The sequence below is a fragment of the Simochromis diagramma genome, unplaced genomic scaffold, assembly GCF_900408965.1.
Source record: "Simochromis diagramma unplaced genomic scaffold, fSimDia1.1 OVJJ01000205.1, whole genome shotgun sequence".
NCBI lineage: Eukaryota > Metazoa > Chordata > Actinopteri > Cichliformes > Cichlidae > Simochromis > Simochromis diagramma.
In genome coordinates this window covers 1,066,726-2,009,636 of record NW_024386782.1, presented here as the reverse complement: position 1 = coordinate 2,009,636, position 942,911 = coordinate 1,066,726, and the positions used below count along the sequence as shown (strand labels likewise).

Here is a 942,911-nt window from a genome sequence, read left to right as displayed (position 1 = left end):
AAGAATAAAACCAATCAATAAAGCATGCTTTGATATGTTTAACAACTTTATTGACAAGGAAATGATCAACGATGCTGTTCCCCCTGAAGTGCATTATACAGAATGAGAGCAAGGTATGATGGGAGTCAATGCTGAGCCAACTGACCCTTTACCTGGAAAAGGCAGAGCAATTAAAGAAGCAAAGTTTCTGCTTATGATGTGATGAATCGTCGTTTGGCCTAATAACCAAAATGGATTCGGTTTATGAAAATTAGAAAAACAAACAGCTGAGCACTGCTGAGGGGAAAAGCTGCTCGCTGCCAACCTCTGCCCAGAAGCTTCACTTTTCACTGGAGATCCAGAGCGGCTGGAAGGTCTGCAGTCAGAGTGACCCACGATGCCCCTAAGCTGCAGCCAGCAACAATCAATAACCAACCTCAAAACATGTCAGCGAGCCCTTGATTTGTTTCTGCCGTTTGAAGTCTGGACCTGCTGATCTAATCCTTCAGATGGATGCGAATCTTAAGTAACATTTGTCTTTGATCCATTATTTACCGGATTCTTGAGAGGGACTTATTGATAAACTCTTGGTTAAAATGGACTCAACAGTTTTACGCTGTGGCGCTCTGGGTCAAGTTGTTCTTGAGTCCCTCACCTCAATTTTTAGGTCAAGATTGTTTCAAGAGCAACAGGGATAATTTTTGTTTATCAGGAGCCTGGAGCTCATGAGACCTCTAAATGGGCACCGTTTAGCTTAAAGACAGTGAAAGTGAGTCTCAAATCCAGAATATTTTTTAGTCTAGACTAAAAACTAAACACTTATGGCAGTTCTAGCAGTCCTGCAAGACTGCACTTTAGCACAGTGATGCTTTAAATATATTGTCATCTTAGTTTTGCTCGGAGCCAATTTGCACTTTTTTGTGCAAAATGACTTCATCTCTGCATCACATCGTTCGCCCTCTTCATGGGACATAAAATGTCACAACATGGCAAAACACTGACATGAGGATTCAGAAATAACAAACATATAAACATAAAAATGACAAGTAGAGTCAAATGTTATGGCTACAGCATATTTAAAACAACCTCAGCTGACCAATGTGTTTTACAGGTGTAACAAAATATACATTATATGCAACAGTCACTAAATCAACATCGAATGTACACTAAAAATTCTCAAATAAACCAAATTAAAGGTCAGGAATACAATGAACGCAAGTCAGAATAAGTAAAAAAAAAAATTTAAAAAAGAGGTTTTATTTGCTTTATTTATTTAGACAAGCTGAGCCAAGACAGTGACTGAGAAGGCAGATTTTAAAAAGCTAAAACTTGAGCTTTACTCACAAAATGTGGGTTCAAGGTTACAAAAACCAAGAAGATAAACAAAGCACAGAAAGAAGCCCGAGGCTGAAAAATACAAGAAAAAAAGTAAAAGTAAAACAAAGAAGCATGAATGACAATGAGGACAGTGAAGCCAGCATTTCTTCATCTAGCTTATCTGTCCTAAACTGGCTGACCTCAACATTAAAACAGTCTTTTACAATTTTGTCCATATCATTTCAGTTTAGCTCATGAGAAGCAGCCCTCCTCTGGTCTGAGCCTGATGTCAGGGTAAGATACTGAAACATTCCTGTTTTTGTATCGCTGCACTGATTTTTAGTTGTCTGACAGACAGAGTTCCTCAGATAACAGCGAGATTTATACATGAGTCTGACAAAAAAAAGGGGGAAAAAAGTATTGTACAGCCCTCTGGTCAAATTTAGATCTCAACACTGAGTATTTGAGCTCCCAGTATTTGAAACTGGAGAATTTATATTTATCCTTTTCCTCCCGCATTCCTCTATATTTGTACATGTCCAGGAGATGATCTACTTCAAGGAATAAAATAGAGAAGACAGTCGATTTCAAAATGTTGCTCTAAAACAGTGCTGACTGGTGGGACGTGGGGCTACAACAGGTGGGAAACATAGGGAGTGAAAGATTTTTGTAGTTAAATTAAAGATGAGATTCTTGATGACATTTTCACCTCTATTTAAATAACTTTAATTTTAATCATTGTAATTTCAAGGTTTAAGTAAAAGAAACAAACCAAAAAAATTATTCTTTTTTAAATTCTGTAGTAGGTTAAGCCAGAAAAAGGAGAATATGCAGATTTTAGTTTGCAGATTTTAACAGTTTCACAACCAAAAACGGTCCTTTCAGGTCAGCCTTTCAGAAAAATGCTTGCATGAGCATAGAATTAGATGGACAAATATCGATTACCAGAAGTAAAATCTAAGAACACAGAAAGCCACCGCACTGTTCTAAATCCTGAATATCTTTGGATTTTATTGCCAGTCTGCTGCAGCATTTGCCAAGACGAAAACACAAGTGAAAATGAAATTAGGGCCCAGATTGCTTCAGTATTGATCCACCAGTGAAATTCAAACTGTGAGCATGTTCAATATTTACATGGATGCACTTTCCATGCACTTTAAAGGTGCCCCAGCTTAAGTGGGCTTTTCAGTGTCTTTCTGTGGTGGCTGAGGGCAGATAGTCTCTTCGGGAATTAAGACTCATATGAAAACCAGAGAAGTCCAGTTTGGATTCTGTCCATATTTTAATGCTGTCAGTTAATTTCCTGATGATTTGACGATCATTGTAATCAGGCTGCTAAATTTAAAGATGAAAAATATGTTTAATGCATGTGATTTTTTTTGTCTGTGGTTATGTAATAAAATCAAGTTTACAGCCATACTGAAAGTAAAAGAAAACTATAACTCATTCTGCTGGGAAGGTCTTTACTTTTCTATGGATTTGATTGTCAAGTAAGGCTGACTGGGGAATGACCGAGAGTGCAGGAAGCCACCGACAGAAGTGGAGGAGCCACTTGACTTGTCTGGCGGCTGATAAGGAAAAACAGGTAGACTCATGTACCTCGGTGTCCGATCTGGCACATAAAACAGGCACTCTGGTGAGGTGGTGTAGGCACTGAAAACAGTCTCTGGAGGAAGTGGCGCAAGGGACAAAGACTTGGAGAAAATCAGCTGGAGCCCCAGTGATTGAGAAGAGGCGCCATCTTTGGTTAGGAGTCACTGGTTGCCCTTGTATCAGACTGAGGCCATCTGAGCTCATCCAGTGATTCAGGGATAGGTGGGGTGTTGTTCTCCCTCAGAGCAGGTTTTAATGCACAAAACCTTCGGGGTTATGACAGTAAGCATCACATTTCATACCTTTTGCAGTATTTTATATTAAAATATGTCGTAATCTGCCAATTTAGCTGCAAGTATCTATAGATAGCTTGGAAATCAAGTTGATTTAACTGAATGACAGAGCAGCAGAGCATCCTTCTGAAAAGTCAAGCTTCTGATTTCATTATTAAACTGTCTTAATTACAGATGCGGCACCTGACAAGGCAAATCAGAAGATCTAACGTTATTTAACTCCCTGACTATGTTCCCATTTGTCTGTAGTGTAGGAGACCGACTCTTTATCCATGTTATTAGTGCGAATTGACTCAGGGTAATGGCATTCATTAACGGGCGATTGCAGGCCTGTTTTGTGTGTAATAAAGCTTCTATGGCCTCAGCATTTGAAAGCAGGAAGATGCTCGTGTTAATGCACATACACAGGATGTCGGAGTCATTGGAAAGAACTTACGTGTTGACCGAACATCACTTTACATCCTGAAATATTTACATCCTTCACACTGAAACAGCAAGTGGCATGATGAAAGATATGCTGTAAGGCTATGCATTATTGAGGACTGTGTGTGCTTTTACAGGAATCCCAAAGCGGGGAAGAGTTCAGCTTTTAACAACCATGACCTAAGAGGTCAAAGGTCACTGGGACTTCATTCCTCTGGCCCTGCTGCACACAACAGTGTCTGTGTTTCGTAACACAATGGACTTCTTTGGAAGGGTGGAGTGTCTGAAAAACATGGAGAAAGTTGCTTCATGAGGAGGAGGAGTGCTGAATGTGCCTGCTTTTACAGTTTTTCTCAATTACTTTGATGCAATTCTCACAGCAGGAATGTCATTCTGTTCTCAAAACAGCTAGGGCATTTTTCACTATACAGACTCGCCTGTGCAAAAGACACTAAAACAATCAAAATGTTTTTTTCCATTTGTGAAAACATGCAAAGCCACTCACTGCAACTTTGTGATGTGATGGATTTATTTGAGACTTTACAAAAGCTGAAATGGTGAAAAGCAATATGATACTTTTGAAACTGTACAGTATGTGTCAGAAACAAGCAAAGAACATGTATACAATCTGAGAACATAGCACCAATGACTGTATACACTGGTCACTTTATTAGGTGCACTGTTCAACTGCTTATTAATCCAAATATCTGATCAGCCTTTCACATGTCAGCAACTCAAAGCATCTAGAATTATTAGTAGTGAAGTTGCTGCTATCCTTCTGTCACAAATCACTCCGGACAACAAATATATCAGAAAAAAAGACCAAAAGAATATAAAATTAGAACCTTGCACCAAGCACTGTGTGGTAGAGTACAGTCACACTACATAAAAGTGCTTGTGTGTAATTAGCAGTGCATCTGTGATACCAGGCCAAGAGCATCTCTTTCTATTTACTTCAAATAAAGGGAAACTTCTCTACTACAACTGTGAGTGTGTGGCTGGCTTTACTCCTTCAATGCTCGATAGTACTAGGAAAAGTGGGAGATGTGTAGTTCTGACTGATTTGATTAGTTTACTTTGCGTCTAACGACCAAAGTTAAATGATTTGGTGGATGTTTCACAACCTTCAAACCCGCAGCAGTAACTCACTTGAGGTCAGTGACTCCTTCTAGCAACACACAACCTTCCTGTGCCCACGGTCACGTGTGCACACAGAGTCAGGAGTTAGTGATAAAGTGCTGTTTACAGTTGTATGCTACCAGCTCTATCCTGGCCTCTCTCAAAGATGTTTAGTGTTTGCCCCCATTTCCAAGAATCAATTAAAGCATTTACGTATTTACTTAAATATTCGAGTAAGTAAGTCAACAGATCTCAGTTTAGTGGAGCATCTTTGAGATCTGCTAAGTAAGAAGTATTTATTTAAAAAGGCCTTATCTTATAAGGCCTTTTTAAATATGGCAGCCAGGTCTGCCATATGTTCCCAGATGTCCTACCACCCACTTCCTTAATGTCTTAATGGGCATTTTCATGATTAATTATTATATTTGATAAATATTACAGTTTTTTAAGTTGTCCCATAGTCAGATTGTACATTACTGTTTTTATCATAAATTTTTAATTGATATGCATGTGACCATCATCTCTGTGTTTTCTAAACTGATCATGTAAAATCTTAATATGTAAACTTCATTAAAAAAACACCTATAGACCAGTTCTGAAACCAATTTAGTGGAGTGTAAGTAGAATATTTTCCTTTGGCTGTCATTCATTTTTTTGAACATTTTTTTTTCTTTTAGCAAATGTATTTATTTATTTGTGTATGCATATGTTAAACCAGGGATCCCTGAAACTTGACCCCTACAGATACAGTAGTTTTATACTTTAGTGTTAAATCTGTTTCCTAGGTGTATCATAACCCCAGACCGTGTCATGATGTGTCGGCAGTTTACTGTCAAATTTGGGTCCATTAGAAGAGTTCATGCTAATCAGTGCGATGCTGCTGAAATGATTAAACATTTCTGTCTTTCAATTCTGGGATCAGAATGGCTCATGCATCAGGGTAAAGGGCTAACTTAATTGTTCCTTGAAACTGAATGTGATGTAAGTCATAGGTATGGCTATCATAAACAAATATAACATCTACAGGAGATTTTGGACCCCCGCCACGAAGCTCCCGGTGCACATTTCCCCTATTTATTATATAAATGTTTTCCAGGGATCACGTTTTATTTTTTTTACTTTTAATATATTTTTATTCACTTATTCTTTATTTCTGTGATTGATTAGGATTCATTCTGAACAGGTCCTCAGTCCAGCGCAGGAAGAATCTACATTAAAGCTTATCACTGTATATTTATATCTTTTTCAAAAAAATAAAATAAAATAAAAATAACAGTTGACCCAGATGCGTACTTAATTTGGAAATTGCCATTTGAAACACATAGAAGTGAATTTTTCTGTAAACAGAGTCTTATTCTCATTTTGATATTCTGCTTTGATGTTTGCGTTTATATCACTCCAGCCACGGTTGGGACCCAGCAGCAATTATGAAAGTAATTTCTAGAACCCATCTCCTATATTTAACACCACAAGTGCCTCTTTCTACTCTTACTGCTGAACATGAGCTGCTCAGCATAATCAGAACAACCACAATCTAAAGATGGATCATGTGGCAAATAGCATGCTGAATTATAGACTTCCTGTTCAGAGTTTATCAGGTGCCTAATGCACATCCAATCTTTAATCATTTAAAGTACAAACAATTGTGTACACCCATTCCCCACACAAAAAAATAGATCTCACTGAAGTTCAGCATCATCCTGTAACATAATAATCTTGTTGAGAGCTTCATATTCTCCAATATAACCCAACCAATCATCTGCACTCCATTAAGTGTAATGTAATTGTAACTGGGAGCTGAGTGTGTTATTTAAAAGTTTCCTGCTGAGCATACAAAACGCACACTGGCCCCAGTACTGGTTTCTATTTCAAAGATGTTCAATTGTTGACGACTGAGTTAAAAGTAAAACAAAGAATTTCATAATGAAAGCAGAAAACTGATGAAAGGATTTTAATACTTGACCAACAAAGGAATCCCCTTTTCTATATTTCATTATATATTAGCATAATAAAATTATTTTAACTCACAACATTAGATTTGTACTCTGGAAAAGAAGGCCTCCAAACTGCTGCTGAACAACTTTACTTGTCCTGTGATTTAAGGTGGCACAACTTTATGTGCTTTTTATATCAATAAAGCAAAGCTGTATTCATCACACACTCAAAGAGTTGGGACTATCTCAAATTACCCAGTGGCATTTGGACAGAGCTGGCCTTGTTTCATATTCCTACAAATATGCAACATGAAAACACAAAATAGATTCTCTTACAACTGTCCTTAAATGAAAGATCTTGTGATTTTCCTTATTTTCTGCTAGAATGGACACATTTTTTAACAGTGCAACTCCAAATTATGCCTGTGACCACAAAGCTGTTTCACCAGGCTGCTTTGAACGCTGTTTCAGACAGTTTTCTTTCTACTCTTGCGTCTGTTTATCGTCCCTTCAAGAACATTTTCTTCACGCAGTCATTGCAGGCACACGAGCCCCGCCCACCTGCTGTTCAAATCATTTCTTTAAAACAAGCAGACAATCAGAAGAAAGCTGGCTTGAAGGCAGCCAAGCTAAAATAAATGATGGGGGGTTTGCACAAAGGCTCAGTATAACATGAAAATAATAAGATAATTATGAACTATTTACACATGGAAAGCTCCTCTGGCATCCAAGAACTAAAATATGGAGCTGAAAAGAGCGGAATAAGTCTCCTTTAATGGTGCCTCAGCTCCATTAAGCTCTTGTGGTACTGTGCTTGCTGGGACAATTGAAAAGAGAACAGCCTTTATTATTATTATTATTATTGTTGTTGTTGTTGTTGTTGTTGTTATTTAAAAATGACAAGTCCAAATATATATGTTATGAGATAGGAGCGTGTTAGTCTGCCCAAAGACGCTTTTCAAAATTTCAAAATAAAACAAAAAAGCTGGACTTTTTTTTCTTTACACTTTACACGAAATGTGTGTAAAAAACAAATTTAAAACATGAAAGTTTAGCATTTTGAATTTAATTGAAATAATTTTAATTATTATACATACTAATTTGATTGGCTCCAGTTAAGAAAAGTGAAACTGTCTCAAATCAAAAGTATGATTAACTGAACAATGGTTGCAAGCATGCTTTCTGAAACCCCAAATAAGAGACAGATGTCTTGACAGAAAAACTGTGAATACACATGTGTGCAAAAAACTACGCAGCCAAGAAAAGTACGAAAGAAAACTTAAGCTTCCATTCATGCTGGTAAGATGTTTTTGAAATTAAGCTGTAATGATATGTCCCACATTGGGTCAGATTGTATATTTTCTTTGTTTTCTGATGCTATTTTTGTTTTTTCTCAATTTCAACAATTTTGTAATGCTTCAAAAAAGATCCTTCACATTTCATTTTACAATACTGACATTTTTACTGCAGTCTTTCCAAAGTCAGTAAAGTTTTGAGAAACAAAATTGATGACTCAGTCGTGAATGGTTTTGTGTGATTTACTGACGGGTCATGTTTTGACAAATGTGAAAAAGGTTTTGATTGTTTTGGTGTCTTTTACACAGGTGAGTTTGTGTTGTGAAAAATGTCTTAACTGTTTTTTAGAATTTCAAATAAAGTGGTGAGAATGATTTTTCTGCTGTGAGCCAAATCGATTGAGGAAAAACTTTAATGTGGAGAAACATTTAACTGAGCAAAAGCCTCCTTAATGACTCGTGTCTTGTTATCTGTAATTGAACCAAATTTAATAGTTGATCGTAATCAGCTAAAATAAGCTAATGTGCTTTTATCTTACTTTGTGTTTTTCGACATGTGAGCTTAGAAGAAAAAAAACTTTAAATAAAAATTAAATTTAAGACACTGACATACAACTTTACATGTTTTCGTACTTCCTACGAGACTACTGTTATAAGAGGGCTGATTGTTGTTTTTATTTCTTTTAAGTTATATTCACAAACAGCTTTCTTTACTTCTCTCTAAATTAGACTGTATGTGTTGGTGTGACAGAGTAACTGTCTATCCAGGCTGTATCATTCATCAATGTTAGCTTTAGCAAACTCCAGCCATAGAAATGTTTAATAGTCATGACTGGCATTTACACTAAGGTCTATAATTTGTTGGAGAGCAACAGAGTTTTTGTAGGCTTTGTAGTTTTTCCTTCTCTACACCGCCGCACACAGACAAAATGTGATTGAAGCATAAGAATGGTTGACATTTGTATGAGCAAAAAACATGGATTACTGTTGGTTATTCATCCAAAGATAGGTAGCCTGTTGCACAATTACTGCTGAGTGTTCTGACTTCATGTCATTTCATAGCTAGTTCCTTCTGATAGCATGTTTTCCACCAGATAACCAGTGACAAACTTGTCAGTTTCCCTTGAAAGGACACATTAGTCAAACTACAAGCAAGTCATCCACAGGAATGCTGGCGAGCACCCAGGAGGACCAGAAACAAGGGAAAACACATAAGCACATTTCTCATTTCCCAGATTGCTCATTCTCAGTTTTTAATCCTTCATCTTGATTTGCAGACTCATTTTAAAGTGATGCCAGTTAAATATGTTTGTTATGGCATAATTTTTTTCATTATAACTGTATTTTAGGATCTCAGGTGGGACTGTTGTTACCTCAGTACAGAGGCCCCCGTTTACATTAAAGCCGTGTCATTAGCTTTCCTGTCTAATCAAGGGTGAAATATTCAGATTAATCTTCTTCCCAAAGCTTCTCCTGCAACCTTGTCATGAGCACTCCTATTAGCCAACCACATGAAAGCACTTTGGTTCATTATTGCGTCTCTCTAATCTGAAATCCTTCATATTATTGAGGAGAGGATGCCGATGCTTGCAGAAGTTGCAGAGATCAGTGAAAATCAGCTCAACAGTTATAAATGCAATAAATGAACATGAATCAGCTATTGAATGTAAATTTAACCATTAATTTAAATTTAGTCTAACCCGTGTTTATCGTATCCCCACAACTCTACTCACAAACCCCTGTCAGGTCTCCCAAGAAGGGGGAACAATGTCTTTCCTGCAGGGTGAGGCCTCTAGCTTGTCACTTGGATCTGGATCTAAGAGCAGAGGCCTTCAAGTACCTCAGCAAAAAGGTATTTCTCTTCTTCAGGCTGGGGGCAGTCTTTGGGCCACTCTCCTTAGAGCGCAGGGGACGTTAAGGCCTGCCTCTGCAGTTATAGGTGCAAGGTCAAGATGACGGAGTCTTTGATCGTCCTTGAATCCATCAGCAAGGTGTTCATGCACTTAGACACTACTTTACTGTCCTCATCTGCACCTTGGCTCGGCTCATAATTGGACTGCCAGTCAAAGCGGGAAGCATGACAGTCAGTGAGAAATGTATGATTATATACTCCATTGTTACCATGGTGAAGTCATACGGGCCTGTTGAGTTACTTTATTTGCTGCGGCATGAAATCAGTGACCAGCACTGCTTACATAGAGAAGCATTTAAATAGGAAAAAAGCTCAAGAACACATAGAAAAGCAAGTTTCACATTTACTTGATGCATTACATAACCATTCTTTAAAAATTAAAAGTGAAACACAACTCTTTGACAAAGCACATTAATATGATGTGAGGATGATACCATCATTGTTTGTTTTTCCAGCAAATGCTTGGCATTGTGTGACCATTAAGGAGGTGTAAGGTTGGAGACCTCAGGAGATGTTTTCAGGGGGAAAGGAATGTAATGACTCGGATGTTTGTCTAAGTTGGTGTGTCTGTGTGTGTCACACGTAAGAAAATGTCCTTTAGGATGTTCTGAACAACTGTGGCAACAACACAGTAGACTCCGTCCTGTTCTTGAGTCGATCGTTCTGGCACCAGATTACAAAGAAGACGTTTTCTTAGTTCTTTTTGGGTCTTGAAATTAAACCACAGTCATCAGTAAGATAGTTGCTGACCTCCCAAATTCCCAAAAAATTCAACTTTGACAGATTGCTCTCTACACGGAGGAGTTTTTCAGTTTTATGGTCAACACTTGAGGTTATCTTTAGGCCAGTTTTGTGGAATGTTAGTTTGTAAGACGAAGATGTTTTGGCTTTTTTAAATATTACCTTATGCCAGAGTGTAACTATGTTATATGTGTGCTACACAAATATAATTAGTCCAGCATCAAACCTGTGACCTGACTGGCTTTATGTGGCTGTCGGGCTCATTCGAGTGTACAGAAGCCAGGGTCTGTGATGTTTTTTGATGTGATGCGCCACCACGTGGAGAAAGTAGCAGCTCATAAGGACTCATCTCTGCAACAGCAGGAAAACAAAGCAGAGAGTCTCTCAGTGTCATCACTGGGGAGCTCACAGAAGTCATCATGAGCTGGAACACAGCCCTGTATGTCATTAAAATTCATTTGATGAAACCTAATAAATATCTTTACACGCTAAAAACCAGGCAGCACAATACAAATATTGTGCATAATTATCAGCTATTACAAACTGTTTCAGTTTCTCTCCATGAGTGAGAAGCAGTGGAACTGATGTCAATTTTTTGTTAAAATTAAGTTACTTTAAGGAGTCAGTTTGAAAGGTATTCTAATTACAGGTGAAACTGATGAAATCTGTGAATGCAAATTGTAAAGTCTTTCAGTAATTTTGACTTCTGTGTATGCACAATAATTCTACATTTTCAGTTCACTGTGATTTGTCTGTGGGGTGAAAATAAAGACCACGCTGATTTACGCTGGAAAAAACAAACATTTTAGGGTTCAATTTAACAACAAGCAGCAAACAATGAAATCCAAACAGGGCTTTTGATTTAGATTGTTTTTGATAAGACTGAATAGAATATCTCACCATGCTGTACAGGAAATGTAAATAAATAAACAAGGAAAGTAGAGTTTCGAGTCCACTCACCTACACGCTTCAATTCAGTGCAATTCCATTTGATTTTTCTGATGCCAAATTATAACAACAGTTGCCTCAAGATGCTTTCTATTATAAGGTCAAGGTCCTACAATAATAAAAAGAAAGCAGAAAAAACTCCAACAATCATATGACCACCCTATGAGCAAGCAAATTGGCGACAGTGGGAAGAAAACAACCCTCCCTTTTAACAGGAAGAAACTTCCAGCAGAGCCAGGCTCAGGGAGTGGCGGCCACCTGCACCTTGCAGTTCTTTAGCAGATCCCAGTTATCCCAGCTTCAATAGGGCCAGTGGACTAACAGAGACCCACTCATACTCACATTCACAATATGAGCAATTTAGAACCACGGACAGTCTTTGGACTGTTCTCTTTCACGATTGTTGTTTTTATGACACTTCTTGTTGCTTCAGCTGCAGAGCTCCACGTGGGCTCTGTGTTGAGCTAAGGACTAAGGTTCCTCAGGAAAGCAGACAGATCTGTGGTGAATTTCTATAAATGATCACGTTCGTCACACGCACGCACACACTTTTTTTTAAAAAATTTAATTCCCGTTGTTGTTGTTTGGTGGGGGGACAGTCAGAACGGACGACCTCGTGGCGCAACGGTAGCGCGTCTGACTCCAGATCAGAAGGTTGCGTGTTCAAATCACGTCGGGGTCAAGCCTTTATTCTTGTCACGCAGACTAAAGGAGAGCGCGTCCCAAATTACAACAGCGAAGATCTGACGTCAAATCCAACATGAAGATGGCTCTGTGACCCGGTTAATAATCGCCACCGGTGCTGCTGATCAGCAGAGTGTTGATGTCATTTGTCCTTCTTCTTCTGGTTTATGCGTTGCTTATGAAATGTTATGTAGTGGTTGCGTTTTTCACCCACTACCACACTGAAATTTTGTAACTTTTGGCAACTTTGTCATTACAGTATTTAAGAATATATATATACTGGAGCTGGCAACTTTTTTCCGTTTTCCCCCATAATTATTTTTTTATTATTACTCAAGAAACATTTAATTAACAGTACTGGTAATTACCAAAGTCATTGTTTTTGTTTCTGTCGTGGTTAATCCACCAGTATGCGCTCTTTCACTAAAATTATAATTTTAAAGCTAAAATATTATTATTATTGTTGTTATGAAAAACAGAAAAAAACGAGTAGAGCCCGTTATTATTTTTTTATTAAGACTTCAAATTACACTACATGTTACATCCCTGAACAGAAAAAAAGATGTTTCAGTGGTTGAATGTTGTGCTTGATTAATTTCAGACTTCTCCAGAAGTCAAATTTGGGAATAAAAATGTGAATTCAGTTTATTATTTGCCTAATACACAATAACAACAATATAATTTTGTAGTTTTAAACAAGTAAAAGAATTAGAAATGTTTGTGCTTTCTTGTTTTACGACAGGTGGTCTACTAAATTGTTGAACACTTTACAAATCCAAGCAATCCAGACACAAACAGACAAAAAAGAAGGGAAAAGCAAAACAATTCACACAAAAAACTGAAGACCAAAGAGCCCTGTACTCTTTATTTCACCTAAAATGGTTCAATAAAGTGACACTTTTAGCATTCATGTTGTTTCATACTTTAATACATTATATTGTTGTCTAATTCTGGATAGACATAACATGGATAGATGGATGGATAGATAGATGCTGATTTTCTTTTTTTGTGTTTAATTTTGGTTCTTGCCGTTCTGACTTCATGTTAGAAAATATAAAGTAGCAGCAGGGACACGTGGACACCGACCCTCGAGGGCTGGACTCACTGGATCACGTAAGCCTGACTTAAGCCAATATAATTCTGAGTAACTTTCTAACATTTGACGGGCTTTTTAACTGTTTCGTACTGTGGTTAATGTATATTTTCAGTAAATTTCCTACAGGTATTCTGTCCTCATAAGTACATAAATGCTACACACGTTCATATGTAGTACAAATGACTCAGCAGCGTTTCACCCGACACTTTGAACAAAAAGCTGTAATCGTTTCTGCTGCATTCCTTAAAACAATCTGTGTTGATTTCATGATGTCTGATCTTTGAGCAGCAGATAAATAATCGCATTAAGACATTAAAACTTTAATGTGTTCTCAGGCAATAATGGAGCCATGTCAAAGTTCAGGCTTGGCTGCATGCACTGGCTGCATGTCAAGGCGAACATTTTGCCATTTTGTGGTCACACTTACTTATTTGAGTGGAATTTTTTTTTCCCTTTGATGCTTCTCAGGCCAGTATAGTTACACAGAAGTCATTATACACAGTGAGGAGAGAAACTAGAATAGATCCATGGAGATTTGTCAAGATCCACACAAACTGGCTGCAGGACTCCAGTGGTTTTGGGGGAAGGGAGCTTTTTCAGGAAGGGGGTAATTTTCTGGGGTTCAGTGGACAGATCAGGGTGTGGATCATCAGAAAGCCACTGGAGGAAGAAATTCTTGCAGATTCCAAACATGCATGAGAAAGAGGTTGTCTGTCAGAAGTAGAGAGATTTTATTTGAAAAAGGATTAAAAGAGGGTAAGAATTTGGATACAGGCAAAACAAAAAGAAAGACAAAACGAACTTGCCATGCAGAATACCTGAACTTTAGAAGCAAGGTTAGTTATATTCTTAATGTAAAGCACCACCAAAAACAAAGCATCAGGAACAAGTCAGAGTGGGAGGTAAAGGAGGAAGACGCTGAAATTCAGAGATGAACTGGGATGGTGATGCATGGCACAGAAAGCGAGCAGATACCCAACGATTAAATAGAACCCATGAATCAATTTACCGTGAATGAAACAGATGACAGAGGAAAGACGGCAACAGCTCACAGAGAGGAGCAACAGGAAGTTGAGCTGGGCAAGTGGCAGCAGAACAACGGGGAATCCACAAAAACAACAATAAAGTTAAAAGGCCCATGCCACAGACTGTGAAGTGAGGATGTTATGACACACAGCTGAACAATACAGCACGCAATCACCGATGAGAACAGACGATCAAAAGAGGCAGTTAACAGGGTGTGACAAAAATGGGATGAGTTGTGTCACATTCAAGGTCTGCTGGGTTTTTGGTGCATATGCTAAATCCAAAAAAACAAAGAAAGTCTGATCATTGTCCGGTATTTTTTGGTACCTGGTACCACACAAAACAGGAACATCATCACATAGAAGATCTCAGTGGATTCTTTTTTTACTCATTTACTTTTTATCTCTTTTTCATCCCCTTTTTCTTTTTGTTTTGGAAAGCACAGCCTGTCCTGTTATGATCAGACACAAATAAAATAAATAGATGGAGTAAATCTTTCAGCCCCATTATGTTCTAGTTCTGATACCTGCATGTAATATAATATTTGTCCATATCTTTCATTGTCTTTAACATAATTAGTTTATTAACTTTGCCTGTAACCCATATTAAACAGTTTATATCTTATTGTAAGTTTAAACAAAAAAGAGCACAGGGCTTACCCTGCTCCTTCTTCTGATCCTCTACATCAGGGGTGACAAATATAAGGCCCGGGGACCACAATCAGCACACCATAGATGACAATCTGGTCCACTGGGCAGCTTTGGAAAATACATTTTGGACTTTTATAGTTTTTTCTACTAATAAAGACATCAGATGACATTTTTTTTGTTCTGTAAAAATTGCTTTGTTTTGTTTTTAAGTAGATTAAGTAGATCCACGTTATTAAAACAAACAAACAGAAGATTTCTGTTTTATAATTACAGGACAGTCTGGACAGTGAGCTAGCAGAATCTTTCTATTGTTTTGCACATTAATTTCTTACAATTTAAACCCAAAGAGCTGTGTCTACAGAATTCTCTAATTTACTCGTTTTCTTTATCATGTAGAAAAACTGAGACGTACTGTTGAATATGCACTTTTTTTCTCATTTAAAGATACCTCAGAGATTAAATGTGTAGTTAAACTTCTTTACATGGACAGAAAGAGAAGTTTCACTGGTCTGGCACACCCAAGATCAAAGCGGGCTGTATGTGGTCCAGCCTGGCTTCACATGAACGTCTGAGAGACCAGTGCTGTCTCCTTTTGTTTTTCTTCTGTCTCTCTGTAAGCGTCTGTCTCAGCAGTAACCAGAAGGCCCTCATGCAAAGGACCTACGCACAATAAATATGTTTAAAAAGAGATGAGACATAGTTTACTTTAACTCTGTGGAAGCAAAATGCTGATGGTCAGAATAATATGAGGAGATATTCTTTATACGTAGGAAATGAGAATTGAGTTTGTCAAATTATTGCTTAACTAATTACCCATACTTGTGTACATGTATTGCATTTATCTGGCCATCAAATAAACATAAAACAGTTTAACAAAGGTGTAAAATACAGTTGCATCTATATTCCTAAAATTAATAAACACATATAAACCATTTGGGGGGGAAGCAGAAATCTAGGTGAACCAAAAGAAAAAGAACCATTTTCAGGTTTGTAGCAAGAAACTAATTGAGAAACTGGAAACATGAAAGCCTCAGAGTTATTCCAACGCATGTCAAAACACTAAAACTTCACCATCTTCAGGAGCACAATGGATAACTACAGTCTTATTTTATTAAATAGCCTTGCACGTATTTAAACCACGCTGTGTTTTCAGATTGCAGGTTGCCAAGCTAAATATCAGGTTTAGTGACTGCTTTGATATTTAGTTGGAAAGTTTCAAAGTATTTGGCTATGAATTTTAGCTCCCAAAAATTAGATGAACGTGTTCATGTTCATGTCCAAACTCCACATATAGTCCAGAACTATCAGTGTGCTGCCATAGGCCACAAGGCAGCCGGTCTCCGGTCTAGCTTCAGGCACAGCAGGCAGGACCAGATGAGTAAGATGAACATTAGCCAACTGATGTACGTGACGCTCCAGGCCTGAAGAGATGGGAAATGTTAAAAAAAAAATGCTGCAGCTCTGCTGGGGATGAGTGACTAATGAAGAATAAACATAAACAATAGCCTGGAAAATGTTTGGACAGCAGGAATAGCACAAGTAAAAAAAATAAATAAAACAGTTATTTCCCAATTTTAGATTAAATTATATTTGATTTAAGACAGAATGGAAACAGACTGCCTTTTTATATGCCAGTTTCTATCATTCAAGGCTACAACACACCCAAAGAAACAGATGAGATGTAGGGTTAGTAATGTGTAAATTTGAAGGAATCACACATCAACTTAATCGCATTAAAGTTGTCTGTATGTAAAAGAGCCGTTAAGTTCATTTTAAAGTAACTATTCAAACAATGCTGCTTTCTGGGTTTGAATCCAGTCTGGGGCCATTTCTGTGTGCAGTTTACATGCGAGAGAACACAGAGCTTGATCAAGGCAGTTTCAGCTACATGGCTGTAAACAGCCTCGCTCCTGACTCACAGCTCACAAATGATGGGGCCAACGCCAAGGGCTCTGCAGTGTTACACAATCGGTCTGGAAAACTGCATTATTGTTATTATAAGTTAATGGAGCTACTGAAAAGTAACTGACGTATATTAACTTTAGTGTTACTTTAAATCTATGCATAAGGAAAGCCATCACTAGTCTGAGCAAAACAAGATAAACCTAACAGAGGCAGCAAAGAACATTAGGAGGGACCGAATCAACACTCTGGTTCATCCCTGAAAAGAATAAATGTCTTGTCCAACTCAGGACAAGGATGGACAGGATGTCTTGCCCAAACACTTAAAGGCCTGAAAGACCTCAAACGAAAATGTGGATGACAGAATTATTTCCATGGTTGACAAAAACTGTTTCTGAACATCAAACCAACACAGAAGAATCATTTTCCACCTTTACAGTCGAGAGACATCTTGGCTCCAGGCCGAGCAGAGCTCAGATCTCAGGGGAATAAACACAGCATTTGGTGATGTTTCCAAGATTTTTAGATTTCAGTTAGTCTTTTACTAGAAATGATTTCCAAGTATTAAAAACTTATATTTAAAGTTATATTGACATATATCCTGTCAATAATGGATATATCACCATATTGTAAAGTTTTGAGCCTCTGAAAAAGGGGGGCTGCATTTAAAGATGGAAAAACCCCAAACAAACACACAAACAAAAAATAAATGGCGCCCTCTTCTGGACCAGACCGCAACAGATGGCCAAATAGACAACAAACATGAAGATCTCTGGGATGCCATTTCCTGCATATGCACTCACTCAGTCTGGAGGAGAAAAAAGAAAAAGAAAAGAGGACCGGCATGTTGATAGAAAGCAGACGCTGGTTCCACAAAATAGAAATAAATGCCAAAACTGTGATTTGGAGCAATCTTGGAGGGTAGTATCACAACCAAATGATTGAAATTGGGATGAGACTAATAACAATGAAGTCTAATAGGAAACAGTTTTTTCTGAGGAATCGAGGGACTTGTTAGAGTTACTTTGGCCCGTAAATGAAGGTCCTGTCCTGTGGTTGATGCTCACAGGTCCCTCATTATCTCTGACTTTTGGAGAGAAAATGTGGGTAAACACAGAAATTGTCTGATGCTTGTTCAAGAAGACTGAAACTGTATGAGAACAGAAATCACGGCAGTAATTATTGCAACCAGTTTGTTTTTGTATTCAGCTTGTATGAGCAGCAACACCCTCTCTAATAAACTGAGGCTTTAAACATATTGCTGATAGCAAGGGAGTTAAATTATATTCCACTATAAAGGCCACAAGAGAGGCAGTGTTGTTTTCTGTTTTTAACTAAACTCTGAAAAACATGTTTACTCCTTCGAAATTGCATCCTTTGTTTCTAACGAGGTGGCACAATTAGCCCCGTTTCTCCTCTCCCATCTAGTTTAAAAAGTAAAAAAAATAAAAGAAGACATTGTTCCGATTTTGTGAGGTCTGTTAAAAATTCACCTGACATTTAATAAACACATCACATTAGTCCATTTGTGGTCTACAAACCTTTGTTTTTCATTAAAACCTTAAAAAAAAAACTTCTTAAAAAAATCATCCAACCTTTTTTATATGAGTTTAGTCACTAAAGTGTTGCACACTTCATGCTGGGCTCTATGTGTAATTACACAGTTTAAAACAAACACAACACACTGGCCATTCTGTGGTTCAGTCATGCAGAATCAGTGAAAAACCATGAATACAGACCACAGCAAATATGCCCACATATAAATCTTTGGTATTTGTAAACAGCTTGCAAAGGTCAGCCCTGACTAAAGTGAAGGAGCAGTCTGAGTGAAAAGTCTTACAAAACCTCTTTTGACTCCTGTATACCTGACTTATGATCAATACAGGCAGTAAAATACAGTTATAAGCATTGTACATACCAGCCACTTTATTATGTTTAACTGAAAATTTAAGTAAACATCTATCTAAATGTGTTTTTGCACTTTAGACGATGTGCACATGTCTACGCTTTCATATTCAAAAACCTTCATTTCACCAGCCAAAAGCATCTGATTCACCAAAACTGGAAAGCAAAATCTGGGTTACATAAAATCAGTACTTGATCATCGGGGGAGAGGTCATTTAGAAGCAACCAGAGAACTGTGACTCATGAAGATCACTGAGGTTGCCAAACGTTGAACGTGTTGTCAAAATATAACGGCCCACGGTATCATTATCGTTTATCTTATATATATGCAGAGTTGTTATTAATTTCTCCCATTAGAGAGCTGTACAGAAACAGATATTATTTGGCAACAAAATTGACCTTCAATAATAATAATTGTGTCATAGTCTTTAAAAAACAAACAGCAGCTGGTCAAACAAATAGCACTGCCCACATCTGATTGGCTCAAAAACTGATATGGGGCCCATCCCTGCCCAAGCACACCCACCTGGGGCTCACATGGGATAGGTGTGTGTTTGCTTTGCCAGAACAGAACCACTCCACGATTCACCCACACGTGCCTGCTGTGGGCACGCATGGGTATATTTGTTGGCACACCGTACAGGGAACTATTACAGAGAAGATGAAATCATAGAAAATGTTTTATTACATCGTCTGAAATATGAGCCTGGAATAAGACGACTGATTCTAAACTAAATTGGATTTTATTGATACACTGCAAGAGAAGTCAAAATGTGCAAGGACATATTCCATTTTCTCAGTATGACTAAGTTTGTAGTTTTGTTTACGTGTTTGATTACTAAGACAAAGATTCCTGGTTCGAGCTTGGGAGAAGGCATACATTTTTTGGAGGTTGTCTGGACTGTATGGGTGTACCTCACATGGGCCCCAAGAGGGCATGTCTGCTGGGCTGGTGTAAATGTGTCTTTGGTGCATGATGTAAATTCTCAGTGGATGACTCAGGGTGGTCACAATGAAACAGGCAGGCACGCAGATGTCCTAACAAATCCTCACACTCCCTGTGTCTGATGACAAAATTAACATCACATGGACTCTAGCAGATTCACAGACACAGAAAGTATAATCAGGGCTACAACATGCTCACAGTTAAAGTTCCTGGCCACAAAGCTGTGGATGTGGAAGTAATCTGATAGGTGTTGTGAAGCAGGAAGAAGGACAGCAGTAAACACCCTGTGTGGCCTCAAACAGAAGAGGAGCTACAGTGACTTCAACATCATTCAGCTTACGGATTCCCACAAGTTCTTTCTGCCATTGTAATTATTAAAGAAAGTGAGGGTGACTGGGACAGCACCTAAAGATTATTTTCAGTGGATCACAATACATATCCTGGCCAAGAGCTAGTAACATGTCTATTGAGCAAAGCAAATTTTCACTGACAGGTCAAATAAACATTCTGGTGGACCACAAGACCTCCAAGTCTTTAACTTATCGTCTAAGTTTCTGAACCTGATTCTGTTCTTCAGCTTCAGTGTCTGTTGGTGTTCACAGTTAAGGACTTGGCTGTTGGAGGCCATGGACATGAAGGTGTTGACTGTGAAGAATACAGCTGTCAGTGGATGACTGATCCTGGGAGGGTGGAAGAGATCGGGCAGGGGAGCTGCCACAGCTGTTCAACACATGGCCACTTTATGGTGCACCTACAGGTATTTGGGATAATTTCAGGAGCTGTTATGGTCAAAATTCTCAGCAGCAGGTTTCCCACTAATTATGAAAATGAAAATCTTCATCCTCAAGGGAAGGTGAATGAAGCTGGATCCGGCTCTGGTTCTTTGATTAATAAACAACAGCAATGTCTTACTGTAATGTTTTAACAAATAGTTTTACTTATCTGCACAGTTTGGTTCTTCACTGGGCAACATCTCCATCTCATTAAATTTAATCACAACAGTTTTACTACAGTGGGGTAATATCCTGGCCTCAGGTCGCTGAGAGCTAATTGTATCAAATGTGTGCAACACCACAACACAATGGCCTTAATAAATGCTGAAGTATAAATGATGTGTGCCGATTTCCCAGAATGCCATGAATTTAGCCAGTTCTAGATCCACACTGGTACTGAGGCTCGGCGTGGGACATTGCAGCTGGTTTCGCTCCAAACAGGCTCCAAAGCTAACCCGGTCAAACCATAACACATAGACAAGAGAGAAAAAAGGACCATTTTTGATAACAGCTAACTATTACCTTGCTGAAAGGGAAAGTGAGAAAGTTGCTCTTTCCAGGCCATAATACAACAATCTGTGTGCGTCTTTGCTATTCATTAATCCATCCAATTTGAAGGTAGAGGTGACCTTTAACCTTTCTGCTGTTTTGGTTTAGAAAAGAGCTTAACTATCATTTTTTGACAGCTATTTAGAATCCATTCATCCTCTGAAGAAATATGAATCACGGTGGACCTCTGCGGTTTATGAGGAGTGACTGAGGTGACCGTTCTCCTTACGGGTGATGAATGTGGGATTTAAGCCTCGCTTTTATGCACTTCATCCACCACAAAACACTAAACAGCACACCTCCCAGACCTCTAATAATACAGGCTTCTGCAGGAGACCACATGTAGTGTTTAATAATACATAAACCTATTTTGTCTGAGGGAGCGACGTCCAGTCCGAGATTCGTCTCTGCTCGTCTCCAGCTGAAATAGCATTAAGAAAGTAAAGGAGGAAGAGAGAGAGAGGAGAAAGTGGACCACTTACAGTCTCATCAATACTTAAAGAGACTTCTAGTAAAGCTGAACGCTCATGAAGCTGATAGCTGCTGACTTCAAGAGTCATACATCAGGTATAATGATGAACAGAATATTTATAATGAATATATTAATATTCTGTCAATAATGGATACATGACCATATAGTAAAAACTGTTTTTGTTTTTTTGGATACTTTTTTATAATTATGGTTACAGACTCTCATCACCTCATTGAACTTAAACACTGATAATTCATTTTCTTACAACCAGCTGAATACTTTGTCATTCGCTGCAGTCAGCAAAACATTCCTCTAAAGTATTTCTTTTTCAATCTTACTGTAGATATTAGACTTACAACACATTGTAAGTATTTCATGAATAAAACTCACAAATGCTACTCTTTTAAAATTATTCGGGATAGATTTAGAAGGCAATCGACATAAATCCCCTGCTTTGTTGTGATGGTTTGTTTCATTTTTATCTTTTTGTCTTTCTTTCTCATTTTTTCTGCAGCAGTTAAATCCATTCATTAGCTTTACTACTCGTCTAATTCAGGATCCCAGGGCGAGGGGAAAGGATAAACCTTGTCTCAGCTACAACAGGGCAAAAGACTCTGGACAGGCCGCAGTCTGTTGCAGCGCTCCATTAAATCTGTGATGTTAATTTAACACAAATGTTTGACATGAATAATTCATTCGGTGTGTTTTGCTTTAAAAAGCTGCAGAGCAGCACCCGAGCATTCATGCGCTCAGAGACAACTTGTTTTTTTTTACTCTCAGATGTCGTAACTGGAGTATCAGTGGAGGTGAACAAAATCTAAGCTGTTGCTCTCATAAGACCAACAAGCATACTAACAGTACGTGCTGCATTCTTAAATCAGTACTGACTGAATCGGTTCCTTAAGGGAGTCTTTCAGCTTTCTTACATAAGTTCACATAAATATTTTATATTCTGAGGGATTTATCAGGTTTATGTTTTAGCTTGTAGGCTTCTAGCAGAAGATGAGTGGAGTAAACAAAAATCTTCTAAAGACAGATGTTCCAAATCCACGTTAATCTCAAGGAAACTCAGCTCTCCTGCAGAAGGGGTGGTTTGTTTTACAGAGAACAATGCAGTTCAAACTGGAGGCTTTTGGGAAACAGTCAATATCTGCAAGGAAATGCACAAAACCAATGAAAGTGCACAGCTTCAAACAGAATGGGATTGTAGAGTTTACCTTGCACTGTTGTGCTTGTAGGCTCTGGGAAGAGTGGGATCAGCAGGAGATGGATGAGGTAGAAGAAAAGCAGGGAGGGGAGGAAGACAGGACCAAAGACATGCTGTGAAAAATGACAGAGATTATTAACTAATGATTAAATGGAGAGAGGTGTATAAACACACAGAGGGTGAAAAAAGGTGAGTGAAAAAGAAACATTCAGTGCATCATGGGAATCCCCCAGCAGCCTAACCTGATCCAGCACTAACTATATGCTTGATCAAAAAGGGAAGTTTTAGAATAGAACAGAATAGCCCTTTATTGTCAATGTACATGTGCAATGGAATTATATGCTCCATGCCAACTGTGCAGGAGTAAAATATATATATACATAAACCTAATCTTAAAAGTAGAGTGGGTGTCTGTTTCCTGACTCCAAACTGGGGGCTGGTTCCAAAGAAGAAGGGCCAAAAAGCTGCAGGCTCTGCTTCTTCTTTTAAATATCCTATGAACCACAAGTAAACCAGCAGTCTTAGCTCAAAGTGCTCTAAAGCAGTGTGTGACAAAGTGGGTGAGAACACCATTTGTCCATATTCTTAGCTAACATTCTTGTTTTGATTTAGCCATATCTCATATGTATTCTGTAATAGGCAAACATGTACTATCCCAGGTTTGTTTATGTTTTGCACTTTCACAGACTATGTAATGTAACATCTTGGTTTAAATCAATTCTGACAAGTTTGTTAAGTTAACATGTTATTTATTTCACATGTTAATTTGTATAGTTTGAACTCACCTCACCTACCTGTGTTCCAGGATAAAAAGAGGGAAAATGTCGCTTCACTTCCTGTATTTATAGTTTCCTGGTTAGTCTGAGGTCCCAGCAAGAGACCAGGTGAAGAAGGGGGAGAATCTTTGTAATTGAATAAAGTTGATTTTAGAGTGTGTTTAGAGTTTTTATTGCTAGGAAAGAGTAGCAGTATAGGATTGAGTAGGGAAATGTTTGTTTTACCTACATAATGGAATAGTCCAGGGGTGAGATTGTTTGGTTAAGTGGACTATTTAAGCAGAAGGATGCAGGTGTTTGAAGAGAAAGGACCAGGTCAGTGTAGCGGTGTGTCGATGTGACCTTAATTTCTGTTGATTTAAATTCAGTTATGTTTATTTGAACTGAGTTAACTATGGAGTTGTTTCTTATTTATTTTTGTAAATATTGTTTGGTCACAAAAATGGTGATTAAATCACTCGCTACACTGGACAGCATCTGTCTCCTGCCATTCTTTGGCCGCTTAGGTCAAGTCTTACCACACAGTGATACAGGACTATGAGGTAGGATGAAAAAGTGGGACCTGATTATTCAAGACCTTGTATGTGATTAAAAGGATTTTAAACTTGATTATGGATTTAACAGTGAGCCAATGAAGTCAGTATGGGCAAATAATTTGCTCTCTTTCTAGTTTCTTTCATTTAAATGTTCCTGCTGGCTCATAGTAGTAAAACATCAAACATTACTCTAACTAAACTTCAAACTCACAAACCTCATTATCTGTTCATCTGGCCCGCATCACTAAAACAGCCTGTGCTAAAATCATTCAATGAACCGGCTTTTGTTTTGAAGAACAGTAAAGACCTGATAGTCCTCGGATGTTAAAAGGGACAGCCTGCGGTTATATCTGCGTGCATGCTGTAAAATACCTCACTAAGCATAGTTTTAGATCACAAGTGCAGATTTCATTTTTGCAAGAACCTAAAAAATTTTCAGGGATTATAAAATAGATCATTTTTAGAATGAAATGCCACAAAAAAAATCACTGAATGCAGCAGTGCAAGAGCCAGATGCCCTTAAAATACAGGAGCATGAAGTGTGTGCAATCTCATTCAAAGAGTCTGATTTCAAATAAGCATTAAAATAAAGTTTAATTATCACAACCACAGAAGACGATGAATTCTGAGTTTTCTAAGGCATGCAAAACATGCAACTTTCCAATGTTTATTTTGTACAAGTGCACCGGTCTAAGCAAAGGAATTTGCAACAGAGAGATCCACACATGAGTTTCAGTTCACTGAGCTGCGATGGGCTTCTGTGAAGGAGGAGAAATAGATTAGCCGATGTTACCAGTGTAAAATTGGAGATTTGTGAGTTAATGTTATCTTAGGATTCTTACTTGGATTTCCTTACAAAGCAGGGAGCAAAGATGGTAACGCCACTGAATTTACTCACAAGAAAGCAAAATCACATTTCCCAGGAACAGACCAACTTGGTCCTTAAGTATTTGCAGGTAATGGACTGATGAGGAACACGTGGCTCCGCTGACAAACAGTCCAAGGCGGGACCTCGGACCTCCACCTCCACCTGAGAGCAAAGGAAAGTTACTGTAGGAGATGAAAGAGAAAAGACAGAAAACTTCCTGACATTGTTGCAGTTGCAATTTTGTTTCATGCATCTTTTACTAGAATTAAATGAGACAAAGGAAAGAATTGGACTCAGTTTTCTTCAGTTCAATGTGGCAGTAAAATAAATACATTTAAAATAGTTTCTTAGTTTCAATTCACTTAGTGTTTTAACAGTAAATAATGGACAACTAGTGATAATTAATGGACTCATTTTTAAAAGTAGAACTTTTTACAAAACTATGCAGCTGCTATATATATGTATATACTTCCAAAATCCATTAATTGATGTATTGATCTGTGATGTTCATACTGCTAGTCTTCCTGATCCTTTGCCTTTGCTGTATGACTCACCATCTGAAGAAGTTTAGACAGGGAATAAAAATAAACTGGTCTTGTTTTAATACAGTTACTGCAAAAGTGCACATACATGGTTGAATCACAGTTAAAACAACAGATAAACTCTTTTACTACAACACAACAAAAGTGACAATCTATACGGCACAGCATCGTGATATTTTGCATTTGATTACATGCATTGCATGTGTCATCCGTGATACTGATTCTACATGTTTTTAGGTACACTTGTTCAATTGCTTTGCTAATGCAAATCAACCAATCACATTGCAGCGGGTCACTGCGTTTAGACATGGAGACGTGGTCAAGGCGATCTGCCCAAGTTTAAACTGAGGATCAGAATGAGGAAGAAAGGTGATTTAAGTGAATATGAACGTGGCGGTGTCATTGTTGGTGTGAGACCTGTTACCATCCTGCCTTGTTTGTTGAGTCATTTGCTGGTATTTCTAGTTTAGGTTGTCTTGTTTGCTATATGGTCTTCTTTTATGTCCTTCTTTCATCTCTGTGCACTTTCCTCAGTGTCTCCCAGTTTAGTCAGTCTCGTCTTCATGCTGTTTTGTCAGTCTGTCTCCCCAGCCATGTCCCTTGCTCTCTGTCTGTCTTTCTTCTGTTCTACTGTCAAGTTTACATGTCCTTGTTTGGGTCTCAGTCTGCGTGCCACTTCCTGTTTCATTTTGATGGTCCCTTGTCTCATGTGCATTCTGTTCAGTTTGTTTCCCCTGTCTCATCATGTTTAATTTGTGCCTGCTGTGCTCCCGTGTGTTTCCAGTTTCCTTATCACTCAGTTGCCCCTTGTCCCAGTCTCTGCTCACCTTTCCTTATGTCTTCCAGGTTTCATGGTTATTTTGTATTTTCCCAGTTTAGGTTACTTGTTGGTTTCTCCTTTTTTTGTACATTTGTGTTCAGCCAAAATAAATGGCTCGCCTTTTGTAATTAAGTATCTGTTTTCCTGTGCCGTCTGCGCTTGGGTCCTTGTCTTGCCACACACGATATGCAGCCGCAGATCCTGACAGCAAGTTTCGAAGATAAACCATATTAATTTTGGAACCAACCTTGTGTCTACTAGGTCTATTTATTGACTATACCACACAGAGCCTTTCTTTTCTTTTCCTTCCTGCAGCTATCAGCTATAAGGAATGTGTGATGTCATCATTTCATAAACTTTTCTAAAAAGGTAATTGAAGCTGATCCTGTCCATCCATCATGACCACAGTGTACCCACCTTAAGAATGTTGCCTTCAGCAGGATAATACGTCATGCCACAAAATCGAATAATTTCAAACTGGTTTCTTGAACATGGAAATTAATTCACTGTTCTCAAATGATCTCCACAGTCAGTTCTCAATGCAGCGGAGCATGACTCACATCATGGATGTGCAGCCAACAAAACGTGCAGCAGCTGTGTGACACGATCATGTCAATATTAACCAAAATCTCTGAGAAATGTTTCCAGCACCTTGTTGAATCTGTGCAATTAAGGATTAAAGCAGCTCTGAAGACTCCAACCCTTTACTAGCAAGGTGTACCTAATAACGTGCCCACTGAATGCATGTTCCCTTCTTTCTACGTTACATTTCTTCCATTTTGACAGTTACTCGTGTGTGCAGCTGTAGTGAACGCTCAGCTGCACTTTGAAAAAGAAATGCTCAATGTGCAACGCATTGAACCTTGAAGCATTTAATTTTATCCTCTGAATTGTATTATTAATTCATACTGTTAAAATGTCTTCCCACAAATTAATGGACAAAATGCATAGACTCACAACTGCTGTGAGAAATTAAAGGGGTCTGTGCTGTCAGATGATCCATTATGGTATTACTGAATGAGGCCTATTGATTAAAAGCCTGCTCTTAGCAAAGCTGGAAAAGCAAGTTTCTGAAGTCAAAGAAATTGGTCATTCTTCAATAGCAAGATCAGTCAATTGATTTCAGTTCAACAGAGCATGCACTTTAGTTACAGGAGACAAAGCTGAAGGCAAAGCGACCAACAAACAAGAAGCAACTGGAGCTACATGTAGCATCAGATGAAATCCACAGGTTCTAGAGGATTTTCATTTAGTATTTAAAATTTTAATCTGCACGAGAAAGAAGTAAATCAAGCACTAACTTCTAATAAGAGACCAACAGATTCTTCCTTCTCACAGAACGACTTTTGTTAACAGAGTAACAAATTCAGTAAACAGACCAAAACACAGCTGACTGCAACACACAGCAGTGAAACAGCTGAAGACGTGCAGCTCAAACAATGTCATTGTAATGTAAATGATAATGAATAACAATCACACTGTCAGAAGCCGAACAGTTCAATAACAACACTGATGATTCATTAATAGCCACTGAGTATGAAAACTAACAACCAATACTGTGAAAGCTGCTATAGCACAGTTAATGAAAGCCATAAATGTTTAATTCAGAATAAATTAAAGGGATTAGATTACTAGGAAAATAGTAAACTCTAAGTTTGTTGTTCTGTCTGTAATTACAAATAACTAAAAATAAGAAGTACATACCAGTTCATTTTCACCATCAGACGTTTGTACCTGAAACACAGACACCATGCCTTTGGTGTGACTCTGCAGTCACTGCTGCCGGCTGTGTTTCCTTCATTACCGCCAATAAACGCTGACAGGTGGAGGACAGCGCTGACGGCTCTGTTAATAAATATGAAAGCTGCTCTTAATGTCCTGAACAAATATACTGGAACTGCGCTCTAATATATATGAGGCTTTGAATTAATGTCACAGCTTATTTATCAGTGTAGGAAGGCGGGAAAACACAAACGAGAGTACAGTTATTATTTAAAATCACATTTAAAGTACAAGGACAGAACAAGATGGGATTAGTAATAATATGTATAAACATTTATACATATTAATTACTCACTCTTACTTTGCGCACTGTCAATAACACAAAAGGCCAACAAAGATGTAAAAAAAAAAAAGTGGGTATTAGTGGGTAAACTCACCAGCAGCAGTAACCAGAAGACCAGCCCGCACACCACTTCAGAGGCCATGGGTCTGGGCAGGCCGTGATGAATCCAGGTAAAAGACACCGAAAACTGTCTCTCTAAGGGTTCTGTTGCATCCCAAACTCATCCGCTCCCAGCAGGCTGCTCCAGACAGACACATCGGCTCTCCGCTGGTGACACCTGGACTCCAATTATTCCACAGTGGGACACTGCGCATTCACCAAGGTTCGCCCCACCAGCTCCATCGCCAGAAAACAGTATCACCATGGTAGTTTAGTGGCTCAGATGCTGTAAAATCATGTTGACCCTGCACAAGCTGAGCGCGACTCAGATGCGCAAACAGCTGCGCTGGCACGGAGCGTAAAAAAACCGGACAAAGGAGCCAACAAGTCCTCAAGTCCAATTAAACCCACTTTCAATACTAAACCACATTAACGAGGAACTATAACTAGGTTATTACATGGTCTCATTGCAGTTTTTGAGTTTCGTTAAAAGCAAACAGGGGGGTTGAGGCCTTAAGTCCCTCTATTCTTTTGGTTACATTTGACTGGCTGGTCACCAACAGGAGGTTCCAGGACAAGCCTGGGATTGACTTCAGATTCAGCCAATCAGAAGTGCGACTGGTTGCTGAGCCAGCCTCCTGCGATAATTGGAAGCAAAACGTGGGGCGTGCAATATAAACAGCCGTGAGTCTGCTTTAATCTTCTAATTGTATAATTGTATAGTTTGCTATTTAATCACCATCATCAAATTTCTAAACACCAAACAAGCAGGACCCCCAAGACGAAGATTTTATGAATTTCAAGAGGAGACTTTTCCTTATGACCTGATACCTTTTGGTACAGCTATATCAGAGAGAAACAGCGACGCCTACCGGTGCAGTATAACCACTCCAGTCTAATCCAGTTGACCACAAAAACAGGCCTTGGCTGTTTCTGCTTGCAGGAAAATTAATTTTGCCAAAATGTTTTCAGTTCTCGGGCAAATTCTAAACAATGTAAGAAAACATCTTCTCTAGTAACACGTAATTTAATTGTTGAGCAGGTAAACAAACATGATCTGCAGCTCAGTTCAGAGCCCCAGGATGCTTTTTTAAATTTCCAAATATTCAAACAAAAATGCCACTGATCATTCATTAAAGTTAAGGAAAGTTTCTTCATGGTTCAGAGGTTGCTCAGTAGAGGATGATGAAAAGCGTACTGGTCAATGTGCATGAAGTGGACTGTTACAACGGGTCAGGATTACCCCGTCAAAACATAATAAATGTTACCTTTTTATAAAGGAGGAAAACACATGGAGTCTTTTTTTATACTTTTACACTGGTGAACTGGTCAACTTAAATTTTAGTTTTTGGTCATAAAGTTATTATTTTAATACACTGTTTGAAATTTAAATTGTAACTGAATGTTGAGTAATTTGACATATAAAAATTACTTTTATATTTTTTTATTTCTTTTGTCATTTGTGGAAACACTTGTTTATTTTCAGGGAAACATTCAGCCTAAAATTCACCATTTGTCAGCATCTCCAAAGGTCAGGAATGAACTTTTTATATCTCATTTCTTAAATATGTGCAGAAACCGAAATGTTGAAAGTCAGACTTCTCTCAGTGAGTCAATGTGAGAGGATACGCAGATGGATAAACTGTTGTTCATCAGGAAAAATGCTCTGACATTTTACATTTCTGTTTGTGTGCAGAATAAATAACTGTGGTAATTCGTTAGCAGAGTTTGTAATATTCTTTTTTATCATCAATTTTTATTTATTTCATTTTAAACTTCAGTAACAGAACTTAATGATAAATACATAAATAAATAGTTTAAAAACAAACAAACAACAAAAAAAACAAAAACACAACACAACAACAACAAAAAAACAAAAAACAAAACAAAGGGAAGTTATCCTATTCTTTCTTCGCACACCACCACTCTGTCATTACTCCTCTGTTCTTCAAGTTACAGAAAGCCAGCTTGTAAAGGGGGACCAAATACAATCATATTGATGCAATTTGTCTAATAAACCATAAGTCACTTTTTCATAAGACGCCAACTTAGCCATTGTCTTTAGCCACTCTTCATAGGGAGGGGGGTTCTTTTTTCCGCCAATGTCTTAGCAGGACCCGTTTGGCCGTAGTAAGAGCCAAAATAATCCATCTTTTTGTATAACTGGAAAAATCTCCATCAGAAAGTTCTGTGGTTATACCAAGTATGGACAGTTTTGGTGAGATACCAAATCTCCTTTTTAAAACACTGAAAATTACCTCCATTATATTTTCCCACAAATCCCGAAGTGCCGAACAGCTCCATAAGATATGTAAAATCGAAGCATTTTGACCATCACATCTCCAACATTCGTCCGTAGAGGCCAGGTTCCATTTATACAATTGTTGCGGTGTTCGATGCCACCTATGGAATATCTTAAGTTGAATAAATCTACTGCCTGTTTCTTTATACATATTATTAACATTTTGAAAACATGAATCCCATTCAACTGAAGAGATTTTGTAATATTCGAACTAATTAACACATTTGGCTGGTTTCCAATATTAATATTCTTCATCTATACCACACAGACACAAGAGTGGTAAAAATTTAACAAAGAAAATAGAACAGTTTAGAGGAAAATCTGTGCTGAAAAAGATGAAAACCAGTCTTCTAAGACACCAGAGGTATTGGTTAGTTATTTATTTATTTGACAATCATTGTAGTTGCATCTGTTCACTTTATAGTAACCAGATATCATTATGACAGCATTTTTCACAGATTATAAATGAATTTGTATGAAAAGATTACTGCCATATGTACATACTGCAAGCAGATCTGTACAAGGCCATTTAGTGTCATCGCTAAGAATCACAATTTTTGCACAGATAAAGTAACAGTCAGCAGGAATGACATAGAAGAAACAAAATTTTACTTTTCCAGGAGTCTGTTGGCCATGTGTCTGTGTTGTCAAATCACTTGGTGAACCATCCTGTAGATGTGGACACTGTTGTCATGGAGGACTCCTATCCAGGCTGAAATCCTTTATCGGCTCCCTAAATGTTGTCATCGTGTTTGGCAAACATGTTCATCTGATTTAATGTGTTTTTAATGGAGATACCTGCATTCATCATGTTTCTCCATTCATTTATTCGGTTTTAAGTGAGTCATAAAATCTCCATGGATGGCAAAATGTCATTAAGAAAGCTGCCTGGAGCTTCTCCAGCACTCTGAGCACGGTGTACTGAAAGCTGGTGTTGACTCATTTGCTTGAACATAATTTTAAAATAAAAGCTAGAATTTTGCACCAGCATACTGGGAAATTTCTGAGACTCTGATCTTTGATGTTAGAGCTATTTGTTAGCATGACACCACAGACAAATTTTGTGTAATAATTTTTCTACTGAAACACGAATGAATCTTCTCGCTTCCAAAATGCTATAGCTGTGGAACAAATATATTCCAAATACAAATGAGAAATGGTTTGATAGCCCTGAATACTGTGAAAAGTACTAATTTAGACTGAAAATAATGAAACAATAATAAAAATAGCTTGAAATTATAACTTTCTTTATGACTTCATCAGTCCCTTGCATGGAGGAATGTTGGGCCACTGATCCTTACAACAAAACAGTGTTGTAAATGTTTCAGTTCATTGACATTTGCAGGCATTCCTTTATCCACAGCTCTCTTAAGATCCTGCCACAGTATTTCAGTTGGGTTGAGGTCTGGACTTTAACTGGAACATTGATACGCTGTCCTGTTGCATCCCCATTTTCAGTCAAGCTTTAGCTGTCCGGCAAGGTGCAAAACAAGCCCAAATCACCACCTCACTACTGTTGTGTTTGACAGTTGGTATGAGATACTTGTGTTGATATGCTGCTTGTTTTTTTGTTTTTTTTTTTGCAAAACATTGTGCTGTGCCAAACATCTCCACGTTGGAGATTAAAGACAAATAAAAAATCTTAAATTGTAATGCTATGAACTTCAACATTTAACAAGCTAAATGAAGCTTGTGGAGTAGCTCTAAGGTTTTTTGCAGTTTCTCTCAGCACTGCATAGACTGGCTTGTGCTGTGCTCAGACTGCATGTTAAACATTAACATGCAGTCTAGCACATGTTAACTCAAACTGCAGGAGTGGGGCTAGGAGTGTCCCAGATGAATTTGCTGGGACATCCACTGCTGGAAGATTGGCAGCTGTCTTGGATGTTTTTCACATAATCTTTCTCACTGTAGAATGATGGATTGTTCATAAATGGCCTTATAACCTTCCCCAGATTGATGGGCCGCTACGGATGATCTGATATCCTTGATGACGAGGGAACAACACCAACACGAGGATATCAGATCATCCGGCAGCTACAGTTGCTTCTCTAAGATCATTGCTGATGTCCTTTCTTTTAGGTATTGTGTCAACACACAGCCAAATGCTCCAACTCAGCTAAGTGCAAAAACACCTACTTTTTAGAGGCATTCATAATTACTAATGGTCAGTTAATCAAGAAGCCAGGTTCTGCTACTTACCCTTTATGTCCTTTAGAAGTTTTTCACTTGTCTGCTTCTGCCTTTTCCCTCAGTTGTTCTTAAATTAATATTAACATGGCGTAATATGTCATTGTGCTGTTGTTTGCATTAGGTTGTATTTAAATAATTTTAGAACCTGCTAATTTTTTTATAGGTTCTGATATTACACTCGAATAAGTTTTCTTTTTACTATGACTTTAAATTTAATGCCACTATTAACAAGACAAATGCTTAATACTGCTGTTCCCCCTGAAGTGCATTATGCAGGAGAAGAGCAAGGTATGATGGGAGTCGTTTCTGAACCAAGTGGCCCTCCACCTGGAAAAAGCAGAGCACTTAAAAAAAAGTAGATTTTCTGCTTATGATGTGATGAATCATCATTTGGCCTGATAACCAAAATAAATTCGGTTTATGAAAATAAGATAAACAAACAGCTGAGCACTGCTGAGGGAAAAGCTGCCCAGAAGCTCCACTTTTCACTGGAGATCCAGAGCGGCTGGAAGGTCTGCAGACAGTGACCCACGATGCCCCTAAGCTGCAGCCAGCAACAATCAATAACCAACCTCAAAACATGTCAGCGAGCCCTTGATTTGTTTCTGCCGTTTGAAGTCTGGTCCTGCTGATCTAATCCCTCAGATGGATGTGAATCTTAAGCAACATTTGTCTTTGATCCATTATTTACCGGATTCTTGAGAGGGACTTATTGATAAACTCTTGGTTAAAATGGATTCAACAGTTTTACGCTGTGGCGCTCTGGGTCAAGTTGTTTTTGAGTCACTCGCCTCAATTTTTAAGTCAAGATTGTTCTGTTGCCTTACACAGAATCCCTGAGCTTTTGAGACCTCTAAATTGGCACCATTTAGCTTAAAGGCAGTGAATGTGAGATAATTCTCTTCAGCTAGACTATAAATGAAACACTTCCAGCCATTCTAATAATTCTACAAAGCTGCACTTCAACATGCTGATGCTTTGAATATAATGCTTAGCAGCTGTAATGTTTATCATATTCACTATCTTAGTTTTGTATGTAGTTTGCAGTGTATACAGTAAAACTTATAATGGCGAATGTTAGTCTTATAATAAAGTGCTGTTTTGGTAATATAATTTAGCTTAAGAGAGACATTAACATCAGCAGGATTTCATCCATCCAGTAGTTTCACGTAACTTGACACTAAATCATTTGTGTTGCAAAGTAAAATTAAAGGGACTAGTTCATCCTCTGGGAACCAAAAACTGCTGTTTAAAAGTTTTATGGCAGTTTTATGCATCCAATAGTTTTAAAGTTGTCCAACTCAAAATTGCAACTCAACGTCAGATGAGGGAAAAGGATGACACAGATGGCAAATCTTCTTCAGCTGATGTTTTGCTACTAGAATTTTTTACCCCAGTGTATTAATGTTTTGCCAATTACAGAATGTTGCTGTTGTTTTCAAACCAAAGGCCCCGACTGATGGAGCATCAATGAATGTCTGAATGTAAAAAATGACAAAGTTGCATTGTATAGGGGTTCATTTTAAGGGGAAAGCTTTGGGATACATAAACATAAAGCCAGAAGTATGTGAAACACTATACAATCACTAGAGTCCTTTACTTCAAGACAGTTTTCAGCTGTCCACGTCTCCTGTTTAAATGTTCAGAAACTGTCAGCAAATTTGTATTTATGTTGACTTTGTGTCTTCAAAATGAGGGAAATGAAATGAAAGTGGTCAAATGCAACTATTTTACATCCAAAAACAATACAATTTAGCTCAGTATTTCAGAAGGATGTGTGTGAAAATAGAGAATTGCGTGGATAAACAGAGAGTCAATTACCTTTTCTAAAATGTAATTACATAGCAATCCCACACAGTAAAAAAATATTCACGAGGAAATCCATCTAAATCCTCATATCTTTTGATTTCACTGGAGATGCCCCACTGCCAGTCTAGAGCACCATTTGCCAAGAAGACAAGACAAAGGAAAATGAGATTAAAGTCCAGATTTCTTCAATATTGATCCATATGTGAAATCCAAACTGTGAACAAGTTCAATATTTACACGAAGGCACTTTGCAGGTACTTTAAAGGTGGCTCAACTTAAGTGGGCTTTTTACCATATTTCTGTGGTAGCTGTGGATAGTCTCTTCAGGAATGGTAACTCCAATATGGATTTTTGTTCATATTTTAATGTTGTCAATAAACTTCCTGGTGAGTGAAATCCAGCTGCTAAGAAGGAAGAAACATAAAAAAGTTTTCTCTTCCTTTTTCTAGGATTTATAATTAAACAAAGTTTACAATCGGATTCAAAAAGTAAGGTTCTCAGCTTCCCTCGAAACAGCTGTATGTTTTACTGTATCTGACAACAGAAGCAATACTAACAAAGAAACTGGACTCTATTCCAAAAAAGGATTTTTAGTGATACTGATGTTGGACAAGTTAGGTCCAAAATACAGCGTAGTCTGGCTCGCCAGCTAACACATTATTTTTAGGAATAATTTATGTTAAAGTATTTAAAGTGAAGCCTAGGTGTCTGCAGTAGAAAAGCAGTTTAACTGACAGAATGTCAAATTTACATCCACATCTGTAACAGACTGGCAAACTTCCAAGGGGGACCCTGCTTCTCACCCTGTGAATGCTACAGTCCCGCAACCTTAAATTGAAAACATGAATTAGCTGGATAAACAGAATGAATCTGGTAATCCAATTTTAAGGCACAATTTTCATTTTCATGCCAAGATTATTTACAAAGGGCTTAATGTAAGGATCTAGTGACCCCGTGTCTAATATTAGAGCTCCACTTGAACTCATGGGTCTGAGTATCTTGACCTCAATCTTGCTCTCACTGATTTTTAAAGATATTATGGTCATCCAGGTTTTGATGTTGCTGTAACATTCTAATAACAAGCTGCCATTGTTTCCTGTCAAACCCACAGCTAGATCTGGGAATAATCAGCACAGAAGTGGAAGGAGATGCTATATCTTTTCATAATTGATGTTAGAGGGAGTGAATACAAAAGAAAACGGCCCCAGAACAGAACCTTGCGGAACGCCACGTAGGAGCGGTCCAGAGGGAGCTGTTGAGCCTCCAAAACTGTCCCTAAAACTTCTCTCTGACAAGTACGATCTAAATTACTCTGAAACTGTTGATGGCTGGCAAACTGCTGTAAGATCTAAAAGCATTAAAATAACTGAGTCTCCAGAGTCAGCAGGTAATAAAAGATCCTTAAAAAACCTTAAAAGAGCAGATTCTGTGCTGTGAAGTGGTTTAAAGCCAGACTGGAACACCTTAAGAATCACATCTTCCTCTGAAAAATACTGAAGGAGGAAGGAGACGAGATGTTTGCTCTACAGTCTTATAAACAAAATAGTTGAGAATTTTTTCACAGTGTTGAGGAAACACCAAGAAATTTTCTTTTTCCACCTTTTGTCATTCTTGCCCGATAATCACGAGTAATATCATTTAACCATTTAACGTTTTGTACCAGGACATATAACTTTAAGCAGACAAAAAGTTAGAAGTTATAGGGCTAAAGACATTAACTCTTCAATATTTAAAAACAGGGAGGCCCTATCGGTCTCCATGGCAATATTATATGGGTCAGCTGCCATGAGCATCATCATCCATCCCTCCATTTTCTTAAGAGTTTTTAGATTTAGAATCAAGATGGGGCTCTGTGACAGCAGTGACGCGCAACACTTTGGACAGATTGGTGTCAATTACGGGAACATTGTATATGTCGTTCTGTCAATGTGCACTTCTATCGTTTTTCAATCAAATATTTGGATAATAAATAAAACATCAGGGAACACATCATCCAGAAATGAAATTAAAGCAGAAAATGTAACCTAAATCATGTAGCAGGGAACCGCTCTGTAAACAGAGATGTGAAAGCATATTCCCAATCTGATTTCCCTCTTTGATGTTTGCCTTTATATCAGTCCAACCTTGGTTGGGACCCAACAGCAATTATGTAACTCATTTCTAGAGCCCATCTCCTACTTTTAACACTACAAGTTAGCCTGAGCACCTATCACGTGAGCCGAAAATGGATCATGCAGCAAACAGACTGAATTATTGACTGAATTATGGCCTAATGCACATATATTCTTTAATCACGTGCAAACAACTGCTGACATCTCACAGAATGAGACATCACTGAATTTCAGCATCATCCTGTAGCATAGTATGTTTGTTAAGAGGTTCATATTCTCCAATATAACCCAACCAGTCCTCTGCACTCCATTAGGTGTAATGTAAGTGTAAGTGGGAGCTGAGTGTGTTATTTAAGAGTTACCAGTTGATCATAAAAAATCCACACTGTCAAGGTTCAAGGTTCAAGGTTCTAGGTTCTTTATTATTTGTCACATGCATAGTTATACAAGTATAACACACAGTGAAATGTAACCTGACACGCTCCTCGACATGTGCACAAATTGGGGGGGGGGTGTAGAGGAAGAACATTATATATATATATATATATATATATATATATATATATATATATATATATATATATATATATATACATAGTAGGGGTGCAACGATATTCGTATCGATACTTCGAACCGTCGATAAAGTGCTTTCGGTTCGGTACGCATATGGATCGAACACTACAACATTTGTAATTATTTTATCAATTTTCCTTCTGACGATGCGTCTGTTGTTGAGCGCTAAGTGAATCTGTGTTCGACTACTACGCCTAGGCTGCATGTTCGAGCGGTAGATTCCACTGAGCGACTCAACACAGACAGCATTAGTTCAGAAGGAAGAGGCGGGCAAGCTAGCGAGAAGAAGTTAAGCTCATCTTGCAACATGGACCTCATTCAGATCTGGCGTTTGGAATATTTTGGTTTCATGTGCCGTATGACCCTGAGGTAAGCGAGTCATGGACTAAAGTAAAACAGTATGTTGGATGTGCCATGCAATGCTCAATTACATTGGTGTGAACTAGTGTGTTAGCGCAGTTAGCTCGTTAACGGAGATTTGCCGTGTTATGGCGTTAAGGTCATTTCAACTAGATTAACCTGAAAGCACTAGTGGGAACACAACGAATATGACTGCACATTTACGCCGACATCATCCTAGTGCAAAGACAAGTGGAAGCAGACAAAAAAAAGCAAGCATGCTACTAACTTTAGCCGAGTCATTTAGACAGCTGTTAGCACATGATTCTCCTTATGCTGCTGAGAATATAGCCCAGAAGAAGCGGATAGTATAGCTTTTATTTTGGAAAGAGCCATTTCTCTGTAATAAACTCTCTTTTCCAAAGATGAGTGATTCCTCAATCAGATACAGGGCTTGCAATATCGCTGGCCCGACGTCCCGGAGCTAGCGATTTTTTCAGTCGGGCTACCAAAATCTATCTCTTCCCTGCCCGTCAGGCTATTGTAGGAAAAATATATGTCAATGCTTTTGCATTCTTTCAGAAATGTAGCTGGGTAATTATGTCATTGGCATCGGTGAGCCACTGTCAATATGTGACATATTGAAATCGCGTTTGAATTTGCGCTTGTTTTTTTGCTTTCACTTTGCAATCGTGCGAACTGTGTATAGAGAGCGACAGCACTGATCTGTGAGTGATGATAATTTGTGCACCAATTCCTCTGACATCGTCTTATTAATCGTTAGCTTACTATGCAAACATGACAAGTGAAATCTCCCGCAGCAAGCTTAAACATGTGAGAGGTTGATCGCGCAGAGAATCGCTGAGCTTATGTGAGTGAGCGTGTAAAAGCATTTCAGTTCTGCTGAGCCAAATAAGACAGGTCAGGGTGAAGAAGTGACAGCCAAAGAAAAGCTTACCACAAAACGGAGAAGTTATGACAAATCAGACTATAAGGCAAAAAGAAAGTGCAGCTTTATGGTTTCATGGACAAAAGAATTTCTGTGGCTGCAATATGATGAGCTATATAACCGGGGCTGCACATAAGTGGTCCGCAGGTGCGCATTCGCTGTCAAAATAAAAAACACGCACAAGGGTTAGGGTTAAATTTAAAAACTGTACTTTTGAGTTAAAATATATATTTATAATTTTAATAAATGACAAATTAAAAAGGCATGAACATTTTTTTTGTATCGAAAAAATATCGAACCGTGACACCAAAGTATCGAACCGAACCGAACCGTGAATTTTGTGTATCGTTGCACCCCTAATATATAGTATATACACTGGGTGAATGTGCAGTAGTAGCAGCAAGCAGGTGAATTCTGTACATTAATATGAATAGATATCTGACTATTTTACAGGATAGACAATATAAACATATTTAAAATTAAAGGAATTGAAATGTACATTGTGCCTTGGTTTAGTGTCTGGAAGAGTCCTGTCTCAGTCAATTATAGATGATGTGAGAGGGCGGGTGTGTGTGTTTAGGGCACGGATGGCTTGGGGATAGAAGCTCCTCTTGAGTCTCTCTGTCCTTGCCCGGAAGATGCGGAACCTTCTACCAGATTGCAGAAGTTGGAACAGTTTGTTGCCAGGATGGGACGGGTCCTTCAGTATCTGCGCTGCTCTAGTCCGGCATCTCCTGGTGTAGGTGTCCTGAAGCGGGGGGAGAGCAATCCTGCAGCAGCGTTCTGCTGTACGGATCACTCTCTGGAGAGCTTTTTGGTCCTTCACACAGCTGTTCCCGAACCACGATGTCATGTTCTGTGTGAGGATGCTCTCCACAGCGCCTGTATAGAAAATCCTGAGGATCTTTGGAGAGACCCTGAACTTCCTCAGTTGTCGTAGGTGATACAGGCGCTGCCTAGCCTTTTTGGTCTGGACCTGAATGTGGGCAGACCATGTCAGGTCTGAGGAGATGTGGATACCAAGATACTTGAAGGACTGCACCCTCTCCACTGGAGCTCCATTGATGATAATGGGCTTGTAGTCTCTGTGCTGACCCCTTCTGAAGTCCACCACCAGCTCCTTGGTCTTGCTGACGTTCAGCTGGAGGTGGTTGTCCTGGCACCACGATGCCAGATTCTTCACTTCATCCATGTAGGCCGCCTCTTCGTTGTTGGAGATGGCACCCAACACCACTGTGTCGTCAGCAAACTTCACAATGGTGTTGGAGCCATGGGTGGCCACACAGTCTGAAGTGTAGAGGGAGTAGAGCAGTGGCGAGAGGACACATCCCTGAGGTGCTCCTGTGTTGATGGTGATGCTGTTGGAGAAGCACCTGCCCACCCTCACCACCTGAGTTCTGCCAGTGAGGAAGTCCAACACCCATGCACACAGACGGCTGTTAAGTCCCAGATCCCTCAGCTTTGTGAACAGTCTGCAGGGCACTATTGTGTTAAACGCTGAACTGTAATCAACAAACAGCATTCGCACATAGTTACCCTGTTTCTTGTCCACGTGGCTGAGAGTGGTGTGTAGGACGTGGGCGATGTCCCCCAATACTTGGTTCTATTTATCATAGTATAAAAATTAACAGTATTAAACCCATTATTGTTGCCTTTATTTTCTGTTATACTGTTGAGTTTGATTTAGACTTCTGCTGGAAATCTATCAGAAGAAGGGAGAGCAGGTAAAATGCTTTGTTTTTGATGGAGGACAGATTAAGAGGACTGCACCCAAGGCTCACTTTAACCTGAAAAAGAGTAGTGAACTGTTAAAACAAGCTACTCTGTGGTGTCAAAGAATAAAGAAGTGGTGCTGAAATGAACAGAACAGGTCCCTATAATAGCTTAATGATGCTAATTATGCCACTGCAGAAATGCTTGTTGGTTTATTGTTATTGCCTGAAAAGAGAGCAGTCATTTGGGATTTTTGTTAGGTAGTGATCCACTTAAAAGCCTGCTTCAGTGTGTTGTCACATGTCTTAAGAAAAGAACCGACTGATAACCATACAGTTAAAAGTCAGTTACACAAACATGTCTTCTAAAATGCAACAATGACACAATATATGTACATTTTTATATTATATGTGTGTATATATATATATATATATATATATATATATATATATATATATATATATATATATATATTATATGTGTATGTGTATATATATTATATGTATATATATGTGTCAGTGACCACATTGTCCACATCCTTCCATCTATTGTGTTCACAGGGAGTGAACAGTGCTCTCTCGAGCCGACAGGGGGCTGTCTGTGATCGCGTCACTGCGTCAGAGGAAAGGGGCGGGGCCAACATGGCGGCTACAAATTTTGCATGTCTGCTGTTTTGTTTAGCATCATTTTCACAGCAGTTTAGCGCCTCCAGGCTTCTCACCGAACCGTGTTATAAACCCATTAGAGACCACAGGCCGGACTTTGTCAGGTAGGTGAAGATTTCGACCTCCAGCAGTCACACAGGTACTCACGTGAGCTCAGAGAGGAGCTAAACTAGCTCAGAAATAGGAACTCCGGCAGCCTTCCTTATCCTAAAAGTTGGCTGCAGCGTCTCTTAATAATATAATTACTAATTAGTAATTACTCGCCTTAGTGTCCTTAGTGTAGTAATATAACGTTAACGTATTAATTAAATAAAAACGTATTAACATGAGTATCAAAGTGAGTTCCGGGATACTTTTCTGTACTTCAGTACTTTGGTGCAATCTCAAAAATATGTTTTCTCCCAATGACGTGTATTGTTTTACGTGTACAGTACTAGGGTTTTCCTTGAAACTAAGCTTGTATATTTAGATATAGCAATATTATCACTAAAGCTACACTAAAAGGTATATGTTAAAAAAAAAACACTTTAGTCACTAAAGTAGAAATAGGAGTAGACTTCGGAAAAATTTCACAACTAACATAACATTTTAAATATAGTTTTTTGGGGGAAATTATTTAGTATTTTTTGTTCATTTGGTTGGATTTATCAGCACAACCTGCCTGACGAGGCGTCTGTGAATGTGTCGAGAGCCGGGATGTCTGAATGGCTGCTTCCACAAAGTGTTGTGGTTCCTATTATGGATTTATTCTTCTAACAAATACACTCTACATAATAAAGACTGCAACACTGAAACAAACACTCTGAACCCAGTCATAAAAAAGCTAATTAGAAAATATAAAACTATTTGTAGTTAAATGTAGTTAAATCATAAATCATAACAGGGGTGGCCTGTGTTCCAGTTTCTGTGTATTTTTATTACCAAATCACACAGAAATTAAAACTGGGCCACCAGTGTCTGGTTAACTCAACATACGCTCACAAGAAACCTCAAAAAGATGATCGAAGGATTCATCACTACAAATATGCAGAACAGCAGGTGAACAAAGGCTAAAGGTTTGAAGAGTTGTTACAGCAGAAAAAGGGAATACACACATATGCAAAGAATAGTGACTATTACAAGACTGTGAAACAATCTTTACCTAATGAGGGAGATGGGAAAGTGTAACTAAGTCCTGTTTGGTCCTCACATGATCAGTCCGACACCTGTAATCTACACAGATTGCATGTGTTTAATTTTTAATTTAAAATACATACACACTTCGCATGTCACTGTCAAAAAATCTCGAGGTGGAGGAATGGAAGATGTTAAGAGTTTCACTGTGAGTGACCAGAATGGGCAGGATTAGACATGAGTACAAGGCTGAGATGGTTTGAACGTGTGCAGAAGAGTTATGAATTGTTTAAAGGATGTTGAAAAGGGATCTGCCAGGCAGGTGGACAAGAAGACCGCAGAGAAGATTCATGAATGTAGTGAAGGAGGACATACAGAGGGTTGGTGCCACAGAGGAGGGTGTTACAGATAGGGTGAGACAGAGGCCGGTGATCTGCTGTGCTGGCTCCTAAAGACAGCAGCAGAAGAAGAAGAATTGAAATCTTCTGATTGGAAATGTTATGAGACATTTCTTACAATGTTGTTGCATCATTTAGAGATTTACTTTACTGCTGTAGCTGATAAATGTGGAGCTTCATTCATCTATATTAGATAAAGTGACAACAAATTTGTGTGTCGTTACATGGAAAAAATGGTAACTTAATTAACTTCACATAGTTATTAAAAAAACAGAAGCAAATTTTTAGGGAGTGTGCAAGCAAAAATGAATAGAACGTTTACTCTTTACCAATTTCTTGTTTTACTAGAGTATTATGTCAAGGTTTAATTTGAGTCATAATAGGAGATGTACAATACTTCCTTTGCCAGTATAAACAGTTAAAATTGCACCTTAAAACTGCACTTTAGTACTTTTCACCACAGGCTTTATTATAATAAACAAAGTAGCAGTGAGATACCCATTTCCATTAAGTTCTCCATTAAACAGCAGGGCTTGATAAAAAAAAAAAATCCACAACATTGCAAACTGAGAAGTATCATTGAGAGTTCAAATACATTTCTTGATATGCAGAGGGAACAAACTAACATTTTTTTGGTCAAAAAAACATAAAATTCCATTAAATTAATACAAAGCCACATCTGATTATCTGTAATTGCACAAAATTTGACAACTGGTGCAAAATCATCTGAAGTGAGATAACATGCTTGCTGAACTTTGTGCTCAGCAGGGACGGATATCACCGGACAGACATGCAAATGTCCTGTCCGGCTATTAGCACCCACAGGAAATGTCAGTCAGTCACAGCAGTTACACTACCCACACACTCCCGAGAGGGGATGATATTAGTCAGACAAGTGAAAACATCTGTGCTCGCTTTAATAACAATAATTACAGCTGCTCATCACTCCCCTTTGTTTAGGACGCAGGCCCGGCCGCATGTAGAGGTGTTGAAGCTTCCTCCGTCATGGGACTGGAGGAACATCGATGGGAAGAATTATGTGAGCGTCACGAGGAACCAACACATCCCCCAGTATTGTGGCTCCTGCTGGGCCATGGGAGCCACCAGTGCGCTAGCTGGTAACCATGACAACAGCGGGATGGAGGAAAATGATAATAGCGATACGGCTAGAGGGCATATTGTCATGTGAAATGAAAATGACTAAATTTAGTGGTAAGTGGAGAAGCATCCACCGGCTCCTGCTAATGTGTGTCGTTCTTTTTGTCTAAGACCGCATCAACGTCAAGCGTGGAGGAGCGTGGCCATCGGCGTACCTCTCCGTGCAGAACGTGATAGACTGCGGGAGGGCAGGTTCCTGTTACGGAGGCGATCACCTGAGAGTCTACGCCTACGCGCACGAAAGAGGCATTCCTGATGAAACCTGCAACAACTACCAAGCCAAAAACCAAAGTAAAGAAATACTGAGTTATATTTTGTTAGTTTGGTTTTTTTCATCAAAGGCCATATTTCCTTTTGATTAGCTCCAATCAGAATTGGATAATGTTACTTAAGATTACTGGCATTTAAAAGTAATCTATTATTGCATTAACTGCTGAGGTCTGATTGTAAATTACACTTTAGGTGAGGCTGCAGTTGTCTCTCTGTGTTACGCTGTGATAGACTGGCAATCTAACCTGGTCATAACCCACCTTTCACTCAATGTCAGCTAGATCTGATCAACTTATTAAATTCAGGGTTGTGGGGGTGGGGCTAGAGCACAGGTGTCGAACTCCAGGCCTCAAGGGCCGGTTTCCTGCAGGTTTTAGATGTGTTCTTGATCCAACACAACTGATTTAAATGACTAAATGACCTCATCAACATGTCTTGAAGTTCTCCAGAAACCTGGTAATGAACTAATCATTTGATTCAGGTGTGTTGACCCAGGGTGATATCTAAAATCTGAGCGTAGGTTCCAGACCCATCTCAAAAAAAGCCTCATGATGTTGGTCTGTAGCCTACTGTTATTAGGAGTCCCCTGAATTTTTTGCATAGCTAGTTGACAGTGATAAAATGTTCTCCACCACATGACCGGGAACAAACGTGTTAAATTCCCCTTCGAGTGATGGCTTTGTCCAATTTACATGCTCTCTGTTGTCAGCAACACATTAGAGAGGAGCTTCCAAACTCATGATGCAGAAGCAGGTGAATAAATAAAAAAAGCTGTTGTTAAGCTATTGTAAAAACAAAAAGAAACCTACAGACTGAAGAAGTGCTGACAAAGGAGGGGGTTGACAGCATTCACAGAGGGATGAGTGGTGACTAGACACAGGTGAAGGTGATGAGGGCAGAGCAGACAATCACAAAGGAACAGGACGTAAAACTAAAACAAGACACATGCCAAAATAAACTTCAAAGTTAAGCTGAAAGTAACAAAAGACAATAACTATCTCTGAGAGGTAAAGAGTGATGCTAATGTGACTGCAGAGAAAGAGCAACAGGAGGCAGAGGCAGGAGGAAATGGAGAAAGTAGAAGCTCAACACTGCACTGCAAAACCAGCAGAAAACCTTTCTGAGCTCCAGCAACTGGCCTCATCACCATCGCTGGGCTAAAATTAGCTCGCAGGTGGCTCTACAAAATATGAAGCAGTTGATAAGAGACCCATCACACTGCCACAGAATAAAGCAAGTACTTGAGCAAAGTAAATTCTTTTCTCTGTGACCATGCCAGCTTACCTGACTGACACAAAATATCCCACGTGTTGATTTGTAAGTGTGACTTTAAAAGTTTACCCAGAATTCAGCTTTGGTAGTTTTCTCCAGAAACTGTGACTGTGACATATATCATGATATTGATGGTTTGGAGTTTGGATCGTTTGGATTGGGTGTAAAATTGAGTTGGTTGCAGTTTATAACAGAGCTTAAATATGAGGTGTCAGCCCTGAAATTGTCTTTATTCTTGACGTTATGAGGGTTCAAAAATACTGGGGAAAAAGAGGCAAATGGAAAAAGTGCAAAGCTTCGACCCACCTCTGTGTCCTAAAAGGGTCTGTTGAAATGATCTCACTCTCTCTTTGTTGTTCAAGCACAATGGTGCTGCACCTGTGCCTCTGAAGAAATGCTTGTCCTGACCCGCCTGCACGGCGCTCTGACATTAAGCCTCTTAAATAAACGGTTCAGAGGAAAAGGTTGACTGGCATGCTGGGCATTTATTCAGGAACACAGAGAATTAATGAAACCATTAAACTAGTACCATCCCCCCAAACTGCTGGTACATTTTGGACACTGCATAGATGTGTTACCCAGCACATAATTATGTAGCAGTATTCACAATTATGTCTTAATGCACAGCAGAACATCATCCCCATGTTTGAGGGTTTGGAAACCTCAGTGCCTATTTTTGTGCATTGTACACACAGGACATATTTGGGATTACTTCTAACCAAAGCACGTATTTGTACACATTCTGCTTTACACTGAAACTATGATATCATATACAAATGTTTTTAAAACAGCTTCCCCATTGTGTTAAAAGCTCATCTTAAAATATTGAGCTACTTAGAGTATTGCTGCCATGGTATTGTGACCATTCTCTGTAATACTATAGTTAGACACATATGTGATTCTGGTAGTAAGTCCTGGAGCTTGAGCAGCCACTGCATGGAGAGACATCTCAGAGGCGTTATGCTCACCAGCAGTAACTCTTAAAGAAATTCACATTAGCTCAAAGTCTAACGACTCCTTATGATAATACATAGACAGGCCAGTTCGCCGTGTTCTCAGTCAGTGGATGTAGTATACAGTTTCAGTGCACTATTTTTTTTTAGTGGTGGTATTGTAATAGAGATTTTAAACAGCGCTGCGAAACAGCAAAAGCAAGATTACATCTCAACAAGTGATGTTAGTTTCAGTTTTCCATCATAAAGCGATGAGGATGAGTAAAGTTCCTGTGAAAAAGAAGCATAAACTCCTCTTTCTGGAACTGCTGCCACATGGCGGGGAGCAGACGGCACGATCAGGTGAACTCGGTCGGGAAGACAAGAAGTGACAAAGACTGAAAGCAATCAGTGATGAAGAAAGCGAGATGGGCTCTTCACTGTAATACGGACTGGGAGCCAATTCTTACTGCCAGCTTACTGTGCGTGGCCGATCTTACTGATGCTCTTGTAGCTGAACAGGAACAAAAATCTGTACAACCAGACTCCAAAATATGGAGAGAGAGAGAGTGGAGGCGATTAAAGCAGCAGATTATTGTAAGGAGATATTCTGCTTTCATATATGAATGCAACAGCTTGGTGTCCACAATTCTGGACCTTTAGAGTAGCTATCTGTCTAGTTTTGAGATGCAATTCTAGTGAAGTCCTAGCATATTTTAAATCACTAGTTTTAACATGGTAAGTCTTGACATGTTCGCTGTTTTGAGGAAAAATGTAACTGACATAATTCTCAACTTAGTAAAATTAGAGATCAGCAGTCTGGCATCGAAGCCACGCCACATTCAGAGTCACTTAAATCACCTTTCTAATGCTCAGTTTGGCATTTAGCAGGTCGTTTTGACCATGTCTACACACCTAAATGCATTGAGTTGCTGCTATGTGACCGGCTGATTAGACAGTAGCATTAACAAGCAGTTGAATCAGGAGCAAACTGAGCGCTCACTGAACTTTAAATCATCTTCTTCATTTGTTGTAGAGTGCGAGCTGTTTAACCAGTGCGGCACGTGCTCCTTCTTTGAGTCGTGCGCTGTTGTGAAGAACTACACCGCGTGGAAAGTCGGAGACTACGGAGAAGTTTCTGGAAGAGATGAGATGAAGGCTGAAATTTTCACCGGCGGACCCATCAGGTAGAGTAAGTCATCCTCAAAGTCATTTCTCACTTTTCATCCACCTACTTCTCCTGTGTGAGGGAGGATACACTGCCTGAGATTTTCACAGAGAAGCTGTTCTCTTAGGGAAGTTTTTTTTTTTTTCAGTGAATGACTATTTAATGATTCTTAAAACCTTGGAGAAAGATAACAGCAACGAGTGTCATTCTTTTTTACACTCAGAGAAATCTTAAAGTCAAATTGAATGCCATTAAGTATTGAAAAAAATCAGACCTGTATGTGTATATACACAGTATATTAAATTTCACCTTGAATCCACTTTGATAAACTCAGCTGAGCGTTTTGTGTCCCTTTAGAGTTTACATCTTACATCAGCTGTTAGTCTTTTAGTGGTTTGGCTCTGACAGCTTTACATTATCTTTAAATTAAATCATGCAGTATTAACAGGGTCTTTAAGAGTTTCCATTGTGCTGTTGTAATATCTGCAGATAAGAATTATTCAACGTTTTTTTTTTAAATAGTTGATACCTAAGAGCCTTAATAAAATTAAAACAAGATTTTGGGCATGTAGGTGTGTATCACTGTCACGTCCCTGCTCAGCTAAGGCAAAGAGTGTGGAGCTCAGTAAAGGTATTTATTAACCAGCAAAATGGTTACAGTAACAAGTTAATATGTAAATGGATTCATACAGGTCTTTTACCCATTTACACATTCATGTAGACGTACAGGACTTAGTTTAGAGTCATCAAATAATCTAACATGGAAATCTAGCTAGGATGTCTTCTGGTTCAGGTGTCACAGCAGGACTGGGAGGAGATCTTGAGGCATAATTTGGAGAGATTATGTCTCCCCTGAATGAGCTGGAGGCTATGACTGGAGGTCTGAGTATCTCTGCTGACTGCTGCTAACAGCTAATGAACTGTGCTCCCCGTCCAAATAGTACCCTGTGTCTTAACAGAATAACTTAACTAACTGTGGGGGTGTGAGTGAGCAGCGGGGTAAGTGACGCCTGGCAAAGTTTCCAGGAACCAGAACAAGTGCCTCAGAACAAACAGTACTTGCTTAAGGCTGTTAAATTAATTTCAAATTTAAAGTACTGGCTTACAACTGTGATCCAAGAGGCAGACTGCTCATATTAAAAGCACTGAGTAGCATCTATACTGCATTTAAATAAGGTGACAGCAACAAGGTGCGTTTGCTAAATGGTCATCCAGACTGGGCGCCCGTCCATTAAGACAGCAGGGTGATTGGTACTTGAATCACAGGCGCAGTTGGATCTGCGTATGATGAAAAGGCTCAAATGATTAAACTACAGGGGCTGGGAAAACTGTGAAAACATTGCAAGAGAATTTCAAGTTAATTAAAGGAGACTTATTATGCCTTTCTTTATTTTATGTCATGCATATACTGTTAAAATTATGAATGTGCTTTTTACTGTTGTGAGTGGTGATATGGACACAACCCAAAGGAACAGGACATGTTGGAACATTGGGGGAAAAAGTCAAACTGAAGCAAAAATTTTAAAAACTAGAATATACAGATCAACAGTAGGATTACTTTAGGCCGCAATATCTAATCAGCCAATCCCATGGCAGCCGCTCAATCCATTTAGGGACACTGACATGGTCAAGATGACCTGCTGACGGCTGTGGTATTTAGAAACACTGAAGATGACTGTGTCCAGCAGGATAACAAGCCATGAAATCATCTCAAACTGGTTTCTTGAACATGACGTAACATTTGTATTCAAAGGATCTCCACAGTCACCAGATCTCAATGCAAAAGAGCACATTTGGGATGTGATGGAAAGAGAGAGTCACATCATCAGAATCAGAATACTTTATTAATCCCAGAAGAGATTATGTAATGAATGTGGAGCCAACAAATCTGCAATAACAGTGTGATGCTATTACGTCAATATGAACCAAAATCACTGAGAAATGTTGTTGAATCTGTGCCTCAGAGAATTAAAGCAGTCCTGAAGGCAAAAGGGGATCCAAGCCAGCACTCGCAAAGTGTACCTAATTAAGTGGCCATTAAGTGTCTATATATGCGCACAGAAATAACTGAACAATAGCACACAGGTGTGTGCAGCACGCAGGAGGAAACATTGTGCCTTATTCACACAGTGTGTGGATGCTAGTCATTAATATTTTAGGGCCTGAATTTGTTCGTACTCCGTGAGCAAATTTAAAAGTCCCTCTGACCAAGCAAATGAATAAATGATGAAGGCCTGGCTGTCTTATAAAATGTAACACATGTCTATAATTTGAATTGAATACTACAATTTTTTGGTCATTATTTAGTTATTTAAATAATTACTTATTATTATATACAGTTAAACACAGTAAAGCCCCAAAATACAGTCTAATTTCTTGGCACTGTCCCACATATTCCAGAGAATTCTGGAGAATATAGATGATATTCTCAACGTCCGTTATTTCGGACAGTCCTCGCATTTTTTTATAGTGTCATAACTCTGGTGGAAACATTTTGGAAAGCTGTGCCATTTCTAACTACTCAGACATTATTACTCAGGCTTTTTCCTGCTTTCTTGCTTTAGCGGTGCAGGATACGCTCTGACATCACCAACATTTTCTGCTTCACTTGGAGGTAAACATGTTTCTCTGTACAAACAAGTGGAAGCAATTCTTTCATATAATAACAATTGGGTGTAGCACTTTTCAAAACCAGCTTTACAAAGTGCTTTCCAGAAACCAGGGTTAGAAAACAAAGAAGGAAATTATAAATCAGTTAAACTAAGGCTCATGTGTAATGTCAGAATTAGATACAGTGTGATTCAAATTTTCGTGAATAACTTAAACTTAACTTGCAAATCAGCAACTAAAAGTAGAAGAAGACGAGTTAAATTTTATATATGCAAATATACATTAATGTAAATATATGCAAATATAAATATAAATATATATATATATATATATATATATATATATATATATATATATATATATATATATAAATTTGAAAATGAATGCATGGTGTTAACAACAAAATACGTCAGTGTGCATGTTTTACTAATCCAGCTGTAATTTTGCATACACTCTTGATTTTTTGCAGAGGCTGAGAACGTTCCCAAACACATATTAGTAAATAAAGCCCAATTAACTGCAGGTGAAAGTAACCGGAGCAGAGTAGACCATCTCAAAGGAGAGAAAAGGCATGAAGTAAAACTATACACCACGGAAAACTAGACTTCACAGGAAAACAGGAAATAATCGAAGGCAACGAACAACCAGACATGAATGATAGCCAATAAACACGAAGTCAGGGATACACAGAAAGCACAGCACATAAATAAAACTAGAGGAACACAGAATAAGAATAAAATAAGGGGAAGAACTGAAATACAGTAGTATCAGAAAAAAGTCGAAACAGGAACCCAAAAGCTCACGCACACACACGAGAGTCAAAACTAGAAAAGCAGTGAAATCCAGACAGGAGCTAAAATTCAAAAATCCAAGAGCTGAAGGTCAAGATGACAACAAATGAAATGAAATGAAAACAAAAATCCAAAACTCAAAGGCCATAAAAAGTGTTTATTTCAAACAGTGCATGACCTGAGGAGCTGCAACAAGGAAAAATATGGAGCTGAAAATAAGCATAATGTCTCACTTTTAATGTGTCAAAGGATGTAATAATATCTATGCAAGGAAAGTTACACAAAGGTCCATCGAGAAAAACTGTATTTATTAACATTTGACTGCAGATTCAAAGCAGAAGACTGCGAGCAAAACTTTGCACTTAAAGTTCTCACAATGCATAATACACACTTAAGATGCAAGTACAAATTTTGAGCCCGCTTTAAAAGCCGACGCATAGCTAAAAATGACCGTAATTTGAGCCCACGTAACGGTTCCATCTAAAATTTAACATTACATTTCAGTAATGAAAGAAAATGGCAACATAAAAGGCATGAATTCTTGTCTTTCAGCTGTGCATTGATGGCGACTGAAGGCCTGGAGCGATACTCCGGAGGGATTTTCTCCGAGTTTCACCCTCTCTCTCTGCCAAATCACATCGTGTCTGTGGCTGGGTGGGGCGTGGGCGAAGATGGGATCGAGTACTGGATCGTCAGGAACTCCTGGGGAGAGTTCTGGGTTGGTATTTCACGACAGCTTGTGCTTACTCCGAGCTTAATGAGCTCTGTAAACTAAATTCACAAGTTCTTATTAATTTTGCTTTGGCTGAGCTGAAGCAGAAAATGTTTGTTTGATTTTTTTAAGACTTTTTAATTTCTCAGACTTGCAGTCAGAGTAAATAATGCTGTTTTGTTTTCTTCCTTTTAGGGAGAACACGGCTGGGCGAGAATTGTCACCAGTGCATTTAAAGGAGGAAAAGGCAACTGGTTCAACCTGGGTATTGAGAAAAACTGTGCATATGGAGACCCTATTGTAACATAGGTGCTTAATTAAGGTGATCAATCTTACTGAAATAACTGTGAACAGTTTGGAAACTTTAGGGAACGCTTTCCTTCTGTGCACTAAAATCAACATGTGCAAACAACAATTTTCTGTTTAATGTGGGTTTATTTTTTGAAAGTGCTTCTTGGCTGAAAGCAGTAATGTCCTGAAGCTAGTTCAATCCAAGAAATTGTTTGATAACATCTTCCTGTAAAAAAAACCTCAATCACAACATGTTATTTATGCATTTTGGTTTCTGCATAAAATAAACAGTATTCCAAAGTCGCAGTGCACTCAGCTCAGAATCTTAAACATGTACAGACAATACCGGCTCTCACTAAGTATACTTCTTATTGTTTATTTAAGAGCAGGAAGAACGCATTTTGAGCTCTTATCTGTCATCAGCACTACCAGCTTAAAGAAAGTCTTCCATTTAGGATTTTCAGCCTTTACAGGTTGTCTGAGGATCAAGCTCAGACACGGTCCGTAGCGACAAGATATTTGTCGATGGTTTAGATACAGCTAAAAACATATAAAGGAATATTAACCCCTAAGCTTCCCTCTTAGAGAGACTTGAAAATCTCTTAAACATGTTTCCATTAAAAAAATGACAAAGTGTATCATTAAACATTGGCACATTTTATTTAAAATGCCCAAATGGGATGATAATAGCTTAGGAAAACTCAACTGAATTGTAAAATGTCTTTGCTAGCAGTACCATCAGTCATTATCAAGTCGAGTCACTTTTATTTGTACAGCAAATTTTACAACAACAGAAGTTGAGCCAAAGTGCTTTCCAGGCAGGTGCTGTTGCGTTCCAGGTCCAGACGTTACACTGATGCAGAACTGTACCCTGTCTGTGTGGTCAGAGTATGCAGATCTCGGATAAAGGCACTGATGCCGTTGACTTGCCTTCCCCAGACCTAAATCCAGTTGAGAACCTGATGTTCGGTATCTATACATCTGATGCAACCAAATAGCACCACAGACTGTCCAGAAGTTCACTGATCCAGGTTTGGGAGGAGATCCTTCAAAACAGCATCCACCTGCATCAGGAGCATGCCCAGATGTTAGCATACAGGATCATGGGGACTATACACACTACTGAGCTACATTATGACATGAGCAGGATCAGTGTGTGATTTAAATGTGTAGCTTTTGGTGTTACTTTAGGGAGCTCCCCTCCTTTCACTCTTGATAGGGCCACCAAGCTGCCCTAAACTGAGCCTGCTTCTGCTGGAGATCACTTCCTGTTGAAAGGAGGCTCTTCCTCCCCACTGATGACAATGTGCTTGCTAATAGTTGATCCATCTGACCACAGAACAGTTTTCCACCTTGTCTCAGTCCACTTTTTAAAAAAAGCTTTGATTCAGTGAACATGGCAGTATTCACATGTTCACATCAAATCAAATCAAATCAAATCAAATAATCATTTATTTACAAGTTGCAGCAACTGGCAGCATGCGAGTGAAATTCATGTGTCGAGCCCACAGTAACAGAGATGTCAACACAACACACACGAGCATAAAGAATGGCACCCGAACTCATAAAATATGTACAATATATAATAGTGTATGCATTTCTGGATGTGTATACTAAATATTTTCCTACGTGTGTGTGTGTGTGTGTGTGTGTGTGTGTGTGTGTGTGTGTGTGTGTGTGTATACACATTTTTACAGATTAAATAGTAAAAAACAAAAACAAACAATAATAATAATAATAATAATAATAATAAAATATATAAAATATACAGAGTTGAATATGTGCAAAACAAGTGGCGTTTATATACAGTATGGAGTGCATAATGTTGAAGTTCCAGTAGTGAAGCTGAGGTGTCTATGACGTGTTCAGCAGTCTGATGGCCTGATGGAAAAAGCTGTCTCTCAGTCTGCTGGTACGGGACCGGATGCTGCAGAACCTCCTTCCTGATGGAAGCAGTCTGAACAGTTTATGGCTGGGGTGACTGGAGTCCTTGATGATCCTCCCCGCTTTCCTCAGGCACCGCTTCCTGTAGATGTCTTGGAGGGAGGGAAGCTCACCTCCAATTATCCGTTCAGAGCACCGCACTACTCGCTGGAGAGCTTTGCAGTTGTAGGCGGTGCTGTTGCCATACCAGGTGGTGATGCATCCAGTGGGGATGCTCTCAATGGCACAGTGATAGAAGGTCCTGAGGATGCGGGGGCTCATGCCGAATCTTTTCAGTCTCCTGAGAAAGAAGAGGCGCTGCCGCGCCTTCTTCACTGTTTTGTTTGTGTGTACTGACCACGTAAGATCCTCAGCCAGATGTACTCCAAGGAACCGGAAGCTGCTCACTCTCTCCACAGCAGCGCCGTTGATGGTGATGGGGGTGTGTACTTCTCTGCACCTCCGGAAGTCCACTATCAACTCCTTTGTCTTTGCGACGTTGAGGGTGAGATGGTTGTCTTGACACCAGTGGGTCAGGGCGCTGACCTCCTCCCTGTAAGCCGTCTCATCACCGTTGGTGATAAGACCCACCACTGATGAATACACAGACTCAGTCTGTGGATTTATCAGGAAATGCGTGGAAGATGTCGTCCCATCCAGAACAGTCAAATCCTTCCCAAATCAAAAACCCTGGATCATCAACCCACCACATGTGGTTCTCATGATGGTTTCTCCAGATTCTCTGAATCATTTGTTGATATTATGCACTGTTAATGATAGATATTCAAAGTCTTTGCAAGTTTACGTTGAGGAACATTATTCTGCAACGGTAGATTTTTGCAGATTGGTGAACCTCTGCCCATCTTTACTTCTGAGAAACTCCGCCTCACTAAGATAACCTTTTTACACCCGATCATGTTACTGACCTGCTAGTTGCAAAATGTTCAGTCAGCTGTTTCTGTTTAGTACCACTTACTTTTCCAGCCTTTTGCTGTCCTGACCCAAACATTGATTCTGTCATCAGTTTCAAAATGATCCGACATTTTTCATGAAATTGTAAAATGACTGTGTTTAAACATTTGACATGTTTTCCATGTTCTATTATGAATAAAATGTGGGGTTAGGAGATTTGCATTCTGTTTTTATTAACATGTTACACAGTCTCCTTTCTGAGAGCTGGCATTGTAATATTGGAGAGTACTTACATTACTGTGTGTGTGTGTGTGTGTGTGTGTGTGTGTGTGTGTGTGTGTGTGTGTGTGTGTGTGTGTGTGTGCGCGCGCGCGCGCACTGGCTGTTGGATTTTGTTACCATGCAATGCTATCAGTCTTTTAATCTAACTCAGCTCATTATTGTTCCTTTTATTCATTCGTTTTTCACATTTTAGAGAAAGCTTAATGTAAAACCTTTTCACTGTAGACATTTAAGTCGATATGTGGTACAGTTTGCATATCGTGACCTTTGAGCTTAACTGCATTCAGACCTTTTCAATTAAATAAATTGAATAGTTTTATCCTAGACAGATGACCTTCTCCCGAAGTCAGCTTGAAACATCTCAGTCTGCAAAAAGCTGGTGGGTTTTTTTTTTTACACTTTAGAAATATTATCATACATTTCTAAGGAAATTATTTATTCCCTCAAACAGCAGGCGAGGTGAGTCACTCGCATTTAAATTCACTTTTAGTGAAGCTGAATTGGCAGGTCTGTGGAGAGGTTAGTTTACAATTACATTTTTTCCTCTGATACACCACCTAACATCTGCATAAATGGCTTCTAATTAGTGTCTGGAGCCTGACCAGCCAGACTAACATGAATCAAATCTGATTGGTCACAGTACTGTAACTGCATCCTGTTGAGCAATTGTGCCACTTTTTATTTTCCACATGAATGTGATTCACATGGAAATTGTCCTTGCTGCCTTCATTTGTTAAGCTAATGGAGGGTGTGTTTTAGTGCAGGTCTGTGAAGTAAACGGGGCCATTACCATTATTGTTCTCTGTTTTGGGGGGGTTTAGGGGGTTTTTAACAACTTGGATTTCTACAAAAAGAACAACAGGATGTTTTCTAGGTCCTCTGCAGAGGCTTGAACTCAGCATCTTTAAATTCAGCAACTGCCAGACAAAAAGAAATGTAAATTAAATGCTAAATTAATTAATAGAGCCACTTAGTTAGGGTGTGAAAACAATGAATTTTTTGTCCTGGGAATGAAAAGCCTCTGTGTTGATTCCAAAGCACAAATGTATTTAGAAGCACAGTATTTTGATTTCAGGGGTTTTGAACTTTTTAAACTTGTTTATTTTCCCAATAAATATAGCACCAGGCTGACACCCAGTATACAGGCTTAACAATAACAAGGATGGTAAAAGCTCAGCCTGTTAGCACAGTTTTATAATGTTCTCTGGAAGTCTGGAGGAAAGTGTCCAGTTTTTAAAAATAACCTGCTGATTTCATCTGTTACTAGTGAGCAGTCCAGAGAATATAAGTCAGGATAGCTCAACCTCTGCTGAATAGATTTGACGGTTTTGTTTTCTCTACAATATCTCATGGATCCACAGACAGCTTAAAAGATTGATGCAAGCACCTTCATGCCACCCACTGCTTAGTGAGACCGTGTTAGGAAGCCTCAAGCTGAGCATCTTGATGTTTTGTGGATGAGACTAGGGAGGAGTGAACTTTGTGAAGTTCATCTTTTACTATATAAGTGACCTCAAACTAAAGACTGATGCTGTAAACTTACCTGTGAAGTGTTTACTGAGGTCACAGAGTGAGGCAGCTGAGAGCCCTTTCCCTATAAATTTCTATAAAACTGGACATTTTTCAGCTGATGCTGCCCCCCTGCTAAAAAAAAAAAAATGCAGGTTTCAAACCTGGAAACTACATCCATCTTTTATACTGTCTATGCATGAACCTCCTGAATCGTAGTAATTATAGTAAAGCACATATGATTAACTTTTTGTCTTCTTTCTTATGCAGTTTTTTTTCTGTTTGGTAATTGCGGGTGCTCCTCTTCTAACGCTTCTTTTTCATCTCATCTCCAAACCAGTTTTCTTCCTAAGCCCGATTCTACTGGGGAGCTCTTCCTGTTGTAAGGGAGTTCTTCCTCCCCACTATCACCAAATGCTTGCTTGTGGGAGAGGAATCGTTTCGATACTCTCTCAAATACTGTATTGTAGGTACTTTGTCTTTGAGATGTTGTGAACTGGCAACATAATCCTGGCTCCCAGGAGAGGATATATCTAGAACCTGTTTATGTTCCCACACCCTCTTTTTTTGTGGTAAATTTAGTTCCCCACGTATCACACAGACACACGTACTCACACACATTGCGCACACAAAGCACGGCATCTCCTCTGATGTTATGCTGACGCTGGTAGGTTGATAACCATGGAGGAGCCAGAAGGGGAAAAAGAAGGAGGAGGTCCAATTATTTTTGAAGCATTTTCTCCAAAAGTCTGACAGCCAATTAAGTTGTGAGACTCTGTTTTTCTCTGACTTTTAGGTGTGGTTGCTATTTTGATAAATAATCTCATGATAATGTTACCTGTCCTCCTTGTTTTTAGTTAAAAGTTAAAATTCATAACACGATGAAAACATTAAAAAAAAACTCTTAATGTGAACTGAAATCATGCTGAAATGTCCTTTAAGGTAGTAGGTTTATAAATCAACACATCATTGTTGTGAACAGGTAGAACATCTGCATTTATTGAGGTTGCTTCCTCAAATAAAATTTGCAACAGCAGCCTGATATCAGAGAGAATAGCAGCTTGTTATACTTTCACATGTAAAACAAGGGAAGTTCTGCTTAACGAAGCCCACAGTGCTCAAATGAAGCCTAAACCCATGACTGGCCCTGTATGATTATCATTTAATCGAATCGAGTATTACCTTGTTATTCACCCCTCTCAGAGGGATAAACAACTCTAAGCAATTAACAAGAAACAAGCATTCTGACCTAAAGTTTAGATGATGCTTTAAAGCTGAGTGAAGAGACCGGTGTCCGCCCAAAACTGCAGGTTAGTACCGGTAGGTAGAATTTACACTCATTCAAGGTTGCTAAACCCACAAAATCCTCATAAACCACAAAATCCACACAGTTGATCTTCTCATCTTTCAGACAAACCAAATACCAACTTTTCATCTTCCCACTTTCATTCCAGTCAAGATTTGATACAAACAACAGGAACACTGAGGCCGTGTCCTCAGAAGACTTTCAGAGAATTCTTGAGCGGTTTCGCAACCTCGAGGAAATCGATTCCCTGACAACACTATCATGGCACGCACTTCACTATTTTCTTGCACAAATAAGAGGTTAAATTTGTGGCACGCATAACTGGCAGTAACTGCTTCTTAAAAAGGGTGAAAGTAAAAATACCCCTTCTTTCACAAAGCTGCAACCAGATTGTAAAAATCTGGAAATATAACCAGTTAATTGTTTAATTATACTTCCTAAGATTATTATTGTACATATCACTTAAATGCAAAGCCACACAAAATTCAAAAATTGCAACTGAAGAAACAGTAATATCATCAAAAATATGCAGTTTATTTATACAGTGATAGTAAAATCCCAACAATAACACACACTACTGTTCATTTATATTAAGATAGAAATATTCTGTGAGTCATTTTTTCCTTTAAACCGTTCATTTTTCTAATAAATCTGATTTATTAACTTTGACTCTCCACCCATTTGGATTTATGAATGTGCACTTTTAACTGTAATAATACAAAGATGGCATATAATGTAGTATATTATAGTTGTATAATTTGTTGTGAGTGTTTGGCAGCTGTTGAAATGTGTGCAAAAGGTCATTTGGCATTGCACTTTCTCAGAAAAAGACTTTGTTAAGATGGAAGCACATGTCATTGAGCATTAATACCCATAGCGTGTTAACTAATACTCCATTATAATTCTCACAGATTCTGACTTTTTTGATTATGTGCTCATATAAAGCTGGACAGTCCCTTTGCTTCACATCCAGATGTGTCATAAAAGGATTTCAGCTTTTGTTTCTGAGACCAAAGGACAGTTTTCCACATCATGACGTGGACGTCCGAGTTAAATGAGCAGGTGTTGGTGTCTCTGGCTTGTTGTTTTTTAATATATAAAAGTTTGCATCTTCATGGTAGAGTTTTAAAATTGTGGTTGAAGCGAGGAATTATTCACTGGAGGATTTTTTTAGAGTGTTGAGTCAGTGCCGACATTTCCACTATATAATCGTGTCTATTTTTAATGCGGCAGTGCCCGAGGCGCTGGAGAGGACGCAAAGCTTTAAATTCTTTGCAGTTTTTACATCAAAAAAATGAATTTTGAAACCGCTGAGGTATTTGCCCATACTAGCTTTCTCTTTTTATCATCGTTTTACCAGCCTGTTGACAAATTCACTTGATGGAAAAGACAGTTTGGCAGGTTGTTCTTTCAGCATCACATGACTTTTCTGTTGTTTTCGCTCTATGATCAACTAAATATTGGGGTATATGATATGAAATGTATCAGATTTTGTTCTTACTCTGAAAATAAGGCTTTTTACTCTGTTTCACAGCTACACATGGTATTTGAAACACCAGCCAGTGGTAGGTATGGCCCTGGCTGTGTGAATAGCAAGAAGAGTGAATTCAATACTTTCTCCTTGAGACTGAGATGAGTAAGACACAAGACTGATTTACCAGCCTCAGAATTTAAACAAAGCTGTGCAACTTGAGAGCGGTTTGAGACACGCTCCAGAAGCTGCACATCTGTAGGGGAGCAGAGTTTGGAGTCCCCACCCAGTTGGTGTCTAGAGACAAAAATACTCATTCACCAACACACACCAATCACAAGTCTGAAAACTGAGAAGGACTTTCTTTGAGTCACACTATCATTACTCAGTTTGCCTTTGCTCCACTTCCTCACCGCTCTCTCACAAGTCAGATCTTGCGCTGAATGTATGCTGGAGGGTCAAGACAGGATGGGGGGAAGTGAAGGGTGTAAATCCTTTTCATTGTACGTGTGAGCAGTGGCACAGGGCTCCTCCAAACCAACTAGTTGAGCAGGTAACAGCAGTTCGGTGGCGTAACTGGAGCAGCTTTGTTGGAGCTTTTTCTTGTGTGAAATAAACTCCTCGCTGCTTCGAGTTTCAGGGTTGACCTGGAGCTGCACACATAAGCAGTCTCCTGCTGATTAGATTTCTGCACATAATCACTTAATCTCATTTGTCCCATAGTAGTTGGCTCCTTTCCATTTATCTGTTTGTCAAGCTTTACTGATCACTGATCAGATTAGAATTTATCAACTCAATAGTTTTATTGTTTCCAGATGGAGGTCTCTGTTTTTTAAATTACTTTTTGTTCATATGTCTCTCTCTCTCTCTCTCTTTCTCTCTCCTCTTCTCTCTCTCTCTCTCTCATGAATACACATTAGTCAAGATCGCAGTTGGTAGGAGGAAGAAAACTGTAGGAAATTACTAGTATTTTCAAAATAAAAGGACAAGCCAGCGGTTTAAATTTTCTTTAAAATCAGCACAAACTCACAAAGAACAGCCGCACTGGATAGTTACAATGTGCATGTTAATATTAATAAAAGCAGGCTGCAGTGTCGTAGGAGTAGAATAATTTTTTGATATTTGATACATTTCTCTGATGCCATCCTTGCCAAACAATTTGACTGCTAGACTTTCATTAACGCCTTATTAGTTTTATGCAGTTTGGCTACTTTAACTCCATCTCAGTATCAGCTCCCATCGCTGGCTGTGGCAGCTTGCCTTGGTGTAAATGCAAAATGTTGCTTTATCTTACCAAAAATACTTTCATGGAAGTTAATAATAAATTATAACAAAATGGAAAACCCCCAACTAAAGTCTTCAATCCAGAGTGTTTTCATATTTAAGAAAATCGCTTTTAATTAATAATCTGATTGATGCATTTGATCAGTTAACCTCAGTTAAGCCTCACATACTGATAAAAATCATTGATGTCCTGTAATTTTGGGTGGTTTCATGTGAAATTTTGATATTTTTCTTACACAACTAATAAGCAGTGACAAGTTAAAAAACAAAAAACTAAAACATGACTGGAGCTACAAAAAAAGGAAAGAATTCCTGACTATCAGATTTAAAGTTTTAATCCCAATCGTAAAAGTAGATGACTACAAATGATGTCTCTACTGAAACCAAACTAGTTGACCCCACAGGAGAGGAGGAACTGAAGGCAGGCACACCTTGGACAGGTCACCAAATGATGGCAGGGCTGAAAATGATCAAAAATGTTGACCTACTCCTTCATTATTATTAATGCATGAATGCTAACTTGTGTTATTAATAATGCATTTACCTTTGTGGATGCTGTGTGTGGTTGAAATGTTAATATCCGTACTTCTATTCTCCAAAAGTTGATTCTGTTCATCTGGACGTAGCGTTTTCAGTGGGAGTAACGTTTCGTCACTCATCCAAGTGACTTCTTCTGTCTCAGCTGACTGCAGGTTTCCTCAATCTTATAAACAGTACATTTGCATAATGACTGAAACCACCACAACTGAAGGAACAATGGTTCCTTCATCATAATACAGGAACTGACCTCCCAGCCCATTGTTTTTTGTGGATTTTGTAAATCCCCCCGTCCAAAAAAAACCAAAAAACAAAACAAAAAACTGCCGAATCTCAGTTTAACCCTTGACAGTCCTTATTTTTCTGTTTAAGCTTAGAAGCAAACTCACCTCCTGTTTGTAAAATTCTCTTTCACTCCTTATGGCTTACATAATAGATTCGAAGTGAGAATTAGACTTTAAATTGGAATAACATTTGTATTCTCGTGTACTAAAATTGTTTTATTATTTTATTAATACAGTACTATTATATTATGTTATTAATATCAATGTTTAGTTACCTTTGCATGAATATTGTCCTTAATGGAGATACTTTTTATTTTCTTATTGAGTACATTTAAGAGTCTGTACTTTTTCATTTATACTTGAGTAAAGAAATTGCTTCAGTAATTCAACTTTTAGTGGAGTATTTTTTTTAACACTGGTTTTCTTTACTTAAATAAAGAACGTTTTTACAAGTTTGATGTTATTTTGCCACCTCTGGTACTCTATGATCATATGTGACATCTTTCTTTTTGTTTTCAATGGCACAGGGCAAGCTGGTGGTTTATGAAATAATACTCTGATAAACTGATTAGCTGAAAGACAACAAGTTAAAGTTGGTTTATCATTAATGTTTTACAAGAGTATGGTACTCCTATGGTCAGTTTATTATCACCAATTAGCCTACAGTCTTTGGACTACAGGCATATATATAAAGGCTTGACCCAGTGTGGAGCCTGAATCCAAAGGTATTTAAATTAGTTCCAGAATAATTTAAGTTTTAGAAACTTTCTGAACCTTAAGAAAGCCTAAATATATACTATATACTGTACTACAGAAAGCATGGAGTTTTTGTGTGCCCTAGATATCGTGTCACCCGTTTTATTTTGAAAACGCACACCGGATGTGTTGTTTCCAGCTTAACGCATGAGAGCCTACGACTGAGAAACAGCGGCTGGCGGCTGCTCGCTCTCTCTCACTGCTGTCCCCCTGAAATCAAGGCGCATTTTAAAACTTTGTTTTTCTTTCTCTTATTTTCGGAATCAACCGGACTCCACGCGAAGCCTGTTTTTATCCAGATGAGCTTGCCATGAGCATCACGCGGCTGGAGACCTAAACCGTGGGGTCTGGAAGAGGTGAAGATGCCTCATGGACCGCTCCATCACCGCCAGTGCGCCAGTTCAGGGCATCCCGAACGCCGAATAACAAAGAAATGCCGAGGTTTAGCGTCAAATGGGTGGTTGCGGTGGTGCTGATTGGGGTGGTCGGCGGCGCCTTCTTCTTCTGCGAGTATCTCATCTACTTTCCGACCATCCTCAAGTGCGCCTGGCCGAAGATCAGCCATGCTCGCGGCGGAGAGGGCATCGACGGCCACTCGGTGGACTCTGCGGTCCGCGCTATGGTGCTGTCGGACACGCACCTCCTCGGAGCCGTCGGAGGACACTGGTTTGACAAGCTGAGGAGGTAATAATTCATTTGCATGTATTCTCATATATATTTGCCCTCCATCCGTCCGTCTGTGCCCGGGGCTCTGCAGGAGTGATTTGTAAACAACAACATCCAATAACGCTGACTTGTGTCCAAACGCGCAGGGAATGGCAGATGGAGAGGGCTTTCCAGACCGCTCTGTGGCTGCTCAGGCCCGAGATAGTCTTTATTCTCGGGGACATCTTCGACGAAGGCAAGTGGAGCTCGCAGAAGGTAATGTAGAGCTCCCTGTTTTTCTTCTTGCATTGCTCTGCACCTCCCCATTATAATAATTATGATGATGTTCGAGTATGTGGATGCAGAGCAGAAGCTCCGTGTTCTCTGGTCATAATAATCCTAATCTTATTACCATCCGGGCCCCAGAGGCTGCAGGTTTTTGAGGAAAACAGCTGCACCAGGTATCCTCTTAGCCCGCTGTGGTACATCCATCCTGGTGTGTTGGGGGGGAGCTTCTGGGAATGCTCAGAAATCTATTACTGGGTTATAAAATGGGATCTGTCAAGACAGATAGAAGCAAGTGGAGCGAGAGGAACACAACACAAAGCCTCAGACAGTAAAATCTCCTCTAATCTACTTTTCCCTCCACCCACCCACTCGCTGATTCCTCCTCATTTTCACTCTTTGAATGGCAACTCTTTTAATTTGTATTGTGTTAAAACAGGAAGGGCCTGCGTGTTTGAATTCACGCTGAGAGTACTGAGACTTGATCTGCAGCAGGTGAATAGATCAGTCTGTCATTTATTTCTTTAGCTGGCTAATCATTTGCCTCATTTGTGTCTGAGGAGTTCCTCCTGCAGCTTAAGAGGACATCTTGAAATTAGTTATTGTGGTTAGAAAACTGACCACAAGGGCAAAGGTGTTCAACGTACAGTGGTATGAAAGAAAGAAAAGCATGATGATTTTAGCATTTGTGGTTGATTCACGACGTGACTGGCTTCCACTTGAAGGATTTAGAGCTGATAGCTTGCACACAGAATAAAATATGCTAAGAGTAATAAATGGTGCAAAATTGTCCCCATTTTGCTCTGCTAACAGTCCAAAACCCTACTTATTTAAATTAAATCAGTATAAAGAGTAATATAGAAACAAATTGGCACATTTCAGACCCCAAATTCAGGAGCCGTGTTGGATGTTTGCTTGATGAATGACCAACAGTTCCATAACCATTCATTCTGCGAGCAACCCAACTGATCAAATGCTTCATCGTTTTGGTTGTAGCCTCAAAACTTGTCCCACAAAGAAAAGCTATTCAGTGTAAGCAAAAAGAAGCGTGTTCTCAAATATCATTCACCAGTTTTAAATTTGCAGAGCGAGAACGTCTAAAAATGTGAAGCTGCGCTCAAATATGTTTGGTTTATTTTCTGTCGACAGTCTCATTGTTTTGAATGAAAACCAAGGCGAGGGTGTCGTATTCGCCTTACAACTGACTCTAAAGCTCACTCTGTTAGTGAAATAGTCTCCTATTTGCTCATTCTGTAAATCTACCAAGTGTTTATTTTGTCTCAAGCCTCAGAAATTGACCAAAAACCAAACGATATTGAACATATGGTGTTAAAAAATGAAGAAAACCAGCTTATCGTGAAATAGAAGAACTTGAAAACGATGATATTTGGTGTTATGTGCTTGATTTACGATTTGTTTGAGGCATCTTCCTGGAGGATTCAGTGCCGTGAGTTTGCAGAAACAATAAATGCTTAAAAGCAGAGAAACACACCAAACTATAGTATTAGTTCCTTTTATTTTCCTTTCACTCTTTCTTCTGTAAATGTTCGGAAAAACTGCCGGCTTTGTTTATCCGACAGTCAGACAACCAAATATTGTTTAACTAAAAATTACTAAAAAGAATCAAATCTTCTGCTTTTTTAATCCAAATACTTTCCCACACACTCATTAATCCCCTAAATCACCTAACTGATTAATAAATAGTTACATTTAGTTTGAAAATGTGGCCAAATCAGAGATGAAAACTGCTCCAAATTCCCACATCCTATAAATTCTATAAATAAGAGACACGACGTATGAAACCCACAGCATTGATGCAATTAAAGGCTGTTTCTGTGTGCAGTTTCAGTCCCGCAGAAGCAAAACTGAATCTGAATGAAAGCAACTCATCTCAGCCGCCCGTGGGGGCTGCCGGGCGACCCTCAGAGATCCCATTAACGCTTGTGAGCTTCTTCGGGGAGTTTTTCTTGTTTGAGGCCTGAAACTTCAGCTGTGTTCGTGTCGTTCTCTCCGCAGCACTGGGAGGACGACGTGCGTCGCTTCCACAGGATGTTCAGACACTCCACTGACACGGAACTGGTTGTACTGGTTGGAAATCATGACATCGGTTTCCATTACGAGTAAGCACATTCTGTATGCTATTGTTTTTCAGTTTTCATTACATAACCTTTACTCTGCGACCGGTTGATCTGGTTTTACTTGGCCTTTGCCTGAGGGACTTCTCTATTAAGCACAGGTTTTACCTCTGACTCAGTATGAACGATTTTCAGCGCTATTCTTTGTTGCCCTAGTTACAGAAATACCTGCCTCCTTGAAAAGTTTTTAAAGCAAGAGAAACATTAAATGTGGCACCCAAAAAAAGTCAATAACTGTCTCTCCTACTACTACACCGCACAGCAAGAGGACTTTGTCTACATTACATAAACTGCAAGGAGGCGATTGAATATTTCCATGAGGCAGTTTTAATAAGACAAAGCAGTGGCTGGATGCAGCACATGCAGTCAGGTCTGAAGCCATCGCTGGAGGGTCTTTGCTTTGTCTTGTTGCTGTAGCAGTAATGTGGTGCTTTCACCGTAGTATATATTAACAAGTCACATTAAAAACTAAGAGATTTACTAATATCGGTGTTAACGGTAGTGTTTTTATTGGAGGCAGTCTCACATTTCCGTCATGCAGCTTGGTAATGCAGCAAGCGTGTATTAATCCACAGATGGAAATATTCAGCAACAAATACACTGCTTGATTATCATTTGCTGGAAGCTACAGCTGTGCCCAGCTGTTTCAAGACAGTACTGAGCTGTAAAGAGGGAGGTTTGTGCTACATGTTAAATATTGACAGACTAATGAACTGCTGGTATTGTTCGTTTGGTGGTGTTTGAATACTGCCTGCTGTACTGACGTCAGTTGTTTGCATTCCAGAGTGACATATAACATGAGGTTGTGGGCTTTGTGTTTAAATCTCACTTCTTATAATTAATTTGAATTGTTCTGACAGAGACACAAAAGCAAGAAATTGTACGGAAAGCCAGAAATCTTCCTCTTAACACCCACCAGGTTCTGGTTAGGGTTAGGTTCACATCAACCCATTTGTATAGTAATTCCATCTGCACGACCAAATAGAAATATTACAAGAGAAGAACTATGGAGGAATAACAGGCAGCATCGTCTACTTTTTGAAAATAGTCTCTTTTGGCTTCTGGCTAAAATGCAACTTAACCCCAACCCTCTGCGGTTCACTGGAGATCTGATGGATGTTAACACCAACGGCAAAACAACGGAAAATGTAAAGTCTGATAAACCGAAGCAGAATGCATTTTCAGATACATTATGCAAAACACAAAGTGTCTGTAAAAATAAGTGTTAAAAAATAAATAAAATCAGTAAAAAGATTACATGATTATATTGATAGCAGGTTGGATAAAAAGAAGGAAGGAAAATGTGGCGTCACACTGAAGTGGAACTGCAGTTATGTAGTGCTGACCAAGAAAATTTACCCAAACAGCACTTTTATTTTTTATACTTTAAGCGCTTAATCTACCTCACATCCACAGCTGCTTTAGACTCACCAGTTATTCTAACGTGCATGTCGCTGGGCACAGCGAGATCATGCAGACTCCACACAGAACGGCCTCGGGAAGGTTCGGCCTTCTTGCTGTGAGGAGATGTTGCTAACGGCTGCACAGAAGATCTTGATTCTATAAGTCTTATCTTTAACGACAAGTTATTTCAGAGACTATAAAGAAAAACAATCTGCATGTTCTAGGTTCTTTGTGAGATCAAGTGCATGCAGTATTAGAGAAAGGAAAACCAGCAATTCCTTATAAGCAAAGAACATCAGGGAGGAAGAAGTCCTGATGACCGGTTAGGGAATGAGGGGAAAACAAAGGTACAACACACAGAGACCACGAACAGCAAACAGGACAAAACTCACGCCACAGCAGAGGGAAGAAAAAACGTTTATGACATTATTCATAATAATTAGATAATATAATAGCAGCATATAAACCAACTCCATATGGAGTGAAGAAGAAGTGTTCAGTGTATCATGGGAAGTCTTCCAGCGTCATGAGCCCATAGCAGCATAACTTATGGATGGCTCAAGTTCACCTGATCTTTCTCTAACTAAAGATTTTAAACATGCAGTAGTCAAACCCCTGATTAAAAAACCTGCTCTTGATCCTACGGTTCTTGCAAATTACAGGCCTATCTCCAAACTACCTTTTCTTTCCAAAATTCTTGAAAAGGTAGTTTACAGCCGAATAATGGCCTTCCTGGAAAAGCAAAATGTGTCAGAGGTTTTCCAATCTGGTTTTAAACCCTTTCATAGCACTGAATCAGCCCTTTTAAAAGTTTTTAATGACATATTTTTAGCGACTGATGCTGGGGACTGTGTTGTTCTTGTGCTTTTAGATTTGACAGCTGCGTTTGATACCGTGGATTGTGCCATTTTATTCTCTCGTTTGGAGCACTGGTGGGCATTAGGGGCACAGCACTGGAGTGGTTCAGGTCCTACTTGGCGGGGCTAACTTTTTGTGTCAGTCTCGGTGACTATGTGTCGTCCTCCGCTCCCCTCTTGTGTGGTGTCCCACAGGGCTCAGTTCTAGGCCCCCTCCTCTTCTCTTTATATCTGCTTGGTTCTGTACTGAGAAAGCACGGCATTGTTTTCCACTTTTATGCTGATGACTGTCAGATCTATGTCCCTCTAAAGAAAAAAGGCAGATACCTTACACAGCCATTACTTCAGTGTCTCGATGACATTAAGGCTTGGATGTCTGTTAACTTTTTAAAATTCAATGATAAAAAGACAGAGGTGATGGTTTTTGGTAGCCCCACCGAGACCCCCAATGTGTATGTAGATTCCCTGACCCAGTATGTTAAGCCAACTGTCACAAACCTGGGGGTCAAGGTGGACTGTGATCTGAAGTTTAATAATCAAATTAAGGCAGTGGTAAAATCTGGCTTCTTTCACCTCAGGCAGCTGGCAAAAATAAAGCCAATTCTTTCACGGCAGCACTTTGAGACAGTGATCCACGCCTTTGTTAGCACTCGGCTGGATTACTGTAATGCACTTTATATTGGGGTCGGCGCATCATATATTAGTCAACTACAAAATGCAAAATGCCGCAGCTCATCTTTTAACTGGCACTCGAAAGTTTGAGCACATTTCCCCTGTTTTAGCTTCACTTCACTGGCTGCCCATTTCTTTTAGGATTCATTTTAAAATTCTTTTATTTACTTTTAAAGCTCTCCATGGCCTAGCCCCATCTTATCTCTCTGAGCTGCTACAGCCTTATACACCCACCCGCTCTCTCAGGTCAGCTGATCAGCTGCTCCTGAAGATACCCAGGACTGGGCGTAAACTTAGAGGAGATCGTGCTTTTGCTGTAGCAGCTCCCAAACTGTGGAACGAGCTTCCTTTAGAGATTAGACAGGCCACTAATTTATCTGTTTTTAAGTCACTCTTGAAAACCCACCTCTTTACCCTGGCCTTTGACACCACGTGAGATGTTGGTTTTTATTTTTATTTCAGTTGTTTTTAGGTGATTCGATGCTGTTTTATCTTGTTTTTGTTTTAATATAGGGCTGTTTTAATTTTATGTTTTATGTGTTTTATTTATTTATTTTGCTGTTTTCTGTTATTCTATTGTTTTAACTTATTTTCTGTACAGCACTATGTTCCTGTGCTGGGTATTTTAAAGTGCTTTATAAATAAAATTGGATTGGATTGGATTGGATAACTGTAGAATAAAATAGACACACTAAATAAATCACAATGTGCCCCTCATCGAATTTCCTGGTCATCTTACAATATTCCTTCAGACCTACACAAATCTATACAACATCTTTTAGGTGCGAGATACACCGAAAGGAAAGCAACACAAGTCCAAAGAAGATACTTTGTTCAAGCATGGTTAAATTGGAGCCAAATAGTGTGCAAACCTTTGACATGTTTTCTCAGCATGCTTTTTAAACTATTGAACAGATCATTTGATCTAATTGATCAACTGTCGCCACATCCTCCCTTCAGTGCAGTTATGACACGGTAGTTTTTCTTTTCTTTATGCTCTAATGGAAGTTTCTGACAAGCACGGCTTCTCCTCCTATACGCGGCATGTTTGAGAGTGTTCAAAGACAAAACTCTGGACATCAAGCTGTCTCAAGTCCAAGTCATGGAAAAGGCTTTGAAATGGCGTTCACATGCCCCACTTTTTTATGTTGTGACCCATTCAAGCAGGGAAAAAATGGCAACTCGCAGCCCTTCATCAGAGGTTTCCTGTTAGCACTTGAAAGCCAAGTTTTACCTTCTTTAAGCGTCATTTTTATCACCCCGATGATGAGAAAATGTCAAATATTTTACAAGACAAAAGGAGAGTTAAATGGCCTTAAAATTAAAGGTAATTTTGTTTTCTTTTTTTCCCTCCTTAATGGCTAATCATCTTGCAACCCTTCATATTCAGCTGTGGCCAGTTATGACAGAGCCCACTGATTTCAAAGGCCATTAAGAAATTATGTTAATATGTGCTTTTTTTGTTTTGTTGGTTGGCCCAACGTTTTCAGGAAGGAGATTTATTTGTTTAAAAAACCCTGATAAGATTTTGTAAGATTGTGGTGATATTCGGAGCAAAATTAAGAAGAAATCAAAAAAGAAATTATTAAAAAAAAGAAAGCAGAAGATGAGCGATTATTTATTTATTTCGTCACTGCCTTTGTTAAGAATTCCCATAGAAAAGTCATAAAGGAAAAAGATTTTAGCTTTTATTTTTAATAAGATGGTTTCACTGAGGTTTTATTGTCTTTCTGGTAATTTCTTTAAACTACATTTTTTGTGATGGATTGCATTAAATTGCAGAAAAGTTGTGTTCATTGTGTCCAGCATGTAACAGCCTTCTTATAGGAGACTCTTTTCTTAATTTCTCAGGGGAAGAAAACACAATGTCATGCTTTTTTTTTTAAATGCTTGGTATTTGACATGTGTGACTCAGAAATGTGAGCTTTTGTAGACATGCTCCTATGTGGTTTGATTCTAGCCGAGCAGCGGGAAGCATGCTGGCACAGCTGTTATGTAACGGTGCGTGATAGACAGGCAGACACGGCAGACTGAGCAGCAGGTTTTTGTGCTGTGTGATGAGCGTATTGTGTCTCCCTGCAGGATGGACTGGTTCAAGCTGCAGCGGTTTGAGAAGGTCTTCAACGCTTCCTCCACCAGGATCGTCACCAAAAAGGGCGTCAAGTGAGTGACGGGAGGGTGAAACATAAATGTAAACATAAAAACTGGTGACACGCCTGCAGGACAAACATGTGACTCAGCATGCGGGAAGGCCGACGGTTTAATCCCCTGAGTCGGCCTGTGCCACAGAGGTGCTTTTAGACGAGCCAGGCAACTGTTCCCGGGGTCTTAATTGTGTGTCGGGAGATTGCGCTCAGTTTTAAAAACAAAGTACCCTCCATAATATGATGGATTATAAGATAGGATGAAGATGAGATCCTTTATTTAATATTCAACTACTGTGAAATTCTTGTGTTCAGCTTTAAACACAACTTGTTACAGGACAGCTTAAATAAAGGAGAAACGCTCAGGAAAATTAGATACAGTCTTGTTTGTAGGGTTTACCCGTCAGGACATATTAGCACGTCTTAAAATGACATAAATACAACCTCACATGAACAGCAACCTATGGCATGTTAGACTGTGCCATTATTTAAAAGACGAAGACTCACCAGCCTGTCGAATCACTTGAAGTAGTTGTTTTCTGCTTACATTTGTCGAATTTTGTCCCGCTCTTCTTTGTGGGCATTCTTTCATTCACAACTCTCTTAAAGTCCTGACACAGCAGTACCGTGATCCTTTTATTTATTTATTTTTTTTAGACGTTCCTCACATTTGACTCTAGAATACTTCGGTTTATGGTGAAGTTCACAGTCAACTCAATGATAGTAAGTTGCCCTGGTCCTGTGGCTGAAAAACAAACGCAAATCGTGACTCTTCGATTGCTGTGTGTGGCAATCAGTGCGAGGCGTTTCTGTTGATATGCTGTGTGTGGGTTTTGCCAGGGGTGCTGCTTTATGACCAAATGTCCACTTTGGTTTCATCTGTCCACAGGACATTGTTCCAGAAGAGGTTTGTTCAGATGTAAACCTAAGCCATGCTGCAATGTTTCTTGTAGGAAAAAAAAAAAAAAAAAAAAAGTCTTTCAAGCCTTACTTATTCAGCTTTTTTAAAAATCATGTTGTCATGAATGTTAACATGGTAACTGAGGCCTGGCAACCAGATGATGTTTTACTATGTCCTGATACATAAAACTTGAACTTAAACAAGATGGTTTTTTCCACGTGACTGTAAGACAAAGCAGAATAGATCCTCAAATAAAAAAAAAAAAAAAAAAAAAAACCTAAATGGTAAAAGAGCTCAATTAAATAGAAAAAAAAAAATAACAAAGGATCTCCAAAAGTGAAAATCTAAATGAAATTCAGTAGACTAACACGTGAAAGTTGAATATAATACAATAACTTGGCTGTGCAGAGTAAAAAAAAAAAAAAAAAAAAAGCCCTATTAAATATTAATAAATTGTAAAATTATAACATGTGGGAATGATTTCCTCCGGCAGTCTAATCAGTCATTTAAACATATTTGAAACAGTGCCTGTTAATAATGGTGATAAAACAAATGAGTCGATAAATGGACATTTATTAGTTAACATGGTAATTTATGGCATAAATGAAGCAGTCACATGGAAAAAGTATGGCTTATATTAGGATTACATATATTTGTTAGGTTTGCTGATTATCAGAGCTGCCTGTGGGAGTAGCAGACATCTTATTTTAAACTTCTTGTTGGTCTTTTTTGCCACTGAAATATGGTGCGCCATTAGGCCAAGATCTAAAGAGCCCCCTAGAGTCTTCAGGAAAAAGACTGAAGTCTGTAATAATTTGAAATAAATCATTAGACTGCAAGGAAAATTATGTACAAGTGGCAGAGAGTTAAAAGTGACTCCCAAACTGTGCAGGACTGCCAGGCCCAGAAAACTCAAGAAGAAAACTGAAGGAACACAAATGTCAGGAAGAAATCTGCAGGTAACCGAGTTGCTTCTGCAGTCAGAAAATTGGACCTGTATGCAAAGCATGCCAGGAGAAGAGCCTTTGCTGTCCACAAACAACGGTTTGTGTGTGTGTGTGTGTGTGAATACGCAGACAAAGAGCAGACCTGTGGAAAAAATGTGCGACATGCTCAGAGTTAGGATGCATGTTTGGCACAGAGCAGAGACAGCCTCCAGGAGAGGATCATACCAGCTCTGAAATGTTATGGTTTGAGGCCCCTTCAGTGCCTTAGGAAATGGGCAGCTTGCGGTCATTCAAATATGAATCCTACATCATACGATGGGGTGTTCGCTGCCCTCTCATCTCCACGCTACTCCTGGGAAAATAACAGAGGCAGCCGTCAGACACACCATAATGCAGCAGACTAAACTAGGAAACCGGTCGAGAGACTAATGTGAAGCCACGCAACGATCCAGTGTCGGAGAGAGCTCCACCACACTCTCAAGTAGCTCCTCCGATGAGGCCTGATCAGCTGCAGGTGTGTCATGGTCTTCAGGTGTGGCCAATCACCTGACAGGGCCACACCCACCATGCCTGAAGCTGCCTGTAAACAGGTGCTCTCAGAAACACCTGCATCCACACCCACACACGCATATCTACAAGCAGGGAGAACGAGGGACAGCAATACCAAAAATACATATATTATAATACAAGTCCATGACTGCTCAGGGTCCCTGGGTCTGAGCTCAGACCCAGGGACCCTGACACTGCCAGAGTGCAACAGATCACATTTAGTTTTTTTCCCCCTCATTTGAATTATATTTCAAAGAAATCTGATTAAATACGAATTTGGGTTTTTTAAATATAATGAAACAAGATGTTTTCCAAAGTCTGAGTAATCAAGGCAAAGTCTGTAATAAATATAAACAAAAATGACTTTCATTGTCATTTTCCCTTTAATTTTTTTTTAATTGTGTGAAAAATAATATTTTCATTTTGCATCAAGGATTCCAGTTTTATGTGTTGGGATATTTTCAAATGGTTGATGTAAAAATACGTCAAAAAAAAAAAAAAAAAAAAAGTCAATGTCCATAAGATGTAGTTATTTGAGGAACTGAAATCTACATGTATAAAATGACCAAATATATCTAATAATTTTAAAAAGCCACTTAATTCTATTGCACCAGATGTATCATATTTGATACATGAGATTTTAAGACTACATAGCACGATATATTTGAAATTTAGATAAGTCTTTTTTTTTTTTTAAATTGTCAGAAGAATCAATAAAAAATAAGTTATTTCATGGCTCAGGCTTTACAGGGTTAAAAAGTTTGATGATGTTGGTTGTGTTAACTCATTTTCAATGGAACTAATGTTAGGAACCACTGCGTGACTAGAGCCAAATGAAGGATGCAAGAAGCAGAGTTAAAGTGAAAGCAAGCATTTAATGGTTAAGATAATAAGCAAGGTAGAAAATCCAGAGAACAAAAAGACAAAGACCAGGAATATACAGAGAACAATGAGAACACAGGACTGGGAAAACAGTGACATGGACAATGCTACATAGGAAAAGTGAAGGATGAGACAATATATGCAATGAGATAAGAGAAACCAGTTGGATAACCAAACACAGCTAGAGAGTCAGTGAGGGCAGGGAGAGGAAGTGAAACTAGTCAAATGAAAGATTAAACTATTGATAAAATAAAAGTAGAAAATAAGAAAAATGGGGGAAACGAGATTAACTTGACACACAACACAGCCTAGAATAGAACACTGAAGGCATCCAACTAAATACAACTGAAACTTGAACCATAAGAACAAACAAGGCCCTTTTTACTTCTAGAAGGAAGGAGGGGGGGCTAAATTAAAGCAACTCCTCTATAAATAGAAAAACTAAGAACCAACTGATAAGATAAAAGGCTCACCCAGGGAGATAGTGAGGAATATAAACAAGATAACATATAATACAAAAGAAACTAGGAACAAAACTCCCACATAGATTATTCTAAAACCAAAATGAATCATGAACTCACAAAAACCCAGAAGCCAACTAAGTGATCGCTGAATACGTATTTACCAGAATTGTGCTGAAGGTCACGGTCATATTTGCCATTTTACAGGCACGGTTCTGTCAGGTATTCGCAGGAAAGGGAAACAAATGCAGGGTATTAAGTCAAGGTTCAAGGTTCAAGGTTCTTTATTATTTGTCACATGCATAGTTATACAAGTATAACACACAGTGAAATGTAGCCTGACACGCTCCTCGACATGTGCAAAAATTGGGGGGGGGGTGTAGAGGAAGAACATTATATATATATATATATACATATAGTATATACACTGGGTGAATGTGCAGTAGTAGCAGCAAGCAGGTGAATTCTGTACATTAATATGAATAGATATCTGACTATTTTACAGGATAGACAATATAAACATATTTAAAATTAAAGGAATTGAAATGTACATTGTGCCTTGGTTTAGTGTCTGGAAGAGTCCTGTCTCAGTCAATTATAGATGATGTGAGAGGGCGGGTGTGTGTGTTTAGGGCACGGATGGCTTGGGGATAGAAGCTCCTCTTGAGTCTCTCTGTCCTTGCCCGGAAGATGCGGAACCTTCTACCAGATTGCAGAAGTTGGAACAGTTTGTTGCCAGGATGGGACGGGTCCTTCAGTATCTGCGCTGCTCTAGTCCGGCATCTCCTGGTGTAGGTGTCCTGAAGCGGGCGGGAGAGCAATCCTGCAGCAGCTTCTGCTGTACGGATCACTCTCTGGAGAGCTTTTTGGTCCTTCACACAGCTGTTCCCGAACCACGATGTCATGTTCTGTGTGAGGATGCTCTCCACAGCGCCTGTATAGAAAATCCTGAGGATCTTTGGAGAGACCCTGAACTTCCTCAGTTGTCGTAGGTGATGCAGGCGCTGCCTAGTCAAACACAAGGAAAGACAGACGGTGATACAGTATGACTTAAACAGATAGGAGCTGAGGCTGTAAATAGACACGTGAGGCTAACCGGGGAGAGTGGAAACACCAGGCTAACAATGCACAGCTTAAACTAATTAAGACAATAACACAAGAAGTAGAACTAGCAACAAGGCACCAGAGAGAGCAGACTTACAAAATAAAACAGGAAGTAACTAAATGGGGACTCACATAACAGAGACAACAAGATGCAAGAAGACATTAGGGAGGCAAGAATAACGTAAAGAATCAAATATCTATTAAGAAGTCTAAAAACACTAGGACAGCTAAACTAGCCAAGCAATTCAAAAAACTAAAATTCAAGAATAGTCACGGAAAAGACTAAATAATAATGAAAACTCTCCAAAATATCTACGAAACTCACAGACCATGAGATTTTTCCATTTCCTCAAGAACTGGTCAGATTTTACTGAAACAAACTGAGGATTTTTATTTCTCATTAGTTTGTGCAATTCAGCCAACCTATGAGAACAAAACGTATCACTTTCTTTTTGTACTTCACACATTATAAAACCTGTGATTTGTGGTGGATCGAGAGCTAGATGAGCTACTACATCACTGGCATTCTGGTTTCTTTGTGCCTCGATGTCACACGTTCTCTTGTCCACGTTCGTTTATAATTGTCATCGGTCATCATGTGTCATTTAGTATTTTCATTTGTAGAGACAAAACGGAGCTTAATGACTCCAGTATACTTCTAAAAATAATTTTTAGGCTTTAGATTTTTACAATTCTTATCACCACTTAATGATGCTGACAGTGAACCGTGGCTAACAGAATTAGAGCAGTGCTGCAGAAACCTGGGTTTAAAATGTTTCTGCACAAAAGATTTCAGACAAACTAGTAACAGGATGTGTGTTTAGATTTTATTTAAAACAGAAGCGTGGAAGTAATAAAAGATTGTGATGACTTGTGACTGTGCCAACTACACGTTCCACCTACAGGAGCTTCTCAGCCATGAAGCTCCCGGTCGGCATCCTATTACAGCACCAAGTTGGAATTCAGTGAGCTTTTTAGAACAACCCATTCTTTCACAAATGTGTATCCCCCCCTCAGGATTGTGTCAGAAGGCCATCTGGTGTAAAACTGCTAAATCAAAACATGCAGAAGTACCTGCTGTGATAAAGGAGCAGCTTTCCTATTCTTTTACAAATGTGTTTAAAGACAGACAACAAGGCTGGGGGCTTGATTTTATTCCAGCAAAAATCACCTGAAACACCTGAAAAAACGCCAATTAATTGCATTAGAACACATTAGAACGTCTCTCATAGATAGTGATAATGTGCAGTGTTCTTGTATGAAATATAATAAGGTCATAAATGATCCTACTTCAGTTGAAACTCTCGACTGGTCACTTTAGGGTTAAAACATCCAGTAAATGCTTGTGCTCCCTGCAGCAGTGCTGTAACATATTTGCATTTGTTGCGTTACATTTACATGAGAACAGGCCTTTTGTTGTGTTGTAATATATTATAAAAGGATCTAAACAAAAAGCCCAGAGAATGGTTATGTGCTTCTCCCTTTTTTTTTTTAGCGGCGCTGATGTAAAACGCCCACAGTGCAGCAGTGTTTGTCCTCCATGTGAGCTCTAGTTTTAGGATCTATTTAAAGCAGCTGTAAGCAATAATTTTATAATAATGTATCAAAGGTGACGTGAAAACATTGTGGCAATGCGAAAAAAAAAGGAGGGCCACACATACACAGAGATTAATGCTCTGGATCCGCAGCTCGCCCTCGCCTTTACGGGCCCGGCTCATTGTTTTACTCTTCTGGTTTACTCTCATCACACGTTTTCAGCTCACCAGACAGCAGACGCACACAGTTATCCGCAAGCTGGCGAACACAGAGCCAGATATTTCCCTCTGGAGTTGGTAAAAAACAGAGAGTGAATATTGGACTTAGATTTGTCAGGTGGCCAGAAACGCAACTCCAAACGAATTCAGGTGCGGCTTTGAGAACTGCAACTGTTTTCTAACAGGTTCGCCATCTACTTAAAAGCCAATGATACTGGGATGTTGTTTTGTTGATAACGATGCTTTTCCTACATTTCCTGCCAGACTAACTGAGAATCTCCTTCTCTCGTCAGTTTTCTGCTGGTGAACAGCGTGGCCCTGCACGGCGACGGCTGTCCCATCTGCCAGTCGGTGGAAAAAGAGCTGATCAAACTCTCCAGGGACCTCAACTGTTCTCTTCAGGTGGGAGGAAAATTTCTAGGAGTCTTTCGCACATTTTTACACTGTCAGCGCCTCGAATGCACTCTGCCACTGGCACTCGAGATGCACGCACAGAAAATTAAGACGTACCCGGAGCAGGTGTTTTGATCTTCTTACACATCCAGTGTTTATAAAAGCACATTAGAAGTGGTTTGTGTTTTTAGTTTTTAGGGGGGTTTTTTCTGCACACAGCACCAGAACCAGAGGCAGTGTAGCGATATGAAATAAAAATGTTACCTGATGCTTGAGGATGCTTTGTGAGGTTGTGGACAAGACAGCTGATGAATTCTTTATGTTTTCTCCTCTGCAGAGCGCGCAGTCAGGGAGCGGAGTGATGGACGGCTGTGAAGGCTCGCAGCTCTACCCTCCCACACCCCCCATCATGTTACAGGTAAACTGCATGACTCCACTCAGACTTCATCAGAAGCTGATAACATTTAGCAGCGGAAGACGTGATTAGCCTTTTCAACACTCGCGTACCCGAGCGTACACTGAATGCGTTATCGGTCTCTGTTATGGCCCCCGAGTGGCGTCCCAGCTCTACGCTGTGGACGAAACAAAATCCAAACACCTCATTTTGTGCAAAATTCAGCTGCCTGTGCTGGATACAAAAGAAGGGAGGGAAAAAAAGTTATTTTCCAAAGTTGTAGTCTTTTTGTTTTCCTAAGGGCAGAATCTCCTTGCTGCGCTCCAGCAGAAGAAAAACAACACAAAGACCTTCACAAAATTTCTTTCTACAAAGTAGTATTTCTGGAAAATATCCTCATGGTTTCATTTAGAATGCTGAAGTCTTCACATCAGCTTCAGCTACGATAATAATAATAATCTCTTCTCCGCTGTGCAGAGCGGTGCATGTCTGTCAAACTTGAGTCGTGCTGGGAAGGTATCGCTTCCGGTACCCAATCTGTTTTTCAATGTACAAAAAAATCATTTTGTGTTCTTTGGTGTGCATCTGCTTTTTTTCTTCCGTTTCTATTTTCTCCGTTTCCTTCCTGTGTCTGTGTTCGCGTTTACCTTTGAGTTTGGTTCTCTGTGCGTCTTGTTGTGGTTTTACTTCCTGTTTTTGACCTATTTAATCAGCACTCTGTGTATATCTAGCTGTGTCTTTCTTTCTGTCTTTGCTGGACTGTCAGTTTTCCCTCCTGAGCTTCTTGCCTTCATCCTCTGTGCCTCCTGGCATTCCTGGTTAGTTTCGCTTTTGTGACTTTGATGTTTTCCTCTTTGGACGATGGTTAATCAGACTTTTAATTAAAGATCTTTGTCAGGTTTTTTTCATCCAGCCTTTCTATCTGCATTTGGGTCTTCCTCTCAGCTGACCCTGTAATCATTTAATATATTTAGAACTTCATACTTAATTACTGATTTTGGAAACACACGGTTGACGTTCAACATTTTATACTTAACAGGGACCTATCATGCGCTTTTCCATCTCCATATTTCTACTTTTGCTTTCCACATACCACAGTTGCAAATAATTTCAAAAAATTGGCCCCCAGTTCAAACTGTTTCGCTCACTTAACCTCGCTTTCTTCTAATTGGCTGCCCCTCACAAGCAGAAGCTTTCAGCAGGAGGCAATGAAGGTTTCAGTGGTCACAGCCAGAGTTGTCTAAGAATGCCACAATAATATCACATTAAGCCAATAACAGAAAAAACAAAACTGCGTGAAGATGGAGCTCTTGGCTCACGGGATCACTTTTTCATACACTGATCTCAATATTTGAAACTGGGAATCTTAAAAAAGGTTATCAATCATTGTACAGACACTGACAAAAAACTCAAACTTTAATTCCATCGTAGTACAGAGCTGCAGAAAATTAGGGAATATTTACTATTTGTGAACATATTGTCTGTCTTATGAAGGCAGTAATTCATAATAACACTATCCTGTGTTATAAAACTGTGGCAGTCACCTCTCTCTCCAAACCCATCAAATTATGGCATCTGATGGTAAAATATGCAGCACAAAGGTCAGGTGTTTTATGTTTTAGTTGATCGCAGAAAACAGTTGTGCCTGTAAGTGAAGCGCCCTTGAAATTGCATTAAATAGCAATAGAGATTAACTGTCATTTACCTATGACACTGCCTTTATTAACTTTTTTTTTGAGGATGGCGGGCTGCTTGTGTGTGCAGATCTGAAAAGGACAATATGTGCTCCTTTTTGTGGCAAAGCTCAGTTTTGAATGTTTGAGAGAGACACACCACATTGTCAAAAGTATTCACTCATCCATCCAAGTCATTGATTTCAGGTGTTCCAATCACTTCCATGACTACACATGTATAAAATCAAGCACCTAGACATGCAGACTGCTTCTTGTGAAAGAATGGGTCACTCTCAGGAGCTAAGTCAATTCCAGCATGGTATTCTGATTGGATGCCAACTGTGCAGTCCAGTTATGAAATTTAATAATAACAATAACAAAGTGGAAGTGAACAACAACAAGACCATCTAAAATCACATAGTGGGGTCAGTGGATGCTAAGGTGCATACTGTGCAGAGGTGACAACTATCTGCAGAGGCAGTCGCTACAGACTTCCATGTGGATGTTAGATTTCCCAAGAACGGTGTGTAGAGCTTCATGGAATGGGCTTCCATGGCCGAGCAGCTGCATCCAAGCCTTACATCATGCAGTGGTATAGAGCACGCAGCCACTGGACTCTAAAGCAGTAGAGATCTGGTCTCTGGAGTGACTATTCACGCTTCTCCATCTGGCAATCCGATGGATGAGCCTGGGTTTGGTGGCTGCCTGGGGAACGGTACTTGTCTGACTGCACTGTGCCAAGTGTAAAGTTTGGTGGAGGGGGGATTATGGGGCTCTTAAAAAACTCTTAATGCTTCAGCATACCAACACATTTTGGACAGTTTTGTGCTTGGGGGCGGCTCCTTCCTGTTCCAACATGACTGCGCATCATTGCACAAAGGTCCTTAAAGACATGGATGAGCGAGTTTGGTGTGGAAGACCTCAACCCCATAGAACACCTGTCTGTATGGCTGTCTGACCTCACAAATGTGCTTCTAGAAGAATGATCAAAAATTCCAATGAACTCACCCCTAAACCTCGTGGAAAGCCTTTCCAGAAGATCTGAAGCTGTTATAGCTGCAAAGGGTCAGACATCATATCAAACCCTATGGATGTGATGTCAACTCAAGTTTATATGTGTGTGAAGACAGATGAGTGAAAACTTTTAGCAATATTGTGCGTCTCTCAGTCTAGTTCAATGCACTATCCTATTATGGTCATCTGTAGTGCTAAACCAAAGTTTTGTAGCTCCAAAGTTGAACAAGTAAGAAGGTAACACCTGAGAAACTTTACAAGTCTTATTTTTTTTTTGGCTATTTCAACGAACAAAGGAGAGCATGATTAAAAAACCTCCCATTTACATCTCTCAGTTGATACATCCTCGATTCCTCTCCTCGCTTCATAGGCCCTCCCAACAGAGATCGGAGGAGGCGATAGGGAGACACGAGAAGAGAGGAGTCGAGGCAGCAGTCAGTCATTTGACAAAATGAGACATCCTCGCCTCTGTGGTTCATTTTAAAGTGATGCCAATTAAATCTGATGTTGGCACAACCACATCATAAATTCCTTTTATTTAGCCGACTGCTGTTGTATTTTATGATCGTAAATGTAACAGTGCAACAGTGTGACAAGATATTAGACGCTTTTCTTAATCGCACACAGGAAGGTTTGATGTACTTAAATAACTGAAACTGCATATAAAGAGGATAGCTGTTTAAAGAGCCTTATACACTAAATTATTATACACAACAGGCAAAGAAACACTTCCGCGTGTGCATCCAAGGATTATAGCTCCTCCGGCAAGCCTCCTCTGGCTCTCCAATGCATTTTAGGGACAGAGACATCCTTCATCATTGTGTGCTGAGATTGATTCCTGAGTCACAGGCGGGGTAGAGAGGACAGAGGAGATAAAGAGGCACTAAGTAGTTAAATGAGAAAAGCGTCCTGTAATTTATATACAAGATTTTAGCAGGTGATTGGTTTAATTAGTCACATGACACAGATTGAAAATTCTGACCGAGGTTACGCCGCACACTCTGGGATCCATGCTTTATATAAACTTCCTTCAGAGGAAGCCCTTTCAACTAAAACCATCATTCAGTCCAGAAGGTGTCATGAGTGTCATGGTGTGTTGAGTGTTACGATTCAGTTCTCCTCTGTGACAGCGACTTTGATGGATTGCCCGCTCTATCTGGAAGAATTACACGTTCAAGTCCAGTGAAACGCAGAGTGGCAGGAGAACCATGTCTGGCATCGTGAAACTTTGGGGAACGTGGCTATTCTCCATGTTCCCTGCGCAAAGGGCTGTTTAGACACGTGGATCACTGCAGATGTATTTATGAACTGTTTGATAGGGGAATTACGTGGCTGCGTGAAAAACTTGACACCAGAAATGCTGTTACTGAGCTGCCCCTCGGCCTGTTTTCTGTTCTTCCGTGAAAAATCCGAATCCATGCACGTTTCCCTGACTGTGTGCTCCGTTCTGCAGCACTATCCTCTGTACAGAGTGAGTGACGCTGGCTGCACAGGACAGGACGCCGCGCCGCCTGAAGAGCGACACCTGCTGTTCAGAGAGAAGTACGACGTGCTGTCGAAGGAGGCCTCACAGAGAGTGAGTACTCTGCAGTCTCACCACACCGCCTCCGCTGTCTGTCTTTTTTTTTTCTTTCCTTTTCTCTCAAAGCGCAGATCTGTTCTGAAGTGTTTTCATCCAATTAAAACGGCGAACAACAGCCCGCCGTCAGAAATAGTCTCGTATAGAAACAGCCGACGATGGTGATGATGATGGTGATGATGAAACTGGTGATGTAAGGGAGCAGCAACCAGCCTCTGAAGCGGTTATGGGTTTCTCTCCTCAGCTGCTGCAGTGGTTTAAGCCCCGCCTCATCCTCAGCGGACACACCCACAGCGGATGTGAGGTTCTCCATGACAACAAGTACCCAGAAATCAGCGTGCCATCCTTCAGCTGGAGGAACAGAAACAACCCCAGCTTCATCCTTGTGAGTGAAAGCAAAATCGTGAACTTTTTACAGTGTGCGAATTAAAGTCGGCATTTTTCAAACAGCAATAGATGAAAAATAATCGAATTAATCTGTATTAAAGAGAGAGATTATTAAGGTTGCCGGATGGCTGGGCTGTTTCTGTGTGGATTGCCTTTTCTCTCTGTTTAGCTGCCCAGTGCACAACCTTACTGTTATGGTTCAGTCTCAGTGGCGTACAGTAGTTTTTGGCCCCAGCAGATATACTTTGAAAGCCACTGCTGAGCATGCAAACACTGTAAGCAACTAGCTGATGAACACATCAGAGAATTTAGCAGCTGTGCCAGATGTTTCCCTCAGGAGAATCAATAGGGATTGAGCAGTTGGTTACAAACAACATCTGGCACAATATGAGGTTTTACTTCACAGTTATAGAGGTAAGAAATATACATATATCAGCTATAGATATCTATAGAAAATCCATCCATCCATTGTCTTCTACTTATACTATTCAGAGTTGTTGTGGGGGCTGGACCTATCCCAGCTGTCATGGGGCGAGAGGCGGGGTACACCCTGGACAGGTTGCTACGCTCATCAAATGCAGCTCTAATTCATTGCAAGTCAAAATGACCCTCAGCTCCCAACATCCAGTCTGCCACTGTTTCGAATCTAAATGGGCTGTAGGCGTGTATGTGAGCATGAATGATTGCTTAGGGTAGTGGAGATTTGAACCCCCTTTTGACTCCATGGCTGCCTTCATGGTTTAGATTCAACAAGGTGCTGGAAAAACTGTTCAGAGGTTTCAATCCAAATTGGCACGACAGCATGACAAAGTTACTGGAGATTTGTCAGCCGCGGATCCGTGATCCACAACCACGTTTGCATCAATTTCACTTCCACCAAGGAAGGAGGTGAAGATTTTGAATCTTTTTTTGTGAGTGTCCTGAGCTGACAAATGGCATATTAAACCAAACCAGCACCTCAAAGTTCAGGTTTGAGTTATTGTTCCAACATATTTGAGAAAGAAATTATCCTGTTTCTTCTTTTTAAAAACTCAAAATCCCAGAAGCTACAAAATCCTGATTCCAGGTGAGAATATGTCCCTGACTATGTGCTCTGTCCTTTGCTGCTCTGGAGGCTTTTGTTTGAACTTGATTTAAGCAGAAACTCTTAAAATAAAGTTAAGAGGAAAACAAAGATAGCATTAAACTAACATGATTTTGTCCAATATCTGTGACAGAGAAACATTCAGATTTTTCTCCAGAGAAAATCAACAAGAACAATGAGGACACGCAAACTCCCCGAAACCACCTTATGTCAGGCAGCAGTACTTAATAGTGAGCTAGAATCAGGTGGCCTAAATTAGATGTTTTTCTTTCATACAAATAGTTTCTTAATAAAGTGTTTAATTATATAGTAAACAATCTGCTGAGGTGAGATTCTGTTGAATCTGTTGTTCCTTTGTTTACAGGCTATAAAAAAACCCAAATTCATTCAGATAAAAAAAAAATAGGAAGAAAGGAACTCAAAATGAGCTATTTTTAATCTTCGGAGGCCCTCTGGTGGCCGAAGAGCTCTAAGCAGCCACCTCTGCCAGTATAAACATTACTCATCACCTCTAACTCATGTTATTTCTCACTTCTCCCCCCTTTCTTCTCCCAGGCGACGGTGTCACCGAGCAGTTACACGCTGTCCAAGTGTTTCCTGCCGGAGGAGAGCACGGTGATCAGCGTTTACTGCTCGGCCGGCGCCTGCCTGCTGCTGCTGTTCCTCGCTCACTGTCTGTGGATGAAAGGCCTGCTGCAGTGCCTCAGCCTCTGCCTGCTGGGGAAACACAAGTCTCTGTGAACTACATTAGCCACAGCCCACCGGGACAGAGCCATAAGCTGGTAATTTGGTGTAAGTTGATGTGAGGATGCTCTGTGTGGACCAAAAATAACGACAAGAAAAAAAAAAATCTGTTTGCACAACCTTGATTTGTTTGTCCGCGTGTTTAAAGGCACTGTGAAGGACATTATATGATTTTTAAATGTTTTTAAAGGACTCAGAGTTAATCACTACTGGTACTGAGGATGGCGATGGTGATGTTAGAGCCTGTGACGGAGGCCCAATTGTTCTTACAAATCATCAGTTTTAACTTCCTCGGAGGAAAAGTAACCGTCACTGACTTCACCGCTGAGTGAGAAAGTACGCATGCGTGGCACGGGTAGCACAAATCAAAGGAGTAAATATGTAAATACTAACTGTCCCTGGTCTGGTTTAAGGTGGTGAAGGTGCTTTAAGTCTCTTCTCTCTGATGTTACCTGTGAGCCGATGTGAACGCACACTGATCATCTCACTCAACTCTGAACACTCTTCGTTTCTGTCGTCGATGTCAGATAGTCCATCCGGGTTCCTCATTGTTTTTATGACGCATATCAGAGAAAAAACAAAAAGATATTGTTGCTGATTTTCTGTGCCAAATGTTTGTGAAGGTTTTTTGCCAAATCGTTGGAACGTTTCTGATGAACTGTACATAATAAATAATCAGAATCTTAAAGCCTGTTTCACAGTTTTCTGGTGGACGAGGGAGGATGTTATCACACGCGACAGACAAAATCCTTAATATATAGGTACAAATATTTTATGTTTGCAGATTCATGTGAAATAAAATATAAAAAAATCGGTTCAAAATTTGTTTTCATTTGGGGTTTTTTGCCTTTGGTTTGCTTGGTTGTTTTTTATTTTAGTCATTTTATAACTGAGAAAACAGCTTTTAGCAACAGTATAACAAAGTACCTTCATTTTTTACTTTAATAATGTGCAGGATTAATACACTATGTTTATTTTATATTAAATTATTCACTATTTATTGATTGATTGGATTATAAATTCTATAGAACAGACCTTAACTGTGACCCAGTTTCATCTTTTTAGCTGTGGTTAAAAAGATGGTTTTGACTCTAGAATACTTTGGTATACAGACTTGGTCAGCCTAATGACTGCTGGTGCTCGGGTCCCGTAGCTTCAAAACAAGCCTGAAATCATCATCATGATGATTTTCATTACACTTGAATGAGATCTTTGTACTACTATGCTGTGCTTTATTTCTGCCAGACGTGGCACTGTACTTTATGGCCAAATGTCCACTTTGATTTCATCTGTTGACAGGACATTGTTCTAGAAATCCTGTGGTTTGTTCAGATGCACATTTGCAAACCTCAGCCATGCTGCCAGGCTTTCTCCTGGCATCCTCTCCAAACGAGCCATACTCTTAATTGTACTGTCATGAACTTTAACATTTAACTTGCTAAATGATGCCTGAGAGTCATTGCACCGTCTGAGGTTGGGGTGAGTTTGCTGGGATGTCCACTCCTAGGAAGATTGAGAGCTGTTATACGTTTTCCACTTGTGTATAAGCTTACTGACTGATCAAATTGTTTTAAATGGTTGTGTGACTGTGTAGGCTCTCAGTCATGGATATGATAGTCTTGAGAACTTGAAAAGAAGTCACCTGGACTTCTTTAATTTGTGAAGAAGTTTTGCCCCACCTGATATTTAACACCTTGGTGGGGTCTGCTCCTTTGTTTAAGTCATGCTGAAGGTCGTTGGCCCACTATTAATCATGCGACTCCCCCACGAACCAAGGTGGGTGATTACCATTGCATGGGTAATTACCATTACCGGGCCAAAGCTGTGAAACCTAACTGCCCCAGCCCACCAGTCTTTTGAGCTATAGGGCTTTGGAGTCAGCTGAGGCATTGTTGTAGTTTTTTATGAATTTGTTAATTAGCATAAAAGAAGGAATGTCTGGTTTATTAGTAACTTTAAAACTTAAGTACGGAAAACTTTATATTTACCATCTTCTTCTTATCTCTTACTTACAGTTTGGCAACTAATGTCACGGATTTAAATCAGTATTTAAAATTTCAATCATCTCTTCTCTCAACACTTTGTTCTTATTTCATAGTAAGTGGATCGAGTTTTTTTTATCATCAATCATTTCAGGTTTTGAATGTGTGATTTCAGTTTTATGGTAACAATACATTTTTAAAAATGTCACATGAAAACTCAGAACTAGCACAATATTGTTGTCCAATTCTATGCACTCCTAGCACACACAGCCAGCCATTATTAGCTGAACCTGCCTTCTGTGAAGTTTAATCAACCAGAACTGTAAAATCAGGTAAAACTGTTTATCATGATCATCTCAAAGTTAAAAACAAAAAGATACCGAAAGTACCCAGCTTCGCTCTCCTCACAATAGTTTCAAATATTAGTAACAAAACAGCAAAAATAACAAATAAAGTAGTAATTAAATAACCCTTACATGCCTTTAGATGCATGAAAGAAATATGAAAAATGTAGGTATTAACAAATCCATAACAATTGGCATAAATTGATATTTAGGTTAATTTGCTTTTGTATTTATACTTTGAAACGCATGAAAAATACAGAAGAAAATACAGAAGTAAACAGATTTCGAAACTAATAACTAATGCGAGAAAGTAAAATATTGTTAAGGCGATGTAATTGTAAAAAACTAACAGAACCACATGAAAACACAATTATGCAGAACTTATAACTATTATTTCTGATGCATTAATTTGCATATTTATCAAATCATTAATTATTTTCTAAGGAATTAAAATTAACATGGCCGAAATGCATCAAATATAAATTAATTTGTAAAGTGTGACGAGTAATATTTTGGCTTTATTTGCTTTTGTATTACAAATAATAACCGATAGAAAAACTATTTGTGGGTGAGGAAAATGAGAAATTATATTAAAAGTAATAAATTGGGTATAAAGTCAATTCAATGGGAAATTAGATAAAGTGGAAAAGTGACACACGTGTAAACATTTAAAGAATCAAATTAAAACTTACTTGATGCAGTATTAAATACTGACCATCACCATTTATACCATTTTAATGTTAGAGATTTATACCAAATATAATTTAAAAAGCAATATATTTAGTATTTATTTATTTTATAAATGCTCGCCCAATTTTTGGTGCATTTAATGGCATATTGATTTACTTATCTAATCATTTTTTGTTTTTGTTTGTTTTGGTCGTTTCGGTCTCCCACATTTGTGTGTTTTTTTTGTTTTTTTTTTAAATCACCAATGAATAAAGAAAATCCGGACACAACTGGACACCAAGATGGAAATAAAGCAAAGTCCTCTAATGTGCCTCTTTATTTAAAGAAAATAAAAATGTCATTTAATCATCCTCCCAGGCCAAACAAGGTTTTTGCACCTCCAGTCAGTTCACTCTCTGTTGGGGATAGACGTGTACTGTAGCAGAAGAAAAGGCTGATGCTGTTTGTACAAGGAGAAGAGCTCGTCTTGTTGGGTGCTGCTCACACATTCATAGTGCCTGTGCCATCGGGTATGGCTCCAAAGGACCAAAGAATTACTAATATTGCACGCTCTCATTTATTCATCTCCATTCTAAACATGCTTTCCTATGTGTGTATGTATACATATTTACCGTATACATACATAGGTATGTACACCTAGGCACACACATAATTAAACATGTATAATTGTACATATATATTTATATAGACCTATAAATTTACATGTACATACATTTATAAAATTTTATACACACATACACACTTGCTCTCCAACACTCACACACACACACTCACACAATGCATCTGTGAGTCTATGTTTGTTTTATGTACACATGCGCACAGGCACGCACATCAGTACGGATCGCTCACACATACGCGCGCGTATGCACACGCACTTCATATCGAAAAAACGTTGGTTCCTATTAAAACAACACCAGGTTGCAATTTGGACACTTTCAATGGAATTCAAATGTTTGTTTAAAGCTGTGAAATTCAAAAAATATATATAATAAAAGGAGGGAAAACAAAACAAAAAAACAGAACGAAAAAAAAAAAAAAAAAGGCATGGCGCTGCAACATCTGGTCTTCACTGCAGGTAAGTGGTTAATTTGCATAATGTATACAGGTTTTTAGGATTTTTCCCCTATTTTTTTATTTCTTACTAAACAGCATTTCCTTTTTTTTTCTTTTTTTTTTTATAAACCAGAAAAAACTAAACTCTACAGAGAAAGTCCCCTACCTGCAGTCTTTCGCTGCCGATAGAGTTTGACATCAAGCTGTACAGCGCAGTTGAAAACATACTTACATCTGAGCTCATTTACAGGTACAGCCATAATCAAGGCACAAAGATCTACAAGTAGATTTGTTTTTCTTTCAATTAAGTTGTACAAAATAATATTACATTTTACAGTCTGTACAGGATAATTCAACCTTGCACAGTGTACAAGTTAACAAAAACCCCCCCAAAAAACCAAAAACCAAAACAAAACAATACATTTTTTTTCTCTCCCGTCCCACCCACCCTCCTCCCCATCAGTATCTCTAAGCTAAAAGGATGGTTTGTGTGGAAAAAGGAGGCAGGTCCGAGTCCGTGGAGGCAACAGGGCTAAGGTGCAGAGAGCTCAGTCCCTTTTCCTTCATTAAAATCCGTCTTCAAGTCGCCGTAATTTCTGCCCCCCTCCCATCTTCAATCTCTCGCTCCACACGTCTTCTCGGCTGCTCGGTCCGCCCTGCAGCTCGGCAAGCAGGGCGACAGGATAATAAATATTGTGATGCTACATTGTGTGTATGCTTCCTCTGGAAAAAAAAACAAAAACAAAAAAACACCGACAACAACAAAAAAAAACAAAAGTTATTAAGGAACCTGATGCAAAGTGCATTTATCTCTTCATCCATTCGGTTCCCTCTCCGTCCAGCCGTCTTCAACGCGGGGAGAAGAAGGCGGTCAGAGAGGCTGAGGGCGGGGTGACAGGCCAAAAAAAAAAAAATTACAAGAGGTGGTGAGGGGTCATGGCGGTTAAACACACACTCGTTCACATGGCATTCCTCCCTCTCTTCATTACACACACATACTGCCTCTGCACTGAGGTCCTCCAGGTGTGTTTTATGTGTCCTCGCCCACCAGTCCAAGTCCAAAGACAAAGCCAAAAAAAAGTGGACACAAAGGGGCAAAAAATAAAATAAAAGGAGGTAGCCCAAGGCTTAGTGGAATGACAAAAATCAAGGCATTCAAAAAGGAAGGATTAAAAGAAGAAGAAGAAGAAGAAGAAGAAAAAATAAAAAGAAGCGGCACACATCAACTTTGTTCCCCAGCTTTCCTTTTACATCTGTGAAATGGGGACGAAATCTTGGAGAGAGAAAACAAAAAGTAGTACAAAAAGCTAAGAAGTTAAAAAGAGGAAGAGGATTTGACACACTTCAGTAGTACTTCGTAGTCCTCGACAGGAGGGGCGGTCGGGGTGGGTTTCTTCTGGGGATGTGGGGTGAAGAGTCAGGGAGGAGCAGGAGGAAAGGTTCGTCAAGGTTGCAGAATGGTGGAGAAAAAAAAAAAAAAAAAAAAAAAAAAAAAAAAACACAGAAGGCTGACGGAGTCGGTCTCCCATCACAAGAGTTCGTACTGCCGCAGGTGCATTCTCTGGATGATGTCCCGGCAGTCGTTGAACACCCGCCGGATATTCTCTGTGTCAACGGCGCAGGTGAAGTGGGGGTAGCAGTAGTGTCTGCCGTCGCCGCTCGCAGTGCTGATCCGCTGAGGAGGACACAGACATGACACGTCACATCCTCCACGCCACGAGCACACGTTTAGCCTCCCTGATGTTCCCTCAGTTTCTCAGATCTGCTGCTCTCGTTTTTTCCCTTCCCCATTATTTGATTTTTCTTTACAGCTAAAAGCTCTTACAGCACCATCCCCACCTAAAAATCACACTACTTCCTGCCTCTGCAGCTTAAACTGTGACTCATCTGAGCACTTCACTGTCATTTTACTCAAAATATCTGGATCACATCTGTTCTGAACACCACTGGGTTTGACTGACTTTAGCAGGCCTTTAACCATTCTTAATTTCACACATCAGTTTTCTTTTTGTTTGTAAATGTGATGATAAATAGTTTTATTTCATCTTTGAATAAAGCACACGCCTTACTATATATATTATTTAAATTATTCAATTCAGCTGAAGCATTTAGCTTTTCCTGCTTCTTACCTTGAATATTGCTCAGCATATTTAAGATTAATGTGCTAAAGCCAATGCTATTCTAAGTTTTCTGTGCACTTTCAGTACTTTGACACATAAAGGCCTCTCAACTTCTTATTTTTAGCGCCCTCTATGGGTTAGATATCACATCACAGGCATGAATAGATTGCCACAGTTTAATTCTGACTGATGTGTGTATCAGACGCTGATGAAAACACTCTGGGGGCAGGGGGTTCCCCTAACAATTCACACTTAAAATATTATTCTACCTGACGACAAAGTGGCTCAGTAGTTATGTGCAGTTACACTGTGCCGCGCTTGTTTCGTCTTCACTTTTGTAAAAAGTTTGCATCTGTAAAAATGACATCTTTCACCAATGTGCACCAAAAAAAAAAGTTGTGATACGAGGAAGTCTGTAATTTGCATAATTCTTCCTAAAAGTGCACTACATTTGGAGTACGTGATTCCCGTCACACATATTCCCAGGTATCTGTCCCAGGTAACAGGAATACTATCATAACGCATTTATTTCTGGGAAATTCACAGCTTTCAAGCTCGCTGTCATTACTAGAAACTGAGGCAAGTAATTTTAGAGCAATCGGTCCCTAAATACAGCTTACATGACCGTAAGTGTGTCTAGCGTGTTAAACACTGGCCAGATAACCACACTAGACCCATATTTGTTCTACCCACTAAATAAGAACAACATTGGTCACTATTAAACTGAAACGCTGGAGTCACTATTTTGATATGAAAGAAATAAATTCAGCCACAGAACAGCTCACATTCAAACACCAAGAACAGATGTAACCCCTTCACTTCCTCAACTAAATGCTTCAAGTTATTGCTGCAGCATTAAGTCCTACTAATAAAGTTATAATCTGTATAATAATGTTATTTGTGTCTTAAAGATTATTTGTGACTACAGAGTGTATACAAAAAAATACATTTATAGTAAAAACAAATGCAACCGAATTTAATTTTTAACCCTACAGAATGTGTTTCGCGATCAGCGGCAGGACTCGTAGCAGCAGTAGTACCTGCTGAAATCAGCGTTGCGCATCTGCGGACAACTTGTCCCCACGAGGAGGTCGGCACCACCAGAAAAGGTTCATCAGGTTCAAAGCAACATAACAGGCCCAGCTGGGATTACAGGTACGTGTGTAAAATACTAAGTTATGAATTAACAGGACAAGTGTATTCGTGGCTGGACACTGATTGACTTCAGCTCACTTCAGACATACGCTGATACACTTACAAGAAACTCGTCTCGGATGAAGAACTTGGCTCTCGTCACTCTCGGGTCTTCACCGGGTTCAGGAGTTGCTAAAAAAAAAGAAGAAATTTAACGTTAATACAGACCGATACGAGGAATTCAAAAGTCTGTCTGGACATAGACGAGCCAGGTGCACTGAGGAAGGAACAAACCTTCATTTGGTATGGTGTAGCGAGCATATTCAGGGAAGTAGTCTTCAATTTTGGATTTTCCAGCTAGTACTTTCTCAGCCAGCATGTCCTGCTTGTTCAGGAATAATATGACGGATATAGTGCGTAACCATCTGAAAACAAACAAACAAAAGAAAAAAAAAACACCATTAAAGAAACTGCACAAGCTTCACCCTTCAGTCGTGGAAATTTTGGGATTTTCAAAGATAAAGCTGACACAGTCATTTACACACATCACGATAAAGGTGAGACAGAAGCAGGTTTTATTTACTTATATTTACTACTTTTTAAGCCTTATGTGGGCCTTCTCTCTCATTGCAAAAGGAAAGTGAGCATTTTCTAACATTTTGAGTTAAAAAAACAAACAAAAAAAACAAACAAATAGGGACTCACCTGTTGTTCCAAATACTGCGGAAGAGGTCCAGAGCTTCCCGTAGCCTGTTGGTGTTATTGTCTTCCCTTATTACCATGTTGTAGCTGCTGCTGGCCACCACGAAGATGATCGCAGTGACGTCTGGAAGAAAACATGAGATAGATTTTGACGTCACTGGTCTTAAGGAGTATATTCAAGTCGTGTCAAATCACCTTTATTTATATGGCATTCAAAACTACGGGAGTGGACACAAAGTGCTTTCCAGTTAAGGGAAATGTATTAACATTCAAGGTTTAAAAAACACACAATAGCGCAGTGAGAAGGAAAGCAAAATTTATAGTAATATGCAAACCAAAACCAGGAGAAAATTTAAAAATAGAAACAACCGACTAAAAGAGCACTTTGTGTCAAGGAAAACAAAAAACGAGACAGCTCAGATTTGACTATAAACAAGTCAAAAGACTAGGCTCTTCAATACCAGTTTAAGATTTTGACTGGTCCTTGTGCAACTGACGGGATGCTGGAGCTGAGAGAAAATGCCTTAAGACGGGCAGGATGTAATGGGAGGAGAATGAGCTGCAGGTCGAGGATGTAGAGTGTGGCTATTTGAAGGAAAACAAGGAGGAAAAGTCTCACCGTTAAAGCACTGAATCCATTTTCTCCTTTCATCTCTCTGGCCCCCAACATCAAACATGCTGTGGAAGAGACAGTAATGGGTCAGATACTCGCTGCTGCCCTCTTCTGATCAAAGAGCTCATATCACTCAGGACTGGGGGGGCATCAGGTACATACTGTACGGCACTGACACACCAGTTTTGTTTCACAGATTGTCCTGATAAAGACTCAAAATAAAATTAAAAATCTTCACAAAAGACGCGTTTCTGTCTCGTATTACATGTGCTTCTGGTTTGCAAAAAGAGATCCTTGACACTTACGGAACGGCTGTGGACGCATAAATAATCCATTAATTAATAAATGTTACGAAGGGCGAAATTATTTGTAATGTCTGTGTGTCCCTGGCTGGATGTTTGGGAGTCATCAAAGCTGAATAATGACAAACGCACACCCAAAGGGAAGTCATGACCCAGACCTTTTTTCAACCAGTCGTTTAGGATGATATAATGTGATACAAAGGCCCATTTCAGATGGTAGAATAAGACTGTTGTGTCTGCGACTGCGGAAATGGGTCACCTCATCTGACATCATCAAAGCTGTTACAAAACATTTACTCTAACCTTTATCGGCTGCTCTAATAACTGTTACCAACAGTAAATAACTTGCAACAGGCTCAGAAATCACACTGGTCGACCGCAGGGGAATCATTCTGCATTTTAGTCACCTCTATGACGTGCATTTCTACCTCATCTTCCAGCTGCTGAGCAGGTTGTGGGCTCAGGGTTTTGTTCAAAGGAACAAACTTATGACATTTGAGGCTCTTAACACGAGGCCAGAGTAAATATAGCAATAACACCCAAGAGGGCAGTGATCCAACAAGGAGGCACAGTCCAATGTTTTTAAAAAAAAAGAAAATTACTGGAAGTCCGGAAAACACCTAGATGGGCTCATTTTCACAATTCTGTGGAGTTCGGAAAAGTTGCTGCATAAAAGGCAATATTAGATAAACCAATTTTAGAAGGAATACGGGGCTCGTGATTATTTTGTTCATAGGGGTGTAAATAATGGAATGAGCTGGAAACACAATGATAATACTGATCCTTCCCATAAGTACTTTATAATGGCGTCTCATCAAAAACCAACAAACAACAAACAAAGAGGAATGTGGCAATGAAAACTGAGACCTTCTGGTATTTATATGTACACGTCAGGGTTGCCAGATCTGTGTTACAAAACCAGACCAATATCCAGAGCCAGCAGAACACATTTTCAGTAGCCACTTTAATTCCTCTGATTACAGCTGCCATAATCTATGATAATATAGCATCATCTACTAGTAGATTTATATTTTATAATAATAATTCAAATCTGAAAATAATTAGTGTAAATCGTTTGTCCCTTTGTAGGCTTGGCCCAGTAGAGGGGTGTGGTTGCTGTCGACACTCAAAGTTAAAGTTAGCTGAGCTGTGTGTGCATCAGTGTGTAACCCCCCCCCCACCCCAAAAAACAGCTTTCCTTCACATTTAAACCAACTAATGTGAAAATACTGCTGGCAACTGCTGATCAACTTCCCAGCCTACTTTTTAACGGGCCATCAGATGGTTATGGTTATGTTGAATCCTGGTGTGCTGTTCAGTTAGTTCGGTAGGATGTGGCTATAGTTTCTTAGCTGATGAAACATTTCTGGAAGACTGTACTGTTTACACAACTAGTTCGGGCATGCTTCATGTTTTTCTGCCTAAAATCAGACTTTTTTCTTCTTATATACAAAACATTTTGCCCCACCCAAAAAAGTTTGGCTCTTCACCCAAAGGAACACTTAAATAAATAAATAAAACCTTTCCTTTTTCCATTGACTCACAGATAAAATACATTTTGTTTATCAAATAGACAAATATCTAGAAACACAGATTTTTGGATCAGCTTTGTGCAGTCAACCCCAAAGGTCCCATTTTAACCCTGTTCCCAACTATTTTATTTAATGTCCATGTCAAATTGGACTTTTTTTCAAAGTAGCCTTATTACCTCCTGGCTACACAAGCTGCTAACAGGGTTTACAAAAGTTGGCAAACAATAAATGGGGACAAACATGTCTTCAATGTGTGTGTTTATGTCCTTGTTAAAGTCAAGCAGAGACTTACTGAAAGTTCACTTTATCTACTTGGAACCTCGTCTCGAAAATCCCTGAAGTTAACACTCGGCAGCGTAGCAGGTCCTACACGTAGTGAACACAAAGAAACAAAACATGCAGTTCAGGGAAAGGAGGGGGAAAAAAGAAAGAAAAACAGCAGGCAGGGTTTTGCTGGTGATTTATACATTTAATACTGAGTACACTGGCAGGAGAACCGACCTGGTCTGTTGGCGTGTAGTCGCTCTGTCTTACAGAATCAATTCTGTCCAGGAAACTGCAAAGGAGGGAACAGAAGAGTAGTTAAAGTTTGTTTGTCTTCCAACCATTTTTTATGTGCTGCGGAAAGAGTCATCAACATACAAAATGTAAAGTCACTAAACTGTAAAACTATAAAATAATTGACCATTGTTTTCATAAATACGTCGTCTTCACTGAACTAACCCAAAAATATAACTCCAGATCTGATCAGCTGGAAACTACAAATGGCACATAATGCATTTTGCTATATCTGTGCAGTACATTAAAATATTTACATACTACACTGAATGCTGCAGGAAACGGCTGCCATGTCTGACTCCTGTTTTAGGCCTGCTAGGCCGGTGTTAAGGCAGCTGTATGCCACAAGAGGGCAGGCCTGCTCAGTCTGGGCTATTTTGGTCTGTCTCTAGCCAGAGTGATTACATAAGGCGGTTACTGTGGAGGTTAGACAGCTTGCTGTTGCCATCTCTTCACTACTGAGAGAGCATGTGCAGCGGTAGCAGCAGCAGCTGGGCCTCTCTGCAGCACAGCAGGCAGGATGAGGACACCGAGGCTGGGGACACATGGTCACGCAGGCCCCTGGATCATCTGGATCACATCATGAAAAGACTCCAGCAAGGCCGGTCCAAGGGCCATGATACATTTAAAATACACCACGGGTATTTGAAAAGACAAGGCGCAATGTTATTAAGAATAAGTCCACGAGCCAAATGTATAGATCAGCTGTTAATATTTCAACATTATTCTTTTTAGCACGGATTCACTGATATCTAGCTTGCTGTTGTTAACAGCTTTACTATTAAGCAACACTGAATGACAGGGTAAGAAATTAACCAACAACGGGGCACAAAGCAAAAATGCTTTTTACAATACAAAAGTGCTTACTGCACAAAATTCATATGTTACTCGCAAAAAAAAAAAAAAAAAAAAAGCTATAAACTGCGCTCTCTCGCACACAGTTTATATGATTTAATGATTATTTACTTTCCTAAAGTAAAGTGACAACAATTTAAAAAGTTTTTTCCCCCCCTTTTTTTTTTCTTTGTGAAAAACAAAAACCAAAAAAAGCAAAACATTGAAGATGTGAAAAATTCAATTTCAATTTACTTTTATTTATGTAGCGCCAAATCAATACAACAGTCGCCTAAAGGCACTTGTATGGTAATGTAAAGATCCAACAATATTAGAGAGGAAAAACACCAGCAATCAGATGACGCCCTGTGAGCACACTCTTGGAGACAGTGTAAAGCAAAAACTCTCTTGTAACAGGAAGAAACCTCCGGCAGAACCAGGTTCAGGGAGGGGCAGCAAACTATAATATTTCTATTATTATTTTGGAGGACTATGGGTTAAACAATTTAAACAACTGAAAATGTCACTTTCCCAAAAAGCGTATACATTATTCCATCACCTGATTGATTACTCCATCAGGAAGAGAACATCTGAATCTCCATCACCCTGCTTTATTTCAAATTAAATCCAAAGTGCTCCAGGTCACAGCCATGCCATATGGCAGACACATTTTATAGAAAGAATGGTACAAAGTGTCTGTCAGAGCAGAGGGGATAAAAGTGTGTACATCTTACAAAGTTTCCTCATCTACATCTGAAGCTGGTGAGTGATTCTAGTAAGTAGGACACAGATGTGGACCAAACAGGCTCCCCCTCACATCCTTCATTTTCTACCCAAACGCTCGCCAGCTTCACATTATCACAAGACAGCCAACACGGCTGCGGTGCACAGGAAACCCAAAGCGTCAGAAGATCCGCGTTCAGGTTTAGAGTTTTTGTAGTCAGTTCATTTTCACTTCAGCCCTACAAGTAGCACACCTAACACACCCAATGAGAATTAAATAACCGAGAATGAATGCTCTATTATGAACCATTAGATAACAGAGACGCTGCTCATGTGCTCCGACAACAATGTTTTCATCACACCAACTGTTTCTGCCCACAAAAAAGGAGAAGTAAGGCTATTTTTGAAAGAGCACTCCACTTTCTCACAGTAAATACATATACATGAACAGTAAATACGCTTGCAGGATGATTACGTTTAACATATGCAGTACAGAGAAAAGGAAGGTCACATCTGAAATTAACTCTAGCAGTTCACTTGGAAACCAAAGACGCCATCATTATTTAAAAATAAAAATAAAAATGCTGTCCAAAATCAGCCGGTTATACATCGCATTTGACGTCCAAAATACATGTATGTAATGTAATTTCTTTTTGTGCCGTTTTAATTATGCAATATTTAAGTAAGTAACAGATGAAGTGCTCAGGACACATTACCATAGCCTGAGTTGGGATCTAAAAATTGTCCTTTTATTATTTTACTACCCTTCCTCTCCATTGGATCAACACTCTAATCCAGCATGTAAAATTCCCCACAATTCTTTAATGTCTTTGATTTACAACCTGACCTTTGAAGGTGAACGTGAATACACGTTTTAGACATTCAATTCAGCCTGAAAATCATCTTTACAGACCTGACACATACACCGGAGACGTTTATGGACATGGTTTGCTTTGTAACGAAACGTCACAATCCATGTGGGATTTTCTATCTTACACTACATCTTGTATGGTTACGTGTCTCCCTGCATCTACCATCTCTTTGTCTATAATTCTATTATGTGTATAATGTTAGTGGTTTGAGTCCTGAATAAACAAAACTGGCCAGCGTTTTCCAGGAAAGGAAAAAAAAAAAACAAGTAAACAATAAAATCCACATCATCTTGTGTTCAGTTTGAGGAGTTTGTGAAGACAAGTAAAACTAGTGTTTTTGTTTATTTTGTTATATGGTTTTAGCAGGAAGCTGAAAATAACCTAAGGTAAGAGTCTCTTTTGGTTATGATTATTTTTAGCAGCTCTTGCTGCCTTTAGCTGTCCTATTTTTATTTTCCGCTTAGCTATATTATTTCTGTAGACTTCAACTCAGTAAAAGATGATAATTTTCCCCAAACCCATTTTCAAGTGGTTGTTAATGTTTCCCTTCCCCTGGGGAGCTGGGGTCGTAGCAATGAGAATTTAATTTTAAGTTATTTCTGACGAGTATAGAGGTCAATGATGCACATAGGCAATTACAGACAAATGGGCAGCAAAACACACACACAAAAAAAAAACCCAACCAGACTCTGTAAACAATGTGGGCTTCTGAAAATGTTTCATCAGGTAGGAAGCAAATTCAGCGTGAACATTTCATGAGATCAGGTCTCAGACTCACACTTTTCTTAGTGGTTAGTCTGCTGCATTAATTATTTCTTCTATGAAATGTCAGAATATGGTGATGAATCAAAGTCCTAGAACCTGAGATGATGTAACAAAGATTTGTGATAAAAAAATAAAAAAAAATCTCAAAATATTCAAACTCAAATAGCTGATAAAAAGTATGAAGCTGACTTGCATCGAGGTTTTTTTGCTTTATTTTATAACTGTGATTAATGTTACAAGTTGTGAATTGTGAATTTAAAGGCTCTCGTCAATTCCTCTTCAATATTTCTTACATTTTAAGCTCCTTCAAAAGCATCATTCAAACATGCTTTATCATCTAAAACCAGAATACTCATGTTTTCCATAAGTCTGTCACCTTTTCGGTTGACGTGTTTGCGCGTGTTACACAATATATTATGCATTTAAGTACCTATCACTTATCATTTATTCAATATTTTAAACAATTTCACCTGTCAACTATAAATTATCCAATTCACACATTCAGAAATACTCAATTACCAAAATAACACCAGGTTAGTGATCAAGAAAATAATCAAGTTCACTTTGAGTACAATAACAGACAAAACATGATTTTAAATAAACACTAAAAGATGTGACGGATAAATAAAAATAAGCGCTGAGAGAGAGAAAACACGAATCTGCGGTTTAGAGCACAGCGTTTACTTTTTGTCCTGGCTCTGAAGTCATACAACATGAAGCACACCCATCATATTACACAATTAATTATATTATTTACCAATTAGCGCTTCTCTGGAGACGAGAAACACAACCAGTAAACCCCACTGCACTGCACCGTTATTTGAGACGGCGCAGTATATGTTAAAGTGTTCCTCACTCACACACAGACACGCAAAAATACAGGCAAAGCCTTTTAAAATTCTCCAGCTTTTTTGCCCCATTGCTGCAACAATGTGAGAGTATTTTTAGTCAGCCTTCCTTGCAGAAACCCAGCTAGGTTATAATTACTGAGTGCTTTGTGACTGCCATGTGACAGAAGTACTATTGGTAGAGCACTGGAGATCCAAATATAGTCTCTGTACCAGGCAAGAGGCTAGAAAAAGAAAAAGAAAGAGAAAAAACAAGAGTACTGGATCCAGGAAAAAAGGCCGAAAAAGATAACATTGATCATCAAGTGGCCGACCAGATAATGCCTTATCAAAAGGTTTCAGTGCAGTTTACAGTGACTACAGCTGTTCTGGTTGAGTGCTACAAATAGACGGGTTTAAGGTCCAGAGAAATCTGTGGTTTGTGCTCAGTTTCTTCAGTTTCCTCCGAGAACTGCTCAACGCTGGCGTCGGAGATCTTTGTGTGATGTGGTCATTTTGTCATATTTGTGGCTTTGGAGGGATAGCAGGCCGCCATTTTGCCACTTTGTTTTTAGCATGTGTACAATATATACACAGAAAACTATGCTTGGCATTTATGAATTAGTTTTATGACTTTAAAATTTGTTCACAACCATCAAACCACATTAAATGAGATGTAATTTCTCATTTGTTTTTAGCCTGGCACAGTAGCGCTCTTATAAAGAAGGTTTTTTTTACTGTTTCATGACAGTTTGTTTCTGTATATATATTTAAAGTTAAAAAGAAAAAATACCAACAATCTGCTCTCTTAACAGTCCCCCTCTTATTCTTTTTGTGTTGGGCTGGTGCTGTGGGCCAGCCTGTGTGCTATGTATAAACTTTGTTGTGGGCAGAATCATATGGATTGACATAAGAAATATACTACACAGCAAGTTCAATATAGTCAGACCCCACCAATGAGAGGCATCGTAACAATTTTTAGCTTTCTTTACCGTTTTTGTTTACTTTCTAAAGCGAGGATGTAACAATTCCCAAAACTCTACTTAAACCACAGCACAAACAACATCATCACACGTCCCTGCTTGAGATGAGCTTTCACAGTGCTATCTTCAGGTTAAAAAAAAAAAGCCCCTTTATGGCGCTAAATGGCTAAGCCGTTCATTTCACTTAGCAGTGCACCCCCTCTAGTTCTTCTGTGCCATTTGCCTAGTCTTTCCATGAAACACATACACAAGCATTATTGCACATACTCAGGCTGAGCTTCACTCAAGCACTCCGATATGTTGAGGGACAGTTAATGCAAAGTGCCCCGGGCAACATGTTGCTGCCCACTGAGCAGAAAAGGGTGCAGGGGGAAGATTTTCATGGTGGGTATGTTTCCACCAGGAGCTCAGGGTCACTGGCCACCCAGCTCCACAGGACCTTCTTCGGGTACACGTTTGCCTTGCAACAGGCACAACAAGGAAACAACCAAAATAAACCAGATATCTGGAGGAGACGACCAAAATAGAACAGATCACTTTTAAATTTGTGCTAAAATCTAATTATGTGCATGAAAAAAAAAAAAAAAAAAAAAATGAAAAAAAAAGCACGTGTCCAAAGCAAAACAAAATTGAAGACATCAAAAGACACAGGAATAAATACTGGGGGGGAAAAAAAAAAAAATCCCCTCCAACACACTGGAAACCTTCATACCGACCCACAGCAACCCAGACTCATGTGCTCATTTGATAATTGGGTTGACTTTTTACAAATAGCGGACCATCTTTAATTAGCAGTTCAGAGGATCCGATCAATAGTTTCCATATTTTGAGCGCTCGGGCCAGTATAATGGACTCTCACTTTAGTCTCCAACTGGCTGGTGACAGCGCCTGAAAACACACTGCTGGACACAACAGACCCACTGCACTGTTTCTAACTGGTAACCCTCCATTTAAATGTTTTCTGTTTGAACTGTGCGTATTTTTATCTGTAATGTGCATTTAATTCAGTTTTGTATTGTGTACAAGTTGTATAGATCCAAGTCCCCAAATATTTTTCTGAATAAATGTGAAAGGCAGTTTTTCTTAAGCTGGGCTTAATTTAATCAAGCTTCAATACGTTTGTTGCTTAGAAAGTGGCTGAAAATAACAGAAGTCTGTGAATTTTACAGTTAAGAGAACACAAATTGAATTATATGCAGACTAGTTGTGGTCACCACATACAATTTAGTCTGTTTTGAGCAACAACAACAACAAAAAAAGAAAGAAAAAACCCACATGCTTTCATACATTAAAACTAGGCAAAACTTGCCCCTTAACATGAGTAGTCAGCATCTTTTTTCATTGCGTTGATTTCCAAGAGCATTATGGGTAATTAAGCCCTTTGAAAACAACCATTTGCATGCAAAGTACAAACTGTCTTTGCATTTACTGCTTTAAAATCAAATATTCAAACCTCTTTTCACAGTTCAGTATTTCCCACTTTAACTGTGTTTAAATGGATTACCACTTTCTCTGAGGACTTTCCCACTTCTATTAACAACTCCGGCTATAAAATGTCAGAAGATGATTACAATTTCCAACAGCCAAAGATAACAAATTCAGGTGTCTACTTTTTCTCAAGCTAGCAGTGCTGGGGGTTTTTCCTGCTTTGAGGAATTTTTGGTGTGCCCCCGAAAGGAAAGGAAAACTACCGGAATTTACTTTAGCATAATAGCCATGTTTATGAAATAGTTAGAAATAACAGGAAAATGCATAAACTTATGTCAAATAAAGCGACAGAGACTTTTTGCAAAAACATAATGCCATGAATTTACAAAAATTTCATAAAAACAAAAAGCAGCGTATTCTGTTATTGTTGCTGAAAACACTTTAGTAATGCAGATTTCTTTTTAAAAAATGACCAAAGAGTTGATTATATTTATATCAGCAGACTAATGTTTTCAGCTGTACTTGTACTCATTTCAAAAAGTCTAACCTAAACTAGTATCTACACACCAACTGTAAACTTAAAGAACTTCCACTCCACGCTTCATCTGTCTTCTCTTACAAAACACGCCCAGTATCCTAACAAAACTGGCAGCGCTGCACAGCTCGTCACATAACACGGCCTGTCCGATGTATTGAGCTGGTACAGCACGCAGGGCCACGTGCGGCGGGACACAGCGAAGGTGGAGCTGTGCAGGATCCCGGTCACCTGCTGGAAAGATCCAAGCCCGGGGTTCAGCTCATCCATCCAAACAGGAACACTGTGCAGTTTGGGAGATGGATCTGAAACTAGACAAATCCATCAACGGCTCAGTGGGTACTTCCTAAATATAGGAGCAAGAACGGAGACACTCCTGAAAGTCAAACCAAATCTTGTGTAAACAAAAGAGCCTGCTTTATCTCAAGGCCTCCATTTCGCCTTCCAGGCCGGCATCAAGTCATGGTTTTGAAAGGTGTTGTATAAAAATGTAAAATAGCCTGTAATGCCCTTTTGTCTCTGCTTAGTGTCTGTGCGGACCATTACATTACCTCTGTTTAAAATAGTCTCAGCCTCTGAATTGGAGCTACAGTGGGAACATTGGGAGTGAACTGTGTCCCATGTGGAGCTCCCAAATACAGTTCTCACTGTGCCATTGACTTATGGGTTTCTCTAAATAATATTGAAGGCCGACATCGATGCGCTGTCAGTAAGCTACTGAATGAGTCTGTGCCAGAAATAGAAAACCTAGTAAAAATAGTCTAAATCAACATTATCGAGCAGGTTTCAAATCTCTTGCCTGTAAACAACAGCAGCCTCTATGTCAAATTAGTTGTTCCGCTTGGAAGTCAACCAGTGACCCAGTGAAAATGAGCTTTTCCTCTTTTCCCCTAATCAAAAGTCAATAACCAATGACTAATATTAGACAGGGGCGTCTACAGTATCAGTGCAGATTGCATAAGCCTGAACTAAGCTCTACAGGCCTGAGCAACCTGGTGATAGGAAATAATCCATAATGACAGAGGATGAAAGAAAACTCTGCACTAAACAGAGCTAATATTCTTTTTCCTTTCTTACTATTTAAAGATGAATTCAGCCTGAACTTCAGTGCGTATGATGTTTGTGTAGTTTGCAAACAGGCCTCCGGGTGGCATCCCTTCTCTCGCGCTGCATGCAGCCTCTCTTCCACACTGACCCTGCCTGGTTTTAGCAGCTGGGTTCCCATGGCAACCCCAGACAGTCCATACCACTCCTCTCTCTCCCTCTCTTCCTAAGCCAGGCTGCACTTGTATCCTTCCATTCCCAGACGCGCTCATACATCAACACACAGCAGAACCGTGGCCTGCGCTGGCTTTCTATTACTGTATTTGTGTCACTGTATACTGCATCTGTATGTTTGGTGGGAGGCCACCACAAGCTCACGGCTTAGATTATTTTCCAAATCCACCTTCTCATGCTCACGAGTAAAATACAACCACAAGTTCTGGATGAATGGTCAAATCTGCTTACAGAGTGAAGTGACCAGGAAGTATCTGCGTGGCAGCCTTAATAAGAGCTGGATCGAATTCTCTAGATACTCAGGGAAGGTCCTTCAATGCTTCATTTATTTCCCGCTTTAGGAGAGGATACACTGGAGCATCCTTTATGAAAGGAAAGAAGCTAATGCCATCCCATAATTCATAGCAACCCACTTCGCAACCGTCATTAGAAACAAACGATCAACATAGCTGACAAGAGACACAGATCATGTAAATGTTAACAATGTGTTTTCCATTTCATGTCATAACCTGCTGATGTGTTTTGTGAATGATGGATATTATACTGCAGCAATAAAATGTGGTTATCAGGATTTTGCGCTGTGTGCAGGCCGTAGATTTACATTTTTAAAAAGTGGACAAAACAAAGTGGAAGGACTTTGAAACTTAAAATATTCACTTTTTGTAGTCCATCTTCAGAGGTACACCACCATACTGCAGAACCATGTCAATGGCATCAACCATCACATTATTAAAGAAGCTTTTTGAGTGCAGTTGGACTCCCTGCACACCGCAGCTCTCTCTTCCCATGTCCTTATTAATTCTTTCCTTGATCTCCTGACATTTTCTATCAAGGTCAAGATAAAAGTATTAAGTAACTTCTTGAACCATTCAACCAAAATCAACAGCCACAATTTAAGTGAATGGGAGCTACGTAAAATGTTGTGTGATGCATGCAAAGAACACACCAAGTCAGGCAGAACTTCAGAGACAAAGTGTTGGTTGTGGCAAAGTTTAAAGTACAAAAACAAAAAAACAACAACAACAGGGCATTAAACCACAAGAATAACTGAAACAGGTGTGGCCCAGGTGACACATATCAAAATGAAAATGATGCTTTACGACCAAGTGGTAAATGCAAACCACTGGTGAAACCGAGGTAGCCTTGTTTAAGCTATACACAGAGATAAACACATCTCACACAATCAAAAACTCAAACCACCTTAAAACGCAGCAGGATAGTCCAGATATTGTTTTAGATTAAACCATTCACCTGAATAGTTAATAGTTTCTGCCTTTGATAGTTGGCAGCTGAAATGCTAGCATGTAAAACAAGCTCATATTTCATTATTTCATTAGTACTCCCTCTGTCTCGCATAGAGAACCACAAAGCCCAGCACAGTTCTGCAGTTTTTTATTATTACTATTGGTTTTTTTAATCTAGTATGTCTCTGGACTGTGTCAGAGAAAAACTTCCATAAAACCCAACAGATGTGTGGACATCAACATGCAAGGTAAGAAAGTCTACTGCTGTCACCTGTGTGTGCCAAGCTTGCCACAATTAACCACACATTTCAGCAGCAATGAAAACGACTGAAGTGAATACTGAATAAAATGTGATTCAGCAGTCTCACACAACTCTCAAATATTGTGCGGACAAAGTTTAGCCTGCACTCAACTTTTATCTTTTTGTGGATTACTTTCTTAATTTTGGTTAATGTTCTTTGACTAGTAAATTAGTCACCAGGAACATCCCTCGTACAAATTAGTTCCCTCACATTCCTGTGATGCAAGCAGATCAGGGGAAATGGAAGAGACATGATTTGATGTGTTTGCGATTAGTGGGGTGAGTGCATCGTGTCATTATTTTCCCAGTTAACAAGTGCAAAACAGGGTCAGAGGACTCAAACAGGTATCACAGATTATTGTAGTAGGGGGGAAAAAAAAACCTTACTCAATGTACTATTTAATAAAATTGTATCGGGCTAAATAAAGAATGCCTAAAAGATTTATTTTAGATATTCTATAATATATAAAGGACTTTATGGTTTAGTGAATACCTGCCACAAGGCAGACAGAACTTTCTACCTAGAAAAAAAACAAAACACTGGGCACACCTTGGGTTCTATGAGATGAGAGCACAATAAGTCTCCTTTGCTTTTCATTAGGCCAACATATTTGAAATATGTCTACCTAATCAAAGTTGTGAATTTGAAAGTAAACACCAGTCATAAAAATCAGTGACACCAATATATCTGAAATGGTTCTTAAAAAAAACATCTCAACTGCAGCTCTGTCAACAAATCCTACATCCATTTCAGTCACAGCAACAGCAGCAGAAGCAGCAGCACTACAACTACTAGTAGTAATCTTCTGTGAATGTATCATGTCTGGTAAAATGGCACCAGATGCATTTTTACAACAAATACAGGTGTAAAGTAGAAAATATTAAACCAAGTTTAAATGTAACAATTTTTAGTAACGTCTAACATTTAATAATACACCCAAAAACTGAAATATATATAGTCGAATCGCAAAACCCACACGACTGAGAAAATGAAACAAGGAAATGTAAATCAACTGATTACTTTGTATGGGCATTATATTCCAGTATTCACACACGGAGACTATTTCATAACATGCACATGTAAGTACATCTGTAACCTGTAGCAGCTGTGAAAGCACATCAGCAGAAGAATTACATTTCTGAATAAATATTGCTTTAGTGGAGAGTATCAGTCACTGAAAAACCACAACAGGAAAAGAAGAAGAGGAAGAACCGGATGTTCGCTGGTGTAGCATATTCTCTTTTCATGACCCTCTTAGACTCGGGTGGGGGGGTGGAGGGGGGGGGATAGCCATGTCTACGTGGTTACTTTCAGTATAATAAAGCTGTAAAATCTCAGGTTACAAATGCCTGCAACAATAAATCACCCAACCAAGTGTTTACTTAAGTTAGCCTCCAAGCTACCTCTTTTAGCTCAGCCTGACAAAACACCCTACAGCTCAAACTGTCAACAAACCGCTGTGACACCAAAAAAAAAAAAAAAAAAATCTATATAAAAAGGTTTCTATTAATAGCATTGTGTCCCATTCTGACCACGTTCCACAGGAGGTGAAAGGTGAGGCTTGTTTGACTAGTGGCTGAGGTGGAGGGAGCCCTTTTGCCTGGGTGTGGCTGGACACAACTATCCTCTGGACTCGCTGATAACTGGGCCTGCATGCTACTGAACGCATTGAGGCCAACCTTGAAGTGGTGCTCTGAGGGTTTGAAATCCCCATGTGTGACAAAACATGCTAAACACACACAGTCATGTGCCCCCTCGTAGATTCTGCATGGCTCAGAGTCTGTGTGTAGCTCACTCTGCTAGGCCTGGGAGAGAGTGTGGAGCCGATGAGGAGGCCTGGTCATGATTAGGCAGCAAAATGTATCCTCGCGTGTCAAACCTCACTTTGATCCATTCAGCTTCCCCTCTGTCTGTCTCAGCAGTGAAAGAAATGGTTGAGCTGTGTGGGTGTGTGCGTGTGTGTGGGGCAGGGGGAGACAGAGAAAGCAGGGAAGCATATGAGTGCATTCATACACTTACAATGATTTGTTTTATGTCAGGGCATTAAGAGAAAGTATAGTCAGGAAGTGTATATTCTCCCTCTCTCTCACATGCACGCGCACACACACACACACACACACACACACACACACACAGAAACACACAAAACCAACACAGAGGCGTTTTGTGTCTCACCTTCTGCTACTGACCTTCCCTTTGTTTACAGCGCATTGCCGGGATACTCCCTTTGATTCGGCTTCGCACACGTGACCCTAGCCAGTTTCTGCTCTGCAGTGCTGCTGCTAAAAATAGCCTCAGCTTGCCCTGGCTCCACAGCTAGTTTACATAAGCTCTAAGGGGGGTGGGGGGAGAAAAGGGAGCGACATAGGGGGAGAGAGAGGAGGGGGAGTCTCAGTAAAGAGAGAGCGATAGAGAGCGAGGGGGAGAGAGGAGGAGTAAAAAAGGGGGAGGAGAGAGGGAGGGAGGGGATGGGATCTATGGACAACCATTCCACAATCTCTGAGCAGGGAACCTGCAGCGCCACTGCTGTCCTCCAGCAGACTATGCCTTTACACTCCTGGTCAACAGCAGGGGGTGTGTGTGTGCGTGTGTGTGTGTGACAGAGAGTGTAAGAGAGAGAGAGAAAGGTATTTGTGTATGTGTGTGGTCGGCGCACACAGTAACAGACTCACAGATATCCACCATTCACGAGGCTCGCTCTGTCTCTCTGCTGGACGTGCATTTTAACCCAAAAATAAAAAATCTATTTATAGCCTCCCCACCCCCCAAATCTTTAAGTGGAGCATAAGTTCTCATCGTCCTCTGCAGCACTGCTTACACTGAGCTTAAAACCGCCATAGTGATGATTTACTTTTTTCACACTGTACATTACGACACAGATTTACATGTTAGACACTTTAGCCAACATGTATATCAGGTGCTATGGAAATGAGTGGTGTTTCTAATGTGATTCTCCTCAGGCTAAAAGAAGCTGTCAGAGCCTCTGGTCTCTAGAAACAAAATAAAAACACATTGGCAGTGTAGCCAATCTTGTGGCATGTAGCATGCAACGCTGGGCAGCTTTAGGCTTTCTTAACCGCTTTCAAATTTCCACCCAGGCTGGCTGTTTGAATCTATAACTCAACGAATAGACAAAACAATTAAGTTAGAGGAAAACTAAAATCTCAGGCACACATAGGGCATCACTTAAACATCTTCAAGTAAAAAGCGGTTAACACACAGACACACATACACACACTCTCTCTCAGGGAAAAGGCTTGGCATGTGTTCTCATGTGCTCCGCAACATCCTCTCTGCTATCGCTTTCTGGCCTCAAGAGACGACTGAAAAGAGAGAGAACGGCTCGGTCCCACAGGGGGCTCTAACAACCTTAAGGACAGTGGTTTGTGTAGATGGTGTCCCACCGAGGTTCCAGCAGATCTGATCCTACATTTCAGTGCAAAACCACTCCTTCCTTTCCCTCAAATAACTCACAGATACAGCCAAACACAAACACGCACAGTTCCATAGTGCGTCCTTTGATTATTCCTCAGTCAGCTGACAAGAGAGTCATCTGATTTTAACAAGCGACACAAAGGTTTTTGTTAATCTGGATTATGGTTTTACATCACTCATTTTATGTACAAAGTATTTAATTTTTTTAATTAGTAATGTAGCGATAATGTAAATGAAAAACAGAGCTAGAAGAGTTTTAATTTGTTTGAAACCATTTAAAATTTGTTTACCAAGCATTCATGCCTTAAAAAAAAAAGAGAAAGAAAGTTCTAAAATTACAAAAAGGAAAAAAGAAAAAAAAAAAAAAAGAAAAAAAAAAAAAAGAGAAAGCCTTAATGTTTTTAATGCCTTTAAAATGTTCTTACCCGAACAACAAGGTGTGCTGTTTCTATGGCCTGTTTGGTGGTTGAATCTAACATAATGAGGAACATTTGTTTGGTTGTTTACAACTTTAGAGCTGGGAAATAAAAAGAAAAGAAAAAACTCTCACCATAACGCTACCAAAATGTTCCTCTTCCTCATTCATTTCTTCCTCCAGTCCACTTCCTACCTGCCAACAAATGTTTCTCTATTTTTCCATCAAAATAAGAACTACTGTGCCGTTGGGATTCAACTGTCGAATTCTGGCCTGATACTGTACTTGAAATTAAAGTCAGGCCAATAGTTGATGTTTGTTTATACGTTTAAAAAGTTTCATATTTCTGTCTGACTTCAAGTACATGGGTTTTTAAAATCCCACCAAATATTAATATCGGTGTGCATCATGCACACAAGAAGTTTACAGTTGTCTCAAATCTGAAACATGCACACGCTACAAGTTTGAAAACACAAAGGCAGCAAAACTTTAAACAGTGATGCATCCAGTTTCTTGTACTTTAGCCACACTGTGCAGTGAGAAGAAAGGCAGAAAGCTGAATCGAAACAAATGTGGATGGTGGAGGTTAACTCGCAGTAATATTTGTCAGCAGCAGTACGTTAGCTGCCGTTAGCCTCAAAGGCAAAAATATTTACCACTGCCTAACAACACTGCTAATCCAGGACTAGCGGTGTATGTGAAGTTGTGTTGTTGGCACATATCACAAATCCTCTTCTCAACAGCCCAACTGACAGTTGTAGTAGCTTGTTGTTTCAAGGCTGCCGTTTCAAACTTTCATTTCTGTCATTTCTTTCAGACTTGCTTCTCTCATTGGCTGTTGTTAAAGTAATCATAACTATGTGGATTTTAAATCTTTAGACTGTTGGTGTTTCTGGAAGTTCTGTAAATCCTCACACAGCCAGCTTATCTAGGTTTGTCATCAGCACTGACAAAGGTCCCAAACCACTCCGCTGAATGACAGGACAGGTTAATAACGCCCAAAACTCCTGAAGCCAAGTCAAAAGAAGAGCTCCAATAATATATCAGACTAATATTGGCAATGGCCAACCCATCATCAGTGGGACTGTGCAAAGAAAAGCTTAAAAACCTCAAAACAAGTCTACTACATTGTTTGTAAAGATGATTCCTCTAGAAAAAAAAAGAAGAAAATATAAAACACACAAAACAAATAAAGCCTGGAACATGTATCTGGATCAGCAAAAAGGTTTTAGAAACACTCATCTCAGCCAGAAATTCAGACATTACAAGTAAAATACAAGTCAAAATTGATGCAACAGCACAGATAAACCAACACTTGTCTCTTTTGGTGATAGGCTGACATCAATCCATATGACCGGCAGTAGAAAATACCGCTGCACCTTTAGCATGACATGTTCTTACAGCCATCATCAGACTCACAAACCTCATGGACTGTGGTGACTGACACTGATCAGTAACGTAGCTTTCATCCCGTGTGAAAGAAAATCTTCATAGTGTCAGTGTCATACCACTTAGATGATGCATAAATTTAAACTGTGAAAGTAACCCGAATATAACTTATGCAAGCAGCAATCCATACAAATCAACAGAGTCCGTGAAGGTTTAACAGCTTCCAGGGGGACAAATATTTCTTATGTGATAAAAACAACTGATCAGAATAAAAGTTGTTACACTGAAACATAAACACAAGTAGAGTCATTCAGACTCATCATTATAGGCGGTACATCAGATCAACTAAAACATTAAGAATTCAAGCAACTTATTGGTGACACAAAAAAGCAGCAGTGACATGCAGCCAGTGTATAAATATCGCTCTCTCTGGCTCTTCCATGAACAGAAGAGGCTCCTTATTGAGGAGAGCCACTGTTTGTGAAGCCTAGCCCCTCTGTTTCTGTAGGGCCTTCAGGGGCTGGGGCTGGCTGACAATGCCAACCATTCTTAGCACTTTACAGCCCCAGATGACTGTGTCAGTGGCCCCCAGGCTGGTGGCAGAGTCCCGTGACCAGCACTAAACCCCAGCCCCAGCCTAGTCCAAGAGCAAGATCAAGCCTTAGACTTATCCACCCACAGTCAAGCCCGATCTCCAGGACTCTGCAGGACAGTTGGATACCTGGCCCATCCCAGGTGTGCCTCTGCTGTGGCCATTTTCACAACACAACATCCTAACCTGATTAAAACATGCACCAACATGCACCACATGTCAATCACAAACACAAATCCCAGTTTTAAACCTAAGAACCCAAAGCGCTATCTATCTATCTATCTATCTATCTATCTATCACAGACTGTGGTACAAAGTCAGGGTGTATTATCAAAAGGTGACTCCATCATTTTCCATTTACAGAATAACTAACATGCACTATGCTTACATATGTTTACAAATATAAAGGTGAGTGTCTATGTATTGTTTTAAAATTCGGAAATAGCAAAAAGCATAAAATCTTAACTATACCCATGTCAAACCACCTCTTTATGAACTACATCTTTTGTTGCTGTTAAACCATCTAAAAAAAGATTCAGATTCCTTTTCATTTGATCAAAGAACATTTGCCTGTTGTTTGTTTCATAATCCATATGCTAAATCTCTTAAATCGTGCCCCTAAAAAATATATTATGATCATTTAAAAGACTAAAAAAAAAATAAATAGACAGACTAATAAAAAAAAACAAAACCAAAAGACTGAAATGAAAACAGAGGAAAAAAACAAAACAAAAACACAAAACCATGAAACAATAAGACATTACAAAAACCCAACTCAATTTGTGAACTATAATAAACACACAAATCTTAGCATTAAATTATTGTGTTCCTGTTGAGACAAAGTCACCAGAGGAAGTACATGGTTGGCTGCTCTGAGTTTGTGGTACATTTAAAAAAAAAAAAAAAAACCTCTAAGGCATCTCAGGCCTCATCCTCATTGCAGGAATAAGCCCCAACTTGTTCACAGCCAATTTACTCAGTACCACCACCATCCAGTGTAGCCCTCCTCTGGCCCAATCCTGTTTGGCTGCTGCAGCCCAACATCCCAGCCATCATCATCATCATCATCAAGCACACTAACACAAGAGAGTTTCATACCAGCCTAAACAGCATCTAGCACTGGTATGATGATGAATCTCAACATATTAGTTGTGCCATGTTTTGTGTCATATTTGCTGTGGGAACATTCACCACAGCAGCAGGCCTGGGAGTTCAGATTTGCGTGTGAAAAAGTGTTTGATTTTGCCGTTGACACATCCAAGGCATTGCGATGGAACCAGCCTGCCGCAGCTGAAAATAGCTTATAATCAATCAGCTGGCAGACACATATCTGTGCTCTTAAAACGTATAAATGTGCAATGCAGAGGCCAGATCAATGGGTGACAGGATTCCAAAAACATCGATATGGACATGCTCTTTGGCATAACAAGCGCCTGCCATCGGCCCGTACTTATTTCCTGTGCCTCTGTCCGATGGGCCATCCAGCGTTAGGCTGGCTGGAAAAAATATATCTGCCAGTGGTGCAAGGTCTGTGAAGGACAACACAAATGAAACAGAAGAGGTATATAATCCGCCCTTGTAAAATCTAAATATCACATCTAGCTAAATCTAACCAAAATGTGTTCTGGTGGCATTGTTGCAAAACCACAAATCGCAAAGAGTGAGCTACATATAGGTTATTTCCTTTTTGCTAAACCTGCATAGTGACTGATTAGCAAAACTAATTGCTATCAAGATCAAGGAGTCACCAGCACAGCCCCACTAATCAGCATGGTGTTTAAATATAAATAAAAAGAGAGTAAGATATGAAATAAAACTGAAATAAAAGTCATGACAATGCGGTTTTATACTATGTGAGTGTTACAAGCTTGTAATACAACTTGTGCTGACGTTTTCCAGGGAGAATCTTAGTATACTGCTAACATCAAAGGTAATAACCATGAGCAGAAAAACCTGCAAATAACCAAACAAGTTTAGATTCTCCCGCCATCTGTGGAACTGAAAACTCAAGTGAATTACTTTAGACGGCAATGTCCCCACAATCGTAGGACAACCCGCATGATCTGATATCCCTGTGGCGAAGTTGTTCCCACATCATCACAACAATGTTGGTCCAGGATCAACACTGCAACCAACCAATTACATTATCTCAGAATTCAGTTAGTGTTACCTGAGAAGTTAGCTAATACTGTTAAAAACAACAACATAAATAACCCAAATTTAACTAACAGCAAAGTTAACCTGAATATATACCTGTTATATTGAATTGATTAATAAAGTAAATACTTTAAATGGTTACCATCTGTTCCAGGAGAGAGCTTTTTTTCTTTTCCCAGCATATTCCAAACTTATGACATCACAACAACATGATGATGCAGGAACAACACCAGCACAGAGAAATCAGATACACCAGGACAACCCTGTTGTATTCGAGCAGAGCTAATGAAGCTAGCATGATTGTTAGCTTTGGTTGATACCATGTATGCCTCATGAACTGTGGAAACTTTGTGGTTTGATCAGGAAGGGCGTCCAGCATATAACTCTCATATCTATCAACCACTTGTTACAAGGGCGCAAGAGAAAATAGCTTTCTTTATATACTGAGTGCATGTGTGTCACTCTGTGTTCATACCAGTGTATGTGCTTCAGTGCAGCTAAATTCGCTCCGTTTCTGTTAATCCATTACATCTGTTTGTGTCACTTCTTCTCTACACTGCATTTTAACACAGCCAAAAATCACATTAAATCTCTTCTCACATAGTTTTCTTTTCATAGTGTCAGTCAACAAAACAAGGTGAAATATTGACTTTAATGCAGCCATCAGAGTCAATATTTCCACCAATATTTTGACCACAGAGCGAACAGAGGCAAGCCATTTACCAGGCCGCTGCTCTACACCGCTGAAATCCGGATTTCGTGATCTCGATGCAGTCTGGCAAAAATCTAACCCTGTTCTGAGAATGAAACTGTATTTACACATAAAGCAAAGTGTCTCAGCTCTTTATAATGCGCTGCACTAATTAAATTGGCTGTTTCTTTGTCACTTATTCCTCTTCCTAGGGGCGGGGCCAGCAGCCATTCCAGTTCAATTCAAAGCTACCCTCAAAGTTCAGATATCTATAGTGGGAAAATATGAGGCTAACAATAATGTCCCATAATCTACCACTTTATTGTGGTAGATTATGGGACCTTTAAAAAGCAAAGCCTAAACAACAAGAGACATTCACAAAAAAAAAAAAAAAAAAAAAAAAAAAAATACTGATATCAAAACACAAACATTTGATTTAATACACCCAGTCTCCAACAGAAGGACCTATGCTCCCTTTCTTTTAACCCAGTTGGCAGCTGAAGCAGTCTGCCACAACTTCCAGGATGGTTACTCAGAACAGTTCGTGGTCATAACAACAATAGGTGTGCATGTGTATATGTGTGGACCTTTACACAGACATGTCTGTTGCCATGTAGGACAGAGTATCTATGAGAGTTCATGCAGAGGTTAGAACCGAGAGGAAGTAAGCGAGAGGCTGTGGAGTCTGACAATTTCCAGCCTTCAATCAAAACACACGGCTCAGGCAACACAGGGATACTGTGAGGTTTCTGCTGAAAAGCAAGATTTAGGAACATGGTGCAAAAAGCCTAGCAGTTATCAAAATTGTTAGACCATTCATTTTATTTTCAAGATTTAATATTTCTGTTTATGTCAAATAAATTTACAGCACCACAGTTAGATTATTACACAACTCTATCTTTCAAAGAAAAAACATTCTGAGATGAAAAGTCACAAAGCTTTAAGTTTAACAAATAAGGTAATGTTTATTCTAAAGATTTTATTTTGTGATAGACAAAACAAACAGTAAGCGGGGGCGAGAGATGGGGAATATAACGCAGCAAATTGGCCTGGGGCGTACTCAAACCCATGCCGCTGCAGCCTTCGGTACATGGGGCACGTGCTAGAGGGGCGCCCCGATGATGATTCCTTGACCAAACATTATTGTATAACTGCCCAAACAGGAGCAGAGAGGCAGAGATAGGAGGATAAAATGACAGGCAGAGGAGAGCAGAAAGAATGAATGATATTTTTGTGGAGGAGGAGGATGAAAATAGAGAGGAAAAAAAATCTGACTTCAATCACTTGGCAGTGTTCCCCCCCTCATTCAAAACAGTAGATGTAGGACAGAAAAAGGCATAGCAACCAAGTTCAAAATCAATACACACAACAGAGAAGTCACACATGAAGCACTGAAACACTGTATGCTTTTCATTGTCTTCATTTTACTGTGTTAATGTTTGCTCATGTCACAGGACAGCTGTATTATCAGCACTCGGGCTAGCTGCAAGCCTCAGTGGTTTCAGCTATGACAATATTCCTGGAGATTTCAACATTCAGAAGCATTTGCAGCATTTGTGACGAGGAAGTAACAAAGATCTGAAATGTTTATGGTACCACGATATTAAATGATGTCACCATGACACTGGGATATGGACTAAAATAAACACAACATGCTCTTTTCTTTCTTTCTTTTTTGCGCTGCCCTACAACACGCAGACTGACTCAGAGCAGCAAAGACAAACACAGGCCGTGTGGACTGTAACAGCTCCACCTTACAGATTCATGTGACTCTCTAACCATCACCTGACTTTTTCTCTTCTTTCTATGGACGCTCCTCACAGGCAGGGGAACAACAACAAAAGTTACATTAATGTTCGAGGAACAGAAGATATTTAGGGGAAAATTAAAAACTCTCTCCTCTCTACACTCCAAACATATGAACACACCAGTCACTGATGTAGCCTGCTTGTGACCTAGAGTTATTAGTTTTGTATCTTCTAATGCGTTTTAGCTTTGAATTCAGTTTGGCTTCAGTTAGTTTCCAGAGTGGGCTTGCTTCTTCCAGTTTTTGTTAGTTTTAGTCTTTTCAATTATAAATATATATTTTAAGGGACAGGTATTTAAGAAAATTGTAATAGATGTGACATTACCACACCACTGTAAAGACATCCTAAGAACACTTCCTCTACATTTTATATTAATTCACTTTGTAAGTTCATTTATCTATTTATTTATTTTTTTCCCCCAAGTCTAGGTTTTTTTTGTTTGTTTGTTTGTTTGTTTTTTGGGGGGGGGGGGGGGGGGGGTGTCAGTTAACTGCCAATGTTTTACCACACCTAGATTTAGTTTGCAGTTTTACTTTAGTTTACTATAATGACCTCGCTTTGATCGAACCCTCAGAGATAAAGGGAGCCAACCTTTGGGATGGGAGGGGACTCCTGAGCCCACAGCATGTACATATCCTCATATTTACATGTGACTTCAGAGGTGAGTCAGAGGGGAAGTAGAAAGAGAGCACTGTAATCAGTGAATCCTTTTGCATATCCAAACTTCCTTTTACAGGGAACAGAGGGGCCCTTCCTAGTGTACAACCAGCTCCCTGTGGTGGCCCAAAGTGCTTTAGGAGCCGTAAAAACAATCCGGGACTCTCCTCAAAGTGACATCAGTTTCAGCACCCTGCACACTGCAGTATCAGTACTTACTACATCTACAGTTCAGCTGGACTAAGATCGTAGCTGCTACACTTTACACTGTTATTTAGTGAACCAATCCGAAGGTAGATGTTTGTCTTACTTAAACAGTTGAAAAATACTAGCTTTAACTAGAGCAGGGATAGTGGCCTAACAAAGGGACTAATCTGGCCCATCTAATGGATTGGCAAATTGTAAAAGTTGCTATTAAACAAGACCTATATGCTGGACAGTATTTGGAGGATCACTTCATGAGAGCCCAAACTGTTCCTTTCATGTCCACATCATTGACATTATAGATAGCCAGCCATACAAAACCAAGGAATGAAAAAAAAATTAGGCATGTTTTTACTGTTATTATTCCATTCAATAACAAAATTCCTGTTTGTTTTTTTTACTTTGTTTTTTCCCCAAGTTAAGAGAAATTCTCACCTTTTTTTAATTATGTGAAAGAGCTGCCAACTAATACGTTTCTTAGAGCACAGTTAAGCCAAAGCCCACCGACAGGTTTCTTTGATTTTCTACATAAGTATTTCTTTACGATTATGTTTCTCAAAACTGCACATCTCAGGCTGTACATCAGTTTTGCAACAATAACAACAACAACCACCACCACAATAACAACAACGATAGCAATGAAAACAGAAGACTCTCAGAAAGTTTCAGCTACGCTACTTAATACCAAAAAGAAAGAACTGATTTAGAGGCATTTAATCAGTTATAGATTGCAGGAAACAGCCGTCTAGCCAAGACCAAATTTAACTTTATGTGGTTTATGAGCTAAACTGAGTTTGACACCCCCGAACTGCAAGATTACACCATCATTACCTAATTACAGTTTTCAATAGAACAGCTTCAATAAATTTAACACTGGGGCATTTTAATACAGGTCAGACCAGGCTTTGCATATTGCCATGGAGAAAAGCCAAACACTGATATGAGGAGAGATATGCTAAATTTTCCAATGGACAGCTACAGCTCTTGCTCAATTTGCCACACCCAGAGTAAACATATCTTAGCCACATTCATATACGACATGACACCAACAGACACTGCAGAGCTTTCACCTCAAAGGCGACAGGGGGGGGAAAAAAAAAAAAAAAAAAAAAAAAACAGCCCAAAAAACCAAGGGGGTAGATGAAGCAGAGATTATAATTTGCAGGATGAAAAACAAACCAGGTCCTTTATCCTTCCCATTTATAGCAGCACAAACCACCAAGTACATAAAAGCATGTGTTCATGAAGTGAACTCCGTAAAATGTATTATGAAGGTTTGAACTCACTATTGTGCACAGTCGATGAGCTGGTATTCATTGGACCTCTCAAAGCACGCTTTCACTCCTTCGTCGTCCCACAGCTTCTTTGCGTGATCAAAGAACTCCTGAGAGGGATTAAAAAAAAAAAAAGTTTTAAAAGCAACAAAAACACATCAAGAAAAACATTTATATACACAAGTACATGTACAGTCATATGAAAAAGAAAGTACAATCTCTTTTAGTTCATCTGGTCTTCAACAAGTCTTATAAATAGGTACAAAACATGACATATTAAATATTATTCATTTAATAAAAACCAAGACATAAATGAAAGAGCAGTGTTGGAAAAACTACGTGCACCCTCACTGTGTCTATAGGAATTAAGAGAGTGAGTAGCAGCCAGGTGCTGCTAATCAAATGCACTTGATTAACTTATGACTATTAATTGTGAGCAACAAACAAACACAAGCAAACGTTTTGGCTTTTTCGTGGTCTCAAGCATTTAAGGATGCTGCCCAGCAACCCAGGAAGGGTTACAAGTCCATTTTCAAAAATATAATCCTTCCCAGGGAGAAAGATTATGCACAAGTTGCCAATCTCCCCAGGAGTGGACGTCCCAGAAAGCAGCATGTTAAATGTTAAAGTTCATGACAGTAGAATTAGAAAAAGACTGAACAAGTATAGCTTGTTTGGAAGGGATACCTGGTGAAAGCCTCTTCTCTCTAAAAAGAACATGGCACCGTGGCCTAGGTTTGTAAATTTGCATCTGAACAAACCAAAGAACCGATGAGACCGAAGTGGAGAGCCTTGGCCGTAGTGCACAGCGAAAACCAAACAGAATATCAACACTAACACCTCATACCAGTTGTCAACCACAGTGGCGGGGGAGTGATGATTTGAGGCTGTTTTTTTTCAGCTGCAGGACCTGGTCACCTTATAGTGATTGAGTGAAACAGTGACGATCCATCTGACAGCTGGAGCTAAAGCTGGGCTAAAACTGCACCATGCAACAGGATAATGATCCAAATTGCCCACAAAACAAGAACCAAAGCGTCGCAATGGCCTGAAGTCTAAAACTTAACCTGACTCAAATCCAAAAGTAGCATCTAGTAGTAGCATCACGTGGAAAATTATGAAAAAAGTTCATTGCTAATAAAGGTGGTTCAACGAGTAATTGAATCATGGGGCGGACTTAGTTTTTTCACTCATGGTTTCTGCATTTTTGCTCAGTTAAATAAATAATAGGACAGTTTAATATATCACGTGTCATTGTTTACCTGAGGTTTTGTTTAAACAATTTTAGAACTTGTAAAGGACCAAATAAGTTTTTTATTTGTATATCATGTCCTGACACATACATTTTTCTCTTTCTTTATATAAAAAAAATAGAAAGAGGTTGCAATTCTATCCTGTGTATTATGACATTTTCCAAACGTTCTCATGTTATTTCTGAAAATACAACTTTTTCTAGTCATGCTACAACCCAAGCATGTTATTTCCTGACTTGAAACGTATTTAGCCTAGCTTTGGGATACCTGTTGGGATACCTTTGCGTAACCTCCAGTTTGCAAGAACAACATTCTCTCAGCAAACATGAAAGCACATAAGAACAACAACAACAACACGTTGCGGGTGTCCACAGCTCTCCGTGTCCACTAACAACAAATACATTCACGACCTTTAGCTTTGCGCCAAAAACAGATTTCTTAGAATCAGTTTCTACTGCTACACGTAGCAAAAGCCCAACCCTATCTTTAACCCTTTTCACTTTGGTGCTGTAAGGTAATGTAAGGTAAGTAGGTCATCTAAATACCTTCTGATATGTTTTAGTTCTCCCCTAATGGACAAGACCTGAGAGAACAATTTAATAAAAAGAAAAAAAAAGAAAAGAAATGATGATTCAGATATTGGAAGTCCAAGCTAGTCCGAACACTGCTGTGTCACTGTAGGGGCATGAAGTGACAATTTATGACATTGGAGGGTAGAATTAAAATTGAAATAATATTGGATTGATGCAATCATTTACTGTAAATCACTTCATTACCATTTCATTGGTATTAATTAACTGTTAAAAACCCACACCATCTGACTCCAGCTGCATATTTGAGGTGTGAGAGTTCATTTCATTCCACTTGGCACCACCAACAAAACAATATGACTTCCTGGAGAAGCTTTCACGTAGCCATCAAGCTAATTCTGCGCAATGAGAGCGGGGATGCTGCTGGCTAAGTGTATTCACTGATCATCGTGTCTTCCAATGTTATTGCACTTTGCATTCAAAGTCAGGGCTTCAATGACATGACGCATGACATTACACCTGGAAATTTAAAGCAGGACACTGCAGACACTTTTTGGCATGAAAACAAAAAACAAAAAGCTTTTTTTTCCCTTTAAAATAACCACTTTGTATAAACATCTATCAAGAAAAACATACTAAATCACACAAATCACTAAACTGAAAGTTACATATACACAGTACACACACTTCACCCAGACCAAATACTTTTCTTCCATAGCTGGAGACAGTTACCTCAAAATGCAGGAGCAGAAAAGAATTTCTCACTCAACAACATTTCCTACATAACTACTGGACATGATGAAAACAGCAGGTCTCCTAGTTTGTTAGATCTGAATCACACCTATACAAAGATATGCACCATATATTCATATCCATGCTTCCAGGTTTGGTTTTCTCTTTTCCACCCAGTGTATGTATGTGTATATATATATGTATGTGTATATATATATATATATATATATATATATATATATATATATATATATATAAAAATATAAAAGAAAAAATGGTTGGGTTTAACATACTCAAGCTAAATGATTTAGTTTGAAAAATGGCTATAAAAATGAAAAGTAAGGTAAGAGTCTTTGAGCACATGCACCCCCCCGAAAGTCTGTTGTAAGCCAAGAAAATCCCTAGCTTTATGTTCCATTTTACAACCTGTTGCAACAGAAAGGACAAAGTTGTAAACTAAAATGCTAACAAACACCATCTGTATTAGTCAATTAAGAGATTAGATGTTATATTGGGAGGGGGGGTTACACTCACTGTCACAATAGAGACTACACAGTTCAGCCCCTACTGTCACTCTGTAAGGACTGCTGTGGTATCTTAAGTTTTCATGTTTAAATTACAAAACTACAAGATGACGTTTAAAGAGAAGAGAGGGTCAGAGTGAACTTAACTGTTATGTCTCTCTCCATTTCATTAAGTCTGTCTGACGTTATCTATGTCCTCCCGCCAATCTAAATCTAAAAGCAACATGAGAACATACGTCTTGCATGTACGCAATTTTGCTCTCCCATTCAATTCCTTGATCCATGTTTATCCAGGAATTTCTAAAAACTTAGTGTAGATCCTCTAAAGTACATAAATATAACCTGCACTTCTGGTGAATGAAATCCATCCATCTATGATGTAAATGCGTAGTTTCAGTACTTCAGCTAATGAGAGAAACTCATCAATGACTTTAAGACACTTTCCAGGAGTCTCTGTTCAATCTAGACAGAGGTGATTGGGCTAATATTCCTATTCGCTGCTTGTCCACATGTCTTTGAAATGGGCTCCTACTCTAGCATGGAGGCACCACATGACTCTCTGCGCTCAGCACTGGCTCTTCGCTGTGACTGGAGAGAGGGTTAAAGTAGCCCCGAACCAGAGAGAGAGGGGGAGAGAGAAAGGGAGGCTGATAAATGATCACATGCTCCGGGAGATCTCCTCTCGGCAGATCCGGTGATTCAGTTAAACATGGAGTGGGGGAGTAAAAAAAAAAAAAAAAAAAAAAAAGACTGATCCAGTCCTTTTGTTATATATGGCCTTACACTTAAGGTTTTTCCTCACTTGTGCCTTTGATAGACTTTTGATGCCAAGCTGTTAGCTGTTCTATCAAAATATGCAACATAACACATTGCACAACTGTGGATCTGCTTCCTGCAGCACACAGTTTACCTCTTGAACCAAAAAAAAAAAAAGCAGCCATATTTGCTTTCTGGTCTGTGTTTGCGTTCACCTCTGTTTCAGTCGAAATTCAACCCCCAACTGAACCAGTATCAGTAAGATTACCAACACTAGTGCTGGTAAAGGTCTCATAGAAGAAACATTAAGGGGTCTGAGACCCTAAAGAAAGGCTCAAAAAGGCTGGTGAGTGCTGAAGCTTGATGGAGGGAGGATGAGGGGTGGAAGGGGCAATAAGAAGGAAAGGAGAAAATAAAATAAAATATGGTCCTTAGGGCTCTTTTCCACAGAGGCGTGTGACACTGGGTCTTTGAATAAATGCAGTGTGTGCTACAGTGCCCTACAGAGGAACTGATAACACAGAAAGAGACCAGGAGGGAATCTGCTAAAACAAGTTTTTTAACCCTTTCCTATGCTCTTCCTCCCACGCCATTTCCACCCCCCCACTCTATCGCCAGCCTCAAGATACTGATCATTTCTCAGCCTCTCAATGTTAATAAAGTTTTTGTGATGTAATCTGTCATACAGGTCAGGAAGACCAAGAACAAAATGGCCTACATTTCACTTAACTCATCAAAATAAAGTTGTAAAGCAAATGGCTTGCATCTTCCGTCGAACACTTAAATTCATTTGGGTTACTTTATAGATAGCCATTACAGGTCAAAAGCCTAATAACCTCAAATCCTTCCATACATAGCCAGCCAGACAACCAGTTGGCTCCTCAGTCAGCCATTGTCACCACATTTATTGAATCTTGGTATATCAGTGTTAGATAACTGTGCTCAGAGAGGCCTGACTTTGATGGGTTATCTCAGTAAAAGAGTGCAGACAAATTTAGCCAAAAAAAAAAAAAAAAAAAAAAAAAAAAAGAGTGAACAACTGTTCAAGACTGTTCTTCATTTTCCAGGGCCCGGCTCTAAACTAAATGATATATAGAGCGTTTGCAGTCCCGGCCCAAAGGTTCTGTAACAACCTACCCGAGGAAATCAGGTTGTTGGAGTCAGTCACCTCCTTTAAGTCATATCTTAACCCATGCTTTTATCTGATACCTCTTCTCAACTTGACTTTTAATTTCCCCTTTGCACTTTGTTTTATTCCCTAAATTTTGCAAATTCTGTTATTATAGGTTTCCAATTAGTAACTATTACAACTGAGCAGAGTTTGCTTTGTTTTGCTGGTCCTGTGAGGAACTTAATAACACGACGTCCTAAAACAGTAGCTATATAAATAAAGTTTTTTATTGTTATTTATATAAGATGAAAAAAAAACATGAGAGAAGGCTTCCAGGCCACCTTTTGCCTCTCTGTAAGGATCCTCAAGTGATGAACTGGAAAAACTTCAAGGACTTCCCATGTTCCACTATAAAGATAACTACAACGGAAACTGCCCTTGATGTCTGTAATGGGGAAAAAGTTAAGCACAAAGCAGTTCCAATTACTTACAGGAGGAATAATCACAGGTTTGGCCTGTAAACCGATATAAGATGATATTAAATCATGTTACACACTCACTGACAGTGTTCCACAAGTTGAACCGAGGCAAAAGATATGAACAGTGCATCCGTACAGTAACTCTGCTCCAGCTTAAAGAACAATAAGGTTCGCCTTTAAGAACAGACTGCAAGATATAAAGTAGCATTTTGGAGGCTTGATCCATCAGGGTGTAAATAAGTAACATTAATATATTTCAAATATGTCTAACAGAAATAAAACTACACAGTGCTAAATAGAGACCGGGGCTCATTTGAATTTGCTTCACTTCAGCTGACAGACACTGTCAAATGGCTAACGTTGCCACCGCAGTGACATTTGTTTCCATTTGCATAGATGACCGTTTGTATCCGTGCTTTCCTTTCCATGGGTCTACTGTTATCCAGGGCTACAGTGGGAAAAAGTTTTCCCTCCTGCTTTGATTATTAAGAGTAAAGGGCACGAGAGCTGAGCATGTCCACTGAAATATGGCATAAATAAAAAGGTCTCTCAGTTTTACATCAACATGCAAAAACCATACAGGATGATATCCATTGGTTAACAGAAGCAACGTCAAAATTTCCACCAGCAATACGTTCAACAGATCGTGACACAATGCGACCACAGCTCTGAGGCTTGTCGCCTAATACAGTCGCAACTGCGAAAATCTTCCGTCTACGCCCTGACAATGATATCAATATATAAAACCCAGTTAATTTAACTGTATTACTTGATAAACATAAACCAAAACAACAACAAAAAAGTCATATGGACCCAGCCCATGGTGTCAAGTGTCAATGATTAAAAGACAAATGGAATTTTGGTGGCATTTTGGTTTACAGTGCACACACAAATTGGAAACGGGTCGCTTTTTACCAGCATGTCAGCAGGTCTGAGATTCCCAAATAACAGAGAGGAAGTTGGAAAAGATTAAACGATCTGGAGAAAACTAAGTTTGAAATAAGCACATTTTCAGGTTAATGGGAATTAAAGTAGTTTACAGGGAAGGGGACATCATTTGGTGCATGTTATTTTTTTTAGCCATCACAGCTTTACTTATTAATTAAGAGAAATGTAAGAAGTCAAAGGTTATTGTGTACCACTTCTCCACAACACAAAACATGACATCATCTGTCCAAAAATATGCTTCCACGTTTCAAACCGGCGCCAACAGATGAAAGCCACAGGTTGCCGATTGGCCGTGTTCCTGCACTGCTGTATTAGATATCACGCCTAGTGGCACTAAGTGACAATGTAGTGGTGACACTGACGGCACAAGTGAAGCCTGAGACCGATGACAAGCACAGACGCTCCAAACAGAGCCATGTTGTTCCCTTTGGCCTGGCCGGGCCTGGGAACTCAACGCCGACTCTCCCCACGGCCCCGGCCCTCACACAACACAACACCAAGACTACTGCAGGCACTCTCACTGTGGGCCCCAAATGCCTTTAATGGTTATTCTTGTAATGTCTGAGCTTAGCATAGTTGCAAGATCCAAAAAAAGAGCATCTTATTCCAGATAGCTTCAACATCAGCAATGAAACCTTATCAGAAATTCATTGTAAAAACACACAGCCAAGAGAGATCAAACCCACAAATAAACTTATGTCCATCTTGTCTTATTTCTCCATATAACTGGCAACATTTTTAGAAGCTGAAATTGTACGAGGATCGAGAACAGCAGTAAAAGTTTACAGGGGAGAAGCTCGAAGTGAGCAATTTGTTTTCTCCTAAAATTAACAGCGCCACTTGGGTCTAAAGATACAGGAATGCATACAGAAATAGGAATCAATTTTAAGACTTCTTAATAAGGACAAATGGATACCAGTTCCACAGGAGAACAATACCAACTCTAGCAGTGTGATGTAGTTTTATCTCTTTGTATAACAACTGACCGTCTATCGCGTGAAGAGTTGCCTTAACTTATTCTTAACAATAACACTGTGGGTGGTTCATCATGCCCAGTGTCACTAGTCTTTGGACCAGAAGGAACTGCAAAGATAAAAGACTCTACTGGCAACAAAGTTTTCCAAATATCAGCAGAGGGTTGATACTCTTCTAGTCATTATCTGGAACTTGATTGTCTTAAATCCCGTCGTCTAAAGTTAACGTTTCTGAGCACATCTTGAAACCATTTCAAAACTCAAAAATTGGAGCCATATTCTTTTACTATTTCTACATTCCCTCGTCTGTCTAGCTTCTTCTTCTCCTCCTCTCATTGTTTGTCAATGCAAGATAATTAAAAAAAAAAAAAAAAGAAAGAAAAAGAAAAAAAAAAAAAAAAAGAAAAGAAAAGAAAAAAAATTCTGATTAGAGAAATGTGAATCAGGTGACACGCCGTGCCATCGTTTCAGTTCCAAGGACTGGTGTAGTTCAAAACCTTTTGGGAAGCTTTTGACAGAGCTTAAAGTCAACTTTGCTCAATTTGAATAGCATTATTTCACTTAAGCAGTTTCCTATAAGCTCCCCAAATACACAGGAAAGGGAGAAACTAGCATGATTTTGCTCAAATCTAACTTTGAGCTGAAATCAGGATATAGCAAAGGACGGCTAACAGCTACACATTTATTAATGTTTCACCGTGTTTATCTCAATCCTGTTATTTATTATTTCACTAATACATACCAATGCAGTATATTTCAATTCCTGAATGCATCTGCAGCTCCTCTACATCCCTCCACCCCAGAGTATCCAGGGTTTTTTTCAGAATTTGGAAGAGCAGCACACAGAGTAAGTAAACTTTTAGAGTTTAAACCTCTAATAAAGGTTCCCTAACTAAGCTTTCTATTATGTAATTCGTTTCCAATTTGCTTTAAAATTTTCCCACGTCTGTTCTACTTTATTTTAGAAACATTAGAAACCTTGTAATGGTGTGCGTTCTCGGTCAGGCCTCCATGGAAAAATAGATTTTAATCTTTAAGGGACTTCCTGTTTAAATAAAGGTTAAATTAGAAAATGTTGTGTAGCCTGATTTTGCCTTACGATTCCCAAATTCTTCCTTAAAGTGAGGATCACAGCTTATATCAGACTTATATCGGCAGATACTCAGAGCCAAGGTATCAAATCGGAAGTGGAAGTATAGAAAGTTGGATCAGAGCATCCACAGTTAGGACATATGTAAACTGAAAACCTCTGACAAGTAAATATAAAACTTTAAGACATTTCATGACCTTACTTTTCTTTTTAAAAATCTTTAAAAATTCCTAAAGACCCTCAGGAACTGTGGTTCCTGAAATTTCACACCACTGGTTAAAACACAAAGCTGAGCAGCTGAAAGATAAACTGCACTCGATTCCCCTGAAATAGCATGTCAGTGCTTTCTCGCTCCTGTTAACCTGAATTAACAATACTAAAATTCAAAACGTCCCTCTGTGTATCTGTAGCTCTGTATCAGTTTGTTATTCCTGTTCTGTGGCACTGCACACCCAGTGTCAAACAAGGAACACTTTGAGAATTATGTAAAACATTATCTACATTTCCAACACATGACCTCGTGTTATCGAATGGCTGATCGCACACTGAAAAGATGTGCTCCGACTAGTTATCATTTCCATACTTAAGTTCATATCCTGCATAGTAAACACTATGCCCTTACCCATAGGGTAGTTATGAAGGTGTGTGTGTGTGTGGGGGGGGGGGGGGGGTCATATTGTCATAAGGAACAAGAAATCACAGAAGAAATACATGATTAGGTGTGACAACTTTGATATGCACAGTTGGAGAGACAGCAAATGTATACCTTCACATGCCATCAACCACACAAGACAAAAGCAGCACCTGCTCTCACACATACTCACACACGTCCAAAGGTCTTACCTGTGAATAGTCAAAGTCAGAGAGGGGTGCTATGCTTTTGATGTAGTCAATTCTGAATTGGTCCTCTGGGTTGGCTAGCGGGACTGGGGGTATTAAAGTGCTCATTGCAGACACTATAGTCTAAGGAAAAAGGAAAAAAAAAAACAAGCATTAAGCAGGATGAACACAAGGGGGTGGGGGGAATCTGATTGTAAGCCTGTATAATAATCAGTAAAATGGGATTGCAGAGGGATTCTGTGTATCAACAGAGACATTGAGCACATTTGGGAGGTGATGCAGATGAAACTCACCACTATGGCATCCTTCACGTTTTTCCGAATATCTTGGATTTTCTGTTTCTTTTCCCTGTGTGGGGAAGACAGAACAGAGACATCCCACCACATTAGACGAGTAACACAGAGTAACAAATTAAACATACAGGCCATGTGCTGTGTCTCAGTATACGTCCCAGCACTGGCAAATACATATGCATGATTTCTTCCTACATATAGCATATTTTTCCTGCACAATTTACCACATTTTGTCAAACTTCAGAGCAGCAGGGCTGTACTTAGAGTTTCTAAAAAAAAATCCTTTATTAAGACGCAGGGTTCCTCCCAAGTTAAAATGTGCATGTAAGCAATGAGTGTGCCACCTTGCTAAACCACTATTATTTTCGGCCATTTGAGAAATAAAGATGTATTTAAAGCTCAAGTAAATTAAACCCCCCTGAAATCCTCTTCGGTGGGCACCAATTATTTGTACATGTAGGTGGTGGGGGACCCTGTATATGACAATCCCACCCTTCTCTTCCCCAGATCTTGAAACTGCAAGATCATGCCTCCCTCAGTCAGGGAAATAAACTAAAAGCACACAAAAACAGGGTTTTCATATAGTTACATGACTCTGACATAAAGTGGGCCTGTTTAAAATAGCCCACTGTTAAGATCAATGCCATGCAAGGCCTTGCAGCAAAACAAATCATCAATAATAGGCCTGTGTCGATCACAACCTTTCACCCTCTCACATAAAACAGGAAACGGCAAATTATTTGCCATCTGTGTAACACTGACATCCTCACATATGTATGATAACTGTGCACGAAAAGAAGAGGGTGTGTGTGTGTGTGTATAGAGAGAGAGAGAGGGAGAGAAGGAGGGGGGAGGACGATATTAGCTGGTTTGCATGGGAAACTGGGCCCAACAGGCGCTGCAGTGCCTGGGGAAAATCCATTCACAGGCTATCTTCTGGCCTCGACAATGTTATTCATTACGAGGGGAGCCATAAAAATAATCATTAATGCGATATTTTTTTTTTCATGTTGGCGTTTAACAGGCGTACTGAGCAGCACTCACTCTGCGTTGAAGCCGTTGACGTGTAGAATCCTCATCTGCTTCACAATGGTGCTTTTTCCGGACTCTCCCGCACCTTCGAAAATACACACAAACACATCACAAAATGACCACAAACACGGACATCCTGATTAGCGTGAACCCCTTCCACAGCACCGCAAAAGAAAGAAAGAAGAAAAAACCCAACAAAATCTGGAAAAGAAGCCAGTTAATTGTAGGCTCCGGAGCTTCGCTTCCATCAATATCCACCCCCATGACATATTATTGCAAGCGCTGTCAAATGGGGCTACGTGTTCGGTAAACGAAAGGGATTACGGTTAGCTCACATTTCAGACAGCCATCACCACAGAAAGCAGCCTTACCCAGTAATAGGAGCCTGTGTGTGGCTTTGTACGCTTGTCTTTCCTTTTGCAACTGTTTTTCTATCTTTTTATTAGCCTCTCGTTGTGCCTTTTCGTCGATGCGTTGATCTTCAGTCTTGCTGTTGCCCAAACAACCCATCTTCCGTCGCCCTAACCCTTCCTTGTGGAATCGTTAAAAAATATATATATATTCTTTTTAAAAATGAGACCTGGGATGATATTGCGGGTTGAAATGACACAAGAAGGAGTCTGGTGTGAAATAAAAAAGGTTAAAAAAAATCACAGCGAGGCTTCTCCGTCGGAGGGAGGAATATGTTCCCCGTTACAATTCCGCTTTAGCCGCAGCCAACCGTCATCCAAACCGTTTGCTAGTTTACAAACCAAACGAAGAATAACGACTCGCTTCAACGGAGAAATCTAAAAAAAATAGACATAAATAAGAAGAGAGAGGGGGGATTCAGTTTCTGGGAATCCAGTCAACTGTTCCTATCGCGTTTCCAACCCCTCTCTTCTCTCAGTATTTTTTTTTTCTATCTGAATTTCTATCAGTATTTCTGTCTCTTTAACTCAGCACTGCCTCTCTCTGTAGCACCAGGAAGTAGCCGTGCACCGTGGAGGTGGAAAACAAACCTGCGTTAAACTGTAACATTAACAACCCGCACTCATAGAGCATTTTAGAACGTGTGTGCCAAAATACGACGAGCCATTCCAGATTTAGTCCGTTTGCTGTCCCGCTATCAAAGTAATCGAAAGAAAGTGGAAACCCGGACGCGACTCTCTCTCTCGACTGCTTTTGCAGAGGGGCTGGGTCTCTTCTCGTTGGCTTTCAGTCAGTGAGACAGCCCTGACCCTAAACTGGCAACCCAGTTACAGCGACTGTCTGCGTGCGCAATGGGCTTTTACCTGGCTGAGGTTTTTACAATAGACTACAGGTCTGGCAACACATCACAGCGGTCGCGGGCAGGGGCGTTTCTACGATTTGTAGGGCCGATGTCACACGACAGGCCCCACCGGAAGTTAGACTGTTTGATAAAAGAAAATACATATGTAGAGAAATGGGGCACAAAGCACAGTGTTTACTAATATACTATTACTATAATCCCAATTCAGTATTTATAGAGAAGTTTTAGCATGCCAGTACACTAAAATTTTAGAAAGTAAAATGCTCATTAACCAGAATAGTTAATTATTGATTAATGGATCATCTTTAATTTTGTTTTTCATGTTTGTTTGTTTTTTTTAAACTAGAACAGAAGTCAATGATTGTGGGAAATAATAATAATAATAATAATAATAATAAATACTGAAAGATCTCTAGTTCAAATATAGAAATTTTCTGTGTTTTTTTTTGTTTGTTTGTTTGTTTTTTGTTTAAAAAAAAATGTAGTTTTCAGTTTTTAAATTTCCAACATAGCCGTTTCTCTGAATAGGTATGGGCCCCACTTTAATGCATAATTGTGCACATCACATTCATTTTGCAGCTACAGATGATTTTAACTATATAACTATTGCTGTATGTCGCTATCTATAATAATAATAACAATAATAAGTCATTTATAAGTAGATTTCTATTTTTAGGTTCTGCTAGTTAATTTACTTATTGAAGAAAAAAAAAAAATATATATATATATATATATATCTGAAGGAATATCATAGGAAGAGCCTCCCATATGTTTGACTCTCTCAGAAGCAAAACTCAAAGTACTTTTTAAAAAAATAATGTTTCACAGTATAAATATGTAGAAAGAAATACTGGGATTGCATGTTCTACAGTAAAATATACAAACCAACACTAATGACCTCTGCAGACCTTTAGGCATCAGTGCATAAAAAATCAAAATAATATTGTAGTTTATATCATTGCATTTGTTTAGCAACAACTCTGAAAACAACTGTCACTGAGCAGAGTTCAGTGCTACGAGATAAAAGCTTTACCACATAAAACTAAAGAAAAACTCAACATGAACGATGGAAAAATGAGTCAGAAATGCCACAGCCTTCTCTTGGCTCAAGATTCATTAAGACAGGCTGAGACGAGGTTGAAAACTGTTCTGTGATCTGACAAATGAAAATTTGAAATTACTTTCATGGATGCTGCATATTCTAGGCTAAAGAGAAGTGATGACGTTTTCAGGGAAGGCCTTTGCTTATTTCAGAAATACAATGCCAACATTTCCAGCACTGTAACAGTGAGAGAGTCCAGGTGCTAAACCGATGTGCCTCGAGTCCAGATCTGTCACCCACTGAAATCACTTCGCATATTATGAAGAGGAAAATGAGACAAATGAATCCCCATTGTTGAACAGTCACTTATCAAGCCTTGAAAACTTTCCTGGGAACTCCTTGGTTCCTAGGAAATGGTGATACCACGCGGAACTGTCTCAGTTTTTGACTGAGATGTAGTGCTGGCAGGAAATTGGACATAAACACATTATCTTTCTCATTTAAGAGAAACCTGACAGGGATTTTGGGATAAACATTGAGCATTTTTAGCTTTGATGTAATCATTTTGCTGGTGAAAAATAAAATGTTGCATGTTTAAGTAGTTTTAACTGTGGCATTGCAGCATTTACTTAAGTAAAGCATCCGAGAACCTCAAGAGATAAATTTGAGAAAACCTGATTTTTTCCAGAATTTTGTCTGATTCTTCCCATTTTAGTTTTGATTCCTGGACAACTTTAACTGTTGTTAGGTATGTCTTTTCAGTTGCTTATTAACACACAGATTTAAATCAGCCAATCACATGACAGCAAGCAAAGACACCATGTATGCATGTAGGTGAAGAAAGCTGTAGTTCAAGCTGAGATTAAAAATAGAGAGGAAAGGTGATTTAAGTTACTTTGAATGTGGTGTGGTTGTTGGTATCAGACATGCTGCTCTGAGTATTTTAGAAACTGCACAGATTCCCCAAACCATCATCTCTAGGGTTTAAAGAGAATGATAGTGGCCTAATGGTGTTTGGGATATTTTCTAGGCAAACTTTGGGCCTCTTCGTACCAGCTGAGCATCATTTAAAACACTACAGCCTACCTGAACATTGTTACAAAGCTCAAATCATCTGAAAATGGTTTCTGAAACATGAGTTCACTGCACTCAAATGGCCTCCACAGTCGCCAGATCTCAATCCAATACAGCATCTTTGGGATTTGGTGAAAGGGGAGATTCGTGTCATGCATGTGCAACTGATGAATCAGCAGTAACTGTGCGATGATGTCAATATGGACCAAAATCTGTGCCGAAAGCAGCTCTGAATGCAAAAGGGAGTCCAACACAACACTAGCAAGGTGTACCTAATAAAGTGGCCACAAGCATGTATATACTGAAATTTCTGAGCAATTTGAGACACTCCATAAAACAAGATCTAGCAACATGATAAGTTACATCTAGTCAATCGCTCTGCTGTAAAATTGCAGTGATACCAACAAGAGATAAAATGTTGTTTAGTTCTATTAAATCAGCACAATGTTATCCTCAACCTGATCTCGAACTGCAAAGTCCAAATGACGGAGCACAGGAGTATTTTAATTATACGTTAAGCAAAGATAAAAGAAATGCCTTTCTTCTGAGTTTCATCCTTTGTGAAACTCAATGCTCAGCACACATTAAAGCCATGTTTGCCACCGACACAGTTTACACGCCTGCCCGCCGTGCCGTGTGGCGGGCTCACTAAAGAGATGTTTAGGATGTTAAATAAGTGCTTAGTGCCACGTCTTCCTTACTCATAAATGTTTACCTGCCAGAGGCTAAACCAATAAACCAACCGTAAACCATGGACCACCACAGAATGAAGGATTTATCCCAGAGACCATCCATCTGACAGTTTTGCCAGAGCTTAGACCTGCAGTAGAGCTACAACCACATGAACGGCCCTCAATTAAGATCAATTAAAGGCATTTGATAAAGTTTGCTTGTGATGGCTTTTCTTTCTTTCTTTCTTTCTTTTTAAAGTTGGCATTTACGGTTACATTTAAATTTAGTTTTAAATTTAGAACAGCATTGCGTTATTTGTCAAAGCAGTATTTACGAAACAAACTCATTTTATTCACGTCATCACAACGTCTCATGGCTCTCGCTAGTCCCGCCTTCCTGTGTTAAAGCACACAAACTATCAGTACCAGTCTGCTGCATTCAGGTTTTAAAAACTAGCCGCAAAATGTACTGTACATATTAATACCATCACTAAACGCGTCACTGAACAACGAGGTTATTTTTGAAACATATACCAAGGAATCTGCGATTATTCTGTTCGAAATGCAAATACCAGTTTCCTGTAGTGAAATTAGTAGAACAAAGTTACCCAGCATGCAAAACCACTCTTGAACTCTCACTACCACCATAAATACTCCATCACCAAAAGAGGAAAAAATCCGGCTGCCGGCCTGAGAAAGCAAGGTCAAAACAAGTGGCTGGCCCACACCACCCTCTAGTGGCTACGCGCAGAATTGCACGCAGGCTGTCGAGCTCCCCATGAATGATGCAGAAGTAGGTTTTGCTGCATAAATTATTGTCCTTTTTAGGAAGTACCGTCTGATATTTATATTTAGCTTGCCGCTGCTTCCTCTTAACTAGACTAAAAGTGTGTGCCAATACTCATTTTTCTTTTAAGTCCCTCTCCAAACAAAGATTGCTCTCATTTATCTGTACTTCACTTGAAGTCCTTTTTTTCTGCCATCTTTGTCCAGGATTTGACACGAGTCACATTCATCTGGTGAAGGAGAAAGGTTTCTCAATGTTCCACCTAAATTCAATCTGTATCTGCATGAACAGCAGAACTAGCTTTTGATATCATGTGCAAAAACACGCAACTTTTAGCAGATGCATGATAAAGAGAGATGGGGCTTAAAGAATCCCGACTTGAAATCGCAGGGAAAACTCTACACAAACAGGGGTGATGGTAGAAGAATTACATCCGGGGGGTAAAAAACAAAAACAACAAACCGTCTTTATATCTTATTTTGGAGCAAAGAAAAAAAATCAGCAAACTTAAGCAATTTTTGTCAGATTTGACAGGCAAGTCTATACATATGATTTTTGGGTCCACTGAAGTTAAAGTTAATTTTCATAAAACTTCAGGATAACAATCAAAATAAGCGATCAGAAGGCTTTGAAGGTGGTACTGAGAACTGGCTTTTGAGTGAGGTACGAGGCCTTCTGTCTAGCAGTTAAACTTTTGAATGTGTGAAAGAGTTTTAATCTATCAGTGTGACATCTGTAAAGGTCACTATGAAAAATCAATCAGTGCCTCCCACCTGACTCTGAGCCCTAAAGTACAAAGGATGGGTTGAAATTCAGGACCTTTTTTTATATATATTATTTTTCCAGCAGTTCTGAGCCCTCATTACTTTAATGAGTAGTGAGTAATAAATGTTACCTGGATGTGCTATCTGTTTTCTGATCATTCCCACAATAAAACAATAAAAGGTTATATCATCATGGCTCTTTAAAACAAGTTAAAGAATATGAAAAGCCCCATTTTGATACCATCTTTTATACTGTGTCAAAAAGATTCTCTAACAGTCTTATTTTGAGTGTTTTAGGGCTTTTAAAATATAAAACGTGAGGACCAAAGTTTGCATGCTTTCATTAAATAGAGTAAGGTTATTAAATTAGCCAATTCTGACAGGGTGAGGTGGGAACTTTTTTCAGATTTGGCCTGTTGATTTTATGTAGTAGAAGACATACTTGCCAATTAAAGTCTGTGTCAGTGTATTCACATGTGCAGCCTTGGAAGCAGCTCTCAGATCAGTATTACAAGTAAATCTGTTTTTTGTCTGACATTAATAGTTCTTCCCTCCATTTTCACCCTTACATGTATCCACACCTCGAGTGACTCGGGTTTATTTCCCATACCCGCTTAAAGCCCCTTAAACACAGCTGCAAATGCTGCACAGTTGCACTGTGCAAGTAAAACACAGGCTTTACCAAAACTATTGCACTTTACATTTAATATAGTCAAATATAAGGCTTTCTGGCTGGGAAAAGATTATAACTGCCAGTGGGCTGTAACGGCAGACCTAATAATAACTGACACTTGAAAGAGTTCTTTTCTCCACATAAATCTTCTACACTTATTTACTGGCCCGGCTATAATTGAAGCATGTATTGTATAAACAAGGCACGCGTCCAAATGATATGCAGCTAAAATTAGCCTCCTTGAAATTTTTTCTGAGGCTGGAAAGAACTTTACAGCACTCTCTGTGGGGACAGAGGCTCTTGATAAAGCATAAATTATACTGTAAGCACAACGTGAAGAACAACCACGGTCCAATGTCCTTCGAATGTGGCGTGGTTCACTCTGATGAAGCAATCACAACTATCAAGACAACTCACACTGCGACCTTGCTATCAGTATCATAAACACGACTGTAATTCATACTCCAGTACCTGCTGTTGCTCATTACATTAACTGGGAACTCTAAGCAATGAGTAGCAAAGTTCAGGAGTGGTCAATGATAAAACCCATTTAGACAGAAGCAAAGTTCAGTTGCCTCTGCTTGTATTCGAAAGGGCTGGGGGTGGGGCCTGTGTGAATGAGTAAGATTTTCCAAAGTGTGCATGATTTCACATGGAGGATAGGGACTCAAAAGGCAAACAAAAACAAAACTAAAAAGCACATCTCGTAGGGACTTCCAACGAAATCCGCATTTAGCCAGCCTACCTCGTTTCAGTGATCGTTTCGGTCAGAAGTACCACATTGTTAGCAGCCTGTTGTTCAGGCTTATGAAGGCGATAAGGCTGAGATATGAAACAGCCAGTTAAGGACATCTAGGAAAGCTGTAACAGATATTATCAGAGGACTGTGGAGAATCTGAGCCAAGAGGCCAAACAATAAAGTAACTTCCTCTCCAAGAAATCATAGGAACTTTCCTTCCAGTTCCCATCCCTGTATTCCTGCACTGCAAGTAAAAAATGCACTACTTCACATTTTCTGAAGTGTCTTTTATTTGAACACGCCTAATAAAGAATGTTTTTACTGTAGGTTTGAAGAAAATATAACATTACTGTGCTGTGAGAAGTCCAGATAATAATAATTACACACAGATCCGTGACTTTCTGTGTCTAAACAGATAAATGAAAAGGCCTATTTTTGACTAAAATGAGCCATCTTGCTTTGCAATTCAAACACATCGGATATGTTAAAGTTGCAGAGCATGTGGCAATCTCAAAACCTTTAATAAAGGGCTGCATCTTCATTAGAGAAGCTATCATAAAATATTTCATTTATATTTCTGTGTAACGTCGTCAGTAAACTACACAAGCAAGCTTTAACCTCCTGAAAACCGGCAGTGCCTTAAACTTTGCTATGCTATTTAAAGAAAACTTCCCATATGAGGAAATACTTTTTTAGTATGTAACAGTTATGTAACAAAGTTACAACTTCCTGTTCAAGGATGAAAGCTTAGTTTTTATTCTTATCAGGTATCCAACTAATCCCAAATAGATCCCAAACAGGAACTCGGGTCTCAGGAGGTCAAAAATATTGGATCAGAAGTGATTTACCTTCACAGGCTGACTTATTTTGTCAAATTGCAATTTTTAAATGTCTGAACAAACTCGTCACAAATCTGCTCCATAAAATTGATTTTAAAATTCCACTATTGATGCTTTGCAGAAAGATCTACACTTAAACACTCATATATACTTTTTGTTGCATTCAAAGGCACTATAAAGAAAGTGGTTGTTTTGTCTTTTATGTTGAGGGTATTTGTACATTTTGCACTATTACGCAGTTTTTAATGATCTGACTTTGTATGCTTCCTTCATGGTGGCCTTTCCTGTAAAAGGTTTGCTCTCGATGGGACTTCCTGGTTAAATAAAAGAAAATTTGATCAGTCCCCTTTCGAGGTTAAAGGTCCAGAGAGCTGGAAAACCCTGCCATAAGAAATAAAGACATGACTGATTTTACAACTTTTAACACTGAGGAAAAACTAAGGCAAATCTGTGATCACTCTTCTCAGGGACTGTTTTTTAAAAAAAAAATCTGTTCCATTTTATTATTTCTTTATGTTTATTTTACACCTAATTTGCAAATTATTTGTGGCTAGAAGTCCTACAATTATGACTACATATATATTTTATTTAAATATAGTGCATGCAACGTCCCTACTATATACATAAACAAATATGAATCACTTCTATTTCCATTATCCGTCATTACGGGTCACATTTTTCCACTTGTCAACGATCTAAAGAACATAAAGAAAGTCAACCTGCTATCACAGAAGACCAATGAATGAATCTCACAAATATCTGTATTTAAAAAAAAGCTTGAACGTGTGAAGTTTTGCTAAAATACTATTTTTTTTTTTTAAATGATGAAATGTCTCAGCTCCACAAGAAAGTATCTTTATTTCTGTATTCGAACATAAAATCTGGGAAAATGAAGAAAAATTATTTACTTTTAGGAAAAGATACTGTTTCAGCTTCACTTCAGCAGGTTAACATCATATTTTCCAAGTTAGTGCTGAATTAAAATATTACTCATCAGCTGTTACCATATGAAGAAAAAGCCTAACACAGCATCCGAACATTTACCTGATTGTATAAATATTACCAAAGCGTGCTCAAAGCCTAGCACGGCAGCCCATTTATGGTCCGCATTCGTTCCTCTTAATCATTGTTATTTCACTAAATTACTGCAGCAAATACAAACAGATAAAGTGACCCAGATTAGGCACCATACGTTGCGTTGAAATGTAACACTATTTGAAAGGTGTCCACTTTCAGAGGAACACAAACCACCTCAGTCCACTGCAACAGGAGTCCTGCTGGAGACTGGCAGGATATAAAGCCCCAGAGGCCTCTCGGGAGAAGCCAGAGGTGGCCCGCGAGGGCTGCTGGGTGTACCAGGAGAGTCAGCCAGCTCCCAAAAATAACTGTGATCCTATGGAGGCAGATCACGCTGAAGTAACACAGGTCAAACATGCTGTAAGCTTCCATGGAAGAATGTATGACAGTGGCCTGTGCGGCTTCATTAGGATGAGCCATTTCTTCCTGTGTGTAATTAGTGGGAGCTGTTTACTCAGGAAATTAAACTGGCAGCCATTTATAATAATCGAGGAAAGAAGCAGTGCACTTTTCGAAGTAGAGGAAATGCATGCGATACAGCATCAAGCCTGGCATGAAACTGCGAAAAACAAAAGAGCATCAGTTCTGTTTTTATTGTAAATGTGTCGACATCTAAGTCTTTTATAATCAGGTTAGCCCTGGCCACCTTTAAGCTTCTGCTCCTGGTCAAGATTTTCTCTCTTGAAAAAAAATATCAAGTGCTGTGCAAGTTTTCTTTTACAGCAGAGGGGTGAAATAACACAAATTACAAGATACATCTATATAAAATATGACAGTATTAATTAAAGTGTAATCTCAAAAGCAGCTGGAGGGCTGAATTCAAAGATGGGTGTTACATTTTCATTTCTGCGCTGAATGCTCTGCGAGGTGGTCGAAATGAGCTCTAAGCCATTTCCGCTGGTGAAGAGGTCCAGCCCAAAATCGCCATCATTCTGAGCATAAGACTGGAATTCATATAAACAATCCATCTATGGGACCCGGTGATGGTCTGGTTAAGTATACAAGTCCTGTAGTTTATATAAACACGTTTAAAATCAATACGTGTCCCACATACTTATTTAAATATGAATTTGCTGGTTATGGGTTTTTTTTTCCACACTATAATAATTTACTGTATACAAAGGGCCATAACCCCCAATTATTTATTAAACTGATCACTTACAAAGGCTGACAAATCTATGTGAACTTGTAAATTCTTCATAAATGAAGGTGTAACCATCAAACCGAAGCTCAGAACTGGGATCAGTCTGTAAGTTTGTACTCTGAGTGGATCATTTTATCATATTTGTTTGGTTATTTAAAATGCAGACTCTAAATGTGCAACAGTTAGCAAAAAGGTCATTTTTTATTATATTATACACATATAGAGAACTCCAGAGTAAATATGATCTAATACTACAAGTCACCATAATATGCTTTAAAATATTATTTGAACCATTTATTCAATTGGTTAACTTTTTTTTTTTTCAAAGACAGACTATTTTTGGTGTCTCTGGGCAGATAACGCACTTAAAAATAAAACTTTAAAGAATCACAGGAGCCAAATTTAGCACGCAGTGCCTGATGCAAATCACCTTATCTCGATTCATCTTTCACAATTACACCATTTACATTTGTCAGTGTTAATCGAGCTATTTTATTGGAAATCCCTAAAGTGAGCTCACTCTACACCACAGGCTCCTATACACTCCTCCGCTGTTTATTAAAGCAAAATAACATAGTTATTGAAACCCCCTTACTGTAAACATGTAACAGTTTAGACAAAAGTCCATTTTTAACAAATAATATTATAAAATACTCTCTCATACATGATTGCTAGAGCAAACATGGTCCTATAACCAAAAGCTAAGTAGTCTTTGTATAAGAACCGAACTGATATATTGGTCACTTGATCACAGATATGCTGTGTCGTCCAATTAACATTTAAAAAACAGAATATAGAGGTAGAAAAATAAGTTTGGGATAACTTTAAAATGGTCGATATATCTTTAAAATATATAATATAAATCTCTGCCTGCTGTGGCTCCCATATCAGACAGACTCTAATTGTTATGAACCATATTTGCATATTATAGTCTATCACAAGAAGCCAACTCTAGTCACTATATTGCAGAGTGGAACGCTTTACTATACTGCACCACATAAGTCCCAACATTTATTGAGCAAACCAGCGAGCTATATTCTGTGTGTACACTAAACTGTACTTGAACAAGGCACAGCAGCAAGAAGCTAAATGATCTCTATGCAGTACATATTTGTACACTAAGGTCACCTTACACACTTTATGGATTCATTTACTGGAGGGAGGGGGAAAAAAAGACTACTGTAACTAGATGTACCTGTTGTCTCTGGTTATATAATTACAGGAGTGGTTTTCACATTGTGTGCCTTGTGATTTTGTCCCAAACTTACAATATTATTCCCATAGCACAAAAAGCAATAAATGAGATGTAAATGCAGTGTATTAGTGAACAAGCAGTCCGATTGATGAATTGCTTCCCTGTGTGGGCCAAACTACAACGATCTAAACTGTAGGTGTCATTTAAGTGCAGATGCTGCACATCTGTGATCCAAAGTGTCTTCATAATTTAAAGAAGAATTAACAACATTTCAACATGTGGGCTTTTTTCTGCAAATACAAACTGACGTACGCCTTGAAATCTTGGGGTGCCTTGGGTACAAAAATGTGTGAAAACCACTTGTTTTAGGTATAACATCTAATTTAATAGACACTAGAGCATTACTAAAGCAGCCTGTATTACAGTATATTTGTTGGTGGGTAGATGACTTTAAAAAGTGCCCCAGCTCCTCCACATAAGTGCTGAGTGGGAATAACCAAACAGCCAAAGCTAAGGCATCTTTAGATTATCTTTACAGAGCAAGTCAGCTGCACTTATAGGACACTCCAGAGTCCAAATGTGCCAGCTAATAAAAGAAATATTTGTTTTCTGTCGCCTTGGACATATGCCACACTCATACTATGATAGAGGCTACTACACAAGGCAAATACGGCCCAGTATAGCCTCCAGCTAAGTAGTGTCTGTGTGCCCATGTAATGTTTATGTTTGTCCCTGATTAACAGTCGACATTTCGCTTAATTGGCTATTCAAAAATCCCCATAACCCTGAATGTAACTGTGACAGCAAGGATCCGGTAGTCTAAACGTCCATCTTCATCACTTGTCATTGACAGCCGCAGGGAGTTTAGTCTTCACAGCCAAGCCAACAGATGTGGCAACAGGCCTCGCCAGAGCAGTGACATAATTTCTGGAAAGGCCAGTGCGTTTTTTGGTTTCTAATAATAAAACAGAGGTACACAACCTACCGAGCAGCAGCAGCCGATGCGTCTGTTTGTACTCCCGTTTGAGCTCCTTGAGCACCCTGTCTATATTCTTACTGACTTTCTTCGCCTCCTTCTCGGCCTCCTTCTCCTCCACCAGCAGTTTGTCACAGTTTTTCTGCTTTTGGGTGCTTGTTTTTTGCAGCAGCTGTAAGCGGCGGCCGCGGTCCTTCCCCGTCCCTTTACCGCTGCCTCCACCTCCGCCGCCTCCGTTCTGTATGAGCACACCGTCGGTACCGGTGTCTCCACGGCGGTGCTCCCCGGCCGGGAGCCTGGCAGGGTCCCCGGGGCGCACCAGGCCGCCGCGTAGCGACGAAGTCTCCCCGCATCCCCCGGTGTCCTCCTGGCGAGCTCCCCCGGCGCGTGTCGGCACGGCGGCATCCGGAGGCTGGTCCGAGTCCGAGGTAGCGTTGGAGATAGAGCCGCTCAGGTCCCCGAAGAGCCGGGGACGCAGACTGTAGCACAGCCCCATGTTGAAACCAATATGTGTCTGTGAATGTGATTTTTCATAAATTAAAATATCAAAAAAAATCGCCGTTGTGCCACGAGCCCTAACGAGCCATCGTCACATTGGAGCTCCAGCGATGCGATTCAGGTCCGAATTTGAGCCGAAAACGTGAATGAATTATGCTCCGACATTTGCTATATGTCATTTTGCATTTTCCCCAGTCAGCCTTCGCTTCGTAGTTAGTGGATCACCTGATCCTTTAGTGGACACTGCGGGTCCACCTTACCGTAAGTAACCAAAAGCACAACCTTGGAAAAAAACGCGTCTATGCGCCTCACAGACAGGCAACAATCTCACTGCACAGTTGTTAGGTGCAATGCACGGCACGTCACATTACTACAGTATGGCCATTTCGAGAATGCTGGTCATGGTTTTCATTCCTCACATTTCATGCTTGCATCTCTAAATCAGTTGGTGGCTCCTGCTCTCTAGACCGTAATCTCTATTTTAAGACACGGCACCAAAGCGTTTCTTTATTTGGCCCTGCAAACATTCCTCTGACACGATCTGTGGCGCACACAAGGATATTAGAAAGATATTACCAAAATGGCACTTTAACTCTTAACATTGTTTCTATGATTTAAAAAATATATATTAGGCACTACTGTATGTTTTAACAGTGGGAGCTAGTGTCTTAAGCAGGGGCGTGTCAACAAGGGAGAGGATGTGGTGGCACAGTCCCCTCTCTGTCTGCTCAGCTGGTGCTAAAAAACTGTTTACCTGTAGAAAATATAACTACATACACAATTTATATCAATTATATATGTATAATAAATTAAGGCCCATTATACCAGGTAAAAATGAGACTGTTATTTATAAACAGTGTATAAAGTTATGAAAATGAACTCCACTCTTACCAGCAGCAACATTAAATGTATATGTGGATGCCAGTGCATTAAGAATTTAATCCACCGATAAAAAATATAAGTACTTTAAATTTTTCCATTTTTTGAGTATTCCCAGATCAAATAATGTTGTTTGAACAGTACAAACAGTTTTGAATGCTAGCCATTTTTCTCCTGCGTTTAGCGTTTTTCCTGTTTTTCCTTGTGTTTATGATTGATAACCTTGTGCATAACAAAATTCACAAACAGATTTAATGTGTTTGTGAATTTTACCTTTTGGCAAAATGTCCTGGATTTTTATTATACGTGCATGACAGTGTATGACCTGTTTGCTCCTGCACTGGTTCCTCTTTCTCATGGTTCATCACATTATCACAACATGAATAATGTTTTTTAATGCTTCCTTTATTTTCTCATAAACAGTTTTTTGTATTGTGAGTCTAAACAACATAATTGGGGGGAGTTCCATATAATATAAAAACTATAACATATTTAAGCCATGCAAAATATGACCTTCATGCTATGATGATTTTCTGAATTTTCCAACATTTTTCAGTTAAAATAGGACTCACAGGAGAAACCACAGCAAGAAGATGAGTCTTGTATCAAAATGTATTTATATATTTAATCAGACCTTTATAACTTGTTTTGAACAGCCTTCTGTCCCACACAGTGATGCAATCCTTTAAATTATACTCAGAAATCCACATTTTTAAGTTTTTAAATTACCAGAACCTTAACTTAAAAACATCCAGGCTACAAATGCTTCTTCCTGTTACTCTGACATAGACATTAAATCAGTACGGTTTTACTATTAAAACTATGACATATCAATTTGATTCTGGCACTGAGAATGGCTGTAAAATTGACCTTGTTGCACTTTTGAAATGTGATGATTTAAAAAGTGCCAAATATTTAGCACCATTGGCACTTCGAGGCTGTCTAACTTTTACCTTCATCGTATGAAGGTAAAAATATTTCAGTGGCTTCATGAACAGCACTAGAGTCAGTGTGGGGCACTTGAATTAAGTGTCTGATAACTGGGGAGCTTTGTGACGTGAATAATCGGATCAGAAAACATTCTGACTACACAAACAGGTGCAGAGAGCAAATTGGACCACTAGATGGAGCACTTGTGAAACAGTAAGCCAGTGATAGAAGTGCTTCTTCCTCTGGGAGGCTGTTTCTGCAACAGCATGATGTGCATTAGTAAAGAAGATCTGTAGCATAGTTTGAAACCCTCTACTCTGAGCCACAATTGAACCCCAAAAGACAAGCACCAGTATGTTTTTACATTATGAACCTTGTAGGTTCCATCCTGTTGTTTTGACTTAACAATGTCCTTTTACATTGTATAGGTTCTGGGATAGTCTCAAGTGCATTTATTGTGTGGGAGGGATGGAAGGGTCAGCAAAGTGACATGGTGCGTGGGACGCATCACGTTTTTGAGTTTGCCCAGAGTTAACATATCTGAGTTTGGGCATCTGAAGAGTCTATTCTTGATGTTTTTGGGGGGTTGTGTTGTTGTGTGGTTTTATTTTGAGTCCTTACCTTGGTTTCATTATTTCGTGTACCAGTTTTCTTTTTTTTTTCTGAGTTTCCCTCATGTGCTTTTGTATCTTGTTCATTGTGACTTTTCTTGTCACTGTGTTTAATTTTCTTGTTATTTATTGTTTTCGTTTGACAGTTAGTGTCCTGTGTTTGTCTTGATTATGTTCACCTCTTTCCCCTCCTGTTTCTACTTTGCCAATTAGCCTTCTGTATATAAATAGTCCTGCCTTCCCTTTGTCATATAGTGTCTGTGTATTTTTCCTGTGTGTGATCTTCTTTTTCTGGTTTTACTACATGTGAAATATTGATATTAAATATCATTAAATATTGAAATATTGATCATATGTAAATGTGAGGGGTCAGATTATGCAAGGATCTGGGTAATGGAAATATAAACTTGTGTGTGCCATGTGCTGATAAAGATGATGTCATGTGAGTGAACTAAAAGTTATTAGGTTGTTTTGTCAAACTCAAAAAAACAAAATAAAACAAAAATATTTATTGCAAATCTCAATAAATAATCAAAAATATTCAGATTTAAATCTTGCCGATTGTTAACAGCATTATCTTGTTCCTTTTGGTTTTCTGTTTAAATATTGACATGACATCACAGCATTTGTGAAGTAAGATGGATTTCTTTTAAATTTATCTCAGAGCTGGAAACTCCTTTAATTATTGCAATTAGACACAAGTATATAACAAAATAAGTATAAGTAGACTAGCCTGTTGCTCAGTAAAATAAAATTTAGATATCTTAATAAAAAGTAAATATATAATAAATAAATACATACATACATAAATACATATATACAATAAAGTATCGTAGAAATTTAAATAAGATTGTGACGAAAAATGTGAAGAAAAATAAAACTGAACTAACAAAAAAAAAGTTTTTATTACACATTAATTTAATTATATTGGATATACTTCTAATACAAGCCTAATCATAGGTCTGCCCATATCCGAGTTCTCTTGACTTTTATTTTGGAAGTCTTGTTGCCTAAGCGACAGCTAGCTGCTGATAGCTAGCATCTCTGTGTTATCTCCAGCAGTGAAATGACTCCTGAGGTAGCTACACTTTAATCTTACTGATACTCAAGTTATGCAACGCAGAATAATTAATAAATAAAATGTCTATTTTTTATTTATTATGTGATATATATTTTTTTATGATAGAGTTGAAATTTGTAGCTAGACATGCTTTCTAGCTAGCTAGCTAACTCTGTTACAAACCTGTGCCAATAGTATCTGAAATATACTGGTAAGATTTTTAGACGATAATATTAATGGTTTAAGTGGTGTAAAGTTCGAAACAGAGCTCACATTTTCTTCAGTATCGTTTGTTTTCTCCTGTATTTTTTATGAACTTCGAGAATACACGTGAAAAACATATCAAAAAGGCAGCTGTACAAAAATAGTTTTTAGAGGTATTTGAAAAGGTTGCTAAATGAAGGAGAATAATTACGCTATAAAGTTAACAGGTATTATTTTAAGGCACAAACTCTTGTCCTGTTTTAATCCCAGTCTTTTACCACAAACACAGAGAAAAGTCAAAGCTAAATTTCCACTGGAATTATGCTGTTATGTAACATTTAATTATAAATTCAACACTGTGACATTGGTGGAAAATACATGCTGTAATCAAAAAGTTCTGAGAACAGGTCCATAAAAATAAAACGCTATACTTGATTAGCTGATTTAAAGTTCAAGGTTGCCTTCTCAGGCATGCCTAGACAACTCACAAAATAATAAAGTCATAAATAAAATTGTGATAACAGTAAAATGATTATAAAACAAAATACCGTAACCAAATATGAGCAATAAATAGCAAGCAATATAAGTTTATTTACAATTTATAAGGGGAGCAAAAGAAAAACAGTTCGGTCTGTATATTGTTCTAATTTTGGTTTTGTACCATTACCATAATGAATTTTAAATGAAACAACTCAGATGCAGTTGAAGTGCAGACTGTCAGCTTTAAGTCAGTGGGCTGAACAAAAATACTGCATAAAAATGTGAGGAACTAAAGCATTTTTAACAAAATCCCTTCAATTCAGGGACTCAAAAGTAATTGGACTAACTGAATAACTGAAAATAAAATGTTTATTTCTAATACTTGGTTGAAAACCCTTTGCATCTTGAAGTCATGGGCATCACCAGATGTTGGGTTTCCTCCTCTTTAATGCTCTGCTGGGCCTGTACTGCAGCGGCTTTCAGCTGCTGTTTGTTTGTGGGCCTTTCTGTCTCAAGTTAAGTCTTCAACAAGTGACTATCTCTGAACATCTCAAAACACCTCATAATCCCCCTCCACCAGACTTTGGTGGAGGGGGATTATGGGTTGTTTTTCAGGAGTTGGGCTTGGCCCCCGAGTTCCCAACTTCTAATACTCCAGAGTACCAACACATTTTGGACAATTTCATGCTCCCAAATCTGTCGGAAAAATTCGAGGATGGCCCCTCCCCGTTCCAACAAGGCTATGCACCAGTGCACAAAGCAAGGTTCATGAAGCCATGGATGGATGATACCGTATTTAATCATGGGGCTATAATTACTACAGGCCCTCATTTAATCACATCTTATGTCAGTTAAAAATACACACTGACCTTAATTTGTTAAATAATGACCAACATCCTGCTTCTACCCACTGTGAATGTAGGTTAATTGGGTTTCAAATGAAACCCGGGGCTCTGGAGTTGAAGGTGTGCTCCAAATGGTAGATGATTTGTTGTTGTTGGGCTACGATGCCTTCCAGTGTGTTTTTTAGCAACAAGTCATGAATTCATTTTGCTGAAAAAGTTAAGGAAGCCTACCAAATTAAACATAATGAGCCTGTGTGCTAACAGTTTTTTGAAAAAGATTAAATTATACTGGTGTTTGATTTTGCTGTTTACTTGAAGATTCTACACCAAATGTGCCCCACTTTCACACTCCTCAGACTCGAAGCAGGCTTCCCCTGTTAGTCTGCTTTGTGTCAGACTTTCTTAATCCCATGAAAACTTTAATCCATTTCCTCTCGCCCTTCCTCTACCACCATGAAAGACTTAGCTGGAGGATAGGTGAGGCAGAGTGGAGTGGGCAGGGCTTTTCCAGTCTTCCTCTTAAGGTAAGCCTTACCCTACATCACCAGTCTGCAGAGAGGAAAGTAAAGGATGAATGGATGTTTCATGTCTGTGTTTCTGCAGTGAAAGCTTTGGGGCAGCCTCACAGTAGCAGGACACATCAGCCTATCAGTTGTTGACCTGTGGACGATTGTTAATGGGCTCACAATGACCAGCGTCTGGGATTGTCAGGGTTCCTCACTGAAGGAGAGCCAGGGCTCTGTGTGGATGATTAACCGCTACACCACACTCAAGCAGCTCGGGGACGGCACGTATGGCAGTGTGCTCCTGGGCAAGAGCAATGAGACTGGTGAGCTGGTGGCCATAAAGAGGTGAGTGCGTGGAGCACCAGTAAACGTGTCAGGGATTCACTGTGTTGTTTAGTCTCAGAAGGTTAAGCTGATTAAAGCCCGAGTGGCTGCTACAAGTGTATTGAGTTGTGTGCAGTGGATAGTGTAATAAACGGGAATACAAGAATTAATACAAGCAGTAGTAGATGTCAGCATTAGCAGAAGCTGTTTTTCATCCTTGTGGTGTGTGAGTGGAAAGTCCTGTAACCTCTGCCAGAGGGAAACAGTTCAAAGAGGTGTTGAGCAGCGTAAGTTGGGTCTCCTTAAGTCTTCGAGATCCTGCACATCTAGACAAGTACATGTCCTCAGCTGCAGGCAGCTCCAGCTGTGCTCCAGTCATGTCCTCCACAGTCCCTGCAAAGCCCTCTGGTCCACAACAAAGTGGTTATGTTTTAAGTGAATAGACTGGTACTTATATAGCACTTTTCTGCTCTAACTGAGCACTCAAAGCACTTTGCAAACATTTCAATGGACGCATAAAGGATACTTAAACATTTAGACTGGAACTGCTGGTGAATTGAGCCACCGACTTTCCAATTGGTAGACCTCCCGTAGTTGTTGTTCTTCTTCTGTGAAAGTGGAGGCATTGTTGTATTTTGCTGTGTGTATGCAGACCTGGAAAATCAAGGCACTGTTTCCACAGCCTTGCCTTTTATGGTCACAGATTTCAGGTCATCTCTTTTCTTCCTGAAATCGGTCCTAATCACCTTGGTCTTCTGGGTGGATTGCTGATGGAGCACCAAGATCTTTCAGTTAAAGTTTCCAAATGTCTGTGCCATCAGCGGGTTTTAAGGCAATACCTGTAAGGTTTTGGGTCATTGAGAGTGTTTTGCTGCTCTCTATGACACGGTGAAACAGAGATAAGAGGGGAGCACCAAGACAGATGTGGAGAACAGCACAATGCTGAGCTTAACATCGACTTGTTTACTGTAGCATAGAATTACTATTAAACTGATATGGAGGTGTTTGAGGTTGAGATACAGGTGTTTTCTGAGAGCCAGGCACCCCTTAAACACAGAAAATTATCCAGAATTTGTCTCAAAGTCTTAACAGATTTGGATTCATTTGGGCTTAGCATTAGTTGATCATGTGGATAGATCAATATTTCTCCATGCTCTCCTAGCAAGCAAAGCTGATTTCACATAGATATCTGATTTATTCCACTCCAACAGGATGAAGAGGAAGTTTTATTCCTGGGACGAATGCTTAAACCTAAGAGAAGTGAAGGTAAGAATCTAATTTAGGTGCTTAAACAAAATCAATTTACAAAATCCACAATAGAGGTAAGTTGTAAATGAGCATTCATTCTATTTCTCTAAAAGAGTTAGATGTCACCTTTAAATTGTTCTCATGACCTTTTTAATTGTAGTATAACTTGGCATACATGAATGAGCTAGCTTTATATAAATGCTACCTGAGCCTATGAGCTAGATAACTTATTTAGCAGCTTGAACTACACTTGTAATAGTTTTGCAGTCTAATTCACACTGATCCTCTTTGGAAATCAGCTGAGGTCTCTCCCACATGTGTTTCCCAAATAGTCACTGAAGAAGCTGAACCATGCCAATGTGGTGAAACTGAAGGAAGTCATCAGAGAAAATGACTACCTCTACTTTGTCTTTGAGTATATGAAAGAAAACCTCTATCAGCTCATGAAAGAACGGTAAGAAAATCAGAATTGTGAATTTCTGTGAAAGCAAAATCGCAGCATGTGTGATGCGTTAGCCTCCTAGCTATTTCTGTGTGTTTTTAATCACCGCTGTGAATGTGAGAATTATTTGGGTTTTATTTGAGTCATCGTGTGTCGGGCTCGGTTTTTACAGAAACAAGCCGTTCCCTGAGTCAGTCATAAAAAACGTGACATTTCAGATATTACAGGGACTGTCATTTATTCACAGACGTAGTAGGTGACTTCACAGAGGTATTTTAATAAAGGTAAAATAAAAATAACTCCCTAACAACTCATGCACAACTAAATAAATAAGAAATAAAATGCTGTGAGTAGTGGCTTGGAATACATAAGATAAGAATTATGGAAATGATATTAAACTTGGTAAGTAGATGCATGCTGGACTGTTGGTAGGCCATCACCGGACTTTGTCCAAGCAAAAATGACTCGCTTCTTCTGTGAGAAGAGGAGGTGTGACTTGTAACAAAGCTTAATTCAGCAGAAACAAACAAACAAAAGCTCAGTTTTTACTATTTGTTGGTGTTAATGTCATAAAAGCTTGCATGTTGTTCTTTCTTCTTTATCCCTTCTTTCTTTTGTCCTTTCCCACTTTGCTGCTTCCAGAGAAGATCAGATGTTTTCAGAAAATGAGATAAGGAACATTTTGTTCCAGGTATTATCTGGCTTAGCATTTGTACATAAGCACGGTAAGAGACTTCTCCTGTCTTTTCTTTACATTATTATTATTTTCTCGCTGTATGGTTAAGGCATCCTTTTTTTGTGCGAGCTCTGTTTAAAATCTGTGACCTGCTTCATTAGGGGGTTACGTCACGTCGTGGTTGTTATAGTTGTAGACGCTAATGTAGAAAGTAATGCAAATCTCTACACAGATGAATATCAGCAGGGGTTAATTTGAATGCTTCTTGGCTTTTTAGGGTATTTCCATCGTGATCTGAAGCCGGAGAACATACTGTGCATGGGCCCGGAGCTCGTGAAGATCGCAGATTTTGGCCTAGCAAGAGAAATCCGCTCGCAACCACCTTACACAGATTATGTGTCCACAAGATGGTGAGAGTTTCTTTTTTTTTCTTGAATATACAAAAAAATGAAGTAACTCCAAAGGGTCTGAAGTAATTCTTGAAGATAAAGCAACATGTAGTTGCAGTTGATGGACTGAACACAGGATCATAAGGGCTGAGATTACAGGCGACTGAGCCCCGTGGACAGTTTGCATCAACTCATCATGAGTATGAATTTCATGCTACTTTGGAGGTTTTAGTTATTTTTTAAACTATTTTTACCAGGGCATGATGGTTGATGATTGATCTCTAAAGAATTTTAAAAATGTGATGTTAGGGTCCCAGTTCAGCTCGCTGGTTGAGCCTCATGGTAGAGATGCTGGGGCCCATGTTCAAGTCTGAGTCATGGCCCTTTGCTGCCTGTCTCCCCCCACTCTCGCTCCCCTCTTCCTTATCTACTCTTCATCTCTGATCTATCATATAAAAATAAAAATGGTCGTAATCAAAGCATCCTCTTTTATATTTATATTTTTTTTAAAAAGCCCTCTTTATATATTCCCCTGGGCTGTTATTTCAGGTACCGGGCCCCTGAGGTTCTGCTCAGGTCCAACTCTTACAGCTCTCCCATCGACATCTGGGCAGTGGGCTGCATCATGGCAGAGCTGTACACCCTGACACCTTTGTTCCCAGGAAACAGCGAGGTGGACGAGATCTTAAAAATCTGTCAGGTGCTGGGAACGCTGAAGAAGGTGAGGAACCATCAAAATGCATCTGTATTACTTTGTTACTATACAGCTGTTTTCACACATGCCCTACAGACCTGAGTTTTTCTACACATCACTCGACGGAGGTGTATTTGAGAACACAAACATCTGATGTGGTTGTTTTTAAAAGAGTCAGTATTCAGCCTGGCCGCTCCCTAGTATAAAGTCTGGTAGATTATGGATTGTAGAGCTTCTTGCCTCCTGCACTCACTGGAACCAAACACATTAGTGATAAATATTCATGACTATCCCAAAACTGACCAACTTCAATAGCATCTCTTTTGCAATGATACCCCCGTCAGTTGGACTGGCCCGAGGGCTTCAACCTCGCAGCCTCAATGAACTTCCGCTTCCCAAAGTGCGCTCCCACCAGCCTCAGGTCCCTGATTCCCAACGCCAGTGATGACGCGATCACGCTGATGAAAGACATGCTGCAGTGGGACCCTGAGAAAAGACCGAGTGCTTCTCAGGTACATTTAAAGGGAACTTATTCTGCTAATTACCAGCTCTTTTTAAGTTCATCAGTTTCTCAGGTTAAATTATTTATTTTGTGTGTGTGTTGGATTTTGTCGGCTGTGGGATTGGAAGTAATGGAAACCTTAGAGTGGTTAGTATAGTTTTATCATCCACTGTGTCTTTGTATTTTTTAAGGCAAATCTGGCTGTCACCCCAAAAAACATTTTTAAATATATGGTAAAATAAGTGAAAGCATAATAAGCCCACTTCTGATCCTGATAAACTCCAACATAGATTGTCTGAAAAACAAACAAATAGACAGAAGTGAGGACGACTCATTAATGTTGAGCTGCAAAGTCACCCGAGTCGTCCAAATGCTTTTATCCCGAGCACCTTTGAGTACCTTGAGTGCTTCTAATTTTAGAAATGTGATCCAAGTGGGAATCAATCAGCTTATCTTGAGAGTTAATGTAATACTTAACTTGACATTTGGATGTGCTGAGGGAGTGAACATCCACCAGCGTAACTCAATGCATGACGCCGAAATCTAAGCTAAAAATATGAAGAATTAATTAGGTGCTCTTTCAGAAAACAGTCTACACAATATCCAAACCAGGCCTGAAACTTCAGCTTTTAGCTGGATGAATTTCACATTTTGGATAATTACTTTAGCACCTTGAAATGTTAAGAAGCTAATATTAGCTATAATAGTAAGATAAAACAGTTAATAACCATAGTGTTCTGAATCACAGGCTTTACAGCGCAATAAAAGCAGCACACAGTGAACCTATATGTAGTATTGTGTGGAAATAAGGTTTTTTTAGTTTTGGAATTCATATATATTTAAAAGGCCGTCACATATGTGCTTATATGTAGAGGTAGATGTGTATGTATAGATAGAAAAATAAGGTAATCCTGTTATATGGGTCAAAGAATGAAACACAACTTGTTACAAAACAGCTTGAGTAGAATAGAGTAGTGTGAAGTTGGACCCTTTACACACGTACAAGACACGGACGTGGTGATAGCACTTCTTTATTTTGACATTCGGTTTTACTGTGGTTTTACAATGGGACACAGACACTCCCGCTCCGCTGTCACGTCCGCTCTCCAACTGTCACTGTGAACATATAAAGAGTCACAATCACATTCACATCCCAGCACACCTGTTCACCCCGCCCCGGGAGCTCGCTGCGTAACCCTTCCTCTGCAGCCTGCCAGAGACCACACCCACGCCACAAGTAGCTTGAGAAAAATAAATTAGGATGTAACAAAACAGAATATTTAATAACATAACAATTTACAAAAGAAAGCAGTTCAGTTAGTAAAAATCTTTATAAAAATACAAAGTAAAAACACAACACAACCTAAAATTTTTAGTAGCAATTTCTGATGTTGTACTTTTTTCCATTGACTGTTTTCCAGGCTTTGAGGTATCCATACTTCTATGTAGGACAGACACTTGGTGCCCCACTAAAGCACTCAGAACAGCAGGCCCAGAAGAAGAAGATTTCTGAGACAGCTGCAGATCTGAAGCCTCTGTCCCTCTGTAAGCCTCATCTGGACCCCTGCGAGCTTGTCACGACCCACGCTGAGCCTCAGACCTGCAGCCAGTCTCTCCATCAGCCTATCCAGCAGATTCCTCTTCCTCAGGAGGATATAGAGAAGAGCACACTTCAACCAGTGTGTCCCAGCACACTGACAGAGGGGCAGCAGGAGCCTCTCAGTCTGGTGAAAAGAAGACCACCAGAGCACTGTCAGCCTGTAAACATCACTGAGGTGAAGGCTTGCAGCATTAAACAGTGAACCCAATCATGGCAGGATGATTAGTATAAGGCTTGGGTTTTTGAGGGAGCTAAACTTTTATCTTCTTTATTTACGCTTCCACACTGGATACAGCTTTATTTAAATATAAAGAATAACAAAAATAATAATTTAATACTCATTTCTCGTTTAACATTTGCCTCGCGTTAAATCAGCGAGGAGCCGAGAATAGACATGCCCGGCCTGCACGACGGCGGTGGGGCCAAACATCTTTCAGGTCGGTGGACAGTTGGGACGACAGTGACGATAAAGACACCGGCGTTTCCATCTCCAAAAAACCCACCATCACTTCTCTGAGGAACAGCTGTCGGTGAGAGACCCTCATCATCAGGTGAAATGTCGTCACCACAGTTTCAGGAAACGTTAAAAAATAACGTTATAATGCAGATTTTCAGAGTCAAAGAACAACAGAGGATCAAAACTGCCAAGCAACAGCGGACTGAGCCGAGATGACTCCAACACCATGTCAGCCAAGCAGCACTACCTCCACCAGTCCAGATATATGCCTGGTGAGAAAAACATAGTAATAATAATAGCAATAATAATTAACCATGTTTACACATAAACGCCACAATGAAAAGAACCAAAGGTTGGTGAAAATAATCCAAAAACAAAAATCCCACCTGCCCTAAATTTCATTAAACAATAAAGTTAAAATATATATTCAATTCCGTTCAGTTTTATATATATATATCACCAATTCATGACAACAGGAACTTTATATTGTACTACAAGGAGCCTACAATATTAGAAAGAAAACAACAAAACTTATAAAAGGACACAGGAAATATGTCACAAAATAAACCTTAGCTTGGCCTGATTGCAGCTTGCTATTACGTTAAGGTGTCTGGTGTCTTAATGTGCAGACTGTACACAAATGTACAAAATTTCACCCTGAGCTGGGTTTGTTTCATTGTTGTTTCAGGCATAAATCCAAAAAGCACCTCCTCAGTAAGAGGCCAAGTGTCCAGCAGAAAGCTGGGAGTGTCCTCGTGTTTATCCAGAGGACACGGCCTGGAGATCCCTCTCAGGAGAGGCAAGAAAACTTCATGGATGCATATTAGAAGTTTTATCATTACACCGTTGAAAGACACACATTTCCCTGCCTGCCCTTCTCTGTACTGTTGAATATACTCACAGTTTAATCAAATGTTTAATGCTTTTAGGGGATGCTTTGATTTCAATCGCAGGCCTAAATTTTCTAATCTGATTTGATCAAACTCAACCCAGCCCAACCTGGTGCTCCCAGGTCAATAAAGGTCAAGTGAAAGTTTATGTGATGCAAATTTCACTAACAAACTGTTTAATTTGTTAAGCAATGAGCTTAATTATACTGAATGTCCACCTAAGACTTCTTCAGCTTGCGTTAAGACTCTTTCTCCTCTGCTTACTCTTACTTTTGGTTTCCTCTCACGTGGTTTTAGATGTTGGTCTTCCTAAAATACCAGATAAGACGCCTCTAAAAGAAAAGACCTCAGAGGATCTTGATCTTTTGAAAGGTATCGCTTAAAAGTGTGTTAGGGCTTCAATTGTATTTTTTCTAATGCCTTAAAGAGGTTAACTGTAACTTGTGATGGGGTTTCTTCTTCAGATTCCTTTGTGAGCAGCTCCAACACCAAGACGTTCATGACACCTTTACAAAAAACCGAAACAGGAGCAGCCCGACAGAGGGTTATACTGGCACCCATAGGAGGCGCCTCTGCTGGTGAGAGCCTTTCATTACTCTTCTCTGTTTCTGCAGTTTTTATTAGTTGAGCATCTACTGGCACGAATCACACGGTACTAAAAATGTCCCGATGGTTGAGAAGCTTTTCTAACTCCATGGCTTCTTTCTTCAGATCCTTCATGTTCTGAGGCACAAACACCTTTAAAAATGCCATTAATTCCCTCCTTAACCAAACTTTAGCTTAGTACCCCCTAGATTTAGAAACAGCCATGAGCAGAGTTATATTTTTTTAGTTTTTAAATTTTAGTTTTCATTTAAAGTTAACATCAGTTGTTCTTGGTCAACAATCGGTTTTTACCCCTCGGCCAAACAAGGCTGATGGGGTACTGTCATCAGCCTTCCAGGTGGGCGGGCAGGCAATGCTGACAACCAAGGATGTGAACTTTCATTTTCAGTTAGCGTCAGTTATTCTTGGTCAACACATTTGTAGTCATTACACTTGTTTTGATTAATTCAACTGTAAGTTTAAGTGTTTTTACTCAACTGTGAAGGGGAATTTATTGCATCTGGCTCACAGGCATGTACAGTACTGTGCAAGTGTTGAGTCACCACTCTTTTCTTTATACATTGCTGCCAAGGAGCCAGACTTTCTTGTAATTTTTAAAGCAGTCTTGAGCAATACTTCTCCAGGCATTCTGAAGGTCTCTCATAGTTTTGCTTTGGTCACTGGTTGCTTGAACCAATGTTGCATCTACACATAACAGACAACTGAGCATTTTCAGGTGCTTTGTTGCTAGCGGCCTGTTGCAAAAACACACTTCTTTAGTTGAGTCTACAAAAAATGATAACACAGTTTGACATGCATAAAATCTAATTTTTCACTAACCAGTTTTTGTTTTTGCTGTAATTGCTGTTGCCTTTACATCTGCACGTTCCATTAAATCGTTGCACTTAGTTCATATTTTCCGAGCCAAATATAAAGGAATGAAGGGTGGCTCAAGACTTTTGCACAATAATATGCAATACAGTCATGCCCGTTGTGTAAATTGTTTCTCAACCAGAGGTTATCTTCCTAAACGTGAAGAAATTTGGAATTTTATTATAAGGCACTGACGCATCAGTGGAAAAGGCGGCGTATCCGTCCTCTAAACTCAGCTTTTTTTCGAATCTTTCAGTCGATCTGTCGTCTGCTGCTGATCTGAGAGTGGAGCCGCAAACCAAACCATTGAAAAGCAAAACCTTAAACAAGCTGGCACCCTCAAATGAAGGTAAGACAAAAAGAGCGGCACACACTGTGAATAAAAAACGGTGTAAGCTATTTGACATTATCTTGTGTTTTTTGTGTTGATTTCAGAGTATGAAGGATGGAAAAGCAGGAAACTGAATTCTCAGGTCTTTGGATTCATCACCAGCACTCCAGCGAAGACCAGCCTCTCCAGGAGCTCAAACTCTCAGCCAGTGACCGGACGAGTAGACTGGACCGCCAAATACAGCGGCCGCCGGTAGCGCAGCAGTCTCTCGGCTTTCCAGCGGAATCCTGTGAAAGGTTCCCAGAGCAGGAAGTGTGTCTGCCGCTGCTATAAAATATCATTCAGTGTTGTATGAGTCAGTCGACACTTTTATCATCGTTATGTTAAATAACAGGAAGTTTAATAAAGTAATTATTTAAGTGAGTGAATATTAGTATCGTGGTATTTTTTTTGTATGGGTCGAAAAATTACATTTAAGCACAGCCAAAAACTTTATTTAAAAATGTTTTTCATACAATAAAGAAAAAATAATTGATAACACAACTGTGTGATCTGAGGCAGGACAGGCTCCAGGAAGCTCTTTCTATATGATCCCATTTCACGTTACATTTTTAACAAAAGTATGACTGCAGTAAGAAAATAAATGGTGAGGAATGCTGTAAGTTTGATCTTTTATGTATTCACAGACTCACTAAAAACGCTTATTTTGGCTCAAGATTTGTGTGATTGTGTCTTTCCCATTCTGGCGAAGGTCTTCATCAATACCAGCAAACTGAAAACATAACAAATGTATATCACTGAATGTCTGAAAACAGCCTACATGATGCAGAATATTAAAATATATTATCAGTGAGCAGGGAAATGGGTACAGTTTGACAGAAACTGTGCTTTTACCTCAATAAAGTCATCAAACCAGCTGGCATGAACTTCCAGGAGCCGAGAAATCTCAGTCCCATCACCACACAGAGAGTTCCTGCAGTGCCTGCATTCAAGGAAGAGCAAAGATTTGCTAAGTTCGGGAAACTGAACTCGTTTAAGCTGTTTAACACCTGAACTCACTCACCGGCTGAAAGCCACACATTCCTGGGGTTTTTAGATGTCAGATAAGCGCCGACCGCAGCCAGCACGCCAAACAGCAGCCCTGCGACCAGAGAGGTGACGCTGCCTGTGGAGGAGACGTTGTTAGCTGTCATCGAAACACCCCCCTTAATGTTGAACACTGACCTACATTTACCAGAATGCCTTGTAAAGGTAAAGCAGCTAAGTGTGCACTCGGAGCTGCACTACAAATGCACAGCTAGCCATAATTCAGCAACTGCGCTCTTCATGAAGGCTTTAATGGTGATTTTGTTTTTCCATCAAAGTTTTATTTTAAAATCTACTTTAGAGACTGAATGCTTGTGTTACGATGAGTTTCTAGATTTTATCTGCAAAGCTTACATTTATTTATCAGGGATTAACCACAAACACACTGAGCTTGTGTGAAAAAAGACACCTTGTGCTGATTTAGTCTCTGGTATATTTTCATTTGTTGTCCCTTGGCAGGTACAAACAATAATAAAAAGCTAATTTCGGTTCTTCCCTTGTTCACAGTGACTAATTCCACATGTTTGATTTGGGAAATTTTGTTCCCTACCACACCCTTCCTGACAAACTTCAAAGGGGTTTGTCTCTCCTCACAGCACTGAACCTGGGATCTGTTACTTGTTGGACAGATGTGTAAACCACTACGCTACGCTACATGTTTTTAGAGGTTAAATACATGTGTTGATTGACCAAATTTAATATGATTTTTCATCATTTTTCACACTTGATTACTTTGTAGCCCTGGAGTCATAGTTCATTCCTATTTTATTTAGCCAATATGTGACAAACACTTGTGAAATTTAAGTTCTCTCACAAAATCAGTTTTCCAAGTACTGGAATATACACTGAGTGTTTGGATGCTGCCTGTGACCAAAAATATTAAGTTTCCTTCAGATATGATACTGTAGGCTGTGCTGATGTTTTTTTCAAGGAAATTCAAGCTCTCGGGATTTTATGTTGACCCTCAGCCACACCTTTGCCATTCTGTATTCCTGAGGACATAGGAGCAAATGGTTGGTTTAAAAAAATTAATTGACCTATCTTAAGTAGATTTAGGTATTTGAAAACGTCTCCATAGAAAAAGTTTGAAATGCCTTTGACTTCACCACAGAAATATTTGTTTGTGAGCAAACTAATAATAGTAAAGAGCTAAAAATCCGGCAGTTTTTCTCTTTAAAAAATGTGAGTAATCAGCCTGGAGATGGTCAGACAGGAAGCGTTTAGTCAGCTGGACAAAAATATATGTGTGGATACATTGGCGGCATGCCTCTTGTGTAAAATGACGTTTGATGTACTTAATAAAGTGGCAGGGTAAAGGTGGTTATCTGTGTCTAAAGTCCGCTTTAACAGGGTTCATGTCATGTAAATGTGTCTATTCTAAAAGGCTTTCGCCTACCTGCTTTCACATAACCTACGACCCCTCCTGCCGACACCAGAGCAGCATAGCTGAACCCAATCCAGTCGACAGCCATGAGCATAAAGCAGCAGCTTCTACTGCGATAAACCTACAGCGAGTTTAATTAACACGGTGACCACAGGTCGTTTTAACTGGTTACTTTAACTCCTAACTGTAAAGTGAAGCCAAACACAGCCGATTAAAAGACACTAAAAGTTTGAAACACAGTCGTTTCCACTGATTGTCACTTAGAAACTTCCCGAATGGAGAGTTAAGTCTTTCACTTCCGGTGGCTTTTGCATGCGCTTTCAAATTAAAAGAACGTCTAATTTCCTGACTCCCCTACAGGAGGAAAAGAGATGACTCACGGGGACAGAAAATGTATTTATTTAAAAAAAATACACTCAGCAGTTGTGCTTTATCTTACCTATAACAAAATGTGTACAACATACCAAGATGCTGGCAGATGTCCAGCCTAAGCTGTTTTAAGAAAGGTTCTGAGCTGTGAAGAAAAATAATAAATCTTTGTTACATTTGCTCTGGCACATTACATCATTGGTAGCTTCAGACTCCAGGCACTTTTTTGCATTTGCCACAGTGTTTGTGCTGTGAAGTCTACTTTTATATAGAGTAGTTGTCTGCGTGCAGCCTGGGGAAACTCACGGACATGGGTCTCATTATAGTCCGCTTTCCTTTTGTTTGACGTGTAACTTTCAGTTTGATTCTACAAGAACTGCCAGTCTTTTGAATGTTATGAAATATTATATCATCCATCTTGTTCTGCTTTTCTTTCATCAGCGATAAGTTCACGTTTGATGTAGAACACTGCAGGTCGTCATAACAAAAATCCACATGTGTATGGGTAATAAAACATTTTATTCTATTTTCCACTGTTCTTTTTCTTCTTCTTCTTGGGCTTGCTCTCGTCTTCCAGGACGACTTCTTCTGTGGCAATTCGGACTCTCTTTGTCCTTAGAAGTTCGGGAAGTAGTTCTACGGATAAACACAGAGCAGGGTGTTAGCTCAGGTTTACATTCCCTCGCCCGTAGGAAGTGATATTAAGTAGAGAAGAACAGATCAGAATGTGAGGTAATGACTCAATGCCCCGATGAGCGGATCGCACATTCAGGCGAGCTGAGTGTCCTGCAGAGGACGCCCCTCACCGATCATCATCATGAAGCAGCTGAAGTGTTTCCACAACCTCACCTTCAGATGTTGTTGCCTGGGGTGCTTCTTCCTCAGTGATCTCCTGCTGCATCGGTGAAGTTCTCCTCACAGCAAGGCATGTCAGTCTGGCTGATGTGTTCACTTCCCCAAGGAGTGTGGGAGGTTCCAGCTCCTGGTGGTCAGCAGAAGTATTAGCTCACCGGGATAATCATAAATATACCATATTTATTTTAAACACACTTAAGTTTGAGTTTGTTCTTGTTAAAAGGAACCCATCAAGATATTTTATCTTATTGTATTACTAATATTGTCAGCAACGTTAATGCAAAAATAAATACATAAATTAATAAATTAAAAAAAGAAAAATCAGCATCTATGATCTCTTTTAGTCGACTAAAAAAAATGCTCCAGGAGAGAAACCCGGAGGACCCAGCTTCTTAGTGTCCTTGTGCATACTTAACTCAATACTTAACCCCAAATTTGTCAGTATAACAGGCAAAAAGTGCACAAAAGCCCAGAATAAAGGTGACGTATGAATGTGTGTGTGGGTCTCAGTGGCTTGTAGTCTACAACAAGTCCATTTCCACATTAACAAAGAATGCATGTTCTCCAGAAAGCTAATATCAGGACGCAGCGTACCTCTTTAAGATGAATTTTCCACATTTTGATGAAACCATCATTTGACGCAGTCACCACCACAGAGTAATCATCCACGTTCACACTGTCGACCGTCTTCACTCTGACATCACAAACGGACACAAAGATAAGCTGACTTCTTCTCCCATCGTCACGCGTATCAGAATATTGACAGTATGATCTACGCATGATTGGTGGGAAAACAATGAATAAATGAATTCACCTGGTTTCGTGAGCCTTGAAATCACACACCCATTTTGCTTTCTCCACATCACACAACCTCACAGTTTCATCGTCTCCTGCAACGGCCAGGATGGAGTTCTGAAAGATAAGCGGTGGTTGTTTTTATAGATATGCTTATCCTTCATATGAAAATGCCTCATCTTGAGGGGATCCACTTCTTGAAAATTGACAACAACACTTAATGTTGTGTCTGTGTGATTCTACCTCTGAAAATGTGGCATTTACTTTGTGTCAGAACTGTAGTCAAAATCTGGCTTTTGGATATGTCGTGGTCAGCGAGCTCACGTTTAAAAAATTGACAGAAGCGATCCTTTTGGGGTTTGCGACCGTTCCCGTCACAGTGGCTGTCTCCAGCTCGTAGATGTTCACTTTGTCGTTCATCACGACCACGTATCTGTCCCCGTCTGGTGACCACCTGACAATGTGTGCATCTGTCAGGTGTGCAAAGAACACAGGTTTGAATCATAAATGCGTCAACAATTTCCTCACCGCCCAAAAGGTTAAAGGGGAGCTTACTCTGCTTTATGTTTTTGATGAACGCTGATCTTCCATTAATGAGATTCCAGGTTCTGCATGGATACAAAGACACAACAGCCAACATTGTTCATCAGTGCAAACGGATCATCTGAGTCATCTACCATTAAAGAGAGCTGTGAAATTTACCTCAGTGTCTTATCGGTCCCAACTGAGAGCGCAAGCTTCCCAGACGGATGGATGGACAGCGATGTCACATGACCTCTGAATGACATCACAGCACAAAGCAACACTGATGACGCTACCAAACATAAAGAAATAACCCTCTCTGTGTGTCTGTGCCGTCTTTCTGTGCGCTTACTTGTGAGCTTTGATGGATTTCAGACACTCCCACTTCTTCGTGCTCCACACACACAGGAGTCCGTCCTCTCCTCCACTCAGTAAGTGAGACGTCCCGTAAAACTCGAGGCAAGTGATGGTACCTGTGCAGGAAGTCAGTCAGCACCACAAGCAGAAACCAGGCAGACGTTTACGTTACTGCTTTGAGTTTCCACCACCAAAAAAAACAAAAACAATCTAAACCTCAGGTTAATTCAAATTGCTGAGAAAATAATTTGAAATAAACTGAGTTTAAACAAAATATCAAGTCAGCGCACTTTGAATTATTCAACAGGTCACTTCTATATTAGGTGTTTTTGATGTTTAACTGAAGAAATCAAACAGACTAATTACAATTTACAAACTCACCGTCATGATACAGCAAAGCACCGTGCTCGATCCTTTTCTTCATGTTGTACACTTGGATGGTCTCATCTTTGCTCCCCGTCACGACAAACCTCTCACTGGCAGCCACTGCGGATACTGAAGCTGTGTGAGCGTGATGTGTGAATTCTGCTTTGGCTGTCCACTCCTGCATGACAATTATTTTTAAAGAAAACTTTTTAATAACAAAACAATTTATTTGCATATAAATTAATCCGCAGACTGTTAGAGAAAAAGGAGTGAGTCACGAAACTTCTTACATTACACTCCTTTCATATACTGGGCAATGAATGTGCTTCATAATCAAATAAATACTGCATTGCATACAAATCATGACAAATCATGTTCATCATCCAACCAACAAACACTTGAGCTTGTTATTATTACAACTTCACACCCTTTATGTGACACACAGGTCGTTGCTTTGTGAGACTCCAGCTTACCTTTTCGTCAGTTTTTACTTGATAACCGAAGGTGATCTGTTCATAACTGCCAGCGACCAGCTCCAACACAGCTGCCATGCTGCTGGACTACAGTGAGCTCAGCTAGCCGGCTAATTAGCTTTCCTTAAAATTTCCCGATTTTCTGAGCAGATTTCCTCGAGCAGTTTGTGTAACAGCTGCTAAAACAGTAATAGAACACCAACAAGAGAAAGGCAAGGACAGTAAAAAGCGTGGTGCGAATGCTCGCACGCGAAAAAGGTAACTCTTTTTAGCTAAACACACGTTCAGTGCCAAAATAACATGTGGAGTGACTGCGCATGCGCAAACGCACTTTCTTACCATTTGTCGTTAAGACTTTTTCAAAATAAAAGTCGTCATCGTTCAGTTATGTTTTTTTTTTACGTTGATTTTCAGACTCTAAAAGACTGGTGGGAATTTTAATTATTCCAAGGGACCACAGGAGAAACTAAGATTAATCTTTGCCTGATTTTCTATAATTTTGTAATTTTGAGTCATGGTAAAAAAAAAAAAGAAATAAAGAAATAAGGTTTTATGTATCAGGACATAATAAAAAAAATCATTTGTTTCTTGCTACCAGTACAAGCTCAGCTGAACAGCAACATATAAAACATTACACAGTGTTGCTATTTATTTAATACAAACTAAGACAAAATACAGAAGGAGCCTGTTGAACCACCTTTAATACCAATAAGTTGAAGTACTTGTGTTTTCTGTAGGACTTTACCAGTTTCTCACATTATCGTGGCAGGATTTTGCCCCACTCCTCTTTACAGTGTTGCTTCAGTTCATTGAGGTTTGCCAGCATTTATTTGTGCACAGCACCATTTTAATCAGGATGAGATCTGGACTTTGGCTGGGTCTTTTCATTTCATTCTTTTCTTTTTCTGCCATTCTTTTGTAGATTTGCGGCTGCTCGTGCTGTTCATTGACACGATTTCACCCAGGTTTTAGTTGTCAGGCAGTTATGCCTCACATATGACTCTAGAATATTTTGGTATACAGAGGGGTTCTCGGTCGACTTAGTGACTGCAAGCTGCCCAAATGCCTTTGCCTCCAAATTAAGCCGACATGATCATAAAACTCCCCAAACTTCTACCTTGATATTTGAGCTCACACTTACTGATAATAGTAGTTGATGATTATAATAATTAATTGAATGCATTTGATTGTGAAAACATTTACCTTTAAAAGGGATTGCAAGTGCGTGTGAATTCCAAGTGAGGCTAAAAAGTATTGTTATGACCCTAAAACCTCCACCTTTATGACATGCAGGGCCGGCCCGTGGCATAGGCCGTATAGGCAAATGCTAAGGGCGCCGTCCATCAGGGGGCGCCACGCCAGTGCCACAAATGTTGGGAAAAAAAAAGAAGTTGGTACTATTATTTCTAAATACAAAAAATAATCCCACGTTAATTAAAATGCAAAGTAAAGCTTATTTAATAGAAATATTATTTGTTACAACATTACGCCCCCCCTCCCCGCACGGTGCGCCCCCTCCCTTCCCGTATCATGGTTCCTTTTGGACGTCACCACATCAAAAAATCAACACAAGATGTCAAAACGGCCAAAACTGTCAGGTGCCCAGGGAAGAAAAAAGAGAAAAGAAGAGGAGGAGAAACGAGAAAAAGACAGAGGTAGGTAACGTTAGCCTACATGAAATTATTTGTCTGAATGTGATAGTAACCTAAATTTTTAGCATTAAGCTAATGTTACATGATTCGCTAATTGCTAATCAATAAATAGCTAGTTAACTGTTTTAACGTCAGTTAATATTGTGGAGGGGGCTAAATTGTTATGGAAAATAATAATGTAACGTTAGGTAATTACAGTACTCCCACCTTTCCCACCATTCCTCATTTGTATTCATCTTTTAAGCAGGTGTTTTTTGTTTACATTGTTATTGCCTTCTGGTTAGCTAACGTTTACCCTGCAGGTAATAGTCACTTTTCCACCCCTGTATATATTATAGTTGTAAGCCTAGTTGTTAAAGTGCACATCATTAATGTTAATTAAGCAATATCACATGAGAGGGAATGCTGTTTTTTAATATGAGCACTGCTGTGATTCGGTCAAAGATAATCATAACATAACATTCTCATATGATATTATACTGTTACTTTGCATTCTGCTATTCAGCATTTCACTGTAATGATGACAATAAATTGAATCTAATCTAATTTGCATATCAGTTAACATCATACATATATCTCTTTGGTTTTTCATTTATATTATATCATTTCATTTTATTCCTGGAATCATATGTTTTTATTATTAGACTTTAATACTCAGTGGTGTCACATACTCCTCTCTTCAGATGCACTGTTGAAGTTTCTAAATCCCACCCCTGGGCCATCTACCACATCTACCGCTGCTGCCTCCACTTCAGCAGCACAACCCACCAGTTTTGCAGCAGCATCAAGCGGTGTTATTGTATTTCATAAATTCATTTTTTATTTTTTTGTATTCATTTATTTATTCATATATTTTTTTTATCTTGTTAATTATTCTGATTGTGAATTTGCTTTCTTTAAGTAAAAAAAAAAAGGTCAAAGACAAAGCTATTCGGTTTCTTGTGAGTACATACACTACACTGCCGATGTAGGGGGGCGCCACCTAAAATCTTGCCTAGGGCGCCAGATTGGTTAGGGCCGGGCCTGATCACATGTTACTTATTTTTCCTGTTTCAGAGGATTACACCTTTTCTCACACGGAACTGCTGGATTGACATCCATAACGAGTTTACTTTGACAATGAAAAGTTTGAGTTGAGTTTATGGGGATAGAGAACAAAATTACTGTAATTTATCCCACGTCTGACGAGCGAGGGGAGGGGGTGGAGAGCAGCGTTTACTCTCCTGTCTTGTAATTGGCTGGCTCCCTTGGTGACGTCATGATTGACGGCTGAGTTAACAGTCTGCGGATTCCGGAGATTTGTTTCAGAGAGCATAAGAAAAGTCTCAGTGAGTTTTTCCTCTCAACAAAATCATGTCGAGAAGGTGAGTTTGGGATTAAAATAACGCACGCGCAGAAGGATGACTTGGCGTCTTCTCAACTTTCAGAGAAATTTAAATTTGCGTGTTGTCGTTTTCAGCCGCTTTTCGGCCGTTTCAACGCGTTTGTTTCCGTCTAACGAAGACATGTTTGATGTAAACATGTAGTTACAGTGTAACGTCACACCTTTGATGGTTCTCCTCGATAGTTTTGTCACGATAAAGTCCGGGTTTGTTTCCCCGACAGCTGTTCCTCAATGCAGACTGCACTCTGTGCATCTGCTGCGTGGACGTCATGTGCGTAAGAGGAGCCTGCAGCGGGGTCTGGGAATGATTAGTGGGTTGAATTATACAACAAACAGGACATGGAGAACTTCATGGAGAGCCTCCTCTGCTGTAATAAAACTGTAGTCGCTCCCTCCTGTACTCAGGCTAAACACAGAGGACCTTCTGCCTCAGTACGTGCTCCATCCTGTCATCTGCTTCTCGCTCAACGTATTGTAACGTGTCAGACATAGGGTGTGGTTGTTAGTCCGCCTCAGTGCAATTGTTTTAGCATTTATTGATGTAATTGAAGAAAACTAAAGCAGAGATGTTATAGTTTTAGTGGTATCTGTAGGTTTCACATTACAGCCCTCCCACATTCACTGATCCATGCAGCTGTTACTTAATATGGAGGTGGGATCATTATTTAGAGCTGAAGCTGAAGTTTTCCCCGCTGGCTTTTTAGCTTTCATCTGGCGCCATTGTGCTATCTAACAAAGGAGAAGACTTACAGCATAACATGTGATAGGAGACAACACAAAGCCTTCAGCTGCTGCTTGTGTTGAAGTCAAGAGTCTTCACTTAATTAAAACATTATTTAGATCACCTGTGTCGGACAACCTGGGTTTTAATGGAGAGTCATTGTGCATGGCTGTATAGATATGTGAGTCATTTACACAGCTAAGCACTGCTGTTACTATGTGGGAAACTGTTTTTATGATTTAGATAACTAGGTCCTTAACTGTATCACAGGCGCCTTATGTTTTAAACCTAAGTAACTGAGAATTTAAAAAAAAAGAAAAAACGACACACATCCTGAAACAGATGTACAAGCTGCTTTCGACTGAGGCACAGGAGTAATGTATGTTTGTTTTGGAAACGCCGTTTTCGTTTTGTATACCTTACTAATTCATTCTAAGAAGAGCAGTTAACTTCCTGTTAACTGCTTTCTGCAGAAAGAATTAGTCACATGAGTGGGGAAAACAAAATTGTCACGGCAGATTTCATCACCAGTAGTTTGAAACAAAAAGGAGGACTATCCCAAACTGCATGGTAGCTATGAAAAACAATAAAGTAAACAGACTGGCCATTCACTCCAGTTCCTCTCAGTGCATAGACAGCGTGAGAAGTCACTTCTCTTTTAATCTGAATAGTGGGAGCAAGCATATGCTGAGAGAAGTTATTTTAGTGTGTTTCTCTGTAAAACTCTACTTGAGGACAGAAGAAATAGCAAAAACATGTGAACATTACACCCCGGTTAGTCATTTCTTTCTTCTTCTTTTCTTTGTCTTCTTCATTGTCTTCTTCTTCTTTAAGGGGTCGGCAAAACAGGTCATCTGCCTCGCAACCTGTACCTAGCGTCCTCTCTGTCACGTCAACCCTCTGCGTCTCTTCCTTTTCCATGTCCATGTTTCCATTCACACATACACTGCAGTTTTTAGGCCTGCTTCATAATTCACCATGTTTGTCTGCCTGTGTTTTTTTTTTTTTTAATTTATTCATTTTTATTTAACAGTCAAAAGGCCGATCAGGACCTCACCAAGGTACTCAACCAGCTCTGGCACCTGGATAAAAACCGCCTGAGACCTGGGACCGATTACAGGATTTCCCTCCAGGTCAGTGCTAAAAGGGCATCGCAGCTTTTCTGCAATGCAAAGCAGGCAGTCACTGATGCATGCAATAAATGCAAACCTTTGTGTGGACTGGAAGCCTGATGGGGGTTCTGGAGTGTAGGTGTTTTAATGTATATTCAAACATTTACAGTGGTGACGTTCTGTGAGCGTTGTTGCTCAGTGACAAGTACTTCTGAATGTTATTTGACAAAGTTTTGTTTTTTAATCTGTTTTATAATGAAACTGAACAGATTGAAACGTTTTGCAGTAAATAAATCAGAATGTTTGGAGTTCTGTGACAAAGCTAATTTAATTTTAGACATTTTAAAGCTAAATCATAATTAGAATCGCAATCAGAATACTTTAATAATCCCCAATGAAATTATGCTACAAAACACTAAAGACAGCAGATAGAATTCACACAATGATGAACATGCTGTCATTGTTAAGTCCAGTCAAACCATCATGCCCACACAGGATTCCTATTCCATCAGTTAGCTGTCAGTGCAGATTACTGGAGTCACAACACATAACACTTAGTCATAACATAATAACTAGTAAGACGTCTTGATGCATGCTCAATCATCCAGGTAAGTAAATCTCCAAAAGTTTATTTCTGTTCATGTGGACGTAGGGTTGTCAGTGGGAGAAACGTTTCGTCACTCATCCAAGTGACTTCTTCAGTCTCAGCACTTTCTCCCGCTGAAAACGCTACGTCCACATGAACAGAAATAAACTTTTGGAGATAACTAGTAAGATTAACTTTGCAATGGTTGGTTTGAGTGCACCATCACACTGAGTGCTGTTAAAAGTTAAGCCCGGCTCATTTCTGATTTGTTGCACATTTTCCCCGTCACACAGTGCCAGATGTGGGGAGATGTTGTTCTAGTTTGTGCCTTCACTTTAGGCCCATATGTGCTGGCTAGTGCCAGAAAAAGCTAAAGCAAGAAATGAAGGATGAGTCATGGTGTTTAGCACTGTTGCCTCACAGCCCACTGGTAAATTTTATCTTAATTCTTTTCCTTCAGTGTTTCAAGTGGTTGAATAAAATAGAATAGAATTCAACTTTATTGTCATTGCACATGTCACAAGTACAAGGCAACAAAATGCAGCTTGCATCCATTCCGGAGAGTGCTTTAGCAATAATATAGATATATTATATAAAAATGGGTCTATTATAGGAATGAGGGTGAAAAATATGTGTCTATTATGGGTATGTTACAATGTACAAGGTATGAAGGTATGTTATGAACTATAAGTATGTACAGGCTGTAGTGAGTGTACAAGCTATGAACAGGATATAAATATGAAAACTATACAGAAATATGAAATGTGAACTATACAAGTTATATACAGTTGTAAACAGTTGTAGAACTATAATTATTGTATTGTACAGAATGATTGTCTATACAGCATTTACAGTCGTGCAGTTTAGATCAGTGAGATATCTGGCTAATTTCTATAGTGGTTATATAAAGTGCTAATGGTGTGGAGTGGTGGTTCAGTCCATGTTATTATTGTGTGTATGAGGGTACAGTCGGCCATTTGTTTGTTTTTGTCCATTGTGTGTGTTTTCAGTTATAGGTTGCTGTGTGTGTGTGTTCAGTGAAGTTGGCGTCGTCAAGCAGCTGCTTAAGTGTATTTAGCATTGAAACTGGGTGATGCTTTTATGAGCTGCTTACATGTCAATTATTTATGAATCCTCATATTTGTTTGTTCAGTTTTAACATGTTGCTGAATGTTTGTGTTTTTATATTTAGGGGAAGGCGGGTTATGTGGCTCAGGGCAGTAACGTTGCCAGAGACCAGGCCAAAGCTCCACTCTTCACATATGTGAATGAAGACAAACTGAAGAGCATTAAGACATATGAATGTGAGTATGAGTCAGGCCTATAAAGGTTTTCTTTATTGTGTTTATTTGGAACAACAGCGATTAAACAGTTTAATGAGGTTACGCCTTTTTATTCAGATTTCATCAGCTTGCTGGACAACTATGAGATGTCTACAGGTGTGTCAGAGACGGTCACCTCAGAAGAGCTCAAAGAGAACAAGCTCTTTATCGATGCCATCGTGGAGACAGATGTCATGAAGGTACAGCGGATTCATAGGAGGGCATGAGCTCAGAAATCATTTAAGCTGTTGTTTACTGATTGGTTAGAGAAAAGTAAAAAAGAGGTGTGGTAGATGTTAAAAACAAATAAACAGCAGACCAATATGGAAGTCGTTTTATGCTTATATACAGAATAATGAATTTACAGTCAAGAGACCACATCAACGAACAATTATCTAAAAAATAAATGAACTTCTGCACTCATCAGCCAGACACTGCTAGTACACTTTAAGTGTATAATGAAAACTGTACAATTGTTAACTATAACTGCAAAATTTTGTTCGCTTGACACACATTTATTAAAAAAAAGATTTATAATTTTCATTGTAGTTTACATGCCTTATGTGCATGTCAATAATATACAGCTGACAAGAATGCATGAACTGTTTTTTTTTTTTGTAGGCTTAACTAATTCACATGGATTGAAATGCCACTTTTTTGATACCATTTATAAAGTTATGTATCCAAGAGTAAACTTTAAATGTAGTCTCTAAATACAGGAAATTTGACTTCATAAATTAATGTCCCAAATGATGTAATGTAACACTGAGTATATAAAAAAACAGATACTGTGTAATGAAACAAAAATGATGCCATACTATGATTTCATAAGATGTTATATAGGTACATAAATGATGAGTCATTTTAGTCTGTCGGTCGGTGGTTGCCAGGTAACACAATGACATTAGAATATCTGATATAGATAAGAACCTTCTGGGGCCAAAGATGAACCTGTGTGTCAAGTTTAGTTTATCATCTCCAGATTGTGTAGGAGTTCAAATAGAGATTAGTTTATTATAGTAAGATTAGATTTTCCTGTAACTCATTACTTTAACCTCAGTGTTGTGTTTACGTTTGCGTTGGGGGGGGGGGGGGGTATTTTTATTTTCCAGGCACTTTTGATCTTTTGATCTATGCTGGCTCAAATTTTCATTCCAGGCATGGATCTGTTTTTTTGGGTTTTTTTTGCTCTTTTTTTTTTTTTTTTCTTCAAGGCTAAGAATTAATTTTCTAATGTAACGATGGTTTATTCCGATACTATTGATAGGTCACATCTTTTACTCGGATGTCTGAAATTTCAAAGTATGTTACTGTGTTTTTATTCTTAGTGTGCTCACCAGTATCTGGTCAAGAAGGGGATGTCACCATCAGACCTTGGGCAGTTCAAGAGACAGCTGTATGACATCTGGTTCCGCCTGTACCACAGGGACAGGAGCGGAGGGTGAGTAACTGTAACAACAGGGGGCGCTGCTGCAATGTTTAAAAGAGAAGGAAGGGACCGGTTTGAATGATTGGTTAAAGGCAAACTTAAATGAGATCCAGGTCTGGAGCAGAACGAGCAGATGAATTTACAACTCAAGAATCAGTGAAGAATCTAAAAATAAAACACAGTGTTCCCTGAATGTGTTTTGGGTTTATTTTTTGTTTTTTTTTCTGTGTTAATTAACAGCTGCTTTTGTCTGAAAAGGCTGACAATAAACTACATGTATTTAAATCTTCCTGAGGTTAACCTTGTAACTCCAGCCAAATACTTACATCTGTTTTTGTGACACTTTTAATCATAAATAAAAAATGCTTCCAGAAATTAGCCCCAATGTAGCAAGCACAATGAAAAGACTGATATTTAACATTATACAGTAACATTATAGCCTTTGTTATTATTGTCATCTTTATTTTTTTTCATCTCATTTTCACAGTTCCACAGGATGAACAACAGAGTGTGATAACTTAATTCTAATTTCTTGATCAGAGTCACTAGATTATCTACATTTGGGTGTTAAAATGATGTTAACACACTGTAATACATAACTCACTCTTTAATTTTTTACTTGAATTTTTAATTTTGAAAGTTCTGAACACCTGGATCAATGACAGGTGACTAGGAGGAGAAGTGTTGAGTACAAATGTGCAGAGGTTATAATCTTTGTTTAGTTTAATATTTAAAATGTATTATTTTTCTAGTTACACTGAAACAAAGAAAATTTGTTTTATAAGATGTGACAGTTTGTCTCTTCCTACAGTTTGTGCTTTTTAACTTATCTTTTTAATTACAATAAAACAGCATAGGTATGATAATCACACACAGCCATTAGAAAGGTTTTCCTGTATAAAATATAATGGAGTCATTCATAAATTAGTTGTTAATGAGGCTTGGTTACTTGAGGGTTAAAAGTGAGTCACCGGCTCTGCTGCCATCTGTGCTGTTATCCTTCTGTCTGCCCCGCAATGTTAACATTGTAGATAAGGCGTCTTGATATGAATGAGGTCATACAGCACTGAGAGACTGAACTTAAGTATCTCTGGGTGTGCTGGTTGGTTTTATTTTCATTACAGTGAGGATTCCTGTGGATTTGAACATGTGTTTGTGGGAGAAGCCAAATATGGAAAGGAGATCATGGGTCTTCACAACTGGGTGCAGTTCTACCTTCAGGAAAAGCACGACCATGTGGACTATAAAGGCTACAAAGCAAGAGATAACAAAGACACAGTAAGAAACTGATACAGCAGCTCGTTACTGTAAAAGCACTGATTGAAAAGTAAATAGCCGCACATGTCGCTGAATTGCATTTACTGTTTTTAAAGCCTGATGAGGACGACCACGTCCTGAACCTGCAGTTCAGCTGGAAAGGCTTGGTGAAGCCTATCGGTGGCTCCTTCATTGGTGTCAGTCCAGAGTTTGAGGTCGCTCTCTTCACCATCATCTTCCTCATGTCGACTGAGAAGATGACGTCTGTGGTGGTGAAAGTGGACGAGTACATGCTGGAGCTGGTCGTCTGTCGGCACGGGCAATCCATCGGCACGTCCTATCCCAAACTGCTCAGCAGCAACAACAGGGATCTGTAACTTTACACCAGCCGAGAGTTTGCAAATGTTTTTGTTTAAATCGAAACCTTATTTCAGTGCAGTATAACCCAGTATAACCCTAACATAAACCTGGATCAAGTTCTCTCTGCACTAAACATGAGAAGTATATACCGGTTATTGAACACATTTTTGTCATATGAACTGTTACAGACAAAATAAAAAGTGTTTTGTTAACAAAATGTTTGTATTTGTATTCTGTGTTAGGAAAAAATAGCCCTAATATTTTAAGTCTTAGTACAGCGTGTAAATGAAAGTGGTAATTTTTCAGAAACTAGATCTCCATTTTAAGAAATTTAAAAACAAAAAACAAAGTATGAATACATACAAACATGTGTGATAAACATGTGGATTTGACCATTTTCACGGCTACTTGCCGTTATTTGAGCCTGAGAAGTATAAAAACCAAGCCACATCTTTGAATAAATAGTCTTTTTTAAAGTCTTTTTTTAAAGGCTGTCTTTATGTATATAAGAATGTTTTAGCCCAAAAACAGTAAGTCTTTAAAAGAGACTGAAACTAAATACAGAAGATTGTTATTTGGCAGTGTAGAAAGATCAAAACAGTTTGAGAAGTGGCTTTTGGGAAATAAATAAAACGTAAAAAAAGAAAAAAGAATGATCTACTGTCCTGGGGAAAAAATAAAATAAATATTGAGCAGTAGATAAACAGACTATTTCAAAGTTTCACTGCAAAGAGAAAGATGTGTACTATGAACCAAATAAAAGCATCTGTAAAAATCTCTGAACCGTTTTTGAATTGTGTGACAGATTTAGATCTGACAGTTTCTGACAGTATGTCACTTGAAATATTTGTTGAATTTGAACATTTTGTTCTCTGTGTTTTCTCTTTTATCTGTTTTCTGGAGAAAAGCATTTTTAAGGATCTGCATCACTATCGTGTATTATGTTTGTTTGAAGTTAGTGTATTTATGTTTGCGTTACTACTTAGAGAAGTAAGCCAATACATTTATGAAAAACCTCGTTACCAAATGTTTTACACGCAGGAAAACCTGACTTACTCAATAAACGTGGCTTGTATTTTTGCTTCTTTAGTCAGTGGGGACACCCTCGTTGCCTGGCAGACATGACTCAGGGATTCAACTTTCAAGCAGCGCTAGGGTGCTCCCAGGCTTAGCGCATGCGCGTTCAAAGAAATCCATTATCATGTCAAAGCATAGAAATGAAACTGTTCCTCTGAAAACTACCTGATGAAGTTGTGAACGAACAGGTAAATGTAAACGGTCTTTTCGCGGTATGATAATCTCTCTGAAGCCCTCGCGGGCAGATACAGAAGTAGTTTCCATCTTGTTTATAAATTAACTTTTAGACTTAAGAGCCGACAGACATGGTTGGCTAGCAGCTAGCTGGGCTAACGTCACCGTTGTTTGGCAGCTCGTTTTCGCAGCCTGTTCGGGAGCCACCTGACAACCGCTCACATGATTTCAACAACTACTGCAACCGACATTGATTACAACACCGACATATTTTCTTAAAGTGTACGTGTGTTCGTGTAGGTGAGGTTTGGACCACCGGGGTGTCTCCGAGGGGATATTTCTACAACAAGAAACCAAAACAAACATGTTTGGTAAGAAGAAGAGAGCACCGCAGCCCAAAGGCCAGGGCGCCGCTGCTGCCAAGCAGGTAACAACTCCAGTAAACATAAGGTTGCAAACAGGAGGCTTTCTCTTCAGAAATATGTCAGCGTGGAGACGTTTATTCCCTTACTTCCTGCTTTTAGATGGGTCTGTTTGTAGACCTGAACCCCGAGGAGATGATGATGGGCATGGACGGAAACCTGGACGACCCGGATTTGGAGGCGGAACTTGCTGCTATTACTGGAAAAAAGGCTGCTGCAGGAGGAAAAGCCAGGCAGAAGGGGAAAAGTGAGTGCAGTAGTTATAACTTAAAGTTCTGAAAACCCCACCTCCACACGCACCCTTCTACACATGTGGTAGGTACAGCTAACATTTGCTGTCATTTAAGCGCTGCACTCACAGTCTCAGGCTACATCCACACAAATGCAGTCACCATCCAGGTGTGTGTTTTAGCAGTTTCGAACATAACCTCCGAATTTACTAATTTGCCTTTAGACATGATTCACAAGATCATGCAACTACACTTTATGTGTCAGTGTAAACAGGAAGCAGAGGGTTTGTTGGTTGGTAGAGCTGCTTAATTATAGCTGTTATTGTGGTCAGTATTGAGATCACTCACAGCCTTTGTAATTTTGTATATTTAGTGAACTGATTTTAACAGTGGATTCCTTTGTACTCTGTAATGTTTTCTTACTACAACCCTCATTCATCCAGTCACACTCTGATGGATGTTCAGTGTCTTTCCAAAGGATAGCCACCAATCTACCAATTAGTTAAATCTAACTCCAGTGCCACAGCCATCCCAAATATTAAAAATAAATTACCTGAAAGCATGCTGCAGCCCAGCAGGAAGTGGGTTTTGAGCGGAAGCGGACATTGTTATTGCTAATATAATTTGATTATTTGTGCAGATTTGCTATGCAGGAAGACCATTAGGTACCAAAAGTATGGTCAGAGATTTCTTTGCTTGGACTAGCAGTGTGTTGTCATATGGAGGCATTGCAAAGTAAATTCATTTTTGTGGCTTGTTAGACAGAATCAGGGAAGAAAGATATAGTAAAAGTTCCCTCTCTTGCCCACTGTCACACACACTGTCACCTGACGGGACTCTTAATGAATGAATAAAGAATAAAGGTATAGCAGGAACGCAGTACTCAGAGATAAAATCAGAGTTTGTTGAAGAAAAACTGTCAGTGAGCATGTTAGGTGCACAGACTTTGTTAGTCTGGAAGCTCACTCAGCGTGTAAGTTAGCTCTCTTTTTGCAGCAAAAACTCAAAGCTTCTAAAGTCGGGGTTTAGATCTCCTGAGTTGATGTCCCGAGTTGTCCTGAATATGGTCAACACCATAGATAGTGTAAAGATGAATGTAGGCCAAAAAAAAAGCTACTCAGTAGTAACTATTCATAGAAGCCAAGACTGTTTTTTTGTACCAGGCTATAAGCAAACCTTTTAATGCAGTAAATGTGAACATTTTAAGTAGAAATCTGGGGATTTACATGCCTCCAGAAACTGCAGTTTGTAGCACTTCAGCATCATTTTTTAGTTCTGGAGGTTGCCACCTTAGCCACCACAAATGTGTATATAAATAATTTGACTTAGACCTCGTTAAGACAACACAAGTACGGTCCATAGTTGGGATGTGCTAGAAGTAGAATTTAAATTTAAGTTTTAGTTTTGACTTCCGACAATTATTAAAACCAGATACTTGAGATATAACAATTATTGTGCCACATTTTTATTTCCAACAATTAGTACATCCCTTTCCTCCATAAGTGTCTAACTTCACCTCCTTAACAGACTGCAGCAGGTTTAGTTCATCTAAATATAATTAATGGTAAAAGAAATAAAATGAAATATGTTTTTTTCTAAAGTTTAATGAATCAACCAGTTTTTTTCTCAAAGTCTGTGAGTAATTGTGTCACTCCTGATTTTATTAAATAATTAGGATTATACCGGAATTAAGCAGCTGTACTTCACAGTCCATAAAGTGCAAAAAAACAACAACACACCAGAGAGGGTATTCCCACTTGAAGATAGTGGTAGAAAGAAACAGACTATACCAGTGGGAGAGGATTGTTTATGTACAACAGTGAATCATTTAGCCTATCACAGCTAAATGTAAAAATATCAGCGAAACCACTGAAACAGTTTCAACAATCTTTGCTGTGCTCTCCCCAAACACGACCGAGTCTTTCACTTCTAAGTGTATTTTAGAGGTTTAAGTCAAGAGTGTGAACTCGATTTAACTTTAACAGCTGAATAGTACCTCGTAAATGGTAAATGGCCTGTATTTCTACAGCACTTTTCTAGTCCCTAAGGACCCCAAAGCGCTTTACACAACCTGTCATCCACCCATTCACACACACATTCACACACTGGTGATGGCAAGCTACATTGTAGCCACAGCCGCCCTGGGGCGCACTGACAGAGAAAAGATGATCTTCAAGTTTTAGGTTTATAAAACTTTTTTGTGAGAATGCTCTCTTTCATTTGGAGACTTTGACTGTTGGCTGAGTCTAGTGAATGTGTGATAATTATTCCCCGGACAATCACTCTTTGTGAATTCTTTGTTTTAGAAGATTTCATCCACACTGCATTGCTTCATTTGTTCTGCTTATAATGTGAATTCATGACACCTTGATTGTGTTGTAGGTCCCCTACCCATGGAAGATATCGCAAGAATGGCAGACGAGTGTATGAAGGACCTGGATGATGATGATGACGACAATGTCGAAGACGATGAAGACCTGTTGGTTAGTGTTTAAATAACCTGCTCTGTTTGATCCATTCCTAAACTTTAGGCAAGGCCAGCAAGCAATCAGAAATCTAGGCTGATGTGTTTATTTTATAACTTGGTATGTTTTCAGTGCACACCAGAGCTTTAAAACTGTAAACTGCATAGATTTAAAGATGAAAGGCTACTGAGTGCAGTGATAAAGTCCCATGCATGGCAGAGACGTGGAAATGACTTTCCAGCCTAATCAAAGCGAGCTTGGATATTGTTGGTGATCAAAAGTCTACAAATACATTGACCAGTCTGGTTTAAGTTTTAGGTCACTTTATTCCATCCTTTCAGAATGATGTGGCTCACTAACCCAATAATCGTGCTTCGTGTTAGATTCCTTAGGAGTCATGGTTTCCAGTTCCTTGTAGCGGTGTTTTAACAAATGCACAATTACACCAACTGGCCACTTTCGCGGCTAAACCTGTTCCACCGCTCTTTAATACAAATATTTAATCAGCCAATCACATGCCTCAACTCAGTGCATTTAGGCATGTTGACATGGTCAGCAAAATTTGCTGAAGTTCAAGCATGAGCGTCAGAATGAAGAAGAAAGGTGATTTAAGTGACTTTAGAAACTGCTCCATTGGGATTTTCCTCATGCAACCATCTCTGGGCTTTACAGAGAATGGTTTGAAAAAGAGAAACTCTCCAGCGAGTGGCAGTTCACTTTGGGGTCCTTAGTGTCCATGGTGCACTGCTTGAATGCCACAGCCTACCTAAATGTTGTTGCTGGTAATTTCTGACCATCTTTATGACCACAGTGTAGCTTCTGATGGCTGCTTCCAGCAGGATATTATCCCCTATCACAAAAACTCAAATGAGCTCAAACTGGTTTCCTGAGTATGACAGCAAGTTCACTGTTCTCAAATTGCCTCCACAGTCAGCGGATCCCAATCCAATAGACCGCCTTTGGGTTGTGGCGGAAAGGGAGATTCATATGGATGTGCATCCTGCATATCTACAGTAACTGTTCCATGCTGTCATCTCAGTATGGGCTGAGAATTTCCGAGGAATGTTTCCAGCACTTTGTTGAATCTAAGTAACTAAGAATTAAAGCATTTCTTCAGACAAAAGAGGGTCAACCTGGAACTAGGTGTACTTAATGAAATGTCCGTTGAGTGTATAGTAGTCAGAAAGTGATCTGTAGCCAAAAAAGATGACGTTCCTTTGGCAAATGTGTGCTTTTTCTAAGTCACTGCTCATCTTGTTAACCCTGAAAAACTGGAACAGAACAGCATTTTACTCATATTAACTCACAGTCACTATCAACTGACTCCATGAACTAAAACCAATAAAAACAAATAAATAAATTCACTCTGGCCTCTCTGTGCCCGTCAGTTTTATAGCTCACACAGTAATCATGGTGTTATTAAGCTGTAAATTACAGTTGGTTTGTTTTTTTTTTTATGTTCTGCACTTTCTGCTTCGCAGTATTTCCATTTATCAAACAACAGATGGAAAGCGTGACTCCCACTCGCTGCTTCTGAAATCCAGCTCTGTGTGTGCACAGAGAAAGCTTACTGTTGATCGGTTGCATTTTTTCTCTCCCCCCTCTATCAGGCAGAGCTACAGGAAGTGGTGGGTGAGGAGGAAGCTGAGGATGTTTCCTCCACATCCTCTGCCCCTGCTGAATCTTCTAAGGGTGAAACACCAGAGTCCCCAGCGGCACAGGTACAATACACGCTGCTTCTGCCAAACTTGAAACTGACACCATCAACATGTTTGTCAAATGGGAGATTTTTTTGCCTGTTGCCAGTAACTGAAAAGAAAGGGAAAGGAAACATCCTACCTGTTGAGGTTTTATAAAACTTGCCGCCTATTTTTTTTTAATATGAAATCAAAGATCTTTTAAACTTTTACACAAACAACAGTTGTTCAACTGGCACGTGATCAGCTTCTGTTGACTAGATGCAGTTGAGGTAAATTATTTTCATTCCTTCTAGTAAGTCTGACTTCATTCCTGGTGATGTTTTTCCTCACATCTGCATTTTAGTGTCTTTTAAAAACTTTGGATGCTTAAAGTGCCTCGAATTTTAAGTATATGATTAAGGTTAAGATGTAGATGGACAGAAACTGAAAAATATGTTGTTTATGTCAACATGTTTTGCACAGTGAGTCATTTCTTCCTTTAACCAGATGTTTCCAGCTGCTTCTTAGGTTGTTTTGGTCTCACACTCGTAGGAGGAAGTAAAAGTCTCTGCGGCAGCCCCCGGCAGCCTCCAACACACCCTGGAGGAGAGGTTGGCAATGTACAAGACAGCCCTGCAGAACGCCAAGACAGCAGGGGAGTCCTCAAAAGCCAGGAGATATGATCGTGGTCTGAAGGTACGACATGCAGACGGCATGAATTTACACCAAGCTGTTCGTTATGTCACAGTCAGAAGATGCAATTTTGGTTCGCATTTCTTAAAACACCTTATGTAAAAGATTTTCATCTCTTTCTTACTCCTGCCCATAAAACCTCTTGGTCATTGTTTACACTTGTGAGTCTTAAGTGATTAGATTTCTGCGATGAACGCTTTTTATTACACATGATGGCGTCTTTGTTGACTTTATGAATTTATGGTTTCTCACACAGACGTTGGAGTCAATGTTGGGTGCTGTGAAAAAAGGAAGGCCTGTAAATGAGGCAGAGATCCCGCCGCCTGTTGCCACCGGAGCCCCCAGCGCTGCCCCGCGACCAGCTGTGCCTGCGAGGCCTGCCCCCCCTGTACCATCGCCACCTCAGCCCTCTCAGTCACGGGAGTCGGAGGCCACATCACCACAGTCACCTGCCGCGCCCGATGTCATCACACCCAGCAGCGAGGAGGAGCAATCGTCTTCTGCTGCTCTATCCACTCTGAGCAGCCTCCCATCTCCTCAGGAGCAAACCGATGAGGAAGCTGCTGACGTTTCACAATCAGATGGTCAGTTTCTCTTGAGTTGCACATTAGACCGTTTTTTTTCTTTGCTCAGAATTGGCATGGAGACTACAGCTATAGGCATAATTGAGCTGCACAGTAAAAGCAATCTGTCTGTGTTAGAATATCTGTTACGCTTGACGCCGATTATCAAAACGAGTCAGATTAAACTGACCAGAGAACAGTGACAAGTAGATGTTTTTAATCTTCCAATCGATGAAAAAAACCCCGTCTTCATCAAAATTTTTTATTATATTTTTATTATTTATGTATTATGTAAAGACCTCTCAACTATTAAACAGGCTATATAAAGTGACCACCAACACATTTTAGGTTTAGATTTTATTTTTATCTGTATTTTAGCACGCTATGATGCATTTGATCATGTGTAGTAATGGTTTGCACACATTTGAGTTTGGATCGGAGGGAAGCTGATGACTGATATAGCTGAGGCGAATCTGTCGTCTTCTCCCTCCTCATTATTGCGATGAATGAGGCCTTTCACTGTGGGAATTGACATCTGATTTGTCCGGTGAACCCTCAGCCAACAAGGCCACCAAGAAGATGCTTTTGGAGAGACAGCAAGAGTACAAGATGGCAGCGCTGAGAGCCAAGAAGCAAGGAGACGTGGAGCAAGCTAAGCTTTACTTCAAGACCAGCAAGGTGAGTCAGAGACCGGCAGCTATGAGTGATGTGTTCAAAATGAAGTGACAGATAACCAGCAGACTGAATTGTGGTCTGACAGGTCTGTTGTAGATGGTTTAAAAACATTTTCAATGTGATGTTTTTATATTAAATCAGATAAAAGGATTTCAGACAGAAACATGTAGCCATTTGTCACGTCTTTGTAAGAAATTGTGTATTTTCTGGCCTTCAACAGTGTAATTCAAAACGGTGTTTCTGTTTCCTGTTTAGCGTGTTTGTGTCTGTGTGTATACACAGAATGAAGCCTTTTTCCGATGAGAAGTGCAGCAATGTTTCTGAGCAGAGGAAGTTTCTTCTGTAGGAATGTTGTAAAAGCTGCATTTTTGATAATAGATACCGTGTGTCTGTTTTCAACATGATGTCTCACAGGATTATTTTTAAGAAAAATCTAATACTTACCTTTACCAAACAGGAATTGGTTCCTTTTTATTTTTTTTCTGTTATTAACTTTTTGGTGTCTATTTGGATCTGGGAACATTTTGAGATGGGGGAGCAAAACTGGAATTAAATTCTTCTCAAATAAATGGTTTTTTTTCCTCAAAAAACATGAAGAATTTGATTAATTAATCCAGATATCTTTTTGAAATCAGAGCCTTCATGAGGCGCGTATCCTCACACTGCTCTTGTTCTCTTTGTTTTGCTCTTTAAACTTGTATCACCAGCTGTTTTCTTTGTTATCAGGCATGATCAGATTAAATGATTTCGAGTGAACATAACTTGAAATGTGGCAATGTGGGATTTTCAAATCGATAGATATCATAGATGTACATGCTGGTGGCCTTGTACATTTGGTGACAAGGGAAAGCTCAGAGGTCAGGTTTACTGAAAATCTTTTGAAAGTCAGTTGATGTGTTTAAATAGACCTTTGAGAAATAACAGCCAATGAAGTATAATCACTGTTTGGTCGTGTATGCTGCCATGATTAAGGTGATTAGAGGGCGTGATTATGGCTTCTGGTGAGGTGGGTGTTTCAGGACAGCTGTTCTCTAACTTTTACTTCCAGGTGCCACCTAAAGATTGTACTACAGCAGGGTGGCACCATTTTCAAGAATATGTTGATTTACTTTAAATGCTACAAACCAAAATAGAACGAAAAGTAACATCCACAGCTAAGAATTCAGAACAAAAACGTTGTGGTTTACCACCAACAACTGTTCTTCTTTTTAGTGGGAAATTTGAGTCATCTAAAGTTTTCAGCCTTAAACAAACTGATGTCCACTAATGCTTGGTCATTTTATTATACAGTAATTATATTTTTCTGAACATTAGCTTTATTTCCTTCCTGATACACCCCTGGAGTATCTCAGAAAGTTCATTCTGTTTATCTGTACGCAGCGTTTTCAGGGGAAGAAACATTTAATTTCTTTGATTACTGTGATGACTGATGAAATGTTTCTTCTCCCGAAAACACTGCATCCATACAAACTTTCTGGGATTGCCTCACCAGAATTATTGAGCATGCATCAAATCTTGTAGAGTTAACAAACACGGTAAAAAAAGAAAAAGCATTCTGTTATCCTCTGTACATTCATCGCTCGTGTCTGATTTGATTTCCAGTGCTGTAAGATTTAGAAAACATTTATTTGAATCTAGAGTTAAAATAGTAGCATAGTACTGCACGTTGTTATCCCCACACTGTGTTGCTGCACAGTCTGTTGGCAGGGTTTCTCTCTGAAGAATGTGAAACATGCCAAAAATGTGGATCCTCACAAAGACCATCATTATGTTTGACCTTTTTTTTCTTTTAAATTTGATCCAGAGTTTCGATGCAGCGATCGAGGCGTTGGAAAAAGGACAGTCAGTGGATCTGAGTGGCCTTCCTTCACCTCCAGGACAGGGTGAGAAACACTAGCGTCAAATTTCAGTTTTGTTATGATGAACACACCAAGGAACTGGCACCAGTGGTTCAAGTACAGTAAAAGCAATCAGTCTGTGTTGTCTTAATTGGTTAGAAATCTGCTATCCTGTTACGTTAGGGTTATTATAGGCCATTGTTCATCTTATACTGGGCCTTAGAGCAGAACCTCAGTTATAACTCCTCTCCTTTTAAGCCAACTTTCTTCTCATTGGCTGCCTGTTGCAAACAGAAGGCCTGAACAGCAGATGGGCGGGGCTTGTTCAGCTGGGATGTTTTGGTGAGATTATTCAAAAATGTAACATCCAAGGCTAAACTGCATCTCCCTCCAAGCTTTATTTTCCACGTCAGTATGGTGAATATTTGTTTGGCACAGGCAGTAATAAACTTTTCTGTTTAGTACTTACCTTAAGTGTTTTGTGTCAGCATTACAAATGATTGAAAAAGTATCTTTTTCATCTGATATTCTGTGTGTGTGTGCTGTTGCAGGGGTTGTCATGTTTAATGTGGACATTAAACATGACAGAAAATGTAAATAATGAGGTCAGAGTATGCACAAATAATCAACCTGAGACAAAAGCTCAGACCTGACATTCAGTTTCAGTCAGTTCTTCGGTGTACTGCTTCATAGGCCATCATCTACATGTTTACCATCACCAGGGGGCAATGTCAAAAATATGTGGAACAACCGGTCTGTGGAGTACTCATGCATGTGCCGTTTCTGGTCCTTCAACCAGCCAAAGGGGGAGAACCAAAGTTAAAATGTGCTTTTCAAAACAATGAAAACCGTCTGCCATGGCCGTCACCTGTGCTTGGCATGTCACTTTTTTGAACACTGATTGTTTTCTTTCACGTCTCCCCCTCCTGGTTAACTCTCCTGTCACTCCTTTTCCCGCAAAGGGATGACTCCAGACAAAAACTGCATCCTTTACTTTGTGTAGCTAAATACCTACACAAATGGGTAATAACACATTACCATGAATTCTAAGGGGTGTACACCTCTATGTACACCAGCACCATAGTTCAACTTTAAGCTATAACACACTAAACGGGGGTATGTATGTAGTCACATTAATTATGCATCTAAAATGCAGTAAACTACTAATAACAAAAGTCGTTTTTTAAAAAAGGACTTTATTCTAGAAACTCAATAGAGATCACACAGATCTTCCACAACTTGTTTTCTGTTTGTTTCAGTTGACTTTGTGTTTTTGTGTTGAATGTCCAGGAGGAAGCTCCGCTCTGGTGGCTGCAGCTCCCGCTGGTCAAAGCACACAGCCGACCCCGCCGGCTGCAGCAGCTCCAGGTAGGAATCATTTTAACAGTCACGTAGTTCTGCTTTCAGCTTATTTCTCTTAAAATACAGCAAATTATATCAGAAGAAAACATGCTGTTTGTTTGGTGACAGCGTTGTATTAATTTACATAAAGATGAGTAGCAGGAAGTGATCCCAAACATGACAGCTCTGATAAACATTCAGCTGTTTGCATTAAAAAGTAAACATTCACAAAATGTCACATGGCTGATGAGATGAGATTTACAGTCCTTATAAGCACCCATGGTTCATTCATAGTGAAATCAATGAGCCTGTGTTGTGAAAAAATGTATAGTATATGTATGTATGAGTTATTAATTAACTGAACAAACATTATACGTGAATTGTGCTTTTAACAGGCACTTCCTTGTACTTTTAAATATAGTAATTCAAAAGATGGAAAAACCACAAATATATGATTTGGAGGTGGTGGGGGACACTGGGTTGTCTGGTAAGGAGTAAAGCTCATATTGCTAGATATTTTTGAGTGGAAAGGCATCTCATAAGGGCAATTAGCCGCTGTGAGGGTGAAAATGGGGGCAGCAACAGGTTGGGGTGACAGTTTACTTGGGCCTTTTGAACCTACATGGTAGCCAGGAGCGCAGCAGAGAGCTGCAGCTGATAAACGAATGACACCAGGTCCCTCAGAGATATGGAGACAAAAGGAGCTGCAGCAGGTTTTGTAATGGTCCTTTGATCTGTCGACCAAAGGCTCTCTCTCTCTCTCTCTCTCCATCTTGGCTCAAGCTGAACTGAACTGTCATGAGTTTTTAGGAGGATGCAGATGCACCACTATAAAGGAAACAGGTGTGCCTAACTTGTAAAACAAGAGCTTTGTAGCAAAAAGGAGTGTGGAAAAGTAATTTTTTCTTCCAGATTATTATTATTATTATTATTATTATTTTCATCATTGCTACGAATCAAAATAATAACTCTATTTTATATCTGATCATTTTTCCTGCACCAACCGAGAGACATTTGCATCTTTGACACGTCCATATTGTCTCTGTACTCAATCAGATAAAGCTACTGCCTCGTTCACGGGGTCGCTACAGTTTCTGGTCGCTAGATTCTGGTTGATTTTTTTTTTTTTCTTTCTTTCAGCCCCTTCAGCTCCTAAAGATGTGCTGGAGGCTCTCGAGCAGAGACGAGCCAAGTACACGGAGGCGTCTGCACAGGCCAAGGCCAGCGGAGACGACCGCAAGGCCCGAATGCACGACCGTATTGCCAAGGTAACAGGAGAAACTTCTGAAGTCTGTCCTTACAGTCAAAGTGCTCTGTTACTAAAGCTTTGTCACATTCGTCCTCTCTGACATAGACACAGCGTTTTATTTTTCATGCAGTCTTGGGTCGTTTCCACACATGAACTGCACACTTTGAACAGAATCAGAACGGGATTTGTTCCACAATTATTCTTCTTCACATCGAGCACAGAGCAAGACTTGGATTACTTGAAGTATTGTTTGTTTGTAGATGAGGCGAATGCCTGAAAAGAAAGCGCTGGAGGCAACATACTAAGCTAATTAAGCTAATTACAAAGAGATTTATATGTGATCCAGCTGCGAAGGACATTTGTGTTCTTACGTGCTCCTCTGTCGGGTAAAAAGTTCTGGAAATGTTCAGGATTGTACTGGATGAGTGAAAACGGGCCTGCTCCAAAATGTGAGACAGACCATCCTCTTTCCCTTTTTTGTTGAAGCTTGGATTTGTTTGTGTCTAAGACTTTAAAATCTCGAATAATTATGTGGGTATGAGTAAATTAAACGAGGCAGTAAATTAAAGTGACAGACATAATAATAAAGGCATAGACTCCCAGCACTTAGCATCGGCAAACTTCTACGTTTACCCCCCGATGAGAGGATTGGCTCTGCTGCTAACTTATTTTTAAACTCCCGCCTCCTGCAGCAATACCAGAGCGCCATCCGAGCTCACAAAGCAGGAAAAGCAGTCAACTTTGACGAGCTGCCGGTTCCCCCTGGTGAGATACATGTTTTTTATTTTTCCAAGTGAAATTTAACTCTATAAAGCCCAATTATATTTATGTGCTCAGTTCTGTAGTGCAGGATTACTTTGTATACTTTTATTATTGCTGCAGCACAAATACATGGACATTTCTTTTTTCTGCTAAGCTGAAAAGGTCAGTGAACACCTTTTCTTACAGGCTTTCCTCCGATCCCTGGCCAGAAGGCAGTGGGAGCTGAGCAGGGGATTGTTGCTGCTCTGGAGGCAGCTAATAAGCTTGCCTCTAGTGATGCTGCTGAAGTTGCAGATGAGGAAGAGGATGAGGCAAAGGAAGAATTGGTAGGATCACAGAATTACAAGGTAATTAAATATTTGGTTCCTGTGGAAAAATTGACTGTAGTGTTTTGTCTGTGTAGGCAAAGCCTGCTGCTCCTGAAGAGCCAAAGAAGCCCACTTTAGACATTCCCACAGCAGGTCACGAACAGAAGAGGACTCCGTCAGCTTCACCTGACAGGACAACCATCGGAGAAGGACTCTCACAAACAGGTAAGACACAAGAGTTTAAGTCTGAAGGATATAAGACATCCTCTGAAAACCCAGAGACTCCTTTGGCTCCTGAGAAACTCTTTAACAGAACATCCTCTCAACTCGTACTGAAAAAGTTTTAGACGAGGTAGATGGAGAGAAGTACTGACTGACTGAAGAACCTAGGGGCTCATTACAGATCTATAAACTATTTCGCTTTGTGTCTGTTCTGTCTTCATTTTCCAGCTGTTCAGCAGCTGGAGTTCTTGGAGGGTCGAAAGAAGCAATACATGAAGGCTGCGCTGCAGGCGAAGCAGAAAAATGATATGGAGCAGGCAAAGATTTTTCTCCGCACCGCCAAGAGCTTCGAGCCCATGATCGAGGCGGCACGCAGCGGCAAAACTGTGGACATCAGCACGGTGAGCAGACAGTGGATCTACGCTTCATATCTGGATTAACCAAAACCTGCTTACAGTTAAAAATAGGCTTCATTCAGGTTGTAGATTACAAGGTCTGAGAACAGGTTCAGAAAAACCAAAAGTTTTTTTCACGTGCACCTCTAGAACATCTTTAATGTTTGCTGGTTTTAAATCTGTCAGCAGAAGTCCTGTTGTCTGTCCTTCTGTGATAAGCGCTGCACCTGCTCCAGCGTGCCAAAACCAAGATCATTCAGTTTGGTTCTCTGAACCACCACAGAGTTAATTACTGCTCTTTAGAAGCTAGTCACAGAAAGTCCACTCAGTTTTTCTGTTTATTAAAAACTGAAATGTGGGCTGGAATCGTTCAACTGTGTTTTCATTTTGGAGCCGTAGAAGATGTTGCAGGGAGGCAAATTTGATAAAAAGGGCAGGTGGTCAGGAAATACTGCGTTGGCATCTGGTGATGAAACATCTGGACTGTGGTGAAAGCCACAGTCCAGATGTTTCTGCCTAATACCCTCCCTTAGACACCGCAGGATGTTGCTTGTGTGGACAGTCTCACACTGGGGCACCATTCCTCAGTGCAAAACCTGATCAATGTTGATAAGTTGGAGAAAGAAATGAAGAGCATGTTTCCTGTCTTGCTCTTCATCTTCAGTGCTGCCTTTGCTATTAAAAAACCTGACTTCCAGGAAAAGATCTAAAAACGGCAGCTGTGATGAAAATGGTCCTTAGGTGCTCAGTAAGATCAGCCTGATTCAGATTATTTTTTGAGAAACACAATTTAAAGTTAGATAAAATGACTAAGTGAGAAAGTTAGTTCTGAATGTGCCTTGATGGAGTTACGTTGATGTTTGTTGTTGAAATTTCATTGTGTTTTATGTAAGAATTAGGTTGAAGCTGCAAAACACAAGATAACAATTTTTTTCTAAAAACTTGCATGTTATATGACAGGCTTTAGAAGGCTTTAGATATTTAAATCTGACTCCCAAAACAAGTTTTTGGCCAGTACAGTTAAATTATACGCACGCACAGGAGAGAAGAGGGTTATCAGCAGTTTGTTTAAATGATCCGATTTAAGATAAAATAAGAAATGTTATTTATCACTAAAGTTTGGAAAATTTGTCTGTGAAGGTTCTCAGTCATCCAGTTCATTGTAGACTAAGGAGCTTGGAAAGAAAAGCGTCTTGACTTCTTTAAGTTTCCTTGAAGACGTTTCACCTCTCATCCGAGAAGCTTCTTCAGTTCTAAGAGCAACTGGTGGAGAGTCCGAGATTTTAAGCTTGGCTCGTGTGATTAGGTAGACGATCAATAGGGGATCCATGACCCTCTTGGGGGACATTCCCATAGGGCTTAAAATCTCGGACTCTCCACCAGTTACTCTTACAACTGAAGAAGCTTCTCGGATGAGAGGTGAAACGTCTTCAAGGAAACTTAAAGAAGTCAAGATGCTTTTCTTTCCAAGTTCCTTTGGAAAATTTGGTGTTACAGCAATTATAAACACAACTAATAACAAACTAAAGCAATAATAATAAAGTAAAACAGAAAAAAAATAGCTCAAGAGCTCAAATAAACAAAAATAAAGTAGGTCAATAAACAAATATATAAACCAAATAAAAAAACAAGGCTATCAAGTGATGCTAAACATGCTGTTTAAAAAAATATCTTGGTAAAATATAGAGAGAATAAATAATTAATTTTATTTAAAAGATGGCCTACTAAATAAAATGTGGCAAAAAAAACAAAAAAACAAAGAAAGGAAATGTCAGGTGACATTAATGTGTCTCTGCACACATGTGGTGTAAAGTGTTATGAACAGTGTATGGTTGAAATTAAGCTGCTGAGATGAGACTATAGAGAAAGCTCACCCACACTGATGTGTTGTGTTGAGTGTCTGCATTCGGAGCCACAAACACAGGCTAAAAATGCTCTCTCTCTCTCTCTGCCTGCAGGTGCCGTCGCCTCCTGGTGACGAAGACGAAGACTTCATCCTGGTTCACCACAGCGACGTGCAGATCTCAGAGAAAGCCGAGGAAGTTTACACGCAGCTGGCCAAGATCCTGAAAGAGCAGCACGAGGTAAAACCGCAGCAGAGTCTTTATAAAAAGTTCTTTTTGAAATTTAACGGAATTAAATTTTTCTTCGGCCAAATTCTACAGATTATTTGTGATTTTAAATAAATGTGTTTATGCCTTTTAAACTATTAACAAGATTTCCCCTCAGAAGAAACTTTTCAGCTCTCTGATATGTTTGTTTATGAATAATTTCTGCTGCCAGAAACAGATTTTCTGCCTCTGATTTCTCCAAACTGTGACCCTCTGTGACCCTTTCTCCTGGCTTTCTTCCTTTATTTAGAAATGTTTAACTTACTCCGAGCAGTTCAAACACCTGGGAAACGTCACTGAAACAACAAAGTAAGCTTCCTCGTCACCTACAGAGATTTACATTTAAACTCTAAATTAATTGTTGAATGGTTGATGACATGAAACATGAAAAGGTTTTATTCCTTTTTTTCATGTTTTTTTTTTTTTTAGGTTTGAGAAAATGGCTGAAAGCTGTAAGAAGAGTATGGAAGTCTTGAAGTTGGCTCAGTCGAGGGGTCTGCCTCCTCCTAAACATCATTTTGAGGAGAAGTCATTTCGCATAGCCAAGTGGGAACATTTGCCATCAATTCTTTACTCCTGCTGAGTTATTCATTAGTTATAAAGTTAGCAAATAATCTGCTTCCATTTATTTTAATAGACGGTTCATATATTAAAGGGGTAGTAAATAATTTCATACATGCCTTCATCTTTTGCTTGCACTAAACAAATTTTAGAGAAAAGCAGTTTTCTATATGTTTCTAAAAGTGTATACAACATAATTTCACTGAGTGACTGGTGCAGTTTTCTTAGTGTTTACACTTGAAGCAGATACAATAAATCACTCAACTTTCTCCCTGCTTTTTTTCCTGTTGTTGTTTTCAGGATATTTCCAGAGCTGAGCAGCACTGACATGGTTGTTATTATCGTAAAAGGGATGAATCTTCCTGCTCCTAGCGGTAAAAATCTGCATTTATCAGTTTTTCCTGTTTTTTGTTTTTCCCCCCCAAGGACGTGTTTATTCAGAATTTAAAAATATTCATATCAGCAATAAAACAGGAGGATGAACAGGGATAAACGGGGAATTCAACTCATAGAACAAACCAGTGATCTTGAATCAGTTACTCAGACTGATTTTCCATAAATCGAGTCGAAGGTCACACCTCAAAGTGGGTAAAAGAAAAGTTTCATGCTTTTTGCTTTTCTTCCTCCTGCAGGAATCCAAGCAAACGATCTGGATGCTTACGTCAAGTTTGAGTTCCCCTATCCAAGCACGGTAAGAGCCTCAAAATCCGTCTTTTTAAAAATTAACACCAGTGAGTGTTTTTGCTTAAGTTTCATCTGCTGTTTTGCTGCCACCAGGAGCAGCCACAGAAACTCAAAACAGCTGTCATCAAGAACACTAACTCCCCAGGTGAGACATGACTCTTGCTTCAGGTGTGCTTTAGTTGTGGGATTTTCTTTTCTAGTTCCAGGGTGTATAAATGTTTCTTTTTCTGTTTTTTTTAAGGACACAAGCATTTTTGCTGTTCAAAACAAACCGAGCCTTATTTTAGGTTCATTTTCATGCGAGATCATTTTGGTTTTAAAGTTGTGGTACTTTTTAAAAACTCTCTTAAGGAGTTGGGTAGAATTCCCTAATATTTCCATGTTGGCTTTATTTGTTGTCCTCTAAACTGCTTCATTTAGCTGAGCGATGTTGACTTTTTTGTTGTCTCTTTTTGTCAGAATACAACCAGAGTTTCAAGCTTCAAATCAGCCGCAATCATCGCGGCTTCAGGAGGGTGGTGACGGCTAAAGGCCTCAAGCTAGAGCTGCTGCACAAAGGGTGAGTCCCAGGAGCTGCTGGTCGGACAGCATGCGACACGTAGTGAGTATTTAAAATGTGCTGTGAGAACTTTTCGAGCAGCTGCTGGCTATTTAGTCATTAGCATGTTACAACAATGGGACTTTGACACAAGAAGGGCTGTAATTGTACCTGTTTATTTCAGATAAATGTGAGAAATTAGTCAAATCAGTCGTGCTAGTGGGTGTTTACTGTGAGGGATTACTGGTGATGTTTCAATATGCTGCAAAAAAGAAGATCTGAAAGTGGGAACGCATAATAACCAGAATCTCTGATGGGAGTCTTCAGGTTTAGTTTCTTATCACAGTGTAATTATATAAATGTGTCAGCCGGCTCTGCTGGTGTTTGCTGTGTGGGCTTAAGATCAGGGTAGTTTTTAGAAAGCTTTTAGAAGGAAGAAGTGCAGATTAACAGAGAGAATAAAAATGACACACATGCTGAATGAGCAGATGTTCAGAAACCAGATGATCCTACATGTTAAATGATGTCTTGTTTATTTTGGCATCACAGTTTTTCTATAGAGAGGTTTTCTATTTCAGTGGATGTTGAATGGGTTGCCAATGACTTGGTAGATGTTTAGAGGTTAAACCTTGATTTTTCTTATTTCACACACGCTGTCCTTAGCTGTGGCTCATCAGTGTAACCGTGTCTGTCGTCTCACAGCGGTTTCTTACGGAGCGACAAGCCGATCGGAACAGCCCTGCTGAAGCTGGACAAGCTGGAGTCACACAGTGAAATCAGGGAGATTGTCGAGGTGAATGACATTCAGTTTGAAAGGATAAGGAGATTGATCTGTGGTGTTTAAGTTAATTCGTTAAGACAGAAATCAGGAGGCCGTTTGTCTGAGAGGGTTAAGATGTGATCACGGTGTTTCGTGTGCCAGGTGATGGACGGACGGAAACCCACAGGGGGTCGCATTGAAGTGAAGGTCAGACTGCGGGAGCCTCTTAGCGGTCAGGACATGCAGACCAGCACGGAGCGCTGGCTGGTGATCGACCAGTCGCAGGTAACATATAAAGATATGAAAAAGCTCGGTAATTAGAATATGATCAACCCTCAATGACTTCAGCTTTACTTAGAATGGCTTTCTTTAATTTGCTTGCTTTTATAGTTTATTTGCCTTTTTTCTGCTTTTTTAGTTAATTTTACTAATTTGTTGTTAAGGGTTTTTTTTGTTTTGTTTCATATGTTATAAAATTATGGACACACAAGGTTATGTTGGTGGCCAGGTGTGTGTGGTTTTGTAAAATGTTCTCAGAGCTTTACCTGTCCTTTCTTTTTTGGTAGGTTCTTGTTTAGATGTTACTGCAAGACTGAAGATGAAGTGCAAGAAGAAGGTAATTATACGGTTTACATTCACAATCATAGCTAGAAGATGAGCCTGCCATCACAATGTAGGTGAAGAGACTTTTTAGATGCTTTGATTTCTTTTGGTCACCTGTCCCAGATGGATGCCTTAAAATGTGCAACACACTTTTTCAGGTTTGATCCAGTGAATTAGAAGGAAAAAGATCCAACATCCAGAGTACCAATGTTTCTCAGACATTAGGTTGTATAGTTTTGCTGCTGAAATTATGATATATCCTATAATATTGTTGCTCAATGCTACTAATAGGGGGGGGGGAAACAAAAAAAGCTAAATTGGCAACCCCTCAGCCTCAAAGTAGACACAGCCACTGGATCAGTCCCAGAATGCTACATTACATTGAATTATTGCGTTTACAAGATTTTCAGAACACTTGACCTCCAATCTTGACTTTGAGCTCAAGGTCACCAGGATTCAAACTCATCCAAGATTTTTAGGTTATGGCTAGAAAAGTTCATGTCTGCAGTGCATCTACGTTTAATTCCTCCTTGACTGATACTGGTGATGTCTTTGCCCTGCAGATGTAAGGAACTCAATCAAAAACACTCAGAGGGAGAAGAGGAGGAGATGATGAAGGTGGTTTGGGAAGTTCTGAAGACGGTCTGTTGTTCAGTTTGGACTCAGACCTACACGGGTCTTGTAGTATCTTTTGCACATTTGCACGACACACACGCTCCCCTTCACTCAGCAGGAGACACGGAGCTGCCTTATGGAGACGTGAACCTCGTGTCTGCCTCCACCGGAAGGCGATGAGGGCCTCTCTTCGAGATTGAAAAACACTCAGGCAAAGATCACAGCTGCCTAAACTGTTTCCTGATGTGTGGGTCCGGCATGGTGTCCTTTGCGAGTGACAAAGGGGACCGGTGTTGAGTTAAGCTGATCCTGCTGCCTGATGTAACTTTTAGTTAATATATCAAAGAATGTGTAAATAGTCCTTGTGGTATCTAGAACTGCACCTATGCACTAATACCAAAGTAATCACAGTTGCTGTAAAATCCTGCGTATTTGAAAGCCGCCTTTAGCTGCCAAATCTGTTACGATATATACATTTAAATTATATAATCACAGCCTGGGCTGTTGGGAGTTTTCAGTACATTTTCCGCTCAGTTACAGTCTGTTACAGACTTCGGTGTGAAAACGTCAGGCAGATATTGCAGTAGCCACCTCATGTTTATTTAACAGGAAAGTAAGCCAAGAAATGACCAGATTACACAAGGTACGATCGTTATTTTAGAGACCACACATTTCGCATGCGCTGCAAGTCCTCTAATTGTGGTCACTGAACTGCACACTCACCTGCCTGCCGTTTTAGGTGCATTTGACTTGTTTACACTGAATAGCACAAAAACTGGAGACGAATAATGTCACGTGTGAGGAGGAGAGTACACAGGATCATCTTTAAAAAGCATCGTGTAAAGGAACAGAAAGAAAGAAAGATTTAAATGTCAGGAAACTCTAAGCTTAGCCTAGCTTTGCATAAAACTGGAAGGGGGCTGCAAATTGAATCCTGTTTAAAAATACAACTACTAGTTTTTGAAGGTCACAGATGAACACATTTTATATTTATTTCTACCCACTCATTTTGTAGAAGGAGTTTAGGACCTTTAAAAAGACTCACCACTGGCCGTCTCAGTCATTATGCTCAGCTAACCTAACCTGAAGCAAAAGCAGCTCTAGTCTTCTGGTTTTATTCTTTTGACAGCATATGCGGGCCATTCTGGGTGGTTTTTCATAATCCACAGTTCACAATAATTCCTGAATAATTTATTTAGGTGTCGCCCACCAGTTGATTCTGTCTGAAACAAGCTGTTTTAGCTCCTCCCCCTTTATTAAGTCGGTTTCCTTCTGATTGGCTGCCCCTTGCATACACCAGCTTCAAGTTTCTGTGTTTTAGGTATACTGCCCTGATTATTTGAAAGTTTGGCTAGCATGCATATATACATATATACATATATTTATATATATATATAAAAAACAGGAAATAAAAGATAAAACACACTAGCTCCACTTTAAAGTTTTGAGTTCACAGGGAAAAATGTAATACATTTTGAAATTTTAAGGGGTGGAATTTTTTTTCACTTTAGTTTTCAAGATTATGTCAGTTTCTGTAACATCATTGTTATTCAACAAACACCAATCGAATCACATATTTATGTACAGTGCGATGAGGTTAAACCAGCCTTGCAAAGTCGAGCAATGTTTCAAAGGATAAGTCGGAAATTTGGCTCCATTGTTTATTTAAAATGGCCCTCATGTGCTGTCATACAGTCTCAACAGGAATGTTTGTCACTAGTTTTGAAATCTATGGACCATCTCATGTGAGGGAAACTGAATATTGGGAATGAAACCTCAGTGAAACTGAATATTGGGAGTGAAACCTCTCAGTGTTTTAATAAAGGGTCAGTTCACTCAAATTACCAAACCACGTCAAGCCAAGTACTTTATCACACGTCATTCAGAAACAGTTGACTGAATGAATTGCCATGGCGAGTTCGAGTTAAGATAAAGCTCTAAGCGGAGTCTTTCCCAGCTGCCTTAAAATGCCTCAAATGACTGAAACGGAGTCGTTTCACATGACTCTGCAGCGTCTTCCAGCTCTTTGTTTCTACTTTGCAACCCTGTTTTGGAGTATTTTGCAGCTAAAGAGACTTCTGTGCAGTTGCTGTGTTACATCCATGTAGTGTCTGAAATGTGCCAAGAGCTGTAGCAAACTCTCTGCATGTAGTATATAAGTGGGTAAATGGACAGCCTTAAATTCATTAGGTTAATGTCGATTCAAGTGAGGCAAGAAAACGAATGCTTCCAATATTACTGAGTGAACTAACCCTTTAAAAAAAATGAACCGCAGAAGAAGCCATACAAGTTTAACTGAGCCAACGACGTAAATCCCACCTCAAGCAGGTGTACCTCAGACTGTCTGCGTCAGTATCATCATCATCATTATTATTATTATTATTATTATTATTATTACTACTACTACTACCATGGTCACACATTTCAGTTTCCGCTTCTTCTAACTTTCTTTTTTTAAAATCTGCGCCTAATTTTTAGTATAAAGGAAAAAAGTTCAGTTTACAGTAAACACTGATCAAAATACTGAAGCTGGGTCCACGCAGGAAGCGATGTCACTCATCACGCGTAGCCTTGAAGCTAAAAGGTTCGTCGCTAGTGGACTTTCTAGACCCCGGTTGCCTAGGTAACCCTCTAACGCATTTACCGCACTGTGATATGTCAATTAACGGTATCTTGTGCTCTTATTGGCCGAAGTTGATTGAAGTTGAGTAAAGCTCATCTCGGGATACGCCCACTTTGCCCTCACCAACCGTTATGTCGCCTGTCATCGCTTCCTGTGTGGAAGCCATTAAAATGTTTTAGTTTTTACCATATAGATGTTCACACAGATCATGTTTCTAAAATGCTTCATAATTAAACAGAATCCGTTCTTTGATTTTTGACTGAATCTGCTGATCCTGCTCTAAAACGAACCAATAAAAAAAAATCCTGTTTTAAATGTGTACTGTCAAGTTTTATCAAACATAAAAAAGTAAATAACAAATACTCGTCTCAATTTTCTATAAGTTTTTATTTTACATATACTACAGTATTTTTTGACAAAGGAGGGGGAAAGATGAACAGGCTTTTTGGCTTTTCAAACTGATTTATTAAAAAATAATAATAAAGAACTGAACAAGTTCATATTTTTGTGGAGAATTTTCTGACTGTTGAAATGCAAAGTTGACTCGCTCCAGTCGCCTTTTCCGGCTCATTTCTGTTTGCATGCAGTGTTATAGGTTTAAACAGTAACATCTTACAACTGAATACAAAACAAATGCTACTTTTTCAAACAAATTGCACCTTTTTTTCTTCTTTTTTTGGATTTCGGGCATATTGCACACTTCAGATAATGCAAAAAGGAAAAAAAAGAATTAAACAGTAACAAAAGAGCGAGTCAGAAAAATAGATCCTCGTGCCCCCCTTTTCATTATGCTAATTTATTTAATTTTTTTAAAGAAACACAGTGATTGAACCACACTGCTTCTGGTATGATCACAGTAAAATAACCCAGAAGTGGTGAACTTTGACCTTTTTTTTTCCTTTTAAACTAAACGTTACTTTGCTACAGTAGCTCCTAAAAGATTCTGATTAATAAATGAATGCAGAGCGGCTACAGGTCAGATTTAAACTTCAAGCGTCGGCTCTTCTGCAGATTTTCCTCTGATTGTCTGATTCTCACTCGAGATTGTTTTACATCAGCACAATTAACGATGGAGAAATTAGCATAATGCAGAATGGTTACTGTACAGAGCTTTTTAAACACAGCAGGGTGGGTTTTTTTTTTTTTTCGTTTTTGTGATCAGTCTCGTCAGAAACAAGAGCACATTTTACAGATTTAAACAGAAACATGAGGAATACATTCTTAGACTTCTTGTCCAGGTCCATGTTGTTGAAGGAGAGCAGAGTCCAGATCAGGCGGTGAACCTCCAACGTGCCTGATTTTAGAAAACACCTCAGAGGTTCAGGGTGTTTAGAGAAGTCTTGACTTCGAGGTTTGGAAGGATGCAGACAACTTGAGATGAGATACATTCAGCTTCGGGTCATTTAAGTCTCGACAAATACTGACCTCTTACTTCCAGGACACCCTGATGCTCACTTTAAACTCTCCTGTAAATGGCTTAAATCCAGTGCACTGCATCTGCAAGTTAATACAGTTTATTTATATATAATAATATTATATTTATCAGTTATTCTCGTTATGATTAAAAAGACAAAAATGAGGTGAAGATTTTTTTCGACCTCTGCTGAACCAACACTGAATGACTGATTAGATTAAAACCTGACTCTCCCCCCCTTCGCACATTTATGTACAGATTGATTATCGATAAAGCATCAGAACCTTTATTTAAATCAGCTGTCTGAACGATAATACTGGGATCTCTGGAGGCTACAGATGTTTCAGGTGTGATCAAGGAGAAATCGTCCTGCCTACAAAAGTATGTACAACGAGTGAAGTAAAGCATCTGGTGACTGATGAGTAAAGCTTAAGTGAATCTGAAATGGTTTTCATTTTCCTTTTCTCCCTTGATGAAACACTACTGCAGGCACTGAGCACCACGGTGCAAAAAAAAAAAAAAAAAAAAAAAAAAAAAAGAAAGTAATCACCACCTCCTTCCACGATGATTAGTACTGTTTTGAAACAGAAATAGTCCAAACTTTTCAGTAACGGATATGACTCTCCCTTGCACCAGCATCCGTGCTACACAGAGGCAGGTTTTACCCAGAATTCAATGCTTCAGGACCTCCGGCTGCCACAGTGATGTGCGATCAGGAAGCAGGAGGTCAGTCCCGATACCCACACTTAAGGAGCATCCGAGCAGGAGCCATGAATGTAGTTTCCATCGCTGTGCAGGTGCATTTTTTGTAATGGCCACCAGGGGGCGAGTCCTGTGGCTGTAACAAAAAAAACTTGCTTGGCTCTTGGCTCATTCTTCGCGACCTCAGCAAACACCTTCCTGGTGACTTTTTGTGCTCAATCACCAGTGTCATGTCGTGCATCGCAATGTGATTCACATATGATGACCAGCTCATAACTAGCAGATTTAAATAAAATAGTGTTAAGTCTAACGGGTCAAAACATATCTGCAGGTTAGATTATAAGATGGAACCGCTGTTGTAGTTTATTTGATTTCTTTTGTGTTTAGAGACCAAAATTAACTATTTGGCCCCAACTGATATTTTGAGCTCTGGAGTGCTGCTTTATGTACCAAAGGGCAGAATTGCAGCAGGTTTAACCAAAACTCGTGGCTCTTTCAATTGGTATTAAAGGCTGTATTATCCTCCATTCTCTCATAGCATTTGATTGATTGAAGGCCGTGTGTCACTGCAGGAGAGGTCCTATCTGTCACAGTTCTGCTCGTAATTTAGTCACTACTTCTGGTTGATTCGTTTGTATTTGTGCAGCCATGGCCGTTTCAGCTTTACTCTCACAGTGTTAAGGCGACCTTTAGGGAATAATCTGCCTCTTTGTCAAAATGCACGAGAGCTCAGGGTGTCCTGACCTGTGAGGACGGCTGCCATTACAGAGACGTCACTGATCACTACGGGTTTGTGTCTGGTAGAAAGGAGAGAGTGCTTTCTCCTTAAAAACTCTGCAGCTCTTAAACCAGGAAATAGATGGAGTTGATTGTTAATTCTACAGCTCCTCTGATAATAGACAGAATAATTCATCATCCTATTCACACACACCCTGGTTTTACTCATTTCATAATTCACTCATTTGTCTAAAATCATGAAGCTAAAGCTGCATTTAAGAGAAAAGTTGAGAGGCTTAATAAATCCCACAATTCATCACGCTCAGCTTTTAGGTTCACAGACACGATTCTAATGGCACTGGTTTACTAATTTATAACAAGGCTAAACACCCTGTGACCCTTTCATTGTAATAAACACTCTTCTTACTTAAACTCCAAATGAGATAAGAAAGTTTTACTTAGTGCCTTCATCCCTTCCTGGATGCGTTCGCTATCTGAGGACAAACTGCACAATATCGGCCGCCTGACGCTCGTCGCGTGGCAGCTTCTCAGAGGCAGCAAAAGTGTGGGTATCAGGACGGACACAGTGTGATCTGTGGAGACATCCTGACTGAGGTGACAGGTGATCCTATTCAGAGCTTCCTCAGACCGTGGGTGGATGCATAGGTTTGGCTTGAGGAATGCTACCCTGCCGGGCACGGCACAGTTTTCGGGCTCTTTTGAAGTGCAAACAGCCGAAGGGAGATGATGTCAGAAAAACAAGAAGAAGAAGAAGAAGTTTGGAGGTGAGAAGGGGTGCAGGTTGGTGGGATGTCTGAAGTTCCTAAGAGATGATCTCCAGGATGTAGAAGATCAGCTCCATGACCACCGGGCCCTCGCTCAGTTGACACGCCCCGCCGTGAATGACGGGGATCAGAGCGCTGTCCAGGTCGCTCAGGTACTGAGGCAGGAGAGGCTGGCCGTTGCTTCCGACCAGATAACCCACCTGCGGAGAATGAAAGGGTGAAGTCATACCAAAGATCTAGTGTAAACTGGCACATCGGGCAGATTTCTGATGGTTTTCTGCAGATTTATGAAGAGTTTGAAAAATAATGTGGACTGTGGCAGGGTTCAGTCTTTAGAAGGATTCGTTCCGTTGTTGATGCAAAGGTCTGTTTACACATCAGGGTCTACATCTATAAAACAAACCTTCTCAGAGTCCTACCTGGTCAGAGTCCAGAGTGACCCTCAGTCCCAGTTTGGCCATGCCGTCCTCCTTCAGCAGCTTCAGGTGTGGACACAGAGCCATGCAGAACGCTCTCGCCACGTTCTCCGTGAGGCGGCTGTGGTCGGCCGGGTCGCTCAGAACACTGGTTTGGTCTTCGCTCTGGAGGAAGAACACCTGAGAGCAGCACAGAAAAACAACTTTATAATAAGACCTGCAGACCTGAAAACAGATACATATATTTTTGGGGTTGTTTGTAATATGTGATAATGAGGAGATTGGGTTAGAACAGCAGAGGAAGGTGACTCAGACTTTTTGAGATAAACTGACCTCTTTTTTTTTTTTTTCCCTCCAACCTCCTGAGCACAAAAACAGGGTCTTAAAGCTGCACTCAACTTTTTCTCTAAATAAAACAATCCTTGAACTTGTATTAACACAATATGTTAAATCCTCTCATCTTCCTACTGTATATGAGGAGAAATTATCATGGCGTGTGTCATCAGAGTTTACTTTAGCCTGAGTTAATGGAGCTGCAGCCTTGCGGGATGAAGGTTAAAACAGTTTAAGCTGTCTGTCCTGAGAGGCTTCAGTGGTGGCCTGATTTCCTCACTGGCGCTCGGTAAAATGAGCAGACTGTACCTCGGTCCAGCGGATGACTTTGCCGTTTGCTCTGAACTCGGAGCCGTGGAAGATCTTGACACTGGGTATGGACTCCATGGACTTCCCGTCGATTGGGCTGATGACGCTGAACAAACACACAAAAGTTACAAATGAAGCGCGCAAGTAAGAAAATTGCTGATTCTTTGTGGGAGACCCAAATAAACCGCTTCTGCAGCATCTGAGCCCTTTGCCCTTGAGCAAAGCGCTGACCTGCCAGCTGCTCGGCTGGAGCAGCAAAAGCACCAACATCAAAGCATCAAGCAGAGGCTGAAGCCAGCTCATTTTTTTTTGCTGGTTTGTTTTTGATTTTTAAAATTGCAGGGTTTTTTGCCCTCTGTGTGAGCGAACACCAGTTTGTTTTTTAACGGTTCCTGGGCAAATGTTAAACGAGACCTCGCTGCCTTGCATCATTAAGTTATTCCACTGTGTGGACGCCTTTAAAGGTCATGCTGCTCTAAACGCTCCATTTAAGGCTGTTTTTCCTCAGTTGGTACTGAGGTGCCTTGAACTTTGAACCCTGGTTGGGCTCCTTCTGTGTGGAGTTTGCGCTGGTTCCTTCTGGGTATTCCAGCTTAGGCTGTGCGATATGACCAAAATCTCATATCCCGATATAAGAATTCTATCACCCGATAACAATATAAATCACAAAAACGTAACATTTTCTGTAAATTATGTGAATCTCAGGCAGCTCAACTTGCGGGAAGTGTTTCCAGCTGCGCGTCATGTAGCTGGAGTCGAGTGTTTTAACCGATGTATGAAACGATACATTTTTAGACATAAGTTGTAACGGCCGCCGTTTTCTTTGTGAGTATTTATTACACGGCGTGCTGCGGGGAAAAGCCTGTTCTAATGTTTGAGTCTAAGGTTTATTTTTTAGCACCTGACGGCTCTTTTTTTACTTCTCATCCGTAAATAATCTGCTCTTTCACGTGATTCAGTTTATTTTGAAAAGTCTCAACAGGATCTTGAGCTTTATTGTGAAAGGTTTATGTGGAACATAAACAAGCGGACACGCGATGCTGTTACCGTCGTTGTTGCTAAGGACAACGCATAAAAACAGGCGCTTGTCCGTCCGTAGTGTGGTTATATTAAATATAAGAGAAAGAGAGAACTTTAAGAAATTAATATAGCTACTACAGTGACCATCAAAACCATGAAAAAAATATTGCCGTAAAGAGTTTATTTTGCGACACCACGAAACAAACGATAGCTTAAAATGAAACGATAGACGTTTTTATATCGTCATCCGATATATATCGTTATATCGAACAGCCCTATTCCAGCTTCCTCTCACAGTCCAAAGAAACACATGTTAGGTTATCTGTTAACTGTAAACGGCCCTGAGTGAAAGGCTTTAACTGTTTAAAATTAAGTGTCGAACGACTGTGTAGTTAAATGGTCATCTTAGCCATACAGCCCACCTGCTGCTCAGATCATCTGTTTGTGAGGGGCAGCCAATCAGAAAAAAAAAAAAAGCTGTCTTAGAGGGAGATGAGCTAAAACAGCTCGTTTCAGTCACTGGATCAATGCTGGATCAGGTGACCCTGAACTATTCCTTAATTATGCAGCAATAGGCTTCTGGTGGGCTGTTCTATTTTATGAATAAACATGAAAGAAAAGAGCGCAATATACACTGTAGACCAACTCTGATTGTGTGACAGTGGCTGAGGGTTAAAACAGCTTCTGTGCAGTGAAAATATCCTCTTAATGAAGTCATATCGTATCTGGTGACAGGCCTGAATTAGACTGAACAGTGAAGAGTCGCTTTTAAATGAGCAGATTTTATCATCCTGCTCTAAAATTGATTGCAGCGGTCCGGATCTCACAGCCGTGTCAGACTGCATCATTCCACCCTGCTAAGATTCTCCCTCACAGGGCTTCCCCCGGCGTGCATAATGACTTTTTATAGCAAAGTAGTAAATGCAGCGCCCGGGAAGCTATCAGTTCAATTGTCCGTGACATAAATGCATCTCTTCCAGCTCCCCTTCCCCTCCTGACTTCCCTCCCCCCTCCACCCCATCTCACCCTTTGTTGAAATTGTGATCATCCTCCGTCCACTGGATGTGGACGACCTCCTGGTTCTCCTCCTGGTCAGCTTTACCGCACGTGATGGTGAAGTCTTTCATGTCCCTCAGGGCTTGACGTAGAGAGTCCATCGTCTCAGCTGTGATCTGAATCATGACGCCATCTATAGGAGGAAAAAAAGCTGCTCAGTTGCTTTACCCAGTACTGAGGATCATGATTATTTACTTTATTTATTTATTTTAACTTTAGTGACAATTCTTTTGACTAATTTCAACATTTCTGCAGCCAACGTGTAGCTTTGCTGACGCTGTTCTCACCTTCCACGATGCTGGTCTTGGCTAAGAAGCCAGACGAGGCTTTCAAAGCACCACTGAACACAAAGAAGCAGGCTCCAGTAACTGAAACAAACAAAGAGATAAAGTAAGAGGCTGAGCTACTTTCAGGCAAACAGATGAGACAAACAGTCAGGGGGAGGATATTCAGGCATCGCAGCCTTCCAGACGAGCCGCAGATAAAGGAGGTCTCAAGTGTGACGGTCGAGCCGGTTTCTGAGTCGGCACCTTTGCGCGGCTGGTGATGGATGCTGATGGCCTGCGTCTGATAGTTCCCGTCATCGTTCTGGACGCACACCAAGTGGGAGTCGGCCCGGTCGTTGAAACACGCCCCCATGGCCAGCACGTGTTCGTTGGACTTGTTCATGGCCTTCATCAGCTGCAAGGACAAATAATATGCATGACTAATTAAGTAGCCCTTTGTGCGTGCGTGGAGCAGAGAGGCTGCCTGGTTAAGCCTAATTGCAGTGGGCTTGTGGGTAAAGTCCTCAGTTTAAACGGGACGGCGCTGACAGACTGTGGGAAAAGGACACGTCACGGGTGGATATCAACAGCCGAAAGATCTCCCATATTAATTCTGCTAACTCTCCTGCCTCTGCCTCTCTTTGAAGCCGTCCTTTGAAAATGTAGAAATAAAACTGAAAATCTGGAGGGTTTTAACCACTCGCTGCGCTAAAAAAGCTCGACTGCAAGCTGTTGAGCAACAGTGCCCGCTCCACATTACTGGGTTCCCATCTGTTACCGCATCGACAGCCAAACGCTACAACCGGCACCGCACTCTCCGCCGCGGCTTTATTTCTCACCCAAACGCGTATCACTTCTTCTGGTACGCCGTTCATTCACACCCTCGAGGCAGCAGCGTTATAACACGTGGGCAGCCCACACCTCATGTTCAGCTGCAGGGACTCCAGAGAGTTTGTCACGCAGCACCTACACACAAGTCAGCCTCATTCACTGATGTCATTAGTCTGATGGAGGGAGTCTGCATGTTGGAAGATTGAAAAATGATGCCTGATCCTGAAAATAATGCTTAAATATGAATTATATAAGAGGAAAATCTGCTTTCCTTCATTTTCTGGAATTTGTTTTTAATGTTTAATGCGAGGATTTTACTTTCTATTCATTTTATAAAGACAAACACTCAAAAAACAGAGATCCATCACAGAGGTGGGGTGCAAGCCAGAGTTATAACATTCTTTTATAATTTCTGTAATTTTATTTCATTTTGTAATTCTTATTTAATTTCTGTTTATTTTAATTTCATTCAGCTTCCTAAGTAGGTTTTGCTTGTTTAAGTTTGGATTGTATTACTTTCACCACCAACTTTAGTCTTTTTATTCATTATAAATGGTGTTTATCAGGACGATATAACGAGTTCAGAACAGGTGAACAAATCCCAGTTTTAAATAAAAACACGTGCACTAAATCTTTCATGCTGATTAAAGAAATGTGACCACACTGAGAAAGACTGAAACTAAAGACTCCATATAACAAATGTATACAGGCAGCTGTGAGTCCATCTGACTGACTGTCAGAGATTACACAAAAACTACGCAACCAAACTTTATGCAACTTAGAGGAGAGGCAGTGAATGTTTCCAATACAATCTCAGGACATGTCCTGACTATAATGTTGATTTCTAGCTGTGGTAAATCAAACATCAATCGTAGGTGGACCAAAGAATTATGACCAAGGCGACTACAGGTATGAGACCTTTGAAATGTGACTTTCAATGTAATTAAACACCAGGCTTGTGATTCGCTCAGTTCTAAATGAATAGCGTTAAAACGTTTATATTATTAAGAAGAAAGTATCCCAAGTAATAAAAATACCCAAACAACGTCCCCTGTTCCTGAGTTTGAAGCACTGCTGAAACACAGCAAAGGTTTCAGGTCATTAACTTTAAATGTATAGATGTAATTTTTACACCATTAATCTTCTCACATGCAGAGACTAACACGCTGGATGGCCAGAGGAACCTTTTTCTCGTTATCACCTTTAGGGTTTCTCTCTATGAAAGTTTGTTTCTGCCAGTAAATAAATAAATAAATAAATAAATAGCAGGTCAAAATTTCTGCTGGCAGAAACAGGCTTCCATATTCCTCAGTGTATTCTAACTGTGAAGTTAGCTAATGCATCTCACCAGCCTGCTGTTAACGGTGATGGTTTTTAAATGTATGCATGCACCATGTAAGGGACAGACAGATTTGGTGAAGATGAGCATTGCGGTTGCATTGCATGATTGAAGTGTGTAGAATGAGTGAAAAAGCAGCACTATGAAGTGGAAATCTTTATCATTTTCTCTATCATTATTTTCTGAAAATAAATACAACCGGACGGGCGCTCACCTCATTGTAGCGATTGCTGGGGATCTTGATGCTCGTCTTCCTCACCTCCATGTCCACAACCAGACCTTTGACCACCGGCAGCGTGTACTGGTAGTTACGGAAGTCCTGGGACAGTGGAAAAAAAGAAAAAAAAAAAGAACAACATAAATGAACTGAAATGAACATCATAACAAACAAATCACTTGAATGGTTACATTCCTGTTTACATACCCAGCATATAGCGGGGGGCTCTTTAACCTTTAAAATAATTAAAAAGTGAGCTCAGGAAGAGAAAAACAAATCACTTACCGCCAGCAGGTTCATGATGGTGTGACCGGTCTCTCCAAAGAGCGGTTTTCTGAAGCGAACGCTGAACAGCGGGCACGGATAAACTGCAGAACACAATGATTACTGGTGATTACAGGAGAATCTTCCTCTTCCACAAATGTGGTTTCATGGACTTATATTTTTTGCTATTTTCAAAACAATTTCACAGCTGATTTCATTACACAATCCCCTAAAAAGTGAAAGAACTCAGAGGAGACAGAAGACAGAAATCCCTCTGGAGTTGTGTCAGAAATCTTGCGCAAAAAGCTGCCAAATCAAACACGTGGCTCCCCTGCTGTGACGACTCCTTATGAATTAGCAAGCAGCAGAAAATAGCGGCTTCTTTATTTCATTAGTGCTCCGGGGCTTTGTGGTCTGTAGGTTTTTTCCAGGTATTTCAATGTTACACAACTTCTTTTTTTTCCTCCTCTTCATCCATAAATGCAAATGAGCAGAACAAGAGACCCCACGCATCACACACAGTGAACTCCTAATCCACAAGTGAAAAAATAAATAAATAAAAAATACAGCAGCTGCTTATTTCCTTCAGCAACTAAAGCTTCTTAGATGACTATTTTTAGCCTTATCACTGCAAACAGCCGGGGAAAAAGAGATCTCAGTATAAACTCTCATTAGCAAAGAAAGAAATAAAGCTCAGCCTCAATCTGCACTTCGTGCTGACGAGTCTCTCGGCCTTCTGCTGGTCAGCGCCGGAGGTAAGAGGTGAGAGCGTGGAGAAGAGCGCCGTTTGTGTGGTGGGCCGATTTCATGGCTGCGCAACTGTTTTGTGTTTAAGAGCTTCGACTGTGTGCGGCTTTGTTAATGTATTCTATCCGTGCTCGCTGGATGCAGACAAGGCGCTTCACAGAGCCGAGCGGGCGGTGCTCGGCACTGGCAGGTCTGGCTGTGAGAGAAGAAGATTTGGTGAAAGCAGCGTCGCCGTTAAATCCCTCCTTCATGTGGGAAGCCATGATATGAAGTCAGCTGACATACTAAGTTCTCTAGATCTTAATATTTTACCATAAAGACCCAACAGACCATTACAGGATACTCACACACTTAATGTTCCCAGGGACCTCAGTGCTGTCTAAGCTTGAAATAGGAGCAACGTTTTTTGGAGTAACCTCAGCTCATTTTAACTCAATCCTACAAACATGTGCTGCGTCTCCACTTCACTTCAGTCCACAATTCAAATTTCTGAAGCCTCTACCTCCTAAAACAGACTCCTTCCTTCCCACCATAGCCAAGTTCTGCTCTTACAGGGATCATCTTTCTCTCTAATATTACCTTATTACATAAAGCACCTTGAGGTGACTGTGGTTGTGAAGTACAGCAAAAGAAACAAACATAACTGAAGTGATGTACCCAGCAACACTACAAAATGACAAAATGTGCAGAAATGTCTGTTAAACAGGAAGTAATATGAGCAATTCACTTTTCCCTGGCAACCGGGTGTTGTATGTGTGGATAACGCCGATTGAGAAACTCCAATAGGGAAACAGGTGTATTATTAAGAAACTAGTGAAGATGTTTGAGAGAAGTCAAGAAAAAAATGTTATGCCTTGGAAAATTAAAACAATAGTGTTTTATTTGCCTTTAGTTAACAAAAAAGCATTTAAGTCACCTCAGTGATTTTAAGAGATTTATAAGTTCACAGCACATTAGCCTGTGTGGCTTGGATCTAATAAAGTTCGGTAAAAAGTTTGATGTGTGTTGACTGAACGTTGATGATACCTGCTGAGTTGAAGCCGAAAAGTGCGGCTGCCATTATTCTCCATGCTATGCCCTCCTGGGATGGTTCAAGACAACAGCTGGAGAACGCATTCTTACAAACAAGCTCCTGCTGCCGAAACAGCCCAATTTTCTTCTTCTAACAAACTTTTTGTTTTGAATCTTTTGCTTCTATATATATTCAGTTTGTTTTTGCATTAATTGTCAAGGTATTTGGTTGGTTAGTGACCAGATGTGGCAGCAGGGGTCATATTGTGACACAGCCCTCCTTAATTTCTGGCTACACTTTGAGCCTCCCTCACTGTGCCACACAGGACCAGTGTTTGGAGGAAAAGCCATAGATATGTCCACCGTTCTTTCACGTCAGACACCGAAGACGCCCGCACCTTTATCATTTGTGCATATGAATCATCTGAGGAAGTCTGTCCACACCGTAAAGAAAAAAAAAAAAAAAATCTGGTAAAAATAGTGACGAACAGGTTTTGTGGGTAAAACAAATGTGCACAAAGTGTAAGGGCAGATTTGTAAATCACATCCAACATCTGGGATTGTTTTGTCTGTGCTTTTAAACTGCTCAGCTTCATTTTCTTTGCATATCAAACTAAATGGGAACTTCAGCTCTTTAGCAACATGTCTGAGTGCCATTAAAGCAACATAATCACATCATTATTACTTCTTAATCACCGTGACGGCACAGTACGGAGCCTCGTATTCTTCTCAACTCACATCGGTACTCTGCTCCCAGCCGCAGCATGAGGCGGATGGGGAAGACCTTGGCCCAGGGCGTCTCCCATTTCTGGATGAGGATCCCGAAGAGGTAGGGCGGGTTGGGCAGGAGCAGGTCCTGCAGCGACTGGAAGGAAGGGCTGATGTAAAGGAAGCCGCCATGCTCCTTGCTGCCCAGGAAGCTCTGCGTGAAGAACGAGTGACTCAGGTGGCTCAGCACGTTACCTTAAAAGAAGCAGAAGAAAAATAAGGGGAATGAGAGGGGTTAGTGATATAAGAAATGGAAGGACGTGGAAGAGGAGGGGTTGATTGAATTAGAGAGGAAAAGCACAGCAGGGAGGAAAGAGAAAATAGAGGAGTAATGCAAGAGGCATTTGGGAGCAATGTAATAAAAAGCAGGGAATGCAAAAAGCAGGAAATTGAAAAAGATGAAGAGGAAGAAAAAAATAAAGTAAGAAAATGAGCACAAATGAAAAGCTAAGAAGGGAAGAGCTTTGGTCCTGAGAAGAGGAGACAGATATGAAAGGCTCAGGGATTACTCAGTGTGGCTAAGCAGCCTTGTTTAGTCTGCATTAAGTTCTACACCAAAGGCTCGCCTGCTCACTCTACAACTTAATTTTACCCATAAAAGGGTTCATGTCTCTAATTATCTGTGGGATAGATCCACGCCTTTAAATGGCACATAACATAATAATCCTAATGGCAGGAAAAAGCTCAGCAGTTAGGACTTGCTAAAGCCAGCACTTCTTCTCGAGGCCTGACGGACGCAGACCTAATCGAGACAGACACAAACAATATGGCTCCCATCCACAAACTTGAAACTGCTCCAGTGTGAATATGAAAAAGGAAACAGCCTGAGGGTAGCGAGCCGTCAAAGTCAGCTGATATTAGCAGTTTTTGCTTTGCAGCATACGGAGGTTAAAAAAAGAAAAGAAAAAACGAACTGCAAAGCGGTGGCGAGGAGTCACGCCTGGAGGGACGCAACCTGACAGCAGGACGCTAATGTTTGGAACATTTTTCATGAACCAGACACAGCAGTGTTGGACGGTAACCCGATTTCCAAATTGAGCTCGAGTGGGCGCACCTGTGGTCTCTATGAAGCAAAAAGTAGAGCTCAGACATTTTCCTCTTGTGCACTACATTTAGAGTTTGCTCATTTTTAACAGGGCAGGCCCCCGACTGAGACACCCCACCTGTGGACTCTAGACAGAACCGCTAATGAGTGGCTCCACGGTGCAGGTGGAAATGAGAGCATCCTGGTGGAGCTGCTAATGTTGTTCTTACCACTGAGGGCCTCCTGGTAGAGCTGCACAAAGTGGGTGAAAATGTCTTTGGGGATGGTCTTCTCATCTGGCAGACACTGGAGGAGAATGACGACCTCGGCCTGGCCGACGGCATGCATCCCTTTAGTCGTCACGTACCAGCACTTCCTGTTTACGTCTGTGGGGTTAGAGGGAAAACGTGTCAGGGCACAGTTACATTAGAGGCCCCTTTACGGAAGTGATCTAACATGTTTTATATGAATAATAATCCATTAAAAAATAAAAAATAAAAAAATCAGAAGAACCACCATATACAGTCAGGCCGAACAACATATTCATAACACGTTTTACAAACAACACAACCCTAACTTGAAAGCTGTCAGTAGGGGGCCACCACAGGTGTTGCCCCCTCCTGGTCATTTTAGAGAGATGTGGTTCAGGGGGTTGGGAAGCTCATCTTGTAACCAGAACGTTACCGGTTCGATCCCCTGCTCTGTCTGTCTTGGTCGTTGTGTCCTTGGGCAAGACACTTCACCTACCGCCTACTGGTGTTGGCCAGAGGGTCCGATGACGAGATATGGCAGCCTCGCTTCTGTCAGTCTGCCCCAGGGCAGCTGTGGCTACAACTGTAGCTTGCCTCCACCAGTGTGTGAATGTAAGAGTGACTGAATAGTGGAAAAGCACTATATAAATGCAATCCATTATTATTATTATTAAGACGCTCCTCATTGGCTTAACCCAGAAACTCTGCAATCCAGATTTTTAAAACTGTCATACATAATGCAAAGTATTGATGTATGAGACAAATGGTATGAGACAACATTTATAAATCATGATTTGTGATACACATTTATGAGTATTATTCAGTAGTATTGTGGCATTTCTTCTTATACGCCACACACTGCATTAGCATGGCAGCTCTTTCAGGAATGTCTGAATGAATGCATAATGAACATCTGTGTAACCGAGCTGTGTGTGTGTGAATGACAAAAAGCTGTTACTTTAACAGATACAGTAAGTGAACCAGGCAGTACATATTCTACGTCTGAGAAGGGCTGCGAAGAACTCCTCAGGCAGTTGAGCATGTTTGAGCATGGCTACTCAGTAATTCACAAGAAAAGAAAAAAAAGAGAGCTAAAATCAGCCATCATAAAAAATGTATATAGTCCAAATATGTATTTTGCCTTTTTCCCCTTTTGTCATCAAAAAATTATTAATTTAGAAGTCTGACTCTACGCTCACTGCTGCTCTTCTTCTTTTAAAAAACCCCCAAAAATCCTCCCCCCAGAGCAGTGCTTTAACTCACAGTTGACAAGCTTGACCATAGCGAGCAGGTTCGCGTTGAGCACGAAGACCAGTGGGTCTGGGCCTCCCTCCTCCAACTGTTGCATGAGGACGATCTCCGACGGCCTCTCCTCCACTGCGTAATCTGCAGGTGGTCGGAGCGGAGTAGAAGAAGAAACAGGTAGCGGGAGGAGTCAAGGCAAAGTTAAGATAAATGAGAGGAACGGAGAATGAGAGACGGTGATGTCAGAATGAGAATCAAGAGAGAGGAGGAGAGGGTTGAAGATGGTAAAATGAGTACAAAATCAAATTAGGAAGCAGCTAAAAACTCTCCCAAGCAATCACTTATAACCACAGCATTACCGTGTTCAAACCCACCCTCCCGCCCCCTCTTAGCAATGAGTGGTCGAAACATGAGCGGTGACGGTATAAGCACGAGAGAAACAACATTTAAGAAAAGCACAAAAACGGCAGCTGACGGAGCAATGAGGAGGCAGCAGAACGGTGGGGATGAGGGCAAGCACCTGTGATGTGGCCTCCCGTACCTCCTTTGACTCCGGTGGAGATGAGGATGGGAGGGAGCCCGTCCTCCGGGATCAGGCTGAGAGAGCTGCCCACGGGGCTGCCCACCGGGGCAACAGGGGTATGGGCTGCCTGAGGGTGGAGAGAAGAGGTGGGGGGGGTGTGGAGTTAGATGTACTGAAGGTTATAACACACAGTGAGATGTAATAATACAGACAATACTCAGGAACTACGGCTGAGACTATTGGCAGAACAGGTTCAACAAGCATTAAGTGTAACTATATATTAATAACAGAGCAGGTTGGATTTAAATATCAGCAGTGCTCTTTAAAATAATCCAAGAAGAAGAAAAATACTTGAAACAATACAAAACTGACATTTCAGCCATTTGGTCCCTTATATCCTTAAAGCTGCAATGATCAATATTAGCAGGTGGAGAGCATGAGTCACACAGCTTCGACAGCATCTCATAACTTCACCATCTAGTTCACTAAGACTGCTTTTACAGCACAGTCACGCCGCTGTGGAGTAACAGAGTGGAGTACTCAGCAGCTGAAAGCCGGTTAGAGGGTAAGGGAGTAGAAATTAGAGCCACGCTGATCAGGTGGGCAGAAAACAACTCCACAAAAATACTAATTGTTGTTCCGCTGGATGTGTAGACAGGCGACTCCTTATGAACTCATTCACTTCTCTTTAAACTTTACCTTGGATATTTTTGCCAATGTGATTTTTACATTTATTGAACTGTTCAGTAATGATCCGAAACAATTTAGCCTGAGAGATTTAAAAGGCATCTATTATGATTAATCCCTGTGAGCTGAAGCCAGCCACACACCGCTCTGTCTGTTTTCTGAGGGGCAGCCAATCAGAAGAAAGCTGGCATACCCGTTTGCAGCCTGCAATAAAAAATAAATAAACATGGTTTTGTTTGGTGTGGACATTTCATTACAATTGTATGTGTGTGATGGTGGTTTTTTTTTTTTCCACTTTACTCATTTGTTTGACTTTTCTAAGGCTTAAAGTTGGAACCGTAGCTCCCTTGACTGACAGGTGCTACAGCTGACCGCTGTGTGTGCCACTGAATTAGACCAGAGTTGTGCTGCTGGTGCCTTTTGGAGAATTCTAATATTCCTGTGGCTTCCTGTTGGAATACTTTATTAGTTTGTTACTTGGCACTGCTCAGTGCCTGTACATTGCAACCCTATACTTTATGAATGCAGCTTGCTAACCGTGATTGTGAGCATTAGCTGATAACTTAGCATTCCACCTTCTTGTCCAAATATGAACATTTTCTGTCCATAAAAAATAATAATAATAATAATAATAATGTAGCAGTGGCCAAAAGACTAATGTTATATCCTGGTAGCCTCTTGCATTACTCCTGGTGGTGGCTACACTCATCGTTTATTTACAGTCTACAAGATAAATAAGGATTATTATGACCCGTAATTCATGCAAAGCTACTTTACTAGATTGCAAAAATGAAATCGTCACACTGGAAAACTAACACAATGAAGTCCCTTTAAATTTTATTTAAAGACAAATATTGGGTCGACATTAGAGACCACAGCTATCTCGACATTAAGTTTCTTGAACAAGCTCAATACAAATTAATAGCATCTTATATTAATTGCTCTCGACCTTGTTTCAAAGACTTTGCGACCGGTCTGTTATAAATCTACCAAAATGTGATTACTTATGCTGCTTGAGTCATTTTGTCAGATTTGATAAAGCTCCTCCACAGCGGCAGAGGACATCGTCTAACTCGTTTCACTGGCTCCATCGTACTCTTCCCTGTGATAAGTAAAATGAAAAACTGATTGAGGGTCTTTTTCTTCTGGCCTGAACCAAAGCCTCTCTCACTCTGCCCTTTTTAGGTTAGTCGCTTTTATTTGAGAAGCAAACCATGAAAACAGTCATGAATGCACAGCAGATGCCTTTCGTGTGCTCCGGTCAAACTAAAGGGCTCGTCTTCTCTGGTGAAGAATTTCTGGCATCAAATTCACCAAGACTTGAATTCTCACATTGACTTTCACATGTTAAAGTCTGGTTTTAAGCTCACGTTCTGTCTACAAAGCATAATAAGGCTTTCTGGGATTCACAGGGAGTCACTTTGTTTCAGAGGCCATGAATCATCCTGACAGCTGATGCTCGATACACCAAAACCACAGAAACAACCGGATACGGCTTACTGTTCTGTTATCCACTTAGAAACAAGCTGAGTGACCCGAGTAAAGCACATTCCAGCTTTAAGCATTTCAATCAAGTGGATTTTCTAATTCTCATAATGCAACAAGGAATGTTTCCTTTGACCTACTGCTGTTTGTCACAGTCTGAGACCGAGCCAGCATACCACCAACAATACCACATAAAGAGTTCTTTGTGACTCCCATCAGCAAAATGCAGAGTAGCAAATAGGGCCATACATAGCTAACCTAATAGTATTAGTTGGGGCTGCCAAGCCTACCTCAGTGGACTCAGAGGTGGAGGATTTATTGATGGCGAGTGACTGCGAAGGAGCCGAGCTGGAGGTCGGCGGTTTGGGTGACTCTGCTGCGTCACCATTGGGTAGGACTCCATCGGCGAACCACACCCTCCTCTGCTCTCGTGAGACGGACCCTGAATGTCAAAGACACGCTGTCAAATTAAAAGCATCAATCGTAATTGTTTTGGTCAATGCTGAGATCGCGATTATTTAATATGATTACACTGGGCTACAGCCATAATTCTTTCAAAATAAATTAAGCCACACAAATGATTTTGTGGGGCTAAAACCGAAAAGGACACTTAAGGGTATTGGTTGACAAAAAGTTTTTAACTGAAACCTGGAATAACATAAATATAAAAGGCACTTCGACCCCTGAATTTTGGCAGAAATGAGCCAACTGAAGTAGGTTGATGCCAATTTTCCTAAACTGTTCATCCAGTTTGATATCAAGCATGAAATTCAACTGTCCAATTTCGAATCTTATGTCATCTCCATTTGAGTTTTTGACCTCTCCTCTGACCTTGGATTTCACCTTCCTCGCAGCAGGAAATCTGTGGTGCTTCAACGTGAAGTTAGAGGATTTTAGAGCATATTAAAATACATAATTTTTCAGTATGCTGTTGAAAGTAGACAGACACGTGGCGGTGGAGTGTTTGAGGCTGTGCAGCCTGACCTGTGGGAGGTCTGGAGGTCATACAGACTGAAAAATCACTTAGAAACATATCTGTTACTATCCCAAGAACATGTTTTATGGCAGTTTGGCTTTTGAGCAGTCTACATTTTGTCTTTTGCTTCTTGTACAGCTGTTGATCAATTGATCAATTATTGTTGTATTATTGATCAATTATTTTGCAATGTAATAATCTTCTGTCTTCTTCATTTAAATGTATATTCTCGGGACATTCTTTTTAATTTTTGTGTGATTATTTTCCACAAAACAGTTGCTCTTGTCTTTGAAAAGCGCTATATAAATAAATTGTTTGTCTACTAGTCAATTTATTTTAAGAAAGAAATGTAATTAAGTGGACTACCTTGGATTTTTAATTAAAATTTACTTGGGGGAGGACGACATATGAATTTCATAGCTACTACTGCCTGATGTGGGGTGAATGTGATCATTTAGAAATGTAAACAGTTGGGAAAGTAGTGCACTGAGCCATAAAAATGATTATTTTGAAATAAACAGCACAATATATCGATTACATTACGATTTATATCGACTGTTAAAAGCTAAAACTGTCATTGAGATTTCCCCCCCCACACATCCACACACACAGTAAATGAAATATCAGCATATAAGGAAAAATCTGCAGAGGACAAAGTGTCACTTTCAAGGGTTACAAAAGATGTTAGCATAAGAGTACTTTTATTCGCCGTAAAGGTCGTACCCTCGTTGCCAGGCTGCTTCAGGACTCCCACGGGCACCATGACGGTTGGAGGGGGCGAGCTGAGCACCCCAGAGGCCTGAGCCTGCTGCAGAGGGGGGATGGTGGAGCAGTACTCGGCTGGGTTGTTGGGGTTTGGACTCTGATTGCTCGCAGCAGCCGGCGTCTCCCATGATTGAGCTGACAGAGAGAAAATGGCACCGGTAAACATTAGGAGTCGACGTGCGTTACATAAGTACACAGACATTTTTCACACCAGGAGAATTCTTGGGGAATTTAGAAGGCTTTCCTGTAAGCAGGTCCTCCTTCATAGCACAAAATTCACAGGTGTTACTATTTTCTCTAATGAGGCCTGTAAGTCTTCACTTCAGCCTTAAAGCTGCTACAGCCTACAGCTGTGCTTCACCTCAGCTTATCAACTAGACTCTTTGACACTCTTTAAATCGCAGCACAAAACCCATCTGTTTACATTAGCATATCAGCTGTAACCATCTTGTTTTGTACGTTTTACATTCATAGTATTCTTGGATTTTAAATCTCTTTTAATGCTGTTCTTGTTCATTTTGTGTTTTAAGGTGACCTTGAATCCTTTGAAAGGCGCCAACGAACAACATTATTATTAAAACTCATTATTAAGTCATTAATCAGTGAACCTGGACTGACCTGCACTGATAATTAAAGTCATTAATATCACCCATTCCTTTCATAGCACGATGTGTCAAAATGTGTGCTGTAAACATGATTTATCTATACAGAAGCTGCGCCACATTAGAGATAAAATCAAACTGCTGCTAACTACTGAACCTTTGGACAGATCGCATTTTTATTCATTAAGAAGCTCTGATCAACTTCTCTTTGATCTTCTCTTTGCATGGTCAAAAACCGTTCGTGTTTCTGCTTCGTAACCTTTTCGTTTACACGCTTTGTTTTGTCGCCTCAAATCAGGTTTTCAATACACCTGTTCCTTTACTCTGTTTATTGAACCGATCTTTATTTCTTCTGAAGCATTTACTGGATTACTTTTGCATAAAGCTGTGATGCTTTGTTTTGTTTTGCTGTATATTATGTCATGCACTGTTCCAGTACAACTTGCTGAACTGGATTTCAGGCTTTTCAAAAGTTTTCAAACTTTGTGGTGCAAACGTCATGCAAAATTAGACACTTTATTCAGAACAAGTTTGGTTTTCAATTGGAAAGACTTTCTTTTTGGATTTGCAAATGCAAAAACAAACTATCTGCGAGTTTAGCGGCTCGCATTTCTAAAGCCAGGTGCCCCAGCCTTAGAGAACCTGTGTGTTGCTTATGCAATCTTCATAATGTGGAGAAAAATTAATAAATAAAAACAAATTGCTTTTTCCATAAGATCCCACGAGAGAGAAAGCCCATCTTACCAAGTCCCTATTACTGTTTAATCTTGTTATTTATTCTATTATTAGTCTCTTATAAATTATTTCACTTTTATTTCTCCAATTCTTCTCTCTTTCTTAAAGCAAGTAATACTCCATGGTCTGTTTTTGTGTTCTGTAATTATGTAAAAAGAAAGAAACAAACTTCTAAGCAGAATTACACTGGAAAGCTGTATAAACACAGATGATTTTATATACCGCTGTCTACTGTGTGACTGCAAATAAAGAAAATGTAAAATTGGACAAAGGTTTTATCTGGACATACTAAATTCATTAAAAGGATACGGAGGAAACACTTAGCAATTTACACCTCTAACATCTGATTTCATAAGTTGCAAAGAAGAAACCTTGCAGTACTTGCAATGATGCTCACCACTTGTCAGAGCAGAGTGACAGGTGACACAGACACGAGCCTCCTTCCTGTCCATGTACGTGAGCCTGCACTTCAGACTGCAACACGCCGCACAGAACACCTTAAAAACAACACGGAGAGACAGAAAAATAATCCACACCAGAATCCTACAAATGACCAAACCTCCAACATGACATCATCACCTTCAACGTAAAAATTATTATTATTATTTTTTTAATTAAAGAACGTCCAGAAAGTTGTCATTAAACGTGCAGGAAATGTAGCGTTTTATGGACACTGATTTCATGTACTGAGCCAGCGCTTCAATGAGCTGCAGCTGCGTACACGACACTTTTCTTTCAATGGATTAGTACCTCATTACGTGTCATTTTCCAGTATCATGTACTTTAAATAATTAGACAGAGGGTAGATGATCCTTTTAATTTCAGAGCCACGCAGCACCATTATAATCTAGTTGTGGATCTAGCACTGTGGTGGAGGGTGCACCGAGGTTCCCGCTGCGCCTATTGTTTGCAGCCCCAGTGCAGGTGTTAGTATTACTGCAGTGCCAGCTCCCCCCTGCTCAAGTGGCAAGGAGCGTGTGTGATTTTGTTTACTACCATGGGAAATTAAGTAGCAGTCCGCCGATTTTTCCACTGCACTGTCAGCGACTGCATCTTCAGCTTAGAGCACAGTGCAGACAACCTGCTTTGTGTGTGTGGGTGGGCATAATGCTATAAAGCTACCTGCCCAACTATCAGCAAGTAAATGCCTAAAGAGGAAAGCGTCTATCACAGCCCTGCATTAAATTTATCTCCTTCATCTATCAAAGCTATTTCCACATGTTTTTCCATCTCGCTGTTTCTGTTTTTGCTCAATATTAAAACACTGCCTACTTTTGGTGCACACTTACGAGATTTATTAAACATCAAAAACAACATAATCACAGAGATACACTGTTGTGTAACAGCTCATTATAGCTAGACTGCTCTTTATGGGTTAGATTAGCACAGTTTTAGTACACCACTGACCTTGCCACAGGCCCTGCAGTGATGCCTCCTCTTGGTGAAGGTGAACTTGACGTCACATTTCATGCAGACTGGAGCCTGGGAGTCAGGCACCCACACAGGGGCGACCTCTCCCAGAGAGCTGGTAGGTTTCCTGCACAGAGCACCTTGTTGCCCTGCCTGGAGATCATTGTCTGGGCTCTCTGGGGGTATGAGGGATGGAGAGTGGATGATGCCCTCTCCATTCACGCTGACTGCACTCTGGTCAGTCCCGCCAGGCGACGTTTCGGAGGGTGTGCCTTTCCGGCATTGGTTTTCGAGGTTCTTGTTCTTGTTGGCGGCAGACGGACTGAGCAGGTTCTGCACCTGGCCCGACAACGGCTGTGGGATCTGGAGCTTGAGGCTGACGGGCTGTTTGGGTCGGGCGCCTCCATAGGGAATGCTGACTGGCTGCAGCCGGTTGTTGAGTTTTGGTTGGATGCAACCCGATCCCCCCGCTCCTCCCTCGCCGCTTTCCTGCTTGCTCTCCTCCATTTCTTTCTCCTCAGTTACAGAGTCCTCTTTTGAGGGGACAGGAGAGGGGGAAACACCTTCCTCTACCCTCTCTTCCACCTCCTGAGGCTTAGAGCTGGTCCCGCTCTCCTGTTCCAAACCATTTGGAAGATTTGCTATTCTGTGGTGCTGGTCTACTTGTCCCTCTGGACCACATCTCCTTTCCTTCTCCAGCCCAACCTTGTCCGAAGGAGACGCACCATTCTCCTCCAACTCACACCCACTCTGAACAACCCTGCTTCCATTCAGGAGACTTTCCCCTTGCTCCTCTTTTAAAATTCTAGTTTGCGTTTCTAGGCCAAAGTCCTGTAAGGCAGCTGAACTGCCATCATCCCCATTTTGTGCCGTGTGTTCCACATTTGGGAGAATTTTTGTGGAGGGTGTTTGTTCCTGTAATCCAACCTCAAAGCTGAAGCGAGTGTGACTGACAGACGAGCCTCCTCCTCCGGACGAGGCAGCTGTCTCTTCACGTTTAGTCTCCTGGCCAGAATCACCAAGCTGGATGTCTGCAGGAGAACTTATCTCTTTGCTGAGGGCATCCAGCTGTGGACTGGACAGGCAGCCATTCTCCACGTTGTCAGAGGCCGTCACAGGGGGCGGCGAGAGGTCGTCGGTGCCCACCAGTTTGCCGATATTGGGCTGGGGGAGGGGAGGGCTGTGGACGTCTGCCGGCCTCTCCTCTGCCCAGGATGGAGGTTCGGGACCAGGATGCCTTTTCGGATCAGCCCCTGAGGGAGGGGTGGAGGATGAGTCGGGGAGGGTCTTAAATGACAGGGGACTCTCCCGGGGGCTGAGGTCTGCGTGAGCAAGCGCAGGGTTCAAAGAGAGCATGTGGGTTGGTGGGGCCAGGATCTGGGTCCACTTAGCATCTGAAAGAATGGGAGTGTCCGTCTCATCTGCAGAGAAAAAAGAAAAAAGGAAAATGAAAGACTGTATGGATCTCAGCAGAAGCTCTTTGAACGTATTTTAATGTACTCACAAATTATATCTACAACTTTTTTTTTTTTTTTTTACTAAATCAACCAAAATATTAATGTCTAAACTGGTATTGTCATCCTCATGTCAGAAAAATTGGTGCTCATGCTTGGTCTTATGAAGTCTGCACCATTTAATATCTATAAAGACATAAATTAATATTTGTCTTGATGTAGTCCCCTATTCCACTTTGCATTTGCCGGACACAACCATTTATCTACACTCTCCAAACAGCTTCCAATTTCCTGCTTAACACATGAAATCTGAAATACGAGGAAGTGGTTAGGAGATCATGAACCCTTGAGCAGCCTCACAAGAACAGCCACAGAGAACTGATACAAAGATACACACTTCCAGGTGATCGAAAAAGCTATAAATGGCAGGAACAAAGCAGGGGATGAACTGAGAAATGAGGTTGGCATGGAGTGGGAAATTAGTGTGTGGATGGACTGGGAAATTCTGAGAAAGTGGGCCAAAATGGCTCGCTCGCCCCTGGGAGCCATCAGTCAAGCCGACATATAACTGCTGTGTAATACAAGTAGAAATTCTTAAAATATTTCTTTAAACCGACTTCCTCACACAGTCGGCTCTCGCCTCCATCCGCTGCAGTTCATGCTAAGCTGTTTCAGTGTGCAGCGTACACACACACACACACACTTAATCTGCCAAGCTGGATCTCTGACAGAGGTCATAGATAACCACACACAGACAAAATACACACCAAGTTCACAGTAACATTAAACTCTACTTTGTGCCCATGGATCTGCAGGACTTTAGAAGACAAATTTAGAAGAAGAGCCATCCTTTTTTTTCCTATAACAGGCATTTGTGCTGGAATGCTGAGAGAATGCAGATACACAGCTCAGTAATGCAGTGTTTACTTCACAATTACCATAAATAAACTGTGAAATCACAGAGTCTCCAAAAAGGCTCCGACACACTTTTGGGATCATTAAGTGTGATGAAAACAGCCAACCCTCCTGTCTTGCACCAGTTACACGATGTCTCAAAGCCTAAGGGAAATGGGAAATTCAATTAATCCTATCCCCTCGTGGCCCGCCCTCAATCCCCACCTGTGAATGTTACTCAGACTTAATGGGCGGTGGCTGATTTTCTGACACCTTGATGATTTACTCTCAGAGGTTGTGCAATGGCACGCTGACAGCAGCTCTTCCTTTTCTGTTTGCCTTTCCTCGTCCGCAATGACTCACCGCTTGTCCTCGTCTGCTGTCTGCATCTATTAAAGCTCACCTTCGTTCTGCTCGAACTCGTCCAGCACCTTGTCCAGGTTGAAGGCCTCGGCCTGGAAGTAATTCTCCATGGGTCAGGAAGCTCCACCCTGCTGACGGCCGTGTGAACCTAAGAGCAGCAGCAAATGTGTCCTCAATGCCAGATTCTGTCACATTTCCATACCATATGTAAATGCCTCGCACGGCCAGAATCATATCTCCTTTCTATATCCTCTCCTCACTCCAATATCATTTGACTGAGGAGAAACAGCCTCTCCAACTCCCTTTTCTCTCTCCTCATTTCCTTCCCAAGCAGTTCTCTCTTTAATGATTACTCTGAGGTCACAGGGATAATGACAGAGACATGTGGGCATGGTCTAAATCTTTCTGATTAGCAAATTTCCCAACTGAAGCTGACAGTCAGGATATGAAGTAGCCAAACTGACTTCAATGTAAGGAAAGGTGTTTCAATGTCCCTTATGTCTATTCGCCTCATTTTTAAAGAGAGCAGGCCCGTCCTATCAATGTTGCTACATTAAGACTTAAGCTTATTTTCAATATTAATAAATCTGACAACCATTTGTCTGCTTTTTTTTTTTTTAAACTGCCAAACTCTGGACATCAATTAGTCAGGAAGAACGGTAGGTGGTTTCCACAGTGACAATGCTGCAGTTTGCCAAAGGTTTGCGTCATTAAAACCATGTTTGATTACTGTGCGTTTTTAATATTGCACAGTAAACACATTTCAAGCTCTGTGAGATGCAGATGCAGCATGCAGAGTTTGTTTTGCAGATATCTGTGACAGAAAAGTGCCGAGAGGTGAGGGTATAGAGGTAGACTTTAGCAAAAAACGTGTTGCAGTTGTCAACTTTAGAAAGGATACCGAGTCTTTTAGATCTGAGGATCTTCAGAGCAAGGAAATACTCTCTAATTTGCTCATAGCTTGTTAATAATGCAAAATGAAGCTTTCAGTGTTACAAACGCTGTGAGTCTAACCCAGAGAGTAACGCGTTTAACATGTGAGTCATGCAGACAAAATATTTTGTTCATTTAAAGCCACAGGCCTGTACTCTGAAGCAGGATTTGGGGCTTTAGTGAAGTATCTTCAGGTTTAATCTTTGCTTTTTAGTATTACAAAGGTGGTTCACTTTGCATTGCCATGGTAACTCATGCTGCATACCTAAGCAGGTTAGGTGTGCAGGTAAATTTAAAAACAAAAAACAAAAAACAAAAAAACACAGCTTGTGCCTGTTGTAATATTACTTAGTAACACTGGAGTTCTGCTTTAAAGTGACAAGCCTGGGAAATGTTTTGAATGATAGCAGAAAAATAAAATAAAAAAAACAGGTAGTTGGGGTTTATTTTGCATTTTATCTTCTTTGTTTATGATTTTATTTAATTGTTTTAATGGGACTTTTTCATATTCTCTGCACTGCTACTCTAACAGTTTACACTTATTAAGCTGAAATCATAAAAAAAGCATGCAAATGTATATCAGTCATGTTTTACACCTGCTTTGCACTGTCACATGTTGTGAATCACAAACCCTAAAATCCATTTGAAAAGTAAAGCCTGTATAAACACTTCATCTTCATCACATCTGTCAGTCCTCACCTGCACAGAGGTCCTCCTCAGCAGTCCCAGGTGATATTTTTTTCCCCCCTCTCTCTCTCTCTCAACAGGTTTCAGTCTTAGTTCTCAGCTCACCCAGTCTGGCAAGCGCCCAGCGCCCACACCTGAGGTAAGGAGAGGAAACACTATTCAGTAAAGTGCTGCTTATCAACTCATGTGCCAAAAAAAAAAAAAAAAATAAAAAAAAAGATGCTGTCTAACTATTATACAGCGAGTAAGGTTAGGGCTGAGGTTACACTTCTCGTGTTTTTCCCCTGTAAACATGTGCTTGGAGAACTGTGGCGTCACACTCACAGTTTGCATTAAACATTTTTAAAAAAGGAGCTAATAACAACACATTTACAAAATTGCACACTGATCAAGGTGTACTGGGCAATGCTAGCTAATAGTCTAGTACTTGTGAAAAGGTCTGTCACTATATTTAAAAGCAATAAAGTCCAATGCAGGATATTAAAAGGAGAAAGAGAGACTCGTTTTAATTCATCTCTGGCTGCAATGCTTCTGTGCTCCACTTGAAATGAGCCTGTGGCTCAGGCAGCTCCAAAAAACAGAGTGACAGGGAACCAAGTGATGCAAAGACACCGTGTTACTTAAGGGTAACCGGTGTTTTGGTCTTGAGACAGGAATCTGTGTGACAAAGTTTGGGCAAATAAGTGAAAATGGAGCTTGTTTCCAAGCTGCACTCTGTTAACAAGCCAGATCCATCCGTTTCTTAACCCTGTCATGGGGTCAAGAGCTGGCGTACAGGTTTACAATCTATCGCAGGGCTAGCACGCAGACTACCAATCTTGCTCACATTTCTAACTATGGCAAATTCTCACCAGTTAACTTAATATGCTTCCTATGTGGACTGTGGGAGGGATCCAGAGAACGCAGAGGGAACTCAATCAAGAACAACATGTAAATTTCACAAAGATGGGACCCAGCTGGTGGTGGATTCATTGGCTGTATTGCTGATTTAAGTTAACGTCCACACTGAAATCTTACCCAAGTTGACAAGATTAAATATTTGAGCCTATGGGCTGTAGAGTACATCATGTCTTCTTAAAAACATGGCTCCAAGGGGTAATAGACAGTACTAATAACAAGCTGGAGAGGCCAAAAATAACAACTGAATATTTTGGAGGTTCTTGTCTTAAAAAACCAAAACAAAAAAAACCCCAACAACAACAAAAAAAAAAACCCCAAACAAGGAAAAAAGGAAAAAAAGTCAGTGCAGCTCTTAATTCTTTTTTTTAAATGAAAGCCTCATCCAACGCAGGAAACAGTTGGACCCAGAAAAGGGGTCGATTAGTTAACAAGCGGATACTTTATTATGCTGATAAAAAGGGAAGCTACACATCAGACAGCTTAGTGTTCACATTCATGCTGCTACTCTCTTAGACTAAAGCTAATAAACAATACCCAGCAACGGCCGATCACCATGTATGCTATGCTGCACATTATTATACGCATTGCCCATCAAAGCCTGACAGGGTAATCAGAGCTATGAATGGACAGCAGCTGAAGTCTGTACAGTAAACCTGCCCCACGTGTCCTTGCTGACGAGGAGACCTTGGAGCGAGGATGTAATGTGGTGCGGCTGCAAATGAGTAACAGCCAGGTTAAACTTCAGGGTCATCCTCATAAGGACAAACGAAACCACGGATTACACCAGAGACCAAATATTCCACAGGGCCAAGGCCTCGCAGAAATGAGCAGAGTCAACATATTTCCCGCTTAGTTTAAGATGCAAGTGGGGGCATGACGTCAGCACAAAACCGTAAAGGCACCGGACAGGAGCGTAAACATGGAATATGGATGTGGGATTGTACCATGTCAGAAGAACAGGGCTGACGGAGGTTATCACGGCTACAAACAGGAGTAAACTGAGGTAGTGCTGCTGGAGCTCACCAGAGGTGCTTTCCATTACTTTTCTGAGAAAGTGGTGAAAAACTGAAATATTCACAGCCAGTAAAAACAAACCGAACAATACAAGTTGTCAGACTGACATTTAAAACACGATGAATGATTCAATCAACTTGTGCACTGCATGCTTAAAAACACTCCACAGCTGCAGGGCGGTGAAAATTTTCTCTAAACTCATATGCCAAAATTCTTGAAAATGAACACCCCCCCCCAAAAAAAAAAAAAGCTAATACATGATCGAGTCCAGAGCTTTCCTGACAGAAAGAGGAACAGGGCTTCATTCCATGCCTTTTGTGCAGCTGAGTCGACTGAGTATTGGGGGCTTACTTTCTAACATTTTAGGGACTTTACTTTGGAATACAAAGCTCCTGAAAGCGAATGTTACTCTGAGCTAATGGTATACAAACAATCCACTCTGGACCCTTTTCAAGTCAAGAGGTTAAAAATGGGCAAATAGCTCAAAGTCTCTTTGATCTGATGGAAAATGATGCGTTCAGGTAACTTAAATGATTTTATACTTGTGGGAAAAGCGCCACGCAAGTTAAAATATTGAATAAAAAGTGAACAAACTGAAATATTAGGTTGTACTACATGGTGCGTGAGTTTTTACAAAATTTAACAGCCTGCAGGACTTTGATCAACACTGATTATAACAGCATGCAATTCATAGCCGATGGCTTTATTTACTGGTTTGGGAATTGTCTGATTTAAAAAGAACATTAAACAAGGAGTTAGACATTTCATTTTCATACTATTACTACTACTATATGTTACTGAATTTTGCTAGACCCTAAGAAATACTGAGAGTCAATAAACTGTTATCTGCATAATCTCAACAACTTCTTTTTTGAGAATCATTTTTATTACGCATTTCTTTAATGTAAGCCATATTGACTAGTTTTTCGAATAACTGAATCAAAAATGAGCAAAACAAAAAAAAAGCTAGCGACATAGACTGTATAAAAGAAATGGACACATCCACAGTGAAGAGGTTGTTTACTTTAGTCAGGCAAAAGTGCCATGTTTTTACTGATTGTTTGATTTAAGGCATGATTTAAGTAGGCATGTCACCAAAACCAGTACTTACTGTAATAATCGATATCGCAAATGTGACAGCACTTGGAGTTGTGCGTGTTCACCAGTATAGTGGAAGTTTTGGTATTGCATGTGAGCTTGTCAATCACAAGGTAGGTCAACCTTAAAGGACACTCTGCTGTATTGTCCTTCTATTGAGCGCTGTAATTTACAAAGAGAACACTATTCTGTATGAAATAAGACATCAGCAAAGTTGACAGAGGTCAAAGTTGAGGGGTGTCAAAAATTTTATACAACCAGACTTCTTCAAATAAAGGAGTCAACCTCCTGTTGGCTACTAGAAAGAATGCAGATGCGCTATAATCCACCATCTTTTATATAAAGTCTATAGCTGGAGGCTGTTGCTGGACACTAAAGTAGCATCAGCAAGACAAAGAACAAAAAAAAAAGTGAAGTTTAAAAGGAAAAATTACAACTAAAGCGTGTGAGGTGATTCGCTTTGGAGAGCAAATTATCTTCACACCTCCTGCTCTGACCGCTGAACTGAAGACACATCTAAGCACCAAGTCTTAACCTCAGCCAACCTCTGCATCGTTTTCCCCAGGTGAGAAGTTTCCCTCCTAATGAAAGACTTCTAAAACCGTCTTACACTATAAAAGCATCCAGTGGAGCTGTCGTAAACACATACACACTCACACAGACACGCCTCCATAAGGACAGGAGCCCATCCCTGATTAAGATTTAATTACTCTGCAGAGGCGTTGAATAATGCATCTTTAGTCAAAGTGCATGAACAAGTCATATTTTTAGACATGTAAACTCAGAAAGATGCTTCAGAGGAGGCATATGCGCATGAAATGGTGTCAGTCAGAGAGGAAAACAGTCCTGCAGTAACAAATTCTTAAGAACATGTTGTGTACAAACATGCTGCAACTCATCAAAAACCATCAAAGAAGAAAACGTGTGATGCCGCCTACAGTAAAGCAAGAATATCGAGATTGTGCATGATAGAACAGCTCAGCTGATAATTATCATAACCCCTCTGTGAACAATACACTAATGATTTATTTGATAGAGAGGCCACAACACTGTGTTTAAATTTTTTTTGGCTAATGCACATCTGTGGTTTTAAAATCAGTGCCTCATCAATAACTTGACAGACTGGCATGAAATGTAAAACTAATCTATTCCGGAATAAACCTCAATAATAAACTCGATACACAATATATTTAAATGTTATTTACTCTCTCATTTAAACAGCGTGCTGTTCATTTTTAAATGTCTTGTTTTGTCCGAACAAAAGTCCAAAACCAAAAAAACCCAATCCAAACACTTTTAGCTCCATTCTCACTACCTTTAAGACAGGTTTCCTCTGATTGGCTGCCCCTTGTAAACAAAAGATTTGAACTGCAGGTGGGTGGAGCTTTCCTGCTTATATACCAGGGGTGGGCAACTCCAGGCCTCAAGGGCTGGTGTCCTGCAGGTTTTAGATCCAACACAGCTGATTTAAATGACTAAATGACCTCCTCACCATGTCTTGAAGTTCTCCAGAGGTAATGAATGAACTCATCATGTGATTCAGGTGCGTTGACCCAGAGTGATATCTAAAAACTGCAGGACACCGGCCCTCGAGGCCTGGAGTTGCCCACCCCTGTTATAGATAGATCTTAAGAGCCTGTTTGAAACAGATTGCTTACAGCGGACTGGAGGCAGGGCAGCACAATAATGGTTTGTATCATAATCTTAATTATTTAACATGTTTATTCAATCAATCAGTTTTCTTTTTAAAGAGATTTTATTTCATTTGAAATAGAATAATTATTTTAATTATTACCTAAACAGCCTATCACTCAAGGGTAACCACTGATCTGTCTATACCGCAGGATGTCTGAGGCCGGCAGTGCAGATTGGGGCGACGGGAGGCAGTGCTGGCAGTGAACAGCAGCCACAGGGAAACGGTCAACTGGCACACCCCACCAAAAATGTGAGAACTGTGTGATATTTCATGACGGCAACCATTAATAATCCTTCATATTCAACTGAAAGTGAGAGAATTTTCTAGATCAATGTTACTAACTTAGGGCTCTCTTTGAGTCATCTTTGTTAGAACTGAACTAAAGAGCAAATGAATCTAAACCTTTAGAGGGGTGGAAGCGCACAAGTGTAAAGGAAAGGTGTGAGCTTTAATTAATTGGAAAAGAACTACAGCTTTGTATTGATCATGAATGCAAATCAGTAACCGTTCCTTCCAATTTATTTCATTTTCATAACTGCTGGTCATCAAAATCAGTTGAGATTAAAAGTCGAATTAACTGCCCAGCCCTAACTGAAACTTTGGTTAAGCTCAATACGAGCACACGTACCAAACACAACAAGGAACTATTTTTAAATCGAGCAACCAGCAGCTGATCTCCAGGCTCACTCCAACAGTCACGCTCCAGTGTCAGCCAGACATGCTAATATTGAAGTGGCCCATCAGGCTACTAACATGATAAACCATACCCGACTGGACCTGCCTGGCACGGCAGCCAAATTAAATAAGACAAGGGCATAAACAGCGAGGAAGCTCGGACATACCAGAATGCTAAACAGTTCATTAGGTCCACGCAATCAGAACAACGACTCCTGTATCCTGTTGTTATTTCCTGAGAGGGAGCTGCATTCGCTGCCTCGCCAATGAGGTGGATATCCTCTACAATCATTAGTGTAATCAGACATTTATGTTTTGGTTATACACAAGCTTTGGACTATTTCAATATTTCATGGGTTACTACAAGTATATTTCTAACAATTTTGTGTTACATTTGTGGCTATTTCCTGAATGTGTGCACATAAATGTCCTCTACTCTCCACATTTTATGAGCAGGCCCTTTAATTGGTATGACGTGCACTTCACATGTCACACCAATTAAAAGACCATGAACCCATTACTAACAGCATTTAAGTGCAACAGGATTTAGGTCACTCATTGGCATGGGCTCCTTAAATATTAGATGCTCATCATTAAAGTTATCATTTCCACACGTGTTTCCCTTACAAGTCTGTTAAAAAAAAAAAAAAAAAAAATCTGTGCCTGTAAGCCAAAAGTTACTCAAGAGTAAAATTGGTGTTTTTGCCATCTGAACCCTGAGAATGACCCAAGATTTCCTGGTGAAATTAAAAATAAATGTCCTCCATAAATGTTTCTAAGTGTTCAGACTTGGTCACAGCTCATTAAGTATTTAAGGGAGTTTGACGGCAAACGGTAACCCGGTTAGAAGCCATCGCTGATGGCTGCATTCACGCGTACACAGACCAGTATCGCAAATTGATGTAAATGATTTAAACACAAAATTGTCTTTATAAGCAAAAGAAAATTAAAAGGAAAAAAAATTAAATAACTTCTTTCTTCCTTATCATTTTCTTGGCTGAATATGAAGCCCTTGCCAGCTCCCACTGGTTTAAGGCAGAGTATATTAATCATCAATCATAAACTACAGTCCTAATTGCATTCAATTATGCACAAACTTTCTATTTCTTGGTTCAAAATTTGACCTTTTTTTGGGGGGGGCGGGGGGGTAATTGCATACATAAGCACAATCAGTCTGCAAATAGTGTGCATTAACTTACTTAACATAAGTCTGTGCATTTTCCTAGTATTTATGGCCATTTAATAACTCGCATTGAAAATCTGTCTCCTTTTGTCCATCGCAGAAAGAAAGATATTATAGTCTTATACTGACATAATTCTTCAGTACATATGTAGATACAAAAAAACCCCAAAACTTTGCTTATTTTTTGGTATTGGAATGTTGTTCTGACAAAATGAAACATTTAAATTAGAAAAAACTAATTGGAATGTCTGACAGACATTTTTACTGTCCAAGAATAAAAACACAGAGTTAGGAATTAACATTAATGTCTCTTTTAAAACTTTAAAATCTAAGCTCTCTTGTAATTTATTCAAGTGGTCTTCAGGAATAGTTCTCCAGGCTTCTTGAAGGACATCCAAAGCTCTTTCTTTGCATGCTGGCTGCTGTTTGTTCTGTTCTCTATCAAGATGATCCTTCACTGCTTCAGTGATATTGAAGTCTGTTCTCTAGGAAGGCCAATCCATGACAGATAATGTTCCATTGTGTGTTTTTCTATCCAGCTATTCTTTTATTGCATAAGCAGTGTGTTTGGGATCATCGTCATCCTGAAAATGAAGCTGTTTTAAAGATGATCTTGCATAGAGGATCAAAATCTGATGTTACTTTTTTACATTCGTAATTTCTTGAACTTTGACAAAATCTCCAACACCATTGGCAGAAATACAGCCCCAATCCACCACAGAGCCTCTGCAGTGCTTTACAGATAACTCTGTAGACACTTGTTGTTCTAATTCTCTTCCCAACTCCTTCGTACACACTGACGAAGATTTGAACCAAAAACACCAAATCTGACTTTTATTCATCACTGAATAATTTCACCCATTTTCAGTCCAGTTCCTGTCTAATTTGCTATACCGTCCACAGAGATCATTACAGAAGTCTTCAGTGAGCAGTAGATGGATCAACTGAGGAGCCAGATGCATTTCTAATGTCTTCTGACAGGTCTTTGCTAGATTTCCCATTTCTTAAGGACATGAACACCTTGTTGGTCAAAAATACTATTTTGTGTAGTCAAACTGTGTTCTCTTGGGTATTTTTTGTAAATTTAAGTAATGAAAATGGAACAACTTATGTGTCTTTGTGACAGGCTGCCCATAAACTGCATAAAAATACAATTTAAAACTGGTTCTTAGCCAAGTTGTCTTATGTGTAGACAACACTGCTTCACCTCTTGAGTTAGGGGTGTTTTTTACATTGGAATAAATAATGTCAGTGTTAAGTGGCTTAACAAACCAACAAGCAAACAAAAATATTCTTCTGAAAACGGTCAGATATAAGAACTGGACTACAATGAGTGAAAAAGCAGGCAATGTCCAGAGAAAAACTCTGAAAGACCTTCAGAAAGACAGGAGAATTATTGCTCAAGATCACTTGAAACTCAGGCTCCTTGGAAGCATTACTATAGATTAGTATTAGTAGTAAATTATAAGTAGATTAGCATAAATTTGTCCTCAGGGATGGATTAATTTTCCATAGCAAACATGTACATGACACAAACAAGTAGGACATAACATTTTGTAAAAAGAAAACACTGAATGTATTTATTATTTATTATTATCTGCAACTATATTTTTTAAATAACAAGTGTCATTTTTATTACTTGCCTTTGAAAGTTATGGTTAGGCAAACAATAGGTGGTTGGCCAAGATTTTTAATTAACAGAAACTAAAGAAAACAGGCTGCCCTTTTCACACTGTTACAAAGTAATCATGAAAATAATCAATGGATGATTCAAGAGTTAGAATGATATTTATCTGGAGCTGTGAGATTAACCGGCAACTCTGGATTTGGAGAAACAAAAAATGTACATGTTATAAATCATTAAAAAAATAAAATAAAAACGCGTTGAATTTCCTATTATTTCTGATGCTATAAGAATTCCCAGGACTACGATCTCACATCCTGAGAAACAATGTTTTTAGCTCCACATCCAGCACCGCCGTGTTCCAGACGCCGTCTACTGAGGGTGAACACAGGAAACCTCAAGTGATCGCTTCCTCTCTTTAAGAATAGACTGACATCACTTTCTACCAGCATGATCGCCAAACTGAGTGACACATTATTATGTAATGTGTGCTATGCTTAACGCCCAAGCTGGAAGTACACTGGGAGTTGTCCTACCTCCTCCTTCTACTCCTTTAAGCTTTTTTTCCCTGCTCTTCAAGACAAAATAAATAAAAGCAAAAACACATAAAAGGAAAACATGCCACAGGTTTGTATCCTCTGAAAGGTCATGCTCGCTTAAAAATAAAATAATTTCTTTGACAGGAGAGGTTGAAAAAGTTAAATCCCCTGAGATTTACCTTCAGGAGGAAAGAGGAAAGTAGCTGTCCTCCTGTTATAAAGAACTGCTCTGCTTCACAGAACGTGTCAGAAGCTATTACGAGCTTCCTTTCTCCCTCATGTTTGATCTACATTTAACCACCACTACAAAGAAAGAAAAATCAGCACAGGGAGACTGGCTGCTGGTCTGCCATTGGGGAGACTTGTAATTCTTTCTGAAAGCATACAGTAACCTACATCTGGGACATCTCTGCACACATGAGAGCCCGTCTCTGCACGGGCGTCTGTTGGATCAGTCGAATCACACATCCTCACTGGGATTTATAACCACCTGAAGATGAAGTGGGATATCTTTATGCTTCATGGGAAAAAACTAATTTCACATTAATATTGCCAAATACCATCTAGTACCATTTGATTAATAAATGTACGTTAAGATATGTGGTGGTGATGTGGCTTTTTCTTTGGTCCCAAATTCATTTTTTAATTTGCCATTGCTGATGACTATTCAAGGTGCCCCTGGGACAGGCCTACTTCTGGATAAATCCACCTCCAGGCCTGGACTAAAGTCTGGACAGCAAATGCAAAAGTCGCATCAGCAAGAAACCTGATCAAGTTTGTTTGGACTAAACTACCATAGATACAAAACCAACTCAATGACAAGCTGTATTATCTCCTCTTTTAAGTCAACCTTCTTCTAATTGGCTGTCCCTTTCAAACAGACGGACTGTGGGTGGAGCTTCTGTTCTCAAAGCTAGCACTTGCGCCTGAGATGGCGAAATTAGGCATATCTGCTCCTGCTGGCATCAAAGAGAGACAAAACTACCTGAAACAGAGCATGCAGAGCAGTGTGAAGCCTGAGCTTTTCGCTGACAGTGGTTTCTTGTATATACAACACTGACATTATTTCATTACTTCACCTTTTCCATTTTTGAGCATTTGTAATATGCACATCCACTCACATAACAGTGGCAAAAAAAGGATTTTCATAATGGGTCCCCTTTAAGAGACTACTCACTGACATAAGAGGTCAGTAATTCAGGGAGCTGTAAAGAAAGAGACTTGTGTTGCAAATATTTTGCACCAGACCATGTTTAAACTGCTCATCATCAGCAGATAGATAAGAGAGGACTTTGACATAGAGCAGAGCATTAATAAAAATCCAGTCTAAATGTTACTATAACCCCTTTTTAAATTTAGTTTTCAACTATTTGGTAACCTGAATTTCTAGCACCCACCAGAGGGGTTCAAGCCAGCACCAAAGGGAAACCCACCTTCCCCTTGTATTATTAAAATCTATTAGAAAGTGTAAGGAATTTATTTTATAAAAGGCATAATACCATTTCTTTAATGAAATTGCCAAGATAAAAGATACAGATCGCTCAAAAAGGATCCTAGTCTTTATTGTAGATGTGCACTTGTGCAGAGCAGGTAGCTAACCATTTGATTAGCTTATAAAATCATGAGTAGCACTGTTCAACCTGAGAAGCATAACTTACCTAATCAAAACGTTTAAAAAAAAAAAAAGTTATCCTAGCTGAACTGCACTTTTTTTATATATATATATTCCGAGTTGATTTTGAAATTCTTCACTATCCAAGACCTGGACAGAAGCAAAGAGACCAAATACAAAAGATGTAGCACCAGGAAAGCTCACCAAACCAACCCTTGAGAGCGCATAGATGACCACTTGCTTGGATTATGCAACCATAAGTGGCACTGTGGCTGTGCCTGCAGGCCAAACACACCCTCGCTGGATGAAGATCACTCTCAGGTAGACTGGGAAAACACATGGAAAGCCACTCTGTGTCACTGAAAGAAGGTGGGTTAAACTGGTGCAGCTACACGACAGCAGCGGTGAAGTGTTTGTCTATTTGTTTGTTAACTTGGGTAGTTGTATTAGCTGGGCAGCTAGCTGAATTAAACCAAATTCACAAAGGCCACGAGTTAAGTTTCCAAAACAATTCTGACCCATTCGTCTTAGCAGTGTGGCAAAAACTGAGATTTTAGGCGTCAAAATAATAGCACTTAACAGCAGCTGGCTGTACTGGAGAAAGCCCTAAAGATTGAGCGGGCAGTCGTGTGCCGAGTGACGGGAGAGACTTGCTGCTCTGGCGGACACTCACGCCGTCACTGACTCGGTGGGTTCCGTTGCTAACGGCCAGTCACAACGGTTAATAGAAACCATAAAAAGCCTTCCTCCTCACATTAAGTCACCCACACCAAAGTATTTTCCTCCTGTCGCACTGCTATCAACCTCACTGGCTGTCTATCCGCAGCTCGCAATGTAAAGGAGAGCGCGTTGTGTAATAGACGTAAGATATAGTGTTACCGTAACGGCACCTTCTCCATATTCCTCACCGTTTATCCACCAAATAAGCCAAAAAACATAGCACCGCAGCCGTCCACGCTCACTTGGGCTGCATCGATAGTTGGCGTTGCAATGGCGGTTTTGTAAACGTTGGAGCAACAGCAGACCCGTGAAATGTCACGAAAACAAATCCAGTTACTCACCGGAGGAATCCTCATCTTTACGTAAAGTCCCGCGGAGCCCCTCCGTTAGCATCCGCCATACCTGATCGCCTTTCAGAGCTATTTTTGAGTATCCGTCTCGCGTAGACCCACCACCGCCTGCCTGCCTGCCTGATTCAAACAGTCGGAAAGTAAAGCTTCTAGTCTAGCGTAGTTGTGCGACAGCAGCACTCAAGGATCCCTCCCCCAAGGTTTAATACTGGGGAAAAGAAGGAGCAGCGATAAGTCAGCCAAAATGGATATCCTAAACTACCGGTTTTCAAAATAAGACGCAAAGCATCTCCCTTAGAGATTACATTATAACGCCAAGAGAAAAACTGTGAATGCAGATCTAATTAATTTGGACATCATCATTACATTTCTTTAGTTATTTTTTTTGTTTCAAACTGCTTTATAAAATAAACACACCAACCAAAATTATAATTACTATGTTTACCTTTAAGAAAAACAAACAATTCGGTTACAGATAATATATCGATTAAAACAACCTATCTTTTTGATGCTGTAACAGCAAAGTGTGTACGTTTTACGTGTAAGTTGTTATTGTATTATTTTATAACTAGATAAACAACTTTCAGGAAAGTTCTTTATCCTTTTTTTATTCCTAAAACATGTTTGGAGGGGTCTTTCAGTAAAAGCCAGTCCATGTTAGTAGTAAATAAGAAGAAGAAGAATATATTCAACAGATAATGAAAAAAGAACAACTAGCAAATTTACAGGAAAAGAAATACTAAACATCCACATTTTTTAATATGATTAAATTCACTTTTATTTCTACACCACAGTCACCTCATGGTGTTGTAAGGGAAAGACCCTAAAATATTAGGGAGAGATTTGACTATTTGCTTGTTTATAAAACAGGAAGAAAATAGTTTTCAAATAAGGAAGATTTAAAAGTAATATAGTCAAAGGTCTGGCTGTGTTCAAATCTATTTGACAGTCTATAATATTAGGCTAAACCCACACATATTTGTAAAGGAGGAACAGACTGTATTTTTTTTATTTAGAAATTACTTAAGCAATTAAAGGTTCTTAAAAGGACTGCACTTTATAGCCTTTTATCACGTATATGTAACATATGATTTAATACCATTCCCACTTATTATTAAAGTTTAATTTCTGAGCTCTTACTTTCCCGCAAACAATCACGCAGTTTCCGGTGTTGAACCAACCCTTAGTGTCAAACTTCACAAACCTCCAACCGTTCAGTTCCGTCCAGCCTGCACTGTGGTCCATCCGCCACCGCTGCAGCAGCAGCAGGGACATTTTGGCTCAAACGGAGCGGAGGGTGAGGTGCTGAGCCCCGGGGAGGGTCCTCGGCTTCGTCCCGCTCACGACACCCTAGAGCCAAAATGGCCCATTCATCCCCACTCTCTATAACCTTGCCAGCCCTCGCAGAGGATGACAGGCATGGAGGAATTGATCAACACGATGCAGCACCGTCAGAGGTGATCAATGAAATGGGATGTGATGTGTAAAACCACCCAAACTCTTTTAACCCCTCCGTACTCGCAGACCCGGCTGCAGTTTTAATAACGCAGTGTTAAAAGCAATATAAACAGTTCCTGTAATTACTGATCGAGAAAGTGAAAAACAGTGACTATAGTAATGGATGCAAACCTACCAAAAGAGAATGTAAAGTGCTCAAAAGTGCTGTAAAATTACTGAAACAAGTTCTGGTAGCTCAGTGCCAATGCTGTTATGTAATTACAACATTTAAGGTTTTTATTAACTCCAGTTAACAAAAAATGACAGAAAATATCCTGTTGTAGGACTGTGCACTAGTAACTGCTAAAATTTCTATAGTACATAGCGGGGGGGGGGGGGGGGGGGGGGGGAAGGAACGTTTCTATTTGTCTATCACTTACTTTCACTACCACTTACTTTGGTGCAGTATGAATGGGGAGATTTGTTTCATTAGGAAAAGCTGTAAAATGTATAAAAATACAGTTAAAAGTACAAAATTGATGCCTTCCTTCATATTTTCATTTTCAAGTTGTCCAGTTGGTCTTCTGGGCCAATTCTGTTACCTGAGCCTTAGGTTTGACACCTAACAGGGAAAGGCTACACTGACTGCTAGGTGGTTGCCAGGCAATGTGATGGTGCCATAATATATCATGTTTAATTCAACCTTTGTAAATATAAAGTAAAATTATACAGTTCTTTCATAAGGTTGATGTAGGCACATGAATACTAAAATGGTCATTTTCATCCATTGCTAGGTGGTAGCAAGATAACATGATGATGTCATAACATCCCATATAGATAAGAACCTGCGTGTCAGGTTTTGCTGCTCAAGTCTTGATGTTATGGGATGAGTTTTTAAACAAGCGCAAGCAGATTTGGTGTATCGTAGTGGGATAGACTTGGCAATAGTGACAAGTGCTTCCAAGTAAGCCAGCAGACTGAGAGCAAAGTGCTGTGCAAGTGGTGGACTACATGTAGTGTTACTGCAAAGTGTTTAGGATCCACAGCAGCTCAGCCACAAAGAGGCAGACCACACAAAATTACCATCAGCACAGAAACTGTACACCGGGAGCTTCATGGCTGAGCAGCTCCTGTAGGTGTAATCTGTAAGGGCTCAGCAGTTTTGGCCATGTAATGTAGCATAATAGGAAAAATGTCTCATTAACATTTACATTTCTGAGTCACTTTCCAATTGTTGTTTTAGTAACTATTAGATTGCTATGGCTATGACCTAAGGGTTAGCACTCTTATTTCCTTTACTACTCTCTGTTAAAGAGGGAACTAAAAGCATCTTTCCCAGCATTTCGAGAATTAAAACAGCTCCAGTTATAGCTGCCCAACATGTTCTTCGGCTGCAGAGGAAGCCAGAAGAGCCTGCCTGTACTCCTTGTACTGGAGTGAAAACGAGTACTCAACCCAACCCAAAACTTTTCCAAAAATAAACATGTTAGGGAAAGTTGGTGGATCAAACCACTGTGAGACTACGAGGTTGATCCATTTCTTTTCTTCAAAACTTAAGCGGTTTTTTTTTTTTTTTCTTCCTATAGAAGCTTAAACACTATATTAAATAATTATATAGAATTACAGTAATGTGTTGAAGACAACATTGTTTTTCCTAGAAAGGATTCTGGATGCCCCCCTTCCTTATCCCTGTTTCCACGAGAGCTCATGGACACACTGTAACCAAAGAGCATCTGACTCAGTGTCCCGACAAAGAAAATTTTACTTTGACTGAAGGAGTTTGTCCCAATAATTTATTACACTTTGACATTAGGACTTCTGGAGTACATGAGAGCTCAGTTATTAATGAAAACAAGTATTTCACACATTAAGGCCTCACCAGACCACTTTACAGCTGCTCATCGAGGCGGATAGGTAGCAAAATATGGTTGACAAATCTGAACAGTAAAGTAAATGAAGAGAAACTCTAATAGCCCAAAAATGTTTTATTAAATTCATAATCACCACTATAACGTTAAGTGAATCACTCATTCACATTAACTGCAATTTAATATTCTCTTAAATACTAGCCACGTTTAACCATATAAGAAGTTTATTTCTAAACTATTGCGAGTCCTTTGGGTGCTGAGAGTTACAGATACTGTGTCCACAATATCACCGACTAGTGAAATCAGAACTTAGGTGTGTGTGTGTGTGTGTCGTAGTGCTGCTGCGGCTGCAGGCTAACCCGAAATGGTTCACGTCTCTGGAGATGATGCACCGCACCTTTAACAACCGTTCCCCCACAAAGGGAGGTGCCCCTTGTGAGGCTGTGAGAGGTTAAAAAAAATTAAAATTAAAAACTGAAAACGGTTGACCAAGGGGGCAAAAAAAAGAAAAATAAAAGGAAAATCAGTTTGCTTCATTCTTTGAGGCTTCGTCAAAGTTCTCCACGAGATCTGCAAGACAGAAAACAACAAAGATCACCTGATTTTGTTCTGAAAGCAGAGCACAGTGTTCGGTTAAAGAGATTCAAGAGACAACTGCTGAAAGTGACAGTGATTTACTCCTCAAGGGAACCCCCCCCCCCCCCCCCCATTATTCCTGATACCCTGAACCTTTAAACTATCTGATTAAACACACAAAATAACTGATGAACTACTATCTGTGCCCCAAGCAAGATCAAAACCAGATATAAAAAACTAAAGTGAGATTTTACAGAGGAAGAAGCTTTGTTTACTTCAAGGATAATAATTTGTATCAATACCTGGGACATCGTCATCATCCTCTTCTGCGTTTTCCTCCTTGACTGCTTTCATTTCCATTGCTAAAAAAAAAAAAAAAAAATGAAAACACAAAAATGTATCAAATGTTAAGGGTCACATTACAACTTCCACAATGCTAACATCCACTGATCCCTTGGTACAAAGCGGTGCTCTGCTGGGAAATTATTGCAGACTAAATATAACCCACCATTAAAACCAAACAACAACCTCCAGGGCTGTAAAATTAAGCTAGAAGTATCATGATTAACCCTAATGTTATAGACTCTGATGTTAAAATGACTAATTTTCCAAAGAAGAAGAAGAAGAAGAAATAAATGATCGCTTCATCACAACTAGATAGTGACTCACTTTTGTTATTGCTTAGTTAGAGGTGTGGTAGTGCTGACTGATGTGTATCACCACCCCCACCAAATGGAATTGTGGTGCCTTTTGGAACACCTTAGTACAGTTATGAGAAATATTATGTTTGTTTGCTACAGGTCATCCAAGAACTTTGTGTTTCAGTTTTATTTTACTATCATATTTCTCATATTTAGTCTGTTACACACCTAAGTGACAGCTATCACACTGTACTCAAGCTAACTAATGCTGATGTTTAAAAGTCAGAGTCCAAAAAGAAATGTGTCAAATTACATCAGCCATCTTTTATTTACAGTCTACGAGAGAGGCACAGAACCTGCCACGCAACTTGCAGGATGAGCTGCAAACATAATATCAGAGTAGCTGTGCTAAAAGACCACAAAACATTATCATAAGCTGCAGAACGGCCCCTAAGAAGACGTCACGGTGACATTTTCCTTTATTTCTGCTCCTGTGTTGAACTCTGCACAGATTCACAGCACAGGGTTAGCTGTGCTGTGCTTCCAAGTGAAAAAGATGGTCCTGTCTCCCATGTTTGCTTCACTGGGTTTATTTTCATCTCCATGTGCATCATCTACAAGGCCAGCCCCTGCAGACTGAATCATCTAGATGCTCAGACCGTGTGCTGGAAGCGTTCCTGCCCTTACCAACTACCAATCACTCCCTGAGTGCTCTGATTCTTTCAGACTCACAGTCACGTTACGTCTAATCCTCAGTAACTCTAAACAAAACACTGCTGGATTAATGCACAATAATGTAAGAGCAAGTGTCTTAAGCAAGTTCAGCCATGACCAGCTGCAAACGCCCAAGTCATTTAAGCTCTGCGTTTGCCAACAGGGAGACCTGAACAATAGTCTCTCCTCTCACCACAATAATTCTTGTGTGACAAAAAAAAACCTCTGTCTGACGTGACCGTGACCATTATTCACATGACAACCTCAGAGGGCACTCTGACATTGTGACACGGAACGTGTGTTTTTGTGTGTGCATGCTCACATTGCCGTGGGAACTGCTCAGCCAGCTTGCGCAGGCTGCTGAGGCTGTCGGCTCCCAGCTGGCTCAGGATGCCGGGCAGCATCTCTGTCAGCTGTTTGGTCTCTCCGTGGCCCGTGATGGCGAAGGTGTTGGCAGACAGAGACGCCTGAACTTTGGGGTTGTTGAAGTGAATCACCGTCCCGTCATCTTTTATCATATTCACCTGAGAGAGGGGGAAACCGCACAGTCTGGATTAGAGCCTTTATCCTACAAGATTTTGCACTGTCAGGCTTACTAAGACCAGCCCAGGTATATTAGACACTCTGGTGGGCAGAGGATTCCAAAAACAGAAATACATCTTAATGCTCTGTGGAAATAAAGTACTACAAATATAGAAGTACAGTAGAAGACATTTCAGTTTTCAAGAATCTGTGACAAATGCATTAATGTCCTTTGAGTAGTTTTTGTTGGGCCTGTCCCAGAAACACCCACCGTACAGATTATGAGATGTGACTGTATCAGGTTCCAAATGAGCAAGTGTGTGATGTGATTCAACCAAAATAAAGACGTATGAGACTGTTGGATTTAAGACTGGTCTATGAATCATGTTTTTCCTCAGGCACTAAACACCACAGTTTGCACATTTAAAACAGCCACATATAAGGTAAACAGATTTAAGCTAGGGGCTGGGTTGAGCATAATCAAACTCATCAATGGAAAACAAAATATATTATATTATTTGATGCTTGATGCCAAAGTAACGAAAAAATATATACATCTAGCCCAAAATCACCACGCTGTACAGGCCCTGCAAAAAAAAAACAAAAAAAAACTAACTGCTGTAATTATCTTAATATAAACAGTATGCTGTAAAGACAAAATATATATTCAGTCAAAAAAAGAAAAGAAAAGAAAACAAATGTGCATCAGGTAAGGGTCCCTTTTTTGTTTATGCTCTGATGTAACACGGACACTTTATGGTATGCCCATTTGCTGAAAGCTCCCTAAAAATAAACTGGAAGATGACATGACTGCATTTCACTTAGGCGCCCCCCCATCTTTCATCCCTTCGTATGCCGCATGACATAATGATAAAAAATTCAGGATCCTCAGAAAGAAACAAATCAAAATAGAACAGACACAGAGAGTAACAGTAGCATTAGTTTCCCTTTGATGGCTCACCTCTTCTATCCCTGCGATGTTGTTCACTGCCAGTTTCTTCAGAGAGCCCTGCAGCTTTTTGTCGTCAGCTGTTGCCGTTTTGTGAACAACCTTTTTCTTCCTGCGGGCCGTTCCCTGAAGGGGAAAAAATGGATTTCATAACCGAGTGAACCAGAATGTCAAACATAGTTAAGGTCACACGCGTCATCCTGTCACGGACATAAAATTACCCTCACAGAAAAAGACCTGTTTTTATTATTATTATAAATGAGTGGCTTATTCTTTCCATCTCAGAGTGCATTCTTCAAGATAATTACATTAATCTATAAATACTGTGGCTCAGGAGGCAGAGCAGTAGTCAGGTAATTTTCAAGGTCGGTGTCTTTGGTAAAGATTTTGAACCCCAAATTTCCCCAGAAGCAGCTGCATTTACACAACCCACAATGATTGTGATTGGCTCATTCATTACAATCATTTTAAATAGAAAAAAACAAAACAAAACAGATTAACTAATAGAAAATGGAGAGCCTCTACTGGCCACTAGTACTTAGTGTCAAAATTGCAGAGCAGCGTCGGTACATCCACAAACAGCTAAAATACAGTGCTCCATTTGAAATGGAAAGTTGGAAATCTTGGAATTTTCAGCTGGAAGTTAGGCTTCCCACATGCACCAACATTGTGAGTGTAAACAGTAGGAAAACTGAAGAACCTGCCATGTGTACAACCACTGTTGTGTATTTGTCACTGGTTAGACAAGCAAACACAGAACCAAACCTTTTCATTAACATGTTGCGGCGACATGCTGTGGCGTCATGCTGCAGCAGTGGTGGCAATGACAAAAAGGACAGAAGGAAGGGCTGAAAATGCTAAGATTCTCACTGGTAGTGATCAGGATGGACAGGATTAGAAATGAGTACATCAGAAGGACAGCTCAAGTTAGAGAGGCAAGGCTGAGATGGCTTGGATATGTGCCGAACAGGGGTAGTGTATATATTGGACAATGGATGTTGAAGATGACACTGCCAGGCTGCAGGAAGAGAGCAAAACCACAGGGAAGATTTCATGAAAGCAGTGAAGGAAGACATGCAGGGGGTTGGTATGACAGAGAAGATGCTAGGGATAGGGTGAGATGGAGGCAGGTGATCTACTATGGTGATCACTAAAGGGAGCGGCTGAAAGTATGGAACATACTTCACTTTAAATTTAAACATCTGTCCAGTTAGGAAGACCTGAGCGGTAGGGCTGTGCGATAAATCTCATATCCCGATGTAAGACATCTATCACCCGATAACAATATAAAGCACAAAAATGTAACATTTTCTGTAAATTCTGTGAATCTCGGGCAGCTCGACTTGCGTGAAGTGTTTCCAGCTGGGCGTCGTGTAACTGGAGTCGAGTGTTTTAACCGATGCATGAAACTATACATTTTTAGACATAAGTTGTAACGGCCGCCGTTTTCTTTGTGAGTATTTATTACAAGGCGTGCTGCGGGGAAAAGCCTGTTCTAACGTTTGAGTCTAAGATTTATTTTTTTAGCACCTAACAGCTCTTTTTTGCTTCTCATCCGTAAATACTCCGCACACTCTTTCACGTGATTCAGTTTATTTTGAAAAGTCTTAACAGGATCTTGAGCTTTATTGTGAAAGGTTTATGTGAAAAATAAACATCGACGTTGTTGCTAACGACAATGCATAAAAACAGGCGCTTGTCCGTCCGTAGTGTGGCTACATTAAATATAAGAGAAAGAGAGAACTTTAAGAAATTAATATAGCCACTACAGTGACCATCAAAACGATGAAAAAAATATTGCCGTAAACAGTTTATTTTGTGACACCACGAAACAAATGATAGCGTAAAATGAAACTATAGATGTTTTTATATCGTCATCCGATATATATCGTTATATTGAACAGCCCTACTGAGCGGTGTACCATAAAGACAGACATAATGAGTTCCCTTATTTTACATGACTGGTGCTAAACATATAACCTAGTCCGAAGGAGATTATGCACGTTACTCAAACTGCTGAAGAAGAAAATTTATCCCACAGAAAGAAGCCGAGCAGTACAATTAAAGCAGAATTGGTGCACTCTCAGAAATGTACCTGAATTCATTTAGAGATAAAGAAAACACATTTTGATGCTTGGTTCATTTTATACCAAGTCTGTTTTACAGTGCCAGCAATACAGCTAATAGAGCATAAGCCTATTTCAAGGCTAGTTATCAACAGGCAACAAAATCAAAGGAAATATTTTCACTTTGGAACAAAGGTAAACACCACGTCATCTTCATTGGTATATGGGAGACACACTGAGTAATGTGAAGATTCCATGTCACATGAGAAACAAACAGTAGCACTGAGAATGTACTAAGTGACAACATAAACAAATGTATGAATTCACATGATTTTCTGCAGCACTGCTTTCTTTACTTATATGTAACTGGATTAAGAAAGAAAGCTGCCAACCACGGTGGTGATACTGGGGGTTTTGTCAAGCTGTGTAATGTAAAGAAATCCTGTTTATGTTCACAGTGTCACAGCACAGGTCACTCCACTGGACAAGTACAATTGATTTTTTTAAGTACCAAGAGAAAAGACATACCTTACTGTATGTCATGTGACCTTCCATGTGACCATATTAAGCAAAACATGGTCAGTATTGATGCACTAGTAAGCAAAATATTACACCCAAAAAAGGGAAGTTAGTTCAAAAGTTAAAAACCACACTACTCAATTGAAGCGAATCAAACTTCTGTGATGGCTGAATTATCAGAAAGCTTCTATAGGTTGAAGAACAGAAAACATAGAAAGGTGCTTAAGCCATGTGAGATATTGGTTGCCTCCTCCACCCAGTGAGCTAAACTAGTGTCCACTAACCTTTTGTTTTTTATTTTAAGGAAGAGCTTTACTCCCACCCAAATATTTAAACCAGACATTATGCATCTATATTTCAGCACCAAAAATTCATTGTGATAGATACACAGAAACAAGAGTCTGTTGAGGGTCACTCCAGTTTAAAAAAAAAAAAAAAAAAAAATGTTGAGAATGTCGATGTGAGGTTAAAGGAATTTCAGAGCAAGAAAAACAAATAACGCCACCTAGTGTGTGACTGAAGGCTTCACAATAAATGTGAACAAAGCCAGAGAGGCCACAGATGAAGGGGGGCACAGCTCTGCCCTCCCCCAAAAAGGGAATGCTGAGGTCAGGAGGAAACACCTGACCTCAGCAGAATACCATCACACCTTGAAATGAGCAGGAAAATGAACCCATGACAGATGAATCCAAAATGTGACATCTGTTAAGTTACCATAATTAGAATAAAAGATCCAGCAGACTCTTACCTTTCCACCTATTCGGACCTGAGCCTGAAGTTTAGCGAGCTTCTCTTGATTCATAGTGTTCTGTTTTGAAAGTAAAAAACAAAACACACATTTAACGTGATTTTATTCCCATGCTTATCAAAGAGGGGAAAAAAACAGTTTTTGTTTTTTTCAGCTCTTAATACCACCATCTGCCTGAGGAGCGCCGCATGCTGCTGCTGAAATACAATAGTCCCAGCATGAGCTACAATAATCCACCAAAATAACAAACTGGAAATGAGCTGACTGACAATCTAATCGTTATACTCAACCTGCTGACCATTATACACTGAATGTGATGAAGAGATATATCCGGGCTTTGTCGTTTTAAATTACATCCACGATAACTGTAGCTAGTTAGGCTGCTAACTAGTTGAGCAGCTAAGCTAATGCTAGCATCAAACCAGAAGAAACAAGCTGAACGCACCTGCTTTGGTATCGACACCTAAATTTAAGCTCAAATCCAACGATGGAAACAAACCAGCGCAGATGTCTGCTGAGAAATACCCCCCAAATTACCTGTGGTAATGAATTTGCTGACGGTCAGTTGTACTAGTCTCGCTGTTAACCACCCAGCTTAGCTTAAACTATCGTTAAGTCAACAGCAATTACATACATTTCCTGTTGGAATTTTCACTATAAAGTTTAAATAACGCCCGTCAAACGATGTTATATAGCTTTTATCCAGGTGAAAAGGACATAAATACAAATGTTAAAAATATCTCAAGTTAAATTTAAACTTATATTAACTGACATATGTAAATATATTGTATATTTGCTATATTTCGATGTAGTTCAAACTTTTATTTTGGCACGGCTTTCCGGTGTCATGTCAGAATTTCGTTGTCTAGCTTCACTATGTGACAAAGCAGCGAAGAGCACGCGGTTATGTGGATGTGATGTCATATGACCCGCCCCTCCAAAAGGAAAATGAATCACCGTTGGCCAATAGTAAATCGCGGACACACACGCGCGCACAAACGTGCACGCCCACAAACACAACATGATTATTACAAATATGAAAGTTTTAGGGAAGTTTACATACATTCGTCACGGACATTAATGTCATGGTAATTTGGGGCTTTTCATGATTTTTTCGATTTTTTCTTTTTTCAGGTTGGTATGACTGGACAAAATCCTTTAATTAATTTAAATAAACAAGAACTGTGTGCACAAGTTTGTGTTTATTTTGGATTTTCTATAACCCATACAGGGTATATATGAACAAAATCCCATTAATGATTGGTTAAAGTTGCATCTCGACCGCTGATATTTGACCAATCTTTTTGGCAGATTTGGTAAAGTTTTAATTGGTTTCCTGGCACAGATCCGGCTATTAAGCATAGTCCACAAATTATCAATAGAGGTTGAAGTTGGGGTTTTGGGAAGGCCATTTTAGAAGCTTAATGTTAGCCTACTTTATCCATTCCTAACCCATTTTTGATTTGTATTCGGGATTATTGTCTCTTCGAACACCCAATTGTGGGTGTGGGTGGCTCTTCCCTTCTTTATTATTCTAACCACTTTGTGCAGTGTACCAGTACCACTGGCAGCAAAAGAGTCCTAGAGTGTAATGCTACCACCACCATGCTTGACCAATGGGAAAAGTGTTCCTAGGTTTAAAAGCCTCATCATTACTACTCCGAACATACTTCTCGTCATTGTGGTCAAATAGCTCAAACTGTTCTCCAGAAGCCATTTGGTTTGTCCATGTGAAGGGCTGCAAACACTAGTCGAGCCTGAAGGTGTTGATTTTGAAGCAGCTATATTGAAGCAGTGAAGTGATTTAAAACTCACTTCACTGTGGACAGTAACACTGGCGTCCCATCAGTTTCTAATTCATGACAGGCTTGAGCCTTGGTTGTGCCCGGGTCCTAACCTGTTTCCTCTGATCTAAAGGTGACAGTTTGGGTCTTCTTCCAGACCTTGGAAAAGTGGTGTTACATCTGGAAACTTGTAGTTGTGTACAGGTAATTAAAGTTATGATCTTGAAATCTGCAGTTGTTTCAAAATGACTCCAAGACGCCTTCCCAACGGAAAGCTACAATTCTACAGATCTCCTTTGAGAAATTACCGGTTGTTGTCAATTGTGATCACCAAGGAGAAGTTAACACTTTTTGGCCTTGTCAAGTTAAAAGACATTGTAGAACCTTGAGCTCTGCTTATTAAAAGATCTAATTGAGTGTATGAATATATTTTAGCCTGTGTGTAAACATTTGATCCTGTGTGGACTACAGGAAATCAAAAATAAATTGTGCAAACAACTCTCATTTCCTATAGTCATTAAAGATGTAAGTTGTACAATCATTCAACTCTGGAAAAATAACTGTTCAAATCCCGTAGATTTGTAAAAGCAGATTTAAACTTCTGACTGAAGTGAACATTCAAAGGGACCATGGAAAACTAAATAATCTAGGCAAATAAACAGAAAATTGTAAATTTTCTTTTATTAAAGAAAGAAAGAAAGAAGAATTGTAACATATATTTATTAAAAAACAAAACAAAACCAGGTTTCCCTGTGCACAGCTTTTATTATGAAACGCGGCTGTTATACATCCGGGTCACTTGGCTAACTATCGGTCACTGCTATTAGCTGTTCCCGTCCGCATTTTGACAAGGAAAAGCACTCAAAATGCAAACCTCTCTGCTGAACTTCGGCCTTTTCTCAGTTTTTCAGCTTTTAATCTCTTTATCGTGTTTCCAGGAGGTTGTGGAAGCCACCAGCGGGAGAGGTGAGTCTAAATCTGGAGTTAATGATTGATTTAAAGCAGGATCTTTGTGTAGCTTCATTGATATTGTCATCAGTGGCAGAGCAGAGCAGAGCCGAGCCAGATGTCTTTCACCCTGAAACCTAATATCCGTGTCCTGGTTTACTGAACAGGTGTAAGCATGTGTTTCTGTCCGGCAGACATAATTTGTAGTTTTTCTGGTCAGCATAGCCGAGTTGTTTTATGGCTTTAAGTCCTCTACAGACCTGAATTTTCCTTTTAGTTTAACGATTTCTTCATTGCTACTGTATTAACTTATAATTATACTCACTCAAATTAAAATGTTTTTCGCTAAGAACACAGGAAGATGAGATATATGCTTAAATAAAATATGCCTACATGAATGTAGATGCATTTTGATTGGAAAAAAAAGTTGTACAGTATGAATGTAAATAGTAGTGGGCGTTAAAAGAAACAAGCTAGTGAATGCGATTAAAGTTTAGTACTGAAACAAATGATTAATCCGTTGATTGCAATCTTAATTATTCAGAAGTACCCGAAAAGAGTAGAAAATAAAGAGGATGTTAAATAAAATGTTTTTTTGTCTTTTTATCAAACAGCTTTTTCTTCTTGCAGATTTTGCCGGTTTATTTCTGATAAATTCGCCACATTTTAATTCTCAGTTTTCCCATTTTTTTTCTTACATTTTTTCCTCATAAATTTTCCAGATTTTAATTTTAATAGTTTTTTCTTTAGTAAATTTGCCACTTTATTTTTGTTTATCTAAAATGTATTTCATGCTTATTAATAGTACTACTAGTAATAAGCTACTACTACTTTTATTAGTGGTGAAGTAGCTGTATAAAGTACCTTGTTTCAGCCCTGTTTGCTATAGCACTATCTAGCCAGCGACTTTTACATGACTAATATCAAATAACTTGCCATTCAGTTGTATTTGCCAGAGTTTCCTCATACCTCTATCTATTGATTGAGTATTTAGGGCGAACACACCCTGGTGTGCAACACAATACCAGATACACAGTGTGGGTGTGCTCATTGATTGTCTCTGCCTGCAGGATTCGGTGATCACATCCACTGGAGGACGCTGGAAGATGCCAAGAAAGAAGCTGAAGCCAGGTGAGCTAAAATATTACAAACACTTCCTGAAATGCTGCCAAAGAGCCTTTTGTGCAAAGATTAGCCCGAGGCAGCTGTTAAAACCCCCCACGCATATATCTATTTTTGTCCTGGTTAGAGGAGCAGATTGACAAGTTGTCAACGAGCGGGTGTAGTTTTTCATGTGTGGCAATTTCAGGCTTTAAAAACATGGAGCAGTGTGAGAAGTTTTCAGTTTGGAACAGCATGAGTTTAATTTTGGTTTTGATGCACTTTTAAATGTGTTTAAATTAACAGCGGGCTGCCGATCATGGTCATCATCCACAAGAGCTGGTGTGGAGCCTGCAAAGGTAAAATAATGTTCCACCGAAAAGTCTCTTCTATAACGTAAAAATACGCCACATTAGGTGTAATTAAAATCATGGTGAACGTTTTTGAATTTAGTCGATTGACATTACTTTGAAGAGAGAATCAAAGCCAGACATGTTGCATAATTCCTGCTTAAAAATTATTTTATTTTTTTACAGAAAACATTTAAACATAAAAGGGTTAAAATTTAGACAAGTTGTCTGAGTCATAAAGACATCAAATACCGTACACGTGAAGCTTTTATGATCAGTAAATTTATGTACACGTAATAATAGTAGGCTCACTGTGTTGAACAACCAGGACAAGGTGTTGAAATTACGCTTACACCTCTTAAGATATCATTTTTTTGTAAGTCACTGGTTCACTAAGTGTTAAAATGTGGACATTTGAGAATTTAGTATGTTAAACTTTAGATGTGTGGCTCATGAACAAGAATGAACATGTTGTGTTGTCTGCGAGAACAGGCTGATGTATGGATACTTTAAAACGCCCCTAAAGCGCTGCTTTTTTTAGTGCAGGGCATGTTACCAGTGGTTTAGCAGCCTGCCAGAAAGCTCCTGAAAACCTGTAAGGTAGCAATGCAGAGATGCTTAAACACCTGAAGCTGTACAGATGCTGCTGGGCCTTTTTAAAACAGCAGTGATGTTAGTCGCTTATGTCAGGTGTTTGTGTATGTGGACTCCCAGGTATTTAAATCTGTGCATCCGCTCAAACCCTGGGGTCTGTTTATGATGAACAGCCAATCAGAAGAAAGTCGCCTTAAAGGTAGATGAGCTAAACCAGCTTCTTTCAGACAGAAGATGAACTAAGGAGCTAAACAAGGATGATTCTGAGTCATGCAAGGCCCCTCTTGTAAAGTCCAAGAATGAAAAAAGTTGGAGATGAAATCGATCTGCAATGCCTGAAATTGAGTTTTATATTTGTTTAATTAACTTAGGATATTGCTTAGCAATTTAAATGTTACAGAAAATATATTCATGGAAAAATATTTCTGTTGAAAGCAGAATCAACTGTTTATATCAGCTTTTTAAAATGATCCAAATCGTAGCTACAGTGTTGTTGTTAATCAGGAAGCCCGTCTTTGGATCTCAGCCAGATGCGTAATGTGGAAAATTGGGACAAACAAAGCAATCAGGAAATGACAAAAACCGGAAGGGTTGTTGGAAAAAGTGACTATTTTCAATAACAAGTGAAATGTAACATGAGAATTCAGCAGATCTGAAAATTTGAGTTTTATTTTTTTACTTAACGAAATGTCTTGATTCTAAAACTAAAGAACAACAAAGGCTTTTAATTATTTAAGCTTCTTCATTGTAAATATAAAAGCTCTGGTTGGTTTGGATTTGATTGTGGTGTAAAATAACCTCTTTATTATGTTGTTGTTTTTATAATCAGCACTGAAGCCCAAGTTTGCTGAATCCAAGGAGATCTCTGAACTGGCACACAACTTTGTAATGGTGAACCTGGAGGTGAGGATATATTGAAAGCACCTTAAAGCAGCTGCTTCTTATATTTTCTGTTTATTTCAGTGTATTGATGTAAAACTATCAAGTTTTTGTTCCCTTTTATTTCTTGTTTTATCGTCATGCTACAAGTCAGAATTGACACATTGGCTGTTTTTGGATTTGTTTCCACTAATCTCTCATTTTAACAGGATGAAGAGGAGCCAAAGGATGAAGCCTTCAGCCCAGATGGGGGATACATTCCTCGGATTCTTTTCCTTGGTAGGAAAGCGGGGGCGTAATCAGCCTTGATGTAAACATCTTTGAGGAGTGACTCCTTGTGCAGTTAGTGGTAATAGTAATAGTTTTCTGGTCCAGGTTACATTATATTATCAGAAAACAGAAAGTTTTTAGAACTAAAGACAAAGTTAGTATTGTTATAAATAATACAACGAAAAGTTTCTAAACAATATTGTCATACAAGTCTCATCCACTTCTCTTTGGGAAATGTTTAAAAAAGACCTAATGGGCAGGTTGAACTTCCTGCAGCTCTACACATAAACTCAAAAGTTTATGAATGAATTGTGTCTGTACTTTTTATGCACTTATTTGCCCTAAAAAGAATAATTTGGCCAGACATTCCTTCTGAGAAGATATATCAGATCTGAACCAGAGGTTGACATGACCCTGTTGTAGGTCAGACAGGCTGTAAAAGGTGTGGAAGCTTGTTTCAGCCACTGCAAAAATATTTTTGCTATCCATAAGTCAAAATTTATATGGAGAGAAATTTGCCTCAAAAGTGTTACAAATGGGTAGGAAGCGTGAACTAAAATTTACAAACGTGAGCAACTTTTGAGGACTCACAAATGCACACTCCAATCCACGTAAACTTTTTTAAAAATGCGTCTATCCAAAGAATCCAAAGGCTAAAAGTACAGGCAACATCCCTTGCTTACTTGCTGGGCCGATCGTGGCTCAAGAGTTGGCAGTTCGTTTTGTAATCGGAAGGTTGCCGGTTCGAGCCCCAAGGTCGTTGTGTCCTTGGGCAAGACACTTTACCCGTTGCCTACTGGTGGTGGTCAGAGGGCCCGGTGGCGCCAGTGTCCGGCAGCCTCGCCTCTGTCAGTGCGCCCCAGGGCGGCTGTGGCTACAATGTAGCTTGCCATCACCAGTGTGTGAATGTGTGTGTGAATGGGTGAATGACTGAATGTGTAAAGCGCTTTGGGGTCCTTAGGGACTAAGTAAAGCACTATACAAATACAGGCCATCTACCATTTTTACTATAAAGCCTTAAATGTGTGTGCACAATTGCCTGATACGCACAGATCATGTCCCAGGCCCACCTGGGATTTTTCACACTGAAAGCTTTGCACAGATCCACAGACGTAAGTTGCGTTCTTTCTCAGTGTAAACTGGGACATCTTAGTTTTATGCTTGTGGATCATAAGGTATGCATTTGCAACACTTTTAAAGCAAATGTCTCTCCATAAATTTCAAGTTATCAACTTAAAGTGTCAATTTAACTCAAATTTCAAGTTATGTTTTGAACTTTCAGTTATTTTCTTAGTAATTACATCAAAAATGTGACATAATGATGGGAAATTTTGACTTATGGATGGCAAAAAATGTCTTTTTCCCTTTTAGTGTGCCTTGATCATCAAAATGTTGAAAGCCGGTGATTTAGACAGCCAGCAGTCTTTATTAGTTTATCCTGCACGCACAGACACACGGTATACTAAGAAAAAGCTGTGCGCTGTGCTGGGAACTGCCCAGCATGGCAGGTCTCAGCATGCTGCTACATCAAAGGAGAAGCTGATTAACAGATGTATGGCTACAACAGCTGTGCTGCTCAATATCACTGCTCTTTGAGCTACCCGGCCCGGCCCTACACCACACCGCACCACCACCCAGACTTTTCTAATAAAACCCACCTCTTTATAAATAAACATCAGAATATCATATGAGGAATTATTCGTCAAGAACATCTTAGATTAAATGAAAAACACAGTTTTTGTTTTATCTGTTTCAACTATTTTTTTTCTCTCCCCTCTTTATTTCCTTCACAGATCCGCTCGGCCATGTCCATCCTGAAATCAACAACAAAAATGGGAACCCCAACTACAAGTACTTTTACAGCAATGCAGAACACGGTAACAGTCCAGATGATCATTTCTCTGTTGGTGGGATATTAAATTCACTTCACAGCCAATTTAAGGTTGCTTTATATTATAAGATCCTACAAACTGTCCTCTATGAGCAAACACTTGGTGGTGGGGAGGAAGAACTCCCCTTTAAAAGGAAGAGCAGGCTCAGGGAGAAGACGCCCTGGTTGGTTTGGAGCTGAGGGGTAGAAAAGAGAGAAAACAGGACAAAAAACAAATTTCAGAAGAGGAGAGATGAGATTTACTGTACTGCAGACTACACTGAACACGTTTTTTAGGTACACCTGTTTAACTGCTTGCTAACACAGATCTCTAATCAGCCAATCACATAGCAGTAAGCCAATACATTTAAGCATACGGACAACCTACTGAAGTTCCAACTGAGCATCAGAATGAGGTGAAAAGGTGATTTCATTTACTTCGAAGGTGGCAGGTCGTTGGTACCAGACTGCTCAGGATATATTTAAGAAACTGAAGACCAACCCAGGTGAAACTCCTGTTATTTAGGAACAGGAAACTGATGCTACAGTTTGCATGCACTCACCAAAATCTGACAACAGAAGACTGGAAAAACGTTGCCTGGTCAGATGAGTCTCGATTACACAACACTGCCATGGTCTGGTCACAATTTGGCATAAACAACAAGAAAGCATGGATCTATCCTGTATTGTAGGGGTGTCAAACATAAGGCCCAGGGGCCAGAATCAGCCTGGCAAAGACTCCAATATGAACCCAACAAGGTGGCTTTAGAAAATGTGAAGTAGGGTATAAATTTTGTTTAACTGTATTTGTGTAAGTTTCACAGCTTGTCCTGCTGATTAAAAACCTCCCCCATGGTTACCAAAGTAACTGAGTAATACGTAAGAAATTAATCAGCAGCTAGTTTTTCTCATATTAAGACATCTCAGGGAATAAATGTGTAGTTGGACCTCTTCACGCTGACAGAGTTGCACTGGTTCAGCCCACTTAAGATTAAACCATCATGTGATGTAAAATCACTTGAAATATGATCTCTTCCTTTAAAAAAGGAGTTCTTCTTCCCTCCTGTCACCATGTAGTTAGTAGGGGTGCAACGATACTCATATCGATATTGAACCGTTCGATACAGTGCTTTCGGTTCGGTACGCATATGTATCGAACAATGCAAAATTTGTAATTTATTTTATCAACTTTCCTTCTGACGATGCTGTCTGTGTTGAGCGCTCAGTGAATCTGCGTTCGACTACTCCGCCTAGGCTGCACTGTCGAGCGCAGGGCAAGCTAGCAGACAGAAGTTAAGCTCTCCTTACAACATGGCAATTTGAACCTCCCCCACCCTCATTCAGATCTGGCGTTTGGAATTATTTTGGTTTTCATGTGACGTATGACCCTGAAGGTAAGCGCGTCATGGACTAAAGTAAAACAGTATGTTGGATGTGCCAGCAATGCTCAATTACATGGGTGGGAACTAGTGTGTTGCCCCACGCAGGGGTAGCTCGTTAACGGAGATTTGCCGTGTTGTGGCGTCATTTCAAGGAGATTAACGCTGACAGCACTAGTGGGAACACAACGAATATGACTGCACATTTACACCGACATCATCCTAGTGCAAAGACAAGTGGAAGCAGACAAAAACAACAAGCATGCATGCTACAAACTTTACCCGAGTCATTTAGACAGCCGTTAGCACATGATTCTCCTTATGGGGACCTGATATGTTTAATATTGTGGCGAGCTCAGACAAGGAGGAGACGGAGGTGTCGTTTGGTCTTGCTTCCGTGAGCTAGCCTGGGAGCACAGCCGTTTATTGACATCTGCAGAAGAACACTGCCGCTAGCTAACTGCTCAGCGCGGCAACCGCACAGCAACAACAACAACAACACACAGGGCGCCCTCTGACCCCGGAAGGATACGCCGTTGCAGCGAGAGGGCGTCACCCGTCACTATGGCAACATAAACAAAACATAACTGTACAAACAGAACCCCGAACAGCCCTGACCCGCTACAATATGCTGCTGAGAATATAGCCCAGAAGAAGCGGATAGTATAGCTTTTATTTTGGAAAGAGCCATTTCTCTGTAGTAAACTCTCTTTTCCAAAGATGAGTGATTCCTCAATCAGATACAGGTGTTACCGCGCCAGATCCGCGGCCCCGAACCGTAGTAAGGAAACCTCTGGCAGTTACTTGAAGGTTCCGTAACTGACTCGTAGCCGGCAACAGCTTACTATACAGGTCAACTCCGCTAGCAAAAAGATCGAAGGAGGCGTAGGAAACTGCTTCACCGAACTTTATTTCTTCTCTAAGGCACGAACACCGCGTACAGTGGGCTGAAACAGTTTACTCACAGCGAGCATCGCCGACACAACTCTGGCTGTCGAGGGAGTTATTATATTCCTTTTATTTATTTTCTTTTCGTCTCTTCTGTAGCTAACCGTTACTTTTTCCCCTTCTCCGCTCTCTCTCTTCACACACACACCAGGCAGTCCCGCTACACACATCCCGAATACATTTCCCATCAGGCTTCATCCTTAAAGGGCCATGCCTGTAACACAGGGCTTGCAAAATCGCTAGCCCGACGTCCCGGGGCTAGCGATTTTTCCACTCGAGCTACCAAAATCTATCTCTGCCCTGCCCGTCGGGCTATTGTAGGAAGAAAAAGTCACTCGGGTCAGAACATGGGGTGCCACCATCATCCCACTTCTGACACCAATGTGGCGAGCTCAGACAACTAGGAGACGGAGGTGTCGTTTGGTCTTGCTTCCCGTGAGCTAGCCAGGGAGCACAACAACAACAACACACAGGGCGCCCTCTGACCCCGGAAGGACACACTGTCGCAGCGAGAGGGCGTCACCCGTCACTATGGCAACATAAACAAAACATAACTGTACAAACAGAACCCCGAACAGCCCTGACCCGCTACAATATGCTGCTGAGAATATAGCCCAGAAGAAGCGGATAGTATAGCTTTTATTTTGGAAAGAGCCATTTCTCTGTAATAAACTCTCTTTTCCAAAGATGAGTGATTCCTCAATCAGATACAGGGCTCGCAAAATCGCTAGCCCGACGTCCTGGGGCTAGCGATTTTTCCAGTCGGGCTACCAAAATCTATCTCTGCCCTGCCCACCGGGCTATTGTAGGAAGGAAAAATATATGTCGCTTTTGCATTCTTTCGGAAATGTAGCTGGGTAATTATGTCATTGGCATCGGTGAGCCACTGTCAATATGTGACATATTGGAATCGCGTTTGAATTTGCGCTTGTTTTTTGCTTTCACTTTGCAATCGCGCGAACTGTGTATAGAGAGCGACAGTACTGATTGGTGAGTGATGATAATTTGCGCACCAATTCCTCTGACATCGTCTTATCAATCGTTAGCTTACTATGCAAACATGATAAGTGAAATCTCCCGCAGCAAGCTTAAACATATGAGAGGTTGATCGCGCAGAGAATCGCTGACCGTTATGTGTGTGTGTGTAAAAGCAGCAGGATATATATATTTTAGTTCTGCTGAGCCAAATAAGACAGGTCAGTGTGAAGAAGTGACAGCCAAAGAAAAGCTTACCACAAAACGGAAAAGTTATGACAAATCAGACTATAAGGCAAAAAGAAAGTGCAGCTTTATGGTTTCATGGACAAAAGAATTTCTGTGGCTGCAATATGACGAGCTATATAACCGGGGCTGCACATAAGTGGTCCGCAGGTGCGCATTCGCTGTCAAAAAAAAAAATGCGCACAAGAAGAAGTTGCAACGCGTGTTTGCATACATAAGATTTTCTGGAGGAGGACAGACATTTGTTTAAAACTCTTAAAGATGTCGAAGAAGCTCCTTTAAGCAATTACTTTGGTGTTCCTCCACCTCCAAAGAAATGTCAGAAGGAGTCCGAACCACAAAAGAAGCGTATTCTCGGAAAAGTGGTTGCAGGAGGTGAGCTGGCTTCAAACAAATGATGAACGCACAGAGATGTGGTGCGGAATGTGCCGTGAAAATCCCACTCTAGCGGACAAAAACAGTGCTTTTTATATGGACGCAAACGCGCGTTGCAACTTCTTATCTGGTGCGCGTCTTTTATTTTGACAGCGAATGGGCACATGCGGACCACTGCACCCGTGTAAATAACATAATGTTCTGCCGGGTGTGTTGTTGGTTTTCTCTCGATTTCTGAGTCGACAAGCGCCTTTGTTACTGGGACCAGTCATTTTAAGAAATGCCCCCATTAGAACCCATGAGAAATGCAAGAAATGCATTATTGCTCAGTCTGCAATATCTTTCCCAGAACAAACACCAATTGCAAATAACATACTAAAAATAAACCTGAAAAATCTGTTTAGAACAGCGTACTATGTTGCAAAGAGTGAACTACCACTGGCAAAATTTAGCAGTCTTTGCAAACTTCAAAAAGCAAATGGCCTAGATCTTGGTTCCACTTGTCTCTTACCTGTGACTTCAGCGGAAATTTCAAATTCAGGATCTGACACAGACTGATTCATGTCCTACACAGTTCTTACAAGTTCATAGAAATTTCTGTTCAATTAGAACCAAGTATTTGAGTTGATGATTGTAATTTTTATACAATGTTGTAATTTGTTTTTCAACAATTTTTTGATTAATGTTTTGTTTCCTTTACAATATTATACTTTAATGTATAATATTGTAAAGGAAACAAAACAGGAAACAAAACATCAATAAAAAATTGCTCTCTTTTTTTATTCGGGCTACTTACATTTATTTTGGGCTACCAAAAACTGAAGAGTCCCTGCCTGAAGGGCTACCAGGGATTTTGAAATTTTGAGAGCCCTGAGATATATTTATTTTTTTAATTACTTTTGTTTCAGCAACATTAAATTTAAAAACTGTACTTTTGAGTTAAAATATATATTTATAATTTTAATAAATGACAAATTAAAAAGGCATGAACATTTTTTTTGTATCGAAAAAATATCGAACCGTGACACCAAAGTATCGAACCGAACCGTGAATTTTGTGTATCGTTGCACCCCTAGTAGTTAGGTATACATTACTGGATCATTAAGGATCTTTCTATAATATTGTAGGGTCTTTACCTTCATCTTAAAGCACCTTAAGACGACTGTGGTTGTGCCTTGTTGCTGTACAAATACAACAAAACTTCAGATATATCTTCCAAACTTTCAGCAGTTCATGTTTATTTATTTCTGCCTTTCTTTCCTCTCTGCTACTCAGTTATATCCGGTATGAAGGAGGCTCAGGACAAGCTGACAGGGGACACCTTCAACCAAGGTCACACTGGAGATGAGCTGTGAGGAGGCTACGACGGGCTTCAGGCTGTAAGGGCTAAACTTCCTCTACCTGAGCCTGTGCTTTCAAGTTCCTCCAAACCACCCCTTAGGATATTTATCCTTTTTCACACAGTGGGGTTTGTCTCACTGACTGAAGCCAACCATTATAGGAATCGGTGCTTTAGTATTTCTCTCTGTCCTTTACTACTCCTCCTAATGTAATTAAATGCCATATACTGTACTTACTGTCTGTAGAGGATACAACCAACTCAAATTAGCCACGTTTACTGCCATCTGTTGTCAGTTAGTTAGAAACATCACACCTTTGAAAAGCCAAGACTTTAGGAAGATGCTCCGTCTGCCATAGACAAGTTTCATTTCTCAAACACACAAAGAGACCTTTAAAGTTTTCACCCAGGAGCATCGAAGCTACACTTTTCACCTTAGTTTCGATTAAGTATTTAAACGCCTCCAGTGATGTGCTTCCAGAGATCCTCTACAGTAGGTGTATCTTATCTGTCTGTGAAACTTTTCACCATGCACGACATGGGCTTTGAACTTCTGATTTATTACTGATTTATTCCCGCCAGTTTGTGTGTACTTACTCATCCAAACCATAGACAGTATGGAAGATGGCTGGAGCTACCATGACGCCACGCTCTGGTTAGTGAAGTCTTGTTCTAAAGCCTCAATGAGCTTATTCGCTGTCACCTTCTTTTGGGTTTTGAAACCATCAGCTCATCAGGAAGCGTTTAAAAAGTCAGGGGAGAGGGTCTTTTCCACAGACTTCTATAGGACCCGAGGTCTTTTTGCAACCACTCGAGTCGCCCCCTGATGATCATTAGAAAGAAAGCAGTTATGAGGTACTTTGTGCTTCTGGCGTCACTTTTCAGACACTGAAACTGCCTCCACCTTTTATACCGTCTATGATCTATATCTATATTACAGTTTTTGTTTTTCCTGTTTTGCTGCTTGTAAAGTGACACCACTCTTCATTTTTTATGGGCCTCATTAAACTCTTGAATTAAGGGAAGGGATCATTTGTGAAGTGTCTTGATGTATTTTATACATGAACACGGCCAAGTGTGCAAATAAAGTTTGTTTGGTTGAACGCTTTGACTCATTTCACTCTGAGCCTCACAAGGTTTTATTATTGTATTAAGTAAAACTGGAACTAGTCTCATAGCAGGACAGGAATCAGCTGGAGCACCCTTGGGTGGAGTTTGCATACTCTCCCTGTGGTTTCCTACCACAATCCAAATGCATGCAAGTTAGATTAATTGATTATAAATTGGTTGTAGGTGAATGGGAGCAGGAATAGCCTAGCGAAAAAAAAGAGAAATGTTTTAGCCTTTTTCAGTTTGATAGCATTTGTCGACACAACCTGTGTGACGAAGCATAATATTCAGATTTTACCCAAATCCTACCCCTGAGAAACACCCTGTAAATTTAAACTAATAAGACTAAAACTGAAACTAAACTAAAAAAACTACAAAATACAAATAAGCCTTTTCAAACATTACCAGCTACAATGAACTGCAAATATTCAGAGGAAGATGCACAACTGAGTCTGGAGCCAGATGCATTCATGACACAGCAGTCACATTAACAGTAAAAATTTTATTGTCTATGCAACAAAAGTGATCCCTTATAGTTAACATCAGAATATGACGGTAATCAGTCTGTATTTAAATTCACTTTGACAGCCGGTGCAGTTACATTAATACAAGTGCATTTATTTAAGACCGCAGACTGAAGTTGATCTGGACGTGGCCTTCATGTCGAGCCACATCTTTGAAAGTCTTACAGCATCTGATTTTTCTATTATAAAATAAATTACAGGGGGAAAGAAACGCTGAACAGACCTAACAGAAGACGAGAAAAAGAAATATGAGGAATGTGTGTCGTCATCAAAATGCGTTCCAAGTAAAAAGTCCTCTCTGTATTGCTCGAGATGTGTCGTAAGGGCAACTTCTATCATTTAAACGATTTAACAGGTTTCTGGAGAGAGAGGAGTATTGCTACAATCACTATGACTGATAATTACACAATGCTGCTGCTGTAAAAATCAGCAGCACCTCCACATATAAAAATAAGCCTATAAAAAGCTGTGCAATACATCTGAACATTCAAAAATCACACAGCTACTATAAAACATGATCAAACTCTAAAATTTAAGGTTGTGCATGTACCATTTAACAGACCCCTGCAGGACGACACTTAAATGCATCGTGAGCTTCAAACTGCAGCTGTTCTGTCGCTGAGGTTTACACAACATCTGGAATGTCAGCAGGCCGGAGGTGGGTCCACTTCTTTTGCGTAATTGTTACACAATTACGCAAAAGAAGTGCTGATGCGCTAAACCTGACTTTTAAAGACGCCTTGGCAGAGAGCAAAGCTACACCTAAGAACGAAGAGAGGGCGGGACACTGCATCCACCCCCCCTCCTGGGTGGTGCTATTTAAAGTTTGTCCAGTTGACTTCGGAGATTATGAAGATTTTGGGGTGTGTGTTTGTGGAATATGCGACGAGGGAGGAGGCAGCTGCAAATTTAAAGTCTTCCATCCCTGGCGTCTCCTATGGCGCCCCAGACATCAAAGACGAACTCGTCGGGAAAGGCGAAGTCTCCGAGGGTCTCGTCTAACGCCATGGCGAATTCATCCGGGTTCTTCTTGTCGCGTCCGACCTCGACCATCGTAGCAGCTGGAGAGAGAGGAGGAGATAAATGAGCGTCGAGACTGAGAATCCTCTACGAGAGCTCTTAAGAAGATGAATTCAGGCATTACGCAAACTGGAAATATTTTATTTCCTTTTTTAAATGAAATCCATCTATTGCATTTAAGGCCTTTACACACCGAACGTGTAAAATCTGTGCAAATATTTATGCTGATGCTCTGTAATTATTATTCGGCTTCCCTAGATGTGTTCCCAACTCTGCCATCAAGAGTTCAAACTGCCTGACTGACATCTTGAAATTGGTATGAAAGCAGCAGTTATAAAACTGCAACAGAGAACTGGTTGAACCCCAAATCTCCATTTATGAATTTTCTTGTTTAGAAACATCAACACCAGCTCATCATTCAGGGGAAATATATTTCTTAGCATGTTCTTAAAAATCTGGTACCGGAAAGTGTTGTAAATAAGAGTCCAGGAGTTTATAAATAAGAGAGTGAGAAGATTTTCCAGCACGTTCTGAATCTGGGACAGCATCTTACTATGTGATTTGGTGGCTCAGCATTCCCTATGCATTCTACTATCTGCTAATAAAATGTCGCCTCGGTTTAAATCCCACATTCCTGCTTCTTCAGCCTCAGCCGGCGAACAAGCACAATAAATTTCTTTGTTTTGTTGTTTGTTTTTTGTCTCTGGGGTTTGTGTGTCATGCAGTAACCGTCAGAGTGGACACACAGTGAAACCTGAGTACTTCAGCCACAGCTGGATATTAACTTTTAACGTTTGTTTGTTTTAAATATTAATACTTTAGAACAAGTCTAATTTTCTTGCTGATGTTTTTAAGTGAAACGGATGTTTTTTTGGTATGTCTTCTTTAAATTGTCCTTTGCACTACACTCTTGGAAATACAAAACCTTCATCAGCTGATCAGATTGAGGCCTGTAATCCCAAAGGAACTACAGGTATGATGGAATTTCACAGCTTCCTGCTATAATCTTGCAGAATATGAGGACCTTAGACTGATGAACTGATGAACTGATAAAGACCCAGGGCGAACAGTGGGGTGCAGTATGATACCCGGCTTAACATTTATTTTGGGGCTTTATTTTTTTTATGACGCTTTATTCTTGACAGGCCAGCAGAGTAGTAGTAGTAGTAGTAGGAGGAAAAATAAAACTTTAAATTAGACAATCCTTACCAAGTTCAGTGTCTCTGATGCCCATGTAGCTCTCCAGAAGGTCATCGACTTTCTTCACGGCCTTCTCCTCAAATTCTGTCGGCTAGCACAAACACACGACTCAAAGCGTTAATCCCCGAGCTCCGTATTACGTTCACTACTCTACCCAGCCCTTGTACAAGGACACAACCTGACAACAGTGCCTTTGTTTCATGCAGATTTGGACATTAATTCAAAATAAACACTTATTTCCTCGAGAGAAACGCACCTCATCCTCTACGGTAGCCGGACCTTTGGAGCGGAGTCTCAGAGTCCCCCTCCCTGTGCCGATCTTATTTTCACCGGCAGGTTTGGCGCCCTTTGACCGGGGTTCAAGCATATCTGTGAATAGATAAGACAATATTAAGTAAAAGACACGGTATGCGTGTGTGTTGTTCTGAACTTGTAAACCTGGTAAAACAGGTTTGATTTTGTAAACTGTTTATTTCCCTGAAAGGAATGCAGAGCCCACGCTGCAGTGTTTAAACGTGACTGCATTATGAAGTTATCAGCGACATGAGCCTGGTGTCAAAACGTAGGTAAAAGGAGATCTTTCATAGGCCGCACCTTGTTTTGACAGGATTGTGACATGACACTGAAACAACCTAAACTCAAACACATATGACAACTTGTCCAAGAGAGAAAGTGTACTTGTATACTCCTCAAAGTTGGCCCGCGGTCTCTTTACCATGTGTATCAGTTGTTTAATGTGCTGAAGCTTCTGAGTCGATGCTGCTTCTTACTTACCGAAAGCCTTCATGGGCTCGACCAGTTTCAGGGTGAACGGCTTGTCTTTGGGCAGGTCTTTAAGCATGCGTGCGACCTCGTAGTGCCGCGTCCCGACGATATTTTGCCCATTAATGCACTCTATATGGTCGCCAACACAGATCACCTTCACATTGTCTGCAACGCTGCCGTCTTTGATACGCTGCCACATACAGAGAGCACAGAAAAAAGGAAACAAAAGTGATGTAATTACAGGATGGCGTAAAAGCTACACGGAAAGCTGATGTTTGAGGGTTTGGTTTATTGTTTGAAAGCAACACTAGTGCATGTGGATCAGACCGGTATTATCTGTTGTTTGTGAGCCTGTGGATGTTTAAATTATACATACTTCTGTGGAAATCCGAAGAGCAACAAAGGTCACTTTCTTCCATTTTTAATTAAAAGAGTAAGATCCAGAATAATCCTTGAATGTCAGTATAACCAGGGTCTGAGGGTTTTTTTTAGAGGAGGTCATGCTATGGGTGCAGGTGGTGGTGAATCAGAATCATAAAACTACTCTTAGAGCCTCTTCCCTCCATACATTTCACACAGAGCTATAAAACAAGCATCAGGGGTAGACAAGTGATCCTCACAAGAGATCACAAGTCGTTAAGGATGTGAAATAAGAAACCGAGAGAAGCTTAAATCATTTAATTTCCATACAGATTAATAATGAAAAAGTCCAGCAAGTTAAGTCCGACTTAAAGATCACTCAACTTACAACGGCATCACCTCACTGGCCCACAGGCTGTAGTGTTAAACACAGTCAGGTCATCAGGATGCAATGCTGTTGCAGCATCACATGATGGCACATGTGAGCAGGCCGAGACTTTATGATATTATTATACAAGAGACCGAAATATGATCTCTCTGATTCAAATGTATGTGTTGCTATTTATGCGCTTAGCTTCACATTAACAGAACAGTTAGTCAACTTTTATATATTTAGCATATTTATGTTACGTTTTCTTCATCTCGTTAATTGTTTTTGTGTGTGTGTGTGTGTGTGTGTGTGTGTGTGTGTGTGTGTGTGTGTGTGTGTGTGTGTACATATATACATATATATATACACATATACATACATACACACACATATATACACACACACACACACATTTTGTAGAAAAACTGAGAAAAACAACTTTTTGGGAAAAAATGTAAATACTGGATTGCAGTTAGTGTTCATTATCAATGAAGACTTAAACCTCAGAGGGTTAATAAGCCTTATTTTCCATTTTATTAAAACATGTCATGCCCTAATAAATCTTTTCCCCAGTGCCCTTAATGATGAATTTTGACACCTCAGTAAAAATAAAGATGTGATTTCTGATGCACACCCAGAACCAAATAAAAACCAATCTATCCCAGAGTATTCTTGTTCTAATGAACCAATGTTATTCTGTATGTACTCCTGGTCTCACAGTACAGCACCGACTGACTCCGACCAGAATAGAAGCAGGAGTGGGAGGCCAAACTGACCAAGACGACATGCACATCCACAAGTCTATAGGTTGAGAAATAAATCAGCTGGCAGCTTCATTAAATGGTACCTGCAAAACATCAGTGTCACCGCCAGTGGTGGAAGAGATGCCTCCAGCATGCTGGCTGGTTTTTAAGGAATGGTTCATGTGGGCAAAGGACACAGGAAGGTGAAAACCAAGTAAATAAAGACTATGATGGAGGAGTGCTTAAATGGTCTGTCAGTTCAGTCTGAAAAATATGATAATTTGGAGGGGTTAGTACTAAAAGGGATTTTTTTTTTTTTTTTTTAACAAGGAAGGTTATCACTGTGAACTTCGCAAACCATAAACTGTGGATGCCGCTCGACTGGAGCTGTTCTTTGTGTCATTGCCCTGTTGTAGGAGGAAACCGGCCCCAATGGAGCTCCAATGGCTTTAATGCAGAGGCCAGGTAATTGTGTCCAAATTATTTTAGTCAAGTCTGCACAGGTTTTCAGAATCAATAAGAAAAGTGAACACAGGATAGAAGCAGAGAAAAAAAACGATGGTTTGCAGACGACCTCGATGTGAAAAACCTCCACTGATTTGAGTTTGACATCATTTGTCAGTAAAGCATGCCAGCACTGGTGAAAGGGATTGCAAGAGCTCAGACAACTTGGATCCACTTCTATGAATTGGATTCCCATCCCGGTTCTCAACTCTGCTCACAGCTTGTTAGAATGATATGAGCTAAATCACCATCAAGCAAAAGTCAATGTCTTGACTACATTCCTCGTCTTATTTGAAACTCATTTGATGAGTGAAAGTATGTTTTGTTTTTTTAAATATTAGCAACATGAAATTTTCTGGGTGATCCTGAACTTTTGAGCAATAATTTATATTTTAAGATTATTTCTTCACATGTATTTGAATCAAAGAGTGAAAAAAGACATGAAATGTAGTGGGAAGAGAGTAGACGACAATACGAAGCATGCATGTGGACAGTGAGACTCAAACCAGGAACCTGCGCCAGTCAGCACTTACATCCATGTGACATGAACACGCAGCTCTCAGGTTATTTAACTTTACTGTTTACTTTATATATTATGAGCGTGTGTTATTTAAGTGGGTCATGTGTAGGGTAAAGCTGAGAGCGTGTATGTCATCATCACTGTTCAGTATAATACTTGCTGTTTGGGTTGCACATGTTCGTGTGCTGTTTTTTTTTTTTTCTTTTTGTGGAAATCAACTGTTCTAAGATGATTTACAGGTTCATTACAAAAATAATCAACATGTTTATTAAAGGGTTTATGTACACGTTCTTTGAACATTTATCTTGCTCACAGTATAATGAGCAAGATAAATGTTCATAGAGCCGCCAACGTATTGGTACACGTGGTATCACACAGTGAAAATACACCAGTGGAGGTTACAAAAACAAAACAAAAGAACAAATCCATACAATCAGTGGTTAGTCTGTACTGGTCTATCGTGTGTGCAGGTAGTCTGCCCTGCTGTAATGCTAGCAGGTTGGAATCAGTTTCTGAGGAAGCAGATACGTCTATCCTGGTTTCTGGTTGTCAACCAGGTCGTCGTCAGTCTGCCGTTATTATTCCAAATAACACTGGTCCAAGCATGCTACTGGGAAGAAATTTATATTTGAGAATCCTAGTCAGGCTGCTGACCAAACTGTGGTGCCTTTTTACAAGGTTGGGTGTGTTTGACAGAGTGGTCATTTGGGATTAGCTGGATAAAGGCATTGTCACTTCTTTTTGCGTTTTGAGACACAGGACGACGCTATAATCAGTCAGGTGTGACCCAATCCCACAAGTTGGCGACCCTACATGCATTAGTACGACTAGTTTTATTAGTAGAGAAAAGCTCCTTCCAAATTTAGATTTTCCAAATAAATCCATCAGAGAAAGATCATACATGCCAGGCTCCTTGCTCTTATTTTGAAAATTCAGTAGCTGCTAACCAGCTAGCCCTGGCACTTCCCCCTCCTGTGACTAGTCTTGTAGCGGTCCTTGAGCTTAATTAGCTGCTCCAACTCCACCATCTTGGACTGCTGCTGGGAACAGTAGTCCTCCACCTGCTTTGGAGGTCGACTGTGAGCTGGAGTCTCACTCAAACCGGACCCTGCAGCAGGTGGAGATCTGGTTCTTGTGCACAGAGCAAACAGCTGCAGTCCGAAATGGTGAAGCCGGACGAGAGACTCACTGAAGAAGCACCTCAATATATTAATAATTTATTATTGTCACAAAGTACCCAGCAAACATAATATTTGCAGAGGATAAACTTAATTATTTTTCACTGCTTAATATTTTACTGAGAAAGCTTGTGCAGTGTGAAATGAGCTGCACAAACACACTGTATATGTAGGGGAAACATATGACGTTCTTCTAGCCTTGTATTAACTAATCACATTACATAACTCCACATCAATGCAAATTAAAGGTAGATTGTGATGCATTCACTGTGAGGAGCTCTGCTCCTTCTTTTTACCTTAATGAAAGCGTAGCCGGCTCCGTTGTCTGTGATGGTGAGGCCCAGAGCATCTTCCGATTTATAGACTTCTACCTCTTTTTTTAACCCTCTAACGTGGGCGAAGATAAAATCCTCGAGGCCGATCTGCCCCCCCAACAGCTTATCCATGTCTATCTTGTGTGTGTTGAGAGTGCAGAAGAGGATCTGTAGACAGAAAAGAAGCAGGAACATCATTAATATGTCACATGTGAGATGAGGTCCATCCAAGTCTGCATCTCGTATAATTAAAAATTATTTGAAAAAATAATTTCTGTTTTTAATCACAGCATGAAAATTGAGCTGAACTCCAAAATCAAAGTTGCTGGAGTGTAGATGACTGAGCTCTGTGTCACTGTGCTAAATGCAGAAGTCATCAGGGAGCTCTGTGTTCATAGCAGCTGCTAAGTTATGCGGTTATGCCCTCTGCCACCCCACGGTGAAATCGGTGATAGTCCGAGCTGCATTTTAAATCGTGTTTGAAGCAAATGGGGGAAATGACCTTTACTCCTGTGTAGCTTCACATCTCACCAGGACAGAAAGAAGGGCAACACGATCACCAGAAACATGATAGACCAGAAGGAGCCTAATTTAACTCCTCTTCAGACAGAAGCTGGACAGTGAGACCCAGGAGGAAGAGTCCAGTGCTTGTGAATCATTTATCCTGCTCTGACTCACCTACACAGACGTTTAAGCTGGAGCTAAGTTCTGCTTTTATCCAGATTTATTACCAGCGCTCATATTAAAGTGGTGCATCATTCTTCGACTGCGGGATCAGCTTTGCAAGAGAAAATGATCCAGGATTCAGAGGCTGACTTGCAGATTGGGAATGTTTCGTACAGATTTATCTGCAGGATGACCTTTGTGCACCAATCAGTCACTGGCAGTGAGGCTGACCTTGTTTGGGCCTCTTTGTCCTCCTGTGTACCGACAAGTGCTATTCACACACGCATTGGCTGACGCGGCCTCTTTTGGTTGCCTTGGGTTACCAGACTATAAAAGAATTTGATTATAATGGAGGGAGGCCAGTGGAGGAGAAGGCAGAGAGAAAAAGTAGAAGTACAAGAGAAGGGGAGGCGATGGGTGTACTGTAGCTTAATTGACAGCTATTTTTTTTAAACCCCCCCACCCAGCCCAGGCCAGGGTGTTACCCCCGCATGGGTGGGAGGACTGGCAGCAAACGCCTACGCCCGATTACCGAGGCTGCCGCCTGCATTAAGCTGCTTCTGTTAGAGGCAGGCAGCTCTCAGCACTCCTCTCCTCCTGCTGGGCCGCCTGCTGACGCTGCGAGTGTCGCTACTTTGCGATGAGCAGCATCACGCGCTCACGCACAGCCTCTACTCTGACGCCCTGACTCACAAGAACAGATACTACACCTCCCACGGCCTTTGCCACGCTCACCAAAGCCCCGATAACCACATGGAAAAAGGGCAAGTCAAAAGAGAGGCACTGCAATCTGCTCAGCATCATCCAAGACAAAGCTAGTCATGTGTCCTTAACAAGAGGATTAAAAACTCACTGAATCAGATTTAAGTTACAATTTAGAGACAAAACTGTGTCGCGGATCAATTCTTTGTGGTAATATAATGCAGGTAGTTTGTGTAAGAAAACACTTCAGTTGATATACGATAACGTACGATATACTCGTCTTCTCTACTGATTTTTGCTTTTAAATAAATTATCTGCACTCAAAAGTCTAAATTGTTGACATTCCGATAAAGATAAAGAGTAACAAATATATACATATACCTACCACAGGCATTTTCAATCAACGTCTGCATAAAATCACACAGAAGCTGAAAAGTCAAACTACTCATACATATTTAAAACCCTGAACCACTGACATCTGTATCTAGTTTGTATCTTTTCTTTTCTTTTTTCTTTTTTTTAAAACAATCACTAAGCTATAATTTTTGTTTAAAAAAAACAAAACAAAAGCTACTCTTGTAGAGTCCAGGAATAAAAGCATGGAAATATGCATAATAAAACCACTTTAATATAGATGGAAATAGACGTGTGACTAACCGGCTATTAACAGAGAAAGAGAGCAGCTGAAATGAGAAAATAACAATTTCCACCTTTTGTTCTCCACATCTAGACTGTATGAATCAGATCTATTATCCTCGCTTTAAAAAAAAATATATATAGAAGGTAAGTCTAGAAAAATAGAGCCCCTAATTGCACCTGCCTCTGAAGTATACCCCGGCATTGAAGCAGTATTGACTCAAAGCTTAGGAAACCTGTTTCTTTGGCAACTGAACCGCTGCCAATTTACAGCCTCTTCAGCTAGCCTCTAGTCTTTTAATGGCAGAGCCGAGGGTCAGAAAGATTACAGAGGAAGCATCAAGCTCAAAGTGGGATCTCACTCATATGTAACGCCTTCATAAGCTGCTGTGTTTTTTTTTTACACTTTCCATCTTCTGCTGTTACTTTTTTGCATTTTTAGGGCTTAACTGGGAATGCTGAGCTAAGCTCTGTGTATTGTGGTGTGGCTGTTTTCCAGCAGGAAACCACATCCATCAGCATTTAGGCCTGTGTAATCATTTACCTAACTGCGGATGTGAGACTCTTCAGGATGAAGGCTGAGGGAGGGGTGATTTTGGAAAGGTGGTGCAGAAAAAGCATAGTTTATTATGAAAAGCCTGTTTTTAATTAACTGAAACATGATCTTTCTGATCCCGGCTGACAAACAATCCAGCCCTGATCGTGTGGTCCAGAGTGGAGAAGGCAGATGGGTCATTCTGAGTCAAATCAGCACCGGTTTTTTGCTCAACTGCCTCAGATTAGCATAAAAATATTATGCTACAAAGTCTGAACATATCTATTGAGTGTGGGAAATCTTAGCTTCATATATTCAATTGTTTTCAACATATATTTGGATTAATGGTCTTTGGATCCCCCATCACAACACTTTACTGGGGGATACTTTAGGCTGGACACCATCACACATTTTGGATATCTTACAAGCAAACACCAAATCTTTCCAGAAAAGTCAAATTGAAGATGTTTTTTTTTTTTTAAATACCACAATGAACTTGAATGAAAATACTTCGACTACTTCTACCATCTTTAAACTAGTTCTTTCTACAAGTCTTCAATTTCCAAGTAAATTCAAGTTCTCAGGATTCGATGTTGAACTTCAGCTACTCTTTCTTTTCTGATTGCTGAAGTCCATTTAAGTTTTGGATGACATACCTTAAGTAGTTTTATAGATAAAGTGATTTGAAAAAATAAAATAAAATAAATAACTTCTGAGAAAAGGTTGGAAAAACCACCAAAGTCTCCAGAGAATTATTATTATTATTATTATTATTATTAGCAAACTAATAAGTATGGAAAGCTAACATTTGGTATCATCACTTCTCTTTTTTCTGTTGTCCCAATTCACAACATCAGTTGTTTATTTTACCTGCATATGTCACATTAATTGAACTTATTTTCACTCTTGCTGTCCACGTCCCAACAGTCAGGCCAACCTCACAATATTAGACCTGCTTTTTACAGTAATCTGATCCCTGATGTTTTGCCTCACAGATATTACTTTAAATACACTGGCCTCGTAATTTAAATATAACCATCCACCACTTTAACACCACATACATGACAGAAAATAAAGAAAAGCAGGATAGGTCCCTCTTTAAAAGCATGTGCTGACTAGAATACTTAAACTGGCATTAGTTCATGGGGATGGACGGGTAACGTAGGTTTATTTTAATGTAAACAAATAGATGTAAATGTTCTTTTAAGGAACATTTCATTTACAAAACAGATGAGCAGCCTTGGCTATCTTAAACACTGCCTTTATTTGATAGAGAAGGTCAGGAAAGTGGGGGAGGAAGACGTGCAGCAAAGGGTTTGGACTCAAACTCAGCCTTGGGGAATACGATCACCTGCTCAAGCAGAGTTAAACTGGTGCCTAGCTTGAAATGGCTTTTAAAGAAATTCTTCCATTCATATTCACATCTGTGTAGCAATGCTAACATCACCTGACTGGGAGTATTAGTACATTCTACTGAAAACCGTCAGGTTACTGTGACCCAACTGCAGCTTCCACATTTATAAAACCATCTTAGTGTGCCACTTTGGAGCGTCCAGCTTTCAGTCAACACGTCTGACAGCCCTGCTCTGGACTGAAAACAGATTCGATTTTTATACAGTGTGAAAGTGCACTGAAAATAAATCATGTTTGCCTCCCAGGTTAAAGATTAACTTTGAGGAAGACGGTTCATTGATGTTGAAACACATTCTTAGCTTGATGTGAAACCTGGACAGTAAGTTTCCATCCTCTAATTTCCTGAGAATAAGCTGTATTCGTTGAAATTAAGCCAAGTTTAGCTGGTTTATTGGTGAAGAATAATTGATGAGAAACAGTCCACAGATACCTGGATGTGGTTTTTTTTGTTTTTTTTTTTTAAATCCACTGCTTCAGAGAGCTCACGGCCTACAGACTCGTTATAGCTGTGAAAGGCTGTTAAACAACCTGAGGTTAAACTCTCCTCTGGTGCACCACCACACCCATCATAGATGATAACGAAAACTAGTTTTCTTTTCACCCGTGGCTGTTTTTGTCTCCACGCGGTTCCTCCAGAGATGCCGATGGAAAAATGAAGTTGCCGTGACAACAACTCCACCACAGCTGATAAACAACCACTTAAGTCGCTTAAAAACAAGCTGTGGTCCAGTGAAGAGTGAGCACACACCTGGGGTCTGTTTCTGCAGCTTCGCACTCCTCGTTAACTTGTTTCTTGCGGGCATGCGATGAGCACACAGACAAGAGTTCCTGCTAATTTGCTTATCACATGTGTAATGAACCACTATTACCAGTAAGCTCATGTTCCCTGGAATCGTGCTGCAGGATCATTTAAATGCATGTTATTAGAAAGCAAAGCTGGGGGTGTTTAACTTGGCCAGGTCGCTCTTATAATACTGATCCCACTGGGACGTCCCGATAACAGTTTCAGCTCAAGAGGATCGATCGTTATGAAGGTTAAAAAATAAACTTTGGGGAAATAACCCACCAGCTGTGAATAAGTTACCCAAATAAAATAAAAAAACAAACAAAGCCTTAAATTAATCCCTGCTGAAAAGACTTAGCTAAATAATGATCATTATAAGCTTCATAAAAACAAGTGGCAGATCTGATGGCCAGGATCCAAGTGGCCAACTACTGTATAAATATTGTACTTTCACAATGTACTTACAAGGATCAGATGTGAGGCGAAGAGTGTATTTGTGTGGCGTCTAATGCCAAGATTGGTCCCAATAAATCCAACCTAAATCTTGGCATTGCTCATAAACTGCACTGTGTTGGCACATTTCTTCTTGTGAGACTCAACTGTGTTGATTTCTATAAACTAAAGCTAATCAAACAATATAAATTATTATTACTATTGCAGTCGGACGACCGCTGGCTACTTTCTGACATTAAAAACCTCTGGTTGCCTAGGTAACCCACTAGTTCATTTACTATAAGTCAATCAACAGCATACTGCGCCCTCATTGGCAGCTCAAAGTCGTTGAATCTCATTCGCTTTCTGTGCGCTCTCTTGCTTTATCAGCATACATCTTCATAGTAACTTGGTGCAGAGATAAGAGGGCAACACATGCAAAACTGCTGCTTGCTTACCAGACAGTTCTTTGGAAAACAGCACGAGCATTCCTGGGAAATGCCTCAGACCTCCGGACAGTAAAAGGGTCTGAATCGATAAGTAATAGAGATTCTTAAAAAAACAACAACAACAAAAACAACATATTTTTGTGCACTTTTCCTGTTTTCTGCAACAAGTTTAAAACAATGTTATTGTTCTATAAGCCTCAATATTAACTATTTGAACAAGCTGACCTTATAATAAACTTGTAACTAAGCCCACATTTGGATTCTTTACCCACAGACCTTTAAAAATAAGCCCCAAACTGTCTGGCACTCACATAAACACAAATTTACTGTAATTAATCCGATCCTCCTGTGTCTTAGTGACAGAACTCCGATACTGGTAAATAGTATTTGTGGACTTTCCTTTCTGGGGTTAGACTTTATTAGTACAGCAGCTCTATCCAGTCTTTAGTGACATAAACACTTTAAGCACACGTCACTTTCTGATTCTGCTTTGTTGATGTTTTATTCACTCTTTCATTCAAGTAGTAGTTTGTCAGTAAAGCTCATCTTATCTCATCTTATGCGAGCTGTGTTGTTTTTCAGCCCATATTTTTGTTTATTCTCCTCACATGATTTACAGTTTGATCATCTCAGAATAATCTGTCATTCAGCTGGAAAAAAAAAAAAAAAAAAAATCACTGACTTATTGAACTGATAACCACATTCGTGTGACTACTCAGCCTGACTGATAATGCCAGGGTAAATGAACACAGATAAAGAAAAGATAACCTGGCTATGTTGAGCTTGCTTCATAGTAAAGGGCCTGTGATCACCCTATTTATAACATTGAGTGGCAGAAATAAGTTAAAGATTTTAGATAAGAGTTAAAAAAAAAAAAATGCACTGATAGGGAAACATGTTCACTTCAAAAAGCACTCATTCCTCATTTCCTGTATGCAGGTTTGGTTGGTTTGCATACTGTTGAGGTAACAGGTCTGCACTATTTCTCACAATTCGATTAAAAACAAAAAAACAAAGAAGAAGAAGAAGAAGCCTTTTATGCATGAATAAAAGACCTACTAAGCCTTCTAATCCATGTCATTTTAATATGGGACAAACAGTCTACAACTGGGCAACCTGAACTGCTGTTTATCCTGACTTGGCTTGTTTTTTACAACCTCCAGGAAGTGAGTGCTGGAGCCTAGCTAACACAAACAACAGACTCAAGCCCTATCAAATAAGATTGTTTCACCTAATCCCCCTACTACACCACCACTACCCCCCACCAGCAGCACCAGATTAAGAAACGTCTGGCTGTGAACTACCTGGAGGAAAACAAAAACAACAAGGCATACGTCCATTTCGCACGACCGTAGCCCAGATATTCAAACTACAGGCAAATGGCTGAGTGCTTTCTGCTCATCAGGTGGACAAGAAGCAACGTCACAGGGCCACACCTGAGGCTGTAACTCACTGCGGGTGTAAGTCCAATAAACAGACTTTGACCTGAGCCGAACGAGCACGTCAAGATTGTAATATCATATTGGTGTATCATTTGTGGCTCATAACACGCACGCACACTTATCTTAGTCATCATAAAGTGTTTGCTTTAGTATGCGTTTAGCCATTTTTTATTTCGATTCCAGTTTGTTTGTTTTTTTAATCTTCCTCTGCTCTTTGCTTTCTAGATCAAGTTACTGATTCTCGGCTTTAGTGTGAGATAAAAAAAGTAACAAAGTTATTCCTCAGACATGAATGTGAATGTGACTTGGACAATATGACTTCGTTCAGCAAAAGCCATAGATGAAAGTTCAGTGAATGCCTGTCACCTGACCCACTCAGAATCAGCTGTACAACGACCAAACTGCACAAGTTTCATGTCTGCGATGCAGAGGAGCAGAAATAAGCAGTGGTACCCTTAATGTGTCATCCTGTTTCTGATAATTTACCAGAGAAAACACCAATTAGGGTACTAGAGGTATGTGACGAAATTGCCACTTATTTTTATTTACCACTGAGAGAACATATAGATGTCTCATTACGTTTAGATCTTTGATCTGGTACTCTAGTTCCAATTAAATCGAACTAATTAATTTTCCCTCTTGGTGCGGTTTGTTCGTGTAGGTGTAAACACAGTTATCGCACTCAGGTTTGGACCAAAACAACCACACCGAGACCCTTTGGAGTGAGTGGTCTCGGTGTGGTTCCAAACGAACTCCAGAGTGGTTCATGTTTGGTGTGAACGTGATCCGATTCGAACTAAAATACCAGGTTTACGGTACAAGTTTGGGCTAAAAATGTCCTGTATTGTTTGTACTCTGAATGTGGGAAGATGCTAAAGATATTAAAAAGTCTGCACGAGCCGTGAAAGGAACGTAAATTCTCAGCGTTGTCTAATAGTCCAGAACACGTCACCTTCTCCCTGAATTTACTTTTGTTGCTCCCGTCCCAGAATCATCTGGCCAATGAGCGGCCTGAACATCCTCACGTGGTTTGTAGTGATGCATTTTGGTTTGCTCATAGTCAACTTAGATTTTTCTCTGCGTGAAAACAAACCAAACCAGGAGAAAAATGCACAAGTTTACAAACTCATCAAAACGATTTTGGACCAGAGTAAACATAGGTGTGAAAACGGCTTAAGAGTAGGGTGGGGCAGGTTTGAGATGTGTGTTTAAACTGTTTTCTTATCTTGGTTTATAGAGTCTGTACTGTGGTAAAAATATAATTAAAAAAAGACTCTTGAAGAAAAATTTGAGATTCTATTTACTCAAGTTGTACAAAGTTGTGGTTTAGTTTAGTTTCAAGCAGTTTTACAAAAGCAAAAACTGATTTTTTTTTTTTGCGTTTGATCACAATGTCATGAAAACAGGATATAAAACTGATTTTGTTGCAGGTTTTTAACAGAGTTTAAATCCGTTTTACAATCCTGAAAATTTCACGTGGCCATCTCCTGTATGTAACGATTCATGTGGGCTAAAAGATGACTGCAAATATTCAAAGTGTGATGGCAAAACTTTGCATGGCTTTGTAACATATAGTCAAGTTATTGTACAAGAGGGGGGAGGAATCAGCTGATTTTGAGTGGGTCAGGTGGGAAACGCTGAATGATTTTCCATGAAATGACCCAGCTTCCAATTAAAAGCACAACAACAGAGGCTCAGAGTGAACTGAGACATGCCTTAATGCAACAGTTTCTTGGAAAGAAATGTGTAACCTATTATAGGCACAACAAGGAAGACAACACCACTGTTCATACTGTTCATGACATAATTTGTATCTGGTTGAGCCAAGATCTCATGTAACCTCACAGAGCGACTGGTTTACAAACAACCACAGTCTGTGCAGCTCCAAATAAATCAGCTTACATTATTTAGTCCTCCATAACTTCATTTACAAGGATGGTTGACTTTAAAGTATAAAAATATAGATTCGATTTAACAGTTTAGCCAAAACATAACTGAATAAACATAAAAGAAAGAGTATAAAATGAATCGACTAGCTGCACAGCTGTGACAACTCAAAAAACATTCTGATGTCCAAAAATTTAAGCAACACAATTACCCTAAAAATTACCTGAAAACACGACTTGACTCGCTCATATTTTAACCTTTAAAAAACAAACATGTTACTATTTAATGGCTTATAAAAACATAATACTACGCCTTTCAAAAAAGAAAAAAATGTTATGTTGATCTGAAATCCAAAGATCCAAAGGTCTTTATGACAGCTAAACCAGATGGCACATCCAATAACGGCTGATAGTGGGTTTTGAGTGCCAACTGCATTTGACAGTTTAGCAATACCTAAAATCTCACAGCCTCTTTATGTACTCTTCAGGAAATGCTCACATCTCTTAAAGCGGCATGAAACAGCTCTTTCTGGCAGAGAAATACACCTCGGTGCCACTACCTTCAAGTACTTCCAGATAAAACTGGATTGAAATCTGCAAAATCATTTTATTTTTCCTCACAGAAAATGTTCATTCACTCAAAGCTCAAGCACAAAACTCTCCCGGTTAAATCATCAGTCCCAGTGATAAACGGCTCTATTACAATATTTTGGATTCTCTGGTCAAAAGTCACAGGTATAGGTTTGAGAGAGCTTTATTTTAGTGGAGAAAACCAGCCAAGCATTGCATACAGATCATTGTCAAAACTGAAAAATCAGTCATTTTAATGGCTAAAGGACCTGAGGGGCTTATTGTAAACTGTAACTCATGCAAAGCTACTCTAGCACAGTCCAGAAAATAAAATATCAAACTAGCACAATAGGTCAACGTTAATTAAAGCTGAAGACTAAAACATAAAACCTGTTGGTTATATCATCCATTTGGGTGGGGTGACACCAAGCTCCGTTACATTTCAGAAAACAATTAAATAAACTGGTCTTAGACTTCTCCAAGTGTCATCCCCTTTTGTAGATCTCCATCAGAGAACACTGACTAGCTGATATTGAACTGTAAAATGTCCTGTCTGCTGTGTGCTTTAGAAATGCATAAAATAAAATACTAAACATGGTATATAAATAAAATGTATTAAGGTTACGATCACACCGTATTCAGAGTGTACACTCCCAGATAAAAGATATCACTGTTAATTTAATAGAGAGCTAAACAAACGTGAAATAATACATGATTTTTTTTTTTTGTTAAATCTTGGAAATGTTGGGAAAAAAATATCAGTTAGACTTTAGCTGTAATGGCCTTTTTTAAAATCTTATTTTGTTGAGGGGGAGATTTGTGGGTAATTTACAGACGAAACACTTTGATGTCACAAGGAAAAAAAATTATTGATAATTTGGGCAAATTAGTTGAATCAGGGCTTTTCTAAATTCCCCATAGATGTGAATGTGAGTATGGATGGTTGTCCTTCACTCTGTGTTAGCCAGCGTGTACCGCGCCTATCACCCTTTGGTAGCTGGGATAGGCTCCAGCCCCCCGCAACACTGATAAGGATAAGCGGAAGAGAACGAATGGATGGATAATTCGGGCAAATGCAGCAAAATAAGATAGTATACAGCAACCATACTGAATAATATTGTCTGACATTCTTACTTTGCTCCTGTAAAGCAAAACTTTTTTTGGCTTTAAATTAGCATTACTGCTGTCTTTTGCTGATCCTGTTACCAGCCACGTTCAGACTGCAGTGCAACAAGGTTTGGTGGTGTTTACGGAAGGAGGCGGCCATGGGCAGAGCTGCTTCCCTGGGTCCACTGGGACAATTTATCTGCTTAGATTTGAGGCTGTGCCCACTGTGCCGGACACGAGGGACTTCCTGTGGTAAAAACCGTGGAGTCCATGAAACATTATCACATCTAACTCCCTCGCTCTGTCTCCATTTAAATGTCACAGGTCTGATTGATAAGACATTTTGTAAATAAAAAGCCAGAAAAGAAATGTACTTGCTTTCTTTATATTCTTTTACAGTAAAAGAGAAATGGTTAATGAGTACCTAAAAACACTCATGGCTGCTATCAATGTGAGATAACTGCTTAACGGCATAAATTAGTATGTTGACATTGAGTAATTTTTTTTCCTGTGCTACCTGCTAGGCAAGCATTGAGGCATTAGCAGGAAATAACTCTTTATCTCTCAGTGTGACAGCAATCTAAATAAACTAGCGTGAATGTGAATCTCCGGTGATCCCTGTAGTGCAGGTTTTCTCTCGTCACCCTTTACGTGGTCATAAAACAAGTAACAGAGGAGCAGGTTTGAGGCTGGTACTTAATAAGCGCAGTGAGAGTTCAGTCTCTGAACGTGCTGTGAGGCAGTTGTTGTAATGAGACAAGTTCAAACAGAGGCAGGAGATTCCTCACCGAGGGTCATTTATGAACGTGACGGGACAAATACCATTTAGACACAAAAACTGAGGGATTAAGATTAATTAAAGATAGTTTTATTCCATCAAGTCAGAGTTTCAGAGGAGCGGCACGCCATTATCAGGAGTATATCTACACATGACGTGATTCACTGTATACCAATGCTACTGAAACAAATTCCTTTCCAGTTACTGCGCGCCTGTTGAATGAAGTGGTTGTAATTGTTGTGTAACGTAATCTGTCTCGATACAGCTTCATGTCGCCATGCATCATCCTCTGAAGGAGGAAGGAGCGCGTTTCTGTCAGCGTGGATTTTACAGGAGCTTAAAATGAGTTTGTTTGCACTCACTAGTTTATCACTTTTAAACTTTTTTCCACCATGTTTGACTTTAATTCCTATTCTTCAGTACAAAGATGTGCATATACTCCCATATCATAAGTTCTGCCTACAATGTTGACATGCAGTGTTTGTTATGTCTATGCTGAGCTAGAAGAAATGCAATTTCAGTCTACTTTGCACTCCTTGTTGCATGCCAATTTTGAAGCCATTTTAAAGGTACCAGTTATTAAAATACAACCCTGAAGAAAAGTTTGGTTTTTTTAATGGAAAGGCAAACAACAGACTTATGGTCTCATACTTGTTCTTTCTTGATCAGCACTTTATTGCTTATCCAATAATTGTTACATTTGAACAAAGCTCATATAGGCTTCACACTTTCTCCTCATGCTGGAAGAAAACTTTTTAGGGCAGCAAACAACAGGATATTTGACTTATTTTAATTTAAGACAATGTGTTTTATCTTATTTCAATTTAACACTTTTTAATTTAACGTAAAACTTTTTTTTGTTTTAGTTTCAAATTCTTCAGTTCCTTAAGGAGCTGCATAGTTTTTACAAATTGCATGGTTCAGAATAGCTAGAACTGTACTGTTGTCCCCAGATGGTTGCATTCAGTTAAGCTGGACTAGACTGTAATACAAACAGTTCAGTTTGTCAGCAATAAAACTGACTGAAGTGAAAGAAAGACTGAGGACTTTGTTATTAGATAAAATGAATACTGATAAAGTTTACCTTTATGGGCAGAATCTGTGGGCGAAAAAAGGTGATAAATCGCAATAATAGCTTATCGTGAGTTAAGTGTTGTGATAATATCGTATCGTCGTACCTCTAAAAACCACCCAAATGCTAAGTGAATATTTAAATTAGCCTTTTATTACACTGGAACCAAAAATAATGAACAGGATTTTTATATTTTTTTTCCTTCTAAGACGTGGACGCCCAGCTTGAGATGATCTGTGGGTCGGATCTGGTTTAAGGTCTGCCACACTGATGCTGCAAGAGATGTATGTAGCCACTGTTACGTCACCGACTGGCTTGTGAAGCTTGTGCTGAAGGTTTTCAGTATTTCAATATTTCACCTCATATAAAAAAGCTTCACGCTGCGTAATAAAACCCATCACCTGACACCTACACTATCAAAACGGTCACTACTCCATTTGTAGGAAGCTGTGTTTCAACTTCCTTTATATAGAGGCAGGAGAGGAAGAAAATTAGCAAAATCGTAGGACTTCAGGGTCTGCTCTGAAAATATGTTCCTCAAATTTTTATTCCAGCTTCTGGATGTATTCCCCCTTGCCCTGCAGGCTTTTAGGAGTAAATATCTGTGGGTTTCCAATGCCAGAAGGCCTAATATCAAAAACTAGTGACTGAAAAAAAAAAAAAAAAAAATCACTGGGAAATTCTTTTTAATAAGAACAATGGGAAAAGGAGCCAAGCACGGTTCTCCATAGACTTCTGTAGAACCGTGAGTCTTTGAGTCGCACCCTGCTGGGTACTAATGCACTTCCACACAGGATTCCCTTTTCAGACTCAGACGCTACACCCATCGAGTTGGGTGTTAACATATTCAAATAGCATCAAGCTGAAAGCCAGAACCCAAGACATCCTGGCAGGTGATTTCGGTTTAACGACATGATGGATGTTATGCACTTTACCCGTCAGGTAAACAAAAGACACAAATGCCACTAACGCTTTCCTTTTAAAACCAGAGCTTAAACTGTACAACTTCAGAGGAGGACGTAGAACACACTTTTGTCTTGAGAGCTTTCGTGTTTTACCGCAATAAAACAGCATCTAAAAATAGATGCATGTTCATTTGTAAGGCATCCAGTGACTGCATGTAGCACCCATGGTTTTACAAGGTTTAAGGTGTACAGAGTAGTACACTAGAGTGAGCAGGGTGTGTCTTTACAAACATGAGGCAATCGTAGACTTTTAATGGCCACAACGCAATTACACTCTCAGAAAAGCCACTTATAAAAAGTGTTTAGCCCAACCTGAAAGAAGCAGTGAGATCTTTAAGAGTGGAAGGGGAAAGTCCTTATTCTGAAGAGGAAGTCACTGTAATTGTAAAACAACAAAAAACTAGTAATCTACTGGATTATATACACTGGTGATGTGAATAGTTGAGAAAATAAGTCAGTCTTGACATAGAAATAGGAGTTTGGAAATAAGTTTCTATGGTTTTGATATTGTGTCATTCCTCATATGGTTTATTTTGATTTTATATGTCTTGTTGACATGTCTGGGACTGTATTTGTGTCCATCTATTTTGGTTTTCTTCTTTGTTTTTTAAATTTTATATGTTCTGATAATCATGTCAAGTGTGTTTTGTTTGTCACACATTTACGACATCGTGAGCTGGAAGAAAGATCATTTCCGTAACTCAAAGTACTATTTATTCCTAAATACTTCCTGCCAACAAAGTCCTGCATTTACACTGCTGTTGTGTATATGTAAACCATTTTCAGGGGCTCATAGCATAAACCTTGAAAAAGTTCAGCTACACTTTTTAAAAAATTTGAAAAGTACTTTTTCCCCTAATTTCTTAACTTTCTGAAATATTGGATCAGTGATTTCCTTTGAACCTTCCCAAGTATTTAAGTTAAATTACCTGTCAGGTTTAAAGGGCAAAACATTCGTGTTTTCCTAAACATCTACCAAGTATGCTAGCATACTTCACGTACTCCCTGTAAAATCCAGCTTCAACACCTAAACGCAGCGCTAAATCACTGACACCCCCCCCACCCTTCCTGTGACAACAGGTGAGATCTTACCTCAGGTGGAGTTATATTAAACACCTCTGCTATCTTCGCGTACAACTCCTTGACATTGCCAAATCCCTCGATCCTGCCGGTGGGACTTCCGTGCGCCAGCTGCGTGTGGAAGACCAGTTTGGGCCGCAGGTTGGCAGGTGGCGCCGGGAGCCCCGCTCCATTCACCGGGGATTTACTCAAGCTCCCCGCACCTGTGTGCCCGCCGCTGACAACTTCGTTTTCCACCAAATGCTCCTTTGTTGACTTGTTTTTCTTCTTCCATGGTCCCAACGGCATTTTTTTTTCTTATTTCGGGTTATCTTTTTCGATGTGGGATGAAAAAATCCGAGCCTCTGCTATAACATTGAAGTAGCTAACCTGTTGAGTTCGTGTTCTCCTTTATTTGCTTCCTCCTTCCCTAAAAGCCTTTCTTCATTCCTTCCACCACTTTTCCTCTCCTCAGCTGGCCACTTCTTTAACTTTGTTCTTCGATAGCGACTCGGCCCTCGCTTGCAAATAAACCGTGTAAATATTCAACAGGTAGGGGGGTGAGTTGGATAAGCCCTGATACAACCTGCCGCCGCTGCTCGGTCCTCGGCTAACAATAGCTGCTCTGTATGCCTATCAGCATGCCCTGGGACGCAGGCGCAGTGGGACGAACCAGGGCTCAAGAGGGAGGGAAGGATCCCTGGTGCACCTGTACGGCAGCACAGGGAGGAGCGTCACTTTTTTCAATTATTCAGCCTTTACCAAGACTTTACTCAAACCAAAACAGTAAGTCTAATACTAAAACTTTCCAAACGTGCCCAAATATGACTGAAACCCCGCTCTAAATGTGCGTTTTTGTCACATTTTCTCAGAGAAATATGTTTAAAGGTAGCATTACTTTGTCACAGAGGAACTGTAAAAAAGGAGGGAACCATTACTTTAATCATGAGGGCAATCACGTGATTTTTCTTGTTTAGAAAATGCCAATATTTATACACAAAAAAAGCAACGTGCCAAATTTAGCAAGTAATCATGTTATTATTACAGCTCCTACCTGACGGCACAATGAAGCTGACCTCTAGTGGAGGTCCCCTGGAGGTTTATCCAGTGTCTTTATGTTGGATGAATTCGAAATCAAAAATAGCGTGTTTTAGTATTATTTTCTGACATTGTCTTCAAATGTTGTATTTTCCTAACTTTTCTACTGACGACAGTACAGGATAGGATAAAAACAGGCTTTATGTCCAGTGTTGTTGATGTCATGATGTTACAGTGCACTCACATAAAGGCTGTTCTGTCAGTAAAAGCCTAATAAGTCTTTCGTTGAAGATGCAGAGGTAATTTCATGACACAAATCAGTGATGCAGATTTAAAAGACACTAACTGAAATACAGCAAAAGTTCAAACTGTTAACCTGACGATGCAGGGACACTGTTGTGACTTAAAAAGTGTCTGCTTGTTTTTATTTGCTCTCTAAATAGCGAAAAAGGTAATGTTTGCTCATTTTAAGTATTTCTCTGAATGTAATCATCTGCAACGAGTTGGAGTATTAGCAGCGTTTTCAGTTTTGCTTTGTTTCTTTGGACTTTTTTTAAGCCCCTGACACTGAACATCCACTTCTAGAGTTTCAAAGTGACACGGACTGTACCACACTATTATTTTCTGTGGAAAGCTCACTGCTACCAAGGTCAATGCTCTCCAGATGGTGGTTACACTAAGAGCTGAAGGTTTTACATTCTGCTTTGTGAAGCAAAACAGTGTATTTACATTTGCATGTAATGTGGAGAAAAATGTCCTTCAGTGGTCACACAACACAGGACAATACACTAAAGAGAAGAAACTAAAACTCTACACAACGTTTTACAGAGAAATCCAGGTTTATGTTTCTTGCATATTGTTTCTGTGATAAGTATTTGTTGCTTCTTTATCTTATGTTAGTATTTATTATTAATTATTTGTATTTTTCTTTTTTTATTTAATTTCTGAGCACTTACTTTTATATTACAATAGAATATACAGTTTTAACTGACGGTTTCATTTATTAAAGGAAAAAAAGATATCCAAATCTACCTGACCCTGTGTGAAAAAGCAATTGTCCCTGAACCTAGAACTGGAAACAAGAGTTTGCAATAACTGATAATGAGTCAACTCTCCTTTGCAGAATTGTTTTAATTCAGCCCCATTATAGCGTTTTCAAGCCTGATCAAGGCCTACATTTTGGCTTCATGCAGGGCACAAACGGATGCTGACATCTATCATTTTGGAAAAGGTCACCAAACCAAGGAGGTCACAAAAGAACCCAGAACAACATCTGAAGACCTGAAGGCCTCACTTGCCTACAGGTCAGAGTTCATGATACAACAATAAGAATGAGACTGGGCAAAAATGGCATCCATGAAAGAGTTTCAAAGCAGAAATCACTGCTGACCAAAGATAACACAAAAGGCTCGTCTCATATTTACTAGAGATGGACCAATCCGATATTACGTATCGGTCCGATACTGACCTAAATTACTGGATCGGATATCGGAGAGAAATAAAAAATGTAATCGATCCATTAAATATCAAAAAAGCACCTCACAAAACTTGCGACATGGCGTAACTCGGCTCATAACCATAGCATGTCGGAGCAGTGTGCTCACGTGATAGAGCGGCTGTGTGTATTTGTAGCCTCGCTACCAAACCGGCATTTCATCTCCGAGGAAGTGATACCAGAGAGAAGTAAAGCAAGTGTGTAAGTTCATCTCTGAATGTTTGTAAAGCATTCCAGCGTTAAGCTTAACAACAGATATATGGAGCGACTGCCTCTCCCCCTCCCTCTCCTGCTGCTACTTCAATCATGAAACTGATTAATGATCAGCTGATCGGCTTTTCTGTGGCGAGTCCGTCTCTTGTTTGTTTTTGGCCCACTTTGCACTAGAAAGAGGAAACCAACGGCTGAACAACAGCAGCACGTTTAAGCTTGATAATCTGTTGTTAGAATGTATTTAATATTACTTTATACACCAGGATCCTTTTCTAGACTGACGGCTGGTAACTGTGCAGGGGCGGATCTAGCAAAGTTTAGCCAGGGGGGCCGATAGGGCATTAACAGGGAAAAGGGGGCACAAAGACATACTTTTCTTTCTTATTCTCATTTAAAATGTCTAGCTTTTAATAAATAATTATCTGAATCTTACACCCAAAGTTTTAATCTGATGTAAAATGTATAGAAGTCCATTACTGTTAGTGTTGTTTATTTAAACTTGAGTATGAACTTATACAAAATGCAGCAAGATATTAAAAAAACAGTTTTATTGATTAAAAAACACACTATATCGGATTCATATCGGTATCGGCAGATATCCAAATTTATGATATCGGTATCGGTATCGGACATAAAAAAAAGCGGTATCGTGCCATCTGTAATATTTACCAAAAAAAAAAAAAAAATCTTGATGATCCTTAAGACTTTTGGGAAAACACTCTGTGGACTGACAAGACAAAAGCTGAACTTTTTAGAAGCGTTGGGTCTCATTACATCTGGTATAGTGCTAATGCAGTGTTTCATACAAAGAACATCGCACCAACAGTCAGACATGGTGGTGGTAGCGTGATGGTCGGGGGCTGCTCTGCTGCCTCAGGACCTGAATGACTTCTTGTAAATGATGGAACCACAAATGCTGCCCTCTACTGGAAAATCCTCAAAGAAAATGTCCAACCATCAGTTTGTGCCCTAAAGCTCAAGCAGACTTGCACTAGGACAATGATCTGAAACTCGAAGGCTGTTCATGCTTGAAAAAACCCCCAGCGTGGCTGAATTACAACAAATTCTGCAAAGAAGAAATTTCTCCAGAGTGACTGTGAAGGTTTTGCCAGTTACTACAAACACAAGACTGCAGTTCTTGTTGCCAAGGGTGGCACAACCGGTTATCAGGTGTAGGGGGGGACTACTTCTTCACACAGGGCCACGTGGGTTAGGATAACTTTGTTTAATCTTGAAAAATGAAATCATCAATTAAATATGTTTCATTTGGTCTGGTTATCTTTGTATAATATTAACATTTGTAAGTGTGAAAAATATGCAAAAAAAGAAAAAGAAAAGAAAAGAAAAAAGAAATCACTTTTTCACACCACTGTATTGTGTTTTCCTTCCTTAGCTGCAGCACCACATTTCCTTTTCCTCTTCCACTGGCAGCCTGTTGCCCCTATAAATGTTTGTCTGAGCAGCTCCTTCAGGGTGTAACTCTGTTGCACTGAAGCTCTAAAATATGTTTTAGGTGTACAGACTTATACAGTCAATAACTGTTCAAGTTGTAAAAACTGTACCTATGTTTCCTAAAATATGTCCAAGTGATAACAAAGATGGAGACGTGCTCTTTCTATTGTCCATAAAAACCCGAAATCTTCAAAGGATTTCATAACTTATTTTGAAAACGTAAACTGAGCAAATAAAACTGAGAAAATTGTGAATATTTGTGTTACAATACGCACATTTATGACTGAACCATGCAGAGGCTTGTCACATTTTAACTATTTGAGGAACAATCCTGCATTTGGTGACTTACACAATTAAATAATCTTCACATAGTTTCGGGATTTACATCATTCATAGCATCTATTTTGACCAGATACACCAAATAGCACTGATAATTGTTCATGTGGACATTTGCACTTAGCCACTTGCCTAAACCTGATACATTTGCAAGTGCAAACAACAAGAAAAGACAAATAGTCTTTTTGTTGTGCGCAAATAACAAAACATTTTAAGAATTTCACATATTGTTTTGACAATTTCAACTGTCATCCAAGGACTGAGCCAAAGAAGCTGAGAAAAACTGCAGCAAGTGTGACACGGCCATCAGCGTGTTGCTTATAAGTCATCAATAACGTGTCACTTGAAGGCTGAGCGTGAAGCACGTATCTGTTTAAACTGCTCCTCGGGCGTACAGACGCTGGGGGAACTATTTGATGAATAAATAATTATGAGGATGAAGTTGCTGTTTGAATGCTCCTCTTTAAACAACATAAAATGGGAAACTGTGGTTGGTAAAAGCTCCAGGAGACATCATTTCCGGTTTACACCGTGACCTTTAACTCAGAGGCCATACTTTTACTCACATAATGCTCACAGATACTAGATTTTAAAAATCCAAATGCCAATTTTTAGTCAGAGTTACGGCGATTTTGAACGGAGAGGATCGGCAGCTGGTGAGCTCCCACACTACCCAGAGCATGTGTGTTTACTCTCCACTCTCTGTGCATGATAGTGACGCATCATCTGCATGAATCTCTACACATGCTGATGGACGATTTAAGATGGATGGACGGATCAAGTTATGTAAAAAGAAAGTACAACCTTATTCAAAATTCAAGCTTTTATATGTCAGAACGTGACAAAAATCAGTCGTTCCTTAGCAAAGCTTAAAGTTGTGGAAATACAAGCCTGGATGAACAACACTGACATATTACACCGTGTCATTAATCATTTAATAAAAACTGAGGAAAAATGCAGAAGCAGTGTGTGCAAAACGAACTATCCTCTTACTGCTTCCATAGGAATTAAGAGGGTAACTAGCACTAAATGCATCTGATCAATTCAATCAGTATCTGTGACAAAGCTGAAGTTTTGGCAGTTTTCACGTGTGCATTAACACAATGCCAAGGAGGAAAGATACCTGCAGTAATTTTAGAGAAGCAACTGTTGTTACCTATCACTCTGGGTAAGTCATTCCCCCAAAATCTAAGTTCATCGTAGTCTTCATCATTCACTGCTTCTATATGTAGATAGATAGATAATTATAGTTTAATAGCAGGATATTATCTGCCAACACAGCCAGTTTGAGGGTTTTTTTTATATGTCTATTTATTGTTATGCTCTTCTGAACTCCTGATATTACCCACACCAGTAAAAGTAGCACTGAAACAGACACTAAACTCACTGAGTTAAAATCAATAAAAATCACTGATGTAAAACTAAATAAAAATGGGAAATTTAGTGAAAATGACTAAACAGCAGTAAATCTGGCACTAACACAGACCATCCTCGCTGTGGGCCCCTGAGTCATAAAGATGTGGCGTCCCCTGGTGGGAAAATGTCAGCTCTCCTGCATGCGTCAGCAGCAGGGGAGCTGACAGACAGCTATAATTACACATTCATATTTGTACTGTGAGTAACTTTACACATTAACTTCAGTCAAGGTATTTTTAATTTTAATTTCGCACATCAGAAACATTTTTTACAACAGCAAATTATTCACATTTGACTATCAAAATATAGGTTCATTTCATTCCCCCCTGGGCTGCAAAGAACCCATGTTGTGTAATAATAATGCTACACAGACTATAAATAATCCTAAGCGGTATTAACTTTTTTTTTGTCTTTTTAAAGCGATGACTGTTTATATCCCGGAGGAGGACGCGTCTCTGAGCCTCTCCGTGGCTGAAACAGCTCGAGTCAGTTTGTGTGTAAATATTTATTTTAAAATTCAAGTCAAGGTATTTTCACAGGTAAGTTTCTAAAATGCACACATTGCACCTGCTGAGTTCATTCCACCACCTCCAAAGAACCTCCAAATCAAAGTTCACTGCTCGCGGCAAAGCAAACGTGAAGCCTGACGGGTCTAAAGTAAGACAACGAGCTGTTTGACACTAGAGTTTGTTTTTTGCTTTTGCAGCTGTAGAATCATTCACACCAAAACATTTCCAACTAACGAAAAAGTGGCAAAGGCCCACAAACATGAAATGTGCACGTTCAGATATCGCTCGCACTTGTATCAACTTGGCAGCATGCATGGCATTTATAAAAACACCACAGAGTTCAAAAATAGAAATTGCACATTCGCCATTTGGGAAGGGGGGGTCCATCTGTGAACTGTCAGAACTGTCCTTGTGCATGTGTGTGTGTAAGTGTGTGTGTGTAAGTATGTGCGCGTCATGTGGCTCTGTCTCCCTCGTTTATTTCTTCCTAAGCAGGTAAATGCCGTTTCAGGACATCTCTGGCATTTGTCGGCAAAGACTCGGGAAAGTTCACATCAAACTCCACCACCAGGTCTCCTCTCTGCTCGGGGTTTTTGGGGAATGGGAGACCCTGTCCGGCTACAGTTTTTCTCATGCCGGGCTTGACGACGTCCGTGATCTTCATGTTGCACGTCTTCCCGTCTATCGTCGACACGGTGACGGAGCATCCGCACAGCGACTGTGAAGACAAGAATATGAGTGTAAGGTGAGGATCGGCGGGAGAACAGCAACCCACACACTGACGACTGCAAAAACGGCAGAAATAACACAGAAATCTGCTCACGGGCTATGTCGGGGCATCATCTATGGTTCCTTTTATCATTATTTTATTATTATTAAAGGTTTTCTCTTCCTTTGTCCCACTTTCAGTTTCCTTCTTACTTTATTCTACAGGTTTGATCCTCGTGTGTTTGTTCTTCTCTGCTCTGTTGTTTTCCCACCCTGCTTGTTGTGTGATTGTGTTCACCCGTTTCTTATTACCCTTCCCTGCTTGTGTGTATTTAATCCCTGTGTTTCCTTTGGCTGGATCTCTACAGTTTCAGGATTTATCTTATTTGCCCATCTGATATGTTTTTCCTGCTATCAATGCCAGCAATAATTACAGTTTCCCCTTAATTCCCTGAAAGTCCAAAATGGTTTCCTCTCTGTGTTTGAATCTTTTCTGCAGACTAAACCAGAGGCATGAGATACATGCAAATATTCACAGTATAGGTCAGTGGAAAAACATAATTACACAACAAATGTCAAAATATGTGTTCATGCCTTTGTTATGCAAGTTAAAAAGTAAAAGAAAAAGCAATTTAACTGCAGCTTTATCTGATCAGATAAAGCCGTGCTTACTTTGCGATACATGCGTAGAATCTGACATTACACTAGAGCTATTAATCAAATACTTTACCGTTCTATCTAATCTAACTCAAAACATGAGCGTAGGTGGATCGAGAGAGAGATTCTGCAACCAAAGCTGCACAAAAGCAGACAAAAAGAGCAAATACACCCAGAGTGAAAAGAGATGAGCTGATAAACAAAAGCTCCTCAAGTCTAACATCTGCTACCAGTACAATGTGACCATATTAACTAAACTGTATATTTTTTTAACATGATATCAACTTAATATTTTCGAGTGTTTGTTTTGGAGCCTCGAGCTGATGCCATCTTAGCGTTGAAGCTGGGTGTGACCGGCAGCAGCTTTTCAAACCTAAAGTATCCTCAGCTTGGTTTTCCTTCCTGACACTAACGAGGAGCATAACTGACAAAACAAACAACATGTTGCATTCAATGTGAGATCCAACTTGAAACTGAGAACATAAGCTTACCAGGAAACTGTTCAAAGAGATCATGAATCAAGTAAGAAGAAGGATCATTTCCCCACAGATTTTTATACAGCCTGACTTCTTTCATTGCAACTAGAGGAGTCTCCCCCTGCTGGTCATCAGCAAGAATGCAGGTTTAAGGCACTATAGCATATTATCCAAGATAGAAGCTACATCTGTCTTTTAGACTTCTGATTAATCTTCAACAGACTTTAAAATTTAGTTTAATTCTGCTTCCATATAACAATCTTAAAGGCTATTTTCAGAGCCCTGAACCACTTGAACTCTCCGGATTAGTCTTCATCCAGAGAAGGAAGTTTGATCAGCATCAAGTGATTACAGGTGGTCATAATTTCCATGTTGAAAGACTAAATGGCTTCAGGTATCATTCTGTCTGTGTGCTTTTTTATTTTTAATTGGGTCATAGTTGCCCACATTTTCTTCTTAACAAGAGTCTCATTGTGATTGGAAACTGATTGAAAGGCAGCTTAATTATAGCATGCACAGCTGATCTGCTGGTAGTGGCCATAAATTCAGAGATGTGGAGGTTATATCTCTCACTGTGTGCTGAGGGGGAGGAACCACATAAGTAAGTACATCTTGCACCGTGTGCACGTGGGTGGCCGTCGCCTCTCCGCTCTCCCTGCGATACAGCTCCTACTTCTCTGCGCCGATGATCCAGATTACATAAGTGTGCATTCAAGGTGTGTGTGTGAGTTTGGTCTGGTACTATACTCATTCATTTAAGCCCGTGCTTTCCAGGGAAACAGCTTTTGAAGCAGAGTACCTACAGTTTATTGATTGTGACCAGTGTTTAAGCTGCAGAGCATTAAAAGCTGCACTCACAGCTAAATATGAACTTGTTCTGTGTGTGACTTATTCATCTATCAGACTCTATTAATACCTCTACACTCAGACAAAGCAGGTGCCAAAATAGAAAAGGCCTCACCTGTCGTAAGCTCACACGCACTGGATACACAATGTTGGAGCCCTCCCGCCTAAAGTGGGGGTGTGGTTTGTCCTTGATGACGAAAACAATGTCAGCGGGAATAGTATTTGGAGACTCGTCTCCCTCCCGGGGGAACGTGATCTTGGTTCCCTCCTTCCAGCCCCGCTTAATCTCGATAGTGAGAATCTTATCCTCAGTGCGCATGGTCCTGCCATCTGGATTTAGCCTTTTGCGGGAGATTTTCATCCTCTTGGTGCAGCCGTGGAACACCTCCTCCAGGGTGACCCTCAGTTCGTGGATGATGGGCGGGTCCTGCTTCCGCCGCTGCTGCCCCCCGAGGCCCACGTGGCCGTCACGGGGGAAGCCGTTCAGGTTGAAGCTGGTGAAGGAGCCGAAGGGGTCGTTTCCGTCCACCTCCATGTCCTCGTCGTCTCGCCCGTTCGCTTTACGTCCGAAGAACATCTCGAAGGGGTTGGAGCCTCCGAAGAAAGTGGCGAAGGTGGCGTGAGGGTCTCCATGGAAGGTGTAGGTGAAAGTGGTGCCTTGTCCGTCACCAGCAGGCCCACTTCCTCCCTTGAGACCTTTTGGGCAACAGAAATGATTAATGACATGAGCGCTCAGCTCAGCGAGAGCACTTACAGCATGACTGATAAACTCTGACTTCAAAGTACAGCCCAGTTTATCAGTTCTGCTGAATGATCTTAGAGCTAAAACATCAAACCACGATGGTCCCAGTTTCTTTATTTCACAGTTTACATCATTCTTGAGTGAGTACTGTGGTTTTTAAGTGTTAAAATACCACATTACCTCAGAGATTACCTACATCTCATTAATGATGTTCCTCAACCATCATTCCAAAATAAAACAGAAAAATATGGGAGTAAAGAAAGTTTTCCTTAAGGGAAAAACTTTGGGACATCAGATGAGAGAGGGGAAAGTGACAGAGAGACTCCCTGTTCTCAAACACCTCTTCCAGTTCTTCTGGTGAGAAATTCCCAAGCCAGCTGAGAGAGCATTTCCTGGATCTGCCCCTGGGCCTCCTCTCAGCAGGACCTCACCGGGGAGGTGGCCAGGAGGCATCCTAGTCAGATCCCCAACCAGCTCAGCTGCCTCCTTTTGATGGTGAGGACTAGCAGTGCTACTTACTACCCCAAACCAAAAAGTCAGTGTAAATAGCGTTGTTTTTAGCCTTTTATTTATTTATTTTTTTAAATTTAAATCATTACTATTTTTCAGTTTTCAGTCACAGTTTGGTTAAATCTACATTGCCATGTTCAGGGTTAGGTTAACAAACAAAGCCTTTCTGGCAGAAAGTCCTGAAGTACAAATTCTTCCATTATCAAAGTTTTCCAGTCTCCTTCGCCAGTCTCAAAGCTATGACATCACAACAATAATATTGTTGCACTGGAGAAACATGATGTGGGAAAAATGCCAACATGGCAACACCAGACTGTGGCTGTTATTCAACTAGCAGCTGATACTGGTTGGTACTCTGAGTGGAGGGGATAGTACTGGTGTCACGAGAAGGAAAATTGGATTAGTGCAAGAAAATGACATAAAATGCTGAGAAGTCAAGCCACTTCAGACATAGATGGACAAATTCTGAGTCTTACAAAGTATTTTTAATATCAATATCAGGAAAGATATCTTTGAGATATTAGAGGAGATGACTCATGTAGAGGGTAATTGTAATGCTGCAGTTAGATTCTGTGATGGAGCCATGTTATGCTCATTCTTTCTTTACATCGCTTCCTTCTCAAACTGTTCAGGTAAAAGTTTTTCATGTATCTCCATCACAGGGCCAAACTGAGTACAACTGCTAAAGTTGAACCACGCCACCTTTGTGGACATGATGGGATGATGGGATACGCTTTCTGGTAGAGGTATCACATATAAGAGCATGTCCCCTGTTACAAAACTGGAAAATTTGTTTGGTTTTCCCTTTTCCTCTTATAAATGGATCTCACCACCAGTAATCAGCGGATTTTTGATTGAGATCAACTCCCAACTCAGGGAATTGTTTGCATGGTTTGAGGGAGCTCTTACAGAAGCCATATGGTTCAAATTTCCATGCTCATGATGTCATTTTAACTTTTTCCTGCATGCATTTTCTTGCTTTACACTTTCGGTGCCTTAAACTGTGCATTTCTGAGAAAGGTTCCTCGTGTATCTAGTTACATTAAGAGGAGAAAAATGTTTTGGTGTGAGTAAAATTGTAAAAATCATAATATGCCTCCATAAATTTTAAATATGTGGTTGTGGAGATGATGGATGGTCTATTTTTCCTTCCTCACACCAACCAAAGATCCCGAAAATAGCAGTCTGGACTGAAAATCTCCATGTAGCTGCATGTACCTCTGCTACTGTAACATTTTGTACAGAATGACTGTTGGTGTGAATCGATATTACCCCCGGTTTCTCTTAAAATTGGAGCTTATTACTGTAAGTGCCGTGCCACATATGGACTGAGGCTCATGATAAAATGCACAGAAATGTATGCAGATGATCTGCCGAACAGCTGTGCTGTGGGCCTGCTGCTGTGCTGGTTACAGTGTGCGACTTGAATTGAAGCCAGTTGTGTTTTACATGCAGCCATCCAGCTTCACAGCGCGTTCATAACGGTGTTTTAACCCGAAACACACAATAGCGTGTAATTAAAAAATATACGTTACCTTCCTCTCCATACTGATCATAAATTTCCCTTTTCTTCGGATCACTGAGGACTTCATATGCTTCGGCGATTTCCTTAAATTTCTCCTCGGCGGCTGCAGACTTGTTTTTGTCCGGATGCCATTTCAGCGCCTGTTTTCTGTAAGCTTTTTTTATATCCTCATCCGTGGCTCCTTTAGAGATACCCAGCGTTTTATAGTAATCTTTGCCCATTTTTAACCCACTTATCCCCCTATAAGAAAAATAATAAATTAACAAATAAAAAGGGGGCTAGAGCTCCTGGAGCAGAGCTGGTAGACTGGCCTGACGCGGGTCGGCGGATGGTTGTCACAGCTGACTAATAAACAATAAGTATCCGCAGACAGACACACAGTGGAGGATGAAGACCATTTAGAGGGGGTTAGTCAACGCCGTGGACCCTCTGTTATTTATCCGTGACTGGATGACCCTCTTTAAATAGACACGGCTCCCTCCCCTGTATCCACAGCGCCAAAGTCAAGTCAGACGCAATAAATAATTCTGGTTCCGGTGCGCTTGAGCTTGAGCTTCCAAAATTATGACGCGTTAGAGAATGTCTTGTCTCTTGTATCAAATTTTTTTTTCAAGAAAAACAATAAAAACTGCGAAACACGCTTCAAGATGAACAGGTGGGACAATTATTTTTTGACTGGAGATTAAAAAAATAATAATAATTTAAAAAAATTAAAATTGTATACCTCCACAATTTACGAAAAATAGGGCATCGAATCACATAAATTTTGTCCTGATACAAAAACAAGAACGAGACAGGAGTCCAAGAGCCGAAAATATCAAACTACAGTCAAACCAATACCCGATTTGTATTTTTGAGATGCACTCTGCTTACTCTAAAACCAAGTCATAAATTCTTACAGCTATTCAGTGCGGTACCCATGAAGTGAAAATCAATTATTATATGTTTATTGTGTTTGAATTCGATCTCGAAAGTGTTACCAAGCATACAGTTCTGCTGTTTATGCAGCACCACTCAAAATTTGAAACACACCTTCTCATTGTAGAGTTTTTCATTACTCTTATTGTTTTTCTACATTTTAAAAACATCTTGTATATACACGACTATAATGCTGGATATTCACATTAAACAAGGCCAAAGTTTCAAATAATGAGGTTATGTACAGGCAATCATGAGCCAAAAGCTCAGACTTCTGACTCCTCTAAATGCTCTGTTTCATACAGTTTTGTCTACTCTTGGCTCTTTATGACGTCACAGAGAGGGGGAAACCCTTAATATGGTCTTCTCAGGCACAAAGATCAACCAGCTTCACCCAGGTTTAGACCCAGATTGTTGAGCTCCGGTTATGTGATGCTGATTCTTTATCCACTGAGCTGAATTGATGCATGTTGACGTGGGTTAAGTGTTACCTCTAATTCTAAATAAATCCCCAACAGTGCAGCAAAACATTTCCATGCCACCACAGCTCCTCCCCCAGGCCTCACAGTGAGAAGAGAAAATGCAGATCTGTTCACCTTCTCATAAAGCAACCTAAATGCATAAAGAAACCTACTGAGATATGTTTAATGTGAGGTGAATTTTATTAAGAAATAGAATAAATATAAGAAACTCCTTGAATGTTGTAGGTGTATATTTTTATTTTAGTTTCTTTTTTTTTCTTATAGAACATTTTTACTTGCCTTACATGAGAATAATTTGGTTTTATTTTGAAAAGCTGCTTTCCGGTATGAGTGGCAGTAAGTGGACGCTGTGGACTGGAATCTGGCGGCTTTTTCTAGAAAGTAAGTGGCGATACTCGTCATTCACCAAACCGGGGTCCTTTGCACATCATCCAGGTGAGAGGCGAAAAAAGACCAGTCACTGTGTTTGATGTCGTTTATAGCCATGACGTCATCGCACAAAACTGACAGCCAATGGGAAGCAATGGAAACTCTGAAACTCCCCATGCTTATCTGGAGGAAAATGTTGTATGTATATCAGATGACAAGGGCCAGGTAATAAATATCTTATATATCAGTATCTTAACTATCCTATAACATTTGGCGTTTTCTTTAATCTTAACAAACCAGGAATGCGGGTAAAAATGTAAATAAAGACAATAAACACGTGGTACAATAAAATCACAAAACTATATTTAACCAAACTCTGAAATACTCCAACTCCCAAAGTCACAGAAAATCCGTATTCAAGCAATTCATCGTTATCCTCAAGTTGTTTTCCTCCCTTTTACATGTAGCAGTTTAGGCTTTTTTTCTTCTTTTTTTTTTTATCTGATGGATTACACCATCAGTCACTGGAGAAGAGCCACTGAAACCAAAGTCTGCCAGACTGCCTCCAACCCCCCGTGGATTGGTATGTGTGTCTTCCTCTAGTACTTAGCTCTTCCTGGACTGCAGACCTCTCAGATATTGTGTCTGGAATCTGCTGGAGCCACTCTCCCAGTTTGGGGGTTACAGGTCCTGTAATACTCCTGTAACCACTGGGACCACCCTGGACTCCTCCTTTCCTATCTGCTCCAGTTATTCAGTGCATTTGGTCTCCTCCTTTTAACTGGCACATCTATCACAACCGTAGTCTTCTGCTCTCTGTCATGACTCTGTAAATGTGTAATTTTTACAATAATTTACTGGCAGCTGGATGACAGAATGTGTTGGATGGATGTGTTGTTGGTTGGACAGCAGTTGCTGACCTGTCTTCCACTGGGACTTGGAGACATTTCTGTGTACTATCCAAACCCAGTGCTTCTCTGTGTGCCAGCATGCATCTTACATGCTGCTACTAAGTGCAGGACTGTCTCAGTGGGACCTTTGCATTGCTTGCATCTTGGGTCCTATCGAGTGTGGCAGACGACTGCTTTTAGGCATCTGGTGCTTTGAGGCTCGCTGTTGTGATCAGAGCCTCTGTGCTGTGCTCGAGGTCAGCTTTTTCTAGCCACTGGTTGGAATTCTTGATGTCAGCAGTTTCCTTTATCTGCAAGATGTGTCTCCTTGTTTTTAAAATAAATAATACATTTTGTATAAATAGCACGCAGAAGATCACAGGTTCGAGGCCACTGTCTATTCCAGATGAAGGTGGCCTCTCCTGCAGCCACAGCGCCCCCTGGTGTTCCTTAGAGGAAGTGAGTTTTACAAAAACCGCTGATAGAAGCTCTCTCTCTGCCAGTGAGTCAGCGCCTCTGCAGAGCTGCAGGTCAATCATCTCTGGTGATAATGAATGAATGTTTTAAAATCTCCTTTAAAAGGTCCTGCAACGAATAAAAGCTTTTAAAGGTTTTTTTCTGTTTGCATCTGGAAAATTTTACTGCTTTTCTGCATGAACCATGGATCAGTTTCGTGGATTATTTAGTAAACTGGACCAAAATGAGGATGGATTCGTTTCTGTGGCGGAGCTACAAGACGAAATGAGGAAGCATGGTATTATCTCAGCGGATGGGAAGGTCCAGGTAACAAATATTCTTAATAGCATCTATATGCATCGGTATTATTATTATTATTTTTAAACCTGCTATTGAGAGAGCTGTTTTTGTTTCTTGTAGAGTATCGTCGAGTCTTATGACAGAGACAAAGATGGCCTGCTGGATTATCAAGAGTTCCTCAGCTACATGATGGACAGAGAGAGGAAGTGGAAAATTCACTTTCATGACCTTGATAAGAATAATTGTGGTGAGTTGAAAGTCTTACCGCCTTATAAGTGATACATTTCTGGAGGAAAAAATGAATGATACAAAATGAAGTATGTGAGGACTTCAATCAGTTTTTAAGATCTGCGCCTCCTGCTTTTTTGTCCTTTAAAGAACATAATGAACATAACTCTGCAGAAAGTGTGTTCTAACATGACTTTTTCTTGATAAACTGAATAAATTTTTTTTATTTTGTTGACGGTGAAATGTGTTTTCAAGGTCAGACACGACTGGCTGGCAGGCAAACAAAAGATCTGTTTATGGTACACAGACCTGCAGCATTTCAGGGACCATAGCACATCATATAGAAACTTCACGTATGAGGAATTTTGTGTGTAATTTTGTGCATTTCTTCTTTGATCAGGATTCATTGACCAGGAGGACATCATATGTTTGTTTAAGGAGTTAGGAGTGGTCATTTCAAAGCCGAATGCAAAAAAAATTATACAAATGTAAGATTTTTTTGCCCACTACCTCATAGATTCATTATTGTTTTTGAGTATATATGCATTTATACTTGGCATATAGGTTTAAAATAATTAGCATAATTAGCATTAAATAAAATATATTTAAGGCATAATCGTGATTATTTTGGGTTGCCAGATTAAACGAATGGTTAAAAGGATCCCTCAGTATGGACTCACTACCTGGCTAACCTGAACTTGTTGTATCTCTGAATTATAAATGATTATTACTCAGCTTGCTGTTTTGAAAATGGACAAATGATGTGATGTTAATATGGGATGTGAAAGCTTTATTTCCTGAAACTTGACAAGTGTCGTTGTCTTTGGCAACATCAGGATGGATAAGGACAACTCGATGACGGTGGATTGGGATGAATTCTTGCACCACATCATCCTCAACCCTGTGGATAACATCGGGGAGCTAGTGTCCTCATGGAAACACAGTTTGGTATGATCATTCCCATTATGCTTTACATTTACACAGCGATTAAAATGTCTCCTCAAAAGGTGATCAGTTAAGTCCTCCTGTTTGTACTCCTGCAGGTGTTTGATGTCGGGGAGAGCCGCGGGATCCCCATTGAGTTCCCTGAAGAAGCGTCAGGCTTCAGCGCTTGGAGGACATTTGTTATGTCAGCAGGACTGGCGGATGCTGTGTCCCGGACCATGACGGCACCCATAGACCGCCTTAAAACACAACTTCAGGTCAGCTCCACTATCACAAGGCACTGCAGACAAAAGGAAAAGGAAAATGTTTCAGAAACATCACACAAATTATGTAATAATTATTCAAGCTCAGAGGTTTTACAGAGTTTCTGACTACATCACTCAGCGTAACTATTATGTGGCCCTGGAAGACTCGCAAATTCTGTCAGGAAGAATTAGATAAACTACCAAAGCCCAGGTGCACAAAGCCTGTAGAGTCAAAGCTGTTCCTGCTGCAAAGAAATGGCTCTAAGAAATGCTTAAATAAAGGTTTGAATCATTTTGTAAAAGAGCCACTCATGTTTTAACATCGTGTCACAGTATAGATTAATAAGCAAATATGCTTCTTTTGTCCATCCATCCATTTTCTTAACTGCTTATCAAGGTTGCAGGAGAGCTGGAGCTTATCCTAGATGTACACCACAGACAGGTTACCACTCTGTCACAGGGCTAACAAAGAGAGACAGGAAAAAACATTAAAGCTATTTAGCATTTTAAGATAATGTAAATTTTTGGGTTCCAGCTCCCCTGTGGCGCTGATATGGGTAAGCAGAAGACGATGGATGGATGTTTCGTTTCGGCTGTGAGCCCGGCCTAGTTTTACATTAGTATCTCTGGCTCTAAAGACAGTCTGTTATCAGCTTGCCTGCCTTATTTTTATGACCTGCATTCAAACTGTTGCTTTTATCTTGCTTTTAACTTTGTGTACCTATATTTATCCTAAAAGTGTTGCTGTTGTGACTGTTCCACATCACTGCACACCTGCACCTCACTGAAAATGACTTCCTGTCTCCACAATAGGTGTATGGATCCAAGGCCTTCTCCCAAGGTTTTCAGGAGATGAGAGGAGGTGGTTTGCGGTCAATGTGGCAAGGCAACGCTGTCAACGTGCTGAAAGGAACGCCACAGTCGACACTTCAGTGTCTTATCTACGCCCAGGTGAGGCTGAGCATTGAGCTGTTCGTGTACAGTTTCTTTTTTTTCGATTGATTAGCACACTCAGATGTCCTCTGCTCCGTTTAGATGAAGGTCTACACCCAAAACAGGACCCAGCAGACTCTGACGGTGCAGGAGCGTTTCGGGTTGGGCTGCATCTCTGGAGCTGTGGCTCACGCTGTCTTCTACCCCTTAGAGGTCAGATCCGAGATCAGCGGCAGATCTGAGTACTTTAACATTTCTGTCCTGAAGTGCAGATCACTGACTGTTTTAATTGTTACTATGTCATTGTTAGACTCATTATAAAGCCAAAAAGAACAACACATGTTCCAATATTAATATTAAACAATCACCATGAGGAAGTGCGTGAACAACCACACAAATACTTTAGATGCTGGGAAACAGTGATCTTCATCTGTAATCTCATGGCCGTGAATAACTGTATTCTGTATTACTTTGAGGCTGATAAATCGCCACGGCAACATGGAGTAAACAGGTGAGGAAAATACTAAAACTGAGCTTTTGCTTCTTGCATTATGAGAAACTGGAGGATACTGTGTTATTCAACTCAATTTTTCCCCTTTATGCTATAACAACATTAAACTAACATTCTATACTGAGGCCAGCGTGCTCTGATATTTTTAGAGGCTCTCCTTTGTTTGCGTTCATCACACTAAAGTCTCAAATAACCCCTCCACAGTCAGCAGCCCAAATACAAGCAAAAATTTTACCACTGATGATATGAACATCATGTCAACACCATCTTATCAACAATAAATGTATTTTTTTTTATTAAAAACAAAAACAAATGAGCATCATAAAACCAAAATGCACAAACTCTTCCTCCCATCCCACACAGAGCACGTGAATAAATACAAAAAAGATGCATGGTCGACAGCAAACCCCTGTTCCTCTAACTACTAACCTTTCTCTTTGTATTTCACTACATATTTTAATCTTTCTGGTTTTCTGGTGTTTTGAGCATGAGGTCATTTTGAGTTTGATAAATTATACAGCAGGTATTCTGAATCATAAACAGTTGATAGCACAGCAAATGGGTAAAATGGTATATATTCATATCCCCTCTTATTTCAGGGACATGTATCTTTTCTGAATTACTATGTGCTACATAAACTTTTTTTCCCCTGTAGAAGTCTAGTTAACAGAAATGTAAAAGTCCAAAATCCCCAAATTATTACCAACATGGCAGGTTAGGGCTCCAGTCATGCCTAGAGACCAGTCAGCAACCAGTTGCTAGGAAAAAGCATTTCTTCCGCAGCCGTTGGTGAGTGGTTAGTGGAGGCTGCTAGCCATCCATAGTGAGTAAATGTTTGCAAACAGTTTCACGATGCTGCACTGAAAAACTCCTTGCAATTGTTTGTATCACAAGAAGATCCTGAATTGTCTCCAAACAGTTGCAAACTACTCTCTAAGTGGTGAAGTTTTTTAAGAAGGGAAACTGTTCCCTTTTAATGTAAAAGTTGTGCTTTTTGAGATATGTTTGTTGCAGCAATAAGGCACAGCTTGCCTTTTAATGGTGAATATTCTCTGTTTCTGGTTTGAGCTGCACTTTTTAAAGTGCCACTTAAACTCACAGAGTAAGTGGCCAGTGTCTGCAAACAAGTTGGCATGTTCCATTTGAACCTGTTAATGACCAAAGCAATCACAACGAGGGTTTTGAGCCAGCAACCACTTGCCAGTTGGGGAATATGCATTTTACGTAGCAACCATAAGGAACCAAAAGAAAAAAACATGAGGTAGGAAACAAGCAAAAGCAAAAATTTACTGCCAGACAAGTGTTTGGAGAATAGTTATACACTGGAAACATGTGACTGGAGAATTAGGTGAGGAAAAAAGGTTGTGATCTCTGTGGCTGTGAAGCCCCACTGCTACTCAAAGCAAACCTGAAGAAAGCTGGTTTAGAGGTTGAGGAATTAAGGAGTCTTGTTTCAGACAATAGATGAACTGACAGGCTTCACCAAAGTTCAGCATAAGCTAAACTGTATGATAATGTATGTTATTTTGAATGTGAATCACTCAAAGCTGCTCCAGTATAGTCCAAGAATTGAGACTAATAGACCCACTTTAATTTATTAGTGGGGATCTCTTTTAGCAGTCTCACTCTCCTCTTGTTTGCTCTACAGGTGCTGAAGGTGAGGCTGAACCTGCAGCAGGCTGGCACTTACCATGGCGTTGCAGTGTGTGCCCGATCCATTTATAGAAGCGAGTCTTTGTCTTCCTTTTACAGAGGATTCAAGCCCAGCATCCTCTGTATGATCCCCTATGCAGGTGTGGAGTGTGCTGTTCATCAGGTGGGCCAGAAGACAACAGAGATCAAGTGAACTTTTATTTTGAAAAGATGCTAATTGCTTATTTTGTAATTGCAGTCAATCATGAGCTGGGCAAAAAGCGATCCCGCCTACAACAGTGACTCCAAACTGTTTTTCTTCAGCTTTGTGGCGTTCGCTTCTGGACAAATCACCAGTTACCCGCTGGCGGTGATCCGAACTCAGCAGCAAGCGCAGGGTATCGGCTCTCATTCATTCGGCACAGTTTACAGTTTCATATGAAGCTTTTATGTGGGAATGTTTTACTCATGTTTGTTTGTCTTGTTCTTCAGCTTTCAGATCAGATTCACGGCCAGCCTCGGGTGTATTACCGGGACTGATTGGGATATATGAAAGATATGGAATTAAAGGATATTATAATGGCATGGGAGCCAGCTTCGTCAGGGCGATACCGTGTGCCTTAATGAACTACACTCTGACTAGAAAATTTGAAAATGTTTTTTCCTCCTTGGAGTCTTGAGGAAATTAGAAAAAAAGCAAAAGCTGTGAGTTTTATTTTTGTTAATTATCCAAACACATGTCTGAAAAAAAATGCCTGAGATGTGAAATGAGGTCAATCACGAAGTTATGGTTAACTCTGCAGGATTTGCTTTGTTATATTTTCTGTTGACCACGAGCATGGAACCATAATCTGACTGACTTTAAATATGTAATAACCAAGAGTAACAGCTGGCTACTCGACATGCTCTTTTAAAATAAGAAAATATGTTTTTGTGTTGACTGTATAATAAAATGATACTTCATAGCATGAATCAGATAGTGTTCATCTGTAACCCTAGTGTCAGTGCTGAGCCTGGATGAATGGGGGAGGTCGCACTGGGGCCGGGGTTAACAACGATCACCTCTGGTCCTGCTGGCCAAAAGCATGCTGATAGAAACTGTGCTACTGTTGGGAAAAGACAAAGGAAGAGGCGATGGGGAAGGCATGTTAGGAAGCAGCGAGAGAGGAGGATGGAGGAAAAGAGAAAGACTAGAGAGAAAATTCAGTGATGTAGTGAAGGACCTGCTTAGGGTTGGTGTGACAGAGGAGGATGGTAGAGATGGGGATAATGAGATATCTACATTTCTATACATTTACAAAAGCGATAATTTTCAATTTAAGTGTGTGAATCTCAGGAGTAACAGATTTAATGTCGTGTTTAAAATAAAGATTTAGGAGTTAAAGTCTTCTGGAAGAAATCTTTTTCAGGTTTTGAAGACATTTACCTGAAAGGACTCTTCAGCTCTAAAAGTCAGTCTCAAATATTTAACCCGTAGTGCCGTTGTCACGCTGAAGTGGTCGTTGAGAGTCGCTGATCCATGCCTTGATCGTGTGAGTCATTAAGGGTCACATAGGCCAAGTGAATTCTTTGTGAGATCATCCTTATTGAGGGAAATGCTAAAGCCACACAGAGCAAACAATATACTCACCAACAACAATGCTAATATATAAAATAAAATTTCATATGTCACAAAAAAAAAAGATGAGCACAGTGAAGTTTTGATCCATCGCACTCAGGTTAAAAGATTTCCACGTGACCAACGAACTCCATGGGACATTTTGTCCATGTTTATAGTGCAAAGAGCTTCTCCTCTGAGATTTCGTTGGGATTCATTGGGATTTCGTTATAGCTGGCACAGAACCTCAACCTTACTGAATATTAGACAATAGTATTTTATGCCATGAAGATTCAAGCAACTTGTCTTCATAAACAAAAGACAACACTGCATGTTACTAAAGAAATATTATTATAAAGTTATTACTGATTTAAGTGCAATTGTTGGACTCTGACAAAGTTAGGGAGGCAAAACTGAGATGGTTTGGACATGTGCAGAGGAGGGATAGGGAATATACTGGACAAAGGACTTTGAATGTGGAGCTGCCAGACAAGAGAAAAAGAGGAAGACCACACAGAAGATTTGTGAATGCGGAGAAGGAGGACATAGAGAGGGTTGGTGTAACAGAGGAGGATACTGGGGGTGGATAGGAGAGCAACCCCTAAAGGGAGTAGTCGAAAGAAGACTATAATTGTTACACAAAATGGGCCGTCTGGTGGGCTGATTCTCCTGCAAAGCATAATTTGACATCCCCTCGCTGCAACCTTTGCACACAGTCAAACACAAATGATGAGCTGCAGCAGGTCTATTGCACGTGTAAAATTAGATTTGTATCCCTGTAAAATGCGGAAACTCTTTATAAAATAGCATATTTTAACCCAGAAGTTTACATTTATTTATTTATCACGTATATGTGGTGGAATAGAAGCAAATAATACTACCTTTCATGGGAATATTGTTTTTTTTTCTTCACTACAATGAATGTAGTAACTAATTACAAAGTGAAATTAATGAAAATAAATATAATCAGTTTGCTTTTTTTTTTAAACTGAAGCTTAAAATCAGCCCCAATTATCTATCAGTTATTACAAACCAGTGTTAAAAGTGATATTCTGAAACATGCTGTTGAACACGATAAGAATGTTTAATTTTTTCGCTTTTATGTTCATATTTTTTGCACTTTTACTCAAGTAAAATTTCAAAAGAAGTATTTCTACAGCAGTACATTTCAAAGGTCGTCTGATACTGATTCCTGCTCCAAATCTCCTCTGGTGACACACGTGAGGCCGTTATCGCGAGAGCAAACACTGGCCCGCGAGTTTCTCGTGTCTCCCACCACCTCCCGTTTGTGAGACCGAGCCGCCATCTTATCGCGCCGAGGAGGAGAAGAGCAGCAGCAGGCAGATATGGCAGACTACAGCAACGTGGCTCCCCCGTCCTCAAACGCCGGTGGCGGCATGAACGACGCTTTTAAAGACGCTCTGCAACGAGCACGACAGGTGAGAAGACGACTACGGAATCACTCGGGCTAAAAATATCCCGCAGGCCGGGAACGAATTGCGAGTTTTCGGCGCTTTCTGTCGTTGTGCTCTGAAGGTAGCTGAGCTAAGCTAACGTTGCGTTACTCTGAAAACGAAAACAGACGGGAAAACACAACAGATCGCAGCTTAGAGTGGTTAAAAAATAAGATAATAATTGTATAAGTTAAATGTAAGCTGGTGTTTTTGTGTTGTAGCAAAATTAACCGATTTGCTAAAGTGAAACCTGAAGCTCCCCTTTGTTGGACTTCCGGCTAGGACAGTAGGCCGCAGGCAGCACGCCTCTCCTCTCCAAACGCACCTTAAGAGACACGAACAACAAATACATGATCTCGGGAGTTCACGTGTTCTCTTGTTGCTTCATTTTTTTGCTTTCAGATCGCAGCAAAGATTGGCGGGGACGGAGTTGCGGCACCCCCGACAAACGAGTTCGGCTACGGGGGCCAGAAAAGGCCCCTGGAGGACGCTGGTGGGTATTTTCCCATGCCTAACCTGAATATCGGTCAGTGGCTCAAATCGATCTCAATGCAAGTCTTTCTAGTTAATGCCTGCCTTTGTGTTTCATTTTTTAGCAGCTGCTGAAATGCATTTATTCTGTTTTAACGTCCATAACCCAGCATTAAATCTGTTTTTTTTTTTTATCGTTTTTTCCTCTGTGTGAATTTTCACCTTTAGATCTAACACTGTACATTATTACTAACCAGTTAAAAGGCAGCAGTATGTTGCACATGGCATGTGTTTAGGGTGATGGTTTTACCTTATCTTCTAATGTCTTGTAAATATTTTAATGTGTCAAATCATTTTTTTTTGATTGAGTGGACCAGACTGGAGGCAAATATTGGTTAAGGCGTGAGTGGGTGTAATTAGTTTTACTAGCCTATAAAACAGGTTAAGTAGATGTTTTTTGGTGGTTAATGTGGTCCAAAATGAAAGCATGACAGAGTTTCCAGTTTGCTTGGTTCACACATGTACTGATTATAAAGTCTGGAAAAGATTGGGGGGGAAAAAAATCATGGTTTTAATTACATTATATAATGCTTAATCTGGGTTTATTTACTTTCTCTGGGTTTGGAAACTTAACATAAAATAAAAAACAAACAAACTGTACTTCACAAAGAAATAAGACCAGTTAACACACACAGTTATTAACTCTTAACTTCCTCAGCATTCAAGTTGTTGGGGTATGCGCCGACCTGACGTGTAGTTGTTGTATGTAGAAGGTTGGGGCGTAGGGTTAAAATGGAGTTCCAATAATTACGTTGTAGCTCTGGCACGGAAGTATGATTTATGTGCAACTGAAAGCACCTTCAGGACACTTGGATCTAACGCTGCTTTGTATTTGCCTCAGATCTTGGCGCTGGGAGTGACACTCCTGAGTTTAGCGCGTTCCACTAGAGAAGGCTGAAAAACAGGATTTGTTTTGTTCCTCAGCAAGGCAGAGCTATTAACGCATTACTAGCGGTGCAGCACAGTTCTTGTTCTACTTTTGTTTTGGGTTTTTCTTCCTCACTTAAAAAGTGAGTTGCAGCATGTTCCTGTATAGACGCTGGTCACTGATCTCAGCATGTCTTATTTAGCGAGTCGCAAATCCACAATGATGATTTACAGATTATGACTTTTACAGCTTTTCTGTTGCTTATGTTCTCTACCCTCATCTAAGATTGTTAAATCGGGGTTAGCGGGACATCTCAGGATTTCTGAGTTGGAAAAACAATTTGGGGGGGTATTCTTCTGAAAAATCTGACATCCTGCTTGAGAGGTATAATTGAGGTATAATCGGGTTATAGGCACTGATCAAGTCAGAACTGGGGTTAACAAACCTTTGAGAGCTGAACAAATACAGGGACTTCAATAGTGATTTATTTCTAATTTGGAGCCAATGAATTGACTTCATTACTGAGTTAATAAGTGCAAGGACTCTGGCTGCTTGAATAATCTGGCAGATAGAGCATTACAGTGTAGATCTGTGTTGCAGAGTATTGTTGAATTATGTTAAACAAAACTGAGGATTTAGCATCAGCGTTGAGTAGGACTAAACATCTTCAGATAGGATATCAAGCCAAGTATGCATGCAGGAAGCTGGCAGATGAGCGTCTAATCCAGCTGTCTGAACTGTTTAAATTCCACGTAGTGTTGACAAATGAGTTTTAGATGTGTAAAATCAGTTTGTTTTTTCTTTGATTGGGGGGAGCTAATAATGTGATGTGGAATGGGAATAATGAGAGGTACTTACACTGGCTATGTCATTTTTTTCACAGACCAACCAGAGACAAAGAAAGTGGCTACAAATGATGGTAAGTTAACTGAAGGTGCAGTTGTATTTACTACTTTAAAAAGGCCAAATATGTGCAAGAATGTGAAATTTGGTTCTTCAAAATTGTATTTTATTTTATTAAGTCTTCTTTTGGCTAATTGGTCGTCTTCTTGCAGCCTTTTCAGGTATTGGAGGAATGGCTGGTCCCCCAAGGTAAACGGGCATTATCAATATAAACATGTTCACATACTGTGCTTGGCTTCATTGTATTATAAAGTTTATGTTGATTAATCTCCCGTTATCCTAAGGTCAACATCAGAAGAATTCAAGGTCCCAGATGGCATGGTTGGCTTCAGTAAGTGTTTGTTTAAAAAAAAAAAACCCCAAAAAGCATAACTTCTGTGCTCTTAGAATTTGATATTTATACTTGTTTTTTGTCATCGCCTGTTCTAGTTATTGGAAGAGGAGGTGAACAAATATCACGTCTCCAGCAGGAGTCTGGGTGCAAAATACAGATTGCTCCTGGTAGGTTTGGATTTGCTGCCAGTGCTGAGAAGTCGGAGCATACCAACTGTTTTTGGAGGGTTTTGTGTTTACAGTGTCTTCTCTCTTGTAGACAGCGGAGGGATGCCAGATCGGTCGGTGACATTAACAGGATTACCAGAATCAATCCAGTAAGTGTCACCCCTGTTTCATATGCAGAATTCCTGTGGAAGTTAGTGTGGGCAGCAATGTATTTTTGACCAAAGTCCAAAAGTTGCTATTATAATTTTTGCTGTAATCGAGCAGCCCTACTATCCGTTACTAAACAAAATGGTAATTTTTTTTCTCCCTTAAGGACGGCAAAGAGGCTACTAACAGAAATCGTTGAGAAGGGGCGTCCGGCCCCAGCGTTCCACCACAACGACGGCCCGGGAATGACTGTTCAGGAGATTATGGTACCTGCTTCTAAAGCCGGACTTGTCATTGGCAAGGGAGGAGAAACCATCAAAAGCCTTCAGGTGAGCCTCAAGTCAAAGTGAGACAAAAAATATAGAGATAATTAGATGTGATTGCTACTGACTCACCTTTTTGTTTTATTTTCTCATTTGCAGGAACGAGCTGGAGTGAAAATGGTCATGATCCAAGATGGGCCCCAAAACACAGGCGCAGACAAACCACTACGCATTTCAGGAGAACCTTTTAAAGTTCAGGTGAGACTTCAGCTGGGATTTTGATGTCATAAAACTTTTTTTTTAAATTCCAAGTCTTCCACATGGAGACTGTACTGTAATAATATGTACTTTGTCTCCCCAGCAAGCCAAAGAGATGGTGATGGAGCTGATTAGAGATCAGGGCTTCAGGGAGCAGAGGGGCGAGTACGGTTCAAGGATTGGAGGAGACAGCTTAGATGTCAGTACTTGTCATTTGTTTAATTCATCACGTTGTTGACCAGGGTTTTTGGATCGTGTTAATTTTGCTTTTCTGTCCTCTTATTGTTCAGGTTCCTGTCCCACGTTTTGCAGTAGGAATTGTTATCGGGAGAAATGGAGAAATGATCAAGAAAATTCAGAATGACACAGGCGTCAGGATTCAGTTCAAACCAGGTGAGCATCTAACATGACATTCATGAAGTAAATCAAGCAGTTTAAAATGGTCTGTGATGAAAACTCATGCACCACGCTGACAAGCTGATGTATAACCCCAACCCTATGATCTGAGACCTGAACACATGCACAGTGCATCGCTGGTTAGAGGCATAATTAGAGGAAATACTAGAAAAGTATACATTTGTTTAATGTGACAGCAGTAATAGAAATCAAAGCTGAAATTGTGCTTCAGTTGTCTCAAATCGCCCTCCTTCCTCTCTCCAGATGATGGCACCACACCAGACAGGATAGCGCAGATCATGGGTCCCCCTGACCAGGCTCAGCACGCGGCAGAAATCATTTCCGACCTGTTGCGGAGCGTCCAGGCGGGAGGACCTCCAGGGCATGGAGGTGGCAGGGGACGCGGTCGCGGTCAGGGCAACTGGAACATGGGCCCCCCTGGTGGCCTCCAAGAGTTTACCTTTACAGTCCCGACCATGAAGACTGGTCTGATCATTGGGAAAGGTAAGTCGCTCCTCAACAGCAGTGGGGCTCGAGCTCAGTTATTAAAACAAACTTTAGGAGTGCAGTGCACTCTTAGTAATCACCTTATGGAGTAAATAATGGTTTAAAATGTGTATGGTCTGTGATGAAAACTCATGCACCACGCTGACAAGCTGATGGATAACCCCAACCCTATAATCTGAGACCTGAACACACAATAGAGAGTGACACGGTGAAGGTAGAGAGATCAGAGAGACGAAAGGGTCAACCAAAACGGTTAAAATATTTTTCTCCCTGTAAACTCTGACCATGTTTCTCTTCCAGGTGGTGAGACAATCAAGGGCATCAGCCAGCAGTCAGGAGCCAGAATCGAGCTCCAGAGGAATCCTCCGCCCAACGCTGACCCCAACATTAAGATGTTTACAGTCAGAGGGTCTCCTCAGCAGATCGACTACGCCCGGCAACTAGTGGAGGAGAAAATAGGGGTGAGTTAACTGTTTTTATAATTAGCCTCCATGTGAAGACTCTGGTATTTATTTATTTTTTATTTACCCCTCTTATACTGACCGCACCATTTCTCTGTTCAGGGACCTGTCACTCCCATGGGTGGCCCACATGGCCCTCCTGGCCCACATGGAGGACCAGGTCCACATGGTCCTCCAGGACCACCCGGACCCCCTGGTGCTCCCATGGGTCCATACAATCCTGGACCATACAATCAGGGCCCACCCGGACCACAGTAAGTACAGTTGCCTCCGCTTTTCATAGTAAGAATATCTGAACATGGCTGACTGAGAGATGATGGTTACTTATTTTCTTCCTTCAGTGGTCCTCCTGCTCCATATCAGCCTCAGGGATGGGGCAACGGCTACCCACACTGGCAGCAGGGCCAGCCTGATCCAAGTGAGTATTTGCTAATGGGGTCATTTGATGTGAAAAGCCCTTTGCCATATTTTAATATTTGAAGTCATACTCAGTTAGAGGTTAGAAAGTATATCTGTTAGTCATAAAATACAGCGACCCAACAGAAACAAAATGAAAAACAATGGAACAAACAGGATAAATGTTGGAAAGCGCTAAAGGGTGAAGTTTCAGGGCCAAGGAGCTCGGTGCTTTGTTTTTTAACTATGAATTTGCACTCTGGGGAGAAGCAGTGCCCCCTGTAGGCACAAAAAGTAATTACAGAAGTAAATGCTCTTTTTATTGACACTCTTTTGTTTTTTTTCTTGAAAATATTTGCTTTCAAAATATTATAGCATTTGAGTTTTATGTGCTAAAACATAAGTATTGATTACATCAGCAGATTTGACGATACATGGTGTCTTATTACAGTTGGCTAGCATTAGCCTTTGCACGTCTTCAGTAAGGCACAACATTGCTGCTGCCAGAATGAGTCCTGGCTGTTGTGTGGTTACCAGCTTGTTTCTTGCATGCAGATAAAGCAGCAGCGGATGCCAACGCAGCAGCGTGGGCAGCGTACTACGCTCAGTACGGCCAGCAGCCGCAGGCTCCCATGACCCCGACCAGCGGAGCGCCCGGCACCAGTCAAGCCAACGGCCAAGGTAACCGGAGTGTTTTTTCACTTAAAGCAAAGCAGAGGAACAGAAGAAACGGAAAGTGTTCAGACAAGCTCAGTGTAGTTCAGTAGACTTACCTGATAGTGTGCTGTGCTCATGTCTCATTTGTGTTACTAACAAACACAAGTTGGTTTGGTTTCAACTTTTAAATGACTTTGCTTTTGCAGAGCAGCTTTTTAACTTTTTTTTTAAATACCCCAGGAACAGGGTAGTTTTCCTCCACCACCCCTAGGCTGACAGCCCAACCCAGGCAGGTGGAGGACAAACTGCTGAGAATGATTGACTAATTACAAGTACCGTTTTCTTTAACAGGTGACCCACAGGCTGCAGGTCAGAGTGGACAGGCAGATTACACCAAGGCCTGGGAGGAATATTACAAGAAAATGGGTATATGAACGTAGTTTCAGTGTACACCTCTTAACACAAGACAGTCTAAACAGCCCTCGGCCATTTAGTCAGCTTCTTTTTCAGGTCTGGGTATTTGTGAGCATTACTAACCTGCCGTGGAGCGTTTTCAAGTGTGCCTCCACTTTGTTTGACTTTTGACGGCTGTGCTGTTTAGACTGCGACACTTTGACTATCTGCAGGACTGCTGTGGACACAGATCCACCTTTATCAGCTCAGAGTAGATTATTTTCTAGACTAAGTCAGGGCTTTATCCACACTGATGGCACAGTCTTCCATGTGCTATGAATGTTTTACTGTTATTGAGTGTGTGTGTTTTGTGGAGTTAAATGATGAGTGTTTGACTTGTGGGGTTGTGCATATAAGCAATGTAGGGTCATTGTTTATGTTTTGTGGTTCGATTTGATGCTTGAATGCTCTAACGTGTTTCTTCCTTTTCACTCTGCAGGTCAACAGAGTCAGCAACCTCAGGACTACACGAAAGCCTGGGAGGAGTATTATAAGAAACAAGGTGAGTGCTCGAGCAGGGTTTTGTGCTAAAACGTGCCGCAGATATGTCTGAAACCCTACGCTGTAACTCTCACTGCCACCCGACATGCACATCTGTAGAACAATGTGACTGGTTTGTTTCCTCCCCATTTCCACCTTCTGTTTCTTCAGCTGGATGAGTTATAAATGTTTACTTGCACATGCTGCATCAAAGACTTTACATTCATTCAACGAGAGTAAGACCAAGATCAGCATGCTTTAGTGTATATAGTATAGTAGTATAAGAAACTAAAGCCTGGTGTAATAACCCTTTATTGTGGTTTTGGATGCTAGCATGGAGGAAAACAAGCGTACTACTCCTAACACAGCAGACACATGGGTGAGATAGGTTAGGCTTTTGTCTAGTTAAATAACATCTCATCGCTCCTCCAACTCCTCAAGTATGAGTGTGTTTGATGTTAAAGGGTGGTTGCCTCCACAAGCAGCCCTCTTGCTAGTAGAGTTGCTGTTCTCGCAGCCGCCCAATAGAAAGGAAGAAGGTTTCTGACCCGCCACCAAGAGACCTCAGTGGCGGGTTCGTTCCCCTTCTTATAAATCTAATCTGACAAGATTGGAAGCATTTTTTGTGGCCTGAATTTTTTTTTTGTTCTACTTTTACAATTTATTTAATAGTAGCTGAATGTATGTTGGGAAAGCTGTGTTATGTCTAATGGTTGTTAATATCCTTTGTCCTGCTCTTGTCTGGCTGGTCTGCTTTTTATACTTCTACTTCTAATACTTTTATACTATTCTCCTTCTTCTCCTTCTTCTTCTTCTCCTCCTTATTATTATTATTATTATTATTATTATTATTCCCTATATTTGTTATTCTCTCACTGATTTAATTTCCAAAACTGGTAAAAAAAAAAAGTAAACAGAAATGCAGAGGAGGAATCCATGGTAGTGAACAGGGCATTCACAGCCAAACGAGTAGATATTTTTCGGCAGGGTGTTGACTTGATACTTATGAGGTCGATTTAATGTTAGAGTTCAAATCCCACATGAACTGACCACATAACCATTAAATACAAAGTGCCACGCTCAGTGACACGTACAAGTTAATTTGATTCCCGAGGAATGTGAATAATGACTTCAAACATGTTAAACTGGCCTGATTTTTTTAAAATTTATATTAAAGACTCATTTGCACGTTTGTTTTTTTTTTTTTTAAATAAAATTATTTTCTTTGAGTGTCTAGCAAATGAGTCACCAGGAGCCTCCCTAGTTGAATAGCTGCCTTGTTGGCTTGTGTAACTAACCCAGAGAAGCATATTTGGCTTTCTGTTCCTTATATTTTAGTTCTATAAAAAGCATTCATGAATTTTATCATGGTGTCTCTTAGGTGCAGTGAGAAAACTTCAGACTTGACCTTGAGCTTCTTGGCTGTACAGACTAATTTTTCTCTCTATTATTTTTATCCCTTGCAGGTCAAGCGGCCCCTCAGGCCACAGCGGCAGCGGCTGCCTCTCAACCTGGAGGCCAGCCGGACTACAGCGCGGCCTGGGCGGAGTACTACCGGCAGCAGGCCGCTTACTACGGCACGGCCAACCCACAGCCGATGGGCGCAGCGCCACAAGCTCCCCAGGTACACCCGCCCCGATAATAATGCGCTGTCCACATTCACGTACACTCAGTCGTTTTGCACCGTAACCCGCTTCACTCCTCAGGTTTTCACAGGGCTCCGGTGACCGCAGCAGCCTCACACACTTAACCAAAACCACCTTCCTTCCTACACAGGCTTTTTAGCTTTTTATTTTGGGAAGCTGAGTCCACTGTTTCTGCTGTTAACATGCAATGTATCTTCTATGTATTTCTTCTGCACAGGGCCAGTAATGTGAAGTGGACATAAAGTAAATGCTACATTGTCGAAACAAAATCCTTTGTTAAATGTTTGGATGCAGACGCCTTGATGAAGATCTTAAATTTCCTTGGTTTGAAAGTGTTTCACATAGATGGCAGATTACCCGGCGAACACGTCCTCTTTGATTTTTCTCTTTTTTTTTTTTTTTTTTTTTCTTTTTGTTATTCTTTTTTTCTTGTAAATGCTTTGTTTTTAGTGAGGTAATTATACATATGGTCATTCCAGCCCTGTATCTACATTAAATGTGGTTAGAAGTCATGTTTATTAAACTGTAGACATTACCATGTAAAATCATCTCAGTTTTAAAAATTGCTCTTGCCTGTTGTGTTTTTTTGCAATAAAACAAACTGAAACCTCCTGTGTTGGTAAGTTGGGGTGGAGATGTATTTCTGTATGATTGTTTTTGTTTTACCGTGAGGCCGCTGAGCAGGGGGGGGGATAGGTGGGGTGGGCGTTGTAGTTTGAACAGATTGTCCAAAACCAAATTGTGCTGTCCTGTCTCTCTCCAACTGTCTATAAGACTCGTAGTCACATTACTTGCGTGCAGTGATGCCGGGTGGTTCAGACTTGTTATTTATATATTTCATATTATTTCTGACTCTAGCAAGTAGAAAAAATGTTTGTCACGAGAAAGCCGACGGTATCTGTGTGTCGTGATCTCATGCATTACCTGCGTTGCTGTGGCACTCCTCACTTTTTGCATTGGTTGCTGATATTGTTGAGGTGTAGTTTGCACTGTATATATATATATTTTTTTATTTTTTGCTGCCTCCCTTGATAGTCACTTCCTCCTCCACAGGCAAGTTTAGAAAAGCGGTAAGCCAAGTATCCTTCTCAACATGCGGTTCTAAGAAATGTTGCATATTTTTAGTGTTATATATCCATCTACCTTTTGTGCTGTTCTTTTTCCAGGACAGTGAGGTAAAATTGTTTTGAAAAGGAGAGAGGGAGAGAAAAAATGCATTGAAACATTTGTCTTGCCCAATTGTGAACTCACATGTTTACACTTGTCTTTTTTTGAAAAGAATGTTTTTAAAAGTATAAAACGATGCAACAAAAAGTGGTAGATGTTGTAGGGTCTGGGGTGGCTAAGCAGTCGGCATCCATCAGTTGAGCCCTCCTGTAATGTAAGTACAAAAAAACCTGTGATTTGACTTTGAGAAAGAACGCTTTATAAACTGCCAACGATGTAGTATTTTTTTTTTATTTTTTCTCAAATATTGCCCTTTCCCCTCCCCCCCTCCCTCCTTTGTCTTTGGGTAAGTATGAAATGTTCTCAGGAGAGGCTTAGCGCTTCAGAATGTGATGATTCTTGTACCACATGTTTCTGAGACTCTCTTTACTCAGCTCCTGTAGATTGTTTGTGTAGGTAGTTGGATTTCTGAACTGAGGTCTGTTACACTGCTGGTAGGAACTGTTTAAGGATGTCCATGTTGGGGTTTTTTTGCGTTCTGAATATTTGCCAACTTGCCATTGTGTAGTTGATGTCTTTTTAAAAACAAAATGCCATTCATTGCAATATATTTGCTTAGAAATCTCCTGCATAACTCCAGCGTAGCATGCTTAGGTTTCTGCTGATAATCTCTCTCTAATATGTCCTTTATAATAAGCATGTGGAATGCTAGTAGTGGAAGTGCTGCTGATTAGCTCAGTATTGATGATGATTTTTATGAATGAGCACTGCTGTGAAAGGCTGTTAATGTTAAAGTCCAAACGATCTCTTTGACTGCATTGTTCACTGACGGCAAAGAGTGCAATATATACATACATATATATCTGATCTTTGCAGTGTCATCCCAGACCTTGCACCTTAGGTTCTGCTGCAATAACACAGGTAAGCGAAACCTAAGGAAAACCAGTGTTTTTGTCCAGTGACATACATGCAAACAAATGCTTACCTGTGTCATTAAACAAAAAGAAAATGTCCAGGAAATTCACAGCCCATTTTTTTTCCCATGAATGAACTGCATGATGTGAAGTTTTGACAAGTGAAAAGGTTGTTGCATAGGAGGTAATGTCGAATCTGCTTAATATGATAATAGCCTCTATATTTGCACCCTGGTAAGTCTGAAAGTGACTGTATGTCGATGCTTTAGATTGACACTGGTGTAAAACTGCATGCTAAACTGCTAGGTCAAAGAAACGAAACGGTTCAATACATGATTTTTAATAATTTTTTTTCCTGTCGTGGTGTGAATCTGCCCTCAAGTGCAGTGCAAATCTGCTATTGAAACGCCTTCACTTCTCGCTCACAGTGTTGGAGGATGCTGCAGGCTTAGGTCGTAGAATCAGGCCCGTGTCGTAGTTTGTCCCCCCCCTACACACAAAAGGAGGAATCCTTTGAGTCTATCCTGCTGCTGAACGTAGACCGTTCAAGAGCTCCAGTGATAAGGTAAAAAACCCAAAAAAAACAGCAACCCAATGAAATTTAAATTCTTTGATTGCAAAAAGTGTTGGTTAGATTTGTTTTTGCTGCCCGGTTTGACTTGTCTCTTTTTAACCATGATGCCATAGTTTGTTTAGAGTTGTCTGAAAGTTGTTTTTAATCGCTGTGAATGCCTTCATGAGTAACTTTCAGCAGACAGGAATGTGCTTTAGAAAGTTGGATGAGGACAGGAACTTTGGGGTTTATCAGTTTAAAACACTTCTGTAGTAAAAAAAAAATAAGGTCACTCACTGTTTGTTTGGGGCTGTGTACACGTGAGACACTCAGTGTTTCAACACAGAGTTCGAGGGGTGTAGAAGACTAAACAAGGAGCATGCCTTAGAGGTAATCAAGGTTTCATGTGCTGTGTATAATCTATTGGTTTGTTTCTTGAATTTAACTGTTTTTGGTTTTGAAATGTTGCCATGTTCATTAAAGTTGTAACAAATAAACTGGACCATTGTTGTGGAGTCTTATTTCAAAGGAGGACATTCTCAGTCTTTATTTGCACACATTCAACTTTATTTCACCAATCAGTCAAAACGGGTAACACTTTAACATTGTTGTTCAGCTGGGATCATATCATACAAACACTCGTTTCTTGTAACCTTTCTGGACTTAGTCTGGAAAAAAATCAGAACATAAAGCAATCTCCATCCAGTCTATACGCATGTTTGAATTTCAGAAGTCTACAGCTTAAGAGATAAGTGCTCACAGTGATCTATTACATTGTATGTGTGTGAACACCTAAAATGCAAAACTTGAACGTGGACCTATCCTCTTTTTACAGTGGTGGATGATTTTTGCATTAATCATGGCTAAAGTTACTGAAGTCTATCTAATCCCGGTGAGCTTAAGCCTTCACACTGCTCTGGGCTCCATGTGTCATCAGTGAGAGCAGTTCTCTTCAACATGGTCATCTGAGACGTGGTGATGAGAGCACAACAGCCCTGCCCATCTCGGAGGGAAAGCCAATCAGATAAAATCTGGCTTAATGCAGTATACCAAGATGGGGAATGACTGCTGGTGGAGCAGTGACATGGAATTAAACCAAGCTGGCTCAATGAGACTTTAATAGGCAGGACAAAATGTTTGCTGATGCAATCCTGCTGATCTTCACCTTAGTTCAGCTTGTATTGCTTTTTTTTTTTTTTTTTTAATTATTATAAATAGTTAATGACTAATAAGAATTACCAGACAAATGGGGATTATTTTGAACTTTGAATCATGCAAAGCTACACCAGTTGGGAGCAAGAATAATACTGTGCTCATTGCCAGTTCTGTATGTCCACTTTTAAGACAACATTTGGAGATTGCAGTAGACTGACACCCCAGACTTGACTCTATATTTTCTACTTCTGTAGGAGCTTGAGCTTCAAGCATGCAGTGTATATTCTGTACACAGTAACTGATCTGCAGGACAGACATTAACACACTACAGTATTTTTTTTAAACTTCCCAGATTATTGGAAACATGAAGACTGTGGGCTGACATTCAGTGACAAACACAAGGCTTGAATATTTGCATTTACAATAAGGCTTTCTGTGTTTCTGCCCATCATGAAAAACAGAGCGGCACAAGTTGTACAGCAGCTGGGCAGATGTGCAGTCGCGATGTGTCGACTTAATATCATAATGGCTTTGGGAGCTTTGTGTGCTAAACTTTAATATTGCATAAAAGTTCTGTGGCTTGTAGTGTCAAAAAAACCAAAACAAAAACTTTCCCCCTTTCAAGTAAAGAAACTGAATCGCTGCATTTTATCTCCTATTCAGCACATTTCCACCTCTTAAACCGAGGCCCTTTGTTCAGCGAAGAGCAGCTCTGGGCATAAAGCATGTCCTCGCGTCTGTGAGAGCGATCACTAACCTATTAATGCATGCAGACACTATTTCTACAAATAAGCTCTGCACCTGTCTGCTGTATAATAAAATAAATTACCTCTTCGTTCACAAACTGCTCTTAATGGCATTAAAATTCCCTCAATTTACATAACCTAACACCTACTGCAACAGATTCCAAGCCTGCCTCAGTTTATTACTACACAAGTTCATATTTAATAAATATTATTGCTGTTCTCTTTGAACCTTTTAAAAGCGCTGCTATGGCACATTGAAAAGCGGCCAGGGGAATAAGAAGAGGAAGTGGAGGCCACACCAGAGACCGTGAGCATGCCTGAAGACAGACGGCTGGTTCAGTTTACGTGGATCCACTGACTTTGGACATCATGACACTGGCATGATGGGAGACATAATGAGTTGATTTCACAGACTGCAGGTGAGCTCACACCTACAGTTCCCTTTGGTCCAACATTTGGTGTGAACTCACCCCTGAACGAATGCTGGGACTGACTTGTGTAATATTTAAAGACTTGGCCGTGTCTCTCACTGCACTCGTGCCTCCAGCAGGGCACTGGGAACCAGGTGCACCGGTGGTGAGTTACACCCGTTCAGGTACCGCAGCGAGTCTGCTCCCAGGTAGGCGAGCAGCAGTTCCGAGCGTCGGTGGAGCAGCTGGAGCACGTCATCCGCCAAACTCTCCACCGAGCAGTAACGCACTTTATCCAGATCAAAGATGTCTTTCAGGAAGTGCAGCACCTGGTCCTGCAGGAGAAACAGGACGCATGAGTAACTCAAAATTCATCATTAAGGGTGCAGGAAGGTCGTCAAATGTCGTCCACAGGGGGGAACGAGTTAAGACTGGGAGGTTCAGATTATATAAGCTCTTTAGTCTTTTTCCTTTTCCCCTAATCATAATATGGTTTTTAAAATCAGGGGCAGATTTAAGGATCTCAGAATAGATATTACAATACAAAGAGTTTTAAAAGGCTGCTGACTCCCAGTCCTGCAAACATCCCAAATCTCAATAAACTTACACTTTTTTTCACAACTACATTTACTTTTAGTTAAGTACAAAAAATATTAATTTCCATTTTCATTCCAAATTTAGTCTAAATCTCATCCACTGACACAAAACAGTCCATGTTTAAAACAGGACACTCGCAGATGTTCCTCATGTTCTAACCTTGAAGAAGCAGCACAAATCGTGCAGGGAGCCCTTTGGCCCCAGGAAGCCCCACGCCAGGACGGGGCCGATCTGTTCACACACGGAGTAGAAATGGGCGATGAAGCCGTCGGACACCTGAGAGACAAACGGCACAGTGGCGTTCAGATCTACCTGCTCATCTCTGTATTTATAGAAATAAGTTATTTTAACCCTACATCACATTTCAGGTAAAGAGATATTTCCTCCAGCGCCACCCTCCTGTTACTGTGCATTTTAAAAGACCTCAGACTCGTACCTTCATGTGCTGCCTCTTCTGCTTCAGCACTGACCAACAGCTTGATGCCACCGCCTGTGAAACAAATACATGTCAGATTCAATGAAAACTCACTTGTGTTAACTGCTTTGCCTTTCATGTGTCTCAGTGGTATGTATACATATGCGGGTGCTATTTTGTAGTTTTACTCACTGTCTCCTTGAAGGAGCTGTTGAGCCAGCGGTTGTTGATCACGTTCTGGATGGAGATGGGTGGATTCTCCAGGTCCTCGAAGGAGTCCATCAGAATGAAATCCAGCACGATGTCGTAGAAGTTTAGATGCTTCACCTGGTGAAGAATGTCAAGTAAAGAGAACAAAGGAAAAACGCTGTTCGTCCGATTTAAGTCGTGTTGGATCACAGGTCAGAGAATCACACTTACCCCCCGAGCGGCGAGTTCCAATTCTGTGTTTTCCCAGTGCTCTGTGTGCTCCAGGAAGGAAATCATCTCTTCAAACACTTCCTCAAATCTCTTTGGGCTCTGAAAACCGAACAACAACATGTGAGGCGGAGAACAGCTCATACAATTAAAAAAAAATATTTCTATTTCTATTCTATCTGTATTTTCAGTTTTACCTTTTGTGCTTTGACTATAATGGAAGACAGTATTTTCTTTCCTGTGTCGGCCAGAAACGTCCAAGTTGTCCTGTCACACAAAATGAGCTGCAGACAAAACAAAATTCTTTAATTATTTTTAATTTTCAAAACATAGTGAACAATAATCTACAGTTCAAAAATTACAACTGTGGTCTGGAATTCAATGAGCAGGAGGTCCGCAGTGTTTCTCTGGCTAATTCAACAGCAACACAGAAATACTATTGAGAATAAAGCCAAAATATCCAAACAGGCAATCAGGAAAAATGCCTTAATATTTTTAATTGGAGCATTTATCTTACCCTATTAATTCAAGTCAAGTCAAAGTTCTATAGCACATCTTAAACAACAGGTTATACAAAATAAACACTATACCGAATAACAACAGTAAACTATACACTAAAAATAATAAAAGTCATAAGAAATTAAATAAGACTGTTTGCATGATCAAAGCCAGGGTTACCCTGTCACCTTAGTTTCACCTAATAATCTGCCCAGTAGTTTGAGAGCACTGGTCTATTACACGTCTTATGAGCTGTGAGTATATTCTTTACGTTTTGTGAGTGTGAGCCTGGTTCTGCTGGAGATTTCTTCCTCTTAAAAGCGAGTTTTTCCTTCCCACTCTTACCAACTGCTTGCTCATGGTGGGGTTTGTCTGATTGTTGGGGTTTTCTCTGTACTGTACTACTATAGGGTCTTTACTAGAGATGGACCAATCCGATATTACGCATCGGTATCGGTCCGATACTGGCCTAAATTACTGGATCGGGTATCGGAGAGAAATAAAAAATGTAATCCGATCCATTAAATATCACAAAAGCACCTCACAAAACTTGCGACGCAGCGTAACTCAGCTCATAACCGTAGCACGTCGGAGCAGTATGCGTCTCATGATAGAGCGGCTGTGTCATGCGAGACCTGTCGGCGGTCTGCTTGACCATTTGGAGCCTCGCTACATGCTTCCAAACCGGCATTTAATCTCAGAGAAAGTTATCCCAGGGAAGTAAAGCAAGTGTGCAAGTTCATCTCTGAATGTTTGTAAAACATTCCCAGCGAATGCTGGGAGCGACTGCCTCTCATTCTCTCCCTCTCCTGCTGCTACTTCAATCATGAAACTGATCAATGATCAGCTGATTGGCTTTTCTGTCGCGAGTCCGTCTCTCGTTAGCTTATCGCCCACTTTGCGCCAGAAAGAGGAAACCAGCGGCTGAACAACAGCAGCACGTTTAAGCTTGACAAGCTGTTGTTAGAATGTATTTAATATTACTTTCTAGACCAGGATCCTTTGCTACGTAGCTGACAGCTGGTAACTGTGCAGGGGCGGGTCTAGCAAAGTTTTGCCAGGGGGGCAGGTAGGGCATTAACAGGGGGGGGGGGGGGGGGGGGGGGGGGGGGGGGGGGACGACGACAAAGAAATACTTTTCTTTCTTATTGTCATGTCTAGCTTTTAATAAATATCTGAATCTTACAACCAAAGTTTTCATCTGATGTAAAATGTATAGATTTGATATAGATGCATTTTCTTTTACATGTGTATTAAATTAAAGTTGATTACGTCAATTAAGCATTACGAGGCAGAGGGTGGGGGGGTGGTTCCCCATTTTTTATTTTTTTTTGGTGTTCGGAGTTGGCGACCCTATTAATTAGGTTGCTTAATATTTCCACTAAGTACTCTTTAAAATACCGGAATAGGGAGTATGCTGCAGGTTTAAGTTTATTAGATTGATCAGTATTGCTGATCTATGAAATATTTTGTATTTTTTGCATACAGGTGTAACAGAATAGCTTTAGTTTTGTTTTGTTTTTTTTAAAACCTGAGTATGAACTTATACAAAACGCAGCAAGATATTTTAAAAAAAAAAACAACAACATTTTATTGATTATAAAATACACTATATCGGATTTATATCGGTATCGGCAGATATCCAAATTTATGATATCAGTATCGGACATAAAAAAGTGGTATCGTGCCATCTCTAGTCTTTACCTTACAACATAAAGTGCCTTGGGGCGACTGTTGTGTGAAATAAAACTGAACTGAATTAAGCACAACAGATCACATAACATAAAGCTACCTGACCCTTTTTCCCCTCCTTCAGCAAACATCCACATCAGGCAAACTCAGCCACAATATTCTAGTTTTACTGTTGTGCATCAGAAGTGGAGACTATCATTCATCTTAGCATACAGTCTTTGGTGAGCACCATCTTACTGAACCGTACCTGCCACGCCTGCCGCACACAGTGCAGCTTAGCCAGGAAATCCAAGTCCCCGAGACACTCCAGCATCTCAGTTCTGAGAGTGAAAATCAAGAGAAACCTCTCATTTAACTGCCAGCAGACGATCGGGAGAACAAAATAAGAAAGTTCATGCTGTCATGCCATCAAATTTCACAGTGGGACGATCACAACGCTGTACAAATTTCCCTGACTGTCTTCTATACGACGTGTGTTAATGTCTGATTACCGCAGCACTCTGCAGGAGATACTTCCATCCTCAGCCATCTTCAGCGCCTCCTCATACAAAGGGTGATGTCCCAGAGTGAACACACTCCTCAGCTCTCTGTGCTCGGACATCTGAGGTGGAGACAGATAGCAAAGGCATCATGGACTGAACAATGAAGGGTACATAAGCTCTTGTTATTCACAATGTTTTATTGTCTGCATGAAACCAAAAACAAGAAATGGTGAAACAAAAACATCATTTTTATTAAGAATTATTATTTTAAAAAACTAATATTAATGCATAAACTTTGCCCAGGCCAGAAAAAAAACAAAAAAAACCCGCTGCTAATAATTTAATTGCCATTTCTAAAAGGATGTTTAACACACAATCCTTGTAAAGCATCGTTATCTTTCTGCAGGGAGGACGTTAAAGTCATTGGTGTGTAAACTTAGCTTGTACACTCTGTAAACACACCACCAGTGATTCTTAAGAACCAGTTTATTTTAGTGATATGTGGGTCAAGTGCGCCAGTAGCACCTTGAGCCCCCACTGAGACTTAATGAGTAAAGGCGATAAACAGAGAACTGGTAAACACCGGGTGGTGAACCCAGAGGAAGAGCAAAGCTTCCTGAGTCAAACTCCTGCTGCGAATCAGTCGGAGCTTTAAAGGTTCAGACAGTTTTAGTTTAAGACCTTTCCTGATTTCACCTCCTCTCCTCGTGCTTTGTTCCCAAACCACATGGCTGTGAACAAAGTGCTGTGGTTAACTAACCGAAGCAGGATCTCCTGATTTGTGACAAGTCGTGTATGTTTTTCATGTTTTACAAAGGTGGTGAAAAACTTCTGAATAGAAAGAAACCAATTCAGAATTTATATAAACAAAAACGTATGTTTGAATTACTCCTTCCTGCTTTTTTGTTCTTTAAAATGAAGGAAATGTAAATTTGAAAGAAATCCAAATGAGATTTGTTTTTTACTGAACCAAAATTAATTTTTTTTTTTTTAAATGCTGTATTTTTTAATTTTTTTAAATACTTTTCCTTGCAACCAAAAGCAAAATATCAAGACGGATTTTTTTTTTTTTTACCCTTTATAGAAAACAACTGACCAAAAAAAAAAAAGCACTGTAGAAGAACTCCAGAGGTGTTAATGGGAGGATTTGGTGCTTCTGTTACCTCAGCTGCAGACACAAACGAGTCAGTGGAGGCGATGCTGATGCTGTCCCTCAGACAGGCGTCATCTAACTCTTCTCTGGACAAAATGTCTGCCACTGTGTAAGGGAAACAGAACAGGAATCGTCACACATATATTTACAATTTAAAAAAAAAAAAAAAAAAAAAAAAAAAGAAGTCCTCCAACACACAAAATTATATATGCGCACTGCCTTCCTGCTTTGCTTCACCCTGTCTTTTACTGCTGTGCCTATTTTTCTGTGTTGGACAAAAATAACTGCATAATGCTTCAGTGACTCACCCTGGCTGCTGCTGTGGGATGAGGGCTCTGACATCCCCAACACTCCCTCAAACTCCTCCTGGAGGCGGTAAGCCCTGTGCAGCAGAGCCTTCAGCCTGTGGATGAACTCTGCGCTGATGACGTCCTGAACACACAAACAATCAAAGAAACTTGACTCATCACAATGTAAAGATTTGTCTTAATTTCGGTAGGGATAACCGAGTTCTCAGGCGCACTAGATAAGAGTTGTGCAAACCATCAGGTTAAGCTGCTGGTTTGAGACTTAAAAAATATCAGATTCTTGAAAATTTGTTCAGTAGACCAAATGTAAAATGTAGAAAATAGCATTTTTTCTTATTTTAAAAGAGTATTTGCAGCTCTTTCTTGGGAATCTCATGTGACCTCATTTCTAAGTAGCTTTAAAAACGCATTAGATCGTACTGGCTTTCCTTGACACAAGTCAAAGCTGCAGCCCGAGCTGTGTTTGGGTGCAGGCTTAACTACTGATTCAAAACCCCTCCAATCTCGTTAGAGACCCAATTAGTGTGCTGTTATGCAATCCAAACTCTGACACACAGGTGGGCTGTCAGTGCTGGTTATTCCTGTAGTTAGCGACCTGTAGTCTCATCTGCATTGTGTCTGTGGGCAGCATAATCTCTAAACTCTACCTTCCTCTGGTACTAAAGAACAGAGCACAGAAAATGTTGGTGGGATGTGAATCAATACATCTACTGTTTGGTATCAGACAGATGTTATGCAACAGTTTTCTTTTTTGTTAAACAAAAAAAGAAAACACATATGAGCTATTTGCATGTTGCGCCAAAAGAGGTATTTTATGGCAATTCTACAAAAGTCATTTTAAAAATGAAGAGCCCACTTATTTTACTGGTTTACTTTTTCCAAAGGATGTCTGGACTCTCACTAACTGATCTGTACTGTGTCAGAGCATGGAGGTTAATCAAAGTTAACCTCCTTCCACTAGGTTGATCGCTGCATTCTGCGCTATGACATGATGACATGGCATGATCACCAACTACGCTCAAGCACACAACTCCAACGCTTCCTCAACTCCATGGAAAACTGCTGTCTTTCTGAACAAATCTATGAGGCATGATTGAGATCGGGGCTTCTAAAAATGCTCCAATTAATCCACAGCATGCATAAAATTATGAACCTAGTTGTGCTCTCCAAGAGGACCTTTCAAGCTGTGCCGTAAATGCATGTAAGAAAGAGCAAGGGAGCTTAAAAGAGCTGAGATGGCGAAACAAACTGAAGCATACTCGGGCCTCGTTAAGATCAATGTGAGAGCAGGCCGGATGCAGAAGTGAGGAAGAGTGATGGTACAAGAGGATTTAACTCAGACTCTTCTTAGGTGAAGCGTTTAAGGCACGGCCAAAGGAGGAGATTATGTCTCTCTCAGCTGGTTTGGGAAAAACCTCTGTGCTCATAGGGAGGTCTGGGGGATTTCTGCGAAATGGACCCAAATGGATGGTTGGACCTCTTTTCTACTCAGTCATAGTTATGTAATCAGTCAAAGTATCAGTAGAATAATTCTTCTGAATTAGGGGGAGATTTTGGTCTCAGTAATTTGCACCACACCTGTTGTGTACACCTGTCATCAAAGATGAAGAATTTCATGTCAACAACATACATGTTCCATCCTCCCCACAAGCTGCTGCTGCTGGTGGTGTAAGGGTGTAGGGAATCTTTACACGGTGCACTTTGGGCCCCTTGATACCATTTGCACTCAGACTGTGCTTCTCTTGTTTTGGCTACAGTCTGCAATAAGACTTGTATGGAGTGTTTGTCTCACCTCCATGCTCTGCTCAGCAATGGTGTCTCCAGCTCCAATTTTGACTGAGGCACAGCTCGCATCGTCCTCAGCATGCCTGCTCCTGAATGTCAGCGCCTCCTCCCACCGCCGCAGGGCCTCCTCGAATAAATCCATACCTGAGAGAAACACACACAGACTGAGTCTCCTAAATTTTAAACACTGAAACCCACCAAAAACTATTACAGTACATTCAAACAGTATTACTGGATACTGGTACATAGTACACAGAGGTTTACCCATTAGGTACAGGTTTTCAGGTGTGGTGACAGGTAGGTTGAGCACACTGCAACTGTCAGCATCCTCCACTCCGTCCCAACAGGTGGAGTCATTTGCACAGGTACTGCTGCTGGATGAGTTTAAGCTTTTTACCTGCACAAAAACACAAAAGCAGAACAAAGTCGAACAAACATCAACAAGTTTTACTAATACAAGACTGGAAATGATGAAATTAAACAGACATTACATTAATTTAATGTGTTTTTGGTTACACAGATAATGATCCTACATAGGCACCACCTAAAAAGAACACATCATTAGTAAATACTGTTTACAGCATCTAATACTTAAAGGTTCACCGTATAATTTAAGGTTCCCTGTTCTTCTGAACATGAGACAAACGACACTCAGTTTTTTTCCTGTTTTTTCACCAAGTTAATGAAAAAATGAAGACAGACCCCACTTAACTTCTGCTTTTATTATTAATCCCCCACTAAGGGTTATTTAATCCTGAGTGATGATATGCCTGTCAGATCCTGAAGCTTACTCAAAGAATAAACTTAAACTTTATTTTCAGTGGTTGCTTTAGTACTCCTGCATGTTATTTTTTAAGGAATAAAGAAATCATCACGAGTCCTAAAGGCAGTAAATATTCACCACCTCTGGTTTGTGGATTTTAGGAGTATATGAACAAAAACATGTCAGACACAAAACATAAACAAGTTAAGTTTTCTTCTTTAATTTAAAAGCTTTCCAGGTAGTATCACATAAATATTTCTGCATCATGTCTCCTGGTTTTGTCATTTCAGATAAAATTTATCTTTAAATGCAGTCTAAACACACTCCGTGCTCTTATCTTACCGAAGCCAGGCTCATGACAGATCCAGACAACTTCCTGTAACCTCCTGTAATGAGAACCAGATCAGAGGAGTAGCCATTCTTGGAGTTGAGGGAGAGCGTGATGTTTTGGCTCGTATTATCTGAGAAGATAAAGATGAGAGTTCAGAGATGAGGTTTCACAGAAAGATCCGACTAGAATACCAGGATTACACAGTGGACATGTCAAATTTAACATCTGGGTAACTTTTTCTGGAAAGCCTCCATGGTATTTTAATAATTAACTTTGCTGAAGCAGATTTTTGCCAATTTGATTCAAACACAGCAAACAAAGGTGTGCTTTGATTTACACACAGTGATACAGTGAAAGGCCCAGTGGGGACAAAGGTGGAGAAAAGGCATCAGACAGGCAGCTCGTTGAGAAACGCCTGTTCAAAAGGTCTTTGCAAGAGAAATAGATGTGGCAGCAAATACTCAGCTGACTGTGAATGCCAACAATCCAGATATCAGATAGATGCCAACATTTAATTTAACTTTCGTGCTACAATAAACAGAGCTGAGGGTAACAGACCCATTGCTAAACGATCAAGCAGGTAGCTTATAGTTACTAAAGAAAATAAAAAAATCAATGCATCCTAGTTTTTCACAATATTTTACTTCATGCTGTAAATGGGGAATAAACACCCTGAAGCCTCTCTCTGTGCTCATATAGCACAGAAGCAGCTCCGCCGTTCTTTCTGTGCCACAGCACAAATTAGTGTATCAGCTCAACCAACTTCTCTGTCAGAAACCCAGCACGAGTGCTAGGTTAGCGGATGTTCCCAGAATGAAATCGGGTTTGCAAAGATCCTCCTGTCATTGTTAAAACCTCTGTAAACATTTTCCCTTTATTAAACCTAAAACTACTTTTGGCTGCTCGCTCATTCAAAACAGGCTGGCCACAGCAGATAAGTCTGCATGTTTGATTTGGAAACGTTTTCCTCCTCCCAGGACCAAACCCGGGATCATTAGCGTCTTGGGTGATGCTGTAAAGCTATACACTATGGACCCACTAAATCTATTGTATCAAAAAGAAAGGAAATGCTCTCTTAAACTGCTCAGCTGACTTCCCTTAATTCCTCATTTCTTTTAAGTTCTCTTTAGGACTCTAATCTTCCTGGAGGAGATTAAATGAGTTAAACCATTTATCTAGAGCCTGCCTTTTCAAAGTTCAAAGTAATACAGGAGTGGCCTCGCACGTCAGTCTTGTTACATCACACACCAGTAACTGGGCTGACACTGAATGGAGATCACAGGCCAGTGAGCTGCTGGTTGAAGAGGAAAGAATTAAATCAGTGTGAGGAGATCTTACCATTCTCTCCTGTGGCTGGGGGGTGAAACTCTAAACCAGCCTGCTCCCAGTGCTGTGGATGAACCTTCTTTCTGCCCTTCCTCCTCTGGAAGCGTCGAGCGAGGAAGAGGAGGGAGACAGCACCAAAGGCAGTGGCAACTACCAGTTTCTTGGTGTCTGTGCTGACGCTCACCTGGAGAAAAGAAAGAGAAGAAGAGCATCAACTTAGATTTTCATACACCCCAAATGTTTTTATTCTGTACGTTGTCAATATATGCACTGCATCACATGCAGATTTTAATGATTTAAAGTCTGTTTTCCAGCAGCTTTTCATCCTGTACTTTGTAAAAGAATCATAACCTTTTTTGTGAGCATACAGATTAAAAATGAATCGACACATACCGAGGACCTCTTTATATACAACACAGGGACAAAAGCCTTTTCTAGAATAGAATAGAATTCAACTTTGTCATTGTACATGTCACAAGTACAAGGCAACGAAATGCAGTTTGCATCCATCCATCAGTGCTTTAGCCATGATATAGATATATTACAAAATATATATTAGCAATAATATATTTATATAGATATTACAGAAATGGGTCTGTTATAGGTATGAGGGTACAAAAGTGGGTATGTTACAATTTATTTTAATAAACTCAGCCGTCTGCTCCTTGCTATCTAAAATATAACAGGACACCGGAGTATATTCTGGAGCATCTCACACTTCTGATAATCAGTTGTCTGCTTGACGTTTATTCAGCTGTGTAAAAACTATAACTTTAATCTCAGCCAAACTGATTTACTCAGGAACAAATAAAATACAGAAAAAAGCCAAACAATAACATTTTTAAGTTATCTAAGTTACTTATATATCATGTTTAACCTGAGTAGCGAAAGATGGCGGTGGGTTTGAAAACGATTTGCCGGGAGTCCGGGGTTCTCACGGGCTCTAGTGAGCCTTGAACCCCGGCTAGCTATCGAGCTAGTGGGTAACAGACGTCTCCGAAAACGTTGGAGCGCTTTTGAAATATTTGGTGTCTTGATAAAACTGAGCAGATATTTGAAGTTTACACAGCTACATTTCCGCCTGAAAATATTTTAAACGTTTATTTTGTGACCCAGAAAGAATAATAAGAGTAACATTAAAACTAACTAGCTGCTGCCATTGTTGAAAACTGAGCAGGGCCGTGATAGACCGCGCTATGAATTCTGGGCACACAGCTTCTTCTTCTTCGGGGTTTAACGGCAGCTGGCATCCTTGTACATGCAGTGCTGCCATCTTCTGTTTCAGTCCGTTATCACACTCTTAAATCCTACTCCTTATTCCTGCATCTTTTGGGATATTACAAAGCTTCAAACGACGACTATTAAATTAGTCGTAGACGATTTTGATAGTCGACGTAATCGTGACTAGTCGACTAATCGTGGCAGCCCTAATGTTCAGTCCATTATTTTAACGTGGGTCAGATGTCAGGAGGCAGAAGAACATAAACAAAGAAAAATACAAAAACAAAGATGAATAAATAGACAAAATAATTATGAAATGATGCAAGGGATAGATTAGTTTGCTGCGGATGCTCCATTTTTAGTCCTGTTTGAACTGATAGATTTCCCTCCTTTGTTTTCATGAATACAACCCTGCCCATTATTAGCAGATGGTACTGTGTTATAATTTTGTTATAGACAACTTTATCTTAAAGTATCATATACACAATAAAATGTCAAAATTATATATAAAAATAATAATAATAGTGAAAACATATTTTCCCCTCTACAGTAAGAAGACCAGGTCTAACAGTCATGCTGACATTTCTGACAATCAGTCAGGAGAATGAGATAAAACAAACAGACACCGTGCAAAAACATCAAAACACACCCAACGACACCATGCCAAACCGAAAGCAACCAGGTGCCTTTCATACACTACGCCCTACAGGTAAAACTGCCCTTTAGAAATAACAGAGTGCCTCACGGGTGTTACAATTCTAAAACCACGACAAATGTCCAGATATCATGTCACGGTTCCACTTTCCTGTACTTCCCACATGTAGCTGTTCATGTCCAGTTAAAGCAAGGCAGTGCGATGTTTAAAGTGGGTTTTTTTGGAATATACAATGAATAGTTTATTTTTTAATGAAGTATATTGTTTTTCTTAAAAATTAAATCAAGATAACATTACTAAGCCTGCGGTGAAAATACATTTTTCCCCTTTGTTTTTCGCCTCTGTCAGTGTGCCCCAGGGTGGCTGTGGATACAATGTAGCTTGCCATCACCAGTGTGTGAATGTGTGTGTGAATGGGTGGATGACTGGATATGTAAAGCGCTTTGGGGTCCTTAGGGACTAGTAAAGCGCTATACAAATACAGGCCATTTACCATTTAATCATTCTCATAAAGACACACCAAACCAAACAGTTGAACTGTTACAGCCTTAAAAAAAAACCCAACAAACATAAAACATAAAGATGGAATACTGATCCCAACATCTAAAAATTGATCCCACAAAAAAAGTTTCTTTGTGCGTTTCAACAGTCACCTAATACATTTCTGACCAAGTACTGCCCAAGGTAATCGGCGTTATAATTTTTGCCATAATCTTATAGCATTAAACAACTTGTGAAAGATGGAAAGGAAGGAGCTGCATTCAGTGCAACACTTGTCTGCCCGATGAGAAGTTAACTGAGGACGCATGCCTCAAAGTATAACGGATACTGAGGTAATATGAGGCAGCGCAGACGACCCGCCATCCGCCTGTCACATAAATGTTAAATAATCAATTTCAGATAGTGTTTCGTTATATTTAGACACACAGACGTAGCTGCTGCAAATTCTCAACAACTCAGTAGGTATGACAACAGCCATAATATTGACTTTTTAAAAGGTCACTAAATGGACTGAGATGACTGAATAGTGCTGCCAGTGCTTGTACAAGCTGTATTCATAACCGCTGCCATCACGTGTCAGGCATGTTCCAACCAGAATATTCTAATCATATCAGATCTGCTACGTGACTCAGGCCACACAAACACTGTCGCCTTCTGCATAAACACAATAACATGTGTTTATGTGGGTAAATGAAGAGAAATACCAGACATTCAACACCCTACAGCCACAAGGACCAAGAAAGAAAGTGAAACTGGGGGGAAAAAAAAAAAAAAAACACCTAAAATACTGACATGCAAACTACTACTTCACATTTTTGTAAATGTAACAGAAGTCATTCTTAACTTGTTTAAGGAGTTCTGCATAAATTGTTTTTATAAGAACTTTCAGTTCAGGAAAAGAAGTTTGCATGAGCTCCTTAGAGTTTAAAACCAGCATTCTTTGAAACACATTTGCTAGAAAACTGGCCGAGCTGCTCAGTATCTCTCCATCACACGAAGCCTTTAGCTGAACAACTAAACTGCTCAAACAGGTGGCAGACGTTCACATGTAAACAGATACAGCTGCTGGCTCATCTCATCAGGTTTTAAAGGAAAATGATAAACGAGGCAGTTCCAAATCCTCTCACAGTGTGTTCCTCTTAATAGAAATATTTCTTACTACACTAATCAATTAAATAAAAATAAAAAAAAGAGTGGCAATATAGGTCAAAAGAAAGTGAATAGTCTACATATAGTTCCAATATGAAGGGTCTAATATGAAGTGAATAAATAATTCATTCTTGTAAACCATGCAGTGTGGATATTCTGATAGCTGCTAGGAGCACGTTGAAAAGCATCCTCACCTGTGTCAGGGAGCTGTAGACGGACAGCGGCAAGTCAACCATACGCAGAGCTGCAGTCCTCATGGACAGCTGTGAGCTCGTGAGGGTCTCATGTGTCATTGTGACGCTCTGCCCATGACTTGGCAGCTCCCTTATCCTCGACACCGCTCTGTGCAAGCTGAGGAGGATGACATTAAGGGATTTAACCTTGGAAGCTCAGGAAGGGGATATAATGACACTAATACACAAAGCTGTTGGTATTCTGTATGTACTGCTAGGAATACCTTGCTTAAAGTGAGTGAGCAGCCAGTTTTAACCGCATAATATATAATTAAAAGTCAGAGGAAAAAAGCCTGATAACATGCAAACTTTCATTATTAAACATCACACACTAGAGGATTGCCATGAAAGAAAAGCCTGTAAAATGTATCAGATGCAGTGGTGTCGGTTAATTAAAACAAAACAAGTCCAACCTGATCCCGACCCTCTCAGAACTAGCTCATTCTTTGTACATGTAGCCATGGAAAATTACTTTATCTTCATACTATAAATATTTTCTGAGTTAGGAGCCTTCACAACATGAGTGCAACAGACCGAAACATGAAATTCTCAGGGTTGAAAAACACCTTTTAAGCTTGGTTAAAAACAACCACCAAATCACGTTTACACCGAGTCAAATTGTCACAATTTGGAGTACTGAGAAGTTGAATTTGTGTACTTTTGCTGTTGAAACCATGAAATATCCCATGACACCGAAGCTATAATTTGTTGATTTTGGCTTTTGAGTGTGCACTTTGGCTGGGTGCAAAACTGATTCTCTTACAGCTTTTAAAAAGCTGAGAAAGTGTTTCTAAACCTAGAAAGCTTCATGTGTTTAGCTCTTGTACTTAATAAGTTATAAGGGCTAAATTCATGGATTTTTTTAAAAATCAACCCCGTTTACTTTGAGGAACTGTAACAATTTTAATAGAACTGAGGTAAAAAATGAAAAATGTTTGTATTACTTAATTAAATATGCACACTTCCATCTAACAGCCAAGTCTAAGTCTGCACAAGACACTCACAGCTGGACGATCCAGCCATTTAAAGCCAAGCCTGAGCCTCACACAGTGCTCGTTGTTAGTCGTAGATGTTTAAAGTTTGCTTGTGTAAGGGTTATGATGTTTGTCAGAAGTATCAGAGTCTGAGAGCCTGAAACTGCAATAACAGAGGTTCAGTTCATTTTTATTTCAAACATATACATTCACCAACATTTCATAAAATCTTTCCATGCAGTTGTTTGAAAAGGAGTAGGCAGAAGAATATACTTATTTAGCCCGACCCCCTCAGGTTTACATCCTCATCATCTAAATTTGAACAACAAAAACGTATACAATGCCTTCAACTTAGAACATAACATCACAAAAAATATTTTCTCATGTTCAACTAAAACTATATTTAGATTTGCTAATTTGCAGAAGAAAATAAACATCAGTTTTAAACATCAGGTAAAAAACCCTTGTGATTTTCTCAAAAAAAACACAAAAAAAAAAAAAAAAAAAAAACACACAACCCATAACTTTTAAAAAGTCTAGGTAAGCAAAGGAAAACTCTTTAGTGTTATATAGTTTTAACATAAAAAGCCTTCGGACTCCACATTAATAAGAGTCCTTACGGATTTTTGTTTTTATTTTAATTAATTACTGCTTTATTTCTCATCTATTCTGAATCATTTGCGTATTTTTTATATTCATTATGATATTATTTTAAATGTTAACGGATTTTATCTTCCTCTTCAGTAAGTTCAGTAAGCAAACAAGACACATAAGATTCTCCCCCCCACCTCCCCAGGAGCATCTAAAGTGTTTTCACTGGGGCAAAACGTTGACACCGGTATGGATAATCACATAAGCACATGGTTAAGAAACGCCAACCCGAAGAGCTAACGGCTAACAAGGCTAATAAGGCTACCGGGGTTAGCTAAATCTATTAAACCAGCTGAAAATAAACACTGTGACAGACAAACTCGAGCTCATCTCTTAGCTGAATGGGACAACAAGAAAGCATACATGAATTCAGCGGTACCTTTTTAATATTCCTCCGCAGACACAGCTCCACTGTTTCACTTGGTCCTCGGGCTGACCTCGGCAGCCGCACAGTGAAGGACTCCAGCACCAGCCTGGATTTTCAAAATAAAAGCATGTTCGCGCTCAACGTGACTGTGGGCTCCTTGCGCCCTCTTACGGTGTGCCTGTATACACTACAGATTACTACATATATCTATCAGAAATATTAACAGAAATATCAAGACAAAGTTTTACAATAAAGAAAATAAGAAAAATAAAGAGGAAAACAAAGAATCAAACGTTAATTAAAAAAAAAAAGTGTGATTTTAATCTTTACAAAATGTACTGCATTTTACGCCGTGATGGACAAAGTTTCCCCATATTCATGTTTTAAAGTCGTTCAAACAAAATTAATTAGTAATCGATAAACATGAACATTTTCTTCTTCTTCTTGCTGCTCCCTTCAGGTGTCACCACAGTGGATCAGTCTGCCTCCCATCTCATTCCATCCCCTGTATGGTCTTCTGTCACACCAACCCTCTACAACTACAAAACTTCCTCTTTTTTGCCTGCCTGGCATCCTCTTTTTAATGTATCCACTATATTATATATAGAAAGGAAAAGTTGTGCCTTTCAAAGTCATCTATCAAAGGAATAAACCGAGGAAATGGAACGATGAATAAATGAAAAAACTAAAGAATGATTATCACTGAAATTAGATAAGAAATACTACCAGACCACGACACAAAAATCAGCCTGTTGTTCCAGGTCCTGCACAGCTGTTCCTCATCAAGAAGTGTGGTGGTTGTCTGTGAGGAGGAAAGAATTGTTACTGGGAGCAAATAAGGTCTACTGTTGAGGAAAACTTAAGCAAATGTGTGTGCAAAGTCTAAAGGTAAAGGTTGGTGCAAAGAAGTTGCTGCTAAGACATGATTACTCACCTGTCTTTTCTGTGTCCTCTCCAGGGTGTTTGGGCAAATGTTTCCCTGGGATCCAGACACTATTTAAAGGTTGTAGGAGAGGCCATGGATTAAAGGAGTGTGTTTTTGGTCTTCCTCCCTGTAAATCCAGCCGCAAAAGGCCGCCTTATCACACAGACTTGGGATCATAGATAGAACTTTGGGGCTGATGCCATCAGAAAACGCAGCCTTGCTCTGGTTTAGTTTCTCCAAATGTCTCTTAACTTGTTGATTAATTTATTCTTAATGTATTATTTTCTTTGGTATGTGTTTAATCTTTTTTATTTTTTATTTTTTAAGAAATCTGTTCTCATTCATAATATGCTGTGTGAAACGTGGTGGTATAATAACTCTCTACCTTTTGGGTTATTATCTTTGCATTGAATCAATTGTATAATCATATATTTCTATCGCCATGTTTTGCTTTTTGCTATTTTTGTAAAGCTGTAAAATAATAATAACAATCTTCATCATTTGCTTAGCCAAAAAGAAGTGGACAACAATACAGTTGAAGTACTTAGCAGTCCAGCTGTATGAGCATCACACTGTAACATAACCGCTCATTAATGTTTATAATCCATTTATAAGAACATTTTGGGACATTAGATGGTGCCACACGAGCACGATCTGATAGTGGAGCTTTTCTACTGGTGACTCTGGGGTGGTTGGATCCACGCAGAGGGGATTTCTTCACTATGAAAACACTAGATGGCGCTTGGGATGGGTTTATTACAGGGCATGTTGTCTTTAATGATCACCAAATCATTCTTTTTCCTTTATTGCTACCCATTTTGTCCTTCATGTAAGTGAACTGAAATAAGTTTAAAGACACTGGCAGTTTTTTCTCTAATAGTCCATAACTGTCCCATCACATCCGATCCTCAATATTGATAAGAGCGGATCACTAGGCTCAAAAGATAATTAATATTTGCTTTTATGTGACTTACTAATTGAATAATCTACAGTGAGGCTATAATGCTGTTAAAAAAAACAAAATTATAGACTGTATAGAATAAAAAATCAAACGTGCAGCAGGATGGGGAGGGCTCGTATGTTTTCTTTAAACCGGAAAAGAGGCGGGGACAGCAGTAACGTTAGCAACCACGCTGAGCGACAGGGACGGTTATCGTTAATGTGAAGAAAGGACTGCACTCTAATATGTTTCTCTAAGTACAGACTGAGTTTATGTTGCAGACCGGGAGTACCATCGGATCCACCTGAGAAGCGGCGTCCTTTGGTACCGAGCAGGTAAGGCCGAAGGCTGACTGTGCCGTAGTCACTGTGGGATTGTCCCCGATCACAGGAGGCTAACGTTAGCCAGTAAGTTGCGCACGAGACGGCTATCAGTGGCTAACCATTTCACCTAAACACTCTCTCTGGAGGGTAATACGTTCACCTTTTGTTGTTTTTATACGTTCCTTGTGGGTATTACGTCAGATAAAATGCTCTTAGGATGGCCGTTAGCATGCTAAGGTTAACAGCGAAATAGTGCTAGTCAGCCCGTGACGCTGTCAACGCCTCGACTGGTTTTGACAGCTCACTTTGGACAAGGCCGAAGCCACACACATCTGTAGTATTCACTGTTTTTATCTACGTGAGGCTAAACCACCCGCTGTTTTAAACCAGGGTAGTTAAAACATGGCCCCTTTTAACTGAGTTTTTTTTTTTCTTTTTTTAACATTATGGCCAATGCTACCCATTTGTAGACAGTCTGTTGCTAAAGTGAGCTGTTGAGCTTTACATGCGTTGTTGTTTTTTCCGCCTTCCGGTGTTTATTGTGTTGCTGCTTATCATTTCAAAATTTCCCTAAAGATAACAGCTACAGCCACAGCCAGCATCGCTGCTTTCATTAGTGGTGCGAGATTCGGGTTAACGCCCCACCCTGACCGCGCCACCCCTTTGTGCACAGTTTATATCATGTAGTATTGTCACGTTGCTGGCGGAGGCAGTGAAACGGTGCAAAGAAAGGTTTGTTAGCCGAGATACTCTTCCTATCACCAGCTTTACGTAATCTCACGAGGCTTGACAGTGAAACTAGCTTCTAATCAGATTTTCCTGGTGTGTACTACAGAGTTTAAGGTCACTTCAGCTTTTGCAGGGATGGCCGCAAAGTCCAGGTAATTGCGAGGAGCCTGGTAAGATGAACGAAACCTCGCCCTGTTTCACTTTGCAGGGATTTAGCGTTGGTATGAAATGAAATCAGTTTCAAAGGCGTCATTGATTATTAACTTCGACTTAGAGACTGTTTTGATGAAGGGAGGAAGCAGGCTTATTGACTTGCACGTGACTGAACATGAACTTTTCATATCTCCCAGTCGAGCTGTTGTCTTGACCAGATCATGACGCTACAAACCCAGACACAGATGCAGGTTTTTTTTGTTTTTTTTGCATAAATAAACCTTTGGCTTTCCACCTTTACTGTGATAAACATGATGTTAACAACTTTGCATGCAATTCTGGTAATTCTTTTGCCTAACAATATGCAGAGCAATTGTGTTTATGTGCATTGTCCCCCAAAGGTCCACTCTGAGCAGGAAATACCCTGAAATATTTGCCATCTTCCTGCTGTCAATTATAATATCTGATATCTAATGTCAGATATTTAATGGACTATCATTGTTTTCTCACTGCTAAGATGATGGATTAATCAGCAGTTCTAGTTTTGGGGATCACATTTTGTCAGGAATAAACTGATTGCTTTTAATTACTTAGGTGAACTCAAAATGTTTAGCATCTTCTGCTCAAAGACAGACCTGGAACTAATTGTTTAGTCGCTGAGTATTTTATTATATATTTCTTTGGGTGATTAGAAACGAGAAGACTTAAAATTGAAGAGAAAACATTTATGTGCTACCTGGATAGTAACTCAAGCATCGTCGACCCGTGATTTTGTGCCCAGAATGGCTATTGGATGATCCGGCCTGGCTTGTAATGATGCATTTACATGTGCATCTTTTTTTCATCTGCATCGAAGAGTAATATTAGTGCAAACAGCACTTGGAACAAAACACAAAGTTGGCTTCATGTCATTAACCACAAACACTGACTGATGAGATGGAGCTATGTCCTGTGTGTACTTCTGAGGTTTCTTTCCCCCCCTCATACTGTTGTTGTTGTCTGTGGGCTGTACAATGGAAAAAACAAAAGAAGAAACAATCAAAGAGGGAGGGAATCACAATGATCAGCTTTCTCTCTTAAACCTGGTTTTCTGCTTCAGGCTCTGTGCACGCTCACTTGACTGCGATTGAGTGCCTCCTGCTTCGGTCAGAGGAATTCCTGATAAAAGTCTATAAAGGATATGAAAAAAAAAGACGACTTTTCTGCAAATAAGCTGAGAGTATTACTGCAGAAAGTCATTTATTTTGTCACTCAGTGCACTTTCAGCGCAACAGTTATTAAAAAAAACGTGACTGCTACACATTTGAGCTCTGAAATGTTAAACTGGATCTGTAGAAACATTAAAACTAACCCGATGTGTTTACGCCTGACTCTGTACCACAGCTTAATGATGGAGAGGTAGAAATCCCTTAGACTATGGCCAGATCAAAGTGAAATGGAATATTTTTGGTGACAAAGTGTTTTTGTCTGTGTTAAACAAACTTTGGAGGAGATTGGGAGAAATATGAACTTTACTGCAGGCCTTCATTTGGTAGTGTAAGTAAGCTGTGACTGAATAGGTTACATGTAAATAGAACAAATTCCCCCAGTAAAGGATCAATATCATCCTTGGACAATGTAACCCCCCCTCCCCCGGAATATAGAATGATTAATAGATTTATAATTTAGATGATTAATTTATAGCAGAGAAGGTAGTTCTGGCGTGGCAGGTGAACAGCTGGCTCTTCTCATTTAGACAGACTGTTCTACAAAGGACTTTTACTGGTGTTTTAATGGAAAAATACTGACTGTAAGAAATAAACAAGTCATTAAAAAGAGTTCATTTTAGCAAGGTTTCCTCAGAGGGAAATTAATCAGTGGAAACTAGGGAAGAAGGTGATATAGGTCAACTTCCAAGAAACAACAATAACATAACAATAATTTTGATGATACAAGGAAAAAATGCTGGGCAATGTTTTATTGATGCTCGCAGGCAGCAGCATTTATAAGTGTGAAGAAAATGAAGAGCATTTTCTATCCCTCTTTTCTAATGAGTTACTGTCATTGATGACACAGTTTGTTGTTCAAAGTGCAAATCTATTGAAACAAAGTGCCAGCGGCATTATAGTGCAGTAATAGTGACACACCATTATGCAGCATAAATCAAATGTAAGCGCAATACTAGCCTAGGGAGATTTTCCTGTGACAATGTTAAGTAAAAGTATTAAATAACTTCTTAACACGTACGTTTTAGAATAGCTAAAGTAATCTAACCTTGTAAATTAAAAAATATTTTACAACTGGAATCTCGTGTCCTGAGTTGAGCTTTCAACCAGCTGCTTAAAGCCCCGCTTTTCCAGCATGTAACTGCATCAGTAATTCCATTTATCATTTGCAATTCCTGTCATGCAGATTCAAACCAGCGAGTGCTCCAGCGGCACTTGGCGGAGACATTTGTGTACCTTTGGGTAACACATCTCCAGCTGCTAGCATCTCCTCCTTTGTAGCCTGATTGTACTCAACTGTGTTTTTGCCTCGAGTGGTGAAACAAATTTGTTGTTTTCACCCGCGGTGGGAACACTTTTCTTGCATATTTTCCAGAGTAGTGTGCTTTTTTGGAAGTTATTGAAGTACCTTTTTACTAAAACACTGAAGGCTGACATGTACCTTGTGCGCTTGTGCGGTATTGTCTTGTTCCACATGCACCAGGGAACATAAACACATGGTGTTGCTACAGCAATGATTTATTGCTATGAGGTTTTAATATCTCATAAACATTTTTACTGGTGTTATCATGAACAATAAGATATGGTAGAGCAATCACTTTATTGGCCCAGAGCCATGGAGCTGTTGGTTGTGTTGAAGAGAATCAGTGAAAATGTGGTGCATAATTACACATATTTTAAAGTAAACTCTGAAGCTAACCTGTTCCAGACCATGATATTTGAGCAGCAATAGTCACAGTGGTGATCTAGGAAGGTAAAAAGAAGTTGTGACGCTGGAAGTTCGGGTTTTAAGCTCAACATACCTCACTAACCCATTATTCTCACTTTGTAGTACATCCCTCTGTTTTGAGGATGCACATCTTCCTCTTTGCACTAAAATAGATGGAGCTATATCCTGTGTGTATTTCTTTGTTTTTCACTGATATGTTTGCACTTAACAGGTGTCTCTGTGCTTGTTGGCAAGCCAAAGCGGTATATCATAGGTTTAAAGACATTGTGTATGCTGTGGCACTCTGTATGAGTCATTTCATCATTAATGTGGTTTAAATCTGCTGAGTGAATCTGCTGTCATCAATCAGTAAGTCTTTATTTATATAGCACCTTTTGTGAAGGTTAGTGGAGTTGTAAGTGCATAAGAGATGACTGATAAGACAGAAATCAGTGTACTAAAGTAGAATAATAGTAATTAAAAAAAGATAAGCTATGTAGAATATTTTAAAGGAGAAAATATCATAAAGTAAAGGCAAATAAGATGTAAGCACACCATGAGTATATCAATAAAATGAAGTGAAACTGAAAACAATAATCCAATGCTGGATAAAAAGGAAAAATTCATATTTTTATAAAGCACTCTCAGTCACCCTGTAAGTACATGTGACTGCTGTAACCTGTGCCAGCGACTGCATTTTGGAGCTTTGTGGTGAATGATGCTATCATTGGTCTGGGGCAGACACAAGTTTTAAGACTAAAGAGGTATTTTCAGGTAAAAATAGAAGCAGTTATTATTTTAAGCCTTTTAGTGGCTGTTGTCGTCCATATCGGACACTACAGATAAAAGTGAAATTACCGTCTTTTGTGCCTCCTGAAATGCAAAGTGTTATCACTTGTGTAATGTGTAATAATGTTTTCTGTTTCTTTAATGCTTCTGTTCCGTCCAGTGACGGTACCCAGAACCTGTTGTGGGGTTTTGTGCTCACAAAACCCCACAACAGTGACTATTTCTATAGCTGCGCACAAATTAAATATAAAAGTGTAAATTTAAAGAAAGTACACATCAATTTTTTTTTTAATTAATAGAGAGGAGGACAGCGAGGAGGTAAAACTGATCACGTTCTGGTGTGGACAAAACTGTGCAAAACCACTTAAAGATAAGGAGGAAAAACTGTCAGGAGGAGTTAACACATGCTAACAAGATGTCAAATAAGCTAAAGAAGCTACTTTAAAGCAAGCCATCTGTTCTGAGAGAAACTTTGTCTCCTGTGAAGAGCTGGATTTGAACCAAAGGCAGCAAGAAGATCACTCCAAAATGTCCCTGAAATTTTGGAGTGATCTTCACCTGTTCATTTGCAGCCTTTTCTATTTTCCCCTTTTCTAAAATATGATGTGTCAATATCTTACAGCTGTTGCCCAGTGTTTGATGGAGTAATATGTGACTTAAGAGAAATATGATTCCGGCAAACACTCACACTCAGCCGTTTGCTTTATGATGAAATGCTTCTTTAAACACAGCACTCTGGATAGGCAGACCCCGAGCCACCAGCGTCCCTTGTCATTTTTACCGGCACGTCCCCTGCTCCCCTAAAGGCCATCTGCGTCAGTGTGTGAGCCTTTTTTTTTTTTTTTCTGTTTTGTTTCTTTGGGGTAGGGGATTCGACTGCGTCCTTGATGAGGAGCCCGATGATGGAAAGTTCCAGCGGTTTCTCAGCATCCCGCTGCACGGGATTCATGTCTTTGTCGAGCTTCCTCTTTTCACACCGAAAAGTGGAAGTACAGAGATTTTGCTCTTCATTTGTACTAAAATGATAATTGCATCATAATTTTTCAGCACGTGCAAGAATGTGTTTGATGAAGTTTGGAAGAGCTTTTGTCATTTATTGGCAGACTTTGGCAGCATGGTGCACTGCTGGATACATCTTATGTATATTATATTACTGAAACTTGAATTGCCTAAGCTGAATAATCAATCATTATAACCTGTTATGGTTGCAGATGGGATCCAGAATTGTCTGTGAATGAGTAAGGGTTTATCCTCTGGTTCAAAATCAGCTATGTAAGCACTATTGATTTGCTTATAGTTAAAGCAAAGAGGCCACGTTACCCCAGATAGCAGAAGTCTATATATTTTCCTGTTGTTTTTGCTGGTGATTTTCCTTTGGTGCTGGGCAAAACCTCTTTGGTGAGTGCCAGCATTTTCATTTGCAGGGAAAACCTTAAATTATCAATAAGCTCTAATGAAAACTGATTTTGAGAAGTCCTAGATGCATGATGTCGTATACATCCATCAGACAGAGCAGGAAATAGGCTTGTAGCCACAGCTAATTAGTACATCTTGGCGTTTTTTGTTGTTGTTTTCTCTTTAATCTGTCAACATCTCTGACTCTCAATCAACTGACTGCAGCACAGTCAACTTGTCCATTTGACCATTATCACTAATTGTAATGGAGTGTGATCCAAAGCCTGTGCATGGGATCATTGGAGTGACTTTCACTTTCATTTTAGTGTGTTTATTGTCAATGCACGATTTTCAGGCATGCAACTAAGTCGGACACGTGTCATTCATTTCAGTGTTGCTGTCGGTGAAAATATGACCCTTTTCTATTCCCTTCTACAAAGCGTATTTCTCAGTAGACATTTCTTTGCAAGCAAGCTTGATTAGCTTGAGCTGTATGACCAGGTGCATCTGCTAATTGATGCTAAGTGACATCCATACAAAATATGATAATTTCACTTAGCACAGCTGAAGCAAAGGCTTTCTGGACAGTCTGTACAACACAGCAGTGTTTGTTTATTTCTCAGATAATTCCATTAAAAAAGGCACCATCAGCAAACACAGTGAGAGGTTGAGTTCAGTGACTTTAATTAGTGGAGGTGAAGCAGCTACATGTGGGTGTTTAAACCTTTGCCCCTAAATCCAGTACACAGATGGATGAGACACGTTTTTGTACTCTCCATTATGGTGTTTTGAAATCAGATGGGACAAACCAGTGATAGATCCTGCTGTAAAACTGAGGCACAGCAGACACTCAAAGGTTCTTGGCAATAATATACCCTAGATAATTGTTTCTGGCTTTTAGAATAACCGCCTTAAAATAACTACATGTTTTATTCAGTATAACTTGAAACTGGCGACTAAGTCTGTGAAGTCATCAGGAAAGTGTTCACAGAAGTCGTAGAGGAAGGGAGCCTAGGGGTGTTTTCTTTTTTATTTTATTTTCAGAAGTCTTTTGGCAGCTAGGCGAGTCGCCCCCCCGCTGGCCACAAAAGACAGCACCGCTACATGGATCCAACTTGTCAGAACAAAACCTCTTAAAGCCATAGAATAAAACCACAATATAAATATGTGTGACTGTGGCTCAGAAAGTAGAATAGCATTAGATGCATACCAGTTTGTTTTACTGTTTACCACTGGCTTCATGTTTCACGCTGGAAGCTGGCTGTCTTTTCATGGCGTCTGTGCTATTCAAGAGGAGTGGCATTGTTTTCCACTTCCAGAGTAGATTTATTTTTTTAGCCCTGGGTGTTGATGCTTGGTCTTAACTCGTTCATAAATCTCAGCACTCTGCCTTGTCATTATTAAAGTCATTTATGATGCGACTGCTTGAGCTGGACAACTGTGTCATGATCCACTGCTTGGCATGTCAGTGGCTGATAATAAGGGGATTTGCCAGTCATGCAGCCATGGAAAAATTTATCTTGTGAGGCGATGAGTCAGGTTACTCGAAGCCTGACTGTCTTGCTTGTCATCAGAGTTGTTCTTTTAAATATATCCTCCGTTACACTGTCAGCTATCAGTTACACGGTTGAGAAGCGCAGTTTTAAGACAAGAAGCCCTCCATTGTATTCTCTCTCTCTCTTTTTTTTTTTTTTTTTTTTTTTTTTTTTTTGTCGTTTTAACTCGGAGTCACTCAACTCAAATTGCAAGTCATGAACTAAATGTTATTGGTTTGTTTTTCTTTCTCTTTCACATCCTCAGACCAGTGGGTGAGCAATGCCACCGGTGTCCAGCTGTGACTGCCCCCACCTGGACTGCGTGGGTGAGATCACCAAGGAAGAACTTATTCAAAAATCTCATGTGAGTGACCCTCTCCACCCTCTGTTGTATTAAAAGTGCTATGCAGCATAACAAAGACTGCATGACAAGCCTGGTTTTATTGTTTTGGTACTTTCTCACCTTAAATTAAATAACCCTGACCTGGGTGTCACATTTTTCTAGGGCCAGTGCCAAGACTGTAAAGTTGGTGGACCAAATTTGTGGGCCTGTTTGGAGGTAAGACTATGTTTGCTGCTGGAAAATGCTGCTCTTGCTTAGTGAAAAAGTATCCGCATTAGACTGCATTTTCATTTTTCTGCATCCCCTGTTTAATTTTCTCCGTAGAATGGATGCGCCTACGTGGGTTGTGGAGAATCTCATGCTGACCACAGCACTGTTCACTCACAGGTGAGACATATCAGACTTTCCAGTGCGTTTCCATTGTATCAGGATTTGAAATTACATGCAACTTAATCGAAATTACATGCAACCAAAGGAAAAGCAGATGAGGAACAGATGGTAGTTCAGGAATACCAGGTCCCAGGAGTCATGACTTGCAATAAAAGCACCTCCAGCACCACTTTTATTTTTTATTGTTTTTTCTTCGTCAAAGAGCCCGAGTGTGCATCTTTTTAGCTTTTGAAGTGCACGTGCTCTCAAAAACCATCAAGCCAACTCTGTCTGGCCACATCTCCACACATCCAGTTCAGTTTCAGCAGTGGATCATCCATTATTAATCTCCTTTCCTCTGGGAAGTGCAGGAGACTCACTATTACTGTCGGTTCCATGGCTACAGTAACTACCCCTCCTGCAGCTCATCCACCCTCTGGTGCTCTCACTGTTGACTAAGGCTTTTCCTCCAGCACGCTAGGGCCATGTGGGGACAGGAGGACTAAAGGGGCAAACATGTAATTTGCTCTGGCTGTTACTATATCCGTTGTTAAGTCTGTATCTGGAAAAGGCTGTAAGAGGGATACTGGATACAGAGGGTGCTGGTGGAGAAATGTAATATTAGCTGGCCAATTTTTAAATGATATCGCTCATGAATTTAATATGCATCCTCTATCTGGGACATCTGTCTGCGGTGCTCGCCAGCCACCTTTTGTGTGTGTGTGTGTGTGTGTGTGTGTGTGTGTGTGTGTGTGTGTGTGTGTGTGTGTGTGTGTGTGTGTGTGTGTGTTGTTTTTTTCCCTTTCATTTTTCTTTCCAGTTGAAGCCATCTAAATCTTTCAAGAATAGGGACCATGCTTAATTAGTGCTCCAGAAGCCCTGAGGGCATTTTAATCTCTTGACTACGCAGTGATGGAGACTACTGCCAGATTGTATGTGACACAATAGTAAAGGGGAATAACGTTTTTGTTTTTTTTTTTGTTTTTGCCAAGCTATAGATCACAGAGCTGACCAAAACTCAATATCTGTACATTTTTATTACCTGAAGTCAAACTACATGGAGGTAAAGACAAGAGAAAGAATTACAAAAAGCAGAGAAGGAAAAAAGAGAAATTAAAAAAAAAAGAAAAAGATATTGATGATTGTTTATGTCAGAATAATCCTCACAGCTCGCAGCAGATTTTCTCTTTTCATTTTTTAATTTCTTAATGTGTTTCCGATGCATTTTGGCGGCGTCCTCTCACTAATATTATGACTGAATCAATTTGAAGGGTGTTAACATCCTTTGATATGTGTTGACATTTCTGGTACCACTTTGGCCATGTTGTATTTGCCTTATTTGGCACATTAGCAAGCAAATAAACAGCTTAAAAATAAGCATTTTTTTCAGGTTTTGAGCACTGGAATCAAACTATTCTGCTGAAATTCTGTAAAAGGTGGCCTAAGGTCGTTACCTGCTGCCAGTGCTGAGGTGCATGTGATGCTTCAGTACATACATCAGGAAGATAATGACTGACTGATGACTCAGTGGACTTGTTCGCTCATACTGTGTTATTAAATCCCTCTGGCACTGCTGTATCATCTCACATTCAGTTAGTCACATGATTTAAAATATCCCCCCAGCAAAACCAGTGACAAGAGGAAGGGAAACAAAAATCTTTCATTTCTTGCTTTCTCAACTTCTTAATTTTGCACTTTTAATTCCAGTTATCACCGTCTCTCAAAGTGGAGGATACTCAGTTATTCCTATGAATACCACACTGTCTAGCTTTAAATAGGTATTTGCTTTTGTTTGTATTTCAAACTCCACTATACATTTAAAAATGGATGTTTAAAGTAAACTCCTGCATATTTCAAGAAAATTATTTTAAGCTTTCCAGTTACTTTCAAGCTGCCGGTACTCTGAAAGTGTAGTTCCTGATTGGACCACAAGAAGAAGAATGGTAGCCTCTTGCATTTCCTAGCACTCAGTTATTTCACTCTTAAAGACAGAAGAGGCTTAGGAAGTAGACTTGACAGTCAAATGTTTTTTTTTTTTTTTAATTATTTGACACACAAAACTAGATCCAACCACCTCCTTATGACGATCACAGGGTAAAGCAGATGTTTTATTGCGGCCAACGCTGCCACAACACCACGAATGTGCTTTTAGTTTCAGTTTGAAAATAGCTTGAGAACGAGGCATGAGTTGTTGTGATGGGACAGGTTTTACTGCATTATTTCCTTTTCTCACGCAATATTATGATTAACAAGCAGCTGAATTTGTTTGAATACAGTTTTAAACAGTTAAATATTATATATGCTGGTAAAACATGCTGTAAAGCTCTGTAAATTCAGTTTGTTATGAATGCCCCACCTGGCATGCTTCCCTTTATAAATGTTTTAAATTGTGGTGTTTCGAGGCTGTGCTCAGTCTAGTGTGTCACCTCTGCCAGCTCTGCTCTGCACCCCTGTGGGAAGGCTAATGTAGGCCCGATGAATAATACAGTGTATTTACTGCTGCTCGTATTTGGTCTCGTGTCAACCCGCCCAACAGCAGTGGGTCAGCAGAACTGGGCCACGTTTCCCCTTTAGCCTTCGCTCTGCCTTGATCTCCACCTTTGACTTGAGACATCCAGTTTAGTCTGACTGTGGTTAAAATACTCTGAAGTCTATCCTTTTTTTTTTTTTTTTTTTTTTTTTTGTTTCTACTTCAAATTTGGGTGGTGTATTACTATGGACCAGTGTAAGTGCCGCGCCCAGTTTGAGATGGTTTGTTTCCCTGTTACCATCTCTGTGTAGATGGAGGGGTACATTCATTGATATTAATTTATTCCTAAGTGTCTTGCCCTGAAATCTAACCATCACAACTAATTGCCAGACTCTTACCCTAGCCTAAAATCCAGGTTTAACTTGAAACAGGTCTTTGAAGGGATGTGAAAAAATAAGAAAAAATATTATTGTATTGCATTTTGTTTCCTGTGACAAATTACTTCTGTCACCTGCTGATGTTGTTTTGATGGTTCAATAAAGCTACAATCTATAATCTGCCTGTTCTGCAAGCCACATGTTGAACAGAAACACAGACATTCAGTGATTGTATCCTATCCTTATTTTCAGAGCAGTAAATGTATGATTGGTAGATGAGTGGGTCATCTACCAAAAGAAAAGGTTTAGTAGACGACCTCGATTGATCCCCGGCTCCTCCATTCCATGTGTTAACGTATGCTTTGACATACTGAATCCCGGTGCATCCACTGGAGTGTGAATGTTTAACTAAAAAGCACTTAGACATAGATAAAAGTGATGTATCATTGTTTGTTCTGATTGGTTGAATGAAATTTGTAGTATGGAAATGCTTTGAGTGCTTGAATTGAGTAGAAAGGTGCTTTGAAAGTATCAGTTTATTAGCATGCTTAGGGAGGATCTACAAATTATACCTGGAACAAAATAATTTGGATAATATACTCAAACTAGTTCTGCACTAATGTTCTATGAAGTTAGGTGGATTTGAAATTGCATAAAGGTAGTGTGTGTTATTTTAAATTACTTTAAATAAGTAAACTCTCTTTCAAATTTAATTTGAGAAGAAAAGTCATGAGTTTATTCACCCCATGATTTAGTTGGACTGTTCCCAGAATAACTTTAGTCCAGCTGCCAGGAGAGACGTTTAGTTTTTATATATAAAAGCAGCACCACCCATTTTACAAGATGCTGGTTGTTAGATTGCGCTGAAGATTATGAAGCAGGGGCATGTGTGTCAGCTGCTCCTGTTAACATAGTGTTCTTGTTAAATTTTGTTTTTGAGCTCTGACACGTGTCTTAATAGAATTTATTTCTTTGGATAGGACACGAGACACAACCTCACGGTGAACCTGACCACGCTTCGTGTGTGGTGCTACGCCTGTGGCAAGGAAGTTTTCCTGGAGCGTAAACTAGGTCCTCACTCACCTCACAGCAACAGCAAACCCCTCCCCTTGCCGCAGAACGTGGGTCAGGTATGAGCCAGGCTTCCTTTCTATTGTTATCTCACAACTTGAAGATACGGTTTACTTGTAGAACAGGCTGGTTTACATATTCACGAATGAGGAATTCCACCAGTAACAATTAAACTGTAGTTATTTATTTCCTAGACAAGATCTTTTATTATAAGGTTTATGTGTGTCTGTTACAGGATGGCAACAAGGCCCCTGGGAGTCCTACCTCCCTGAGAGTGCCCTCTAATGGTGGCTGTGAAGACATAGACATGGAGATGGAAGAGGAAGACGACATACGTGCCAGAGGTGAGCTGTGTTTAACTGATTACCACATCAGTGTCACAAAGAGTTAGCTGATAGATCTTATTAATGAATACTATCATTTTCAGATTAAAGTATTCAAATCAACACAGCTAGTTTAGAGTTTATATTAGGGCTGCCACGATTTGTCGACTAGTCACGATTACGTCGACTATCAAAATCGTCGACGACTGATTTAATAGTCGACGTGTCGTTTGAAGCTTTGTAAGATCGCAAAAGACACAGAAGTAGCAGGATTTAAGAGTGTAATAACGGACTGAAACAGAAGATGGCAGCACTGCATGTACAAGGATGCCAGCTGCCGTTAAACCCCGAAGAAGAAGAAGCAGCTGTGTCCCAGAATTCATAGCGCGGCCCAGCTTAGTTTCCAACAATGGCGGTAGCTAGTTAGTTTTAATATTACTCTTATTATTCTTTCTGGGTCACAAAATAAACGTTTAACATATTTTCAGGCGAGAATGTAGCTGTGTAAACCTCAAATATCTGCTCAGTTTATCAAGACACCACATATTTTCAAAAGCGCTCCGACGTTTTCGGAGACGTCTGTTACCCACTAGCTCGATAGCTAGCCGGGGGCTAGGTCACTAGCGCCGTGAGAACACCGGACTCCCGGCAAATTGTTTTCAAACCCACCGCTGTCTTTCGCGACTCAGGTTAAATATATATGAGTCACTTAGATAAATTAAAAATGTTGTTGTTTGGCTTTTTTTTTTTTTTTTTTTTTTTTTTTTTTTTTTTTAGTATTTTATTTGTTCCTGAGTAAATCGGTTTGGCTGAGATTAAAGTTATAGTTTTTACACAGCTGAATAAACGTAAAGCAGACAGCTGATTATCAGAAGTGTGAGATGCTGGAGAATATACTCCGGTGTCCTGTTATATTTTAGATAGCAAGGAGTTTATTAAAATTTACCGAAACAATCTGCAAATTTCATTAAAATTGAATAAACTATCATCTTGTCTTTATTTTTAGTTAGCACCTTAAAAGCTTAAAGCTGTAAGCTAATGATAGTTATATAAGAGCAGATGCTGCTGGTGCAATAAGCTGTAGTTTTACGTCCAGTGGATGATGATCTGATTAGTCGACTAATCGCATAAATAATCGGTGACTAGTCGACTATCAAAATAATCGTTTGTGGCAGCCCTAGTTTATATTAAACACATCCATTTATTGTGGCAGACGGCCAAAAAACACAACATCTGCCACGAGAGGTGGTGTTTACTGCAGCTTAAGCAGCAGTTTAAGCAGATTTTGTTTTAACAGTCATACAGCAGTTCATGAAATATTCATGTGCTGTAATCTATTGATTTGTGTTTGTTGACCCTGGTTTTCGGGTCGATGAAGACCATTTTTAAATTTGCTTCAGCTGACATGTCCTGATTTCTGACTGTGTACACAAAATGGACATTTTTCCTCTTTTGAAAGCCCAAAGAAAAGTCCACATTTGATGGCTGGACTTTTATGGTAGTTAGGATTATCTGGTCCAGAGATCCATGTTCAAGTCATCCACATAACAGATTGTTATTATTTTGGATATGGCACTAATTTAAAATATGTTATTAATTACCATTATCAAGTTTAGCCATTAAAATTACTAGTCTGGATATAAAAGTGTTGTGTTTAGATTTCCACACTAAAAAAGGCAGAAAAAGGTTTGAGGTAAATTACAGAGGCTGACACTTGTTTCAAAGCTCTGTTTTCTTGGTTGCCTTAGTGATACATCCTTGCAGAAGCCTGAACAAAAGCATGGGCATACTGTACCTGCTGTAGAGACAAAATATTCTTCCTATTGAAAAAAACGTTAGTTTAAAAAAACCAAGCAAATAAAAAAACGGCACAACTCGTGTCCACTGAAACAAACAACTATACTGTTTTGTTTTTTGTTTTTTTTTCTTGTGGCATACTTTGCCAAGAGATCAGACTTGTTTATTTGATTTACTCCTGGCTAATTTATTAATGATAGCTTTGGCGTTAACCACATTGCATGGCTAGGGGCTTGATTTTTATTCATCTGTGACAATCAGACCAAAAACACCTGAATGCAAGGACTAGCAAGTGTGGTTCAATACTTTTGTCCATTTACATAACATGAACTACCCATTGTCCTTGTTGCACCAATGGGCCAAGTCCTTTAAAAACTATTAAGAGGTTATTAGAGATGACAAATTAATGGTAACAAATATATTTCAAATCAAAAAAATGAATACACTCTGCTAGGTAAAGGTTAAAGATGTCCAGTGGCCTGTTTGAGTTGACATTGTTGCTTTTATGTGTGGCACAATAATCAAATAAAATCAGTCAAAACCTTTGCAAAAATGTGAAGTATAAGTTCAACAAACTGGCAAACTTGCAATCAGTTTCTCACAATATTAACCAACAAAGGTAGATATGAGAGGTACATGTCCCGCACGCTCAGATCAAACACTGAACATGCTTCAACGTGCCAGCTCCCCAGTATGAAGTCTGTGCAATGTTCGGTTGAAGGAAGCAGGCAACTGCACAGTGAGCGAGCAGAAGTCATTTGTGCCGTTTGACTGTTTTCATGTGTCTGAAAACAGTCAGACGGCATCTCTGCCTGTTTTCTGCAGAGAGAGTTCAGCTGCGGACAGTGTCCTGTGTTCATTAGTGAAAACGGCTTAAAGGTCGTAAGTGAAGCAGTTTTATATTCAAATCTTCTAATTAAAAGTCAAAGCTCTGCTGCCTTAGACACCTTTTTAATTATTAAAATCAAATACTTTTGAAGTCAGTGGGGTGACAAAAATTTAATTGTGTTTTATCGCCTCTTTAATCCAAGTTTGACGAAATTAAAGATGAACACCTCAAATGCAAGAGCTCTGTAATCAGCAGGTGGTTTAGTTCAAAGCGAATGTTATGAATGTAATTAAACAGAGAAGTAAATTTTTGCAATAAGATGAGTGTTTTTAACGGCTCTGATGCACCAAACAGTCTTCAAATAACTAGAGCTGAGAAAAGCCAGCTAATGTGTTGCCTAGCCACCCCCCCCCCCCCCCCCCCCCCCTTAGTCATCTGAAACATATATTAAAACACAAACAAAATCAACTAACAATGATTTACTTGCAGCTGTGAATCTGCAGATGAGGGTAAATTAGGATGACGTGCGGTGCTAAAAACTGTGGTAAACTGCACAAGGACTATGAGCGGCAGTGCAGCTAAATGGGTTCCTGTCAGCTCTGTCCCACCAAAGTCACTGTGGAAGTAATGTTTGCACACAGGCTCCACCAAATGACATATGTTATGTTGCGCCTCATGTGGTGCAGCTCGGGCACTGGCACTGCTTCACAGATATTTTTGTCACACATGCAGATCATATGATTAGGAAGCATGGTGAATACGCTTTGAAAACTAATGTGCACTGCAGAACAGGCTGGTCGTATATGTGGGCGACATATTTATAAAAGGAAAACACACCTCTGGACCGCTACAGCAGGAATGGACACAATTCAGCACCGCATGTTCCCTCATTTGGTGTTTTGATGAAGGCACTGGACCCACATATTCCTGAGGTGTTTAATTAGGTCAAGTTCTGCTGGTGACTGTCCATCAGACATAATTTTCATACTGATTAAACCATTCACTGACTGCCTTGTGCCCTGTGGATGGGAGGGATTGTCATCCCAGAAGCTTCCATGTTGAATGTTGGTGTGTAACAGTGGAAATTCGTTCTTTTGGTGGGTTTGTCAAAAGTGTTGTTGTTGTTGTGTATATACTCAAGAAATCAGCTGTTATAGGTGCAACATTTGAGTAATGAAGCACATCCCTGTTCTACATTTTATCACCTGTGGCCATGGTTTCACAAGGTGAAAGAGACAAGTGCATGCTGGGACCTTGTTTATTGTGGTTTGTGCAGTGGCTGTGCAACAAAACTCATGAAGGCTGGACTCAGAATAAATAGAAACATAGGTTCTCGCTTGCATTCCCCAAAACATTATGGCAAATGAAGTTCTAGAACTTAGACCATTGTTATTATACCCCAAACAGAAATAAGACTTTGAATTGTAGTAGGAGCGATAAAATCCATTAATATGAGCTGTGTAATGGGGTGGAGACCACAGGCCACAGCAGCTGTGTCTAAAATACACTAGGCAGGCACTTTTTCCTGCCCCTGCTGTAAAATATTAATCTCAGAAATGAAACGGGTCTTGTGAAAATGTAGACACTTTCTGTCTGCCATTAAAATTTACGAGGAGTTGATGAAAGGCTTGCTTTAATTTCCCCGGTGTGCTCTGTCTCCGTCAGGCCTGACAGGACTGAAGAATATAGGCAACACCTGCTACATGAACGCTGCCCTCCAGGCCCTGTCCAACTGGTGAGACCGCTGTTTATCCACCTTCTGTCCCTGCGTCTACCTGTCTATCCCACTGTTCCTGCGCAGACAGCTTTTTCTTCGTCTGACTTTCCTCTCATTTCTCACACTGTTAACGCGCCTATTCAATAGCCATTTGCTGTTTTATACACCGTCTGACTGCCTCTTATTGACTGTGAGAAACAACCGCGGCTGTGCTCATTTGAGAGAGTGACGGCTGAGTGAAAATTGCTGCAGTGCACCATTTGAGATGACAGAAATGGCCTTTTGGAGTTCCCTGTAGGGTCTTCTCTTACAGATGAACACCAACTCTTCTACCCCCCCCACAAGTCTTCTTCTGTTGCTTCTCCTCATGTGTTTCTTGCTCCTTTCCCACCATTTCTTTCTTTCCTTTTTTTTCTTTTTCCTCTTTCTTTTCCTGTTTTTCTTCCAGTCTGCCTCATCTTTTATTGTTTATTGAAGTGCCAATCTGTGTGATTCACTGCTCATGTTTGGCTTATTTGCGGTGGTCACTTAAATTAGAGCTCTGCAACAAACCTCGAGGCTGTGTTATTGCTTTTATTTTTCATGGAACAACAAAGCAAAGCAAAGCCCTTCTTTCTTTCTAATACCATCTACCCGCAGGCCAGTAAATGTTTAAATTAAATGGATGATGCTGTGTCTGGATATAAGTAAAAATGGGAAAAGATGTGGGTCAAAATTTGCAATCTAAATCACATCCCAAAAATAGGAAGAACTGACTCACGCAGCTGCAGAAGGAGGGACCTTTTCCTGAAACTTCGCTTTGATGTCTGTTTGTGTGAGTGTAGCGTTCCTCAGTTACTTTCGGGTCATTATGCAAGTCTAAGGACTTTTCTCTTGCCAAGGGAAGGGAACACTCCATGCCTTATTCATCCTGTAGTTTGTCTCTTTCGTGCAAATTCCCATCCATTCTGTATTCGTCAAGTAAAATCCCCTCAGCTGTTTCTCTTTTCAGCCAGTCTGATGTCCTTCAACTCTCAGCTGTGTGAGGCGGTTTCTTGCATGAGACAAAACCTCTGGGAATTTGTGATATCACTCAATGACTGAAGTATGAATTTAAATGAAATGAATAAAAAATAAAGTGAAGGCAACATTATGTAGATGTGCCAGAATGAAACCTCTCTGGATCTCTGTTCTTTATAATATTTTTTAATCTTAGAGTCTAATGGAAAACACATTTAACCTTGAGTAGTATGATAATACTAAGGTATCAAAAAAGCTTTTTACAAATGCTACATATTATAATAATGCAGTATTGTTCTTTGCTCTGTTTTTCTGCCTGTGTCAAAGTTGATTGTTACATTCTGTTTTTTCAAATTACACACTTCACGCCACTCCTCAGTAATGACAACCAATGACAAACTGTTTTGCAGGAAGGACAGTATTTGGTAAAGGCTCGTTTATTCCTGCATGTGATATATTCATCCTTTCTTTTTTTTGTCCCCCTCCTTCTGCAGCCCACCCCTGACACAGTTTTTTGTAGAATGTGGTGGCCTGGTGAGGACGGACAAGAAGCCCGCTCTCTGCAAAAGCTACCAGAAGCTTGTGTCAGATCTGTGGCACAAGAACAGGTATTTGGTTATTTACATGACTGAAGAATGAATATTAACATGCTTCCATGCCACAGTTGGAATTCAGGGTCGCTTTCATTACCACCCCAGTCGAATAGTAAGATGTTTAGAAAATGACGCATAGAATGTATATAAAAGATGGATCCAGGTCACTTTTCAGACCTGGAAGTCCTGGATTATTTCCAGTGGCCAGCAGGGCCAACTTCTGTGTTTGATTATAAAAGAATTTGTGCTGTCAGCGTTAATCTCGCTACAGCGCTAAAAAAAAATGTGTGGAAAAATGACCTTACTTCCCAATTGATCCATTAATTCATGGTCTCTTACAAATTTTGAGTTTTAATGAATACAAAATGATATTTGTATTGTCAATTATTCTCCTCATTTAAGTCAAAATGGACAAAAAGGCTTGGAGCACTTTTAGACAGACCTAGCTTGTGATTGACAAGTCACTGTCATATCAGCACGCAGTGTCTCTCAACTTTAGGCTCAGTTCTTTCTGGATTTTGGTATGACGGCATGCAGCCTGATGTTGATGATGATTGCTGACTGGTTGAAAAATTCACTTAAACAGGAAACGCAGTAAAATAATGGAACAAAATTAGTGTGTTGGCTGTGATAGACAGTTTGATGTTTTTACACTCAGTTTCACTTCACTACAAAGAAGTTCTTTTCTTAATATGACTTTGAGCAACAACGTTTCTTTTATCTATTTTTACACTGCCCCCTTGGTGGCAGTACACTGCTACAACACACAGTCATATTCTGCAAAATTACTCATAGGCCCAACACGAAGCCATTCAGTTGGATCCAGCCCTCTGTTGTTGTCAAAGCTGAGATGGTGACAGCAAAAAAAAAATTCAAACTTTAAATACTTTGCAAAACAACGGATAAAATCACGCTGATTGTGTCCATCTTTAATATACAGTCTATCACATGAGAGCAGTTTTGCTGTTTCTAATTTCACACTCAACATTACATGTGACTCGTGCAAAAAAAAGTACTTCTTTAAATCAGGCTGTGTTTTCTCACATTGCAGACCTTCCTATGTGGTCCCAACCAACTTGTTCCAGGGGATCAAAGCCATAAACCCCATGTTTAGAGGATACGCTCAGCAGGTGGGTCATCCCAGATGATGAAATGAATGTGCAATGTTTTCATTACTACAAAAAACATGGGGACACTTGTCACACTTTGAGCCTTTTTCTAGAGCCAAACAGCATATTTGAGTCTTTCATTTGTTATAAAGTCAGCAGGTGATATGATGCAAACCTTTGACGACTGTGTTGTACGAAATAATAATATCTGTCTGAAATATGATGAAAGATCATTTGCTTTTATAATAATGTGATAGGCCTATTATTAATCTCTTTTTCTTTTTGATAATTGTATTGTTTTTTTTTTGTGCTGAGCTGGGGTCTGACCCCAGATTATTAAGATGCCCCAGATCTTATAGTCTCTCTTATTTCCCTTTCCCTCCATATCACTCTATTCTTATTCCTTTACAGAAATTACATTTTTTTCCAGCTCAAAGCACTCACTCCGCTAAACCGAATCCTTTTTTTCAGTCACTTTCTCTCTCTCTCTCTCACACACACTCTCACACACACACACAGCCACACAGCCACACATCTGGTCTAAAGGTAAATTGCTTGATTTGATTCTATTTGGCACTTGAAAGCAAAGTTTTGTGCATTATAGACATAAAGGTTTTTTCAGAGAAGTTAAATTGAAGTACTTTGTGTCTTTGGCTGGTGTCTGTAAATAAGGGATTTATAAGCCTGAATGGTGAATTGATAAAAGAGGCCTGTTTCCTCTTGGCTGGCCACTGTTTGTTCAGAGGTTTTAGCTGAAGAGTATTCATTTGTCACGCCACGCTGGGCTGCACAGACTTGGATTAAACATCGCTCTGAATGAAGTTAACATTCCCCAGCTCCTGTGAGAGGAGAGTTCATTTGGCTTGAAGAGGGAGATTGGATGTCTGAGGTTCATTAACTTTGATTACACGTTCATGAGCATTTGGTTTCAGATGTTGTGATCAGAATTGGGATAAACACAGAGGTGAAGTGGTTGTTTTATGTAATTTGGAAGAAGATGTGCTTCACTTTGCCTGTCAAACTCAGTAATATATTGGAGGAATAAATGGTGAGTTATAAGGAGCTCTGTTTTCCACATGCTATGGTGACCAAGATAGTAGAATAAATATCTTGCCCTGCTAATATTTTGCGTTTAACTGCACTGTAGGATTCCCAGGAGTTTCTGCGCTGCTTAATGGATCAGCTTCATGAAGAGCTGAAGGAGCAGCTACCTGAGCCCTGCGACCAGTCCCACAGCATCGCAATGGACGACAGTCCCGAGGAGGACAACCATAGCCAGTCAGACAATGACTTCCAGTCATGTGAGTCCTGCGGTAGCAGCGAGAGGGCCGAAAATGAAGTGCAGGGTGGGAATGCGTTGATAGATGACACCAACGAAGCAGAGATGCTGATTCCCGAGCAAGATGAGATTCAGGCCAATAGGGAGTGGCAGAAGGAGAAGAACATGATTAATGACCTGTATCGCTCCGGGACTAATGGCATTACGGGTGGAAGCACTGGAGTGGACATCGACAAAGATGTTGATACCACTACAGAGACCACGCCTATTATCAGCAGCCAGGGAGCCATCAAGGTTCAAGGCAGAGCGTCAGGTAAACACATGAGAAATAGTGGCTCATGTTTCACGGGATGACTTTTTGATATTCACGGCTAAATTTATGACCTTAAGAGTCTCTAAACCTTGGTCTTTTTTTTTTTCTTGCAGATTGCTTTCCAGATATCCAAATACCAAACACTACAAGACCACAAAGTCCAGTCCCCATGGAGGGACACATTCCCAAAATGTCCAGCAGTCCACCCAAAGCAGCCTCTGGCTGGCCCAGTCTGAACCCGGCACACAAGAAAGGTATTAAATTTTGTTTAGCGCCAGCGAGTTCATCTCCATTATGAGAGGGAGTCGTACCCAGAATAAGAACTGTAAATATAAAGAGGTTAGCAAGGTAACAGTATCCCAAAACTATCCTTGCTGACTCTTGTGTGAGACATGCTGTACTGTATTCTCAAATTTCTCTGCCTCTGTCTGCTTTCCCACAGCAGTGACCACATTCTCCCCGCCAAAGAACAAGCGCCAGAAGAAATATCGCAGCATCATCTCAGACGTGTTCGACGGGACCATTGTCAGCTCAGTACAGTGCCTCACCTGTGATCGGGTTAGTGCTTTTGGTTGTCTTTTTGTTGTTAGATCCGATTGAAATGGTAATGAAAATGCTGAGATGTTGAGCCGCAACAGAGGAGTAGGTAGAAAAAATGCCATTCTGATGATGGGAGGAAAGATGATCTGTGATCACAGTGACATTTTCGCCTTAAGGATAATTCTGCAAAGTGACAGCTCCCGACAAATCCTTATAAAAAAAACACAAACAAATGAAAAAGCAAAAAAACCCAAACCATTACACTTCTACCTTCTGTGGCCGTCAGGTGTCTGTGACCCTGGAGAACTTCCAGGATATCTCGTTGCCCATTCCAGGGAAGGAAGACCTGGCCAAGCTCCACTCATCCACCCACCAAACCTCCCTGGTAAAAGCTGGCTCCTGCGGGGAAGCTTATGCACCACAGGGGTGGATAGCATTTGTCATGGAGTACATCAAGAGGTGTGTCTATAACCCATATGCTGTATTTTTTATTTATTTGTTTTTTACATCAGGCACCACTCAGTAGCTGCTTTCTGTTTTTGTCTAAAATTCACCTCCTTCTGTGTTTGTTTCTCCTGTTAGTTGGTTCTGGGGTCCAGTGGTTACACTACAAGACTGCCTTGCAGCTTTCTTTGCCAGAGATGAGCTAAAGGGTAAGCGGGTGGGTGGAAAAATATGTTGTGCCAGTACAAACATCAAGAATGATGTCTCAATAATTGTTTGTTTTGTGTTTTTAATTTTTTCCCTTAGGAGATAACATGTACAGTTGTGAAAAATGCAAGAAGTGAGTAATTTATTGCACATTAACTAAAATGAGATCTAAATGGACTGCACCTGCAATGACTGCTCCTCTCATTGATCTTTTTTTTCCTCCCCACTCATAGATTACGAAATGGAGTCAAATTTTGTAAAATGCAAAGTTTGCCAGAGGTAAACTGACATTTCTAGATATTTATGATGAAGAAATCCAAATATTTATCCAATATGTTTTCAAGTGCCAAGCTTCTGAATTGAGAAATGTTTTCATTCTCCTGCTTCAGATCCTGTGTATTCACTTGAAGCGCTTCAGACACGAACTGATGTTCTCCACCAAGATAAGCACCCATGTGTCATTCCCCCTCGAGGGCCTGGACTTGCAGCCTTTCTTGGCCAAAGACAGCTCCGCCCAGACCACCAGCTACGACCTGCTGTCAGTCATCTGTCATCATGGCACTGCCAGCAGTGAGTGGGCGCAGTCACTCCCTTTTCTGCATGAGACCAGGGCAGCTGCCACCATTTGGCACATACGAGTGTCCTGCATTCATTCCCCTGGAAATAAAATTCACACTTACTTGATAGATTTGTGAATGCTGCTCTAACACATCCCCCTGTCTTCTCCCAGATGGCCACTACATAGCCTATTGCAGGAATGATGTGAACAATCTGTGGTATGAATTTGACGACCAAAGTGTGACTGAGGTGTCTGAAGCCTGTGTCCAGAATGCTGAAGCTTACGTGCTCTTTTATAAGTAAGCCTAGCACACTGTACTTCTATAACTCCTACCTGAACAAATGTAAAAACAAGCTCTCATTTATCTCTGTAGCATTTTAAAATTCACTACGCTGCTCAGCTATTAAAAATTGGATCGTACTTTTGCTTATTCATCTAAAATACTGATTAATATTTGATCTGTTTCTGTCCCAGAAAGAGCAATGAGGATGCAGTGAAAGAACGTAGGAGGGTGTCGGGCTTATTCAACATGATGGAGCCCAGCCTTCTGCAGTTCTACGTCTCCCGCCAGTGGCTTAACAAGTTCAAGACATTTGCCGAGCCAGGGCCCATTTCCAATGATGACTTCCTGTGTTTGCATGGAGGTGCGTATGAAAATGTCAGTTTTCCTGCTGAAGCCACTCGGAGGTCAGATTGTCCTTTTCCTCGCCCTGTGTCTAAATGCTTTGTGCAAAACGTTTTGCTTTGACTTTGACACAGCTCTTTGGCTTTTGTTCTCGCTCTGGATTTCTGATTCTGACAACAGCATTTCCAACTTCAGAAGAGGGGGAGGGGTTTCTTCTCTCTGTGAAGATGATCCTTCATTCTGTTTTTAGCAGAGAAAGGGGAAAAAAGTCCTAAAAGGGTTCATGCGAATGGAAGTGACGTAACTGAAAAATAATTTGTGCAGAACAGAGAATGTGTTTACACACTGTAAATAAGCACTTACAGCTTTCTCCCTCCTGCTTGGTAGTCACCAGCACCTAAGCACATAATAACTGGCTAGTCAGGTACATAAGCAGAGATAATATCAGTGCAGTGAAACCATGATTGCTTTGTGGCAGTGCAGCCAGTTGTTTTATTTTGTGTGCAAAGCCAAAACCATCACAGCTTATTTTCACTTTCCTGTTCAAGTGTGCCATGAAAAACACACTAAGCCTCCATCAAGAAGCTCTGGCTGCATGTTTTCCCAGGAGGACTTTTTGAAATAAACAGCTGTAAAATGGTGTTGGTGCAGACATAAAAAAAACACAAATTTTTCTTTGAATTGTTCATTTTAGTCAAAGTATCTTAGATTAAAGAAGCGAATTTAAAGACTTTAATTACCTGGTACACTGAGTAATTAAGATCATTTTAGATTTATTTAGGGTTCACACGTCACTTTTCATTATTTGGTTCATTATCTTATCTCTGCTTTCACGTTGCATCAAAATTTCAGTGCTTTTTTGCACGTTCACTTTTTTCCCCCCCACATTCTTCAGTATCTGCAGGGTCCTACTGCAAGCCTAGTTGTTTGCCTTTTAAGATTAGAGGTTCTTAATTAAATTTTGCCTATTATAAATCAATAAGACAAGGCCCAATGAAATATTCAAGAGGGTTGGGGGAGCAGCAGTGTAGATTTTCAGTCTAGGGGAAACTGCTGCTCATATCTTTCTCACATGTCAAGATGAACTTAAGCTGACAAATGAATTCAAAGAGCTTTATTGCAGCGACATGGAAGGGTTGTTATTTCTTCCTACTCCTACTTCCTTCTTGATCTTGCTGTTTTAAAAGGACTTGCTAAAAGTCAACAAACATTTAATTAACCCAGGTCAGCTTTGCTGTATAAATTATTTGTGTAACCTAGCTTAAAGGAGAAGGAAATGAGACCCTATAACCTGTAAGTGTAATAAATAATAAAGCTTACAGCCTTATTCAACCTATTTGGTGTTTAATAGTTGGATCAAAAGAGAGAGGTGATTTAAAAATCTGGAAATTTAGGAATGAGTTGCCACTGTATCCTGACTTTTAGACTCTTAAGCTCAAACTCTTTAAGTCCCTAATTAATACAATAAATCAAAGTTCCATCTGGAGCTATAATTGACATTAAACAGTGGGTTTTCACAGGCTGTAATAAATACATCTGAAGTGTTTTTCAAGAAAAAGCCAAAAATTGGAACAAAATAAACAACTTTCTGTGGAGATCTAAAAAATAATCTTTTTCATAGTCTCGCACCCTGCGGGGAGTTTAGACATGCAGTTTAGGAAGGAGTTTTAATAACAAGCTCTGGGGGTCTGAAAAAAGGAGAAACTGAAGAATATTTAATGATAGTGGTAGCACAGTTTGAGCAGTGAATTTGACAGAATTGTGCATAGTTGAGCTTCTTGCCCTGTTTAAGCTCACCACTGATCTGTAACCATGCGAGCTGTTGCATTTCATGTAAAATAAAATGTTACACTGCAAGCGTCTGACTGCTGTTTCACTGCGTTTCATCAGGTGTGCCGCCCAACAAAGCGACATTCATTGATGACCTGGTAGTGATGCTGCCACAGAACGTGTGGGATCACCTTTACAGCAGGTACACGAAGTCGACACGGCCGCTTTCAGACTGGCTGGAGGCTTTAAGCATCTTCAGATCCAGCGATTCCTTTGGCTGAAGTAACGTGTGAGCTTTGTATGTACTGTTTCCCGCAGGTATGGAGGGGGACCGGCTGTCAACCACCTGTATGTCTGCCACACGTGCCAGACTGAGATAGAAAAGCTGGAGAAAAGGCGTAAGCAAGAGCTGGACATGTTTGTCAGGGTAAGCACCCACTCACTCCTCACCTCACCTGAAAAGCTGTCCAAGCAGCGGCTTTATTTAGATAGTTTCAAAACTGGTTTGTGTATGTGCGTGTTTTAATGCACGGTGTGTCAGTGCAGCCAGGACTCATAGGTGTGTATAGGCCCCTTTTCTTCAGTCTATTTAACCAGTTGATAGGCTGCATGTGTTGATGCTGTTCACCCCAGCAGGAGATGAGAGGTGCAAGCCAGATGAAAGCCTTATCATTAATGCATTGGGACAGATGCAGCTGTTATTGCCTGCTCGGTGTGCCCACTCACACAATAGCTGCTCAGAATAGAGATAAGTGTGTGTGTGTGTTTATAAGACAGAGCTAAAAAGGAAGAACAAGGGATGTGTCATTTTTTTTTTTTTTCTTTTTCCAAGAGAGATGAAACTGGTGCAGTGTGGTTTTAAGACTGTCTTCTAATTGGAGTAACTAGCAGAGAGAATTGATTTGGTTTTCCATTTCCTCTCAATCCTTTCATCCTTACTTTTTTCCTTTTTTTTGTCCCCTATCCCATCCCACTTACCCCTCCTCTTTCCCCTCCCCACCCCTTTGCGTCCTCCCTCTTGTCTCTACCTCTCACTCCACCCCCACTTCCTCTCTCCCTCTCTCTGGCTCCTTCTGCTCCCTCTGTAGCTGAACAAGGCGTTCCAGGAGGAGGAGTCTCCAGTGGTCATATACTGCATCAGCATGCAGTGGTTTCGTGAGTGGGAGGGCTTTGTCAAAGGAAAAGACAATGGTAATTGGACAGAGGTCTTGCCTTTCCATTCCCCCACCCCACTCCACCCCTTAGTCCTGTTTAAATGTCTGATTAAAAAGGTTAAATGTTTTCCATGCGATTTATTATGGAGAGACAGAGTTTCTGGAACAAACTGCAAGTCTATACGTTTTCATCGACATATGGGGGAAAAAAAAGGCAAATAGATTTTTTTTCTCTTTTTTTTTCCTATAGAAAATCCAAATTCTCAGGTTTTTACAAACAGCTCATTTTCAAAAGAAACTGTGGAGTCCCCGTTCCTTCTTTTGATTTTTTTTCTTCAAAGAATTCGCTTTAGTCCCCCGAGTCGGGTTTCTATCCTGCTCCAGCAAAATGAGGCGTCAAAATGCATTTCATTGGTGTTCCACTTGTCCTCATATTTTTTTTTTTCTTTTTGCTTCCCCTACTTTGTATTGTCACATCTATTTATAACAGCTTGCATCTGGCACGCCTGCAAATGTCTTTTTTTTTTCTTTCTCTTGACTTCTGCTCCTCTAATATTTGTCTTCTCTCTGTAGCGAATGGGGAGCAGATATTGCTTTTTTGTAGTGTGACAAAAGCATTTGACATTTTAACATCATTGCTCTTTGATACAGTTAGGATATGAGAATATAACTCGGTTACTGATGTATGTAATTTCACAACTAATTTTCTTTTCTTCGTCTTTTTCCAGACCCACCGGGACCTATCGACAATTCAAAGATAACAGTAAACAAGAACGGCCATTTAACACTCAAACAAGGTACCAAGCAACGTTTTTAAGTTGTAATTCCGTTTCTTCTGCTATAGTAGGAAATGTATGTCTGAATATTTTATTATGGGTTTTTAAAAAGCATCAAACAAGTCTTGCAGAGATGCTGTGGACTGTAGAGCTGTTTTTCCTGTTGCTGGCATTTACGATGTATACGTTTGTGATTGCACCGACCCTACAGGAGCAGATTCAGGACAGATCTCTGAGGAAACGTGGAACTTCCTCCACTCAATCTACGGCGGTGGTCCGCTGCTGACGGTTCGACCGAACATCAGCCACCAGGAAGTAGAGTCGTCGCAATCAGAGGAGAAGATCGAGGTGGAGACTCGCTCAGTTTAATCGAGCACTTGATAATACACCACAACAACATCGAAAACGTTTAAGAAACGGAAAGCCTTTTATTTTGCACTTGACTTTTTTGTTTCAAAAGCATCCAAGCAAAGGACCTCATCTTTACTCCTGCGTGACAGCCTTTGACAGAGGGAATTAACTGAAAAGGGTCGTCATGTTGTACAAATCTGTATAAAAAGCTCTTAAATTTCTATTAGCACTGTAGTACTCATGTTTCAGGTTTTCAGAACCAAGCATTTAAAATATGTGCAGCTAAAAGAAATTCCACTGAATGCCATATTGTTTTGTTTTTTTTCTTCTTTGACCAAATGAGCACATGTTCTATGTCCATGTGTCTTGTGTTGCCGATACTGATGAATCACAATACATCTTGCTGTAGATATACCACATATTTTTTATTTCCTGTTGTATTATTCACTAAATGACAAGGAAAGCAAAATGTGACACTTGGGCTATGAAGGGACTAATTGCTGACTAGTCTCAGGAATGAATTTTGTGTTTTGCACTGTTCTGTAGAAGTACAAATTGGCATGCTCACACAGATGTCTGGTTTGTATTTGAATGTACTAATAGTATGTTGGTCAAGACTCAGCACTTGGTTATTTATAACAGAAGGGAGTGATTTAACATGATGTCAATAGATTATTATTATCTTTTTTTTTTTTTTTTTTTTTTTTGTGGAAACGTGGCAGGCAGACTTTTTAAGAATGCATGCTCCGAACATTAAAATCCTAGTGGAACATCACATGTAAGTGCATGTAAATGCAAAGCTGCTCATGATATGTGCACGCAAATCCAGATCTGTCTTCACTAAAACTGTACAGCTGCAGAAAGCACATTGTAGTAATGTAATCAGCAACATAATGAGCAATCTGATTAATTAAAGGCATTATTTTTGTGTATGGGCATAGTGTTGCTTCAACGTGTTGGCTGATTAGGGAGTCAACAAAATGCTGTACTCTAAGTTTTTGCATATGAGTAAGATCTATTCTGATTTTTGCTGGCTGACACTATTAAAACTTGATGAAAACGTGTTGAATGCTGTGCCCACTCTTTAATTGTGTCACTCTTAAACTGCATGTTGTTTCTCCTTAAAGTGTCAATAAGCCATAAATTAGGAAATGTTGCAGAGTGAGAGGCACTCTAAAAATGTACAGGATAGTGTTGCATTTTGACGAGAGAGCGCTTGCTGCTCACACACCCCGACTAGTTGACTGGATTGAAAACATGGCTGCGGCCGAGCGTGCAGCAAATTTACGGAAGTGAGGTATGTGTAATTCTTAAGCTACAAAAGCTGTTTAGAAGTGTGCCTCCAGTTCGTTGCTTGTGTTGGAGCAAACGACAGAACCTGAATTTATTAGCCCACTCAAAATGTGTGTGACCGCCATTGCTGGCAGTACACAAATACATCGGCAAAGTTATGCGCGGAACAATCAGCTAGCTCGGCGAGCTAATGCCAGGTTGCTGCGGCTAGCCTCGGCTGCTAGCTGGTTACCAAGTGCTTGGTTGCTAATCATGCTACTTCTCAGTGCTGGACATATAAACCTCGGCGAAAACGTGTTAGCGGCGATTTCTTCCATCTACGTGCTGTCTTATTTGTGGCTTTAACGCCCCTGTGTGATGTCGCGCTAGCTAGCATGTGCTAGGTGTCAGTAATAGAGGGGCTTCATCAGGAATCGCCACGATTCTTCTCTTAACGGGAAAACTAGCACAGGTAACGTTAGCCAACTTGGCTAACTAGTCGAGCACAACAGAAAGAGGGGAAAATGTTCCGTTAGACTGCAGCACACTTGTCCGTTGAGTGTCACAGGGAGCGTGTATAATAATTTATAATTTAATTCTGCTGGTGCCACAGTCTGCGGCTTGGTGTCTCAAGTGTTAATATATATATATATATATTTTTTTTTAATTAACCCCCGAGAGCTAACGGTAAGTTAGTTTTGTATGGTTAGCCCGCTAAACGGCATGCTAGGTCAACTGAGGTCTGCTTGGAAGTTGGAGCATGCTAACGTTTAGCTAATTCGCAATCTCCCTGTGAAATAACTGGGTTGTTTCTGTCCAGACGTGTGGTCGTGAGTTTTAATCGTGAACTTTTTTTTTGCTGCAAAAACTAGTCTTCAACTCAGCCGGCTGGCACGTGCTGCTGCTGTTGCTGCGCCCCCGTCCAGTCTCGTCGTCAGTTTAAACAGCATCCTCGTGCCTCCCAACTTCGTGGGCTTGGAGCTCGCGGCAGTTGATTTAGCTGAGATGTAGGGATTTGAGCGATTCTCATCGGAATGTGCACCAGCACCACTTCGCGGATGTTTGGTTGCCAGTAGGCCCAGTGGAAGTGCTGAACTTCAGGTCGGCAGCGGAGACGATGAGCCCAGCAGGACGGTAAAATGGCACAGAGCTCGTTTATTTATCGGAAAACACATGCATCATACCAAACTCTGTTACCCACTTTTAGATTAGCTGGTTTGCTAACAGTTGACTTTGCTTGTGAGTTGCGTGTTTATTATTAGTGCACAGCTTTGGGAGTTTACAGGCTTGCTATCTTAGTGAAAGCAGTGCTTCTTTATGTGATGGCAAATGAGACATCTGTCAAGACAGTGAAGGCAAAAACACCACGTGTTAACATAACTCTACAACCAAACAAGCGTTTTAGAGAGGGGCAGGAAGTGGGTTGATTTGAGAGTACAGTAACACATGGGTCCTCTAATTACATACAATGTCTTTCACACTCAAAATCTTTGCTTATGCTCTGGATATCTGTGAGTACAAATTGATCTCGGAGTGTCAAGATCGGTGACTGTACATTGCAATATGGTGTTAGTACTGTAAATAACACTGTCACACCTTACTGTGGTAAATTGGCAGCTGTGGGTTTAATGGCTGGCGTGTTTCTAGAAAGATCAAGAGATTAATACATCTTATTTCATGGAGAAGAATACATCACAGTCAAATGTTTATATAGGAAGCAAACATGAATCCCAAGCATGTATCCTTGGCTGAGTCTACTCTCTCATATACTAGAGAGAGAGAAAATGCAAATTAACCAAAAGAGTGTCTTCTTGTGGCTCTTAGTCTGATATAATGGCTGTAATGCTGGCATGACTTATGAGCAGTTTAGTCACAGAGTGGTTTATCACCAAAAAAAAAAAAAAAGTATAAAAAGGTGGGTATAAAAGCTCGAAGCATCCTATAAAAGAGTTTGCTTTTCCTAGACAATCAGGCTAAGAAGTCAGATAAAATCGGTTATTAAGTTGATCAGTCGACTTGAGGTTTCCCAGTCTAGCCATGTGTGTATTCACATGAAAGATATGGCGGCGGCAGCAGCGTCTGACCAGCCGCAAACACGGACAGGTCTGCTGTCAGCACAGCCACTGATTTTTATATTAATAAAGTCTAGCCTAATTGAAGCATGGAAGGAAAGTTGGAAAAATGGTAACCGTGTAAGTTAATAGACATATCAGCTTTGTGGCTATGTCATTAACACGTGAGATTCTGACAGATTACTGCATATTCCATTAAATTCTTATTTTAGACATGCAGGAAAGGAAAGTTAAGGAAAGCAGGAAAGTTATAGCCTTATTTTTTACAGCTGCAGCCTCTGTGGTGTTTAATTGTTTAAGAGCAAGTACAAAATAAATAACATAAATTCAAAGTAGGATTTTTTTTTTTAGGTTAATAAGTAAAAGTTGGTGTTCTATATCAGGATTATTTAATTAAGACTTATAGAACAATAGAATCATTTAACAGTTGTCGCAATGAGGAAAAAAGCATGACTAAAGTTAATTCTGGTAACTTATATTTCTTATTGATTCTTATCAGCGCTCTTGAAAAACTTAAGACCCTCAGACTATCTTTACCCTGCGGTCTCAGGTTTCTTCCATGACTGGTGATCCTATTTTCTGTAGGATTTATTTGTCAGTATTTGTCATCTCTATCAAAACCTGCTTCCAAGCAGGTTTGGTCTGCAGCAAAAGTTAACACAGTGATGTACCCTGGGGAACGACAGACATTTTAAGCTTTAATATTTTTATATATGGCTGAGTAGCTTAATTTATAAAATATTGCAGAATTTATAGATTTCTGTTTTGGGTAGGTGCTAACAAAACCTCTAAAACAAATGTTAGGAGGTATAGGCTCCACCACGGAAGCAAACACTGCCCATTTGCTTCTTGGGGTGTGTGTAGAAGCTGCAGCTCCACCATAATTTACACCTGTGTTATAATGACTGTTTTCATCAGCCTTTTTACCGAAAAAAGAAGCACTTTTTGGAATGAACCTTATATAATTTTAACCTTGAAATGCGTTTTAGCTTGTGCACAATTCTACTTTTAGTTGCAAATGTGTGAAGGTTCAGCTTCACGACTGCTTCACAGTCGTAGCCGCCTTCAGTGTTTTCCTGTGGCACTAACAAGCTCTGCATTCTTTTAATAGCTTCATATCCTTCCTTTAATATTACACTTTTATATCAGTGACTCCCAATTAGAGCAGGGCGATATGACCAAAAATATTTATCACGATATACATTTGAAAATTTGCGATAACGATATAACCGACGATATAATTGACACGAGACAAAATACTTTACAACTCCACAATTTTATTAGTGCAAAAAAACCCCATCAATGTATTTTCACTTAAACAAGCAGCTGTTTTTTTATGTGCATTAAAGGTATATAAAAATGTAACAGTGCAAATGCAAATTCCTTGCTGACAGTTTAACCAAAAGGCATTTCCAGAGGAAACTGGCCGACATATCCTCAGCACAACCGTGTATAACATCCACAAAACTTAAGAAGGTTATACACACACAATACGGTAATATTATGTTGAAGTACAGCACGTATCACTCCGCGAGGCTCCTACCTACGATAGCCGTAATGCTCCGACAATCCATCAAGCGGTGCGGTTCACAGCTTAGCAAAGTCGTACTGAAACATTTTACAGATTTTCGAGCGCCGTGTACATAAAATCGTTTCAAGGTCAGTAAACACAACCAGAATTCATACATAAGGCACACAGGATAATAAGAGGCACTGTCGATTTTCAGAAAATCAAAGGATTGATTTTAAGTGTGTTGTATTTTCCAAAAAACGCGGTAATAACGACGGCCCGCTAGCATGCTCTACCAAAAATAGTGCTTTGTTGTGTATCTGACGGACGAAAGCCAAACCAGTTCCACACCAGTGAAGTTGCAGCATTTTTACAAACCAATTCTGATTCATCAGTTTTTATTCAACGATCCGCTTTCGCCCTTCTCATTTGCTGCCATGCTTTTTCCGCCATGTGCGTATCAAAACGCATTGCGCATGCACGTTTTACCCATATTCTATCGTGATATTTAATTTCCTTATCGTTGCCCAACATTATACCGGTATTACCATGAACTGTATGATATGGCCCAGCCCTACTCCCAATTAGTTTGCCTTGAGCACTGCAACAAAAAAAAAAAAAATTCCCCCCAGGGATCAATAAAGTATTCTGATTCTGATTGAGGCAAATCCAGGTGTGCCTTGGGATTTTGTGTCAACTATGTTGTAATGCATGGTACTTTTCACACTAAAAAGGAATGATCTAAATCGTAGGTGTCTTGTAGTTGCAGATGCTGAAAATGTGTTATCCAGAATGCTGTCATCTGACAGTATACAACTTAAAAGACAACTGGAAGATAGTACAGATGGTATGAAGGCTTGCCTTTTGGTGTGACTTGGTCATAAAATGTTTGAAAGCCACTGTTTTTAGATTACAAGGGGAAAATACTGACATTAAGAAAAAAAAGATGGACAATCAAATGTTTGCTTTATCCATTTTGCTGTGATGGAAACACTCAAATGGACCAGCAGCTGACTAATCAGATATATTTACTGGCCCCGGGCCATAGAGCCATTGGTTATGTTGAACCCTGCAACATAAACAATCTGTGAATTTCCATCTCCTATAAATCTATTTATATTTGCTAGTTTTTGCAATTACTGATCTAAACTGTTTTTGTATTTTTTGAGAAAGTGTTTCTGGGCAGACTGTTTTCTCTTATGGAGCAGCACATACCTGGAATACTATACTCACAGAACTGACTAACATACTTTTTATAAATCACTGTTTCCTGGATAATCAAAAATGCTGTCATAATAGGAGGTGGTGTCATTGTAACGGTGACACCGGCTCTTGTTCAGTAGTCATGTTTGTGTTGTTTTCTGTCTGTGCTGTTTTGTAAATGATCTTTAATGTTCGTTTAATATGTTATATGGTAACATCTTTTAACATTCAAATAATTCTTGCTCTTTTCTGTTTGTTTTTGTTTGCTCTCTCTAAATGCAGTTAGCCTGCTGGGTACTGCAGATGAAAATGAAACAAGCCGTCTAAATGTGTCTCATTTGCTCATGTTAATGTCCCTTTTAAATAAAATAAACACACTTTAACTTGCACAGTGTTTATACTTTAGGAAATCACTGTTGTGGCGAGTAGTTTAATGCCTGCTAACTACAGGCTCCACAGCCAAGGAGAGTCATGTCATTGAGGATGTTTAATGTTTGTTACTCTAGAACGCCTTCGTCTGTACCCACTCGGTAACAGCCGGGATGGGAAAATACGCAAGTCACCTGATTTTATAACATTCCAGTCATTGCACTTCTGCTAGGCATGTCTGACTGTAGTTTGAACCTGATGTTGGGCAGGCTAGTCAGATTTACAATGCAATGATGACTTTAATTTAATAACTGTGAAATCTGGTACCCGAATGCAACATTGAACTTAATATTAACTATTAAGATAGGCCCTGTGAGTTAAGCCAGGAACGTGTTAATTATTAGGAACGTGGAAGTGTGATCAAATGTTTTATAAAGTTATTCAGCCCAGCTGTAGCACTAATTATTTTTGATGTAGTGATTAGCTTTCCTAGTTTTTGGGAGCAGGTCAGATGAGCCGGCTTAATTAGTTTTGTCGTGTTGAGTCAAAGGGTGAGCGCTCTGTCTGAAAAAAACCTGCTCCTCCTGCTCCCCGTTTTCTGCTTTTCTTTCTCTTTTATTTTATGCATGGACAAATCACATTAGTTTTCTCAGCTGGGCTCTTTAGCAGAGTGTGAGTAATATGTGCATGTGGTAGTGTTCATTTCAGGTGACTATTGTTAGCTCCCTGAAGGAGTATTATCAAAATGTATTTGTAGCCGGAGTAGCCTCTGTGGCTTTGATGGTGCTGTGTTAGCACAGTGCGGGAAAAGGGAGGGACTGTCCGAGTATGGGAGACAAGGAGCTTTTAAATCAGTTTTGACGGAGGTCGGCTAACAGCTTGATGTACTGTGAATTAATGTAAATGAGCACCTCGTCCATGGCGCTAATTGATGCGATTTGTCCCCAAGATATATGGCTACTACTGTTTCCCATCATCTATAAAAGGACATCCAGTGAGATCATACCTTGCTGAATGTCACTTTAATATGACCTCTAACATGTTGTTTTTATTGTCCTTGTGGTTAGATTTATTAGTTGGACCATGATGCAGAGGATGTGTCAGCAGCAAGTCTTCTAACTGGAGCAGGAACTTTACAATCTCCCTTTCATTAGCTGCATTTTTCTGTGGGCAATTATAACTTGATTATTAATACTTTGTACTTAGAGTAAGGTATTTATGTATTTGTTTTTTTTTTTTTAAAGTTGTTGATTGTGGAGTTAATTGACTTATTTTGTTTTAATAACTTTGTAAGACAACATAATCTAGTGTAAACTGTTTTTGTAATTACAATTTGAAAGCTCCTTCGTTTTTTTTTTTCAATGCTTCCATGACTTTTGTTAGATATATGAGAGAGAAATTGTATTAATTTGTTTCCATGATCTTTATGCAATATGCTGCATAAAAAAAAAAAAAAAATCCTGAGAGAAACAAGAACTAGCTGTCTATATGTGTGAATTTATTAGAGATGCAGTGATCCAGTTTTTTGTATTACTGATTTAATAGCGATACTTTGGCTTTGGGTCTCTGCTGATATCAGTGTTAAATTAAAACGATGTCCTGCCTGAGGAAGAGGCTGGGAATCATTCTTTATGTTTAATATAACATCAGGCTCGACTCAACCATTATTTTCCTAACTCCCTAATAGTGGCACTAGTTTCTCCTTTTCCCTCATGTTGCAATCACCTGTGAAAAAAAGGTGGCTGGAGACTGCAGCATGACTAAAATTATTGCAGCTGTGTGCAATGAACTTCTGATCTTGCTGCCGTGGAATTGCTTCAAAGATGATGATGATGATGATGACGTCTGCAACCACTCACAGTTGATTGCCGTCTTCGAAGCAACTTTACTCAATCAAAATGATGATAAAAGAGCAACAAGATGGATTTGGTCTGCAATAAGTTTGCGAATCAATTGGGTCAAGTTAGCATTTACATGAAATCTGTTTGAGACAATACAACAGTTCACTGTGATAAATTGGTGAAAATAGCAAATCCGTTGCCATCTATATAAAGAGAAATTCACATTAAAAATCATCCAGAATCTCATAGATTTAAAACACGTTAATAAATACCTCTACAAATTGTGACATAGTTTCTGTGGGATGGCAATTTAACTGCAAAATTATATAGGTGATTGGCAGTCTTGCTTTTATATAGGGATACTCTCAGACTACAACCAGTTAAGTTTTGCCCATCAGTGCAGACTGACTCAGACTGATTGCAATGTGTTGGCAATCTGTCTGTATTTATGAACTGTATGACAGTCTGCCATGTGAAATTTGGTAATTTACATTATAATGCACCAACTATCCATGTGCACCAGGTGGTGAACTTGAAAGAAGGATGACAGCAATGAATACTTGGCTGTCGGGTCTCCAGTTTTTCGTGTCTGCACTGTAGTCTGTTTGAGAGTGATTGCAGTCAGTGAGAGTCAGACGACAATTTGTTTGGAGATAGGTTACCTTTGTAATCGACTTGCAGCCATAAGGGATTGCCTAGAGGTTGAGGTTCAGTCTCTGGGTGACCAGTTGGTTGCCGCAGCTACTTGCAGTCCGACAGTAAAACGATTTTTTTCATTGCAGTCACCAGATAATCAGGGGCTGAATGTTAGATTAAAAAACCCCACTTTTACGTAGAAAAAGTGCTTGTACAAATGTGCGTAATTGGGTGTATAAGCGCTTTGAGTGCTCAAGTAGAGTAGAAAAGCACTGTATAAGAACCAGCTCATTTACCATTTGGTTGCAGATGAGTTGCTTTTGTATTTTCAATATAGTGCGGGTCAGCCATCACCCACACAAATGGATCACATCAGAGAGAGGTGAAGAGAAATATTAAGATGATTTGAGACTTTTTCTTGTATATGGAGAAAAAATATGGGTAGACTTTAGGAAGACACTTTGCCTGATGTGTAATATTACATGTGTAATAACTAGCTACTAACGGTACTATGAACTATGTATTCGTGGTACTGCTTTTCAGTAGTTTAGGTCTTACCTGGTTGAGAGAACGTTTTGTGCAAGTCCTTTGGATTTCAGATCATCCTCAGCTTTAGTTTCATGTGGGGTACCACAGGGATTAATACTTTGACCTCTGCTTTTCTCCCTATATCTCATCCCCCCTTTACTCTATTTTTAAAAGGCACAAAATGGCTTTCCATTTATATGCAGATGATGGTTTATATGTAGAATTTTTGTTCCCAGAGGATTTTAATTTTTGTATGTTGTGATAAGTTTTGGAAGGAAAGCAGCCTGTTGGCACACCTGTTATGAAGAGATAAATGGCCTGCAGTGTATGATGACAAAACAGTGTCTGCAGTGTTATCTCTGTTGAATTGGATGTGAGAATTAGTGTCAGAAATCAGTCAACCTTTAAACTACATTTATTTTACTTGTGACAAAAAGCAGAAATGCCCGCAAGGAGGAAATACATATTCCCTTGCTGTAACAGACATACACAATCTGTGTGATGGCTTTTTTTTTTTTTTTTTTTTTTTTTTTTAAACGCCTTGTTTCTGTGCTTGTGGTCTTTTCATATCTTAAAATGCTTGCTGAGCTGTAGTCACATACAGATGAGCCTCAGTGCTGTGCCATTTGAGACGTGTGTACAGACTGATTGATCATTTAGGCACAAAGGAACATCTGACATGATTGTTTCCTTGTGCGAGTGTAAGATCTCCCCCCCTTTTTGAATTTATTCCCTGTGTACTGACCTGGTATAAGACATCTAGATTTGCCTGTGGACAGAAGGTGTTGCTTAGCTACAATGACAGAATAAATCAATACCCCTCTGGTGTGAGCAATGACCCGAGTGGTATTTAACAAAGGCCTTCTGGTACATGCTTCTGTTTGAAACACCACAGGGTACTGTTCATGCATTCATTTTTAGCATGCAAGTCCAGTGAAACCAGTCAAACTGAAAACTGTGATGTTAATGCAACAGTGAGCTGCATATGTTTATAGCTTTCAGTTGTTAGATTGACATTTAAGTGCAAGTTTCTCCATGTGTATCTTGCAGGTGCCCGCATTTGGCTGCAGAGGAGAGAGCACCAAGATGAGGAGACTGTAGGCACTCGCCATAGTATGGCCGCATCCCGTTCCTCGCGCGTCACAAGGTCATCAGTGGGGCTCAATGGATTGGATGAGAACTTTTGTGGTCGAACCCTCAGGAACCGCAGCATCGCCCAGCCAGAGGAGACCTCAGTGTCTCCACTGCCAAGGGCCCGTTCGCCCAAGAAGAAGCAGGACACCAAGCAGGAATCGAAGCATGACGCCAAGCAGGAGTCGAAGCAGGACAACAAGCAGGACACCAAGCAGGAATCGAAGCATGACGCCAAGCAGGAGTCGAAGCAGGACAACAAACAGGACACCAAGCCAGAGTCGAAGCAGGACAACAAACAGGACACCAAGCCAGAGTCGAAGCAGGACAACAAACAGGACACCAAGCCGGAGTCGAAGCAGGACGTCACACAGGACGTCAAGCTGGAGTCGAAGCAGGACAATAAACAGGACACCAAGCCGGAGTCGAAGCAGGACGTCACACAGGATGTCAAGCCGGAGTCGAAGCAGGTTCCCAGACAGGATTCCAAGCCGGAGTCAAAGCAGGTCGCCAAACAGGACGTCAAGCCGGAGTCGAAGCAGGTCACCAAACAGGACGTCAAGCCGGAATCAAAAAACGAGACAAAACAGGAGTCAAACCAAGACGTTAAGCAGGAGTCAAAGCAGGATGCTAAACAGGAGACAAAGCATGATGAGACACCGGACACTTATTCGCAGGATGGCCAACAACAGGCCTTGTTGCAGGGAAATGTAACTCACTCTGATGCTTCTCTGGTAGAGGCCGATCAATGGACCAGTTCCAGGAAGCGAGGCCAGTCATGTTTAGAAAAAGACATTAGCCCTGAAAAGTCAGAGAACTGTGATGGAGGGAACGGGGCGCGGGATGCCTCTCCTCAAATTAAAAGGGCCAAGCGATGCTCTCGCTCTGGAGAGTCTCAGGGACAGGAGAAGGACCCCGAGCTTGTGAAACCCGAAAGTCCTGACTCAGTCCCAGAGCTTAGCAAGGACAACAGCTGTGAGGAATTACCCAGCCAGAACTTTGCTAACACAGTTCCTGCATCACCTATCCTCAGTAAACAGGAAGGTGAGCTCACAGGGGACGATGCAGAGGATGGTCATGTGGAGTGTGATGGGGCCTCTCAGTTCCCAAATGCCCACAAAGCTTCTAATGGACTCAGAGAAAATAACACAGAGGAATCAAACACGCTTGGTGAAAAGTCTAGTTCAAATCCTACCCCTGATACTAATTTCTCGTCCCTGCTCAACGGCAGTCAGACAGGGACTCCCTCATCCCCTGATCCCGCTGTGCCTTGTAGAAACTCTGTCCCTGGGCATATGGAGGTTTCTGGCTCAGGAGAATTGCCATCCTCATCTGCACCAACATCTGAGGGTCTTCTGGATGATTCTGTCCCTGAGTTGATAGTGGCCAAGGAGCAGGAAGTGGAGGAGATGGAGGTTGACGTAGTAGGTGACTCGTTCTGTCTGGCTCATGAGGAGCAGGTGATGGATAGCGAGAGCGACACGAATGGACGGCTGCTGACACCAGTGCAGGAATCTGTTGCCTCCACCTCCTTCTCCACCACTAATATGAACAGTAGTCCAATCCACAACAATAACAGCAACTCAGGAGAAACCACATCCCCACTAACAACACCCCCTTCCCCCACAGAGCCAGAGTGCAACCCTTCTATTTCCAGCACATCCACCTCTTTCACAGAGCTCTACGAACACAGATACACTCGGCGGACTTCACCCAGAAGGGCTGTGTCCAGTGGCAAAGCTTGCTCCTCCAAGCCCAGCTCTCCTCCCAGAGACAATGGTCCCTTGAGGGAAGAGGGGGAGGTGGTGGTTGGGCTGGAGGAGGAGGACTGCCCTATGGTGGAAGAGCCAGCTCCCTCAGACTCTATTGGCCACTCCAATGAGGAGCCGGTGTCTGGGGATCCTGGGGACAGGGCAGGTGGTGAGGATGGTGGATTTATAGAGGGGAAAGAGGCCGAACACAGCAAGGAGTTGACACAAAGCCAGGCTGCGGAGGAGGAGGAGGAGGAGGAGGAGGAAGAGGAGCCAGACGTGTATTACTTCGAGTCGGACCACTTGGCTCTTAAACACAACAAAGAGTATGTGGGAGCTCCCTTGTGGATTGTGCTCTCTTAATCTGTTGTTGATGTAGCTCTTGCAAATGTTTATCAATATATTTTTGATCAACCAGCGATGCATTTGAAGTACTGAGGGTTTTTCTTTTCCAAGATTATTCTAATGTTTTTAATGCTTCAGCATTTTAAAGTTTATATACAAATAATATGACAACTGTTTTTGGATTTTGACTCTTTAAAGTGAAGTGACCCTATGACCTTTTCTTATTGAAAACCTCTAAACCCCTGGCTTGATACATTTGAGGTCTGAATAGGTAAAACATTTCACTATTTAGTTTTTGTTTTTTTTTTTTAAAAAAAGGCAAAGATTTGACAAGTAGAGCAATATTTTTCTTCCTTTTCTGTTAATGATTTCAATAACCCTTCGTTTCTCCTTCAAGGATGAATAATTAACCTTTGCCTGGCTAGGGTAACTTGTACTTGTGTTATCACATAGGGTAAAGGATCCAGTCAGAACATGTAACTGAACCCTATACCATGATGTGAATTAACAGTCAGAAAAAGAGCAGGGTGGTTACTATATAACTCGAATTACAAATATACTTTGTAGTCATCAAAAAACAAACAAACAAACAAAAAAATAAATAAAGAACAGTTAGGTAAAAAGGCTAAACGAATAAAAATGGTCCCGATTAGAGCAGGGCGATATGACCAAAAATATTTATCACAATATACATTTGAAAATTTGCGATAACGATATAACCGACGATATAATTGACATGAGACAAAATACTTTACAACTCCACAATTTTATTAGTGCAAAAAAAAACATCAATGTATTTTCACTTAAACAAGCAGCTGTTTTTTATGTGCATTAAAGTTATATAAAAATGTAACAGTGCAAATGCAAATTCCTGGCTGACAGTTTAACCAAAAGGCATTTCCAGTGGAAATTGGCCGACATATCCTCAGCATAACCATGTATAATATCCACAAAACTTAAAAAGAGGTTATACACACACAATACGGTAATATTATGTTGAAGCACAGTACGTATCACTCCGCAAGGCTCCTGCCTACGACAGTGCTCCGACAATCCATCAAGCGGTGCGGGTTCGTAGCTTAGCAAAGTCGTACTGAAACATTTGACAGATTTTCGAGCGCCGTGTACATAAAATTGTTTCAAGGTCTGTAAACATAACCAGAATTCATACATAAGGCACACAGGATTATAAGGGGCACTGTCGACTTTCAGAAAAATCAAAGGATTGATTTTAAGTGTGCCGTATTTTCCAAAAAACACGGTAATAACGACGGCCCGCTAGCATGCTCTACCAAAAATAGTGCTTTGTTGTGTATCTGACGGACGAAAGCCAAACCAGTTCCACACCAGTGAAGTTGCAGCATTTTTACAAACCAATTCTGGTTCATCTGTTTCATTTCACGATCCACTTTCGCCCTTCTCATTCTGCGTCGCCGCCATGCTTTTTCCGCCATGTGCGTATGAAAACAAAGGCACTGCGCATGCACGTTTTACCCATATTCTATCGCGATATTTCATTTCCTTATCGTTGCCCAACATTATACCGGTATTACCATGAACTGTATGATATGGCCCAGCCCTAGTCCCGATTCTCAGCAGTATTCACAATGTAGGCCCTGTTCAACTATAGGGGAGCTTGTTCAAGTCTGTATGAAATATATAAGAATATAGCAGGGCAGTGTATCTCACCTATTTCTGGCTTGAGGTTTTTATCACTCTTACACAAGATATGTACAAAATACATATAAACATTGTATAGATAAGCCTTCAAAAGTAGATCCTGTACTGCAGTAATGTATGGAAACACCAAAGAGGAGCCTCTGAGTGCAAAAGGGCCAAACATAGTCAGTGACAAACAGCTCAGAAATTGTACTATAGTGCAATAAAGATGAATACACCCACAGAAGTCTGTGTGAAGATCCTGGTTGCATCACACGTTAGAATGGAGAGTTTAAAACAAACAAACAATACATTGTAAATATAATGAAAAGAAAACATTGAACAGTCTTTTTGGAAAGCAGATTACAAGTCTGCTTTCAAGCTTACAAGCTGAATTACTGTTGAAGCTCGTGGGTTTTTGCACCGCCAACTCGCAGACAGAATGCTTAAATATGTCCACCAGTAATTGCGGGAACGTCTAACTATAGCTCCCGCCTTATTGTTTAGGTTTTCCATGTTTCAGCAGTTAATTTCCACCTTCAATCTGGGACTGTTATTGTGTGAATTAACTGCCACTTGTCACTCTTCCAAAGCCCGAGGAGATTGTAAAATTACTATGCTGATTGCTTCTTGTCATCTCTTCTCTCGGTACGTTGAGCTGTTTCTTAGAGAAAGGATTTCTCAGTGTTGATCTTTGTTTGTGGTTTTCTTTTTTCTTTTTTTTTGTTATTTGTCCTGAAAGATGAGATGTTTATGTTGGTGGACATGTCCCATGCCGCGCTCAGTCAGGCTCTGCTAACTGCGCTGTGGCAGGTCGTCTGATTTGCTGTACATCTTCACAGGAGGAGGGGTAGAGGAGGACTTTGAGACATAATCGCGCTGGGGTTCTTTTGTCTTTGAACACTTAATATCCGTAAATGTTTCATATTCAGATAGTGGCTTAGAATAAGATTTCACTGCTCTTGTGTTACCTGATAATTTGATCAAGTTTCGGTGCCATGCCAAGGTTTGGTTGTGCTGAGTAAGGAGAATTTCAAAGCCTCAGATCAATGCAGCCAGGAGTCATTTTTAGGAAGGCATGACGAGGCACTTTGGAGTTGCTGAACGTGGAGAATTGGCACAAATTTGATTCATACATCTTATATTTGCACCAGTTTTGTGGATTTTGACGAATGTCTCTGTCCTAAACATATTAAGTAGATCCCTGTTCTCAATTATCAGACATTAACATTGCACTAATATTGTACAGGCCAGCTTTTCTTTGGCAGTGATGTTTGTCAGTGGACCTCGGGCCCAGTAGGTGGCAATGGAACACCAGACTTGTCTCTGGACACTTGGAGAGTGTCCAGAGTGGTGAGAAGCAGAGCCAAGTCTCCCTCAAAATGGATCTTCTCACTGCTTTCTTTTGCAGATTTTTTTTTCTTCCTTTTTTTTAATACATTGAATCACAGTTGCTTAGTATCACAGAAAGTAGTTTTGATGCCACTAATGCATAGACAGACTGAATTTTCATCGATGCATAGATCAAGTGGATGCTGTACAAGCCAAGAAGCCCAACACAACTTTAAACAAAGCTGACTTCTGTCGTAGAAATTGTGTCCTGTGCATTGATTTTCATTCATGTTGTGTTAGTAGAGATTGATCCAGTCTGTTCCACTGAGCACCTGCATTACTTTATAGCTGTGTAGGATGCTGTCACGTTCCTGTCAATTCCTGGGGCTCTGCTCGCACTGTAAGGACTCTGAGTCACTAGCACAATTAGTCATTGACAGCTCAGTTTGCAGTTCTCCCATTGCCCCAGAGAGTGTGAGAGTAAAGGTCACTCAAGGCTCCTGAACTGCTTCAAAACCCAAATGTTTGTCATGCACAGGTTTTGATACCTGGTCTGAAGTCTGAGAGATGTGCAGTTAGAGTCCCTAATGGGCTTCATTAGATCAGTAACTCTACACTTGTTAGGCTTTTACTATAGCATCTGGTTTAAGAAGATGCATAGTCTCCAGCCACTGTGGTGATAATCACATAGATGGAGTCAGTAATACAGTTTATATTTTCTTTGCAGAATAGGTTGGAACTTTTTGAAAATGGGTCATGTTTTGTGCAACTGTTTAGGTTCTCAGCAACATTGTTGAATTATGCATGGTGTGTGGTCTAAAAGTTTGATGCACTGCAGCATTGCAAGTGTCAGGTTAAATAATGTAAGCAGTGTCTTCCTTCTACTCTTGTCTAACCTTGCTCCCCACTGTGTCAGTTATCAGAGACTGCTGCAGACTATTGGAGTTCTCGAGGCTCAGCGCACGCAGGCCATCCTGGACCTTGAAACATTGGCGCGCCATCAGAGAGAGGCGCTTGGCGATCCCATCAGCTTTGTGGAACAGCTGCAAAAACGGGTAACAATGCCTTTGGTGCAGCTAAGTGCTGTGCACAAAACATGGAAGTGCACAGCAGAAAAGTAGCAGATTCAAGTGTATAAAGCATTCCCAGTAGAGTTTTTTTTTGGTGGGGGGGGGGACTGTAGTGGATGTCTTTTCCTCTCCTGTTGTGATGTGCTTTAGTAAAACTAGGCTAAAGATTCAACTTGACTTTGGGCCTTGATTTGTGCGATCCTCAGGTGAATCTAGGCTTGCCGTGTCCTCAGCATGTTGTCCAGCTTCCTGACATTGCCTGGGAGCAGTACACCTCAGGCCTCGGGGATTTTGAAAGAGAATTCTGCGACAAGAAACGGAAAACCAGGCGGCTAAAGTTGATCTTTGACAAAGGCACGTGTGAATGACTTGAGCTGTTAATAGATTGATTATCAAGTGTATGTGCATTTTTTTTTTTTCCTTTCTTGTTGTCAAAGGAAACATCTGTTCTCCCTATCCAGGTTTGCCTCTTCGACCAAAAAGTCCCGTTGAGCCCAAGAAGGAAGGTGAATCCTCCACAATGTACTCCCCTCTACCCACAAGTGACGCGCCCGAGAACGGCAGGCAAACGCAGGTACACCTCAGTGTCCTTACTAAAAGATTCTGCACAACACTCACAAGGTGCTGCCATCACAGCTGCAGTTATCTCCCAGTATATCATTAGTGCAGGTTCTGTGACATCAGTTTCTAAGAGCCGGAGCTGGTGAGTCACTGATCTCTTGCAGGTCACCCTACAAATCGTCACGTTATTTTACACCTCCTCCAACCTCATATTCTTACTTCTTGGCAGAGTTAAACATGCAGCGCATGTGAGCACAAAGGATGGTATCTATGGAAACATGAGGAGCACACCTCTCCCCCACTCCTCTGATTAAGTCTTATTCTTAGCCTCTGTTTTGTGTGTGCGTGCGTGTGTGTGTTTTCCCACATGGTATCGGCAGCAAGGTTTCACTTTTAATTGATTGCTGGGATTAGACGTGGCAAAGCACTTAGCACTAAGAAAACAACTCCTTGATTATTTCTGTTGCTCTCCCTGTTTATTTTGTGCAGGCACATTAGCATTTTCTCAGACTACACTCTCTGAGTCCTAACGGGATTTTGTTTGTCACTCAAAAGAGTTGGTGTTTTTCTGCATCCTCCCAATGACACATCTCAAGTCACATCTGACAGCCAGGCTTTCTCTGTCAAACTGACTGACTCAGCGTGCCAGGCAGTTCATATGTAAAGAGCTCTTCAAATGGTGGTGTGCCCATTATTTTTTGTCTTGTGTCAGTCTTCTAACATGGCTGCCACTTTTTGTGCTTTGACAGATGATCAGGGGGAGGATTTGTCATCCAAATAAACCCGACACATTTAACCAGCTGTGGACTGTGGAAGAACAGGTAGGTAGCAAGAGTGTAAGAGCTCGTATGTTCTGTAGCACGCTGCCACAATTTGTCATAAGAGTGGTTTAGATTGTTATAGGTTGATCGTCATAAAACTGGATGTTTGCAAGTAAAATAGAAATCAAACATAATTCAGAAAATAAATACTTAAGACCTGTTTAAAACTGGTACAGCGCTATTAATACGTCTTAATTTATGCACTTTATGTCACCAAGTGCTTGCTCAAAGGGGATTATTTGATTGTTGGGGCTTTCTCTGTATTATTGTAGGACTTCATCATAAAATATAAAGCACCCTCAGGTGTCTGCTGTTGTGATTTGGCACTATGTAAATAAAATTGAATCGAATAGATTTAATTTAGATTTACCATGATTAGGTGATCAGTTGAACTCCTGTTCAGTTGGAGTTTGCATGTTCTCCCCGTGTCTGCGTGGGTTCCCTCCGGGTACTCCGGCTTCCTCCCACCGTCCAAAGACATGCAGTTTGTGGGGATAGGTTAATTGGATAATCCAAATTGCCACTAGGTGTGAATCTGTGAGTGAATGTGAGTATGAATGGTTGTCTGTACTTGTGTGTTAGCCCTGCGACAGACTGGCGACCTGTCCAGGGTGTACCCCGCCTCTCGCCCTATGACAGCTGGGATTGGCTCCAGCACCCCCCGCGACCCTGAAAAGGATAAGCGGTAGCGAATGGATGGATGGATGGATAGGTGATCAGTTCTATGTATTTTTCATTTATCCCCTCTAATGAAAAACGCCCCACCAAATAAACAAAACACCTCTGTTAGATTTATTAAACATTAAAGAATGGAGCAATAATTTTAACCTGATGTTTTGTGTGTTTTGATAGAAAAAACTGGAGCAGCTTCTTGTTAAATTCCCACCTGAGGAAGTCGAATCCAGAAGATGGCAGAAGATTGCTGATGAGTTGGGCAATCGAACAGCAAAACAGGTGACGAAGAAAATGAGGATCAACTTCAATTAAGTTACATTTTATAGCAGCTTAGTTTAGAATATTTGGTTTCTTTACACATCTGCAGATGTATGCACCGAAAGATTTGATCTCATAGAAGCTCAAAGCATCTTTCCTTTTATTTTTATTGTCCTGTTGTGACTTTGAAATTGCAAAAAACAAACTGTTAAATTGAAAAAGTGTACGCTTGTCAGTGGTAAAAGGCAGGCTGACTTGTATGTTAACTGCACCCCCTACAAGTACCTGGAGTGTGTGTGTGTGTGTGTGTGTGAGAGAGAGAGAGAGAGAGAGAGCTCATTTGCTTCAAGCAGCTGCTCCTCAGTTGGAAATGATTAACAGAACCATCTCCCTTTTAAAACCTTCCAGGTTGCCAGTAGGGTTCAAAAGTACTTCATCAAACTGACAAAAGCTGGTATCCCTGTGCCTGGAAGAACACCCAACCTGTGCATGTACACTAAAAAGGTAACTCAATTACTACCTCCCCCCCTCTCATAGCCATACTGAATAGGTAATCTCATTGAAAGTAATGGTTTTGCCTTTGAATATTAAAGTTTATGCTGGGTAACTAATTCATTGTTGTCATATCAGCTTTCAGTTAAATGGTATTTTAATGATAAGAATGGGAGTTTGTGTGGCGCTCGCTGGAGACTGGATTAAACTCTGTGCCTGCTGGCAAAGATATGAACAGGGTGATAAAACGTGATGTTGAAAACGAAGCTTTTTATTGCTCTCAAGTGGACAAATAATGCAATGTCATCCATTTCGTGTTTGCCTCAAACATCTCTTCTGTGCTGCAGTCCCTCTGTACTTTTCAGCCACCGTATGCTGATATCACTGTAGATGTGCTGACAGTATCAACAAAGATTGTGTCTTCATTTTTATTGCCATTTAGTAAAGCTTTTCTTTGTCTTGTGTTACAGCTGTTGTTTTCCATTTAAATTGGACATTATGATTACATTTGATTATATCTGGTTTTGAATGAACTACCACACCAAGACTATAACCACCAGGGATGCGTTTTATAATAGTATAATACTAATTTCATTCATATTGCACAACCCTGTAGTTTAGAGACAACAAACATACTTAATTTGTTAACTGCTAGTTATATTTGCCTTGTTTACGCTCTTCTAACGAACCCTATTTATTCTCCAGGCATCCAGCAAGCGGCAGCATCACCTTAACAAACACCTGTACCGGCCGTCCACCTTCCTGACCTCCTACGAGCCTCCAGTCTACATGGATGAAGATGATGAACGCTCAGCATATTACAACAGTGTGCAGGACCCTTCGGCTGATGATTCGGTCAGTCTTTTGTCTTTCAGTGTTTTTTCTTCTTTCAAAGGTTTATTGTCTTTCTTTCTTTCTTTCTTGTGACTTATCATGTTTTCACTGATTCTTCCCATTTTATTTGTCACTTTACTGCATAATGAACCTCATGACTCCTCCTCTTTTCTGTCTGTGTACAGTCTTACCCTCTTCCTTCTCATGTAAGCAGTGACCTGTAGGATAAAGACTGCTAAAAGCATGTGTTACGGGCTTTTGGGAATTTGTTTCTATACCTGAATACTTCATTTAAAGCGATTTTAAATAAAATTACTGCACCTGTGTTCCTCTTCTGCTCTCGTGCGTATGCTTTTTTAGAGACTGTTCTTTTTAGCTCCACTTTACCACATTTGGGTGAAGGGAAGCATTTAGCTCTTGATTTTTACTCTAATCACGGCTGCTTGTTCTGTTTAAAAATGCCTAAATCAGAGCAGGGGACCTGACCAGACTTTCCTTTCGTTCTGTTTGAACTGCGCGACTCCTGGTGCTCGCCATTATCCAGGAGCTGACATTTCTTTCTCTTGCCTTTGATGGCAGTAACCTTTTAGTGAAACCAGGTCGCTGCAGCCTGCTGAGTACACAGGCTGCCGTCTCCATCAGCGCGTTAACGAAACCTCTGACACCGCCGGTATGGAGTAAAGTCAAAAAGGTGTTGCCAGCGTGGGTCACAGTAATTTCTCACTTCACCAGCTTGTCTTTTATTTTGGTCGTGTTTGCAGGAAGATTGAAAGTCTGCTGAGGGAAAGTGCGTCGGCAGCCTAACTGGACTCACAAAGCTGTTCCTTGTCAAAACATAGAAGTGTGATGCTTTTGTTGTAAAATAAAATGCTGCATTTTGTTTGCTTTATTCTTTTCTTCATACAAATAGCTGGAGGTAGCTGTGTCTTTGTAAAGGACACCATGTTTTTCACTCTTGTTCTTTAGGCTGAAAGACAGTATGTACTCTCTTATCGATACGTTGCTTGTGTCCAGCTAAAATTAGACTGATCGCTGCGGGCTGTAAATAAGTCTGCAGGGTAAAAAGCATCTAGATTAGATCCTTGGAGTTGTTGAGGAAATATTATGTATGTGGTTTTCCTGATGACTGTCAAACAACATCCTGTTTGTCTGAACAGGATGAAGAGAGTGTACCTGTGGAGCTGAGAAGTTTGCCAGAATACAAAGAGCTTTTACAGCTGAAACGTCTGAAAAAACAGAAGCTCCAGGAGATCCAGGAGGATAAGACTGAGATCCGGCACATAGGCTATAAGGTAAAGACTGCGCGGTGATGACATTAAGATCAGGAATCTGCATATACATGTTCCCTCAAAATGTTATGCATTTAAGTCGCACCATGAGGTGGAAAAAAATTCAAGTTGGCGGCAGAGGAAATATTTATTTTTTAATGTGTTGTCATAAGACGATAAATAAACTGTAAAAACTATATTTTAACAGGTAGTTCCGCCTTAAGCTGCAAAGCTTTAAAATGAACTTTAAAAATGTGCACATTTTAATGGCATTGTTGAATAATAATTCTTTTAATTACTCCAAGGCCTTCAGAAACAAGTTTGTAGTGTAGAGAAGGTGTTAATATGTTCATACTTTTGTGGGAGTGTGTTCTGTGGACGATGAATATGTTTGTGTTTGTTTTGTGCAGTGTGACGTCTGTGGTATGGAGCCCATCCTGGGTGTGCGGTGGCACTGTCAGGACTGTCCGCCTGACAACTCTGTTGACTTCTGCTCCAACTGCTCCGACTGGTCAGCTCCACTTCCTTTATTACCAAACAGTCATACACAGTGCTGGTCGCTTTGCACCATGATGAAAATATTGCTGACATTTTAACACATTTAACATGGTGGAAATGAAAACACAGGATGTTTTTGCATTTGTTTGTGGTATGCCATTCACTAAATAACATTCATGCCCCCTACTAGAAGCTAGTTTAAACTGAACCCCATTTTTGTTTCATTTTTTAAGGGTTTCCACAGAACATTTTTAGGTTCCTGCAGTCATCATTGACTTTGCATGTTTTTCTTTTTGTACACTACAAGTTAATCTCACAGTACAACACGTGATTTACCTGTCTGATGGCGTGTAGTTACCATAGATGGTAGATGGAACGCAAGATGGCTGTAGTTCGTGGGTCTAAAAAAGAAAGACAGTACTGAAGTGCCTTAAACGTGCATTTCTTTAAATAGCTACTGCCACAGTGGCAGTGTAGTTATAAAAAGGCTTCCAGTTCTATATAAATCTATGGGGAAACAGCCCTCAGTGAAAATTTTCCAGTGTGAGACCCAATATGTCAAAGTAAATGTACTTGCTGGTAAATTGCTTATATGTGGTTCTTACAGTATCCTTTCCTTATCTTCCAGCTTGTTCAAGACTGAGACCCACAAGCCTAACCACCACCTGGAGCCAGTGTACCAGGCAGAAACCTTCCTGGACCGGGACTACTGCTTGCCGCAGAGCACAGGTTACAACTACCTGGACCCCAATTACTTCCCAGCCAACAGATGACAGGGTCCCAGGCACCCCTAGCTCCAGGCTCTCTCCACATATCCCACAGGCCACTCTGTGCATGGCTCCATCCTTCAAGTCCAAGATAACCGCTTAACCCGCCGCCAGGCAGGAAGGCCATTAGGCAGGCAGACAGCCGGGGTCCTCAGAGCAGACCCGTGCTGCTGGTGGGGGGGCTGTTGGTAACTGACCTCCCTGACTTGAGCAAAGGGTGGCCATGACGGTTCCTCAATAAATATTTCAAAAAGGAAAAAAAAAAGAAAAGGGGGGGGGGGGAAGCCCTGCTCAACCTCAGCCAGGTTATTCAACGGATCCGTGATTTGAAAATGATACACTATTTTTAAAAACAAACAAAAAAAGAAAATAGAAGGCACACGACATTCCCGAGCTCCGTGACTCCAGCAGGGCTGTCCTGTATCCCCGTTTCTCCCCCCCATCGCCCTCCAGTTACCTCCCTGTGCTGCTTCAAAACTGGAGAATTGATGATCAGTCTGGTGAAGCGCCACCTAATGGTGATGGGTGGCCAACCAGCACGTCATAGTGGACTGTGAAGTCATCAACTGAGATACACATAGGTGGTTTTATGCGTGTATGTGGTCTCTGTGTTATGCAAGAGTGAAAATGTTCTAGCTAGGTATCCGTAGATTGAGTATTTATGAGCCGCGGTGTCCTCAGCAGACGTCTGGGGTGCTGCAGGTGAAGTTCAGCAGACACTGTGGTTGAAGCCAGTGTTTTTTGTTTTGTTTTTGTTTTCATTTGTTTTCTTCTTTTTTTTCCAGGCTGCAGATCCACATTTTGTTCTGCAGACAAATCTGTATGTGTTAAAACGGATCGAGCTCCCATGTTTCAGCATGGAGCCATCACGACCACTGTCACACAAACGCTGCTCTCTACACCCCCTTCACCTCTCAAACACACACAGATAACAAACTTTCATCTGTTTCCCTTTCCTTTGCTCTCTCCACTAAAACATGTCTAACAAGAAGCACTACAGCACGGAGAGCAAACATTTCCGAAGGCAGGCGTATGAACGGAAAATACACAAGACTGCGTTTTTGTTTTCTTCTTTTTCCGCCCCCAGTGTGTGCCGTTGTTGATCATGTTGAGTGTACAAGTGTATGGTGAAAAGTAGCCAGCGCTAGATGCTGTGTGCCATTTTTAAGAGAAAAAAAAAGAGGCTGTTGTTTTGGCGGGGGGGGGAGGGACCTTTAACCTGGCCACAACTTCTCCCTTCCTGCGTGGCTCCGTTGACTCACACTGTCCTACTTTATTGATCCAGTCATCATGGCTCTAGATCTTTAATTTTGCAGTCCACCTTAAAGGTCCATTTAAAAGATTGTATTTTTATTAATCTATTTAAAAAAAAGATAAATAATTGAGGTAGTGGTTGGTGCACCACAGTGGAGCAACCCACACAATTTTATACACATAGATTTTGTTGTGCTTGAGTAGACACCATTTTGTATGGTTTTTGTCTCTTTCCCTCACCCCCTATGCCCTGCTTCAATATCTGTGTATAACAGTCTGTTCTTATGTAAAAAAAATAAAATAATAATGTTAAAAAATGCTAGGAGAACTGTGGAAATAAAAGTATGTGAAAATAAGTTTTTCTATATCCGTGCTTCCTCTGTTATCAGCCATCAAAGTCACCCTGAGTTTGACTCAGCAGGATTAATCTGTGTTTTTCTCAGTTTTATATCAAACCCTGAACCCTGGCAAACTGGTAGCAAATTCTTCACATCATTTTTAGGAACTAAGTAATTGATTTTGACTCTGCTAGAATAGCTTTAGTTGATTCACGGTTCAGTCCTCACACAACCTTAAACCCAGCTTTCTTCTGAAACTGCTGTTTTGAACACCGGGTGGGTGTGGCTTCTGTGCTTGGGATCACACAGAACCAAGAGTAGATGAACTAGCCTGAATCCTGAGCGTTTTGATAATTCAAAGGGACCCTTAGGAGGGCTTGGATTTTAGCTGGCTTATAAAGTGGTGAGTACAGTTCTAACAAATGAGGAAAATAAGTTATGAGTAAAAATATGGATGGATAGATAATCACCCAAGAAGGAAAAAAGCGCAATAAAAGCTCAAAATGATGTGTATTAAAATTCTAGATTATAACTGTCACATTAAGTGGGGTTGGATGCAATTTTAATATTGGCCATAATGAGGCAGTCCTGTCATTGATGCTGAGTAATTGAGTCTCTCTGAGAACCTGAATGAAAATGTTAACTGTAAAATATTTTTTATTGCTGTCAATTAAATCTTAAGTGCTTCTTGGTGAAGCTTTTTCTCGTGCAAGTGTTCTTTAGACTTTCTTCTGCAATTTCACTGTGGAAAGAAACACAGGAAATGTCCTTTTGCAGAATAAAGCCATGCTGGCGACCTTTCACTGGGAGAGAAGCACTTTGTGTGACAGCTAATTTTCTGCCTCTTTCCACCTGCTGGAACCAACAGTGCTGATATTTTGTTCTTCCTGTCCCACGTTTGACAGGAAGATGTCAAAGTGCTTCTTTTTTTTTCCTCCCCTCTCGTTATACTTCTTACATGTCCAAATGATCTTTCTGTGTATTTTAACTGAAACGCTAAACTCTTAAACCAGGGGTGTAAAACATAAGGCCCGAGGGGCGTAAAAATCTTTGGAAAATAAGGCAGGGTGCATATATTTTGGACTTTTATTTTAATAAGTTTTTCATCTTCTCCTACTGATAAAGACCTCCACCATGGCCATCCGTACTACACTAAAGTAATTAACAGATGCTCAGTAAAAAGTAACAGGATATTTCCTGTGAATGAACAGAAACGTTTCCTGAAATTTAACATGCATTTCTTACAATTTAAATTCAACTTTCTTTCATTTACAGCTGCATTTCTTTATCATGTTGAAAAACTAAAAAAAGTTCTGTTAAAATTGCACTCCTTTTTCTTATGTGTAGATATCTCAGAGATTAAATGTGTAGTTAAACTTCTTTATCCTGACAGAAAGGGGAATTTCACCTGTCTTGACCTCTTACACTTATCACTTAATTGCCTTTTTGTTGTGATCCTCTCACCAGCAGATGGCGCTGTCAGCTCAGCTCTGATGCTGCACGCTACACACCACACCAAAGGACACTCAGAAATGCTCCATTTAGCAAATGCACTGGCTTTATTGAATGTTAAATACCAAACCACGCACCTGTACGATGAGCTTGGAAACATACAAATGCAGTAATCTTAATACTCTTTATTTGCTTCTGTTTTTTTTTCCTTTTTAAATTTAATGCACAAAAGGCAGTTAAGCTTAACTTTTAACTCTTGCATGCTTGTTACAATAAGAAGCAAGGTGCTGTGCGTGAGAGCACGAGTACACACTGACATTTCCACTTTGTAGTATGGCAGGGGGAACCTTGCTCAGCTCCTCGCGTGGGAAGGTGGCGAGATTTCACTTCCAGCATGCTCTCAGTCACAGCAGGGACTGCTATTTTTCTCAGTACAGTTATCTGCCTTGGTGTGGCAGTTGGCAGCATATATTGAGGTTGATTTTACAGAGAGAGACAGAAGAGGGGATGGGGTTGGGGGGATGCATTTTTGTGAAGCAGAATGTGACAACCAGGCGCTTTGTCAGTGTCAAAAAGCAGAGAGAGAGAGGTTTCACTGATTGCAGGTAAGACATGCATACCACTGGAGTTCAATGAGTCTGGCGCAGGTGTGAGGTTATGCGAGTGAGTCTCCTTGGGGGTGACGGCAGAGAGAAAGAGAGAAGGTCTTCTTAGATGGACCCTCCTCGACTGCAGAGTTTGGGGTGTGAAGGTATAGGTATCAGAAGCCGGACTCCATCGAGCGGCAGATCTGGGCGAACACTTGGTCCGGCGACCTCTCGGCATCAATCTGCAGACGGAGACAAACCGGCTGAAAACGAGGCCTTTTCTCAAACCATCAGCAAGCCCACGTGCAGTTGAGGACGGCAGCCTGTTGCAGTGCAAACTCACAGCAGACTGATGACCTCATTACCTGATGTGGCATTTAAGCACCCACCCACACACACACGCACACCTGATGTGGCATTTAAAAGTTCAAACAGTAAATTTATTAAAGGGGCAGATCAACCCCGAAAGGAACGCGTGTGATTTTCTAATCGCTCTCATGTCAGTGGAAACATCAGAGAGGCGAGTAAAACTTCACAGAAAGTTGGTCCTTCCCTGCATCGCTGACCTTAAACACAACATATTTCAGCATCTTGTCCATCTCAGGTGAAAAGTGTATAGTCATTTTTTGGAAATGTCTGACTTCTCTTGAAAATAAAGGAACTAAAAAGCACTGAGGGCACCACAAAACGAGCAAAAAAGTTTCACGTTCAAGCTATTTTCTTTCTACCAAACTACACCCGCCAAACATATCACAGCGGGTGTAGTTTGGTAGAATGTGTCGAAGTGTGTGTCTACCCAAAGATGACAGGTTTTTGACAGGATGACAGGATGTGAACATTAATGGCTTCCCCCTCGGCTGAGCTGCAATGTCCTTCTCTCGGCTGGTAGAAAGAAAACAGTTCCTACGTGGAACTGCGCTCCGAGCACCGCGATACGAGTGCAATTTATTTCAGTTATACTCAGGAGAAGGCAGACATCTCTACAGCTCTGCAGCAGAGAATTAGAGCTCCTCTGGAAATGCACAATTGCCTCCAGTCTACGTGACTTTTTAGTCGTTTTCTCCACTGAAAAACTTTCCATCTATCAGAGAAAAGAAGTTCGTGACATTGTGACAGGATGTAAACAGTAGCTGCACACTTCCTTTGGTTGGCGGGCGTAGTTTGGTACAAACACAATATTTCCTACATGAAACTACTTGCAAATAAGTTTGTACCTTTTTTTGAGTAACTGGGAGACATTGCTGTGAGTGTTTCTTTTGTATTTTGAGCAGAGCAAGGTGAGTGACATATGGTTTTATCATATCTAAGAGAAGATGGACGCGTCCATGGTCTATGCCTTCAAAAACGAGCCGCTCACACCTAAAACAATCCAGACACAGGGTGTCAAACTTACTTTAGCTCATGGCTCAATTTGATCTAAAAAAAAGGCCAGAGCAGAAAAACCAATCCAAAAAATAAGCATCACTTATAAAAAAACGTTTACCAGATTTACCGCACACTCAAAAAATGACCAGAAAACAGATTACAGTTATTATTTCTTGATAAATGTTTTTTTCTCATTCAGTTAATGTTGGGAGAAAAAGATCATGAACAGCCTGAGATGTCTTTAGTAAAATAACACAACATCAACAGTTTTTCCCACATTCATCGAGTCGACTGTCCTACTCTACATGTGGACTTGCAGATTACAGCAGAAAGGAACCCAAGGAAACAAGTATTTTCCATTACTATCAGTCAATTTGTCTACACATAGAAACAAATTATAGACATTTTTATTGTGTAGGAGGGATTATTAAGAAAATACAGTCGTTAAAGACATTTTTGAGCCATTCAGTGGCTCCACTGGGACTCTTTGACAGCCCGATTTTGGCCCTCTCGGCCTGCATGCTTGACACCACTGGTCTACATGGATAAATCGCTCTACAAGCCTGAGGATAAACCATGGTCTGTATAAAAGATGGATCTGGCTTCTGGGTGTGAAAAGTGAAGCCAACAAGTGATCGTCTGCCAAAAGCCGATCGCTTCTGTGTGTTTTTAATGTGTAATATCTTTGCTTATGTCCACAAATAGGCTGTAGTCAACAGGACTTATGAAGATCTTCTTATTGCATCCACTCTGTGTTCCACATTATATAATTAATCCACTCCTTAAAACATCCTTATAGAACTGTTATGTTGTATTTCTTTTTGTAATTTCAGCTGCACTCTTGACTAGATATCTCTTTAAAAACACATTTTTAATGTCAATGAGACTTTTTACCTGGATAAATGAAGGATTTATAAAAATAAACTGGCAAAAACTGATTTCAGCTTCTATCCCTCTGACAGGAATTCTGTTTCCCACACAAGCTGACTTGATATCATTCATAACAGAGATTTTGAAGACATTATAGGCAAACATGCCATTTACAACAGTCTAAATACTGGTAATCATATTTGGCAAATAAAAGAAAAATCAATTTTTGGCACACCTTAAACAATTTTTTAAGGATTATTTTTAATCCTTAAAATAGGGCGATCGAGGGTGTCACTGATTAACGACCTGCGACTAAGTCATTAGAAAATGAATGACGCTGAAAATGAAAATACTCAAACCAATGGGTGACCGTATGGTAAATATATGCATCGTTTATACTGTTTATTTGAAATGAATTTGGATACCTAAGACTAAGACTAATGAACCTTTACCAGCACAGCTGTGAAATCACGTGACCCTGAACATACTGTAGCTCACCTAAATGGAGAGCAGCTAGCACCTTTTACCTGCTGTGACAAACCAGACTGCCTGCTGTGAAAAACCTCCATCAGCTCCCCTGTTTCTGTGTATCCAGGTGTCATCAGTGATTATCTTTCACCAGCTGGGTTTTGTCCAACTTGTCATTGGCTAATTCAAATCTTGGCGAACAAATCAAGTGGCAAAGCTTTCTGTGAGCAAAGCAAATGCAAGGCTTTTCCAAAAATGGAATAAACTGCCAATGCCAATTAACTGAAGCTAAATCAGAACGGAGCAGCAGGAGGAATGGGAAGAAGAGCTGGAAGACGGACATCAACACGATGTCGGAGCGGAAGGGAAAGTTGATTAAAAGGATTTGGTTAGGTCACACTAAACAGAGCTAATCATTACTTCCCACTGTAAAGCATCCAAATGGAAACACTGATGTCTGCTAACACAGATGTATTTGCCAGAAATATGTAAATGAGAATTTTAAGGACTCACACTGAACAACCTTCACACAATATTGTTTTGAAACTTACACCATCTTCAGCTATTTTTAGTTAAAACATTTCTGCATTTTTATTAGGAAGCAGTAAGCGGTCGGACAAAATCTGAATACAATTCACTCTTAAAACAGAGGCTCGCCTATTTGTTCTTCCACTCGACGACCCTTTCAGCTGTTGGTGTTTTGAGACATTTGAGTAGAAACATGAATATTATTCATTTACTATTTAAAGCATGCAGGCTGCAAACACACATTTTCCACACAGGATTATAAGACTTAGCTGCAACAGAGTTAGCTTCTAGTTTTAGGTCACTTTTTAAAAAACCTTTAAATTTACTTATTGTAAATTCTATTGTGCTTTGTTTCTGTTTCCCCAGCTTTCACTATTATTTCTTTTTCTCTTTTTATTTAATATGTATTTTTCTATGTTACGCTGTCTTCTGAGGCTGCAGATTGAGACAGAAGTAAGCTTGTTGATCTCATAGATTTGTTTCCCCTCTGTTGGCCATTAGAAAGAATGCAGGTTTAATGCTGTTTTCACTCCCTCTGTGTTTACCACAGCAGCATGTCTAGTTTGTGTTTTGTGCTGTCTCCCTGTGCTCTCTGTCTCTTTTCTCCTTCCTTTACTCTATTCTTTCACTCTCAACCGGCTGCAGCAGATGGCTGCCCCCCCCCCGAGCCTCGTTCTGGTTTTTCTTTCTGTTCTGTTTTTAGTTCTGGTCTTTGTTACCGTCTCTGTTTCCTGCAGTTCTACCTTGGGACACTGCAATGGACGGATTGAGATTATCTTGCTGCAGTTTTATGCTGGTTTCAGCTGAGTCTTAGATTTCTTGGCACAGAAGGATGACTTTGTGGATCTTGTCTCACATCTATTACGTAAAACAAAATCAGCACCAACTGGAAGATGGATGCAGATTTGTGCAGGGGGTCTAGGGCTCCTTCTCCAGGAAACTTTGAAGCAAAACACATAACTTAAGCCCTGTTTACCTTTGTGATGGAAATTTTTGGAATAAAAACAAACAAACAAAAATGGTGATTCAGAATTGCCCTGGCGTTTTCTTATTTATCCCTTTGGATCTTTTATGTTTTTACTCAGGAAGGCAAATGAACATGTTCCAAAAATGGCACCACCACCCCTGACACCTACCCCTAGGAACTGGCAGAATAATTAAAACATAACTGCCTCAGTGCACACATAAAATGGATATCTTTGTAAAGACAAAGTCAAACACTTCAGATGAGAGAGGGCAAACTATTCATACAATCCTTGCTTTTATTTAATGTTTTTTAACCACAATTTAAAAATAACTAAATTAAAGTAAACATGAACGAATTAGTGCACAAAACACAGAATAAATTATATTATAAGACGCAAAAGCCTTCAGTAAACATGAAGGTTGGAAAGCTTGTTTAGATAATGTAGTCCGCATCTAATTGTTTGGTTCTGTTTCCAGCGTCATTAATACAGCACCCAATAAATTTCAGTATAAAATTCAATACTCTGGGATGGCACCGTTAAAACTAATCACATTAATATGCTATTCACATATAAATAATTTTGAATTATAATGCATAATAATACAAACCACTGTTACTTCTGACTAATGCAGTCTTTTGATCTAAGACAGGCTTCTCTCTGGTGAACTATGTTTTCCTTTGTTTTCCTCCTCTAAGATCATAGAGGCTGGCACGCTTGTATTTTAAAAACAATCCTCATGATTATTATTTATCCAGCATGTCAAATCTGAGCTGGTTGTATTGAATAATACAGTAAAGTTGCAAACTCCAGTCATGCAGGACAGTTAGACTCACATATGAGAGATAATGAAGTGATTATTGGGAACTCTTCGGCTGCTTTTCTGTGAGTGAGAACATCCCGGCAAACGATTTCCTTTTAAAGATAAAAGAGCGCTGGGAGATGTTTGAAGGACATCTAAGTGTAAATGGATTTCCAGCCTAGACGAGTTGTTCCTTTAAGGAAAGTAAGCCTCCATATGGAATTGAACCTCTAACCCTTACAGAGTTGGCTTCCCAATCTTACCGTGTGCAGAAGCCTCTTGTGTTCGTAGTGAGCCGCCACCGCCTGGGTGTCGCTGCAGAAGCTCTCCACCCTCCTGTGCAGGACGCTGTCTCTGTCTGCGGCGGCCTGGAAGCCGGATCTCCCACGACACTGCAGGCGATTGGACATTGTGTCGGCTGAGCAGTTCAGCAGGAGCACTGCACTGGGTTCCCCCATCTGACACACACAACGGGTGCAGTTAGAAGTTAAAAGCAGGAACTTCCCCTTTAACTACATTCGTCTGCAGGCCGGCCTTCATCCTGAATGATCCGCAGTCCACATTTCTATGTGCATTCATTCTGATCACTTCTTTCCTATTTTCAAATCTTGTTTTCATACCCCCTTTGTACTCGTATGTTAGCACTGAATCAGACTTAATTAGCATTCGTCACAGTGACGTGCGACTCTTGTGATTCCTTCACTTTGCTCAGACCGAACTTTTTGTGCGTACACCACGACTCACGGCTGACTTTCCCCCTTCTTTTATTCATGCTTCTGACCACATCCCGCTGTCTACTCCATCAGCTTTGTGCTCTGACCTTCGCTTCGTACTCCTCCGCCTGTCTCAGGTCTCTGGGGAAGCCGCTGATCACGAGACCTTTTGCCTGCCGTACTGACGACACCACCGCGTCACACAGGAGCTCCAGCAGTGTGTCCTGCAGATAGCACGCACACACACAAACACACACGCAAAGAATGATTTACCGTTTATTAATGATTAATATATAACCAGAAACAGCCATATATATTCCCTGCAATTTTATAACTCAGTATATTGAAGTATAATGTGCAGTACACATCTGCAGGGCATCCCAAAATGATATGAAAGGGCTCATATTTTATTAATGAATCAATTGTTTACTTTATGAAATGTTAGAAAATTGTAAAATAAACATTCCAAGAGCCTCTGTTTTTCTTTCTTTTTGTTTAAATAAATCCACCAAATTCAATAAAGGAGAGAAAAAAAATGCAAATCTTACTTTTCAGATGCTAAATCTAAAGCCATGTTTGACACAAAGTATGATGAGATATTGCTATTATTTGTTAAAATATTCTTTGGCACACATTAAAAGAAACTGCTACATGGATGAGGAGTCAGTGGTAGATGTGACACATGGGAAAAACTGGGTGCAGATATGATGAGAAGCACTGGAAAAATATGGAAAAATAAAAAGGCTTCATCAGGAGCTGCTTGTTTTTCCCCCTACCAGCCCCTTTGTGGGTTAATCAGCCATGTATGAATGCAGGCCTGATTACAGTAAGAGTAATATGATTCAAGAATACACACTGTCCCTGTGGCGCCGCTCCCGGGCCACTGGTGCCAATATGCAGGGCACTGACCAAATAACAGAAATCACAAAAATACAATCTAAAAATGACAGCAGAGCCGAACCAACACCTGTCAAAATATACGAAAAAATTATATTTAGGAAGGAGGAATGGTTTGTATTTGATTCTGCAGATACACGTCCATTTAATCACCTCTGTTAAAAGTGTTAGCATAAAACACAAGGCCACTCTTTTTAGAATAGATAGCTGTCTATTGTTCAGACTCCATCCCTGAGAATCGATTTCGTTCTTTTTAAACGTTCACTTAAAAGTTGGATATGTAACTGAACACCTTTCCAAACACCACAAAAATGGAATTTTCATGTTACTAATGCAAATTCATTGAAAGGAATTTCATGGATGGTTAGCAAAACCACAGATTTCTTTTCAAACCTAAATCTTCACTTGGAAGTTAACTAAAAGACTCAATTTCATATAAATCATAAAATAATATTATACACAAGGTCTGATTTATTATTGGGTCTCACATTATAAGTACTGTGTCTCAGTAAAAGTATATATTATAAGTTCAAGCTATGTATTGAATTTGGAGCTAGGACAGCAAGCAAGACTCATGTGATGCAGTACTGAGCTGCCAGTCACTTCTTTATAATCTGTGTCTAAGGAGTCAGACTTTCTGGTGATTTTCTAAAAAAAATCATCTTGATCAACGGTTTTCCAGGCTTTCAAAGTTTCTTTGGACATTGGTTCCTTTTTTTCCTTTACTCATTTTCAGACTAGTCTTTGTCCATCCATCCATCTGGATGCAAGATCTTTAACTATCCCAGCTGGCATTAGATAGAGCTTGGAATTGCCAGCTGTTGCAGGGCTAACACAGGGAGACAGACAACAATTCTCACCTATACCAATTTAGAGCAGGGGTGTCCAACTCCAGGCCTCAAGGGCCGGTGTCCTGCAGGTTTTAGATGTGTCCTTGATCCAACGCAGCTGATTTAAATGGTTAAATTACCTCCTCAACATGTCTTGAAGTTCTCTAGAGGCCTGGTAATGAACTAATCATTTGATTCAGGTGTGTTGACCCAGGGTGAGGTCTAAAACCTGCAGGACACCTTCCCTCGAGGCCTGGAGTTGCCCACCCCTGCTCTACTCTCTATACCAGGGGTATCCAACTCCAGTCCTCGAGAGTTACTGTACTGCAGCTTTTAGATGCATCACTACTCCAACACAGCTGAATCAGATGGTTGGATTACCTCTTCAGTATGCCATCAAGTTTGGCAAAGGCCTGGTGTGTCGGAACAAGGACTCGTCTAAAAGCTGCAGGACAATAGCTCTTGAGGACTGGAATCGGACACCCCTGCTTTATACCCACAGCGGCTGAGTGGGTTGTGTACCAAATTGGAGGTCCATGACTTGATCTCCAGCTCCTCCAGCCTGCACGTTGAAGTATCCTTGCCAATATCCTGAACCAATTGTGCCGCTTGTTCGAGAAAGCGGTTAGACTTTGTGTACAAGGTAGAAAGGTGCTGTATATACTAGTCCATTTACCATATGCGCAAAACACCGTGATGACTCTTCATGGTTTGGGGATGTCAGTGGTGTTGGGCAATCTTATAAAACTGATGAAATTATGAATGTAGAAAAGTACCATCGCATTTTGATCCAATAATGCAACACCATCTGGAAAGCATCTGGTTGGCAACGGCTGAATGTTTCAGCATGACAGTGATCTCAAACTCACTCCCGGGGCAGTGAAAGCATACCTGGATATACACAAAGGAAAACTATCGCAGACCTCAACACAGCCTGGACCTCAACTTTATTGAAGTAGTGTGGGATTGTCTTCATTGAGAACGGAACAAAAGTCAGCCAATATCCAAAGAAGAGCTTTGATGTTCTTCAAGAACCCTGGAGAAGTATTCCTGAAGACTTAAATAAACTTGCTGGAAAGTGTTCCTAAGAGGCTATGCTGAGCACTAAAGGTGGTCATACCAAATATGGACTTTCAAGCTTACAGTTGTGCAATCTCTATTTTGCCTTATATCATGCATTTACATGCATGTTTGCAAATGTTTTAATATGCTTCTACACCTACTTCTCTCTTTTTTTTTTAAACCAAATATTAAAGAAAGGGAGGTGGGTCAAGACTTTTGACTATTCAATGTAATATAAATCAAACGCGCCCTCTTCAATGAGCTGCTGGTGTTAGCTTAGGCTGTAGCATTGTTATCAAGCTGTTTCAGGAAGACTTTGTTGAAGAAATAAGACTGTATTGTTGCTTCTTTCACTGGAGATGTTCTGCTGGCTGTTCATCATATTAGTTTCAGCCACTTCAATCTTGAAGTCAAATTAGCTTGGAGCTAAATTAGTGCAACACGTCCCAGTAGCCCGTCTCTGACATGCAGTATCACCGCATCCCTTCATAAAAGGTAAGCGTTTGTTGCATCTTCACTCTGTTCAGTAGGTGATTGCAGGGGATTATTGCTCTTCAGCGAGTGCTAGTGGTTATTCTACTAGGCTTTGCTGTCAGTCTTGCTGTAGAAGCTTATTAGTTCTGAGGCTACGTGATTAGTTAGTTTGTTTATTAGCAGGGCTGTTGAAGAAGTAATTGATGGCTTTTACTAGATGTGAGGCTTGGCCCAACTTAGAAGGGCATCATGGAAGAATCGTTTGCCACTGTGAGATGTCTTGGTGTTCAAAAACTCCAGCTAGCCTTCTGGATCAATTCATGCTTGGTGTGGAGGGAATTTTCACTTTGTTAGAGGGCCTGGGAGTGACAAGAGTGAAAAACTTTACTATAACTTCATTGTTGCTCAGAGTATTTTGGACTCACCAATTCATCTATTTTAGGAAAGCTGTCATAGATAAAAGAAACGGTATAAGGAAATGAAGGCATTAAAAAGTGTTCCTGCATAAAATATCATGTGGGGTCTTAAATTTCACTTTTTAAAAACATAGTGGTTACAACTCTCATTTTATTCCCTAATAGCTCGGTCCCTTCAGGATAATATTATTAATTGCCGTTCTTTCTCAGTTCAGACTTGGGTCTCTGCTAAAGAGTTATGTTGTAAATTGGCCTCAGGCACATTTTTCTATGATTATTTCAGTGTATTATTGGGTTTTTTTTTCTCTCTACCCAATTCATAGTCAGATAAGCACTGGTGATATCATTCGAGGTTGGTTCATGGAACAACATTATCCATATCATGGATGGAGAGAGTGAAGAGAGTGATGGATTGTAACATGGTGAAGTTAAAGTATAGTTAACTTGACTTTGATCATTGTATTAGATGGATTGTTGTGTTCAAGTGTCTCACCCCACTAGACAGCACGCTCGTTTTCCTTTTTATTTTTCATTCACCCGCCACATTTTTAGGTACACTTCTTCTCGTTAACGACTGCTCGTTAACATAAAATATCTAACAGTGACTTACATGGCAGCAACTCAGTGCATTTAATCACATAGACATGGTCAAGACAACCTGATAAAGTGATCTAAGCACCAGAATGGGGAAGAATGAAGATATAAGTGACTGTGTCAGTTACTGGGTTGCAGATGGGCTAACCTGAGCATTTCAGATACTGCTGAGCTTCGGGATTTCACTGGCTCACTGCCTTGCTCATATTAGAAGTTAGACGAGAATGGTCAGACTAGTTTGAGCCCATAGGAAGGCAACAGTAACTCAAATAACCACTTGTTAGAAGAGCATCCCTGAAAGACCACATTAGCTCCCTATTTGGATGGTAGGGTCGGAATTTGGCATAAACAACACGAATTGCCTTGTATCAATGATATCAATGGTTCAGGCTGCTGTTCATGGTGTAATGCTGTGGGGAATACACTGTAGCCTACTTGAGCATTGTTACTGACCATGTACCCATCTTCTGATGGCTGCTTCAAGCAGGATAATACATCACAAAGTTCAAACCTCTATGCAGTTACCCAATCTCAATCCAAAAAACACCTTTGGGATGAACATGTGACCATGCATATGCAGCTGACAAACGTTCTGCACCTGTCTGATGCTAAAAACACTGAGAAATGTATTAGCAAGGTGTACCTAATAAAGTGTCCGGTAGTGTATATATATTGTGTTATATTTATATTTGATTAATATATTTCACAAACTAGTTACCGTTCAATGCACTGCTTAACTCTGCATCACAGATGATGCTACTCTGCTACATGTACTGCAAACAGTACTGAGAGTACTGTAAACAACAGAGCCAGAGATCCTGTGCAAACAAACCTTTTTTGACACTATTCATGAATTACATGAAGCATTTTGTTATGCTCTATAAAAACAAAAAACAAGCAAAGCAATTTCATAAATTGAACCTATATATCTGTAATAGGACAATATTGTCCAATTTAAAAGCTGCCATTATGACTGTTACTAATCACCCAATCCAATAGCATCACAAACTGAAGCCTATAAAACAACCATAATACCTAATCAACTGTTATAACATCGATAAAGTGAAAATTTATTCCAGCAATTGATACTATCATATATCCTCCACCTTACAGGTAATGGGTCAGCTGAGGATGGTGTAAGTGGCTTGTACATGTGAATTTAATACTTCTTCAAAGACATTTACCCTTCTGTTATTGTGCGATATCTGTCATCATTTCACTTAATGTTCATTAGTTGGGATAGATGAAAAACATTCATCAAATAGGCTGATCTAGGCAGTTAACCTGTGTTAATGTTTTAAAGGCTTTTTTGCCACAAGAGGAGGAAATAGCTAAGTGTGCTAACAGCTCTGCAGTTGTTAATGATTTTAAAATTATTCTCACCGTTTTTCACCATCTCACTATACTGAAAACGACCCAGAACTATTGATTTCAAGTTAAAACCTCCTCTTCGCCCAGATAACATTCTGCCATCAAAGGTCAGCTGCCAGATGCTCCCGTCAATAACTGTCCGAGCATCAGGATTAACATTTCGTTACCAAAAAAATTAAGTCTTTGGGAGAGATAAGAGATTTCTTTAACTTTTTCCTGATTTGGTGATCTTAAGGCTTCTTGAGAAAAACTTACAGGAAGGAAGAGGGTAGGACGGGAGATGGTAGCTGTAGTTTATGTCTTCAGATGACACGACATTGACAGCAGCAAGATATGCTCCACTAGGTATTCATGCAACCTGGACTGAAACCCTGAGCTGCCCACAGATGCAACAAATCACGAGCAGCAGCCGCATCAACATGAAAACAAGCGCTCCTCCACTTCTGGTAGTTTAACACAATAAACAAGAAGCAGTTTTTTAGCTGAGTTAATTTTCTTTCTGCATGTTTCTGTGAGTTTTTGAAGTGTTATATCAAAATGAAAAATGTATCCCTGTTTTAATAACCAGTAGATTTTCCTCGAATTCAGCTTCTATAAATATAAAATAGAGCTGAAAAGTGCAATCAATGGCCAGCAGGGGGTCACTCTCCCCGAGTCTTGTTGTATGGAAGTGTTATGGCCCCTGGCCTTGGAAGAAGAGAGCCAGCCTTCCTTCAAGCAGATTTGGGTGTGGCAACCCCCACAGACGATTGGCTGGCTGGTAACCCGTGGATACCTCCAGGGAAAGTCTATTGGACCACCTGAGGGATGCCACACACCTGTGTCTTTAAAAGGCTGAAGAACATTCATTCAGGGGCTGCTGCTTTGCACTGAGTGTGCATCCTGCCCCGTCTGTGAGCCTTGTTTGCAAGACCTTATATAAACTGTGCCTTAAAAAGTGCATGCCTGAGTGTGTAGTTTTATTTAAATGAACAGAAAATGACCACTCTTACATCTACTACTGTTGTTCCTGACGAGTATGTGCTTGCCCATAAATAATCATTCATTGTCAGTGAGAAGCCACGTGTTAGCTCTGTGCAACAGCCCCACGTGGCTAAAGCGTCTGGTTCGAAGGAAAATCATCAGTGTTTTTATAGTCACAAACCTGGACATGTCAGCGCTGACTGTTTAGCCCTAAAACGGGAAACGTAGTTAAATTCCCAACAGACTAAAGGAGTTGGTTTTGTGCAAGCAGTGCCCCACAGTGAGGTCCTTGGTTGTGGTGGTAAGATGCCTGACCCTTGTTTTGAACCTTTCATTTCTGATGGCTTGGTACCACTAACAGCTAATCCCTCTGATCTGAAACCAATACGCATTTTGAGGGAGACTGGAGGCTCCCAGACTGTCATCTTCTCTGGGGTCTTACCTTTTTTATCAGCTGAAAGTACCTGTGGTTTTAATTCTGTTCTGCTCCCAGTTCACCGGGTTTCCGTAAAATCAGAACTCGCTACAGGGTTTTTCCCTCTTTCTGTTTGCACAGCCTTACCAGTAGATGGTGTGGCCATGTTAATGGGGAATGATATTGCTGGAGGTTTCTTGCTTCCAAATCCGGAGGTTTTAGACAATCATCTAACATGAACGTTTGAGTCAGGCCAACGCTCTGGCTAAAAAGCATCTCGCTGTTTCACAGCAGAACACGAGGCTTTCATAGAGGTACTTATACTTGCTAATGATCAGTTAATCAAGTGCATTTGATTAGCAGCACCTGGCTGATACTTGCTCTCTTAAATCCTATAGAAGCTGCGAGGATGTACTTCATTTTTTCACAGCACTGCATAGGGTTCTATGAAAACTTTCTTTTTTACATGACCATGGAAAGGAGCTTGAAAATAACTCCTCAAATAGATTGCTGGAATAAGATGGTGAGGCCTGATATTAGACTTTGGTATTTCACAGAAAAATACATGTTCTGTGTTTCCAGGCAACAGTACAGTAACACTTTACCAAGGCAAACGCTCCCTGTGTCGTCACTCACCATTGCAACACATACGACAGCGTTTTATCTCACTTTGAGATAAAACTCCAGTGTGGGTGATTTTGTGTTACAACGGCTTTTTGTAATGTTTTCGGTTGTAAACCTGGAGAGGTGCACTTCAGTAATCCCAGTGTGGGATTATTCATCCAGCTTTAAATCACCATTTCTCTCTCTCTCTCTCATAAGTCTCTCACATGGCATTAAAAAAGCATTTCACAGTGCTCATGTTGGAGAACACATGGGACATGACCTTAATGTGCAGTAAGAAGCTTAGACAGAAGAGCTTTGCTTGAAAGCCATTGGGTTTCTCCACCGAGTAGACAGAAAGTTAAAGTAAATCTGTGCGTGGGTGTCTTTATATGGCATTTTAATCTTGGCTGAAAAGCCTCAGTGTTTCTGATTCTTTGGAGTTTGTGCTTTTCTGTTGTTTATGTTCTTTTTCAGGGGGCAGAAAAGGATAAAAATAGCACAAGGAAGTCCATTGCAATCAGCAAAAACAGACCTTGCCGGTTACTTTTCATAGAATATAGATAAGCATAGACTGGCCCCCCTCTTTTATTCTCTGGAAAAACTATTGTTATAATTTCTTTCCAAAAATGTGTCCCTACTTGCCAGATATTCAACAGTCATCAATAGAAAGTTTTCTAAGGGCTATTTATTTAGCATAAAACAGTGAAAATTCAAGCAAAATCCCATTCATCTCCATTGATCCTAGACCTGAAACAGTTAGTCAGAGACAGATGTTTTTTTTTTGTTTTTTTTTTCCCCTCCCACGTCGGAAATCAATAGACAGTCTCAAAGCTCTTGTTTACTTTCTGCTACCTCCGGGTCCAGCTCCTTTCTCACACTGTGTCATTTCCTGCTGTTCTCATTACTAGAGCTGCTCGAACAAGAAAAGCACTTTACTTTTTGTGGTGGCAATTACAGGGAAACCAGAAAATATTGGCGACTCCTGAAAAAGAGTCAGTTATTGGCATAAGCAGAGATTTTCTGTAGGTCAAAACTTTCTCTGAGAGCTTGATGATAATTAAATTCACGTCAATAATATTCTCTTACTTTAGGCAATTATGTTCATTTTGGATCAGTAGGAGGGCAGATTTTGGTAAAATCAGTAGTATATTTGCAATGAATTTTTCTTAACACAGCAAAAATGTCTTCACATAATAGAACTTCAGAACTACGTCTTGTAACCGTGAAGGCTTGTTTTTAAGTTAAGCTTTAATCAGTTGTGGAAATCTTTAAGGGCTGGTTTTCTTTCTGTGTGACTGCAGTTTCACAGAATTATCTTTTCTGAAATGTAATTATGTAGTTTGATACAATGGTTTTCTGCTTACTGTATAAAATTTCCGGACTCTGTATTTTATGTTCATGATGATCCATGACAAAGGTTGGGACATTGTTTGAAGTTTATCACATGTGAACTCATCAGTGAGTTTCTGAGGGGTCTATGTCTGGGTAGAGTGTGCAGGACACAGGACAACCACTTGCAAGCTGGGTGTTCACAGGACTATTACGTGTGCTTTTCTCAAAATTGGTGCAGTCAGACATCAGATGGGCTTTACACTAGGGAGCTGGCAGGTTAAAGTGCATGTCTGAAAATGGCTACGGTGTAATTCGGTCACTAATTGCGTTTGTTTTTAACAGTTTGTGACAATAGTGGGGCTCTACAGCACAGATGGATAAGATCTAACTGGATTTGGATGCACAACCTTTCATGGGATTTCTTTCAGTTGAGGAAAAAAATAGAAACATGCAGACCGTATTCTTCAGATGATTAATTAACAGGCTGTGTTTGAAGGCTGTGGTGACATAAACGTAAACACCAGAGCTCAGTAATTCCTCCATGGACAGATTAAGGTTGAAAATCCTCCACTGTGTGTTTTGACAAACTGCAACCAGTTTACCAGGCGGAGTGAAAGGACACGCTTCAGCAATACATTCCAGTCAATATTTGTGACTCACTCTGATCAAAAGCACACGCAAGTTGAACACACATGCTTACAGCTGTGTGTGTGTGTGTGTGTGCACATTTTAATGTGAAATGTCACAGACTTGCAGCGCAGTTCAATTAAAAGGTTTTTATGACAACCACCAGCTTATTACTGATCATTAATTATGACCAGCAGCAAAATGCATCACGGCTCATAATCTCTGCAGCTGTAATGAGGGATGTGGATGCTGGAAATTAAGCCTGTATGTTAAAGCTATTTGTCACTTCTACCTGCTACTTTTGTAATGTGATTTAAGTCTCATATGTTGTTGTTTGTCTGTTAGCTTAAACTCTGTTTCAGAGAAGACAGTAGTCATGAAAGACCAGGAGCTTCTGTGAAATCCACGGGGGGAAAAAAACAAAACAAAAAAAAAAACCACTGAAGACTTCTCATGTGGCCTTTTTTAACCTTTTGACGTTTTCTGTCTCTCTCTCTCTTTTTTGCATATCTTGCTCTTTGTGGTGAACGCCGCTCGCTTTCCTGTTTAAGACAACTTTTCAATTTGTCAGCATTTTACCGACATATGGCGTAATCGTCGCCAGGCTATGTGCTGTTGGCAAAAGAGTTAGGCTAAGTATTAACTGACTAAAAACTTTCATCCTACACAATGATTGGGAAAGTGTGGTTTCCAGCTCTGGAGGTACTGCAGGTGGGCCATGAAGTTGTTTAAAAGGGAGAAATCAAAGATTTTTAGCTCATAATTGCCATTAAATATTAATTTAAAAGAAGCAAGCAAAGCCACAGGATGCAAAAAGTATTCATTAGTCTTTCATTTCTGACCTGTTTTCAGTCTGTACATGTTTTATATCTCCTCTGTAAAAGGTTAAATGAACTAAATCACCAGTTAAGGCTGTTGTTTTTAACAATCAAAAGGAATCAGTGAAAAACATCATCAAAAGGTCTAATTAAGGGCTTAAGCAGGCTGCAGAATACTTTCTGATACCATAAACGTACTCTCAGGAATTTGGAAATAATTATGAATGATGATGGGTGCATTTCCTCACATTAGAATAGTTGTACTTCTATTTGTGTAACATGTATTTTTCTGTTAGCTGTAGGAAATGTTTAAAAAAAATTAAACCCTGAACAGTTATTGCACAGAATCACCTTTTTCTGTATTTAGACAAGGACGCATCTTGTTCCCCATTTGAAATGACAATTTGTGTACACACACAGAAGAAACATAAACCACGCCAGGCTGAAATTATTAATTAAAGAGGAGTATTTTTACATGACTCAAAACATGCATCGAGTGGAGCTTAATCACTTCCTCAATCCTCTGTGGATAATCTACATGAGTGCCTCGCTCGAAAGAGAAGATACCATCACATCCTTCCCACAGCTGTCACAGATGTATAAGCAACTACAGCAGCTTAAGAAGCAGCTGTGAGACCTGATTTATATTTGGACTACTTCTCTCCTATAGATCTGTCTGAGCTAACTTCAGCAGTTTCATTACCTAAACCATCGTGTTATCCTTTAGATCTTTCCCCTACTTGGCTGAATAAGGATTAACACTTCCAATGTTGAGTGTTTCCAGCACCTTGTTGAATATATGACACAAAGGATTGCACACAAAGTTGTGCAGGCAGAAAAAGGGGGTCCAACTCAGTACTAGCAAGGCGTACTTAAAAATTGGCTGCAGAGTGTATCTGTTATAATGGCACCCAGAACACATCCTCTGCTCCCAGCTGAAACAGTCCTCTTGCTGGGCTGTGAGGGCACATCAACTGAATTAAAACTTTCTGCACTGCTTCTAGCACATACATGAATATGAGTATTTCAGAGTTTTTTACTGGGAAAAAGAACAGCATCACAAATGCTGTATACATTATTGAAAGAAACGTACTATTTTATTTGGATTTGCCACTTTAATATCTGTGCAACCACTCGATTTGTTTTAAAGAATATTATGTGCCTCGTACTGTATTATCTGCCTTGAGGACCTGTAAATAAAATATGGGCTTAGATCATCTGTCACTCTTTTGGGCTACATTTCTGAGAGTCTAGAAAATAGAATCTGAAAAGAGCCCTTTTAAAAACAATGCTAGAAAAATATAGTACAAAGTACACTATGGTGCCAAAAGTATTCGCTCGTCTACCTTCACACACGATTGAACTTGAGTTCTTAATCCATGAAGTTTAATATGATGTTGGGTCACCCTTAACAGCTTCAACTCCTCTGGCAAGGCTTTCCAAAAGGTTTAGAAGTGTATTTATGGAAATTTTTGACTGTTGTTCCAGAAGCACATTTGTGAGGTCAGCCACTGATGATGGACGAGAAGGCCTGGCCACTCTAATTCATCCCAAAGGTGTTTTGTGCAGTTGGGGTCAGGATTCTGTGCAGGCCAGTCAAGTTCTTCCACACCAAACTCACTCATCTATGTCAATGTGGACCTTGTTTGTGCACAATCAATGTTGGAACAGGAAAGAGGCATCCTCAAACAGTTGCCACAAAGTTAGGAGCATGAAAATGTCCATAATGTGTTGGTATGTGGAAGAATTAAGAGTTCCTTCCAATGGAACTAAGGGGCTGAGCCCAACTCCTGAATAACAACCCCGCATCATATATGGAAGAAAATGTTACTTAAAAAATTATTCTAATTTGTTACAGCTAAATTTATTAGTTTTACTCAGAGTATAATTCTGATTTGATTTAAAATAAATCAAAAATATTTATTTTTCCAGAATCATAAATGTACATTGAAAAAAATTAAATTAAATTAAAAACGTTATTTCGAAGACCATAAACCTTTTTTTCCCCCACTTTGGTACAACTTGATTTTTTTTTTTTTTTTTTACATGGCAGAACATACACAAACGTTTCTCTGTACTTTTGCTACAGTTGTATTATGTTCTTGGTTATGTTGTATTATTTATATTATGGTTCTTTTATCTGGAAAACCAACAGTTCAGCGGGGACCTGACAACACTGTCACCTTCACAAAGTTTCTCTCTGAGGCACTTTTATCTGAGACCATGTCGTGTTTTTTTTCTTAGACCTTTCTTAGAAGTGTTCTGAGTTTTTAAATGAAACGGGATGCTTTTTTTTGTTCCTGATCTGATGTCTGACGATATTTTCCTGAGATTTGCGGATGTACACACGGGGGTCTGTAATGACTCGCTCTACAGAAAGCTGGTAACCATGCACACTATGTGCCTCAGCATCTGCTGACCCTGCTCTGTGATTTTACGTGGCCACCTCTTTGTGGCTGAGTTGCTGTTGTTCCTAATCACTTCCTCTTAGTCGTAATGCCACTAACAGCTGCCCGTAGAATATTTATTAGTGAGAAAATTCCACAACTGGACTTGCTGCACAGGAGGCATCCTATCACGGCACCACGCTGGAATTCACTGAACTCCTGAGAGCGATTTCTTTCACAAATATTTGTAGAAGCAGTCTGCCTGCCTAGGGCCTTGATTTTATACACCTGTGGCCACGGAAGTGATTAGAACACCTGAATTCTATTATTTGGATGTGTGAGTGATTACGTTTGGCAATATAATGCATCTGGCCCTGAATACCTTTAGAAAGTGTTGAGCTACTCTGGGTGGGGTCCACAATCACACATAATAAAACATCCCTCGATACTATCAGTATTGTTTGAGTGCAGACTCTCCAGTTCCCACATGAATAATGCCTGAGGTTGTCTCTCTGTCCCAGTCAGCGTGTTTTTCAGTACATAATTTACCATGTCTGCACAGCCTGTCAGTGAGTTTGTTTCCATCTCTGAAACAAGCTCAGACAGACGTTTCACCATTATGAAATCTCCAATAAAGCCCCTTTTTTTTTTAAAGTGCTTTTCAATATAAAAATTTAACGTTAGTCCTCCCTTTTCTGTTTATTTAATTATACCCTCTGCAGGAAAAACATGTTACATAATACATATTTTCTCAGCCTGAAAGCTGCGGTGTAGTCAAGTAACTGCAAGTACATTTTTAGCATTTTCTAGATAAACTACTTCACTCCCAGGCTTTATAAAATGATAATCTATACAGCCGTGTTGTCAGATAATTATTTTTTGGATATGCTTTTTGCTCGGTGCTTATTCCTGTCAGAGGCCGACACTTGTCCTCTCACAGTCTACCTGTCAGTCAAAAAGTGTGGTTAGTGGTTGTCTGACATGTTTGACTGTCACTTCTGCTGCTGTGGCATTTTGCAGTTGCTTCTTGTACTGAATATCCTGTCCTTACATTTATTCCAAATAAGCCAATAACAGATATAATCCTCGGGTGTCATTAAAATGTACTGTTTCATAATTGTAGGGAGAAAAAAAACATTCCCCTGAAAAATAGGCAAACTGTGTTCTTATAGTTTGGTTCGTCTGATACTCATTTCCATTCTGATTTTCTGCAATATGGCACTACTTCGAGAAAGGCATCAGAAAATAAAGAAAATACAGGGATTTTTATTACCGATAGGGATGCGCGATGTGCTCTCATTCCAACGGCGTCAAACGCTGCTGTTGTGTGATATGCAGCTGATTTTTCCCAAATTATGCACAGGATATTGTTTGGTGTCTGTGTCAGGATATTGGTCCTTTTTATAGAGCCACACAGAGAGATGGTGGTGGTGCAGAAAGTGGTGGTTTTATCTGTCTGAGCGTTTGAAGTCCTTTAATATTTTAATACTGATTTTGATTCTCTGTCTTTTTACATTAGCATGATTTTGCTAGTAGCACGTCTCCGTTGTGTGACCCTGTGTTTTGATTCATGAAGTCATTATTATCCTTTTATGTTAACTTTTAGTTTTATTGTTCAGGGTCTTGTCTAGTTGTGGACGCACTTTATTTTATTTACTGTTCTAGTTTTAGTTAAGTTTAGTTTAACTTTTAGGCGTTCTGTTTTGAGTTTGTTGCTCCTCATGTTTCCTCCTCTCTGTTTCTATTATGTGTATTTGTTCTGTTGTGCTTATTTCTCTTTGTCTTCAGATTAGCTCTCTGTGCTTAGGACTCATGTTTTGGTTACTTCCTATTTTTACTTTGAAGGTCCTGTGTTAGTTCTGGTTTCTGATTTTCCTTACAGTCTTCGTCTGTGTCTCGGTACCCTCTTGTTGGTCATTACCTAATGAACTGTCTGGGTATAGTCTTATATTCCTGTCAGTCTTTGTCACAGCCTTTGCTATCTTTGCTGTGTGTCTTCTCCCTGTTTAGTCATGTGTAACGCTTTGCTCCAAGTGATTTTTGAATTATTGTTTATATATTACCAAAAAACAAATGCAGGACCATCTTGTGTCCTCATTCTTAAGCTCCACATCCTGTGACACTTTAGCCCTGCACATAAAAGAATGACATTTAAATCACAGATAGAGGGGCAGTTACAAAAGTCAACAACTGGACTCATTGTTGTTTCTCAATCTGAAGCCAGTGTTGCTTTATTTAATTTGCTCATTATAACGTTAGCTAGTTTAAAATTGGAGAAGAGTGAACAGCCGGATTGGTGCCACGTCTGCAGTGATGGAGGTGCTCTGTTGGTCTATTGTGGTAAAGAATGAGCTGGGCATGAAGGCAAAGCGGTCCATTTGCTGTTCACTATATGCGCCTCCCCTCACCTGTGGCAAGAAGCTGTGGATAGTGACCGAAAGAATAGGATCAACAACACAAGAGGTGGAAATGAGCTTTCTCAGAAGGATGTCTGGGCTCAGCCTTAGAGATCATGCCAGGAGCTTAGTCAACTAGTACAGCCTCTACTCTACTGGACTGAAAAGAGCCTGTTGAGGTGATTTGGGGATCTAATTAGGGCAACTCCTGGATGCCTATTAGCTGAAGTGTTTCAAGCATCTCCAACTGGGATGATACACTGGGGCATCCGCAGAACATGCTGGGGAGATTATGCCTCTCAGCTAGTTTAGTCCGGAAGCTGGAAGAGCTGAATGAGGTGGAGAGGGAGTGTGGGCATTTCAGCTTTGACTGAAGACCCAGATAAATGGAAACAGGGCAGGGTTGTCCATGGTGGGCTTGGCAAGATTTTATGTAGGTCTCAAGTGTGGCAGACATGAAAACACTACTGTATTAGTACATATGCTCACAGATTCAGCTCTGCTGTTAACGCCAGAAATTCAAACTAAACCTTTCTGAAATGTAACCCTGAGCAACATAGCAGACCCACTACAAACAACAACAAAACACTTTTGGTGCATTTTCCCTGTCTGCCCTTCAATCATACGTTGGCTGTCTCAGACGTGTTTATAAAATGCAGTGAAAGGATATTTGCCCTCTTCTTGATTTCTTAGTTTGTTCCATATTTGTTACTCTAAAATGTTTTAGCTCACCAAACAAATTTCAATATTAGACAAAGTGATGATTTCATTTATTAAGGGAGAAAATCTATCCAAACCTGCCTCATAAAGCCATTTCTAAGGCTTTGGGACTGTGAACCACAGCGAGAGTCATTATCCACAAATGGGGAAAGCTTGGAACAGCGGTGAAGCTTCCCACGTGTGGCCAGCCTACCAAAATTACTCCATCAATGGCTCATCCAGGAGGTCAGAAAAGAACAAAAAACAACATCTTAAGAACTGCAGGCCTTACTTTTCTCAGTTAAGGTCAGAGTTTATGATTCAATAATAAAGAGACTGGGGAAAAAAAGAACTGAAAGGCTTGTTTCATACTTTCCAAAAAACATCTTGACGATCCTCAAGAGTTTTGGGGAAATACTCTGTACACTAACCAGACAAAAGCTGAACTTTTCAATTGAACTTTTCATAAAAGGAACATCACACCAACATTTAAACATAACGGTGGCAGTGTGATTGTCTGTCGCTGCTTTGCTGCTTCAGGACGACTTGCTGTAATTGATAAAACCATGAATTCTGTCCTCTACCAGATAATCCTGAAGAACAATGTTTGACCATCAGTTCACGGCCTGAAGCACAAACGCACTTGGGTTATGCAGTAAGAGAAAATTCACAATAAGTCCACCTCTGAATGACTCAAAGAAATTAAACAAAATCAAGTTTCTGGAGTGGCCTAGCCAAAGTAAGGACAAATCCAATTGCGATGCTTTTGCACGACCTTAAACGGGACGATTTTGGTTGAAAACATTGAAACAATTCTCCAAAGAAAAGTGGGCTAAAATTTCTCCACACTGATGTGAAAGATGCATTGGCAGTTAATAACTGATTGCAGTTTTTGCTGCCAACGGTGGCACAACCAATTAGGTTTATTTAGGTGAGTCAAAATTACTTTTTCAATCTTTCTGAATAAATAAAATCATCATTTAAAAACTGCTTTTTCTATTTACTCAGGTTATTTTTGTCTAATATTAAAAACTGCTTGATGATCTGAAAAATGTAAGTGTGACAGTTATGCAAAAATACTGGCAACCGCCCATGCTTCCCCTCAGCCTCTATCAAACACACATGTGAGGTCAAGAGCACTGAGGTTCAAACTCATCCAAGACTGTTAGTAGATGCACCTATGATATCAATTTAAAGCTCGTACGTCACCTTAATCTTGAGTTATCGCATTCAAAACGTTTTGAATCCAGGAAGCGGACAAATACTTTCTTTTACTTGCACTGCAGATGAGTTGAATCTAATTTTACCCTCATCCTAAACCGTTACGGTTAATCCCTTTTTTTATATGTCCAATTTTTCAATCACACAACAGTTATGGAGTATTTATCGTGCTAATAATGCAAAATGTGATTTTTACAAATGAAAACAATGTAAAGTCAAATCAGTTTATAATTCTAGGCTTTGTGAGCTTCGGTAATCCCCTCATTATTTGCTTGTTTCACTCTGGACTGCCACACTGACCTCAGGCAACTGTTCTCCTCTCTCGAGTGCGTCCCGCAGGTAGCGCCCCCTATCGTTGTTAGACTGCAGCTCGCTGCAGAGCAGGTCACCCAGCGTGACGCGACGCAGGCCGAACCTCTCCTCCATCCGCTCACACTGCAGAGCCTTACCTGAGCCTGGACCACCTGAGACAGAAACACAGAGAAACAAGCGGAAATAAGGCCATATCGTCACGGTCGAGTGATCACTGAGACTAACCTCCTGTGAGAAGAGGATGACGAGGAGGAAATTGAAAGATGACAGAAGAATATAAAGGAGGGAGATGATAGGAAATGGACGATGAGTGTTTGTGTGTGTGTGTCCGAAAGAAGGTACAGTTAAAGAACAAAGAGAAACAGATAAAAAACAGATAAAAATAAAAAAAAAATCAATTAAATTACATTTATTAAGAAGGAAAATGGAAGGTAAAATTGTTTCTGCATTTTTCTGTGAAGTCTTCTAGGAGTGGTTTTTCACTGACTTTGCTGTTAGCATCGCAATAACATTTAAGCTGCATAATAAAAGAAAGATCATCTGTATGCCGTCCTCATTAAGACAGGGGTTTGTGCAGAAATAAGTTTGCAATTTGCAGAGTGATGCAGAGGTAATATAACAATTACTTTCCACAAGGAGTAAATAAGGAAAGCACTGCATACTTTTAAAAAAGTAAAGAGTAATGTGGAGGGATTAAAAAGGCAGAATGAACATACAAAGCATCATATTCAGAGAAAGATAAATCAAAGTGGGAATTAAACCTTTTTTTTTCTAACCAACCAGCTTTCATTAAGTAATTACGATTTAGCTGCTTTCACTTCTTAAGGTCAGAATATATACCGGCACTTTCTGTGTTTGATAGCTTGCTGTGATGCTCGCAGGTGTTGTTGCAAGTATAATTGTATAACGTGGCCGTGAAACTGTGTGAAGCAGTCATTTATCAGCGCTAGCCTTGAGCCTAGTAATAAAACTCAGGATGCGCTTCATATTCATCATTATTCAACTCGAGTTGAATTCAAAAACAAGTGCGCTCATCACCATTTCCTTACGGAGCACGGACAGATATGAGCGAGGTGAGGCTCGCACGGTGGGGAACGACTGAAATCAGAGAGCTCCCTAAAGAAATCAAGGAGGAAGGGCTAGGGATTCATTCAGAACATAAACACCGCCTTCGTTTATTTAGCCAGGCTCCATACGCTGCACAGACACCTCCACCAGGATGTAAAATAATGACCCAGAAATCCTTCGGAAGCTTGTTAGTGGCTCTTCTAGTTAGTTCGTCTTGCAAGTCAAACCCCTGTGAACTGTCTGAGTGTGAAGACGGTTTCATCACTGAGAACATCATCTAGATGAACCCAGTTTAAAGGTCACAGCTTTGGGAAGTGTTTTACTTTCCTTCTTACTTTAACTTCATTTTCTCAGTAGGTGTCACAGTGTGCACTGCAGCCATGTTAAACATTTCCATGCTTTTAGGGTGCAAACAGCTTGCATAAATGAAAATGTCCTCAGATATATTCCAGCACTAAAAATGGGCAGCAGGAAATGAGTGTGATAACATAATGTGGTGTGGATTTGATAGAACACAGGAGAATCATAAAGATTCACACTTTTTTTTTTTATCCATATAATCTAAACCTAAACAGAAACATAAAAAAAAAAAAACATGAGTAAAGAATGAATTTGCAGCTTTGGCATGTTTGAATTCTGCTTCTGGTTTCTCTGCTAACGCTCAGTTTGGTAGAGGCTGAGATTTGAGATGCCCAAACCATCCTACCATGTGTGAACAGCACTGTCACAGCGGCGTCCGCGGTAAGAGCCAAAGTGACAGATGGAATAAATTAGAGAGACAGAGATGGAAGCAGACAGAGATGAAAACGATGAGCACAAAACAAGACAGATACAGCCCTGCTAAATAATGTTTCCTTAAAGCATTAATAGGTAATGTTAAGAAACTTTATCAGTTTACATGAAAAATGGACTGGGAGTGCAGATTTTTTCCTCAAAATGTTGACATGATTTATCTGTTATCTGGTGATGATTACTGAGAATGAAAAATGTTCTTGCATCATTTTAATCATTCGACAAAAATCTACACATTGTGTTTCACAATGAGCAAAGATGACAAACCAACACAATCCTCTGGAATTTATATTCTGTATGTGTTAAATTACATGCACTACCAGCCAAACGTTTGGACACACCTTCTCATTTAGTGGTTTTTCTTTATTTTTACTACATTGTAGATACTGAAGACATCAAATATATGAAGGAATATATATGGAAATACGTAGCAAATAAAAAATTAATAAATAACTCAAAAAATATGTATTATAATTCCTCAAAGTAGCCACTCTTTGCTTTGTTGGAAGTGCTGCAAACCTTGGCCTTCTCTCAGTGAGCTTCATGATGTTGTAAGAGAAATGACATCTCCATTATTACTTTAGGAACTGGAGGTCAGTCAGTCCGGAAAATTGTCAAAACTTTAAATGTGTCCCCAATTGCAGTCGCAAAAACCATCAAACGCTACGACAAAACTGGCTCACAAGAGGACCGCCCCAGGAAAGGAAGACCAAGAGTCACCTCTGCTGCTGAGGATAAATTCATCCAAGCCGCCTCAGAAATCAATTTAACAGCACCTCAGATTAGAGCTCAGATAAATGCGACACAGAGTTCCAGTAGCAGACACGTGTCTACATGAACTGTTCAGAGGAGACTGCGCGAATCGGGCCTTTATGGTCAAACAGCTGCTAAGAAACCACAGCTGAGGAAAAGCAACAAGGAGAAGAAATTTGTTTGGGCCAAAAAACCACAAAGAATGTTGTAAGGGCTATTTGACTAAGAAGGAGAGTGACGGAGTGCTGCACCAGATGGCCTGGCCTCCACAGTCACCTGACCTAAACCCAGTCGAGATGGTTTGGGATGCTCAACAAGTGCTCAGCATCTGTTGGAAAACCATTTCAGGCGATGGCCTCATGAAGCTCATCGAGAGAATGCCAAGAGGTGCAAAGTGGTAATCAAAACAAAGGGTGGCTATTTTTTAAGAATCTAAAATATAAAACATGTTTTGAGTTATTTCACACTTTTTTGTTTACTACATAATTCCATAAGTGTTCATTCATAGTTCTGATGCCTTTAGTGAGAATCTACAATGCCATGAAAATAGACACCATTAAATGAGAAGGTGTCTAAACTTTTGACTGGTAGTGTATGTTATCAATTAATCTTCTGTGCCTTGCTGATTACCTGACTGACTGTTTAATCAGCTGATTCTCTAATTAAGCCCGTAAATCCTTAAGGGGGAAAAAAAAAAGATATCATTAGAAATTTCTTCATTAGCTTCAGCAGGGTGGTTTCTGCTTGTTAATGGCATCCTCTAACACCATAACACTCGTTTCCAGCCAGCCCCACTAAGTGCAAAATTACCACTGTTGCATCACACACTACCAGCAGGTTTTTCACTTTTTAAATGCAAGTCTGATTACAAGGGCAAATGGTAATTTTCCACAGAGAGGGGAAATTACAAAAAGAGAGAGATGGAAGTCAGAGAGCATGGTGGAATAAGACAAAAAGATAGAAATGGAGGGAAAATGGCTTAAGTAAAAGCTCACATTAGTATTTCACTGCTTTTTCTCCCCCCTGTAGCACTTCTGCAGAACACTTTTGGATGGGTAACCCGATGCAGCAGATGGTTTGTTACACCGAACCATCTGGAAAGTAGTTCTTAGAAATTGTTCGCCAAAAAGCCAGGCACTTTTTCAAATATTCGTAACAGATCATTGGGTCTCACCATCTAACTTAGCGCTCACTTCAGACAATCACAGGAATGATCTATAGAATTTAAAGAGCACCAAAGAGGAAAAAAGTCAAGCTGCAAACTGAGGAGCTTTGAAAGTTGGCGAGCAGTCAGTGCAGCGATGTATGTAGCATGTAGCTGGCAGATTCTTACCATCTATATAAGAAAAATTTGTATTTTAAAGGGACCCACTTCCAAAAATACTTGGCAGGTGATCAGATGAACCATTTGTCACAAGAATGATTTTTAAGTCACAAGTTACCAATGCAAGGCAGTTGGTGAGGCAAATCCACATTAAACTTGAAGGCAGCTTGGAGATTTTGCTAACTTACAGAAGGTGTATCTGTACCCAAATGTACTGGATTCTTTTACCTGTCGGCCAAGTTTGATGATAGTTTTTATTCAATCCTGTTGTCAAAGAGGAAAAACAGTCTCCTCTCCTGACTTTTAATTAACAAAATGTAAGTGCCTTCATTAATGACTTTTATCTTTTTGTTTGCTGTATTCTGCCTCCTTTTATTGCTTCTCAAGTGTTTAATTCTTAGCAGCATGTGCAGGTGGACAGGTTTAGCATCAATATAAACAAAAGGCCGAATTATACAGAAGACCAAAAGTTCAAACCTGACCTGATGTGTACTCTTAGAAAAGGACACCCATGTTTTCCACACAGACTCTTAACAGATGACATTGCATGTTGGATCAAAATCTGACAATGCTTTTCTACATTCATAATTCCATCACTTTTGATAACATCACCAACGCCACTGGCTGAAATGGAGCCCCAAACCATGACAGAGCCTCCACCTTGTTTTACAGATGGCTGTAGACACCCACTGCTGTACCTCTCTCTCCTCCTCTGTACATACTGATGAGCACTTCAACCAATGAATCATCACTCCATCACACCTGTTGCCACTGATTTTTCAGTCCAGTTCTTGTGTCACCTGACACATCTCAGTCTTTTCTCTTTGTTTCACTTAAGAATGGCTTCTTGAAAGCCATGCTCCCACCAAGACCATATCTTTGAGGCTTCAGTGAACAGTAGATGGATCAACTTAAGGATCAGATAAATCTCTCAGGTTCTGTGTCTTTTAAAAATAAATCTGAAGGACATGACTTTCAGATTCTGTTAATCTGCTGTCAGTTCTTTTTAGGCCTGCCATCGGTTCTTATTTCCTGGACTTGTCGAGTTTCCTCCGATTATTTTTATTTATTTATTTTTTTTTAAGATCCACGGCACACTGTGCTGAGTTATGCCAAGTTTTCAGGTAAAAGCTCTTTGGGAATCACCTGGTTGGTGCAAAAATACTATTTTATGCCTGTCAAACTGTTATCTTTGTAATTTTTCAGCACTTGTTCATCCCTTCAGTTAGGTAGGATGATTCACTTCTTCAATGATTTTAAGAAACTGTGGCTCCTTGGAAGAAAATTATGAAGAAATGTGGAGCGGCTCTAGACTTATGCACAGCACTGTATATTTAGCTAATTTAGCTAATTAATAACACTAGTATTATACTATTATATAACTAATTTAGAACAAAGGAAACATGAGATGTGAAGCATAAATATGTCCAGCAAATGGCAGATATTGGAATTGGTGTAATTACAATTTTCCCCCATCTTATTTCTTAAATTACACATAATTTCTTAACTTCCAGCTCTATATTGTTATTCCTCGACTCCCTCTGCCCCCTTTTGGTGTACCGTCTCTTTAAGAAAACTTGGCTGCCCCTTGAAGTGACTTCATATGGGAAAAAAACAGAAACCGCCCAGCACTGTTAGCTTTTGGCCCAATGGGTTTACCTGTACATACACTAACCTCTATATTTAAGATTTTATCTATTTTCAAATGAGCATCCAACACTGCAGCACAGAATGTGAGTGAAATTAAGGAAAAGCTTGATATGCTCACTGTAAAGACACTCTGGTGCTGTCATCATGATTTCTGAGAATAGGGAGATAGCCTTTTTTTTAGCCCCTAATAAGTCTGAGAGATAACCTGTATCTCCCCTGAAGCAGCAGCAGCTTCATTGAAGCTGGATGATAAAAGGAGGAGACGGGGATGGTGAAAGGCTACAACACTTTCATGTAGAACTGAGGAGTCATCAAGCTGCGTCACGCAGTCTTGAGTCAGTATTTTCAAAGTTGGAATGACATCTGACGGGGCAGGAAAGAAAACCTTTCGTCCCTGCAGTTGTTTCTTGAAGGGAAGTGCTGGACAACTTGGGTGTTTGAAAGCACTCTTTAAAAACCTACAACTGCTGAAAATACAGCAGAATAAATCGGTTAATATTATTAATGACAAAACATTATGGGGACCAATTAAAGTAATATGCAGCTCTATGATTTTCTTCTTCTCTTCTCTGTGGTAGCTTTGCATGATTTGACCATGTTAAATATGAGCATCCATGACTGTAGCAGCATTTAATGACAGAACATAATTAAAAAAACACATTATAGACCATTTTAAAGTCATATAAGCATCTTAAGCTTGATGGTTTTCCGTTTAGGTTAATTAATTGAATGCCCCTAACCCTCTCAACAAAGAGCAGTTTGTTAAAAGGCTTAGTGGTTTTATGAAAATATACTTTATTTTTATTTATATAGTTTATTAACTCACTGACTGCCAGTCACACTAGATAAAAAATAGGATGGTGTTTGGTGGTGATGGTGGTTTCCCAATGATTGCACTGAATTTCTTTTCATTTGGCAACTGTTTGCAGTTGCAAATTAGAGGAACTAATTGCAAGGAGATTACAATTGTCCAACTCAGCAGAGCCGCTTCTAAAAAAACTGCAGATTCAGGGATCAGTTCCAACAACGTTATTCTGCCAAGGTGTGGAAGAAGACCCAAACTGTCACCCTGTCACTAAGGCTCAAGCCTGCCATGAACTGGAACCTGCTGCAACACTGACATCACTCTCCACAATGAAGTAAGCTTTAAATTTCCATGAACTGAGAGAGGAATAAAGACGAGGCTTTCAAACCCACAGTAAGTAACAATGAATCTAACAAATGAAAGTGATCACTTGTACTGATGCTCTGATGCTTACAGAGTAATTCAGCATTTTTCAGCTCATTTTTCCAGCCCACATCTTACTGATGTGGTCCAGAAACAACTGGAAAAATAAATCGGAGTTCCTATATTGCAGAAAAGTCTCCTGGAAAGGTTGATGGACGATTTCCCTCGCAGACAGTGCTGTTTTATTTTCATATCAGCGTGTTCTTTTTAAAAAAAATAAAGTAAAAAACAAACAAAAAATGAAACATGTCAGCTGCCTTTCATACATACATGACGTGCTCATATTCATAAGGGTTCACAGAGCTCCTGCTACTTTGCTTGACACAACACTATGAGCAACCTGCCGGCAGAACAGTGGGTGGTAAAAGATATGAGAGAGATCAGACAAGAACAGTGAAGGTTTTATTCAACAGCTGCCAGCCAGAAGAAAGTTGTGAGGCTGTGTAAAATGTAAATATAAACAGAAGGCAGTGATTTGCAAATGATTTAAATTCTAGAATTCTTTAAAAATGAAATCTAGACCTAAAAAAAAAAACAGCATTTCAAAGATGTTTTTCTTTCTTATAAAAAACATGTGCTCATTTTGAACTTATCCTTGTGATGATCATGAAAACGGGGAAATTAGTCGATTTCTCAGTGTGCTGCATCACCTCTTCTTTTAAGATGTCTATGCTGTTAAACTGAATTTAATACATAGTTCAGTATCTGTCTATCTGGGAACTGAGGACTTCAGCTCCTGTGAGTGTGTCTTTCACACTACTAAATAAATGATTTCAGCTGCTCAACAGTTCGAGGCTTCCATTGTGATAGCTTTTGTTTCAAAATGCACCAACTGTGGACGGTGTGCGACATGTCATAGGCTTCTGTAAGGGCCAATGCTGTGAAATACTTGCAGAATGTGGTTCAGCAATGTGCTAATAAAGAGAAGCAAATAATAGAAATAAGAAGGATGCAAAACAGACACTGTCTGGATGGCAGTAAACTAAAAACTGTATATATCGTTCAGCATTAATGATGCCTTCACGAATTTGTGACAGATGCTTCTGAACTGTGTTTATAGCACATCAGATGGTTTTTCTCTTCTTTTTGCTAGTGTGCTCCTCTTTAGATGATCAAGGCATAGACGCCATTGACTGTCCCTCAAGTTCTGTAGACATGAAGTATACAGACCAGCTCTGGGATGTCAAGCATTGGTGCAAGGGAAGCTGCCAAATAGTGCCACAGACTCTCCTCTGCCCCCGACCCCTCCCTGAGGTTTCTTCCTGTTAGCAAGCACTGTCGCCAAGTGCTTGCTCAAAGAGGGCCGTTTGATTGTTACCTCACAGCTAAAGACTGTGATTTGGTACTAAAAATATAACATAATTGAATTATGTGAGCTCTCAGGAGCTCACTGATCCGCTGATCTGCGTCTGTGAAAAGATCCTCCAGGATACCATCCACTGTCTCAACAGTCACATCCAAGAAGTGACAATGATCATAAAGGAAAACTAGAGAAAAATCAGTCATAAGGGCATCACAATCAATCACAGTGCAATGTCCTGTTGACACTGATCTGCAAAACCATTCACTTTTTGGGGGTTGCCTTGTTATCATGTTGACTTGCACCAAGACAGGCAGTCGTTTCTGTTTTCTAACTGGATAGATTGATATCCCTGACGTCTTACTGGCTTTATAGTGTGTCCATGCAGTCTGTCACAGAGTAATGACGGATGCTCATTTCATCTGCAATAATGTTACTTATTAACCTATTTAGTCTTTTGCTGTTCCTACTCCAGCTTTTGTTTGAGATGTGCTGCTGGCATCAAATTAAAATGGCAAAAATACAAAAAAACAAACAAAAAACCCAATTACTCAGTTTTCAAATTTTCCCTTTTTATTCTGTTTTTAAATACGTTAACTTCTGTTTTAATAAATTCGACTTTCTATTTTATTTTCCTGACAGCACAGTCGCAGATTGTTATAAATGGAGTGAAATCCTAAATGTTATCTTGATTGGCTGACCTCTCATTATACGGTATAAAATTTGTTCGGGAGACACATCTGAGTGTAGGTGACAGTTGTTGCATTTGTGGGTGACATTTTCCTCCAATTATCTGCTGCTGCTGTGAAAAAGCTTTTGGTCTGGCTCAGCGTCTGTTTTTCAAATCCTCCGACAAACTGGTGTTAATTCAGATCAGTCTGGATTTGTCCTGAGAGTCCATGAAAAGGGATTTTAGCACTGATATATGGGTGTGATAGAGAGCGCGCACACACATACACACTCAGACTACTGATTAAATAACCTTTTGGTGACCGTATCTTTAGTGTTTTTCCACGGTAGCAGGGTTGACGGTGGTTAATGGAGGGTCTGTATGTCCCAGATCTCTAATTAACCTGCACGTCTGTCGTGTCTTCAATTAGCAGACTGAGCCACAGTGCCTCACTGTACTGTCATGGCATACTAATTGATCACAAAAAACTGAAAACCTCTTCCTCTAGGGGCTGGAAGTAACACTGAGCACAAATTGGAAGCAGCAGTGATGCATTTTTCTATTTTGTGACAAATATTACTTAGATGGTGTATATATTTGCACACGAGATTGATCTGAGAGCTGCCTTTAGAGTCACAATGCAGATTCAAGTTAATAAAAAAATACTGACAAAGATATTGGTTGTTCCACATGGAGGAGATTGGCAACTTATAAGCACCATTTCCACTGATTAATGTGATCGTTTTTACTTGTATTAACATTAACTGAATCCGTTAATTGATTAACAACATGGTTAACAGCATCCATCAGATATATTGTCTTTGACACGGATAATATTGGGTTTATATACCTCGTGGTTATAAACCAGATTAAAAAAGAAAAACAGTGAATCCCTACATTTGACAAGCTTAACCTAGTTAATTTTAACCAATTTGTACAGATAATTATTCTGTTTGGTGACAAAATGATATAAACTTCTCTTAGATCTAGTCTATCATGGAAAATAAAATAGTAGAAAAGAAAAATAATGCATGCACTACTTTTTAAAAATGAAATCCATGTAATGCTGCAGAGAGCAGATGAACAGCACACGGAGTCCGGCACAATAAAAAATGCTTCCATAGCACCAAATCACAACAACACGGGCCTTAAAACACTTTAAATTGTAAGATGATGAAGGCATGGACAACGTTATGCTGCCTGTAAAATCATTTAGCATGACCGGTTTGGTGGTGGGTCACCAGAGCGTACAGGGCGCAGAGGGTAATTAACACCACACAAAAAACAATTTCAGCAAAATAGACGAACCTGCTACATCATGTTTTTTTTGCAGTGTTATTTTGGTAATTCATCCCGTTGTCTGTCTCCTGTGTTTTAACTTCTCTTTGTCGTCCTTCTTATTTCCTGATTGTTTCCAAATATGTGTCATTCTTCAAACATATCTAATCTTGTTCACTTTTCTTTCCCCCCTGTTTGTTTCCAGCGTGTCAGCATCTCCCTTTCCGGGCTTCTCGTGCCCCTTTAGATTCTTGGTTTGTTTGTTTTTTTCCCCTTTTTTGTATTTCATGTGCTTTCTGGAGCCAGTTAATGCCTGCTTTTCATTATTTAAACCTGCCTGTCAGTCCTGGATCTGGGTCTTCTCACCATCTGAGAAAATGGCCCCAAGAGTGCAATTATATGCAAATCAGTAACGTTAGACTTCGTGCTTTCCGTCATCATAATTTCTCTGAAAGGAGGACTTATTTAGGCTATGTGTGCCTAATAAATTGCTAAATGTCAAACCGCTGTTGAACTCTAAGTACTGTAGACATGCATCAGTTTAAATGGGTTGTTTTCTACTGACAGACACAAGTAAGATGAAGATATCTGTCATTCCTCCCTAGTCTGACTTGTTTGTGTGTGTGTGTGTGTGTGTGTGTGTGTGTGTGTGTGTGTGTGTGTGTGAGTGAGAGAGAGAGAGAGAGAGAGAGAGAGAGTGTAAATTATTAACTAGCAGCTTGATGAACAATCAGCAGTTGCTCACTATCACCGTGCGTGCCCATGTTGTCAGCTCTTACCCATCATGAAGATGACCTTTGGTTTCTTCTGTTCTGTAGAATAACCTGTCAGAGGGAAGAAAATCACAGTTTAACATGTGGTTCAGAACCACACACCCATATACTTGTGTCTCTAAGGCCCATTTTCTGTCCTCCTAACCTGACCTTGATCATCACAAGTAAACCTCAACACCTTTTTTTTTTTTATTTTTAGGCTTAATTAAAGGTGTCCATAAATATAAAACATGCAATACAGCCGCAGTAATAACAAAACATGTAATGGCACAGTTTATTTAGCTGACGACATCTCTCTCCTGTTGTCTGTTCATCCCCTAAGGGGACTAATTCACGAGCAGAGGAATCGAGCATGTGCAATCGGGGTGAGACTCCCTTTGTGTGTGGCCGATTCGTCTCCTGTGTTTTTCCTCCTTTTGTGATTGGCTGATGGTGTGTGTTCTGTTGTTACACCCTACCACAGAATTTTAAGTAAGCATATATTTGCAGTTTCCCCATGCATTACCCCGGATGCTAAGTAGGAAAGGTTTTGTGAGCAATACTTGTGCACAGAGCTAAAGCGATAAGCCTTTGACTTGTGCGTTTTAATATTTCCTGTTTAGTTTTCCAAGGAAAAACATTTTGTAAACAGCGGCAGTTTGTTTACATGAAACAGAAGCTGTAACCTTCTAACTTTATCACGCAGTAAATACAGGTGTGCTCCGACACACTGCTTTTGCACAGTTTATCAACTGTATGATTTTGGCAATTGCAATGACATCATTCTGGTAAATTCATGCTCCGTGGAGGCACAGCTCACTAATAGTTATAACTCTTGTGGCTGAATCACTGGAAAAAACTGTTAAATCCAAATAGAAAATATCAAGTGGTAGCAAAAATCTTCTTCTTTCATTTGGCACAGGCACATCTGCCTCCATCCTGTCCCTAGCATCTTCTTCTCTCACTAACCCTCTGCAAGTCTCCATGTACTACATCAGTCACTAAATATAAAGTTCCTATTCTCAACCTCCTCTTATTCCTTCCTGTCCTTTCCTCTTGCTGTATCTGAAAAGGCCCCCCCTTTGCCTTTGGCCAGCAGTTCCACCCTGTTTGAAAACAGCACAGGGGGTGGTCGTCCTTAACCCAGTGCCCGAATGATCCGTTACAGAAGTCACATTCCTGATGAGCTGCATGCTTGATTTGGCAAAGATTCCCTTCCTGACGCAACCCTCCTCATTTATCATGAGTACACTGGCGCACGGTTTCCCCATGGCTGGGTTGGTAGCGAGAATCATACCAGTAACATAATAATGAAAATAGTTTGTACTGTTGGATAACGAGATAAACATCAGGTCTAAGTGGCGACAGTGAATCAACAGATGAGCCTCCCCTCGTATTACACAATCAATACTGTTGATGCAGAACAGTGCTGACACACACACACACACACACGGCTGCAGGGAGCGGTTCATTGTGGTGAAAAATGGTTACATGACACTTGGCATTTACTGAGATGAAACATTTTGTGATGAAATGCTAGACTGAGTCGACTGCTGGCTTTATGAAAGAAGGCAAAAGGGACTATGGTGGAAAAGTAGGAAGAGTGTTACTTTGCTCCTTTTTAAACTGAAAATCAAATAGCAGTTATTTCCTCAACTCACTTTCTGTGTTTCCTTCGGCGTATCCGATTTCTTCCTCCTCTTCAACCTGGAAGAAAGTGAGAAATAAAGGTCTTTAGGTTTTATTTATGTTCATATTTTTCCAAAATATCTTTCAAATACTGTGTTTGTGCAGCTCCACATGCTTTCCACATATGCCCCAGTGTATTTGTTTATAAACAGATACACCCATAATTAATAGTAATAGCTACTTTCAAAAACAATCTAAGAAGGTGAGAAGTAGTTTAGAAAATTCCATCAAATAATGAGTTTTAATAAGCACATTTGAAAGAGGATAGTGAATTTCCACAGCTGTGAGACTTGGATAGCATTAAACAAGCTACTACAATCATCCAGACTTCTGGTTTCAGGTTTTTGGCCCTGCCTGCACAAGGTTACTTTCGATCAACCGCAGGAGAATTGGTGCGATATTGGCTGCCAAAGTTTCTCTGGTAGTTCACCTCAAAGGTAATGGGTTAGTCTGAGGTGAGGGCTGCGTGAAGGCCAGACATCATGCTCAAAAACAACTTGTTAATAGCTCCAGGTTTGTACACAATGGAATTGTCATGCTGAAAGATTGAATCCTGTAGAAGCAAGGCCAAAAACACAGGTTGTCCATATACCGCTGGTCATGCCCACAGCATTCGACAAAAGAACACAGAAAAAGGCTTCTTCTTCTTCTTCTTCTTCTTTGTGTGAACTGCTTGTCAGATGGTGATTCTGGAAATCACTCCTACCTCGACATATTTCTGATGTCCTATTAGGGGTGTCTGTGTTTGACTGTTCAGCAACTTCCTGAAACTGACAACCTGATGTTAACACCAATTTTGTGGCATGATTGAAAGCACTGTGAGGGAGAGCGAGGTCTCAAGGTTTGTGCTTTCCCATTTTTTTTTGTTGTACAACTATTGGCGCTGTTCATGAGCAACAACATAGAGATGTTGCCTGAAAGTATAGACTGTTTTCCCCTATTTTAAACAGGTACCCAGGATGTTTTATTGGCTGTTCAGATTGGGTATAAACATATTTGATTTGCAACACTGTAGCTCAGACAGACTGTAAACCATCTTTTAGAAGAGATAAAGTATGTATTTGAAAAAGAGATTGGGCTGAGTGTCCCTACAGAGCAATCACATGGTGCTAGCCTTGAGGAAATGTCTCTCAGTAAACTGTGATGGCAGAGCAACGACCTCACGGCAAATTGAGCTCTAAAGCTGGCTAAAAAACTTTGTCACTTTAAGTGGATGCAAACTGCTTCAGCCTGTTAAAAATCCCAAGTGTCATTTGTGCAGATTTTCCTTTTCATTACTATGCTCCTCAGCTTCAGCCATCTGGATCACTCTGGCATGCATTACTTACTAATTACTCAAGTGCTACCATTATAATGTGTTTAATTCTTATGATTTAACAGTCCGATGAAAGCAGAAGCAGACAGGAACATTAAGACCTGAATAGGTGATGAGAAAAATGGATAAAATGAATACTCGAACACAGGTGACAGTATCGCAGGTGTGATACTTCTGGTATAAGAGCAGGGACCCTTTTAGACATTAATTTGAAAGTATAAGGAATGGAGATACACTGAGGTCATTATTCATACATACAGTCTGAGTCATTATTTTGGGACTGTTAGAGGGGCTGACACTCCACTGAAACTGCTCTTTTCAGTCTCTGTGATCATCTTGTAATGGGATCTGATGCAGGAAATTGTTCTGTGCTCATTTTGCTTGACCTCAGTGCGGCCTTTGATACCGTTGACCACAATATTTTACTTAATAGGCTAAAAGTTTTGGCTGGATCAGCACTAGACTGATTTTCCTCCTATTTATCTGAAAGGACTTCTTCTTCTAGGGTGAGAAACTTCTCCTGATACACTGCTTGTTTAACCTTTGGGTTCCACAAGGTTCATTCCTGGGTCCCCTGTTGTTCTCTTTCATCATTCAGTCTTTTTCTGGCATTTCTTATCATTTCCATGCTGATGACATTCAGCTGGTCATGTCCCACCAGCTGGATAGACTGTCCACCCTGATTGTTCATCCCGGATTAGTGATTGGCTCTCCAATAATTGCCTTGTTTTAAACTGTGACAAAACTGAGGCCATTTTCGGTTGTGAGCTGTAGTCTTCTCCCCTGAACTGGAGAAAAATGCTCATGCGTTAGTATGATTACACCTGAGTTATTGTAATGCCTTTTATACTGGCTTAGACAAATCATCTCTGTCACACTTCTAAGCGATACAAAATGCTGGTGCCAGACTCCTACACACTTCAGCAAGCAAGCTTGCATAAGACTGATTTTATTCTCTTTACATTGGCTCCCAGTTGATTTTGGAATTCATTGTTAAATTCTCACACTTGCATCATGCAGAGCAGTAAATGGACATGCTCCGGACTACTTATCTCAGCTTCTTGTGAAACGCATTGTTGCCCACTGTCTAAGGTCTTTTGGTTATCCCTTGTATAAGACTAAAGCTAAGGAAGAGCCTAGCACTAAGGCACCAGATCAGTCTACCATTCCAGCTCGGATCAGCTGAGTCTTTGGAGTCTTAAAAAAACCCTTTTCCTTCTGCTTGCATTCTTTTTTTTTTTATCTATGTTTTTAATTATTTTTACTCTGTTTTAACATGGGTCACTTTTGATATTGTGTTGTAACTGTTGTTCAGCCCTTTGTGACTTTTATGTATGTGAAAAGTGCTATTTAAATAAATGTTCATTAGTTCATTAAATATTATCAGCAATTACTACAGGTTGAGATGAAGAAATTCAAATGAATAATTTCAAAAGGACACAGAAAACTGTAAGTCAGTCAAGCACCTGCTTGTAGGAGTGTAAAGAAAAAAACAAACATGAGCTCCTCACTAGTGTTTTGTTGGCAGTAGAAACTATTCAAGTCTTGACTCAACACATTTAAAAAAAAGACAATTGTCTCTAGTCTAAACAATACATTATATGCTTAATCACCTCCATACTTTTCTTCAGTTCCCACCAAAAGGCATGTGAGAAAACTGAGCCTCCAACCTCACATTTGAGAGAAAAACATTGAAAGTGAACCTAAATACTGTGTGAACTCTCTGTTAGCCAGCAAATAACTTGTCTAACAGGTGTATCACAGATCCTTAGTCAAAAATGTTACTGAACCGTAATCAAACACACAGGTTCAAATATCTGCATGAGATCATCATCCTACAACACAAAAATACAAGTGGTTTATAAGTCAGTCAGATGTAATTAGAGACTGTCCTTTCAAACAAATGACCTTTAGTAACCATACGCCTTTAGCACACACCTTTAGTTAGAGCCACAAATCCAAATAAGAACACAGTGAGGGTGGATGCTGCTTGTTTTCTGTGTCTAAACAGCAATCAGTGTTTTTGCATTTAAAATTGTGTAAATCATTCCCTAACTTTGGCAGTGTGACGAAAGCATCCACACATTATCAAATTAGTAATTTTAACTGAAACCGTGATTTTTTTCCCCTAAACCCAGCAGATTGGTTTTAAACCTAAACCAGACCTTAGCCTGAATTTTTTGTATTTTTCAGCAATGATTTTAAAGTACTGATAAAAGCTAAAATAGTTGCATGTTATACATACAAAATTGTGCCTTTTGGATAAATACACGTCAGTCAATTTGATTTAACTTTAACTTCTTTATATTTAATTCTTTATAACTTGGTGTACCTAAAGTTTATTAGAACACAACAAGCTTTTTTCAGTCTATGAAAACATTATTTGGTTTGGTTATTAACAGCAAAGCTTTCTTTCATTTCTTACACCCTAAGGTGAACTGCTAAAGTCTCAGTTGTTACCTGGATTTCATGTGAAACATACTGTATTGTTCAGTTCTTAGAGAAGTAAAGTAAGATGAGTTGTTCTTGTGTTTTATGGAGCAGTTTGCAGTGCGGAGAGTCGTAGAGAGATCGGGCTGCCTGCCAGGAAACACATCAGAAAGCAGCTAAACATCAACTGCAGACTGCTGACTAAAGGAAGGATGACTTCTCTTTATGTTTCCATCTATTACTGGTTCTTGACTTCACATTGCTCTGTCGCCTGGTTATGATTTATACGTTTGGCTTTTTGCGGCGAGGTCAATGTGAAGCTGAAATTGGAGAAGAGCAGAGATGTGACGTAAAGTGAAGGAGAGCACTGTTCGTGTTAAATAAATGCCGTCATTGTGGGGGAGTGCTGGGTGCCAACGACAAGCCAGCTTGGCATGTGGGTACACCAACTGGTCTGATGACTCAGAGAGAAACACATGCACAGCGAGCATTGAGTCCACGTGACAGAGATGAAACATGCAGGTAACCACACACGAGCCGCTGTAAAATCCACCAACAACAACAAGACAACATTTTTTTTTAAATTCTCATGATGTGAAGACTGTATGTTATTGCTAGATGTCACAAACACATACTCCTACACAAACATCTCAAAACCTAAAGCTTGTGTCTGTATGAGCAGCTCTATGAGAATCTTCACTGTGCACTACCAAATATAACTGTCAACCGATGTTGGAAAGGCATCTGGCTTTTTCTTAGATAACTATAAATGAGGCAAAAACTAATATAAAACATCCATCTGAGTGTGGGACGTATGGAAAATTCATGGTGTCCCTCAGCAACAACCTTTTATAATTTGTACATAAAATATGTCTGTAAATTATACTTTACGCTAGGGCTGTTCATATAACGATATATATTGGATGACGATATAAAAACATCTATGGTTTCATTTTACGCTATCGTTTGTTTCGTGGTGTCGCAAAATAAACTGTTTACGGCAATATTTTTTCATCGTTTTGATGGTCGCTGTAGTGGCTATATTAATTTCTTAAAGTTCTCTCTTTCTCTTATATTTTATATAACCACACTATGGACGGACAAGCGCCTGTTTTTATGCGTTGTCGTTAGCAACAACCACGGTAACACCATCGCGTGTCCGCTTGTTTATGTTCCACACAAACCTTTCACAATAAAGCTCAAGATCCTGTTGAGACTTTTGAAAATAAACTGAGTCACGTGAAAGAGCAGATTATTTACGGATGAGAATTAAAAAAGAGCCGCCAGGTGCTAAAAAATAAACCTTAGACTCAAACGTTAGAACAGGCTTTTCCCCGCAGCACGCTGTGTAATAAATACTCACAAAGAAAACGGCGGCCTTTACAACTTATGTCTAAAAATGTCTCGTTTCATGCATCGGTTAAAACACTCAACTCCAGCTGGAAAGACTTCCCGCAAGTCGAGCTGCCCGAGATTCACAGAATTTACAGAAAATGTTACATTTTTGTGATTTATATCGTTATCGGGATGATAGAATTCTTATATCGGGATATGAGATTTTGGTCATATCGCACAGCCCTACTTTATGTCATGACAAAGTACAGCAGAGGCTGGTCACGAGATTTGGTCATGAAACAAAGTCGGGGACAAATTTATATTTTGATCTATTGATGCCACACGTGGAAAGTTAAGAAATGAATAGATACAGTCATGTAATAAAGTTTTCACAGTACAGCATTGCTGATTCCACAGGGTATAAGAAGAGTATAAGAAGCAACTGGATGCTGCTAGCCAAATTGCCAGCCTGTGTGAGCAGCTCTGTGAAAGCGGTTTGGTCAGACTGTGCAATGCTCGAGAATACTTTGGAAAAAAAAAACTGAACAATTATGGCTTGTTTGGAAGAGTTTCAAGGAGAAGGCCTCTCTTTTCTAAAATGAACATGGAAGCATGGCTTAGGTTCACAAAGTTGCACAAACTTTGTACAAACCACCAAACAAACCACAAGACCTCTGGAACAATGCCCTCCGGATGGAACATTCTATTTGTGAAGATAACTAAACAAAGCATAACGGCAAATACGTAATACTAACTGTCCAGCAAGGTCGTGAAGGGATGATGATTTGGGCTTATTTTGTGCACCTTGGAGTCACTGAGTCCACCATGAACTCTTCTGTATACCAAAGTATTCTAGAGTCAGAGCATTCTGAGCCATCTGTCTGACAGATAAAGCCTGGCTAAAGTTTAGGGAAAGTGCAACAGGACAATGATTCCAAGCACAGCAAAAATAAGGTTTTGCAATGGTCCAGTTAACTGAAATGGTGAAGCAGGACCTTAAGAGAGCTGTGCATAAATAAATGCTCTCAAACCTCAACAAACTGAAGCAACATTGTAAAGAAGAGTGGGTCAACACTCTTCCACAACCATGTGAGAAACTGATAGTTACACAGGAAATGATTACTTTGAGTTAATAATACTAAAGGTGGAGCAACAAGCAACTGAATTATGGGGTACTCTTTTTTTACATGATGGCAGACAGACATGCTGATAGATGGATAGATACGTAGGTAGGTAGATGGATGAAACCAAACAAAAAAGTGAGAAACTACAATATTGAAGTGACAGTCTAAGTTTATCACTAACAAGACCTGTCCCTGTTAGAGGATGTGTGCAATGCTTACTAGGTGAGGTAAGTTAAGGTGCAGGTAGTCTGAAGGGTTGCTACCATACAGACAAATAGTACAAGAAGCAATCATATAGATCATCATCTGGATAGATATAGATCATACAGATAGAGAAATGTTCCTCTATGGAGCAATATCTATATAGAAACTGTCATAAGATTTTACACAAAACCAGATTAAGAAAAAATTGCTACTGCAACCAGCATCAAGAGACTTGGTGCTGGTTTGTAGAAAGTCATGGCAACAAGTCATTGTCTCTGTCTCCTTTCCCTTTCTGTGATGTGGGCTATATGGTCCAGAGGACAAAAGATCTCCTCAGTATCTCAGTGGTGCAGGACAGCAGCTGCAGTCTGTTAATGATACACCGTGCTGGGGATGCTGGTTGTTGCCTGTGATGGACAACGGTTTATTGCAAATTTGTGCAAATTCCATGCCCACCATGGTGCCTGCTCTCTTAACAGCCTATCTATTCACATACCATCCCCATTCTTAATGTTGCCTCCGCAGCAAATCGCTGTGTAGAGGAGAACACTGGAAACTCCTGACTGGAAGCTGGAGTTTACCGCCGATGTTTATTGACCCAGTACAGCCTGCTCTGCCGCTTCCAAAGTGGCATCCGGGCTGACATCATCACGTCTAGATGCGACCCCACCAGTGGGGCTCAAAATCCCTCAGACAAAACAGGATGATGACTTTGTTAGCAGCAGCAGAGGATGCCTCTCCATCCATCTTCATTTCTAAAACCAATTCCCTCACATGAGACTCTCTTCATGAGTCATCTGTATAATCTAATTAAACTGTGGCTGTCATCTCAGCTTTTCAAACCACAGGACCACAATACTGAACTGTCATGTTGATTAACAGATACGATCACATCGACTGAGGAATGATTGTCCTGCGCATAATAATGATGAAAGCAAAAGACGCCATTAAACACATTTCACCTTTAAAGAAACCAACAGTCACCGCAGTAATCTCCTCTAGTTCCCTGCAGGGATCGAGCTCCGTTAGATCATGTTAGAAGTGTTCTTGTTACTTTTGTTGTGTAATTAACAACTGAGGTGAAAAAAACATCTAATGCTCTTTTTAAATTAGTAGTGCTCTTGTCAAACTTTTCTCATTTGCAACAAGCTGAAAAGTTTTGATCGTTGTAACGATGCACACGTCTGCAAGAGGTTACCAATTTAAAAGGCGGGTCCTATTGTATAATGAACCATGTTGCTTCAGTACACGATATTCCATATTTGTGCATGTCAAGTCTATTCTTTTAAATGTTTTTGGCCTTTATCAGCTAAAACTATAATAGATAGGAAAAAAATCAATACATTGCTAAATATGAAAGTCTGTCAAGACATCTCTAACCTGGAGATAGCTGTGTTTGCAACATAGCAAATATGCAGATGAACAGTGGAGACTTTGTGGTTAAGGCTGCTGAGTAAGTTGAAATGTTTTGTGTTTTCATTTTTTGGCTCTTGAAACTGTAACTGTTTCCTCCAAGCTGACTACGTCGGCTGTAAGCTTCAAACTTTTCAAAGCAGATTTTCCAACATGTTACGATCAAAAAATTTTCTTTTTCTGGACAGTACCCATTTAATGTCACTGACTACATTTCTAAAAATCCCCTGAAAGGAAATTCTTGCATTCTTGCATTCTCCTCCGATTCATGTGAGCAGATGCTGTGTCTCTCTGCAAGTTCAGGGTTATGCTGTGCAGATACTACAGAAAAGAAAGATGATGCGAGACCTTAGATGATGCAGTTATTGCTCATTACAACCCATTACATAAGGCCGAGCTGTGGCAGTACAGCCACTAGCTAGGATGTTATCTGCAGCTGATCTGTCTGGATGCACCGGTTGAGGCCGTTTCCAGGCCTCAGCCGTTCGTTATATCCACTGTAAACAAATGTGCCACACTCAGAGTTTGGGACTGCTTTGCATACAACATGGGTCAGCAGTGTGTGCACCACCTCTCACCTATCAATTAAAACAATGCACATTTTATCTAAGCAACCACGCCGTTGCCATGCTTTTGTCTGTCCGACCACTCTAAGGTGAAAAGCAGCTCTAATAGATAGGAAAATATTTCAGTGCTGGGAATTTTTGCTGTTGTTGTTTTGAAATAGAAAAAAATTGCTCTAACATTTCTGTACAGATGGTCTCTTTCTGCTGTCCTCCCTGTGTAAAGTTAATCTCTTTTCCATGTTTAGTTGTGTCGTCCTTATTTTATTTTGGTAGCTGTTCTGTGTGTCGTGTTGAGATTAATTTCCTCCCTGCATTATGTCATTTGTCTTCAGTTGTGTTCCCCACCTGTTTCCTCTGCCCTCATTACCTCTTGTATGTATTATCTCAGTCTTCTGTTGTCCTTTGTTGTGTTGTCCCTACAGTTGTGCGTCTCCCAACTCTGTGCAAAGTTTAATTCCTTGTAATTTCTGGTATTTGGATTCCCTGGCTTTGTTTCTTTGATTTTTTTGCATTTTTGTTTATTTTCTGGATTAACAGGATTAAAGGCTTGCTTTGAGTTTCATGCCTGTCTCGTGCATCCTGCCTTTGTATCTGGTCAAATTAATTGACCATTCACACAGTAGAATATGACAAAATGCTGAAGGAAACATTCACAGCAGTTAGAGGATTTCTCTGCATTTTTCACCAGTTTAAATAGTTTGATATAAAAGTAATCACATTTAATAAGTTGCATTACGTACTTTTAATTACGATGTAATTAAAAGTATAGCATTACTTATTACTGTTTACCAGGGTAACTACTAATCCATATCACTCAAAGCACAACCATGGCTAGTAGTCTACAGAGACACATCTAATACAAAGGTTACTGTGATGAAGCACAAAGATGTCCCACTATAACCCCTTCTTCCCTTCTCATTTTGCTGTTTGCGTTTTGTTTTTCTGTTGTTATTTCTCCTAAAAATGATAGAAATAATATTTAGATTATTTAGATGTGCCAGTAACCAAGAGGGATTAAGAACCTCAAACCAAAAATTAGTACCTTAGAAAATATACCTGTACAGTAGGTGTCCCTCCATCATGAATAAATTAGAGATAGTCAGAAATAATTGGAGGAAGCGTCCAAGACATTTGACACCAGAGACCAAAAATAGCCACTCTGTCTCGATGTCTCCCTCGCCTGCAACCTTCCTAACAAAGTCTTTCTCCTTTTCATATTTGGGGGCACAAATATGGGCTGACAAGGTGGCACGGTGCCTTTCGACTGCAGAGGCAGAACTGTGTCACCGCTCCACACAGGAAGGGTTAAATGGGAGAATCGCTGACTTCAATGAGCCGGCAGCAATGTCCGTTTTACGGTTCCCTCGCTGAGCGGACTTTATCATTGGTCTTGAAGCGACTACGTGACATCAGTCAATAATTATCGACCATCCTCACATGAAGTTCACTTTTGTCCGTCACGGCAAAGATTGTTTTATTAGGAAATCGCAGCTGGCCATGAAGCTCTGGAGACACTCAGCAGTATTCTGGCTCTCAGGTCTCAGAGAACCAGCTGTGAGAGTAATTCTGTTTGTGAGGCTGATAATGAGGATATCAATAATTTTAACTGTATAGACACTGTGTGTCTGGCTGAGAAGAACTTTAGGACAATGTACTAGGTCCATCTCAGACAGCTGATAAATGGATGTCTCTTAGACACCAGCCCTTTTTGTAGCTCCAGTGTTTGATGTTTCTTAGGGATGCACCATTTTCTTTGCTTATTCTTAGCTTTGAGTGTTTCGTCCCTTGTACCCCCTTACAATTTGTTGTTTCTTTCAGTTCAGTCAAGACCATTATAGTTGACATAAAGTGTTCTCCCATTATAAACGCTCACCAATCAAAAACAATACTCAGGTAGGCTTTGGCATTTAAACAATGGTCAGCTGATACTAAGGGATCCAAGGTGTGCCAAGAAATTATCCCTGACACGCTTACACCACTGACACCAACTTAGATGGATGTTTGTACCATATTCTGATCTTACCTTCTAAATGTCAGAGTAGAAATCGAGACTCATGAGACCAGTGTGGTCTTCTGCTCTTGTAGCCTATCTGCGTCAACGATGCTCTTCTGCATATGGTTGTAATAGCTGATTATTTGAGTTACTATTGCATTCCTATCAGCTTAAAGCAGATAGTTGAGTTGAGCTGAGTTGCTTCTATGCAAAGCTGATAGTAGGAACAGGAGCATCTTAAACAGCTAAAGTGACTTAAATATTGCACTCAATATATTTTGCAATTGGATGTTTATAAGGGTATAAACTGGGCCATCAAGCGATTTGGGCCAGCACTGAGATTATCAGCTGTATCAGCTGATCCATCAGGACTGTGGGCTAGGTGAAATCTCCACAAGCCTGTCTGGATTCAGGCACTTTGCCCCATTCATCCTGAAAGATCCTGTCAAGCTTTGTTAGATTACAGCGATGTTGTTTGGGTATCCAATCGCCTGAACAACATCGGTGGAGTGCACATTTGTATTTGGGTGATTGCTAGATGTGTAGAGCAGAAGTACCAATAAGAGATGTAGAACTTGAGAAAAGTAGCAGCGCATTACAAAAGAGAATGATGACAGTGTGACAAACTGGAAAAAATCAGCAACAACTCAATTTTATTTTGGCTTCAGCTTTCACTCTGAGGGAAATTAAAGAGCTATCAACATGAAATTAAGTAAAGTCAATAGAGCAGGAGGCAAATATGTAACACAAATGTGGTCAAAAAGTTGCTGTTCTCGTTAGGTGAAACTGAAAGGTGGTGTAGCCAATAGTAACAAGTAACAAAAGTAAAAGCTGTAGGTGGTGCTTTCCATTTAAAAATACTTTGTTCCTGTTCAAGCGACCCCAGGATTTAAATCCCCCTGCTGATGAATCTTTACACCAACTTTACTGATGCTCCTGAAGAAAAATACAAAAGGCGTGAATAAAAACAGACTTTAAAACGTAAAGGTGTATCTTATTAAACAGGAGAAGAAGAGAGGGAGGGGGGAGACTGAAAAAGCCTTTCATCCCACTATGAGTGAATTACTGCAGAGAAAAATACTCCCAAATCCAACACAGCTGAGCAGCCAACAAGAAATGGAGTCAGTCAGGAGCAGCTCCCTAGTGTGAATTCAATGGACTGAATAAATGTGAAGAGGTGTGCTGCTGAGAGAGTGTCTATACCCAGAAAGCTCTGCCTGGTTGGAAAACTTACACAACAATAAACAACCTCCATAAACACTTCAAAGGGAAAAAAAAGTTGGAAGAATGAAGTCAAAGAAAGGCGAACCGACCGAGAGAGACAGGCAATTTGTTTCCAGACATTTGGAGGCGGGAAATGAGATGGAGGTCAGGGTTACACTTTACTGACTGCAGGAGAGTGTGGAGGAATGAAGCTCGTCTGAATGGCAGCCAAGCATTACACAACAATATTCACCATCTTGAGGCTTTTTCAGCGCTCAGTCATTCAGCGTTTCAGATGATGGGTTTACTGTTTGCCATTTCTGAAAATGTAATTTGATTCTGTAATTTAGTATTTTACATATTTTATATTATTCTTGTGAAAAGTTGTTTTTTAAACTTCTGCAAAACCCAGTGGAGCAGAAAACGTAGTTATTGTTGAAGCTTTTAAATCCCACCAGAAAAAAAGTCAAATAGATAGTTTTCATTGTTGCGATCTTACCTCATCATCCTTACAGGCAACATCTGCCAGACTGCTTGTTTCACCAAGAAGACTGAGATCCAGCTCACTGGGACCTGCAGACAGAAAAATCCACAACAATCTTAAAAACGTCATTTGGTTTCTTGTTATTTATGTCACTGTGCATTAGATTTTGAGGCTGAGCCAGACAGTGATTAACATATCTCCATGTAAAATGTATTTTTTATTTTATATTATTTTCATTACTTTTAGGTTTAAAATTATTAATCCGAGTCTTGATGCTCAGCAAATTCCCTCCACTATTGGCATTATCAGGAGGGAATACAGTCTAATGTACTTTACTCACTTTACTACATGAAAACCATTGGATGCAAGATTTTGCTGGGAAATCTTAAATATCTTAAACCTGGCAAAAAAAAAAAAGAAATTAAATATTAATCTTTGTATAAAACGAGGTCTAATTTGCATCATTTTTGCTCTATCTACTACCTTTCACTGCTATTTCTGTGCAATTTTAAGTTTTCAACAGGAAAAAAAAACCCACCATCAGAGGAAGCGCCACGTAACACCAGCATCTTCCCTAAGATGGGCATTCATGCAATTTCAAACTTCCTAGAAGTTTTTCCTATAAAAGCATCCTATGTGCAGGAACAAGCCAGATCTACAGAAGCTTCACTGTACAACCCACATCCAATACTGGTGTGCACACAAGAGCTGACATCAAAAGCTGAAAAGTAAAACCAATGGAAAAGTGCCAGAAACTGAAGATCCTCGAATTATGATTCAGGCCTGTCTTCAAAAGTGAATCAGTTCCTATATACTCGCACATTAAAATGCAAAACTTTATCAATAAATGCTTCCATGCGTTTGGATTTTGTTAAGGCTGAGATTTACGGTCATGCCAGGTTTGACGCATTTGCACACAGAGGAAGTGTGTCTGCTTAGCCTCACCTCTGTAAATTGATTCGGTGAACTAAATAATATTTAGTTCAAAGAAGGCCGTGTTTCTGTTTATTTGTATGGTATTTAGCATGATTAGCAGATGTCTGTATCAGTGCATTGTCCTTGTACAGTTTTTAGATGCTGCTTGCTAACCAAGCTTGTGAGTATTGGCTGATTACATCCTCTTTACCAACTCTTTTTCAGATTTGGTCATTTACAGGTCCAGCAGAAATAGTGACAAGACTCACAATATAAGGTCCGCAAACATAACAGACACTACGTAAAATGTCTCAATACTTCCAGTACTGCAAACACAGAAAAGTACAAACTTTCCTCTTTTGTTTGACATGTGTAGATTTTACATATATTACACACAGATTGCACAATCACAAGCCACTTTCATTTTGCAGAGGACACGTGCACTTCTGCATTTTGCATGTAACATAACAGCATACATCTAAGTTAATTTTGGTATCATAAACACCTAAACCTGAACAGAGCCTGAAGTTCCTGCTGTCAGAAAGCAGACAGGAGAAGATGCAGTGATAAATTCAAACACATGGCAACGTCATCCCCTTCCACAGTGGAAATGGGCTGTGAACAACACTTCCCCTCAACAGGTTTTTTTTTTTCAGTGCCTGCTGATTAGAGAACAGAGTTAGATTGTGTGATGATACAGCTTCAGACCGTCAAGTGGATTTGAGGGAGACGAGAATTTCTTAGATGCATTATGATAAACAGTTCACAATCTAAGAGCCGGCAACATGTCAGAGTGCATTTTGCCCCTGCAAAGGGAGCGGCTGAGGTATGACTGTGTGGAGGGTTTTGTTTTGCTGTGATGGAACCAGTGACGTGCAGGAGGTAGAGGCCACACTTGTCAGCAGCACTTGAGTCTGGCATGCATACATCTGCGGTAGAATAGAGAGTATGCTTAATATCCACTGGAGAGGACATTTTTCTTCCGTAATAATCACGTAGGAGGTGAGGCTGCGGGACAGCAGCGGCCTCCCCTCTCCTCCTCTGGTACTAGGAGCAGCAGATGGACTGAGCAGCAATCTTTAGATGTGACCTTAACTTCAGCCTATTTATTTTTAGCTTTCACTTGATCGTTTTGTCTCCCGCATCTTCTTCTACATCAGCAGATTGGTGCAGATTAAAGGCATCCGCTGATCCACGAAACAGTAAAGTTGAAGCGAAAATGCACACCCACGTGACCCGGAGATCTCTTTTTTCTTCTTAAGCGTGTTACAAAAATAAATCTTTCACACTGCATGCAATCCTCTTGCTTTTTCTTTTGATTCCTGGGTTAACACCTACTGGGAGTCTCTGTCATGTACACACATATAAATGCATCTGAAAGGGCACATTAATTATCGTACATATGCAATCTTTGTGAGCGTCTACTGGTAGTATAATATTTTTACTTAATAAAGATCCGATTCCTGCAAAAATCATTTGGAGCAACCATTTTTGAAGATTCTGCATCGCTCAAGTAGTGTGAGGTACAGTTTCCCCCCTATTTCTGTTATTTTTAAGTTGTGCTGTGAAGCAGACTGCTCTCAAGTGTGCTGTGAGGATCAGCAGAAGTGTGTCAGGCAGCTGTCAAGTTGCAAGAGGCAATTTTGATGTGAAGGATTGTGGGAATGTTGGCCTTCCTCAGTCATATTAACTGATTGGCCTTTATCACTCAATGTACAGATTGTGATGGAAAGCGGGCATATGGGTGGTCTGAGGATCAATTTGACTTCAATTCCTCACTGCAGGCAAATATCCAGGAAAACTGGCAGTTTGATTGGTTGTCAAATAGCCAGTGCTTATAATCTGTCCCTTGAATCCCTACTCTGCTTCCTGCTGTGGCACAGCTGTGTCTGAGCTATGTAACGTGATATGATGAATCACAGGCGTTAAGCTAGCAGATTTCCTAGTCAGTTATATTTATAAAGTCCCACGGACACAAGATGTTCTCAGAAGGCTTTGTAATCCCTGTAGCATACAAACCTCTCTACGACCCAGAGTCTCCCATCACACACTTCCACTCCAGTATTTCCAGTGCTTTATTTATCGGATGGTTTCAACTATTTTGCTTTTTTCTTGATATTCTCAAGAAGATGTCACAAACTAATATGGATCTATTTATATTTCTGGATCCAGGAATCATCAGCTTTTAGCTTCAGTAAACATTTTCAGTCTTGTTGCGACATACAAAAAGTAACGGAACCACTATTAACACATTTACCAACCAGTTTACCAAAACACGATTCAGTAGATTTATGCAAACTTTGCTCTACAAAAAAACAATGTGTTGTGTGGGCACATTTTATGTTAATAAAGCGTAGGTGTAAATTTGATAAGAGCTCTGCAAACAAAACCAGATACTTTTTGCCAGATCAATCCTGTGCCAATGGTAATATTTTTATTTTAACCAAAACTTGTTGTTTATCACTTATGAAATCGGTGGAGAAACACCTGCAGGGCACTGACTGATCACACTGTACCTTTCACTCAAACATGACGTGTGTCCCGACGGGAAAGCGTCTCTGACAGTACATCGTCATGTTTTACATAATATATAACCTGTAACTGTCTGAGTGCTCAGGCTGAGTCTAACCTTGTTGATTCTGTGTTTCTCACAAAGCACGGATAACCCTGCTTCACTGGTTGCTATGCCGACCTGTGTGGTAAGCAGGCAGCTGGTGGGTGATGTTTCTGGTTTTCACTTTTTTTTCCTTCTTATGAATGTGGACTATTTTGGAGAAGCATTTGTGCACTGTGCACATGTACGTTTGGCCTGAGGATGTTTTTTAGAGGGACTGTAGGTATGATGGGGTTTGAGTCAACTGCAGCCTTTTCATCATCATTAAAAATCTATTACTGTAAACATCGCCTTCCTCTTCATTACACAGCCTCACATTTGTCTCTCTGCCACACACAGTTACTAGTTTTTGTCCACATGAGTAGTTAAAGTTGATTGACAGAGTTGCAGGCATCGACACTGTCTTAAGTGTTCAGTGTTGCTGCAAAGTAATTGTAAAATCCAAAATGTGGACTCCACAGATGGCCATCAAGGTGGCCATCCAAGGTTTCACCCATTCATTATCAGACCAAATATAAAGCACGGTCACAATCCCTCCCACTGTTCCTGAGCAATATAAAACACTGAACGGTAATTCTTGACCTCTTGAAATTGGATTCAAAGATGAGCTGATGAGAAATTGTTGGTCAAACATTTGTGCCGAATATGAAAAGATTCCCTCAAGGCGTTCCTGAGAAACTGCGTTGATAAAAATGGAGTGAACCATGTATTAGATTTTCTTTTATAATTTATACTTTAACAGAATGAAATAGAATAAAAATACACAGGAAATATCTCTAGCTTTAGTCTTCGGGCAAATTTGTTAACAGAAGACGCATAATGAGGATTTGGTGAGTGCATGTGTTTATTATTAAGACTGGAATATCTATCCCAGCAGTCCTAAAGCCAAAGGCAGTGTGACCCTGGACATCACAGGGCTAATTCACTTCATTCATAAAAAGTTTCCCTTTTGATATAGTCATATATTTATTTAGTTGAATATACCTATACTTGCATTTTTGTAATCACGTTAACTAATTCAGAGGAGGGTTGGTCTGTTAGTCAACTTTTAGCTTTCTATAATCCATAACTGTACATAAACAGTAATTTAAAACCAGTTGTTCTGCTAAGCGTGTTTATACTGTGAATTACTTTATAGCCTTAAATTAAAGTGAGCAAACGCTGTTTCACGAGTAGATCAATCAAAACCAAGCAAAGATGGGGGTGATGATCTCAGGAAAATGACGATTTGGATTTTCCATTTGAAACGTTTTCTTCCAGGGAGCATGAACGAGAACAGAACATGAGTTTTTATATAAGCTGGATATTTTATACATATGATTTATTCTGCATTTAGCTCTTGCATTCATCTTTTTTGCAACACATAAACATGTTTTAATTAATTATAAATGTTTTATTTGCCAAAACTACATGATCGCTAACACAGCCCATCCTAGTTGTCTCATTGGCAGTTTGATATGTTCATGAGGTTGGTTGTTTTCAATCCTGTTCTCATTTGAGGTGTCAGATTGTAGGAACAAATCATGATAAAGACAGAAATCTGTCCCGAAGAGACGTATTTGTGATTTAGACAAGACAGGAGCAGTTACATTTCTATTAATTGGTGCTGTTTACCTTCTTTAAAGGCTTATTAGGGATAATACTAGTTTTATGTGTGACCATAAAATGCCTTGAGGTGTCTCAGTGCTTTACAAAAACAAATTTTCTTCTTACCAGCTGCAGGCTCTTTGGAGGGAAACAGCTTATTGTCCAAAGTCATGCCGATGTCACAGAAGACCTCCTCCTCGTCTCGGTCAGCGTCCAACTGAAAGAGAAAAAAGTTTGAGCTTTCTTTGAAGATGACCTAAAACCTCTTTTATTTCTTCACAAAGTTTGAGGTAGGGCTTCACACAAGTTATGACCTGAACCTGAAATGCTCTAGCCATACTCCGTCTGTTAATCCACTGTGACATCAAGAACGAGCCTCATTATAAGATCAAACATTAGAAACCAGCTCTGATGCTCAGAGCTACACTCTTGGGTCATTTGGTATTCAGCGTACACCGGAAGCTTTAATAGCACTCGATTAATTAACTTTCCTTCTGTGTCAGCTGGCCTCTTTCAGATTATTCAGAGGCTGTCTGACTTTCTTTGCACATACAGTACTCGCAAATTGACCATGAAGAATTTGGTTTGTGAGTGAACTGGAAGCTGACTGATGCAGACTTCTCCTCCGATCCATTAATCTGCTCCTCGGCTGTCCTTCTGCTCTCATCAGTGCCGATGACAACCAGCTGAAAGGCAAAAGGCCACTTTGTGCAAACGAAAGCAGATAAATATAAACACGCAAGACATGACTGCTCTCAGTTTTGTGATGCGACACCTTCAGGTCTTTGACTCTGCAGAGTTACTCAAAACTCAATGAAGACATTAATGACTGTCAGCGGCGGAAGTAGTGGAACGACAAGATGTAAGATAGGGATGCTGCATGACCAACAACTAGCTTCCTGCTGTGGTTACCATGGTAACAGCCTAAAAAAAGAGGCCTGTGCCTGTTGTCTGCTGCGTGGGAGAGTCCCCGCCGGCCCTGCGAGTCCACCTGCAGAAGAGGTGCAGAGAGGATCAGATTGAGGATTCCTCAGAGAGCGTGGCATTCAAGAGCCTTCTCAGAAATCTCCATGTCATGAATCACAGCAGAAAAGTGGCTGCCGTTACACTGCAGTGTCTTTAAAACCAGCATTTGTTCTGACACCAACATAGACGCGCCGTATAATCCATTTATACTTACAAGGAGCTCCCTGGGACTCTTCAGAGAGACTGTTATTTTTCAAGGACAGATTAGAGGCTTTGACTTTTTGGGGGTCTTTTGACTAATTATGTGACTGTTGTTATCTTGACAGTCAGGAGGAGCCAGTTCAGCACACTTACATTAGACAGAATAACAGACTGGCAGGCAAACATGGTTCATCCAGCTATCTACTTCCCAAAACTTCTGTTTCATAAGCACCCTTACTGACTAACCCCAAGGATACTTCATTAAAACACCTTAATGGTTAAAAACAGCCCTCTTCCAGTTGCTGCAAATTTGTTAACCGCACATCTATGATTCAAATCTCCTGCTCAGCCCAATCCCAAAGACTGGATTAAGATCTGGTGACTGTGAATGTCACTTGAGTACAGTAAACTGATCATCATGTTTAAGAGCTCAGTTCGAGCTTTGAGCTGATTTGACATGGTGTGTTGTCCTGCTGGAAGCGTCCATAAGAAGATGGGTACACTTTGGTCATAAAGGGATGGACACTATCAGCAACAATACTCAGGTGGGCTGTGGTGTTTAAATGATGTGCAGTTGGTACCAAAGTGCACCAAGATAATGTCCCCCACAGATTATACCAGCACTGCCAGCAAAACATTTGATATGACGTAGGATGTATCCATGCCTTCATGGTGTTTACTCCGAACTCTGATCCTACCATCTGAATGCTGTAGCAGAAAGTGAGACTCATCAGACCAGGAAATGTCTTTCCAGTCTTCTCTTGTCCAGTTTTGATGAACCTATGCAAACACATGCTGTGTGTTCAGAGGTGGCCCCCTGAATAATTTGGTTTTAATGACTGGTTATCTGAGTTAATGTTGCTTTCCCATTGCTTTAAGCAGTCTGGTCATTCACCTGTTGACCTCTGGCACCAACAATGCATTTTCACCTGCTCATTGGATATTTTCTCCTTTTCTGTAAACCCTAAAGATGGTTATGTGGGAAAATCCCAGAACATCAGCAGTTTCTAAAATACCATCGTGTCTGGAACCTATAAACATGCTACAGTCAAAGTCATCTAAATGGCTTTGCATCCATATTCTGATACTCAGTTTGAACTTCAGCAGTCCTTGATCATAGAGTTGCTGCCATGTGATTGGCTGATTACATATTTACTAGGGGTGCAACGATACTCCTATCGATATTGAACCGTTCGATACAGTGCTTTCGGTTCGGTATGCATATGTATGAACAATACAAAATTTGTAATTTATTTTATCAACTTTCCTTCTGACGATGCTGTCTGTGTTGAGCGCTCAGTGAATCTGCGTTCGACTACTCCGCCTAGGCTGCACTGTCGAGCGCAGATCCACTGAGCGCTCAACACAGACAGCATAGTCAGAAGGAAGAGCGCAGGGCAAGCTAACGAGACAGAAGTTAAGCTCTCCTTGCAACATGGCAAATTGAACCTCCCCCACCCTCATTCAGATCTGGCGTTTGGAATTTTTTTGGTTTTCATGTGACGTATGACCCTGAAGGTAAGCGCGTCATGGACTAAAGTAAAACAGTATGTTGGATGTGCCAGCAATGCTCAATTACATGGGTGGGAACTAGTGTGTTGCCCCACGCAGGGAGATTTGCCGTGTTGTGGCGTTAACGTCATTTCAACGAGATTAACGCTGACAGCACTAGTGGGAACACAACGAATATGACTGCACATTTACACCACATCATCCTAGTGCAAAGACAAGTGGAAGCAGAAAAAAACAACAAGCATGCATGCTACAAACTTTACCCGAGTCATTTAGACAGCCGTTAGCACATGATTCTCCTTATGGGGACCTGATATGTTTAATATTGTGGCGAGCTCAGACAAGGAGGAGACGGAGGTATCGTTTGGTCTTGCTTCCCGTGAGCTAGCCAGGGAGCACAGCCGTTTATTGACATCTGCATAAGAACACTGCCGCTAGCTAACTGCTCAGCGCGGCAACCGCACAGCAACAACAACAACAACACACAGGGCACCCTCTGACCCCGGAAGGACACACCGTAGCAGCGAGAGGGCGTCACCCGTCACTATGGCAACATAAACAAAACATAACTGTACAAACAGAACCCTGAACAGCCCTGACCCGCTACATAGCCCCCCACCTAAGGGATCAGTCGTCCCCGACGACCCCATTGCCCCACACAAAGTCCTGCAAATGTCCAGGTGCCTTCTTTTTGCGCACCGGCCGGTCACGACCGGCGAGGGAAAAGTCACTCGGGTCAGAACATGGGGTGCCACCATCATCCCACTTCTGACACCAATGTGGCGAGCTCAGACAACGAGGAGGCAGAGGTGTCGTTTGGTCTTGCTTCCCGTGAGCTAGCCAGGGAGCACAGCCGTTTATTGACATCTGCAGAAGAACACTGCCGCTAGCTAACTGCTCAGCGTGGCAACCGCACAGCAACAACAACAACAACACACAGGGCGCCCTCTGACCCCGGAAGGACACACCATCGCAGCGAGAGGGCGTCACCCGTCACTATGGCAACATAAACAAAACATAACTGTACAAACAGAACCCTGAACAGCCCTGACCCGCTACAATATGCTGCTGAGAATATAGCCCAGAAGAAGCGTATAGTATAGCTTTTAGTTTGGAAAGAGCCATTTCTCTGTAATAAACTCTCTTTTCCAAAGATGAGTGATTCCTCAATCAGATACAGGTGTTACCGCGCCAGATCCGCGGCCCCGAACCGTAGTAAGGAAACCTCTGGCAGTTACTTGAAGGTTCCGTAACTGACTCGTAGCCGGCAACAGCTTACTATACAGGTCAACTCCGCTAGCAAAAAGATCGAAGGAGGCGTAGGAAACTGCTTCACCGAACTTTATTTCTTCTCTAAGGCACGAACACCGCATACAGTGGGCTGAAACAGTTTACTCACAGCGAGCATCGCCGACACAACTCTGGCTGTCGAGGGAGTTATTATATTCCTTTTATTTATTTTCTTTTCGTCTCTTCTGTAGCTAACCGTTACTTTTTCCCCTTCTCCGCTCTCTCTCGTCACACACACACCAGGCAGTCCCGCTACACACATCCCGAATACATTTCCCATCAGGCTTCATCCTTAAAGGGCCATGCCTGTAACACAGGGCTTGCAAAATCGCTAGCCCGACGTCCCGGGGCTAGCGATTTTTCCAGTCGGGCTACCAAAATCTATCTCTGCCCTGCCCGTCGGGCTATTGTAGGAAGGGAAAAGTCACTCGGGTCAGAACATGGGGTGCCACCATCATCCCACTTCTGACACCAATGTGGCGAGCTCAGACAACGAGGAGACAGAGGTGTCATTTGGTCTTGCTTCCCGTGAGCTAGCCAGGGAGCACAGCCGTTTATTGACATCTGCATAAGAACACTGCCGCTAGCTAACTGCTCAGCGCAGCAACCGCACAGCAACAACAACAACAACACACAGGGCGCCCTCTGACCCCGGAAGGACACACCGTCGCAGCGAGAGGGCGTCACCCGTCACTATGGCAACATAAACAAAACATAACTGTACAAACAGAACCCTGAACAGCCCTGACCCGCTACATAGCCCCCCACCTAAGGGATCAGTCGTCCCCGACGACCCCATTGCCCCACACAAAGTCCTGCAAATGTCCAGGTGCCTTCTTTTGGCGCACCGGCCGGTCACGACCGGCGGGGGAAAAGTCACTCGGGTCAGAACATGGGGTGCCACCATCATCCCAAAGCTTACATGCTTTCTCTGATGCCAACTATTCAGATGTAAGGAATAAAGGATGCTTTCTTTTTTAAAGCTGCCAGCGTTGAAACTGATCTAGTCCTCTCCGCGTAGTGAAAAAAACAAACAAAAACAAAAAAACATGCTCTTAAATAATTAGAAATGAGACAATAAAGAGTTATGGTGCTGGACAAGAACAGATAGCTGATGAGGAAGACAACCCAGGGCATATTCATCACTTTTGTGCATGTGAGACTGCTCCAATTAAATTCTTTTATGCAGATAATCACAGCCACCGTCAGTCAAACCTGATCAATCAGCAGATCAACGAGATAAGCTGAGTGCCAAATAATCATCCAAAATTACCTCGAGGTTCTCGTTCTCTTTAATTTACAAGCTCGACAAAAAGCCAAAAATGTCTTAAAAGAACGTTTTTGCAATAACTGCTGACAACTTTCTCTTAAAGTTGCAGTTATCTGTGAGACAGCGTTTTAATTTGCATCTAACAAAAATAGCAGTGACAACAGCTCACTGCAGCTCTGAAGCCAGCTCTTCATCTGGACCACGGTCAAAGCCAGATTCTTGGTAAGCCTACCATCATCCTTCGCCTCCTTCCACTTCAGTCATCAGCTATTTGATATATTTGAGCCTTTGTTTTCATGTAACACTCCTTCCCCATCCACCTGCCTGCATCGCGAGGCTTTAGCATTTTTCGCTTATTACTATAGAAGCTCCAAAGCGTCTATATACAAGAAATGCAAAAAAGGTACTCAAGATAGTCCTTGTGTATATATGCTCTGAAGGGGGCTGAAATTCTACCTGCATGTGCATATTTTTTCATAAATTTAATTGCTGATCAGAATCAGAATACTTTATTAACCCCAGAGGAAATGATGTTTTCCCAGTTGCTCCAAGACAGTATCAAAGAGAGAGCCAGAACAGAAACATCTCTTCAAGTACATCTAAGCAGGGTTCAAGGATAATTTTCCAAATCTCAGCTTCCATAGTGTGCAATAAACTGGAAATCCAGCATTTTAAAATGGATCCACCCCCAAGGTTGTTTAGAAAACGCTTGATTTTAAAGGGATTTTATTCGCCATCCATCATGTTATCGATCATGTCTTCAGCTGTTGTCAAAAATGTCTGTAAGAACATGTTTTAGCTTCATGTACTAAAGCAAAGAGCTGCACCTTTTATAGATATGAGGTGAAGTAACAGCCTTGATCTATTCTCTCGGAGAAGGTGGATTAAAGGAAACAGATGAATCAGAGTCCGCCAAAGCTCTGAGACATCTTAAAGCAGATGCATCATCTACTCTCTGCAGCTCTTTTGTGCATTTGGCAAAATCTGTTTAAACAAATTCACATGAAGCTCTTCGAGAGCTCAAAAGACTCTCCCTGTACTTCACAACAGTCTTTTCGGAAGTTATGTAAAGTTCAGTGTCATCACTGGATGACAGCTTTGATATAAATAGACATGAAAGGATCTATAAATAGATGTGTGACTATTTTCATGTGATCCCATCTTGTCTCCAAATCTTCTATTTCAAGAAAAATGAACAAATATATTTTGCCCATCTTTAGAGAGACTCAGGAAGGAGAATTTCGATGTCTTGTTTGTTTATATCTGCATGGCACCTAACAGCATGTGGGAAGGAAGCAGGAGCTGAGTTCAGTCAGGGAATACGTAATTAGATCGGTCAGTTTTCCTAGAATGACAAGGCAGCTTCAGCCGAGGACCCAACAAACAATTATCTCTCCTCGCAGCAATTTCCGATTATGGGCGTTTTTGTGGAGTTGTTTGTGTGTGTATGTGTGCATGTATGTCTGATAATTGAGTCATCCGACATGCTAGGGGATAAAAACGACTTTCATCCGCAAACATCTAAATGTCATGTTTTAGATGAAAATCACAAACACTGCATTCAGGAAAATGACATCTCACATGTAAAAAGTGTACGTCAGAGGTGCCAGAATGCAGGGCGACAAAATTAGGAGTTAAGTCAGTTAAACATGGAGAAATTAACGTCCTCGTAAGCGCTTGTATCGACAAATCAGTCATTTTTCAGCGAAGTGGAGAAGTGACTCACTGCGATTGTTCTTTTGTCACGCTATTCCTTCTTACATTGGACCTGACATTTAAAGTGGAATGATTGCGTTCACGCAAAAGCACTTAAGCCTCAGAGGTTATTACATTCATCAGTCAAGAAAGTGTGGAGTCCATCGGATAGGATAATTATTGAAGAGGAGAACAAATGTTCTGGGTTTCAGTTTATTTTGTATTCCAGGTCCCTTTGTTTTCTCACCTGCCTTATGTTCCCATGTCTGGTCCAGTCCCATAGTCCATTCCTAGTTCCTCAGTGTTTAGTCCTTTGTTCTTGAATCCTTAGCTTCCTCTCTTTGTTTAGTGTTTCTAGTTTTAGATCGTCTTAGTTTTACTTGTCTGGGTTCAGTTCTCAGTTTAAGTGAGTTTGTATTCTCTCCCTGGTTTTAGTTATCATGCTTCCCCTGTGTCCACAGTTTTGTCTCTCTGTGATTCCATGTTTAGTTACTACTTTTTAAAAATTTTGTTAGTCCTGCGTCTCCCTCTGCTCTGGGCTTCCCTTGTCTTGTTTTCCCCTGTAAGTCTCACCTGTGTTCCCGCCTGTTGCCCCTCTGCTTGTTATCTTGTATTCATTGTCTGTGTCACCATCTGTTCATTATCGGATCCTCCCTCATGCATTTTCTCTAGATAGTGTTTGGTGAGTGCATTATTTTGACCTTGTTTGAACACCTAGCAATAAAGGCCCGAGTTCTGCATTTCGGTCTGCGACGTGCCCGCAACACGGCGCTTCATGTTACAGATAACCCCCTGTGAGCAAGCAGTTGGTGACCAAAGGAAGGAAAAACTCCCTGGTAACAGGAAGAAACCTGAAGCAGAACTATCTGGATTGGGTAGTCATCATCTGCAACTCGATCAGGTGTTTCTAACTCATAACCATTTGCTGCCTTTCAGGAAACTGATGCTCAGTCATGTTTGAATGTTTTGTCATATGTGTCATGAGCTTCAAAAGTATCCTGATCCTTTGTTTTTGTTGTCTTTTTGCCTTGCTGTAGTGGCTCCATAGTGTAGTGGTTTACACATTTGACTAACAAGCAAGAGATCCTTGGGAAGAAACACAAATAATTTCGGGGAGGCGTTAGAAAGCGCATCTGGTGTAAAAAAATCTACCAAAATCAAACATGCAGAGCTGACTGCTGTGGAGACCCTGTGTAAATAAGGGTGTGTGTGGGTGTGTTACTGCATACTCTCCTTTTCTTAGCATACATCTGTCTCCTTGTCTGCCAGAGCCACTCATTGTCCCTCTTTCACTTTAACCCTGCTTTATTTTGAAGTTTAATTCTTAATGTGAGTTATGGAGTTTTCCTTCCTTTGTTCTTTTTCCTGGCCTTGTTATTGCCTCGTGTTCACACGTGTTGTATGAGTGTTGTATATTCCTTCTTCCTGGTGTATGCAGGGTTGTTCAAACCTGAAAACGATGCTTGACTTTTGCTACAGTTTAGGTGGACAAATCAGATATCAAGCATAAAGTGACAAAAAATTGATGAAGAATTTACATTTTGAATCTTAAGAGAGATTCGTACCCAATAATCCAGCATGTTAAAACTTACTGAATAACATTTTTAACTGGTCCCTGTCCTCACTCGCCACAACTTTATTAAGTTCATGTGTTCAGTGGCTTGCCAACCGAAATAACTAATCAGCCAATCACATGAAAATAAGCTCATTTTAGGCTTCTCAGTACCAAGTAAGCATTGGTTAAACCCCACAGCCTGAGTATCATTACTAACGCCTTCTGATGGCTACTTCCAGCAGGGTAGTGTATAGCAATTTCTTTTACTTATGTATTAATCACATTATTGTGGTGGGAAGCAAACCACTCCACAGGAAGACTCTTTTGTCTCTTCGAGGACTCTCGGAGGTAGCAAGGGAGTGTGAACCTTAAGGTGTGAAACAGCTGTGTACTGCCTTTTGTTCCTGAAGAAGGTATTTAACTGAGAGCCATGCTAGGGTCAGGTGAGACTCTGCTGACCGTCTGCCCCGCGGTCATGTAGGCTCTCCACAAGCTTGGTTTTCTGTTCTTTGTGTGTTTGGATTAAAGAATGTTACTTACGGCTCACCGCTCGTCTGCAGGCTTTATTTAATGGAAAACGTCCACAACAGTAGTGTGCCATGTCTCAAAGCTCAGATCATCTCAAACTGGTTTCTTCAGTAATGAGTGACAATGAGTTCTCTGCACTAAGATGTTGTCCGCAGTCACCAGATCTTATATATCCCAATTTAAGCAACCCCAGCACGGCACACTGATCAGACTTTGGCATTAAATTCTTTTAAAAATCAATGAAAGCAAAATTCATGTGGCTAAAAATATTGTGATTTTGTAGTCTGCTGATGATGGGCAGCTAACTGGAAGGCTTTCTATTGTCTCTGTAAGTTTTTAAGCGTGATACAAGGGGCTGTTGAGATAAATGGAATAAAAAAGTCTATTTGGCCTCTTTATATTCAGATTATGTTGGTTCAGTGGAGCACAAAAGGTCAAGGCTTAAAGAGAAAAATACATTTTCATCCTTCACAAATGTCACTGGAAAACAGACAAACCCACTCTACAGATCTGCTCCGGCTGAGAAGATAGAATTAACTTGTATTTATTATTTGAGCTCTTCATCAGTGTTTCTTCTGAACAACCAGAACTCCTCAACACTTTTTGTGGAGGGATGATGTCTCTCTTTTTAAAAGCACTTCAAACTCTGCCAGCCTTTGATTTCTGAGTCTTTAAGCTTGTGCGATTGAAAAGATGGTTTGACAAACCATCTAAAGATGTGCTTAACGGAAAGGTGGAGTGACGTGCAGTCTGTCTGAGACTCACTGTAACAGCCTGTTGACCTTGCTGCATCACAGTGGAAGTGGGGACAGAGAAGGGACAAACTATCAATAAGCTAAAAAAAAAAGTTTCAAACTACTTTTGTAGAGACTGCAGACTTCTTCTATTCACAGAAGAAACTGATAATTCCCAAGGAGTCTTTTACAAAACACAAACTGTCACACCACATAAGGACAGTGCACCCAGAGAGGTCTATTTACTGCTATTATCCTGGCCATAAGAAAACATAAGCGCTGGAGTGAACAACACCAAATATACATAAACATCATTTTCATCATTAAAGTAATAATCATGGTTTGGTAAGGAAGTAGTATTTCTGAACCGATCCACTGAACCTGACTTTTTCTTTCTTCAGTCTGGACTTTCTCCCTTCTTCTGTCATAACTGGTCCTAAACTTAACTGGTGCTAGAAGAGGGAGTGTGTTCCAGTAAGCAAGTCTGACCTCATGTATCTTTTCTAGGTGGTTTACAGACTGTATATAAAAGATGGATGTAGCTGTCACCCACTGGTTTGTGAACTTGCTTGATGCCCTGAGTTTGCAATTTTGCCAGTAGCCCTTTGATTTAATTTTTGTTTTTTAAATGAGCCTATATTTGGTGCATATTTGGTTGACACAGTAGCATTAAGTTGGACTGAGGTTCATTGTGGTTCCCCAGCTTGTAATTCATAGTATTATATGGGATGTTATTTTGGTTAGCAAAAAAAAAGGAAGCTTAAAACAAAATCTACTTTCTTGAGAAACTAAAGAGCTTACTGCTCAGACTGTCTTCAAAAAACATCTCTCGAGTTTGAGAGAAAACATCACATTGCTGCTTCAAAAGACACAGAGCTCAGTGTGTCTTAATTAAAGCGACTCCACTGGGAATGCAGGGAAGATGTAGAGGATTTACTGAGAGGTGGCAGGCAGCAGAAAATTCATCCAGTTTAACGTAAGAACAGATGCTGATGTTTAAACTAAATGTACTTATAGAAAAACAATCCAAAGCATATTTTTAACCTAATATCTGAAGTTATGGATTTCATTTAAGTCTAAATGATTTGGAGGTCATTTCTTAAACATTTTTCTAAAGTCTGAGTTACAATTCCATCCATTTCCTGCCACTTATCTGAAGTCGGATAACGGGGGCAGCAAGTTAAGCATGGTATTTCAGATGTCCTTTCCCCCAGTCACATTTCCAAGGTTGTCCCAGAGCATACTGATATGCTTCGCGGCCACACTTATGTATATGATCGCTCAAGAAAATGGGTGTGCCCCAAAAACCTCCCAAAGAAAGCGTCCTGTTTAGTTACCAGAACTGAGCTGACTCGTTTCAGTGACTATATTGTTCAAAATATTCACTCGTCGCCATCCCATTCTTAGTCCATAGGGTTTAGTATGATGCCGGCCCACTCTTTTTTAGCTATCATAGCTTCAACTCTTCTGTGAAGGCTTTCCACAAGATTTAGGAGTGCGTACTATGTGCCTTGGCCTGGCATAACGGTGCACTGTGGAATATTTAGTAGTGGGGAAATTTCACAACTGGCCTTGTTGCACAGGTGGCATCCTATCACGGTACCACGCTGGAAATGACTGAGCTCCTGAGAATGACCACTGAAGGAACAATGGGCTGGGAGGTCAGTTCCTAGTAAAATATAGTGTATAATACAACCACACTTTGGAACTATAGCAGAAAATAGAAGAATTTCTTTGCAAGATCTAAAACTTGGGAAAAGTATAACATGAGATGTGGATGTGCACGCTAAGTCTTGAGCCGTGCTCGGGCTTAACTTTCTTAATTGTTTACACGTTTTCTTTTTTCCTGCTGGACTCATGGTGCTTACACAGAATTGTGAAGTCTGAATCTTTATTCTGTGATCAAACCAGAAAAAAACTTGGCAAGATTAAACAAACCTTTATTATTTTTCTTAACATTTTATTTTTTTTAATTTTTTGAATGTCATACCCTTTCTGGTGTTATTTAGTTATATCTAGATGACTGGAGACATCAAACGGTCTCAATGCCAACTGCTATTTAGGACATACTTACATTTCCACACTATGGGTTCAGGTTTTTAATGCACTCTATCCAAAGCAATTTATTATTGTCCTTTTTTGTAGTTTTCCTTTGCTATTTCCCATTCTTAGAGTTTTAATGCTGGTATGTACCTTTTTTTCTATAAAGCATTGCATTGATATAAAAAGATTCTTTTTTTTTTATCTAGAGCTTTTCTTAGGTACTCAGTCTGCAGCACTTTGATGAAAAATGAGGACACAAGGATTGTTTGTGTATTGTGACTCAACAGATTCAGGATTTAACTTCAAAATGAAAAGTTTTTTTTTAATGTGTTTTAGGACAAAAGTAGGCCACAGAATGCAGTTGGGCAATATCAGCCTTTGGTGATGATTAAAGTAGTTGGGGCATAAATCTATATTAGGTATTGATGGTCTTTTGACCACACAGCCATGCAGCTATGAAGCTGAGGGAGCAGAGCCACCACTGAGAATAAATCAACACATGCAGCTGTGACACATGAATGCTGGTAGCAGTGATAACAAAACACCCTGTAACTATTTTGCATGTTGCTATTTTTTCTAACACCTTTCTCACCTTTTTCCTCATCTTTGGGGTTTTTTGGGGGGAGGTGTTTTGTTGTTTAAGTGGAAAATATTATGAAGTGTATTGATATCTTCTGCAGCTGTTATGACCTTTTTTAAAACTCTGATGGTGTGTGAATAGTGTCTTTTCCTCCCTCTTCTGTGTCTGGCTGAAAACTTAGGGTACCTACTTTGAATTGAGACCCTATTATTCTGGTCTGGGAAAACTTTCTTATTAACACATTTTCTTCCTGTTTATGTCAAGGAGAAGTGTAAAAGGTCTTGTGTTTTCTTTTGGTGGTGGGTAAACTAGGTGTCTTGATGCATGCTCAATAATGAGAGACCAAAGACGTCAGTTGGATGAGTGATGAAACATTCGTTTCACTGAAAATGCTGCATCCAGGTGACGAGATAACTTCTAATTTTCTTTGATTTCGTTACCTGGATTACTGGGCTTGCATCCAGGTAAACTAAGGGTTTTGAAAATGTTGTGTTTACTATTTTGGTCTTTCACAGGAAGTGGGGAAGAGGGGAGTCATTTTTACATTATGCTCTGGTTTCCCCTTGTCAAAGCCAGGGGAATTGTCCATTTTGCTTTTATTACAGGTAAGTGAGGTAGGTTATGTTTTTGCATATTTCTGGTTGACATTTATTTTTCTTAAGTAGCATCGGAAAGTTTTTCAAGTTATTGCTTGTAAGCAAGAGCATCACTAGAGAGTAAAAGCAGTTGTCAGCATCTTTTAGCAAAATGAGTCCACAGTTTTCAATCCCAGTGACATGCATGGTGCTGACTAGGAGCAGGACCATGCTAATCTTTTTTTTTTTTACTGTCACAAGGCTGAGCACCATGAAATTGTCTCCCCTGATGAAACTATAAATGTGGAGTCCCACTGTACTGTCCTCAGGCCTCTGATGGGGAACGTTCAGTAGTGAAAATGATGCGAACTGGAATGGGTGCCAGCGCACAGTGCATTAAAAACTTGCCAGATTTGCAACCATACCATTTCATCCACGTTGCAGATGTATTAATGACACCTTATACGTGATGTGTCTTCCACCATTTTTCAAGAAGACTGCAGCACAACAACGCACTGCACACAGGGGGTCGACAAGATGCAAAATTGAGAAGTCATGAATACTTTAAAACCTGCTCTTCTTTCCCTCTCCCCACAGTCCAAAGAAATGCAGGTTATTGGATTTGAAACAAACAAACAAAAAGCCTGTTATCTCTCTGACAAACAGGCTCGCTGAGTGCAGGTAGAGGCGATTGAAAAAGAGAGAAAAAGCAACACCGAATCAGAAATGAGATTCAAGAAGTGTGATGAGACAGAACAGCTGGCCAGACAAAAAGAAAATAAGCAGAGCATAAAAATAGCATGCTAAGAAACTGGAAAAACATAACACATGAATGAACAAAGCAAGCAAATTAAATGGGAATATGTGTAGAGCCAACCCCTTAATGACACTGATGTTTTCACCGTTACCTGAGGTGACAGGAAGAAAAAGTTACATAAGCCTTCTTTTTAGTGTTGATATGAAAATCCAGTAAAGGTTATTGTATGCATTTGATTTGAAGACATCCCAAGACAAAGATCCAAATCCATACGAATGCAAATAAAGTCTCTTTCTTGCAATAATACAGTAGAGAAGTTATTCAGTATTCCCTCTGCTACAAAGAAGACGACACTGAGCTGACACTCAGACAGATCAATAAGACTCCCACCAGAAGAGTGGGCTGCTGACTGCAGGAGCCAATATCTCTATTTGCACTCAACTCACACATGCCAAGGGTAACTCAATGCCACTTTGCACCAAGCCGCACAATCAGATGAATATCCCAGAGGTCTCCAGTTAACACTGAAATCTCTGTTTCAACAGCAGCAGTCTGGATTTCAGCTCCAAACAATCAGAAACTAACTGACGCAGGTTGGAAACGTACTTGACTTTGAATGCACGCTCCTGCTGTGGTGAGTGTGGTAAGAATGACAATGAAGATCTTGGGTCATTTTAACAAAATTGCTATGCACAGGCCTACATCTATGCATCCAGGCAAGCCCCGTCAGACAGAAGGATAACACTGACCTACCAAGCATGGTCAGGCCTTTCATTCAGACTGTATCTCTGCAGCTATTAAATAGATTTCTAATTTTGTGCACACTGTCTCAACAACTTTGTCTTAACAGACTTTGTTTTAACAAATATCAGGTGGATTTCTTTTAAGAGGACTAATAAAGTCCTCTTATAAAGAGTTTTTACCAAGCAGCCTCATTAGAACAAAAATGGCATTTGCTCAGCCCTGTTGAGGCACGTGTACCTGCTAGTCACCCATCACCCAATGGCTACCAATTAAACTGCAGTTATAAAAACCCCTTCACCTTATAGCTAGAGTGCTTTTGAAATTACAAATAAATGAAATTACTAGCTCATGCTCAACATTCTTCAAAAATCTGTAAAAAAAAAGTCCCCCAAAATGTATGATGGGAGTAAAATAATAATAATAATGATAATAATAATCTATTTTTGACACTTGAGCAAGAGGGTTTCAAGGTGATTCAAGGTGATGTAATGGTTAACTTTTGAGGATGGTTCTGGCTCCATCTGCACTTCTATGTGGGTTTGGCATAGCTGTGACTTACTGCCACAAAAAACGAACAATTTTAGGTTCGTTGGTGATTCTAAATTGGCCGTAGTTGTGGATGTCACCATACAGGGTTGCGTCTCTCTGTGAGAGCACTGTGCGGTGTCTGGGATAGGCTCCAACTCTCGTGGAAACTGGGGCTGGGTAAGGAGTTAAGAAAAATAATGAATGGATGGATGATTATGTGAATGTCAATTCTGTGCCAGCTGGAAGCCGTGCTCACCCACCCACCACCCTGATCTCCACATCCTTTGGTTTGAAGTGCTGTATGAGTGTAATTTCTCTAAAAATGGGTTTTTCGGCAGCCTTACCGTAACAATAAGTCCCCTTTCCTGGAAGTATTTGACCAGAGGAATGGTGTTTTGTTTGAAGTTGGTCAGACGGCGCTCAATGGCCTTGGGGTTGTCGTCAGGCCGTCCCTGCTGCTCGGCTCGTTTCTGCAGCCTCTCCTTCAAACGGTGGTTAGTGCAGGCCAGGAACACCACAAGGTCAGGAGTACAGATCTAGCGGGAGAGAAGAGAATATATTAACCAATACTGTAAATACTTTACCTCTCATAAAAGTCTTCATTTATATGTGATGTCCATAATTTGACCCTGTGGAACCTCAGAGGTGCTGACTCTTTCAAATCTCTGCGGTCCACTCAGGTCAGTCTCATTTTTAAATTCAGTTCACTCAGGTCAAAATGATAAAAATGCAACTCATTCAAAAATAAAAGACCTGATCTTTCTAAGGTCTGAAGAGACAGTATATATACAGTGGGTATATATAGTGTGTGTACACAGAAATATTTCCTGCTTTTGAATTAAATCTACTTGAATTCCACTGGAATTCATTGCCTTGAGGATTTCAGCTTATCACGTAGAAAATAGCCTGCGGCTGCACCAGCGACGCCACATTTTTAATACAGGTGGGATTATGACTCAGACAGGTTAATACTGTCCCCCCTCAAAAGAAGATGAGCACATTAAGCTGCCACTCAGAAAGCTTTTCTTTGCATTATTGCTTTTGTGTAATAAACAGAGGAGGATGAAATCATAGATAAACTCAGCTAAAAATTAGCATCTTTTTTGAGGGACTTAGATATAATCCAACAAGCAGCAGTTTTCATAATCATGTCAGTGGTTCTGTGTGTAGACAGGAGCCCGTTTGGATTTAACAGTTCAAGATAAATAACCCCATATCAGCCATATGTAAACAACACTATGATTGCTCTTACATACATTTGCGTATATAGATCACCACTGAGTGTTTTAATGCCATTAGTAATTACCAAAATATTTTTTTATGTTTCTCTAATGGTTAGTCTGCCAGTATGGACAAGCCCTTTTATTGAAGCGATATTTGTTAATGGTTAAATATAATAATTGTTGTTATCCATGAATTTTTCAATTTATTTTTAAAAAAAGTAGGTGGCAGCAGGTGGTCTTTTGACAAAATCATGCTTTGATTTAGATTGTTTTATGCTGTTTCTAATGATTGACAACAAATAAGACTGCAAATAAGGAGTAATACGATCACATTCAACTTCTCTTTGTGGTTATCAGGCTTTTAATTTATCTGGCTCAACAGCCCAGCTACAGAACATCCAAGCAGCCAGTGCATAAACAGAAACGTCATCAGAAAAATCATTATTGCAAAGTTCAACGTTCAGTTTAAAGGATGTGGTCTGTGGTGCTCATGACTTGTTTTGTAATAGAAAAAGAAAGGTTAGTGTGCCAACTGAATTCGTGTCATTTAAACCTTGCAACCAAAAAAGGAGAGCGTAAGCAGAGCTAATCTTTTTAGCTCAAAATGCTGCAGTTGTCACTATGTACAGTCGGTCAGCTCATTGTAATGAGTATGCCTGCCTCATAGTCCTTGCAGGTGACTATTTGCAATGTGCCCAGAACAATGAAGCACTGTCACGTGAGTACATAAGACCTAAATACACTAAGCAGTTAAAATTCAGGGATAACACAGTTAGGAAGCATAAACCATAATGGATCAATTTCATGTGCTTTGGTGCAATTGAAAGTACACTGAAGACACAGCAGCAAGGTAACGCTCATTCAAGCTGCACAGGCAGAGCAGCTACAGTATGTACTGTCACACAAAGGTTTGGAGCACTACTCAAGCCCTACAAAATAAAATCCAGCAGGCAACTTGTGTACTTTCGTCTAGCCAAACTGTCTTGTGGGCTTCAGATACTGTTTCATTTTCATGCCATCAGTAGTGACAAGGACAGTAGCACCAAGAAAAACTAGAAAAAATATCAGTCAGGAGAAAGCAATGGTCTTTTGCACTCCCTCCAAAGCCATTCTCTTTTTGGGGATGTCCTTGCTTTTGTACCTGGTGTCACTTTCATTGGCAAAGCAGGTAAAATGGATTCACAATATTTTCTGCTTCCTAGCAGGACAGATCACTATCCCTAAAACTTAACTGACTTTGTGTTATACTGTGAAGTGTTTTTAAGCAGTGTTTAAACATACAGTATAACAAAATGTGGCTGTCATTGACAAGAAATCATCAGAGCGTCTTCTTATTTAAAAGAAGACTAAGTCTTCATTAGGTTAAAGTTCTATAGTTAAGTGCCTAAAATGTTAGGTACTGACTAAAACACATTTAACAGCTACTCCACCCTGTAAAGTGTGTAACTAACAAGTGCAGACATACCGTATCTGCCGGCCATTTAAAGATCACTGAAGGATACTTTTATCTGCATAACGTAAAGCATCATCAAAGTCAGGCAATTTAGTTTCTATGGTAGTTCTGAGCTCCTCAGGTGTGACTCACAGAAGCGCTAAATATCCTCCTCGTCTTGTACCTGACAACCCACCACCAGTGGGAACCTTGCACTATATAAAGCCTGCACAGCAGTTTATAAGTTAGTTTCCTCCAGCTTGTGTTTCACTTTGATGAAATGGACTTGATGAACACTCCAGAGTCTGCATTTTATCTGGCACAATGCCAGAGAACTAAAAATAGTCTGAACGACGATGCTTATCGAGGCACATGCCACTCCGGCAGTGCGCCTCAGGCTCGAGTCTTATAGCCGCTGTTTGCTACAAGAAAGTTTTAGATAGATCTTTATTAAAATGGTTGTCCTCACGTCAGACTGGAGTAAAAAGACATCATGTCAGGCTGTCTTAATGCCGGCAGTTCAGTAAGTGAATCTATCTGTTTTGCTTCAAGGCCAGGAAGCATGTGGAGGCTTTCTTTCAAACACACACTCATACAGAGTCCTAAATAAGGTGCATAAGCAGGCTGATGCTGACCTGATGGCTGTGCCAAACATCACTGCTAATAACCTTTTAGGGATGTTCTGCTAAATGCACTCGATTGAAGGGAAAACAACAACAAAATCCAAAAAAAAAAAAAAGGTTTTGAAAAAAACGATGGTCGCAATTGACGCAGCTTCCTGTTGTGCTGCAATGGAAAGTTAATATCTATCACAGAAGGTACATAAGACTGCTGCTGTATGCTAACAAATGGTTTTAGCATTTAAGGATTTTTGTTTGTTTGTTGTGATTGGATTTGTGTGCCATTTTATTAGGTTTTGTTTCTGGTTTATTGAGATAAGAAACTGATTCATTTAAATGAAAAATCTTGTTTCATACTTTTTCACATAATACTGCCTTACACAAAGAAACAGTTGAATATGGGCTCCAGTCCAGAGTGAACTTGGCTGCCTTGAGTTAATTTCATTCTCCTCTTCCTTTCTAAACATATGTAGCTGTAGACTATCAGGCGTCTCCATCTGTCTGTAGAGACCCAATTGTTCTCGGGTGGTTTCCTCTCCATCCGCCCTGCATCTCTCATGGAGAGGAACAAATTTTAAATCTTTGACGTCTCCAGGAGCTTTCTAACCTGTCTAAATGAATAGAACAAGACTGCATAGTTTAAATAAATGTCACCATATATACTGTAGAAACTGGAGGATGGCAACCGATTGCAGCTGAATCACTCGGTCTATAAAAGTCACTAAAACGAGGAAGCTGTCCAACAGAATCTCAAGTAAAAACCCAAAAGATTTTCCAGGAACACTAAAGCTGGCATTTTATTTTCTTTAAAAATGATGAATTGAAGATAGTTGCAGTTTCATTTCCTTTTATTTAACTAATTGCATAATGGGCTAATCCTTTAATTTTTCATTGAGTATATTCTGCTGAACCTCAGTTAACATTAATTTTTATTGTTATACTGAGTCTTGCAGTTATTTCCTTGATTCATTGGATAATTGGTCTATAAAGCACAATAAATTATGCCAACTAAGAACATTATGGTTGTCTTTAAACGTCTCATGTCCAATCAAGAGTTACAAAATTCGAATTACTGCATGTGTGTTTGAAACACCCTCCATTATATTTACAAATTGGGCACTTTAGTACACCTTATTAGAATGTACTGGACTGAGTATAATTTAAAGCACCTTGAGGCAACTGTTATTATGATTTGGTGCTGTAAAAATAATACTGAATTGACTGAGATTTGGTGACTATGGAGTCCATTTGAGTACAGTGAACTCATTGTCATATTTAAGAAACTATCTTGAGATGAACTGAGCTTTGTAAAATCAAGACTTAACAGACCAGGCCTTGTTTTTAGGTTTTTGTTGTCTAGTTTTGCTGAAACTGTGTGAGTTTCCTGTTAGCTGATAAGAGTAGAACAAGGTGTGGTCTTCTGCTGCTGCAGTCCATCTGCTTAAAAGTTTGACTAACTACAAGTTCAGAGATGCTATTCTACACAGAGAACTGCTGCTCTTTATCAGACCATCCTCTGTAAACCCCAGACATGGTTGTGTCCGGTGTATCAGCAGTTTGTGAAATGCTCAGACCAGCCTGTCCAGCACCAGCAACCACATTCAAAGTCATTTATTTACATTTCTTCCTCATTCTCATGCTTAATTTGAATTTTTGCAGGTCATCGTACACAGATGAGTGTATACAAAACCAATAATGGCAGCAAAATCTAATTCTTGAGACCCATGAAATATCAAACATTGGAGACTTTTAGTTAAGATTTTTTTAATAGACGATAAACAAAGAGTTCAACTAATCAATCTGTTACTGGGATAAAACAGAAAGCTGTCAAAAGTACTTGTGCTTTTATTTAAAAGATGATTTCTGCAACCATTAACCTGGTTCATAACCAGCAGTGAGATTCCTTTTGAAAATCGTATTCTTTGATTTTGTCCCAGAGTCACACAGAAAACTATAATGCCAACAAAGAAGAAACTTCAGTCTTTAACTGTAACCTGTGCAGATTCCGTAAATGTCACCCACCCACTTATCTTGCATATTCACAGTGGTTATGTGTCTAGATGGAAATTCACAGAAAACAAATTGATTTTTTTTTTCTTGCTGCGGATGAAGAGAGCGGTGTAAGCTTGCTAAAAGAACAATTACATAACGTTACTGTTAGTTTTTTTTTCTTTTACTTCCCCTTAGACCAGGGAAGTCTCTGTCTTGCAGGAGGAGGAAGATAAAGAAATGCGCATTTGTAATACGCAGAAATTAATTATTCTCAGAGCAGAAAGTTGAGTTTCTCTCTGTTGTTTTTATAAGAACGAGCACTTACTGCAGTGTAGCTGCTGCTCTTTTTGCACTTTTTAAATACCCGGTATGATGGATGAGTATGGATTTACGAGACAAGATTCATGCAGGAAACTGATCGATAAACAATCAGAGACTTACGGTAGACGCCCAAAATTGTGATTGATGTTCCATGACTATTTCAAACCAAAGCTGATAAATAGGTAGATGTGTGTGTTTAGGATTTAGGGACCTCTCCTAGCCAACTGACAGTGGCAAATAAAGAGACTGGCACTTTCATACTCAATAGGAGTATTTGCTAAATGGCTTGATGGGGCGATGAAGGGATAGATGGTCTCTCTGGGCAGCTATAAAGAGAACAGGATTGCTGTGGTGGCCCAGAGGAATTGCCCATAAATGGCTGCTGTGATGCTGAAAAGGGCAAAGTAGCAGCATGGGGTGAGTAATGAAAATGGATGCTGCAGGCCCTCAGAGGATCACTCAGTTGTCCCCAAGCTCACAGGCTCCCAGGCAATGTGGGATCTGAAAATAAAGTGCTGAACCTTTCAGAATATGAAGCTCAAAGCAGCACTGAGCCTGTCTGAAAGTATCAGAGTCAATTTTATCTCTTTGAAGGTCTCTTTACAACCAGATCAAACGTAATCAAAGTTTACAGATACTCATATTAAACGTGTGCACTGTCTCAAATAACGAGATCAGTGTTTGTGCAGATAATCCCTGTAAACCAAGAGCTCAGACTTCAGGCTGCTTTAAACATAAGGTTTCAGACAGTCGTTTCCCCACTGCTGTTTAGTGCAGAAGCCCCTCCCACCTGCTGTTCCAACCTTCTGTTTATGAGTGGCAGCCAATTAAAATCCATCGTAAGGGGAAGATGGTCTCGAAGGGAGGGGCGCTATATGGATTGCTTCAGACAATTCGTATAACCTTAATAGGCTTAGTTTGTGAACCTCAGTGTCCAAAAAAATCTACTATTGCGAGTTGAGTTTTTTAAGAGAGGGTAAAAGATGATATCAGATTGGCGAATCATCGATCAAGTACACAGTTTCAGGCGTACGATTACAGTATCAAGCACAGAAAGAGTGATAACTAAACAGCTCTTTGTTTATCTTAAGAGACGTGTGTTTTTTTAGTCCTAGACCATATCCTGTATTTGACTCCCGAAATAGCCATGTCCATGTAAACACACTCACCTCTACTATTGGTTCATATTTTTCACACAACATTCATGTAAATCCTTGCTGTCAACAACTCTCACTGGGTTAAATTGTTTGTTAGGCAGTCATTTTATCAATATCTGTGTCTGTGAGCTAAAACTACCTGCCTCACCAATCCAAACTGCTGGAGTCTCCAGGCTCTCTGTGACTTTGTAACTGAGTGCGTAACTTTAATCACAGCAGTCTCTTTCAGCAAGTAAACCTTTTTCCTCTCTTCTCTCTTTTTAAGCCCTCTTGGTCTAGAAGTGCTGTGCTGCTAATGATTATAAAGAGTTTCGAATCTTCAGCAGCCTCACAGGGACGTTTAGCAACAGCATGATACGACGGCTTGCATAAGTCTTTTACAGCAGTTTTAGGTGTAGCTGTATAGAACTGGCAGAGGGAAAATATTCTTTAAGGGAAGAATGTAACAAATAAAAAACAATTTTAGCCACTCGATTGTGAAGATATCCAGCAGACGTTCGCAGCTGACAGATCCGGATTTTGAATTGTTCTTGAGATAAAAAGAAATAATTTGGGGATATCTATTTTGTAATCTTTGAGATAAAATAAACAGTTAATAATTAGATGTCATGGTTTAACTAAATAATATAATACCTATGTACATCTTTTACCATACAAAATACTCCTTCATATATTGTCCACGTTTTGCCCATGTCTATATGTAGAAGTCTTAGGTAGCATCTTTTTTGCAATTTTTTAAAGTGGTCTTGAGTTTTCTAGGTTTTCTGATCATCTTTCAAAATATTTCTTCGGACATTCATATACAAAGGACATCATGGGACGTTCAGCCGCATGGAGTACTACCACATTAGGTGGTACTGCACTGTAATGTAAAACAAGTTGAGCCGCATCGTGACGCCTCAAAACTACTGTTAGTACTTTACAACACCATCTGGAAAGTGTCTGACAAAGTGCTTCTTTTTGTTGTTGCATGGGGCAGCACGGTAGGGCATTGGTGCCCTACCGTGCTGCCCCATGCAACAAAAAAAAGAAGCAGGTTAACACTGTTGCCTCATAGTAAGAAGGTACTAAATTCCACTTTCTTCCTCCCAGAGTCCAAAGACGTTAGTGGGGTTAGGTTAATAAGTGATTAGTGTGAGTGTGAATGGTTCCCTCTCTCTCTGTGTTTGGCATATTTGGATAGTAGTACTATATTATATTGTTTGAATAATTCCTACATTAGGTTCCCAGCATTCTGCTTTGCTTAAAAGCAAACCAGAATACACAGAAATACCACAGGTATTTCCAGGTAATTGTCAAACATTAAAGTTTGCTTTAATAGGTTATTACATGGTAAATAGAAACTGGCGGTTTTGCATTTTCCAGCTATTTACTGCTTATTACACAGAAACTATCATGGATGTTTCCATTTATTAATTTAGAGCATTAAAAATAATATTTACATTCTTGCTTTTAAGCAAAGCAGAATGCTGGGAACCCAAGGTAGGATCAACTCAAGAATAATAATATAGCAATAGTATCCAAATATGCTTAAACATCATCCAATATTACTCTTATTAATATGAGGTTTTTGCAATCTAAACTGAAGTTTAACTGAAACACTTCAGTGTGTGCATCTACTCACACACAGCTTAAACACTTCCAACAAACTGGCTACAAACTGCCTGCTGCTCCCAGATGTCATAGTTAACTGCTGCACATGACATGTGAGTTACATTGTGCTCTGATGTGACCGCTGAATGATGCCAAATAAGTTATGTAAAGATGCTGAAAAGGCAACTGGAAACTCAGCTATATATTTGTTGATTTAGAAAAAAAGAAAAAAATCCATGCAGTATCCTGCACCAAAGACGCCACGTCCCAGTGTCTCCCAGGATTACAGACCTGTGGCACTGACTTCCCATCTCATGAAGACCTTGGAAAGACTCATCCTTATCCAACTCTGACCTATTGTCAGGTCACATCAGGATCCCCTTCAGTTCACTTACCAGCCCCGTCTTGGAGCTGCTCAATCGTGTCTACGACCATCTGGGGAAGCTGGCGAGCACTGTGAGGGTCACGTTTTTTGACTTTTCCAGTGCATTCATACCATCAGGCCAACACTCCTGGGTGATAAGCTGACAGCGATGCAGGTGGATGCCTTTCTTGTGTCTTGGATTGTTGATTACCTGACAGGAAGACCACAATTTGTGTGTCTTCAACATTGTGTGTCTGATAAAGGTGATCAGCAACATAGAGGCACCACAAGGGACCGTCCTCTCCCCTTTCCTCTTCACCCTCTACACCACAGACTTCAGCCATTGGACAGAGACCTGCTGGCTTAAGAAGTTTTCACTAATGTTGTGGGGATGGAACTGGACTCCCTTAAGTCAAATGCACCACTGAACGACACAGGAAATCATTCTTGCCTGTGGCCATCTCCCTGTACAACTCCCCCATCTAATGCATAGATTTACAGTTTAGAGTAAAATGTCAATAATGTATATTTAATCTTTGTAATATTCTGGATATTTATAAGTGAGCTGTTTGTATATATTAGAGCTATTTCTTATATTTTGTAATTTTGAAATATATTTTTTTATTTAATTCAGTTTGTTGCTGTACTTATTGTCTTGGAGCAACTGTAACCACATAATTTCCTTCCGGATTAATAGTGTGTTCTGATTCTGATGAAAAGCACCATTATTTTTTTCTTTCAGTGTAAAAAGTTGTAATGTATAAAAAATGACATCCTCGAGTTGATCCCATAAACAGTCCACAGAAGGGTAGACCTAAAGGAACACCTTCGAGGAAATATGATTCATTGTTTAACATAAAAAGGTTCCATGTCTGAAAAGTGAAGTCAGAAGTGCCGTAAACCTGCATTCTTTTTAAGTCAGAAGGCGGTGACTCCTCTGGTTGCAAAGAGACGTCTATTCAGTCTGTCAGCTTGTTGATCTATGATCTAACTAAATAACATTGGTTCATTTTATAGACTATCATTCTCTTTAGAGTCAAGGGGAAACAAACCAGAGTGCACCAAACCTCAAACATTAATTCCTGTAAACTCATTGCATCACAAACCCATTTGTTCTCATTTGTATGCCTCACCCTTCCTTCACTTTTCCCCTTTTTGTCAGCCTCTCTGAGACATATCGGGAAATTTGCCAGGCTGGGAGCCACTACAGATTTTCAGTTAGACCTCTGCCATGCCTCTCCTGTAGCTCATCAATAAATGAGTATCATTCATATTTTGGGTTGGGGTTCTTGCTAGTGAAACATCCCTACTGGCAAGAAGAGACTAGATTTAGAGAAGTGGGTGGAGTCCATCCATAGACCATACAGATCCACTGCACTAATAGACACCTGCTAATAAGTGTTAAATAGGATTCAAATGAAATACTAAGAAATTTTACTCTTGAAAAGTGGACTATAGAATTCTTGGGCAGCCTTGTAGTACAATCAGCTATATTTAAATCTTTAAGAAAAATAGAAACACCTTAAATGCAGTTGAGAAGTTAATTGAATTGGCTTGTAGTCTGGTCGCTGATCATAACAATAAAAGCTTCAAGCCTTAAAACAAATACTGGTTATTGTAAACCCCAGGCCTGCCGCATGCTTGCATTAATATCTAGGTGGTCATCAGCTCACATCCAATCATTAATGACTTTATGAACTGTTTCTGAGCGGTTGCTAAGACACACTTATAAACAAAGCTGCATGGATATCTACCTTATGTAACATCCAGTAAACTTTCTCTAGTCCTGATCTAACAGCAGTGCCCCTTTACAAACCGCCGTAAGCTATTTTAAATGACACTTAAATAACATTCTGACAATAAAAAAAAATTGAATCAGCTTAACTGAATTTCAGAGACTGCTGCTTATGAAAAGCGGTGATTTATACGACTTCCGGGCCATGAATGTGAAAATGCCTATTAACACACAAATGTGTAGCAACATAGATGAGTTAGCCAGTGACTGTGAGTTTATTGAATTGTTTACACATTAGCAGATGTGATCTGCTCCATGTTTGGAACAGCTGGAAACACACTTATAGCTCAGCTTTGAGGTGTATCAAAGAAGGGAGGAGTATGTGATTGTGTGGGTGTTGCCTGGTTAGCACTGATTCTCTGCACGAGCCAGCCACATGTATCCTCTTGTTTATGTGTTTTGTTTCCTCAGGCAGCTTTCAGACAGGGAGCACGTACTGAGTGGAATCTGCTGTCAGGCGCAGCGGACCGGGGAGACGACAGCAACCTCATTATGAGCTATTATTACACCCAAACTTGGCCTCTTCACAACAACAGGGAGAGAGGGTACAAAAACCAGAGTGGCAAGAGGATATAACAAAGACATTCGAGTGGGTTACATATCCACAGTGGTTACTGTGATGGGCCCACAGAAACCCCTCACAATGCCTGAATACTTGTTGTTCAATAAATCTGGCATACTTGGAAAATCATCTTATTATAACTGTGGAAATGTTGTTCTCTTGTGATAAAAAAAAGAAAAAGATCTTAAGGGACTTTCAGGTTAAAGTTAAATGTATAAAACAAAACTAAACTGTATGTTAATCTGTGACCTGAACGAAATTAAAGTAATATAAAATAGTGCAATGAATAACACTATCTCACTACAACGCTCTGCTGAGAAACCTTGGGTTCTGGCATTTGTTTGAAATTTACTTTCACATACCGTATACCCCAGACGAGTTCCTCACCCCACAGTCTCCCCCAGTGGGGAAATACATCTTGAAACAGTGCAGAAATCCACAAAGAGCTCAAAGCTTTGACACAGCCTTGAAACTTGCCAGATCCCAATCTGATTTAGCATCTACCCAGGTCCTGTCTCCATGCGTCGACCAGGACAGTTTCAAAGTTGTGGCTGACTGGTGCATATTTAAAGCATCTAAGATGCTTCTACGATACTTTCTGCACAGCTGGCTGCAGAAAGAAAAAGCTGTGGATCACTTTTTATATTACAGTCGTTACTAAGGAATTTAAAGAGCGCCATGGCCGACCTAATTCATTTATCGCTGATGAGTAGCAAAAATACACAGTTGAAGATTAGTATATATGTAAGCAGTGATGATTTGTATATAGATGTATATACAGAGCATTTTCTAACTAATTCCTAATGAGCTATTTTAAAGTATCATAACATCATGTATAACTAAACTACAGTAAGTTTCCCAAATAAACCAAAGACAGTACAGAAAAATTAGAGTACTCAGTGGTATAATTAACTAGTCTGTTCATACACTTCATAGTATTTTATATCATGGTTTTTATTCAAATTTGCTGACTATGAGGTAGTTTTATAACTGAGTGTGAAGCTCGGGTAGTAAACTCAGCATTGATATATCATATCCGTTTACCTGTAAGTTGATTTAACAATAGAAAGCTGCATATTTATACTTCCAGAGACATGATCAGACTTGCTTGAGTCATGTCAGGGTGTGTTTGGTGAATACAAGTTCAGTATTATCTTTTAAATGAAATGCTTTTTATTAGATGTTTCACAAGATTCACAAGTCTGTGTCAGCTCAACAAATAATACAGTGCAGCCCAAGCGTGGGACCAGAGGCAGCTAAACAAAGACGATTCTCATTCTGAAGCCGAGGAGAGCGGCAGCTTGAACTGCTAATTGTCTGTAGGTTTGACACTCAGAGTGACAGTGATCGTGTTAAACTTGTTTTTAACTGAGTCGGTAGCACACTGTGACTAATGCCATGCAACCGAAAACAGAAACGGTGACGTCTGGGATGGCAAAATAAAAGATGTTTTGGTTTGTGCTCGACTTCATGTAAGCATGTTTTCATATATTAAGTATGGTTATCTCTTTCTTCTGTATTTATAGGTTATATCTTTTTGCATGCACTCATGTGCTAATGCACATTTGTTGTGTGTCACAACCATGTGCGTTCATGCACTTTCATGCTTTGACCTCTTTGCAGTTTTATGCATTTGCCTGTTTATTTCACTGTACATGTAAATACAATTTTGCATATTTCAGTGTTTATGAAGCACGTTTCCTTGCGTGTCTGCATACAAAAAAAAGGCAATAGGAAAACATAGTGCCAGAGACAGAAATGGTCTTTTGGACCATTTGTTACCCTAACTGAAGAGAACAGCCTCTGTAGAGCCACATGACTGGCTGTGGCTGTCTACAATGACAAGCCATTTGGATGTGTTGACTGGAAAGATGACGAGATAAAGCTCCACACTATCTTTCAGTAAGTGGCGCTTTCAAAAGAGTCCCATCTGGTTTTCCCTGCAGGAGCCCAAAAAGCACAAATTTAATCAACCATTCTGTGCCACAGTGGAGCTGCAGTTTTGCAGAGAGTACTAACGCTGTTTGATAGTTACAGAATATTCACAGGCTGCATCACAGCTTCCTTACGTGACACACCGACAGCACATGCTGTCATTGATTGAGGCACTTGCTGCTGCACTGATCATCAAACCTGGTGAAACACCTTTTGGTGCAATCTTATGTCCAAAGGTACAGCAGAGTTGTGGCTGGACAAATAACAAATCACACTGTGAGAATTGTTCAGACCTCACAGTTTTTCCATAAATTGTCAAAAAATATTTCCAGCACCAACAAGAAAAAAAAAGGTTGCCTTATGTATTAAATTTGCAGTAAAATGTTTGATAGAAAGGCCAAAAAGTTTTTTTTAATTAAAAGTGGTGTTCAGGTGCATTGAGTATCTTCATGGTACATCCAATAAAAACATAACCTTTGAGAAGGAGGTAATGTTTTTGGTAGTGTTTGCATGTGTGGGTGTGTGTAACTGTTGACACGATAGCTTGAAAAGTTTTAAAGTAATTCTGATAAAAGTTTGTAGATGAGTAGAGCGAGGTCATGCTAACAATCCATTAAAATTTGCCTTACATCCACCAAGGACTTCAAGGTCAACTTATTGATCTGTTGATCGCATAACTTGCATCATGCATCAACACAGCAATAAAACGGCATTAAGTTGAAATCAGTCTATCATTAGTCAGTTTCCTACTGAATGGAGTCAAGCTGGCAATTATATGCAATCTTTTTGTAATAATACTGTAAAATAAATGAGCAGGAATTGCAAATCTGGTCTCGCCTGTTCCGAATCAATCTACATAAACCAAAGTTCACAATAAGTATTGCATTCAGAGTCCAGCTGAACCATCATCGATCTGAAACAGAATAATAATAGAACGTGACATGAAGCTGCAGGATCTTGTGTTTGGTGTTTTTCTCATGTTTTATGACCCAACAAAGTAATAAAATACATGAAAAATTAACATATAATATTCTTGTATGATATACTGACTTGGTGGTGACAAGGTGAGACTTTAATCAGTCTTTTTTTTGTAAAATGTCTTCTTGAAATGTTAATCCTTTCCAAGTAGGACTTGAAAGTCTGCTGTCCTTCCGTCTTGTTCCCTGTAATGCAGCTAAAATTGCTGACATTACAAGGTCAGGATTATCTTCTACTGACCTCAAAAGGCCCTAAACGGCTCTAAAAGTCACTCAGCGCTTATTAAAAAGCTGATAAATCTTAAGTGAGTTTGATAGGGATTGAGAGCATTAGTCCCACTAAAAGCAATCGACTGTTTTGTGACACACAATTGGCCACTCAGCTGTAGAGCCGGACTTTCCATTAGAAGCTCAGAGGAAAAAAAAGCATACACAAGCTGTATCCCAGCGTCCATGTTTCCAGAATATTTGTACTATTTATCATCTTCATATCAACCCTGATGTTTTCAAAAAGGGAACAGCATGGTGGTGTGGCTGTAAGCCTCACAAGCAAGAAGGTTCTGGGTTCGAATCCAGTCTGGTGTCTCCCTGTGTGTGTGTGTGGGTTCTCTCCGGGTACTTTGGATGCAGTTTAGAGAGCGTAGGGTCAGGTTAGTTGATTATTGTAAGTTGGATGTAGGTGTGAATGTGATTATGAATGGTTGTCTGTCTCTATGTGTTTGCAATAAACTGGTAACCTCTGTAGGGTATACCCTGCCTCACCCTGGGATAGACTCCAGTGCCAGAATTGGATAAGTGGAAGAAGATGGATGGATGGCTTTTCAAAGCATTTTGTGACTTCCCATAAAAATTCCTTCTTTAAGTACTGCAGTTTCTAGAAGATAAAGCCAAAAAAACATCATCAACTTCCTACTTTGGTCAGATGCTTGATAATGCAGAGACCATGAACCAGTCTGCCAGTCAGAACGTCTTCAGAGTTCCTGCTCAGTGAGCTGTTACCTGTTCATTTGAAGAACATTGAACAGTGGCAGGACAGCAAAATGGTAAATAGCTGATCAGAAGCTTGATAGGGCCTGGTGTGAACTTGAGGTCTGTGATCATGTCAAATATCAAACACTAGGTGGGGGACAAGCAAAAAGGCAGACACTGTAGAAACACTGACTGGTTGTATTTTGAATGTTTTTTTTTTCTTTTTACTGTTTTAATAATCAAAGAGAAAATAAAAATTACACAAATTAGTTCAATCAGTACCTTTAAAAACTGATCTCTTTAACATTGAACTCTGCCTCTCAGCAAGAATTTCATAAAACTGGAGAGAGGCAGAAAGGCAGGAAAAGGAAGCACCAATAAACTGGACCTGAGAAAAATAACTAATGCCAACTAGCCTCCCATAATTCTATCACGTGGAGTGCAATAATCAGACTACAGCATTTGCCATCAGCTCAACAAGTACTACAACACCATAAATGAAAAATAATGATGGGAATGTAGTAAAAGAACAGATGACATCAAACATCTTTCAGTGTTTGCAGGCTTCAGGGTAAAAAAAAAAAAAGCAAAACATAAGAATAAATTAAACTTAAAAAATGATCGATCGACTGTCTTGTTTTCTTCATGATGAATAAGTCTCTAGAATTAGCGGGGCTTGTGGAAACACAGACCCAACAATTTGCCTTAGATTGCAGCAAAATAAGTAAATTGCACTCCTGTAAAGGACCCAGTCATAATATTCTTAGTGAACAATTTACCTGCTAATTTAGATATTTCTGCCGTATTAGAGTTTAATGAAAAGAGCCCGAAAAGAGTCTGTGCCTCAACATTAAATTCCCACACCAATGACGTCAATGCACCATTAGAGTTGTTACCAGAAGCATCCACTTATCCACTTTTAACAAATTATGAAATACGAACAATAACTGTCATCGAAACCTGAAGAGGATTTCAGTTTGACTTTTGTCATATGCAGCTTTCTAATGCAAAATAGATGCAAAAATAAACTTTAATCAAAGGCAATTGGAAGAATGCTAATTTGGATGCGACAACTTAAATATTTAAGTCTTAAAAACCCTCATAATGGCCTGTTGTCGCTGTGTAGCTCCTGATATTTAGCATATCAAACTGACGTAGATTTACTCAAACCACTAAGCCATGATACGCTCAGCTCTTTTAGTGCTGGAGATGAACTAGACAGGAAACGGTCGGTGTGTCGAGAACAACCAGCTCATTTACATACTTGGCTTGTAGCAGGTGCCTACTTGAATGGCTCTTTGTGTGTGTGTCAAACACACAGACAACAATTTTCACTGTGTCTCCCTGACAAAATAAACACAGTGACTTTGAAACTCATCTGGTGGAGCATGTGTGCCTGTTAGTCACAGACTGAAACAAAGGAAAAACATAGAAATATAATGTTGTCCCATCTACAGTAGAGTTAGGAATAGAAATCTTGAAATTTGAATCAAGACAATAAAATAGCAATGGTGATGTGCGCAGTTAAATTACCAAACAGATGTAATTGTAATTAGTTATTTAATAAAAAAATGTGTCATTTGATTACAGGCACTAATCACAACACCGCCGAGGAAGAACCAAACACTGCAGTTCCTCAAATGACCACTTGATGCTTTCATTAAAATTGAGTAATTTAATAATACATATATTTTTTAAACTTTACATATGAAATAAATGTTTTACAAACTGGTGCAAGAAACAGTTTTAATCTTTGTATCTAATCTAATCAAACTTTATGGGGATATTTGATGTATCACAGCAGCACAAAGCATTCACAAGATACTGCTGCTTGACCTGTTTTACCATGTGCACTTCACATTGCTGTAACTCCTCAGCCATTTTAGCCCAGAGGTAAATATCTAAATGGTTCGTGAAAGATGAGAATTATTTTGTAATTTTAATTAGTCAAAATTAGAAAATACACCCAGGCACCCTGTGTAATACTTGGGCGATAAAGGGTTAAAGCTTTTTTCACTTTACCTAATTTGCATCACTGAACTGACTCTCTCGAATGAGTTTATAGTGTTGGTTTGTTTCACAGTACGATTAATGCAAATATGTGACAAATAAACTGAACTAATGTGTTCTTAACCATTATTAATTCTGTATTAATACCAGTATACATTTTTATGTGATATAACAATGTGATATTGCAGCATGCTTTTACGTTCGCTAGTGTGCACACCAGAAGGGCGACCACGGACATGTATAAGAGCAAGAAAAGCAGGACTTTAAGAAACTGGTTAAAAAGCTCAACCCAAGATAAAACATCCCAGGTGGAAAATATTTTTCTATTTTATCATGTCACGAGATACAGGGTTGAATTACTTAAGCTGTTAAACTGAAGCACAGTTTTCACCCCTTGTTCACAAATAAACTGGCCAAAACCGTCTTTTACTGCTCGAACCATCAAACGGCTGAACATGAGCAATACATAGGTTGCCCAATCGGGAGTGAAAATCTCTGTATATTGTAGGCAACATTTTGTCTTATGTTAATGCATACAAATGTCATATGAAGTGCAATCAAATTTCCCCACTGGGGCAAAGAAATGAATAAAAAAATCCATGCTATTCGATCCTTTATTTTAATATATTTGGGGAAAATAACACCGAGCTACTTATGAGCTACATTTGACCCATGGTGTGCCGCTGTGTCACTACTCCTGCTTTATAACAACGCAACTGCGGCTGCTGGCATCTTGTTTCAATAGACTTGCACTTCAAATTAGGAAGCGTGTCATCAGTGACTGTAGCTCATTAGAAAAAAAGGATGGAAAATGCCCTTCGTTCACTTATACTTATAAATGCTGCTGACTGCAAGCTGCAATCATTAATAAAACATTTTTCAGTATTTCCTTTCCTGTATTGCTCAAATATTATATCATTTTGAGGCTATGTTACCCACCCCCACTAACAGACCCTCAAGAAGTTTGTGCTCTAGTTTTGGTGTATGGTAGTCTAATATTTTTCAGTCTGTTGCTTAGTGCTAATGAGAAGGCGTCTGCCAGAAAGTCTGTGGATACAGCTTGCCAACCAAGCTTGCTGTCATTAGCCGATAACTTACACAGTTCGCACACAGTATAAAGATAAAATGCCCCTTGTGCGATTAAACACAGCAGGTATGAAAGGGTTGTTGTGTACTGCACATGAGACAAAGTGACTCTTTTATATATAGAGTCAATGAAACATGAAAGCAATTTTCACAACTCAAAGAAATATAAAATTGTTTAGCAAATCTCCAAACACAGAAAAGACTCTTTATGTTTGCAGATTAGATGTGACAGATAGTTTTAGCCTAAAGGCTGCATAATTAAGATTTATGTAAAATGACTTAAGTTATAAACATGAAAACAGCATCTGAACCCAGGATGAACAAAGCAATAGAAAAGGGTGTCAAACATAAGGCTCAAGGGCCAGAATTCGCTTGGCAAAGACTCCAAGCTGGCCCACTGGACGCCTTTGGAAAATGTGAAGAACAGTCTCTGCATTAAGCCAACAGAACCTTTTCTTTAAATTTACACATGTATTTCTAACAGCTTTAGCCAAAAGAGTCATGCTGACAGAATTATTCAGTTACTGCAGCAGCATTTATTTAAATGCTGAAATTGCTCTTTCTTTTTCTTATGTAAAAATAACTCAGGGATTAAATGTGTAGTTAAGCCTAATTACACTGATAGAAAGAGGAGTTTTACTGGTCGGGCCCACAATGTAAAATAATTTGGACATTCGTGCATTAGAGGATAAATGAGACTCACCTGGTCCTCAAAGGACAGGGCCTGTCCGACGTCCCGAGGGAACCCATCTATGACGATACCGTTAGCATCCGGGATCTTCATAATCTTCTGCTTTATCTCAGTTATTGTCGTCTCCTGCAAATCATCAAAAGCAACATGATTCATAATTTTCATCACTTGGAGCAGGGAGCTCATTAGATTTTTAATCAATACAAACTGAGTAATTAGCCACTGTCTTGGTGTCCAAAAGCATATTTAACTACACTCACATCTGAGATGCCAAACAGTGGGGGCCGTTTTCTCAGTGAAGAGAAAGACATTGCAATTACAGAGTTATACAATTTACGGTTGTGATTATAATTCAGAGATAAAAAGATTCATTTTATCAATGGCTTTTGCAGTTTCTTGTGTAGCACTGTAAATCTGACAAATAATGAAGGGTATCTGATTTGGAGCCATAAATACGGTGAATGAAAAATCCACTATATCATTCATCTGTTCATCCAGCTGTTGTTTAATATTTCTGAATGCAGCTGAATGACTCTGTTGAGAGGTCCTGAGGTCAGAGCGTGCCAGCATCTTTTAGCATCACTTGCTTCCTCTTGGCTGGAGGAGGTCAACATGTTTGAACGTATTTCTCCAGGCAGAATGCACCACATGAGACGACAGAGATACATGAGCAATGCTCAGAACTAAAAATAACACGAACAACACAGACATTTAATTTCCCTCCGACTGCAGAGTGTGAGCGGCAGCCTGACAGACTACGCAGAGATAAACCTAATCTAGATTCCATAAACCAGATTAATGTATGCTTGTAAGACTAACTCAGAGAATCTGATCTAAGAAAAGCCCTCTGAGCCGCTGCACGTCTCGCAGCAGAGCTCTCACAGGAACGCGAAGCATCAAACAATTCACCTGCAGCTGCACAGACTCCGTATGCAAAATTACTTCTGTTCAGCCATTTGTTATTTGCAATATACACGGCAGACTCTGAGTAGCTTTCTAAATAGTGCAGAATAGACTGAGATTTCAAATAAATGTTTCTCATTCCGTGCTCACTAACAGATCTGGTGTTGCATGATTAGAATTTCCACATCCATCAAATGTCACGCATTTTATTATAGTGTTTCCAACATGTCAATTACATGGTAACACCTCGTTTGTCTATTTTTGGTGGAACTAGTGCATGCATTCATCACAGTGCACCGTGTAGCTAAAGGAGAGTGATTTCTAACTAGTTTAAAGTGGACCTATTATTCTCATTTCCAGCCCCATATTTTCATTCTTGGATGTGACTGGAGTAGCTGTGCATGTTTCACAGTTCAAATTAATCATCATTAATCTTGTACTGGCTTTTGGTGCAGTCCCTTGGTGCAGCCACTTTGTGAAACAAACCATTTTAGCTCGTCTAACTTTAGGAGATTCTTTTACCACAATGCACTGCAGCACAGAAATAGCTCCTGAAACATTAAAGCTGGAAGAACATTATTGGGGAACAGGATAAAAGAAAAACAACTATAAAGTCCTCTATACAGATGGATGTCCATTGCATCTGTTGATGTACAACAGCAAAGTGAATTGATCGTTATTACTGTGCATTTAAGGAATGATCTACTATAAACAATATTACAGATCGTTAGCTTCATAGCATAAGTGCCTAAGTCATTTGTATATCTCAATGACTTAGGCACTTATGCTATGAAGCTAACGAGATAATTCCTTCTTTGAAGAAAGAACTAAAGTAAACTAAAATACCCCTGAATTCTACTCAGTCTCTCTGTGATTTTGTGAACTCACCTGAATCTACCATTTTATACCAAAACACGAGCACTCAGAGAGCGCAACTCCCCCAGAGGGCAAGGCCTACACTAAAACTTTCATGCTTTATGATGTTTTTATTGCAACATGCTGATGTCAGCATGCTGATGTCAGCATGTTGTTGCATCATTGTGACATTGTTGGGTGTGGGATTGAAAAAATAAAAATTGCCTTGTACAGCTCTCTCCATGCCTATATTATTTATTGAATTTTTCTCTTGGTCAACTTTGACCTTGGTCATTAACAGTGGAGGTCAAGACTCTTGGCCACACCAAGGTCGAGGCTGGTTCTTAGAGGTGATCATGCATTTGCAGTCGTGGCGCCTAAACTGTGGAATGATTTGCCTCTCCACATTAGACAGACTCCTACCCTCAAGCTTTTTAAATCCATCCATCCATCCATTCGCTTCCGCTTATCCTTTTCAGGGTCGCGGGGGCGCTGGAGCCTATCCCAGCTGTCATAGGGCGAGAGGCAGGGTACACCCTGGTACACCCTGCCTCTCTGTCCCTGTGTGTCTTAAAACACATTTCTACTCACTGGCTTTTAATACTGCATGAGAGTTATTTAGTTATTTATTTGTTATTAGCTATTTGGCATTGATGTTAATTGATATTGCTATTTTATTGTGTGTTATTTTATTGTGTAATTTATATGTTTGTACAGCACTTTGGTCAACGCCACTGTTGTAATTAAAAGTGCTATATATAAAAAATAAATAGAAATAAATAGAAATAGAAGTCTGTGTGTAATATAAAGTTTTTACTGTGTCTCACATTGGTTTGATCTTGACCTGATTTTCACCAAAATAAAATCAGCTCGACCTATTTCTGTTATCTACCATCACACAAAATTTGAAAATGATATCACGAAAACCGGATGCTAGACTGCTAAGAAGCAAAGAGCTACGCAGACAAACAAACTAATTACATACTCTTTACCTTTGGGGGAGAATTAGCTATAAATGGTACAAGCAGGAATCTTAATGTGGGTAAACCCAATCATTTCTGATTCCTGGACATCAAATACGGCCACTCTTTGGAAGCAGTAATACTGGAGGGTGCTCTTTTAACATGCAATAAAATCTGTATTTATAAGTTGGAAGAGTGACAACGGAGTTAGGAACAAGTTTCTCAGCCAAAAGGTCGTGCTATGTGCTCCATGTGTGCACTGAAAACTACTACGTTTGGTTTTGCAAAAGGCTGTAATCTGATTTAAAATATAACCTTTAACCCTGCATGCTGAAAGATGACATTTAACAGAACAAATGTCCAGTGGGACAAGCTGGAAGTTTTCATTCACTGTTGGCCATCACAGCAACAATGCCAAAGGACATGTTGTGTCTGTGAGGCACAGATAGTATTTAGATCTCTGCTCAGTAAATCGACTAATAAAAGTGACTCTGAACTCGTACTCCTAGTAGACAAGTTATTTCTGATTTATTGAGATTAAAATGCCAGAAATCAGAATTAATAAGTAAGTGCAAAAAGCAGAAGACCACTGACAGTTTTCATATTTACTTACCGGTAACTTTTTTCAGACTGAGTGTTGACTGAACAATATTTGAGTGCTGCTTCAACTGAGACCAATGAAATTTGCAATGGAGAGTAAAAAAAAAAAAGCCACAAATATTAAAGGACAGAGGTGAAAGCTGGAAATGATGAATACCCATGGAGTCATTTGACCTGGAAATAAATGACAACTGAACCTTTATAATAGTTTAGATTTTTAAGAAAAGATAGATGAGATAGAGTTGCGATCAGAGGTTAACATACAATCAATCAATATGGCCATGAGTGACAGGGTAATTTTGGACTTTTAATGATTTCTTTGCACTGTTCTTTTTCTCACTTGGAACGATAATACAGCCTCGATATACATCCTCCTGAGATCCAGCCTATTCATTTATGTCCTATTCATGGTGCTTCCCCGTGGACAGTGATGCTGGTATCAAAGGCAGTTTTCAGTTCATGGAAAGCTTGAGACTTGGATGGTTCCTGGGCTGTTCCCAAAAAGTGTTTCCTTTCACCTGAAGGGGTCAGTTTGGGTCATCTTCCAGATCTTGGCAAAGTGGTGACACATCTGAATAACTTGTACTCATGTACAATTGTTTGATGACCCGTTTAGAAATTGCTCCAAAAAATTTTGTAAATCTATAGTTCTCTTTGATCTTCAGCTCCTTGGACTTTCCCATTGTTCTGAGTATAGGTTAATCCAAAAAGTGCTGTCAAACTAATTATTATAATGAATGTATGTAACCTTCTGACCACAGGCGCAAAAATATACTTTATGTATCCCAAAAGTTTGTCTGTGGTAAACATGGTTAATGTGAGTGTAAGTCTTCCAGCTTTATGTTTAACTCTCAGTCATGACAGCGGTATTCATCTTCTCATCTTTTCATGAAAGCAAATCCATGCACTCCCATGTCATATGACTTCTTCCATTTCTAAGGCTTTATACTCAACTCTCAAAGTAGACTCCATGACGTCTTGAATCTAAGACTCACTGACAAATGATCAAAATGACTCCAAACTCTTCTTTAAGCAACTATTATAATTTATAATTAATAAATCTTTTGAATTCATGTGGAATAAAATGGGAGAAAAAATGCACATGACCTCAGACACCGCTAAAGACCAGCTGTGAATCAGTAAGAAGTCCTTGAGTATGCACAAAAACAGTACTGTCATCTGGGCTCTTGTTTAAAGCTTCTGAATAACAGCCTTCTTACACACTCAGGAGCGTTTTTGCCTCCTTCATTATATGCAGAATCATTAAGAAACCAAATTCTAATCTGCTTTGCTAAACTAATTGTGGTGGGAAATTAAATACCTAACAGCCGCAAGTCACTTTATCATATCTAATGTGTCTGCAATTTGGCCCACGTTGCCGTTTATCTCACCGGTTGCTGGACTGACATGTAGTGAATGGCGACACGGCGAAGCGATGTCTTACCAGACGTGCGAGTAAGGGATGATAAATGATGAACTAGGTGATTCCTGAAGGTGATTCATGACGCAACAGGACCTGAGAAGTACGTCATTAAGCAGGTGGGGGCTCGCGTCTGTGTTACAATTGTTCAGTGTGCTATATAACCAGTACATTACAGTTTATAGACCATTTGTCTGGGTGTTTTCATTGTGTACATCCGAAAAGTGGGAGTTTCATCATTTTATACAAAAGATGAACTCTTAATAGCTGCTTTTATATCGTTACAGAAAATATATTCATGTTTAACCAAAGCTTAATACACAGAAGCATTAGTGACATACTTGTTTTTCCCAGTGGTTAATACAGGAAAACACGTGGCACAAACTCTGGTATCACTCCCCGAGCCTAGAAACCACAAGAGAGCGCGTGCATTTCCTGGTAAGACCTCCAACATCTGAAAAAGTACTTTATCAAAGTGTGCTTCTGCATTTTGTGTTAAACAGTGAAACCCAAGCAGAGTATTTCCACACAAGTACCTCAATGTTTGTGCATCCTTGTTTTATTTGTTCTCTGTCTATTCTATATATATAAATAGTTTCGCCACTAATCTGGACCCTGATCCCAAGTCATGTCTTAACAAGACAAGTTGCTTATATCACTAAAGGTAATTGATTTATGAGGAAACAAATGCATCTTGTTTAGACTAAGCCCTGTGCTCACCTACTCTCTGCTGACTCGGCTTTTTGGGATTATGGTCAGGTTTTTGGGCTTCCACTAGATCCAAAGGATAACCAAGGTAAACTTTCACACTGATCAATGAGTACAACTGTAGAAAACTAAACTAAAAATGTTGATAAAAGTGAAATCTTTGGCACAAAGCTTTAACTTCACCTGCAGATTCTGCAGATACACAAACAGGGGTAGAGAACGCGATCACTGGGACATTACCCAATAACTGTGAACTACAGGTTAAAGCCAAGAAATTGTCACTTCACCGTCTTGTTTATCTGGAGTCAAAAGTGCTCATATTTGGACAAGAAGGTGAAGCTGGTGAATGACACTTGAAAATTTAATGGATAAACATGCCTCACTTTAACACCTAAAGTCTAGTTAATGATGTAATTGCTTCAAAAAGGCTCCTCTTCAACAGCTTTAGGCTCACAAAAAGGAGTGAATTTAGCTAAAGGCAACATAAACTCATTGGAAAATAAATATTAGTATGTATGGTACTACATTGTATATTTTTTATTCAAAATTCTCTACGGACATGCTGTGTGTAGATAACTTAGAATATTATCTGAGATTTCAGTTTCAGATAAAGAAGTGGCATTTCAAATCTGCGTACTGGCAGGAAATTAAACCTGAAGGACGAACACTCTTTGTTCTTTGTGGTTTTAGGTTCGCACATCTTCTTTGCATCACTGGGAGGATTTATTCTTCACAGCATATCTGCAGTGAAATGCTATCAACTCAAAGACCGTTCTAAAGCTTTTTCAGGATATTTAATAATAGCCCTGGACTCTCTTTAGGGAATTTTATTTACTAAGGTGTGATCCCATGTAAAACTTTACCCTGCTGTCTCTGCTGTTGATGACCAGTCTAATACTGATTGGTTAACTGAATCTTATTATTACAGGGGTCTTTTTGGTCTTTAACTGTGACAATTCACAGAGAATAAGATGAAGAAGTCTCTTTATACAAATATGTAATGACACTTGTTGTCATGAGATACAGAATATAAAATGTATTTGGTGGTTGATGCAGCAGCAAAATGATGTGGCTTCTGACTCCTTTTGGAGTTAGAAGCCACATCATTTTTGTGCTTTTGAAATAATTTATTTACAATTTTGTGTTGCAGTAAAAAAAAAAGAAACTGAATATCTGATGAAAACCCTGTTTCTGCTGATTCTTATAGTCCCTCCACTTTCTGCTCTACACTCCAGGGTGCTCCTCCTGCAGTAGTCTCTAGGCAGGGAGGGCCATTAGTGGGATTTGGGCACACCTGTGAAAGCCTCAGAACTGAGTTTAAATAGGTCTGGCCTCTCTTTCTCCCTCCATCCTAGAAACCATCTGTTTTACTGACAACACCAATACTGCAAATGGCTTTTTCACACATCTGCACGTCTGTGACATCACTAACACTTCTCACTCCACCCTCCTCATGTTCATCATCATTTGCTCTTATCTTTTCTACATAAACTTCTAATTATTATCACAACCTTGTCTTGTCAATGTGAATGAGACAGCTTCTGACCCATTAGTACCGTTCACCCTTTGATATATTTAGACACATAACTCAGACTGATTATCTGTATGGCGCAGTTACTGCTTTTTCCAATCAGCCTGTCAGCTGGAATAGGTTCAAGCTCCGGTGGGACTCTAAGGGAATTTTCACTCCTACAGTTTATTTACCGCGTTCAAAATCAGTTGATCGGTTTTGGCTAAGAGACGGTGTTTAGCTCAAACTTGAAGCTCACACGTGGTAGTTGAGCCGGATGTGGGTCGGATGACATTCTCACCATAAACAAACCAGTTTCTTCAAAGAGGTCTCGCTGTGGTTGAACTCAAGTGTAAATACCATGATCACATCTGCACAAACGGGGGAACTGAACCAGAGTTTGATTTAATCTGACAAAACGCAGCAGGTGTGCACCCTTATGCACCCTAAGCTGCATTAGTGGCTAAGAATAAGGATGTGTGGGTGGATGGAAGTTGACTGTTTCAGATCATATTGGATATGTTTGAATATTATGGCTGTTATGACAAACAGCCATAATATTCAAACGGTAACAGTTAGATGACCCATATTTGGTTAAAACATCTGTCTATTTATCATTTTGCAATGGTTTACTCTCTCCACTCTTCTTAGATCCATTTCCAAACCTTAACAACCACAACCCCTCAAAGCATAACCAATTCTTTGAACTGTCCCCTCAAAAGAGGTATTTTCAAGTTCAATCTGCAACAGCTCCACAACTGCGAAGCCAAAAATGGACAACCTTGGGCTCGATGATTAAGAGATACTTGAGAGAATTTTGAAATACAATAAATCTCTGTGTCCAAATCACTAGACCAGAGTGAGATTTGAAAAACGCCTACTAATCAAAACTACAGAGCATAAAAAACAGCCTTACAACAATGAGCCTCTGATGTTATTGAGCCAGTTTGTAAAATGTTCAGATGGAAATCTGATGCAACAGAAATGAACCACAACAAATGTTACATCTACTTTAATCCCAAATGAATGTGCCAAACAGGGCGGGGTGCCTTTCAATAACAGATACAACCTTGTTGTAGCACAGGGACAGAAAGGGTTCATGTTAAACACGTGTTGCACTGTATAGTGATTAAAAAAGTGGACCTCCAACAGCCAAAGGATGGTCTCTATAGATTTTCCTCCCAGGCACAATAATTATCCTGCAAAGATGGATGCTCCTAAGACCGACAGAAAAGCCTCTTTCCAACACGCTTGTGATATGGATGCTGCTAATTAGTCCCTTGTTACACGCATGCTGTGATAATGACCTGAGAGTGATTGGACAGGCTTGGCATTCATCCCTCTTCTCATATTCTTTCTGTGTCACCCCCTCCCTTCACCCGCTCTCCTTCTCTGTGTCTCTGCTACCTGTGGTGCCAGCTCTCCGTTGGTGATGATTTTAGCGATCAGGCTCCACTTTCTGTTGCTTGTGGCGTTGTGGATCATCTTCTTTCTCAGCAGCTCGCCCACAGACATGTACTGGAAGCCGTAGCGCTCGGCAATCTTCAGGCTCTGCGTTCCTTTGCCACTGCCAGGGCCACCTAGGCACAAAGGGAGAGCTGTTGATGTTTTGGGAAAATTTTTGTTGTGTGTGCATGTGTGCGCACGAGAAGGTGTGAAACATTATGCGTGTGGGCGTGCTAGCGTAGGCGCGTGTGTGTATGAGTGAGAGATACTCAGGGTTTGTGAGACTGTGTGTGTGCAGGAGTCTGCTTGTGTTTGCACGTAAGTGGGAGGGTGTTTGGGATTGAGCTATGTGTCTCTCCATGACTGTGTGTTATGGTATATGTGTGTGCAGGGGGAGAAGGGAGTGTGTGTGTGTCTGAAACAGGTATGTGTGAACCTCCTACATTTGATAACAAATAATCATTTTCACTGTTTTAACAGGATACGGACGTGCAGAGGAGGGATAGGCTGTCTTAGAGCAACACGGATTTACACATAAAATAATCCCAGTTCAGTAAAACACACATTTTGAGTTAAAATGACCATAATGAAATCTAATCATTATCATTCATGTGTTTAATTGCCGCAAGACAAACTTTATACACAATTTGTTAGGTTTCAGCCCATTAAAAGATTTCACTTGGCTTTTACAGGCCTGACAACCTGAGTGCTGTTTGAGTGTTATCACAGAAATGGTGCATGCCCCAAAGTCTGAAAGCCATTCCAGAGTGAAGAAAGGTGAAGCCACTTTAAGAAATGATTTTAAAAAGATGAAGAGTGTGCAACCAAGTGAAGAAAATAAGTGAAAATTGGTGGTTAGATTTAAATTCTGAAAACGAGTTTCAGTGAAACAGCAAATCTCTTGTTCAACACTGACATCAGAGGCAGGCAGTATCTGGGTTCATCTTATAATTAGTTATCATAATTAGAATATTCTTGGGTGGTGTAGGGTTTATATCACAATGGACTACAGCAATCAAGGCCTCGGGATGCTTTAAACAAAAGGCTCCTGAGAGTCAGCTAAGATGGAAGCTGTGCCCAAAATATCCATGTGTACAGTATGTGTGCAATAAGCACAAAATCACAAATATATTTAGAGAAGAAGGTTATCCTCAATCCTATGACTATTTTATCTCATCATGTAAAGGTCTGATGCAAAAGACGTCTGAAAATTGACGCAGATGAAATGGTATGCATAGAAAGCTACCTAACTTGTGACTGACAACCCTCTTCTGCATGCAGTGTCTTTGCATTCTCAGTCAGCTCCAGGGGTTGAAGTAGGATTCCTGTCCCACTGCTATACTTGATGCACGCTAACATCGGCCATGAACACCACAGTCTACCTTGCATCGCTCGAACATAGTGGGTAAACTTTGCCACAGTATTGCATACTAACCTGCTCTATATTATACAAAACTGTATAGTTTTTTTTTTTTTTCAAATAATTTCAAAACAGCACATCAGGCATACAGAAGATCCAAATCTGATTTTATTTTAAGAATAGAACATCACCTGAGCTTTAAATTTCCAGTTTCTCAAGTCCTTATCAATGAAAATAATCTCATCAAATAATCTCTCTTCTGTCCTCTCGTTCTTACATCCTTCTCCATCTCTCAGAGTGAACTTATCCCACACCAACTTTCTTTCTCCCTGGGAAATATAGCCTCTGTACCTTTAACTTGCAGACAAAATACATGCGAAACTGCACAGGAGCAGTTTGTTTTGGGAGATATTTGTTGAGCTGCCTGAAACATTTGAAATTCCTTGCCAGTTTGCCAGTTGTAAACATCATCCCATTTGTGCTTGCTTATGTTTTGTAGTGCTAGCCAGACCCCCCCGAGCTATGCCAATGTTCTACAAACACAACTGTATTGGAATCTGCAGCATGAATGCATCAAAGCCATGAGAAGGGGAAAAATGATCTGCTAAAGGTGTAACTGGCTGTGAGATTACCTTATTTCTTAGTACAAAGAAAAGTATCCCCATTGGCAGGAATCAGCAAGTGGCCCTCTTTACAATATGATCTATTAAATTGCCTATCAGACTCAATTACTCATTAAATGAATACAACAAACACACCACTCCAGATACGCTTGGTTTCAATCCCCAACAGTGATGCCATATTTTAAAAGAGAGGCAATACTATGTAAAAAGCCAGAAACATACTGAAATTTATAACTTTGCTTTGTGTATTTATAGTCATTTTGTTATAAATCTCCATCACTGTGAAATAGTGCATATATGTACTAAATTAAGGAGGGAATTTCCATTTTCTTTCCTATTTCAGTGGTTGCATATCAAAAATGTTTGCAAATAAAGAGGATCAGACAAAGGCAGTGGAGAAAAGCTCTGGTGGTCTAAGTGCTGAAATCCTGAACAGAAGGAAAACTGCTTAACGAAAAGTTAGGGAGGCTATCAAGTCTGTAAGCTCTGAGCAAAGGACCCCAGCAGAGGTAATAAAAGAAATGTTGAGACTAACGAGGGGCAACAGAAAGCACATCATACAAGAAAAGCAGGCCATTACTCACTGCAGCTATTTATAGATCCGACAATTAACAGAGCAATAGTAGGAGGCCAGATAAAATATAGTAATATAAATATATGTAATAATTAATATCAATATTAAGAAATTGAAGTTATGTGAAGCATAATTTCTCACCTATTTTTTTCTTTTCTATGTCACCAAATCAGCTTGACTTTTATTGATTACCCCCAAATGTCTATACATTTAATCCAAAATTGCCATTCAGCATAAGGTTTAACATTAAAGAACAGCAGTGGAAGGATCCCAGTGTAGCAAATGTACGCCTCATCTTACATTTGATTATTCTGTAATCTTTGACCCAGTCTTTCCCACAGTCCTCTCAATGACACGCATCTGTCAATCTGTCTCTCTCGTGAACCTGACAGACAAAACATTTTCCCATGATCCTCTACAGAGATGACAGCTGATGTCATCCTGTTTATTTCCCCTTTAAAATAGGCCACAGTGTGCTCACGGAGAAGAGATCGGAACCAGCTTTGTGTAGCAAGTACAAAAAAACTATCGTCCACTCTACAGGGTGTGAAAATCCCAGAGCGAAACATGCTACGGCGGAGGATCGTTAAAAGGTTCTTAACAGAGACTGGAGTGCTTTTTGTGCTTAATTAAAAAGCTCTAATAGACTATGTTAAAAAAAGAGTTCATAAATAACATTTTTTCAGTCTAGCTGAAACAGTCATTACTCTTACTGTGCAGCTGCCACACTTAATTTATAAGATTAATGAATGCATTTGACAGGTTAATGGAGGCACGTCAGGAAAATCAGATTAGGAGAGCGTGAGTGTCTAACATAGTGAGTGACATGACATAAGATCTACCCTGCTGACACTAGAGGCGGAGTCATATTTAAATACCAGGAAAAACATGTTGCCAGTGTTTTTCCTGGTATTTAAATACCAGGAAAAACACTGGTAATTGTTTAAGCCCGATTCATAGTTTCCTGTCCAGGCCATTATTTTCTAGATCAGCAGGGCAAATAAAAGCCTCCACTCTGTAATTTTGCTGATCTTTTAGTACAAATGGATGCAGCTCTAGTCCCAGCAATGTTATCCTCTGTTAACACACAAACAGAAAGCATCTTAATTGCTGTTTATTATCTAGTGGAAAGCATGATTCACCAAAGAATCTGGATGAGTGCTTGAAATCCAATACATCAGATTAGGAAAATAATATAAAATAGCCTAAACCCTGATTTTGCCTCAAAGTTTCCTCATTCTTTTGTGAGTGGATGCTATTTATAGTTACAGTAACTGCGCTTTGTTTGTTTTGGGTATTTTTTTTTTGTCTGTTGTAATGGTTCTTTACCGATGACGAGGATGACTTTAGGTCGTGGTCTGGATGGATCGAACACCTCGTACTCCTCTATGAGCTCCGCCGTCTCCGACAGGTCAGAGTCACTCTCGATGGAGAACTGGCTGATGGGGGGGAGGCGGTCGTACCGTCTGTAGGGGAAATTGGGGCTGTCTGGCAACACTGTGACACACAGACAAACACATACACACATAGAAAGTGTTAAATAAGCAAAACAGGCCGGCTTTTATCTGTGTGTTGATGAACTTCTCAAACCATTCATGTCTGCTGATTTACTCGGCTAAACAATGCTACAAGTCTGCGCTGTCTTTTTATATGTGCAGTTGTGACTTTATTTCAGACTCTCATTTCAGAAGAAAACCCCCAAATAAATCATGTCTGTTTCAACAAACAGTAAATTAGAGATGAAGCAGTTAGAGTGATGAATTTAAACACAGCTGCTTCATTCGGTTTGGTAATTGTCCTGCTGTCTCTGGTGATGAAAGCATCGATTATACAGCTTCGACAACAATAACACAGTTAGCAAAGACAGAAATAACAAGTGCAAGTTTCTCCAACAGAAGCAGGAGCTGTTATAGTTTTCATGTGTCACCTGCTTACACAGGATAGTATTGACCATACAGTTAGTAGCAAGGACAACACATGACAATGCATGCACTCGTTGCGTCGGAAGAGACCAGAGGATGTTTTATGTAAACAGTTCAGCTTGTTAAAATTAAAACAGTTTAATTTAACTTAACATGCCACAACTTAAAACTTTCAACATATCAGTAAGGTAATCATGCCAAGATAAAAATAAATGAGTGTGGGCTTCCCTTGCAGCTATATTTATTTTTCCATTTTTGGAGGCTGTCAAAAGGCAACAGAAATCAACAACCCTGATTTAGCCTACAGTTCCCAGCAGATAAACACTGCAGCAGGCAAAGTTTCCAGGTTCTTTTGCCACAATATTACAAGAAGAGGAAGTCAAATATAAAAAAATAAAATGTCGTCACGAAATGTTTTTGAACTAATGAACTGTAGATCTATACATCTGTGTTATCTGCATGGCATGGGTGAAATTTGTTTTGGTTTTCATGGGTCCCTGCTGTGTACATTCCTGCTGCGCTTCAAAGAAAAGGTGAATGGCTGAACTGGAAGAAGTCATTAGCTTACGACAGCTGTAACTGAACTCCACTTTGCTTTGCAAATTCAAACAGAGTTTTGCATATATGGGACTTCCTGCTGGGAATCAATAACTGATGAATGGAGAGACTTTTTTTTCATATTCCTGCTCAGACTAATATTTAGCTACGTTTATTCCACAGGACAGTGATGGTAGCACAGCTTTGATCTATGCACGCTGTCTTTGAACAGGAAGCAGGAAGGTTTCCTTCCAAAAATTTTAGTCAGTTTTGTAGATGTGGTTTGGATGTATATGATCTTATCTATGTGTCTAAAATCTATGTGAAGTACGGCTATAGTTTGCACTAAAGTGCCGGAATAAAAAGCATCTTCTCTCATTGCGCTCTGAAAGTTTTTTCCTATCTCTCGTTCCAAGACAGTGGTAACAGTTTTAACAGTGTATATGTACAGTGAAGCTTCTGGGCTCAGCGCAAACATCAAAACGCCTTTCTCATCAAGCAGGGAGCCAGATTGGTGTGAAATAAAGATGTGCACTGCTGTCGGCTTTCTTAGAAAGAAGGCAGGAACCAAAAAGTAGAAATGCTGGCATCTTTTATTGTGCCAAGAAACTTTGCCAAAAATAGAATGGGATGAAACGCAGCGCCAATTAATCTGCCAAAGACTTTTAGTCAACTAAAGACATAAAATAGAGCATTCCCAGAGCCTGATCACGCAGTGGTTACAAACCTGTAGGTTAAATTTTCACCCAACGAAAGCAAGAGAAAAATGTATTTAAGTAAATCAAACGGCTGCATTTAAACAAATCAGCCAAGCAACTAATTGCTTAAGCTCTAATCTGTTTCATTGCCTCCTCACCATTTCTGAAGAGGGACCTGCGTGACTGGCCTCCATTGAGAGGAGGAAGTGACTTCTTCTCCTGGCCCACAAAAGTATCCCACCGCACCTTTTCTGGTCCTCCGAGCTCTCTGGCTTTCTTCAGACAGCCTTCCAAGTATTCAATGGGGTCATCGGGCCGGTAGTACATCAGACCTGTGAGCAGGCTCTGGAGGAAACAGTGGAGGAAGATATTATGATGTATACAGTTTCATACAATATTTAGAGAAGGGATGTTCACTGTGGCAGTGCTGCAGCTTTGTTACGATGTGCTGCTGTGGAACAGCGTGGCAGTGCTCGAACACACCACCTTAATGAGGGGAAGTTTCGAACTGCAGAGCATGGTTGCCTTAGCCCGGCTCCACCAGAGCAATAAAAATCTCATTTTGCCAGAAGTCCATGAAATTGGCCTCAGCCTGACAAATACACACATACCCCTGATGACCTTGGTGTTATTGTCGAGCAGCACTGACTGTGATGAATATGAAAGCGAACTCGACAGCCAAAACACAAGCGTATGTTTGTGTGACATTTGTCCTCTCGATCCTGTTTTCAAAACAATACCTTCCTCTGGGATTTCATCTCCACCCTCACTAACATCTCCCACCAGCAGCACGTTGTGAAGTTTCCTGAAAACAATTTGATGTGCTCATTTTCTGATAATGAATACACTGTTACGGGGCAGCAGTGTAAGGAATGAAAGGCAAAGGCAGTTATGATGATGATGACGATGATGTGCCACTTCAGTGCTCAATGTAATTTGAACTGACTGTAAATAAACAGGCACTGATTGCTTGCATACATTAGCTTGACTGCAGCAGGGGAATGAGTGTAATTAAGAGGATGAGCCAATTTAGCATCCCCTCAGGAGAAAGAATATATTTCATTATCATATTCCTGTGAGCTCTGATATGTGTCTCTGCTTAGGAATTAATCAACTTAATCGGACTTTGTATCTCTTTCACCAGCTATGACCATCTGTAACTTTCGTATTTACATAATATCCCAGCAGACTTCAATAGCAGTTATATATATACGAGGGAGTTTGTAAAATTATGATTTCCCCTCTTATTTTAAGCTACTGTTTAATCCTGAAATACGCTTTCAGCCCACGTGATCCGCACCTCTATACCGTCAGATAACGTAAAGGAAGGATCTTTACCGTGACTCTGTCATGCATCTTGCAATGCATGGAACATGAATCTTAGTGTACTCTCCCTGAGCGCGAAACATGCCCAGTTTGTCTCTTCAAAGCGTGCACCAGCTCTCACCTCAAATAGTTGAGGTATCTCCCGCCGCGCGAGATACTCCTTGGCATCGTTGGTGTTCATCTCTAGACGGAAATCCTCTGAAATGACAACTTCTCCAAAGCGTTTGATTTTCTTTTCCTTTCTTCAGACGACTCGGTGCAGTAATCTTTGGTTAATAACTGAGCTCCGGACAGACTCCCGCTCAGCGCATTTTTGCCTCCTGTTTGTACTTTACAACTGAATTCCTGCAGGCAATTCCACCGCGCCACCCTCCTCGCTCGCTGATGCAGATGCGTGGCTTGTCCGTCTTCCCTTCTACAGCGGACTGCTTCCAGCACGCACCGACTGTTTGTGTGTGTGCGTGTATGTGCCTTGACGTTGGGTTGGCACAGAGGTTGCGCGCCGTGTGCCAAAAAGCGCACGCACCGCCTCTGCTCTACATTTTCAATCGTTCCTCCTCAGTCTTGAAAGTTGGTGTTGATTCATGATTAATTCGATCGTGGGTTATAAAATGATGGAATAAAGCGGATCAAATATGGTAGCGTCTACATGTAGCTGAAATATTCTACTTTTATTTTAAACTTTTGGAAAAAAAATAGCTTATCAGATATGAGTCCATAAGAATATGAATTTTGAATATGTTTATTTTAAGTAACCATATTTTGTTACTAAAATAATTATGTTTCAATTCAGTGTTTGTAATGGAGTAGTTTTACTTTGGTAGCACTTTATTAAGCATTAGTAAGGTATTAGCAAGTGTTTAATGTTACTGTTAATGTTTACTGTTTACACCATCTACAGCTATAACTGCTACTACATCAGTGCTAGTAATAATCATAACCATAATCCTAGTCATAATAATAATATATATTTATAAATGGCAAACTAAGGAGGAGTAATGCTATATAAAAGATGAATTTACCACTTGCTAATGCCTTACTAATACCTTAACAATGCGTAATAGTGTGAAATTATTATATTATTATATATATTATTATTACTTCTTCTGAAATGAGAGATATTTATTGACTCCAGAAAACTAAATGGATGGATCTATCCATTTTCCTTCCCTCATCCAATTAGGCTGCTGCAGTCTATTCCAGTGGGTGGGGTGGGGGTGAGGGGTGGTCTGATTTTCTTAATATTTCCATTACTTCCAGAGAACAAAACATGCAACATATCCCAATGCCCACTGAAATGTGTGTCAGTCTTTACTTCACATTTTTATTGCATTTGTAAATAGCTTTGTAAATAAATGACTTTAAAACTCCACATTCATACATACAAAGAAGCTCACTCGACTTTTGTAAAGACAACTTTGAAATTGTGGCATTATTGAATTGACTAACAGAGTGGAATAACCCGCACAACCTAACTCTAGGTGCAGCTAAATATAGCTGGATAATCTCTTAAATTGCTTAACAATGTATATTTTTGTTTGGGGTTGGGTGGAAAAGTTCAACAAAAGGTGGATTCCACTGGACAGTCAGTCAAGCTTTTTTAGGCAACTCAGGAAGGAAGGTAACTTTGATTTCCTGGTTTGTTCCATAGGATTTGATTCTTAATGCCTCTAATCCTCTTGACCACAACGGACTTGTTTGTTATATCACATAACATGAGATTAGTTCAGTCACATCAATGCTTTAGAAAGCAATTATCATTCTAACTTGTTACCATTTCATACCAGAATCAGTTACTGCAGCTTGAAAATAAAATGTTAATTTATGGACTGAAGTTGAGTATTGAGCAGATGTACGCTGCTGAGACCTGCTTTGTTAGAGCAGTTAACAAAGGACATTACCACGATGAGCTCCTAGCAGGCACACTACTCGAGGAAGCAGGTCAAAAAGTTGCAGAATCAGGAGACGTACCGAGGATTAAAGTGGCTGGCAGTCCTGCAAAGGCTCCCTGCAGTGTGTCAAAACTGATTTTGCTGCTGGTTTTCCAGAAAACCTTCTGTGTGCTGGGTTGTGAAGTTGCATTAGAATTGCATGGAAGATATGTAGCTCTATTTCACAATGGGCTCCTGGCCTCTTTGACTTCTTTAGCAATAACACCACGAGACTTTTAATGTCTACTGCCTGTAATATACTTGTCACTTCTCATTACTGAGTCCCTGACCAATTAGCTAACAAGGGCAACTAAATATGAAGCTGTCAGGATCATTTGATGACTAGTTTGCTTTTCTTTCTCTCATCAGGGCACCAGTCATATCTGGCAGAATGATGATGATGTCAGGTGTACTGCAGCCTCTTGTACTTAAAATAAGCAGCCACACAAAGGGGTTTTTTTCTTGTATTTTTCTTTGGAATTAAAAATCGATGACAATGAAAACAAACCAGCAGACAAGAAAACAAACAAGGAAATAAAGAAACAGAGAACATGAGCTTAACGTATGGATGGCGACCCTCGAGGAGAAACTAACACAACTGCTGCAACTGATTAACTAATAAAGTTAAAAACATTTTAAATGTCTATAAATTTCTCCAATAAACCCCAGCTTTTTTTTTTTATACAGAAACATTGTTTTTTTTCTTCATTTACTTACATTAATTACTAGATCTAGAAAACGTTTATATGATGATGACGAATTCCGTCATTTGAAGGAGGAAACCTAACATTAACCCGTGCGTGCAAGCATGACCCTTCAGTGGTATGGGAACAGGATTAACTAGAATTAGTTTAGTTATTCTAAAATAATAAGAAAGGAAGAGATTTAAGGTTTTATTTATATTAATGTTTTATTTTTCTTTCTCATAAACGTATTATGTTTGTGCTCTTCTTGTTATATGTTGTAAGTATGTTTTACTGCTGTGTTACACGAGACTTGCGCAAGTAATAGATATATTAGATATACAATGGATATGCACTTAAGTTGATCAGAAACAAATGACAATTAAACCTGCAGTCTCGAGAGAAAACTCAATTTGTTTTAAAACTGCTAACCCCCACCCCATTTTCTCCGTCTCATCTTCCACATCAAAACTTTTATTTTGAAAATGTCTGCCACCGGAAACACTTGCTGAGTGGATCCACCGGTTTTCACTTCCTACATGTCCACTGCTAACAGAGCTGCACAATGAAAATACTAACTTTATTAGGATTATTTTCAGCATGCTTTTTAGCAAACAGCATCAACATCGAGGTGAGTTTATTATTTTCACGTAGCTCCGGTTTTCCCTTCGGTTTGTTGCATTTTTAGGTAGAAACATCGTTGTCATGTTAGCCAGCCCTGCTGTCATGCTAGCTTTGTTGATGCTGAATATACTTGCTTATATGACCCCAAATCCCGATAAAACATAAATATTTATTCACCTTCTTTCGGTTATTTCACAGAATAGCGCAGGGCAGTTCTTCAGCAGTGGGCATACGAACAATTGGGCCGTTCTGGTGAGTGTTTTTTTTTATTTTTCAGGTTGAGTAAATGCTAATAGATGATGTTAGGAACAACAGAAGACATATATGTGCATCTTCTTCATTTGCCTTTATTAACAGGTGTGCACATCCAGATTCTGGTTCAACTACCGACATGTGGCAAATACTCTATCTGTGTACAGAAGTGTGAAGAGGCTGGGCATCCCTGACAGGTAATAATAATAATGATAACAATGATAACAACTTGATTTGTATAGCACCTTTTAAAACACACAGTTGCAAAGTGTTTCACAATCGGGATAAAACCACACATTTAAGGTAAGAATATAAGTTCCAGCACACAGACAAACAAACAAGCATATGCTGTTGCTATGGTCAAATATAATGGGAGAAATATTAGGGAAAACCAACTACTGATTCAGCCCATTTCATAGGCTGATGAAAACTTGTGTGGCTTCTAATATAAGAGCATGCTTAAGAGACCCTGTTCAGACAGTTGGAAGGACTGGCAATGAAAGGCTTTATATGTTGTTAATAATAATTTTAAAAAGCATTCTGCATTTCACTGGAATCCAATGAAGGGAAATAAGAATAGGGCTTATATGTAGGTGCCTGCTAGTTTTTAGAGGCAACCTAGCAGTTGTGTTCTGGGCTAAGGAGGAAATGCACATGAAAAGTGAGTTATCAAGGCATGTGAAAATAAAAGTGTGTATTGAAAGTTCAAAATTACTGGATAACAGTAAAAGTTTCACTCACCTATGGTCACCAGCTGTGGGTACAAGCAGCAGAAATAGGCTTCCCCTGAATTGTGGCTAGCCTCTCGCTTAGAGATAGGGTGAGAGGTTCAGTCATCCGGGAAGGGCTCAGAGTAGAGCAGCTGCTCCTCCATATTGAAAGGAGCCAGTTGAGGTGGTTCGGCATCTGATAAGGATGCCTCCTGGGTGAGGTGTTCGGGGCATGTCCCACCGTGAGGAAGCTCCGGGGCAGACCCAGGACACGCTGGAGAGATTATATCCCTCGGCTGGCCTGGGAGCGCCCTGGTGTTCCCCAGGGCAAGCTGGAGAAGGTGGCTGGGGAGAGGGAGCTCTGGGCCTCTCTGCTTAGGCTGCTGCCCCTGCTTCTCAGCCCCGGATAAGCGGAAGAAGATGGATGGGTGGATCATAGTTAAAAAAAGAAAAGAAAAACCAATACTGGATGAGCTTTGAGGTGTGATATGCAAATTTTAAATGCTCAAAATATTATCAGGGTTCTTAGCAGATGATCTGTATTTATGACAAGAGAGCTGATGTAATAACTGACCTCTAGGGGTGGCTGTAGCTCAGGTGGCAGAGCAGGTCAGCCACTAATCAGAAGGTCGGTGGTTTGATCCCAGGCTGCCTCCTGGCTGCATGCCAAATATCCTTGGGCAAGATACTAACCCCATGTTTGCCTACTGGTGGTGGTCAGAGGGCCCGGTGGCGCCAGTGTCCGGCAGCCTCGCCTCTGTCAGTGCGCCCCAGGGCAGCTGTGGCTACAATGTAGCTTGCCATCGCCAGTGTGTGAATGTGTGTGTGAATGGGTGAATGACTGAATGTAGTGTGAAGCGCTTTGGGGTCCTTAGGGACTAGAAAAGCGCTATACAATTTACCATCTCTATACAGAAGTTTTTAGGGCGAACATGAGAATTTAAATTTTGCCAGGACTGAGATGAGGTATTTGAGGTCGAAAAGGCTATTGAGGTTGTTAAGCTTAGCCAAAAAGGACCATTGTGTATTATAAGCATAGAAATAGAAATTAGTTATCCTGGTCACTGTAGTATTAAAACGATTAATCAGGTTGTTGAGTCACACAATCATGTAAGGTGTAAAAATAAATTTCACTTATAATAGCAAAGACATTTAAAATTTGAGGAATTGAAACATATTTTGGTTCTATATGGTAGTTAATGAAATATTTTTGGATTTTAGACATTCTGAAGAGGTCAAGTTGATCAGTAGGTAAATTTATAATGGGGACCTTTCAATATTTTCATGCATGATGAAGAGAAACCAGTTTATTAGACATTATATTTTCCAGAGTAATCAGTGTTGAAAATATGTGACAGTTGCAGTCATTTGGAGATATTTTAAAGACTCAATAACATAAATAGTCTTTCGGCATAATAATTATTATTGCTGGATTTAACAAGACAAAGCATATTATGCGGTTGCTTTCTGAAAGAAATATGTATTCTGACTATCAATTAATTAATCTTAGATTATATTTCTGTAATTGAGCAATCATTTTTAATTATCATGGTGTATTCAGTAGTTAAGGGAGAAATTTATTCATCCCAGCAGGTGAAGTGTTTTGTAAAAGTTGCTCAAAAATTGATTAAAAAGAGGTACATTAGAAAGAGGAACTGTGTAACTGGACAGCTACTGCAATGAAGAAGCTCATGCTGTTAGTCTTTGGCTGAACCCCTGGCTAGCCAGAACATTGTTTAGAGGGTATGGGATATTTTACTGGACTTTCAGAAGAGTTTTGACATTGTCCTGCTCACTATTATTGCACATCGATTGTCCACGGCCACATCCAGGGCCGAAGCGGACTTCTGAATAAGTTTACTGAGTCTATGGTGCTGTCCATTGTTAGGCTTGGCTTTAGCTGAGAGCAGCTCAGAACATGCTGTCCATTCTACAAGGTGCCTGTATTGTGTCAAAATGAATTAAGTGAGTGCTCAAAAGTTTTTCCACAGCCTACTTTGGTTTGTTGTTTGTTCTGGGGCCTTTCTCAGATGGAGAGCTGCGGTAAAATAAAACATCCAACGTGGAGAAAATGGCAAATATGTTTGACAAGGTCTGTTTTGTGTAGAAGGGCACCAGTGGCAACAGGATGAACAAGTGTGCATATACTAATAAGTTTTCATTTTATTTCGAGATAGTAAAGTTTCAGAAATCAGTCCTGGCTCTGGAGAGTTACACAGTACTTGTGGTGGTAGTGCTGGTTAGCGATTGACTGTATGATTGGTGGGAGCTCTTGATGTCCAAATGTCAAAAGTTTCTAAATATTCAACAGCTGGTCCAACTGTAAGATCAATAAACAAACTGATGCAATTTAATTTTCAGGCTAAATGCATTATCCTTCATAACATAACAATTAACGTGTTTGATAGCAGCCATTGTCCTTTTACTTATTTCAATATCATCATATTAACTCTGTTTTTTCTCTTTTTTTAATCACCAGCCACATAGTTCTGATGCTGGCTGATGACATGGCTTGTAACCACAGAAATCCCAAACCTGCTACAGTGTTCAGTCACAAAAACATGGAGCTGAATGTGTATGGTGACGATGTGGAAGTGGACTATCGAGGTTATGAGGTCAGTTCAGGTGTTTACACCTCACCTTCATTCTGTGAAGCAACACTTATGTTAGCCTTATGTTTATCAACAAGCCCTGAGTGATTTTTAAAGTCTAAATGCAAAAATTGGGTATTTTGAAGCCAGAAAAAGATGAATCGCTTGAGCATAATCACAAATGTTCATGACTGTCTGGCATAAATTGTAAATATTTTCCTACCCCAGACAGTTTGATTCTGCTCAGCTTGTTATATAAACATTTACTGTGATTTATGTGACAGTCTCACATGCTGTGTTTCACCTTCAGTGTTGCGTTAAATAACTTGAGGAGAAACGGATTATGTCCAAGGCAACATTTTTATTGACCAGGACATTTTATAATCTACACGTCTAAAATGGGGCCCAGCCGGTTTTTATTTATTTTTCTGATTATTATTAGAGGTGGGAATCACCATACATCCCACGATACGATATTATCACAATACTTAATGCACGATACGATATTATTGCGATTTTTTTTTTTTTTTTTTTTTTTTTTTTTTTTTTTTTTTTTTTTTAAATATCTGCGATATTCAGATTCTGTACATAAAGGTAAACTTTATCAATATTCATTTTATCTAATATCAAAGTCTCGCACTCAGTCATTCTCTCATTTCAGTCAGTTTTATTGTTGACAAACTGAACGGTTTGTATTACAGTCTAGTCCAACTTAACTGAATGCAACCATCTGGTACAATTATAGCTATTCTGAACTATGCAATTTAAAAAAACTATGCAGCCCATTCAGCAACTGAAGAATTTGAAAGTAAATTAAAACAAAATATAATTTTACATTAAATAAAAAAGTTTTAAACTTAATTAAAATAAAACATGTCTTAAATTAAAATAAGTAAACTGTCATGTTTATTGCTGCCAAAAAAAAGTTAAACACATTTGGACAGTGAAGGAATGTCAGGATTCTTGCTCAGAAAAAGGATCAACATGCTCTGAAGTCAGAGCACAAAAACTTTTTTTGTAACAAAATATCGATTTCTGTTGTCCCTGTATCGATACATTATTAGCAAACAAAATATCACGATACTACACAGTATCGATTTTTTCCCCCACCCCTAATTATTATGGACTAAGGCGAGTTCATTGTTTTTTGACGACTCACTCTGTTTTGTGCCTTTTTAAAAATACAATGACACTGTACTGCCAGTCTTTGTTTGCTGTCACACCACATTCATGTGCAACAAAAACCAATAATCATTAAAAAACAGAGAAAAAACTCAGATAGGAGCTGATTATCAAATTTTAATTAAAGGATAAGTGGAGAAGATCAAAAATGTGGTCACTTACTGATCCTACCAATGACAATTTAAATATTACGAATTGACTTTTCATCACTAACTTTTCTTTTTACTGGCTTTTGTTTTGTATAGTTTCAATCTTTGAATAGTTTTATTTAACAACTAATTTACTACTTCCTGTCAGAGACATAGATGGAAAATGACCACAGGTTTGTACCGTGTGTGCCTTAGGTAACTGTGGAGAACTTCCTGCGAGTTTTGACTGGGCGCCTGCCTCCCAGCACACCACGCTCTAAACGCCTCCTTTCTGATGATCGAAGCAACATCCTCATATACCTGACAGGTACTTAAAGAGAAAAAATGTACCTATGAAGTTGAAGTAATTAAAGTTGAATTAATTATTTTTAATCTGTGGTTGATTAACAGGCCACGGTGGGAATGGCTTTCTGAAGTTCCAGGACTCTGAGGAGATTAGTAATGTGGAACTGGCAGATGCTTTTGAGCAGATGTGGCAGAAAAGAAGGTAAATTAACTGAAAAGTGACTTCAAATAATCCCATTTGTCAGGTCTACTTTGCTTGTTTTTTCTTTGCCCTGCAGGGCATTTAGCTGTGCAGCATGCCAACAAGCATTTAACAGCACAAAACATCACAGCCTATGAGTATTATAACTTTATCAGGAGGTTCCCATTCTGTTGATTCTTTATAACAAGCAAAACAGATGATTATAAGAGGTGTGTTACGTTAAATTGATTCTCTTATCAAGGCTTTGTGTGTATCAAATGACTTCAGTGGTTGAAAGAGTGCTGTCAGTGCAGTGAAACTGTATACTCTCTGTTCAGGTTTTTTTAAAAATAGCTTCAGCTCAGCTTGAAAGGTAGTGCTGGGCTTTCATTTGTCATTGGGAACATCGACGTGTAGCCTTGATAGTTCTTTTTTTCCTGCCTGTAAATTGTAGATTAAGTTTTATATGCAGTAGGAATACAGTAGTTAAATGAGGAGCTGAATGTGTGAATCTAAAGGGCTAACTTGAAGGCCATGAAACCATATGTATATTTAAAAAATCTTTAAATTTCATTGTTTAAGTATTTTTCTTGCCTATTGTACATTCGTGATGGAAGCAAAAACTTGCAGGAAAATATTCACAGATAATAATTTTTAACTGGTTGAACCATCTATCCATAAGTTTTAACATTTATCTGGGCCATATTTAGTGAGTAATTAATAAATCAATAGGAATTGTTATCAATCGGTTTGAAACTAACAATTTTTTTATGTATAGCTGAAGCTGAAGCTGTTGGATGTCTAGTTTTGTTAGTAAAATAAACAACAACAAATCTAGGAACAATGATTCGCTAATGCATGTGTGGCAGACACAAGGTTTCTAGGCCATATCTGGTCCTTTGCAAAGTTTAATCCGGCTAGCGTATCACTTCAGATCCGTCCCCCTTCGTTGTGTCTGTATGCCACACTAAACAGACGGGCACACTGCCACTGCAGCTGCAAAATAACAAGCTAGCTCACAGAAAATGGCACAGAATATAAAAGCTGACTCTGAAGGCATAAAGAGTGACCTGTGTATATTTGCATTGAGATGACTGCTGTTTTCAAAGAATGAAATTTGCTTTGCCTTGAACCTGCACATCAGCACAGAAACGGAGCCAAGGACGGTGAAAATGACTAAAGCATACTGTACAGTACGCTTTACTGTAGCTGGGTTTCTTCCAGCTAAATCTAGAGGTTTTACTTTTAACTTTGTGAAATTTCACATTTCAACCATTGGGTAAGATTTGTAGAAATATATGGAAAAATAAAATTACAGATTCAGTATTTTGATATATGTTTTAATGTTAAATGGACCAAACCACTGTAATGAGAGTGCATTATAAACATTGCACTATTTGGCCTGGGCTTCACTTAAGCCAACTTGTACATGTGAAGACTATATTGGACTTGCATTTTCAGTTTAATTAAAGAATTTCAGTAAACTTGATCTCACCCTTAATGTGGTTCTCATTTCCCAGCGTGATGTTAAATTGAATTTGACACCCCTTAGCGAATGAATTAACTAAGGAATCATTTCAGGTGGAAATTTTATGAGTACAACTGGAGTACAAAAAGAAACAAAGTAATTGTTGAACTTAGTAAATAGATCGTATTGTCCCTTGTGGCCTTCATTATCTATTTTAATTTTATACTTTAGACCATGTGATCGAGTTCTATGTGGGATAAGCTAGGGATTACAAAGTGTTAGCACAGCATTCTCTGTATTAGTACTCTTGACATTACCTTGAACTTGTCATGTTTTCCTAAATTCTTCTAAAAGTAGAGGCTGTTTTGTTCTGTAATTGGGGTTACTATTTAAGCCACTGCTTTGCTTAATTTGTAAATCACGAGATGGTAAATGAGCTTTCACCTTGCTGCTGCGAGTGCCTCTATTGTTGTCCAAACCCATTATCATCCACGGTGAGTGTCTGGGTTACAGTCAGGCTCCAGGCTACTGGATAAAAGCTCAGTGACGCCAGCTTTCATGCTGATGTGATAATTGCAGGGTTGAACTGCTAAATTACAGCCACCGAAGAGACCTCCCTTTATCATCCCCAAACCACCTCGATTAAATCTACTGGATGTGACAGTCTCTATATGTTTGTCTAAACAGGGGAAAGAAGTTGTAGTGAAATGTAGTGTTTTGTAGGAAAGGAGGATGGAGGGAAGGGAAAGGAAGGGGGTGGTGGTTAAGCTGTGTGCGTGGGAGTGTTAGCAGGACTGAATGGAGCTGTTGGTTTTTCTTGGTCACCATGGTAACTGCAATATGAAAGATGGTTAGAAGGTTTGTGTGATATCTGTTTATTGGAACAAATGGATGAGTGTTATGCCAGCTGTGCATTCTCCCATCAGTTTTGTTTGAGAATGTGTATGATCCTCTGTTCGTGTGTGTGCGTGTGTTTGTCTCCAGGTACAACGAGCTGCTCTTCATCATTGACACCTGTCAAGGCGCCTCCATGTATGAAAGATTTTACTCTCCAAACATCATGGCTTTGGCCAGCAGTCAAGTTGGAGAAGACTCCCTGTCGGTGAGTTATCTTCCTTCACATGGAAGATGAATTAAAAATCATCCATCAGCTTGTCAGATTCTCTAATAAGCAGTGTGATTTCATAGCACATTGCACTAGCTTGATTTCTGTGTTCATACGCTCTCACCCCCCTGCAACACCAGTCAGTGTTACTTGAAATAGTGTTGCACTTTTGAATTTTTATTCAAATGTCTTCTCTCTTTTAGCATTCAAACTAAGAAAGGTCTGCAAGAAATGTGACATGTTACAAGTTCTTCATCACACTAATAATTATCAGAAACCTACTAGCTCTGCACTGCACTCAAATACAAGAACAATGCTGCTTCTTTTTCCCCCTCTTCTTCCACATTTTACACAACACTGACCTTTTGCTTGAGACGTATAGCTTAAAGTGCAAATCCCTCCACTGCATAATTTAGTTAGAAAAATCCTGAAAAGTCTTCAAGAGGCAGTGAGGGCAGGAGCTGAGGGGGGGAAACTTGCTCACTCTTTCTCTGCTTTGCACTGTTGATGGACCAATCTAAAACTGTGCTCAGTTGTGCGTTGTGTGTTTGTGTGTGTGTGTGTGTAAGTTACAGAACCACTGTAAAAACACTGAAATGGCCAAATAGGGGATTAGCAGAATATAACATAAACACTTATGAATAATGAGTCTTTTAATATCTAAAAATAAGCATTTTTCAAGGAAAGGGACTGTGATGAGGGGACATTTAAAAATATCAATTTTATGACATTAAATAGTGCCAAACTACATTTTATGTATGACCAACTGTTTTTTCTCTTTGTTTTTAATGTTTACACTACTTTTGAAAAATACAATAAATACAAAGTTAAGACCAAACAAACAAACAAACAAAGAAGACCTTATTTATTTGCTGAACAGAACTTATTTACTGACATGGTTTATTGTGGCTATAAATATTTGTTTTTGGACTGTTCTAGAGAGCCTTCTGATTATAAAAGCCTTTTAGCTTCCTTCCCCTGCTCCAACTTTCTTCAGCTTGGCTCTGCTTTTCTAACAAACATATCGTTGCTCTATGGACTGTTTAAAATAGTCTGAGCTTTTTTATTTACAGGATTTGCTTGTACATTCAGCCCCTAATTTTTAAAAAAAACTTTGGCCAATTTAATATTGGCACGCACCACTGTAACAACATGTACATCACGGAAGAAGGAAAGCATCATAAGTCTCCTTTGAGCAAGAATGAGGCAACGTAGGATTTTGAAATTAATACTGTAGGCCTCAACTGTAGGTAGGTATCGCGGCTGATACTAGAGTTCAAAGCTCAGTGACGTTGACCGTAGGATTAGAAGCCGTACATCACGTTTTCTGTGAATCTTGTGAAAGCAATAACTCAAGAAGGAGTTCACCTAGGATTTTTAAATGGGCTTTAAAAACCTTGGACGAGTTCAAATCTCAGTCACCTTGACCTTAAGGTCAGAGGTCAAGTTTTCTGAAACTCTTGTGAATGCGAAAACTCAAGAAGGGTGTAGGATTTTGAAATTGATATCATAGGTGTATCTACTACGATGCTGAGGGGTGGCACTGGCAGGCACTATTATTTTTACATTATCAGCTAATGACTTCAAATTGTCAGCTGTACATAGCTAATACTATGCAAGCTTTCAAAGCAGCTATAATTGCTTTATATCACAGCGTTTTTAAATTTAAAATATCAAATGACTGAACAAAAAATATGAAACTAATATTTAATTTCATGATGAACTGAACCTAAAGATAAAGATGTATTTACAGCCTTGGATTGTGTGAGGGGATATTTACCTGATTCAGTGTTTAGCTTTGTGCTCCACAACATTATTGATCTGCTTCACTTTTTCTGCTCTTATAGCAGCGTTTTGTCCAAAGCAGCTGCTTCCAGTGGAAAAGCTTAAAACAAACACACTCCTCTACCTGCTCCACACTGAAGAGCATACAGAGTAAACATATCGGAGAATCAAAAAATATGAGAACCTTAGGAGCCGTTAGAGACCACAGTGGAGCTTAAAAAAGCGTGAATATTGGATTTAAACAGGGGATGATATGTCAGTGCTGTTTGCATTTTCCATTTTCACACCCCCAGGGGGTTGAAAACTCTTACTTCCTCCGTTATTGGAGATGGATTAATGGATGGATAGACAAAGCACTTAATTAATCCCAAAGAGAAATTGCATTGTTACAGAAATTATCCATCCATTTTCTAAACTACTTTTCCGGTTTGTTTTATTCAGGGTCACAGGGGGACTGGGGCCCATCTGAGCTGTCACAGGGCAACAGCAAACACCTCAACCCCCCGCAATGTTTTAGTTGTATAACTAACAATTAAATTAAAGGCTAAACTAAATATACTCTAAAATACATAACAAATATAAATAAAGGAGAAAAAAAATGTCTGTCTGCAATACAGCAGAAACTGAAACCTCTGTGTACTTTAAGATAATGAATATCACTCATGAAGCTATCCTGCTGCCACAAGTCTCTAATTCATTTCCTTTCACACACTTCTGCTGTGACAATGGTTGTTCAATTTCAATGCCAGATGACACTTATCAGATTTTGATACTGTACAGATTTGCAACGGAAACTATAATTGACTAACTAAAGAAATATGTTCCATAAATTGTTACCTGGGATGAATTTTATAATACAAATCTGTGAATGTTGGTGTGGATGTGTATTTTAAAAGACTGTAAGTGTTCATTGTGTAAAAGTGTAGAGGTTTGATTAATGAGCTAGAAGTAAAAATGCCACCGCAGCGCCCATTCTAGCAACTATTCTTATCCTATACATTTTTAAAATCTGTCTCATTCTAGCACCAGCCAGATTTGGCCATAGGAGTCCATTTGATGGATCGTTACACGTTCTACATGCTGGAGTTCCTTGAAGACATCCATCCTGCAAGCAAAACCAACATGAATGATCTGGTGAGCCTCTGTTAGCGTGTGTGTCCAGTATGGTCACAACTTCCTCATACCTGTTTGCAGGAAATCGCAATTTCCTGAACCACAAAATAAAATTCTTGTTATACTCTTTAAAATACGTTAGGGGTGTTAATGCAAATTTAAGTTTACAGTTGTGCTACTTGTACTTGAGTGACAGAAAGGAAGAGATTTTCTCTGGTGTCTCACATTTTGAACACCATCATTTTATTTGTTATGAATTCATTTGTAGTTACTGCAACAGAACATAACAAAAAAGGTGTGCAGATTTTTATTAGATTGACTATTTTGAAAGTCAGCTTTTAAAAGGAAGGATGTGGCAATCAGCACTGCTGATACCTGAAGCAGTGTTTTTCTTGTACTGTCCTCTTCCTCTGTCTGTGGGCCAAAAGAAGTCAGATAAAAGTCACACAGGTCACACTTGAAACAGAATATCTGATACGGTGTTGCAGTCGTTGGCCTTTGACACATCAGGGTGGAAATGGTGAGTACATGTTGCTCTGGTCCATGACTCAGTCTCAGCAGCAACTCCTTTTTCATCTTTTAGCCTCGTGCGGCGATTCAGGCCACAAGGACCACTCCTCATCTGCGTCACCCGGAGTTATGCTCAAAGCACCTCAGATCGTTACTCTGGCACTCTGTGTGTTTTGACACATGCTTATTATTTTTTTCTTCCAATTTTTCTGTTTCTGTAGATTCTCTGTTGTGCCTTTTCAGGGAATTAAGGATCAATACTATGGATTTTCTGGATGAGCCCTCTGAGTTTTCGTTCTTGTTTTTGTTTTTTTTTCCCCCCCCTGATCCAAGCTGCAAAGTCGTGCCATTTGCTGTACCTTTCAAGTCCTGTCTGGCTGAGGAAATAATGTTGACCTCAGTTATGTGATTTTTATATTCTTTTCAAGCGGAAAACAACACATTGATAAACTCACATAGGATTCATTCACAAGTGGTAACATAACAAGTGTGCTAAAAATTGTAATTGGCAAGGACATGCACAAATGTCAGACACAGTGCCTCTAATCTGTTTCTCACGGTGTCACACCTCCCAGAGCAACAGCTCAATACTAGCTGCAACTGGAACTTGGAATTGGTGGTGCAAAAAGGAATAAATCTAGTATTGTGTCTTTGTGCAGAGCTGACCTGTACATGCAAGTTATGCTGCTGCTAAAGCTGTCATTGTCATGAGGCGAATATTTATATTTAGAGAGACATTGTTAGTTGTTTTTGTTCTAAATAGTTTGAATAAACAGATATCTTCATATACATATCCAGAATCTGCATGCATAGGACACTGGGACACAAAGCTTGGTGGTTTCCATCTGCAGCCTGCTTGTATCCAGAGTGCCATCAACCAATTAGGAATTGTGTTATCTGTTGTCCAGAAAATTGTCGGTTTCCCTCAGCAACTGTCAGCGGACTAGCTGACTGGCTCCCAAATAGAGATCCAACGTGACAGAAACCACTAATTTAGAACAATGTTGAATATTCCTAATGTGAAATTTTTGCTGTCTCTGCCTCCACAGTTCAAAGTGTGTCCAAAGAGTCAGTGTGTGTCCACTCCAGGCCATCGTACTGACCTGTTCCTGAGAGATCCTGGAAGTGTTCTCATCACAGATTTCTTTGGTAGTGTCCGCAAAGTTGAGCTCACCATGGATGCCATCAACTTGACTGACCCCATCAAGCAGATGGAGGAGAAGTAAGTTGAATTTATTTGTTTTTTTTGTTAATGGCAAAAGGTATGCATCAATCAAACTAGAATAAAAACAGGATGGCAACCTGCTAGAAACTAAAAATCAGTGGTTGCCTGGTGATTAACTTTGCATTTGGCAAAAAAGTAGCAGAGGTCTAGAATGCAACACACTCAACCTTTTGGTCTATGAGGTTCTGGCTGGGCAATTAATTAAAGTAATCTGTTAAGTAGTATAAGTTAATGTGACTTTGAATATGTAAATGGCTACAGATTTGCGATTTCTTTTCAGCTATTTATGGTAGTTAATCACTGTATTATCTGATTGCATCTAATTTCCAACTTATTGCCATTTTATCACCTTCTTGATGGACCGAGGTTGAGTGGTTGCAGACCTTGTCCCCCCTCTTTGAAACAATCATTTCAAAGGCAATGACACTGCGAGTTCATTGCATGCAATTGCAATTATTTTGGCACCACTGTTTTCCCAAATGTGACTGTAGCATTAAAGATACTTGTGCAAAAATAAGTTGTTCACAAATTGTTTCCAGCTTTTCAAAATGAACTAAAGGTAACAACAGAAAGGGAGATTAAAGGTAGATATTAAAGGGATATGAAATGAAGTTGAACATGGGCTGGGCTGTACTTTCATGATGACATGAGGGTACAGCAAGTCAGTGTCAACTTTGTTTACTAAGCAAGTCATTTAGAAAACCTTATGTATAATGGAGACCTGGATAAGGCAAAGCCTTTTGAGTAAATGATGAAAAATAAATATCTGAAATAGCCACTGGTATATAACACTGCCTCCTGGTGGTTACAGTTTTACATTACTTTTAATAATCATGTAATAATCATTGCAAAACAAGGGTAGGCAACTTGCGAGTGTTGCATGTGCTGAAAAAGAGTGTGTGTGTGTGTGGGGGGGGGACCCTTATAAAATACTCTCATTTAGGCCAGCCTCACTGCCAGCAGCCAAATTCATTTTGTGTTCAGTTTACAACTAACCAGCCTTTGATTTCTGTTTAGTACACCTCCCATCAGTGATATTGATTCCTCTGCTAATGATGTGTTGATTGGCCTGTTTCTGGAAGATTAAAGCACTCAGTGGCTGTCACTATGACTACCATGTGGTGGTTTTAAGACCTGATTGTAAAGTTGACCAATGACATGTTTGTCTTGGGTAATGGTGCTGCTCATTTTGAACGCATTTACTGCTTTTATAATCAATAACGACACTGAAAGCATTATTTCAGAGAGAAGCGGAGCTCATAATTGGGCATCTTCATTGTCAGCCTTCAGACTTAATGCAGTCTGTCTTCATAAGTGGCAGTGAGTAATGAGCAGTGTTTGCTTTAGATTATCTGTGGCACTACCCTGCGGTGAATTGCACATATCCAAATTGGTGCATGCTTCCATTTTGTGATAAATAGGTTGAGCCACTAGATGGCTGTAGAGAGCTGTCAAACCTTTTCTCTGTGCCTCACGATGTATTGTTTGCTTTATCACCAAGCTCCACTAATGCCATAATAAGCACAATCATCAGGAGTTTTTGGAAGCACACAGCTATCGCAAACAGTTTCCATACACTGATTCTCTAAGCTGCAGGAACAGATGTTTACTGTGTTCAACCTAAAGATGCAATGGGAATTTAACTTTATTAATGATAATACCACCACTCCCCCAACCCTTTGTATTAATTTCATTAACTGGGTTTTAATTGAACCACTGGGAAGTATTAAAGAATCTAATGTGGTTGGCTGCTAATTAGTAATTAGAGGCAATTGCAATACTGATTTTAGTCATTGGCTGTTTGTGGCCCCGGGCAAGTTACTCATTGCACACAACTTCCCCTATTACTTTAATATCGATTACAGCCAGCACATTAGTCCTGCTGATCCTCATGCAGCACAGAAACACCAACACAATGTTATTGAGCTAGCTGTTGGCCTAATTCAGTCCTAGAGAGAGACGTTTTATCTCCATTTCTGATGTAAGAACCAGCAATCACCCGATCCATTTGAAGTTTAACAGCACTAAGTTTACTGATTCACCAAAGTGCTTGCAGTGTCTTTGTACTTTGTTGATGTTGGGAAGACTAACAACATTTATTGTCATTTTGTACGTCCTGTCAGGGTGTTTCTTCAGCCACATTCGGACTTGACTGATAATGCGGTGACAGGAAGCTTTCTGTGCTTCTGTTGGGTCTGGACAGCATTGTAGCAGTGGGGAGATTACAATACAAGCATGTGGAAAATAATAGCCATGACCTCATTACTGCAATAATTTAAATTAATGTAGTCATCAGCGTTGGCATTAATAAATAATTATTCATAATTTAACATGTGAAGATGTTTAAAACCTATTAAGGGGTCTTTGTGAATGGAAGGGTTCAACGTGTTTGCAAGGTTTTACCAGTGTAAAATATTACATGTAATGGAATTAGACTATTCAAAGGCTGATCATCCATAACTGGCCATGAAATAAGAGTTAAAAAAGCAATTTTTGACAGTTTTGCAAAGTCTTAGCACTCGATATGTTCTGTTTTTTTTTTCTTTTCTTTTTCTTTTCTTTTTTTTGATTAAATGTTAGAAGGTGTGTGTCAGGAAAGAAAAGGTTTCATTTTAACACAAAAAATATATATTTGCAGGGCTAATGAATTTCAGGAATAGAGAGCCCAGATTTATGCAGAGATGCCTATTTAAAATGCAAAGTGTCTCTCTATACTTGAATCAAAGAAAGATGAGCAAGAGTGCCAAACAATAAGGCAGTTGAGGCTGTAATTATTAGTGTGGTGGTGGGGGGGGCATCACAGGTTTGCTCTGGGTTTTATTAACATCACTTACCTCAGTTGACTGATTTTGTTGTTTGAAAAAGAAAAAGGCGATTCTTTAGACTGTTTTGCTATTTTTATAGAAGAAAATACATTTTTATGGGTTTTCACATTTGAAAAGCGAGGAGCTGAAACCAGCTTATCTTTGTACTGTGGTAAGCCCTTTTCACACATGAATTTTGGACAGGTTTGGGAGAAACGGGTCGGGATATTTTCCACAGTTGTCCTTTGTCACGTGTAGCAAACAGCAAGCAATAGTCCTCTTCAAATGTGTTTGCACTCCTGAAAATACTCTTTGCAGTTCAGGTGAGGGAGCTATGTGGATAGAGCATGCAGGAGGCACCAGACTATTACCTGCACAATGGTGCAATCGAATATCATGCAGCCTTTGTACAAGGGAGACCAGCTGATGTCCAAACCTGCTGTATCTGATACATGTCTGTGCTGGGCGCATGGTTGAAAACAGTGATGAATGCCTGAAAGAAAAAATAAGCAAGAAAATGTAGTATATTCAGTTAGTGTTGATCTCTAATTGATCTTTATTTACAACCATATTTAAAGTAACCATGCTGCATGCTTTAAGAGTATTAAATCCCATGAATTGGCACTCCCCTGAGAAACCAACCTTCACCCTTTTGCCAGCACTTCTGGATCATGTCAAAAAGCAATCACTAAATCGATGTCAGAAACTGGATCTTTATGAAACCTTTGTCCAGATGTCGTTGCGAAAGTTAGAAAATTGTGTTTCATAAGACCTGAAAATGGGTTGTAGTGAGCTCAGTGTGTTCCCACAGAGAGAAGATCACAGATGTCCTCGGAAACAAGCTGTTATTAAATATAGTGCTGCTTTAATCCACTTTTGTCAGCTTGTTCTGCCTCTCAGACAAGTGGAGGAGGACATTTAGAGAAGATGTGTACATGTGTGCGAGTGTACACATGTGCCTCTCTCATTTTCTAGCTCGCGTTCGCCTCTCTCACTCCCATATCCTCTCGTGCATTTCTAAACATCAATTTCTTCCTCAGAACAAGCCCTTACATGAAGTGAATGGCACTTGATGGTGAAGACGTTTTAATGGACCCTCTCGATCCGCAACATTATACATAAGCTTAACACTGTAATGACATTGTGTAGTTCCTCACTCGCAACCATCGGTGGTTGTTGACCGTAACACGTCCTCCTCTGGGCTACACGAGCTCCCAGAGTAATTACAACTATCAAATTAAGCTGAATTCATATCCCATTGAGTATAAAATATACTTAATGTAATTTGTGACCTGCAGGACTGGATTGTGTCTGCAAAAACTGCTTGAGCTGCTGGCAGAGTAAAAAAAAAAAAGAAAAAAAAAAAAGGAAATTTGTTTAACCTAAAGACTGCAGCTGGAGACGGCATTGATATCAGAACTAGAGAGGTGGGGGATGAATGCAGGCACATCCCTTTTAATAAGCAGAGAGGACTTATAATGCCTCTCCAAAAAGGTCTTTGTGGAAAATAAAGTAGAAAGTAGTTTGAATTGAATTAGAGCTCATTTCTCATGTTGAGAAAAAAAAGGGTGGAAGATCCCAGCGGTGACACATCTGTGCTTTTAGTGACATGTTTCTTGTGGCAGAGAAGCTTGGCACGCACCGAAGGCTCAGCAGGAAGTTGGTTCCCTGCTTACCAGTCCATACGCTTTACTACTATCTGTTTTGTGTGAACACCTTCTTCTCTTCATCACACGCGAGAAGAGACTGTGTGTCTGTGTCAGTGTGACATGAAATGGCCAGAGAGAAAAATGATGGGTAAAAGTAACTTTGAGTGAAGAAAGACACAAATACAAGAACAGGTTTCAATCATCAAGTGGCTGGAGGTGTGTCATGATGGCTCACAGGGGAGATGTGGCCCACTTTGTCTGACCTAAATTTTGCCGAAAGACGGTCACTCCTGAACCTCCACTTGACGGTAAACCTTAGCTCTGACCCCCGTTTGACTTTGTGTCAGAATTTTTTATTTTAGGCTTGTTTGTAACTTTCAAGGTTGCTGTCATCCGGACATGGGTGACTGTCAGGTTGATGTACCTCGTGGATTTATTCAGACAAACCCCCTAACAGAGCTACTTTACAGGTGCATTTTGTGTCATATGTACATTTAAACAAATGACTGTGTGTTTATGGTGTATGGTGCTGTAGCTTGTGAGGGCGCTGCCTTTGCCCTTTAAACACAGTTTGATCAACTGCTCTTCATGTTGTTGGACTAAAATAATTTTATTGTGACTGTAGAAACATTGTGGCCATTCTCGACTTATCCTCTTGCAGATATCCAGTGATTTGTGACATTTGCAAAGGTATGGGCTTAAACGTTTGTCCTTCAGAGCAACCTGATTTAGGCTGATTCTTTCAGAATGATGGATACCTTATTCTGAAATACTAAAGGCGTGTCTGGTGGTTTTTTTTAAATTGACCACTGAGAAGTGAAGACAAAGCTGAATAAAGTAAACCAGAACAGTATGTCGATGTCATGTAGAGTGGATTTATATAGCGCTTTACAATGCCACTATTCATTCACTCTCACATTCACACACTGGTGGAGGCATGCTACGGTTGTAGCCACAGCTGCCCTGGGGCAGACTGACAGAAGCGAGGCTGCCATATCGCGCCATCGGCCCCTCTGGCCAACACCAGTAGGCGGCAGGGTAAAGTGTCTTGCCCAAGGACACAACGACCAGGACAGAGAGCCCGGGGATCGAACCGGCGACCTTCCGGTTACAGATACGCTTCCCAACCCCCTGAGCCACGGTCGCCCTATGCTATTATTTCCAAATTTTAATTTTCCACAGTTTGTAAACTCACTAAATTTTATAATACGACACAAATTTAAACAAAGAAGAACAGACTTAGCACTAGTGGGTATATATAAAATCTGTAAAATGAGAACCCAAAAGAAGCTAGTTTCCGTAGAGCAAAAACAACAAACACCAGCTGACAACAAATATGAAAGCGATCCATATGAGTGTTGAAGCTGAATGTGCAGCTGCCTCTGACTTCATTGATTTCTGCATCGATGTTCACTGGGGTTTTAGAAGAATTAGTGCAGAGTGCATTGCGAATGTACAGGGGGCTCAGGAGTTTGAAGCCCTTCTAACACTTCTTCTTCAGTGAAAATGTGGAGAGTGGACTACTCAGAGTATAGATTTTTGTTGGTGAGTGACTCAATGAATTATACCGTGATGGGTAGTGATATGCAGGCAATCTCTTCCAATCACATCCTCTATTTTAAAGTTGATTTTGACACTCATCTGATGTTCCAGGATAACTTTCATTAATTTATCTAGAAGGAGAAAAAGGGGAGGTCATTTGCATCAAAATGCATACAACTGACTGTCAGAGACACACACACACCTGAGCTGCACACAGACTGCCAACGGAAACACTGAGTCTGTTACTCTTCCTGACAGCTTTTCTTCATCACTGAATGATGGTGTTCCACGTAACAAAAGCCAAATGTATGAGTGCTATTTGCTTTCTTGAGTAAATGCTCAAAGCGTGCTGTTTTGTGTGTTTTGTTTTTCAGTCCTGTAAATGGAGAGGAGCAAAAAGAGGTGTACTCGTACGCGGACCAGCTGCCAGTGTCTGAGATCATCCATCAGGTAAGACACCGATACTAAACCGCACGAGGAAGCCCATGTCGCTACAAATGAGGTGTTTGTCAAATACCTTTCATGTAAGTTTTCATGCTGGTCAACTTTTATGTGTCTTTTATGTGTTTGCGTATGCAGAGCTTCTTCTTCTTTTCTTCCCTGGCTCTTGTGTTTTGCTTCTTTTGTTGTTGTTGTTATTTTCAAGTGTGTCCATGCTCCTCCTTAATTTGGACACAGAACAGAAAGTTATGTGCAACATCCACCAACAGATGTCTTTGTGCCGTTTCCATGGTGACATCTCTAAGTGTGAAATGCAACTGCCTCCCGGTCTCGGTGCGGAGGGGCCACCATGAAATCCAGCAGAAAGGATAGGCAGGATTGTGGAAAAGAATTGTGCATTCACCTCATTCCCAAATGAATTGTGACTTTCACTCGGGTCGACCTTCACAAATGAACACCTCTTCCTCCTCAATCCAGCTTTAGAATGCGCGCTGTGCATTCAGAATAGCCCGGCTCTGGTCTTGTATTACTCTCGTAAGATTTTTCCATTATGAGACTATTAAAAATACAATTTCCGTATTTCCACTTCAACTTATGCCTCACAAAAGTAAAGAATCCACATTAATCTTTGCCTCGAGCAAGAGTAGACATTATTGGTGATTACATTTGGGGTTCAGCCTTGCGAGCTGCCCGCCTTTTTAAAATACAGAGAGTGGACACGTTAATATCGACGTGTACACAGTGCATTTGCAGGGCAAGACCAGATTTGATTGAACTTTGGAAACCTAAAAAGTCACTTTGTATGCACTCTGAATGTGGAGTGTGCTGCTTAGTTTTTCTTTGCGTGTTTTAATTAGTTCCTGCACATGTAAATGCGATGTATGATGATCAGATGAAATGTGGTGAACGGAGCATCTAGTTAGTTTTGCTTTTACTGACATGTTTTTTTAGCTTTGCATAGCGCTCATCTAACATAGCATTATTCAGGTGCAATACTGCATATTGTCTGAACATTGCATGCCATCAAAGTCATTTTACATTGTGGGCCACATACAGCACACTTTGATCTTCAGTGGGCCGACACAGTGAAACTTTCCTGTCTGTCAGTCTTAATTTGAACTTAATCTGTGAGATAGCTCAATATAAGTGCAAGTTAAACGGTATGTCTCAGTTTTTCTACATGACAAAAAAATCCTGCTGTAGTGAATGAAAGAAATCTGTCTGCATGACTCTTTGTGCTTAAGTTGTAAGAAATAAACTGCAGACAGTAGATAGTGGAAAAACAGGAACGTTTCTTTTATGACTTAATTAATGTATTTAAGAATGAATGCCTTCCTTCACATTTTCAAAAGTCGTCCAATGAGCCAGATTGTAGTCGTTGCTGGGCGTATTCTGGCCTCTGAGCCTTATGTTTGACACCCCTGTTCAAACAGACACATTGAAGCTTTGCCTAATCTAATCAGTGAAAAGAATTGGCCAGATGATAGCTGAAGGATAAATTGTATTAAGCCACAACATTTTCTTGGTTCTTTTTTTCAGTCTTTTTTTGTTTCTTATTCTTTGTTCTTCAAACAGTTTTAGCCAATGTTTATATTTGTCGAAATGCTAAATGGTCTGTTTGGATTTAACCAAACTTTATGACTGTTTTTTTTTTTTTTTAAGTAAAGTTCACTAACATCTCTACAGACTGATTAGCTGTGGTATTCCAGCATGAAGGAATTAAAGTAAACTACTAGACATATTTTAAACTCAATGAAGCTGGTCATATTTACAGTGAGCATCTAGGTTCATATAAATGTGGGCCAACATCATATATTGGTAAAATTAACTTATGATTAAAACAAATTTTTCCCAAGGCAAGCCACAGTAAGCTGTCTGCATTTTAATAGACTGGTGAAAGCCCTGTGCAACCTTTCTTTGGATTAGTTAAATGTTAACCAGCCATCCACAGTGGAAAAACCCACAGATAATTAGCACCATAAGCCCCCTTTTTTTTTTTTTTTTTTTTTTGTAGATTCAGCTCATTCATCTGGGATAAGGTTGTTATTCCAGATTCAGCCATGAAAATGGATCAAGCAGAAATGTAGACTGTTGGGACCAAAAAACGAGTTGACATATGACAGTTGACGCTGATACATGATACAGGTGATGTCACATGTGGAACACCTGACAACGTCCAGGCAAAAAGACAGCATATCAAAAAATATTTCTACCTTCTCCATTGAGTGACAGCTTCCACAATGTGGAGCTCTAATGTAAAAAAAACAGAAAGGCAAACAGAAAATCAGACTGTGCTTTTGTTGAGGCTCAAAGAGTGATCCAAAGTCATTTTGTTCTGCTGACATCATGCAGCGTGAAAGATGGCAAGCTGATCAGACACCGTGAACACCTCATCAGACAAAGATATATTTTTTAGTCTGAGTAATATTACACTGTAACTAGGTTCTCTTGCTTCAGAATATATTGAAGCATTTAGGACATAATAGTCAGAAAAGTCCCACAGGAGCTGATGAAAAGAAAATAGAGCTAAAAGAAGAACGAATAATGAACTTGGATTGAAGAGGTGGGCAGTCATAACTCCAAATTATTGTTCATTTTGCTCAGTGTCTGCTACAACAACCTTATTTTATTAACAATATTTCAGTTCGATTGAATAGTAGCAAGCTAAAATATGTTCATTTAATAAATGAAATGGTGCACCACAAACAGTTTTATTGTTTTATGTTAATAAAAAGCCTTTTTGTCTACATAATAGATGCTTCCTAAAGTCTATGTTAGCAGTGTCCCTCCAGAGCGTATTCTGCACTTAATGGATTCACCTTGTCGTTTTAATATCTGTTTATAATAAGCATTCAAGACTTAGTTCTTCCTTACAGTAAGTCTTAGTCATAGGCATGCTGTCTAAACTTAATGGGATGTCATCTTGCAAAACCTTCGAGAGATCATGGATTAAAGTGAAAATAAAATTGGACTATTTAATACAACAGTTTTTCTGCTGAGCAAAATGTGACAGTTGAGCAATTGTTTCTCTCACTTGAGAGAAGTCGTAGGTTGAAATACTAAGGATTTGAAAGTACAGCCCTCCTCCTGCCGCTCATGCATCTCTTTCTTAATGAGTACGGCTGTTTATGATTGACAAGCCACTGCCAGAAAGCCAGCGCAGGAGTTAGTCTTTTTTTAATAGCTAATCATTAAAAGCCATTCAAAATGAAATCAGCAGCTTACTCTCACAGAGAAAAATAACAACAATCTCTAAAACCAACCTGAGGCTAATGCTATCATGCAATTTTGTCAGTCTTGTAAGCACTTTATGATATTGACATTTTTTTCCGTTTATTCTCATCTACTTTTTTAGTTCCTTTTGTGATAGATTACTTTTTTATGTGAACTTTAAAGTTTGTGCAGTTATTCTCTGTGTAAATATCAACTTTTCCTGCAGGATTTCTCATACTCAGTCAGGATTTACACCATCAGGGTGAAATGCCTGGACACAGAAAATGCATTTTCTAGACTAGATTGTCTTAGGTTTGAGGATAAGGACTAGAGGAGGGGAAGAATTTTTTTGTCAGACCACTGATATCAAATGAATGATTGTTATGGATTTTGCCTAATGATGCCAAAAAATTATATTACCAGATTACTACTACAGTAAATTACCTTGGTTTTCAAGGTGCTTTGAGATGCTTAACCAAGTGTCCAAATGGGCTTTGGGATTTTGAACCAAAGCCTGGATTGAAGCAGCTGTTTTTGAGGGGTCTGAAGAACAGTGGTCTGCACTTCTGTTAAAAGGGGTACAATGATCACTTTGAGTCATTTGTAAAGGATAAACATTTGAAATGCTTCTGATTCAGGCTTCAATGGCCACAGTAGAGCTGCTGTCGCTGTCGTTTGCTTCGATTCGTTCTTTTTTTGTCTCCCTCATGTCAACAGACACTAAACTATTGGTGTTGATAGCAGAGGTCAAATCCAGCTGAACCGAGTAAATGGCAAAATATAAAAGAAAATCTTTGGGTCCTGCTGCTGGAAACATCACTGGCTGACACTGACTTTAGTCTGAACAAAGAAGTCACAGTTAGTTGGGCGAAATGAATGTAGCTGACCAAAGGCCTGAGTCCTGTCAGTTGCTTATTGAGTGTCATGATTGGAAACAGGAGGGGGTCTCCACAGCCAGCGGCACTTTAGGAAATTAGCTGAAGACTGCCCCAGATAAATGGCAAAAACTGGTCTCTTCTCATATAAGAGTAGTTTATTAATTAAGTTTTTTTTTTGTTTTTTTTAGTAATAATCTCACTATTCAAAATAAAAGCAAACTAACAAAACAGTGGCTTATAGAGATGCTCTCCTTTAAAGCGCTGCTGTCTGCTACTTGATTTCATTTCTTGGTGCACTCTATTTTGGCTCCCTCCTGCTTCTCTTTATATATGTGTGTGTGTTTTTGTTTTTTCCCCTCTCCCTCTTATATTTGCACCCAGCACCCAACAGACAAACACGCTCGTCAACCCAGTGACCCCTGACAGAGATTTTGATTATAAGCCTGCACTCCTGCTGGATTGAAGATGGGAGTCCTGGCAGACTGAGTCATCTATCTGCCCGTCTCCAAAGTCCATCTGTACTGCAACAGAATGACCAATGTCCGTCAAGCCCATTGACAGTTCTCTTCTTGTTGATTAGCTGTCAAATAGTGTTCAGTACTCTCAGATATCTTATTGTTGTTGTTTTTTTTCCATTTCCTATTAGACCAGACCATGGCTTGTAAATAGAAAAGTCATCAAAGTGACTAGATATATGGCTGGGCTGTATGGTGTGTAGACAAGCTTCTCTCATTGCGATTGTGGATGTGTGGATGTTAGGAGATGATTAATGCCCTGTCACTGTTGGCAGTTGTCTCACTAGTGCTTTCAGGGTTAGTCCCCTTGTCCTGACACCTTCTCTTTCCAAATTCACACATCTCATCCGATTGTCATTGCCAAATCACTGTGGGTTCATTTCTGGAAATAACTAGAAGGAACTCTTCTTCCCCCCTCCCTTCCTCTCATGTGTGTTGTACTTCTTTTCGCTTCCCTCGCTGCTGTGAGTCCTGGTCTCTGGCGTCAAATTGTTATTTGTTCTTTTGCCAGCTTGACGCCACCCCATATGGCTCTAGAGAATTGAAAATGGAAACAGTGAAAATTAATGCTTCGCCTGCTTCCTAACCCTCTCCCAATCCTCCTACAGTATCCTCTTTGCAGCAGTAACTCTTTTCAGAGCTGAATGTTAGGATTGTATGGATCACAGGAACGGCTCACTGTGTCAGTCTCTGTTTAATCAAATATCAACTGGAATTTTCTTTGCTCAGTAATTATGAATAATATCCTCTAAAAAAAGAGAGAGACAAAACAAATCATGCTTTATGAGAGACTAATGCACCCACTACTATTACTGTTTCAGTACTTGCGTAAGGCTTAAATGTCACAGCAATACAGTGGAGTGTCCTGGCAGTGCACAGCAGCTGCTGTTCCTTCATTTGGCTTTGCACAACATAAAATTTGCTGCAGTTTTGACCTTGGAGTGCTAGTGTTTGGCAGGGTGTTTCGGAACTCCCTCAGCGACCATTAGCATCCTGCAAGCCCATGTTAATTAGCTCCGATCAATCAGATGGGTAGCTCTTAATTGATTGTACTGGTGAACTGAACACACAACACAATGTGTATGTAATGGTAACATGCTGCTTGAATGTTGGTTCCTGTCCTTGGCAGTGAGATGTGAATGGTTTTGTCAGTGAAGGTCAGTGAACACTGGCTACTTAACTGCTTCCCTCTGACCTTCCTATTTCTAGTAGTTTTATCCTCTGCCTCCCTCATACCTGAGTTTCCTTTTTCTATATCGTTTTTACTTTAGGGTAAAAGGGCACAGATACAAAACTCTCATGCACATCTAATGACAGACTATAGCAGACATTTCCCACTTTAAAAAGCTGCTATACAACCAAAGTTTCTATCAGTAATTTAGGGTATTGGTTAATTGACATAAAAGTAATACCTTAATCAAATAACTTACATTAACAGTTAAGTGTAACATTTCCAAACGTGAACTAATTTCACGCTCTCCTAATTTAATGTTAACATTTTTAATTTGGATTCCTCGCTCCATAAGCTGCGTTGCTTCTGATTTTTAGTCCAGTTGTTGTGTAACTTGCCGCACCTCAGCCTTTTCTCCAAGTTTACGTTCCTTAAGAATAGCTTCTTGACAGCCGCCCTTCCACTGAGACCATTTCTGATGAAGATTCAGTGAATGGATCGACTGAAGTACCAGATGCATCTCTCAGGTCCCGAGTCAGGTCTTTGATGGACTTTTTTCCCTCTATTTCTCTGCTGTAGATTTTGTTTTTTTTAAGGCCTAACACTTCTTTTGTCCTCTACTTGTCCACTTTCCTCAGATTTTTAAGGACACACTTCACACCATGCTGAGATATATCAGTAATCCACTGAGAATCACCTGAGAATATCAAACTTTGTTATCTTCAGCATATTATATTCAGATAAAGAAATGGGAACCAGTTATCCATTTGAAAGGCTGCTTAGTAACAAAGTGCCTAAATATACAATTTAAAGCACATTTTAAAGACAAAACACTGGTTCATCCCTTGTGTTAGGTACCTCTTTATGCTTTAGTTTATAAGTCAGTGTTAAGTGGTTTGACACTAATCTATAAGATTTGTTAGTCACAATGACTGAACTAAAAATGAGTGGAAAAGCGTCCAGTGTCCAAAACAAATTGAAAAGCTTGGAGAACTTTTGCACTTTTTAAAAAAATGATAAGAATATCTGGCTTCTTGGAAGCAACATATGAAAACAAGAAGTAGCTCAAGACTTTTTCAGAGCACAGTATATGTAAGTCAGCTGATATAAAGCTATATTTATTTGGTTTTTGGGAGGTTTGTATTTGGTGTTGTTCTTAACAAGTGCATCTTTTTTTCCTCTTATCCTTATAGTCTCCATTATATAGTTTGTACAACAGAGGTAACAAATGTAAAATGTTTCGCTAAGTACACTTACTAGACACAGGAATAAAACAAAAATGTAAAGTATGCTTAAAGGATTACTTTATGTAAAAGTAACATTCGGCTAGTTGTTTGATTATTTTGTAAAATCTCCCCCACATTATTGTTTAATATTAAGTTAAATAATCATTAGTTATTTGCAGCCAAATGGTGTGGTGGTCTTTTCTCCTCTTCTTATATCTTTAATATTCCCTTCACCACCTTCTTCGTATATGCTTCTCTCTGCCAGCTGTGCTGATGTGGCTTCCTGTCACAGTCACTCCATCTCCCTTTGGTCTTCTTCACCCCAGGGACTGCGTCTTAAGACGCACATGCACACCCACAAACAAATACAGTCACGCACACCTTTGCCTACAGCTGTCACAGAGGTCAACTGCCCCCTGACAGTCACACACTCCCATTCATCTCTTGAACATATCCAGCCACGCTCTGCCTCATCCGCCAGTCTCATTGTCTTTCTGTCAGCCTTTTTGTGTCCTCCCCTGAGAGACTCCCAACTATTTTTGTCAAGTAATTCAGATTTACCTCTGATAGAGAATGCAAACAGAGAAACCTCACAGAATCTCTGTGTTCATATATATAAATTGACTGTTGATGTGTTTCTAAATCAGTGACCTTGCCACGGCATTTCAAACGGGCACAGCAGTATTTGCGTGATTGTGTCAGCATCTCAGTGGGAGAGATCACTGTTGTTGCAGCTCAGTGTTCATTTGACAGGAAAAAATGGAGGGAGATGACTCAAGCATGCTGGAAAATTTAATTTGAATTTGGGGAGATGCCTCTGTTTCAACTGAACTGGAACAGACAGGTCAAATTTGACCGGTCTTTTGAAACAGTGAGGATTCAGCTTGCAGTGTCAGTGACAAATCAGAGCCTGTACCATGACTGCATAATTCTTTTTATAGTTATTTTGGAGAGATTTGGGTTAGAGGTCTGTTAATATGGCCAGTATTGTGCAGACGTTAGCCCTGGTGCCCAAGAAGGTTCCCCCTGCTAGAGCCTTTCTGTGTGGAAGTCTTTGCAGGTAGGATTGATTGATTGATTGGTAATTTATTTCACATTTAGGTGCGAGAGTGAACTGTTGTCTGTCTCATTGACACCCTAGTAAGGATGTATTCAGCTGGCATAGGCTCCAACCTCCCACTGTGTAAACCATGACTGGATGTCGAATTCTGGATACACATTTAAGATGATGAATGGATCTGTTAATGCTGGTAATATAAGACGTTGTTAATATATATCTGACTAATCTGATCGTTTTAGTCTCATAATAATAGAAGTTAGAGTTTGAAGTGTATAAATACTTAGGATTAGATTAGAGGTGTTGACCAGTAGCTCTCATTCTGTGTTTATATCTACACATAGTATTGCAGATGCACTCTGTGTACAACCACTGTAGCCACAGAATATGTACAGGTAAGGTAAAGTGCACTTGAACCAAAAACATGCCTTAATCTGGGGTTCTGCACAAATCCAAGCTATTGTCACCCGTGTAGGCAGATGAATTGTATACTCTAGTCATGGATTTATTTCAAATGACTAAATATAATTTAAGAGGAAAAAAAGGTGTTTTTTTTTTATTTTATTTGACACTTTTACACTAAAAATCAGTGTTTCTCAGTTTCATTAGCACTCGGTGGATATAGCTTGAGCATATTTGATGGACAGTTGTTTAGTAACATGAAAAAAACACACCCACAGCTGGCCTCAGAATCTGACTCATTCAGTAAATCTCTCTCATTTAAAATAAATGAAAGTGTTCTGACTTTGTCAGTAAATAGTGTTGATAAGAAAGTAAGAAAGTCTTCAAGGCCTTTAACTCCGGGCTATTTTTGGATGAAACACCCACTGCGATGCCTGTTATGTCTGATGTCAGACAAACAAGACCAAAATCAGTCATCTGAGAAGCTTCCTTAAGTTTAGTCAGTATCTCAAAAAAGCATGATTCAGATGCTGAAAACATGTCTCTTTTCAGCTTCATTTTCTTCTCTGCTCACTTTAATTTATTCATAGGACTAGATGTTACAATCCTTGTCAGTGAAACGCAGCACTTGCCCTGAGTGGGTTAGAGAAGCCTTCTAGGTGGGGTGAGTTTGCTGCTTATCATATGGTGATGTTTCCACCATTGCAGCACACCAGTTGTGTACGCCGCCGAGGCAGTCGGATCAGTCTGATCAGACTGGACGGTATGTTGCTTTGTGCCCACTGGTCATTTGGATGCCCACACCACCGCCTTCGGCTCCTTCCATAGTGACTGCTTTTTCCATCAACATCGGAAAGCTCTTTGACCAACCATCTAAGCCCTCTGTTACCCACCTCATTCAGTGGCCTTCGATGGTTAAGAAGCCCGTGCAGCCCACCTCCACTGGACGTAACCTCACTTTCCAGCTCCGGCCTTCTGCCTCATCTGCTGTGGTTGCATATGGCGGTTCATTCCTTTCATATGCCCCTTCGATGGCACGCGAAAGGATGTTTCTCTTGAAGTGCTGAACGCTAGTGGATACAGTATGTACTGTATGTAGGAAAAGTACTGGCTGTGGGAGATGAACGTTCCACAGAAGCACCTAACATTATACCTATGTTCATGTAAACGCACTTGGTGTGACTGATGCCTCCTTTAAAAAATCTTTTATTATCATGTTTGTTTTTGATGTTAAAATGAATATTCGCTGTTTATTCAGGAGAATAATCTAAGCAGAGAACACCAGATTTTTCTCCACCCCAGCTAACTCTCCAGCTCATTTGAAGGGAATACTGCCTCGTTCCCAAACCCACCTTGCTTCCAAAACTAGCGTGTGGTTAAAGTGAATACAATCGGAATATTCTGGCCAGTGTGTGCTGTACAAATGATGCTTCAAAAGGGAAGGTCTTTACCTTGGACCTCCAGCCTTGATCTGTCCACAAATACCCTAAAGCTTAGTTGTGTGCTTCAAACGCCTCTGCTTTAGCATTCTGGATGGCAGTGGAGCTCTATTGGTTTGACTTGATTGAGCTGTTAAATAAATTTTGGCTCAGACGTAATCCAATTTTTACTGCTGTCCTCGGTCTTTCTACATAGGAAATTGGCAGCGTTGTCACGTAACCTGAACTTTCTATTGAAACGACAGCCTTGAGAAGACGTACACTGCAATGAGGCACGAGAACGCAGCCACACACGTTTCCTGAAATTAGGTTTTCGCCTCACTTACCAAAAGCTTTTAAACTAATAAGAAGTTAGTCATTTTCACCAGGCAAAGCAATTAACATTCGTTATTCTAAGAAACATGTAATAATGCATGAATAGAATCAGGTGTTTTGCATGTGCGAGTGTGTCTATGGATCACTGTAATAATCATTGGGTCAATTTCATCATCATCACCCTGTCTTCACAAAATGAAATAAGCCTACTTTATATAACAGGAGCATTAAGTTGGCCATTGAAAAGACTGAGATGGAGCCATTGTTTAGCTTTGATTTAATTGGCTGATGGACAAAGTGTAGAGTAATTAGCAAGCAAAAAAACTCACCCAAATCTTAATGTAACAGAGTTATTTTGAATCATACAATTTCAGCCAGTGTTTGAGGTTTTAGATGCCAAAGACAGCATTTGGTGCTTGGCAGGTGGTTCTTTCAGATACTGCATATATTCAACAAACTGTACAGAACTCTTTCCTATCCTCTAATATACACATACACACAAATATATCAGAGGATTCCACTCTTCTTATGCCAAATCAGCAGTCCTCACTGCTTATATGAAGGGAAATTCAGCAGAATATAACATTGCCTACTTGAGTGTATTTTCAAAGCAACTTAAGACTTTCAAAACGGAAACGCTGCCAGTCAGTCAACAGCATTAGATGAAATAAATATTCTATCTGCATCATCATTAACTCATTACACTGTATACTCTGATTTTATAATAGTACCCAGTGATCCCAAACATTTTTTCTAGATCTTTAGAGCCCTTTAGTTAATACAGATATTAGATTTGTTTTATACTATCTGTAATTATTAACTTATTTAATTATAAGTTTGAGTAAATTACTATTTAAACATTACAAATATGTGCATTTCTCTAACTAGTTTAGTGCATGCAACCACAATCATAAGGACTGCTGGACTGAGGTGGTGGGAGTGCATCTAGAGCCAAGACGCAAAAAAAGGGGGGGATAAATCTGTCGAATATGTCTGATATTGAGCCACTTCTGAACCAGAGGCAACTTCAGAAGCGTCTTAGGTTGGCTAAGGAGAAAAAGAACTGGACTGTTGTTCAGATGAAAGTAAATTTAGCATTTCATTTGGAAATCAAGGTCCTGGACTCTGGAGGAAGAGTGGAAAGGCTAGGTGTTTGAAGTCCAGTGTGAAGTTTCTGTGATGATTTGGGGCACCATGTCATCTGTTGGTGTTGGTGGTGGCCGATCCTCTGTGTTTTATCAAGTCCAAAGTGAACACAGCCATCTACCAGGAGATTTTAGAGTGCTTCGTGCTCTGAATTGTTGCCAAACTTTATGGAGTTGGCGATTTCCTCTACAAGCAGGGCTGAGCACCTGTCAACAGTGCCAAAACTAGTACTAAATGGTTTGTTGACCATGCTTTTACTGTGTGTGGTGGGAGAACCACCTTGCCTGACCTGATTTGTCAAGAGGAAAACGAGAAAGACGCAAAAATAGAGATGAAGGCTACCATCAAAGCAACCCAGGCTTCAATAACACCTCAGCAGCGCCACAACCTGATCATCATAATTCACACTAAATGAGCCCCAACACAAAGTGTTGCGTATACAAAGTATACTTGAGTATACTTTTCAGATTGTGGACATTGTAAATCCTTTTTTATTTATCTGCAGGAATAAATAAACAAGTAAACAAACTAAAATAAAATAAACAAAGTCTTTAAATATTTCACTTGGAATATATCAGTTTACCTCAAGTGAAATAAATTACAGAATATCTCTGACCACAGCCATCTTTAAACTTCAGTCTTCATCTTAGTCTCAACTACACAGCTATAAAGTTCCATTACTATCTTGCAGATGTTGCTTTATCACAAAATCTCCCAGACGTAAATATGTGCTAAAAGAACTTACAAAAGTAGGTGCCTCCAGGACCACATTTGCATGATGATGCACACACACACACACACACACACACACACACACACACACACACACACACACACACACACACACACAGACAGGCTGACTCAGAAGATGAAAACAATACCAGCTACACTATTGCAGCTGGTAAAAATATCTGATGAAAGAGTAAGCAAAAAAAAGAGGACAGATATGAGCAGACATTACATGCCACATCTCACTGAGTGCTAAATCTCCACTGTTCTTTGGGTTGTTGGTATATTCATGAGAAAAATAGCCAGGCTTGCCAGATGCGTCACTACTTTGTGCATGTAAACTTTTACTGAAAATACAATTAGAAAAACAATTGCATGGATGAGAGTGACTCAGCATGAATCACTCTGTAAATACATAAGATCAAAACAATATGCAGAAATATCAGCAAATCCTGTGTGAGGATTATAGATTGCTATTGGTTTCACTTGATTTACAGGGTCCGTTGTAGTTAACTGTAAAACTTGTCTTTTGCCTGTACGCTGGCTGTGAGGTTGTGGGTAATAATGACTTTGGACTAGGCTTTCACCCCAGTGTCTAATCCCCTAGGGCCTGTCAGTCTGCTGTCAGCTCGGCTCTGGCTTCTACTGCAGTATGTGCAAGTGGGTGTGTGTGTCAAGCCAATATTGATGTGTATCAGAAGGAGTAGATGTACTGGATACTGGAGTAGTACTGAGGAAAGCTGCACAGACACAGATCTCCTAAGCACTTTCGGAGCTGCTTTATAGTACTATATGTCGTTCTACTGTTGTGTGTGCAGCTTGTGGCTCAGTCGGACTTTGAGCACTCTGCTGTGTGTTCATCCGCTTTGCCAAGTTTTCAGGTTTTGGCTTTAGGGAATGCCTTGTCTGACTGGTGATTTCCCGACTGGATAATGACAGCTTGTATAGGGAGGGATAACAGAAATCTCTTAAGTGCATCCTCGCAGCCCATCTATAGCTTTGTCGCCAGCAGTGGAGTTAGGAAGATTTTTTAGAGGTTAAATCTCATCTCCCTGCAGAATATTGCAGCCGCATTAGCATATAAATGTGCTCCTTGTGAGATGCATGTTTAATACGAGCGAGATTTAAAAGTATAATCATACACAAAGTGATGATGTGGCAGTGAATGGGACAAACACAAGACAGGGGAGGTGTACTGATGAGCTTTACCACCTGCTTTTTTTGTGCGAACCTTTGCGTGTTTGTGTGTGTGAGACGGCAGATCGTGTACATAAAGTGCGTGAAGAGATAAAGCGAGTGTGTGCGTGCAATTCTGCGCCTGCCTGCCTGCGTGAATGACAGAACAATCAGCGGTGGCCTCAACAGGAGAAATATACACACTATTACTAACCTGCAATCTCACCCCGCTCCCCTCTGCTTTCCCTCCCCCACCCCCCACCTTACCTTACCTGCCTCACCCCTCCTGCGATTCAGAAACCAAAGCAGAAAGACTGGCACCCTCCTGATGGCTTCATCCTGGGCCTGTGGACTTTAATCCTCCTGGTGTTTTTCAAGACCTACGGCATCAAGCATCTCAAACACATCTTCTGAGCCTCCCGTGTTTACACCGCTGGATGTAAAGCTGCAGACCCGTGATATTTGAGGGAAGGAGCGGTTTGTGACAGGCTTATATTCCTGGAAATGAAACCGAATTGTTTGGAATGACATCTGCTGCTTGTTTGGAAACTGAGTGATTCTTGGTGCCTTTTTTTTTTCTCTCTTTTACTTTGAAATGACCCCAGCTCATAGATGTAAACATTTGTGCTCTGTGTTAAATGTTTTATATAAAAAAAGGACAACTGCATCACACAGCCATTTTACAAGAATTTTATGGGTTTTGTTTTGCAAAGACTTGAACATTTATTTTTCTTTGTGTGTTTGTGTCAGATGTTCTGTTTTTGTCGAGCCATTCCACAACTGCACTGTTTTCGGTTAAAAATGCACTAAACTCAGTCTGCAGATAAGAATTTAATTTATTTTTGGGAGCGCGTTGCTCTGCATATTTTAGCAGCAGCCTTTTTGTTTAAGTGCTACTCAGAATGTCTGCTCGGTCAGAAAAAGAAATTGTGAAATGAGGGCTGGCTGATTGGCTGTGAGTGGGCTGTAGAGAGATCAGTATTTAATGTCTCTCCTGTCCAGATACATTACACCCTTTGACCGTCATATCACACTTGTGAAGGATAACAATCGCACATAATCCCATCTCTCGTGATGGACCCATCCACTTTCCCCATTCACTAAATTGCCCTCCCTGTGGAAACATCCATTAGCTCCCCAGCCTTGTACTCTGCTGATTGTATTGTGGGTGATGGACAGCCATTTCCCCAGCCATTCTGCGTCCCGTGCTAGGGCAGCGATAAGTGAGTGATAACCTAGTAAGCCACCGGCCGTCCCACACGGGGTAAAAAGAGGAAAACATGCCTCAGCATAGAAGTACTCTCTCCCCTTCTGGTCTTGTATAACCACTCTACATTAGGCTTATTGTTGGAGGGAGGTGAGTGATGCTCGGAGCATATGGATTAAACCCACCCATTGCGTGTCCGCTGCCACTCTTCCTTGCAGCTAAAGTAGAAAATAGATGGAGTTGGAAATGAAACCATATGTTTTGGAATGCAGCTGCTGCGTCAGCCACATTGTACCTTTTCTTATACATTATTTATGCAACACTTCTTATTTCCTTTTCCTTTCCTATTTTCTAGTTCCCGTAATCGTATTCCTCCTGCTCCACCGCCAGAGAGCACAGGAACATTTTTATATCCTGAACTGGAGGATTTTTGATGCCCTGATTAAACATGAAACACTGAATCAAAGGAATAAATTTACATCTTTAACTGCCTGATTTGGTTCTTTTTTTTGAGAAGATATTGAGCTTCCTTAATTACTCTTAAATGGTGTTACAGAGTAATACTATTTAAAGGCACCCGATCTGCTTTTACTGTTCCAAACCTTGAAGGTATGCCTGGCAGAGCTGATAATCTAAGCATATTTATGCCACAAATACATCCTTGAAATCAGTGCTGCTTGAGTTGACTTGCAACCCTGCTCTGTCTTCCTTTTTTCCCTTTACTGGAAACATTTCAAACAACCAGGGAGGTTTTCAAATGCAGTTCTTTCACTCAGTATTGTGTTTCAAAAGAAAAGCAACTGGGCCCAAGTCTCCATCTACAATCAGCGTATACCAGGGTGGCAGAGCAACCCTGAGATGTCCCCGTTTGCCAAAATAAAGCAACTGTATCTCAGATGGATGCATTTGATCTTAATCCACTTCAAAATGGACTCCACATCCTCTCCATCCCACTTAGGCACTCTGTGGAATTGAATATAGTCAGCCTTTGAGTGTAGCGCTTGACTCTGCTGCCATTATGATTTCCCCAATGCTAATAAAGATCAGTGTCTATCTGCCTTCACACCTCACTTGGTGGGGAGAAACCAGTGACAGGACAATATTGGAGCAGCCATCTCCAAAAAGGCTGAGAGATTTCAGGCTGAAGAGTCGGGCACGGTGCTCTGAATATGTCACACGGGTTCTTCAAAAGACGAGCAGAGTCGGTATTCACCAGTGAGCGCACACCCATCTGCTCATTGTCTTTAGAAGTGGAACAGCGTCGACATTGGCCCCATGTGGAAGCCTGCTAAATTTAATGATTTACACACAAGCACACGAACGCTGTTTGGAGACGGTGTGTCTGACAGGTTGTCCAATTTCCATGGAAACTCCGGATTTCCAGCTGCTTGCCTGTCAGTGAGCCTTTGTGTTGTCAATCATTCCCAGGAATGATAATAGTAATTTTAGCAGTCACAGATTTTCACTCATCTGCAACAAAAATGGGCATAAATCATACTCCATGGTGCTCGCTTACTGTACTTTTGAATTTAAATGGCTTTCTCTCAAACTTTAAGGGAGGAAACAAAATTCAGTGCACAGAGATATTCTCACTATGGCTTACTTTTATAATTGCAGCCCTGTAATAAACACGAACAGCTTTCCAGCTTTTGATCCAGATTGTCATTTTAAATTCATATAAGTTGATTTTACCCCACGTAGAAATTCAGAAAAGTAAAAATTCATGAGCTCGGGGAATAGATGGGTCTCATTATGAATGCTAGGACTGAGATGTAAAGATTTTTGTAACCTTGGAGACCATTTTGGTGACCATTTCTAATAAGAGATCTGCCTCAAAGGTCAAGACTGAACAAAATCCAACAATGTCCATAAAGGTCTCTCTCCTAAAATGTCACCTGTGGAAAGACTGTCGCAACAACCAATAGTTGTTTTTTTTTTTTTTTTTACCAAGTAGGAACCAACCACACACACCCAGTATGCCATCACAGTGCGAAGACAAGGAGGAAACGCATTTCGAACACAACCTTCCAGAGCTACACATCAAAATGACCAGAGACCGACCGACTGTGGGGCAGTAGCTTGAAAGCTGGCCTTGCCATCACATTTAAAAAATAAATAAATAAATAAATGTGATGGCAGTTTCATATAATTATACCTATAGACCATTTATAATAACATAAGGCTCATTAAAATGGCCCTTTAGAGCTACAATACCGCTCAGGAAAATTGTGTCATAGTTTCAGAGTAGCTACTAAACTACTCAATTAAATGGATTGATATTTATATATCACCTTTTTACTCAGTTGAGCATTTAAAGCACTTTCTACTGCAAGTCTCATTCACACGCATAGGTGTCAAGCATCGATCCACCACCTTCCAAGTGGCAGATGACTTGCTCTGCCACCTGAGCCACATCCGCCCCTTGCTGTGTATCACTTAGGCCCATTGTAGAATAATTGCACAGGTTGTTTTCCAATCCTGATCAAAATTCTAAGGATATGTCCGCTTCATTTTTTGCTGCGCTGTCAGTTGCATCTTATTAGGGTTTTTTTTTCTTTTGTTTTTTTAAGAGCAAAAAGTTTTTTTGTGTTCATGTCTCATTGGGGATGTTGGTGTCTTGTTTATACTCTCTTAAGAACATCATCTACACTTAAGCCCTACCCAGTGCTTTTAAATGTGATACCAGTGAGTCATTTACAACAACCAGGTGTGGTGAGAGTGAGAGGCTGTCACAATTGCTAAACTCTGCATTTCATAAAACCTACTTTATGCCATGACAAGGAAAACAAATCTAATCATTGCTTTTAGTTGTGTACCAGAAAGTATTGAAAACATCATTCCCTGAACAGCTATTCTAATAATTCACATTAATCAATTGGTATGAAGTAGGAAAATACTGTTTGCTCCAGTTTAAATACTATGCTTTTTTCCTGTATTATGCACTCGTAAATTACTAGATCTGAGTCTTTTAGAGTATTGGTCTAACAAATGAGGTATTTCAGGACATCACCTTGGGCTTTGAGATTTTTTTTTCTCCGTTTTTTTCTGAGATTTATTAGAGTACTGTAACTCCAGGCCTTTAAATTTTCTACAGAGCGTTTAATTTAGTTTCCCACAGAAGCCTCGTGTTAAACAGTCTTAATTTGCAAAATCCTAAATTGTTTTCTCATCCCTGCTGTAATGTTACATTTTAATATGACTGTTGAAAGAATTTTGTTTACACCAAACACATAAAAACTAAACTTGTCAGAGTAGATTGTATATGCAGGAATCCTTTCGTAGTACCATTTCATTCAACAACATCACAACTGGGAAACAGTTCTACACTGGCTTGAGAACCCATTGTTACCGTAGCATAATAGGACTGCTGTACGTTAAAAGAAAAATTACAGAGCCAGCTGATGGAGGGGGATAAAATTCAGAGATTAAAGTCATTTATCATCCATGCATCCATGCATCTGTGTGAGGTTGGCTCAACTCATTACCAGCAGACCCTGCTGCTTACTTATGCCTCAAGTAGATAACCTAACAAGGTTATAACCTATACTTCATTATTGGATTTATCAATAAATGCTAATAAAGAACTCTTATTTTAGCCCAGCATCACCATATTTACCTCCGCCAAGGAAGTAATTATTTGTATCAAAATGATTGATTGCATTGAAATCTTTACCAGAGGCGGGGGCTTGGTCCAACTTGAAGATGATTAGCTTTTGGAATTGATCCAAAGCTAGATTCAGATGCAGAACTTTTTAAACTGCTATAACAGCTATAACATACTATAGCTACACAAATATGCACAAATATCACATTTAATGTGGGAGATATCGTCTTGATGTTCGCAGTGAATGTCAAGACAGATATCTGGATGAGCAGATATCTTATGTATGATGTGGAGGGATTTGTAGCCCTATATATGTCTATGTAGTCCCTGCTCTTTTATCATGTGCATACAGACTCATTAGCTTCCTCACTAATGAACGTGCATGACATTCTGTAATAACTTTCTTGACTTTTTCCTCGCTAAGTTTTGGCTTTATTGTCTCAGTAGTTTTGAAGGTTTTTTTTTTTTTTTTTTAAATATAAATTTACGACTTTAATCTCAGAAATTTCTCAAATTATTACCCCCATCCCAGAGCTCCGTAATTTTCTTTTTATTCTGTAATAGCTCTAATACGCAATGTCATACATCAGTAGCCCAACCAAACCAAAAAACTTCAATAGACCCAAATCCGTTATTTTTAATTTGTCCATTCATCCAGCCTTTTCTGTCGTGTATCTGGGTCGTGTTAATTAGGAATTGATAAATACTGCTGGGATGTACTCAAAAGGATTAGTGGCACATTTTAAGGCCATGACATCCCTGCTGGTTTTCTGTGATATGTTCACTTCAGTTTGAAGTTTCATTGTTGGAATTGTTGCAAATAAAAACAAATCCCGTTTTACATTGTCAGGTGCAGTCTTTATTGTTTTTATACTATAGTTTTTACTAAAACTATAGTCCTGCACAGTTTGTCTTAGAAAAACTGTTCAATCACTATGATGACCAGCTTGTTTGTCGTATTCAAAACATTTAAACCAATTAATCTATCTGTCTGAGGTTTTTAGTATAGACATACAGTAAGAGGAAAACAACAACTGAATTTATAAGTCAGGCTGTTTGCAGTTTAAAGGAAAATCAGGACAGATTTCGACTATTTAAGATGCCATTCACAATTTAAAGCTGCTTCTGTCGGTATTTGTGTGTTTGTAATGTTTATACTCATGTATGAAAAATGTTCAAACTACAAGCCCTCATACATATTAGAACGACAATCTTAGTAATGACCTAACTTACTAGTTATAGGACTTCTACACGATGCTTTAAAATCCCCGTTTCAGCATAAAAGACTAGTGAATTTAGTTGTTGTTAGGTGGTTGCTCCCTGCGACCCTAATGAGGATAAGTGGAAGAGGATGGATGAAAAGGTGGATGGATGGATAGGTGGTTGCTAGGGGCTCTGTATGCTGTAGGAGGAGTTCACGGACAGACAGAGATGGAGATTTGGTGTATTACAGTAAGACTCCTTAATACGATGTGATTTTCAAAATAGAACTTTTGAAGATCAAAAGCTTGATAGTGTTTACATGCGTGCGTGTCATTCTGTCTGTAAACACAACTGCTTTAAAAGTTTTGAAGGAATTGTGATGAAACTTTGTAGGCATTTACAGTACTGTCATGTTACGGATCACTTAAAATGTACGTTACATACATCAAGGTTTTTGAGGCCAGCTTAATGATTTACTGGTCAAAAATTAACAAAAATCCTTAGAAATTAGAAATCAAGTGTGAGGTGTATTTTCAGCAAACATAAAGTACCTTATAAAGATTTAAAATGTAATTGCTCAATTGACCTTTGATCTGTCCTTTAAGACTGATCTACAGTTCAAAGTGATAATAATGCTGTACAGAGCGATTTAAACATATGTTTCTTACTGCCATTATTCGTAGTGACAACATACAGGCATATAGGGGAATGATATATGGGGATTCTAAATATCACATTACAGTTTGCATGAAAATATCCAAATAATGTCCTGTATAATGACCTCTGATCCCACTGTCACATTTCACATCTGCCTTTCTTTCAAGTTGACCCCATAACGTGTTATTTTTACTGCACTGCAAACAATAAATTTTACACCCACTCCATTTTAAAGTACATTTAAAAGGAACAAATAAAATTAAATAAATATATCCAGAATTTAATAGGATTCCTTTAAAAATAGATCCTGCCCAGAGAGAAAGCTGCCTTGGCAGAGGTTTGCACTCTCAGGGCGCTTCTTGTTCTATATGATATAAAAAATCTAAAAGCCTGCATATGTTTAGTGACAAAACAACTGTATAACATCTGACTTCAGATGAAGATTTTTAATTACAGTCCTGTTATGTTAATATTTCTGAGTATTAGAGAATGCAATGAGCTTTTAATCATCCTAATATGAATTAAGTAGATTTTATTGATCTGGTAAAAGCTCCACAGGCTAATAACTAAATTGTCCTTTTACTGCATATTTCAGTTCCCTTTTCTTTGTCAGCTTGATTTATATTCCTCATCTTCTATGAGATGGCAGTACAGTGCAATTTTCAAACACAAAAAAAAAATGCTCCCACACTCAGTTATGAACATGGTCAAGAATCCATTTGTAGCTCTGGGGAGTAATGAGAGAGCCTTGTAGCTAGTCCCGTGTTTCATTATTATTTCAGTATGACACAGCCTGATGTCACAACCAGACAGGAAGAACAAGATTGAAAAGTGAAAATGGCAGCTGCCGTCACTCAAGGGTGAAGGTGAATCACTGACTCTCTCGCCTCCACACAGCCTACATACATCATCTTCCCCTCCTGGTCACTGCTGAACACAAGTACCAAAAATAGTTTCCATTTTTTTCCCTGCATTTTCACCTCTGTCTTACAGCACTTAGTTTACAACAAAGCTACCGATAAATGGTGCTTTACTGAGTTTTCAAACGATTAGTCAACTGGTCAACATAAAACTAACAACAGATTTTACAGACAACAAGATTAATACCATTCATGCTTATACAGGGGGAGAGAGGATACTGTTAAGACTTGCTTCTGTATGTTTCGTTTGACTACCACAAAACAAATAGTAGCGCAGATGGCTTTTATTATTATTATTTTCTTTTTACATTTAACTTTCAGCTTGTGCTACGCTAACCGGCTACAGCCACGAGAGAGGTAACAGTCTTTTCATCTAACTCTCTGCAAGAAAGGGAATAATCAGATCTTCCAAAGTGTCAAACTATTTAAGTTATTTATGAAGCAAAGATATCAAAAATACCACTGGTGGAGATTTGCTTCTTTCTCAGGATTTTATCGCTGTTTGATAAAAATCTTCAGATTTTGGACAATCAGGAAATATCACGGTAGCCTGGGTAATTTAGATGAGCATTTTTTACTGTTTTCTTGCGTTTTCTAAACCAAAGCGATCATCTATAATGCAAAGAGTGAGTATTTGCAAACCTACACAGCATGATTTGTTTAATTAGGCGAAAAAAATAAAAATATTCAACTAATTACCATATTGCTAACAGACACAAATAACACTGTCATTGATGGATGAGTGAACATCTCTCCAGAAAAGAAAAAAAACATCCAGATTCTCACTGCAGTACAAAGTTAGAAGCACTCTCAGCCTGGCAGCAGACCCTGCAGCAGCTGTTCATGATGTATGAGAAGCAGTTGTGTCTTTGTCTCCGCCGAGGAAATGTAATGTGAAACATGCCCTCATGGTGCGAGCACCCATGTATCTGACCCACAGCATCTCTGCTCTCATTACTCACATTACAGAGATGAGAGTAAAATCAATAGGGACTTAGCACCAGGATGTATCATTAAGATAACCCCACGTCTCATTGCTTTATCCTGATCGATGCCAGATTCTTATTCATGGATCAAGAAAGGAGGGATGGAAAATCAAGAGGAGGAATCTACATGTACTATATATTGTATTAAACAAGAGGAGAGTGTATATGTATGTAAATGAGAACAAGAGAGTGACACATTACATACTCACCAGTTTAATTAAAAAAAAAAAAAAAAGTAAAAAGAAAACCCAGCATTCATTGAAACGGTGTAATTCGCCTGCTTGTTGATTTGGGCTTTCAGACCTGGCAGCAGATACACAGTCGGATGGATAGCTGCTCCTGCATCCCTGTCCTCGATCCTAATTTCCTACCCGTCTTGTGTGACATGGTTGTGCATTTACACCCAGCTGGTAGCTATGTGATCTCACTATTAACTGGTGACAGGAGCCAACAAAGCCTTATGATACATACATCTGGGACCAGAGGAGGTGCACACACACACATACGCACAGGATAAAACCTACCAGTACACGCTTGTCATTCAGCCAGACTGTGCGACATCGGGACGTTTGAGTTAGGGTGAGCTCATAATGCACACATCTGAAAGGCAGCCTAAATGAGTCAGGGAAGTGATTTATAAAAACGCTTTGAAGGTGTCTGAGCCTTTGTTGTGTGACATGGGAGGTCTAACAAATCTCATTCAACTTGACCTCCCCAATCTTTGAAAAATGCAGAGGAATATCACACCTGAACAGTGACTGTTCGCACTTTCAAATAGCCAAATTTAACTCGAGCTACACCATTATTTGTATTCACCTTGCACTGCCTCCAGTAGCAAGATTTCAAAACATTCTAATGGTATTTTTCTTTCCACGAATCCTTCAGTGAATCCTGCACAGATCCACGATTCAACAGTGACTTTGTCGATAGACCAGACTCAAGTTTATATCCCCTGTGATCCCTCTAGTAAACATATGCATACACACACACATATGCACGACGAGCTAGAGAGTCCACAGTAAGACATTGCATGCATGCATCATGAGCAGAGTGTGTAATGATGTTGCCTTCTTGTATTACCTCACTTTACAAGGCTTTCAGTGAGGATTGTTCAAGTTTGAATTGGTTCACCACAGTAAACAAAACACTGCTGGAGCTGCATCTGTTTTCATCTGTAATGACTAATTTTCCTTCATGTTTTATTCGTTGTTTCAAGGGTGCCGCACCCCCTGAATGCAAATCTTTACAGTCCTTACACAAATTTCTAAAGCATTTTCTTTAACCCCACAAAAGTCACGTCTTCAGCGGAGCTGCAGTGACTGTCCCCTCAAGCGTCCGGTTGGCTGGGAGAGGCGGGGGGCTCCAGTCCGGCTGGTAGAAATGGATGTCAAATGTCCGTGCCCAGTTGGCGAAGACGCGCTTCTCTGTTATAAAGCGGTGGTGACTGCCCCGTCGCCCACGCTCATGAGAAATGTACATAGCGCACTCATCTGGGCCACGTGGCTCATAGTAGTGATAGGGGACAGAGTGGTTCTGAGGCTCCCTGCAGGGATGGAAAGAGAGAGGGAGAGGGAAGAGACTGTTGACATTTAAAACCACTTTAATGAGTCACAGAGGTTCATGTGACACCAAATGCATTTTTCATTTCAAGGTGAGGGAGAGAGACTGATCTGCATTCATTTGTTTGAGGTTTGCAGGGCCCACACAGCTAAATGTAACTAGTTTTTATGACTTTTTAAATGCCATCTGCTGCTGAAGAGTGAGCGGAAAAGCCAAGCAAAGAAAAAAAGCTAAAAGCAGCAGCTCTGTTTGAACATGAATAATAAGTCTCTTGTGCTTGGTTTAAGTTCATGGCACTTCATATATCAACATTTCATTCACATCCAACTGAGTTCAGTTTTATTTATCATTCAACAGACATTGCAGGGCACCTGGGATTACTTTGTAAAGTAAAGACATTGCAGTTGTATAGACAGAAACCCGGCAAGGATCCAGTTGGCGACAGTGGGGGAGCGAGCTCCCATTTAATAGGCAGAACAAAGTGATGGGAGGGCAGCTGTTTCGCTCATCACTTGAGATTAGTGTAAAGAGAGAAAAGACGTACAATGAGATTCACTACAATAAATGCGCTTTAAAGTGCTTTAAAAGATTGAAGTGAAAAATATAGAAGCGTGACTGAAAAAAATACGCTTTTTGCCACAATTTAGCAGAGATAACTTATTTTCTCAGTTTTGAATTACAAGTGTAAATTTTGAGATAACAATCCAACATTTTGACTTGTGGATGGACGGGGTTGACTTCAGTGTACAGTGGCCCGGAGCAAAAATGCTGTAAAAGCACTCAAAACACTACAGAAGTTGAACAAAACACTGTCTAAATAAAAAAAAATAAAATAAAAACCCTACAGAAAACACAACAGCAGTGTTTCTGGGGACACAATAACATGACAGAACACCTAGTGAAGTGACAGAAACCAGAACATGTGAAAGACTGCGCTGAGACACAGTTAAAAGCAGCAGAGTATTTGTTGTAAATGTGTTTTATTTACATGATTCTTATAATACCTTAAATACATGTTTGCTATTAGCTGTTTACTGTTAGCTTGTCACTTCTGCAACTCTTCCATCCAATCATCGTCTCCCCCAAAAACACTTCTGTTGTGTTTTGTGTGCTTTTGCAGCACTTTTGTATTTGCTGGTGTTTTCTTACATTGCAGGTTGTTTCACTGGTAGCAAAAAAGAAGTTTCATGGTACATAAGGCTGATCACAGCCTGCACAAAGTAACACCTACTGGCGCTTGCAATATAAATTACTACGTGACTTAGTAGGTAATTCTTTTCCCCACCTGCACTGTTACAAACAATCTTAGGTGTCTTCAACTTGCCAAAATCCCACACTGTCCTGGTTGTGGCCAAAATGATTCTACTATAGAACCAGGTAGAAATAAATGTTACAGTGTTAGAAAATTACAAGGTTACACCCTGACTGCTCACAACTGCTTCTGTTATCTGCTCAAAATCAAGCTTTGGCTGCTGAGTTAGGGTCAGTATCTTTGGACTGTGGGAGGAGCTGGAGCATCTAGAAAGAACATCTATGTCTTTCTTTTTTAAAAGTAGAAGTACACAACACCATACAAAATATGTTGAAACTTGCATGTTCTGTTTCTTAGTAAACAGCATTACAGCCTTCTGGTTTGAGGCTTTGCACAACATTGTAGACCCCGAATGCTCTGAAGTGTCGGATGTACTTGAGGTCAGGGCGAATTCTTTCTTTACCAGGCTAGTAAAATATTTCTTTATACACAAGGGCATTGTAAGCTTGAACAAAGAGTGAGCCAAACAAACTGCTCTCACAAAGCTGACAACATATTATTGTGTTATAACAGTGTAGCAAATACTCTGCACCGTATTCTGTTTCTAAAATTGGAAAACCCAGCCTTAATGGTGTTAATGATTTTTCAGCTTAATTTTCCTTTGCGGATTAACTGCACAGATTTTCATTTAAATTAAATTAGATGGTGAAGAAAGTAGACTTCCTGTTTGTGTATTTCAAACAATTTTCATTTCTGAATTTTGCCCAGTGTTAAATCACTTCTTCACACACATCTGTCATAATAGCTGAGATTTTGCTGAAATATTAATGAGGCATTTTAGCATTTTCACCTGCGCCAGTCATCACGTCCATAGAGCAATTTATCTTCATATATTAATCATTATGCCATTAGATTTTTTCCACATCTGCCTATTTTTCTATTCAGTGTGAGCTCAAATCAAATTTGAGTCTTAGACTTGTATGCATTTCTGGCCGTGATACATTTTAAATGTGAGTTTGTAAGATATTGCAACTGCTGAGCAAATGATAGCGCTGGTTTACATCACTCGAAATGCTTTAATAGCATGAAAAGACAAGGGTGCTGGCTTTGTTAGTTCTGTTTCAGTTTAAAAACTGCAACAGTAAAATGAAAATTTTCAACTGTATTATATAATTTTTTTGTAAGATCAGGAAAATAATTAGTTCTGAACCCCTTCTGCTTTTATAATCTGAGTGGCAGATGTATCCTTTTATTTTTTTTGTTTCCAGTTGTCTTGCACAAGAATGAAACTTTTGTGTAACAGAAGTTGTTCAGCGTTGTCATGAACAACATTGTCATGAAAGCCTAACAGGGAGGGTTTCATGTTGTTCCCCAGCTTCTCTGCACACGCCGGGAGTGCAATGAAAACTGTGAGTTCTAAAAACACCTTAAAATGTGGGGAAATGTACTTCACCACTATGTTCAATCATTTATTTAAAAAAAACAACAAAAAAAAATACTTTTAGAAATCTGGCCACTGTGTAAAAATCACAAGCCCCAAAATTGACTTACATGAATCAATTTGTTTTTACAAAAAAAGTGTTCCTTTGGGAAAAAAAGGAAAGGTGGGCATTTTAAAAGCAGTCCATAAACAGCATGTAGCAGCAATTTAACAAAGTAAAAAAAATTCCCCTGCATCTTACGACTGAAAAAAGTTATATAACGGAAAAGGCAGCACTGAAGGAATAGTAAGGAATATTTTAATATTACAATTCATGCATTATTTATATTTGTTATTTATTTATTAATGCTTTAGCGTTATATATTTATACACACACTTGAATATCAATAAAGTGAATCTGACATGGCATTTGAGGTACTCTTTTAAATTCTCAGTAGCATCGCATTCAGTAAAAATCGACTGACTGCAGTCATGATGTAAACTAAGAGACACGCAAAATATTGGCTTAGGCCAATGATTGCTCAAAGAAATGAAACAGCAGCACACCCTCGTCGTTATTGTCTATATTGAATTTGTGCTAAAACCCAAAATAAAAAAAATATTCTTTAAGCAATCACAGCCAAGGACAAAGATATACAGAACATTTTACAGTTTGTTCTTTTTTATTGAGAAATCTAATAAGATTTGTTCCCTGTTCAATAAAATCCCCCAATTAAAGCACAGGCTGAGACCGATGAGACGTGAGCTGTAATTCAAACCATTAAACTCTGCTAACAAGGCTGGTTAATTTGGTTGCCAGAAGCAAGAGGGATTCACAAACTGCTGCATAACCCATAGTTCATTTCTCCTATAGAGGACCAGCATCAGGATGAGAGCGCTTCTCTGAAAGTTCCCTGTACTGTGAATCTACAGTATTGATGCATTGATACACTTTTTTTAACATCTAATTTGGCTTGCATCTGTTGCATTTGCTAGAATTTAATTTACTTCTTTCTATTAATGAATGAATTATTTAATAATTTTGCTGCAACGAAGAAAAATCTCAAAGTTGGAATAATTTATATGCTTCTTTACTATTTTAATTGCATAATTAGCCCTTAATAGGCTAATTAACTTAATTAATTAAAAATGCAATTACACAAAGTTTAACCTTTTTACATCCTTTCATCTTATGAAAAGTCAACACATCATAGAACAATGCTGTAATGTTCCTTATCACAGCGGTCCCCAACCCCCGGGCCTCGAACCGGTACCGGGCCGCGAGAGTTGAGGCTCAGGTGTGAAATGTATGGCTTTCAGGGTTTTCAGCGTTATTTTGTTATCGTTTTTATCGTTAACTCGGTTTTCCTGGGTCTTTTCACGTGTGTTATGAATAAATCTTCTTTTTTTCGGCACCGGTACTAGTTTTATTTTGTTGTATTTATCCGCGACACCCTAAAGGCCGGTCCGTGAAAATATTGTCGGGCATAAACCGGTCCGTGGCGCAAAAAAGGTTAGGGACCGCTGCCTTATCAACAATAACAAACAATGTTGTTAAACACTGTTTAAAAGAGTCCCCGATTTTCTTTAATTGGAACTTTCAAGAAGAGCGATTTAAAAACGTAAAGTCTGAATCTTATCTGCTTCAGGCTAAAATTTTATTCTAAACTACTGCACTGAATCGAGATTGCTGTCTGACAGCAGAAACAGTCAGATGCTGCATTTTACTGACACCGGCACTATCCGCCACTTTGCTAGGTTAACCTCTTTAGCTGCTTGTTAACACAAATATCTACAAAGCAAATCACATGGCAGCAACTCAATGAAATTAGGCATGTAGACATGGTCAAGAGGAGAATGCAAAGACTGCTTTGAGCTGATAGTAAGGGAGCAGTAACTGAACTCCTTACAACCAAAGTATGCAGAAGAGCATCTCTGAATGCACCACACATCGAACCTTGAAGCCGATGGGCTACAGCAGCGAAAGCCCACAGTGGGTGCCAATCCTGCCTGCTGATAAGAATAACCCGAGGCTACAGCTCATATGAGCTCACCAAAATTGAATGACAGAAGACTGAAAAAATGTTGCCTCGATTTCTTGATTTTTGGATGGTAGGGTCAAATTTGGCATAAACAACATGAAAGAACAGACACATCCTGCCTTTTACTCTCAGTGATGGTGGTGGTGAGGTGGTGTAATGTTATGGTGGATCTTTTCTCTCCATAGTTTGTGCCTCTTGGTACCAGCATTGTTTAAATGGCACAGGCTACGTGAGTATTGTTGGGATAGTCATCCCGTTATGACCACGGTGTTACCATGGCTGCTTCCAGCAGGATATTTGAGTTTGAGCTGAAATCAACTCAGACTGGTTTCTTTAAAATGGCAGTGAGTTCACTGCACTCAAATGGCACCTATAGTCACTAAATCTCACTCCAATAGAGCACCTGTGGGATGTAGTGGATGTGGGAGATTCTCATCATGGATATACGGCTGACAAATCTGCTGATGCTGTGTGATGCTGTCATGTCAATATCTCAGAGGAACCGTGTTGAGTCTATGCCCAAAGAAAAAGCCAGTTCTGAAGAAAGAAAAGAGGTTTAACACGGCACTAGCAAGTGTTTAGTCAGTATATACTGAAAGTACACGGTCCTCATAAGATGGCAATATATAGTTCTGCTTGTCAACAAAATGACTTCTTATCATCTAATCAGCATTATAGTACATGCATTAACCTGACCTAACAAAAAGCATCTCTCAAACAGAAATCACTCTGGTAAAATATGCCTGCCTTCAGGCTACGCACGAGGCATTATCCCTCATACACGCATGTTCCAGTTCATCGTTGGGTGCTCTTGTATTTGCATTTGCATACTGAATAATACAGAACATGTGGAGGACAAAAACATTCGGATTTTAAATGCAATAAAGCAATGCAGCTTTTCAGTTGTCTGTATTCAGAGTTCACGACCAATGTGTGCTTTCCCAGCCTCGGGACCAGATAATCCATTGTGTGTCGGTCAATTGTTGGATATTTTTATTGATGCCACACTGCAGCGAATGAAAAAGTAAAAAGCTTGTTGTGGGGATATTGAATGGTGCAGAAAACAAACCAAATGTATCAGCACAAAAAGGTAGACAAAGCCAGAAAAAGCAAAGGGAGGCATGACTCAAGCTTTAATGCAATAGCAGGGAATTTGACCAGGCGCTCTGTATTAGTGAAAATCCTTTCACTGTCGTTTTTCCCCCATCTGAAATTGTACCTTGTATTTGGATGATCAGTATAAATCTAACACCTCTGTTAACAGGCGCTGGCTCTATAATAATGTTTCTGAAACAGAAGAAAACCCAGGACTCTGTCTTTTCTTTCAACATTATGAATACTTGTCAGTTTACTGAATTATTATGTACTAATACACAAGCAATTTAAGTATTCCAAAACCCTCTCCAGCCACACTGAAATTTCATTTTCAGCTGTCTTAATATATTTAGTTTTAATCTTTCTTATCAGGCGGCTGTGCTGCTATGAATTCATATTTGAAGTTACTGCATTTATGGCTCTCCTTTAAAAAAAAAATCTCAATGATGGTGCTTGCTGGTGGAGCTGGTGATGATCTTTGACTTTCAGCTCCACTGTCTCACCTGCAGAAGTCAGGCGCCACCATGCCATAGACATTGATCCTATCGCACAGCTCCAGGGCGATGGTCATAGTGAACCAGCCGGTGCTCAGCCAGGTCTTCGATATTTTCCTGCAGAGGAAAGGAGGAGGATGTAGGGGGTGAAAGAAGATAGTTAGATGGATTTAATGCGTGGGAGACCACAAGGATGAAAACTGAAAAACTGGGATAGATCATTGGAAAATCTCACATTGGCGTATTAGGGCAGAATAAAGATCTGTCTAAATCCTGAGGTCGATATTCCTGGCTGCAAGATCATTCAAGTTCCCCCACAGCTTCATTAAAATACAAATCCATCTTATGCATCGACTGGTACAAATGAACCCTGTCAAATAATCAAATCCTTAATCAGAAAAGAGCCTTGCTCTGCATGAAGTGTCGATAGTTGGATGACATACCTTCAGCATGCAGAACGATCTGCCTGCTTTCAGGAAGAAAAGAGCTGACATGATGTTATGAAAAAAACGAAATGAAATATTAACATTGTACTTAAAAAAATCTAAATGTGCTCCAACATGTACTCCATCATAGGACTGGAAAAAAAAATGCTGCCTTACTATCATACTTTTTAAAAGAATTCCTTGTTGGTTTTGTGTAGATTTGATGGTCTCCAGTGTACTGAAACTCGCAACACTTCTAGAGGTCAATGAAAACCTTTAAGTTACACCTGAAGATGAAATGAAAATAAGCTTAATAATTTTGGTTCAATTTTCAAATGAAGTTTACAATATCGCTGCACTGACATGTTTATAGAGCAGTGCTTTTCATTTAGATTCTAGTATAAAAGCACAGCAGATCTTTTGAAATGACCTTTGGATGCTGATTAAATAAATTCATTCAAACAAAAATATCCCAACAGAGCATGAAGCCCAGCTACTTTGGTGAACCTTCGACCTTTGCCCTTGTACACTGCAACTATGAAAAATATTCAAAAGTAACAAAATTCCCATCGACCTCAGCTGTAGCTGAACAAACCTCATTTAGGAAAAACAAACACAACCCCAGTCATTTGTTTGCTGTTGTGTGGCATGAATCATTTACCTTCTTGCAAATTGTTCTTGGCTCTTTTTTATTTTTGATTAATAATGAAACTAAAAATCTGTTTAGCTGCGGTATGAAGCATGTGCTTTTCAGCTTCTGAAGGATTTCAACACAGGAAAAGGCCTGAGAATGGCCCTGCTAACCTAATGGCAAAGTACCAAAGCGGTCTTGGGAGGAAAACTGTACCCAAGTTTCACTGTGACCAAGTGGATTGTTGCGGTTCTCTTTCTATTATTGTAGAGTCTCTCTGGCTTACAGCATAAAAGTTAGCGACTGTTGTTCTATACTGTTGGTAAATAAAACTACTTGATGCTCCCTATGGCAGGACTGCACTGCCACGTGTGTTTAGCAGCCTGTGTGAGACCTGCTGAATGAGAACATGCTGTAAAGCACTTTGTTGAACCTACAGAAGGTGGGAAGGTGCTGTATAAATGCAGACCATTTAACTGCTAAACATCAACATGAGAATGCCAGTATTTAGTTTAAAACATGACTTTGCCTACAGTCTCACAGCGTTACCAGCATGGTCTCATTTTCACAGTATAGTAGCAACAAAACCTCACAATGATACTGATCTCCAGCTCGCTGGCCTGCAGCCACAGCTGTAATCCCTTCCAACTAAAATTCATGCAGATGAGTTGAGCTGCGGTGATCCAAAAACATTTTGCAAAAATCAGAATTCATCAAATCATCTTATGGAAATGTATTAGAAAATGCATCATAGCGCCCCTCGTACACACTGTGAAGTGATTCAAATATGAGCTGATGTAGCAGGTTTGTGCTACAAACTACAGCACAATTGAATCCTTAAGCTGAATTAGACTCAAATGTGGTTCTCATCGAGCTTCCCCTGCTGAACAGCTGAACTATCCTAATGGGAACTGTTATTGGTAACCAGTGGATGCATTAATCTCTCAGTGTTTGATGCACTTTTAGGTGGCTTTTGGTAAATAAAAACTGCAACTTTTACTGAAGCTTTATGAGAAAAAAATAAATGGAGCACAGTGAATGAGGCAAAATGTGGTCTAACTAATGCATTAAATGCTTTTCCTCTTTCATAATTCAAAGTCCAACACAACTACAAAGGGCAGGCATAAGAGGAAACTATAAAGACACGCAACCTCTAATGTATGCACAATTTTGGCAGATGAAACAAAGCTAAGAAAACCTTATGGTGAAAATGAGTCAGCTGAGGATACACCGACTTTGTCTGATGTTCTTAGGCAATTTGTTTCGCATAATGTCACCATTAATTTTAGATTTCAAAACAAGTTTAGCCTGCATATTGTATTTATACAATGCTCTGGTGATAAAAACAGCAATTCCAGCTCTGGTGGAGTCACGTGTACTCAATGCAAGTAGGGAGATGATGGGAAAAAAAGTGAATTGTTTTGACAGTAAATGCTAATGTCAACATATTGCTGACCGCAGGTGTGGTTTTTGCTATGATAACCAACTTGGTTTAGCCTGCTAATAATTTAGTAATTAACACCAATTAAAAAGTAAAGCCACAGATGGATTAGTGAACATGTCAACAAGGCTGGCCTTTACCCGCCATGACATCACTACAAGGAGATGCAGAACGCAAAAGTACAAAGCAAAGCAAGGAAACGAATCCATAAGATTACATAAAAATATGTAAAACAAAGAAAGTTTGTTTCCAGTCAGTATAACTGAAGTCCTACTCAGAGATGATGGGTTCCCAGGCTTTCTGCTTCAGTTTCTGAGCGTGCTTATATAAAAGAGGCAGTCTCGTCATGCGACTCTTCTTCTGCAGAAAATGGGCCAACTAAGTGCCACCTACTCCAGTTTGAGACATTGCAAGAGGTCTTACAAAGAATATAAAAATATATATAAAATGTGAACGACATACTGGCGCTGCAAATAAGGCAAGAGGGGAATACCGAGATAAACATCTAATCTTGTGAATTCAGCGTTTCATTTATTTGTTTACCGCTTATTCTAAGCTCCACCGTTTTCGTCTAATGTGACATCTGCACAGGTGTGAAACACCAAACATTACAGACTACTTGAGAAGCGCCATCCCATAATGAGGGATACACAGAAACCACTGTGCTGGTTTAATATTCCCAGTGATAAATAGCTTATAATTAGACTGATCAATTACCTGCAATATCTGCAAGTTGGCAGCAAATTTGCACCATGAATATCCATCCATCCATCCATTCGCTTCCGCTTATCCTTTTCAGGGTTGCGGGTGGTGCTGGAGCCTATCCCAGCTGTCACAGGGCAAGAGGCGGGGTACACCCTGGACAGGTCGCCAGTCTGTCGCAGGGCTAACACATAGAGACAGACAACCATTCGCACTCACATTCACTCACGCATTCACACCTATGGGCAATTTTGGATTAATCAATTAAACTATCCCCCACCATGAATATATTTACTTATATTTATTTATATATTTATATTTACACGTCAACTGCATCACCAACTCAATGCAGGCAAATACCCAGTCAAAGAAAGGAATCCATCTCCCACTCACTGCCTGCAGTCAGGAAAAGAATGAGTGAAAATGTGGCATTTACACACAATATTAAAGTGAAGCTCTGAACATAACCTGCTCCGGAGCCATTATGTGTTCAGCATAAGTTACCATAGTGATCCAGCCAGGTAAAAAGGGATGCACCGTTGTGACACTGAAAACTCTGGCCCATTAATCTCTCTTTATAGAACACCCCTCAGGCAGAGTCACAAATCCTAAAAAAACAGAAGCAAAATGACACAAAACATCTGCAAACATACAGTAAAAGCTCTAGGAGATGCATAACGATAAAACAACTTTGCAACTTTGCTGTATGGTTTGTGGTCATTTACAGTATGTGTCTCTTTTAAGTTTTTGATGTCTTACTCCACTGTAGGAGATTTGGGGGTCTTTTACTTGTGTAGCCACAGGGCTCTGTTTCTCATCTTGGCTCAGATTTTGTCCTAGTGACAGTTTGAATGCAGAGTTTCTACCATTTCATCACTTCTGAAAACTTTCCCTCAACATCACATGCATCAACTTCTCCGCAGTGCTTCAAAAAATCCCAATCATCAAAGTGACAATGACCGTGAATGCCAACCACATCTGGTGCGATTTAGTTATGCACACATTGCGATCATTATACTGAACCAACAGGATGCTACACGGTAAAGGTGTCAAAAAAATTTCTGCACTCGTTCCTTTGATTCTTTTCCAAGCACAGTTCATTATAGTTTTAAAATGATGCGGCGGAGGAAAAGTGAGCAGGTTCATATTCAAACTCTTGCTTGAGAGCACTTTGACAGCATGTGTTCCTTATCTCCCGACCGGCCTCATCACCCTGCTGCTTCTCAAAGCTTGTTACTCCTTCTTGTCTGTTCCCACACATATGCATCAGCATCCGCAGCATCCGAGGCTTTAACTTGGCAAGACAGAGAAACAAAGCCTGGGCCCTGATAAGAAAAGTCTTGACAAGAACAACCAGGCAGGCATCTCGAAACTCTGCTCGCCTGCTGTTGATGAGGTGACACATTTGGAGTGGAGGGTTTACCTGGCTGTTTGAAAAGGTGTTCAGACCTTCTCTCCCTCGTTTTCTCACAGATACAACAGTGCAGGGAGTTGGGGTGGGGTGGGGTGGGCTTGTGGGGTATATGTCAAGCAAAAATGCTGAAAGAAAGCCCTCTTTAACACCTAAACTTTGAGCATTTCTCTTTCTTAGGAAAGTGGCAGAGAAATGTCTTCCTGGGAAGGGAATAAGGGAGCGAGGAAATGTTATCAGTGTTTAAAGTGTATGAGAAGGCATTATAGACAGCACCCTAGAGCGTACCTAAAAAGTTAAACCCTGCTGTTTTGTCATGGCAAGGCTTTAAGTCTATGCTTTGATGCATTTTTAGACAAGCTGTGGTCCAGTGTCGGTCAGACTTTGATGTAAAAAGAAACATCTCGGAGAGCTAAGGAGTAGACTGCTGTGAAATTTAAGGGAAATCTCGCCGAGGTCCGCACTGAAATAATTAATAAATCATTCAGAGATCTTCACTGGTTTTTTAATTTTCATGAAAGATTCTGAAAGACAAAATCAACAAGAATGAGTGTTTAAAAGAAGGGATCCACTTCAAAATATTGTTTCAGGAACACAACAAAGAGTTGAAGGTGTTTATTTGGCTTGATATCAATCTGTTTGAGCACCTATGAGACAACAGTCATCACTTCATTTCAGTTTTATTCATCTAGTACCAGCTAACCAGTCATTTGAAGGTGATATATTATAAGGTAGTTGCAGTGAGGTTTCCTACTGTTAAAAAGGGAGTTTTTCCTTCCCGCTATTTGCCAAGTGCTTACTCAAAGGGGGTCGCTTGATTAATGGGGTATTCTCTGTGTTATTTTAGGGCCTTTACCTTAAAATATAAAGTGACTTGAGGCGGTTGTTGTTGTGATTTGGTGCCATATAAATAACATTGAATTGAGCCAGGCTCAGGGACAGCAGTCATCTTCTTGGACCAGTTGCAAAGTGAGAGGCAGGAAAACAAAGAAGCTTGCTTTTTCACAAAGAGCCAGGTAGATTTGGATTGTTGTTTTTCCCTTAAAAAATAAAAATCATTCTAAAAACTACTTGTAAAATATTTTTCTTAGCTCTGTACAGACATTAAGATTTCACCAACGTCTGAAATATTTTGCCTTGCTACTTTTATCCTCCACAGTGGGAACTTTTGAAGATGCTCATTCGGTTAAATAAAAATAGCGGAGGACAAACATGCACTACAGCTGCAGTAAATAGAGACTATAAAACCAGTCTTCGTTTGCTCTCTTCCATCAAATCAAGCAAAAACAACCGCTTCAGGTACAGCCGCTCCTTATTTCTCTGTGGTCCAATAAAGCTTTGTGTTTGCTGGAAAAACGCACCACAAAATGGATGTTGATTTAAAATGTGGTTGAACAACCTAGACCCACCAAATCAATCGGCCCACACTGGCCACAGTGTTATGAACAGTGACAACACCCTTTTGTGTGACTTGCTGCTTTATTAGAGTCTGTCCATGCAGCAGACAACGCTGTCGACCCAGTGATGCTATCGCAGAAGAAGCACAGGCTTCTCATTTTCTTTTAATTAAGACAGGACCCAGTTTGTCTGGAACATGCTGATTTGTTTTGATATGCAAACATGGCCACCGGGCTTTAATATAACAACAGCCCTGTCTCTCAAACACACACACACACACACACACACACACACACACACACACACACACACACACACACACACACACACACAGGCTTACATACACACAAGCTCTTCTTTTGCAAATTAGAAAACTTTGAGAGTTCAAAGCACAGCATTTTGACACCAACCAATCTGTGGTGGATGTGTGGAGGTCTTAGTCAGAAGGCATGCAGCTAATCTCACTTAAGAAGTCTTCCTCATTTCCTTGTTTATGAACATGCTGATGAATAATGTGGTGTGAAATGTCAAGCTCTTAGCTTCAATGACTGTCTTTTAAAAGGACTTGAGGCAAGCTGTGAGTGGGACGACACATTTATCCCTGTGAAGGAGAGCAGTGCTGCTTCTCGTGTTTACATGGTTTGGGATTGTAAATCCAGAAAAGGTACACATGTAGCTATAAGTTTAATTGCACGTTGAGCTTTCTTTTTTGAGTCTTAAAATCACATTTCTATATTTCAACATAAGATTTTTCTTTCCATTGCATTTCATTCCTAATAAGAGAAATGACTGTTAAATCTCTTTGGGGTGGATGGAGTTGGGTTTTATTAGTTATATTTGTGCAATTGTGGTCAGAAGTTTATGATCATGAATATCATGGTAATTTGGGGTTTTTAATGATTTCCTAGATTTTTATAGATGCTTGAAACTTTGTTACACACTAACATTAAGTTTCTGGAATGGTCGTCCCAAAGCCTCGACCTCAACCTTTTTAAAAATTTGTGGACTGCACTTAAAAGCCAGGTTGGTGCCAGGAAATCGAGGAAATTTGAATGAACTTCACCAATTATGCCAAGCAGAGCTGGTCAAATATCCAGCCAAAACTATGTTAGGAACTTGCACCTTGCAAAGATGACTTTTGTAGCCACCAAGAAGCTTTTAAGGGACATTTAACCAAATATTAGTGTGAGTGTATGGATATATTTGAGCTGTACTTTTGAGTCTGCGTGGATCAGAGAAGATCCTAAATAAATTCAAACTTGTGCATCCAATTCGGATTTTTAAAGCCAATACAGATGGTTGCTGTTTATTTTTCCACCCTGGGAAAAGAAAAGTTAAAAAAAATAATTAAAAGCCCCAAATGACCACAATGACTAACCACTGACTGCTACTATACATATATAGCAGCTATACTGTCTTTGAGCCTATTATTGTTATTACTGTGTGAAGGTCACATACAGGTATGATTTGCTGTTGTAAGTTCAAGCTGAAACATGTGTGAAGCATCATTATTTCATAACACTCCTATAAAGAAAAAGTATAAAAATATCTGAGTTCATTTTGTGTGTGCACACGGTTATTTATACCTGACACTTTCATCCTGAGTGATTGCAGTGTTTAGGGTTGATTACTAATTTAAACTCCTTCACTTTTTCTAGTCGCCTCTGTATCTACTTGACTTCCACATCACGTTCTGTCTGATCACAGTTTCTCTTGTATTTCGCTCTTTTTTATATCTATGGAAATGGCAGCAATAATGTAGCCTGAATATGTTTTGTTTGCAGTCTGCTTCCACATATAATCTTTTCCTACTACTGTACATTCCCCTCATTATATGTATTTTCTAATGTTCATTCCCTACAAGCAGCAAACCTGAATCCTCGCTTCAGTTTGGTGTCGGACTGTAAATTGACTTCAAGTTCAGACTTTAGACTGCACTCTTCAATTCTGTGAGAGCAGAAGTCTTTAAACAACGAAAATCTATGTAGAAATAGTGGAAATCTCCACACCGCATGCATTGATATGAGGCACATCACTTTTCTTCCATCAGTTTGTGTTGTTTGTGTGACCAATTACACCTTTATCTTGGTCATAATAGCTTAAGCAGTCCTGTGACATTTCATGAGTCACAGCAAAGGTTTTGCCCACCTTCAACCTGAGCAAAAGTCTTATCATCCAAAATAAGTGGAAACGTGTGGGTGTCTGCATGGCCTTTAAAGGTTACTTGGTTTGTAAATGTGTCCTATTCTTTTCATTTAGCAGGGAGCTTTTTCACTGCTGGGCCTGTTGAATATTCTCAAATTTTAGATCAAAAGATCACAGGTTCTTCGTTTTGGGCTCTTATTTATAAAAAGGCATACACATCTCAGTTTAAGCACGCTCTAAAAATATCACTTTTAACTTGTAACTTATAAATCTCAAATCAACTTAAATTTTTTTCCACTCACTGTTTTGTAAGTTCAACTTAGAAGATCTGTACTGTTACCTTAAATATCAGTTGCACTGATATGGGCTGTCACTGTTGCTCTTTCTTGCTCATTCAAAATGTCAATATCACTATTCTTGTCCAGTGATCTGTCAGGGCTCTGAGCCAATCAGCCTCGAGCCCGTGATCTTTACAGATCTGTCAATCTGCCTTTCAAGCTGTCTGTCATGTATCCCTCCTCTTTCCATCTCATCTGGCTTGCTATCTGCTGCCTGCTCTGTCTACTCTGCAACACCATCAAGAGAGAACACCCAACTTCTTGGTAGATCAAATGGTGGCAATGAAGGACAACACATCTTTGGTTGGCAAACAAGGATAAAGACTTAACTTAGGATTATATCGTCGCTGTAGCAAATAGCCTTGTTGATTTCTATAGGCTTTATCTGGCAGAGAACCCTATGTGGTAACTGTGAAAGACATCAAAAATGTCCTCCCCAAACCTCTCTGTGGTTGTAGAAGTATATGGAGTTCTCCCAGCCAGTCAGCAAAAATCAGGTGATGTGACAGGTAGTGACATAAATGCATCTTAACAATCTGAAGTTGCCTTGAGGATTTCAAACTTCAGTGTTCTTCTGGAATTTGGGAAATTCTGTTTTTCACCCCATCTACTCTTACATCACTGACCATAACATCGAAAGTAACAGTGGTAAATTTGACATATGATGTTTATGTAGTATTTCTAGAAATTAGTGAAACTTTATGCCATGAAAAGTGGTGGGACCGTATCGTCACCTAAAACTGGCAAGTCGATTTTCAGACATACATCAGATGCATTTAATAATTTAATTTAATATATTGGTATTAATTTTACTGTGAGTCGTATTACTGCTAATTGATTTAGTAATTTGAAATCTGTGACTTACTTAGTTTTGATTTAATTACTTCGTGTTATATTTAAAATTTATATCTATAATTTATTTTGTTTTTCTTTAGAAGATCCTCACTATTACTGTTGAAATGCACTCTTTTCTTTTGCAGCTGCTGCTCTGCTCTTTTATGGAAAGACGGAGACTGTTGTTGTGTCAGCCCGTCAAATACCATGCTTTAGGATAGCACAACCTATACTTAGGTGTATACACACGCTCAATCAAGTCTATGAAATTTCACCAAGTGACATGAAGTGGTTGCCTAGACGACCGGACAAGACTGTACTTTTATATTTGTGTTACATTTGTGAGCATTTTCAGTCAATAAAAATGTTCCTTTGAGTTTATAAGTTTTTCTTACATCTTTAACATATACACTTTGTAGAAAATATTTTACTTAAAATAACTGAGGAACCATTGAGGGTAACTTCCATGACCTTGATTAGCAAAATAGAATTTTTTTAAAAGTCACAAACATAACATAACCAATAATGTCTCCCAATAACACTCTAGGGGTCAACTTTTTTATTTCAAAGTATGTAACATTATGTAGAAGTGTGTAGAATTGTGTAGCTACACAATGTTAGGTCATTTCCACGGGAATAACACTGTGGACAGATCTGCAGGCTTCATCTGCCAATCACTGGCAGATTTCTTGCAGCAGACCCTTTTATTTTGTTTTGGGAAGCCAGCGTAATGTTGCAGTAGAAGAAGGGGAGTTGGCCAGAAGGACAGAACTACAAAGGTCACCGCAGACCGTGTTTACAACCCAAACTGAAACACCTCTACATAACCTGCCGAAAACGTATTACAAGTCAAAACGTTGCTTTAAGATAAGCTCAAAGTTAAGTTTTGCTTCTGCTTACTGTAAATCCTGCTTAAGATCAAAACTGATCAAAAGTCAGCTTTATAAATGAGTCCCTTTCAGCTGTTCTTCACAGCTATGTAATTTGTCCACTGCTCCAGCTGTCTCCTTGCTCTCTGATGCACAGCTGCCCTGCTGTGACTTTTCTCTTTTCCTTTTTTTGACCAATGTTCATAAGCCATCAAAGCGCGCTTCAATACGACTGCCAAGGTTTGATGTAAGATGCACTGTTAAAGGGATTCAACCTAGATCTTTTTGATAGGTGACCTATCTCAAATCATCATATTTTACACTGCAGCTAGCTCCAGCAGAAACCACAGTTGGGCTGTTAACAATTACCACAAAGCATCATGGGAACAGAAAACACAGACAAGGGAGAAAAAAGTTATTTCAAAAGCTAATTTGACTCTAATCACCAGTTAAGGCTCATTCTAGGAATTTACCAGAAAGGATGCAGAGGGACACCTGCTTCCCTTCTCTCTTCTGTATGTGTTATTAAAAACTGCAGGATGTGGCATCATCCTAAACCATATTAGTTCTCTTTACTGAAAAGGCATAACCCATAATTACAATTAAGCTTGCAGGGTTGCCGATTGCACGGTTGATTACCCAGAAGCTCTGCTTTTAATGCTGCGGCCACAGGCTCCCAGTTCTTAAATAACACGGGATTCATTTTCCAAATTAGATAAAATATTGCTTCATAAAGGTACGAGACATTTTGCATGCACAGAGCTTCTGTTAAATTTTTATCTCAAGCATTACAAAGATATACACTAATATATTAAGGCTTTATTTCTCTCTGCTTCCACGCTCCATGGAGCAGAAAGGACCTCGAATAATTCTCACTGATGTTAATGCCTGGTGCTAGAAAGGATGAGAAACTGTAAATACGAACAATAACAGAGAAAGCCTGCTCACTGTAAACATTTACCATGATTGTAGGCACAGATTCTGAAGGATTGATGTCTGAGCCATTCACCAAATCCTCTGCTCGGCGATTTCCCCCACGGCATCTATCTTAAGCTGAAGTCAGATTCAATCTCCGATGACACCCCAAACAAAGGCTCAGATAAAGCGACGGAGACACAAACAGTGTTTGTATGGGTGGGTTTTCATTAAGAGTTAATGGCCACAGGGCTGAGAACTCATCTCCGACTCATTAAAACGGAGTCCTTTAACACTGTTCATTTTGCAACTGAAACTCGGGGTAATTTTTAGGAGGCCATTAGGACACCACACAAAAGAAAGTGAAAGCTTGTTTTGTCACTTTCATTCCTTTCTTTACTACTTTAAAGTAGATCCCTCTGAGACCCATTCAAGTAGTTTTGTAAATAAATTACAATATCTTAGACTTCTTTATGCGAGAAACTTGCACGTTCATGTTTCCATGACATCCAGGTTTACTTGCTAAAGTCTGTTTTTCAAACACAACACGGATTATGAACGCAGAGGCATGCTTTGCAACCACCTACTCTTGTCCATTTAGTTTAAGGGTTTCCTGCAAGCATGGTACGTACTGTATTACTAAATGCATAGCCATGGTTTGACAGACAAATACACTTTTACAACACAAAAGAAGCTGACTTTCATACGGTGCTGGAATAAAAGAGACTATTTGGGAGAAGGCATATGGTATAGTTACTATAGACTATGTGCTCTGAATTGGATCAGGCCAGATTTATGGTCCCACTTTTGTTTCTCAGCCTACACAAAAATAAGGATTGTGGAAGTTCAACCAAGACGTGTTTATAGTCCTCAAACAGCATTGTCTGTGACTCAAATGTTATGTGTAGGTTGAAATCTGATTGGATAAAAAGTTTGCTTGAACAGAAAACGGAAAAATCAGAGACGGGTTCACAATAAAGATGAAGGAGCTCAAAAGACAACAAAGATCAAAGAAAGATGGCTGAGAAGAACAAACGATGGCTGCAGAGGACAGTTTTAAGCATTTGGTTTCACTCCATTACAAGATGTTCTTTGCACTGTGAGTTTTGTCTTTTACATAAGCCCAACTAAAGGACACAGACAAACAAGAGAAGCCAAAGTTAACATATCTTTGGTCCCGCATGCATTCTTGCAATGCAAAAACTCCACATAACAAAAATGCAACACTATTCCAGCATCATTATCAGTAACATGAGCTCATTGTAAAGCATTCGCAGTCGGTAAGTCGTGCACCAAATTCATCAATTTACTAATCTTTGTGCACTATGCGTTGGAAAAGTCTGGACAAATTCACAAGAGGAATATGGCTGAATTTTCTGCTGATGTAATAGCTGAAGAAGCTGTGAAACTTGTAGCTTGAAAAGTATTGACTGTGCTGCCCTGAAGGTCAGATGAATCACACAAGTGAATGAAATTGGTAGTGACTGAAAATCTTTCCTTGCTTTCGATACAGTATGTGGGAGGGACTACAGCCTAATGGCATATGGTTGATTTCCACAGGGATAGTGACATGTGAACGTTTGACTGATCAGATAATAACGCATTTGTACAAACTATAAAAACCAACCTGTTAAGTTTGTTTAAGGGCAGAATGATTAAAACTTTATAAAACTGATAAAATATTAATTAAATTATAGCTTTAGCTGAACTATTATTAGACTCCTGATGATGATGGATTCTGATGCAGTGACGCCCTCACCTGTCCTTGCCGGTCTCCTTCTTGAAGAGTTCATCAAACTGCAGCATCTTCTGCCAGGAGATCATGTAGACTTTGAGCTTGGGGAGCACCTCTTTCATGAGCCTCAGGTTGTTGTACACAAGGCCCTTCCCATCATGCCTCATGTAGCTGCTGGGGCCCCAGAAGATAAATACTGTGTCCTGGCTGGCGTTGAGCAGTTCGTTGCGACTCCGCAAGACCCGCTGCATGCTGGAGTGTGCAATGACACGCAGGGAGGTGCGGCGACCGACGTCACGGGCGTAACCTCTGGCGGTGGGAGCGTCGTTCATGCGGATCACGCACTCGGCCCGGTCGATCTCTTCACCTCGACCGCCTCCAATGAGGTGACCTGAGCTAGTCACCAGGGTGCAGGTGTGGCAGTGCATCCTGAGAGGCTGAGTGAGAGAAGAGGGCAAAGAAGAAGAAGAAGAAAAAAAAAAAAAAAAAAAACAAGAAGTAAGCAAACATGAACTTTCTCACAATATTTGGCTTCCACATCCTTCCGTGAATACCCCTGAAGCACAGCAGCAGAATTTCAGTTAGTTTTCTGCAGTTATTTGTTTGTAAGTCTACAAACTCTTTTTTCCACAAGTCAAAAATGCTGTGAAGTTCTGTTTAGCCTTGGTTTATACAGAGAAATGCAAAGCAGACAGAAATGCACACCTAGGGGAACTTTGGTAAAAAGCTTCACAATGTATTTGAGGCAGAAAATGCTTTGTTGACAAATGGGTAGCGACAGAGCCTCCTGGGTATATGTAGCTTGTCATATTGCTTTGCGATTGGTAGAAACCCTGGGGTCTTATAAAGGATTCACCTTAAATCTTTCTCTCACTCCCACACAACAGAAAAATGTGTGTTTACCTCCAAAACCAACACAAAGATGCAGAAAATTCACCTGCAATACTTTATGGGAAACTCACAAAACATTATATAAAATACAGCACACAGGACAACCATGTCAATAGAAACAACTATCACAACAATATTCACCATTATACCGACAGCTGTAAGGATAGCATAAATACTGCTTTTGCCTGATGAACATTAGGGTATTTACAACATGAACATATTTATTTGAATTCATTTCTACTTTGTAGATGGTGTTTTTCTTCTTGCTCCTGTCCATATATGAGCTGCCACAGCAGAGCTCCTTTTTTCTTTTGCTCTATTATTAAAGCAGCGGATTATGTTCATTTCCAGGCTTGTATTTTTGGACTCTAATACAGCTGCTTTTCACAATTCACAGTTAGAAGCATTTTTTTGAATTTTACTTTACATGCTGAGCCATGGTGCAGCATAAAATAAACAAGCTCCCTTGCCCTCCCTTTACGCCAGCTTAATTTTGATAAAGGAAGGATGGCGAAGGGTGTAAAAACTGGCTTTAATATTTGAACCTTTGGCCATGTGTTATACTAATATCCATCCTCGTAACAGTATATGACAGAGAATAAGGAAATAAGTAATTAATGAATAGCGAATGAATAGGTCTCTTGTTCATTTTAAATTACATCTGTGTCTATGACTAAAAACATACAACACCACGGCCCGCTGATGTAAGTGTGACCTCTTTTTCACTACGGCATGCACATAAATCATTTGCATAGCCCTATTTATATATGTAAAGCTGCCCTGCATGTTGTTGGTATGTATGAAGCTGCTGCACATATGCTTTGCATGTATGTGTGGGCATGTCTGTGATTCCCCCCGCACTGCCACACATACACAGACACACACCCCTGCACTGAAAATCAATGATATGCAAACCAGCCCTGCAGAGCCCTCTAATGTGCCCTGAAATATCACCCCAGCTGATACGTGTGGTAGTTATTTACACTCTTATAGCCATAACAAATTTACATTTTCTTGGCATTAATAAGAACAAATGATAATAGCCTGATATGTGTGGGGGTGGAGCGGGGGTGGAGGAAGATGTGCCATTATCGTCGTCATCTGCCGACTTTGACTTAGTGGCAGATTAGTGGCGGAGCGGGCTCATCTGTTTAATGAGACCTTAAGGTGCAGGGAGAAAAAAAGGGGGGGGTGGGGTGACAGAAAGATGGAAAAGAGGCAGGAACGAAAAGAGGACCACAGAAGAGGTACGGAAATCAAGGATATGTAAAGGAGGGAGAGAGAGAGGGCCAAGAGAGAGATAGATGGAGGCACAGAGAGCCACACTGGTGCCATCGTGTTTGATGAAATGTTGAGCTAATGAGGTCCTGGTGGTCTACATCATCACCAAGAACAGCACCAGCATCCATCAGTTCCTCTCGTCTTCCCCTGGCCCTTCCTCTCCCACCTGGCAGAGCTTTGACAGCTAATCTGGCTGAAGAGCTGCGACACCAGCGGAGCAGGTCAGAAATCCCATTTTTACCCAGGGGCTTTTAAGTGGCTCTATAGACCTTATTCTCTCCTCCTCTGTCTCACGGAGCATTTAAGTGGGCCTTGCTGGCCAGAATTGGCCTCTTTGGGGAGCTCGGTCAGGCTATTACTAAGAAATAAGCTGCATGCTTTGGACGAGGTTCTCCATTCCAGTCGGAATTACGTGACCCATCCAATATGGTGGTTCTGGGTTGAGGCGATAAAGTCCAGGTAAACTGTGGTTTACCTCGAGATGGGACGCGAGCGCCTGCTGACTCCAAAGAACCGAAAATATCTTTCACATCCAATTTATCCTCGAAACCCCCCTGAAATTTGAACTCCATTTAAAGATTCATGCAACAAATGGTTTATAATTCAAGACACATCTATCATTTATGTCTTTGAAATCGCTGCCTTTGTTCCTCCTTAGTGAACAAAATGCCTTTGAACATAATTAAAAGATATGCTACATTTAAACTTTGACTGTTAAGAGTTTTTCTTTCTTTTATCAGTCTCTGGTTACAACACCTGATCAAAGCTGTGATCAATAATGCAACTCAGTGAATTTCCCAATCCTGATTATGTTTTGTCTTACCAGCAGTGGGAAAAAGACACAGATGAGGGGAAAAAAAAAAAAATCAGAAAAAGTATTTTCTGCTGTACCATAAAACAGTCTAGCTGCTCTGATTAAAAGCTTTTCTGATTTTTCCAGGAATCTTTTTATTTTTGAGATAATTCAGCAGAATAAAAAAAAAAAACTATTCCACTGAGCCACAGTTTCTCTATAAAAGGGTGATTTGATATAAAGGCTGGGAGGAGTCGTTCTGCAGTAGGTATACGACAAACTGTGCAGTTCTTTAGGGAGTGAAAGGTAATTTTATCCAATTTCAGTGGTACTTCATATTTTCCTCCAGCACAATTTAAAGGAAAATAGTCTACTTTTAAGCCAGTAGTCATTCACCAATCAGCTATTACAATAAAACCAGCTGACTAATACTGTGTAGGTCCCCCTCTTGGCACAAAATAACCGAGGCACCTCTGGGAGGTATGGCGATTTCCAGTGGTTTGTAGCGCTGGTGACAAATCCTTTCAGTCCAGTGGGTATGGGAGGGAGGGGCTTCTTGGCCTTTAACAATCTTTGAGTAGGTGTTGTGTGTCAAAGCACCATTTACATACCAGCAGTAAAGCTTTACCAGCAGAAAATTGTAATGTTATTCACTTCATCTGTCAGTGGCTTTGCTTTTGTGGCGGTTGGGAGTACAATAATTTTAAAAACTGCAAAACGCTGGTAAACACTAAACTCTTGGCTCCTGACTGTTACTCAAAAGCAGTGTGTATCTGGGGCCTCTTAACATCTCACACAATTTCATTTAAAAAGGTAGCATTTCACACACAAAGAAAGATTTTTGATAAGTCTAAAATGTTCGTCTTCATAGCTGAACATGACCTGCCGATGCTTTTTTGTTGTTTCACTTACATCAGTTCTCTAATAAGCCTTTAAAGGAATCACCTCAGTCTGTAGGCTTACTTGTGACTCTTTGAGTTTCCAAAAGTAGAATGAGAGGCAGAGCCTTCAGCTCCCAGCCCGCTCTCCTGCGGAAGCAGTTCTGGCTTTAGGAGACAGACACCCTCTCTACTCCTAAGATTAGACTTAAAACTTTCCTTTTTGATAAAGCATACAGTTAGGGCTGGAATCAGTTGACCCTGAAGCATCCCTTACTTATCCTGCTATAGGCTCAGGCTGCTGGGGGTCTTCCTGCGATACCCTCTGCATTTCTTTTCCACTCACCTCTTTTCACTCCCCAGGTGTTTATACACCACGGCTGTATGTTGTTAAATTTGATCTCATCTCTCACACAGTCTGTGTTTTGTTGTCTGTCCCTATCCTCTCTTTCTTCTCTCCTCTTTCCCCTCACTCTACCTCTCACTGAGCCTGGTTCTGCCAGAGGTCTCTTCCTTTTACAAAAGGAGTTTTTTCTTCACATCATCGCCTGGTGCTTGCGCATAGAACATCGCATGATTGTTGCCTTTTTTTTTTATATTGTCCGGGCTTTACAGTAACACTGATACATCAGGGATTTTCCTAAAAAGTACTTTTCAGACACTTACACAAGAAAAAACATCAGCAAACAAATCATTGTTATTTACATTTAATAATCTCAACTTTCACAATGAGCAGTTGTTTACAGTTCGCAGCTCCCTCTAGTTGACCTTCACTTTCCTGTCGTTCCCTCTCTGCAGCACTGCTTTTGCTACCTGCTGTGCTGCAGCTATTAGAACCTGTCCTCATCCTCAGGGTGTCAAATACTGGCAAGGTATCGAAGCCAAAGGACACCTTGCGCATATCTCTGAGACGCCAGCGGCTTTGGCAAAACTGCAATATTTGATGCCCTTGAAAGAAGAACATGCTGGCAATTATAGCCATGCCGTCTGAACTGCCAAAATGACTTTGGCCTGCTGAGAATCAAGCCAATCTAATGGTTTGAAGAAATCTGATTGTCTGTTTGACATTTTACCAGTTCTCTCCAGGTAGATTTCATTAGTGACAAGTGAGGTGCTGGATCCAGTGAAATAAGTGCCGGTCCCAGTCTGGGAGGCTCCAGCTCCTATTCTAGCAGGATCTGGGACAAATTAAGCCCTGCAGGTGATGATGTCTGCAGAAGAGGACATAACAGAGAAGTTGAGAGCTCAACCTCTCTTATATTAAACCTTTTTTAAGCCAACGCAATGACTAGGCAACAATAAAGAATTTTATCTATGTATTATTTCAAGGAAACTCAAGGTTTGCAACTAACCATTGATTATTTAGCAATGGTTATTTTTGCAAAACAGATTCTAATCGTATTTGGTGAAAGTTTAAATCTAAAACAACCCATAAAAAAGAATAAAACTATTCCAGCATAAATAACTTCCATTTAAAATCATCTCACGTTTTTTTTTATTTTTATTTTATAGTAAGGTGTTTCTCAGAGAGATGAAGGATAACCTTGTCCCACTTGTGGGACTTGCCGTGAACCTGCCGTGTTTTTTTTTTAAAGCCCATCCATCCACAGTGTCCTAGTAAAGGAACAAAAACAACAACATGCACACAGACAACAGCCAGTCACTGTCTGATCTGTGCTCAACCTGCCGGAGCGACAACCCAGAGCGAGGAGGCCGCCCTCCTCTGTTTCCTCATTCTGTCTGCATCTGAACACTCCGCTTCCACCGAGCCTGTCCTTCACGGGTCTGCAGGAACAATCAGTACCTCCACACCACACAACCCGCCTGACTACCTGACCCGAAGAAAACATGGCTGTCAGAGCTGGGTGGGGGATTAACTTTGAGGGATGGTGGAGGTGATGAAAGAGAGAAGCAGTTCAGCTCCAGACCACCTGGGGAGGCGTGAAGAAGGAAACGGAATAGCTGGGTGGGTATTTGGGGGCCATTACGGTCTGGTGTTGAACTGAATAAACATGATGTTTGCCATTCAAGATATATTTCTTGTCATATTAATGTCCTTTTGATCTTGTGTGTGAGTCAGAAGGCTGGCATTATTGAGTGACATTTGCAAAGTATATATAAGAGTATATAAGAGAGTATAATTAAATGGAAAGAGGAATACAAGCCGCGGTGGACTCATATAATCACTTATGATTACGGTGTGATTGTAGTTGAAAAAGACTGTGTGGCACAGCTACCCTGATTGGCTTCGTGGTCAGCACTCACAGCCCCTGGCTGCCCATGGGTAACACAGGCAATAATTGGTGGTTAAAACTCACATGGGTCTTAAGGGGGCATGAAATCAGCTTTAATTCCTCACCCGACTCCCTTCCACCATCCCCCTGCTCAGCTCTGTCCCTTGAGGAATACTTACACTGCGCTGAACCATTACGTCTGACGTATGCCATTCCCTCTCAGAGCGGAGAAATAGCATTCAAGTGTTGTTATTGATTTCATGTGCATGAATGCGATGGGAAGGGGGTTGGGGGGCGAGCGAGGGCTTAGCGAGGATGCGGGGACTTCAAGGATGCGAAATGGAAGACATGGCCGGTAAATGTGAGCAATGAGAGGCAGCAATCATCCAGCCCAGCGGGATGCTGTCTGGCTGTCTGGTATTGCCCACAGATGCTACAACAGAGCAGAGCCTTTTTAGCCTCCTCCAGGCTGACCTTTAGGCTTGTCAAAGATCCCTTTGTTTTCTATAGCCTCCTCAGAGGAAAGCGTTCTACAACAGTCAGGCCTCAATATTAGCTTGAGGAAAAAATGCTCATGAGGCCTTCTTAGAAAAGAGCCGAAGGGGAAATTATGACGTCAATTTAAATCTCTTTTTTCGCATGCCATCCTGCTAATGTAGACTGTGAAAGTGACTTCTGTCTTCCATGGCTCATTAATGACTGATGGGTCATATTTCATACTGTAGTGTCACAGGGGTGAGAGAGATACAGCCTGTAGCTGTGCAAAATTTAAAGACATTACAGACATTAAGGAAGGCGTTACAGAGCCAGTAGAAGCAAAACCAGCTGTCTGAAGCTATAATTTGGTCCTGCCTCCATCAGATGCGAAATATTTATCTGTGCATGTGATTATTTTGGCCATGCCAAGTCTACCACCTAAAGAATCATAGCACTTGCTTTCGTCCTACCGACCCACATAAGCATTCCTCAAGCAACATATATGAGTGTTTTTACTCCTGAGGATCAAGAAAGTCAACATTTGAAGGTAGACGGTGTGTAGCTGGTACACATACTGAATTTTGCCAGTTTCACATTTATTCCAAAACTAATACTAGTTTAGGTTACAACGAGAAAACATAGTTAGATACATCATAGAGAGCTTCATTTACAGAGGAGCAGGGAGCCAACTATTGACCCATGCATAAGTGACATCACAAACGCATATTCAGTCACTTTAAAACACAACTGCAGGTCATAAAAACTGATTTCACATTACTGGTCACCACAGCCAGCTGGAATATACTGCATGCTCCTAATGTATTGTTATAGTTATTGTTTAAAGAGGGCCAGCCACCGAGTGTCCTGCTGTAATTTTAATCAGCACAAATTGGCAGAATGTCAGCACATTTCTGAAAGAAAAACAAATACAAGTCTCAACTGTTTTATTGCAGTTCTGATAATTAATGAGTAATATTGCTGAATAAGCTAAAATAAATATTTTTGCTGTGAGTGGGAAAATAATTATTTTAGCCATTTAGCTCCATTCTCTCTTTTTCATTGAGAACTACCTCCTGAGTCTCCCGGTAAACTGAAGCCATTTCCAATAAAACAGGAATAATAGGAAACTGGAAATGAATGGAAATGAATAGGAAGTAATAGAATTAATAGGAAATCAAATCCTCTGTATAGATCTGTATAGCTCTGCTAACACTAGTATCATAAGGCTCTGACACTGATTTTGCCAACACTGCTTATGAATAGCACATTTGTTTTTTTTACATTTTAACTAACGGTTACCAATTAAAGTAATAAGACCTGCTAAGGGTTTTGCTCATATTTATCACAATTTGAATAATTGAGAAATTGAAACACTGATTTGGTAAAGATGCTGTAGGGAGGTGGGGCTCAATACCTGGCTGCTTCAATGTGCATATCAAAGTATGCTTGGCAACAAGTGTCACCTCAAGGTGTTATATATTATAAGGCAAAGACACTACAATAATACAGAGAGAAAACACCAACAATTATATGACCCCCTATAAGCAAATGATTTAGCAACAGGAGGAAAAAACTCCCTTTTAACAGGAAGAAACCTCCAGCAGAACCAGGCTGGCATCCTAGACCTATTGCATGTATCTGTGTAGCCTGTATAATTATTGAATGTATGTGAATGATAGCTAGACTAGGAAAATCAAAGTAGAAAAGAAAAGCACTATAAAAAAAAACCCAGTCCAATTACAGTCATAGCAAGGAAAACACTGAAGAAAAAAATCTTTCACTAGATGGTAAAATAGTTATGTGAGACCGAAAGCCAACATGACACTGGAATCTGTGCAGCCATGGCTAAATATGCAGCAGAAACAAACCATTACAAATAATCTTCCAAGCAAAACAAATAGAAAAAAGCCATCTGAAGTCAGTTGTTCTGGGCTAAAGAAATAATAAATCTCACTGGGATTAATCCAGTGTATACAACAAATGATAATACATAATTTTATCATTCATTAAAATAGCCGATGAAAAAGGCCTAAAATAAATGAATAAATCTGATAACCGACAAGAAAAATACCCTAAAATTTGCTTCGTTTCAAAGCTTGTTTCTGCTGCGAGCACCAAAATGTGCAATTTGTGATATGGGATGATTAGAAGGAGAAACCGATGAGGGCAGAAATGGAAGGAGAAATTGGGAGGATAAATAAATCTTTTTTTTTTTTTTTTTTTTTTTTAAATAGGGATGGTGAGCATAAAAGAATGAGTGAACAGAGCATAAGCGAACAGAGAAACAAAACACCAATTAGAGCCTGTAGGAGCAAAGGAGGAGCGGACTAGAGGGGCGGTACGGCTGCAGTTACCAATTAGAGTAAAATCTCAACAGCTGCAGGCAACGGCAGAGTGGAAAACAACGAATTCAGTTATGTCGGTAAAGGCTGTGTATTCAGAGGGGGAAGAAAAAAAAATCAAACCTGCTTCTATTGTGCTGATGTGCGCTGACACACATACACTGGGAAAAAAGAGACACTCCAGCAGGTTGAGAGCTGCAGGGCAGAGTCGATGTAGGAGGGCTTGTTTGGAGCTGTTTGTCTGGCTTGCACGTTTGACCAGTCATTAGGGAGAGCCGAGGTGGGAAGTAAGCCGAGGACTAATGAAGACGGGAGGAGGAGGAGGAAGAGGAGGAGAGAGTGGATAACGAAACAGGAGCAATTAGGGAATCCGGCGGTCAGCAGTCATACTCCAGGTTGACAGCTCCTGTGGCTCTGATGCTCTAGTCTTAATTAGGGCAGAGTTTTCAGTGTTGATCTTTAAAGAAGACGCCTTTGATGGAGGGCAATTATCTACTCCAGAAAAAACGAAAACCAACATCTGACCTAAAAAGAGAGTAATGAAAATTCACTGATGAAGCCTGAGAGTGGGTTTTTTTTGGGATAAGTGACGTGGCTGATGATCTTGTTAGAGGAGCACTAGTTGAAATGAAAGCTGATATCATCGAGAGTGTTTGAAGAATAGAAGGCACCGGTGGCGGAGCTCTGATCTTCAAAGCATGCAGTAGTGTAAAGAGAGCCCTTTACTGTGTGGTGTGTGTGTATGTGCTGGGATGGGCGGGGGGCATTAAACACTTACAGTGTCTACAGAGCAGAGATTTAACGTGCGTGTTTGCGATCAAAGTAACCGTAAACGTGTACGGCTGTAGGAGAGGGATGCAACAATTTAGAGGACATTGTTCTAAGTCACGCAAACACCAACAGCAACAAAAAGCTTCAGTAGCACTTTTAAACAGCTGTTAGGATGCCTGGGTCGTTGACCCAGGGTTTTGAGTTTATTATATTATTTTATCATTTCTAGTCTTTGGTTTCTAAGAGTTCTGTCTCTGTGTAATCCTTAGTCGCTGTCCCTGTCTGCTATATCCCCGTGTCCAGTCAGTGTCTGTGTCTGCCCTGGTCCCACGTCTCTGTTCCCTCTGTTGTAGTGCCTGCCTGTGAGTCTGTGTCTGTAAGTTCAGTCTGTGTTATGTTTCCTGTTTTATTTTGAAGGTCCATGTCTTATGTTAATGTATCTGGTTTTGCTTCCCCTGTTTCGTTAGGCCTGATTTGCCCCAGCTGTGTTTCCCTCCTGTTGCCCATTCCCTGATTGCTCCCTCTATGTATTTAAGCCCTGTGTTTCAGTTTGTTGGTGTTGTGAGCTACCCTTATCTTGCTGTGTGTTTTGTTTGCGTAAGTTTACCTTAGAGTCTTAGTTTTGTTTCCCTTTTGAGTTCAGCATTAAAGCTGTTTTGAGTTCACATCACGCCTCCGAGTGTCTGCACTGTGGGTCCTATTCCTGCCTGCACACAGCCTTCACATAACAGCAGCAGCAGCTGCTTTCTAAAAATCAAGGTCAGAAACAAAAATACTTCAGACTCACAAATTGAGCTACTGAACCCACACCTCAATAGCCCAGCAAGTGAAAATCAGAACCTTGTGCTGTTTTAAATTTGTAAAAATGGCACATGATGGCATAAGATGAAGTGCAAAACATGAAACATTCCACTATGTTATTATTAATTTAACAAAAATTAAGCCAAAATGCAAAAGCAGCGTGTGGGAAACTAAGTGTACCCTCACTGATTCCACAGGAATTAAAAGAGTAAGTAGCAGCCAGATACTGCTAATGAAATGCACTTAATTAATTGATCATCTGCAAGTGTTGAACAACTCTATTGCATTTAGATGTGCGGTAACAAAATGCCAAGGAGCAAAGACATCAACAGTGATCTTAAAGAAGCAATTGTTGCTGCCCATCAGTCTGGGAAAGGTTATAAGGCAATTTCCAAACAGTTTGAAGTCTGTCCTCCTTCAATGAGAACGATTATTCACAAGTGGGAAAACATTCAAGACGGTCATCGGTCTCCAAACAAATTCACCTCAAGGTCAGACTGTGTAATGCTTAGAGTCACTGAAAAAAACAACAACAGTGAAACCAAAGTGAAGAAGTCTGGCCATAATGCCCATTTGGCTAAAGGCAAAGACAGTCTATCAGCACAAACACCTCATACAAACTGTCAGCCGGAGTGGTGAAGGGATGATTTGGGCTTGTTTTGCAGCTATGGGACCTGGACACCTTGCTGTCATTGAGCCAACCAAGAAGTCCTCTGTATAGCAAAGTATTCTAGAGTCAAATGTGAGACTAAAGCTCGACTGAAACAAGGTAACGCAACAGGAAAATATCTACAGCAGCAAATCCTCTCTGATAAAGAAATTAAAAGAGCACTTTTTAATGAGACATTATGTGGCAAGAGTATGCAGTCAGTTCCAGGCAGGGGCCCCAACGCTCGCCTGCTCTGAATCCAAAGAACACCTCTGGGACATTATGTGTCGGTCCATCTAACTCTGCCAACTTGCACATCAGACTTTCCAGGAGCTCAGTGATCCCCTGCTCCAGATCTGGGAGGAGATTCTCCAGGACACTATCCATCACCTAGGAGCATGCCCCAACACTGTTAAACAGGCATGCAAGCATCTGGGGCCATCCTTTCATTTCTACCCATCACCCAATCAATCAGTACAGATGTTGCCCAGTATTATTATTTTTCCCCACTGAGTTCTGATTTGAGATCTTGTTTTTTCTAGTAGTGTACAACAGAATAGCTAAAAAAAAAAAAGAAAGTATCAAGATGTTGCAATGTTTCTGTCAAAGTCCAGACCTCAGCCTGAATGAAATGCTGTGACAGGACCTTAAGGGGCCTGTGGAGAAAAGAATACCTGCAAATCTCAACGAACAGAGGCAACGTTATAAAGAAGATTAGGCCAAATTCCTTCACAATGAAGTGAGAGGCTGATAAAATCATACCGAAAATTAATTGCAGCTAAAGGTGGTTCTAAAAGCGACTGAGTCACAAGTGTGCTGAATTTTTCACACCCTGTTTCTGCATCTTGGCTCATTTCTTCATAAATAAATAATGACACGATGTAATATGTCATGTTTTGTAGTTCATCCGAAGGTTAGGGTTTATTTTCCTAATTTTAAGACCTGCTCAGGAGCAAATGATTTTTGATGATTTTATATCCCGACGTGTTAAACATTACAACTAAAAGAAGGTGAACTTTCATCTAATCGTGAGTGTGCATTAGAGCTGCCATACACACACAAGCTTGTCTGGATGTGACCTGACAGAGGTGCATGTGAGAATGCAAATGTCCGATACAGTCAGATCAGATATTAAACCTAACAAGCTAGCTCACAATAGCATGTATGTGAGAACAGCTCAAGCAAAGGCAAGAGAGTGGGCGTCGTGTCTGCTGCCAACTGCACGCTCTACCCAGGAAACACTCAGACCTGAACCAAATTGGTGTTTCCAGTTGTGACACACATCTTTCTTTTCCTACATCTGAGACCGTTTCTCTTGATATTTTCCAGAGATCATGTGTCAAAAAGGCTACAGATAAATTGGTAGTCAACTGATGCAGTCGGATAAAGCAGTTAAGAACTGAAATTGTGTCTCTCACAAGTTACAAGTCACTATTTTATCAGCAGTGAGGTATCTAGAGAGAGTAGCAACAGACAGATGACAGGTCTTTACAATGCTACAATGATTTAAATTTCATCCTGGAGGAAAACAATGAATTCCTATTTGTGAAAGATCTGCTCCACAAAAATGTTACACTTTTTTGATGATTGAATCACACAATTGAATATCGCTTAGGTTTAGAGCTTTCCTCAAACTGGAAAATAGCACAATTGTAGTTTAACTGCATTATCAAATGTGTTTCAAAGGTATTTTCAAGATGATCTCAGCTAGGAGAACAAAAACAATTCCCGTCTGGGGTCATGCAATAACTGATGAATCCTCAGAAAAGCATTACACTACCTACAACAAACCCTCAATACTCAAAATTTCATGCCTGTCCAGTCTAGTTTTTGCCAAGCTGCAATATTTATGTTTTATGTGAAGTAGTCAGCGTTCCCTGCTTCAAAATAGGACGTCTAACAATGCTGCATTAAAAAAACTGCATTAGTGTGGGCGTGTTGTTTCTAGTGAGACAATGAAATATGATTGGGGCAGAGAAATACATTTGAGAAATAGATCCATTACTTTGAGGAATTATCACATGCCAAAACATTGCAAAGTGTTTTATGATGGCATGAGCAAAGATTTTTCAGCTCTGCAAAGTAAACTTTTCCTTCTCAGTGACCACAAACTGAAAAGTAGAATTAAAGTGTTAATGCTGCAAACTAATCGAGCAGAAAGCTGCTGGCAGGAGTCGTATGTTCTTTTTAAATGCTGTGATTGCTTTGCAAAGGCTTTCATTACAATGATGATAAGGCAGAAAAAATAGTAGATACTCTCTGCATTGTGTGGAGTTGTACAAATTTAAGGTTTTGCGATGCTCTCGTGTTGCAAATTATGATTTGCAAACAAATAAACCCCATCCTCAAAAGTTACCTCAAAGTTGAACGAGAAACCGTAACCACAGTGTTGCTACACTGGAGTGAGTTCTGCTTTACAGGTGATGCTATTATTGCTCCCACCCACATGTTTTTTTTCTGGCTGTACTCACTTCTCTGCCTCCCCAATCAAAAATTGCCCTTGTATCCCAAACACCTCTGCAGCTTTTGTACAGCCCCGCAGGCAGGACTCTGTGTCATTAAACCTCAACTTTCCTCACCACCTGCATAAAAGGTGAAGAGAACAAAGCTGCACCTTGCTTCTGCCTTGTTCTCTTCTCCCCGATAATACCTACACCTCCTCCTCTTCCTGTTCCTCACCTTGTCCAGTGTGGGTGACCCGGAAAAGACAATAAACGCCTCTTCCTGCCGTGAGCTGGAAAGACTGGACCCGAACAGCGAGCTGGAGTGTGAAGGCTGTCGGGTTGCACCTTGTTACAACACACTCTTTTTACTTAATTGGCTCCATATCAGCCTGTTTGCCACTGGTACAGACTGTACAATGATGCAGCCATTGCCTGTCCCTTTACCCTCCACCCAAATAGAAGAGGAGAGATACTGCTATGAGGACCACACCAATACACCCCTGTAGGAGAGATTGCTTTGGCATGAATACAAAAGATGAGGTGCAATTTACCAGGTCAGAGAATCTCTCCTGCGCCCCCTTTTTGCTCCAAAATTGCACCAGGAGGTGGCATGTGGAGAAGATAAAGGAGGAAAAAGCCAGGGGGAAATGACAGAGGGACATTAGGAAGAGCGAGGGAGGCAGAAAGACTGGAGGAAGGCGAAAAAGGAGAGAGAGAGAAAGGGGTTGCTGTGACAGACAGAGGCGGGCTGAGGAGGGGAAGAAAATGAAAGGCAATCTGATAGATGAAAAAGAGGAGCAAGAAAAAGGAGTGGCTGTCAGAGAAAGAAGCACTTTGGAGACCAAGAAATGTAGGGCAGCTCCTTCAGAGAAAAGGCAGGGATTTCAGGGGCCTGCTTTGATGAGGAAAAGTTAGAAATGCACACTCACTTGCTTCAGACCGTTATCGAAATTATGATATCTGAAAGGGTCATTATGCGAGAGAAAGCAGCAGCCTCGCAAACACCATTAAAACATCTGCAGGATTTCCCTCTCTGAATGCCTCCAGACACCAGAGTTTAATTCTAAGATCGAGAAGATTTCACATTTGCGAGAGAGCTCACGGTTGCCGTGATCATCCTACCATTTATGGATGTGGTGTGCTGATATGTTCCCATAATCCTCTCAGATCAGTTTGTTGAGAGTGATAGGCATGGTTATTGCCCAGCGCAGCGTGGTAAACAATGGGCTGAATCAATAACGAGAAGATGATCTTGTTAAGAGAAGTCTGGTGAGAGTAATGACTCGGAGGAGACGTCTCAGCGCAAGTTGTAAGCCGCTGTTTCGCTTTCCCGTCACGTCTGCCCCTCCACTGCAAAAGTCCCTTTTCTGCACAAGATACAGAGAGTTGAAAATGAAACTGGAAGATAAAAAGGTGCAGCATAATCTTCGCGTGGAACCGAATATATGCATGGGCAGGGACGGCGGGAGGAAATCTGAATACGGCACTCAGACGAACTGCTAACTGTCAAACTTGAGATGACAAGTTTGTTGTGAGCAAGGGCAAACTGGCAATTTTTACAGAAACCAAAAACAACGTCTTCCAGACTGGAGACGGGCTGTTAATCTTGGAGTGCAAAAAGATAAATCACGTCAAGCTAAATCCCATAGGAGCAATTATTGTTGTGTTGTAGCAATATAACGACAAGCCCGAGAAAAACAAAAAGAACACATCAATAATACATCGGCAATACTGCAAGCCGTATGTGGGCAAAAGCTCCGCTTCCCTGTGAAAACATTTTCTGTACTAAATATTCTATTTGGAGTGTGTCCATTATGTGGTGGAACAGAGGATAATGAGAGACAGTAACCAAAAGGGGTGTGTGTGCGTATGTGGATGTGTGTGTATATAAAACACCAGCTGCCAGTGACTACACTTGTCAGGCAGGAAGAATCTCCTGGGAAGACAGATTTCATATTGGCAAGCAGGACACGTGAGTGTGTCTTTCAATCTCTTTGTGCTTTGTGCATCACTGTGTCTGTTAGATTTACTCAAATATTGAACTCAAGTACAGGTTTCATGAACTTTTATTGAAAATTTCCGTTCTTTGCTATGACACTCCACTACGTTTCAGAGGAAAAATACTGTCTTTGACATCTGTCACTACTTAAATAAAAATCTTCTTCAGCTTTTATTTAAGAAAAAGTACTTGCATATATATGCATATATGTATATACAATCTTACTAACCACTCAAAGCGCTTTAGACTACAAGTCGCATCTTAATCGCTCATTCATACAGTCCTGTATTCTATGCTCATCAAGCACTTCAACTGCCTTACATCCACAGCCAATTTACAGTCACCAATTAACTGCCATGCTGGCAGGTAGTGGCTGGCTGTTGCACGATGAAACAAATCTAATTCGTTGTGATTGCTTTGGTCACAAGCAAATTGCTGCAGTTGCTCATAGCTTGCATAAAGAAATGTCTGCAAATACCTGCAAATACTATCCAACTTCACACTGAAACTTGAAAAAGTGCAAACTGGAAGTGGAGGGCTTACTTTCATAGTAGCAGGATTCAAAAGGTGCCACAGTTACTTTAAAGCAAATGGTCTCCATTTCTGTTTGTTGGTTACCAAGTGGCCTCTAGTCTTTGTAAGGAACATGTAAAGTCTATAGAGAAAGGCCCACGTCAGGAATTCGAAACAGGAACCTTCTTGCTATGAGGCATCACTGTGCTCATGTTATAGACCAGTGCAAAGACCTTCAGTCTTTTTAAGCTTGCTTTTCCATCCATCAGTTAATTTGTGCTCAAAACACTGAAAACCTAAGGGAAATTCTGCGAATAGTTATTAAAAATCGAGGCAATAGCTTGGTGCGTGGATATAGCTCCAGAGTGACTGGTTCCAGCTGGAGTTCTCGCCCATTAAATCAAGGCTGGTTCTTGCGTTTCTCCCAACATCCAAGCAGTATGCCTGTGACAGCCGCTGGCTACAGTCACTTTGTCACAGTTGAGGAAGTGGAGTAGGTAGGGGTGAGCAGCCGTTTCTTTTGATAACCCGTTTTCTCCTGTTTTGAGTAAGTTAAGAAGGTCAGACTCTGTCTTTAGTTTTGGCTCTTATTTTGGTAAGGTTAGGTGTGTGGAAATCAGTTTAGCTTCATTTTGTTTGTTATTTTGGCCTTGGCTCACCCCGAAGTGCTGACACACCCGTTTTGTTGTTCCTCTTGCATCACATTGTAAATAAATCACATTGTAAATAAATCCCCTTGTAACGAACGGATTTGTTTCCTGTCACTGATTGGGGTCTTCGGGGAGCGAGTGCTTCACTCGTGTTATGGCCTGGCCCCTAGACGGCTCATAAAATGAATTGAATCTTCAAATAAAAAAAACAGAAAACCATGTCATCTTTGAACATTTAGCCTTTGCAGAACTTGTGTTTCTTGAGCAACAGATAAAGAGTAAAATCAGCTTTACTGCCAATAGACCATCGGTCAGTAACACATACCCTCAAAAAGTCTTGGGTGAGATGGGAAAGTTTCTGTGACACATACTCAACATAAAAAACCCACCTGATCCTTCCAATGGGGAAACATTTCTCAAATTAATGAATGAATCAAGCAGAAACACCATATTTTCCACACCTGCATTTGAGCGGCAATATCATCCGTCTGGAAGATAAGCACCACCAGCTGTTTATCTCAATGCGCCTTGTAGCGAAATACCAGGAGCAGACGAAGACTCACATTAATTCTCACCTTCTTCTTCTCAAAATTATGTTAAAATCTACAGCAAAGTGGGACGAAAATGTGACTGACTTTCCCTTTTAAACTGCTAGATGGTTTAATGTAAATAAAGTTCAAATCAAATGTAAATACTTCACATAATAGTAAAGGACCTTTGACAGGACTTTCAGTATTGTATCAACCATTCACTGGCTTTTATCACGTTCTCCTGTTTGACTGCGTCCTGATTTGACAGAAGGCAGAGGTCGATGTTGTTAGAAGCGTCAGAATTGGGAAGAAACAGAATTTATGTGACTCTGAATGTGATTTAAGCATCTAGGAAAGTGATGATAGGTGATCTTATTTTCACCTTAACTATCGGTCTACAGAGGAATGTCCAGAAAAGGGAAAAACAAAAAGAAAAATATCTCTTTTTTTTTTTTTTTTTTTTTTTTTTTGTGTCCCGTTTGGATCTTTGGCCATCAGAATTGTTGTCTTAAAGGCCAAGAAAGATGCCAAGCGGATTTATTTTACCAAGTGGATCGTCATGGCCTTGCCATATTGGTCCATTTGATTGACCTTTATTATAATTATGAATTTATTTTATTTTCAGTTGCTACAAACGGGACAGACATGACTGGAGGATAGGACAGGGAGAAAGAATGAAAGAAAGAGAGGGAGAGAAAGAAAACCAAATGGGAGAAGAGACGGTGAGAAGGGGGGGAAGAAAGAAAAAAAAAAAAAAAAAAAAAAAAAAAAGAACAAAACTCCTGAGTCACCTGTATGGAGAAAAAAAACAGAAGAGAAAGCAAACAACAAAGAGCAACATAATAAATAAAAAAAACGGCACCATCACAATAAACTAGCTAGCAGTAGATATCAGTAGATACTAAATAATAAACGATATTGTGCAGCACGCAAGATAGACAGCGCATAATGTGCTTTGAGGCAGCAGCCAAGAAAGCTGTAGTCCGCGTCTGTGAATACCCGTGTGTACACCTGTGTGGATCAGCATGCTTGCATTCCAAAGGTTTCTCCATGTAACGATCTGCTAGGGAGTGTGGGGAGCCACAGCCCCATCCTCCAGGGTATGAAGCAGGTATGGAGGAAATCAAAACTCCAGACATCCAGAGGCCCCCAGAACACAAGAGACCAAGGAAGACCAACAGAGGGGCAGCCGCGCCACTGTCCCAGTAAGAGCTGAGGAGAGTCCCAGATGAGGGCTCACTCAGCAGCCGCGGAGCAGAAGCCAGGGGGAGTTGCAGTGACGCGCCCGTGAGCTCCGCCGGCAGCCAGCTGTGCCTGAGTGACCGAGCCCCAGGCCGAGAGGCCGGGGGCACCCCACCTCCGAAGTGGCCCGAGCGAGCCCCAGGCTCCAGGCCCCGATAAGCGGCCGCCAAGGAGTGAGCCGGTGTGTACCCGGACGCCCACCCCCAGACACAAAGAACCACCAACGCACCGACACCTGAGGGAGTCCGCCACTGGCAGGGGAAGTGGTGGTGGGTGGAGAAAAATATCTCTTAGTTAGTGGCACTTCTCTTGTTAACAATAAATGGACGATGAAGAGGTCAGAGGAGAATAGTTAGGCTGGTTTAGGCTGATAAAAAGAAAACAGGTACACATTTAACACTTACTATAGCCAGCATAAAGCAGCAAAAGACTACAACATGTGTCCAATCAGCTACAAAGAAGAAACTGAGGCTACAGTTGTTGCATGCTCATCAAGACTGGACAATAGAAAACTGGAAAAGCATTTCTTGGTCTCTGATAAGTTTCGATTTCGGCTCCAGCACTCAGATGGTAGGGGTCAAAATTTGGCAAGAAAAAAAAACACAAAAGCTTCCTTCCTTGTATCAACAACTCAGGTATCTGCTGCTGGTGGTGGAAAGATGTGGAGAGGATGTTTTTTTTCCTGGCACACTTTGTACCAATCAAGTATCATTTAAACTGCAGTCCTTTACGGCCATGTTGTAAGAGCTACTTTCAGCCGGATAATGCCCCATGTCACAATGCTTATATAATCCCAGGCTGGTTTCTTGAACACAGCGAGCTGGCTGTACTCAAAAGGCCTCTACATTAACCAGATCTAAATCCAGCAGAGCACTATTGTGATTTGGTGGAACAAAATAATTACAGGAATCATGAAAGTGATACCCAGAAATCCGCACCAACTGCCTGATACCATCATTTCAGCATGGACCAAAATCTCAGAGGAATGCTTCGAGGACCTTTACAAATGCATGCATTGAAGAATAAAGGCAGTATTGAAGGCAAAAAGTCAATTCTACTACCAGGTTGTACCTAATAAAATAAGGATTGAGTGTGGTGGAAAACATGAATCCCTGAGCCATTTTTCTGAAAAAAACAAGCAGTTTCAGCTGTGGACTTAATGCTTGTCTTGTTTTACTGAAGTATTATTTTAAACTACAATTTTGGTGCTTGTATTTAAGGAAAGAATCCAAGTGATTCTTCCACCACATAGAGGAGAGCCTGTTTATGCATTTTCTGCTGCATTCACAGATACACACATCTTAATGGGAAAATGCTAATGAAATGAATCCGAATGCTAATGCTTATTGCCAGGCTAATGCCTATTCATTTAGTCAATGGATGCACACCTGATATGCAACAATCACAAAACCGGTGATTAGAAACGTACGAATGAGTTACATTTACACACCTTGATCTTCACAATGAAAGTAATGATTCTTAGCAGCGACACTGGAAGCGGCTCACGTCAGTAAACAAGGGTTTGGGAGTGGTTGTGTTTTTTCCTTTCTGTCTCTTTACTGATTTTTTCACCAAGGTGATGAGCCTCCCCACATACGGCAGGCTCATTAGCCTAACCCTAAGCGTATTCTGCCTAGCAGGAATTCATAAAGACACAAACAATGCACACATGCATACTAACAGCTTTCTCTCAGAAAGAGGCTCCCACAGTGTATTATCCCTTAATGAGCCCTGATCAGCCGATGAAGAAAAGGTAAGCATCTCACAGCTGCAGAAGTGGAGGAAGCATTCAAAGACTTCACTTAATGCAATTCTTGAAAAACAACCGCAAATAAAAAGTATTTGTTTACAGATAAATGGTCCAGACTAATGGAACATTATTAGACTAACTGATGACTCACCGATTCGAAGTAGTTCCAAACAGATGAAAAGCAAAGTTCTGCTCCATTAATGTGTATTCATCGCCTTAAACTTTTTTATATCTTTGAGTGTTATTATGAGATATTAAAACAGGGATAGGCTGCTCATAATTTATTATTTACAGTTCCAGTACAGACTGGTAACCATCCAATGTTTTTACTATTAGGTCATGGGCCAATCACATGTATCTTACACTCTCATTGGTGGTTGTTTCAATCATTCACCTGGATGTTGGGTAGAGTTTATTTTGCCCACTTCACGCTGCCAGTGGTTGTTTCATCTTTGCTTGCTGAAAGTTGCACAGTGTCATTGACTTTCTGTGGTCTCTGGTCGTGATGTCACTGCTATTTCCAGAATGGATATGGTGCGATGTGGTGACCTGAGACCACAGAAAGTCAAAAACATTCAACAACTTCAAGTAACTATGGTTGAAAAACTGCTGATGATGAGAAGCTTTTCCCCTTGAGCAACTGAAGCGACTACCAATGAGAGAGCAGGACTCTGTTGACTGGCATATGACCTGTTAATATGTTAACTAGTAAATATGTTAGAGGGTTATCCATTCAACCAGAGTGTCTAGCCTCTAACTTTCATTAAAGAAGGAAGGTTTGTTCAAACAAGGGGAGGTAGCGTGAGAGCAGGCAGGCAGGTGGGTTTTCCTCCACGCAGGTTTTCCACAGCGGGTGTTTGTTTGCTTGACTGAAGGAATGGAGGCTGGAACACTGGGGGGGATATAGGCAGATGGAGAGGAAGAGGTAATTTCACTGAGAGATTAACTACAAGAAAGTTTTCCTGAAGCTAGACTGGTTTCCACACAGTATGCTCTATCTGGCAATAAGAGAGAATGAAGAGCTGATCCTTCTATGTGCGGGTAATTGAAGATGGAAAACAGGTGTGCTGGCCCCAGTTGACAGAAGCAGGCGAGGGAAATGCCTATCTGATCCCACCAGGAAGGAGAGTCTGCCATTTCACAAACTGGCATAGGGATAAGGGAGATGGGGAAGGACGCTGAGGAGGCATGACACAGGGCCTGGAAGGTCTGCAAGGGGCCAGCTGTCAGCTTCCAAGCAAATCGCCCAACGAGCAAATCACGTCTAATGTGGACACAGTTTTAGAGTAGAGGGGTTTTCTCTAAACTCTAAACAGAAGACATGGAAGAATAAAGGATTTTATGTGACTCAGGTGTGCAAAAGCTTACTACTATGAGCCCAACATGATGGCATGTTTTGCATTCTGAATTTTTCAGAAAAAAAAAAAAAAAAGCATGTCACAAGTTCATGGCAGTTTGATCCCCAACCCTAAAGTTTTATAGTGCTTTAGTGTTTCATGGTTTAAAAGAAGATACCTCTGTAACCATTTTAACTTAAAATAATTAGCATTCAAGACCACAGCGTAGAAATCCAGAGCTTCATTAAAATGCAACATTTATTGTAAATGTAAAATCTTAATCTTAACCTACAGGTTACAGCTGACTGCAGCTTTCGGATAAACACAAAGTAAAATGTTTCAGTCAGGGAGAAAAAGACATTTTTCCAGCACTGCACAGTCATCTTCCCAGTGGCTGAAGTTTGTAACTCTGAATGGATTTGTAGAAGCAATAAAACTGATTGTAAACTGATTGTGATATAAATAAACTTGCCTAATGCTCAGGCGGTCGATATTGTTCTTCTCAGATACTAGCTGAGCATCTGATGCCATAATGATGATGATGATGATGATCATCATCAGAGCTTTCTTTGCATTATTAATGAGATGATGATGATAGGAGGAGGAATTAACACTGATTATGAGCTGTGGAAATGGAGTCATCTTCAGCTCATAAATAGACTCTTTTGCATTGCTGAAATGAGCTTCGGTATCTGTTAATTTTATTAGCCGCAACCAGCTGTCTTTATATCATTCTTCTTCAGAGCAAAAATGACAATTAGGAGCGCTTCCAGTTTTGAAATGTGAACATTATTTTGTTCCAGAACTTTACTCTGAGCTCAGTGCTGATGGGATAAACTTTGCTGATGAATCAGCAGGGTCTAGGAGGAAACGTCTGCACTTCTATCAATCAAAGAAGAGCAATTTGACTCAAATAACTACATGTGCTGAAGTAACTTAGCTTCATTTGGTTATCTCGAGTGCAGATAACTGCAGTGGGATGAGATGACTCAATACAATCTCAGAAGAAAAAGTGTTGTTTCAAAGACTTGAGAATATTTTATTAGACTGAACTTTAGCAGCAAAAATAAAGCATTCAATTTATATTTTCTCACATTTAAAAAAAAAAAAAAAAAAAAAAAAGAGTAATCCATCTGCTGGCTCACTGTGAACACAGTCTCATTAGATTTTTTGCTCACCTTAAAGCACAAACATCCACTGATTCTACATTAAAGCCACTGCTTAAAGCCTGGTTGTTTTATTTTAAGATGTTTTAATAACCAGTGATTTTACATGATACACTGAGAGTTAATTACACTATATTTAGTAGTTTGGATTGTTAGCTTTCTAAAGGAAAAACATTAAAAAACCCTATGTAAATAGTAGGGGTGCAACGATACACAAAATTCACGGTTCGGTTCGGTTCGATACTTTGGTGTCACGGTTCGATATTTTTTCGATACAAAAAAAATGTTCATGCCTTTTTAATTTGTCATTTATTAAAATTATAAATATATATTTTAACTCAAAAGTACAGTTTTTAAATTTAACCCTAACCCTTGTAAGTGTTTTTTATTTTGACAGCGAATGTGCACCCCTGGTTATTTAGCACAGCTTAACTTTCTGTCTCGCTAGCTTGCCCTGCGCTCTTCCTTCTGATGATGCTGTCTGTGTTGAGCGCTCAGTGGATCTGCGCTGGACAGTGCAGCCTAGGCGGAGTAGTTGAACGCAGATTCACTGAGCGCTCAACACAGACAGCATCGTCAGAAGGAAAGTTGATAAAAAAAATTACAAATTTTGTATTGTTCTTTTTTTTTCTCCCCTTTGGTTTTCTTTCTTTCTCTCCCCTCTTTCTTTCATTCTTTCCCCCTGTCCTATCCCACAGTCATGTCTGTCCCGTTTGCAACTGAAAATAAAATAAATTCATAATTATAATAAAGGTCAATCAAATGGACCAATATGATGATCCACTTGGTAAAATAAATCCGCTTGGCATCTTTCTAGGCCTCAAGACAACAATTCTGATGGCTATAGATCCAAACGGGACAAAAAAAAAAAAAAAAAAAAAAAAAAAAAAAAAAATTAAATTTTTTTAAAAAAATTGTATTGTTCGATACATATGCGTACCGAACCGAAAGCACTGTATCGAACGGTTCAATATCGATACGAATATCGTTGCACCCCTAGTAAATAGATAATATGCAAGTAAAACTTTATTTATATAGCACCTTTCAAGATATACAATCACAAAGTGCTTCACAAAAGTCAACAATGCATAACAAAATTAATAAATACTATGTATTTGGGGTACTTGCTTTTGCAGCTTCTCTCTTATTTCCCAAGACAGAACAACATCTTCAAGATTTTATACCAGGGTTTATACCAGTCCTTGGGACTGGCACTATGAGTACACTAGCTTGTGACTATACACATTATTTAGTTGGCTACTGTTAGAGTGCCAGGGAAGTTCACTGGTCCCTACATCTGTTAAAGTTTACTTACCTATCAATCTTCAGGAACTGGACTTAAGTGAACTTGAGAGGTAAAGTTTCAGCGTTTTATCCCTAAACTAAAGGCCTTTGTCTCCTTCCCAAGGAGATCGGGAGGCAAACTTCATACCAGAAAATGGATGTTTGTTACCAATTTAACTAATACTAAGCCACTACTACCATTAAAAAAAAGAAAAAGAAAAGAAACACTGCAACAAAACTGATCGATAGAAAGGATTACATCAATAAGTTAATCGCTCCTTCATCTAGAAGGTTAAGCAACTGATAACACACAGTTCTGCCCAGAGCTGTGGCTGTGTGGTGCAGACCATCCACTCAGCTTAAACACTACTGAGTAGAGTCAGTTGCAAATAAACAAATTTTAGCTCAGGACCCGCTCATTTTTCATCGCCAGTGGTTATGTCATCTGTTAGCATTTGAAGTTGCCAAAAATCATTGACTTCATATGGTCTCTGGTCACCATGCTGCTGCTGTCGCTTCCTGTGTAGATAGCCCTAAAGACAAGAGGAGGAGCAACAGGAACACAACACACCCACACAACAAAACCAGGTTTGCTATTCCCATAAAAGCCATTGGATCATTAAAATTAATGTTACTTGTCATAAGAAGCAGTGCAGTTTCACTAATGGTTCGGTTTTGTTTTCACTCACCTACTGGGTTAGGTGTAGGGAGGAAAAAAAATAATGTACAGTGGGGCAAAAAAGTATTTAGTCAGCCACCGATTGTGCAAGTTCCCCCACTTAAAATGATGACAGAGGTCAGTAATTTGCACCAGAGGTACACTTCAACTGTGAGAGACAGAATGTGAAAAAAAAATCCATGAATTCACATGGTAGGATTTGTAAAGAATTTATTCGTAAATCAGGGTGGAAAATAAGTATTTGGTCACCTCAAACAAGGAAAATCTCTGGCTCTCACAGACCTGTAACGTCTTCTGTAAGAAGCTTTTCTGTCCCCCACTCGTTACCTGTATGAATGGCACCTGTTTGAACTCATCATCTGTATAAAAGACACCTGTCCACAGCCTCAAACAGTCAGACTCCAAACTCCGCCATGGCCAAGACCAAAGAGCTTTCGAAGGACACCAGGAAAAGTATTGTAGACCTGCACCAGACTGGGAAGAGTGAATCTACAATAGGCAAGCAGCTTGGTGTGAAAAAATCAACTGTGGGAGCAATCATCAGGAAATGGAAGACATACAAGACCACTGATAATCTCCCTCGATCTGGGGCTCCACGCAAGATCTCATCCCGTGGGGTCAAAATGATCATGAGAACGGTGAGCAAAGATCCCAGAACCACACGGGGGGACCTGGTGAATGACCTGCAGAGAGCTGGGACCAAAGTAACAAAGGTCACCATCAGTAACACACTACAACGGCAGGGAATCAAATCCCGCAGTGCCAGACGTGTTCCGCTGCTGAAGCCAGTGCATGTCCAGGCCCGTCTGAAGTTTGCCAGAGAGCACATGGATGATACAGCAGAGGATTGGGAGAATGTCATGTGGTCAGATGAAACCAAAGTAGAACTTTTTGGTATAAACTCAACTCGTCGTGTTTGGAGGAAGAAGAATACTGAGTTGCATCCCAAGAACACCATACCCACTGTGAAGCATGGGGGTGGAAACATCATGCTATGGGGCTGTTTTTCTGCCAAGGGGACAGGACGACTGATCCGTGTTAAGGACAGAATGAATGGGGCCATGTATCGTGAGATTTTGAGCCAAAACCTCCTTCCATCAGTGAGAACTTTGAAGATGAAACGAGGCTGGGTCTTCCAACATGACAATGATCCAAAACACACCGCCCGGGCAACAAAGGAGTGGCTCCGTAAGAAGCATTTGAAAGTCCTGGAGTGGCCTAGCCAGTCTCCAGACCTCAACCCCATAGAAAATCTGTGGCGGGAGTTGAAAGTCCGTGTTGCTCGGCGACAGCCCCAAAACATCACTGCTCTCGAGAAGATCTGCATGGAGGAATGGGTCAAAATACCAGCTACTGTGTGTGCAAACCTGGTACAGACCTATAGTAAACGTTTGACCTCTGTTATTGCCAACAAAGGTTATGTTACAAAGTATTGAGTTGTATTTTTGTTATTGACCAAATACTTATTTTCCACCCTGATTTACGAATAAATTCTTTACAAATCCTACCATGTGGATTCATGGATTTTTTTTTCACATTCTGTCTCTCACAGTTGAAGTGTACCTCTGGTGCAAATTACTGACCTCTGTCATCATTTTAGGTGGGGGAACTTGCACAATCGGTGGCTGACTAAATACTTTTTTGCCCCACTGTAATTCGGGTTAAAGCATCATCACTTTTCCATCATCCCTGTTAAAAGGGTAGCGCATTTACACCAGGGATGCCTGATGCGTTACAATGTGATCCAAACAGGTCCTGCCTGAGCATCTTTGTGTGAGGAGCTGGTGGTTAGACTGGTTTACTGCTATGCATCACAGCACAGATGCCGAAGGATAACCTTGTGTGCATCTGTTTAAAAATAAAAATGAAAAGTATTAAAAGTATTTCACACCCAGCCATGAGGAGGGGGCTCACTGATCCCTGATGAAATTTTTATTACAAAAACAATAACATCTGATCATCACCAATGAAGTGAAGTTATTAGTAATTTGCTGCATGTCTTCCCTTGCTCTGTCCCAGCTTTCATGTCCATTCTCCACTGTTCTGACGTATTAACGGCTCAAAAACCCACCAAGAAAAAAAAGGAGATATAAATAATAAGACCAGCACTAATTGTTCTTTGCACATTTAGTGCAGCTGTGAGGTACATGTTAAAGGCTGTCTGAAATACGCTGCACTGTGCAGACACATTTGTTTTTTAGTTCCTCTTAAAGCTGTTCAGTGTCCTTTGGCGGTGCTCAGCTTCAACTCCATTTTTTTTTAAAGTCTTTTCAGGAAAAGCTTCTTTGTGATTTGCTTATTTTCAGTGGACTTTGCTGAGTTGGATGGGAATTTGATATGTTTAAAACTGCGTTGTTTTTTTTTAATGCAATTTTGCAACACCACTAGGAAAAAGACCACACCAACTACACCTTCAAAATCAGTTTAGTCACACTGACAATTATGGAACCTTCAACTGTTTCCCTATATATTAGCATGACCCACTTGCAACCGCTGAGGCTTGGACAGGACCTTTGGATAGTTAAAGTCTGCATTTACTGACTTCTCAAGGATGATGGAGGTGAGTGGTTCATCACCGTTCTTACAGGCTTCAGTATAGCCACTTTGGAGCTGATGTTTGGACAGTCGTGAAGTGGTGAAATGCCTCGGTTTGAACTTTCCCGCACAAACAAACGAACAGTCACACTTGCTTTTTTCAAGGATTGACAAGAAGTGTGAGAACAGGGAGAGCTGCAAGGACAATTCTCTCCTCCACACTCCTAAAATTACTCCCTCCTTTACTGTTCATGTTCACTGCAGACCGCCACTAACACCTTGGCTTTCAAAGGAATGGAGACAACGTGTGATCAGAGACGTGACAAAAAGAGGATTTCCAAGTAAGATCACACTAGGAGACGACTGGAACTTGTTTACTGATATGGTTTAAGACGTATTTTTAACCCTATTGTATAATGACCAGCTTTTGCTGCTTTAGTTGCTTTTATTATGATTTTGAGATTGCATCTTCTGCATTATGAAATCTTCTTTATCCACGCTGAAAGAAAAAGGACACAGGCATTACACATACGTTTGTGGAAATGCCTCGTATTATCAAAAGGGATTATTTGTCATGTGATCAACTCTTACACACAGATAACATTTTCCATTTTCTACCTTCTATCGTTTTTTTTTAACATGAGCACAGAATTGGGCCTCAGATAAAAATCATGTCCATTTGCTGGCTTGATCCCTTTCATTCAAGTTGTGGCATCAAATAAAATGCTCTTATTTGTTAAAAATGCCTTTTTGTTGCTGCTTTTGTCGCTACGGAGACTTGGAGAAAACTGTCTGACTTCAATCTAATTTTAGTAACTTAGGCTTCTCAGGTGACAGCTCCTGAAAAGATTACTTATTACTTACAAACTCCTTTCCAGTGAGCATCTTGGAGCTGAATGATGTTGTGTTGACTGTCAATCTTGAGACACTTCGCAATGACTCAAAAATAGCACCAGAGTTCACAGAGAATTCTGTGTAAGCAACATAACGTTGGACTTTGATAGCCTTGTTAGTTGTGAGCTTATAATTGCAAATGGTACAGAGTAAATATCGAGCACTTATTAGCAGTTAACAGGATTGAGAAGCCTTTTTTATTGAACACGTTTCCCTTTGTTTTTTTCTTTTTGTTCCAGATCTTAGATTGCAGACTTTTAATTTCTTTGCCTTTTGTTTTATTGTTAGGAATGAGGAGCGCTGATTAGTAAGCTTTTGTTCATTGTTTTGGGCATTGTTGGGCTCAGAAGCAGATAAAACCATACTGAACCTCGATTTGCCTTTTGAAGAGAGTAAACTTGCATATTATGTACAGGTTAACAGCAACAAACCCATTTTAGACCAAATCAAATTGCCAGTTAAAGATCATATTAAAAGACAGACACATAATCTTTTAGTTTGGTTTTTTTTATGCAATAACATAATTAACACTTTCTGCTTTGTAACAGGGTCTGATGTGGAAACAGTGCCATGATTATGGCGTCTGTTTCATAACCACAGTGCAGGTTTTGCGGTGGAAACATGGTGATTTTTGACTGAAGACACATTTTTGGCATTTCAATTTGTTTCTTTGTTACACAGTCACATTCAAAAGGTGTGAAGATTGTGAAAGAACGCCAACGAGATGGATGCATTTACACCTTTTCAGTGACTGGATTCAAGTCTGAATGCTTCTTGGCTGCATTTGCACTCTGCAATTTTTAGATCTGATAGTTATCCAGTTGGCCCTCTGGATGCATGAAGTGGTTAGAGATTGCTAAGCTATTTGACTGCCGATAAGCAATTTGTAACTTTCCAAACCTGACATTCACAGCCCATTCACGGTCAGCTGTGCAGGGACAAAGACAAGAGAGGCAGGATTTGTATCTCTTTTGCTCTTTCCCCCCCCTTTTTGATAGAGCCATTTCTTTCACCTTCACAGTGACTCAAACACTGTTTCAGGAGACTGAATCCCATTTTTCCAATAAGATGCATCTTCCTCTCAGATTATGGTTATGGCAGCTCAGGACCGTTTGTCTGATACGGTCCGATAACAGACAAAGTCTCGGCAACTTGTTCTGGTTGAGCATTAGCAGGATAACGTCCACCATGAACATTCAGAATGCCTCCGGTGTCCAGACTAAATTCATACTGCAGGTTCAATTCCAATTGTTCCATCAGAGCTGTTAATCTTGCATTAAATTACCAGCTTAAACTGGCTTTAGTCACACTTGAGCAATTTTGACCAAGTGACCCTGACAAATCAGATTCAGGACAAAATTTGCATGTTGATCTGATGTGTTTCACTCATTTAGAAAACCTGACAAATAATAAAACACCAAAGAAAAAAGCCCAATATTGGCCAGGTGATATGGATCATATGCACAATTTCCAGCTCAGTGAACAACATTTCATCTTAAATTGTTTTTGACATGGGCTGGACTATTTGCAGTGTCTCTTTTGCACTACAGAGATTTAGGTTCCCATGACAAGATGCTGGTATTGATATAATTTGATTTAATGCAGAGCTCCTCCATCAGAGAGGAAGCAAAAGGAGCCCGAAGCAGCTCTGTATGCACCCGGGAAAATTGCTTACTCTTTGGCACCTCTGGAAGTGTAATCAGTGAGCGGGATACCAAAGAAAGCCTTTGTCGAACAGCCATGACACCATCTCTTCAATGAGGGGGGGATGATGGGATATACATCAAAGTCGGCTCTGTAATTGGGAGTGTTTCGACTGAAGGGCAGACAACGTGGTACAGGAAATGATTTAATGTCACATCAGCAAAACACCGCAGGGCTACAGAAGCTGCCTCTGTCTTTTCGGCCGTCTGGTGCTTAAAACTTAAACTTTCTTCTGCAACTTTTCTTTTGTCTTTTCTTGTTTCACTTATAAACTTAAAACAGAGCTCTGCTCCTTTGCTCTGTTTTTGGACAAGAAGCACACTGTTTAGGCAAACCCCGTGTCTCCATAATTAATAACCTTGGCATCCAATATGTTTCTAATCTGGAGAAGGAATGCTCATGGCATAGAGAAGGAGACTATGCCAAATACAAAAAAAAATAGTTGGATCATTTCTCTCCCGCACCATGGACGGCACGCTCATTAATCATGCCTAAAGAGCTGAGTAATGTTGCGGGCCTCGTGTGTCTGTGGAGCCAGATGACGGAAAAGCAAAGAAATTCGGTTTTATTGTAGTGCTTCTCGCCAGCCGTCGTCTTCCATTTGCTCTTAACCATGACAACGGCAGCAGCTATCATCTATCTCCTGATGTTGTGCCACAAGGTATGATCCATTTATCATAGTTTAACCTTTTCAGATCCTTTGCTGCTCTCTCTGGCGCTGAATGACGAAGGTGCTCCACATGCTAAAGCCTATCATCTACCAAAGATTAAAACGCAGAGAAGCTTTAAATCACCATTCAGCTCATGGCATAAGCCTTGGGAAATCTTCCCTCCACATCCTTTATGTTAAAATGTATAACTTGACCAGTGATTCCCTAACCACAGAATGCCAAAAGGCACGAAGTGCAAGATTAGTCCATTGAGGGAATGCTTATCGAGAGGCAGTCTCCTCTCCCCTCCACCCCACCCTTCACCAGTAATTGCTTTCCAGGCCTGCACCGGAAAGAGCCTGGAGCTGTGTTATGTTTGGCGGGAGCAGAATACTCTGGAGATAAGTTGAATTCCAAGACTATGCTCCAATTGGGACTACTGTGGCATAACGAAACCACTATTCTCCTCTCTTCAGTCAGGAGAGCCGTTTTAGTATTCCAACATTGTCTTTGCATAAAAATAGCAGTTATCTGTCACTGATGTTTCCTTCATTTTGTGTTGTAATTTAAACCCTGTGAATGGTACAAAGCACAAAGACAGAACTCTCTCACACACACGCACACACGTTTGTGCTCTTTTTCCACACAGCCCTGCAGACTTCACAAACACTGTTAGTTCACATCAGATGACTACAGAGTCCTTGGCCATAACGGCCTAATTGGGGAGTTTTCTGTCTTGCTTTCCAGCTGGCTGATTGCAGAGCGAAATCCTAATGAACAGTGAAAAATAGCTTCGTTGCGCAGCGAAGATGTGGCTGTCTGAGATGAAATATTCAAACGTCTCACTTCTCCAGCTGTCACTAAAGCTGCGTTTGGGGGAAGGATGCCTTGTCATGTCTCCTTGGCACAGATGGCTTCGCATGCTCATGCCTTCAAGCGAAGTGTACCTAGTCAGAGTATTTCCAGCCCTGATATGTCTAAAAAAAATCCACTCTGACCACAGTTTGTGCTGAACAATCTGCTTTGTAAATTTCGTGTTCTGTCTCAGTGGGATTGCTTGCTGCTGCCGCACAACAGTTTCTGTTTTTTTGGCCATACTGGAGCTGCGGCTCTGAGGGCGGCACAAATAAAAGAAAAATACTAATATTACAAGATTTGGTGAGCTATTATGATTCCCTGAGGAGCAATCACATATTGCCACATAAGCGGTGACATTTTTGTCGTTAGTGAAAGTCAGTGATAGCTTTTGGATAAATTTTAATGAACGTGGATCCTCATTAATTTGCCCAATTATTTGAATTTCATCACAGACCACCATAAGGTAACACACTGGTTTATGACTTATAAAACTGATGAACTTCCAATTAAGTAAGAACCTCTGGGGCTTAAAAAAAAAGCCACCACAAAAGTACTAAAAATCTACAATTTTTCCAGTTACCTCTTAAGGCTGGCTCCCAACAATGTTCAAAATGCTAAAAGGTGGAAATCCAAAATGCAAATTTCAAAACTAAATTCTCACATCAAGGTGGGTACATACATCTTTTATGTACAGTCTGTGGTCAGGACACCAACACTGCTGAGTGTGTAAATAGGAGAGGCAGAAAGCATGCGATGAAATGACATTAAATTATAGGTTTAAAATGTCATCAGAACACTACTTTTCTTTGTCTTAAGCAGAACACTGATTTGCACTTCAACATGTTGTCAGGATGGTGAAGGTGGCGATGAATAACATCAATTTAAAAAAAAAAAAAAAGCAGCATAGTAAGTCAGAGCTGAGACGTGAGCAGGTGGAGGTTACATTAACTGCAACAAGCACAACCTCCAACCTAACATCAGCTATTGACATGTCCAGATCATCAGCTTAGAGACCCCGGGGCACAAATGCGTGATGCTCCCCAGCAAGCTTGATTGACAGAATAGTTTTAAATCATTATAGAGGAGACCGGGTCTCATGAATGCCACTTTGCTAAGCATTTTCTCAACTTTAATATTGACTCCATTGAATTTCACACTGAATGAAAAATTACCTTTTTCATTTGCTAAAATTCCTGTTGAAGAAGTCAAGGTTTAACTTTTTTTAAATAAAGATCATTTGGGGGAATTTACCTTGATTTCAGAGAAATGCTGGCAGGCAACAAATATGGGGAAATGAGAGATTCTGCTTCTCTAACAAGTTCACTCAATAGGTCATCTGTGTAAGCTGCTATTACATAATATAATAGCCCTTGAGCAAGTGGATATAAAATGCTTGCTGGTGCCATCATCTTTTGATGGATTGAACCTCGGCACCTGAGAAACCTTGAGAGTGGAACATTTTAATGTATTTAATCCTGAAAATGGTTTTAACCCAAACCATGATCTTCATCCAAATATTAAACATGTAGTTTAATGCAGTGATTCCCAAACTTTTTTTGCTAGGCCCCCCTTTGTTTTATAAGAAAAATGTTTGCACCTAAAAATCAAGAATGTGGGATACTGTTTGTCCGTGATTTGGAGAGCCCAGTGCGTGCTCCCGACGCAGGGAAAACCAATTCTGCAGGGGAGACCTACCTTGGCACTTGTGCAGGTGAAGCCAAAGGGAAGATATGCTTCACCATATTTTCTAGGAAGGAAGTTGTTTTGGAAACATATTTGGCGATGCTTCATATCCTGCTATGCGTTTGTGTGGAAGCCCTGTCAAAAACCTGTCAATTATGCTAGCAGTGTCCAAACGTTCTTTTTTTTTTTTTTCCTCTTTTCATACCGCTACCGCTCCACTGTGGGTTTTTCTGTCCAGGCATGTTTGCATTGGCAGTGTGTTTCATTGAAATTTTAAAACATTAAGCTATTGCCAATCATTTTATTACGGTGGATCAAAATCTGATGGCACTTTTCTGCAGTTATATTTCCATCAATTTTGATAAGATCCCCAACACCACTGGTTGAACTGCAGCCCTATAATGTGACACGTTTTACAGATGAGTATAGACACTGAGTGTTGTACCTCAATTCTGACCTCCTCTGTACATACTGACAAAGATTTGAACCAAAAACATCTAATTTGGTGAGACCTGATTTTCAGTCCAGTTCTTGTGTAATTTGGCATACCATAGCCTTTTCACCCCGTTTCCCTTCCTTATTAATGGTCCTTCCACTGATACAATTTCTGAAGAGGCTTCAGGGTCAGATGCATCTCTCAGGTTCGCCTACTGTAGATAGTTTTTTAGGCCTGCCACTTCTTCCTTTGTCCTCTACTTGTGCAGTTTACGGACGCACTTCACATAGTCCTTTACAAAGCAGCATTTTGGTGCACAAATACTATTATATGCCCATCAGACTGTTATCTTTGTCATTTTTAGTAAATTCATTAAAAGAAATTGTGACAGGCTGCTAGTAACAAGTTCCTGAAGATGTATCACTTCTTCATTGTCGGAGTTATGTGTTTTTTTAAAGGTTGAATGGTCATTATTAGGTGGCCATAAAAATCAACAAAAACATTAATGTAAAAATGGTCAAGTACAAGGCCGGGACTAAAAATGAGGGGAAAAGCAGCCAATGTCCAAAGATACATTAAGAGACTTCCAGAAAGCCTAATGAACTATTGCTGAAGACCACTTAAATACAAGGTAATACAAGCAAAATACAAAGAAATGAGAGGTGTCACTTAACTGTAGATGAAAGAAACAAATAGTTTATATTGGAGAACATGAGCTACTCAGCAACCAGGCTGCTTCTCTTGGTTTTGACCTTTAATCACAGGAAAAATCCACCTGTTTCCTTTCTCTCCAGCCACATATAAGGACCTCAGCCTCCCTTTCTTAACTCCACCTGACATGCAGGATATCACTTTTTACAAAATTTGCATGTTTTTTGGTGTCAGGAAGGCAATCAGGGGAAGACAGACGCTTTCTTGTCCTCCCATCTCCACTGAGAGACAGACAAGAGTGGTTTCCAGTCCTCCTCCTCCTCCTCCACCTTCTCACTGAGAAAATAAAAAGCAGGATAGTGCAAGAAGAAAGGAAACCCTTAGGGATTTCACTCCATCTTTCACTTCTGTGTCAGTTTCTGCCTCCTCCTTCACTCTCTTGTCTCATTCTCTCAGGCTGAACCTTTCCTGGCTCCTATATTCTCTTTTATCATTCTCTTCGTCCTTCCCCTTCCCCAGTTTTGTCCTTTTCTCTCATTCTCTTTGCCCTTACTCTACAAGAGTTTCTTTCCCTTTTCATCTCCACCCTAAGTTTCTTTCTCTGCTTTCTTATCTGGTCACTCTCATTCACAGCACAAGTCCAGGCCCACCAATGCTGCCGTGTAGCTCAAAATAAATTACCTTTCACTCTGAACTGAATCAAACATGTGGTGTTGAAAATTCTGGCTATGAAAGAATTAATGGATTTCAAATGCATACATGCATTTATTTATTCATCTATTTATTTCAAAGATGGTTCAAACAGTCATAGAGAAAATCATTTTAAGGACTCTGGCAAATGCTTTAGCATCTTGGCCAAGTGTCTGCAGAAGATATATAAGATTCCAAATGGTTTCTGGGCTGTCATGAGTTGAATACTCTGGTGGAAGATAAAGTGAAGCAGTCAAAGGCTGACTGACACTGCGCCCGTGTGCCAACCAGCTGATATCTTGGAGAGATCAATATGGCGGCGAGGTCAGCAAGCAAAGATGAGGAAGACAAATGTTCGACTCAGTATTTTTTTTTTCTCCCCAAACAATGATCATTCAACACTGCAGGAGAACACATTTGAGACAAGGCCAACAACTTTTACACTTTAATACACACAGAAAAACCTCAGCCACGTTTTCAGGTACATAAAAAGTTCACGGAAAGTTTTTGAAGACTTTACCGTGCTGCACGCTATAGTAGCCTGCGCATTCAGATCATAGAGTATTGATTGGAGTTTGCAGTGAGAGAACAAGGCGGGTGACATAATAGCAGGTTTCAAGCAGCATAAATGATGTTCAGTGGTGCTCTGGCCCTAATTGATATCCCTTGTTGCCAAAATGTCAAAAAAATCTATTGCCAAGAGAAAAAATAAATTAGTAGTTTACTTATGATGCTCGGCTGCTCCAGTTCACTCGAGGAAAATCAATTCTCATCCCTAGCTGGGCTTACTGACGCATTACAGACAAATCCTCATCAAATCAAAACATGCATGGTCACTGAATATTGGCATTTGAGGCAGTGAGAAAAAAAAAGATGGTGCTGCGTGCCCTGGGTTTCTGAAAATATGACAGCAATGACTCATTTCGTATTTACTTTTGCTCTGCTTGACTTTGGAGAGATCTATGTGACCTAGCTGCACAATAATTCCAAGTCAGAGTCAAAGAGCTAAACAGCCAGTGGCACATCGACTGCACCTCTGGGTAAATACTAACCCTAACTGCATTTGAATGTTTTCTATTAAACGAGGTCCATAAGCCACACTGGTTAAATCAAATTCACAACATTAAAAGTTTTCCCATATTTGAAAGAAGCATATTTAGCACAAATCTCACAGATATAATACAATTAAAGGTTGGACTCCAAAGCAGAATAGGAGTGTCTGGCACAAATGTACCTACTTCTTACATGCAAATTGTGGTCTGGACTCCAGAGTGGACATGGACAACTATCATATTTGCAGTATTGGTAAATACTGCATTAGCTTTCTGCATAGAGAGGTGTGTTGTAAGGCTGCAACCACACATCCCTCTCTTTACAAAATCGTCTTCTCACCTTAACTCTAAAACCAAGTTTTTTAACCACTGTTAAAGAAGTAATGACTCAAAAAGGCCCTCTGTATATAAACCACCCTGGAAGCCAATTACAAGCTTCAAACTCTTTAACTGGGATCTTTGTTGCATGTCACAAATTTCCTGCCAGCGCTTTACTGTCACTGTAAGGTAAGAAAAGATCCAAAATACTAAACATGAACTACAAGAAAAGAAACAGCCTTTTACTAAATGTGTCCACAAATTTAAGGTGTAAAACTCATGTTGAGATACCACAGACACAGAAAAAGTGTGAATAACAGTGATTGCATATTAAACAAATAAAATTTGCATGTGTTATTAACAGATTCAGCCATAATGTTAATTTCCTGTTTTGTTTTGAAGCCATTTGGATAATATGGTGAAAGTGTGGATTTGGCCAAATATCTGACTGCTGTTCTGCTCAGTTTTAACAGCATAACCAGAAAACCAAATAACACCTTTAATTTTAGACAACTGAGAAAAATTTCATCACATCTAATAAAAAAAAAACATTTAAAATATGATAATATATATAACTTTGGGATACTAATTTGACACAACCTAAAACATAATGACTTAAAACCCTTTTGTTTTTAAAAGCAGCCGATACATCCTTCCCTTGAGAAATATATAGAGAGAAATGGAAGCCTAAATCAGCATGTCAGTCATGCTGTCTTCATTCCTGCCACACATGGGCTGACTAGAAACACAGATCGGAAATCACCATGATGACATGTAAAGTAAATACACCCAAAAGGTGACAAACGTGCATTTTCTGTAGAGCAGAGCTACTCGGAGGAAAAACTCACGAAGAAATACAAGCAGCATGTCTCCTGAGAAAACTGCCAGCTGAACTTTTCAGGCAGCATTAAAGGTTTCCACACTTGTTGGTTTCTGCACCGGTGAGATTTCTTTTAGTGAATAATAGTTCTACCATCTGTTGCCAACCTCCATTACTTTGTCACAAGATTAAATGACTCTTCAGATCCTCTGGTGTTTAATTTAAAAGAAGTTCATTTACCAACCCGGCTACTTTTTCTGATGTTCAGGAACAGTGGGTTGACTCCCAGATGTGGCTGGAACATACTCACGTTGCATATTTGTCTCATTTGTACAGCCACAGCCTCATCTAGGAGCAGGTCCAATTACTCATATGTAAATCAGCCTATGACATAATCTGATGACTTAATGCTCGTTTTCTAGCAGGTAGCAGATACTGTTTTTTAAGACAGAGATGGCAGCACAAATTGGCCTGTCACTCATGGTGTCTTCAGTCCTGCCACTTACGGATTACTGTATGCACCGTCTGGACACAAGCCCAGCAGAGCTCAGGGGCCAGAGAAGTGACTGTTCTTGTTTAAAACTCAATTAAACAACCACTCGGATGCAAAATGACTGCAGATGTAAAATTGCTAGAAAGAGGTGGAATGACAAGGAAAGGATACAAAATGACTACAGATGCACAAAGTGACAACAAAAAGATTTAACGTGTTTGCTGAGAGACTAAAAATGACATCAAATATATTTAAAATGGCAATAGACCAATGCAAAAACAACTACAGAAACAAAATAACAACAGAGGTACAAAATGACTACAAAAATAGGTAAAATTACTTCAGATGGATGCAAAATGTCTATAGAGAGAGTGAGAATCAGTAAAGCAAGATGCAAACTGATTGCAGAGACACATAAAACAATGAGGGGAATTACAATGAAAAAGAATAGATACTAAATGTCTAGACAGAGGTAAATGGGCAATTATGCAAAAAAATATCAAAGAGGCATAGAACAATTAAACAGGTAAAATTCTATTTCAGGGATGCAAAAATGATAGAAGAGACACAAAATGACTCAAAAGTGAAAGAAAATAGCTAAAAATCAATGTAAAGCAGTATAAAAGAGACTAAAAGATAAAATTCAGTTGAAAAAGAGGACTACTACAGAGAGATGTGAAATGATAATGAGTGGAGCCTAAATTGCACTAGAGCAATAAAAAATGACTACCAGTGAAGGGATGCAAAAAGCCTATATGGACACAAAATGAGCACAGATCGATGCAAAATGCGAGGGAAGTAAAGAAAAAAAGGAAATCACGGCTAAAAAAAAGAAGTAATAAGAGTAATAAGGCATATGACAGTAGAAGGATACAAAATGAGAACAGCAACTCAAAGCGATTAAAGAAGACTTAAAGAAACAGCAACTACAAATAGCCACAAATCATGTTGGTGTATTGCTCCTGCACATCTGAATGAATGATTGTGGCCAGAACGTTTTTCCAAATTTGTCATTCTTAAATCCAGCTGTTTCAGACAGTCACGAGAGCCCACCAGCCAAACCGCCCGCATGGTAGTGCGCTGCGCCTGCACGCTTACTGAAAATGCCTTCACAAGGTGAATGGGTCTGCTTTACTTGCAGAGGCTTCGCTCCCCGGTACTCTCATTGATTGTTTTCTCCTGGCTTGGTAAACAGATGGCAGTCAATACAACCCCACAATGACGTCAGAGTTCACCTAGCTGCGGGTCTCCTGGGCTTATCAATTAGAGCTTAAGAATGCAGTCGAGGATTTCATTTGTAGCCTAAGCTGTTATTAGTAACGACAGGTGGGTATTGAATGTGGCGCAACGCAGCGCCGGAGAAAATTGTGATAAATGACAGAGAGGATGCTCTTTCTCTCTCTTTCTCTCTCTCTCTCTAAAGACAGCTTCTGGTCGTCAGGACAAGAGGAAATTTGCGTGTGTGCGGCTCAGGCTGGGAAAGATTCAGTGCCGAAAAAAGGGGTTTGGGGAAAAGTAAAACTTTCAAAAGCTTTGATGCCTACTCTGCTGGGCATTCACCACGTGTTAAAGCGAACCACGCGCCGGTTCTCTGCGTTATGAGACACGCACTCAGCCACATCTGTTTACCTTATGGTCGATAATGCTGTTGTATCCCTGGAGGACCGGGGGGTGAGGCTTGGCGACCCCGACGGAGGCTTCGGTGGGCCGCCGCAGCTGTTCATGCTGCCTGATGCGCGTGTCGTTGGCGTCTCTGGAAGCGCCGTTGAAGCTGCCGTTGTACACGAGGAACAAGCTGGCGCACAGGAGAAGCACGAGAAGCACGGCTACCCCATGGCGCTGACACAAAGACACAAGCAGATGCGGGCAAATTAGCCGAGTTGCACCGGACTGAGTTTAACCTGCACCTACGGACTTCATGCAAGATGAGCGGCAGCAGCAGGCGCTGGTTTGTCAGTAAAAGCCCAACTTCCTGTAATGCATGTCACGTGCGACCAAAACAGCTTTTATCGAACTATGATAAGGGCACAGCTAATGTTTATGACGCTGTCAGGCTGTTAATTATCTTCTTTACTTAGTTTGCATGCATTAATATTAATCATCAGGTGCGTTGAGGAGCACATGTGTACTGTAATTTACAGTAGGTGCCACACCTCAGAGGACACCAACAGCTTTTAAGTAAAAGTTCTAATAAAAAAGAAAAATAAATCACCTATGTGAATTCATGCCAATCGTACATGAACAGGATGAGCAGCTCACGGCACTTTCAATTTGTTTTCTTTTCTTTATTTCTTTAAAAAAATAGTTTAGAAATAATACTTATCAGTTAATATTAAAGCAACACGGATATTGTTCACTTTCTACAGTGTATCCGTATTAAACGGAGACAAATCAAGCATCCAGCGCGCTGTGCTGTAGTGGAGCTTTAGTGCCAAACAGAGCGCACAGCTGGACGCCCATTGTTCTGATCCTAATCTTTTGATCCGACACTGTACGCCACAGCGGTGTTATGTCGATTATAGCGCACTTGACGGAACAATGCTGGATTTAAAAGCGAGCACAAACAGTTTGACTGCGGGGTTACATGGCAAAACCCTTTACCATAGGTGTCTTCATTTTGCGGCGCGCTGTCTTATCGCTGCGGTTCAGTGCGTAAGGCTCCACTTTCACTCATGGTCCAGCGTCATCTGCTCGCCTCCCGAATGCACTCCAGTCCGTCCGCGCTGTACCAGCCCGCCTGCCTCTGCCCGTGTGTCTTCAGACTGGAGCCCAAGCGCAATTCATACAGAGGAGACCGCGACAGATGTTCACTGTTGTACCTCTGCTGGGTCTTAACGCCCCCCGAGTTCTTTAGGAGCCGGTGAGTGGAGGCGCAGCGTTTTTAATTAAACAGACTACCTGCAAAAGAGTGATAAGACCTATTTGCTAAACGTTATTTCCTGCTGAGGCATATTTGATGTAAATCTGCGCAATTAAACTAGAGTACAGTGAGCCCACTCTGTGTCATCTTTTGACGTCTGCTGCATTATCCATGGGATAGATTATAAAGACAAGAGAAGTTATGGCTTTACAGTGCAGACGTTATCTGGCACAACACCCTGAATGTCTGTCACTCAGTGGTGAAACCACATGTTCATTCGTGCGCTGTGTTTATGTTCAAACTACACTGTACTCGAGTATTTCAGTTTTTAGATCTCCTCATACTTCCACTGTAGACTAGAGATTCTTTGTAGATTGTACTCCAGTCTGCAAAGAATCCCATTCATCACGTCCTTCCTTAAGAAATTAGACTCTTAAGGCGGTGTTACTTATTAAACTACTCCATCACATCCAACCATAAGCTGCACACATTACTGCACCAGCAATAGGATTTGAAAAAACTCAAAAAGAGCCCATTTCTATAATCGTGAAGGACACTTTTTACTTTTACCCACCATTGTTGCTGAACTGCTTTAACCTGTAAAGCTGTATTTAAGTAAAGTACTGAATCCTTCCTCTTCTCCATTCATCCCATCAGAACACAGATTTAAAAACAGTTAAAATCTTTATTTCCTTTTCATTGTTTTTGAGTTTTCCACACTTTTTAAAAATGTAATTGATTTTACTTGATTTTCTCTTATTTTTAAAATTTGTTGAAATCTAGGTGTAAAATGCCACCACACTGAAACCAATAAATAACCTAAAACTAAATACTTTTACATCAATATCATATCAAATTGAATCTGTGGTACAGTAATCCAGTGAACTGACAACGAGCATTAATGTATGGAGCGTGTCTGCAGGAATGATACACTGTTAAAAACATAAAGAAGCAGTTGATCATCCCAGTAGAAAACTAATTCTGTTAAACTTTAGGGAAATTGGTCTGTCCTATTAGAAACCAACAAGCATCATCAATCAGTTTCACCTGCTTTGATTCAAATTAAAGTGACAACTGGACAGGTATTAGATCAAGTCTTTTGTTTGAGGAGGAACACTAGGAGCACTGCTGGATGCCTACAAAATAACCTCCAGTGGGATACTCAGAGGCTTTAATGAGGACATGACCCCCTTAAGCAGGACCTGTGCTTACAGCCCAGCACCTTGCAGTGTGCCTGGAATTCACCAGAAAACACCAGAATGGGTGGCCTGGAGACACCATGGAAAACATTATATTACCTGCAACATCTATGAGAAGAATAGGGTAGCAGTAGTGAACCTGTCAGTCCTGTTGTTCTCTGGTGAATGCCAATTGAGCTGCACAGCGCTGGTGTATAAGCACAGGTACCACTGAAGGTGAAGGATATTGGGCCCTGATACCAGCCTTATGGAGTTGGTTTCTAACAGTTTGGTCAGAAACATACACATAACCCACTGGAAGTAATGTTGTGAGACTTTGGCTGTATTCCTCTCATTTCCCTGCACACAAAGGAGCAGACACCGGTCCTGCTGGTGGGCTCATGCATTTCCACACTCCTGCCTATTTCCCAGTATCACCTCCATGCTCTACAGACTGTGCCGGGAGAACCATATTATTCATAGCAATTATAGATCAATTTGTTTTAAGATTCTCTGGACTCTAGGATGCCTTTGAAAACAATCAGAGGGCAAATGGTACTGTTCCTTTTGGGCACATCATAAGACCAGTAAAATAAATTGTTAACAGCTAGTTATATTTTCAGGATATACCAATAAAGTAGAGAAACAGAGAGATTCATGGACCTGCTTTGATATTTTCACACTAATATACACATAGGCAGCCATACATGCACTGCATGTCCATGCATACACACATACATATATATATATCATATCGAAAAAATATAAGTAAAATAGTAACAGCGGAAAAAAAATAACTTGTGCAAACCAGATGGAAGAACCCCCCCCCCCCCCCATCATTCTTTGAAACAGGAATGGAGTGAGCTCATCAGCTTCATCCATACCGCTGGTGCAGTACACTCAGAGAGGGTCAGACTTCTTTATTCAGAACCTGAGTTTTGGATCAACTGAAAGCGGCACCTCGTGCTGCCTGAGAATTTCATTTTCATTAATTATTCACAGGTCAAAGATGTTTGCTATGTCCTCATCTAGTCCAAAACTTAAAAAGTGATCAATGAAATAAAAAAAAGTTTTAAAATGTACAGTCAGCTGATGTAGTTGGACCAAAACAAATACAATGCAGTCACGTCCTACGGATGCAGTTTGAAGTCTTGCAGCATCTACTAACATTCACATTCAGACAGAAGGATAGAGTTTAAAAATATTCATGATTTAAGAGCATTTTTCACTTCGCTCAAGTCAGCAGCAGATGAGAAGATGGTATTTGAGAGATGTTTTTTCTGGAATGAAAGAATCAACTCAAGGATACGGCCTCAGATATTTCCTTTTCTTCTTATGGTCAGCATTTTGATCTGCTGAAGTGAAGATAACTTCATTAACAAAGGGCACAAAGTCACAAAAAGAAGAAGAAAGAAGCTGCTTTTTTTAAGCTGCTACACGGATCTATTTTGAGATTTAGTGCATTTTTTCTATCACATCTTTTAGAATAATGGTGAAATGTCTAAAATACACATTTATGCTTTTATTTTATCATCTATTGAACATTTATGCAACTTAGCATGTCTTATTTGCATTAACATATAATGTTGGAAAACTTACCATTTAAAAAAGGAAAAAAATATATTAAAGACATAAAAAAAACCTACTGCATACTCTGATGATTTTTTTTTAGATATAGATTATTTGCTAATTACATAAGTGTATGGATGTCATGCTACTTCTGAAAGTTAAATCAACACAAAGCAGAGATCATAATATCTGAGGTAAAACAGTTCATCTTTAATCACTGAACATTTGAATAAGAAACAGAACAAAAGTCAGTTTAGAAAAAGAATATTGCAAATGTTAAACAATTTCTAATTCAAGTTGACAAAGAAAAAATAACAGATTTATTTAGTTTAGTTTTTTTATGCGTGCATTAAACGTGTTATAGAAATAAAACTGAATGGGGTTAAAATGAGACAGTTGAGCCAAATGACACAGAAAAACATCTTTTGATTCGATCTTTACAAAAGTTGCCAGCAATAAACAAGGTCTCATCTTGTCGTCTGCCGTTCTTTCTTCTGTGACTGCAAGTTGTTGTGTCAGATCTTGGACCTCCCTCCCTCAGTTATCTGCACTCAACCCCTCCTAATCTTATTGGCATGGAGTGCTGCAAGTGCTACAGCTCAGAGGATGTTTTTATATGTGTTATATTACTGACTGGCCTCACAAGCCAAAGAAGACAAGTTTTGCTTATGTCTTGATCTTAAAAGACTAGAAGCAACAGAATTCCCAAAAGAGGTCAAAATCCAGGCAGGGAGAATATATTTTGGCAGAAAATAAAATGTAATATATATCATATGCTTGTTTTAAAAATGTCATCTGTTTATTAAAGTACTTTTTTTCTATTTCCATGCCCTCGTCACAATCCCGGGTCAATAATTTGTTTTATTCATTCTGTAGGATTATGAAATACTTATGTTCAGTTTTTGAGAACCTTTGAGTTTTGTAACTTAAATTTCTAGTTTTTGGTTCTTGGTTGCGTTCATGTATCTTCTCTTTTTCGTGTCTCGTCTCTGTGTTCTGTCTTCAGCGTCTCCTTTTGACGTCTGTTTTGTTCTTTGGTTTTCTCCATCTATCATGTCTCCATGTCTGATTATTCCCCAGTCCCAGCGTCAGCCTCACCTGAGTCTCTATGCGTTGCTGCCTGCTTTATTTTGTTAGTCCCCTATCGTGTTTGCGTATGTTCACTTTTGCTTCCCATGTGTCATTAGTCAGATTTAGTTCACCTCTGTTCACTTGTGTGTTCCATCTCCTGATTTCCTTATGTGTACATTTAAGCTCTAAGTTTTCTTCTGTTTGTTGTGGTGATCTCCTCTCATATTGTGTGTACTCCTGTTTGTGGGTCTGCCAAGACTAGTTTTTTAGTCATTCTGTTCCAGCTCTGCTCTGCCTTATGTTTGTTAAGTCTGCCAGCTAATAAAGTGGAGATTTCAGTTAAGTCATTGACTTAAGAGTCATTGCTTAACTGCTTAAGTTGTGTGGCGTATATACTCTGGAAAAGATGGATGTGGTCACCTTTGGTTTTTTGGACTGATCTGAAGCTTGATTAGCAAGGTGTATATATATATACTGTACAGGTATAAATGCACACAGACTGGTTAACCAATATCAGGTAAAACACAACACTAGATTTTCACTCACCAAAACTAGAGTATGGGCTTCCTGGAAGAGTTGTTAGTAAAAAAAAGCAAAGACAGGACAAATTGCAGCTGAGATTTCCAGTTCAGTGATCCAAATTAGTTGAGATGAGGCCTCGGTGAATTATTTTTTAAATTCCCCTCATGTACAGTTGTATTAAAGAGAAAGTATTGCCTACCTTTGAGGATGTTTTTGGCTCATACAGCACTTTGAAAACAGGGTTAGCCTAAGTAGATGATCTACAGGTTTTCATATTATCACACAGCATAGTCACCATTTACAATTTTACTCCACAAAATGTCCTCATGCTCGTGGTTTCCCACAGATCTCAGTCACTGGACCGATCTTGTTCAGTTTCTGTCTGGCGCCCCTTGCCCATGTAAAGTGTTCTAGCACTGTTATCCATTTACTGCCAGTTGTATAACTTAGCTAGTCTGGAAGAAAATCTGGGTTCACAGCATTTCTGCCGCACACTATTTCTTATGTACCTGAACTCAAATAATGTTCAAGTCCTTGTTCTTGGTCCTGATCATATTTCTAACGGTGCTGCTCAGCAAGTAACTGATCCGAAGCAATCTGAGTTTTACATCTTTGATTAACATCTCAGTTTTAACCAGCATTTCACAAGTGCCTTTTGACTCGATGTAACATTGCCATGCTCCTCTGTAGCTGAACACATTAAAATCTATCATTTCCTCATATTATTACAACTTGTTATGCATATATCTTAGTGATGTATATGTTTGGCACTTAATCCACTTTTTGGTCACTGTTTTGAAGCACCTTTTAACTCTGCCTTAGAAAACGTTAGGGACATAGAGGTTATTATTATTAAATTATTAAATGTTTGGCCTCAGAGGTTGTCACTTCCATAAACAACCAGCGGTGTGGCTTTGGCATAAAACAACTCAATTACAATTCATGACTCAGCATAAATTACATCTTTGTTTACTGGAATAAAGGAAGATGTCAACCAGAGCAACAGAGTGGCTGAATAATGTTTTTGTAATATGTTTTGAGCAGCAAAATAGTTCAATGGCACAGATGAAGAAGACATGTAAGGTTTTAGTAACACGGGCAGCACTTGTTGGCTCATTTTGTTTATAGTTTTAATCTTTGCTCAGGTAAAAAATATATATATGCAGATTATAACCAGCTTTAAGCAGCTTTCCAGCAATTCCATTCTGCACGAAGCACCACATATGACAATATGACAGCATTAAATATAGAGAGGAGTGGCTGCATGTTTCACCCCCATTTGCTAGTGATTGTGTATAATCTGCTTATGAAAAAAAGGTCCCCAAGGGAGACGCAAGAGAGACTTCCCAGAAGCAATAACTCACATCAGTGTTGCCATCTGAGTCACTGGGGGAAAATGTGCAATAAAACAGCGAAAGGTTGGAAGGCTGAACAATAACAACAATAACAAAAACAGCATATGAGAACAGGACTTTCACAGAAAGTCTGTTTTCGAAGAGTGCACCGATTGCTGCGTGGTTAGAGGGCATGCATATCTCTGAGCTTTAGCGGGGATATTTGGGGAAACGTGGGCAATTTGGCAAATCGACAAAGCATTCTCAGGAGCACAAATTATTTACTCCGCGGCTGTTTTTCCACTGCTGCTGCTGATGTCGTGAATTTTAAAATCCCAATCATATTTGTGACGTAAAACTGTAACGCCCCATAACAACGTCCACAGACATTTGACTTCAACTTCCAGGGGATTAAAAGACAACACGGTCTGATTTTTTGTGCTCATATTCCCTCTTGGGAAACCAGACAAAAGTGTTACAAAAGTCTACACAAGCACGTAGAGGCAAGCAGGACGTCTGTGCAACACCTTCACTTAAATTCCCCCCCGAGTCGGGTTTTATCTACAGTCCCGAGAGGAGAGTGATGCCTCAAACTGAAAGCTGGAAAATAATGAAAATTTGCAGCATAATATGAACACGAGGAAGCTTTGCTCGATCCATCTTTACAGAGATGGATTTAATGAATTCTTCTGTATCTTCATTATTAGTGCAGCCTATTGCGGCATTTAATGCTTCTCCAAAGGATTTAAATGAACGGATTTATTTTTGTGGAAATACCACGACCAGGATTACTACAGCTTGGATGTTATGCTGGTGCTTTTACATTATACATGAATCTGTTGTAAGATAAAAGGATCAAACCTCCACTGTGAGTTTGTAGAAACTGTTATAAAGCCAGAAACAGAAAAGTCAGTTGTTGCAGCTGCTCTCGTTAAAGTAGTAACTGGTTTTTCCCCCCTGCGTGCTATAAAAAGTCTGGTTTCTGTGAACTCTAACTGTGCTCTCTTTTAAAACAAGTTCCACTGAGTATTCATGAGGGGCCAGTGCAGATCTCTGCTGTGTGGGCGCTTCGGCTCTATATACTCTTACCATCACCATCAGACCATGAGAAGCCATACAAATTTAAAATGTAATCACCACTGCAAGCAATCTAGCATGCCAGCAGCAGCTGGAGCATGTTGATCGACTGCAATGATCCCTGGAGTACTGAGGTTATGACGCTGCAAAATCTGATTGTCAGGGCCAGCACGATGATGATGATGATGATGATGGTGGTTGTAATGCTGCTGAGTATGCGGACAATGAAGGATGCTGATTGGCAGGTGTTTGCCTTCTTCAATGTGCGGGCATGCTCAGTCGCCTAGTTATTACTTGCCATAGGCCATGCCATGTCTGATTGTCTGTGGCCCACGTCTGCACTATATTTCTCCCTTTTATGTTGTCTCTAATCCGATGCAGATCTGAATCCCGCCTCTGATTTATGAGTGAAAGCTGCTCCCCACGGTGCTGCAGGAGGGGGACTTTGACAAGAGAATCATACTGGCTTTTTGTCCTTTCCATAATTAGAGAGTACATCCAATTCACCCCGTTCATTACCCTTGGGCCCAGTGACAAATGATGAGCAGGCGTGTTTTAATGCAGGCACACTGCCCCATTTGGGGCGAATGAGCAACAGTGCATACAAGAGCGGGAGAGATGGGAGATGCATTCACAAGGTACTTATCATATCACACTAAAAATAGGGAATTCTTATTTTCATCCAACATCCCTCTGAGATAATAGCTGCATGTTTGACCAGGAGAATAAAGACACAGGGAGGATTTAAAGGACTACATGAATCACTTTGGATGTTTTTGCACATTTGCTATAAATAACATGCATTCTGTCGTGACTTTAAAAGACTCTCCTCGCTAGATCTGAGCAGAACCTTCAAAAATGCTGTGATGGGGATTCAGCTGATCTTGGATGATGTGACTTGTTATACTGCTGAACTGCATTATGCTGTTGGTGGGTGTTTTTGTTTTCAATGCATTTTTTCCCACACCGTTTTTATTCTATAGAATAAAAAAGGTGTGGGAAAAATGCATGTAATAATATGTATAAGCATGTGCTAAATTATTGGATTGTTGAATCAACATTATTATTATTATCCTTAAAGAATATTTTCATCTTCTTTTTAACTATTATATCCCTTTTAATTTATGCTTTGCTTTGGGATTATGTGTAGTTCTCTTTAAAAAACTGAGGTAACTGGACAAGTGGAGGACAAAAGAAGAAGTAGCAGGCCCAAAAAACAATTTACAGTGGAAGAACAGTATCTGAAAGTCACGTCCATCAAAAAATAAATAAATAAAAATCAATAAATCTCTGACAGACCTGACCTGACCTGACCTGACCTGAGAGATGACTCTGGAACCTTCAGTTGATCCATCTACTGTTCGCTGAAGCCTCATCAGAAATGGTCTCCGTGGAAGGCCGGCTGTCAGGCGGCCATTCATAAGGAAAGGAAACAAGCGGAGGTATGCCAAAGTATACAAGGACTGATAACTCCAAATTTGAAATTTTTTGTTTCAAATCCTGGTCAGAGGATTTCAAAAGAGAGATACTACTGTTGGGGTGCCTGAGTCATTGACCCAGAGTTTTGAGTTTTCATTATTATTGTACTTTGATTTTTGCCTTTATTTATCATTTCTAGTCTTTTGGTTTCTTTGTCAGAGTTGCGCCTTCTGGGTTCTGTTCTGTGTTCCATAGCTCTCCAGCCACCTGCCTCGCCTGGTCCAGTCCGGTCCACGTCCGGCACTTCAACATCGCCAGCCACCTTCCAGGCTGCTGACTGGACTTCATTGCCGTTGTGGACGGCCTCCTAAACTGGATCGCCGTCGTTGCTTTTCGCGCGGCCGGCCCCCTGAACCTTTTCCAGACTGTTACCTGGCCCCCTGCGCCTTTCATGGACTTTTTTTATTTTGAACTATTCCTGGGCCTCAGTGCTGTTGTGACGCTCTGTTTTGGGACTCTTGTTCTCTGTATTTAGTCTCTGGCTCCTTGTTTTTTTGTCTTCGATCTTGTCAAAATTAACTTAATTGTGACCTCAGAAAAATACCATCAGATTTTGATCCACCATGCAAAATCATCTGGAAACTTCTGATTGGCACCAGCTGTATATTATTTTTTTATTTTTTTAGCAGTGTTTTTACCAGTGCAGTAAAATCATACATATGTAAATAAAAGCACCCAGTGGAAACCCATTAAGCATGGACTGGCTTCCCCAAAGCACAGAGTTTAACATTATTGAAGCAGTGCGGGATCATCTTGATAGAGAACAGAACAAAAGGAAGCCAACACCCACAAAGAGCTTTGAATGTCCTTGAAGAAACTTGGAGAACTATTCCTGAAGAATACTCAGAGAAACAACAAGAAAGCTAGTCTAAGAAACTTGGAAAGAAAAGCATCTGGATCTTCTAAGAAGATCAGACACCAGCGAGGGAGGATAAGAAAGACAGATGCAACAACATTGTCATCCCCTATGTAGCCGGTGTATCAGTGAAACTCAGGAGAGTTTTCTCCAAGCACGACATCCCAGTAAGACGCTCAGACAGAAACTGGTTCACCCAAAAGACAAAACTCCTAAACACAAACTTAACAATGTGGTGTATGCTGTACAGTGCAGCGAGGAATGCCCAGACCTCTACATTGGAGAGACCAAACAGCCACTTCACAAGTGCATGGCACAACATAGAAGAGCCACCTCCATGGGACAAGACTCAGCAGTCCATCTGCATCTAAAGGACAAAGGTCACTCTTTCGAAGATGCCAACGTTCACATTTTGGACAGAGAGGACAGATGGTTTGAAAGAGGAGTGAAAGAAGCCATTTACGTCCACTGTGAGCGACCATCTTTGAACAGAGACGGTGGTTTACGACACCAACTGTCTGCCATCTATAATCCAGTTTTGAGTTCCCTTCCCAGACGCTTTAACGCCCACTCACATCCTGGGCCATCTGACCTCAGGAAATCACATGATAGGGTGGGGCCGGGTTTCACAATGAGCTTACCTGGCTGATTGGGACCCACACCCGCTTTCACACCTTGGCTCATGTGATTAGGTAGAGGATCATCAGGAGTCCTTTGTCCCTCTTTGGGGGGAAACTCCCACTGGCTTTAAATCTGGGACTCTCCACCTTTTGACCTTAGAACTGAAGAAGCTTCTCGGATGAGAGGTGAAACGTCTTCAAGCAACTCAAAGAAGTCCAGACGCTTTTCTTTCCAAGCTCCTTAGACTATGATGACCTGGATGACTGAGAATCTTCACAGACAACAAGAAAGCTACTCTAAGAGAGTTCAGGTTGTTTTGAAGAAGACAAGTGGTCAGACCAAATATGGACTTTCGAATTTGTCGGACAAACGTTGTTTTTGCCTCATACACTAGTTTTGTATGTTTGCATACGTTTCAGTAAATCGCTGCACCTATTTCTGATTTTCCTCACTATATATAGATATAGATAGATAGATAGATAGATAGATAGATAGATAGATAGATAGATAGATAGATAGATCTATCTTTTACATGATAGGTGGCTCAAGACTCCCCCCCCCCCATACTGTAAGGGAGAATTCTAATACTGTAGGTCCCATGTGTACAGAAGAGCCAACTGCAGCTTCTCTCTGCATTAAGTTGCATTTCTTGCAGCTCATAATTTTGGGATTTTTCCAATTGCACCATTTTAATTTTGTGTCACTGCTCTTGGTCCCATATTCCAGGTGGCCAAATGAAAACCAATAATCTAAATCTGAACTTTGAATAAAACTGCATTGTAATTACGCATGTTACCCCCTCAGCTCTGTCTTTCAGATACACAATATTCAGTATCACTCCTGGTTACACTCACTTACCTGCCAATAACAGCAAAACTGAAATTATTTTATTTAGTCCATCAAACTCTACAATGCTTTATTCTAAAACACTTGGTGCTTCAGCCACATGTGTCCAAACTGCAGAAATCCTTCTGTTTTCATGGTTTTATTTAAGTCAGCAATGTCGTGAAGAGAAGCTTTGAAAACCATTGCTAAGTTAAAGCCAGTTTTAAAGCCCTCGATGGATCAGTTGCACAATATATCACAGATCATTTAACTCCATATTTTGCCTCCAGGTCACAGAGGTCACCCTGCCAAAGACTTCTCTCAGTGGCCCCCCTTCTTGCCGAAAAGCTAAAGGCAAACTGGCTCTGCTGTTATTGCCCCCAGGCTCTGGAACAGTCTGCCATTCAATGTAAAAACCTGACAACTGACATACCCTTTTTTTTCACTTGCTTTTAGTCAAGTCTGATGTGTCTCGTGATTTTCAATGTGAGCATTTTATTAAAGTTTTTCCCCCCCAAATGTTTTTTAAAAAATGTTCATTTATGTATGCTTTTATTTTTAATTCCTTTTTCAGGTTCATCCAGGTATTTCTCTTATTCAGTTACATTTTTATAATGATTTTCTTTGTTTGGTTTTCAGTTTTATTATGTTGGCATGAGTTTTACGTTTTGACACCAGGTTTTCAGAAACCTCAGTGTGTGTGAGGGTTTTTTTTTTTTTTTTTAAATGTGCTATATGCTGTAAATACAATTGACTTGAAGTTTGGAGGGAACATATTTACTAATTATGGAACCCAGCCATTGTTAAAAGGATTTAGGTCTACTAATTATGTTTATGGTTATATGTAAAATTGCTTTTCATACTGTGGCACAATATTTTAAAAAAGTCCCTCAGAAATGGTTACCAGTCATGTGAAGCGCACCTTATATCATAACCAATGTGCAGGCTGGACTCAAGAAAGTCATTTTAAGTGAGTTTATTTACGGTGAACTATTTACAAGCTCTTGAGGCAAGTCAAATCCAGTTAGTCAAGGTGTGAGCTCTCTCTCTCACTCTCACTCTCACTGAGTTAGTTCTTATCAGAACAAGTGTTGTGCTTCTTTTTCTCTTATATTTATTCCTTTTTGTTGTCATAGCCTCCCTACACATCCTCGGTGCAGCTCAACCAACTGCCAGGAGTTCAGTCACAGATTTACAGACACTGGCTGATGTTGCTGACAACTACTAGCCTCAAGCAGAAGTGAAGGGTAGGCGAGAGAGGAACAACACTGTCACAAGTTTTGTGACTCCTATAACTGTTATTATTATTTTTTTTTCATATGCAGACTTTGACATGTAAATCGGAAAGCTACTACCAGTAAATGACCGAAACGTTGCCAAAAACCTGATCAACTGAAACTTAAACAGTTTGACCCCTTTCATTTTTGCATGAATGGGGGTCTAGCTCTTTCTGTAAAAAACACTTTGTTAACATGATAATGACAGCTGACAGGCCATTAGGAGGGAAATTAATGAATTATATTACCAGATGGGCCAAAAAACGAAGCCCATTCATGATGGCATGCAGGTAAATTAGAAAAGAGATTTCCAGGACTGAATTTAATTAAATAACGTCAATCATTAGGGCCATTCAAATGAAAATAAAGACCAAATAATACTTAATCCTACCCCTTTACCCAGTAAACTGCTGTCATTACATGACAATCTGTTCACTTTGTGTGTATTTACAGTTGGTGTAGCTAGGCCAGGACATCGTCCACTGGGGGATTGTTTGTTTTCCATATTTGTTGACTGTGGAAACATCAAGAATAGGGTGATGGGTGTCCTTTGCTCTGAGCTAGCCTTTAATTAAATTGCTCCCTCAGGCATGATGGAAGAGGGAATCTAGTTTCAGGGGTGACTGGGCCACGGATGAAGACCTGGTGCTTTGTACAGGTCTGGCTTTGTTGTGTGCCTCTATTGGAGGGGAGACGAGCAGACAAGCACTCACAGCATAACTCCACCAACAATTAAAGCAACGTCCTGGTGATGAATCAGGAGATATTTTTACTCTTTTATCCTCGCAAGGAAATTTGTTTTGTTGTTAGGTAAAGAACTTATGTAATCGATCTCTGTGTGTCTGTGTGTGCCAACATCCAACTAATGAGTGAAAGTAAAAAGGCAATGAATCTTAAATAAATGACGGAGGCACACAGTGCATAAAAGTTGCCAACACTTTGCAGAGGTTCAAACCTCTCCTAGCATCAACATCAGCTGTGTGCTGGGAGCTTCGTGGCATGCGTTTCCATGGCTGAGAAGCATCTGGAGCTATAACGTTTAAGTTGCTCAGTACTGTTTTCCATATCTTCTGCTTTCTGCTCATCCTTTTAGGGCTAGTCAGAGCAGATCATTTGCTTCCATCTCAATTTATCCCTAGCCTCCTGTTTTGTTACACTAATAGTCTGCTTGTCCTCCTCTACTATATCCACAAACCTTCTCTGTGGTCTTCCTGTTTGTTTTTTAGTATTCACATATGCATTGTACTCCACAATTTCATCTCAAGACGTAGCTTCTGGATTTGCGAACAGACATATAAACTACAAATACAATTTTGCGATTCCTATGTTGTAGCTATATTGTGATCGCATTGTCAAATGTTATAATATTAGACTATGTACATGCCTTTTATAGACATGCCGATGTCTATAAGAGGTGAATTGTGTTGGTATTTGTATCTCAGTAAAATTGGACATATCAATTGTAAGGTTTCCTTTTAAAAAAAATTCTTCTTTCTGTCACAATGGCAATAAAGTTTCACAAAGTCGACCCACGTTCAGATAAGAACTGAAACAGAAGAGGGGACAGCACTCTGGAAACTCAGGAAGCTGGACTGTATGAGGGCGATAGGATAGGGTAGCCAGGTGTCCCACTTTTATATTAACTTTGTTCAAGTTTCACATGTTGAGACACGTGTTATGACAATTTCCCATATTTTGATTTCTCAAAACATGAGTTTCACATTGAAATGTGTCTCTGAAAGATTTGTTATAACAGAGATTAATTCCTGATCAAACTAAAGCATGATTGGTAGACATAAAAGCAGCTAAAGCAGCTAATGATTTGGAGAGTTGTCACAATTTATTTTAAATGAAACATAAAAGTGTGTCCAAGGACTTTTGCATAAGACCACTAAAACAAACTTTACTGTTCATTTCTACTTATTGCATTAACTTAGTGAGGAAATGAGGGAAATTGCTGTCAAATAAAGCACATTTATCCTTCATATGATGAATACCTGATGTGTAAGATTAGCTCTCAGCATTAGTATTGTGTTCCACACAAACATACAGACAGGGAGACTAACCAAGCACACGTGAACTCAGGTAACATATTTAACAAGTGTGGGGAAAAAAGAACAGAGGTTAATGAAAGCCACCCAAGAAAATAACCTTCAAAATATAACAGAAATAAATTGAAAGTGAGACCAGAGACCGAGACCGAGACTGAAATAATGAGGAAAATAATATTTTATGAATTTTGTATTATTCTATATCTCTTACCAAATGAGTTTTGCATTTATGTATTGTCTATTTTAAGCATACAAATTTGGGCTATTAATGCTTGACAACAATTCCTTTTATGTAAAGGTAAAAGTCTTCATTTGAAACAAACTGTTGGGAAAGTACACAGGCCCTAACTTGTGATGTAAAGGCTGGGAAACTTTTCTTATCATCACCCACAATGATCGTTCCTTTTCTGTTCTACTATGGATTTTTTTTTTTCTGTTTTGCTGCTTGGGCAGCTTTGCAAGGTGTAAAAAATGCCTCTTGCAACTACTTTTATTGCATATTTCAGCTCTAGTGCACAATGAATTTTAACCCAATTCAGCTAAAGAACAGCAGTTTTCTCCTCTCTGTTACACCAAATCTCGGTGTAATGCAACCCTTCTGAAAACGTTGCTGCCCTCACTGCCATTAATGCGTCCATCCACCTTCCAGCTAATGGAAATTTACATTTGGTGCACCTAAGTGCCTTTTTCAAAGTGCCACTCTAATGTGCCATTTTCAGCCCCCTCCATTTGAATCTTTATTGAAAGTTGTGCTGAAATTCCAAGAAAATTCATGGTTAGGAGGAAGATTACAGTTTGTGTCCAAGGTAATTTCGACACTCAGCGACTCTCTCGCCATCCTAATTTCCCTGTGGACATAGCAACCTACCATCCAAGTGACTGGAGGCCAGAATCCCATAAATGAAGGCGTCTTTTCTCCATTCTAGTTCCACTCCCTGGTAATAACTGGCTGAGATACAGGCCAGGAGTCGATCTCCCTCTTTGGCTGGTTTGGCTGAATGAGTAATGGCTAATTAACTGTCTGAATATGATTGTTTATCTGACTTTATGATCTGACTGTGTGCCAGTTTGTCTGCCTCTCTGCCTGAGTGTCGTCTATGAGTCTGTCTGCAGTCAGGCCAGTCCACTCCTGACAATAGTGCAAACGTACCAGATGCTCTGCTGTAAGGTCTGTGCCTCAGTGCTGGCATTGTGCCACCGCTCCTGCTTCACTAGGCTAATGTAAATGCACTGTCTCATCATCTGGGCCCATAGGGAGGCACACTTGTCTGCCCCGACATGCTCGCTCTCGTGGGGGGAAGCAAGTGGGCCAGATGCTAGCGAATGACAAGGGAGCCATTGGAGGTCAGGAGTGAAGGACTGCAAAACATCGAGGCTGAAATCATTTATAATGCTGTCAGTGAGTGCAAAAGCCACGGCAGTGCCCCCTTTTAAATGGCTGTTACTCTTTAACGAATATAACAGTGCTAAATATGTCACTTGAGCCTTTGCACTTTGGTAACTAACGGGCAAAAAGAGCTTTTTAGTGTAGTTTGTTTTTCATGACACACGCCCTGTCATATCAGACTGAGTGGAGCTTTCCTCATGGCAAATTTCATCCTCTGGACTTATTCAACTACGGGTAATATAATAATGGCACTGTAAATACTTAGGTTAGGACTGTTATATATCCAGACTTTCCTCTGTAAAGTCCTCAAGGGTGCGCTTGCTCAAATTATAATTCTTTTTTCTCACTTACACTTTTAGAAATAATACAGGTGCAAGCAACATATCACTAATTAGTGGAAATCAAGGTAACTATGCAGAAAAAGCTAAAGGCACACGTTGGCAGCAATTTGTCTAGATTTTGAGGTGAAGTAGCAGGAGATGGCATATGTGCAGTTTGAGCTTAAATTCTACGGTTCAGTGTTTCCTTTACATCATTATGACAAGTTTCATTTTGTAGCCGGTTCTCTCTGTGCCTGGTGGGTTTTCTCTCGGTACTGCGGATTTCTCCCAGAGTTCAAGCTCAAATATACACCAAAATAACAGGTAACATTCAATTCTGCATCCTTTTAAAAATGTTTTTTTTTGTACTGTTCCATTAACGTACACAGAAATTGTGACCAGAGGTTCAGGAATGGTCTCTGTGAGGTACAAACCATGGGGGTATAAATAAGAGTGTTTTAGAGAAGCGTGCCCCAGTGACAAGCTATTGTACCTGTAGTGGAGTCTGGTTTGAAGCAGAGAGATTTGGAGACTTCTGCTTCCACTGTGATGCAAATCTAACTGTAATTTCATACATATATATTTACTTTTCCAACACAAAAAACTATGATGCAACATGACACAAAGCTTGCAGCTAACTAAAGCTTATAAAATTACAGACAAATTAATGAATAAAAAAAGAATGCGACAAAGCCAAACAACCTAACAGTGGTTAATTTTAATAAAATATGTTACAGGAGCAACATAGTTTACCTTCAAATAAATAATGAGATGGAACTAAATTTTAAAGACAAATGCCAATCGTCATTTAACCTTAAAATCTACACCCTAAAAAAACAAAAAACCAACACCAGTTTTGTGATCAAGTTACCAAAACCAACAGTTTTAAAAGGACCAAGTCCTTTAAATGCTAAAAACGTATAAAGTGGAAGTAATATTACGAAACAATGCAAACTGCTGTTTTCCATTTTCAGACTGCAAGTGTTTACGACCATGATTACAACCATGAAACTTGCAATCATGGGTTCAGTGGCAACTCTGGAGCAGCAGAAACAAGTTTGACCTTTGAAGTGGATGTGGGGAACTCGCTAGCAGCAGCTGCTCATTTACTTGTTGAGTTTTTGGCCACCTGGTGAAGATCTAATATCCGCGCTCATTTAGCTCTGGTTTTGGGTTCTGCCAACACCTGTGGAAAATATCTGTCTCTTCCACGGCTAAATTTTCTGTGTTCATCTTTGAGTTGCTATCTGTGTCTCTCTGCTGTTTGTTGCTTTGCTGGTACTCTGCAGTGAAGTTTTATTTTTGCAGAATTAAGCTGCCTGTTGTGGAAAAACCACAATGATAATTTAAAAAGCTATGACACATTTGAAACCTTCCCTAAATCTAACCAACTTCTTTTTTTTTTTTTTTTAATGCCAAACCCAATTTAACTGCAGGGCTGACACATTATAAACCTAATTTATTTTCCCAAATATAATTTGTAACAACTTCAGAAGGCCCTGTGTATTAAATTATTGAATAATTTTTGGTCTACCAGGTTAAAGAAAAATGTCAGAGTGCTCTGTAACTACTATGTAAGTGCAGGGAATTTAACATTTAATTTCACCTATTTAGAAAATCAAGCTGCTGATGGCGTTATGGTGTGGGAGATATTTTCTTGGCACGCGTTCAGCCCCTTAGTACCAAATGAGCTTTGTTTAAACACCACAGCCTTGCTGAGTATTGTCGCTAGCCATGTTCTTTGTGACCACAGTGTACCCATGATCCGATTGCTGCTTCCAGCAGGATAACACACCATGTCACAAAGCTGAAATCATCTCAAAAGAATTTCTTGAACATGACAATGAATTCATTGTATTCAAATGGTCTCCACAGTCACCAGATCTGAAGCAACTGTGTATATATATATAAGTCATGTAGTCCCTGTAGAGCTGCAGTCAAAGAATGATCTATTTACCTCTCCTATACATGTAGCTCTCCGTCGCACTCCATATCTGCAACAGCAGAGGTAGCAAGTGAGAAAATCTATTCCCTAATTTGGATGAATCACCACTTAAAACACGACTTTAAACTTCTTACTTGCCCTAACAAAGAAAAGCAGTTCACTGTCAATCATTCTGAAAGCACAGATGAGACTTTTTAAACAAGATATCATGTTTTTTGCAGGATCATAGTGCAGATGTACCAGCTTGTCATGAATGTTTGCATGGCTGCACTGAGCACTGGGGCAGATAGACAGCCTAGCTGTTGAAGAGCTATGAATCCTTTCCTCGTCCTGCTGTCTTTTTTTCTTTTGTGGAAATATTCTTGTGCGATACGCGATTGGTTTGGACATATCTTATTTTCAGGAGGCTTTTGAAAGCTCCTCTGTCTCTGTTGTGCGAGAATTCCCAGCGAGATCAGTGCTGCCTCTGAGGTTTGGACAGACAAGCAAACCGCTCAACATACACGGTGGGTTTCTGAAGCAGGCATGATAAGTGTGCTCACATCGTGTTTGGTTAGAAGGAGAACAACGAATGTGTGTGTGTGGCTGTTCAGCTTTACTTTGCTTCAGGGTAAAAAAAAGAAAAGAAAAAAAAAGCTGCTGCTGGTAGTATATATCCAACAGAGTAGGGATTCATCAAAGTGTCAATGTATTCCAAAATTTTACTAAGTTGGGTTGGCACAGTTGGTGAAATCTTTCATGTCTTCAGCTGCCTGCCACGGCTGCAAATACGCTGTGAACATCTCCTCTCACTGCCTGTAAAATCGTCGCTCAGATGATGGGAGGCAGCTCTTCTCTGCAATTTCACATCCATGACCGACTGCAGTCAAATGGCTGGCAAAGCTGGTTTGTGAAATTCGAACATTTCTATTGAATATATAGTGTGAGTCATTTTTTTAAAAACATCTTTGAGATTCAGGGTGCACAAGTCATGCAATGGCAGGTGAGATTTGTTCGCTTATCATTGCCTACGGGCTTCAAAATGATGAGAACAGGTCAGTGAGCAAGCGTACTACCTACGGATCTGTGTACATGTACATGTATTTATCCATGTGAAGCATTTCAGATTCTTAAATATTCCACCTTTTTGGTGATCTTTTCTCCTCCCTGTTATTATGTGCTCCTCATAGCCTTCTTATAATATACAGAACAGCACTGCACACTTAACTACCACCTAAAACTGTTTGCACAGCATCTTTTTGTCCTTCTGTTTAGTATGTAAATTTATGTTGTTTACCTCAGGCTCTTTACTTTTTGTGTGTTTGTCATATTATTGCACTAGTGGTCTTGCTAAAACAATCAAAACTAAGTCTGCAGGAAACTTATTTCAAGCACAGCTGATGCAATTGTCCATCCATCCATTTTCTGCCATTTATTCAGATCCGGGTCATTGGTCGTTACCCAGTACTCCCTCACCATCCATGTCCTCCAGCTTTTTCAGGGGGACACTGAGGTGTTCCCAAATCCACTGAGACATAATCTCTGCAGCGCATCCCAGGTTCACAGAGCGGTCACTTCTGTGTAGGACACTCCCAAAATACCTCATCTAGGAGGAGTCTGAGTCAGATGTCTCAACCACCTCATTCAGCAACTTTTGATGATACAGTATAATCTACGGTTTACATGCCAGTAAATTTAAGATGTTTTCAGACATTAAATCTGGAAATTGTCCAGGACCTCCATCCTGTGCCATGCGATAGTCGACAGAATCAAGAACTGGCAGGATAAAGTTTAAGACTGCAGTGAATGCACGAAAGATGCTCAAAATAACTGCTTGATAAGTCCTCCATTTATATCAAATGATATCAATAAAAAAAAAATATAGCTTTTAGGCAGGCTGCTCCGTCAGCTGGAGATATCACTAAGTAGTTATGAACTCATTTAATCAGGGTGGTGCTGCATTGCTAAAAAGATGTATAGAAGGAGAGTTTCACTTTGGAACAGCAACAAAAGTCAACATAAGGATGCTGGAAAGATGGTGGAAGAAATCAGATGATTTACAGCCAAAGGGGTTGGTTTCATTCCCACGTGGGGCTGTTATTTATTTATTTATTTTTTCCACATTTCTTTTATTGTTGGACTCAGATCATTTTTCTTGCTGTTCAGCTTTGGTCTCACTTGCTGCTTGGTTAGTTTTTGGCAGTAAAATTATTTGGTTACAAAAGAAGAACAACCCTCTTTTTCATAATGAAACCGAATGTTAAAAAGCTAATTTTTTTGTTTGCAGTGTCCACCAGATATTTAACATAGCTTTTACTTTTCATACTTTTGTACCAGTAAAGAAAAATGGAAGATAACACACATCTGGTCTTGTAGTAGATACACTGGGGCACATACTTGTGGGACCGGTTACTGATAACAGGAATTACACGGGGAGGAAGCTGTTACCTATACAACAATAGGTATAATATAATAACAATAGATATAGCAATTACAGTTACCTATGCACTTATGCTGTTGAGGGGAAGGGAAGCAGCAGTTTTCAACTTAAAAGCAAGATGATGTCCATAGTTGATGGAAACACAATTAAAAGAGGAGGACCCATGAAGAGTTTCTACAAGCTATGCTGAATGCTTAAATAGGCAGCTGAAAAAAAGGATCACTGTTAGATAGAAGTGGAAGCAGGAATTTAATAAATCAAAACAAATATAGATAGTGAAGTGAGAAAAAACATTATTTCTTTCTGAAATATAATGGAATCAAATGTACCTTGAAATTGTAGTACATGTTGTACTTCAGTAAACGGTTACCACCTACTGGGTTTAGTGGAGCTACTCGGTAGCCAACAGCAGAACACTGCGGGTGTGCTGGGAGGCTCCCAGGGGAGACTGTATGAATGTGAAGCAGGGTGTTCGGGGGAGAAGCGTTTATTTCCAGGAAGCGTTCTCAGTCAATAAGAGCTCCCCTTGATCCTCATGCACCTTGAAAGCAGCTGACGCCTCCCAGCAGTAGATTTGACAGAGCAGTCAATCAAGTCTGTCGGCTGTCACACACACCAGGGCGTCATCTGCATAAAACTGAGAAATGGAAACATGGAAAATGAATAAAGAAAACCTGTGGCTCGTGTATTTGCTGAAATATAAATAGGCATCTGAGGTTGGTGTGATTGATTGAGATGAGCAAAGGGAGGATTTCCAGGGAGAAGACCTTTTAGAACAATTCAATTACCTTCAGGCCCACAGGAAATGTGGGTTGCTATAAACTTTGATTACATCAAGGCAGGTGAAAGGATAGGTGGAGAGGGTTGTAAACAGGAACATTAACTGAAATGTTATGGCTTGTGATCATATATTGCTCAGTCTTTACTCGAGTCAATGCAAACCACTTATTTCTGCTTTTTTTATAGTGCTTGAATAATTGCGCAAGATTATTGAAATAGCACCAGCACAGACAAAATAATATACTGTAGACATGCATGACAATACAGAGATTTATTTTGTCAGCGCTACGGCTGCAATTAGTCACAGTTGAATGTTTTCTGTTGCCTCAGATAATCTGAAAATCGTTGACATTTAGTGCCAGCCCATACACTTTATCCTCCCGATTCCTGACAGGCTCGATATGCGCGGAGAAAACGAAGACAGGGGGATGAGGGACTACTGGAGGAGGTGGGTGTAATCAATATAAACATGAGGTAATTAGTGTAGCACTCATATTTCTTTAGGGAGGTGGGCGTAAAAATGTGGCGATCAAAGTGATGTGTGCTCCGTGCAAGTCACTAATGAGGCACCAGCGCGGCTACAGGAATATAATGTTAAAGAGCCTTTAAGAAACCTGTATGGAATTAAATAAAACACGAGCTCCTGCTCAGTCTTTCACTCGCGTCGCAGTCTTTTTAAAAGCGTTACCAGGCAGTGAAGGAACATATGACTGGACTCTTACTCCCACTGGGACTCTCATTTCTTTCTGCTAAAAACTGGACACAGCTTCTAGACTTGTTGGCTGCGTCGAAATCAGTGAAATACACCAATTAACAGGATCTGGCGACAAAAACACGAGTGCTTCGCCAAGTGGACAGGAGAGAGTCCAAAAATCATGACTCCCATTCCGTTCAGTCCACATGAAAAATACAAATGAGCAGAGAAGGGGTTGCAGATATTTGAAGGTGCAAACAAGGAGCTTTGCACAGCTGGAGATCAGCACTCGTGGGAAGGTGATATGTTGTGATGTGTTTTGGCTTGATGTTTTCCCCACACACACACCTGACTAATTGGCTGCATCTGTCAACAAACAACAAAACGGTCATTAGCGCAGGAGTAAAACACGAGGAAGACATAAGAGGAGTTTTCATTTGAGACAAGCAGACGGCTGGACTGAAATAAGTGTCAGAAACATGGTAATTTGGTTCAGTTACTTATTAAAAATGACTTTTGCATTCAGGGCACAAAATTTATGTGATGCAAGTAGAGATTTGTACAGATATCTTTGCCTGCAGGCTAGAAAAAGATCGGCATGATAACATTTTGCAGAAAACAACTCAGTGAGCCAGCAAACCACAACTGGTTATTTTCCACGGCATATATATTCCACAGTGGCATGGATCTCCTTGCTCTGTGACTATATGTGATTGAAAACTGATTTTCAAATCATTTGTTAAAAACAGAAAATGCTGAATAGGATGAATTTAATATGGGGAGTTTACCTGATAATTACCATGAAAAAAAAGTTTTTTTTTTCAGGCTTTATTCCCTTTTGTGTTTTCCAAAGATCAGCGACAAATATACCACTCATGTACAGTGCTACCTTAGATCTTCTTCTTCTTTCGGCTGATCAACAGCAGATCATCTGCCTACGTCTCACTCTTGCATCCTCTTCTGTCCTGTCATTACAGTAATGAATCTTCTTTCTGTTTGACTTCTATCTGAGAGCTCTATTTTTTACATCCTTTACCTAACATGCCTACTATCTACACCTCCAAACCATCTCAAACTGAGCTGTCCGTCTGATGTACTGATTTCTAATCCTATCCATCCTTGTCACGCCCACAGAAAATCTTAGCATCTTCAGCACTGCCAGCTCGGCCTCCTGTCATGCCTATCAGCACCATATCTACTAACAAATATTTACCTGCAGGTTTTAATCAATGTTCAAATTCATAGCAACAAATGTGCTGTAAATATTTCTCAGTAAGAACAATGCTCTAATTAAGAAGTCATTCATTGCTGGTATTCTGTTTGTCAGTAAATTTTAGCAAAAGTGGCAAAGTCTGGAGCTGAAAAATAAACCAACGCCTTAGTGATTCCACACAACTGTGAGAAGTAAAAAAAAAAAAAAAAAATGTATGCATTAATATAGCTTGGCAGATGTTTATGGCTTTTTTCTCTAATATACAATTCCAAAGCTTTTTTGAAAGTTGGAGAACAACAAGAATGATCATATTGGGTTACACTCTTTGTCTTCAGAACTGCTTTAATTCTTTGAGTGTTGGAGGTGCTGGAGACATTCATCACAGAATTTGCTCCACATTTACATGACAGCATCACACAGTCAAAGCAGATTTACTGGCTACACATCCTTGATTTGAATACACATTCCAAAGGTGCTCTATTTGATTGAGATGTAGTATGTACTGGGCTTGTGCACAGTTGGTGTATTTATTCAAACATAAAATATGTCAGTCTCATTTTTTATTAGGCTGGAACACTTTTTTAGAGGCACGTAGAGAGAGACAGAGCTACTTTAGACTTTGTTTCTTTTATCTGTTTTTCTTTTTTTTCACTTCATCCCTTATAATTACCACTGTGCGTGTCCCTGAGCCACGGTAATGGTACATGCTGCAGCACCATCTGGCCCTGGAGAGCACATCCTCCTGCAAATATGTTCCAGAGGTCAAACGCTCTGCAAGAACAAATTTGCAAACACCAAATTGAAAAGATTCCAGTTGTGTCATTGACCTTGTGCAGTTAGAACTGTGCACATAACAGAAAACGCTAATGTGCACCAGCTGCCAGGACAACAACAAAAAAATGAAGGCAGGAAAAAAATCAGGTAAGCATGGGGTCAGACTGGAATTTAATTGAGTTCTTGCACAGTGAAGGTAAGTGAAGTGATAATGGCAGATTGTTTCTCTCTCCTCAGGGTAAGGTAGACTGAAAAAGTTATTTTCTACATTTACCCAACGGCTCATTAGTTTCTCTGTTGTTGTAAGCTTGTGCAAATTACATCATGTCCATTACTTCCATTGCTCAGAAAGCAAGCTCCCTGTATGGCTCCACCCAGCACTTCAGAGAAATGAATGGGCTGTGGAGCTTGCAGCTATTTAGTTATTAGTTAATACATCAGCCGTGTCATTGTACTGTCTACAGATTTCATAAAGAAGACTGAAGAGCATGCCGAGCTGATGTGGTCAGCTCTGAATATGGATTCCAGGCACCTTAGTTTAGTATTTGATGCGATGTAACTCATATTTGTTTGTGACAAAGCACAATGGGGAGGTAAATTAATGTGTGTGTGTGTTTAGAAGGGACAATGCTTAATGCTAAGTAATCTTAGAACAGAAAACCAATTCTCCTAGTTGCACTGGTCCAGAGCTCTTTTCGGCAGGTAGGTTGTTCCAAGTGTCACAGAGAACTTCCCACAGGTCACTAGTGTTTATTGGTGACATGACTCCTGACAGAAGTAACAGGATAAATCTTAAGCATATAGGGCAATACTCTCTGTCCACATTGAGCCAAATGCTGCAAAACTGATGGTGCTTGACAGTCCAAACGGATAATGAGCCAAAAACAACTCAGTAGTTTCTCAATGCAAAGAAATGGGACATCCTTCAATGACCAAGTCAGTCATGTGATCACAATCCAGAAGAGCATGCTTTCCAGATAGTTAATACAAAATTGAATACAGAAAGACAAACAATCAAGCAGCAACTGCAGAGGACTGCAGCAAAGGCCTGGCGGAGCATCTCAAAGGAGGAAACAGCATTTGGCGATATCTGCAGGTTTTGGACTTAACTGCAAAGGTTTTCAATCCAAGAACTAAAAACAACCGTTAATTGCCCGAATTTCTCTAATTACTTCTGAGCATCTGAAAACTATTTATAGGAACTATGTATAAAAATGTCTGTATTTCCTAAAAAGTTTAAACAATATTTTTGTTAAACTCCTTTAATTTTCTCCCGTGTTTCAAAATGTTGAGCCAGAAAGTCAACCATCATTTCCAGGACGAGAACACGTTTAAAATAACCCAAACTAGGCAAATAGGAGGTGTGATGGGTGGTGAATTATAAATGTGTTGGTTCAGCCAAAAAGTGCACAATGCCCACTGTCCTCCCACAGGTGCCTCAGGACATTACAATAGAACTAGAACCTTATGGTAATGATAGAGACTATAGATGTGCTCCTGGCATGGTCACAGATGGATCCTCATTAAAGTCTCCTGTTTGTTCTCTGAGTTGCAGTTGGTCTCTGTGCACATTTGTACATCCAATAAGTCAGAACAGGACTTCTAAGCCATGAGGGAAAAGTTGTAAAAGTAGTGCTGGAAGCACAACACTGAATGATTTTTAAATCTCATTTGGAATATGCACTAATGTGACCGACTGACTTCTACAGGGCTCGGGACAGCGTTGCTGACACAGACGCTGGTCAGCTCAAGCAGACAACAACTCAAACTGTCAGTTAATTAAACTAAAGCCAGAGGGAGCATAACAACAACATCCAAACATACTTTTCTGTGCTGTGGCTTGGCGTCCTCCTGGACACTACATGACTCTTTGATTAAACTTATGTAAATGTGCTATTCAAACACACCAGCACGTACGTGAGCTGAAAGCATTGAGCATCACGGCTCAATCGATTCATATTTAAAAAGAAAATACACTTTTTCTTTTTTTTTTTTAAAGAACTAAGACTTTCACTCCTATTGGTAGCAGGGCTTGAGAGGCCACGCTACCCCTGATGCCTTTATGTTATGTTTACAGTGTACTGAACAGTTTTGAAGGGCAGGTAATTTCCTGAATGTGTGTGTTCAGTGGGAATGTTTTTCTCAGTCGGTGGATTGTAGCAATGGATGTCAGGTTTTTTCCATTTCCCCCATGTTGTTAATAATTTAACAACATAATTTACAATAAATTCCTGCTTTTCATCTTGGTTGGATTTTTTTTCTATATTTAACCAGAAAACTATATTTAACTAAATCTCTTTTCTGATGTTCCCAAAATGATGTGAGTTGCATTATTATAACCGTCATTTCTAATTAAATTGCCACAAGCTCAAATGAAGAAGACTGTCAATGAATAAATTGCAACTTAGAAAACACGCTCATTAAAACATTAGTTAATGTACCAAATAAATAAAATCAAGTAAAAAGACAGCAAAAAATGATGCTTAATTTACTTTGGAAAACATATCTAATATTAAAAATTAAGGTGGACTCACTGGCAATTAGTTACACCTTGACAGTGATTCCCTTTTGTATTCAGATCTGCCGTAATTCTTCATAGATTCAAGAAGGTGCTGTAGAGTTTGGTCCACGGTGACATGTCAGCATCACATAATTGCTTCAGATTGGTCTGCTGCACATCCATGATGTGAATCTTCTGTTCCGCCACATTTCAAAGGTGCTCTATTTGATTGTGATCTGCTGGCTCTGGAGGCCATTTGAGTACTGGGAATGCATTCATGTTCAAAAGAACCCTATTTGTTATTACAATGATCAGTTACAACATTAAAACAGCTGAAATTAATAATATAGATCAGCGGTCCCCAACCCCCAGGGCCTCGGACCGGTACCGGTCCGTGAGTCGTTTGGTACCGGCCCGCGAGAGTTGAGGCTCAGATGTGAAATGTATGGTTTTCAGGGTTTTTATCGGTTTTCAGCGTTATTTTGTTATCGTTTTTATCGTTAACTCGGTTTTCCTGGGTCTTTTCACGTGTGTTATGAATAAATCTTCTTTTTTTCGGTACCGGTACTAGTTTTATTTTGTTGTATTTATCCGTGACACCTTAAAGGCCGGTCTGTGAAAATATTGTCGGGCATAAACCGGTCCATGGCGCAAAAAAGGTTGGAGACCGGTGATATAGGTCATCGTGTCAACAATGTAATGTTCTGCTTAAAAACCCTGCATCGTGATCTTGATGTGGATGTTGATTTATATGTCTGTGAAGGTTCTCAGTCATCCAGGTCATCGACTACGATGTTGATTTATAGTACTGCCTCGGATGTCGTTGGTAGTGATTGTTTTGCCATCTGTAAGCATGCACTTGTCTGTCTCTATCCTAAAACTGACCTCATCATGGTGGATTTAGGTTTTATAAATCTTAAACTATAAGAATGAGAAAAACTGGATGTTTGCACTGGCGGAATACAAACTAGTGCATTATTGAGCAAGCTCGATGCAATTACAGCCTATTACAGTGAGTTTCAGGGTAGCTTATCCACATGTTAATCAATATGCTATATTTACACTGGATATTGTTACCAAAAAAACCTATACATTAGCTTAGTGTCCATAGAGCAAGTACCAGACATTAGATCTGGAGACTGTGAAGGCCATCTGAATATACTAAACATGTTGTCATGTTAACCCCCCAGTTATTTGATGATCTAAGCTTTTTCTGACACAACGATCCCCCACATCATTAAACAACAACCACAGGCCTGAACTGTTGATTAAAATAGGATGAATTGATGCTTTCATGTTGTTTACACCAAAATCAGGCTCTACCATCCAAATGTTGCCACAGAAATTGGGACTCATCAGACCAGACCCATCAAACATTTTTTCTAATCTTCCATTGTCCGATTTTGGTGAGCCGATTACAATGTAGCCTCATTTCCTGATCTTTGCAGAGAGGAGTCACACCCAATGTGGTCTTCTTCTGCTGTAGCTCTTCTGCTTCAAGGTTCGGCATGATGTTTGTTGAGAGATTCTCTTTTGCTTTTGGTTGTAATGAGTTGTTATTTCAGTTACTGGTGACTTCCTGTCAGTAAACCCAGTAATGGATTGAGTTGCTGCCATGTAATTGGCTGACTAGATATTTGCATTAATGGGGAGCTGAGCAGGTGGTGCTGAAATTGTCAATGTAAGATTTAGGTTACAGAGAGGAGAAAGAAAAACTCCTCTGTTTTCAGTCAGGATATTTCATTTTGCGTGCTTCAAGTTCAGCTGTTCTTGTTTCTAAAGTAACAAAAGTGCATTAACATACTGCTGCAGTGGCCTTTTAATTTTCTGTCTTGATTCTTTATTCATTACTGTGGCATAAAAAGCACAAGTGTAGGCATTATTATTTCAAACTTATGATCATTTATGCAGAGGTTACATAAAAACCAAAAACTCCCAGGAAGTGTCTGGACTCAGCACATCTCTGCTCCTCTACTGACGTTTTAAAATTCTCATGAGACACCAGATTTAAGATGACAGCTCAGCGGGCGCTCCATTCATATAACATGAACACATTTCACCAGTCGTCTTATATTCTTATCCTCCTTACTCGGCTTTGTTATGAAAAGAAATTAATCATATAAAAGGAGTTTTACGGTTTTCTTTAATCCCCACAGTGAATAAAAGACAGAGGACACACTTCACATCGGTAAAAATAAGAACATTCACAATATATCTAATTTTAGCTAATATGCAGACAGCAAATGACAGAAGTAACACATATAATCACAATTATTATTATTTTTAACGAAATGTACAATTCAATAACCTGCAAAAATCCATGCAGCATTTGGATGTTATTTCACCACTGATTAAAAAAAAAAGGTGTGTTAGCTGTGTTAGCAAAACCACTTTTTTTTCATCATAGTGTCATTTTACATTCTATGCAACTTAAACACGCAAAGTTACACACTTCACAAGGACACTTAACCTGGACACGAAAAACAAACATGTGTCAGGACACAAAAAAAACTGTAAGACATGCACAGAGGAAAGGAGATGACATAATTATGAATGTCATAATAAACTTTTCAATGCAAAAAAGCACTTCAAGAGTTTGAAATGGCAACAAGTACGATAATTAGCAGGGAATAAATAATGTGCTACATAAAGAACCAATCAAAAGTTTTGTCAAATTGTAACTAAATTCCAAACTGTAATTACTTTGACTATCACAGCAGGACACCCAGAAAAAATAATGACTGTATTTTAAAACTGTGACGAATAATGAAATTCACGTCTTTGTTCTGCAAATGTCGAGACTCAAATGTTTTAATCAGGACTTCGGTTTGCTTTTAACTTCAACATTTGCCCCTAATTTTTATTTACACTGATCAGCCACAACATTAAAAACGCTGACAGGTGAAATTAATTACACTTATCATCTTGTCAACAACGCAGTGTTCTGCTTAGAAAACTTACATCCTGTCGTATGCTATGGTTAGTGATACATTGTCATTTATAGGCATGTGCTAGTGTGTCTGCATTGCTCTTCCCTGTAAAACTGACCTGATCATGTAGGACTAGTGCTAATAAACTCTGAGCTAGGAAAGCAAGAGTAGGGGTATCTACTCCAGACAAAAACTGCCCAGAAACAGATCCCAATGTGGTGATCCAGCCCCCAAACTTCTGCAGCATGTGTTAGATGCCCTACAACACACCCAGTCTACAGGATGACCTACACATATGATCAGAGCTGTTTTTGCTACAGAAAGGGGGACGGCACAATATTTAGCAGCCAGTCTAAATGTTGTAGCTGATCTGTGTTTTTAATTCGAGTGCAGACTTTTCTTCGGATTTAACGACAGTTTATACTTTTTCAAATTAAACAGCACTGCTCAGAACATGACTTGAGGTCATTTAAGGCAGCGGTCCCCAACCCCCGGGCCTCGGACCGGTACCGGTCCGTGAGTCGTTTGGTACCGGGCCGCGAGAGTAGAGGCTCAGGTGTGAAATGTATGGTTTTCAGGGTTTTTATCGGTTTTCAGCGTTATTTTGTTATCGTTTTTATCGTTAACTCTGTTTTCCTGGGTCTTTTCACGTGTGTTATGAATAAATCTTCTTTTTTTCGGTACCGGTACTAGTTTTATTTTGTTGTATTTTTCCGCGACACCTTAAAGGCCGGTCTGTGAAAATATTGTCGGGCATAAACCGGTCCGTGGCGCAAAAAAGGTTGGGGACCGCTGATTTAAGGGATACTTTAAGGTCTGGATAAGAACAAAAGGGGTAAAATAGTTCAAAATTTTAGGACACAAAAAAATAGTTGAGCAAATCAATTCCATTCTCATATCTGTACAGTAAATATGAAGCTTCAGGCCCCCGACTTAAAGCTGCGAACAAGAGAAAACCACTTCATAGCTGGCCAACTAGTAATGATTATGTAAAAGAGCGTTTTTGTAAACAAATAAGATATAAAACATTTTAATAGGAGAAATTCAGAGATGCTATTCGGTGGATTTTGTTACCTTTTATGACCCATTTTCATTTTTTATTCTAAGGTAACCTACTGTAACCTGTTGCTGGCTGTATATTTAGCTGGCAGATATGAATGCTCATATTTTCTTTAAAAAACAAAAAAAAAGCTCTTGCATTTGAAAAAAGGAACTTCTGGAAATAAAGCTACCTTATTATCTGCCTGCATCTCAGCCCAGTCTTTTATTCAGTCCCCTTCCTGCGAGCTACAGATGATTCATGAGAGCCCATAAGAGGATGTATTCTTCATAATATACTGTATAATGCATCCTTGGGTTTTCATCCAGTGTGCTCCAGCTGAGAACAATGCAGTGTCTGTTGCTCAGGAAATAACCAACTACGTGGCCTGCAGCAGCAGAAAAAAAACGACTGCACACAAACGAGTGCATCAACAAAAAACAAACAAACAAACAAACAAAAAAGGCATCAATGCTTAAATTAAAAACATGCCACAAAAGGAGGATTGGAGATAAACAGAAAAAAACAGCACTCTTCTTCCACTTGTGAGTAAACGAACAAAAAGCCTTCAAATAATTCATCAAAAAACCCTAAAAACACGTCAAACGTGTCTCACAGCAAGTCTCAGTTTCTTGTATTGATGTGAAGCACTTTACAATGTAGGTTGAAAACTACAGCAGAAATGCAACTGCCTGTTGGAGAGCTGCCAGATGACTGCACAATCGCGTGCTGAGCGAGATGTATAAAACATGTATGTTAAATGTTTAACATGCATGGCCTACTGTACCTATCCACGCTTCAGTGTCTATGGCTGTTTTTTCCCCACGGGAAGGAGAAGAAGTATGATTTCCAACTCTGCCGGCCCAGATTTCATTTTCATGCTCTAATACTTCACGTACATGTGGAGGACACTTTGATCCACTGCTACCCGTCGTGCTGGGATTCCAAACACCTCTTGAACACGCGCCATCCCCGAGGAAATCTGACCGCTGACCCCGCCTGTGTTACGGCCGTCTCCTATCCGCTGAGCTACACCGGGAGGAATTTAAAGCAGCGCGGTTTTACATTTTGCCGATGCTCTCATCAGCTGGGCTGACTTATAATGAGTGACAAGGTGACAACAGTTTTAAGTAGAGATGCAGAGCTTTCGCTGTGCTCTCTTGGACTGAAACATACTGTTGTTTTCAGAAGTGCATCAGATACACAAGAATGCAGAAAGCTTGATTTTACTGATGCGCTAAAACTGCCCTAAAATTGACAATAAAATCCACATGCCAGCTTTTTCCACAGCTTTCAATCACAGAAGACTGTCTTCATCAGGGGAAGGCTTTGCTCAGCTGTCATACAGATCAAGCAGTCGAAGTGTAATCTCAATAGGATTTCTTATAAGCCTGCAAGAAAGTTCTGTCTAGACCATGGAAATAATGGTTAGACCCCATTACTGTAACTTTCGTTCAAAACTTAAACTACTTTGTTAGTTTTTGACTGATTTAGGGATTCAAATAAATAAACTTGAACACAAAAAATTGTAACAAAAAGCAGTTTTCACGCATGGACTGCTGCACAGAACCTTTCTAGGACTAACCCAACAAAGGTGGAGGTGAGACTGCAAATGTCTAATGCAATTAAATCAGCCATTAGCTGGTCTTTAACCCGCCAGCTCACTTGTACAAAGGCTGTATGACGTGTGCCGATGTGAGAGCAGAGCATCTAATATTACATGCAGCGAGTGCATCATGTGTAATGCCTCCAGGAAGTCTTATTTAGGCAGCTCCCTCACCTAAACAACACAGAGTATTTCCAGGATGGCGAACGCATCTAAAACGGACTATTTCCTGCTGTGCGATACATATGAGGAAAGACAACTGTGGAAAATATCCCAACCTGATTCTCACAAAATTGTCCAAAGTGCATGTGTGAAAACGGCTTCAGGCAAACAACGCTGACAGGGAGAGTTTAGAAAACTGTTACAAAGTAAACTGTTAGAGGTGGAGCCTGAAAGTCCTTTAGTGTACCTCTTCAAAGTAGAAAACTCTGAAAAAAGAAAAACCTTTAAAAGTACTTTGTGGAGTTTGTGACCTCTAATATTGCTGATATTGAATGTTTGTTTGTTTCTTTTTTTCTACCAGTGGCTCCACATTTTGTTTGTCACAAAATGGGGCTATGAGAGTGTTTTTTGAGTAGGGAATCCATTCATTGTAGCTGTTAAACCTCAAGGATACGCACAATGACTTCTGAATGTAAATCTAAATGTTCTTTATTGATTTAAAAAAAACTCCACAAGGTGCCTTTAATCTTGAGGTACATCCGATACCTTTGTTTTTCAAGGTCTCCAGCTACATCTTATGGGCCTTAAAAGCAGCTTAGATGTTGGGGGGGGGGGGGCTATAAGGCCAACAAGTTAAGATCAAAAATTAGTTTTTTATATGGTCATTGCATCGTTATAATTGTTTTTCCTACTTACTATCCAAATACATGTATGCAAGTTATAGCTGCCTTGAGGTTTTAGCAACATTAAGCACCTTAATCGTTCCTGTGCCATCAGCAAGTACATTCAGACACCCATGTTCTATGTTTTTACGGGTCTAGAAGGGTTCTCACACAAGATTACTAGGTTACAAATAACTTACAGAGAATCTGAAGCACTGAATTTCAATGTGTAGGTGGTACCTGGTTTCAAATGAAATGCAGTGAGTGCAGAGTTGCCGAAACTCTGCTGATATGTAAAAATGTGACTTTTCACCCCCAAACCCTCATTTTTCTTTTAAGTGAAAGTATTAGAAAAAGCTACAAATGGACCTTAAAAAAATCTAATGGATTTCATGCTTATTTTCAGTCAAGTTTTAACCTGTAAACTTGATCTGCAAATCACCACATCAGTGCTCACAGACAAACAGCATAGCCTCCGTGTGTTGTTAGGCATTGATTTGCAGCAATTCTGAGACTCTGGATCTCAGCTGCAATCACCAGGGAGTGTTTGCATCGAGCAGTCTGTATTTAAAGTCTTTGAGTCGTTCCAGTCCTCCCCTCTGGGCCACCGCTCTGACCAGGACACTAATCACAGCCTCGGGAGGGGCAGTCTTGGTCACATCCACAGCTACCAGCCAGCATACACACCTCACCACTTCACTGATTATTCTTCACCGTCCTGGAACAGATGTATTCAAATGTAATGGCCCGAGCCAAGAGACACGCACGCTCCATCCAGAGACAAATGGGAAGATGCGTTCACGCAGCAAAGCTTTACACAAAGAGGCACAAAGCTGGATGAGAGTACGAGAGAGAGCATCTTCCTTTGTGTCTATACGATGAACTGCAGAGTATGTTGCAGGCACAATGATAACAGAATACAATTAACTTCAAATGGTTTCACTGCACATATAAATCTCTCTCTCCGCAGGGTCACAAATGACTTAACTCCTTCCGTAAAGACGAAGCTTCTAATTGCACATTGTTCTGTGCGCTGTGATACTCACACTGTCGATTGGCACACTGTTCAAGAGAATTAACAATTTATCTCCGCGGGAATACATTAGCAAACTATCAGGACATCAGGCCAACACCGCAACATATGTCTTAATTGTCAATTTCACAGCATTATAAAAAGAAAGAAATAACGTAAAGAGGACATCTTTAAGTTGCGTGTATGACCACACAGAAGCAAAAAAGCTGATTTACATCTCCACCTCTGGTTTACCTTCAAGTTTGACTGCAATCTGCTAGTGCTGTCTTTTTCTCGTGACCTTGTTTTGAAGCGTCTTTGAACAGAACGGAGTAAAATTGAATCTGACAGAGCATCTTCCTTCACCACTCGCTCAGTCAGAGATGAAGGCCTGAATTATACTCGTTATAGATTAATTACAGTCTGACAGAAGACAGACACGCAGAGGAAACAAAGTGGACGAGCTCGTCAGACGTCCAAGCTGATGCGACTCGCCTCCACGGCGGCAGCTAAGCGCTTCTTCTGCTACAGCCTTGAGAGAAAATGTAAATTCGGCCTCTGTGATGTGTAGAGAATACGGAAATCTGAGCCACTGAGGTCACTGCGAGTTGACGGACGCTTGTTTCTTCTCCTTTTTTTAAAGTTCAAACCATCCTTCGCTAGACTCACAGAGCAGCGAGCGGATCGATTAGTCAGTGCACAGCAGCAGGCCTCAGCTCTAAAATTCAGGAGAGGGCTTTAAATTCAAAAAAGCAGGAGATGTGTCATTGCTGTTCACGTTGGTCAAACTTTTATGTAATTTTTTTTTCTTTTTTTTGTATGAGGCTCCATGTGTACCCAACCAGGACTTTAAAAACAACCTTTATTAATAGATATGGGCTGGGATTTGGGCAAAAATGGCTGTGTGTTGGTTAGTGTAACTGCAGAGATTCATTTTGTCTCTGTGGATGATAGTTATGATGATGATGATGATAATGATGCTTCCATGCTGCTTCAGCCAGGGTCACGACAGCTGCCACGGTGGGTTGAAGAACTTGATGGCATGAGACTTTGCCCACTTGGCAAAAACGGACTTCTCCGTGATGAAACGGTGTCCTCCATATGGGGCACTCTCATGCAGGAGATACTCAGCACACTCGTCTCGGCTGCCCGCCTCGTAATAATGGTAGGGAACTTTTTTGTAATCCTCTGTCCTAAAAAGAAGAAGAAGAAGAAGATTATTTACACATTATTTACACAAACTTTCATCTACAATTGTTTGGGAGTGGCACTATACCTCCTCTGCACATGTACAGACCATCTCTGCTATATCTCCCTGACTTTGTCTCCAAACGGCTCAACCTGAGCTGTCTGTCTAATAAACTCATTTCTAATTTTGTCTATCCTGGTCACACTCAGTGAAAACCTTAACATCTTTAACTTTGCCACCTCCAGCTTCGCCTTCTGTCTTTTTGTTAGTGCCACTGTCTCCAAACCATAGCAGTTCTCACTACAGTCTTTTCTTTCAGTCACAAATGACTCCTGACACTCATCTTCATCCGCTCCACCCTGTCTGCACTCTCTTCTTTACCTATCTTGTCCAGTGCCCATTGGTTCAGATGGTTAACCTTGGATATTTAAACTCATCTACTTTCACTACCTCTACTCCTTGCAGCTTCACCTTAACACTCTCAAAACAAATATCACATTTACAGTGCTCTTTTTCAGCATGAAGCCATGCTGCTGCTCACTGATCGTCAGCTGTTTTCTCAGTCTAGCTTCAACAACTCTATCCTATATCATCATGATATGGGTTATCAGCTTTATACCTCTGTAGTTACTACAGCTCTGCACATGACACTTACTGTTGAAAATCAGTACCAATAGACTTCTCTGTTCTTCGGGCATTCTCCAACAGTCTGGTTAAAAAGTCCACTGCCCTCACTCCAAGACATCACCATACCCTCCACAGGTATGTCACACCCATATCAGCTGCTTTCCACTCTTCACATCTGCCCTCACTTCCTCCTTCCTAATTCTCAGCACTTTCTGATTGACCAATTTTCCTCTTCTTGCTCTCATTTTCTTCATTCATGAGCTCCTCAAAGCACTCGTTCCATTTTCTCAGTACACCCTCTTCACTTGGGGATGGCACTGCATATGTGGGAAAAAAGCTATTAAAAAAATTCAGCCCACTCCTCATCTGTGTCTGAGATCAGCTTGAGGCTTCATTAGCCACCACACATATTGCATTCGAATTTCCAGCTGACCTGTCAGTGGTTCAGTTGCACTGTGAGTACTGTGGGCGGTAGGTTTTGACAAGGAAGAAGAATGAGTGTGTTAAAAAAAACATGATCTCTAGTTCTGCTGTGTCAATTCTGATGTTGGAGAAACGCACCGACATAGCATACAAACGTCTAACAAAAGTGTATACTGTGGTAGTATAGTATTAAAAATTGAGTAAACTAACTGCACTGTAGCCAGGTAGCCTTACCTTTATGAACATTTATGAAACTGTGATAAAGGCACCATGTGTGTATCAATTATTTGGAATTGAAATACTGACATCTTGTTATTAATATGAAAATGCTTGGGGTCCTAATCTTGCTTTTCAATTTAACTGATGTATTGATGGGACATGTTCAGCTTCGTGTAACGTCAGTCTGCCTGCCTTTGAATTATCCATCAAGTACAAATCTTTTTGTTTACTTTTTTACACTTTGGTAACAGATTGTTCACCTCTGTACACCTTTGAATGTTGATTTAACCCTAACCCGAGAATAATGTTCCTCAATGTAAAATCTGGAGACATCGATTGGATGCTCATGATCTTTGGACCCTCACAGCCGAGCATTAAAAACAGGCGTGATTCTGTCCCATATCTCATACATAAATTTTAGTCCAGAGCACGAGATGTTCATGTTTTCCAAAATGAATCGAAATTTCAATTCATCTGACCCCAGAGCAGTTTTCCACTTTTATGTTTTTTGACTCCAAGAGGAAAAGGAGTATTTGGCTTGTTATCAGTGTTCAGTTCAAAAGTCTGATGTTATGAGAACATCACAGTCTGTAGATTTGGCGGCTTATACATCTGAAAAGACACCATTAATGCTGAAAGGTACATACAGGTACATACTGTTTGCAGTCCAGATATTTCACCAATTGAAAACATTTGGAGCATCATGAAACAAAAAACATGACAAATGCAACCCATGACTTTTGAGCAGCCAAGAATGGGACAACATTCCTCTCCCAGAATTTGAACACTTCATATGTTCCCTATATTTTGAGTAAAATATGGGTTCATGGGTTTGTAAATCATTACATTCTGTTTTTCATTTTATACAGTGTCCCAGCTGTTTGGGAATTGGGTTTGTACATATGCTAAGCTATTTTCTTTATCCAGGTGTGCACATGTTTGTCAGGGAACATTTTTAATTTGCTATGGCAGACACTGATGGCAGCCTGCTCCTGTTTCAACATGGCAAACCCCACAGGCACAAATCGAGGTCAGTAAAGAAAAGGTTTTCTCAGTTGGATGAATTGGAATAGGATCTCCAGGCCAGAGTTCATCACTCTACATCCTGTTAATGCTGTCGTGTATAAATGGGAGCAAATCCCTGCCTAAAGTCTCAAAAATTGTGAAAAAGCTGCCCTGCAAAGTAGAGACTGTTATAGTAGTAGACTATTTGTCTAATGTCTATCCATCCAGTTATCCAGCCAGCTTTTTAACTGCTTATCCAACTAAGGTCACAGCTCACAAACCCATCCCAGCTCTCACAGATACAAGGTACATCCTGGGCAGGTCGCTAGTTCATCGCTGGGCTAACTCAGAGAGACAGGCATTCACAGCTAGGACCAATTTAGATTCACAACATAACATACATGTGTGTAACCATAGCACCCCGAGAAAATGTGTTTGCACTAGTCACTCAGGTTTAAAAAAAAAACAACATATTGGTATTTATTTTTCTACTACATATCAAATTAAAACCATGACTGATGTTTGAGTATTCACATATTGTTAAATATATACATATTGATGAATATATATTGTTAAAATTTTCAATCTTCTCTTTCTCACAGTTAAGAATACATTTAGCGTTCTTGGTTTTGGCTTAAAAGAAATAAAAATCTAAAGTAAGAAAACAAATTAAATTATTAAACCATTAAAACGAAGCTCCTTTGAGACGGGGTTCAGTAATTCGAGCTGATTCTGCCGCGAGCAAAGGCTTCTACTCGGCAGGTCTACCTTATTTGAAAAAAGGGGGTGCTGTCGGCGCCCGCATTTATTCAATAAATAGTCTTTTAACTAAACTCTGATTTACATCACAACAGATTCACTTCTATTCTGAGACAAAGTAAATCTGAAAACATGCAGCAAGCTCAGTAATGTACAGTAATGGATTTCACGATGCGTCGCTCGGTTTAGAGTTTGCATTCAAAAGAAGGGATCAATAAAAACAGAAGGAAGCTTGGAGCAATGGATAAGGTTCATTGTGCACTCTGCCACTGGTTTCTAATGGCGAGTGACAGCTTTATGAGAGGATGACTTGTGTAACAATTGCACTGAGAGAATGAATACAGAGAGAAGGGAAACAGCCATCACGGCAGCCAGTGGCTCCACAGCGGGAAAGCGACCGTGGCTGTCTGCCAGCTTACAGTAATACAAAGCCCAATCACTGCCTCTCCTCTGTGTCACACAGTGTGCACCAGTGTTGACAAATAAATTCAATTTCACCCTCTCTGCAGCACCTGTTGAAGCACCACTGCCACAGAACCACTGGGGTCAATCCTAACCTAAAACCATGAATATTGCCACACAAAAGTTTCCTTCTCCTTGTTGTTCTGGAGCATCCAGCTGACAGAAGCACTTTGCGTGACTCTAAACTGTCAATTCAGAAACTTGGTGAAACACAATATATTCCTGTCCTATGCAGGATGGAGGGAAATAAATGAGAGAGGCAGGGAGAGAAAACTGGCCCTTAACTGCCTCACTGAATCATAAAATCCTCCGTGCTGGTTGAATTATCGCTTCGCTCTGCCATGTGTCTTTATTTCAGCTCCTGCTGTGCACGGGCTGCACAGAGAGGATAAAAGGCAGGATTTTCAGTGTGCATTAGGTAAAAGTGTTTGATTTGGGGGATAGAGAGAGCTCAGGTAGAGCTGCGAGAGGAGGCGAGATCATCAAGGCTGAGATGACTTGAGACTGAGCAGCCATGCCCAGAGCAAGAGCATCTTGTTTGTCATCCCTCCCATGGCCTCGCAGTCAGACAGTAATCACTCACCCCGGAGTCAGAGAGAAGACGACGGGCCCGATATACAAATAAAACTCGAAGCAGAGGAGGAATTGGGGTGCTGCAGCCCAGCCACCCGCAGCCAAAGAGAGACTGCTGCCTGCTGGGTATTCTAGGCAGGGAAACATAATGGTATTCACGGCACAGAGAACCCAATATGGATTTCAGCATAGAAACTCAGCCATTAAATCCAAACTGAGGCATTGGAAATGTAACAGGGCAGACCGTGGTTATGGGAGGTTGTGATTGGCCGGCGCTGCGGTGAATGTGAATGGAGTTTTCAAAGTTTTGTAGGAACGCGTGCATTTTTCATGCAAGTATAGAGGAAGGAAGATGTGGGAGCAGGGTAGCGAGAGTGTGACAGTTCATGTCTTACTTGCAATAGGTGTCATTTATCATGCCGTAGATATGGATCTCTTTGCACATGTCCATGGCGAGGATGAGCGTGAACCAGCCCGTGCTGAGGTAGGAGCCGGACTGGATCCTGCAACACACAAAGATAATGCACTGTAATATTCATTTGCATAAAAATCCTAATCATTTGCATTGAAATATAAAAAAAAAACCAAGCACAAAGTTTTAAGTATGCCATTTTTCAGCCCCTTGTACACTTCTCTCTTGTGTGATTGTAATTCAGCTGATCTGAGAATTATAATTATCCTAACAGATGTTCTTAGCGTAGGCTGCTCTGGATCTGAGCCTCAGCTCAAATGTATATATATATCTACAGAACAGCAAGAAAGCTGGCAGATGCATAACCATATGTCAAGTTTCACATGAGAAATGTTTCTAATTTTAGAGACCAAATAAATATTATGTACAGTGATAATTTAGGGGGTTGTAACATTCACAGTGGCTGTATATAAAAAGATTTGAAGGCTGAGAAATGCTTGATGTTGTTGATTAGCTTCATTCACAGCAGTCATCCCCTGTGAGTGAAGCAGGCCGGTCAATAACAACATGCATTATCCTTTCATCACCATCATCATCAGACCCGTAGTTTATGAGCTCTGACCCATCAAAGTTGAAAAAAAGAGAGCTTTGATCATTTTCAAACACAGAGCACACAGACTCAAGATTTTTTTTAAGAAACCTGATTAGTAACACCTGAAGCGGGTCATAAAATGTGCTTCCCTAGCCTCTTCCAGGCAGGGGGCCCCCCACATACCCCGAGGGCCACTCTTCTCTGCAATGCAAAACACCACCAGGAGCCTTATACTGTGAATAAATTAAATGCAGTGCACTGCATGACACCGATAATGATAAATGAAATGGGACATGACCACCGTGTAATGCAGCATCAGTACGGAGAGGTGCAATGAAAATTCATTTAGAGCATCCAATTATACGACACCATCATTAAAATAAACAAATGAATAAATTAGGTCTGAAACTACAAATTATTTTCATTATTGTTCACTTCAGCTTATTTTTTTCTTAAAAACTGTCAGAAAACAGTGAAAGGTGTTTGTTATAGTTACGCACGTCCCGAGGAGGTGTGTTCAGATGGCTTGTTTTGTTTTACCAACAGCACAAAACCTTCAAGGACATTCAGTTCAATAACACACAGGACAAAGACGAGCTTAATGACGTTTAAAAAAAATTAAAAGCTGGAATTTTTAATTTAAAGATGACTAAAAAGACTTATTGTTAGCTTTCACAAGTGGATATTGTAATCAAGAAAAAATAATTCCAAAAACAATAAATGTAGAGCATGACAACAGAAAGGGAGACGTAGCGGTCTTGAACACACTACTTTACCTTCTGTAAACCACAAAAAAAAGCACAAAACTTAATATGACAGTTGAGTTCCTTTAACATTGGTGTGCTTTGATTCTTGGTTATATTTCTGCTGTTGTTATATATCAGTGTTATTTTTATATGTGGGATATAACGTCTGCACCTGTGATTTCTTCTTTATTGTGGTTATATTTATCCATCAGTTGTCACAAACACAAATGAATTCCCAAAAGGTCAGTAAAGACTACTACTGCGACTGCTATGAGCTTTCATAGTGTGGGCTCAAGATTAAGTTCAGATTATTTAGTTCTGGACAAATGACTTCTTTCTATTTCTGTTTAAAGAGGCTAAAGCTGCAGAATTATTAATGTTAGTAGATCAGTATGTGTAAAGACAGACATAGAAAACAAACAAATATTACATCCTTCTTGAATTAATTGAATTAATTCATTAAACCAGATTGTTTGTAGGATGTTAATTAAACCCTTTTTTGTCTCCAAATTAAAATACAAATGCAAAACCTGCAGACAATACTTTGAAGATACTGTTTCAGGGTTAGGACCATGGACAGCACTCTATTCCATTCACTAGACTTTAAAGCACACAGTGTGAACTATAGTAAAACTACTGTTGCTACATGCAAGAAGCCAGTACACAAAATGAGTCAGAAAATCTTGACAAACAGGAACTGTGCCAATTAAACTTCACAACCAAAACCAGCATTGCTCTGTAGTAAATACTGAGATAATCTTTTAAAAAAGGGTTTCTTATGTGTTGCTTGTTTTCTGCAGATGATTTACAGTCTGATTTTCCATGTGAGATAAAGGTTGTATCCAAAAGCATTCACTCATTCACGCTTCTCTATTTTTCAGTCCTATTTGATCCTTGTTAGAATTCATATTAGGAACCAATAAGCTAGGTAAAGAGAAAGTCCATCATTACTTTAAGAAGTGAAGGTCAGTCAAACTTTGAATGTGTCCCCCAGTGCAGTTGGAAAACCATCAAGCACTACGACAAAACTGGCTCACAAGAGGACCGCCCCAGGAAAAGAAGACCGAGAGTCACCAGCCTCAGAAATCACAAGTTAACAGCATCTCAGATTAGAGCTCAGATAAATGCCACACAGAGTTCCAGTAGCAGACACATCTCTACATAAACTGTTCAGAGGATTCTGCGCGAATCGGCCCTTTATGGTCAAACAGCCGCTAAGAAGCCACAAGTAAGGAAAAGCAACGAGCAGAAGAGATTTGTTTGGGCCAAGAAACACTAGGACATTAGACCAGTGGAAATCTGTGCTTTGGTGTAATGAGTCCAAATTTGACTTCTTTGGTTCCACCTGTGTTGTCTTTGTTTGACGTAGAAAAGGTGAACGGATGGTCTCTACATATATGGTTCCCACCGTGAAGCATGGAGAAGGTGTGATGTGAAGCATGGAGAAGGTGTGATGTGAAGCATGGAGAAGGTGTGATGGTGTGGAGGTGCTTTGTTGGGGATTTATTCAAAATTGAAGGCACACTGATCCAGCATGGCTACCACACAGCATCCTGCAGCGACACACAATCCCAATCATTTTGCGTTTAGTTGGACCATCATTTATTTTTCAACAGGACAATGACCCCGAACAAACCTTCAGGCTGTGTAAGGGCTATTTGACCAAGAAGGAGAGTGATGGTGCTGCGCTAGATGGCCCGGCCTCCACAGTCTCCTGACCTAAACCCAGTCGAGATGGTTTGGAATGAGATGGACCACAGAGTGACGACAAAAGGACCAACAAGTGCTCAGCATCTCTGAACTCCTTCAAGACAGTTGGAAAACCATTTCAGGTGCCGACCTCATGAAGCTCATCGAGAGAATGCCAAGAGTGTGCAAAACAGTAATCAAAGCAAAGGGTGGCATTTTTTTAAGAATCTAAAATATAAACATGTTTTGAGTTATTTCACACTTTTTTGTTTATCACATAATTCCATAAGTGTTCATTCATAATTGTGATGCCTTCAGTGAGACTCTACAATGTAAAATACTCATGAAAATAAAGAAAAACTTTTAATGAGAAGGTATATCCAAATCTTTGACTGTTAGTGTATATGCATATAAAATAATCAAAATTAAATGTATGAATGCTGAATTAACTTAATTGTGTGTTTAATGTTTGTCTCTATCTGCTACTCTATCTGGGCTACAGCTTAACAGCATAATAGCTCTCTCTGTTATGGCACCTCTGTTATGGACGAAGCAATCAAAAACAGCAACACCGAGCAGATCATCAGAATCAACCCCTGACCACAGCAGAATGTAGGCTCATAGCCCAAATACAATTTCTTTGCTGGCTTGAGAGCTCGGAGCTAACATCTGTCAAGGCAGCAGTTGAAAATGCATTGCATGATGAACAGTTTCAATTCAGCTCAATTGGGTTTTTTTATATAGCGCCAACTCACAACAATAGTCACCTTAAGGTGCTTTATATTGCAAGGTAAAATCCTTCAGTTCTGATAGAAAACTCCAACAATCAAAGCCAATTCCATGTGATAAAAACACTTTTGGAGTATCAGGGTGAGGTAAGACCAGTTTTTCATTGCTCTGCTACTGCACAGTAGCCAAAAATGCACATCAGCCTGTTATTAACGGACAGTTGGTGATCCAGTGCAATTTATTTGTCTGTAAATAATGTGTGAGTGAATGTTTTTAGATATTTTTGCTTGGAGATATTTTCATAATAGTCGGTGCATAGCTGATGCTGTATAGTGTTTGTTTATTTTGTGAATGCTTATTATTAGATCATCACTGGCTCTCCCAGAAAATAATAGTGTCTGTGAGCATTAAAGTAAAGACAGCGTGCTTGCAGGCATTGTATTTTCGTTATGAGCTGAATTTGCCAATAATAATACAGTCCATGTATATGTGTGTAGCTTAGAACTTGTGTAGATTTCTTAGGTAGTTATTATTTTACGGGAAAATGTTGGATTTTTATTAGACATTTAATATTTTTTTCTAATAAGGGCATATATAAAGACAAACATCTGCATAGAAAACACCATAAGGACAAAAGCTTTAGCCACGAAGCTCCTGGCAAACAGTTTTTGTGCTGATGTTAATCCAGAGGAATTCAAACATCAAGGTGTGGATAGGGATGGGTATCGAAACCCGGTTCTTGTTGAGAACCGGTTCCCACTGTTTCAATTCCTTGGAATTGTTTGCCATTTTTGCAAACGATTCCCTTATCGATTCCAGTCGCCCCGAATGACGTCACCACGTTGCGGAGCGTCATTTACCTGGCAGGAAACACGGCGCCTAAGCGGCTCAAACGCTTTGGTTATACTTTACGAGAACGGATGACAACGGGGCAACTTGCAATACTTGCAAAGTAGATATTTCATTTAAGGGAGGAAACACTACGAATATGCAAAAGTATTTGCTCACAAAACACGTGATGACCTCGTGTTTTTAATTCCGCTCCGGACTCGTGAATCTCAACCCAGCAGCAGCGGTAACGTTTGCACGTCCTCTCCCGTTAATGCGGCAGGTAAATAATCATTCACGTTATGAAGCATGTTCTCATAGCTGACAATGTTATACAGTGCTTAGGCACTGACCATCTGTTGTACACCACTTTTTTGAGGCATGTCAAGGTTTTTTTAACTACAAAACATTCAGTTCCATTTTGACTTAAATAACATTAGATCCTTTAATAGGCATGCCTCCGTATAGACAGCAGAAAAGGGAAGAAATCTTTCTATTGTGTATGAACACTTATTATAAAATGAAAATTATAGTTTCTGTTGGGGGTTTTAAAAAGGGTTAAAATGGTTCACAAAGTCTAAATTTCGGTTTGAATCTGAGGTTTGTGCACATGATGTAAAATCAAGGTGAAATACAGCGGCAGTACTTTCACTCACGGAGCTCACACAGCTGAACACACGATTGTATTGTTGCTGTTATCCAAAAGCCTCCTCGTAAAATAAACCTGAGCTGCCCAATAAACCTGTGGACTGTTTTTTTTAACTAGCTTATACCATCCCCATGAAAGACCAGTGAAAGAATTTAATCAGTTTGTGGAAAAACTCTAACATTTCTATTTAACACACCTTCTCACGCCTATTCTTTTTCCATTTCCAAGGAATATATTACTCCCCTTTCTCATTACATCTGTCTTGTAACATATACTAAATGTTTTGCGAACTTGCCACTTTTTTAAAATTCACATGCAATCATGGATATAGAATTATTATTACGGAACAGTTACTTAAACCACAACCTTTTATTAGAATATAGGGCCAGTGACTAATTTGTGAGGATAACATGTTTTTGTAGCAGGTTCTGGCTCAACCTTACTTCTAGTACAGACACACACACTTAGCCTTTGATACAATTGTTTTCATTTGCTTTAATCATGAGATTAATTCTTTGATATGAATCAAATCCTGCCTCAAGATAATACATAATACGGTTACGGTAAAAATCATTAAAACTCACCAGTGAAGAATAGTTTAAACTTTCATTTTTATAGAATCCAATTATGCCCAATAGCTTTGGTTCAGATAACAAATGCATCATCTAAATTTTGTATTCAGAAAAAGCAAAGGCGCACAAACACACAGGGGAATTTGGTTTGCAGTGACCTCCTTCAACATAGTCCAGAATCGCTGCAAAATATTATGCAAACACATGCATCATTAAATGCAAGGGGGTCAAAATTTTAACATCAAAACATTTAACATTTACATACTGTGGGTTTCGCTATTTCAGTCACAACTGTGAGAGGTGGAGGGAGCAGGTGGATGTGTAGGGACACAACATGTAAGTCTTGGAAATTAAACAGTTTCTAGGATTAAATGTGACAGCCACACAGTGCTCTCTGCTCATTATTAAGTACAATAATTGCTTTGAATTTTTCTGACTGGTTACTGCGAGCAATGCTCTGTGTCCTTGATGATAAAATTGCTGACGTTTTAGTTACTGTAAGTTCTTCTTAGGTTGCTTGTGTTTTTCTGCTGCTGCTGCTGCTGCTGCTGATCAGCAACTTTATTAACAACCAATTTTAACAAATTTCATCATCTGTCACACGATCATGTGCCAGGTAAGTTATCTGGACACTTCATTTCACTCTCTGTATGTGTGTCACGTTCTTCTTTTCATGTTATCTGGACAAACGCAATAAATACAGCAGTTCTTTTGCTTGTTGGTTAACAAGAGACAAACAGTGGGTGCTTCCTGTGTGACGTTTGGATATTTTTCCCAATGTGTGTGTGGGTTCTTCCTCCCACACGCTAAAGACAAACATGCTAGGTTAACTGATGATTCTAAATCTGCTCTATGCGTAAATGTTTGTTTGTTTCTCTGTATTAGTCCCGTAACAAACTGGAAACCTTTGCAGGGTTTCCAGTTTGTTACGGGACTTTAAGTAGTTGAAGATGAAGTGAATGTTTTCTAGTACGCTTATGTCGAACAAAACCAGAAACCTGGTTGACTCAACTCTATTTTAGTCATGCCAGAATGTATCTCAACTATAGTCTTAAATTATTCAAACAACTACCAGATAGATTACATTGACATTTCACATGTTCAGGGCGCCAAAAGGCTGAATCCTACTGACTGGTGATGGCCTGACTTTTCCTCTAGTGTCATTATAAAGTAAAAAATTATACTGTGTTAACTTTAATAATGAGATCTTTCATGATTTTTTAAATCTTTATCTAACAGAGCTGGTATTAACAAGGATAAAACACAGATTAAACCATCAAGTGGATTTTGCAGGGTTTCCATCATAGTGCTAAAATGTCATATTAACTAATTTAGCTGTTGTAGTTTTTAAAACTTTTAAAACTTAAAAAAAAAAGTTTTTAAAAGAAATTTTAAAAACAGGCAAATGTTTTAATTTAAAATTGTTTCATCTGTTTAGCTGATATCCATCCATTTATGGTGGGCTAGATAGTTCTTTACCATATGTGAACAATAAGCATGATTTGGTGCTCTCTTGTCAGTACAGGTTGTAAAGTGAGAAATAAACTCCCAGTTGTCTTCCTCTGTAGGCCAACAAAGCTCTGCGTTTCCATCTGTGCTTTACAGTTACCATTATGGCGGATTGATAGCAAAACAATTGAGTGTAAAATTAAATTTACGAGGCTAAAACACATTTAAAATCATATCCTCTAGTGTCTGCTTCAAAAACACCAACCTTTTATTTTATTTTTTGGATTAGAGTTAGAATGTTTGTGTTTGTATTTTAACAACATGATGAACTATCAGGACCAAGAGAGGACAAAGAAAGAACCCATTAAATTTAGGTATGAATCCACTTCTTTGAAAATCCAAACAAGGGAAAAGACCTAGTGACTCTCTAGTGAATTCATTAGGTGGTTAAATGAAAAGCCAAACACTCAAATCACCAGTATCTTACAAAGCCAGAGTCTGGGTACAAACGAGCCAAAATAAATCCAGAAACCAATCAGAGATTAAACTAAAGAGTTAATAAAAAATGTGAACAGAAAGTAGTTTGTTTTTTGAGGTTTAGTGGTACAACAAAATCCTCATAAACACATAGACAGTGGGGTTGTGGGGAGGTGAAAATGAAAAAAAAAATGCAATTTGCTGTAATAAAGGAGTGGAGGAGCACAGAAGGGAAATGGCACATTATCACTGATACACAGCTCGGCAGCTCTCAGCTGTCAGAGTTGTCAACACATCACTATTACCCTGCATTATTCATTAGTAATTTGCCACTCTTGCGGCACACACGCAGACAGAGACGAATACAGGCACACATACACCACGTCCCAGTTGAGAGCTGGATGTCCTGGAGCAAAAAGGCAGTCAGGAATAAATAAAGGGGGTGGGATCCGCTGACCCGATGGCTAACGTTTCAAAGCAGATGTCTGGCAGTGAAGATGTGCCGAGAACGACTGAATTCAGGGTCTACAACCAGTAATGTGTTTACCTGTGACAATTATAATGGGACAAGAGAGCAGAAAAGATGCTGTTATTGTGTGGCCAATTTAAGAGAGATAAGACACGGTGTGAAGCTGCTTTGGCAGGCGACAAATAACATCCAGAGCCGGAGGACAGAGAGAATGCAATTTGCTTGTTTTGTTAAAGCAGAAAAATTCCGTCTTTTACTCAAAGACGGCAAACAAAATGTGTCTGGCTCGACACTGCTTGGCTTTTTAAGCAGTCTTTAAAGCCACTGAGACAGCTTCCTTGAAAAATAAAACAATAAATTGGGTTTGGGCATGAACCATGGGGATTAAAAAAAGAAATAAAAAAATGTGCATAAAAAGCTCAGATAAATCCCTCTTTTTGTTGCTCTCCAACACAGACCTGAGACAAGTGAGGCGGGAGCGATTGGGACTGACATGCTAGGATACTGCCATGCTACTGGCACTGCGAAATGAAGGGTGTTTGAGAAATGAAGTCAGATGCTCTGAGCGGGGTCTAAGTAAATAATCCCCTAAGTCGGACTGATCTGGAGCTTGTTGTGCTTTACCTGCCGAGCGCCAGGGGCTAAGGAGCGGTGGAGAACTGCCCAGGATCAGTGAGAGACTCCTCTACCTACGACTCTGTTCAATAACTCACACTTGACATTCACAGCAAGAGAGCTGTCCACGTGTGCAAGAAACTCTGCACTGACGACTGATTCAGTCGAGCCATGCTATCTAATGCCTCTGCAAGCTGCACAAATATGACATGACACCTGTCAGAAGTGCTTAGTGGAATAAAACTCAGCTCTATTGTAAAAACTTGATCCTTACTCAGAGAGGAAATCCTTTTGACTCTGAAAACTGTTTTACAGTTGGCAAAAATAAATGATGTAATATCAGGCAAATGCACATATTCACATAATCGCCTGGCTGGGTGTCACTCTTTGACTGCATGTTTAAAAGAACACCTGCTCTCATTATGCACGACCCACTGCTGATATAACTGCCTTTGGCAGCTCATAATTCATGACTCAAGATACAAAGAAATGTAATGGAATTTATTAAGGTCATTTACCTTCTTACTCAGTTAGATTATTGCATTGATTCAACTCTTGTGCCTAAATGTATAGCTGTATCCTGCAGGTTAGCTTAGGGTAGTTAGCTTAGGCCAGAGGTTTCCAGGGATGTCTTCAACTGGTTGTTGGGGTGTTTTCCGTGACCAGGTGGCAAGTAGCTGCTGGAGGTTGCTGGCTGATACCAGGTGAAAGTTGCTGCACCAAAAAACTTCCTTGATATTGCTTTGCTAACTAGAAGATACCGGCTGCAAACACTCACCATTTGCTCTCCAAGTTACAGTGAAACTTGGAAAAATTATGATGCAAACCAGAAATTGAGAACTTTTGTCCTCAAACTAAAGGTATGTCTTACCACAACAGCAATGATCAATTAATGGTGAATGGTCTCCACCATTAAAGTAATGATTTTTGTTGCCATCTGCATGGTTTCACTATCATTTAGCAAGCAGTTTGCAAGTGTTTGCAGGAAGTCATCGCCTTTAATGTGAACTGCTAGTGACTGCAACAAAAACCCTTTCACTAGCAACTGACGGTTACCAGGGGCCATTTAAAAGTAGAATGGGAGGCAGAGCCTTCAGTTTTCAGGCCCCTCTTCTGTGGAACCAGCTTCCTGTTTGGATTCGGGAGACCGACACCATCTCTACTTTTAAGATTAGGCTTAAAACTTTCCTTTTTGCTAAAGCATATAGTTAGGGCTGGACCAGGTGAGCCTGAATCCTCCCTGAACTTTGGTTTTATTTTTGCCCTTTTGTTTCTTTTAGTAGCACAACCCTACATCCTCACTTTGGGTCTGCATCATCTGAAGAAAATAAAGAATGTCATGATGATGGTGTCAAAAGAATGGTAATGGACAGGTGAAAGGATATCATACACCTGAAAACTAGTTTAAACTATTGGTTGGTGGATGGAAATAAAATTATTATTTCAGTTAGTATCAGATGTGATTTAAAACCTAGTCTCTGTAGATGACACCTTGTAAGATGAAAATATCTAAGATAAAAAAAAAAGTCTAATCAGTCTTTTCTAGTTTTGTAATTAATGTTAGATCTTTTTATTATGACTGAGTGCACCATGTGGATATCCAAGGAAATTTCAAGAAGTTATGTAAGAAGTTAAAAATATGTTATCAATTTGAAAAAACATGGAATTTTCATGAACATAAAGTGTACTAACCATAAAGTGCAATTTAAAAATAGTTTCACAAACTCTATTTTAGTAGGTTCACTTTCTCTGTCACACCAACACTCCCCATGTCCTCTTTCTTTCGAGATTCAGCAGGAACAACACCCCGAGGCAGGACTCTCAGGCAGAATAGGTAAACATAAAAATCACTTTTTATTTAGGTTGGAAGTCCATGAGCTGCAAAAATCCACAAAGAAAGCAACTAGAATCCAAAAAAATCCAAGACATGAACTGGGAAACACAGAGAGGATAAAGAGAATCCAAAAACAGGCTGGCAATACACAAAGAGGGATAACAGGGTGGATTAACACACACTTTGACAAAGGACAAAAAGAACCTGAGACCAGGTATACACACAGAGATACAAGGACGGCAAATCAAGGAGCTGAGGAACAAAACACAGCTGTAACTAATCATGACAACAAGACGAGGAAGTAATTTAAATATAGGGCACAAGAGACAAATGACTATCAAAATAAAACAGGAAGTAACTACATGGGAGAATCATGACAAAGATGAAGGATTAATAGCTACATACAGTACAAAAAGAGGTAAGGCTATACTAAACTGATGCACAAAGTAGATAATATAAATCAATAAGGAAATATCTTTCACTTCTCCTCCTGCCTGACAACTACATATTCAACATCCTTTGAACAATACATCATCTCTCCCTCCTCTGCAAATGTCCAAACCATCTCAACCTCACCGTGTTAAGAACATAACAAAAGGCTAAATCATCACCTGACCACATTCCCTTGTTTCAAGACTACAGTTCCACAAATTCAAATGTTTGTCATGGACAATCTGCTCAAATGTGATTGATTAACAGAACCTGGATTACGAATGGACTACAAACAGAAACCAGAAAGCTCCTGTATCAAAACTCTTGGCCTTTGCATAAAGATTTTTAAGATCTGTGTACAGACAGCCAAAGGAAAGTTTAATACTGGACACTGAAGGTGGTCAGTAAAAGGTGAAGCTCAATAATGCTGCAGTTCAAAGTTCTTCACTGAATTAAGCCTTAATCTTCCATCATACGCGGCTTTTCTGTAGTGTTTTTAATTCTACGTGTATGGACCAAATAACTTGGGTATTATTCATTGTTTATTTCTTATTCTGCCAGGTTTACATTTGTTTGATTGAATCATGCTGACACATGAGTTACCCAAGAGATTTAAAAAGTCCAGAATACCTAAGACATGTGGACTTCATATAGCCAGGTCTGTATTTCATATTAAAGTTAACTTGCATCACTGAAGTCAATGTGTCTGCAAAATCAGATTAGTTATTACAAATAAACACAACACTTTGCAGGCAGTTGACTCACAGTCATGTGGATTCCCATAAATGTGCCAATTCTTTTACTTAGTTCTGTAAAGTCAATTAAATTGTTGTTAAAATTGTGCTCCTCCTTTTAGCTTTTAGTCTGGCTGTGACTACCTATGATAACTCTGATTGTACTTACCTTATGCAACTCTTCCCATAGCAAAAACATTATTTATTTATTTAGCTAGTTATCCATCCGACTAGGGAGTCTTTTATCTTTTTAAAAAAAATCTTTTTTACATGAGACCTGACAGCACACTCCATCAAAATCAATTCATATCCACATAATGCTTTTTGATTACACTTCTTGTTAAATGATGTTTGAAATGCAATCTGTCCTTAAACAGCTGATGAGTCTATTTATCCCTGATTTCTTTAAAAAAAAACATAATTATATTTAAAAAAAAAAAAAAACCTCAGTGTGACCAAATTTAGAATTGTTTTAACCTTGATATTTAGAGTTGTTTTTATTTGCTAATCAGCAAAATGATACCAGCTCGTTCCTTCTGCATCACAATCAGCATCTTTCTGATACCTGTTATTATGTGGAGCATTGCAGTGATTTTTTCTCTAGTAGTGTCTGGTTTTTCTGCGTCCAAACCTGCTGTATACCTAACGTTATATCAGTATTTAGGAGTTAAAGATGGGGATTAGTAAAGTACTTCCTATTCTTTCAGCCAGGTCGGTTTGAGGTTTACGTGGATAGACCTACACCCTCCCACACATCCATCCTCTATCAATTTACTTCAGACACAATCTGGTGAGAGCATTTTATCAGGCCAAGTTCCTTCCTCTTTGAAAAGATGGTGGGCATCAAGTCAACCGTCTATTTCTCTCAATCTCTTTTTCTCTCTTCTGTTTTGGCTCAAAGAAATTGCCACTCGAACAGAGCTTCAAATATACAGTATTGTCTGGGGTTTGCACAAGTACCATCCAACATAAAGCTGTTACATGAAGGACTTTCTCACTCGCTCTGCAGCCTTAAAAATCGATCTGAACATGAACAGCAGACGGCATTGCTTCTGTCCCTCTATTTCTTCATCCGCATGTAATTTTCTTCTCCCTGCAGGGTGCAGCTTGATGCAAATGAGAGTTTGTTATTAATTGATTACTTCATACAGCAAGAGACCGTGACACAAGTCTCTGCGGTTGCCCGTGGGCGAGTTCCGTGTAGAGGAACGGCACACCATGTCTTCATGTGTCTCTGAAGTAGCTGAGGAGCCCCTGGGACAAAACAGTGACAAAATCCTGAGCTGAGCCGCGAGGTGAAAGCAGGGCATTTTGGCAACATTTTTCTTTTATACAGACCGCAGAGCACAGCAATTTAACGATAGGAATGAACAATGCAGCTGTGTGGGCTCGCTGAGGCGTTTCTTAATTCTGCCAGGAGGCAATGTGAAGCATCGGGGATGACCTCCAACAGCCCACATTATGAAAAAGACAATTTGCTTTCCATAATTCCAGTTTTGTTTACTTTTCTATGTGACTCTATTAATAACCAGGGAGATGATTTGGGCCCTCAGAGAGCAGACGCCTGTTGATGCAGAGAAGCTCCATCTCTTGTTCGGATGATGTCAGGACAAAAAAGGCTTTTATGTTTTTCCCTTTTTCTCCAACGACTCTCTGAAATGGGTTTTTTGCTTTTATCCATACCAGCTAGCGTGGCTGAAATATCCAACAAGTCCTCAAGCTAAATGACCATGTTGGTTGTTTGCATCTGCAGTCTGAAATGACCCATGTAAGCTTTCCTAAAACAACATATAGGAGCGTTTCCAATTTCAAAGAAAGAAAAAGTCCAACTTTAGTTAGCATTAGCAAATAGTGATGTGGGTTAAAATCGACCCTTTTAAAACTTTTATCAGAAATCTGAACTCTGTTTTATATGTTTTAAGGCAACAACATAATAAACTTGTATTGTTCAGAGGTTTTAATATCTCAGTAAATACTGGCTGGACTGAAAATTTGATAAGATATTCCTTTTACCCTTAGCATGAATTTTTAAAGCCATGTTTACCTTTTGAAGTAAAGTAAACCTATATGGCTATGAAAATAACTCAATAGCATTGTCACCTTTAGGAAGCCAGCACCTTGTGAACCTGTGGAGTGGAGGTTCCTTCCATCTTTTTTTATATTATTGAAATTGTTTGTTTCTGAACCACAATCAAAATGCTTTGCTGCTTGAACTTAAGTCCCTTAGGCCTATTTGTCCTTTTAGAAGCACTTCCATGGATCTTGTCAGGTATCTGGTTAGATTTAACGTGTTATCAAGAACCAGAATATTAATTACTTGCATAAAAGTCTGTTATGTGTGGCAAAAATAACCAGGACCTCACCATCAGTGTAGAATTGACATGTTTTTAGCTCAATTTGAACATCCCACCTCCTGATTTTTCATGCATAAAATCACAGTGCCCACTTTTGAGGTAGTTTAGCTACGCTTCTTGGGAGCTATATTTTTATCCTTTTACATACACATGGTTTGCTTCAAACAAAAATGCCGGTCAGTCTTACACTGGCGAAATAAAAGCAAATATAGCCTCAAAAGGAACTGATAATACTGCTGTGGTCTTCTTAAAAACAGTCATTTTTCCAAGATTTCAAGCCACAAGTAATGTACGGTACTGCATGAAGTGGCACTTACTGATTAATGGAATTGTTAATCATTGATATTTTTTATTTTTAACATTCATGTAGGCATATACTGGTTCACTTTCTCTCCTGGTCACAGGAGTGTTCCAGTGTCATATTGTGCTACCTAATGCAAGAACTGGCTTTGAACAATAATAAAATTAGTGGTAGGAAACTTGCATCAGGGTCTCTAATTTAAAACAGACACATCACGAGTCCTTGACTGGCTTCAGTAAATCCAGAACGTGCCAGAATATTCTGGTTTGTTGGAAGAGAAAACACACATTGTCTCATGAACATTTCAGTTTTTGGCAGTTTTCGATATTGAACAACCTTCACTTTTACAACAATAACATTCTGATGCGAGAATGACAAATATCTTTGGCTGTAAGACTATAATCAAACCCACTGGGGCAGATGCCTCAGACACTCAGCTATTGCTTCTTAAATTAGTAGAAAAGTTCTAAGCTTTATTCGATCACAAAACCTTTAAAATAATAAACGTGCATCAGTAACACAATGCGCCACTGGAACATGAGAGTGCCAGTTGCTGAAAACAGGCCTACGCTTACTTTGTTAGGTACACCAGTTAAACTGCTCATTGATGCAAATGCCTAATCAGCCAATCAGGTGGATGCAGCTCAGTGCATTTAGGCATCGTCAAGATGAGCTCGAGTTCAAATTTAGCACCATAATGGGGAAGAAAGGCAATTTAAGTGACATTGAAAAGGGAACAAATGCATCTAAGCAGAACTTCTGAAAACCTTTTATCTGCAACTAAACAATTCATACTTATTTCTGTGATATATGCATTAGTAAAACATGGTATCTTTAATTAAGACGGTCATATTGAGATTTTACTGTGATACTAGTTTACAGAGCGTGTTGTACATGCACAGCAGTAGATGCGTAATTCAGCCACGTTTTACTGTGTGTGTTTCCAATACAGTTCACCATCAAATGTTCCTGTCTCATAGCAGCAGGAGGTAAACTGAAACTCCAGCCCTGCAGTACTACTATTTCTCATTTTCTTGCAGAGCTATGAATTCTTGAATAACTTTTGCAGAAGAATGATAACATTTGTTGTGGTATTGCATTCAGTACATAAAATGTACTTCAGCTAACCATAAAATATCCATGCAGCACTGGCTACAGTCAAGGTCCACTGATATGTCTCATAATTAAACTCACTTTCAATCAACTACAAGGCTGCAGATGTTTTGGTTTGTTTCGTTCTTAATTTTGAGGTATTAGTTTTGATTATTTTCTTCTTTTGACTGTTACTCCTTTAAATGAATTATGCTCATTATGAGCGAACATAGACCAGTGCAACAGTTCAAGCCAAAGTATAAAGAGCATTTACTGAATTTAGATCTCGCTCGCATGAATTTAAAAACCTTTATTGAGCTTCTACTCCTTTGATCCAAGTCATGTTTTATCCAGATTCTCTGTACTAAGCTTTTTAAAAAATATATTCAATGTTTGTCCAAAAAATGTCATTTATTGAAGAGTTTCTGATTAATAAACTGCAAATAAACCACACATTTTTAACCCCAAATCCTTATCCAACAAATCGCTAAGCCGTAAAAGGAAAACCCCACTGAGTGCAGTCATACATGTCCAAGGTGTGATCTGGCTGGTCAACAAACAAATTTTGCCCTCTGATGATGGTGGCAATTGTACCATTTTAAGCCTGTGGTGTTTGCTGATGACCGGTCGATGTTGTACCCCGACTGGAGGTGTTTTAAGAAATGTATTTACTTATGAACATGCCGCAAGTGACTTTGCACTGTTAAAACGCAATAACTGGAACACAATAATTCCAAGAACGGACACAGTTTGACATACTGTAGAAAATAAACAAGGGTATTTAAATGAAATCTTCTTCTGCATGTAAAACTAGAAATATTGATTGAAATGACAGGAAACATAAAAGTAAAATAAATTGGACTTTACCTGGGTTTCTGCGTGCTTCATCACATTTCTAGACACCTTTCCTTTAATCCAATATTTCACACAGCTAAAAGATTTATTGAGTGGTGAGTGTGTTTTTTGAGTCAACGCCACAGTGGCACTGTAAAATGCTGCTGAAATAGTCCCCAACAAGTCAAGTGGCTTTATTGTCATTTCAACCATGTGCAGTGATACAGTACCCATGGTGCTACATATAACATATAACAGACAGTCAACACAGGACTACATAAAGTGCAAGTGTGCAAGAATTGCAAAAACACGAAACCAAGACAGTGCGACACTAGACAGAACAGAACGACACAAACACAAGACAGTGCAATAGAAAACTGCAACGATGATACATCGTGCTTTTAGAAAATTACAAGTTCAAGAGGAACAAATGCTTTTTTCTTTTTCTTTTTTAATTTCCAAGCAGGAAAATCCTGAAGTATGATGTTGATCTTTTCACATATATTGTTTGTTGTCTTTAAATGCTGCATCACAAAGACAACAACATCAGCAGCACAACGCACGTCCCTAAACCTTCCTTAACATGGCTGTAAAACAGGAAAGTCCGTTTTCCTGTAATACTCACTGAAAATATGCAGACGACTGGCAGGAATCTCTCGTACAGATGCTGTTGTAACATAGAGGTATCAAGTTGTATTCTATATCAGAATTCCTGGACAGAATCAGAATTTTAAATATTAAAAGATACATAATAGTTAAGTTTTGAAAATTCATTATATGCTTGGTTATGCGTATATTTTAATTGCCTTTCATTTGAATTTTGATTTAAATGGACATGAATACATCTTTATTTAGAGTCACTCTGAAGCAACTTTCTATATATGTTGTCTGCATTCCAAAAAAACCCACCAAAAATCCTTTCATTTTCTATTTTTGTCCTTAGACATGCTGGGCTTCTTTATTTCTTTCTTCTTTTTTGCCAATCCTTCAGGGATTGGCGATATTGGAATTTAGTCCCCCGAGTATGGCTTTTTATTTTTTCTGGTTCAATATTCATTGCTGTTTTCAAATTTTCATCTCTCTTTTGGTCACCCCTTTTTTCCACTTTTGTTCACGAGTTTTATCCTTTCTATCTATAATTCTCTCTCTGACCCTTTCAACTATTTTCTCCCCATCCCCCTTCCTCTGCTTCTCTCTCTTCTGACCTTCTGTGTCCGACCTTCCCCTCTTCCACGAATTAATGGGCTCATGATCCTACTAAAGCAGATGTCAATACGAGCACAGTGAGGGGACAGAGTGCAGTATAAAAGGTACAAAGAGGCTTTGAACTCCCAGTGTCGAGGCTGATGTCCTAGCAAACAGCCAGCAGTCATATCACTGCTCTGACATTTTGCATGGAGGACTCTGTAAAGTGAAGTACCCACTGACTCGCTTATCCTGGGCAAAGGGAGATTTTCTCCACCAAAGCCAAATTGTGCTCTGTTTCAGTGATGACAGGAGAATACTGCAGTGTCAACCATGATACAATGAAAATATCACCACAAACACTGACTGTCAACATTCCCTGGAAAACGTTCTAGGAAAATGTCAGAGCTTTAAAGCATGCTGCTGATTTTGATGTTTTGCTGATGTTCTGCTGTTAAAGTAAAAACGTCTCCCCATTCATGTTCTCAAATGTCATGATAATTAGGTCAAAAAACAAACTTTTCAACAAGTTTTGAAGGTGGTAGATGACCGATATAAGAAAAAAACCCCCAAAAAAGGTGCAATCAGTTGAAATTGGGAGTGCTAGAGTAAAATATGTCTGATTAACCTCAGGCAGTGGTGCAAAAGTAGTGGTGGGAGATTTATCATGGCAAAGATAATAAGCGTGGCCTATGGCCAAAATCTAGTAAGCACTTTTTATTTTTTTAAAGATTTTTTTCTCGTGTTTTATATAAGATTACTTACCTTCTGTCCCCAGAAGGCATTTCTTGTGCCATTTAATCTGTCATTTTTTTTGCAAAGTTGCATTTAAAGCCAAGTTAGAATTAATTTAAGATAGTAGAATATATAATATTGTAGCATCTATATATTTTATGAAATGCAAGCTAATTAGGAAGCAACATTTTCAAGCTGCATGCTGCCAAGCCAGGCTACTGATGTGTCATCCTCTTCTCCAATTTGTTCAGTGCATCAGCAGAAAATTGTTTGCTAGCTGCTGTGCTACAGTATGTTGGTATATACAAGGCTAGAGTAAAATATTTGGATACTTTGAACCAATCTCTTATCACATGTTTTGCCTCTCCCTTATTAGAAAACATTATCTTAAGATTCCTTTGGATATGCAGTGAGAAGATTATGGGCATTAAACCTATGCATTAGCTTTAAGAGTACTAGCTAAAGCTAACTGCATGTTACCCAGCAGCAATGAGGCTATTTGAAGGTTAAATGTTGACTTGCTTGAAGGTTTAACAGAAAGGGGAACCACAGATAGGTTCATCACAAAGAGAAAACATCACGAATATATTAAAAAATACTAAAGATGCATAGCTGAGAATCAAAAAATATTACTAAAAAGACAGTGCTCTAATCAGCCAATCACATGACAGCAGCTCAGTGCATTCAGGCATGTACACGCACTTAAAAACACCTGGTGAAGACCAAACTGAGCATCGCAATGGGAGGAAGGAAGATTATTTATATGTGACACTGTTGTTGGTACCAGATTGGCTGGTCTGCGTCACCCACCTTTCTAATCTGGTGCGATGGATGACTTGCATCATGCAAACAAAAACTCTGTGACAACTTTTGCTCTCATGTCAACATAGACACAAATGTCTGAGGAATGTTTCCTGCACCATGAACAATTACATCAGTCCTGAAACCAAAAGGAGGTCCAACCTGATACTATCAAGCTGTATCTTGGAGAAAGTTAAGGAAATAAAATAGCAGTGACTGTAAAAAGCTAGTCTGCAAAGCTCTGCATAGCATTTATAGTATCATACAAGAACCTTGAGTCATTGTTGACAGTCGCTTATAGCACTTTGACCAATATTATCAAGAATACATTTTTTAACCTATGCTAATTATCGTTCTCACATTGCTGACTAAATTCTGCTCAAATCAGTTTGTAAAAGCATGAAGTGAATGAGCGATAAGACTCTTTCTATCCATCTATGTCTCTATAGATGGGTAGAAAATGACATTACAAAGTCCACGTTGAACTTTTTATACCTAGAAAGCAATATTTTCAGCTTTCACATTGGGCTCATAGGTCTGAACCATACCGCTATTTTTCTCAGAATAATTCATATCGATCAACACTTCATATCTTTTGATGTTTATTTCATGTTCACATTGGAGCTCCGGGTGGTGTGGTGACTAATTTAGAAGCCAAAAACAGCCAATCAAAACTGTTATTTATCATTTTAGTTACTCACTGACGAGTGACTCATAGGTTTTTGATTTGATCAGTGGATTTTATTAGTGGGACTGGATAAAATTAACTTTAAATGCAGAAAACGGGCTGGAATAATCTGGTAATCCAGCGTTCCTGTAGAGTGAAGTGATAGTGCTGTGAACACTGCGTGGAACAATGGTGTAAAGATTTGGTTTTAGATCAGGATGCGTGGTGAAAACACAGAATGCAAATGTGCATAATTGCCTAATTACATGTGACAGACTGACACTCTGCTCCTTACGCTTGACGTTTTCCCAACACAATGACATCAAAAGCTTACTGCTCACTTGCTGCCCAATGCATCCCAACTCTCGACAGGTGCCAATGTAACAGAGGTGTGGACTCGAGTCACATGACTTGGACTCGAGTCAGACTCGAGTCATTAATTTTATGACTTTAGACTTGACTTGAAAAAATGTTCTAAGACTTGTGACTTGACTTGGACTTTTACACCAATGACCTGGGACTTGAATTGGACTTGAACCGGTTTACTTGAAAAGACTTGATATTTCACCCCAAATATAAAATTTAACATGCATATTATATAGAGATTGAAAATGTGACGTCATTCAGGGGTAAACCGCAAAGGATTCTGGGAACTCGTGGCAAGAGGTACCAGCGCACGCAGGCTTTCAATTGAAATCAGTCACACAGCGATAAAAAGAAACACAAAAATGGCAAGAAGCTGTTGTATTATTAACTGCAATAGCCGGTCGCATGACAGCCACGGAAAGCCGACGGGTAAAGAGATCGGTTGTTATCGGATTACGTCGTTGAAGAGAAATTGTTCGAGCCATGTTTCCGAAGTAACAAAGACGCGATGGATGGCCTGGATTGCAGCCATTCAAAGACCAAATATAACGTCCCAGAACACTCCAGCTCACAGGTTAGTCTGCTCTAAGCATTTACACGAAGGTCAGTGTTTTTTAGTAGTTAATACGTCATTTTCATAACATAATTGGCGATATAGGTTACAAGCAAGTCTGGCGCTGAACAGAAAATGTCGCACTATGCTCCTTTGTTTATTGTGCATAAATAGTGAATTGTCCTGACACAATATTGCGTTTCGCCTCTGTTATTATGGTACATTGACAAAAACATATACTTTTATTCACAGGATAAAACAGGTTTTTTGTATCACTAATTGTCCAGTGCGATTACAGCATACAGTATTATTGTCACTGCTACATTTCTGTGATGCGTACCAGAAATTATTTCCACTACTAATTAATTATCGTTGAGCTCAAAGGTCCTATTAATAAACGGTTAACGAATGTGTATTTATGACGACGATTTGTGAGACTGGTAAACTTATGATAGGTACGATGGTCTTTACTTTCTACACGGTGCATTTCAAGGTCCTGCACCCATCCGTCGGTAAACTGTACCTGGGCTTGTTGCAGTGACCTGAAGTTACTAAACTTCACGAGTGTATGCACTCACTCCAAGAACCGTATAATTATAAATATGCATATAAATATGCTACGATGAGATAGCTGACTTCATCTAACTAGCAAATGTTGTCCAGGCTACGTTGGTGATACAGTTTTTTTTAATGTGTATGATATTTTTGTCATGCGATTTTAAAGCCGGTCCTACAACCGCATCCAAGAATAACATGCAGCTTATCTCAGAACTGTCGGTGAAAATTATTCTTGGAGCTAGGTTTAATTGAGCTGCATTTTAAAGAGGTGCAATTTCACAATTTGTGTATATTTTCTAAGTTCACTATTTTGTCATGTGTTGAGAAAAACACAGATTTAAAAAATACATGGTCTAATATTTACATTTAGCATAACTGCAACATTCTTTTTTCGTTTTTTTTTTTTTTTAAAGACTCGAAAGGACTTGAAATTCAAAGTTTCAGACTTGTGACTTGACTCGGACTTTTACACCAGTGACTTGAGACTCGACTCTGACTTGCCTGACATTACTTGAGACTTGACTTGAGACTTGAGGATAAAGACTTGAGACTTACTTGAGACTTGCAAAACAATGACTTGGTCCCACCTCTGCAATGTAACGAGACCATACGACTTACTCCGTTCACCTGTCAGTTGTTTTAATGTTTCGGCTGATCCGTGATCATTTTTACCTTTATAATCAGGTCTCTTGTTTATTAATTTACTAGTTCTTTTATTTTATTAATTTAATTTAATCTGTTTTTATTAAAAGTGAAGACAGTGACTACAACATCAGTAAAACCCTGCAGATTTTCACACAAACTAAAAATTTGTTGAGAAAAGAAGTGCCGAGGTGCAGTGTGTCATTTTTTGGCACTGCTCCCCTGCAGGCGCCGTGCTGCTAGCACGGTCCAGGCTGCTGTGTTCATTGACACTCTGCATGTGGAGAACATCCATCATCCTAAGTTTCTCCACATTCGGTGCATTTGTCCCCTGTCACATTTAGAGCAACAAACAAAAAACAGAAAAAACAACAGCAACACAAACACCCAAATGACTGACCAGATGGTGCTAGGTAGTGAAAGCCAAAAAAGAACATATTTCTCTGCATCCCTCCTGCATCCTCGCAGCGCTCCTTCCCCCCTCCTGACATGCATGGAGCGCTCGGCGAGGGGTTTCCACTCATCTCCTTGTCTCTGCCTGGCAACTAGCACTTTAATAATTCTCTCAGAGCACAGGAAGGCATCTGATGCCTTTATACCCACCACAACACCAGCAGTTTTCTCTCATTAATTTCAGAGCACCCTAGCAACTCCGAGGCAAAGACTTAGGGAGAGAAGATAACACGCTTACATCTTACTCGGTGTCTTTCTGGTCTAAGGTGCCTGTGCTGTTTGTTTTACAAAGTTTCTTCCTACATGTTTCAGAGCAAAAAACATTTAGAATTATGTCCTATTATCCTCTTGGATGTTGTCAAGCCTTTCTTGTAATTCATTAAATCTAAACTATTCAGTGAGATTAAATTCGTGGCTTTGCTGCACATAGCTTTGATAATAAATCATTATTAACTCCCTGTGTATTTCTACAATAGACCACTAACAGATGCAGTTACCTTTGCCAAAAAAAAGTACTGACAAATTATTTTAAAAATTTGGACCTAATTAAAAAAAACCCTTCCTAAAGCCCCAAGGATAAAGAAAAAAGTGATATTTCAAAGGAGAAAAGTGGAATGATGGAGAAATATTTCCATTTGTTTCAGCTGGCTGCACTTGAATGTTTCAGTGGTGAGTCAAAGTTAAAAGTAGGATAGATAGTTGTTTCACACAATTACCACCCACAGTTTCTGTCGCTGTCTCAGTCTCAGTAACACTCCAGCGAAAACTTCAAAGCAAATTTCTCTCCCATTTCTTCAAACCGATTGTATAACCTTGTTTCTCAATTTAAAAGACAAAGCCGGATTAGATAACTAGAGCTCAGCCTCGAATCAAAGGGTGTCACACATGCTAAGCATATTTTCTGTTACATTTCAGGGCATTTAACTGGCATGCTAATCCTCTGCGTCACACAATGAGCAGAACAACACTTTCCTACTTGCCCATATGGAAAAGAAATAGTAAAAACTTATATGATTTACTCATGAAAGTGGCCACTTTCTCATTACTTTCATATATTGCTTTAGTAAGTATCCAATACATACAAGTTTTATATTTGTTTTCACTCTTGTGTGCTTTTCATACAAGTTTCACACAAGACAGATACAAACTTTATAAGATTTATATATATCTTTTCCATATGGGTGGGTTCAAGTAATTTTAGCATTTTTAGCTATTACTAGCTCATGTTTGTTTTTTCAGCTTTTAAAGTTTGCACAAAATTTCTTTGTTGTATTATTGTGATATAAAGCAGGTATAAAGCACATGTGTATCCAAGTTATTTACACGTAGAATACATTGCTCATCAACCAAAATAAATTCGAAATTATAAATCACAATCCCTAAATAAACTATAGCTGCTAACTAATACATTATTAGTATATAAACTCATAACATAATGTAACTACATATCCCCATGGCCCAGTTTGAAATGCTAAAATCTTCTCTGACTCTGCAACAACTTTAATCTAAAAAATGAAACCTTTAAGCCTTCGGTTTCCATTCATTCTTTTTTGATCCTCTGACTTAGTTGTTGAATTTGATTCTCCATCAACAGCTCCATTAAAAGTTCAGGTTCAAAAATGTCAGAAAAGGAAGAATAATACTAAGTGAATCATTTTTAAATCTCATAGCTTTATTCCATTAGTTCAGTTTCTTTTTAAAATGAGTATATTTCATGGCAATTTGAAACTAAATGCCAAAGCCACACTCAAAAGTCCTTTAAGAAGGAAGAGAAAAAAACATGTGAGATAAAAATCTATTTTATTTTAGAGCCACTGCCAAAGTATTGTATCATTTAAAGAATTAAACGAGAAAGATTCAGCCTGTAAAAATGCACTGTATTCAATAGTCATGGGTGAAAGTGGGATTTGGCAGATTGGCTGCAGTGTCAGGAAAACAATCATTTAGAATTTAGTCACAATATTGTGTATCATGAACTGCAGTAGATTTCTTTGTGTACAGCCTGTGATCAGCTGACCTGTGCTGCCCTTTGTGCATTTGAACTGAAGATTGAGGCTTATTTCGTTTGGTGATTTGGTCATTGGCTTGAATTTAAACTAGAGATTCCCAAATTGACCATAATGACCATAATAAAGTGACCATAATCTATCTGCTAAGTGAATGCACATGACCATTTCCCTGGTTGGCAAATAGGCTGCTGTCAGTCCCCACAAGGCTGAAAATCAGACACTTCTGGTCCCTAGCCAATAAATCAGTGTAACTCTAATTTAAATTGATGTCTGATACTGCTAAGGTAACGTAACACTGACCATGAATACCAGTCTGCTCTGTACCACTCTGGTAAAGAGCATTACTGGAAACTGCAATATTACAATCTATCTAGATTTGCCAGAATTAAATTGTACTAAATTATCTAGTTTGTTTTTCAAGAACGTTTGCAACATTAAAAAACTTGATCTATAGAGCCTGTATCTTATTAACTAACTCTAACCTTAGTTAGAACACTCCAGATATGCTTTAAATTTCCAGTTTCTCAAATGCTACTTACCTAGCAGTCTTTAAATATTAGAAGAATCTCACATTAACATTATTTTTCTTTTCCTGGGAAATACAGCAGATGTATAAAATAAAACTTTACTCCATTTATGCTAGCGCTAAGAAGAGGAGCTTACATGTAAGTACTCTGGCCACAATCCATCTACACAATCAATGCATCACACGAAGGAAAGACAGAAAAAAAATGATGTGTTGGGATCGCACGTGGACCGTGGGATGTCATTAGTTTCTTATTACTGAGCAATTATCTCCATGCCGTCAACTTCAAGCAATACCAGGTTGCAGTACGCAAAAAATTAAGTCCCTTGACAGCATTTTGAATTAACCTGCCATTAGTCAGAGTTAAATGCTCAATAACTAAAGGGCCCAGAATGCCATTCTGGATCATTCATTCCCACTTTAACACCTGTCTACAGGATTAAAACAAAAACAAATCCTTTACACCTAAAAACTTTTAGTTACTTTTTTTACCTGCACTACCCTCAGCTCCCATGTGAGGAATCGGTGACTTGTGATTATTTGAAATTATATATTTTTTCCTAAGTGCTGCAGTTGATTTTTAATTTAATTTTAATTAGATTTTTAAATGAATGTTCAACACCTGTTATTATTTATATTTAAACCACATGCTGAATACTTGACCATTTTAAATAGCTTTTATCTGCTTTCCTTGATCAAACCAATTAGCCAGTTTAGTGATCCTTATGTTAAAAAAGTTACTGGGCATCAAAAAAAAATTATGTAGAATTTTTAAACAAAAACATTAAAACCCATGTTTTTCATTTAACAGAAGGTAGTCAAACACCACCCCCACACCTGGCCAAAAAAAGACGATTTCAAGCTTAAAATATTATAAAAATATTAATGTATGTACAAGATAAGTTAAATCAGGGGTTGCTCGCACAGTCATGGACATTTCTGTCACCAATCTCAAGTCAAGTGGCTTTATTATCATTTCAACCATGTCCAGCAGTACAGTACACAGTGAAGCGAGATAACATTCCTCCAAGAGCATGGTGCTACATATAACATCCATCCATCCATCCATTCGCTTCCGCTTATCCTTTTTCAGGGTCGCGGGGGGCGCTGGAGCCTATCCCAGCTTTCATAGGGCGAGAGGCGGGGTACACCCTGGACAGGTCGCCAGTCTGTCGCAGGGCCAACACACAGGGACAGACAACCATTCGCACTCACATTCACACCTAGTGGCTATTTGGATTATCCAATTAACCTATCCCCACAAGCTGCATGTATTTGGACGGTGGGAGGAAGCCGGAGTACCCAGAGGGAACCCACGCAGACACGGGGAGAACATGCTCCACACAGAAAGACCTGATGTTGGAATTGAACTCAGGACCTTCTTGTTGTGCGGCAGGCTACCGCGGCTGCTGAGTGAGCCCTCATCTGGGACTCTCCTCAGCTCTTACTGGGACAGTGGCGCGGCTGCCCCTCTGTTGGTCTTCCTTGGTCTCTTGTGTTCTGGGGGCCTCTGGATGTCTGGAGTCTTGATCTCCTCCATACCTGCTTCATGCCCTGGAGGACAGGGCTGTGGCTCCCCACACTCCCTAGCAGATCGTTACATGGAGAAACCTTTGGAATGCAAGCATGCTGATCCACACAGGTATGCACACAGGTGTACACACGGGTATTCACAGACGCGGACTACAGCTTTCTTGGCTGCTGCCTCAAAGCACATTGTGCGCTGTCTATCTTGTGTGCTGCACAATATCGTTTATTATTTAGTATCTACTGATATCTACTGCTAGCTAGTTTATTGTGATGGTGCCGTTTTTTTTATTTATTATGTTGCTCTTTGTTGTTTGCTTTCTCTTCTGTTTTTTTTCTCCATACAGGTGACCCAGGAGTTTTGTTCTTTTTTTTTTTTTTTTTTTCTTTTTTTTCTTTCTTCCCCCCCTTCTCACCGTCTCTTCTCCCATTTGGTTTTCTTTCTCTCCCTCTCTTTCTTTCATTCTTTCTCCCTGTCCTATCCTCCAGTCATGTCTGTCCCGTTTGTAGCAACTGAAAATAAAATAAATTCATAATTATAATACAGGTCAATCAAATGGACCAATATGGCAAGGCCATGACGATCCACTTGGTAAAATAAATCCGCTTGGCATCTTTCTTGGCCTTAAGACAACAATTCTGATGGCTAAAGATCCAAACGGGACACAAAAAAAAAAAAAAAAAAAAAAAAAAAAAAAACAGAAAAAAAACCAAAAAAAAAAAACAGTGCTAACCACCGTGCGACCGTGCTGCCCCGGTCAATTAACACAGGACTACATAAAATGCAAGTGTGCAAAAATTGCACACACAAAAAACCCAAAACAAAAAAAAAGTACAACACCAGACAGAACCATTTGTGAGAAATGTATTAAGCTGATGAGGATTGAGTTCCTTTCAGCTCAGAGCAAACGAAACAAAGGCAGATAATGAATAGACTACACGTACAAACAACAATCAATGTGGCACTTTAGGTTTTGGTGAATATTTGAAAATGTTGTGGAAGACCTATTTCTAAATAGCACAAAGGTCAATAAAGCTGAATTAATCCGGTTCCCATGGAGACCATAAAGATCTGCTGGAAATCTGTGCATATACATGTTGTAGATGTTTACCTGACTTGTTACCTGACACTAAAAACCTAATTCCCAGATGACTAAAATTTATGGGCAGTGAGTCTCTCCACAGTCCAACCAAATATTTAATGAGGTTTTTTCCATCAGCTGTACAGCCATGCTGATTTCATAACTGAAAATTATGCAGCTGTGTTAAAAAAAAAAAGTATTTATTCTATCTTTGTCTAACAGCACTTATTGTACTATTGTACAGTATAATACAGGCTAAAATATAATATACACTATGTTTTGCTAATTCAGTGCAAACAGGTCCAGACTCCTACACTAACACGATTGTAACCAATCACAAAAGGGTGTTGGAGTCACCGCACTAGCCAAACGTAATGAATGCACTCTCCCACACGGGCCATTCGTGGCATGGTAATGAGCATGAGCCTTAGTGTTGTGGAAACGCGCCACCTGTCAACCAGTAACTTTCCCACAACCTACCTATCACCTGTCAGCTACTATAAGTTGTGCTTTTGGTAGGGTGCGGTCGAAGGGGACAGGGTGAGACACGGACTCTGTGAGTGACAGGTTTGAATTTTAAATGAGAGAAAGAAATCCCTGCAACAACAACAACAACAACAACAACAAAACCAAAAAGTCTCCACAGCAACAAACCTGAACTGAATATGAATTACACTTGACTGGTTAAATACTGGTATTATTTTCATTTTCATTTCCATATAATACGACTGTCACTTTAAGTATAAAGTAACAATAACAACAATGACAATACATATTTGTGCATTTCTTGGTTTATTTGCAAGGAGAAATTCCCTTAAAGTCAGTGTGCATATTTGTTTTCTGTCTTTCAAATGAAAGTGGCAAAAACTGGAGCTGTGGTCTGACGTGACTTGTTTTAATCCATACAGACTGATAAGCTTGAAACACAAAAGATTAAAGCTCCAGTTCATCGGGAGTTCAAGTGGTGACTTTTGATACATCTGCAGACTTGATAAACAACAGGCAAGATAGTGTGTGCATATCCTGTACAGTATTTAGGACAGGTGTGGCAGTGGGTAAAGGAGCCTGCACACTGAATTACAGCTCCACTAAATGTTAAATGATTGAAATGGGCAACATTTTGTACCTTTTATATCAACGTAAATGTTGCCTCTTTTCAGTCGAATAAAATTTCATTCAGTGTGCAGACACATTTTTTTTCCTTGATTAAAAGGTCGTCTGAGTGATGGAAACAAAATAAGTTAAAATTGCAATAGACCAGTCATGCATTAGTCATTTCTTTCAGTTGATTTCTTTAACATGACCTTTTCTGTATTTGTCCAGGCAACGACAATCCTGAATTTAAATGTCTTGAAATAAATATATAAATTTGCAGAATTTGTAATCAAGGGAAAAAGGTACCATAAACAAGTACTGACCAATCATGATTTTAGGGAGGAAGGGCTTAAAGAGACAGGAATTGAAATATACTGTTGTCAATGAGCTGGAGTGAGGTGCTACTATTCTAGTCAAGTCACAAAATAAAAATACAGAGCATAAGAACTGAGATTGATAGATTTCTTTTAAAGCTCACAGACGTGTGAATCAAACATCGCATGTGCCAGGTTAGATTAGACTAGTTTAGATGAAACTTTATTAATCCCTCGGGTGGGTTCCTCCGGGAAATTCAGTTATAAAAGGAGGTTATAAAAAGGCTATAAAAGGTTATAAAAAGGAGAGGGACCACTAGAAGACAAACAAGCCACAGAACACCAAACACTAGCAGTACTAGTGTGTAGTGCAAGGGAAAGCATGGCGCTGTGGCAGTTAGTACTGGTGCCTAATAGCAAGAAGTAATCCATCTTCCTCCCACGGTCCAAAGACATGCAGTTAGTGGGATTATGTTAACTAGGTTAATTGATTCTAAATGGGTGTTTACCCCGCCTCTTGACCTATGATGACTAGAATAGGGTCCAGTATCCTTGCACCCTAAATTGTATAAGCAATGGCCGGATGGGTACTTTGTAACTGAGGCCTAAGTTAATATTCACTGTTGTTCTGCCTGGATGGCAAAGTGTGGGCAATAGGAAAAAAATGTGTATTCCCTGACCAGTTTGGGGCGGTTGCTTGAGATTTTCCACTAAGTGAAAATTGGTCACAAAGGTCCTTGTAGTTGCTTTGGTAAGTGACAAATTGAGACAGTTGCCTGTAGTCTGCACAGAAGACACCTTATCTGCAATCACAAGCACTCCTGGCTTACTTTTTTTTTTAACTTAATTTTTTTTACCTTTGAAGGCCACTGGTCTCAGTCTCTACAATTTTCAAGTTTCACTTCCACTCATTCCCTCTTGCACGTTGTGCTAAAACACAAAAGCATCAATACTGCTGGTGCGTTGTGTGCTTTGGCTTGTTTTTCCTTCTAATTTGGGTAACCCTGCACACTTTGTGTTCAAGACAAGTCTGTAAGCAGGTCTGTCTCTACAAGCATCTCTACAATCCATCAGTGTGGGAGCACAGGACTCCCAGATGGCACTGAGCTCACGGAGGGAGAAGGCTGCAAAGGTTGGTATAGATGAAACTGCTGTGTTTGTGTTTAAATAATGCACCTCCTGTACATTATACCTTCTGTTGCTATCACAATGGTACAGCGCTGCACTTTTCTTAGCAACAACAACATTATTTAAGGGAAGACCTCAAGCCCAGTATAAGCCTAGCGCTGTACTGACGTCAGCGTTTACAAGAACAGTGATTGTACTGTGTCAAACACAGGTACTGCTTCAAACATCGGCTTAAGGGGAAAATGGAGCATTTTAAACAGCTTTTACTGACTAAATTAACAATTTCACTCTGAAAAAAAAAATCAAAACCAACTGGCAAATTACTAAAACATGAAAGCAAACTTACGCTGCAGGTCTTTTTCATAGCTTCTGCAGTTAATTAAACACTATTCACTTTGGGAAGGTAATATTTAATTTCAAATGTCACTGACAAAAATTCTCTGCATCTCATGGAACAATATCTTGATATAAAGAAACCTAGACTTCATGGTCGATAAGCGTATTAGCTCCACTTATCAAAGCTCTGACAAACAGCCCCAAGCAAAAGAATCCCATCATTATCCATGACCCGAGCCAAGACCTTAACTCACTTCACAGGAGAAAACAGCATTTGTTTTGCTAAAAGAGTCTGATTTATGCATTATTCAAAGAAGGATGAAGCGTCTTGGAACTGAAAGCTTCGTGCCAGTTGACAGGTTTATCATTAAAAAAAAAAAAAAAAAAAAAAGCTTTGCTACATAACAGCTTACAGTCTTTGTCGTCAAAGAGAAGCAAAGCCTGCCAGTGTTAGTGCCATGTTCTTCTTACCAGACATGGCAACAATGCTGTCTCTGTGGCTCTGTGCACAGCAGCCATCAACCATTTATGAAGATTTACTGTGCAGAAAAAGCGGAGTAACAAATGGCTTAAGGTCAGCGGAGGTGAGCAGAAGCCTGAATAGGTTTGTTAAAAGAGCACCTTTTTTATGACTCCAGAAAGGAGAATGTAGAAAAACAGTGTGAGGTAACTGGCAGACTCTGAAAGCTCCGCAGCCTATTCAGCATGTTAATGGGATGCCTGTCCAAGTCCGGGGAGTAAAAGCCAAGGATTAGCAAAACAGATGAGGACTAACTTATGAGATTTCTCCAGGGACAGAGATCAAGACAAAAACCTAAAACCAAGAATTACACACAGAACTACTGATTATCATTGATTTAAAGCTTAATAATCAATTAAATCCGACTGGTACTGTTGAATAATTTACAGCAGAGTCCTCTTGGGCATCACAATAGGGACTAATCCCAATAACGGTGGTACTATTAAGTCCTCCCGAGCCGCTCTCAAGCCACACCAGGTCACCTCTCTTACAGTAAAGAAGATTTATGGTGGTTCACATAGAAATGTGCTAGGATAACACCCTCTCACTCCTAGTTTTACAGCTGACTTACAGTGCTTTTCATGTTCATCACTGCACATTATGATCACGGTAAACGATGCTGCACACAAATCAGAATACTGAAAGATGTGCTACAAGGAACAAAGAAATTATTTTTCCTTCTTTCAACGTGTAACAAATTAATCTGACACATTTACACAAAGACACATACTGATTAAGCTTCCATATTAAGTTTTCAACTCTACATCAATCACAACACTGAATCAGCTGTTCATTGTTACAGGCATCGATCTGGTCAAAGTCAAAGTAGTTACAATGTAGTTAAAAGCTACGTGATTAATGTAAATTACTTCATCAAAATTTTATTTCTTTTGCGCTTTAGAGTAACTTTCACTTACCCTTGATTACTTCTTTATTCTAAAAAAGAGAAAGGAAAAAAAACCTCTACACATATTCTCTTCAGCGTTCATACTAAGAAGTTAATGACCTGCAGGGGAGAAACGAGAGACAAAGACACTGCAAGAGATGCAGGTGGTCTGAAAACGGGGAGGTGATCTGGCCCATTCAGCACTTTTAGCAGCTCTGGAGGCAATTACGACACTTTAAAACTCTTAGTGTTTGATTGCTGCAATTTGTGCAAGAAAATTTCACTGCTCTGAGTCATAACCACAGAAAAAAAGAGGCCCCTGAAACTGACAATGATCCCATTTTTAAGCTTCTCAGTAACCCAGTACACACTGTATGTGCATTCATGTAACCAGAAACACCAAATAGTTGCTTTTACATTTTTTAATTAGCTTAAAACTGACTAAGACAAATGAGAAAAGAGTTGTAGCCCTCAGCACAATTCACTAAATCTATTGTACATTCTCCCCGAAGCATCATGGGAAGAGATGATCTGTGAGTTTTTAACTTCTAAAACTTTAAAATTATTAAAATTTGCTTAACAACATTAAAATGGCCCCGTGTTAATGCTAGAGCTACAATTAATCAAGTGATCAGTCAGTCGATTGACAGAAAACTAATTTATTTAATATTCATTCGATTGGAAAAAGCCATTTTAAATTTATTCATGCATTCATTTTCCCCCAACTCCTTATCCATTTCAGGGTCATTTTAAATCATAAATTACATAAATTACTGATTTGAGCTTTGTGATATGGAGCATTATCCTACTGGAAACAGTCATCAGAAGATGGGTATACTGTGGTCATAAAGCAACAATACTCAGGTATGGTCTTGCATTTAAACAATCATTGTTACCAATGAGCCCGAAGTGTGCCAAGGAAATATCCCCCACACCATCACCGGTCCGCACCATTTATACAAGGCTTCAATGGTTCAATGTGTTGTGCGTTCAGAGACGGTCTTCTGCATACCTTGGTTGTTTTGGACTGAGTTACTGTTGCCTTCCTATCAGCTCGGAGCAGTCTGGCCATTCTTCTCTGACCTCTGGCATCAACAAGGCATTTTCACCCAAAGAACTGCTGCTCACTGGATATTTTCTCTTTTTCAAACCATTTTCTGTAAACCCTAGAAATGCTTGTGTGGGAAAATCCCAGTAGATCGGCAGTTTCTAAAATACTCAGACGAGACTATCTGGCACCACCAACCATGCCATGTTCAAAGTCACTGAAATCCTATTTCCCTTCCACCCTGATGCTCAGTTTGAACTTCAACAGGTGCTCTTAATCATGTCTGCATGCCTAAATGCACTGAGTTGCTAACATGTGCCTGGCTAATTAGATGTTTGCATTAATGAGCAGCTAAACCCATTTTTTACTGCTGTATAGCAACTTTGAAACCTTAAAAACAGTAGGCTCAGAGGGAGCAACTGTTTGTATCTCTTAAATACTTGATATGAAATACCACATTGCTCTGTTACTAACAGTTTTTAATAGTCTATTCATTTAGGAGAAACAAACATTACATTACTGAGCTGGAAGCCTTGTGCTGGGATTACTATGATTTGTGTGTCAATGCATTTAAAAATCAAAAAGAAAATGCAAAGCAGTAAATCGCAGCCCCAGAAGCTGTTGTTTGTTGGGCAAAAGAAAAAAAAAAAAGGAAAAGGGTGAATTATTATTTGTCACTTGCTGGGACGCTCTCAGAAGAAAAAGCGCAGCTCTGTTTGGGGAGGTGAGGGCTTGACAATTTCACAAGCAGATTTTAATACTGCTGCCAAGAGGTGATTGCCTCCCTTTTCACACAGTACTGTACAACTGTAATCTGAAGTGACTAGTTCACATCCAATTTAGGGCTGAACATGTAACAGAACACCACTGACAGGATGCATTACAGCTGAGGCAGCATAGACTATTATGGTCACACTCATTCTTCTTGCTTAGGACAATGATGGGCGATCCATCTTTGTCAGCCACGCGACAGTAAGTGCATTACTTAAGATCACACTGTGAGTGTTGTCTGAAATTATGCAGCAGGCTACACGCTTTGTATTTTATGTTTTGCAGATTATTTGATTGAAATTCAACAGTACAGCAAATGTAAAAAGAAAAACAAAGCAAAAAAACCCAAGTTGTTCAACAGCCTAAACATCACAGAAAAGCTTGTTCGAGTCATACACTGTTAGGGGATCCGTGCGAGCAAGTTATCTGGTCTGCTGAGAGATTCACAATTCAGCACCTGCTGCAGTTAAAATGTCAAACGCTGGACTGGGAAAAGGAGAAGGGAGGATAGTGAGGAGGAGGACTGGTAAAAATTTACAGCAGTATACCTGTGAAAGACTCTCATGCCTGACCACAGCGTACCACATTTCATGCAGTTTCAGGCTCTCGCCTTCACGCCAAAACAATCAGCCTCTACACAATCACAGAGACAGTCACATCAGTTGCTTTTTTCCTCAGCAATGATTCAGACAAAAACACAACTCTTTCTGGATTGCTCATGGTCATCTGTAGACCTGATTAATCCTTCAGATGCTCCGTCACACTTGAGTCAAATCTGACTGAGAGAAATCAGCGGTTGTCTGGTGATTGCATTCAACTTTTTTGTTGTCAAAGACTGGCTGAAAGCAGTTGAGGCGACCAACTGGTTGCCCAGAGGTGGAGTGTGCGTAAAACACACACAAGAAGCATGGATCTCACATGAAGCATAAAAAAGCAACAAATCTTCAGATCCGTGAAGGAGAAACCTGATTTAAAAAATGACTTTTTTACTTTGCAAAAACACATTTTTATTATTACATCTCTATTTTCATTTCTTCTACTGCTCCTAATGCTCTCTTTTATATTCTACAGTTATTCTTACCTCCTGAGTCATATTACTTTTTGCTGTTACAGCTTTATAATTTCTCATCCAAGACCAATGAGGTTTTATCTTATCTTCGAATGCCTGAATAAGGGCAATGTAGTTCTTTAAAGGACAAATAAAATGCTTATAAAAAGCATACAGCAAAAATGGAAGAAACTGAGCTGGAGACACCGGTGTACAGATATATTCCTAATGCACAGTGACATACTGTGAAGCTTTCTGTTAGGAGGACGTTTTATCTCTTTAGGGTGCTATTTTCTGAGGCCACACAGGCATTTGATCTAATAAGGCTTATTAGATGAGGCTGGCTTGCCACATGACCAGTGATGCAGGTGTGTGTTTGGGTGTGTGTTCACCCAATGAAGCGTATTCGGGAGCTGCAAAAAAGAGCAGAAAATGCATTTAAAGCTTATGTGCCTGCGGACTAACCATCATGTCTACCTGAATTACTGCCCAGCTGGCAGAATAACCAATTCGTGTGAGCCTGACACGACTTTGTTAGAGTCAACTGCAGAAAGATTTTATTCAAAAAGCAAGGAGGCTTCTATAAAAGGAGGTATGACAAATGTCTGCCATTTTTAAGCGTATTGTTGGTGACATGAAAGTAAGAGCTGTCTGCCATTTTCCTACCAAGAATAATCAGGTCGTATAGAAAAGCAAAAAATGAATACACCCTGTGGCCATAAAATTATGTTGACACTTATATAGACATGACAATGACCCGTGTAAGGGATGCTGCTCACTCAGTACTTACCCAAATATGGAGACAGAATATTTGTGTATAGCCCCAGTGTTTACCCATGTTACTGTGCACAGCATATCTGTAAATATAGGTTGAAAAATAACACCAAAAGACAGATTTGAACTAATAATATGCTAATTAGCCATGTGCTCTTGTTCCTCATGATAATTATCCGTGTAGTGCTGTGGTGATTAATGCATGCTAGTCAGGTATGCCGCTGAAAGACCGTCCAGCTAAAGAATGAACTGAATAATCGAGTTTGTTTTTCTTTCAAGATCCAATCATGATTAAGTGATAATGTTTCTGAAAAAATATTTTTCTTGTTTTTCCTTTTTTGTTTCATCCCATTCATCATATTCAATTCCCTGTCTAAAAAAAGCAGATAAGATTCAAACCTTGGATTTGGAGACACTTTCCAACTAATACTTGTGGTCATATCCGTAAATGTAAGTAAAAGACAGACTTCGCATATCCCGTGTAAATGTGGTGCACAAAACACAGACCTGTGGGCTAATTTTTAAATCACGTCCACTGCTAATACTAATCCTATGAGAGTAAGGCTTCAGGCTTAAGGTTTTCATTGGACTTGTCTGCAACCATGAACTATGGCACTCAGAGCAGGTCACCTCATAGAAAACAACCGCTCTCCAAACAGCAAAAAAACAACAAAAGCATTTTAATGCAGGAGTTGGTCTAAAGGCATCTTGACACTACCCAGTGGTCTTTTGTGAACTCAATAGATTATGGTTGAATAGGTCGGATGGAGCATACATTACAGTGTATGCTGTAAAGAAAATGCATCATGAAAAACAACCATCATAAGTGGGAATAACCAATAAAGATATCTTACAAGATAATGGTGGGTTCCTGCGCAGCTAGATTTTTACAGACGGTGGGTGATAATGACCAGAGAGATGCTCACACCAGAGACAAAAAGACCTGGCTTAACTGAAGCTGACCTGTAATGGCCCCAAACATTATCTGACATTACTGCTAGCAAAGAAAATGCAACCAATTATTAAATCCAAGGATTCCCTTATTCTTCCACCAGCCCAGGGATTGTTTAATAAGTGTGCTAATGAATGTGTTACCACTACACAGCTTTAATATGTGAGATTAGACATTTTTGTGGCCATAAGGTTTAATGTTTACTTTGCCACAAAAAGTGATTAAAGAACTCAATTCTTTAATCTTAGTATAAAACATTAAATTCCTGTCTGTCTGTGTGTTGGTTTGGCGCTTTGTCCTCAAACCCTGAGCTGAGTTCCCCTGGAGGTTCTTAATTATATGGGATATCACTGCTTTTATCATAGATGGGACAAAAGGATTTGTGCCTTTTTGACATTCCAGATGGATCCATTGGAAAACCCAATGTCCACTCCCTTGCTAACAGCTTTGCTAGCATCACCCAAATGTGATTACATCACTAGCACAGAAATGGAAAAATGGATTTTAAGGAAGACTGCACTTTGCCTCCAGCTGATAGTTTGCTTTTTGTCAACAATTGCCTTTCTTTCTCTGATGAGGTCACGAGTCACTGATCCCTTCTTCCTTTAGGAGGGAACACTGACGACTTTCCTGTTCCTCTAAATTGGCAGCCTTTGACCCAGTGAACAGCCAGCCGGAACGCCATGTTATTTGTGTTTCAGGGTTTCCAGTGGCTTCATTTAATAAGATAATTTCATAGCAATTAGAAGCTTTCAGAACTGAAATGTAATGTCATTATATGCTGGTGTTGGCAAAGCGCAACACGCTCTGAGCTGATTTTAGGGCCGCGTACAGTGGAAATCACAACTTTATGTGGTGCGAGACAATGAATTCTCTTGCTCTCTCTTCTCTTTAAACTGCTCGTTGTTATGAGCATGAAATTACAGTTAAGTGGTGATGCTGCAAACACTGCGATTCAATCTTCCACGTGAACCGACCGCAGCAATCCTATCTGCTGTTTCTTCTCTTGACATCCAAAACACAAAGCAATTACAGACACAGTCACGTACTGCGCGCCCTGTAAACACAAGACCGGCACTGCTGCAGAGTTATTTGACATTGAAGCCAGTGGCTGCTCTCAATCGCATCAGGACACAGATTGCATCAACAAAGTTCAGTAATTGAAACTTTCAATCACATTCCTTCATTTGAGTTAGAATATTTCACGGTCAGACAGCAATTCTCAGCTTTTAAGTCTGTCACACTTCAAAGCTTCTGTGTGCTGGAAGTATTTTGTCAAAGCCACAATGCATCGAGGCAGCAACAAAGAGGAGAACCACATCTGTAAGGTGAAATTCTAGTTACTTATTTATCACAGATCTTCTATGTAATAATCTGACTGACAAGGACAGGTTACACAATACTGTCTGCAAATTAAGCTTTTGTTGTTGTCAAGACACCAAAATAAATATGTGGTAGCTTTAAGACATTAACAAGATGAAAGAGCTCATTTGAAGTCAATACAATTAGTTTATCATCAAGAATACCCTAAAAACAGTCAGAAAATGTGTTTTGAGTCATTAATATTTACATGAAGAAATGTGCACAATGGTTGATTAAATCCATTCTTGAGATTAAAAAAAAAGAAAAAAAAGATGCAGACGATGAACAGAAAGGTGCTGAATATAGACATGTTTACTTCCATGTAGATATTATAATATAACCTATTATTATGTCAAGCCCTGGTTTCAAGTGTGCCAATCTGTCTCAAAAAAACCTCCCATCCAAATATTTTTGGATGACATGGAGTGAAAATCTGTTAGCTAACACTAGCAAGCTTGGTTAGTGAGCTGCAAGGATTAAACTGTCTCAGTGTATCAGACAGGGAACAACTAGAACTATCAATGACAAAAAAAAAACCCAACTCTTCCTAAATGCAAAATGTTATGTTCATAATAAAATAAGTTACTGAACTTGTAACTTTTTTTGTCCATTCCTCATACCAAGGCTGCTAGCTTGTGGTTGGCTCTGAGCACAGGATAGCTTTAGCTACTTTTTCCTTTGTTAGCTTTTTAAAAATATCTATGTCCAGCTCAGTGGGGCTGATTTCTATCCTATTTGGTCTGTAGTTAAAAGCATTTTCACTTTGTCTTTGATCATATTGAGGAACCTTCTACGCTAGCAATGTTTTAGCATGTGGCTCTGAGTGGAAGCAACTATTTACCTGCACCACTGTGTGCATGCTGCCCATTTGCAAAATGCAATTTGCAAAATGGACCAGCTGTCAGTCTGACATGACACTGACAGCTGGTCATCCGTGCAGAGCAGAAACACTGGAGAACAACTTGTTCTAATTCATGGCAGGTCTATTTAAAAGGATGAGTTATTTAAAAAAGGCTTTATTCAATCATAATCAACTTTTCGGTAATTATTATTATTATTATTATTATTATTATTATTATTATTATTATTAGACTTTCATTATATAAAATTGTTTTCAATTATGCTTTCTAGAAGACTTTAACTGGTTAAAATCATTTGTGTCTTTGTAAACTGTACTAACTTTGACTCTATTGACTGTATTGAGTTTGAACCATCTTAGTGCGCACATTTTATGACCCTGCTCTTTAATAATTAGAATAATAGCAATTACATTAATTAAGCCACACCAGGTTCTAGGATGTTTTCTATCGGGTTAACCAATGAAATGAAATGAAAGCAGCTACAGCCAACAGCAGACACAGAATGGCACTCTGTCGCAAAGTTTCCAGGACGATCGGCTGTATTCATCAAGAATGTAAAATGAGATTTTTGCAGTTGCAGTCCAACCACAGGTTTGGGGATTGATAAAGTTGAAACTAGAGTCAAAACTCAGATCAACTGTGCCAAAGATATCCTCCCGAAAAATCTGGCTCTCTCACAGACAAATGGAAGACTAAATTCCAGTTTTATTTGAGTGTTTACATACATGAGAGCTGGAGAGGTTTTTCTATTTTTATTAAACAAAAATCTTCCTTAAAGCCCAGAAAATCCCCATGAATGTCTTACCAGTTTTTTTTCTATTGAAAAAAGTCAGGTGTTTCTAACTGACAAAAGCGGCTCGTTGGTAAAGAGCTGTTCGCATTGAGAATCTCGTAGACTGTGATTATAACACAGAAGAGAAGCTGTTGAACTTAATGGTGTTTCATTTGAAACTATTTTGGGATGAGTAAGTGCAGACTGCCAGGGGCACTCACACCAATGTGAAGTGGACGGCTGGAGATTTTGAAGCATGGCTGCACAGCTATGACATTCACACTAATAAAAACAGATTAAAATATAATTCTCAACATACATTTGGAGGCACACGAGAGTGGAGCATCTGCTATTAAGTTCATCTGTGACCAGAGTGACTCATTCCTCAAGATGAACTGCAGATGAATCATCCATTTTTGATTCTTGTGCCTGAGGCATTAACAACATCTTCTTGTCAGCTTTGTGTCAAACTTCTGACTTCATGTTTGTTGAAATCAATTCTGACAAATGTTACAGCTGAACTTATACGATCCCCATTTGACCAGTTTGAATCGTTGGTATTGATTAACCACCCTGAGCACTGCTTGTGTTCATCTGAAGCCCAAAGTAAGAAACCGAAGTCCCGTGATTGGAGATTTTACCATTAGTGTCCTTCCTTTTCTTATAGTAGCAGGAGCTGGAGCCAGATCGGACTCTCAAAGACTCTAATTTCATGATTGGGGATTACTTTAAAATTTTAACTGGAGTACACAAAAATAAATGAGCTATAACTAAATGACACCTGTGTTCTCTTGAAATTAATGGTCACCTTTGGAGTTTTTGACCATGGGCCATGAGTTAGACTAATGTTTTGATTAGAAGGTACCTAAACAGTTTCTATCCCCTGCACTAATATGCGGACTAATGACCAGTACAAGCTGAGACAAACATTTCTGCCAAGTGCACCTGCAAATACAAATGAATACCAGCCCCTTACTTCTAGAGTAAAGCCTGCACAGACATAACAGGTAATTTTTAATCTTTTACCTTTCATGATTTATTGCAAGAGGAGAGAAATAAGAACTGCATTAAAGTAATCAGTGAAATTATAATTAAAGCTTATTTAGGAAGTTTTTTTTAACCTCTGGTAATGTTTAATGAGCAGATCCATGTAATGAATATTGCGCTCTGATTGTTTGCCTGATGAAGACCCAGCAGAGTCAAAATGTTGCTTCTTGTCAGTCAGATGAAATTTATAAGAAACCTGTAATTTTCTACTTTTTATTGAGTTCATTGCACCCTAGCTGGCCTTAATATGTATACGCCATCTCGTTTTGCTGATTTTAATCTTGTGTTCCTCCGTGAACAAAAACACAATTCCATTTTTCTTACAAAGAAAATCAAATCAGGTCAGTTTGGAAGTGGTTTATGAAAGCATATGGATCTCCAGGCATCGGCAGGGGTTTGTCAGTCGTCACATGCAGCCTCTTCAAATCTTCATGACAGAAAGCTCAGGAAGGAACAGATCTCAAATGCTGCCTTTTCTCTAAGGCTACGTTCACACTGCAGGCGAAAGCGCATCAAATCCGATTTTTTTGACCCTATGCGACCCATATCCGATCATGGTATGACAGTGTGAAGGGCACAAATCCGATATTTTCAAATCCGATCTGGGTCACTTTCGTATGTGGTACTGAATCCGATACATATCCGATGTTTCAGAAAGCGACTGCTGTGTGAATGGTCAAGTCGCATTAAATCCGTCTTTTACGTCACTGACACAAGACAGACGCCAATTATCAGCGCCGGAGAAGCGCCTGAGAAGACATCGCGAACGCTTCCTGGCCATCCGGTGAAACTGCTGGGAAGACAACGTTGGAGAAACGTTAACATTTTATTTGTACTGCATAACCTGCAGATTCTGACAGAAATCTGCAACTATCCTTTGAAGCACCGCTCCTCTAAAACAGCAATAAGGATCATTATTAGGTTATCTACATTATTATGTAAATAACAAAATAACTTAAAGCAAAAATTGGGAAACATGAAGTCCGAACTCTTTATATTAAGGGCCATCAGTCAAACAATATTGTTTGCTCTGGGTCTAAACAGAGCGCGTTGTGTGTGACGTCTTCTTTTGCGCATGCGGGCCGCTTTGAGCGTTCACACTAGAGCGCGTTTGCTGTCTCATTTTATTTGTAGTGTGAACGAGCAGACAAAAAAAATCGGATTTGATCAAAAAATCGGAATTGAGCATTAAGACCTGCAGTGTGAACGTAGCCTAAGTCCCAAACAGTACTTATTTGCAAGATCTTGCATGAACACAGCCTGTCTATTAAGATTTTCTTCCCTGGAGCCACCTTTTCTGGATAGCATTCCTAAGTTGCTGTAAAAACTATCTGAATATCGATTTTCTGAAAGTTACCGAGGCACGGCTCATCTACTATGACAACAAAAGGATGTAGAATTTGTTATGCTTTAATCCTGCTGCATCAAAACTTAGCTGCAACTCTATCGACTATCAACTCTATGCAACTCTGAGATTCAGTAACATCAGCATCACTGACTCACTGCAGTATGACCGTTATTTCTTATTTTCAAATCTTATTAAGACGGAAATAAAATTGCCTGTATTCACTTGCCTTTTTTTTTTTAAATCCCACTCTGGACTGATGATAAGTAGATGACCTACTGTGCTTCAAAATTTTAAAACTGTCTTTCTTCTATAGAGTGGGATGAAAGACTTTTTTGTGGGGAAGACTGAACAACAAAAAAATTACAGCAGAGCACACGAACAAAGGGAAGCAGTGAAGTGTACATGCGGGGGTCCCTGATTGGCAGATTAGGAACAGGTGTGGAAGAAACCTCAGGCGAGCCTGATGAGGGAGGGCCAGAAAATTATAAAGGAGAGGAAAACCATCAAAGTAAGAAAGTAAAACTGACAGAAGCACAAGAATCAATCATCACAGAGAAGCTTTATTCAGCTGCTCCCTCACTCAGAAGGGGTTGTCACAGTGGATGGCCCCACATGTTTTATTTAGAAGATTTTTAAGCCCTTCCTGATGCACCCTTCAAGGGATTTGTATTTCGACCCGGTCTCGAGCCAGGGATCTTTTGTTAGTTAGATAAATGTATAACTTGAATGTAAACTCAATAAAACTTCCAAACCATGACTCCCTCTTGTGCTCGTCTGATTGTAAGAGTTGTGGTTTAAGGTTTAGGAGTGTCACAGAAGATTTTCTGATTTCAAATTGTGCTGTGGCAGTCTAAAGTTTGAGAATGGCTGTTTCTACTCTATTCAAAAGCATCTTAACAAGTGTCCTGTGGGTGGTTAACAAGTTTTAAGTCATCCAACACTGCAGTATTTTTCAAACAGAAAGAACACATATGTGTATTGCAAATTGTTTTAATTATAGTTTGATTGAAAAACAACAATAAAAAACTGTATCTGTAGTCTGTGTCTGAGTAACCTCAAAGTTTTCTTGTACTTTACAAAGAAAACAGTTACAGGTGTGAAAAACTTCAACTGAACTAATCAAATGAAAGCAATTGTTTTGTTTTTTAAAGTAAGTAAAATTATCAAAAGTCAAGTTGTAATGTTGTAGGAAGATTGTAACCAAGGTTTTATATCTATTTCATAGGTTACCGTGGAAAACCTTTCACTGTACGACTTTCCATCACATCTAGTTTGATTTCGTGTGTGTGTGTCAACAACTTGGAAAAGACTGATAGCTTTAAAACAGCACTGCAATGAATTTCTAATTCAAGGAGTTTACATTCTGAATTCTACTTCAAAGAAATTAGGAGTCACTGGTTTTAACAAAAGGTCAACAAAACATCCAATGCAGTTCTGAAAAATGTAACAATTACTGGATTATTGATTGTTATTATTTAAGAAAGTTGTTGGTTGCATTTCTGTTGTCACACAAGATCCCTGGTTCGATCTGGGGGTAAAACACAAATCTCCTTTGGGTTTAATTCAGGAAGGGCATCGGGGTAAAAACCACCAAATTAAACATGCAGAGCTACCTGCTGTGGGGACTTCTTCTGAATGAAGGAGCAGTCAACAGTAGCTGTTGTCTTCATACAGACAGCTCAACCTTCTGACACCTAAGGTCGAGTTCCTGCACACTCACCAGATGCTGGTTTGACAAGCTCGAGCACAACAATTCAGAAAGGCATCTTGGGATTTCACTATGTCAAGGCTGATGAGCATTAACTATAATTTTTATTCTGACTTTAAATTGTACTGGCAGCCAACACAGGCCAACACTTCTGTAATGTGCTCCATTATCTTTCTACTTGTTAGAAAAAAATAGCTGCAGCATTTTTAACCATTGAAGACATTATATAAAACTGATTATGTGTTACTTTTTTTTTTTTTAAGTCGGATTAGCATTTTAAAAAGCTGAAATATGTCTGATCTTTAAGATGTTTCACAGCTAAAACAAATACAGTTGTGACTGTACATATTTAAAGCAGGTCTATAAAGCAGTCACTCACAAATGGCAGTAGAGCTGCCAAGTAAGACGTCTTCTTGCCATCAGGAGGAGCTTGGCCTTCAAAGATGGCTGTGGCCCATGCTGCTCCCAGCGATCAAACCACCAAGCCACCTGGGTGCAGTGCACCACCCACTCTGCCACCTGAGCCAAGTCTGCAGCATCAGGCAATAAAGACTCACAGGAAGAAAGAACATTGCTCACACTATCATAAACAGAAGGGTGGTGACACACTTGTGAAAACTCACACATTCGTTTCACAATCTACTTCCGCACACATTTGAACAGAAACACACGGTGGTGCCATGAAGGAGCAGCTGGCCGGGAAGCAGAGACCCAGGTCACGCAGGCCTAGGTGGCAGTGCTATAAAGTGACAGTGTGATTAAAGTCCTGTGTCGTCGTCAGGCCCGTTATCTACTGCCGCTAACAGGCCAGTGCCGATACGCTCCGACAGCCGGCGACTGCAGCTCAGGAGGTGTTGCTGATAACACCCAGCCTCAGCTCGTGCAACTTCCAGCCGCAGTGCGCAATTATGAATCATATGTTTAAGTGGCTGTCAAATACATTCACGTGCAGGACTGTTCATTATCATGGCTCCAGATAGTAGCTGGATTGGCCATTTCCTGTTTATCGCTTTTAGATTATCATCATTACCTCTTAGTTCTCAGAAGAGGATGGATGAGGAGAGAGACACGGAGGACACTAATGGTTTTGACTTGATTTGAACCCAAGACGTCATCATGCCATTAGACTTGAGACAAACAGATACTTTTCTGTGAGAAGATTTTTAAATGTATTAATATGTACTCACTTGTCTTTTGTGTCAATAATTGGATTAAAATGAAGCTCTCTCAGAATGTTCCACATCTCAGCACATCCTAAAAGAACAAATTAGTTTATTTTTTCCCCAAACATTTATATTTGTTCGCTCTCTGATGCATTGCTGCTTCACCACAATCCATTTGTACTCTCTTTCAAGCTGTGAGCAGCTCTTTGAATTTTCTTTGAGGAACACGTTCTGCGACAATAGACAATCGACTCTATCCTCAATCCAGTCCACATGTCAACGTGTACGGCATGGACACTAGAAAAGCTGAATCTTCCAGTGTGACACCTCACTACAGAAAAATTCATTTTTATTTTTCTTTCTAAAGTTTAACTGAATATTTACTCAGTAACATAAGGGGTTAAGAAAACGGATGATAATGATTTGCCACCTGGTGAGTTATTGTTAGACTAACAACTGATTTTGACTTCTGCAGTGAATCTTGGCCGCCGTGAGTGGTCGCCATCATTACCATCATTAATGCTTCTGCATGGTTTTTTTATGTGTTAATTACCTTGTGCTCATGTCACAGTGTTTTATACCAGCCACTATGTCTTTTTACTTTCCATCACAATCATTCTAATAGTTTCAGCAATCTCCCCCTTAGGACTTTGCTGACATCTGTGAGTCCTTATGTTGAGGCTATGGCTTTTATATCCTCTGACTGATGCATTCAAAAACTGTGGCAAAAAATAACACTAAATTCATAGGAGGAATCCACAGTACACAATCGCAATCACAATAGGTGTGGGCTGCATTGAGAAAATGTGTCACATTTCCATGGATGTGCTAGTCAGGCCCAAAAATGCAGCCAACAGAGTGCCTGCAGTCACCTGATCCACAACAATGCATCCAGGTTGCTGCTGTCTGAGGGCTGAATTATTTTACTGAAAAAATAGCCCTAATCTAGGAGTGATTCGTCTTTTCTGAAGCGTAAAACATTTGGTGTCCTGGACGTTGTGAGCCTGAAGGCTGTAGTGTATACCATGAGATTTTAAAAGCTTAGCTTAAAGGTGTGCTACACATGAATAGTGCTAATAAAAGCTGTACTGTTGTAGAATGACAAGTAGATGGTTTAAGGACTTGAGTCTGTTTAACAAACAAGGGAAACGACTTTGCAGCATGCTGAAGAAGAAGAAGAGCCTCAGTTAGCATATATCTGCGAGGCTCAGATACAGAAACAACATTAAAGAGGGTCTATACGTCCTAACTTAACAACTATAACAAAGAAACAGTATACACTTAGTAAATAAGGGGGCCCAACAACTTTAGAAGATTTTGAATTTCTCATCTACACTTCGCATATAAACAGAGTCTGCTCAGCTTTAGCACATCGTTGATTTACTAATATCTTCTTATGTTTATCAAAAGAAAGACCTAAACAAAGACAAAAGCAGGAGCACAACCAGCAAAAAGTGAGTGTTAATAAAGCCAATAAGGAAAGACTACAGTCTGACTGCAGTCCAGATAAATACAGAGTCCAATGTACAAACACATCAGAAAATGCATGGAACAACAAACAGACAAACTGATAGAGGGAGAGACAGGATTAGGAAGGCAGAGAGATGATGGATGAAACTAATGAGGGCGGGACACAAAAGACAAACAGGGAAGATAAGCATCAAAGACGTGGGAAAAAACTGAAGACTAAGAACGTGGCGCATTATGCCAGGCGCTGTCTCACACTGTGATCCTGGTCGTGACGTAGTCTGCACCTCCTTTTGACCTGCTCCTGACTTAAATCAGCTTAATTGAGGTGGTCTTCACTGTAGCTCCATTTAGATTATCATAACCGCTTTTCTAATTACCCCACAGTTTAATTTCCTCTGTCCAGAGATGACTGAGCTTCCTGACAGGCTGAGAGACAGTTACACGGTTGGCTGGCTAATCAGTCAGCGCTGACGCCTCTCTCCCCTTGATCAAGTAAGCAAGTCGAAGCTGGGACGGCACGTCTCCTAGGCTGCTTGCGGCAATCTGGATAATTAGAGTTGTGTTCGATCAGTGTTCCATCTTTGCCAAGCTGATGATTATCCCCGCATGCAGAAAGCAGTGACAGTAAACCAGCAAACACAGACACGCACAAATTACAAGGTAACGGCAGACAAGCTGCTGTGGTATTTTAAGAGTTATAATATTGCTGTAGACATTAATAAATGTAGTTTGCATGGATAAGGGAAGGAAAGGACCATGTTTTTATAGAGATTTCATGTCTGAGTGAAATAAAGAATTTCAGAGCAGTGCCTTAGTGTATTATTTCAACATAACGGCAATTATCCCCTTCGCTACCTCTGATTACATTAAAATACTGAAATAAGTGCAGCAAAGTTTGAGGCATGCACAAAAAAAATGCTCGAAAAACATACAGACGAACCTCTCAGTGCTCATCACATTTTCATTTGACGGGGTTCTTGTTACACGTTGAGTTTGGTCTGTGATACCAATCAGCAACGACTGAAGTGCTGCATCTCACCCAGGAGCATTATGTTGCGTAATGAGATTCTTCTCCCCGAACATCCCTCCTTAATCCCACGCTTCTATCTGTGCTTTGTGGGCCTTCACAACAGCTGAGCCAAGATGAACATGGACGCTCTACATGAAATTCAGTGTTAACCCTGCCATCATGAATAACGGCGAGACAATGGAGCCGAAATGGAATGGATGCTACGCCCATTACCAAACACGTTAATCCTCTTAAGAAGTTAAGGCAGGTCTTGATGACATGTGGGCAAGGCAGAGGTATAAAGCGCTGCAGAAATGAGCAGAGACTAATCTGAGAAATTAGGTTCATCCTAAACAAAAGCAGGCCTCGAGCTTTGATCCCATTTTCATTAACCTGCAATTCTCTCTGGGGAATTGACAGGGGAAAAAAAATAACCAGGTGAGCCTCTCTTTAAGTTGCGGTTTGCAGTTTTAACACAGGTTGTAGTAAAATATCCCTAAAAACTTTCACTGATCTGCAACTTAAATCAATTCACTGCTTTTCAGAATGTGCCAAGACGCTGTCAGAGAAGTTGTGAGACCAGCTGTGTCTGGGGGTGCTTAGAAAGACTGCCAGAATCATGCTACCTCATTAACCAGATTTCTCCCAGACCAGCATTTGGCTGATGCCTATAACCCAGGCACAGCACACTTCTAAGGCGCTGTGTAAGAGCTCATTTTTCAAAAAATGGCCCCCAGTGCCATGCAGAGCCTCTTTAGAGGCAAAGTTAAGTAACTCACTTTGATGAAGCCTCGTGAGAGGGAAGATTTGAGACGAGAAAAGCACAGAGCAATGAACAGACCATCAGTACTGATAAGATCAATATTATAGCAACAAACAGAGGGGTAGATGTCAAAGTGCTGAGCAGCAAATCTGTCAGAGTGAAAAAGTGGAGGTCTGCTGTGGAATTCAGTGATGTGCCAAAAACAAAAACAGGGCAACTGCAGTTTGACTCACCTGTCTCTTCCAGTCTCCTTCTTAAAGACCATGTCGCAGTGGTTCATCCTGTCCTCTGTGGTGACAAAGATGCGGGCATGAGGGTAGTTTTCCGACGCCTGCCGCAGCATGTTGTACACAATGCCTTTCCCGTCTTTCCTCATGTTCCGGAGCGGCCCCCACACAACGTAGACCGTGTCGTTGGCCTGGCCGAAGAAGTACTGGGGCTTCTGCAGCAGCAGGGGAACGCTGGTATGAGAGACGACCCTCAGAGTCGTGCGTCGGCCCACATCGTTCTCAAACCCCCGTGTGGGTGCGTTGTTCATCCGCCAGATGCAGGGAGAACGATCTATCTGCGGCCCGGCGCCCTGGCCCAACATCTGACCAGAGCTGGACACGATGCTGCACAGTTCGCAGTTCAGCTTCAAGGGCTGGAGGAGAGGAAGCAAGTCCATTAGAACTTTAAGGGCACTTGCAGAGCACCTGTCAAGGCTACTTATTTTTTGCTTCCAAATTTAGACATCCAGCCTCTCCTATCACACATTTTCATAGCAAGGACCAAAGACCAAAATGAATCAACAATGATTATGGCTAATGAAGGTAACAGACAAATAAGAAGCATCTGTGATCTATATCTCACATATTTTCAAAGGGCATGCAGCTGAATTAGTGCATTTCAACTACTGAAAACAGCACAGTCCATAAGATCATTGTGAAACAACACATACGCTGTCCATGGTCCTGAAATTAATCCAGTTCAGTTTATCTAATATTTCACTGTTTATTAGAGTGTAATAAAACTTTATTGAGGAAAAATGTGTTTTTAAAATTTATTAACATAAATAATTTGATCAGAACAAAAACAAACAGCACCATAAAACTACCAAACCAATTCAAAACATCAAAATAAAATATGGGCTGCTATTAAGACTTTGTATTCCTGACATCCATCCAAGGCCTGATTATTTTCAGGATAGGGTTCAAAGTCAATGCCGCCATCTTGTCATTTTCTTCATTCTTCGGTCATTTGGCTTTGAACCCCACTGTGCACGCTGTGAAATTTGTGCCGCAGACGCCACGTTTAAAAGAACCCAACACCAAAAATTGAATTTTGTTGCCACTGCTATTATCACTGGCGTGGCTCCTTTAGGTTTGAGGTTCCAGGTTCATTTACCTTGTGCAAATCTTAGGTTAAGAATCAATTTTAACGGTAACATAGGAAAGCCTGAACATTTTTAACTTCCAAAGAAGTTAAAGAAAGTTTGTTTAGGCCTGCATTGTTGTCTGATTTGTGTGAGTTAAATAATCTAAGAACGCTCAGCAACTTTCATCAGTTTCTATCAGTGCAAGTTCAGCAGGACTGTGGAACAGTTCATAAAATAAAGCCACAAGAAAGCAAGATAATTAGAACAGCCAGCAAGCAGAAAGGAAATTTATCACAGTGCGAAATACTGCAGCGCTTTATCACCGGCTTCTATTGCTGGAGAACAAGGTCTTTACATGCACCATCACCAGGAAGACACGAATACATGAAAACCGACAGGGAAATATATTAAATACACTGAAATTATCAAGGCAAAACAAAATAATGTCCTCCCACAGAATCTTAATGATGTTAGAAAACTCTATGATCGCTGTCTTACTGATAAATATTCTGCTGAAACGAACTCCTGAAAACACATTATACAGCAGTTTTTTTAAAGATTAAAAGCACATTAAAAACCTTAAACACATGAAATGAGGAGACTTTTATATTCAGTCTTTAAATTGTGCAAACTGGCCACTTTATAAGGTACACCTTGCTAGTACTGTGTTGGACCCCTCTTTTTCCCTGATGAACCGTTGACACAAGCAGGATGGATCCATGCTTTCATGCTGTTTACACCAAATTCTGACCTTACCATTAAGCTATTGCAGCAGAAACGAGTGGTTCCTTGAATTACTGCTGCCTTCCTATCCCAGTAGATCAGAGCCTCAAGGCCTCAAGGGCTGGTGCCCTGCAAGTTTTAGATCTCACCCTGGGTCAACACACCTGAATCAAATGATTAGTTCATTATTAGCCCTCTGGAGAAATTCAAGACATGTTGAGGAGGTCATTTAGCCATTTAAATCAGCTGTGTTGGATCAAGGACACATCTAAAACCTGCAGGCCTGGAGTTCCCCGCCCCTGCAGTAGATCATCAGTTTCTGAACTACTCAGATCAGCCCATCTGGCGTCAACAACCTTGCCATGTTCAAATTCATTGTGCCTAATAAAAGGACCCACGAGTGTACATTCCCTTTCATTAAATTAAATACGTTTTAAATACTGAATAAGTGGTTTCCTTGGAAATTATAATGCATTTGACGCAGTTTCGTCTTGTTTTGTTAGAGTTGTGATATATTTTATATGTGTTCAGTAATATTATTAAAGTGATGTTTTGGCAAGGGACTTTAAACAAAATGCATTTGGTGATTATTCATAAAAAAATATTAATCAGGGTTTTACGGGCCTCTATAATTTTCTTTTATTCCCCAAGACTGATGTCACACTGCCCAGAACTAACATAGATTAAGTTAATTGAATATAGGACCTCAGAGGTTACAGCTGCGAGGATGACAGAGAAGCAAGCAAGCTGTGTCATTTATCTTACTGTTACTGTATATATATATTTTTATATATCTTATTATATGTTACAGGAGCAAGGGGATTTGTAATGAATCTTCAGTAAGAGCCCTTAGCTACGCTTTGCCAACCGAGGAAAAAAGCCCTCACTGAATCCAAAATGGGAGATTTACCTAATTGAAGCTAATATGCTTGGTTTGTTTTGATGAGATTAAACTTACTTAAGTAAATGAATGCACAGCAAAGTTGGGAAAAGAAAACGCACTGTGTCACGACTAAACCCTGTTCATCATTTGCTTAATGGAGAATAACTGTAATGTCACTGGTCTGAATGCAAATTGCATTTTTGCTGCACTTTTAATGCACTCTGGTTTCGAACGCAAAACTCTTTGGCATTTGATCAACAAGCACAAGAGTTTTAGAGTGCAAGCACAAGACAATCCACTAAAAACTGTTACAGCTCCTGGCTTATCAGCACTCACAACACGCTTACCACACACGATCGGTTGCTGCAAAAGGGAAGTACACAAAACTACCATTTTGGTTTTCTTTTGTATCTGACATGTTTCTTTCATACATAACTCCAGCTGACGCTGCTGGTATTGCCTTGTCTTTCATGTATGGATTCAATCACGGGTTAAGAAAGGATTTCTGGACCCAGTCTCCATTTACTGGGTGGTTGAGATACACATCACCACAGCCTTGAGCCGTCAGCAGCTCGTCCATCATCACCCCTCAGCCTAGCCCATAACTCCATCACGCCTTTTAGCACACACAGATTGGCTGGGCTCTGTGGGGAGCACTGACTGGCTAACTCTATGTGAAATATATGAGTTTGTCACTGGAAACCTACCAACAAGGAGCCCCTGAGCAAGGCATTTCACCATACTTCTGCTGCAGTGTAGCTGCTCAGTGACAAATAAACAAAAATTGAGGTTTTGGTTTTTAAAAGGCATGTGAGCAGTTTACAGTCACACAAATAAAACCAGCAGTGAACATTATTGTTTCTAATCTCATTTACATGCATTACAGAAGAGTGGAAACCTCATCTAATAACTACAAACCCCGTTGGAACACTTTTTATTCAGTATGCACTGGAATCTGGCTCCCAATAAATCTGAGTTTTACGTCCTATAAATCAATAAAAATGTTACGGCCTCCTCCTCTTCCTCTCCTCGCTTTGATTCATGTTTCAGTTCCATGTTCACGACGGCGCTGTTTCAGTGTGGCCTGCAGTAATCGCAAACAGAGTGCACTTTTATAATCCGAGTAATTCCGGCACTCTGATAAGTACGAAATCGACTCACCAAAGCTTTAGATTTTTAATGCATGAGCGTGTTAAAAATAAAGTGGGTTATTTAAAAAGCAGGCTTAATGCTGGGGACACAGCCATCATTAAATTATAGCACTGGGGTGTGAACTTAACCTTGGCTTGTTCATTAAAATGCTCTGAACACGATTAATTAATAAGCAATAATTATTACATTAACTTGCCAAATATTTCATTGTAAGTCTCTGGGACTTCGAAGTCTTTCTACTTAAAAAATTAGCTTCAGCTGTCTCCATGGGGGAAAGTGGTTCATTTCAAATGCTTCTCTTGGGCGTTTACATTAAAATAAAGGAGAAAAGTACAGTTCACATTTGAAACCCCTTCTCAGAAACAAATGATTAAGAGGTACATTAACTAAACGTGAAAATATCCCCACATTTAGTTCTGCACGAGCTATTTATGAGTTCTTTTAATAATAACCACATGTCGTCCAGTGGGAGGCAACCTTTTTTGAAACTTTGATTACTTAGATCCTTTGTAGTGATTTAGTTTTTTATTTGTTCAATTAATCTTGAGTAGCTTACAGTTTGTTTTATATAATGCAAGTATAGGACCAGGTAATGTTCTGTGGATGTTTTGTTTGATTGTTTTACTGCTTTTATTCTTTTGTTTTGTTTTTATACATAACTGATGATGTAGTGCTAATTACCCAACATTTTACTTTTAGCATGTTAACCGAGTGAAACGGCAAAAGTGAGGTGGTGACCATAATAACTATAATAGCTTTTAGCATAGTATTCTCACTGTGAGCATGCAGTCCCTGTGTTTGTCGACTAATTGTGCTTTGAAACCTCAAGTCTGACCTTTGGCTGTTGCCATCTTGGGATTCTGGAGCTAGAAGAGGCATGCAAAGGGTAGAGTGTCTAGGAGATTACTCACGGGCATGGTTTTCAAATACATGGCCTCCACTTACTAAAGCATACCCAGTTTTATCATTTCATGGCTCACTCACACTACAGTGAAAGCAGGACCGCAAACTCCTTGTGACAAAGGAAATTGGGTGGTCTTCCAGTGATTCAATTACATTTTTTCACATTCAATAACTGGTTGGAAGGAGTTGTGGTCACCAGCTAGTTGCCCAGAGTTTAAGCATGCCACACTCTTACCCCTTTTAATCAAGAGGCGATTGCACAGGTCACCCAGAGGGAGGCAACCTGTCTCCAATCAAAGACTTAACTATTTATAATAAATCACAGGCAGACTGGCAAAGGTTTCCAAACAGCAAATGTGCCAACACATTTGCTATCGGTCTGTGCACAACTCGCCTGTGACATGTCTCTTTGCTTAAGGGGACTTGACTTAACTAGTTGCCAACTGGTTGTATTCTGGTTATATTCCTCTTTAACAGTAAGGCTGCCAAGTACCTGTCATTTTGCAGTCAAATCGTCATCCTGCACCAACTACATTACTATTTGTTGAGGAATTTCTGAATTTCTGCTTTAGATCTATGAGAGTCTGGTTGAATTCTGCATGTAAGTAGTTAATGTGAATTTCTGTGTACACAGATAGATAATAGATTTGCAATTTTAACCAATTCATCACAGTTAATTGCTGTGTTATCACAAACTGATAGCAGACTGCCTCCATCATATTGCTGTTTTATGGCCGTCTCAACAAAACAAAGGCACCCTGAAGACAGCAGCTGACAGCGAGTGATTACACACCAAGTCGCTGTCTATAAAGCAACTGTTTCAAGGGCAACAAAACACAACTTTGTTGCACATGGTTACAATAATTCTGATCATGCTCCAACACTGTTTTCAAAAAGTGCGACTGTAACATTATCCGACATGGAAACATATGAATCCTTGGATTTAATGCTTGAGAACATGAAAGAAAAACAAAGTGTCCCAAGGTCATGAACAAATAAGCAATGGGGTGATTGTTTTTTCCCCACAAACTACCACGAAATCACACATCTTTCTCCAACCAGAGGAGTCGCCCCCTGCTGGATATTAGAAAAAATGTTGCTTGAAACCTGCATTGTCTTTTTACTTCAACACAGCTACAAGCACAACCTTGAGCTGCTAGCATGGCAGTGGACTTGCGTGCTGTAGTATTTTAAGCTTTAAACTTTTAGACCAGGAGTCACCAAACATCCCTCACTAGATTAAAGGCTTTGTTATACATGTTTAATTAATCCTATTAATCCTTGTCTAAACAACAAATGGTGCTAAATGAATGTTTACAGCACCATTACGCTGCTTCCCCTACCTATAGTGCTTTCTGGGTTGGGTAACTTACAAATTACTTTCAAATTAGAGGCTCAATATTTATAAGTAGCAGCAGCTAACTTACACTCGCTGGCCACTTTGTGAGGGTAACCTGTTCAACCGCTCAGTAGCATAAATATCTAATCAGCCGAACACATGGCAGCAATGTAATTTAGGCATGTAAACTAGGCCAAGGCAACCCACTGAAATTCAAACTGAGTATTAGAATGGAAAAGAAAGGTGATTTAAATAACGTGGCACGGTTGTTGTAAGACTGGCTGATCTGAGTGTTTCAGAAACTGCTGATCCTATGGGATTTTCCTGCACAACCATCTCTGGGGTTTACAGAGAACCCCCCCCCCCCCAAAAAAAAAGAAAAAGTAGAAAATATCCAGCAGTTCTGTGGGTGAAAATGTCACCAGTTATGCAGAAGAGCATCTGGGAATGTACATCATATCAAACCTTGAAGCAGATTTGCTATAGAAGGTAAAACTCAAATCATCTTAAACTGGGTCCTTGAACATGACAATGAGTTTGCTGTGCTCAAATGACCTCCACAGTCATCAGATGTAGTGAAACGGGAGCGTCCCATCAACATATCTACAGCTGTGTGATACTATCATGTCAATATGGACCAAAATCTCTCAGAAATGTTTCCAACACCTTGTTGAATTTATGCTACAATGAAATAAAGAAGTTCTGACTGCAAAAGGTTTGATCCAGTTGCAAAGTGATTGAAGAGTGTAAATGTCTTTCTGACATCTTATCTGACATTTAATCACAAATCCTATTTCATAACAAGGTAAACCTGGATACTACAAATAAATACAAAAAACATTTTATCACTATAAACTAATAAAAATAAGAAAAAAAGGCATTTTAACCAGATGTTTCCCAGACATTCTAATCTAAACACCAACACTAACTCTGAAACACATAATTCTTCACTAACACAGGTTTAATTGTTTGGCATTATATGAGCAATCAAAGCAGATGGTTTTGGATGTTATGTAACAGATGTTTATGAAGACAAGTTTTAATTGGTGCGAGCAATTTTATTCTATCTCTTGTCTGCAAGGAGCTGATAACAACTTAGAGAGGACTTACATACAATAATGCATATTTTATTAGCCGGTGCAACACGGGCCACAAACAAGAAGCTTTCTCATTAACGTCCATTAATATCCACAAAGTGCTCCAAAACTCAGACCACTTTCGAAACACACACAGTGGAAAACGTTGTGAGAAAGGCCTGCATTTAAAATGCTCACGTCCAAATGAAAATATAGAGTTTCTCCCTCGCTCTGTGATGGACCAGACACATGGATGTAAAGTGCCACAAGAAAAATGTTTTCTATTTCTCCCGAAAGCAGCGCAGGAACAATTTATCACAGCTGGAGACAGACTCAATCAAATGAATAAAATAAGGCAGGCCATACCCCTGCTACCGGGTTATGCATTATACATGTTTGCGAGAGGTTTATAACACTTCAAATGACACCTCACTGGGGATCATGTGAGATTGCCTTACTGTCCAGGTGAAATGCTACAGCTTCTAAAGGTGCTGCTGTGTACTTAACAGAGGCTGACAGCTCACACAGCAGGCCTTCATTCCCGACTTCATCACTTACGACACCTGGCGCGGGAGTATCGCCTTGACCAGACCTCCACAATTTCATCCATCCTTTGTCAGAAATTTCATAAGAGTGCAGAGCACTTTTGACACTCAGGCCAATCACTGCCTTCCTGATTAGATATAGAGAACTCACTGGTGGGGGAATTTGAGCCAAAAGAGGCCTAATTCTGTACAAGCTGCCAGTCTTTTTTACGATGATTTACATAAATCTCCATGGGGAGAGGGCAGTGATTTAAGCAGTCTTGTCTGGAGGCAGAAGGAGGTGCGGACGTAGAGACTGGTGTAAAGTGTGATTGCCTCTGGGCCCATGTTGTGTGGATGAAACTCTCCAGAGGCAGAGGATGGCGCTCTGCATTAATCTGCGAGTATCATCCTGCTGAATATAAGACATCCACTTCACATGAATTGACTTCGAATTCTCATTTTCACCTGGAAATGTTACACACATTCATGCTTAGTAAAATGTACATTTTTTAAAACATTTTTTCACCACGACTACTCAATATCCAATAGCATAAGCACAATGGGCTGTGTTTAAACAGGCTGCCTTCCCAAACAATAAACACAGCTTGGTTTTTACATTTTGATGTGGTGGGAATTAAAAGGCTTTGATATTTCAATTTCCATAAATTGTGCAGGGAATATACAGCACAAAGCTGTTTGAAGGCAGAGGAATGGGATCACGGACACGGGTGTTTGGGATTAAAAATAAATAACACTCACAAGGGACATTAAAACGAGCATTTTCAGATCCATCACAGAGAATCTGATATAATAAATTAAGAAAACTCTTAAGGGGGTGCTCTAGTTTGAATAGACTACACCTTCATTGTGAAGGTGAATGCTTATAGAATATAAATGTACTGCAGGAGAAAGGGTTACTCAAGTATGAAGTATTATTATGTTACAAATGTGTTGCATTATTAAATGTTTACAAAAAAACATAGTGGGGAAAATAAGTATTTGATGCCCTGCTGAATTTGTAAGTGTGATTGCTTACTAAGAAATTAACAGTCACTAATTTTATGGTTGTTTCATTTTAATAGAGAGAGACAGAAACAGATTATATATTTGATTGCCTACAATCCCTGATTCCTGCACACACAGATGAGAGATTACAATCAGTCAGTTACTCCTGATCTCATCTTGTTTCATGTATAAAGCACACCTGACCACAGAATCAGTTTGTTTCATTCCAGTTCTTCCACCAGCATAGAGAAGACCAAAGAACTGTCAAGGCTAGAATGATTATTCAAAAAAGGAAGAAATATAAAAGAAACATCAGTTGCCCTCAGTCTAACACCATGTACCTCCATCCCTCAGCCAGAAGCTTCAAGTTGGGTCATAGATGGGTCTTCCAGTATGACAAATGACCCAAAACATACCGCTAAGGCAACAAAGGAGTGGATAATGAAGAAGCACATCAAGGTCATGGAGTAGCATAGCCACTCTCTAAACCTCAATTCTACAGAAAATCAGTGGAGTTGGCTGAAGCTATGAGTTGGCAAGTGACAGCCAAGAAACCTAAAGGCTCTAAAGTGTTTCTGTAAAGAGGAGTGGGCCAAAACCTCCTGAGATCTGTTCAAATCTGATGACCAACTGCAAGAAATGAAATGAAAATTAAACTGCCATAAAAATTAGAGACACGTACACTTCTTAAGTGAGCAAATTCAGCTGGCATTTAGCTAATTATTTCCCCTAATGTATATCTATGTAAAATGTGAGATGCTTTTATCATAAGCAGCAGAAACATTTTCCTCTAAAATAAAATATATGTAAGAATATGTGAAAGATACTTTATTAGTATTAGGAAGATTAAAGCCAAATATTGAAGAATTACACCTGCACCACTGTCATTCATTTAAAAACATATTTTAATCTGCTTATACTCTCTTAATCTTCTTAGTTTGCCTTGATAGCTGAAATGACTTTTTTACCTTCGGTTTTGTTTGTTAGTTTTTACTGAAATCCTGAATTCAGTTATTTACTGGGAACTAGAGCAGGGAGATATGACCAAAAATATTTATCATGATATACATTTGAAAATTTGCGATAACGATGATATAATTGACATTAGACAAAACACTTTACAACTCCACAACTTTATTAGTGCAAAAAACAAAAACCATCAATGTATTTTCACTTCAACAAGCAGCTGTTTTTTATGTGCATTAAAGTTATATAAAAATTTAACAGTGCAAATGCAAATTCCTTGCTGACCAAAAGGCATTTCCGGTGGAAATTGGCCGACATATCCTCAGCATAACCATGTATAATATCCACAAAACTTAAAAAGAGGTTATATACACACAATACAGCAATATAATGTTGAAGCACAGTACGTATCACTCCGCGAGGCTCCTGACTACGATAGCCGTAATGCTCCGACAATCCATCAAGCGGTGCAGCTTCATAGCTCAGCAAAGTCATACCAGTTGACAGATTTTCGAGCGCGTGTACCACATAAAATCGTTTCGAGGTCAGTAAGCACAACCAGAATTCATACATAAGGCACACGGGATTATAAGGGGCACTGTCGATTTTCAGAAAAATCAAAGGATTGATTTTAAGTGTGCCGTATTTTCCATAAAACACGGTAATAACGACGGCCCGCTAGCATGCTCTACCAAAAATAGTGCTTTGTTGTGTATCTGACGGGCGAAAGCTAAACCAGTTCCACACCACTGAAGTTGCAGCATTTTTACAAACCAGTTCTGGTTCATCTGTTTCATTCAATGATCCGCTTTCGCCCTTCTCATTCTCCGTCGCCGCCATGCTTTTTCCGCCATGTGCGTCTGAAAACAAAGGCACTGCGCATGCACGTTTAACCCATATTTTATCGCGATATTTCATTTTCTTATCTTTGCCCAACATTATACCAGTATTACCGTGAACGATATGATATGGCCCAGCCCTACTGGGAACTTCTTGGCTCTTTATCACATTTGAAGTTAACCCTTTGGCTTTTATTATGGTTTAAAAGTGTGTGTGTTTATGTGTGGGGCGTGGCCAATTTGATTGGCAAGGGGGCAGACACAAGCTGCTGGAGCCAATCACGTCAATCCAAGGCTTCACCTCTGCTAACTGAGGCCACTGAACTCCACTGTGTTGCAGTACTGGTGGTTTTTGAGGGCATTTAATGAAACTGACACAATATTAAATCCCGCTGTGTGGTACAACAGTCTGCACTGATCAGTATTTTATCAGTTTGTTACTTAGCTTTATTAGTAAAATAATTCCCCACTCAAAGAGCTGGAAAGAAGTTCACACCCCATATTTTTTTTATTAACTCTAGAACCGCCAAGGGGGTATTTTGACCCCCACAGAAATAAATGTAAAATCAGTGCTGCAGCACGCTGGATTGTTTTCACACATTTTGATGTGACGGTTGCTATAACATGAGGCTGAGCTAGCAAGACATAAAGAAATAAATACATTGGGGACTGTAGTTAGATAAAAGATAAATTAAAAAAAAAATTTTTTTAAAAGACATAAAAATGAAGTTTGAGTTCTTTAAGAAATGACGTCTTTGCCCTCACAGTTGTTGTTGCAAGAGGGATCATTTTGTTCCAGAGAGTTTGAATCCTGGCGGGTCTATTGTTAATCTTTAGTGATTAAAAAATAAAATGATAAAAGATATATTTTACTTTAATCAAAATCTTTTGTTGTTTATTTTGCCTAAAGACAATCGAGTTCATTTCCCTTACTTTGACTTGATACATTTAGCTTAGTTTGCTGCACCTCACCTGCAGATGCACCTGACCCCCAAAGTTTGAAATCCACTGAATTAGCATTTTTTTTTAAATTTCATATAGAAATCATCAGCATCTATTATCAGCATATGTTGATAATTTAACATTCATCACATTTACATACAGTTTCGAAAACAATTGATAACAGTCTTCTGATTTTTTTTTTACGCGAATAATATGAAAAAACACATGAGAATAGAAGTGTAAATGTTATCTAGCATCTACACATAAATGAACACTTAGTGAGATGTAACAGCTTAATCTATGTGTGTCTTCCCTGTAGTTCCAGGTGTTTGTTCCTCACCTCCTGTTTGGGAATGCTGACGTATCCCAGGTGGGGCTTGTAAGGCTTGTATGGCTGCTTGGAGAACAACGTCTCGCCAAATACAGGCTGAAAGAGGAAGGAGGGCTTCTCAGAATAGTTCACCACCACCACAAAGAGCGACACTGCCACAATCAGACTGGTCGCGATCAGGGACTTCCTCTGTGGAGGGAGAGAAAGCACATTCATGAGAAGCCTGACCAGTGCACAGAATAAAACCTGAATATATGTTAGAGCAAATCTAAATGTGGCCTTTCAGTATTTTCTGTGGTTTAACAGCTTGGGCTGAATGATAAGCAGAGAAGAAGATTTGCAGTTTCATCATAAAACTGTAACTGTGAAAGTCAACTATTCGTTTTCAAAATAAAATAGCATGATGAAAACATATTTACACTAAAAAGTCCAATTTAAACATAATTGTGTGTTAGATTCCAGATGCCAACAGTGCTCACAGTTGTGCATGAAACTTAGTGGGGAAAACAACACTTTAACATTTAATAACACTGAGCTCAAAGGAAAAGATCTGTGAAAACAAGTTCAGCCAACAGTGGCACGATTCTTTCAGCAAACTCAATACATGTTGACGCTGCAAACCCCTAAACTAGATTTGATTTTATTCTTCAAAGATTTCAAAACAGAAAGTTAAAGCTTTAAGTTGATTATTTCACTTAACAAGACATCACAAGACATACAAACACAAATATATTGAGTACATTAGAATACAACATGATATACACAAATTTCTCTAACTGTAATTTTGTGTGGTGATTTATTTTCACTCCTGATAATCTCACAAGGTCAGGCTCTGCTGTTTGTTTGTTAGTTACTGAGCGTGTGCATTTTGCACAGCTAAATAGGTAAAATTGAAGGTGCTTTTCCAGACAGTCATTTACCAGGATGATTGCTCGTGCACATCACCAGGAATTCATGGCATTTGAGCTTCATTTTTGTTAAATATGATGCCGCATTTTAATGTCCTAATACCACCGCATACAGTTAGGTTCACGGATTTTTAGCACTATGACCCAGTTTTTGTTATTTTGCCTTTATATATGACAAAATGTAGCTTAAATGATAAAAAATTTAAAGTATTGCATCAACTGTTTCAGGAAATTCTGCATTTTTCATAGGCTAACATGATTTTAAATATGAGTGTTCACATCACCAAATACTGTTCCCTCCTTTGATATGCTCTGTTACACCCTTACTGCAGCCGCCTTCAGTTGGCGCTTGTTTGTGCAACTCTCTGCCTTCAGTTTTTTTGTATTTGATAACTAAAAAAACATGCTCCGCTAGGTTGAGATCATGTGACTGACTTAACCATTAAAAAAAATGTCCCATTTCTTTACCTTCAGAAACTCTGGGGTTGCTTTTGCAGTATGTTTTGGGTCATTATCCATTCGCACTGTACAGGACTGTCCGATCAGTTTTGCAGCATTTGGCTGACTCTGAGCAGAGAGTGGGGTCCTGTACACTTCAGAATTCATCCTGCGGCTTCTATCAGCAGTCACATCAGTAATAAACACCAGTGGCCCAGTTCCACTGGCACCCATGCATGCTCTTGCAATAACATTGCTTTCACCATGTTTGACAGATGTGTTGTGTTTTTTGGACCATGAGCTCTTCTTCACTCACCTCCTTTCACTCTAGTTGTTTATACATATACACCATTTTGCATGTCATATTCTAACTCTAACCTGTGTGTTATTTGTCCCGTCTCTCTCCCCTCATACCCCACCGGTCACAGCATAGCTGCACCTCCCTGAGCTTGGTTCTCCCGAAGGTCTCATCCTGTTAAAAGGGAATTTTTTTGGTCCCACTTTTGCCAATAGCTTGCTTGCAGGGGGTCATCTGATGGGACTTCTGTCTATTTTTGTAGGGTCTTTAACTTACAATATAAAGTGCCTTAATGCAATGTTAATTAAATTGCATCAAAGTTCTCTTCTTGGTTATATCTACGCAAAGAGGTATTTTTTAAATAATTGGATGCTCTTTTAGATGTTTTGTGGCAAACTTGGCCTTCTTGTTCTTATTCACACCTTTGTAGTCCCTCTATGTTCATGTAGATTTTAACAATGGTACATCTAATTCATTGAGAGTGTTCTTGACTTGGTTAGAGGTTGTGAGGACACACTAATTTTGTTAAACCTCTTGAATTAAAAGTGAAAGCCTGCAGATTAATGACATCTTGGTTGTCTGCTTAAAATGCAATTCTGTGTATACAGATAGTATAGTGTATACAAGAGGTAAATTGTGTTACTGTTCAGAACTTTATGGGCCTAATTGTATTACATTAGGTTGGAGAAGGAAGACAACCTTGTGCATGAGGCTTATTCAGTCACAAGAACCTCTGTAACGGATTTTTTGACTATTTTGGGGAAATCTGAATGGGTCAGTCAGTGTTTTGAGTTCAAGGCAAGACTAGCTGCTTGTTGAATGTCCAATGACTCACTGAGTTGTCCTATTTGTGTAGAGTACAAAAAAACTCTATACAAGACCGTACCTCCTGTGTGCCCATGTCTTTTCTCCACTATATCAATTTTTTGTCATAATAAATTTATCTAGTTTTATACTCTTCATCTCTCCTGAAAGATTACTTCTGCAAGAAGAAAACCAGGCCCCACTGTATTTTCCACAACAACTCGCTAATAAATAATAGAGAATTGTATTTGCCTGGCTTGTAGTCATAATCATGAAACAGAGTAAACACGACCATCGGTTTTGATCAAAACTCAAAAAATGATTTGTTTTCATGATACTATAAAAAGAGTTCACCACTGCTAGATACTGATGCATCTACTAATACAGCCTAACTGTCTGAGTAAAACCTCCTACAGAACAAATGAGGATATAAGTGCATCTTTCTAGGGCCCACGGAGATATGAGCACTCGTTCTGTGAGAGGATGTTTTCAAGTCAGAAACTTTATAAGGGAAGAAAATGAAAGTTAAATTCAATCATTATGTTTTCAATTACAGACTTGTGAGTCACAATATCCTCTTCCTTTCACTTCAAATACATCAAATATGAAAAGATTCCTGTGAAGTCCTCCTCCTTCCTATGTAGTCAATTTGCAGAGATTAACCCTTAATCTCTGCTCACTGACACACGCAATTTCCCTCTTTCTAGTGTGACTGAGCCAACACACCTTGAAAAAGCTGAGCTGGCACAGGCAAAGTCGTAATCAATTCTGTAGGAGCGTCACAGCTCAGCTTGAGGTTACTCGACAGACGTTCGTGGCTCTCAGATGATGATTGTGTTCTACTTTTCATCTGGTTGCACTAATGCACTGACTGTGCATAAATGATATGAGCTTCTTTTCTGTTTCAATATTTTTGCTAATGAAGCAACAGCTGGGGCTGCATTAATACAAACGGTGCACAACAGCCCCACGATCATATGGAGGTAAGAGGTATTACGGCCTGGCTGAAAGAGCTGAGTGATGAATAATGGATAAAAGATAGAGGACGAGGAAAGGTCTCACAGACAAGAAGATATTGGCAGGGCAGAGCTGGAGATCAATAGATACAAGAGAGAAAGAATCGGACTGTGGTGAAAGAAATCTGAGGCATGCTACAACAGCTCTCAGCCAGAGGGTGATGATAGACTGCAGCAGAGCCAGAGATGCTTTATTTTTTTCGCTTTTATTCCAGGAAACTTTAATAATGCGCTGCTAATATAACACACGGCAGCAGGAAAGTCTGGGTTTTTAAGAAGGTGCTGTTTTGCAAATTCTTTGAATTTATCTGATGTTGGGGAGATTGAATGTGGCGCGTGGTAATGGTGAAGCCCCCACCGCCAGCCTGCCTGCACCACCACAAGCTCTGATCTCCAACATCAAACATCCCAAGGGAGACACCAGAGGCTGTGCTCTTCAGAGATGAGATCAAACATTTGGTATGCGGTGGGAGTGGGGTTGAAAAAGACGGCGACCATTTGCTGCCCTGACAAGCCTATCACACTTTACCAGTTGCATGTTTGTTGCATCATACATCATTTCATGGCATTACAACCATCTTTGATCATAAACAGACTCTCAACTTTGATCTGGCATGAAAACAGCACAAAGGGGACCAATGAGAAATCCCTTTTCCACTCGATCAGTACTTTACAAAATAATATATAACACTTTCCTGAAAGAACAGTCAGTTATATGCCACCCCCCCCCAAAAAGGAACAAAAAAGTGGCAGGTCGAGGTTTCTGAAAATGTGCTGTAATAGCCAGTCATCAAGAGTCCATAATGGAGCATGAAACCAATCCTTTATAAAGCAGGAGGGTTCATCATGAAGGGAAAAAAACAACCCTCGGCTCAGTCTGCAGAGCTGCAGCATCCATCTGTTCTCATGAGGACAGAAAATTTCCTTGTCTCCTTCAACCTCAATCTGGCCACAAATCACAGGGGAAATGATGTGTCAAAGACTGGAGGCGATTGGAGGGCTCCATGTGGGCGTTGTGGGGCACTGAACCTCCACTAGCTCGAGTGAAAGACTCACAACTTCTCTCCTCGTTTGCTCATCCATCAGGGTGATCACGAGTCAGCCTGTTGAGGCGTGTGACACAGAAATTGAAAGGCTCAGTATCAAAGGAGGAGTACAGTCGGGGAGTGGGACCATTAACACCATCATAGAGGCAGCAGAACAGCTATAAAGTTTCAACATTAGAGCTTTCGGTCAATGTTAAAACATTTCGCTTGAGCAATATGACTCCATATGCAGCTGCAACGACCTTGTTTGCCATCACGAGATCAGACAATGATGGCCATTAACGGCACAGGCACTTAACGGCTGTAGCCTGGGAACGTTTCATATAATGCGCGCCGTCTGAAGGCTCTGAGTTGTCTATTTTTAAAAGTGCTAAAACCTACTCTTAGGAGATATTGATCTCAGTTCACCGGCAGACTGTGTGGGATCACTGGGCTCTGGTACATGAGAGAGCCATAATTTCCCCCCAGTCCCTCCTGCAGGGAGCCTGTATGAGCAGATTGCACACAGGAAGCTAGCAGAAGGTTATTGATGGCCAGCTTGTCCATTTGTGGCAATGACCAAACTGACTTGTCAGTTGTGCAGAAATTGAGCAATAGCAAGCTATGTGTTGTTATAAAGTACATTCAATCAAATGTCTGTATTTCTGTTTTATGCTATTTATTTTTACATTTTTACAGCTTTAGCTTTAGAGATCATACAAACACATTTTTATTTGCTTATAGTACTTCATCTGTAACAACACTACAGTAATACATGTAAAGCTTCATAACAAAGGCTCAAAAACCTCAGAAACATTTTTAGCTGATTAGTCAGTGTCACTGACTTCAAAGGAAGTACTGTGCAACAGTTTTGAGCCATTTCTTATTTCTTTATGTTTTGCTAGTAAAATAGGAAGCACAGTAGGTGCAGCAATTTACTGAAATGTGTTCACACATACACGGAAATACAGTTCATAAGATAAAAACAGAGTTTGTACAATTCTGTAGGCGCTCACTGTTGTAGCTCATAGGTACAACACAGGCTGCCGTGCCAAAGTGTCTACAGATACAACTTAAAACTGGTTCTTTACTAGGTTGTCTGTGTGTGTAGATACTATATTTGCTCATCCCTTGGGTTAGGAGTCTGTTTTTATGCTTGAATGATTTATTGGTCCGTGTCTTAACCACAAAAAAACCCCATTCCTCTGAAAATGGTAAATTGGTCAGGTACAAAGACTGGACTAAAAATGAGTGATAAAGCAGACCATGTCCAAAGAACACCCACACCTGCTGAGGTGGTAGCCAGGATGGTTGTGGTGGATTGGTTGGGAGCTCTGTTTGTAGTTTTAGTTTTTCCACTCAGTTTTTCACAGTCCTCAGTCTTATAGTAAGATAAGATATGACAAAGATTGCCATCCCTTCATTTTGACAAAGTAATTATTGTATTTGGGTTTATAATGCACGACCAAGGAGGTGATTTCAGAATTCCTGGAATAACACCACCCATCCCATCTGTAAACATTTAAAATTGTCTCACTCCTTCACTGAAGGCATTTTTACTTACAATGGAGTGTTATCACTTTTGTTTATGAAAAAGATCTGATACCTTCACTAAATATTACTAACTACGTAAATCACTAGGGCACTTTTCTTACTAATTAAACAACAAAAAAGGTATAATAAATCTGTAAACTGCAGAATAATCAACAAGTCGTGCTCAATTCACTTGTGTGATGAATAAAAATTCAAAGCAAATTAGCTGTTTATTTCCTCATGCATATATAGTGCATTCAAAATTTCACCTCCATCAGGCTCTATCTGAGCATGAAGAGAATACAATTTCCCACAAAGACTAATGCTCCAGCTCAGTAAACAACAGGGCCACACAGTAGTTCAATCCAAAAAGCTAATGGCAGTGGGTATTGGAATAATGAGAGGCTCAACCTGAAGAAAATGGCTCATGAAAAAACATATCTGGTAGCTATTTTTGAGTGTCTCATGGGCAATGGGCAAAAAACAGAAAATTACATTTGCAATGCAAAAACGCTACCTCCTGATTCTCTCCACCACGGTCCAGCGAGCAGTTAAAATCCAATTTCAATTAAGGTGTTTGAGAAAATATTTGAGGAGCCTTACTCTCACTCTTCCTCTTCCTCTTCATAGTGCTAGTGTTTCTCTCCAAGGCAATAAGAGAGAAATATAAACAAAGAACCACTCCTGAGATTAAAAGAGGGCCCAGGCACATTACTTCACTCGTGTCATATTTCCAGCAAAGGTCTCGCTTCAAAGCCATCCAAGTACAAGATAACAAACTATTCTTTTCCCGGTGGAGGAAGAGGCCGAGTCTTTGCTGCCAGTAACACGGTCACGCACAGGTTCCCCTTCAAATTTCACCCACGGGAGCCTAGACTGCCACAGGAACTGAGAAATGATGTTAATATAATTTGCAGCTGTATCTGCATTTAGATTAGGTTCATCACTGTCTTATCAAGTTAATTGAGGAGTTATTTCTACGTTTAAACTTAATCTGCTTCAGTAAAGTTTCATGAAGGCATCACGTGTGTCACACTCACAAGTTCATGCTCTCACTTCTGTCTTTGAAAGGAATGTGTGGAGCTGCTATAGCGATCCATCTTGTCAAAATGGGATAAAAACATATAGAGGGTATTTTATTATTTTCTGTTAGAGTTTCACTTCACCAGGCAGAGGGATAGTTCCAGTGTTAGCAGAACTACAGGCCTAAAGAGTCAACATAAATGTTATGACAAGAACCACTTCATGCTCAGCTGATATCTGTCGCATATGGTCCCTAATTACTGCCATCGGAATCATTCGTTGTTATTCCCAGTATATCCTATGTTCCTTCTATTAATGCTGGAAGTGGGAAATGAACTCCCTGGTGCATGTCTCGCTCTCTCATGAGCAGTATCACATTGCCATTTTTGTCTTTGGGCTATGCAACATGGAAGGTGGATAGTTACTGTCATGGTTGGCTGTGTGGCAGGCAGGCAAGCAGGAGTGGTGGATCCAAAATGCAGGACTCAGACACAGAAGTACAACTTAAAGCGCAGCTTTATTGCTGGGAAAACCTCTTACTAAACTAAACTCACCAAAAGACAAACAAAAATGCTGGTGGACTAAAACACTGTAGCAGAAACGCTGGAGCTAAAACACTGGCAACACGGAGGCAAGACACACAGCTTGTTGAGGGTACGACACAACACTGACTCAGAGAAACACAGGGTCTAAATACACTGGGAAGTAACGAGGAAAATGAGACACAGAAGGAGAGCACAGCTGGGAGAAATCAGGACTGACGAGACAAGCAAAGCAGGACGCATTCACATAAGACACGGACCTTCAAAGTAAAACAGGAAGTATGACACAGACGCGAACTTGACACGGTGGAGACAGCAACTAAGAAACACAGAGACATAACCAGTAAGGCAGAGGACTCGATGAACCAAAAGACACAGAGGGAAACTCAAACATGCAGACACAAACTTACACAGAACAGAGGGGACACAGATAAACATGAAGGGCAAGGGATCAAAACTAGAAACCATAGAATAAATCACACAAGTACAATAATACAAAAAAAAATCACAAAGAACTAAAACGCTGGGTCAGGAGACCCAGGACCCTGACAGTTACAATAATAAGTGGATGACAACAGTACTGGTTACAACCTTACAGAAAAGTATATGACAGTTGGATCAGATCACCCTACAGTGCCAAGTGTGGAAAAAGGTATGCCAAGTCAAAAGTATTCTAGTTTAGATTTATGTTACAAAATGTAAGCATGCCTACCGACAGCATTTTTCACCTTTGTTTTTCACAAACTAAACTGTAGAGTCTAGACCTGAAGGGAAAAATCCAATAATATTCATATTTAAAGGTGCAAAAAGGCAAACCTTGTAGTGCTTAAGTTTTCATTTTCAAGTGATGAATATAGTTGCATTGTGGTTATTGACTACAATACCCTTGAACATTTTGATTCTGAATAACTATGAAGTTGATGCTGCTTTGTTGTAGAAAAATGGACTGTTGGCATAACTATGATCGTATAAAGTAGCATTATGAATTTAAACTTGACATGGGTTTAAAGTCTTAGCCACCACTCATTTCTTTATATTTAAAGAAAGGTAGGAAAATGGGAACTAGGTGCAGCGATTTATTGAAGCATGTGCAAACATAAATGGAAATAAAGTCCATCCATCCATTTGCTTCCGCTTATCCTTTTTCAGGGTCGCGGGGGACGCTGGAGCCTATCCCAGCTGTCATAGGGCGAAAGGGTACACCCTGGACAGGTCGCCGGTCTGTCACAGGGATAAATAAAGTATATGGGGTAAAACCAGAGCTTCTTCAAAGCTTTTCTTTGGATGATGGCTGCATGTTTTTGATCTCATCTCTGTTTAAAAAGACTTCTGGTTTCTGGGAGGCCAATCCGTGACCTATAGTGTTTGTGTGTTTGGGATGATTGTTATGCTGCCAATCAGACACTTTCTGGATGGTGCTGCAAAATAGCTCAAACTCTGACAGTGCTTTGCTGTGTTCATAATTCCATGAAATCTGACAAAATCTCCAGGACCACTGGCTGAAATATAGCCCCAAAGAATGGCTTCTTGACAGCCACCCTTTAACTCAGACCATTTCCAATGAGGCTTTGTGAACAGTAGCTTGATCAAGTAAAGGCAAAGATGCATCACTTCAGTCCTGTGTCAGGTGGCTCCAGCCCAGCTCCAAATATATCTAAAACCTCCAAAGAGAAGAACTCACCTGGACTACTCACCTGCCTGCTAACATCCACTTCTCACTTGGACCCCGCCTGCCTCCAGAGATATCACCCCATACCTATGCCTCTCTCAAGTCAAGTTAAACTGTTCCATTCTTTTTCTGTCACACTTGGACATAGTTCAATCCCTTATGGACCCCTGGCTAACTCATTCTGTCCTCCTTCAACAGAACACCCGTTGTTGATCCAGTTAACAGTTGCCTTTACATTATCTTCTTCATTGTGTGAAAATAAATCTCCTAACTGCATTCAGCGTGTTGAGTCTGAATTCAGTGTCTTCCCTTGTTTTATATGTTTTGGGGTTTTTTTAGTTGTAAGATAAATCATTACTTTATAGTGATGATATGATACTTTTCATGAATCTCTTATTAAAGACTAGCACTCCAATTAATATGAATTGCAGATGCACTTTGGCAACCAAGCTGAACAGGGTAAAATCTGATTCTAAAATCAGCCAAAACACCAAACTATGGCTTCAAAATAACATCCGCAAACTACTGAGTTGATTGTGAATGTATCTGTCCAGTATTTTGAACGTTGCTTAAGGCACCATCTGCAGTTTTATTCAGATTGAGATTTAACAATATTGTGAAAGAGAGACAAGGAGAGTTCAGATCCAGGAATTACCAAGGCTGGAGAAAACAGCTCAAATTAATGCAGAGTGGGAGCAACGTGGTCCTTCACTACACTGACGTCTCAGGAAAATCTCAGGCAGAGGTGTTTTCCATTCTGTGTTGATCCATTCCTCTCTTGTACACTTTTTAGCATTTTCAAAATTATGCAGAAGGGTTGAGTTAGGCACAGAGCTGAGAGTGAGGGGGTATATTATTTCTATTTTGCTTTAAACAGGCTCACAGTAAAGCACATCTACTTTAAAACTGTATAAGAACCAGAAACTGGTTTATTGCTAAGTAAAATTTCTCACATAAATTCCTTTGTTGTTGAGGTGTGCTAGAAAGTAAGAAAAATAAAAAGGACTGATTTGTGTGTGTATATATATATATATATATATATATATATATATATATATATATATATATATATATATATATATGAAAATGTAAAATGCACTCCACATCTCTGTTTCTATTTTCCCTGCCCTAATGAACTACAGCTGCAGCCGTAAAAATGAATGAGCAGCAGCAAAGTTCATTGCTCATTTGGGGGTTTTAAAACCTGATGATCCCAACCAAGCCCAGCAGAGGGGGCAGTCCCCTTACACAGCTGTCATGTGGCGAACATATGGGAGCAGAAGAGCACTGGTTGCAGCCTTGCATCTTAAAAACTGATCTGTGGAGCTCCTCTGACTAAGCCACTGGCCTGGAGAAACCCTCCAAACACTCACTAGGTTAGTTACTGTAAGTTAATCCAGAAGAACAAGGTTTATTTTCTGAATGAACACCAAGAACCAAATCCAGTCAACGTGTTTCATTCATTTACTTTGCCATGGTGTGCCCAGTAATGTGCTTCTCATAATCCAAAAAACACGCTTCTAAATAAATCACTTCTAGTGAACATGTGTATGCAGCAGGTTTAAAAGGCAACCGAAATGACAGCTCCACTGGGCTGTGAGCGCTTTCATTTCTTGACAGAAAAAAATTGAAAAGAAATTTGAATTGTTACTCGCTCACGATTAGTTTGCTGACAAGTGTGGCATTTGAGGCATAATGTACTTAGCTATAGTTGGGAAATATAATAACACAGAACATGCAAGTAGTACTGAAACAATTAGTTAAATATTGTGAGTCTTCTTGAATGACAAATGAGAGAAATACATCAGTCCTTGCTTTTCAGAGATTTAGTATATACAATTTATATATTACTGGACATTTAAAGACCTCACCTTGGGTTCTTGGTATTCTCTCTAATAATTACAGACAGAGAAGTTGCAAAAAAACAATAATTTCTTTCTACCATATTTTTAAAAAATAGTCACCATTCTGGGCTAAGGTTGTATTTACTGACATATGTTAAATCCAATATTCCAATCTTATTATTACCAGTGAGTAATGTCAGTCATGTTATATGACTGAAAATATTCAAACAATCATTGAGTGAAATTTTCTTAGTTCCGGTATCTGTCACGATTTATATATAGTATGTAATATGCACAGCCACTTTACTGGGTACACCTAATCCAATCAGCCAATCACATGATAGCAATTCATTGTGTTGAGGCATTGACTGCTGAACTTCAAACTGAGAATGAGGAATAAAGGTGATTTAAGTGAACATGGCATGGTTGTTGATGCAAGAACAGGATTTTCCCACAACCATCTTACAGAGAATGGTCTAAAAAAAGAGAAACTATCCAAAAGTATCTAATTGATACCAGAGGTCAGAGAATAGCCAGACTGCTTCAAGCTGATAGGAGGGCAACAGTAACTCATAACCACTCATTATAACCAAGAGGAGGATCTGTAAATGCACAACATGTCAAGCCTGGAAGCAAATGGGCCACAGCAGCAGAAAACCGCACCGCATTCCACTACTGTCAGCCAAGAACAGGAAACTGGGGCTACAATTCACACAAGCTCACCAAAGTTGGACAACAAAAGACTGAAGAAACATTGCAGATTGATGAAAAAACATCTCATAAGTCTTGATTTCTGCTGCAACATTCAGATGGTAGGGGCAGACAAAGCATGGATCCGTCCACCTTTTCATGAAACTGTAATGATGTTAGGGAAATTTTCTTAGCATGCTTAATGCCCACAGTGGACCAATCTTCTTACGTCTGCTTCCAGCAGGATAACACACCATGTCACAAAGCTCAAATCATCTCAACCTGTCTTCTTCAACATGACAGTGAGTTCACTGTATTCAAATCTCATCCACAGTCACCAGATCTCGATGCAACAGGGGATATTCACATCTGATAAATCTGCAACTGCGTGACCAAAATCTCTAAAGAATGTTTCCAGTAAATTTTTGACAAAGGGGGTCAGGGGACAGTGCTGGCAAGGTGTAACTGAAAATACATGTAACAGTCTCCGGAGCAACGGTTACAAAATAATCTAAAAACAAAATAAACAATAACTAACCAGCATCTTACAGATGGAAACATGACCAAAAATTTAAAAAAAAAAAAAAAAAAACTCATTATATGCTGCTTTCCTTCTGGCAGTCAGTATTCAGTCAAAACTTAAGGAAGTCATGCTCGTCAAAGAGGTATAATGGATGTAATGATGAACATCCAGCTTTCATTTCAGAGATGCTCATTCCTGCTTGCAGACCAATTTGCAGGAAATGAAGTCGCAGCAGAAACGATCATTTCTCTTAAAAGATAAAAGGGATAAACACGTAATATGTGGTGCACCAATCTCCAACTCATTTTTTGTGTATTTTATCAAGTAAGTACAGCTGTCCATGCTGTGTTAATGAAACTTCACTCATTCCCGATATGGGCACAGTGACCTTCCTCCTGTACAATAACAAAATGTCCTGATGACGCCCTTGGAGCATGTTACTTCCGTGGTATCACACTTATCGGCGGCGACATATGAAAAGCAAATCCTTAAATCCGGGTCAAATGAACACTAATCTGGTCTACTGGCATGAAACTGGATCGTTTTGGTACAGACCATCATGAACAATCTTAATCTGGACCCCAAAAAATAAATCAGGTTGTTTTTGTGTGGATGAGACTCTGCAGGTGGCAACAATAAGGACTCAACACCCTTTTTTTCTGTATAAACTCAAATACCGCAAATCCCAGTCATCAGTAGATGACGTCAACCGCTGCGCACATGTGTTCACCAGCACACGTGTACTTGTATGTGTGCCTGCGACAGGAAAGCACCAAAAACCCATTTGACTAATGCATATCTGATATCAAATGGAATATAATCCCCACAAGTATGAAGGATTAAACACTCTGCAATATTCACTTCCCCCCCCTCTGGATCCAGCAAACTTTTGGGACAAGAGGAAAAGAGCGCCATATGTTCAGAAAAAACAGTCTGGTGATGCTCTATGCTCTGCTGCGTAGGCTGATGCTCGCTCACTTGAGAAAGTGAAGAATTTGTCAAAGTGAAAGGGGGGGCTGCTCTTTGTGGCACTTTGAAAAGCTGAAAACTGGAATATCTGTGCGCTGAGTGAATGAGTCTACCTGTCAGGACGAGAAAAAAAAGCATTCTGAGAATTCATTATTTTTGGCAGTAAGTTATTGTGCTCCATTAAGACTCTCTGCTATGTGACTTTCTTCCCTGCAGCACTTCTGTAAGCCCATTTGTCTCATTTGATGATGTTCTGTCTCAAGGTCACAACACACAACAATGTGAAGCAGAAAGCTTATATTTTCAATTTTATGCTTATTTATTTTTCTGCTTCACTGATTTTTTTTTTTTTTTTTTGGATTTACTTTGCAGATTCAGATAAGCAGCTGAGATCCTCAATCTGAAAACTGCCCTGTGTACTGAGGGCAACATCTCCCAGGATGCACAAAGAAGGTGTATCCAGTGTGAATGGGACATAGAACAGTCCTTACTAATGACTGTAATAATACTATCTAACCTAAGACCAACATAACTGTATCACAAAATAATTAAGAGGTACTTTAAATTTATTTTACTATTTATTATACTATAATGAATATGATATTATTTTTAATGATTTAAAGCCCAAACCTAGTCAAAGTAATGTTGTTTGCCTTTGCCTGAAAGAGATGCATTTGTTTTACACAGCAAGCGCTACATATTTGATGTGGTTAATGTTATGTGCATCTTTAACTAAATAAACTGATCTTCAGTAACGCTCTCCTGTGTTCTCCTGCTGTGTTTTAAATGGTTCAGGCCCAGATTATACATCGTTTGAATGCACAAAGCCTCACAATTCAAGCTGCTTTAGATCCCAACGGAAGAGCAACAACAGTTCCTTACAGCGCAGAAAGAGTGCACACGTTGCAAAAAGTTAGTTTATGACACTTTCTATCATCTGTATGAGCATATACTTGTTGGATTTCGATCCACTGCTCATAAAACTTCAGCAAACAAAATGTTTCCAAGCTTTTTGCCTTTCTTTTTTTTCTTTAAGGAAAATAGGGGTGAAAGTCAAGGTGTTAATGTATGTTTGTTGAACCTGGTTCAAGCCAATTAACTGTAAATCAAAAAATCAATAAACCTTAATAGCTCTCAGTGCGAAGCCGAGCAAGCCTGGCTATGAAGATACAGTAACTCCATTTATCAGACCACCTGCTCACTTTTGCTTTATGATGGAAAAATGATGACTAAACGTTCCCTCGTCTATAACATCTATAACTCCTATTGTCAGGGGTTATTTTTGGAGAGAGCCAAAATGCCTCCTGGCATTCAGCCAGGAGCACAAAATGACTTCTGCCGCTCACTTATGACAAGAGTCATTTCAGCTTTATCCTTCTGTCATATCTGAGTTTTTAAGGGCTGGCTCTCATAGCCGCAGATGGCCATTGGGCAGAAGAGATCGCACTGCTGGCCAAGGACAAAGCTACTGTACAGTAATGCATCAGTTGCTCTCCATCCAGCACAAATGTCCCAAATTTGGGCCACAAGTCGTGACTGCAACCACTTTGCAAGACAAACTTTACTGAAACAAAAAGAAAAAGGAGAAAAAACAACATGCATGAGAACGCAGAGGCTGCAAACTTAGCTTTGAAATTCTATGGAGTTCTTTACAGCAGAATACCAATTATTGTCCCTGTCTTTGTGTTTGAAGGGCAAAGGCAGGGGGGGAATCTGGCTGTTGAGAAAAACATCGACCAGAGAAAATCCATTTTAATTTGCCAAATGCCAGAGCAGGATTACTGACATTTAGCAACTGATATTTCCCCTGAAACTCAATAGGATCCCTCCATAACTTCATAATAAAGCCTCATCTCATTGCAAGTGATTATGCACAGCATGACTGCTCACACACAGAAATCTGAGTATATGTATTTATCAAAAGTGCAAACACAGAGACATTTGAGAATGTGGAAAGATTAGAAAGACAGATGCAATGCATCATTTGCAGGACGCAGGAGCAAACAGCGCTGACAGTTTCTTTCAACACTTGACTAAACAGAAGTTCGGCCTCTGCAGAGATTTTTTAAAAAGGTGTTATTTGTTAAAGAAATGCATTTGACAAGAAAATGTCTCCTCGAGGATGCTGGAGACGGGGAAGCAGGAATGTATGTAGAGTTCTAAAGTGGTTCAGCATCAAAAGGGAATTTGTCCTGTTTGAAGTTCAGCCTTCAGAGGGATGACGACTACAATACATAGAGGTGACAAATGCATTGTTGTAAGAGGCAAAGTGATTTGTTTTGCCTTTGACTTTGAGAGATCCTTTTACTACAATAACTGCACAGTTGGGGGTGCCCCTGTAGATCAGTTTATTGAGCAGGAATCCCATATACCAACGGCTATAGTCCTTAATGCAGTGGCCTGGCTTGAGTCTTCCCCAGACAATTTCCTGCATGTCACTCACCCTCTTTCTCTCTCCACATTCGTATCTACTCTACACTGTGCTGTGTAAGAAAGGTCTAAAATGCTCCAAAATATATAAACATGCAACATATAGAAATATATATTTAGAATATATATATAAAAATAAAGAAAGTGCACAGAAAGCTCAGCTGATACACTAGATACTCATAATGAACACCCTTAGTGTTGCTCAGCATCCTTGCATTTCGCTAACGATTAATGCAGATTCCCAGTACATTAGCCAGAAACATTTTCCACACGTCTGTCAAGATGAAGCTACAAGTTAATGAGCATAAAAAAAGACGGATGTGGAGGAATATCTTCCTGAGCAGTGGAACAAATAGGATATGTTGGATTAGACAGCGCATGTGTTGCATTTAGGACATATTTTTATATTTTTAAGTCATGTCTCACCCTGAGCATGTATAGCTTTTATTGTGGAGGAGAAAATCTGAGTCAGCTGCACCCTCTTTGTTTACAGCGGTAGAAATTTCTGTGAGCTTTCTAACAGCGAATGCACTCAAATGATTTGCAAGCACACCTCTTTGTTTTTCATTAATCCTCTTAGATTGTGAAGGTGCTTTAAGAGCTTCACTGACGGCATTATGAAACTTAAAGTGGAGCAGCTGTTGCACACAATAAACAACCCAGCCAGGTGAATCGAAGGCCACCAAACGAGCCTGCTATGCGACACACGCAGGTGTTCACTCTGCAAAATAACAATAAAGTTTGCCAAGTCTGTCAAAGCCTCTGTGGATAGCTGCCACCCTGTGTTAGGAGAATGGTGGCATTCAATGTGTGTGAGTGTGTGGGAGAAGGTTTGGGAGGAGGTGGTAGAGGTGTCACAGTCAACAACAACAAAACAGCACCCGACGCTGCAGTTGTGAGGGAGATCAATAATAAGCCAAAATACAAATCTGGACACAGAAAGCAATCACAGAACGGCCGCTGAACCTCAAACACGACATGGAACGAGAGCAGTGAGCCTCGCTGAGCAGATGCAATATCACCCAGAGTGCACAGTGGCATTTTGAAATGCTGCCCACTCCCTTTTTCCACACTGACCACAACAAAAGTTTGGAGGCACAAGCGAACATAAAAGTACCCGGCGGTTTTTATTTCATGGGGGACAAAAAAAAGACTGGCCTTTATTTAATGCCCTCACTTAACCGCCAGGCTTTATTTGTGTCTGTGTACCTCTTCGGTTTACGCCGGCAATCAGCTTCCCAGCGCTGGTGTCCAGAGCACTGCCGGACTTCCAGTGGGGATAATAACAGAGGCGCTGCAACCTTTTATTAGCCTGGTCAACAGCCCTCAGGAAAGAGCCTATACTATGACCAGACATGTTTCCCACTGAGCACATCACTGAGTTTATAGCTCTACCTGACACTTCAATGAGAGGGGAAACTGAATCAAAGCCAGGATATTCGTCAAGGATATCTGATGCTGTGTATGTCATCCACAATTCAGCAGCGGGATGGAAATAAATCCTAACATGTCAGGGCAATAAATTAAGCTAAAAAGCTGGTCTGCCGGGAGCAGGCGTGGCACACAGCTCACAGTTAGACAACACTAATGCAATTACAGGGATTTTCTGCTTGCTCAGAGGCTCGGCTCAAGGGCGGAGCGCAGAGAGCTGAAGGCGAGCTGCACACAATCAGGCGTTTCTCAGGGTAGCAGCCAAGCCTGATCTTGCCACCTCACTCTGTGGAAGAGCCGTTGAGAAAATGCATATAGGATTACAGCAGTATGGTTATGAGATCCAGGGTATTCTGCACGTCTGATGAGCCTAACCTGTGCCAAACTCAGCTTTGCTGGTTTGGGTTATTGAAGGTTATGAAAACAAAATCATTTTTTGAACAGCCACAAGGATGCGAGCTGTGACCTACAACAGGATTTTAGAAAATTACCCCACTAAATTGATACCCTGAAGAAGGACTTTGCTTGCCCCTTTGCTCCCACTAGCTGTATGGTCAGGGTCAGGTACAAACAAGCCACTGATACTAAAATACAAAGTTTCAGTATTTTGTATATTTCAGCAAAACAACACTTGAACCATTCCTTCATTCCTGCAACCTTCCTACTCAGTCTGACACCTCAAACTATCCCTTTGAGTCTTTTTTTATAATTTGGGCAGTGTTTCTAAGCCGCATCCAAGTCTATGGAGAGCATAACTCCTTACCAAACATGGCCTCTGCTGATCTGTCTCTTCTGGGGCTTTGGATCGCCGCTGTGCCAACAGGCAGTAAGGCCTTGCCAAGAGTACAACAAGCTCTTAGACCTTGCCAAGCGTACAATGTGCGGACGGGGACTTGCCAAATGTAATCCAGCAATAGTGCAACACGCTCAAATGAATCCAACTGGCTGTAGGTTGTAACTCTCTGTAACTCTGTCACTTTATGCTTGGAAATCAACTGAAACTGAAGGAATAAATGCTCCTAAAAGCTGATAATTGTGCAGAAATTTGTGGTTAAGAGTGCTGGAAAGCGTCCAAGGGAAGAAAAGGGTAGCAGAAAACTAAACTGTTTAAATCTAGAAAGTGTGGTTTCCAATAGCTGTCTGCATTCCTGGGTGTCTGATCGATTCATGCTGCTCTCCTCCTTTTTGTCAATTCTGGTCTCAAACTCTCTCTAACACTCATTGTCATTTTCATCATCATTACTTTGATCCACTGATCTTCTTGCCTCATTGCTTATCTGTCATCCTGCCTTTCCGAACGTCCTTCCTGCAACACTTCACCTCATCCTGGATGTTCAGAGAGACTCATCTGAAGTCTCCATCAACCATCTGCTAACTCTGTTCCCTTGCCACCATCATCTGTGACTCTGGGGTTCTGTCCTATTTACCACCTAGGTGTAGGACACCGTTCTGCCATATTGCTTCAGAGTATAATCTAATTACTCAAATTACACTCCTTTTTGTTGTCTGACCAACAGTCCAAAACACAAAAAAAGGTTCAGATCACATAATGGAAGACAAGACAGAGCACACGTTTTCACATTTTCGAAAACCGTAACACTAAAGTTTAAACATTAGTTCCTTGAAAAACGATAATTACAAAAAACTTTCGTTTTGCTGTAAAATCCAGTGTTTCACTTAATGTTTCACCTTGATTTAAGCTTATTAGCACCTTATAAACACCAGTGTGTGAATGTGTGTGTGAATGGGTGGATGACTGGATGTGTAAAGCGCTTTGGGGTCCTTAGGGACTAGTAGAGCGCTATACGAATACAGGCCATTTACCATTTACCTGAACTCAAACATCTTGAACAGGAGTTTCCAGTGGTTATTCTGCTGTGACAATTCAGTGCAACTGTAACCAGAACCTACAGCAGGTCTAAAAATGAGCTACGCTGGAGTTCATTTCAAATTAAGAATTCATGTGATGTGATGATTAACCGTAAAAGTAATTTTAAAGTAGAAGCACTTTACCAAACATTTGCTGACTATAACATATGACAGGGTAATGTTCATATTGGGGCGACCGTGGCTCAGGGGTTTGGGAAGCGCATCTGTAACCGGAAGGTCACAGATGCGTCCTTGGGCAAGACACTTTACCCTACCGCCTACTGGTGTTGGCCAGAGGGGCCGATGGCGCGATATGGCAGCCTCGCTTCTGTCAGTCTGCCCCAGGGCAGCTGTGACTACAACCGTGGCTTACCTCCACCAGTGTGTGAATGCGAGAGTGAATGAATAGTGGCATTGTAAAGCGCTTTGGGTGCCTTGAAAAGCGCTGTATAAATCCAATCCATTATTATGTTCTTTTCATCCTCCCTTCTTTTCTCATTTTTTTTTACTTTAGAGGGTTGGTCAGACAAAATAATACATGCTAGAAAGATTACGTTTGTGGAGAATGACAATGAGCATTCACATTTTTAATTAATCAGAAATCACAGTGAAAATAATAATGTTTTTTAAAACCTGGCTTGCTGATTCACTTCCCTAGCACTTTTAATTTCTGCTCTGTACTCTACCTGAATATTCACCAAATCACAGACAGGGCCTCTCTCAGCAGGCGTTCACAGCTCAGAGACAAATCTGCCATCATACATACACAGAATGTCCATCCGGTATATGCCATTCCCACGCTGCTGTTAGGTTGGCTGGTGGCCGCCTGGATGATTCTCTAACCCAAAAGTCCAAAGCTGGTCCAGGGAACCATCAGGGCCGGATGCTGCCATCTGACCACCAAGGATCTGCCACTTTGGCAGGTTTGTCTCTGACTCACTGACTCAGTGTTATCTACAAGTGGAAGTTAAAATCCCAGTGGACAGTGAATTGTTGAGATGCCAGTCTTAATCCTGAAGTGGCGTGTGACCCTTTAAGCCCCACAGACCTGCTGTCCGAGAGGTCCTGAACGTGTTTGTGTTCAGCATGTGCTGTTACTTATCTATGTAGCTATGTGACACACTGGTAAAATGCTTGCCACACAGCTAATTTGATATGCATTCAAAGAAAAACAGAGGAGGAGGTGCTAAATCCAGATGCAGCCAGCTGCCTCACATTTCCCCGCTACAACTGCTTCTGCTGACTCTTAAATGTGTGCAATGGTAAATGACTGGAGCAATAACTTTAAAAACAGAAGCACTTGATTACTGAAGAAAAACATTGCCAAGTTTGGTACCAACAGTTTTTATGTATTTTCCCCAAATCAAGGGACCATATGGACGTTTGGGTTTTTTTTTTTTATTGAGATTTAAGCCAAACCCCTGAGAATAACTCCGGTGTTTCTGAAAGTTAGGACCTAAACTTTTCAGATGAAAATACAGCTATAAGAGTGCGGTCGACTGTAATGATTAAAGAAAAACAATGGCAGATTAATAACTGCACTCAAATATTTTCTGCATGAATTGTCACTCTGTCCCCTTGTTTCGGGGTAATTAAAGTTTAAAACTTCAACCTTGACATTACAGCTCCACTGTGAACGCATGTACAGTAATAATAGGGGTTATGGCCCAGAGGTTCTTTGTGAGCGACGTGTAATTTTATGCTGCTGACCGTGACTGCAATTATAGCGGGACTTAATTTGTAGGCTGCCATATCACCTCTTTCATTAAACTGTGTGTCGTTTCTTTGTGTTTAGTCCAGTAAAGGGACGAGAGAAAAAAAAAAAAAGGATGGCCAGTGCTGGCAGCTCAACTCGTATCGGAAGAGCTCAAGCAGCCTGAACTGGCAGAGCAGCACATGATTAAACACAACAGGATTAGAGACTGGCTGAACAACACAACCAATGAGAAGGAGTAAGGCAAAATCAGAAGTCTTTCCCAGATGCTGATAAGATCCCTTGTGTAAGTGAGAGGTCACTACTATGACCGCTGCACTGTGGATTAACGCCAGATCTGGAGGGAGGTGATCGCCCTTGGTTACTACTGTGGATAAGCTAACCTTGTACTAGCTTCTGCAGCAGTGTGTGTATGTGCACAACAGATGTAGGTTACATTACCATAATAAAGCAGCCACACGCTTAAATGGTACTCTGTTGGCTCAAAAGGGTTCAGAGGATAGACTGCAACAGCAGAGCAAAAGACAAAGACTTTCTTTGAGGTCTTTGAGTCAGGAAAAGGACTCAGCTAAAGTTTGGGTGAAATCTGATTTCTCCTCACGTTTTATTTCTAAAATATTATGGAACATAGCTGCACCATTTTTTTACTGAAACCTTCACGTTCCTGCAATGATGTTACAATATGAAATGTCTTCATGCGTGGCTGAATTTGCTCCTTTTGCAGTGGCTCTTGAAATAAGTTAGAATCAATATTTCTAACAGGGCTGCTGTGTCAACAAACAATGATGACAATGTGACAATATGAACAAGGTTACTGGCATGCTCTGTAAAAAAGACATATAGCTAGAGTAGCTTCACCCACTGGTTTTGATTTTTGATTTTTAAGAGTCAGTGTTGTACTAGCCACCGCCAGAAACGACCATATTTAGACGAGAATGTCGAGAAAAGTTATCAGCTGCCACTAGCAAGCTTGGTTAGCACGCTGCAAACATAGAACTGTGCGGGGGCAACACACAGACACTATTTAGTGCTAATTAGCATGCTAAAAAATACTACACTCAACAAAACATCAAGATAAACGTCTTGGATAATCTTCCCCACACAGCAAGCAATATTTTGTATACAGTAATTCAATGAAAATGCTTTAAAAGGCACCAACCCACCAAAAAGGTCCAATTTAGTGACTTCAATAGCTGAACTGAAGCAGCTACAGCTGCTTGTGTTTGACCACCTGCCAATCATCGATAAACCTATGGATGCCTATACATAAACTATCTGATATTGATGTACTACTCTGATGGAGATTCTCATGACCATCTAATGTAGTGTAAAACAGAGGACCTATGTGAATTCCTGTGCCCAACAACTTTCCAAAACCCAGCCATGTCCATGCTTGATAACCTTGCCACATGTAGCTGCATGTTGCTTTCCTAATACTACCGCAACTTAGAGGTTGTGTACCATGCTCAATTAAAAGCATGGCATCCTGACCTGTTCATTCATTCATTTTGAGGCTGCAAGGTGTCCAACTTTTTAGCGGGGTATCACCCAACCCTAGCTCCTAGCTATTACTATCTATTATTTTAAAACTTTTCACAAATGCAAATTAAACAAATTAAAACATAAAAAGAGGTATAAACTCACAAGCCTCTTTGTTTGGGTAACACAAATATCTAATCAGTCGCATTGCAGTAATTCAGTACATTTCAGCACGTAGTCAGTATGTTGAAGTTCAAAACCAGCTTTAAAATGGGGAAGAAAGGTCATCTTTAGTGACTTTTCAAGTAGCATTGGTGCTGGTGCCACACAGGTTGAGTTTACTCTCCCACAAAATATCCAGTAAGTGACAGTGTCCTGATGTCTGAGATCAGAGGGGAATGGCCAGACTGCTTCGAGCTGACAGGAAGGCAACAGTAACTCAACCACTCATTACAACCCAGGTACGTGCAACATTTCGAATCCTGAAGCATATGGGGTACAGCAGCCGAAGACCACAGCGGCCAAGAACATAAAACTGAGGTTACAGTTTGCATCGGCTCACCAAAAATGTCCACTGCCCTCTGTCCAAGACATCATCATACCTTTATAGCTATGCCATCTGGACAAACCACCTGATAGTCTTCATTATCTTGATAGCTGCCCTCACTTCCTCCTTACTAATCCTCTGGCTACAATCTACCTGAGTATTATTGCTTTCTGACCACAGTGTTGTCATTGCTGCTTCCAGCAGGATAATGCACCACATCACAAAGCTTAAATAATCTAAAACCGTTTTGTTTTGTTTTTTACAGGACAATGAGTTCACTGTACTCATTGTCCTGTACCCAGTCCCCAGATCTCAATCCAATAGAACTACATCTTTGGGATGTGTGGAACAGCAGATTAACATGATGGATGTGCAGCAGGGAAATTTGCGGCAACTGTATAATCCAAGATGTAACTAAGTAAATGTCCAGTGAGTTTAAATCCTAAAACCTCCCTGATTTTAAGCATTAAATGGGGTGGCTGTAGCTCAGGTGGCAGAGCAGTTCAGCCACCAATCAGAAGGTCTGTGGTTCGATCCCAGGCTGCATGCCAGATATCCTTGGGCAAGATACTAACCCCATGTTTGCCTACTGGTGGTGGTCAGAGGGCCCGGTGGCACCAGTGTCCGGCAGCCTCACCTCTGTCAGTGCGCCCCAGGGCAGCTGTGGCTACAATGTAGCTTGCCATTGCCAGTGTGTGAACGGGTGAATGACTGAATGTAGTGTAAAGCGCTTTGGGGTCCTTAGGGACGGAGTAAAGCGCTATACAAATGCAGGCCATTTACCATTAATTGGATAGCTCGATTTTTACTTTTCAGACAAAAACTAAACAGTTATGGTTTTGGGTTCAGGGTGTATCCGAATTCGGATTCAGCAAACTTCAACTAAACTTCTGCTGAAGTAGTTAAGAACGTGTCACAGTTCCAATGCGTAAGAACCTATTTAACTGTAAGTAACTGATCTATTCTACTTTAGGACTAAAAAGTTTTTGTCTCCCTGTGCGACCAGGCAACTATAAAACAGTGGAGTCTGAGACTTCTCCTGTAAACTTCACACTCAAGAAGTAAAACAGATAAAGGGAAGAATTGTACAAGAGGGAATCTGAGCAGGGATTTGATAACAGTTTGAATACAAACTACAGTATCTGCTTCATTCAACATCCTGCCAGTACCCCGTGCTTTCTCTAAAACTGTGATGGGACACGTTTTATCAGCTCCCTTTCTATAGCAACATAATCACATGGGACAAGAGGGACTCAGAGAAGTGCCATTCATCCCTGAAACTCTTAAGAAATGGGACACTGGCTGCATTCCCCATAGTTGTAAAAGCACCGCTCTACACCCACTAATGACGGTCTGTCTGTGTGTGCACGCATTAATTAATCTAAAATTTCGGCTTGTGTGTTTTGGTTGGTGTGCACCCACATCACCCCGTCAGGCGAATTTGCTGCTCTGGCCCTGTTCTGCCATATGTGGTTAGCAATGAAAGCAGAATAGTTGTCTTTTGATGTGATGTGATAGAGGGCTTATTCTGAACTGTTAGCACAGAGGACCACAGCGACAGCCTTTCCCAGCTTAAGCACAGCTCTTCACGGACGAGCTCACTCCAATTAAAACAAAAGATGACAAAGGGGGAACTCTGCATGTCACATTTCTTTTTTCAGACCCTACTTGGTAGGAAACTGTGAATAAAACAATGTGTTTGTGTATATTTACATAATCACTATGATAAAACTGGGACAAACACATTAAAATGTCTATCTAAAAATACATTTATTCTTGTTTATGTCATTTTCAGTCTTTGTCCCTTGTTGAGCCAATACATCTGAAAGCATATTGGCCAAACACATAAAATAACCTTCACCTATGGTCACAAGCTTTAGGTTGTGACCAAAAGGATGAGATCGTGGGTACAAGGACTGCAAATGAGCTTCTTCCAAAGGGTGGCAATGCTCTCCTTTGGCGAATGGCTGGAGGTCAGTCATTCATGAGGAGTTCAGAGAAGAGCAGCTACTCCTCCACATCCAGTTGAGGTGGTTGAGGTGACTAGGATGCCTTCTGGGCATCCCCTAGGTTAGGTTTTTCACTTCTACCAGAAGGAGGCCCTGGAATAGACCTGAGACACGCTGGAGTGATAACATCTCTGCTGGGGAAATGAAGATATGTGTGTCTCTGTTTAGACTGTTGCTCTCTCGACCTGGACCCAGATAAATGGGAGAAAATTGATGGAACATTATGAAGAAAGTGATGAGTCCATGGACGGCGGGCTAAGTCTAACAGACTAGGAGGATGGATGCTGAAGCAAAGAAATTGTGAAAGACAACAAGACTGCTCTGAAAGAAAATCTCTGATTTTGGAGGAAAACTTGCTGCACTGACTGGGATCTGTTTGTTCCTGACATGGAAAATCTTCATGCGTTCATGTGTGAGAGCAATCCAAGGTGTGGAGCTGTAAAAACAAATTAGTGTTTCAGCTCCTCTGAAATCACCTATCACAACAAGAAAACAGTCATTTTGTGTGCTGATATAATTGCTACTCTTACTCCAGCACAAACACACACTAAACAGAGTGACTATTTGGACAGCTAGGTCAGTCAGTCTACAAGCATTCCCAGAGGGAGATTTCTAACGCAGCTAGCAAAAAAAGCAATTCAATGCGTGTAATTTCTGAGTTTACTGAGATGCAGTTTAATGAGACTCTGCATTTCCCAGATCTTTAAAATAGGGGTTGAGAGTGCTGAGCTAGTATGACCCAGAGACCCACAATAGTCACAATAATGGAAAATCCTCTAGGATGCAATAAACCAGAATTACCCTATAAGTTTACAAATGGTGACCAAGATAATGTACACTCTGATAAAAGCACTTCACAAATGAAAAACAATCTTGTCAGTGTTTCCCTGGGCCACGAAAATAACCTTAACAGCTTCCTTTTAAAATTCAGCAGCATACATGATGCTGCAATAACCTGATATCTGCTAACATGTCAGACCTCCACATCTGCCTTTAATTCATGGAGTCATTTGTTTACCTAATATTAGTTAGTGGTTAAAATTTTAGTTGGCAGTAAACCTTGAAAATAAAATAATAAATAATAAAGAGATGATGGAAAAACTGGTGTATGGAGAAAAAAAATCATAATATTCCTGAAATATGTAACTTCAACATCCCCCCAGGTTTCCACTTAAGAGAAAACTGCCAGAAAGATTAAAATGTCAGGCATTATTCCTCAATAACAAAAACACAAACGTCACCGTGACTTTCATCACTCTGTGGTTTTATTGGTGCTCTTCTAATTGCACTGAATCAACGGAAAGTTATTTTCTAAAGACTGCTATTATCTATACATATTCAGCAGAAATGGAACACAATCATTTGCATATTTTGTTTGTTTTGGGGTGTTTTTTTTCCTCATTTTGCAGTTTCATTTTTGCAGCACTTAAATTACATCATCTATCCATCCTTTATTGCCTATTTAAGAATGTAAAAAGAAAACAATATGCACAGACATCCAAGAAATCCATGAAAACGATATACAGCTACTGGACAAATCAACATTTAAACATATTACAAGAACATATGACAGTAAATTGTTGACATTTACCTTAAAACTCGTGCAGAGAGTATATAAATGATATGATAAAGTCAATGTGATGCTGGAGGTCCTCAGCTAATAGCTCCTTTAAGGGGAATCGTTTCTGTTTATTCCCAGCTCTATATTTATTCTTGGATTCTGCTAGAATAGTTCTGCATGTTTGACAGTTTCCCCTTTACTTACCTTAGCATGCCATACTGAGCCTTGGTCTACACACTTAGTGCATCCTGCCTCAAGCAAACTTTTACCTTCTCTATATTTACGCTAACTTCATTCTGATTGGATCGATTCACAATCAGAACGTTTCTGCACTCACAGCCAGAGTATGCGTCTCATTTGATAATGTTAAGGACATTTACTATTGTGTAGATACATTATTTACTTAGTACTTACAAGTGCATATACTTAGTACTTGTAGACAGACTAATCTCACTATTTAAACTTGCCATGTTTGGTATGATCACTATAGCAGCGTATGTATATTAGAAAAAAAGAAAATTTATTATATGATTGAAGTATTAAAGACACAAACATTTGTATTAGGTGGGTTTGGATTTATGTACCTCATAGCCACTATCTACATCAGAATAATACGGAGCTAATAAGAAACAAGGACACTGGTATCATTTAATTTAAAGTTACAGCTCATTTACTTGCGTCCACTTCTCGTTTACATTTCGTTCAGTCACTCTGAAACTTGTACCGTGTAATTATATTTTCTTTTTTCCCCGTTTTTGATATTACAGTGTCAAATCTAGTGTGAAATTAACTGCTGTCTCCCATAACAAAAACAGCCTAACAGAGCAGATGCGGGTGTGACAGTAAAGTTTTTGAAGTGACATATTGTTTCTTGATCAAGCTGAAGAGGAGGTCGTGGGTGTTTGGATACTGTCAGTCATCTTTCAACTATAGCAAAAAAATAAAAAAAAGGATAATATATTAAATGTGGCAAAAACACATTATGTTAATGGTGATGAACTGATTTTGTGTATGCTTTTTTTAAGAGAAAGGGAAATGAACATGTAAAATCCTCTTAGAAGGCACAACGCAATATCTTCAACTACTCTTACAGCATCAAAAACCTCACGATCGAGCACAACAGACTAAGAAGTTACCGTATTAAGCTTTAAGCACACAAGTTACAACACAAAACTCATTCACGCCTATTGTTGGGTACCCCATTCAACTGCTCAATAACACAAATGTCTAACCAGCCAATCACATGATCGCAACTCAATCCATTCAGGTAAGATTTCCTGCTGAAGTTCAAACCAGTATCAAAATGTGGAAGACAGATCATTTAAGTGATGGGTTGGGTGTTGGTGCTTAACAGGCTGCTGAGTATTTAATCAACTGTTGATCTGCTGGGATTTTACCACACAATCATGAGTTTACAGAGAATGGTCTGGAAAAAAAATTAAAAATATCCATTGAGTGACTGATCAAAATGCCTGTTTGATGTCAGAGTCAGAGGAGTATGGCCAAACACTTTGAGCTGATAGGACACCACTAGCTACTCAAATAACCACTCATTGCAACTAAGTTATGCAGATGAGCATCTCAAACCTTAAAGGAGATGGGCTACAGCAGCAGAACACCACACCACATTCCACTACTATCAGCTAAGAACAGAAAACTAAGAGTACAATTCACATTGGCTAAGAAAAAACAAGACTTTAAAAATGTTCCCTGGTCTGATAAGCGTCAATTTCTTTTGCAATATTAGGTTGACTGGGTCAGAATTTAGTGTAAACATCAGCAAAGAGTGGATCCACCCTGCCTTGAATCAACAGCTCAGGTCTATGCTGTTGTAATGTTGGAGGGGATATGTTCTTGGTACACTTTGGGCCCTTTATTACCAACTGAGCATTTTTTAAAGTCTGACAAAATACCTGAATATTGTTTTTCACCATGTCCATTAATTTATGATCACACTGTACCATCATCCTCCAAACTGGTTTCTTGAACATTAAAATTAGTTCACTGCACTCAAATGGCCTTCTTGGTCTCAGTTAGAGCTCAATCCAGCACCTTTGAGATGCGGTGAAATGGGAAATTTGCATCATAGATGTGTGATGCTAACACATCAAATATGGAACAAAATCTCAGAGGAATGTTACAAGCCCCTTGTTAAATCTGTGCCACAAAGAAATAAGGCAATTATGAAGATTAAAGGGGTCCAACCCAGTACTAGCAAGGTGCACCTAATAAAGTGGCCAGTGAATATGTAACGTCAAAATCAACTTCAATTAGTTCAGTCCTGACAAACACACTCATTCTTGCTTCACAGTTTTAAAGATTTTTGCTTTTTTCTTGGTCTTAAGTGATATAATGGATGGATGGATGGATGGATGGATGGTTGGGCGGATGGATGGATGGATGGATGGATAGATGGATGGTTGGGCGGATGGATGGATGGTTGGGCGGATGGATGGATGGATGGATGGATGGATAGATGGATGGTTGGGTGGATGGATGGATGGATGGACTTTCAGACTTCTTTCCTTGAGCAGTCCATTATCTTCTGATCGATTTAAATGAATCCGTCAAAGTAGCAGGATACAGATAGTACCAACCAAGCCAGTCAGTGTCCTTGTATCACCATGACGTGGCTACAGTTCAGGTTACACCGTGGGTTACCATGTCGGTTTCAGAAGGGTCTGTGGTTACACGAAATCTATTATGACGCATAGCTATAAATCCCTAGTTGAATCAACAGTGTAGGTATGTCATAACCACAAAGCTTTTTTAAATCCTACACCGTAACATGACACAAACTTCACTAAAGATTTAACTACACATCGCTTTGATGACGTCCATGCAGTTATTATGGCTGGGAGCGGCATTGGCCATTTGCAAAGGCTACATCATAAGCTCTACATGGAATCAACAGAGGTCTAAATTAAGCCCAACAGTGGTCCAGAGACCTGTTCGGCTGTCATGGGGCAAAAGGTCGACCATCCTCACGGCCCTGAATCGGACAAGAAAATGAATGATAGACAGACAACACTGAGCTCTCCATCTGTGATTAAAAATGTCCACTTTCTTCTGACAATCTATAGACCAAAAAAGCTTAACTGACAAACCAGATACTTTGAAAATATCTTTAAGAGCTCAGCAATAACCATTTTAACTAAATATTTTTAGATTTCAGACACTATGTTGTGGTTCCCAAACTTTCTCAGGTATACACCACTTCAGAAGTTGAAAAAATGTTATTTCTCCACACCTTACAGTTTTTTACTAATTCTTTTACATCATTAATCATTTATCTTAATTTCACTGTATATTTTCAGCAGACTGTCCATGCCCTGCAGTTTGAACCACTAGACTATGTGTAGAACTCTGGAAAGCGGTGGTCGATATTTTTCATGATATTCCTACATTTCACGAAGAAGTTATTTAAATCATAAAGACAATACCTGCTACTGTCATCCTTTATTAAGAGAGATCAGTGTGTACTCCCATTAAAGAAGTTTCAAACTAAGTGAAATCTGGTTCCTGTGAAGGACGTCAGAGATTTGTTAACTTTCCCTCAGCTCACGTGATGTGAACACCTGGACATGTCAGGAAGGATGTTGTGTGCACAGCTGGCTGGCCTGCTGATGCTGCCATTTATTTATTTATTTGCTTGTTTGTTAAATAAACACAAACATGGGTTGAAAACAAAACTCAAACACAGGAATCTGCTTCCATCATATTTGCACAAGGCCCCCCCAAAACACACACAAAAAAGCCCAGCAGACAGGAACCAGAGGAGGGTTAATTACCTCCGCCGAGCATCACCACTGCCACATGAAGCTGCCCGGATCACGTTTCAGCGCACATCTGCTAAAATGCACACTGGCGGAAAGCCGGCCACGTCTCAGCCTCCTGATGTGCGTTTCTTCCTTTAATGACAGCAGCATATGAGTAAGAGAAACCCCCTCTTACCTTCCACATCCAGGCCATTCTTATTTCCACGCAGACAATGGTGGACCGCCTGTTTTCTTCAGCCCCTAAACGCGCTCAGCACCTCCGTCTGCAAGCACGTTTCCTCACGTGCTCATCACAGGAGCAGATGCGGGTGCAGTGCGGTGGTATGCGGGGATCGGCTCCATAAATGTTGGAGTGTACCGTTATTCGTCTCCTCTCTGTTTTTTTTTTCCTCCCATGGAGCTGCTGGGACCTGCAACGACGCTGCGTTGCTACTGGCCGGCTGAGACGCGTAGCCCCGCCCCGTGTGCGGCACGTGACCGCCGCTGACGCCCTGGCGTTTTACAACATCAGGAACATGAGGACGAGGGAAACAATAATAACAGAGGGTGCTGTGTGTTGAGTGTAGGCAAAGACGGACTTTAAGGTTATGCAGTACCGCCCCTCATTTCTTCATAATTTGCTTCCAAAGAGCCAGACTCGTTTTTCAAAGTGGTCTTGGATTTTTCCAGACATTCCGATGGTCTTCCAAAGTTTTTTTTTCCTTTTTTTTTTTTGGAACATGGGCTGTTTTTTCACTCATTTTTAGTCCAGTCCATCTGATCGTTTTCAGAGGAATGTTTCTTGTTTTTTTTTGCGGTTTTTGTTTTTTAATTAAACCGCTTAGTGAAAGAATCAATTTCAAATTGCATTTCTACCTCAGTATGGTGTACAGTGTGTACACGTGGGAGATAAAAGAAGAAGTGACAGGCTTTAAAAATTATCTACTGCAGATAAACAATATTTGATTGTCATGTCCTTGAGGAGAAAAGGTAAAGACCTGACACAGGACCAGAGAAATGTATCTGGCCCTCCTGTTGACATATAGTGTCCATTGGAGCCTCATCAGAAATGGTCTCAGTGGGAGAGTGGCAGTGGCATCGGGTCTCATGGAGTTTTTAGTTCACATTATTGTTAAAGTACACAGAGGATGTCAGGAGGTTCATCAGTGTATACAGCCATTTGTAAAACAAAGGGAAGGCTCTGTCATGGGTGTGGCTGCGTTTCAGTCAATAGTTTTGGAGATCTTGTCAAAATTGATGGAGTTCTGAAAGTAGAAGAGCATCGTTAGATTTTCATCCAATCTGAAAGTCTTCTGATTGACAATGTTTTGGTTTTTCAACATGACAATGAAACACCGAGACACACTGGCAATAAAAGTAAAGCTGGATAGAAAAACACTAAATGAAACTTCATTAGTCATGGATTGGCTTCCTAGGAGCCCAGATCTCAAAATTATTGAAGCAGTGTGAGATCATTTTGATGGAGAACATAACAAAAAGTAGCCAGCATCCAAAGAAGAGCTTTGAATGTCCTTCAAGAAGCCCAGAAAACTCAAGACTTTTAAACAGTGCTGTGTTTAAACAATGTTACTGCCATAGGTAAAGTGTGAATCTAACTATATGTCACTTACTGTTGCCTGAAATTTGCTCAAATAAGTGTACTGGATGGCGTACACTGTTTAAGACATGAGTGCTTTTCCAACCAGAGAGGAGTTGTTTTTGTTTTTATTTAATATCCCTTTCTTGCAACATCTCATTTAACTGTTTGAAACATAATGCAGTGAGGCTCCCAGGTAGTCTGGCATTATTATTATTATGATGATGATTATTATTATCATATTAGAGTCAAATGGTAAATGGCCTTTATTTGTATAGCGCTTTACTCGTCCCTAAGGACCCCAAAGCGCTTTACACAACCAGTCATCCACCCATTCACACACTGGTGATGGCAAACTACATTGTAGTCACAGCCACCCTGGGGCACACTGACAGAGGCCAGACACTGGCGCCACCTCTGACCACCACCACCAGGTGAAGTGTCTTGCCCAAGGACACAACGACCGAGGGGCTCGAACCGGCAACCTTCCGATTACAAGGCGAACTCCCAACTCTTGAGCCACGATCGCCCTCAAGACAAATAAAGGCATTTTTTAGTCTTCTTTTGAAGACTGAGAGCCAAACGTGACAGCTTAAAATGTCTGGCTAATATCAAGCTTAACCTGATATAACTATGCAGTCAATGAAAAATCCATTTATTTAAATTTACTGCTGGACTTAATAGATCAGATATTTTTCAGCAAGATTTCTGCTCATGTTCAGAACTGTCTGCACAATTACACTTTTACACATGTTTGATCTGTGTTTTGGGATGCTTTTTACCTCAGCTACATCACTGAAGCTAACCAAAATGAGAAGGAAAGGGAACATTATGCAAAGCGTTTATAAGTAACTTTTCTATGAAACATTTACTACTTTCATGAACTTGGTGGTATGATGTGGTCCTGAATTATATCTAATCTACAGAAAAAAAGTGCTGTCAGTCATATTCACTGATTTTTCATTTTTCTCATCTCTTTCTCTGGTTTCCTCTTCTGAATTCATACAAGTCAAAGTATAGGTGTAGGAACCAAGAGAACAAGTAATCATTACTGTACAAAATCAGAGTAAAATACATATAGACAACTATTTATATTCTGTGTGTTATTAACAGGATGCCAATCTTCATCTTTATTTTTTAACAAAAGAGTTATCTGATACCAATACTGTGTGTTGTTTACCTTTGAGGCACACTGATCTGATCAGACACTATACTCCAGTAGTCCTTCAAATTCAAAAAGTTCTAAACTGGTAAATTGTAAAAATCAACATGTGATTTCACCAGTGCCGAGACGAACAAAGTTAAAATTGAATCATAAGTCAGGCAGAAAGAGGCAGAATGATAACACAGTGCACTGCTGAGAGAATATGGAACTGGAAAAATCTAATCTGGGATTTTAATGTGAGGATTTATTTTCCTTTTTTTATTTAGCTTGCTCTGTGAACCCAAAGCACAGCTGTTACCTTTGAACTGGCAATACAGGTCAAATGTGCTCGAGGGCCTACAGCTGGACTGCAGCTGATGGGCCCTGGAGCTGAGGGTGGCCCAGTTTAAACTAAAATAATGACAAAGTCAATGTTAATTCAATTCCATTCATATCATTTTGGTTCAGTTTTACTAATATAAATTCACATTCACAGCCACCTAAAGATACTTTATATTGTAAAGACCCTACAGTATTAGAAAGATGTTTAAAGTCCATTTGTCTCATTAACGGTGGATCTTAGAAGGTTAACCAAAGCGATGGGTAACTGGGCATGCTTTCAATCATTTAAGGATCTCACATGTGTTAATTCACTTGTGGTTTGCTTTCCTTATCACAATGGTCTAAGAAGCATGTGGATGTCAGTGCACAGTGAGGTACATTTGTCTTCAGCCACTCCTTTGTTACCTAGGTTTTGGGTCATTCTTATGCTTGAAGACCCATCTGTGAGTCATCTTCAGTGTTCTGGCTGAGAGAAGGAGGCTCTTGTTCAGGATTTTGAACCCTTAATAGAAAAACAGCTGCAAAGCATAATGTTTCCTCCTCCGTGCTTAAGTGTGGGGGTGGTGTGATTTTGGTTTCATCTGACCACAGCAGTTTCTCTGAGTCTCTGGCAAATTTAAGATCGTCCTGTACATGTTCCTTCTTGAGCAGAGGGACCTTGTGGACCCTGCATTGTGTGTTACCTCCCAGTTTGGGGCTGATCCGCCACCTTTCTCATGATCATTCTAACCCCATGAGGCAAGAACTTGCATGGAGCTCCAGACTGAGGGCAATTGGTGGTCATTTTTATTTGTTTCATTTCCAAATAATCACACCAATATTTGTCATTTTCTCACCAAGCTTCTTGCTGGTGGTCTTGTAGTCCATTCCATCCTTGTGCAGGTCAACGGTCTGCTTCTTGATGTCCTTTGACAGCTCTTTGGTCTTTCCCATGATGGTGGAGGGGGGAAAAAAATCATTGTGAGGACATGTGTGCTTTATACACAAAATAAGCTGCAATCAGTAAGAGTATCTGTAATTGACTAACTGTATGACACACAGCCAATCTGGGAATTCCGGTTGAGTTATTTCACTCAATGACATGCGAAGCGACTTATATCTTTTATGTAATGTATTTTTCTTCTGGATTTTTGGTTAATATTCGTTCTCTCTCTCTGCAATAATGAAACTACCATAAAAATTAGAGACTGTTCAATACAAATTCAACAGGGGATTCCCCCACTGTCCGCACAGAGTCCTCGCTCTTTACATCCAAATAATTATTTCCCTCACTGTACGTACAACTGCTTAAAAATTGAGACAGACCCCATACACTCCCATTTAAAAAAAAAAAAAAAAAAAAGCTTTACCACCCCACCACCACCCCCTTCGACACAGCAGCACAGTGTTTATCTTTTTTCTATTTTTAAACCCATTTAGGAGTCACCACAGAAGATTATCTCCTTCCTTCCCTATCCCTAGCATCTTCTGTCACACAAATCCTCTGCATCCATAAACTTTCTCTGAGTCTTCCTCTTCTCCTCCTGTCTGGCAGCTCCAACTTCATTACACCCGCCACCCCTCCTCTGCACATGTCTAAAACATCTCAGAGATTTCCTTAGTCATCAACGCTCAGTCTGAGCTGTCCCCCTCATGTACTCATTTGCACTCCTATCCATCCTGTAAACTTTCTTTTTTTGTTAATAAATTACACATTTAAATTGCATTAGAGGTTCATTCATGAGCACAATTACTCAGTGAGAGGGTTTGTACCGTTTGATCTTATTTAGCGTTCAGTTGTACCGAGACACACAGGTGCACCTTGCTAACCAAGCCAGCTAGCCAGTGCTGATACTTTCCTGGGTCTGCCTTGTCATCCAAATAAAGTCACATAAATTTTTAAAGCAAAGAAAAATGGCAAAAGTCATGCTGGCAATAAGTTTTCAAGCAGCAGAATACAAGCCGACGACACAGCAGCATAAAAATAGATATACTTCTGGGGTGTTCATGTGTGCCCACATGCACATCCATACTGCTCGAGTATAATCCTAACTTTGTCACTGATTGGCTTAATATGGAAAACTATATAAGAAAAAAAAAAAAACTATAACATTTGAACCCCTAATGAACTTGTTGACAGATGGCATTTATCAACAGATATTTTATATTGGTGGTTTTTCTTCTACTAATACATAATCAGATGTACTTAAATGTAGTAGAATTTTTTTGCATTTGTATATTTTCAGTACAAATTCCTGATTATACTTGTGTGCCTTTACTCAAATAACATTAAAACACAGTAAAAATTGAAGTACTGCCACCATAGAGTTAAGGGTTCAATTTACATAGAGGGCAGGTTGGTAACAGTTGGGAAGGTAAAAAGTTAAGGCTATATTTATTTCTTTCACGACATGACATTTATAGATGCAATTTGTGTTGAAATATCCATCAGCCCTACTGTTATATTTTTGGGAGCTTATAATTTTTAAATTAACTGTAGGAAGAAGCTGAAACAAGGGCAATAAACTAGAAAATCTTTTTACGTTTGTTTGCAACATCAAAATACTTCAGAGGAAGCACACTATATGGGGAGATGCATGAAAAAAAAAAGTTTCTCTGACTCAAATCAACAAGCTCTTTTCTGGAAGCAGGATACTGAGTCGTACAAAGAGAGTATCAAGTGCAGTTTAATGTGGAGAAGAAGTCATGTTGGGAGAAAATCAGTGTTCCAAAAGATGCTTTCTTTTTATCTTGTCAGATCAAGATTAACCTCTGGGAACATGTTATCTTGTAAGAACAACATCCATATGTTGTTCTTACAGCAAGTCCTGCTGGAACACGATCGCCATTCCAAAGATAGCACATTTTAATCTTGTGAGGATAAGATATTTTTGTGGGAATGCGATCAGTTTGTTGTGAAGTTATTGCAGTGTGAGAAAACAAGAACAGAAGTTGCAGGAGCAGGTCGTTACATTACGGAAACAAGATCGATTTGTGGAAAGAATTATTGAAATGAAAATCATGCAAGTCTAGATAATCTTGCTGTGCTGTGGTGACAGCTCCTTCCATTTGCCACAAATTTGACATTTTCCAGTGTAGTCGTTCTCCCAGTGGGCTCTTTGGGTCAGCGCCGCCTTTTGTAAGGAGTGTCAGGAAAATGTAGAATAATTTAATTTTTCAAGTGTGTCCTCTGACTGTAATAAGTCTTTGGGGATGCAGCCACACTGCTGCCAAGTTTCATTTCACCTCGCTGCATGATGCAGATGTTATTTAGCTCTTTTTTGCTTTGAGAACAGACTGGAGCCAGAGTCAAGGATTGACTCATAAAATCAAATTCACAGCAACAATAAAAATGTAGCAAATAGTTAAAAACTTAAATCACCATTGTGGTTGTTTTCTCTCCCTGTATTTTTACTGGGTGTTGTTTATTAGGCAGTTTCTTGGAGTGGACTTAATTATGTAAGACAGACACACACTTATTGTACGGCTATATCAGTAATGCTGAGAGAAAATAGTTTGTTTTTAAGCTCGCAGCTCTGTTTGATTTGTTTTTCTTTTATAATTACAAAAACTTATGTGAGAACATTTTTGTTGTTTGCTCTGGTGGGTAGATAAAGTCAAACTTGCACTTTTTTTTTTCCAAGTGCTGATTTCACATGAATGCAAAACTGTGGCATTGAAGAAAATTGATCAATTACCTCCAAGAGCAGTAATCAGTGCTGAAGTTGTTAAAGTTTCTAAATTAAATCCTGAAATATTGAAATATTGAGAAGTGAGCCAAATTAGATTTTGTCATTTTTCCACTTGTATCTTAGCTTTTTGTTGTTGTCGTGAAATTCCAGCAAACAGATGTCGTTTGAGGTAACACAAGGACTCAAGGCTACCTCAGGATACCTTAAGAGTCTGTTACACAGCAGGAAAATTACAGGTCCGCTGCTGTCAGCGAGAACATGCAAATACCACACAGCATGCACACAGGTGACTGATGAGCTCGAACGAGGTCATGAAGGGACGAGGATAACCACTGAGCCAGTGGACTACCACTGTGTGAGGTCATTAGTGTGTTTGATTACCTTATTTTTAATCATCAAAATTCCCATAATATTCATAAAGTCTTACTGTTTTATTAAGCCTTCTTTTTTCTCTATTAGCCTTTTTACTGTAGTTCTGTGTTATTAGAATTTATTACAGGGCTGCACAAGTTACTCTTTATTTAAACAGTCTGGAGAAAGAAACAAGAGAATCATATTGTTACCAGTAAAACAGATAGCCAAAACAGAAAGCACAATCAAAAACAACCTGTGGCTTTTCTATGCAGAGTTTCCCTGTTCTAGCTCGTCCATGTGTTTGTTATGGATACCCTGGCTTCCCCCGACAGCCCAGAGGCATGCGCTTCAGGTTAACTGGTGATTTTAAATTGGCCATATAGGTGTGAGTGCGGCCATCTCTCTCTGTGTATTAGCCCAGTAATATATTGGCAGCCTGTCCAGGGCGTAACCCACCTCTCACCCAATGACAGCTGGGATAGGGTGCAGCCTAACTGTGACCCTGTACAGGATTGTGAAAGAGGATGGACGGATGGAATCAGAAAATAAAAAAAATAAAAAGGTTTTCAAGCTAACCATCAGTTACCAAAACTTTTCTCATTTAGAGTCAACAGCTGTATGTACTGTTGATCCCATAACAGTTTGTGCTTCTTGTGGAACAGTTTTTGCTCCAACACAGGGAATTTAATAAAAGTGATTGTGGAGCACCAGTGTGCTACTCACCACTTTTGGGTGAATGCAACTTTGTGTGCTTATCCAATTTGAAATGCAAGTTAAAGGGTGGCTCCTTTGACAGTGATATTGCTAACGTGCACCAGCAAGTGATCAGAATGGCACTTCCAGGGAGTCGTGCAAATGTGGCGAGAGCAGTGTATGGCTGCTGAAAGGGAGGACTTCAAAGAAAAAGGCTGAATTTAAATGAGGTTTTTGCTCTTTATAGGTGCAGTGGTGGAAATTTTTGATGGCACCTCATAAATTTATCATGTAACTCCAAAATAGTGGTATTCATGAACATCAATGGATGAAGAGCTTGCCATTTTTACATTTTCTTTCATTATTACACATTGCCAAGAGATCGGTGAATAAGAAATATTTTTGGAATGAGGTTGCTTCTTTGTTGCATTTGATTCATACAAAATCACAGAGATGGACGTGGCTGAAGAGTTTAGGTATTTGAAATGCTTTGCTACAGGGAAGAAAGTCACTAAACAGAAATGGCTGCAGCCAAACCCTCTAACAGCGGACCAATCGATGGCAGCTGTCAGCAAAATAAAGTATGGAGAATCTGACCTTTCTCTTTAAGACTGCAATATGATAAAAAAAAAAAAAAAAAAATGTAAAATGCTAAAAAAAAAAAATAGCTATATAGAGCAAACATTTGTGGATTTTTTCTCTAGTCACCTGAACTTAAACCTACTTAAGTCTATGAAAGCTAAGCATTGTTGACATCCATAAACTGTATATTAAAGATGGACATTGTGACATCACACACTGGTTAGTGAAGTCCTGTTGTGCAAGCAGATGGTAGGTGTTAAAGGTTAAGATTAGTCTGTGAGTGTGTGTGAATGATAGATAAAATCACTTGTACAAAAAATGTTTGTGTGAATGTGATCATTGATGGGTGAGGAATGCTGTATAAAGTGCTCAAGTAGAGTAGAAAATGTAATTATTTAAGAATCAGTCCGTTTATCCTCTACCATGATTTTCCCACAGACTTCTAATCATCTGATTTTTGCAGCCAAAGAAGTCGCCCCCTGCTGGCCTTTGGGGGCAATACAGGTTTAAGGCAATTCTGCACTGGCTTCTTTCAGAATCTGGAGCTATGTTAATCTTTTTACATACAGACAACTCAAAAAGATCCTCTTTGATGCATTTTAATACCATTCAAAGACATTATGGATGATCAGGTTTGAATCATATGCTGCTGCCATCAAAGCCGAAGAGGGTAAAATAAATACAAAGATATTCTGAAATAAAATGTTATAAGATTTTTTTTTTTTTTTAAACTTACCATTCATATTGTTAAGTTGTTATTTATTTTAATAAAAAAAGTTTAATTTAACACAATGACCACACTGTGTACATACATGCTGATAAGATACAATAGATCAATCCATATGATGACAGCCTGGTCAGTGTTAACTACCTTCAGAAAATACCGATGTAAATAAAGTTGTCTCCTTTCAAAGAGTTTGCTTAAAGGCGATCTCAAACTGTTACTTGAATGAAATCCTGTCTTGCCAAGGTGTCACATTCCTTTATGAGAGAAGGATTAAATATATTGTAGAAATCTCATTTTAAAAAGCCAAGGACACACAAACACAAGTTGTGGCCACACAACCATCAAATTTCAATTTAACCTTCTTTGACAGCACATATTTGGAGAGCTGATTTGGTTTGAGACATTGATTTTATGTTCTTTCACAGAAACTCTTGGAAATATCAGAGACAGTGATAGAAACTTGGCAAACATCCTGTCTGTCTTTCCCATCACGCTATTCTGATGCTGCCTTTGTGTTCCTCCTGCCTGTATGGAAGGCTGTAATTGAGTTCAGCTGCAGCCTGCCTCCCTGCCAGATGACATGACACCTTGAGTAAACAGAAATTTTCCAAGATGTCAGTCTTGTTTGCAAATGAAAGAAACCAATCTCAGGTTCTCTTTTTTTTTAACAAAAAATATTTGATATACACCAGCTGCAATTACTGAAGCACAAACAAGCATGGATTCACGAGGTACAGACACTTGCTGCTTGAAAAGAAGCACATACCCACACCTATAAAACGCTCTGAGTGGGTAACCACAGCCTGCTGGTACACCTCACTTCTTTTGATTAGGTTCTACAGCATTGATTAAACTTCTCAGTTATTTTCGGCAGGTGTGAAGCAGGTCCTCTCAACAAATCAATAGCTCTATCGGGGATATCACCAAATCTCCTTCTTTCTCGCCGTCTCCATCTCTTCTCTTTTAAAGCTTTTCAAACAGAGCATGAAAAAAGTAACCCTCAAACGCTGGAAGTGCAACATCACGGATTAAAATTCTCAGAGTAGCGTGTGCGTGCCACTGAAAGAGAAAGTCAAGGTCATCTGCATCTGAAATTACCTCTGGATGATTAACGGACTACGGATCATACTCTGTCACCTTTCATGATGTGATAAGCACCTATCAGTCTCAAGGAAGCAGAGGAAGGTAGCGCTACACCTTCAAGTTAGAAACTGTCTCAGATGGGTGTCTCTGCTTTGTACAGTGGATCAAATGACCGACAGCTTCACCTTCAACTAGCAGCAAGTGAACTTCCAGTTGACTTTCCAATATAGAAACAAAGTGTTTTGTCCCACTTCCACAGGCCTGATGTGTACAAGCCAAATGCATGCATGTACATATTTACTTAGTATACTGTGCCATGGCCAAAAGAAAATCCTCATCAATCATATTTAAATATCCACCCACAGCAGCAATAAAACTCTAGGGTTTCTCGCTTGTGTACTGATGAGACTGTGTGTTATGTTGGTAGTGTTCCAGTGTGGGCACACAACATGTTAAAATCCTACATGGATTTAAACTGTGGTATGGATTTAGGACACAGCTTAAAGTCTTCCCCCTTGCTAGCAGCTCTAGAAAGCTATAACATGATGCTGACATTAACACTAACAAATTAATAAAACCAAAATATTCATCTCCTTAGCATGCCTGCATGTCAACGTTTGCTGTTCAAAGATTTTTGCTTTACAGGTACTTGGTTACAGATGTGAACTGCTCCATTGCATTTTTGCCTGATGTAGAAGAAAGCTTTGTGATGACAGAGTTATTGCACTAAACAGGAATATGTGCAAGTTAAACTATCAAACAGCTGTAGAGATTTTCCACTCTGAATGTTTTGGGAAACAAAAATCAGGAGGATTTTTCCTCTGAGGACCATGCATATCAGTACAAAGGTTTGTTCCAGTAAATCTGTTATTTTTATTTCTAAAACTCAAGATAATTCAACCATCCAGATTGTATTTTTTCACTGAAGGCATTACAGCAAGAAAACACTAAACATTACTTTTGTTTCAACAGCATGGCATTGTGATAAAAGTCCAGAAGTTGGCCTCCCTGCAGATAAGGGCCACCCTATTAAAAATGTTTGCACCACAGTGAAACAAATAATATGACAAAGGAGATCAACTGAAATCCTATCTCAAGCAAGAATATAGGGGGAAACAGCCAAACTGCATCAATAGATATCAGCTCCCAAACGCTCACAGAGTGCTGTTCAAAGAAGAAACCATGCAGCACAAGCCGCTTGTCTGACATTAGTTATCACTGCGTCCAAATGCTCTTTATGTTTCCAAAAGCAAACAGCCACCGAGGCATGGTGTTAAAGTTAAAAATGGTTCAAATTTTTTACAACTCTAATAAAATAAGTGAATTTAGGAGCTTAATGTTGTTAGATTATTAATATTAAGTTAGCTAAATAAATGCCACTACATACCATGTTTTCTCTGAAGACAGAGCAAATGCACAAGCACATGGAAGATGAAGGTTAAAGGTTAAATTGTTCTAAATAAAAGTGCATGTTGAGACTGCCTGATTAGCAGAGACAAATACAACCATATGGTAGGAAGAAGACCAGCCAATAGAACATCTGATATAACCACATCCACAACACGCTGTCAGTGACTGATATGTTGAAAAAGTTGTGATCCCAGGTTTCAGTTCACACTGGAATAAATCAGAGACTGAAGTGTTATAATATTTTTTGTCCTAAACACCATAATACACCTGAATATGAATATTCAAAAAAATAAGGAACACAACACTAGAATAAAATAGAATAGCCCTTTATTTTCATTGTACATGTACAACAAAAAGGGAACGAACCTCATCTAGTGCAGCAGACTCTTGGGCTCAGAAATGGGGTTAAGTCAACCTTTAACAAGCTGACAGTAAACACTCTCCTTTCCTAACTAGGGGGACCAGGTGGGACTGCACAGCACATTTATCCCTTGTCCTCCTGCCCCAAATATTGAAACAATGTCCTACATTTTGATTTGCTCCAGTTTTTGAAAGTCAACACTGAGAAACTTTTATTGAGTGGCTGTGGAAAAAAAACAGCCACTCAAAAGAATTTAATCACGGGTCTTCTGCAGATTAACACTTCACTGTCTTTTGCTCCCTATGCCACCCCTAGAGTGGAAAATTGCAGATTTTTCATAGAAAATAGAAAAACACAAATGAATGTGAATCATACCATAGCAAAGACTGAGAATTACTTCCCACTGGTTTCACCCAACTATTAGAAATGTCATAGAGTTTGTTATGCTTCTATCAGTTATGTGTGAGCGCAAAACAAGATTTACCAGTTGATGGATGAATCCCACTTTAACCCAAATGATTACTAAGCAACAGGTAACAACAGTGTGATGGCATTAGCCACGCATCGGTAAAATCAGTCCATACATTCACCTCAGTTTGTTTCGCAGTTAAGTCAAGCAATATAATCAATTAATGTCTTTGCTTAAACCTAACAGTGATATTTTGAAGTGCAGCTATAATAGCATTTAGTGGTTTTACAAAAAGAAAAGTTTTCTGTTACTAATTATGTTTCTCTTTCTTTGAGTTACCTGATTTGGGAAGGTGGCTGTTTCCTGTCTGGGCAAAAGGCGTGGCCAAGAGCTGAGGAGTTGGATGGTCGTGCTTGGCAGGACCAACCAAGTGCTTGTCAGAAACGGGGATGTTTTAGGTTTACTTATGTAGTTTCGTGCTTAGTTAGTATTGGTGTTTGTTTTTGTTTCCCCTATCGTGTGTAAATGGTTTGGCCAAACCACTGTAAAGGTTACCCTCTTGTGTCTTTGTGTTCAGGTCAGTTTGTGAGTTAAGTTGTGTCCACTTTGTTTGGTTAATTTTCTGGAAGTTACAGTTTGAGTAGAGTTATATTTAGTTGACCTCTTTCATGGGCCTGCCAATTATATTTTGAATTTTGTCTGTTTGAACTTTTTGGGGTTGGTTAAAATTAAAAAAGGCCATTTTGAAGACATTTTTCCTTTGTCCTCTATGCCAGGGGTCTCGAACTCCAGGCCTCGAGGGCCGCTGTCCTGCAGGTTTTAGATGTGTCCTTGATCCAACACAGCAGATTTAAATGGCTACGTTATCTCCTCAACATGTCTTGAAGTTCTCCAGAGGCCTGGTAATGAACTAATCATTTGATTCAGGTGTGTTGACCCAGGGTGAGATCTAAAAACCTGCAGGACACCGGCCCTCGAGGCCTGGAGTTCGAGACCCCTGCTCTATGCCTTTGCTGCTTGGTCCCTCACAGACAGTTTTAAACATTACTGTTAGAAACATAATGAGGAGAAGCTTCTTCCCCCCAGGCTATTCGGGCCCTGAATCAGGTGTAGGACTGGACTCTCACACACATCACATCACCGCACGCACTCTGTTTATTTGCACACTAATTATAATTTATTATCTCTTTTTTTCTTTCAAAATTTCTTTCATAAATTGTTATTTGCACATTCTTACTACTGTAAATTTCTGAGTTAAAATCTGTAAATTTTGTAGTAATCTGTAAATCTGTAAATCTTGCTGTCATTCTTACTGTCATTTAATGGGCGGGCATTGCACAGCAATAAGCATTTCACCACATGTCGTTCTGTGTATGGTTGTGTGTGTGTGACAAATAAAATTCGAATTTTAACTAATTTTTTTCCGCTTGTTCCACTTGGGCCTATTCCTGCTGCCGTAGGCTAAGTGATGGGGTGCACCCTGGACAAGTCACCAAGTGTTCAAACCTGTGGGCTATTTGGAATCAACAATTAATGACCAGTAAGTTAACCCTAACCTAAACAATATCTTTGGACCGTGGGAGAGAAACCCTAATTCCCAATAAAATGCTATAAGAACTTGGACTATATCCACTATTCATCATTAATCTATTCAGTAATCTATTCAATATTTCACTCAATCAATTAAAAAACAAAAAACAAAAAGTGATCCCCGTAAGTTAAGTCTGTAGTATTCATCCTCGATATGTCATGACAATTCATCTAAAAGCTTTTCATCAATGAGAAATTGTGTGCCTTCAGCACACAGTTAAAACAAACACCTTTTTTAAAAGTGAGAATGTGAGAAAAAATATTTTGAATTTTTTTTAATGCTTCAGATTAATGTTTGCTCACATTTCAATAGAATGAGTTGAGACTTGCCATTTTAGACAAGCTTCTCTTGCGTCTGATAACAAAAACTGCCTGCAGAGAGAGAAAAAAGACATTGTGTCTGAAGTGTTCCCACAGAAGCTTGTGATGAAAAGGTGTGGGGAAAAAAGTACCTGAGGACAAAAAGTTAAAATCGTATAAATGTGTAAAAATAGAGGGTAACAGAGAGAAAGGCGGACAGCCTAATAGTCATGACAGATTTAGACTGCTTGAAGGAAGCATTGCCCTGAGGTTCATTTAAGTACTTTTCTCTCATCAGCGAGGAAAAGATCTAAAACTGTGAAAAGAAAAGAGAAGCCAGTGCAGTTTTTTCTCCCAGAGCTATTGTCTAAAAATACTGGACACCATGCTGCGAAGTATGGCTCTGATTTCAGTTTCACAGAACCTGCATCCATTTGCTTGATGGGAACAGTTGGCGTTGGTCTGGTTCCCAGGCTTCAGTTCGGTGCAGTGAACCCAGTAAGAAGATGCCTGAGTGATGATGCCCTCTCTGCCCCCTGAAACCCTCCTCCTGTGCTGACAGACACAGACACAAAGACTCTGATAGAGGCTCTCAGCTGATGGAGACAAGCCTGTAAGTACTATTGTAGCAATAATAATTGCAGATATAAGTGATGTCGAAGCATACCTCAGCATGTACAGTGGGGGATTAAATTTCTAATACTACTAAGGAGGAATTCCTCTGTTTTATATTACATACATACACATAGTCAAGCTGCATGTTCTCCACATTTGTTCAAACCTGAAAATCCATTTTATCCCAGCAGGATCTTGAAATGTTCTGAAAAACCCCCAGAGACGTAATTTCTCTTTCACAGTCTTCCCATGGCTCCAAAATTTTTCAACAGGTTTGTGGTCAGTTACAGGAAAATCTTTGGTCTTAAAGGCTTAAAATAAGTATATAAGAAATTAACATATAGAGAAACCTCAACCTTGCATTCTTTTTAATGGCCAGCGGAGCGGGCGGGGATGTCCCGTGGTTGCAAAAAGAAGTCCGGCTGCATAGAAGTCTGTAACAAAATTACTCCACTTCTCACTTGTTTCAACACCTCAGGAGACATTTTTGCAAAAAGAGTATGATTTCAATCTCCTTTTTTTCAATCTTTTTTCATATGACATTAGCTCTGGTAAGTGGCTATCATGTAAGCAACCAATGTCCTTGGTTTATCCACCAGTGGGAAGTGTCACAGTGACTACATCCATGTTTTATAGTCCATATAGCCTTCAAAGCTGTGTTTGAACTCACTTTTCTGCTGCAGTATGAATCATTCTTCACAAAGATGCAAACCAGAGGGTCGAAGATGCCTCTGAAGAGTAGACTGCTACTCTTTCTTGGTCTAGGAGGAGTGGATTCAAAGCTCAGAGCAGTGACTTCAGACTTCACTCTGGGTTCACCCTATTGCCATTCACTTTTGTCTTGGATTCAGCAGTAAACAGGAGTTTTTCCCTCTTTCTCCATGAAATGCTGGCATGTCTTAGCCCAACACGGATGTTTTTAAGACACCACTTGAGACACTACTTGTAGACAATAGATTTTTTTAACAAGGCTTTTGGTGAAAAGTCTTAGCATATTCTGTCTGTGATGACGCTGTTTTTCTGTCTCCCAGTGAATGCAACCTACAAATCTAATTTCAGAGTGGAAAATAATAAACTTACACCAGGGTTCTTTATGTAAGGTTTATAGCATGAAGCCAGAGATCTGAGAGATTTGGGCAAATTTGTGAATTGAGCTGCCCACACAGGATTAAAGCAGGATTAAAGACCAGGATTTTAGTTTTATTCTCACTGATGAAGAGCAAATTCTGGGTGTAATTGAAATATAAGTGATTGGGCACTAACATGCATTTTAATATGGACCCAAGAGGGATAATAGAATAGGACCCAAAATAGAGCCCTGGGGTACACCACAAGTCAAAACAGCCTTGCAATACTAATTGAAAACAACCTGTTAGACAGATATGAATTAGTTTAATACAGTGGACACAGATATATTGTTAAAAATGATTCACTGATCATGAAATATTGAATAGCTAGCGTTGGGAAATGGATTTCTCCAGAAAAGCTACCTACTGTGGCTCTGTTCTGGCCATTACTTTGTCTTAAGTCTGGGCTTCTTATAAGAGTGTGGTGAGTTCTGTAGCTCAGCTGCAGGGGAAGGGTTGGCCAACTTGGCTGGTAACGATCGTCTAATCATGCCTCCTCTATTTCAGTAGCACATTGGGACCTGGAAGAGGAAGAGAGCTGAGTTGGAGCAGCAGTGCGAGGAAACTGGGCAAACAAGAGAGAAAGAGACAGCGGCTGCTGCAGCTTGGAAACAGCTCTGTAAATAAAAGTCACAAATATTATAACCACTGTGTGTGTCATGCTTTCTAAAACCCATTTATGCTGAAAGTCTCTTTGAGGAGTATGGGAAAAATGGCATCGGTGTTCAGTGGGTTTCAAATTAACAATATTAGTTAAGTGTGGATGTGAGGTTGGCTCAAACTGATCAAACACCATAAAGAATCAAATAGTTTTAAAAAAGATATGACGTATGGTTGATCTGAGTACAGGAACAGTACAGTACAGTACAGTCTCATTAAGCCATGACTGGGATTTTACTTTGGAGTGGTGTGACCTTAATGAGCCAACAATGTTCAGGATAGTGAAGCAAGTGTTGTTAAAATAATTTAAGATATGCTATGCACAGAGATGAACTGGGAGAGAGTAATGGATCATAAAATGATTAAAACAAATTGGTTAGTGGTAACAGATGTAATAGAACATGAGCATCAAATAGAAGCACATCTTTGGACCATTATTTCTGGAAGGCTGACTTTCCTGATGGGGAAAGAAACTGCAATTTCAATTTCACTGGTATGCCCTGAAAATCCAAAACATAAAAATAAATCAAACAGATAAAACTACATTGCTCAATTTTTTTTATCATATTAGAAATTGTGCAGAATTTTTTTTTAATGGGCTTATTTCTTTTTCTAATATTGACCTCAGCTTCTGTTCACTGCACTTGCCTTGAGCACACAAATCCCACTCGCCAGCTTTTCAAATCATTTTGTTTATGAACAGCATCCAACCAGAAGAAAGCTGGCTTAAAGGTAGAGTAGTATCAAGACCTACTGTAAGATAAATACATTTTTTTTAAAACAGTGGATCATTCAAAGCCATTGTAGCAGAACCAAATAAAAACAAGGACCCTGAAAATGATTGTAATCAGTTGGACCATAAAATGTAAAGGTGATTAGGAGATCCTGACAAAATGATAACACTATCAGCAAAATTTAACAGCTGCTGTGGAATCTCACACTGTGCTTCAGCAGGTGGACTTTTCCAGGTCGTCACATTTGAAATCTTCATATTTATCTTTTTCTTGGCTGCTTTCTGAGCTCCTTTTATCTAAATCTAATCAGCTGTATTACAAATTTGGTCACACATTACCACACAAGAAATCTCTGTTAGTTTTTTTTTCTCTATTATTGAATACACTGACAACTTTTTATAATTAAAAATGGGCTGAATTATAATTTTGGTGAAATATAATGGAAATTTTAGCTTTAATTCAACATTTAATTCAACATATTTTCACAAAGATTATTTAGAGTATTTTCTCTGGATTGATCTCAAACAACAAACCCTTCTTCAGAAAACTCTTAATTTTCACAGTTGTCTTATGATGAACATTTTAATATTACATAGTGATCTGGTAGTTGTGGCTTTCCAGAACAGACCTGTGTAAACCACAATTTTCACACATCTGTTTCAGAGGCTATAGTCACACTTCGTATCGCCTGCAGCCACAGAAACAGCGGATAATCCGCTGTCCTGTGTTCCTCCGCTTTCAAGACAGCTCACAAGAATGAATCATTTTGACTCACTATGACAAATTTCTCTCAAGCATAAATTGAAATGTAATTACCACAAGTTCTTTTGGACACTGTGTCATTTTGTTAATGTATGAATGATTCATCTCAGAACACAAGGTTCATTTGTATTAATAAATGAATTGCAGACTAGGAGTCCGTGCCCAGGTAAAAATTTAGTTTCCATTTTCATTTTCCCTTCAGCAGCTTTAAGGACATTTTTATTCTTTCTGAACTCTGATCCATGTCATCATCACAGTCCAAAATTTGTGCTTTACTGCCTCCTAGTGAATACAACAGCAGGTGATAATGGGTTAGAAAGATTTGTCAGATTACCAGTTATCACTGTAGGGCAATAAATATGACATCTGCTGCTTTTCACACACATCATACCAAAGACAAATCTAGCACCCGGTGGTCCATTTACCAGCTGTTATGGAGCTTTTCATCATCTCATTTTTTCTTGTTATTGTGGAAATGTAGCTGCAACCTGTCATTTCAAAAGTTATGGAAGAAGCTGTTCAGGGAAAGATGAACGAGAGGTGTGAAGATCTGCATCATAAAAGCAGATGTCAAAAAGTGCATAACTCATTTAGGTTTTTATTCCAGATTTATTGTAAATTAAAAATAGGGAAGATTTGGATTATAATTTATAAGAAATATTTAATGCTCTGTTCTGGCTATTACTTGATTTCATCAGGCTTAACACTATGACCACCTGCCTAAGATTGCATTTGTCCCCCTTTTGCTGCAAAAAGAACACTGACCTGTCGGAGCATGGATTTCATGGACCCCTGAGGACGTGCAACCAAGATGTTAGCAACAGATCCTCAGCCACATCCATCAGGGAATATCATTTCAATGTAAGCATGTACATGGTCTGTAACAATGCTTAGGAAGGTGCTACAAAGTAACATTCACATGGATGGCAGGACCCAAAGTTTCAAAGCAGAAAATTGCCCAAAGCATCACACTGCCACCACTGACGTCCCCAGGTAAGGTACGCATAAGCATCCGACCATCCACATGATGTAAAACAAGGGTAGGCAAGTCCAGGCCTCGAGTGCCGGTGTCCTGCAGGTTTTAGATGTGTCCTTGATTCAACACAGCTGATTTGATGGCTAAATGACCTCCTCAACATGTCCTGAAGTTCTCCTGCTAATGAACTAATCATCTAATTCAGATGTGTTGACCCAGGGTGATATCTAAAACCTGCAGGACACTGGCACTCGAGGCCTGGAGTTGCCTGGGGAACTCGACACTACCCCTGATGTAAAATAAAACATGATTCATCAGACCAGACCGACTTCTTCCAGGGCTTCATGCTCACATGTCCATTATTCGTCCTTTCGGCAGTGGACATTGGTCAGCATCCACACTCTGACTGGTCTGCAAAGCCACATTAGCTCATCTGTCAGACCAGACCACACAACTTTTCCTCACCACATGCATCACTGAGCCTTAGCCATTGATGTTTTGGAGATGCTCTGACCCAGTCATCTAGCCATCAGAACTGGAACCTTATCAAATTTCCTCAAATCATCACCCTTCCCCAGTTCCTGCTCCCAACATAAACTTTGAAGATAAAATGATGAAGAGATAATGAGTGTTATTCACTTCACCCCTCAGTGGTCATAATGTTATGCCTGATTAGTGCATACCTCAAAGGTATGTTTTATAAGTTCTTCCTTTTAAAGAGCAGGGTAGTGCTAAATATACTGATAACAAGTGAATTACAATTAAAAATCAGATGTATCTCACAAGTTCTGAATTCCTAACAAAGAAGACTATTAGGTTCTTGCAACCTATGATTAAGTAGCTTGTAGAACCACCTTTAGCAGCAAGTAATCCTTATCAGTCTCTCAGTGGGAATTTTGGCCCATTCTTATTTACAGCGTTGCTTCAGTTTATCAAGAGGCAGGCATTAATTTTTGCACAGCTCTCTTAGGTTTCTGCCACAGCATTTTAATCTGGTTGAGGTCTGGGCTTTGACTGGACTGTTGCAGCACAATGATTCTTTACATTTTCAGTCATTCTGTTGTAGATTTGCTGCTGTGCTTGGGTTCACTTTCTAATTGCATGACACAATTTCAGTCAAGTTTTGATGACTGAGAATGCATCAAGACATGTAACTCTAGGGTTTCGTGCTTCATCTTGTCTGAGCACAGTCTGACTTTGCGGTGAGTTTGCTGGTACAACCACTCCTGGGAAGACTGGCATTGAGCAAGACTTCATATTAACCATCAGCAGTGAGATTTCAAGCATTTCAATAATCATGCCTTCTACACTTCTCTATCTACTGATGTCTCGTTTCACTACTGTGGGGTTTTTCCTTAGTAACTTCAAGTTGTTAGTTGCTTAGAAAATCAATCCTCATGAGACAAAATGAAATATTCTCTTGAAAGTTGAAAGTTCAGCCCAGCGTACATCTCAGAGGTGCCCTGCTGTCATGAAACTGCAGATGCTCCAGAACAGCTTCCAAACAGACCTTGAGTTCAGATTGTTTTGCCTGCTGCTGTTTCTGAGGTCAGGAGTAAACTTTTGTTCACGTTACTCAATAACACTACCTGTAGGGATGTTCTGTTTTCTTAAGAGTCTGGCTTAGTTCAAACTCTCTTAAAAATATAATGTTTGATGTATGAATAAAATATAAGAAAAAAAAAGAAATCTTATCCAGTCTAAGTGGCTGACAGTTCACCATGGAAGAAAATGAGTCATTAAAAAATCATGAAGGATGGTGTTGATGCCTGATCGGAACTTCAGGTCACAGCAAAAAACAAAAAAAGATAAAGTGGAAAGTAATTAAGATGAGAACGAAGTCATGATTTTCTCTCTTGATATTTTGCAAGTCAGTCTCACAGCAAATGTACACCAGCTACAGCTTTCTACAGTGGAAACGGCTCTAAAATTATGAGATACTTTCACTTATTCCTGTTTCTTTCTACTGACCTGCATACAAGTCATGTGAATGTCATATTTTTTTTATTTTTTCCATTCCAGGTGGTGCATGACTCAAACACTGGACTTATCCTAGAGACTGGGGTTTAGATTCTGTGTAGGTTCGTTTTTAATATTTAATTTGTATTTTTTAAAATATATATTTTTTGCTGTTTAGGCATGTTATCTTTAAAGTTTGACCCAGGAGACTTGGAGTTTGTGTCCTATGTGGTATCATTAGTTTTTCTGTATTATTTTTTGTATTGTTTTTAGTTGTTCTTCTGACAGTGTTTAGTTTTGTTTGGTTTTTGGGTGCAATTATTTTTTCATTCTATTTTTAGACATTGTCTTTAGGGCCATCATAGCTGTTACACCTTTTGCTTTGAAACTGTGCAGTTTTTAATCATCTATACATCCACACATTTTCTTAATTGCTTTTCCATTTCAGGGTGATGAGAGAGCTGGAGCCTATCTCACACTCGTGTTCGTACCGATTTAGAATTGCCAGTTAACTTTAGCGTGGGAGGATTGTAGAGTGCCCAGACAGAACACCCACACAAGCACCAGGAGAGCACAAAAACTCCACACAGAAAGGCTCCAGCCAGCCAGCAGGTTTGAACCAAGAACCCTCTTGATGTGAGGCAACAGAGCTGACCACTGTACTGCTTTGGTACCCCATGAGGAACTTAATTGTTGAATAAAAACTGGACTTGTCTAAAGAGCAATCCTGACCGCCTACCACCATCCATAAAGCTGAGTATTAGACTTCTTGTTTTCACCAGGAGTCATGGGCCAGTTTTTCTTAGCTGAGCACACAGACTTCTTGACCCTAGTCTTCACTGGATGCCTCAAAATTCACACTGTGAGCAAAAACTTTGTTGAATTTTGGTGTTTGTTAGCGTTGGACCTTTTCCTGCTAAATTATCCATCTCATGGTTTATCATACAGACATGACAGTGGTTTAAAAATTCTTATTAATAAGTAATCCAGGAAAAAGTCAGTTACGTTTGTGGGTTATTTTGTCTTCTTTAGACAGAAGCTTCAAGCAAAATCAGCAAACCTCAGAGATTTTTGAGGCAGTTTTGTTTTTCTTCACCTTTAGACTGAAAATAAGCTCACTGCACAGAGCTGCCTGAGAGATTTTAGACACCTGATATCCTTTCACTTCAGCCAAAGCACTGAAAAATCTATATTTTTGAATGACAACACGGTGAAGCTTTAAGCAAAGCCACAATACCAGCTGCAGCTGCTCTGTCAGTTGATGGGTAACAAACTCACCAGCAACATGAGGTAAATTATAAATTTGTTGGAAACAAACAAGACTGTCCAATTCATGCCAAAGCTGCAAAACCGACCTCTCGCGGAGCTGCTGGGAGGCAATAACAGAAGCAGAATAAAACCAAACTGGGTGAAAAGTTAAAAACAAAACTGCTCCAAACTCATGAGTAATCTCTACACACATAATATTGCTGTGGCTTAATTAAACATTTATTAAGTGATTGTCTGCTGTGCCTGTGGTTTAGCAGCGTTTGGCTGCAGCTGCCTGTCCTGGACTAATCCTCTGTATTTTGTGCTGAGAGATAACGAGAGGGTGACAGGACTGAGATGAGGAGAGGGAGGAAAAATGGGTTGCGGCTTTCCTTGCAAACAAATACGACAGAGAGGTGAAAGCTGTGATCCATCCATCTGTCTCTCTGCTCCTTTTCTCTCTTTGGTTTCCTCACTCTTCGCCTCTGTCTCTCATTCACACTTTTTTCTTTTTTTTTTTGCTTCTCTCCCACCTTCTGTCTTCCCTGTCTCTTTCTCACTAATGAGAGCCAGTGGGGTTTCTCAGCAGCCTAACAACCAGCATGTTTGTCTCTGCCCAGACACCAGGGGCCCACAGATTACTGCTCCCCCATGGACTAAATGAATACACAAATAAATACAAGGCTCCCAGTATATTTTCTGCAGCACCACATTGCACTAAGAATATAACACGATGAAAAATGCATGCGACAGGAATGGTGGCAGAGGTGAAGGCAGGGCCAGGGGCACCTTGGGTCTGATTGGCCCCTGCATACCTCACGCCAGAGTCAGAGAAGGATGGCTTGTTAGTATTATGGATGGAATATTGAACAGGTCAGCTGAAGATGTGGGGGACCTCATGATTCCAGGTTTTATTAAACGAGGTGGCACAAGGGCGGCCAAGGAAACTGCTGGGAGGCCAGGGGCAAAATCATAAAAAAATATTTTAAGATATCATCTACAAAAAAGACACAAAACAAACTGATGCAAAATGACCACAGGTATATCCAAGAAGGCCAAAACACACTAAAAAAAACCCAAATCAGGCTCAAAAGTTCATAAAAAGATTGAAAAGTATTAAAAATAGACCCAATAAGACCACAAGCAGATTTACAAGGACCACCGACAGCCAAAAAACAGTGAGAAAAGTGTTCCTCTGGACTCACAGAGCTTAAAAATGACCATGCAATCATGTTAAATATCTTAACACCTTCACAATGTTTTAATGGCGCTTCTCAACAGGAATTAACAGCTCTATGAAATAAGGCTTAGACACAGACACAAAATGACCACTGAAAGACACAAAGCAACAACACATGAAAACAAAACTGAAAATAAATGTAAAAGGACTACAAACAGCTGTAAAATAACCCTGTCACTAACAAGAATCAAAACTTTAAACGCGTCTTATCTAAAGTCACTTCCCAGCATGATGAAGTTCATCAGAATATTAATGTAAAATGTGCTTCACCATCTTCACAATCCTGATGCTCTAATTACTGCCGGGAGATAATAACGTTCTCCATAGTTACTGCAATCATTTTATCATTAGACTGACATTTTATTAAAGCCTTTGTTAGAAAATTGTTTCAGTTAAAGTGTTACATTGCAGGGGGAAATCTTATCTTCATTACATGGAGGAAAACAGGTAGGAGAGAATTACAGAGACGGACTGCATCCATCTTTTTACCCCGGTCCATTACTGCAGTCTGCCACCGCTGTGAAACACAATCTCTCACACAGCATCGGCAGAGTCTGTGGGCTGCCAGCTTCATTACTGCAGCATCAATCTTAATGCTGGAAGTAAAAGAGTTTTATCCTAATCAATGCAATTCATGAAAGTCTTTAACTACAATCTGTTTAAATGCTTAACATTAGATATTAAAGCTAAAATATCTCATGACAGACTGTGGATTTAGTTTATGGATTGCAAAAGGAAAGAATAAAACTCCAGTATGACACCGTCTATAACCTGACTTCCAAAACATGTAAATTTCAATAGCATAACCAAAAACTAAATGTAGAGTATACTGCATGTTATGGCTTGTGTACTGAACTGCATTAATTTAATGCCTAATACAATTTCTATCCAGTCTGTTGGTTTTATATAATTATGACGGACTTAAGAGAGACTTAAAGCAACATATATATATATAAAAAGGTAAGGCTGCCATCTAGTGGCAAAGCTAATTTAGTTCTGCAGAACGAGCTCATACATATGAAAACGACGTCTATACAATATTTAAGATTCTGGTACAAAGTAATAATTAAAACCTCTGGGCTTCCAGACTCTCTAATCAGCCAATCACATGGCAGCAACTCAGTGCATTTGGTCAAGATGACCTGCTGAAGTTCAAGCTGACCATCAAAGTGCAAACGAAAGGTGATTTGAGTGATTTTAAATGTGTCCGTTTTTTTGCCAAACAGGAAGGTCTGAGTGTTTCAGAAACCGTTGGACTATTCTGATTTTCCCACACAATCACATCACATTCTATCACATGTCAGAGGTCAGACTGCTTTGACTGATAGGAAAGTAACTCAAATAACCACTCGTTACAACCACAGTATGTAGAAGGGAATCTCTAAATACAGCACCGTGAACCTTGAAGCAGCTGAGCCATGGCAGCAGAAGAGTTTTGAAAGGTTTTCCTTTGGTCATGTTGCACTTTTTAGAGTGAAATAACTACAAAAATGATTCACACAGCTTAAGTTACCGTGCTCACAAGATGAAATGTTTGCATATCACACATGCAAAGATGCTAAAGTAACAGCAGACACAGGTTACAGCTTCAAAAGCAAACCAACAGCAAAATAATAATAATAATAATATTTAAAACTAAAATATTAATTGTTGTTTAATTGTCTTTCATTTAAAAATCTCCCACATTTCAGTGCTCCAGCTCACCCAGTGTGAAAAATGCATGTTCCTCTTTTCATTTTTTAAATAGTTTGCCATTTTTAAGTAACATCACAGTGTGAGGGGCTTACTTGGGGTTATGGGTAAACATTAAACCAAAACCTTTAATCAAGAAATCAGCACATTATTCCACAATGAAAAATAATCATCACTCAGTATCACCATAATTAGCCCCATGCAAGCCAAATGAAACAGCTTGTCCATTAGTGATAATCTAGCTGTAATATAGAAGAAAAACAAAGGAGGTATTTTCTCTGCATTATTTGCCTCTTTTGATTTTTCTTATATTATATTCATATTTTTACAGCAGTAGGTCTGAATCCTCCTTACCGCTGATCATTACACCTTTTCTTCCACCATGGAGTAATCAGCTTCATCTAAAAACCTGTTAGTATTTTATTGGTAGTCGATTGAAGTTTACCTGAGCATGAGAGGCAGCAGATGGCCTTCCTCTTTTGTTAGCTGAATAAGTAAAATAAACCAAACTGTTACCCTGGTCTGCAAAATGGATTTGTTTACTCTGTGGCTGTTCAAGTTCTGTGTAACTTTTATGTAGTTTGAAGTAAATTGCCACCATGGCACCTTTCTCACTTTGTCTTCTACAGCAGGGTAACAATAGATTCTTCTAAATTGAAGCCCAAATACGTAAATAGACTCGGTGTGCATGTTAGAGATGAATTGCTATGGGGTTTGAAAATTCAAAGCCCAAGTTTAGTTTAAGTCTTTGTGGGGCATTATTCAAATTTATTCACCAAAACACTATGGAGACTCTAAACTTGTATCACTTATAATTAATGTAAAAGTAGACTTTAACTTACACATTTACTATTCGGATTTGGGGAAAAGTCTCAATATAGTTGCCTTCTTTTCATTTTCATTAGAGTCAAGTTTCAACTCGTATTTTAAATAAGCTCCAGCTGCTCAGTTAATCACACGGGGTCCAACAGCGACAGAGGCGGCGCCGCGTGTTTGATTTGGCTGATTTTTACATCAGAAGCTCTTCCTGACCTCAATGGATTTGTGTTTCCTCCTGGAATCAAATTCATATTAATGACACAAAACGTATATTTTAAACAATCAAACAGAAATAAAGCAAAACAACATCATCATCAATCATATGGTCCTTTTAATGCTTGATCTGAAGATGCTTTTATGGGTTTGAGCGGCCTTTTCATCCCGACAATAAAATCTCGTTTTTGACATCATTTTTGTCTGTTGCAAGTTTGAATCATATCTAGAATGTACAATTACGGGAAGATAAAACTCCGATGACTGGCATTATTTATCTGCATTATCTTTGTTTGCTGACGAAGTCAATTTGTTTTTTATTTTAATATGTTTAGTGAGCAGAATTCATTGAAAACTGAACTTTAAAACTTATAATAACACAGGGGTCTCTCTATGTGACTATTCATTTTGTATAGCAATAACATTTACTAAGTATTAAAAGCCCTTAAAAGGGGAAAACTAATAAGAACGAATGCTTTACCAACTCACTGATAATATCTCTCTTTATTGACACTTAACAGTTAACAAAGAACAGATAGAAATTTAATTCTGTAAGACGAGAAGAGTGCACAAAGTGAACGTGAAGCTGTCTGAAAAGCCATTTCATTTGACGGTAAGACTGGAAATATTTCATGTTGCACGCACTGTGGAGGCAAATCTAACACAGCTGCACTGAGCAACATACATTTAAATAAATAGTGTAACTAGGATCCTGGATAAGACATTAAACATACCAATGATAGTGTTTAAGCTCTGGGTGGTTCCAGTCACAAAGAGAACATTTTCTCTTTCCATAAAGCCCGCCAAAATAAGAGTCTGTGTAGGGTTTATTTTAATGCATGGAGAAAGCTGTCCTATGACGCATCTCCACTTCTAAAGCCTACTGAACAGTGTTGCTCTTCACATGCTCTTATCAAATACATAATAAGCTAAAGGCAGGAAATTGAAAAAGCTCTAGCTTTATGTGTGACAACATACTAAAACAGCAAATCTAACTTTTACCTTTTCCTCCCTCAGCCAAATTCATCTGACTCATCGCTTCCATTCTTCACTCTCAAGGTCAAAGCTGATAAGCTATGAATATTCCCAGTCATTCCAGTAACAAACATGATAATAAAGCACGATAGGACAGAATAGAAGGAACTTCTGGCCAAAGAAACTCATAACACTAATAGCTTCTTGGCTAGAGGACAAGCTGGAAGGTGATAACATCAGGAAGATGAAACATTTTAACTGTGAGCAAACTTTCCCCCTCAAACTGACATAGTGAGTAAGTTGAGAAGTTGTTGCATGTTGTTGAATGTTTTTGCATGATTTCCAGCCTTCTGCAAAGATGATGACACTTCAAAGCATCTTTTTAAGCCCCTCCTTTCGTTGCAGTGACACGAGAACACCGACTCGATGAGTAGCAGGAGGATTAAAACAGAGAGGTTCAGAGGAAGTCATGTCCAAACTGTGAGACTCTGTGCACCCGAAATCCAGCCGTGCCATGAGCTTCTGTTTTGTGCGGGTGGAAAAAGTGTCTGTGTGATGCATCAGAGGGTTAGCTGAGGAGGTCAGGCTGCAGGCCAATACGCTGAAGGACGTCCTCGGGCATGCACAGCACCGGATTCACCGGTTTGATCTGTTCGTCTCCAAGCAGGGAGAGACCTGCAACCCCGAACAGGGTGTGGAAAGGATCCACCTGCAAAGGAGGATTAATAGGAATCAATAAGACTGACTATAGAGAAAATACTACAAAAGTGGGCCACAGAAGTGGACCAAAACACTTCGCACTCAGTGTCTTTGAAACCACCTGCTTTACCTCACATGCAAAGACTTTTTTTCAAATATTCAAATTTAGATTCTTAAAATTCTTCTCACCATATCTCCTGGTCTATCGGCAAAACCTCCCGTCTCCTCGTCTTGACAGGCCAAAATAAACTTCCGCAGCTTGTCTTTGTCAATCCAGCGGATCCTGCCGATGATTTTCAGCGAGGCCAAAACCCACCACGAGTAGCACACATCTGGAAGCTGAATGATACCGAAAGTAAAGCAGAGGTGTCGCTCATATTTTCTGCCACATCCCGGTTCAGATTATGGAGGCAGCAGTCTGCAGAGACACTGAGAGCTCCCTCTACCCACTCCACCTCCTTTACCTCCACTTTTCTTAGTAGGATATGTCTGAAACACCTCACCTAGGAGGCGTCAAGTCAGTCAGCCCAGTCAGTCTTAGTCAGATGCCTGACAACCTCAACTGCCTCCTTTCGATGTGGAGGAGGAGTGGCTCTACTTTGAGGCCCAAAGAGGACAGAGAACCCAGCCACCCTTTGGAGGAAGCTGATCTCCTCCTTTCAGACACATTAATATTTTATTTGAGCTTAAAAACTGTATTTATTACCAGGTAATCCAATAAATCATCAGCCTGTTCCATCTGCATTATTGCTTCTACAGCTCAAACTCTTCAACTGCGAAGGAGTCTGAACTTCAAACTATAAAACCAGATACTTTCATTAAGTAACTCAATACTTCACAGTGTTTGGCACAAACCTTCTCAGGTCGACCATTCAGGCCTCCAGACGGCAGCTGTCTCTCACACAGCCACCACCCCAGCAGGTCAGCGTTCAACTGGTGTAACTGGCCAGTGAGCGACAGGAAGCCAGTGCAGCAGTAAATCTGACAGACAGGAAGGAAAACACCGGAAATTGATTTTAATAACAACTGATCCTAAAGTGCCAAATTCACCACCATCCAGGTTGAACACGTCATCCTTACACTGCAACTGTCTTGGCCTCATTTATAAGTCAGCTTCATTCAACAAGACTGGTGTGCAGGATCAAATCAGGCAGGAAGTGTCAACTTAACATATCATTCCTTTATTTTATTTTAGGTTGAAACTTGAAAGAGTTTTGCTGCTTTTGTTCAAAAAGATTGATTTACTGTCTGACATCAATTCAATCAATTTAAAAAATGAAATTGTTATGATTATTGAATCTATTGACAAATAATTGCAATTTTGCTCAATTCTATTTTCTATCAAATAGAAACAAAACACTTCTGAGAGTCTCCAAACTTTTCTGCGGGAATAAATATCAGTATATCAGTGAACTCACCTGACCAGCATGAGACTCAGAACCAGGTCTGCATCCAAAGCCTCCATCAAAGTTCATACATGACAAAACAAACTCTACGGCTTTGTCAACATTGATCGTGTCCATCTTGCCCTGGGAAACAAAAAACATCTTAAAATGAAGTATAATGAGCTTAAGTTAACACAGTTTATTAAAACATGCTTGTTAAGACTTAAGAATGAAAGAGCTGTTGAGTCAACTGATGAACTTTGTGATATTGTGTAACTTTATTATTTATTTAGCCTCATTTTATCGACACAAAATAAAGTCCGATGCTCCCACATAACACTGCCGAGTAATGGACTTTCTAAAACAGGTTCAACTATAAAAAGTTTTAAGTTAAATAATAAATCATGTAAATAATAATTTACATGGAAAGACTAACATACATACCAGTAATGCGAGTGTAGCAACAGCGCAGAAGGAAAACCGTGTGTCTATTTCTCCTGCAAAGACAAAAAAAATTAGAAAAATTGTTCTTAGCTTTATTTATTTCTTCCCTAACTTAGAAGCACGTGTATTGTGGGATGTGAGAGTAAAACTCACTCACCCCACTTGTCCCCCGCAAAAGAGCCATCTTCCTGCTGCAGCCCTTTGACATATTCCACAACTTTGTCCACATCAATCGCATCTACGCTGTCATACAAGCACAAGATCTGAGGAAGAGAGTTCACAAAATACTAATAAACAAGAGAACATAAAATACACCATGTGCAGACCATTCAAGTTCCTTTACAGACCAGACACTATGGGACACAATTTGAGATGTTTATTTGAGCTAAATATAAGCAGCACTATGAAGAAAAATAAATAAACATCTAGAGGAATAAACACTAGAACTGCAAAAAATAATTGCTAAAGAGGGGCCAATTCAGAAATATTAAAGCACATATAAATATTTAAAAGTTCAGTGTATCATCTAGAATTAAAGCTGTAGAGAATACGAGAGTAATCTGCTACCTGGACGGCACTGAGGGTGTAGAGCAGGTGGGGGTCATGTCCGATGCTGGCGCTGATGCCTCCACACTCGTGCTGACAAGCTTTGATGAAGTCTACGATCTCCTGCTGGTTCATTCTGGGTAGCTCCCCCATCAGGTCCATCACAGTCAGCCCCCAATAGATGCCGCTCATCCTCAAGTACTCAGACAGCGTGTACTCCTGACAAAACACCAGAGGTCAGCAGCGTTAGTTCAAAAACATTGGCTGCTTTTTTAGTGATTGCCCCTCTGAACTCCAAAGTCTACCACAGAAGCTCAACTGGATTGTTATCTGGAGGTTTTGAAGACCACCCATTCAGCGACCCCTTAGAATTTGATTCCCACACTTTCTCATCCCATTCAGTAACTCCTCATCTCCTTTGGGTAGGATCATTGTCATCACTGGAGTGGCGGGATGACAACGACCACCCGTTGCTTGCAAGTAGCCAAGCCCAGAATAGAAACACAGATATCAAGGCTCTGATGAGGCCTGTACTCACATAGTCGTCCTTTTTGGAGCCGTAGGCAGCGATGTAGTCTGCGTGTTTCTCCAGCAGCAGCGTGCTGGGAGCGTCGGGCTTTATGATCACATCTTTCACCTGGGTCCCCTGAAATTCAACACACATCAACAACACGTCAGACAGCCTTAAAACTACTCAATAACCTGAAAAAAAATCAAACTTGGCTTCTTCCTCTTCGTAATCTAGCGCTGAGTTAACCCCCTGTTTAGCAGATAAATGGCTGACTGTTAACATGATTCACGGCTTGTTGACAGGCTGCTACATGCTAACATCTTAGCCACTCTGCTAGCTGCTGTCACTGATTAGCTCGCTTGTGTGGGACTAAGTTTGGATAGACTAGAGGAAAGAGCACACTTACATAATATTTTATTGTGATGTTATCCTAAACTACACTCGTTATCACACTAGAAACAGGTCGCTAGTTACCATTCTGACATGATCCGGCGTTTTCCTTCTTCCTCTTCTACAACAATTCGGGCTGTTGGTTTGGAGCGCGTTATTGCCACCTATTGGTTTGGAAGGAGAACTGCAGCCTAAATCCTCATATTTGAAGTGATATTTGTTACTCGAATATATTTAAGCACAAATGTTCAGGTATCTTACTCAAGTCATTTATTTTTGCAGTGTTGGGGGAAAATTTCCCACTGCAATTATTTTTCCATAACCATCATGTGCAACTTCGAGCAAGGCACCACTGAAAACACTATGACCAGCTACATCACTGTGTGGTTTGGAAACTCCACCACCTGAATCACATAGTAAAAGCAGCAGAAAAGATCACTGGTTGCTTCATTGCCCTCCCTCCTCGACAACTGTAACACCTGCCTAGCAGTCAGTATTGTGGTGACCTCCCCCATCAGACTGATACACAGCTTCAAAATATTGAACTCCTTCCTTCCTCAACTCACTCCCCACTCTGTCCCCTTAGAAGACTGGATTCTAACCAACCCACACACGAGCAATGTGTCTTACACCTAGCCTTTATGTAAAGGCTAGGTGTAAGACTGCTGTTATCTACACATATTACTTAAATTACAGAACTGAAAATGAAGCAGACTTTTTAAAGTTAAAGAAGTTGTTTTAAAAGTCCTTAAATATAATGAATATTTGACAGATTCCTAACAAGTGAAGCTTGCAATAAAAAGAAATAAAAAAAATTTTTTTTAAAAAACGACATGGTTGTGAATGCTCTGTCATTAGGTAATGAGCTTTCTCTCAACACGTGGAGGACTCAGAAGAAATGAAATTTAGAAAAGACTCAAACTGCTTGTTTATTTAGCAAATGGGAGAAAGGAGAAGAAAAATAAATGTTTAGACTGAATGAAATAATTTATTCAGTGACAATTTATGGACACAATTCTCTATGATGTGACAACGGTCTATCGTCAGCTCATCCACACGTGCCTTGTCTGCACAGGTAAGCCGTAAAGCTGACGCTTTACACTGGATATTCATTTGAAATCTAGAAGAGACAGCAGCTAAATGTAAAATCAAACTGTTTTCAGACAGCATGCAATTTTACACTCATCGGTATGTTTACACATTCTGGCAAGAAATTCATTTCTACATTTAAAACCTTTTGTTTTTAAAAAACAAGCAAAGATCAGTATGAGAGTCAGAACTGAGAGAAAAGGCTTAGAGTAAGGCATGAAGAAATTAATGACCATTTATCAAACTCCTGATGCAAAGAAGAGTGAATGTGATCAAACACCAATCACACTGTTCAAGTACTGCAGCAACAGAGTAAGGCTGAAGGTTAGAAAAAAGGGACTAGGCTTGCACTAACTTTAGTCCCAACAGTTCTGGTTCATCAGCAGAAGCTTCACAGCACAACAGGCAATTGGTAGATCACACTATTAATGCTACACAGTATGCCCCCACCACCATCATTAACAGAAACTGTTCTGTGATCAGGACATAACTGTCATATTCTGTGACTTGATGGATTGGTGTAACTTATGGCATCGTGAATTCTGAGGCAAAAGGAGGCTGATGAGTCTTGTTGATCTGGATCACTCTTGAAAACCACAGTAGAATGAAGTGACATTATTGCAAAATTTTGATTGTTATCCTGAGTTCAAGTGGCCAAATAGAACAGAAACAAATACATTATGTATACCAAACACGAAAAGTAAGTTTAAATGATGATGAGCAGACTTCATTTCTTGGCTCTTCCCAGGTGTTCTCGGGCAATAATGAGCCTTTGGATCTGAGCTGTGCCCTCGTAGATCTACAAAAGAAATCAGATTAATTAAAGAAGATGAAGCTGAGATGGTGTAGTAGTGCATAGTTGCACATTATTGTCACCCACCTGGTAGATCTTTGCATCCCTCATGAGCTTCTCTACAGGGTACTCGCTATTGAAGCCGTTGCCTCCAAATATCTGAACAGCATCAGAGGCCACCTGATTGGCGATGTCCCCTGCGAAGGCCTTGGCGATGGAAGCGTAGTAGGTGTTTCTGCGGCCCTGGTCCACCTCCCAGGCAGCACGCTGGTACGCCATCCTAGCCAGCTCTACCTTCATCGCCATCTCAGCCAGGAGGAAGGACACAGCTTGGTGCTGCGAAACAAGAAAAGAAGCACGTTGATCTTTTCTTCATCTGAGTTTTAAACAAAAAGCAGTCCAACTAAGGATACCCAGATTTTAAAAAAGGACAAACAAAATGCTTGAACACACCTCAGCAATAACTTTGCCGAAGGTCTTCCTCTCCAGAGCGTAACTGGTGGCTTCGTCGAGTGCCCTCTGTGCCAGGCCGGTAGCTCCTGCTGCCACCTGCATTGGAGCAAATACATGAACAACCGTGCTCAGACAAGTCTTCAGCTACAAGTTTAAACTTTTGTCCTTAAATCTGGTGATGTTGCATCCACTGTAGTCCTTGTTTAGTTTCCCGCTGATGTTTTACTACATTTCAAAGTTCCTGTTGTAACAGAGGCAGCTCATAAACTCAAACAAAGCCAGGGTTTTCTTTGGCATTTTGCCTACATAGGATAGAGACAGTGGACTGACAGGAAAGCGGGGAGAGAGGGGAAAACAGGCCGCAAAGGGCAGGAGGTCAGACTTTAACCTGGACCGCCGTTTTTCTGGCCATGTGGCACGCAATCACATGGTCAACCACTGGGCCAAACTGGCACCCAATTATCGCCATTTAAAAATCATGGTTCATATTTGTTAGCACACGTTTGAAAATTTAAGAGCCCACACCAGTGCATCTTTGTACTGCTGAGTCACACTCAAACTACAAGCTCAGAGACAACTTTGATCAATATTAGACAGTGAAAATAATAAGATATTCTCCTTAGCTGTAAGTGTTAATTCTCCAGGAGCACAATATATATCCCTTAAACTGTAGCAAGTTAAATTAGATTCAAATGACGGGGGGGGGAATCCACTGCTTAACACCTTTAAAGACCAATAACTTCAGATTTTTGCACTCCAATTTCTAATCCTTTTATTTGCAGATATAATTTGATGCCAAAAGATGAATCATGTCTTTACTTCTTGTAAAGATGAAGCTATGCACAGTCGTTACAGATGTTAGGTTTTGTCACAGCTGGAAAACTTACTGGTGGCCTGGTCATGTCAAAGGCACCCATGGCAATTTTGAATCCAGATCCCTCTCCGATCAGGACATTCTCCTTCGGTATTCTCACATCCTCAAAGGTAATGCCCCTCGTGTCAGAACACCTCTGGCCCATGTTCATTTCCTACAGGCACAAAAACAAAATAAAATTTAAAATGGGATACATTTACAAACTGAACATTTTTCCTCCTTTTATTACATATAATTTTTAACAAACAACGCTATCATTTGCACTACTCAGTAAAGTAATTATCTGACATTACACGTCTAATGTTTATAGAACAGAGCATCAAACTTCTGCAACATTTAATGATTTGCTCACTGAAGAATGTGCTTAATGTTTTAATAGACTCTTTTTCAGCTCACCTTCCTTCCCATTTGAATTCCCGGAGTGTCTGCATCCACAATGAAGCCAGTAAAAGCCTTGCTGGCTGAACACTTGGGATCTGAGTTAGTGCGAGCAAGCAGGAAGTACCTAAAAGTATTAGAGACTAAATTACCAGACAGAAGTTGCTGTAGTAGTCAGAGAGAAAAGAACAGTAGTGCAAATTTCAGCATTCAGAGTGGCCTTGAGGACAAATGCCCTTTAAAACTGATCACCACAACTTTGCAATACATCAGCAGCAACTGTGAGCACACACCAGTTAGCTTTCCCTCCGTTGGTGATCCACATCTTCTGCCCGTTAACAACATACTCATCGCCCATTTTTACGGCTCGTGTTTTGATGCCAGCCACGTCAGATCCTGCCCCGGGCTCAGTGACACAGTACGCCTGCAGAAACCCACACAGGAGTTAAACTGAAAACAGCGGCACCGTCTTTCATTGCATGTTTGCTGCTGTCAGCACACAGTAGTAAAACACAGAGTTTATGGTCCTTTTTACAAGATAAATAAGGCATGACGGTATAACAAGAAGCACTCTGAACTGCCTTGTTGTTCAAAGTCTCCTACACAAACAAACTTTCCTTCATTTGTTACCATTTATTCTGTAAAGGGTATTAATAAACAAACTTGAAAGTTAAAATGCTCTGTCATTGTGTTTGTTGTTGTTGGGTTGATTATTGACGTCACCTGCGCCTACCATATGTTAAGGTGGTGCTTTAAAAAGAGTCACAGCCACAGGTCGTAGAAACTGAAGCCACAGGCTGAAGTGTGTTCATTTCTGCTACCATATATTAAAGACATTTGTGATGTAACTGCCTGCCAGTGTCCTTCAAAGTTTTAGGTGGGTCATAGCGACTTAAAGATTACAAAAGTTCCTATAAAGAAGAACTTTCTGTGATAAAGCTCAAGAAGCGTCTACAGGAGGTGCTGGATTATACACATGGGACATCAAACTGGCGATCCCAGTGGATGGAAAGGATGCACAGAGAGCACAAAAGGGTAGGCAATCAGTCATCAGACGGGCTCTCCACTGAAGTAGTGATCCACTTTTTAGCATCACCGAGCAGAACGGTTTGCACCAAAAAAAGTCCTCTACAAAAAGGTCCACAGAGTGGCAGGAGGTACAGATGGACACGCAAAGAGGACTTCAGGACATCCAGCATAAATCAACTTATCCAAACAGACAGTTAGGTAATCAGGAATTATCTTCTTTTTAAAACCATCTTAAAAAAATAAAAATGTCAATTTACAATAGGGCTGCTCGATTATGGCAAAAATGATAATCACGATTATTTTCACTGAAATTGAGATCACGATTATTTGACGATATTTATTTAACCCTTTAAGACCTACTATAGAACCAAGTCCACCAGAGCTTTTTTTTTTTTTTTACATGTTGTAGTGCCATTTGTGGGAGCATTTCAAGTTGCTATACATCAATACAACTGTTATAGTCCATATTTTAATAATATGTATGCATTAAGTCCATAGTAATTACATAAATTGCAAAAAAAGTGCAATAAACTACAAAAAAAATTGAAAATTGCTTTTGTTTTGTTTACATATATTTCTACTTGGAGAAATTTAAGAGGTTTATCCCTCAAAACTTTAAATACAATAAAGTTGCAAAAAATAGTTTCCCACCACAGGAAATTTATTTTGAGTGTCTTCATAGTTTTATTTTGGAGATACAGCAATTTTTATATACTGCAGGAAAAACGAAAAACAATGCTATGATGCAAATTTGCAAAGAAAACAGCATGTGCATCATTTCACTGTGGGAAGTGTTACGAACAGCTGATAGGAACGGCAAAGCGTGTTTCTGGAATATTATGTTTTTGTTCCTGCAAGCGCTTTTTATGCAATTTTTGCAAAGCTGTATGTGGAACGAAACCGTGACCGAGGACAAGCTGATGGCATAAGATGTAAGTACAACTCCTCCGGTTTCATATGCAAAACAAATTATTGCGCTAGCTTACACGGTTCAGGTTCTACAGGGATTTAAAAATAGTTACACAAAACGGAGCGTGCTGCTCTGACCGGCTTTAAAGGGTTAACAATGACTTTAAAAAAATAATATAAAATGGTGTGCAACACCACTGAAGTTTTTTTTTTTTACCTCTCTTTTCAACCAACGGCAGTCACTCTCCAAATAACTTCTGCTTAGCTTTCCGAGCTTCCCTCGGGTCCTCTTAATCAGCGGTCTCCAACCTTTTTTGCGCCACGGACCGGTTTATGCCCGACAATATTTTCACGGACCGGCCTTTAAGGTGTCGCGGATAAATGAGGGAGGGGCTAATAATCGGCTCAGTCAATTTTAATGATCGTTGAAAGCCCAGATCGTAATCGTGATTAAAATTCGATTAATTGAGCAGCCCTAATTTACAAGCAACACTTAATTGCAATAACACCAAATTATTTCAATGAATGTAAAGACTCTGGACACCACTCCCTCTGTACAAACCATTTACCAAAATGAGGAGCAAACAATTAGTGGATTACAATTAAGAAATTAAAATCTAGGAAATTCTTTATTTGCACCAGAATCTAATGCCTCTGTATCAACTTTGTTGTTTAGTTGAAGAAGAAGTTAGGTTCTTTTTGTTTTTCCCAGAGCAACAAAAGGTTCTTTTTAAAATTCTCGCTGCATGAAAGGCTCTAAAAGATCTCAGTTATGATTTGTCAATTGCTAATGTTGTTAAAGGTCATCCAGTAGTGCTGCTAGATAAGCTCGTGAGTCCACTGAATATTACAGATTTCCACTGAGGTGTACAGAAGTCAGTCCACAGAATTCCTCATTAAATTAGCAGAAACAGTTTAGTAAGAACTCTCCCTTTCAGTCCCAATTATGGAAATTCATTCATGGAGAAGTTTGAGCCTGATCATCTGCTGCTTATCCAGGGCCAGGTCTCAGAGGCAGCAGCCCAAGCAGAAGAGCCCAGACCTCCCTCTCCCCAGCCACCTCCTCCAGCTCATTACACACCGAGGTGTGCCCAGGCCAGCCAAGAGACATAATCTCTGCCTCCTCCTGGTAGGACATGCCCAGAACGCCTTACCCAGGAGGCACCAAGAAGGAATCTCAATCAGATCCTCAAACCATATCAGCTTGCTCATTGTGCCATATAGCAACGGCACCTCTGCTCAGACTCCCTCCCAAATGACTGAACTTCTCACCCCATCACCAAGGAAGGGGCCAGCCAGTCTTCAGAGAAAACCACCACTTGCATCCACATCTTATTCTTTTGGTCACTACCCAGAGCTCATAGCCATAAGTGAGGTTAGGGATTTAGAGGGATAAATCAACAGCCTCCAGCTGACACTGCAGAGGCTCGCACCCAAGTGTGAAACAGGAAGAATGAGAATTAGCGCCTCAAAATATGACGCCATCATTCTCCACAAGAAACACCTGAACTGAATGTTTGTAAGTACTTTAATTCTAGATGACAGTTTGGCACATTGACACTTAACTAAAATCAAGAGTAGTAACCATGACAGTTAAAGATCTAATATTTCCCTATCAAATATTACAGAGGAAAGAAATATTCCTTAAAATATATGAGGGCACTCTTATCTGCATGCATGTTCTGCAGTAGATGATTGAACTACTGCAGAACAAGCAATATCACTAGATGCTGCATTCTTCCAAATATCAAATCATGTCATCGTTTCCAGTTAAATACTTACACACATGAGAGGCTCCTCAGTCAGCCGTCCCAGGTATTTCTTCTTCTGTGCATCACTGCCAGCAATAATGACAGGCATTTGCTGTGTGGGGGAAAACAGATACAGTTCATTCTAACAGAGCTACTCTTCTCCTCTGTGCTCAATATGCATGAAATAAACTTTGGGAAAACATCATTAGCCTTATTTTCTTAACATGAAATACTTTTGTACGTATGAATCTAAACAGCTGGCTGATGAACAGTCAAAAGCCGGCTCCAAAGAGCCCGTGATGGCTGATTACATAAACCCCAAGTTTCCCCCCCTGGGTTCAAAATAACCTTTTAATCATCCCTGATATGAGTTCTGTCCTGCTGCCAAACTCTTGTTTATTGGCTTTCGTTTTAAATTGTCTTCTTGGTAAATGGACTGTATTTGTATAGCGCTTTACTTAGTCCGTAAGGACCCCAAAGTACTTTACACTACATTCAGTCATCCACCCATTCACACACACAATGGTGATGGCAAGCTACATTGTAGCCACAGCTGCCCTGGGGCGCACTGACAGAGGCACCTGCTCCGATTCCTGTCCATATGTACTGAGAAATTATGCCTCTCTGGCTATGACTTCTCCTTTTCCCTTACTTTAGGAGACATTTTCTCCTCTGAATGTGGAATGAGAGTCAGATTCTGATAATATATGGCCCCTTGAAGCAAAATTGTATTTGTAATAATTTGCTAAATAAACAATATGCTTGGCAGCAGTCCATTTTTGGTGGATCAGTTGCAACAACAGGTTCTAAAACATATTTAAACAAGTTACAAAGCCAGTTTAAAGGCTCTAAATCTGGTTCTAGGTTTGTGTCTTGGTGGGCCTGAAAAAAATAAAAAAATAAAAATATATAAATAAATAAAGCAAGCAAGCTGTGAATAACTTACTCCGAGAGAGTTTGCCTCCATGGCAGTTTGCATCCCTGTGCATCCATAAGCCAGTTCCTCTGTGATGAGGCAGCTGTCAAAGCTCGACAAACCCATTCCACCTGAAAACAAAGAGGAACAAATAAGGTTTTCAAATGCAGTGTTCAGTGTGTCGAGTTTCCTGAAATTAACACATGTCCACTGCCATTTTCCCCCAGGAACAGCAAACATGGTCACACTAGGCAACAACATTACAGCTATCTGTATTATCTCTTTATGTAAAGGCAACATGTATGGTATGATGGAGACTGCACTAATATTTTACCTGTGAATGAATCTCAACCATGCAAAGCAAAGTTTGGAATGAGCCACTAAATTTCAAATAAGAATGCAACATACCATATTGCTGTGGAATGTGACCGTTAACCAGACCAAGCTCCCACGCCTTCTTGATGATGGGGAAAGGATACTGTAAAGGGAGACAACATGTCAGTGTTACCACTTTTAATTTCGTTGTACCTGTAACAATGACAATAAAGACATTATGTTTCTGATTGTGATTCTACTAAGCCTCTAACAATCATGCCAAAGGGGAAAAAAAAAAAATAGAAAGGTTAAAGACAAGTCTGTGTACACAAGCAAATATCTAGTCTGAAGTACACACACACACACACACACACACACACACACACACACACACACACACACACACACACACACACACACACACACACACACACACACACGTTTGTGTACATATAAAAAGGCACTGTTTTTGTCCGCTAGAGTGGGATTTTCACGGCATATTCTGCACCAAAATCTGTGCGTTCATCATTTGTTTGAAGCCAGCTCACCTCCTGCAACCACTTTTCTGAGAATATGCGATTATTTTGTGGTTCGGACTCCTTCTGACATTTCTTTGTAAGTGGAGGAACACCAAAGTAACTGCTTATAGGAGCTTGCTTCTTCGACATCTTTACGACTTCTAAACAAATGTCTGTCCTCCTCCAGAAAATCTTATGTACGCAAACACGCGTTGCAACTTCTTATCTGGTGCGCGTCTTTTATTTTGACAGCAAATGCGCACCTGCGGACCACTTATGTGCACCCCTGACTATAGACCTACTAAGTGATAACCATAATTGAAAATCTCTAGAGACATCAACAGTACAAGCACATCTACATATATGAAGTAAAAAAAAAAAAAAAAAAAAAAATAAAAATATTTGACAATTGCTACAGCAGCCCAATCCTCGCTTTACTCACTTCACCACTCTTGTCATAAGCAGGAGCAACAGGTATGATCTCTTCTCGTGCAAACCTCCTCGCCAACTGCTGGAACTCCTTCTGCTGATCGGTCAACTCTGTGGGCCAAAGAAGCAACAAAGCATTTTAGCTTCATTTTAATAGATCCCTATAAACTACATCACTGGAGCGGTTATTTGCTAAACAAGAATTTCATGCATCAGTTACATGAGACCCTACTTTAAAAACAAAATGATTACATTTTACTTTAGGGGATTTCAAAAGCCTCTTGGTCTGCATCAAAGAGGCTCTGTTTTTAGGGAATTAAAAAAAAAACAAAAAAAACCCCCACAACCATTCACTATATATTATATTACCAAGGCCTGCAGCCTACTTACCAAATGAGAAGCCAAGGGGTGGAGCAGGGCTGCTGGAAGATGCTGTGGCACTGGCTGTAGCTGTAGAAGAGCTCTGCAGACGGATCCCACACCGCACACCAGCTCTGAGGACCTGTATGTAAAAAAATATAGGTATGCATCAGACAGTTTGTGACACCTCACACCTGTTAAATTAAACACTTAAGAATCAAAAACAAAAAGCCTATTGTGAGTGCACTTTCTTAGCACTGTGAGTTTCCTGTTCGTGAATTCTTTACTCATATTCATAAGCCTGTGAGCCGTGGTAATGTTTGGCTGCAACCCAGGAATATGAGCATTAATGGTAGAGTTATTTGTCCTTTACTGCCGTGTTTGACAGTTGTGTCTTCATATTCCTGTTTACTTTTGTAACAGTGCTTTTCAATCGCTTGTTTGTTTGCTGAGATGTAACATTGAGATTTATAAAGGGGTAGAGTCTGTCCCTTAAATTTCTTTGAAAACTCCAATGTTGCCCAGTCCAATTTAAAAAGGTAAACCTTTTGGTGTAACTAATGCACTAATGCGTATTTTGACAGTATAAAATGACGTGTAGATTTAGGAGAAACCTATTTACATGTAGACTAAATGAACATTCCTCTGATAACGTCTCATAACGCTACAGCACTGAGCTAGCTAACGCTAGCGTGTGACGTAGTCGCTAACCGTGCAAAAAATCGGATAAAGATCGATAAACTGTCAATCGGGAGGTGCTCACAGAAAATCTTTAAGGAGGTAACCCACAACAGAGACAGGTAGATCATTCTTAAGACAGAGAAATTTACCTTGTTCAGCAGCATTGTTATTGCACCAAAGGACTCTGCACTAACCGTGTACTACCTTTGCCCTACTTCTACATAAGCGTCCTCTCACCCAATCAAAGCAGTGACATTAGTCACGTGTCATTGGTTGGCCGTGACTGTGACTTTTACCCCAGTTAGTTACTTAAAAGCTTCACCTTACAGCAGATATCACTTTAAAATGCGTTAAAGCACAGAAAGATTACTTTAGCCAAATAAAACGAAACTAAACCTAGATGTTTTCCCCCCCAAAAAATAATCATTAACTAAAATAAAACGCGACCAAGATTAGGCTTTAGTGCACATTTATGGAGAATTTTTACAGGTGGAAAGTAATGAAGTACAAATACTTAGTTACTGTACTTAAGTAGAATTTTCAGGCATCTGTACCTAACTTGAGTAGTTTTGTTTTCTGACAACTTTTTACATTTACTCCCTACATTTTTAAACAAATATCTGTACTATCTACTCCTTACATTTCAAAACAGACTTTACTTTTGACTTAACGCATTTGAGGGAACTTATTATTATTATTTCAAACATCAAACCAATTTCACCATAAACAGTGACGCATGAAAGGCAATCCTGTTCTCTGTGGTATTTAATAAACTGAAATTTTAAAGCTCACTTGTAAGTCCTGTGTTTTTTAATCAGATGTTAGAATCAGATTTTTTTTCATATTGTGAAACCTGCTGCAAAACAAACCATAGCAGACTAACTGTGTTTTTAAAAGGTTGCATTAAAATGCGCTGCTTTTTAGCACAGGGTAAACAGGTTAGCTGGTTGTACTGTGATGGATTTAAAGTTACGGTGTGTGACTGGTGAACAGTGGTTGTGGTGCTCATGGTCAGAGTCAGGTCACATCAAGTGTAGCTGAGATGAATTTGAATTTAAGCTGATGACGCTTAGATTCATTGACTGAATTCCACCTTCATACAAACTGTACTGGCTAATATAAAGGCAGCATAAACAGTGTGCTGTCAGTGCAAAAGATGGAAATCAGCCAGGCCAACATTAAACATCTGCTGACATCTTGTTGAATTTGTGTGTAAGAAAATCTACTGGAGCTCTCATAAGAAATTACTGCGAGTTGTGATTCTTTTCTCCACGCTGAGCCACTACAACTGATTTTAGGTTTCCCCCTCCTGCTGAATCCCACTTTAACCTCGTTCCTACTCGTTTTCCTGTTAAGAGGCAAAGTGATCAACTGTATTATTATTGTGTATTATTATTATTGAGACAACACAATCAAAGGTTCTGAATATTTTGAAATGATTTAATAATTTAGGTGAGCTTATTGATCCAAATATCAATAGTATCAGTACCACCACTGCTATTGGTACTGGATCAATACTAGCACAATAGTATCAATACTTCATGCTCATTAAAAAAATGTTCAAAAAGCTCTTCCCAGGAGGGTGACACGGTTGCCCCCCTGGTGGTCTTCCTCGGGTCCTCGTACTCTGGGACCTCTGGATGTCTAGGGCCTGGATCTCCTCCATACCTGCTTCATGCTCTGGGGGACGGGGCTATGGCTCCCCACACTCCGTGCTGATCCACACAGGTGTTCACAGACACAAACTACACCTTTGTTGGCTGCTACCTCAAATCACATTGTGCGCTGTCAATCATGCGTACTGCACAGTAACATGTAATATTTAGTATCTACTGTTATCTACTGTTAGCTACTTTATTGTGATGGTGTTGTATTTATTATGTTGCTCTTTTTTGTTTGTTTTCTCTTCTGTTTTTTCTTATCTCCATACAGGTGATCCAGGTGTTTTGTTTGTTTTTCAATTCTTTCTTTCCCCTTTCTCACCATCTCTTCTCCCCTCTATTTTTCTTTCTCTCCCTCTCTTTCTTTCATTCTTTCTCCCTGTCCTATCCCCCAGTCATGTCTACCCCGTCTGTAACAACCGAAAATCAAGTAAAATAAATACTTAATTATAATAAAGGTCAATCAAATATGACAAGGCCATGATGATCCAATTGGTAAAGTAAATCCGCTTGGCATCTTTCTTGGCCTTCAGACAACAATTCTGATGGCTAAAGATCCAAACGGGACAGGCAAAAAAAAAAAGAAAGAAGAAGTGGCAGGATGTACTGTGAAGTGTACAGGGCTCTACTCTGCACAGATTAAAAAAAATGCTGCAAAACTGATACTGCAAAAGCAACCTGAGAGTTTCTCAAACTAAAGAAATGAGATATTCTTTAATGGTCAAGTCAACCCAACAGAGCATGCTTTTCAGGCCTGGCAGAGCAGGACAGGACAAGTGATGTCCATGTGTTTTTCAGCTATTGACTACAAAAGGTGTCTATGATACAGTTACTAAATGATTTTGAAGTACTGCATCTGTTTTCTGGACAGGAAACACTCAAACACTCTATTAAAAGTTGAGTAGTTTTGAATATTTGCAAAACATATTTTAGTCTATCGAACACATTTTAATATTACAGGGAGTGCAGAATTATTAGGCAAGTTGTATTTTTGAGGAATAATTTTATTATTGAACAACAACCATGTTCTCAATGAACCCAAAAAACTCATTAATATCAAAGCTGAATGTTTTTGGAAGTAGTTTTAGTTGTTTTAGTTTTAGCTATTTTAGGGGGATATCTGTGTGTGCAGGTGACTATTACTGTGCATAATTATTAGGCAACTTAACAAAAAACAAATATATACCCATTTCAATTATTTATTTTTACCAGTGAAACCAATATAACATCTCCACATTCACAAATATACATCTCTGACATTCAAAAACAAAACAAAAACACATCAGCGACCAATATAGCCACCTTTCTTTGCAAGGACACTCAAAAGCCTGCCATCCATGGATTCTGTCAGTGTTTTGATCTGTTCACCATCAACATTGCGTGCAGCAGCAACCACAGCCTCCCAGACACTGTTCAGAGAGGTGTACTGTTTTCCCTCCTTGTAAATCTCACATTTGATGATGGACCACAGGTTCTCAATGGGGTTCAGATCAGGTGAACAAGGAGGCCATGTCATTAGTTTTTCTTCTTTTATACCCTTTCTTGCCAGCCACGCTGTGGAGTACTTGGACGCGTGTGATGGAGCATTGTCCTGCATGAAAATCATGTTTTTCTTGAAGGATGCAGACTTCTTCCTGTACCACTGCTTGAAGAAGGTGTCTTCCAGAAACTGGCAGTAGGACTGGGAGTTGAGCTTGACTCCATCCTCAACCCGAAAAGGCCCCACAAGCTCATCTTTGATGATACCAGCCCAAACCAGTACTCCACCTCCACCTTGCTGGCGTCTGAGTCGGACTGGAGCTCTCTGCCCTTTACCAATCCAGCCACGGGCCCATCCATCTGGCCCATCAAGACTCACTCTCATTTCATCAGTCCATAAAACCTTAGAAAAATCAGTCTTGAGATATTTCTTGGCCCAGTCTTGACGTTTCAGCTTGTGTGTCTTGTTCAGTGGTGGTCGTCTTTCAGCCTTTCTTACCTTGGCCATGTCTCTGAGTATTGCACACCTTGTGCTTTTGGGCACTCCAGTGATGTTGCAGCTCTGAAATATGGCCAAACTGGTGGCAAGTGGCATCTTGGCAGCTGCACGCTTGACTTTTCTCAGTTCATGGGCAGTTATTTTGCGCCTTGGTTTTTCCACACGCTACTTGCGACCCTGTTGACTATTTTGAATGAAACGCTTGATTGTTCGATGATCACGCTTCAGAAGCTTTGCAATTTTGAGACTGCTGCATCCCTCTGCAAGATATCTCACTATTTTTGACTTTTCTGAGCCTGTCAAGTCCTTCTTTTGACCCATTTTGCCAAAGGAAAGGACATTGCCTAATAATTATGCACACCTGATATAGGGTGTTGATGTCATTAGACCACACCCCTTCTCATTACAGAGATGCACATCACCTAATATGCTTAATTGGTAGTAGGCTTTCGAGCCTATACAGCTTGGAGTAAGACAACATGCATGAAGAGGATGATGTGGACAAAATACTCATTTGCCTAATAATTCTGCACTCCCTGTAGACAAGAATAACACAAGTAAATAAAAAAAATTGCAGATTTTAAATGATGATTTCATAACCATGTCTTCTTGGGAAGCTGAGTTAAACTAACTACTGCCAGACTCAAGAAGTTATTTAAATAGAACCTGCCTGACAAAGTGACAAAGACTAAAACAAACACATTGTGTGTCCCATGATCTAAAGAAACAGGTGAGAAACAAAGTCATTGACATCTATCAGCCTGGAAAGAGTTACAAAGCAATTTCTCAGGCTTTGGGACTCCAGTGATCCATTGTGAGAGTCATTATCTGCAAATAGAGAAATCCTGGAACAGCAGTGAACCTTCTCAGGAGTCAACGCTTCGACTTCAACTCACCCAAGAGGTCTCAAAAGAACCCAGAAAACCATCTAAAGAACTCAGAGTCTCAGTGAAGGTCGGAGTTCAGTGATAAGAATGAGATTGGGCAAAAATGGCATCCATGGGAGAATTCCAAAGGCTCATCTCACATTTTCTAAAAAAATATCTAATGATCCCCAAGAGAGAAAATGTTCTGTGGACCGAGAAATTCAATTCTCTGGAAGGTTTGATTCCTGTAACCTCTGGCATAAAACTAACACACCATGGAGGGTTACGTGGCCATGTCAAAATCCTGACTTAACCCTGCTTGAAATAATGAAAACCGTCTGCGCTTGCATTAACACAATTTTGCGAAGAAAAGTGGAAAAAAGCTCTTCCACAGTGATATGAAAGACTGACAGTTACTACCAGAGATGGGCAGTAACGCGTTACTGTAATCCAGTTACTTTTTTCAACTAAAGAGTAATGTACGGGATTACTATAGCAAAAAAAGTATTTAGATTACTGATTAGATCAACAATGGATAATAAGGAGTGCAGGAGAGAGTACGAGCATGCAGCATTCAAAGCGTTGACGTACTGACATTACTTTGAGTTTTATTCCGTAAAAAGTGAATGAAACATTAGTGTCCACTGTACACTCTGCGTGGGAATGTGAAATTCACAGAGAAACCCCCGGATCCCCCCACTGACATGACTGCTGTGGCACCAGGCAAACCTCCACCCGCCCCACTCCTGCTAAACAGGTGACAATAGATTTAAGAGCGAAAGCACTTAGTGCCGCTGAATCTTTGATTTTAATTATTTTTTGCCGTGTTTTACTTGCATCTATTTGAAAGAGCGAGTGTAAACACAAAACATTATTTTATTTTATATGTTGAAATATGCAGAAAACAGTTTTTTTTATTTTAATTTAATTTTTATTGACATTTAGGAATCACTGTACAGTATCATGTGCATCAGCTTCAATAATTTGTTACAGATATCCATCTGAATGTCTTCTTCTTTTTTTAACAACGAAAACATCCATGCAAAAGAAGAAAAAAGAAGAATAAACTAAGAAGAAAAAAACAAAACAAAATGACAAAAACAATTAGTGAGTGAGATTTAATTACCAGTAATATAAATAATAAATATAAGGTTAACAAAGTCTAAATCTGGCCTGCGTGTTATTATATAGTCCATCCATTTCTTACAACATGACACACACAGGTCCCTCTTGTAGTTCACATCCGCTCGTTTTCTCCATCCTGTAAATGTCCATTATGACGTCCATCCACATGTTCATTGTTGGGCTCTGACATGAAAGTCATTTTTTGTGAGGGCTTTTTTGCCTACCACCAACAAAATATTAAACAAATATTACAAATAAAGATTTACTTTCTAGAGGCAAATAACTTCCAAATATCTCTTGTACTGCTACATGTATTCCCTTCCAATAAGTTTTAATAACACGACAGTCCCAGTAATTATATGATAATGATTTGCATTTGTGTTTCCACAATTCTTCCAGCAAATGGGAGGGTTACTTTGATTTTTGGTGAGATGTAATAAAATATGTTATCAGGCTTTTCCAACCAAATTCCCTCCAGCTCTGTGAGCTGCTACATTTCCATTGGTATGTCCTTATTGTTTTCCACTCTTCCTTCATAATATCTATACCTCCCTCCATTTCCCATTGTTTTAATATGTAGGGTTGAGTGTGATTTCATGTTTATTAACCCTTTATACAAGGCAGCGATAAAGCCTCTATCTTTATTTGAGCTGTATGCCCAGTCTAACAGCTGTTTGCTTAATTCAGCCTTAGATTTTATCTTTTTGCCTCATCTGTAGGTATTTATAAAAATCCTGTGTTTCTAATGAATATTTTTCTTTAATCTTTTCAAAACTAAGTAGTGTACCTTTCTCCATTACCATACATAAAGCTGTTAATCCTTTATTTGTCCAATCTTTGAATCTAGTATCCAATTTATTTGGAACAAAATGTGTATGGTATGCACACCACTTACGAATTGCTACATCTTCTTCTAGTTTATACTATTTTATTGCTATTTCCCAAATTTAAAAGTCAGCTTGATCCATGGATTTTCAATAGTTTTTATTAAATCTTGCAGGCTACTCGCTATATCTTTCTTGATATTCTTTTGTATTGGAAAGTAATTTCATCCTAATAGTTCTGCAAGATCCCTAGGTATTATAACTCCCAGATATTTAAAATACTCTGTTTGCCATGCTAAATGATATTTATTTAAAATTCCTTCTGATGGATTATAATTGTATTCAAGCAATTGTGTTTTACTCACATTAACTTTGTATCCTGATAACAGAAAATAGGTTTAAATGTTAAACAAGTCTCTTCAAGTCAAAGACAGTTGCATAGAACTTAATTTTTGCTTAATGCAATGTGCATAAAATTGAAAGATTAAAACTAATAAAACAACTTTTAGAAAGAGGCTTTTCATTTGATTCAATTTTATATGATGGATTATGCAGAAAAAACTGAATTGGGCTGAAAGTTCTTTTGCTTTAGTCTGTATTCAGGTTGTGCATCATGTTTTCGAAAAGTAACTACTTTTGAATGAATAAGTAATCATAAAGTAATGGGTTACTTTTTTCGAGAAGTAATAAGTAATTACTTTTTTTCCAGTAACTTGACCAGCACTGGTTACCACAAATGCTTGATTACAGATTACAGTTTTTGCTGCAAAGGGTTTCGTGACTTATTAGGTTTAAGGGGAATTGTTTTTTCACAAAGGTCTAGACTGAGGTTAGGGTGGTGTTTTTACCCTTAATGAATGGAATTTTCTCAGGTTATCTTTTGACTAATACTTTTTGACCTAAAACACATGAAAAATACCTCCTCATCACACTGGTTTAAAGACAACTATTAACCACGTGAGTTTCAATTAATGTAATCCTTATGTTCTTATAAGGAACTGATTTTCCTCATTTTCTATACACACACACACACACACACATATAACATTTTACCTCTCAAATATGTTATCCAATACTTGCAGGCCACATTGGCAGAAATAAAACACCCTCAAGATTTTTTCTGGTTCTTATTTGCATCAAATCCACTGCTAAGTGTTAAAAGTCATACCTCGACTCCAATACAAGCAGTGTTAATGTAACGAACAGACATTAACAAGTATTTGCCTTATATTTACACCAACACCTAAGCAGCAGAGGCCTTTCCTCATTAAAATAGGTGTGGGAATGTCATTCTAAATAGTTGCTTTTACTCAGATCTGAATACTCCTCCAACTCAGCAATTCATCTAATGCACTCTTTAACACATGCAGACCTGAAGGCAGTCAGAAATCTACATTTTTATATTTGTCACTAATTATAATGTGTGATCAGTTTACCCCCAGTTAGCCTTGGAAAAGAAAATCCAGTTTTGATTGAATGCACAAATAACAGTCACATCCAGTGAAAGAGCAGACACAGTGGACAGTTGTGGGACGTTTGGATTTTATTGACGTATCAAACAGCTGTACATCTATTTGCCTTTCTTGGCCTTGATCTTCCTCAGGTAGAACTCCAGCTCCTTGCCCTCCAGGATGTAGCCGTCTGCTCTGCCGCACTGGCCGGGTCTGGAGGCGATGCAAGCTGCATGAAGGAAGATGGAAGCAGAGTCAGTCACGTTATCAAGGTCAGTACATCAAGTTTCAGATGTGTGGGTTTGATGTTGCAGAAATATATTTAAGGCAATGAGAGCATGTTAACTTCAGTCTTTGCATTTCTCCTGTCATTTGAGCTTTCAATAAAAATACAAATATTTTATTCCTAGCAAATTTTTAAACAGTCGCTCAAAATTATTTATAATTCTTGTGGAAAGTGAAAACCTTTTTGTTAAATACACCAAAAACACTGCCCTGGTATTTGTGTTTAACACATATGCACAAGATAAACTGCCACACACGATTACACTTTCATACTCTAATGATGAAAACTTTCAAACAGCACTCACCACTTATCCAAGTAAAAATAATTCTGCCACAAATGTTGGACTTACCGAGCAGTTTTCCCTGCTGGAACTGCTCTTCCAGGAGTGAGCTGATCTTGGCGTTCTTCTTGCGCTCATCGTACTTCTTCTGGGTCTTCTTTGACCTCTTCCTGTTCAGGATCTCTTCCTCCTCAGGGCTCTGCATCAGGATGGGAAAGCAAAGCTCTTTAGATGTTGCAAAAAATTACTGCACAAAAACCACATGCTTTGAATGTTCTTTTAATGAGCAACTTAGGTTGACAGGTCTTTCTCAGAGTCTTTATTATCACCACTTCCATTCAGTAGCAGAACTGGACAAGTTATCGTCATGGAAAGACATATCGAATCTGTTATCTTTGTTAATAAAGATAAAAGGCTTTTACTTTGGTTGTTTATGGACAAATAAAGACGTCTTCCACTGAAGGGAGACGAAAGGCATTTAAAAAAAAAAAAATTAAGAGTCTTTGGTATGACAAAGCTGCTGCATATGAAAGCGATGTGCCTCCATTAGCATTTAAAAAGCGTTCACAGTAACACAAGAGAATGCGAAACCTAGTTATAACATGCTTTAACTACAAGCATCAACACTGAGCTTATGACATACCAGCTTGGCGCCCTTCTTGCGTCCCAGTGGAGTGGCGTAGTGAGCCTCATACCACTGCCTGAAGGGAAGACTGTCAACAAGGACGATGCAGTTCTTCACCAGGGTCTTGGTTCTGACCAGCTCGTTGTTGGAGGCATTGTAGACCACATCAATGATCCTGGTCTTCCGTGTGCAGCCTGAATACACAAAACCCAGGCATGATCATTAAACTTCCCATTAAATCTGACTACATAGTTTCATAAATCAGTTAACTATGAATAGAGAGAAGGTGTCTTTCTCAGGAGTCTTTGCTGTCACCACTTGCATTCAGTAGCAGAACTGGACAAAGTTATCATCATGGAAAGGTGTGTGGAATATCAAAAGGTATTCCAGGAGAAACTTACACTCAGAGCCCCATGAGAAGTTTCCATTGTCCAACCTCAGAGCTCGGTACTTCTTGTTCCCACCGCGGACCCTCACCGTGTGGATGCGGCGAGCTCCAATCTTAAAACAAAAACAAAAAAAACAACAAGAACACATTGTATTATAGTTTATAAAAGGATTTGTGTGAAACCTCCTTTCCTGAGCAGCAGCATGCATATGCTTTGAAGCGTGTCAGTGTAACTATGACAAGTCCTAACATTGGTAAGCCCAAAGCTTTGAACCAAAACGGCTCAAAAAAAAGACCCACCTAAGGTCAAGTTTTCATCACCCACGCTACCACATTATTCAGTCTAATCAGATAAGAGGTGCCCCCTGCAAAAAAAAAGTCACCTTTGTGTTTGCAGCAGGTCGCCCGAGCTCATACTTCCTCTTCTTGTGGTAGGGTTTGCGTTTACCGCCGGTCTTGCGGCGTTTATGCCAGTTGTCCCTTGAGATACCTGCAAAAGTAAAATACGGAAAACTAGGAGTCAGTTTACTGGGCCACCAACAAGATGCTAGCAAGAAGATTATTTTTTTGTGCTTGAGCAATCAGTTCTCCAAGGTAAGGGTTGTCCGCAATTTGATTTGGATTCCGCATAAAAAGAGTTTCATCATGTCGCTCAAGCAATCAAATGGTACTTTAAAATGGCAAGATGTAGTTGCTTTTGCAAAAAGTTAAAAATTAACAAAGCCAACTTGTGTTGCATATTAACACAGATTTAAACTATTTTAACAGTAAACAAAAAACTGAGATGAGCCAACTTCCAGACTCAAAACCACGCAGCAATATTTCAGGACTTGCCAATAATAACACAGCTAACAGCATCTTGACAAAGTGACCAACACCAGTTTGGTTACATGCAATACTCAGATACATGCATACATATATTCAGAAACTCTTACAGACACACTACATCACATTGGTACCTTAAAATCTCAGTCTTCTAGGCTACAAATACACCCTAGACTGTGCTATCATAGTATTCCTAAAGTCAGGACATAAACATATTTCCACAACTATTATATATATTCGTTTGGGTTTTCAGTAGTAATCCAGGGGCCCTACATCACCAACGTGGACCTAAAGCCACCAAAACATGTGGCTAGTGACATCTCCTGTGTTCCACCCTGCATGCAGGCCTGCTAACTGTCCCACTCAATGAGCATTAGTCTTTATTCTCCAAGTGGCTGGTGCTCCACTACTCCATGTTATGGTTTGAATGTGGACCAGATAATTCAGTCCATCTTCCAAAGCACAACAAGGAACATTTAGAGGTGAAGCCCAAGGTGTCCCACTGGAGAACATTAATGCATCATAGAGCATGCAGGAAGGGAGACACGAGACAGGCCGGGTCTACCTGCGACATAGCATTCAAAATAAGATGCCTCTAAATAGGACAAAATAAAGCTGAATTAAGCTCGACAACAATAACTAGACAAAATACTTCTCTAAAAAAGCATAAGCATTTACATTATTACGTTAAGCGTCTCAGCCAAGCAGCGTGACAAGATCACGATAGGCATGCTAACTAAGCTAACTTCGACCAGCCTAAACAGTTGAATTTGCGAGCAAAGATGTCCAACACTTCTCGTATAAAGCCAAATTAACGCGAAAACACCGCTACTTCACAATAAAACATCCCAAACCAGCCACAAGAGAAGTCTTTGGGGACGCTTCAGCCTCAGCAGCTAACTACATAGCCATTGAGTGCAGCCATCTTGGATACTCGCTTCAGATAGCCACTAGAAAATATTTCTTTAAAACAAATTCAACATACTATAGACAGCAAAGAGTCAACTATTTCTATTTAGATGACAACATTTATCGCTATAGCAAACCATTACTGGAATATTCCTTCGTTAAAACATCAGATGGGTAAGGATTCGGTCTCCGGTGCGAGCATGAAAACACGTACCCATTCTCAGGCGCCGGCTAGAAAGAGGAACCGCAAGGGCTCATGGGGAGGTTTGAACACCCTAGGTCTCGCGAGAACTAACTCTTCAGCGAACGAGATTTCCTTTATTGTCTCAGAAAAGTTTCGAGATATCACTACCAGAGACAGAACAACATTACAGAAAGTACAAAATTGCTTTCATATTCTCTAAGGTCTTCATTTTCTTCTTCTTCATCAGACTGTTTCATTTATGTGTGGACACAGCAGATCATCTGCCTCCATCTCACTCCATCCCTTGCATCCTCTTCAGTCACACCAGCTTTCTGCATGCTCTTCTTCTCCTCTGAGGTCTTCCTCCGTCCAGTATATCCAATTCCCTCCTTTGCACATGTCTAAACCATGGTAGCCTTGAAACTCTAACTTTGCCTCCAAATCGCTCAGCCTGACCGTGTCCCTCTGATGTACTCATTTATAATCTTGCCTATTCTGGTCACTCTCAATTAAGGTCTGAGCATCTCCAGTTCTTCAACCTCCAGCTTTCCCTCCTGTCTTCCTGCAGTGCCACCATCTTCATACACCATAGCAGGCCCTACTATCATCTTGTAAACCTTCCCTTTCACTCTTGCTGTTATCATTTTTCCAGATATCGCCCAAGGTATCACATACAGGTGCATCTCAAAATCTGAAATATTCTGAAAAAGTTTATTTTTTTCATAATTTTATTCAAAAATGTGAACTTTTTTATATCCCAATAACACATCTCAAGCCTTTTTTGTTTTATTTTATATGACTGTGGCTTATAAATCATGAAAATCAGAAATTCATTATCTAAAATGATTAGAACATATACTATATATTAGGGGTGCAACGATACATAAAATTCACGGTTCGGTTCGATACTTTAGTGTCACGGTTCGATATTTTTTCGATACAAAAAAAATGTTCATGCCTTTTTAATTTGTCATTTATTAAAATTATAAATATATATTTTAACTCAAAAGTACAGTTTTTAAATTTAATGTTGCTGAAACAAAAGTAATTAAAAAAATAAATATCTCTCAGGGCTCTCAAAATTTCAAAATCCCTGGTAGCCCTTCAGGTAGGGACTCTTCAGTTTTTGGTAGCCCAAAATAAATGTAAGTAGCCCGAATAAAAAAGAGAGCAATTTTTTGATTGACGTTTTGTTTCCTGTTTTGTTTCCTTTACAATATTATACATTAAAGTATAATATTGTCATGTTTGCATAGTAAGCTAACGATTGATAAGACGATGTCAGAGGAATTGGTGCGCAAATTATCATCACTCACCAATCAGTGCTGTCGCTCTCTATACACAGTTCACGCGATTGCAAAGTAAAAGCAAAAAACAAGCGCAAATTCAAACGCGATTTCAATATGTCACATATTGACAGTGGCTCACCGATGCCAATGACATAATTACCCAGCTACATTTCCGAAAGAATGCAAAAGCATTGACATATATTTTTCCTTCCTACAATAGCCCGACGGGCAGGGCAGAGATAGATTTTGGAAGCCCGACTGGAAAAATCGCTACCCCCGGGACGTCGGGCTAGCGATTTTGCAAGCCCTGTATCTGATTGAGGAATCACTCATCTTTGGAAAAGAGAGTTTATTACAGAGAAATGGCTCTTTCCAAAATAAAAGCTATACTATACGCTTCTTCTGGGCTATATTCTCAGCAGCATATTGTAGCGGGTCAGGGCTGTTTGGGGTTCTGTTTGTACAGTTATGTTTTGTTTATGTTGCCATAGTGACGGGTGACGCCCTCTCGCTGCGACGGTGTGTCCTTCCGGGGTCAGAGGGCGCCCTGTGTGTTGTTGTTGTTGTTGCTATGCGGTTGCCGCGCTGAGCAGTTAGCTAGCGGCAGTGTTCTTATGCAGATGTCAATAAACGGCTGTGCTCCCTGGCTAGCTCACGGGAAGCAAGACCAAACGACACCTCCGTCTCCTCCTTGTCTGAGCTCGCCACAATATTAAACATATCAGGTCCCCATAAGGAGAATCATGTGCTAACGGCTGTCTAAATGACTCGGGTAAAGTTTGTAGCATGCATGCTTGTTGTTTTTGTCTGCTTCCACTTGTCTTTGCACTAGGATGATGTCGGCGTAAATGTGCAGTCATGTTCGTTGTGTTCCCACTAGTGCTGTCAGCGTTAATCTCGTTGAAATGACGTTAACGCCACAACACGGCAAATCTCCGTTAACGAGCTACCCCTGATCGCCCGTGCATGGGGCTAGACGGCCAACACGTTACCGAGCTAACTGCACTAACACACTACTTCCCACCCATGTAATTGAGCATTGCGTGGCACATCCAACATACTGTTTTACTTTAGTCCATGACGCGCTTACCTTCAGGGTCATACGTCACATGAAAACCAAAATAATTCCAAACGCCAGATCTGAATGAGGACGGGGGAGGTTCAATTTGCCATGTTGCAAGGAGAGCTTAACTTCTGTCTCGTTAGCTTGCCCTGCGCTCTTCCTTCTGACAATGCTGTCTGTGTTGAACGCTCAGTGGATCTGCGCTTGACAGTGCAGCCTAGGCGGAGTAGTCGAACGCAGATTCACTGAGCGCTCAACACAGACAGCATCGTCAGAAGGAAAGTTGATAAAATAAATTACAAATTTTGTATTGTTGGATACATATGCGTACTGAACCGAAAGCACTGTATCGAACAGTTCAATATCGATACGAGTATCGTTGCACCCCTAGTATATATGTTACTATATGCTAGTTAAGTCATATTTTTTCCAGTTGTGGTCTGAAGTTTACACACTCGTCATGGGCATAAATATCATAATTGGTAATTCTGGGACTTTCATGATTTATTTGCTTATGCAACATACATCTTTCATAACTTTAAAAAAACAAACAAGAATTGGATGTACAAATTTGAACTTTATTTTCCTCTAATCCACACAGGGTCCAAAATATGCATGCACCTCCTCATATATTTGGCTAAAATCTGCTTTAGCAAGATACCAGATACTTGTGGTTCTGCCTTAATTCTGGCAGGATATTTGGCCACTCTTCTTGGCAGAATTGGTAGAATTCATTTAAACTGATTTCCCTGGCATGGACCCAGCTTAAGCAGAATCCACATATTTTTAATAAGGTTAAGGCTGAGGCTTATGTATTTAGCTTGTCCATCTGGGCAGCGGCACATTTCAGTCACGCTTGAAGGTATCAACTTTGAAGCAAGGCAGTCTTTCTTGGTCAGCAACCTCTCAGTCCATGGTGATATAAAACTCCCTTCACTGTTCCTGCAGTCTCCAGCTCATGTTAGGCTTAAGTATTTCGCTGTTCCTGAACATCCTAACCAATTTGATCTTATCTGAGAGTGACGGTTGAGTTTTTTTAACAGACCTTGCCAAAGGGATGGCAGATCCAAACAAAGTATTATTTTTATTTACTTGTCCTTTTATAAATTCCATCTGTGCCTTGTAGCAACTGTCAGACAAATATAACCACAATAACAGAGTTGTTACCATTGCAGACATTAAAGACACTAACAGCAAGAAAGTGGTGTAGGAACACAACCACACATCAAATATAAGTAAGGGACATCCATATCACACCACATCATATAATCACCTATATTTGTTGAACAGAGAAAGGTTGAAAAGACCTCTGGGCTCAAGATCTTTTATAGACTGGGCCATTACTGCCATATGAAGTGGCTGGTGAGTGGATAATGACATGTATTTAATTACTGCTGTGACAAAAGGACTTGATGACTGCAGGGAATGGTGCAAATGTTCTGTTTATGCATTTGCATGCACGCATCTTTCAGCGTGTGCCTTTGTCTGCTTCTCACTGTGTATCACCATGTTGTTATTTTTGCTTTTGTACTCCAACTCTCCTCCCTGAGTCCCGTCACGCTGCTTAAATAGAGGAGCCACGATTAAACGATGGCTACCTGCTTTTGACCATCCTTCCCTGGCACTGCCCCCTCCCTCCTCAGTGGCTGAGTCACAAACCACACCCCGCAACAACTTCTATTTTGTTTTACAATTTTTAGAGTTAGTAGTGAAAACAGATGTCATTTCAAAATGTATAATAAAAGAATAGACATAATGTTAAAGAACATGTAACACAGGTACTTTATATAGGTTGTTTTCAGATACAAATATAATAAAATAAAGATTAAGAATGAGTAGATACATATAATGCTTAAATCTGATGTAAAATTTTATTAACAGTAATTAATTGGACCGTGTGTTATACAGATGACTTTATCTGTTTGATCATTTTTAACAGTTTGGGTTTAGAAACACTGTTTACTCATTTTTATTACCAGCAACATTTAAACATGACATGTCATGATAACTTCTTCCTGTTTTGTCTGGGTTAAATGAGTCTTGAAGAAAATTTGATCTTTTACTGAGTTGAACACATAAAAAGTTAATAAAAACCATACTGAGTCACGTCCATGTTTCCATATAGTTATTTATTATATACAGCTATTGGTTATTTGGCAGTTGTGAGGGTATGGTGAAAAGTTGGCAAGATATCTTGATTTGACTGAGTTGTGGCGTGTGCAGTGGTCAGTGAAACAGTAGGGAGATCACTCTTCCCAGGGACTCATGTCGGTATCAATGGCCACACAGTTGTATGCAGCATAGCGCAGCTTCTCCTCACAAACTTTCGCACTGCAGGACAAAACAAGGAATAGAGGAAATGATACAAGACAATAATGTAACAGTGCTGTCAACTTCAAAAACTGCTTAATAATCTTTAAGAGATTTAACTTCTGTTAAATCATCAATGCATCATTAATAACAGTGCACATAAAGCACATGGGGTTGTTATACCTCGGATAGTTGGGTAGATAAAGGGTACTAGAACATGTGGAGGACTGTGGAAGTGCATCAGTCGTTTCAGAGCTGAATCAAGAAAACAAACAACAAAAAACAAATTACAATCAAATCTAAATCTAATTGTAGTCAAATAATAATAACTACGTACACTTGAACTCACCCTTGTTTGTCAGGAAAGACGTAGATAGGTGCAGGAAGACGACTTCGACCGGTTACAAACCTCAGAAACCTGCTGCGATCCTCTGAAGACAGAAATCAAGAATATCAGTCACTGGGTCAAAATCTGCACTTGAATAATGCAGACACAAATACAATTTAGCATCTTTATATAAACCTAGAACCTAGACCATAAATTCACCATGAAAGAGTGAACCAAGCTCATGGACGAAGCACGATAAGGTTTATTTTTCAATCTTATACAAACTGTCTTCTTCTTCTTAAACACCAGAGGTTCTGCCCCCTGCTGGTCATTACAAAAAATAGCAATTTAAGGGATTTCTCCATTGGCGTCATTTTTCGGACCCAAAAGCTTTACCTGTCTTTTATATGTGGCCATTGGTGCAGAGTTTATGTTGTGAGAGCCATTTACTGCTTTTTAAAATGGGGCAAAAATAAACAGTGAACTCACCATTGGTGAAGTTTGTCAACGCCTCCCATAAGTACTGCACTCTAACATCACTTTGTTCCAGGTCCTCATAACGTGCTGGTGGGGAGAACAAAAGATTACAATGGTTTGGTTACTTGCAGCATTTTGTGACTTAATACAACTTGCATCTTATTACTTCACCTTAACTTGTACCTTAACAGAAACAACATCTCAGACCTCATTTGTGGTCGAGGATTTGAAAGGAACGTGGATAAAACGAAGATGGGAAAAGTCCCACAAGAGGTCAACCTCTTTTGTATTTTTAAAGCTACGCCAAGTCCACTTGTGAAAAAAAGGTACCACATGCATACACGGGTGTACTGAAAATTAAATACAATTCATTCGAAAACATAACAGATACCACTGCTAAAATTAGATTTAGTTTAAACTAAGCTAGAATTTTATTTGAATTTATCCACTTCCAGTTGTGTCTTGGATAAATTACTTGCAAATGGTCCCATTTCACTTTCTTAATTACGAGAGAAAAATGTCTGCTTATAGTCAAAGTCAGTTTAAATCCAGGCCGGACACTCACTGAGTCGCTTCAGAGCTTCCACAGTGATCTCTGGGTCTCCACATATTTTCTTTTCCACTTCCTGCCAGGTGAGCAGGTCCAGCACTGCCTGAGGAACCACCTTCAGCAGTCCCGTCTGTATGGCAGCAATCTGTAACACACGTGTACAAACCACTAAAACATCACTGGAGCATTTTACAAAGAGTTGACTTAAAGAGTAAAAGAAATACGTGTAATTCCAATTTATGTGAAGCCCACCTGCTGTTTGCTCTCCTCCATCCGAGCTTTCTGCACCAGGCGGATAAACTCACTGCGGTCCTCATAACGAACTGACACATTACTGCCACCGGGGATCAGTTCCACCATTGAGCCATCCGTCAGCAGAGTGGTGTAGACCAGCTCCTCCCCAAATCGGAACTCAAATGTCTCCTGGTCCATGTTCTCCATGGCCTCCAGAAGGTTTACCTGAACACATGTTCACGGTGAGGCAACCAGGAAAACAACCCATCCAATCTGTTAATTCCTTCTAGATTTTAATTTTAATGCAAAAAGAAAAAAACAAACCCAAAACGCTACATGAAACAAATGTAATCGATCAACAAACTGTAGGAGCAAATTAATAATTATTATAAAATAGTGACAATAAATTCTTGTACTTTTATGAAACACAGTCAGCAGAGACTTTTCTTCTTTCAAAGCTTTGACATTTAAATGACACCACCATGTAAATGTAATGATTTGAATATCCTCACCAGTACAGAGTCTACTGCAGCAAAGTCTTTACTCCAGCTGACAGCTTCCCCAATCAGCTGCTTCCACACAAGCCCCGGAAGAGCCAAAACCTGCAGGAGTGAACACACAGCAAGTCTGAAAAGTCAAATATCTACAACTAATAAATATTTACAATGGTAATTATCTATGTTACAATAATTTAATAAAACCATTACATTTTTGTTAAAACCCAATAAATACTCTTACACTATTTCTAAAATTGCAAACAACCTACAAAAGACTCACCAAGAAATCTTTCCCTCTGAGAGCAGCACCCATCAGCTGACCGATCCACTCGTATTTGTGGAACTCTTTACAGGAAGGGGTGGGAACATAATAATCTCTAGCCTCAAAGTCGCCCTGACAGATGAGGAAAAGGCACTTTTAGAACAACAGTGATATCCATTCTGATGATAGGCGGCAATGGGATAGTGACTACCTGGTTGGATGTCCGGGTGAAGAACGGGAGAGGCATGGGACACTCGGACGAGCTGGGGCAAAGCTCCTCCGACATGTCTGCGAGGCTATCTCGAAATCCACCTCCTTGGTCGATAATTCCCTCTGCAATGAACTTGCATTCCCACCACTGGTCATAACGAGCGGGCCACCTGAAGGATCAAAAAGGCACACTGGAGATTCAGATTTTAATCCTCGAGTTATAAAAGTCATAAATATTGGACACAAGAGGCTGATAAAATGCAGACCTGTAATCTAAAGTTTTCTCAAACTTGTCTGACGGCTTGAGACCCTCATACACCTGCAAGAGGAAAAATAAAGCATCTGAATTATTGCACATCTTCTCTACACATTGAATTTTAGGCTTCCTTCTGGTCCCTACCTGGTTGAAGACGGCGTTCTTGCAGGTTGGGTCCAGAGATGAGTTGTCCCTGTGCTCCATGGCCAGACGTCGGTTAATGTAGAGTCGAGGCATGAAGTTTGGCTTACTGGTCTCCGAGTCTTTCAGGCACTGAGTGATGAGGGCTGAGCGGCGCTTGGACAGCAGCAAGAACTGCTTTATGCTCTAATGGGCACCAAAAGACACATGTTATAAAGAAACACACAAAAAATGCTTGCTGTTGTGCACAGATCATAAATGACATGTTAAAAGCTTTAGGACGACTCACTTTGATCTGGTTGAAGGTACCCAGGCTGTAATCCCAGGCTGGCACTAGGTGCGGGAGCGCGCTGTCCAAAAGATTGATAAACCTGCAGACAGAAAGAGATACAAACTGGAAACACCTTCTGTTTACAGATAACATGGACAATCAGAACACTTTATCTTGAGGGTAAAGACCTGAGAAGTTGAAGAAGGATATTTTTTCCAAGCCCGAAGACAAATATTTAGTTCTGTAAAAAGTACATGGGGCACAATGTTCGCTGACCTACCTCTGGATAACTAACGCTCTGCGGTACAGGATATCTGGTGGGGTGCCCTGCAGACGTGGGTAGCGGACGAGGTTAGAGGACTGGAAAACATCAGCGTTCAGACCCAGATCCCTCTCACAGGACGACTTAATCTTCAAGCCTCGGATCCGCACATCTATTCCATCCTCTGTAAAAGCCAAAATGAGGAAAATATGTACAGTGCAAAAGCTCCTGCAAAAGCATTCAAACAGAAAAAAGCTAGTTTGACACAAAAACATAAAAATTCTGACCTCTACATTCCTCGATCCGAATTTCTATAACTGGTAAATGGGAAGTCATATCCTCAAGCACACACACTTCTCCTATCAGATTGCTAGAAACATAAAAGTAAAAGTACATAAATGTACAATATAAACTGTAATCAGTATACATTCATTTTTTTACTTTTTTTTTTTTTTTTTAAATTGCAAACTGTAGCAATAATCTCGTTTGACAAAACTTACTCATCTATGGTGACGTCACTTAGCTTCTTTAGGTTGTCTCCTTCTCCTCCAAACACTGTGACTCTTTTGGGCATGTAGTTATCATCCGTTGAGTCCACAGTCAGCATCAGCTTACTAGTAAACAAAACAGGCAATAAATAAAATATTGAGACCTCAGCAGCTTATCAGTGAAACAAAAAGAGACACAAAGTGCTTCACATTTTTAAATGTCTAATATAGCAACTTTAGGTGATGATTATACAATCATAGCGATAGTGCAAAATTCGGGTATAATACCCAGACCAGTTGTTGTCAAACTTCTTACTTTAGAACCCAAAAACATTATATTCATACCATTATATATACTAATATTAATATATACATTACACCACAAGACAAAAAACTGCATGTGGCACAGTTTACATTACAGTTTATCTTAATGATCTTGTTGTCATAGTCACTGCACTTTCCAAGCCTTTGACTTTATTTTTACTATTACTCAATTTTTGTGTTTCCTTACTTGACCACAGTGCCTTTCTTCATATGCAGGCGGATCCAGTGTTGGCCCTGCATGCCGTCGCTCTCCCAGTAAGTTTCAACGTCGCCATCTGTCAGGCAGCTCGCCCCCCCGCTGGGATCTTCCTGTAAGCAAATATCAAGGTTTGATGAATGGACTGAATTCATAAACAAACCCATTTTAAATTCATAAATACATACATATTTGTCATACTCACAAATAATTACATGCATGTTATACTAGACTGTCTATCATGATGGTCACTGGGTCAAATTAAAGTCATAAAAACTTCTCAGATCAATCTAGTTTCCTTTCACTGCATTTTTGATGTTATCAGGAAAGAGGTCCAATGTAACTCCACCGAGAACGCCAATCCATGTTTTGCCAACGTTAAAAAGAAAAGAAAACAAACCTTACGGACTAGTTACTAGTATTCTATTTACCTTAACATGACATCCCAAACTACAATCCTCATTTTCTTTTTTTATACTTAGAAAGATTTAGACTGAAATGAGATTTAAAGTCAGTCGATGCGAGGTTTCATTTGTGACGAGGGCTTAATTTTGCTCACCGAGCATGAAGACACATCGATGCTGGTCACACACTGCTTCACACTCCCCAAGTTCTCGTCCTCTTTTCCTATGTGATCGTAGAAGTAATGCACGAGGTCCTCATCACATTCATATGTCCAAGTAGGAGGAACATACCTGAAACAGTTCAACTGAGCATTAATTGTATTCATTTTAACATCTGCTGCACCAGAAAACTCAACTTTCCATTTTAACTTTGCACAGACGGACTCACCTCAGCTTCTGGATGGCAGCCTCATCACACTCTGCGATTTTGGGTTTCTCGCCAATGTAAAGTGCATTCTCCACATCCACCACTTGTTCCCACCTGTTGCAGGGCTTGTGGTCGTAGCCAAAGAGCTGCTGCTGCCTAGTGACAGTCTCTGGTGACTCCACGGGTACCAGCCTGTCGCCTCCCTCGGTGTGTTTACACACGAGGATCCAGCCTTCCTCCAAATCTTGGCCCGGACGGTGCTCCTCCAGCTGCTCCTGGGGACAGCCACGGATCAACTGGTCAACATTTGCTTTCTTACCAAATTTACAATAATTGAGCACACACGAATCAACCTATAATACCTTTTTCGAGTTCCATATTTTAAATTTTGTGTCACAGCTCATAAAAAATTCTTATTTATCTTGTATACGAAGTTCATCCACTTTCTGAAAAATCCATATTTCACTCCACCCTTGTTACCTTTAAGCCAACTGTTTTCCTGAATGGCTTGTCCTTTTGCAACCAGAGGGTTTAAACAGCAGGTATGAGGAGCTGCATGTCTGAGATAACATTAGGGATATCAGCGCTCTATGACCTCATACAGAGCCAAGAGCTGAAAAACTGTCTGAAATAGTTTTATTTGATTCCTGTGTTTGGCTTACATGAATTATTTGTATGTAACAAAACCCATTATTTCTAACTTTAACCACAATAGACATGTGCACCATTATTGTGCAATATACACTGCAATAATTATAATCAAGATTAATCTATTTTTGCTGTAATAAAATGTGGCATAAATATATAAACCTCTCTCTTTCTAACTCAGTTGCTCGAGCTTATATTCATGACTCATCATTTTACAGAGCTCTTATTGATAGTGACAAGATCACCTGTTTTTCTGGGATTACCAGTTAAACCTAATGCATATCTTTGGATGAAAATCACTGCAGACATGAGAAGATCCTAATATGATATCACAAACTGACATCTTCAGTCTTGCCTTTCATTCAGAAAAAACTTTTGATATAAGAACTGGAATCAGTTAATGTGAGTTTCATTTGTAAAGAGGGTCAAATTTCACTACTATGTACCTAATATGTTACTTTGCAGCTCAATACTTTTATTCTTTGACCCTTTTAGAGCTGTGTTATACTGAGCCTTAGCAAAGCCACTCAGTTCATCCACTGTCTGAAACTGTCTGAGTGCTTTTAGGCTCACTGGATTATTGGACCTCATTATTTAATGTGAGCATCCACCACTGTAACAGTATGTAAAGTGTATGTAAACAAAGGGTTATTGTTGTTTCAAGCAGCACAAAGACTTTTCCTGATGTCACTGCATCCAAGGGGAAGTAACAGCGTCTTACCTTATTCATTTTGACCCAAAGGCCCTGGCTATTACAGTACTCCTCCCCTGTTGTCCGGATGCATGTCCCTTTCTTTGGTTCAATGTTGTACTTGCATGCTTTCTTACTGTGGGCAGTCTGATGGGGGCTTTCGAAGACAGAGACTATGGTTTTTCCCACGGTGGAGCCTCCCGCAGAGGCACCGGAGGAGGAAGCGGATGAGCTGGAAGATGAATCCTTGCAGATTTTGTAGCACACTTCTTTGGGGACATAACACAGACACTCGGGCACCGGTTCGCTCCTCCTGAAAGTTTCGATGCACCTGTTCAGGAAGCGGATCCTGCCGAGCAGCAGGTGAGGGTTGTCGCCCATCGTGAAGGTGGCAGTCAGTAGCTCAGCAGTAGCAGGAGCTCATCGGCTGACATTACACCGCTTTTGTTTTCCTGCGTGGCTGCGCAGGGATGCTCCTGTCAAACCAAACAAAACCCAACTTTCTTTAGAAACTTTGGCTTCGTTTAAAATATCGATTAATTAAACTGGCTCCTAGCTCTCATAATAAAATCTGAACACTGTTTGAAATGCTAGGAATTCGCTAATCAGCAGGCAAAGTTCCCTGACACAAATATCACCTCCTCCCACTAGGTAAAAGTGAGAGCGCTAACATTAGCATGCTACCAGGGTGTTCAGTAAACGAGTCCATCCCTTACCGCAGCTGTCATCAACAACCCTGGCGGCCAGCTAGGCTCATATTTAACAAACCTTCACGGGACATGAACATTTCACGGAGTAAAAAGTGTGGTCAATTCTTAAAAACAGTAGATACCAACGTACCTGCTGACAAGTGTCCCGCACCCTGTTACAGATTCTATGGTTTTCTGACAACACGGAAGAGCAAAGACTCTTCTGATCCTTCCGGCCTTCCGTCGCTGTTTCCTTTACAAAATAAAAGCTTCTCAGTCGAGTATTTAATTTTCTTAACTTTTGAAGGCTGAACTCCGAAAATAATTGCCAGAAAGTTCACATTTTTCGAACCCTGACTGTTTATCCAACCTTCCAACACAACTTTAAAAAAAGAAAAAGAAATTAAAAATAAATCTGCATGGATGAGTTTTAATTGGTATTTGCTACAGCCGGGATTTTTGCGAAATTCATTGATTAATATGTTTTTATAAAAACTCATAAAAACTCGTGTCAGATACGATTAAAAACATTAGTGTGATCTAAGTGTAAAGAATAAACTGCAACTTTAATATCATTATTGTTAGTGTTGTTGTTGTTAGGGAAATCACGTGGGTTTATGTAAATACAGTTATAGCAAGGGAGGATTACTTACTGAACAAAGGCTTCAGACCTCCAAGGCTTTCACAATCAAAGGTTTACTATGGATTGAGTTAAATACACCTTTTTAATAGCATTAACCACATCTTACAGAGCCTGTGTGGAAGACAAAACCTATTTCAGTATATTCAACAATCATAAACATTCATAATTTTCATTATACTGATAAAGTTTTCATTTATGAAAGACTTATAGTCATCAGGGTTTTACAGTGTTTTCAGTCACAGTGTTTTCTGCTTTGAAACACTTACTCAGCTGGCACCAGTCCAGATCAACGCCAGTAAAACCAAGGAACTGGTGGTAGACTTCCGCAGGCACAAGCATTCTCCACTGCAACCACTGAACATCCAAGGTATGGACATTGAGGCTGTGGACAGCTACAGGTACCTTGGTGTTCATCTGAACAATAGACTGGACTGGACTCATAACTCAGACGCCCTCTACAGGAAAGGGCAGAGCAGGCTGTACCTGCTGCGGAGACTCAGGTTGTTTGGAGTGGAGGGCCCACTCCTGAAGACCTTCTATGACTCTGTTGTGGCTTCTGCTATCTTTTATGGCGTGGTCTGCTGGGGCGGCAGCATCTCTGCTGGGGACAAGAAGAGACTGAACAGGGTGATCCGAAGGGCCAGCTCTGTTCTAGGATGCCCTCTGGACCCAGTGGAGGTGGTGAGTGACAGGAGAACGGCGGCTAAGCTGTCATCCCTGTTGGACAACATCTCCCACCCCATGCAGCAGACTGTGACAGCACTGAGCATCTCCCATTCAGTGGGAGAACTGCGGCCACCTCACGGTTGTGGGACGGAGAGCGATTTCGCAGGGTCTTTCCTCCCCACTGCTGTCAGACTCCATAATAAAGACTTTAACTGATCAAGCACACACAATCCATACACATGCAATAATTACTAAGTGCACTAATCCTTTCTGTCATCGTTGTATTTTTTTACTCAAGTTGTATATAGATTTTGTATTTGTATTTATTTTATTCTTATTGTATTATATTTATTTTATTATTCTACTGTATATTAGTATTTTATTCTATTCTGTACAGTTGTGTACTGTATTTATTCTTATTGTATCTCATTTTTGCCTCATAACTTTTGCACTGTCATTCCTGCCTGTGACAAAACAAATTCCCCGTTTGGGGACATAAAGGTTATCTTATCTTATCTTATCTTATCTTAGCTCCCTCCAAAGAGTTTTTAGCCACTTAAAGTAAATTGCACAATAATGATAATAATAACATATTTTTCAATTGGAATTTTATTTACTCAAGAATATCAGACATGTTCTTCTCATAATACATAGATTTCTGACAGATAGGATAGAATGGGTCTCTGACACAGTACTAAGCAAACAGGAGATCTAATAGTTAATAATTAAATAAATAATTAGTTTTGTGCTTAATTTCCAAAAATGTCAACAAATAAAACCCGAAAAGGAGGAAATCTTATTGTAGTTCACAGTTTAACACAAGCGAAACCTTTCAATGTCACATTTCCACCTCCCCAAAAAATTTTCTCAAACATTTTTTTTGTCATGTTTACAATAAACGTTTTCAAAAACATGACAGCAAGTATCAATTAGTTGTGTTCAATTAAAACTTTAATTAGTCCCCTTTCTTGTTCTTTGTGAGTGATCACATCTATTTCCCTTTCATCATCCCCGTCTGCCTCGTTTGGGTTTGACGAGACTTCCTTCAGAGAAGAGAGGCTCCCACCGCGCAGGATGCCTTTACCCCACTGCAGAAGGCTGTTGAGCCCATCACTCACAGAGCCCTGAAGGTGCAAATGCTGTTTGTTCATAGGAGTGCCTCCAGGCTGGTGAATCTCTAGATCTTCAGCACTCATCCTGAAAACATGGAAGATACTTTAAACCCAAAGATGGCAGTGGTTGTGATTTATTTAGGAATGTAAAATCAAGATATTACAACAAACTGTCCAGAATGGAAGTGTTAAATAAATTTTAAGTATAAAAATATACTTACATTTTCAAAATTGTAACTGAAAATTATGATATATTCCCATTATCATTATGCAATATTATCATTATTATTATATTATATTATCATTATCATATGGATTAAAATTTTTATAAAAAATGAAAAAGATTTTTGACAAGCTACAAAAAAAAAAAAGAAAAATCAAGATAATCATAGAAGGGTTGATATATAATTCCAGTTCTACTTATGAACAGAGTTCACAAATATTTACATTTTGAATAAAATACACACACACATATATAACATAACATAACATAACAAGATGAAAGAGGTGGCTTGGGTGAGGGAAGTCTGGGCTTCTCTGCTCAGGCCGCTGCCCCCGCTACCTGAACCCCATAAGGTTCAGGTAGGGTGGATGGATGGATGAATGGATGGATATACTCATATATCTTAAATTCCATCCCTCTCACTTTACCTCATGTCATAAGTGGAGCCTTTGAATGCTGGTCTGAGGCTCTCCGCTGCTGTCGACAGAGTGTAAGGGATGGAGAAGTGTCTCTGCATCCAGTGTTTGTCCTTCACCATTGGAGCCAGATTCTGGTACATGTCGTCCACAGCCAGCATTGACACCTGCGGGAGAAAGAAAGAGATTTAACATCTCATTCTAGGTTTCTAGTAGCCATAATTAGGGGGAATGTCTGAAGGGGAAAACCTGAAAGTTTCTGTCAATCAACTGGTTCGTTTCAAAGTCATCATCATCTTCGCCAAATGGATTTATGATCAGCTCTCCCACCTACAAAACAGAAACAGAAACTGGACAAGCAAACAGTGGGAAAAAAAACTGCATGCGTCAGTGCTTCAGCATGCCTTTCTCCATGCAGCTGTGATATTCAGTAAACATCTCAGTCTACTGTTCCCAACTGATGGGTCAGGGGCCTCCAATTGGTCACGAGATAACTTAGAGGGTTTATGAGTTGAACAAAGAAAGTTCGCATACATAAGCTTGGCGTAGTTGTATTAGTTATTCAAGTAAAACCAAAAGACAATCTTGATAGGAAATCTCTTTTTAGAACAGCAGCAACAAAGAGCTCAGCATCACATCATTGTTATTTTTTTAAACTTTTCAACTGCTGTGAACAACCAATTTATGCTCATAAGGTGTATTTTATGGGCTTATTGGATGTCTTTTTTTTTTTTTAAGTGAAATCATACAAAACCACAATGTTAAAACTGTCACAAAAAATAAAAAGTACATATTTCCCTCTGAAATATGACAAGACTATATTATAGAGCCTGGAATGGAAGTGTGCACTTATACATGATGGTGCTGTGTTACCTTGAGCCAGCCAGTGTAAAAGAAGAACTGCAGCAGGGTAAAAACAGGGACGTACAAGTCCAGTCTGTGGTCCTTGTAACCTTTCTCGGGATTCAGGAATTGTCGGCCAATCACACAGAAGCCAAAAAATGAGTAAACTGCAATAGTTACTACCTACACAGAAAAAAAAACACAATGAGATAGAAAATTAGGGGTTGCTAAGTACAGTTGTGTCTCAGGAGGTAGAATCATCTGGTAATTTATATGAAATTGATGAAATCTGACAAGCACATATGTTGTTGAAAAGAAACAGCAGAAAGGTTTTGTCATGTAAAAAAAACACATTTTATGTAATGATCTAGGCAAAAAACCTGAACTGGTCATGAGTTAAAGAAGCATATCCATGTGCACCACTAATATGACTCTGGACAACAACAACATTACATGCTAATGGTTGGTTTAATCTATAAAAAAATCTAAAAAGAATCCAAGTTTTATTTGATAATTCCTTAATATGTTCTAGATATAAAAATCTTTGAATGTATTTAGTTATGAATCAAGTCTATAGTGATGTACAGCACTTAAATGAATGGCTCATATTTCATTGGCTGATCGTACCTGAGTGTAGACCAGAGGGATGCTTATCCAGTCGTAGTGGAACAGCAGGCTGCACTTTGCTCTGTAGTTATTGAGTTCCTGCAGATGTAGTACAGCAGTGGAGTTTACGCACACTTTAGAGCCATAGATTATTTGTAAGTCATAGAAAATGTGTAGGGTCTGCTCTTGTTGCATTCTTTAGTAAACTCCTCACATCCATCAGCAGCCTCAGAGCTATGTCGTCCCTCACTCGGCCCTCCTCTCTCGCTCTGGACGCCAGGTTTGAAAACCACGTCAGAGGCATCCAGTACTTGTTGAAGTCAGAGTGCAGTGACTCAAACTTTTTCAGCTCCTCCAAGGTCATAAATCCTGCCCACGTATTAGACACACTTAGTTAACATGATATATGAAACCATTAAATTACTGACAGCAATTAAAGTGACTGCAATAAACTGAACTGCATAACACTGAAATGTTAGTATTAGGATTTCATTCCCTTTAAAGTACAATGAAGTAAACATGTTTGAGTTTTGGTCTGTTAGTTAAACTAAACAAGACTGAGAATCATGATGGCTGTTCTTTTTTTCCACTTTTTCCCCCGTTGTAACTGAAAAAATACTTGTATCCCAAAAGCCCAACTGCCTAACTCAATCTTAATCACACATTTTTACTAAATGGACAAACTCCTTATCCCTGTGAGGTGTACAGTGGTATATTGTGACCTATAAAAACAATTCTCTTGGCTGAACTCTTCCCTGTTTTAGTGCTAAAAATATATATTTCTGTGTGTTTATAAGTATTTGATGTGTAAAAAAAACTTATTTCAGCATTATTTTGTAACTTATAACTAAGATTTGGTGAAGTAAAAAGATGCCTGTGAGAAGTACAAAAGGAAGAAGTCTTGAGTAATGAGCCCTTTATTTTTTTCCTCAGTATTGTCTATATTGGAAGCACTCTGTCTTTCTTACTGGTACATTCAGCAATTATTATATGTCTGAATATGGTGCAAAAGGTACATTTGAGATTTTTAAAATTAACTCGACTTTTGATTAAGAACTGTTGCTCTCACCAGCCTCCACAATGTGGTCCAAAGTTGGGAACCGCTTGTGAACTCTTGTGCTAATGGAGCGGAGAATAAGGACTGAAGATAAATTGGCATATCTCATGAGGGTTCGTCTCAGCAGACGGCCCTTCTCATCAGTCCCGTGGACGTTCCCAGACACCACCATCATCAGGTTGTCAGGCAGTGGGAAGCTGGTGTACTGACCCCACCACCTATTAAAGGCCAAGGTCACATAGAAACCTAGAATAAAACAAAAAAAAAGAGAGAAAGTTCATGCATATGATTTTTTTTTTTAGTTCTTTAACTGCTGTATGATTCATTCTTACCAAGCACAAACAAAACAGGGATGTAGTTGGTGTTGGTGAACTGATCACAGTAAAGGGCGATACGCTCAAACAGATCCTGCTGCCTCCGTGTGAGGAGAAACCTGTGGAGCAAATTAAAATTGTCACTGCGAGACAAACAAGCAAAGCTAGGTAAGAGTAAGAGCGGTATGAAAATGTGAATTTACCTGTAAAACAAACTGAAAAACAAATAAACACTACAAAACACCAGTAACTCCTTGTAGAGCAGCCTGTAGATGCTTCCCTTCCACCTGAACAGGAGCCTGGAAAAGCCAGCAAACCTGGCATTGGCCACCTCAAGACTGTAGGAAACTGTCATGTTTAAGCACCAAATCCCTGAAAAGCATTAAAAGGCATTTAAATGTATGTTTAATAATTACATATACATAAAAGACTTTTTAAGACCTGTCCTACCTCCACCTGTGCTGAATCCTGTTGTCCTGAGAAAAAAGTTTCTTCCTCTGGGCCTGAATTTAAAGCTCTCTGTGGCGCTGTCATAAATTAACACCTTAGTTTTATTACTTGGGAACCTGCAGCCTAAGTGAAACACACCTACAGTTACAGACTGCATGAAACATCTCTTTTTAAGCTCACATAACTGGTTTGAGTGATCAGCAATCAAGTTATTATTCAGTAAAACTTTCCAGTAAAAGTTATAATCTATAAGGTTCTCAGTCAACACAAAAGTGTTAATAATTATTGTGTTAATTCCTCCTGTTAGTGCTGAGCTGACTTAAATATTTTTAAAAAGTTAAATTATTCTTACAGCTGTCATTTATTCTAAAAAAAAAAGAAAAAAAGAAAAATAATAATTAATGATACGCAAAAGCAAAAAACAAAACAAAAGACAAAAAAAATCTAGTGTTGTATCACATTAAGCAAACAGAAACACTAAATTATTACATGTCAGAGGCAGTTGGGCTTAAAAAAGATCATTTTATTTATATACAAATTATACATATACCTGTATAGGGCAGCAAGGTGTCATGGTGTTTAGCACTGTTAGCTCACAACAAGAAAGTCTGAATCCAGCATCTGTCCGAGGCCTTTCTATGTGGAGTTTGCAAGTCCAAAAACGTGGAGTTAGTGGGTTAGGTTAACTGGTGACTCTAAATGGCCCATAGGTGTGACTTTGAGTGTGAATGGTTGTCTGTCTCTCTGCGTTAGCCCTGTGACAGACGGATGACCTGTCCAGGGTGTACCCCGCCTCTCACCCCGTGCCAGCTCCAGTCCCCCCATGACCCTGAAGTGGAGAAGTGAAAGAGGATAGATGGATGGATAATCTATATAAATTTAGATTTTTAATGAAACTTGTACGCAAACAATTGGACTGCAGCTTCTTCTAAACTATGTATGATTTATCACACTCAGGAATGCATTTTTTTATAAGAGCAGACTTTATAATAATCGTGTATAATGTTACATAATGACGTCATTACAGCTCATATTGGATTGTAATCTCTGCAGGGCAATAGCTCTTTATATGACTTCTAAATATTTAGAACTGAGGATTTATTTTATGATCAAGACTGCCATCTGTTTTATAAATGTATCCATTTTATGTGCTTATTTGAGAGGATTATATCAGCTGTGTCAGTTTTACTGTTTGATGATGTATTTATTACTGTTATTGACTTGCTTCGTCTAGTTAACCGTAAAGCTGAATTATGCTTTAAAAAACTTGCATGTTAAATTTTAACATGCAAAAATTTAACATGCAAATGTTGTTGCACAATTGCACAAATCTGCTGGTGTTTTTTAATCATTTGTTCTTATTTCCACCTATGTTTCACATATGGCTACTATCATACTCTACAATTACATATGCACATAGAAACCTGTACTTTCTTGGGTTTTTGGGCTTTGTCACTTATGACTTTCTCCTCATAAAATGTGTTGACTTTGTCTTATGTAACAATAACAAATTACACATAATAAAAAATGTGGCTTTTTAAGCTATATGTAATACTATTCTGACTGCTGTATGTGCCTTTTCTTTTCAAATAAGGTTTACTTACATATGTAAAGTAGAAAGCAATATTTAAGTGAAAATGCACTGCACACTTTTTCTGTCGACATGCCTTTTTCTGATGTAACACAAATAAGTACTTTGGACCTGCTATCTCAGCATCCTGCCACAGAAAATCAAACAGAGCGCATACAGATTGATTGCTCAGCAGAGGCCGCTAGGTGCGTAGACTGTGTTATTTACTGGTGACTGTGATAGCAGCAGTCTAAACATCAGAGCTGTCAGAGGTGTCCATCCCTCCAGTCTCCGTCCTTTGTAACTGGTTGCTGTGCTTAGCTCACTTGTTTGTTTTTCACATAGTTACAGCTCCTCACTGTAAATCAGACTCTTCTTTTCCAGCCCTGCTTTGGACACTGGTTCTGTTTGCTCACCTCTGAGTGGACATTTATGAGGCCATGTATCCTCCACTGGAGCCTGGATCAGCAATCACTGTGGACTTCCCCATTCCCAGCCTGAATCCGAGTCTCACAGTGTTTACATTTTTATTTGCACTGATTTTTGTTTTACTAGGAGATTTTTAAAATATATATATATCCACGCTAAAAATGAACTAATCTCAATTCCTGACACTAGGTGGCATTATTGTAATGTGCAGCATGGCTCTGAGCCTCAGCCCTTAGGCCTGTATTTACTTCATAAACAGAGACACCCAGAGGCTCCTTTATTGACAGAAAACAATCAAAGGAACATCTGACATATTTAACACTTTGTTTGCATTTTATGTCAAAACTCTCTCTTTATTACTGGTTCCAGAAATCTTAAAAGTCTTGCTTTTTACTTTGCTTCCCTCGTGAGTATCAAACTGACACACAATGGTTCGTCTGTGATCTTGATCTATAGATGAAACACACGCCCAGATTAGCATCCATGGATACTCGGACAACTGTTTCAGCCTAGTCATTTCCTGCCTTTGGCTACTGATTGTGGCTAAGATCTCTGAGAATGGCACTTCCATGCTGATCATTTTGGTAACCCAATGCTGTAATTACAACTTCCCACGGTGAGTGAAATTAGAGCTCAAAAGAGGGATTTCAGGTAGCTGGGGTCAGCCTGGGTCATTGCCAGGGCAGAAAGGGGAACAGAAAAAGATTAGGAGTCTGTTTTCAGAGATACTGAACACAAATACTTAAAGACAAGCTTTTATTTCTCTGTCAACAATATTAAAGTGTATACACAATCAACATAGTGCATCTTCCTGTATAAATGTGGTTAAAAAAATCAGTGCTTTTATTACATACAGTATTGCCATTTTACATCTGAATGATTACTAATGATTCAGCGATACTGAAGACGTTACGGGGTGTCAAATATGTAGCTAATGGCACAAAATCTGTCTGCAGCATTTGCAAAGTGTTAACATTACAGAGAATCAGGACACAATTTTGTCTCAGGCGGATATCTGACTTATTGTCAATTTTACAGCATTTTTACTGAAAAAACAACAACGTTACACTTAGCCTGTCACCACAAAAACAAGCCAACGTAGTTTGTTTTTCTTTCCTTTACAACAGTAGCCTTTCTTAATGACAGTAGACTGACTAATTATAAAAAACAAACAAACAACAAAAAATCCCAAGCCTTGACTTATATTTGACACTTTTAAGACATCTCAGGCTGTTTATCAACTGTTTTATGAATTGATAGTTTATTAGTTTTCTTTTTTTTTTTTTAAATCTTTGTTCAAAGACAATAAAACATATACAATGATTTTGCTGGTCCGGACTTAAGATTAAACTAGCCTACATAGCCTATTAACTAAGATGTCTAAAAGGCTTTTTAGGCTAACAAACAGTTTGTCAAACAAAGCTCGTTTATGTTAAAATGAAGGAGGGTTATAAAGTTTGATTACTTTTTTAAATATTTGGATTCCATGTATCCTATTATTTAATTTTGGCAATTTTAATTTCCCAGCAGGACTAAATTTAATCAAATTCAAATATATTTAGTCTAAATGTTACGGCCCTAGCAGGGCCTCCTCCTGAAGGTGTGGGCGTGTCCCACCACCTCTTCTGCCTGAGGTGCCACACTTCCCTTTTGTGCAGCTGACTCTCGTCAGTAATCAAGGAGATTTAAGCCCAGGGAAAGGTGTGCTCTGGGCCAGAGTGCCATTAGTGTGGTTATAGCTTGTGAGCTGAGTGTTTGTAGCTAGTGAGCTGTGTTTTTGGTGGTTTTCAGCTAGTGAGCTTCATGTCCGTATTTGCAGTTAGTGAGCTGCTCTTTCTTTTTGGCTTACGTTTTACTTTATTGACCAACGCCTGAGTTTTGTTTGTTTTCTTAAATGGTGATAGCGGCTTGTCCGTCTCTTTTAGTTGAGCTACTTTAATAAAACTCTTTAATTTAACCCTCATGCCTTCTTGTCTCCTTTTTCTGACCCGGACACTTTTTGTTACTTCCCCCTCACCGCCTAGACCCCTCAGGGGAACGTAACACTAAAAAAAAAGTGTGCTTATTGAAATGTATTTGACACTTAGCAATAGCACAACACAAATGTCCAGTAATTTAGAATGTAATTTTAGAAACATGTAAACCTTTGGACTTGTAGGTATTTATACAGTCAAAAGTATAGTTAAAGTAGTGAAGTTTGAAAGTTGGCGCTTTTTTATGCCTCTCCCAAAATTTCAAAAGTTAGCATGTTTGCTAACTAGCAAGAAAATTAACCAAATATATGATTAATTTACAACTTTAGAATGTGGGTTTACAGGTTACAATAAAAAAAAAAGGTTAATAGTACATTCACCGTAGCTTTCTACTGTTTTTAAATGCTAATCCTGAATGTTATCAGTGTGGTTTAGCTAAAGTTATCTTATATATATCAAGCTTTGGCTAAACTTTAAACAAAACAAAACTGGAGAGACCACATCATAAGAGACTACTTCATTCATTCTAAATTAAAAACACACTGTTTCATATATGAGGTAATACGAGGTAAGGTTTACTTATTGCTAACTTTACATGTAGCCTTAGCCTCACTCTTTTTATGCATTTTTTGTATACACCATACACATTTTTTTTTACATTAGTCATTTCAATTAATATTGTGAAACCATAGACAATATTTTATTTTTACCAGTTCATGAAGTAAGTTTATTATTAGCTAAAATTCATTTGAATCTCAATGTTGCTTCAATGTAATTTGCAAAATAGTCAAAACAAATGTGTTTTTTTTAATATACAAGGACACATAAGAACGACAGTAAGTTAAAAAAAAAAAACTAAAAAAAATGTTTATTAATTGAATCTAAATTATAGAATTTGATTTAAACTTTTAAAATGTGGTGAAATTCAGCAAAAGTCTCTGTCACACAGGCTTAGGTGACTTAGGAGCTGTACCAAAAACCTCCTTGTGATTGCTTTGGCTACTAGCAGGTTGCTAAAGTTTGCACTGAAGACAGACTTCACTGCAAACCCTTGCTATCCAACTACCAGTTGTTAGTGAAGATTGAAGAAGCGTAACGTAAAATAGGAACTGGAGAATGTTCATCTTCACGGAAAAAGTGTGTCATACGACTGAAACTAACAGGCTTGAACACACAAAACTTCACTTTGAAAGCAAAATGTCTCAGTTTCCAGTTTCCGTTGCACTCTTCACAGTTCTACAACACTTAGTGAGGAGTTGGCGAATGTTTGCAGACAAGTTAGAATGTTCCATGCAAACTACAGACAATCACAGCAATCTGTTGGCAATCAAAGTAATCACAGAGGTTTTTGGTGCAGCACTATATACCGCTGTCTGATTAATTTTATCCAACAACACCCAGGAAGCACTTGCCAACTATTCAGGAAGAAAATGTTTTTCCTTAGCAACCTCTTGCTAGGTCCCCAACCAGTCTCCAGGGCTGTGTGACTAGAGCTTAGACTCCAGGAAATGTTTTGTCTTTAGTGGTGGGGATAAAGACAAGACATTCATGTAACAGAGTACAACCTGACTCTAACAATATGCTAACTTGTATATAATTTTTGCATGTTTGGCCAGATGAAGGTACCGAAACTACTTGGTTAGTTTTAGGAAAAGACTGTGGATTGGGTTAAAATACTACATTTACGACTATCACAGGATAAATGAGGCAAATTGTGTCCATATTTACAAACAAGCAGATCACATTTCATGGCTATTTCACAAATTGTGAAATTAAATTTTGTCAGCAGGTTATTCAGTCAGAAATAAAGTCCAGTACATAACTGCTGCCAATGTAAACCTATGACAAAAATATAAAGCTTGACAGGCACTGAAATAATAACCAGAGAATAACATCTAAAATGCACAGAACTGTACATCAGTGGCATGTAGCTGTATGTCCCTTTTGCATTAACAAGCTGTTTTGTGCATCAACTGTCTTTGCATTTGTCTTTTGACCGAAGAGCACTTGGCAACCTTACAATGTTGATATATAAAGCTTAAACGGAAAATATGTGAAAACTCATCTGGAAAATACAGATCAGTTTTTTTCAATTGCAGGAAGTTCCACACCCTTTGCTGCACCCTCAGTATTTCACTGAACAAAAAAACCAATTAGTCTGCGAAACCAGCAAGTGTGAGAGCGAGACATCCGTCTGTTTTCCACATCTTTGATAAGGATCGAGTGTCCTACACTGTCACAATAACCCTGCTGAGCACTGTTTTCTTTCGTGCAGGTCTCAGCTCCACTTTACCGAACAAGCACTGCTTAGATTTGTATCTTAAACCAGCATTTAGGCCCAACCGCCATGGCCTTTTTCAAACTCTGCACATTTCAGTGTGTGACGCAAAGCAAGCGTCGTCATCTTGTCTGTCCTTTTATCCTCCCTTAACAATGAAAGACACATAAAATTAGATTTGTCATCTTAGCTTTACATTCTACATTTAGCTCTAAATTAACTACGAACATAGCGGTGGGATTAGTCATTGTTCAGCACCTATATTTCTGGTTGTGCCGCTTAATCAGGAATCCTCTTGTGTTCGGTACAACAAGTCGAACAGGAATGGCCGGAACAACGACAGTTGTGTGAGGTAAAGAAAAAGTAGACACAAAAGGCTGCTGTACTTAGCAGTTAAAAATATATCCACGTTCCTTGTCTTTAAAACGACATTAAATGCACACTGCACTGGACTCAGTATTAAACAGAATAAATCTATTTCAGCGTTTTTCCATAAGCGAAAAAAAAAAAGAAAAAAGGAAAATCAGGCCTCCCTTTTGAGCCGTCACTGCGTTCCTCGGGTCCCACAGGAAAAGCTCCAGATTAAATCACTTCCTCACACATTGTGATACTGTGGAGGCTGGACCACACTGTCCCTGTAACTAGTTAATGCATTGTTTTGATTTGGCTGTTGTTTTTTTACACACTAATTGGAAATTTGGGGAAATACATTTATTTTTCTACCCAGTTATAGACTGATAAAGCTCCCTGATCTGTGTGTTAAGTATGGAGACAGAGGTAAAGGAGCATTGTTCTTCCTAGGACTGAGGGCTTCTGGACTGAGATCTCAGATGTAGTATATCCACCTGATTATCACTAGATATAATTTAACTTAATGTTATTTTTTATGCTAGAATATAAGACGTTTTATGAAGGAGCATAAAAGTGATTTAATTGCATTCCTGATCAGAAAATTTAATTTTGATGTTTGAATGTTATGTTTGATTCATTTCTGGCCTCTCACTGAAGTCCAGTGTACTGTTTCTTGGCTTAAAGGGAGATAAAAAAAGTCTTGTTTCAGACATAGAAGAGCTGACCAACATAACAGGTCTTCTTTCGAAGAAGGGCAAACAGCTATCTGGCTTTGCCCAGGTTAGACATCAACATACTAGCACCTTAAAAAGGCCCAGTCAAACCAGAATACTGAAAACATTAAATTTGTATACATTTAGTTACCCAAATTTATGCCTCAAAGCAAGCCAACACAGCAGTGCTGGTTTTGAAAGAAACCAAATTAGTGTAAAGTAGATGTTTTTCTGTGGGTTAAGAACAGGCGCATCAGTGTCGGCTGCATTTGACTTACAGGAAGTCCTTCACTGCTAATTCAAACTGCACTGTTATCAATGCTGTGCTTTTCCACCTATGATAAGTCAACATGTCCACTGTAAAAACAACAACATGTATTTCTGCCTCTGATCACTGACACTAATACATGTATGAATTTATTTCTAAATAAGCTTTGGACTAGCATTAGCATCTTCATGTTAGCGCTTCCCTGTTAGATGTAAAACTGTTACCAAACCTCCAAAACTAATTACAGAAATCTTGGTATTTCCAGGCTTTTAAACTTAAAAACGTAACTTTATTTATTCCAGACACAGAAGCAGAAATAAAAAACTTCTAAAATACCATGGAGTGAGCATGCATCGAAGCCATGACAGATTTGTCATTTATTGAGCTACAGTGTTGTTTCTGCTTAGCTTTAGTTTCTGCATTTATCAGATAGGGCAGTGCAGACAGAGCAGGCCCTGCTGTATCTTTATGCTATGGGAGGCTAACTTCTGGAAACTTTCTGTGTGTTATGACACAAGTATATGATTATTTTAAGGAAAACTCTTTTCAGAGATTTGAGAGAATCAAGTGGATCAGTTGCCAAACCAACTGAGACTAGGTGGTTCTGCTCTGATGAAATAAAAAAGAAGACAGACAAAAACACAAAGAAGGACAGAAACCTGTAGTAACTTTGGCAGGAATATCTTAAGACCTCATCATGCAGGAAGTTGGTTTGAAGGCACCATGTGAATGCCACAAATATTCTAATAAAGATTTTTTTAAAGCATTTCCTGTAATGCTGATCTATTCTTTGGTGGAAGATGATGTCGCCACATTCTCGTACTCGCCATGGTCCGAGTCCTCCAGTTCGATACCTGGCACCAGGTTGTAGTACTCGGTTGACTGAGTCATGTAAGCTTTCTCCCTGTCAGCTGAGTCTTTCATCACTTCTGTGACACTCACCGTGTCCAGCTCTGTATTATTGGCCCCACCAGGCTCCTGCGAGCCTTGCCTCTCCTCTGTGGAGCTGGAGCGGCACGAGGTGACTCGGGGAAGAGACTCTACTGAGCCCAGCTTGATCTCCACTTCTTCATAGATGTCCCTGGTGCTGCCCAGGAGGGCGGATGCTGGGCGAAGCAGCAGCTGGTTCTTCAGGATCCCCTCTCCAGCTTTACCCTGCTCAGCCGCTGAAGGCTGCTGTTTGCTGCGATGCTTCTGGCCGTTGGAGCTGGAACTGTGAGGCCTCTTTTTTGAGCTGCTGAAAGTAGGCACTTCTTTTTTCTTCCTCGTCCTCCCACAGCACCAGCAGAGCAGCAAGGTGGACAGGACGAGGAGGGGAAGGACAATGAAGAGCGCTGTGAGGCCGGCTGGCCGACACGCATCGGTAACCTTCACCGACAACACAGTCCTGCCGGCCAGGTGCCAGGGAGAGAAGCAGGTCATGTTCCAAAGCAGATCCTGCAGTTTGATGGTGCGATTAGCCTCCCTTCTTGCCTCCAGGCCTTCCACTAACAAGCAAGAGCAGTCCCAGCGGTTCCCATCCAGCTCCAACTTTTGAAGCCTCGGATTGTCCAATATAGAGCTAGGAAGGAAATTTAGCTGGTTTTCTTCTAGAAACAACTTCTGGAGGTTGTTAGAGTCCTTTAGAAAGTCCCCAGGAAGCTCCTGAAGTAAGTTCCCAGCCAGATCCAGCTCCTTCAGACTGGGCTGTCTCCCCAGAAACCCACTTGGTAACATTTTTAGTCTATTATGACTCAAATAGACCTTCTGCAATGCAGAGGACCCAGAAGCCTCTTCGCCACTGATATCGAGAGAGCTGATATTACAGTTGGAGAGATCCAGTGTCACTATGTTTGTTTCATTGGTAAACACAGACCAGTCCACACGGGTGAAAGCAGATCCAGAGTAGTTCAGGCAACACACATCAGCAGGAACCTTGGAGGGAAACTGGGACATAATGGTGGCTCCTGGACAAACACATCCAACAGCAAGTCCTGTCTTCACTAGCAATATGAAAATCAGCCGGAGACTCCACTGGAAAACCATCTCTGAAACAGAAAAGACTGTTAAACCCAGCACAGAAAACATGACTTCATCACTACATATTGGTGCTCTGTCTGTTACTCCACCCTACCTGCTTCCTTGTCTCTAGGAAGGGATCCACTTTATGTTGGCTAACAGAGCTGGAATTATAGTTGTAAACCTAGCAGCTCCTCTGAGGACTCCAGGTTGCTGTGAGGATCGCAGGAGTTGGCATGGTGACGCGAATCACTGGGGATCAGTTGCTAGCTGTGAGAGAGGAAACAGATGCTTCTATGACTCTCACATGAAAGTAATCTCTTAACTGGCAGATGGGAGTTACACATGCATGAGTGGAGTGAAAAACCGGACTCTAATCTGAGAAGAAGGTTATCTACACAGACTTAGACCCCCTTAAATCTGGATCTATGTCTCACTTTAATGCCAACATGTCAATAAACTTGCTCTTTGAAACAACCTCCAGCATTTTGGTGTTTATGGTTGAAGTTGATTTAACTGTGTGTTTGTGTAAACCTGCTTGTAAGAATTTACTTTGTAAGGTAAATACAGTAGTACTTAATAGTTCAGTTTAAGCCTGAATTTTTGTTTAAATAATTATAATGAATTATAATGCCAGTCAGAAACACCCAAGCTTACTAGCATGCCTTGTAAAAAGTGATATACAACTAAAGTATAAAACTGTAGTTAGAAAATTGCTCGAAAGAAAGTCTTAAAGACTTCACGTGTGATGCAATCTACCAAATGCACAGTGTACAGGATGTACACGCTTTATACATGGAGATAAAAATGATGCTGAGGTTCATTATGGTCACAAAAATGCAGCAGGGTTTCCCACAGATTCTGAGTCTATTTGTGGAAGTTGGGGCCGAGCGTGTGTGTGTGTGCACTCGACGGGGGCACATGCACACTTCTTAAGTAAATAAACTGAAAAGACTACTTGGTGACAAATAAATAACAGATTAATAAAAGCAGCAGGTTGTGAGCATGAACTCTGTGGACATGAGCTGCACTTGCTCAAGGCAGCTTTGATTCACAGTAACTGTACCTGTAACTTGTACCATACAGAGTTTATATAAACCATGCAGATAAATATAAATAGCATCCATAGCAGATTTTAGCTATTCCCAGTTTGTGTTCTTTCTGTTAAATTTGGGGCTTGAAAAGCCCACATATTGTTGCTGTGATGGTTTTTCCAGAATCCTCAGTGACTCTTTGGACCACTGGGATAAAAATATGCCCTCCAATGAAGATAAATGAGATTTAGAACCTGTTTACAACATTTCTTGGAGCGAAAAATCTTTCTGTGCAATCAGCGAGCTGAATATTTTTACTTCCAGATGTAGAAGAGTCTGTGGGGATTCTTCAGAACAACAGTAAGTGCTTTTAAATGACCTTCTGGTGCATTTAAACTTTGCTGGTTAATTTAGTTTTGGAAAAACAAATGGTTAGCTCAGTGAATATATGCTCTTAATGTCTGTGTAGGGCACAAACTGGACTTAACTTCAACAGCAAAATACAAATGTGCTATTTTTATCCATAAATATAAACTTTGTTTTGTAGCGTCTGGACAGGTTCGTTTTGAAAATGTACGGGAATAAACAATTTCACAGCACGTGTAGTAAAAAACGAAGATGACTCAGAGGATGGTACCCAAAATGTCTTATTTCACTGTAATTTCACTCCATCGTAATTACTTTAAACTCAGGTTTCATCCCTGCCGTGTGTCTGGCTGGGAGAACGTGACACGACAATATTTTGGAAAACCTGCACTTGGAGACACAAATAAACTAATTGCTGGTCACTTCCTAAAACTCACATGTGTACTGTGACGCCGCCTGAACATGAAAGCGCATGTGGTCGGCATAAACAAGGCCTTTCTTTTCCAAATGACTTACATGTGAAGCGGGCAGGATGACACCAGCCGGGACGGAGACTGTGTTTGTTTCGCCCGCCAAAAAAAGGAATGCGATAAATTATCAAACAAAAAAGCAAGACCCACCACGGTCTGCCTGTAGACCTCATGTAACCATGGCAACCAACATTTGAAACCAACTTAAGGTAGGGACGGGCTTATCCCAAATAACCTTCATACAACTAAAAGGCACATGGTAACAACTGGCAACTAGTTACTGTTTCTTCCTGGGTTCAAACCTGAGCAGGGACCTTCTGGGTAGAGTGTGCATGTTCTCCCCGTGACTTTTATCTCAACTTATTGTTGCTCTTTGCTCACAAGCTCAAAATCTATTAGTTGTTCCTTGTACAAGACCAGGGGGTTAGGGCCTTGCAGTCTGTGACTCCAAGGCTCTGGAACAGATTACGACTCCAACTCTGTTTAGCTGACTGAAACTTTTCTGTTTAATCAGGATTTTTAATTTGTTTTGTTTTCATTTAACATGGTTCTCGTCTTATATTAATTGTGTTTTAATTCTTGTACGTGCTTTGTGACTTTTATGCCTGTGAAATGTGCTACAGAAATAAACTTTACTTACTTTGGATCCCTGGTTTCTCCTACCCCGCCTATCTCGGCTCAGGACACTCTCACCAAAGAGATTCCTAATCTCAGCCAAACTCCAGATGCCAGAATTAAACAAGTGATAGAGAACTTATCTGAAACCTTCTGAAACAGGGGTCCCCAATCCCAGTCCACAAGGGCCGGTGTCCCTGCAGGTTTTAGATCTCACCCTGGGTCAACACACCTGAATCACATGATTAGTTCATTACCAGGCCTCTGGAGAACTTCAAGACATGTTGAGAAGGTAATTTATCCATTTAAATCAGCTGTGATGGATCAAGGACACATCCAAAACCTGCAGGGACACTGGCCCTCGTGGACTGGGATTGGGGACCCCTGTTCTAAAATAAGAACATTTGCTTTCCTCTAAGCTGTTCTCTGGATTTTGGACCTTTGTTTGGGGAAAACAAGACACAAATCTTCAAGTCTCAGAAAGCTCAATGTATTTTCACTATTTTGATGTCTTATATCAAAAAGGGTTATATATTGAACCCACTCTATATAGCGACAGCACTCTCTGATAGCAGTGCGCTCCCAAGCAGCGAAATGCAAATCATTAAAACTGCTCATGAACAGGTTGCTGTGTTTGCCTGTTTGTTCCTCTTTTCATTTTCTCTTTTCAAATGTGGATAACCGTGTTCTGACTGGGAATATTCTGTGTGAATGTGTTCTAAATAATTTTGATTGTTTTGTTTACTGGTTCCATTTATCATACTTTTCTAAATGATTAAATACATTCTGGTAGAAATAAAAAGGGGGGCTAAGGCCTTGAACGGGCCTTTGATGTGTCAGTGGGATGTGTCCCAGCCAAAGAGGCTTGCCTTGAATCGTGCAGTCTCAGAGGCTCTACTGCCAACATCCTGGAGTTGGACAACACAATTCCCAGACCAGAACCAACCAGACATGTATATAATTCCTGGTTTACTCAAGTGTAGCGTTTTTAATAATTTTCTCAGACTCTTCCAGATCGTGAGTGTGCTCCTCTGTAAAACCAAATGTTCTCCTGGACATAAAAGAGGCACAAATGGCTTTTTTTCGACCTTGACTTAAAATATCAGCACAGCAGCGAGGCTCCTGAACAAATGCAGGAAGTGAGCGTCAGTGGAGAGAAATAATCTGCCTTGAGCTGATATCTGCCGCTTGTAGAGATGATCTAATATTTCTAGTATGAGTATGAGGGAGGATGAGATATGGTCGGTATGAAGGAGGCTGTATATGTTAAAGGGAAAGTCTGTATTAAATGGGATCTTATTGCACTTCTGACAGTGAAAACAGCTTCATAGAGAGCATAACAGCTTTAATTGTGTATTTTAATCGTCACTTTAGACTAAAACTAAATTCTTTAATATTAGCATGAAGTGACTTTGATTAAAACACATCCTTTACAGGGAATAGCTGATTTTTCCCAGCAGAGCCAAGCTGTTAATGTGAACTAGAAGCTTAGAAACGATACAGCACTGCAGGATCTTTTAATGATATCTGCTACATTAAAAAAAAAGTTTGACCAAGATCCAGACCGAATGACACATTTTACAGTTGAAAAACCGTAAATTAACCTTGTTAATGTTCTCTGTAACAATAAAGTACTATCCCTTAATAAACCTGATCCAGTGTGGCTGCACTGTTATATCTTCTTAATAATTTTCCAACAGACACATCTGCACTCGGCTACTGATATACTGGTCTAGCTTTAGCTGTCATATTGGACGTAATGGCTGGTATGGCAACAGAGCAACAGTCACTGGAGACGAGTTTCTGGACACCTGATAAATGTAAAGTCATTTACATCATTCTTGTTTTGGTTTGGTTTGTGCAAACTCCTGAGACAAATATCTGTCCTCTTTAGCAGCTACGTGCTCCAGTGTGTTCACCAGCTGGTTTCTAACTTTGTGTCTGCAGTTTGGTGCGAAGCCAGCAGTCCACAGACAGTTTACATAGCTTTTTAACACTCAGGAGAACAGTGAGAGTGAACCAACGCTGGCCAGAAAACAAAAGATGAGCTGAAAGACAGTAAAAGTGAGGGGTGAAAACAGTTATATCAGTCATTTGCTCCTTCTGCCGCGAGCATTCCTGGGATGACAAACAGGCATGTTTCCACTTCAGAGGAATAAAATCTGAATAAAATATGATCACTTCCATCTCCATATTTTTATTTTCTCATATTTATTCAGGACGAATCTGGGAACTTGAAGGTCTCCCTGCTGGAAACTAAACATCTAAATCTGTTGCAGAGTACTGAACATGTGACATTCACTTGTGCTGGGATGCTGATTAGTTGATATATGGAGTAAAGCGTCATTAGAGGGGACTTATCATTCTCTATAATTCTTTCTTTTTTTATTATACCGAGGCTCGATACAGCTCCTTGGTTCTGAAACAAATCATTGCCTTTAAGGCAAATTGCTTCTGATTGGCTGCTCTTCACAAACAGAAGGTTTCACAGCAGGCAGTTGGTACTTCTGACCTCACAGCCAGATCATTGTTTGGGTGGATGACTATATTATTATTATACGGAGCCAAGAGCAGGAAAAACTGTCTTTAAAAACACTGAGCTTTTTGGCTCACAGGCATAATACTTACACTTACTCTGACATCAGCTTTTAACACTCCGCTCATGTTTAATATTAAAATCCAGTCTTCTAATCGTATATGTATGACAGAAACAGACAGAGAGCACGTTAGGTCCAGATTAAAAAGCAGACATTTATTGATAAATCCTCCAAAAATACGGACAGCAAGACAGCAATCACCAATTTAAGATCTACCAGTGGATGTTCATATGTCATCATTTGAACAGAGCCTGTATAGTGCTGTGTTTATTTATAATATGCACCATTTCATTTGCATGTTGCACAGCCCTGTGAGAAATCTTTGTTCTAACTGATGGCTATCAACACCCAGGAACATCCCTCTGAACACGGAAAAGGAAAATGCGTGAAGGAAATAATTTGCCTGGAGTTGGACACTTTGGTTCAAATGTTCACACCCGAGTAGGAGCCAAGTCTGGACAGCTCTTGTATATGTGCAACTAAGTTCATGCAGTCGCTCGTTAAGATAACTGCATGTCTGAAATGTCAAACTCCCATCTCGCCCTGATAACAGGGGCAGTGAAAAGGTTATAGGGTCCCTGCTGAGCAGCATCTGACTGACATGCCTTGTTTGAGGTGTCAGTCAGTCTATGTCCAGTATTCAGTGCAAACATTAGCTGATGAGCTGATCTTTGGATTCTGACACTACACACAAACATAAGTCACTTGCTGACCTTTGCAGATCTTCTGAGTTACGCCTTTAAGAAGATTTAAATCTGGAGAACAAGGATGATCTCACTGACCAGCAATGTGAGTTGCTACATCCTCTCTGGGAGCAGAGCTTCCTCTGAAATAACGGTCTCCATTCTCCTTCATTTGAGCAGAAAATATCTGAGCTAAATTAGAGCTGCAGCTGACCACACACTGGGGTGGGGGTGGGGGGGTGGGGGGTGATTTGGGGGCTTATTGTGTAAAATTTTAATTTTCCAAACTCAATTATGTTAAATATACAAATTTAACTCAACTTAAGCAAAATCAAACTAATTAAATATTCTAAACACTTGTTTGGTGTATGGTCGACTTTCTGAATGTGATTGGATAGCACTGGGTCACATAGGTCCGTGACCACCTGCAGTGCTTAAATCTGGCCATTATTCATCATAAAAACATATTAAAAGCATTATTCTACGACTCGGACCAAAACAAAGTGGCTATAATTGAAAAAACAAACAAACAAACACGGGAACACCTCCTAAAAGTTAAGTGAAGGTGCGTTTTGACGCACAAACACGCAGTCCATATTTAAAAACAACACCTTACCTGCGATGTCAGCTACAGGCGTGTTGCGCTGAAACCCTGATGGACGACTCGAACATCACGCACAGCCACGGCAGCAGCTCCTCTCTCCTCTCTGCATCCCATCAAGTGGTCCGTCTGAAGGGCTTCCCCTCTTCCAGCGAATCCGGGGGCGCGTCTTCCTCCGAGAGGAGTGTGGAAACACAGCCTCCTGGTTGTGTGAGGGAGTGTATCTTTGTGTGGGTGTTAATAAAGTTAATCCTTACACAATGTGATCCTTTATTTGGTTGAAGACGACAGATTGAACCCTCGCTGAGCACCGGGCAAAGTTTAACTGAAGCCACTGAAGGTGTGTGATGTAGCAGGGCGCCACCTCTTGGTTGAAGTCGTTTTCAACATTTCACCGACTCAGGATCGCATGAATCCAGTGTCGGCGTATTTTAAATAATAAAAAGCAGATAAATATAAACTTGAATTCTAGCAAAAATTTTGTAAAAATTGAGTGCATATGTTGTATTGGTTATTTCATGCACTGAAAACGGCTGAAAGTGGCTGAGAAAAATGTCTGACTCGTATAATCCACAACCCACAGGATGGTGCTGTTCCAACAGTAAATAATCAGAATCAGAACACTTTATTAATCCCAGAGGGAATTATATAAAGAACTATTAATATCAAAAAAATAATTAATGGCACAAGTAAACACACTTGTCACTTTAGCAGGGGTACAGATACTTTGGCAAGAGTTGAATCAACGATTCAACTTTATTACTCAAGTAAAAGTGAAGGAGTATAGCCTCTGAAATATAGGCATTTATTAAAGTCAGACTTATATACTGGAAGATTCAAAAATTCATCTTAGAAACTTCCGATTGTTCCAAGTCCCAGTAATTGTGGCAGTTTGAAAAAGATTTAATAAAGGTTTCATAAAATAACAGTCAAATTTCAGATGAGAGAAGAAAAACAAACTAAATGAAAGTGGCTTACTGCAGAGTGCAATTACTGCACTTGTGTTCATTATGGACCGATTTCTGACAGAAATGTTACACACTGCAAATTCATTCCCTCACTCACTTTAAAATAAATAAAATACTGATCACCTCGATGCCCCTTGTATTGTGGCTCTCCTGCTTTGAAAGGGAAACTGCAAATACATGATTGCAACTACAAAGATATGCATGGGCCAGCTTCACTGATGCTCTGCTCCACAGACTTAGTTTTTTTAGGACTTCTGCCTCGGCCTAAACCAACACACTCTCAAAATTTGACCAGCTGTTCCTGAGACGTAAGGCTGAAAACTTTCCAGATTTTTTTTCCCTCTATTCTGAATATTGACACATTTAACCTGGTTTCCCTTTTAAGTGAAATTTTATAAGACTTGGTACATAAATATTTCAGGTATTGTCAAAATTCTGTGATCTTTGACCACCGAATAATTCACTTGAACACTCAGTTTCAGGCAATCTTCTATACTTTTGGATCTGTATGATGTCAGTGAGAGTGGATATCCCAAATATGATCATGTCAGCCACAAAGAAGCTCCATCCATCTGCTGTTCAAGCCTTATGCTTGTGATAGGCAACCAATCAGAAGAGGTTACATGGAGGCAGAGGAGACCTAAACTCATATGGAACTGTGAACCAAACAAAGCTCCTTTAATAAAGTGCAAAAAAATATGTTGAATTCCCTATAAACAAGAAATTATAATATAAAGACCAAAATATAATCAATTCAGTGTGGAATACATATGTGTCAGCAAATTTTCTACTGTGTTTTTCTCCACATACTGTCAATGATCCACTGAACAGCCCCCACTGTTGTTCTGAGGCAGCTCAGTCGTCCAAGTCACACATGAATGCCTTTTGGGAAGTCAAAGAGGCCATAAGCTTTACTAACACCTTTGCTTTTACTATGAGATGCAGCTTTAATGTTTTCTTTGTATGTGCACCAATAAGTTCTTTTTGTAGAGAACGACGGCGCAGTGAGGGCACTTCACTGACTTTAAATACATCACACGTGAAGAGAGCAGCTCTGTGGCTTCAGACTGTGCCGCCTCGGCAGGTGGTTTACAGGCGTCTGGAGGGGGAGCCGAGTTTGGCTGACAGGATGGCGGAGTGTCAACAGGTGACACAAGTGTGCAACAATGGTCTGACATTACAGAGTCCTCTCCAGCTGATGTGGGAAGGTTACGCTCCAAAGGAGGCTGCGCTGACCTCTGCTGGGGAGCACAGGGAGTGAAAAAGGATGATGACGATGATGCAGGTGCCCCGATTTCTGCCGAAGGTGGCACTGTATCACATGTGTTTCGACATCCAGTTACGGGTAATGTCATATCCTCTTTGCGCATGATTGTTTTCTCACAGTGCGGGCAGTGGTAATGACCCGTGTCTCGGCAAGGCAGGTTGCATCTGCAAATGTTTGTATCTGCAAGGGACAGCCATACATCACAGTTAGGAATTTAGCTGTCCAGCTGTGATTTTACTCAGTGATGCGATGGCATAAATATTTAAAAATCATGTTCCTTTCAAAGTAACTCTAGCTTTTTTCTAAAGCTGATCTACTGACTCCAAATCAGAGTTGGTAAGAGTAAGTAAAACTGTTGACCTCTAAATGTACGGTAAATGCAACGCTGTTAATCAAAAGAAGCCCACATTTATTTCCTCTTGTCATCAGCTTACCTTGGAAATAAACTGCATTTTTGATGTGGGACTCCAGATGTCTGCACATGGTCTCTGCACGTGTTGTGGTGAATTTGGGACACAGAGGGCAGTCCAGCTGTAAAGCTACACAGCCCACATTAGGAGCCGGTTTCCAGGACAGTGACTAGGTTAAATGCCAACCGTCTCCTTACACGTTGTTAGGCTTGTCAACTGCAAGGGTCACTGTAAGCTCCAAGAGTCACAATCTTAAAAATGAGCTATATGTAAGAATTTATTTTAAAGCTGATTCAAAAAGAAACAATTTTGCTACCAAATGCAGTTTATTATCCAAAATATGTTTTCTGCCTCTCTGACAAATAAAAATCATCATCAACCACACAACAGTTATTCTATTACCAGACTGAACAATAACTAACACACACACACACACACACACACACACACACACACACACACAGAACCTTCAAATTCACACTCACTCACGTCTCACGACTCACAAAACCCCGTCAAACCAGTAAACATTTAAAGTGTCTATCAATTCAGATAAAGTATTGAAGAACCTTTTTCTACACCAATCAGCTGTGACCAATAAAGGAAGTTCTGGTCTGCGCATGCGTGATTATCTCAAGTGCTGACAGCTAAAAACAAACACTCGCTTTGACAGGTTTAACACTTTAAGACTGTGCAGATTGTCACACATTGGATTCTTCGGTATGTTCAAGTTTAATGTAACGTAACTTTAGAAAATATTCTTACCGCTGTGAGAAAACAAAAACAGATGCAGACGCAATGGCGGACCTCCGCGACAGTTACCTCCACAGGTTGCAGGAAATTACGTGACTGCTCATGGGCAACTTTACTTCCTCGTCTTTAGGTTTACTGTGGTTAGATTAAAGGTGCAAGTCGCCCCCTACTGTAGTAGACGGTAACATCGTCATTACGGTATATTTTGAATATTAGACCTGGTTTCTATATATTTAATTGAAGCCTTTTGAGCCATCAGCTTCTGTTCCCGGACCTGCCTCACTCTGTTTTCCTGCATTTTTCTTTTTAATATGAACTTCCTGACCTCTATGTAACATCGTCTTAACTCTAACGAAGAGCAGCTGAATTGATTACATGGCTAGTGCTGCTAAATCCTGCAGGAAGTGTATTAACAGAGGACTACAAAGAGAGAAGTGCTGAGTAATCTGGCCCTGTCATACCTTAAAGGCCTCATAATATAATTTTAGCTAACCTGAGCACTTTGCTCTCAGACTGCAGGCTTGCTGTTGGTTCCTAGAGTTTCTAAAAGTACAATGTTAGAGAGAGGATTCAGGTGTTAGGCCTCTGTCCTATGCAACCAGCTCAGAGACATACACCCTCTCTACTTTTAAGATTAGACTCAAAGCTTTCATTTTTCATGAAGATTCTGGATGATCATTTATGAATCAATCACACTAGAGTAAAAAATGAATGGCTAATTCATTGCAACTAGGAACAATTCATGGTTGCATTTGGCAACTGATTGCAAATAGTTGCAGCTGGTGGCCCAGAGATTGAATGTGCCACATGCTAAACCATCCTAAACCTTTGGGTGGCCAGTTGTAGAGGTAAGCTGGTGGGAGACAGACAAAGGTTAGCAAATAACTGCTGTCTGACTTATAAATTCAGACCGATTGGTTGCTGTGTTCTAATGTGACTGTGGCATTAGCTGTGCTGCTGTAGGCCCAACCTGCTGGGCGACTTCCCATGATGCACCAATTCTCCTCTTTTCACTCCTAGTGCGTTTATATGGCACTACTGTAACTTTCTCTGCTCTTGCCTGTAGTTTTGTGTTTTGTCTCATTTGTTGATCCTCCTCCATTCGGTCATGGCAGATGATTGCCCCTCTTTAAGCTGGTTCAGGGAGTTCTCTTCAATGCACCATCACCAAGTAGTTGGTCATGCAGGAACGTTAATACAATATTAAGCACCTTGAGATGACTGAGATGAACTGGAGGGATGCAGAAATAAATAATTTGATTGAAAATAATCTGAAGTATGTGTACTTGTGTTTTTTGTTTCTAACGCAGCACAATCTAATAATTTCATGTTCTAAAACCATTTTCTTATAACTATTGCTCTAGGAAATGTAGCTAGTAACCTTTCAAAAGTCTTACAATTTAGAGTGGGAATGAACTTGATCCAGCTGATCCAGTAGATGGCAGCATTACCCAACCGAGATCATCCACTTCTAAACATGGAATCACAAAACCCAAAATAACAAAATTAAGAATTACAATCATTGTTTGTCACATTTCACACTAAAATGCAGAACATGCACTGATTCAGTACTTAAAAACAAAACAAAAACAAGCAAATACAAACCAATTCTTTTTATTTTGGTATAAAAGACAGATGCATTTTTATACAGTTCAATAAGAAAACTCTGAATTACTACAAAATCAGTGTAAACATTTTCTGGTTGGTCATTTTCTCAAAGTCTCTAAGCCGAGACAGAAAAGAGTGCAGAGAAGATACTGTAAACACTGAAAATAACACTGATTGAAACTGTACAATAAACACATAAAAGGCAGCGCGCTGAAGAAACGATTCACACGATTATACTGCTGTCCTGTTTTTGAGAATAACTTTATTTTAGTGCAGTTGCATAGTTTTGTTTGTTTCATCAACATCAACTCCCCTTTGTGACATTTCTGGAACATTTCTATACAGCAGCCCTGTTTTGGGTATCTGCTGCAGTTTCCCCTCTAGTCACAAGCAGAGTGAGTTTGCTCATTGACACTGCAGATACAAGATAATCTGGTTACTCACAAACACACACTATGACCTTAAAGGAGTAAATTATTATCTTCAGATGATGTCTTTCTTGTTGCGAGCTACATATGATGACTGTTTAGTGTAAGGCTGCAGCTGGGTTAGGTTAGCTTCACACGAGGACTGGAAATAGCTTCATACAGCTTTAAAATGTTTTCCAAGCTTCCTCCTTGAGACAGAATAATGTTGTGCACACCATAAAGCATGCTAAAATTCATCCTTTTGACTTCACACACATATGAACGGGATAAAATGAAACAACTTCCACTGCTCTATTAAAAAGCTACTTTCAGCTGCTCTTTTATTCATAAGGAGTCACCACAGCAGGTAGTTTGATTGTCTGAGATATCTTTAAACACTTGATGCCCTTCCTGTTGTGCTTCCCAGTCTCAAACTGGGAGAAGACACTTTCTTTACTTATTAGGAAAATGTGTAAACCACTACACTCCTAGAGGATCTAATTATTGTCAGACCAAATTAACCCTCAGTCATTGCCAAGATACAGAAAAGAATTTACAGTTTTACTGCTGCTCTTTTCCAGTCATTGTGTTTCTGAAAGAAAAAAACAAGCTTTTTCACATGATGGATACAGATGTTGTAGTAAAGCAGTTTGGACATTTTGGAAACAGATGTTACGTGTTGTGACACCCCCTTAAGACGTCTGCAGAAAAAGCATTTCTGTTGCACAGTGGCGGTAATGTGCACCCTTTAAACACCATCATCAAAAGGTCTGGATTAAATACGTCCATAAAGTAGCTGATTTGAGTCGTTTTATGTATGAACACTGATCATTAAAAAGACCATTTTAATGCCCACAGCCTAGAGAAAAGAAAATCTACAGGCTGACAAATACCTTAATGTCTACATTTTTTTTAAGTGTCCAGGATATTTAATACCAACATTTGTTGATAGGCCTCTGTGTAACTGACTGAGGTGCTACCTGTAGCTACAGGCAAGGACATCATAAACTGCAGCTGTACAGGATGTGGGCTATGTTTATAAAACTATAAATGTCAGAGGTTCCATACATGAATTTGCTTTGAATAAGTGAAAACACATTATAGCAACAGTGATATTGTGTAGTCCAAAGGCTTTCCTACATTTGTATTCATTTGTGATGATTCAAGCACAATGTTTGTTTACATGCTTCCTGTTAACGTGATCAGTAAGGGAGTAGCTGAAAGTAGCATTTTGTGTGTTAAAGATTTCATATCAAGAAAAATCTGGAAAATTGAAAGATTTCATTCTGTCCACGTGATGGCATGCAACCATAAACCTCTGTTTCCCTTCACAGCACATCTAAATGTTAAGACTCCCAATTTATAGATTTCTATTCAGACATTCAACCGAGCATTTTTGTGGTCGACTCATTTGTTTTACATACATACAAAAAAAATAATAATTAAGACTGGGAGGAGACACAAACCCAGCTTCTAGTGACTCAAGCCAGTGTACTCCCTCAGTGCCAGAACCAAGCCTGGATGAATGTGGGAGGGACACTGCATCAGCAAAGCCGAGTGTATATCCTCCTGAGAACTACAGGAAAAAAGTATCTTTCAGTTGAACTTTATTGTGATTTCCTGTCTCTTTGGATCAGAAGCCACACAAACACATGAGATATCATTGGAAACATAAATGAATAGACTGATTATCAGGAGGAAATGGTTGGAACCATTTGCTACGCCTCCCCTTGGAAAGAAGGGAGCAGCTGAAAGCATCTTCTGTGGATGTTTTTTAGGTCCATTTTATTGCTTTTGTTAGACCCATACTAGCTGTTTCCAGTCTTTATCCCGCACTCAGCTAACCAGCTGGTAGCTGTAGCTTCATAGTTAATACAACAACAAGAAAGAGATATCGGTCTTCTTATGTAACCCAGATAAACACACAGCAAGAATCTCTCCCAAACGCTGGACTAAGCTTTGAAATGTTTAAACTGCTGAATGTGTTGAATTAAAAAGCTGAATCTGAGCGTTTTATTTACAACTTTATGTCTTTGAGTTATTCTCGAACCTCCACTGTTTTATCTAAATCACTGTGAGGACTGCAAACATTTAAAAAACATATTTACACACAAACAACAAGAAAATATGAAATTAGAACATTTTGTGAATGTGGATGTTTCGTTTTACTGATGTCTTTATAATCATCTTCTACATTCCACTTCGTGTACCAACACGAGGTTGGGTAGCATTGCATTATGGATTACTTCTTTGATTATCTCCTACAAACCACGCCACTGCAGAGGCAGAAGTGTCCTCACTAGCTAAGATCAACATTGGAGACAAAGGCAAATAAAATGAAGTCTGCAGCTCCTTCTATCCAGAAAACACAAATGTTGTGGTCATTTTTGAATTTAGAAAAAAAAAAAAAAGTCATTGCTACTTTGCTACTGAGAATACTGTGCAGAAATCTTGACCAACTCCTAATTTCATTATACTTTACTTCCAAGCAGCCAAACACTCTTGTAATCTTTAAAGTGCTCTTGAGCAATAGCCCTCCAGGCTTTCTGAAAGTCTTTCAACATTCTTCTTTGGACACTGGTTAGAGCTTGTACCTGAGCATTTTCACAGGAATGTTTTTGTTTATTAAGCCACTTTACACTGACCTCTGAGCAGCATCTTTAAAGAATTTTAGGGAACTGAACAAGCAAGGGACAAATGAAGAAGTGGCAGGCTTATAACGCTATTCTAGTAATAGTATTATCATCTGACAGACATGCCCTTGGGGATCCTGTCAGATCTGATACTGTCAGATTTCGGTCCACCATTCAGTACCGTCTGATAATCATCTTAGTGGCAACGCTCCCAAACACACTGAAGATGCAGTAAAAGCTTACCTGAATAGAAAAACACACAACGGAACAGTATCGGTCATGAACTGGGCTCCCTGTTTCAACATTACTGAAACAGTGTGGGATCATGTAGACAGAGCACAGAGCTCAATGCAGCAAACATCCAAAGAAAAGCTTTAAATGTTCTTCAGGAAGTCTTGAGGACATTTCCTAAAGACTACTTAAAGAAATTAAATTAAAGCGTCATACCAGATATTGACTTTCAAGCTTTTCAGAAATCTGCAAACACTGTTTCTGCCTTATATCTTTGAACATTTCAACAAATGGCATTGCCTATTTCCCATTTTGCTAGTGAAATATAAAGAAATGTTGGGTGGGTCAAGACTCTTGCACAGTACTGTCTCTCTGTGATTTTCCCTTTTGGCCATTTGTTTGTTTGTCCACAGATCCACAGCTTAACAAGAGTTTTTCAGCCTCTAGTAATTTTTGTACCATTTAAACTCCCACTGGCTTTTTTCTCTTGCCAAAAAAGGAACAATGCTGATAAAATGATCCTTAGATATATATACACAAGTGAGTGATTGTCAGCTGTCGCATTCATGCTGCATAGAATATTTCTGGGTGTCCATCACGAGTCCAGATAGACGGAGTAAATCTGACTGAGGCAGCGGTCGACACCACCTGCCTGGAAGAGGAAGCTGTCGTCTGGGCAGGGAGGCAAGGAGTAACCGCCCCCCGCCTGACCCTGCAGGTCCTGCAGCAAGTCAAACCCTGACAGAAGGAAAACAACAACAACACAGCAAATGAGTTATTTAAATGTGAAAGGTTTTATTATTACATATGGGAAAGAGTTTAGTTGGAGGTTTTAAAAAAAATGCAAACAGATAGTTGCCTTCATAATTGTTTGAGCAACTATAATCAATGTTTTATAATAAATGGCATCAAATAACAGCATGGAAACCATGAGGCAATATTAAAACCTACTACAGCTCACTGTTTATCTGTCTGCTCAGTAAATGTTTAGTCTCAGTTTGCTCCCACTGTTCTTATAGTGTCACTTTCAGTAGCTGCTTTTAGTAAAAAGGCTCTAAAAACCTTCATTTGACCAAATGGACAACAAGCGGATAAAAAGCTATTAGCCTCAGTAAAGTTTTACTCTTTAGTCAGATAATTATCAGCTATATAGATCTTTTTAAAATCACATTAGAAAGCTTATTTCAGCTCTGAAATAAAACTACAGGTTACCACAGATATAGTTAGCAACAAGCTACATTTGTGTAGTTGACGTCTCACCTGTAGAGTGGGAGGCGGGCTGGTTGGTGAAGTAACTTGCAGGCTCAAAACCTCCATCGCTGGGTGCCTGAGCCATCTTTCCCTCTCCATACAGGCAGCCTAGGAGAACCACAGAGTAGACGAAGATGAAGCATGGCATTGAACACACGCCTCGCTCACATTACTTGACTTGATGTTGTCTGTACCGTGTTGCTGCGAGAACACTTGCTGTTGGTGGTTGTAGGTTTTCTGGAAGCCCTGCAGCCGGACGTCCACTCTGTCTGAGCAGGGACTCGCTGGGATCACGTCAGTGGACACAAACAAGGAAGCTGGTCTGTTCCTGGAAACGCACAACATAAACATTTATCTAGCATCAAATCACAAAAACAGTTGCCTCAAAGCGCTTTATACTGTAAGGTAAAGACTCTACAGTAATGTGGAGAAAACCCCAACAACCAGACAACCAACCACCAGGCCAATTTTGGATTAAGCCCTGCTGCCACAGATGACCACCTTTTCTGCTTGCTCACCTTCCTTATAAATGGCTTCTTCACAGACATCCAACCAGTGAAATCATTCCTGATTATTCTTAAGTAGACAGATAACAGTAGATGGATCAACTGATGGGCCAGATGCCTTTTTCAGGTCGTGCGTCAGGTCTTTGGTAGATTTTTTAAATATTTCTTAAGGACATGACTTTCAGAAACTGCTAAAAATGATCAACTGCCGTAGATCATTTTTTAGGCCCATCACTTTTCCTTTTGTTTTTTAGGCAAAACTGGACCAGTTTGCTTAACCTCCTAGGACCTGGCGTCCACATATGTGGACATCACATTTTGGGTTGTCTAGACCACAATACTAAATTTTACTCTGCAAGGGCCTGATATCCACTTACGAGGACATTATACTGCCACCGTTCTACTGAAATTTAAGACGAATGTCCTCATAAGTGGATCTAATTTTTCAAAGAAACAAAAATCAGGTAAAAAAATAAATAAATCTGGTAATTCTTTGTTTTTATATTCATCAGGTTCCAATCAGCCCAAATAGCAAAGAAAATTTTAAAAAAATATGCCATGAAAGAGTTCGGGTCTTAGGAGGTTAAGGACACACTCCACACCACATTGAGATAAGTTTTCAGTTAATAGTTCTTTGAAAACATTTTTTTAAAGACCTCCAGAAACTGCAGAACTGTTGCTCAAGAGCACTTTAAATAATTACAAGAAAGTCCAGCTCCTTGGAAGTAAACCATAAAGAAATAAGAGATGACTTAAGATTTCTAAAGTTAGTAACATCAAACTATTCTCCACAAACACTGTTAACTTTAAACTCCAGTACTGATTACTGTGTGTGTTTCAGTGTTAAAATGAATAAACACTGACCACATTCATCATAGTGATGGAGTGCTACGTGTCAACAGGTCCTACTGAAGCCATTTAAAGACCAAATCTAAGTACAAGTTGAAAGTGACAGGTTTGATGGTTTAACTCAAAAATTATTATTTTTTTTTTTTAAAGTGGAAATGAAGTTTCCAGAGAATTGATCCTGTATGTGACTGACTCAGCCCGGCCTGTTTCTACACTAATGCTGTTTTTGGCCTGACCTTCACTTCTGCTGAACTGCTGAAAGTTTCTGTCACACTGAGATGTATATCAGCGTTTGTTAAGCACCATAAAATTCAACACAAGTTTTCCAAGCCAATAAATATTATGGTAAAACGATAATGATGTTGTAACTCTCTGATTGATGGAACTTCAATCTTAGTTGTATTAAACTAAATTGTGAAAATTATTTCATAGGGAAGGTTTCAATCAATGTAAGCAACAACACTGACTCTGATACAATGAACCCAGGGCACGAGGTTTTCAGGTAATTAAATCAGATAAACATCAGCTGACCGCTGTATACATCAGAAACATGTAAACACTTCTCTTCTGCAAACAGCGCAGTTTGTATAAGAAAGCGTTTCCACCTCAGGAGGGTAATGTGCTGCAGAGAGCTGTATCCATCTCTTTGCTGCAAGAATGTGCTGACTGTGCACAAACACTCTGACTCAACATGGAAACGAATGAGTCAGTGGAGCCAAGTCGACGAGAAGAAAGAAAGGCAGCTGAATTTCTCTCTAAGGAGATACGCAGCTGAAAAGAAAAAAAAAAAAAAACCCGTACGGTATTCAAGTGCCCCCCTTCCACCTTCAAAGAGCCCACTCTCAGCATTTCATGTGGCCTGAAGGCTTTCCTGGATGATGTACTGCAGCATATTGGTCCCCAGAGAGCCAAACAGCACTGGTTTCTGCTGGAAGACTTTTAGTGGGCTTCATAAACAAGCCAGGCCTTGTCAGAGATACCGATGGCTGCTGGCCTGAACATCGTATATTTTCGCATCTGATCAGCTATAAAAAGAGGAAATGTTTGGAGATTTCTTTACATATCTCTCATTTATCATCCCCAAGTCTCTTTATTACCCATTTCCCATGTCAGATGCTATTACATCTAAGTTAACAGTCTCTGCTTTCATTGGAGAAATACAATAAAAGCCAAAATTAATCAGAAGGACTTTTTGAAACCCAAACTGATATAACTTACAGATGGCTGTGGCTTCCCGAGGTAATAAAATCCAGGCTTTGTATAGTATTATGTAAACAACGTGGCCTTTGATATAGCGTGGCTGTTGAAATGAATGTGCTGCAATGACTGCAAGGCAAAAGAATTCAACACATCTTTGAATTTCCCCTCACTGGCCCCTGAACCATCAGCGCTGACCTTAACTATAAACAACGCCGTCTGCGCCACGGCTTACATTCTTGTAATGTTGCAACAACATAGTTGAGATGTCTGAGCTGTGCTGGGTCGATCTGTCACTTTGTGGCCGGTGTGCCCAACTGCTCACATGCACGAGCTTACCGAGGGCCCAGGGCTGAGGGCGCGGCTGTCAGTAAACCTCAGGAAACTTTTTGTCTGATCATATTTTACCAACTGACCCTCTGCAGGACTCACGTTTTTCTTACTAACTACAGCTGCCATCCTTACTGCTTATGCAGAATGAAAGGAATCCAGCTTGTAGAATTTAAGATCTTCTGCGCATTGTGCTGCATTTAATTGGTGCCAGCTTATGATCACAAACCTGATGTTTCGAATTTGAATTTTGAAAGTATTTCGGTGATATGGATTTAATGGATCACAGGGGATTACGTTAAATCTGTGCAATACAGATGGAGATTTAATGGGATCTAAGTGCTACCACTAAGTGCTTAGGGAAACTACAGCACAAGCATTTCATTTTAGAGCTACAGCAAGTAAAAAAAGTGAAGGATTTCACTTAAAGCGGCTATTTAGGTCCAATGTCACTTGGAGTTTCTGCAAAATAAACTTCATTACATCGCCTTCCTTCAAAGTGTATAATAGTGTTTCTGTGTGAGCGCTATCCTGGTTAGTGTGCCTGTATCTGATGGACACGCTGCTGCAAAAAAAATGCAAATCCAGCACCACGCTACCTCTCTCTTCCAACCGCACAATATATACAAACACTGTGCATCACAAATACTAAACTGATGGACAAGCCTCACTGCGGGCCTCTGTAAATTATTAAAAGACGTCAAAATGGCTCATTACAGCCAGAGTAAACATTGGCCTCCCTATGAGGTCAGAGCATGATGCTGCCTGCACCATGAAGAAAAGATAATTTACTTTCACGTGTTTAACGTCTCTCGTCTAAGTCATTTTGTGGAAAATCAAGTGCTTGTCTGGTATTAGCTTTGGCAGGTTGTCATATACTGTGGGCACCAGTGGGATTCAATGACATCCTCCGCTGCTATAAAGAGACGTCAATGGACGGATTGTGCATAGCTTCATGGAAGCTCTACTGTAGCTGCACATTTTAGGAAGGCGGAGAGATTCTGAGAGAGGTGAGCAAAGTTCCTAAAAATGCACAAAAGCATCCAAATGTTTGATTTATTAAAATCTGTATTTGTTTTGTAAACTTTAAACTGGTTTAATGAAATCCAGATCAAATAGTACTTAGAAATTCTGTGTTTTCTTGTATATATATTGGTTGACCGACACAATACAATCTCCTCAACCCAAGGCCTGTGGCTGGCACACATACATTTATGATGTAGTTTTATCACTACCAATACAATAACTTCTTGAGTAGTTTTCAAAGAGGAACAACTTATCGTAACGTGTACGTTACGAATATCTGAAAAACAGAAGTGGACTTTTTTCATTTGTAATCATAAGAATAAAAAAATAAAGATCTTGCAATAAAAAAAAGCTTCTGCATTGAGACAAATTTCCATTGATACATATTTCTTACATTTTAAAAATCACTAAGCATTTCCATAAACAATCTCAGATATGTGTCTAATCAATACAATACACTTTGCTTTAGCAGTCAGGGTCAAATCTGAATCCTTTCAAAAAAGATGACATTGAGCAAAAAATAAAAAAATAAAAAACCTTCTTCAGCTTCAATTCTAATCAGTGGATTCGCCATCACTTAAACATGCAGACTACTTTTGCAGTTTGCACAATATCACTAAGGGATAGAAGTGAGGTTGGCTTAAATGTCAATATGTATCCCATAAACCAGGGGTGGAGAACTCCAGGCCTCAAGGGCCGGTGTCCTGCAGGTTTTAGATATATTACCCTGGGTCAACAAACCTGAATCAAATGATTAGTTCATTACCAGGCCTCTGGAAAACTTCAAGACACGCTAAGGAGGTAGTTTAGCTATTTAAATCAGCTGTATTGTATCACACTCAGGTATTATCAGTGAAGGAGTTCTAATTAATTGCACTTCTAAGTGGTCTAAGTAAACGGTCTAAGTAAAGTAAGACACACGAGGCTGTCGGCATAAATAAAAGAATAAAAGACAAGTGACACAAACTGGAAGGATATGTTTTTGTCTAGTCCACTTTTCTCGCTGATGAATTGGGCAACATCTCCTCTGCCTGCCTTTCTGGAAAAGTCACAACTATACATAGTAGACCTTTTGCTACTTTCATTTCAACCCTAAGGGTCAATGATGAACCCTAAAGCTTAAACCTGTTGAAATCAGTGCTCAGAGAAAACAACCAATCTTAACATTTAAGCCAAACACCGAAAGGCCACTTGAAAACAACCCTTGGAAATATTGGAAGAATTTCATATGAAACAATGTGCATTATATGGTAATATTTTATATCATTTATTAAACCACAAAAATGTTATTCTGGCCTTTATTGATGCTATTTTATTAGACAGACTGTTTTTGTTTTTACTATAGTGCCAATAAAAGTTACTTTATGGGCAAACCTTCAATGACCAATAATTTTAGGCCCTATTGTCCAGAAACTGCAGCCCTGGAGGCTTTCAGCTGTATCTTTTTAGTCTCACTTCTACTTTTATACTTGCCTAGAGAAAATTTGTCTCAGCTTACAGTGCACATAAGTTCTGTGGTCTCCAACTACCCAATCAGTGCGACCACAAAGCCATAACTCCATCTCTGGTGATAATGTCTCTAGTTTATTCAAGAATGCACAAGCTCGGATCTCTTTGGCTTTTTCTAGAAATCAGAGATGAGGGAAAGCAAAACAAAATGACTGTGAAATCTTTAGTATCACTTTGAAGCTTCAGTGTTTGATATGGAACAGAGCCGGACTGCTCAGAAGTGTTAAGCAGCTTAGAAACACTTTAATACATGCCAGATATGTTTAAACAATACGTTTAGGACATATAAAAGCAGAGGTTTTGGGGGCGAATCCTTGAAAAGGATACAGAAAGGAGCATAAAATTGAGGTCTGTTAGTTTTCACTATTTTTATCTATAGTAGAAAATAACTCTGAATAAAAACTGCCACATGAGATCTTATTCAGCTCCACTGTAGTGAGTTGGCAGCAGAAATCCTAGCAGCAGATAACTGAAAACCTTGCCAGACACCACGAGGGGTAAGTAGGAAAATATGTCTTTTCTTTATTTTTGTGATTTGGATGAACTGACCATTTTACGTTTGCCTCTTGTTTTATTGTTAAATGTCAGTAAAGTAATCTCCTTCCCAAGAAATAAAAGCAGCCCAATGTTGAAATACATGACAGTGTAGAAATTAAAAATGATAGATATTTCTTTGCTTTTTATTATATGAAAGAAAATATTCACAATGGTGCAACAAGATGCAACCTCGGGGAAGATAAACTTCCATCAGATTTAACTACTGCCACTGCTGCCCATAAGCAAGTCACTAAACATCTATTACTCTGCTATAAAAACTAAGTGGACTGCCTTCAGTCCAGTTTCGTTGTATGAATAAATAAATAAATGCTCAGGGGATGCACCGCATTTAACTTGAACTTGCTCTGATCTTACACTCACCCCTCTCTCATGCTCCCCGGGCTTGTTAATGAAGATATTGGGCTATTAGCATCAAAGTTTCCCTCCAGGCCTGGATACCTCGAGTCTGCTGATGGGGGCAGAAACTCTGAATTCCCCCGACTGTGGGCGGTGCTGCTGCTGTTTGAGTACACACCTGAAAGAGAGCCACAGATAACCTCAGTAAATCTGCTCCACCAAACATTTTGAGCATCCACTTCCACATCCGGTCCCACATCTAGTCTGAGGTCTCTGCAGCAAAGGTTGGATGATGTATATAACAGTTACAATAGAGTAGGAGTTAACATTAGAATCATTAGAAACTTCAACTGCAACGTATTTCACTTCAACGCCAAATTACATGTAGCCAAGTTTTCCAAACACCAAAAGTTTAGGAAGTGTTGCAATGCTTTTCATTCTCACATCTTTTGCTGTCAGAGATCGACCGCAAGTAGTTGTGGCAACTAACTGGTTGCCCGGAGGCTGAGTGTGCAATCTCCTCATACACTGGGTAAATACTTTCAATTGCACAAACAATCACAGTCAGACAGAACGACTTTGATTAGTTTTAGACAGACTGGTGAACGTTTTAAGATAACTGGCATTTAGAAATGCAGAAAGATTACCAGGGTGTTGCAATAAATCTGTTTCAGCCTGCAACACCTTTCCTGTCAGTCGAGGCTTAACTCAACTAGTTGCTAACTGGCTGTACTCTGGTTATTTTCATATATTTTCATACTCTTGACAGGCACTCGTAAACATGACCATATTTCCCCAGTCTTGGCTTGTTTACACTGGCTTCCAGGACGTTGTAGAATTGATTTTAAGATTTTATTGCTTGTTTTTAAATCTCTAAATGGATTAGCTCCGTCATACCTCTCTGATTCCTTAACTAAAAATACTCCAAATAGAACTCTCAGGTCAGCTGAGAAGCAGGCGGAAAAACTGAGGAGACTGGGCCTTTGCGATAGCTGCGCCCAAACTTTGGAACAGTCTGCCTCTTGAAATTAGGATCTTTCCAACACTTGACATTTTTAAAACCCATCTGAAAACACATTTTTACTCTCTACCTTTTAATTGTGTTAAAATTGTGTTTTACTTTGTTCTTTGTGTGTGTTTCTTCTACTTTTTTACTTTTTTACTATGTACAGCACTTTGGTCAACCTGTGTTGTTTTTAAATGACCTTATAAATAAATTGATTGATTGATTGATATATAAATAAAAGTTGCTGAGCATCTGTGCCGTTAAATCTTCCTACTACATCACTATCACATCACTACCTGTAATGATGATTTTCACTGGGTTCAAGCTGTATTGAATTGTATTATAACAAACACCAATAAAATATAAAGAAATGAAAGGCTGACTCTACTCAGTGTTGCACTTTATTTTTCAGCACAGCCTGAATTCTCTCAAGCTGTCTTGCAATTTCTTTAAGTAGTCTTCAGAAACGGCTCTCCAGGCTTCTGGAAGGACATTCAAAGATCTTTGGATGTTGGCTGCCTCTTGTTCCTTTCTCTGTCAAGATAATGCAACACTGCTTCAACAATGCTGATGTTTGGGCTCTGAGGAAGTCAGTCCATGACTGATAGTGCTCCACTGTTGGCTCTTCTATCCAGGTATGCTTCTACTGTCCGCAATAATTTTCATGGTGAAAAATTGAACTAATATCAGTCAGATGCTTTGCAGATGGTATAACATGGTGGATTAAAATCTGACTGTACTCTTCTGCAATCATTCAATTTTGACAAGCGCCCCAACACCGCTGGCTGAGAAGCAGCCCCAGACCATGACAGCCTCCTCCATGTTTTACAGATGGCTGTAGGGATGTTTGTACCGCTCTACTGACCTCCTCCATAAATACTGAAAGGCCAATAAAACTCTAATTCGTATTCATTTCCCAATAACAGCTGTTGCCAGTGATCTTCAGTCCAGTTACTGAGTAATTTGGCATACCTCAGCCTCTCTTCACATTTCTGATGAGGCTTCAGTGAACAGTAGATGGATCACCTGAGGGGTTAGATTTTCCTCTCAAGTCCTGTGTTAGGTATTTCCTAACATTTGGTGGGTGTGTTTGTTAAGTTTGGGAAGAAATTATGTTTTTGCAACAGATTGTTGGTACCAAGGTGCCTGCAGACATAATTTAAAATGGGTTCTTTGAAAAGTTGTCTGTGTAGACACAACACTGATTCAATTAGGTCCCTTTTACAAGGATTGGACTAAAAATGAGTAACAAAAAAAGCAGCCAATGTTCAAAGAAAAGCTTTGAAAGACCTTTAGAAAGCCTAGAGAATTATTGCTCAAGACCATGCTTTAAAAAATGGCAAGAAAGTCTGGCTCCTTGTAAGCAAACAAAACTGTCGAAAATATTAAAATACTCAATTTATAGTTAAATGAAACTCTTCCAAATTATCATGCAGTAGTGACATTTTTCCCCACTGATGAGCAACTCAATGTGCTATAGAAAAACAATTTCTGGTGTAAATACAAGTATATTACACACAGTGTGCACATATGGACAGATGGGGATTAGACTATGTTGCAAGCAGACTTTGAGGAGTTTCCATGGTCAGCGTAATCCATTTTTCTGTAAACCTTTCAGAGCCACATTTCAAGCCTACAGGGGCTGAATGCTCAATATCAAAAATATAGTTTCATGCTGTTCATTTAAATCTGTAACTTGTACCTGCATGCAATCAGTAAGCTGTCAGCACTATAGGTTTTAAGCCAAGCTGACAATGATAGTGTGTGTCACCATAAATCCACCTAGTATACCACAACAGAAAGCAGTTTTCAGGCTATAACATTTGGCCATTTGAGATAAGAAAAAGTCCTCCTGGGATTTTTTCAAAATTAAACACTGACATGCTTGTTTCACCCTGACTAAACATAGCTCATAGCGTGCCGCTTGAGGCTTTTCCCTCAAAGTCTTCTGAGTAAAACAGCGAGTAGTCTGAAGTAATAGACATGGACAGCTTTCCTGGACGCTCTCCACTGTCTTTGGCCAACTGAGCCTCAGTGTACCTGACAGCTTCTTGATTCTGGTTCAGCCATTGAAATGGAAAGAAAAAGAGCTTGGCTGGAAAACCCGTTTGGAGAAGCTGAAGGACAAGTGGGGTGAAGGCCAACTTGCCCACAGTCATGGTGCCCAGTAATTGGACAAGGTAAACACTGGCATGATGAGCTATCATCGAAGGAATGAGAAAGGAGGGAAAGGAAAAGGAGCAAATGAGGCCATGGGAGAAAATGAAAGAGACAGCTTAACAGCCCAGGTGTTTTGGGCAATTACTCTTTTCTTTGGGGTTTTGCTCATTTCCAGAGAGGCACTGGAGGCTAAGCACAGACTTCTGCTACCGTTTCATCTGCACATACCTGTGAAGTCATCTAAAGCCGGTAAAGGTGAGCTGTTTTCTTGGTGCGACGAGGCAGAGCTGTGGAGATGCTGGCGTGCCAGGCAGTCACTTAAGATGTCAGATTCCAGCATCGTGTGCACCTGAACCTGACAACAACACAAAACGCATTACAGCCATTTAGATACATGTCATATAACAGCACTGTGTTATCATGTTGGTGACCAAGTGTGGATGTTTGCCAGCATGCAGGGATGAGAATAATTACGTTAAAGCTGCAGCTTAGTTGTCTTCCAACTATATGCTGTTGGGCAACGCAGCTCCCATGCAAGTTGAAACTAAATGACTTCTCTTTTGATTTCATTCAGTAAAGCAACTGAAAACACAGTGAGCGAGCTGCAGGAGGTTTTCTACTGTTCATTTATCAAAGAAATGAGTTTGCACCAGATGCCTGGTTCTTGTTTCATCTTGCGATCCAGCTTCTTGAGGTACAAAATCCAGAAGTCTTATTAGGCAATCGTATTCCAAAAACGTTCTAACAAAGTTAAGGCTAAACAATTGGCTTTATTATCCAGCGCTAAACAGAACATCCCCCCGGAACTTTCCAAAACAATTTATTGACAGCTTCGGGATTCAGAAGAAGCTCGCGGCAGACACCCAGGAACCACAAAAGCGGCGTGAATAATCAGCAAGAAATGCTCACCCAAAGTAGCGTTCACGAAGCCAGAAACTTCAATCGCTGTGACACATCAGCTCGAATAAATGTATGCTCGTGAGGAGCTTAAGAAGCTCATCTTTAATATTTCAAAGTTCCAATTAGCCCCACAGGGTTTACTGCAGCACAGGGCGTGTCGACTGTGTCACAACTTACCAACACACGTGGTTCTGTTTAAACCAAACAAGGCATGCGAATACACACACAAAGCCCCAGTGTCACTCACAGGCCATAGAAAACAAACAAGGCCCAGATAAAGCAGAACAATAGGCTCCCTATTCGGACTTCCAGGGAGTGTGTGTAATACTTTGTTTTGTTGTATTTCATCCTACTGAATCATAAACATACCCACTCTCTCCTGCTGCTGCTGTAGTTCTCCAGAAATAAGACCTGCAACCCCCGAGAAGCCCCCTTTCTCTTTGAAAGTTATATAAAGAAGCAGTTCTCTACTATCTATATTTAAGAAAAAAAATTCTGGAAGAACAACATTGTTTTGAACCTGAAGGTTAAACGGGAACAAACATGCATCTCATTTGCTTTTAAACATGAGGTAACAATGAGGAAATAAAATCAAGATGTAGCACCAGAAAAAACCCTGTTTTACTTTCTCTTCCTGAGCTTGTTCATTTTTAGCTACAGATTTTCTATTCAGGGTCTCATGAATGACTGTGTGTGTCTTTATGGAATTTAAAACATAACCTTTTTTGGGGGGCAATTTTTATGTTTTAATAATTATTGAAAAAAGCTGTCTATTTTTAACTGAAATGCCAGATTTGGGGAATGGCACACTCACTGATATTTTTAGGAAAGCAAAGCTTTTATTTGTGTGTCACTTTTACAGAAAAAAAATCCTTGTTCAGAAATTGCATTCAGAATATTTAGACTGCTTTCACTTCTGCTTTCTCTCCTGCAACTTCCTGTCAGCCTGCAACTTAGTCTTTCTGAAAGACACACACTGTTTAAACCTCTAAATGCAATATCAATGCTGCAAATTCTATTATTAATGCAATGGTAATAATGATGATTATTTAACAATAGCAGTAAAATAATTTCCCTGCTCCACAACGGTCACTCATTTCTTCCAAATTGGATCAATTTTAAATGAATTCAAGGTCATTTAAATGATTTGGCACCTGCAGGCAGGACATCTGCTTCCAGATGTTAGGCTTGACCATAAATGCTTCAGTTTGGCTTTTGATTAATATGTCTTTCATTCTTTATTTTATGTAAATGTGTATGCTTATAATGGTGAGTATTGTTCTGTAACCACTGCTGATTAAGCAGCTGTCTATGTTGGCCAGGACTCTGTTGCGAAAGACATTTTAAACCTCAAGGGTCTTGTCACCAGGTTAAAATGAGGTTAAATACAAACATGCAGTCATGTGAATAATAAGGTTTCAAAATCTAAGTTCACCCTATGATCTAGCAGCAATAACCTGAAATAATTGTTTTCTGTATGACTTTATTAATATGTGGAGGAAATTTGGCCCACTCGTCTTTTCAACGTTGCTTCAGTCCATTGAGGTTTGCAGGAATTTGTTTATGTACAGCTCTCTTAAGGTCCCACCACAACATTTCAATCAGCCTGAGGTCCATTGCAACACCTTTTTAACCATTCTGTTGTAGAGTTTTTGCTGTTTTTGGACTCATTGTCCTGTTGCATGACCCAGTATAAGCAAGATATAAATGTAGGACAGATGGCCTTATATTGAATCTAAATATCGGTATACAGAGGTGTTCATGTTTGACTCAGTGGCTGCAAGGTACCCGGGTCCTGTGGCTGCAAAAGAAACCCAAATGATCACCGCTTCATCAATGTGGTTGATAGCGGGTCCTGTTGTGTTTGTGCCGATATGCTTGTTTTTTACCAAATGTGGGACAGTTGCCGACATTGTTTTTAGTTTGTAGAGCCTCTTTGTCATTTGTCATAATAACCTTCAAGTTTTGTGCTGAAATAAAATCAAAAACATGCATGGCTGCTCCTAATAACTTCATCAAATAATGAGTGGAGCCTTCATAGCAGTTTGTATTGTTTTCATTATTATGAGAAGAAACACAACTTAACATGTATTCCAAACAAAAGAAGACAAATATCCATCATAAATACAAACTCCAGATGTGCTGTGTATAATTGCAGACAGTCAAGTATAATAAATTGGGAAGGAAAAAAAAATCTATCAAGTAATATAACTTAAAACATTTCATGTTTTATATTGTTAAGCTATTGAGAAATAATCAATTGATTCCAGTAAATTTCAGCCCTGTGAAGGTGGCTCAGGAATACAAGGCACTGATGTGATCCTGGTTTAAATTATGTACTTTTTATCCCATCCAATAAAAGCTTAAATATGACCCCACTATTGGACAACCTGATAGGTGAGTGGTTAGGGTGCACACTGCATGTTTTACTCCTGGCTAGACGGACATTTATTGAATGTCTTTTCCACTATCCACCCAAACCATCCATTAAGGGCAAAAAAAAAAATGCAGCTCAAATTTAAAAAAACGTCCCCAGGTTGCTTTTAAAAATGCTTTGGCCATAATTTTTTATTTCTAACCACGCTTTCTGAATCCTCCCTTTGCTTCTGAATGACACACAGTCAAGTTTTAAAAACATAGAAAGGTTTTAATGTTCATTACCTTGACCTCCTTTTCCTGAAGGCCTTTGGCTGAATGAGCTTTGACGTGCTTTCGTAATGAGCTGGGGTCAGTGTAGCGCTTGGTGCATCCTGGTATCTGACAGGCGTATGGTTTCTGTGAATGGACCACAAGAAGGAGAGGTGAGAGAAGTTTGACTGAACATTTAGAAGCACCTTGGTTTGACTTTCTGTTATAAAAAGAAAACAGGTGTGCTGCTATTAAAAAGAGCACAAATTATTTTTTGGTGTTTTGGGGAACACTTTCTCCTGCAACTCTTCTTCTAGCGGATTGCAAAAATTTTGCAATGTTGATTTCAGTACTGAGCTAAGGAGAACAAACCTTTTTTTGTACAGAAAACACAACAAAAATAGCACAACACACCGAATTAAACCCAGAGCTTGAGAGTTATTATTAGATTTACTGTAAGGTGCAGACTACACCATCTCTTATATATCCTACATTATGTATTGAGAAGGTTACGAATTTTCTACACCAGAACTGAATAATATTCACAACACGATGATGATTTTATAGTCTCATCAGATACAACGATGTCAAACATAAAATGTGTGTACAAATAATGGCACAAGTTCAGATGACTCACATCCACACTGAAGACATAAACATTTAGGATAAAGATCGTAAATGTGGCTACTTCTTGTGACAACTGGACTAACAGAGGAAGAAAGAAGATGTAGTTCTGTCAACATTTTACATAAAGTGCTCCTCAGCTGAAAGGGAGGATATTTACCTTTCATCTGCAGGCTTAAAAGAGGGGAAGAGAGAAGAGAGTTTAGCCATAAATCATTTCATTCATAAAGTAAACTGTATGAGCTACCTGCAGTCTTTGTATTCATATAAAAGTATTTATTTCTGCACATTATTTCCTGAAGGAATAAACATTTCATAGCAGGCTAAAGCAGCTGGAAGACAAAGTATTTTCTGGTGTAATGATATAAAATACTACAGTTAACTGAGTCCTCCTGAAATAAGTAAAATGAGTAACATCGTGGAATATGTGTTGAAATGTTTTTTACTGTACAAATAGCTCATTTCTTATATGCAGACAGGTTTTCATCATTTTACTTCGAAGTAGAAAGTTGAGTAAGATGACTGTATTTCACAATTTAGTGAATAAATGAGCTCATTGCCATGAATCTCAGATCTCTTTTTTTATTCGCTCTTTTTCATTGCTAAGTATTTAACAGGTGGATTCAATTATACATTCATGAAAACACATGTACAGTGTTTATTTGAGCCTTTTGGGTTTATGTGCTGGGATGTGAGCACTACAAGTCAAAAAAATAATGAGCGCCAGGTTTGATGATCGTATTTTTCAGGACATTTTAGCAGAAAATGTGACGAGAGCTGTGATGTAGTTAACACTGCCCAGTTTCTCATCTTTGTACGCGGGATTACGAAAAAAGCTTGAGATTACAGCGGAGCTCACAGCTGTGCGCTAGATGAAAGAGACTATGACGAAGAGTGATTTGTTTAATGAAATCAGATAAACTTGCTGCTGTTACATTAGTAGCGAAATCTGACTAAAACTGATCATTTTGTGTTGTATTATAAACCAGGAGGTGTTGCACAAGTAAGAGCTAAAACAACACATTGTTGATGTTGTAAATAAATAGTTAACTTCACCAGGGCAAGGGTTTTAGAGGTGCATGAAGCTGAACATTGTGAGGCTACCACACAGGTCAGCCTGGACTAAAAAGGGTTTAGGACCTGCTGCACATCCATGATGAGAATCTGGCATTCCAACATATCCAAGAAGTTCTCAGTTGGGGGCATTTGAATACAGTGAATCTGTAAAAAGCTCTGATCTGAGCTTTATGAAGAAGCCAACAGAAGATGGGTACACTGTGGTATTAAAGGGATAGACATAGTCAGCAACAATACTCAGGTAGTGTAGTGTGGTGTTTAAACTACACCAAGGGTGCCAAAAAAAGGAAAAAAAGATAAGGAAATTGCCAAGAAAATACCACTGTATCACCACCAGCCTAGACTGTTGACACGTAGCAGGGTGGATCTATGCTTTCGTGTTGTTTTTATGTTTAAATTCTGATCTTACCATCTGAATGTCACAGAACCAGACAAGGCAATATTGTTTCTCCAATCTCCTCTGGAGGAAATGCAGAGTAAAGCTGAGCTTAGTGAGGTAGGAAAAACAAATCACCATGGGCAACAGTGAGGTGTTTTGGGCATGACTTTTTATCTGCTTCTTAGCGTGGAGCATCCCAGACAACATTTGAAAACCCCTGCTTTTCAAAATGACTTCTTTCTCTGTAATTAGTCATTTGCCTGAAGATCTAATATGGAAAACACTGCAAAGAAATATCATTTCTTTTTTCTTTCTAATATGGCAGCTTTCAGCATATTTGTCACACTTATCTTTGTAAAATATTAAAATTTAACTCAGCTTTTAAATGATAATTTCATTTATTAAGGGAGAGAACTATCCAAACCTAACTTGCCCTGCAGAAAAAGTAATTTCCCCCTTAAATTGATGAATTAATTAAAAAAAAAATAGGACCCATCTGATAAAGGGAAGTAGGCTAAAAGATCTCAATAACAACAAATAATGCTACAATCTAAAGAAACTGAAGAACAGATGAGAAAATCATCTGTCATTGACATCTGTCTGTCTGGAAAGGGTTATGAAGTCATTTCTAAGGCTTTGGGACTCCAGCGAACCGCAGTGAGAGTCATTATATACAAACGGAGAAAACTCGGAACAGTGGTGATCATTCCCAGGAATGACTGACCCACCAAAATTACTGCAAGAGCAAATTGACGACTCATCCAGGAGGTCACAGAAGAACCCAGAACATTCTAAAGAACTCACTTGCCTCAGTTAAGGTCAGTTTTTGTGATTCAACAATTTAAAAAAGAGACAAACCAAGAAACATCTTGATAATCCTCAAGACTTTTGTGTCTCGACACTGTTGGACTAATGTGAAAAGTAGATTATTTGGAATGTCTGACTCCTGTTACATCTCATGTTAAACTAACACTTTTCATATAAAGAACATCATACCAGCAGTGGCGGTAGTGTGATGGTCTGGATCCAGACAACCATAGTTGAGGAAACCATGAATTTTGCTCTTTACCAGAAAATCCTGAAGCTAAATGTTTAGCTATCAATTCAAGCCCTGAAGCTCAGGCTCATTTTGGTTATGCAGCAGGACAGTGATCCAAAAAACGTCAGCAAGTCCACCTCTGAATGGCTGAAATGCAAAAATAAGAGCCTTTGAAGCTTGGCCTTAGTCAAAGTGTGGATTTAAATGAAATTGAGTTGCTTTGGCATGACCATAAACGGTCTGTTCATGCTTGAAAACCCTCCAATGTGGCTGAATTAAAACAATTCTGCAAAGAAACCAAAATTCCTCCACAGTGATGTTATTATCACAAAAACTTGAAAATTTGATTGCTGTTTGTGTTGCCAAGGCTGGCACAACTACTTATTAGGTTTAGGAGTCAGCTGCTTTTTCACAAAGGTTCAGGTAGGATTGGATAAGCTTTTTTCCTTTATCATATAAAAAAGAAAAAACAGCATTTTTGCATTTTACCTGGGTTATCTTTGGCTAATGTTAAAAACTGTTTGATGATCTTGGGTTTGACAGTAATGCAAAAAACAAAGTAGTATTGAAAAATCACTTGTATTTTTTAATGATGCCACAAAACAATGAATGAAGCAAATAAGTAAAAATGTTACTGTAAAAAGAATTTTTAGTAGAAATATATCAGGACAGGCTTGACTATAATAATGCTTGTGTCAGTGGGATTGTTATTTTTCTAATGTCTGCTCGATTTTTCTTCTCCAGTATTCCCAATTTTTGTGTAATTCTTAAACAAATACATTTCAAATTATAGACATGCAATACCAACGTAGATCTGGCATCAGAGTAAGTGCTGCTCTACAGTGTCTGTAAAAAAAAAGAAAAAGAAAAAAAAAAGGGGGCAATTTCAAAACTATTTCAGGAAAAATATTCCCTGTGAGACCAGCTCAGTTCTCTCTTAGTCTAAACAGATCAGCACCAAATGAAGTGCTGTCTTTCTAATCTTAGCATAAATTCAGGGTAATGACATGCAAAGTGGTTATGGCAAATGACAGCTCTGAGACAGACTGTAAATTCATAAACTGCATATCAGTTTCCAATTATGTGTGCCAAAAAAATTTAGAAATCTTTTTTTCCTGTTGCCAGGGCTCAACCCAAAAAACCCCAAAACAAAACCCTGGCATTATTCAGCACCACATTTCATATCGGATTTGTCACAGTCCATCACCTTTTTGCACTTCACTGCCATCGTAAAATGAAAGCTCTCAATGCTTTTAATACATTTCCAAATTCTCAAAACAAACCACATTTTTATGTTATGTGAGCGTTAACTTAGAAAGGTAATTCCTGCTTGAGCCTGCACTTACTTTAGGACAAAATTCCCCAAAGTGTCATATTAGTAACACAATACAAGCTGTTTAATCAAACTTGAAAAACATTTCTTGGCCTGCCGTTGCACTACTCAGCAGTTATTTACATTCAGACAGGCTACCACTGGGCCTCCAGGATGGCGCCAGATGTGTCTGATTGTTAATTTGTGACGCAACTTCGAAGCCCCCATTAGCCAGTGTGAAACCACTAAAGGGAGAAAATAACTTGCTGTAATAACAGTGGAGCGAATCGTGAAGCTCCATCTCATCCGTGTAATAAGAGATCTGATTCGCGGGATTACAGCTAAATTCTCATCACTTGTCAGCAGGAGTAGAAATAACTGTGGTCTGTAGGGTAAATCCACAGCAGGTATGCAGTTTCACAATCCCAAAGAATTCAGACTGTAAAGCAGAGAGCACCTCACACCTTATATTACTGAGCAAATATTATTTATATTAATATTCGAAGCAATTATGTGTAGTCTTGTGTTTTTAAAGTGTATGGTCTCATGCACTGCAGCAATTTTTAAACATAATTTATTGTGTATTTTGTATAAATGTTTCAAGTAAATTCACCCAGACAGACATGAGCAGTGATACTATAGATTCACTCGCCACTTTTTTAGATACACCTGTTTATTTGCTCATTAACGCATTAATCTAATCAGCCAATCACATGGCAGCAACTAGGCTTACTGAGGCATGTAGACATGGCCAAGACAACCTGCTGAAGCTCAAACTGAGCATCAAAATGAGGGAGAAAGGTAATTTAAACATCTTTGAACACGGCATCGTTTTGGTTCCAGACAGGCTGGTCTGAGTTTTTTGGAAACTGCTGATCTACTGGGAATTTTTCCACACAGTCATCTGTAGGGTTTACAGAGAGACAAAATTAAAAATACCTGCTTGATGTCAGTGGTCAGAGGAGAATAGCTGGATTCTTTAACCTGACAACAACTCAAATAACCTGAATGAATAGCACGTTGAACCTTGAATCAGATGGGATACAGCAGCAGAAGACCACAATGAATGCCACAATAGAACAATAGAAGACTGGATTTCTGCTCTAACGTTCGGATGGTAGGGTCAGAATTTGGTATCAACAACATGAAAGCACGGATCTATCCTCCCTTGTTTCAGCGGTTCAGACTGCTGGTGGTGTAATGGTGTAGGGGATATTTTCCCTTAGTACCAGCTGAAGATCATTTAAACATCACGAGGTACCTGAGCACTGCTGTAGTGTACCCATCTTCTGATGGCTGCTTCCAGCAGATTCGTAAAGCTCAAATGTTCTCCAACTGATTTCCGAACATAAAAATGAGTTTACTATGCTCAAATGACATTTACAGTCATCAGTTTCACTCCCACAGAGCACATTTCAGATGTGGTGGAATGGCAGTTTGGCATCATGGATGTGCAGCCAACAAATGTGCAGCAACTGTGCAGCATAGTGTTGAATCCAAGCAATGAAGAGATAAGTCAGTTCTGAAAACAAAAGTGGATTTAACCTCCTAAGACCCGAACTCTTCCACGGCATGCATTTTTAATTTCTCTTTGATATTTGGGCTGATTGGGGCCCGATGAATGTAAAAACAAAGAATTACTAGATTTTTTTTTTACCTTATTTTTGTTTTTAAGAAAAATAAGAGCCACATATGAGGATATTCATTTAAATTTTTGATAGAACAGTAGCAGCAAAATTGAGTATTTTGGTCTAAATAACCCAAAATGTGATGTCCACATATGTGGACACCAGGTCCTAAGAGGTTAACCCCATACTACGAAAGTGTATCTAACCCAGAGGCTCAAAAGGAAAAGTCAATTTCACTCAGTTATTTTTAGGTAAATACCATCTGCCAAGAAGGTGATGTAACTGACTGCTTTGTTTTGTTTTGTTATTTGTTACCAGGTTTGCTCAAAAAAGTTATACTGTGCATCAAAGGCTTGGAAGTGAACAGAGATTTCCAAATATTAAATTATTTTGAATAACCTTAGACACTAAAATGTTGTTTAAACATAAAAGTTATGACAGGTTCATCTACAAGATTCATCCAAAATGTAGCAAAGCACTCTTACTTTATATTTAAAGTTATTCTAAAAATTATTTTAAATTTTTTAGAATTCAGTACTTTTTTCTACAATATTTTAAATGAGATAAAAAAAATAATAAAGCGCTTTCTGAAAAGACCTCATCATATTATTAAATCCTATTTATTTAAAAAACAGTTCTTCAACAATCTAATAATACAAGTAAATGTCCTCCAATAACATTTTACCCAAGGGATGGAAGTTTTATCAGAAATATCTTGTGAAAGTCTTGATCCAGCTGATTTTTACATCATTATTATAAAATCACTTCATAACATTTTCCATGTTTTGCCAACAAACACTTTGGTCTAAAAAATGTAACTAATCATTTCAGCCGATAAAAATAAGTGTAATGGTTTAATAACTAATGTTTTTTCCCTAAAATATAGTCAAGCAAAGTTATTATGTAATATTAAAAATATATATATATTAAAGTAGATAAATACCATACTAATGCAGCATTTAAATACATCCCCTGGGCATGAGAACACCTTCATGGAAAGAGTGACAATGCTGGCACGACACTTGACACCTGGTACACAAGAGTGGATTACGAGAAAAGGCCTGTTTCTGTTCTTTCTCAGGCTCCATCAGCTGTGGATTTCATAACTTATTTTGCAGTTGTAACCTTAATTTATGATCATCAAGAGCACGGGGGACACTCACTCCCACTAGTTTGAGTCCCCTGATGAATTTAATGTCGTTACTGTAGATGGTGTGTATGAAAATTCCTGGAAATTCACGCTGTCTTCACGGTTGAATGGATTCTATTTTTTCCCTGTTTTGTATAAACTGATCTGACACAAGCAGACTCTGCACAGCAAGTTAAAATTGGCTCACACGCACTAGCAGTTTATCTTCCCGAGTCATTCCCAGAAGGTCCCATAGAAAGCTGAGGGAGAGGCAGTCTGCTGCACTTTAACCCTCTGAGGTCTCAGCCACTGTTTTCAGCTGTCTGCTGCCTCTGTTAACATAGCACTACATCTACAACAAAGCACATATAAAATCCTGAATAAATGCAGTACTGTAAAATAATTAACGCGTTTTAAGCACACCTGTGTTGGTATGAAAGTTTAAAAAGTCAATTTAATGTTTATTCATTTTTCAGCACACGTCTAAAAAAGACCAAATTGTGCTATATAAATAAACTTGCCTTGCCTAAAGTTCTCATGCGGCAAACAGAATTATAATATTGTGGTCGGCGATTAGGTGGAACCTTTTTCTCCTTAACCCTAACCTGTACACCGTACCTTTGTATTTAAAACAACCGCTGAAGTTTGGTGGGGGTACTGTCATCACAAAAGTCACAAAAACACAATCTGTTTTTCAGGATTACTTTGAAACAAATGTACCTCTAAAGAAAGTTTATGTCACTTATGTTGTCCAGACAAATCAGGTACATGTCGCCGTGCCAACCCAAGTAACAGAGCTCTAACATAAGTGGCAACATTGTAACCCAAACCATGATTTTTTAAATATCTAAACCCAATCAGGTAATTTATTTTTAACTAACAACATAGTTAAAAATACTAAAAAAGGAAACATGTATGACTCAAACTTGCATCTCCGGCTGTAATGACTACCTCCACTACGACTCACTACAAAATAAAAATCATGTCCAGAAACACAGTGCACTAGACTAGAGCTGATTAGAGCCGAATTCATTTTCCTACGCCACATTAGCAAGAAGCTTGTTTACCTGAATTTCCCCAATGAGGGACAATAAAGGATATTTCTATTGTACTTCTAGAGATTGTGACCATTTCCCAAGCTGTGTTAAACTTATTAAACTGCATTAGTTTAGAAATACTATGTTGACAAAAAAAAAAAGTGTAGAAATCTACAGTTTTGCTGTGTGTGCTCTCATTAAAGAGTAATAAAGTTGTTGCTGTGGTATTGGGATCCTACATTGTTTGAATTATCAGCCTTAGTGCATTTACACAATATGCAATTAGGGCAAAGGCAAAATACAGCAACAGAATGGGCATTAATGCCAGTGAGTGTCTTTAATTACAAGAGTTAATATAGCATACAAACAATGTCAAGAAAAGCTCGTTTTTTTTGTCTCCATTTTAAAAATGGCGCTATTTCCAACATACAGCAGTTCAACCAGGCTGAAAGAGGTTACATGCATGTATGATGAGTTCACTGTCTCTGACCCAAGCCAGAATAATTCTTCATGTTATCTTCAGATTCTTTCTGTACTTGCATATAGCGTGTTTACATGACCTTGACCTCTTTGTGACCTACTGTTATGGTGACGTTTGCTTGGAGAAGCAAAAAGCAACCAGCTATTGAGTCCACTGTAATACTACAAACTGACAGAAAGCTCAAATTAGGAGAACGTGCACTATAATAGAGCACATCCTAAATGGAAGGAGCCCACTGACCGTGTCCAGATGTGTGCGCTGGTGTTTAGCACGATCACTGGAGTTGCTGAAAGCCTTGAGGCAGCCGGGGTGCTGGCAAATGTAAGGTTTCTCCCCCGTGTGGCTCCTCAGGTGGATCTTCAGGTTCTCCAGACGGGAGAACGCCTTGGAGCAGCCCTCAAACTAACAAATAGAAAAGCAGAAGATTTTATATAGAAAAATTATTTAAGAAAATGTGCCTAGATTATCTTTAAAAATTAGTAAAAGTGGCACTTTGCCCATCAGCATACACTCAACAATGACAAAATGAAACCATGTGTTTAGACATTTTTGCAAATCCATTGCATTTAATACCATCAGTTAGTGGAGAACCATACACGGTGAATATGTGCCATCCTATGTTTTCCAAATATTAAAAAGAATGTTCATAACAGGACAACGCATTAACCCATTCCACTCCTGAGGCGCCTGTATTAGAAGGAGACCGTGTGATATTTAAACAGAACCTGCTGCTTTTTATAAAGACTAGTAAGCAAGTCTACATTCACTCAACAAGTTGCTTAGTGAAACCATGACTAAGAAGATCCAGCAGGTAACAGGTAATGGAGTAAAAATATTTAAAATTGGTTCAGCAGTATCAGTGTTTACTAATATATTGCCATTAGTCTGCTTCTTTCATAATTAAAGATTAAAGAGGAGTTAAAAGGATGTTTTTTTTCCCATTTATGTATTTTAACTGTACTCAGATGCACTGAAAAAGCAGTAGATGAAATAACTTGACAGTGTTGTGCACACTGCTGATAATAGTTGTGTAACAACCTAAAAAAGAGGGCTTGAAATTCAAATCCTAGATACTGTCACCTTAAAGAGTTGAATATTATATCGCCTAAAAGCTACCGCCACCGCTTTAATCCAGTGACAAGCAGTCCCGACTCACTCCGCTGACCCGATACTCGTTTCTCCTGTTCACGCTGGCCATGAACACGGGTATAATGTGCTTCATATAAAAGTAATGGGTTTCAAAAGCCCCGGTGTGACCAACTTTTTTGTGAAAGTGCATGCAGTGAGCCAAAATAAAGCTTCAGCACTTTGAGAATGTAACAGTTCATTTAAAAATTTGGGAAAAAGAATGTTCATAACTGGACGATTTCTGTCACTTTATTTGAAAAGTTTGGGGGCTTTTAAGTGCAGTTTGCCATCAGTTTATTGCATTTACACAAGAAATCAGTGTCTAGTTCTTGAAAGATTTTAAGATATACTGATTCAAATCTGTGATGGTAGACTAACAACTGCATGAGAATTTAAAAAAAAAAAATCATTCTGACATCTCTTTAGGGACTCAAAACAAAATAACAAAACTACAACATAAACTAAGAAATCATTAAATCCCCTTATGTTCCTTTAAAATGCTTAAGTTGTAACTACGTTTGACATAGAACTTAATGTCCTTACAGAAAAAACTAAACCAGAGGCAATGTACCAATATTTATATCATAAACTTCAGGTAGTGGCTGTTCTCCACTCAGAGAAAAAAAATGTAGCCAAAACCACAAAAACACACACGCACCGACTGCGGTAGGTACTGTTTCAATGAGCCTCAGCATGCTTACATACTGCCCGACATACCGCCTATGGTTTATATCTTTACAGAAATTCCAATTTCTACTGATCAGTGTTTCATATTGTATCTTTATGTCAGAACGCCAAATATATGGAAATATTTAAAAAGGAAGTAAGAGACAGCATAGACCAGGGGTGTCCAAGTCCAGGCCTCAAGGGCCGGTGTGCTGCAGGTTTTAGATATCACCCTGGATCAACACACTTGAATCAAATGGTTAGTTCATTACCAGCCCTCTGGAGAACTTCAAGACATGTTGAGGAGGTAATTTAGCCATTTAAATCTGCTGTGTTGGATCAAGGTCACATCTAAAACCTGCAGGACACCAGACCTCGAGGCCTGGAGTTAGGACACCGCTGGCATAGACACACGCAGAAGATTTACATATAGACCAGGGGTCCCCAATCCCAGTCCCAGTCCACGAGGGCCGGTGTCCCTGCAGGCTTTAGATGTGTCCTTGATCCATCACAGCTGATTTAAATGGATAAATTACCTTCTCGACATGTCTTGAAGTTCTCCAGAGGCCTGGTAATGAACTAATCATGTGATTCAGGTGTGTTGACCCAGGGTGACATCTAAAACCTGCAGGGACACCGGCCCTTGTGGACTGGGATTGGGGACCCCTGATTTAGACCATTTTCATTTCTCAGTATTTTTTATATTTAGAAAAAGGTTTTGAATCAAAGTAAAATAATTTTTTATTCCCATGACACAATTTACTCTATAGATTTAACTGTTCTCTCTTCAAAATGACAAAGAAAAAAATGAAGACCGATCATCGTGTGTGTGACACTTAAATTTGCATTTAAAAGAAAATAATCCCCTTATAATCTATAGATATTTTATAGATTCTATACAAATATTATATTTATTTCTTAAAACTTTTGATAAAATCTTCAGAAAATTGGTCTCTAGACTCAGTTCTAGTTTAGCACTGAAGGCTTGAATAAAGTAATTCTTTTACTTTTTTTTTTAATATCCAGAATTTATTCCACACATTTATTAGCCATCACTAATGAGTCTATAAATGTCACTCACCTCATTAGGTTTAATAAGCCTGTACATAAAACACATACTACATCATCTTGATTAATTAATCCAAGCTTTGAAAACACCTCGCCACAAAAATACAGACGGGCAATTGAAGCATTCAAACACTGAGTCACACAAGAACACAGATGAAGCCCTGAGAAAGTGAAGCTGTAACATTTCAACAATGTGCAGCTGTGAAGTCAAACCTCACAACATTAGTCTGAGTTATCTGAGAAAAAAGAAGCTTTTTTGTAGTTTAATCCATTGCCACAGGACAATATTTAAGATCTATAGTTTATGTTCTGATATTTAATGCAAATGTAATTTACTCTACATTTTTCAAGACTTAATATCTTTGCCATTATTAATTTTTATTCCCCTTTGAAAAAGCACTTACTTTTTCAAAACAAATTTTCTTCTTATTTTACCAATACACACAACCCTGCCAATGTTCGCACATACAGACACACACACTTATAATTTAAAACTATGTTATCAGGAATGAAAAAGACGATCACTCCACACTATATTAGGTACACCTTGTCAGTACTGGGTTGGACCCTCTTTTGCCTTCAGAGGCATCTTACTGTAATTCTTGGTGGTGCAGATTAAACTAGGTGCTGTTTACACCAAATCCTAACCCTACAACCCAAATTTTACATCAGAAATCAATACTCGTCACACCAGGTGATGTTTTCTCCGATATTCTACGGTCCAATTTTGCTGAGGCCATGCAACTTGTATATTCAGTTTCCTGTTATTAGGTAACAGGATTGGCAGATGATGTTCTTCTGCTTCACTGATTGTAAAGAGTTGTTATTGGAGTTCCTGCCGTCTTCTATTAGATCAACAAGGCATTTATTGATTGATTGATTGATTGAATCTTTATTTTGAACATGTTGAAAAAGTACAACAAAATAGAATTAAAAGAGACAAATGAACAAAGCAAAACAAAAGGAAAACGAGCAACCACAACTCCAAATAACATTCATGTTCAAAAAGGAGCAGGAAGAAGCATAAGCTTATTTAATCCCACCCCTTTTCCACTATCTAGTATCAATAGACTACAGAAATACCTCCTTGCAATTACATTATATGTTATATATATATATATATATATATATATATATATATATATACACACCAACATACCCGTGCACCCGCACACACATGAAAATATTAGACAAGAACACCCTATCAAATCTCTACCTTTTCCCTGTACCCTGTAAAAACCATATCCCATATGCCCAGAGAACTGCTACCGATGGGATTATATCATTTATAAACCATTCTCTGTAAACCTTACAGGTGGTTGTGCAGGAAAATCAGCGTAAACTAGAAGTTTCCAAAATACTCAGACCCGACTATCTGGTACTAACAATCATGCCACCGTTTGATGCCCAGTTTAAACTTCAGCAGGTTGTCTCGAGAATGTCTTCATCCATGTCTTGGGTTGCCATGATTAGCTGATAGATATCTAATACCTAAAAACAAACAAACAAAACTAGCTAATGGGTAAAGTTTCATAAAAGAAAAAAAAAAAAACAAGCCCTGCAGTTTATACTACAGATGTGATATAATGACGAGTAAAAGAACCATTGACTAATACTTATTATTTATAATTACATATTTGGTACTCTCTTGAGTCTTAATATTCCTGCTAAAAATATTTTGATGGGAAGACATTTTATTCTGCCTTTACAGCTGATAATATTAATTTTTCAGACAATGCTCGTCATTCGAGGGTCACTGGTTTTGGTCTTTTCATGGTTATATGACAGACAGATCATAAATGTACATACATGTGTATTTTATTGAAGCATCATAAATTACACATGATGACTCTCACACAGTGGGTTTAGAAGTGCTTTGAGAACTCGTGTTTACAGCCTGAGTAACACCTGTCCAATCTGGGGCTTGACATTACGAGCTGGTAAATAAAGCTGAATTCATTAACAAACACTGACTGCATTCATGTGAGATATATTCATTTTCCACTGCAGCACCGGGAATGACTTAATTCACATCTTCTGGCATAAGAACTTTATGAAAATGAAATGACGTTATTCACGTAGTTCAAGTTTGACTAATGACTAATTTTTTGTGTTTATGTTGATTTAATATTTATTAGTTGGCAGCAGGCTGGATCACTATAATGAACTAATTCACTTATGAAGGAAGCGTATCCCAGAGTGAGAACTTCTGAATGAATTACTAATCCTTAGGCTGATGACAGCAGGGAATAACGGAGAGAGCTGCTCAGGGATGGGGACTTGGCACCAAACAGCAGGTCATAATGGGGCAGATGTATTCAGGTCATGAATTATTGAGCTTCATGAAGTGACTCATGACAGAAGTGATGGATGACGCATCGCTGGGGCTCAAAGGCCACTGTTGTGATGGTAAATGTAGAAAGGACCGTGTTTTCACACCAGCGTGGTTGTAGATCTGTCTTTATCTTAGTGGCCTGGGTTAAATTTATGGCTCAAATATATGAGCCTCTTTTTTTAATTATTTATTGACATTTAAAGTTTTATCTGCTGAAACTAGTGAGCTATAGAAGCAAACCCAGTGGGTGGTTTTTGTTTGTGCAATGAACAAAACAAAGGAAAGATTCTGCATCCATCCACTTCCTGCTGCTTATCTGGGTCTGGGCTGTGGGGCAAGCAGTCAAGACTGTGGTTTTCTTCTACTCTTGTGCTGCATTTCTGAAACTGCATAGGTAATAATCCTGGGGACTTGTAGTATTCAAAAACTGAACACAATGGCCACAAATATGAAAAACCATCTTTTTGTCTTTAGGAACATACTTTCCATAAGAGACAATCATTTAGCTGCTGATCTAAGGACAATGCATAATGTCTATGCTAGGCAATAAATTAAATGCATCTGTCAGAAAAGGCTCAGGGTGATCAGCGGTTTTCGTATGCTTAGACACATCCTCCATTCATACATTCATTCATTCCTCCTCTGGCATTCATGAGTCAGGGAAACCTGTTGTGACGAGAGGAAAAGGTTTAAATCATTTCCCTGTCTAACAGATGGTTCATCAGTCTGGCAGAAATCAGTAGAAGACTGTGAGCTCATTAATGCCTTTCAAACCCAGTTAAAGCTCCAAGTGGCCCTGGCCCATGCGATGCTGGAAAGGATGAGATACTGTATGTTTTGACTGACTGTTCTAAGATTTGGCATGTGCTGGATAAATCTCTCCAAGTGAAGGGAATAAACAAACAAACAAAAAACATTCATTCTCACAAAAAAACACATACACTGTAGCAGCCAGCTTAACTAGACATTAACCAACAGGGATGCATGCGCAGACTGGATCGGACACAAAACAGCCTTTAACCTCTCGGTTTTCTAGTACTGTATTTTTCGGACCATAAGGCGCACGGTCGATGAACGAGTCTTTTTTCATACATACGGCGCACTGGATTATAAGGCGCATTAAGCAAAAAAAAAAAAAAAAAAAAAGTCAGATAAGTCAAACTTTACTCAACTCGTTCCATTGATTCATTAATGTTGAATTCTCTCGCAGCTACTCTATTCCCATGTTGTCACAGTATATTAATGACTAACCTTATATTTTACAGCACCCTGCCATGCGATTGCATTTGTCCCTAACCATCAGGAACCCTCACGTTAACTTTTGAGTGGAAAAAAGTTAGCGTTCATCCTCCAGCTTCACTGTGTTTATGTTATGCTAACATAGCTGTGTCGCTAGCGATCACGTAGCACATCATTATATACCATGCTAGTCCAACTTCAGTAACCCTACAAAAGTCACTGCTGTTTAGTTTTCTTCTTCTTTATTTATGTTAGAAGTGATAGCAGAGCTGTATGTTTTAATTTATTCAGAAATCCCATACAGAACATGGTATATCATCCTTAGGTAGAAACTAGCAAGCTAACTTCCTGCTAACTTCTAACTCTGTTAAATTTCATAAATTCTGTTTTCATGGATGCCCGGATGTTAAACTTAATTGTTACACCTGGTAAAGCAACAACACTGATCATTTTATTAAAGATAAAAGAATTTAGACCGTTTCTAACTCTCAGTGATGTCGCAGTGTTTATTGTGTACCACATAAAGTTGGTTCAAGGTCAGTAAGCAAACAGAATTCATACATAAAGTGCATAAGGCTCACTGTCAATTTTTGAGAAAATTAAAGGATTTTAAGTGCGCCTTATAGCCCGAAAAATACGCTGCCTGTACGTCCATTAGTTCTTAGGTGAGAATAAAGCAGCTATCATTTGGGTTTGTTCAGTTGTGATCCTCTTGTGTCCTGCATCATGTTCCCTTCCTTGATCAACAGGTCCCAACATTCTCGTTATATACCAGGGGAATCAGGAGAAAACAGCCTTCTGGTACGATGATGATTTTGCTATAGAAGTAAAGATGCATCTGGCTGTGCATGCCAGTACTTTATCACAGCCACACATTTAGGGGGACCCATTATGCTTTTCTTCATTTCCTTAGGTAATATATATATATATGTCTATGTTATAATAGCGGATGCTCATTAAGTTTCACATAAAGACATTAGCCTATGTACAATCCTCATTAATTGCAGATGGCTACAAACGCTTGGCTTTAGTTTCCATCTGCACCTGATTCTGTATGAGCTAGAGCAGATATCCCTTATATGGCTGTGTCAGACACACAAGCCCCACCCAATTGCTGTTCAAAATATCTTTTTATGAGGGGCATCAAATCAGAAGAAAGTTAGCTTAAAGGAAGGGAAGGGGAAGAGAACTAAAAGACTTGTTTCAGATAAAGGATGACAAAGAATGGTTATTTTGACCTGGGAATCATGTCAAGTGGGTCTACTAGAAAACATGAATTTAGAAATAAGTATAACAGGTCCCTTTCAAAGAATTAATGGACACAAAGTGCTGGTTTTATGTTTTGATGCTTAAAACCCCTTCCATTTGACAAGGTACTACTAAGAATATTACTGTTATTGCTAAATTAAATAGTTGCCGCATTGTTCTAATAAACTACTGTTGTATAAATTCCTTAACGGGGGAAAACTCTTCCAAGAGATTTCTGTTTTGCAGTTTGAGAAGTAGTTTGTGTCTTCTCTCAGTAACTTCAGATTATTATTTATTTATTTTATTTTATTTTATTTTTTTTTAAACGGTCCGTTCTGACTCGGTTATCCATTTATTCTGTCATTTAACTGTTGACTAAAGCAAACTCACCATGCACTTGTTGGGTTTTTCTCCAGAATGGACCCTCATGTGGATAAGCAGCTTGTAGCGAGCATTGAACGGTTTGTTGCGTCGCACGCAGCCAGTCCAGAAACATGCAAACTCCTCCCCTTTTCTCTGGTCGATGTGCACTTTCTCGATGTGCCTCACTAGCTCCTCCTGGGTGCTATAAGTGGCACTGCAGTCGATCCAATGACACGGTTGCTCCTGCTGGTCAAGCGTGGGGTCCTGTCCCACAGGTACGTTAATCATGGGGGACTGAAGAGAGGACTGTGTGCTGTCCTGATTGCTGTATCCTTGAAAAGCCTGATTTAAATGGTACAGCTCCCCCTGCTGGTTGCTAATTTGAAACTGTTCCCTCTTACATGGCAAGAAATCATCTGCAGGTTCTTGTTTTACGGAGCAATATTCCTCCTGTGGCTTTTGTTGTTGTTGAGACAATTTATTGTTGGCATCAGAAAGAGGCAAGCAAGATGCAAAAAGTAGAGATGAGGAGGCAGAAGACAGTGAGGAAGGTGGCGAGGCGAAAGATGAAGATGTGGCACAGCTGGTGAGCATGTAGGAAATTGGGAAGGAAGGCTGAGGGTAGCAGCTAAACCTCTGAGTGCTGTTTTGGGTGTCTGTGTGAGCTGTGGTTGCAAAGTCCTCCACAGTCTTTTCTACGTGGGATCCGGCTGTCTTACAGTTGAGCAGGGAGGTGAGGTCACGCCCAAGCGAGGAGAGCGACAGTGAGGTCCTGGGAAGACAGCACAGGCCTCCCGAATGGATCGACGGCTGGCAGAAGCCACCAGAAGACAGCGGTGCCTGAAGATCCTCAGCATCCTCAAACACACTCCCAAATCCAGGAAGAGTCACATCTGGAGGCCCGAGATCAGGGGGCCACATGCCAGCCCCCACTCACAGACTCCCACCAAGAGATCCTGTCAGTAAAATCGTTGAAGTCGATTATCTTGGAGCAATTTTAAGACCCCATTGTAGATAAAACCCTCTGCAGCATCTTTTCGCATTCAAAGGTAATCAAATTAGATTCATGTGCAACTGCTGGCACCTTCTCAATGTGTAGACTTCAGTCATTTGTTCCAAAGTGTTGCGTGGTCAGTCATCACTCCAGCACTGTGGGAGACAAAAACCAAACCCAAATGAGTCATCATAAAAAATACATAAATTTAAAAAAAGTACTTGAATCTTTTATGATCGAAAAAACAGTTTAAAACCTGAAGAATTGCATTCAAGTATATGTACCCTAGTTTTCTTGCCTAACTACGACACAAGTCTTGAAAATAAACAAGGTCAGTTAGCTGGAAAAGCTACTGCTGAAGCTAGAGTTAAAGCTGACCTACAGTATGATGCTCTTTGCAGCTCCATAATTTTAATATTGGAATCTAGCAGAACAGCTTTGCATAGGCCACATTTCATAATAATCCTTATTTATCTTATCCTGGGCCTTGGTGCAGCCCCTTTGTTCATCTAGTGTCTGAAACAAGTTGTTCTAGCCTATCTGCCCTTAACTTTTCTGTCTTCTGACTGGCTGTCTTTTGCAGACAGAGCGCTAAAACAACAGGTGGGTGGGGATTTACTGCTCAAGGGTAGCGCTGACATAAAAAAGGCCTACTATACAGAAATCTATAGTCAAAAGGGCTGTGAACCAGACAGATAAATGTTGTAGAGCAAAAAACAGAATATAATAGCCTGAAATTTTAAAAGATTAACGTACGATGCAGCATGAAATGGAAAAGCTGCAAAAAGTCACTGCGCCGGAACGAGACACGTGTGATGATCTGTGCATTTGAAAAGAGATATTCCATCTCTTACACTCAAGCCTCACCACATCTACCATGGAATTCACCCATCAACCACTGGTTCATCGCTTGGCCATTGCCTCAGCAGAGTTTCCTTCACAAACAAATTTCCAAAGATGCTTCTCTCATGAGAAGCATTACTCTAAACTTAAGGACTCACAAAACTAAGAAAATCTTGATCAAACTGGGGATTATTTTCACCAAAACTGTCTGTAACACTCTGGAGGTCCTTGGATTTTATGGTGTTTAGTGTCCTGGCTGTTGGGTTTAATGATTTGTTTTTTTACTTTCATTTTAAAAGAAAAACCTGTTTCATTTCTGACCACTACGCAACATGCAGAAGACTGTTTAAAAAAAAAAAAGAAAAAAAAAAAAGAGGACTGGAACGTGCATATTGTCTAATGAATGTTTCTTATAAAAATTCAATACTTGTATCACCTTGAACTGACAATTCATTAAACATTCATGTGTTGTGTTGATAAAGGATGATGTACCACTCATGCTGCTAAAGAGGACTTGTGAGCTTGTTTCAGTCTGAAACACTAATCAACACAAGAAGTTTTTTACTTATAGTAATTTATATTGAGCAGCACGGCTCTAGCCTAGGACCTCTCAATCTTTATGCAAACATGGGTGGAAAGGAAAAGGTGGTGAGAGCAGTGACAAGACCCAACAGGCATCAATAAGAGCAGATTTACTTTGATCAAGTCAGATACACCATGAAAAGGAGGAACTGGGGTGGAGGCTGTCTAAAAAGAGGCAGATCTGCACCTAGTATGGGACAGACTAAAGCACAATAAACCGTGTGCCCTTGAAAAGATTTACCAATTGGTTATGTAGAAGGGTATCAGCTGAGCCATCAGCTAATGTGGGCTGGTAATGAGATGAGCTGCTGAGCCCGGAGTGCAGCCGAGCTCGACTTTGAGACCTGCCTGAACTAACGCTGCGCTGTTTGGAGATCAAACAGAAGTTGACTCAAGTAGATTTACCCCAACTCCCTAAAAGGCCTTAAACACAATCTATAAACAGATTTTGATTTGTAAAAATGATGGACTTGCCCTTTTAAAGACAGCACTTAGCACATTTTACCATGTCGGCTGAACTGAGTCAGGATTGATTGTAACTCAGCTGGTGTGACAACTTGCCACGCTGTTCAACAGTATGAAGCATGAAACCCAGAATGTCTCATTCTCTCAATGTTATTCCCTCATTTCCATTTTGTGTCCAATCATTAACAAGAAATAGACCACAGTGACCAGAAGGAAAGGTTTTGGATGGAGTAAAAACAAACACAGTCCAGCGCTCCTTGTCAGCAGACTTCAGTCAAATATCTTAGAGTGTAATTCTGCAACGAGTGTGTGTTTGCTGCTGCGACACTCAGAGCTGATTCATTACTCCAGGCATTTAGGCCACCCTTGCAGCAAACAGCCAGTTGCTGTGTGGCAGCCGATTGCCTGGAACCTGGTCCAGATGCTTGTTAACAGAGGAAGAGTAATGGACCGCATCTCACCGCTTGCTACTGATGCAATACAGGGAGGCTGGAAAATGGTGGGCCAAACACAAGCACCCCCACCCCTGTCACATATACAGTAGCTCTACTGTGCAGAAGTCCTTGACTGTTTATTGGACTTGACTTGATTTCCACAGTTCTCTACCATCTGCCAGATATCGATGATCTAATTTTCAGTAGGATCGCTGCCACGTGTAATTAGTCATTGGAAAGATTCAAAAGGATTTTATGCTGATGGTTATTTTACGAGCCACAGGCCAACACAGCTAAGAGGATGAGTAAGTTCAGTTCTGTAGTTATATTAGCTGACGAAGGAGTCGCTAAGTGTAGGTTAATGCCCATAGTTTCCTGTTATAGTCTGGTTTACAGTTTTACGATTCTTCCTGTAAATCGCTGGAGTTCCCCCACCATAGTCATGTCATGGGAACTGTGGTTGACTTTTAATTAGAGAGGCTGCGATGTGTCTGTGTGTCGATGAGTTGCAAGGGATTAACGATAGCAGATGTGGTTTGGCATGTTTGAAATGGGATAATTCCAAACTAGATCCTTTTAGCTGTAAGAGCTTATGAATATGAAGATTTGATGTTCACATTCGTAATCTAACTGCTCCTTTTTAGCGTCAAACCGGGACTTGTGTAAACATCCTCTATGCCATAAATACAGCTGTAAATATAGCACACAGAGGACGTTTTTAGCATTGTCTGTTCGCAAACCACTTTGGTCTTGATCCAGAAAGAAGAGTTAGACGGCAATACTAAGAAAAGTGACCCACAAAGCCTCAACTGAACCAGCAAACTCTATGAAATAGCAGCCTCATCTCATGTGGCGTCTTTTAAGGACTCACTCGCTGTGGTTAGCTAAACACAGCTGTGGCATTTCAGGACAAGCAAATGTGTACTTGTCTCAACAATAAGCACTTTGGGTCTTGAATTACAAACTTTTTCAGTGCCTCTTGGTTCAACTCAAACGTGGGAAAGATATCCTTATTAAACTGAGAAATGCGAACACATACAACAGAATTAGGTTTCCCAAATCTTCATAAATAATCCAGAGTTGTGGCAATTAGAGTTCACTGACTTGTGCTAAGACTGAGCACACATTACTAAGTAAATAATATTTATTTCTTGTTTTCTACTCTTATCACCATCTTGCCCAAGGACACTTCGACGTGCAGACTGGAGGAGCCAGGAAATCGAGCCTCTGACCCTCTAATTAGCAGACGACCAACAAAAAAAAAAAAAAAAACTAAAACAAAATATAAACAAACAAAAAAAAAACGTGTGCAGATTAAAGATATCATACCACACCAAAAGATGATATTTCCCAGTAAAAACCACATCTGTAAACAACAAAAACCTGACTGGTGGGTCTTAAACCCACAAACTTTGAATCACATCTCAAGTGTTTGACTAGGAATCTAACGTGCTATTGTTTGCACCAAAAAGCCTGTTACAGATCAACTTTATTTACATATAACAGTAAAGTTTAGTACACACAAATACGCAGGATCTCATTGTTTTGCACTGTGAAAACATGCTGTCAAAACAGCACACAGTTTGAGTTATCACTTCATCAGGTGCATGTGAACTCAGCATTTTGTCAGATTCTTATGAGTAAGACTTAATATGTTTGTCTCTGGGAGCTTTTGACAGAGGAAAAAGGTTCTCCAAGCACAGAACGGTCAGACTACCCTCTCCCACCCAGCCCTTAAAGCTGAAGTAATCAATATGATGTGTTATGCAAGCGTTTAAGAACAAAGATGAGCGTGTCAAAGTGTTTCGGTTTCTTTCAGCTCATTGTTTTGGATGAATGTAAACTTGATGCTCTCATCAATCATGTTTCCAGACACAGCAGGAAGCCGTTTTAGTCAAAGAGCTCTGATAAAACCTCTGTGCACAACTTACTGAGCACCAGACCAAGACAGACGGCATTAGTGACCAGCTGTTGAACATGGCAGAGGAATTAGTTACTCCCTATGGAATTTCTTTTGTGATTACTGCGGCTAAAAAATGCTTTGCAGCAGCTTTTCTCAAAAATTCCAGATTCATGTGGCAAAGATTTATGTCCTTTTACTGCATTAAAATTGTAATTATTGCAAACTGTAGTTATATACACATTGCAATTATAGCAACATTACAAGCATAATGTTCATAAGTGTAACTTTTTTAAAGAAAAACTGCATCAACTTAAAATGAAAAGAATGTATCTGTTTTTACAGTACACACATGTCATGTTAACAACACTTTGTTTGCAACATTTTCCCAAGCTCTTTAACGGCAATTCTTTTTCTGCATGCCTTAACTATGCACAAAAGGTATGAAATTACAGGATAAATCATGGCCCAAATGTTGTTGTTTTAAAAGCTTTGTGGGTGACTTCACTAATACAAATGTTAAAAAAAAATAAAATTGAAAGTTCTTGAGTAATTTTGGTTAATCTCAGAAATAAAATAAATTCCAAGATGGACTAAATGGCAAATAAAGAATGTATGGGCAGAAATCTGTGCCATCAGAAACTGAATTTGAATAAGTTAAATTTGAATTTGAATTCCTCAGATTGAATCTGAATTGTAACTTGAATAAATGCTTTTGAAAACTGAATTTGAATTAGTCTAATTTGAAATTGAATTTATGGTTTGAAAATGATCATCACTAAATTGAAATTGAATTTTATATTTTGAAAATGAATTGATTTGCTTTGAAACTGCATTTTATCCTTTAAAAATTCAGCTCTCGAATAATTTCAGTTTCACTTCTCACCATTCAGTTTCAGTTCTACAATTCAATTTCAGTTCCAAAATTCAGTTTTTTGGAACTTACATCCGGTTCCGGTTCAAGCGCAGATTAATAGAACTACGTTTTACTAGCGGACCGAAAGTGTTACTGACGGGAATCTACAGCGTCTTGAGCTGAATTAAGACTTCAGAAGTCATTCGTCATGTCGAATGACCAGCGGATGAACTATCAGGTTGGTAATAAATGTATTACATGTATAAGAACAAGTGTCATGTTAACAAATGATAGCCGTAAGGTAACTTTTATGCTTATTGTAGCTGCTAGCTAAAAACGCTAATTTAGCGTAGTTTGCCCTGAATTCAGCTTTGACAAATATGATCGACTGTTTCTAGTAGAAATCCAAAGTTGTTATCTTGGACCCTCTCAGAATACCCCCTCTGTATGCTTGCAGAGACCCCTACAGTAGGGAAACATGCAAAACGGTGCCCAAACCTTTGTATTTTAGCTTTATGTCTTACACAGCATCCCAACTCTTTAGCTAACTTAATAACTTTAGCTAAAGTGAATAGTTAGTCTAATTCATTAGTGCAGCATTACTGGATCACCTCTGTTTGAAGTGATATAATATGATATACAACTATCACTGAAACAGCAAACTTTGTAAATAAGCAAACAACACTTCTCATTCTCTAAACGTTTGGCCACAGCTGTAGATTACACTATCAGTGCTTGTTCACTCTTGACAATAATTACATTTCTAAATTAACTTTGTGCATTTACAGGTAAACAATATCTAATATTTTATCTAAATGACTGCTTTGTCTTTGAAAAGGGTGAAGAGCCTGAGGCCAGTGACAGTCCAGTTCTACTCTAAGTACATCCTTACAGTGGCTCACAGGACAAGGCCACATTCCTGTCCTGCCAGAAGAGAAGAGAAACTTCAGAGTCTTCATGCAGTTCAACACACCTGTCATATTCCATATGACAGGGGTCTCAAACTCCAGTCCTCAAGGGCCAGTGTCACGCAACTTTTCTATGCCCTCGAGGACTGGAGTTTGAGACCCCTGCCGTATGGTGTTCATGCTGTTTTCTACCCCACAGTTACAACATGTCTGACTGCATGTTCAGCATATGCAAAAATATATGAGTTTAAGCATGTGATGACTAAGGCCTTCCATTATGGTGTTTGTCATCACATGTCACAGACATCTGGATGATCATTTGGAATAAACAAAATACTAAAAACTTGTTACTTCATCTTATCTTTATTGTTATTATTGTTCTTATTTTACATTGTTAGGCATTAGGTTTATTTGTAGTAGTCCTTTCCAACTTCTTTCCCTCTTCCATGTTACTGTGGCAGCTTGTCAGCATCTATTTGGGGTTGGGAGTGGAACAGAAAGTAAGGAAATCCAAAGTGCCATCAAAACCAGGAGAGGTTCTTATATTTCAGAAGGAGGGATTAATTCAAAAGAAATGACCTCAATGCCATATTTTATTTAGGAAACCTAGAGAGCACTTTGCAAAATAACACATTCTTATAATTTCACCCTCAGATGAGCCAAGCTACGACTGTCAGGGAAGGTGATGTAGGTACAGAGCATATGAGAGTGGTTAAGTTTGTCTCTTGTCTAGATGAAGGCACAAGAGGGATCAATGGCAAGGGGTAGAGATTCAGTATCTTCAGTCTTCAGGGGACACTCCGTTTCTGGCACAAAACACCTGTAAAAGATGGTCGATTTAGGAGGTGACCCGACAACTTCAGCCTGTCAAACATATTAATGGAGCAGTATGTTTTAAAAAAAAAAAAAAATCTAATTAAGCATGCACTCAGTACCCTAAGAATTATTATGGTAGTTAAACACAGTGATAGTTGTATATCATATTATATCACTTCAAACAGAGGTGATCCAGTAATGCTGCACTAATGAATTAGACTAACTATTCACTTTAGCTAAAGTTATTAAGTTAGCTAAAGAGTTGGGATGCTGTGTAAGACATAAAGCTAAAATACAAAGGTTTGGACACCGTTTTGCATGTTTCCCTACTGTAGGGGTCTCTGCAAGCATACAGAGCTCTGAGAGGGTACAAGATAACAACTTTGGAATTCTACTAGAAACAGTCGATCATATTTGTTTGTCAAAGCTGAATTCAGGGCAAACTACGCTAAATTAGCGTTTTTAGCTAGCAGCTACAATAAGCATAAAAGTTACCTTACGGCTATCATTTGTTAACATGACACTTGTTCTTATACATGTAATACATTTATTACCAACCTGATAGTTCATCCGCTGGTCATTCGACATGACGAATGACTTCTGAAGTCTTAATTCAGCTCAAGACGCTGTAGATTCCCGTCAGTAACACTTTCGGTCCGCTAGTAAAACGTAGTTCTATTAATCTGCGCTTGAACCGGAACCGGATGTAAGTTCCAAAAAACTGAATTTTGGAACTGAAATTGAATTGTAGAACTGAAACTGAATGGTGAGAAGTGAAACTGAAATTATTCGAGAGCTGAATTTTTAAAGGATAAAATGCAGTTTCAAAGCAAATCAATTCATTTTCAAAATATAAAATTCAATTTCAATTTAGTGATGATCATTTTCAAACCATAAATTCAATTTCAAATTAGACTAATTCAAATTCAGTTTTCAAAAGCATTTATTCAAGTTACAATTCAGATTCAATCTGAGGAATTCAAATTCAAATTTAACTTATTCAAATTCAGTTTCTGATGGCACAGATTTCTGCCCATAAGAATGGCCTATTTGGTGTTGGTGGAGACCAAAATCAGTGATTAAATGAGTCAACAAGGAAGGTTTTTCCTAATACAACATGTTAGTGATAAATTTAAAAAATGGTTTGGTGCCTTCAGGCTAAAACAACAGCAGCAATGAGGAGGATTAGCTAAGACAAGCTTTTGATATGTTTTGGTGCAGCAGTCCCCAACCCCGGACCACCGACAGGTACTGGTCCGTGAGCCGTTTGGTACCAGGCCGCGAGAGTTGAGGCTCGGGTTATGGTTTTCAGGGATTTTATCGTTAACTCTGTTTCCCTGGGTCTTTTCCCGTGTTGTAGTTGCGCGTCTTATTTTGAAAGAAATATTTATGCGTTACCATAGCGACCAGAGAGCATTAAGAGGAAGATTTTACTCTCGGTGTTGTTGGCGCATTTCAGGAGAACGCTGCTAATAAAGTTACACAATTACACATTGAATTTGCGTTGATTGTTGCGTTTACACAACGATATAGTTTTTGTCTTGGTCGTATCATTTTATTTTATTGTATTTATCTGCGACACCGTAAAGGCCGTTCTGCGAAAATATTGTTGACATTAAACCGGTCTGTGGCACAAAAAGGTTTGGGCCCGCTGTTTTAGTGAATAAAGTAGAAAGACACGGAGAACACAAACCTCTTTGTGTTTGTGTCCTTTTTAAATGATCAAATAGTAAAAACAACAAAACAAGAGTTTAAAAGGTAAATATTCATTATCTACTATTCTGAATAATACACGCTGTATGTGCAGTATTTACAATATTTTTCGTGTACATGTATTCATTAGTGATGATTTTCATATTGGCTTACAGAAAGAAGTTGCTATAATATCAAAACAAAGTAGCATTTCTAAAACATATTTGCATTATTCATTTCAAAGTACACCTAAGTTCTGATTTGTAACTCTCCCATTGAGTTATATTAGACTTCTCACATAAATCATGCCAGACTAAAACAAGTGTAAATCTTAGTTCCTGAATTAGAAAGAAAATACATGTAGAAATCCTCAAGGCAGCAGCATATTTCAGGTTAAGACAATATGTTTGCAGGAGAATAAAATCTCATAAATGTGGCTGGCAATGCATTAAAGAAAGCTTTTTAATTACATAACTAGTTTCACAACTGTCACTTGTGTTTTTATAATGAACATGAGAGACCAGTATCCCAGTAACCAAGAAAGTTGGCCGCAGTCTGAGAGTTTACACTTCTCTAAATAATTTGTCTCAGATCCTCCAATTTCAAAACACCTTAATCCTGTGAAAACAATTTTGTGGGATTGTGGTATGCTAATAAATCCTAGTTTACTGCGTTTTCAGGTCATTAGCCTATATTTGTCCACAGGAAACTGGAAAGGCAAACTTTTTTCCTAACAGCTTCCTGCATTATATTCAGTACACATTCACACCTTGCTATATTCATACAAGTGACTGCACTAAAGATTCAAATAAGCTTCCCTACTTTGCTCTTATGTTTTTATAAGTACTACTTGCTCGTGCTACAGTTGGTCAGTAATTTTAGTTCGATGTTAGGTGGTTGCTCGGAAACATAATGACATCACTATATATCATGCATAATGAAAGCTTTGTGGATATAAATTAGATGTTACTGTTTTGAAACTGAAATTAAATCCTTAGTGGTTTTATGAGGTGTTAAAAGTGAGTAAATGCTACAAATGGTCAGTGATTTTAGCCTGTTTGTAGGTGCTTGCTAGGCAACATGATTGTATTAATCATAACATCCAATATAGATAAAAATCTTCAGGGGCCAGTGTTGGATGTTCAACTCCTGATGGGGTAAGAGGAATTCGCAAGCAAACAAACACACGGAGATTTCATGTATTAAAGTCAGATTTTCCAGAAAGACAAACCAGTAACCAGTAACTAAGTAAATATTCTCCCATTTATTCCCCTATAGATCTTTCTATATATTGAGGCATCTGTTTCTTTCTACTACTGTTCAAAATCTATGAACCCCCCCCCCCCCCAAAAAAAACTTTAATGAATCCCTTTTAATGAGCTAGTGAAAAAGTTCATTTCCTGAAATAAATACATTTTTTTGCCGGTCAACTCATAGCCAATTGCAGAAAAAATCTAGACATAAATTTTTATTCCAGGTTTATTCTTGACTGATCTTTTGAATTCTGTATAAGAAAGCATATTAAATATAATGTTAATAAAAATGTATTGCTATACATTGGACCACTTTAAATGGCAAATTACAACAGAAGGAAATTACTGCTGCTCTAACATAATTCAGTCTCAGTTTTACAGTTAAGCACAGAGTTAGCTCAGGCAGTTCAGCTAACCTCAATTGCCAGCTCACATCACCTGAAGGTTCAGCCAATACCCTTTTATTCATCCAGTTTCCTAGCTCCTATAGGGTTCACTGATTAAGCTGCAGACAGTCTTGCAAGCCACTTTGCAACCCACCTCTATCTTTTGTGCTCTGACTTAATCATTGCCAGTTTTGTTGTCAGTGATCTTCTGTTCCATGCTGGGTCATGGGTAACAGAGCCAAGCTGCTAAATATACATTCGTGCACATTAGTGGAATTTATTGGGTCCTCAAATAAGCACATTTACAGATACCTCACAAAATGTTTATGGTAAACAGTAGCAGAGAAATTGTGACGCTGCTTTTTTGATGCTCAAACGCATGAATCCAGATCCAACAGCAAACACAAGCTTCAATTTACTACTGTAAGCTCATGATTTCACAAACATGAAATGTACTTACTTTGAAATCTGAGTTCTGCAGCTCCACCGAACCTCAGTGTTTATTTGCCGATTTACCCCAGAAGACAGAAAAGAAAACTACCTGCTGTGCTGATATATCTACCGCTAAGAGCCCAACTGGCACCTTTTGCATATATATTAACAGTGACAACTGTTCATCATCATCCTCAGCAAGACTCCCATCAGAAGACACATAGAGGGCAGTAATAAATTCCTATAAATGTGGGGGACAGAGTTTTTGTAAAAGTGAATAAAAATATGAGCACAATCTTCTGCTTCTGTTCTGCACTAAACTCTAAAAATGTCCCATCTGTACAAGCTGTCAAACTGATTCAGCTTCAACAGGAGAACGATTTATTTTCACTGAGGGAAGACGCCCGAGCTGAAGCTGCTGACCTGACACTGCAGGGCTGAATACAGAGACAGGTTGTTGTGATTAGAGGTGTACGATACCCTTTTCCAAAACCAAGAACCAAGTATCCAATGCTGAGAAAAGTCTCAAATACTTTTAAACACAATTTGCTGTTGGCCATCACGAGCTATGAACTTAAACACTGACGTAACTAAAAATGTTCAAATGTGAGTTTGAACAAAAATTGTTTGGAGTGTCAAGATAAACATTCACAGGAACTTGTGTCCTACATTAAAATCCCACTAAACTCTGATGGGATTTTATTCAGAAGTAACTAAATATCAGCACAGAAAAGAGGACAAAAAAGCAAGATGCCAAAAGTCTAAAACTGTATCAGATTTTTCTAAAAAAAAAAAAAAATCGGAGCGCACACATAAAGATCAGAGTTTGTAAAGAGGGAAAAAAAGAAAAATCAAAAAAAGAGAAACCCTTTAAGAGCAAAGCACTCTTCGTGCTAAGAGTGCCACAACAATCCAGCAACAACTAACTAATCATCAAGTGTGAACACGTGTTTAACAGCTTGGCAGTTTGATGATCTGGAGCATTCAGGTGTGTTAACACAATGACAAACTAGTCCCAGAAATGGATGTCCCAGCAAATTGACCCCAAAGTCAGACAACTCAGTGAAATTGCACAGTGCACAGTGGTGTAGGGGCAATAATTTGGGTTTGTTTTATTGCGCGACACGGGGATGTCGCAGTCACAGAGTCCACCGTGAACTTTACTGCAAACTTCAATAAACTGAAGCAACGTCGTTAGAAAGAATGGGCAAAAAATGCTCCAAAATGATGTGGAGGAAGTAAAGTCACACAGAAAAACATTCAAGTGACATGACTGAGATGTGACAAAAGTTTATCTAAACTGCAAAATAAATGAGTATTACAAAAAAAAAAAAAAAAGGAAATCAGGAAATTACAGAAACAATAAACACAGAATCTTGTGACAGTGTATCTACATGTACAAAAATACGAACAAAACTCTGGTTGTCATTATTTTTAGTGGTTCCACTGCGCTTTATGTTTTTATTGATGACAGACTGGATGCTGGTCACGAACCAATTATAGTTGCCATCTTTCAAGACCTGCAATGTTCATTCTTCAGCCTGTTTTTCATTTTCCAATGTTGTGTGAGTAAGAGTGCTTTAAGCTTCAGTTAGTCAATATGACAGACGTGCTGTGGGAAGTTTCAATACAAGTGGAGAACAGAATAGAACCAGGCTGCACAAATGATTACTGAAATAGATACTAGTGTCTTTATCGTGACATTACAAGACACCAGAGGTACAACATCAGTTCTTGTAAGTCCATGTGTTTCTGGTAAGATTATTTTCATGCCAATACTCTGTAGTCTGAACCCTTCATTATGGAAATTTTATGTATTAAGCATTGCATCAGTTGCTGACTGAATTTGCCAGTGTTTTTTCAGGTGGAAATTTAAAAAAAGGAAAATAGCCCAGAGTTTGAGAGGTTAACCACAACCACAATTGTTCCCAAACCTAACCAAACCTTAGCCACTGTGTTGTCACACATGAAAACATGTTACAAGAACTGTGTTTTGGAGGTTTGGGAAAGCACAGACTGCTGAGGTTTTCTGCCAAATATGGGCATCATGTCAAGAAAATATCCTGCTGAAGGCCTATGCTGTACTTGGATTTTAGCATGAAGACTGAACGACACGTGAACACTTCACAAAAAATTCTACTGCGAATTAGAGAGCTTTGTGTTGACCGAGAGCTCAAATGGAAAGTCAGACATAACTAGAAGATGAAGCAGGTGCAAAAACACCTGTGGATGGTATGGCCATGCCAAAGTTCCAGTCTGGGGACATCAATGCCACTGATGAGGACCACATGGCTGAGGGTTGGCACCTCGTTTCTGAACCTGTCCGCTCTGTGTGCCAGTCAGCTTCTCGCAGCCAGTTCTGTGTGAAAAAGGTGCTGAATACATTTATTCCACGCAAGTATAAATCCCTACGGCATCCGTGTCAGCTCAATAAAAGAGGGCAATGTGAAGCTGCAACACTGCCATGACAAAAATCAGTGGTGACGCCAGTTAAGACGCTCAGTCATGTCTATATTTGCAAGCATTGCTGAAAGCAAGGCTAGTTCTGGTAACAAAAGACACCAATGCCTGCAGCACAGCTTGAAACTGAAGGAAAGAATGCAAAGCTGCAATACAAGACCCCAACAGAGGACCCGATTAGTCTTCCATCCCCACAAATATAGACTCTGCAACTGGAAGGAAAAACAGAGACCATCCATCAAAAAAATAAAGATCCAGGTAAGTGTTATTTAAAACAGATATACCCTCAAGGCTGGGATTGGTTACAGTGGCCGTGAAAGCTCAACAGCTTAGAACAGACATGCAAAAAGACAAAACAAGTGATGTTTAACAACAATGTAAATAAAATACAGAAATGAGCTGCAAATAACAGACTGAACAATGACAGATGGCATGTGCAACGGATAAGCACTCTGGTTGTTGACCAGGTGACTCGTCAAAGAAGCCCGTGCGTTGTGATAGAAAATGAACTTTATGTGCATTTATTTTAATGTTCTTATTACATAATACATCTAGAAGCCTCTAAAATGCCTCTAAAAATTAAAAATCATAGTTGACTTATATTTGGTTGCTTTTTTATTCAAGGTTGAGCAATACAGTGCACATTTTTACCATGAAACTTAGTAGAGGAGATGCAGAGACGACCATCTGTTTTACAGTTGATGAGCCCAAAGGCTGTGAAGACAGCATTTTAGATCAGGAAAGCAAGCACGATCATAGTCATTGTTTTTTTTAAACAATCATCCTCATCTTGTTTTTTTTATTGGTTTTCTTGTTTTTTCACACTTGCAGTATCATGCTCTGTTAATTTGTGTCGGAGGTTCGTTTCTGTAACATCCTCAAGCGATCCCTGCAAAACTTTCTCATTACCCACCTTGTCACCACATTTGTCTCTGTCGCCTTTATCTTAACCAAAAATGAATTTTCAAATTGAAGCCTTGCCATATTGACACTCTGACACTGTGGATGATGCACACTTGGACTTCACTAAACACTGGAAGTGGTGTACTTTTGCACAAGAAGATGGCCTTGAAGTGGATTCAAGTCTAATTCAAATCAGACATGTTTATTTTCTCTTTATAGGCGCAGGAACAAAACTTTTTGACCACACCTGGCATGACTATAGATGTGTGCTATGAAATCATCTGGAATAGTTATAGGCCTGCAATTCAAATCAATGTTCCAAATAGAAAATACATATAACTAATCATAAAACTGGCTTTGTTTAGCCCCAAGCACACAAGGCTGGACACTAATCGCCGACATGCATGTGCGAACTACTTACTGAAATGTAGTGAAACTGTTAAAAGTGGGACACAAACCAAAAACAGAGACTGATTACTTTCAAAGTAAATGTTCCACCTTCTGAAATGTGTTAAATACAACTGTAAGGCACAATTTTTACTCTGAAAGCAAATAATCTCCATATCTGGTTTAACTTTTTCGAGTCATTACCACTCAACTAGTAATTGTCAGCTGTTTGCAGACAAGCTGGTGACATCCAATGTTTTTACAGATGTAGGACCTTTAGTTGTTTTGTTTGTTTGTTTGTTTTAAGAGAAATATATACAGAGCCTAAAAACTGATCTTACTTGTGTGGCTAAATCTATCACAAAGCCTCACTGGGTCACCAGTATAGCTTCAATTGTTTTAATAAACTGAGTTTTGATGATGTGAAACAGAGGGAGAAAATATCAACATTTGTTTTCCACTTATTTTGATGCAGTGTTTCTGCTCTAATAATTCTGTTTTTGTTAGTGATTCTTGCTGGTTGTAGACTTTGCAGCGGTGCTCTTGTTGAACTTCACATAAAAGCTAAGTAACTAATATCAATCATCTGTGCTGGTAACTCAAACTTAACTATATAATCACCTGCAGCTGGTCTGAAGTTGAGATGCTTTAACGAAGTCTTGGCCGGTTTCCTGCGAGTGTTTCAGCTCAGTGTGCTGTGACCCCGTTTGCCTCGAGTCTCTGACGTGATGACTGTGGCTGGTGAAAATCTGACTCACTGGTAAAATCCCCTCCCTTATTTTGATATATTCAGTCACTTTTATCATTAGTATTTAACACTCCCAATTCCCTAACACCCCAGTCCAGTTAAGTTGTGTGAGCGAAACCAAAAAATTGTTTGATTTCGAGACGCAGTTCGGGTCAAAGTAAGCTCACTGGGAGCAGGTGAATGATTCACTCTGGTATTGCAGAACATGAGGATTTGCTCTTGGGTCACAATTCATGCATGTCATCTTAATAAAAGGTTTAAATTACTGTTGACTTTATTCACAGTAATCCTTCCTCTGCACTGAGACATTTAATAGCCCAGATAGGGATTTTAGAAATGTGCAATTTATTGAAACTCCAAACTAAAGTCTATTTTACTGGATGAGCAGGAGGGATTTTGTTCTTTTGTTTCATTTTGAATTACATATCTGCACATAGAAATGACCTATTTCAGTTTTCTATGAGAAACACACACACACACACACACACACACACACACTATGGTTGTAATCAAAATCGCTCTGCAGTTCAACAAAAAATTTGCTTCACTAAGTGTTTTTATAATAACGTAGCAGTGAGTGACATTAGAAAAGCTAAAACATGAGAAGAGAACTGCATGTTTGAGGCGTGAAGACGTAAAATCAGCACACTTTCCACTGTTTCCTCTGTGCAGAAGTAGGGGATGCACCAGCAAAGGGGAAAACCAAAGGAGGAGAAAAATTCAAACAAGAAATGATTTTATTTACTTTGTTTATCTAATTTATTTGAAGTTGTTTGTTCTTTCATTGCAGAGCTGCTTTCTGTCATGTGCTGTCACTGTAGTTTTGCTCCTCTGTTTTGATTTTGTTTTAAGTAGTGAAACCTTTCAAATAAACACTATTTACACATTAAAAAGATTGAGAATTTGTCTTTTGGTGTGTTTTCAAGAACAACAAGAGGGTACATTTTGGTGTTGTAAATGACTCCCAAGTGGCCCGTTACTGGTGGAGACAAGCTTTTCCATGATCTCATTGCATTATACAATTTACTGTAATATCTGTTGCAGATTTAGAAAACACCATGTAGCACTGTCAACTTTGTATGAAAGATGGAAAAAGCTCTAAATCTGCATTCCCACTAATGACCAGCAGTGTGAGACTGGCCTCGTTCACCATTTTCAAGTCTTAAAATTCAACATGAGGTGCAATTTGTACATTATAGTCCTCGACAGACTACAGGAGGAGATGCTGTCCATCGATCATCTAGTGTCAAAAAACCAAGATGATGCTGGCCAAATAGAAGATGGAATTGGCAACAGATGATGCTACATTGACTAAATCCATCTTTTATAAATAGGGTTTGCTTAACACTTGTAATTATTAGTACGTTCAGTTGATTGTGATTTCACAGATTAACAAAAGCAGATATTACGTTTTGTAATGAGGTGAAGCTGAGTGTAATCAAAGGAACAAAAAAGAATTTGTATCATAGTTTTGAGTAGCTCATAATTGTAAGAAACTTGCTCATATGTGAGAAATGACTACAATGATATAGGCTTTAGAGTCAAGCTATTACCTGACAATGTAAACTTTAAGTCCAAAAGTACCAAAGTCCAGAGTCCATATAAAATATGCGATGAGCTGAGCCAGGTTAGGTTTTGAAAACCAGACACCATAAGCGTAGGATGGATTTGACGGTGAAACTGAGGTAAACTACATACTCCTAAGGCAACAACTTATCAAACACAAAGTAGGCCCAACCCAGCGTCATTCTTTTGTATCCTTCTGGAGATTACACACCAAACATGTTGAAAAAGCAAAACTGACATGAAATTCAGAATGTTTCCACTGCAAACTTGCAGCTTGTAATTAGTGTAACATTATATTCAGAAAAAAATCATTCACCATCAAACATGAGCTTTATAAATAAAAAGGAAGAAACAAGGATTCTGTGTTCAATTCAATTAAATGCTTAATTGTCCAACAAGGGGAAATTAGTTTAGCAGCAAGAGCAACAATAAGAATAAACAAAACAATAATAAAAAGTTCTTGTTCTTCAAAGTCATGTCACCAAACCAAGCAGTGATACAGAAAGAAATAACAGATTCAATAAAAGGTCTGTAAAACAAAGACAACATTTCAGATGAGACATTAAAAGATCCCATTTACCTGAAAAAGAACAGTCTTAGGTTCATCCAGTTATCAAGACTCCAGGAGAGGAAGTTGTATCACGACTGCTGCATGTCAGTGGGGCAGATTGAGCGCTTGTTGGCAGATTTGGGAACGCATTTGAGGAAGCAGGTAAATAATTTCAGAGAGTCTAGCAGCGTCTAGCTGCGTGTCTCAGGTAGAATAGCATTGTTTTACTATTTGATCTGAATGATCAGATCTGTTAGTTCACATTTAAAAATAAAACATAACCCAGCAAAATTATGTGGTCGGTTTGAACAGCTGTGAATGATGAGTGAGAAAAATATTTTTAATGGTAAATGGCCTGTATTTGTATAGCGCTTTTACTAGTCCCCCCTAGGGACCCCAAAGCACTTTACACACCCAGTCATCCACCCATTCACACACTGGTGGAGGCAAGCTACAGTTGTAGCCACAGCTGCCCTGGGGCAGACTGACAGAAGCGAGGCTACCATATTGCGCCATCGGCCCTTCTGGCCCACACCAGTAGGCGGTAGGTGAAGTCTTGCCCAAGGACACAACGACCGAGACTGTCCGAGCCAGGGGCTCGAACCGGCAACCTTCCGATTACAAGGCGAACTCCCAACTCTTGAGCCACGATCGCCCCATGCATAAAACATTTGCACAAAGTTTTGCACTTGTGTGTAAAGGCCTTAATGGGGTCCATAACTTACTAAAGGAACTTCAATTCAATAAGACTTGAAACAGCAACTGAAACCATAAACTCAATAGGAAAGTGAATACTTAGGTGATCAAAGCAGAGAGCCTAGGGGTCATTTTCCCATCGACTTTAATGCAAACATTTGGCTGCCAGAGGAGTCACCCGCTGCTTCCCATCAAAAATATTTTAAGTTATAAGCACTTTCATAATGACTTTTATGTGCAGGGTATGTTTTTTGGTTTTGAAAAGACTATAGCAATGCTTCTTGTGGCAAAATACATTTTCCCCACTTGTGAATTGCACTCATGTCAACAAGCAAGACATAATTAAGTGATTTTCCTTAAAGCTGCGATATATCCGACTTGGCGCACAACATATGGAAGTATCGGCAGAAGTAAGCAAACACTAATACTTTATACTTGCAACTCTGCAATAAAAAAAAAACCTCAAAGTTATTACACTGGGTTCAAATTACACTTACACACAGTAGCTATTAATAGCAATTTATTATGGGTCTCCTATGTGACCAAAACAAATCCAAGTGCAATGCGAGAATGTGAAAAGTCAGCAGAAATCTGCAGTGATGAGTGAGAATCAGCAGCACAAGTGGACTGGCAGCCAACAATCCAGAGTTTCCTAATGACATGAACACAGCATTATATTATCATGCAATTCCTGTTCGACGTAAGACCTTAAGCAATCTGTAATTTTTTTCTTAGGCAAGTGTTGAGATATGCCATTTCAGCTCTCAGCATCTGCGACACCAATTCACATTTAATTTTTCTTCCTTCGCTTTTAAACTCAAACCATAAAAAAATATGTGGGTCTCTGCCTTTCCCTCCATCACCGCTCACCTATGCTGCTCCGGCCTCCCCTCTTGGCAAACCTAAACCTTTACAAGCAGGTGTGGATCTGTGAGAAACTTTGTTTTAGTGCAGATGGCAGGAAATTCCAGTGAAATGACAGCGGCTCAGTCTAAACCACAAGTTGTTGTGAGCAGCACTCATGGACCAGATAGAGCAGGGCCAGCAGCAGCAGCGCCTATGGACCAAACTTGGACTCCTGGCCTGCCAGCGCCTTGAAATATGAGCAGCTTCATGAGGCGTCTGTTAAAACTCTTCTGCAATGGACTTATTCCTGGTATGGTGGGTACTGACTGACTCCAGTGTGTCTTTCCAAACAAATTTTGGGTGGTATTTGGTCTGAGCAACCCTGTGAAAACAGATTATGTTTTACATCTAGTGGTTTATTGTAGCCGATGTTTGGTGAACCATCAGTATTTCAGCCAGTAGATCAGTCAGGGCAGCATCAAGCAACACTTTCCAGCCCTTCATGCAGGGCTCCTCCACATGATGTCATGGGAGAATTAGCGAGTGAAGAAGCCGCACATCCAACACTACAAAGCCGGGAATTTAAAGTTTGTTTTTATATAAATCTTGTTACATTGACTATATTGTTAATAATGTAATCTATTACAGTTAGCTGAATAAACAGTTTGACAAAGTTATGCGGTCGTGTTTAGGACAGCCTCAGTTTCACTGGCATCTTCTTGTCCTTGAACACTTTAGTTTCCCTTTCAGTGGCTTTAACGTTGGTAAAATCAGCCAATTCATCAGTGACTGACAGTGTCAGCGTGTTCCAGCTGTTCATTGCACTGATATGATAATTACACAGAGGTTTTTTGGGGTGCCACATTTGCCTCATATGATTTATATTTTTGCATGAGAAATCCCACTTTATCCACACCTAATTTTCTGTTTTTTGGGTTGTTTTTTGTTTTTTGTTTTTTTAATCCTGTCATCAAGTGGAAATATTCAACATGTTTTCCACAAAGTTTTAGCCCGACAAATTTTGTATCTTTGGAAATGTTGGAATGTGAAGAACAATTTAAAATGTTGTATTTTTTCTGCCTTGGGACAAGTTTCACCACAAGCTTGTTATATTGTTAACTCAATGCAATCAGTCATTCAGCACCTCATGTATCAACTGAAGGTGTTCCTGAGATTTATTTTTCTTTGCTGTAGGAATCTGACCAACTTTCCATTAACATGTAAAACGTTCCTTGTGCTGCCATGTAGTTGATATTTTTTTAAAAGCATCAAAGTACGTGAACATTAAAATGGGACTTATTATTCTCATTTCCAACTTCACAGTTCAAAATAATCCTTGATTTTTGTATTTTATTGGATGTTGGCACAGCCCCTCAGTTCATCCATTCTCTGAAATAAGTTGTTGTACTGATCAGAAGGTTGGTGGTTCGATCCCCCACCACTCTCCAATGCACCCATTGGACTATAAATGTGTGTGAATGTTAGATAGAAAGCACTTAAGCATTAAAAAAGTGCTTGTGTGTATGAGGTGCTTAGAGTAGAACAGCAGTATGTAAGATCGAGTCCATTTAATCTGATATCAGTGACAGTAGCCAACAGCACAAATGCTGTTTCCTGCAAGATGTAACCTTTGATAGAAAGTTGAGTTTTTTCCCCCTATATCATCATACATATAATTCCCTCAAATTACCTTAAAATGTTGTGATATAATTTTGAAGCTGTATCACCCACCTCTACACTGAATTACAGTTCAAGTTACATTTCATTGTAATTCTGCATGCTTTGTAGCTGTGCACGGCTATTTTATCTAACGTGTGCTATCAAAATTATATTTAAATATACTCTGACACCAGATGCTTTTGCCCAGTACATGCTTCTGTGTGTGTGTGTGTGTGTGTGTGTGTGTGTGTGTGTGTGTGTGTGTGTGTGTGTGTGTGTCAAAAACAAAGAAAGTGAATACAGAAGTTGTAGGAATAATGAGCAATAAATCGTAGTGTGAGCTAGGAAAACATACACAATCAATAAAAGGAAGGAAGTCAGAAGTGTTTACAGCTGTTTAAAATGGCAACACTAAGACAGAATGAAAAGCCAGCAATCATAAAATGAAGAAAGCCACAATGGAGACATCCAGAGATAATGGTGAATTTTCTGGAAGAGAATCATAGTGTTGCGCTTGATTGTTCGCATTGAAAATGACAGAAATAATTGCGTAACATCTGAAAGAGAGCTGAGAGAGAAGCCGGGTTTATTTCTTAGCTCCGCACAGCTTGCTAATCACAGCGTGATTATCAGCTTCAGAAAGTTACAGAAATGGCAGGAAAACGAGCAACTTTGATTAGATGTCGGTAAGGTCCGTGTGTGCGAAACCATTTGAAACTATACACAGCCTCACTGTGGAGGTTAGGGTTTAATGACCTTCTACCTTTATCAGACCTAACATAGAGGTGATGGTCTTAAGCCTTAGAGTGGAAGCTTCACACAGTAATTACAATATGTGGAGAAAATAGAACTTTCTCAGTTGCATCAAAGAAAGAAAGAAATGCATGTGTCTACTTCCACATATGGAAGTGAACGTATTACTGAGCACACTGTTAGAACAACAACAACTTTCCCCAAAGGAGTGAAAGTTTGAGTCATATCTCTCTACCTTATTCACTCTCTTGCACTTGGATGCTGAGGAGTGAATATGGCACAGTCACGCAAGAAAGGGGGGAGAAAAAAAAGCACATCAAAATACTCATTAAAGTAATGCTTTTAACAAGTTCCAGGACACAATCTTAACTTTACTTTGAGTATTCATTTCAAAACAACTCTCACCAACCCTCTTCTTTGTAAGCATCAGTGAAAACTCATGTTTTACTTCAACATTTCTCCCTGCAGTTCCAGCAGACCCTACGCCACCTTTGAAACACTCCTTTTTTCTTTCTTTAAAAAAATAAAAACAAAAAATAAACACAGAAATGTAAATTGATTTCCTTCTGGGAGTAGATGAAAGCTGTATATGTCGCACTGCAGATTCTTCAAGCCATCATTAATTTTGACAGATCTCTTTAATTTAACTGCTATATTTGTTATGCTTGTATGTTAGTCTTAGGAGGTTCCCAGTAATAATATTTGAACTTTATTGCAACAACTCCCTCTGCATTGAGTCTGTTACTCTCTTTAGTGCACACGTCCCAACACAAACTAATGCAAAAAACAGCACATGATGTTGCTACTGGCAGTGGCTACATGCTCTGTAAGAAGTATACTTTTAATTTAACATAATAATTTTGTCATTTTTCTAGGACAGTTCCTCTTTGTTGCCGAGTTATTTACCAATCTGTTTGCTGGCACATTGTTTATTGCTGCTGCATTGATTTAATCACTTTCTGCTCTGCTCTCTTGCTGCTTCTGCTCCAACCTCCTGCTGAAGACCCCATGGGAAATAAACCAATTAGCTTTATTCTGTTATCCTTTATGAATGTGTGTTCATCTTCAAAACTGTACTGTAACAAAAGACAACAGAGCTTTAAAATATGGGACATGTTCTTAATATACCCTAAACTGCACTTGCTGATATTTTTTTCATATGTAAAAATGGAAGAGGTCTCCCACAGAGGATTACTGCCAGCTCTGCCTTTACCCAACAGCTTTGATCAGTTAGATCAATCATTGTTTTGGTTTTACAGCCTACGGATGTATTATTTTGGTTTACTTTGACCACCACGCATGGCTTTTTATTCAGTATGAAGCCCTAAAAATACACTAAACACCACCTGCTAAGGACCAAAAGAGAGGCAGACATAGATTAGATCTGAACACAGTGGACCATTAAGCAGACCAAAGGCCAGACATTTCCCTCAAAGTTGGTGAAGACCAAAAGCGGAGCTAGAAGGAGTTAAAAAGGAACTAACCAGTCACTGTGCTAGGTATGCCAATTTAATTCCTCATTAATTCTATTCATAATTCATTCTAATCAGACAATTAAGCAGTTCAATGCATTTAGGCATGAACACATGCTCAAGACAAACTATTGAATTTCAAACCGAGCATCAAACCGAGGAAGAAGGGTGATTTCAGTGAGTTTGAACGTGACAGGATTGTTGGTGGCAGACAGGCTGGTCTGTGCATTTCAGAAACTGCTGGTCTTTGGGGATTTTCCCACATAGTCAGCTCTAGGTTTTACAAAGAAGGGTCCAAAAAAGAAAAAAAATATCCAGTGAGCAGCAGTTCTGAGTGAGAATGCTTTGTTGATGTCAGAGGAGAATAGGCACACTCTTTCAGGTTGTTAGAAACGCAACAGTAACTCAAATAAATTCTTTGCAACCAAGGTATGCAAAAGATCACCTCTGAATGCACAACATGTCAAACCTGCATATAAGCTGCAGCAGCAGAAGACCACACCAGAGCAAAATTGGACAACAAAAGACTAAAAAACATTCCCTCATCTGATAAGTCTCAATTTCTGAGGCAAAATTCAGATGGTAGGGTCAGAATTAGGTCCCAACAACATGAACGCATGGATCTATTCCACCTTGTAGCAATAGTGCAGGTTGGTGGTGAGGGTATAATGATGTGGGGGGTATTTTCTGGGGGGCCCTCAGTACCAGCTGAGCATCGTTTAAACACCGCAGCTTAAGGCTGGGTGATATATCGAGTTTTAAATATATCGCTATATTTTTATACGAGATATCAGATGTGACAATATCGTTTATATTGATATAGTCTATGTTACATTATAATTATACTTGTGGAGCCGCAAGTTTGCCTCTTTTTCGTCCACTTTTGTCTCTACGCAACGTTACTCTGCCTCGCCTCTCCTTCACTGAACACAACTCCCCCTCCCCCATCGCTTCACCTGCAGGCAACGAAAAGATGGACACGGCAGCTATCAAAGAGGAGCTGGTTGGTAAAAAGAAAACATTTGGAGATTACCATTTTAGTGTGGCCAGCGTTATCTTAGTGCGGTTAGCTCATTAACGCATTGACGCCGTGCAGCCCCACGCACGGGGCGTTCCGCAGTAACTCGTTAACGGAGATTTGCCGCGTTAATGCAGTTTTGGCGTTAACGTCGTTTTAACATGATTAATGCTGACAGCACTAATTATTATTACTATTATTTGGAGTGTCAGATGAGCAGCAGAATAATGTATTCTGTTGAGAATGTCGCCTTATGTATAAATTCTGGTTGTGCTTACTGACCGCAAACCGATTTAATGTGGTACACTGCGCTCAGAAATCTGTCAAAAAATGTTTTAGTACGACTTTGCTAAGCTACGAAGCCGCACCGCTTGATGGATTGTCGGAGCATTACGGCTACCGTAGTCAGGAGCCTCGCGGAGTGATACGTACTGTGCTTCAACGTAATATTACCGTATTGTGTGTGTATAATGACCAGAAATGGCTCCTGTTCAGAGTCATGGTTACAAAGCGGATTTCAAACTCCAGGCTGTCGGTCACGCAGTAGAACTTGGGAACAGAGCAGCTGTGAAATCTGTCTCTTTGTTATTATGCTCAGCGTCTTTTACTTTACATTTTAAATGCACAATTGTGAGCTTTTTGTTATGCACAAAAACAACATTGTTTTATTTTATTTATAGAGCATTATTATTTAATAAATGCTGATAATTTATTTCTGAGTAATTTTTCATGTACATCTACGCCAGGGGTGTCAAACTCAAATACACAGTGGGCCAAAATTCAAAACTGGAACAAAGTCGCAGGCTAACATTAATATTTATTGAAAAAAAAAAAAAATTCCTCCAGATATAAGAATGAATCTTTTCTTATGGACTCAAATAAGTTTTGCTGAAAAACTGAATATGGAACAAGCAAAGTTTAATACTAAACAATATATATATTAGCTGTATAATACCAGTAGGCCAGCTCTAATAGTAATTTGGTATGGCTTCGCGGGCCAAATGTAATTAGGCTGCGGGCCAAATTTGGCCCGCAGGCCAGAGTTTGACACCTATGATCTACGCTGTATGTTAATAAAAGTGCCTGTGTGACATCTGGGACACAGCTTTGACTAAGAACTCTCTTTCTGTTCTTACTTTATGGCTTAAAAAATATATATCGAGATATATATCGTATATCACCATCCAACTAAAGAATATCGAGATATGAATTTTGGACCATATCGCCCAGCCCTACCGCAGCCTACCTGATTATTGCTGCTGACCACGTCCAATCCTTTTAACGAACCCATCTTCTGTTGACTGTTTACATTAGGATAATGCATGACGTCACAAAGTCCAAATCATGTCACAAAGATCATTGTACTAAAAATGCCTCCACAATCCAATAGAGCACCTTAACTAAGTCTGCTCTCAGATTGGGACATGCTAGCTTTTCATGGCAGGACTTTTTGATGACGTTTCTCCTGAACTTTTTACTGGTTCGACGCCGATGGAAGCTTATTTCCACCACTGAGAAGAGAAAAAAAAAATGGTGCTGGCTAGCAAAGTCACTTTGAAATTTTGGCTTATCTCAACATAATACCTTGAAATTTTATGGCACTACTTATTTTCTCAGAAGTCCCCTATGACTGAGACAACTAAGCGGAGTCCATCTATGTCCTTACCCTCACCTATGGTCACAAGCTTTGGGTAGTGACTGAAAAAAATTAGATTGCATATACAATTGGTAGAAATGAAAGAGTGGCTGGCCTTTCCCTTAGAGACAGGGTGAGGAGTTTTACCACCCGAGGGGCTCCAAGTAGAACTGCTACTGTTCCACATCGAAAGAAGCCAGCGGAAGTGGTTCAAACATCTTGCAAGGATGCCTCGTGGGTGAGGGCATGTCCCACCAGAATAAGGAGGCCCCGGGAAAGACCCAGCCAACAGTGGGGTGTTCCACCAAAGCTGGAAGAGGTAGCTGAGAAGCAGGAAGTCTGGCTGTCCTTGCTTAGACTGCTGCCAACATGATAATGGGTTTTCTCAGACGTTTGACTTTGTAAGACAAACTTTTCAGATAATTAACTGAAATTTTTACTTCTGGATGGCAAAAAGAAAAACATTTCAGTTTCCACGGAAATATAGTTAGTAATAATTTCTTACTCTACTTGTGTTTTTAAATGGTAGCTTAAAAAGCTACTGGGTGCATTATTGCCACCTTTTAACTTTAGTAATATGTGAAGCCTAGATTATACTCTGTTGTGGACATGGACAGCTGGAGACTCGATGGCGCATCAGTCTTTGAAGTCCACTTGATGTTTGCTGCCTGGGTGCAACCATAGTTGGTGCACTGTGATGTACATTCTGCGCAGACCACCAACCCACCAACTCCAACTATCTCCAAACTCCAAAATTTACATGACTGGGACCCCAGCGGACTATATAGACCACAGCATAAACCCTGCTTTACAGCTTACCAGCTGCTGAGGGGGAAAGGGTTGTACCTGTATCAGTATCTCTTGTACTCCACTACATTTACACTATTTGCTTTATAATAAACCATATTTAAATACTGGGAACCAAATGAATAAAAAAAAAAAAAAAAGCTTTAATACACAATCCAGTATAGTGTCGAAAGTGATTAAGGCATTGTTTGAGATCATTCACTGTTGCTTTATCCCTTGTTCAAACATTGACATCTAATGCATTTAAATATTTAAGGTATCCAAGTTTCAATCAAGTCCAACACAAAATCAACAAAGCCCAAGGAGGAGCCTTTCCCTGCAACACAATCTGGATTCATTTCTAAACCAGAGACACTATAGATACATTCATACACTCCCGCACACATTTCTTTAATAAATCTGTTTAAATGTGCTGTGAAAATAACCTTGAGCATGAATCTGGGATTTATAATTGTCATTTAGAGATAAAGTACCCTCCTTGTATTAACTGGAACTCCTATAATCCCACTAATTCACTGGACTGCGCAAAGAAGAAAAGTTCTGGGAGTTGAAATAATTTCCCAAGTAAACATGATTTAAAAAGACATTAGCCCGCAGTTAATAAACACCAGAAACAATGTTGAAACAGTTACCTCTGATACTTGAAGCGAGTTGTATTACCCAGCTGTGTCACCCTCGGGTGTTGCAAAAGAGAACGCACCTCTGGCCAGGAATAATATTTCTGAACGAAACCAAAATGACTCTGTGCTTTTAGGGCAATAACTGTTAATGTCCGTGAAAGGTATGCAGGGGTTGGGCAGCTGAGAAAAACAAGTGACGACCCATTTCATCAACATGCTCTGTCATAAAACAACAGCTCGAACTAGCATGAGATCGGATGTGACAAATTCAGACTCCAGGCTGTTTTTTCAAAGATGTGGAAACAAATATTTATGTATGAAAAAGCAAATTAAATTCTTGCCTAACACTAATTCATCCCATATGACCCAGGGTTCGCTGCAGCTTTGAACTCTTAATTAAATACATTAGGTCATCCTTCCCTACGTAATGTAAACACAAGTATTAAGAGGTCTTTCGAAACAAAGCGTATGACTTTGAAAGACCTCTAATGGCCACCAGAGGGAATAGCATTAGCCTTTTTTTTTTTCCCAGCCAAAATCTGATCAGATTTTAGACAAATTTGAATCAGCAGGTTTTTCCCATCAGCTGGTTTTACACAAATTTAGAGAAGTGGGTGGAATATTAGATGATCAAAAGAGGAGCAGCAACTGACTGCATTACAACAAACTTATTTCAAGAATTTATTTGCGTTTACAGTTTTGAGGAGATTTTCAAGATCATTTGGGGAAATTGCCACATTAAAAGCCGGCGCTAAAGGCAGCTTTGCACAATTTTGGCAACACTCTCCTAGATTGGTTTTCAATTATCTACGTTTTTTTAGCGATTGCCATTTTTCCAGTTGCTGCTTTTAGTTGTTGTGTTTATGTTTAATGTACTTTAGTACTGTTTGTATTAAAATGTTGCATCTTAAAAAGATAAACAAGGACACATTCTGAATATTAGCTATACATCTTCTGACTTGGCTCAGAAATCAACAGCAGCACATCAGATAAACGAAACGTCAGATAAACAAGTAAACAAACATGCATGAATGCAACTTTTTCCAGTTCCGATACAATACTGACACCTTGACTGAGGGTTCAGTAAGACACACTATGTTACCATAAATGCAATAAAAGCTTCTCTAAAGCGTCAAACCAAACATAGCAATAGTGAAAGTTAGCAAGAGAGCGAAACTAACAAGGAAAGATTTGTCAGTGGAACTTTTCAGTTGTGTCAATTCACTTGACCTTACTTAGCTGACTTAACAGCTTGAGGTTAAATCCCAAAGTGCTGCAAACATACAAATAAAAGCTGTTGCTATAACAAGTGTGAAATAGCTCCAAACTAGCTGCTAGTTTCTACCATGTTGTAGCAGTGGTGTGGGAAGAGTGAAGGAGTAAAATACGGGACGTAATTAAACATGTCCTGTTTTAAAGCAAGGGATCCGCTAAGTCTATTCTTGTGTTGGAGAACAGACACACAGGACACACAGGACTTAGTGTTTTGAGTTAAGATGGGACTAATGTGAGCTCACCTGGAAATCTACACACCTTTATATAAATAAAGGCTAAAGAACAAGAGTAGATCAACATCGGATCTTAATCCAAAGGCTAGATCGGTGAATCCCCTGTTGGAAAATCTGTCAGTGATGAACTTTTGAAACTGGCTGAGAACAATAAGGATGTCAAAGACGCAATCTAAAATCGTTAATGCATTTTTGCTTTGGGGAACCTTTTTCTTGCCTTTAACATTTTTTTTTTTATATAAAAGGTCAGAAAATAGTAAAGATTGCATCAATATTTCCTGAATCCAAGAGCATCAGTTTCATTCTAAATCTAAGGGCAAAAAAAGAAAAGAAAATACAAAACTGATGGTGACAGCATTAATGACATGACATGACATGAAGAATTGCCCAAGACTTCTGAAAATAATGATGTGTTGTAATTAATAAGTTGTTTTTCCAGTGCATTAATCTCTGCTTTAGGTCTAACATTTAAAACAGCAGCATGAAGTCAGATATTATCACTAAAAAAGACAGTGAGCAAAGATAAGAACTCAAGTAATATATTTAAGAGGAAACTGTATTATTTTTAAAAAACAAACCTTGCTGCATTATTAAACATCAAAAACCTGCAAATAAGTAATCTCCCTAACAAACGGAAAAACGAACCGAACCAATTCCATAACCCATTCAGCAGAGGTAATTAATGATGCCGCTAAACAATTCATTAACCAACATATTTTTCCAACTACAAAGCTTGTTGGTCTCTCAGTTCCTAAGGGAAATGATAACATTTCAATATATACTGGGGATCAGAGGGGGCTTCTCAGGAACTGGGTTACAGCCATGTTGTAACCCAACATAGCTGGACTGGCAATCGGGCATACCGGGCATTTGCCCGGTGGGCCGATGGTGATTTTTCGTTTTTTTTCCCGTAACGGTATAAACACTGAAAGGTGGTGGATTGGCCAGATGAAGGGAGATGTGTAAAAATAACTCAGTTGTTTGGTGGTGGCTATTGCGGAGCTTCTACAGATTCAGTAACATTAGCAAGTGGTGGAGGCCAGCAGATGCAACACGCTGGCAGGTGGATGACGGAAAGGCAGGAGGAGCAGAGACCCAAGGCGGTGAACTGAACTTTAGGTAAGAAGTTATGACCTGCAGTCTATCTGGGTCAGATATAAACCAAGTTTAGGTGGAGTTTATTTTCGTTATGCTGACTTTTTACAGTCAGTTACAATAACTCGTACTGCGTACTAGCTAGCATGACGGAGTTTCTATACAGCTGGGCGAGTGCTTTGATGTTATTGATGTTGAACTTGTTTTATCTTATTTTATTTATAAGGTTAGTTATTAGAGTTTCCAACCGTCCCGTAAAAAACGGAATCGTCTGGTATTCAGAGAAAATATTGCGCGTTTCGTATTGAGGTGAAAAGGAGCACAGTTTGTCCCGGACTTCAGCTACAATGAAAAAGACACAAAGCTGGAGTTATTCTGTCTTTGCTGCACAGCTGCCTCTACTTCTCTCATTCTCCCCCCTCCCTCTCCTGTTTCTACTTCAATAATGAAACTGATCAATGATCAGCTGATCGGCTTTTCTCTCATTTGTTTATCGCCCACTTTGCGCCAGAAAGAAGAAACCAGCGGATGTCGCGCTAAACAACAGCAGCACGTTTAAGCTTGATCAGTTGTTGTTAGAATTTATTTATTATTCATTTCTAGTATCAGCTGATGTTTGCTGGGGCCACAGCTGTAAAAGCTGCTGGTCATGATATCGGTTTGGTTATCTGGTGAGAGGGAAACATGAAGATGAAACCAGGAGATGTCCTTACTGAATCATCAGAGCTGAACAGGTGATGGAGAAACAGGTTTACATTTTCGGTGACATTAATGAGTTGAAGGGAAATTATAAACTGTTTCTGAGAGACAAATAACACCAGGATCCTTTTTTTATGTAGCTGACAGCTGGTAACAGTGCAGGGGAAAGTTTTATTCTTTCTCACCTGTCTTTCTATCTCCTTTCACTTTTTAAAGGTTGCCATGTTAGAAAAAATATTTTGCCCTGCCATGCTGTTTATTGATGTGGCAAATGAATGGTTTATGAAAATATATTTAAATCTGTCATCAGTAATCAGTAATGATCATGTCTCACCTCTAGTCTCCTCTGTCTTAATTTCAGGTTTTCACCATGTGTTCTAGATAGTTTAGGAGGTTAACTCGACCAAGCAGTCTACTTTCGGGTACAGTTTAGAATACCAGAATAGGGAGGATGGTGTAGGTTTAAGTTTATTAGACTGATACATATATACCAACAAGACAGTGTACATCACTGTGACAACATTGTTTGTTTTCATTCAAAGGCTTCATGGTTTTTCCTATAATACCTGGTGGGCCGGTCTCTAGTCAAAATGCCCGGGCCGATTTTTTGTCCCAGTCCAGCCCTGTAACCCAATGACACATTTTGAATCTGCCGTTTACATTTTGAAAGCGGCAATAGTAAAACAATCCACTAAAACTGAAATGTTATTGTTATTTTCTCTCCCCGGTGAGAAGTTGAGGCGAACATACAGCACAACTGTCAGGCCAAACAAATACTTTAGGTAGAAACAAACCTTGGCTTGCTGCTGATTTCCCGCTCGTAGCACCATGGTCCATGTGAGAACTTGAACAAACAATCTGAGCATCTGGTGAAATAATCTGTGAGTCATCGGTGTTGACCAACAACCTGATCAACCTCCCAAAAGCATATTAAAGTAACTTAGTGGTTTCTGAAAAAGCCAAAAATCTTGTTTATTGCTCCTTTAAGAGTCACATATATAACATTAAATTAAGTTAATAAATTATCAGTGATTTCCCACCTCAATGTACGTCTCAAAACCATCAATTCCCAGCACAAGCTGCATGTCAGTGACACCATAAGACTAATGATTAAAACAAGCCTCCTCATCTGTTTGCCTCTCAGTAAGCCAGATTTCCACCCCCCGCGCAGCACTTTTCATTCCAGCTACATTACATAAATCAGCAGACTGCAGAGGAGTGGAAAGGAAAAGTCCCATAAGTAACAGGAGGGAAACTATCACAGGGAACCATTTGGGCATGAGCTCACTATAGTGTATAGCTCTTAATTGCCTTACTCAAATGCTTGTTGCACAATCAGAATAAGTTCTTGTGTAATCCAAGATACGGAGGTAAGATTAGACCTGATAATAACATTTCTTGAGGACAGCGTGGAACTATTTTCTTCCACCCAGCGATGATTTTCCTCACTTATCATAAAACTCCTGACAGGTCACTGTACATTTGCATCCATCATACATCAGCTGGAGTCCATTTACAGAAACTCTTAGTTTTCTGGGGTTTTTTGGGTGGTGGGGGCTTCGTTAGGAGAAAACACATCATATTGTTTCAAACGTGCTAACGCGTTAAACTCCATGACAGCGAAAAAATTCGTGAAAAAAACTTCATAAAAGTGCAGTAAAGTCACATCAGGCCAGCTGTTCTTACCGTGTGGTGTCCCCTCATCAGCTTGTTGTCAGTAGGTCTTTGCCTCGCGCTGACTGCACGCGGATTGTACTTCCCACTGTCACTGCAGAGCTGTCGGCTCAAGAGCTGCAGCTGCTTAGCTGCCCGCGCGCGCACGCACGAACTCTCTCCCCTCGACGTGAGCTAATATACGTTCATCTGTAAGCATCTGTTACTGCTTTTAAAGCTCTTTCATAATGCTGCATATGAAGCGCTCGTTGAGTCTGTAGTGTTTTAACAGTGAGCAACGAAGTAAAAAAAAAAAAAAAAAGTTTAAAAAAAACGACTTAGACCAGGGGCGTGTCCAGAGGGGGGGTATGTGGTGAGTCTAAATATGATTGGCCCCCAATCTGAGTTAGAGGGAAAATATTAATAAAACAGAGAAGCGTTGAAGTGCTTTCATTTTATGTTATCCTTGCAGCCAGTATGTATGGAAGCTATGGAAGGACTGATTCTTATATAGCGCTTTTCTACTCTCCCAGAGTACTCAAAGCACTCTATATAACATGCCACATTCACCCAATCACACAAGCACTTTCTCTGTACTTAATGCTTTCTAACTACATTCACACACATTCATACTCCGATGGATGCATCGGAGAGCAACTTGGGCTTGACATGCAGACTAGAGGAGCCAAGGATCAAACCACCAACCTTCCGATCAGTAGGTGACCTGCACTACCTCCTGAGCTACAGCCACCCCATGCCCTCTGTAAGTCAGAATTTCAAGTTAGGTATTTCTAAAGAACTTGGATTTTTGTGTTGTTGAGTTGAAACTTTGAGATGATCACTCAAAAATGTCAACATCTAACATTCAAGCATTTATTTTTCATCAAAAGAAACAAAAAAGTTGTTTTTATTTAGAATTGTTTTTTTCTATTGTTGTTGGTTTAGAAACTAAAGTGAAAAAATAGAGATAAATCTTGAAGTACTATTTTGGGATAGTATTTTTGAAAGAAAAGTTGAAATAATATTTCAAGTTTAATCTCGAACAAGGGTGACAATTATTTTAACTTTTTTCTTGAAATGGCACTTTGATATTTATCTACAAAAATTGATTTTAATCTCAAAAAGAATAATATTAATAAAATTTATATTGTGTGTGGGACAAATTTGGGCTACATCATTGTACCATACTGACCTACTTTATCTGCTCCTGTTTTTAGATATATAAGATAAGAAACTTTACACTGATTGGTAAAATCGGTTTGGGAGTTTGTTGGTGTGGTAAGGATGGAGTTCTTGTAAATTAATTGTCCCTTTTGGCTGATCAAGAACAAAAGGAACACCGTTTTATACTACACTCTCAGACTGCTGTATAGCCTGTTTACATTATCTTCAGGTAAATTCACCTACATTTCCTCGTGGACAGTGGCTTTACATTTTAAAAGGAAAATACGAGAGCATTTCTTTTTTTTAGGATAAAAAACTGCCCAGGAGTGAGCTGTCTTGGTGGAAGCTTGCACCTTCTACATGTAATATGTTGTATGTGTGAAGTATTGAGTCTTTAGTCATAATTTGGCATGTATATCACTATAGTCTAGCTATAATATACATAGATTTAAGGCATTTTTTTATATATATAGTCATCGTTTAAATAGAAAGTTTTAACCTTAGTAAACCACTCATAGTTTCACGTCTGTAGATTTCATGGTTACTATGATTAAAGAAGCTTTAGGTATAATTCATAGTAAACTTACTTCAATCAAATTGGAACATTTGGTAGTTTTAACCAACCTCACAGGGCAAAATCTCTAAACTGTTAATGAGTACTGGGAAAAATGTTTTCCATACATACAAACTGTTTTTATCACTGTATGATTCTGATAGAAGTCCACTTTCTCATTGAAGAATGGCTATTTGATATGTTATCCTGGCGCTAAAGTCAATAGAAGGCATGTTGACTGTAAATCCGTTTATTGATTATTAGCACCTGCAGCACACGGGTCAGAGCAGGACGTTAAATCTAAAGCAGCTCCAGATGTGCTCTAAATAGTATAAGCCTCTTAAGACAAATGCATCTGTAAAACTATAAGTATGCATAACAGAAAGTTTTATTACAGTTTTTCCCTGTACGTTTTACCACTTTTCCTATATTATAACTGAAAGAGACTTAATATTAAGTTCACATGGCTTCTCTTCACTTTATGATATTTGTATTTCCAGTGGTTTCCCTATAAATTGTGCTGAGTGTGTTTGAGGTGCTTGGTGTTGACCTTACTTTCACCATATTCTGGTTTCTGCTCCGCACAGTTTCCTATATGGTGTCTCTGTCGCTGTCAGCTCTGCATGATTTATACCAGGGTGAAAATTGATGGCACACATTACCATCCCATCACTGCCAGCACTGACATGTAAACTCCCTGCTACTCCAACATTTGTACCAATCACGTCAATACTTGGACACACTGCATAACAGCGTGTCAAACATCTGTCTCGTCCTCACGCTCTTAAGACTTTCATAAATACACAAAAGAGGCAAACAAGCAGAAACCTTTCATCTGTGTACATGATCGCACAGTGAAACTGCAAGTCAGAGTATGAGTTCTGATTTCTGAGAAGATGCACAGAGCTGTAAACAAGTCCTCTGGGATGGAGCTGCAAACAAAACCAGATGGGCAAAAACAATTCACAAAAGAACGTATTCTCCATGAAAATTTGGGACACAGGGGCTTCGCTGCTAACTAGATGCAGAAAGCAGCTGGTGTTAATCTCTCTTTTTGCCATCCCTTCCCTTTAAAGTCATTCAGAAATCTTTTGAAAATGAGAATTAAAGCATTTATTCAGGGTAAAACACAAGTGTTTTATCTGCAGCTCATTTTCATCTCAGAGCAAACAACAAATCACTGGAGATGATGGACTGATGTTCCAACTTGGAGAATTAAGTAGGTTCTCAAATTCACAGGTGCTTTCAAGGCTTTTTCATTGTGGGATATTTGGTATTTTGCGATGAATATAAAAATATATGCAGGCATTTTGACACTCTGCAACCAGCAATGACTTAAAAAAAAAATCAAATTAATGTAATAAGAACTCATCATTTAACTCAAATTGGTAAGTGTCTGTCCCATAAATTAAATAATCCCAGCATTTTTGGTATTTCAGATATTTGGTTCACTTTTACTATAAAAATATGCTGATATGCTATCACCTCTCAAGCCCTCTGGAGACACATAATGCATAGATTTTATAGAGCGTGTCCTCAGCGATTTTCTATCTTCCCTGTATCACTTGACTTTCTTTGTGTTGAGGACCTGTTTCTTTTACATCAGTGTTTTATGTTAAGTTTTATATATATATATATATATATGAAACACTTACTGTTTGCAAGGTATAGCAAGAGGTGTTACTTCCTTTTCAAGACTTACAAGCCAAAAAGGTCTAGAAAAATCAGCATACAAGCTAAAAGATTTGGTTGATACACCTCCTCGGTTTGCCTCTACTTTTTTTCTTTGTTTAAGACGTTGAAAAAAATTGTTGCACAGCACCTGTACACTAGGTGTCCTCAGTGAGCTTTCTGTGTCTGTGTATAACAACGGTGGGCAACTTCAGACCTCGAAGGCTGGTGTCCTGCAGGTTTTAGATGTGTCCTTGAACCAACCCAGCTGATTTAAACTGCTAAATGCCCCCCTCAACATGTCCTGACGTTCTCCAGAGGCTGGTAATGAACTGCTTATGTGATTCAGGTGGGTTGACCCAGGGTGAGATCTAAATCCTGCGGGACACCGGCACTCGGGGCCTGGAGTTGCCCACCCCTGGTGTATAACCTGACTTTCTTTGTTTCAGGCCTCGTGTCTACACAGCTGTCGCTTTTCTCCACTCACTCTTGTATATGTAAATAAGAAGAGTAGTTATATTGACCTGACCAATCTTCCACGTTTCCATTTGGGTGTGTTTTCTTTTAATTAAAAAAATAAGTCCCTATTAGTCAGTTCAAAAGAGCCTTTTCACTAATCTCCTAAACCTTTTCTTTTCAACTAACATCACTTTATTAGTTGTGTACCTTCTATTAAGCTCTATTAATTAGCACATTTTGTTTTTAATGTCTACACTTTAATGTGCTGGGTTGAAAGGAGTAAAAAGAACATAGGAGCAGATGTACTACACTTTATAACTAAAGAGTTGCAACCTGCTTGTCCGGTTCTGGAAACATCCCAATAATTATAATCAGTTGTGGTGTTTTTCTAAGCTTATCTGTAATTATCTAAATGTACCGCAGAGCTTCTTTGTGGTACATTCTTTCTTCTTGGTAGCAGAGCCTTCATCTGATTAAAAAAATGTTCACCCTCTAAACAGGTAAATCTCTTAGTCTGTGCCAAATACTTGTTAAACTCACATTCATCTTTTTATAAATAACAACACTGTCATCTCCTGGCCGGCTGTGGTAATAAACCAGAGGCCTATTGCTATTAGATAAATGTAAGTAAACGGCCCGTTAGACAAATACGAGAGGCTGTTGAATTAGAAAAGAACTTTATAAAGTCAGAGTTAATCACAGTTACAAAGATGATTCATACTGGTCTAATTGTTAGCCAATGTTTAAAAATAAAAACCACTGAATGTGTTTTCGCAGCAAGATAAGCAAAAGTTACTAAACACTGTTCTAACATAAATATCTTGTTTAATATATATTTATCAAATATATATTAACCATAAGTTATCAAATATACATTTAATTTATCACATAATCTTTAAAAAGGTGAAAAGAGAAATTAACATAATAAACGTTTTAAATAATTCATTTTTCAACTAGAGGAAAAAAAACTAGAAAATTTCTTTGTTATTTTGAATTTAAAAAATTTACTCTTTTGGGTCAAAAGGGTTTCGTTTGTTTTGTTAAAGGAAGAACTAAAGAAAAATAAACGTATTTAAAGAGTCCTAGCTTTTGGAGATTTTATTCTGAAAAGAGTGCGTAGTGATTTCTCCAAGAAAGAGGGTGAGTATGTTTAGTTGGAGTGAGAGTGGCGGGGTGCTTCAAATGATGTACCAGTTACCGATTCCGGCCTCCTCGAACTGCACCGCAACAAAAAACAAGCGTCTCCGTCAATGACCGCGCCACCACCGCCTCTGTGCGTTAGCTCGGCGGCTAGAAGAAAGCTAGCTAAGGGGGCTGAACCGGGTCTGCTCCAAAAGGACAACCTAAGTAACAAATTGACAGGTTTTACCGAAAGCAAGACATTTTGTTCGTAAAGGTCGTGGTGAGTATTTTGTTCCCAGACATTTTTCATTTTTCCTTCCTTTTTCTTTTCTTTTTGGATTTTTTTCTACGATGCTTTTTGGACAGGACGTAATGTGCTGGCTAGCGAGGTAGCTGGCTTAGCGGCCTCGGAGATGCTCATCCCCTCCAAAAAAAAAAGAGCACAAACGCTGGTTGTGGTTTTTAGAAAACACGACGCTTTGGATGCCTCTTAGCAACAGTCTCGTCCACTTTTTTGCAAGTTTGTGTAGCTGTATTTTTGTAGTGTTTATTGTGAAGACTTTTCTTTTACGGGACTTGCTGGTTTTTGGCACGCTTTTCAGCCAGCTGGCCAGCTAACATTAGCATGTTAATAACCGCGGCAGCAGCAGCATCCTGATGATTGATTACACGTTATCGACTTCAGATTTGTCAGAATTTTGCAGGTTTTGGTTTTTGCAAGACAAAGAGGAACTGGTCTGATGGCTGTATACTTTTTTTTCATGCTTTTTAATTGTTGGTTGGCTAACGTTAGCCATGCTAGCCGGCTTTGATCCCGGAGGCCAGTCAGGGCCTGTGTTTCACTCTGAGGCCTGCTGAAGGCGCTGTCGGGGTCCAAGCGGGTGTGTTGTGGATGGTTTAGGTAATTTTTGATTATCCCTAGACTTTGCTTTTTTTGCTTCGGCTTTGGGTTTTTTCTGCCCCCTATGGAGTAGTTTTTTTTTTTTTCCTCGTGTTTTTCCCCCTCCCCCTCCCATGATGAAGAGTGATTTTTATTTTTATTTTTCTTCTTGAGTTTGAACGGTTTGGAGTGCCATTGGCTTAAGTTTTTTACATAACGTTACTAATACACATTTGATTAATTAAACATTTCATCTGAACCAGTATTATGGTTGTGTATATGTGTATCAAAAGCAATCCACGCCCTCACATTCACTCCATTTACCCTTTTTATGAGAAAACACAAAGCTTATGGAAAATAAATTTAAACATCACTATTATACAATACTGCGCACAAGTCTCAAACCGCCACTCATTTCTTTATTTCGTGCCAATAATTTATTGAAATGTGTAAATATATAAATTAAAATATGATGTGTATAAATAAATAAAAAAAAAAAAACAAATACAAAAACGTTTTGTAAATTTCAGTTGTTTGGTATGATCACACTTACCTTTTAACATGGCCTGAGTTCGCTCATGGAAGTTTTCTTGGAATTTCTTTTAAGGAGCTTTCAGGAATAGTTCTCCGGGCTTCTTTAAGACATTCCCAGAGCCTCTGCAGTGTTTTTATAAATGGCTGTATGCATGCACTGTTGTACCTCCTTTGTGGTTAGGTTTAAACCAAAAATTTGAGATTTTGATTAATTACTTCAGAAGACCTGTTGCCCCTGGTTTTCAGTCCAGATTCTGTGTAATTTGGCAAACCTCAGACATTTCCCATCCTTAAACATAGCTTCTCTCTTCTTACACAGACCATTTTTGATAAGGTTTCAGTGAGCACTACATGGATAACCTCTGAGATCCAGTTTCAAGTTTTTGCTGGATTCTCTTTATATATGTCTAATTTAAGGATATGATTTTCAGATACTGTTCATTTGCTGTAGCACTACACACCATACGGAGATAGGTCAGGTTTTCACTTAATAGTTCTTTGGGAATCACCTGATTGGTGCAAAATGAACTACATTATCCTTTACATTTTCCATAGATTTGCTAAGTTTTCTGTTACTTGAGTTAGGTTCCTTTCCTATGCTTTTGATTTATAAGCCTGGGTTAAGTGGTTTCATAAAGACACAAACAAACATACAAAAAATCCTCTGGAAATGAGTGTAAAAGCTGCCAGTGTCCAGGGAACAACTCTGAAAGACCTTCAGAGATCCTGGGGAACTATTGGTCAAGACTTCTTGGAGGCAAAGTATAAAGACATCAGGGGTGGCTCGAGACTTTTCCACAGTACTGTTTGTTATGGCAAAAGCACATTTACACTCTTGATTTCATAATCTCTGAATTTGGTGATTATTAGTAATAATAATGAAATCTCTGGTTACCCTTAAAGCTTCTCTAAATAAATATAATTTTCCCTTTAATTTCCCCCTGCTGCTGATGTAATTCCCAGTTCCAGAGTTTTTATTATAACACTACTTGTGTTTAACAGATTATATACTATATATTTTTGGCTGACCTTTGTATTGTGTCCCTTCACATACGCACCCCCGTGAGTACTAATAAATGGATCTGCCCATATTTGGACTAATAACCTTAGCTTAGATAAATTCCAAATTTTAATATTTCAGAGATATGTAAATACCCTGCTCTTCTAGTTTTTACAAGCGGTTCCATCTAAGTCATTGTGACCTTTGTGTCAGTAATCAGCATTAATTTGTGGTTTGTCTAGGAAATGAAAATAAAAGCAAACGTAGCACAGTGTTTTGAAATTCATCCAGCTTTGCTAAACTTGTTGGCATCTCGGCTGCATCTAGAAATGCAAACAAATGTCTAAGCTACTACACCCATATTTCTTCACACACTAGCAAAGCATATGCGGGCTAAGCCAGTGCACTTTCTGTCGATTGATTGCAGTCCCAGGTTTCAATTTGTGTCTGGTTCTGTTCTGTATTCTCACACTTCACCCAGCCTTAGACATTGCAGTAGGTATACATGCATTAGGCTCTACTTGTAGTCTCATACTGGCTAGCTGTCTAACTGTATTTGCCTCATCACTGACTCTTGCACACACTCCAAACAGGTAAGGCTTCGTACAAGATAACCCTGCTCAGCTTGACCGAGGTGTGTTTTCTGTCACCTCAGTATAAGTCGCCAGGGGCGAAGGTGAAGGTCGAGACACCAGCCCAAACTGAACCCAGCCCACAGTCTCAAACATCAGGCAGACGACAGCCCTGCACACAGACGCAATGGAGTGAGTGATGATGAATGAAAACCCCCTCTTCTGTCAGCCAGGGGGTTAATGTTAATGCCACGTAACTGTTTTTATGTTTACTGCCCCTCTCCAGACTTTACACACACTGAGCAATGGGCTTCACACACTTGCTTATATAGTTTACTTAAAATGTTGATTACATATATTCAGTGAGGATTGGGCAGCATTACAGTGCTACAAGAAGCTGTATTTGTATCTACAGCTAAAGCTCTACACCTGTACTGCAGGTTATTAGTTCATTGAAATAAGTCTGGCATAGCTGGGGCTCCATTAACAGGTAAATGAATTATATTAATGGCGAGTGATAGTTTTTTTTTTTTTTTTCTAGTTTCTTTTATTCAAAATCGTGCATTTTAGTTAAATATTTGTTTTACTTTTCTGAAGAAACGCACACCCCTTATTTAATGTATTATGAAAGCACTGACAGGCATACCATAAAATTCAGAAGGAAGAAGGAACAAAGTTGTCATTTTGTTGTTGTTGTCTTTGTGATTATTATGTTTTATTACTCAACTCAGAGCCCCAAGCACTTCAGGCATTAGAATTAGAGATTTCTGGTATGAAACAAATGTCACTACTTCCCATGGGTCTAGCTTTCTGTCCTGGGTGTGTGGTTGGAGGTGTTGACTGTAAGCTTTGTGAAGAGGACGTTTAGTTGCTAAATGTAAATGTTATTGTGAAAATATTTTGCATTAAACCATACAAGATAAACGATAAACAAAGTCCTTTTAAATTTGATTATGCAGATTTGCAGTTGTTGTCAGATGTTTGTTTGCATGTTTTACAATTTGCTTTTAAACTTTTTTCTCTTTTTTTTTTGTGACATGAAAATTATACGACAGAACTACTTAAAAGTACTAAAACAAATGCTCCTTTGAAAATGATTTAAATGTCTGCTACAGTTAGATTTAGTCCATTGTGAACTTTTTACTTTATAATTTATTTTAGGTGATAAATAACAGGCTTCTCAGTTAGAATGAGCCTTTAGTGGGCACCTAAGCAGGAGGCATACTGCTTACTTTAAAGGCAAAGAGTGGATTTTGGCTTACTTGACAGAAAACAGGGTTTTCTAGCCATTAGATAACAATGTTGTTTGTTAATAAATTAAACCCAGATATTTTGATCAAGATTTGTCTTTGGCTATGCCTAAAAGCCCTTAAGAGGACAATTTGTTTTATATCCAGGAAATCACAGTTGAAGAATCACATGGTTCGTGGTCTTAGTGCTTGACTTTGTTTCCATCAGTTTGGATTTCTTTTAGATGAAGAGGAAATGATGCAGCTTTCAAATATTAAGTACATGGAAGCTGGTTGGAATCTAATCAGTTTCAAATTTGTAGAATAAGAAAATATTTGTAGAAAAATGCAGGTAACCAAACTTAATTTCTCAGGAAATCCTGATGAGTCCTTGACACTTTGCTTTGTGACTCGGCAAACGCAGGATCCATTCAAAGGGTCAGATATTTCTCATCCTGCTACTAAATCGGCTGCATATGTGTCTGTGTGTCTTCCTGACAGTCGTTCGCCCACCTCCTCCAGCCTGATGAGCGCCAGCAACGTCACCAACAAGACCGACCCACGCTCCCTCAATTCGCGGGTCTTTATTGGCAACCTCAACACGCTGCTGGTCACCAAGGCAGATGTCGAGGCCATCTTCTCTAAATACGGCAAGATCGTAGGCTGCTCTGTCCACAAGGGCTATGCCTTTGTGCAATACGCCAATGAGAGGAACGCCCGATCCGCTGTCGCCGGGGAGGATGGGAGAATGATTGTTGGACAAGTGCTTGGTGAGGGCTCAGTCTCTGAATTTTCATTTAAAAGGATTTTGCTCTTTATTATAGTCTTATTTAACTAAAATAAACTGAACTTCTGAGCTCATTGTTTGAACCTTCTTAGTTTGTTACCACTTTAAACAGTCACTGTTTGTTTGCTGGGGCTGATAAGTGATAAGTTTTTCCCCCACCCTTCTTGACGCAACCTCAAAGACATTTGTGTCTCCTGAGATCAAAGCAGGGATCTTTTGCTTGTTAGGCTTCCTGGTTAGACCCTGGGAGGAGCTAAGATTTAGTCTCATTTGTTTTTACTCAGAAAACTTATGTTGTTAGGCAGGAATCGTAATATGTCCATCTGCCACCATAAAATATACACACATTTCCCAGTTTAAAAGTTTAACTGCTGGGTGTAAGAGGTTTCTCACTGAGAAGTGAAAAAGTCTACATGCAGTGCAGACTTTGGTGCGTGAGAGCTGGATCACAATTTGCTTTCAGACTAGTCGTCTGTATGCATCCAGTCATTCTGCTGCTCCACAACACTGCGTAATCCATTTGTTGTTTTGTGTGAACAAGTGTGAATGTTTAGGTATAATTTGCTTATTTTAAACAAATGATTTTCAAACATTTCTGCTTAAATATGCATGTGAATTCATTTTCTCGCTACCTGAGAAGATGAGCTGAAATACAGGTTAATGAGGGTCCCTTGGCTGTGAGAATGAAACTGAGAGATGACTCGTAAGACTCACTCAGTGACAGTAACAATGAAGTCTGATAGTGATAGATTACAATACTCAAGGGATGCAAGAGTGTAATTGCTTTACACATTGTCTCACTGCTCTGAAAAGAAATGAAGGAACTAGACAAGTAAAGTACTTTGATGTTTCTAATTTTATTTCTTTTTAATCTCCTTTTAAAATGTTTCCAGTGGTAACAGCCGTAGGCACGAGCAAGCCTGAAGTACATTTGAGGAAAAATGTAACATAAAATCCATTTTGTGTTAATTTTGACTCATTTTGACTTGTCAAAAGAAACACCAAACTTCTCACTCACAAATGTGTGCCATTATTATTTGTAAAAGAGAAAGCGGGGAAGTATGTAGTGCCAGCAGCACTATTGTTAACTACAGTACAAAAATATTTATAAATATATTTAATGTTTATATAATATTTAATAAAAGTGTATTCACAGCAAACCTCTAGTAAAAAAAATTAAACCTTCATCAAACCTGCTATTTTCTGAAGAGAGACTCGTGGCATTGTTAAAAACTTCTAAAGCATTGGTTTCAAGTTATTTGTCCTCTCAATGGGTTTGTGCATTAATGTATAATGTAACTGTCTGGCAGACATCAACCTGGCTGGAGAACCCAAACCGCACAGATCAAAAAGCACCAAACGCTCCGCTGGAGACATGTACAGGTAAGTATCAGCTGCAAACCTGAACAGAAAGCCAGAAATGCCCCCATCACTGTTCTTGATGAGGGCATAAGTGACTTTTGATTTGGCACTAAAGGAAAAACTTGATGTAGTTAGAGAAAAGAAAGAATGCAGTGATACCAGCAAGTCTTCATATTTTTCAACACAAGCTTTCTGTTCTTTTGTTCTTCCACAGCAGCAGCAGCAGCTCCTTTGACCTCGATTATGATTTTCAGAGAGATTATTATGACAGGTGAGTAGATCCCTGACGATGGACGATGGATGAGTGCTTTACACTCACGCACAGTGCCAATCTTTGTTGTTTGTTCATGCTTTGTTGTTTGTTCAGCAGTTCATGCTTGAAGATGTCACTCAAAAATGGGTATGAATGTTATTTGATTAGAAAAAGCAGTAATGCTTCACTTCTACCACTGCTCTGTTCTCATATTCAGCACAGAGTATGTTTATTCATTTTAAAAAAAATTTTAAAACCTCTTGTTTGATAACAGAATGTACTCGTACCCGTCCCGTGTCCCTGCTCCTCCTCCCCCATTGTCACGGGCTGTGATCCCGTCGAAACGCCCGCGGGTCAGCCTTAGTGGAGGAAGCAGCCGGCGGACCAAAAGCAGCTTTTCCTCTTCATCCAAGAGCAGTCAAAGGACTTCCTCATCCAGAACAAGTGAGTCGGCTACCTGGTCCATGCAGCTGTCTGGAACTTCAGCACAACAGTATATTATCCTAAATTCGATCAGTTTCACTGAATACCAAACTGTTGTTGTTGGTGCTGTTATCATCATCAACATCCTGCATAAATCTGCTTTTGTAAAGATTTACAGAGGGTTATTCAGTCAGGCCTACAGACTGGGCAGTGACTGTATGGCCGCACAATAACTAACACATGATGCACCAGCACAACCATAAGTACCGGCAGCAATATCGGCCACTTACAAAGGTCTAAATACATTTAATTAGCATCTGGCTTATCAGACTTATTGCTGGCAATACAAACCAAACCCACTGTGTTGTACATTTTCCTAATTACTTTAAACATTGGGCCAAATAATAATCTTTCAGTAACCTTATACACGTCCTTTGATACGGGGGGCAACTCTCAAAATGTACCCTCGTTGTAGAATAAGGCTTTCTAACTCCCCACCCCCATTCCACAGTGAAAGTGGATGAGCTACAGACCATCAAGAGAGAGTTGACGCAGATCAAAAGCAAAGTGGATGACCTCCTGGAGAGCCTGGAGCGTATGGAGAGGGACCATAGCAAGAAGTCAGGTAGGAGGGACACGGCATGTTTTAATGGGGAGTGCTGAGTGAGGTAAAACTCAGCAATAAATGCCTCCGTGTTTAACCAGATGGCCTGTAAATGAAAACCTACAGTACAGAATGATCTCACACATTCTTTTCTCACAGCTGTAATACAGCCTTAATGGCCTGCTTTTGTTGAAAATGAACTATAACAGCCTCTAAAGATTTCTAGCTTTTATTATATTTTTTCCCAGAGTAGCCTTTAAGTTCATTTAATAGAACAGATAACGGGTCATGAATGTACCTTTGTGTTTGGCAGAAGGTAAGAGTATGAAACCAGAGCCAGGAGAGGTGACTTCACCTCCACACCCAAGCAACAAGAAGGATGACAGCTTGAAGAGGGAGAGGGACAACCAGGATATGAATGACTCTGATGAAGAAGAGGACGACGAGGAAGAGGAGGGAGACCTGCTGGAGGAAGAGGAGGTGAGGTTTGCAAATGGTATTCAGGGGAAAAGGAATAAATGAATATGGGTTTTTTAGGGGGACTTTTTATTCAAATTCAAATTTCAAATCCAGCACTGGACAGACCTGCCATGTGCATCGTGTGGTATCAAGCATCAGACACGTTTGGGATGGGTGAGGGTGGGCGAGTGCGTATCTGTGTCAGTGTACATGCGTGTGTGTATCCGGTGTCCTTTCAACCAGTTAAGCGAAAGTCAGCAGTCCGCAGCCTACGCAGGTGGCCTTGGAAGGATATGTGCGCAGAGACCCACAACAGTCTGATTATCAGGGAGAAGATTTTGTTGTTTTCAGCCAGCCGGCCTGATGGGCCTTTTAGCGACATGGGAAGCCAAATGAGAGAAATGATGTTTTGGTTTAGTGCGAACGAGCTGCCTCCAATGCTACAGCCGGTCTAAATGTCCTTCACTGGTCACCAGGTCTGTCAATTTCCCGCTAAGCTTCTCCAAGATCTTATCCATGTGGCATTCAATAAGGACAGTCTGAGTACTCACAGCCCGCCCCATCGCTTCGATCATAGCAGCCAGCCTTGTGGGGTTTTGAACAGCTCTAACCGCTTTCTTCAGTCTTCGATAAGCCAGGGCCAAGCCAGCTCCGATCGGCAAGAACCCTGTTATTATGGTTCAGAATAGGTAGAAATCTTCTATGTCCTCAATCGACAGTCCCGGGAATCCCAGGCACACGACGTGCCACTTCTACCACCCATCCAGCGTGTATCCAGCAGGTCCCTCCAGGACATTCGGGCTCTCCTTAACCCAGGCTTGTGTTCAGGGGCCAGTGGATCAAATCCATATTCTTTAGGTTTTAGAGAACAAGACTGAGAGACTCTCTGGGATAAAGTTAGACAAGATTACACAAGGGCATAAGAAGCCAAGCAGGAAGAGATGCGTCTGCCTCCATCAGAGCCGACAGCAAATTTTATTTGTAAGAAGAAAGAACTTCATGTTTCAGATTTTCTCAAACTGCTGACATGTGAAGTCATTTTCTGAGAAATTTTATGGCATCGGGTTTTATTCATTCATTCCTCATTACCTTAAAACTGGAATTCATGTGATTTAAGTCCGCTAAGCTACAGTGAGTGCTCACTTGATCCAACTCAAGTCTGTCCCCTTCGCCCTCCGAGTTAATGGTTCCATGTGCCATCATGCCTAAGTATCTCTCAAATGGAAGCTTAGAAAAACCAAGTACCAAGTTTTAAATGTGTGTGGATGTTTTTGTTCCATATCTTACACAAAAGTGCTTTTTCCTGTTTACAAATCTGCACAAAAGGTTGCTCTGACTGAAATACAACTATTAGCTTACCTCCGACTTCTATTGCTGTCCTTGTTAAAACCCATGCAATCTGAATCTGGTGTCTAGACCGAACAGAAAAGCGATGAGATTTTTCGTCAGGTGCATCTTTGCAGCATTGATGCCACCTGTCGTTGTGCTAATTTTAGTATAGTTTCCATGTTTTTCCCAAGGATAGCTGCGTAGTCCACCCCAACTTGTGAGGCAGACCCAGTCATTTTCCATTATAGGTCTGAAATGAGAGTCCACTCAGTTCAGAAGTGCATCGAAGGTTACTCCTAGTAGGTCTTCAGGGGGTTAAATAGGGTTTCACAGTTATTCGATTTAAAATTTTAAATGAGAAGCTATGTAACTGGCAATTCATAAAAAGCTGTAGTTAGTCTACACTGTGCACAAAACGTCTCAGGTTTGAGACATTGATTTTCTAAATCTTTGCCTGCTTTCTTGTGCTTTTCATCAATTAGAAGCGACCCAAGACAGCTACACACACACACACACACCCAGTAACTACACACACTTAGATTAGTGTTTGATTAATGTGGTTACAGTTAGTTTCTATGTGCATCCCTTCATGTCATGTTGCAGTGCAGTGATATAAATTACACTCCCGAGTTCACTAAAAGCCAATCAAATTGGAATTTCTGTCAGAAAAATCAGTGGCACCCCTTAACAAAACACACTGCTATACAGTTGTTTTAAATGGGGGAACTATTCAGACGCCCAAACTAGTTTTTGTACTGTGCTGTACTTGTAGAAGGCCACAGTCATGTGACTTCCAGAGGAACTGTTTAGAGGAACCACTTGTGCATTTGCTTCCTTCTCAGTCCCAGATGTTGCTTGATGATGCTTTGTCAGCAGTGTTAATTTCTGCTTACGGTGTTTATGCTTTCTTGATGTGCTAATTTCAACCTCACCTGCTGCTTTAATTACTACCCCTTTAGATCAACAAAACAATGCAGTAGATAAACTTCATGATTTTTTTTTTTTTCAGATTTATTTAAATTAGTTTTTTGAAATATCTGAATATGATTTATTTTTTCATCACTTATTAAATTGTCTGCAGGTGAAAAGTCAAGAGAGGGATGAGGAGGAGGAGGAAGAGGAGGAAGGCGAGCACGTGGAAGCAGACGATGATGGTGACAGCGTGAATGGAGACGAAGACTCGTAGGCACAGATGACAGCCCCGCATGCGGTGTAGTCGCAGCTTCCAGAAGGACATCGGACTCCTATTTTAACTCTAATATTGTAGATATAGGAAAAAAAACAACACGTACACACACGCACATAAACACACGCATAAGCATGGTGCACACACTCTGTCATAATGTCCCTAAAGGAGATTTTTGTTTGCGTATCTTGCCCGTCATCCGGTACCCCCTATTTACAGGAACTAGTTGTAGGTTTGGGTTTGTTTTTTGTTTTTACAGCGTCGTTACTTGTCTTCAAGAGAAGGCACGAGTGTGGACTGGTGATGTTCTCAGAGACGACAGCTCGACGGACATGTCTTAATGTGAGGGCGAAAATTTCTGTTTAAAAAAAAACAAAAACAAACGTTTTTAGCTTCAGTGTGTTTTGTTTTTCTCATCAGTGAATTAGTTTGGCCTTGTCTGTCTGTATGTTACTGTCAGTTTTTATACTATTCAGTTAAACTGTAAAGGAATAAATTGCAATAAAATATTGAATTTGCTTTTGTGTTTTGTTTGGCTCGACATGGATCTTTTGTATTGACACTACAGAGATGTTCCTTATCTGGCTTTGCTTAATTTAGATGTCATGAATCCCATTTACATGGTTATCACTTCAGTAAGTAACCCAGGGTTTCCTGGTGTAGTCAGAAGCATTTTCAGCATATTTTCAAAGGGAAGAGGGAACTAAAGTAGAAAAACATGAAGTTGAAAACCACAGTTAAAGCATCAGTGTGAGTGTGGGGGATTGGAAAAAGGTTATACAGTTTTTTAGCTCTCTGAATGCACAATAAGTCGAAGCAGGCATGCTGCAGAAGAACAAATCATGTGCAACTCCTGGAAACTGAGGCTATGATTAAAAACTGATCTGAGAAAACTGGACAACAGGACATGGGGGGAAACATTACCAGTTTTGGTTTGGGCTGCTACATTCTGACTATAGGGTCAGAATGTGATTATTCCGGCAGGATAGTGTGTGTGTAACAAAGAAACCAGATGAGATCAAGTGCTCAAGTTCACAGTATTCAAATGTTTCCAGTGTGATACTCAATTTGTGCCACAAAGACTTGGAGCAAGCCCACAAGCAAAAGTAGTTCCAATGAAATACAACACAAGGTGTGCCTATTAAATTGTGCAATGAGCATCTGTTACTGTGACACGTAGCACAACAGCTGCTTTGTTCTAGCCAACTAAGGTATTTTATGGTTTCTGTCAGATGACCATAAGCGCTTAAGTGTGCAAATCAAAATCAAATGAAGTTGCCATGATGTCATAAGCAGTGCGCCACTCTCGCCATGGTTACCGAAGTGACTTCAGCAAAGGATGCAATGGCAAACCTGCTGTCTCAAGATGCATTTTAGGGAATTTGGACATCCTTCACAACACAGAGTGCATTTGTATTTGATTGTTTATGTATATCTTATAGCTTATTTAAGGCACTGCAGATATAAATTAGCTAGCAGCTACAGGTTGCACAAATCATCTTTTCTCTTATGAGATCAGTGTGTTATGCAGTTATATCATCATGCTGTATATCATGAATGCACTGAGATTCCCACGAACAATCATAAACAGCTGTTATCAGCTTGTGCAGAATGTTACTTGTATGCACTGAACATACAAGTAACAAAATGGGGATGTACCCGATGTTTCTCACAGCCAAAACAGGGCGGTGAGAGGGAAACGAGATGACATTGCAGTGATCAGTTTTGAGAGATTCAGTACCGTGTGTCTCTCGATTTAACCAGATGAGGTTCATTTAGACATCAGTCACACCCTCATCACCACCAGGAAAGATTGTCACACTGTATCTTAGGGGATAGGATTTGTTGATTTCACTGTACCGTGTCCAGAGATGCAGCTCATGAGATAAGACCATAGTTTAACTTTATTATAATTAGCTTCAGTTTCAGTAAGTTTATCTTTTAAAAGATAATCTACAATCAGTACATATATCTGTTAAACAAAACCATCTTGCCATTTGTCTAAGTATGCTTACTTGTAGGTGTGTGTATGTAAGTCACATGCATGAATATAAAAAATATATATATTTATATATTTGGTGCCTAAATCCACACAATTACTTTGAAACTGAACAACATAACATCTTCAAATTCAATAGATACAAAAAGTGCAAAGGAAACATAAAACATTTCACTATTGGTTCAGTAAACACGTCATAAATAGCTTGACACTCAGATTTTCTGGCTTTGCAAACCAGTCATCTTCACCGGGTCACAGGTTCTTCCTCTCTGCACTCTTTCAGGCTGTCTTCAGGACGAACAGCATGAGGACAGTTAGCAGGAGTGTCAAAGCTGGCAGGGAGAAAAGACAAAAAAGCAATTATTCAGAAAACATCCGTCAGGGTTTCTGCTGGTTAAAGTTAAGATATCTTTAATACCACATGGTGCAAAGTGTAATTATGCATCATAGTCATTGCTAAAGAAAAATTCAGCCAGGACAATATGGGCTAAAATGACATATTATCCCTGCTCTTTCTGTTGTATAGCAAATTTATTGTCATGCATTTGCTCCATTAAAAGGGCCAGAAGTCCAATAATGGCTCCAGCAGTTTCTAAATGTAGCTGATTTATACATAGTTTTCATTGTCCCCTTAATCTATGGTAAATTATACATTACTTACTTGGAAAACTAATTTTTTTTCTTCACCACTATCTTTTACTTATAACTCTAAAATGTTTCATAGTAGAATGAACTAATTTATTAAACAATATTTAGTAACTAAAGCTTCAGAACTGGGTATTGTGAACTGTGAATCTTCATCCCATTGAGCCCTAAATCTACAGTCTCAGAATAAAATGTGAGTGTGGTGTTTACCATGACTGTGAAGAGCGCCACTGGCTGAATTTTTTGTCGTAGAAGGTGATGCGGTGGTGGCGTTGGTGGCGGTGGTGGCGTTGGTGGCGGTGGTGGTTGCGGTGGCGTTTGCAACATTGGCGCTTGGGTTGGCGAGGTTCAGAGGATCGGTGGTTTTGCTAGCTGTGAAGGCCCCAAAATTGCCTGAAGAATAAAACATTGAAAATAGTGATGAGGATTCAATTTAACCTTCATTTACAGCTTCACAAATAATGTAGCATCTAACGTGTGTATTTATGTTGATAAGAATAGACAACAAGTTACAGTTGAAGGCTGCTTTCACTGGACTTACTTCCATTCAATGGTCCAGACCCAAGGATGACAACATAAGTGGTAGAATCAGCGCTCCTGGTGTTGGTGGCATTCGAATTGGGGACACTGAACTCACACTGGATCTTTCCATTGACTACCTGGCCTCGTATCTTTGTCACAGTCTGGTAAAAAACAATTTGACCATCAGGTAAAGTATTACATTTTTAAAAAACCCACTTTTTGTTGTGTTTTTTTAGGGCTTTGATGACTGAATTACAGAGTATGCATTAAATAATTTTTAGGTTAGCAGCTTTTAGGAATGTGTTCTGATCATCTGTCAACCGTTCAACTGTTTCAGCTTGTTTGGTGATGTTTATCTGGATACGTTTTAAAAGTAGTTACAGCCTCACCGAATCAAATGTAGAGAGTGCGTTGTTGGTGTTGTTTCTCTGCCGAGCCGCGAAGACGAATGAAGCATTGTTAGAGCTGTTCTGAGCACAGATGTAAAGCGCAGTGGTACCCTGAAAAAGAGCAAGCAGTTTAAGGGTTATATACTTCCTTAACTCACTGGTCTCACTTTTAACTCATTACTTTGGCCTGGACCAATAAAGACATAAACACATAAGCAGGTCTGTGTGAGCTTATAGAAACACAGATGTAATTGATTAACCTTGGTATAGTATTTCCTAGGTGCCTTATCCTTAACTTGGCCTTATCACTTGTACCTTAACACTTGTACCTTAACAGCAGTATTTACATTTAGTTTGGTGTGAAGGTTTCACATCCTGGTGTGAATATTTGACTAAGCAAGGTGGTGGCTTTCATTAAATAAACCTCTCTCGGTTGTCTCTGAGATGACCGAACGTTTTTTGGATTATTAAATCTATATTTAGAACATGATATATTTTAAAGATATTTACTAATGGAAACCAATGCCCATTTCCAAACACAACCCTATTATTTAAGGGTTTTTTTCATTATGTACCAACGTCAAATATTTCATTAATCCTCTGACAGTGAGTAAACATTTCCTGTCAGAGGATTAATGGCTAGGTAATGGAAAAGTAGTTGAATGAAATTAATTGAAAAAAGAAATTGATAACATAGGAAATCAGTTATAATTATTGAAAAGGTAACGTGTAAATAAGTATAACTCTTCAGTAAATAATTGTTTTGGGTTAACATTTTGGTTTAAGTTAAACTTAATCACCGCTCTGGTTTTGTGTGCGGTGGTACCTGGGTTGCATTGGCGGTGAGCCCCAGTGCGATGTACCCAGTGGAGTTCCCACTGAGCTGGAACATCAGCTCGGTGCCGTTAGGAGCTGTAGTGCTGCCTGGAGCCACTGATCCAAAGAAACAGCTGCTGTTCCCAGCAGGGTCACAGTTGTCTGGGGTCTGTATGCACAGCTTACTCATCCCGCAACCTGTATTTGTAATGTTTACCTAGTAGAGAGACACACGAGCATAATCCAAGTCACATGACAGTTTAGCAGCTTCAACTTCTGTGTCAACATTTTGACGAATAATAGCATCCCAGCTCATGAACTGGGAACAGCTCCTATTAGTTAACATTAGGTTACTAAAGGCTTTATGGGAAATGAAACTCTACCTTAAAAATTAGAAATGTATAAATCACACAAATTCCATTAATTATATGATTTATAAAAGCCACTGTTTAGCCATATGTGACTGTTAGACTGTATGTAAAAGATGGCAGTAGCCACCACACCCATCTCGATTCTCGTCTCCCATGTTGGAGCCTCATTCTGAACATTTTTGCAACCGCCATTACACAATCCATAACCTGCTCTTTTACTCTAATGTAGATCTGACCTCATTATGTATTAAATTAGTCATAACTTAGCATCTGAGATCGTGAACTCAAAAGAAACGCGTTTACTGAGTTCATCGATGGGGAGACATTTTTCCATAGACTTTTATATAATTAGACTTCTTCACTTCTCCTCCTGCTGGCTATTATTATGGATAAATGCTCAAGGCACTCCCCCTGCTTTTTAGACCCACTAGCATTTTTCTTCTTCTCCCATGATAATAATAATTCTCAGAATGTATAAATATAAATAAAAGTTTAACCAAGCTAACCATGCGCTGTTCTATTTCACGCTGTAGATGCTTAACTTAAAAAGACAAAATTAGCAGTAAATTCTGACACTATTTCGTACAGTAAAACTCATTTCAGCTCCTAAATATGTAAAAGTGTATGCTTAACAAATGCACTCCATCTGTGTAAATCACCATGGTCACAGTGGTATTGTGCTGGCAAAGTTAAATATAAACCAACCGTTGCATTAGTGGCAAATGAGAAGCTGTCTGCTGCTTGGACCCCCGGAGCCACAAAAAGCATCACTGCGGCAATCAGCAGGCTCAGGCCTCGCTCCATTCTTTCCAGGAAAGCAAACAGTGAGAGAGCAAATAAGAGAAGAGCAGATAAGAATGAGATTGCAGACTTTTTTTTTTTCAGAACAAACTAAGCTCCTTTACATTCTACCTCAGTTTTATTATAACAACTTGTAAATTCAAAATTTGTGTGTAAAAGATGCACTTATAACAAAATGTTTTGTTCTAAAATACAGTTAAGTAAAAAGGTTGTAAAAAAAAAATAAACTGAAAAGAAAAAAAGTCCACAGGGCTGAAAACACATTTATACACAAATGTACTAAGTACAGTCAGTCCTTTAAAAGGTAATAAAACACATTATGGTTTATCCAGACTGGAATATTGACAGAATAATTATTCATTTAAAAACAGAGCATCGTTCCTTTTCTTTTCCAGGGTTTGTTTTTTCTTTGTGTAACTAAAAATCGATTGTCAGATTATCTAAATAGTATTTCTAGAATTCTCATAATTAACCTGATTATGCTTTAAAGGATAATGAAAACAAATGAAGCAGGCATCCAGGAGAATCCAAATCTAAAATGTAATTAAATAAAGTTTGGAGAGACTTACTCGATGCTGTGAAGTTTAAATGCTGCGTTGAAGGATTGTTTTCTGCTTTCTGTGGGATGATCCGCAGTTCTGGTGATGGAGCAATGTGGAAGTAGCTTTTTGTTAAATAAGGGGCGGGGCTTGATAAGAATACACCTGTGTACCTGCCTGGGTGTGGGTTAGTTGTTTGCATTACTAAAGCAGTTTCTGTAGAGCAAGCCTTGCTAATGTCCTTGGTTTTTTCTTCTTTTCCGATTTTCTGTTAGGGGTTGACTCACAAGGTTACTTTGGTTCAAAGTTTACTGCTTATCACTAAATACACTGTGAAATAAAGAAAACACACATGAGAAGATAGTTTGGCTGAGCTAAATTAAATATAAATAAAAGTCAAATATTAATTAATTAATCGCAATCATCGTATGACTGTTTGTATGATTGTTCTCACATTGGATTCTCCTTAAAATAACAATGTAATATAAATTGGGCTTAGATAAGCAACTTCATAAATATGTAAAACATCATTTTGCATTTCTTTTCTTAGTGTATGGGTTTTCAAACAAAGCAGATTCAAAGTGGTTTTTACTGCCGGTAAAGTCAATGACACACAGCAAATACACGTAAACACAGAGAATGAACTTTATAGGGCTTTATTCTGAGAAGTGGAATATTGAGCATTCACTTGCACTGTAAAGGAACATTTCCCCCCAAAGAAAACAACAATTCCCTTTTAAGGAGTTAGAGACGATGTCAAACACCCAGATTATTTGGTACCTTTATAAAGAATGTTGTGGCGTAACCACAGTGGCAACGTGATCTGACCTTCCTGTCAGCTTAGTTACACTTTTTGCATTTTTGTGTTCTTTATTTCCTTTTCGTTTCTGGAAGTCTTTGTGTGTCATTACGTCACATGGGGTGTAGCTCAGGAGGGAGGGGAGGTCATCTACTGATTGGAAGGTTGTTGGTTTGATCCCTGAGTTTACATGCCAAATATCCTTGGACAAGAAACTAATCCCAAGTTGCTCTCTGATGCATCCATCGTGTGAATGTGAGGTAGCAAGCACTTACAAAGCATAGAAGAAAGTGAAGGTGGCATGTTGTAGAAAGTGCTTTGAGTGGTCTGGGAGAGTAGCAAAGTGTAAGAATGAGTCTGTTTACCATTAGGATGATTTCATCCTGCTTAGTGTGACTTTTAAAAGAAAGAGAATAATTAAAAAAGTAAATTTGACAAAAGTCCAAGATCTAGAATTAGTACCAGTCCATATGATCTTACATAGGACATCATTTCATATGAGCAGTTCATTGGTCTTCATATGATTTTGTCCATGTCACAAACTTTTCCCCTGTGAAAGACTTAGTGAGTTGGATTTTGAAAGGTTTCATAGACCAAATTTGATCATCATATAACATCCTGTTACCGTTAATTGGATAAACAGCTAAGAAAATGGATAGCTGGTTAGATTTTAAAATATTTTATTAATAGGCGCATTTAACTGCTGACATTATCCAGACTAATTTTGCCGAAATCACACTTTGAATACAAAAACCTCATATTTTGTGGTTCCTGAAATCATATTTAGAGGCTTGTGGGAGTGTCTCCTCTGAGAATCAGACCACATTTTGTGGCGCCACACCCTGCATGCGCTGCAAAGTAAAGAGTTAATTCCAGCCAAATGTGCCCCTTTACAAAGAATGAGAAAGGTGTCTTTGTGCCTTAACAATAACCATATGCATTCCTACATTTAGGGTCACATTTCATAAGTTATTATTGTAAGAGAACGAGTGATTGTTTATCCTGAAACTAAATCTTAGAATGAAGCTTGTGTTATTTAACAAAAACAGCTTCTTTCTTCTTAGCACTTCATCATTCTTACAGAGAATATAAACTATTTCCCACACTGTGGATAGCAGGCTTTTATGGCTGACGTGAAAACCATAAAGGGCACAGATTTGTTCATCTTTGAGGGCAAATTTAGATTGAATTTGTGGAAATTAAATATAACTAAAAATTCTTAGATTGAAAGTCTACTTATAAGCTTTTGGAGTTAGTAGAGGGTTTAAATACAGTGGGAAAAATATTTAATTTGATCTCCCGAAGAGAGAGACAAAGTATGAACCAAAAACCCAGAAAGAAACACATTACATAAAGGTTATAAACTTATTTGCAGTCTTTGTAGTTTTTTGTACTGGGTCACCAGGTTTGTACACATCTTGGGAGGGATTTTGGCCCACTCCTCTTTACGGAAGCTCTTTAAATCCATTAAGTTTCCTGGCTGTTATTTGGCTTGGCCCCACAGATTTTTATAGGCTTGAGGTCTGGAGACTGGCGAAGGGCAATTCATAACCTTAGAGTGCTTCTTTAGCCACTCCTTTGTTGCTTTTGCGGTTTAATTCATTATCATGTTGGATGACACATCCACGAACCAGCTGCAATATTCTGGCTGTTCTCATCTAGATTTTACAGAACATGACCCTGCCTGTTGGCATTTCAGTGTGGGGAAGTCGTCTGCATCTTTAGTAGATTCATATATCAATTTATATAGATGTATTATTTAAAATATTTTTTTTACGTAATGTGTAACATAATATGTTTTTTTCTGGATTTTTTATTTTTATTTTGCTGTTGTTGATTTTCTGTCTCTCTCCAATATTCATCAAGGGATCAAATAATATTTTCCTGGATTGCATAACAAGGTCTTAACCTTATCGCTGTTATACAGAATTAGTACTGAAAAAAATAAAACTGAATTAATGTAATTTGACTTACAGGCAGACAGACAGACGTTTTTACAGCCTAATACTGGGAATGTACCTGTAGACTGCGCAACTGTCAATATCTGCCAGTATTTACCTTGCACCAGGAAATAAGCTACCAGTGGCTGATGTTTATCAGTTTCCAAGTATGAAATTCGAGCCTCTTTTTTTGGTAACTAACAATACTTTGTCCTGTCATTAACTACAGGATAAACTTATTTAAAATACTGGCAGTGGTGCAGAACTACACAGTGAGCGAAACTGATTAATATGACATTTTAAATGTAAATTACAAATCCTTTTCTAAACAATGAAGCTACAGTCCTGTGCAAAGGTTTTAGGCAGGTGTGAAAAATGCTGCAAACAAAGAATGCTTTCAGAAATATAAATAATTGTTTATTGGCCCCGAATGTATTCTGCAGCAGGACAACGACCCCAAACATACAGCCAAAGTCATTAAGAGCTATCCTCAGTGGAAAGAAGAACAAGAAGTACTAGATGTGCTGGTATGGCCCCCACAGAGCCCTGATCTCAATATCATCGAGTGTGTCTGGGATTACACGAAGGGACAGAAGTGTGAGGAAGAATTGATGCTGTTTTAAGGGTAAAAGTTGGTCACACCAAATACTCATTTGATTTAGATTTCTCTTTTGTTCATTCACTGCACTTTGTCGATTAATACCTGCACCTGCCTAAAATGTTTGCACAGTACTGGATGTCAGTCAGGTGATGTATACATCACAAAGTTGATTATAAGGATGAGGTCAGGGCAGGGATGGGAGAATACAAAAAGGGACTCTAGCATGGGAGAGGCCCAGTTGTTTTCTAGTCTACTTCAAGCCAAAAGTCAACATTTTTAATTTTACTACATTTTTTTTTTTATTGCATATTTTATTGTAACGACAATAACAAAGCTCCTCTAAACTTGACAGGACTTATTTCTTCTTTGTCTAAAAGTAAAGTTGCCCTTTTACATACACTGAGCGAAACCCTTGCCATAGTAATGTCATCCTGTATCTGCTATTTTTCAAATATAATTTTGTTTGTCTCTGTCATAGATTGTATAGAAAAATATATTTTACACAGTTTATGGTCTGTGATGATATAGCACTAAAAAGTCATTCAGGTGTGGTGGTATTGTTCCCTCAAATCTAATCTGCCCACTTTGGCTCCAGGAACACTTGACTTAAGTGGCTAAAGAAATGTCAGAGTACAGATCCATTGGTAATCTTATGTCTTAATGATAAGTTAACTGATAAGCAAACTTTAAGAGAGCTATTCAGAGGCAGGATGGCTGGTATAGGAAGAAAAGGTCAAACCATATCTCCTTTGTAATCTGAGATCTACTTAAGGTTTGAAAGGTAAATTCCCAGCTGCAATTTGACGTCATGTGACTTCATTTTACTAAATACTCTTCTTCACTATTCTCTTTTCTTTTTTCACATTTAATCATTCATCTAAATTTTTTAAATGTCACCATCTAGGAAAAAGTGCCGAATGATTACAGTAAACTGTTTATATGTACTTGGGCAAAAGAAAGAGTATTATTTCATTTATCATTCTGTTTTAAATATATTTGCTTTCATGCAAGTCAAGTACTAGTCTGCTTTTACTCTGAAGGTCAGGAGGGGAGTGGACCATGAATCCTGAATATGGTCAGAATAAGGAGCTCTTTTGTGAAAAACAAAATCGCTACGGTTGGGGCATCAGAATACGCTTTTTCTTTAGGGGGTTAAGCAAAGTACATTTGGTTAAGACAACTTTAAGTGGCAGTGACCCTTCATCAAACACACTGCAGGGCTGGCTCCTAAAGATGAGTAATAGATTTTGTTGGTCTGCTTGTTCTTCCTCTAGTTTACTTTTACAAAGTTAAACTCATTTATCTTTTGTTTAAAAAACAATGTTTCCATAATATAGTCAATACCACAGATGCACATATCTTACTTAAATAATTTGTGGTTCAAGTCAGGGGGCGTCAAACAAAAGGCCCAGGGACCAAAATGGGTCTAGCAAAGACTCAACTGGACAGCTTTAAAAAATGTGAACTATAGAAATGTCTGTTTTGTTGTTGTTGGGGTTTTTTGAATCAAAGTGGGCTGTCTGTGGCCCACAATGTAAAAGGAGTATGTAAGTAATAAAAGTTTAACATAAACCAAAAACTACATCTTTTATGAGCTTTTTTGTTTTTAATTAACTCCTTTAACCCTTAAACATAACATAAACCTAACCCTATTGCTTGCTGATCTGCTGGGATTTTCTCAGTCAACCATGGCTTAAGTCTACAGAGAACAGTCTAAAAAAGAAAACATCTCCAATGAGCGGCAGGTCTCTCGGTAAAAAACAAACAAACTTATTGATGCCAAAAGTTGGAGGGAAATGGACAGATGGCTTTAAGTTGAGAAGGTAGGAAGGTAACAGTAACTCAAATAAACACTTGATATAACCAAGCTCTGCAGAGCATCTCTCTGAATGCACAACATGTCACTCCTTTAAGCAGATGGCGTGCAGCAGCTGAAGATCACACCAGTTGCTAATCCTTTGAGCTAAGAACAGGACACTGAGGCAACAATTTGCACAGTTTTACCAGAATTTGATGACAAAAGGCTGAAAAAAAGGTCCCTGGTCGATGAATCTTGATTTCCGGTGTGACCCTCAGATGGTAGGGTTAGAATTTGACACAAACATCATGAAAGCCTAGATCCATTCTGCCTTGTATCAATGGCTCGGGCTGGTAAGCAAGGTGTGATGGTGTAGGGGATATTTTCTTGGCCCCTTTGTACTAACAGGGCATCATTTAAACCCCACAGCCTAAGATGTACCTTACAAAGTGGCTGGTGAGTGTACAGTGGGGCAAAAAAGTATTTAGTCAGCCACCGATTGTGCAAGTTCCCCCACTTAAAATGATGACAGAGGTCAGTAATTTGCACCAGAGGTACACTTCAACTGTGAGAGACAGAATGTGAAAAAAAAAAATCCATGAATCCACATGGTAGGATTTGTAAAGAATTTATTCGTAAATTAGGGTGGAAAATAAGTATTTGGTCACCTCAAACAAGGAAAATCTCTGGCTCTCACAGACCTGTAACGTCTTCTGTAAGAAGCTTTTCTGTCCCCCACTCGTTACCTGTATGAATGGCACCTGTTTGAACTCATCATCTGTATAAAAGACACCTGTCCACAGCCTCAAACAGTCAGACTCCAAACTCCGCCATGGCCAAGACCAAAGAGCTTTCGAAGGACACCAGGAAAAGTATTGTAGACCTGCACCAGACTGGGAAGAGTGAATCTACAATAGGCAAGCAGCTTGGTGTGAAAAAATCAACTGTGGGAGCAATCATCAGAAAATGGAAGACATACAAGACCACTGATAATCTCCCTCGATCTGGGGCTCCACGCAAGATCTCATCCCATGGGGTCAAAATGATCATGAGAACGGTGAGCAAAGATCCCAGAACCACACGGGGGGACCTGGTGAATGACCTGCAGAGAGCTGGGACCAAAGTAACAAAGGTCACCATCAGTAACACACTACAACGGCAGGGAATCAAATCCCGCAGTGCCAGACGTGTTCCGCTGCTGAAGCCAGTGCATGTCCAGGCCCGTCTGAAGTTTGCCAGAGAGCACATGGATGATACAGCAGAGGATTGGGAGAATGTCATGTGGTCAGATGAAACCAAAGTAGAACTTTTTGGTATAAACTCAACTCGTCGTGTTTGGAGGAAGACGAATACTGAGTTGCATCCCAAGAACACCATACCTACTGTGAAGCATGGGGGTGGAAACATCATGCTATGGGGCTGTTTTTCTGCCAAGGGGACAGGACAACTGATCCGTGTTAAGGACAGAATGAATGGGGCCATGTATCGTGAGATTTTGAGCAAACACCTCCTTCCATCAGTGAGAACTTTGAAGATGAAACGAGGCTGGGTCTTCCAACATGACAATGATCCAAAACACACCGCCCGGGCAACAAAGGAGTGGCTCCGTAAGAAGCATTTGAAAGTCCTGGAGTGGCCTAGCCAGTCTCCAGACCTCAACCCCATAGAAAATCTGTGGCGGGAGTTGAAAGTCCGTGTTGCTCGGCGACAGCCCCAAAACATCACTGCTCTCGAGAAGATCTGCATGGAGGAATGGGCCAAAATACCAGCTACTGTGTGTGCAAACCTGGTAAAGACCTATAGTAAACGTTTGACCTCTGTTATTGCCAACAAAGGTTATGTTACAAAGTATTGAGTTGTATTTTTGTTATTGACCAAATACTTATTTTCCACCCTGATTTACGAATAAATTCTTTACAAATCCTACCATGTGGATTCATGGATTTTTTTTTTCACATTCTGTCTCTCACAGTTGAAGTGTACCTCTGGTGCAAATTACTGACCTCTGTCATCATTTTAGGTGGGGGAACTTGCACAATCGGTGGCTGACTAAATACTTTTTTGCCCCACTGTATATACGCCTGAAAAAACGCCCCCAACTTTTATTCTACAATAGAAATAGAAATGAAGGAGATCACATACTACATCCACTTCAGTCACATTATTAGCAACACGTTGATCTTGTCGAGGCTAAAGAAAACATTAACACACACACACTCACACTGTATGTTATACAATACTAGCAGCAGAGAAACAATAGGCACATTGTTTACTGTTTTGTCATAAACTCTCTCCATTTGTCATGATGTTGAAACTCTTCCTCATTTTGAGATTATGATCACTTGTTATGTGTAATAACACGAGGTATGAAGCTAAAGAACCTTTAGTCATTGAGGAAAAATATCACGCTGTTCCCTTTTCTTCATCACGTTTGACCAGTTTTCCTGCAATCAGATCTGTTTTGAGTTAGGCTGCTGCTGTCTTCAGTAAACACACTGGTGCTTTTCCATATGACTAAATATAGCCTTCCTACCTACTTGACATTTAATTGATTAAAATAATCAGTTCCTCCCAGAGAGGAAGCAGGAATTGCTGTAACACCTTCTGTTTCATTGTAGAGCAGCACACCACGTTTAAAAAAACAAAACAACCCCTGATCCCAAATCCTTTGCGATAATAAAATAAACGACTGAGATAAGAACATACCGGTTTCTCCTTTAGTAAACACAGCCACAATTTACAAGACAGTAAAAAGTTTTATCCTGTTCATATTTAGCCTTCTACTTATTAACTTGACCTCTCAAGAACTCAGCTGGTCTACAGTAACACAAGCAGCTTGATCACTGAGTTGCTTTTAATGTGCCACAGAAAATAGCTGAGATCATCATGGTGTTAATGCAGGCTTATCACATGGTTACAAACCATGTGATAAGTATTGTGCTTTGTAAACACTTTTCCCTTATGTTTAATTTACGGTTTTATGTCATAATGCGGCTGTGCGCAGGCGGGAAAGGACCCAATTGCACACGACACAGAGGTGAGAAAGTGAACTCAAAAGGCAGCTTTATTGCTGACACAAGTGGAAAACAGTACAAAACTAAACTGGGAAAATATAAACTAAACACAAGGAGAGGCACACAAGGAAACACACAGCCGTGGATGAGGAGATTGCGACATTGGCAAAGAGAAACACGGGGCTTAAATACACCGAGGAATAACGAGGGGAATGCGACACAGAAGGAGAGCACAGCTGGGAGTGATTAGGCCGGACGAGACAAGGGAAAGAAAACTAGAAAGACTGATATGAGACACGGACCTTCAAAGTAAAACATGAAAAGCACCGATTGAACTCTAAACACGTAAACTTAACAGAGACTGGGGAGACAGAACAGAGGCCTGAAGCGTGGGACAGAACGGCACAGAGTAGACACGGAACACAGGGAAGCCATAACAAAACCGAAGAACGAAAACTTTAACAGCCATAACCGAACCTAGAACAATAATAATAACTTAAATAATCAAAACAGCCCAACAAAGGACTCAGAACATAAACCATAATATAAAATACCAAAACACAAGAGACTCAAAATGCTGGGTCACAAAGACCCAGAAGCGTGACACTTTATTAAAGGCTGGTGAACAGATAGTTAATTTAAACTATATATAATTTAGCAGTTAACTAACAAATCATTTTTAATTGACCCATCACATTCAACTCACAACATTTTTAGGGGATAGATTGATTTGGCAGATTTTTCTTTTCTTGTTTCAACATCAGATGTCCTTCCTGACACAACCCCAAAAGCATTTGTATCTCCTCCCAGAGCCGAGCCAAGGCTCTTTTCTTTGTTAGGCAAATGTGCAAACCACTGTGATCTGTTTATAACATAAATAATGCAATCTATTAAAAGTGGTGATGTTATATGATGGCATTTTAAACACCCCCAATAGGTCCCAGTTCCTCCAGTCTACACATTAAATTGTTCAGGTATGAAAGAGTGTGTAAAATTTGTACGGAAATGTAGAGTGCTTTTGGCGGTAACAACACTGCTTTGTATAATGGAAATGTAGCTTTTAATTTGGTTTTGGTAAACTGCAACGACTTCGATCACTTTATTTTGAACCATCTGATCAACACTGTAGCTATGGTATACACCATGAGAGCTCATCGGTGAGCTTAGAAACTCTTGTACTTTAACTTGGAAGTGAGATCCATGACATCTGCTTCAAGGTTATTAGGTGTAACAGAAAGGACACAAAACAGACATTTTCTCTTTTTGTTTACTCATGAAAAGCCCAGAGGAGTAGAAAAGACCCATGTAAAAACACATACAATGACTATACACAGACTGAGACACCAGTGGTGAAAACACAGAAACAAAGTACCATCACTAAAATGTAGCGGCATTAAACCTGAGAGCATGGGCATGGAGGAAACGACACCTGGTTAAAGTGCTCTGTTTGTAAAATCTCTGTAACAGGTGAGCTTTAAGAACACGAACAGGTATCACATGATTATTCTATCAGCCTGGCGCAGTTCCAGGGTGTGTTTTACTTTTGTAATTTAATGACTCAAAGTCAAACTGGCTTTTTTGTCATATAAAAAAAACAATTTGGAGCATTTCTGTAAGAAAACCTTGTTAAAACATACAAGTCATACAAGTTTTACTTTCATACACCAATAATAAAAAAAAACACAGACACTGTGTAACATATTTTAAATAAATATAAAAAAGGTTATATGATGTTAGAAGTCAGTAATAATCATGACTGTTTTTTTTTTGTCATTTATCCTGTGTTTAATCACCGACTTTGGTTGATTGTGTTCAACAGAGGAAGGAGGGAGCATCTAAACCTAACCCACCTAAATCTGCCTAAACAAATGCTGCAATTACATACTGTCAGGTTTATATGGTTGATTGTCATTTATGCTTAGAAATATTTACTCATATATGCTTAGAGTTTAGAATCGATGTCATATTGATAGGGGTCTGATCCTTAGTAGTCTGCAAAGACTCTGTGTGCCTTCCAGACTGTTCTGGCATTCACACCCACATCCTGGGAGCATGGGAGAGGTCATTAAGAGGTCATACCTTCTTCCTGTTTCATGGTAGGATAAACACATCTATATCTGTTTTAGTCTAAGTGCCTTTTGTTTAGATGAACTGCTGGACTCCCAGACCAGCAGGTTTAGGGAAGTCGTTTATGGGGTCACATTTTGACCACACACACACACACACACACGGTACTCTTTGTTTGTATGCATATGTCATATGTTAATGAACCTATGCATACTCATGTAACCTCAATAAAGAGCAGCGTTACGGGGGGAGCGGACGAGAGCATCTGGGGTCAAGCGAAGGAACGGTGTTTGTCCAGTTCTCTCCCGTGCACGAGAAACATAAAGAACTTTGCCTACTCGTGTCTTGCTTTGCTGTGTAGTTAAATTGTCTTGAACGTTCCAGCGAATAGGTTTAAGCTACAAACCTATCACATACAAATACTGCAATTGCAAAACATACATAAAACATCTAAATGTAGTGTCTCTGAAGCTGTGGAAAATAAAACGGGTAGGTATAGCATGGGCTGCAAATCATCCCGACTCACCAAATCCAGCCATTCACATGCTTATTATTCAGCTGCAGAAATGTTACAGAGTGACTTCAGCCACATCTTAAATGTATTAACCTCCCCTTACTTATTTTTACTACTATCCATTTTAGTGCATTAGTTAGTCGACTAGAAAGTGCCGATGGCCTGTAGACTACTTTCTGCTAATCATGCCACCATGCCACAACGCACTGAAAGCTTTTGCAAGAGTCATTCTGCAGCTTGACTGTATGGCAGGACCTTAAAACATCTGCCCCTCTAAATGCAATGATTCATAGGAAGTCTTAGTGTCGTGTCTCACAGTGTTTGCAGATAGACCCCCTTACATTTTCCCACTCAAAGGGAGAAGCAAATGAGTGAAACAGAGAGACTAAATTCAGAGTTTGAACCTATTGCAAACATTAGCACGCTAATCGTCACTGTATTATGTAGTGTGTCAGTATGCCAAAGGCTTAGCAGCGGTTGGTTATTATTATTTTTACTGATAACTGTCTAATGATAACTTCTAATTCTAATCTAATTCGAATTCTAATTTAGCAGATTTACTTGTATTCTCAGGTGTCATAATTGATTTGACTTCATGTGAAGTGATGTTAGTGTTGATTTTATTTATTTATTTATTTATTTATTGTTTTTGCATTTGCCATCTTTTATTGGGGTATTTATAGGTTGTATGTCGAGTTATTTTTAGCACTGCACAGTAGCAGAAGGCAAATTACGCCTCCATGTACACACAGTTATCACTGGTTTACTGCAGTACTGTGAGAAACCGTAGACACAGTGGATTTTCTTGTTGAAGTAACACACTGTATGTTTTTGTTGGTAAGGCGGTAGATGTTAGAATTAAATGTCCAGTCCATCTCGCAGGAGAGCTTTGGCACGAGCTCGTTGTCCTGGTTGGCTGTGTTCATGCTCTCTCCCTCTTTCACTTCCTCTCCTCTCTCTGTTACTCCTCGGACTCTCTCCATCGTCTTTTCTTTTTGCCTTTGTGTCACCTCCCTCACCTCCTGCCCTCTCAAACTGCCTCCTTGCACTCTCCACCCTGCTCTCATGCTTCTCATCTCCCCTCTCCCTGTGCTCCCTCTTGTGGTGGCTCCTCTTTGAATACTCTCTGCTGCCTCCTAACTCTCTTTCTGACCCTCTCCTCTTTGTTGATGATATTTCGTGATCTTGGTGCGACTCCTTCCTGTTCTCAGTCTCCTGACATTGTCTCTTTTCTTCTCTAATTTTTACCATTTCAGCTCTCCAGTCCTTCACTCCTCTATCCTCCTTGCTCCCTTTCCTGCTTTGCCTTTCTTCGCCAGTTCCTCTATTTAGATGTTCACCTCCTCTTTCTACCCCTTTCTCACTCCTGCTGCTATGTCTCCTCTTACTGCTGTCCCCTGTTTTCTCTTTATTTACAGATGTACTTTCAGGTGGCTTCATTTCTCCTTCATCGTCCCTGCTGCTTCTTCTCCTTTCACTTCCTCTCTCAGGTTTCACTCGCTCACTTTTGCTGCCCTCTGATCTGCTCTTCACTTCCTCCTGCTCTTTTCTACTTTTATGTTTCTCTTTCTCTGTTGTTTTATTTGTACCAATATCATCGTTTATCTTGCTGACCTTACCATTATAGTTGTCATTTCCAGCTGTTATTCTGTTTTTGGTGTTTTTGTCTTGTTTGCTTTCTTTCTGAGACTGTTGTTTCAGGACTTCTTCTTTGGCAGTTTTGCCACTTGCCTTGTTTTTCTCCTCTTTTTCCTCATCGGGCATCTTTTCTTTGGACTTGCATTTTTCTTTGTCTTTGTCGTTACTGTCCTCCTGTTTTTTCTCCTTTTCTTCATCTTTTCCTTTCAAGCTCTTCTCCTTTTTCTCCTTCTCATCTTTTTCTTTTATGCTCTTCTCCTCTTTCTTCACCTTTTTAATTTTTGAATTTTCCTTCTCCATTTCTTTACCCTTCTTCTCAACCTCTACAACCTTCTTGTCCACTTTCTCCTCCAGGAGGTCCAGCTCCTGCTCCAGCTCAGCCAGCTTCTTTGGATCAGACACCAAGTCGTCCTCAACCTCTACTTCCACCTCCTCAACCTCCTCAAACTCCTCCACCTCAATGCCGTCCATCGTCTTCTGCAGCTGCGTCTTCACCCTGTTGAGCTCCAGGAGGCCATCTTGAAGGTCTTTACATACCTCTCTGATCTTGGTGGCAAATTTGGTTTTGGCACCCTTGCGAAGCTCATGAGAGTCTTTAGCGAGGAAGAAAACATCCAAAGCCAAAAAGAGTGCCGACATGACGCCTGTGGTGACGCTGATGGCCTGAGCGGCCTTGGCTATGCCGCCTGCCCTACCTAAAACCTGCACGGTGCTGACGAGCTGGTTGGTGTTGATCATCAGGGCTTTTCCCGCGCGGCCTCCCTCTTTCATCACGTGTTTAATGTTGTGGTTCATAGCTTTTTTGGCAGCACTTTGAGCGTATTTCTCAAAATCCCACTCCTGCAGGGTGTCAAGACCTTTCTACAGCAGAAAAGAGAGACAATAAAGAGATGGATATATTTGATTTTAAAGTCAAACCTGTTGATAAAATATTATTGACATATCATTTTTTAACATTTGTTCAAAGAATTATTATTTTCTTCTTAAAAGGTCGAGTTCACCAAAGTTAGGTGTTAAAGTTGGGTGTCCACGCTGCCCGCCCTCCTGCCCAACCAGCAGAGTGACGACAATACTCCATCAGCCTTTTACAGCCAAGGGGTATAAAGTACCAACCATACACAATCAGTTAAACATGGACTTAACTGACTGAATCTAGGCTAGATTACATCTCAGGGTGTCTAAATTCAGGGATACAAAACTCTGGATTTACAGTCCTAGGAATTTAAAACACTGCAGTCATTGTTGCAGTGCTGTAATGTAGTATTGTGTCACAGTAAACTGCCATATAAGCACTTGACCAGAGCAGCGCGTACCCATGCACAGGCGTTAACCTTTGAGAAAGAAAGGCTGCCACTTTATCCTCTTTGAAAAAGCCCAAATCAATACTTTTAAGTATATTTTAATACCTTAACAAAACTCGTAAATAATGTTGTGAATAAATAGCACATACAAAATAAGGTTTTCATTGGATGCTTTGCAGTCCTGTGAAATTTAAGTACACGCTTACTGCCTCCATAGAAATAACAGGTGCTGCAAGTCAACACAGCTTGGAGCTGTATGATGCCACCTGCTGAGGGATCTGTGATACTACTGCAAAGCTTAAGAGATTTCAGCTTGGGCAGGCAACATGTTTCTTTGCATTTCAAAACAAAACAAAAAAAATCCATCATATTTTAGTAGGCTCAGGAATGTATTCTGATCTCAGAGAGTGTGCTTCAAATACTTTCTTCTTAACCTTTTAGAAAAAAATCCCCTCACCTGCACAAACTCCATGCACTCTCTGAGGACTTTGATCTCCTCCTGGTAGCCCTGGATCATTTTCTCCATCTTCTTACGGTCCATGTTGGAGTGGACCGTATCTGTGATTTTAGCCGTCGCTGACGTGATGCTGCCTGCCGTCGCCACACCGATCCCCACTGCTGTCACAATAATAGAGGCGCCAAAAGTGAAAGGCGCCAGAATGAGGCCTGTGATTGTGGTGACGCTACCCGCGACGCTGGCCACGCCTCCGCCCACAGAGGCCGACACAGTCTTCTTATGGAACTCATCCGCAGCGTCCGCCATAGCCAAAAGCTCCAGGATGCGATGCTGTAAGGATGCCCCGCGCTGGTTGAAAAGACGCACGAAAAGACGGGCTGCCATGTAGACGCGGTCGGCTGCCTGCTCCATCGCCCTGCAGAAACAGACACAAACAGAAACATTATGCTTGTCAATCTGACACATAAAGTTGTAATTATTATTATTAATACTCGATTTACTGCTAAATTCAAGCCTTAAAGTTGTCAACAAATCAAAAAAGAATTATACCCTAAAAACAAATGCAAAAATCTCAAATATTATGTTTACTGGAAACATGAAGGTAAAGTTATTAAAAAACAGAAACTGTATTCACATTTCCTCATCCTCTGCCCGGAAATCAGAAGTCTCATTCCACTCCTTCCAACCTGGCAAACAGCAGCAGAAATAATACAACGAGTAGACAGAAAATATAAAAAATAAATAATAATTCTCCTAAATGTTGAAACTAGGGCTGTGCGATATGACCAAAATCTCATATCCCGATATAAGAATTCTATCGTCCGATAACGATATAAATCACAAAAATGTAACATTTTCTGTAAATTCTGTGAATCTCGACTTGCAGGGAAGTGTTTCCAGCTGCGTGCCATGTAGCTGGAGTCGAGTGTTTTAACCGATGCATGAAACGATACATTTTTAGACATAAGTTGTAAAGGCCGCTGTTTTCTTTGTGAGTATTTATTACACGGCGTGCTGCGGGGAAAAGCCTGTTCTAACGTTTGAGTCTAAAGTTTATTTTTTAGCACCTGGCGGCTCTTTTTTAATTCTCATCCGTAAATAATCTGCTCTTTCACGTGACAGTTTATTTTGAAAAGTCTCAACAGGATCTTGAGCTTTATTGTGAAAGGTTTATGTGGAAAATAAACAAGCGGACACGCGATGCTGTTACCGTCGTTGTTGCTAACCACAACGCATAAAAACAGGCGCTTGTCCGTCTGTAGTGTGGTTACATTAAATATAAGAGAAAGAGAGAACTTTAAGAAATTAATATAGCCACTACAGTGACCATCAAAACCATGAAAAAATATTGCCGTAAACAGTTTATTTTGCGACACCACGAAACAAACGATAGCGTAAAATGAAACGATACACGTTTTTATATCGTCATCCGATATACATCGTTATATCGAACAGCCCTAGATGAAACCACACTAACCTTTGACTGTGTTCCACCACTCCAAAAGCTCATCCTCTTCCTGAAAACAAGAAGCTTGAATGAAGAGACAACTCATCTGTCAAATACCATAAATGACTAACACTCACAAACTCTGAGGCTCACCGGCTCAGGTTCGACTGGGTTTTCCTCAGTCGGATAAGCAGCCATCTCCACCGGCTGAACCTCCACTGTGCTCTCCTGGAAAACAAATAATAAAACAGCTGTTAGTCGCACTGTTGCGAGTTTCCTGTCAATTTAAGCACCTTGAGACGCTTTTGTTGTGTACTGGCGGTACATAAATAAAACTGAACTGAATTCATGAAGGCGTCTCTTGATTGCAGTCTTTGAAAGCGATGTGTCTACTTCCTTTGATAGTGTTCTCGACTTGGCTCGATGCTATGATATTGGTTTTTTTTAAAACCATGAAAAATATTCTGTCATTATGCACTTCAGTTTTCTTCAGTGGTGTTGCTGAGCTGATCATTGTAGTCGAATCCACCAGATTGTTGATTCGGTTACACCTAATTTTTTCCCCCTCAGTCTCAGTGAGTTAATGCAACACTTTTGTTAAACCCTGTGAATTAAAGCTGATAATCTGAACTCCAGCCACATATTACATTCTGCTTAAAATCCACTGCGGTGGTGTACACATTGTAAATTACGATATACATATAATAACACATACGTGACAGGTCCACATCAAAAGTCAGAGGTTATCCTATACAAACATTTCTTGTGTGAAAATTTAGAAAAATCTAAATTAAAGACAGTTGAAAATCATAGTTCTGGTTGGAAGTTAAATTAAACAATATGAACATCAAGTGGAGAATTTAAAAAATTTCATTCATGAACCACAATGAATATTTTAACTTAAAATCTTTAATGCCATCATGCTGACCTGTGCTGGGCTCATCTCCTGCAACTCGAGAGTTTCCTCAATGCAAGGCAATTCATCTGAAGTCTGTGGAGGAAAAATGATGACGGTTGTCATAGACCACAATCATCTACACTGAAAAACTTTACATTTTACAGACTGACTGCAAGTAAATTATTAATAAATATAACTTTGGAAAATCTGGTGGAAAAATAAGGTAAAAAAAAAACAAAAACCGCCAACAAAACAAAAATAACAACAGACAGATGCAGGTACCTGAGAAGCCAGGCCAAGTTCGGGAATGTTAGGAAGAGTTTTCTTAACTCGGAATGACACAACCTGAAAGAAATAAACAAGAGTAATGTTTTATTTATTTAAGTGGAGCTTTGACATCAAAACTGAGAACTCAAATGGTGTAAGAAAACATCTGGATATGCATTGATTATTGTTGATGAACTCCAACTACAGCAGCCGACACTGGAAGTAAAAAGCATACGTCGCACTGATCGTGCTTATTCCTCCTCATATGTGCTCTTACTCGTCTTTTCTTTTTGATGGTCCTCTTGCGTCTCAGCCCGCCTCCTGCTGGAGCCTCCATGTCCTCATCTTCCTGCAGCAGACAACAGGAATAACTTATTTTCAAGAGAAATCGGACTAAATTTCCTAAAATATTACTTGCCCAAATTATTAGCTTAAAAAGCTTAAAAAGTTGGGATTTTTATGTGATTGATGTCATTTCTACCTGTTGCTCCTCAGTTTTGGGCGTCCTTCTGAACATCCCAGTGATCCCGGAGAACACGACTTTTTTCTCCTGTTAACAAAATAAAACCATATTTATTTATTCGCTAAACCTCAGAAACAGTGTTAAAATCAAAAGTCTGACCTTTGAGGTGCTTGAAGCTTCTAAAAGATTGTCATTACTGGCAGACAGCTGACTGTTTGCCAAAGCCGCCTCCTTTAAAAAGACAAATACAGTCTTATATAAACTATTAGCACTTATTTTGTGCACCAAACAGGGACAAAAATGTAAAGATTACACTATAATGTTTAAAACTTTTGATGCAGAGTCTCTCATCTAAACTTATATTTAGATTTGCTGGCATCACATTATTAATACAGAGCAGAATATTATTTCTGTGTGCTGCGTCTTACATGCAGCAGCACAAATAGCCTAAACCAGACACTGCATTTCCACAAGTAGAACTCCACAACACTGAAAAAGGATAACTTCCCGACTTGATTATCCTGACAGTAGTTTCATTCGTAATCTCACCTTTCCTGCATCTGTGAGGCTGTCACAGCTGGCTGACAGCTGCCTCGAGAGGGGATCCTGGAAAAGAAATGCAGTGAATTCAGGGCAAAAAGTCCAAATTATTGTATTAAATGATGAAAACAGTCTTTTGATTGATAGTGCTTTCAAAACTTTGGTCTGGTTGAGTGTGATGACATGACAATAAGATTTTATTAGCTGTGTGACATCTGCTTTTGTTTGTGTGTTTGTTTAAATTTTTCATTATTTGCATCCTTGTTTGAGCTGCTGTGGAATATTTTCAGAAGTGAAATAAATATAAATGACATTTTGATTCTTGTTTTGAAGTAAGAAGTAGTGACAAATGCGAAGGAAGAAGCACAGTTTTGGCCTTAAAGAGTCATTTTCTGATAATATACTACATCTAACTCTGAAAAGCATGAAAAATACATGAAAAATCCAAATGTATTTGGCACCTGAGTAGCGACAGAGCGTGGAGCTGGTTTGGGAGACTTTTTGAAGAATCCTGCCAATCCTCCTGTTTTTTCCTGAAATATATGAACAGTAAATAATCAAAGACATAAATGAGGGTGAAACAGGTCATGACTGTGACTGTCCAGATGTTCTGGTCCACATCTGTACCGTTGCTGTGTTTGCTTCTGACAGGTTTTCATCGCTGGTTGATAATTTCTGTTCTTCATCTGCGTTTGTTTCCTGAACAAACACAACATAAAGCATAAAAAAGACCAACACAAGTACAACTGAATATCTTTGAGTGTATTATAGTTATTTAAAGGGCAACACTGCACCTCATCTGCTGGTTTTGGAGCTCTCTTGAACATCTCACTGAAATGTTTTTCCCCCTGAAATCAGACAATTAACAATCTTGCTAACAGACAGTACAGACTACATCAGTTTCATAAGGTCTGTCTGAAAAGTAACATGGCTAACAATGACTTCTTCTTCTTTCTTTTTTTTTTTATTTATTAGGATCAATATCTCCAAACGTTGATTGGAGATAAAACAGTGTGTTTAACTGAGGAATCCAGAAGAGAGAAAACAAAAACGAAGGGTAACTCAAGCACCAAGACAAAGTTAAAATGTTGATGTGGAAGTGGTTAAAGTGTGACGACATGAAATCCCACAAAGGAAACGATCTGACAAACAAATAAAAAAACAAGACAAGAATGAAGCAACTCAGTATGAGGTCTGCTTTTATACACAGTTTCAGGATTACACGGGATGCCGTGTGTGAAAGAGGAATATTATTGATTTAGCATAAACACTGAACGTAAAAAGCTGAACATGTAATCGCTCTGCGCAGGACTGACACTGACCTCATCCAACAGGTTGTCAATGCTGCCGGATCTTTTTAAAATTTTAGCCAGGCCTCCTTTTTTCTGCTAAAACAAACACATTTAAGTTACTTTTTAAAATTCATTAAAACATTCAGTAGCAAAAACTGTCTCAGGGAAAATAAAACAGGAACTTGACAACATGCCGACTTTCGATATCAGTAAGCCTCAATGTCACAGTGATTTATTCTAGTACTGTACGGAAGTTTAACCCTCACTGAGGTGTACTTGCTTAGTATTTTAATTTCCTCTTATACTTCTACTCCCTTACATTTATTTTACATCTAAAGTTATTGCTTAATTTTCTTAAAAACACACTTAAGTTAGTAAAATAAAAAATAAAAAAAGCACCGTTCACACAGTGTGTGCAAAATGTCCTCACCCGAATATTTTACTCCTTGAGTTAAGTTTCACATAAGCGTATAATACAAGCAGGTAGGTGGAGAGTTTGAGAAACTGGCTGCTTAGAAGTGGACTAATATGGATCCACGAGGACGTCAACATGTCAAATCGATTTTTATTTCAATTCAATGTGCAGTTGTGAAGATGTGATGTGATGTGTCCAAAGAATTCTTGCAAAAAGTGTAAAACAAACCAAAGAATTATATGTAAATACAGTATTTAGGACTTACTTTAGGATTTAAAAAACACAATAAAATAAAAAGGGACCTTTTCTGCTTAATTACTACTTCAGCTGTAAGTACTTTAGAGTCTTTTCTTTGTAAGATTTTACTTGTAATAAAGATTTTGACACATCTGCAGAGGTTTTAATTATGTAGATTATTATATAAGTATCAATATTTCATGACACATATTTGAAAGCAGTAAATGACTCATTGCACTCACTGCATCAGATCTAATGTGTGTGGCCAGGTTTCAGTTCATGTTCACATGACAAACGCAGCTACAGTTGATTTTTGTTTTGTTTTTAAAGGAGAAGAAGGGTTTTTTTGTTTTTTTTAAATCAAGTACCTTTGTGACGGTTGTGTCATTCACATTCTCACAGCTGGCAGATAACTGAGCCTCAGTATTTACCTCCAACTCCTGAATTAAAAGCAAAGAACAATAAAAACCAACGTCTCCTCTGTAGCTTGGTGTTTGATTATAAGACCTGGTTCGTTACTGGTTTCAGTAAAAGTTGCGGATGAAGAGATTTGCCATAGAAGTTGGGTTTTTTTGTTTGGTTGGGGTTTTTTTTGTTTTGTTTTTTTTTTTAAATCGCTGGACCTTGGTGATGTTATTGTCAGACAAGTCATCATTGCTGGCCAACAGCTCATCATGAAATCATGAACTCTGTGTGTTGGCTTGGTGACAGACTTGATTTGTCTATGGCACCCTTCCTTTCACCCTGTGACAACCAGGGTAGGCTTCAGCCCCCTACGACTGTAAATTAGATGAGCAGAAGAGGACAGACAGAAGGGAGTGTCTGACATGGTGATGCTTAACCAATGTGTGCATTCATCAGAAAGACCAAAGCAAAGCACTTCTGGAAGTTGTAGAGTATTTAGGCAATACCACCACAGTGACAAAACAAAAAAGAAAATCTTCCAAAATATGCATACGTATAACCAGGAAAGTATCACTATGACTGAATATGAAAAATAAGAGAAAAATTGTTTCCTGTACATTTTGCTTTTTTTAGTCTGCCTATGTCAAGTTCTGCTTGTCCCTGAATATAATAAACACGTCTTTGTCATTTCTGTTTTGCTTTCTCTGGTACGTTTAGCCAACAGCATATCTGTAATGCAGGGCACCAATTCTTAAACTGTAAGGCCTATCTATAGTAGACCTGAGAGGTCAAATGCACTGCAACTTAAGAAAACACCTCCCTTTCAAAGTGTTGACGTTTAGATAGTGATTGTTCTCATTTATCACCTTCCCACCATTACCTTCACTTTGCCTGCTCTCTAATCCTTTAATTTACCTTGAAGCACACTCTCACGATCCAATTTTTTATTCCTGTGCACTGCATTTATACTCTTTTGTAAATATTTATTTGGGGGCTTTTTGCCTTTTTTGACAGGGTGAGAGAAAGCCGGGGAAGGGGACTCGAGCCCAGGTCACTGCATTTCAGCCATCAGGCATATAGGCACCTGCTCAACCAGTGAGCAACACTAGTACCTGAATTTATATTCTTTAGTAATAAATATAAACTTCACTTTAATTTACATTGTTTTCAACCAGTTTATATTCCAAATGTGGGGAGCATCTTTAAATAATCACTAACATTCATAAACCTTTCTTCTGTAAAACCTTTATTTGCTACTCCAATATAACCAGGGGTGCACATAAGTGGTCTGCAGGCATGCATTCGCTGTCAAAATAAAAGACGCGCACCAGATAAGAAGTTGTAAGGCGCGTTTGCGTACATATAAAAGGCAGTGTTTTTGTCCGCTAGAATGGGATTTTCACGGCATATTTTGCACCACATCTCTGTGCGTTCATCATTTGTTTGAAGCCAGCTCACCTCCTGCAACCACTTTTCCGAGAATACGCGCTTCTTTTGCGGTTCGGACTCCTTCTGACATTTCTTTGGAGGTGGAGGAACACCAAAGTAACTGCTTAAAGGAGCTTCTTCGACATCTTTAAGAGTTCTAAACAAATGTCTGTCCTCCTCCAGAAAATCTTATGTACGCAAACGCGCGTTGCAACTTCTTATCTGGTGCGCGTCTTTTATTTTGACAGCGAATGCGCACCTGCGGACCACTTATGTGCACCCCTGAATATAACCTCCTGCTGGCCTGTGAATCTCTTATCATCCTAACAAACCCCAGGTCCATCATCTTGGATCACAGCTGGTGCTGGTCTGATTAGAGTGGCCCTCCACCTTGCAGCGGTTGTCCAGAGCAGAAAAAAAGACTACTGTTGTCCGAGATGGTTGAGTGTGACCACAGGATGAGCTCCTCAGCAGTCCTGGTGTGAAATCTTTCATAATCCTTCTAGTTTGCATTATTGGGTGTGTGTCTGCTTTGATTACAGGTTGGTGCCAACCTTGGCAGATGTAGCTTGTAGCTGTCTGTTAGGCTCCACCTCCTTTCTCCTATACACAGTAGAAAAAGGTTTTCACCACCAACTGGCGTTTTCATCAGTCAGTTAGCAGTGTCTGGTTCAATCACCCTGAGATGTCTGGCTTCAGAAATGAATATTATAATAACACAAAGTCCTCCAACGTTTGTTAAAAACTCTTTTTTGTTGACACTTTTGCCTCCATTATCTTCACTGAGCTGTTTACTCTTTTAACTCATCTTAACACATACACTATAAACTCCATTTCCCCCCCATGTTCTCCACTTTACACCCTTTAGTATTTTACTGACCACCACATGAACCCTACCTGAGTTTCCTTCAGCTTAAACCAATATTTGCAGTAGTTCATGTTTTTCCTACAGACGTAAGATTTAAGATGTTTGTGCGTGTGCATGTACCAAAGGTGCAAAAAAAGTATTTCTGCATGTGCATATGAATGGATTTGAGTGCTGCAAAAGACTGACTCTGAAATACATTTTTAAAAAGCCACTTTTAAGTTTCTCCTCTGCAAACATTTTAACTGTTGTGTATTTCATGATGTAGCCGAATGATGTAATTCAGCTGCCTCGCCTGTGAGTCTCATGTCACGTGGGTGAACTTGGACTGCATGGGTGCTGCAGCTCTCAGCGGACATCCAGAGCAGTATGAGGACATGCCGCGTGTCCAAGATGGTCGAACTGGAGTTTATTTAATGGTGGAATGAGATCCTCTATGGAGAAGAAGCTGAATGATATTTGCACTGCCACAGTAGAAACTAGTGTGGAACATAAGAGATGGGGGTAGGTTGGAAAAGTAAGTAGTGACTGAACTTTTAAAATTAGAGATGGACGACTGTTCCGCACTTTTTATTTTCTAATACAGACTAGAAATAGATAAAAATAAGTCTGCAAATGTATCTGGGTGGCCTCCCCAAATGCACACTAGTTATTGAGAGCCTGTCATTTAATAATTTCAGCGGTTTACACATCCCCTGCCCGGGCATCCCTTCTCCAGGAGTTTTGGGGAAAAAATTAATCTTTTCTTGGTGACATCAGAACAATTAATTGGAATTACATCAAGATAATATTAAATGATCCTCACCTTTGACTGGGCTACAGTCAGATCATCATTAGAGTTGGGTAAGTCACCATGCAGGGACTGCTGGTCCTGAAACAAAATTTTTTGTTTGAGTAGTTATGAAAAACGTCATGGGAGTCAGGGAATGTTTTATCAGATTTTCTAACTGATCACTTTCAGCTTTGGCTTGTTTCGGCAACTTCTTTAACATCCCAGCGTACCGTAGTTTTTTTTCCTGAGACAAACAGGAACAGTATGCTCGTGCTCATTTATCACAGATCTCTGTGTGTGCATTAAAATTCCACGTGACGTTATCTCTGCTGCCACTACAGCAGCTGCTGGACCTCACCTTGTTTTCAGACAGGCTGTCGCTGCTGGCAGAAAGCTCACTGTGGGCACTCAGATTCTCCTGAAACACCAAAGTCATTTGAGAGGGAAAAAAATATACCGATAAACTAAAATTAATGTTTCTGTCCACGTATTTCTAAGGCAAATAAGTTCTCCTAAAAGTTAAACCATTATTTTAACAATTTAAATTATTATTTTGAACAGTTCTGTTGCAAGCTCACCTGCGTTGGCATCTCAGCGGCTGTTTTTTTTGGCTTTTTAAGGAAACCAAACAAGTAGCCTCCCTTTTCCTAAGATAGATTAGATAAAACATGATGACGACCACTTTCCACAAACACAAGAGAATTGATATTGATGATCTAAACGCATGTACAAAATTAGAGCTTCCGAACAAAAACAACTCCATGGCAGCTTGTCTAACTCCCTCCCTCGGCCTCTATCCTCTTGTGCAAGAGAATTTCCTCATTTGCTAAAGATAAGAAAACTTACATGAGACATCTCTGATGTTTTCTCCTCTTCTTCTAGGTCTTCAGAATTACTGTCTGCTTTATTGTCCTGCCCAAAAAATAAGAGCGTGCAATTTGATTATCAGGTGATGGAAGCAGTAACCTAATCATGCGACCTTATGTCTTTTGTGTGACTAGTTACGCAATACATGTGCATAAAATCTGGTATGTTTTATGTGTATTTTTGATGATTCTACCTGATCAGTTTGAAGACTTTCTGTTGGTTTCCACCTCTTCTTTAACATCCCGCTGTACCATTGGTTTTTTTCCTGAAACAGACACGAACAGCATGCTCATGCTCGGTTATTCTACCCAAAGTCAGACAACTAATTTTGCAGGTAAATATACCACTGAGCTGTATGTGTACACTGTAATTCCAGATAACATTATCTCTGCTGCCACTACAGCAGCTACAGGGCCTCACCTTGTTTTCAGACAGGCTGTCGCTGCTGGCAGAAAGGTCACTGTGAGAACTCAGATTCTCCTGAAACACCAAAATGATTTCAGATTTTAAAAAAGATAATAACACTAATATTATCCAAAAAGTTGATTCTGGACTCAGCATTTTCAGTGGGAGAAACATTTCGCCACTCATCCAAATGACTTCTTCAGTCTCGGCTAACTGCCTGTTTCCACAGATGAAACAATGGTCTGATTGTTTCATCTGGGGAAACAGTCACTAAAACGTTGGAGGTGGTTCATGGGAGATTACAGGACCCCAACCTCAGCAACAGGACCACTCTCAGGACCGACCAAATGTGTTTGTGTCTTCATTCCACCTATTTCACATGCAAGGGTCAGTACTACAGACAGAAAAATGGGTGTGCCATGGGTTCCCCAGTTTCACCCATTGTGGCCAACTTGTACATGGAAAAAATGGAAAAGAGGGCTTTGTTATCCTACCCTGGAACATCACCAAGTCATTAGTTTAGGTATGTGGATGACACCTGTTCAGTTCAGTTCATTTTTATTTCAAACATATACATTCACCAACATTTCATAATATCATTCCATGCAGTTGTTTGAAAAGGAGTAGGCAGAAGTATATATTTATTTAGCCCGACCCCCTCAGGTTTACATCTTAATCATTTCCTCGTCATCTAAATTTAAACAACAAAACCGTATACAATGGTTTCAACTTTTCTCACATTCGACTAAAACTATGTTTAGATTTACTATTTTGCAAAGGAAAATAAACATCACTTTGACTGCTGTCTTGGGTTAATTGCATTTTCTTCATTCTTTTACTTATTTAAAATTTATTTTTTGAGTTTTATTTTAAACTGGTTTATATCACTACTGACTAGAGATGGACCGATCCGATATTACGTATCGGTATCGGTCCGATACGGACCTAAATTACTGGATCGGATATCGGAGAGAAATAAAAAATGTAATCCGATCCGAAGTATCACAAAATCACCTCACAAAACGCGCTACTTGGCGTAACCCAGATCGGCGCATCGGAGCAGTATGTGTCACGTGATAGAGCGGCTGTTGGCGATCTGTTGGAGCATTTGGAGCCTCGTACAAGCTTCCTAACTGCGGCATTTCATCTCGGCGAAAACTATCCCAGAGAAGTAAAGCAAGTGTGTAAGTTCATCCCTGAATGTTTGCATAGTATTTCCACGTTAAGCTTAACAACTGATATATTGAGCCACAGCTGGACTGGCCATCGGAGTTCCATATTGAGGTGAAAAGGAAGCGATTTGTCCCGTACTTCAGCTAGAATTAAAAAATAGACACAAAGCTGGAGTTATTCTGTCTTTGCTGCGCAGTTGCATCTACTTCTCTCATTCCCTCCCCCTTCCTCTCCTGTTATTACTTCAAACATGAAACTGATCAATCATCAGCTGATCGGCTTTTCTGCCGCAAGTCCCGTCTTTCTTGTTTGTTTATCGCCCACTTTGCGCTAGAAAGAGGAGACCAGCGGCACGTTTAAGCGTGAAAAGCTGTTGTTAGAATGTATTTAACATTACTTTCTAGTATCAGCTGAGGTTTGCTGGAGCCACAGCTGTAAAAGCTGCTGGTCATGATATCTGTTTGGATATGTGGTGAGAGGGAAACATGAAGATGAATCCAGGAGATGTCCTTACTGAATCATCAGAGCTGAGCAGGTGATGGAGAAACAGGTTTACCTTTTAGGTGACATGAATGAGTTGAAGGGAAGTTATGAACTGTTTCTGAGAGACAAATAACACCAGGATCCTTTTCTAAGTAGCTGACGGCTGGTAACTGTGCAGGGGCGGGTCTAGCAAAGCTTTGTCAGGGGCCAGGTAGGGCACTAACAGGGAGAGGGGGGCACAAAGAAATATTTTTCTTTGTTATGTCATTTAAAAACTTTGAATAAATAATTATCTGAATCTTACAACAAAAGTGGTCTTCTGATTAAATGTATAGAAATCCATTATTGTATATAGTAACTAATAAGTCTAATATACACCCTAATAAGCTATAGTACTTTTTCCTTTGGAAAGGTACCATCTGTGCAGTCTGCAATTCTGTTGAAGCAAGATGTTGAATCTATTTAAATATTGAAGAAAAATAATTGATTTCTGTGCATTTGTTTTACACTTGCATTAAATTAAAGTTGATTACATCGATTAAGGGCGGGGGGTGGTTCCCTAATATTTTTGCTGGGAGTTGGCAACCCTATTAGTTAGGTTGCTTAATATATCCACTAAGTACTCTTTAAAATACCAGAATAGGGAGGATGGTGTAGGTTTAAATTTATTAGATTGATCAGTGTTGCTGAACTATAAAATGTTTTGGGTGGAGTGCATTTTTTGCATACAGGTATAACAGAATAGCTTCAATCTCTTGTTTTTTAAAACTTGAGTATGAACTTATACAAAATGCAGCAATATATTTATAAAAAACAGTTTTATTGATTACAAAATACGCTATATCGGATTCATATCGGTATCGGCAGATATCCAAATTTATGATATCGGAATCGGTATCGGACATTAAAAAGTGGTATCGTGCCATCTCTACTACTGACCTTCATTTCTTCTTTTAACTCATTCCAGAATTTAACTGCCGCTATTGAAATAGACATCCTTTTAAAAGTTGTTCTTACTCTTTGTATTTTTAAATTCCACTTCCCTCTAAAATTATACCTCCCTTCTCTCTCTAAGAACCATTTACTTATTTCGATTGGGAGCATCCCTTTCCTTGCTTTATATATTATTTGCACTGTTTTAAACTTTACCAGATCCTGGAATTTTATAGCTTGCGTCTTAAATAAAGAGTGCATTTGTGTGAGCCCTATACCCCTCCTGATCCTGAGATTTGATTGTCTGGGTGAAAATCAAATCTCAGGATGTACCACAATTCACGGATCACATTAACTCGGTGGACCAACACATCAAATTCACCAGGGAGGATATGAAAAGTGGCAGGTTAGCCTCTTAGACTGTGAGATTTCTATCGGTAATGGGGGACATTTAAAAGTTGACGTATACCGTAAACCTACACATATGGATCAGTATTTAAGGTTTGACTCTCATCATCCACTGGAGCACAAACCTGGTATCATCAGGATGCTAGAACACAGAGCAAACACCATCCCCACAGACACAGAAGAACATTTTTATTTCTACATTTTACATCATTTTATTATTTAAGAAATAGTGCACACTCACTTGTGCTGACATCTCATTTGGTGATTTTTTTTGTTTGTTTTTAAGGATACCAGAGAAGAAACCTCTCTTTCCCTGGAAAGGAATGTTTGTTTGTTTTCTTTTGGCATAAACACAGCAGCAAAATTAATTCAAAGTTACTCCAGACTGCTGCTGTACAGCTTATGAACAGGATCTAAATACATACACAGAATTAGAGCTTTGTGTTTAAATGATGGCATCTTTGCCTCTTTCCTCCTGTGGAGTTTCTCCCCAATGCTAATGCCACTGCAACAAAACTTACATGGGACGTTTCTGATGTTTTCGCCTCTTCTTCTCCTCCTTCAGCATCACTGTCGGCTTTACTGACCTGAGAGCAAACAAGAAAAAAAGAGTCAAAAAAAATTATCCAACATTAAGTCTACACACTAATCATATAATGTGTGCGTTTTAAATGGAAAAGCAGAACTTTACTTTTAATATTCTTTTATCAGTTTGTACCTGTTTGGGTTCTGCGGTTTTTTCTTGCTTGATTTTCTCTACAGATTGTTGGTTTTCTGAGGCCACTTCCTCTGCGCTAGAATCTGGACTCTGCTTTCTGCTGGCCTGAAAAAAGAGTCAAATGTGATTGATAAACAAAAAACAAGACGCAAAAAACAACCCCCACAAAAACAAATGTGGCTATACCCTAAAGCACGGGCGCCAACATCTACAATTTCTTTACATATGAAACAAGTTGGTCATTAACCAAAACAAAGTATTGTAACAGGCAAATGCAGCTCTCAACAAAGTTACAAATGAAGTGACGTCATGTGAAAACTTAGTAGGCAGTAAACAAAGTAGACCCCAAAAAACATGTTAAAGACAGGAAGTGTGATTTTATGCACAGTGTTGGGGAGTAACGGTATACATGTACAGCTGTTACGTATTTAAAATACAAAATATGAGTAACTGTATTCCATTACAGTTACCGTTTAAAAAGGTAGTATTCAGAATACAGTTACTTTGTTGAAATAAATGGATTATTTTCCTGTTTCATATGTTAGGCTGTGCCCTTTTTGGTAATTCCACACCGGTGGAAACCCAAACAAAACACGCATTAAGAGGCTCTAATGCCTGTGTCACCTCGACTTGCAGCCCGCATAATCACATGAAGAAATATTTTTTTTAAATTAATATTTAAAAAATGATTTAATATGAAGGCAATAGGCAGAGTTTTACAGGCATAGCCCTAAAGAATGTAGCTTCATGGGCAGTGTAGTGCTGCAGGGAGAATGGACTGCCATACCCGTTATGTGTCTGTGAGCGCGAGGAGGGAGAAAAAGGAGAGTCGAACAGTAAGAGATTGTGACCAACCAGAAACGGGAGATGGAAGCATGTAAATATAATAATAACCACTGCAGCCAAAAAGAGTGCCTGACGAGCCCAGTTGTAAGTAAGCTATTAAGACTCGAAAGTTCCGTTGGAGCAGCCTTTCAACGCCGCTCTTTGTCTCTCGCTAGCAAACTTGACCCAGACAACAAAGTAAAGCTAGTTTTCGGCTACGAGCCCAACACGGAACCCGACGTATTAGCCAGAGGTCCCTTTACTACGGTTCGGAGCCACAGACCTGTTTTATATACGCGGGGAATAGTTTTCTATAGGAGATCGCTGCTAAGAGTGCAGCCTTACCTAATGTCCACCCTACTGTTACTCATTTTATATTAAGATTTAAAAATCTAGTTGGTATTGGTATGGCGAGCAACCTTCAGTAAAAGTAATAAATCACACAGCAATAGTACATTCATTTAGTTGTAAAAAGCACGATAATATATTAAGTAATCCAAAGTATTCAGAATACCTACGTAACGGAATACGTTACTAAATACATTTTGGGGCATGTATCCTGTAATCTGTAGTGGAATACATTTTAAAAGTAACCTTCCCAACACTGTTCATGCACCAACTTTCACGTGCTTGCACATCTTGGTGGATTGTTAAAATAGGAAAGTGTTTATAAACACCAGAGCTAAATTAAACCAACAAGTTGTTTTCAAGTTGTGCAGCCAAAGATATATTTTGTGTTATCGTCTTATTAAATATTCGATCATTTTTGAAAGTAAAGCAACATCAAGGCAAAGTGAAGAAAACCCACACAGTGCAGTTAACACCACCGCGACCATTAGTCAAAGTGTTTGAGAGACAGTAACGCGCAGCAGCCACCACCAACAGAAAGCTCAGGCTGGGCTTCATACCTTTGGCGATGACTTGAATTGCAACCCTTTCATTACTGCTTTCAGAACGCCCTGCCAACCACAGTCACATGTCACAAAAACAGCTGAGATCACTGACAGTGGAGCGCTTGGTAACACGCATGACACATACCGGTTTGCTGTCGGGAGCCTGTTTGACTGGGACGTCATCAGTCTTTTCCTCTCCATTCGTCATGTAACCCTGAGTAGAAAAAAAAGAAAGCTCAGCACACCAATCCACATTAAAACTAAACTCTGACTACTCAGCTGACCAGAAAGGCTCGGAAAGAGTCACAAACAGCAGCTCTCATATGTGGAGAGACCTGGCAAAATGGGCTGGATTATTATTCTTACTTATTTAAATGCTGCAGAGATCTTTAACTTTTTAATCTCATGATGTGATGTACTTTGTTTATACAGATACTATGTTTTTATTTTTTGTTAATGCTTCAAATTCTCATATTTTCAAAATTTTCCCAACTTTGATGTGAGCGACTGAAGCGACTACCAATGAGAGTGAAGGACACTGGTGATTCATTTGTGGCAAGGTGGTAAATACACAAGATTGTTACTTAGGCAATTGGCACATTTTCTAGCAAGTGACCATCAACGACAAAGCAATGCGTGACAATGTGCGCTTTTTGTCTGGACGCCGCTTTATGTTTCATTTATACATCTGCGTTGAATCTATGTAGACCTTACAATGTAGCCCACAAGACTATCCAAAGACAGCATTCACACCTGTGCAGGTGGATGAACATTAGTTTGCCCTACTGCACAGGGTTTCGGGAAGGTTTCAATTACAATGTACCTACCACAGATTCAACGCAGAACAAACATCCCTTATTAGTCCTAACACTGATTCCTCTGCTTGAGGGTTTCCAGACTGGCAAGAAGACAGGACGAGTGGCGAGTCAAGATTATTAAAATGGAGGGGAAATTGTTTCTAGGGAGGAATAGGCATCATAATTTAAAAGAAATATTCATTTATATAATGAAAAATAGGATTTCGCCACTTCCACATCCATCATTAACTAATTTTGAAACAACTTGTTGTGCATCACTGCTTACAGAACAGTATAAACAACAAGTAGATACATTAGCCTGAAACAGTGCAAAAGTACACACACACACACACACCCTGATATGCTAACACAAAATGTTAAAGCTTGTCTAAAGCCCTGCTGTGCATTTACACTGAACAGCTGGAGGTGCTTTGCTAACAGTGAAAGTGGGCGCTCTCCCTTTTTGGCTCCACTGAAATATTCCAGTCAGCATTGAGTTATTACCCTACAACAAAGCACACTTGTGGAGAAAGAGGAAGACATTGTATGTACTGTGCATGAACTAAGCCTGAGCTGGGTGTTATTGGGTGCAGTTCAAATACCTGTTTGAAGTCTGCATCATCTTTGGGAACCGCAGCAGCTTCAAGTTGCTCAGTTTCTTTGGCACTCTGGAAAGAAAGAGGAAGGTTTTGATCTGGGAGTTTATGAAAAGAAGCGAGGAGGAAGATGGTACTTTGCTGCGTTTGTACCTCTGTGACCTTGGTCTGTGCGCTCGGCCTGCGTTGGCTGTATCTGGTTGGGGCGTTCAGTTCCTGCAAACACAAAACGCCCCACATGGAACAATAACAAAAGACATATGGAACAGGAAAGAAACATGAAACCCTGAGAAGCTCCAAACTCATGTTCATTTCAAAATGAAAACAGAAAACAGTAAAACAATAGTTTTACATTGACCCTGAGAAAATGTGCTGTACCTTCTCTGTGGGTCTGGGTGGGACCACGGGCGTCTCAGGTGGTTTATCTTTTGTCTGTTGTTGCTTCACATTTCCATCGTTCTGATAAAGAAAAAAAAAGTTGTAAACTTGTTTTTAAAGGTCACACAAATGAGCGAGATATCTGAAGTAGGAAAATGAAGGAAAGCTGTAATGATGTAAGTGGTAAACAGCAGTAGTGGAGAAGCAACACAATGTGTACAAACCCCATTGTATGCTGCTGTGACTTTTTTCAGTCTGTATTGTGTGTGACTCAGTTCCTGTGGAGAAAATACAAATCTGCTTTGAAATAAATGAGTACAGTAGAACAATTTAAAACAGATTTTTAGAAACCACACAGTTTTTTAGACTGAAGAGCCACTTTCACACAAAACTGTAGAGAATCCTGTCAGAACATTATTCAAAGTTCATCTTTCTCACATTCATGGCAAAGCAGGAGTAACTTTGATTACTGGAAATGCTCTGCGTGCTTTTCACAGGCAGACACTCACTACCTGTGAATTTACCTGACACTTATTTGTTCTAATCTCACACTAGTACAAATCGCTGACATCACAAAGACTGCTCGAGCGCTGGCAGGTTACAGACCGGCTGATGAACGATCTGACTGCGTTCTCACATCACTTGTGTCAGTGTTCAAGGCTGGCAGGCATGTGTGAAAACAGCTTAAGAAAAATGTTTAGGCTGAATAAGATAAGATTTCCCAAAAAACAAAAAAAAATAACATAATAGTTTAAATAAATAAGAATGGCCCATAAAGTAAAACGATATAAGGTAAAAATTAACAATGTACACAAAAAAAACATTAACACAAAGGAAAAAATATAATAAAATTTAAGATCTTAAAAATGACTAAAACAAATCAGATGTGATCAAATGATCAGTTAGTAAAAGTCTAATTGATACAGGTGACAAATTTTTCTTTTATTACAGAAGAAGCTTTATTGGCTTTTAATAAATGACCAAAATTATAAAGTAGATATTTCTTTTGTACTCAGAGGTCATCCCATTCAAAAACAATCTCACACCTAACGTCCATACGGGAAGAAGCCGTTTTTGAACAGTTCAGCTCCTGTTAGCTTCATCATTTCAATGAAAAATCAAATAAGTCAGCATGTATTATTATCATTAACCATTTGATGTCAATACATTTGAAATCTTTTATTTTCTGTGCACACGCAGGACTTACAGAATCTGTCGGTCTCTGAGGAACAGCAGGAGGGGGTTTCTCAGGTCTCCGTGGTTCATTTCTTTTTATCTGAAAATATGTTTATAATATATTTACAGCATGTGATTATTTTAAACACCAGCTTAGTTATTTATTTATGTGTTTATCACTCTACCTCTGTGGGCTTTGGAGGAGGTTTGGGCTATAAATGGAGAAGAGAGAGAAAAAAAGAGAAGCTGTTAGCTATGCTAAGTACTGTTTGGGCTTTGGGCATTTAAAGGTTTAGCTTGTAATCTATTAGGCAAATATTAACAAGATGTGCGATTAGTCTCTAATATTCTCTGCAGCAGCTCAGACATACAGCATACATAAATAACAATTTGGAGCCATAACAAGAACAAGATATTGTGCAGCTTTTTGTGATGAAGTCAGTCCAGGATTAGAAGACACAGTAAACACTAAGATGACCTGAAAACACAGACAAAATAACTCCTCCAGCATCGTTCCTGCAAAGTACTTGAAAGATTCTACAGGAAAACTTGTTCAGTGTAAAATGCAGCTTGTACACTGACTAATTTGTGCAAGTACTCTCAATTTACTTCAACACTTAAAACATCTGCACTGCAGGCTGTATATACATTTACAGCACCGTATGGGTGATGTGTTGGGGTTGTGCATTGCTTGTGTTCGTTCTGTGTTAACTGTAAATCTTCTCACCGACTTTGGTTTCTTCTTGACTTCTGGTTTCATCATACACGCCTCCATCCTGCCTGCAGAGAGAGATAAAGGGTTTAACTTCTTTGTGATGGCAGCATCACCATTTGTATGCCAACGGGAGCAGCAGCAGTAAGAGACCACCTTCCACCATTCAGAACAGCAAATATCGACTTGTCCACAGTTCATTGCATTCACTAGTTGATGCATTTATTACTTCCAGGCTGAACTACTGTAATTCATTATTATCAGGATGTCCTAAAGACTCCCTGAAAAGCCTTCAGCTAATCCAAAATGCTGCAGCAAGAGTCCTGACAGGGACTAGAAAGAGAGAGCAGATTTCTCCTGTTTTGGCTTCCCTTCACTGGCTTCCTGTTAAATCCAGAATTGAATTCAAAATCCTGCTCCTCACATACAAGGTCTTAAATAATCAGGACCCATCTTATCTTAATGACCTTGTAGTACCATATCACCCTATTAGAACACTTGGCTCTCACACTGGTGCCTTCCTTGTTGTTCCTAGAGTATTTAAAAGTTGAGTGGGAGACAGAGCCTTCAGTTTTCAGGCCCCTCTTCTGTGGAACCAGCTTCCAGCTTGGATTTGGGAGACAGACACTATCTCTACATTCAAGATTAGGCTTAAAACTTTCCTTTTTGCTAAAGCATATAGTTAGGGCTGGACCAGGTGATCCTGAATCCTCCCTTAGTTATGCTGCAATAGACGTAGGCTGCGAGGGGATTCCCATGATGCATTGAGTTTTTCCTTTCCAGTCACCTTTCTCACTCACTATGTGTTAATAGACCTCTCTGCATTGAATCATATCTGTTATTAATCTCTGTCTCTCTTCCACAGCATGATATATATATATATATATATATATATATATCATGCTGTGGAATATATATTTATTTATTTATTTATTAGGGGTGCAACGATACTCGTATCGATATTGAACCGTTCGATACAGTGCTTTCGGTTCGGTACGCATATGTATCGAACAATACAAAATTTGTAATTTATTTTATCAACTTTCCTTCTGAGGATGCTGTCTGTGTTGAGCGCTCAGTGAATCTGCGTTCGACTACTCCGCCTAGGCTGCACTGTCGAGCGCAGATCCACTGAGCGTTCAACACAGACAGCATCCTCAGAAGGAAGAGCGCAGGGCAAGCTAGCGAGACAGAAGTTAATCTCTCCTTGCAACATGGCAAATTGAACCTCCCCCACCCTCATTCAGATCTGGCGTTTGGAATTATTTTGGTTTTCATGTGAGGTATGACCCTGAAGGTAAGCGCGTCATGGACTAAAGTAAAACAGTATGTTGGATGTGCCAGCAATACTCAATTACATGGGTGGGAACTAGTGTGTTAGCGCAGTTAGCTCGTTAATGTGTTGGCCGTCTAGCCCCACGCAGGGGTAGCTCGTTAAGGGAGATTTGCCGTGTTGTGGCATTAACGTTATTTCAACGAGATTAACGCTGACAGCACTAGTGGGAACACAACGAATATGACTGCACATTTACACCGACATCATCCTAGTGCAAAGACAAGTGGAAGCAGACAAAAACAACAAGCATGCATGCTACAAACTTTACCCGAGTCATTTAGACAGCCGTTAGCACATGATTCTCCTTATGGGGACCTGATATGTTTAATATTGTGGCGAGCTCAGACAACGAGGAGACGGAGGTGTCGTTTGGTCTTGCTTCCCGTGAGCTAGCCAGGGAGCACAGCCGTTTATTGACATCTGCAGAAGAACACTGCCGCTAGCTAACTGCTCAGCGCAGCAACCGCACAGCAACAACAACAACAACAACACAGGGCGCCCTCTGACCCCGGAAGGACACACCGTCGCAGCGAGAGGGCGTCACCCGTCACTATGGCAACATAAACAAAACATAACTGTACAAACAGAACCCCGAACAGCCCTGACCTGCTACAATATGCTGCTGAGAATATAGCCCAGAAGAAGCGTATAGTATAGCTTTTATTTTGGAAAGAGCCATTTCTCTGTAATAAACTCTCTTTCCCAAAGATGAGTGATTCCTCAATCAGATACAGGTGTTACCGCGCCAGATCCGCGGCCCCGAACCGTAGTAAGGAAACCTCTGGCAGTTACTTGAAGGTCAACTCCGCTAGCAAAAAGATCGAAGGAGGCGTAGGAAACTGCTTCACCGAACTTTATTTCTTCTCTAAGGCACGAACACCGCGTACAGTGGGCTGAAACAGTTTACTCACAGCGAGCATCGCCGACACAACTCTGGCGGTTGAGGGAGTTATTATATTCCTTTTATTTATTTTCTTTTCGTCTCTTCTGTAGCTAACCGTTACTTTTCCCCCTTCTCCGCTCTCTCTCTTCACACACACACCAGGCAGTCCCGCTACACACATCCCGAATACATTTCCCATCCTTAAAGGGCCATGCCTGTAACACAGGGCTTGCAAAACCGCTAGCCCGACGTCCTGGGGCTAGCGATTTTTCCAGTCGGGCTACCAAAATCTATCTCTGCCCTGCCCGTCGGGCTATTGTAGTTAGGAAAAATATATGTCAAAGCTTTTGCATTCTTTCGGAAATGTAGCTGGGTAATTATGTCATTGGCATCGGTGAGCCACTGTCAATATGTGACATATTGAAATCGCGTTTGAATTTGCGCTTGTTTTTTGCTTTCACTTTGCAAATGTCCAGGTGCCTTCTTTTGGCTCACCGGCAAGTCACTCGGGTCAGAACATGGGGTGCCACCATCATCCCGCTTCTGACACCAATGTGGCGAGCTCAGACAACGAGGAGACGGAGGTGTCGTTTGGTCTTGCTTCCCGTGAGCTAGCCAGGGAGCACAGCCGTTTATTGACATCTGCAGAAGAACACTGCCGCTAGCTAACTGCTCAGCGCGGCAACCGCACAACAACAACAACAACACACAGGGCGCCCTCTGACCCCGGAAGGACACACCGTCGCAGCGAGAGGGCGTCACCCGTCACTATGGCAACATAAACAAAACATAACTGTACAAACAGAACCCCGAACAGCCCTGACCCGCTACATAGCCCCCCCACCATATTCAGCCATATGTACATACTGTTACAGTGGTGCATGCTTCTGTTAAACATATTTATTTCAAATGATGAGGTCAGCATATGTAGAATCCTCTGAATCAAAAGCTCAGGCTTAAGACTGTTCTCAGTGCTCAATATTAGATAGTGTTTTTAAAAAATAATATGGCCGTGTTAGCGCTGGCTGTGTGAACAGAAGCCACCCACCTGCTGTTCAAACCTTATGACCAAGAAGGGCAGCCAATCAGAAGAAAGAAAGCTCAAAAGGAGAGGAGCTGAAAGAGCTCGTTTCAGATACAGGATGAACCGAGGGTCTGCACCAAGGCTAAAGTAAAGTAAGGTTAAACTGTGAATCACGCAAAGCTACTCTAAAAGGGTTCAAACTAAAAAAAATAAATAACGGTTCATTGAACGCCCCGCTCCCCATTTCCTATTGCAGTTTTTAAGTTTAACTTTTCGAGGGTTGACTCACAAACATTTGCTCTTACTGTTTAGTTTTTAGTTGCTCCAGGCGTTGCGATTAAGGAATTAATCACAAATATTCTGACTGAATTGTTTTCACGCTACCAATTACAAATACAGCCATGCAATTTATACTCACAGTGCTTCTCAAAACTGAAGAAATGTATTTGAGTCAATAATAAACCGTAAGCTTACAGGACCTGACCAACTACAGTGTCAACACTGGAAACCAAAAATAACGCAGGTTAGCTTCCACTGTGCGCATATTTAACTGTAAATGATAAACAGGAAGCTTGTACACAGACAGAAAGTCCCGTCGATGTCCCACTGAGCAGTTTCACCTACCGGAGGTTTGAAGACGCCGCAGACACTCGTGGACATCTAATTTGTAATAAACAAAATCAGTGCGGAGTGAACCGACGACTCCTTCACGGTCAGGGCATTCTCAGGAGTTTTTAAAACTTCTCCAAATCCGCACATCTGCACACTGGTGCGTTCAGGAGTTCCGCAAAAAGCTGCGAAATCACATCTTCGAGTGGAACGCAGCGGTTTTATTTTGTTTTTGTAATTTTAAGTACAATTCTGAACTGAAATTAACTTTACTTATCCTTACCAGAATGAAAAGCAATATGAAAAAGATCTAGCTGCTTCATTTTCCAGTGAGATGTAGCACGTACAGGCAACTACTGACAGACTAATACAGTGGATTAGACAAATAAAACACACCTTGTAGAGCAAACTTTTTCTAGATTGCCCCACTGTAGAAGCCCCATTTACTTTATTTCATTTTATTTTATATAAATAACTTTTTTTTTAATTTTTAGATTATTATTCTTTTGTTTATCAAAAAAGAATAAAACTGATATCATGTAAAAACATATATGCCTACTGCTGAGCACAAAACAGAACAAAGAAAAAAAAAATCTAATTCTTTGTCTTGTTTACTTTTTTCATTACTGTATTTTACAGCTACTTTAACATTTATTTTGCCATGTTTGTCTATTTTACTTTACTGTCTATGTGTGTGTATATGTCGTTTATGTTATAACATAAAAAGTGTTACAAAACTCTCCATGATTTCAACAATCTTTGTAATATAATGCTTTATGACTCAAGCATAACACTCTACTTTCACTAAAACTACATTTTTGTTAATGAATTCAAATAAACATCTGTAATTTGGAAACTTGTTCAAAAGATAACAACATGCTTTTTTTTGGTAAAACTGTACATTTGAAAACTCATGGTCAAAAATAATAATAATTATGTTTTAGCATTAAAATTAAATTTGGATTTAAGAGCTTGTCCATAGTGGTTCGTTAACTATTGCAAAAACACCAGAAAGCTGATTCTGCTCATCTGCACGTGGAATTTTCAGAATCATCCAAGTAAGGAATTGATTAAGCATAAAAAATATTTTGGTAATTGCCAATGCTGTTAATGTAGGGCAGGTAAACCTTACACTAGGCGTTATTCTAATAAATTTGTTAAGCACTGTATATGTGTGTGTGTTACATATATATTGTATTTTATATATAAATTAAATATAAAAATTTCCCGCTCGCCCCTGCGGGCGGTCTTTATCCTTCAAGCTCAGGTCCCCTACCAGAAGCCTGTGAGTTTGAGGGTCCTGTGCAGTATCTTAGCTGTTCCTAAGACTGCACTCTTCTGGACAGAGATCTCAGATGTTGTTCCTGGGATCTGCTGGAGCCACTCTGCCTAGCTTGGGAGTCACCACCTAGTGCTCTCATTACCACTGGGACCACTGTTACCTTCACCCGCCACATCTTCTTGAGCTCTTCTCTGAGCCCTTGGTATTTCTCAAGCTTTTCGTGTTCCTTCTTCCTGATGTTGCTGTCATTCAGTATCGCTAGGTCTATCACTACTGCAGTCTTCCCCTGCTTGTCCACCACTTACTATGTGCAGTTGGTTAGCCATCACCATTTTGTCCGTCTATATCTGGAAGTCCCACAGGATCTTGCTCGGGCATCTCCCATTTTGACCTCGGGACTTTCAGGTCATACTCAGCACACATTTTTCTGTATTCTGTACCTGGTTATGGCGTTCCATCTATGTCCTGCCTGCGGGCATCTTGCACCCTGCTGTTATGTGCTGGATAGTCTGACAGACATCTTTACACAGCCTGCACCTTGGGTCTTGCCTGGTGCGGTGGATCTAGCCTCAGCTTGTGCTGAGTATGTGCTCATGCATGCTATCTGCCTGTCTCATTCAGTAAGCCCAAGTATTTCGACACCACCCAAAGATAAGATTGTTCGCTGATTGAGAAAAATTTATATATATATATATATAAAACAAACCAAAACACACCCTTATTAGCTTCTGTACCTCAAATCCTCACAACCCTGCAATAGACTGGTGACCTGTCCAGGGTGTACCCTGGCTCTCACCCGATGGTAGCTGGGATAGGCTCCATCCCTCCCGTGACCCTGACAAGGATAAGCGGAAGAGAATGGATGGACAAACCAAAACACGCCCTAAGCAGCTTCTGTGCTTTAAATCCTCACAGGAAAATAAAACGTTATTCAATCTGGGGAGTTCTTGCAGTCAGTAAATATTTATGAAGTAACTGTTCCTGTATTTCACCTGGTTTTCCCTGTTGTAGATGATGCAATTTCTTTGTCTCCTTTCTGGTTTCAGTGATGTAAAGTCACCTGGAAAGGGGCGTGTTCAGTTAGAGGGTTACCTACCTCTGTGGGAGCCTTGGACTCTGAGTTATCAGTTTCATATGACGTCACTGAAGTCATGTAAGTATTTGAAATCCTAAACGAGATGCAAATTAGAAAATAGTAAAAATCATTGTTGGTGGAAAAACAAACACTGATACATTAAGAGAGACAATAATAACAATAAACAGTGGAAATTCACTGGCTGCAGCCTTGGTCCTTTTAG

General features: G+C 39.7%; 32 protein-coding genes, 3 long non-coding RNA genes and 4 other non-coding genes across 82 annotated transcripts; 15 read left to right on the top strand and 24 right to left on the bottom strand.

The window, feature by feature from the left end:
• Positions 1–12,164: 12,164 nt before the first annotated feature.
• Positions 12,165–12,236, top strand: trnaw-cca. The gene has a single exon. It is a non-coding gene; the product is annotated as a tRNA-Trp (tRNA).
• Positions 12,237–24,665: 12,429 nt separating this feature from the next.
• Positions 24,666–29,124, bottom strand: LOC120724030. The gene is made up of 4 exons (XR_005693850.1): positions 28,466–29,124; positions 28,011–28,151; positions 24,919–25,106; positions 24,666–24,834 (listed from the first exon to the last, which is right to left on the bottom strand). It is a non-coding gene; the product is annotated as an uncharacterized LOC120724030 (long non-coding RNA).
• An 11,942-nt stretch (positions 29,125–41,066) lies between these two features.
• LOC120724006 (cathepsin Z) lies at positions 41,067–52,888 on the top strand. The gene is made up of 6 exons (XM_040015913.1): positions 41,067–41,228; positions 43,596–43,753; positions 43,905–44,084; positions 47,304–47,454; positions 51,389–51,554; positions 51,744–52,888. The coding sequence occupies exons 1-6, from the start codon at positions 41,101–41,103 to the stop codon at positions 51,855–51,857; spliced, it is 897 nt and encodes a 298-aa protein (XP_039871847.1). The 5' UTR covers positions 41,067–41,100; the 3' UTR covers positions 51,858–52,888.
• Positions 52,889–62,210: 9,322 nt separating this feature from the next.
• mppe1 (metallophosphoesterase 1) lies at positions 62,211–84,933 on the top strand. Its single transcript, XM_040015874.1, has 9 exons — positions 62,211–62,787; positions 62,916–63,024; positions 65,050–65,153; positions 70,184–70,264; positions 77,137–77,245; positions 77,574–77,654; positions 81,771–81,893; positions 82,141–82,281; positions 83,923–84,933. Exons 1-9 carry the CDS (start codon positions 62,537–62,539, stop codon positions 84,106–84,108), a joined length of 1,185 nt encoding a protein of 394 aa, XP_039871808.1. The 5' UTR covers positions 62,211–62,536; the 3' UTR covers positions 84,109–84,933.
• Positions 84,934–87,415: 2,482 nt separating this feature from the next.
• LOC120723973 (guanine nucleotide-binding protein G(olf) subunit alpha) lies at positions 87,416–141,107 on the bottom strand. Of its 2 annotated transcripts, none has more exons than XM_040015855.1 (12): positions 140,380–141,107; positions 128,129–128,201; positions 127,085–127,139; positions 126,795–126,914; positions 117,567–117,664; positions 95,085–95,139; positions 94,876–94,949; positions 92,756–92,814; positions 92,140–92,260; positions 91,729–91,859; positions 91,559–91,626; positions 87,416–89,855 (listed from the first exon to the last, which is right to left on the bottom strand). In XM_040015855.1, exons 1-12 carry the CDS (start codon positions 140,864–140,866, stop codon positions 89,709–89,711), a joined length of 1,488 nt encoding a protein of 495 aa, XP_039871789.1. In that variant the 5' UTR covers positions 140,867–141,107; the 3' UTR covers positions 87,416–89,708. The 2 variants fall into 2 exon arrangements, with proteins under 2 accessions (XP_039871789.1, XP_039871796.1); XM_040015862.1 differs by lacking the exon at positions 140,380–141,107 and adding an exon at positions 128,488–129,502.
• Positions 141,108–144,257: 3,150 nt separating this feature from the next.
• Positions 144,258–155,786, top strand: LOC120723965 (serine/threonine-protein kinase MAK-like). Its single transcript, XM_040015842.1, has 17 exons — positions 144,258–144,366; positions 146,338–146,401; positions 146,481–146,728; positions 147,919–147,973; positions 148,288–148,409; positions 149,040–149,122; positions 149,351–149,483; positions 150,012–150,183; positions 150,501–150,668; positions 152,080–152,433; positions 152,634–152,788; positions 152,866–152,987; positions 153,404–153,514; positions 153,903–153,977; positions 154,070–154,183; positions 155,320–155,412; positions 155,499–155,786. Exons 3-17 carry the CDS (start codon positions 146,565–146,567, stop codon positions 155,648–155,650), a joined length of 2,073 nt encoding a protein of 690 aa, XP_039871776.1. The 5' UTR covers positions 144,258–144,366; positions 146,338–146,401; positions 146,481–146,564; the 3' UTR covers positions 155,651–155,786.
• An 86-nt stretch (positions 155,787–155,872) lies between these two features.
• On the bottom strand, positions 155,873–158,134 carry tmem14cb (transmembrane protein 14Cb). The gene is made up of 4 exons (XM_040015935.1): positions 157,877–158,134; positions 156,458–156,559; positions 156,289–156,376; positions 155,873–156,166 (listed from the first exon to the last, which is right to left on the bottom strand). The coding sequence occupies exons 1-4, from the start codon at positions 157,956–157,958 to the stop codon at positions 156,106–156,108; spliced, it is 333 nt and encodes a 110-aa protein (XP_039871869.1). The 5' UTR covers positions 157,959–158,134; the 3' UTR covers positions 155,873–156,105.
• A 113-nt stretch (positions 158,135–158,247) lies between these two features.
• On the bottom strand, positions 158,248–161,916 carry pak1ip1 (PAK1 interacting protein 1). Its single transcript, XM_040015888.1, has 10 exons — positions 161,602–161,916; positions 161,144–161,306; positions 160,758–160,878; positions 160,586–160,660; positions 160,439–160,491; positions 160,208–160,353; positions 159,903–160,000; positions 159,683–159,782; positions 159,083–159,215; positions 158,248–158,869 (listed from the first exon to the last, which is right to left on the bottom strand). Exons 1-10 carry the CDS (start codon positions 161,677–161,679, stop codon positions 158,757–158,759), a joined length of 1,080 nt encoding a protein of 359 aa, XP_039871822.1. The 5' UTR covers positions 161,680–161,916; the 3' UTR covers positions 158,248–158,756.
• A 2,570-nt stretch (positions 161,917–164,486) lies between these two features.
• si:dkey-222f8.3 (uncharacterized protein LOC561722 homolog) lies at positions 164,487–171,641 on the top strand. The gene is made up of 7 exons (XM_040015722.1): positions 164,487–164,617; positions 166,392–166,491; positions 168,249–168,360; positions 168,457–168,578; positions 169,707–169,819; positions 170,932–171,085; positions 171,181–171,641. The coding sequence occupies exons 1-7, from the start codon at positions 164,607–164,609 to the stop codon at positions 171,439–171,441; spliced, it is 873 nt and encodes a 290-aa protein (XP_039871656.1). The 5' UTR covers positions 164,487–164,606; the 3' UTR covers positions 171,442–171,641.
• Positions 171,642–172,553: 912 nt separating this feature from the next.
• cc2d1b (coiled-coil and C2 domain containing 1B) lies at positions 172,554–192,784 on the top strand. Of its 3 annotated transcripts, none has more exons than XM_040015699.1 (26): positions 172,554–172,689; positions 172,976–173,102; positions 173,200–173,344; positions 175,710–175,810; positions 177,403–177,513; positions 178,024–178,167; positions 178,421–178,748; positions 179,287–179,405; positions 181,207–181,285; positions 182,531–182,608; positions 183,731–183,849; positions 184,523–184,595; positions 184,779–184,918; positions 184,996–185,125; positions 185,351–185,523; positions 187,476–187,601; positions 187,879–187,937; positions 188,058–188,174; positions 188,490–188,563; positions 188,822–188,880; positions 188,967–189,018; positions 189,333–189,432; positions 190,114–190,204; positions 190,334–190,456; positions 190,738–190,787; positions 191,338–192,784. In XM_040015699.1, the coding sequence occupies exons 2-25, from the start codon at positions 173,040–173,042 to the stop codon at positions 190,747–190,749; spliced, it is 2,616 nt and encodes an 871-aa protein (XP_039871633.1). In that variant the 5' UTR covers positions 172,554–172,689; positions 172,976–173,039; the 3' UTR covers positions 190,750–190,787; positions 191,338–192,784. The 3 variants fall into 3 exon arrangements, with proteins under 3 accessions (XP_039871633.1, XP_039871626.1, XP_039871643.1); XM_040015692.1 differs by having other exon boundaries at positions 183,722–183,849; XM_040015709.1 differs by lacking the exons at positions 190,334–190,456; positions 190,738–190,787; positions 191,338–192,784 and having other exon boundaries at positions 183,722–183,849; positions 189,333–189,474.
• A 1,895-nt stretch (positions 192,785–194,679) lies between these two features.
• zfyve9a (zinc finger, FYVE domain containing 9a) lies at positions 194,680–231,895 on the bottom strand. Of its 5 annotated transcripts, none has more exons than XM_040015662.1 (19): positions 231,644–231,895; positions 220,254–220,375; positions 218,662–218,769; positions 215,908–217,331; positions 214,898–214,997; positions 213,098–213,298; positions 211,713–211,864; positions 209,269–209,377; positions 208,746–208,868; positions 207,462–207,617; positions 206,178–206,402; positions 203,703–203,785; positions 203,415–203,519; positions 201,295–201,445; positions 201,052–201,132; positions 200,735–200,897; positions 198,689–198,794; positions 198,050–198,226; positions 194,680–197,830 (listed from the first exon to the last, which is right to left on the bottom strand). In XM_040015662.1, exons 3-19 carry the CDS (start codon positions 218,729–218,731, stop codon positions 197,669–197,671), a joined length of 3,588 nt encoding a protein of 1,195 aa, XP_039871596.1. In that variant the 5' UTR covers positions 218,732–218,769; positions 220,254–220,375; positions 231,644–231,895; the 3' UTR covers positions 194,680–197,668. The 5 variants fall into 5 exon arrangements, with proteins under 5 accessions (XP_039871596.1, XP_039871577.1, XP_039871605.1 ...); XM_040015643.1 differs by having other exon boundaries at positions 209,248–209,377; positions 231,644–231,894; XM_040015671.1 differs by having other exon boundaries at positions 209,248–209,377; positions 213,122–213,298; positions 231,644–231,894.
• Positions 231,896–234,864: 2,969 nt separating this feature from the next.
• LOC120723847 (transcription factor BTF3 homolog 4-like) lies at positions 234,865–242,352 on the bottom strand. 2 transcript variants are annotated; one of them, XM_040015624.1, is made up of 6 exons: positions 242,230–242,352; positions 241,693–241,752; positions 238,372–238,485; positions 237,211–237,412; positions 235,836–235,895; positions 234,865–235,527 (listed from the first exon to the last, which is right to left on the bottom strand). In XM_040015624.1, the coding sequence occupies exons 2-6, from the start codon at positions 241,744–241,746 to the stop codon at positions 235,481–235,483; spliced, it is 477 nt and encodes a 158-aa protein (XP_039871558.1). In that variant the 5' UTR covers positions 241,747–241,752; positions 242,230–242,352; the 3' UTR covers positions 234,865–235,480. The 2 variants fall into 2 exon arrangements, with proteins under 2 accessions (XP_039871558.1, XP_039871567.1); XM_040015633.1 differs by having other exon boundaries at positions 242,138–242,306.
• Positions 242,353–244,262: 1,910 nt separating this feature from the next.
• Positions 244,263–255,853, top strand: txndc12 (thioredoxin domain containing 12 (endoplasmic reticulum)). The gene is made up of 7 exons (XM_040015610.1): positions 244,263–244,442; positions 245,495–245,555; positions 245,832–245,884; positions 247,299–247,372; positions 247,558–247,627; positions 249,412–249,495; positions 254,687–255,853. Exons 1-7 carry the CDS (start codon positions 244,343–244,345, stop codon positions 254,764–254,766), a joined length of 522 nt encoding a protein of 173 aa, XP_039871544.1. The 5' UTR covers positions 244,263–244,342; the 3' UTR covers positions 254,767–255,853.
• Positions 255,854–256,342: 489 nt separating this feature from the next.
• gipc2 (GIPC PDZ domain containing family, member 2) lies at positions 256,343–278,526 on the bottom strand. The gene is made up of 6 exons (XM_040015597.1): positions 277,888–278,526; positions 263,341–263,526; positions 259,379–259,559; positions 258,861–258,973; positions 258,614–258,695; positions 256,343–257,445 (listed from the first exon to the last, which is right to left on the bottom strand). The coding sequence occupies exons 1-6, from the start codon at positions 278,161–278,163 to the stop codon at positions 257,294–257,296; spliced, it is 990 nt and encodes a 329-aa protein (XP_039871531.1). The 5' UTR covers positions 278,164–278,526; the 3' UTR covers positions 256,343–257,293.
• A 5,498-nt stretch (positions 278,527–284,024) lies between these two features.
• Positions 284,025–290,276, bottom strand: dnajb4 (DnaJ heat shock protein family (Hsp40) member B4). The gene is made up of 3 exons (XM_040015585.1): positions 289,788–290,276; positions 287,116–287,696; positions 284,025–285,031 (listed from the first exon to the last, which is right to left on the bottom strand). Exons 1-3 carry the CDS (start codon positions 289,996–289,998, stop codon positions 284,801–284,803), a joined length of 1,023 nt encoding a protein of 340 aa, XP_039871519.1. The 5' UTR covers positions 289,999–290,276; the 3' UTR covers positions 284,025–284,800.
• Positions 286,571–300,097, top strand: slc25a24l (solute carrier family 25 member 24, like). Of its 3 annotated transcripts, none has more exons than XM_040015572.1 (11): positions 286,571–286,870; positions 293,106–293,219; positions 293,313–293,439; positions 293,821–293,908; positions 294,257–294,368; positions 294,464–294,622; positions 295,424–295,561; positions 295,646–295,756; positions 297,703–297,870; positions 297,946–298,084; positions 298,179–300,097. In XM_040015572.1, the coding sequence occupies exons 2-11, from the start codon at positions 293,178–293,180 to the stop codon at positions 298,364–298,366; spliced, it is 1,272 nt and encodes a 423-aa protein (XP_039871506.1). In that variant the 5' UTR covers positions 286,571–286,870; positions 293,106–293,177; the 3' UTR covers positions 298,367–300,097. The 3 variants fall into 3 exon arrangements, with proteins under 3 accessions (XP_039871506.1, XP_039871497.1, XP_039871489.1); XM_040015563.1 differs by lacking the exon at positions 286,571–286,870 and adding an exon at positions 291,426–292,966; XM_040015555.1 differs by lacking the exon at positions 286,571–286,870 and having other exon boundaries at positions 292,973–293,219.
• A 463-nt stretch (positions 300,098–300,560) lies between these two features.
• Positions 300,561–312,340, top strand: fubp1 (far upstream element (FUSE) binding protein 1). Of its 6 annotated transcripts, none has more exons than XR_005693821.1 (20): positions 300,561–300,722; positions 301,140–301,263; positions 303,020–303,055; positions 303,192–303,228; positions 303,324–303,370; positions 303,469–303,540; positions 303,632–303,689; positions 303,854–304,016; positions 304,110–304,208; positions 304,312–304,407; positions 304,499–304,601; positions 304,869–305,108; positions 305,412–305,572; positions 305,675–305,826; positions 305,914–305,990; positions 306,524–306,649; positions 306,977–307,051; positions 307,518–307,580; positions 309,025–311,292; positions 311,714–312,340. XR_005693821.1 is itself a non-coding variant. In XM_040015457.1 (20 exons), the coding sequence occupies exons 1-20, from the start codon at positions 300,630–300,632 to the stop codon at positions 309,428–309,430; spliced, it is 1,989 nt and encodes a 662-aa protein (XP_039871391.1). In that variant the 5' UTR covers positions 300,562–300,629; the 3' UTR covers positions 309,431–312,340. The 6 variants fall into 6 exon arrangements, 5 of the variants coding, with proteins under 5 accessions (XP_039871376.1, XP_039871391.1, XP_039871400.1 ...); XM_040015457.1 differs by having other exon boundaries at positions 300,562–300,722; positions 309,025–309,182; positions 309,422–312,340; XM_040015442.1 differs by having other exon boundaries at positions 309,025–312,340.
• Positions 312,341–312,595: 255 nt separating this feature from the next.
• Positions 312,596–329,792, bottom strand: miga1 (mitoguardin 1). The gene is made up of 16 exons (XM_040015494.1): positions 329,680–329,792; positions 327,637–327,793; positions 323,929–324,100; positions 322,602–322,720; positions 321,761–321,893; positions 321,504–321,640; positions 319,712–319,835; positions 319,414–319,508; positions 318,260–318,369; positions 318,016–318,088; positions 315,776–315,862; positions 315,582–315,680; positions 315,354–315,488; positions 315,183–315,236; positions 314,906–315,022; positions 312,596–314,484 (listed from the first exon to the last, which is right to left on the bottom strand). The coding sequence occupies exons 2-16, from the start codon at positions 327,733–327,735 to the stop codon at positions 314,266–314,268; spliced, it is 1,773 nt and encodes a 590-aa protein (XP_039871428.1). The 5' UTR covers positions 327,736–327,793; positions 329,680–329,792; the 3' UTR covers positions 312,596–314,265.
• Positions 329,793–331,686: 1,894 nt separating this feature from the next.
• usp33 (ubiquitin specific peptidase 33) lies at positions 331,687–360,448 on the top strand. Of its 3 annotated transcripts, none has more exons than XM_040015413.1 (24): positions 331,688–331,867; positions 339,635–339,733; positions 339,875–339,928; positions 340,037–340,099; positions 343,909–344,058; positions 344,235–344,343; positions 348,614–348,683; positions 350,159–350,272; positions 351,309–351,387; positions 352,514–352,958; positions 353,072–353,212; positions 353,401–353,516; positions 353,785–353,957; positions 354,081–354,151; positions 354,249–354,282; positions 354,383–354,428; positions 354,539–354,719; positions 354,880–355,006; positions 355,183–355,352; positions 357,224–357,305; positions 357,422–357,530; positions 358,192–358,294; positions 358,986–359,054; positions 359,245–360,448. In XM_040015413.1, exons 2-24 carry the CDS (start codon positions 339,650–339,652, stop codon positions 359,400–359,402), a joined length of 2,748 nt encoding a protein of 915 aa, XP_039871347.1. In that variant the 5' UTR covers positions 331,688–331,867; positions 339,635–339,649; the 3' UTR covers positions 359,403–360,448. The 3 variants fall into 3 exon arrangements, with proteins under 3 accessions (XP_039871365.1, XP_039871347.1, XP_039871357.1); XM_040015423.1 differs by lacking the exon at positions 331,688–331,867 and adding an exon at positions 331,875–332,587; XM_040015431.1 differs by lacking the exon at positions 358,192–358,294 and having other exon boundaries at positions 331,687–331,867; positions 359,245–359,362.
• Positions 360,449–360,565: 117 nt separating this feature from the next.
• zzz3 (zinc finger, ZZ-type containing 3) lies at positions 360,566–383,887 on the top strand. Of its 5 annotated transcripts, XM_040015393.1 has the most exons (13): positions 360,690–361,790; positions 369,866–370,092; positions 370,141–372,023; positions 375,950–376,088; positions 376,310–376,457; positions 376,565–376,677; positions 377,414–377,485; positions 378,338–378,439; positions 378,827–378,922; positions 379,616–379,765; positions 380,902–381,036; positions 381,423–381,523; positions 382,139–383,887. In XM_040015393.1, the coding sequence occupies exons 2-13, from the start codon at positions 369,931–369,933 to the stop codon at positions 382,281–382,283; spliced, it is 3,246 nt and encodes a 1,081-aa protein (XP_039871327.1). In that variant the 5' UTR covers positions 360,690–361,790; positions 369,866–369,930; the 3' UTR covers positions 382,284–383,887. The 5 variants fall into 5 exon arrangements, with proteins under 5 accessions (XP_039871308.1, XP_039871327.1, XP_039871318.1 ...); XM_040015374.1 differs by lacking the exon at positions 360,690–361,790 and adding an exon at positions 360,566–360,681 and having other exon boundaries at positions 369,866–372,023; XM_040015384.1 differs by having other exon boundaries at positions 360,691–361,128; positions 369,866–372,023.
• Positions 383,888–385,398: 1,511 nt separating this feature from the next.
• Positions 385,399–488,380, bottom strand: ak5 (adenylate kinase 5). Its single transcript, XM_040015506.1, has 14 exons — positions 487,997–488,380; positions 486,708–486,894; positions 484,722–484,889; positions 480,797–480,969; positions 472,444–472,557; positions 454,049–454,240; positions 438,853–438,943; positions 433,626–433,699; positions 421,516–421,561; positions 419,882–419,926; positions 409,028–409,191; positions 391,727–391,843; positions 391,170–391,364; positions 385,399–386,150 (listed from the first exon to the last, which is right to left on the bottom strand). Exons 1-14 carry the CDS (start codon positions 488,054–488,056, stop codon positions 386,082–386,084), a joined length of 1,695 nt encoding a protein of 564 aa, XP_039871440.1. The 5' UTR covers positions 488,057–488,380; the 3' UTR covers positions 385,399–386,081.
• Positions 488,381–490,981: 2,601 nt separating this feature from the next.
• On the top strand, positions 490,982–526,055 carry pigk (phosphatidylinositol glycan anchor biosynthesis, class K). The gene is made up of 11 exons (XM_040015519.1): positions 490,982–491,120; positions 491,312–491,365; positions 491,471–491,562; positions 494,555–494,690; positions 496,193–496,304; positions 496,388–496,484; positions 498,916–499,033; positions 501,845–501,955; positions 503,494–503,666; positions 510,039–510,114; positions 523,670–526,055. The coding sequence occupies exons 1-11, from the start codon at positions 491,055–491,057 to the stop codon at positions 523,784–523,786; spliced, it is 1,152 nt and encodes a 383-aa protein (XP_039871453.1). The 5' UTR covers positions 490,982–491,054; the 3' UTR covers positions 523,787–526,055.
• Positions 526,056–530,560: 4,505 nt separating this feature from the next.
• Positions 530,561–592,975, bottom strand: st6galnac5a (ST6 (alpha-N-acetyl-neuraminyl-2,3-beta-galactosyl-1,3)-N-acetylgalactosaminide alpha-2,6-sialyltransferase 5a). Of its 2 annotated transcripts, none has more exons than XM_040015532.1 (5): positions 592,753–592,967; positions 591,781–591,990; positions 552,681–553,093; positions 539,822–539,929; positions 530,561–533,492 (listed from the first exon to the last, which is right to left on the bottom strand). In XM_040015532.1, exons 1-5 carry the CDS (start codon positions 592,765–592,767, stop codon positions 533,243–533,245), a joined length of 996 nt encoding a protein of 331 aa, XP_039871466.1. In that variant the 5' UTR covers positions 592,768–592,967; the 3' UTR covers positions 530,561–533,242. The 2 variants fall into 2 exon arrangements, with proteins under 2 accessions (XP_039871466.1, XP_039871476.1); XM_040015542.1 differs by lacking the exon at positions 530,561–533,492 and adding an exon at positions 537,599–539,430 and having other exon boundaries at positions 592,753–592,975.
• A 3,670-nt stretch (positions 592,976–596,645) lies between these two features.
• LOC120723714 lies at positions 596,646–601,067 on the top strand. The gene is made up of 2 exons (XR_005693815.1): positions 596,646–600,400; positions 600,586–601,067. It is a non-coding gene; the product is annotated as an uncharacterized LOC120723714 (long non-coding RNA).
• A 22,626-nt stretch (positions 601,068–623,693) lies between these two features.
• Positions 623,694–722,446, bottom strand: st6galnac3 (ST6 (alpha-N-acetyl-neuraminyl-2,3-beta-galactosyl-1,3)-N-acetylgalactosaminide alpha-2,6-sialyltransferase 3). Its single transcript, XM_040015346.1, has 5 exons — positions 722,177–722,446; positions 691,910–692,089; positions 680,091–680,500; positions 631,967–632,074; positions 623,694–627,507 (listed from the first exon to the last, which is right to left on the bottom strand). Exons 1-5 carry the CDS (start codon positions 722,192–722,194, stop codon positions 627,318–627,320), a joined length of 906 nt encoding a protein of 301 aa, XP_039871280.1. The 5' UTR covers positions 722,195–722,446; the 3' UTR covers positions 623,694–627,317.
• A 14,197-nt stretch (positions 722,447–736,643) lies between these two features.
• LOC120722661 lies at positions 736,644–738,605 on the top strand. Its single transcript, XR_005693559.1, has 2 exons — positions 736,644–736,856; positions 738,493–738,605. It is a non-coding gene; the product is annotated as an uncharacterized LOC120722661 (long non-coding RNA).
• Positions 738,606–748,773: 10,168 nt separating this feature from the next.
• Positions 748,774–753,454, bottom strand: rabggtb (Rab geranylgeranyltransferase subunit beta). The gene is made up of 9 exons (XM_040015334.1): positions 753,323–753,454; positions 752,876–752,983; positions 752,359–752,556; positions 751,949–752,054; positions 751,792–751,844; positions 751,381–751,491; positions 750,818–750,943; positions 750,152–750,301; positions 748,774–749,972 (listed from the first exon to the last, which is right to left on the bottom strand). The coding sequence occupies exons 1-9, from the start codon at positions 753,323–753,325 to the stop codon at positions 749,832–749,834; spliced, it is 996 nt and encodes a 331-aa protein (XP_039871268.1). The 5' UTR covers positions 753,326–753,454; the 3' UTR covers positions 748,774–749,831.
• Positions 753,455–754,677: 1,223 nt separating this feature from the next.
• Positions 754,678–764,010, bottom strand: acadm (acyl-CoA dehydrogenase medium chain). The gene is made up of 12 exons (XM_040015267.1): positions 763,883–764,010; positions 763,083–763,194; positions 762,706–762,803; positions 761,839–761,908; positions 761,461–761,561; positions 760,546–760,626; positions 757,119–757,249; positions 756,844–756,952; positions 756,461–756,601; positions 755,574–755,669; positions 755,208–755,456; positions 754,678–755,126 (listed from the first exon to the last, which is right to left on the bottom strand). Exons 1-12 carry the CDS (start codon positions 763,895–763,897, stop codon positions 755,055–755,057), a joined length of 1,275 nt encoding a protein of 424 aa, XP_039871201.1. The 5' UTR covers positions 763,898–764,010; the 3' UTR covers positions 754,678–755,054.
• A 7,697-nt stretch (positions 764,011–771,707) lies between these two features.
• Positions 771,708–787,303, bottom strand: rps8a (ribosomal protein S8a). 2 transcript variants are annotated; one of them, XM_040015319.1, is made up of 8 exons: positions 787,298–787,303; positions 786,026–786,030; positions 775,166–775,176; positions 773,601–773,707; positions 773,231–773,330; positions 772,848–773,023; positions 772,274–772,403; positions 771,708–771,867 (listed from the first exon to the last, which is right to left on the bottom strand). In XM_040015319.1, the coding sequence occupies exons 3-8, from the start codon at positions 775,167–775,169 to the stop codon at positions 771,758–771,760; spliced, it is 627 nt and encodes a 208-aa protein (XP_039871253.1). In that variant the 5' UTR covers positions 775,170–775,176; positions 786,026–786,030; positions 787,298–787,303; the 3' UTR covers positions 771,708–771,757. The 2 variants fall into 2 exon arrangements, with proteins under 2 accessions (XP_039871253.1, XP_039871247.1); XM_040015313.1 differs by lacking the exons at positions 786,026–786,030; positions 787,298–787,303 and having other exon boundaries at positions 775,166–775,248.
• LOC120727923 lies at positions 772,511–772,578 on the bottom strand. Its single transcript, XR_005694602.1, has one exon. It is a non-coding gene; the product is annotated as a small nucleolar RNA SNORD38 (small nucleolar RNA).
• On the bottom strand, positions 773,121–773,190 carry LOC120727922. Its single transcript, XR_005694601.1, has one exon. It is a non-coding gene; the product is annotated as a small nucleolar RNA SNORD38 (small nucleolar RNA).
• LOC120727924 lies at positions 773,436–773,545 on the bottom strand. Its single transcript, XR_005694603.1, has one exon. It is a non-coding gene; the product is annotated as a small nucleolar RNA SNORD46 (small nucleolar RNA).
• hectd3 (HECT domain containing 3) lies at positions 779,598–787,327 on the bottom strand. The gene is made up of 20 exons (XM_040015256.1): positions 787,244–787,327; positions 786,434–786,879; positions 785,086–785,339; positions 784,853–784,988; positions 784,285–784,406; positions 783,786–783,899; positions 783,573–783,655; positions 783,304–783,469; positions 783,042–783,123; positions 782,756–782,938; positions 782,622–782,674; positions 782,357–782,525; positions 782,164–782,277; positions 781,899–781,988; positions 781,405–781,611; positions 781,168–781,297; positions 780,615–780,689; positions 780,147–780,228; positions 779,981–780,052; positions 779,598–779,818 (listed from the first exon to the last, which is right to left on the bottom strand). Exons 2-20 carry the CDS (start codon positions 786,782–786,784, stop codon positions 779,734–779,736), a joined length of 2,568 nt encoding a protein of 855 aa, XP_039871190.1. The 5' UTR covers positions 786,785–786,879; positions 787,244–787,327; the 3' UTR covers positions 779,598–779,733.
• A 2,833-nt stretch (positions 787,328–790,160) lies between these two features.
• On the bottom strand, positions 790,161–793,473 carry best4 (bestrophin 4). Its single transcript, XM_040015301.1, has 8 exons — positions 793,176–793,473; positions 792,991–793,091; positions 792,671–792,904; positions 791,816–791,970; positions 791,623–791,700; positions 791,026–791,178; positions 790,402–790,482; positions 790,161–790,319 (listed from the first exon to the last, which is right to left on the bottom strand). The coding sequence occupies exons 1-8, from the start codon at positions 793,325–793,327 to the stop codon at positions 790,161–790,163; spliced, it is 1,113 nt and encodes a 370-aa protein (XP_039871235.1). The 5' UTR covers positions 793,328–793,473.
• Positions 793,474–801,271: 7,798 nt separating this feature from the next.
• si:ch211-106k21.5 (reticulon-4 receptor-like 1) lies at positions 801,272–809,846 on the bottom strand. 2 transcript variants are annotated; one of them, XM_040015280.1, is made up of 3 exons: positions 809,384–809,846; positions 803,118–803,272; positions 801,272–803,031 (listed from the first exon to the last, which is right to left on the bottom strand). In XM_040015280.1, exon 3 carries the CDS (start codon positions 803,027–803,029, stop codon positions 801,788–801,790), a length of 1,242 nt encoding a protein of 413 aa, XP_039871214.1. In that variant the 5' UTR covers positions 803,030–803,031; positions 803,118–803,272; positions 809,384–809,846; the 3' UTR covers positions 801,272–801,787. The 2 variants fall into 2 exon arrangements, with proteins under 2 accessions (XP_039871214.1, XP_039871222.1); XM_040015288.1 differs by lacking the exon at positions 809,384–809,846 and adding an exon at positions 804,919–805,643.
• A 6,522-nt stretch (positions 809,847–816,368) lies between these two features.
• On the bottom strand, positions 816,369–881,559 carry LOC120723641 (zinc finger protein GLIS1). 3 transcript variants are annotated; one of them, XM_040015235.1, is made up of 10 exons: positions 881,322–881,559; positions 849,736–849,800; positions 848,679–849,607; positions 840,845–841,006; positions 831,932–832,045; positions 828,599–828,725; positions 825,229–825,382; positions 819,088–819,221; positions 818,903–819,001; positions 816,369–818,380 (listed from the first exon to the last, which is right to left on the bottom strand). In XM_040015235.1, the coding sequence occupies exons 3-10, from the start codon at positions 849,570–849,572 to the stop codon at positions 818,238–818,240; spliced, it is 1,827 nt and encodes a 608-aa protein (XP_039871169.1). In that variant the 5' UTR covers positions 849,573–849,607; positions 849,736–849,800; positions 881,322–881,559; the 3' UTR covers positions 816,369–818,237. The 3 variants fall into 3 exon arrangements, with proteins under 3 accessions (XP_039871169.1, XP_039871160.1, XP_039871178.1); XM_040015226.1 differs by having other exon boundaries at positions 848,679–849,800; XM_040015244.1 differs by lacking the exons at positions 848,679–849,607; positions 849,736–849,800 and having other exon boundaries at positions 881,322–881,554.
• Positions 881,560–886,315: 4,756 nt separating this feature from the next.
• Positions 886,316–897,393, top strand: LOC120723607 (heterogeneous nuclear ribonucleoprotein C). Of its 5 annotated transcripts, none has more exons than XM_040015185.1 (10): positions 886,316–886,537; positions 889,327–889,435; positions 890,974–891,242; positions 892,570–892,642; positions 892,836–892,892; positions 892,989–893,021; positions 893,149–893,318; positions 893,809–893,922; positions 894,218–894,381; positions 896,771–897,393. In XM_040015185.1, exons 2-10 carry the CDS (start codon positions 889,431–889,433, stop codon positions 896,873–896,875), a joined length of 990 nt encoding a protein of 329 aa, XP_039871119.1. In that variant the 5' UTR covers positions 886,316–886,537; positions 889,327–889,430; the 3' UTR covers positions 896,876–897,393. The 5 variants fall into 5 exon arrangements, with proteins under 5 accessions (XP_039871119.1, XP_039871110.1, XP_039871093.1 ...); XM_040015176.1 differs by having other exon boundaries at positions 886,319–886,537; positions 892,992–893,021; positions 894,215–894,381; XM_040015159.1 differs by having other exon boundaries at positions 886,319–886,537; positions 894,215–894,381.
• Positions 897,394–898,281: 888 nt separating this feature from the next.
• Positions 898,282–903,120, bottom strand: LOC120723629 (putative ferric-chelate reductase 1). 2 transcript variants are annotated; one of them, XM_040015206.1, is made up of 7 exons: positions 902,988–903,120; positions 902,323–902,422; positions 901,257–901,463; positions 900,431–900,541; positions 900,061–900,202; positions 899,730–899,912; positions 898,282–899,206 (listed from the first exon to the last, which is right to left on the bottom strand). In XM_040015206.1, exons 2-7 carry the CDS (start codon positions 902,419–902,421, stop codon positions 899,154–899,156), a joined length of 795 nt encoding a protein of 264 aa, XP_039871140.1. In that variant the 5' UTR covers position 902,422; positions 902,988–903,120; the 3' UTR covers positions 898,282–899,153. The 2 variants fall into 2 exon arrangements, with proteins under 2 accessions (XP_039871140.1, XP_039871149.1); XM_040015215.1 differs by having other exon boundaries at positions 902,323–902,439; positions 902,988–903,040.
• A 10,368-nt stretch (positions 903,121–913,488) lies between these two features.
• LOC120723549 lies at positions 913,489–940,489 on the bottom strand. Of its 13 annotated transcripts, none has more exons than XM_040015049.1 (35): positions 940,347–940,489; positions 936,495–936,547; positions 935,953–935,979; positions 935,799–935,867; positions 934,816–934,869; positions 934,592–934,672; positions 934,367–934,429; positions 934,220–934,285; positions 932,966–933,034; positions 932,836–932,886; positions 931,103–931,207; positions 930,906–930,971; positions 927,403–927,462; positions 927,176–927,247; positions 926,962–927,027; positions 926,694–926,762; positions 926,474–926,533; positions 926,291–926,359; positions 926,149–926,214; positions 923,014–923,085; positions 922,024–922,089; positions 921,496–921,549; positions 921,329–921,400; positions 921,163–921,234; positions 920,711–920,767; positions 920,321–920,392; positions 920,180–920,248; positions 919,976–920,047; positions 919,714–919,776; positions 919,462–919,524; positions 918,687–918,761; positions 918,564–918,603; positions 917,721–917,772; positions 917,087–917,501; positions 913,489–916,189 (listed from the first exon to the last, which is right to left on the bottom strand). In XM_040015049.1, the coding sequence occupies exons 2-35, from the start codon at positions 936,540–936,542 to the stop codon at positions 914,549–914,551; spliced, it is 4,116 nt and encodes a 1,371-aa protein (XP_039870983.1). In that variant the 5' UTR covers positions 936,543–936,547; positions 940,347–940,489; the 3' UTR covers positions 913,489–914,548. The 13 variants fall into 13 exon arrangements, with proteins under 13 accessions (XP_039870983.1, XP_039870992.1, XP_039871000.1 ...); XM_040015058.1 differs by having other exon boundaries at positions 922,024–922,086; XM_040015066.1 differs by lacking the exon at positions 921,496–921,549.
• Between the last annotated feature and the right edge of the window lie 2,422 nt (positions 940,490–942,911).

Coding starts and splice junctions, on each gene's coding strand:
- LOC120724006 (XM_040015913.1), top strand. CDS start 41,101: ATGGCGGCTACAAATTTTGCATGTCTGCTGTTTTGTTTAGCATCATTT. Junction 43,754..43,904: donor AGCCACCAGTGCGCTAGCTG/GTAACCATGACA, acceptor TTTTTGTCTAAG/ACCGCATCAACGTCAAGCGT. Junction 47,455..51,388: donor TTCACCGGCGGACCCATCAG/GTAGAGTAAGTC, acceptor CTTGTCTTTCAG/CTGTGCATTGATGGCGACTG.
- mppe1 (XM_040015874.1), top strand. CDS start 62,537: ATGCCGAGGTTTAGCGTCAAATGGGTGGTTGCGGTGGTGCTGATTGGG. Junction 77,246..77,573: donor ACCTCAACTGTTCTCTTCAG/GTGGGAGGAAAA, acceptor TCTCCTCTGCAG/AGCGCGCAGTCAGGGAGCGG. Junction 81,894..82,140: donor CGAAGGAGGCCTCACAGAGA/GTGAGTACTCTG, acceptor TTCTCTCCTCAG/CTGCTGCAGTGGTTTAAGCC.
- LOC120723973 (XM_040015855.1), bottom strand. CDS start 140,866: ATGGGGCTGTGCTACAGTCTGCGTCCCCGGCTCTTCGGGGACCTGAGC. Junction 95,140..117,566: donor CTCATCGACTGTGCACAATA/GTGAGTTCAAAC, acceptor CCTCCTTTGCAG/TTTCCTGGACAGAATTGATT. Junction 94,950..95,084: donor ACTACACGCCAACAGACCAG/GTCGGTTCTCCT, acceptor CACTACGTGTAG/GACCTGCTACGCTGCCGAGT.
- LOC120723965 (XM_040015842.1), top strand. CDS start 146,565: ATGACCAGCGTCTGGGATTGTCAGGGTTCCTCACTGAAGGAGAGCCAG. Junction 148,410..149,039: donor TATCAGCTCATGAAAGAACG/GTAAGAAAATCA, acceptor TGCTGCTTCCAG/AGAAGATCAGATGTTTTCAG. Junction 155,413..155,498: donor GCTGGCACCCTCAAATGAAG/GTAAGACAAAAA, acceptor TGTTGATTTCAG/AGTATGAAGGATGGAAAAGC.
- tmem14cb (XM_040015935.1), bottom strand. CDS start 157,958: ATGCTCATGGCTGTCGACTGGATTGGGTTCAGCTATGCTGCTCTGGTG. Junction 156,560..157,876: donor CGTAGGTTATGTGAAAGCAG/GTAGGCGAAAGC, acceptor TCTCCTCCACAG/GCAGCGTCACCTCTCTGGTC. Junction 156,377..156,457: donor GAATGTGTGGCTTTCAGCCG/GTGAGTGAGTTC, acceptor CCTTGAATGCAG/GCACTGCAGGAACTCTCTGT.
- pak1ip1 (XM_040015888.1), bottom strand. CDS start 161,679: ATGGCAGCTGTGTTGGAGCTGGTCGCTGGCAGTTATGAACAGATCACC. Junction 160,001..160,207: donor CTTCTGTCAATTTTTTAAAC/GTGAGCTCGCTG, acceptor CTTATCTTTCAG/AACTCCATCCTGGCCGTTGC. Junction 158,870..159,082: donor CCAGGCAACAACATCTGAAG/GTGAGGTTGTGG, acceptor GTTTATCCGTAG/AACTACTTCCCGAACTTCTA.
- si:dkey-222f8.3 (XM_040015722.1), top strand. Junction 168,361..168,456: donor GAGCATTAAGACATATGAAT/GTGAGTATGAGT, acceptor CTTTTTATTCAG/ATTTCATCAGCTTGCTGGAC. Junction 171,086..171,180: donor CAAGAGATAACAAAGACACA/GTAAGAAACTGA, acceptor CTGTTTTTAAAG/CCTGATGAGGACGACCACGT.
- cc2d1b (XM_040015692.1), top strand. CDS start 173,040: ATGTTTGGTAAGAAGAAGAGAGCACCGCAGCCCAAAGGCCAGGGCGCC. Junction 177,514..178,023: donor CAGAGTCCCCAGCGGCACAG/GTACAATACACG, acceptor TCACACTCGTAG/GAGGAAGTAAAAGTCTCTGC. Junction 188,564..188,821: donor GAATCTTCCTGCTCCTAGCG/GTAAAAATCTGC, acceptor TTCCTCCTGCAG/GAATCCAAGCAAACGATCTG.
- zfyve9a (XM_040015643.1), bottom strand. CDS start 218,731: ATGGAGAATTACTTCCAGGCCGAGGCCTTCAACCTGGACAAGGTGCTG. Junction 198,795..200,734: donor GATCACAATTTCAACAAAGG/GTGAGATGGGGT, acceptor GTGTTTGTTCAG/CGTCATCAGCCCAATCGACG. Junction 197,831..198,049: donor TCACTCTGGACTCTGACCAG/GTAGGACTCTGA, acceptor CATTCTCCGCAG/GTGGGTTATCTGGTCGGAAG.
- LOC120723847 (XM_040015624.1), bottom strand. CDS start 241,746: ATGAATCAAGAGAAGCTCGCTAAACTTCAGGCTCAGGTCCGAATAGGT. Junction 238,486..241,692: donor AGGTCCGAATAGGTGGAAAG/GTAAGAGTCTGC, acceptor TTTCCCCTTCAG/GGAACGGCCCGCAGGAAGAA. Junction 237,413..238,371: donor ACATCGCAGGGATAGAAGAG/GTGAGCCATCAA, acceptor CCCCTCTCTCAG/GTGAATATGATAAAAGATGA.
- txndc12 (XM_040015610.1), top strand. CDS start 244,343: ATGCAAACCTCTCTGCTGAACTTCGGCCTTTTCTCAGTTTTTCAGCTT. Junction 244,443..245,494: donor GGAAGCCACCAGCGGGAGAG/GTGAGTCTAAAT, acceptor CTCTGCCTGCAG/GATTCGGTGATCACATCCAC. Junction 247,628..249,411: donor TCCTCGGATTCTTTTCCTTG/GTAGGAAAGCGG, acceptor TTTCCTTCACAG/ATCCGCTCGGCCATGTCCAT.
- gipc2 (XM_040015597.1), bottom strand. CDS start 278,163: ATGCCGTTGGGACCATGGAAGAAGAAAAACAAGTCAACAAAGGAGCAT. Junction 263,527..277,887: donor TTAATATAACTCCACCTGAG/GTAAGATCTCAC, acceptor TTCTGTCTACAG/ATCCTCTTCTGCACTCTCAA. Junction 257,446..258,613: donor CATCAGAGACACTGAACTTG/GTAAGGATTGTC, acceptor CTCTCTCTCCAG/CTGCTACGATGGTCGAGGTC.
- dnajb4 (XM_040015585.1), bottom strand. CDS start 289,998: ATGGGCAAAGATTACTATAAAACGCTGGGTATCTCTAAAGGAGCCACG. Junction 287,697..289,787: donor TGATCAGTATGGAGAGGAAG/GTAACGTATATT, acceptor GTTGCCCAAAAG/GTCTCAAGGGAGGAAGTGGG. Junction 285,032..287,115: donor TGCGTGTGAGCTTACGACAG/GTGAGGCCTTTT, acceptor TTGTCTTCACAG/TCGCTGTGCGGATGCTCCGT.
- slc25a24l (XM_040015555.1), top strand. CDS start 293,097: ATGGATCAGTTTCGTGGATTATTTAGTAAACTGGACCAAAATGAGGAT. Junction 294,369..294,463: donor CCTCATGGAAACACAGTTTG/GTATGATCATTC, acceptor GTACTCCTGCAG/GTGTTTGATGTCGGGGAGAG. Junction 294,623..295,423: donor GCCTTAAAACACAACTTCAG/GTCAGCTCCACT, acceptor TCTCCACAATAG/GTGTATGGATCCAAGGCCTT.
- fubp1 (XM_040015442.1), top strand. CDS start 300,630: ATGGCAGACTACAGCAACGTGGCTCCCCCGTCCTCAAACGCCGGTGGC. Junction 300,723..301,139: donor CTCTGCAACGAGCACGACAG/GTGAGAAGACGA, acceptor TTTTGCTTTCAG/ATCGCAGCAAAGATTGGCGG. Junction 304,209..304,311: donor GAGAACCTTTTAAAGTTCAG/GTGAGACTTCAG, acceptor TTGTCTCCCCAG/CAAGCCAAAGAGATGGTGAT.
- miga1 (XM_040015494.1), bottom strand. CDS start 327,735: ATGACACATGAGACCCTCACGAGCTCACAGCTGTCCATGAGGACTGCA. Junction 324,101..327,636: donor TCTACAGCTCCCTGACACAG/GTGAGGATGCTT, acceptor TCTTTTCTCCAG/GTGAGCGTCAGCACAGACAC. Junction 315,237..315,353: donor ACAGCTCCTTCAAGGAGACA/GTGAGTAAAACT, acceptor TTTGTTTCACAG/GCGGTGGCATCAAGCTGTTG.
- usp33 (XM_040015413.1), top strand. CDS start 339,650: ATGCCACCGGTGTCCAGCTGTGACTGCCCCCACCTGGACTGCGTGGGT. Junction 354,429..354,538: donor AAATGCAAAGTTTGCCAGAG/GTAAACTGACAT, acceptor CTCCTGCTTCAG/ATCCTGTGTATTCACTTGAA. Junction 357,306..357,421: donor TGGGATCACCTTTACAGCAG/GTACACGAAGTC, acceptor TGTTTCCCGCAG/GTATGGAGGGGGACCGGCTG.
- zzz3 (XM_040015374.1), top strand. CDS start 369,931: ATGGCCGCATCCCGTTCCTCGCGCGTCACAAGGTCATCAGTGGGGCTC. Junction 376,458..376,564: donor AAAGTTGATCTTTGACAAAG/GCACGTGTGAAT, acceptor CTCCCTATCCAG/GTTTGCCTCTTCGACCAAAA. Junction 376,678..377,413: donor AGAACGGCAGGCAAACGCAG/GTACACCTCAGT, acceptor GTGCTTTGACAG/ATGATCAGGGGGAGGATTTG.
- ak5 (XM_040015506.1), bottom strand. CDS start 488,056: ATGAACACCAACGATGCCAAGGAGTATCTCGCGCGGCGGGAGATACCT. Junction 391,365..391,726: donor CGGAGGAGTACGAAGCGAAG/GTCAGAGCACAA, acceptor TGTGTGTGTCAG/ATGGGGGAACCCAGTGCAGT. Junction 386,151..391,169: donor ACAAGAGGCTTCTGCACACG/GTAAGATTGGGA, acceptor CTCCGTCTGCAG/ATTGATGCCGAGAGGTCGCC.
- pigk (XM_040015519.1), top strand. CDS start 491,055: ATGAAAATACTAACTTTATTAGGATTATTTTCAGCATGCTTTTTAGCA. Junction 494,691..496,192: donor TGGACTATCGAGGTTATGAG/GTCAGTTCAGGT, acceptor TGTGTGCCTTAG/GTAACTGTGGAGAACTTCCT. Junction 510,115..523,669: donor TGTCTGAGATCATCCATCAG/GTAAGACACCGA, acceptor CCTGCGATTCAG/AAACCAAAGCAGAAAGACTG.
- st6galnac5a (XM_040015532.1), bottom strand. Junction 553,094..591,780: donor ACAGCATTATCGACCATAAG/GTAAACAGATGT, acceptor TCTCTCACTCAG/CCTCTCAGGATGCACTGCCA. Junction 533,493..539,821: donor GTGGCGCCTGACTTCTGCAG/GTGAGACAGTGG, acceptor CCATCCCTGCAG/GGAGCCTCAGAACCACTCTG.
- st6galnac3 (XM_040015346.1), bottom strand. Junction 632,075..680,090: donor AAGGAGACTGGAAGAGACAG/GTGAGTCAAACT, acceptor TGTGTGTTGCAG/GATCCAGTCCGGCTCCTACC. Junction 627,508..631,966: donor ATAAATGACACCTATTGCAA/GTAAGACATGAA, acceptor TCTTCTTTTTAG/GACAGAGGATTACAAAAAAG.
- rabggtb (XM_040015334.1), bottom strand. Junction 752,557..752,875: donor GCTCCAAAAAGGACGACTAT/GTGAGTACAGGC, acceptor GTGTTTTGTCAG/GAGTACACGCTGTCTGAGTA. Junction 751,492..751,791: donor TTGCTACACTCGCATTACTG/GTATGTATGTTA, acceptor TTTGTTTCCCAG/GGCAAGATGGACACGATCAA.
- acadm (XM_040015267.1), bottom strand. Junction 760,627..761,460: donor TGGAGGCAAACTCTCTCGGA/GTAAGTTATTCA, acceptor TCCCCCACACAG/CAAATGCCTGTCATTATTGC. Junction 755,457..755,573: donor TCGGCAAAGTTATTGCTGAG/GTGTGTTCAAGC, acceptor CTTGTTTCGCAG/CACCAAGCTGTGTCCTTCCT.
- rps8a (XM_040015319.1), bottom strand. Junction 772,404..772,847: donor GCAAGAAGGGCGCCAAGCTG/GTATGTCATAAG, acceptor ATCCTGATGCAG/AGCCCTGAGGAGGAAGAGAT. Junction 771,868..772,273: donor CCAGCAGGGAAAACTGCTCG/GTAAGTCCAACA, acceptor TCCTTCATGCAG/CTTGCATCGCCTCCAGACCC.
- hectd3 (XM_040015256.1), bottom strand. CDS start 786,784: ATGGGCGACAACCCTCACCTGCTGCTCGGCAGGATCCGCTTCCTGAAC. Junction 782,675..782,755: donor AGAACGCCGTCTTCAACCAG/GTAGGGACCAGA, acceptor TTCCTCTTGCAG/GTGTATGAGGGTCTCAAGCC. Junction 780,690..781,167: donor GGAAGCTCTGAAGCGACTCA/GTGAGTGTCCGG, acceptor TCTCCCCACCAG/CACGTTATGAGGACCTGGAA.
- best4 (XM_040015301.1), bottom strand. CDS start 793,327: ATGACAGTTTCCTACAGTCTTGAGGTGGCCAATGCCAGGTTTGCTGGC. Junction 791,179..791,622: donor TCCCTCTGGTCTACACTCAG/GTACGATCAGCC, acceptor TTTTCTGTGTAG/GTAGTAACTATTGCAGTTTA. Junction 790,483..791,025: donor TTTACACTGGCTGGCTCAAG/GTAACACAGCAC, acceptor TCTGTTTTGTAG/GTGGGAGAGCTGATCATAAA.
- si:ch211-106k21.5 (XM_040015280.1), bottom strand. CDS start 803,029: ATGGTTTTCCAGTGGAGTCTCCGGCTGATTTTCATATTGCTAGTGAAG.
- LOC120723641 (XM_040015226.1), bottom strand. CDS start 849,572: ATGTGGCCCCCTGATCTCGGGCCTCCAGATGTGACTCTTCCTGGATTT. Junction 832,046..840,844: donor AGCGCACACATCTGGACACG/GTCAGTGGGCTC, acceptor GTCCATTCACAG/AAACCATACGCCTGTCAGAT. Junction 818,381..818,902: donor GCCCGCCTCCCACTCTACAG/GTGAGACGTCAA, acceptor TCCTTCTGTCAG/GGTTTGACTTGCTGCAGGAC.
- LOC120723607 (XM_040015159.1), top strand. Junction 891,243..892,569: donor GATTGTTGGACAAGTGCTTG/GTGAGGGCTCAG, acceptor ACTGTCTGGCAG/ACATCAACCTGGCTGGAGAA. Junction 893,923..894,214: donor GGACCATAGCAAGAAGTCAG/GTAGGAGGGACA, acceptor TGTGTTTGGCAG/AAGGTAAGAGTATGAAACCA.
- LOC120723629 (XM_040015206.1), bottom strand. CDS start 902,421: ATGGAGCGAGGCCTGAGCCTGCTGATTGCCGCAGTGATGCTTTTTGTG. Junction 901,464..902,322: donor CATTTGCCACTAATGCAACG/GTTGGTTTATAT, acceptor TCTCTCTACTAG/GTAAACATTACAAATACAGG. Junction 900,542..901,256: donor TCACCGCCAATGCAACCCAG/GTACCACCGCAC, acceptor GCTCTTTTTCAG/GGTACCACTGCGCTTTACAT.
- LOC120723549 (XM_040015049.1), bottom strand. CDS start 936,542: ATGGAGGCGTGTATGATGAAACCAGAAGTCAAGAAGAAACCAAAGTCG. Junction 926,763..926,961: donor AAACATCAGAGATGTCTCAT/GTAAGTTTTCTT, acceptor AATCTATCTTAG/GAAAAGGGAGGCTACTTGTT. Junction 923,086..926,148: donor TGACTGTAGCCCAGTCAAAG/GTGAGGATCATT, acceptor CTTTTAATTCAG/GAGTTGGAGGTAAATACTGA.